The 1,153,433-nt window shown below is 43.5% G+C and overlaps 3 protein-coding genes across 21 annotated transcripts; 1 reads left to right on the forward strand and 2 right to left on the reverse strand.

Annotated features, from left to right (window-relative positions):
* Positions 1–694: 694 nt before the first annotated feature.
* On the reverse strand, positions 695–231,772 carry CGNL1 (cingulin like 1). 6 transcript variants are annotated; one of them, XM_029574341.1, is made up of 21 exons: positions 231,658–231,772; positions 192,888–194,496; positions 187,447–187,541; positions 181,383–181,476; positions 164,582–164,683; positions 162,512–162,660; positions 158,278–158,419; positions 156,722–156,934; positions 80,803–81,009; positions 79,686–79,790; positions 76,176–76,328; positions 74,226–74,396; positions 62,148–62,309; positions 60,482–60,538; positions 54,983–55,072; positions 48,292–48,375; positions 40,073–40,197; positions 33,667–33,775; positions 26,060–26,223; positions 4,531–4,635; positions 695–931 (listed from the first exon to the last, which is right to left on the reverse strand). In XM_029574341.1, the coding sequence occupies exons 2-21, from the start codon at positions 194,475–194,477 to the stop codon at positions 880–882; spliced, it is 3,969 nt and encodes a 1,322-aa protein (XP_029430201.1). In that variant the 5' UTR covers positions 194,478–194,496; positions 231,658–231,772; the 3' UTR covers positions 695–879. The 6 variants fall into 6 exon arrangements, with proteins under 6 accessions (XP_029430201.1, XP_029430202.1, XP_029430204.1 ...); XM_029574342.1 differs by lacking the exon at positions 231,658–231,772 and adding an exon at positions 206,775–206,946; XM_029574344.1 differs by lacking the exon at positions 60,482–60,538 and having other exon boundaries at positions 696–931.
* LOC115074677 lies at positions 80,183–88,461 on the forward strand. 4 transcript variants are annotated; one of them, XR_003852312.1, is made up of 2 exons: positions 80,183–80,491; positions 81,825–82,445. XR_003852312.1 is itself a non-coding variant. In XM_029574347.1 (2 exons), the coding sequence occupies exon 2, from the start codon at positions 87,346–87,348 to the stop codon at positions 88,213–88,215; it is 870 nt and encodes a 289-aa protein (XP_029430207.1). In that variant the 5' UTR covers positions 80,183–80,491; positions 86,938–87,345; the 3' UTR covers positions 88,216–88,461. The 4 variants fall into 4 exon arrangements, 2 of the variants coding, with proteins under 2 accessions (XP_029430207.1, XP_029430208.1); XR_003852313.1 differs by having other exon boundaries at positions 80,183–80,473; XM_029574347.1 differs by lacking the exon at positions 81,825–82,445 and adding an exon at positions 86,938–88,461.
* An 81,180-nt stretch (positions 231,773–312,952) lies between the features above and the next one.
* On the reverse strand, positions 312,953–943,708 carry TCF12 (transcription factor 12). 11 transcript variants are annotated; one of them, XM_029575977.1, is made up of 21 exons: positions 943,501–943,708; positions 942,311–942,404; positions 941,475–941,547; positions 751,754–751,827; positions 662,006–662,111; positions 527,213–527,277; positions 457,485–457,620; positions 450,578–450,630; positions 388,422–388,527; positions 383,747–383,886; positions 383,227–383,371; positions 381,134–381,198; positions 372,873–372,951; positions 349,341–349,414; positions 348,371–348,442; positions 344,239–344,445; positions 332,961–333,075; positions 332,371–332,542; positions 323,833–324,065; positions 317,324–317,477; positions 312,953–315,301 (listed from the first exon to the last, which is right to left on the reverse strand). In XM_029575977.1, exons 2-20 carry the CDS (start codon positions 942,380–942,382, stop codon positions 317,335–317,337), a joined length of 2,130 nt encoding a protein of 709 aa, XP_029431837.1. In that variant the 5' UTR covers positions 942,383–942,404; positions 943,501–943,708; the 3' UTR covers positions 312,953–315,301; positions 317,324–317,334. The 11 variants fall into 11 exon arrangements, with proteins under 11 accessions (XP_029431837.1, XP_029431835.1, XP_029431843.1 ...); XM_029575975.1 differs by having other exon boundaries at positions 381,134–381,204; positions 943,501–943,707; XM_029575983.1 differs by lacking the exon at positions 942,311–942,404 and adding an exon at positions 730,424–730,484 and having other exon boundaries at positions 381,134–381,204; positions 943,501–943,703.
* Positions 943,709–1,153,433: the final 209,725 nt, after the last annotated feature.

Consider the following 1,153,433-nt stretch of genomic DNA (forward strand, 5'->3'; position numbering starts at 1 on the left):
GTGCACTTTTTTGTTGAATTTGAAAATCTAAATAAAGTCCCTAGGCTGTCTAGGCTGACCATTTTCTTTCCTCTTCTAACACATCAAACCTTCCTTAATCTCTGGCTTGACTCTCACTTCCCTTCTCAGCTTACCACATGCTTTCTTGAATTCTGGTACTGGTTTTGCATCGGACTCCAATGGCAAGCTGCGCCATGCACCCACCACCCTGAGAATTCATGTGTCGCTATGCCAGTCCGGCGACCAGGAAGATCCCCGGGGTTGTGAACAGGGCCTGTCCCAGCTCCAGTGCTATAACTTCCTCTTCCTGCACAGGCACAGCTTTGCATATCAGCATTCGGAGGCCTCACTCTGGCTAATTCGCCCCCAGGTCCTGCACCCCTTGCTATATAGGTCTGAAAGGGTGATGGCTTCTTCTTCTATAGCATCTTTTTCTACTGCAAAACATTTGCATCTTGCATTCTATTTATACCTTAAAGACATTGCCCGCTTTTTATTATATCCCCTTCCCCCAAATCTTCAAGCGTAACATATTTAGGTCCTCAAGTTGTATCATTTTGGTAGCCTAGACTCTTTATATGTGACAAAGGTAATTCTGGTTCTCCAGAAACCACTGCTCAGTAGTAGCACCTGGGAACTTTAGGTAAGTGCCATTAGTTTATACGCATGTTGGATCATGCAGAGGCATCATACACCTCCAAACAAAATTTTTTTCCGTTGCTTTATTGCTAATCATCCAATGAGATCATAGAAATTGCCAATCAGCACTTCTGAAGTGGAGCATGATAATTATTCTCATGTCTACACAAGCCTCATTGAGGGAGAGACAGATTTTAGTGAAGATTTCAGGGCTGGCATGTTGCTCTTTTCTTAACATTGTCAAGGCATCTCTAAAGTCCAAAGAGTACATAACTTCTCCAAAGAACAGCTTCTGAAATGCAACAAAAGAAAGAAACTTTCATAAGTTTTGGGTGATAAGTTTATTTCACTCTTGCAGCCCGGTGTATTTGGAAGTAGCTAAAACATTGATTAAAAAAGGAACTTATTAAGATGTAGCTTAAGTAAGAATTTCAACAAAAAATAATTCATATTACCATATTAATAAAATCAAAACAGGCCACCAGTCTCATGATTGTCAATAACAGTGCAATATTATCATTTTTAAAAGAGAAAAAAGTCATCTTATGAAAGAACAACACAGGTCAGTTATGAGTTTGTTTCAGTAAATATCTGTTTGAATACCATATGTACAAGTGCCAAGAATAAGTTAATACTGTCCAGTTTACAATTCATTATAGTTTAACTGATCTCACTCAGCGGGGCCTGGTGTAGTAAGCAGCTTTCTCAGGCACGAAGAGGGAGAAACCTTGTTGCACGTTTAGCCCTTTGAATCCACCTGAAAGGACGAGGACACTGGTCTGTGGATTATGATCTCAATGATAAGGATGTTGCCACTTATGGGAGATCTAGGTTTGTTTGAAAATTCCATAAGAAAAATACTATGTATAAAGGTGACTGCTAATCCTAAGCAGATCAAACATGTGTGCAACTGCCCAAACACACTTTCATAAGAATCAGCGAAAATGTAATCAATCCATATCCAAAACCCTGCTGAGGTATAGTACTAATACTGGCCCTTTATTGGGTAAAATTCTTGTTAAGGTGTGCTTGGGATTTTGCACTTGTCTGTAACCACCTGAGATCTCCTATACTTCATCTTTGCTCTCCCTGCGTGTCCTCTGCGATATGGCCAGCACTTAAGTGCCACTCATAGCTACTCCACCCTTCATTCCCTTGCACAGACGATTGCAGGTCATACCCATAGGAACCATTAGTTGGCTCACCCAATACAATGTACTTATATTTATTTATTTATTTATTTATGTATTTATTTAAAGTTTTTCTATACCGGCATTCGTGATACAATCACATCATGCCGGTTTACAGGAAACAAGGGGGTGTAAAAACAGAACATTGAACAAGTGCATAGAACCGTAAAGTTACATTAAACAAGGTTTTTTCTAACTGGGGGAGGAAAGAGTTAGATGAAAGAGTTAATTATCAGCTAATCAGCTAAAAAAAAAAAAAAAAAAAAAAGTTCATTATGGCTTATTTTATTTGGCAGCAGATTTTCAATAGGTCAACTATGAAGCAGCAAAATTAATTAAAAAACAAACAAACCAGCATGAACTCTATTAACATGTTTGATGTAGAGCTTCTGCAATATTTCTCTTCATATAGGAAGGAGGAAAAAGCAGAATTTAAAATACAAAACTTCTAGGAAAGCAGAAGCTGCACCACTGATATATGCTGCAAAATACAAAACATGCAGAGCAGCTCAGAATGGAAATGCTGAGTCAATTTTTTAATGAAACATTTTTCCGATAGGAAGAAAAGCAGAAGAAAATTTCACACAGTCATCTTGCATAAATTTAAGAAATCTGTTGCCAAAAAGCTCACTATAATCCTTATTTCTAATTCTAGCAAGCATTTATCCACTTACATAAAAAACAGGTCCTAGTGGTCCATTAAAGAACTATAAACAAGTCTTCCAGTATTGTAAAAAGGTTTTTGTTTTTTTTTTCAGTTTTAGCAAAAGAGATGCTGCTATTCCGGTTTATGGATCTTACATATAATTTGTGCATATAATTCCCTTATGATTACCAACAGCATTTTGAAACCTATCAATTGTGCCATGAAGCTGTCCAAAAATATTTTGGAGTGGGGGCTGGGGTTTCCCAGCCTGGTGGCTCAGTGGCTGGGCTATCCACTTCCATACAGAGAACCTGAGTTTGGCTCCCAAGTCAGAACTCTGCTTCATGAGCTGACCGCGGCTTGGATGCCGCAGAGACAGCGCTCACAGGCCCTTGGGTCAGGCAGCCTGGGACATCACACAGTGGTAACTGAGTGGCTGGATTTGGGGCCACGACTGTAAGGAATCTTGGTGTGTGGCCCTCAGTTGAGGAATGCTGCTACAATGACTGGGCTGAGTAAGATGGGAGGGGACACACAGTAAAGGGCATAGCAGGGAAACCCTGGTGGATGTGCATCTCCTGTGATTCGTGACCTCAGCGATATTATTGCAATGGTGGCACAGCCTAATTATACAGTACAGAGCTGTGATGGAGTCATATAACTACCAGTGACAGATTTATGATTTTGCCTCTCCTAGGCACTGTTGGGGCTGTCACCTCTTCCTCCCACATACATGAGACAACACAGCAGAAGGTCTAAGGTGCAGTCCTCTCTGCTATGCTTTATCTGCTCCAGGCTCACCTCCTCCCCTCATATCCCTGAATACAAGAAGGAAAGAGGCTGGATTAAGAAACAGAGCGCTCCCTGCTGTGGCCTCACCCCTCCTCCTCCAGTTCCCTGGCTCCTGCACAGGACAGGAAGAGAGAGACTGGAATAGGGCAGGTTTTGTTTTGCTCTGTCCCCACTCAGCCTCACTCCTCCCCTCCCCATGGCTGGAAGGGGGAAACACTGGAGCAGGAAGCAGGTGGCTGGGCACAGCTGAGAGAGATTCAGAACAGCTGCTCTGCTGTGCCCCAGAATTTTGCCACTCTAGGCACAAGCCTAGTGTGCCTACTGGCAATCACGGGCCTGATAAATACTGTTGATAATTTTGTAGGATTACACAAATAACGCATTTGTTTTTATTTTGCATTTTCAGCAACCTCACTCAAACGAATGTAACACAGCAAAAACAGATTCTAATCACACTGTTTTAGTCGTTTTAAATGAGGTCTCTCAGGGTTGGGACAGGATGGAATAGAGCATTCATGGTACCCAGTCAATGGATTACAACGAAAAGAAAGATGACTCACGGCAATTTAGAATATACAATTGTCTCTAGGCCAGAATATAGGCCTGATCTTTAAAACATTTAAATTTAATAAAATGGCACTATAAGTGTCAACAGTAAAATATATACAGTCTATGTATCTGGACATTTACTTTGGCTGCAGTTAAGGTAATCATTCAATGAAGTGAATGTTATCATACCTTTAAGTGATTGTTGCTAACATTTATGGAACCCTAACATCTGGGATGATTGAATAGCTTACTAATATATATATATATATCTCAGTATCCTTTACTTACAGCTATTTAATCGGGGGGTCCATAAATGTTAGCAATAATCACATAATGGTATGATAAAATTCACTTTAAATAGCTTCATTGAATGATTACCTTATCTGCAGCGAAAGTAAATGTCCAGATACATGTTTATCCCTAGGCTTTTACATATATCTTTGTAAATATAAAATATAAATATACATTACATCTAAATATATCGTAAAATAGCTGTATTCCCAGTACTCCATGGAAATGAGATACTGCCAGGCCAGGTTCCAGTGTCTGAAATCCCTTTATGGTTTTGGTTCCTTACATCTGCTGTTCTTTAAACATGTAGGGTGGTGGGGGTTTTGGTTTTTTGTTTTTTTTTTACACTACTACTTTTGTAGAACTAGAAATGAAAAATGTAATTCAGTTTAGCTCAGACCACTGTCCTTCGAGAATTTATACCCTGAAGAAGCAGCGTAGAGACTGTCTCCATCTGTACTGAAATCATCTTCATCGTCGTCCTCCTCAAGCTCATTCAACATTTTACTCTGTGAATTCCTGCGTCTGCTATAAATAAGAAGTCAAAAGAGAGAAACCATTAACAAGGAGGCATAAAACTAGGAGAAAAGGTCATGATTAGACTTCAAGATTAATGGCTGCAAGGTCCATGCCAGAGGCATAGCAGGGAGCCAATGCATGTGTGTTGTCTCCACTGTGTCCCCCCTTTCTCCCCCACCATCGCATCACCACTTGGCACCACTGTGTGGGATCTCTTTTCACTGGGGAAGGACAGGTACCCAGCCAGTACGTCAAACACAGGGACCCTCCGTGCAGGGCCAATGCTAACTTTTTTGCAGCCCTGTGTGAACAATTACAGTACTGGCCTTTCCTCATTCTGGGTTTTGTTTTGTTTTTTTACATTTTATTTGTATTCATTTACTAATCAGGGTCAGTGCAAGGATATGAGGCATCCTAAGTGAATCTTACAGCTTTATGCCCAGACTTCCCCCTAGGGGTGGGCATTCGTTTGCAACATATTGGTAATCCGCAACATATAGGGCCATAATCGTTGTATTCGTGGGGAAGCGAAACGTATCGTGATTCTCCACGAATACAACGAATCTTCACCGAATTATTCGGCCATCTAAAGGAGCGAATTTAAACAAACCCCCCACCCTCCTAACCCCCCCAAGACTTACCAAAACTCCCTGGTGGTCCAGCGGGGGTCCGGGAGCCATCTACTGCACTCACGCCGTCGGCTGCCGGTATTCAAAATGGCGCCGATAGCCTTTGACCTTACTATGTCACAGGGGCTACTGGTGCCATTGGTTGGCCCCTGTCACATGGTAGAAGGAATGGACGGCCAGCGCCATCTTGTGCTCCTACCATGTGACAGGGGCCCACCAATGACACTGGTAGCCCATGACATAGTAAGGGCAAAGGCTATCGGTGCCATTTTGATTACCGGTAGCCGACGGCCTGAGTGCAGACGATGGCTCCCGGACCCCCCGCTGGATCACCAGGGAATTTTGGTAAGTCTTGGGAGAGTCAGGAGGGTGGGGGGTTGTAGTTAATTAAATTTTAGCCGGGAAACGAATAAGAATGAACGCATGAACGTATCAGGGGCCCCCCTTGCCAAATGCAATGTATCTGCCCCCCGACGAATACGAATACCAAATGCAACGTATGTGGTCCCTCTGCACATCCCTACTTCCCCCACATCCCTACTTCCCCCCCACCATGGCCCTCTCCACACACAATTTCAAATTAAGCAAATATAATAAAAGATTTTACACGAAAAAGGACACTCAAAGTAGTCTTTTGAAATAAAAATATCACAACAGCATGTATATTATTACATTTACATGCACTGCTGTGGTGTCAACCAGAAAACCCTGTATAAAAGCCCAAAAGATCCTTGTAACACATATGGTATTAGGACTATTGTAATGCATGTTGGGTGTGGGCTTGGTCCTCAGAAAGCCATGAATAAACTAAACTACAATTACCATATAATAAACCTCCCATTCCAAAACAGCACTAACTGCCAGCACTCAAACAGTTACTATCCTATGAAAAGGTGACACTGCAAACATTACACCAGGCTCTAAAACACCAATATACCTCCTGTTAGGAAAACAGAACAAATCAAGCTTCCCTATACAGATCCCTACACAGAAATGACACATTAGCAGAATACTTAACCTCTATTACAAATGCAGAACACGGACAAACTCTTGCCAAATATAGAACAAAGAGACTATAAAATATAAATGGAAAAGTACAGACAAACTGACAAATCCTTGTGGATTTCACATTGCCAACAGTGCTGCTACTTTCATCTTTAACATGGCTATTTTCAGGGCTTATCAAGACCAGTGAACAAAAATTCATAAAATAAATTTCAAAGAGGTTTTATTGATGGAATACTCATCTCTCAATACCAGAGCATAAACTTTCTACAAATAATATATTTTATATTAGAAGTCGCTTTACTTTACTAAACCATTATTGTCTGAATATCTTTCCTTTTTTTTTTTTTTTAATTCTTTATTTATCCATTTTTAAAATACAATACAAGAATTACTTGCAGTACTGAAATTACAGAAAAGAGAATAAACATGAAAATCCAATACACAAAAAAAACATTTACACGGTAATCTCTCACAAATCTTTTCTGTATTCTTTATAAGAAAAATTAGAGAAGTATAACCCTCTTGAGCAGTCCAAATAAGAAAAAAATTTATATCTATGAAATTGTAAGGTAATCCTCCCAATTACTTTCTCCGCCATTTATTTTACTCCCAGGAGTGCTTTTAGATGTTCTGGATCTGTCTGATCTTTGATCTTAATTACACACTTGCAGGGGTATCGTAATAAAAATTGACCTCCTTGTTCTATTACATGATGTCTTAAATCGAGGAATTTCTTCCTCCTAAGCTGGGTAGTTTTTACAAGGTCTGGATAAATCCAGATCTTGTAACCATAATAAGTTTTGGATCTATTTCTAAAAAAATATTTTAGAATATTATCTTTATCTGAGATGAATGCTAACGTAATAAGCAAGTTTCCTCTTTTTTCAATAACAATCTCTTTCTGAGATTTTTCAAGGAAATCCGATAGATCTACCGAGATTTCTTTATTTGGATCTTCTAAATCTTTACTTTGTATTCCAGATTTTGTCTGCTCTCATTTTAGCAGAAGTGGAGGCATTGATGTAAAATGCTTTAACTATTGTGGGAGTACATTGTTCTGGGATCTTTAGAATTTGATTTACATAAGCTCTAAATAGATCTATTGGACCCATTTTACTTGTAATAGGAAAATTTATGATCCTCAAATTTAACATACGAGAATAATTCTCTATGTTTTCAATCTTCCTTTGTAATTCACCCTCAGTTTTAATTTGGTGAACTTGTACATTCTCTACTTTTAACAAACGTTGTTCCATATCATTTACTTGCTTCTGTTGAGCTGTCAATACTTCAGCATTACTTCTAACTACCAAACTGGTATCATTTACCACCTTCGTTAGATTTTTTATAGAAGAATCCAATTTAGTCAGATAAGTCCAAAGAGTCTCTAAAGTTACATTTGCAGGTTTAATTATTACTTCCTGAGCAAGCATTTGTTGGTTTCCACGGTACCATCTCTAACGTTGCCACCATGAAGCCTAGTAATCCTAGCCATAGTCCTGCCCTTATCACTGAGATCCTCTATGTCTGTTCTAATTCTCCAGATAAATTGTCTTGTTCTCTAATATTGCTGTATGCAACAAACCTCACTCCCAGATGATACATTTTAAGACAAGATTCTCCTAATTGTTGATCCAGGGATTTCACAATCCTAACTCTCACTGGTACATTGTCCAAGGAAAGATCATTTGTACACTAGATTCCCAAACACATAAGATATGTTATTCTAGGTGAGACCAATATTCTAATGAGCCCAGCATCCTGTTTCCGACAATGGCTAATTGAGGTCACTTGATGTACCAGGCGGATCCCAGTTGTAAGAGATGGTGAACCCCAAGTCTACCTGTTTAATAACTGTTAATGGACCTATCCTCCAGGAACTTGTCTAAACTTTTTTTAAACACAGCTGTATTATTCTGCTTTGACCACAACCTCTGGCAACAAATTCAGAAGCTTAACTCAGCATTTATTTGATATGTTATGCTTATTTCATTTGATATTCTGTTTTTCAACAAAAAGAATGCAGTTTATAATACTAAAACAAGAATTAAATAAAAACAGATCATCTCAGCAAATGATCACAAGACAATACATTACATAAAAATAGAATAAGTTAATCCAGAGTTCAAAATTTGTGAATAGTTAAAATAAGTTGTCCTGCAACTAATCTTTAAAAGACAGATTTAAAAGCAATGTTTTTAGTGCTCTCCTAAACTTCATGTAGTTTCCATGTGAATCTCTAAAGGAAGGGAGTTCCATATAGCCCTTGATAACGAAAAGTTGTTTGCCTTGTGCTTTCTAGCCTAATTAACATAGGGGCATGAAAATAAGTAGTTGCCATTGAGATGAACATAAGATCTCAGTGGCTCATAGGGTACCAAGGCTAAGCAGTGCTACTGCTTTGACAGCTCATGTAAAAAGCCTTAAAAACCAAAGATAAAACTTTTAACTTAATCCTCACAACTGGGAGCTGGTGAAGGTCCTCCAAAAGAGTGACATGGACAAACTTATGTGATCAAAAATAAGTTTTGCAGCAGAATTTTGGAGACATTGGATTCTCTGATGCAGTCACGGGAATACCTAGCTAGAGAGCATTACAATAATCTGTCAGTTAGAACCAGGGATTGGACTGAAATTTACAGATCCATCATGGCAGACTGGATAAGAGACGACAATTGTTCAGACAGAGAAAGTCTTGCATCCAATTTTATGCCTAAATGTAGTGACCGTATCCTTCCATGGTGTATCAACAGCAGATATCCGAGGACTTACATTCATAGAATTACTTCTTCTAGTAATCCACACAGACTCTGATCCACTAGGATTTGCTTTAAGCCTGTTTGTGGTAAGCCACTTGGGCAACCTGGTTTAAACAAAGATTAAAATCAGCAATGTTCTTAGGATGCTTTGGATCCATATAGGCAACTACCTGAATATCATCTGCCTATAAATAGTTGAAACCATGGGCTTTCATGATTGTCACCAGCAGAGCTACAAAAATATGAAACGGAATAGATGTCAGAGCAGAACCCTGAGGTCCACCACTACATATTTTTTATTTCACAATTTAACTGCTTCTTCCATTAGGCTACAAAGCAGTATACAACAGAAATATAATCTAAACAAAAAGCAACTGAGTACATAAGTAAAAAAAAAGCCAAATTGTACCAATTATGCAATATATAATCTTAAACAATAACAGACAGACAACAAACATGGATTACTAAACATAAAACACTTGATTACTTCTGCTCCAAAGTGTCTATGTAATCATTCAAAGCATTTAACGAAAAGCCAAGACCGTGAATTATCCCAACTGCTCCAGCAGAACAAGATTTAAAGCAGGTTAAAACTATTCCTTCCAAAACCAGATCAACAAATCTTGAGATCAGAAACTGATGATAGATATTATCAAGAGCAGCAGCAAGAGCATCACTTCCCCTATCAACATTTAGCAGAATTTTGTTTAGTGCAGTTTCAGTGCTATGACCCTCCCTTGGATGCAACACAGTTATCTAGAAATCTCTGTAATTAGCATCAGAGCTTTCAATCACTTTTTTCATAAAATGGGATGTTGGAACAAGGTTGATGACTGCCAGTATCACAAGGATTTAGATATTCTTTTTTTCAATAATGGCACCTTACAGACCCACTCCCCTGCAACTGAAAAGTCTTCTCTCTTTGCTAAAAGGTTCACTCTCTTATCTAAATGTGAAAAAAAACAACCCCCAGATGTTTACCTTCTACTTATAACCCTATCAATTAAGCCTGGTTTTTGCATTGTTTTTATTTTATTATCTATGTTACACTATAAGCCACCCTGAGCTTAGGAGAGCACAAGTAAGAAATACAGTAAATAAAATAAAGCCTTAGAGGAAAACCAACCACTGCTTAAGTCAACCACTTTTTACAGCAGTTTCCATATGCCTGTTCATGCTGTCCTTTGGGGATGCTGCTCCCTCTACCGAAAGTGTTATATTTTGATAATCCTGACACAGCACCACCCATCTCGGAGACTGCGCCCCACTAGGTCATTTCTTTTATCAGCACCCTGATCAACTTGGAAAGACTTAAGGATGGGTCCTATAGTGGCTCAGTTCGTCCCATTATGATCACCCTTACCATAGGGTAAATTACAAAGACATCTTGGATCAGAAAGCCTCCCAGTACAGGATCTGCCTTCCCATCCTTCTCAGACTCCTTTGCCTCTATCACAAAGACCAATGTCACCAATATGGTTAACAGGTCTCCCCAAGATCCCTCGAATTACCAAATCTTTCAACCTCTTCCTCTTCTGGGTCAAGGGGATCCCTCTGAATGGTCTGAAGTTGCGAGAAGTCTTGAGAAGAATCCCAATGACTATGCCCTCTAGGAGGTTCCCTAGACTTCTCAATCATTCACTCTCAGCCCAACAAGGGTGCCAACATACAGCAAAGATTTTTAAGTCAATTTTTAAAGAAATCTTTTAAATGCACATAAAAACGTCTATAAGTTGTTGCAAAGAGAAATCCTGCCTTACCAATTTCTAGATTTTTTTTGAAGATACAAATATGTGGATAAAGATGAGCCAGTTGATGTAGTGTATCTGAATTTTCAGAAGGCATTTTGACAAAGTCCCTCATGAGAGAATCCTCAGGAAATTGGGAGGTCACAAGATAGGAGGCAGTGTCCTATTGTAGATTGGTAATTAGATAAATGTCAGGAGAGGAGTGTCACAGTGATCATAAATGATTTGGAGTGTCATAAATGATTTGGAAAAGGGAACAGCGAATGGCATGATCAAATTTAGATAACACAAAATTGTTTTGAGTTGTTAAAACAGCAGCAGATTGTGAGAAACTGCAGGGCTGTTCAACTTGGAGAAGAGACGGCTGAGGAGGGATATGATAGAGGTCTTTAAGATCATGAGAGGTCTTGAACGAGTAGATGTGACTCGGTTATTTACACTTTCGAATAATAGAAGGACTAAGGGGCATTCCATGAAGTTAGCAAGTAGCACATTTAAGACTAATCGGAGAAAATTCTTTTTCACTCAACGCACAATAAAGCTCTGGAATTTGTTGCCAGAGGATGTGGTTAGTGCAGTTAGTGTAGCTGGGTTCAAAAAAGATTTGGATAAGTTCTTGGAGAAGTCCATTAATGGCTATTAATCAATTTTACTTAGGGAATAGCCACTGCTATTAATTGAATCAGTAGCATAGGATCTTCTTAGTGTTTGGGTAATTGCCAGGTTCTTGTGGCCTGGTTTTGGCCTCTGTTGGAAACAAGATGCTGGGCTTGATGGACCCTTGGTCTGACCCAGCATGGCAATTTCTTATGTTCTTTGTGAGGCTAGGAGACTGGGCATCTAGAGGCAGATGCAATTTAATGTGGACAAGTGCAAAGTAATGCATGCTCTGGAACATTCATGCCCTGCCCCTTTTCCGCACATTCTGTGGCTCCTGCACGTGCATATATGCGCATAATTTTCCGGTTTTAAAATAAGAGTTCCTTACACTCGACCTATATGCTTGTGTATATGGGCCTTTTAATGCAAGCAACTCTTAAAATTCACCCCTTTGAGCACTAGTGTTTTGGAAGAAGTGAGACATACTAATGAATAAATATTTCTGACAGGACAAATAACCATTTTCTCGACAAGCCACTCAATTTCAGAAATCTCAATCATATACCCTCTCAGTCATCCTCTCCAAACTAAAGAGCCTAAGCTGTTTAGCCTTTCTTCCTAAGAGTTGTTTCATCCCCCCTTCTCTATAATTTTTCTAGTACTTTTTTGAGATGGGGCAACCAGAACTACATACAATATTCAATGTGCAATCGCACCATGGATCGATACAGAAGTATATTTCCAGGATTTCTTTTCTATTCCTTTCTGAATTCCTAGCCCTGTTTTTTTTTTTTTTTTTTTATTACTGCTATGCACTAAGCTGAGAATGCCAACATACTGTTCATGACAACTCCAACATCTTTTCCTCAATGGTGTCTCCTAATATTGAATCCAGCACCGTGTACACACAGTTAGGATTTTATCAATATAGGGATAGCTCTATACAGTGGGGGCAACTGTCAGCAAAGTAGGTCATTTGAAGGTTTACAGGTGCTTCAAGCAAATTTTCAAAAGAAAACTATGCAGGTATTTTCCCTTTGAAAAATTAGCTTCTTCAAGGTCCGTGGGTACAAAAGTGCCAGCACAATTTGCACCTTCATTAACTGTAGCCAGGGTGCACATGAGGATTTGAAAATCAAGGCTGGAGCCACAGGCCAGCTCAAATGAACCGCAGCAGACAAACCCAGAGGGAGTTGTACAGTGTCTGAAGCCCAGACATGTCAACCGCACCCTTGAGGACTCAGCTTGGTCCTCTAGGATTTAAAAGGGGGATTTACTGGGAGTGAGCAGTACAGGAGAGACTATAGCAAGAGATCCATGGTCTCCCCCCCTAACCTGTACCTCCTCACCCAGCTAAGCAGATTTTTACCTGAACTGAACTTCCCTGCTCAAGATTGGAAGTTAACTTGTAAACCTGCTGCACTCCAAGCACACAGAGAGAATTCACATTTGTTGTTGGAGGTGAAGTTAATCAAGTGTTTGATAGTTGTTTTGAAAATAAAAGGTTGAGATGATTCTGCAAGAGTTGTGGTTAGCCTTGTGTGGATGACAGCCTGACATCATGTTTCCACTAGGACTTCTAGTTAGTACCGTATTGCAGCCTGCCAGACAGACCTGCGTTTCCCACCAGGACTTCTAGCGCCTGTTGTGTCCATTGCTGCCTGACGTCTCCGCTCCGCCCACCTTACCTTGTTGGTGACTCCCTCCAGGGTTGATGGAAGGCTAGCTGCTGCGGCATCTCCACATCCTCCTCCTCCGGCGTTCCCGGACCGGCTCGACGCTACAAGCCGCCATGTTGACCAGATGCGTAAGGGCGCGCACACGTGTGGCCCGACTGATGTACTGGCGTTGGTGCGAACCTCAGGGGCATCCCCCTAAGATGATGTCATCAGCTCCAGATATTTAAGGTCTCAGTTTTCGCTAACAAGACAAGTTAGCAAGGGATATGTTTACCTAGTTTCCTCCAGGTCGCTGCAGATGGGATTCGCTCTCCGCAACCCTAGCTACTCTACCTCATCGGACTTCACTAGAGGTACCCGCTCCTTGGGGGCCTCACTCTCTCTTTTTCTTTTCAGGTCACAGTCTGGAACCGGTACTCGCTCCTCGAGGGCCCACGTCCCGGACAGGCTCCTGAATACCATTGCTGCTAAGAAGTCATCGCTGCTTACAACATTAGTGAGTTTCCATCTATCTCTCAGAGCTTTCCCTGGAACCAGGTACTCGCGCCTCGAGGGCCTACTGCATTCCAACTCCAGGGCTGCCTCAAGAGACTATGGTGTGAGTGTTATCATCAAGGACTTGTTCCAGAACTCTGCATATCCTATCTACTCACTTTCTTAGTTTCTCTTCAGCTCAGCCACCTTGGGATCGCTGTTCCAGTACCTGAGGGACTACACCCAGCCAGGTGCTTCCAGCTCACTACTGCCACCTCTGGTGATCTAATATATTGTCTAATAAAAGAACTAGTGTGTGTCTGTCTCCTCCACTAAGCCTAACCAGTGGTCCCTCTCGGGAGCTCCCCCGAGGGCGTGGGCACCTGCCACTGGTCCAAGGATCCACCCACAACTATTCTAAATAATAACAGATTGCAATCTCCAGCAACTCCGTCAATAACAGATTGCTATCTCTTAGCTTTAACAACAGAGCTCTAACAGATTGCTAACTCCCAGCTTTTCAACAGAGCTTTAATAACAGATTGAATAACAGCGCCTCAGATTACCCATTTATTCTGGCAGTCCCAACAAGTTGCTGAATCGTTCGAGTAAAGGGACTTTGAAACATGTGCTGCTAGATTGCACTTCTGCTCTCTTTTTCCTTTTTTTGCAATGAAGAATCCTTTGTGCTTATCCCATCAGTCCTTTCCCTTCCTGATCTTGCTTTTCCTCTTTCAATAAGCTTTCTGCCATTCTGCTGTTCTTTTCAAAGTTTCACTCTTGAGATTCTTCAGCTTTCTTTCTCTGCTTGCCTTCCTTTTACGCCATTCCCAGCTTTTACCAGGGTTCCTTCCGAAACCCAGCATAAGTGCAGGGGGGGGGGGGGGAAGAGAGAGAGTGGCTGCTTCCTTCTGTTCTTCGAGCTGCCATCTCAGCTGGGAACCTTCCTTCGCAACTGCCTGGGGGTTTCCGCCTATTTCATATCCCCTCCTAACTCACCTGGCTCAGTCATTGCAGTAACAAATCCTCAGCTCTTTCCAGAACCCTGTAATCGCCACTGCAAGACAATTGGGGGAAGGGGGGGGTTGCTTCTCTCTCCCCCCCTCCAAAGTGGCCTGGGAAACAGAACACTTGACCCAGGGATTGAACCCAGCTCCTCTCCAAGGCAATGCACAGCACTGCCACTGAAATGAGCTGGTCACCCACCAGAGCACTCCTGGTCAGATAGGTACCACTGTTACTCAGTGACTGGGACACGCTTCCCTCCCCTCAAGGAGCTGTGAACTCTGCCCCCAACAGCATCCTCAGCCCTGGCTTTACACTAAACAGGTACACTTCCAGCATTATTACCTGACTGTTGTGATGGTACCCCCCCAAACGACGGTATAGGAAATCAATCAATAAATAAATAATGCTGGAAGCAGCTGGGATGGCAGAGCACAGCGATCCCAACAGGAGGACAGGGCCCATGTTTAACGGTAACAGGTGGGTAGGAGGACTTCAGCCTAGGGTGGGGGAGGGGGTGGCTGTAGGGGAAAACAGAAGTCAAAGTTACAATTTTTAAGTGAGGAGGGAGGGCAGAGGCTTGAGCTGGAAGTAATCTTGTTGTGGCAGTTTATACTTTTTTTTAGGCTTTTCCTTTTTTTTTTTTTTGACAGCAGAGGACAGAGCATGGTAGTGCATTGGACCAGGAGGCCCACAACTTTTATTTTTTCCCTAAGATGCATTACTTGCCCAGATCTCTCTGAAGAGATCCAGGTAACTAGCAAGTTATCTAGCCACACGAGGCCAGATAACTTTAGACCTGCTCTGAAGGAGGCCTAAAGTTATCTGGTTAACCCAAGCTGGGTATCACTAGAACCACCGGTGCATGTTTTCGTGCATTTGCGAACTATAAATGCTTGCACAATCGGTAAAAATTATTGCAGCGATTGAAACCATGAATTTTAATCATTTATGCTGTCCTTCAATTTCTGATAATCTGAACCCTTTCCTGCCTTTTGGTTTTCCTAAAAACAAAAAAAAAAACCCTAAAACCTGAAACACTCTAGAACCACAGACTGCACATTTCGTGCATTTGTACATATTTCCTGTATTATGCTGACTTTCAGCTTGTGGTATCCCATGGTTTAGAACCTCTGCTACACATACAATGTTGAGATTACTTACCTGATAATCTCCTTTTCCTTAGTGTAGACAGATGGACTCAAAACGAATGGGTATAGTATGCTCGTGCTAGCAGTTGGAGACGGATCTGATGTCAGCACGGGTATATATACCCCCACAGGAAGCGTAGCAACTCAGTAATCTTCCTTGCAAAAGCTGTTATGGATGTATGTGTACTGACGATCAATGAATTAGTGAAACAGGATTCCCCTGACCGATTGATAGTAGCTGGAGACCGCCAGCATTCACAACCGGAAGGCAACGACACCTGGCAAAGGGGACGCTCTTATGTAAGAAAATGACATGGCCCACCTCGAATCGGTGAAACCCATGTATACCGGCAGCCTGGGCGGGATGCTGAGTCCATCTGTCTACACTAAGGAAAAGGAGATTATCAGGTAAGTAATCTCAACATTTCCTAACGTGTAGCCAGATGGACTCAGAACGAATGGGATGTACAAAAGCTTTACTCCCAGCCTGGATGGGAGGCTGCCTGAGGACCGCGTAGGACTGCCCTCGCAAATGCTGTGTCCTCCCTGGCCTGGACATCCAGACGGTAGAACCTGGAGAAGGTATGGAGGGAGGACCATGTCGCCACTTTACATATTTCTGCAGGCGACAGCATCCTGGATTCTGCCCAAGATGCTGCTTGGGCTCTGATAGAATGAGCCTTGACTTGTAGAGGCGGTGACTTCCTGGCCTCTACGTAAACTGCTCTGATAACTTCTTTAATCCAGCGGGCGATGGTGGGCCGAGAGGCCGCATCACCTTGTTTCTTTCCGCTGTGCAGGACGAAGATGGTCCGTCTTTCGTACTTCTTGTGTCAATTCCAGATATCTGGGCAGCAATCTGCCGATGTCGAGATGGCGTAGTAAACGCCCTTCTTCGGATTTCTTCAAACCCGCCGTAGTAGGCAAGGATATGGTTTGGTTAAGGTGAAAGTGTGAGACCACTTTAGGTAGAAAGGAGGGAACCGTGCGAAGATGGATCGCCTCAGGAGTGATCCTGAGAAAGGGATCACGGCAGGACAGCGCTTGTAGCTCTGAGATGCGGTGCGCCGAACACACTGCCAGCAGAAACACCATCTTCAAAGTTAGAGAACGGAGAGACAGGCCCCGAAGGGGTCTGAAGGTGGATCCTGCGAGGAAATCCAAAACTAGGTTGAGGTTTCACAGGGGCACAGGCCACTTTAGTGGCGGACGAATGTGCTTGACTCCTTTCAGGAAACGAGAAACATCTGGATGCGTGGCAATGGTCTTGCCATCCCTCCTGGGACCGTAGCAAGACAGCGCAGCCACCTGAACCTTGATGGAGCTTAGGGAGAGACCCTTCTGAAGCCCATCCTGTATAAAATCCACAACAATAGGAATTGTGGTCACATGTGGATTGGTGCCATGAGTGTCGCACCAGGCTTCAAACACTCTCCAGATCCTGACGTAGGTGAGGGATGTGGAAAACTTGCGAGCTCGGAGGAGTGTATCTATCACGGGCTCCGAGTAACCTCTTTTCTTCAGTTAAGCCCTCTCAATGGCCAGAACATAAGAGAGAATTGAGCCGGATCCTCGTGGAGGATGGGACCTTGACGAAGCAGGTCCCTGAGAGGAGGCAGGGGAAGGGGCTCCCCTGCCAGTAGTCTTCTCATGTCCGTGTACCAGGGTCTTCTTGGACAGTCTGGTGCCACTAGAAGAACTAGGCCCCGGTGCTTCTGAATCCTGTGGATGATGGCGCCCAGCAGAGGCCACGGAGGAAAAGCGTATAGCAGAGTCCCTGGAGGCCATGGCTGAACCAGGGCGTCAATCCCGTGTGAGAACGGAACTCGCTTGCGGCTGAAGTATCTGGGTACTTGAGCATTGGACTTGTCCGCTAGTAAGTCCATGTCCGGAATCCCCCAGTGATCCACAATCATCTGGAAGGCTGTGGGTGACAGCTGCAACTCTCCCGGATTTAGGCTTTCTCTGCTGAGGAAGTCTGCCGTGGTGTTGTCCTTCCCGGCAATGTGGACGGCAGAGATGTCCTGAAGATTCGCCTCTGCCCAAGCCATCAGCGGGGCTATCTCTAGAGATACCTGTCGGCTTCTGGTTCCGCCCTGACGGTTGATGTATGTCACCGTGGTGGCGTTGTCTGACATCACTCTGACTGCTCGGTTCCGCAGTCTGTGAGCAAATTGCAGGCAGGCTAACCGGACTGCTCGTACCTCTAGACGGTTGATGTTCCACCCTGACTCTTCTCTGTTCCACCGCCCTTGTGCGGTGAGTTCTTCGCAGTGTGCTCCCCAGCCGCTCAGGCTGGCATCTGTGGTGAGCAGAGTCCACATGGGGGAGGACATCTTTGATCCCCTGCTCGTGTGGTTGGACTGCAACCACCACCGTAACGGGGTCCGCACTCTGGCTGGCAGAGGTAGGTGCTTGGAATAATTCCAGAAGCGGGGGCTCCAGCGAGAGAGCAGGGAGCGTTGTAGAGGTCTCATATGGGCCCTTGCCCAGGGTACCACTTCCAGGGTGGATGCCATGAGGCCGAGAACCTGCAGATAATCCCAAGCTATGGGCCGGCTGGCTCCCATCAAGGACCGGAGACGCGTCTGAAGTTTTAACCTTCTCTTGGTAGTGAGACTGACTGTGTCTGCCTGGGTGTCGAACTGTACTCCCAGGTATTCCAGTGATTGGGAAGGCTGTAGGCAACTCTTGTTGAGGTTGACTACCCATCCCAGGCTTTCCAGAAGGGCGATCACTCTGTTGGTTGCCCGATGGTTCTCCTCTCTTGATTTCACCCTGATCAGCCAGTCGTCTAGGTAGGGATGGACAAGGATTCCCTCCCATCTGAGCGCCGCTGCTACCACTACGACCACCTTGGTGAAGGTCCGCGGCGCCGTGGCTAACCCGAAGGGCAGAGCCCGGAATTGGAAGTGGCATCCAAGAACCTTGAAGCGTAGGTAGCGCTGATGATCCGGATGGATCGGGATATGCAGGTAGGCTTCTGACAAGCCTAAGGCCGTGAGGAACTCTCCTGGCTGTACTACGGTCTTGACTGAGCGCAGAGTTTCCATGCGAAACCTCGGGACCCTTAAGTATCGATTGACTGACTTGAGGTCCAATATGGGCCGGAAAGTGCCCTCTTTCTTGGGTACCATGAAATAAATGGAATAGTGTCCAGAATTCATTTCCCAGGCAGGTACTGGGATGATGGCTTTCAAGGACAAGAGCCTCGCCAGGGTAGCTTCCAATGCTGCCTTCTTGTGTATGGGACATGAAGATTCCACAAACTTGTCCAGAGGGAGATGATGAAAGTCCAGATAATACCCCTCTCGGATGATGGCGAGGACCCACTGGTCCGACGTAATCTCGACCCATCTGGGGTAGAAGAGGGTTAACCTGCCCCCTATGGCTCCGTCCCCCGGATGGATCGGCTGATTCTCATTGTGAGGCGCGGCCGGAACCTGAACCCGAGCCAGCTCCCCTCTTGCGCTGCTTGATCCGAAAGGACTGGTTCCTGGCCTGAGGACGAGGCGCCTGGTAGCGACTCCTATAGGGAGTGAAGCGCTGGGAGCTTCTACCTCTGGAGGGCCTTGGAAAGGTGCGCTGGTTCCTTCTGAACCGATCTTCCGGCAGTCGAGGTACTGGAGAGGCGCCCCATGTGCTGGCCAGTTTATCAAGGTCGCTGCCAAACAGGAAAGAACCCCTAAAGGGCATTCTGGTGAGGCGTGTCTTCGAAGGAGCATCGGCTGACCAATTCCGTATCCAGAGCTGCCTCCTGGCTGCTACGGAGGATGAGACCCCCTTGGCTGTTGTACGACTAGGTCTGATGCAGCATCCGTGAGGAACGAGAGAGAGCTGCCGGAGCATTGTTCCTGACCTGTGACAAACAGGAACTCGTCACCACTGTGCAGCAGGTTGCGATCCGCAAAGATAGAGCTGCCACCTCAAAGGTCTGTTTCAGAATGGCGTCCAGTCGCCGGTCATGAGGCTCCTTGAGGGCCGCCCCCCCTCAACTGGAATGGTAGTGCGCTTGACCACAGCGCTAACCAAGGCGTCCACCTGAGGGCACTCCAACATCTCCTTGATTGCCGGTTCCAGGGGATACATGCCCGTCAGGGCCCGACCCCCTTTGAATGAGGCCACTGGTGCAGCCCATTCCAAATCTATCAGTTGCTGTGCTGCTTGCAAGAAAGGAAAATGGCGGGCTGTAGGATGAAGACCTTCCAGCAGTGGGTTCTTCGTAGAGGGCACAGTAGTGCTGGGACCTGTAATAGCCAACTCCGCCAGGCACTGAGATACTAGGTCGGAGAGATCCTCCTTAGGGAAGAACCGTCTCATGGTTCGATATGCCTCAATCCCTGAGGGAAGTTCCCCCTCCTCCGGAACTTCCGGAACCCTGATGTCTCCTCGGACTCATCCTCCGAGACATCAGGGTCCGCCTGAACCGGACTGCTCGGAGGAGGGTGCCCATGATAAGGGCGCGAAGGTCCAGGGGCAGGATCGGCTGGAGTAACAACAGGAGCGGCCGCAGCAGCAGGGCCTGGACGGGAAGCTGATTGCATCTATACAAAGGCATGAATCCCCTTAAAGAGATCCACCCAGGAAATGGAAGTGGTCTCTAATCGTCGGGGTACCAGGTCCCCCGGGATTCCAGGTTGTTCGAAACTGCCCGCTAGATCCGGGGTGGCACCTGGGGCACTGTCAGCAAACCTTGGTTGAGACTGGTCCTGGCCCGAGGCTCCCACTGCCTCCTCACATTGGGCACAAAGGGAGTCTGGCTCCTCGCTATGCGTGGCTCTAAGCTGGCATGCTGAGCAGAGGCCGAGGGCTTTAATGCCGGAATCAGGAGGCGCTGCCGCTGAAGACGCTGAGGCGTTCTGTTCCATCGCGGCTTGGGAATGTAGCGCTGAGGAATATACACCCAATACAATATGCGCTCAATAGTATGCGGCAGCAATATGCGCTTAATAGAACAGGCGCTCAATAATATGCGGCAGCAATATGCCTTAATACAACAGGCGCCCAATAATATGCGGCAGCAATATGCGATTAATAGAACAGGCGCTTAACAATATGCGGCAGCCATATATGCTTAATACAACAGGCGCTCAATAATATGCGGCAGCAATATGCGCTTAATACAACAGGCGCTCAACAATATGCGGCAGCAATATACGCTTAATACAACAGGCGCTTAACAATATGCGGCAGCAATATACGCTTAATACAACAGGCGCTCAATAATATGCGGCAGCAATATACATTCAATAATATCCAATATGCGCTCATTAATATGCGGTCAGCAATATACTCTCAATGATATCCAATATGCGCTCATTAGTATGCGGTCAGCAACATACGTTCAATGATATCCAATATGCGCTCATTAGTATGCGGTCAGCAATATACGCACAATGATATACAATATGCGCTTAGTCATAGACAGGCGCCTATCATGGGCGCTCAATACCTGAACAAGGCCAACAAAATAGCGCTCTCCACGGCATGCCGCTTACAGGCCACGCCGCCGATCCTCGTCCCTCGGAGACCAAAAAGTAAGAGATGTACGCCTTACCTGATCCTCGGCGCTTCCCGGCTGTAACCCGGGCGGTCTCCGGCTGCGGGGGGAGAGGGCAAGTACCTTCACCGCCGCGCTTGAGGAATTTCACCCGCTGCCTCTGAGCCGCCGAACTCGTCTCGCTCGGGGCTAAGTCCACGCCGGGACCGAGGCGCCTTTCAGCTTGACCCGAGCCCTTCACGCTCGGGGGCTAGATCCCTTCCGCGATTCGGCCACCGGACCGAGGCCTAGACCTCCGAGGGATTGCAGAAATCACCCCGGGAAACTCAACTGGGGGAGGGACCTTAGGGTATCACCGCAGGAGTGCGGGGCTCGATGTTCCTGGAGAAATTTTAGTAAGTAGAATAGAGAAAGTAGAAAATAGAAAGTAGTATTGGAAAACACGCTCTGCGAGCGTGCAGGTACTCCAAACTGCTTTGGAGACGGAAATTACTGAGTTGCTACGCTTCCTGTGGGGGTATATATACCCGTGCTGACGTCAGATCCGTCTCCAACTGCTAGCACGAGCATACTATACCCATTCGTTCTGAGTCCATCTGGCTACATGCTAGGAAAATAACTTTTTTGATTATCCTTGTATTTTTGAGTCATTTTGAGCCACTTAAGTACCACATACAGGTTTTCATGTATGTTAGCTTGTACTGTAAATTTACTGTATTAGGCTGACAATCAGTATCAGTATGTGGAATCTCATGGCTCAGAACTTCTGCTACAAACACAGATATATATTTTTTTTTAATTGTTATTGTGCATTTGAGCTACTTTGAGTTACTTAACCACCGAGCACACATTTTTATGCCTGTTTTCTCGCATGTGAACTTGATTGTACTATTTACTACATTATGCCAACAGCCAGTGTCAACCTGAAGTATCTCATGGCTTAGAACCTCTGCTACAGATCAATTTTTTTGATTGTCATTTTGTTTTTGAGCTACTTTGAGCTACTTTATCAATTGCTAAATTGACATTTTCACACCCGTTTTCATGCACGTGAGCTGATAGAATAATATAGTAAATAGTACAGTGACAGCCAATGTCAGCTTATGATATCTCATGGCTTAGATCCTCTGCTACCTATTCAGATCACTTTTTTTTTTTTTTTTTTAAATTGTCATTCAGGTTCATGCAATATCAGCTCACATAAAATGGGTGCTCATGAGAGTGCTTGCTCTCCTAACGCGTGTCCAGCCACCTCTCCTGGGCACGCGATGCATTATTTAAATGAGGGATCATACTAAAAAGGAGGCGCTAGCAAAAACTGTGTGTCCTTAGCACCTCCACGGCATTGAGTGAGAGGAGAGGTAGCTGTCAGAGCAGGCTAGGAAAATGGATACTCAATACAAGTGTCTGTTTCCCCCCACCACTGGTACAATATACCAGCACAAGATACATGGCCTGACCCATCTATCTTGTGCATCTATATTGGGCACCCAGAATTTTTTTTTCAAGACTTTTTTTTTTTTTTTACTTCAATCTGCTTTCTGTGGTTCCTCCTACTTAGTACTGTGATGATACGTGGAGGAATCACAGTAGGAATTTTTCTTTTTCCAGTGAGCCCTTGAGTGCAGCATACCCTTTATGCCAGTCCTGGGCTGGCATAAAATTTGCCACATTGCAATGGGTGCATTGACCGCGCAGGAAATTTTTTGAATTGCATGGATTAGCTAATAGCCTCATCTGTATGGAATTTACATGTGATGAGCGCTATTAGCTACACGCTCGATTGGACACGCTAATCCCCATATCACATCATGGGTTATAGATGAATGTCCAAAACACGCATCCAATTGCATGTTAAGCTGTGCGGTGGCCGCATCGGCCTGATTGTGTTTTTGAGCCTTGAGCCACTTATCAAGTGCTGCGTGCAGGTTTTCATGCATGTGAGCTTGTATTGTACTATTTACTGTACTATTCTGCTATCTAGTGTCAGTCTGTGGCATCTCAAGGCTTAGATTCTCTACCACATATACAGATTACATTTTAATGATTGCCTTTATCCCTTCTCATTGTTCCCTAGAACAGAGGAATTTCTGGGTGTGTCTGTCTTCCAAGAGTCACAGTTGATAAGTTTGCTCTGTTTTCAGAAATTTGGAAAGGTTTATTAGCAACATACAAATGAGCTACAAAAAACAAGTCCACAATTCTTTTTATTTATTTATGGTACTGTAGATGGACAGCTGTTCCTAATGAAGTCCATGTACCAAATTTTTCAGTTCAAAGCTCCTATGCCAGGTAAATACAGCCAGAAATAGAAACAGAAATAGAAACAGAGTACAGATAGAAGTCAAAGTGCCTCATAATATGAATCAGGATGAGCAGAAACAGGTGGTTCTAGTGATATACCAGATATTCGTCTAGGTTAGCTGAATATTTTAGCCCTTCCCTGAAATGCCCCCAAAACTCCCCTTTTATATCTTGCTAAATTATAGCTGGATAAATAGTTATTTGGTATAATTTAGCTGGATAAGTGACAAATTGCCAAATTAGCCATTTAGACAGATCTTTTCAGCTAAATGGCTTTTGAATATTGGCCTCAAGGAGATAGGATTCTCATCTGCGCAATGTCTCTGTCTAGTGGAGCTTGGGCGAGCTATGGAGGTGACATGCTCAAGCTCTGGACAGGGAGGGACTGCTGTGCTGAGAGTTAGTCTCGACTAGTGAGGGACTAGTCATCACCTGGCTATGCTGTCTATGGAGGTTATAAAGTAAGGATAAAATAAATTAAAATGTTATTTTTGCATATTTAATGCCATTAGATTTATGGCAGTGTCTAGCAACTTTATTTGGGAAAAAAATCAAGTATCACCTTACTGCTACATTCTTTGACATATTCAAGTGAGGAACTATGAGATGCAATAAACAACTTATATGATCAGTGTGGCACTTTTCATGGTACTCAGATCTAGACTGACAACTACCATCCTGCGTTCCTCTAAATACATGCCTTGTCTGCTTACTCCCATATGGCTGTGATGCTTTAAATCTGCAAATAATCAACTATTGCTAAACCTCAGACACATCAGAAAGAGAAACAAACTTGTGCATAGCTGAAGACTTCCCCAGTTTGACAGCATATAAAACCACAGTAGCACAGACAAATTATGGTGGTCTCAGCTGTGCGACAGCAGTTCATGGCACTCAGTGGAACTGAGGTTTGTGTGGAGTACTTTTTATTCTTTTCTTTCTTTTGTTGTTTTCAAAATGCAGATGAGATTTCACAGCCAGAGGTCTAGAAGCTAGAGAGAAATGTTTGTTTTAAAAGTCGTATTGCCGGATACTGCACACTGCTCAGTACTAGGTCTAGGCTAGTTTCAAAGCTCCTCCTGTTTCAGACTAAGGGTCGTTGGGTTTTTATTTTTAACTTGGGGTTTTTTGTTTTGGTAAAGGGCCAAAGACATCTCCTCTCCCTTCAGAATCTTCTGCGTGTGCACCCCTAAACCTGGGCAGTAGGCATTAGAGATGTGAATCGTTTCTGGAATCGTGTTCATACTAAAACCACGGGAAATCTTCATATCCGGTGGGACCGCTTTTTTTTTTTTCGGCTGCCAGTAAAGAAAACGGCTGCCAGTAAAGAAAACGGTGCCAATGGTCCTATGCCCTTACCATGTGACAGGGGCCAGCCGGCGCCATCTTTAAAAATGGTGCGGGCCATCCATTGCTCCTACCATGTGACAGGGGCTAAATAGCACTGATAGCCCCTGTCACATGGTAAGAGAAAAGGGCCATCGGCACCATTTTGATTAGTGGCAGCTGATGGCCCAAGACCGGGAGATCACTCCTGGGACCCCACCGGACCACCAGGTACTTTAGAAAAGTTTTTGGTGGGTCGGAAGGGTGGGGGATTCTAAATAATGAGATTTAAAGGGTCGGGGTGGGTTTGGGGGTTGTTGTTGTGTGCCCTTTCTTCCCGTCCCTCCCAAAACGATAAGAGAACCCCATAAAAATTTCATGGGGTTTTCCTATCGCTTTCGGGGACCCCCCGATTCCTGACAGATGAGAAAATATCGTACTATATTTTCATCCATCAGAAAAACGATTCACATCCCTAGTATGCAACGGCTGGGGGGGGGGGGGGGGGAGCTTGTGGATGTACTTCTGCAGTATTCCCCAGCTTGGTAAGCAGGAGCTGGGTCTGGGAATTAAATCAGGGTCTCCTGCCTGGCAGTGGGCAACACTGGGCCATAGCCCTAGGTTTCACAGACTGCTGGTCAAAAATGGGGAAGGGAGCATTCAAAGTAAACAGAAGATTACTGCCAATCTCTCTGGGGAAGATGAGATTTCCTTGTAAACTGGAAACTCTTGTTGGAGGAAACTCATCCACCCCCTAAAAAATAAATAAAATCAGTTTTAATTGATCAAGATTATTTTTGTCCTTTGCCTTTTGTGACTAAATACTGAGAAGAATGTATGAAAATGGTTGCAGATATATAAAATATTTTTGGTTGTTTTATTTTTGCTGTGCTTTACAGAAAATAAAGCAGAGTGGATGGGCCGATAGTAGATGATGGCAGATAAGGACCTATGCAAGGTCACAGAGTCAAGAAGCAATAAACTCAGATTCACAAGATTTCTACCAAATGACAGTCTAATGCTCCAAGCACCGGACTACCAAGGTGAGGTACAGATGGTGAATAAGAGACCCAATTTGTTCTCCTCTCCAATCCATACATAATGTGCACTAATGCTTTACATCTTCCATTCCAAATAAGAAAATGTCACTAGATCCAAACAATAAAAAACGCAAATATCCAGCAATTCAATTAACATATGTTTCCTCTATGGCGCCCCAGCATGCTGAGGGTTTGCCTCAAACTACTCACCTGAGCTCCTTCTTTGCAGCATTAAGATGTCCTTGTAACTGCTCATTTAAGTCACTTTGTTCTTCTAAATCCCGCTGAAGTTTCTTTTTGGCAGTTTCCAGTCTGTCTATTTCTTCTTCAGCTTCCTCAACCTGCCGCTTCATCGATTTCAAACGCAAACTTAACTGAAATGGCAAACAACCGATCAGATGGGATAAAGGTCCGCAGTTCCTACAGCTACAAACTCAGATAAGCAGTCGCATTCTACACCAAAAGAACGGTCTTTCCACAATGGCTGAACGCCAGTAAAACAATCAGACAGAGGAGGCGGCAAGAGAAGATTATGTGTGGGCGAATAAGGAAAACAGCAAATGCTCTAACAGTCTGCCATTCACCAAAGGACAATAGGAAACAAAAGCTGCTCTCTCTTAAGCTGATAGCTCTGCAAAACATGCTTCCACTAGAACTGTACATTTGGATTTCGTGCAACCACTACTTTCCTGGCATTCACTCTGAAACAATGGATGAGGCAGCCCATGTTTTACAGAGTCAAAATGTGCTTTTTCTGGGCGCTGTTCTGCCTGCGACGGAGCCGGCCGTGTAGTCCCGGGCTCTCCCTCCCAGATCGCATATTTTTCATTAAAATTGGCCTGCAACGCCGCGATTTCTCTCGGGCTGAGACTTACTGCCTTCTGAATTCACCACGATGGCGACGAAACGGAAGACTGCTGATTTAAAGCAGTTTTCCTTCTCAAAAGTGCCGGCGGAGCACGCGGATGTCCCTGCCGACGGGCCTGTGCAGGCCGCATCGGAGAGCCCCGAGGAGCATTTTGATGACGCCTGCAGTGCTGCGGACCGCGCAGAACTCGAGGCCCCTGCGCTTGTTACCAAGCTCCGAGACGAAATCAGAGGCTGGTTTGTGGAGTTTAGAGCTGACTTGAAATCTCACAAAAAGGAACTCTTGGCATCCATTTCTGATTTGAGGGAGGACTTCGCGGTGCTGGGGAATCGCGTCGATGAGGTGGAACTCCGCACTGAAAATCATTCTGACGCCATTCATACCCTGCACCAGCAACAAACCCGCATGGATACTGCTATTACTACGTTGGAAGATAAAATGGAAGACTTGGAGAATCGCACCAGGAGGTGCAATATTCGTATCAGAGGGGTGCCGGAGACACCAGCCTATACCAACGCTGCTGAGGTGGCTATAAGGCTTTGTAGATTTTTACTCCTGGGAGGTACCGTACCGGATGGAGATCTTACTGAGCCTACCTTGGACATTAAGCTTGAGAGGGCACACAGGGCACTTGGTGCCAGAGCTGATGGTAAGCCGCGGGATATAGTGCTATGCTTCCACAGTTTCGCACAAAAAACTGCTGTCTTGGATGCTGCAAAGAAGCAGGCTTCCTGGATGTGGGAAGGTCACTCAATCCACATATATCAGGATTTAGCGTCCACTACGCTTAGAAAACGGTTTGAGCTGCGGGAAATCACCGCTTTTCTCCGCAAGGAAAACATCAGGTATAGATGGACCTTTCCTTTTGGGTTACAGTTTTTAATAAAAGGTACCACATACCGTGTCAAGACACAGAGCGAGGCTGTGACAGCGTTGGAAAAAGCGGGCTTTAGCATAAATGTCATCCCTGCTAAACCTCCACCAAAAGCCCAGCGCTTGATGGATCCTCCCCGCTGGCAGAGAGTGGGCAAAGGGGGCAAAAGGCTCCGAAGACAGCAAGAGGACTCGCAAGCTGTCCTCTCGGATCAAGGTTGATTATCTGAGGAGTCTGCACGGATTCACTATTGCCACTTGAACCCTTACCAAGGGTTTTGTTTCACACTTCCATTCGCTATGTGCTTTTATTCTGGTGACTGAAGTGAGAGTTACTTTTCTCTGTTTATGTCATTACAATATAGTTGCAGGTTGTTTATCATTTTCTTGATATTTGTTGCACTGATCTGGGGGGGGGGGGGGGCACTGTGGTTCGCCTGTTTTTGTTTGCAGGGAGATCTCCCCTGATCATGACATCGACCATCCTGTTTGATGGATGGATGGATGGAGGGTGGGGGAGGGGGTGGGGTAGAGAAAGGGGGGATGTTCTCTTCTGTTTCTATATCTATGTCATGTTTTCTCATGGTATTTACTTACTGGATTTGGTGGAATGTAGGTTTCATTGCGGTGATGGCTCTCTCCGCCTATACCCATGGCTGGAGTAATTAAAGTTCTTTCCATTAATGTTAAGGGTCTCAACCACCACCATAAGCGCGCGTTGTTGGAGCGGGAACGCGTCTCTAACGGTGCCTCTATAGGGCTTATTCAAGAAACTCATTTAAGGAAAAAACATGAACGCCTGTTGGCATTTAAACAATTCCCTCATAAGTTCCTGGCAGCCAGCACTAAGGACTTTAAATATGTAGGGGTGGGTATACTCTTATCCAGGGATTTTACATACGAGGTTCTTACCTTTCTGGCCAATCCCCATGGGCGCTATGTCCTACTTAAACTACGCATAGGTGAGGAGGTCTGGACACTGGTCTCTATCTATGCCCCGAACACGGGACAAGGTCCCTTTTTCAAACTGTTAAACAACTTGCTATTACAGCACGCTGCTGGCTTTCTATTGCTGGGAGGGGATTTTAATGTTACCCTTCACCCTCCTCTTGATAATTCTGCTCAAGTGTCCCATGCTTCTAAGAATGCTAGGTCCTCTTTGACCTCCCTGATGTCTGGATGGGATCTACATGATGTCTGGCGTCGGAGGTTTCCAGCTTCCCACTCATACACCTACTACTCTTCTGTTCACTGTTCCTATTCTCGGATTGATTTTTTTCTAGTGGACTCCCAGATGCAGAATAGGGTGGTGGAAGCCGGGATAGATCCAATTACATGGTCTGATCACGCACCTGTCATTATATCCATTAGGGCCCCAACATCTTACTTGGGGAAAAGATTCTGGAGATTGAATGAATCTTTGTTAGCTGATAAGGATTTTTTGAATAGCTTGGAGAATGGCCTGAAGTCTTATTTTCAGCTTAATGCTTCCCAGGATTGCTCTACTCCTGTGGTGTGGGAATGCTCCAAGGCGGTAGCCAGGGGGTTGCTTATTTCACAAGCTACCTACTGTAAAAAGCACAAGGGGGAACAGAGAGCTATTCTCCACGCTGCTATTTCCAGCCTTTCCAGTCAGCATCAGGCTAATCCCTGTCCTAAAGTTTACCAACAGTTAGAAAAAGCTAGGGCGGAGCTGCATACCTTAGATGCGGACACTACGGCTTTAGCCTTGGAGATTACCAAACAACAGTTTTATGAGGAAGGCGATAAGGCGGGTCGTCTTTTGGCTAGACGACTTAAGAAAGTCCTAGCCCAAAATAATATTGCTCAAATTAAAGGAGCTAGCGGGAAGGTTTTTACAACCTCTGATGACATTCGCCAATGCTTCACTGAGTTTTACTCAAATTTATATGGGAGGGATGGTACCATAACGGATGCGGACATTGATAATTATTTGGCACAGATAGTACTGCCCACTCTGACGGCGGACCAACAAACCAGATTGGATGCTCCTATAACTGCTATGGAGGTTCAATATGCTATCAAAATGTTGAAAGCGGGGAAGGCGCCGGGCCTTGACGGCCTTACGGGGCTTACTATAAAAAATTAGTGAACGTCCTTTCAGGACCCTTGACAGAAATGTTTAACTCCCTGAGGGGACCTGTGGGGTTAGCGGCCCATGCTAATGTCGCCGGTTTCACCGTCTTAGCCAAGCCTGGCCGGGATCCCGAGATTTGTGGCTCCTACCATCCTATATCTTTGATAAACCTCGACCTCAAGATTCTAGCGAGAGTGCTGGCTGAACGCCTAAAATCTATTCTGCCGGGCTTGATTCATAGTGATCAGGTTGGCTTTGTCCCCTCCAGGATGGCTAGTGATAATATTCGGAAGGTCATTGATATCATTGATTGGGTGCAGGGCGAGCAAATCCCCGCAGTACTGTTGGCTATTGACGCTGAAAAGGCCTTTGATCTTGTTCATTGGCCTTTTCTCTTCCAGGTTCTACACAAAATGGGGTTCGGTATGTATTTCCAGCATTGGGTGCAGGCCCTGTATGATTCCCCGAAGGCTCGGGTGAAGGTGAATGGGGGGTACAGCTCCTGTTTTGATATCCAGAGAGGAACTAGACAGGGCTGTCCCCTCTCACCTATGCTCTTTGCCATTTTTCTGGAGCCCTTTGCATCTCCTGTAAATTGTCGCTTTTTGCTGATGATGTTCTTTTTACTTTGACCAATCCTTATGATTCTCTAACATCGGTAGTGGGAGAGCTTGAGGCCTTTCATAAGGTGGCAGGGTTTAGCGTTAATCATGACAAGTCTGAACTGTTAAATCTTACCCTGCCCTCACTAGAAGTGGATCGTATTTCTGCAGCCTTTCCTTTCCGCTGGGCAAAACACACTATCAAATATTTAGGGGTACAGATAGGGGCTAAATTATCGCAGCTTTTTGAATATAACTATACCCCCTTATGGCGAAAAATTGATCGTGATTTGCAGAGCTGGGGGCGGGAATTTTTCTCATGGATGGGTCGCATAGCGATTTTGAAAATGAATGTCCTCCCTCGATTATTATATCTGTTTTCCACCTTGCCCATATTAGTCCCAAAAGCAATACTTAAGATATGGCAAAGGAAATTTTTTGATTACATTTGGAGACGGAGGCCACCCAGGATTTCGAGGGCTGTTCTTTTTCTTCCCCGTCAGCGTGGGGGAAGGGGAGTCCCGAACCTATCATGGTATCACGGTGCTGTGCACATGCGGGCGATTCTTGATGCCTACCGCACAGGTGACTTAAAGCAATGGGTGCGTTTAGAGCAGACCATGATTGGAGTAATGCCATTACAAGCTTTATTCTGGCAACCCAAAAATACCTGGCGGTCTCTTGATTTTATGCCTATGGCTCTACGGGCCACTCTCGCCAACTGGGGTCAATGGAAGGTTGCCATGGTGGGCTCCTTCTCCTATCATCAATCCTCCCACCTTTTTCATAATACTAGCTTTCCAACCGGTCTCTCCACCCGCTTATTCCACAAATGGACAACTCAGGGTGTAATCACTGTTTGTCATTTTTGGAAAGAGGGTAAGTTAATGTCCTCTCAGGACCTTCAAGCTAGATTTGGAGGGGATCTCTGTGACTTTTTGGGGCTGGCTCAGGTTAGACATTTCTTGCACAATCTATCCCTTACTCAGGCGGTTCGCCCCACTAACTCTTTGTTTGAGACCTATTGCACACACGCTGATAAGGTTACGGGGGTTATTTCCAAACTGTATACTCTTTTGAATGCGCAATCTCCCTACCCCTTTTCTCATATTCGGGCGTGGGCGAGAGATCTTGGGGATGTATTAACTGAAGACAATTGGGATATTGTGTTTCAACAAACTGCTAAAAGTTCCATTTCTGCTGCAATACAGGAGCATTGCTATAAGTTATTGTATAGTGGCACTTGACACCAGTTCGAATGCATGCTATGTATTCTCATGTTTCTGATCAATGTTGGAGGAATTGCGGGCAGGCAGGTACTTATCTTCACATTTGGTGGACTTGCCCTTTGGTAATTCCTTTTTGGGACACTGTTCACCAGTGGATAAGGTCTGTTTCTGGAATGGACGTTCCTCTGCATCCGCCCAATGTGCTCCTTCTTCTTCTTATTGAGGAGCTGCCTAAGCCTCTGCAGTCCTTCATATCACAAGTTTTTATTGCAGCCCGTTGTGAACTTGCCAAGGCCTGGAAGTCGCCTCACTTACCATCTCTGCCTGCTGTACTTCATAGACTTTATTCTTGCTACCGGTTGGCTCATCTTACTGCTATCCGCCGTGACCGGATGGCTGCACACCAGAGTTTATGGGCTCCCTTTATACAGTGGCTCAACACGCAATCTAAGCCAGGGGGGATCTGAGACTTTTTTTTTTTTTCTTTCCATTTATATTATCCCTCATCCCCTTTTGTGAGTCTTATTGCTCGATACTGACTTGATTCTAATTTGGACAGGTAAATCATTCACATGAGACTTTTTTGTTTTTCAAGTGCTTTATTATTAACCTTAAATCTCGCATTTAGATTTTGAGCTTTATACCATCAATGTACTGTTTTGAACATCTTACCTACTTTCCACATTATTCTTCCCATATTATTCTTCCCATGATGTTTTAGTTCTATGATGTATATGATTGACGAAGAGACGGGAGGGGGAGGGGGGATAACGTGGGGTTTATTTTATAATAATCCAATTGACATATTTGTTTCGCTTGTATCCTGCTGTATTGTTCATTATGTCAATAAAACTTTATATTTAAAAAAAAAAATGTGCTTTTTCTGCTTCCCAGAAAACAGGCAAAATATCATGGTTGGGTTTTATTCTTCTCCTTTTGTTAAATTTTGCTAAACACTATTTTAAATGAGTGATTAAGAATGACCTGCATGCTTTACACCTGGAGAGCTGCATAAGGGAGGCTCCCTGTATCTGTCAGTGAGAATCTGGACAGAACTGTCCCGTCTATGCTGTCTTGTAAAAAGCAAATTTCTTTTATTGAGATACTGGCTGCCAACAGCGCACCCTTCAAGTTGGAAAACAGATGCAATCTTTATATTCCTCTGGAATCCATTGCCAAAGTGAGTATGACAAAGCAAATCCCTTCCAGAATATATCAAAACTCTAACCACCTGGATGACCAGCCTCCAGCATTTGACCTACTGTCGGTAACAGTCACAGTTGGCCCTGGACTGAAGCACTGTGTGTCAGCTTCCTGTTTACATCTTCCAGCATGGGAGAGAAACTGGAAGCTGTTACCAATGCTTTGCGTCAGGGGTGGCTCCAGCTGCAACCCAGAGCAAGCCAAGCTCCATGCTGCTTTTAACCGGCATGCATCCGATTTTTACAAGGCAGATTGCAAAAATTACTATGCAGCACCTGGTTGCAGGATACTTCTCCACAAAAAAGGGTGCATGATAACAGCTGAAGTGACCTTTTTAACTATTTCAGTGACAGAAATAGGTCTTTAAAGCAATTCAAAGCTTGTATACATTAAAATGCATGAGGGAAGGTTCTCATTATATAGTACTTAAGATTCAAGGGGAACAAAAACTTAATTAAAAAGTCCTTTTCTTCCGTAATCAGAAGTTTCCATGTAGCGTTTATATTTTATCCCCAGCCTCCACATTCAGGAGTTTCCTGTCAGAGCCCTCCCATGCACCTAGAAAATGCCATGCTGCCCACAGCTTGCTATGCCTGAAGTGTTGCTGTAAAACAGTCCAGCTGAAAAATGCTGGAAATACATGGTCATGTAAAAGGAATGTAGCCATTAGAGGAGGGTTTCTGTTCCTGTTTCTTTTTGAGGGGGGGGGAGGGGGTGATTTAATCTTTGGCTATAATCTACAACCCATTAATTGTAAATGGAGAGCTTTAGAAGAAATTCTTTTGCGTCGCTTCTACCTAAAGTCACCAATTCCACACAGAGCAGACAAGCCACAAAACTAAACAAACAGAAACAAAATATCAATTTTCATCTTAACATCGAAAGAAATGCAAATAATGCTGCTGCTGTAAGCAATTTCTAACAAGAGGAGGGCTCTGCTCTACCTGATCCTTCTGGTCCGTTAAGCTGAGATGCTCATCATCCACTTGCATCATTAACTCCTTCACCTTCCTCTCAAGCCTGCGATTGGTTAGCTGGAGATTAGTCCGATCCCTGGTAAAAAAAAAAAAAAAAAGCGCATCATTAGGAAAAAAAAACTGCATCTGGAGCTGTTCCAAGCCTTTTACAGTTTGCAATGCTCATTTTACTGCAAGTGAAATGCAAATCCGATGTTTCTCCCTGTTCCATTCCCTGCAATAAACTGACTATCTGAAGTGTAAAAAGTACTGAGATAAACAGTATATATAATGACTTTCCCCCATGGCAGATAGAATTTATCCTTCTCCATTTCTTACTTTCAGAAGTCAGTGAATTCACTCTGGGTCGCATCTAAACGTATGAATTCACTTGGCAGCTAAATGTACCTGCTTCAAAAGTGGGTGTGTCGGGGGGGCGCTGGTGAGCGGCGCTGGATGATGGCTGCCTGAGACGTTAGCTCCGCTCCCAAAATAATATCGAGGCAGTTAACTCGCAGCAAATTATTCTGACAGGCACCCGTTGACAAAAATAGTGTGGGGGAAGGCTTCGAGATGGCCGCCCGCAAGCGCTTGACTGACTTAAAGCAGTTTTCGTTTACTAAAGCTGCGGCGGAAATTATGCAGGATGAAGAACAGGCCGCGAGCAGCCATGAGGGAAATGGCGCGGACGCCACGGAGAGTGGTAAGGAGACTGAGGAGTCGGTACGCGCAGCGACTCACCCTGATTTCCCTACTCGTGCGGAGATGAGAGCCTGATTTGTCGAATCTCGGGCCGACCTCAAGGCACACAAAGCGGAGCTGCTCGCCTCTATTGCCGACATGAGGGAGGATCTCCATGCTATGGGAAACCGCGTGGATGATCTGGACTTGCGGGCTGACACTCACAGCGAAGCTCTAGAGCTGCTAACGGGCCAAAACAAGGAAATGTCCGCTGAATTGGAGCGGGTGAATGATAAACTCGAGGACTTGGAAAACCGCTCTAGAAGAGCGAATCTTCGCTTGCGTGGGGTACCCGAAACTGAACCTTACTCAGACTGTATGCAAACGGCGGCGGCCATTTGCAAATTTATTTTGGCTAAGGGTCCCTCCGCCTCTGATGCGGAGTGCAAGGATATCGATCTGGAGAGAGCTCATCGAGCGCTGGGCCCCCGCAAGGACAGCCAGCCGCGGGACATAATAATTAAATTCCATCATTTTCGGGTCAAGGAGGAAATCCTTAAAAGCGCCAGAACACAGCAGCAATGGTCCTGGGAGAACCACAAAATCGCTATATATAATGATCTTGCTCCTTCTACTCTGCAGAAACGGTATTTGATGCGGGAAGTAGCTGCAGCTCTACGCAATGAGGATATCCGCTATCGCTGGGGCTTCCCTTTTGCCCTTATTTTTCAGCGAAAGGGCATCACTTATCGAGTACGCACTATAGAGGAAGCTATCGAGAGCTTTACCAAGGCAGGCCTGGAGGCCCCGTTTACTTCTGCCACCCCACCAAGGCGAGGTCCACCAGTGGATCCTACGCCGAGATGGAAGAGACTGAGGCCGGGCCGCGGCCGACTGTGACGCCAACAATCCTGGAAGGGGGAGCACCAGGCCGAGAAGGGTTGAAGGCGTGCTTCGCTACTTAAATGTGAATCAGTTGGCAGAGTGGAAATGTTATGCCATTGTTGGTTTTCTCTATTCTCCCTTTGCTGTGCAGTTGTGTGTTAATCTGAAGTGTATTGCTGCATTTGTTCTCATTATCTATACAGTTTGTAACTATAGTTGACTCTATGCCTCACGATGCTAACAAGGCTAACCAGGGGGGGCGGTGGTCAGGGAGGCTACCAGTGTTGCTCTTTAAGCATCCCCCACTATGATTCGCAAGGATCAAGCGAATCACTATTACATGGGTATTGGGTATGGGTACCAGGGTATATGGCTCACTAGTCGTGGATTGGCATTTTGTTTCCTGCACATTCAAATATCTTATACAGGACGACAAGTCTACTCTAGCTTCCAGAATTACTATGCAGGCGGGAAAGCTGGAGGGTTTCTTTATGGAGAATTCCCTTTCTAAGCTGGGGGGTTAATTCATCAGTTCAGTCCACTTGTCAGCGTGTTTGATAGCTGTGATAACAATGGACCTGTATTCACTGATTGCTTTCATATGTTGGTTGATTGTATGTCACTGATGGAAACTAATAAAAACGTAAATTTCAAAAAAAAAAGTGGGTGTGTCAGGAGGCATTTCCAGCAGCCTCAGTGCAGATACACAGGGTGCTGGCCAGCACCATTTTGAATTTGGCATGGCCAGGGCAGAAGGGACAGAACTCTCTCTTCTGCTGCCTGCCATTCCAAAATGACCCTACTAAGGGCAATTGGGATCTTGGGGTAAAAGGGGGAGGGGCATTAGAGAAAGCAGGGAAGGGGGTTGCAGGGCTGATTGACGGATACACTAGGGAGCAATCTCAGAGCAGGTGTCACTGCCATGCTGGCTGATTTGAAAGTACCCCCTCCTTAGGCAGGGGCCATGAGCAGGCAGTATTGTTACAGCAGGGGAGTGTGTGCATTTCCCACATTGAGGCCATTGGGGAGAGAGTATTTTTTATTTATTTATTTATTTATTATTATTTTTTTTTAAAGGATCCAGTCTAACTGAAGGGTTTAGGCAGATAGATGCTTAGGGATACATTTTCAGTAAACTGCTCAGCAGTCAACCAGCTAAGCTAATTTAGGATAATTTGCAGCCACAAGCTAGTGAGCCACACTGTGGCTGAAAATTAGGCTAAAGAGCACTAGCTTAAAAGACTGGGTATCTTAGCCACTCAATGATCCTTTGAGAATGTATTCCTAAACCTTTATCTAATTAACATTTTTGTATTACGTGTACGTCATTTACACGAGTGACTTCAAATGAAGCCACTTCAGACTGCTATGGTTGAACTAGAAAAGTTAGCTTCCTTGCTGACATTACAGCTTTTTCTGATTGGCCAACAATTTCCCATGGGAAAGAAATGAGCAAAAAGATAAAACAGATAAGTCCTTATTTTCCAAAATTAGAACCACATTATTTTCAATATACCTAATACTTAAGCAAAGTATCATGGGTTCCATGTTTGTCCATTTGCATATGCAGGATAACTCAACGTTTATTGTTTTGTGGCCCACTTTCAAGTTTGCTCAATCCTCGTAGCACACCAAACTGAATTTTGCAGGATTCTCACTCTCCCCCCTTCTACCAGCAGCAGAAGTGCACTGTTTATGTCTGCGTGCCTCGTTCTGCCGATTTTGATCTGATTTCTGAATGTGTGGAACCAGCCAGTCCTGCGAGATTACAGGGCCCCGCACGTTCAAACAGACTGAAGCTGGCAGAGGCAGCCCACATTGATAAATGCTGCTCTCCTCCTGCCAGTGGGAAGGAGGATACAGTTTCTAGATGTCTGATAGGTGAATCTTGGACACCTGTTCTCTGTTTTGCTAAAAGTGAGTGAGCAGTTCATTTTGGTAGGTGTACTGTCCAAAGGCAAAATTGTAGTAGTCTTCTCTCAAAATATACTTTTAAAGTGCATTGATTTGTTATCACAAAATATTTTTGGCCCAGTACAACAGCCGACATGCTGGTGAGTATATTCTGCATAAAATCCAAATATACCCAACATATAAATTCCATGTGGGAGACAAATTCAGGTCAGGGAACTGGAACCAATACCCAGGGTATTATATACTGATAGATTAATATTCTCTCTCAGGCAATAGGTTTCCAACCTTTGGTGTCCCCGGCTTGTTTTTCTAGCTCAGTGTCTGTTTTTCTCATTCACTGGTCTTCTGTTCCTTATTATGGCTTTCCTTTTCTCTCTGGTATCCTCTTTCCTTCAGGGTGAAAATTTTAATATCTCCTGGGCCCAATATTCAGTGCCACTTAGCCAAATAAGTCTAAGTGGTACTGTTTTAATATTCCGCCAAGATCAGCCGCCACCACATAGCTGGATAACTATTTATGCGGCTAAGTGGTGTTCAGGAGAGAAGCATTCCAGGGAGGAGCTACTTATCCAGCTAAGTTGGCCAGGTAAATGGAGATATTTGAATTTATCCAGCTAAGTTGGCCGGATAAGTGAAAATATTCAGATTTATCCTATTAAATTGGCCGGATAAGTCAGACTTGCTATCAAGCAGGTCTAAAGTTAACTGGATAAACTTGTCCAGCTAACTCTTAGTTATCCAGGTATAGTCAGCGGTGTGGCCATGCTGCTGAATATCCCGGATAAGTTTGCCAGATATTTTTATCCAGCTTATTCAGCCGGATAGCAGCTGAATATCAACTTCATGATTCCTTCAGTCATTCTGGTCTTTCCTTAATGTTCTCCTTTCTCTGTTTCTCCTCTTCATTCTCCTACTCTCTCTCCTCCATTCCTTATTCCCTTTCTGCTTCATTACCTTCCGGGATCACCACACCCACAAATACAAGGTCTTCTCTCTCTCACTCCCCACCCCGTTACAGGTCCTTTCTCACTCTCTGTCTGTCCAATATCTGGTGCTCTCTCCCACTTTCCTCATCCCTGGTCCCCTCCCCCTCTTCTCTTTCTCCTCCCCTCTGTCCCCCATCCCCATCTCTCTCCCCCTATTCTGTCCCCCTTGCTCTCCCTATTCCTAAGTCATTTTTCCATCTTCTTAGTACCTGGCCCTCTCTCTTGTTCTCCATCCAGGGTCCTCTTTCCCTATCCATCACTCTGCCCCTTATTCGGCATCTTTTCTCCCTTCTCCCTGGTCCTCTCTCTCTTCCTTCTCTTGTGCCCTCCTGGTTTTTCCACCTTCCCTCACATACCCAATCCTCTCACTCTCTCTCTCTTGCCCTCCCCTGTCCACTTATCCTCTCTCACTGATATAGCTCAGCTTATCCTCCCAATCCTTTCCCTGGCCACAGCCGGCAGAAGCAACAGTGCATCCTGTGCCACCTTCCCCAAGCCTTCACACCCCTCCTGACCACAAATCTTTCTTGCCTCACAGGAGATCCAGGCGACTCCCTCCTCTGCTGTCAGCTGAGTCTCAAGTCCCTGTAGCACAGACATCTAAGGTCTGGGGCAGTGACTCCCCGAGCAAACCGAGCACAGCAGGGAAGAGTCCTGTGCTTCAGGCACCGGGTGGGGGCGGGGAGGGCCTGGAGCAGCGAGCAGCAGCTCTTCTCTGCCATTCACTGTTGCTGCTGTGCCAGCTCCTGCCTTTTCTTCTCCTCCTCAGTGCTGTCCAGTTGCCAAGGTGCCAGGAGGGAGGGGTTGCAGCAGCAAGTAAGAGATTTGGGGCACTGCTCAATAGTCAAGAGTACGAGATCAGGGAGGAGGATCATCCTGGGGCTGCCAGTTCTGCGGCACAGGAAGAACTTTCCTAAGGAATACTGATTGAGAACCTCTGCTCTGGGGGTGGGGGTGGATGCAGGGCCCAAGGTGAATCTGATTCCCACCCAAAATTGTTGGCAGGCTGGGCCCCCACCCCAGAGGTTAGGGAGCAGGAGGCCAGTGCCTTAGATAGTGCTCCTTTAAAGGGGCATGGATGTTTCAGCAGTGCCCATGGCGTTTTGTTGGGTGTGGTACCTCTTTAAGAGACAGTAGACTCAGGAAGGCAAGGCTCCGTCTGCCCCCCAAAGTTTATTTCTAGCAGGCATAAGGAGCAGAAGCAGCGAGAAAACCGTGGGACAAACAGTGGCCATGAGCTTGGAAATGTCAGCCAGATCATGGCACCACAAATATCAGCCCGCAGGAGGAGAGGCAAAAGAAGCTGTAGCATTAGGCCATTAAGCTGGCCAGCAAAGCATGAATTCGAAGCAAAGCATGGCGCACAGCTCCTGCCATGATCGGCCCTGCCTCACCAGCTCTCCTGAAGTGATGTCGGAGGCATTGCCCTAAGTGTGGCCCTGTGTATATGTAGAATTAAGGATCAATAAACAAGAGGTAGGTGAAACCTTTTTATTGGACTAACTCAAAACATGTGTCTAGCAGTTAAGAATAATGCTCCCTCCAAGAGAACAGTAATTAGTGAAGGGAGCAGAGCTCTTGAAAGAGAGCCACAGATGTGCTGAGTTAGTGTAATCAAAAGGTGTCACATGCAACTTCTATGTTGACCTTCATTTCTATAATAACCTACTAAAGACTCGGCTAATTAAAAAAAATGTCAGTTAGCATGGAGTGCAACTTTAAAATAATTTAACAAATGGTATCCAGTTTGCCCAAACAGGATACCTTCCTGTTCATCAGTCCCAGAAATTCAGTGTATTGCAAACAAAGGTCTTAATACAAAACATCTGGGGATATTATGACAAGTGCTGTATTCTAATATATTGGAATCACTGTCACCTGTTTGAAAGCTTAAGATGAGATGAGATAAATTACACAGCATCTCTTACCTTTCTTCACTCTCCAACTTTTCTTCCAGCTCAGTTATCCTTACTTCCATTTGTGCAACAAGTCCATCTTTATTAGACCTATATGAGTTTTCAAAATGAGCAATTCTACTCTTCATATCCTTGTGCTGGGAACAGACAGACATAGATTATATCATACAGGCGTGAAGGGATTTAACTTTCAGTTGCTCCAGGCACTTCCTCCCCCATCCCTTCCGTTGCTGCCCCCATCTCTCTGTATACCTCCACCATCCACCCACCAGCCCCTTTGACCTCATGGCTTTTGGCAGCTGCAGCAATAGCTTCAGGTGATGGCTCTGGCAGTGGCAGCAGGTTGCTGCTTCCAAATTTTGTTGCAGAGGGCACTGGCCTAATATGCCTGTGTGGAAAACCAGGCCTGCATACAGGTTTATAAACTGGCACAGCTGATCTCATGTTATTTTAAATAGAAAAATGGAAAGTTCACTTTTAAAATCATATAGATTTACTATCTACTACAAGCATAGACCAAATTATAACATATAGGAGGAGAATTCAAAAGATTTACCAGTAACTGGTTAAACCATATTTTTGAAAATTCCCTTTCTGATCACCTAAATCTAACCACCTAAATGGATAAGATGCATACATTTAAATGGTAAAAAATGGGGCATGGGAAATAAATTAGCCTGTTACTATGGATTTGTGGCACTAACCAGCTAACTTACAAGCCTAACACGTGGCAAACTGAAGGTATAATTCTAACCAAACACTGACCGGCTAGACTTAGCAAACTTCAGCCTCACAATTAGTCAGTTAGGTTCAGCTGAATATTAACCCGTTATCTTTGCTACTCAGCAGCTCTGTCAAACCTGTCCCCATAGTAATACAGTAGATGATAGAAGTTAAAAGACCAATTTTCCCATCTATGTATTCTGGCTCACACTGCTAAAGATATACCCCAGCTGCCAGCTACAGAAGCCTGACCACTTGTAGGCTATCATGCCTATTCCAAGTCAGTTTGTTGTTTTTCTCACTGATTTTCACCATTCTGTGTTAAGGAGAATACAAGTTCACATCTGTAATCCAACTTCCAGTACCCCCTCATCATTCCTCGTTTCACCACCAACTACTGCAATAATCCAGACACCTGCCATAAATTGTGAGGTTCTTGCCCTAACACAGAGCTTTCCAAACTTTTCATGTTAGTGACACACTTTTTACACAAACATAATTTCAGGACATAGTAATTCAGTCTACTAGCAAACCAGAGGTTAAAGGTTAAATGAACGAAATGTATTTCAACAATTTATGATGTTTCCTTAAATATATACATAATAAAATGTTTCACGACACAACCTATCTTGTGAAAACCTTTCATTTATATTAAATATATATAATATTCCAAGATTAATGTTATTGTTATAATTTATGAGTAACAATAATAAAACAAAGTTATTGTGTTATTCAATTTACCTCTTTAATGAGATATATGAGCTTGATGGGATGAACACAGCTTTTGAATATTTGGTGTTAATAAAAAAGTCCAAAGGGTATTCTGCGTAATTTTAAAAAGCTGGCCAGTTTCACACTATAAAATTATTTGATAGCCTCATTCAACTAATTCTATGTGGCTATGAGAGTGAAGACTTGGAGAAGAAAAGGCCATCGCAGAAAGATTAAATGATTTCTTTGCTTCGGTGTTTACTGAAGAGGATGTTGGGGAGGTACATGTAATGGAGAAGGTTTTCATGGGTAATGATTCAGATGGACTGAATCAAATCACGGTGAACCTAGAAGATGTGGTAGGCCTGATGACAAACTGAAGAGTAGTAAATCACCTGGACCGGATGGTATACACCCCCGAGTTCTGAAGGAACTAAAAAATGAAATTTCAGACCTATTAGTAAAAATTTGTAACCTATCATTAAAATCATCCATTGCACCTGAAGACTGGAGGATAGCAAATGTAACCCCAATATTTAAAAAGGGCTCCAGGGGCGATCGGGGAAACTACAGACCGGTTGGCCTGACTTCAGTGCCAGGAAAAAGAGTGGAAAGTGTTCTAAACATCAAAATCACAGAATATATAGAAAGACATGGTTTAATGGAACAAAGTCAGCATGGCTTTACCCAGGACAAGTCTTGCCTTACAAATCTGCTTCACTTTTTTGAAGGAGTTAATAAACATGTGGATAAAGGTGAACCGGTAGATGTAGTATACTTGGATTTTCAGAAGGCATTTGACAAAGTTCCTCATGAGAGGCTTCTAGGAAAAGTAAAAAGTCATGGGATAGGTGGCGATGTCCTTTCGTGGATTGCAAACTGGCTAAAAGACAGGAAACAGAGAGTAGGATTAAATGGACAATTTTCTCAGTGGAAGGGAGTGGACAGTGGAGTGCCTCAGGGATCTGTATTGGGACCCTTACTTTTCAATATATTTATAAATGATCTGGAAAGAAATATGATGAGTGAGATAATCAAATTTGCAGATGACACAAAATTGTTCAGAGTAGTTAAATCACAAGCAGATTGTGATAAATTGCAGGAAGACCTTGCGAGACTGGAAAATTGGGCATCCAAATGGCAGATGAAATTTAATGTGAATAAGTGCAAGGTGATGCATATAGGGAAAAATAACCCATGCTATAATTACACAATGTTGGGTTCCATATTAGGTGCTACAACCCAAGAAAGAGATCTAGGCGTCATAGTGGATAACACATTGAAATAGTCGGTTCAGTGTGCTGCGGCAGTCAAAAAAGCAAACAGAATGTTGGGAATTATTAGAAAGGGAATGGTGAATAAAACGGAAAATGTCATAATGCCTCTGTATCGCTCCATGGTGAGACCGCAGCTTGAATACTGTGTACAATTCTGGTCGCCACATCTCAAAAAAGATATAATTGCGATGGAGAAGGTACAGAGAAGGGCTACCAAAATGATAAGGGGAATGGAACAGCTCCCCTATGAGGAAAGACTAAAGAGGTTAGGACTTTTCAGCTTGGAGAAGAGTCGGCTGAGGGGGGATATGATAGAGATGTTTAAAATTATGAGAGGTCTAGAACGGGTAGATGTGAATCGGTTATTTACTCTTTCGAATAGTAGAAAGACTAGGGGGCACTCCATGAAGTTAGCATGGGGCACATTTAAAACTAATTGGAGAAAGTTCTTTTTTACTCAAAGCACAATTAAACTCTGGAATTTGTTGCCAGAGGATGTGGTTAGTGCAGTTAGTATAGCGGTGTTTAAAAAAGGATTGGATGAGTTTTTGGAGGAGAAGTCCATTACCTGCTATTAAGTTCACTTAGGGGCGGATTTTCAGAGCCCTGCTCGCGTAAATCCGCCCAAAACCGGGCGGATTTACGCGAGCAGGGCCCTGCGCGCCGGGAAGCCTATTTTACATAGGCCTCCCGGTGCGCGCAGAGCCCCGGGACTCGCGTAAGTCCCGGGGTTCTCGGAGGGGGGCGTGTCGGGGGCGTGTCGGGGGGCGGGCCCGGTCGTCGCGGCGTTCCGGGGGCGTGTCGGCAGCGTTTTGGGGGCGGGTACGGGGGCGTGGCTACGGCCCGGGGGCGTGGCCGCGCCCTCCGTACCCGCCCCCAGGTCGCGGCCCGGCGCGCAGCAGGCCCGCTGGCGCGCGGGGATTTACGTCTCCCTCCGGGAGGCGTAAATCCCCCGACAAAGGTAAGGGGGGGGTGTAGACAGGGCCGGGTGGGTGGGTTAGGTAGGGGAAGGGAGGGTAAGGTGAGGGGAGGGCAAAGGAAAGTTCCCTCCGAGGCCGCTCCGATTTCGGAGCGGCCTTGGAGGGAACGGGGGGAGGCAGCGCGGCTCGGCGCGCGCAGGCTATACAAAATCGATAGCCTTGCGCGCGCCGATCCAGGATTTTAGTGGATACGCGCGGCTCCGCGCGTATCTACTAAAATCCAGCGTACTTTTGCTTGAGTCTGATGCGCAAGCAAAAGTAGGCTGATCGCGCTTCTTTTAAAATCTACCCCTTAGAGAATAGCCACTGCCATTAGCAATGGTAACATGGAATAGACTTAGTTTTTGGGTACTTGCCAGGTTCTTATGGCCTGGATTGGCCACTGTTGGAAACAGAATGCTGGGCTTGATGGACCCTTGGTCTGACCCAGTATGGCATTTTCTTATGTTAAGTCTGGAATTTATAGGAAGGGACAGAATGTCAATATAAATCCTGCACCTCCAGTTCTGTAACTCTGTGCATCCACTGAAATTCCCCCAAACAATGGAGCTTGGATGTTTCCCTTACAGCTCATCATGCTAAAAGATATTTTCAAATTCTGGTGTCACCTCACAGTAACAGCAGCACAAACACCTTCCTCTGCCAGGCACATTGTGAACTAACACAAAACCCTGCAAAAAAGACACTCAAAATCTATACTGCAATCCCATTGTAACATAACAGTAATAACACCAAGGACTCAAACAACAATAACCCTACCTGTGAAAAAGCAAGGGTAAATATTACATTGGGTCCTAGAATACCAATACACCACCTACTGAGGAAACAAAACAAACCCGATTGCTATAGATCCCTATGCTAGCAGAATCTCTCATCATGGTTACACACACACAGAGCAGAGACAGACCCTCACCAAATACAGAATAAAGGAGCACAAATTGGACAAAAACTGAAATGGAAACCCCAAGAAGCCAGACTGTGTATTAACAATGGAAAAACAGAACTACCATTCCTCATAAAGCAAATAAAATGAAGAAACATAAAGCATCAGTTATAATATTAAAACCATACTAATAAGAGTATTTTAAAACTACTGATAAATAGAATTTCTAATAATTAAAATCATATACATTTTTTACAAACACCAATAAAATATTTCAGAACAGCACATATATCAAATAACACCCAATAATTAAAACTAATAAGGATTTTAAAAAAACCCTGCTGTCCATATGTGGGAGCTCTTGATTTCCAGTCACTCTGATATTGTCAAAGATTAGGAGGTTATCCTCTCTCTCTCTCTCACACACACACATACTCACATGTCCATTCCCTCTCACACATACACTGTCACATATATACACATTCATGCTCTTATACCCACCATAACCTCTCACAGACACCGACACACTCTCAGGCTCTAAGACACTCTCTCCCCCCTCCACCCTCCCCCCCCCCCCCCCCCCCCCCCCCCACAAACTCTTACTCCCCTGGATTTTCTCATACACACTCATGCTCTCACTCTCTCTGGCTCCCTCACATACACACAAACACACACACCCAGGCAAGCTCCCATTTATTTTCATACCACTCCCTCACCATCCCCCAGGCATGCACACATTCATTCTCACACACACAGACCCCCAGGCAGGCACCAATTCATTCTCACACACACATACGCCACACACAGGTAGGCACCTATTCTCACACATACAAACCCCAGGAAGACACCCATTCATTCTCATACACAGACCCAGCCTCAGGCAGGCACCCGTGCATTCACACACATACACCCCCAGGCAGACTCCCATTCATACACATGCACACACTAAAGGCAGACTCCCTCTCTTTCTTTTGCCAGCAACCTCGGAGCTTCTCTCATTCCTCTGCTGTCACTGTCACTGATGTCGCATGGCTATTGAGGAGGCGCTGATTGCTGCTACTGGCACTGAAGCCCATTCTGCTGCCTCCTCTGTGCAGGCCCTGTGGGTTTCCACTTCCTCCATGTTGATCTCATACATTGTGAGATCCGCATAGAGAAAGTGCTACTTTTGCACCATTACCAAAGATTACATGTGCCAATCAGTAAAAAGTAATTTATTTTTTTTTACCTTTGCTGTCTGATCTTAGTTTTCTAATGGGTTGGCCACAGGCTTTTTTGTTCCACTTTCCCTTTCTTATTTTTTTGCCAGTTCCTTTCATATTGTCTTTTTTTCTATTTCTTTTCTCTCCATCTATCTTCTTCCCTCAAGCACACAGTCAGGTTCTCATTCTCACATGCTTTCTCTCTCTCTCTCTCACACACACACACAGACTCTCACTCTCACATGCTCTCTCTCATACAATCATTCATACACAGTCTCTCTCTTGCACATGCTGTCTGACTCTCACACACCCAGGCTCTCTCTCACTCCCACATGCTGTCTTGCTCAAGCACAGGCTCTCACTGTCACATGCTGTCTCTCTCTCACATGTTGTCTCTGCAAACATTCAGGTCCTCACTCCCACACACAGTCTCTCAACTCACTCTCACACACAGACACACAATCTCTCAACTCATCTCATACACACACTCTATGGGCCCTCAGCCTCTCTCTTACCTCTGGGCCTCCTCTTCACGGGTTGCTGCAGGATGGGCTCTGCAGCGGCCTTGATCTTCTCGGGCCGATCTGCGGTGGCGGCCCTGCTACCGGGCCTCCTCATCTTCTCAGCCCGCTGCAACAACGCTGCTCCTCTTCTGCACATGGCTGATGCTCCTCCTCCTTCCTGCCCATGCGGCTCCGGCAACATTTTTTTTTCCGGGGCTGTGCGGGCAGGAAGGAGGAGGAGCACCTGTACGTTTAGACGTGACTTTTTTCTTCGGGCTGTGGTGACGTGAGCTCTCCAGCGGCCCTGATCTTCTCTGGCCGTGACGTGGGATCCGCGGCAGCCCTGCTATCGGGTTTCCTCCTCTTCTCAGGCCGCTGCGACATGGGATCCGCAGCGGTCCATTAATGCTCTTCTTCTGTACGCAGCAGATGCTCCTCCTCCTTCCTGCCCTCGCGGCTCCAGCAACATTTTTCTTCCGGGGCTGCGCAGGCAGGAAGGAGGAGTGAATGTGACTCTTTTCTTCGGGCCGTGGTGAGGTAAGCTCCACCACGGCCCCGCCGATCTTCCTGCTGTAGTTCCCTGCTTCCACCGGCCCTGCGGACCCGGCAACACACCTGCACACTGCAGGCAACACACTAATGTGTCGTGACACACACTTTGGAAAGCTCTGCCCTAACATCTGGCCATCTAAGTTCCACGAACTTGCTGGTCACCTTCGACCTTTTGGCATTGAGTAGTTGGTTTCTGAGGAGTTTTAGACTGTTGGTAGCAACCCAGTTGCCTGTGGTGGCACAGGTTGCGCTTCCTCTCTCTTTATCTTGTTTTCCTCTTATCACCCTGCTAGACAAAACTCAGATACCACCAACTCACTGGCATCATTCCAATTGGACTCTGGGAAATTGTAACCTACAGGTTCCAAACCAGCTTCCCTATGGCCTGCAGTAACAGTTAGGTCATGCTTCCTTTATCTGCATCTTATTTATTTAAAATTATTTTTATTCCATACTTTCTAAAGAATCAAGGTAGTAACAAAAAAACAAACAAACATTCATAAGATCATCAAATAAACAAAAACAAACACATACAAACACATCTGGCTCTAGGTAGATCTTCAATTGTCTCCAAACCTATAAACTCCCTTGTTTTCTTCAGATCACTTCTTCACTTGCCTCTGCTCTGAAGGTTGTAGAGGGGAAATGCTTGCAATACTGCAACCTCTCAACATTCTCACCATTGTTCTTTGTATCTGTTCCAAATGCGCTTGAATTCTGACACAGTACTGGTTTCTACCACCTCTGCTGGTAACAATTTCATGCTCATGCTTCACCTTTCAAATTTATTGAAGACTCAAATATTTTAAGATTCCTAGCATTACCCCATTTCCCTTCTTTCACACATATACAAAAGCACACAGGAGTACAACATTTAATCCAGAATGAACCATTCCAGATAATATTTCCGGTTAACAAGCGCTCCCCCTGGTGGCTCAATGTGACCTGGCCCAGCTGACAGGCCCAATGATTTGATAACCTGCTGCTCCTGCCACCTTCGCCATCCCACACAGTTCACAGCCTCAGCTCAATTGTTTGAACAGTGCAGTGCACTGAAGTCAAAATGAGCCACGGCTACAAGAGAGGGAGAGTGTGAGAGACAGAGTGAGTGAGTGTGTGTGTGTTTGTGTGGAGGGTCAGATTGAGCTACAATGTGTGTTGGGTCGGGCTACAGGGTGTCCTCTTGTTATGAATAAAAGTTTTTTGGTTTTTTTCAGCTAAAGAATGAGAGCCTGGGAACTGTTTGTTTTTTTTAAACAAATATACAAATGGACTTTGTATTGCATTTGGGACTATCCAACTAATGTACACAAATAGTGTTAGTCATCAGAACTGACGGTCAGTTGGCCTGATCATGTTTTCTAAAAATAGAAATATGGCAACTCCACCTTCCGCATTACCTGTCTTTCCAATGAAATCTTGTCACACTCCAGGTCTTGTCTCACAGTTTTCTCCTGAAGTAGTTCATTCCTCATTTGTTCCATCTGCAATTAATGAGGAAAAAAACCCCAAAATGTTTTCAGAATCCTAAAGAATTCTAAAGAATAACTAAGTTCATTTAATTGTACTCTGTGTGCTTCTTAACTGTTCAAAACTGCCACTTTGCATACTTGAATTGGCCACAACAGAGCCTTTAATTGCTAGACTAGAATAGCAGCACTGATTCACCCAACATGAGTGAAAAGACCACAAAAATTGGACAAATGTGCAATGCAATGTAGACTGTTTCGGGGCAAACTTGTTGGCAGCTGCCCCTAGAAATCTGCAACTGTTCCGCAGTCTGCACAAACAGTATGTGGATGTCTAATAATGCAAGCAAAATAAAGAACAAACAATGCAACCTAAATAGGATCGGCTATATTGAAGCAGACCTACAGTATTAAACTGCACCTTAGAAAAGGTAGAAACAAAGTTAATGCATTTTGAGCAAGCAGAAATTTCCATAAAAATGGAGAGGCCACACACATCTATTAAATGATTTTCTGATTTCTTTGTTGCTTTCACATGTGAGCATCATAAGTTGTTTTAACTTTTTTTTTTAAATGTGAAGGTCAAACAAGCTGGGAATGTAAGAGCATGCCTTGGGTTACTCCAGTCACATTATAACCTTTAAAACCATATCTTTGACTAATCACATGTTCAAAGCAGGGCATCTGAACAGTTCCAATAAACATGAAACAAATACAAAGCGAAATGGTAATGCATGCAGAAGCACGCATTTGTCCAAGTCCTGGGTTTTAGAACAACACTCTCACATTCTGGAAAGTTCAGGTCATATCAGTTACTGGAACGTAAATGTTGACAGCTGGCTCGAATCTACAGAAAACTGATTAACAAGCTTAGGAATTGTATTTGCTCTGGTCAGGCCTGGAATTGCAGAGTTTTCCCTCTGTGCACTTTCGCACAACGCTGCAAGTGTTTAAAAGACCATCAGAGTCAGACGAAAGGGCCTTTCCTACATATGAGGGACTGAAATCCTGCTTCAAGTAACTTTAAGGTATTCCACACTTTCATGCATTACAGTTTTACGCTTATTTTCAAGTTTGACAGTCATTGCCAGAAAATTACTAAAAGCTGGAGAGGATGATACATTTTACCAAGAAATGACAGTGCATGCAAGATCAGCGCTTTGCTCATGATGCCTGGCACAAACAAACAAAGAACGTTCATCTGTGTGGCCGTATAAAACTTAGCAGAGCTGAGGAAACTGCTCCAATTTTGCAGGCCTCAAAACTTCTTCTTCCTCAATCTAGTTTACATGATCCTCATTGCTAGCGTCAATTATTTTCTAACACTTCAAGGGTAACCAAAATCCATTCCAGAAACAGGGAAATCTTTGCAACAGTAATGCACTACCAACAGGATAAGCAATGTGAATTATTTCCTAATTTGTGTGAGTTGGAAGTTTGCTGATTTTGCATTGTGTACGGCCATTTCCTGCTCTTCATTCTTTAAAAACCCCACAGCTGCATCAGGAGAGAAATGGTTCAGCGACACAGAGAAAAAACCCCCCTAGAAAATAAAATAAAGCACCCCCAAGAAAGCTAAGCACAATGAGTGATCGACTAGAAAGGCAACTGTTAAAGAGGCCACACTGTAATTACACAAACTAACACATTACTCTTTTCCTGCACTCAAAAGCTGTAACAAATCCAAAACAGAATCAGCAGGTCTCAAATCAAGGGAGGTATTTAGAAGATGCCTTCCTTATCTCCTCAATAACTATTACTAGTACATGGCCCTTGGCAATAGTAAGAGCAAGAACAGAAAGGGTTCATTTATACTTATACATGCTTTTGTCAATTCAACACAACACTTTCTTCTCTGATTCTGCTTATCAAGCACAGCTCTCTCTCTCTCTCTCTTCTTACATGACCTAATAGTTTAAACCTGCTACTTTGTTTCCAGCTTGAGGACTACAATGCCATGAGCCTCCACTGTCTGGGGATATTTCCCCATTTAATAATTCCTCCTTCCCTAACACCCCCCCCCCCCCCCCCAAATTCTAGCCCAGCCACTGAAAAGTCTCCGAGTCCTAGACTATGGCTCGTTCTGGGTGCATTCCAAGTTTGGCCAGTAGGTGTCAATGTTGAGCACAGCCATGGACTTCCTCCCCAAGGGGCCATGAACGCTTAGCTGGGTAGACCTCAAACCAGGCCTAGGAATCAAACCATGATTTATCTCAGGGCACAGAGCTGCATTGCCCTGAAGTTCAGACTAATCTGCACTGAATAAGTTGCAAAAGATCCAATTTGCATCATAAGAAAGGAAAAACTATGCATTTTACGGTGACAGTTATCACAGCTGGACTCAAACTAAAGAAACTTTTTAATGAGCAGTAAATCTCAGAAAGCCTACATGGTCTTATTAACAGGAGTTTGTGCCAGCTACAGGATTAAAAACAGCTGGCTATAATTTTGCTGATAATGAACACACCAATTTTAATTTCTAATCGTTTAAGCTGAGGAAGCACTGTTTTCAATTTGCCTCAGCTGGTTCCATATCCTGCACTTCTTGCTAATATTCTAATAGAATCAGAAGGAAAAAAAATGAATAATGGACTACATATTCAATTTCTTTAAGCGGCTGACTCAACATAAACCAGGGAGCTTGGGAAAAGCTAAATGAAACTTTGATGGTTCATCCACTTCAATTCATCACCCCCCCCCCCCTCCTCCTCACTTCATCCACCTGGCACCAACAGAGGAGCAGGTGTGCACAGGTCCCCTGGGAATGCTTTACCGAAAAAGTGAGTGACTGGCAGGGCCACTGCAACTCTATCTGCCTGTATTTACTCTGCTGTCGCCATGGCGACGGGCCTGGCTCTCCCCACAGGTTTCCCGTTTCTCTTCCTCCTGTTGGAAGGGGACCCAGGCAAAAGAGAATTCCATTTCGTTTGCAGAAATGTTTGCCGCCTGCAAGCCCGACAAAGGGAGTTGGTGTTCACTTGGGAAATCATCTCATTTTTTGAGTTACGTCTGCAGTCATTCTTCATCATCAGGAATCAAAGCAAATATGCCACAAGAAACATTTTTCCTTGCTATGCTCCTAAAGCGTTTTCTTTATGACTATTTGAAAGGGGCATATAGGGCTATGTGATCTTTGTTGTGAAAACTGGCCAGCGAAGACCTCTCTCGTATGTTATTTTAGCACTATCAGCATAGCCAATGAGCTGGTTTTGCATGAATTTGCATCACACACCTCATTAACTTTGATTTGCATACAATTTCAAAGTGTGAGCTTTCACACCAAAAGCTTACTACATGCCGAAGCCAAAAAGTTTTGGAAAATCCACTTTGCGCATATAAAAAGGGAAACTTGTGTGCCTACGTCCAATTGCTGTTCTTGCATGAGAAGGGGACTTTGCGAAATTCAGCACCCTTTAGTACATCGGCCTCCTTGGCTTGAGAACTTTCACCACCTTGTTGCACAAAATGTTATTGCACAGATATGATTTCACCACCTTTGTACTAAAGTCAGAGATACTATAGCATAACTAAGCAAGAGAGGATGACAATGTATGATTAAAGATGGCTTTCAAGCAACTTTAATGTTAAAAGAAACCAAGAACCTACAGTCAGCTGTGGCTGAACACCATCTCCTAGTTAACCAGGAGATTTTTATGCAGGATTCATAAAGCATATTTTGATAATTAAAACTAATATGACAATATGTTTACAAAGCTCATCTGCAAGAACAGATATTAGGAAGACAAATCCATTATCATTTATTATGTCATTATAACTGCTTAGCAGACCCTGAAATACTCATCAATAATTGACTACTTAGCCGTTCTGGCAAACTCAAAACAAAGCAACCTTTGTAACTCATGCATGAAATTGGAAGGTTTACATGTCAATAAAACCACTTTTTACTAATTATGTAATATTTTTTGCTACCCAGCTGCCTTTCAGACTTTCATTTAGCTGCTAAATTAATTATAATCAGGTTCCACTCAGCTGTAATTCACAGCACCGCTATGTGCAATAAAGAAAAGATAACAGTGCGCGTAGGTATTTCTGTTCTTATATTTCCATTGTAAGTGCTGTCCTCTTCCCACTATAAACCCCCCTCCTCCCCCAGCCCAGTTTTGTTTCCATTATTCGAGTCACTCAATAAATACTCTCATTCTAACATAGGCCTCAATACCCTAACCCACAGGGGAACTCTTAGGGAACCAAATCATGGCAAAGGCTGGTTCGCTCTGTTTCAAGTTTCTTAACTTAATGCATTTCCCACACAGAATGAAGGACAAATGTCTTGTAAACCCTTCCCTTGTTTTTCTTCTTTTAATTCCTAAAGCAGTAGCATTCGTAGCAGCAGCAGCAGCACTGGCTGCTGGTAAGAGTATTTGATTCGTATTTATTGCTTTAGGCCTTTGCAAGATTTTACGACATGCATTAAACCAAAGTTCTTAAAAAGAGATGTGTACACAGTGCATTGCAGGTGCAACACAGTGTGCAAATTAAACCTCTCTCATCACCAACAGTTAATGCCTACCCTCAAAGAAAAGCAGCAGAATGCTTCAGTGGTGGCAAGAAGGATTCTTCTCAAAGAAATGCAGCTTTTTAAATGCATTATCTGGAGACTGTACACTGAAGAGAAATCATTAGCTGCAAGGAAACTTGTTTGTTTTTGCAAAAGCATGCATTAGCCCTACTGCTGCATTTAAAGCTGGTTTTCTCCTAGTCTCAAATTCTTCTGCCTAAATTCACATTGGACTTGGGTACGTGTAACATTGTAAAACAGTGGCAGACAATAAATAAACGGCCCATCCATTCTAGGCAGTTGAAATTCTCTCTCTCTATCACTTTGGGGTGCTGCGCATATAAACTCCCCATACGGAAAACAGCCCCTGCTTCCCCACCCTGTTCCAATCACTGCCCTCTATATCTGTCCCAAATGTTTACATTCAGTTATGGTGCTAGGCTCCACTACCTCCGCTCACAGGCTCTTCCTCTTTGGATCTTACAAGTCATATTTAATAGGGATGTGAATTGGGTGCCGGAATCTGTTCTGGTTTCGTGGACCCACGGGAAATTCCATTTCCCATGGTCCAGACGGTTTTGTTTTTTGGCTGTCCCGAGCCAGGAAAAAAAACACCACAAAAAAAAACCAACCCACCCCGACCCTTTAGATCTAATTATTTACAATCTCCCACCCTCCCCAAACTTTCCTAAAGTACCTGGTGGTCCAGCAGGAGTCCCGGGAGCGATCTCCCGCTCTCGGGGCGTCGGCTGCCAGTAAACAAAATGGCGCCGGTGGCCCTTTGCCCTTACCATGTGACAGGAGCTATCAGTGCCATTGACTGACCCCTACCACATGGTAGGAGCAATGGATGGCCTGCGTCATTTTTTTAAGATGGTGCCGGACTTCCATTGCTCCTACTATGTGACAGGGGCCAGTCAATGGCACCGATAGCCCCTGTCACATGGTAAGGGCAAAGGGCCATCGGCGCCATTTTGATTAGTGGCAGCCGACAGCCCGAGAGTGGGAGATCGCTCCCGGGACCCCAACTGGACCACCAGGTACTTTAGGAAAGTTTTTTCTTTGGGGGGGGGGTCAGGAGGGTGGGGGATTGTAAATAATTAGATCTAAAGGGTCAGGGTGGGTTTGGGGTTTTTTTTTCTGTGTGCCCTTTCTCCCCCCCCCCCCCAAAAACGATAAGAAAACTACACGAAAATTTCATGGGGTTTTCCTATCATTTTCGGGGACCCCTGATACATGACTGATTTGAAAATATTGCATGATATTTTCATCAGTCAAAAAAACGATGCACATCCCTAATATTTAACCCAAAACCCAGAACCCCTCCCTCCATGTCTTGTAAAAACCCACATAGCCACCAAAACTAGTGAAAGAAACATTTTAGACACATCAAAGGCTGTAAGCTTTCAGAATTTGCTTTCTGGGAATTCTTAACCACCTCAAACTCTCTGCAAAATTTCTCCATTCAGCCTTCTTGATGGTTAAAAATGGCATACTTTTCAAATGGCTTATGCGACCCTGCCTGTTTTTTTTATGGAGGAGTACAATTTCTTATATAACGGACTTACGATGACTGCAATGGCAGATATGCTTTTTTGACACTTGGTTGTGTTTCCTACCGGAGTCCAATCTTCCCATCTATAAAGCCTTTAAATATGATTTTTTGCTAATTGCATGGTCTCTCTTGAATCCACAGAATGATTTGATGGGAAGTAGGCAAATGCTACCTCTGTTTACTTTTCACAGCTTTACAGCATGATTTATTTAGAAGCACCAGCAGCATTTAATATCGACACATACTGTTTGCAGGGCGTCTTCTCACTTGCGTACAAAATTGTTGTGTACATCTGCAGTTTAGTGGATTCTAACCATTGTCTACACGATAATTAAGGTTACGTTTGTGATTTGTTATACCAATTTTGTATGTACCAGCATTTTGCATTCAATAAAAGCATTTAAAAATAATTAGCTGGCTTAATTGTGAACCAAAGTCCCATTATCCATACACAGATAGATATTATGGTCTCATGCATGTTGCTTAGTTTCCACTCTGCTGTCCTAGGACACTGAAACATGTCCATTTCATGCAGTCCAATGGAGTACCTGTTCTCTGCATCTGTTGATCCTTTCTGTTAACAAATCAGAGTTGCTCCTCTCTTCATCAAGCTCCATCTCTAGTTGGGCCATCTTGTCCTAAAAGATACAAACCAAAGTTCATTTTCAAAAGCATTTCCATGGGTAAACAAAACTGCCCTCCCACTATGTGGCTAAATGTATGTACATACTGCCCATCTGTGCATAAAGATTACATGAACTGAGTGGAGGTAGTCCTGGGAGGTGGAGCTGGAGGAGGGGCTTAGAATTACACACAATTATTGGGTTCTCATAAATATGCACAAATTTTCCCCAAACTTCCTGCATATGTAATAGCAGGCATAATTGTGTGTGGGTACATTTGCTGGAATATTTTTTCAACATGGACTTATGCATATAAATCCACTTTGAAAACTGGTGTAACTTAAACATGCATTTTTTGCTGCCTAATTCAGGAAGACTGTTTGAAAATTACCCCCAAATGCTTTATGTGCAAACTATGGGTCTTGATAAAAGATGTTCTCCATAAGCACACTGAGTAAAAGCTCTTTCTGAATAAAATCCTAAGAGATCTATTTACTAAGCTGTGATTCTGTATTAATGCACGTTCAAAACTGAAATTGGCAGTGTGTGTTAAAAAAAACCCCATTACCATGTAATATCAGAATTGCTCACGTGAGCTTTGCCAATCTCACAGAAAATGTATTTATTTATTTAAAAATATTTATATCCCACACCCTCCGAAAAGTTTGGGGTGGGTTTCAGGCTGACATACACAATAGTAATAATAAACCAATAAAAAATATAAAAACAAGGCAAAATCAAATTTCAGTAATTCAAACAAGACAAGCCAGACAATAACAGATGGAAACGATATCTAATGTACAGAACCTTGCATTATTAAAATGCTAAGAAAAAAAAGATGAACAAATGAGAGGCACAATTTGAGCCAACTTACAGAGCTATAGCACATACAAATGTATGTAAAGCAGCTTATTAATATGCAAAAAAGCTTAACACAGCTTTAAGCCATAACATAGTAACATACATATTAAAATGGTAAATGATGGCAGATAAAGACCAAAATGGTCCATCAAGTCTGTCAAGCAAGGTGTTGTAACTGCTGCTCCAAGCTGGTTACCCTAAGAGCAAGGAGATCGCATGCCATAAAAGCAAGCAATAGCCAAACTTTATGCATGCTAAGGGTAAGGCAAGCAATGTGACAAGATGGTAACTAGGGCCAGAGGGATGCTGAACCACATAGAGAGAGAAGCATAATTATAATGCCCTGGTATAGGTCATGAGGAAGCCTCACCTGGAATGCTCTGTTCAGTTCTGGAGGTCTTATTGCAAAAAGGATAAAGATAGGACAGAAGCAACCAACCCAGTGCAGGGTCTGCACCAAAAGCCATATGAGATAAGACAGAAGGACCTAAATATGTAACCCTAGAGGAGAGGTACGACAGGGGGATATGATACAGACTCCTAAATACTGGGTGATATAAAGTATCTTAAGACAATTCTAATGCACAAACAGGCCGATTCAGTAAAGTCCGCGGGAGAGCGGACGAACGCCTGCTCTCCCGGCGCGCGCACTGGCCACTCGCTGGTGCACGCGATTCAGTATTTAAATTAGGTGGTGCGGTAGAAACAGGCAAAAGGAGGTGCTAGGGACACTAGCGCGTCCATAGTGCCTCCTTTTAGCCCGGAGCTGTAACTGTCAGCGGGTTTGACAGCCGATGCTCAATTTGCCGGCGTCTGTTCTCGAGCCCGCTGACAGCCATGGGCTCAGAAACCGGACGCCGGCAAAATTGAGCATCCAGTTTCGGCCTGACAGCTGCCAGTCCATTTTAAATTTTTTTTTCTTTAACTTTTTTTACTCTTCGGGACCTCCGACTTAATATCGCCATGATATTAAGTCGGAGGGTGCACAGAAAAGCAGTTTTTACTTCTTTTCTGTGCACTTTCCCGGTGCCGGCAGAAACTAGCGCCTACCTTTGGGTAGGCGCTAATTTCTTAAAGTAAAATGTGCAGCTTGGCTGCACATTTTATTTACTGTATCGCACAGGCATACCTAATAGGGTCATCAACATGCATTTGCATGTTGAGGGCACTATTAGGTGCCGCGGGTTGGACGCGCGTTTTCCTCCCCTTACTGAATAAGGGGTAAGGGAAAACACGCGTCCAAGGGCAGGTTAACAATGCGCTCCGGAGTGCACTGTACTGTATCAGCCTGTAAGTATTTTGTTGACCTATAATATGAATGTTGCTTTTTTAAACCGTCATGATCTTCTTTTGGAATGATGGTATATAAAATGCTTAAATAAAATAAAATAAATAAATAGCTGAAAGATATTAATAATGCACAAAATAATGCACAAAAATCAAACCTTTTCCAGTGGAAAGGAAGCTGTAGAACTAGGGATCATGATATGAAGGAGGTAGACTCAGGAACATCAGGAAAGATTTTTCACAGATGGATGGATGCGTGGAATGCCCTCCCGGAAAAGGTGGTGAACAACAGTAATAGAATTCAAAAGTACATGGGATAAGCACAGAAGATTCCTACTGGCTAGAGGTTGGAAATGAAGAACTGGAGTAACCTAACATTTCTACATGGGGGTAACCTGCATGAAGCAGCACTTACAAGCTATGGTGTCATTAACTACTGCCAAGAGCGCTGGCAGGCACAAATGGGCCTGAAGTTTAGACTCTGACAGCCTCCTCCAGCACAGAAGCAATCCCACTCCACACCATCCAAAAAGCCCTCCCCTGCATGCACCCCAAAAATGTAAGCTCTGCACCCTTTAAAATTATAGCCCCAACTCCACACTTCCTCCCTTGTCCTCAGGTCTGTAATAGAGTAGGCGTGATCCCCACAATGGCATGACTGACTCGAGAGTAGACTCTCCTTTTCCCCTTACATGCAGGATCAGCCAGTGCCATTTCAGATGGCAAGAAGCAACTGTCCCATTATAGACCCTGGGGGTACCCACAGGGTGCGCACTTTTTTTTTTGCATCATAGATGTGAGATTTCCAGATTTTCACTTTGTGGGGGCCTGCAGGGTGGGCCTTCTTAGGAGGGGGATCCTGAGTAGGGGTGGCTGAGATGGCATGTTTCCAGAGATGAAATCGCCCGCTGGTAATGTGCACTCATTCCCAGATGTGGGAACAGTACCATGGTATTCACTAAAGTGCAGTACTCAAATATCGCAATTTAACAAATATTGAGGGACCTATAGTGGACTAAAACCATCCATTCGCATATTATATCGCATGTTCTCAACTAGATTTGATAATAGTTTTTCCTATTTGCCTTTCAAGTTGCAGTTTTAATATAAGATTCACTAAATAACAATATACAGAAAGCTGCACTGTACTGAAAATTAAAAGCTAAATACAGAGGTCAACATTTGGCACCAATTAGCCTATTTAGTGCCAACTTAGCCAGCTAAGGGGTGCAGTATGAATATTCAGCTGCACTAAGTGACCGCTACTTAGTCAGCTGCGTGAGGGGCAGACAGGGCATTCTGGGGTGGAGCCACTTATTTGGCTACTTTAACCAGATAAATGCTGAGTTTTACCCTTATCTGGCTTAGATAGCTGGAAAAGTTTAGGATCGCTGTTCAGTAGTCCTAAAGTTAGCTAGATAAACTTATCCAGCTAACTTTAAAATAGCAAGTATATTCAGCAGAACAGCTGGACTGCTGAATCTCTCAGGCAAGTTAGCTGGATAGTGGCTGATTATGGTTCTTTTAAATGTTCAATTTTATTCCATGCAATTTAAACTAGCTGAAATGTGGAACAACCTTTCCCTGAAATGATGATGCAGTAGAAATGCACATCTCTGAAGACTGTAATTGAAAAACTTTGCCCATAACCCAGTTACTACTGGGCAGGGTGGATATGCTCTGGATCGCACTATCCCAGGCTCTATTGGAGTAGGTGACAACTTCTGTTTTGGAGTGCCCCAAACAAGTCTGGTTTTCATATGTTATTAATTGTATTTATGTTTAGCTCATACCTTTTCATTAGTAGCTCAAGACAAATTACAAAGTAGGTACTTCCCTGTCCCCAGAGGGCTCTGCACCTGAGGCAATGGAGGGCTAAGTGACTTGCCCAAGGTCACAAGGAACAGCAGTGAGGTTCAAACCCTGGCTTCCCTGGTTCTAGCCTGCTGCTCTAACCACTAAGCTACTCCTCTGCCGGTTATCCACAGTGAGAAATATCTGAATACAAATCATGCAAATCTACCATATGCGTATTCAGACTCATCTGAGGCACTCCAGGACCCGAGGTGTCTACTCCTGCTCTATAGAAACAATCAATCAGAGGAAATCCTAAAAAATATAAAGTCTCAGATTGTACTAGACTGCCCAAGAGCAACCCAAGACTGGAGGTGATTCTCTCTCTCGCCACGAGAGGGGTAGTCAAAGCTGGAATTACGGTATTTACATCTCAGAGCTATTCCACTCTATGCGCTGAAGTTGATAACTTTAGTGTCTACTGAATCCTTTTGACTTCCACAAAAACCACTCATAAAAAGGTAGTATTAAAAGAAACTGGCCTTTATATTTAGCATTTTTATAAAAGCTATCATGTGGTGCCATTGCTCTCTTAGAAGCCCTCCCATTAACAAGTTTCCATTGCTGTAAACATTACATTCTCTTGGACAGCTCATTTCTATCATTTCCATATGATGTATATGGTAAGTTTATATCCTATTAGCACCCAACGAACAAATGTGGGAAAGAAAAAAATGCACATGGTTTCAATTTAAACCAACTAGAGAGCTTGTTGATAACCGGATATGTGATCACAGCTGTTTCGATCATACATGGTAAGCAGCAGCTGCTTACTGACTGATCTGATTGACAGGAGCTCTCTTTCATATTATTTCTATGTTTCAGCACCTTGCAATTACCTTGGATTTATCTGGACATTTAGGAAGGATAAAGACATGCCAGGCACTGTCAGTCAATCTAACACTAGATGCGCTCTAATTTATCACTCATAAATAACAGAGAATATGGCAGCAGATAAGGACCATAAGGTCCATCCAATCTGCTCAAATTCAGTCTTGGTGCAATCGCCGTTTACCCACATAAATGGAGTTTGACAAAGTCCCAGTTGCCAGATGATCTCCAGCTTTCCCTTCCCCTAACTGCATCTTAGAATCTTCTGTGCTTATCCTGTGCCATTTGGAATGGAATTCCTGTTTCTACCTTCTCTGACTGATCATTCCCTTCCGTGCAGAAATATTTTACGGTGTTACTCTTAACTGTGCCCCCTTGGAACCTTACACTGTGAAGCTTTTGCTTTAGAACATCTTTCTCCCTGAAAGCGGTTTCCTTCTTGTGCATTATCTATACTACTGAGCTATTTCCTCTCCTCTCTCTCTTCCAGGATATACATATTTAGTTACTTGAGTCTCAAGTCATAGGGCTACAGTCAACAATTTAACAAAGCAGCATAGGACCCTGGAGCAAATAAAACTAACTACCCACCTTTGTTTGTGGTGATGAGTTGGGGAAACTTGTTTTTTCTGGACCAGCCCTGCTGTACTAGAGTAGGAATGTTTTTTTATATGAATTAATTGCCCTATATAGCCAATAACAAAGTTATGTGAATATTTAAAACTCACTTATAGTTTCAACACACATTAGTACTGGTATCATTCACACAATTTAATTTTAAATTGGCAGTGTGAGGACTCTGAAGTAAATAAAACCCAATGCCAAGGAAAGGTCTAAGAATATATAACATTGCCATGTTCTGCCTGTATGAAATATCCATTTATACGGCAGAAGAGGCAGCTAAGCATATGGTGCTTGCAAAATCTTTCGTAAAGAGCATCCTACCAGCACAAAGCTCGAGCCCAGATGGTAACAGAATTTATTAAATGAGAATGCAATCACAAATTAAACCGTATGGCCCAATTTTCAAACTTCCGGCCTTGGTGCAATATCCCCACACATGCTGCATCTGCTTTTTGTGCATGTGAAATAGAAACTCAGACGCACAGATCTGAAAATATCAAAGGCCATTTATGTGGGTAAACAGTGATTTCCCCACAAACTGACTTTCAAAAAACACCCTCCGGGCACACATTCCTCTAACCACATTAAAGGGAGGCATTCCTGGGGATGCATTTTTTTTTGAGGGGGCGGGACTGGAAAATGACATGCACTGATTGTTTTCCAATTTATGGGCATTTTCCATCACCCCCACCAACCCCATACTAACCCTCCAGCCCCAGCCGAATACTTCCAAAGCCCTTACTGCAAATGAGAGCTCAGAACATGCATCTGAGCAGTGCTGGATATGCTGGGAGCCGCATGCATTTTCCGAGCTCCTGGTCATGGCCTTTAGCAGGATCCAGTTATAGCAGAAAGGTCAGGGTGGAAGCAATGGGGACTGGAGTATTTTGGAACTGGGGGGCAATGTTCTCTCTAATTTTTGACAGGCTATGTGCGCATAAGTTTTCTTCTGTGAAATTTTTGCGTCTACAAGTCAGTATAATGCAAATATCATTGGGATTTCTTGTGCTCATTATGTTCATGACCTGTGTGTGTGCTCACATGTGCACAGCTTACAGGAAACAGTGCTGGGGGAGTGGGGTCAGCAATTTGCCCATAAGACCATTCAATTTTTTTTTTTCATTCTTTGCGGGGAACTTTGGGGAAGGAGTGAATTGGCCACCGGGCCAAATCTTGGCATCACTTGGTTTGTGTGGGGGAAGGGGGAGAGTATCAGGTACCAGACTTGCTCAGCTTATCTTCTTGTGGATGTCAGGGGAGGGGGGCACTTAACCAATTATATGCTTCTGAATATAGCTGGTTAAAGAGAACTTGAAAACTTAACCGGTGATACTCCAACATACCCAGTTAGGTTTCAAAGTTATCTGGCTACACATAACTTGAAAACTTTATTCACAGATATTCAGTGAAACTTAGCTTGCTGAATATCCCTGATAACTTATCCAGCTAATTTTAGCAGCATACACTCTGTTTTCCAGTTCTTTGAATAATGGCCTCTAAATATTTAGCAAGCTATTAACTCATTCTACCCAACTATTCAGCACATAAAAACTGCAGATGAACCAGGTACATTTCACACAACATAATTCTGGCCAGAAAGCATTAAAAATGACCAAAGTAATGTTCCATGTACCTCCATTAATTTGACTTGTCTAGAGCGATCATCTTTCAGATGAACTTTGGCATCCAGCTCATACTGTAGGTCTTTGATTGTCTGCTCCAGGAGCTGATTCTTTGTCAGTGAGTCTTCGTGGGCACGCTGGTGGTCCCGTACATCCTCTTCCATGTGACGCACCTAAAACCAAAAGGGAACAGGAAGGAAGCGTACAGCTCAGTCTGCTGTAAAATGGAGCAACATTTTTCCAGAAATGTGTTATTTCCATTACGGTCAGTTCCGTTAGTGGTAATGAGGATGCCAGGGAGAAGTTTAGGTCTCAAGCCCCACGTGCCAGCTTTGTGCCCAACAACAGACGGTTCCTTACACGCTGGCAGAAGCACGTGACATAGAATAGTTAACCCCTTGGAGATATGCGGCGAGTGTCTTTAAGGCACAGGCCCCCATTTCCGGTAGCAGATCAAGGGTAGATTCTGCGAAAATAATGCAAATTTGTATTTTGCTTTATGAAATGACATTTGTGTGTTCATTTTATTTGTTAGGAGATCTCAGAGAACGAAAGGCAGAGAGCCTGGGGATGGGTCAGAGAGAGGGACTCTAGGCACAGAGGGAGGGAAGAACCTGAGGAATCTAAGGACCCTCTACCTAACACTGATCCCTTCCCTTGTGGCGGCCAGACTTTGTTCTGCTGAATTGTATAGACTACACCCTAATACATGAAGACGAGACTCGCGCTAACTTCTCTCAGAAGTCACACTAACCAAGATGGAATACTAAGGTTTAAGGTTTAAGGTTTATTTGTGCTTATATACCATTGTCTCGGCGTAGCCTTCACAGCGGTTAACATGGTAATAAAATACAATAAAAGAAAATTACAAACAATAATAATAATAGAAGATAAAATTTAACAAGTAAGAATAAAAGATATCTTAATAAAATAATGTCTGAAGCCATAAATATTAAACCAATAAATACTAAAAACATAAAACATGCTTTAAGTATTGAGGTTAATAAAAGTCAGAGCCACCTGTGATTGTGCAGTTACATTGATGCCTATTTCTTATCTTCATCATATGCTGCATAGAATAGCCAAGTTTTAAGTTCTGCTTTAAACTTATTTTTTTCTTGCTGCATTCATTTCTTGCTGCATTCATTTCACTGCCGATGCCAGTGAAAAGGCCAGGATTTACATAATTGCCCAAACTGCTCATAACTGTCTATACTGCAAGGAGACTGTCCTGTTACTCTCTTGCTTTGCCAAAACAGGAAACATGTTTGCCGGTGAAAAAGAACAACAGCTTTTAAGTGGAAAGTCACAGTTACTCTGCCCAGAGTGCATCCAACGTGACCTATGATTGGCTGGGATTACCTCACCCGTGACTGTAAAGACACTGCTGAAAAGGTATAACAAAGGTAACAAGACAAAAAGGATCTTCCGAGAGTCATCATGACCATCATAATGAAGTTTTGGGCACAGACATATTCGCTCCCTTCTGATCTACAAGAAGCAGTTTTGTCATAATTGCCAGAGTAAGTCCTTATTGTATTTGCTTGCAAAGAAAATCTAGAAGAACCTTGCTCTCTGTTTACAAATTCTCTCTGAAATCCCAAGTACATGCGAATATCTACCTTTCTGTATACATACATGCTATAATCAGATTGGTATTGCAATTTTAATAATAAAATTAGTTTATTTGGGTGACTTAAGTCTCCAGAAATTATTTGATTTGAAAGTCTGATGGTCTATGTTGGCATTGTTACCATCAATTCTCCTCAAGCTGGTAACACTGACACTATGTCCTCTCCGGTCCCTTTATTCTCTTCTTGCACCCTCCCTCTCCAATCCCCTCAATCTCCGCCCACCCCAAATCCCAGCTTCTTAGGAGGACGACAGCCACAGTGTGGTATCTAGGACCTGTGTCACTCATTGAACCACGTACTTCAAAAGAGTAACATCATCCCCGTGGCCCAAGTGCAGCATAGTCACTGTCCTCCTCCTAATCTGCTAGGCTTGGAATGGGGTTGAGAAAAGGGAAAGATATACAGGCTGTCACTTTGGCTTCTACCCAGCACAGAGTGTTCATGGGAACATAAGAACATGCCATACTGGGTCAGACCAAGGGTCCATCAAGCCCAGTATCCTGTGTCCAACAGTGGCCAATCCATGTCACAAGTACCTGGCAAGTACCCAAACATTAGAAAAATCACAAGCTACTATTGCTAATTAATTACCCTAAAAGCAGTTTATGGATTTATCCTCTAGGAACTTATCCAAAACTTTTTAAACCCAGTTACACTAACTGCTGTAATCACGTCCTCTGGCAATTAATTCCAGAATTTAACTATGCGCTGTATGCAAAAGAATTTCTTCAATTTGTTTTAAATGAGCTGCTTGCTAACTTCATGGAGTGCCCCCTGGTCCTTCTATTATCTGAGAGAGTAAATAACCAATTTACATTAACTTCTTTAAGTCCTTTCATGATTTTGTAGACTTCTAGCATATCCCCCCTCAGTTGTCTCTTCTCCAAACTGAACAATCCTAACTTCTTTAGCCTTTCCTCACAGGACAGCAGTTCCATGCCCTTATCATTCTGGTCACCCTTCTCTGCACTTTCTCCAGTGTAGCTATATCCTTTTTGAGATGCGGTGACCAGAATTGCACACAGTATTCAAGGTATTCCATAACAATTTTTCTGGCTCTGACATGTACAGACACCACAGAAAGGGTAAAGTTCAGAAATCCAGCAACTTCAGTAAATGCTGGTTATAAAATGGGATCCTTGCTCACCACATAGACAATACAGTCCACAAATTTAAAAATCAAAGGATAAACGGTGAAGCCAAAATAAATAAGGAACCTTTATAAAGGAATGCATTTCCATACACCACACCAAAAATATCATAATGTGCTTGCAAATCAAGACCTCAGAAGAAGCTTATCAAAACAACAAATTTAGACTAGGCAAAGGTACAATACAACATAGCATTACCAAAGAAATCTTTCCATAATGCAATGGAAACAACATAATGCAGCCTTTTGTAAATAATGCCTACTAGAGAAAGGATTTGCTAACAAAATAGTTGTACAGTAAGAGGACAATTTCCAAACTATTTTACCTGAGTAACTAAGCAGTTACCTTGGGTAAAGTCAAGGGCTGAAAACTGCCTCTGCAGATAAAACACCCAAGCTGCTTTGATTTGTAACAGAAAGAGGTGGAGTCATGGGCAGGGGGAAGGCGGAGCCAGCTGCTAACATGCAGGGATTTAATTTAAAAATCTCCACAAGTTATTTATGGCACAGACTTTGCACTTGCTTTTCAGGAGGTGAAAAGTCCATGGGTACAAATGTGCCGAAAGCACCGAGCCGTCCTACATTTTTGAAAGAAAATTCTGTGGGGTAGTCTCCCTTTGAAAATGTGGTTGCGAGATAACCATAGGCCTGCGAGCGCCCCATGGGGCTTAAAAATTGCACTACGAAAATGCGCCTTAACTCCCTGTATGGAAGAGACTCTTCAAAGCAGAAACCAAAAGGAAAGGTTTATGGCTGCATTTTGGTGCGGCTCCCCTTTTGCATCTAAATGAAAAAACCCCTGGGACTTTGGATCCTTGCGAGGACAACGTTCAAAGGCATTTGGCCAAGTAATGAGGTATTTTCCTGGCTGAATTCCCTGGGCCAAAAGCTGCCCTCTCCTGAAAGTAGCACAAGGTAACGGGGAGTGAGCGGAGGTAGGCAGAGGGTTTTCATTTTCATTTTCAAATCCCCGTGCATAGCCTGCACTTGCTGCAAATCAGGTGCAACGTCAGCGGGTTCTTTTGTACCTGCAGGCCCCTCCAGGCCAAAGAGAATTTTCCCTCTGCAATCTGCTTGCATCATACCCACGGACCCAAAAACTACCCATAGGGCTTAAAAATGTTTCCACCATAAGATAGTGCTAAACAAATAAAAAGTTTACTATAGGACTTCTGTGAAGTTTAGAACATTCTGTTCTAAAGATTTTGGCTTCATTTTGGGTTTCGGTCTTTATTCTACTGGTAAATTCCAACTTCGGTCCTTGTGAGCATTGTTTTGAACTTTGCCCCACTAATTCCAGGAACTATTTTGGCAGTTTTGCTAAACTAATTTACAAATTATTTTTTGACCCAGCAGTTTCCTCCTGTTTCTTTGGACTTCCAGATCAATCAGAACCAGCCTCTACTAGCTTACAGCACAATGATCACTCGATCAGAATGATTCCGCTTTCAAATCTTTATCTAAAATGTGCTCAGCCATCACAGACACAGTCCTGCCTCACAAACGGACGCCCACTGGAAGCCAGCTAACATGGTCCTCAAGTTTGGCCATTGGATGTCACCAATGAGCGATGGCCCAGATTCCCTCTCCAAAGGGGCTGTGAATGCTGCCTTGGCAGCATGCCCAGCCATTCAGAGAACGGAAGCCAAGTCCAGGTCTTCTGCAAGGCAGGGCACAGCACCGCCACTGAACTACCAGGCCATACCTGAATGTGTTTTTATTGCAAATCATCATCTGTCACCTTTACTGGCTCTCATATATTTGTACAAGCCGTAAAGCCCGTTAAAACGGGCTACATCCCTCTGTCTCTCACCTCCCCCTCATTCTCTCTCCCCTCACTCTTCACCACCCCCCCCCCCCCACCCACTCCTCTCCACCCTCCCTCTCCTCTCACTCAGTCCCCCCTCTCCCTCACTCCCTCCCACTCAGTCCCCCCTCTCCCTCCCTCCCACTCATTCAGTCCCCCTCTCCCTCCCTTCACCCACCTCCATTTCCTCCCGGCGCCGTAAGCGCGACTTCCCGCAACCCTCACCCGGCTCCATTAACTCCTCCCGCTCCTGCCGGCAGATCTCGGGGGGGGGGCGCGGGAGTGACACCCCCCCCGAGATCTGCCGGCAGATCTCGGTGGGGGGGGGGGGGCGCGGGAGTGACACCCCCCCCCCCCCCGAGATCTGCCGGCAGATCTCGGGGGGGGGGGGGGCGGGAGTGACACCCCCCCCCCCCGAGATCTGCCGGCAGATCTCGGTGGGGGGGGGGCGCGGGAGTGACACCCCCCCCCCCCCCCGAGATCTGCCGGCAGATCTGGGGAGGAGAAGCAGCGGCACCGCGCGCGCGGCGCCGCTGCTTCTCCTCCCGCTCCTGCGGCCCCACCGCCATTTTTTTTTCTGATCGACATCCTTGCCCGCACATGCGCAGTAGAGCTGCGCTCTACTGCGCATTTGCGGGCCGTCGGTCACAGGCCATTTATAAGGTAGATGGCACCCTGAATAAGGGTGCTAAAGAAGTGCATAAATAAAATAAAAATGCCATACTCCCTTATTAAAAGGAACTTTTCAACTTAAAGGCCACTTCCTGCTTACTTTGAGAGGGAGATACAGGTGCTGCTCACGGCACAAGAAAGGAAGGAGTACTTTTGACACCCACTGGGCTCAAACTAGAAAGACAATAACTTTAATTTAAAATAAATAAAAGTTATTTCTCCTATAGGAAGTTGGATAACACTAACCCACAGTGCTACACATTCTTGGGGAAGCTAACACAGATGACTTTCCATTTGGTGCTACTGAAATGCCACGTCAACTTTGGGTTCATTTTTCAAAGTGATCTTTTTTGAGTATTTGGATCTAGGGTTGATGCGGCGAGGCCGGGAGAAGCAAATAAAGAATTAGGAAAAGAAAGCAAATGTTGCTTACTTGTAACAAGTGTTCTCACAGGACAGCAGGATGTTAGTCCTCACACATATGGGTGACATCACAGGATGGAGCCCAATCATGGAACACTTTTGTCAAAGTTTCTAGAACTTTGACTGGCCCCTACTGGGCATGCCCAGCATGGCACTAACCCTGCAGCCAGCAGGGGTCTCTCTTCAGTCTTATTTAAAGCTACAGGCAGTGCCAAAAAATAAAACGAACCCAACACCGCGGGGTGGCGAGCGGGTTTCATGAGGATTAACATCCTGCTGTCCTGTGAGAACACCTGTTACAGGTAAGCAACATTTGCTTTCTCACAGGACAAGCAGGATGGTAGTCCTCACATATGGGTGAGTACAGAGTTGAGGATGTCCGAACATGCACCAAATGTAGCCAAAGGCGTGCAACAGGCACAACAACTGGGGTGGAATTTGGTAGAGGGCATCCTGAACCCCACTGGGCAGGCGGAAGGGTGTTGGTACGTCACGTCGCAAATAGGTTACGCAAGACAGACTGGCCGAAGATGGAATCTTGTCTTCCGGCTTTGTCTAAGCAATAGTGGGCTGTAAAAGTATGGAGAGAACCCCAAGTGGCAGCCCTGCAAATGTCAGGAAGCAGCACCGATCGTAGGTGTGCTACTGAAGTCGCCATGGCCCTCACAGAGTGTGCTTTAACACGGTCTTGGAGTGGAATGCCCGCTTGCTGATAGCAAAAGGATATGCAGTCCGCTAGCCAGGAGGAGAGAGTCTGCTTACCCACAGGCTGCCCCAATTTGTTAGGATGGAAAGATACAAATAGTTGAGTGCTTTTCCTGTGGGTAGCTGTACGGTCTAGGTAGAACGCTAGAGCCCGTTTGCAGTCAAGGGTATGCAGAGCCTGCTCTCCTGGATTGGAATGGGGCCTGGGAAAGAAAGTAGGTAGTATAATGGATTGATTGAGATGAAACTCTGATACTACCTTAGGTAAGAATTTAGGGTGGGTGCAAAGTACTGCCCGGTCTTGCAGAAGTTTAGTGTAAGGCAGATAGGTAACGAGGGCCTGTAACTCACTAACTCTGCGAGCCGAAGTGATTGCCAAAAGGAAAATCACTTTCCACGTGAGAAAGCGAAGTTCACAGGATTGGAAAGGCTCAAATGGTGGTTTCATGAGCTGACCCAAAACCAGGTTGAGGTCCCAAGAAGGGTCCGGAGGACGCATTGGAGGCTTGAGGTGAAGCAAGCCTTTCAAAAATCATGTAACAAGGGGTTGTACTGAGATAGGGACACCCCCGATACCTTTATGGAAGGCGGCTACCGCACTGACATGCATTCTAATGGAGGAAGTTTTAAGACCTGACTCTGACAAGTGCCAGAGGTAGTCTAGAAACTTTGGGATTGGACAGGGCCTGAGAAGAGCACCATGACGTGAACCTATTCCATTTGTAAGAATACGATTTTCTCATGGAAGGCTTCCGTGAAGCAATCAAGACACGGGAGACTGGATCAGAAAGGTTAAGTGGCTGAAGGATTAACCTTTCAACATCCATGCTGTCAGGGATAGGGCCTGAAGATTGGGGAGGTGAAGGCACCCGTCGTTTTGAGTGATGAGATGCGGGTCTGTTCCCAGAGGAATGTGCCTGTGAATGGAAAGATCCTGAAGAATTGGAAACCACACTTGGCGGGGCCAGTGGGGTGCTATCAGGATCATGGTTCCCTTGTCCTGACGTAACTTCACGAGGGTCTTCGAGAGAAGTGGAAGTGGAAGGAATGCGTATAGGAGAGCGGTTGACCATGATAGGGAGAACGCATCTCTTGGTGGATAATGTTGGCTGCGAGTGAGAGAGCAGAAATTGCCTACTTTGCGATTCTGGGGTGACGCAAAGAGGTCTGTTTGAGGATAACCCCATTTTTGGAAGATGGAGTTCACTGAGGGGTTTAGAGACCACTCATGCGGTTGGAAGTTGCGACTCAACTTGTCTGCCAACACGTTGTCCACTCCCGGCAAGTAGGTGGCCCTGAGGTACATTGAGTGGGAGAGGGCCTCCGCCCATATCTGTGCAGCTTCCTGACACAGAAGGTAGGATCCTGTCCCTCCCTGTTTGTTGATGTATCACATGGCCACCTGGTTGTCCGAGTGGATCAGGATGACTTGATTGTATAGGCGATCCTGAAATACTCAGAGCGTATCTTATTGCTCGAAGCTCCAGGAAATTTATTTGGTGTTTGGCTTCCTCTAGAGACCAGGAACCTTGTGTCTGGAGATCGGCTACATGGGCTCCCCACCTGAAGTTGGAAGCATCGGTGGTGAGAATTATTTGAGGGTTTGGCGCTTGAAAGGGCAAGCCCTGTAGAAGATTGATGTGATTCGTCCACCAGGCGAGAGACAGACTGAGTGAGTCGGTGACGTGGACAATGGTCGACAGGGGTTGAAGGGACTGTGTCCATTGCGACCTTAAGAGTCCACTGCATGACTCTCATGGCCAGGTGGGCCATTGGTGTGACCTGAACTGTCCTAGAAAGATGAGAAAACGATGAGCAGTCGTCGAGTGTTGAGACTGCAGCTGTTGTGCCAGAGACATGAAAGTGAGGGCTCGTTGTCGAGGCAGGAAAGCCTTTGCCTGTAAGGTGTCCAAGTCTGCCCCAATGAACAATAAGGTTTGAGATGGGACTAAGGAGGATTTGTTGTAATTGACGAGAAATCCAAGTGAAATTAGAGTGTGTAAGGTGAGATATAGGGATGACAAAGCGGATTGCTGAGTCAGAGCCCTGATTAACCAGTCTTCCAGATAGGGGTAGATGTGGACACCTTGAGTCCTGAGGAAGGCGGCAACTACGATGAGGCATTTTGTAAATACTCGTGGTGCAGATGCTAGGCCGAATGGAAGCACTCGGTATTGATAGTGCTTGGGGCCTACGAAAAACCTCAGGAATTTGCGATGAGATGGAGTTATCGCAATATGAGTGTATGCGTCCTGAAGGTCGAGAAAGCAGAGCCAGTCTCCTCTTTGAAGAAGAGGAAGCAGAGAGCCCAAGGTTACCATCTTGAACTTTTCTCTCTGGAGGTACTTGTTGAGGGCTCGTAGATCCAAAATTGAATGAACTCCTCCCGATCTTTTGGGGATTAGAAAGTATTGGGAATAGAATCCAAGGCCTGGCTGAGGTGATGGTACTGGTTCTATTGCTCTGGACTGGAGTAGGAGGGAGGCCTCCTGTTCCAGGAGCAATGAATGGTCGGATGTTCTCCACGTCATTAGAGGTGAGGAATCCGGCGGGATGGAGAGAAAGTTGAGATAGCAGCCTTGAGCAATTATTGCTAGGACCCAGTGGTCTGAGGTGATTGATTGCCATATGTTATTGAAATGGCACAAGCGGCCTCCCACTGGGATATTTGGTAGTGGAATCTGGCTGCTGCTCTCTATACGAGAGTCAAAAACCAGAAGCAGGGCCCAGTTGGGGGGGCTGTCTGTGGCTTTTGCTTTCGAGTTTGATGAGACTGTGATTTGAGGAATGGTCCCGCAGAGTGGCATCTAGCTACTGGCGGGTAGGACTTCTTTGGTCTATAAAAAGACTTTTTAGAGTCCTTCCGGAAAGGCTGTTTAGAAGGATAATCCGAAGGAAACAGAGAGAGCTGTCCGAGAGTCTCATGATGGTCCTTTAGCTCAGCCACTGTCTTTTGAATCTGCTCGCCAAAGAGATTGTCTCCTATGCAGGGGAGGTCAGACAATCGCTCTTGCACTTCTGGACAAAGGTCTGAAGACTTAAGCCAAGCCCATCGTCTTGCTGAAATAGCGGCTGCAGACACTCTGGTTGCAGTGTCAAAGATATCGTAACATGATCTAATCTCATGTTTGCCTGCCTCCAAACCCTTATATTAAGTAGGGTGTGGAACTTTTCTGGAAGTGATTGAGGCATGGAGGTTGTCTTGTAGTTGCTTAAAAATGACTATTATATTGGGTCATATATAGTTGGAATGCAGCAATTCGGAGGATCAGCATTGATCCTTGAAAGACTCGGCGACCAATGGTATCCAAAAACTTCTGTTCCTTGCCAGGGGGAAAGGAAGTATGAGTTTTGGACCTTTTTGCTTTCTTTTGCGCAGATTCAACCACCACAGATTGGTGATCCAATTGAGGCTTTTGAAAACCTGGCGCTGACTGCACCAAGTAGGTAGAGTCAGTTTTCCTGTGGACTGATGCAATGGAGCCAGGGTGCTCCCAGTTCTTTTTGAGAAGGTCAAGAAGAACTTGATGGATGGGGATCGAGGTGATTTCCTTGGGCGCATCCAGGAATTGAAGCAACTCCATCATCTGATGTCTGTCGTCCTGTTCCATCAGTAACTGGAAGGGGACCAATTCAGACATGCCCTTCACAAAGTTTATGAAAGAAAGGTCCTCTGGAGGAGAACGTTTTCTACTTTCGGTGGGTGAAGGTGGTGAAGGCAAGTCATCGGTGTCTGGTGAAGAATCATCAGTCCAGGTATCATAAGGATCAGCACCTGTCTCTCTAGGAACTGTAGAGGGACGGGGTAGTTGGATACCTGAAAGTCCCGGTTTAGGTTCCGAAGGCATCAGAGGAATAATCGGAGGCACCGATGAAAGTAATGAAGGCCCCGGCGCAGGCATCGATGGATGGCTCGATGGCGCCGATGGGGGTACCAATATCGATCTTGATGGCTGAGGCAGAACTCCCGAAGGAGGGATGCGGAATGGTGTTTCTCCTCCCAATGATCAAGTCAACGGGGAGGGCATCGGAGCCATCAGTGACCCGGGATCCACCGGAGGAAAAGCAGTGATAAGCACTTCCATCCTCGATAGCAGCAGTGCCAATGCTGCTGGAATCGGGTCGGGGCTCAGTTCCACTATCGTTACCGATATCGGTGCCGGGGGAACCTGGAGTCTATGCATCGCCTTGTTGATGGCCTCCTGAACCATCTTGTCCAGTTCTTCTCGGAGACCTGGAGCAAGCAGCCCCGGCTCCGGAACAGAAGGAGGCAGAGGTATAGCCGGAGGGACCACTGTTAAAGGTGGAGTCGCTGCTCCCAACGCCCTGTCGGGTGAGGATTGCCTCAATGACCCGGTTGCTGAAAAGGTTGTTGCCTTTTCTGGACGGGGTTTCTTCGGTGGCGGCTCGGACGATGGTGAGGTCGATGGTTTCGATACCTCGATGGTCTGAGACTTTCGGTGCCGATGGCAATGTTTCTCCTTACGATCCCCTCGGTCCTAAGGGGGAGAAGAGGGTGTCGAAGGCCGGGAAGTGATCGACGCCGGGAGGTCACCAGTCGGTGGGCGATGCTGGCGCGACGTTGATGGTGCCGGTTCCGATGACGTCGATGCAATGGACAGAGTCGGGGTTTGAACACGGAAGAGAAGTCCCATCTTCTCCATTCTGGCCTTGCGACCTTTTGGTGTCATTAGGGCACATTTGGTGTAAGTCAAGACATCATGCTCACATCCAAGACACATTACACAAACTTTATGCGGGTCTCTAATGGACATGGTATGAGTACAGTCCGGACACCGATGGAACCCCAATGCCATGGCCATAGAAAAAAATCGAGCCGTGGTACGGTCAATGGCCAGAAGGCCGCGAGGGCCAAACTAGATGGTAATAGACGGAAAACAGGTAAAAACTTACCTGAGTACCACAGACTGTAAAAAGTTAATGAAGGGACCCCTGTGGGGCAATTAAACTTTAAATAATTCCGTGAGGAAAATTCCTGTCAGGAATCCTTGCAGAGCTCCTTAACCGCGTGGCTACTGCTGCATGGAAAAAAGAAGACTGAAGAGGGACCCCTGCTGGCTGCAGGGTTAGTGCCATGCTGGGCATGCCCAGTAGGGGCCAGTCAAAGTTCTAGAAACTTTGACAAAAGTGTTCCGTGATTGGGCTCCATCCTGTGATGTCACCCATATGTGTGAGGACTACCCATCCTGCTTGTCCTGTGAGAAAAAGCTAAACACAAAAAGTCTGGTCATAGGCAGTAATTATCCTATGAGCATATCTAAAGCATGCAGCAAGCTCTCAGTATGACCAATACTGAACACTGCAAAACTGCTGTGTGTCCAGCACGAAATTAACAGCATCCATGTATTCAGTGAAGAGGACACTACAGATCTGTTTTAAGTGGAAAGGTTTCTCAGCTGTGCTTATTTTTAAGCTCAAGGATATTTCCCACACCGGCCACAGTAATGAATTTTTCTTCTCAGTTCAAAATTCAGTAGATTGGTTACATTGGTAGGTTTTACCATTTGTTAAATATTTTGGCAATTCAATCCAAAGCAGTCCAAAAGCCTGTTGACCAATTCTAAGCTTTCCTGATGCAATCAACACAAGTCTACTTTAAACAGTCCATAGCCCTGCATATTGTCCAAGGGGGTTTCTAGGTCAAAAGGTCAAAGATGCCCTTGGACTTGGCCATTACCTCATCCTGCAATTTTCCAATTGTCAGACGTGCTTTTTCCACCTCTAGGGTTCGGTCTTTCAACTGCTTTTGCATTTCAGCAAGCTCTCTGCGATTTTTATCCTTGTATTCATCAAACTGTTTTTGAAGTTCCAGAGTGGATGACCGTGAGCCCACCAAAATTTCAGACATCTATTTGATGATAAACAAGAAAAAAAAAAATTTACATTATAGAAATAGTTCAAATTTTAAGGACACAATGTACTAAAAACAACACACTAGAATGTTCTTCATATTCAACATATATTATAAATGTATGCTTCTATGATGTATTTAAAACTAAACTGCATTTGTACATTACTTTAATGCAAACTAAGTGGCAATGATAAATGTATATTTTGTTTTGTGTTCGTGAAGTTAAAACCTTCCAATGAAATTGCAAGACCATGACTGCTCTGCAAGGGTTGTTCACAATAGTGTACGTTTCCTTACGTCCACATTCATGGATAAGAGGAATACTATAACCTGCCTTTCCACATAGATCCTTGGCAGAGGTATGTGAAAGGATAGACTATATATTAAATCAGTTCTCCCTAAGTTACTTTTGCGTGATGCTCCTGCTGAGCATTAGACTGTTCAGTTTTGAGGGTAACAACAAGCAAAGCTGGACAATCTTACTGAGATTGGGTAACAGCACCCAAATCTCCTAGAATGGGTTACAAAACCAGTACTATTGTGACTTTACACCATTCACAAGTGCCTCTGTTAAACACTGACAGCATAGCTGTTGAACGTGCAAAATCATTTCAACACTTTGATAATATATCAGATACAAAAATGTATTTAAGAAAACACTTCTCTTTACTAATTGCAAACAAAAAGGCAGGAAAATATTAAATATAATTGAAAAAGTCTAAATAGCACAAAATAAGAACATTTCTATAAGTATTAAAATTTGGGCTTTCTTAAGTCTTGCTCTGACAAATATCTGGAGTAAGTCCATTTGATCAGAAAGCAGTGAAAGAAACAAGCAGCTGACAGACACATAGAAGTGGGTGGACCTAGTATAGGCCAGCACACAGGTAACCTGGCCTGTATGAAAAGGGTCCTCAGAATGATGAAGAAGCGTACAGGGGGCTTCACAGTGCAAACATTGGTAGCCATATTAAGGGGGTAAAGTTCAGACTATCTGCTCCAGAGCAAAGTCTGTGGGTACTTTATCCCTGCAGAATTCAAAGAGAAAGTAGATGCATGCACTCCCTCTGACACAGACCAGAATACAAACTATCCCCAGACTTTTGCACGGGGAGATTCCAATCCCCTTGGAGACTTTCCTCTAAATGCGGCTAAAAAGTATGCACGCTGGGGATCCATACTGAGGAAAATATTATTTCCAACCAACCCGGTTTATACATTTACATCATGTATATTGTCCTCCCCAAAAGGGCATGTTTAAGTTGGGGAGAAGAGTGCACACGCAGAATAGTATGTTCAAATCTGCGCATATACACCCCCCCCCCCCCTTTTTCCTCTGCCCGCAGAAAAAGGAGGTGAAAAGTCCACTGGGACTTTTAAAGCCTGTGTATGTGCCTAAGAGCACTTTCAAAAGAAAAGCTACAGTTTTCTTTCAAAATTGTCCACCGGGCACAAAAGCACCTCTGGACTTGGCACCTAGGATGATCTATTGAAAAACTGCCCCTTAAATTTTCTCACCAGTGAACTTTAAATGCTTTCCACTTGCACTCCAAATATTCTTACTCAAATGTGTTTGGAATGGAAACTGAGTTCATGCAAAATCTGGATAGGTGCCGCCCCATTTCCTTTGCATCGTTACCCGCAGAATAAACTAGGCAGCAAGCTCAGATAGGATTTTCATTCATAAAGCTTTAAGACTGCACCGAGTCTGCTTTTCTGTTTTGGAGGGGGTTTTTTTTTTCCTTTCTTTCTTTCACATGAGAAATTCACCCTTACCTCCTTCTGCAATTTCTCAATGGTTTTGTCCAGCTGCCATCGCTCATTTTCCATTTCATTTTTCATTCTCTTTAATTGCTCCTTCTGGTTTGTTTCATCCTTCAATCTCTCCACTAGCTGGTGCTGCTCATGAGTAATTCTATTGAGGTTTCTCTGCAGCAGATTGAAACATCAACTGTTAAAACACCACATCACACGGCATAAGATAAAAATTAAATGAAGCAACACAGCATTCCCACATGGAGGTTGGTGAGAGCCCTGCCCTGGATGGGAAACACAAAATGCAAGGGTCTGGCAGGTAGTTTGAATAGAGCAAAGAAAGTAAAACTAAAATGTATTTTGTCTGCCAGGGTCTCTTAGAATAACTCTGATCATCATAAAAGTGCATCACCAAGACATAAAAACTGCTACAGACAGATGACACCAAACATTTGGATGTCTGACATCATTAAATAAGAGACTTAATATGGTCTTTGCAAGGTTTCTTAATTTTTGTTGTGTCTAGCTGTCATTCCCTTCTCTTGATTCTTTTTTTTCCATTTGTCTTCCTATCTTCACTGCCTATGCAAACTCTGGTGTTATTTTCTCTCCTTTTGCTTCCTTTCTTCCATTCCAAAGTTCCTACACCTTGCTGCGATCAATCATTTTCAGACTGATAAGCATGAAGAGCATTTCAAGGTGTGCAACATCCATGCAGTGTAAGTAACTTGTAAGGCATGCTGTCACACAGGACACTAAGTTGTTTAGAAAGCAGATGAAAACTTGCTTGTTTGCCAGGGCTCCACTGTATTGAATTGACTGCAGGAATGTAACTTTGTCTATTTTATCTTTTATGAACCTCACCCTGTTCTTTTGGAGAGGCGGACAACAAATGTTATTAAATAATTGAAATAAAATATTTAGCACTATCCGGTTACACTCTTACAAAAAGTAAAGCAGATGATGCTTTATTCTTCACCCAACTCCCAGCTCATTACAAAGTGAGTTAAATAGAGAAAGCAGGACACGGGGGGGGGGTGGAGCCAAGATGGCGGCGGTGTAGCAACACTGCTCAGACACTGTCCGTTTTCCAACAACTCTGTTTGTTTCTTCTGGTCGGAGAGTACCCGAAATATGCCCCCGAAAAGGAAAGGTCGGGTTCGTGTGTATCCTGCAACACCATCCCTTCCACCTGGACAGCGTACGATAGCGGAGCTGACTGCAAACTATTCAAGATCGGAGGTGACCCTGGAGAAACCACCTTGAGCCCTCCAGACTCCAGGTCACCTCCAGTGCCGGTCTCCAGATATTCCTCGAGTCCGGTGAGTGCTCTATCGGTCCCGAATGGGGAGCTGGGTACAGCAGCAGGAACCACCATGGGGAATGGGAGAGAAAATGCAGGCCTGGAGGAGACAGGAGAAGGGATGGCAGGGCTGCCGCCGGCAAGTTTAAATTTGGATTTTGTTTCCACTTTGAATGCCTTAAACGGCGAAGATTTCTTTAAATTTGAGCCCGAAGCAGGAAATGCCTTATTCCCTAAACCTGAGGTTGTATCTATGGACGCTCTCTGGGAGCGGATAACCAAAATGGGGATGCCATTACTTAAAGTTGCACAACAACAGGCAAATGTGACCCAAAAAATCGGAGATTTTACTCATGAATATAATGCAAAATACTTAGAACACCATCAAAAGATTCTGAGGCTGGAAGACCAAGTAAAGAAGTCCCAAGATATGCAAGTAGCTTTGTTGAAAGACCGTATCGCCATAAATAGGAAATTGGAACAGCTTGAAAATAAATCAAGGAATTTAAACCTTAGATTTATAAATTTCCCGAAGCTATGGGCGAACAACCGAGAGTAACTGAGGAAATACATGGTGGAAATTTTGAAGATAGCTCCTGAAAACATTCCCACTTTGAATAAAGTGTATTTCATGCCTCATGCAAGGCCTAGAGGAGAAGAAGCTGCTCCAGAGCTTGATCTTGCTAACTTAACAACTTTTCTAGAGACTTCTACGCCGGAAATAATAGAGAGATCTACTCTCTTGGTTTCTTTTATTTATTCCCAAGATCTCAGCCTAGTAATGAGGAATTATTTTTCCAACATGAGAGCAGAATTTATGGGTAAATCAATGCAGGTCTTCCCTGATTTGGCACAGGCTACTCAGGAGAGAAGGAGGGGATTCCTGTCAATGCAACAGGATGCCCGTTCTTTGGGGGCAACTTTTATACTCAGGTACCCTTGTCGATGCATATTAAAGCTAGATAATGTTACTTATGTTTTCTTAGTACCTGAACAAATGAAAGAATTATTAGAAAACAGGAAAAGATTACTCCCCAATCCTTCAGTCCAGGATGCTTCAAATGTGGAGTCATAGAAAAGGAAGAATAGTTATTAAACGTTATGCTTTTTCTTAAGTAATAACTCTTCAAGATTTCTCCTCATATGTTCTGGCTGTAACACCCTTTATTATATTTGGGGTCAAGTTTATTTGATATTGTTATTCTTCTTTAAAAATATAACTGAGAAAGTTGTAAAATGAAAATAGACTGTTTCTCATGTTTCTGTACAAAGTGATAATCCTTTGTAAAATTTTGTTTAAAATTAATAAAAATAAAATAAATAAATAAATAGAGAAAGCAGGTGCTGAGCGTTTGGTCACCACAGTAGTCAGAAGTTTGTTTGTAATGAACATAGGATATCAATGTTATTTCTTTTCTTTGTTTTAAAGAGCAAATTTGACAACTGCAACATTTATATGGTGATTTCTAGTTACTCCAATAAAAAAGCCAAAATGGTTAAAGCTGAATGACTGGGAAGAACAGGGGTTAAGACGATTTTCTCATCATGAATCAGGCTGTTTTTGATGCTTCCAAACAATTTACTCAATTATACAAATCTACATTTTGCATACAGAAGATAAGGCGAAAGATGTAAAGCATAGAGGCATAGAGAAAAGGTTAGTTCAGGTCAGGCAGGATTAATAAATGCTGTATCGATAAACTGAGCCGTACCTTATTCTTGCAACTCCAACTCCGCACCCCTTTGTACATCAGCTAAATGTGAGCAAACGGACACAGGGGTGGGGGCAATTTCCAAAATGCTGTTTCGTGTGGATAAACCTGGGTTTGTCTCGACAAAATTTAAGGTAACCTAAACAGACTGATATTTCCCTCCTGACTGCCTTTCAGTAAGGTGCATTTCACGCAGCGGTAAGAGAAGCAGAACAGCAAGAAAGGGCAATAATGCATCAGGCTGGGAAGCTCCATCTCGCTACTTGAAGATTCCGTTGAAAAAAATTACAGGGGGGGGGGGGGGGGGAGTCGACGACAACGTTGTTACCGCTGAAGACAAAAACAAGTGAGCTCTGGTGTGCAAGTCATTCGGAACGCACTGTGGTGGAAAGCCACTTAAGCTTTTCTTCAAATGAAAAAGGGGAAGGTTAAACTGGTTCCTGATTTCAAGTGAATTAAGCTTGCTGGCTAATCTTGAGCCTCTGAAAGCTAAGCAGGGTGTGCTCCTGCACTTACCTGCATATCCTCCAGCTGACTCTGCACCAGTCTTTTAGACAAAGTTACTTCCTTCTCTTGGTCTTCAGCACGTGCCAGGGTATCTTCTAACTGCTGTTTTTCTCTCTGTAATAAAATAATTTAAAAATATGTGCATGCTCTTCACTGCTGCTGCCCTTACCCTGCCTCACAAAATTCAGCCTTTAAAATTAAAATGTAAAAAGGCTTAGTTTGAAATGCCGCATAGTACCATTTCTATAGGTTTCTATGCTTTGAAGATTGCTTTTTTTCATATATAGTGCTTATTTTACACTAACAGTGAACTATGGAAGTCTCTCTATGAACCCCTTAAATGTTACCATAAATCAGCAAAGTATACTGGGACACACCAAAGGACACACAAATTAAAATGCATGAATCTCGCTATCAACTTCATCATCATCCGCAATGCTGCTGCATGCATTTTCCCAGGGGCCACCCATGCTATCCACTCAGAAAGAGCAGCACGTACCAAAGTTCCAAAGTTCAACTGGCACGAATGACAGTGTGCAACAGCACAAGGAGCAAACCCCAGAACGAGGAACAGGAATCTGACCATAACTTCCAGGAAACAAACAAACACAGCATGTGATCTAGCAAAAATCTTCAAATAAAAACTGCTCTGCTTTGAATCTCGACTATTGCTGCTGCCTTTTACCAGCTGAATCCTACTTTCTGTCCACCGCACTTAGAGACAGGTGAAAAAAAGGAATATTTAAATCTAAAGGGACAGAGAAAAGGAGGCGGAAGAACATAACCGATCAGACAAGGTGATCATCTGATGCCAGGTTAAATTCATTCCTTATTTAACTAGAAATAATCCAGAATGTTTGCCAATTGCATGTAAAAGCACCCTCCCCCTTCTGCTGGCACTGAAATAAGCATCTCCCTGAAGAGCAGCTAGAAATCCAAAGGAAACAATTGCAGAGGCTACACCAGGCCAAACTTGTTCATGACAGTAAACGTGCATACACGTTAGTAATTCCATTCCTGAGAATCCTGCTTTCCTATTACCCGCTGAACACACATGCACACCCAACACCACTTAGATTTAATACAGAAACTAATCATATGCTACATCAAGACCATGTTCTGTTACCTCAGATCGTTTTATTTTTTCCTTCATTCGGCCCTCCTCTTCCTTCACGGCAAAAATCTGTTGCTGGAGTTCAGTCATTTTCGCGTCTTGCTCTTTAAGTTGTCTTTTAAGCTGTGCATTCTCCTCAGCCAGCCCCTTCACCTGATTCTCCGCACCAGTCTTCAGTTGCTCCGCCACATCCTTCTGACTAGCTGACACCCTGGCATTCTGTCAGAAACAAATGCAGCTCATCAGCAGTGCCCTGCTCTGAAAATACCTGCGCGTGCTTTACCACCATGTTTGGAAGAAAGCAAGCATATGCTACATAAGCTGAGCCATCTCATTTTCAGCTTTTATTTTGTCAAAATCTGAGTTAAAAAAAACAAAACAAAAAAACTGGGAGACAGCTAGTCTAAAACAAATTTTATCAGACAGAAATGTCAGTGTAAACAAAATGAAAAAATAAATAAATAAATTTTTTTTTCAGGTTCAATGAACTGGAAACTAAGTAGGTGAATCATTTCATCAGCAGAGTTCTTTATTGCTTCCAAACATTTATTTTTGTGTTTTAGCCAACTAAAAAAATCAGACAGGTTGTACATAGAAAAGTCAATACTGCTAAGAAAGCTGGGTAAAATTCAGCCAGATGAAGAGGCAGGATTGGGGGGGGGGGGGGGGCGGGGAGAGCATGAGCTAGATTTAGCTAGGTGGTGAAGATATTCAGACCAATTTACATGAGTAAGTCTGGTCACGAAGATCACAATCCTAAATTTACCCCGGATGGGTCACGCAGACTATGCCGGCTAAAGTTACCCAAACTAACTTCCTGTTCATCACACCACTCAATACAGACCTCAGAATAAAAATTATTTTAGTCCAACTTCTTAAAGAAAATGGATTTTTCAGTTTCTAACAGATCAATAATCATGTCTTGGGGACTTGTGAAATCTGGTTTATTTACAAATGGAAAACCACAAAAAAAAAACTGCAAAAGTGATGCTTTTATTGTTTGTAAAATTTCACCCATGCTCTCTCGTTTCCAGAACCTGAGGAGGGAATCAGACAGCCCCCAAACACCTCCTGGGATCTGGAGATTTCCCTGGAACGACACGGGCTCCTGTCTCTTCCCAGGATATATATCCCCGGCCTTAGTCACTATCTCTTCCAGCAGCCCAGGAATGGAATCCCTAGGTCTCCTCACAGGGCCTGAGGCGTGGACTCTTGATCATGTGACAGGGGAGCCGGGGTGCAACTGCATGGTGGACATTTTTATAATAGCTGACCTATAATTTTTTAGACAGCTCCACTTTTTCAATTAAGCTACAGCTCTTATGTATTCCAAAGACAGTTCAAGTACATGTGTAGGGCAATGGGAAGTTCTGTAAGAGCAGTGGGCAAGATCCACATTAGTATATACATGGGTGGACTGTATTACATGTTGCTTTGTATTTAACTACTTGGGATAGTAAAGTTAATGTGGCAAAATAGGGGTTTTGCATGCTTTGGATTTATTGTTTTGTCCAGGGATCTCATTTCCTCTAAGATGACTTGCAGGTGATATTTGACCTCTGCATTGTAGTTCAAACAGATGTTTGAGATGCTGGCTTAACTCAGAATGAGGCTTAAATAGCATACATATCCCAGCATGCCTGAGGAAGCTGTAAAACTAAAACATCCTGCAGTGCCATTGGCCAGAAAACTATTACTAGTCAGGTGGTTATTAGTCAGAGAGCTAATGCTGTATTTTGTACCCTGATTGGCCCTTCAGACAGAACTAGCCCTGACATTGCTAGAATTCTTTAGTCTCAGTCTCAGGATCTGTGAGCAGATTTCTATGCGGAGGCCCTGCTCCAACTCTGGGGGACAACATTTTCTGAAGCTTCCCAGGCACTAAAGTAGTGAAAGGTGTTTAATCTTTATCTCACCTGTTGCTGGTTACAAACTAAAATCTTTTTCCATTCACTATTTCCACTTTTTGTTAATGAGCTCAATAGTTTGTTAGTTCTGCCTATCCTGGATTGAATAATGTTCCCAGTGGTTTTGTATTTGGTCTGCAGATGTCTTTCTTGGAACTGTGTGACCCCTGGGTTGTGTGGGGCCCGAGAGTCCCTAGAAACCACCAGGGCATAGCTTCGAGGCAGGGTACTTGCCGAGAAGCAAGTGGGAACCAGCTGGCGGTTAGGAGGCTGTCAGCTTAGAAGCACGTTTGCAGGTGCAGGCAGGCCTGGGCGGTGCTCGGCAGGACACTCTGAGTGGCCACAGGGTTAACCCTGAGTAGGTGTTAGGGATGATGCCGAGGCATTACATGATAGTTACGAACTATATCTGCCATGTACTGTGCAAGATTTCACAAGTACACATGACAAGAGGTAATGCTTGCACTTTAGATTAATTTTTAAAGTGGTTTTAAGCAGTTTGTTTTAATTTTTTAAGCTGTTGCCCTGCAAATCTTCTAAAATTATGGAAGTAATCATACTTAGAACGTTGTCATATACGGGACCTCTGAGTCCTGCATGCATTATACCATCATTCTCTGCAACATTGATCGCAATGCTATTCTGAACACAGCATCCACCAATGTTTGCTCACCTTTGGCTTGAGCTCATGTTGCAGGTAACGAGCAAGTTTCAGGCATACAGCTCTGGGTGCTATTCCTTATAAGAAAATAGACATCAGTGTTTCTTTTAATGCTTAACTAGCTATTCAAGCGTGAATCACTGCTATTAGAGGACCAGTCACTAGAAAAATAGGAAAAATGCCAGACAGAATGGAGGGACCATCAATACAACACAAGGAGTCCGTCTGCAAACTTTAAATGTTGTCCTGATAATCATTAAAGGATCTAACTAGACCATCTCACAAAAGTCCACAGCACATGGTTTACTATTTAAAAAAATGTTTTGGGATTCTTCAAAATCATTTTATGTACATGGTTTCTAAGTCATGATTTCTGACTGCTTTGAGTTGTGAATTTAAAAAAAGGCAGCATTAAAAACAGAACTGAACTCAACTGTTACTTGTTAACGCTCCAGAATTCAGATAAAAAAATAACTATCTACTGATATTCTGTAGACCAGTGGACCATAACTGCAATTCTTGTGAGCTACCAATAAGTTTAGTCTGCAGGATATACACATGAATATTCAAGAGATAATTCACTTTTACAAAGCAGGGAATCTCTAAATGCTTCCAGCTAGCAATTTCAACTGACAGAAAAATTGTTAAGAAATAGAAGTTACATGAAACTGTTAAGTCAAGGCAAGAGCTGGAAGACCAAGAAAAATCTCAAATAGAACTGCTTGAAAACTGGTCAGATTTTCAAAACAGAACTCACACAGCATTGCAAATGAACTTCTGAAAAGTTTGGCTGCTACTGGAGTAGCCATCTACATGTTCACAGAATAGTATTCCTTGTTCAACAGTGATCTGAAGAGGAGAGTTGTGAAAAGGAAACCTTTTCTATGACCTCATCACAAAAGTCGTCGTAGACCTGTAGACAGCTCCTTCAGTGGCAGTTAAACTTTTCAGCACAGCCAGGCAGTACCAGTTTAGGCCACAGAAGACCCTTTTCATGTGTTTATTTAAATGTGCTTACATTCCACCTATAATAGTACAACTATAAGTGGATTTTATAGTCACCTACATAATAATTCATGAACCATAAACAATAACACTAAACATTATAACACTATAAGCAAAATTCCTGTACATTCATTGGTTTGATGACATTAAACAATAAAACAACCAACAGATTGATTGATTTGCAAGATGAATACATCAATCTCATCAATTTTACAATGGAGATGAATGAAGTCCTGCATCAAGGAGAACTGCACACAAAAACTGAGTTTTGGAAGATCAGCTTGTTTAAGTGATCACGGGGCTCCTGAGGAAGCTATATGCAAAACAGTGGCCCCTGTTGAATCTTAATCATTATAAAATCAGTTATGTTTTAGTTTTTAAATGCACTATAAGAAAAACATTTTAAAAAGTTTAACGCAAATGATGGAACTATCCAGGCAGCCTATTGAATGAGAGGACACGTCGTCAGGCTTGCTGATGCGTGTATTTATCGACATTTGGAAGACGAATATGTCAATCTGTTGATTGTTTTGGGATTTTCTTTTTGGTGTCACTATCAGTATTGGTGGAGATTCCGGGCTTTTTTTTCCTATTATTGTATTAAACAATAAAACAAATTCACACACTTGCTAATATTCAGACTTCATTTATGATAACATGTTGTACATCAAAAGTTCTGTGTATCAATGTTGAAAAAAGATGAACACTTTTTCCATATTCATTAATGAATGAACTGCTAAGAATGCTTGTACAGTATCACAAAACTCAAGAACAGAAACCTACTAAGGTTTAAGATACCTGTAACACTGCCAAAATAAACTAGAGAGAAGCAAGATCAAAAGTCCAATGAACCAAAGATCGTAGTACTTTAGAAGGAAGCTTTTCTGAAGTTCTAAGCTTTTTCACAAATATTTAGCATGCATTCCTTTCAGGTCTTCAGTCACAACTAGCACAGTAGATCATTCCATATTATTAAATTAACTCTTCAATATTAGGAATCTCGGAATCTCTGGGCTTTTCTTTAAATCAACGCCATATGCCAGAAGCATATGGCACTGATAGACAATAACAGAAGTACACAAAAATAAAAAAGATGTTGTATAAAATTTCATATTTGTGATCTAGTCCAAGCAGTTGTTTGAATATAGACAGAGTAAAATAAGGCTCTCTACACATTTATTGAATGTAAGAGAGCTTTTATGTTCCATAATACCCTGCAAAGTTTATGAAAGCAACAATTTTGAAGTGACTAGAAAAGTGGATCACAGAAATTAAAATGAATTTTCTTAACTTTCATTATGTTCAGTTTTTCATCTCAAAAGGATTTCCATACTCATGGACACTGCACATTTATATCATGAGTCTGTCAAAAGGTTCAATGGGGCAGAATAACTGTATAGACAATTAAATCTTCAACAGATGAAGTACCATCAGGGATATATTCACACTATTAAAAAGGAGAACAAGCACATTTAACAAGCTTTTGCAGTGAGCCCATAAACATGTCATAAAACCACCTGAATAGGCTTCCACAAGATGCAGTGCCTCGGAATGACTGTAGCTCTTGGTGCCAGATACAATGACATAAAGCTCTACTGTTCACAGCTGAAAGGACAACGCATAGGAACTGGCGAGAGAGCATGGTTCTGCCAGAATCTGACGTCAGATGCCTGATGAAAAGAAAAAAGCTCAAAAGAATCTGGCACCTTTCCAGACACAAATTTCCAATAGTAATACTGTATCCATTTCTCTTCTTGGTCTGTCTAGATATTATATATAAAAATAAAAACTATGAATGGCTCAGTTTGTGGTTCCCAACTATTATATTGCCCGTGTATACTCAAAGACATAAATACAACTTGGGCAATATAATAAAGCTGAAAACCAAAAGCTGAGCCATTCACTGCATTAAGGAAGTTGCAGTTCTGATTTTATTGAGTTCTCTTTGAAAAAGCAGAACTACATTGCCATGTATATTATGGCTTAAAAACCAGGCCTGTATCAGCTTGTTCCCCTGCACATGGAGCTAGACGATCACTTTAAAGAATTTCCAAACTCAGTAAGAGATAGTGAAATCAAGCATTAACCACAAAACAGAACTAACACACCACAATGTGACCAAACACCTATCCGGCTTCAGGAAGATGTTTGGTCACCATTTAAATAGATCGTTGAGTTAATCCCCAAAGCAGCTGACTGGTGAAAAGCCGGCTGCGTAGGATCCAATTCATTGGCAGCTTCTTTCAGCATAAGTTAATTTGTGTTATGAAACTTTGATTGGGAAAAACAAAAGCACTTTAAATTGGCTTTTAGAAAAAATAAGAGGTTTTTCTGACTGATGAAAAATGAACCGAACTTAGGCACATGTGAAGGTTTTTGAAGTCTCTTTCTCCTTTTATAAGAAGTGTAACATGAAAATAATCATGTCTTTTTATTGTTTCGCACTCTATTTGGGAGAGTTAGATCATGTTGTGGAGTTTTAGTTATATTTTGCATGCCTCTTTACATCTCCAGAAAATTGCAGGAAGGCAGCACTTGATTTTCAAACTGGTTTATAAAAATGTCTTCTGATAGATTGGAGGCCAAGATGGCGGCGTGAGCAGTCGTGTGGGAAGACGTTCCTGATTCTGTTCTTACCTAGATAGAGATGCCGGCGAAAAGGAAAGGCAAGGTGCGGGTATTCCCCCCTGACCCTCCCTTGCCTGATGTCCAGAAGCGGATTACAGACTTCACGACTGCAGTAGTGGCGAAAACGGGCGAGGAAGTCCCCGCTGCGGCGTTTGGAGAGGGAGCTCCAGCACTGCATAGGGAGGTCACTCTCAGTCCCCCGGATTGCCGACTTCCACCGGCGCCTGTGCAACGAGCGGACCCCCAGCACGAGGCGCCCCTTGATGACATCATTCACTCGCTGGAGGGGGGGACGCAGAGTTGGAGAAGCGGCGCTGTCCTCAAAACTCTTCAAGTCTTCTGGGAGCAGCAGCTATGCCGGGCCTGGAAGATCCGGAGCCATTATTGTCTCCTGTGGACCCGATTGAAGAGAAAAAGAGCCTGCTGGAGGTTTTATCGGTGGGAACTTCAGCGTCGTCGATGGAACGGGAGAGGGGTGAGTTTTCAATTCCCCCTAAACCGGCTACGGTGACTCTGGACTTGCTGTGGGATTTGATGGCCAGTATTGGCCAGTTTGTAAAGGAAGCAGATGGAAGATATAAGAAAGTGGAAGCTGAAATGCAATCCTTGAATCTTAAGGCGAAGGATCATTTTAAGGATTTTGGAAAAAGGCTGTCAGAAGTTGAGAAAACAACTGCACAAGTTCAAATGGTTAATGTTAAAATGATTAAAGACTTGGGATCCCAGTCCAAGAGACTGGAATCATTGGAAAATTACACCAGACATTTGAACTTGAGATTCTTGAATTTCCCGCGTGCTTTGGGGGAGGATATCCAAAGCACATTAAAAAAGTTTTTCTTAGAGAATTTAAAGTTTGAAGAATCTAAATTGCCAATTGTGAATAAAGCCTATTTCCTGACTAAGATGGAAAGGAGAATCAAAGGAAATCAATTGGGAGTGTTAGAGAATCTTACCCTGTTTATAGAAAGTTCGGCGATTGAGATATTAGGCAGGGGTACCTTGTTAGTATCCTTTGTCATAGAAAAAGATATTAGCAATGTGATGAGGGCGTACTTTCAAAATTCGACAGAAAATTTCTATGGTCAATTGGTTAAGATTTTCCCAGATTTTGCTAGACCCACCCAATTAAGAAGACAGGAATTTATTAAATTAAGACCTCAAGTGGTGGCTTTAGGCTACACATTTGTATTAAGATATCCTTGTAGATGCCTTATTAAAGGTTAAGGAGAGAATTTTGCATTTACTGCAGTAGAACTCAAATCTTTCTTAAATGCTAGAAATGTGATCACAGTTCCACAGCAATTAAATTTAGGCAATCATTAAAGTATAACACCACTATAAAACGTTAAGCCAGTTATTCTTGTTAGTATTTGCAAGTATACTCCCTTTAGAATCTGGCCCTATTCTCATAAATCTGTTTCCTTTGAAAGGCATATATGTTAAGATGTAACTTTTGAAGGTGTAGAAATGAATGTTTAATTTCTTACGCTTTTCTGTTTTTTTTTCTCCTGTAAAGTATGATTTATAAATACTTTATGAAAATTCAATAAATTGTGAATTGAAAAAAAAAATGTCTTCTAAACTTGCCATTTTTATTGTGCTACGATTAAAAAAAGAAATTTCAGTTTGATACTCCCCCCTCCCCCCAATCCTAGCAGTAAAACAGCAGTAAACATTTTTGCTACAAAATGTTTCAATAAAAAGAACTGAAATAAAAGTTGACTGCTCTTAATTGGTTAACAGACATCTTCATTTCTTAGAAGCATTTGAGGATTTCTTTCTTTGCATCTTCTTCACCTGAAGCGTTGCATGGCTGAATGTCCACAGATTTACCACTTATCTGGTACTGCTCTCGAGTTCACAGTAATGGAAAAGGCCTGATGGTAAAATATCTGGAAAGAGATATATACATGCTGCTCCTTATAGAACTATATGGAAAACTTTATTCTGACAAGATTCGAGCCCGACTCTGGCCGAGTTTCGCTCCTTTTCTGAAGAGCAGCCTCAGGGGCTGTACATGTCAGCTGGGTAAAGATTGAGAGGTTGAATCCCCACTTTCTCCATCACTCTATACAGTCAAGCATATTATGTTTGGTTTGAATCCTTAGTACTGCAGCTGCATGTGTGATCTGGAACATAGGATAAATCTCGACTGAGAAATTGTTAATCTAAAAAAAAAAAAACCTTCTCAAGACTTGGATATTTCTTGTTTATACCGGACACCATAATAGGAACTGCATGGAGCCTTCACAAATTCTTGGGTAAATGTAACATCAGGACTTACTAGAGACAAAGTTCCTGGATGTAATAAATGACTGCTTCATGAAGCAATTGGTTCAGGAACCAACAAGAGAGGGAGCTATTTTAGATTTAATTCATAGTGGAACGCAGGATTTGGTGAGAGAGGTAACAATGGTGGGGCCACTTGGCAACAATGATCATAACATGATCAAATTTAAACTAATAACTGGAAGGGGGACAATAAGTAAATCTGCAGCTCAAACACTAAACTTTCAAAAGGGAAACTTTGATAAAATGAGGAAAATAGTTAGAAAAAAACAGAAAGGTGCAGCTACAAAGGTTAAAAGTGTTCAACAGGCATGGACATTGTTTAAAAATACAATCCTAGAGGCGCAGTCCATATGTATTCCACACATTAAGAAAGGTGGAAGGAAGGCAAAACGATTACCGTCATGGTTAAAAGGTGAGGTGAAAGAGGCTATTTTAGCCAAAAAAACATCCTTCAAAAAATTGGAAGAAGGATCCATCTGAAGAAAATAGGATAAAACATAAGCATTGTCAGGTTAAGAGTAAAACATTGATAAGACAGGCGAAGAGAGAATTTGAATTGAAGTTGGCCATAGAGGCAAAAACTCATAATAAAAACTTTTTAAAATATATCCGAAACAAGAAACCTGTGAGGGAGTCGGTTGGACCATTAGATGACAGAGGGGTTAAAGGGGCTCTTAGGAAAGATAAGGCCATTTCAGAAAGACTAAATGAATTCTTTGCTTCTGTGTTTACTAATGAGGATGTTGGGGAGATACCAGATCCGGAGATGTTTTTCAGGGGTGATGAGTCAGATGAACTGAACGAAACCACTGTAAACCTGGAAGATGTAGTAGGCCAGATTGACAAACTAAAGAGTAGCAAATCACCTGGACCGGATGGTATGCATCCTAGGGTATTGAAGGAACTAAAAAATGAAATTTCTGATCTATTAGTTAAAATTTGTAACCTATCATTAAAATCATCCATTGTACCTGAAGACTGGAGGGTGGCCAATGTAACCCCAATATTTAAAAAAGGCTCCAGGGGCGATCCGGGTAACTATAGACCAGTGAGCCTGACTTCAGTGCCAGGAAAAATAGTGGAAACTATTCTCAAGATCAAAATCTTAGAGCATATAGAAAGACATGGTTTAATGGAACACAGTCAACATGGATTTACCCAAGAGAAGTCTTGCCTAACATATCTGCTTCATTTTTTTGAAGGGGTTAATAAACATGTGGAAAAAAGGTGAACCGGTAGATATAGTGTATTTGGATTTTCAGAAGGCGTTTGACAAAGTCCCTCATGAGAGGCTTCGAAGAAAACAAAAAAGTCATGGGATAGGAAGCGATGTCCTTTCGTGGATTACAAACTGGTTAAAAGACAGGAAACAGAGAGTAGGATTAAATGGTCAATTTTCTCAGTGGAAAAGGGTAAACAGTGGAGTGCCTCAGGGATCTGTACTTGGACCGGTGCTTTTCAATATATATATAAATCATCTGGAAAGGAATACGATGAGTGAGGTTATCAAATTTGCGGATGATACAAAATTATTCAGAGTAGTTAAATCACAAGCGGATTGTGATATATTACAGGAGGACCTTGCAAGACTGGAAGATTGGGCATCCAAATGGCAGATGAAATGTAATGTGGACAAGGGCAAGGTGTTGCATATAGGGAAAAATAACCCTTGCTGTAGTTACACGATGTTAGGTTCCATATTAGGAGCTACCACCCAGGAAAAAGATCTAGGCAACATAGTGGATAATACTTTAAAATAGTCGGCTCAGTGTGCTGCAGCAGTCAAAAAAGCAAACAGAATGTTAGGAATTATTAGCAAGGGAATGGTTAATAAAACGGAAAATGTCATAATGCCTCTATAATCGCTTCATGGTGAGACCGCACCTGGAATACTGTGCACAATTCTGGTCGCCGCATCTCAAAAAAGATATAGTTGCAATGGAGAAGGTACAGGGAAGGGCAACCAAAATGATAAAGGGGATGGAACAGCTCCCCTATGAGGAAAGGCTGAAGAGGTTAGGGCTGTTCAGCTTGGAGAAGAGACAGCTGAGGGGGGATATGATAGAGGTCTTGAACGGGTAGATGTGAATCAGTTATTTACACTTTCGAATAACAGAAAGACTAGGGGGCATTCCATGAAGTTATCAAGTAGCACATTTAAGACTAATCGGAGAAAATTATTTTTCACTCAACGCACAATAAAGCTTTGGAATTTGTTGCCAGAGGATGTGGTTAGTGCAGTTAGTGTAGCTGGGTTCAAAAAAGGTTTGGATAAGTTCTTGGAGGAGAAGTCCATTAACGGCTATTAATCAAAGGTACTTAGGAAATAGCCACTGCTATTAATTGCATCAGTGGCATGGGATCTTCTTAGTGTTTGGGTAATTACCAGGTTCTTGTGGCTTGGTTTGGCCTCTGTTGGAAACAGGATGCTGGGCTTGATGGACCCTTGGTCTAACCCAGCATGGCAATTTCTTATGTTCTTATTATAGAGAGAGGGTAATATTCCTCAATGACTAGGGCCTTATAGCAGCACCACACGTTGCCACTCAGAATCAAAGTTTCCTGACTAGCAATCCATGTTTTGTTAAACTCCCACAAGTGTACACCATGGATTATGTACTACTGCAGACTCAGCCAAGGCTTGCAACAGCGCAGCCCCAGGGCACCAGTAGGACAAAGGCTGGATTCACTTCTCCCTGGGGGAGGGGGACAGTGGGATATCTGTCCTCCTGACTCAGGGCTAGAAAACGTTATTTCCCGTGTCAGTGGGAGGGATATGTCAGGACTAATCGAGGCATCTTCTGATGTCAGTCATTCTCTTCCTTGGCATATATCAGAGGCAGTGCTTTTGGTCTGGTTTTTCCTCTCCCGGAAGTCTCTTTTTTTTTTACCTTCCCTTCTGGGGTCGAGATGCTCTCCAATTGCTACCCTCTGCACTAACAACCAGTTGCATGTACCAGGCTTGCAGCAAGGGTGCTGAGCCTTAAAGAAGAGACTACACAGGCTATAACTATTAACAGGTTATAAGGAAGGACAGAGAGGATAGGAAAGGGGGAGGAGTGGCTCTTTCTGTCAGAAACAATATCTAAGCATCTGAGCTGCAAGGAAGATGGGGCAATGAAGAAGCACTATGGGCCAACTTAAAAAAAGATGGGGCATCCATTTTTATTGGAGTGGTTTACAGGCCTCCAAACCAAAAGGAAAAGCTGGACAGAGATCTGGTTGAAGACATCCACAGGATAGGAAAGAAGGGAGAAGTGGTGATCGTTGGAGACTTTAATATGCCAGATGTAGACTGGAGAATCCCATCTGCAGAATCTAATAATAGTAGAGAAATAGTAGATGCCCTGCAAGTAGCTTTGTTCAAACAAATGGTAATGGAACCTACGAGAGAAGGAGCTATACTCGACTTAGTGCTCACTAATGGAGATAATGTCTCAGATGTCCAGGTGGGTACCCACCTCAGCACCAGTGATCATCAAATGGTATGGTTTAATATCACAAAAAGGACACGGAAAAGAAACACAAAAACCCGAGTTTTGCTGTTCAAAAACACAGACTTTGATGAAATGGGGAAGTACCTGGAGGAAGAACTAAAAGGCTGGGAGAAAGAGAGATATGTGGATCAACAGTGGACCAATCTAAAAGGAGCAATTACCAAGGCAACTAATCTATATGTTACAAAAGTAAAGAAAAGCAAAAGAAAAATGAAACCTATCTGGTTCTCAAAGGAGGTGGCTGACAAAATAAAGGCTAAAAGAACAGCGTTCAAGAAATATAAAAGATCCCAAAAGGAGGAGCACAAAGAAGAATATCTGGTAGAACTGAGGGAGACAAAGAAATTAATCAAGACAGCAAAAAGTCAAGCGGAAGAGAGGATTGCCAAGGAGGTAAAGAGAGGTAACAAAACATTTTTCAGATACATCAGTGAAAAGAGAAAAGTTCAAAGTGGTATAGTGAAATTGAAAGGTGGAAAGGATCAATGTGTGGAGAGAGACGAAGAAATGGCAGAAATATTAAATGAATACTTCAGTTCTGTGTTCACTAAAGAGGACCCTGGAGAAGGACTGTCACTAGTTAACAAGAAACTGGAGGGGAGTGGAGTAGATGTAACTCCATTTACAGTAGAAAATGTATGGGAAGAGCTGGTGAAACTGAAAGTGGACAAAGTCATGGGGCCTGATGAAGTTCATCCCAGAATACTGAGGGAGCTCAGAGATGTGCTGGCGGGTCCACTATGTGACCTGTTCAATAGATCCCTAGAAACGGGAGTGGTGCCGAGTGATTGGAGGAGAGTGGTGGTGGTCCCGCTTCACAAGAGTGGGAACAGAGAAGAGGCTGGTAACTACAGACCGGTTAGCCTCACTTCAGTGGTGGGAAAAGTAATGGAGTCACTGTTGAAAGAGAGAATAGTGAACTATCTACAGTCGGGAGAATTGCTGGACCAGAGGCAGCATGGATTCGCCATTGGAAGATCCTGTCAGACAAATCTGATTGACTTTTTTGACTGGGTAACCAAGGAATTGGATCGAGGAGCACTCGATGTCATCTACTTGGATTTCAGCAAAGCTTTTGACACGGTCCCGCACAGGAGACTGGTGAATAAAATGAGAAGCTTAGGAGTGAGTGCCGAGGTGGTGGCCTGGATTGCAAACTGGTTGACGGGCAGAAGACAATGTGTGATGGTAAATGGAACTCTCTCTGAAGAGAGAGCGGTTTTAAGCGGTGTACCGCAAGGATCGGTGTTGGGACCGGTCCTTTTCAATATCTTTGTGAGCGACATTGCGGAAGGGATAGAAGGTAAGGTTTGTCTTTTTGCGGATGACACTAAGATCTGCAACAGAGTGGACATGCCGGAAGGAGTGGAGAGAATGAGACGGGATTTAAGGAAGCTGGAAGAGTGGTCGAAGATATGGCAGCTGAAATTCAATGCCAAGAAGTGCAGAGTCATGCATATGGGGAGTGGAAATCCGAATGAACTGTATTCGATGGGGGGAGAAAGGCTGATATGCACAGAGCAGGAGAGAGACCTTGGGGTGATGGTGTCTAATGATCTGAAGTCGGCGAAACAATTTGACAAGGCGATAGCTAAAGCCAGAAGAATGCTGGGCTGCATAGAGAGAGGAATATTGAATAAGAAAAGGGAAGTAATTATCCCCTTGTACAGGTCCTTGGTGAGGCCTCACCTGGAGTACTGTGTTCAGTTCTGGAGACCGTATCTCCAAAGAGACAGAGACAAGATGGAGGCGGTCCAGAGAAGGGCGACCAAAAAGGTGGAAGGTCTTCATCGAATGACTTATGAGGAGAGATTGAAGAATCTAAATATGTACACCCTGGAGGAAAGGAGGAGCAGAGGTGATATGATACAAAGACAACGACAAACCTTTTCCATAGGAAAAAAATCAGCAGAACCAGGGGTCACGATTTGAAGCTCCAGGGAGGAAGGCTCAGAACCAATGTCAGGAAGTATTTCTTCACAGAGAGGGTGGTGGATGCCTGGAACGCCCTTCCGGAGGAAGTGGTGAAAGACCAGAACTGTGAAGGACTTCAAAGGGGCGTGGGATAAACACTGTGGATCCATAAAGTCAAGAGGATATCAATGAAGAGTGGGTGGCTCGCCAGAACGACGGCTACTGCCTGGAGATAACACCCTTTTTCAATAAACATACACATGGTTACTGCAATTCCAACATCGCTATAAGCTTCAACGGCAAGAGGAAATGTGGAAAAAAGGATTTGCACTCACAAAGCAGGGAGTAGCTAGCTTGTTACGGCGGTTACTACCCAAACCAAATAAGCCTGGTACTTCACTTTCAATGCATATCCAGCATAGCGCTCTGCTTCAACGGCAGAGGAGAAGAAAAACTGATACTTCACGCATATCCAGCATAGCTCTCTGCTTCAACGGCAGGGGAGAAGAAAAACAACCAATAAGGGCTGAATAACAGTCTGGGTAAACAAATCAGGAGATGAGGGGAAATGGGTGACTGCGCTGTGTGACCATGCCCCTCCCCCGACGTCAACTCTTTGTGCTTCATTTACTATTTTTTCTTTTACGTTTTCTGTTAAGTAACCTTTTTTCAAGTTCCTACCTTATGCATTTGTTAACAATTTTATTATAAATGTTCTCTGTATTTGACTATGGAAATATTTTTTCCTGCTTTTTCTGTTTTATGTAAACCGGTATGATTTGCATTTTAATGTAAGAATGTTGGTATATAAAAATTATAAATAAATAAATAAATAAATAAATAAGCATGGGTGTAGCTTGCTTATTGCGGCAGTTACTACCCCTAACTAATCAAGCCTGATATTTCACTTGGATGCAGCTCCATCACTGCTCTCTGCATTAATGGTGGGGGTGGAAGGGAAATAGAACCAAAGGTTACTAAGAGCCAAGAGAAACAGATAAGTATGAGAAAAAAGAAGTGTGAAGCTTGCTGGGCAGACTGGATGGGCCGTTTGGTCTTCTTCTGCCGTCATTTCTATGTTTCTATACACATAATCAGTTTAGCATTTCTTTTCCAACTTCATGCTATTTAGTGCATAGAAGCTACAGATTTATAGGTTAGCGTGCACACCAATAGTGTTCATGCTCTATTACAACTATATTTTAATGAGTATAATAAAAATGTAGTGCTTCGCCCATTAAGTGGCAATTTTGCTGGTACATTAATTTTTTTTTTTTTTTGTTTAAACAAGGAACATCTCCTCCAATTCCCTCACTCACACATTAAACCTCTGCCCCCCCCCCCCCTCCCCTTATCATTGATCTCTTCTTGCCACCCTCTTCCTTCAGCAATCAGAGCCTGGAGGAGTCCAGAGTGGACCAGAGTTTCGTGCAGTAGAAAAATGCAACACATGGAACCCTGACAGCAGAAGAGGAGAAAGCAGACGAAGGCGTCATGCTGCCCGAATTCATACAGGGAAAAGAAGAAAGGAGGGATGTGTGTGACCTACACTTCCTCTACCTGCCAGCTTGTCCTGACACTGGTCTCCTACAGCAGTTCTGCAAGGACAGCGGAATGCCACAGTTAGGGTTGGATTCTGAGGCCCTTACAGCAGCAACAGGCGAGTCCAGAGGCCCTGCCTATAAGGGTTTGTTTTTTTTTATATAAACCAGTTAAAGGTAACTGCTCTTCAGTATACTGCTATTCTTCTCTGATTTTTGTAGCCATTGCAGTATCAACATCCTTACCCTAAACATTCCCTACTGGTTAAGACACTAAAGTGAAGGTTTACAAAATGTGCCTGAGGTCAGGACAGAATTGTGAGCACAGAGCACTTACACAGCGTAAGCTATTTTATCGATTGCTTTATTTCAACTTTTGACAAAAGTGCAAAAGCTGAAGTCCTACACCTCCCTGAAAGAAAAGGAAAGAGCAGCTGCAGTGTACATCCCAGAAATGCTTTCATGAAAGTGCTTGCATCAAAACCTGTGAACCAGTTTGCCAAAGTAATGATTCTGGGACTATCCACAACAATGAACTTTTTTTTTTTTTTTTAATTTTAGAAAAAGTAGACATACATTCGAGTGGCTTGCAGTTACTCCCATACCACACAGCTGGATACATATCTTAGGATTTCATTTGGGTGTTGTGAGTGCATTGTACACTTTTCAGTAAAGTTATAAGAACCTAAGATATGCCATACTGGGTCAGACCAAGGGTCCATCAAGCCCAGCATCCTGTTTCCAACAGAGGCCAAAACCAGGCCACAAGAACCTGGCAATTACCCAAACACTAAAGATTCCATGCTACTGATGCAATTAATAGCAGTGGCTATTCCCTAAGTAAATTTGATTAATAGCCATTAATGGACTTCTCCTCCAAGAACTTATCCAAAACTTTTTTGAACCCAGCTACACTAACTGCACTAACCACATCTTCTGGCAACAAATTCCAAAGCTTTATTGTGTGTTGAGTGAAAAAGAATTTTCTCCGATTAGTCTTAAATGTGCTACTTGCTAACTTCATGGAATGCCCCCTAGTCCTTCTATTATTCGAAAGTGAAAATAACCGAGTCACATCTACTCGTTCAAGACCTTTCATGATCTTAAAGATCTCTATCATATCCCCCCTCAGCCTTCTCTTCTCCAAGCTGAACAGCCCTAACCTCTTCAGCCTTTCCTCATAGGGAAGCTGTTCCATCCCCTTTATCATTTTGGTTGCCCTTCTTTGTACCTTCTCCATTGCAACTATATCTTTTTTGAGATGCGGCGACCAGAATTGTACACAGTATTCAAGGTGTGGTCTCACCATGGAGCGATATAGAGGCATTATGACATTTTACGTTTTATTAACCATTCCCTTCTTAATAATTCCTAACATTCTATTTGCTTTTTTGACTGCTGCAGCACACTGAGCAGACGATTTTAAAGTAGTATCTACTATGATGCCTAGATCTTTTTCCTGGGTAGTAGCTCCTAATATGGAACCTAACATCGTGTAACTACAGCAATGGTTATTTTTCCCTATATGCAAGACCTTGCACTTGTCCACATTAAATTTCATCTGCCATTTGGATGCCCAATCTTCAAGTCTTGCAAGGTGCTCCTGTAATGTATCACAGTCTGCTTGTGATTTAACTACTCTGAATAATTTTGTATCATCCGCAAATCTGATAACCTCACTCATCGTATTCCTTTCCAGATGATTTATATATATATTGAAAAGCACCGGTCCAAGTACAGATCCCTGAGGCACTCCACTGTTTACCCTTTTCCACTGAGAAAATTGACCATTTAATCCTACTCTGTTTCCTATCTTTTAACCAGCTTGTAATCCACGAAAGGATTACAAGCAGGTTAAAAGATTATATTTATCCAGTTCATTTCTCTTTCTGGGAATGCAACATGGTTAAAAGATTATATTTATCCAGTTTATCCAGTTCATTTCTCTTTCTGGGAATGCAACATGACATTTCGCTAATTAGCGAGCACTCCCCTGGTGGCTGTTTTTTGTTTCATTTTTAATCCTTTCAAGGGAAAGAAACTCGGGCATGCTGAGGGGTTGGGTGAACAGAATGCTGATGTGTCTGCTTGTGCCTCCCACAGCCTCCAGCATATCGTGCTGCACCATTACTCCATCAGAAAGGGTTTCCTACCCATCCTCTCCGGTGAAGGGACCTGAAGGGAAGCGGCTCCTTCTCCTGCATAGTCAGCGCCGCAGTTCATGTTAGCTAACGGGTGCATACAGCACTAATTTGTCCTAATCCTTACTAGTGGATTTCTTGGCATTTATTATTCTATCCTCATTTTGGGGACTAGAATTCTTCAGTTTCTCTTTGCTGAGACTTGGTATTTCTTGACTTTTCTTTGTAAGCGTTCTTATGTTTACATTGGAAATTCTCAAATAAAAATTTTAAAAAGCTGGGTGATAGGTAAACAAACAGAAAAAACATAAGAACCTAAGATATGCCATACTGGGTCAGACCAAGGGTCAATCAAGCCCAGCATCCTGTTTCCAACAGTGGCCAATCCAAGTCACAAGTACCTGACAAGTACCCAAACATTAGATAGATCACAAGCTATTATTACTTATTAATTACCATAATAGCAGTTTATGGATTTATCCTCTAGGAACTTATCCAAACCTTTCTTAAACCCAGCTACACTAACTGCTGTAACCACATCCTCTGACAATGAATTCCAGAGCTTAACTATGAAGATTTTATGTGATTTGAAGTGATGAAAGGTAAAAGAAGAGCAGATTTGTACAATGTACTCTCTACCTACCTTGATTGCTGCTAGATAGAATGCATCAAGCTACGTAGCGAGAACATTGTACAAATCTGCTCTTCTTTTACCTTTCATCACTCCAAATCACATAAAATCTTCACTGATGGCAACTGTGCTGTTCCTACCTATGACTGTGCTTATAAAACTGCCCCTCAAAACCTACCCCACCCTGAGTTCATAGTGCCCCCGTCTTACAGTGGTATAAAAAATTAACTTATATGTGAGCCTCCACATAGATGCGCTCTCTCTCCCCTCTCTCCCTCCGAACCAGCATTTACAATAAAAAACATTTTGGTTGGTAACGAACGCATCACACAGAAAAAAGGTATGGTTATTTCCAGCGTTAAAACCTGCATTGCTGTGCATTACTCTATCGCATGCTGTGTTAACTAGAGATGTGCATTCGTTTATCACGAATTAGGCAATTTCAACGAAATTGCCTAATTCAACGTGGTTCGGGAGACCCGAACCACGAAACGTATTTTCCCTGAACTTCGGGGAAAATTCGTTTTTCGGGTTAGTGTGGGGGGGGGGGCACAATTATTTAAAAAAAAAAAAAAAAAGAAACACCCCAACCCTTAACATTTACTGTATTACAACCCCCCCCCCCACCATCCCAATCCCTCCCCAAGACTTACTAAAAGCCCTGGTGGTCCAGTGGGGTCCCGCGAGCGATCTCTCCCTCCGGGCCGTCGGGCCTGCTACGAATCAAAATGGCACCGATGGCTCTTTGCCCTTACAATGTATCAGGGGCTACCGGTGCCATTGGTCGGCCCCTGTCACATGGTAGGAGCAATGGACGGCTGGCGCCATTTTGTGCTCCTACCATGTGACAGGGACCGACCAATGGCACCAGTAGCCCCTGTGACATAGTAAGGGCAAAGGCTATCGGCACCATTTTGAATACTGGCAGCCGACGCCCGAGGGCAGATCGCTCCAGAATCCCCGCTGGACCACCAGGGCTTTTAGTAAGTCTTGGGGAGGGATCGGGATTGGTGGGGGGGTTGTAACACAGTAAATTTTAAGGGTTGAGGTGGTTTTTTTTTCCGATTCATTTTTCCGGTTTCGGGTTCCAGCTTCATTTTTGCTGAAAAACGATCCGTGAGAAAACGAGTTTTCCCATGAAGTGCCCGAACTGAAACCCGACCCAGAAAAATGAAGCTCATCTCTAGTGTTAACAGACTCATTTACATTTATTCCGCCCAAACTCCTCCCACTCAAATACAAATGTTAAATTTGCAAATGCATTTTGCAATGCGGTATTTATTGCACACGTTACGGTGTTATTGCAGGCATTTGGGCCCTTTTGCACACAACAAGGCCCTAACGCAATTTGATAAATGACCCTGTTAGATTGTGCGCACTCTGGGGACAGGGGACGTATAGTCCCTGAATGTAATCCACTTTGTTGTTTGAAAGGCAGAATATAAATCACAAATAAATAATAAATCAGACTCTTTGGCTACACCTCCAGGTCAGGGTTGAGAACCACTGGTTTATGGCACCAAACTCCCAGAAAGGGCAAACCTTAATTGAGCTGAAAGCCTAAAAGAAGCATGAAAAAGCCACCAGAGCATGATCTGAAATTGAACACATTTCAAATCTAAGATTTTGCCAAACATTGTACATCACAATTAAAAATACAAACTATTCACTGCAGAAACATTAGGTATGAATTATGTTTTTAGAAATAAATTGATATTAACCATAATCCAGCACTAAAGTAATCTCTCACATCTGTGACTGCCGCACTCGCAAAAAGATAGAAATAGGTGTCGTCGTTTCTCTATTTATTTATTTTATTTAACTTCTTTTACTATACCGATACTCAAGACCAGGTCTTATCGTACCGGTTTACATTAGAACATGGGGGAAACCAATTAACGTCTAAGTAGAAATGAAAGTTACATTAAAAACAGGGAGCGTAAAAACATGGATGTCGGAAGATAGGGCAGAATTAAACTATAACATTAATGTGTGATAGCTAATTAACAAAGACAATAAATTAACAAAAACAATAAATTAGTAATACAGAAACATGGATTATAATCAGCGGATATTTACATGGTATGTCCGGTGGGAGGAGTGGCGGGGAGGTGAGAGGGGGGGAGGGAAAAGGGTGGGTTGAGGGTGAGAGACAGAGTTGGTTGAGATGGGTTCCTTCAGCGGTAGGCTTGTGTAAACAGCCAGGTTTTAAGTTTTTTTCTGAAGGTTAGATGGCATTGTTCCTGGCGTAGGTCTTGAGGAAGCAAATTCCAATGTAGTGGACCTGCTGTCGAAAGTGCTCGCTTATGAATAGATTTGTGGACTGATGATTTGTTGGGAGGGGCCTTGAACGTACTTTTGTAGGCAGTTCTTATTGGCCTTGTGGATGTATGTAGTTCCAGAGGGAAGGTGAGTTGGAGAGTGGATTGTTGGTATATAGTTTTGTGGATGATAGTGAGAGCTTTGAACAGTATTCTATTTTGAATGGGAAGCCAATGTAGGATTTTTAGGATTGGTGTGACGTGGTCTTTGCGCCGTGTGTTTGTAAGGATCCTGGCCGCTGCGTTTTGCAGCATCTGTAGAGGTTTGGTCGAAGAAGCGGGGAGACCGAGTAGAAGAGCGTTGCAATAGTCGATCTTTGAAAACAGTATTGCTTGAAGCACGGAACGGAAATCCTGGAAGTGTAAGAGCGGTCTTAGATGCTTCAGGACCTGTAGCTTGAAGAAGCATTCTTTGGTTGTAGCGTTAATGAATTTTTTGAAATTCATTCTATCAGACAGAAACTTCAGTATAAAAAATGGATGCTAGAAAAATTATTTGAAAATAATCTGGTGTTAACTTTGTAGCATCATGCCCAAATTAGCTGGCAAGTGCAAAAGCTACCTCAGTTTTCAAAGCAGACTTAGGTGCATTAAGTCTGCTTTTCAAAGGGAAGGCGGTCCGGGCTTGTCCCGGCCCGACGCAGATAACATGGGCTTGAGCAGCTATGAGTAAGGGATAGGATTAGCAAAGGCAGGTGGGGGTGGGGGAAAAAAGGGGAGTTAGGTAACCGATAGCAGCATCAGCAATTTGAATGCTGTTATGCTATTGGTCAGTAGTTAAACAATAGGCTGGAGCAGAGCTTAGAACGACAGTTGGGAATTCAACAGCAAGCAGAGGGCAGGTTTTTGCCTTGCTGCGCTGGGGATTTTCCAACTGTCATTTTCGTGGTTTCGCAGTCTTTTAGTTAGTTATTTAGCAAAATGAAGAGAGTCAAAAACGAACCGGAGATGGCCGCATCGGGTAGAACTTCATCCCGTTCCTCAGCGAGGTCGTCACGGGCTGGCAGGGGGACTGTCTCTACAGATCACAGCAGGCCTCATTTGGTAAGTGACTGTCGGTCTGGACCCCGGCCGGCTTCGTCTTCACCCACTGACGTTCCCTCCCCCCCCCCCCCCAATTCCCTCGTGCCCTGCTGTCCCTCCTCCCTCACGGATTCAGGTGAAAGCGGCCCAGAACCTGCTGTTTCCCTCCCTTTTTCCTCTTCTCCTTTCAGGCAAAGCCCAGCCCCTATGGGACAGCCTCATGTCAGTGTTCCTACTGCTTACAGTTTCCCCAACCTTGTACCAGTTTTTTCGCCTCCGCTAGGCTCGTGCACCAGTTTTGTGAAGGAGGCAGTCAGTGCTGAGGTTACTGGGAAGAAACCTATTGGTTTCGGGTTATAGAGTGATTTACATTTAAATGTGAATCCGATAAAGGCTAAGAAACAGAAGAAGCATGCCTGCTCTAGTGTCAGTAGAAAACCCCCATTCTCTAGCCGACGCCTGCCTGCTAGATCTCCTGTTATGACGGGATATTCTTTTAAGGGCAGTGTTTTAAAAGAGCTGCTAGAACAGGCAAGCAGCAGAGTAAAGAGCGAGTTAATAGATTCTTCCCAGAGCAAGTTCCCAGCAGGGGATAATGAATCTGATAGCAGACTTCCCAGTCAGCCAGTTGCCCCTTCGGTGCCCGTCTGTGCTAGCGCCGAGGATACAGCTGCCTTTATTGCAAATATTTTAGGTCACATGGCGAAAGCAGGATTTGTTAATTTTCTGCAGGTGCGGGGGGTGGAGGGAGAGGTGATGAAGGTATAGGAGGTTGGCCCTCAGAATTAGGAGCATCTTTAGGCAATCAGATTTATCCTCAGGATGTTGGAATAAAAGGGTGGCCCCTTGTGGGCAAGCAAAAAGGGGCTCTTTTACAAAAGATCCCTTTGCATTTAGGAGCACTAAAAGGGGATTTGGTGGCGGGGGGCGGGATTGTTGCGGATACAGGTTGTTTTGCAGATGAAGCTGATGATGAGGTGCCTGGACCTTCCAGTCGTGAGGCCTGGAGGGAGTTGGATACGTCAGCGCAAGCCTTTACTGCTCAGGGAGATCAGAAAGGAATGAAGAGAGGAATGTTGCGGATGACAGGAGTGGCATGGCAGCGGGAACACAAGGCAGCAGTGTTTTGGGAGCTGAGCAAGGTAAGACTTCAAAAGATAGTGCTCGGGAGAGTAAGAAAGATAATAAGAGGAGAAGGAGGTCTCATTCTAGTAGTAGTTTAAGCTCTTCTTCGTCTTCCTTGAGTACTAGCGACAAGGGGCCAGGTCAGCATACGGCTTTATCTGGAGGGCCATGTTATGATATGGGTCATCCGGCTTTAGCTTCTTTAATGGAGCTTTGGGAGGAGGTGCCTACCCGGTTAGTTAAAAGGATTAGGCAAAATAAATAAATAAATAAATAAATAAAAAAATTTGTTAATATTTTAAATTGTTAGAGGGAAGAAAGGGGGGAGGAAAACATCTAAGAAATCTAACAGGAAGAATAAGAAAGGTAGTGCTGGCCCAAAATTTTCTAAGAATATAGTCAATTGGGTACGGGGGTTTTTGCGATTAGCAAGTGTTAGTCATTTTGATCCTACTCAGTATGGAGCACTTCTGTCCTATGTGGATAGTATTCTAGGAGCTTTTAAGGATTATGAGGGTTGGGCATGGCTCAATTATGAAGAAAAGTCCTGGGATAAAATGGCTGGGAACAAATTTATGTCATGGGGTTCTCAGGACATTCATTTATGGTTAACTCAGATGACCAACAACGGAACCAATTTTAGTAAAAGTAGGACAGGGAGTGCTGGCTTTAGTGCTAGTTCCGGTACTTTATCCTCCAGTATTGGTAAGAATACTTCCTTTTGTGGTCTCGGAACTTTTCGCAAAATCGAGTCTGGTACGAAAAGTACGGGAAGCGAGTCTGACATCTGTTGGAGGTTTAATAAGCTCACTTGCCTGTTCCCTGAATGTAAATTCAGGTACGCATGTGCCACTTGCGGGGGGGTGGGGCGCATTCGGCTGTCAAATGTCAGCAAGGTCAAGGTGCCAATGTTATCAAAAGCGCTAAGTGAATCTCCATGGTATAGCAAGGCTGACTCTCCCATAGTTTTTTGCAGCTTTAGTTGAAGGTTTGAAATCGTATCCCAACAGAGATGCTGTTGCTATGTTGTCTGAGGGATTTAGATGCGGCTTCCATATCCCTTATGAAGGTCCCGGGGTAGGGGGGAGGGCTAAGAATTCTAAATCCGTTTATCGGATGGCTGAGGTCGCACGAGATAAAATACAGGTGGAACTTCAGTGTGGAAGAGTAGCCGGGCCATTTCCTTGTAAACCTTTTGAGCATATGCGCTTATCACCATTAGCAGTAATTCAAAAAAAAACAACAAAAAACACGCCGGGAAAATTTAGGTTAATTCTTAATTTGTCATACCCTGAGGGATCTTCAGTTAATGATTTCATCCCTAAACAGGCATGCTCAGTCAAGTATGCATCATTCGATGAAGCCATTGACTTGGTCCGTAAGGCAGGTCCTGGGGCCTTGTTAGCCAAAGCTGATATTGAATCAGCTTTTCGGTTATTACCAATTCACCGATGGGTAGAGCATTCATTCGCAGGTTGTCTGCCAGAACATCAGGAATTCGTGCTGGTCGCCATTTTATTAGGATTACACAAGCAGTCAAAGAAGAATTAGCAATATGGGAGACTTTTTGAATTCTTTTAATGGCATTTGTTTGATGCAGGAGAATGAGATTTCTAACATAGACTTGGAATTGTATTCAGATGCAGCAGGTGCAACTGGGTTCGGTGTGTATTTTAGGGGCAAGTGGTGTGCAGCGCAGTGGCCAGAGCAATGGGTTTCAGATGGTTTAGTATCGAATATAACTTTCTTGGAGCTTTTTCCTATCATCGTTGCTTTAACTATATGGGGCAAGGAACTGTCTAACAAGAAAGTAGTTTGGTGGTGTGACAATATGTGCGTGGTCCAAGTAGTCAATAAGCAAACAGCAAAGTGTCCGAGAGTTTCTGCTTTGTTAAGAGAAATGGTGATGTTATGTTTAAAATTGAATGTAACCATAAGGGCAAGACATGTACCGGGGAATTTGAATATGATTGCTGATGCTCTTTCGCGTTTTAAGTGGGATGTCTTCAGGGCCGAAGCTCCTCATGCCAGTTTGTTGGGAGAGAGCATACCAGAACACCTTTGGCATCTTGGCACGAAGAAACGTGGCATTTGATCAGACAATCCCTGGCTACAGCTACATGGAGATCATACTTAGCAGGCAGAGGATTAGTGTCTCATTTTTTGTCTTCTTTGGGATGGAATGGGGGAGAAGTTGATGAAAGAGCGGTGGTTCAGTTTATTCTGTGCGGTTGTTGGTTTGGGGTGGGAAGCGGGGCAATATTCGGCACATTCATTTAGCATCGGCACAGCAACTACAGCTGCGGAATTGGGGTGGTCTGCCCAGAGAATTCAAGCGCTGGGACGATGGAAGTCGGAGGTTTATCGTAGTTATGTAAGGAAGTAGCTTTTTCTTGGAATATGGGAATACGATGTTCTGCATGAAAGTAATTGAAAAAATTTGTTTTGCAGAAATAAAAAGGGTGGCGTGGATCCGTGAATGTGCTTGGGTCGTGGGCCATTCTTTTGCATCGTGCTCTGCGAAGAGCGGGGAAGAGGCCTTACGGCGAAAACCAGAATCTGAATCATAAAGAATGGATTGTTCGCTGGTTCGGCAACGGGGGAATGCGTTGGGGGAATCTGCTTACCTTTCTCCAGAATAAAATGATAAGATGGGGAATTCCGAAGATTGTTATCATTCATCTGGGGGATAATGATATTGGTAAATTCACATGTCGCGAATTAGTAGCGATCATACGCAAAGATTTGGCTACTATCCTGAATTACATGCATAATACTAAAATTGGCTGGTCTGATATTATAATTCGTATTAAACACTCCACGGAGCCTTTATGGCGAAAGGGTGTTAAAAAATAAATTGAATAGGCAAGTCGGTAAATGGTTAGTTCAACAAGGTGGTTTTTGGGTTAGACACACATGGTCATGGGAAACCTTAGGTGGTTTTTTCTTGGGAGATGGGGTTCATCTTTCTGACGTGGGCATTGATTTATTTAATAATGCTCTGGAGGAAGGTTTCAAGCAGCAGCTTTTAGGTTAATTGGCCGCAGTGGGGGAACAAAGGCAAATATTTTGCCTTTGTTTGTGGCGGAAAAACCCGAGCCATATGTTTAATGTATTATTTGGAATTGTAAAGGACATTGGAGGGGGGGGGGGGGAAATGCTCGTGTAGTTTGGGGCTGCTACACGGGAAGGCCTAAAGAGCAAGGGGGGGGGGCCGATGCTCAGGCTGCATGATTACCCTCACTGGTGCCGTGGTAGGGTGAGTGATGGGGGGGGTGCCTAAAGTCGGCAGGGGGGGGGAAATGCTCGTGTAGTTTGGGGCTGCTACACGGGAAGGCCTAAAGAGCAAGGGGGGGGGCCGATGCTCAGGCCGCATGCTTACCCTCGCTGGTGCCGTGGCGGGGTGAGTGATGGGAGGGGGTGCCTAAAGTCGGCTTACCATTGAGACGCGGTGGTAAGCGAAGAGGGGCATGGGGGCGGTGGAGGTTTGGGGGAATTAACTTTGGAATTTTGTATAATTTGCTGGCTCGGGTTATGTTTTAATAAACTGTGGCCGTTATTTAATGCCACATTGTTGTTCTGCGCATTTTGTTCAGGGAGAGAGGGCAAGTATGTGTATGTATTGCACGAACAGCTAGTATCAAGTCCCTATGTTATTATGCCAGCAAAAACTACGCACACATAGTTGTGCCTGCTATGCAGTGTGTGCAGCTTTGTCAAATTTATGTGCATGCTTTTTAAATCCCAACTGTGTAAGTCCCAACTGTGCCCAGATCATGTAAAAGCACACGCTTATAGTATGTACATGCAGAACTTTATGTGGGTACTGGGTGGCTCAGTAATGCATTATTTTACTTGAACAAAGGGAGGGTCATTTTCAAAGGGACTTTTCAATATCTTCATGGCAGTGATCCTCCACACTCTCACCTGCTGTTGAGCATACAGATCCGAGTCTGGCTCTCACACACCATCCTCTCTCATATTTAGCCAATAAGTCTTGATCTCCTGTCAACTAGCAAGCACATAGAGAAAACCTACAAATATTTCTGTCACAAATACTTGCTGTAAAGATATTTTTGCCACCCAACAAGTTCCAGTTCATTAAACACACATTATAAAAAGCTAGCAGTCTAAATACCTCAAGGCTATATAGTGCTATATTGTATGTAGTGCTAAAATTCATGTCACAATTATTTTATTGGTGTATCACAGTAAGAGAACTTTTTTTTTTTTTATTTGAATTTAAATTTTGTTACAGTCAAGAAAAATGACAAAGTAATAGCATGCATTTTACAATTGATTAGAAATAATTATGAACTGAAAGAAAAAGAAAATCAAAACCATTATCAGACCTCAACTGGGAGATTGCTCTTAAAATTTTCTGAATGGACCTGCAAAATTGTTTCTTTAAATAAGATCTTAAACCAACATACAAAGCACAGAGCTTGGAAAGCTTTTCATAATTTCTGAATCAAGGTAACACTGAAGCCCTCATGTACAAATAAGTGATAAGGTACCGAGAGAAAAGGCCAAGTGTGAAAAATCAACATCAAATAAGAGAAGGTCACATTCTAAAGAAGATAATTTGTATGGGCCCAGAGGATTAAAGAAATATTAATGTTCCCAGACTCTTGCATTCTGGACACAGACAGAACCAAAAGCACTGAGTGCACAGAGTCAGGTCACAGCTGCTAGAGGCCCTTAAATATTCTAAGAGGGTTGCCAAGATCTTAAAACCTTATCGCCGAACGCTTAAACATTCTACCTTAAAATCAAATGCTAAATTTATACATAAAGTGCAAACCCACAAGAAGTAGAAGGGTGTAGTTGTAAGCATTCTTAGGGTGCGTTGCTACATGAAGCCCCCATGCAGTAAGAACATGTTTGCTCTGAAAGAAAGTCCATATTGAATGGAGCACAGAGAAGAGCCCCCATAAAATCCTGCTGCCTTTCAAAAATACTTCAGTGGAGAAAATAAACCTTGATAAAACGGGTTACCTACTGTCAATCTCTTCTGTCAATTTTAAAAATATCACTTTCGTAGTGGTTCTACATGTTGCACACACAGAAAACACAAATCTGATTTGGACACAAATGCATAAACATTTGGCAAGCCCTTGAAAGGTAGCCAGACCCTGCAGGAGGTGGGGCCTGCACAGCCACTCCAGCCACAGACTGCTTCACTTAAAAACTGCGGGCACCTCTCACACACACACACACACACACACACACACATTTCACCTCTCTCTCCCATAGGTATAAATCAGTTTGCACAATGCTGCTGCTGCTAGGCAGTCCCATTCACTTTCATGGGAGTATTTGGAGATCTTCCTTCCCCCCCCCCCCCTCCCCCCACTGAATTTTCTTGATTTTCAAACCCCAGCTGAATTTCTAAACTCTTCCTTCAGAATTTGTATTATTATTTTTTTTAATTATAAAGACGTGCTGCTTTTAGGATCTCCTTTTAAAACTCTTCTGTCTCTCCCTCCATTAACCTTACCCATGTTAATCCTCAAACACTTTTTCTTACATTGTTCATAATCTTTACTGATCAGACCTCCATACAAACTCTCCTTTCCTCACCCCAAATAGCACCTTATCTCTGTGCCTTTCCATCTTCCTTTCCGCTCTCGCCCTTCCTCATTCTGACATACCTGAGTAACATACACCCTCAGTTTTTCCTGTATCATCCATCACTTAACCGCACAAAATGTTCAGCTGCATCTCTTCCCCCCTTATAAATCCCAATCCCAGTTCTCCACTCAGTTCTTACCTGTAATCCATTTCACCTCTGTTTACAAAACCTGCACTAAACTACTTTCACCTATACACCCCGCTGTAAATCAGCACCCCCTCACCATTCACACAGACCTTTACACTTTTCTTTTCTTGCAGACATGTGCCGTGATCGCTCACTGCTTCTTGCAGCGACTTCACACCCATATCCCGACAACTGCAGTTTGCCAGACCTGCACGAGTGCACTCCAACCCCAGCAACCAGTATCACAATAAGTGACCTATGGTCTGAGGTTCTCCGGCATCATTCTCATGCATTCTGCTTCAACGGCAGGGGAGGAAGTCTTCAAGCATATCCAGCATAGCTCTCTGCTTCAACGGCAGGGGAGGAAGTCTTCAAGCATATCCAGCATAGCTCTCTGCTTCAACGGCAGGGGAGAAAGACTGAAACTTCACTTTCAATGCATATCCAGCATAACTCTCTGCTTCAACGGCGGGGGGAATGAGGAAAAGTGGATCTATATACAACCAACAAGGATTGAATTACATAGTCTGGGTAAACAAATGAGCATGGGTGTGGCTTGCTTGTTGCAGCGGTTGCTGCCCCTAGCTAATTGAGCTAGCTATTTCACTTAAATGCAGCTCCAGCACTGCTCTCTGCATTAATGGTGGGAGTGGAGGGGTAATAGAACCAAAAGGTTACTAAGAGCCAAGAGAAACAGATAAGTATGAAGAAAAAAAAAAGTGTGAAGCTTGCTGGGCAGACTGGATGGGCCGTTTGGTCTTCTTCTGCCGTCATTTCTATGTTTCTTTTCATGTGCAGAGCAGATCAGATTATTCGGTCATAATTAAACATTAACTCTATTCTGGGATATGAGACCTGAAGGGTCACTAAGTCGATGAAAAAAAAGACATAAAGGTCAAATAGGCCCAAGCAGTAGAATAAAAACACCGCACAAAAGAATGAAAGTGCTGGTAGTACAGTAGTGTGCGCATTAATGCAGATTTTCATTTTTACCTGTACCATGCAATGAAAAAGTTGAAGCCGAATACCTGTTAATTCCAAGAAAGATATACAGCCACTCCCCAAACCCTAATTTCCCACTGATTCTTACAGAGTTGCATAACAGAAATCATTAACCCATTATGTCACAAACTGTTTAAGAAGCTATCCTCTAAATAGGGCACTGGGACATAAGTTAATAAAAGGTTAAAATTGGTACATTTTGATTGAAAAATGAGTATCCAATTGATATCATGCCTTTTCTCTGTGGTGATATCAGAGTCTAAAGATACTCAGTGTATATCCTCAACCCCATTCCAGATGTTTATCATGGGATCTGGGAGAGGTTCACACCTAGAAAAGCAAAGACGACTGGCAGATACACTGACTTGGCCAATCAGGTATTGTACCATCCTATAATGGAAATCATCCTAAAATACTGTGTAAAGCCCATTTACGTGGCACTTTTGTGATAAGCAACCACTCTAGCTAATATTTTAATCTATTTATAACGCTCAGGATATTGGAGCCGCCTGCAAGAAAGCCACTCCAATTCAGGATGCTACAGCTGGGCTTTATTTTAGTATACACTAACAGAAAGTAATTACGTACTCACTTACTCTTGCATGATTCTGTAATCCTGCACAATACCCTTCTCTTCAACGACAAGGGGATTCAGGTTCAATATCAATTTAAAAAGAGTCAGAAGACAAGTCCCAGTTCAGTCCAACCCAAACTTAGTTATGCTTACTGCCGAACCCAAATACATGCTCTTGGGCTAACGCTTTATTAAAAGTGTATAAGCCATCCAGAGTGCTCTGTTCATCCCAATGGGGTTTATTAGACATTCCTTCAGTTAAACTCGCTCGTCTTGCATCTACTAGAGACTCAGCTTTCTCCGTTGCGGTGCCAACAGTATAGAATTCCTTACTGGTTGATTTGAGAATGAACCCATGCAGTAAGATGTTTAAGACTATGATTAAGACTTTTTTTCTGCGACAGCCTTTTTAAAATAATTTGACTGTTTTCTTACAGGTTTTTGATAGATGTTTTAAATAATTAAGACTCTTTTTGTAATAGGCCTTTTAAATTAATTTGTTTCCTCATACATATTTATTGAAGATGTTCTATTATTTACTGGTTGCTTTTTTATTATTTTATGTATGTAAATAAATATTTTATGTATGTTTTTTGTACATCACCCCAGCCTCTACTGTGAGGTGATTAATGCATTTTTAAAAACAAGAAACAGGAAGATCACGTGACGCCTTGAAGGGAAGCGGATGTAGCTTGCCTTCGGGAGCTCCCTAGCCACCCGCTTCCAGCCCCATCAACATCTTTAATTCGGTCCAAATATCTCCTCACACATGAAACCGGATAGTGCTAACCGCAGGGGTTCCGATTTGGCGACGATGTCGACTCGGACTACGAGAAAAGATAAGGAAATTGCTAAAGAACGTTTGCGGCCTACTGACTGCATTATGGAGGAGGAGGGGGGACGATGGATTCGCAAGTGCCGACAAACTGGGCGGAGGTGCAGGCGGCTGTTTCAGCACTGCAGCCTGAATTTTTGAAATTATCTGCTCAATTAGCAGACCTCTCCTCTTCTGTGGCGGGGTATGAGCCCCGATTTAAAGAAATCGAGCAACGGGTGTCAGACGCGGAAGATGGCCTCTGTACCACGAGGTCGGTCATGGAAAAGTTGAAAGAGGAGTTGGCACATCACACGGAGCGGCTAGAAGACCTTGAAAATCGGTCTCGCCGCTCCAAACTGCGTTTCATCGGTCTACCTGAATCGATTGAGGACAAGGATCTGCCGCGGTTCCTAGAACGATGGCTTACAAAAGAACTTTCCCTGAATTCAGCCGGAGGGCCTTTGAGAATTGAGCGCGCTCATCGCTTGGGGCAAAAAAGGGCGCCAAATGAGAAACCGCGTATCGTTATTGCCAAAGTTCTCAACTTTATGCATAAGACAGAAATTCTACAGGAGTTGCGCCTTGGGACGGCTTTGCGTTTTGAGGACAAGAAAATCTTAGTCTTTCAAGATTTCTCACCGGCTTTGGCGGCCCGTCGCCGAGCCCTGGCGCCTCTCTGCACTCAGCTCCATAATCTTGGTCAGAGGGCTGTTATTGTCTATCCGGCGAAAGTCAGAGTGGCGGCACCAACGGGACCTCGATGGTTCAACGAAGTGGGGGAGTTGCGCGACTATGTCTCCAAGCTGCAGCCGTTGCCTGGCGGCTCCCCTGGTCCTTCTTAATAGACAGTGAAGCGTATTACTTTTTGGATCTCGGCGAGGGACGCAGCAAGGCAGTCCTAGAGGAGTACAAATTGTTCGTCTTTATCTACATGACAGGCATACCCCTCTTTGAGGTGTACACCGGCATCTAGTGGAAGCTACTTGTATGTAGTAGCTGTTTTTTCTCTCTTCAGTTTTTGGTTCATAATCCTGCGATGTCTGTGAGGGGCTCCTGCAGTGGAGTTAAACAGTTTTGGTTATGACAATCTTGCGTGGACTCAGCACCTTTTCCGTTACATGACTAGCCCGAGCTAGTGGGTTTCCATTGTTTTTCAGCTGGCTCCGGATGATTCCTCCAGAGTACACTAGCGGAATTCACTGGTCGGGATCTTTGTTTTCATATCGGAGGCTATCTGGCCATACCAACTTGGGGTTTGCTCGTTTTATATTTTTATTTTTTTTTCTTTTCTTCCTTTTGCTCCGGAAGAGTTATCATACTAACTTTATTTTTGCGGGCGACTGCGGTGGACTGATGCCCCTTCTTTATGTGTGGCTACAAGACCCTAGCACCTTTGTGGGTTTTTTTGTGTTTTTTTTTACCAATCCCTTAGGGTGATTTAACCCAAGACTTCCAAGACTGCAGTCTTTTGTTTGGAGCTTTGACACTCCATGTCTGGGGCTATCTGGTCAAAATTATTAGCGGACCTTTTTTTTGCCTCAGGGTGATTAAAACCCAATATTTCCGCTTTCACCATTGCCTGCTTTGGATTACTGTTCCCTTTATCGGGGAGCACATTATCCTGCTAGGGGAGTGGGGTTTCCCTTATTTTTCCTGTTCAAGATGTTTACCCTACTGAGTTAAGTTGTATTCCATAGTTTGGGATCTATGACTGTTTACACCGCGTGGTTGTATGTACAGATCACCTGCATGGGTGACTTTGGGGTTCCCCCTCCTTGGGATGTCATCCCCTCAGAGCTCCATGGCGTCGTCTGTTGCTTGGGGGCACTGAATGTGGGGTGGGGTCTGGGGAGGGGGCGGGGTGGGGAGTTTGAGCGTTATACGTGATCCGACGGAAGGGGTTTTCTGTAAGCAGAGTTGTTCGGGGGGAAGGGGAAACAAGGGAAGGAAGAGACAGGGGGGAAGGGGTCGGGGGACGGGATGGGGGGAGGGGGTAGTGGTGGGTTTAGGGGTTACTTGGTTCTGGTTCTGGGTGGTAGGGGGTGGGGATTTATTGAAGTCCTATATCCACGAGTGGGAGGCCACGAATGGCGAGGGACGGCCAGCTCCTAAATTAAAAATGTTGAATACAGGGCTTGGTATGTTTTTCATACTGGATCATGGTTAATTTTGGACCTAGAATCATTTCCTGGAATGTCTGCGGTATACATTCTCCCATCAAGAGGTATAAAATCCTACAAGCCCTGAGGCGTAAGTCTGCTGATCTTGCGTTTTTACAGGAAACACATTTAACTGATGGAGAGCATGCCAAGCTACGGCAGGGTTGGGTGGGAGAAGTGCACTTTGCATCTGCCAGCTCCTGGTCTGCGGGGGTGGCCATCCTGATTAAGAAAAATGTCCCTTTTCAGATTTCCAATGTGATTAAAGACCCTAATGGGCGATATCTGATCCTTGAGGCGGTTTTTCATCAAATTCCCACGGTGTTCTGTTGTGTTTATGCCCCTAATTCGCAACAATCTGTATTTTATCATAATTTGCGAACAGTGCTGCTTCCCTATGTTGATAAAAATTTGGTGGTGGGGGGAGATTTCAATGCCTTGGGAGATCCAGCTTGGGATAGGATTTCCTCGGGATCACAATCGGGCACATCTAGTAAAGATCTTCAGAAGTTGGCAAGTGTATTGCACTTGGTTGACTCCTGGAGGACACTCCACCCCCTTGAGAAGGAGTTTACTCACATTGCGCGTGCGCACGAGACCAAATCTCGCCTTGATTATTTTTTTGTAAGTACCACGTATTTCTCTCGTGTGGCATCAGCGGAGATCGGTGATGTATTGATCTCAGATCATGCTCCGATTTGGTTGGAGCTGAGGGCTAGCCCATGTAACCCCCAGGTGCGACAGTGGAGGTACCCCTATTTTTTGGCAGATGACACTGCTTTTCAGACATATCTTCAGGGCAGATGGGCAGACTTTGCCGTTCTCAATGCGCAACATGTGGGCGACCCAGTCTTATTCTGGAACACTGCCAAAACAGTATTGAGAGGAGATATTATTTCTTATGTGGCTCACTGGCGGAAGTCCCTGGATAAGCGACTAGTATTGCTCTCGGCCCAACTCCAGAAGGCTAAGAGAGCTTGGCTAGCTGACCCATCAGCGCAGCGGCGCGACCTGTTTGCTTCTTTACAAACGGCCATTAACTCGTTGCTGCATCAGAGGGCCACTAAGAGTATACTATACTATCGCTTCAAACTATCAGTATGGGAATAAGTCTGGAAGATTGTTAGCAAATCTGGTAAAGTCAGTGGGGAAGTCGAGCCATATCCCCGCCTTACGGACCCCAGGGGGGAAGATAGTTAACAATACTCCCGACATTCTTGCTACTCTTCAGGATTACTTTGCTACGCTCTATAACTCTGGTAATTGGGACAAGGACAAGTGGGGAGACTTTTTATCCAAACTAGCTCTTCCCTCGATTACCTTGGCCCAACAAAGATGGCTCAATGAACCTATTCAACAGAGTGAGGTCAGAACAGCTATTCAAAAGGCCAAGAAATTAAAAGCGCCAGGGCCTGATGGCTTTAGTGCGGAGTTCTATGCTTGTTTGATTGAGCCGCTCGCCAATCTACTTCCGGGGGTGTTTTCCAGGTTGATCGAGAGCAGCTCATTTCCCATACATGGTAACTAAGCTCATGTGACCCTCATTCCCAAACCGGGAAAAGATGGGTTGGACCCGGCGGGATATCGACCTATTTCCCTATTAAACGTCGATCATAAATTGCTTGCAAAAATTTTGGCGGACCGCTTGGGAATGTTAATGCCCCTGCTAATTCGGCCTAATCAGGTGGGTTTTGTTAAACGTCGACATGCTATGAGCAATATTCGATGGGTGGCGGCGGCTATAGCATTGTGCCGGCGGACGGGCCTCCCCTTTTTAGTGGTGAGCCTGGACGCCGAAAAAGCCTTTGATAGGGTTGAGTGGGGATTTTTGTTTCAGGTGTTGGAGGATATGGGTTTTCAGGGGTATTTTCTGCAGGCCCTTCACATGCTCTACACCACCCCCCAAGCGCAGATTACGGTGAATGGGGCATTATCGGCCCCTTTCCCAATATTGCGCGGTACTAGGCAGGGCTGTCCACTGTCCCCTCTTTTGTTTTTACTAACGTTGGAACCCCTTCTTTTAGCGCTGCAGGCTACGCCCACCATCCGAGGAGTGCAGTTCTATTTTCATCGGCAAAAGGAGATTTATAAATACGCAGCCTTTGCGGATGATGTTTTGGTTTTTCTTACCTCTCCGGAGCGCTCCCTTCCAGTCCTCTTGGAACTATTTCACGAATTTGGGGAGTTCTCCGGTTTGAGTATCAACTGGAATAAGTCCGAGGCTTTGGGCTTTCCTGACACGTTGATAAAGAACTGGGAAGGGGTTTTCCCCCTGCATTCGGCTGGGGATTCGTTCAGATATCTAGGGATTCTCATGTCCACAGACTTGTCCAATTTTTACTCCCTAAATATTGATCGATTGCTTAGTGTGACACGAGAGAAATTGGCCATGTGGCGTGATCTCCCACTTTCTCTGGGGGGGCGTATTAATTTATTTAAATTGATTATTCTGCCCAAATGGCTATATGCACTTCAGAACTTTCCCTTTTTGCTCTCACGGAAAGATTTGGGGACTTTTGATACGTTGCTGCGCGTATTTTTGTGGAGGGGTAAGAAAGCCCGAATTCAGTTGAAATGGCTGAAGTTGAAGTGGGGGTCGGGGGGGATGGGTGTCCCTGATTTACTTAGGTATGCAGTGGCTGCGAATCTTCGCGTCGTCCGCGACTGGATTTTGGGGACTTCCACCTCCATAGTTTTATTAGCAGACCAAACTTTGGTGGCACCCTTGGATTTACATTACGTGCTTATGTGTCCTAAATGACAGCTGGCGGGGTCAGTTAGGCAGGACCCGCTTATAGCTCCCTTGCGCTATGCCTGGCAAGTAGTAACCAAGCAGCTACGTATCCCGGCATATTGTGCCCTATTGGCACATATTGTGGGCAATCCTGATTTCCTTCCGGGGACGCAAAGTAAAGGGTTTGAACAATGGGCAGGGGCTGGCATTACACTATTGGGACACATGCTAGATGATACGGGGGAACCCTTCTCTTTTGTGGACTTTGAGGAACAGTATGGGCTTGCGAGCAAGCATTTCTTTGGGTTTCTGCAGCTCCGTCATTATTGGAGGGCGATCCCGGCCACATACAAATCCTTGCAGCATTTTCACACTATTGAACAGTTCTTTCAGTTGAGCCACCCCCATGGACCCTCTATGTCTTGTTACTATCAGGGCCTGCTCCGGAGTTTAGCGGGTGATGCTCTCTCAATGGCGGTGGGGAGATGGAATCGAGAAGGTGGGTTGCAAGTTCCTCTAGGAGTGTTCAAATCTAGTATGCGCACCCTGACCAGAATCACGAGTAATATGTACTATAGAGAAATGCAACCGCGCAGGATTAGTGCCCTCAGCGGCATGCCCAAGATGTCAGTGTGCCCAGGGAACATTTACCCATGTATTTTGGGCATGTCCGGTGATTCAGCTATTTTGGGGGAAGCTGGTGGGGTATTTAAGGCGATTGCTGGGAGTTAATTTGGCCCCTTCACCCTACATGGTATTGTTTGATTGCATCCCCTGTCCACCCATTAGAAGCCTGGGTCGGCGATGGTTCCTACGGAAAGCGTTTGCTGTGGGGAAAAAGATGATCCTATTAGCCTGGAAGGAGACAGCGGGACCTTCTTATTGGACTTGGAGATCTCACCTCCATCGTTTGCTGCAGATGGAATCCCTGGCGTCTAAAGCCTGTCCTCGGAAACATGGGACCTTTCTTCAGATTTGGCATGATTACATACAAGCCTTACCACATCGAGCACGCAGCCTGGTTCTGAATTGTTGACCGGACATTGAGACTGTGAGCCAACCTACTCGTGGACTCCTAGCTTAAGTACTGTAGCGTTTGGGAAACTGAGGGTTTGTTGGGGGGGGGGGGGGGCTGTTTACTGAAATTGAAGTCTCTTGCTTGGATTTGGGGAACATAGCAGGGTAATGTGTCACTCCCTTTCACCTTTTTTTTGTTAGCGGCTTGTGTATTGTCTGACCAGCTTAGCGGTTGGGGGGGGAGAAAATGATAACTGTATTTGAGTACTAATTCCTTTCCTTGTGGTTCAGGGGGCGCACTGTTGGCGTGCCTGGTGCACGAACAAAAGTACGCCCGCGCGAACATTTATAAAATCTACCCCTTAATATTCTTGCAGTTGCAATCATAAGATTAACAATCTGAGCTGACTGATATATATCTTTGCAAAATATATAGATATATTTTTAAATGCAGGCAAGACACTACAAATTTCTATTTAATATTGAGTTCTGAAATGTGTAATTTGAGAAAGGAATGTATAAGTCTCATTTTGCTTTCCTGTTTTATATTATTCTCGTTTTAGTCACAGACACAATGTATCTTATTTCTCCCCCCACCCCCTCCGGGTACCGTGCATGGCGCAGTCCACACCGAATCTCTCAAATGAATAGAATGTATCATGTTTTGCCTTCCCCAAAGGGATGCCCTCTCATGCAATTTTAAAGTTCTTTCATTTTATTTGCATATACATTTTTAAAGTATCTATCCTGCATTAATAGGTCTTGCTTTTAGTTTCTTGGAACTATAAAATCTCATGAAAAATTGTAGCTGAAGAACACATTTTGTCTCGCTGGACTAATCATTTTCCCTACAGACACAAAACGAGAGAAAACCTTTAGTATGTCCTGAAATCACAAACTAGTCAGAGAAATTCTGTTCAAAACAAAAAAGAAAGATTATTGCCTACTTTCTATGACTTGTGCTGAACAATCAGAGCCATGCTCAGCAAATTAGGGACTCTATGTACTGAACATTTCTCCCATAAACACAAAATGGAGAAAATCTTTAGTAAATAGGTTTCCTAGTCCATACTACATTCCAGTTGAATCCTATGAGGATCACACACACAAGTAGTCATGAAAGCTTGAGCTTTGCATTGCAGCTGATCACCAAAAAAAAGGTCTTAGTATGAAACATGCTAATTGTGCTAGCATTTCTTCTGGGCTAGACAAACTGTGCACTTAAAGTTTCACATCTGTTTGAGTCACCAACATTTTCAAATACTTTTTGCTTCAAGTATGTTCTGCACCTGACAGCCAAAACTAAATTTAAATCTGTCTCCAATGAAATTCTAGAAAACTAGTACTTGCATAGCTCTGAAAGGTGCTGGAGAGCAGTATGAGGATTGGGTTACAATTCAAGTACCTGCTTTTGAAGAATAACAAAATCAATAAATTTAAATGTGTGATATCCTATTGGCCATAGGATTTTTAGCTCAGTTTCCTATAAGGAAACTGGTCATATAAAATCGTGTACACACCTGTTTATCCTCCCTAATAACTTCTGAACCATTCATCTAATTTCATTGAAATGACAAGTAATTTTAAAGCTGCTTTGCCATTGGTTAGTAGTCATAACCACATGCAAATTTCTGTAACAAACTAAAGGAAAATCCAGATCAATGATCAAAATTAGAACCTTAGTGAGAACTTGCAAACAAGCAAGCATTATATATATTTCTACATAACCAAAACGAGCAAGTTTGAGCTTTAAGATGATAATATTTTACTACTGGCTGTGGGTTGAAGGGGAGTGTATATAATGTTTTAGTTTCTGAAGCAGTTTTTCCCTAGCTACTTAGTGCCAGATTGCAGTAAGGATTTTTCTTTAATTTAGATTGTACTGATTTATATTTTTATGCTGTTTGTGTTATTAGGCCCTCTGTAATGTGGTGAAAAGGCCGAGAAAACAGACATAACATGACAATATCATCATACAATACCACAAGGTGATGTATGTGTCTCTATAAGGTCAAATAAAAGTTGCAGATGGAACTTTTTTTTATTGGACTAAATACCTTAGTGCTGAGCTTTCGAGGGCTAAGATGTACAGCACCTGCTTTGTTTGCTACTCTTCTTTATTTCTACATAGCCAAGTAAACTAATATGGCCGTCCCACTACATCCCTGACAGCTCTCTGTATCAGATTTGACAATAAAAGCCTGTAAAAAGGACTGCTCTCTCAATATTTAGTTATTTCAGTGTCGCTCTGGGAAACACATGTTCCAACTGGTCTGCAATATTACAGTTTCATCAAGGTCACAGGCATCCTGCACAAGAGCTAATGTTTTACTAGCCTTCTCAATTCATAGTTTGTTAAGTAGGCTTATTAATTAAACTTTCCAAACATCCTTAAAAGGCAACAACTATTTGCTGAATTCTCTCTTAAAACATGCAACTGCCATCCGAATGAAGGATACATGAAAAAACTATTTCCAGCTCCCAGTTACATCGCCAATCTGCCACTTCATGCCTTCATCATTCTTTCGTGGTCTAGGTCACATAAGATTTCTCAGGTCTCAGTATTATGGGCATAGTATTAGAGTTGTCAAGGTCAGGGCAGAGCGGGTCATCACAGCAAACAACGGGGCCAGCCTGAGGAGACCCCAGCCATGATGCCTTCTTGCTGTTGGAATTTGCTTCCACTGGCACCACTACTAAAGCAGCCAGCGTAAGCAATTGCTTACTCTGCCCTGTCCAAAATTAAAAGGGTTTCACAATTGTCTTACAATTGTTTTAGAAATTAAGCTAAAAATCTCACAGCAGTAACACAGGTACAGCTTTAAGATATGTCGCTTTATGTACACACAAAAATTGCTGAATTAGCACAAATTTGACAGCCGAGAACCCTCAGCTGTGCTACTTCAACCACCGTTTTAGGTTACACTGCATCTAACATATGCCAAGTCTGTTTCTGGTATAAATATCTAATCATGTCAATAGCCTGAAAGTGGCACTTTGTGTTTATAAGAGCAGAGATATTAAGGAAAGCTATGTAACTAGGAGAAAGCAAGCAGATTACAGAATTATTCTTCTATTTTACCCAGAAGGGCTCATTTTTATTTTTATCTCTGGAGCAGAATTTTGCTGTCTGCTTTGAGGAGACAGTCTAAATATCACGTCGGCACGATAAGCTATCATCATCCCCTTACACCACGTCAGCAGCTCTTGCTGTGCATTGTCTTATTGCCTGTACCGAGATTCATGGATATTCAACATAAGCCACTGCAAAAGGGAATGTTTCCAAAAGTACTTGACCATACACACTAGATTTCTTTTAAATCTAGAAAAAGTGTGATTTTGTTCCCAAAGATTTTAAATTCAAAACAAGCACTAAAAACATAGCTGAAATTGCTTCGTTTTAGCAAAAAGATTTTGTTACCGAGCCATTTCAAGTCATAAAAGCCAGATTTCAAAGTCTACAGTTTGTATAACGTAGTAAGGACAGCAGACTCCTACAGGTTGGTGGAGGTCTAATTTTAATAAACTTTTTACGATAAAGCACGGCGTCTCCTTATTTCAGGCCCTTTTCTCCAATAAATAAGGACAAAGGGAACTGGGGGAAGCCTGTGGGAGAGATGGGTTTTACCATTTTAATAAGGATCACTTTTGCTAAGCTTTCTCTGTGCTCTGTTTCTGTCATTGAATTTGCTTACAAGCTTCCAACTATTTACGGTTGTGTGTAGATTAGGCTTTACAGCTGCATTATTACTGTATTTTTCTATAAGGTGTTGACCATACAGAGAATCATACAAAGAAAAATCAATCAGGAACAGAACTGCCGAGAGGAGGTTCTTTGGCAGGGGCTACCAGTGGGAAGGGTGGGGAAGATGGGAAAGTCAGGAACTCCTGGACAGCGAGCACTTTAAAGTTAGTAGAAAGAATCCCTGAACTGCCTTGCCCGCTGAGCTGAACCTCGGGGATGGGGGGGGGCAGCATGTCCGGGGTGGGAGATAGGACTTTTTTTTTTTTTTTTTTTTTAAACACGGGTTAGCATGCAAATATATGAATAAAAAAAACCATGCTTAAACACTTCTTGTGTTTTTTTTACGCGTGGATCATTTGCATGCCATTAGTTTACTGCATCTCACAGGGACCCTGAGTTTTAGCACCCATGCAAAGAAAAACCTATGGTAAAATTTAAAGCCAACTGTAGTACGAGTTTTATGACTTCTGCCCTTATGTGTATACTTGAAATATTGCAGAATATAAACTAGGACAGCTTTCTTTTAAGCTACAAAATTAAATCCAGTTGGCATTAGCTCTCAATAGCTTCCATGCTGCTTTTCCTTTTATTTTACAACTGTTACATTACTTTGAGTTCTTAATCTTACAGGCACTCACTCTAAGGAATGTGTCACATAATTGTACAGTATAATTTCTAAAGTATCTGCAATATTTTTTTGTTTCATTGTAACATGTTGCAATAGCCTTCATTAAATCAGATGCCAAATACTTTTTCCACTAACACTTTCCCATTTTCATACGAAAATAAACTCCCATATATACTCTCTGAAATTGATAAAATAAACAGCAGACTGATCCTTTTTTCAATGTTTACAGTGCTATGCCAGGAATTTCCCCATTCCTTTCATGCTCATAAATCTTACAGAGTTCCATACTGTTAACCTGTACATCTGCATTCTATAACAAATGAGACAGATAAAGGTTAGTTTTAGGTTTGTAGGTCTGCCAGGAATATGTATGAATAGTGTTTTTACAAAGAAATGTTCCCGTTTTTGAATTAATCACACCAGTATTCAGTTCTAGATTAATCTGTCATTGTACCATTTCTCATTTCCAAAAGGGAAACTACTCTAGGACCTAGAGGCCAATGTACTGAAGTGCACAAAATGCGTGTTTTTCATAAAGGATTTTTCATTAATGCATCTACAAAGCAATTAGTGTGTGTTCTTTTTTGCTGTGCTAATGAGCTCTTTGCACAGTTTTGTACCTAATTAGCATGGTTTTTGCATTAAAACTTGCAAACTGATTTACATATGTTAAAAGTGTTAACGCCTATATATTAGAATGCACATTAACAGTGCTTTTAGTGCGTGTTAATGCTTGTGAAAACATTAGCACACTAATACAACGGCCCCTATATCTGGATTTGTTTCCTGTTATAGCAACACTAGCTAGAATCCTTAAAAAAAATACTATTTTATATTTAGGTCTGATTTTTAAGTCTCCATTCTTTTTTACTCTAATATATTTTCTTATATTACTCTATATTACGCTCACTTTGTAACTAGTTCTCTATATAGCCTATTGTTTTATTTGCTCAAGTTTATCATGGTTACCTTTATTAACGTTCACCTTGTAACTCGTTCTATGTAAAGCCTGTTGCTATGTAACATTATCTGTGAACCGAGATGATGTTCCCAACGTATCCCGGTATACAAAAACCCAAAAATAAATAAATAAATAAAATAAATATAGTGCCACACTAAAGGGTGTATAAATTTTAGTATGCTAAAGGTTTTGTGCTTAAATGTCCTCTCTCATGAGATCACTCTTTAGTTGTTGATGCTACAAGTCCTGTCCTATCTGTATTGTGATGTAGTGCAGCGCTGCCGGGGGGGGGGCAGGAATGGATAAGATACCATAAGGCGGCTAGTAATGCTAGAGCCAGCCAGCAGGGGGAGCAGGTGAAGGCGAGAAACTACAAATCCCAGGTTCCTAGAACCACCACCTGACCTGTGGGGAGAGCCTGGAGGCGAGGTGGCAGATGTAGAGACTGATGAGGCAGACACAGGTGAACCTGGGGAGCTAGAGAAAGAGGGCGTGCCTACGTGGTGGCAATGGCCAGAAAAAGCCAGTGCCAGGAAGGAGGAGGAGGAAGGAAATGGAGGTAGGTTCCAGGGGAGAGGAATCCTCCAGCTCTCTCATGGGTATAGCCTAGCCAGAAAAGGGAAACGTATAACCTGTACCCTGAGGGAAGTTAGGGCAGGAATGTTTGCTGGTGAACTGGAGAGCTGGGGGGGCTCAAACAGTACCTTTGCTCCAGCATGTATGTTAAGGGGTTAGAATGCTGGAGAGCGGGGGCAGGGTTGTTTGTTCAGCTCCTGAGGGGATGGAGCAAATGTAATAGATGCAGCTATTTTGCTTTATAAAAATGCTTTGAGGAATCTGTCTCTCTCCGTGTTATCTTTGGGGGGTTGGGGGACTCCTTCAACTCCCACTCCATACAAGGAGAACACATAAGCCCAGCAAAACCAGGGCCTGCGGAGACCTGAACCCAGGGAGTCCTGTGCGGCTGACGGTCTCCAGGGATATCTGGACTCGCGAGGGGCCTGAACCAGAGGCAGAAGAGCGGCACCCAGGGCAGCACGGGCGGTGAGCCTTCACAGTATCCTGCATAATGCCTGGATGGAGTTTCTTGATTTACTCAAAACTCACAATGGTGGGAGTGGCTACACAAGAGAAACCTTACAGAAACATAGATTTTAAACAAATACATACTCTGAAAATAAATATAATAGTTTTACTATGCTCTTTATTTCAACCTAACTCATAATTACTTACTACTGAAGTAATAATTAGAGGTAAAACTCCCTCTCAGAGTAGGATTATTTACTTTTAGCAGTACTATAAAATTCTCCCTTCAATCTCCTAGCAGAGGGGCTATAGCAGAAGGGTTCACTTTGTGGCTCCTATCACATTTCTAGGAATCTGCGACACCTTGTCACTGCCCACGGTGTCACAACCACCAGCCCTTCTCAGGTCTGACAGATGCCAGGTGACAAAGACAGGAAAAGTGGAAGCATGAATGCAAAGGGCAGTCTCTCTACAGCTCATGTCCTCACCGGCCACAAAAAAAAACTGACCACATCACCCCTGTTCTAAAAGGACTACACTGGCTACCTGTATAAAAAAGAATCAAATACAAAATACTAACCATCTTCCACAATGCAATACACAACTGTGAAAGCGCATGCCTAGACACCATTATACAACAACACAATACTGAACGCAACACTAGATCAACAAACAAAGCGCAGATGGACATCCCATCAGTCACAACCGCCAAACTCACTACCGTAAGAAATGGAGAAATTACTTACCTGATAATTTCATTTTCCTTAGTGTAGACAGATGGACTCAGGACCAATGGGTATAGTGTACTCCTGCTAGCAGTTGGAGACGGATCAGATTTCAATCTGACATCAGCCCCTAGTACATATACCCCTGCAGGAAGTGCAGCTCTTCAGTATTCTCCTCGAAAAGCATTGTGGATATATGTGTGACTGACTGATTGATTAACTTAATAATTTGATTAACTTGAATAACTTCATAACTTAGTTAAAACATTAAAACTTGATTAACTTGAACTGGTTGACTATAGCTGGAGAGCGCCAGTGTACTCAACCAGGAAGCATTGACACCCGGCAGGGTGGATGCTCTAGGTAAATGAAAACGTGGCTTACCCTTGAATCATTTGAAAGACCATGCGTAACAGCAGCCAAGGGTGGGATGCTGAGTCCATCTGTCTACACTAAGGAAAACGAAATTATCAGGTAAGTAATTTCTCCATTTCCTAGCGTGTAGAAGATGGACTCAGGACCAATGGGATGTATAAAAGCTACTCCCGAACTGGGTGGGAGGCTGCCCGTGACCCACTTAGAATTGTCCTTGCAAATGCCGTGACCTCCCGAGCCTGAACATCCAGACGGTAGAATCTGGAGAAGGTATGGATGGAGGACCATGTCGCCACCCTGCAGATCTCGGCAGGCGACAGCATTCTAGTTTCTGCCCAGGATACTGCCTGGGTTCTGGTAGAATGGGCCTTGATCTGTAGAGGTGGTGGCTTGCCAGCTTCTACGTAGGCCACCTTGATGACTTCCTTGATCCAGCGGGCAATGGCTGCCCGCAAGGCCGCTTCCCCTTGTCTCTTTCCGCTGTGAAGGACGAAAAGGTGGTCCGTTTTTTTTCACACGGGTTCCGACATTTCCAGGTATCTGGATAGGAGTCTGCCGATGTTGAGGTGGCGTAGACTACGGGCTTCTTCCGAATTCTTCAAGCCATCCGTCGTTAGTAGTGAGATGGTCTGGTCAAGGTGGAAGTGTGAGACTACTTTGGGGAGGAAGGAGGGAACCGTGCGTAGTTGGATGGCTCCCGGAGTGAACCTGAGGAATGTCTCACGGCAGGACAGTGCTTGTAGTTCCGAGATGCGGCGGGCTGAACAAACTGCCAGCAAGAACACCGTCTTTAAGGTTAACAGGCAGAGGGACAGTCCTCGGAGGGGTCTGAAGGCGGTTCCAGCTAGGAAATCCAAAACGAGATTGAGATTCCACAGAGGTACCGGCCACTTTAGTGGTGGACCTTGATGTAGTGGAGTTGAGGGACAGTCCCTTCTGTAGTCTGTTCTGTAAGAATTCCAGGATCATGGGAACTTTAAATGAGCGTGGCTTGATGTTTTTGTCTTCGCACCAGGCTTCAAATACTCTCCAAATCCTTATGTACGTTAATGATGTGGAGAACTTGTGTGCTCGGAGGAGGGTGTCTATTACAGCCCCCGAGTATCCGCTCTTTCTCAGGCGGGCCCTCTCAATGGCCAGACCGTAAGAGAGAATTGAGCTGGGTCTCCGTGGAGGATCGGACCTTGTTGTAGCAGGTCCCTATGTGGAGGCAGGGGTAGGGGGTTCCCTGCCAGCAGCCTTCTCATGTCTGCGTACCAGGGTCTTCTTGGCCAATCTGGAGCCACCAGAAGAACTAACCCCTGTGTAGTTGTATCTTGTGAATGATTGCGCCCAATAGGGGCCATGGTGGGAAAGCGTATAGCCCTGGGTGGGACTGGCCCTGAACTGGATCTCCCAGGGCCTCCTCACACTGCGTGCACAGGGCGTCGGCCTCCTCGCTTTGTGCGGCTCTGATGTGGCATGCTGGGCAGAGGCCTTGAGCCTTTATCCCTGTTTCTGGTGGTGCCATGGCTGTCGGCGCGTAAACTCTTATGCACTCCGGTGCGCTTAAGATGAGCGTGTGAGTTGTGCACGCAGCTGTGCGTCCAGCCGTAGATATGCGCCCAGCTCTGCGCTTGCAACTTATGCGCACAAGGTTTTATGTGCGTGTAAGTCTATGCGCACAAGTGCTTTGTGCGCCTAGCTCGGTTTTGTGCGCTCGGGCCGAACGGAGCGGCGAATAGGGCCAAGATGGCGACGGCGAGCACGCGGGCAATATGGCGACCCGCTCGGAGGGTCTCCACGTGGGTAGACCCTTGGAAGTAGCCGGGGCCTGGCCCTGCTAGGGCATATCAACCCAGTGGCACTGGTCCCGGCCGGTGACCTTTGCTCCTCCTCGGAGACCAGATTCAAGCAGAAGATTTCTACGTTACCTTGTCTTCGGCGCTTCCCGGTTTCGTCCCGGGTGGTCTCCGACTGTGGGGGAAGAGGGCAAATACCTTCACCGCCGCGCTCGAGGGTGCACCCGCTGCCTCTCAGCCGCGCCCGAGGATTGGGGGCTAGGTCCTCGCCGCGATTCGGCCGCCGGACAGAGGCTTACCTCCGAGGGACCACGGAAATCACCTTGGGAATCTCAACTGGAGGAGGGACCCGAGGGTATCACTGCAGGAGAGAGGGGCTCGTCTTCAGGTAGGTTTCTTCTTTAAAATTTGGTTTTCTTCTTTGAATTTGGTTCTAACGCTGTGAGTGCGTGTAGATAGTCCCTAACTGCTACGGAGACAGAAAATACTGAAGAGCTGCACTTCCTGCAGGGGTATATGTACTAGGGGCTGACATCAGATTGAAATCTGATCCGTTTCCAACTGCTAGCAGGAGTACACTATACCCATGGGTCCTGAATCCATCTGCTACACGCTAGGAAAAAGAGCAATATCAACAGCCAGACCTCTCCTCTGGAACACCCTACCGGAAAACCTAAGACTAGAACACAAAAATATTTAGAAAACTACTCAAAACCTGGCTTTTCAGACAAGCCTACAAAGAAGGGATAGGCTGAGCGATTACTCTTCCATCCCCAAGAAATTTATTCACCATTAAGCACTTTATTACCCACAAACACCTCCCAACCTGTATACCTAGCATACCCAGTTGAGCCTATTACGTCCAATTGCTGTTACTCAATTGTAAATTATACTCAACACGAGACATCACCGCGCTGTGAAACCACTAATACTAGATGACAAATACCATGACAATACCCTGCTGTATTTACAAACATAGTATGATGGTTCATATATTCTCTTGTTTTAACTCCTCCCACAGTTACTTTGTAATCCACAGGCCCGTTCTTATAAACCTATGTTTTCTAATTGTTTTTCGGAGTAAAGGCTTGCGCCACCTCCCACAGTTATGAATGTAAACCGTTGATCTTTTATGTAAACACTTATACCTGTAAACCGGAGTGAAGGCCATTTGCTAAATCTCGGTATATAAAAACATACAAATAAATACTATATTAAAGGGACTGAAGAAAATAGAATTGGCTTTGAAAGGTTCACAGCAACACACTGAAAACAAAAAAAACAAAAAAAAAACAGCATGTATCTCTCAGAAAACCTGTCTCAGTAGAAACCAGAGGTTACATCAAAGCAGCACGGAAATATTCCAAGCTCAAAACTCGAAGCCCATTTGGCAGGTAAGTTATTAATTTATCCAAAGGTTGATTTTGGAACACACTATATTTTTTGTCTCATTAAGCATCCTGTGACTTACTACAAACAAACGAGTATGCTAAAGTAACATCTACAATATACATTTCTCCTATTAGGTGTCCAATATTTTATCTTAAATATGTTTCTATTACATCTATCACAACCTAGCATGTTTGCATTAACACACAGGAAGCACGCCAAATGCAAAGCATATAAAACGATCAATGAACATTCTAGCTTCAAGACATCACAATAGATAAATGGGTTCTCTCTGTCTCCGCATTAAGAAAGAATGTGCTAATAAAATGTTGCCAGGGACTGGATGGGAACAGAAGGATTAAATGCACCTCCTTGACAGCGGGCGCCCGGGAGAAGTCTGCTGTCCACCGGTTAAAACAACAAATGCTGAATTTATCGGCATCCGTTTCCCTAATCGGCGCACAGCCACGGGTTCAGAAAATGGACACTGGTTAACTGAGCGTCCAATTTCCCAAACCTGGCACTTTTTCTTAAACTTTTTTTTTTTTTTTTTTTTAATCTTTTGTTCCTCCAACTTAATATCGTCATGATACTAAGTTGGAGTATGTATAGAAAAGCAGTATTTTCTGTTCTTTCTACACAACTTTCAGGTCAATCCAGTAACGAGTGGTAGGAAGAGCTGCATTAGTGCCCGGCGCACCCGTGGTTGCTGCACGCACAGTCCAGCTCACCTACCGCTCAATCCTGTATGTAAATAGCTTGCAAATGCAAGCTGCGTCTAAGAAGCGTCCGTGAAGCGTCATTGAAGAAGCGTCATTTGAAATGACAGGTACCAGGAAGTGGACGGTTCTCCTACGCTCACCTGCCCTGGCCGCGTCAATGGATGCTGGTCTCCGGGGCAGCCCCAGTCCTCTCCCCCCTCCTCCCGAAGCAACAAAAGTAGAAAAAAATCTAAAAAGCGAAAAAAAAAAAAACAAAAAGTAGCAACGAAGTGGACGGTCGGGATTGCCAGTCCTCTCTCCCCTCCTCCCGAAGCAAGGCTGCTTTACTTTACTGGATTGACCTGACACGCTTTGAAGCTTTCCCGTATTTTTTCTTCCCCTCCCTCCACTTTCTTCCAGCACTTTGCCTGTTTTCTTTTGGGGGACTCTCGTTTTCACCACTTCAATTCCCTGCTCCCCCCAGCAACTAAGGCCTCCTCCCTCCTCCCTCCTCACAGTCCCATGTGTAAAGCAACGACTAACTTTTTTTTTCGCAGCCGCTCGAGATTGCCAGTCCTCTCTTCCCTCCTCCAGGAGCAAGGCGCGAAAAGCAGCCTTGCTTCGGGAGGAGGGGAGACAGGACTGGCAGTGTAAAGCAACGACTTACTTTTTCGCAGCCCTCCTCCTAAGACGGACATCAGCAGAGATGGACATCAGCTCCCCTGCCTCCCGGAGGCGAAGATGGATGCCTGCACGGGCGAAAGCGGCCCCTGTGCGTGCAATTGGGCCTCTCAAGACGTGACGTCACATGCCGTGACGCCAAACGTCGTGACGTCACGCCTCTTCGGAGGAGGGCTGCGAAAAAGTAAGTCATTGCTTTACACTGCCAGTCCTGTCTCCCCTCCTCCCGAAGCAAGGCTGCTTTTCGCGCCTTGCTCCGGGAGGAGGGGAGAGAAGACTGGCAATCTTGAGCGGCTGCGGAAAAAAAAGTTAGTCGTTGCTTTACACATGGGACTGTGAGGAGGGAGGAGGCCTTAGTTGCTGGGGGGAGCAGGGAATTGTAGTGGTGAAAACGAGAGTCCCCCAAAAGAAAACAGGCAAAGTGCTGGAAGAAAGTGGAGGGAGGGGAAGAAAAAATACGGGAAAGCTTCAAAGCGTGTCAGGTCAATCCAGTAAAGTAAAGTAAAGCAGCCTTGCTTCGAGAGGAGGGGAGAGAGGACTGGCAATCCCGACCGTCCACTTCGTTGCTACTTTTTTTTTTTCGCTTTTTAGATTTTTTCCGCTTTCGTTGCTTCGGGAGGAGGGGGGGGGGAGAGGACTGGGGCTGCCCCAGAGACCAGCATCCATTGACGCGGCCAGGGAAGGTGAGCGGGGGCTGGGGGAAAGTTTGCCGCCTACCCTTACCCCTGCCTCTAATGCAGGGGTAAGGGTAGGTGGTAAGTTAGCAGGTTAAACGTGCGGCAAAACGTCAGGGTAAAAAAGCGATAGTCGGGGCGCACGTTACTGGATGGTAGGGAACAGCTAATTCGATCATTTACATGTAATATACATGCCGTGTGCGGAAGGGGTTACCCGGGGATTTAAGGACGCGGTAAGAGTAGGTTAAAGGGGATTGTGGATCGCAGGAATGGCTAACGCGGCCGGAAAGTGAGTAGAAAGCGGGTTAGGAGCGGGGTAAATGCGGCCGCACTTTACTGGATTGACCTGTTTGTGGGGCCGCTCAGAAATTAACGCCTGCTCTGGGCAGACAATTTTTGAGCACTAAAATGTGCATATTGGATGCACATTTTTTTTTTGCATCTGGGGTGACTAATAGCCTCATTAACATTCATTTGCATGTGATAAGTGCTATTAGTTTTGCAGTGCGTTGGACGTGCATTGTGGAGGCGCTAATCCCCTTCTAGCATAAGGGGCTGCGTACGCGCCTACACAACCCACGTCCAACTGCAGGTTAAACAGTGCGCTCAGTAGAGCGAACTGTTTTGCATCGGCCCCAATATTATTCTGACCTGAACTAAGGTAATCTGATGCGTAAGGTTTTAGCCTTAATGACTTTAAGACTCTTGCTAGTATCTGAAAGACTAGCAGAGCTCAGGCATCATCCTGTGGCTCAACCAGGAAAATTAAGATCACACTATTCATTATGAAGACTATCAATGTCTAAATTAAACAGAGCAAATCGTTCATATTTACAACAGTATCATCTACTGCAGTTCAGTCGCAAAATATTCGTGAAAAAGGTTAGACATATCAATTTATTTTGTAATCTTTTGTTACAGTACCTGGGTTCCAATCTGAAAATTTGAAAAGCTATAGCAATAAACCAGACTGTCATAGTGTGTAATAAATACAGTACTATCTTAAATAAATAGAATCAATGTGTTTGAATGATTTTATGACCATTCCAATGCCTAATTTTGGCACTTTATCCATGATTGTAATTTTATGTTTAATTTTGTTCATTTATTCTAAGTATATTGAAGGAAAAAGGGGCCTAGACACTTAAATGAAATTGTTAATGTTTTAGGACATTTATCCAACATTAAGTATTTTCATAGGTCACTACAAACACAAAGAACAGTGTTTCATACAAGGAGGATTTTGAAAGACCTATTGTACAGCAGGGAGATACTTAGGGCCTTATTCAATAAAGATATTTTCCATAGGCACAGAATTTCCACCCAAAAGACTCCTAAGCTGTACTGAAAATGTTAAATATTATATAAAGGGCAGCATAACATTCGGCAAAGTAAGCAAGCAGCTGCTTTCAAAAGTCACAGAATCACATGAAACAGCCCTTTCCATAGAAAGAATGAGCCAGAGAAAGCAGGAAAGAACTAGTGTACGACCCACGTTTTTCTGACGACGTGCCAAGGTTATTAGGACAGTTTTGATGAAGCACCGCACAGCTTATAAAATTGCACAAGGCAGTGCTACTCAACCACAGATTTGTGAACTACATGCAGCTCTTCAGTGCCCTCAAAGTGACTTTTTAGATTTAAAATGTTTTGGGGAAGAAAAAATGGAGCTCATATTAAAGGAAGACATATCTATCAGCTCTCCCACCAGCATAGACTACAGGTATAGAAGAAAATATTGGAACTGTGAGAATGTTATCTTTCAAAATAAAGGGAAACACTGAAGCTAGAGTTAAGTCACTTTTCAAACTGAACAACTAGCTATCAAAACCATCTGTTTTGACCATTACAGTTATGAACAGAGCATAAATGTTTATAAGGAGGGTCCATTCATATTTTTTTTTAAATCAGATAATATTCTGGGGTGCAACGGAGGAAAAAAATCTCAGTCTTGCAAACTGTCACCTTCATGATCCAAAGAACATTCCAGTCTGCCCGGCAAGTTTCTTATGGTAGTAACTGCTGCTCCATGCAGGTTACCCCTATGCACCCTTTCCTTCATTTCCACCTCTAGCCTTTAGGGATCCACAGTGTTTATCCCATGCCTTTTTGAAATTTTGGGGGGGTTTTTTTGGTTTTTTTTTTGTTTTTTTTACTGTTTTCATCTTTACCACCTCTTTCTGAAGGGCATTATAGGCATCCACCACACTCTCAATGAAGAAATATTTTTTTATACTGGTTCAGAGTCATCCCCCTGAAGTTTCATTTCATGATCCCTAGTTCTACTATTTGCTCTCCAACAGAAAAGGTTAGAGGATCGTGCATCATTAAAATATTTCAGGTATCTGAAGGTCTGTACCATATCTCTTCTGCAACTCCTCCCTTCCAGGGTATACATATTCAGATCTTTCAGCCTCTACTCATAAGTCTTCCGATACAGACCCCACACCATTTTGGTTACCCTTCTCTGGACCGCCTCCCATTCTCTATCCTTTTTAAGATAGAGTCTCCAGAACTGAACACAGTACTCCAGGTGAGGCCTCACTAAGGAACTGTACAACAAGGGCATTATCACCTCCTTTTTCTTACTGGTTATTCCTCTCTATGCAGCCCAACATTGCTCTGCCACCTTCAGATAACCAGACACTATCATTCCAAGGTCCTTCTCCCAGGCTGTGCACATTAATCTTCCTCCCCCCATCACATACAACTCTTTTGGATTGCCACACCACAGATGCATGACTCTGCACTCCTTGGCATTGAATACCAGCTGCCAAAACTTTGACCACCATTCAAGCTTTCTTAAATCATTTTTTATTCTCTCTACTCTTTCAGGCATGTCCACTCTGTTGCAGATCTTAGGATCATAGACAAAAAACTTTACGTTCTATCCCTTCCACAATGTTGCTCATAAAGATATTGAACAGAACCAGTCCCAAAACTGATCCTTGTGGCATTCCACCGTTCTCTCTTCAGAGTAGGTTCCATTTACCTTTACATATGATCTCCTGTCAGTCAACCAACCAGTTTGTAATCCACTCCAGCACCTTGGCACAGAGTCCCAAGCTTCTCATTTTATTCATGAGCCTCCTATGCAGGACTGTATCAAAAGCTTTGCTGAAATCCAAGTAAATCAAATAGAGCGCTCTTCCTTGATTCAATTCTTTAAATCACCCAATCAAAATAAAATATCAGATTTGTCTGACAGGACCTTCCCCAGATGAATCCATGCTGCCTCAGGTCCAGCAAACCACTAGTTGGTAGATCTTTCATCTTTCCTTCAACAGATTCTCCACTGATTTTCTCACCAGTGAGGTTAGGTGAGACTAACAGGCCTGTAGTTTCCAGCCTTCTCTCTACTAAAACTCTTGTGAAGTAGGACCACCACCATTCTTCTCCCGTCAAGCAGCACCACTCCCGTTTCCAGGGATCTATTGAACAGGTCTTTCAGCAGATCCGCCAGTTCCCTTAGTATCCTGGGATGTACCTCAGCCGGCATCTTGGCCTTGTTCACTTTCAGTTTTCCTAGCTCTTCCCATACATTCTCTTCTGTAAATGGAGTTTTGCTTGCTCCACCACCATCTACGATCTTCTCAACCAGAAACAGGGTCTTCTTTAGTGAACACTTAACTGAAGTATTTAATATTTCTGCCATTTCTTCATCTCTCTCCACACATTGATACTTGTCACCTTTAAATTTCACTATACCACTGCAGAACTCCCATCTTTCTCTGATATCTCTGAAAAATGTTTTGTCACCTCACTTTACCTCTTTGGCAATCTTTTCTTCTGCCTGACCTTTTGCTTTCCTGATTTCTTTCTTCATCGCCCTCAGTTTTGCTAAGTATTCTTCCTTGTGTTTCTTTTTTTGGGATCCTTCATACTTCTTGGCCTTAATTTTTCAGCTACCTCCTTCGAAAATCAAATCAGTTTCTTTTTCCTCTTACTTTTGTTTACTTTTCTAGCATATAGATTTGTTGACTTTGTAAAGCTCCTTTTAATTTGGCCTACTGTTGTTCCATCTCCCCCATTTTTTCCCAGTCCTCTGGTTCTTCCTCCAGGAACATCCCCATTTTGACAAAGTCATAACATTTGAAATTCAAACTCAGGTCTTCAGGTGACTTCTCTGTATCATATTTGCGATATCAAACCATACCATCTGATGATCACTGGTGTTCAGGTGGGCACCTACATGGCCATTAGAGACATTATCCCCATTTATGAGCACTAGATAGAGTATCACACTCTCCCTCCTCTGGGTTCCATTACCTTTTGTTTGAGCAGAACCCCTTGAAGGGCATATCCACTATAACTCTACTTCTTCTAGATTCCACAAAAGAAATATTCTGATCTATATCTGGCAGATTAAAATGTCCAACAAGCAACACTTCTTTCTTTCCCACCTTTTAGATGTCTTCAATCAGATCTCTGTCCAACATTTCTATCTGAATCAGAGGCCTGTAGACCACACTGATGTAAATGGAGGCACCTTTTTAAGGCGAAATTGCGTTGCCGTGCGTAAAATACAAAGCTACCCCCCTCCTGCGCGTGCGAGTCGACCACACATGTGCGTGCAGATTTAAAATCTGGTGTGCAGATATTGAATTTTATAAACATGCATGGTGATGCGTGCAGGTTATAAAACGATTGCGTCCATATTCGCACACCGGGAACTGCGTGCTCGTTTTAAAATCTACCTTTTAGGATCTTTTTTCCTGCCACAGAAAGATTTAAGGCCTCTTTGACATAGAGCTTTTTACTGTTCTATATTTGGCCTCAGCCCCTAATATAGCCAAAACTTTCTTCCTTACACCAGGTTTTGAGCCATGCATTGATGTTATCTATATGCTTAGCCTGTCCGTCCCCTTTCCATAGCAAAGGATAATACTATAAAATCTAGAAACTAAGGTCTTCTTGGTTAATAAGGAACTATTCAATTTCACTTTGCTGATCTCTTGATTAACTTTTCGGAACACTGTCCCAGAAAGGAAAATGTACAGAAACTTCTGATTGAAGACAATGGTAGAGCATCTAGAGTGGCATGCACATATAATCCTGAAGCAGTGGAGGAGTGGCCCTCTATGTAAAAGATGAGACAGAATCAAGCAGGATAAAAGTCCTGCAGTGAACATACTGCAGTGTGGAACCCTTACGGTTAGAAATTCTGTGTCTGACAGGGAAGAGCACAGCAGCTGGTGTATGCTTCCTTCTGCCTGGTCAAGATGAAGAAACAGACTAAAATCAGCAACACAATAATAATGAAAGATTTCAATTATCCCAGTATTAATTAGGTCACCATCTCACCAGGACATGCTAGAGAGATTAAATTTCTAGATATCATAAATGGCTGCTTCATGGAGCAGTAGGTCCTAGAATGGATGAGAGGGAGCTACTTTAAATCTAGACCTCAGTCGCAAGCAGAACATGGAGCGAGGGTTTACTATGGTGGGGCAACTTAGCAAAAGTAAACATAATGCCATCAAATTTGACAATCACTGGAAGGATGACAATAAGCCAAACTATAGCAGTGGGATATAACTTAAAAAAAATAAAAAGGAGACTATCATAAAATGAGGAAATGAATTAGAAAAAACCTAAAAGGAGAAGTTGCCAAGGCCAGAATGAAACAGTTCCATCTCCACTGAGAAAATTTTGGCTTTGATACTTGCAGTTTTATAGAAGAGTTATGTCGTATTGGTAGCATAATGGAATCTGTAAATAGAATTACAGAAAAGGACTAATACATGTGGCTCACCTCCCAGCGACACCAACAAAAAACTAGGTAAAAAGACTCAGACTCAAATGACTAACTCAGAGCTCAAGGGAACAGCTCTCGGTCTGCACAACTGAAAGCAACTTTACCCATGGGAAGACCAGGCCAAGTTTGAAACAGGCATTCCAGAGGGCAGGGGTGGGGAGGGTCTGCCAAGTACTTTTCTAAAGTATGCACGTAACTTTACCCAGAAAACGTATCTGCAAAAAAAACAGTTGCCAAGTTGTGCAGGTGCTCTCTTACACAATTTTCAATTTTGAAAATTCACGCAAATCTGCGGCTAAAAAGTGCCCACTGACTCTGCCCTTCTAGGGACAGTGTGAAAAGTGTCCTGATTAACGCACAAGAAAAGATGCAGAGCAGTTCATATGAGTGCTTTTCTTCTAAAACTAGATCCACAAGTTTTCAGAGGAAACATTATTTGTTTTCTGGCTTTTGTATGTGATATTCCTATCCTGAAATTTTGGTTGCTGTTAGTTTAATGGTTCTGGAGATAATGTGTATACAGAAAGACAAATACACATGCAATTTTTTTTTAAAAGGGCTAAAAATTACAGGAAACTATATACACTCACACTTATTTTGGGGTCTCTCTCTGGGTACAGTTATTAGCTTAAGTCCTAGTCCCATACCATGGCAAGTTATCAGGCTCAGCAAGAGGAAACATACCATTAAGAAGAAAAATCTGTGTTCTTGACAAATCAACTCACAAAAAAACCAGCTAAATAGTTAACTTAAAAAATGTCCCAGAAGGTGTACCACACTCACTAGGCACACTCAGGAAATCATCTATCCGGAGGCACTGTTTTAAAATTCTCATATTGTTTATTTTGCAAAGCGCATAAACCAATTAATCATTTACAACTCTTAATGAAGGAGAATATAGTACAGGAAAGAAAGGCAGAATCAATGTTTCATGAGTACTGGAAGCCAAGAAACGGAATGATCCAAGTGTTTTCTGGGGCACTTACTTGATCTAGTATGGAGGAGCAAAACCTACACCTGACCCACTGAATTGTGGGTTTTCTCGGGTAGCAATTTTGTCCCTTATAGTGCTTAATGTTTAGAGTTTCACACTTTTTGATATAAATTATATTTTTTGGTCTCCATGTGCAATGCCATGCTGATGATCTATACATACATTGCCCATTTGGCAAGAATCGGGCTAGTTCTGAGGATGCCATCAATGCTTGCTGAGGAGAAGTCTTAGACTGGATAAGAATTAGCCATTTACCTCTGAATGCCTCAAAAAAAAATTGTTGTTGATTTAAAGGCTGGGGTTAACCCACCAGAGCTCCAGGTAACTCTTGACAGAAACATTTGATCACAGGAAGGGTCGTTTTATAGCAGCCCTTGTAGGGTTAAAGTCTGCGGGCCTTTTGCACCTGCAGACTATAGCCTGAATTTTCAAACAAGGCTTAAACCCATACGTCTGCTTTGAAAAATTTGCACACAAAAGTTGTGCCTGCCCCTAAGCTGGCTTAACTTTCTGTGCATATATTTATGCACACAGTTTTGAAATTGGAAAGTAGGCATGTCAATGCTTTCTCCACCCTAACTCCATCTGCAGGAAAGTCCTTGCTAGTGCGTGTGGAATTCATTTTCACAGTGCCACTTACATGCAAAAATCCAAGATATCATGTGTGTAAGTTGTTTTGAAAATCAAGTCCTAGAAGCAGAAATGAAAAGCCTAGGGATGATACTGGATGCTCATCTTAGCTTTGAGAATCATATTGCCCAGACCTGAAAGAAGACCTGGTATAAAATTACATCTTGAACTTTCACTGAAACTTATTATATCCATCATCGGTATCTTTATTTCTTAGATTCCTTCTCATTTACGTGCCCAAGGCAGCTTACAACAATACTGTATAAAACAGGATTACAGTCAACATATTTAATGTTGATCTAATAACCAAAGTTCATGAAATACCAGTGTTTAAATAAACCAGCAATCCCCATTCCTCTAGGTATTAAAACCTCATTCTGAAAATTCTCCTGGGGGAATTCTGCACACAAAAATGTAAAATTCTACACTCTTTATATTGGTCAAATTAACAATATACATGACAATCTTTAAGTAATTAATTTAAAATGTAATACAGAAACAAAAGTTGTTACTTAAAGATGCAGAATTTTAAATATTTTGAGCAGAATTTCCCTAGCAGTGCACTGTAAGAGTGTTCCTTCCATCCTCTATCCCTACTCCCCTAGACTGCCTCCTTTCACTTTGCCTTCTCAGGCCCCAGCTCATCCACCCTCCACTATCTCTCCTCTCCCCCCTCTAGGCTCAATCCCTTCCACACTATCTCCACTCCCAGAGTTTGACTCCTCTCTCAGTACTGCCCCTCACACAGGCTCCATCTGGCCCTCTGTCTCGCACAAACACAGCCCCTCATTCAGGCTCTCTCTCACGCACATATATCCCCTCATTCAGGCTCCCTCTCTCTCTCTACACATACATACATCCCTTCATACAGGCTCCCTCTCTTTTGCACACACCCCCACCCAGGCCCCTTTCTATCTCACTAATACACCCTCACACAGCAGGGGAATTCTGCACAAATTCTGCCCTCCATAGAAGTGCAGAATTCTCTCAGGAGTATAAACATTGCAGTTCCCTAGGAACAATATTCCAAGGGAAAGGAGCTCTGCAGGAAAAAGCATGCTATCAAGTCCTAATTAATCAAGCTAGCTGTTTGTAACACCCCTACACGCATCTCCATCCCCATGAACTGATCCTAGTGCAGCACTGCTCCCAGGGTCTTGAGCTCAGTCTTCCTCTCTTGTTTTCGCCATTTTTCTCTAAGCTTCCATTTCTCTTCTTCACCCCTCCTCAGCTTCTCTCACATCTTTCTGCTCTCACCTACCCCTCCACTTCATTTTTCTCTTACCTTTTCATTCCTTTTGTCTTCATCACCTTTTTCATTCTTACCTCAAGCATCTCATAAGAACATAAGAAAATGCCATACTGGGTCAGACCAAGGGTCCATCAAGCCCAGCATCCTGTTTCCAACAGTGGCCAATCCAGGCCATAAGAACCTGGCAAGTACCCAAAAACTAAGTCTATTCCATGTAACCATTGCTAATGGCAGTGGCTATTCTCTAAGTGAACTTAATAGCAGGTAATGGACTTCTCCTCCAAGAACTTATCCAATCCTTTTTTAAACACAGCTATACTAACTGCACGAACCACAATCTCTGGCAACAAATTCCAGAGTTTAATTGTGCGTTGAGTAAAAAAGAACTTTCTCCGATTAGTTTTAAATGTGCCCCATGCTAACTTCATGGAGTGTCCCCTAGTCCTTCTACTATCCGAAAGAGTAAATAACCGATTCACATCTACCCGTTCTAGACCTCTCATGATTTTAAACACCTCTATCATATCCCCCCTCAGTTGTCTCTTCTCCAAGCTGAAAAGTCCTAACCTCTTTAGTCTTTCCTCATAGGGGAGTTGTTCCATTCCCCTTATCATTTTGGTAGCCCTTCTCTGTACCTTCTCCATCGCAATTATATCTTTTTTGAGATGCGGCGACCAGAATTGTACACAGTATTCAAGGTGCGGTCTCACCATGGAGCGATACAGAGGCATTATGACATTTTCCGTTTTATTCATCATTCCTTTTCTAATAATTCCCAACATTCTGTTTGCTTTTTTGACTGCCGCAGCACACTGAACCGACGATTTCAATGTGTTATCCACTATGACACCTAGATCTCTTTCTTGGGTTGTAGCACCTAATATGGAACCCAACATCGTGTAATTATAGCATGGGTTATTTTTCCCTATATGCATCACCTTGCACTTATCCACATTAAATTTCATCTGCCATTTGGATGCCCAATTTTCCAGTCTCACAAGGTCTTCCTGCAATTTATCACAATCTGCTTGTGATTTAACTACTCTGCACAATTTTGTGTCATCTGCAAATTTGATTATCTCACTCGTCGTATTTCTTTCCAGATCATTTATAAATATATTGAACAGTAAGGGTCCCAATACAGATCCCTGAGGCACTCCACTGTCCACTCCCTTCCACTGAGAAAATTGCCCATTTAATCCTACTCTCTGTTTCCTGTCTTTTAGCCAGTTTGCAATCCACGAAAGGACATCGCCACCTATCCCATGACTTTTTACTTTTCCTAGAAGCCTCTCATGAGGAACTTTGTCAAACGCCTTCTGAAAATCCAAGTATACTATATCTACCGGTTCACCTTTATCCACATGTTTATTAACTCCTTCAAAAAAGTGAAGCAGATTTGTGAGGCAAGACTTGCTCTGGGTAAAGCCATGCTGACTTTGTTCCATTAAACCATGTCTTTCTATATGTTCTGTGATTTTTATGTTTATAACACTTTCCACTATTTTTCCTGGCACTGAAGTCAGGCTAACCGGTCTGTAGTTTCCCGGATCGCCCCTGGAGCCCTTTTTAAATATTGGGGTTACATTTGCTATCCTCCAGTCTTCAGGTACAATGGATGATTTTAATGATAAGTTACAAATGTTTACTAATAGGTCTGAAATTTCATTTTTTAGTTCCTTCAGAACTCTGGGGTGTATACCATCCGGTCCAGGTGATTTACTACTCTTCAGTTTGTCAATCAGGCCTACCACATCTTCTAGGTTCACCGTGATTTGATTCAGTCCATCTGAATCATTACCCATGAAAACCTTCTCCATTACGGGTACCTCCCCAACATCCTCTTCAGTAAACACCGAAGCAAAGAAATCATTTAATCTTTCCGCGATGGCCTTATCTTCTCTAAGTGCCCCTTTCACCCCTCGATCATCTAACGGTCCAACTGACTCCCTCACAGGCTTTCTGCTTCGGATATATTTAAAAAAGTTTTTACTGTGAGTTTTTGCCTCTACAGCCAACTTCTTTTCAAATTCTCTCTTAGCCTGTCTTATCAATGTCTTACATTTAACTTGCCAATGTTTATGCTTTATCCTATTTTCTTCTGTTGGATCCTTCTTCCAATTTTTGAATGAAGATCCTTTGGCTAAAATAGCTTCTTTCACCTCCCCTTTTAACCATGCCGGTAATCGTTTTGCCTTCTTTCCACCTTTCTTAATGTGTGGAATACATCTGGACTGTGCTCTTCCCCAGCATCTACCCCCATCTTCTCCTCTTCCTTCAGCGCCAGCCCTCCTCCCTCCAGCATCAGCCCTCCTACTTCTTCCCCATTTCCTCAACCTCTGCCCCCCAACTCTCCCCTCCTTCCTCCAGCATCTGCCCCTCTATCTCTTGCCCCACCACCAGCATCCACTTCTCCAGAATCTGCTCCATCAGAAAACTGAACAGCAGAGACCTGTCTGCGACTGGCAACAGCTCTGTCCCATCTGTGTCAACACAGTCAGCAACTTCCGAACTCACGGGCCTGCGCGTCCTGCTGTCCACTTTATCCCAAGATCAGCAGCAGCAAGTTCTGGCCCACAAATTTTGAAGGTGCTCGCGACATCAGCAGAGATGAGACAGAGCAGTCGGCACCTGCAAAGGTCCAACGTAGGGTGCATGCAGCAGCCACTGTCAAAATACCAGGTGGCCACACACATGTGCAGTTTAGAGGGAGCACTGGACAGGGCTAGTAAATACAAAGCAGCAGGAAATCACAAATTGTGTTCGTTTTTAGTGCACTGGTGGTTCAAAAATTAAGACTGTCCCCCAACAATCAGGATATATTTATAACTATCAGTAGACTTGTAAGTTAGATTGTATTAAGTTTAAAAGGAATAGCAGAGCAACAGTAAAATGTTTTTTGGGTTTGGGTTTTTTTTTACCACTTTGGCATAAGAACATAAGAAAATGCCATACTGGGTCAGACCAAGGGTCCATCAAGCCCAGCATCCTGTTTCCAACAGTGGCCAATCCAGGCCATAAGAACCTGGCAAGTACCCAAAAACTAGGTCTATTCCATGTAACCATTGCTAATGGCAGTGGCTATTCTCTAAGTGAACTTAATAGCAGGTAATGGACCTTCTTCTCCAAGAACTTATCCAATCCTTTTTTAAACACAGCTATATTACCTGCACTAACCACATCCTCCGGCAACAAATTCCAGAGTCTAATTGTGCGTTGAGTAAAAAAGAACTTTCTCCGATTAGTTTTTTTTTTTTTTGTAACTTAAAGTTTATTGCAATTTTCAAAATACAATATTGCGATAACCAACGATCAATCAGCACATCATAGTATCATAATAGGTACCAACAATCAAACAAGGAAAGGTGTCAGTAACATAATACTACAAAACATCGTAGGATTGATCTATCACACGCTAAGAAAGTACAGTGATATATTGTAAGCCCCCTGATACTACTGCCCCTCCCTCTCCCATCCCTCCCTCCCCCATCCGGTCCCACCTAGCATACACTTGTTAGAGTTAAATAATATCCAGGTATGGTATGGTCACACATACAAACTTTTGAAAAGAGCTATATGTCCCGATCTCACAGAGATGTACCAGGGCACAAGGAGTTAGCTAAATAGGAATCGAATACCGGCCATGTAGACATAACCATGATACCACATTCCAACTAAGGGAAGGTGGACCTGTAGAGCTACCTGAAGGCAGCCAGTGGGTTTATACCTCCGTCTGAACGCCACCACCAACCTCACCTCTGGACAGGTAACTTCTGGCGCAAGAGTAAGCTCAAAGCACCTCAGGCTAGGTAGCGCTGGAGGGGTTTCCACGTGGCGATATGTGCCGTCACCTTGCGGTGCTTTATGGCAGTGAGATGGGCCAATCTGCGATGCAATTTTAAGCGCCGAAGCAGCTCCTCCCTAGTCGGGATGCTAGCGGTCCTCCAGCACTGTGCTATCGCCATCCTCACCGCAATCAGCAAATAAAGACTTAATCGTTGTTGAGATTTATCTAAGGACTCCAACGGAGCATTTAGTAGTGCGGTCAGAGGAGTCAGTGAGACCGGCTTGTGGAAGATCTCAGCCATCCACTGACCCAAGGAAGACCAAAACTGTTGTAGGACCGTACATTCCCACCAAATGTGAAAATACGAGCCAATCTGTCCACACCCCCTCCAACATAAAGGGGAAATAGAGGGATACATGACATGTAATTTTGCTGGGCATAAGTGTCACCGGTAGAGCAATTTATAATTATGCTCCTGTAGTCTAGCAGAAATCAGTCCTCGAGTAGCCTGTTGAAAAATTACAATTTGAAGGGATGGGGAGATTTGTTCTCCTAAATCCTTTTCCCATGGAGATAGCACAGTGTGGACACTGTCCCCCTCAAACGTTAACAATGAGTAGAGTTTCGAAATTACCTTAGTGAGGGAATCAGTTCTGGAACACAAATGCTCAAAAAGAGAATGAGTGCTGCGGAGTTTTCCGGAGGAGCTCAGTGATAAGATAAAGTGCCTGACCTGGCCATAAGATAAGTATAGAGTCTGGGGTAAATCATACATATCAGCAAGCTGCTGCCATGACAATATCTCCCCTCCCTGTAATAACTGACCAAGGGTTTTGATACCTCTCGTCTTCCACAGCTGAAAAGCCGAGGTCTGAAATCCAGCACTAAAGTCCACATTGTAATAAAGCGCTGAATGATAAAAATAAACATGAGACCCCAATATCCGTACCCTCCACCTTTCCCAAACTTGGAGCGTACATTGTAAGGACCAGGGTATACAACGCACCGGTAACCAGGAAGATTTCGGCTGCCATGGAAGTGCCGCCACTGGCATAGATCCAATCATTAATTGAGCTGCTGTAACCCATTGTTTCCGCTGCGTAAAGCGGTCCAAGTCAATAATAGCCTTCAATTGCGCGCTGGCATAATATGCATGAAAGTCAGGGACTCCCAAACCTCCGTGTCTTTTATGCTGAAACAGTATCCTCCTAGCCACGCGTGGCGGCCTGCGGCGCCATATGAAATCAAATATTTTCTTTTGTGTCTTTCTGAGAAACGCTGATGGCAGCTGTATCGGCAAAGTAGAGAAAAAATAAAGAAATCTGGTAAGGACATTCATCTTAATAATGGCAATTCTGCCCAGCCACGAAAATTGGCCTCTGTGCCAGGTATCTAAATCCCTATCTATTTTCTTGGCAAGAGGGACATAATTTAAGGTAAAGAGCTCGGAGAGATTGGCATTGATTAGAACTCCCAGGTATTTTAACGCTCTCTTCGCCCACCGAAAGGGAAACATTTGGGAAATGGCGTGCACCTCATGATCTGGCAAGTTAATGTTCAATAGTTCAGACTTTTCAAGATTAACTTTAAAGCCCGACACCTTGCTAAAGTTAGCAATTTCCTGTTCCATTCCCTCCAGGGATTGTACAGGCTGCGTAAGAGTGAGCATAATATCGTCGGCAAAAAGTGACAATTTAAAATTACTATCCTGCAGCTGTACGCCCATTATGTTATCAGCCATTCTGATCCTCGTGGTGAAAGGTTCTAGAAAGAACGCAAAGAGTAGTGGCGAAAGAGGGCACCCTTGTCTGGTCCCCCGACCAATAACAAAAGAATCCCCGTAACCACCGTTCACCTTCACTCGGGCCTGGGGATGATTGTACAACTGGGTTAGCCAATTTATAAAGAACGGTCCAAAGTTCATTTTAGCCAGCGTGCGAAAAAGAAAAGGCCAGTGGACCATGTCGAACGCCTTTTCAGCGTCAATGGCAAAGAGGACAGTAGGGATTCTATTCCGCTTCACCCACCAAATTAAATCCAGGATTTTCCTAACATTGTCCGCCGCCATGCGCTGCGGTACAAAGCCAACTTGATCGGTATGAACCAGGTTAGGCAAGTATTTATTAAGACGTACAGCAAGAATTCTAGCCAAGATTTTCAAATCTTGGTTGATTAGGGAAATGGGGCGATAGGAACTGCAAAGGGATGGGTCTCTCCCTGGTTTTGGAAGTACAGTTATACCAGCGGTGTTAGTCTGGGCCATGATGTGTTCCCCGTCTCTAATAGCATTAAAAAATTCTGCCAGAAGAGGCGCCACATCATCCACCAGTTTTTTGTAATATTCTCCCGGGAGCCCATCCAAACCAGGGGACTTGTTGTTCTTTAGGGATTTAATCACTAGAGTCACCTCCTCCACCGAGATAGGCCCATCCAACTCTATTTGTTGTATATCAGACAGCTGTGGTAAAGACAGAGGAGTCAGATAAGTATTGATATCTGCGTCTAGAATATGGGAGTCAGCACTATATAAAGAAGCATAAAACTCCTTGAAGCACAGTCTAATTGCTACGGGATCTAGAGTGAGCTGGTCCGCAGAATTTTTAATTTTTGGTATTATGCTTTGTGAAGTCTGGTCTCTTAACTGCCTTGCCAACAATTTGCCGGCTTTGTCACTACCCTCAAAATATCTTTGTTTGGCCCTCTCCAGGTTAAACACAACTTGATTGTCATCCATAGCACTCAATGATAGTCGGAGACTCTGTAGTCGCTGATATACCTGGCTGGATTGGGTAGCATAATGGCGTTTAGCCAGTTGCGCAATCTGGGCTAACAGCTCATTCCTTTCAAGTTCCCTCTGTCTTTTAACAGCTGTTGCCCGTGCTATACACAAACCCCTAATGACCGCTTTTGAACACTCCCAAATACAGCTGATGGAAGTGTCAGGCGATATGTTGAAGGTGTAGTATTCTCCCAGTTGTTTAGAGAGTTGCTTAACAAAGCCATCATTATTCAATAAGGATGCATTGAGCCTCCAAAACACTTGACCGCCCTTACTGGAATTGGGGCGGAATTCTATCCAGACCATCCCGTGGTCGGACCATGTAATAGGTTCAATATCACTATTCCCCGTTCTCAATAATAGGCAGGCGTCCACTAAAAAGAAATCAATACGAGAATACGTATTATGCGGTTTCGAGTAGAAAGAGTAAGAGCGTGAGGCAGGATGGTGATGGCGCCACACATCCACCAAATGGTGTGACTTCATGGATGCACGCAGAATATTCCTGGCCTTAGAGCCAGGCGGGTATTGTGTGCGAACACCCTGAAAAGAATTATCCTGCGTAGCATTGAGGGTAAGATTTAAATCCCCTCCCCAAATAACAAATCCCTCCCCATGAGCGTACAACAGCTGTTTCATCTTGGAGTAAAAAGGCGCTTGTTCGGTGACAGGCGCATAAATAGACAGTATAGAGAAAATATTGCCCCCCATTCTTATCTTTAGGAACACATACCTGCCCTGCGGATCTATCAGCTGCTCCACTAAATCAAATAGTAAGGTTGCAGAAATAATAATCCCCGTACCTGCATACCGGTTGTCTCTTCCCGCAGCAGCATGAAATATATGGGGATAACCTTTGAATTGTAGAAAACGTTCATGCCGTTTCCTAATGTGTGTCTCTTGTAATAAAACAACAGAGATCTTCAACCTGTCCAGATCTTTCTGCAACCGGTAACGTTTCCCATGGCTACCAATGCCCTTAACATTCAGGGCAGCTATTTTGATTGACATTTTCCCAAAGTGAAATGTTTAGCTATGTGCACGACCGCAGCGTTCCTAACTAATGATAGAAGATATCCACTAGGCCTGCCCCGTAAAAAGGAACTACTCCCTGTAAGCCCCATGCAAACAAAGAACCAGGATATTGCTGGCTGTTGCTCAGTCTGAGCCAGGTGAAGAACCGGTGTTTTCCCTTCTCTGAACCGATCCATTCCCTCCATCTATGGATCCCAGCAAGGGGAACGAACCCACTCAACCAAGTGACCCTCCCTCTCCCGCCCAACCCCCTCCCCCGACAGAAAATTTCAACCACATAAACATATTAGTGAAACACTCAAACCAAGATATTATATAAGACATATTAAGTCCTTATCTGTCAACCGATTGCAGAAGTAGTTCATAATAATAGCCGAAACAAGGTACTCAAATGAAGAGCGCCGTCCTGCGCCATGTTGAAACGCGCCAAGGTCCAAACGAAACAGGTATGGCGCATCACCCCTGATCTGAAAGCGCTTCCTGGGCAACTCGGGAGCTGACGTTCAGGCGCCTCCGATTTCGGACTACTTGCTGCCACTTGCTGGTCCCAACTGTCTTTTTTTTCCATCGCTGGCGTGGTCTCCACAGGGATATTAATCTTGATTCCTGCCTCCTGAAATTGGGCCGCGGCATCCGCCATGTTGCGCATGCGGTACAGCTTGCCACCATGCTGGAATGTTAGTGCAAACGGAAAGTTCCACCTATATCGAATATCTGCCTGCCGAAGAGCCTCAGTGGCCGGTCGCAGATTGAATCTTTTTGTGAGGGTGCTGGCTGCCAGATCTTGAAACACCGCGACTTCCTGACCTTCCCAAGTCCACGCCCGCTGCTTACGCGCTATCGACATGATCTGTTCCTTTTGTGTAAAGCTGTTGAAATTCAGAATTATGTCTCTAGATTTAGCATCCCGACGGACGCCCAAAGCTCTATGGGCTCTCTCAATGGTCAGTGATTTCAAAATTTCTTCCTTGGGCTGCGAGGTCTCACCGCCCTCATGCAGAAGCAAAAATGCACAAAAGTTATTAGCCGTGGCCTTACAGTCCGCAAATTCTGGGGCCTCCGCAATGCCCCTAAGGCGGATGTTGTATCTCCTCGACCGGTTCTCGAGGTCCTCGAGTTTATCCGCTAGCACCGTCATTTCGGATCTAGTATCCAGATCGTGGATGGAAAGCTCTTTAATGTTAGAGTCTTGTTCCTCGATGCGCAGCTCAAGTTCGTCCACTCGAGTGCCTAGCGCCCTGAGGTCCTCTTTCAATTCGGAAAACGAGGCTAGAAGTTCCTCCTTATGCGCTCTATTTTCGGATCGGAGTTCAAGAAACCAGTCCCGCATGGTGGACTTAGTTGGCAGGTCAGCCAAAGAGAGCGTCGTATCCAAATTCGCCTGTGGCGAGAGTATCGGCGCCTCCGCTTCCATTTCAGTTTCTAAAGGCCCCAGGCACCCGGTCGGATCAGGACCAGCTGGCTTTAGCTCTTGCGCCGAACGAGTAAACGAGAATCTTTGTAAGTCGGTTTTCTTTTTAGAAGTCATCAGAACCGCTTCTCGCTCTGGAATAGACAATGGAAGGACTCGAAATGGCGGATTTGAGTGTTTTATTCTCGGGGGAGTGCGGAGCTAGTGAATCAGGCGGCCATCTTGTTTCGCGGCGAACAGCCTCTCCGATTAGTTTTAAATGTGCCCCAAGCTAACTTCATGGCCATCAAATTAGACACAGGAATTAAGAGAGACAATGTCATGCACACTAAGAATGGCTTTTTATAACAGTTAAAGCTAAAATTATACAGCAGCTGGGTTATTTCCCACCTTAGTTACTGTTATAACAACAAACTGGCCTTTCGTTTTATGTCACCTGTAATTACCATTTCATAATTTTAAAAATGGCCAATTACCATGGATAACTGCTTTGAAAGACTTCATTAGCATTCACCTGTCACTACAATTATTTTACAAAATAAAAAAAAAAAAAAAAAAAAAAGTTAGCACTACAGCCTTGTTTTCCCAAAACCAGACACTATAGCATGACAGCATATTCATATAAACTGCTCATGGAGCCTGGGAAAAGTGAAAGTTACAGGCAACGCTGGGAGGACAGCAAAAGGCACATAACTGGGAGCCTTTGCATTTAGCTTTTATTCTATTTTTCCTGAGAATTTAACAGCATTTATGACAAACAAAAACAAAAGAAAATCAACTAGAAAAATTCCCCATTCATTTTTCTTCCATTTAATACTAGTTGGGAAAAGAACAAGTTGTTAAATGCCAACCTCTCAAGTTTCATATCAACTGCAATAGAGAATGTAACACACACAGACACACACTCACAAATGCAATCTCACATGTATGGGGTATTAACAAATAGATCTATTTTTAATAACTTACCAATAACAATTTCCAGTTAACCTAGTCTACAACTTCAACAAAAGTGCTCCATTTTCAAAATGGTTTTGCTAATAACAGAGTTATTCTTTTGGCATAGTTATTCTTTTGGCATAGGAATCTCTTTTTCATTAGAAAGCTAGCTGCTGGTTCCATTCAGTGAGCCCTACGAGTTCCAGCAGCAATTGGGTTCCTATCAATCTCGGTCCTGATTGCAAACCAATGGGGTTTTGTGCTAAACCCACACTATTTCTGGCACGTGCAGGAAGTGGGTTTATTGAACACACGTACAAAAAAAACCCTACTGCAAGCTCCACCCAGTGCTCTGGGTTTTTTCTGTACATGGGAGGTGCATTAAAAATTAGCGCACCCACATATGTTAAACATTTGTATAACATGGTAATGCTTCATGGATTCAAATACTTTATCTGAATCAGAGGGGACATAGAAGACTGATAAAACATAAAACGTGGCAAATATATATGGCCAGTGGAAACAGCTTCAGACTGGTTACACAGGGAGGCGGGGTGAAGACAAGGCTTTCCTACCGTAGGGAAGATAAAGATGAAATGCGACCGAGTGCCAGCAAGATGATATAGAAAAGAGTGCATTCATAAACTCACTCCTGTCTTGATTCTTGCTGAAGCAAAACAACAAGAACAGGATAGCATAAATGCTTAATAATCAATAAAGAAATGGTAACCGATTAGGGAGCATTAAGGTGGCAAGAGTTAGTGGAGCGATTACTTACCTGATAATCTCGTTTTCCTTAGTGTAGGCAGATGGACTCAGAACGAATGGGTATAGTGTGCTCGTGCTAGCAGTTGGAGACTGATCTGACGTCAGCACGTAGTACATATACCCTGCAGGAAGTGCAGAAGCTCGGTAATCTTCCTTGCAAAAGCATTATGGATATATGTGTGACTGACCGATTGATTAACCTGACCGATTGACAGTAGCTGGAGACTGCCAGTGTTCTCAACCAGAAGGCGTCGACACCCGGCAGGGTGGATGCCCTATGTAAGGAAACATGGCTTACCTTGAAACGGTGAATCCCCCTATATATCAGCAGCCGGGCGGGATGCTGAGTCCATCTGCCTACACTAAGGAAAACGAGATTATCAGGTAAGTAATCTCTCCATTTCCTAGCGTGTAGCAGATGGACTCAGAACGAATGGGATGTACAAAAGCTACTCCCGGACTGAGTGGGAGGCTGCCCGAGGTCCGTTTAGGATTGCCCTTGCAAATGCTGTGTCCTCCCTGGCCTGGACGTCCAGACGGTAGAACGTGGAGAAGGTATGGAGGGAGGACCACGTTGCCACTCTACATATCTCTGCAGGCGACAGCATCCTAGTTTCTGCCCAGGAGGCTGCTTGTGCTCTGGTAGAGTGAGCCTTGACTCGTAGAGATGGTGGTTTTCCCGCTTCTACGTAGGCTGCCTTGATAACTTCTTTGATCCAGCGAGCAATAGTCGCCCGTGAGGCCGCTTCTCCTTGCCTCTTCCCACTGTGAAGGACGAACAGGTGGTCCGTCTTTCGTACTGTTTCCGACATTTCCAGGTATCTGGACAGCAGCCTGCCGATGTCGAGATGACGCAGTATTCGACCTGCTTCCGATTTCTTCAACCCTTCCATGGTTGGCAAGGATATGGTTTGGTTGAGGTGGAAGTGTGAGACTACTTTGGGTAAGAAGGAAGGAACCGTGCAAAGATGGATAGCCCCTGGGGTGATTCTGAGAAACGGATCGCGGCAGGACAGCGCTTGTAGCTCTGAGATGTGGCGTGCTGAGCGTACGGCCAGCAAGAACACCATCTTCAAGGTTAACAAACGGAGGGACAGGCCTCGGAGGGGTCTAAAGGTGGGTCCCGCTAGGAATTTCAAAACTAGGTTGAGGTTCCACAGGGGCACTGGCCATTTCAGTGGCGGGCGAATGTGTTTGACTCCTTTCAGGAAACGTGAAATATCTGGGTGTGTGGCAATGCTGTTGCCGTCACACCTGGGGCCGTAGCAGGATAGCGCTGCCACCTGAACCTTGATTGAATTGAGGGACAGACCCTTCTGAAGCCCATCTTGCAGGAAATCCAAAATGATGGGGATTTTAGCGGCATGTGGATTGGTGCTGCGAGTTTCGCACCAGGCTTCAAATACTCTCCAGATCCTTATATAAGTTAGTGATGTGGAGAACTTGCGTGCTCGGAGGAGTGTATCTATTACCGACCCCGAGTATCCCCTTTTCCTCAGTCGAGCCCTCTCAATGGCCAGACCGTAAGAGAGAATTGAGCTGGATCCTCGTGGAGGATGGGACCTTGTCACAGCAGGTCCCTGTGAGGGGGCAGGGGTAGAGGATCCCCTGCCAGTAGTCTTCTCATGTCTGCGTACCAGGGTCTTCTTGGCCAGTCCGGGGCCACCAGAAGAACTAGGCCTCTGTGCCGCTGAATCTTGTGTATAATGGCACCCAGCAGGGGCCATGGGGGAAAGGCATATAGCAGGATCCCCTGAGGCCATGGCTGCACCAGGACGTCAATCCCGTGGGATAGAGGATCTCGCCTGCGACTGAAGTATCTGGGTACTTGAGCGTTGGACCTGTCCGCTAGTAGGTCCATGCCTGATCCACAATCATCTGGAAGGCCGTGGATGACAGCTGCCATTCCCCCGGGTTTAGGCTTTCTCTGCTGAGGAAGTCTGCCGTGGTGTTGTCCTTCCCGGCGATGTGGACGGCGGAGATGTCCTGGAGATTTGCTTCCGCCCAAGCCATCAGGGGGGCTATTTCTAAGGATACCTGTCGGCTTCTGGTTCTGCCCTGTCGGTTGATGTATGCCACCATGGTGGCATTGTCTGACATCACTCTGACTGCTCTGTTTCGAAGTCTGTGGGCAAATCGCAGGCAGGCTAACCTGACTGCCCGTGCCTCTAGTCGGTTGATGTTCCACCCCGACTCTTCTCTGTTCCACCGCCCTTGGGCGGTTAGCTCTTCGCAGTGTGCTCCCCAGCCGCTCAGGCTGGCATCTGTAGTGAGCAGGGTCCAGGTTGGGGAGGACATTTTTTACCCCCGGCTCGTGTGGCCGGGCTGCAGCCACCACAGTAACTGATTCCGTACTCTGGCCGGTAGAGGTAGATGCACGGTGTAGTTCTGTAATCGTGGGCTCCACCGAGATAGGAGGGCGCGCTGTAACGGTCTCATATGAGCCCGTGCCCATGGTACCACTTCCAGAGTGGACGCCATTAGGCCGAGGACCTGTAGGTAATCCCAAGCTGTGGGCCGGGTGGTGCTCAGCAGAGTCTGTAAACGATTCCGGAGTTTTGATCTCCTCTTGGAGGTCAGGCTGACTTTGTCTCCCTGGGTGTCGAATCGGACTCCTAGGTATTCCAGCGACTGCGAAGGCTGTAGGGAACTCTTGTTTGTGTTGACTACCCATCCTAGGCTTTCCAGAAGAGATATAACTCTGTTGGTTGCCTGGTGGCTCTCCTCCGGTGACTTTGCCCTGATCAGCCAATCATCTAGGTAGGGATGGACGAGAATTCCTTCCTTCCTGAGTGACGCCGCCACCACTACTATTACCTTGGTAAAGGTCCGCGGCGCGGTGGCTAACCTGAAGGGTAAAGCCCGGAACTGAAAGTGTTGTTTCAGGACTTTGAAGCGTAAGTAGCGCTGGTGATCCCGATGGATTGGGTTATGCAAGTAGGCCTCTGACAGATCCAGGGATGTGAGATACTCCCCTGGCTGTATTGCACTTCGGACTGACCGCAGAGTTTCCATGCGAAATCCTGGGACCCTTAAGTGCCGGTTGACTGACTTGAGGTCCAGGACGGGTCTGAAGGTGCCCCCCTTCTTGGGTACGATGAAATAAATGGAGTAATGCCCAGAATTTATCTCCCATGCAGGCACAGTTTTGAAAGTTCCCCCTCCCTGTGATCATTTTCTGTTGTACGTTCAGCCTAGCTGTCCCTCTGGCTGAGTGGCTCCTTGCAGGGCTAGTTTTTTATATCCATCCCCCACCCCCCCCCCCCCCCCACACACCACAATGTGCGGGCATCCTTTGACTCTCAGCCCGTTGGTCTGGCTACTTCCCTGTTGTCATGCGGTTATCATTTCCATAGCCTTCTCGCAGCCAGAGTTGCATCAGCACAGTCCCTACCCCAGATGTCTGAGTGTATTCTAGATATAGATACCAAATGAAGTCATTGATGTTCAGGCTGCGGTATTGATCGCTTCCTGATCCCATTGACTTACTAAACTACTGTGGGCATTTTTCAGATTACACTGATACAGAATGCTCCACAATCTCAGTTGCTTTTGTTTTACATAAAAATCCAGGTTTCATAGTGTCAGTGATGTATCAGCAACACGTTTACTCAGTCAGAAGCCAAGGTTTGGACTTTGTCTAAACAGAAGTCTCAGATTTGCTTGAAGACGCTTCCAGTAATCAGATTTGCATGACATTGGTCCCATACATTTTAGCAACATTCTTTCTGTGATCTCTAGATTCTCATTTGTGGAGTTCATTTCATACTAAAATGTGGTAGGTGTGAATGAATCAGTAAAGAAGTAGATAGGACTTGATTTCACAAGGTGTTCCTTCCCTTTTTAAAATCCGACTTCTCTTTAGGAGCTCATCCAAATGAAACAGGATCTGCAAGAGACGCTGGTGATGAAAGAGGAGCAAGAGGAAATCTTAAAAAAGAGAGAGCAAGAGCTCACGGCTCTGAAAGGAGCTTTGAAAGAAGGTGTCAACTCATGACCAGGAAATTGATAAACTCAAAGAGCAATATGATAAAGAACTGAAGAAGCTGAGGGAAAATGTAGAAGAAGCAGCAAAGGTGAGTTATGGCTTTTAGGGACAGGAGCATCCACAAGGTAGCTTCCAGTGCCGCCCTCTTGAGGGGTGGACAAGGAGATTCCACAAACTTGTCCGGAGGGGGATGAAGGAAGTCCAGGTAATACCCTTCTCGGATGATAGCGAGGACCCACTGGTCCAAAGTAATCTCGACCCATCTGCGGTAGAATAGGGTTAGCCTGCCCCCTATGGCTTCTTCCCCCAGATGGGTCGGCTGATTTTCATTGTGGGGTGCGGCCGGGACCCGAACCTGAGCCGGTTCCCCTCTTGTTGTGCCTGGTCCGAAAGGACTGGTTCTTGGTCTGAGAACAAGGTGCTTGGTAGCTAGTCCTGTAGGGGTTGAAGCTTTGAGAGCTTCTACCTCTGGATGGCCTAGGAAAAGGGCGCTGGTTCCTCCTTGTCTTCTGGTAGACGGGGTAATAGAGAGGCGCCCCATTTGTTAGCCAGTTTCTCGAGGTCGCTGCCGAACAGGAGGGATCCCTTAAAGGGCATTCTTGGAGGAGGAGTCGGCCGACCAATTTCGTAGCCAGAACTGTCTCCTGGCTGCCACTGAGGATGACACTCCCTTGGCTACCATACGAACTAAGTCGGAGGCAGCGTCAGTGAGGAACGAGAGAGCTGATTCCATTTCTTCTCCCGGGGTGTTGTTCCTGGCTTGTGATAAACAGGAACGCGTCACCACGGTGCAGCAGGTCGCGATTCGTAGGGACATGGCTGCCACCTCGAAGGCTTGTTTCAGAATGGCGTCCAGGCGCCGGTCATGTGCATCCTTGAGGGCCGCCCCTCCCTCCACTGGAATGGTGGTGCGCTTCACAATTGCGCAAACTATGGCGTCTACCTTGGGGCATGCCAGCAGCTCCTTGGTTGCCGGGTCCAGGGGGTACATGCTAGACAAGGCCCGACCTCCTTTGAATGAGGCCTCCGGCGCATTCCACTCCAGATCGATTAGCTGCTGTGCTGCTTGAAGGAGGGGAAAATGGTGAGCCGTTTGACGAAGGCCCTCTAGCAGGGGGTTCATTCTAGGTTCCCCTGGGGTGCCTTGGCCCGGTATAGCCAGCTCAGACAGGCATTGAGAGACCAGGTCTGGGAGATCCTCCTTAAGAAAGAAGCGTCTCATGGTTCAATACGGCTCTATCCCCGAGGGAAGTTCTCCCTGCTCGGGGAGTTCGCCTTCTTCCTCAGAGCAATCTGAATCCCCATAAAAGTGGGGCTTCCGGGTGGCAGGTGGCCGTGCCTAGGTCTAGAGGGTCCAGGGGCAGGGTCATCCGGTACGTATACGTATGGGTCCGTTCGGGGATCAGACTGCATTTTGACAAAGGCATGAATCCCCTTGAATAATTCCACCCAGGAGAGCGAAGCAGGGTCTAGCCTTAGGGGCACCAGGTCTCTAGGGTTCCCCGTCTGCTCACCTCGGCCTGCTAGGTCCGGGGTGTTCCCTGAGGAACTGGCAATTAATCTGGGCTGGGACCGGCCCTGGCCTGGAACTCCCAGGGCCTCCTCACATTGGGCACATAGGGAGTCTGCTTCCTCGCTCTGTGTGGCTCTGAGGTGGCATGCTGAGCAGAGGCCTAGAGCTCTTATGCCTGATTCTGGAGGTGCCGGCTCTGTGGACGCATGGGCTCTCATACGCTCCATCGCGTCTGTTATCTCTATGCGCCGGTGCGCTCCCAGCCGAAAGTATGCGCCTTGTAATATGCGTGAAAGATGTGCGCCCATCAACGTGCGCCCATCAACGTGCGCCCAAACAATATAATATGCGCCCAATTACTTTCGGGCGCCTAACATACGCGCCCGTTGCCTGCGCTTAGTCTGGTCTGAACACTAGATCGAGGCGGCGAACCAAGGCAGATGGCGACGGCGAGCAGGCAGCAAAATGGCGGGCTTCCACGTAGGCAGACCCCGCTAATCCTCACTCTTCGGAGACCAGCAAAAGTAAAGATGTACGCCTTACCTGATCTTCGGCGCTTCCCAGCTGCGACCCGGGCGGTCTCCGGCTGCGGAGGGAGAGGGTGATTACTGTCACCGCCGTGCTCGAAGAAGTGCACCCGCTGCCTCTAAGCCGCGCCCGAACTCGTCTCGCTCGGGGGCCAAGTCCTCACCGCGAACGGATCGGGACCGAGGCTGCCTCTATGCCGCGCCCGAGCCCTTCTCACTCGGGGGCTAGGTCCCCGCCGCGATTCGGCCACCGGACCGAGGCTCTTACCTCCGAGGGACCACGGAAATCACCTCGGGAAACTCAACTGGGGGAGGGACCCGAGGGTATCACCGCAGGAGTGCGGGGCTCGTCAGGATTCTTCTATGAATTTAATAGTTAGAATTTGGAAGAACGCTCAGCGAGCGTGAGGTAGCTCCAAACTGCTTTGGAGACGGAAATTACTGAGCTTCTGCACTTCCTGCAGGGGTATATGTACTACGTGCTGACGTCAGATCCGTCTCCAACTGCTAGCACGAGCACACTATACCCATTCGTTCTGAGTCCATCTGCTACACGCTAGGAAATGCTGCCCTTTCAATTAAGATCCTGCAGTCAGAAGCAAGCCTGCATTTCAGCTGTAAATGTTGCATTCCTCAATGTAGGAGCTGCACCACAGACTAATATCTTGTATCAGATAAACAGGTAAACTCTATTTGAAAGATCAAGTCTGTAAGAACAGGCAGGAAAGTCTCACCCTTTTTTTCTGCTCACTCAGCCCTTAAAGCAAACAGAAAACCTTCCATTAATATCTAGAAGCAGACTAAGCAAAGTTTAAAAGAGTACTTCTAACTAGTATACTGCTTTTACAACCAAGTTTCACCTAAAATGCAGGACTCTAGCTATGGCAGCTAACAACCTTTTAAAATTCTTGTTCAAACTAAAGATTTTGAAGTAGCCCAAGTAATGAATGCTCATTATGTTTAAAGATGATTACAATGTTCAGAGCATTAAACAGTAGCATACAGCTTCATTTGAAATGCAGTCTTCAACTTTACTCATTTTTTTATTTCTAATCACAATCAAATACTACATCAATTCTACAAAACACTTAACACAGGGCTCACCATAACTCACCTTTGCTGCTTCTTCTACATTTTCCCTCAGCTTCTTCAGTTCTTTATCATATTGCTCTTTGAGTTTATCGATTTCCTGGTCATGAGTCGACACCTCTTCTTTCAAAGCTCCTTTCAGAGCCGTGAGCTCTCGCTCTCTCTTTTTTAAGATTTCCTCTTGCTCCTCTTTCATCACCAGCGTCTCTTGCAGATCCTGTTTCATTTGGATGAGCTCCTAAAGAGAAGTCGGATTTTAAAAAAGGGAAGGAACACCTTGTGAAATCAAGTCCTATCTACTGCTTTACTGATTCATTCACACCTACCACATTTTAGTATGAAATTAACTCCACAAATGAGAATCTAGAGATCACAGAAAGAATGTTGCTAAAATGTATGGGACCAATGTCATGCAAATCTGATTACTGGAAGCGTCTTCAAGCAAATCTGAGACTTCTGTTTAGACAAAGTCCAAACCTTGGCTTCTGACTGAGTAAACGTGTTGCTGATACATCACTGACACTATGAAACCTGGATTTTTATGTAAAACAAAAGCAACTGAGATTGTGGAGCATTCTGTATCAGTGTAATCTGAAAAATGCCCACAGTAGTTTAGTAAGTCAATGGGATCAGGAAGCGATCAATACCGCAGCCTGAACATCAATGACTTCATTTGGTATCTATATCTAGAATACACTCAGACATCTGGGGTAGGGACTGTGCTGATGCAACTCTGGCTGCGAGAAGGCTATGGAAATGATAACCACATGACAACAGGGAAGTAGCCAGACCGACGGGCTGAGAGTCAAAGGATGCCCGCACATTGTGGTGTGTGGGTGGGGGGAGGGGGGATGGATATAAAAAACTAGCCCTGCTTTCAGGCTTGCCTACATGGCAAGGAGCCACTCAGCCAGAGGGACAGCTAGGCTGAATGTACAACAGAAAATGATCACAGGGAGGGGGAACTTTCAAAACTGCCTGGCCAATAGGCTGAAAATTTCATGCACAGAGAAAGCATTGCTGGGGAGGGATCTGCACTAATGCACACTTTCTCGTGTGCATTTTCTTGGTGCATTTGTGCGGATGTTTTTGCAGGTGAGATTGTGCAGTGGGATCATTGTCAAAAGCAAAAATGGGCACATACTTTCCTTTTGAAAACTGGCATAACGTGCATGAATTTGCTGGTAACTTACATGGGATGTTACAAAATGTCCCCTATAAAGCTTTGCTTTTGTAACTAACTACAATTTGTTTGTTTGTTTTTTTTTTTTTTAAAGATTTTTTGTTAACTACGATTCTCCGTGTAATGTTGACTGATGCTTCAGACTGTATTGACTGGAAATTCTATCACTGTTGGCACTTCAAACACCAATCGGTGATCCCAGTAAAACAAATGGAAAATCCAGTAACCACCAAAATCTAAATCACTCTGCCTTCTGGAGACAATTTTCCTACGACAAGTTAAGCCTCAATAGCCCAGATTGGTCACCCCACAGCTGGAAGTTAATACAATGTTGACTATGTTGTAAGCAATGTCTATTCTTGGTTAAGAAGACCTGCTGGACAAACGCTGCTGCTAACCTCTATCAAAGCATCTCTTTCCCCATCGCAGCTTCTAGAATTTTTTGCATCGTCCAGCTCATCATGCATTTCCGACAGCTGATCCTGCAGGTCCCTTATTTCGGTCTGGTATTGCTCTCGTTCCATCTTAATCTGAAACAGCCTGACCATTAAAAAAAATATATTCTTATTAATTAAAAAAAAAAATAAATGTCACATTCAAATACAGAGAGCATGATAATAGGTGGGGTCTATCTCGGTTTCAGTGGTAAGGTAAGAGGTAAATACTATTAAAAAAAACATAAAAAGAACGTGGAGACATAGCTAAAGGAGAGCAGGGAAGAGAAAGAATCATCAACTTTCACAATAAAGCAGGTTTTGTGAAACTATGCCACATGTCAAGTGAGGGTAAATGTGGTGCTAAGGATGAGGAATGGAGGAAAGGAAATATTGAGCTACATTTAATAAGACTCATAAATCCCACTATGATGAATCAAACATTTGTTAAATCAGAGCTCTCTCATACAATTATCTCATTCTGTATACAGCATATGTGCTCAATATATTTATTTCTATCTTCTAATTAAAACAGAGTTTAAGTGGTAACTGGAAGAGTAAAAAAAAAAAAGTTTCTGCAAAGCAAGTACCTGTAAGCGAGCACATCAAGAACTACTATCCATGGGAGGTCAGTGACACTGTCTCTTGGGAAGGATCACCAACCAAAAAACTGAAGTCTTACAAAACATGAAACTAAAAAGCTCACTTCTTCCATTTCTTCCCTTTCCACATCATAATTATGCTGGTTTAAGTGACTACACTTCTGACAAGTGAGGTAAGAGGAGGGAAGATTAAATGTGAATTGCTAAATCAAACAAATCGGTCATATCAAGAATAAAAATTGTATTCCTGAAACATGAAACACAGCCAATGAGCATTTGGAGGGCTGTTTCCAAAATCTGCCAGATGTGGTTTGGAGTATCCCTTCTGCGGAATCTACAAGAAGTAGAGAGATAGTGGATGCCCTTCAAGGGGTTCTGCTCAAACAAATGGTACCAGAACCCACAAGGGAGGGTGTGATTCTTAATCTAGTGCTCACAAATGAGGAAAATGTCTCTAATATTTGGGTAGGTGCTCACCTGAGCACCAGTGATAATTGGACGGCATGGTTTGATATCGCAAATAAAATACAGAGATGTAACACCTTTGAAGACCAGAGTTTTGAATTTCAAATATACTGACTTAAATGGGGATGTTCCTGGGGGAAGAACTAGAAGACTGAAAGATAATGGGTGAATGGAAAAACAGGGGGCTAAATTTAAAGGAGCTATTACAAAGGCAACGAATCTATACGTCAGAAAAGTAAACAAAAGTAAGAGGAAAAATAAACAGACCTGGTTCTCAAAGGAGGTTTCTGAAAAAATGCAGGCAAAGTTCAAGAAGTATAAAAGGATTCCAAAAAGAAGAACACAGGGAATAATACCTGGTGAAACTGAGGGAAATGAAGAAAGAAATCAGGAAAGTAAAAGGTCACATTTGTTAACTTCTTTTCAGAAGACATGGAGCTACCTCCCAGCAATTTAGGAATTTGATCTGAACAGTAACGTTTGGGTGGGCAGGTACCCTTCACATTCTCAGTACTCTCAGTATTCTTATTCTCAACTTTCTCATAGCGCATGCCCCTACTAAAATTGGTCCTGACCACTAGTTGGCTCCCTATCACAACACTGTGGCCTAGGCTCACATTACCCTAATCTGATTTCATTCCGGTGGTACCCACAGCGTGTCTCCGGACCATCTGGGGGACAGTTTTTTATTTTACCATTCATATCAATGAATGGTAAAATAGTCCCAGGAAAAGGGAGGGGGGGGGGAGGGAGGGAGGGAAGGGGGTTAAACATCAGAACATACTCTTAGACCTTCTGTAGAGCAACCACTGTGTCAATAATAAATTCTAACAATGCTTTTTCGTTCATCAGTTTATTGTTAATGCTTCCATGTTACAGACTGGTTGTTTACTTGTCATGTTGTTTAAATGCAATAAAATATAAAAAAAATTTTAAAAAAAGGTCAAATGGAAGAAAGGACTGCCAAAGAGGTAAAGTGAGGACACAAAACATTTTTCATATATATCAGAGAAAGAAAGGAGGCCAGAAGTGGTATAGTGAAATTGAAAGGTGATAAGGAGCAATGTGTGGAGAACGAGAAAGAAATGGCAGAAATATTAAATGAATATTTCAGTTCAGTGTTCACTGAAAATGACCATGGAGAAGGACCGTTGCTGGTTGACGAGGCTGTAGATGGGGAAGGAGGTAGAAGAAACTCCATTTACAGAACAAATTTTATAGGAAGAGCTAGGCAAACAAAGTGGACACTGGATACTGAAAGAACTCAGATGTGCTGGTGGGTCTGCTGAAAGATCTGTCCAATAGATCCCTGGAAACAGGAGTGGTGATCCTGCTTCACAAGAGTGGTAGAGGAGAGGAGGCTAGAAATTACAGAGCAGTTGGCAGGGCAGCTCTTTCTTCAGAGTAGGTTCCATTTACCATTACACGCTGTCATCTGTCAGTCAACCAGTTTGTTATCCACGCCACCAGTTTGGCATTCACTAGGGGAAGGTACTGTCAAGACAAATCTGATTGATTTTTTTGAGTGGGTGACTAGAGAATTGGATAGAGAGCTTGATGTGATCTACTTGGATTTCAGCAAAGCTTTTGATATGGTCCTGCATAGGAGGCTTGTGAATAAAATGAGAAGCTTGGGAGTGGTGGCGTGGATAACGAACTGGTTGACTGACAGGTGACAGCTTGTAATGGTAAAATGGAACCTACTCTGAAGAAAGAACCGTGCTAAATAGAGTGCCACAGGGATCTGTTCAATATTTTTGGGAGTGACACTGCAGAAGGAATAGAAGGAAAATTATGTCTATTTGTGGATGATACTAAGATCTGCAATAAAGTGGGCATGCCTGAAGGAATAGAGAGAATGAAAAGTGATTTAAGAAAGCTTGGTTGAGGATTTGACAACTGGGATTCAATGTTAAGAAGTGCAGAGTCATGCATCTGGGTTGCGGTAATCCAAAAGAGCTGTATGTGATTGGGGGTGAAAGACTGATGTGCACGGACCAAGAGAGGGATCATGGGGTAATAGTATCTGGCGACATGAAGATGGCGAAGCAATATGACAAGAAATAGCTAAAGCCAGAAGAATGCTGGGCTGCACAGAGAGAGAGGAATAACCAGTAGGAAAAAGAAGGAAATAATGCCCCTGTACAGGTCCTTGGTGACTCATCTGGAGTATTGCGTTCAGTTCTGGAGCCCATATCTCCAGAGAAGGGTGACCAAAATGGTGTGGGGTCAGTATTGGAAGACTTATCATGAGAGGCTGAAGGATCTAAATATGTATGCCCTGGAAGAGAAGAGTTGCAGGGGAGATATGATACAGACCTTCAGATACTTGAAAGGTTTTAACGAGGCACAAACTTCAAACCTTTTCTATTGGAAAGCAAACAGTTGAACTAGAGGTCACAAAATGAAGCTCCAGGGAGGATGACTCAGAACCAACATCAGGAAATATTTCTTCATGGAGAGGGTGGTGGATGCCTGGAATGCCTTTCCGGAGAAAGTGGTGAAGACGAAAACAGTCAAAGAATTCAAAGAGGCATGGGAGTAACTTGCTGGTACAGCAGTTACTACCCTTATCCAATAATCTTTGATGCTGTCAATGCAACTGCATCATTGCCGTCTACTTCAGCGGCTGGGAAAAAAAGAGGAATTGGATTTAGACAACAACCAATGAAGGCACTGACTTTTACATGGGGAGTAACCTGCACAGAGCAGCAGTTACTATCCTTAAAACACAAGGCATGGGATTACTACTCTTAATCAATAAGCCTTGATACTTTTGACGCAAATGCAACATTACTCCACTCTTTAACCATGGGGGATGGGGGTCTCACGTGGTTTGGTATCATGTGCACGTGGGAATCTGGTACATGCAAAGTAACGTTTACTGAGCTCCGAGAGCTGAGTCCATGTTGGTGCCATCATCAGATATCAATCATGAGCTAGGACAATTCATGCCTGCTTGTCGACAGAGGATATAACCATTACAACAGACCTAGTATAAAGGGCATGACATTGATTCCACTCTTCTGAAAGTCTCTCCTCTTTTCAGAGGAATAGAACATTAGAATCATCATGAAAAGAATAATTAAGTGAATTATGGCAAGAGGAAAAAAAAAAATTTTCTCACTCACTCTTGAAGGTTTTTCCTAAGTTCCCTCTCACTTTCACTCAATCGGTTTCGCAGTTCATTACTTTCTTGCATACTTTCTTCAAGTTGTTTTTGGATGGTCCTCATGTTTATTCTTATCCTCTCCTTTTCTTCGTTAGTATTGCTCTGATTCTAGATTAAACAATAATATACATGTAAGAGTTTCAACGTATATTACATACTGAAGGTCTCAAAACACTCACATAGTACAATTTATTGTTGCGACAAAGATATCAAACTATAAAGATTCCATACTCTACATATACAGCACTTCATGAATACCAGAAACCTACTCAAAAGATCCATGTGTTTTGTAAACTACTGCAGTACAGGTCATGACACTCATAAAAAGTCAGTTCCCTTCCAGACAAAGAGAACATAATTAAGTGGCAGCCTACCCTGCTCAAGCAAACATTGTGAGTCCATGCTGAGAAAATCATTCTGTCAATAACCTAAGTGATAACTTTCTTTAATGTATCTGGATGTCAAGCATTTTTTATGCTAATCGTTACATGACACACATTTGGTTTCTCTGTAACAAAAATGCTACAACTATTCCATTAAAAAGGTGCGCCACAGATAACTTGGGAACACTAACACACAGGACCATCTCCAGGGGCGGATTCTGGGTAAAGATCAGCCCGGGAATTTTCCGCCTAGGCCGGCCCAGGAGATACCCCATGGTCTGCTGAGCGTGGCTCTGTCGCAGCCGCACTCAGCAGACCACGTAACTAGAGCGACTGGCCTACCGGGGGATACCGGATCCCCTGATATTTGTCAAAATCTTGTCAAATGGAAAGTAGCCACAGAAATGAAGTGACCTCCTCTATAAAGCCCAAGGATGAGGATGTTGTCAGGGATTTGGGCTGAGTTAGAGAATTCCTGAATGTTTTATTAGGACTGAACAGGAGAAGGTTATTCTAAAAAAATATTTGGAAAAATTGCTTTGAAAAGAAGATTAATAGCTAGAAACAAAATGGACCAAAATTACATTTTTCAACATTCTGGAGAGAAAAGAGATAGACTGACTCTATTCAATAAATGGGGGTCTATTCAATAAATGGCAATATAGAATTTATCACGGAAAGCTGCTGTCTTCTCATAATAAATTTATCACCCTATTAAAAAAAAAAAAGCACGCAATGAAATCATGAAAAAAAGATTCAAATGTATTGATTTAGAAAACAGCAAAATGGAAGCAGGCGAGCACATGACTGACAGCTGCAAACTGGATATTAATCACCCAAAATATCAATGGCAGGCAATTGTGTGAAAGTGACCAAATTTGGGGTCTAAGGTGACATGTTAAACTAAAGTAAGCTGAAAAAGCCATAACACAGAGTTTTTAATAGGAAAAAGAAGGACTTTTGTAGTCTGCATGTGCCCAAAACTATTTCTGGTGGCACACCTAACCAGCCAGGTTCTCAGGGAGTCCTTAATGAATATCTCATGCATATTCATTGTGTCAATCCTGAAAAGCCAACTAGACAGGTGTGCCTTCAAGAAAGGACTGGGAAAACAGACTTGATGCAACAAATATATTTAGCTGCTACATTAGTTTGCTGTAATAAAAAATGTTAGCACAGGTACCTTTATATGCGAGTTGTGTCCTGGAGCTCAGCCATCATACTGCCACTCAGCAGCCCATAATTACATGCTGCCCCCCCCCCCCCCCCGCCCCGCCAAGAAAGGTATTTTGGGGTTTTTTTTTACAATATTTACTTAAATATTTAATATTTTTATAATGATTTATTTTATTCAAGTTAAAACCCCAAATTACTTAAACATGTTACAAAGTCATGACATTTTTTTTTAATGAAAAAAAATCTCTTTCAACCATCACACATTTTATACATGAGTAGGAAGAGATTATAGTCCACTGTATACATCTTGTGAGGATAATTTGTGAGTTCAGTCTTGTATGCCGCAGATATGTGGTCATGCTTTGCCACTTTACCAATGATTAAAGTCTTAGCAGAAGGTGCTGAATTAGTAGCATTAGTGATCTAATTAGATGATTATGACTGCACATTCAAAATACAGCAATATACACCTTGATTTCCTTATCCAGTTTCTCCTGTAGTTCAGTCACTTTCTTCTCCAGTTCAGTCTTCTGTTCCACCAGTGCTTTGATTTCAGTTGAAGAATCAACAACCTAGAATTACAGAAATAGTTCATTCAAAAAGCCATCAGCACACTGATTTTTGAACACAGCACAACTGAAAGCCACAATGACCTTCGGCAGCTTGGAGCAGGTCCATGTTTTGCTTCAGTAGTTTTGAGAAAAAAAAAAAGCGCTCACCAAGGAAAAACAAATGTTGCTCCATACCCTAAAGCTTCTGATTTAGGTTTACTACAATAATTTTTTTATGTGATGATTTCACATGGAAAAAAAATAAATAAGACAATGCCTTCAGGATACACCTGATAATGAACAAGAGGCCAATTATAATAGTCTTCTTTGTGGAGGATTTTACAGGGCAGCCCAGCCAAATCTTCCAGTCAATTCTACAATTCAACCTCTACAGCGGAAGGACGGGGGTGGGTAGGTGAGGGGAAGAGATATTTCATGCAGCCATGGCATGACCTGACTCTCCACCCCCACCCCAGATAGTATGAGTTTCCTGTGGCAGGCACGATCTGCTCCAGAGAAAATAAGGCGGATCATCTTGAAATGTTGCCACAAACACGTGCACAAGTCTGCTTTGTGAATCTACTTGCACAAGTTATGGCTGCTATTTAATTAGCACAAAAATGAAAAAAAAAAAAAAAACTTTCCTGAAAAGTTTTGTGACAGCTGAATTTTACTAAGTGCAAGCCCAAGTTCCAACCCCATCTCCAGAAGGCCTCCACTCACACTGGTTAAACACCCACCTGGACAGAATGCCCGCTGATAAGTTTACCTGCATATTGGATTAAAGGGGAATAATTCTGTAAGAGGTCACGTCTGCAAGCAAAACACAGCTCTAAAAAGTACCCACAAAGCATTGAAAGGAGGTTCTCATTTTATTTACAGTAATTCCAGCCTGTAACTAAAAAACAAAATGAGAACTTAATTACTGGCATAAGACAGCATTTAATTTGCGGTGCAAGTATCGTGCACAGCGAGGTAACTCTATACAGGACACTGAGGAAAGGAGCGATGAGTGAACGGCTGCTGCTGCTATATGAGAGGGGGTTGATAGGTTGCTGCAGTGGGAAGTGGGGTAGGATCAGAGGCTGCTGCTCCTGTTGAAGTGGGGAGGGTTTGAGAAAGAGGGGGGCTGCTGGAGACAGAAAGAGAGAAGGCACAAAGTAGAGTGTTTTAAGAGTCAGAGTGGTCAGTAGCGTTTGCCCATGAGTCTGTGCTGGAAGATCTGTTGGACCTCCTCCTGCTTAAAAATTAGTGACTACCACTGCTTTAGTATATCTATTGTCAAATCACCAGTGAATTGGTTCCAGTTCTCTTAAAATCACAGTCATTGCTTTCAAAACTAAGGAGACTACGTGAGCAGCATTTATGAATTATAAGTAAAGCACGCTTGCTTACCTGTAAACAAGGTTTCTCCATAAACAGTAGCTTGAATCAGCCATAATGTGTCAGTGACATCATGGACCCAGCTCTCAGATCTCAGTAAATGTCTTACCAACCATGCTTGGGAGTTTCCACATGCAATCGCTGCCTTGTGAGTCCCCAGTCTCTTCCAGTATGTCAGCTTTAGCGAGGTGGGCAGGTATTCAAGTATGGCAAATTCAGCCTGCTATCTACAGAGAGCCCTATACACAGGTAAGCAAACTTGCTTTCTCAGTTGACAAGCAGGCATGAGTCAACATAAAGCATGGGGAGTCCCAAGCAGAGGGTTGCACTGTAGAGCACCTACTAACAGACAATCCTGCCACAACTGGTGGAGAGTGGATTACTAGGTGAACAGGCTGTACAGAACTACTTCTGCAAGTTACTATCTCCTTGGCACATGTTGTCCAGACAGTGCTGGGACTTGAAGGTGTGAACAGATGACCAAGTAGCAGTTTTGTACAGGTCTTCAATGGACGTGATTCTGAGATGAACCTCTGAAGTTACCATGGCTCTCAACCGATGAGTCCTGACAGAGTCTGCAAGCTAAGCCAGTGCATAAGTGTGCACAATTCAATCTATTTAGACAATTTGGCCATACTCTTCCCAATTGGGATCAAAGGACACAAACAGTCGAAAAGCTTGATAGTGATGTTGAGTCCTCTTTAGGTAATACACTAGGGCTCTCTAACAGTCCAAGAAGAGCCAGTTCTCCTTTGTGTGCACGTGGTCTTGGAAAGAACATTGCCAGCTTGAACATAAGACAGTCATAATGGCTCATCAATGGTCTATCAAGCCCAGTATTTTGTTTCCAACAATAGCCAAGCTAGGTCACAAGTATCTAGCAAGATCCCAAATAGATAAATTCCATGATGCTCATGATTAGGGATAAGTAGTGGGTTTCCCCATGTCTTCCTGGTTAATAACTATTTATGGAGTTTTCCTCCAGGAACTTGCCCAAACCTTTTTAAAGCTCACTCCATTTTTGTCTTTACCATATCCTCCAGCAATGAATTTCAGAGCGTAATCGTGCATGGAGTGAAAAAACTATTTTTCTCCAATTTGTTTTGAAATGTACTACTTTGTAGATTAATGGTTAATGTGGAAAGCAGATACCACTTTCAGACAGATTTTAGGGTTGAAAAAAAGCACAGGTATGATGAATATGAAACCAGAGCCTGCAATTTTCTCTTACTCTTTACGTTGAAGAGAAGGCAACCAGAAACACTTTGCAGGTGAGTCCACCCACTCGAGAGGCTCAAAGAGCTGTTTCATGAGTTGAGTTATGACTATGCTGAAGTTCCAGAGCACTGGAGGTTTACTAACTGGAGGCTAGGAACGCCAGAAACTCTTCATGAATTTAGATAGTACAGGGTAGAGTGTTATCAGAGCTCCTTCCATCTGCTGTTGATATGCCGCAATAGTCCTGACAGGAACTTTGACTGAAGGCATGCTCAGGCTAGAAGATGAGAAAAACAGGTATTGTACATGACCCTTAGGCCACAGGAAAAGCGAGCCAGCTATAATCCCAAACCATGTTGAGTACCTCTTCCACTTGAAACTGTTAAGACGTTCAAGATAAAGGCTTCCTGGCTGAAATTAGCATACCGTCCACCTCCTTACGAAGGAATAAGGAGACTATTGCACATTCAACATCCATGCCATGAAGACACAGTGGCAGGTTTGGATGGCAAAGAATAAGACTGCCTGAACAGATGGATGAGAAATGCAAACTACACTTGTCACGGCCAGGGCTGTACAGTAAAGATTACCCTCGCCCTGTCCTGAAAGATGTTTTGGACAGTCCTGGCAGGAAGGGATTATTGGCAGGTACACAGATTAGATCCATACTCCAGTCTGGCATAAAAGCATTGGGAGCTAATCTGTAGTTGCTTGGATGCACGGAGTCAAACCTTTCAACTTTCCTGTTGTCCTCCATAGTGAACAGGTTGATCACCAGCGTTCCCCATAAACTGAACAAGTTGTTCATAACCTTTTGAAACAAGGGCAGAACTATGCTGAGAAGATTGCTAATGAATTCTGGTTTCCTAGAAAGTAAATTACCTGATGTGTTGTGATGACTGGCCCATGACCAGATTCAGAGGGTATACTAGCCTGTGCCTCCTTGTTTGTTCACACAGAATATTGCCACCTGATTGTTTGTCTGCATCAAGATTTATTTTGTTCAATTGCAGATGGGAGAAAGCCCTAAGGTCATACAAAGGCTAAATCCAACAAAATGAACAGCAACTTATCATTCAGTTTAGTTTATCGGATTGTTCTCAACAGTTCATTCCAGCACTCTGTAGGGATCAAGAGACATCTGAAATAATGTCTTGCCCAATTTAGGAGGAAAGAAAAACAAAAAATAGACCATTTATGTACGTACATAACAAACACCATTCTGGTATCAGGGATAGGGTACTGCATGCAGGAAGATCACAACACGCCCGGTATCAGGGATAGGGCACTGCATGCAGGAAGATCACAACACCCCCGGTATCAGGGATAGGGCACTGCATGCAGGAAGATCACAACACCCCTGGTATCAGGGATAGGGCACAAGTTCTAGTCACATTGACTGATCACATTACTTTTTTTGTCAAGCTACCAACCATTTCCATTTCCCATATATGAAACCATCACGTCAGTGGGAACCTTGGTAACATGAATAAATAAGAGGGCAGCCAATAGGAATACATATTCATTCCTAAACTGACCTTAACTGACCTGAAAAGTGTCAAATTGTATCATTTTCTGTTAGTGCGCGCTAACCAAAAAAACGATTTTTCACGATAAATCGGGGGAATTTCTATTGTATCGCACTCTTTACCGATTAATGACGATTTAAACCTTATCAGGACGATAATCTAAATCGTTGAAAAACGATTCACATCCCTAGTTCCATCCCCCCTTTTTCATTTTTGTTGCCCTTCTCTGTATCTTTTCTAGTTCTGCTATCTCTTTATTGAGATAGGGCAATCCGAACTGTACACAGTACTCCACGTGTGGTCACACTATCTATACAGAGGCAACGTATTTTCTGTTTTATTCTTTCTTTTTTAGATCATTCCTAACATTCTATTTGCGTTTTCTCTGTCGCCACATCCTGAGTTGAGGATTTCAAAGTATTGTCCACAAGGAATCCAAGGTCCTTTTTTTGGGTAGTAACTCCTAATATTGAAACCAGCATTGTGTACCTGTAGCTGTAAAGGGGAAAGCCAACAGTCATAAGGGGGAAAGCCGACAGTCACTCAGCAGTGCATGGTTCGGAGAAATGTATCCTTGAAAGATACTAATGAAACAGGAGAGTTAGGGCATCCCAACAGAGAGGTTCTATGGAAAGCAAACATAGTCCATGTGCCTATATGTAAAAAATCACCGAAGCTAATGATTTACAGATTATCCCTAACAACTGAAAAGCAGGTTAACACAAACAAAACACACACTTTGAAATGTCTGTATGCAAATGCCAGAAGATGGGAGAAGATGGGAGAGTTAGAGTGTATAACAGCAAATTATGAGATTGACATAATTGGCATCACAGAGACTTGGTGGAATGGGACAGTGCTATATCAGGGTACAAATTATATCGCAATGATAGGGAGGATCAACTTGGTGGGGGTGTGGCACTTTATGTCCAGGAGGGTATAGAGTCCAACAGGATAAAGATCATACAAGAGACTAAATGCTCAGTAGAATCTATATGGGTAGAAATCCCATGTGTGCTGGGTAAGAATATAGTGATAAGAGTATACTACCGTCCACCTGGACAATATGGTCAGACAGATGATGAAATGCTAAGAGAAATCAGGGAAGCTAACCTAACCAATTTGGCAGTGCAATAATAATGGGAGATTTCAATTACCCCAATATTGACTGGGTAAATGTAACATCAGGATTTGCTAGAGACAAAGTTCCTGGATGTAATAAATGACTGCTTCATGGAGCAATTGGTTCAGGAACCAACAAAAGAGGGAGCTATTTTAGATTTAATTCTTAGTGGAACGCAGGATTTGGTGAAAGAGGTAACGGTCGTGGGGCCACTTGGCAACAGTGATCATAACATGATCAAATTTAAACTAATAACTGGAAGGGGGACAATAAGAAAATCTGCAGGTCTAACACTAAACTTTCAAAAGGGAAACTTTGATAAAATGATGAAAATAGTTAGAAAAAACTGAAAGGTGCAGCTGCAAAGGTTAAAAGTGTTCAACAGGCATGGACATTGTTTAAAAATACAATCCTAGAGGTGCAGTCCATATGTATTCCACACATTAAGAAAGGTGGAAGGAAGGCAAAACAATTACCGTCATGGTTAAAAGATGAGGTGAAAGAGGTTATTTTAGCCAAAAAACATTCTTCAAAAATTGAAAGGATCCATCTGAAGAAAATAGGATAAAACATAAGCATTGTCAAGTTAAGTGCAAAACATTGATAATACAGGCGAAGAGAGAATTTGAAATGAAGTTGGCCATAGAGGCAAAAACTCATAATAAAAACTTTTTTAAATATATCCGAAGCAAGAAACCTGTGAGACTCGGTTGTCCCATTAGATGACCAAGGGGTTAAAGGGGTTCTTAGAGAAGATAAGGCCATTGCAGAAAGACTAAATGAATTCTTTGCTTCCGTGTTTACTAATGAGGATGTTAGGGAGATACAAGTTCTGGAGATGGTTTTCAGGGATGATGAGTCAGACAAACTGAACGAAATCACTGTGAACCTGGAAGATGTAGTAGGCCAGATTGACAAACTAAAGAGTAGCAAATCACCTGGACCGGATGGTATACATCCTAGGGTACTGAAGGAACTAAAAAATGAAATTTCTGATCTATTAGTAACCTATCATTAAAATCATCCATTGTACCTGAAGACTGGAGGGTGCCTAATGTAACCCCAATATTTTAAAAAGGCTCCAGGGGCGATCCGGGTAACTATAGACCAGTGAGCCTGACTTCAGTGCCAGGAAAAATAGTGGAAACTATTCTCAAGATCAAAATCGTAGAGCACATAGAAAGACATGGTTTAATGGAATACATTCAACATGGATTTACCCAAGGGAAGTCTTGCCTAACAAATCTGCTTCATTTTTTTGAAGGGGTTAATAAACATGTGGATAAAGGTGAACCGGTAGATGTAATGTATTTGGATTTTCAGAAAGCGTTTGACAAAGTGCCTCATGAGAGGCCTCTAAGAAAACTAAAAAGTCATGGGATAGGAAGCGTGGATTACAAACTGGTTAAAAAAGATAGGAACCAGAGAGTAGGATTAAATGGTCAATTTTCTCAGTGGAAAAGGGTAAACAGTGGAGTGCCTCAGGGATCTGTACTTGGACTGGTGCTTTTCAATATATATATAAATGATCTGGCAAGGAATACGATGAGTGAGGTTATCAAATTTGCGGATGATACAAAATTATTCAGAGTAGTTAAATCACAAGCGGATTGTGATACATTACAGGAGGACCTTGCAAGACTGGAAGATTGGGCATCCAAATGGCAGATGAAATTTAATGTGGACAAGTGCAAGGTGTTGCATATAGGGAAAAATAACCCTTGTTGTAGTTTCACGAATTTAGGTTCCACATTAGGAGCTACCACCCAGGAAAGAGGCATCCTAGTGGATAATACTTTAAAATCGTTGGCTCTGTGTGCTGCAGCAGTCAAAAAAGCAAACAGAATGTTAGGAATTATTAGGAAGGGAATGGTTAATAAAACGGAAAATGTCATAACGCCTCTATATCGCTCCATGGTGAAACCGCACCTCGAATACTGTGTACAATTCTGGTCGCCGCATCTCAAAAAACATATAGTTGCAATGGAGAAGGTACAGAGAAAGGCAATCAAAATGATAAAGGGGATGGAACAGCTCCCCTATGATGAAAGGCTGAAGAGGTTAGGGTTGTTCAGCTTGGAGAAGAGACGGCTGAGGGGGGATATGATAGAGGTCTTGAATGAGTAGATGTGAATCTGTTATTTACACTTTCGAATAATAGAAAGACTAGGGGGCATTCCATGAAGTTAGGAAGTAGCATATTCAAGACTAATCGGAGAAAATTCTTTTTCACTCAACGCACAATAAAGCTCTGGAATTTGTTGCCAAAAGATGTGGTTAGTGTAGCTGGGTTCAAAAAAGGTTTGGATAAGTTCTTGGAGGAGAAGTCCATTAACGGCTATTAATCAAGTTTACTTAGGGGCAGATTTTATAAAACTACAGGCGCGCGTACTTTTGTTCGTGCACCAGGTGCAAACAAGAGTACGCTGGATTTCAATAGATACGCGCGTAGCCGCGCGTATCTGTTAAAATCCGGGGTCGGAACGTGCAAGGCTGCCCAAAATCGGCAGTCTGCGCACGCCGAGCCGCGCAGCCTGCCTCTGTTCCCTCCAAGGCCACACCGAAATCGGAGCGGCCTTGGAGAGAACTTTTCTTCCACCCCCCGCACCTTCCCCTCCCTATCTAAACCTCCACTACCTTTGTTGCACAAGCTACGCCTGCCTTAACTTGCACGCACCGGGCCAGCCACCGGTGTGCCATGGTCCGGTCCAGGGGCTGGTCCGGAGGCCGTGGCTACGCCCCCGATGACGCGCCGGCCGCAACACGCCCCCCAGGAAAGCCCCGGGGGTTTGTGCGCGCCGGCAGCCTATGCAAGATAGGCTCGGCGTGCACAGGGAAGGGGGGGGGGGGTTGGGGTAGGTTTTCGGGGGTTACGCGCATAACCCTTTGAAAATCTACCCCTTAGGGCAGAGCTTTCCAAAGTGTGTGTCCCGACACTTTAGTGTGTCGCCTGCAGTGTGCCGGTGTGTCGCGCAAGCCCGGTGCACGTGACACACCGGCAAGTGGGAGCCAATGCGGCCGCCGGTGGACCTCATCCCACTGGCGGCTGAGTAGTAAAGTATCGCTGTGCTGTGTGCCGGAGACGCACAGCAGGAAGATCGGCGGGGCCGTGGTGGAGCTTATGTCACCACGGCCCGAAGAAAAATGTCATGCAGGTGCTCCTCCTCCTTCCTGCCCACGCGGCCCCGGAAGAAAAATGTTGCCGGAGCCGCACGGGAGGAAAGCAGGAAGATCAGGTGCTCCGCCTCCTTTCTGCCAGAGCTGTGTGGGCAGAAAGCAGGAAGAGCAGGTGCTCCGCCTCCTTTCTGCCTGCGCGGCCCCGGAAGAAAAATGTTGCCGGAGCCGCGTGGGCAGAAAAGAGGAAGAGCAGGTGCTCCACCTCCTTTCTGCCCGCGCGGCCCCGGAAGAAAAATGTTGCCGGAGCCGTACGGGCAGGAAGGAGGTGGAGCATCAGCCACTTGCAGAAGAGGAGCAACGTTGTTGCAGCGGGCGAGGAGGAGGCCAGGTAGCAGGGTCTCCACCGCGGATCAGCCCGAGAAGATCAGAGTCGCCGCGATCGGCCGGAAAAGATCAGGGCCGCTGCAGAGCCCATCCTGCAGCAACCCATGAAGAGGAGGCCCAGAGGTAAGAGAGAGGCTGAGGGCCCGATGAGTTGTGTGCGTGTATGAGGTGAGTTGAGAGATTGGGTGCGGGAGTGAGGACCTGAATGTTTGCAGAGACAGCATGTGACAGCCTGTGTGTGTGTATGTGTGTGTGAGAAAGACAGCATGTGGGAGTGAGAGCCTGTGCTTGAGCACGACAGCATGTGGGAGTGAGAGAGAGCCTGGGTGTGTGAGAGTCAGACAGCATGTGCAACAGAGAGACTTGTGTATGAATGACTGTATGAGAGAGAGCATGTGACAGTGAGAGCCTGTGCTTGAGCAAGACAGCATGTGGGAGTGAGAGAGAGCCTGGGTGTGTGAGAGTCAGACAGCATGTGCAAGAGAGAGACTGTATGAATGATTGTATGAGAGAGAGCATGTGAGAGCTGTGTGTGTGTGTGAGAGAGAGAGAAAGCATGTGAGAATGAGAACCTGACTGAATGTATGAGGGAAGAAGATAGATGGAGAGAAAAGAAATAGAAAAAAAGACAATATGAAAGGAATTGGAAAAAAAATAAAAAGGGAAGGTGGAACAAAAAAAGCCTGTGACCAACCATTTAGAAAACTAAGATCAGACAGCAAAGCTAAAAAAAAAGAAATAAAATTACTTTTTACTGATTGGCACATTTATTTATTTTTTTTTATTTATTTAAGGTTTTTTTATACCGGCATTCATGAACTCGTTCACATCATGTCGGTTTACAGAAAACAGGGGTGCGAAGAATACAACCAAAAAACATAATAAAACGTGATGAAAAGAAGCAGTTACAATTAACAAGGGCTAATGAACTGGGATTGTAAGAAATAAAGAGAGATAGAGGGGTTAATTATATACAAATGTACAATATAAATATGGAGTCCAATATATACAGCTTCTGAGCAGAGAAATTATTGATGGTGCATGTTAGGTGGAGTTCGGGAAGGCTTGCCTGAAAAGCCATGTCTTTAGCCTTTTCCTAAAGGTTAGGAGGCATGGTTCGTTTCTGAGATCTGGAGGGATGGAGTTCCATAACGGTGGTCCTGCTGTGGGAAAGGGCTCGGTCTCTTAAGGTGCTGTGCTTAGTGGTTTTCGTGGGTGGAACAATGAGGCATCCTCTGTAGGCTTCCCTGGTCGGTCTTGTGGATTTGTGTAAACGGGGCGGAATTTGTAGGTCGATTATGGTATGTTGGTGAATGATTTTGTATATCAAGGTGATGGATTTATAAATGACTCTGAAATGGATTGGTAACCAGTGGAGGTCTTGTAGAACTGGGGAGATGTGGTCTCTTCTCCTAGTGTTAGTCAGTAGACGGGCTGCTGCGTTTTGAACCATTTGGAGTGGTTTTGTGTATGAGGAGGGGAGGCCAAGTAGAGTAGAGCTGCAGTAGTCCAGTTTAGAGAAAATGAGGGCTTGGAGGATGGTTCTGAAGTCTTTGGCATGGAATAGTGGTCTTATCCTTTCTAAGACTTGCAGTTTAAAGAAGCAGTCTTTGGTGGTTTTATTGATGTGGGCTTTGAAGTTCAGTTTATTGTCGATTAGCACACCTAGATCTCTCACGAGTGGTTTGTAGGTTGGTTGGGAGACAGGCTGTGAGATTGTTGTCAGGAGTTATGAGTAAAACTTCAGTTTTGGCAGAGTTTAGTACCAGGTTTAGGCTGTTGAGGAGGCTTTTGATTTCTTGGTGACAGGATTCCCAGTATTCGAGGGTTTTTGAGTATGATTCTTTGATGGGTATCAGGATCTGAATGTCGTCTGCATAGAGAAAGTGTATTAAATTGAGGTTGGTAAGGAGTCGGCAGAGTGGTAGGAGGTAAATATTAAAGAGTGTGGGGGATAAAGAGGAACCTTGTGGGACTCCGATGGTCGAGTCTTGGCGTGATGATTCTTTATTATGGATTTTTACCTTGTAGCCTCTGTTGGTTAGAAACGATTTGAACCAGGAGAGCGCTAAACCAGAGATACCTATCGCAGCTAGCTGGTTGATGAGGATAGCGTGATTTACGGTATCGAAAGCTGCTGAAAGGTCCAGAAGGATCAATAGAAAGGATTGTCCTTTGTCTGTACCTAAGATGAGGAGGTCTGTAAGGGAGGTAAGTAGGGATTCAGTGCCCTGATTTTTGCGGAATCCATGTTGTGAGGCGGATAGAATTTTGTTGTCTTCAATGAAGTCCGATAGTTGGGTGTTCACAAGCCTTTCCATAATCTTAGCTATGATAGGAAGATTAGCTATTGGACGGTAGTTGTTGGGGTCTTTTAGGTCCAGGTTGGGTTTTTTTTAAAAGTGGTTTGAGTGAGGCTTGTTTGAGGTCTTCTGGGAAGGAACCTTGGGAAAGCGAGCAGTTGATGATGTCCGCTAATGTTTTGGAGATGGTGTCTGGTATTGAGAGGAGAAGTTTTGTGGGTATATGGTCTGCCGGGTGCGAAGATGGTTTCATTCTTCTAAGCATGGTTTGGATTTCGGAGGAAGAAGTAAGTTCAAACATTTCTAGATGAATGTTTTTGATGTGAGACATTAGAGCTGGTGTTGGGGGGGCGATATTGGAGGGAAGTTGAGTAAGAAGATTTGTGATTTTGTTTTGAAAGAAGAGAGCGAGTTCATCTGCTTTGGCTTGAGCTTGATTACTAGGGCATTCTGGTGAGGGTATTTGAGTGAGGGAGGAAACATAGTTGAATAGAGCTTTCGCGTCAAAGACTAAGTTGTGAATTTTGGAGGCGAAAAAGTCTCTTTTTGATTTGGAGGTGCAGGCCTTGTATTGTTGTAGCGTGAGTTTGTAGGCTGAGAGTGTGCTAGCACTAGGATTTTTCCGCCAGTTAGATTCCTTTTGTCTTAGATATTGTTTTTAGCCTTCTGAGATCGTCGGTGAACCATGGTTGTTTTTTGGAGGCGTCTGGGTGGGATTTTTTTGTTGTTAGAGGGCAGAGCTTGTTGGCTATGGATTCTGTGATAGTATTCCAGGATTGTAAGGCAGTATTGGGATCGGTGAGAACTATAGCAGGAAGGTGTTTGGTCAGCTGATTGGTGAGGTCGTCGGGGTGGCAAGATTTTCTGTAGTTAATCTTTGGTAATGTGCAAGAGTAGCACTTTCTCCATGCGGATCTCACAATGTACGAGATCAACATGGAGGAAGTGGAAGCCCACGGGGCCTGCACAGAGGAGGCAGCAGAATGGGCTTCAGTGCCAATAGCAGCAATCAGCGCCTCCCAAATAGCCATGTGGCAGCAGTGACAGTGGCAGCAGAGGAATGAGAGAGGCTCCGAGGTTGCTGGCAAAAGAAAGAGAGGGGGTCTGCCTTTAGTGTGTGCATGTGTATGAATGGGAGTCTGCCTGGGGGTGTATGTGTGTGAATGCATGGGTGCCTGCCTGAGGGTGTGTCAGTGCATGAGAATGTATGGGTGTCTTCCTGGGGTTTGTATGTGTGAGAATAGATGCCGGCCTGTGTGTGGTGTATGTGTGTGTGTGTGAGAATGAATGTGTGCATGCCTGGGGGATGGTGAGGGAGTGGTGTGAAAATGAATGGGAGCCTGCCTGGGGGTCAGTGTCAGTGTGTGAGAATGACTGGGAGCTTGCCTGGGTGTGTGTGTGTGTGAGAATGATTGGGAACTTACCTGGGTGTGTGTGTTTGTGTGAGAATGATTTGGAACTTGCCTGGGTGTGTGTGTATGTGAGGGAGCCAGAGCGAGTGTGTATGAGAAAATCCAGGGGAGTAAGAGTTTGTGTGTGGAGGGGGAGAGAGTGTCTTAGAGCCTGAGAGTGTGTCAGTGTCTGTGAGAGCGAGAGGTTATGGTGGGTATAAGAGCATGAATGTGTATGTATGTATGTGACAGTGTATGTGTGAGAGAGAATGGACATGTGAGTCTGTGTGAGAGAGGATAACCTCCTAATCCTGGACAATATCAGGGTGACTGGAAATCAAGAGCTCCCACGTATGGACAGCAGGGGCTTTTTAAAATCCTTATTAGTTTTAATTATTGGGTGTTATTTGATATATGTGCTGTTTTGAAATATTTTATTGGTGTTTGGGAAATTGTAAAAAATGTATATGATTTTAATTAATAGAAATTCTATTTATCAGTAGTTTTAAAATATTCTTTTATTAGTATGGTTTTACTATTATAACTGATGCTTTGTTTTTTTATTTTATTTGTTTTATGAGGAATGGTGGTTCTGTTTTTCCATTGTTAATACACAGAGTCTGGCTTCTTGGGGTTTCCATTTCAGTTTTTGTTTAATTTGTGCTCCTTTATTTTGTATTCTGTATTTGGTGAGGGTCTGTCTCTGCTCTGTGTGTGTGTGACCATGATGAGAGATTCTGCTAGCATAGGGATCTATAGCAATCGGGTTTGTTTTGTTTCCTCAGTAGGTGGTGTATTGGTATTCTAGGACCCAATGTAATATTTACCCTTGCTTTTTCACAGGTAGGGGTATTGTTGTTTGAGTCCTTGGTGTTATTACTGTTATGTTACAATGGGATTGCAGTATAGATTTTGAGTGTCTTTTTTGCGAGGTTTTATTTTAGTTCACAATGTGCCTGGCAGAGGAAGGTGTTTGTGCTGCTGTTACTGTGAGGTGACACCAGCATTTGAAAATATCTTTTACTATGATGAGCTGTAAGGGAAACATCCAAGCTCCATTGTTTGGGGGAATTTCAGTGGATGCACAGAGTTACAGAACTGGAGGTGCAGGATTTATATTGACATTCTGTCCCTTCCTATAAATTCCAGATTTCACTCTCATAGCCATATAGAATTAGTTGAATGAGGCTATCAAATAATTATATAGTGTGAAACTGGCCAGCTTTTTAAAATTATGCAGAAGACCCTTTGGACTTTCTTATTAACACCAAATATTCAAATCTGTGTTCATCCCATCAAGCTCATATATCTCATTAAAGAGGTAAATTGAATAACACAATAACTTTGTTTTATTATTGTTACTCATAAATTAGAACAATAACATTAATCTTGGAATATTATATAGTTTTAATATAAATGAAAGGTTTTCACAAGATAGGTTGTGTCGTGAAACATTTTATTATGTATATATTTAAGGAAACATACATAAATTGTCGAAATACATTTCATTCGTTTAACCTTTAACCTCCGGTTTGCTAGTAGACTGAATTACTGTGTCCCGAAATTATGTTTGTCTAAAGTGTCACCAACATGAAAAGTTTTGAAAGCTCTGCCTTAGGGACTAGCCACTGCTATTAATTGCATCAGTGGCATGGGATCTTCTTAGTGTTTGGGTAATTGCCAGGTTCTTGTGGCCTGGTTTGGCCTCTGTTGGAAACAGGATGCTGGGTTTGATGGACCCTTGATCTGACCCAGAATGGCAATTTCTTATGTTCTTATTATTTTTTCCTCTATGTGCATCGCATTGTACTTTCCCACATTAAATTGCACTTGCCATTCAGATGCTCAGTCTTCTAGTCGTGTTAAATTCTTCTGCATTTCCTTGCTACCTGCCGGTCTTAATAACTTTGAAAAGTTCTGTCATCCGCCTAGATGGATTTTTTAATCTTATTAGCAGTATATAAAAACTTTTAAATAAATAAAATAAATCTGCACATGTGACCCTCCCCCCCCCCCTCACTTGTTATTCCCTCTTCCAGGTCCCTTCACAGATCCCTGTGGCACTCCACTAATGACTTTCTCATTTGGAATACTGACACTTAGCCCTATCTACTGTTTCCAGCCTTTTAAGCAGTTACCAATCCACAATAGGACACTGCCTCCTATCTCATGACTTTGTTAAAATACAACCTCATTTCAGTTGTTTCTTTATAAAGTCTTTCTGGGCTCTAAATTATGTAATTAAGACCCAGCAGAAAACTAGACCTGCATTTTGTTTAAAAACTTTCATTACAAAAAAAAAAAATTTAAAAATGTTTCCCTGCAGGAAATCCTGAGCTATATACATAATTCATTTAATCTCAGTGAACAGTTGCAAGTTTGTATTAAAATAGTACTTCATGACTGTTTCCAGGAGCCAAAGATGTCCCATGTTATAGGTACATCAGCATCAACACGGTTCCATCAAACTTTTATGAGTCAAAAGATTCTACATCAACTCAATTTGACAAAAATTAGAAATCCAAGGTGAAAACAAGAGAAAGGAATACCCATTTCTAAACATTTCTCCAGATATTTCTGACTAAGAATCTGCAAGACTTGCTTAATACTATTCTACCTCTGTGAAGGCTGTAGAATGGAATAACTAGTTACTGGAAGAGGAGATGTTTACTTCAGAAAAAGCTATAAAGCAAAGTCATTAAAAACACAGAGGTAGATCTTTAAAAAGTACGCTCGCGCACTTTTGTTCGCGCAACCGGCGCAAACAAAAGTACGCCGGATTTTATAAGATACGCACGTAGCCGCGCGTATCTTATAAAATCCGGGGTCGGCGCGCGCAAAATCGGCAGCCTGCGCGCGCCGAGCCGCATAGCCTGCTTCCATTCCCTCCGTGTCCCCCCACCTTCCCCTATCTAACCCACCCCAGCCCTACCTAAATCCCCCCCCTACCTTTGCTGTACAAATTACGCCTGCTTGAGGCAGGCGTAACTTGTGAGAGCCGCCTCGGCATCCCCCGGCACAGGCCGCAGTGCCGGGGGACTCAGGACCGCCCTCCCGGCCCGCCCCCGAACCGTCGCCACGCCCCCGGACCCGCCTCAGACCATCCCCTGACCCCCAGACACGCCCCCAGCCGGCCAACACGCCCCCCAGCCCCTTACGCGCGCTGGCGGCCTATGCAAAATATGCGCGCCGGCACAGGGCTTTTAAGATCTACCCCTAAGAGTTCTAGGGGTCAATTCCCACATCAGGATTTGGGCTCACACCATGCGTAGGCAGTGCAACGCACTACTCAGAAATCACTACTCAAGACTGTAGCTATCAATGACGACAAAAAAAATTATTACACTGAAAACCAAGGTTAACCGCAATATCCTGGTCAAATGACGTTCTCCACAGGGAAATTTTGCAGCATGCTTAAGGACCTTCATTTTCAGTTTTTATTTTCATTTCTCTGGGAATTCTTCAATGCTTATCACAAGAACAAAAATGATATTTTTACCTGAAAAATGACAAATGATTTTTTCCAGCACTTTGTCTTGCTTTTGTTTTAATAAGCACTTATAAAAACAGAAAATGAAAGTCCCTGAGCATGCTTGCTATTAATTATTAAGTGGCAAGTGCTGCATGGGGCCAAGCAGGAGTTTGAGTCTAAGGCTGGGCTTCTGCTCTCCGGGCTAGCCAGGATTAGGATGCTGTGCAGGGATCTTTCACAGACCCTGGGAAAGTGAGTACCAGTCATCACATAATGGTGACACCTATAGAAAAAAAAAAAGCCAAGTGAATCTGGTCCCTGATGGCCGGACTTGGGATTCATGTTAGTCAGGTTTTGAAGGAAGCCAGAATGAGTGATCCCCGATATAGTGCTGATGCTGTAATGGCTGAAAATAAAAAAATACAAGGAGCATGGGGGAGAAATACTGTCATTGCTGCCACAGTCCTCCATAATGTGGTTAGAGCAAAGAGAGTTTATGAAGTATTTCAGAAATCTGTTTGTATAATCCATGCCTCACACACTTTTTTTCCTATCAGTAGGAGACAGCATTCGTAAATTAGGAAAGAAATCGAACTAGGGCAAATGTTGTGTTTTGAGTTGGTTTTCAGAGGCATTCATAATTACCAAGATATTTACTGAGAAGTAAAACAAACCACACAGTTTCACCATTATCGACACAAATTCTACATTTAGCTTTCAGGAAACATGCTATAGTTATATTGCTGGTCTTCCGCACACTGTAAAATACAATAAATGAAAAAAAAAAAAAGTTTACTTACTTTTGTATTCCCAGCAGCTCTGGACTTCAATGTCTGGATTTTTTCAAAAACCAAATTGACTTTCCTTTTTGTGGCATCATCGTTATCAGTGCTCCTGAAATGTGTAAATAATACAGTTTAAGAATCTAAGGCATTAATGATTTGTTCCTACTGTGATAAAATCTGCATCCCAATACATGTCGCCCATGGGAAAAAACCAAAAACAAAACAGCACTAAAATATATTCATTCAAGAATACCTGAAAGAAATTGTTTTTTTTAATCAATTCAGCTACACTCATTTGTGCTATTATATAATGTACTTAACACGTACATTACGTTAATGCTGAAATTTGTGGATCTGTTCACCTTATTACTCAGTGTTTCTTGCAGTAATTTCATAATTTATCAAAAAAAAACCTTGGACCCATGTATAAAAGCTTTTCCCACATGTATTTACTGTATGATATTAAAACATTTATTGGACAAATACAAATTATCTATGTAGGTAAGCCAGGCAGTGTTGCACGGTGTGCATTTGTGTGCCACAATTCTTTACAAACTTGTGAATTTTAGTTAAAATCCTATTGATATCACTCTATGGGAAAATGTTAAGATTACTTACCTGGTAATCTCCTTTTCCTTAGTGTATGCAGATGGACTCAAAACAAATGGGTAAAGTGTGCTCGTGCTAGCAGTTGGAGACGGATCTGACGTCAGCACAGGTACATATACCCCCACAGGAAGTGAAGCAATTCAGTAATCTTCCTTGTAAAAGCTGTTATAGCCATATGTGTACTGACCGATCGATTAATCAACAGGATTACCCTGACCAATTGATGGTAGCTGGAGACCGCCAGTGTTCTCAACCGGAAGGCGTCGACACCCGGCAGGGTGGAAGCCCTATTATAAGCAAAACATGGCTTACCGTGAGTCAGCGAATCCCCATGTATACCGGCAGCCGGGCGGGATGCTGAGTCCATCTGCATACACTAAGGAAAAGAAGATTACCAGGTAAGTAATCTCAACATTTCCTAGCGTGTAGCAGATGGACTCAAAACAAATGGAATGTACAAAAGCTACTCCCGGACTGGGCGGGAGGCTGCCTGAGGACCGTTTAGGATTGCCCTCGCAAATGCTGTGTCCTCCCTGGCCTGAACGTCCAGACGGTAGAATCTGGAGAAGGTATGGAGGGAGGACCACGTCGCCGCTTTGCATATCTCTGCAGGCGACAGCAGATTAGCTTCTGCCCAAGAGGCTGATTGTGCTCTGGTAGAATGAGCCTTGACCTGTAGAGGTGGTGGTTTTCCTAAGAACATAAGAAATTGCCATGCTGGGTCAGACCAAGGGTCCATCAAGCCCAGCATCCTGTTTCCAACAGAGGCCAAAAACCAGGCCACAAGAACCTGGCAATTACCCAAACACTAAGAAGAACCCATGCTACTGATGCAATTAATAGCAGTGGCTATTCCCTAAGTATAATTGATTAATAGCCATTAATGGACTTCTCCTTCAAGAACTTATCCAAACCTTTTTTGAACCCAGCTACACTAACTGCACTAACTACCTTCTCTGGCTGCCTTGATAACTTCTTTAATCCAGCGGGCGATGGTTGGCTGTGAGGCCGCTTCCCCTTGCTTCTTCCCGCTGTGCAGGACGAACAGGTGGTCCGTCTTTCGTACTGCTTCTGACATTTCCAGATATCTGGACAGCAGTCTGCCGATGTCGAGATGCCGTAGAATTCGACCTTCTTCCGATTTCTTCAAACCTTCTGTGGTAGGCAAGGATATGGTTTGGTTGAGGTGAAAGTGGGAGACCACTTTGGGTAAAAAGGAAGGAACCGTACGAAGATGGATAGCCTCTGGAGTGATTCTAAGAAATGGATCACGACAGGATAGTGCTTGTAGCTCTGAGATGCGGCGTGCTGAACACACAGCCAGCAGGAACACCATCTTCAAGGTTAACAAACGGAGAGACAGGCCTCGAAGGGGCCTGAAGGCTGATCCCGCTAGAAATTCCAATACTAGGTTAAGGTTCCACAAGGGCACTGGCCACTTCAGTGGCAGGTGAATGTGTTTAACTCCTTTCAGGAAGCGTGAAACATCTGGGTGCTGGGCAATGGATTTGCCGTCACGTCTGGGACCGTAGCAAGACAGCGCTGCTACCTGTACCTTGATGGAGCTGAGGGAGAGACCCTTCTGAAGTCCATCTTGTAGGAAGTCCAAAATGATAGGAATTTGGAAAACACGCTCAGTGAGCGTGGGTAGCTCCAAACTGCTTTGGAGACGGAAATTACTGAATTGCTTCACTTCCTGTGGGGGTATATGTACCCGTGCTGACATTTATTTATTTATTTATTTATTTAAAATTTTTATATACCGGCATTCATGTTGCAAACACATCATGCCGGTTTACATATAACAGGGGTGTACAAATCAGATCAGTCTCCAACTGCTAGCACGAGCACACTATACCCATTTGTTTTGAGTCCATCTGCTACACGCTAGGAAAATAAAGTTAAAACAGAAAAAAGTTAAATGCAGCCACCATCTCTATATGAGACAGGGAATAGCAAGATAATTATGCATTATCTTGCCATTCTTCCAAGAATAAGTTGTACTGTAATTCTATCATATTTAAATCAACCGGAATAAAAAAAAATTGTGTAAAATAGAAGTATAACACATGGGAAAAACAGCAGAAACATACTGTATGACAATATAATTTGAGAAAATGCCAGCTATAAGTTGTCTCTTGATCTAAAAATCACTTAAAGGCAAACCATGCAATCACTAACAAAGGAAATACTAGTGTTATCAAAACTACTCGTAAAATGTTTAAACAATTAAAATGTATAAGGTATGAACCAAAAAGATGCCCATTCTACAATTACTAATCCCAGCGCTCTAAAAGCCAACCTGTATGTCCACTTGGATTTCACTGGAAACATTTATCCAGGCCTTCGTCTGAAGCGTCTTGCAAGTAATCAATCTCAAACTTCTCTCACAAGGTAAGTGTTTACTTACATCAGCTATGACCAAATTCGTTGTTCTCCACAATGTGGAGGATGCTGGATAACATGGGAACTGAGGTATGGTTGAGTATTTAAATCTTTTTGCTGTTCTTTCATGCTTTTCTACACTTATATAACGTGTCGTTATACTACAGAAACCACAAGTTTTCCAAAGCATGAACTCAAGTCCCTGATGAAGAACCTCAAAACACAGCTTGAGAGCGACAGAGTATCAAGGTTGCTTTAGTGGTTTCTGATAAATGCTCAGCTTTTCTAATAAGATAAATGTTTACTTACATCAACTATGACCAAATTCGTCTTCCATACAAGTAATCAAAACATTATGCACAAGTAGGGGTATTGATGAAAATTAAATGGGAAGAAAAATAAGAGGAAGCTAGAACCGGCAGAGAAACTCATGAACTTTAGACAAGATTTTCAGGACTAACTTTTCAGTAAAGGTGCCCAATCAAACCAACCTGATACTCCGTATCCTAACAGCTTGTGTCTGAAGTTAAAGTAATTATGTAGGAAAAATATTCGAAGCCATTTAGACTGAAAACTCACAGGTTACACGCTTAAATGGCAAGTTTCTAAATACTGCGACGGATAAAACAAGATAGATAACTAACCCTCTGGAACGCCTAACAGCCAAATTTCAGTTCTAGTCACTAACAGGGTCATGTAACAAAATTCATTAGGGCGTTATCGCGCACATTAGGTCCCCAATGCCCGCGATAATGCCGCAACACACGTGAGAAATACCACATTGTGAAATGCGTATGCAAATTTAACATTTGTATTCAAGTGGGGGGAGTTTGGGCAGAGTAAATGGAAATGAGGGTCAGTTAGCGTGGCGTGAGAAAGTAATGCACACTAATCGCAGGATTTAACACCGGAAAGCGCGTTACCGGCCAAAACAGTATTTATCACAAATACCGGTTTGGGAGGGGAGAGAGAGAGAGACTCTGTATAAGTTCACAGAAAAGTTAACTATTTATACTAATCTAAGAGAGGGCATTGTGAACTCAGGGTGAGGTTTGTGGGGCAGTTTTACATGCACAGTCTTACGTGAACAGCACAGTTACCATCAGTGAAGATTTAATGTGATGAAAGATGAAGGAAGAGCAGGTTCTCTCTACCTAGGCTCTCTCTCTCGCCAGCAGCCCGAACCGCTATTTGCGATAAAAACCTTTTCGGCTGGTAACATGGCTACGGTAGATTACCCGGTGTGCAATGTGAAAATAACGTGCAGTGCGATAATGGTATTGCGCGTAGCGAAATGATGAATCTAGGTACAAGTTAGCTAGATAACTTTAGACTTAATTCGGAGCAGGTCTAAAGTTATTCAGCCAGATAATGTGCTATTTAATCAGACATCTTCAAAATATATCTTGTTAAATAGCACTGTTTACTTTGTTTTTTCGTTTTGGGTTTTTTTTTTTTTTTTTTTTTTTTTTTTTTTTTTTAAAAAGGGCCCACAGGCCAGTTCTCTCTTCCCTCAGCAACTTTCATATATGACCTGTCAGGCCCTGCACCCCCCACCCCAAATATAAAATTCCCTGCAAGGAGCGGGCTAAAAAACTTACTCGCTCCCACCTCAGCTCCCGTCACAAGCTGGACTGCAAGCGTAAAGCACAGCTTAAGCCGCCAGCGCTGGACGCGTGTACGTTCATACCCCGCTCCCGGCAGGGAGTTTTATATTTCGGTGGATGGGGAAGGGTCCAGCGCAGCATGTTTAGATTGCAGGGATGGGGATGGGGGCCCCCTAATAGACCCCGGAACATTTTTCTTAAATTTAAAAGGGGATTGGGGTTGGGGGTGAACAGCCCAACAGAGCACATATGAAAGTCTGTGGGGGCAGGAAGGGGATCATGGAAGGAAGTGAACAGGTAAAGTAGCCCCACAAGGCCACTGAATAAACGGGACAAGGTACCCAGCTAACTTTAGACAGATAACTTATCTACTCGCCAGCTTACTGAATATGGGCCTCTTACTGCATTATTTAAGGCATAATGTACGTGTGCACGTTTTTTAAATGTACTCGTCCTATATGAAACATCCCCCCAGGAATGCTTCTCTTTAAATGTGGCTAAAAGTCCATGCATCGTGAATGCGCGTGTGTGCTTTTTGGTGGCTGAAAGCAGGCAGATTCACCTCGTCTATCAGTATACCTCTTGATTTTACCTCTGTAGATCCCAAGTAAGCCTCTGTCACAGATTTAGCCAAGAGGCAGGGTTATCAGAATAAGGCAAAGAGTTTATTTACCCTTCCCAGAGAAAATGTATTGTGGGTTCCTGCGGGTGGGAGAAGCCAGTGATGGATGGGAACGGTGCCGCCTGTCCTCTCCTCCCGGAGAACCGCTCTCAATCATGGCTCAGAAAGCAGTGATGAGCGATTAGTGCCTGCCTGTGTGATAGCTATGGTACCATTATTATTACCGCTGTTTTCTCTCTCTCTCTGTCTTGTGTATGTTATGTATGCTCATTCTCACAAGGCAGCATTAGGGTTTTATATTTCTTGTTTGGAAAGTTATTAGTACAGTATATTTTTTTTTCCCCCCACAATACATATCTCTCAGATTATTCACATCAGTTATTGCCTCCCGTGGTTTCTCTGCTTGTTCCATTTCTCTCAGATTCTCACCCACAGGAACCCATAATACAATATCTGTGGGAAGGAAAAAAACAAAACAAAAAACCCAACTCTGCCTTATCCTGATCACCCCATCTCTCAGCTAAATCTGCAACCTTCTCTAAAAAGATGTGGTCAGAAGGCTCATTTCCCAGAGCAGGAGCTAGAAGAGTGAAATTCTGACTACCAGAATAAAGAGATGTCAGTGTGTATGAAAAAAAAAAAGTGACAGTGATCTGAATGAAGGTTAGAAAACTCAGAAGAAACGTAAACCACTAGAAACGCAAAGCAGCAGGCATCTGGAAAGTGAAAAGATATACTTTATAAAGCAGAGACACAGAATGAGTGACACTTCCGACCCAACTGAAAATCATCTGACTATATTACACATATATATATATACATATATTATATGATATAAAAAATGAAATTCACTAACCCTTCTTTAAGGTAATTGTAAAGTATCTGCTTTGCAGTTTCTTCATTTGTTTGCTGTACAAGCTCCTGCTGATCCTTCAACAGATCAGGCGTTGCCTACAAACATGACAACAGAATAGTCATGCAGAGAACATTTTATACCAAATAATGTGCCAGGAAGTATTCCATTATAGGTTAAAATCTTTATTACTTCAGCGGCAAAGTTACTATTATCCACATATGTACTAATTACCCTGGATTTGATATTTGCGTACATACACACATAAGGAGGTCACTTTCAAAAGGTTTTAGGAGTATAAACGGACCTTTAAAATTTGCTATGATATGTGCGTGTATGCCCTTAACTCCTTTGAAAATTCACTCCAATATATATAAAATTTAGAAATTTAAATCCCTCTCACTTCTCCTAAAACTAAATAAAAATCACAAATTAACCATTTCATTTACTGTCGTCATAATACTGTCGGCTACACTAAATACCTAACTAAATATAATTATGTTCCTTGATTTACATGTAGGTAAGCACCAATTTTACGCCGCCTTCTGACCCTGGCATAGCACGCACACTAGGACCTTCATGCTTAGCTTACTAATTTTTGTGCAAGCTAAACAGCCTAACTTGCTAATCTTTAGTGCAGGGGATCTCAATCCAGTTCTTGGGACACACCTAGCCAGTCAGGTTTTCAGGATAACCACAATGACAATGCATGAGAGAAATCTGCACACAGTACATGCCAATTTCTCTCATGCATAGTCATTGTGGCTATCCTGAAAACTCGACTGGCTAGGTGTGTCCCAAGGACTGGGTTGAGAACCCCTGCTTTAGTGCAGAAGCTCCTTAATATCAGAGTTAAAAAGTTCAGCATCAACAATTCAATCTTGAAAGGATTTCTGTTTCACCTACATCTCAGCTGAAACCTTGTAAATTTAATTTATCAGTGGTTTAACATTTACTTCATAAGCCAAGACACAAATACTAAAATTACTACAGGATGTGGATTACATCAAATTAATTGGCAAATTTATGGGCACAAAGTATATACTTAGATTTTAAAAAATTGACCACTTTATTTCTGATAATTGCTTTATCTATTAAGAAAAAAATAGCATTCCGTGGCACTGGATAACACATTTGTGTAGGAGCCCACAAGAGTAGAATTCGTTATACTCCTGGAGGAATTCTGCATCACTGAGCTGTGCAGCTGGGGCTGCCTTGCCCAGGAGAACCCCGGCGTAGCCGCCAGCAGGAGAAATACTAGCGAGTGTGACCACGGCATCCACCCACATAGGCCCAATGTGTGAAGGAGGAAAAAGCAGTAATACTGGCCCACAGGGACAGGGCAGAAGCAGCAGTGGGATCAAAAAGCCAGGATGGGAACGGCAGCAACAGCAGAGGTACAAAGCCAAACGATGCAGCAGCCAGAAGGGGCTGGCAGAAGAGAAAGACTGAGCTGGTAGGAGAAAAAGCAGAGAGAGAGAGAAGCTGGGGCAGGAAAAAAAAAAAAAAAAGAAAGACAGCGTGATAGAGGCTGGTTGGGATGACTTCCAGTACTCCTGGGGGAATACTAAGCCAAAAATGTATTTATTAAAAACTATGCAACTGAGTTTCTTCAGTGCAATTTAAATTACAATACAATCACCATTTTTTTAGTATCTTGACAAAAAATATGTAGAATTTTTCAGAATTTGAACACATGCAGGAATTTTTTTTTTTACTATTGCAACTTATAACTTGTGCAGTGTTAATCCAAGTATGCAGTGCTATACAAAAACATATTAAGACAGCCCTGTCTCAGTAGAGTTTACTATCTAATCAGCACAAACATATATATGTGTTACAAAAAGTTACCAAAATTCTATGGGCCTGATTTTCAAAAGAATATACATGCTTAAAATGGGTTTTACTTGTGTAAATGCACTTTACCCGTGTAAGTGGGCTTTTGAAAATTGCTATAAAATATACCATTGAATTGTCAAAAGGTTTTATCCTTGTAATTGCACTTTACTTGGGATAATGGCTTTTGAAAATCGCTAGGATAGTAGGTTACATTTATGTGCATAACTCCTTTGAAAATTCACCTGTATATATTAGTAATAACGCACGAATAGACCAGTAAGGAAAATGTTTCTGAAGCATTTGTGCTGTGCATAACCCACTGTGAATTCCTGCACTGAACTCGGTGTCGCAGTGGTAAAATAAACGTAGACCTGGTGCACTCTTTCATGTCGCTTTTCTCATCTCAGGGTCCCAGCAACCTTTAGCAACTAAGAAGAAACAGCAATGCTACCTAGATTTTTCTATTCATTTCTGCTCTATTCTCCACAATAATCTTCACTTTTTATTCTAAAATATGCTGTTTATATGGTTACCTATTTTTTAGATAAAAGACTGTACTTCTTTTATTAAAAAGCGGAAGTGTGGTACAGTTGCCTTCCCTGAATGAACTTCACTTTGTGGTGCTGGTAGGATGTTCTCATATGAATCAGCAGAGATGTGCCTCAGTTTTCTAATGTGGAGCTGCCTATAAAATCTTTAAAAATGCAAAAGAAATCATCAGTATGATTTCTGAAGTGCTGCTGTAAACAGAAAGCAGGAACCTGAAGCCCACAGTTCAGGTGAATGGACATACAAGATATTGCAGTCTTTGTATCCAAAGAGACTTTGTTTGCAAGGAAAACCTAAGATTTTATTTTCACTTCTACTGTTCTATCTTAGATTTAACATGATAGTGAAAACCAAAAACTTTGGCATTAATCTTCTAGTGCTTCTCAACTTTGATCCTACTGAAAATCTACTCCCCCTTACTGGATCAAGGCCTTTTTCAATGAGGCAGGTGCAAGGCCCAGGCCCAGGCTCCCCTCCCCCACAAGCCTGGACATGAACGGTGATTTTTCACAGAAGTTATCATGCATCTGGACAGATGGACTGAAGCAGCCTTAGATGCAATTCACCAGTACTAAGTGAAAATTGCTTTCGTCGTGTTCATCTGTCTGAGCATCCATTCGCCCACATCAGAGTCCCCTCACTGTGCACAGATACATCTGAAATGTTGGAGATAAGTATCACTGGGGTTCCGGTGAGCCTGATCTATTCATGCAGATACCAACTACTAGTACAGGAAGAGTGGCGCCAAGAAAACAGAGGAACACCTCTCCTTCACATTACACTATGGCGCTCAGCTCTTGCACTGGTTTGCACAAATGAAAACCAACTAAAAACATTTTACCGTTTTGTGCATCTGAAGTGTGCTCATTAACTAGCGTTTACACAGAGGCATCAGAATGACTTTAGCCAAGAGAGATTCCCACTTCTTTGGATGCCGAATTAAAATTATTTTAAACCCGGTCTGTGTGTGGATATATGGGTTTCCAACAAATGCCTTAAAGGAAAAAAAGCTCAGCTTTTCTTTCAACTGAAGATGGAAGGAATGAGAAGCTTCTCTGAGAGAGAGATGGTCAAAGCAAATTAGCTGGCAAAGAAAGAGTGCCACAAAGCTTAAGCATATCATCCAACTAGTTTTTCATCCCAGTTATCATAAAAATTGGTCCATGGGAATTCTGAACCAACTCCCAAATTCTACTTACCAAAGATCCTGGTTTGTCTGAAATCCTCACAGAAATGTAATGCAAGGGGGAGAGAAAAGGAAGGTAAATGCACATTTTGGAATCCCAACAAGAAAAGATGATTTTGAGCAGATAAGGTTAGTTCTGAGGGCAAATCAATTGAAGCTGATCCAAATGCAGGCTGGAATGACCTTGGTTTAATGAGATATTTTATTTAAAATCAATTATAACCTGTACTTCCTCACGTACTCAAATAACATATTAAGCTTTTTCTTTCCAATCCCCATCTCCACAGAGCAACTAAGGATGGATAGTGAAGGTCTTAACATAACCTTTTTTGCATTTAATCCAGGAAGTATTTGAAAGTGATGGATACCCTCTCCTCCTCCCCCCCAAACAATTAAGCATACAACTGATCTATTGTAAATGAGTACTTCGCCTTAACTTATTATTTTAAAAGTTACAATTATGTTCCTTTTATTATATTTATCAAGTTGATTGTTCCTCTCTCTCCTTTCTGCCCTATTCTTTCTTGCTGCTCTTCCCCTGCCCACCTCTCACCTTTTTCTTGCCTGCTCCCCTTCTCCTGTTCATTGTATTTTCTACCTGCTTCAGTTATTTGTAAACCGGCATGATATGCCCTATGAATGTCGGTATATTAAAAGTTTTATAAATAAATAAATAAATATCTATCTGAAGTTTAAGGAAAGTTCAGGAATGTGAGAGCATTCCTCATGTTTTCATCTTATTTAACCAGAGATAATCTCTTTCAATAAAAGAAGCTTTAAGTACATCAACCTGAAAAAGGAGCCATGACAGATCTCAAATAGTTGTACATCCAATGCCAAATCGATTTCAAATAGCTTTTGGCACCCTTTGGATAAAACTGCTTATTCAATTTATAAAGGAATTTGAGATCAAATATCTGATTTCTCAAAAAAAAAAAAAAATGTAGTCTCTACAATTTAGTCTGAATTGGGGTCTTTATTCAGAGTGATTTAGCCAGACAATTCAGAAATTAACCAGCTAAATGAATATTTGGACACTTAGCTAGCTAAATTCTAGCCGGATAGCTTATTATCCATCTGAAATCTGGCCAGATAATTTAGGGGCATAACTGGGAGGAGCTGAGTTAGCCAGTTAAGTGTCCAGCTATGTCCAACATTCAGAGTTAGCTGGATAGCTTATCCGGCTAAGTCTGGTCATCCCACAGACCTGTCCTAAAGTTAGCCAGGTATGTTCAGCAGTATGCCCGCACCACTGAATAAACAGGCTAAGAAGCAGAGTCGCTCAGCTGAATACGAAGATGTGTCTAGCCTAAATGTTTCTGCGCAATAGTTTCTGAAGGAGCTCTTGGGAAGTTTGCGGGAGAGGCCAATGTAAATTTAATGTGGTGTCTATATGCAGAGGTTTTTAAACTTACCAGGACTTTCCTCCTCATTTTGTGTCTAGGGGACTACGGTTATTACTATAAATGAAGCACAAGTTCTCAAGTGCATACAAATCACATTTCAAACATTTACATTTTAAATAGCCATCCATGCCCTTATTGTTCCCAAGGCTCAGCTAAATTCAATTTGTGAACAAGAATGAAGTGGTCTGCTCCAATGCTTTAAATGAAATCTTGCACTGAAACCAGCAATCCAGGAGTAAAAGAATAAGTTGGCACAAAATGAGTTTTGGGGGATAAATTAGTAAAAAAAAAAAAAAAAAACAAAAAACCCACAACTGTTGGTCTAAATAATTATTACAGTAGAAGTCCCAGTAAAATGACAAACTTAGTTTGTTGCTATGTAAAAAAAACCAAAACAAAACAGTGCAAACCAGACTTGTTTAGCGACAAGAATAAAGCATCACATATTAAAACCACAACTTTACCTGTACACCTGAAGCAGAAGTCAGTGGTTTTTCTGAAACCTTTTTTGTTCCAGTTTCAGATGGCATAAGAATGTAGTTTTTTAACTGTAAAGTAGAAGTCAGTGTTTTCCCGTTGTCCTTTTGACTCGGCATGGGGACGATGGGTGTCTTCAGTATCAGACTGTCTGTATCATCACACACATGTCCACCACTAGGCTTGGATTGCTTCTGATACTGCAAAGAACGGAAGCTGCTGTGGTTCTGAGTTTCTTTAGCTGCAGTTTGAAGTTTTCCCAGGGCTAGAAGGGCAGATTGCTTCTTGATAGGTAACTTGTATTCTGGACACAGTGGCTTCTGAAGGCCGATTTGAGAAGGTCTAAGCAAATGCTCCGTTGATTTCCCTAAGTTTTTACTGAACTCATCCAGGTAATATGAATTGCCCTGAAGACCAAAAGGCAGTGCACTGTCAACACTTCTAGCTCTTTTACGATCGTCTGGATCAATTCTGTTTCTTTTGGCTGACCTGCCTCTTCTCTGCATACTAGCAGTTGTATCAAATTTCTCTATTAACTGGTCCACTCCAGGAATTGACCCAGTGTCAATATCACGACCAGTCCCTGGCATAAATGGAATATATCTTCTGTTTTCATGCCTGTTGACATTATCAGCATAAAGAGCATCCTCCTGATCATCCAAAAGCAATTTATACAAGGAATGTGCGGTGGTTGGAGTTGCTGTTGACGAAGATGACGAACGACGTGATCTCGATCCATCAAGCACTGGTCCAGCTGAGTCTTGCCTACGAAAAGTAAGTACATCTGGTCTAGTCTTCTTAGGTTCTGGATGGGTAGTTGGGCTGCCATATAAAGATCCTCCACTAGATGAAAATGACTCACACGTAAGCAGATCACTTGAATTGCTGGCAATACTTTTATATTCAGGCAATTGTTTGGTTTGGTCATTTGATACGGAGGATTGGTTCGAGTATGTTCCTTTCGCATTTAAACTGGCTGTATCTATAGACTGTACATTTACCTTTTCAGGGGATGCCACATTAGACAAGGAGGTCCAACACGGTTTTCCATTATCTTCACCTTTAATAACTGTAGGTTTGTAGCATAAAGAAGATTGGTAAGAATCCATGCTTAAGCTGTTTTTTTCAGGATCATAAGGCTGCAAAAGCTCTGGATGCCTTTGAAAGTTTAATAAGTTAGAATTTAGTGGTCCTTCCTTCAATTCGGAAATACCATTCTCTATGTCACTATGTTTCGTGGGTTTCAATGATTGCGCGTAGGGATTTTCTGGAATCTGTGGATCACTGTGTTCTCTTCCCAGATGTTTATAATTTGAGCTTACAAATGGTCTATTTACTTCCTGAGGCATAGCTTGCTGCTTATTTGCAGAAAATGATGGATTTGATAAACAGCTCTCCTTATTATTTAGTACTATATACGGATGGCCATCAATTCCTTGCACTCTAATACTGACTCCATACGATCCCTCTTTGTGGTTCTGCATATTTCTTGATTTCTTTGTCTTCTCATTTGTTGTTCCATGGCAAGTTCCATAGTCTTGTGGCACACAGCGGAGTCTATCCACATAGGGTTCCATGATTCTGTCTGCTCTTCAGCTACAAAACAATGCACAGACATATTAGTCATCAATTTTACCGTCACAAGGCTAATTTGGGTTCAAGTATACATGTCAAGCAAACAATGGCATTAAAATTGAGATGCTCACTGACAAGGATCTTCAGGGTCACACATGTTAAGAGAAGTGTAGCCAACATTAATTGCATCAGTAGCATGGGCTCTTCTTAGTGTTTGGGTAATTGCCAGGTTCTTGTGGCCTGGTTTTGGCCTCTGTTGGAAACAGGATGCTGGGCTTAATGGACCCTTGATCTGACCCAGCATGGCAATTTCTTATGTTCTTATGTTATTTTATAGGGCAGCAGAAAAAAGCAGGCCAAACATTCTTTCAATCAGGTGCGAGAGTTAGTGAGCTCAATGGCATCACGTAGTACGAAAAACTTTATTTGAAATTTAAAAAAAAAAAAAAAAGTTGTCACTGAGAAATGAGAGTTCAAAAATAACTGCTGCTCTTCCATGAGAAACTGCAGAGACAAACTGGAAAGCAGGAACAATTCTGTTTCATGTGGAGGAAGTTGCTGAAATTTTGTTTTCAAGCAAAAGTCCATAGGACAGCTCTGTAGCATTACAGATACAGATCGAATCGAGACTGCATGGAACGTTTTCCTATCACAGGCTTCTGCTTTAAGAGGCAAATATTCCCTCCATGGTGCTCTAAACTGCCAATTAGAGGTACAGGGAATTAAAGAGATTTGTCCAAGATCACACCAGAGTTAACAGCAGACCAGAACCAACAAACCATCCAAGTCCTAGTCCCGTTTAACTTCTAGCTAAAGAACGGTTTCAACTGCACACACATTAAAAAGCCTCATTTTGTTTTAAAAGTGTTTCTACATATTCACTCTTTTAACAACCGAAATAGTTACATGTGCATTGCATAGGAGCAGATGGGGCCTCGTACAGGATGTCACAAATGGAGCCTTCAATTAAAAGCAGTACATCAGCCCAAGCAGCCACAAAGCTGCGTAAGTTAAATGCACAGAGCTCAGAGTGATGTGGTGTATAAAACTCTGTATGGTTGCTTCAATGCCCCTTACCAGTGGGAACACTGAGAGGAGAGGATCACCTTGCTGGTGGCTGAAAGGAATCAGTAAGTTTTTGCTTGGGACATTGTCTTTTTTAAAAGTATTGGGGCAAAGTTAACTATTTGGGAATATTATTTAGTGTATTTGTGCCTTTAATAGTCAGAAAGGCAGTGAATAAGCAAGTTAGACTGTTTGTATTTTTAGTCAGTCAATAAGGTAGCAGTAGGTAGTGTGTTTATTTTTAAAAGTCTGCAGAACTGAGTGTTCTCCAGACTTTTAAAGAACTGAGTGTTTGTATTTAATACTGAGTGTTTGTATTGAAAAAACAAACAAACCCCACAAACCCCCCCCCCCAAAAAAAAAAAAAGTAGCCAGAAGCTAGAAATAAGCTAGGAGCAGTGTATACCTAAGTAAAAAAAAGTTGAATAGTTCAGCTCAGTTACTCACCTTGGAAAGGTGTTGAGGTAGTGTGATTGGGTTTGAATAGGGACCAACATTTGTTAATCAAGAGAGCAGTGAGTCACTCAGGCTAACTGAAGTTAGATTGTTTGTATTTCCCAACCCACCCACTCCTATCTCATCCCTTAATTTATAGGCAGGTGCCACTTTCACAAAAAAAAAAAAAAAAAAAAAAAATCTACAAAAACTTTATTGAGAATTTGATCAGACCCCGGTAGGCCACTACCAGACACATAGTGAATTCACTAATACATTTAAAGGACGTTAGACACATTCCTACTCCCATAGCAACCTAAAACTTAACTAGGAACTGATCAAAACTGAGATGAAGGCAGCAGTCCAGCAGCAAGAGGGGGGTTTCCCAGTCTTTTGCATAGAGTGTCACACGTATGATTTTTTACCCACCGGTGAGAAGTTGTACATGTGCATGCGATGCAAAGAGCTCCTGGCTCTCAGAGAACGCATCCGATCTCTGGAGGCTAGAGTGGCAGACCTGGAGGAGCTGAGGCAGACAGAGAGGTATATAGATGAGACCTTCAGGGACATTGTAGTCAAGTCCCAACTTCAGACTGGCAGCCCTGGTGCTGCCTTGGAGGAAGGTGGTCTCATTATGGGAGAGCACCAACCAGGTGCAGCAGGAAAGGATCCTGTAGCAAGGACCTGCTCTCCAGGTGATGCATTGTCCTTTCGCACTGAGGATATCTCCCCAAGGCCTACTGCCCAGGAGGGAATGGTTAGGTCGGCCGTCATAGTTGGTGATTCGATTATTAGGAATGTAGATAGCTGGGTGGCTGGTGGGCGTGAGGATCGCCTGGTAACATGCCTACCTGGTGCGAAGGTGGCGGACCTCACGCGTCACCTAGATAGGATTTTAAACAGTGCTGGGGAGGAGCCGGCTGTTGTGGTACATGTGGGCACCAACAACATAGGAAAATGTGGGAGGGAGGTTCTGGAAGCCAAATTTAGGCTCTTAGGTAGAAAGCTTAAATCCAGAACCTCCAGGATAGCATTCTCTGAAATGCTCCCTGTTCCATGTGCAGATCACCAGAGGCAGGCAGAGCTCCGGAGTCTCAATGCGTGGATGAGACGATGGTGCAAGGAAGAGGAATTCAGTTTTGTTAGGAACTGGGGAACCTTTTGGGGAAGGGGGGAGTCTCTTCCGAAGGGATGGGCTCCACCTTAACTAGGGACCAGACTGCTGGCGCTAACCTTTAAAAAGGAGATAGAGCAGCTTTTAAACTAGAACAAAGGGGAAAGCCAACAGTCGCTCAGCAGCACATGGTTCGGAGAGAGGTATCTTTAAAGGATACTAATGATGCAATAGAATTAGGGCATCCCAACAGTGAGGTTCCAATAATTAGAAAAGTAGTCCAAGTGCCTGTAACTAAAAACTCACCTGAGCTAAAAAATTCTAACTTATCCCTATCAATTAAAAAGCAGAATGAAAATACAAAAAACAAACTTTGAAATGTTTGTATGCTAATGCCAGAAGTCTAAGAAGTAAGATGGGAGAATTAGAATGTATAGCAGTGAATGATGACATAGACTTAATTGGCATCTCAGAGACATGGTGGAAAGAGGATAACCAATGGGACAGTGCTATACCGGGGTACAAATTATATCGCAATGACAGAGAGGAGCACTCGGGAGGAGGTGTGGCGCTTTATGTCCGGGATGGCATAGAGTCCAACAGAATAAACATCCTGCATGAGACTAAATACAAAATTGAATCTTTATGGGTAGAAATCCCTTGTGTGTCAGGGAAGACTATAGTGATAGGGGTATACAACTGTCCACCTGGTCAAGATGGTGAGACGGACAGTGAAATGCTAAGAGAAATTAGGGAAGCTAACCAAATTGGTAGTGCAGTAATAATGGGAGACTTCAATTACCCTAATATTGACTGGGTAAATGTATCATCGGGTCACACTAGAGAGATAACGTTCCTGGATGAAATAAATGATAGCTTTATGGAGCAATTGGTTCAGGAACAGACGAGAGAGGGAGCAATTTTAGATCTAATTCTCAGTGGAGCACAGGACTTGGTGAGGGAGGTAACGGTGGTGGGGCCGCTTGGCAATATGATCATAATATGATCAAATTTGATTTAATGACTGGAAGAGGAACAGTGTGCAAATCCAAGGCTCTCGTGCTAAACTTTCAAAAGGGAAACTTTGATAAAATGAGAAAAATTGTTAGAAAAAAACCGAAAGGAGCAGCTACAAAAGTAAAAAATGTCCAAGAGGCGTGGTCATTGTTAAAAAATACCATTCTAGAAGCACAGTCCAAATGTATTCCACACATTAAGAAAGGCGGAAAGAAGGCAAAACGATTACCGGCATGGTTAAAAGGGGAGGTGAAAGAAGCTATTTTAGCCAAAAGATCTTCATTCAAAAATTGGAAGAAGGATCCAACAGAAGAAAATAGGATAAAGCATAAACGTGGACGTGGACGCGGCGTAAGGAAGCCACGGCAATATTTAAAATTGTGTTAATTGAGCCAAGAAAAGAGAGATGGAAGCCTCAAATTCGCGGAATGGAAGCTCAGAAGTTCGTCTCTGAGACTGGATACGGAAGAAAATTCCCCTGAAGCAGAACCGATGGTTCGAAACACGCGCGTGTCGGGTGACTAACCAAAATTGGCGAGATAAGTAGTTATTGTTTCTCCCGTACCTTTGGAATATAGTATATGAAAATTAAGAGGACTACTGAAGAACTGATATGGGGCAGTTTTTAATGTGTAAAAAATGAAAAATTCTAACAAAAATATTACAATTAAAGTAAGGTGGCCTCGTACCTAATTAGGAGTCTGGTACGCTATGCAGACCCTGTGAGTGAGAGGCCTACATACAATACTTGGCATTGACCAGTAAATGTTGATAGCTTTACCAGTGATACGATTGGGTTGATTTTTGTGGGACACATTGAAGGTACACTGGAGTACAGTTGTAAACGGGTAGAAGGTTGTAAGTTAAATGTAAGACATTGATAAGACAGGCTAAGAGAGAATTTGAAAAGAAATTGGCTGTAGAGGCAAAAACTCACAGTAAAAACTTTTAAAAATATATCCAAAGCAGAAAGCCTGTGAGGGAGTCAGTTGGACTGTTAGATGATCGAGGGGTTAAAGGGGCACTTAGAGAAGATAAGGCCATCGCAGAAAGATTAAATGATTTCTTTGCTTCGGTGTTTACTGAAGAAGATGTTGGGGAGGTACCCGTAATGGAGAAGGTTTTCATGGGTAATGATTCAGATGGACTGAATCAAATCACGGTGAACCTAGAAGATGTGGTAGGCCTGATTGACAAACTGAAGAGTAGTAAATCACCTGGACCGGATGGTATATACCCCAGAGTTCTGAAGGAACTAAAAAATGAAATTTCAGACCTATTAGTAAAAATTTGTGACTTATCATTAAAATCATCCATTGTACCTGAAGACTGGAGGATAGCAAATGTAACCCCAATATTTAACAAGGGCTCCAGGGGTGATCCGAGAAACTACAGACCGGCTAGCCTGACTTCAGTGCCAGGAAAAATAGTGGAAAGTGTTCTAAACATCAAAATCACAGAACATATAGAAGACATGGTTTAATGGAACAAAGGCAGCATGGCTTTACCCAGGGCAAGTCTTGCCTCACAAATCTACTTCACTTTTTTGAAGGAGTTAATAAACATGTGGATTTTCAGAAGGCGTTTGACAAAGTTCCTCATGAGAGGCTTCTAGGAAAAGTAAAAAGTCATGGGATAGGTGGCGATGTCCTTTCGTGGATTGCAAACTGGCTAAAAGACAGGAAACAGAGAGTAGGATTAAATGGACAATTTTCTCAGTGGAAGGGAGTGGACAGTGGAGTGCCTCAGGGATCTGTATTGGGACCCTTACTTTTCAATATATTTATAAGTGATCTGGAAAGAAATACGACAAGTGAGAATCAAATTTGCAGATGACACAAAATTGTTCAGAGTAGTTAAATCACAAGCAGATTGTGATAAATTGCAGGAAGACCTTGTGAGACTGGAAAATTGGGCATCCAAATGGCAGATGAAATTTAATGTGGATAAGTGCAAGGTGATGCATATAGGGAAAAATAACCCATGCTATAATTACACAATGTTGGGTTCCATATTAGGTGCTACAACCCAAGAAAGAGATCTAGGTGTCATAGTGGATAACACACTGAAATCGTCGGTTCAGTGTGCTGCGGCAGTCAAAAAAGCAAACAGAATGTTGGGAATTATTAGAAAGGGAATGGTGAATAAAACGGAAAATGTCATAATGCCTCTGTATCGCTCCATGGTGAGACCGCACCTTGAATACTGTGTACAATTCTGGTCGCCGCATCTCAAAAAAAGATATAATTGCGATGGAGAAGGTACAGAGAAGGGCTACCAAAATGATAAGGGGAATAGAACAGCTCCCCTATGAGGAAAGACTAAAGAGGATAGGACTTTTCAGCTTGGAGAAGAGACGACTGAGGGGGGATATGATAGAGATGTTTAAAATCATGAGAGGTCTAGAACGGGTAGATGTGAATCGGTTATTTACTCTTTCGGATAATAGAAAGACTAGGGGGCACTCCATGAAGTTAGCATGGGGCACATTTAAAACTAATCGGAGAAAGTTCTTTTTCACTCAACGCACAATTAAACTCTGGAATTTGTTGCCAGAGGATGTGGTTAGTGCAGTTAGTATAGCTGTGTTTAAAAAAGGATTGGATAAGTTCTTGGAGAAGTCCATTACCTGCTATTTAGTTCACTTAGAGAATAGCCACTGCCATTAGCAATGGTAACATGGAATAGACTTAGTTTTTGGGTACTTGCCAGGTTCTTATGGCCTGGATTGGCCACTGTTGGAAACAGGATGCTGGGCTTGATGGGCCCTTGGTCTGACCCAGTATGGCATGTTCTTATGTACCAGCCCAACCAAGTGCACTCTCCTGCAACTGGTAGGAGGAGAATGGCTTGTTTAAAACTGCTGACGGTCTGCCATGCAACCTCAAACCTACTTCAAAGTGTAATTTTCATACCTTTGGTTCATCTCATCTTTAGGGAGAACCTGAAATTTTGAAGTACTTTACAAAGACCTTTTTCTGTCAATTTGCCAGAAGCTAGTGCTAGGTTAGAGAATACAGCATTGTTTAGCACATGGACTTAAAAAAAAAAAAAAAAAAGACAGGACAAAATGCATCTTAGGCAATCTCTGGAAAGATTTTAAGAAATTGGAATGAACAAACAAATAAACCTGTGTATTCCCTACCAGTTTGATATGTTGTAACCATGCCAATTCGTTTCATTCTACTCTCACATTAAACCATTCTTTAGGATTAATCATGCAAACATTCATATGGAAAACAGTTTTGTCTTCCAAGTTTGCCAATTAATCAGGAACAATTGAGGTTTCACTATTTTCTCCTCTGAAGTATTGTTTGGGGTGGGGGGGGGGGGTATTGACCCAGAACAGCAAGGAACCATAACAGCAGGTCCCACAGACAAACATAAAAACCTTTGGAACAAAACAGTGAGATGTGGATGTACGGCGGTACCTATAACTACAGATGGGGAGCATTTGTGAAAAAATTCCTGAAAATGACAACCTTTCAAAACTGCTCTTCATTATTGTTAGGTCTTCTCTACAGAAAAACGTCCTCACTAGAAGTTTTCTGTTAAAGCAACAGGAACTAGGTAAACTCCTTATTCCACACAAATATAAACATTACAGAGCAGTGCATCGGACACGATGAGCTCATGAAATACTTGAAAAACCACCCTTTCAAATGACCCACCAGAATGCAAGACAGTGTCTGTTCTTACTACATGCCCCGCCACACACACTATCCATCCATTTATTTTCAGGTTTAAATTCCTTCCTTGAAAAACGACAAAAACAAAATCTAAAGCAAGCTGCTTCACTAGGTATTTTAAAAATATGCTAATTAATGTAGGTTCACATTTTTAACACATTCCCCCCTACAATGCCTATAAAATAGCCAATTTTGGAAGAGTATCCCCAAATTCTCTTATATGGAACTGGATCCAATTGGTTCCTACAATGTATTCAAGGCAAACTGCATCGACATAGCCACTATGCATATGAACCAGATTCAGTTAGTGTAAAACACTTGATTTTCTTCCAAGAAGGACTCAGATTAGCAACTGAGAGAATTTGAAACATTTTGGTTCATAAGTAAAAATATTTCACTGACTGAAAACTGCCATGCGCGACTTTAAAATACATAGATAGTACAATTCTTTTAATCTTTTACAAGCAGCTTTTTATCAAATCTATATACCGCATACAGTGCTATACACTATACTGCACTCTCCTAGAAGTCCTGTAAATGTTCCTTCATTTGCTGTAGAGAATGTGCTTCAAATAATTTCCTGTATCAGTTCTGATGTGGATTCATGAGAAAAGCTAAGTAAGACTTTGTAGCTTTTTCCAATAGCTTACCACTGTGCTGAAACAGCCTATCAATGCACTTACTATCTATCCTTTGGGTAAGTTTGAATAAGAAAACTGGTCTGTCTGCATTTCTGTTTTGTTCCATATGTTCCAAATGCCGCTATCTCCACTGACCTAACTTGTGCACATTCTTTCCAATTTTATAAGCACTGAAAGGCAGCATACTTCAAAACATACAAATTCAATGGGCCAGAAAAGACTCACATTGCATCTGACTGGCAAAATAAAGAAAGTACAGATTCGCTGGCAATCCTCAAATGACAGACAAAATGTAAGCTCATCTACAGGGAAGACTTCCAATGCAATATAAACCTGGGGTATAATAATACGCACACTTCTCTTTTCCTAAAGTGAAACATTTCAACACTAGTCCAGCAATTCTCAACCTGTTTCTCAGGAAGCATCTGGCTAGTCTGGTTTTCAGGATAACTCTAATGAACGTATATTTACATTACAGACAGAACATGCATTTCCTGGCATATTCCAAAACCCAGACTGGCCAGCCCCATGAACTGGACTGAGAACTACTGCTGGTCATTAACTTCACAGGATATCGCTAATTTAAAAAAAAAAAATGTAATGGTACTGTAGATGGTCTTTAAAACTAAGTTTTCAGGACTCACCCGACTGGTGGCATGGGGTCATTCATTCAGTATATCAAAATGCCTTCGTGCAAACAGATCACTAATATCAGACACACAGTCTCATATGGGAGTATCTTTCCCATAAAAGGGGGCGGGGACAGAGTGCTATATGGCCCATTAAGACCTGCATCAAATAAATGAATTATGAATGCGATGTTTCAATCATCTTAATTTCAATGTCTTGCTCTTCAGGATAGCTTTGAAGTTCCCTTTTAGTACATTTATTGTAAGGTTATTGATGCAATCGTCTGACCTGGAAAAAATGTACCCGTGCAGGAACATCCATTTGCTCTTGCCTCCAATATAATCTTATGGCTAGAGGTTTGTTCTCATCTCATTTCTGACCTATTTAACTAATCTAACAACCCTCGTCACATTTTCTGCATCTCAAACAAACTTGATCCAAAACATGCTGCAAGATCTGTTATTGACAGCACAAGGATGCTTTTGTTTTTACGCTCCAAGCTAACTTCCTGTTACTGAATGACAGGAAATAAGATTTTCAGGCAGATCATAGTCCCAGGTGGTATTTGCAAGATAAAAAAAAAAAAGAACTTAAGCTCTAGGCAGGCTAACAGGTGGAGCAAGTGCTTCATGGACCATGCAAAGAGCCTGTGTAACATGTCCCTCAGAGATGCTTATTACTGCCCAGGATATCTGGGAACAAAGTGAAAAGCTAAAGCACGGCTTATAACGTTCCATACAACAGTAAAATAAATTACAGTTCAAATGGAGAAGTAACTTCACGATTAAATAATTATTCTTGTTTTCAGGAACACGTGCTCAAACTCAGTCTTAATGTTTGTTATGGTCACATGGAGAGCTGTCCCAACAATCTTCTGCAGCAAGCCATGCAAAAGGTAGCCAAACTTTGAGGTGACAGCTGAGACATTAAAGATCACTCTGACTGCTTCCATTAACACTGGCGAGCTAAGCGAATGTGAAAACAAGAAACAAAAGCCCCATTCTGTTACCCAACTAAGTATAAACCTACCAGGCACGGTCATCATTTAGACAGGAAAGAGCAGGTATTTCAGAATGACAAACTTAAAATGACGATACTAGATGGCTCTTTCGTTCCAGGTCAACTCGCCTATTTCTTTCTTCCATTATATCCCTACTCTGTCTTATTTTTAACCTCGCTGCTTTTTTCTAATTTATTACACAGCGCACATCCCAGGTTCCCAAATATTCCCTTGCCACAATTCATACTACAGTATTTGCTGCAAAACTCATCAATGGCTGCATGAGGTCTGATCGTATGTAAAGCAGTAAGTGCCTCAATTTTCTTATATTCATCACTGCAGCAGTGCTCGAATTGCAAGAGATTTCAAAAGAACAAATATCTACTCACAAACTGAATAAAAATATAAATTAAAAAAGGAGTTTAACAAAAGCGTACTTACAACTAAAATCCTTAAAAAAAAAAAAGAAGAACACATGCTAGTTCTGCTATTTAAAGATGAATAGAGTGAAAATTCTGGGTAGTGACAAAGCAAGTAGTGTTATCGGTTAAAAGGTCAAATTTTCAAAGCCATTTGCATGGGCAAATGGCAATTTGTGTGCATACACTGGCCGTCTGAAATCTGCCCTCCGCCAATCGAGCTAAGAGTCCACCTCTTAGTTTTTGAAGCATTCCTAGGGACCCCTTCTTGGCAGGATAAGGAAAGAGCGTCCTTGGTGCGTGTTCACATGTACTTGTATTATCTTCCACAGAAAATTTACCCACACAAAAAGCAAGTAAAAGTACGCATGCACTCTTTGAAAACCGGTGAAAAGTTTGCAGGCAAAAAGAAAAAAAATGTACCCTGGAACTCTGTCCCAAATCAGACAGGTCAAAATTTGTCTTCTCTAAAAAAGTGAATATAGTACAACAGGAATAATAGTTTTATAAAAGGTCCAACAACATTTTTGAAAACTGCTGTCTTGCTCAGACAACATGAAAACACTGAGGAATGCCTGAAAGGTTGAAGCTTTCAATGTTTGGTAGCTTTCCAAAACTATAGCCCTACCCAACACTTTTGTTAATTAAAAACTGGGCTAAAAGCACGTTATTCTTCTTTTGGCCTGGCTGTTTCCTCTATCAGAATCAGCCTCTCCTGGGCTTCATTGGCTCATGGTACTATGTGCAGTTACCCAGTGTTCTCCTTCCTCGCAATTTTCTTTTATGGGGGGGTTTTTCTCCATCCTCCCCTAGCTCGGCCGTCATAGCAACTGTCTTCACCAAGGGCCACAAACTGTGGTTCCCATCCAGAAACAAGCTAGCGTGGACCCCAACTTCAGCCACCAGGTTCACTATTGCCAACTTTGAAGACTTCCAACCCCCAAGGACTCTCCTTGCAGCATCCCCACACCAGGGACATAAGACCTGAATTGTAAATCCAAGTCACTCTGCTTTCTGAAAACTAGCACACGTCCAATCCATGCAAATTTAGGGAACACCTAGAATTTAACTGCCATTTCTATAGCAGAGATGGCAGAAAAAGACCAACTGCCCCATTATTCCTAACCACCCTGCAAGGTCATCCCGACTGCTAGACTGCTTGTAAAATCTCTCTCTCCTTATCCAGGATAGTGTTTATCATCTTCTCACTGTCAAGCAGTTCTGAATTGTGTTTCCTCGTCTTTAGCACTCCAGCATGCACTGGATGAGTATAATGGAATATACTATCCACTATAATAAACCCAGTGTATGTCTACATGAATAAATACAAAGTTTGTTGTTTTTTTTAAACTGTTCTACACAATCCTACAAAAAATATTCTCCTAAATAAAGTGTATCATTTCAACATATGTACTCAATACCACAAAGCAGAACCCCACAAAGAGACCACTGGGAGTTACTGTATTGAAAATGTGCAAACTACAGATAAATAGCATCAATACAAATGCAAGCTTTAAATGGTTAAGGAAAGAAGAAAGATATAGCTAGGAGCTACTGTATGGTATATATTCTACTCAAAAAACACAAGCCTAAATTTAAAGAAAAATCAATAGCTCTTTTTAAAAGTTCCAGTGACTTCTACCCAACATGAAAAGTCTGATTTGCCCTGAGTAGGAAGCTAAGCCTCACATTAAAAGAAAACCCACCATCCCTGCTTCCTGAATTGGCAATATGGGACAAACTAAAACCCAAGAAAATCCTATAGGCTCGAGGGTTGTCGCTCTTCTTTCACTTCTTTGCCTCCTATTTCTAGTCACCACTGAAGGCCATTTCAAGCACTTTAAATAAATATTTCTGAACAATTTAAATCCATTCAAAGTTGTCGGCTGCATGCCAGCTTTAATAACAAAAAAAAAAAAAAAAAGTAGACTATAAAGTAGTTTTCAAAGCACAGATATCAGGTTCAAGTTCAGATCCCAGTCTGACCAAATAAGCAGATTTAAAGTTTGTGAGCTGTAATGCCAGATCAAGGTGTTAAACTCATTCACTGGTAGTTAACTTGCCTCAGTACAATATGGATGAAGCAGCAGCTAAAGATGGCCCAGTGCGCTCAATACTGCTACACTTTTAGCTGCAACGAAACGCAGAGAAATAGTCCCATCCTCTTCCGTTGATATCAAACATTTGGGTGTCTCACTATGGTCCTTTAAAATGGGAGCAAAAACCCTCCTATGGTTCACAACTTACATAATCCAGGAATCACAGTGTGCCATCAATATAATTACTAACCTTGCTGTGAGTGAAAGACATAGGGAAAAGCCTGGGCAAGCCCCTCTGAATTTGAAGTTACCCAAGATAAGGGCTTTACCTGCCCCAGGCAGATTTTACTTTCATGTCTCAGATCTTCTTCATAAAGTCCTGTGCAACTGGTGTGGTGTCCCATCAGCTGAACATGGTGGTTCAGACTCAGTCAGGCAGACATCACAATCACTCCGACATCACAATGACTGAACAGACTTCCTTAGGGTGCCCCAAGCTGCTGAATAATACCAAACAATATGCATTTCTACACCATAAGAATTAGAAGCAAGGCGCATAAGAGCCGACTGAATGGAGAAAGACCTATGGGAGATTTTGTCACCCTCTTAAAAAAAATAAAAACAAACAAAAAAACCACAGAGCCTGTTCTCATCAGTACAATGAATGACAGCAGTACAAGAAAAAGCACCTGTAATTTTGAAGGCTCTTCTGTCCTTCATTTTTCTAAAAATATGACTTGATGATGTTAAAATAAAATCCCCATAGTAGAAGACATTTAAAAAAAAACAAAAAACCCTTCTGTTTGCTAGTTTTCCAGTCACTGTGTATGTTTATGCTGGGTTTTTCAGCTTCTTAGTGGGTTTTCTTTTTATTCTATATTTTTCATTGTGGTACAGCACAGATGTTTAAACTTGTGAGTTTTCATTGTTACAAGCACAGTTCTTTATTTAAAATATCAATCATAGAAACATGAAGACAAGGGGGAAAAAAAAAGCCATATGGCCCATCTTGTCTGCCAATACAAGCTCTACAAGCCCTACCACGCCTTCAGAGATCCCCTGTGCTTGTCCCCATGCTTTCTTGAATTCCAGTAGCAGGTGATCACAGCAGCAAGGCGGCTTTAAAAATGCTCAATGACGTCACACTGCACTCAGACTTCCTTGAAAATCTCAATTGAACTGGTCTGTTTCCCTATAGGAACTATAAAAGAAAAGGATTCTGAGCATCATGGACACCAAGAGCACATGAAGTGTGAGCTGGAGGTCATGGGGCGCAAATTTTAATGAGACTAGATGAACGGTTCAAAAGTTACTTGGTGGTGGTAGTGGGATAGGGGATGTCAACAGAGAAGATTTTAGAGGCTCAGTCTCCCCATGGGCTAACAAAACGGATTGAATTAGCAATACAGAGTTTTTGTGAAGGCTTAAAATGTTGAGGAAACAGACAAACCATGCACTGCATAATGCACCCCTACACCCTCAAACCCATAAAAACCCACAAATAAGAGAACATTTTTATTTCAGCAGGAACTGAACATCTTCCCCCGCAGGCTGATGCATAATCCGTGCATTAAGAACCCGTGCACTGGGTTCCAACTACCAGCACAGCAATGCTGGAATCACTTTACTCCATCTCAGCCCTCACTGGCATGGGATTTCCATGTGAGGGTGCTAAGCAGAACTCCCTTTTTTTTTTTTTTAGACACATTTTGCAGGTGTAAAACTCCTTGCTGCATCGCCAGTAAGGTTTGCGCTCACAAAATGTGCACTGAAGTGAGGGTAAAGCTGTACATTCAGTTAAACGGACCTGTCTGCGTCCGCTTGTCAGCTCCTCAAACTTTCATACAGCATGATCTCATTTTATCACCTGAAATTCACACCACGCCAGCCAGCAAGCAAAACAAAAACCCTCCCCAGTCCCTCCCCCCTCCTTGACCTACTCCCCCGAAAGCAGCAGCCAGCATGGTCTCGTGAGCCGGCGTGCGCTCACAGAATTTGGCCTGCCACACGGATTTCTGTGCAAACAGGAGGGGAGGTGGGGGGATACGAGCAGGCGCTGAATGCCACTACTGGGTGCAGATTGGCATGGAGGTCCGGAGAGAAGAAGGAACAGATCTGTGTAGTTGGGAGGGGAGGGCACAGCCCTATTTCTTGTGACCCCATTTGAGGTTCTAACGCAGTTTGGGCCCTGCTGAGCTACATTTAGAGATCATTCTATCCCCTTCAAAAACCACTCATCTAAACACTGCCATTTCTGTTCACTATAGCTTTCACAGAAATGTGTTAACACTTAAATATTTAGACCCTACTATTTTTACAGTTTCAAAGTATGTGGTCAAGAAAAGCCCCATGCAATAATTTACATGTAGAAAATCCTACTTTCATTCCAACACAAAATTCCATTGAGCAGCTTTCTCAAACTTTACTCTGTCTGCAAGCATCACCATTGTAGCTGGAGTATGAGCATGCCACAGCAGAGAAATCCTTTTTACTGCCATTATCTGGACAGCAAATAACTTGTTATACTGAGGACAAAGACTAAATACAGCACTGCAGATGATACTGCTGGCTTCAAATACACCATCAACCTGTAAATGTTTGCATTATTGTAAATAATTCACTGCTCTGGTACACATCAAACAACTAATAGGGCCTCAAGGTCCCCTCCTAAATCTACTTGAGCATTTCTGGAGAATGGGTAAGAGCAATAAAAGAGAAAAAAAACGAATCCAGAGTTTTTGAATGCATCAGTGTTTTTGGTGGAGGGGTGGGAGGAGAGGGGAAGAGCATTTTATCCTGCTCCTTTTTTCGGCCGGGACACACCTGACAGATGGTTCTCACATGCGTGACATACTGAACATGTGACCGTCACAGGGCTAAATGTAAACCTACACGCTGCATCCACAGGAACCCCCTTGACCCCCAACAATGTATGCAGAGCAGAACTAGGGCATTACCCATACAAAAAAAAGATATTCTGGTTCTGGTGACATCTCAGAAAAAGCAAAACAAATCCCTTTACTACTAGGTACAATAGTCTTCCTTATGAAAAGACAGTAATTTACCACTAATGCATATCATATTGAGAAAACACAACAATTAGATTGATACAAATGCCTACATGCTAGAAAAATACCTGATCTCGGTCACACACAAAGCCGACCTTCACCAAGGACAGAAAGACCACAAATTATAAATATGGAGACAGAAACTGGAATGGAAAACCAAAAAAGCCACTTGGCATGCAGTGCGAACCTGGAGAAATGGAAAGAGAAATATAGCACCTAACAGACTCTCAGGATTTGCAATAATGCACACAAACTAACCTGCACAAAGTTACACCTGTATTATGGAACACACTCAAACAGTAACAATCCTATCTAAGAAATACAATTATTAAACCAGGCCCTAAACACTAATACATTTCCTATTAGAAAAACAGAATAAGCCAAGCTGCTATAGATCCCCACACAGAAATAATTATAAAGATATACTAATAAATGTTACAAAACAGCTGCTGAACAGAACATCCAACAATTAAAAATTCATTAAAATTATTTAAAATTTTCCAAATACCAATAAAATATTTCAAAACAGCAGACATCACATAATACATAATAATTAAAAAGGTAATCAATCAAGAAAAATAAGCTTAAAAAGCCACCTTTACTTACCCTCTCTCCAGCAACTCTCCTACTCCTTTCCCTTGCAGGCTAAAAGCACACACCAGAAAGAGCAAGGGCTGCTGAAGCTCTGTCCTCTTCCTTAGAGCCCACAACCAGTCACACACACACATACACCAGTTAGGCTCCCACAATCAGTCTCTGCCTCTCACACACACACACCCCAGTCCCCTCCCTGACCAGTCTCTGCCTCTCACACACACACACCCCAGTCCCCTCCCTGACCAGTCTCTGCCTCTCACACACACACACCCACCCACCCCAGGCCCCTCCCTGACCAGTCTCTGCCTCTCTCTCACACACACACACACACACACCCCAGTCCCCTCCCTGACCAGTCTCTGCCTCACACACACCAGTCCCCTCCTCTCACACACACACACCAATCCCCTCCCTGACCAGTCTCTGCCTCACAGAAACACACACACAAACACCAGTCCCCTCCCTGACCAGTCTCTCTCTCTCTCTCAATCACTCACAAATGCTCTCTCTCATGACCCCCCATCCCTACCCAGCACAAATGGCAGCTGCAGTATCCTTCTCCAGCCCCTGTGGCTTGAGAACGAAGAATCCCATCAGCTTTGGGGGCTAACTCTGTTCTCTCCCTTCGCTGATCACCAGATGTGCTTCATTTTGGTCCAGGCTCGTGCTGCTGCCAGTACTTTATACACATACTTGGGAACTTTTGATTTACAGTCACCCTGAGATTTTGTCCATTATTAGGAGTGGGGACAGGCTCAGAGATATGCACACAAGCTTTCTCCTCTCATGCACTCACTCGTGTTCACTTTTGTGCTCATTTTCACATACCTGCTTGCTCACACTCCCTCTCCTTACTAGCAGCAGCAATCTCCTCCTTTTGGCACCCCAGCCGCCATGAAACTCCTCCTTCATCTTCTTCAGGCCATGCCCTCTTCATCTTCTACTTCTGCTGTGGACTATGGAATGCCCCCTTCTTCCTGCCCCACTGGTCAATCAGAGGCTTCCTCCCTTCTTCCTACTCCCACTGGCAGGAAGAATGGAAGCAACTTCCCACTGGCCCACAGGGGCAGGAAAAAGGGAGGAGAGAAGCACAACCGGGGCAGTGGGACACCGGGAGCTGTGACACACTGGTATGTTGCGACACATCAGTTGAGAATCGCTGTTCTAGCTCACCTTGGAAGAGGCCTCTACTTGGCAACACCTATCTGAGGTTTTACCACATTTTCTCTCTTTCCCTTCCACATCTAGCCTAGCCATCACAAAGATGGTCCTCAGCCAGGAACCAGGGCTGGCTCCAGAATCTGGTGCATGTGCATCCTAACCTGGCCACTAGGTGCAGCTATTGTACAATGGCCAGGGCACCCGCCCCAGGAACTATAAATGCTACTTCCACATCATCTCCAGCCCCAGGCAGCTTTGAATGCATCCATAGTACCTGGTGCAAGTTTATGGGTGGCTCGAGAGAATGGAAGCAAAAAAAAAAACCCACATACAACACATACATTCAAGAATCTGTAATTTAATTCTTTTTTTCCTTTCTACTATTACAGCATCTAGTATCAGCTACTGTACTCAGGCATTCAGTAAGCCTTCTATTTCTCAAAGGAGAGAGCACTGCATGACTGAGTTATTTATGAAAATGCGTGCATACAGTATCACATTAGTCAAACTGACAAGTTTGCCATCCACTGCAAACAAGATGAAATCATTTCTTTACAATGCTATTATAACATCTTCACTTTATTCTGCAAGTGTGGACATAAATCATGGCCTTTTAAATCAGCACTTACAAGTCTATCATTGTATGGTATCACTCAACACATCTTCTCTTCCTAGTCTGAGAATGTAAGGCACAAAATATCGGCTTGTTTCCAGTGGCTGACAACTTATTCTGCAAGTTGAGAAAGATATTGCAAATATTAGAATTTGGTATGGCCTGAAATATACTTTGTCTGTCCTCCTGATCCTGCTTTTCCCTAGTTTGTAAGTATACGTCACAGTATAGTCCAAATGAGCTAAAGTTACAGCAATGAGTGCATCAGACAAGTGGCCATCTGGTTAGCTGTATGCACAGTTCAGGCCACTGACATGATTTAATCCTGCCAGCTGAATAAATTAATGTCCCTTTGGCATGCAATAAGCTGGCTCTCCCCCCAAACAATGTTATGTCTTAACACATCAAAAAAGAGTGTATAACTTGTAATTTACTGCTAATACTTATTTTAGTTATTTATAAGCATTTGATATATCTTTTCCTAAAGGTAGGTTCAAGGCATAGTGACAAGGTACTGAGTACATAAATGAGGTAGAATACATTAGATAAGAGTAAAGATGTAAGTGCATTGCGTATAAATTACATACATTTAGTTAAGAAGTAAGTTTAATAGTTGTAGCCTGGAAATGGGCAAACCTTGTTGGATTCGCAGTCAGGGAGAGTTCCATCAGGTAGGTACTAGAGGATAAAGTCTCTGCTACGGAGTCTAGGGGAAGGTCTGGCTAAATAACCAAGCTTTGACGTTTTTCCAGAAGATGAGGTAACACGTTTCCAGGCGAAGCACTAAAGGTATTTTGTTCCATATTTTAGGGGCAGATCAGCAGAATTCAAGATGACGTGCATCTTAATGTAGCTGAAACCAGCGGAGGGGAAAACAGAAGGGTCTACTGGGAGGAGAGAAGTGCCCTCATGGAGGTGTAGGAGAGCACAAGTTGAGAAAAATATATAGGGGCCAGATGATTCACACATCTGAAGACAAAAAGTATTTAAAATGTTATCCTGCTTGGAACCAAGAGCCAGATAAGGTGACACAAATATTGGTGTTACCAGTTCAGTGGCTTTGGCCCCTACCAAAAGTCTAGCTGTTGTGTTCTGCAGAAGCTGGAGGAATATATGAGGTTGCATTGTGCAATGCCATGGAAATACTCACACACATACACAATACAAATACATTTCAGAAATGTCACAGTGCCTAATGAATGTGTCATCTCTGATTGTGGGGGATCGACAAAAAATAAAATCAACAAATACCTAAACCTATAATCTACACTGCACTGGCTGCAAGTAATCTCTCAAATGAATACCTGAAGCGAACTAAGATGATTCCCTTACTTCTCATTATAGGAGAAAAAAAATCAAAATCCTGTTGTCACCTTACTAAAAGTGACACAAACTGCGTGACATAACATAAAACATTGCAAAAAGATCTCTGGGAACCTATATAGAAAACTTGCCATATCAAAACATCACTAACTCCCAGAACTCAAACAGCAAGAACCCTATCCTACTATTTATTTTTATAGTGCTACTAAACATCTGCAGCACTGTACAAATACATATGAGACACTCCATGCTCAATTGAGCTTACCATCTATTCAAGACAAACAGGAAAAATAAGAGATTTGGGGGGAGATTTATTAAGCAGCAGTACAGAGTACTGCAGGTTAGTAAATACCAGAGTAATTTTCCATACATTCCCGGCCATGGCAACACACAATGGTGTCCACACATTCCGGAGCTGCCGTTCTTTAAAAGGACCTCCACCCCGCCAAGTAAAAGTTATTTGGTGGATTAATGGGACACCCTTCTCCCACCCCCATCACCTTAAAATGAGTTTTAAAAAATACAATTAAATTGAAGGCTCCCTTAGGCCACATTCCCCTGAAAAAGCCCTGCCCTTCTGCCAATCCTTGCCACCCCACCATCTGCCAAGGAGTGTCGGGGGTCAACCGACAAGAGCAAATTAACATCGCTCCTGCTCCCGCTCAGGAAGTACAAGTAAGCTTTTGGTGATTTCATGGGAGTGAGCTAGGGTGGGCGAGGAGCAGGGCTTAAGGGATCTTGAATTTACTTTTTTTTTTTTTTTTTAAGCTGACAGGTGTGGGAGTAGAGATGGGGATAGGAAATGGCCCATTACACCTCCAGGGATAAGCTTACTTTTTTTTTTTTTTTTTTTGCAGGGGGGCACCATATAGGGCTGGGACAGCCATATGGATCATTCCCCTTAGAGTTTCATATTGTGATCCCTAGTTCTACAGTCTCCTTTCCAATGGAGGACGATTTGATGTTTGTGCATCATTAAAACCTTTCAGGTATCTGAAAGTCTGTATTATATCTCCCCTGCACCTCTTCTCCAGAGTATACAAATGTAGATCCTTCAGCCTCTCACCATATGTCTTCCAATACAAACCCCAAACCAGTCCTTCTCTGGGCCACCTCCATCCTGTTCCTATTCTTTTGGAAATACAGTCTCCAGAACTGAACACAGTAATCGAGGTGAAGCCTCACCAAAGACTTGTACAATGACATTATCACATCTTTTTACTGCTAGCTATTCCTTTCTCTGTGCAGCCCAGTATCCCTCTGGCTTTAGCCGTCACCTTGTCGAATTGCTTGGATGCCTTCAGATCTCCAGACATCATCACCCAAGGGCCCTTTCATGGTCTGTGCATATGAGTATCTCACCCCTTATCACATATGATTCAACTGGATTACTGCTCCCCAAATGCATGCTACTGCACTTCTTGGCACTGTTTCTAGCTGCCAAATCTTTGACCAAGCTTTCTTAAATCATTTTTTTATTCTCTCTACTATTTCAGGTGTGTCCACTGTTGCAGATCTTAGTATCATTCACAAAAAGACAAGCTTTTACTTCTAACCCCTCTGCAAATGTCACTCACAAAGACATTTAAAAGAACCGGTCCCAAAATAGATCCTTGAGTGACTGACTTAACACTGTTCTCTCTCCAGAATAGGGTCCTGCCATCTCTTGTCAGTCAACTAACTTGTAATCCATTCCACCAAATTGGCACCCACCCCAAGGCTTTTCATTTTATTTATGTGCCTATGAGAGATTGTGTCAAAACATTAGCTAAAATCCAAGAAAAATGCATCAAGTGCTCTTCCTTGCCCAAATCTCTAGTTACCCAATCTAAAAAAAAAAAACTCAGATTCATTTAACACAGCCTTCCTCTGATGAAACCATGTTGCCTTGGATCAAGCAATCCCCCAGATTGTAGATGGTTCACTCTCCTATGTTTCAGCAGAGTCTCCATCAATTTTCCCCATCAAAGTAAGGCTAATTGGCCTAGAGTTTCTCAATTCCTCTCTGCTACCATCTTTGTGGAATTGGAACCACAATTTCTCTTTTCCAATCTTATGGCACTACTCTATTGAATGGGTTTTTCAGCAGACCTGCCAGCACATCTCTGAGCTCCCTTAGGATATACCTCATCCGGCCACATGGACTTGTCCACTTTTAGTTTTCCTACTTCTTCCCACACATTTGCTTCTGTAAATGGTGTTGTGTCTATCCCACTCGTATTTGCGCTTTGGTCTAGCAGCAACGGTCCTTCTCCAGAGTTTTCTTTAGTGAATACCAAACAAAAGTATCTGTTTAATATTTCTGCTATTTCTTCATCTCCCTCCATACATTGTTCGTCTCCTTTCAATGTTACACTACTACCTGTGGCCTTCCTCCTCTCACTGACATCTGAAAAATGTTGTGTCTCCTCTCTTAACCTCTTTGGCAATCCTTTTATCCACTTGATGTTTTGCTTTCCTGATTTATTTTCTCATCTTCTTCAACTTCAAAGGATATTCTTCCCTGTTTTGTTTTGGGTTTTTTTTTTTTTGGGGGGGGGGGGGGAACCCTTGTATTTCTTAGCCAACGCCTTTGAGAACCAAATAGGTTTATTTTTCTTCTTACTTTTGCTTACATAGAAATGTGTTGCCATAGTAATAGCTCTTTTTAATTTGTTCCACTGTTGATCCACTTCTCCCATCTTTTCCCAGTCTCCTGGTTCCTCCTCAAGGTATATCCCCACTTTATCAAAGTCTACAGTTTTGAAGTCCAAAACTTGGATCTTAGAGTGACTTCTCTCTCTCCTGGCTACTACATCAAACCATAGGGGTAGATTTTTTAAAAGTACGCTGGATTTTATAAGATACGCGCATAGCCGCACGTATCCTATAAAATCCTGGATCGGCGCGCGCAAGGCTGCCGATTTTGGGCAGTCTGCGCGCGCCGAGGTAGATTAAAATCTCCAAATACACTTCTCCCTTCGCTCCCACATTTTTCCTGTCTTCTGCCAAATCTCTGTCCAATTTCCCATTTGATTTTGAGGTCAGTAGACCACAACAGTGTAAATGGAAGCACACAGCACTTCTTCCTTTCCTCATTCCCCCGGTTTTTCAGATGCTTAGATGCTATGTTATTTTAAGGAAACAAATACAAAAAAAGACTTCAAAAATATCAGTATTTACATACATTTAATATACAAATTTAGTACCAAAATCCTACCCATAAAATATACAGACAAACCTTTGTCCCACTGAATCACACCCACAACCATTACGACAAAAACAATATTTGGGGGGAAAAAAAAAAGCTTCTCCTCCCCCCGTTCCCATCTTATCTATCCTTTCTGAACAGGTTGTAGCCAGGCATGGCTGTATCCCATTCATGAATCTCACTGAATCATGTTTTCTGTCACAGCAACAATATCTAAGTCTGCCTCCACCATTAGGGCTTGGAGATCTGGAATTTTATTGCCCAGGCTCTGAGCATTTGTGCCTATAACTTTCAGGGCTTGGGGCAGATGTCCTTTTGTTGAAAGGTAAAAGCAGCCCTGGAGGAGTTGGGTGTAAGATTTCATAAATGCACTGGACATAGCCAGGGTGATATATGGCAGCCCGAGATCCAAGTGAAATTAAACCTCAGGATTCCAGTGACCTTGGTCAGCATGACATCTTTGCTCATGGGGAAAATTTCTAACACACAGACCGGCAACTATAATTCAGCAGCGTGGCTCAGAGTATAGAATCTGGGAAGACACTGGCTTCATTCTACCATCCATCACATGCTACATCAATGAGCGTGCCACCTCACCTATCAATGCCCAGAACTTTCTCTGCAGTATTTGTACACAGATGACACTACATAAATACCTTAATAAAAATATTGTGTTTCATATTTAAACAGAAGGGTGGCTCTTCATAGGCTTGAATACAAGATGGAGGTTAATTGAGTAATTCCATGTAACTGTGTATGCAAGTATTCAAGGTTGCACCATTTTCTTTAAATCATTTTAAGTGACATGTGCCAATTTCCTTGTTCTAGCAAGCTGAAAATGTTTCTAGCAGAAACAAACAATGCTTCATTATCAAAGAACCCCACCTCAATTCCAGACTCAATCTACTGCATCTTTCCTTTACAAAGCAGAGCAAGTCCTTTAAAAAAGGAGAACATTAGAAGGATTTCCTTTATGGTTAAACGATTTTATTAGGTTTATATCATAGAAAATACAACACTGAGGAGGGGTTGACTCTGATCCCCCCTCAGATTTCAATACATTGATTCAACAACCCAAAAAAGGAAACTGTCCCCCTTCCCCCCCACCCCCGCCCCACACAGAGTGTAAAATTTCCTCCCTAAAGAAGTGTCATCTTAGACAGGCTAATCATTAACTACAAGGCTACGTGCCCGATGTGTTAGAGACTGTAGGTAATTGTCCCACACCTTCAAAAAACGTTGTCTACTACGGGGCGACTTCTGGGAGGCCAAGGCTTCCATAGTCATCAACCCGTGAAAAAGATTCCTCCAGGCCCAAAAAGAGGGATTGTCAGGATTTCCTTTAAAATGAATTATTTTGTAAAGAAAGTAGCCTTGCCCAGACACCACCACCACTGAGATGTGTTTCACCCCTGCATTTACAGTGAATTATTGCAAGGTTGGCCAACTCCGGCCCTCGAGAGCCACAAACAGGCCAGGTTTTCAGAATATCCACAATGAATATGGCCTAAGTTAGATTTCCATACAATAGAGGTAGTGCATGCAAATCTCTCTCATGCATATTTGTTGTGGACATCCTGAAACCAGTCCTGTTTGTGCCTCTTGAGGACTGGATTTGGCCACCGGTAGATTACTGCAATAGGTTGAATGCAAGTTTCGAACCAGAAGACACCATAATTTGTCTAGTTAGTGAAATGCATGGAGGCTACAGGGGATAAATCATTAGCTAAAAAGGAGATACTGCCCTTTTCTTTAGCTTATTATGGGGGGGGGGGGGGGGTGTTATCCTTTTTTTTTGTTTAAAAGAAAGAATAATTTGTAAAGTTTTGGGAATTGCTACATTTTAGTAACTTTTGGACTGAACATCACTTTCTTGCTCCAGCCAGTCTGGTTTTCAGGATAGCTGCAACCAATATATATACGAGAAACATTTGCATACATATTCGTTGTGGAAATCCCAAAAACTTGACTGGCTAAGGGTCCCCAAGATGGGTACAGGAACCACTGCTCTAGATGAACCTTCTTCAGTTCAAAGTATCATTGTCTGGAAAAAAAAATGAAGTCTGTAGTTTTAGGAGAGATTAAAGTGTCTCACTAACTGACACAGTGATGCCGAGCTTTTCGTTTCTAATTTGCGGGTTCAAGACCAGTTCAAACCGGTAGCAGCTAAATGCATCATAAAATTGTTTGGTTGCTTCTGTGTAATAAATTGAAAGTCTCTGTGGATAGTTGTCCATGTTGCTACCATTACAAATTGGCACCAATTGGCACCCAATGCTGGCACTCTCCGCATGGAAGGCAGTGTGGCCCAACAGGCTCCCTGTCATAAGGAACAAGCTAATCCAGAGCTGGCTTTACCCTACTGCAGGCATGGATTTGCGTTTCTGAATTTCTTTGGGAGAGCAATGGGGGAAAAAAAATCAGATGGGAATTCATTCTTGTGCTAGGGTAGAGCTGGGACCAGATCAGCTTGTGGCGTATGGCATGGAGCCAGCTGGCAACACCAAAAACTCCTGAGGCGGCAGCAACACGAATGAGGCACATCAACAATGCCAGGGCTGCTCCACCATGCTGGTCCTGAAGCCTTTCGTTTTCAGTGCTGCCAATCTAGCATCATTCACAAGCCCCAAATTAAGCGGGGGAAGGGGATGAAGGGTACCCCACAAAAATATCTATGTTTTCTCATACAAAATGTCCAAAGTTTTTAAGAGACAACTCACATTTTCCAGGTTATGAACACTGGTGTTCACTTCACTTTTTAGTTTACCTTACCAAAATTTAAAAGGTTTTGTGAAATATTGCAATCCCCATAATTTGTTCAACGAATATAAAAGATTTAAATTATTTTGTGTCTTACAATATCCCTTTTGCTGAAGAGAAATGTAAAAACATAGCAACATCTTCATATGCACATCAGATCTATAATACAGTCAGATTTCTAAACATTTTTTTTTAAAACTGGTTTGGTTTGCCAATATATAGCACTGCGAAATGGCAGGCATGCAAAACAAATACAATTTTCCCCTGCAAACCTGGAAAAAAAATACATCTTAACTTTCTGTAGTTACACCATATTATTATGTATTGCCAGGCAACACCCACAGTTCTACATGGTTCTGCCATTACTGCGTTCCTGCCATAGTCAAAAGAGCTCATCACTAATCTTCAGCTGCCATATTTACCCTCTCCACCCTTTTCCCTAATTAAACACATTCACACTCAGGCCCATTTTCAAACCTAATGATTAAAAACTGGCTGGATAGGAATTTGTAAAGCAAAAACAGTAACTAATTCAATTTAGCTTCAATAATCTATTCTACTGCATGTCCTCCAAATTCTCTAATCATCTAAGGATATCCCAATGATACCACTCCCTCTCCAGAACCATCTGTTCTGTTGATCCCTGCTTCCTCTACACCAGTGGCTTTCAACCCAGCCCCTCAGGCACCACCTGACCATAAAATTGAGGCAGTGTATGCCAATATATTTCATGCATAGTCATTGTGAATACCCTGACAGATCAGACTGGGTGGAGAACCGCTGCTGTAGACCAGTGGTTTTCATTTTCAGCCCTAGAAAGCCACAAACAGGTCTTCAAGATATCCCTAATAAATTTACATGAGACTTACATACAATGAAGGCAGTATGCATGCAAATCTCTCTCATGAATATTCATTAAAGATATCCTGAAAACTCAGACCCATCTGTGGCCCTCGAGGACTGGTGAATACCACTGCTCTAGATGATCCCCAACTGTGCCTCTCAGGACAAGATGAGTCACAGCAAGCATAGGAACAAACCCGGCAAAACTGACAAATGAAGATCGCAGAGCAGAGAATGGGAAACAATGATGGCCTTTATACAGAAAGGCACAATAGAATAGCACAGCTCATCCACTGGAAGCTGTGTAAATACTACAACATCGCTGAACCAAGAAAACCACTGGGCTCACAACCCTGACAGAATTGGCCAATAAAAAGCTTGATGTTAGAAAATCAAAGAAATAAAAACCACAAGAAAAGCATCACTAACAGATGTGTTCATACCAAAATGACTATTCTGTACTATGTATATTTAGAGAGAGAGGTTCTCTAGTACCAAGAGATGCAGAGTCCAAGAAAACATGGCAAAAAGATATAAAGACAGTCCCAATTCAATTTGGCACCACTGGCCTGATTAAAAGAACATCCAAAGGCACATTAATAGGTTGCCTGTAGGGATTACATGGCATGAACTCCAGGAGGCATCAGCAGTAAATCTGAAAGACTGAGATCATTCCCAGCTTAGCCTGGTTTACAGGGGAGGTTCACTCCCATCACGGTATGTGCAAGACAAACCCATTTGGAGACACTGCCCCGACCGTCAGGAACAACCTGACCTATTCCCTCCCCTTACTAAGTTTACCTGTGTTATTTAAAACTTTGATTACTCATCTCTTCTTCACTTTTCCAGAGCTGCACTCCAGCTACACCCTAATGAAGGATAAAACAGCAGCAGGAAAATAAAAATGAAAAATGTGCCTAGGAAAGTTCTTGGAAGAGATTTTGTTCTATGGGATAAGACCTGCGCTAAAGAGACTATTGATAAAGCAGTATATAGTTGCACAATAAGACACCACTTTTTGGTGGGCTACATTGAAAGGATACCTTACCAGAGCTTTAGCTAAGATAATAGAAGAACAAATCCGAAGCAGAGGCTTAATGGCCGTACTGCTCAGTGCTGTGTGGCAGGACCTTGGCTCAAGTCCTCCATTCCATAGAGGGCAGGGGTCCTGGCCATAACACAACGGGGGGGGGGGGGGGGGGGGAGGGGAGACACAGTGACCAGATTTAGGACCCATAACTGCAAGCTTCCAGAAGACACCCTGAGGCATGGCCAAGGACTGTCGCTGCAGTGACTGAACTAAGGTAAGTCGGGAATGGATATAACATAGGAGAAAAAACATCCCCGACGAGTTGAGAACGAAGGCTCACAGCGACAGACCACAGCAACCGAGCGGGAAGTTTAAAGGAGCAAGAGAGCACAAACGGGAAAAAACAAAAGCCAATAGCAGAGTGGGCTGGGCCCATGGCCCAGGCTGCAGTGCAGGCTCAGCTCCCCAGTACATCAGAGCTGGTCAGGCCTAGGTGTACCAGAGAGGCAGAGTATGTCGGCTCAGGGACAGAGAGACGACAGCTGCCACCACGGTGGGGGGCCCCCTGACAGATGAGGATACACCTATCCGATCTTCAGGCTAGTGAAGATTCCCAGCAATCCCAGGTATGCCATTGGAAAAGGTAGAATTAAAAAAAAAAATAACAGAAGGCTATAAGAAGCAAAAATCATTAGAACATCGCAGACTGCATCTGGCAAGGATCACAAATATCATTGCAGCATTCATTCCCCAGTCCTAGCCCTTCCTTCCCACTAATCAGAAGTTCACTGACTTTGCAGCTCTAATCATCCTCCCCTTTTTATAATTAATCTTGGTCAGAACCTTAGCAGTCTTCAAGAGGGAAGCCTACATTTGCAAAGAGAACATGCAACTCTATTCCTTTCATCACCAGGAGCACATGTGCAGCAGATGCTTTACCACTGCACATGGGAGCATGCAGTTTTGTATGTTCTCTAGAAACATTCATTGTTGCCAAAACTAAATTCAATTTTCCCTAGAATCATTTTATATGGACCTATAAATCTCTCCATAGGATGTATTACTGTTGAAACTAGAAAATGTTTCATGAATTATACCACAGCACGGACTTCTAAGTCTACTTTCACTTTGCAGTATCCCAACTCTGAGCTGATTTGGCCAGGTTCAATATAGAGAGCTTGGGTGAGTCTCGTCTCCTCCTCTCACAATGTAAATATATATATATTTAATGAAAATGCACAATTGTGTTTTATGCTGTACATCATCTTGAGTGACCTTCTGAGGGGTAGGGAGGCAGCTTAAAACTACACTAAATAAAGTTATACCTGTTAAGATGCATTTTCACTTTAATAGTGGTGCACTGAACAAACGTTCTAGTAGGGGTGCTAGAAGTCCTGATCAAACTCCTCTCTATGCCATCACAAGGTGCTAGGCACTCCCAGCAGCTCACGTCCCAGCACCCTACTCTAATAAAGCCAAGTTACACTGCTCTATATCAGATGTTAGGATTATTGCGATGGAGTGGGTGCTCCATCAGCTCCTGAAGGGCTGGGAGGTGGCGGTTGCGTACTGACCAATAAGAGCAACCAGGTAAAGGCCCCCAGAAGCAAGAGGGATATGTAAGTTAGTGGAGACTACAACCCAAGTGAAAGCATACAAATGGACCCCTGGGGGGCGGAGCCTTGAGTTGGGTGAGAGGAGGTTCCAACACAGGTGAGGTAGCTAAAGAGGGAGAGAGAGACTGTTTTCAGTTTTAAAGAAACCGCCAGGAAGGAGTGAGATTAGTTTAAGACTGCCATTTGTTCGTTTTGCCACTGGACCTTCAGCTGCGTGGACAGAGATTTCCAAATGCCCGAAATTTAGTTGATCCTCCTGGGGTTCTCTCCACTCTGCTGACAATGGTTATTCACTGTGAGGTGAGGAGATGAGACTCACCCAAGCTCTCTATAATGAGCCTGGCCAAATCAGCTCAGAGCTGGGATACTGCAAAGTGAAAGTAGACTTAGAAGCCTGTGCTGTGTTGAGGACCAGAAGAACAACTCAAAATGAATTAAATGGAACTGCAGGAGGATGCAACCGGACATAATTGTAACCAGAGTCACAGCAATTATAATGCATGCATTTTAAAAATTATGCTGCTTCATCTAATACTTAAAAAAAAAAAAAAAATCCAACTTGTTTCTATTTTGCAAAATGACCAAATGCTTAGGGAGATACAGCCTGAGGTGTTTTTTTTTTCATGCTTTCCCCTATGTGCATATTCTCTAGAATCCCCAATTACTACTGGGGCACGGGTTCTGCTCCTTCAGAAATCACAATGTACAGGTAACAGTCTCTGCATGGTCTCCCAATGAATAGATTTATAAATTGCACAAAAACCTGATACAGATTTGGCTTCCATTTCAAAGCAGAGTGAGTTAATTTTTTCCGCTGAAACCAATGGCAGAGCAATCCACACTTACTAAAAACAGCATACAATAGCGGATTTGTGTCCAAACATCCGACCCATCCAGCCATTTTTATAGGTTTTCCTCTGATTGTGATTCTTGAAAGCTTTGCATTCTATTCGAAAGGAAATGAGCTTAACTCAGTCACATGACTTCGCTATTGTTAAAGTGAAAAAAAACCCAAAAAAAACAGGGCTTGTTAAAAAGTGAAAAAAAACCCAAAAAAAACAGGGCTTGTTAAAACTTCAAACTGCAAGTTCCTTCTTCTCAAACACATTTAACATTCTCTTACAGAAATGGAAGTTTAAAAAGAAATAAAAATACAACAGCAGCTGGGGGCGATGTACTGAAGCACCCATGTCAGTCTGATGCCATGAACCAAGGTGGTGCTAAATCAGGCTTAGCGACAGAATGTCACTCGTACTCCATCAGCTCTGGAAGAGAAGCAGACGCCATGTCATTTTGCTTTCTCGTTTCATACTGGTGCTGAAGACATTGCCACAAACTGTTTTCATCTTCCAGATGGTCCTGGTACCTGTGTCTTCCTTTCCAGTGCTGCCATCTACTTAAATTACACACTGGGTCTGGGCACAGTTACAGTGACTAGGATTAATCAGCCGTTCAACCTGGACGTCACCGGCTGTGCAAAAGTAGACGAGCATCCTGAGAGCATGCTGTACACTTTCTTCTACAGATTTAATGTCTCTTTTCAGTTTTCTTTCTAAGACCAAGCAATTCTGAACTACCATTCATGAGCAACATTTTTAACCATAGAGCTGAGAAACAAGTGTATTATAGCAAAGGAGACAAAATGAAACTCACAAAGAAAAGCTCAAAGCATTTATAAAAGCATCTGGAACCTCTGGATTGAAGTGCGTTGGTCTGACTAACATTCTCATGCCACACAAACACAAGACAGCTTGGTGGCAGTGCTGTGCCATGCAGAAAATGCCTACTTCCATCCCAGAAGTGGATCTTCTGCTCCCTCTTCTCTGTCCCGTCCCCCTCCCCCAGAGTTGGCAAGGTCTAGGGATACTGCAGAGGTAGTGATCCCAGCCCCAGTGAGACAAGTGGTCATTGCTTAAGGCAGGCTGCTCAACCTGGTCCTTGGGGCTCCCCCAGCCATTCAAGTTTTCAGGATCTCTCTAATGAATATGCATGAGATTTATTTGCATGCACTACCTCCCTTTGTATGCAAATATTTCCTGAAAATTGACTGGCTGGGAGGAGGGGGCCCCCAAGGATCAGGGACAGCACCCTTTGCTTAAGGGCCAGATGATTAGAGGATTCTGGATGCAGCCCCAAGGCATGGCCCCAGCCCAGGACCCTCGCTGGAAGGATTAGACTAGGTATGCTGGGAGACAATATAAAATAGCGAGGAAAGAAAATCCATGAGGCTCCCAGCCCTGGTTCAGACTGAGCTGGAAGTACAAAGGAAGAGGAGAAGGAAACTACTGTATCTAGAAGAAAATTCCATCCAGAACTAATGGAGCCTTTCTTGAACATCTAAAAAAACAAAACACAAAAAAAAACCCCCACCACATCCCTGTCAGAATCCTCACGTCCTGACAATCAGAGATGGAAAACACGCAAGTGTTTTGGAGAGGGGTGGGGAAGACACCCAGCAATCATACAAACCTCCTTTCCTTTGGAAATGAGGCTGAAATCAGACTATTCATTCTGAGGATGTGTCTGTGCTTAATCATTTCCTCCTCAGCTCAAGCTGCACAGCAAACGCACCAATCTCAAACTCCATGAACACCACAAGATGTCCCCTCGGTCCTGACCTTTGAGGTTGGTAACAGGGATTTCCTACTCTTTTAAAATGACATTAAAATATCAACAATGTATTTGATTTATTTAAAAATGCTTATAGTCCATCAATCCAATCACAGACCAATTACTGCGGATCACAATACACATTCACAGGCATATAAAACAAACAGTAAATAACAGAAAAAAAACCAAATGTTCAACACCTTGCAAATCTGACTTCATAAAAATGCTTGAAAAAGGCGGCTTTGAGTTGTTTTCTAAAAATCGTATAATCTTCCTATAATCTTAAAGCAGGGGACAGATTATTCCAGAAAGCTGGGCCAATTTGAGAAAAAGCCCTTAACTTAGAATATAAGAAAATGCCATACTGGGTCAGACCAAGGGTCCATCAAGCCCAGCATCCTGTTTCCAACAGTGGCCAATCCAGGCCATAAGAACCTGGCAAGTACGCCAAAACTAAGTCTATTCCATGTTACCATTGCTAATGGCAGTGGCTATTCTCTAAGTGAACTTAATAGCAGGTAATGGACTTCTCCAAGAACTTATCCAATCCTTTTTTAAACACAGCTATACTAACTGCACTAACCACATCCTCTGGCAACAAATTCCAGAGTTTAATTGTGCATTGAGTAAAAAAGAACTTTCTCCGATTAGTTTTAAATGGGCCCCATGCTAACTTCATGAGTGCCCCCTAGTCTATTATCCGAAAGAGTAAATAACCGATTCACATCTACCCGTTCTAGACCTCTCATGATTTTAAACATCTCTATCATATCCCCCCTTAGCCGTCTCTTCTCCAAGCTGAAAAGTCCTAATCTCTTTAGTCTTTCTTCATAGGGGAGCTGTTCCATTCCCCTTATCATTTTGGTAGCCCTTCTCTGTACCTTCTCCATCCCAATCCTTTGTTATAACTTATAACTAATAACAGTGGGTCTCTTAAGATAAAAATGACCCTCCAAACACAACGATCTAGTTGGACAATATCGCTCAATAAACCCAGACAATGAAAAATTTTGAAAATGTAAGGATTCAATACAGACGTAAGAAGTTTAAAACTAAGTCTTTCCTCAGTAGGAAGTCAGTGCAAAGAACGTAACACCAGGGGTATGAGATCAGTGCATTTCATCCCAGTAATAACCCTAGCTACTCCATTCTGTACTAGCTGCAAATCCTGAAGGAGATTTTTAGGTAATCTAATAAAAAGAGCATTACAATAATATATCTTGGAATGCACCAAAGCTTGAAATACCAAGCAAAAATCCATAGGGGACAACAAGAATTTAAGAGGGCAAACCATTTGTAATTTGAAAAATGCATAACTTGCTACCGATGCAATATAGGATTTCACTGTCTGCTAGGAGTCCACTTGTATTCCCACATTTCTAGGCTCAGTCACTATCGGAATGATTGTGTCACCAAATTATCTCTCTTTGGGCTCTTTAGTCTTTTTAACATTCAAAACCAGTTTGTGTTGGAATAACCGGGACTGGATTGTGGTCATACAATCCTTCAACTTCTGCTCTGGTGAAAAAAAAACAAAAAACCTCTGATGTAAAGGGAAGAATGAATTGCAGATCATCAAGCATAAATGAAACAGATCCCAATGAACGAAGATAGACATTAAAAAGTACCGATGATAATGCACATCCCTGTGGAGCACCAGAAAACATTGCCCACCAAGAAGAGTAATTTGAATCACTAGAAATCTGATAGAAATGTTCAGATAGGAAAGAGTGAGAGCAAGCCAGAACCACCGATGAAAGACCAATAAACTAAGTTGATTAATAAAGGCAGAATGGTCCATTGAGTCAAACGCAGAGGCAACATCAAGTTTGACCAGTAACATAGAATGACTTCTACCTAGTTTACAAAGTACATGGTTCAATAACGAGACCAAGAGACCTTCTGTACCAGAACCTTGCCTAAAACCTGACTGATGCGTGTTCAGAACATTGTTGCTGGACACACATCCACCCGCTCCCTTTGTTTTAACATCTGGGAGAGAGACTAGTGAGGCTTTCAGTGCTTCCCTAGCACTTCTTTTGACCAGGAGTCCTATCATTTGCATCGCCTGCCCCACAGAGGTTGGTCTACCATGCAAATTTTTTTTATTAATGTAGGTGTGCCTTGGGCTTGAAAAGTTTGGGAAACACAGCCCTAGAGAAAAGGAAAGATAGCAGGGAGGTGACGGAGAAACAGCAATGATAGAGACATTTAAATATCTAAAAAAAAGTATTCATGTGCATAAGAGAAACCTTTTTCAAACAGAAAGGAAGTTAGAATATAAGAACTGCCATACTGGGTAAGACCAAGGGTTCGTCAAGTCCACTTTCCTGTTTCCACCAGTGGCCAATCCAGATCACAAATGCCTGGCAGGATCCCAAATAGTTGGATCCCATGCTGCTAACACCCAGGGATAAGTAGTGGCTTTTCCCAAGTGTGTCTGGTAAATAACAGTGTATGGACTTCTCCAAGAACTTGTCCAAACCTTTTTTTAAACCCAGCTACACCAGCTGCTTTTACCACATACTCCCACAATGAATTCCGGAGCTTACTTGTGGTCTGAGTGGAAAAGAATTTTCTCTGTTTTAAATGTGCTACTTACTAACTTCAAGGAGTGTCTCCTAGTTTTTGTGTTATTTGAAAGTGCAAATAATTGATTCATATTTACCCATTCTATAGATCTCTACCATATCCTGCCTCAGCCAGCTCTTTGCTATGCTGCACAGCCCTAACCACTTTAGCCTTTCCACATTGGAAAGTGGTTCCATCCCCTTTATCATTTTGGTCGCCCTTCTATTCCAGTTTTAGAACTAGAGGTGATTACATGAAGCTCTGTGGGGGAAGACTCAGTAACATCAGGACATTTTTTCCCAGAAAGGGCAGTAGAAGCTTATGGCCATGCCAACCTGAATGTGCTGATCTTGTCTCATCCTGGAAGCTAAACTGCATTGGGCCTGGTTACTACTTGGATGGGAGACCATCTGGGTATACCAGGAGCTGTAGATGCCTGCAATGCCCTTCTGGAAGAGGTAGATGAGATAAAATCTGTATTAAAAAATCCATGGGATAAGCAGAGAGGATCCATAATGGCCAATGAATGGAAATGAAGTACACTGGAATAACCTACATAGAGTACCGTAGCAGTTACAACTCAAAACAGCAATGGTACAATTGCATCATGTCTCCAAAAAGATTTGGGGGTAAGCTACAATGGAGCGGCAGTTAAAACCCTAACCAGCAGTGGTCTAACTTCATTAGGGCTCATGGGGAGCACAATAGTGTGAAAACTGTTTAGGACAGATATGAGAAAAGGGTTGAGAGATTAGCTAGAAGATCTAGGGAGGAGGGTGTGGGTATTGGGTTGCATTTGAAAATTTTATATGCACATTGATCAAAAAAGACAAGTCTCATGTGGGCAGACTGGATGGGCAATTTTAGTCTTTAGCTGCTGTTAATTGCTCTGTTACATCTCTACACTGGTAGCCACTGCCGATCAGCAAAATTCTAGAACAGGGGTGGTGAACTCTGGTCCTCAGGAGCCACAAACAGGCCAGGTTTGCAGGATATCCAGAATGACTATGCATGAGATTGCATACAAGTCTATGTCTCCACTGTATACAGATCTCTCATATGCGTATCCTGAAAAATCAGGATTGTTTGTGGCTCTCTAGGACCGGGAGTTGGCCACCCCTGCTCTAGAAGCTGTATTTCAACATTCATTTAAGCCTGCAAAGTCTAAACATCAAAACATCTCAAATTCTATTTAAAAAATAACACTTTACAATACTGTAGCTTAATGAAATAAATTAAAGTTTCAAGATTGATGATGAAACAGGCTGAAACCTTTACTGTACAGCTCTGCATCAGCAGCCTAGAAACAAAAGCACACAAGGACCCACATTGCTAACTGTCTGACTGCAAATGTGACATGCCCATAAAGAGACCGACTATATAAACACAATATGCAACTGCAGTTATTATAAACATTTGAAGCCACCTAAAAACACTAAAATTCAATGTTAAACAGCACAACACCCCACATGGGATATGTGCTTTTGTTTCTAGGCTGCTGATGCAGAGCTGTACAGTAAAGGTTTCAGCCTGTTTCATCATCAATCTTGAAACTTTAATTTATTTAATTAAGCTACATATAGTAAAGTGTTATTTTTTAATTAGAATTTGAGATGTTTTGATGTTTAGACTTTGCAGGCTTAAATGAATGCTGAAATACAGCTTCTATAGCTTTTGAAAAAAAAGTTACTTCTGTACTACTGTACCAACAACTGCTCTGCAGTTCTGCTTTCTCAGCTGGCCTCTAAATCCATTGGGTCCTGTCAAGAGACTACACAATTTAGAGTCAGAAAGCAATCAGGGAGCCAAGAAAAGGCAGAATCACTGTGATATCTTATAAAGGAAATTCTACAATTAACAGATTTAAAAAGATACTTGGATCACAAAGGCATTGGTAAAGCCTTGCAGCAGTAAACTCTTGCAGCTAAGCAGTTCCACATACCCCAGTTTCTGGTTGGCTACCTTACATTGCTTTAAAAGAGCAGAACTAATCAGTGGGCAAATAAACTCAGCACGCCTTCCCTGGACTGGGCAGCTAGTCCAACATTCTTGGAACACTTCTGGGAGGTACTTTTTCATTTACCTAGTTACAACACTTTGTAATTATGGGCTTACCACAAAGATAACTTCTTGTTTGTTTTTTTTAAAGGTTCCTTTCATTAAGGTGTTTCCTTTGTTGCTCCTACTGTATTCCTATTTATGGCCATACTCTGCTATCACCTGCACACTTGGGGTGTCACCTGCGCAGTCATTTACTCAGTACATACTGCTGCAATAATCTGACTGGCATGGCAGCAATGTATTGCAAGTATCAAAAACCAGAAAGAAAAAAGCCACTCTTCATGTTACTCCGTTAATTTAAATATGCTTCTCTTAGTTTTTTTGCTTTCTCATTTTGTATTACACAGCTCTCGTAGCTGCATTTGTACTGGAGAAAACTAGATTCTTTCCAGATTGTGATACTGTTTATTCATTGAACCAACATAAACATTATCTAAAGCGGTTGGACAAGAGCTTCAAGTTGCTTCTTCAGAACCTCACTTCTACAAGGAACCTGTGTGAGCTCACGAGGTCATTGCTGAATTATTTTTATTTTTGTATCCATAAGTTTTCTCCTGCTTTTTTGGGCTCCCAGTTCAATAGGAATCAGCCTGTACTGAAATGGCACCATGAGCCTTCATTCACAACTAGCCAGGAATTCTTCATTTTTAACTCTCTCCTGGGAAATGCAGAACAGTCCTCAAACAAAAACCACAGATTATAGCTCCCACTTAAACCTATTAATTATTACATTTATTTGTTGAATATAGACACCCCCTAGTCTGGCCAGTAAAAATAATAGTTGGGGTATGGCTCTTTCCCAGCCAGCCCAAACAGCAGAAATCAAAGCTGGGTGTCTCCCTGGGTAGCATACAACACTGGCCCTGGCTTTCTGGGTTGGTCCCAGTTTCACATAATGCTTAAGCTACCCTACTATAAAGTAACAAATCTCTGGTTCTGTGGCCATGCTCTGCTGATACTAGTGAACAAACACATGGAGCGATTAGAAGTTAACTCCATTCCTCCACTCAGGCAGAGCCCAAGTTAAAAAGGAGAGAGAGAGAAGAATTGAGAGGTGCAAAAAGTTCAGGAATGCAAAGAATGCATGAGGAATGTGGTTGAAAACGCAGCATGGTCCCCACCCCTGGAAAAAGGGAACTGTCCTGAGATACCAGGCGATGCCCGCTCCCCTCCCACTGCAACAGGGCAGCGACCTGCCTGAAAACACGAAGCAACGCTTTGCCAGAGAAATCAAGCACCGGGGTGCTGGTCAAAATGCCAAGAAGAACAAAAGAAAGCGCCTCGATCCGGATCCCGACAGACAACGGCCCCAAGGATCCGCATCTTGGGGGTAACTCGGATCTGAACCGAACCCGAGAACGGTACTACTTACTAACTAACTAACTAACTAAATAAATAAATAAATAAATTAAAAAAATTACTCCCGGGTGGGTGGGGAGGAAAAAGTCCCCAGAAAAAGCAGCGGCAGAGACGGGACGGTGTGGCGTGAGGGTCATCTCGCGCCAGTATCACGACCCCCGGACGAACCAGAGCCAAGGTCACTGTACAGAGAGAGAGAGAGAGCGCGCAGAGACGGAAAATCTCCCCCCACCATAGGCTAAAGTCGCTACTCGGACACAGCCCGCCCTGTGGCAGGGATTCATTCCCTGCAAAGCGCCTCCGCACGCTCCCAGGCCGGGAGAAAACTCACCTGCCAGGGTCCCGGTTGCCCCCTGTCCCAACTCCACTCACAGCCCTACCATACCGCTGCCACCGCACCTTGCCAGCCCCAGTCGCCATAAACTCCGCCCCTTCCATGTAACCCTGGCCCGGATTGGTCGCACCAGGAGGATGCTGATTGGTCTCGCAGGAGACTTTTCCCGTTGGTCGGTCCCTTGCTGCCCGCGAGTCCGTTTTGTCACTCAGGTGGAGTGTTTTGTTTTGGTTTTTTTACTGACGGAGTAGATCTGCCCGTTCGGATCAACCTCAGAGAGTGACTCGGTTAGAGGAAGGAGTCCATGGGTCGGACCTGGCTTTTCACCGTGCCTCGATGCATTGTACTAGTTATAGTCCCTGCTTCTGCCCTTGGAAATTAGTGCTGCAGAAATTAAAGAAAAAATAAGAAAATCAGTGCTACAGGTACAATGTAGCAGGATGGAGTTGTCAGGAAATCCAGGACTGGGATTAGGAATGGGAGTGGGGTAACCATCAGTAAAGTTGGCATCTCATTGGCTTTCAGTTTTTATTCCTGATCTTTTCTTCTCCCCACCCCCAACTATTAAAAAGAAGACAGGCCATGAGCAATACTGGCACTGTTATTGTTTTGTGATAGAAGCATAGAACGGTGATGGCTTAAGCACACGCTTCCAGCCAAAGGTAGGGGATCAGAGGCCTTCTATTTATAACCCTTGTAGGTTATATTCCTATTACATACACATCTTTTTACTCCTGTATTCCTTTATTAGGCCCAGTGCTAGCGTTTTTGCTGCCCTGTGAGAATAATTACGGTGCAGCCCCCCACGCTGTATTCGGGCTATTTTTAATATAGCATTTTTATTGTTTTCTCAATCAACACACAATCGACACTGTCGGTCTCATGCTGTCTCTTATCCCCCTTCCTGCCTGAAAAAAGCCCTGTGCCCTTCCAACAATCCAAACTTTCAAAACTGACACACCCCCTGAACTTATCTTACCCCATCTATCGGTCCAAAATTCCTAAATTGTGCAGAAGTGAACCCCAGGTTCTCCTTCCCCACCTACCAAAACATAAAAACGGCACCAGCTGGGTCCTGTAGCATGCATTGTTATGGTGGCACCCAGAAAAACCTGCAAAAAATACATTTGGAACCCATATGGTATTATGCCTATTGTAATGTGTATAGATTAGAGATGTGAATCGGAACCGGTATCGGTTCGGATTCCGGTTCCGATTCACATCGTGAAATTTTTATCTTGCAGTCAGATCAGGTTTTGTTTGTTTTTTTAATCGGCTGTGCCCAAGCCAATAAACAAAAAATACAGCCGACTCTTTAAAATTAGTTTGTTAGTATCCCCCCACCCTCCGGACCCTCCCCTTCCAGGAAAGATTGAAACATCAGATGATGTCATGGTTTGTTCTATGTATCATAAAGGAGAGCTATAATGTTATACACTCTCACTTGTTTTTGAAAAATGGTTTTTAGAGGTCTCTACTCACAAAACAAAAAATATATTTTAGCCAAAGTTTCCATATATATGGTGTTGTATGATACATTATCAAGTGGCTACATCATATTAGCAGTTCTTTATAATAGAAATGGTTTGTTTTATGCATTGCAGTGCAATTTGTTGGTTACATCATATAAGACATGCTAGTGAACACTGTTGTTTTTGTTTCAAACATTGATTTTTAATTACAAAGGCTAAAAAATATATAAAAAAAAGAATATTCTTCATTACAATTTCTTAACTCCTCTTCACACTTTTCTCTGGGTGGATGATTGAGTAGACCGGGCAACCACCCTAGAGGTGGTCTTATACTGGCTTCCCAGCTTGCTGACACCCTTACTAGAGAGATATATATTAGACATATATCTGATACACATTTAGTTTGCGCTTTTCAACTACTGCTGTCTTTATATCCTGTTTCATCTTTTGATATGAGTATCTGTCTTACATCTTCCTTTGTGAATACTGAAGCAAAGAATTAATTTAGTCTGTCTGCTATGGACCCCTTTTCCATTTCTTGAAAGATGATCATTTAGCTAATATAGCCTCTCTCACCTCACCTTTTAACCATGCCAGTAGTCATTTAGATTTCCTTCCACCTTTTCTAATGCAGGAAATACATCTGGTCTGGGCTTCCAAAATGGTATTTTTAAACAATGTCTATGCCTGATCTAAACTCATAACCTTTGCAGTTGCTCCTTCCAGTTTCTTCCTAACCATTTTCCCCATTTTACCATAGTCACCTTTTTGAAAGTTAAATGCTGATACAGTAGATGGTTTTTTTTGTTTTTTTTTTACAGAAAAGAAAAAAGGAATACAATACAATAATCTTAATTAGCCCTCCATTTCTCGAGGCAAAAATTTTTCACAAACATTCATTTTACACATTTGTATCCCACACGAAACATCAGAGAGGAGGTCGAAACTTAAAGGAAGATATTGCAAGAAAAACATACCTATGCATGTATTGGCCTAACATAGATAAAGGAATTTACTTCTCTATGATCCTCGTAGATGTTGAAAATTATAAAGGATATAAATCAGGTTTCAAAGAGATTGGAGCACTTAGAAAACTTCTCAAGGCACCTAAATTTAAGATTCCTGAACTTTCCTAAAATAATTGGAGAGCCTCCCTATATCACATTGAAGAAGTACTTTGTTGAGACTTTAAAATTTTCAGAAGGAGAAGTCCCATTAGTGAATAAATCGCATTTTTTGTCTATTTCAAATAAAAATAGAAATGTTCCATCGTTGAATGTTAATGAAGGGAACTTGACTAGGTTTCTAGAGGACTCAGCAATGGAATACTATGAGACGGCAACACTTATGGTATCGTTTATAACAGAGAAAGATTTATCTGAAACCATGAAGCGTTACTTTAAAAATATAGAATTACAATTTAAGGGAACACAAGTACGTGTTTTCCCAGATTACGCCCCTGTTACTCAGAACAGGAGGCGGGAGTTTCTTACTTTAAAATCTCAAGTCCTTGCTTTAGGTTTTTCATATATTTTAAAATATCCATGTAAATGTATGGTAAAATCTGCAACTGATACTTTTGCTTTCCAATATCCTGAGCAACTGAGATCTTTTTTAAATGCACGGAGAGTAATTAATATTACTAATACATAATTAACATCTACGAGGATCATAGAGAAGTAAATTCCTTTATCTATGTTAGGCCAATACATGCACAGTAGATGTTTTTAGTGCTCTCCCTCAAGTTATTAAGTTAAATTTGATCATGTTGTGATCACTATTGCCAAGTGACTCCAACACTGTTACCTCTCACACCAAATCCTGCGTTCCACTAAGGACTAGGTCTAAAATAGTTTCCCCTCTTGTTGGTTTTTGTACTAGGTGCTCCATGAAGCAGTCATTTATTTCATCTAGAAACTTTACCTCTCTGGAATGTTCTGATGTGACAATCACCCAGTCAATACTGGGGTAATTGAAATCATGCATTATTACTGTGCTGCTGATTTTGTTAGCTTCCTATTAGCATTTCATTGTCTGTCTGTTTATTCTGGCCAGATGGACAGTAATACACCTCCACAGCTATTTTATTCCCCTTTTCACCTGAAATTTCTATCCATAAAGATTCAACATTGCATTTTGTTTCTTGCAGAATTTTTATCCTGTTGACAAGGATAATTGAGAAGCTTTCTGCACTTAATTTAAAGACACTTGGTCCATTTTGGATTTATTGCAACCTCTCTACTGGGATGTCCTAATCTTCCTGTTCTCTTAGTATCCTTCAAAGATACATCATTCCGAACCATGCACTTCTAAGCGACTGTTGCTTTCCTCCTTCATCTAGTTGAAAGCTGCACTAGCTCATTGCAGATATCCTGAAAAATGTGACTGGCTGGGGCTCCCCCAGGACAGGTTTGGGAATATCTGCTCTAGGTAAACCCTACAGCAGGGATGGCTAGCTCTGGTCCACAAGAGCCACAAACAGGTCTGGTTTTCAGAATACCCATAACTGCCTCCATTGTATGCAAATTTATCTCATGCATATTCATATTGGATATCCTGTAAACCAGACCTGTTTGTAGCTTTTGAGGAGGGGTACACAAAATTTCTCCTCTCATATAGGCACACACTCTCACATACATGCTCATTCATGTTCACTCTCTCGCACACATAAACATCCTCTCACTCGCCCTCTCTCCTCACTTCTTTGTCTGCTAGTGGGATGGACCCCACTAGGTCTCTTCCTTGCTTCAGCAGTTACTGATGGGAAAGGCTCTGCTGGCAGCCCCTCTGGGCTTCTCTCGCTTCATTGGCTGGTAGTGGAATGGGTTCCACCAGTGGCCAGGCATTCATACTGATAATTTTACTGCCCACCCCACCAAATTTTGGCATTCTAGGTAACCACCTAGTTTGCCTAATGCAAGGGCCAACCCTGACTACAGGCAAAAAAAAGTAACAGAACTCAGGAAAGCATGGATAAGTCCCAAGGATTGTTGGTTATGAGGAAGCAAAGGGAAGCTAGAGATTAAGTTAGTAATTTTAAAATGAGTGTGTGTGCACCCATAGATGCATGTATCGGTGTGCAGAGATAGACTGGAATTTTTAATCGTGCGCACATTTGCGCGCATATATTTTAAAATATACCACGCATAACTATGCTTCTGATTTTAAGGGGATACGTGAGTACAGCTAGCGAGTGTGTCTTCCTTAAGACTTTGTCAGCTTTTACATGTGTGTATGTAAGTGGATTGAAAACCTGCTCGCATGAGCCACTTTCCCAGTTTTCCAGTTAGTCTTTGTTCAGTTAACATCGAGGGATTTCAGACTCCTCGGGTTCTTCATCCAGCACACAGCCCAAATGACCCAGACCCTTCACCCTGTCTCATAAGCCCTAAAACTCGAGATGTACAGACTTGCTCCTCATCTGGAGCAGCAGTAAAGTTATGCGGATACCTTGCATACGCCTTTTTCCGTTTTCGGTTTTAAAATGAGGAGCTACGCATGTAAGTGTTCGCCACGCACCAGAACACCCATGCCACCCCTTTTCCACTCCCTTATTCCTCACCTGCGCACGGGTACATACGCTTGTAATTTGCAGCTTTTTAAAATCCACATTGCTTGCCACAGCCCACATATGTGCACTCGTTGGCTGCGTGCGAGAAATGCTTTTAAAATCGACCTCTAAGTGTGCTAAGACAGTTTCCCAACTCTCTTCAGGAGGCACACTTAACCTGTCAGGTTTTCAGGATATCATTAATGAATATCCATGAGATAGTGTTGCATACAATGGGTCTCAGTGTATGCAAATCTCGCTCATGCATATTCATTGTGGCAATCCTGAAAACTTGACTGGGTAGGTATGCGTCCAAGAAAAGGTTGGGAAACATTGTGCTAAGGATTTGCAGCAGCAGGGAACAAGGGCAGTCCAGGTAGGCTTTACAGCAGTGGTTCCCAAATCTGTCCTGGAGGAACCCCAGCAAGTCAGGTTTTCAGGATATCCATAATGAGTATCCATGAGATAGTGTTGCATACAATGGGTGTCAGTGTATGCAAATCTCTCTCATGCATACTCATAGGGGTAGATTTTAAAAGAAGCGCGATCAGCCTACTTTTGCTTGCGCATCAGACTCAAGCAAAAGTACGCTGGATTTTAGTAGATACGCGCGGAGCCGCGCGTATCCACTAAAATCCTGGATCGGCGCGCGCAAGGCTATCGATTTTGTATAGCCTGCGCGCGCCGAGCCGCACTGCCTCCCCCCGTTCCCTCCAAGGCCGCTCCGAAATCGGAGCGGCCTTGGAGGGAACTTTCCTTTGCCCTCCCCTCACCTTCCCCTCCCTTCCCCTACCTAACCCACCCGCCCGGCCCTGTCTACACCCCCCCCTTACCTTTGTCGGGGGATTTACGCCTCCCGGAGGGAGACGTAAATCCCCGCGCGCCAGCGGGCCTGCTGCGCGCCGGGCCGCGACCTGTGGGCGGGTACGGAGGGCGCGGCCACGCCCCGTACCCGCCCCCAAAACGCTGCCGACACGCCCCCGGAACGCCGCGACGACCGGGCCCGCCCCCCGACACGCCCCCGACACGCCCCCCTCCGAGAACCCCGGGACTTACGCGAGTCCCGGGGCTCTGCGCGCGCCGGGAGGCCTATGTAAAATAGGCTTCCCGGCGCGCAGGGCCCTGCTCGCCTAAATCCGCCCGGTTTTGGGCGGATTTAGGCGAGCAGGGCTCTGAAAATCTACCCCATTGTGGATATCCTGAAAACCTGACTGATTGGGAGTCCCTCAGCCCTCTGCTTTACATTCCTCATGTACTGGCATATTCTGTATTTCTATATAATATGGCTGAAATTGTAGTGTTTGTTACATGGACTGTTGTACTAATTAAAGTTAGCACAATACAAAAAAAAGCTAAAAGCAATGTTCCAAATCAAAAATCAAAGCTAACTACAAGGAACAGCTTTAAAAGTGAGTGACCATGTAGCAATAGTAACTAAATATTTTACATCCTGTAGAGACTGGTATCATATATTGCCATTGTACAAGCATATTTATTTTTAATAAGAACATAAGAAAATGCCATACTGGGTCAGACCAAGGGTCCATCAAGCCCAGCATCCTGTTTCCAACAGTGGCCAATCCAGGCCATAAGAACCTGGCAGGTACCCAAAAACTAAGGGGCGGATTTTCAGAGCCCTGCTCGCCTAAATCCGCCCAAAACCGGGCGGATTTAGGCGAGCAGGGCCCTGCGCGCCGGTGAGCCTATTTTACATAGGCCTACCGGCGCGCGCAGAGCCCCGGGACTCGCGTAAGTCCCGGGGTTCTCCGAGGGGGGCGTGTCGGGGGCGGGCCCAGTCGTCGTGGCGTTTCGGGGGCGAGTCGGCAGCGTTTGGGGGGCGGGTATGGGGGCGTGGCTACGGCCCGGGGCGGTCCGGGGGCGTGGCCGCGCCCTCCGTACCCACCCCCAGGTCGCGGCCCGGCACGCAGGAGGCCCGCTCGCGCACGGGGATTTACTTCTCCCTCCGGGAGGTGTAAATCCCCGGAGAAAGGTAATGGGGGGGGGTGTAGACAGGGCCGGGCGGGTGGGTTAGGTAGAGGAAGGGAGGGGAAGGTGAGGGGAGGGCGTTAGAGGATTCCCTCCAAGGCCGCTCCGATTTCGGAGCGGCCTTGGAGGGAACAGGGGTAGGCTGCGCGGCTCGGCGCGCGCCGGCTATACAAAATCGATAGCCTTGCACGCGCCGATCCAGGTTTTTAGCAGATATGCGCGGCTCCGCGCGTATCTACTAAAATCCAGCGTACTTTTGTTTGCGCCTGGAGCGCAAACAAAAGTAGGCCTATTCGCGGAGTATGAAAATCTACCCCTAAGTATATTCCATGTTACCATTGCTAATGGTAGTGGCTATTCTCTAGGTGAACTTAATAGCAGGTAATGGACTTCTCCTCCAAGAACTTATCCAATCCTTTTTTAAACACAGCTATACTAACTGCACTAACCACATCCTCTGGCAACAAATTCCAGAGTTTAATTGTGCGTTGAATAAAAAAGAACTTTCTCCGATTAGTTTTAAATGTGCCCCATGCTAACTTCATGGAGTGCCCCCTAGTCTTTCTACTATCCGAAAGAGTAAATAACCGATTCACATCTACCCGTTCTAGACCTCTCATGATTTTAAACACCTCTATCATATCCCCCCTCAGTCGTCTCTTCTCCAAGCTGAAAAGTCCTAACCTCTTTAGTCTTTCCTCATAGGGGAGTTGTTCCATTCCCCTTATCATTTTGGTAGCCCTTCTCTGTACCTTCTCCATCGCAATTATATCTTTTTTGAGATGCAGCGACCAGAATTGTACACAGTATTCAAGGTGCGGTCTCACCATGGAGCGATACAGAGGCATTATTTATTTATTTATTTATTTATTTATTTATTTAACAGTTTTTCTATACCGACATTAAAATACACATCATGTCGGTTTACATGATAACAAGAGGTGGAAATTACAAATAACAGGAAGGGGGAGGGAACAGAGGATAACTAGGGGTCGAAAGGGACCCCAAAACAAAAAAAGAAGGAGAGAAACGAGAGGAACATTTTCTGTTTTATTCACCATTCCCTTTCTAATAATTCCCAACATTCTGTTTGCTTTTTTGACTGCCGCAGCACACTGAACCGACTATTTCAATGTGTTATCCACTATGACACCTAGATCTCTTTCTTGGGTTGTAGCACCTAATATGGAATCCAACATTGTGTAATTATAGCATGGGTTATTTTTCCCTATATGCATCACCTTGCACTTATCCACATTAAATTTCATCTGCCATTTGGATGCCCAATTTTCCAGTCTCACAAGGTCTTCCTGCAATTTATCACAATCTGCTTGTGATTTAACTACTCTGAACAATTTTGTGTCATCTGCAAATTTGATTATCTCACTCGCCGTATTTCTTTCCAGATGATTTATAAATATATTGAAAAGTAAGGGTCCTAATACAGATCCCTGAGGCACTCCACTGTCCACTATCAGTCCATCTACTACCACCCCTCCTAGAAAGGTACCAGCATAACCAGCATAGATGCAATTTTTTCAACATTTATTTTTTGCAAATAAATTCTGTTGGAAAAGTTTTTGACTTATCTTTTTCTCAAGTGTTGGTGCCCAAAATCCAGAGACTATAAATGTTCACAGTTTTTTCCGTTCAACTAGATGTCAAAATACAACTCAATCCCAAAAATTGCTTGTTGGTCTCTGATTTCGCCCTCTTGACATGGGCACAAATAACACTCAAATAACACTCAACATTGCAATGTTTCAGTGCTAATACTGTTATAGAAGGGAAGCGCTAGGAGAGCAATTCCAACTTGAGGGGAATATATGCCCTTGGGCCTCGGCACGACCCCAGACGAATCCAAGACTGCACCGAGGGTTCGCGAGGCATGTCCCAGCATGGGCGAAGACAGTCTGACCCCGTGCTGGACCTGCATGCTTTTGGAAGCCAACAATGATATGTTGGTATATGAACAGTCCTCCCAACAGTTCCCAGCCCTTTTGAACCTACCGCTGTGTATCAGCAAGAAGCAGCAGGCCGGACTGAGGATGAGGGCAGACGGAGGTCTTGTGACACAGAAGACTCAAGACATGGATGAGAAGACTCTAGAAGTGGACCAGGAACTTGGAAGAGTCTAGACGAGACGAGGAACTTGGAAGAGTCTAGACGAGATGAGGAACTTGGAAGAGTCTAGACGAGACAAGAAGCTTGGAAGGTTCAGACATTGGCACTGTCTCTCAGGGCGCCCTACACAGCCCACCAACACGAGTGGACCCAATGGGCTGGTCGCGGACCACTCTGTCCCACTACGTGCCCTACACAACCTGAAGAGGCTGGTCACGGACCACGCGGAGAGTGGGACAAGCGCAGGAAGGGAATCCAGCATAGACAAAACTCCAGTGACGAGGCCAGGTGTCATCTGGAGATCCACAGGAGCTGGAGGGTCAAGAGGACTCGGAAACACAGGAAGTGGAACATCAGGAAGCCTGGAACATCAGGAGGTGAAACATCAGGAAGCCTGGACTAGGAACCTCAGGACATGAAGACAATGAACATCAGGAAGCCACAGGAAGCAACGAAGACTCAGGAAACACAATGAGACTGTTACGACTGGGCTCCGGTCAGGAGTCGTGAACACCACCCAGAAGGGTGGCTCCAGGTGGAGAGAGACAGGAATGGCTAGAAACAGTGTCTGGGTCCAGGCTGGGTCAGGGCAGGCGGCAAGTAGCAGTGTATGGGTCCAGGCTGGGTCAGGGCAGGCGGCAAGTAGCAGTGTCTGGGTCCAGGCTGGGTCAGGGCAGGCGGCAAGTAGCAGTGTCTGGGTCCAGGCTGGGTCAAGGCAGGCGGCAGATAGCAGTGTCTGGGTTCAGGCTGGGTCAGGGCAGGCGGTAGGGCAAGGCAGGTCAGAAGGACCGTAGGCCACACACACACAGAAGGCCCGTAGGCCACACACCGTAAGCAGGGCCAGGCAGGTCAGAAGGCCCGTAGGCCACACACCGTAAGCAGGGCAAGGCAGGTCAGAAGGCCCGTAGGCCACACACACACAGAAGGCCCGTAGGCCACACACCGTAAGCAGGGCCAGGCAGGTCAGAAGGCCCGTAGGCCACACACACACAGAAGGCCCGTAGGCCACACACCGTAAGCAGGGCAAGGCAGGTCAGAAGGCCCGTAGGCCACACACACACAGAAGGCCCGTAGGCCACACACAGTTCAAGGTAGCAGGCCCAAAGGCACACACAGTACAAGGCGAGGTAGAAGGCCCGAAGGCCGTGCAAGGCAAGGCAAAGAATGAATAAGGCCCGAAGGCCACGCAAGGCAAAGCAAGGAATGAGGCCCGAAGGCCGCGCAAGGCAAGGTCCAGGGACCAAACGCACAGCAAGCAAGGAAGGAAGGCTAGAGCAGGGAGCCCAGGCGAGCTCGATGCCGAAGCACCGAGGGAACTGTCAGGCAGGGTTATAAGGGACAGCCCAGAACATAGAGTGGACAGGGGAGATGGACTGGGCCTGTCAGGAGAGCCAGCACTAGAGGGACCCCTGGTGGTGAGGCGGTTGCACTGCAGCCATAGCCGTAACAGAGACATGGGGCTCCAACGAAGAGCAAAGACCTGACGGAGCGCTGGAAGACAGGAACTTCCAGGGACAAGTAACTCCAATGCAAGGCAAGGCAGAAGTGTTGGAGAAGCCCTTTTATAGGGCTGAGACAGGAAACAGTCATCAGGTGGGGCTCAGGGCATATCCGGCCATGGGCCCTTTACATCTTGTGAAGAAACGCAGCCCGCACCTTAGGAACAGGAAGTAGGAAGTTGTGCAGGACCATGGCCAGTGGCCATGTTGCTGCTAATGCTGAAGAGCAGGTTGGGGCCGAGGAACAGGCCCAGCATTGTCAGCAGCTCTCAAGCCACAGAGGGCAGACTGAGGAGCGGCTCCAGTCGCAAGAAAGACCGGGGACTGCGGCCTCCAGGCCGCAGAACAGGCAGAGGGAAGGTAAGAGGCTGCCCAAAAGAACATAAGAATATGCCACACTGGGTCAGACCAAGGGTCCATCAAGCCCAGCATCCTGTTTCCAACAGAGGCCAAAACCAGGCCACAAGAACCTGGCAAGTACCCAAAAACTAAGTCTATTCCATGTTACCGCTAATAATAGCGGTGGTTATTATATAAGTCAACTTAATTAATAGCAGGTATGGACTTCTCGTCCAAGAACTTATCCAATCCTTTTTTAAACACAGCTATACTAACTGCACTAACCACATCCTCTGGCAACAAATTCCAGAGTTTAATTGTGAGTTGAGTGAAAAAGAACTTTCTCCGATTAGTTTTAAATGTGCCACATGCTAACTTCATGGAGTGCCCCCTAGTCTTTCTATTATCCGAAAGAGTAAAAAACTAATTCACATCTACCCGTTCTAGATCTCTCATGATTTTAAACACCTCTATCATATCCCCCTTCAGTCATCTCTTCTCCAAGCTGAAAAGTCCTAACCTCTTTAGTCTTTCCTCATAGGGGAGCTATTCCATTCCCTTTATCATTTTGGTAGCCGTTCTCTGTACCTTCTCCATCGCAATTATATCTTTTTTGAGATGCGGCGACCAGAATTGTACACAATATTCAAAGTGCGGTCTCACCATGGAGCAATACAGAGGCATTATGGCATTTTCCGTTTTACTCACCATTCCCTTTCTAATAATTCCCAACATTCTGTTTGCTTTTTTGACTGCCGCAGCACACTGAACCGACGATTTCAATGTGTTATCCACTATGACGCCTAGATCTCTTTCTTGGGTAGTAGCACCTAATATGGAACCTAACATTGGGTTTAATTGTTTCTGGATATTTGCCGTAGGGCTAACGGAATTCACTAGGAGTCTATAACGCATTGCTTGATTGCCGAATAAGATTAAATGGTACCACTTTGCATTAAGCTACAAAGCAGGGCAGGCAGTGCTCCGTTATGGATATTGTTGTGTCTCCTTGTGGGTTGTGTAACTATAGCATGGGTTGTGTAACTATAGCATGGGTTATTTTTCCCTATATGCATCACCTTGCACTTGTCCACATTAAATTTCATCTGCCATTTAGATGCCCAATTTTCCAGCCTCACAAGGTCTTCCTGCAATTTATCACAATCTGCTTGTGATTTAACTACTCTGAACAATTTTGTATCATCTGCAGATTTGATTACCTCACTCGTCGAATTTCTTTCCAGATCATTTATAAATATATTGAAAAGTAAGGGTCCCAGTACAGATCCTTGAGGCACTCCACTGCCCACTCCCTTCCACTGAGAAAATTGTCCATTTAATCCTACTCTCTGTTTCCTGTCTTTTAGCCAGTTTGTAATCCACGAAAGGACATTGCCATGACTTTTTACTTTTCCTAGAAGCCTCTCATGAGGAACTTTGTCAAATGCCTTCTGAAAATCCAGGTACACTTTATCCACATGTTTATTAACTCCTTCAAAAAAGTGAAGCAGATTTGTGAGGCAAGAATTGCCTTGGGTAAAGCCCTGCTGACTTTGTTCCATTAAACCATGTCTTTCTATATGTTCTGTGATTTTGATGTTTAGAACACTTTCCACTATTTTTCCTGGCACTGAAGTCAGGCTAACCGGGCAGAATCACAACAAATTCTGCCTGAATCAGGTACGCACCATTTTTACGCGGGCAGTATTAGTGTTGAAACATTACAATGTTGGGTGGTATTTGATGGGCATTATTTGTGACCAGTGAGTGCCCATGACAATGAGCATTTTTTTTGGGACTGAATTACATGGGTGTATAATACTATAATGCAGAGTCATACACGCAGGCAGGAAGTTACTCTTTGGTATTATTTTCTCCCGTGTTTGGGGTTTGCTGTTGGAACAATACTCTGCCTGATCATGCTTCAAATTTCTACTTAGCCTATGAGAGATTGTGTATTCCTGAAAGAGCTGCCTGATAGGTCAACAGGGTCAGAGGACAGCCACATGCCCAGCACTCAGAAAACGTTGCAGGGCAGGCATGAGCGGGGCAGAGAAGAATCCTGCTGCTGGGTAAGGGATGGGTGGGAGTAAAAGGGGGATGCAAGACAAGTAGTTGGGGGAGAAAGAAAGAGGAAGATCTAGGGCAAGTGATAGGAGGGGATGAAGGGCAAAGAGTGGGGGAGAAAGAGGGAGACTCAGGGCACAGAGTGGATTGGGGGAATGCAGGGCAAGGGTTGGGGGAGAAATAGGACTCAGTGCACAGAGTGGAGTGGGGAGACAGGGAGATACATAGAAACATGGCGGCAGAAAAAGACCGTATGGCCCATCCAGTCTGCCCATCTGTCCAATTAATTTAGCATTATAATTCTCATCACTTCCTTCAAGATCCCCTGTATTAACAGGGGACGAGAAAGATATTCCTGGGCATGGGGTGAGGGGAGAGAGAGGGGTGCTTCGCTGAAGCTGCCACCATTATAAGGACAGCTGTGTCTTTGCTGCTAAAGGAGAAAGCGCTGTGTCACAGCAAACACTGATAAGTGAGGGGGGGGCACTTAATTCTATATATCTGCCCCGGGTACAGAAAAAGCTGATCCCAGCTCTGCCCTTACAGTGCTGGCACTGCCACCACCCCATGACTTACCTGCGCTCTGGAGGAACAAAAGCACTGGCTTCCTCTCTCGTCAATCTCTCTCTCTTTATAGCAGACACACACATACACACTGAGAAATGAAAATCTGTATGTCAGCTGGACAGGCACTGTCCTCATTTGTATTCTCTTCTTAATTTTCTGAAATCTTCTTTGCCCAATGTCCTTAATTAGGAAAACAGCTGCAGAATATCAGTCTTAATATTAACGGGCATTTATATATTTGTTCCAAAATAGTGTACAATTTAATAAGGCAACATAGTCCATTTTTACATTTTGTTATCATTCTGTGTTTGTCCTATGGGAGGATACTCGGCAAGCCAGCCTGTTCTACCTGTGTCGGATTTTGGCCAAGACACCAGAGAAGCACCTGGGATCCTTAATACCCACAGACATGATTTATAGACTACATTTTGCAATAAGAACGTAAGAAATGCCATACTGGATCAGAGCAAGGACTCATCAAGCCCAGTATCCTGTCTCCAACAGTGGCCAATCCAAGTCACAAGTTCCTGGCAAGTACCCAAACATTAACTAGATCCCATGATACAACTGCTGGCAACAAGCAGTGGCTATTCCCTATTGATTAACTGCAGTTTATGGACTTCTTCTCCAGGAACTTATCCAATTCTTTTTTAAACCCAGCATTAACTGCATTAACCACATCCTCTGGCAACAAATTCCAGAGCTTAATTGTGCGTTGATTGAAAAAGATTTTTCTCTGATTTGTTTTAAATGTGTTTCTTGCTAACTTCATGGATTGCTGCCTAGTCCTTTTATTATAAGAAAGAGTAAATAACCGATTCACATTTACCCATTCACATCCTTTCATGATTTTATAGACCTCTATCATATCCCTCCCTCAGCCGGCTCTTCTCCAGGCCCTAATCTCTTTAGCCTTTCCTCACAGGGGAGCTGTCCATCCCCTTTATCATTCTGGTCGCCCTTCTCTGTACTTTCTCCAGGGAAACTATATCTTTTTTGAGATGCGCAGAATTGTACACAGCATTCAAGGTGCAGTCTCACCATGGAGCGATACAAAGGCATTATGACATCCATTGTTTATTCGCCATTCCCTTCCTAATAATTCCTAACATTCTGTTTGCTTTTTTGACTGCCACAGCACACAGAGCCCACGGATTTCAATGTAATATCAACTATTTAATGTCTTCTTGTAAAAATCCTTCCACTCTTACACCTCCAGGGGCATAATTACCCTCTCACCTATCCCATCAACTCCCATTCTATACCAAGATGCAGATTCTGTGCCAGTTCAGAGAGGAGAAGAATGGCCAGCACTGCGTCACCAAAACCACCTCCTCAGTGCTCTCACATGTTCTGATCAGTCATGCCTGTCGAGAAATATATTCATAATGTTTCCATTTACCTTTGTTTTAAGTTAGCGATAGAAACGTTAATAAAGTAAAAACACAATCCATTTTCTTTGCACTGCAACCCATCTGCTTCTTGCATGTGGTGCAGTTTCAATCATTTTGTTATTAAGCAATAGTACCACCTAGTGGCTATTTTACCTAATCATCCCTTGTAGCACAAAATTCACAGAACAATATGGATTTGCTTTTGCTCTGTTCACAGAATTCATCTCACAAATTCCATTTCTTCCCACATGAATAATTTAAGCAGGCTGTCAGCCTTTTTATTCTTTTCTTGGGTGTAAAGAACATCTGGGTTTAATTGTTTCTGGATATTTGCCGTAGGGCTAACGGAATTCACTAGGAGTCTATAACGCATTGCTTGATTGCCGAATAAGATTAAATGGTACCGCTTTGCATTAAGCTACAACGCAGGACAGGCAGTGCTCCGTTATGGATATTGTTGTGTCTCCTTGTGGGTTGTGTGGCAGAAACCATAACAAAGCACTCTGCTGGAGTGCCCTATGCATCCCTAAGCTTCATTTCTCCAACCATGCGGTTGGATAAATGCCATTTAATGCTTCACTTTGGAGTGGGGAACAATAGCTCTGGGCTAATATGAATTTGTCCCAAAGACGGACGCTGTTCCCAACCTTCATCTTAGTGAAACTTTTCAGTGGACATAATTTGATCTGTATAATATTTGTTGCAAGCAGCTTCACATCATTTAAAGCTTACAGTTGTGAGCTTATAGCCCATCAATATTTCTTTTGGAACAAACTTCAAAAGAGCCTGCCTAGCTGCAAAGTTTGCGGACCCTTTTGCCTGCAGACTTCAGACCAGTTTGCGAAGGGATAGAACACGTAGACAACCCCTTTGAAAACTGCCCCATGGAAAAGCAGCGGCAGAGATTTGCAACTTCCTTTCCTGCCAGTACTTTTTCCCTTCAGAAGAATTCCTGCAAAAATATGTTTTATTTTACTGTTTGTGTTTTCACTGACTTATCTAAGGTATGTGAAATTCAGAAATATATATACAGTTTTGAGAGTTTGTTTTTCAGAGAAGCAATTAAAAACACATGTTTTAGAGTACCAGAATGGATAATATATTTGGCAAATATATTTGCTAAGATTCCTCCCTACCTCTGGCCCTGGTGGATTTAAGTAAGTACCGCAGCAAGGAAACGGAGGAGTTCTGTATTTTTGCGCAAGTCTTCTTCCAAAGCAGTACTGTCACTGAACCAAAACAATCTTATCCTTTCCAAAGACCATTGTGGAGAGGTAATAGGTTGCTCTGGAGGCAGGAGGGCCAGACTGTGAATTAGGAATGCTTTAACCTGCAATTCAAAATTAGTCAATAAAAAGATATTTGTTTTTGCTAAACGAAAGCTAACAAACAGGCTGATACAGTAAAGTGCAAGGGAAAATGGGTGCTCAGGGTTGAGGGCCTGCTTTCCTAACACGCACCCAGCCACCTCTCCTGGGCGCGCGATACAGTATTTAAATGAGGGGTCACGCTAAAAAGGAGGTGCTAGGGACAATAGCATATCCCTAGCGCCTCCTTAGCAGAGGAAGCCCAGGAGAGGTGGCTGTCAGTGGGTTTGGAAAATGGACGCTCATAAAATTGATCGTCCGTTTTCCTAACCTGACCTGTATCGCCACGATATTAAGTCAGAGGATGTACAGAAAAGCAGTATTTTCTGCTTTTCTGTACACTTTTTTAGGATACTCAGAAATTAACACCTGCCCTTGAGCAGGCAGTAATTTCTGAGTGTAAAATGTGTGGATCAGGCACACATTTTTTTTCTGTATCCCGGCCAAACAGCCAATAGCCTCATCAACATGCATTTGCATGTGATAAGCACTATTAGTTTCGGGGGGGGGGGGGGGGGTTGGACGTGCGTTTTGGACACACTAAACCTCTTATTGTATAAAGGATAGTGGACGCGTGTTCAATATGCGCATCCTACCACGGTTAAAACAGTGCGCTCACCCCAGCGCACTTTACTGTATAGGCCTGAAAGTAATTAGGTGGTCATTCTAAGGAATGTCTTTAGATGCAGACTTTTGGGAGCTATTAGGGTCCTTCCTTCAGACAATGTGCTGAGAATGAAAGCCGCCACTCCCAGTTTAGGGTGGATGAGTACACATTGTGTGCAGAGGATGGGATGCCAAAACATTTCATCTGCCTTTTAAAGCATGGAGGTGTTACACTGCCAAGTTACTCAGGTGTTAAGTAGTCCATGTAGCGTAGATCCAGAACAGATTAGGGTCAAAGATGATGTCAGTTGTTCATTGTTAAAAATAAATAAATAAATAAGAATAAGGCTAAAATTCCCAGTTGGTTATTAGAGATACACCTTCTATTGGGAAAACAGAACAGAATAGTCGTCATGTTGGTCGCACATACAGAACACAGAAAAATCCTCGCCAAACACAGAATAAGTGACCACAAATTGTAACTAGAAATATACAGAAGAAAAAGTGAAGTCCACACCAGCATCTAGCCTCATCCCCTCTCCCTCCTATAGCCTGCAGGACAGGAGGGAAGGGAAAAATAGGAGGGGAGTGGCTGGATAAAAGAGTAGGGTGGCTCTTCCTTGCTGTGCTGTCTGCTCTGTGCTCACCCTCCCATCTTGTTTCCTGCACACTGGGAGAGAAGCAGAGCCATCCTTGTTGGGGGGGGGTTGAATGGGGGCAACCGCCCTGTGCTGCCATGGTAGCCCCAACCTTAACACTATAATTTTCTGTTAGCTTGGAGGTGGAACCAGGCATTTCAGCATTCCAGAACCCCATACCCTGCTAAGGTCAGCACTGCAGGGCATTGTCCATTAGAGTCAGCAGGGCAGAACCTTGTGTGTGATCTTGCAACAGAGATGCCCCCTAGTGCCATTCCCAAAATTGCTGCACCATAGGTGATGGGCCAAGTTTGCATCATGGAAGGGCCGGCCCTGCACACATTGTTCTGGCTGGGTAAACCATCCACATAAAAAGCAGGAGCCCATCCCTTGGGCAATTTTCAGAGACAAAGTAGCATGTAATTTTCACCTGCCTGCCTCCCTTTATCCCCTCAGATACATGAGAGTCTGAGGCTGCCGTGCTTTCAGATCAATAGAAATGTACAGCCTAGGACACAGAAACGGGACATGGTTACATCCTGAAAACATTTTACTACTGCTCTGACAGATATATTTCAATTTGATCCTCAAAAGTTCTTTGTAAAAAATTGTTCTGCTTATTCCGAGAAACCTCAGAGATAGAGAATTGAGTGGATTAGTTAAAGGTCAGAAGATTGCACTTCTCACTCCGATCTGACCAGTTACGCAAGCACTTGGCAGCAATGCTGCTTTAATACTATGAGTAACGAAGGAGCCATAGATAACACCAAGGATGTTTTTGGACAAAAGCATTAAACTTCTTTTACAGGATCCAAAGTAAGTCTAATGCTTTGGTTCGTTTGATTAAAAAAAAACCAAAAAAAAAACAAAACCACACACACATACACAAAGCTTTGTTCCTTACAGCTTTTTAATTTTATTATACAATCCCAAGGATCTTGGCTTTTCTTTTGACCCCCTTTGTGTATATGCTTTAATATTAAACCATGTCTCTCACTCAGTGGAGTCTCTGTTCTTCAAAGAATAACATTTATGTTATTTGTTTTAGAGGCTTCCTATAAGCTTATAAAAATTCACTTCATAATGCTACAAGGGAAGGCCATCTTTGTCCCCAGATATCATACAAAGCAAAAACCCAGCAGTGGAGGCGGCTCCTGGAACACAGCTCATCCCCCAAACTCATTTTCCGTTCTCTTTCTCTAGAAAAAGGAGCCTTTGTGTTGACTCCAAATGTGTCAAAAGCAGTTTCTTTACCTTTAATTCTCCTTTCGCCTATTCAAAAGCAGGGAACTTGCATTGGGTTGGGAGCACAGTAGCAGGACTGAACTCCAAACAGGAACTAAATAAGTTGCTTACAGTGGAGCATAGAATTTATCTGCGTCTTCAGAAACGCAGGCCTCCTGTTGGTTCTATCACTCCTCGGTGCCGTGGAGTGTGCCTGCTGCTGTGGCACTCCTGCCAAACAGCGAGCAGGTGTACAACAATCCCGGCAGTTTCCACCATTAAGAAGACATTTGGTCTCCATTCTAAGTGCTTCCCTTTACCTCCCTTTTTTAAGAGAATGGGGCTTATTCAATGAAGAGCTTTCTTCCACTGGCACAAAATGGGAAAAAGTCCTCTTTGAATAAGTCCCATGTGTGCCTCCAACTGCTTGGGAAGTACCTACTAATGCACATCACTGAGCTAATGGTGAAGCTTTCCAAAGAAATCTGCTGGACGCTAGCTCAGCCCCTTCTATGCATTCTAATCTTTGGTTTAGTGTGGCATAAGAGACTGGGACTGATGCTATTAATGCTTGAACAGACTGCATGAGAAAACATAGAAACATGACAGCAGAAAAAGATCATACGGCCTATCTAGTCTGCCCATTCACATTGAGAAAGCCACTGGAATCTTTTTCCTAGACTGAGAGAGAGATTTACAGCTGTTCAGGTTACCGAGAGCCAGCAAAAGCTGTCATATGAGCTGAACTCCCAACACAGTGCATCCTCTGCCACCATATTCAAGGGCTCTTCCAATTGATATTTAAAGCCAAGTTTAAGGATACTTCCTTCCATGGGAAGGGGAGGGAAATAGGGCAGTGGAGGATTGTTTCTTTCAGCCTTGCTTTGAAATCCCAGACTTGCAACAGTGAAGTAAGGATGCAGAGAAGCAAGAGCATGAAACAGTTCTCTAGAAATGATGAAGATTGTACTCCACGCTCAGGAGACATAAGAAAGCCTAGCTCTGGCATCTGCTTCAGACTTAGAAGAATCAGCTAGGAAAGAGAGACTAGTTTGAGTGTCTGTCCCCCTCAGAGGGAAGGCGGTAATTACTTTTGGAAATAAACAAGTTGGCATCTTTCATTAAAAGAAATGCCCCAGCTGCCACATAAGGTGACCCCCAGTTCACTAGAGATGGGCTAATCCAGTTCTGCTCCTTTTAATCGCATCCTAGTACCCTCCTGGGCTTGTATGAGTTTCTGAATAGGAAAAAAAGCCCAAGCAGTGCAGTATTTTATTTATAAATGTGTATACTGATTTCTTGTAGAACTATATAATACTGTTCCTGTATGTTAAAGCAACCTTCAAAAAGCACTAGGTTCCTGAGACAGTATAACAGGTAACCAATCAGAGCTAAGCAAGCTTCTGGTGCAAAGTTGAATAATCATCGGTTGCTTTGAATCTTTAAGTTAGCAAATACTTAACTTAAAAGATGTCATCAAGTGCTGCGGTTTGTTACCATTATGCCACAATGTACTGGGAGTCCGATGAGGCAAGGTTCCCTTCAGGTACGCAGTTTTGTATTCCCCGGCCGGGGCTATATTTAAATGTCCTGTTAATGGGTCCTTTCAGGTCCTCGATGCCGCTCGCTGTCTGTACGCCCGACTCTGCAGGTTTTGAAATATATTTCCTTCTTCAGGGGTACAGCGAGTAGGTGAAATGTGACCAATTCTGTGGACATACGACTTGATATTTGTGATCAGCCTATGATCAGCCCACAGGGAAGATTACTTTAAACTCCAGGCTGATCAAAAATATCAAGTCGTATGTCCACAGAATTGGTCACATTTCACCTACTCGCTGTACCCCTGAAGAAGGAAATATATTTCAAAACCCTGCAGAGTCGGGCGTACAGACAGCGAGCGGCATCGAGGACCTGAAAGGGACCCATTAACAGGACATTTAAAATATAGCCCCGGCCGGGGAATACAAACTGCGTACCTGAAGGGAACCTTGCCTCATCGGACTCCCAGTACATTGTGGCATATGGTAACAAACCGCAGCACTTGATGACATCTTTTAAGTTAAGTATTTTGCTAACTTAAAGATTCAAAGCAACCGATGATTATACAACTTTGCACCAGAAGCTTGCTTAGCTCTGATTGGTTACCTGTTATTACTGTCTCAGGAACCTAGTGCTTTATGAAGGTTGCTTTAACATACAGGAACAGTATTATATAGTTCTACATAAAAGTGAGAAATCAGTATATACATTTATTTTGGAAGTTTTTCTCACTATAAGAGGTTTTGTTAATATATAGTATTTTATTTATAAGCAGCTGATAAGCCATCTTTTTCTAAAGGTAGGCCCAAGGCGAATTACATAAAGAGTAACAAGGCATCGAGTACCAAAATGTACTGGACTTTGCATTAGGGCTGGGGAAGAGTCACATTCCAAAAATTTGGGGTCCAATCCAGTTATTTTCAGATTTGGCCTTATTTTTGCATTACTATTTGCAACAAGATTTTGAATATCTACCAAGAAAAATAATAATTTAAGGAATATATTCCCGACTACAATTAAGGAATGGGGGGGGGGGGGGGGGTTGGTGTTCAATATCCAAAAGCCATTTAGATGGATAAATCACAAGCCATCCGTCTAAATGGCAAATTTCCTACTTCAGCCATTCTCCGCCTAAACTAATTTCTTCAACCATAGAAATAATGAGCATAATTAGTGGCAGAAGGACATTTATTTATTTATTTATATTCCACTTTTTCAGGCCACTTCAAAGTGGATTTTATTCAGGTACTGTAGGTGTTTCCCTGTCCCAGAGGACCTGCAATCTAAGTTTGTACCTGAGGCAATGGAGGGTGAGGTGACTTGCCCAAGGGCAACAAGGAGCGGGCCATGGGATTGAATCCTGGCTTCCCCGATTCACAAGGCTACTCCTCACTCCCTGACTGAGAGCTGCAGCACTTACAAGGGTGGGGCACAGAGCAGTTTTTCTGTGGTGATTGAAAGGGTAATTGAAGCGTGCATATGAAACACTCAGATTCGGTTCCAGTAGATTGTACAAAGCGTGGTCAAAGCACCATTCTTTGCTCCACATTACGGTTTGTTACTTTGATGATCATCCAAGATGCTGACTGTAGATGGCAGTGCTTCTTATTGATATAAACTGTTCATGTCTGTTTCTGTACCTACTTACCAGGCTGAATGTTTAACAGGAGGATCAAGAGAAAGTTGTAAATAGCTTTGTCATCAATTGTACAGAAGGCAAGTGCAGTGTCGCCATACAAAACTTAAGTCATTAAAGGTGAATGGCAACCATTCTTCTAGCTCTTTATACCTTTCATGGTTGCACTGGCTTAGTTTCAGGGCCTGATGCCTCATGGTTCCATGCTAAGGATTCAGAGTCAGCACAAAGGCCCCTGCTGGATTATAAATGTCCAATACAAATGCAATTGATCTCCATAAGGAAGACAAGATATATTTACACAGGCTATTTCATGCAGGCCAATAAAACTAAGAGGTGGGTTTTAAAACGAGTGCGGCGTGCGCCCATACATGCGCGTATCGGTGTGCGAGGATACGCTGGAATTTTTAATTGCGCACACACTTTGTGCCCGGATGTTTTTAAAATGCTCAGATTGCCTGCAAGTATGCTCCTAATTTTAAGAAGAGCACACCTGCATGATGGAGTTAAGCCTCAGTAGTTTCATCGCCTCTGGAGGTGCAGTTAACAGCAGCCCAGAGCAACTGGCAGGCTAATGTGCAGCTCCCCCCCACCCATTCCCAGTAAAGGCCAAAGGACCTTGAAGTCCTGAGTTATAAACTGGCCCCCCACCCCACCCCACATCTCTTAGCCTCTTTCCTAGTAAAAAAAACCCACAAAAACCCTCACCCAAAATGCATATAACCCCCCCCCCCCCTCACATTGTCCAATCATAGCACAGTTTCACGGGTTCTCCTCTTCCCCTCCATTCCTCACCATCAGGTCTATCCAGTAAAGTGCGGCCGCGTTTACCCGGCTCCTAACCCGCATTCTACTCACTTTCCGGCCGCGTTAGCCCTTCCTGCGATCCCAACTCCCCTTTAACCTACTCCTACCGCATCCTAAAATCCCCGGGCAACCCCCTTCTGCACGCGGCATGTATATTGCATGCAAACGAGCGAATTAGCTATTCCCTAGCATCCCGTAACCCGCGCCCGACTATCGCTATCTTTCCCTGCCGTTTTGTCGCTTCGTTTAACCTGCTAACTTACCGCCTACCCTTTACCCCTGCGGTAGAGGCAAGGGGTAAGGGTAGGCGGCAAGCTTTCCCCCAGCCCCCGCTCACCTGCCCTGGCCGCGATCATTGGTGCCGGGTCTCCGGGCAGCCCCAGTCCTCTCCCCTCCTCCCGAAGCAAAAAAAAAAGCGAAAAAAATGTTGCAAGCCCCCTCCAATGTCCGGAGGGGGCTGCCAAAAGTAAGTCGCTTCGCCGCTTCGTACTGCCAGCCCCTTCTTCCCTCCTCCCGGAGCAAGGCTGCTTTTCGCGCCCTGCTTCGGGAGGAGGGAAGAAGAGACACTGACAGTGTTGAAGCGGTGAAGCAACTTACTTTTTGCAGCCCCCATTGGACCTCTCCTGCCTCCCGCTGTGCGACTTACTTTTTTTTGCAGCCCTCCGGCCATCAGCAGGAACGGATCGTGGCTCCCCTGCCTCCCGGCGAAGATGGACGGCCTGCACGGGGGAAAGCGGCCCCTCTGCGTGCAATTGGTCGCTCAAGACGTGACGTCACATGCCGTGACACCAAACGTCCATGACGTCACGTCTTGAGCGGCCAATTTGCTACGCACAGGGGCCGCTTCCCCCGTGCAGGCGCCCATCTTCGCCGGGAGGCAGGGGAGCCACGATCCGTTCCTGCTGATGGCCGGAGGGCTGCAAAAAAAGTAAGTCGCGCAGCGGGGGAGGCAGGAGAGGTCCGATGGGAGCTGCCAAAAGTAAGTTGCTTTGCTGCTTCACACTGTCAGTGTCTCTTCTTCCCTCCTCCGAAGCAGGGCGCGAAAAGCAGCCTTGCTCCGGGAGGAGGGAAGAAGAGACACTGACAGTGTGAAGCGGCGAAGCAACTTACTTTTGCAGGCGTCCATCTTCGCGAGCAGCTGGAGGCAGGAGAGGTCGTCCGATGTCCGGAGGGGCTGCAAAAGTAAGTCGCTTCGCCGCTTCGTACTGCCAGTCCCTTCTCCCCTCCTCCCGGAGCAAGGCTGCTTTTCGCGCCCTGCTTCGGGAGGAGGGGAGGGGGGACTGGCAGTCCCGACTTCCTGGTATCTGTCATTTCAATGACATTTGAAATGACAGATACCAGCGTGGCGTGAAGCGTTAGGCCCGCGCACCAGGATACTGTATAGGTGCTCTATCCAGTAAAATGGGTTGCGCGGGCCTAACGCTTCACGGACCCTTCTTAGACACGGTTTACATTTGCATGAAATTATAGTTCAGGATCGAGCGGTAGGTGAGCTGCACTGTGCGTGCGGCAACCGCGGGTGCGCCGGGCACTAACGCAGCTCTTCCTACCGCTCGGTACTGGATAGACCTGCATATTAATTGGGAATGAGCACCGAATTAGCGGTTTAGTTTAGGATGAAACTAAGAGGAGGAGGTCCACTGCCAGTTTGTCAGCTCTTAAGTCATTCAATGGAGCCTTTTCTCCCTGTAGTCTGCTGCTTTCTCTCTCCCTGTGTTTGCACTGTCTGGCCTGCTGCTGTAAAGTTTCCTGAAACACAGTTCTCAGGGCAGGAGGTTAAAGATGAAATAAAGATTTTGAAGGGTAAAGCAGCAATTGTTTGCTAGAGTTTTAATGCATCATTGGGTCAAGTAGCATAATTCAAAATACAATAAAAAAATAAAGTCAATTTGCACCTTGACTAATGCTTTTGTGAAGATTTTATTATAAGAACAATTTTGGAATACCTTCTTTAATGCCTTGTTCTCCCCTAAACAGCACAATACAGAAAGAAAATAAGAAAATGGAGCCTTCGATTTACCAGACAGTGCATTTTTAAATGAAAACTTATGGATCTTCTCTATTTTTTTTATCAGACAGGATAGAATGCAAGCACCAACCAACCCTATTGTTTTTTTCCCATAGCACAGGGAAAACATCTGCTAACATAATGTGCTAGTTCCACACTTCTCGTGTTATCAGATGTTATTTTCACACATATTGGGCTATAGCCTTCTTGCTTTTTTTTGCCACCTAATTATAATTCATCATCCAACAAGAATTAAAAAACAGAACTGCAGCAGTGAATAATCATGTCAGTAATGCTATTATTCTTTTACCAATGTAATGTGTTTAAGCTGAGGTGTGATAATACCTGAATTAACCTTGTTATTTACTCCATTATCACCCTCACCCTGGGCGCTTAGTGCTATGCTGAAAGTTGTTCCTTCCAAATCAAGGTGTTTATAGCACTGTCAATAGCAGTATCATTCCCCATGCGCATGTGCCAAATTCAATGTAAAATTGGCCTTTTCTTTAATATTTTTTGTTTGTGCTCTATTTTCATTTGTCTAAATCTTTTTCTCTATTGCCTACTTGGGGGTGGGTTTTTTTGTTTTGGTTTTTTTTTTGACAAAATTATCAGCATTACAATAATTTAAATAATAGCGCTTTTTCAAGTTTTCATGTTAAAAGAATCCAAATAAGAATGTTAAAAGAATCCAAAAAAGAGTCGATATTCAAAGGCATTTATTAAAGTTGTCTGGATAATGCTGACTTTTGAACATTGGGGCCATTTATCCAGATAATGGGAGGTATTCAGGGCATTCCAGGATGGAGTTGAGGTAGCCAAATACCTTATTGGAATAACTCTAATATTTGGAGTTAGCCAAATAAGTTATTCGGATATCTCTAGACGTGGCCATGGGCAAGTATAATGTTATCCAGGAATGCTAGGCTGCTGTTTTTATTTTTTAGCCAGATCACCATGTAACGAACTGTATTCTTTTTTTTTTTTTTAATTTATACTTTATTAAATTTTTTCTTCATTGCTACAATCATGAAAGAAAAACATAAATCTCATGCCCAAATAAACAATAAACAATCAAATTTGTTTTTTCATAATATCAAGCATATTTGGCATAATCATAATTGGGGGATCAATCCAATAAATCTATGGAAATAAACAAACACTGTTTATTTATACTTACATAAAGATACTCATTGGGAGAAAAGTGGAATCTTTAATTTTTTGGACATCTGTCTCCACATTCAATGCTTGATATTTATGTGTTAGAAATGTCTCCAAATGTGTCGGATCATTGAATCCAAATTTTTTCCCTTGATAATTTATAAAACATGAACAAGGAAATTTCAAGAAAAACGTCGCACCCAATGCTATAACCCTAGGCTTCAAGGAAAGAAAATATTTCCTTCTAGCCTGGGTGGCACGGGCAACGTCAGGGAATATTTGGATTTTTCTGTCCACAAAAGGGGACATTTCTATTCAAGAAATACTTTTTAAATAGAACATCCTTATCTGATTTCTGCTATAAAGGACACAAATAGGGTAGCCCTGTTTTCTATTAAGTCCAAAGACTCTTCTAGAAATGTTGTTACACCTAAAGTTACCTCATTTGGTTATCCCTATTCTGTGTGACATTAGTTGTAACCTTTTTTGAAAAGTAATATATCTTAGATAACCTAGGAATATCTTTTTCCTCATAAGATAGAATCTCCTTCAAGAATTTTTTAAACATCTCCATGGGTGACAGTAACCTTGTATAGGGAAATTGAGTATTCTCAAATTTTTAACTCTCATTATATTCTCTGTAAATTCAATGTCCTATGCATAGTTAAACTGTCCTTCATAAACACATTTTCAAAATTAGTAATTAATTCACCTTTGTATTTAAACCTGAAATCTCTTTTTCACAATCTTTGATATTTCTCTTTTGTTCTAATAATGCAGTTCTATTATCATTTATCACAGATGAAAGAGTGCTGTTCATCATTGTTATATTTTATCAAGCTTTGATATCATTTGCCATAAATCTAATAAAGTAATATTTCTGGATTTGTTCCAGACTCAATATTACTTCAATAGAATTTTAGTGGTAAGCCAATAAAAGAATTTCTTAAAAAGCAACAAACTTCCCCTCTAGGTACTTCAGCCTAGTGTATTAAGGCTCAAGTCCCTGTTGATCTAGGCCTACCATTTCTTAGCCTTTGCAGTAGATGGGGAACTGTCGGCTGGGGTGGAGACGTTGGTCCTTCGCCTGGACTTAGGGAGGCTTGAGAAATTCCTCCCGAACTGTCCATTTCTGGCGTTTCCATCTGTCGCAGGACATGATGGTCCATCGGGCCCATTCTTCGTTGATGTGGAACTGGTGAGGAAGTGAAAACTTTCGCCTTTCTTTTCCTCCCCATCGATGAATAGAAAGAGAAACAGGGGTCCGACCAGACCCCAGACTACCCCGGACTAAGCCGGACCAAGCCGCGTGCGCCGCTGCGGCGCCGAAGTTAAAGGGAGTAACCCCGCCTCCTCAGCGTCATCAGTCAGCGCCTGTCTTGTTTTACCTGCAAAGATGAAATAACAGGTTTCCCTCAGCTGGGTAAGTCTGGAAATCAGCAAGTAGCCCTCTCCACTTCCTCCCTCGCTCCCCAAATTTGCGCCGCTGCGGCGCCGAAGTTAAAGGGAGTAACCCCGCCTCCTCAGCGTCATCAGTCAGCGCCGGTCTCGTTTTACCTGCAAAGATGAAATAACAGGTTTCCCTCAGCTGGGTAAGTCTGGAAATCAGCGAGTAGCCCTCTCCACTTCCTCCCTTGCTCCCCCGAACTGTATTCTTTTGAGTAATAGCCAGTTAAGCTTAAAGTTATCCAGGTAGAAGATCACAGCTTTCAAACCTAACTGTTGATATTCAAACATAGCAGGGTAGGTTTACTCAGATAACTTTATTTGAGGATGTTCAGGACAGATGTTTATCCAACTGAATGCCTCAGATACTTATCCTGCTAACTTTAGCTGGATACGTTATTCATTTTAGAATTGTTTGATTATTGGCCTCTCTTGTGCATCTTGCATGCGCCGAGCCCTAAGGGAGCTCCGATGGCTTTCCCCGTTCCTTCCAAGGCCGCGAAATCGGAGCGGCCTCAGAGGGAACTTTTCTTCCACTCCCCCCCCCCTTCCCCTCCCTTCCCCTATCTAACCCACCCCTTAGCCCTATCTAAATCCCCCCTACCTTATTTCATGTATTTACGCATGCCTCTGGCTGCTGGCGCACCATCCCCCGGCACAGCTGCTGTGCCGGAGGCCTCGGTCCCGCCCCCGGACCTGCGCCACACCCATTCCCCGCCCCTTTCCCGTCCCTTTTTCAAAGCCCCAGGACATAAGCTCGTCCCGGGGCTTGCGCGCACAGGATGCAAAATAGGCTCGGCGCGCACAGGAGGGTTTTTAAAGGGTTACGTGCGTAACCCTTTGAAAATCTACCCCTTTATAAAGTAAATATTTAAAATTCCAATTGGCCTGAGATTCTCATTTTGGGGATAAAAGTTTATCTGTGATAGGGATGTGAATCGTGTCCTCGATCGTCTTAACGATCAATTTCGGCTGGGAGGGGGAGGGAATCGTATTGTTGCCGTTTGGGGGGGTAAAATATCGTGAAAAATCGTGAAAAATCGCAAAACCGGCACATTAAAACCCCCTAAAACCCACTCCCGACCCTTTAAATTAAATCCCCCACCCCCCCGAACCCCCCCCAAATGACTTAAATAACCTGCGGGTCCAGCGGCGGTCCGGAACGGCAGCGGTCCGGAACGGGCTCCTGCTCCTGAATCTTGTTGTCTTCAGCCGGCGCCATTTTCCAAAATGGCGCCGAAAAATGGCGGCGGCCATAGACGAACACGATTGGACGGCAGGAGGTCCTTCCGGACCCCCGCTGGACTTTTGGCAAGTCTCGTGGGGGTCAGGAGGCCCCCCACAAGCTGGCCAAAAGTTCCTGGAGGTCCAGCGGGGGTCAGGGAGCGATTTCCCGCCGCGAATCGTTTTCGTACGGAAAATGGCGCCGGCAGGAGATCGACTGCAGGAGGTCGTTCAGCGAGGGTTCCGGCGCCTCGCTGAACAACCTCCTGCAGTCGATCTCCTGCCAGCGCCATTTTCCGTACGGAAACGATTCGCGGCGGGAAATCGCTCCCTGACCCCCGCTGGACCTCCAGGAACTTTTGGCCAGCTTGTGGGGGGCCTCCTGACCCCCACGAGACTTGCCAAAAGTCCAGCGGGGGTCCGGAAGGACCTCCTGCCGTCCAATCGTGTTCGTCTATGGCTGCCGCCATTTTTCGGCGCCATTTTGGAAAATGGCGCCGGCTGAAGACAACAAGATTCAGGAGCAGGAGCCCGTTCCGGACCGCTGCCGTTCCGGACCGCCGCTGGACCCGCAGGTTATTTAAGTCATTTGGGGGGGGTTCGGGAGGGTGGGGGATTTAATTTAAAGGGTCGGGGGTGGGTTTTAGGGGGTTTTAGTGTGCCGGCTCACGATTCTAACGATTTATAACGATAAATCGTTAGAATTTCTATTGTATTGTGTTCCATAACGGTTTAAGACGATATTAAAATTATCGGACGATAATTTTAATCGTCCTAAAATGATTCACATCCCTAATCTGTGATATTCACCCCTAATACATGATACCTAATATATAACATTAGATTTCCTAAATATAGAGAAGTCAGGTGTGAATGTCTGAGTGATAAATCAGCTTCTGAGTCACAAATTATCATGGGAGCTCCAAAGACAAAGGGTCAGTAGGCAAGTTGCAAGAAGGCAAAAGATTGATAACACCTTAGCACAATTATGATTATCTGAGTACAGAAGGGTAAACTGAAGCACAGGAAGATGAGATGACTTAGTCAAGTTCATGAGGAGAGTCAGTGCAAGACTAGGATTTGAAGTTAAGAGTCTCTGGAGCCCTTCTGACTCATAGCTTATTTTACCAGTCACTCACCAGAACTATCCATCCTTCCTCCTCCTATCATTAGAGTTTGAGAGGCACTGGTGCTGACAGTTCACTTCTGTACTATCCTGAAATCCCGACACCACCTCTTTCCTTCTTCAGCCCTCAGCCTTTTTGTAGGTTTTAACAGTGGCTCTTGCTTTAACTTTTCAGGGCCCACAGGGTTTTCAGACTAATCATACAGCTCAGGATCTGCAGATTTCAATTTCCAAAAAGCTTTGATTTAATCACGGTTGGCATACACCAGCACACTGGTTCTCGAAGACCACATTTTCTTCCCAAGTAGGCCTAATTTCTCAATAAATATACAGGGTAGCCCATGGAAAAGTAGCCCGCCTCCAATACCAGTGCCACGCAGGCAGGCTACTTTTCTATGGGCCACCCTGTATGTTAAAACAAACCCTGCGGACTCTTCCCAAGGTTCTAATCTCAAGCAGAACTGAAGAGGGATAGTGTAAGGGAGACACAGATGGGGGGGCCTCCCCAAAGTCTTTGCATTTCTATCAGAGTTACTGCTGTTGTAGTAGGCTTCCCAATTGGAGGGGGTTAGAAGAGGCAGGAATTTTAGATGTGAAAGTTTAGGGACCTTTTGTCCTTGCTGGTTAGATGAAGCTCACCATGACAACTGTTGATAACCTATTTCCTGGTAAATGAGCTCCTGTAGATCAGCTCAACCTGAAAACACTGCAGATCAGTATTTTAATAACACCCATGGCAAAGGTGATTATTCCCCCAGCCCATACCCTATGGGGAATCCTTTTACCCTGGGGTTTAAAGAGACTAAGTAATCTGGGATGGACACTTAGCCCAGTATTGAGGGTGTAAGATCAGAAAACAAGTTGCAGTGGATACCCTTTTAATGGCCCAACCTAAAAGATTTATGACTGGCTCACCAATTCCTTACAGGAGTGGAACCAATACAATCCTGATAAAGGGCATTAAACTTTTGAAAGCTAATGATAAATGCACTAGGATTGTGTGCTTAGAAAAGCGTCGCCTAGGCTTCTTTGCTAGCTTTCTCCCCTCCGTGTTTAAGTGGACTAAACTGCAACCACATTACTTTATTCATGGAAATGCTGACAAGTCTTCTAGCATCAGTAGGGCACAACACTGTACTATGCTTTAGGAGCTGTGTCAGCAGTTTCAGTTTGCCGTTTGACTTTACCCACAATTCTTTTCCTATCTACTAAATAGAAAGAACAATCAGGTAAGACGCCAGCACTTAGATCAGGAAATAAATGGATGAAGTATGGTACAAACCTTATTTCAAATAGCAAGTACTAGGTCCTTGCAACATCCATCTATTAAATACCCAAAGAAAGGTAAGTACAAAATAAGTAAAGTCAGAATTTTCTGATTTCTACTTACTGGAATGACAAAAGCTTTGCATTCAATTGAGGTCATCAGAGTCAAGCTAAGCCAGTCCTTATTTTGTCCCATTGCATGCATGGACTTGTAGTTCTGATTTCCTTAGGGAAATCAATGGAAATCTGAATGGGAATCAATGGGAATCATGCATGCAATGGGACAGAACCAGGACTGTCCAAGCTTGTCCCCAATGACTTGAAATCATCCAGTTACCTACAACTAAATGTAATCTCCTGAAGGGTTATAAGAGGGTCTGCTGCCTGTTTAAGAGCTAGAAACATGGTGGCAGAAAAAGACCATTATGGCCTATCTAGTTTGCCACACAATATTCAGTTTTACGATCCCTACCAATTCCTTGGAGATCCTCTATGTTTATCCCATGCTTTCCTGAATTCAGATACTGTCCTTGTCTTCACCACTTCCATGGGAAGACAGTTCCATGCATCCACTACCCTCTCTGTAAAGAAATATTTCTTTAGATTACTTCTAAGTCTACCCCCTTCCAACCTCACCCCATGATCTCTCAAGTAGACCCCTCTTTCTGTTTAAAGAAGCTCACTTCCTCTGCATGGAAATCTTGGAGTTATTTAAATGTCTCTATCATATCTCCCCATCCCACTTTTCCTTTCAGGTATGCATATTTAGATCTTAAAGTCTGTCCCTGTATGCTTTAGAATGAAGACCATGCATCATTTTAGTAGCCATCCTCTGGACTGACTCTAAACCAGTTTATATCCTTTTTTTAGGTGTAGTCTCCAGAACTGCACACAGTATTCCAAACAAGGTCTCATCAGGGACTTATATGGGGCAATTTTACCTTCTTTTTTTCTGCTCATTTATCTCCCTACACAGCCAAGCATCGTTCTGGCTTTTGCCATTGCCTTTTCTACCTGTTTGGCCACCTTAAGATCATGAATTCTGTTCATCCCTAGATCCTGCTCTTCTTTCATGCTTAGAAGAATTTCACCTCCTAGACTATACCTCTATCTTGGATTTTTGCAACCCGAATGCATGACTCTGCAACATTTAACATTAAATCTTAGCTGCCAGGCTCTTATGTATTCCTAAAGCTTCACTAGATCCCTCCTAGATACCAGTTACTGTAGGTTCAGGATTCAACAAATGGTCGAGCAGATAGTGTAGTAGACCTGGTTCAGAGGCATGGACTGTATTTTGTCCAGCTTGGTAGGGAAAACCTTTCAAAGTCTTTCACTTATGTGACTCTCTGATTGCACCCCAATTTCTTCTTTGCCTCTTCTCCATTAGGTCAAGCACCCTCCCCCACCTCCACCTTGGTTGAAAGAGAGGTACTCCAGATGTATCTTCAAATAACATCACTTTTATTGTTTTGTGCATTCTGGAGTTTCCCAGCTGTCAGAGTTCATAAAGTCTTAAAAGGCACTGATTTAATCAGAATTCACAGGTTCTCACAGCAGGATTTGTAGCAGCATTAGCAATAACAGCAGCACTATCTTCCTCCAAATCTGTATTTCATGTACTTTTTAGAAAAAATACTAAAAATATCCCCCTTCTCTCAACTTCAGATTACTTCTCATAGCTCTCATTACTGATCTGTTAGTTGCTGTATACATCTTTTCATCAGCATGGGATAACCCAGTCTCCTCCCAGGATATCACCAGACTCCTCTTTGTGGAATCAGCAGCTGATTCCTAGCCTCACAAGCTAGTCAGTCCTACTAGACTACCACACTCATAGGCCCTTCACACATGGTGGGACCTACAATCCTTGTGACCAAATCCTGACTCCTGGGAAATACTCCTTTGAAGTGAAACACTCCTCAACCTCATAGCCTTTTCTCTTGGAGAAGATAGCCCTGCAAGAGACCCCCTCTGAGAGGCATTCCTGGCAACCCAACCTCCTTGTGGCTCCCACTGATTCCTTCTAAAACTTTTGAACATAGGTTTATGAGGAGCTCAACCTCACTCCCTCTAGAGGAGCCTTTTCCTATCATTGCTTAAAGGGGACACAGGATAGAACACCACAGTATACATGCAAATAAATAAACTTCCCATTAGCTAACATACATATAAAGGTTAAGTGACACTCCAGAACAAACATTTAGTTAGGATCCCCTATCTGCATATTCTCTATGGTGGCTCTCTCCCACAGGAAAACACATCTTCTTGCCAGCATTTGTCAACATCACACCATTACCAAAACCCCAAGTAGAGCTCAAGTGACTCCTCACTAGCATTTCTCCAAGAACAATATTTAGGGCCCCTTCAAATAAACATTTTGGTACTGTCCTTGACTTGTCAGAGATAATCAGGGAATTAGGTCCTTTTGCTAATGCATTTTTTAATACATGAACTATCATTTAAAGCAGGGGTTCCCAAAGTTTCAGGTAAGGGCCACATAGGATATTTCAAAGAAACTAAGGGCTAGGAAAGGGGCTCATGGGGTTTACTGAGTGAGGGCCTTCTGATAATTGAAATGCTGGTAAAGGGGGATAGGCAGGGGTCAGGGCTCTCTTGGGTATGGCAGATAGAGTCAGTAATAATATTTCTAGATTTCTCAAAGGTTCCCCCCTCCCATCCGTGCGATCCTACCCCTACCTTCCTCTCTTCACCTGAGTGTGTGTATGTGTGGCACTCCTCCCTCCCCATTCACGTCCTTCCCTCTCATTCACTCCCTGCCCTTCATTGACATCACTCATTCCTTTCCTCTCACCTTTCCTTAGCATTCATTCCCCTCCCTCTTACTCCCCTGTTCTCTCTCATTCACTTCCTTCCCCTTCCTTTGTCAATCCCTCTCTTATTTCATTTACTACCCCCCCTCCTCTTTCCCTTGCTTTCCTTCACTTCCCCCCCCAACCCCCCCCCCCCCCCCCACCACACCACCAACCTCAGTGTCCTTCTTGATCTTCTGTTGGCCAGCTCACGCTGGTGGGGTCTAGCCTCCGCACCAGCAGCTCTCTTCGTTAGCCTGGGTCTGGCCAGATTTTCTCCACGGGCAGGCCACGTGGAGAAACACCCCCAAATTTTTCTGCCATTGCTCGTGAGAAAAAAAAAATCCCTTCCCATTGTCCGGATGTGCTTATTAAGCAAAGTCTGTTAGATCCTTGCATCCCCTTTTGTACTGACTTCAAAACCAGAAATAAAAGTTCCTGGAAGAAAATGTCCTACCAAAGTGGTTAAGAGAGGGACCAAAATACATTAGGTTTTCAAGCCATGCAAACTAATCAATTGCTTTTGTTTGTTATCTGTTCTGAGTTAATGCTCCTCCATCTTTCTCAATTAAAAAGCTCTTTACTGAAAAGAAATACATGATTGTCTAAGTTTTTTGCTTACTGGTGAGCAGTGAGAAATGGCTTTTATCCTTATGCTCAAGACTAAGAGCTTCATCTTAAGACAATTTTATGGTACTTGCCTGTCATGAAAAAATAATGAAAGTAAAAGTCATAGTCTGCTGCTATATTCTACATATATAAGCTAAAATTATCTTCTATATGTGCCACTTGCTTGCTACCTAAAATTACATCATGGAAACTGATTTTTACACCAACTCTACAGATTCACACCTTCCTTTGAATTAGTTAACTTGTCAGCTCAGCCTACATGCAAAGCACTTTTACTGTAATGCACTGTGTTTTGCCTCTCTCTAGAGATTAAATGTATCTTTAATAACACAGAGAAACTACTAAGAAAAAAAACATTAGTATTCACTTTACCAGTCAAGGATATCTGTTTTTACATTATGCAGAAACAAATTAAGACTAGTATGGTATCCAGAAATCATCTGCTAAACATAGTCACAATTAATGATCAACAAAACCAAATTTCCTTGTGGTTGATTTTTATCTAGTTGCATTCAAACTTTAAAGGAGCTATCAATGAATCACCGCATTAGCTCTTCATTCAGAATAACTTCAAAACAGTCCCTAAACCTCCATTAATGTCTTTTCAAGAAACTCCTAATCTCTTCATATTATCAGTAAATCCTGCATTAACCAGCTAGGATTCTGAAAGCTGAATCTTACCTCAGTGTTGTCAGTACTGTGAAATCTTGGCATTATATAGTAATGCCACTTTTTGGAAACGCATGATAAAAATTACCATTAGTATGAAATAGCATGAGAGACTAAGATTGGGTGTATGTGGAAGAGGGTTTGTGTGTGTGAGAGAGAGAGAGACTGTATATTTGTATTTGAAAGAGAAGAGGTTGGACATGTGAGAGTGGAAGACTATACATGGCTTATGCATGTGTGTATGCTGTGTCTGACTGAGTTCATGTGAGAGAAAGACAAATTGGGCGATTGTGTATGAGACAAAGAAAATCACTGACTATATGTAAGAGAGAGGACTCATGTGTCAATTATGTTTTATACATGTTCTGTCTGTGTGAAAAACTGATTGTGGAGAAGGAGTTTAATGGTTAAGTGGTTAAGTGATTATGTGACTGCATGTCTGTATTCAATAGGGATGTTCAGGGAAAATAATTCAGTTCATTTTCAGCTGTTTTGGATCACATTTTATTTTGGGTGTTTTGTTTTTGTTTTTTTTATAGATTTTTTTTTAGCTCATTTGTTTCAACAAATAGCTGCATACTATTTGCCAAAACAATTGATCCATCATCACCTCCCCTTCCTTTCCCTGCTCCTCGCTCTCTGGCATCATTACCTTCCCTTCCCTCTTTTTCCACTCCCTGGCATCATCTCCTTCTCTCGTCTTCCTCTCACCCCATCTCCATCATTCGTTATGTTCCCTTCCCACTCACCTCACTCTGGCCATCATCAACTTCTCTTTCTTTGCCTCTCATCGCACCCCCTGCTATCATCACCTTCCCTTCTCTCTCCCTTTACCATTATCACCTTCTCATCTCTCTCCTTCCATCCTAAGTATACATCTGTGTGATTTACATGATATATATATATATCTATATATATATATATATATATATATCAAGAAAAGATACCGGACTGCTTATATTGATGAATGTAGTACTGTGCTAGCGCATAATATTGATTGATTGTATCTCATACAGGAATTTCGGTATATAAAAATTAACAATAAATAAATAAATAAATAAATAAATAAATAAATATACATAGAAAAATAGAGACAGCCCATGCACATTATATGTCACCATATAAACAACACAACAGCACAGCACATCTGAAGCGCCTTGTTTCCATTTTGCCTGCCAAATTCTCCCCGTGGGTTGGTGATGTAGGTTGATCAGCCCAGCCCATTTCTGTATCTCTGTATTATATTTAAATACAAGGATTCAATGCACGTTTATGCACCTTGTTTCTAGTCCCACGAAAACCAGCAGATGGTTCAGGGATCAGCGTTTCTCATGCCATGGTTCTCCTTTAATGATCGAGTCTACAGTGTTGTGAGCGTGGATCCTTAGCCCAAGATGGTGTTGGCGCTTCCTGCCCAACACATCTTGGGCTAAGGGTCCACGCCACAGGTCCCCACCGTCGGGAGGCGAGGCCAGACTTGGAAGTAGAGGCTAGCAGGAGCTTGCCACTACCAGCCCACGTTCCCCACATGTTGAACCCTTGGGTGCGTGGGCCGCCTGGTGGCCCTCTTCGTGGATGATTCCCATGTAGCATGCCAGACCAGACGAGTGGCAAACAGGAGCCAGAGGTTCCAAGGCAGATGAAGGAAATCAGCAGCAGGCAAAGGTCAGGGTCCAAGGCAGGCGGTGAATCTCGTAGTCACGTCCAGTCCAGAGGTCTGAGGCAGGTGGCAGAAGATGTGGTCAGGAACATCCAGTGTCAAGAGCCAAGGTCCATCCGAGGGGGCGAGGAGAGGAACACAGGAACTGGAACTGGTACGGCACAGGCACAGGAACAAGGAGCAGGATCAGGATCAGCAACCCAGGAACACTGGCAGAAGACAGCAAGGAGACCTGTTGCCAAAGCAAGCTCTGTCGGCCAGAGCTTACCTTAAATACCCTGAGCCCACAGACGTCACCACTAGGTTCCGCTGGAGCTTTTCCCGCCGTGGCCCCTTTAAATTGCAGCCAGTGGCACGTATGCCTAAGGGCAGGGGCCGAAGACCTCTTATTGAGCAGGTCTGACTTGTCCAATTAGATAGCTTGGATACGTTTTAACATTAAATACCCAATTTTATGAGATCATATCCAGTAAACTCCCCAAGGGAAAATATCTTGATTAATGGTAGAGATTTCTTTGGGAATTTTATACTGTGATCTTTTCATCAGTCTCCAAACAAAATATATTATATATGAATAGGGACCTTTCATTTTTTTAAAAATTTATTTTCCATGAATTTATGAGGGTTTATTATGACAAGTTAAAACAATGGGAGAAAATTCCGGTGGAAAACAATTACTCATATTTTGGAATTTATTCTGGTGGAAGGAAGCCAAGACAAATCATATTGGTTCCTCCCACTGTCTCATTCCCTCTAACCCCACTATATGACCTCCCCACAAACGTTCTTCAGGTGATCCCTGGCCATCTCTCTCTATCATTTCACCCTTTTTCTTCCACTCTTTCATTATCTCCCTTCTTTCTAAATTTCTACTTCCCTCTCTTTCCCCAAATAAACCCTCCCTCTCTCACACCATCTGTCCGCAATAAATCTCCATCTCTCCAAAACACCATTTATCCTTATTGGTCGTTGTGGCTCCAGGCTCCTTCTCCTCTGTTTTGGCTCCTGTGCACTGCACTCCTGTGTTCTGTGTGGTGCTCTAGAGAGCCTGCTGGAAGTTCTTCTGGTATGGAGGCCTGGACTGCTCTTTTGGCATTGGGCTTGCTATTTGGTGATTTAAGGTAGGTGACTGCTGAGCTGCAATCTGGCTGGTGCTTTGGCTCCAAAACTTTTCCACAGTAAATCAGCCGTCTGAGCCTTACCCCAATGACATCTGCAATCTCTTACAGGAGCCAAGAGGAGTCAGGCACGCTCAGTTCAATGTGACCTTATCTCTGTGCCACAGGGAAGCCACCCCACTTAGGTCAAAGCTTTTGCGTCTGACCTCAACACATACAACATTAGCAAAACATTATGTTACCCAGACTGCCTCACAGAGAGGAGATTAAATGAATTGGAAACCATGGACAAGATAATGTTCTGAGTGTGACGGGGTCTATAGTTCCCAACCATAAACCAGAGGAACCAGAGAACAGGATACACAAAATAGGCCCTAGAAAGAGGGACCTTTCCAAGAAAGTTACAAAGGGGGCCATATCGGTGGCAAGTGCTGCAACACTGCCAAAGGGAAAGTTTCCCAGACTAGATCTGTACCCGGGTTGGCCCAGGGCGAGGGCATATTATTTGTTTTGATTTATTATGCTTTTTTTTTTTTTACTACTTTTTGCCAGAATTGTGAAATTTGAGAGTATTTTGGTTTTAATTAAATAATTTTATTTGTTTTTAAAACTTTGTTTTTCACTGCTCTGTAGCCTACTTGGGAGGATGTGGTCTAAAAATATGAAGAAAAGAAAAGGGCGCCACCTGGTGGCTGGAGCCAGAACCAATGACCCAGGAGTCCGGTAGGAGTCCTGGTACAGGGTTCCCAGCATCAGGATTTTTTGCTGCAGTTACCAGACCAGGAACAGTGGGTGGGTCTATTAAAACCTAAAGGGGATGAGAAAGGAAGGCCATGGTCCAGGATCCAAGCACTGGTTCCAGCTGAGCTGGAACAAAAAGGAGAAAGGGATAATTGCCAAGCCAAAAAGAAAACGTAGTTACAGAGGGGAAAATACACAACAGGATCACGAGGAGCAGGAACCTGGGAAGAAGAAGGGCCCAAAACCACCCAGACTAAATTCTCTCTGTATCAATATAGCACATTTCATTTTACACAGAGTTTTCTGAAATTAACATTGTCTTGTGTAATGTTAATGTGTTGATTTGTTGTGGCTGTGTATGTAATTTGTTATCCATACTGAGCATTTCCTAATGAAAGATTGCAGATTAGAAGAATTTATAAACAAATAAAGCAAGAGAGAAGACTTATAAAGTAGGAATATGCTTTCATTTGAAATGAAACAGGAGATTTTTATTCAATTTCCAATGTTTGTTGTACAGCAAACATCAAAAATAGTAACAGCCCTTGTTTCACAGAAGGGATATGGGGTAAGAGGGTTCCAGAGGGGTAGGGGACAAGGGGAGAGGGCACAGGAGAGGTTTTGTTTATTGGGTTGTGTGGTGGAGCCCAGACAAGGCATTTTTATTTATTTATGTATGCTTTGCTTTTGTTTTATAATTTGTTTGGTTTTTGTTTTAAATAAACAAAACAAAAATAAAATTAACAAAAGAACAAACAAAATGAGAATATGAAACCAAAACATTTCCCGTGCACACTCGTATTAAAAGATCATGGGAGTCAGCAAAGAAAACAAGGAAACCAATGGTCAGAAAAGGCCCAGCTGTATCAGGTGGGACCAGAGTAGTTTGCACGGGAGGTGGTCTTACAGCTCTAAGAAACTCCAAGGACAGGAAGCTTGCTGGAGAAGAGCAGGAATTTGAAGGCACCACCCCAGGACTAAGGGGCCTAACCCCTTTGGGAATGCTGCCCTTTAAGTTAAGGGAAGAGAGCAGAGGAAGGAAAAGCAGAGGCTGTTGTCCAGAAGGGGAGAAGAATAAAAGCCAGAGGGAAGAGAAGGGCCAAGACAGGAAGTTAGTCTGTCCTTGCTGCTATAACTCCAGTAGCAAAGCACACCAGAATTGTACCCCGCTTTGGTTTTGCACTGAGTAAGTTAGGAATTAGATTATTGAAAATAAGGGGAAATATCCCCAGGTAGTTCTGAATGAAAGCTTATGGTGCCAGATCCCAGCCCTGGTTCCAATCAAGTTGGAAGTTCAAAGGAGCAGGAAGAAATTACCGAATCAAAAAAAAAAAAGTGCCTGTGCTTTTTACAGTGCTATGTATTACTAAATTCCAAGTTATTTTGGTGAAAATAGAGCATTGGGCCTTGATGCTGGAGCCAGTTTCCCATTTAGAACTTTGTCGTTCTTACAATACTTTGATTTAAGACATGGTTTTCAGGAACCAATTTTCTCTCCAGTCTAAGGTCTTCCTGTAGTCAAAAAACAGTACCAGGAAGAGTGGTTTGGCATAAGGCTGAGACCTCTCTCTGATCTTTTTAGATATTTACATGTATCAGATCTGCAACCTTATCCAATCCTTCAACAGTTAATGCTATCTATTTCCAGATGACGTCCAACTCTGCATCAAAATGGAATCTGACCAAGAACTCATCCATTGCCAAGCTTAATAATTGCCTTACAGCAGAGCCTAATTGCTTAATAACACAAACTGAAGCTAAACTCTTCATAATCTAAACTCCTCTGGCTTAGCCAGCAAGGTCTACTTCTACGATTGCTTTCTTCCCTAGCAGATACCCCCTTACATCCTAAGCAGTCAGTACGAAGCTGAAGGGATTCAACTTAACCAAAACCTCTCAATGGAAAATCACATCACTAAGGTCCTCCATGTTCTATTGCCAGATCCGCCAACTCTGCAACTCCATTATAAACACAGTCTTGCTACTGTAATCCATGCATGAATCTCTGCCGAATTGACTAATGGAACTCTCTGTTCAATGACATTGCATATATAGTACAAAGTGCCTCTAGCTCCTACAACCTACTGCTGCTGGAATTTTGGTAGATGCCAAAGCAACTGACCCTCTCAAACCAATTCTACATCAACCATACTGGCTACCTGTCAAAAGCAGGATAAATTCAAAACTCTGCTTTGTCTTCAAATGCTTGAATAACCAGGCCCGAGTCCTCTCCCAACTTCTTTGCTCTTACACACCCTCAAGAGAACTCCTGCCCTCCCAAATAGCTTTCCTCCTCTGGCTTCTGCCAGCTGGTCCTGGCCCAAGACGTCATACTTTCAGCTGTTACATATCAAAATTTGGAACATACCACCATTAAACCTCTGCTTTGAGCCATGTTACCTTAAATCAGAAAAAAAAAAGCCAAGGCATAGCTTTTTCCAAACCCTCAATCTCTTGATTTAACTTCCTGAACTTCCAAGTAAAGACTTTAAATTAAACACTAATGGGTTCCATTGCTGGCTCCCAATGCTACCCAATAGTAATCTCTGTTCTGACTGTAGTTTTAAATAGGCTCTGCTCGATTTAAATTTAAGTTTGTTGTAATCTACCTTGAGACCATTCATGGAAAAAGGTGGATATCAAATGTCCATAAATAAATAAATAAATACATAGATAGTTTCAGGAAGGAAAGAATAAAAGGAAGAAAATGCTGAGAGATGCATTTAAGAAGACTAGAAGTGGGTATGGAGTCACAAGGGAGAGATAGGCGGACTTGGCTCCAAGCAGAAATGCTAAGAGTTTGGCAGGGAGAATGGAATGACAGAGAAGATGGATGGAGCAGGTGAACTAGATTGCACCCTCAGTGGAGGAAGCAGAATGGGCAGAGAAAGGAACAGACACACCCATAAGGGATATGTATGAACTGAAGAAAGTAACAGACTTATGAAATGAACGAGGGTGGAAACTGGAGCAGGAGGAGGGGTGTAAGAGCTAAACACGAAGAGTGAAGGAGGATTATTTGGGTCAAATAAGTATGAGATTGCTAATAGGTTAGATTTAGCAGTGTCTAAAGCAGGAACAAAGGCTAACTAGAGAGAGTCAAATTTAAAGCGGTCCTGAGATGACGACGTAAAATGCTAAATTACTTTCTTGGACAATGGAAGAGTAAAACTGCTCCATTATTTAGAAGACTTTATTTTTGCCTCAGTCTCTGTGTGAAACATTGTATATAATCTTTGCTAAATGCAGTATATCTATCAATGCTTTTGGTTTTTATATTTTATGTTGTAACAAGCTTTGCATACCATGATAGGCATTATATTCCCCTGGCAGAATGTCAAGGTGGTGGTCTGTAAAGGAAAACATTGGAAGTTCCTCCCCCCTCTGGAGCCCCTGTGCCTTCTGGAGTTAGAATCTGATAAACCCCTATGTCTTCTGGGAGTTGGAGTTTGACTCCTATTCTGATTTTGTTTACCTACTGGATCCGTCTCCTAGGTTTTCCTTACAGCCCACCTTCTTCATTCGCCAGGGGAATATAATGCCCATGACACATACAAGAGTGATAAATAATATTATTATTATAGGTTGGAATATTAATATAATGAAATTTTAAAATGTTATTCAAAATATTTTTTATTATTTTATTTAAGGCTTTTATATACCGACTTTCTTGATACAAATCAAATCAACTCGGTTTACATTGAACAAGCAGAAACTATAATTAACCAATCAACAAGAGATAAAGGAGCATAAAAGTTACATATAACAAGGATGCCTTAACTGGAGTAAGAAATAAAGAGGGGGTGAACGAAATAAATAAATAAATACTATTTATTTAAGATATTTAAAATAGAAGACCAAGAGCTATGCCATTCAAAAAGAAAATGCTTTTCTACAGATTAATATTACCTGTCGGGCCCCTCTGGATCCCTACTAAAAGAATTTTGCCTAATCCCACCCCACCCCCCTGGAGAATCTTGAAACCTCTGAGGCTAAAAGAGACAGTTGATTTAGGGAAAAATGTTGCGTCCGTTGGTCTTTCAACGGCTTCGCCCCGCCTACTTCTCTCTACTCTCGGCTCCTCCCGCTCACCTTGGACTGATGGCCACCACGGCGTCTGCTTGCTGTCCTCCTCCAGCGTCCCTGGACCGGCTTTGGTGCTGCCTCCCGCCATTCTCATCAAGGTACCTCTAGGGCGCGCGCACGCACGCCGCCCTCATCTTTAACTCTACGTTGGCGCGAACCTCAGGGGCGTCCCCCTGTTCTGATGTCACGACTTCCGGGTATATCTGCCTACAGTATTTGCTAGCTCGTTGAGTTAGCAACAGGATTCATAGGGATGGGATTCGCTCTCCGTTCCTAAGCTACTCTGCCACTCCAGCGCTATCTGGAACTCTTACTACCTTTCAGGGTCTCTAACGGGGTACCCGCTCCTCAGGGGCCTCTCTGCTTCTTTCAGGTGCTATCAGGAAACCGGTACTCGCTCCTCGAGGGCCCATGTTCCCTGTGTCGCTGCCTGCAACCTCTACCCTTCTACTTGGAAGAGCTAACTTACGGTTACCATCAGTGAGTACAGATACCATCTCTCACTGGATTCACTGGAATCAGGTACTCGCTCCTCGAGGGCCTGCTCTCTGCTCTGGTGCCAGACCTCTCATCTAGTGGAATCTCTGTTACTGCTAAGTGAGTACAACGCTATCGAGTCTCTCTGGCTCTAAGGGATCAGGTACTCACTCCTCGGCCTGCTCTCCCTGTCTCGGAGCTTCTCCTATTTCTACATTGGGATTCTGAATGTTAATCTTATTGTGTGCTCATATTCTCAGTCTCTTTCCACTGTAGCACTGCCTTGCACAGGATCCGCTGTTCCAGCGTTGTGTGTGAGACATGCCCAGCCAGGCTCTACAACCACTACTCACTTACTGCCACCTCTGGTGGTCACTTAAACTGTCTAATAAAAGATTCAAATCTGTGTTTGTCTGTCCGGAGGTCTAGGCCTGACACTGTGGTTCCCCACGGGACTGCCCCCCATGGGCTGTGGTCAGCTGCCACAGTGTCCAAGGATCCACCCAAACACCACTATCCATACAGAAAAGACTTAGCCCTGGTATTGAGTGATTAGCCTTGTGACTATTACAAGCTACACCACTATAATATAGTATTATACACTGTTTGGCATTAAGAAGGGCTGTAAAACTCTCATGACAGCTCTTTTAATATTCAGCTGCCCTTCCTGGTTCCTCTGTTTTTGGCTGACTCCTGGCTGTGAAGCCATATCAAACGGGAGGACTGAAGTTGTCATACTAGTTACATTCCCAGATTTTCAATTGTATTTTTCTTGGATCTATTGCTTCCTATTTGGGTCTAGGTCTTCTTTCAGTTTATAGTGATAATTTGTTTCTCCATGCTTGTACTCTTTAGAATTAAAGGGCAGTACCTTTTATTTTGGTCCTAATCCTTGATTTAAAAATGTCCTTCCTTGTTCAACTGTTTTGATATGCCCGTGTGATACCCAACAGGTGTCTAATAAGGACCGAGGCAACAATGTGCTTGACTTACTCAGAGTAATGGGAGTGACTGAGAAAGATGAGCTCTGAAAAATTTTGCGCAGTAATATTTCTTCTGGGAAGAAGTAAAAACTCGGAAATGAAAAAGTGCAAAAGTCTTAATGGTTTAGTTTGATTTAACTACAGCTGAAATATCTATAATTGATTTGTTCCTGCAGTTATTTTAACGATACCACATTCTCTAACAGAAGCCAACAGGGATCAGAGAACTGTTGTAGAAGGGAGAGAAGCTAATGGCGAATACTGTGTAATATAGTGTATATGTTGGGGGTTTTTTTTTAACATAAGGTGTTTGTAGCATTAATCTCATGGCTGTGTGTTTTTAATACCTATGACATTTTGGCCAGCCCTCTTAAAATACTGTTTTACATACAGTACATTATAAATCATTGTAGTGTTTGGAGCTGTGCAAAGCTTTTGGCTTTAATGAAAAAGCAATTTTATATTGATTGACATGATTTATTGAAGCAAAACTACAAGTCTGACAATTTATTGGCCTTTTGTCCTTTCCTGTACATGTTAATGCTAATGGCAACGTTTATGTATCCAAAATGCAGCTTTGATTACTTTTGTTTCTCCAAAAATAAACATCAAAGAAAGGAAAGGATACTTACAAAAAATACCCCAAAGGACTGCAGCTGGCTCCCCTCCAGGAAACCTCACACGAGCCATTCTTGTATGTGACAGCAAAAGAAGCGCTCAGGAAGCTGATCTCAAACTTGGTGGTCTTAGCTTTAATTAAAACAAATGAGGCACCCTTTTAAGCTGCAACAAATAAATATTTCTGAAAAGAGCTGTGGACAGATGTCAAAGAACAATCCGAAGTAAGGCGGGAGAGCAGCAGAGCAAAGTTGCAGCAGTATGTAACATGCTAGAGAGGCTGAACACAGAGGCAGTAAAACCTTTCGCAAGATATATTTTCCACCAGGCTTGAGCTTATCACCCATCTATTAGATTATGCTCTAAAAGAATGGAAATACATATACAATGCATTTTGTTTGTAGACGACTTTTAAACAAATGCATTGTCTTAATTACCAAGTACCAACAAAGGCAGGTAATCAGAGCCCTTTATCTGCCCATCAGAAAGTACAGCATGGAATTAAAATTACAAGTCATGAAGATAAAGTGCTTGTTGAAAGATGACTCAGATTAAGGCTTGGAACATCATAGCTCAGATTTCATGTTGTGTTCTCACATGAAAAGGTTGGCATGAGATCCCAGGTTATCAAGCCAAGATGATCTCATGAAGGATCCACCAACGTGCTATATTCTGAATTCATTTTCAGCAAGACATTTTAAGAGAGTTAGTGTCTGATATTTGACTAGAAGGTATTGCCTATGCATTTGTTACTGCAGCATGTTTGCTAATCTTCCATATGATCTACTTTACATTACTGTATTGTGGCTCACCAGCTTGGCAGCCAGTTTTTATAAACACTTTTAGTATTGTGGTTTACTTGGTTTTTGCTTTAAGGACTGCTTTCTCATCATTCTTTTTGTAGCTTAAGAAAGGCAGCCAATAGTGCATATCTTGGTCATCATTCACTGCCTCGCATCATCAGCTAAGAGCGTTATTCTGAAGCACAAGTTTCCCACTCCCACCACAGCTGCTCTATGCAGATATTATCAAGCAAGGTAGGGACACTTGATCGCAGAGAGAGGTACTGTTACCCCCATTCCCAAAATTATTGTTAAAAGCCATTCTACTTCTGGCAAGCAAATAAACTATTATTGAGTTATGTTTCACCAATTAAAATGCCAAATGTCTTACACAATTTGCAAACTGGTGAGCAACCCTACCAGTTTCTATGCTACTGAGTTTCTTTTATTCCCTTCCTTCAATTAGATCACCAAAAATCAAGGATCTTCAACTGCCACAGGGTTGGTTTAAACACTGAAAAAAGAAGGAACCCTTGATGTGTGGAATGCACATTAGGGAGCTGAGGCCTGGATTGAGTCATAGATACTCTGGTTTTAATGCTATAATCAAGATTTTTGGTTTTATCTTGAATTTACAGGGTTGGAGTGCCTCAGTATTTGTTGATTGTCCTTTGTAAGTAGCAATTCTCAGATGGCACTAGGTTTCACGCAAGCTTGCTGACATTCTTTTCAAGACTTGGGGGAGGGGACATTAGACTCAACTTCCAGGCCTGATTAAGAGCAGGGTTAACTGAAATTCAGATATTTATATTATAAAAGACCTTTCCTATTTACCCCTGCTCAAGTAATCCCCCTATACCTTCTAAACCCTACCAGCACATGAACACAGAGACCTCATCTTAAAATTAAACTCAAATTAGGCACATCATTAAACCAATGAATAAGCCAAAAATATCAATTTATGAACTTTACTACATATCGCCTACATTTTACGAATTTGTATGTGTGCATGAGCAAGTAAAAGCAATGAACTCCATATTCAGCATGTTGACAATGAACTGGAAAAACATCAGGATTTGAAAATCCCACCTTTCTGACTGCTCCTGACATAACCAGATATGTTTTTAGCCAGCTGAAATCCGGCTATGTTGGGGCATGTTCTGGGACAAAGGGGCATTATCCGGCTAAATTTGCTGGATAATGCCGATTTTCAGCATCATCCGGCTAACGTAGCCAGTTAACTTTAGGGAAACTGAAGAGCAGTCTTAAAGTTAGCTGGATAAATTCAATAATACACCCATGCTGCTGAATATCCCAGCTAAGTTAGCGGGATAAGTTTGTCCAGCTATCTTTCCTATCAGCTGAACACAGACCTCTCCATTTTTAGAGGTACTAAACTGTTTGCCAATTATCCCTTCAATATCCACTGCTAAACCCTGTTTGGTTAACATGAAACAGCTTTATATACATTTTGTTAATTTGCATATGCAAACTAGGGATGCACTTTTGTTTCATTTTCCAAAGCAGCCATGAGCCGCACACATCCCACTGTCACAGTCAGTGAGGCCTTGGTATTGAGGCAAGATTGACTCTGCCTAGTGAACCCATTAGGCCCACACCGTCGGTATGTGGACACACTTGGAGACACGAACTGGGCTTCACCATTACCAATCCCTTTCATCGCAGGTTGAGCCCTTGGGTGCGGGAGCCGGCAGGACTTAGGCGAGGTCCTGCAGAATAGAGGAGGTCCAGTGGCAAGCCAAGGGACAGGGCAGGTGGTATACTAACAAAGTCAGTCCCAGGCAGAAGTCGGGGCAGGCAGCCTTCCAGGAGAGATGAATTCCAAGCAGAGGTCAGGGGAGGCAGCCTTCAGGCGAGGTTAAATAACTAGCAAGGGGCAAGGAAAGGGAGTGGTTAAGGCAGAAAGTAGGAACTCGGACAGGCAGGCAGAGGAGGCAAGAACAGAACAAAGGAGAAGGCAAGACTGGGTATGGAGGCTAGACAAGGACAGGAGCAGGGAGGTACAGGAACAGGGACTGGAGCAGAATCAAGAATAGGAGCTGCACTGCAGGCTAGGCAGGAGGATCTGCTGCTGAGGCCTAAACCCCCAGCCAATGCAGACATCATCGAGCAGCAGCACTGATGGTTTCCCACCACAGGTTCTTCATACAGGGGCCCAAGGTGCACTCACACCTAAGAGACAGCATCGGATGGCTGCATCCATGCCGCAGGAAATTCTGGACCAGCTGCTGGCATCAGGCTACTTGTGGGGCCCTCCCACGAGTAGCCAAATATTACACCCACTGAAAAGAAATGGCACTAGCACTTCAAAAATCAGCTACTAGATGTTTGAATAGTCTTTTGCTCCTATACCCAAGTCGGATGACCAATTTGCATATCAAGACAACTATGGATCTTCATCCTGTAGTGGCATAGTTCACCAGCTTTTGGGTCCCATCACAAAAGCCTTGATGTTTTTGAGGCATATGCAACACTGCTTTCCGCTTTGACATTGGGGGGGTGGGGGAATGGGGAAAGGGATAATGGATAAAGACAGCCAATGCTGGGCCCCGACTTTTACGGTTTCGGGTACTGATACACTAACATTAGAGATGAAGCACAGGACTTCTTCTATGGCCAACTCCAAAAGCAAAGCACATTTAAGCAGCATTGTCTGAATTTTCAAGAAGGCTGCTCTCCCTGTAAAAATGTTGCTAGCAGTAATTTTGTTATGGGTTTGACAATTGCTTGGTTTTGATTATAAGTATTATATCCTTAACATAACTACCCTTAACAGACACATAGGGGTAACCTACACGGAAATCTTGCTGGGGAAACTGGATGGACCATTTGGTCTTTTTCTGCCAACGATACTATGTTACTCATGCTCCACCTCCAAAAGAGCAGGGGAGACAGGCCAGTGGTGCATCAGCTGATGGATGCAGCATTTTTCCACCTCAGCCAGCACATGCCGGCCCTCATCTTTATTGTGCCACAGGATTTCATGAGACCCTATAACTAGTACATGTTAGAGTCGCTGGTCCATGGTTGGGTTTCTGACATTACCACAGACAGCTGATGCCCAACCTGGGCCTCCCCACCCAGCAGTGTGGCATGGTTGGTGTGCACTAAGGCCAGTCCACTACAGATGACAGTCAGATTGGAGGGGGCACTGTCCCCTTCATCCCCAACCTCTTTATGAAGGGAGAGGATTCCAGAGAGGAGCACAGTGGCGGTCATCTCTGTCATCCTTAAGTAAACAGAGACACTGCTGCCAAGGGGCTAGAGCATGCACCACTGGAGCAGCAAGCCACCTAACCCCAGCCGCCTTCCTAACCAACCCAGAGCTGGTTGTGGTACACTACCATGGAGGAAATGTACTCTGTGGGGGCCAGGGTCACCTAGATGGCATTCCTGCTAGGGGATCCACATCCCAGTCTGACTTACCTTCCCACCAAGTTGAATCCTCTGGGTAGACTGTATTAACCCCACCTATTTATTTCTTAATGATCTCATGCCCTCTTGAAATATCTCTTCAAAATCCTTTTCAACTTTCCCTTGTGTTACTTGTTGACTATTGGTTTAGCCTTAGATGGAGTTTACCACCCTGCTTTGGGCTGCATTCCCTAACTGACTCCAAGAACACCCGATTCCAACATGCCATGGCCACAATCAGCCTAACATCCTTCACTGTCCCTACTGAACGAGTGGGGACTGGTTCTTCCCTTGTCACTTGCAGTTACTGAGGGAATCCTAGTTAGTTTATGTTCCTTCAGTTAGTAATATGCTTAAATTAGGTGAGTTGCCACATCTGATTGGAGGACGTAGTCATGCTTCACCCCCTTTGGCCCATCTTATGAAGGGTAAACTGGGTGGGTGGTTGTGGTGTGGGCCAGTCCAAAAGGAGGACATCATGGTGGAAGGATATAGCAGCACCTGTGGAGAAGGAATGCAGAGGGTGAAGGCCATATTACATGGGCAGTCAAGCATCACTACAGACAACCATGCAGAGAAGGCAGAATGACTGGCCTCTGGCTGGGAAGCAGTCCGACATCACTGGCAACCTCTGCCCTGGTGAGGGGACACAAGTACGTGCAGGAAATGAGAAGCCATGTTGACCCTCCACTTGGGTCATAACCCCTGAGGTGGGTGCTCTGGGTCTGTACCTAAGGGGAAGAAGATTCAGGGGTGGGCGTAAACCCTACTAGCCCCAGCCACAGCTCAGAAAATATCAAGGCAATTGACATACAGGTGACCCTCTGACAGGTGTAGCTCCGAAAGGAACCTGGGGCTGCAAGATGTGTTCAAAGTGTCAATGATCAATGTGTTCTGTAAGTCATACTAATTCTCAAAGAGGCTAGTGTAATAAAAATCATGCTAAAATCAGAATTCAATTTTAGCTTTTAGCACAGATTTTAACGTGCATGTTGAAAAATTGGTCCCCACAGGATGCAGAAAGCTAACAACATACAAATAGACCAGGAGTCAAAAAAGCACACTAAACTGAAAAACAAAGTGGTTTTTTTTGACTCGTGGTTCATTTATATGCCAACCTGTGCTAAAAAAACAAAACAAAACAGTTCCCTGACCTCCCCAGTGACCCAGCCTTTGCTCAATGTGATGTGGCTAGGCTGGGCCAGCTTGGCAAGTCCTCCCTCCCTCCTCAGAATGCCAAATCCCTCTCTCTCATGATAAAATTAAGTCTGGCCTGGTGGTCTAGGCAGTCTGAGTCTGGGTCCAGATCGTTCAGGTTTGGGCGTTCTTCCAGCCTCCCCCCCACCCCCCTCCACACACCTTAAAATGAAGTTGGCCCTGGCTGTGTCATGCAGAACTCCCCAGCCCTCCAGATTCTCTCTCCCTACCCAGGAATACCAGCCAGTGAAGACCTTACTTCCTCCAGCAGGCTGTTCCCTCACTGACAGCTGATTGGTTCTTTCACAGTCACATGTCAATGGAAGGACCAATTGCCTTTCAGAATTCTAAAAGGAGAGACTTCAGAAAGAGGATTGGTCCTTTCACGGACATATGATAGTGGATGGACCAATTGGCAGACAGTGAAGGAGTGAATAAATGAATATTAAATGCCCAGTATAAACCAGAAACGCAGGGTGGCACTTGATTTTGTGTTTCAATGCCACCACCATCTTGAGATGAGAAGAGGCTGAGGACTTTTCAAGTTTGTTTCCTGGTGTATTGATTAATATAAAAGGGTGGTTGTCTTTTAAATTTAAATTGAAACTGGCATTCTAACGCTATGTTTTTGTCTGGGACAAGGAGCATCAACAAAGACTGTCCCCCTGAGGAAGAATGAATGCATGAAGCAGGGAAAACTGACTTCATCCTGCAGTGAAAGAGAGTGGTCTCATAGCCTGCCCCTCCCATGTGCTATGACAAGGTCCTTGGAGGAGCCAAACCACACTAGAAAAATTATCTTCCTCATGCCAGAAGGGGCTCACTGTACTTAGTTATACTCTTCAATAAGTTTCTTACATTCTGTGAATTTCAGAAAAAGGATCCCACTTCTCCCATAGCCAGCCAGGGTGTTCCAACGAGCGAGCCCAGTCTTTTTAGTAAAGTGCCAGGCACTTCCATGGATCCAGATTGCACCAGGAAAATCCACTCCCTCGTGCCTAGAAAGGGCTGTTTTGGCTGAGCTATGCTTTCAGATTGGTACTAGTGAGACTTCCACCTTCCGAGTCCTGTCCTGAAAAGCTAATAGTTGATATTCTCGGCAAACTCTCTTGCCATGTTGGAGTGAAAAGTCAGGAATGCAACATCTAAGGGGCCATAGTTGAAATTTATACCATGCCCCTGGAACTTTTCAGGTATATAAAGCAAATCTAGCCCCATTCAGAATTCCAACTAATCCTCCAGCCATCTGGTAATTTTTTTTCCAAGTGGCTTTTTTTCCAGTGTGTTAAAAACGTACATAAAGTGTTAGAACAAATGTACAAAACATTTGCAGGTTGTACTTGGCTGTCCGGAGGGCTTCTGGAAATTAGCAGGAAATTCAAATCCTCAGTTGTACACTGTGATCATCTCTATGCTCACACCAAACCACTACAGATGCTCCAGAATGCAGCAGCTAGAATCTTAACCAACAATAACCGGGGAGCTCATATCACACCCATACTCCGAAACCTGCACTGGCTGCCAATAAAATACAGAATTTTGCACAAGACACTCACCATAATCCACAAATCCATCCACCACCAACTACCTCTAGACCTTCAGATCCCACTCAAACTATACTCGTCCGCAAGACCCATCAGAGAAGCATATAAAGGAACCCTTCAAGTCCCACCAACTAAATCCACACGTCTAACTTCCACCAAAGAACGTGCATTCTCCACAGCTGGCCCCGTCATCTGGAACAACTTGCTGATGGACCTAAGATTGGAACCCTGTCTTCTAACCTTCCGAAAAAAACTTAAGACTTGGCTTTTCCGCCAAGCCTTCCCTTAAGTTCTAATATATCAACATACTTCTCAAACAGACTCAGCCCAATTGGCTAGACTCTCGGTCCAGCCCCAGTATATACATAGTTTTTGCTATCCTTTTTACTTCCTGGCTACTCTAGCCCCCAAGTTTAATCTCCTTGTTATATGTAACTGTGCTTGGCCTTCCTGTTATATGGTTATATAGTTAATCCCTAAGTTCCATGTAAACCGGTTTGATATGAATATGGTCATGAAGATCGGTATAGAAAATGTCAAATAAAATAAATAAATAAAATGCTAAAATGTATTCACTTAGCTGGAAACACTCTACATAATGGAGGATGTCCCCAGAGTATGAGCCTCTGCTGGGTGTTTGCTTTTCATATGATAGTTCACAGAAGTGTTGGAGAAATGTGTGACATTCTTCCCACAGCGAATGCACACTGCAGAACATTGGTTCTCTGTGGATAGAAAGGGCTTCTGGTGATCTGGCTGTGGTAGATGATGGATAAGAAGGTACAGGGTAGGGGCATCATTTCGATCATCAACACCATATTAGCACTTCTCCTTGTGCGTGCCCTTGGCCGCTTACCTCTTAGTCTGCGAGTCCTTTCTCACTGTGAAACCGGCTAGCCCATGGGCCCTTTATGATGTCCTCTGTTACAGTACTGGCAAAGTCCCCTTCCTATCATTCATCAAATCCCAAAAATGTCTCATCTGAATTAATAGATTCAAAGAAGTTTGCTAGCCATGACAAGTCAAGCTGCTCTGGCTTTATAGCACTGGAAGATGAGAGGTTGATGATGTGGCAGGGAAGTCGGAGGATGCTTCAGTCTTGGCTGGCGGCTTCTGCTTTTTTTTCTTTTCATCCAGTTGCCCTTTGAAGGCTTGCTGAAAAAGAATTAGTAAAGCACAAATTAGCAAGTCCTCATCATGGATTTACACATCAGATGCTGGGTGCAAGCCTATCTGCGAGAAAGGAATAATTCCACCCAGCAGCTCACCCAGTGACATGGCTATGCTCATGTCACTGGCTGAGCTGCTGGACACTATGGTCTCACCGTGCTGGTGACAAATCCAGCAAGAGCTCTGCTTCCTGCCATGAAGTGGAAGGGAAGAACTAACTGCTTTATAGGAACAGAGGATGAGCCGGCTCCTAAGGGAACTCCCTGTTTAGGTCTGAGATTCCAATTCAATCTGTGTGGAAAGGGGATGATGCTACAAGGTCCTAGTGAGCCTCTGCCTACCTGCATGCCAAGCAAATGAGGAAAAAAATAAAGGGAAGCATGTGCCCTGCTTCCACCCAGAGATGCTCCAGGTTAGAGAAAAGAGCCCTACCTCCCTCCATGTGACCAGCAGGGGGGGGGGGGCTGCCAAAAGAGGGAGAGCCCGGTCTTTGGAAGGAAGTGCCAGGGACTTCTGTAGACCTGGATCATACCAGGAAAATCTGCTCCTGCATGCCCAGGGAGAGCTCCCTGTGCTTTCAGATGCATTTCAGTGAGCCTTCCACATTCTTTTAACTGAATGTACTATACTTCTGCCCTGGAAAAGTCCTCCGTAAGGGAAGAGCATCCCTACCCTGAGGCCTGCAGGCGTGTCCCAACATGAAGGCCCCAGTCTGGTAGAATGTGCTCTGCTTCAGCCCCAAAAAATCTCAGGTAAGGGGAAGAGCATCCCAATGCCCAGTAAAGGTGTCCCAACAGAGGGTAGGCCAGATCGGTCCTGGTGAAGTTTTCACACTCTAATCCGAATGTGCTGCTCTAAAGAAGATCTGAAGAAGGGGACAAGCACTCCTCACAACGGTCAGTGGGGTTGTCCCAAAAGGGGGACCCAGTCTGAAACACTGCTCTGCTTCTGCCCTGAAAAGCTCCAAATAAGGAGAAAAGCAGCGGAGGTGTCCCACCATGGGGGCCTGGTCCATGGAGGGATGTACCAAGACATCTGTGGACCTGGCCCATACCAGGAATACATGCTCCTGCTTCTGACGTGGTACATTTTTACATCAGCCTCTGTGAGCTGGCCTGAAAAGCTAGCCGAAAGTCCTCCCCTCCCCCACCCAGGTTGTAGTGAAAAGTCAGACTGTAACCTCCAAGGACAAAACTGGAATTTTATACCAGGTCCCTGAACTCTTCAGGTGCAGGAGAAGAAAATCAACCAGTCCTCCAGCCATCTTCGTTCTTTTCCTTTCCAATGCCTTTTTAAAAGAATTTTGTGAAAAAGATGCAGGAAAGTCAGAGCCCATTGCCCATCAAATCCTAAGGCAAACCAGTTCCCTATGAGTCTCCTGAGTGGACTGGGAAAATCCCACTTTTCATGTCTGGGCAGACGTGGAAGTTGGCAGAGTACTTTAAGTCTGTTATGTCCTTACTTTCTTTGGAAGTAGATTGCACATCTTTGGCGATCAATAGTTCCAGTTCCCAGTGGACCAAAGAGGTGGAGCTGGTTGGATGTGGTGCAGGAGGAGTCGGGACTGGACCATGGAGGCATGCATGATGATTCCTTCTGTTCTGTCTCGCTGGGTATGGTTTTGTTTCTTTTGGGTGGTGGAATCTCTCCATATGTCATCACATTGCCAGATGACTGAAATCTGCCTAAGCTATCTGGAGACTGCACCCGAGGCGCCAGTTGCTGGGCAAGCAGAGGCAGTCAGGTGATCCAGACTGGAACTTGTTTATCATATCTGAAGGGTAAAAAAGCTTATGACGTTTTGAAATGACAGCGCATCCCTGGTTTGTATTGAAAAACATTTTCTAAATTATGGAAATTTACCGAACATGCAAGAATTTGTGTTTTTTATTTTATAAGCTACAAAGAAAAGTTTTTGTAGGAAAAACAATGCAACCACATATAACTAAAAGAACGTTTTATTATATATTATTATTTAACACTTGTTTTAGTTTAATTCTCCTTTTGGATCATTTTTAAGTATTCCAGGGTGTTTTAAACCGTTAGTTATTCTGATCCATTAAGACAATTGCAGTATTAGTGTTGTGCTATAATCCTGGTCAGTCAAAGCTTTCTTACTTATGGAAAGAATATGTAGATTATGACTATTTCTCATGAACATTTTATCTTTGATGTTTAACACTTGCTTTGATTGTAATATTGGCCATTTTTACTGACATTCTGTAACATAGGGTTTTGCTTTGTATTCAGCACTAAATGGAAATGGCCTACATAAATATTCACAGAAACCATGTGCCTTATATTCCTACCCAATCAGTCACAATCAGACCACTCCTTTCCTCTGCCCATACAAGGTCCAGGCAGGGCACTAAAATCAGGGTACCAAGAGCATTGTGAACTAAGTAGACTTAAAACTTCTTGCAAATTCTGGATGCTCCGGAGGCAGCGTTTTAGTTTACTGCCCCCGGTGCAGAGGGAGTCCTGGTCATTACTTAATGGTGACATCTAGTGGCCGGATTCAGGATCTCGGAAGGAATCCTGGTGCATTGCTCTTGGTCCATGTCAATCACTGGCATGACTGTGTGATTGCAAATGAAAGCTTGTATTGCCTCAGATATCAGCCTTGGTTCTGATTATACTGAAAGCACAAAAAAGCAGAGAAGGGAACGATCAGATTAAAAACAAACAAAAAAAAAAGTTACTTACTTATTTTATATCCCATCTGAATTTTGTTGAATAAGCACAATATTGCTCTCAAAAAATTTTATGTTTATCTTTTGTTTTAAGTAAGTCAGATTTCTGAGACATGCACTTTGAGGCTTTGAAGTTACCTTCAGTTTTCCCTCATTTGGTTTCTTATAAACCCTTCTATGCATTCTCTCTCATGAGAAAAGAGCAACCATGCGGTCTGCACCAGGTTTAATCTGGCGTTAGTTATTCACACAAAAATGGTAGGAAAGCTCTCGGTCACTAAGGTCTCGTGTGCCTTCTCAAGGAAGTTCCATTTACCGTTTACTTAATTCACTTCTTAGAACTGTCTGGCACTATTTGTGTTCCTGTCTAAGCATAAATACTGGATTCAGAATGCAAATATTGGACAAGGCACAGATCCCTCATTAATGGGATATTGCCAGATAGGGGAATGATGAATTGATTTGTATTTTCAGAGAGTAAGTGCAAAAAAGGCTAGATGGAAAATTACCAAGATTAGTAGGGTTTGGGGCAGTATCAGGGACATTAAGAAGCCTGCCTGAGTAGGAAGGGCATGTAATGTGTGCGCCATTGAGGAAAATGATACGAGTATCATTTCAGCCTTTTCTTCCTCTGTGCCTTGCCCCTTCCAGCAATATGGGACATAGTTCCTGTACTTTGCACAATCTGGTTAATCTACCAAACTCTTTCCAAAGCATTTGCTGGCAGATAATCAAACATGTAAGTGTGAGGTATCAAGGACCCAGCTTTTAAACTGGGTTTCTTCCATTTTATGCCTATGGGGAAAGCCTTTTGTAAACCAGGTGCCAGTCTGAACTGCATGTGGAAAAAATGTAGATCGCGTATCTGATTACTAGAATTGAAACATGAGATTAGAGTCAGACAGACTCAGGGGTACTGGCAGCCTGGCCATGCAGCACAATCAAGCAATTTAATGCACACAGCTCAGTTGGCATCTGGTTCTCGGAAACTTTGGAAACACACAGTCTAGTTCTCATTTCACTTTTTTCATCTAATGAATTTCAAACCAGGTTTTTTGAGTAATATATTTATCAATTAGCAGACAACACAGATAAACCATAACTTGAGCTTTCTGATCTTGGGTCTTTATATAATGTAAATGGAGGAGTTTAATTTCCAGCTAAAATTTGAAGGCCAGTGTTTAAAAAAAAAAAGCCTCCAATGGATAACTGATTCAGCTAGTTAGCAGAATAAGTTATTCCGGATATTCAGCGAGATAACATCCCGCTGAATATGCCAATGAAAGTTATCCAGATGTCTTTACATCTAACCAGCTATCTTTTGAATACGAATGATTAGATTTAAAATTACCCATCCTCATGCGGCTGGATAACTGTAGCCTAACTGGTTATATTCAATAGAAAAGGGGGAAAAAAAAAAAGGAATCGTGGAGCCTTGTGAGCCCCCTCCCCTCAAGTAACCATGGGCACTGCTGACAATTTAGCCAGTGAAGGATAAAGTTATCTGGCCACACAAGGATAACTTTAGACTGGTTGGAGGGCACATTTAGAAATAGCTGATTAATGGGCTAAACATGTGGTACCAGGGCAAGGGTCTGCGGCTGCCTTAGGCAGCGATGATGTACCAGCATCACGTGACACTCTCTCCCGAATCCCACAGATTGCACACCATGAACCTCAGAAGCTCCATTCAATACACCACTATCTTTCTCAGCTCCATGCCTCTCCACCTTGTTTGCTGCTTTCAAAAATGCCGCCCTCGTGTTTAATCCTCACACACAGCAGCTCACCTAGTCCGCCTAGTGCTCCGGCTGGCCCTGCTAACATGACCCTGTCCCAGAATGCCCCAGTAAAGCCCATTACTTATTTGACTAACTTTTAGGTGGAGGATAACTTATCCAGGTAATGGTTAACTGGATAAGTAGTACTTTGAACATCGGGCTCTCTGTGTTTATCAGGATCTTTACCCATTGTGGTAACTTTCCTAAGGTAGAATTTTCAGTTAATTCAAGGGAGTCTTCACTGCTACCACAGCTGAGATAGTCCTAACTAATTTTAGTGGCATTTATTTTTGATGAACAGGTTGTTATATGCCATGTATGCTTTTAATGTTATTTTATTATTTATATTATTATTTAACATGTTGTGTTTATATTAGTAATCATTAACAGGTCGATACAGTAAAGTGCACTCAGTTAAGCACAATGTTTTACCTGCAGTTGGACGCTTGTTTTGGATGCGCATCCACTACTCCTTATAAAATAAGGGGTTTAGCGTGTCCAAAACGTATGTCCAAACTCCCCCCCCCCAAACTAATAGCGCTTATCAGATGCAAATGCATGTTGATGAGGCTATTAGCTATTCGCCCCAGATACAGAAAACAAAATGTGCACCCAATCCGTACATTTTATGCTCAGAAATTAATGCCTGCCCAATATCGTGGTGATATTAAGTCGGAGGAACCAAAAGGTTAAAAACATTTTTAAAAAAATAAATAAAAAAGTGTGCCGGGGGGGGGGGGGGGGGCAGCTTAGGAAAACGGACACTCGGTTTTATGAGTGTCTGTTTTCCAAACCCGACAGCCACCTCTTCTGGTTGCCCAGTGCCAAGGAGGCGCTAGGGGAGTGCTATTGTCCCTAGCGCCTCCTTGGCAGTGTGACCCCCTCATTTAAATACTGTATCACGCGCCCAGGAGAGGTGGCTGGGCGCATGTTAGGAAAGCGGGCGCTCAATACCGAGCACCCATTTTCCGCACGACCTTAGTGTATCAGCCTGTTAGTATTTTACTGCTGTTGTTGATGTTGATTTGTTATTATTGCTGAGTTTTACTGTTTTATTGATTGCTGTACTTCACCTTTGGCACCTCGCTGGAAAGACATGCCACAAATTAAAATGTTATGTAAGGTTATTATAAACACTAAAAAAGACTTAGTAATAGAATTTGGAAATGATGGTCGGGTTTTAAAACCAATTGTTTTTTTCATGCCATGTACAGATGAAGAAAATGTCCAGGGCCTTCATAGACTAAATCCAGCTTTTAACCTCAAGCAAAACAAATTATCCGATATCAAAGAAATTGCAGACAGTCATGAAGCATATCCGAATTCAAATTATAGTGAATAATCAGTGTAATAATTCTTCCGCTGCCTAAGCTATTTAATATATGTATATTAGTTTCATTAAATCTATGGTAACCCTCCGCTACCCTCCCCCCCCCCCCCCCCCCACCTTCAACCCCCTTACAATCCTCATTCCTACCCCCTCCCTCGGAATACCTTGTTACCCCAAAAAGCCAACTCTTTTCAGTTTTTACCAGTTTTGACACGTTACTCCCATGCTTAAGCTGTATCCAAGTTTTCTCTCCCCCTGTTCTATGTAAGACAACTTGTCACTGTTTTTATGGTTGCAATGTAAACCGGAGTGATAATTAACTCTGTTATTTGAACTTCGTATAGAAAAAGGTTAAAAATATAAATAATAATAAATAATATAGAATCAAAATGCAAAAATACAAATATCAGGCAACAATTTAAAAACCACCAATAAAAAAAAAAAAAGAAGAGGAGCACACATTGAATCGAGGTTTAAAGCTGGAATGAAAAGAAATACATGTATTCTTAACCCACACCAGGTAATTATTGTCAATCTGTATAATGGTCCAAATGGTCATATGAGAGGCCTGTGTGGGAATTAAGAACACTTGAAGAATTCAAGTGCATCTTTAAAACTTATAAAGTGGTTATGATTCTGGCTGTTAGGCAGCCTTCTCACCAACAGGGGTCCTCAGAGCGCCACACTTTCTCCTGCTTCAGCCACCTCCTTGATGATCCTATGACTCAAAGCCATCCCTATCTAGCCCTGCATTTCATAAGAACATAAGAAACATGCCATACTGGGTCAGACCAAGGGTCCATCAAGCCCAGCATCCTGTTTCCAACAGTGGCCAATCCAGGCCATAAGAAACCTGGCAAGTACCCAAAACTAAGTCTATTCCATGTTACCGTTGCTAGTAGGAGGTTAGCGGTGGTTATTACCTAAGTCAACTTAATTAATAGCAGGTAATGGACTTCTCCTCCAAGAAAGTATCCAATCCTTTTTTAAACACAGCTATACTAACTGCACTAACCACATCCTCTGGCAACAAATTCCAGAGTTTAATTGTACATTGAGTGAAAAAGAACTTTCTCCAGTTTAGTTTTAAATGTGCCACATGCTGAACTTCATGGAGTGCCCCTAGTCTTTCTATTATCCGAAAGAGTAAATAACCGATTCACAGCTACCCATTCTAGACCTCTCATGATTTTAAAACACCTCTATCATATCCCCCCTCAGCTGTCTCTTCTCCAAGCTGAAAAGTCCTAACCTCTTTAACTCTTTCCTCATAGGGGAGCTGTTCCATTCCCTTATCATTTTGGTCGCCCTTCTCTGTACCTTCTCCATCGCAATTATATCTTTTTTGAGATGCGGTGACCAGAAGTTGTACACAGTACTCAAGGTGTGGGTCTCACCATGGAGCGATACAGAGGCATTATGACAATTTCCGTTTTATTCACCATTCCCTTTCTAATAATTCCCAACATTCTGTTTGCTTTTTTGACTGCCGCAGCACACTGAACCGACGATTTCAATGTGTTATCCACTATGACGCCTAGATCTCTTTCTTGGGTAGTAGAACCTAATATGGAACCTAACATTGTGTAACTATAGCATGAGTTATTTTTCCCTATATGCATCACCTTGCATTTATCCACATTAAATTTCATCTGCCATTTTGATGCCCAATTTTCCAGCCTTCATCTCTTCAACACATCACCTTGTCTCCTTGCATTGGCCCACCTTGCTACTGCATGACCTTTGTGGCCTTTTTGGGTCTCCTTGCCTTGTGGCCTCCTCGGCCTCCCTGCCTTGTCCTGCAGCCTCCTTGGCCTCCCTGCCTGGCCTAGTGGCCTTCAAGCCTCCAGTTTTGCTCTGCCTTCCTTTATGGCCTTCTTAGGCCTTTGATGGTTTGGGAAACTAAATATGAGGTGTGACCTGAATGGCGCGACAGATGCTCCATAAGCTTGCTGGGCAGGTTAGTCCTTTTCTGTCATCATTCTCTATGTTTCTCCTTTGTTTTGTCCTGTATGTACCTCGATTTGCAGTAGTTCCTGTTAGTCTGTGGAATATTTTCCTTGTCCTGTTCTTGTGGTCATGGCCAGTCCTTATCTTATTCTGCTCAGTCCTCCTGTGGCCCCTGCTTCCTGTGGATCCTGTTCTAGTCCCTATCTTCAGTTCCAGGCCTAGCCTCCAGTTCCAGCCCTTGTCTCAAGCTCTTGCCACCTTCACATAGCTTGTCTCCAGTTCCAGCCAAAGTCCTGCTGGCCACCAGTATCTGTGGGCTCAACCCAAGAGAAAGGTGGCTGGTCAGTCCCTAGAACCTGGCCCTGCTCGGGGGAAATCTTCCATCAAGTTGATTCCCCACTCCATGACAGACAATCCAACAATATAAACTTTTATTTTATCTAATAAGAGAAAACAATTTTGCTAGAAAATAAAACATCTATAAAAAACACTCAGGTAAAATGGCTTTAATAGTTGGTGAAAGTTTAATACTTTGCAGCTTTAATAGTTTGGTGAAAGATTAGATGCAGAAATGACATTTTTACATAGTCTATGGTTTTAAAATAACAAATGGATGTCTAAAGCAAAATGAACTGCCCACTTAGACAACTAATTTAAGATAGCCATTTAAGATACATTAGACAGAACTGGGAGCGCATGAGCTTGCTAAGGCAAGGTTTTCAGCTGAACCTAGCTGGCTCGGTTTTGTGGCTGAAAAATGAGATTAAATCTAACTGGCCATAATCTGAGGGGGCTAGACTTTGGGCTGCAATTGGAGCCCCTACAGGTTTGGGTTAGGGCTGGCTTTAGGGGGGGGGGGGCAGCAAGGCAATTATCTGGGGCCCCAACATCACAAGGGACACCCTTGGCAAAATTGAGTGATGTCACTGAGCAGAGCTTCAGGTTGCCTGACCATGGGAGAGGGGAGGAGGCCTGGGCAAAGCAGCCAGAGCCCTCCTGAGACCCTGACTTGTGAAGTCCATGGGGGGGGGGGGGGGGTTATCCTCCCCCAGATTCTGAAATGAAATTCATCTCCCTACTGCGATGGAGATTTTAATGGTTGCCCTGCTTGAATCTCCAGACACTGTGCAACCAGTTTAATTTTCAGAAAATATTTGTTACAGGCTGGTTCAAATATATTCTAATTAGAGAAACAGAAAAGGAAGGTTTCAATTGTTACTGAGTACTTGGTCCTGGTTTAGATAAAGGGAACAAGAGGTAAGTTTTGGGGTTTTTACAAGCATGGACCAGGAAGACTGCAACTCCAGTCACACATTTATGACAAGGAAAGCTGCTTCCATTGCTCTGGGCATTTATTTACTCAATTTCCTTTGAATTCTGTAGTGAGGTGATCAAATTTGCAGAGGACACAAAATTATTCAAAGTAGTTATTTCACAAGCCAATTGTAAGGAATTGCAAGAGGTCCTTTTGAGATTGGGGAACTGGGCATCTAAATGGCAGATAAAATTGAATGTGGACAACTACAAACTGATGAATATAGAGAAGAATAAGCTACACTTTTGTTACATGATGTTAAGCATCATCCTCCAGGAACAGGATCTTGGAGTCACTGTGGACAATACATGGAAATCCTCAGCTCCGTGTACAGCAGCGGTCAGAAAAGCAATGGAATGTTAGGTATGAGGAAAGGAATGGAGAATAAGAGAGAAGATATCAATAATGCCTCTGTTATCAATCCATGCACCTTAAGTATTGTGGGCAGTTCTGCTTGCCCCATTTCAATAGAGATAGCAAATGTTGCTTACCTGATGTAACAGGTGTTCTCACAGGACAGCAGGATGTTAGTCCTCACAAATGGGTGACATCGAGGATGGAGCCCAACCACGGAAAACTTCTGTCAAAGTTTCAGGAACTTTGACTGGCCCCTACTGGGCATGCCCAGCACGGCACTAACCCTGCAGCCAGCAGGGGTCTCCCTTCAGTCTTGTTTCAAAGCTACAGGCAGTGCCGAAAATAAAATAAAAACGAACCCAACACCGCGGGGTGGCGGGCGGGTTTCGTGAGGACTAACATCCTACTGTCCTGTGAGAACACCTGTTACATCAGGTAAGCAACATTTGCTTTCTCACAGGACAAGCAGGATGGTTGTCCTCACAAATGGGTGAGTACCGAGCTGAGGTTGTCCGGACATGCACCAAATGTATCCAATGGCGTGCAACAGGCACAACAACTGGGGTGAAATTTGGTAGAGGACATCCGCACCTACCGGAGGTGGAAGGGTGTTGGTACATCATGCTGGAAAAAGGTTACGCAAGACAGACTGGCCGAAGATGGAATCCTGTCTTCCAGCTTTGGTCCAGCAATAATGGGCTGCAAATGTATGGAGGGAACTCCAGGTGGCAGCCTTGCAGATATCAGGAAGCGGCACCGATCAAAGGTGTGCTACTGAAGTCGCCATGGCCCTCACAGAGTGTGCTTTGACACGGTCTTGGAAAGGAATGCCAGCTTGCTGATAGCAAAAGGAGATGCAGTCCGCCAACCAGGAGGAAAGAGCCTGCTTACCCACAGGGTGACCTAACTTGTTAGGATGGAAAGAGACGAATAATTGAGTGCTCTTCCTGTGGGCAACTGTACCGTCTAGATAGAAAGCTAGAGCACGTTTACAGTCAAGGGTATGCAGAGTCTGTTCCCCGGAGTTGGAGTGGGGCCTGGGAAAGAAGATAGGTAGTATGATGGATTGATTTATTTTTATTACCTTAGGTAAGAATTTAGGAGTACTGCCCGGTCCTGCAGGAGTTTAGGAGTACTGCCCGGTCCTGCAGGAGTTTAGTGTAAGGCGGATAGGTAACTAGGGCCTGTAATTCACTAACCCTGCGAGCTGAAGTGATAGCCAAAAGGAATAACACTTTCCATGTGAGATATTTTAGGTCACAGGAGTGAAGAGGTTTGAAAGGAGGTTTCATAAGGCGACCAAGAACCAGATTAAGGTCCCAAGATGGGGGCGGAGGGCGTAAAGGTGGCTTCAAATGGAGCAAGCCTTTAAGAAAGCGTGTTACAAGGGGTTGTACTGAAATAGGGACACCCCCGATACCTTTATGGAAGGCGGCTACCGCACTGACATGCATTCTAATGGAAGAGGTCTTTAGACCTGATTCTGATAGATGCAAGAGATAGTCCAAGAATTTAGAAATTGGACAGGAAAGGGGATCAAGGGACTGAGAAGTGCACCATGATGTATACCTTTTCCATTTGTAGGAATAAGATTTTCTTGTGGAAGGCTTTCGTGAAGCGATCAGGACACGAGAAACTGAATCCGAAAGGTTAAATGGCTGAAGGACTAACCTTTCAACATCCATGCCGTCAGGGACAAGGCTTGGAGGTTGGGATGGAGGAGGCATCCATCGTTTTGAGTGATCAGATGCGGGTCCTTTCCCAGAGGAATGTGCCTGCGGATGGAGAGATCCTGAAGTATGGGAAACCACACTTGGCGTGGCCAGTGCAGTGCTATCAGGATCATAGTACCCCTGTCCTGACGTAGCTTCACGAGAGTCTTCAACAGAAGAGGAAGTGGAGGGAATGCATAAAGCAGACCGGTTGTCCACGTGAGGGAGAATGCATCCCTCGTCCGAGAGTGCTGGCTCCGAATGAGAGAGCAGTAATTGTCCACTTTGTGGTTCTGAGGGGACGCAAAGAGGTCTATGTGGGGATAACCCCATTTGTGAAACAGAGAGGTCGCTACCAAGGGATCGAGCGACCACTCGTGTGGTTGGAAGACACGGCTCAGCTGGTCTGCCAATACATTGTCTGCTCCCGGCAAGTAGGTGGCCCTGAGGTACATGGAGCGGGAGAGGGGCTTCTGCCCAAATCTGCGCAGCTTCCTGACACAGAAGGAAGGAGCCTGTGCCTCCCTGCTTGTTTATGTACCACAATGGCCACCTGGTTGTCCGTCTGAATTAAGATTGTGTGGTTTGATAGCAATCTTGAAAAGTCCTGAGAGCATATCGGATTGCTCTCAGTTCCAGGAAATTTATCTGGTGTTTGGCTTCCTCGGGTGACGCAGAACCCTTGAGTTTGTAAATTGTTTACATGGGCTCCCCAACCGATGTTGGGAAGCGTCGGTGGTGAGGATTACCTGAGGGTCTGGTGGAAGAAAAGGCAAGCCCTGTAGGAGGTTGAATTGATTTGTCCACCTGGCAAGAGACAGACGGAGTGCATCGGTGATGCGAACAATGGAGGACAGAGGCTGAACAGCTTGTCCCATTGTAATCTCAGAGTCCATTGCATGACTCTCATGGCCAGGTGGGCCATGGGAGTCACATAAACTGAGGAGGCCATGTGTCCCAGCAGATGAGGAATTGGCGAGCTGTTGCTGTGCGTTGAGACTGCAACTGGCAAGCTAGGGACACAAGGATTTGAGACTCGTTGATGAGGAAGGCAGGCTTTGGCCTGTAAGGTGTCCAAGTCCGCCCCAATGAAGGATAAGGTTTGAGATGGGACTAAATAGGATTTCTCGTAATTGACAAGAAACCCTAGAGAAAGTAGAGTTTGAATTGTCAGGGTCAGGGAGGACCGAGCGATTTGCTGGGTTGGGGCCCTGATTAACCAATCGTCCAGGTAGGGGTAGACGTGGACACCTTCCTTCCTGAGGAACGCTGCAACCACCACGAGGCATTTGGTGAAGACCCGTGGTGCGGATGCCAGGCCGAAAGGTAGCACTCGGTATTGGTAGTGATTTCGGCCTACTAAAAAACGGAGGTATTTGCGATGAGATTGAGTTATCGCAATGTGAGTGTAGGCGTCTTTTAGGTCTAGAGAGCAGAGCCAGTCCCCTCTTTGCAGCAGAGGGAGAAGCGAGCCCAAGGTTACCATCTTGAACTTCTCTCTGTAAAGGTACTTGTTGAGGGCCCGTAGGTCCAGGATTGGTCGAAGTCCTCCTGACTTTTTTGGGATCAGAAAGTACCTGGAGTAGAACCCTAGTCCTTGTTGTGAGAGAGGAACGGGTTCTATAGCGTTTGACTGGAGGAGAAGGGATACCTCCTGCTCTAGAAGAACAGAGTGATCGGTGAGTCTCCACGCCTGCCGGGGTGGGGAGTCCGAGGGGAGAGACAGGAAGTTGAGGTGGTAACCCTGTGCAATTATCGCTATCACCCATTGATCTGTGGTGATATGGTGCCATTTTTGTAGAAAATGGCCTAACCGACCTCCTACTGGTATGGTTGGAAGAGGGATGTGGCATCTGCTCTCTAATTGAAAGTCAAAAACCCGATGCAGGGCCAGGTTGTGGAGCTGCTGCGGGCTTTTGTTTTCGAGACTGGCAAGGCTGAGTTCTATGGTAAGGCCTCGCAGGCTTAGACTTGGCTAGTGGGGGATAATACTTCCGTGGACAGAAGAATTACTTTTTTGAGTCCTTCTTAAATGGTTGTTTAGAAGGCAAGTCAGAAGGAATAGATGAGAGCTGTTTAAGTGTCTCATGATGATCCTTTAGTTCAGCAACAATTTGCTGAATTTGCTCACCAAATAAATTATCCCCTAGACAGGGCAAATCAGAGAGCCTGTCCTGAACTTCTGGGCGAAGGTCAGTCTAGTGGAAGTATCAAAGATGTCATAAGCTGTTCTTATTTCATGCTTCCCAGCTTCAAACCCTTTATTTAGTAGGGACTGAAGCTGTGGCTGGAACTGCTCTGGCAAGGCATCTGAGTACTCCTGCATTTGTTTCAGGATGACCCTATTGTATTGGGTCATATATAATTGATAAGAAGCTATTCTGGAAATCAGCTTAGCTCCTTGGTATACTTTCCTACCTATACTATTCTAGGAATTTATTTTCCTTAGTAGGAGGTATGGAAGAATGTGGCTTTATTCGTTTAGCTTTCTTTTGAGCTGATTCTACCACAACAGAGTGATGGTCTAATTGTGGTTTCTGAAAGCCAGGTGCTGACTGTACGAGATAGGTAGAGTCAGCTTTTTTGTTTACTGGAGCAACAGATCCAGGGGATTCCCAATTCTTTTTTAGAAGGTCCAGAAAAACCTGATGAATTGGAATAGAGGTGATGACTTTAGGGGCACATCCAAGAATTGGAGCAACTCCATCATCTGGTGCCTGTCATCTTGTTCTGATTGAAGCTGAAAAGGGACCAACTCCGACATTTCCTTCACAAAATTTATGAAAGAGAGGTCCTCAGGAGGGGAACGCTTTCTACTCTCCACAGGAGAGGGTGGTGAAGGCAAATCATCGGTGTCAGTAGAGGTATCATCACCCCAGGTGTCATAAGGATCAGGTTGCTGACCTGTAGGACCATGAGGGGGCTGTGTACCTGAAGGCCCCAGTTGAGGCTCCAAGAAATTCGAAGGAATTACCGGGGGCATCGAGAATGTCCTCGATGGAATCGGTGCCGGCATCGGTACCGGTGTCGGCACCGAAGGAATCGGTGTCGGTATCGAAGGAATCGGCGCCGACATCGAAATTATCGGTGGAGCTGATGTGCGTATCGCCCCCAAGGAAAGTATCGGTGGCGAGGGACGACAAGGCACCGATGGAACTACCCCCCGAAGGGGGAATCCGGAACGGTGTTTCTCCACCTGATGAGATCGGTGACCCGGGCATTGCCGGTGGAAGGGCCCTTGTAAGCGCTTCCATCTGAGCAAGCAGCGGTGCCAGTGCTGCTGGAATCGGGTCAGTGGCCGGTTCCACTCTCGGTGCCGGGGTCGGTGCCGAAGGAGTCTGGAACCGTAGCATTGCCTTGTCGATAGCCTCCTGGACCAGCCGGTCCAGTTCTGCCCGGAGACCTGGGGTAACAAGACCCGGCTCTACGGAAGAGGGAGGCAGAGGCTGAGCCGGAGGGACCACCGTCACCGGTGGAATCGCGGCTCCCAAACCCCGGAGGGGTGAGGGTTGCCTCGGTGTCTGCGAGACAGGAGTGGACGGTGCCACTTCTGGTCGAGACTTCTTCGAAGGCGGCTCGGACAGTACTGAGGTCGATGACTTCGATTCCTCGACGGTCCGAGACTTATGACGTCGATGTTTCTCTTTCCGATCCCCTCGATCTTCGGGGGAAGGGACAGGAGTCGATGGCCGTGAAGACGTCGATGGCGGACGGTCACCGGGAGGCTGTCGATGACGATGAGACTTCAACGGTGCCGGTTCCGATGACGTCGATGCAATCGATGGCGTCGGAGTGTGAGCATGGAAGAGGAGTCCCATCTTCTCCATTCTGGCCTTGCGACCTTTTGGTGTCATTAGGGCACATTTGGTGCAAGTTAAGACATCATGTTCACTCCCTAAACACAAAACACAGACTCTATGTGGGTCTGTGATGGACATAGTACGCGTACAGTCCTGGCACCAACGGAACCCCGACGCCATGGCCACAGGCCAAAAATTTAGCCGTGGGACGGTCGACTGCCAACAGGCCTCGAGGGTCAAACTCGACAGTAGTCGACAAAAAACAACGGCAAAAACTTACCGAAGTACCGTGGAGGAAAAATTGAAGAAGGGAGACCCCTGAGGGGCAATTTTTTCTTCAAGAAAGTAGTTGAAGAGATTCCTGTCAGGAATGTGGTAAGAGCTCCTTAACCGCGTGGCAACTGCTACGCGGAAAAAAGAAGACTGAAGGGAGACCCCTGCTGGCTGCAGGGTTAGTGCCGTGCTGGGCATGTCCAGTAGGGGCCAGTCAAAGTTCCTGAAACTTTGACAGAAGTTTTCCGTGGTTGGGCTCCATCCTCGATGTCACCCATTTGTGAGGACAACCATCCTGCTTGTCCTGTGAGAAATAGCTGAACTGGAAAAGGTACAGGGAAGGGTGACCAAAATGATAAAGGGGATGGAACGGCTCTCCACGAGGTGAGGGCTCTTCAGTCTCGAGACGAGATGGCTATGATTGACATCATTAAAAGCATGAGTGGGTGGAATGGGTAAATAGGGAATGGTTATTTACCCTTTCCAATAGTACTAGGACACACTCTTTGAAGTCAGTAGGGAGCACATGTAAAACAAATGGGAGAAAGTATTTTTCCCTCAGTACAAAAGTAAACAGTGGAATTTGTGGTGAAAGCAGTTATAGTAGGGTTCAAAAGGGTTTAGACAAGGGAAAGCCACTGCTAGTGCTTAGTTCTGGTTATGAGCAAGGAGGACTGGGATCCTGCCGGGAACTTGTGACCTGGATTGGCCACTGCCAGAGACAGGATGCTAGGCCTGATGGACCTTTAGACTGATCCAGTATGACATTTATGTTCTAAAGGGAAAAAAATGTGTATTATAACTTTGGAAACTAAATATGCATAATGATGCTAATTAACAATTATGAACTTGAAGCACACTGCAAATGTGTGTCAGAATTACTTCTGTCTCTAATAGAATACTTGGACTGCTGATTTTTCAGAAAAAAAGTAGAAGGGAATTGAAATAGTCATAGTAATATATGCTACATTCGGAAAGCAGAAAATTCAAAGCAGGACCTTTGAGCTGCACAACCTTGGATTACAGTCCAGGTCTCAGGTCAGTACCTGAATGCAAGACCTCTCTGGAACATGAAGTGCTGCAAGGAGTGGTATTGGGCTCGCTTCCTGAGCCCAGCCTCTTCCCTTTGGATCGGCCAGGGCTGTCCTCGGTGGGGGGGGGGGGAGAGGGACAAGTGATTCCAGGCCACTGCACAATGGTCAGATTCAAGAAGGAGCCTCTAGCCAAAGGACTGTCACTGCAATTGTTGGGCTGGACAGAATGGGGGACTGAAAAAGTTATACACTGGGAACCCCCCATGTCCCTTCTTGTTGTTGTTTCAACCAGCAGTCTCCTCCTCCTTTTTGGGTTTCCAGCCCAATCTGATCTGTCTATGAGTTTACAGTGCCATGGAAACTCCCATTTTTTCCCCCATCCCTCTCTCTTCCTTCTATTCACCCCGGCATTAGAATAACAATCCTGAGGCTAAGAGGCACAAACTACAATTCCTTCTGAAACCTGGCACAAGAATACTCTTAAACCAGCTGATGGCTGGGACTCCTTCCCTTCTGGGCATTGGAGTCAACTTTTCAAAATGACTGAGGATGCTAAACTCAACACAATTACTCCTCCCAGGTCACAGTGAAGGAGTTTGCTCAATACTGGGGGTGCTCGAGCGTGCCCGCAGAGCTGGTACCTGTGCTTTGGGATTGTGAATGGTGCCCCTGCAGCGTCGCTGGCATCTGCCTGACTTGGGAAGCGGGACCTGTACAGTAGCACACAGCACGGTCGCTGGGCCACTGAGCCCTCCCAAAGCATCCCCTATTATGGATTTGAATTTTAGATTTAATTACTCACCTTTCCAAATCTGAGTTCAAGGCGAGTTACAGTCAGGTATGTGGGTATTTACCTGCCCCAATGGGCTCACAATCCAAGTCTACACCTGAGACAATGGAGGAAGATGTGACTTGCCCGAAGTCACAAGCAGCAGCAGAGGCAGAAGTGGGGATTTGAACCCCAGCTTCTCTGTTTCTCAGCCCAGGGCTCGAACCACCAGGCTACTCCTCCACTATCATGGCTTCGATATACATCACAAAAGGAACAGTCTCATGCCAAAGTTAAAAATGGTTTATTGTCCAGCTAGGTAAAAGGTCTGGGAGAGTGAAAATACATTTAAGATCAGAACAGGTCCCCAGCTAACTTCCACTAGAGCAGGGTCTCTGCTCTGGCAGGATGCACGCATTCTGCACCCCTTTACACGACAATAGTCAGTAATAGTGTCGGCGGGAGGACATCCTGATGCTACCACTCTGCTATGATAAATAGCTTTTCCTAGCAGCAACAAGAAACCCTGTTCCTATGCTGGTCCAGGACCTGCCACAGCTGATTGTTCAGTCGGCTGGGAGCTTTCACACGGCAGGACAAAGCACTGCCTTAACAGGAAAAGCGATAATTCAATAGTTTCAGACATAAGGAGAAACAGAGGGCTGATTCATGAACACAGAAGTCAGTCAGAGACTATAAAACCACAAATTATTTAACTTTGTGAAGAAAAAACTAAAAATCGCAAACTGGCCTTGTGGGGTTCAGCAGTGATTGCTGTGCACTGCCAGGCAGAAAACCTGGAATCAATTAACAGGACTGGTTGGGGTAGTGATGCTGCTGAGCAGCATCCTCAGCCCCGGGGAGGGGGAGGCGTCCTAAACTCAGTGGTGACACCTATTGGCTGGAAGCAGGGTGCACACCTACTGGTTTGCAAAGGGAATTATGGTCCATGGCTCCAGGCCAAGAACAGTCACCGCAATGGCTGGGGTAAGGAAGGTTATAAAAATAAGGAAATAGCCTGGGTACTTGTGAATCAAAGGTCATGGCACCAATGCCCAAACAGTGGCTGGTTCCAAGTCAGCCGGAAGCGAGAGGAAGCAAGAGGAAACTGCAGGGCCAAAAATACAATTAAAAACATCTCAGACAGAGGGATACAGTGAGACTGAGAACGTCGACTTTAAATTAGCAGTGATGTCTGCAAGAGAAGTAGAAAGCCACCCATCTCCAGGCTCTACTCAAGAATAGGCTTCTCCTCTTGAAAACTATTCTCAATGACTCAGTCTTCTGACATAACAGAGCAACATTCCACATTTCTTTAGACAGGGAACTAATAAACTAAATCATAAACCAAGACTGAATGTCTGAAATGTAAAAACAGTGACCAAAAAGATATTTGGTAGCAGTGTGAAATTTCAGACAGCCCCATAGGGGAAGAGGCAGGGACAGTCTTTAAGGGATTACAGTAGATTGCAGACCTTCTTTACCTATGTCCATGTCTTCTCTACTTTACCTATGTCTAAGAAAATCAACGGGTAGGTAAGTCCTTTGAGCTGCAGTTTCTGAAGACCCTAACCAAAAGCCCAAGACACTGTAGAACAAAGCAGACTTACCTTTGGGCACAGAGCCATTAAACAAAGATCGCTGGCTTGTACGGTAATTTGTGCACCAGGAGACTCACAGATGCAGATCTTTTAATGAAAGTATCATTGTATTGATTGGAACATGCATGGGGGGAAAATCTTTTGCTTCGTTTTCCGTTTACTCTTCATTTTGTTTGCTCTAAATTTTGTTTCTGTGTTTTAGCACGTGCTAAAATGAAAAAAAACAAACAAACAAACAAACAAAAAAAACCCCTCTGTCATTTTGGATTGGAAACAACATGAAACAAAACAATTAGCAGGGTTTGCGTTGTCATTTTAACATGACTGCATCCAGTGGTGGTTTTGTGCCAGGGCAATGACCCGGAAAAGACTGAGCTGCCTGCCAGGCTTGTCGTGGTTCTTGGGACTGCTCTCTCCCACCAGCAGCTCTGATTAGCTGCCTCCTCCTTTCACTTTCCTTCCCTGGCCCCAAATCTGAGGCCCAGGCTACATCCTCCTCCCTTTTCTCCTGTTCTCTGATCTGCTGCTGCCACCTCTCTCCTCCCTCCCCTCTCGGGCCCTAATTTGCTAATAGTGGCATCTTCCTCAGCCTTGACCTGCATGGGCAGCTCATTTGTCAGGAGATGCTTGTAATTTTGCATTTTTATTGACATCACATTTGCAGTAAAATCGGGTCCATACACATGACAGAAGTTAGAAAGGAAGTAAAAGTTATGCATTTCTTTGTACTGAGAGCTTGCTTCCGTCCTTACTGTATTTAATTATGTACCCCACCTTTATTGCTAGAGGTAGTATAATAAAATGAATAAACTAAACTTGCTGAGGTACAAACTATACAATATAAACAGGAGAAACAAAATGATAAATCCCTGTCTCCAAACGAAAGATATACCTAGAAAAGGCTGAAGGCTTCTAACCTAAAGCATTTAGAATCTGCTTGTTTTGGTAGCATCTACACAGATATACACAGGGACATTCCACAGGAAACTGTATATTTTAATGACCAAACATCCTGCTATGAATTATCCAGGGACCACCCAGAATGTCACAAAGCTGCCTGGTAAATTGTTTATTGGTTCGCTCACAGCAGGGTCCTCATAAAATGTCGTAAGGACACTGGAAATTTGCTGTCCCTGGAGTTCCTGATGTGGGGGTCCCTGTGCTTGGGATTTGTGCGCACAACATTTTATGCATGTTTAAACAGGCTTCCTGTGCACATTTGCAGGTTAGCATGCTTTTTATTTTATTTTTTTTTTGAATTCCGATGCATTAACATACCATTAAGCTTACTACACTGGGAGTTAAAAAATAACTTTTTTTTTATAGTGTGTGAGTAAAGAAAATGCTCATTGCAGTTGAGCACACATTTTTTTTTTTTTACGTATGTTGTATTACTTCAGGGCCTTAATAAGCAATGGAGACTATACATAGGGGGCCCGATATGCAAAGTGCATTCAGAGCTATTTAGCTGGATAAGCAGGATTTATGTGGCTAAATAGTGGCTGCTGAATATGCACCTACATTCAGTGGCCATCGCTTAGCCATATAAGTCCCTTATATGGTTAAAAGTTACACACACAAAAAGCAGGCGTGTACTGGTCAGATCAAGGGCAGAGAGAGTTAGCCGTACAAGCATACGTGCAAGTTTAGACAGCCCATAGAGCAATTCTAAACTTAGCCAGGTAGACTTACCTGGCTAAGTGCATATATAAACGCGTTTATTCAGCATCTTCACCATGTCACTGAATATACATCGTAATTTAGCTGGATTAATTCTAACTGGCTTTGAATATCTACCCCAAGAAGCGCAGCAAAATAGTGCTGGTAAAAAAGAAAGACAAATGTCCTTCAGCTTCAATTACCCAAATTTAAAAAAACAAAACAAAACAAATGTTTTCTTAAATGTTAACTTATTTCATAGGTTCTCAACCCAGTTCTCAGGACACACCCTGCCAGTCAGGTTTTCAGGATATCAACAATGAATGTTCATAAGGCAGATTTGCATACAACGGAGGCAGTGCATGCAAATCTATCATGCATATTCATTCTGGATAGCTTGAAACCAGACTGGGCTGAGAACTCCTTCTTCATTTAATTTTTTTTTCCCCTGGATGAAAATGCCCTCCGGCAATCTCAGGCCCTTGGCTTTTTCACCCCCTTTAGTGCACAGAGGTGAGGATGCCTCTGCACAGATCGTTGATGAGGCCCCACCTAGAAAACTGTGTCCCATGGTGGCCAAAAGGAGCGGGTTACAATGTGGCACATGGCAATAGCAGGAGAAGCCAAGGGAATGTGTTCCGCTATTGCTACTAGCTTGGATGCCAACCACCAATGCCGGCACTTTGAGCAGGGTTAAAAATCCAGAGTGCCACTTTCTCTCAGGGCTGACCTCACAATGCACGAGAGCAGCAGCAGCAGCAAGAGGAAGCGCAACCTGTAATTTCTGCACATGCTCATCGTGCCGGCATCAGGAAGGGGGAAGTGCTGGCCGAGCTCCCCAACCCCCACCTGCAGAAGAGGGACCAACAGTGGGGCTGCAAATATGGAAGTGCCGGCGGTGTTCCCAACTCCCACTAGCAGAAAAGGAGGATGCCTGGGTAAGGGAGATGGAAAGCAGTTTGAGTGAGGGAAGGGGGATAAAAAGGGTGAGTGTGAAGGTGAGGGTAAAGGGAGGGCAGATGTTGAAGTGAAAGGAAGTGAGTGCGAAGGAGAGGAAAAAAGTGAAAGGGAGACAGTGGAGGGGCAGAAAGCAAGAGCGTATGCGGGCAAGTGCCACAAACACAGCGCCCTGCCATTCACCCCACCCAGGAGGGGCAGATGCAAAGGAAGTGGGGAGAGGCAGGTGGGAAGGGATCCAGACATGCAGCACTATTTTTACTGCCACACGCAGGAATTTGATGGGAAAAACTGCCCTGCCTGCTGGAGGAGGAGGGAGCAGGCACTGACTTTGCAAAGTTACTTGCATATACACAGGCAGGGCAGACAAATTCCTACCTTATAGGACTGCAATGCAAAACCACTTCATTAAAAAATGTTTAAAATTACCTTTGTGGAAATTATGTCTGGGTAATGCACACATTTCACATACATGCAGAAAACTATTTGTTTCAGTAAAACCTAACACCTGTGTGACTGAAATCTTACGGCTACTGAATGCCAGGCACTCTATATGTTTGAAAGCAGTATTTTCACAGGGGAGCCGGAGAAATTATTCTCCTGTTTCTTAGTGCAAAAATTCAAATTGAATTTCCATCTTAAAGATCCAATTCCTGAACTTTCTGTGTGTTCTCTCTCACCAGTCTGTCTCCAACAGTGACGAGAGAGAGAGCGAGAAGAGAGGGTGTTACAAAAGGAAAAGTGGACATCAACCAGGGTCTATTGCATTGCATCAGGAATGCAACTGGGCAGCCTGGATGGGCTTCAGGGTCCTTATCTGCAGTCATATTTTATCTTTCTATGGTTACAATTACAAAATCTGTTAAATCCCTGCAGTGAGACCAGGTATGTACAGCAGCATGAACAACATTAAAGCATGGCAGGCCTTCTGGTGAAGGAATACACATGGGCAGATACTGCCTGCTGTCCCCATGAGAAGACCAGCGTGCTCACTCTTCAAAAGCTGGCTTGTTATACATCCAGGAAGCAGGACACTACCCATCCTCACCCCAATGTGATCCTAGATGGAACATGGACTCTTAGCTCCCGAGCCTGGAGCCCAGACTTCATCTTGGATTCTTAATTAACTATCAAACCTCAGATCAAGGGTTACCAAAGCAGACTTCTGCTGGATCTGACCCCTCCAGGATGACTGTTCCTTCATAATCTCCTGGTTAGACTACTGCAAGACACTCTATTACTGGTATCTCCATGATGCTTAACTGCCACTTCCAACTCATACAGAGTGTGGCTGCTTGCTTGATGATGAATGCAAAAAAAAAAATTTGACCATATAACACAGATTCTAAAAACAGTATGCTGGCTCCCCATTCTGTACCATACCAAATTCAAACTTCTAACACTGGCCTACAAAACTCTCAAAAGTCAAACACCAACCTATGGCATAACATCTCCAAAACCTTATACACTGACTTGTTTCTTGCACTCCTCAACACAAGCCCACCTGGCTATACCCTCCCCCCTGAATGACCTGACTCACCAGCACAGAGAACGTTAGAACGTTCACAGGGTCAATGCCAACACTATGGAACTCTGTACCCACACATTCACCCCCCCCCCCAATAATCAGACTGGCCCCAGACCTCTTATCTTTAAGAAGGCTGGTGAAAACCTGGCTGTTTGAGACTGCTCTGAGAATGAGCCCTACCAAGCTTTGTACAGATCTACTAATCATAATCTGAACTATGTCTAGAACTACACTGTACCAACCGAATCTTAGACACAAGGATCTTTAATCTGTTTGCGACACCTCTGACCCCCTACATCTTAAGCAGAGCGTTGTGCTGCATTAGTTCTTGTTCTATATTAATGAATAATTGTTTTCTTGCTCCTTTTGTGCACCATACAAATGTCCCAAAAGAGTGGCTTTCCTAGGAGTAAGTCGAGAAGGTGCTTGTTTAAGTATATGAGCATTTTTTTCAAATTTTCAAAAGTGTGTGCGTAACTTTACCCAGATAAGGTATTGCCTAAAAAGGAGGTGGTGTAAAAGAACTTTTTCTTATGCAGTTTTCAATGAGAAAGTATTCCCTTTGAAATTAGTGCAAAGTCTGGGGGTAACCACACCCCCAGACTTTGCACTTTTGCAGGCAACTGCCCACACTGGGGCAAAGTCTGTGGGTACTTTTTATCTGCAGACTTTGCACTCATTTTCAGAGGGAAAATGCTTGTATATTTTCACTTTGAAAATTATCCCAGGAAAACTACCTGCATGTGTTTACACCTGCTAATTTGTGTGGGTAGTTTATGCAAAGTAGTTGTTCAAGGGCAAACCCTTGCCATCGGGAACACCTCTTCACATTGCAGGTGAAAGTATGAGTATAGAGGCTTAGGGAGCCCTACCTTCAAAACAGTCTACAGTACACCATTAGGATAAGAGACGCTCAATTAATGGGTGTCTGTTTCCCTAACCTGACTGCTGGCAAAAAAATTTTTTTCATGCTGCTTGCTGTGGTTCCATTTACTTAGTATCGGGATGATACTAAGTAGGAGGAACCACAGAAAAGCAGTATTTTGGGCTTTTTTGTGGCTTTGTGGGAGAATTTTTTAGACAGCTCGGAGAGTGTAAAGACTTAACACCAGCCCTGGGGCTGTCGTTAAGTTTTCTGTGTTAAAATGTGCGCATCAGGTGGACAGTGATTTTTTGCATCTGAGGTAACATAGCTAATAGCCTTACCTACACGCATTTTCATGTGATGAGCGCTATTAGCTACATGCTGGTTTGGATGCAGGTTTTGGATGCGCCAATCCCCTTATTGCATCGGGTGTTAGCCTAGCACATCCAAAACGCACTTCCAAGAGCTCGTTGGCCTGTGCGCTAGGCTCAGCGCACAATATAGCATTGGCCTGAGATAGAGGTCATAAGGAAGGCTGTAGGAAGATATAGGAGAGGAAGGGTGAGCTGCAGAGTGAATGCATTTGTAGGTGGAAAGTAGTTTTAAATTGAACGTGGAAGAGGGTAGGCAGCCAAGATAGAGCTGTGATAAAGGGGGGTAACATGGTTACGATGACAACAACGGAGGAAGAAAAGTAGTAGTTGAATAGATTATACTGGAGAGTGACAGTTCAGTGAAGACCTGTAATCTTGGCCTGGCTCTAAGAATGAAAAGGGAACTTTTTTGGTTTTAATACAAATAAAAGCTGTAAATATATGCAGTAAAAGTATGAACTAAACAAATAAGCAAAGTTAATTCTAATGTACTAGGAATCAATGTTCTTCTCAAGTACAAAGAAAGTACTGTTTGTATTTTTTGAGATGGGTGCAGAATTCTTCACTCATCAGGTAATTTGTCATAAAGGCTTCCCAAACAGCATAGAGAGATCTTCACCACAAGCCATAGGCCAGCAAAAGGGCAAACGTCTGCAGGGACCCCCAGAGCCACTCTTGAGTAATCAGCTGTGTACAGATGTGCAGAAACAGTTGGAGCTGATGGGTAGAGGCAGTTTGCCTAGGAAAACAAGGCCTCTGTCCCATTTCAGAGCTCTTGCTTCAAAAGTAAGCTAACCTAATGCTTGAGCAATGGGCCAAGCTGTGCACTGATCTCAGCCATATGCACTCTTATTTTGTAATTAATGTGTAATTTCTAATTTCAACAAAACAAGCACGTACAGAAATGAAACTGTGCACTAAAAATTAAAAATAAATAAATAAGTGTGTGACTCCATCAACGGACTGAGTACGAGCCCCATTCACTTTGGAAAACAGAGCCCCGGGCATTTAGCAGCAACATTGAAAATGAAGCCAATAAAAAGGAGGCTATAGGGCAGATAATTCAAAGAACAGATTTGCATGCATAGGTTATCAATGAAAACCATTTCACATATTGCTTTGTCCTTAGCAGTTTTAAGGAATCACCTGATGGCTCGTTAGCAGGTTTTCCAACCAGGGACTCAGGAGCCCATGAAATGTCTCCCTAGCACAAAGCATCAGCCATAAAAGATCGTGTCTCCTCGGCTAATTTGTTCCTTCTGCTCTGGAAAGAGGGTTCTACTCTCCATTCTCTCTCTCTTTTCTTCTTCCCCTGGAGCTGATGAAAGTAAATAAAAATAAAGTTAAAAATAGTAAATATGGCAAAAAACAGACCTTTCTTCTGCAATCCACAACATTTTTCATAACTTGCTCAAATGTTTACTTCCATTTGTCATGCCTGACTAAAGTTTATATGCTACAGCTGGATAGATAAAGCTGCTATATGGACAGCAGTCTTCCTTATGTGAAGCAGAGTAAGAACAACATTTGCGAATAGTTACATTTAAAACTCTGTTTTCATTTTCTTATGTCTTATTCTTCTACCCCTTTATCACTGTTCAAATTTGAGGCATTTGTTTTCCAAAGTCTGCTTTGTTGGTGCTCTATAGTCTGCTAGAAAGTATTTATTTCTACCATAGTCTTGCTGTCAAATGATAGAAATTACTGCTGTTATAAAATTAATTTAATTAACGCTCATTGTGGACTTAAGCACACTTTTTAAACTGTGCTCATGTTTGAGTTTTACAAGCATGCGGCTGACGTGGTTTCCACTGGAGACTGAACATAAGCGTCTCTACTATTTGTCCGGCTATTGCTTCCTCAAGCAACATTATCTACTGAGCTGTCAAGACCATATTTGGTACATTCCCTTCTTTATATCAAATGTCTTAATAGCTTGTATACATCATCAGTTTGGATAACTCTAAAAGGTAAAAAAATATATAGTTTTTCTTCAAGATAAAACTAACCGTTAGAACGCTGGTGAATGGCAACTGAATTCTGCTCTTTAATTATAAGTTATTTTATCTAATGTGAGCAATTTTGCTAAAGATGAGAGGGCCACCTAAGTATCAATGTATCTGACAATTTTGATTAGGAAAATATTTTCTCAGGGCATTAGTCATAAGGATGTAGAAAGAGAAACCAAATACCAGTAAATACTCGACAAACTGGCTTCAATTTTACAAAGAATTAGTTTGGTTGACTTCAGGTTATACAGATTATTAATGCAACATATTATATCTTGAATCCAAAAAGATTGCCAGTTTTACAAAAACATAATTTTGCAATAATATTTATTCAACTTGATATTCAGCCTAAATTATACAACCACATTTTTTCATTTTTCATGAGAATTTGAGTATCTTCTATAAAAATGTTTTCAGATTTTACTATTTGTATGAAAGACTTTTCATTCAATCCCATGATCAGAGAATTTTAAAAAATGTAAAAACAAATATTCCAAACACTCACTAAATTATTTTCAAGATGAGGAATTTACTTATTGCATGTCCTTATAACATAGGTTGACAAAAGAAGTATAATCATTCCCTTTTTCTTGCCATTTTATCAGGTCATATTTTAGTCATGAAACATATCATTGGGAGTGGGAAAAATACACAACAGAAAGGGAAGAGTCCAGTTTCTGACTTTGCACACTTAATGGATGCTTCCACTGCCCACACAAAACAATTCCAGTTTTGTTTTTTGTTTGGTTTTTATAGCAAAAATGGAGGTTGGTGAAACCACTGGATATGAAGCAGAGAGTTTGTATTTTAAGGCACAAATTAAAAATGTATCAGAAGCCTGGTGATTAGATTAGCAGGCTGCAAACCAGGGAAGCCAGGGTTTGAATCCTGCTTCTCCCACAGATGCTCTTTGTAAACCCTGGGCAAGTTACTTCACCCTCTGCTTCAGATACAGCTTAGATTTTAAGTCCTCTTGGGCTGGGAAATACCTAAAGTATCGGAATTGTAACTCACCTTGAACTTGGATTTTGGAAAAAGTGAATAATTAAATGCAAACGAATACTGGAGCTTCTCCAACTGGTTTCCATAAAAGACTCTTCAGGATATTGTGCTTAATATAATTATGTCAGGGTAGAAAAAGGTTCTGGCTGACTTTGAACCAGTGGAGTGCTGATTCAGGAGGCTGAAGCTTTGCCCTTGGACCCTAGGCCAGCTGAAATAAAAGGCAGCAGAGCAACCCAGAGAAGGTCATAGACTGTCTAATGCCCAGACCTGTAGCCACATCCCTGAGGATCCAGATTGATCCTCAGGGATTTAAAAGAGGATTACTGGAAACAATACATTGTTCCAGCAACTTGCAGGCTGTAAGCCTTACAATGGAAGAACCCAAAGCAAGAAAATTGCCCTCCTCCCAAACACCCACAACCTGAACTTGTATTTCCTGATCTGTCCGAGTAGATTCTGTCCTGAACTTTCTTCTTAAATTGTGAACCCACTGCATATCTAGCATAGGGGAGCTTATATGTCGGAGGTGATTGTTGTCTGAAAATAAAAGCAGAATTGAACCTGTAAGAGTGGTGCTTAATAATTCCAGGCTGGCAACATGACAAACCACGCGGATGACCTAACTTGCATTATAGATACTATATGGAGCCCTAATTTATACTGTGAAATAAATTAGGACTAACAAAATTGTAAGCAACAGAGGGAGGCTATTGAGTTTTTACATTAGCAAAGCAAGATAGTAATCACAGTAAAGACCTTTTCTTAATTCTTCCATGATGTTAAAAGGATCTTTTAGACCAAGAGATGTGTTTTAATCTCCAAGCTATGCTATAGATGGTGTTATTAACTGAGTTCTAAACTACTGGGGGTGAAGCTGCAGGAAAGACTGACTGAGTTTGGCAGAGCAGAGAACATCAGCAATAAAAGCCACACTTTGTAGGATTAATGACCCTATTCTCTACTACTTCTTCTGAATTTGTGTTTGGGCAAATGGCCCTGTCCTAGTATATAGTGGGACTTAACCACTTTAACAAAAATTAAGAGTGTGAAGGAAAAAACAAAATCTATTCTTGTCAACTTTTAAGTCTTGTGACCACTACTTCAACAGTTTACACTAATTTCCACTCCTTTAGTTTCATATTTCGCAATAAGGAAATGTGACAATGCCTCAGGAAATTTGCACAGGAAATGCAACATCTGCTTCAGTGCTTTAGCTCTGGTTTGTACAGTTACCATAAAGTGGTCTAGTTCCTTTTGTCATGTACTCTCTGTGATTAAAGGTGAGAATAAAAACAGCAATTGACCAGGTTAAAAAAAATGGCACATTTATTGCTACATAAATGTTATATACATATTGTGTTTTCTGTTACGTTGACAGAAAAAAAAATTTGAACTTCTTGCTGCTGGTTGAAAAGGTTTATCAACAATACCTTGAAATTTGACACAGGGTACAAATCGGCAATAAACCAACAATGGAAACTGGAGAACAAGATGAGAAGCAGTTCATCTCGGACAATTAGCTCTTACAATACTCCATAGGTACTACACGGTATGCTATAACCCTACTATGTTCTTAAAATGCTATTGTAAATTTCTGATATTAATGAACAGGTTATGGTAAATAACCCTACATTTTTACTACCTAATATAGTAAAATAAAGTAAGAAACTTTTTACTGAAAACTTTTTTTGATTTCAAAAATCTAGAAAGAGTAATATTTAGAATTCAAGAAATTTTCTTACAAGATTATTGTATAAAAGACTAGCTACAGTGAAAAATAAGCCAGATGTTTTTTTCTTTCTATTTTTATGAAGGAAAGCTTCTGGGCATACTGCAAAGTCTAATATAGCCATAAAGACAACAAGCTTAGAAACAGGCTTAGATGGAAAAAAGCCAGGCAGTGGGATGTGATCACTTTCACACGTCATAAGCAACATTTGTTTTTTTTTTTTACCTGATAAAACACTGAAATGAAGAACAAGGCCACGGATATAGTCAGGTGGTGGTTGACAATATTTGCAGAATTATAACAACAGAAGACAGTCCACTAAGTTCACAAATAACTGAATTCTTAAGAGGTGAACAAATTTATCTAGCAGTTTCCGTAAGCCTGTTTTGTTCTTTCAAATGACAATAACTGAAGTCATTAGATCATGATGTGGTTTATTCATTCATTCTTTTATGAGCTGATTTGCCATGGATGACATGGGCAGTGTCTGAACACTACCTAAGACAACATCTCTGAATAGCTTTCTCCCGAGTTCATTGTGGTGGAAGACAGTGCATATGGAAGCTTAGAAGAGACCAGAGACAGAGGGATATCTATCAGCACTTTCCTGGTGGATCATCGTTTTTGCATTGAATGGTAAAACTGCAATAAAGCTCCTCTTCCTGGGAGTTGGTGGTTTAGTAGTAATGGAGTAACAATCACACACCGAGTCCCTTCTATAAGACAGGCCCATACAGATGACAAGAAAATTGAAGCATACAGCAAGGAAGGACTGGTGACCATTGCGCTTCTATTCCACCATGTGATTTGCCTACGGCTGCAGTTTGTTCATCTTCACACTACCTGCCAAGGTGAACCTGGGATCTCACCGGTTCACCACCACGATTACAGCCTGAAAATCTCCTTTGTATTGTAATGCATTTTGTGCTTACTTACAGCTAACACTTTACGTGTACTATATTTAGTACGTACTGCTTGGAAAACAAAGCAATTCTAACAAAGTAGATTCTCTCCCCAATCTATACTTCACATTACAAGCTTTACTAAGAAGCCTAGAAGCCTAAAATGTCTTGTTTATAGGTATAAATAAAACAATGTTTATTTGAGGAAAGTGAAAGAGGAGAATACCCCTTCCTTAAGTCTAAGAAATGCTACGGTCACAGTATTGCTCCAGTTTGCATTCTTTTCTACAAGTGCTAATGGCTTAAAACATGGAGCGCTGCATGGAAGGTTAACTATGACCATAACTGTTCAGATTACCAGAGACCAAAAATAACATTTAAAAAAAAAAAAAAAAAGAAGAAGAAGCTATACCAAGGAATATTTCCTATTGCATGGAGAACACTATTTATATGGCAAAAGGAATGAAAGAGACAGCCAAAGCCTCTTTCTTTCCTTTTTTTTAAGACACTAATAGGTTTGCTGGGAATGCTAAGGGTCGAAGGTTGCCACTGCTTTTGTTCTCTGCACATGAACAGCTTTAACGAATGCTGGCATCAGTTGAAACGTTATCCATTTTCTTACATGGTTAACATTTTCCCTTTTCTGTGTAGACCTTTACAACAGTTTCATAACAATAAATAAAATTTGTAGATACAATGCATTTGTCAATTCAGTTTAGGCACAAGGCAACTTCCACGATGTGTGGAGACAGCACGAGAGTTTGATTGTGCAGAAGCGACACACTGCTTGCAACAGAATGATATGTTCAGAGGATTTCGGTGGGGCTGAAATCCTCGGTGAAGATTGCTCAGGTCTTCACTTCGGGTGCCGGTGTTGACCAGTTGATTTGATCATGAAGATTGCATTTGGGTTTCTTGCTTCAAGTGTTTTATCCTGTCAGATTTGTGTCTTCATAAAATGTGAGTTGTCTATGTCCTTGTGAAGAAAGGTCACCTTCTATATATCCTATCAAGAGCTCTGGAATTCTAGAATGAAGATTAACAACAAAGAAAAAGGACATCAGAAACCGTATGTAGTATCAGTGTTTCAATACTTTCTGGCGTTATTAGCCACCTGTGTGAGAGAGCTAGAAATACTGCAGGGTGCCAATGAATTCAAAGAAAAAACTGTTAATAAATGAAAAATAAGGTGAGGTCTACAGCCCTGAGAAATGCTGTTATTTTGTCATAATGAAAACGCATTCATTTATAACATACTCTTATGCAGAAAAGCAAGAACTACAAAAGTAGATTTAAACCGATGAAGTATATTTCCTGCCATTGTGTGCAGATTACATATATTTAATTTATCCTTCTCATTTTGTAAATCCAGAATGCATTATGGCTGCTCGGTGGATAAAAGTTTTATTCCCATCGATCATGAATTTCTTTAGCACAAGTGGTAAAGCCAGGACTTAACTGACAGCAAGGCTCAACTTAACCTGCCTTTCTTAGTCAATAAATATGAACCCCCTCCTCTTCTCACCAGCTAGTTATGGCAACCCTTCTCATCGCAAGTATACAGCGAGTATAAAATCCTTAATGGACAACCATTACACAACTAGCATAGCTGGGCTTAAAAAGGATTTGGACACGTTCATGGAAGAAAAGCCCACAAATAGTTTTTAAAGTGACTGAGGGACACTCACCACTTGTCACAGGGAGTCAACAGCAAGAATCTCAATCTGCACTTAGGGACTGGACATGCTGGAGACAGGATGCTGGGCTCGGTGGACCTTTGGGCTGGCCTAGCCTGGCATTTCTTGGGTTTATTTATTTAATAAACTTTATATAACACCTGTAAATCATGTTATGCAATGTTACCAATTTTCAAAGGAAGTAGGTGCCGAACTCTGGCAGTTAGGTCCCTAAACTGTCTCCTTTGAGAACCGTGGAAGGCCGAGCACCTAAACTTAGGTCCCTAAATGCATAAAAAGTGAGTGGCTACAGGGACAGAGTTCATGCAGAGAAAAAAAAAGTTAGGTGTTTAGCACTGCTTTTCAGCACCAGGCATCTAACGTAGGGCCTGATTCAGCGTGGCATTTTCCCATAGACACAGAATGGGAGAAATGCCTTAGTGAATCAGGCCTTAGGTTAGGCAAATGACTAGCAGCCCTAAATTTAGAAACCAATGTTTTAGACTCCTAATGTTAGGAATTTTTTTATAACTCTTTATTTAACATCTTTTTCAGCATACAAAACAAGAAAAAAAAACCTGTTCTTCTCATACAATTTACAGTGTCAATGAGAAAAAGACAGCTTAAACTTTTAAGCCAAAGTTAAATTAAACATCTGTAACAATGATCAATTAATGTCTACATTACTTCTGGAAAGGACCCCAAATATGTTAGGAATATTTTCACTTGGAAACGTAGGTCCTAAATTTAGCAATCTAATTTAGGTAAAGAATATTTTTTGAAAAGTCATCCTACTGTATTTAAAAGGATATTGAACTAACTCCAAGGATAATTATTTCACCTTGTTTTGCTTGATATGTAACGATCATTTCTTTTCTGTCACCGACCACTAGGACTATAGTTCGTTTAGTCACATCTGATTGGCTAGCCAGGTCTTTTGATATTACTGTAAGGTGCAGAGCAGTGCTGAAAGTTCTACAAAGAAAGAAGCATTCTAGAAGCATATTTAACCATTGTCCCAAGGAACTATTTTGATGGGATAGTTACTAGGCCCTTTATGGTATTACAACATAGAGCATACTAAATGCAGCACCCCATCTGAACGCTGCAACCAACATGTAAAACATTCAGGAAAACCACCTTACAGTTTCAGGAAGCACTAAATTGCAAGGTGTCACTAAAAAGTGTTGGTTAATTTTCAGAACTCTGATGAATGCAATGTAGTAAGAAACATGTAGTTAACCACTTCTGGCAGACGATGGAACACCAGTGGTGGACCCATTCTCATGGATTGCTGGAAAACTGCCAAACCAGTGAAAGCTGCGTGTTCCTATCTTCCTCAAGCAACAATACAAGACAAAAAGAAACGTACGTGGCTGGTGTTCACATATGACCCATAGGGTTGGTAGTTTCATTAAGTCCAGGGTGCGTTCCTGGGTGTGTTGGTGGTGGCTCTGCCGATACGGCAGAAACTTTTTCTTCTTCCCTTCTCTTAAGGCAGGCTGCTTTGGGGTTCAGGTTCCTCTCTATAATTAACAAAGACATAAATATTATCTGTAACGATACCTGAAATTATGTTAACCAAAGACTACTGCAATCACTGGAAAAGAAACAGTTTCAAGCAGGAAGGTAAAATTATTTTTCCCAATCCTTCAAAAAAATCCTGCAATTATAAAGCTGGTCTATATAACAAAAAATGAAAAGGTTGGTCTCATGTTTTATGCCGATATAGCCATCTATTGAAAATTATAAAAATAAGATCCATAAAGTCCAGGGGCCTTAAGGCTAGATATTTCATCCGTGTATTACAGAACTTGTTGATTAAAGTATCCTCAGTTGATTGAGCAGATAAAGCTGCAAACCTGAAGACTCAGGTTCAGTTCCCTCTGTCTACCCCTTTATATGGTGACCTTATGTAAACCCTTACTCTCGATGAAACTCAAAATTATAAAGTTTCTGGGCTAGGAATACTGCAACTGTGTGGACCAACTTGTCTTTAGGCCCATTTGACTGCACTCAGCCTGCACAGTAAGGAGCCATGCGCTTATTTTAGACAGTTCAAGTCCCCGGGATCTTCCAAGAGAATGCTGGACAGTCTGCCTTCCTGTTTCCTGTCCCTGCAGTGGCAGGCAAGGAGCTGCAGTGCCTCCACTGTGGGACACACAAGTAGCAGCAGCACCACCACTTGGGAACTGAAGAACGGACCCAGTCATAGTAAAAGCGCTGTGCTCTGGCTCCACCCCTAGTGTCCATGGCACACTTCTTATTTAGGAAGTAAGGACACGCAGCAGAGAAAGAAGTCAGTGAGGAGGACAGTACCGTGCAAAGAGGTGTGACTAAAAGAAGATGATACGGGGCTGGAGGGGGAGAAAGCATGGAAGGAGAGATGAAGGTTTATGATGTGGGGAGAGAGGAGACAGAGGAAAGGCATTTCCACAATAACATGGCATAGTGAACAGTTTGAGAGCTGTACACTGTAACACTCCATGTACCAATTTCTTTGAGCTCCAGTTGTGCACATGACCTTCCAGCAGAAAGGAGAGAACACTAACAACTGAGCCACCATGGAAATGATAACATAGCTAATTCCAGTGGAAACAGAATACAACATATTTTAGGTTCAATGACATTGGGCAGAAGGAGTAGCTGAAAGAAATGTGGACAACATTCACCCTGAGAAGACAGCAGGCATCCCACTGGCCAGATATTCGGGCAGAATATATAACATATGATCAGCAGTGGCAGTCATAAGAGAATCTGGTCCTCAGCTTTAACCTGGACATACACGTTTCAATGGCGTACTCAACTCAAATATTTCAAAATATCAAATAAAAATAAAGAAAAGATGGACATATATTTTAATATGCTCAACTGTTCTCTCGCCAAGGCAGCTCCACCTAAGGAAAGAGCTGTCTGTGTGGCAGCTTTCCCTCTCTTTTCCAAACATATGGCATCATATCTTCTACACTCATAAAAAAAAGTTTAAGAGTTGAGAAATACAGGAAGTAAAATATTAAAAGACAGCTTACTGGGAGCATAGCCCTGGATATAGTTAAAAAGTGCAAACTCTTTCTTTATTTGATTTATATTCTGCTTTTCAGAACTTCAAAGTGGTACTGTATTTCCAAACAAATGTTTGTACCTGAGGCAATGAAGGGTAACACGACCTGCCCAAGGTCACAAGGAGCAGCTTCCCTGTTCATAGTCCGCTGCTCTAACCCCTAGCCTACTCCTCCACTCCATACGATGCACAATTTATTAAAATGAATAAAAATCACTGCAGTGTAATAAATGAGGCATGTAATATTTCACAAGCAGTTAGCAAAATGGAGTGAATAAAAAATGAATAAACAGCTATTTAATTAATGAAGACAGATAATTTATTTGTGTAACAGATCTATGAACAAAGAAAGAAAGAATCAGCAGATGCTAGCAAACAACAAAATGCAGAAAAAAAACTAAGAGACGAAATTTAAAAACATTGCTTGCACAAAAAAGGTCATATACGTGAGTATCTGGGCTGCTTCTGAGCATCACGTATTTTAAAAGCCAGAAATTACGTGCGTATGTACGCACGCATGAGTAAAATAAAGGAGGGGGGGAAGAGGCATGGGCATTCCAGAGCGGGGCCAACAGTTACGTGTGTAATTCCGGTGCATGGTGGCGGGTTAGCTGCGTATTTTTACTGTTGCTCCTCATGAGGTACAAGGCTGCAGAACTCGCTGTTCAGACTTAACACGTCAGGAAGAAGGGGTCTGGGTCAACTGGGGGGGGGGCAGAGAGGGGTCTGAATGACCTCAAGATAGACTGGGCAAACTGGTGGATTGCTGGGGAAAACCGACTATGTCCTTCACGCGAGCATGTTTTGAAATCTGCTTACCTACGCGCGTTAAAGCAGACAATTTCTTAAGGAAGGTATGCAAAGCACGTTTGCTTACATAACAGCTTACCAAAAGGAGCATAAATGCCTGCAAGATTTAAAATTCCAGTGTATATGCACCCGCATGCTTGCTTTAAAGTTACCATCTAAAAAGGTGGAAATAATTCAAAGCAGGCATGAATGCACAAATTGTGAAGGAAACGTGACATGTTTGGTCTGGAACCTGTCTCAAGGGTGATGGGCCTGAGATTAAAATACTGGCCCTGATATTGAAAAATGACTGAATGCTAATTAGCCGGATAGTTTAGCTGGATAGTCAGAGGACAGGCAGTGGGCATAACTGGGTGACACTACTTATCCTGCTAACTTAGCTGGATAAGTAGCAATATTCAGACTTATCTTATCAAATTAGCTGGATAAGTTAGACCTGATCCATAGTCGTGCTGCTGAACATTCCATGTAAGTTAGCCAGGTAAGTCTTATCCGGATAAATTACATAGATGGCTATGCCTGAATATCTTCCTCACTATGGGGGTCATTTATCAAAATGCTATAAGGCGTTTTCGCATGCGTTAAGGGCTTATTGCATGCGAAACGCACTGTTAACGCATGCGATAAGCCCTCAACGCATGCGAAAATGCCTTTAATGCATGCATCGCACCATAATGTATGGTGCGATGCAAATTCGAAAAATAGGAGGAGTTAGGGGCGGGAGTGGGCTGGGTTTACTGTTTTGCGAAGCCCTATCGCATAGCTTTAATGCCGATTTTAGCTACACCTTTTTCAGTAGCGTTAAGCCTTGCAATAGGTTGCATTAAAGGTTTATCGCATTTCGCGATGTGTTCTCAAATGCCTGTTTTAGTTGTTTGAAGCTCCCGGAGCACCAGCCTAGCTATCCATGCCCCGTCCGAGAGAGAGAGAGAGAGAGCACGCGAGAGAGAGCCTAGCCATAATGCCCCAACACTAGATAGGTATTTATATCTCTATGGGAGGCCCACCTAGTAACTTGAGGTGAGGTTTAGGTATTAGTGTAGGGGTTAGGGGCCACTTTGTCATTCAAAGTGAGACATATGAACAGAACAGTGCTCTCTTGACCCTTGGAGTGAGGAAACTCACTCAAAGATGATATTTGTACAATGTTCTCTCAACCTAGCTTGATGGACTCTCTACCTGGGTAACATCAAGCTACCCATAGAGATATAATTCCCTATCTAGTGTTGGGGCATTATGGCTAGTCAGTCAGTCAGTCTCTCTCGCTGACGGGGCTAGGATAGCTAGGCTGGTGCTCTGGGAGCTTCAAACAACTAAAACAGGCATTTGAGAACACATCACGAAATGCAATAAACACTTAACGCAACCTATCACACGGCTTAATGCTACTGAAAAAGGTGTAGCTAAAATCAGCGTTAAACATGGTCCCCCCCAGTAGGTGTATGTAGGAAAAACCGCACTTATCTCAAAGTGCGAAAAAGTTATTGCAATTTGGGGTAACTTAGCTCTTCGCAAAGGTATTAGCACAAATTGTGATAAACTGCCTATTACCATAATACACGCCACTTTTTCTATCGCATGCGGTATTTAGTGCATTTTGATAAATCCAGGCCTATATCTAATAATCCACACAAAAGGGCAGAAATCTATATATTCACAAACAAGAAACTTTCCACCTTTAATAGATATCTCAATAGCTAGAATACATCCAGCAACTAATATGAATGTTAATAGAGGTGCTCATATATGGCTCCCACATATATTTTTTCCTGTGCCTCCGTATAATCATTGGCCACCCAAGCAATGGGATTAAGTTTGAATCAGTTAGGTAGAAGTATTAATGAGAATTCTACAAGTGACTGCTATTATCAATTTTGATTGTATACAAACAAAAATATAAAAAATCGGACTAAAGAATGGCCAATGATTATGTGGAGACACCAACAGAAGAAAGAATTAGTGAGTGGTAACCATGTAGGAAGGCTCTAAACAACATTGATGTTAGTTGCTGGATATGTTAGGGCTATCTATTAAAGGTAGAAAGTTTCTTTTCATGAATTTCCAGAGATAAAAAATGCCAAATTATAGGGCCAGAGGTCTATAAATAAGCAGAAAATCTGATACCCTGGAGTTCTAATCATTTAATCATTGTTTGCAGCAAATCGCTAGCATCACTCAGCTATACATTTCCCATTCATCTTTAAGAGGGCAATTTGGAAATCCCACAGGGGAGTTTACCTTTTAAAAATGCAAGGCCTGGGCGCGCCCTAGGCATGTTAGGACCTGTGAACTTTTCACCTACTTTGTAGAAGGGACAAAGTCTGTGGTTTAAACCACTCATGGGATTTCAGAATAAAATTCCCATGCATTGTAAGCAGGACCAGATTTAATATTTTGTTGACCATAGGCAGAGAGCCACCTCGATATCCCTTTGAAGCTGTGCCGGCATATGGCCTTGCAGAGGGCAATGATAATTGCGTCCTCCAAATCTGGCACCTTATGGAGTCGCCTATGCCTAAATGCAGGGGTGATTGTAAACCAGCTATGCCCTTCCCCTGCCCCTTTTCAGCATACGTAAAAATGAGAGGGCAGACAATTTTCAGCAGAGCTTTCTCTGTGGGTAAAAAGCTGTCAACATGTGGAAAAAGCCTTGAAAATCACCCCTCCTACAATGAGTGCGCTTCACTGATCCTATTAACCTCATTACTCTTTTCTTTCTTTCACCTAAAAGTCTCACTGGTTCATAAAGTGATTTGTATGTTTAATAATTAACCTCTTATTGGTTTAGTGCAACAGTTACTCTCAAGTTTAAAACCATCCATTTTGTTCTGTAACTTTAGTTCAGCACCACAAATTATTCCTCATTCTGCATATAATTTATTAGTATTTCTTATTTATAGACCACGGGTCATTTACCTTGGCACCCTTATCATCAAATCATTATTTATTATTCCCTTATTATTGGATGGTGTAATAGATTTCTTGCTCGTTATTAATTTCCTGCTCTGTTTTGAGCATTTCATGCAAAATATTGCATGTCTCATATTTATACCCTTGTAGTACACTTTTTCTTTTTGCTTGGCAATTTCCTCCTGCTCCAGCTCATTCAGAATCAGTCTCTATTGAGCAATGGAGCCATGAGCCTTCATTCTCAACTTCTCAGTGCCGTTCCCCTCCCTGAAGCTTATTCACTGCTGCCACAGTGCTTGGCCAGGTGCCAGGGCTCATTCTGGTCCTTAGGTATCCTCGCTGAGTGGTGACCGGGACTTCTTTCTCCCTTCCCTCCAGGGGCTGTGAACACCGAGCAGACATCGGAATAGAGTCCTGGTCCAAAAACCCAACACAGATCCTCCGCAGCATGCAACACTGCCACTTTCATAATAAACTGTGCACAGCATTTCGTTTATGTCTCCTGATTTTTTTTTTCCTGATCTGAGCCTTAGTTCCCCATATTTCTGTAGGCACTGCCAAAGTGCAACCACCACCACCTTCCCTCATGTTATCCCCCCACCCCAATGCTGAAACGTTACACCTAAAGTTCCCATGCGTTACCCAATTTCTTCATTTCCATCTTCCGGCCATTAGGGATTTTCTGGGTTTATCCTATGCCCTTTTGAATCCCATTATTGTCCTTATCTTTATCACCTCTTCTGGGAGGACACTCCACCACCCTTCCCGTGAAGACGTAATTCCTGACAATATTCATGAGTCTAACCCTCTTGGAGTTTCATACCATGACCCCCAGTTGTACAGCTTTCTTTCCATCAGAAAAGGTTTGATTCTTGTGCATCATTAATACCCTTCAGGTACGAATACCAGTCTATACCATAACATAGTAATCCCAAGACCTAAAGGGACCCTAGTCAACTTACTGTAAAGGATTCATTTGGGCTGCCTGAAATAAGCCATAAGCTCACGAGCACCTTTCTTTTCAGTCTTCCGATGCTTTAAAGTCAATGGTACCCCTGGACTATTAGACAGCAACGACAGCCCACTGACAAACCACTAACCTCTGACTTGTTGCTCTAAACTGAGGATGACTGCCACAGCCTGATGAAGAATTAGCAGTTTAGTCTGCGGCTTTTCACTCTTCAGGTGAAGTTGGCACATGCGGCCCAGCTCCTTGAATGCTTCGTTAATATCCCGAACACGTAGGCGCTCTCTAGCATTGTTTGCCATTCTCCTTTCCTTCTCCCTTTCCAATTTCTGTTCCGGGTTCAGATCTTCATCTTCATTAGTGCTACTAATAAATCAAAGGAGGTAAATGTAAGTGCTTGGACAGATTCTCGCCCAGAAGAAAACAGAGACCCAGAGAGAAGAAGGGTGGTAAAGGGGCTCCAGTGCTTCATCATGCGCCAAGCCACACTGACCTAAAAATCCATCCGAGAAGATCATTTTACTCAGAGATCACAAGTGTACTCGATGAGAGTAGCCGAACTCTGACAAAAGTTACTTCTACTTCCTCAGGTGGTAAATACTCAGGTAATTGATTTCTGCACTATACCTAAAAATATTCAGCTGTCTGCTATAAGCAATAATACGCCTTATGCAATGCAACCTTAAAATAAACTTCATGATGATGGAAATCTCATAGCCTTCCACTCTTAACAGGCACTTCCGTTTCAAGAAAATATTTACATGTTTAAATACCTTTCTATAAGCAAAGAGAGAATTCTTAACTGCATCAGAACATAGTAAGAAATAATAAAGTGTTCTCAGTTTAATACCACAGAAATCAAAGAAAATAATATCTTCCCTTATTATGTTGAATTTCCTGATAAAGATATGGGAATTTGCTACAAGGGTCTGTTAGTGTAGTCCACCTGGATTTAACAACTCACTTTTCCAAACCCAAGCAGAGGTACAATTCAGGTATTTCCATGTTTCAGAGGGCTTACAATCCAAGTTTGCGCCTAAGGCTTGCTCAAGGTCACAAGGAACATCAGTGAGAGAAACGGGATTTGAGCCCTAGCTTCCCTGGTTCTTAGCCTGCTGCTCTAATCACTCGCTAGGCTACTCCTCTACTCCACTGCATTACAAAGGTCTGGCATCAAAATGACATTTCCTCAGTGTATACGTTGGGGGGCGGGGGGGGGGGGGGAGAGCCAATAAGGCTCCAGCAGGTGGTTGTGAAGGTAGTTCCTCCACAGCCCTCACAGTTACAGCCATAAGAACATAAGAAATTGCCAAGAAGGGAAGGTCTAAAAAGCAAGCTGTGGTGGTGACATCACTTCTGGCCTGTGGAAGTCACATGCTCTCAGACTGTGACCTACCTCACTGCCACAGGCTAGATTCAAAACTTCCTGTGGGCTAGATGTGGCCCACAGACTGTAATCTGTCCATGTGGTAGCTCGAGCGGTAGGCCACTTCATAAAAGCCAGAGGAAACAGGAGGCAGACCTGGCTGTTCCGTAAGTGCACTTTATTTACAGTGAAAAGAAACTTAAAAAAAAAAAATATATATATATATATAGCAGCACACCTTCACTTCAGGAATCAAAATAAGCAATACACTCACCTTACTTCAAGTATTGCACAGTTCTTTAAACATAGCAGGTCCTTGCATATGGGTCTCTGCTTCCCGGGGCCTCTCTAAACCTTCTGGGCCCTGCCAATTTAAGGGGCCGATGCAATATTATTCGTGGAAAGCGGGCGCTGACTTTTCAGGCCCGCTTTCTTAACGCACGCATGGTGCCCGCAAGGGGGGGGGGGGGCGCCATGCAATACGCAAATTAGGGGGGGGTCGCCCTAGCAAGGAGGCGCTAGGGTCGCTAGTGCGACTTTAGTGCCTCCTTGCTAACGTGACCCCGTGGTTAATGGCGTTCTGCCAGTTATGAATACTGACACAGATAAACTCGGCATCGGTTTTCATAACTGCAGTCAGCCGGTTATGAAAACCGACGCCGAGCAATCAGCGTCGGTCTTCAAAGCAGCCGGCAGAGTATTTTTCTTTTCTTTTTACTTTTAAAAAAGTACAGAAAAGCATTTCCATTTCAAATGGATTATCCCCAGAGGATAATCCATTTGAAATGGATTATCCTCTGGGGAAATCAAGGAATATGATGTGACATCTGGGAAGCTAACAGTCAGGCCGATACAGTACAGTACAGTGCGCTCTGACGGAGCGCACTGTTTACCTGCTATTGGACACGCGTTTTCCCTTACCCCTTATTTAGTAAGGGGCGGAAACCGCGTGTCCAACCCGTTGAACCTAATAGCGCCCTCAACATGCAAATGCATGTTGATGGCCCTATTAGGTATTCGCGCACGATTCAGAAAGTAAAATGTGCAGCCAAGCGGCACATTTTACTTTTTTTTTTTTTTAATTTATAGTCATTTTACAAGTATTACAAATAAAACATTTGTATGGGAAATACAGAGATATTCATTCAAACACATTTAGACTAAGAAAACTTGTCTGTACTTAACAAAAACATCATTGGTATCTCAATCTCATATTACATAGGAAAAACAGGGAGAGGCAGACGGTAGTCCACGAGGAGATATTATAATACTACAAGCATTTTAAGAAAAGTACTTTAACCACAGATTATAATCTATTCTATACCCTTATGTTGCTTCAGGAGGCCTCCTCCCAGAGATAAAGGCCCTCAGCTGATCAGGTATAAAGAAAACATAAGTATTCCTGGCCAGTTGGATTATGCATTTACAGGGGTATCTTAACTTAAAACTACCCCCTAATGCTAGGACCCCTCGGTTCTCATTAATAGGAACTCTTTCCTACGCTGCTGCGTAGGTTTTGCTAGGTCAGGGTACACTCGAATTTGACCACTTAAATAGGAAACACTCATATTCTTAAAGTAGCTCTTCATTATCAATGATACCGCCATTTCGTCAAAGAAAGTAACAAAAAGAACCGCCCTATCCATTATTTCTACGTTAGAATTTCCAAATAGTCTGTCAGATTCTGAAAATCTGACTGTGGAGGTAATATTAAGGGTGCACTGGTTCTTTAGGTAAAAAGAAAAGTTTTTTTATTGGTGGTATCATTTCATTTGGAATTTTTAATGCCTCGATTGCATATTTCTTAAAGACAAAAGAGGTATTTCCCCAGCAAATACGGGAAAATTAGTAAATGCAAATTTAAATGCCTCATATAATTTCAATAGACTCAAGCCTTCTCAAGGATGATACTTTTTCTGAGGCTATCACAACGTTTGCATTCTGCAGGCTTTCTATATCTTCATTTATCTTCTATAATAGAGTTACCTTGTTCAATAAATTTGGTTTTTGTGTCCGTTTCAAGGACCCTGACCTTAGCTGCAATCTCGTCCAGCTTTTGGGTCTGAATATCTAGTTTAAGGGACATTCCTGCTACAAGTTCCCAGATGTTCTCTAGGGTTATCACTGTAGGTTTATTCAATTGCTGAGGAGGGTTCCTTACCCCATGAGTGAAGCTTTCATTAGCTTCAGTTGGTGTCTTGGGAGATACACATCTGCTCCTTCCTTCCCCTCCTGATAATTCCAGTCTTTGGGGATTTGGAGAAGCTCCTTCCTCTCCACTCATTTGACCGACGTCTGGGCCACCCAGTAGGCTCTGGCTGATGGTGTTTTCAGCAAGCAGCACAACTCCTCGGTCGGTTTTTTGAGGCAAAGTTCTCAGTGGTGTTCTACACTCGGGAGGGCTCAGTGAAAGTTCCCTAGGTGAATAGAGCTCTCCTCCCGCCTGTTCACCATCGGGGACTGAAGCCCTTATTTCTTGTGGTTGCAGGGCGAAATCTGAAATCAATCGCTGTCCAATAGCTAGGCTCGGGTCTGGTGGATAAACACGAACTTTGCCTTTCCTTTTGTGAGGCATTTTTAATAAAACAAATAGAGTATAGTAGAAACTGGAATCAGGAACTCACGACGATGCGCCCTAACGAAAGTACTATTTAAGTCCGTCACTCCCTATGGCGAGCTGGCGTGATTCGTGAGGAGGGACCTCCGTCCTCCCGTCCTTCTCCGGACTAAGCCGGAACAAGCCGGCGCGCCCCTTAGGGCGCGTGGCTTTGGTGGTGCGCCGGCAGCGGCGGTGCGCCGCTCCAGTGCCGATTTTATGGGCGCCGGTATTCCTTCCGCTAACGTCAAGAGCGTCGGGGGGCGGGGCTCTGGTCCCTTCTCTGGTCGCGGGCAGGCTCCGAAGGCAAGCACAATGTACCACTACAGGGGCAGATATTTCTCCTGCTTCCAGGCAAGTCCTCACCTCTTCGGGACCTCTGACTTAATATCGCCATGATATTAAGTCGGAGGGTGCACAGAAAAGCAGTTTCTACTGCTTTTCTGTGCACTTTCCCAGTGCCGGAAGAAATTAGCGCCTACCCTTTGGGTAGGCGCTAATTTCTGAAAGTAAAAAAAGTTAGGACCTAGGACCCTCGGTTCTCATTAATAGGAACTCTTTCCTACGCTGCTGCGTAGGTTTTGCTAGGTCAGGGTACACTAGGGGGGTAGTTTTAAGTTAAGATACCCCTGTAAATGCATAATCCAACTGGCCAGGAATACTTATGTTTTCTTTATACCTGATCAGCTGAGGGCCTTATCTCTGGGAGGAGGCCTCCTGAAGCAACATAAGGGTATAGAATAGATTATAATCTGTGGTTAAAGTACTTTTCTTAAAATGCTTGTAGTATTATAATATCTCCTCGTGGACTACCGTCTGCCTCTCCCTGTTTTTCCTATGTAATATGAGATTGAGATACCAATGATGTTTTTGTTAAGTACAGACAAGTTTTCTTAGTCTAAATGTGTCTGAATGAATATCTCTGTATTTCCCATACAAATGTTTTATTTGTAATACTTGTAAAATGACTATAAATAAAATTTAAAAAAAATAAAAAAAACCAAAAAAAACCAAAAAAAAGTTAAAAACAAAAAAATTGGAAGTCGGCCGGCGGCTCGAAAACCAGACGCTCAATTTTGCCGGCGTCCGATTTCCGAGCCCGTGGCTGTCAGCGGGCTCGAGAACAGACGCCGGCAAAATTGAGCGTCACCTGTCAAACCCGCTGACAGCTGCTGCTCCTGTCAAAAAGGAGACGCTAGGGACGTGCTAGTGTCCCTAGCGCCTCCTTTTGCCCATTTCTACCGCCGGGCCTCATTTTAATACTGTATCGCGCGCACAGGCAAGTAGCCTGTGAGTGCGCTGGGAGAGCGGGCCTGAGTGTGATTAACAAAATATTTGTTTGGTTGGCAAGTTCCCTTGGTTCAAGGCTACGCAACAGTCTGGCTTTTCAAATTTATAAGGAAATTGAAATATATTGTTATAAAGAAATATGTTTGCTTTACAAAATAAAATACCTCAAAGATGAAAGCATCATGTTCACTTATCCATTCTCCACAAACTGCTGTCCCATGCTTGGTAGATATTTCATAAGAAATAAAGATCTTTATTATACTTTAGAAAAGCAAATCCTTGTCCTGCTCTTAAGGACTCTATCTCCCTGGGGCACTAAGAACAAGCTACAATGAAACCTTTAAAAGAACAGTCTGCTTCAAAATTGTCTAAAACTCTATGATCCCACTGCTTACTCAGCGTTCCATTCAGCTGAATACATTATAATGACAACATTCACATCTCCCAGGACAGATGGTACCACTTCAGACAATGCTAGAACTTACAACCTATTAATTATATTTCTTGATAAGCTGGGGAGTCCTTCTAATAGCCCTGCTGAGAGGTAGCAGTTGCTTGTTAAGGCTCACCTCAAAATAACCAGAACAGTTCTCTGGCACATTACAAACCCAATTGGGGGATCTGGTGGATTTTCCCTATAAGTATGGCTAGTAGGGACACTGCTTTCCAGCTCACTCAATCATTGCCAGCGAAGGAAGACTGGCCTAGTGGTTACAGCAATGGGCTGAGAACCAGGGAAGTCACAATTTATATCTCGTTTCTCCCATTGACACTCCTTGTAACCTTGGGCAAGTCACATTAGCTCCCGTTGCCTCAGACACTCACTTAGCTTGTAAGCTCTTTGGGGAAGGGACTTATACTTGAATACTACATAAAAATGTTTAGTAACCACAATTTCTACTTTAGATATTAAATTTCAAACCTTTAACAATTTTAAAACATTGCTAGGATCAGGCCCAGTGCCTCAGTGGCAGTGCTTCAGTACTCATTCGTGGTTAGGGATTTGATTCCCAGGTCAGATTAGGGATGCTGAAAAGGTAGTGCTCAAAGCCTCTGGGGGGGAGGCATTGTAGTTGTCACACAATAGTGACATCTAGTGGTCAGATTTTAGAACCTAAGATGGTAACTTTCAAACTGGCGCGTGCGCATATGTCGGCCCGCACGTGACCAGATATGCGGCCATTTTATAAAAATGCATGCATGATATAAAATAGCCTGGCTGTGCACACGTGTGCGCCAAATTTTAAGTGCAAATCAGGGGATTTTAAAAGGGGTGCGCAGATGCCATTCCCAGTTTTACCAGCTCATCCCCAGTTCACCTATCTCTAGATAAGTCCTCCAACCCCACCTTGATTTAATAGCCTTCACTTCCCCCAGTTAGCCTGACCCTTAAAAACCTGTAGATCTGCCTAGGTTTCTTTAAATTTTAAATTACGCAGCGTCCACAGCAGAAGTAAAATTATGTGCAGGGGGTCTTGGTGCATGCCAGGTCACATCAGTATTTATGCACACAGCTTTGGTTCATGTCCCGAAATGCCCATGCCCTGCCCCTTTTTGAAACTTTTGAGATGTGCGCACTGTGGGAAAAATGAACACATCTCAGTGGCTTTTAAAATCTGCTCGGCGCGTGCAAACCCGACTTCTTTGTGTATCCCCTACTTAACGCACGCGTCGGGGTTTTAAAATTCACCTCAATGATTGCAAAGTTATGGAAGAGGTACAAGGCTCCCGGCTAAGAACCACCACTGAAATAACTGGACTTAAATAAATTGGGAGGGGATATAAACAAGAGAAAAAAAATCCCCAAGTAGTCACTAATGAAGGCTCACGGTGTCAATTACAACCTTGGTTCCAGCTGAGCTGGAAGTCCCCCAACCTCCCCCCCCCCCCAAAAAAAAAACAAACCACTGGCTTTTTATTTGGGCAACTAAATACATCTTTGATGAACCTGCTTGCTAAAATAAGCAGGATCTAATTCACTATTCACCTGCAAACCCATATCCAAGGAAACAGTCTTAGCACTCGCTGTTTGTTACTCTAACACACTTTGGGGTCTCGCACAGCACAGAGCTGCCATCTCACTAGGCACTGACGGGCTAGCGAAACACTGGGAGGGAAAGAAGGAAGAAACCTGACAAAGGGTTTTAAACAAGTGCGTGTCTACAAAGGGTATAGCAGCTTTCCCAACGCGGGGCTGGTTTAGAGTTCGGCAGCTCCTAAGCACAGCAATATTCACTGCAGGAAACAATGTGCAGACGATGGCGTTCAAAGTCCCTCCAGACCTGGCACTGAAGTAATTGACCTCTGGCTTTGGGCTGAGGCCAAATGTTACTTTTGGAGTGGAAGGAGAAAAGGTGTGTGTGTGGGGGGGGGGGGGGGGGGGCTACAAAATCTTTTCCAGAAGACTCAACGGACAAAAGGAACATTGGCATAAATGGACCTGGTATGCTCACAAATATAAAGCGTCCCCAGAAAGAATCTCCTATCTAAGGGGGTCATTTGCTAAGCAATTTTCCCCATAGAGACAAAAAGGGGGGAAAAAAGGCTTAGCAAATCTGGCATGAAGTGGTTTATCACCTGCTTCTCCATAGTCCTGTTTTGGTTACCGAATGTGAAACAGCACAGCCACACACCTCCACTCTCAATTACATGCACACACATGCTTGCATGGGGGAAGTCTCCAGGGGCTGGAAATGTGGCCATTAACTTTTTTGTTTCCTTAATTTACAAGCCAAAAATGTACCTGAGCAGAATACATGCATGCATACATACAACTGAACAAGTATTCTTGGAAAGAGCGGAATAAATGAATAAACGAAATGAACGAAAATACAACTCTTTCTGCACTTTCTACTGTGAGAGCTTTGCACCAGTCGCACCAAACTTCTTTTCTATTTGCAGAGAGAGAATTCATTATGGTCTAATAGATCCCAGGTGAGGATAACTTCTGCACACTGAATCTACAGAAGACCAAAGTTTAGGGGCTACTGGGATTTGGCTGTGTTGGGGAGGTACCTTTCCCAAGCTCCAGGAGAAGGAATCACAGTTGCATGCTTTATGGGCTCGCTCTGTCAGTAAAAGAAAGCTTCCAAGGGACTCCAAAGCTGGATCTCCTCGGTTTCCTCCATAAAACTGTCAGGAGGAAGTGGGTTATTAAAAGTGAATGATTTTGGCAGACCCATCATTCTCCCTCTCCTACAGCTCTCTCTGATCACTGCCTTCCCCTCTGCAGAGCCAATCAATGATTCTGCAATTATGATTTCTAATTACACTTTCAAACGCAGATAAATGCAACATAGGTGAACTTTCTTAGTTGTATTGAACTGCTCTTCAATTTAAAAAAATAACTAATTAAAAAAATGTAGCAGCTTATAAAAAAACAGCAGTTGCACTGTACAACTTTTGTTAGATATAATTACCATGTTCTTCCTCTTGATGAAATGTTTAAATCCTTTTGAGATGATTCATCATCCGACTTCATATCATCAGATAAGGCAGGGTCATGTGTGTTCTCGTCCTTCTCTTTTCGTTCTAGTTTAATTTGTTCAGGACTGGACACTCCAGGTTGGCTTGGCAAACCACCCGACAATGCTTCAAATAAAACAAGGAGAGCAAAATAACCAAAAAATTAAAAAAAACAAAAAAAAAACCCACGCACCTAGATCACATTAACCAGAGGCTAGTAAAAGCCCCAATACTTGCATTTTAATAACCCGATGATGGAAAATTATCTATTTATTTTATTAACGAGTACTCCTGAACACACAATCTGAGAACCCCTTAACTCAATTAGTTTATGGCTGTTAAGGGAGAAAGAATAGGTTAATAAATTCAGCTTTTCAAAATGGAAAATTCATTGTAATTGCTGGCATCAATGAGGTCTGCCATTCTACCAAAACATGTGCCATGCTTAATTTAAAACACAGACACAACTCCTCCCCCCTCCAACCTGTGTTTTGTTTAATATTTTTCATATTTCCATAACCACTAAATGCTGCAACCACTTTACCTCTGTAGTTGTCTTGTGTTTTATGGTTTAGTTCTGTGCCAGCGGCAGACACGGTGCTGGACAGGACTGAGTGGTTACTGTTTACACTTGAGGTTTCTTCTCGATGATTTCCAACCTAAAGGAAAAAAATAAACACATTTTTAATACACTGTAGTTTCCCTCCAATAAATTATTCACCAGCATATGCATGAGGTTGTAAAATAGCCGAGAGTTGCACATTTTTAATAAGCCAATTATTATATAGCTATGTAAGAGGGTTTTTAAAAAAGAAAAAGATTCATGTAGATATATCTTAAATGACTATTCTTAAAATGTTGAATTAAAGACTTGTTTATTTTCAGTGACCTCTAGACCACAGACCAGCTGTTCTTGGAACAGTCAAATATTTCAACATGCCGCTTGGTGCTATGAAATAAGTATGTTTCCCTTCTAGCAGCATAAATGCATTACTAAAATCAACTTGCAATCAATTTTTGTTTCAAGCAAATAATTCTGGTTGCTGTGTTAATCCATTTGGATATACTGAAGTAAGGGTCAAAGGAGCAGTAGGTGACACCTTGTTACTGGATTAACTTAATCCATCTGTGATGAGCTTTGGAGAGTTATCCTGTCTTCATCAGGTCAGTGAAGAAACAGTGCAGTCACGCTAGTTTTAAAAAGCAGAAACCTAGCTGATTCTGTATTATTTAAAGCCAGTATAATTGCGCTGTTTCTTCACTGACCTGATGGAGAGGAAAACTCTCGAAAGCTCAACACAGATGGATTAAGTTAGTCCAGTAAAAAGGCATACCTACAACTTGTTTGTTGACCCTTAATTTTCATGGACAATGATCCTAACACAAACGTCCAACATTTATTTATTTATTTAACACTTTTTTATACCAACCTTCATGAATGAGTAATTCATATCAGATCGGTTTACATGGAACTAAGGGGCTAGCTAAATAACCAAATAACAAAAGGAAGAAGGCAAAGTTACAAATAACAAGGAAATCGAACTTGGGAGGCTAGGGTAGCTGGGAAGTAGAGTAAAGCATAACTAGTGGAAGAATATATATATATATTGAGACCAGGTATAGCGTCTAGTCAGTGGAGTGAAGTCTGTTGAGCGGTATGATGAAATATTGCAAATCAAGGGAAGGCTTGGAGGAAAAGCCAGGTCTTGAGCTTTTTTTGGAAAGTTAGAGGACAGGGTTCCAATCTGAGGTCAGACGGTAATTTGTTCCAGATGGTAGGGCCAGCTGCGGAGAATGCTCATTCTTTGGTTGAAGTCAGACGCGTGGCTTTAGTTGGAAGGACTTGTAGGGTACCTTTATATGCTTCTCTGATGGGTCTTGAGGATGTGTAGAGTTTGAAAGGGATCTAAAGGTCTAGTGGTAGATGATTGTGGATGGTTTTGTGGATTGTGGTGAGTGCCTTGTGCAAGATTCTGTATTTTATTGGTAGCCAGTGCAGGTTTCGGAGAATGGGGGTGATGTGCGCTCCCCGGTTGGTGTTGGTTAAGATTCTCGCGGCTGCATTCTGGAGCATCTGTAGCGGTTCTGTGGCGGAGATGGGGAGCCCTAAGAGGAGAGCGCTGCAATAATCGGTTTTGGAAAACAGCGTTGACTGGAGAACTGTTCTAAAGTCTTGGAAATGAAGAAGGGGTTTGAGTCTCTTCAAAACCTGAAGCTTATAGAAACAGTCTTTAGTGGTGTTGTTAATGGATTTCTTCAGATTTAGATGGTTATCAAGGATTACTCCTAGATCTCTTACTTGTGTGATGTGGGAGTTGAGGGATGTCTGATCGGTAAGGGCCGAGTGGTCAGGGGAGATGAGAAGGATTTCTGTCTTGTTCGCATTGAGAACCAGGTTAAGGCTGGTGAGGAGATGGTTAATGGTTTTGAGACATTTTTCCCAGTAGGTGAGAGTTTTTGAGAGGGATTCTGTAATGGGGATCAAGATCTGAAAGTCGTCTGCGTAGAGGTAGTGTATTAAGTTTAGGTTTGTGAGCAACTGACAAAGGGGCAGTAGGTAGATATTGAAAAGGGTGGGTGATAAGGAGGAGCCTTGGGGGACGCCTAGAGTTGATTTGTAATTTGGGGATTCTTTGTTGTTGATTCTGACTTTGAAGCTTCTGTTGTTGAGGAAGGAGCTGAACCATCTGAGGGCGTATCCTGATAATCCGATGTCTGAGAGGCGATTTAGAAGGATAGTGTGGTTCACGGTGTCGAATGCAGCAGAGATGTCTAGGAGGACTAGAAGGAAAGAGAGCCCTTTGTCTAGTCCCATAAGAATGTGGTCTGATAGAGAGATGAGGAAGGTGCTGGATGATTTACGGAAGCCGTATTGGGATGAGTATAGGATTTTGTGTTCCTCCAGGTAGTCTGAGAGTTGTGTGTTAACCACTTTCTCTGTAAGTTTAGCGAGAAAAGGGAGGTTAGAGATGGGTCGGTAATTGGAGAGTTCTTTTATGTCCAAGTTGGGTTTCTTCAAGAGGGGTTTGAGGGATGCAGATTTTAGCTCATCAGGGTAGATTCCTTGGGCAAGTGAGCAGTTTATGATGTTTGCCAGTGATCTAGAGATAATGCCCGGGATGAGGAGCAGAAGTTTGGTAGGGATGTGGTCTGCCGGATGGCTGGATGGTTTCAGCTTTTTGAGAGTGGACTCAATCTCCAGAGGGGTTGTGGGCTCGAAGGAGTCGAGGGTGGCTCCAAGTTGAGATGTGGTGTTGGGGTTTAGGGCGGGGGGGATTGCGCTGGTGGGGAGAAGTGCTAGTGTGTTTGTAATTTTATCCTGAAAGAAGAGTGGTAGCTAATTTGCTTTGGATTGGGCCTGGTCGTCAGGAATGGTAGGGGCAGCGGGTTTAATGAGTTGGGATATATAGGAGAACAAGGCCTTAGCATCATATTGTATATCGTGAATCCTGCTGGATTAAAAGTCTCTTTTTGTTTGTAAAATGGCATTCTTGTAGAGATGGAGGGTGCGTTTATAGTCGGATAGTGTTGTGTTGTTGGAGTTCTTACACCATATGCCTTCCTTTTGTCTGAGGTCTTGCTTCATTCGCTTTAGTTAAGGTGAAAACCAAGGTTGTTTCCTTGGTTTTATTCAACATATGTTTTATTCAACATAGGCTCGGCGCGCGCAGGGGGAACTTGGGGCAGGTTTTCACGGGGTACGCGCGTATCTTATGCCCGTACCCCTTTGAAAATCTGCCCCTAAACGAATAATTTTCAAAGTCATCTACACACCTAAAACAGAGGCTTATAGGTGTAAATGCCTTGCAATAATATTGCCCAGGGTTTCTGCACATAAAATTATGTGTGGAACCCAATTTTGTGCACACTTTTATGTGTATAAAATTAGGCATTCCGGAATGGGGATTTACATGTATACTGTTTTACAATATACGGGCATAAATTAATGAGCACAAGTTAAGTCCTGCAGAGAGCAGCTGTAACTGTGCGGGTGAGTTTCTGCGCGTTATTTCAGAGATAATTTAAGCGCGCAAGTTTGCTTTGAGAATTGGTGTTAACTTATGTGTCTCTTAAGCGGTTTGTCAAAAACTACCCTCAAAAGAGTTTTTTCTTTTTCTTTATTTTTTTACTAAAACAGTAGCCAAATTGACAACCATATCACCAAAGTATTTCAGTAAAAGGTTTAGTACTTGTGATTCTACAGAAGAACCAGTGCTTTTCATTACAATCTTCAACTGCTGATTTCTAAATGATCCTAGAGCAATTAATACTGCATTTACTTTCATATCATAGTAGAGACTTTAACAAAAGAGATAAAGGTCTTAAGACAAGTTTATTCTCTGTATAAAAAAGAAAATATTTTTGCACCCTCAAACATAGAAATAGAGAGAGGCAAATAAAATTAAAATTCTAGCAGCAGTTTTAGCATCAGATATTTAACCCTATAGTCTCGGTCTGTATCAGACATGGATACCAAGAGCTAACAATAGCAGAACTACCAGAACTGTCTGGCAGACTACACAGAGGACCGAGGAGGCTGGATGTGTGGGCAATGGGCTTGCTAGTACTGAGGACTGTTTAGAATGCACAGTTTATGGCTAGTCACGGGAAAGGTGGGAGCTTAGGGGGGAATCTTATGTGCTCCTCTATTGAAGATGGTGTAGTACAAAGGAGTGGGGAAAAAACCAAACCAAACAGTTCTGGATAAGGAGAAATTATGCAGGTGGTCACTCTGCAGGTGATCACTCTGTGGCTGGCAGCTGGGCTGTATCCTTAGCAATGTGGACAAGATAACCGGGCACACTAGATGGGCCAGATGGTCTTTTTCTGCCATCATTTACTATGTCACTAAGTAATTATTCAGGGAGATTTAGAAATTAAGACCTCTAGTCTGAAATTTGGAGGCATGCAAATTATTATGCATAACACTAGGAAAGAGAGGAAAATGGAGCCAGCTTGGTAACTCCCCAGTGTGAATGCAGAGTCGGGTCCCTCTGCTCCCTGAGTTAGCTGGGGAAGTCATGGGAACCGGGAGACTATCCCATGCAGCGACCAGCCTCTCTTTGAACACATCTTTTGTAATGTTACTCCTGGAGTCTACCCCTTAGAACTTTCTTTTCATGGAAAAACATTTGCTTCTTGTGCATTAATACCTCTGAGGTATTTGAATGTCATCATCATATTCCCCCAGCAGAGCTGAATAATCCCTGAGCTATCCTAGCTCGCTCTTTCCTTTACATGAGTTAAATAAAGCCCCCGCCAAGCCCAGCATTCTCCAGATCTTCAGCCACTTACGCAGCTCAGAAATCTTGCCGAATTCAGGGCACAGTCTATTCGAAGCAAGTTTTCATTTTTCTGAAGGTATAAATGCAGGGTTTGCATCAAAAGATGTCACAATTTTCCTAAGGTTTTTTTTTTTGCAATTCAAGAGAAGATATTCGTTTGAACGATTGTACCGGTTCCTTCTACTTAGCTCCTGCCACCGTGAAGGTAAACAAACTGGTGGAGGCAGTTAAAGTTCTGCCTGGATCCTGTGCCTGTTAATTTGCATTACGCTGACACATCAGTATAGTACCAAACACTGAAAAGTGGACCACGGGAAAGCAATCATTTTAAAGAGGCAGAAAGGTCAAAACTTGTATTCAGAAAAAAAATATTATGAAAAATGTAAAAATTCAGGATATATATAAAAAAAAAAAAAAAAAAGAGAGAGACCCAAGAAGAAGCACCAAAGAAGAAATAGTAAGGAGAAGCTTCTAGCACTGCTGATTTAAATCCACCTCTTTTACTTATCTCTGGCCAGATGCATGGAAAGGTTTTCCCCACTTTGTGTCTATGGAACAAGCTTAGTACATCGTGACCTAATTCGGTTAAATCAAATGACTTCTAGTTTGTACTTTTTTCAAATATGTCTGTCAGTGCTTTATTATTATTATTATTATTGGGTGAGTGGGTGCAAATTCTCATATACTAGTAACCTCTGTCCACAAGGTTGCTTCAAGGCACTTACAATCTATGCAAAGACTAAGATGTGAAATTTTAGTTTCCATGATGTGTATGTGTGGGGGTGGGAATAAGGGCGGACGTGGAAAGTTTTTAATATTTTCATTTAATAAAAAAAAAAAACAAAAAAAAACAAACCCCAAACAAGTCATGATGGTAGAATTTTGTAGTTTTAAGATAAGCTTTGGGTTATTTGGGGGGGGGGGGGGGGGAGTGGGAGGCAATGTCAGGTTAGAATAAAAAACTATGAAAATACTAAATATAGTGGTAAAATTCTACCACTTCATGTATTAAGGTAAACTTAATAAGGCCAATATTCAGTAGGCTGTTTAGAGGTTAAATCATTGGCTACAGTTAGCCGGATAGCTTGTACAATACATTCAGTGGGACAAATGTCCTGCTGAAAAAAAACTTGTTTAAAGTTATCTGGCTACATATGGCTGGATAACTTCAACCCTAATCAGACATTGATTGAATATGGCTGTTTAGGCCCTATAGTTATCCGGCCTTCTGTAGCCAGATAACTTGCTGCTTAGCCGGATATCTTCCGAGATGTCAGGGTAAGTAGCGCATCTTAAAAAATAAAATAATAAAATAAGTCACAGTCTGATGCCCAACCCCCCCCCCCCCCAACCCCTTCACCTGTTGAATGTCCGAACAAGCTTTCAAAAACCTTTAAAGTTTCATAAGAAGCGTTACTTAGGTAATATCCTCGGTTATGCTGGAAGCAGCGATCTCGGCAGAGAAGGGGGGCCACTTTTGGAGGTAACGAGTGTGCGAGAGGGTGTCAGCCAGGGGTGGGGGAGGGACATGTAAAGGTATTTTTTTTAGTAGGGGGGGGGAGTGGGGAGAGGCCCAGGCCGGCGGTGATTGCCTGAGGAAAGTTTTCAAGTTTTAAAGGTTTTCGGAAGCTTGTTAGGACAGTTGAGGGGGTAGATATACATGTGGGAGGGGGGGGGGGGGTGCATTGGACTGAGAGGTCCAAGACATTTTTTTTCCCCTAAGATGTGCTTCTTATCTGGGTATCTCTGAAGACGTCCAGGTAATTAGCGAGTTATCCTGGCCATTCGAAACCGGATAACTTTAGATCTGATAACTCAACCCCTGCCTGGAATGCACCCAAAACACCCCCTCATTTTTATCTGTCTAAATTACAGCTGGATAATTAGTTAGCTAGCCATAATTAAGACTGATAAGTGACTGAATATGCCACATTTGCGATTTAGATGGATAACTTTTGAGGTATCTGTATAAATTGTCTTTGAATATGGACCTCAATGTAACAGCTGTCAGTTTCTTGTCAAGTTTAAAAATTATAAAGCTAATCCACAAAGGACAGAGTGACAGATACATTCTGGAGGAGCTGGAAAAGAGATGGCTCTTAATGTTTCATTTCCAGTGCTAGCCTGAGCCTAATAAGCTTAGTAACACAATCTTATAATATACTTATTTAAAATATTTAACATGTCATACCTGAATTGCAAAAAACACTCAGTGTGACCTGCAGATCCACTAAGAGGTTTAATTGCAGCTCAGTAACAGAACAGCCAGGAAAGACATTTATATGCTCCTTTCCACCCCGCCGTTCTGCTTTTTTATAGCAATACAGAGCGCATGGCTTTTTGAAATTTAAAGCAGACAAACTAATACAAAGACAAATCACAAAAAGCTGGCTATTCATAAAAAAAACAGAAGTAGAAAAAAAATGCTCAGCATTTTTAGGGCAAACGATTCCGCCAGAATTCCCAAACCAGTGTCCTAGTGGTTAGAGCAGGGTTCAAATCCCACTTCCTCCACCACGGCTACCTTGTGACCTTGGGCAAGTCCCTTTATCTCCTGTTGTCTCAAGACTGCCAGTTGCTTGGAGCAGGGATTTACTGTGCGTGAATTCTGGTAACGCAGGTGAGTTTGTCTCAAGCGTTATTTGCAAAGGCGAGCCAAAAATCCAAGTTGTTTCTTTTTCAATGTCCACATGTAAAGCTGGGAATTCAACTGCTGGTTATATAACTAAATCTGCCCAGCACTAAAGGATGCACAAAAGCGTTTCCCCCACTTTGCCTCTATGGGAAAAGTGTTTAAAATTCAGGTCCCACCAAAAGCAGTTGTGCTTTCCCTAAACTTCAGCTTTGCTGGCCCATTTTTGCCTCCTACAGACTCTGGTGATTGCTTCAACCCCCCAACTCCAATCACATTCCAGTAGCCATAAGCACCAGTCAATTCGACCCCCCATACGCACTGAGCAGGTCTTTTTATTTACATATTTAAAACAATTTTCCCACTGCACCATCACTCAACAGGGTGAATCAGGCAATTTGAAATTTTTCAGCATAATTAACTGCCTTGTTGAGTTCTCTCCTCCACTTCATGACAGCCCCCTTTCCTCCCCGTAACCCTATCCCTCACCTCACAAAAGCCTTTTGTACTCTCCCTGAAGAATACAACTTTCACAGTCAATGTTGTCCTTTTTAACCCTTGCTCATCTCAAGTCCTACTCTCCCACCCCCTACCCCAGTTTTCACTCTTAACACTTTTGAATGGAACTGTCCACGTACCCAACAGGTGTACAAACAGCTCTCGGGTCTCAGCGGCTGCCCCCAGGATGGTGTTTTCATTGTCCTGTTCATTAGCATACAGCTGACGCCTATGTAAAGACTGCAAATGCAAGCCCTGACTGCAAGGAATGGCACCACCTTGGCCTCCTGCACCAACCAGCACAAATGCTTTCTTTCAATCTGGCCAATGGTCACACGAACATTTCTGAAGTCGAAGTCCAATTAGTTGCTTCCCGCTGAGCAGATTAAAGTGTCAGGGTGAACACCAGGATTAAGAGAGACGCACACTAGGATTACAAGCAGCTCCATAGGTTGAATGTTTTAGGTGATTTCTGTTGTAAGAAATACCCATAGAAACTTATTTGCATGTGCCCAATTCAGTGTAAGGCATATGATTACAACATTAAAAAAAAAAAAAGCAGCCCTAAGTGGAATTTTGAAAAGAGGAAAAACTTTTTTCTTAAAAAAGAAAAAAAAAAAAGAACTGTGACCTTAATAAGAGGTGTGGTTTTATACACTTAGAAACTTTTAACATCAAATCCCCTACAAATAATATATATAGAGAGCTCTGAGCACCAAGGGAGGATGCCTGAAAAGTAAGCATGCCAGCAGACCCCAGGCAGGCAGAGCATCCCACAACAGCTGACAGAGCTGCTGTTCTCAACAGTGACTGCCTCTTCTCGCAAAATATATCCAAATAGCTTCTGAATGTCTTCTCCAATCCTTCGTGATTAGAAAACCACATTTTATCTTTTAAAAGAAGAGAAAAGCTACCACGCCAGCCAAGTCCAAGGAAAAAAAAAAGCCAAGGAAAGCAGAGGCTATCAGTTTATTGTTTACTGGGCATAAAATCAATGCAGAGAAGTGCAATTTCACCAAATCTGGTTGCACTCGTATAATTATCTGATTTTCAGATCCTTGCATGTGACCCTTTTTGGAGGGTAGGGGGAGGGAGAAGAGGAGTTATAAACAGGCAGACAATTCAGCCTTAAAGGTGTACAGGAAAAACCTGTAACTCCTTATTCAAGAAAGATTTTTTTCCCCCCAAAGTCCTTTTTGAATAAGGTTCAGATTCCTGTATTTCAGATTAAGTGGCACATGGTGTTTTATAAAACAGATAGATCTGGTCTTAGAGGGAGAGAGCAGGAAATGGATTCTGCTTGATTTTTAAAAGCTGGCTGAAAAATCAAACAAATGCTAGGATAAAAAGCATGTCGGTCTACACTAATGATATAAAAAGGAGTCAAAACTATCATCTCGGAGAAATGCAATTGTTTAACCTCAGACGTCCTATATGTATATCTAAAAATAAGAGAGCTAAATTCTTACCCATGCTGTCTCCTTGCACTGAAACTGATTTTCTCTTTATGTACAAAAGCCTATGATAGATGTTACACTAAATGCTACCAGAACCTTATAAGGCAGGAACTGAAAATGCCAGAGAAAATTTATTCCACAGTCTATGTTAATAAAAAAAGGGATGCAGTTTAAAAATAAAATATACCAAACCATTTTTATATTCATCTTATTATTGTGCTCCTGATATTAAGACAAAAAGAAAGCAGCAGGCCAGAGTTTTATCATTCATGCACCATCTTGGTGCTATCTAGTTTTCAACCCAAGTCATCTTTGGCAGGTGACAATGCAAATGCAGGTCACTATTTATTTCACCCTGATAATTTAGGAGGATGTGGCGTTAAAAGTTTCTAAAGGGTTTGTGTTTTGCTGGGTTTTTTTTTTTTTTTTCCTGATAGTTTTGTTCCCACATTAACAGTCACAACGTCTGCTTATTCTTAGATGCTTTTATTTCACAAATTAAAAAAAGAAAACCATGCTGGCATTCGTCCACAGGGGCAATCTGCTGAGTACCATCATTTTTGTAAAACTGCTGCCTTACCACACAGATCCCACAGAAAACCCTGTGAAATGGGCTCCCGCCTGCCATGCAGACCCGAGCAGAGCGGCGGCACACGCAGGAAACACGTATCCTTCAATGTTTACTGCACAGGTTCTGGGATGAATGGGAAAGGAGGTTTTTACGTGTGGACAGAAAAATCTGGAAGCAATTCAGTTTTACAAAATGCAACTACACAGCATTTGGAGGGACCTAATTGTTTTCTTCTTAGGTGAAATTTCATCTTGATCACCAATTGGGGGATCAGTTACATTAAAGAATGCCGCACAGCACGTGACTAGTGCTTAAAGGAATGTATCGACACATACAAACATGCAAACTTGAACGCCCCCACCCAGGAGCATGCTATGCGATAAAAAGGCATTTTTTCCACTTAGCTCAGATAACAGAATTAGTCTCAGTTGATTTCTTTTTCTGTATTACTTTGAATACTTTAAAAAAAAAAAAAAGTTATAATCTTACCTTTATCTGAATGGTTCCCATGTTTCAGAAAACATGGATTGAATTATTTTACTCTGCTTGGGGATTAATCTAGAGATTGTTTCCTCTCTGCTGTTATTTTCACGACAGCTGTGCTCAAAACCCTTTCCATTTGAGAAGAGAAAGTTAAAGTTTGGACCGGCACATGCTAAGCCCTGCACCGCAGCCGCTTTGTGCCAGCAATCTGCTATTGAAACTAAACCCCAAATTTACAACAAACAGCTTTTTCCAGACCAGAATGCTTGAAATTCAGTCCCTCTCCACTGCTTTTCCCATTCAAATTGCTCCACGCACTGCTTCCAGGAGAAAAAATGTCCTGCCAATTATTACACATCTGGAAAAAATGCATGGATATACTAAGCCGTACTCTGCAGAAAATCTCGGTTCTCTCCCCGAGGTCACTGCAAGATTTCACAGGCCAGTAAGGAGGCCAAAGCCTTCACTTTTTTCTTCCATAACCCCCCCAAAAAGATAAAACCTTATCTTTAAGTGGAAACCAAGAGCAGGTGCAGTTATCTGTCATGTCCCTCCTTATGTTCACAGCACTTTAGAAGAACACGCTTGAAAATATTAACACAAAGGAAAATAGTACGGCAGGGACCAAGATGCCAATATTCTGCCTCCCTAAACATTCTTGGTTGAAGACTTGGACTCTCGGACGTGAACTTGTTGCCTAGATGTCAGCGCACTTCACTTCTCTCTCCTAGGCCAGTATGTCCTCTGTGTGGCCTTTGAAATTCATACACATCTCATGTTTACAGGCTGTAAACAGGATGAAAACTTTTGCTATAGTGTAAAACCTAATTGCTCTTCACAAAACAAAATGTAGCAGTAACTTCAAGAGGTTTTCAGAAAAGCCTAATGGATACTACCATGGAAGATGAGCGTCCAGTTGTGACAAGGCTAGATGATCCATAATTTGATGTTAAGCTTGCAATCGGCCCGTTATGGGATGGCCCCAGTAAACTATGCAGATCGGTATGGGCAGCAGGCATGCCTGTTGAAGGCCCCACAGCATGATTCCGCAGCACATGGATGGCATCATCAAGTCTGTCCAAGCGATCCTCCATTCGTGATTGCTGTATTGAAAGGAAATGCAATCATCATTTCTTTTGCAGGTGTCTTAGGGTTAGTTCATTGTACAGTATAGCGTTTGGTGCTTTGGGGAGATATGAAAAAGAAAATATCCAATGACATGCAGAATCTAAATGACTTGAAAGCAGCTACCAGGACTATTCACTAAATAGGAAAGAAGAGATATGAAATCTCAGAAACAAATACTGCATAAATTGAGTTATTATGAGATGAATGTTGTTTAGCTTCCACAAAGTTTTAGGCCATGGATTATTATCAGTAAAGCAACATTTTCACTGAGAACTGAAATTGTTGAAAATTCAAAGCAATTAATGAGTAGAACAGAGCCATATTTACCAACATTAGGAATAAGATGATATTCTGTAATTTTTCTATCAAAACCCAAACCACGTGCATGTCGAGTGTTTTTAACAAAGTCACCAAAAATCAACCCACTAATCAGAATCACACATGGATTTGGCGAGATCTCAAACTTTACACTTCAGCAGCATGCACTGCTGCAGGGAAACACTGGTTGTCATGATCTCTCCAATTTGTTATATATATTTTTTTAAATACTGCAGATACAATCCTAGTCTTATTCCAAATGATGCACTTTTAGCGCTTAAATAAAGTCATAGCAGTCATTCAAAACAGTGTAGACAAAAACAGTGTAGCGCTAAAAAAAATTCACTTGGCACAAGACTAGGATTCTATCACAAATATTTAAAAATATATTAAAACATTTGGAGAGACCAAGATGACAATGTTTCCCCACAGCAATGCATGCTGTTGAGGTGTAAAGTTTGAGATCTCTCCAAATCAATGTGTGATCCTGATTAGTGGGTTGATTTTTAGTGGATCTGTTAAATATTGTAATTTTCTATATAAGCACTACTACACCCCTGAGAGACTATGTTTGATGAGGAAAGCATCAACCAATATGTGTGAAAGGGATATGGAACGTCTGTGGGGAAACTTTGATCAGGTGATCCAGGAATGTAAATGGATTAATGAACTCTGGTCCCTCTGGGGTGAGTTAATGTGTTAGCAGTGCTAGTTAGCACTTTGCTATTATCTAAGGGATAATAGCAATAGTCCTGCATAACAAAACCCATATGAGGAAAGCACAAAAAAATGAAGACACATTGCAGTGGCACTTGTGAAAAGGTGCACTTCACAAATGGGAATCTAATAGTGCACACAAAGGGAAAGATTGGTCAGAGGAGACAGACAATGGTATCTTTGGACATAAAAGGTCTGAAGATAAACCAAGTTATTCAACAGAATGTAATTGCTGTTTATGGAGTGCAGCAATGAACAAGGCTGTGAGCTCCCTCCCTTTGATGTCATTGCATGCAATTATTATAGTGGCTCAGGAAACTATTTAGGGACCTTTGCTTTCAGTTTTTATTTTATTTTGCCTGGGAATTTTAATGCTACAACAATAAAAAAAAAAAAAAAGTCAGTGGAAAAATGAATTTGTTATAACACACAGGAGAAAAATCAGTGTCATTTCTCCACCAATTCTTTTTTTGTTCAGACACTGAAATTCCCCAGTAAAATATAATAAAAACTGAAAACGAAAGTCCCTATGGATGGTGTACGGTAGTTGCCATGTTACTTCACTTGCAGGACGATGCTGTAAAGATCATGGGAGAACAGGCGCTCCGTGTTGAGCGCCTGCACTCTCGACGGATGCCCAGCCACATCTCTTGGGCACGCGATCCTATATTTAAATGAGGGGGGATCGCACTAAAAGGAGGTGCTAGGGACGATTACGTGCCCCTAACGCCTCCTTGGCCCAGGAGAGGTGGCTCTGTCCGTGAGTACAGGAAACCAACGTTCAATTTTACAAGCGTCAGTTTTCTGAACCTGACGACAGCGATTGGTTAGGAAAATGGACACTGGTAAAATTGAGCATCCATTCTCCTAACTGGACTGGCTGGCACTTTTTTCTTTTTTTTGTACATTTTTGGTTCCTCTGAATTAATATCGCTAGGATATTAAGTCGGAGGGTGTACAAAAAAAGCAGTATTTTCTGCTTTTCTGTACATGTTTCCAGGTTGCTCATAAATTAACGCCACACATTTTACTTTCAGTATACCAGGTGACTAATAGCCTCATCAACGTGCATTTGCATGTGATGAGCACTATTAGTTTTCAAGGGATTTGGTTGCGCATTTCCGAGGCGCTAAACCCCTTACTGTATAAGAGGTTATAGATGCCCATTGAAAACACTCGGCAAACCCCTGTTAAATCGTGCGCACGGCCGAGCGCACTTTACAGAATCGACCTGTTGGATGGGGAGAAATAAAGATTGCAGCACCTACAGCTTTGTTTTAGATTTTTGTTTCTATGATGGGTGATAAAACTGGCCAAATGATTTACATGCCCATAGCAATCTGTTTTTGCTTATTTTATTAAGAGTGATTTGTCTACATGTGCTGCACATAATGTCAAGACATTGCAGGTCAATGTGACAGGACGTGATAGACAATGAAATTCTCTTTGTTTAATGGCAATTTTTACAAAGAAATCAAACCAGCTGTAACCTCCAGTTCATGGCAAAGTTTAAAACTGCCACAAGAAGGATGGTAACCCTTCTGGGGCTATTTTTTTTCACCCATAAACAAAACAAGCAAAGCATACATAAAGATAACCCTGCAGTCAAAACTGAATTAGCAGAGCCAAGAAAAGGGAGCAAATGGTTGCCAGTCTTCTGTATCCCCATCTTCCTCTGCGCTAGTCATCGTGTGCTCGACGGGCACCTGAGCTATTTAAAAATGGCACCCAATAGCTCGGCAGGCAAAACTAGACTGCAATGCAATTTAATATATTTCCTACGTTTAAGACCTTGTTTACTAATGCTTTTTTTCTCCATTTTGTGTCTATGGGTAAAAAAAAACGTTAGTAAATCAGGCCTTTATTTTCCATGGTGAACATTTAGGGGCGGATTTTAAGAGCCCTGCTCACCTAAATCCGCCCAAATCCGGACGGATTTAGGCGAGCAGGGCCCTGCGTGCCGGTGAGCCTATTTTACATAGGCCTACCGGTGCGCGCAGAGCCCCGGGACTCGCGTAAGTCCCAGGGTTTTCTGAGGGGGGCGTGTCGGGGGCGGGCCCGAACCGCGCGGCGTTTTCGGGGCGTGTCGGGAGCGTTCCGGGGGCGTGGCTATGGCCTGGGGCGGTCCGGGGGCATGGCCACGCCCTCCGGACCCGCCCCCAGGTCGCGTCCCGGCGCGCTAGCGGCCCGCTGGCGCGCGGGGATTTACGTCTCCCTCCGGGAGGCGTAAATCCCCCGATAAAGGTAAGGGGGGGGTTTAGACAGGGCCGGGCAGGTGGGTTAGGTAGGGGAAGGGAGGGGAAGGTGAGGGGAGGGCAAAAGAAAGTTCCCTCCGAGGCCGCTCCGATTTCGGAGCGGCCTCGGAGGGAACGGGGGTAGGCTGTGCGGCTCCGCGCGCCGGCTATACGGAATTGATAGCCTTACGCGCGCCGATCCAGGATTTTAGCAGCTACGCGCGTATCTACTAAAATCCCGCGTACTTTTGCTGGCGCCTGATGCGCCAGCAAAAGTACGCCAAATCGCGCGGTTTGAAAATCTACCCCTTAGTTTATAAGTTCTTATGAACCGCCTTCCTGATCCACATGGGCTGTTTCTCTGTACCAAAGAGTGCCTGCCTCCTTGTGGCCAACTCAAGCTTTTCATGACTAGGAGTTACCTTAATTTCCTAAGCAGAAATCATATTGCTGGGTACTGTCAAGCCTGCAGTGTGCTTTAAACTAGCAAAACAAAAAAAGACTAAACTGTGATCTGTAAAAAGGCAAAATGAAGATGGTGAAAAGATTTAGAACAAAACAGGGTTTAAATGAAAGATTTTTGAAGTTAACTAACATACACAAAAAAGGCACCATCTAAAGAAAATACTACCTCACAGACATCCTTTAAGAAGGACATCGCATCTTGCAAATGCTCGTGAAGTTGCTGCTCAACTCGATTTTTCTGGCAAAGTCAAGACAGAACAGGAAGCAAAGCATAGGTTAAGATTAATTCATAAAAGAGATGAGGAAACAGCTGATGAGCATGTCAGCTTCAAATGTTAGTTGAGTTAATGCAACAGAGGGTTGATTAAGATATGAAAAGGCTAAATGCCAAACACCAGAACTAGCTAACGTTAGCATTATAAGATGCAGGCATTGCTTAATTTTAATTGCACCTTGTGACAAAAAAGCAAATATCTTCAATTTCTCTTAGTTACAGGGATAAAATGATATTCTTGGTAACATTAATAGATAACCAATAACTTGCTCAGCATTCTAGCAATTCTCTCTTTTCTATCAATAAGTCCATCACTGCAAAAGAAGTGCCCCCTTACTCTTCCTTAACAGCTCTTGCTCTCCTGCACAGGCACATAGAAGAGTGAAGCTTTTCAATTGTGTATACTCATAAAATCCATTGCAAACAGCTTCTCCAATTTCTGAAGTTTGGAACTCTTCACAAATGCACACATACCATTTTCCTTTCGCTTGCTCATTTGAACTGTAGAAAATCAATCAAAGGTTATGGAAGGGTTTACGTCACTCCTCCCGCTCTCAAGGAAAGTGCAGTGGAGATAAGAATTAGCCATGGATTTATGGAAGGATACTGGAATCTCATAACAATATTTCAGCACCAGCTGTCTTTAGAAGCAGAAGTCTAATATCCAAAGACAGATGGTGAGAAACACACCCTATGTTTTAATCTTATACAATCAAGCTGCACCATTGGTTAGCAAATAATGCATTTGTGATGCTATCCTACTATATTTTTCTTGAATGTTTTATAGGGTTGGTTCAGAAATGAGCCAACTTTATATTGCTAGCAAAATAAAAATACCTTTAAAAAACAAATGCCTTCTTACCAGCGAATGGAGTGAATTTTCATAGCTTGGAGACGAGGGGGTTTGTCCTCCTGGTCTTGACCACTGGCTAGCACCTGCGCAAAAGGTTAACACAAATATTAGCACTGATAAGCAAAGACATGATTTAGATATATGAACTATGACTTTTAATCCTAAGCAATGCATAAAGCAACATGAAAAACAGAGTAACAATGAAGTACCAAAAGAATCAATAACCTCATTTTCATTAACAAAAAAAGAAATTGTTTAGCATGAAGTAATTTTTTCCCCTAAAAGTATTATTCTCTTCCTTTTTTTTTTTAGGTGGGGGGGGGGGATGGGCAGCAATTTTTTCATCCTCCTTTGGTCTTTCACCTCTGCCAGAACCAGAGGTGGGAACTTTTACCATGAACCTTCGTCCATATTTTTATTAAAAGTTTGAAAGCAAAGAAACAAAGAACAAACATCAACAAGAATTAACCATGAATTAACGGAGTCAGCATTAAATGACACTAAAACAATCACAGTAAAGAAGATATAATTGGATCCCACATTTTCTTCCCAGCAGAACCATGATCACAGCTACCCAAGACAGCCAATTCATATTTAGAGAAAAGACACAGCGTTCTTGAACCTACACCTATAACTACGTGAGGATATTTCCTCCTCTATTTTATATACCCTCCCAACTTACTTTAGACCATTCATTGCAGTGCCGGTTCTTATTCAGGAGCCGTGCATCAGAGCTCCTTCTATAGATCCTGTCATCATGGGCACTAAATCTGGCCACTAAATGTCACCATTGCACATGGACTGGGATTCCGCCCCCAGGGGTTGTGAACCCTGCTTCTGCAGCATCCCTAGCCCTGGCTAATGCAGGGAGCTGGGAATCAAACCCAGGTTCTTCTGCACAGCAAGCTTGGTTCCAGCACTGAGTCAACAAGGCTTGCCCAATAAGCATGTGCAGCCTTTTTTTTTTTGGTTCGGTTCAGGTCATTTGTGTTCTGCCCTTTTTTTTATGACTGAATTTCCTTTTCGGGGGCGGAGGGGAAGGGGTTGGATTTTCAGGTTATTCATGTCGGCAAATACTGTGCGCTATTTGCAAAACCAAATAACCCAAACATTTTTAGAGTGAGCCGGTTTTGATTTGAATGAGAACTGAACATCAGATCATTTGGATCACGTGAACGTAAATCCCTATAGTCCATTATCATCTCCCTATGGATTCCATACTATGATGTTGATTCTGTGCTGTTAATCAAACCCCCTTAGTACCGGATTTTCTGAATTACATAGAAACATAGAAACGACGGCAGAAGAAGACCAAACGGCCCATCCAGTCTGCCCAGCAAGCTTTCACCCTTTTTTACTTTCACATACTTATCTGTTTCTCTTGGCTCTTAGTAACCTTTTTTTAATTCTATTTCCCTTCCACCCCCGCCATTAATGTAGAGAGCATTGTTGGACCTGCATCTAAGTGAAATAGCTTAATTTAGTTAGGGGTATTAACCACCGCAATAAGCAAGCTACGCCCATGCTTATCTGTTTATTCAGACTATGTAATTCAGTCCTTATTGATTGTTGCCTGAATATAGATCCACCTTTCTTCATTCCCCCCTGCCGTTGAAGCAGAGCGCCATGCTGGCTATGCATTGAAAGTGAAGTATCAGTCTTGCTCCCCTGCCGTTGAAGCAGAGGGCTATGCTGGATATGCGTGAAGTGTCAAAATTTCCTCCCCTGCCGTTGAAGCAGAGGGCTTTGCTGGATATGCGTGAATTGACAAAATTTCCTCTCCTGCTGTTGAAGCAGAGGGCTATGCTGGATATGCGTGAATTGTCAAACTTCCTCCCCTGCCGTTGAAGCAGAGAGCTATGCTGGATTTGCGTTGAAAGTGAAGTATCAGGTATTTTTTTGGTTTCGGGTAGTAACCGCCATAACAAGCAAGCTACTCCCCTGCTTTCATGTGGTTGCAAATCCTTTTTTCCACATTTCTTCTTGCTGTTGAAGCATAGAGCAATGTTGGAGTCGCATTATTGAATAAGGATATTCATCTCCAGGTAGTAGCCAACATTCCCTCAAGCCACCCCCCATGCCTCTTGTCTTCATTCACATCCTCTAGACTTTATGGATCCACAGTATTTATCCCAAGCCCCTTTGAAATCCTTCACAGTTTTGGTCTTCACCACTTCCTCCGGAAGGGCGTTCCAAGTATCCACCACCCTCTCCGTGAAGAAATACTTCCTGAGTCTTCCTCTCTGGAGTTTTAAATCGTGACCCCTAGTTCTGCTGATTTTTTTGCAACAGAAAAGTTTTGTCATTGTCTTTGGATCATTAAAACCTTTCAAGTATCTAAAAGTCTTATCATATCACCCCTACTCCTCCTTTTCTCCAGGGTGTACATATTTAGATTCTTCAATCTCTCCTCATAAGTCATTTGATGAAGACCCTCCACCTTTTTGGTTGCCCTTCTCTGGACTGCCTCCATCCTGTCTCTGTCCCTTCGGAGATACGGTCTCCAGAACTGAACACAGTACTCCAGATGAGGCCTCACCAAGGACTTGTACAAGGGGATAATCACTTCCCTTTTCTTACTTGATATTCCTCTCTCTATGCAGCCCAGCATTCTTCTGGCTTTAGCTATCGCCTTGTCACATTGTTTCGCCGACTTCAGATCATTAGACACTATCACCCAAAGTCTCTTTCCTGCCCCGTGCACATCAGCCCTTCTCCCCCCATCAAATACAGTTCTTCCGGATTTCCACACCCCATATGCATGACTCTGCACTTCTTGGCATTGAATCTCAGCTGCCATATCTTCGACCACTCTTCCAGTTTCCTTAAATCCCGTCTCATTCTCTCCACTCCTTCCGGCGTGTCCACTCTGTTGCAGATCTTAGTGTCATCCGCAAAAAGACAAACCTTTCCTTCTATCCCGTCCGCAATGTCGCTCACAAAGATATTGAACAGGACCGGTCCCAACACCGACCCTTGTGGCACTCCGCTCAACACCACTCTCTCTTCAGAGTACTTAAACAAGACCTATCTAGGATGTACAAACTACTACTCAAAGCACTTTTCCTATGTCCTGTACATTTCGAGCACATTTAATGTAAGGGAGAAAATCTGAAAGTCAACATAAGATAACAGAAAGATTTTCTGTACCCCTCTCTGCTTTCTTCACCTCTATAATAAAGTCAGGCACCAGAAGAGGACTAATTAACATGCGGCACATTGGAGGTGAAGGAGAGAGCTGCACAGACCACCAGTGATCTTCTTGGAAAGATGAAAGCAGGCATGGAGGAAGAACTTGTTAATTTAAGGAAATCATCAATCAAGATATAATTATATGTTTATTGTGACTTTGCTGCTTTAACTTCAATGAAGAAAGGAAGGAAAGGAAAACTCCCAGTGATATTTACTTAAATATAATGTACATAATGCAAAACACCCAAGATCTGGAGCTTTGAGGTACTGTGACTCCGAGAACGAGCAAAGGCAATGTTTGTCTTTTTCCTACAGTACATGCTCCATTCACTCTGTTATTCAACACTGAAAAACATAAATGTTCAATGTCCCTTCAGGAGGCCTGGTGAAGGCTTTCGGAATTCTGCCCATGGTGTTCACCTACAGGTTTTATTTTATTACTCGGTCTGTAAATAGTTCTTTCTGGGTTACATTCTGCACGACATTACAACCACGGCCTAGTTCAGGGGTCGGGAACCAATGGCTCGCAAGCCAGATGTGGATCTTTTGATGGCTGCATCTGGCTCGCAGACAAATCTTTAATAAAAAAGTAAAAATCTAACAAAACCCCCCACCCTCCTGACCCCCCCAAAACCTGCCAAAAGTCCCTGGTGGTCCAGCGGGGGTCCAGGAGCGGTCCGGGAGCGATCTCCTGGACTTGGGCTGTCTGCTGCCAGTAGTCAAAATGGCGCCAATGGCCCTTTGCCCTCACTATGTCACTGGGGTCGACCAATGGCGGCGGTAGCCCCTGTGACATAGTAAGGGCAAAGGGCCGTTGGCTGCCAGTAATCAAAATGGCGTCGATGGCCCTTTGCCCTTACTATGTCACAGGGGCTACCGCCGCCATTGGTCGACCCCAGTGACATAGTGAGGGCAAAGGGCCGTCGGCGCCATTTTGACTATTGGCAGCCGACAGCCCAAGTCCAGGAGATCGCTCCCGGATCCCTGCTGGACCACCAGGGACTTTTGGCAGGTCTTGGGGGGGTCAGGAGGGTGGGGGTTTGTAGTAAATTAATTTTGGAGGTCTTGGGGGGGTGTCAGGAGGGTGGGGGGTTTTGTTTAAAGATTTGTCTACGAGCCCTGGACCCCCGCTGGACCACCAGGGACTTTTGGCAGGTTTTGGGGGGGGGTCTGGAGGGTGGGGGTTGTAGTAAATTAATTTTGGAGGTATTGGGGGGCATCAGGAGGGTGGGGGGTTTTGTTAGATTTTTACTTTTTTATTAAAGATTTGTCTGCGAGCCCTGGACCCCCGCTGGACCACCAGGGACTTTTGGCAGGTCTTGGGGGGGGGTCAGGTGGGTGGGGGGATTGTAGTAAATTCATTTTGGAGGTCTTGGGGGGCGTCAGGAGGGTGGGGGGTTTTGTTAGATTTTTACTTTTTTATTAAAGATTTGTCTGCGAGCCCTGGACCTCCGCTGGACCACCAGGGACTTTTGGCAGGTCTTGGGGGGTTGTAGTAAATTAATTTGGCAGGTCTTGTATGGCTCTCACGGAATTACATTTTAAAATATGTGGCGTTCATGGCTCTCTCAGCCAAAAAGGTTCCTGACCCCTGGTCTAGTTGTTTCTTCTTGAAACTTTTCTCTACAGATTCTGTTTGTTGCATTTATGAAGTTATCATAAATGGATATCAGATATCAGAAGTGGATCCATCTGCTGTCTCTGATGTACAAATTAAGTTAAATTAGAACACACATTCCATTTCAGCTCAACCAACAGCTCACTACAGCTGTGTGGAAAAATGATAATTATATTCATATTTGCCACACAGCTAATCTGTTCATTAAAAGAAAAAATGTTTGCGCATCCAAATAGAATATTTCTATTAACTATATACAATATAGAAATAATTAATTAGCTACAACTTACAGCACTGAGGGAGAATATATTATAGTGAAGCTGCAAGTCTAATTTTCTGAGGTCAATATTCAGCACCACTTAGCTGAGAAGTTTGGACTTATCTGGTTAATTGGCACTGTTACAATATTCAGCCGCGTTCAGTAGCCACCATTCAGCTATAAAACTATTTATCTGGCTAAATAGTTATCTGGCTAAGTGGTGGGCAGGACAGAGGTGCTCTGGGGGGGGGCGCTCCTTATCTGCCTAACTTACAGCTCGATACTGTAAGGTGCGGTTGGAGATTAACTCACTGTGGGCGCACAATTGGGACGCGTAAGGCGATCCTGCGATACAGTCTCCAGTTTCACGCGTCCTTAGCGCTTCTTGAAACCGACCCGTAACCTTTCCCGCACGCAGCATGTAAATGATATGTAAATGAACGAATTAGCTATTTAATGAACGAATTAGCTATTCCCTCCGATACTGTGACGCGCGCTCCGACTATCGCTTTTTTTCCCTGCCGATTTGCCGCGCGTTTAACCTGTTAGTTTACCGCCTACCCCTACCCCTGCATTAGAGGCAGGAGTAAGGGTAAGCGGCAAACTTTCCCCCAGCCCCTGCTCACCTGCCCTGGTCGCGTCCATGGGTGCCGGTCTCCGGGGTAGCCCCAGTCCTCTCCCTCCTCCCGAAGCAAAAAAAAAAAAAATCCAATGTGGCCCCACTTCGGCAGCCCCCCTTCGGCGGAGACGGCAGTGTAAAGCAAGACGGACCACGGCGGACCTTCGGCGGAGACGGCACTGTAAAGCGAGACAGACCGCAGCGCAAGGAGAGGAGGAGAGAGAAGACGCAACTTACTCCAGCCAGCCAGCCCTCCTCCGGACAGCGGCTCCTCTGCCTCCCAGCTGCCGGCGAAGATAGACGCCCGAATGGGTAGGCCCCTCGTGCAATTTGACCTCAAGGCGTGATGTCGCATGCCGTGACGCCAAACGTCGTGACGTCACGCCTTGAGGTCAAATTGCACGAGGGGCCTACCCATTCGGGCGTCTATCTTCGCCGGCAGCTGGGAGGCAGAGGAGCCGCTGTCCGGAGGAGGGCTGGCTGGCTGGAGTAAGTTGCGTCTTCTCTCTCCTCCTCTCCTTGCGCCGCGGTCTGTCTCGCTTTACAGTGCCGTCTCTGCCGAAGGTCCGTCTCGCTTTACACTGCTGTCTCCGCCGTAGGGGGGCTGCCGAAGGGGAGCTGCCGAAGTGGGGGCTGGCTGGAGTAAGTTGCGTCTTCTCTCCTTGCGCCGCAGCCCCCCCCCCCCTCCGGACATCGGTGACGACCGCGGCTCCTGCCTCCAGCTGTCAGACAGACGCATCGCATGTGGGAAAGCGGCCCCTATGTGTGCAATTGGCTGCTCAAGACTTGACGTCACATGCCGTGACGCCAAACGTCGTGACGTCACGTCTTGAGCAGCCAATTGCACGCATAGGGGCCTCTTTCCCACGTGCGATGCGTCTGTCTGACAGCTGAAGGCTGGAGCCGCGGTCGTCGCCGATGTCCGGGGGGAGGGGGGGGGCTGCAAAAGTAAGTCGCTTCGTCGCTTTAAACTGCACCCCCCCCCTCCTCCCGGAGCAAGGCTGCTTTTCGTGCCCTGCTTCGGGAGGAGAGGAGAAGGGACTAGCAGGCCCGAGCCTAGGATTGCCCGTCTCTCCCCTCGCTCTCTTGCTACTTTTTCGGTTTTGTTTTTTTTGCTTCGGGAGGGGACAGGAGTGGGGCTGCACCGGAGACCGGACGCGGCCAGGGCAGGTGAGCGGGGGCTGGGGGAAAGTTTGCCGAGCATCGGAGAACATAACTGTCCACTTCCTGGTATCTGTCATTTCAAATGTCATTTGAAATGACATTTGAAATGACAGATACCAGCGTGGCCGTGAAGCGTTAGGCCCGCGCACCCAGGATACTGTATAGGCGCTCTATACAGTAAAATGGGTTGCGCGGGCCTAACCTTCGCCTAACGCTTCGCAGACGCGGCATGCATTTGCATGCAATTTGAAGAGAGTATCGAGCGGTAGGTGAAGAGAACTGTGCGTGCGGGGAACGAGGGTGCGCCTGACACTGCCGCACTCTTTCTAACGCGGCATAACTGTATCGACCTGTTAGCCAGATAAGCAGCGATATTCACACTTAAGTCAGCCAAATAAACAGCAGTTCTAAAGTTAGCCAGACAAGCTTATCTGGCTATTAGTTACCCTGGTATATTCAGCGGTGCAGATGCACCGCTGAATATATCAAACAAGTTAGCCAGTGGCTGAATATGGGCCTCTCTTTGATTTCTTGGAATTTAACAAATCAATTTATCTTTCCCAAGTAAAATGCAGGCATATGAATATCTGTGTGCATATGACAGCTTCCACTTAACATTTCAAATGTAACAATGTAACTACTTCAATGAATCATCTACCTTATAAATGGGCTCTGACCGACGGCCCGCAAATGTGCAGTAGAGAGCAGCTCTACCACGCATGCGCGGGCGAGTACGTCGGTCAGAGCCGAGCGTGCCCGAAAAAAAAAAAATGGCGCTGGGGCTGCAAGAGCGGCGGCGGTGAGAAGCAGAAGCAGGAGCGGCGAGAAGCAGGAGTGGGAGGAGTAGGAGCGGCGGCAGCAACGAAAAAAAAATGGCACTGGGGCCGCAGGAGCGGCGGCGGCGAGAAGCAGGAGTGGGAGGAGCAGTAGCAGCGCTGCGCGCGCGGGAGGGACCCCCCCCCTCCCGGAGATCTTCCGTCTGCTGGTTGTGGATGATCTGAAAGGGGAGGGGATTGAGAGAGGGGGAGTGACTGAGGAGAGGGAGGAGAGAGTGAAGGGGAGAGGGGGAGGAGAGAGTGAGGGGGGAGGGAGGAAGGGGAGAGGGGTGAAGGGGAGGGGGGGAGGGAGGAAGAGGAAGAGGGGAGGGAGGGAGACTAGAGGGAGGAGGGAGAATGAGGGGGAGGGAGTGGGAAGGAAATGGACCGAAAAAAAAAATGTTTAAATGTAGCCCGTTGTTAACGGGCTTAACGGCTAGTGGAAATATAAACCAACACCATTCCTCATTAAAGAATGTCTTATAAACCTTTCACCAATCAGCTCAGGGCAAAGAAAACTGGGAACTCTAACAGTATCTTTGCTCAGTTTAACATGAAATATTTCTCTGAAAGGAAAGTTTCTTGCAACATAAGCATATAAAACAAAAATGGTTTGGATATCCTTGTTCTAATTTTCTTGGAGAAAAGGATTCATCGAGAAATCTTTCTCAGGCTAAAATAATTGCTAAACACTTTAAGGGATGCAGTCAATGCTGTAACATGTTTTAAAGGAATCTGAAGGGAATCGACTGCAAATTTGCTAAGTGATTTCTTAGTATAACGCATTCACAACTGATCTACAAAAGTTTCAGCATAAATCTTTTAAAGTGTTAGCAAATGCTCTTCAAAATCATAGGCGTAGTCTGAAATTCTAAGGTTATGCACGGCGCACCTCAGTGTCTCCCCTGTTTCTCCATCTTTTATAACTGAAGCAAAAGAGAAGGTCTCTTCCAGAGGTTCTGAAAATCTAATCTTACATACGAACATAAGATGTGCCTTTCTGGGTTAGCCAAAAGCAGATCACGTCAAAAACTCAATAGAAAAAGGCCATTTTTAAAATCATTGTATTATTGCAATTAAAAGCTTTTCCAATGTCTGTCTGCTGTAAGCACTGCTGTTGGCAGTATGATGTTTCATGAAATATATCACTTCCCTGTTCAACCTGACATTGGCTGTGTTGAAAGGACACGTTTAAGTCAGTGGGAGACTGCCATACTAACGCTGCTGCTGTCAACTTGCAATAAAAAAAATATAAAAATTGGCTTTTTCTATTAGGAACTGCACCAAATAAGGAGGAGCACGATGATTATATTGGGGTACCACATAATCCACTGTTGAGTTCAGAACGATAGCCTTTTCTCAGGCTCTCCCCTTATTTGCATAACAGGCGTAATTTCCTTATACTGAGGTTTTAATGTGATCTGCTTTTGTATCTAGTATTAGGTTTCACTTCTTTTAGTGGTCACCATATTGGATTAGACCAAGCATCCATCAAATCCGGCATCCTGTCTTTGGCATTTAATGTAAGGGAGAGAATTTGGCCAATAACCAAACATATCTCAATCAGAAGAGCCATTCCTTGCTGCTCACTACCTGCTGATTTTCCCAGTCTACCTGGCTAATAATGGTTTATGGACTTTTCCTCCAGGAACTTGTCTAAATCCCTTTTACTCTGCTATGCTGGACACAATGACCAAATCCTCCAGCAACAAATTCCACAGCTTGATTTATTTATTTATTTATAACTTTTCTATACCGAAGTTCAAATAACAGAGTTAATTATCACTCCGGTTTACATTGCAACCATAAAAACAGTGACAAAGTTGTCTTACATAGAACAGGGGGAGAGAAAAACTTGGATACAGCTTAAGCATGGGGAGTAACGTGTCAAAACTGGTAAAAACTGAAAAGAGTTGGCTTTTTGGGGTAACAAGGTATTCCGAGGGAGGGGGTAGGAATGAGGGATTGGAAGGGGGTTTGGAATGTGTGTGTGGGGGGGGGGGGAGGGTAGCGGAGGGTTACCATAGATTTAATGAAACTAATATACATATATTAAATAGCTTAGGTAGCGGAAGAAAAAGTGCTTGTGGGCAGAGTGAAAAAAAATGCTCTCCCCAATTTATTTTCAATAACTTTATCTAAGTAGTTACAACAGACAGAAAATGAACAGCCATAGATTACCTTATGGTTGCTCCAATGGCTACATTTTACTGCACTTATGCAAAAATACTTTGGGGAACCATATGCAGCAAGAAATGCCTTAAATCTTCAATTTTACATTTCACACCAACCTTTATCAGGGAAGGCATGGCATCAAGCTCCTCTTTCTTTGAGGATGGATGTAAAGTTCTCTGCATTGCCTGCATTAACCAACTAGTGGGTATTGCTAGCTGTAGGATTCTCCCTGGTGCCGCATACTCAAATCTTCCCATCTGGCAGCCTGAATCTCATATCGATATAGCACATGCAGCATTACCACTGGGACACCAGGCAGGCTTGTGCATACTTCATGTGGGTTTCCTGGAGCTGGCTTATAATCAGGTCTTTTAGGATACTATGCTTTATTACCACAGCAATAATTCAGAAGGAACAGCTAATATGCTAACTAAATTAATGAATAAGTTACATTCTGCAGCTATCTTTGGCAGAACAATTATTCACATTTTAAATTTCTTTTGCCTGATATTTTTAACTAGTTGATTAAATGTAATGTTCAATAAATTTAGTTAAAAGTGTCCCTTTGTGAAACATTTTAGCGCTGAATAGATTTACACGCCACTGTATAATCAGAGGGTAAAAGCAGCAGACCTGTGTATAAATGCAAACCACACAGTAGTCACAAAAGGGTCAAATATAGGCACAGAAGGAGGAAATGCAAAGATGCAAAAAAAAAAAAAAAAAAAAAGGTCAAGGGAATCCCTGACCTGCGAAAGACCTTTGAAAGGATGTTTGTCTGGTGTATGACCTTTTTTTCCTTCTGCTACAATGCTTCAGCATACTGTACCAATCACAATCACTATTTAAGATGTCAATTGCTGCACCATAAAAATAGTTTATGCAACTTGAGCAGTCGCCTCCATATTTGTCAGCTAGCAGATGCCTACAGCCAGAAGAGTACTGAATTGTTTATCTTCAAAGGCCATTTCCTCTGTTAAAGCAACATTGTGGCAAGTGAGCGATGCAATGATACCCAGAGGAAATCGGACATGAAAGTCACATGGGGCAATTCAATGTTTCCTCTAGGAGGAGCTCCAATCCATCCAAGGTGCCGCTTGATGCCCCAGACTGGACCAGCAGCAGCACATCATGTCCTGCTCCGATGCATCAACTCCCGTACCAGAAATACAAAAGGTGGCAGGAGTTACTTGCACATGCTAGCGGGATTTCCCCTATACAGCCATGAACATGAAAGAGAACCTTGCGGGCAGGCCCATATGCATGGCATCTCAAAGCAAAAATCCTATTCTTCCAATGCCTTACCGCTGCAGTGATGCTTTCAAGGACCTGGCAGAAAAAACATTCTTTTGCTTTTTACTTTACAGGCATCCTTTTTAACAACTGATATATTAGTGCTCCTAATTTTGCACTGCCTGCTCTTTTATACATTAGTTACTGCTCTCTGAAACACTGCTGCTGCTACCGCCACCTGCTATGGTGTCTTCTGTTTAATTCAGCTGAGATCTGCTCTGTTACTAAACAGGAAATCACACCAGCAACAACTGCCAGAGAGCAACTACTCCAAGAAAGACAGCCACAGCTGTATGAAGGAAGACACCAGCAAGAAGAGAAGAGGTAGAGCAGGAAACTCAGAAATAACCTAGAACATTGTCTCACAGATGAAATGAAAGACAAACACTGTGAATGATTACTGTGAGGTCTTTGAAGGTAAGGGGCCCCCTATATATATATTTAAAAGTACAGAAAAAGGAACTGGGGGAGGAAGTACTGTAAAAGTCTCCATATTTTTTTTCTGGTATTTCAAAATCCCTGTAGGTATCCATATGGCAGGAGAGGAGTCTACCCTGTGTGAGTGTAGACTCAAGTTTTCTTTCCTGTGCTGGGGAGATAAAACTGGTAATTGTGACTGCAGGAGGGGAGAGGAAACTAATAATTGTGACTGGAAGAAGAACTATAAACTTGTTGAGCAGGCCCCATACCATTATGGCTCCAGAACATTTATGGTGTTTTACAAGAATGGATTGAGTGCAGCATTCATGTCTCGCTCGTTGGTATATATTTTCTGTATTTGGAGACCATGTTTGTTTATTTTTTTATGATATTTTTGTAATTTCAGATATGTGTTAAAATTGGAAATTTTTTTTTTATTATATTTAGATTACTGCATTAGTGCTTCATGCAGGTATTTGTGATTTAGAGAGCACTTTATTGATAAATGTTTTTTTTTACATATATATATATTTATTTACTTACTTACATATAAACACACATACATGGATACACACTAACACTGGAAAGCTTAGCCCGGTATCTCAGAAGAAAGGGTCCATAATGTATTTTTTTTTTTAAGTTTATCCTTCAAACCTACTGCAGAGTTAGTATAACACATGCAGACTGGACTTTACCCCTCAAGTCCTACTTGGATATTTTATATATATTTTCCCAAAGGACATGTTCTTTTTTTATAGAAAGACAGTAAACACATCATGCTCTTGTTGCCTTCGAAATGCATGCATCATCGGGCACTTTCTCTACTACCAGTTAGAGCTGGTATTCTCATTAAAGAATCTCTCTGGATCCTTTCTCAGCCTCACACCTGAGTTATGCTCGTGGCGTTTAGGCTTCTACTTGCTGGAAAAGCATGCACCGCATAAACCGAAGGTCTCTCTCATCAGCTGTCTTAGCAGGAGAAAGATGAACATGGTACTCTTCTTTGGGCTGTGAGCAGTGAATTAGTGAAATAATGAATAGCATTATTGCATTACAACATTCAGTCTAACGTACAGATTTTCAGTTGCTACAGCAAACATATCTGCAGCACCTGCTGGGGTACCCTGCGTTTCTTGCATACTGTGAGCCTTGCCATCTTTTGCTGGTATACTGTGTATCAGCAGATTACATGACGTTTGCTCTGACTGACCATTTCTTTTTGATTGAACAAGTACAGTACTCCTCGTTTGCCCGAGATAGATGAAAATCAGGTAAATGAACAGGAACCCTCTTCTACTGCCCCCCAAAAACTCCACTACTAAATGTGAAAAAGTACAACACAGCTGAGACTAATGATGGCTCATGGCTTGCTGGAAAATGAAACCATGTTTATTTTTTGCTAGTTCCAAGTTACACTTAGTGGCATTATGCAAATAAAATAAACTAATGTAAAAACTGCTGTTGATAATTTAGCAATGCTACACTACAACGCAGAATAGCATTCAAGTGACATCATCCCGAATGTAATTCCAGATCCCTGTTAAACATCAAATCTAAGTCAATGAGACACTCACGGTCCTGTCTATGGGCAGGGAACAGCTGTTCAACTTTTACTAGGCAGCTGAGGCCAGAGTGTCTCAGAAAGCTGCAGTTACCCACCAATAGCTTTAAGCAGCTGCCCTCAGTTCATCATCCCAACACTGGAAGCCTTCTTTCCAGATTCACAACGCTCTGGCACTCATACTGCAGGTGACAGAAATGACTGCATTAGCGAACATTTATTCTGAAACAAAGAATCCTTTGAAATTAATACTGTGTGTGTAAAATCTGAAGTATGTAAGAAGTACAGTGTGCATGGCTTGTGGCATCCCAGCGAAGAGATTTCATCCTGAGTTTGTCGCATGGTATCCAGATGAATACCACACGCATTTTTAAACTTACGAGACTGATAACTTGTTGCCAAACTTACATTTAGATGAGTTAAGGCTTTTAGGATACCAGACATAAAATTACTTGCAAGTAGGGAAGATGAAAATGTATTTCATTTCATTCATTCATTTCATGGAGACCTAAATTCATTTCATTCATTCCAAAACGATAAAAACTAAATTTATACATTTTGTTTTTTCATTTGCCATTAAAGTCAATGGGCCTATTTTAGGATCCAGAATAGGGTTCTCATTAGTTCTCATGAAACCTGGGGAAGAAATCATCAGGAAGAGGAAAAAGCTCCAAGGTACCTAGACTGCGGCAAAATGGCACTAAAAGTGGCATGAATGGCCTAAGACTCCATAAAATGGGCAAAGAGATACTAGCACTGGCAGGAGTTCTCCAAGGTAGCATCAGAGGAACAAAGAAGAAAGCTGGTGTGAGAAGAACATCCCAAGGCTCCAAAAGAGGGCAGCACAAGAGGCAAAGTGGCATCAACATCCTAAGGCACCATGAAGGAGGTATGAAGCAGAAAAGGTGGCAGGAAACCCCCCAAGGCACTATTAAAGAGACCAAACAGCACAAAAAGTGGCATCAAGACACCAAAGCAGCACCTCAGAGTGATAGAAACAACTCAAGGTGTCATGTCTGGGGTATGGCAGCAAGGCACAGAAAGGATCCCAAAGTGCAGCATGAGGAACATGGCAGCAAGGCAGAGTGGCATGGGATTGGGAAATGTATGTCATTATGTCAAAGCACTTGCCAATTGTCAGTCAGTACAAGAAAATGAACTGTGATAAGTATTTTCTTGACATAAGCTTTTATTACATTCCCTGCTTGAACTTGATCTAGCTGCTGGGTGGAATTTTGACTTTCCTGTGAAATGGGCTTCCAAATTAAACTGTTTCCACATTCAGAACATGTAAACTGTTTCTCATGAGTGTAGTTTGGTTTTTCTGGTAAATTGTAGTGGTTGCTTTATTTAGAAAGCTTTTCCCATATTCTGTAGCTGATCTTTGGTTGTTCTATTTCCTGAATTTCTGGTTTTGCATGAGTTTTCTCTCACTACTGTAACTTTTATCACATTCAGAAAATCAAAATTTCTCTTAAGCATCTTTTCTCTTGTGCTTGCATTTCCTCCTTCCAATTGAGGTTTTTATGGACAAACCACCATAATATAATCAATCATGAAACAGGGTGAGAGAACCAGGCTGGGATTATAGAAGAGTAGGGCAGCTAGGCATGAGGCTGCAAGTCCTCTATAGTGCTTTTAGACTGTACTATCAAGCTGTTCTTGCTTTAAGAATTGTGTATTTATAAGCTCCTGGAGGTCCTTCTAGCTTTGTTCTTCCTGATGAAGCTGTCAGGCGAAACATGGTAATGTTGGGGGACCCGGTCATGTTGAAATCCGTTTACTAACTGAAATCCTCAAATCATTTTCAACATTTTGTGACCTATATTTTAAATAAGTTAGATGCACCAATTTTTTTAAATTAAATAACTCTTGATATACTATATAAAAATTTATTTGGCTGCCCATTTCTCACACTTTATACTTTTGGTATGACAGGGAGGCATGAGAGAAATCCCCTATGGTGGCACTAGGGGTATGGCAAGCAGCAGGCATGAGGCAGCAAGTCCGCTATGGTGGAATAAGGGGCATGGCAGATAGGCAAGTGGCAGCTTGTCCAATATGGTGATATTAGAGGTATGGTAGGTAACAGCATCCTTCCAAGATAAAATGTCTACAAAGGAAAAGCACAGTACATCTCATGCTTAGTCTTCAAGATCAGCATCATTGAATCTGGAGAGCAGCAATAAGCTGATCACTGTTATATGATGTCTCCATGCTGTGGTCTCCTTGACAACAGCTCACAGCTTCACATGACTCACGGGATAGGGATGACTACTGACACCCGCTCCCCACTGATTTCTATGGCCCACAGACTTCAATAGTTCATGGAAATGAATTGGGGATGAAATGAATGTGTTTCATTTGTGGGTTGGTCCCCATTCATTTCGTGGACCCCACAAATGAAACAAATGGGACACATTTGTTTTGGATGTCACATTTGTTTTAAATGGATGCACATCCCTATTAGAAAGGCATTGCAAATCATAATTGCTGTGCACACTTCAAAAAACAAAATATTTTAATAGCACTGCTAAAGTGAAAAGTAAGTATTTTGGATAGTCTCCCAATTCATCCAATGCCAAATTCTAGCATTTTGGGGGTAATTTTCAAAGACTCAACATAGTAGTAAAGGAAGCAGGCATTTTTATCAAGAGCACATTGGGTTAACTTTCAATGAGAAACAATGTGATCGATTCCTCTTTGAAAATAAGCATAAAACGTGCACATGAAAAGTGGCTCACATGCTTTGCACCTGCTCTTTTGTATGGGCAGCCAAGAAGAGGGTAAAAGCAGTGTACAGACTTGTGAAAATGTCATGCACACGTGCCGTTTTCCTCCCCGACCTAAACAATCCTTTGGGAATGCCTCCTCAGAGCCATGGATGACAGCACACACTTTTCGCAGGATACAGGGTGGCAATATTTTTTTTTATAACGGCTATTTTACCCAGGTAAAAAACTATTTATCCAGGCCAGTGGCTTTGAAAATTGTCCTTTTTGTGCTAAAACTAAGAAAGCATCTGTTAATCTTTTAGAAGGGAACCTGAATTAATGCCTTATTTATCACAGCTAACACCTTTCTGTTCCATCATTCAAGTAAAAGACTGCTTCATGCCTTTCATTATCCATACTTTAAAATGTATATTTCTAGTTAAAATATTACAAAACTATAAAAGAACCGATATGTACATCATTACAGGGGGGAAATTCTTTTTCCCAAGGAGTCTGGCTATATGACGCTGTGCCATTAAAGCACTGCAGAAATCTGCAGACCACTGTAGTGGAAGAATTTTCCTTTTTTCTTCTCCAACAAACTGAATTTGATACTGAAAGCAGGTATTTTTTCTCTTTCTATTAAGGCTATGCTCATAAGGCCCTCAAAAGGGTTTTTCAAGTCCTTAAACCCCTTATTCTCCAACTGAAAATAATTTTTTATGTCTTGACACAGAGACATACGCGTGTATATACTGGACACATGATAACAGACACACAAAAAAGTTGCATTAGGGAATTTAGTGCTCTTTTCAGGACTAGGGAATAGTGACTGCATGGTTATTTGATTATTTTCCACCTGCTTCAGGTCATACTTACAAAACTGCAGGTGGATGTATTGTTTTAAATGTCATTGCTATTTCTGTATAGTTGTCTCCACATCATCCTGCTGGTGTAGCATTGTTTTGGGTTTTCTTTAAACTTTGTATATGCATTGGGTGGAAATTTTTATCTTTCAATAAAACAATATGGGAAAATTAAAGATGAATTACCACAAGCTTGAAAAACTTGTAAGCAGAAGCATCTATCTTCAAGGTTTCAACCCAAGTCTTTCCAGAGATACACCACCTCTCCTCCCTGACTGGATTCCTCCAAAAAAGAGTCTGCAGAATACTTACAGCTTGAACTATTTATATTCCTCTGTTGTTCACCAGAAGTGCTTTGTGTTTTGATTATTTCTGTCTCCATTAATGGCCAATACTATAAATTTGAAATTCTCACAGATGGTTTTATTTTCCATTTATCCTTGCCTAGGTTTATACCGGCTCACTTTTGTTTTTTGAACAGTACCCCTTCGGGGCTGACCCACTGGCAAGTGCAGTACACCACATCCAGGTGGTCTCCAGTTCAATCCCAGAGTCTGGGTCTTCTGCTCCCCAGGTTGGCCAGGGCTCTGGATGTTGCAGAGGCAGTGCTCACAGCCCCCTGGATGTTAGAGGGACAGAGTTAAGGTCATCATTCAAAAGTGATGCTTAGTGGTCAGATTCAGGGCCCATAACTGCAGGGCTCTGGAGGGGGCCCTAGATCCCAGCCAAGGTTCATCGCTGCAGTGACCTGACAAGGCACATTGGTGGGGGCAGGGTGGATTCTAAAATAGAGGAAAAATTCCTAGGTAGCTGCAAATGAAGGCCCATAGCACCCACATCCTAGTTCCAAAAGAGCTGGAAGTTCTACCACATCACAAAAAAAAGGGAAAAAAGTATTCCTTCAATTATTATTTTTCTTTTCAAGAGTCTTTTCTGAATAATCAATGTCCAATGTATTCAAAATGCAAAGAACTCCATCATCAAAACAAGAGTGAACAAATCCCTGCATTATTGGAATGGATGCCGCTTCAGTATGTATTCAGATAAAAATGTCAATTTATTTTGGGGACTGTGGTGCATGATGCAATAAAAAAAAATAAAAAGCTTATGTTTGGGATTTGTTTACTTTATGCAATCTTAACATGCGTCATTTCTCTTAACCCAAACTATGTTCCAGAAAGTGCTCTCTCAACTTGAGATACACTGAAGGACTATACATAAAGGAGGTAATTTTCAACAGTCTACATGTGCAAATCGCCTTTTCAAAAGCAACTGGGGGCCACTTTGTGTAAAAGTCCACTCATAACCTCTTTCACACATACTCAAGTCCCAAGGGGAGAGGGGGTGCCAGATTTGAGACTTTGATTTTAAAAAGTATGGGGGTCATTTTCAAAAGGGCTTTACATGTATAAATGCATGTGTGGGCTTTTGAAAATTGCTACAGTATATGCCATTGTATTGCTCTGATAGTATGCTCCATTTACATGCATAACTCCTTTGAAAATTACCTCCTATGGGCCCGATTTTGAAGAGCATTTACACACTTTAAACTGAGTTTTAAAATGTGACATGACCCTGCATAAGTCACTTACTACATGCAGCCGGGTGTAACTGTGCGAGATGATTTGTACATGTCGTTGGCCAATTACCTGAACATTTTCAAAGCAAGCTTATGTGCTAGGTTCATTTTGAAAATCCTCGGTGAAATCTGTGCTATGCGGGCTGTTTGGAAATTATTTTATTTTATTTATTTTTAATTTTTATAGACCGAAGTTCTTGTAGGAACTACAAATCAATCCGGTTTACATACAACTTTTAAATGCCCAAAAAGAGTAGTGGGCTTTACATAGAACAGTTGAACAATAAAACAGGTAACAATAGAACTAACAATAAATTATGGAACAAATAGAATAGATAACCAATTAAACATAGTAATGTAGTAATAAATATTATATAGAAAAGAAAAAATATAAAAGAGATAGAGTAAATGGAGTGTGAGTAAAGTATAAATACAAAGATGAAAGAGCTCAAAAATTAAGGTACAGTTGAAAAAAATTGTAATAGGAAAAAACAGTGAGATAACCCATGATTTGGGTTAAAAGACTTGATTAGGTAGCATTAGATATCTGGGAAGGCTTGACGGAAAAGCCATGTTTTTAGCTTTTTTTTGAACTCCTGATGACTTGGTTCTAGTCTTAGATCTGGGGGGAGCGCATTCCATTGGTGGGGGCCTCCTGAAGATAGTGCTCTTTTGCTCAGTGATGATTTTACCTGAGGGGCTTGCAATGTGCCTTTGTATGCGCTTCTAATTGGTCTGGATGAAGTATGAGGTTGGAGTTGGGTGCTTAATATGATCGGAGCAAGATTGTATGTTGCTTTGTGAATAATTATGAGCACTTTATAGAGGATCCTGTGGTTAATAGGAAGCCAATGTAGGTTACGAAGGATTGGAGTGATGTGATCTCTTTTATTAGAGTTTGTAAGTATTCTGGCAGCGGCGTTTTGAACCATTTGTAAGGGTTTGATGGTATTTGAGGGTAGACCGAGAAGGAGGGAGTTGCAATAATCGAGCTTAGATAGTATGATGGATTGAAGTACTAGCCGGAAGTCAGAGAAGTGAAGGAGGGGTTTTAGCTTTCTGAGGACTTGCAGTTTGTAAAAGCAGTCCTTTGCGGTATTGTTTACAAAGCGGTATTGTTTACAAACTTTTTTAGGTTTAGATTGTTGTCTAGCCAGGCTCCAAGATCCCTGACGTCTGGTGAGAACTTGCTAATTGAGTTTGGGTGAGAGGAGCTTGAAGAGATGGTGAGGGGATCTTGGGAGATAATGAGCATTTCAGTTTTGTTGGCATTCAATACTAAATTGAGGCTTGAGAGTAAGTCTTTAATTGGCTGTAGACAGTCATTCCAGTAGCTGATCTTTTTTGAAGGGATTCTGAAATAGGGATAAGGATTTGGATGTCATCTGCGTAGAGGTAATGGATAAGCTTGAGGTTTGAGAGCAGGTGGCAAAGAGGGAGGAGATAGATATTGAAGAGGGTGGGTGAGAGTGAAGATCCTTGAGGGACTCCTTGATCTGAAAGAACTGGAAGCGATTCCTTGTTGTTTATCCTGACTTTATAGAATCTGTTGCTTAGGAAGGACTGAAACCAGCTGAGAGCTGAGCCTTTGATACCTATGTTGGCTAGTTGGTCTATAAGTATGGTGTGTTTTACCGTATCAAAGGCAGCGGATAGATCTAGAAGAATAAGGAGATAGGATTGTTTTTTCTCTAGGTTGACTAGGATTGTGTCCGTAAGTGATAGTAAGAGAGATTCGGTGTTTAAGAGTTTTCGGAATCCGTATTGTGCCGGAGACAGAATGTTATGATTTTCCAGATATTCTGACAGTTGTTTGTTAACAGTTTTCTCCATTAATTTGGCTATGAGAGGTAGGTTTGCGATTGGTCGAAAGTTCGCTGGGTCTGATGGAGAGGCGTTTGGTTTTTTTTAGTAGTGGTTTGAGAATGGCCAATTTTAACTGGTTGGGGACTTGGCCTTGAGAGAGTGATGTGTTAATTATATCAGAAATTGGTTTTGAGATTGTGTTTGTTGGTAATGGATCCGATGGGTGGGATGATGGTTTGATTTTCTTGAGGGTAATTTCTATCTCCAGTGAAGAGGTAGGTTCAAAAGAAACAAGACTAACGTTTTGTTGAGGTGGGGATATGAGATGGTAGGTTGGGGGAATATTGTTGGTTGTGAGAGAGTAGGTGAGGTTGGTGATTTTTGTCTTGAAATAATTGGCGAGTTCGTTGGCTTTACTGAGTGCTTGGTGGTCTGGGATGGAGGGAGGAGATGGTTTAGTTAATGAGGAGACGTATGAGAAAAGTGCCTTTGAGTAAAAAATGAAGTTGTGAATTTTTTTTGCATAAAAGTCTTTCTTTGTCCTGAGTATAGCGTTCCTGTAAGTGTTGAGGAGGGATTTGTATATTGCGTGTGTCGTAGTGGTGGGGTTTTTTCTCCAGCATTGTTCTTTGTTCCTTAGTGTTTGCTTGAGAGATTTAAGTTCCGGGGTAAACCAGGGTTTTCTGTTGTCTGATGTGGGATGTATGGTTTTGGTTGACGTTGGGCAGATTTGATCTGCAATTTTATTATTGAGATTGATCCATGAGGTAGTTGCTGTGGTTGCGTCTGTGAAATCTAGTTGATTTAGTGATTCTGATATCTTTTCATTAAGGAGATCTAGCGAACATGGTTTCCTGAAATGGATGGTGGATTTGGTAGAGTCTTTAGGTGGTGGGTTGTTGATCTTAAGTGTTGTGTAGATGACCCTATGGTCTGACCAGGGAACTGGTGAGCACGTGGGGTTAGAGTGGATGGTAAAGCTGTTGTTAATGAAGATGAGGTCCAGTGTATGGCCTGCCTTGTGGGTGGGACTATTGACGATTTGAGTAAAACCCAAGTGACTGAGTGATGAGAGGACTGTTATGCAGTTGATGGATTGTGGGGAAGCGTCCACATGCAAATTAAAGTCTCCCAGTATTATAGCGGGTTTGTCAGCGTTAATGTGTTTGGCTACAAGCTCGATAAGGAGAGAGGGATTCGATTCCAAGTTCCCTGGTGGGGCGTAGACGAGAGCTACTTGGATTTGTTCAGATTTGAAGAGGGAGAATTCCAGTTTAGAGGATGTGTTTGTATATTGTAAAGATATGTTTAGACCTTTTTTTACTGCCAGAAGGAGCCCTCCACCCCTTTTTCTGGGTCTGGGGACTGAGAAGAGGTCATAAGATTGTATGGGAAGCTGATTTGTTAGTACGGTATCTGTCTGTTTTAGCCATGTCTCTGTGATGGCACAGATATCTGGGATGACTTCTATAAGATAATCATTGAGGATGTGCGTTTTCTTGGAGAGAGACTGAGCGTTGAATAGGGTTAGAGTAAATAGTGAGAATCCTAGGATTTGTGTAATTGGTGATATCATTATTGGGATAAGCCTTTGTTGTCGTACAATGTGCTGATATGTAGGTTTTGTGTGTGATCTGAGTTTGTTCCAGATTGTGGGTATAGAGTAGCTAAGCATCTTTGTGGTGTAATTGACTGGGGTTGCAGCAAGAGAAGTTGCTCTAGTGCTGTAATAGCTGGAGAGACTGATTGCTGGATTGGCTGAATGCTGGAGTGTCTGGATGAAAGTAGAAGAGGCTAGAGGCTGGAGAGTCTGGGTAGTTGTTGGAGAGGCTGGAGGAATGCTGGTGCGGCTGGATGCTGGGTGGTGAGTCTGTGTGCTGGAGAGTCTGGTTGAGGATGAGTGCTGGAGGAATGCTGGTGCGGCTGGATGCTGGCTGGATGCTGGAATGCTGGCTGGATGCTGGAATGCTGGTGCGGCTGGATGCTGGCTGGTGCGGCTGGATGCTGGGTGGTGAGTCTATGTGCTGGAGAGGCTGGATGAAGGAGGCTAGATGAGTGTTGGATGCTGTAGAGACTGAAAGAATGCTGGAGAGACTCGATGAGTGTTGGAGAGGCAGGGATTACCCCAATGTGCTTGGTGTCTGCTGCGATGTTCACCTTCTGCTCCCTAAGCGGGTAATCCTTTAAGTGTGAGGCCGCGTGACAGGTTGGTAGTTTAGTCGGAGGTGAGAAGGTATTACGTTGTTCCACATCTAAATCTTAAAATCTAAATTGGTAGGGCCCTGGCCCTGGGGCTCTCCAAGGGGCGCGCTAAGGGGCACGCCCCTTAGGTCGCGCTCCTTCGGGCGCGCGACGCCTGGCGTGCGACGCCGCCGGTGATTTCCTGGGATTTAAAGGCCTGTTGCCGCCCTCTAATTGGCCCCTTGATTGGCCGTGACGAGCCGCGTGGCCGGAGCTGGAGCCCCGGGTGAGTGCTGTGAATTTAGGTCGGCCTTGCCCCGACGGGCTTCAGCGCCGGCTGCGCAGGCCTGCAGCTGGGGTCCGGGTCGAGTGGCGCGGTGGCAGCGATCACGGCGAGAGAGGTGGACGGAGGAGCGGCAGGGATACCAGAAAGAGCCTTGCAAAAGACGTTTCCACCACAAGTTGCTCCTTCCTTTTTCAGACAAGATGGCAGACACAGATATTACAGGCATGTGCAGCACACAAATATACAGACAGGAGGACGCCCGCTGCCCCCTCACAGTTGATAAAAGAATATTCATGTCAGAAGATCCAAGAAGAGACAAAGCAGAACGCTGCAGGTGAAAGAAAGTATCTGAAAGGGGGCCCAGAATGAACAATTTCCTTACACGAGGGCTCCTGAGATAAGCACAAGTGAAAATCTAAACTTCCAGGCATTGGTTTTAGCCATTTAAACATAAAATGAGAGGCGAGGTGTGGTGCAGCACCCTAAGCTGCCATGAGCGATGGAGGTCCTCCTCCTCAGCTCACACAAACCAAATAGAATATTTTACTGAACATGAGAATATGAATGCAGATGTCCATTTTTTTTCCCTTTGTAACCTGCCAAGCAGGAATTTAGTCTGAACAATCCATGCTAAACTCAACTTTCCTTCAGATTCAAAACAAATAATTGTCTCTTTCAGCCACACGCTGGGCGTCTTGCTCATAAGGAAAAAAGAAAATGCTTTTGCCTTAGACAACCAAAGAGGGATATTACTCAAGTTTTAATGGCTGGCAATTTACTATTAATGTTTTTTTCTTGCACTGTTTTGTTCTTAGTATTTTTTTGTTTGTTTGTTTTATCATGCAGGCACAGAAACTTTAACTGAAAAAAACCCCCAAAAACCTACAAACAACAAAAAAGCCAAACAAACCCCCAACACAAAACAGCCCCATCCCAGTCCTGTAAACAAACTGAGATTTGAGCAAGTATGATGAAGGATAAAATGAGGCCTACCTGTGAGAGGCGACGGTGATCCGACCGGCGTAGATGGATTTGATGGAAAACTACTGCTGGTGTGGTCAGGAGAATAAATCTAAAATATAAAAAAAACAAAAACCCACCTGTCAGAATAGTCATAGCTCCCTGCATAAATACAAAGCTGACAATCTGGATTCATTAGCTCAGGCTAACTGGATGCAGAACCAGGTTCCCCGATGCAGTTTTACTAGAACAAAATGCTCACATCGTTCACAGAACTGCTTAACAAACTGTGCCTGTGTGCGAAAGCAAGGCAAGCCCAGGGCTTGCTGTAAAGTAGGGGGGGGGGGGGGGAAAGCACGCCTCCGCACTAAGGAGAGGATGGGGCAGGCCTGCATAGGGTTTTCTCTTTCAAAATTCAGGGCCGGCACAGTGCCAAGAATGTGCGGGGATTTCAAAATGGTCTCTCCACACTGAATTTGCCTTCTCTACCCTAACCCCAATCCAGGGACCTGCTCTTTTCAGTTCTGGGTAAAGGGGGGGGGGCAGTTTTATAGCCCCGAGAATAAACCTGGGTAACTCCTTGTCCTTTAAGAAAGTGTAAGTAATCGATATTAATTGTGCTGTTTTGCTGCATTTAATAAATTCTCCACCGTAACCTCAAATAAAATAAGACCTGCTGAAAAAATTAAGCATTTAATCAATGGAAAAAAAATGGTGGTTTCACAGACTCAGTTCTGACAAAGGGGCCTATTAAATTTTAAACTTACGTTTAAGGGAAAGCTCGGTAAAAGGGGCTTTTACTTTTCCAGAAATAACTTCCTTCGCACAGTGAACAGCAAGAAATACGTATTTATTTTATTTTCATTGAGCTCAAGCAGTTTCATTAGTAGCTCAAAGTGGGTAACATTTGGGTGCTGTAGGTATTTCCCTGGCCCCCGAGGGCTCACAATTTAAGGGTTTCCCTCTCATTCTCTGTCTATGGGAGAAACGTCCAGCAAGTGAGGCCCTTAATTTGAGCTGAAGCAATGGAAGATTAAAGTGACTTGCTCAAGGTACCAAGCAGCCATCAGCAGGACTTGAAACCTGCCTTCTCTGGTTCTCAGCATGTGCTCTAACCACTAGGCTACTCCTGCACTTGTTAACGCCCTCAGCTAATAAAATTAAATCATCTCTCCTTCCACTTTTATCCACCGAAAACTATCTGCATGTAAAGGCAGATCTTGCTGTGCTTCTACACTAATCACCTGCCAAAGCATAGCTGTGACTCTAGGATCACTGCTTTTCTTCAGAGATGACACTTGCTTACAAACTGTTAGCACCGATTTTCTCTAACCATTTCCAAATGGGTATTACTCAAGAAATTCTGCATCTCCGTACCTGCAAATGAAACCAAGTTTTATTTAAAAAGTCTTCAACAATCAAAGTCGTCTCTTGGTTAAACTACCTCTCACCTTGCTTGCTAAAGCAACACTTTCAGAAGCTGTAAATTCGGGCTGAATTGTTCTTCACAGTTGTACAGCACTCCTGTCTAAAAGCACATGCCCTTCGTGAGTACTTTTTTTTTTTTTTTTTTAGAAAAAAAGATGATTTCCCCAATTTCTGAGAGGGGCTCGACACTTCCTGCTTAGGCAGCCCACTCCGTGCCTATCAGGAAAGCACACATTCCCGGGGTCAGCATGGGACAGGCCCGGCAGGGAGCTTGCAGAGAGTGAGAGCTCCTGGCCCCCTCTGTCCTCTACTGAGAACACAAAATCATTATTGGTACTGCTAACTTTACCTGTTATGAACGTATGAAAGAATATGCCTGCAGAGAGCACTGCAACATAGCCAACTTTCAAGTCATCCCTGTCAAAATTCCAAGTTACAGAGCTATTTTCAAACTGTCCACACTGGGACAAGGTCCGCACATATTTCTTAGCCCCGGGCCTTGCACAAATGTCGAAGTGAAGGCACTTGTGTATTTTCACGTTGAAAATTTTCCAACAATGCAAAGTACACGTGGTTACTGGCTGTGGTGGATTAAGACCTACTGGGGCCCCTCGCCCCCGTAGACTGACTGCTTTACAGATTTATATCTGTCAAACTTGGGGTCCCCTACGCACAGGTCTACGGTGCCTATTGGATAATCTAGCACTGATCACTGGCACCAACTTCTCTGCCGGTAGATTTTCCATGAAAGAGACACAGAAAGATATGAAAATGCAATCTATGTGCATACTTTTCCTAGCCTAACAAACATGCCCCCGGCAACACAGTCTCTCAATGTGGCTAAAAGTGCGCATGTTTTAGCCACATTAATGGAGGACATTTTGCAGACAGACAACAAATGTAGGTAAAATTTTTTTTTTTTTTTTATATCCATGTAAATCATGTTGAAAATTGTCCTCCAATATCTAAAACTTTTTCTCAGTATTAAGCGCATTTATTCAAAGCCCTGGCTTATAAAATGATCAGTCTCTATGCACAAAATGGCAGAAACTGTTTAGTATCCTTACGGGCCACATTTTCCAAGAGGGGTGGCTCACTTGGAAATCAGGATCCAGGCTGCAACAATCAATGTATTTAAATAAGGGTAATTTTATAACAGCCACCCACCATAGGGCTAAAGTCTCTAGGGTACTTTCTGCCTGCAGACTTCAGCTCCAATTTTTAAAGCAGATTTATGTGCACAAACTCCGCTTTGAAAATTCGGATGTGACCTTGGGACGCATGCCAGGATACAGGCACGAAGCTGCACCTGCTCCACAGAATGGAGATTTAACACAAATACTCCTGAAAATCAAAGTACGCATGTAAATCCTTCCCCTGCCCCAACTCCATCCTCCTGAACTCCTCTTTCTACTATGGGTTTCATGACTACTTTTACCTGCAGAGCCTAGGGTTGATTTTTGAAGTGTCACTTGCATGCATAAAACAGGATTTGATGCGCGCAAGTCACTTGCAGAATTGGGCCAGAAGTATAAAATACAAAAAGTTGTCATGCAATTTAAATACCAACAGATGTGGCATTTACTTACACTAGAGGTGACTAAAAGAAATGAAATTCAGTCATAAAAATCCTATGGAGAAGGGCATTGCCAGGGGTCTAGCCACCAGATAGAATTTTAGGATGAAGACGATGACATGACGACCAATTTTCTTAAGATTTACTAGAGCAAACCTTTATGGGCCATGATATAAAAAATCCACGTTATTTCTTTTTTTTTGTGAGAATGCAGATGTACTCTTCCATAGGCCAAGGGATTAAACTACGACACAGCATACTGCTAATCAGCAGCTCAAATCTTGATTACACTACTTGTTTGTGCAGACGAGAATTCAAGTTTAAGAAAGCCCAACCTAAGCAGGAATATAGTCACAACACAGCTTTTTGCAATTAGAGGGAATCATCACATTTATTTTTTATGCAGGCGTCCATTATATTTTGAAGAAACTTGCACTGGCATTGAATACAAATATATGTGAACAGCCCTCTGAAAAGAAAAAAAAAATGTAATTTTGAAGTCATAGTACCAAACATGAAGTCAAGGCTCATTCTTTATGCAGGCCATGCCTGCTGCACTGGTAAATGGCCAATGATGAATAACTCCCATACCTTCTGCCGGGCTGAAAACACTAACATGGCTCATTTTACTGCAACAAATGAGACTCCTCCTCCTATCAGTCATGGTCCTTTCCAGTCAGCAGGGTTCCAATATGCCCAGGGCTAATGAAAAGGGACCGAGACAAAAGCTGAACAATGGAAAGTCCGCAGAGTCAAACCTCCGAGCTGTTAGCCCAATTTTTTAAACACTGCGGTGTACATTTCAGTTATGCTTTGTGATGCTGATGTGATTGAGTCTGAAAGCAACAAAGAAACTCAATTCATGAATTGCTCCTTAAAGTCAACTTCCCCCTGCATTTTCTTTTTCTTTGTTAGTTGGACCGCTGGCTATTTAACTATCCAGGTCTCACAAAGACATTTGCCATAGTTCTGGGGTAGGGACCAAAGCACGAGTTATGACAAAGAAGTTGAATATAATCAACAAATTTAAACAGTCCTCCCATTTGATCCCCTCTAAATTAAATATCAAGTGTTTTGATTTCATATTAGGTGCTGAAATAAACCAGATGTTTCTTCTTCTATATAACCCTCCCTGGGCATAATCTTAAAGGGTTATTTGTTTGGCAAGCATTCAGGAAAACGCATTAGAAATGGCACGAATACTCCGGGTTTTCTTTTCTTTCTAGCTACACTAGGTTCATTATCCAAACCAATGCATAATCCACAGAGCTTTTCAAAACGCTGTGTAAATACTTTCATGCACAATTCTCTTTCTTGCCTATTCTGAGATTAAGACCACAATTATCCAGGCTTAAACCTAAAAGAAAAGAACCTTTGCAAATGTATTATCTGGCCTTACATGTTTAATCACACAGCATTCTCTTTGCTCCTTAATACTTAAGTTGAAGAACAAATGTTTCAGCTTCTGATGTTTCGCACATGAAAGAGTATTATACCATGATATCAACTGACCATTCTGTAATTAAAAGTACCAGATAGTGGTCTTAAGCCTATAAAAATTCAGGTTGGAAACATAAGGCTGATTCATGAGTTTAATACACCCTTGGCAAACACCAGGTCTTGACACACACACACAAAAAAAAATAAAAGCAAACCCAACAACTTAGAGGCCCGAGTTATGCTAAAATTAAAACCTTTAATGCAGTTTTTCATTTTTATTAGAGCTATAACAGTGTGGTCTCGCTTAATCCTAAATTTCATTCTTCTACTGTATTCATAAAACAATTATTAAAAAAAAAAAAGCAAATCCCAAACAAACAAGAAGCGGAATATAAAAGACTGGGTGAGGGAAGGAGCAGATGGATTGAAGCAAGGGATTTGAGGAGTGCACTGATAGAGCAGATGGAATGCGTCACCATTGGCTATGACAGAAATGATTTATGGAATGACCTAGCTGCTCCTGCCAAGCAACAACATAGGATGACAGAATTAAGTCACCATGACAACCAAAGCCCACCCACCAGAGAGATTAAACATTTCTGTCTTGGCTTCAACTCACAGGTCTTTGAAATCTTTCTAAACAACCTAGTTTACTCAGCTAGTCACAATAAGAGGAAATACCTTGGGGATCTACTTAGCAGAAAGGATTTGCAGCCATCCGCAGCATGAAAGCCACGAAAGGCCACGGGATCTGGCTTCCACCACATACAAAACTATTCAGCATCTAATTTGGTGAGGCTGTGGAATCCTGGTTGGCTCCTCGGAAAGCTGCCTAGGCAGAGAGAAGAATTTTCCACCTAATTCAGTAAGGTCGGAAATGGTCTCCGAGCATCCGTGGGGACAATACTGTGGGTCCACAAATTAATCCTGCCAAAAATTAATTCCCCTACACACAACTGAAGATAGGTGAGTGCGCAGCATAGCTAACAAACTTTTATATCTTTGTCAAAAGTAGGCCCTGGCTTGCTGTCAGCTGGAGTCCTACTGCTTCTATTTTAACAGTACTGTATTTTTAAAACATTTAAAAAGGATTCTCATTAGCATTCCATGCCAGGCCTACATCTGGCTTGCTGGTTTATATCTGGATTGCTACCAGAGTGCATCAGGAACGCTTCCTCATCTAACGATCTAATGTGTTTAGAGTCTATTTGATATTAGACTTGGTCCCCTTCCATTAGGAGGAGCTCAACTGGGGGAGTTGATTCTTCAAGATCCAAGGAAATGAGAAACAGGAACATAAGGCAAATGTCATGATGCTAGAAATAAGAAGCCCTTTGTCTCCTGAATAAAGATTAACCTCTGTGGATGACAAGCTAACAGAGGTTGCCCATCTTCTGCATCCAGCACCCACTCAGATGGAAATTATGGTAAATGGCCCATCAAAGTATTCCAAATTTAATCAGCATGCTTTTATAAATAAGAACATAAGAAGCTGCCGTACTGGATCAGACCAAGGGTCCATCAGGCCCAGCATCCTGTTTCCAACTGTGGCCAATCTAGATTACAAGTGCCTGGCAAGTTCTCAAACATTAAATAGATCCCATGCTATTAATGCCAGAAATAGCAAAGGCTATTTCTTAAGTCAACTTGATTTTTAGTAGTTTATGGACTTCTCCAGGAACTTATCCAAATCTTTTTTAAAGCCAGCTACACTAACTGCTCTAACCACATCCTCTGGCAATGAATTCCAGAGCTTAACTGTGCACTGAGTGAAACAGAATTTTCTCTTATTTGTTTTAAAGGTGCTACTTGCTAATGTCATAGAGTCTACCTTCTATTATCTGAAAGAGTAAATAACTGATTCTCATTTACCTGTTCTAGTCCTCATGATTTTATAGACCTCTATCATATCCCCCCCTCAGCTGTCTCTTCTTCAAGCTCTTTTCCTCATAGCATAGCCATTTCATCCCCTTCATCATTTTGGTCGCCCTTCTCTGTATCTTCTCCACTGCAACTATATCTTTTCTGAGATGTGGTGACCAGAATTGCACACAGCATTTATAATTAGACTACTGAAATAAAAATTATTTAGAACATTTTTTTCACTTGAGATTTTGCATAAATGTAGTTTATTCAGTTTTAACACATTATGGAAAATATATAGGAAATGCTGAATGGCTTGGGCGTTTGCAAAGTTTTGGTGATTTCATTATCCATGTTATTTGTCAACTGTAGTTATATTCTGATCATGCATTTATTCATCTAATTTTTAATTTTACATATAAGTTTCAATATACTCAGTGATTTGGAAGGTACAATAGCTATGTCCACGAGGCTATACAAAATCAAGCTAAGCCTTAACCCCCCAAAAGAAAGATGATGTGGATTGGGAAAAAAGGTCACAATCACCCACTCCCAAAAGTGAACCTTGGGGGAAATACGCTCACTCTCTATATTCACCAGTCTGGAGTCTAGGCTTCATACTAGATTCCCAACTTAACACCAAAGCCCAGGTCCATGCCATTACCAAAAAGGCATTTTTCCACCTCCTCCTACTGCTTGACAATGTAGCTTTTATTATGGCTATTCAGGCCACTGTGATCTCTTGCCTAGGCTTCTATAATTCTCTGTATGCAGGAATCCCTAAATACCCTAGACTGCCGCTTACAGCTCATACAGAATGCCGCTGCTTGCATGATGAGGGTATACAAGATTGACAAAAGTGCTCCAGTCTTGAAAAGTCTGCACTGGCTATCAATACTAAATTCAAGAGTTTGATTTATAAATCCCTCAAAAGATCTAACTCCAACCTACTTCAGCAACTCCCTCATCCCTATATACCTTCACGCACATTTTGATCACTGTCACAGGCCAGACTTGTGATCCCCCTCACCAAGAACTATGCACCTCGTGAACACCTGAAAAAACTTTTGCAGGCTGTGCCTCAATCCTATTGAACTCCCCTCCTTCATATCAGGCTTGCCCTGACCTCCTGACCTTCAGAAAACTGGTAAAAAGCTGGTTGTTGAAAGTAGCATGCAGTCCTACCCACCAGCTCCAAACCCCCACTAAAGCCTATATGCAGTCTCGTAGTCATTTCTACTACTATAGGCCTGCTGAATACTTCCTTAGGGATCTTTGCATTTAAATGCTAAAAAACTATACTGATACCTGTCTTTTGTGTGACCCATGGAACTTGGCTATCTTAACTGTCTGATTCCTGTCTTGTAATTGATCCATTGCATCTGTCTTTAGCTTTCTGTAACTCACTTTGAATTCTCTTGGTAGAGAATCCTATCACAAATAAAATGATGAGGCGGATATATACAATGAATAACACAAGCCATATAAAAGGTCCTTTGCTAAGAAGAATTTACAGTCTGTTAATTCATATTTTTTCTTATGTCTACAAAATTTTCTTTCAAAATATAACAAATTAGAAATTATGACTTATGTCAAAGTCTATTCTTATTTATCTCTTTGAGGCTGGTGAACATTGTATAATGTATTTCAAGTTGTATAAATGGGCTCAATACGCAAGTGTTTTCTTTGTGCCCATGCTCAATCTAGTCTTTCAATCCTCTCCGAAACAGGAACATGTCTAGCACAAAGTTAAGAAACAATCTTGATGAGAAGCAAAAACATAATTCTCTATAAAGCAAGGTTCTTATAAGCTCTCAATTTAAAATAATTATATTTCTTCATAAAGTCAGAGAAATTATGGCATGCACTGAAAATCAGGAATACTGCACCTTGCCATCAGTAAGAATGGAAACTTGGATATTTTTAAATTACATCTACATTTTATACAATGTAATAATGTGGTTCAGAGTAAAAATTAAATACTTACAGATGCCAAGGCTTTACCAAGTGCATCACCAGTCTGTGAGCTACCAGCAGTGTTCCCTCTGCTTCCTGTACCTTACAAACATAATATAATACTTAACTCAATGTTATAACATTAGACTGTTTCATTATCCTAACATGTCAAATGAGCACTATTTGTTCTTTAAGACAATGCAATTAAATTCTGTTATACTGTCAACATTTACAATTACCCGTGAAAGTGCCATGCTGGAACACACCAAGAGAAACAAGTTCAGCATCCTGCCTCTGATGGTGGCCAATCCGGGTCACATGCAAATTCAGATGGGGAGATAGATTTTCTGGTGTACTCTCCCAGACGTAAGTAGTGGCAATCCCTAACTCTACCTGGCTAATAATTGTTAATGGACCTATCCTTCGGAAACTTGGTCAAACCTATTTTGAACTCAGTGGGTACTACTAGCCTTCACCACACTCTCTGGCAACAGATTCCACAGCTTGATTTTGCATCAGTTGAAAAAATACTCTCAGATTTGTTTTAGATCTGCTACCCCTTTAGTTTCATGGAGTCTTCCCAAGTCCTGCTACTATCTGCAAAAGTAAACAACAGTTCCCTATCAACTTGTTCTACTCATGATTTTATAACCCTCAATCAAATCCCTTTTTAGAGATGAAGAGCCCTAAACTGTTTAGCCTCTCTTTATAAGGGAACCATTAATTTTGTTCCCCTTCTCAGTATCTTTTCTAGGTCTACTATATCTTTTTTGAGATGGGGACAACCAGAACTGCACACATTGTTCAAGATTTGGTCACACCATGGATCCATACAGAGGTATTATGATATTCTCTGTTTTATTCTAAGTTTACTTCCAAATCCCATTTGCTTTTTCTGGCTGAGGATTTCAATGTATTATCCACAATGATTCCAAGATCCTTTTCCCGAGTGTTAACTCCTAATATGGAACCCAGCACTGTGTAGGATTAATTTCCCTATGCGCATCACTTTGCACTTGTATACAGAAAATTTCAGCTGTCGTTTAGATATGCAATAACCTACACCTTATAGACAGAATATTGTGCAAAAGGTAACTTGGAGGAGATGCGTTTCATTATGACAACTTATTTCGGCATAATCTTTCAGAGTGCTGTACTTTCACGTCAGTACACATTTGTCATCTGTAAATTATCTACAGATTTTTCTTTTCATACAATTAGGAAAACACAGTCACGGCAAATTACTAAATCTGGTGCACTTTACAATTATGAAAATGAAATGAAATTATTATTCTGGGGCTAATTTTATAACAGGCCATATAAAGTTTTGGAATGTTATGCACCCATTACACCAATTTATTTCCAACACTAAGTTAGGCATGTAAGTTCATTTTGAAAATTATCCAGGCAAAACAATAGACACATACAATTCCAACTGTTTGGTGCATGTAGTTTTTAAAAATGTTAACATTTTAGCTTATTACAATATACAGAAGAAATTACAAACCCATATTCTGTAATACATTTTAAAGTAACCATCCTAACATAAAATTAAACAGAGCAATCTCTAGTCCACAACTGGAGGAGGGGGAGGATTGGCATAGTCAAAATTAGGAAGAAACAGCAGAAGAAAATAACCAACCTGAGCAGAAATATATTATTGATGATACCATATCACCATATAAATAAATGGCTTATACAGAAATCTTATCCCTCAAAACCTTTAAGATACTCAGCATCATAAAACACATACTTGTTTCCTTTATAAACAATAATACACTTACACTTGAATTTTAGGAAAAAGGGAGCACCCTAGGCCTAACTCCTGACTCTTACTTGGGATGTAGTTTTGAGGAGAAAATTTACATATCTACTTTTTAAAATTAAAAAGTATGCACATAAACTCCAACTCTCTCCAGACTCCGCCCCCCCAGAATGCCTCTCCCCTATGCATGTAAACGTACGCCCACACAGCACGTGTGTGTATAATTTTGCACACATTGGTTGCACAATTTTTAAATGCCCATTTCGGTGGGTAAAGCACAACTTTACCTGCAGAAGTCCTTTTGAAAATTACCCTCCTTGTGTTCCAATAATTTTGAAGGTTAAAGCTTAGACACTTACCCAAGAGACTGTCTGAGCCATTGATGGGAGGAGTATGAGATGCAGCTACATAGGGTGAACTGTTGGTCGTGCCACGATGGAAGCTAGACATGGGAGGAAGACTGGCATTTATATCTGTTGGGGAGACTGAATGTGGTGGGTAGTTCTGAAACACAAAAGAATGATTCATTGACATTGCACTACCTATACATAATGATAAAAAAAAAAAATTCCAGAAAAATGTACAAAACATTACAAATTAAACTATCCAAAGAAATAACACAGCTAGTTAACCATTGACTATGCAGGTAATGAAAATCTGTTAATCTTTATATAAATAAGATGGCTCTTAAATATTTAGTTTACTATAAAGGAATAGCTTAGGAACTTGGATTAATGATCTATTCAAATTATGAACAGACATCACAGGGAAAAATAAAGAGGAGGGGCGGGAAACACCTACACTCATGAGAATACACCATCAAGGCAGAAACCAGAAAGCTGAAGAAGCTGAATATACATTTTCTGTGTCAGATCTTACCAGGCGGTCATGTGTATGCAGGCTGCCATAACTGCTGGACTGCGACATGTGGGAAGAGGAGCTGCCCAACAAACCACCATAGCCAGGCTGGCTCATCCCATTGGATGAACTCCAAAGGTCTGAAGAGTTGTGAGTTCCATCTATAGAGAGAAATGTGTTTTCTTTTATGCAAGGAATAAATATCTAAGAGAAAAACTGCAACATAGATGATGTTGGTGGAAAAGAGTCATCTGGTCCACCCTACTACAGGTGTTACTTGATCTGTAGTTTTCTCCTTTCCCTCCCTCTTCCACTAACGTCTCTTTGTGTCTAGCCCAAAAGTGCTTGAATTCTGCCATTGTTTTGGCTTCTACAACCACTGAAGGTCTGTACCAGGTGTCCATCATCCTTCTCTGTGAAAAAGTATTTTCGCACACTCCTTTTGAGCACTCTCCCCTCCCCCATGACGACCGTTTGCCCTTGAACTTGTCATTGTATAGAAAATCCTTCCTTTTGGTATCTTACGGAAGTCTGCTAGATATTTTATTGATTGCATATCATCTCCCCTTTCCCTTCTTTCTTTTAGAAGAATATGCAAGTCAACACTCTTTTCTATAGCATCAGCACAGCCGGGTGGAACACCATGTGCAACATCTCCTAATTTCCTCCACTGCACACTGTCACTATATTTAACAAAACCGAGGCTTTGCAGTTGAAACACAATACACCCACAGCTGAGAAAACACCAAGTATGTTAGATAATTATAAAGAGGTTTAGTATGGTCTGATTTATATAGAGTGGGATGGTAAAAATCTAAAGGACGACCAAAAAATGTGCTGCTTGGCTAAGGAATGAACACTCTAAACATACAGCCAAATGTACATAAGTAAATTGCCCATTCTGACTTAGGAAATCTAACACACACCAAGACACTGTCCTGTCTTAATCAGTGTAAGCAGCACCATCACCACACAAAAGTCAACGGTCCCTCCAAGTTCAACTAGCATTAATTTAGTGCCCAAGAAGTGCAGTTTGTGTTGTGACACACATTACATGCACAAAGACATCCTGGCCATGGTAATGGGTTTACTGTATAATGCAGATCATGGGTAATCAGTCTCACTGCTTCATCTTCTCTGAGCAGTTTTACAATTTAACAGGCATTTCACACAGTTCCCGACCAAAAGCTATCAATCTGCACATATATTGTTTTTTTCATTTTTTTTACAACCTACAAAAAATGCAATACTGCAGTAAAATGTATGGGAACAGAAAAAAAAAACCCTGACTCTTCTGTTTCTTCCAAACTGCTTCATTTTGGCTCTTCTAAACTTGTTCATATTATTTGCTGTACAAAATTAAAATGCATACACATTAATGCAAACATATTTTTGCTTTTTTTGTTAGATAATTACTAATTAAAAAATCACTGAGATTCCCCATATTTGTTCCAATTTAATTTCAATTCCTTACAAAATATTAGGGATCAAAGTTCATAAATGCTTCTCCTACCTACCTGGCCACCCACTGTAGGCATCCTACTAATGTATTCTCCAGTTCAGATCCCATTGGATTAGGTTCAGGAATGGATATATAGATATAGATATATAGGATGTTTATTTTCGTTTATTAGTTTTTATTCTGCTCTTTCCAAGAATACTTGTTCAATGCGGATTACAATTCAAACATACGTAATATAAAATACATAGACAAATAAGTTATTTATTTATTTATTTATTTAACGCTTTTCTATACCGATCTTCATGGTTGGAAGACCATATCAGACCGGTTTACATCGAACAGGGTAATAGTAACAAAAAACAGTAAAAATAGTAAATAATAGTAAAAAACCAGAAGAATAAATAATAGTAAAATAATAGTAAATAATAGTAAAAAACCGGAAGAATAAAGTTATATAAAACACCACATAACTGTAAATTACAGAATCATCATCTAACCATATATGCTTGTTGAAAAAATAACCCTAAACATTTCACCCTGCACATCCCTAATATTATAGAGGACTGTGATGGGAGAGTGGGAAGGACAGAGTTGGGAAGGCAATTAAGGGTTAAAAGATTATGTTTGAGCTGATGGCTCAAATGAATGGCTCCAAATAATGGTCTCAAAACTGTGACTGGAAGTTGTCCAATTTCTATTAGTGGGGGAACATAAGACCCGCCATACTGGGTCAGACCCAGAATATCCTGTTTCTAACAGTGGCCAAGCCAGTTCATAAGTACTTGGCAGGATCCCATATAGTAAATAGATCCCATGCTGTTTACATCTAGGGATAAGCAGTGGCTTTCCCCAAGTCTACCTGGTTAATAGCTGTTTATGGACTTTTCCTCCAGGAACTTATCCAAATTTTTTTTTTTTACAGTCAGCTCCACTAACTGCTTTATCACATCCTCCAGCAATGAATTTCAGACTAACTGTGTGCATTGAGTGACAATCATATTTTCTCCAATTTGTTTTAAATCTGCCACTTAGTAATTTCATGAAATGTCCTCTGGTCTTTGTATTTTTTTGAAAGAGTAAACAACTGATTCGCCTTTAGCTGTTCTATTCCACGCATGATTTTAAAGACCTCTACCATATCTCCCCCCAGCTGCCTTTTCTCCAAGTTGGAAAGCCTTAACCTCTAACTTTTTTTTTTTTTTTTTTTATCATAAGAGGTACCGTTCCATCCCCTTTATCATTTTTGTCAACCTTCTCTGTACCATTTCTAGTTCTGCTATATTTGTTTTGCGATGTGGAGACCAGAACTGCACACCATACTCAGGTGTAGTCACACCATGGGGCGATACAGAAGTATTAGATTTCCTGTTTTATTATTCCTTCCTTTCCTAATAATTTGAAACTTTGTATTTTTTTTTGTTTGTTTTGTAATCACTGCCGCACACTTAGCCAAGGATCTCAACACATTGTCCATGACATTGCCTAGATCCTTTTCCTGGGTGGTGACCCCTAAAATGAAACCTAATACTGTGTAAATACAGAGTGGATTATTTTTCCCCATGCGCATCACTTTCCACTTGTCCACATTAAATTTCATCTGCCGTTTGGATGCCCAGTCTTGCAAGGTCCTCCTGTAATTTCTCAAAATGTGATTTAACAACTTGGAATAATTGTATCGTTGCTCCTTTAGACAGATTATTCATAAATATGTTAAAAAGCACCAGTCCCAGTACAGACCTCTGGGGCACCACCATTTTCCTTCCTCCATTGAGGAAACTGACCTATTTTTTTAATCAGTTCACAATCCAAAATAGGACACTGCCTCGTATTCTATGACTTTTTAATTTCCTAATGAGTCAAATGCTTTCTGAAAATCTAGAAATGACATATCCTCTGGCTTACCACAATTATTATGTTTATTAACCACTTAAAAAAAAAAAAAAAAAAAAGATTGGTGAGATAGGATTTCCCTTGGATAAATCCATGTTAGCTGTATCTTATTAAACCATGTCTGTATTTATATTCAGTAATTTTGTTCTTTAAAATAGTTTCACCAGTTTTCCTAGCACCAATGTCAGGCTTACTGGTCTATAGTTTCCTGATCACACCTGGAGCTATTTTTTTAAGATTGGCCTTACATTGACCACCCTCCAAACTTCACGTACAACAGATTTTAAATATGTTACAAATTACTAGTAATAAGTCTACGATTTCATTTTTTTTAGTTCTTTCAGAACTCTGGGGTGTATACAATCTGGTCCAAGTGATTTGCTACTCTTTAGTTTGTCAATTTGCCTTATATCATCTTCCAAGTTCACAGCGATTTGTTTCAGTTCCTCTGAATAATCACAATTAAATACCATTTCTGGCATAGGTATCTTCCCAACATTCTGCTCAGTTAACACCAAAGCAATGAATTTAGTCATTCTGCTATGGCCTTGTCTTCCATAAGTGCCTCTTTTACCCCTCAGCCTTCCAATGGAATTGTTTGTTTTTAACTCTGTTTTTTGTTTATGTTAGTAGGGATGAGTGTGTGTTCATGTTATTTATGCTTTGTTAAAATTCTAGGTATACTTTGTCTGAGCCCATAACAGCAATTCATAAAAGAAAAACACATGAAATGAAATAAAATGATATGATTCTGATGCATGTGAAGCACAAAGGTAGAGCAAACAACTAAAACAAGGACAAGGGGAAATACGTTTTAAAGACACAGGATAATGTTACAATAAAAACTATAAAATCATAAGAGATGAGAAAAAAAAAAAAAGAGACTCAAAGAAGTAATAGAGCCAAGGACTCTGCCAAGTTGACTCTAGCTAGTACTGCTGCTTGAACTAGGGATGCAAACTAACTTCTTCACCGGGACTATATATAGTATATACCTAGAAAAAGTTGGTGTGTGTGTGCATGTGTACATATGCATAAATACTTATCACTTGTTTTAATTATTTTGTAGTTTTAAAACCGCTATCACAGAAAGGGAAATTTTTCAAATCTGGTATCCTGGATAATTCCCTCAAATTCAGCTAGCAGTTAGTCAAAAGGAAACCTTAAATCAAATGTCACCTTCTTTCACCTAAGAGAGTTTAGGCAAGTAAAGAGAATTCATCTTAGTTCCATTCTGGGAATGCAAAACCCATTGCACCAGTCCCTAGCGAGTGCAAACCTAAGTTCTCATCCAAACAAAAGGGAATGTTACAAAACGCTGCTGTATCCATCACATTTACCTACCTTGCATAAAGAAAGTGCTAGCAAACATACTGCTCGGTGGTTTAGGTGACGGGTAGCTTGGAGATTCCCTGTTGAAATCATCAGAGTTTGGAGAGGGTGCATATACCTAAAACAGTGATGAGCAGTGAACGGAGAGCTGTTAATGACATCGTAACAAACTGCCTAGAAAACAACCCTGTATATTAGAACAGAAAACAGGCCAACAGAAGCTAGTGAATTCATGAAATAAGGCATTGGTGTTCTGAGGTCATATGAAAGCACTGGTACACCTACTGCACACTATGTATGAGGTGATCCAACAGAAGTGCACGCACGAAGGCCAATCACATTCAGAGTCAAGGGTGACCAGGAAGAATAAGATCTCACAGACACAGCTTCAGAGCAAAGTTTAGATTCCTAAAGTCAGCCAGCTCAAATTGTTAAAATAATTACAAACATCAGCTATGTCCCAATAAGCAAGACGGGAATGGCTTGTGAAGAATGCTTTTAAGTATGAAGGCAGTGCTCAAGCTTCCACCTTTGTAGGGCTACCAAAAGGAGGAGGGGGATGTAATAATCCAAGTCCAGAGCCTGCTGTGTGATTTTAAAGCTTCAATATCAAACTACCTTTTAAGTGTCACACAGCTTATTTAAAAAAAAATAAAAAGCACACCACCACCTTGTTTTGATTTGTCAAGGGAGTACCAATTTCCCTTGGTAAAGCCTGGCTTCGGAAAAGCACAGTACAAACATATTGAACCAGCAAATCACCAACCCTCTCATCACTTTGGAGATTTGTATGGAAGTCAAATAAAGCTAATGATTAAATGCTTAGTCCTGGTCGCCGCGCACAGTCCCTATAAACAGAGGTGAATGAGGCTGGTCCTGGAGCCCAAACTATAGCACCTCTGGCTGCAGCATAGCTGACTTAGGTTTGAGTCAGCTGCCTGTCGGAGGTGGCAGGGGGGTCAGACGTGCCACAGAGGTGAGGGGCTTAATCTCAGGGAGGGTGGGAAGGTGGCTAGCCACTGCTGGGGTGGCCTCTGCTGGCCAGAAAAAAAAAGTAACTCTCAGGAACTGCCTCAAAGGAGATGTCCCACCAGCTCTTGTATCTGGCAAGGGCCTTCTTGGGCTGCCCAGGCAAGCCTTCTGTGGGAGGGGAGGCATGGACCGAAGAGGGGAAAAGAGAAGTTAATAGAATAAATCAAATCTTAATCGTCAAATGTGTCTGCACACAAAAAAAATATCTACAGAAGCGACATATGCATCAGCATAAATGTATGTACCGTATGTGTCCCATGTCTCTAACCACACTAATCATTTGCACATACAAACATGTACACGCCAATGATGAGTCACAGGTCAAACTTCGACCTGGATGTTATAAACTGATGAGGTAAAAGCAGGATTAATAAATTGCAATCTGTTTAGTGCGTGAAGTAAAGCAGCATAAGCCATAACTGACAGTCAATCGTAATAAACAGAATAAAAGTTATAGTATACAACCCACAGCATTATGAACATACACTGACTGATGCAAGAGCATGAGGACAAAAATTAAAATGACATTTCTCTAAGCTCAACTCAGATACAGGGGCAGATGTACCAGGTGCAATTTCCTGCATGCAACTTTTCTACCGAGGGTCATATGCAAAAAAGCCTGATAGACAAGATAGTGTGTCATTTTCTTACGGGCGATGTCGCAAGACAAGGTAAACTATACCCTGGTGAAGTCCACATAGCTCCTTTTGGTAAAAAAAAAACAAAAAAACCCCAGCCTGTGAAAGTTTTTTGCACAAGGGATGTTGCAGAATTATCATGAATGAGCGACTTTGCATTACAGCATCTCATTAATGCTGCACGTAAATAAAGTTTCATCAGAGGTGGTTTTCTGCTGGGTTGCTGACCTAGAAGCTTTTTGAACTGTGCCAAATTTGCTTTTTGTGAATTCGCCGTATTTCAAGGCTCAGGAGTCCAGGGAAAGGTACATACTTACGACCCTGCCAGCTTTCCAATATGAGCATTTTTTAAACTGGGGTGGTGGGGGCACCAGATGCCAGTCCATGGTTTTCAAAAATGCTGATTGTGGTGGGAGCTGGTACAGCTTATCCTGCCAGCCGCTGAAGATATCAGGTGGCCAGTGGGCTTGCGCTGCGGCAGCTGGAGGAGCTTATCCCACCTCCCACAGAAAGAAGAAGCTGCTGCCCACGCAACCCATGGAGGAAGGTAGGGGAAGAAGGGGAGAGAGGAGAAGGAAGGTGGTCGGGGTGAGGTGATGGATGGGGAGGGCAGAAAGAAAAACTCACTGCAAGTCCTCATCCTCCTAATCTGATTTTTTTTTTTCTTTACAGAATCACCACTGAATTTCGTGTAAAGCACACAGGTAACTTTTCTACTTGCAAAATCCCAAAAATTTGATGTCCACTTCATGCTTAGAAAAGGTGAAATTGTGCTTTTAAGTGCAATTTACAGGCATAATTTACTCATTTTACCTGCACAGCAGACTGTGCAAAACTCTGCATATTTGCCTTATAGTGTTATGAATTAACTGTATGACCCAACTTGTGCCGAAACACAAACTGAAAATACCTCTCTATCAATTTCCAGTCACTCTGAACATTCACATCTAGTACAATGCAACTGCATGTTACCGAAAACCATCATCTGTACATCCCAAAACTAATGGGGCTAGTCAAATAACTGTACAAAACTACTGCCTGGGCACTTACATCTTAAGCCAGATTTGGCTTGTTTTTCTGTATCTTATAACCATCATGTGCAGAAACATAGCTGCGTTATTAAGTTGCACTTGTGCCAGCCTGGATTTTTAGGATCAAAGATTTCTTGCGGCAACACACAAGTGATGTGGTCTCAAAGGCTTTATTAATGCCAGATGTAGGGAAATAGCTGGCCAGTCCCATGAAAAGAGCAAGTCTCTTTATGTTACAATCAGAACTGGCCACAAATTAAAACCAGACTCCTTATGTCATCTGATCACCTGCAGATGCATGCCAGCTTTTTTTTCTGGCCTATGACTTCATCTTAAATTTTATTTTGTGTTACTACAAACATTAAAAAAAAAAAAAAAGTTTCTCAGGTTAGGCTTTGACAGCACTAATAAATAATCCAGAGTAGCTAAATATTAAAAAAAAGTATTCTTAAAGTTTGACATACTTTAGTAAATATCAGACCTTCATGGGCCTTAAGTAGTACAATCTACACTTAAAGAAATGATATAGACTCTAGAAGGGGAGAAAGAGCTGCTTAGGCAGCAGGGCAAACACTGACCTTGCTGCAGGCAACCAAAGAAGGGGGACATGAAATGGAACCATTCTTCTGATTTATTTTGCGCTTTCTGTGTATCTTTTAAAGTGAAGCGGCTGAATTTATAAAGGGAGCTCCAATTAAAAATCCGCTGGACTCTGGAGCATGCTGGCAGGAGACCAAAGGAAACGAAGTGATGGCTGCATCTGCAGAGTCACAGAGGAGCACCTGAGAGGGAGGACACAACTGACCACAATGGGCATTTTCTGGTCTCAAACTCAATTGCTTGATGAGAGCTCTCTCTTCAACCAGCCCTGCCCATTTTTTTTTTTAAACAAACTAGAATGGTTTTCAATTCCCATCAACCCCTCAGTTTGCTACTCAAGGCAACATTTATTTTTGCTACATTAGGAAATATTACTGCTACAAGGGCTGGTTGTGTGTCACTTTACCTCCCTGTGCTTCACTTTACTACGCTCTAACTAGTTAAGAATAAAACCTATTGCACGGTCCCTGGGTGGCAACCCCTGTATGATAGCAAACAGCAAAATAATGTGATGTAACCAGTGCTGCATTAACTTTTAGATAACTTCTAGGCTAGCTGTATACTAATGTGCTCATTTGGTGTTCTCGGAAATAAAGTGAAAGACACTAAAAAGAAAATATTTTTAAAAACCCATTCAGAATATTTTTAAATAATCATAACTTGATTGTCCCAATTTGGGCAAATTTTCAGATGTGGGGTATAATTCAAGGGATAAGGAAGCAATCCCATGACAGGGAACTGACGGACCCTAAAGTCCTGTAACATGCTACAAAGACTTTTTCATACAGTTTAAAACCAATCAGAAGATCCAAATCTGAAGCTGATCTACGAATCTGTAGTTTAAAATCTGCTAAACAGATGTGTTCAGGCATAAGAGACAGGTGGCCAAATAATCTCTATCTTGTAAATATATTTTTTCTTATAATGGCATCAGATAATATCATCTAAATCTGTAGGCTGTCTTAGCATCCTTCCAATTGTAAATTCTACCACACAAGCTATCCTACCTTTACTTTTTATACTATTTTGCTGTAATACATAGAACTAAAATTATATTTCCTTCTACAGTTTGATATATTTTATGTTTCTGGAGAATGTGTTTGCTAGGATTCAGATAAAGGTTCTCACTCATTAGAAACAGCTTTTGCAACAATCATAAAAATCCTAGAACACCTTCAAATCATTCATTAACATATACTCAAACAGTATATTTGTGTGTCTTAAAAGTTATACTAATTTTTGTTGGACCATGTATCATTAAGCTAATAATTGCATTTACCACCATATACATCAGAAGGATAATGCATTTTCTAAGGATAGTCTTCAAACCCACCTCATGTTTACCAAATCAAATACCCTGAACAAATGAGTATGTCACTCTTCCTGCCTGCATCTTTGAAAAATAAAGATCTATCCAGTGCAACACCTGATCCCTTCCCCTAGCTGCTTTCATGTACCCATAGAAAATGGACATAACCTTCACTCTGAAACATCAATAAAGCATGCTGTGGACAACAAACTCTCCTAGCAGGGGACCACAGCTCAACAGACTGACTGCTCGACCTATTGGACTTGAACTGGGCAAATTCTCCTGGGCTAGTCCATCGTAGTCAGCATTACTCAGGAAGGAGGAGACCAAGCTGACCAAAGTTACAAGTTCTCTTTATTCACTGTCTCTTTGGATTTTCTAGATGACCCTAATTCCCAAATGTTAGCTTTGACCTTTCCAGAGTTGGTGTGGACAGCATGTGGCAGAGGATTTAATTGTTCTTGATGCCTTATGCTCACTCACTGAATTGTACAAGGTAGATAAAAAAAAAAAAAAGGAAGAAATCTTGTCCAATGTATTGAAGCCTAAATTCCCATGACTACAGAAATGAATTTGTAGAAACTTCCATTAACAAACCTTGAACTGTCATGACTGCATTTTCATTAGCAAAGAACCAAAACTCTAATACAATATTTGAGTTGTAACACTCCAGTGATAACAACCCCTCCCCAACAAAGAACAGTGCTAATTTCATGTCAGTATAACTCAATGTAATTTAATTAATAAGTTTCCATTTCTGTTGTCTCATTTTCAAAAATATTTGCAGTCAGGAGGCTAGTAAGTTATTATTGTGCAGCTGTGTGCTGCCCAATAACATTACTAAAAGCGTGAAATGCTGTTTTAGAAAGGGTGGTGTGCAGTTGCTAAGCAGTCCCAGAGTGCTTAGGCACCTATCAATCACAGCATCACTAGCCTAGTTTCCTACATCACCCTCCCCCACCCCCAACTTTCTCTTCCCCCTCCGGCACTGTCCTATCAGCAGGGCCATTAAAATTGTCATGTGCCAACCTTCTTAAAATAATGATAAACTCCTTATTGCACAAATATTACTAGGCGGCCCCCAGCTCTCCAATTATAATTTCTAAAAAGGTTACCAACAGCTACATTTTTTTTAAAGGGCACTTCAATGCCAATTACCCCTGAAAGTCCACAACAAACAAAAAAAAGTCATATTAAAAAATCTACGTGTTAGAAACTAACAAAAAAAAAAACCCTACCCCAAATAAAAAATTTTGCATGGCTAGGATATGCATTAATTTTGGATTCCTCTAGAAATTCCCTCCTCAGTTATAGCCAGGGCTGCTGGGATATGGATGGCCTAGAGAAATAAGGGCATTGATTGTTTGGGGGTCTGCATATTTTCTTTAACCTGTGACTCAACCCAGCTCTTGGTGGTCCTAGTCACTCCTTACCTACAGTCTTCAAGGCAAGAAGGAGGGAGTTATTTTTAAAAATTATAATCAAACAAAAAAATCAATACAAGCACATATCCAAAAATTATTTAATCTTTAGAAATGTGAACACAATTTCAAACTTAAAATTTAACTGAATCTCGGGCCAATGCAAATCCTATTCAACGAAATGTCAACCTCCGCCTACAGAGACCTAAAGCAATTCCTAAGCAAAACAACTTGGGACTTTCTTGGCCCAGGGACAGAGGAAGCAGTTCATTCATGGACCCAGACCTCCTTATCAGCAAGAAAAATTGACAACTTTAACATGAGGTGTGCTCTACACTTGACTAGACCCAACTTTACAAACTTTGAAAGAATAACCAAGCATGTTATCAGATTACAGTAATCTATGTGAAAGTATAAATGCATAGGGAACAAAACACTGACTCTAGTGTGGAGCAATTATTTTCTGCTCATTATTTTAGTAATACAACATAATGAAACAGTCTATTCAGAACTGCTTCATGGAAAAATTTCAGCACCCACTCAAATCATTCAACTTTTAAGCCAATGCAATTATTAGATTTCAAAGGTTTACCCAGCAAAATGTAGTTTTGATGATCAGTGACTACATATATTACTTCCATCTCAGACCACCGCTGGAAGGCACTACCTCAGTTTTCAATAGTTGAAAGGTACTGCTGCAGATTGTTGAAAGCAAAGCATGTCTGTACAAGTCACTCTTTTCACCTCAAACAAAACATCAACCTTTATGCCCAAGGGGTGGAAAACTAGAGTCCTGTACAGCAAATGCAGGCTTGCAGCGTTCACCAGTTACAATAGGTAAACACTCTGCATCTCACGTCACATTTCTGTACTTTGTGTTGGTCTACTTTAACTAATCTAATCTCCTTCCTGTAAAAGCTACTTAGGTTTTGGTTCATGGAAACTATGACAACGCTTTCTGTATCAACAGGTGAGGAGAAGGAAGTGCTCAATCATTTAATATTCCAGCTCCTCTGCTGATAAGTACTATACGCAAGCTTATCTGGAGCTGTATTATTTAAGAAGCAGGAACTTGGTTATTCTCTTTGTCCTTTGCCTCACATATAAACGGATTATCACCTTAATTGAGAATTTCAATTTAAAATATGGGTTGAACCCAGAATTTCTTACTGTATCCAACAAAGTTTTGTGGAGCAAGCATAGCACAAAAATGTTAAGTTTACCTAATTATCTCGCACATTTTTTCTCACTAGAAAAATAGAATCCCTAACCATGAAAACTGAATTTCTTTTTGTATGCATTTGTAGGCAGGTCAACATTTTATAAACAGAATGATCAACAACAGGAAGGCCTCGCCAGTGGAAAAGTAATGAAAGCTGAATTTTTTTATTCAGATGTGTTGAGTTATCTATTCCTCTTGACAAAAGGTGTCAATACATTTAAAATAATAATAATAATAATAATAAAGCAGAAAGTCCTGAACACAGGTATTCCTTCCAGCACACTGCAAGCATCACAGACTCTTCCTGTTGCAATTTATCATCTGTTTACTAAACTCTACAGGCTCAGGAAGGTCACCTCTGACCTCCAGGAGGCACATGCTATCAATTTCCAGACCATCCCTTCCTCTCCACAGCACCAACTTCACCATCTCAACCTAAGCCTGGAAACACTTAATAAGATCAAAGCTTCTTCCTGCTGCAGAACAAAGAGAAATGTTGTAATAGGGCAATTCGTGCATAAAGAAGAATAAAATAAAAGTCCTATTCTGTCTTCTTTGAGGGGGTATTGTACAGTTAATTTTGCTTAAGTGTAATATATTGCATCATATAAAACTTCAAACAAATTGTGCTTTAACTTAGAGGAAAACATGAAAGAAGGACAAAAAATACATTTCACATCTGAAGGAGCTGGTATTTTTTTTTTTTTTTTTATCAAAGGAGATGAAATAGAAAGCAAGTAATTGCCTTCCTTCCCCTGTATTCTCTGCCTTCAAGCTCCTTTGTTTTGGGCAAGTTTTAAAGTCATTCAATCAGATTACTAACGCATCAAGAAAAAAAATTAATAAAACATCAAACACATTAAGCTTTTAGGCCAGTGAAGAGAAACCGGAGCCCAGCCTTGCACATTTCAGTCTCTCTCTCTCTCTCTCTCTCTCCCTTCCGCCCCCCTCCCCCTAGCATTTAGCAGTCAATTTTAAAAATCCTTGTGGAAAGAACAGCAAATAAAACTAATCTTATTCCAGCTGGTTAAGCAGCTTTCCTATCTGCTTTAAAAAAATAAAGCCTCCTCCTTAGATATTTGAAGGGAACGTGCATCATAAACCTGACAAGGCTTTTGCAGTTATGGGTTTTGCTAACTCCTATAGAAAATGAACTGCTGGCTGTGAGACCGCTGGGGTTATAATTCAGATAACACTGCAATTAATAAGGATGAGCTTCCGTGGAAACTTGTGATAACCAATCATTTTACAAATATGTAAAAGCAATGAAATTAAAATAAAAGGTAATAAAAGTATAGCTGTAATTGACTATCATGTATGAAGCACTTTAGTAAAGACACTTATTGTATGTGCTGCTTTCCATACACAGTTATATTAAAAATGATCAGGTTTCAGAACATTTCTACAGTGACCAATTTAGACCCTGGGTGTTTTTGTATGGTTCTTTACAATCTAAGCTCTACTGGCACAGCCTCATCTCAAGCTCAAAACAGAAGTTTATAACAGCAGCTACAGTCTTTTCCAAATGCAGAAAACCTTTTACACCTTTGCTGTAATGCTACATAAAATTGCAGCTTTTATCAATAAGAAATAGGAGTACAAAGTTAACCCGAAAATAGACATTTTAAATGCTGAAATCATTGTGTAAATTAGACTAACTTCCCTGTAGGGTCAAAACAGTGGACTTGATTGGAAGCAGATGGAATAATAGTAGAGTTAGTCTCTGAACCTCAAACTCCAAACAGGAAACACAAACCTTACTGGTTGACTGCTTCTCTAATCATTCCCAGAAATTCAGACTTGTTATTTTTATAAATAACCAAGATGACTTTCATCCTATTTTTCCCTGGCAGTATACTGCAGTCATCAAAAAAAAAAAAGAAAAAGATACAGAAAGATTTTCAGATTTTACATAAAATTAATTTACATGTACTACAGAAATAAGGATAGATTCTTCTATTTGTAAAAGAAACAGCAACTATGTAATGCATAGAATAAGTTCTATGTCCCATAAGACTATTGTAAAATCAAGATGATCTTTAAAATACACGTCACTGGGTTTTATATATATATATATATATATATATATATAAATCTGTTAAAAATATATACAGATTCACCACATAGCTCAAATGCAGTCCTCCTGCAAGTTCAGCCTAAAGCAGCACATTCAAAACCAAAGTTACAGCAGTGATTTTTACACTTTCAGCCGGCTAGACTGCAAAAAGTACAGGAACAAAGAAAGCCTTCCTTACCGTTTTTCCGTTGTAGTAATACATTAAAGAGTTGCTGCCCAGGCCAGGCACAGGGTAGGCACAATACATGTCGATTTCTCAGAAATGCGACTCTCCCCGGTTAAAAGTACACTGCTTCTCTCTAAGACACATTCAGCCCATCAGACAGAGCAATTCCTCCAGTACTGTGCCTGCACACATGCATCTACTCAAAAGCAACTTATGCAAAACAGGGCTGAACCATCTTGCACAAGGAGCTGGGGGCGGGGGCAGATGTAGTGTAATGTCTTTCAACCGTCCACACCCTGCCTTTTGCAGTGGTAATGCCAACAAGTTAAACCTTTGTGAGGCATCAAAATAAGACCGATTTAGCATCAAATTTACCAAAAAGAGTGTATCCAGCTGTACAACTGCAACCTCACAGACTAATCAAGAACCTTGTCCATCTAAATATGAAACTGCAGAGGAGAAACTAATGGGACAAATCCTGAGCTATTTAATCTTTTGCTTTTTGCTCTAATTAAATTAGACTACTCGTGGCAGTAGAGGCGTATTTGATACTCCTCCAGCGACATTACCATCTGGCGCTGCCTAACACTGCAACCAACTTTGACCAATGTAGCATAGAGCAGTCGAGGACAGGGGACCCTGAATCCTCACAACAGGATCCTAGACAGTTAAGACCTCACCACATAATCACTTCCTCAACCCAAAGTCATATCATGTCCCAGTTATTTACAACTTGCTAGAACTATTTCAAAACGGACATCATAACATTGCTTTAATGTCAAACAAGCTCACATGGCTGTGTATGAAGGCTTCTGGCTTGGAAATACAAAACAAAGTGTTATTTGTAAATATATGAAATGTGGATGGCACAGCTAAACTCCCATACATGACTGACAAGGGCCGCTACCCTGGATTTTTCCGGCCTTTGTTCCTGCCTGTTTTCTTTATGATGGTTCATTTCATTTTGATTGTACCCCAGTTGAATTTTATCTTACAAAATTATACAATTTTAAGACAACTTTTGTCTGAGCACTTGTTCCTTTTTTTTTTTTTTTAAAGCTGCAGTAGCCCCTACATGCTGCAAACTCACATTTTGCTACTAGGAGAACAGCCCTTAGCAGCAATGCTGCTTAAGTTATAAAGCACCTGCGAATGATAAGGATGACGTGAAAAGAGAGGCTGAGAGTGCGCCATTCATTTCATCACCTCTGAGAAAATGACTTAAACACTAGACAAACACTTTATAATAAAAGATGTCGCCCTGCTCCTGGCAAAATGTTCATTGTTCTGTAGGTGGGAGGCACCAAGGCTTTAATTTAATAATATGAAAACTTCCAGTTTGTACAAGGTGGATTTTCATCTCTACTCTCCCAGGATGGGAGAAGTGAGGTGGCCCCTACACTGGCTAAGTCAAGCAGGCAGAAAGCAGCAAAACATTCATGGAGAACCACTTCAACGTTCAGAGTTTCCTCAAAACAGTGAGTTCTCCTCTCTTCTTCCTACTCCTAATGCTCAGTGCTCCTGATCTTTCCCTTGTAATACATTTGTTATTTCATTTCCTTTCAGAACCAAATTTGCACACACCCATTAAAAAAATTTTTTACTATAAGATTCATGCCACTCACACCTAACATGGTGGTGCATATAACACATGTGCAAGAATATGACTTTTTTTCCCCCATGGTGCACCAGCCATAAAAAAAAAGTTGATAGTTTGAACAAAGTTCCTATGTACTTTGTATCGAAAAATTGCCCTAAATGAGAATATTTAGTAAGATAAGAGAAATTGACCTATATTATTATGTAGTTCTGATGCAAATATACAAGGTAAACACAGATTTATCAATACAGGTTTACAATGAGCCATGCAAGCCAATACAGGTACAAGTAATGAGCGGCACATTTTTCAAGTTTCTGTGGAAAATGTGCATAATTTTGCATAAAGATTCTCACCTCTGATTAGGGAAAAGTCTATTTTTCTTGGAAACCATATTGTTTCAACATATATTTTAATTATATATAAAGAAAAATTGTACCAAGTTAAAAAATCAACAATTTATCACATTAAGACATCTAAGTCTCAAACTGTTAACTGTGAAATTTCACTTTAGTTTTGAACTGAAACAGTGCAATCAACTTTTTTTTATACAATTTTCCAATATAATTGTCAAGAAAATAAAACATCTTAAGAAAAAGTTAAATAATTCATCATATTCAGAATCAAGAAAAAAAACCCAAAAGAGTAAAAAAAAGTTGGTAAGTAGATAACTTTGTATCTCTGCTCAAGTCCACTAAACCATCCTTTTTATATGTTCTTGAGAATGCTTGTCTCTCAGAGTATATGAGCTGATGCATGCTAAAAATGCCCTCAACATCAGCATTTTGTTATGCTGCTAATTACTAGATATAGACATTTGTTTGAAATGAAAATGGCACAATGAGCCCATTTTTGTTTCAAAAGAACCAAATTTGGCCCCCCAAAATGAAATTTTTATTCATTTTTGGCAAATTATTTATTCATTTTTGCAAAGTATTACAAATAGCAAATGCTATTTGCAAATAATGTATGCTGTTTGCAATACTTTGCTGAAAACAAATAAAAAATAAGCTCTGAAAACAAAAAAATGATCCCTTACCAAAGTAAAACAAAACATTAGCTATGTATATCTCTGTTAATTACACGGAAAATGTGTGCACATATATTAGGAACATGGTAACAGGCAGAAGAAGGGTTTGAATTAACACAACTTTGAAACTTGAGAGCAGTACTGCCAGTCATAAAGACTTCTATGAATTGAAATTGTCCTTTTTGCCAGTTGTGGGACACCAGCAGTTGCAGACTTCAAAAATACATCAAGATGTTTGCAGCTGAAATATGGTTGACTACATATGTAGGTGCAAGAACTTTTGTATGAAGATGAAATTGTTCTCAAGGGACATCACTCCATCCAGGAATTTTATCAAAATACCTTTGAGGGATCAAACATTCTGACTGCTCTCTTTATCTACTTCAACTTCACTTCACCACTCCTGCTCTCTTCAGGTCAGAAAAAGGAAGGACAACAAGAGAAGAGGGGCTGGATTAGAAAGCAAAGTGCCTTATCTTTCATCTGCTCTAGCCTCAGCCTCAGCCCCCATCCTAATGTCTTCAGATTATTTACAAGGGGAAGGGCTGGAACAGGAGCAGAGATAGATGAAACTGAAGCATGCACCCTGTAGCTTTATTCAAAATGACTAAATTAAGTGGAGAAGTTTCAGGAATATTGATTATGTGGCGGGTTGTCAATTGTGCAGCAATAAGCACATTATGTGGTTTCTCCTGTGGCCACATAACAGAGAGTCTGGTGCACTGGTGAAGAGGTTAGAAAATGAAACATGGGGAGGGCCATTTTGAACCTTCCCATGAACCTTGCAGCACCTGTGGGATTGCAAGCTCATTTTCCTCGCAGAGTTTCCCTTTGAAAATTCTGCTAATGCAGGTATAAATCATGCACCAGAAAATATGGTGATTTGAAAATGCACTCAATATGCTTCCTTTCACTCCCCCAACATGTCCTGCATTGCATGTTCAGCCATGCTGGGTGTGCGGAATGGTAATCAAAATGTGTTTGAAGATTGGCTCCATAATTTAAGTTGAATTTTAGCATTTTTCTCCCATTTCTCTTTTGATAACAATGAATTCATTTAAATACTGATTTAATAGGCTAGAATACAAAGTGATTCACATGCAAGAAATAAAACCCAGTATTTTTCATGCATCTTTGCTGCTTTATAATCATTTGTGTAACATGTTCAATTCCCACATACATCCAGCTATTAATATAAGGCCAGAAGACACAGAACTATTTTTTTTTATTCAGTCCAACTGTGCCAGATATTAACTTTACCACTTCAGTATATATATTGGATAATAGTAGGGCTATAGGGCACTCTGTGAAGTTAGCATGTAGCACATTTAAAACTAATCGGAGAAAGTTCTTTTTCACTCAATGCAAATTAAACTCTGGAATTTGTTGCCAGTGCAGTTAGTGTAGTTGGGTTTAAAAAAGGTTTGGATAAGTTCTTGGAGAAGTCCATTACCTGCTATTAATCAAGTTGACTTAGAAAATAGCCACTGCTATTACTAGCATCAGTAGCATGAGATAGACTTAGTTTTTGGGTTCTTATAGCCTGGATCAGCCTCTGTTGGAAACAGGATGCTGGGCTTGATGGACCCTTGTTCGGACCTAGTATAGCATGTTCTTATGTTCTTATATCCTAATGCAGCACTTTACAACTACACAGTGGCGTAGCTAGACAATTTGGCGCCCAGGGCAAGAGACTTCTTTGGCGCCCCCCTCCCTCCATCAATGATTTGCATCATGCGTAAAAATTGACGGTAACATTGCAAGTCAATGCAAGAACTTAGCCCCTGCTCTGATTCATACTGTACAGTATTTACTATAACTACTAATATTTCTTTCTACCTAGGTAATTTACATGATGAAAGCACCAAAGTTGCTGCACTGATCTTTCTTGGAAAGCGCGCTATTTAGTCACCACCCTGATGTAGAGCAGAACAAATGTTTCAAAATGATGAAGTGTAGTTGTAAGAGAAAGTGCACGGTTTTTATTACAAAAATATAAACACCTTCTGAGGTCAGCTCTGGCAAGCTATTCAGTGAGCTAGTCTGAGCGGATGAACAAAGCAGTAACAGATCGGCAATCTCCAGGAACTGCGACTTCCCGATGTACGAGGGAGCCAGGCCTGGTTCAGCTTATCGCCGAGAAAACAAGAACTACAAATCCCAGCAAGCCACCGGGTACAAGCAGACCTAGCCTTGCTGACCAGGTACCCCCCATAGTATTATAGTATTACTATTACTGGTTTAACATACTCCCAGGATCTGTAGTAATGCACATAAACTATGAACAGAATAACATCCAACAATTAAAAACTCAAAAACTATTAAACATTCTCCAAACACCAATAAAATATTTCAAAAAAGCAGACATCACACAATTAAAATGGCAGTCAATCAAGAAAAATAAACTTAAAAAGCTACCTTTACTTACCCCCTTCCAGCAGCTCTCCTACTCCCCTTCCCTCAGGCCGTGGCACACACCAGAAGCAGCAGTAGAAGCTAAGCTCTATACTTATGGTCCTCTTCCTTAGTGCCCATGTCTCTCACACACACACCATACCAGTCATGCCCCCATGACCAGTTTCTGTCTCTCACACACCAATCATCTCCCAAACAGTCTTTGGCACACACACACCAGTCACCTTCCTGAACAGTTTCTCTCATGCCATACACACACACACAGGCTTCCCACTCCCGTGTTCTACTTACATATATGGGCTTCTCACTCTCATAATCACTTTCTCTGTCTCTCTCTCTCACATATACACACTCACTCACCAGTCTCTCACTCTCATGCTTGTTCTCTCCACATGCACAGGCTTCTCATTCCCATAATCACTTTCTTTCTCTCTCACACACACACTCACCAGTCTCTCACTCCCATGTTCTCTTTCAGATATACAGGCTTCTCCCTCCCATGATGTGTCTCACACACACCCAGGTTTCTCACTCCCATGCTCACTCTTCACGTGCACAGGCTTCTCAATCCCATAATCACTTTCTCTCTGTTACACACACACCAGTCTCTCTCATTTCCATGCTCACTCTCCACGTGCACAGGCTTCTCATTCCCTGAATCACATTCTCTCACATTCACACACACCAGTCTTTTTCTCTCACACACACCGTCACCTTACCAAGCAGTCTCTCTCTCTCATGCATGCACACTCACCCAGGTTTCTCACTCCCATGCTTTTTTTCACCCCCACAACACCAGGCTTCTTACGCCCATGCTTTCCCACATACCCAGACTTCTCACTTCCATGCTTTTTCTCTCTCACACACACACACAAAAACACACACATCAGTCACCTCCCTGACTAATGTCTCACACTCTCACATACACATCAGTCATCTCCCTGAGCATTCACTTTCATTGTCTCTCACATAAACACACACATCAGCTCTCTGACCAGTCAATCACACACAGGCTGGCTGGCTGCTTCTCTCTCTTTCTCTCACTCACTTCCTCTCCCCTCCCCCGGAGCACAAATGGGAGCTGCAGCAGCCCCCGCAGGCCAAGAAAGAAGAATCCCATCGGCCGCGGGAGGCTCATGCTGCTGACTCCTTTCTCGATTACCGGCTGCTTCAATTGCTCGGGGACCGATGCTGCAGCCGCTGCCGCTGCTACTTTATCACACGGCACGGCTCTTTCTCCTTCCCGCGCACCGTGTATCACTTCCTGTTCCGGGTCACGGGAGGGGGGGGCAGGCGCGGGAAGAAGAAAAGGCCAGCCGCAGGTTCCACAGCTTCTTCTAGCACCGCTGCCGTTCCCACTGAGCTTGAACGTGCTGACAGCCCGGCGGCGGCGGCAACGGCAGCAGGAGAGACCGGGAGCACGCAACACACCTGCCGGTGCTTGGCGGGCCACGGACCGGCAAAAAACTCCCACGGCCCGATTTCTTTTTTGATTTAAATAGCTTTTTGGCGCCCCCTTAGACCCGGCGCCCGGGGCGGCCGCCCACCCCGCCCACCCCTCGCTACGCCACTGCAACTACAGTGCAAAGCAAAGACCATGATATGCCACAGTGGAGGCAGTTCCAGCCTGCAGGAGAGTGGTGCTTCATGCTACATCTGCCTTCTGTGCCGGACTCAGTCTAAAGTTTGAATGCACAGAGCTCTGGAGTCTCACAAGATCTGTTAGCACCACACATTCAGAGTGAAGCCATTGCAGGCGGCAAAAGGCACTTTTCTTCCCCTGCAGGCCAGAAGGTGGTGGTGGTGAGGAGATCTGTTAAAGACCCAAGTGGCCTCCCCTTTTGGGAAGTGTGCACAGCAAGAGCAGGAGGAGAGCCCATGGGCAAGCAGGGAGGCTTAGGGAGGAGAGGGAGGTGTGGGCATGGGAGGGGTTACGATACTGAGACCAGGGTTAGAGTAGTCAAGGAAAGGAGAAACTCAGGTAGGATCATCCTCTACTGACTTAAGGCTGGATTGGGGCCTGCAGAGCCCTTTTGCCTTGCCCACTCACCCACTTTGATGTGGATGACTGGGAGTCAGCCTGTTGATCTGTTGCAGCATAGCAGGAGGTGACCAGCCATGGCCGAATTTGTGCCACCAAGTTCATCACAAGTGTGACATTCAGAGTAGTCAAAGCAGCCCATCACATGTGCAGCCCCAATTAACCATAAAGCCAGCAACACTATGAGCATCACTCTCCGCTTCGACAGCAGAGGTCCAGCGATGCAACGCCAGACCCTGACTTTGACGGATAAGGGTGCAGTCTAATATTATGACGGTATGTGAGGCTCGATGCAGGGCAGGACCGCTTCCATGGCCGTGTCCAATTAAGTTACACTGATGCTATTGACTCTGACTAATGAAGAAAGGCTGATCACCCAATTAGTTTGCTGCATCTCAATATTATCATATGGTTATGCGTTATTGATTCAAAATGTTAGATATGTCTTATGAAGATGTTCAATGTTATGCTGCACCCTTATGTTCTCCATAAAAAAAATCAATTTCTGCAGAATGGTATGGCTTATGTGGTTTTTGGATTGTGTGGGATGGTGTGCTTGGACATGGGCAAGAGTCCTTCTGCACATGTTGAGAGGAATGCATGAGTAAGCGAGGGCAGGTGAAAAAAGATCATGCGGAAAAAGGGATGGTAACAGAGTGAGGAAAGAGGAGTGAACTGGAGAGCAGGCATGAAAGGATTGAATGGAGGAGTAGGGAATAAGAGGGGATTGCATGGGGGGAGGGGGGGAGGGAGGAGGGAGGAGGGAAACGATCTAGAAAGGAGGCCAAGAGACAGGATCATGAGAAATTTGGTTCAGTGTGCCACGAAGTTACAGCAAACTAAAGTGTGGCGTGAAATAAAAAAAATAATTGACATGCACTGTCCTAGAGAAGAGGTCCAAACCCAAGTTATTCTTTTTAGTTTTACAAATTAAAAATGCTTTTAACAAAAGCAGGTAGAACAAAAGAGGCAGAATGCAAGTGATAGAACATTTCTATTTCCTTGTCTAAGGGAACCTTGTGCCAGGAAAGAGTGAAACTGAGAAGGCATAGAACATGAAGGAAGAAAGGCCAAGAAGAGAGAACTGTACACAGAAATCACAAACTGGAGGCGGGATGGGATCGACAAAGGTATGAAGAGGAGAAAAGGTCAGGCAGTGGCACGTGAGGTGGCTACATAGATGGAAAGAGTCAATACAAGGTTTGAATAGGAGACTGGTGGGAGGAATGATGACAAATAAGAGCAGCAGCATAATGAATACTAGTAAAAAAGAAAAAAAAAAAGAGATATTATAGCAGTCCATGAAAGATGACTAACACATGGGCTAGCCTAGGGGCAGTGCTGCATGCTGCCATAGGGAGAATCTGGGTTAAATCCCCAGGCCCAGCGGAGAATGGGATACTATGGAGGCAGCATTCATCACGTTATTGTGCAATCACAGCATCTAGTGGCAGGGGTCTGGTCTGGGTGCACACATCCCGGATTCCAGAGAGAGCTGCTGTCCGAGGCTCCTGGTTGAAGACAATGCTGTGATGGCTGTGCTGGATGGTTAAAAATGAAGTGGGGGAGGGGGGGAAGGAGTAGGGTTTCAAATTCCTTGTGGCTGCACATGAAGGTTCATAGATGCAGTGGAGAGCGGCTCTGATTGAGCCTGAAGTCCAAAGGAGCAGAGGAAACTGCCAGGCTCCCCTTCCTCATCCCCCCCCCCCTCAAAAGAAAAACACAGTAGAAAAAGCAATTCTGGAGTAAGTCAAAGAAGTAGAAGAGAGAAGAATACAAAAAAAAAGAGGAAAGCAAAATGAGGGAGGCGGTGGCAGGGAACAAAGGAGGAATAATATGAATTGATTTAAAAAAATCTGATTTTGAGGAAGACTGGAGATAGGAGGTTGGGGCACTGTGAGAGCATCAGATGCCTGGAATGACCTTCCTGAGCTGATGTGTCAAGCTCCCTTCTCTTGCCATAACTCAAATCCTGCCTAAAACCCCCTTTATCAGGGCTGCTTCTAAAACTTCAGTCCTGGTTCTCCCTGATCATGGGGGTAGAAAGTTTGGGAGGTCTGAATGGGGAAAGAGGAGGAAGGGTTTTTATTGGGGAGGGAAATTGGAGGGTTTGCTTTTAGTTTGGTTGGGGAGAGTATTGGGAGAAAGAGGGATTTTCTTTTTATGCTATTGTATGATTTTATTGTAAACCATCTTGATGCTACAGTGATGCGGCAATAAAACAAACGGACAATCCTTTAAGCTAACAGACAGCAGGTTTCAAACCAATTGGAGAACATTTTTTTCACTCGGTATACAATCGAGCTCTGGAATTCAATGCCGGAGGATGTGGTCAAGACAACTAGCATTGCTGGGTTTGGACAAATTCCTGGAAGAAACATCCATAAATAGTTATTAAACAGGTGGCTCAGGCAACCCACCACATGACACAGGGCGTGAGCAGCAGGAAACTGACTCTACTTTTAAGGACTGGCCACCGTCGGGGACAAAATGCTGGGCTCAATGGGCCTTTTCGTCTGACCCAGCATAGACGTCTTGGTTTCTTAAAGTTTCTCTTGTGCATCTTTACTGCATCTTTTGACTAGATTGCAAGCTCCATGGAATAGGGACTGTCCTTTTGTGTGTATTGTAGCATTATACAAATGAAATGGCAAGATCAGATGCCCAATTTAACGAGGGCAACAGGGAGTAAAAAGAAAGGAAGGAGCAGATCTGACTACAGGCAGTGCAGTACGGAGCAGGACCGGAAACTGCAGAAGGGTAGAGTTGAGGAAAGGCATTTAAGAGTAGAGGAATGACTGCTAGTTTGAGGAATGCAATGTAAACCACAAATTTGGATACTTGCAGAGTTTATTTCTACCACTTCCTACATCAGCAGACTATCCTCTAGGACTTAACCAAAAAATATGTGGTTAACTCAAAGAAACTTTTAAAGAGAACACATGATGGCTAATAGAAAAATACTTTGAAATTAATAGGAGTCTTCATATACAGGGCTCAAAATCTCATCAACTTCTTTAACCGAAGAGCAACCATTATGATTCTAGCTCAGCAGGTAGCATATGATTATATTTTCTCTTGCAAGCAGATGTTTCCAGGGAATTAACCCATTGCAATTAACCAAAGGATTCATTTCTTAGTGTATTCTCAAAATTTATAATCTATTCAGTGATGCAAAAGGAAAAACTTGGGTGAGCCAAATATTTTTGGATTGATTTCACTCGCCTGTGAATTTACTGGTTTTTATCTCACATTCTTTTTTTTTTTTTCTGTGAAAAAAAAAAAAAGTTATTCCTACAGCAATTTTTTATCCTTCCTCCTCAGATTCGGTACAGGCCTTGAAGTCCTATCAGACCTTACCCATATTACCATTTACCATTAATATTAATTTCTGCTTATCATTTAGTACCATGTGGTCCTGTCCATATATAACAATTCATGGGGACCACACACACCCATATATATGATGTAATCTCTTTGAAAATATAAAAGGTTAATTCAATATTTTTTCCTAGCAGATATGCCCCTTCCTCCATAGCAGGGATTTTACATACAATAAAAACTGAAATCCACTGATCTAATACACTTTTCCTAGTTTCCTGTACCAGACATTGTCTTCCTGTTTCTTCCAGAACTGAGCTATCAAGAAGATGTTCCAGCTGCAGTAGTGCCTGAGAGCTGTCTGAGACCCATGGGGCCCTAAAACTGACCAAAAGCAGCCTTTGAAAGGAACCAATTTATAGCTTATTTTAGAAACATTATATATTATACAGCAGTTACTTCTGAAAATGATGCCACATGCCCTAGGGATGTGCACTGGGCACCAGCACAATTAAGGTTGTCAAAAATCAGGACCGGCAGAGGCATGCCACGCAGATCTTCAGGCAGCAGCACAACTCCACGCAGGGCCCAAGAGCTGTCATGCGCTCCCAATTCCTGTGCTGGCTTCACCTTTTGCACCCACTTCCTAGGTCCGTGTTTCACAAGCAGATGCTGACACTTCAAGAGCGGGGCAGTGCTCTGGACTTTTGGGGGGGGGGGGAGGGAGAACGGTGACCCTGCTCCTCAAATCTCCTGGGGGGTGGGGGGAGGGGGCTTGATGGGACCACACAGGAGCTCCTCCAGAGCTAAAGCCAGTCCTGTTCACATGCTACATGTTAAAAACAGGGGACTATAAAGATGACCCATTTCTCTAAATGCCACAGCTCAAAACACCAAAAATAATCACCTTTCTATCAAACAGATGCAAGTGAACCATTGCTTTATGAAGCACGTTTAGTGTTCAAGAAATCCTGTGTCAGATTAACTCACCACCGCTTTACCTTTTAAATGCAGTCTCTCAGGAAACAAAAATTACTCTCTCAGTATTCTCTTCCCCAACCATGTTTACCTGCATATATTTTGGTTTATTGTATGGAAAATTAATTTACTTAACAGGTCTTTTCTTTTACCATGTATTTGTTTAAACAAGCTCCAATTAAGTTCTTGCCTTCTAAAACAGTGCAAAAGAAAGAAACCTATAGTGCCAAGCATTGTTTTAAATCTTGACAGTAACTGAACAGAGAAAAAGGAGAAGTCCTTACAGGTACACAAGATCAAACAGCTGCAGAATAACCAGAGCGCCAGCCTCAAGAGTGACCTGCAACTTCCTCCTTCACTAGCGGACCACAAAGATCAATTTTTGGTTCTGTAGAACTGCGCTAGAAACAATTCCCTTCCTTTAACCTTCACAAGATCTAATTTTCTACAGGCATTGTAAGTTAGAGTTTTAAAAATCTTATACATGAACCTGACTCTTTCAGAACTAGGGATACCTTGGTGAACGAGAAAGAAATAAAAACAACTACATTGCACCACTCCTGCAAAAGAAAAGCTGTTTGTTTCATACTTAATAAGAACTGCTTTAATTCAGGTGTGCTTGTAGAGTACATGAGCTTTCTAGATCACAAAAATCCCTTTTTTCAGATACAATCCATTATCCTCTGCAAATTTAAACAAGCAAAACTTTATGAGTAAAAACATTTTCATTAACAAATATATTAGGTCCTTTATCTCCTCTCCCAACAAAAAAAATCAATACAATTGAGCATTATTATTTGAGAAATACTAAGAGAGAGAGAGACAGACAGACAGACTAGCCATAATGCCCTCACCCTAGATAGGTATTTATATCTCTATGGGAGGCCCACCTAGTAACTCGAGGTGAGGTTTAGGTATTAGTGTAGGGGGTTAGGGGCCACTTTGACATTCAAAGTGAGACGTACGAACAGAACAGTGCTCTCTTGTGAAGATTTGATGACCTTCGGAGTGAGGAAACTCAGCCAAAGATGAGATTTACGCAATGTTCAGGGTAACATCAAGCTATGTTGAGAGAACATTGCGTAAATCTCATCTTTGGCTGAGTTTCCTCACTCCGAAGGTCATCAAATCTTCACAAGAGAGCACTGTTCTGTTCGTACGTCTCACTTTGAATGTCAAAGTGGCCCCTAACCCCCTACACTAATACCTAAACCTCAACTTGAGTTACTAGGTGGGCTTCCCATAGAGATATAAATACCTATCTAGTGTGAGAGCATTATGGCTAGGCTGTCTGTCTCTCTCTCATAGCTAGGCTGGCTCTCTGGGAGCTTCAAGACTACTAAAAACAGTCCACTCAGTGGTTGTATGCAAGAAATACAATTCTGCAATGTATCGCAAAGTGTGAAAAGGTTAGCGTTTTGCATAGGTATTAGTGCTCTTTGCGATAAGCTGCCTATTACCATAAAACACACCCCTTTTCCTATCACATGCGATATTTTTCACATTTTCATAAAGTCAGGCCTAAGTTTGAACCTGAGACAATGGAGGATAGAGTGACTTGCCCAAGGTCACAAGGAGCGATAGCAGGACTCTAGCCCTGATCTCCTGGTTCATAGCCCACTGCTCTAACCACTAGGCTACTCCTCCACTCCAGATTATTGTGGTCAATAATCTGGATTACTGTTTGTTACTCTATGCAGTTTATTTTTTTCTAATTTAGGAAACATGATAACTTTTTAATGGTAGATCAGAAATTCTAACCTGGTCAATATTAAAACATGTCTAATTTGTGAAAAGCCGAATGAATGAGAAAAAAAACCATTAATAGGTACATTTTCAAGATGTTTCTGGGTGTAAAACTGGAAGGTAATACGCTAACTTTCAAACAGGTGAGCAGGCGCACATATATGCGTGCGCTGACACAAGCCCTTGTGCCATATGTGCGTATATTATAAAACAGCCTGGGCGTGCACAGCCGCATAAAGTCACGTATGAGCCGCGCAGTTGTAGGAATTTTATGTCAGGGGCGCGGCCACACCATGACCACTTTCACCAGTTTGTCCATTAGTTCTCACAGCATACAGCTAGGAGCTACAAATCCCTCTGGCTCTTTAGCAGGCACTTCCCCCAGTTACCCCCATAAACCACTCAGAGATGCCGTTTTGTTTTTTTTTAAACATACGCCTCCTCCATAGCAGAAGTAAAGTTACGTGACACAGGACCTGGGCGCGCGTCCAGGCATGTAGGCACTAGCGCACACATCTCTTGGCCACACCCTGGAACGCCCAAGCCCTGCTCGCAGCTTGTCCCTTTTTTCTCTGATGCGAGATGTGCGTGCATTCCCCTACTTTATAGAACTGGGTGGACTTGTGCATCTGCTTCATGCGCCCATCTCCCAATTTTGGCACACACATCTCTTTTAAAATTCACCTCATTCCATGCAGAAAGTATTTTGCAAGAGCCTAAAGTATGTTCTTACTAGCAGTGTTGTGTGTGAACGTGAAAGGAAAAAAAAGGGGAGGGGGCCGTTTAGGGGCAGGGTTCAGAAATTCAAGCACAAGTCAGTAGTTTGTAACTGCTATATGCACCATCATTACCAAACTTTTCTGTACGCTTTTACATCTGATTAGGTAATGGAAGTGAAATTGCACTGGTCTTTTTTCTGCAGGTTTTGGCTAGTAGGTCAGGGTGAAGGGATGGAGGATCTTGCAAGTATGTGCATTCTTTAAAAATTCATACCCCATAACTCAGGATTAATATGTGCAAATGTTACAATCATCACATATGCAAAATTTTATAAAATGCATACATACAAGTATGCAATTTTCTGCATTACATAACAACATAGTAATGATGCCAGATAAAGACCAGATGGTCTATCCAGTCTGCCCAGCAATTTGCTTATAGTATTAACTGCTACTCCTTTCAGATTACCTCCACGTGTTCTGTTAAGGGTAGAAACTGCATGTACTGAAACATACCTGTGTACTTTCAGGACAGAAATACAAGTTTCTAAAATACTGCTGCAACTTAGATGTACCAACTTTCACATGCCATTGAAAATTACCCTCCCTAAGTAATATTTTGGAATAACCAAGTTGTGTCAAGGCTGCTTAGGACTAAATCATCATAGAGCGAACAACATGTGACGATCCTTACATTTTGGGTAAGAGTAAGCATTCCCTGCCAGGGTCACTGCAAACTCTTCATATTACATTGGCTTTTGGAGTTTTGTTTTGTGTTTTTTTTTGGGGGGGGGGGGGGGAGGGACCAGCTGTTTCCTCCTGCTCCTTTGAGCTTCCAGCTCAACTGGAAGCAGATGATGTTGAGCTATAGTGCCTTTTGCAGATATCCAGGGATTTTTCCCCAATTTTATAACCCTCTCAACTTGTTAGCCCTGTCATTGCAGCAACAATGCTTGGCCAAGGGTCATGCACCAGGGCTCCTTCTGGAACCCTGCAATCATGGACACAATCTGGCCACTAGGTGGCACCATTATGTGATGGTTGCACTTTCCTCCTTTTTCTTGGCCCCAGCCAACCCAGAGAGCAGAAGACCTGACCTGAATCAAAGCCAGGCCTGCCACATGGCAGTGCACAGCGCTTACCACGGAGTCTATCCATATTGGCTTTGTTAAACATTATTACTTTTAACCCATTTCCATTGACAGGTGTACTGTTTATTGCAGGGGCAGACAACTCCAGTCCTCGAGAGCCACAAACAGGCCATGTTTCCAGAATATCCACAATGAATATGCGTGAGATACATTTGCATAAAATGGAGGCAATGCATGCAAATCTGTGTCATGCATATTTATTGTGGCTATCCTGAAAATCAGGTATGTGTGTGGCTCTTGAGGACCTTTATTGTAAGGTATCAAAGAAATTGAAATTATTAGAGCACAGAAATGTACCTTTAAGAGACAAGAGGGAAAATAACATGCATTTACTGAATTGACCCAAACATTATAATAAGACATTAAACAACCAGTGATTACTTAAACAAAACCTTGCAATACAATTACTCAAAGTAAGCACTTTAGATTGTCCTTAGGATCCCAGAGAAGGGACAATTCCCCACCACAGAATTTTTTTTTTTTTTTTAAATGTACATTTAATCTTTGCAACAGCTGCAAGAAAATATTTATTTATCTTAATGAGAGAATCGCTTTACAAGAAAAAAAAGAGCGGGTCATAGCTGGACTGATGATACTTTAGTCAGTGCAGCTGTTGATTGAGAGTACTTTTTTTTTCCCTTGGTGACATGTCAAGGGTTAATCTTGTGACTCAGTCTGACAAAATAAGTCAGCTGGAGACGGGGCTGACTCTTTAAACTGGATTTCAGACAGACACACATGCCATCAGTAGAGGGGCACTGAACGGAGGTGCACTTTGTGGCCTGAATCGTTTTCACTCACCACCCCCTACACTGCATGTCAAAACCGATGAACTCGTGCGGTTCTGCAAGTACTTAAACAGATTTGAAGATCTGACTCCATGAGCAGTGCTGACCTAATAATGGCAGAATGGCAATCATTATTGAAAAAGGGAGGGGGGAAGAGGGCATATTTGCCAGCACTGCCTCCACTGCATGCAAATCTTTCTCACGCATATTTATTGTCAACATCCTGAAAACGGACCTGTTTGTAGCAGTCCAGGACCAGAGTTGCCTACCCCTGCAGGAAGACATGGCCTATGTTTCACGCAATACTCCATGTAGCTAGAAATTTTTTTTCTCGTTATCAATTTAAATAGTAGGTAAAAAAATAAGCATTCACAAACTACATCAAAACTGCTTGTTACGCAAATGAAGGACCATCATACCACCCGAACGTGTAATGTCAAACCTATGCTTATACACGTTTAAATAGGTCATAAATAATCATTAGTCCTGAGTGTAATATGCTCGATTATTTTTACATTTTTTAAAAATATTTTTCACTTTCATGCAAGTAAAAATTTATATTCCAGGCATCAAGGTTACTTCCCTTTCAGGCAGCTTTAACATGCTTTTGTTCATAGTGCATCCAAAGACAAGACCTGACATAGCACTATGTTTGGAGTTCTGCGTCAGGGGTCTAAGCAGCACTTGATGGGACTTCTCCAGTTACTCTGCAAAGCATCAGTTTTTATATAAAAGTGAAACCTAAACATCCATTCCTTTTAAGACAAAGAATGTAGCCTAGTGGTTAGGGCAACACACTGTGAACCGGGTAAGCCAGGGTTCAAATCCCGCAGCCACTTCTTGTGACTTTGGGCAAGCCCCTTCACCCTCCATTGCCTCAGATTCAAACTCAGATGGTGAGCCTTCTGGGGACAGGGAAATAACTTCAGTACCTGAATGTAATCCACTTTAAAGTGACTGAAAAATAAGAAAACAAATGAATATAAAAAAGGTCAGATTTTAAACAATTTAACATCACCTACAATGAAAGCAAAAAATAAATAGTGCCACTCATCGCCGCCCCCCCCCCCCCCATATTGGAGATGGTGGGGAACTTAAGAAGGTGACGATCATGAAATGTTAAAAAAAACCCAAAAAACCCAAGCAAACAGTAAGTTAGCAGTAAGAAAACAAGATAAAGTAGGTTCTGCATGGAGAATGGGAAATGAGTATGTGTGCTGTGAATTTGAGGTTTTTGTTTTTTTTTAAAACACAGAATGTGTTTCTATCTGCATTTATACTATTTGCTTACATGTGATTAGTTTTCGAGGAACTGAAAAAATTCCTTTGGTGCTAATGAGATTATATGTAAATTTCTGTGCCTCTAAAAAAGAAAGGATTATTCATTATTTTTAATACCCTACATAAGAACATAAGATATGCCATACTGGGTCAGACCAAGGGTCCATCTAGCCCAGTATCCTGTTTCCAACAGTGGCCAATCCAAGTCACAAGTATCTGGCAAGCACCAAACATTAAATAGATCCCATGCTACTAATGCCAGCAACAAGCAAATCCCCACCTCAGCTATATCTTCTCCAAGCTGAACAGTCCAAATCTCTTTAGCCTTCCCTTATAGGGGATCTGCCCATGTCTTTTATCATTTGGTCATCCTTCTCTGTACTTTCTCCAGTGCAGCTATATCTTTTTTGAGATGTGGAAACCAGAACTGCACACAGTATTCATGTGTGGTCTAACCATTGAGCAATTCAGAGGCATTATGGCATCCACCATTTTATTTCCTATTCCCTTCCTAATAATTCCTAACATTGTTTGCTTTTTTTGACAACTACAGCACACTGGACCACAATGTCAAGTATGACACCTAGATCTTTTTCCTAGGTGGTAACTCCTAAAATGGAACCTAACATTATGGGTTATTTTTCCTTATATGTATCACCTGGCACTTGTCCACATTATATTTCATCTGCCATATTGATGACCAATCTTCCTGTCTAACAAGGTCCTCCTACAATTTATCACAACTATTAATACTTACCTCTCAAGCAAATATTCCAGAAGTTAAAAACAATTTTGCATGTTAATAATCTACTGCTAGTCAAGTTTGTGTATTTACTTGGAAATAATAAATCATCTCAATTCTTGGAATGGTTTGTCTTTGGCAGAATGGTTTAACAAGCAAGTAAAAGACTGCTTGAGAATATTTACAGTGTGACCAAGAAGTATATCCGATGCCTAATGTCAAGGAAAATCAAAATCTAAAATGTAAAAACATGACACTGATGCTCTTTAGTTCTTTTTTTTGCCTTGTGAACTGCAACATGGTTTAGGAGGTAAGCTCTGACCTTTCCTGAGCTGCTTTTCCACTGTTCTGAATTGCGAATTAAGACCGCAGAGGATTAAGGTGCACTTTAAAGAGAAGGTATCCCCCAAAGATCAGATATCATATAGCTAATATTCACAATCTGAGGACAGTGCTCCCGTACTGACCCACATTGTCTGCTGCTGTGTGAATTAGTGAAGACAAATGTCACAGCAGCATCCCCTCAACCACTGCTCACTTCAGTCTTTGTGCCAGTGCAGAATTAGGGAGGCGGATCCCTGGCGGCGGGTCATTATGATTGTGAGAGCAGAGGGAAGGAGTGGCAACACTCAATTACAGTGCAGGTTGGAATCTTTTAAAGCGAGTCTCTGGAGATAATCACTTTTTTTTTTTTTTAAAGCATAGGACTTTCATCTTGTCTGTTTGATGCTTTCCTGTGACTTACAGGTCATATCTGCCCACTGACTGGTTGAAAACAAAAAATGTTCTTCCTCTATTTTTCCCTCCCCCACAACCCTGTTCAGTTAGTGCACAGTATAAACGCATTAGGAGACAGGATGAGTCACTCAGGCACAGCCATGCTGGCCAAAGCCAATCCTACTGTCTGATATCAGCACCCGAATGACTCATCCTGAGCTTGGAATCTTCTGCCAGTTACTCTTTTTTTTTTTTTTAAACTAAGGAGCATGTCAATTTGGGGAAAAAAAAAGATAAATACTGTTTAAAACTAAAACCCAGCAGGGTTAGTTTTAAAAAAATGTGAAACAGAGACAAGAATAAAAGCATGGGTCTGAATTTCTGCTACCCTAAATATTCAACTCTGCTTATGAGCAACAAATAATGATTTACATTGTATTTAAAAAACACAAGCATTTGAGCAAGAGCTGAAACTTTAAAGCAAGATCCAATACCCCCAAAACAAGACGACCATAAACAGACATGGTATCAGTTTAGCTGAAGTAGTACAATATTCTTTTTCTTGCAGAGGTCAGAGGAAGGGGAAGGAGCACTGGTAGAGAAAGTGGAATGGAGGTTGTGCGGCTCTAGGGCAACTATGGCAGAGATAACACATGTCAAAGTGTATTACTTGGTCTAGTCAGTCATCAGGATTTCTAAACCAGTAGTTATATGCATATCTACAAAACATATTAGCTGCTATACTTTAACCATGCTGTCTCATGAAAATAGAGAGAGGTCAATATTCAAAAGCCATTTAGACAGATAGCTGAAAAGTTATCTGTCTAAATGGGTAGTTGGCTATATTCAAAGCTGTATGTGGCTACATTTTAGCTGCATAAGTCGAGGGTGTTCCAAGAGTGGGTGGAAGGCATTTTCAGGTGGAGCAGAGTTAGCTGCATAAGTTATACAGCTAACTTTGATATAAGGCTAACTCTGGTCGCGCCTTAGGGCTGTCCTAAAGTTGGCTGGATATAATTATCTGGCTAACTTTAAGATAGCTGGGGATATTCTAGGCACAGCCGTGCCACTGAATATCCCCGCTAAGTTAGCCGGATAGCTATATCTGGCTAACTTAACTAGCTGCTTTGCAGCTGAATATCGGCCCCATAATATATAGTGGAACAATCTTATGGGCAACAACTGGAATGTTACTAGAAGCACCTGACTAATCATCAATAGGATCCCCTAGGGAAGAAAGCAAACATCTCCCAGTACAAAATTTTCCCAATCTCTGGCGTCAATCATGACTATTTTAGATGTCTGTGGAAATCAGCACCTCTGTACAAAAAGAAAATTTCCAGATAGCACAAAACACCTGCTCATCACTTGAGAAGACAATTACATATAGGAAGCATATGATGTCCAGTTTCTCTTGCAATTTGTATGCTTCCTTTCCCATGGACATTGTGCCCCATGCAGCACAATTAGTTACTTCCTAATTATGTTACAATAATGCAAAATACAGTAACTCAAATGCTGCTCAGATGTAATTTTACAATTTTTCCTGCAGGTGGCTCTACAATCAAGATCCTGTAGACAAGGAAAATATGCAACAGTATCCTTGTTTGAAATATTTTCACTCTGCTCAATAATCAGTACCAGGGGAACACAAGATGATCCCAATTTAAATAAAGTGCAGGTAAAAGTTTGATATTGGATTATCTCATAGGTTAATACCGGCACGCGGGTGACACACGTGCATGCGTTTGCCGGCTTGCGTCCAGAGATGCGCCCATTTTATAACATGCTCGTGTATATGTGCGCATGTAATAAAATAGTCTGGACGCGTATACATGTGTGCAAAATTTTTAATAGACTCATGCATGTGCGCGCAAATACCGCATCTGCGGCGTAAATGGGAGAATTTTATAAGAGATGCGTGCAGATGCTATTTGCATTTTTTGAGTTCACCCAGTTTAAGGATAGGACTTGCAAACCCCCTAATTTAATCGCCTCCCTTTACTTCTGTTAGCCCCAACTCTTAAATCCCCTCTGACTAGCCTAGATTCTTCTGTTTTAATACTTACACGCCATGCATAGCTGTAGTAAAGTTACAAGGCAGGGGACCCCGGCGTGCACAGAAGTATTTACGTGCACATTTCTTGGCCAGGCCCCGACACGCCTACACTGCTCCTTTTTAGAATTTTTTCACTTGTGCATGTGTCCATGGGAGGCTTTTAAAATCTGCTCGGCGCGTGCTGGCCCAATTTGTGCACATATCTCCCCGTTTTGGCGCGTGCAGGGCTTTTAAAATTCGCCTTGTAGGGCCCAATTCATTAAGGGGTAGATTTTAAACAGTGCGCGTGCGTCCATGTGCATGTGGTTCAGGCACACGCACATGCGCGTGTGGATTTTATAACGTGCCAGCGCGTGCATGTTATAAAATCTGTGGGCCATGCGCACATGCACGCCAGATTTTATAATCTGCGTGTGCAGGGGGGGGGGGGGGGCGGGGAGAAATTTTACCAAATTACGTGCAGTGGACTGGGAAGGAACTCCCCTACCCTCCTGCCTAACTTTCCTACCCTTTCCCCTTCTCCACCCCAACCCCTACCCCCTGCCTAAGTAAAAGAATTATTTTTTTTTTTTTAACTTACTGCTCTGTTGGAGCAGAAGCAACTTGCGCGTGCTGGCCAATTGCTGGCACGCGCTTCCCCCGTCCCGCCCCTTTTTTAGGTTTCGGCAATTGTGCGCGTATCATCAGTTATGCGCGTGGCCGGGCCCTTTTGAAAATGTGCGCGGCGTGCTTACGTGCCAATATTTGCGTGCGTGGCCCTTTTAAAATCCATCCTTAAGGCTTTTCTTCCATTCTGTGTCTATGGGAAAAAGAGTTAGTGAATCAAGCCCCTAGTTTTGCTGGATGTATTAGTCTTCTTGAACATGCAGAAATAAAGGTCAATAAACCAAAAACATCTACCTTTTATTGGACTAAGAAGAAATTCATCATGCCTTTGCCTTATCTCCTGTCTGCACTGCTGCTTAGCACATTTCTTAGGAGTATACAGCTGTTGTCTGAATGATCTGTGAAAAACAAACTATGATCCTCTTGCCACTCCCAGTCAGGGATGTAAGCAAGGCTGCCCTTTAGATTATGTATTTATTTTTTTATTTTTTTAATCTACCCCCAACTATTCTGGCAACTTCAAGAGCAGCAACAGAAGCCAAATGGTTAGTAATCCTAGTACAATCTCACATTTACTTTCAAAAAGGGATTAAGACAGAAAAAGAGCAACAGCCATTGTAGTTCATCAACTGGTGAGGCTTTCACGATATCATCCTGCCCCTCCTTCCCCCCCCCCCAAAAAAAAAATATGCACATGATAAATTTCCATTCCGTTGACCTCACTTGAATAAGCATTGAGTTAATTTGCAATTGGCTTAGTTGACCTTATGCATTGCAACTGCCAACTCTTAAGACTAGAAATGTCTTCTAGGTCACTGGCTATCAACAAGCGGGGAGGGGACACCATGCATTCTGTCGATTCTTTGGACTGAATAAGTAACAAGAAGTTCACTCCGGCAGCCTGGCATATTGCCCAAAGCTTTTCGGAGTTTATATTCCTGCTTACTTGTCCAGTAACAATAGTAAGACAGACAGCACACAATAAGCAATGACCACCATCCAGTGAAAATATATAATAAATATGAATCTTTAAATGGAAAAAAAGCTCTAACTAATGTTGGCTGCCATAGCACAATGTAGTCATCAACAATGACAAGGGAAAGTTTCAAAAGTCATTTACTAAGGTAAACTGGCTGGCTGAATATTGTCATTTACTGACGGGCCGAAACAGAAAGAAGCGCAGGAGAGCAGGCGAGTGCCCGCTTTCCAGACGCACCCAGGCCAGTGTCCTGGGCGCGCGATTCAGTTTTTTCTGCTTTTCTGTACACTTTCCCAGTGCCAGTCGAAATTAACGCTTCGCTGCACATTTTACTTTCTGTATCACGTGGGAATAACTAATAGGGCCATCAACGTGCATTTGCATGTTGCGGGCGCTATTAGATTTTGGGGGGTTAGCCGCGCATTTTCAATGCACTATTACCCCTTACTGAATAAGGGGTAAAAATAGTGCGTCGAAAATGCGCGGCTAAACACAGGCTAACAGTGTGCTCCACTGGAGCGCACTTTACTGTATCAGCCCGAGAGTAAAGTACACACAGGGATCAAAGCAAGGGAAAAATGGAAAGCAGGCAAAAGCTTGCCTCCCGCCATACTCAATTTACACTAAAACAGTCAGGGGCGGTTCCATCATGAGGATAAGTGAGGAAGCTGCCTCAGGTGGCAAGATTTTGAGGTGGCAAAATTAACCCTTGAAAACTTCCTGCATTGGCCGCCTCCACCTTCCATCTGGCCAATAACCGCGCCGACAGGAAAACCCATGGTGCTGGCGGCATGGAGAAGTGACATGTTGGCTGGGTTTCCACTCCACGCCAACAAAAGGTTAAGAACATAAGAACATGCCATACTGGGTCAGACCAAGGGTCTATCAAGCCCAGCATCCTGTTTCCAACAGTGGCCAATCCAGGCCATAAGAACCTGGCAAGTACCCAAAAACTAAGTCTATTCCACGTTACCGTTGCTAGTAATAGCGGTGGTTATTATCTAAGTCAACTTAATTAATAGCAGGTAATGGACTTCTCCTCCAAGAACTTATCCAATCCTTTATTAAACCCAGCTATACTAACTGCACTAACTACATCTTCTGGCAACAAATTCCAGAGTTTAATTGTGCGTTGAGTGAAAAAGAACTTTCTCCGATTAGTTTTAAATGTGCCACATGCTAACTTCATGGAGTGCCCCCTAGTCTTTCTATTATCCGAAAGAGTAAAAAACCGATTCACATCTACCCGTTCTAGACCTCTCATGATTTTAAACACCTCTGTCATATCCCCCCTCAGCCGTCTCTTCTCCAAGCTGAAAAGTCCTAACCTCTTTAGTCTTTCCTCAAAGGGGAGCTGTTCCATTCCCTTTATCATTTTGGTCGCCCTTCTCTCTACCTTCTCCATCGCAATTATATCTTTTTTGAGATGCGGCGAACAGAATTGTATACAGTATTCAAGGTGCGGTCTCACCTTGGAGCGATACAGAGGCATTATGACATTTTCCATTTTATTCACCATTCCCTTTCTAATAATTCCCAACATACTGTTTGCTTTTTTGACTGCCGCAGTACACTGAACCGACGATTTCAATGTTATCCACTATGACGTCTAGATCTCTTTCTTGGGGAGTAGCACCTAATATGGAACCTAACATTGTGTAACTATAGCATGGGTTATTTTTCCCTATATGCATCACCTTGCACTTGTCTACATTAAATTTCATCTGCCATTTTGATGCCCAATTTTCCAGCCTCACAAGGTCTTCCTGCAATTTATCACAATCTGCTTGTGATTTAACTAGTCTGAACAATTTTGTATCATCTGCAAATTTGATTACCTCACTTGTCGTATTTCTTTCCAGATCATTTATAAATATATTGAAAAGTAAGGGTCCCAATACAGATCCCTGAGGCACTCCACTGCCCACATCCTTCCACTGAGAAAACTGTCCACTTAATCCTACTATCTGTTTCCTGTCTTTTAGCCAGTTTGTAATCCACGAAAGGACATCGCCACCTATCCCATGACTTTTTATTTTTCCTAGAAGCCTCTCATGAGGAACTTTGTCAAATGCCTTCTGAAAATCCAAGTACACTACATTTACAGGTTCACCTTTATCCACATGTTTATTAACTCCTTCAAAAAAGTGAAGCAGATTTGTGAGGCAAGACTTGCCTTGGGTAAAGCCATGCTGACTTTGTTCCATTAAACCATGACTTTCTATATGTTCTGTGATTTTGATGTTTAAAATACTTTCCACTATTTTTCCCGGCACTGAAGTCAGGCTAACCGGTCTGTAGTTTCCCGGATCGCCCCTGGAGCCCCAGTGGCCGAAGAAGAGTCCCTGTGGAACCATTGACATTTCCCCCGCAGCTGGTAGCAGAAGAGACCCTGCTGTGCAGCCAAAGAAAAGGTCCAAAATTTGCGTGTGAAAGAGACTGGCCCTGTGAGAATGAGTGCCTGTGTGTGAGAAAGACTTTGTGAGGGTGGGTGTGTGTGTGTGTATGTAAAATCGTTGGCTCAGTGTGCTGCAGCAGTCAAAAAAGCAAATAGAATGTTAGGAATTATTAGGAAGGGAATGGTTAATAGAACGGAAAATGACATAATGCCTCTATATCGCTCCACGGTGAGACCGCACCTTGAATACTGTGTACAATTCTGGTCGCCGCATCTCAAAAATGATATACTTGCGATGGAGAAGGTACAGAGAAGGGCAACCAAAATGATAAAGGATATGGAACAGCTCCCCTATGAGGAAAGGCTGAAGAGGTTAGGGCTGTTCAGCTTGGAGAAGAGACGGCTGAGGGGGGATATGATAGAGGTCTTTAAGATCATGAGAGGTCTTGAACGAGTAGATGTGACTCGGTTATTTACACTTTCGAATAATAGAAGGACTAGGGGGCATTCCATGAAGTTAGCAAGTAGCACATTTAAGACTAATCGGAGAAAATTCTTTTTCACTCATCACACAATAAAGCTCTGGAATTTGTTGCCAGAGGATGTGGTTAGTGCACTTAGTGTAGCTGGGTTCAAAAAAGGTTTGGATAAGTTCTTGGAGGAAAAGTCCATTAATGGCTATTAATCAATTATACTTAGGGAATAGCCACTGCTATTAATTGCATCAGTAGCATGGGTTCTTCTTAGTGTTTGGGTAATTGCCAGGTTCTTGTGGCCTGGTTTTGGCCTCTGTTGGAAACAGGATGCTGGGCTTGATGGACCCTCGGTCTGACCCAGCATGGCAATTTTTGTTCTTATGTAAATGAGAGGGTGTCTGGTGTGAGAGTACGTCTGTGTGTCTCTATGAAAGACAGAGTACCTGCGTGTGTGTGAGTTCCTGAATATGTGTGTGAGAGAGAGGTTAAAGTGGTGCACCCTCCTCCTCCTATGACGATCTCAGGAGGTCTGGAAATTTAAAGATCCCAGGTATGAAGAGTGAGATATTTTTTTGTATCCTTGTTAATTTTAATTATTGGATGTGATCTGTCTGCTGTTCTGAAATATTTTATTAGTGTTTGGTAATATTTTAAATATTTTTGTGTTTTTAATTAGCTGCTGTTCTGTTTATCAGCTGATTTGACATTCTTTTTATTGGTATGTTTAATGTTTTATATTTCTTGATTGTATTTGCATTGCTTACAGAGTTTGGCTTCTTGTGATTTCCAGTTCAGTTGTTGTCTGCATGCTTCAATTTATATTTTATGATCTCTTTATTCTATATTTGGTGAGAGTCTATCTGTGTTCTGCTTGTGTGACTGAGGCTTTAGGTATTCTGCTAGCATGTAGTTTCTGTGTAGGGATTTACAACAACCTGGCTTTAATCTGTTTTCCTAATAGGAGGTGTTTTGGTGTTTAGGGCCTTGTGTAATATTTGCAGTATGGCTTTTTCATAGGTTGAGTGCTGGTAGTTATGATATGGAAGGCTTACTTCTATTGGAATTGTAGTTCAGGTTATTCCTGGCTTTCTTTAGGTCAAGTCCATACCTAGAACCTTATGGAATCAGTAATCCACCTTGATTACTATGAGAAATGTAGTTTATTCGGTCTATTAAACTATTATTATTTAAAGTGTCTTTTTTTTTTTTTGGAAGTGTATGCAAATTTAATATATAAATTGTTGTAAGTGATACTTTTACTTCAGAAGATTGTACTTTCAATGACCCTTTTCCATATACAATCTGCCTTTGTAGGTTGGGGGTAGTGGGTTAATACATTTTAAAATGGAAAAGAATGCTTAAGTTTTAATTGTGTGGGGAGGGAAGGGGGAATGAAAGGCTGTAAGGTTTGCAGAGGGCACTGGCCCTAAGAGAGTGTGTCACACATCCACAGCCTCCCACCATTCAGGACCTCTCACACCCCCAGGGGACAGATCCTGGAGAAGGGTGGGAGGCAGGCGAGAGGGAATGATGAATAGTTTAGTGGTTAGAGCAGCGGGCTGCGAATAAGGGAAGCTAGGGATCAAATCCTACTAGCACTTCTTGTGACCTTGGGCAAGACACTTCACCCTCCATTGCCTCCCCCTCCCCCTCGGTGATTTCACCTGTGCTGCACCATGGGGGAGAGGGCGCCATTTCATCCCTCGCCTCTGCTGCAAACTATCCCACAAAAGCTGGCACAAATCCGTATGGGGACTTTTTCCTGGGGCCATTTTCAAAGGATCCGCCTGCTCAACTTTTATTGCAGATTTGCATTTCTCCAAATTGTTCTGGATTTTCCTGCATAATATTTATTCATTGGATTCTTATCTGCCACTTGATAAAATCTCAAAGGTGAGTAAAAACAACACACAACAAATCAGAGTAATGTTTTGCCTTTCCTTAAACAGTGCACCATTGTTCAATGGCTTGATTACTGGAATAATAACTCTTCAAAAACCAAATACATTGTTAATCTGAAAGGTGGGTGTCATTACTGCAGACCAATCTGGGAATTCTTCCACATTCCAGCTGCTTGATTCAAGGTGTCTGGCCACGTAGCACACCATGTATGGTGCAATATCTTCCTTTAGGACGAGTTCGGTGAAGAAGAGCGTGAAGAGGGAAGAAGCAGGTCAGAGCACCGCACACCCTATGCAACGAGGCGCAAGAACACTTCCAGAGGGAGATGAATGCAAGACTATTTGATTTTCAGACATGCAGTAAAAAGCTGGCTGTTTCATAAAATGACTGCTCAGCTCTCTGAAATGTCTTTGATGTTCTTTATTTTTTAATTCTGCTGCTTTATTCTTAGATGTTTATGATATTTTCAATGTTTATCTTTGATAGATGTTATTTATAAGGCTTTATTTTAAGGGGATAATTTTTCATTGCTTTCCACGCCTGATATACATGGACCTGGACTAAGTGGAGGGGGGCAGAGTTAGAGAGGGACTTTGGGCTTAAAATCCAGCAATATTAATTTATAGACATTTAATATTCTGCCTTTTCCAAATTCCAATCAGATTTAAAGTTACATTTACTTTAACAATCTAAAAAGGAACAGGAAGGAGGGATATAAAGATTAGAGGTCAGGGGAGATTAATTTGATCGTGTAAGGTAGGAGGAGGAGGGATGGATAGGGGAGTCTGGGAGAGAGTCAGCATGTGAGATGATCATCCGTGGCGATGCTGTACACACAGTCAGGCCGATACAGTACAGTGCGCTCCGGCGGAGTGCACTGTTAACCCGCGATTGGATGCGTGTCGAAAACACCCGTCCAACCTCCCCTGAACCTAATAGCGCCCGCAACATGCAAATGCATGTTGATGGCCCTATTAGGTATTCCCGCGTGATTCAGTAAGTAAAATGTGCAGCCAAGCCGCACATTTTATTTTAAGAAATTAGCGCCTACCCAAAGGTAGGCGCTAATTTCTGCCAGCACCGGGAAAGTGCACAGAAAGGCAGTAAAAACTGCTTTTCTGTGCACCCTCTGACTTAATATCATGGCAATATTAAGTCGGAGGTCCCAAAAGTTAAAAAAAGTAAAAAAAGAAAAAAAAATTGAAATAGGCCCGCGGCTTGAAAACCGGATGCCCAATTTTGCCAGCGTCCGGTTTCCGAACCTGTGGCTGTCAGCGGGCTCAAGAACCGACGTCGGCAAAATTGAGCGTCGGCCTTCAAACCCGCTGACAGCCACCGTTCCTGTCCGTAAAGAGGCGCTAGGGACGCGCTAGTATCCCTAGCGCCTCTTTTTACCGCTGGCCCTAATTTAAATAAATTAAATTACTGTATCGCATGCACAGGAGAGTGGCCTGTGCGCGCGCCCGCCCGCTCTCCCACGATTTTTACCGTATCGGCCCGAGTATAAGGTGCACATTTTCAGGAAAGTTTGTGTATATCCAGCAGCAGGTATAATTTGTTTGGGGTAGTTCTGGAGGGATAATACTCACTGTGAATTTCCATGCGCAAAGCAGCTTTCAGAATTGGTGTAAATAGGCAGGTTTTTGCCAGCTGTTTGAAACTTACTCTCAGGACCTTTTGCTGTAATTTTAAATGTTATGTTGTTTTACATGTGGTAACTCATCTTGCCCTGTTTAGGAAAGGCAGGAGATAAATCAAATAGAGAGAGAAAGGCAAGGCGGGGGAGATGACAGCAACATTCAGATACCCAGCAGAGTTCAATAAGACACAAAACACAGCATTTATCATGGAAAAGATTTTGAAAGATAATGGGTCATGATATAAAGGAGAGAGGCTCAGTACTAAGAGGGTATTGGATATCTGGACTAGCCTAGAAGCAGAGGTGCCACTAACCAAAACAGTAACAGAAAGGTTTGTGAGATGACTGGAGAAAGCTCTACAGTGAGAGTATGCAGGAGCAACTGGGCACCCTGTATGGTCCACAAGGTTTGTGTCTCCTATAACTATTGTGCTACTAATTGGGGTTTGGAAAATAATCTTCCAGGACTTATTCGCCAGGGTTGAAATGTACTCAGTATGTACTTACCTTCTCCCTCAATAATCTGTTTTGAGAGGACTGGTGGCAGGAGTACATAATTATGTCTTCTCTGACAACAGCACATTTCCTACCTCATGCAGTCCTCCTCCCCCCTCCTGTGCATAGCCATGGGTAGGCCTGGGTGGGCCATGGCCCTCCCACTCAGAGTTACCTGGCACTAGAGAAGAGAGGCCCTATACAGTGCCTTTGCAAAACTCATCCTGTGCAGCCTGAGGCCTGACCTGACCTTCGCAGTGCCGTTGCAGAACTCATCACATACGGCCCGAGAAGAGAGGCCAATCATTGCAGGGCCGTCGCGGAACTTATCCCGTGCAGCCCGACGCCTGAGAAGAGGCTGGGCCATCACGGAGCTCATCCCGCATGGCCCAAGAAGAGGCCCGACCATGACAAGGCCATCAAGGAGCTCATCCTGTGCGGCCTCAGAAGAGGCCTGACCGTTGCAGGACTGTCACAGAGTTCATCCCGTGTGGCCCAAGAAGAGAGGCCTGACCATTGCAGCCAGAGAAGAGGCTTTGCAGCAAGGAGGCCCGGAGGAGAGGGAGAGGCCCTGATAAGAGAGTGTGTGTGTGTGTATGTGTGAGAGAGACGGAATGGGAATGAGAAACAACTGTATGGGCATGTGTGTGAAAGAGCATGGGAGTAAGAAGCCGGTGTGTGTGTGTGTGTGTCTGTCTGTGTGTTTGCATGAGAGAGACAGCATGGGAGTGAGAAGGCTCTGTGTGTATGTATGAGAGAGAGCATGGGAGTGGAGAGCCTGTGTGTGTATGTATGAAAGAAAGCATTTGGGTGTGAGAGACAGTTGGTGTGAGAGAACATGTAGGAGTGAAAGCCTGCATGTGGGAGAGAGCAAGAAAGCCTGTGTGTGTATGTGGGAGTATAAACCTTCATGTGGGAGTGGGAACCTGCGAGTGAGAGCCTGCATGTGAGGAAGCATATCAGTGTGTGTGTGAATGGGAGCCTGTGTGTATTTATTTATTTAAAACCTTTTTTATACCGGCATTCATGTGGACATCATACCGGTTTACAGTATAACAGAAATGCTTGAAAATACATGTAACAGGGATATAATAAACGGGGACGGGGGCACACAGAAGTCAGGATAGAGAGACAGTGCAACTAGAAAGAAATTCTTAAATATGAGAAAATTATTAACATGAGAAACTGTAAAACATATCTAGATGGGGAAAGTCATAATTGCTAGGTTTATATACATGGGGACATAATCATAAAAGAGTACATGGTGTATGTGAGAGATAACATACAAGAATGGGAGCCTGTGTGAGAGAAAGCATGATGGGTGTATGTGAGAGAAAATCTGTGTGTGTGTATGAAGGAGGAAGGAAAGAAGACAAGAGGAAAGAGAAGAAACAGAAAGAATAAAGGAGACCCTGAAAAAGGAATTAGGAAAAGACAGACAAGGGGAACAAAAAGACTGGGACCAACCGTTTAGAATAACAAGATCAGATAACAAAGATAAACAAAAAAATTATTTTGCCTTTCAGCATTTGGAATATGCCATCTTTGGGAATGTGCATTTCTTATATATTTGTATTTGCTGTTTCTTCAGTATTCCAGTGTTCACAGAGGCTGAGGCTGGTTTCGCAGGCTTTCCATTTCAGCTTTGTCTGTATGTTTGTATCTAATTTGTAGACCCTTATTCTGTATAAGGTAAGGCTCTGTCTGTGTTGAACATGTGTGACAGAAGTGCAGTATTTTGGCTAGTGTTAGTTTCTCAGTAGATATTTGTAGCAGTTTGGCTTGTTCTCTATGCCCACTACGTAGTGTATTAGTGTTCTAGGGCTTGGTGTAATGCTTGCCTTTGCTGCCTTTTTGTAGATAAGGTTGCTGCTGTTTTGAGTCCTGAGAATTACTGCTGTTATGGTATGGCATGGGAAGGTTCTAGGTGGGGTTTTCTTGTTGTTTTTTTTTGTAGGGATTTGTCTTACTTCACAAAGTGTTTGGCATTGGAGGGAGTTTGTTTGCTGAATATATATTTCTTTGCATGTCCTAGTACTGTTCTGCACCTGATGCAAATCTTAAGTTCTTATGATGATTATTGCTGTTTTATTGTTATGATATTCTCTGCATTGATTCATAAAGAATACATTTATATTTGTTTATTACATAATTGGATCTGATGTTTCTGTTAAACTTGTTACTTTTACGATGTGTATTATAACTGCAATTAATATAAAATAAATTAATATAGATTAATAAGGTATTTTTAATGCTGCTAAGTGTTTGAAATAATATAATTAAATATTTTAAAGCATCACTCATGATTAAACTACTTAGAAATCCATTGTCAGATGCACTCTAAGGCATAGTTTATTGATGAGTACAAATAGTAGGGCCTAGACTTATATGTCAACTGCCCACCCATGTTAACCTTGGGCCACCAAAAAAATTCATTTCTGGCTACGCCACTGCCCCCATCATCCCTAATCTACAAACTCACTCTTCTTCCACCCTACAATTCTCTTCTCCCCCTCACTTTCTGATCTTATACTCCCCCTTTTCACTCTTCTCCACTCTTTATCGTCCTCTTTCCTACCTGTTGCAGCCTTCTCTCTCTCCTCAAAGATGCTGCCTACTCCTCCCAGGGTACCGATCAGAGCCAAAAACACAGCCTACTCCTCCCATGGCCGAAGATGCTCCTGGCCTCTTCCTCCTCCCCATCCTGGACCCTGACTGGGAATGAAGATACTCAGCCTGCCAAAAAACTGATGCCCCTAGGGCTCACAGGTGGGTAGATTTTTCAACCCCTGCTACTAGTTATGTTAGTTTGTTCTAACGTGGAAACCATGTTTTCATTGTTTCATTTTCCATATTTTTCCTGAGTACTGTTAATGGTAATTTAAAATTGTAAAAACAGACAAATGAACTGTATTAATTCCATTTATAACTCTCAAAACTAATTCACATGTGCACTTAGAGGTGAACTTTAAAAGCCTGGGGCGTGCCAAAATCGGGAGGATATGTGCACCAGTCAGGCTCGTGCGTGCAAACCAAATTTTAAAAGATTTCCAGATGCGCGCATATGCCCTGCAGCACGCACATCTCAAAAGTTTTCAAAAAGGGGCGGGGAATTTCGTGGCACGGCCAAGAGACATTCACTTAAATAGTGACGCGCCTGGGCGCACACCCAGATCCCCTGCTGCATAAGTTTATGTCTGCCATGGAGGAGGTGTAAATTTAAAAATACAAAGAACCATTTCTCAGGGATTTTAAAGATCTTTGGTAACTTGGGGGGAGTGCAGACTATCAAAACCAGGGAGGTTTGGAGGTCCTAGTTGTTGGTGGCTGAACTGGTGAAACTGGCAATGGTGTGAGAACATGTGACCCTTTTAAAATCCCCCGACTTACGCAATAGAAGAGGCATGTGCATAGGCGCGTGCCCACTTAAAATTGGAAGCACATGTGCGCACGGTCAGACTATTTTATAACATACACACAAGTTACAAAAATGGCTGGTATCTGGGCGTGTTCCAATGCACACATGCCATAGTGCACCCACACGCCAGTGTACACTGCCAAAAAGGGAGAAATATTACACACCGGAAAACAAAGAATGGGCAAACCTGTCCTCAGCCTTTTCTGACCCAGCTTCCCCCTTGGTATGGACAATCTGCAATAACTGAATAGGTGTGATGCAGCCTCTTCATCCCAAAGTAGCAAAATGCAGTTTAAAAACAAGACTGGAAAGTATACTTCACTGAGTACACAAGATTTCCAAAGGCATTCTTTACATGGACAGAAAATTTGAAAAATCTGTCACACTGACTCAGTGTCTGCGAGAAATAAAGCTCTGCTTACCATCCTTGTTTACAGCCCACTGGAATTCTAGCAAACTGCATTTGCTGCTGATGTACTAAAGTGCCTACCTTTTATACACTGAAAAATATAAGTACTTAACATATCATTTGCAGTTAGGGACAGTTGGACTATTCTGAAGAATTATGCATATATACATTTTTTTTTTATTTTAGGTAGCAACATTCATAAAATGTGCACGTGGTTTTTCTGATTACATATATATCAAAATTTGTGTGTAATATAATACCTCGTCTTGTACATATATATAATTAAAAAATGATGTTTGAAAAGATGAGTGCCTTCTTTAGACAATTTCTTGTTCGTATGCTATCATAACTGATTACATACTCAAATAAAAAAAAGCCACCAGGTTGGATGGTATGAGAGGCCTTCCCTTTTTATGTAAATTCTTAGATCTCTCAGATGTATGGAGATTACTTCATCCTAATGATCTCAATTTCACACATATCTCTCGGGCCCATGGGTCACAATCAAGGCTTGATTATGAACTAGTTAGTTCCACTTACTTCTCCAAGGTCACAGGTGCTTATTTTGGACCTTTGGCTATCTCGGACCATGCTCCAGTTTGGGTGGATCTGAAGGGTTTGGATAATACAGGAGGATTCAAACGCTGGAGATTTCCAGCAAAGCTGTACTATGATGAAGGGTTTAAAAAATATATTCGGGACAAATGGAAGGAATATGAATATTTTAATAATCAGCATCAGAGTGATCCAATTATTTATTGGGATACTGCAAAGTGGTTATGCGGGGGTGAGGTTATAGCGTACACGGACAGAAAACAAAGAATTATCAGCAATGGAGAGATTACTTACCTGATAATCTCGTTATCCTTAGTGTAGGCAGATGGACTCATTACAAATGGGTATAGTGTGCTCGTGCTAGCAGTTGGAGATGGATCTGACGTCAGCACGTAGTACATATACCCCTGCAGAAGTGCAGGCGCTCAGTAATCTTCCTTGCAAAAGCTTTATGGATATATGTGTGACTGACCGATCAATTAACTGAACATGATTAACCTGACCGATTGACAGTAGCTGGAAACCGCCAGTGTTCTCAACCGGAAGGCGTCGACACCTGGCCGGGTGGATGCCCAATGTAAGGAAACATAGCTTACCTTGAAACGGTGAATCCCTATATATATCGGCAGCCGGGCGGGGATGCTGAGTCCATCTGCCTACACTAAGAAAAACGAGATTATCAGGTAAGTAATCTCTCCATTTCCTAGCGTGTAGCAGATGGACTCATTACAAATGGGATGTACAAAAGCTACTCCCGGACTGGGTGGGAGGCTGCCCGAGGTCCGTTTAGGATTGCCCTTGCAAATGCTGTGTCCTCCTGGCCTGGACGTCCAGACGGTAGAATCTGGAGAAGGTATGGATGGAGGACACACGTTGCCGCTTTACATATCTCTGCAGGCGACAGCATCCTAGTTTCTGCCCAGGAGACCGCTTGTGCTCTGGTAGAGTGAGCCTTGACCCGTAGAGGTGGTGGTTTTCCCGCTTCTACGTAGGCCGCCTTGATAACTTCTTTGATCCAGCGGGCAATAGTCGCCCATGAGGCCGCTTCACCTTGCCTCTTCCCACTGTGAAGGACGAACAGGTGGTCCGTCTTTCGTACTGTTTCCGACATTTCCAGGTATCTGGACAGCAGCCTGCCGATGTCGAGATGACGCAGTATTCGACCTTCTTCCGACTTCTTCAAACCTTCCATGGTTGGCAAGGATATGTTTTGGATGAGGTGGAAGTGTGAGACTACCTTGGGTAAGAAGGAAGGAACCGTGCAAAGATGGATAGCCCCTGGGGTGATTCTGAGAAACGGATCGCGGCAGGACAGCGCCTGTAGCTCTGAGATGCGAAGTGCCGAGCATACGGCCAGCAAGAACACCATCTTCAAAGTTAACAAACGGATGGACAGGCCTCGGAGAGGTCTGAAGGCGGGTCCCGCTAGGAATTCCAAAACTAGGTTGAGGTTCCACAGGGGCACTGGCCACTTCAGTGGCGGGTGGATGTGTTTGACTCCTTTCAGGAAACGGGAAACGTCTGGGTGTGTGGCAATGCTGTTGCCGTCACTCCTGGGGCCGTAGCAGGATAGCGCTGCCACCTGAACTTTGATTGAATTGAGGGACAGACCCTTCTGAAGTCCATCTTGCAGGAAATCCAGAATGATGGGGATTTTAGTGGCATGCGGGTTGGTGCTGCGAGTTTCGCACCAGGCTTCGAATACTCTCCAGATCCTTATATAAGTTAGTGATGTGGAGAACTTGCGTGCTCGGAGGAGTGTATCTATTACTGGCCCCGAGTATCCCCTTTTCTTCAGTCTAGCCCTCTCAATGGCCAGACCATAAGAGAGAATTGAGCTGGATTCTCGTGGAGGATGGGACCTTGTCGCAGCAGGTCCCTGTGAGGGGGCAGGGGTAGAGGATCCCCTGCCAGTAGTCTTCTCATGTCTGCATACCAGGATCTTCTTGGCCAGTCCGGGGCCACCAGAAGAACTAGGCCTCTGTGCCGCTGAATCTTGTGTATAATGGCACCCAGCAGGGGCCATGGGGGAAAGGCATATAGCAGAATCCCCTGAGGCCCTGGTTGCACCAGGGCGTCGATCCCGTGGGATAGAGGATCTCGCCTGCGACTGAAGTATCTGGGTACTTGAGCATTGGACCTGTCCGCTAGTAGGTCCATGCCCGGAGGCCCCCACTGATCCACAATCATCTGGAAGGCCGTGGATGACAGCTGCCATTCCCCCGGGTTTAGGCTTTCTCTGCTGAGGAAGTCTGCCGTGGTGTTGTCCTTCCCGGCGATGTGGACGGCGGAGATGTCCTGGAGATTTGCTTCCGCCCAAGCCGTCAGGGGGGCTATTTCTAAGGATACCTGTCGGCTTTTGGTTCCACTCTGGTCGGTTGATGTATGCCACCGTGGGTAGCGTTGTCCGACATCACTCTTACTGCTCTGTTTCGAAGTCTGTGGGCAAATCACAGGCAGGCTAACCTGACTGCCCGTGCCTCTAGTCGGTTTGATGTTCCACCCCGACTCTTCTCTGTTCCACTGCCCTTGGGCGGTTAAGCTCTTCGCAGTGTGCTCCCCAGCCGCTCAGGCTGGCGTTGGTAGTGAGCAGGGTCCAGGTTGGGGGGGACATTTTTGACCCCCGGCTCGTGTGGCCGGGCTGCAGCCACCACCGTACTGATTCCGTACTCTGGCCGGTTAGAGGTAGATGCACGGTGGTAAGTTCTGTAATCGTGGGCTCCACCGAGATAGAAGGGTGCGCTGTAACGGTCTCATATGAGCCTGTGCACATGGTACCACTTCCAGAGTGGAGGTCATTAGGCCGAGGACCTGCAGGTAATCCCAAGCTGTGGGCCGGATGGTGCTCAGCAGATGCTGTAAACGATTCCGGAGTTTTGATCTCCTCTTGGAGGTCAGGCTGACCTTGTCTTCCTGGGTGTCAAATCGGACTCCTAGGTATTCCAGCGACTGCGAAGGCTGTAGAGAGCTCTTGTTTGTGTTGACTACCCATCCTAGGCTTTCCAGAAGAGATATAACTCTGTTGGTTGCCCGGTGGCTCTCCTCTGGTGACTTTGCCCTGATCAGCCAATCGTCTAGGTAGGGATGGACGAGAATTCCTTCCTTCCTGAGTGACGCCGCCACCACTACTATTACCTTGGTAAAGGTCCACGGCGCGGTGGCTAACCCGAAGGGTAAAGCCCGGAACTGAAAGTGCTGTTTCAGGACTTTGAAGCGTAAGTAGCGCTGGTGATCCCGAGGGATTGGGATATGCAAATAAGCCTCCGACAGATCCAGGGATGTGAGATACTCCCCTGCCTGTATTGCACTTCGGACTGACCGCATAGTTTCCATGCGAAATCCAGGGATCCTTAAGTGCCGGTTGACTGACTTGAGGTCCAGGACGGGTCTGAAGGTGCCCCCCTTCTTGGGTACGATGAAATGGAGTAATGCCCAGATTTTATCTCCCATTCAGGCACTGGGATTACGGCTTTTAGGGACAGGAGCCTCCCCAAGGTGGCTTCCAGTGCCACCCTCCTTGAGGGGTGGACAAGGAGATTCCACAAACTTGTCCGGAGGGAGACGAAGGAAGTCCAGGTAATACCTTTCTCGGATGATGGCGAGGACCCACTGGTCCGAAGTAATCTCGGCCCATCTGCGGTAGAATAGGGTTAGCCCTGCCCCCTATGGCTTCTTCCCCCAGATGGGTCGGCTGATTCTCATTGTGGGGTGCGGCCAGGACCCGAACCCGAGCCGGTTCCCCTCTTGTTGTGCCTGGTCCGAAAGGACTGGTTCCTGGTCTGAGAAACGAGGCGCTTGGTAGCGAGTCCTGTGGGGGTTGAAGCGTTGAGAGCTTCTCTTCCCTCTGGATGGCCTAGAACAAGGTGCTGGTTCCTCCTTGACTTGTCTTCTGGTAGACGGGGGTAATGGAGAGGCGCCCCATTTGTTAGCCAGTTTTCTCGAGTTCGCTGCCGAACAGGAGGATCCCTTAAAGGGCATTCTTGTAAGGCGAGTCTGGAGGAGGAGTCGGGCCGACCAATTTCGTAGCCAGAGCTGTTCTCCTGGCTGCCACTGAGGACGACACTCCCTTGGCTGCCGTGCGGACTAAGTCGAGTGGCAGCGTCAGTGAGGAACGAGAGAGCTGATTCCATTTCTTCTCCCGGGGTGTTGTTCCCTGGCTTGTGATAAACAGGAACGCGTCACCACGGTGGGAGCAGGTCGCTATTCGTAGGGACATGGCTGCCACCTCAAAAGGCTTGTTTCAGAATGGCGTCCAGGCGCCGGTCATGTGCATCCTTGAGGGCCGCCCCTCCCTCCACTGGAATGGTTGGTGCGCTTCACAATTGCGCAAACTATGGCGTCTACCTTGGGGCACGCCAGCAGCTCCTTGGTTGCCGGGTCCAGGGGGTACATGCTAGACAAGGCCCGACCCCCTTTGAATGCGGCCTCCAGCGCATTCTACTCCAGATCGATTAGCTGCTGTGCTGCTTGTAGGAGGGGAAAATGGTGAGCCGTTTGACGCAGGCCCTCTAGCAGGAGGTTCATTCTAGGCTCCCCTAGGGTGCTTGGGCCCGGGATAGCCAGCTCCGACAGGCATTGAGAGACCAGGTCTGGAAGATCCTCCTTAAGAAAGAAGCGTCTCATGGTTCGATACGGCTCTATCCCCGAGGGAAGTTCTCCCTCCTCGGGGGGCTCGCCGTCTTCCTCAGAGTAATCTGAGTCCCCATAAGTGGGGCTTCCGGGTGGCGGGTGGCTGTGCCTAGGTCTTGAGGGTCTAGGGGCAGGGTCCTCCGGTATGTATGGGTCCGTTCGGGATCAGACTGCATCTTGACAAAGGCGTGATCCCCTTGAATAATTCCACCCCAGGAGAAGCGAAGCAGGTTCTAGCCGTAGGGGCACCAGGTCTGTAGGGTTCCCTGGCTGCTCACCGCGGCCTGCCAGGTTCGGGGTGTTCCCTGAGGAACTGGTAGTTAATCTGGGCTGGGACCCGGCCCTGGCCTGGAACTCCAGGGCCTCCTCACATTGGGCACATTAGGGAGTCTGCTTCCTCGCTCTGTGTGGCTCTGAGGCGGCATGCTGAGCAGAGGCCTAGAGCTCTTATGCCATGATCTGGAGGTGCCGGCTCTGCGGACGCATGGGCTCTCATACGCTCCATCGAGTCTGTTATCTGTATGCTCCGGTGCTCTCAGCCGAAGTATGCGCTTTCACATGCGCCTATCAACGTGCGCCTATCAATGTGCGCCCCAATTATTTCGGGCGCCAAACATACGCGCCCGATGCCTGTGCGCTTAGTCTGAACGCTTGATCGAGGCGGCGAACCAGGGCAGATGGCGATGGCGAGCAGGCAGGCAAAATGGCGACCTCCTTGGCGGGCTGCCACGTACGCAAACCTCGCTAATCCTCGCTCTTCGGAGTCCAGTAAAGTAAAGATGTAAGCCTTACCTGATCTTCGGCGCTTCCCGGCTGCGACCCGGGCGGTCTCCGGCTGCGGGGGGAGAGGGTGATTACCGTCACCGCCGCACTCAGGAAGTGCACCTGCTGCCTCTAAGCCACGCCTGAACTCGTCTCGCTCGGGGGCCACGTCCTCACCACGAACGGATCAGGACCGAGGCTGCCTCTATGCCGTGCCCAAGCCCTTCTCACTTGGGGGCTAGGTCCCTGCCGCGATTCGGCCACCGGACCGAGCTCTTACCCTCCGAAGGACTACGGAAATCACCTCGGGAAACGCAACTGGGGGAGGGACCAGAGGGTATCATCGCAGGAGTGCGGGGCTCGTCTTCAGGTAGGATTCTTCTAAGAATTTAGTCGATAGAATTTGGAAAAACGCTCAGCGAGCGTAAGGTAGCTCCAAACTGCTTTGGAGATGGAAATTACTGAGCGCCTGCACTTCCTGCAGGGGTATATGTAGTACGTGCTGAAGTCAGATCCGTCTCCAACTGCTAGCACGAGCACACTATACCCATTTGTAATGAGTCCATCTGCTACACGCTAGGAAAATATAATTCGCCTAGAAAGACAATTACAAAAAGCTAAGGCACTACTTACAGCTTCCCCAACAAAGGAAAACCGTATAAATTTTTTTTCTCTTCAAAGTACTCTACACGATTATATTCAACAACAAAAAACTCAAAAAAGTCTTCTTATTATAAATACCGCTTGTTTCATTTTCGTAATAAGACAGGGAAATTAATGGCGGGACTTGTGAGATCTTGGCAGGGGAGATCTTATGTCAAGGGGCTCCGAGATGCTTCAGGACAGTTACAAATAGATACAAAGGACATTGGAAAAATTTTCACGAATTATTATCATAAATTATACTCAGCAGACACAGGCAGTCATCCATATATTAAGACATATCTTTCTAAATTGAATTTGCCACAAATACAGGAGCAGGACTTAATAACACTTAATGCCCCTATAAGAAAAATAGAACTGGAATTGGTTATTAAAGGCTCTACTTTAGGTAAATCACCAGGTCCCGATGGTATTACAAATGAGTTTTACAAAATAATGTCTGACTTAATCAGCTCTCCTGTACAGCGAGTTTATGAAAGACTTTCATCGACTGATTTTCAGGCGTGGAAAGCAAATCGGGCCACTATAGTTGTTTTACCTAAACCAGGACACAATCCGAAACTACCTGGCTCATATCGACCTATATCTCTTATAAACTGTGATTTGAAATTGATAGCCAAGGTAATGGCAGACCGGCTGGCTACCTTCTTATTTAAACTTATATCCCCATTTCAGGTTGGATTTGTCAGAGGTAGGCAGGCAGTAACTAATGTTCGCAAAGTTTTGACTTCCATAGCCTTCTCGGAAAAATTACAAATTAAATTCACTCCTTGTCAGTTTTGATGCCGAAAAGGCTTTTGATCGGGTGGATTGGGTTTTTTTTATTTGAAACATTAAACTATTATGGGTTCCACAGGTCTTTTATATCTTTTTTAAAGACTCTTTATAATTGCCCCCAGGCTAACGTTTGGGTTAATGGGGAATTATCTCAAGATTTTACTCTAGCTCATGGTACCCGGCAAGGATGCCCCTTATCTCCCCTACTATTTATTCTTTCTCTGGATCCATTATTAGGTGTATTGGAGGAGAATCCAGGCATAGAGGGGATAAAGATGGGACCAGTGATGTTTAAAGTTGCGGCATTTGCAGACGACCTTTTACTGCATCTGACAAATCCTACCAAATCACTTCCGGTTGCTCTTGAGTTAATAGCAGAGTATGGGCTTTATGCTGATTACGCCTGAACTTAGATAAGTCAGAGGCTATGGTGATAGGGTTGGCAAACTCTATTTCATGGAATGGGGAATTTCCTTTGAAGTGGGCAGGTGATCACATTAAATATTTGGGGATTTGGGTCCCTAAATCACTTGCTCACTTGTATGAAATGAATGTATCCACTTTGCAACAAAAAACAGAACTCTCTCTATATGTATGGCCTTCACTCCCACTTTCTCTCATTGGACGTATTCATTTACTCAAAATGACAATTCTACCACGTTGGCTATACATGCTTGGTGTTCTCCCTCTCCGTCTTACACAAGCTACTGTAGCTAGATATCAGAGAGTAGTAACAAAATTTATATGGGGAGGTAAAAGGCAGAGGATTAAATTATCTATATTGATGAAGCCATTCTCTATGGGGGGATTGGGTCTTCCAGATTTAAAACTTTATAACCAAGTGGGGTTATCTCTTTTTTATTCTGCAGGAGTTGGGATTTGATGGTTGGTTCCTAGATGCACTTCGTTTATTGTATCATGAGCCCACTGCTGTTATCGTAGCCAATAATGCTCACTCCGAGGTGTTTTCTATAACCCGTGGTACCAGACAGGGGTGCCCCCTGTCACCATTGCTCTTTCTCTTACAGTTAGAGCCATTATTACTGTCAATACTGGGCACGGGGCAGATACGGGGTATTCGCATGCACCATGAAATACTTAAATATGTAGCTTTTGCTGATGATGTGATGCTCTTTTTGTCTCGGCCCCAGCGCTCTTTACCTCCCTTAATGAAGCTTTTTGCAGAGTTCGGCTGCTTTGCGGGCCTTCGCCTTAATCCTACTAAGTCTGAGGCATTGGCCTTTCCGGCTACCCTTAGAGAGAGCTGGCAGGGTGCTTTTCCTTTAAAGTGGGCTGATGGCTCCCTTCGATACTTGGGGGTGACCCTTACATCCCCTCCCACTAACCTTTACGTGGCTAATGTTAAGCCTTTACTTCAAGTGACCCTGGATAAACTCCGCACTTGGCATGCCTTGCCTCTCTCCCTCTGTGGCCGTCTTAATTTATTCAAGATGGTCCTTTTGCCAAAATGGCTATTTCTTTTGCAAAATTTGCCACTTTTGCTTAGTCGTCAGGATCTTAGATCCATTGACAAAGCTCTACGTGTTTTTTTATGGAAGGGCGGTAAGGCGCGCATTTCGTTGATGGATCTTAGGGAGCGCTGGGGAGAGGGGGGATTGGGAGTCCCGGACCTGCGACTCTATAACCTGGCATGCAATCTCCGTATTATCAGGGACTGGATGCTAAATCAATCTTCCTATGTTCACATTACAGCGGAGTCGGCCTTGGTGGTGCCTTTTGCTCTTTCTTATGTTGTTCAAGCTCCTGCCCGAGAACTCCCTTCCGTGTTACTCCATTCTTCAGTTGTTACCCCGATTAGAGCTACGTGGCGACTGGTCACCCAGTTGTTACGGCTGCCTCGGTTGTGTGTGCCCCTGCTGCCTATCCAGGGGAATGGTGCTTTTTTTCCGGGCTCCCAGACCAAGGGGTTTCAAGACTGGCGGGCGCAGGACCTTACTCGTCTGGGCCAAGTAATTAATGACGATGGTCAGTTGCTTTCTTTTGCTGACCTGCGATCTAGGTTTGGGTTGACTATTTCACATGTCTTCCCGTACCTCCAGCTTAAGCATTACTTCCAGTCCCTACCGTTGGACCCTGGCCCGGTGGAGGTTCTTACCTCCTTAGATAAGGTGTTGCGGTTTAACGCCCAGAGGGGCCCCACGGTGTCCCAGTATTACAAGATTTTAAAAAGTGTCACGAGAACTGAACCATATGCATTATTGCTTGAACGCTGGAATAAAGATGGGATATTTGCTCTTACCATCCCCATATTGAAAGCAAGCTTTGGACGTATTAATCACATTACTGTTAATATGTATTACAGAGAGATGCATTATAAGTTTCTGCGAAGGGCTTATATTTCCACGCAATTGGCTCATCGCTCGGGGCTGGTCCAGAGTGAAATTTGTGGTAAATGTCATGGAGCTATTGGGCATCTCTCTCACGCTTTTTGGGCTTGTCCCAAAGTCCGCAGATTCTGGGGACGAGTTGCATCTTATCTCATGGATCTTTTGGGGGTTCGATTGCCTATAACGCCACTACTTTTCCTTTTTGGTCATTTCCCACGGGTTTCTTTGAAGCAGGGTCCCCGTTATTTCATACACAAGGCTTGCTTGGTGGGGAAGAAGGTTATCTTATTGTACTGGCGGGATGCGGGTCCCCCCTCTTTTTGGACTTGGCGTAACCATTTGCATCACTTGTTACGAATGGAGGAGCTGGGCTCCCGTGTGGATCCTCGCTCCCGTAAGAGATTCTTACTGATTTGGGACCCTTATTTGCAATCACTATCTCATCGGTCCAGAAGTTTGGTTATCAACGATTGCTGAAGTTGTTGTGGACTCCACCTCTTGAAGGTTCGCTTTGCCCATTGGATATACCACAGGAGATATGCGTGCATGGACTTTGCCCTTGGACATTTATCCTTCATGGGGGGGGGGGGGGGGGGGGGGTTGGGGGGGGGGGGTAGGGGTGTTGTTGATGTTTGTGTGATGTGGAACCGATGTTCTTAAAAGGTCTGTGTGGAGGTAAGTGTGCCACCTCTCCAGACCAATATCTTGGTTATATACTTGACTATGATGATTGAATAATAATAATAAAAACCGTTTGAAACTAAAACTTTATAACCATGCAATAAATCTGAGACATATTGGTGATTGGTTACTAGGCACACAATATTTTTATGATACTTCATTTGAAGCGCAACTACTTACTCCCATATCGCCACGCTATGCTTTGCATGTCCCTCATGCCTCTATTTCTAATATAATATACTCAGATTTGCTTTTAAGACCATTATGATGGACCTGGAGGTGGCTATTACAAAAGCTCTCCCTACCGGACAAGATATCGCCATTCCTTCCATTCTGCGGTAATCCAGCATTTCCTGCGGGATCAGACTCTTCACGATTCCGCCTCTGGGATAGATCTCGACTATATTGTATTGGGCAATTGATCCATTTGGATGGGACATTACTTACCTTCTCGGAAATACAGTCTTCTTATGGCCTTGCAACTACAGACTATATCCAACATCTCCAAGCCAGACATTATTTGCATTTTCTGGGCTCTCCCACCTTTTTGGATGCTAAATGGCAATTACTAAAAACATGGTTTGACTTGGACAACCCACAGAAAAGATCTATTTCTTATTTATATAAACAGTTGGAAGATATACATAACAAATGGTCTTTAGAAGAGGTTCAGCTCAAATGGCAGAGAGAACTTAGATATCCAATTCCAGTTACATCGATAAAAAGCAACTCAATACTTCGGGAAACCAGATACAAAATCATCTACAGAATGTACATTTCTCAACATCAAGCATTCAGAGCTGGGTTTTCTGTGTTCGATTTGTGTCTTAAATGCAATAGAGTTGAGGCGCATTTAGGTCATGCCCTCTGGTGCTGTCCTGTAATTCAAGTTTTCTGGAAAAAAAATTTCCGATCTACTAGTGATGTTGTGGGCTTTAAAATCCCATTTTCACCACTGGTGGCTCTTTTTGGTATTTTCCCAAGGATCTTCAAGGGGAAAAAAAGTCAAGCACTCTGGATTACTAAAGTTTACTTGCTAGCTTGTAAGGCTATACTGGTTGCCTGGAGGAAATCAGAAAGTCCTTCCCTTGTATACTGGCGTTCGTCTATTATTGATCTACTTACTTTGGAAACATTAGCCAGTAATCATCTGCCAATCTGAACCAGGAGAGCTATAAATGCAATCTGGCTTCCATTCATACAAACTTTGCCACATGACTCGCAAAGTCTTTTTCTTAATCGAATTGATGTTTGATATTTAGATTTCATGGTGTTTTTATATAAACATATATTTTTATGAACTAATAGGACTGCAAGATTTCCCTTTGGTGCAAGGGGTGGGGTGGGGGGGGGGGGGAAGTGGCCTCAAATAGGGGTAGTGGATTAGATAGATTGACCATAAGAGGTTTCTAATTATATACCTTATATGTTATACTTTAATAATATCCATTGTTATGTTATAAACAATAAAAAATAGATTTACCATAAAAAAAAAAAAAGCTGAATCTCTCAGTTTAGGAACCTATTTTCAGTCAAACTCGAGCCTATTTTTTGACCGAATATTCACCTAAATTCAAGAGCCCAAAACGTCCATCCTAAATCCTTGCTATTCGTTTTCCTAAATGTATGCACCTGTTAGGTGCCAAGCTCCCTTTCATGTTTCACCCCTTTAGCCAGCCACATTTTAGTTCCCTAAACTTAAGAGTGTGGTGAAGCTAGTTCCCTAAAGTTAGGGAACAACGTCGGAACCTAAATCTTTGAAATTCAGTCTCATTGTAGAATTGTTTATTGTGTGTCCGTGTACTTTTCTGATTGTGTGCGCGTGTGCTCAACATAGGCATGTAATTCCCATGCAGGCACAATTTAAAAGAATAATACACTGACATGATCAGGGACAGAGGATGTTCCACAGTATACTTACTGTAAAGAATGCCTAAAAATCTGTACTTCTCTAATTCAGTCACCATTGGTGTCCCTCAGGGGTCAGCACTGTCAGCCACTCTTAAAGTCTTTATGGCTCCTATCTTCCGATTACTTGCGTATTTGGATGTAGAGTGATTTCCACCGATGCACAGTTTTTGTCCTAGTTACATTGACCTGGCTGGTTACTTTTAAGATGGTGTTTTTCTGCGGTGAAGCAGTAGCTCTCTTACAAGCTTGCTTTGAGCTTGCAGAAGTCAGAGATCATTGTCCTGCAGAGATCTCCATCTAAACCTATTCCTACCATTTCGGAATTTGAGGGTCTTCAGATCCCTATCTTAAAGCAAGTAAAGTACCTTGGGGTTATTTTTAGACTCAAATCTTCCAATGCGTGTTCACATGAAAGGGGCTAAGAACATGAGAAGTTTCCATACTGGGTCAGACCGAGGGTCCATCAAGCCCAGCATCCTGTTTCCAAGAGTGGCCAAACCAGGCTACAAGTACCTGGCAAGTACCCAAACACTACGAAGATCCCATGCTACTGATGCCAGTGGCTAATCCTTATGTCAACTGGATTAATTGCAGTTAATGGACTTCTCCTTCAAGAACATAAGAACATAAGAAATTGCCATGCTGGGTCAGACCAAGGGTCCATCAAGCCCAGCATCCTGTTTTCAACAGAGGCCAAAACCAGGCCACAAGAACCTGGCAATTACCCAAACACTAAGAAGATCCCATGCTACTGATGCAATTTATAGCAGTGGTTATTCCCTAAGTAAACTTGATTAATAGCCATTAATGGACTTCTCTTCCAAGAACTTATCCAAACTTTTTTTGAACCCAGCTACACTAACTGCACTAACCACATCCTCTGGCAACAAATTCCAGAGCTTTATTGTGCGTTGAGTGAAAAATAATTTTCTCCGATTTGTCTTAAATGTGCTACTTGCTAACTTCATGGAATGCCCTCTAGTCCTTCTATTATTCGAAAGTGTAAATAACCGAGTCACATCTACTCGTTCAAGACCTCTCATGATCTTAAAGACCTCTATCATATCCCCCCTCAGCCTTCTCTTCTCCAGCTGAACAGCCCTAACCTCTTCAGCCTTTCCTCATAGGGGAGCTGTTCTATCCCCTTTATCATTTTGGTTGCCCTTCTCTGTAATTTCTCCATTGCAACTATATCTTTTTTGAGATGCGCCGACCAGAATTGTACACAGTATTCAAGGTGCAGTCTTACCATGGAGCGATATAGAGGCATTATGACATTTTCCATTCTATTAACCATTCCCTTCCTAATAATTCCTAACATTCTATTTGCTTTTTGACTGCTGCAGAACACTGAGCTGACGATTTTAAAGTATTAACCACTATGATGCCTAGATCTTTTTCTTGGGTGGTAGCTCCTAATATGGAACCTAACATCGTGCAACTACAGCAAGGGTTATTTTTCCCTATATGCAACACCTTGCACTTGTCCACATTAAATTTCATCTGCCATTTGGATGCCCAATCTTCCAGTCTTGCAAGGTCCTCCTGTAATGTATCACAGTCTGCTTGTGATTTAACTACTCTGAATAATTTTGTATCTGCAAATTTGATAATCTCACTCGTCATATTCCTTTCCAGATCATTTATATATATATATATTGAAAAGCACTGGTCCAAGTACAGATCCATGAGGCACTCCACTGTTTACCCTTTTCCACTGAGAAAACTGACCATTTAACCTTACTCTCTGTTTCCTGTCTTTTAACCAGTTTGTAATCCACAAAAGGACATCCCTCCTATCCCATTACTTTTTAGTTTTCTTAGAAGCCTCTCATAAGGGACTTTGCCAAATGCCTTCTGAAAATACAAATACACTACAGCTATCAGTTCACCATTATCCACATGTTTATTAACCCCTTCAAAAAAAATGAAGATTTGTGAGTCAAGATTTCCCTTGGGTAAATTCATGCTGTGTTCCATTAAACAGTGTCTTTCTATGTGCTCTGTAATTTTGATTTTTAGAATAGTTTCCACTATTTTTCCGAGCACTGAAGTCAGGCTCACTGGTCTATAGTTTCCCAGATCTCCCCTGGAGCCCTTTTTAAATATTGGGGTTACACTGGCCACCCTCCAGTCTTCAGGTACAATGGATGATTTGTTAACGTGGCTTTTGTCAAATTACATTTATGGAGGTGACTTTGCTCAAGGGATTTCCTCACAGTTTTGCATGCTTCGATATTTTTGATCCTTGACTATTGTAATTCAGTGTACATTGGCATGCCAGCCAATGCCTTAAGGGCATTACAAGTTGTTCAGAAATGTGGCTGCTTGAGTACTGACGGGTTTAAATATGAAAGATCATATCATACCCATTCTGTATAAACTTCATTGACTGCCAACTGAGTGGTGAAAAAATGCAAAATGGAAATGCTGGGCAATAATACGTTATCTTAGAGCAATGCTATGTTATTTATTTATTTATTTATTTATTTATTTAACACTTTTTTATACCGACCTTCATAGTGATAACCATATCGGATCGGTTTACATAGAACAAGGATAACTGAAGCAATAAATAAAGTGAATAACAATAACAATAAAGGAGAATAAGGTAAGTTACATTTAACAAGGAGTAGAAACTTGGAAGCTAAATATAGCTGGAAGAAAAAAGGCAGGAAGTATTGTAACATAATAATGATAAAGGATGTGGGTTAAAGCTTAAGGTGCTTTAACCTAAAAGTGCCAGAGTCCATCTTTTGAGTAGATAGCAATCCATTTGTCTGGGAGGGGATAAATTCGTCTCAGTGGGAATAAAGGTGACTAGAGATTGTCTGGAGGGTCAGCAAAGGCTTGATGAAATAGCCACGTTTTGAGTTTTTTTCTGAACGTTGAGAGGCAGGGTTCTAATCTTAGGCCTGTGGGAATGTTATTCCAGATAGAAGGTCCTGCTATTGAAAAAGCTCGGATTTTGGTCGAGGAAAGGCGTGTGGCTTTAGTTGGGGGAAAATTCAGAGTACCTTTAAGAATATCTCTAATTGGTCTATTGGAGGAGTGTAATTTGAAGGGGATTTCGAGGTCGAAGAATATCTCTAATTGGTCTATTGGAGGAATGTAATTTGAAGGGGATTTCGAGGTCGAAATGTCGAAATGTTGCGGATTTACAATCCCACAAGCAATCTGAGATCATCTGCTTGATACTCCATGTGTGCGTTTAGCTCAGCTTGCAGAAACTAGGGAACCAGGATTCTCTATAGCGGCTCCTAGGTTTTGGAATTGGCTTCTTGAACATTTACAGTTAACTACTTGTACTAAGACTTTCTGTAAAAACTTGAAAACATTCTTGTTTACACCAGCATTTGTGGGGGTTCAGTGCCTGTAATGCCTAGTTGGTGAATGGAGAGAATAGATGTTGGTTGCAAAAATATTAACTTCAGTACATTTATTACTATCAAACTTTTAACTGTTTGTACCTTGAAATTGAAAGTGGAGATATTGTGTGTTATTTTTAAATATTGATTTTGTGTTTTGATCCAACATTTTGTGTTTGTTTTTACTGTAATCCACAATAATCATTGGAGTACTGTGGATTATAAATTTGTAAAAATAAATAACTAAATACGTTCATCACACAATCAAATGCTGGCCAACAACCTAAGAGACATGTGGCATCAATCGACAATCTCAAAGGAAGTCAAACAAAGCTAAAGATTGACACTTAACCACGTTTTATTCAAGTCTAAAACTTATAAAGTTATTTTTTTTACATGCAGGACAGGTCTACAGCATTACAACTTCCTTTGCAAATCAGGTTTCAAGACCTTTGAATTACCAATTATGGACTACACGTTCACATCTGGAAGACTGAATTTATTTTATTTATGCTTTTTTCAGTTTCACACAAACTTCTTTGCCCTAAATTCTTGCTCAGTAAGACTGCATATAAACTAGGGGGTTGCACTGGATGTTCTGAAAGGGGAGACATGCACAAAAAAATGCTGTGTCAAGCAGCCTGACTGCACAATTTTACAAAGCATATCTCTTCTTTATGGGTGGGTAGGTATGTGCCAGATGGTCATGTCTGAATCCAGCCCCATGGGGCACTGCTCAATAAAAAAGCCTTGCCTGCTTTCCAGCACTGGGGAAAAATCCTCAACTTCAAACACTAAAAAACATTAAGCAGCACCAGAAATAGCATCCACGGCCCAGACCCAAGGGACTGCCGGCATAACATGCATTGGGGAGACACGAGCTGTTTGAGGCGCTGAAATGTTTTTTTTTTCCATCTTTGCTGTTATTTCTAACAAACTGTGAAATTATTTGACATTTTGGGATCTGCTCATTTGCCCAGCAGTTGACCGGGGGAGGGGGATGTCCTGATGAGTAATTTAAGTAAAATAAAATAAATTGGTGATTTTAAAAGTGATTTGGGCATACACCAGAGATGGTACAAGGGTATAGGCACCCTAGGCGAACCTTCAATCTTGTGCATGCCTCCTCCTGACACAGCTAACAGGGAGGCTCTGGCCACAGCATCTCTAGCTCTCACCCCAACTCCACGTTCCTCTTATCCTCTGGCAAGTCTTCCAGCTTCCTCCCTTTGCCCCCTATCTACAATGCCCAACATCCCTTTCTCTATCCCCCTGTTCAGCATCCTCCTTTTCTTCTCTCCTGCACTCCCTGCTTAGCACAGCGGTATCACCCATATCTCTCTGCCCCCTTTTTCTGCTCTGCCGTGCACCTTCTCTCTCTCTCCACCACCTACCTTACCAGATTCCTCTCTCTCTCTCTCTCCCTCCATCCCCATCCCATCCTGCCCACAAGTCCACAAACTATCTAGCTTCCTTCTCCTTCTCTACCCAGCATTCATTACCTTATCTCTTGAAGTGCCGTGACTTAAAAAAATGGGTAGGTGGCCTACGAGGATTCTTTGCTGTGCATAATGAAAGAACCTGCCCCACACACTCCTATATAAAAGGCTTGAATTCTGGCCCAATTTTGTTTAATAATCATTGGGAGAGGGATCCATCCTCATCTTCTAAACTAACAGCGACCAAATTGATCATGATCTCATCCATATAACTGGTGCAATCATTCATTTATTAAGTGCGTGGATTTCCCCCCCCCCCCAGGAAACGTTCCTTCATGTGAATGGGAACATACCTTAATGTCCATTTCTTGTTTCACAAATGTGATTTATTAGACATGAGCTACAGGGGCTGTTGCGAGCAGAGGGTGAGGGCAGTCAGGCAGCAGTAGAAAGAAAAGCGTGAGACTGCAGGAAGCAACAATCATGCGAGCCAAGATCATCGTGCAAACCGGGGGTCTACTTCCTTCTCTTCTCCTCAATGCAAGTCACAAGGTTTTAGTGCATTTTTTTTTTAGAACAGATGTTCTGAAAAGTATCCTTTTATTACAGATTTCTTATATATATGGACAGAGAGAGAGAGAGAAAAATGTAACTACAGTTGGTTCACATTTCACAGCTACTCACAAAACACCACCTTCAACATTCAAAATAAATATATATCTTTTAAACTTTCAAACTCCATGAACCAGTGGTAAGCCTGGACAATTGTCTTCTATTTCCACCACCATCCTTGACATGTTTTCCTTTCCTGATCCTCAGTCTGTTCAATTTCTCCATCAAGAAAAGCAAAAAGTGACATTAAACACATACACTGCAATTCCAAATTAATTCTGTGCAAGCAAAAGGAGATCCCATTTTTCATCATCTAATGTGATTTCTATTCACCTGTGCACTCTCACTAAATATTAATATGTAATTTCACTTTTATTACTCAGCCAGTATTATAGTAATAAATTACCCAAAAACTGCACTGTTACATGTTCTAGCCATTCTGTCTCATCTGTAATATAATTGTTGTTAATCTAGCAGAAATCATCTGTTAAACTGTAAAGCATCCCCGCATAACACTAAGTGGTTAAAATGTAAATTGCAAACTATTCTAGGCCACTGCAAAAAAAAGAAAAAAAATATATATATATTCCTGGCCTTGGGGATAATGATTTGAGGTATTTTGTGCATTCTGTTTATCAAGCAGCTATTCAGCCTCTAGCGAGGCCCAAGTGCTTATGTAAGCAAAGCTTTTAAGAGTGCCCGCAGCTGCAATCCTGGCTTCCAGGTAGGCTGCAGGTTCAGAGCACAGCTGCCCCGGGCTGTACAAACATTCGCAGTTCCATCTGGAAGTATTGGTTAAAATAGGATTTCAGAAGTCAGGTTTTGTATATATTACAGAAAGGGAGGGTGGGGGGGTGGGCAGGGGACAACAACAGCAAGATACCATCTAAACATCAGACTTAATAGCAAAATAGAAAAAAAAAAAAGGCAGAGCATTTTGCTGCCTGTGTGTTATTGTTGCCTGTGCAGGATGTTCCATTCAGTCTATCCGGCTTTGAGTTATGACTCATCCCATGTGCACCTGCGCCCATGTGTTAAGTACTTGCCAAATAAAAGGCCTACATGCATTTACACAACAAAGAGATGTGCCCCTCAAGGCAGCGCTCAGCTCTCCCCCCCACCACCTCCCCTCGTGTGTTCTGAGCAGTGCAGTGAAAAAAAAAATCCTTCTTCACAGCACTAGGGATTTTTCACTTCACGTGGATTTCCAAATGCAGGTTCATTTACAAACAATTTCCTTCCTTTAAAAAATAAAGCATATTTAATTCCTCAAAACACCCTACAAGCATTAGATTATCACAGCCCATTAATGATTTTTCGCCCCTCCCTACCAAAACCTTTCCTACCTTTTTCATCAAAGCCTTTATTCTCAAGGATAAATTTTTGAGCAAAGAGGGATCAACAAACTAGTGCTTTGAAAGCCTTCCTGATGCTAGACTGAAGTTAGGAAAAGCTTAATGAAGGCTTTAAAATCCACCAGGGCTTCACAATGAACATCTGACTTGGTGATTTATGCATATTAATAACCTCAGCCCTACCGAGGCAAGCTGAGCTGTACATGTCCTCCGAATCTTAATGTCTTCAGCTCCACTGGGATTATTACAAATGTAAATTTCGAAGATTCTCCGCTATTAATCTCTGTCTGTCCTCCTGTTCAGCAACATAATGACTAATTAAACATCAAAAGACCTGTACAGGAGATCTTGGCTGACAGATCTTGGCCCAGCTCGCCTCCCAAGAGGGAAATTCAAATGACAGGGACAAGGGGGTAAGAGCACAGGAGTGAGTTACAAATCATTGCTGTGAAATCTAAAAATTAAACATCAAATGGGGGTCTTAGATCCAACCAAACCACTCCCATTATCCAGCTCAGCATCTTCTGGTCATTAGGTAAAAAAAGAAAGAAAAAAAATCCTTTTTCAACAATTAATTATAAACAACCGATGCAAATGATGGTGGCGCCATGCAAACACTTCCTTTCAGCCAGTTTGTTTAATAACTCAGACGATGCAGTACTTACCGAAGAAGGCAAACCAGGGGGCACCTTTCTTACTTTCTTTGTCTGGATAGGATCTGCAGATACAAAAGAACATAATTTATTAGCTGAGCTCAAAGGTAAAATAACCAGCACTTCAAGGCAGCTGTGTATGGCGTTATTCACTGATTTCAGTTTACTTCTTTGTCCAAAGTAGTGGAAAAGGTAAAAGCGGCAATTTTTAAGTATCACGCCAAGGGCCTGAGTTTTTCCTCCCCCCCCCCCCCCCCCCCGACACAGAAAGAGAAAAATCCTTAGTAAAGCAGACCCCAACTACAATTTCTAGAGTAGAGAAGGTGGACCCTAACCCCTCTTCTTCTCAGGATGAAATCAGGGATGACCAGAGATGCCCAAAGAACTGCAGGGGATGGAAACCAGATCTCAAGCAGATAATAATATTGTGTCATAAAAATCTGTGCTGAAAAAAAAAATGATCAAGATATTGATCATTGTGCCATCACTAGTTTATAATAAGCACCCAGCAGCAGAAGTGGCAAGGTTACTATGGGCGACCTTCCCCTAAGGCAGTGCCTTGATCCCAATCTCTCTTTGATCTCAGAGGATCCTCCTTCCGAGAGAAAGTAGTCACCCTAAGGATTTGTACCACTAACAGGCAGTATCCAGAGACAGCATTTCAAGCACAGTCGAACAAGTAAGAGAGGAAAGAAGGCAGTCCGCTAACTTCATGGACTCGGCCCTTGCTTTGAAGCTAGCTATCTTTGTGTGTTTCTAGCGAATCTACATTCTAACCCAAATTATGTTAAGGATGGACGCTTGTGAAAATGCACAGATATCAAATATTACACGCCCAGTAAACCATGTCTTACATGACATCCATACCATGAAAAGTCACTCTAAACTCCAAGCCTACCCTTTGCTCTCTTTCCACCTACAAACCATGTTTCCTTTCTGCCATATCTAACTCATGTTTACATCATCCAAAGTTATATCCTGGTCATCCAAATCAAGTTTTACACTTACTCCCATGATCATCACTGAGAATACGGTCCTCAGAACTTACTGTGGAAAGCTCTCTAGGAGACAAAAGATTTTCTTCTGCTTTTATTTTTTAAATGAAGCAAACAAGAGCACATTTTCAAAGGGGTTCCACGTGTAAAAACAGCATGAGCACACATTAAGTAGCACATTATTGCACACGTGCTATTTTATAAACACTGAGAGCATGCGCATATTTTCGGTTTTATGCACACAAAAAAGGGGGCGGGGCAGGGACAAGAGCTAGGCAGAAAAGTTGCTATTTTGGAAGAGATAGACGCCTAAAAATGGTCAAACTAATTCATGCAGGTTTACATCTGCTAATCAACGGGTGCAAGTGCAATCGGACTTGTCGGCTGACTGCAGTTTTTTGCGTGCGAGGACTGGGTGTGCTGGTGGGAAGGGATCAGCATGAAGTGCCAGGGGATCTGGGTGAACTGGAGACTGACCTAGGTAAATTGGCAGAGGCATAGGCGAACTGCTGATTTCAAATGTGCAGAAGCATTTATTTTACCTGCCACCACATATAAATGGGTGTTATGAAAACATTTTTTACATTCCTAAAATACACGTGATTATGTTTAGAAAATAGACAGAGAAATGAAGTGCTTTCATTGCACTGGAAATATTCACACAACGTTTGGAGCAGAACTATATGGTATTTTATAAACCGTGCAAGCTCCCACCCCACAATTTATAAAATACTAGGCTAAATCTCTGCATGTCCACTTACACATGCAAATGTAGTACCACTAACAGGTTTGAAAGTTATCCTCATAATGCTCAGATGCAAGTCATAGGCAGATATACGTTACCTTGTACTGTTATCACACAGTTCAATAAGTATATTATAGAATAATTTAACATGAACGCATTAGCACCAATTACATTACTAACGATTACACTGATCAACTTTTTGAATAGATTCACAACTTTATCTGTATGATTGCATAACTCAAGACATCTTTATATTCCAATAGTAGAATAGCTCCTTTCTCACCTACAACTGCCTTCACTCTGCAGCACCTCACTACCTCTCCTCTCTCTCTCCACCCTTCCCTCCTTGTGCATTCACTCATCAGACTAAGCAACTCCTATCTGTGCCTTTGATCCTCTTCCACCAATTCCCAAACTCCGTACTTTCACTGGCTGTGCCAGGTGCTTGGAATAGTCTTCCTAAACTGATGCATCATGCTTCTCTTGCCATGTTTAAATCCCATTTTAATGACCCACCTTTTGAGGCGCTTTTAAATCTCAGGCCCGATTGTCTGTTTAGCCTCATTTACTAACTTTCTTTTCTTTTCTTTTAACCATTGTCTTACTTTATGAAATGCCCCAAGTTCTTATTAGATATAAGCTCTATTGAACAGGGCAAGTCTTTTTTGTGTGTTTTACAGCGCTGGTGTATGATGAGTAGCAGTACAGTAAATATTAAGTAGTAGTAGTAATATTGAGGGAAAGCTTTTGCACATGTTTAGTGTTTAAAATCTGCCTGCTTTAGTAAATTGCTTCCCCTGCACCCATTGTTATCATAAACTACAGGTATCCAGGAATCCACAGTGCCTTTTACTCTAATATCGGGAATATCTTGATCATAAAGGGACAAAGATATGTTACGCATATTAGAGGGAGTGGAAGCATACGCTAAGAACTTGCATTCTTGGCTGGCTGTAGCTGAGTACACGGCAATAAGTAACATGCTTTCAACCCCACAGTGGTGAAGAGTAAAGGTGTGTGTGTGTGGGGGGGGGGGGGGGGGGGGGGGGGCGAATATTTGATTAAGTATGGGAACTTGTATGTTCATCTCCTAAGGATAAAGCTTCCCAAGCCTATTCTGGTGACCCCATAGCCAGTCAGATTTCAGGCTACCCACAATGAGTATGCATGAGATAGATCTGTATGCAGATCTCCTTTGCAAAATTATTGCAGATAGCCAAAAAAAACCCAACTGGTTTTGAGAATCATGATGATAGGTTTGGGAAGCCCTACGGTAGATAACCAAAGAGGTAGGCAACATCTAACTTGGATAAAGAGTGATATTTTACTAGCAGACAAACTTCTGTATCAGGCAGCTGGGATATATCTTTAGTAGTGTAGAGTAGAATAACTAGGCAGACTGGATGGGCCAATTGGTCTTTAACTATTGTCACCTAATATATTAACATATATTCTTGAAGCATAAAGCTAGGGTGCACTGCACTTAAAAAAAAAAATAGAGATCAGACAAATATTTAGCAAATCTGAAAAAAAAAATAGTAGAAATATGTCATGCCAACTTATAAATGAAAGATCAGAAAGCAGATTGTCCAAAAATGGGTTATACCATAGATTAAAGTAAATAATATTCCCAAAGAAGTTTACATTTCTATTAAACAATTTCTATAAATTTATGTAAAAGGAAAGTTTTGTGAAGTTTTTATAGTTTGAGAAATTCTAATGATTAACTGAGCTCATTACTGAAAAGTATTTCTGTTTTTGATGACGCTACTGGCAAAGTGGGGCTAAGAAAACCAGGACTGCAATATTATGCGACTAAGGAAACTGGGATTGCAATATCTTGTGCTTTTACGAGTTGAGACTTTGGAATACGAGACTGTCTTTGTAAGCACGGCAGAGTTTTTGGCTATTTTAATTCCCATAAAAGAGTGCGAGCTGTGCAGGCTATTGAACCTTACACTGGAGAACGCTCATTTTGCTAACTGCAATGTGGTGTGGAGTTGATCTTGAAGGACTTTCATAAACATACATGGGTTTTTTGGAGCAAAGCAACATATCAGCAAATGCAGAGTCGCAAGCATTTATCAAAAGCATTAAAAGTAAAAACACTTATTACTTGGCGCTATGGTTGGAAAACCCTGCTGTCCATGTTAGATTTGAATTTGTGGTTTTGGAGCTGAACTTATAAGCACAAAAGAAAACAACAACAAAAAAAATCTAAAAGAAAATAAGCCATACAGTTAGCTTTCATTTGAACATAATTTATATAAATTGTTTAACAGAAATTACAATTTCTGGGAATATTCTTTGCTTTACTCTGTGGATTTTTGGACAATGTAATTTTTTTATCTTTAATTTAAATTTGTCCACGGATTGATTGGGTTTTTTATAATATGTTCTAAGACAACATGTAACACATTTCTGCTATTGAAGGTAAGCAGATTTTTCACATTTTATAAGCAACTGAGATCCTCGAATTATTTCTAAACTTGATCTACCCTGTCCTTACTTTCATACCATACCATACCATACTGAAACATAAAAAGTTAGCTAAACACTCATTATTTAAAACTTAATTCTGTTTTTACTATTTTGATCTACTGAAAGTGACAGAAGAATAAATGGATGATTAAAAACAAATGACAGTTTTCTTGTTATCCTAAAAAATCCCAAGACAGTTAAAACATTACATTTAAAAAAAAATCCTGTTTGAACATATTGCCCTTTTTCTAAATAGCAGAACAAAGAAATGTGTGTATACTGTATAAGTATTAAGTTTTGTTAATTTAAAATAGTTTTACAATAGAGAGATCAAGGTGGCCGCCGAACTGTGAGGGTGTGCAGATCGCAGCTCTCGCCTTGTTATTTTCCTCCCAGCTAACTCTTAAGAAATCTTCCTTTTGATTGTATTTTCCTGGCGTTTTTCTTTGTGAAAATGCCGCATACTAAGAGGAAGGCTCGGGTGCGAGAAATTACCTCTACTCCCGATTCTTTGAGAGACAGATGAGGATTGAAGCTGCTTTCGCGCAAACGCCATCTTTGGACCCGGATGTTCTGGACGCTGGGGCCGTGTTGGAGCAGCAGCATAGCACCCTGTCCTTTGAGACATCTATAAGCCCGGGATGTCCAACGATTCCAGACCCGCCAAAGAGAACAACTGACTTAGAGAACGCTATCCAGAGAGGAGATGGGGACTTCTCCTCGGTGAGTCCGGAGGAACCGGGCTCCATGAAGCGTGAGAAAGAGGCCCAACAACAGCAGGGCCCAGGAGAGCTCAAGCCTAGCGGTGAAGGACTTTCGGAGGTAGGAGTTGCAATGAGCAACATTTCTCTCCTCAATACTACTTCTACATTAGCTCCTTCGTTGGAGGAAATAAAAAACATCCTGATTGTGATGCAAAAATCGATAAATGCATTAACGCTAACTGTGAAAGAAGCTATGAACAAAACTATTAAAGTGGAAGAAAAGATGAGCATGGTTGAGAAAAGAGTGGTAACATTGGAAGATAAGGTGGAAGAGATAGAAAAAAATACAAGGAAATCTTATAAGATCGGAGAAAATGATTCAGAGCAAATTGGAATTCCAGGAAATATATCAAAAAGAGCAAATTTACGTCTTCTAAACTTCCCAAAACAAAATTACAAACACCTTTGGATTTGTTAAGAAGTTATTTTGTCAACATATTAAAGTTACCATCGGAAAATATTCCAGCAATAGTAACTGTAAACTATCAAGAGCAGCGAGCTCGGGAGAAGGGAAAATTAAAGCGGGAAGAAAATCAAGAAGTATCAGAGGAAGAAACTTTGGACATTACAAATTTTTTAGAAAAGTCATTCGAGATGGACATTTCCCTACGAGCAACATTAATTGTTCAATTTTCCTCTAGGATAGAAAGAGATAATGTATTAAAATTGTATTTTAGATCTCAGAATGTGAAATTCTTTGGCCAGCCATACGTATATTCCCAGACATAGCTAGGATAAACGCAAACTAAGCGAAAAAAATTCTTAGAAATGAGGAAAGAAGTAGTAGAGAGAGGAGAACGTTTTTTATTGTGTTTTCCTTGCCGTTGTTTAATATCTTGTGGTGATGCAAAGTTTATATTTGCAGACCCGGAACAATTACGGAAACATCTAGATACCCCTACGCAATCTTAGAAAATCCTAAGTAGTTGGAAATAAGAATAATAAGTTGGTGTAACACAGTATAAATGGGTGAATTTTTCTGTTAATTCTATTTTCCTTATATATCTGCTATAATCCACCCTTGATCTCCCTGTATTTCTTTATATTATACTAAATCAATGTACATAATCCAGGTAACATTTAAAATTGTTTCTTGTACCATTTACTTGGTTGAATGAAAATTTCTTTTGTAACCTGGGTGGAATATGTAGAACATTGAAAATTTCTTGTTTATTAAACTGAAAATCAATAAAGATTAAATTATAAAAAAAAAAAAAAGTTTTACAATAGAGAATTACATGGTCACTAGAAGTGGAGAAATCCGCACAGTCTGATGGGGCTGAGGCATGCCACGGGAGTTACGCGCTTAAGCCATGGGAAGGAAGAAAGCCAGCTTTTGCAGCCCTGGCCAGCTGTAGAGCAATACTGGGGGATCTTAGCAGAGGTAAGGGAGGGTAAAAGAAGAGTCATTCAGAAATGCTGTCTGGGGTGCAGGGTTAATGAAAACCACAGGCAAAATGAGGATAGTTAAGGAATCTTTATGGAGAACGAAAATCACCTGCATTAATTTCTAATTAGCTGTTCTCTTCTCTGGCCCAGATTTAAGCCTAGGCTATTGCCTAGGACGAGACATTTGTAAAGTTGCCAAATACCCAATCCAAACCTTAGGGCCGTGTGCTAGTGCCACTTCAAAAAGGCAGCACAGTGGCATTCTAGTTCAGCACCCCTCTCCCACTTTCTAATCTCCAGTGAATACCCCTCCACCCTGCTCTCCGAGCTCAAGGGGTGACCCCTGCCCTGTCTATAGATGCCAAAATTTTAAATCTGACCTCGACTCTACCATAGCTAGCAATTTCAATTATCACCGACATTTAATACTTATATGCTGCATTTCTTCATAGACAGGAACCCAAATCATAAGCTGCTTCTTTTAATTCAGTTCCATCTGGAACATCTTTGCCTTAGCACAGCATGTAAAACAGCACAATACGAACCGAGAGCTGGGGCATCATGTAGTGGTCTTCTGCGTGAACTTGTGGCTGAGAAGGGATAGTATGGCGCTCCAGGCTTTCCCGAGGATGGCAACTGTCCCGGGCTTCCAAGTCCTATGTCCGGTCGAAGAATACTGGCCTGCACAACAAGACAAAGACATCTATGATTCCTATATCTCCAAATATTACAGTGTGAAAATTAAAATAACGACTGCACTTAATTAACTACGGTAAGGTACAGCTCAGTAAAGAACAACAGAAATATGAGACAAGGTCTTAAGCATTTGTGCTCATGAAAATGCCTTACTAAAACAGAACAAATAGAAATGGTAACTAAGAAACTGGGTCTTTTGGTTATTGTACCCACAAGTTGTATATATTTAAGTATGTGTGCAATATGCAGAGAGAGAGATTATTCATTGCTCTGTTCTTGAAAAACCAGGTGTGTCTTACTCCTTGATGTCAGAAGTTGCAGTTTGGCATGCAAGGCCTCTATTCTGTAATGATTACACTGGTATATATAGGATTCATACTGTTCCACCTGATATCTTCCTAACAAGAGCGGAAATCATGGTCTACATGTACAGCTGGACAGACTCATGTCTCTCGATAAACATAAAACAGATTTTACTCATAGCATAATGTCAACAGCTTGGCCCACTGTCTCTACAGATTGTCAAGCTCTGAGGTATCATAATGCACTTTGCTCAAATGTTATATATCAAAACCCTTTTTTTTTTTTTAAACTCTTATAAATTTTCAAAAATTACAAACAATAATATTTTGAACTTTACGTTATTCAAAAGAAATCTTTTGAATATTTTCCAGGTATTCAGGACATTTTATATAGAAATTACATAACCATTCATTTTTCTAAATAAAATAAAAAAAAAAATTACATCCTGAAACCAGTTACAATACCAGTATTTGGGGAACCTAAAGCAACAAAATTAAACATAAATAAAATCTATCCAACTGGATTCATTATAACAGGAATTTAGGTAGATAATTACTCTTATCTTTCCAACTTGGAACAGGTTTAGACAGTGTTTCCCTCTCTTTGGTTTCTCCGCTCTACCAAATATTTCTCTAAATGAGACGGATCATAGTAAACATATCTTACCCCCTCTACCCGCATGACACATTTACATGGAAATCTTATCATTATTTGTATATCAAAAGTTCTAGCTATTTTAGCCAGAGCAATGAACCTTTTCCTTCTTTCTTGTGTCTCTTTAGAGACATCTGGATATATCCAGATTTTTTCACCCAGGTATAGGGAGGATCTTTTTATCATAAAGGCTTTTAGGACCTTATCTCTGTCCGAAGACATCATAAATTTAACTATAAGGGTTCCCCTCATCTCCACCTGGGTGGTATATGAAGTTTCAATCAAATCTGTTATGTTTAAGGAAACTTCCACTTGCTCTGTGTTAATTTTCTTCTCATTAATAAAATAAGCATTTATGATTTGTGGAAAGTTTTCAGGCAACCATGTAAAAATTTCTGAAAAATAGTTTTTTAATTGTTCTTTAGGCGAAACCATACGACATTTAGGGAAGTTGACTATTCTTAAATTTGTATATTTTAAATGATTTTCTATTACTTCTACCTTTTTATTTAAAGCCAATATCCTGCTGTACCTTAATCAAAGTTGTCCCATAGTTTTGCACCATGGGACCTAGATTTACTAATACATTTTGCATTTCATTAATAGTGGTATTTAACTTCATAATATTATTTTGTAACATATTCATGGAACGCCATAACATTTCCACCGTCACTAGTTTTGGAGTGCCAGGTAATGCATCAGGGGTTAGAGGTAAGGGAACATCAACACCTTGTACTTGGTTCACGTTATTCCCCGAGGGGGAACTACTTGTCCAACCTTTTGTTGTTATTGAGGCCTTAGGTCTGACCATAGCCTCTCCACAGTCCTGCACCTTTTTAAGAGAAAAACTCTGAGAGTCTTTACTCTGTTCTTGAAGCATTAATGAACCATGGTCCTCCTCGAACAGGCTCAGCTGCTCCATCGGATTCCGTATGGCAGCTGTGCTAGAAACCTCAGTCATAATACTAATTCTTGGAGGTGGGGGCGTAGTTGGAGCCCCGGGACTTAGACTCACCTCTCCCAGTAAGGGTGGGGTTTGCTCATCCCCCACTCTTACAATGGGACACTACGGGGTTACAAATTCTACAGGTGGAAAAAAGGTTGTCATTGTTGTTTGCAATGGGGAAGGTGCCGTGGGGGTTGAGGCTTCCATTCGCACCTTTCCCTTCCGCTTTGAATGCGGCATTGTTACATAAATTGTCGTTAAATAGTGTCAAAACAAGAAGACAAATTTTTTACTCACTCTTCCTGTTAATAATCATCAATTGAGATAGTAGGTTGTCACGGGCACCGATTCTACTTCTGCTTCTATGGGGATTGGCGCCTTCTCGCCTTCGCCGGCCTAAGCCGGTCCAAGCCGCGCGCCCCTTTGGAGCGCGCGACTTAGGCAGCGCGCGCCGACGGCGGCGATGCGCCGTCGGCCCCGGAATTTATGGGCAGACTTCCTCCTCCGAAGTCCTCCAGCTCCGCCCACTCGCAACCGGAGGGGGGGTCAGGGCTCTCTCCGACGGACGCCTCGTGAGTCCTGGCTGTTCCGGGTAGGTCACAAACGGATTCAAGAAGGAGCGGGGCCCGTTCCTCACCACACTCTCTCTGGGCTCCCCGCTTTTTTTTTTTTTTTTTTTAAAGCTTTGTGGCAATAATGCCATCCGAGGGCAGTTTTCAAAAGATTTTACATGGATAAGTGTGTGTTCACCCAAGTAAAAAAAAAATAGCATTTGAAAAATCGCTCTGCCTTAGTGCTAATTAAAGTACTTTTACACTCTGAGAAAAGCCGGCATGGTTTGGACGAAGGAGAGGAAGTCATTGTGAGGATTTCATAGTAACATGGTAACATGGTAAATTGCTTTGCGTCTGCATCACATCAGGAAGAAAGCACATGGGTACAAAAGTGTCGGCATTTTCAAAAGAAAACTCCATGAGGAAAAATGAGCTTTGTAAGTCTGTGGGCCCTGACCTGCAAACCTCCCTGGGCAGTTTCAAAATTGCTTCCTCTATCTGAATATAGTAGGCACTTCAGAAGTCTTACTTATTTGGACATCCCAAATATCCTAACACACACGGTGATGCCATTTCTCAGAATCCCTCTGAAAGGAAAAAACTGGAAAGAAAATGACAGCAAATCATGCTGTGTAGAATGAATCGGGCCTTGTAGTTCATTGTGTAATAATAGTAACATGGTAAATGAAGGCAGAAAAAGATTAAAATGGCCCACTCAGCCTGCCCAGCAAGGATTTAGGGTTGTAAATGCCATTCCATGCAGGTTACCCCGGGCCTTTTTTGGAAGCATAATACAATCATTTCAGTGCAGTTTTGCGTTGAACCACTGCTCCATGCAGGTTATCCCAAACGTTTGCTGAAACACAAAAAGCTCAATAGATTGTTTTTCAAATTTAACATTAAAAATTCCATCCCAGACTGATGCTGTGTGTGCTAGCAACACAGTAGGTGATGGCAGAATAAGACCAATTGGCCCATCCAGTCTACTGATTCACTCCTGTCCACAGTACAAGGATATATCCCAGCTGTCAGACATCAAAGCCTAATACCATCCCCAGCCTCCACCCTTCCCCCCCCCACAACAAGCAAGCTCTGCAATGTTTATAGACCACACCCTCCAAAGTTCTGGGCAGGTCACAAATAATCAATAAAATCATAAACAGGACATGAACAGAATCTAAAGTCTCAATGGAGCATGCAGACTGGGCAAGATTATCAGTTCATGAAATCAAATGTTTCATTGAAAAGAGGTTTCTAAAGCCTTCCTAAAAGCTGAAATATTGGAATTTCAGAGGAAAGGTTCCTGCCACTGAGAAAGCACAAGCCCGGGTTTCAGCAAGATGTGCATTTTGGGGTAGATTTTAAAAAATTGCGCGATCGCGTACTTTTGTTCGTGCACCAGGCGCGAACAAAAGTACGCTGGATTTTATAAGATACGTGCGTAGCCACGCGTATCTTATAAAATCCGGGATCAGCGCGCGCAAGGGGGTGCAAATTTGTGCAACCTGCGCGCGCCGAGCCCAGCTCGCGCTGCCTGTTCCCTCCGAGGTTGCTCCGCTCCACTCCTATGCAAAATAGGCGCGCCGGCGCACGAGGGCCCTGCGCACGTAAATCTGGCCGGATTTACGCACGCAGGGCATTTAAAATCCGCCCCTTTGTGTTGCGCAAACCTCCAGTTTCCCCTGGCTTGCAGAACGTAATGCTCGAGAAGGAATACAAAATCCTTAGCATAGAATTAATCGAGTGGTGAGAGAAGATATCCAAGAACTTATGTATCAACATCAGGATCTTAAATTTCATTCCCCACTGAATTGAGAGCCAATGGAGTAATGTAAAACTGGGGTAATGTGCTCCTGTGGTTTTGTCCCAGTAAGGATCTGGTTGACGAAATTCTGTGCAATTTGATGAGGTCTTAAATGGCTCGCTGGTAGGCACAACGCTGCCTGAAATCCCATGCACCGATTTTGTCTGGCACGTTGTATCCATTCTTGACTTTTGATGTAACTGCTAGTAATAATGCTACTAAAAGTGTTGAGACTGTTGCCTTAACTTCTGGCCTCCTAGGTGCTGAATAATAGCACAGAGAATGTTACTTCATCTTTGAAACCAAAGAAAACAGAGAACTAGAATAAAAATGATGGCACAACCATAAGTACATGAGTACTATAATTACAGAGCTGATGAATTTGCTTAAGATAATAAGGATAGCACTGGTATCACTATTAAAATCTATTCTTTTCTGCTATCTTCTTGAAATCATACATGCAAGACACGACATTTCTCATATATGACAAATTAAAGAATTTTCTCTGCTACATTTGATAATTGTAGGTTTTATTTTGATAATGTTGAGTAAGATTTTTTATGTTGTCTTGATGCCTTTCTTTAATGAGATATTGTTCACTTGTTTGATATTCCAACAGCTTACAGCAGCTGTTACACACAAAACTCAGTTGAAAGTCATCATGATAGCACAGAAGCTGCAATAATATCAAGGATGCAATTTTCAAGTATGTTTCCTTGCAAAGTGCCCCAGGCCTCAGAGGAATGGTTTTCTGCCTGTCCACAAACCTGGGAGGCAGCTACAAGGCAGTGGAGCTGCCCTTTTGGGAACAGGGGTGGTACCAGTCAGATGACTCTACTCGTCAAGAATTTAACAGGGCAACACAAGTGTTGGCGCATAGGGGCAACTGGTCTATTCAGTCTACCCTGCTTGTTCCCACCTGCACTGCTCTAACTATGGATATTTCCCAGCTGCCAGCCATACACGTTTAACTCTTGGTCTGGTCATCAGCCTTCCTTGTCATTAGTGCAATGAGAAATCAAAAGGATAATTTTCAAATTGTCCGCATAGCTCTGAAGTAGGCAGGAAGCCTAAAGCACCCAGGCTCTCTCATGCAGGCCGTCAGAAGAGTAAAATTAGTGTCCCTACTTGTGAGAACGCTGTTGAACATGTGTTATTTTTCCTTTCTGCAACCCAAATATGCCTCTGGGGACACCTCCTTGCAGTCTGGCCAAAAGCATACATGCTGTGGAAGCCCATGCTCACTCTTAGCCAGCATTAGGGAGATGAGCCAATTTATCTGGGCAAACGGCTCTGAAAAATTGTCCTCAAAAAGCTTGACTGTTCACCCCTTATCCGAGTCAGTTTTGTCGTCTCCCCTCTTTGGTTCTGGGTGGGCAAATGTTGGCATATCTAAACCAACACCTTGCCACCTCACCCATACCTTCCCACCCTTAATTTTACCCAATCTCTCACCCCTATTCTTAGCACTGCCCTCGGTATCTGCCCCAATCATTCATAGGCTCTGCTAGTTTTGTCTTCTACTATCTCTGCTGGCAGTTTCTTCCAGGCATCCAACATTCACTCAGTAAAGGAGGATTTCCTTCAAGCCTCCCTCCCTGCAACTTCAGATCACCACCTCCTTGTCTTCATCTTTTACCTGAAGCTTACTAATTCCTTGATCATGCCACTCTGTTCTTTTTTTTCCTCTGGCAGGACATTTTGCGTGTGTTAAGTCTTTCTGTGTAGTGATTGTGTTAAAGGTTCTGTACCATTTTAGTAATTGTCCCCTGCACTGCTCCTTTCTTTTCAATATCAATGCAAAAGTACAGCCTTTGCTCAAAGGCGGAGGCTCACTAGTGACCTATACAAAAGCAATATTACCTCTGTTCTCTTGCTGGTGATAGCTTTACTTACATACCCGAGCATTATCAGAAAATACCATCAAAGTATTGTTTTACTTGAAGGGTGTTTTATACCCAGCAATTTCCTCCTGCTCTTCTGGGCTTCCAGCACTATCAGAATCATTGCTGGGATCTGGCAGCATGGTCCATCATTGGTAACTATTCAGGGATATTTTTCCCTATTTTAAATCCCTTCTCAGCTTGCTTAGCCCAGTTACTGCAGCAACAGTCCTCCGGCAGAGGCTATGCAATCAAGGGCCTTAAATACAGCCATCAGATATCATCGTGCAGTGTGGAGAGCTTCCTCCCTCAAGGGCTATCAACAGTGCCTCTGCAGCATCCCCAGCCCTAGCCCTGGATCCAGCTAACCCAGGGAATGGAAGATCTGATCAAGGAACCAAGTTGGGGTTTTTTTTTAATTTTAAATATTACTTTTTTTTTTTTAAAAGAAGGCTTTTTTTTAAATTGTATATAGTGCTTTTGGAATAATTTCCTTTTTTTTTTCTGTGAATCACGGATGTAGTTTCTTTGTATTTCCTGTTGTAAGGGTTGTTGGGTAAAAAAGGTTGTCAGTGCTGTAAGGAGTACATGCATTTGTTTGGGTTTTGACTCCATTGGTGAAGCCTCCTGCAAGATAGCAGGCTCAGAGTTGGTTGAGAAGCAGGAAGGAGGTGACAGTCAGGATCCAGAGTATGTGCGAGGCAGGCAGCCGAGGTCAGTTCAGGGAAAGGTCTAAAGAAAGTTGCGAGTGCTTTGTTGAGGGCAGATAGAAGACTGGAGGAGTGTACGCAGGAGCAGCTGTGAGATGGGATGAGGCCATAAGAGTTGCAGCAGAAATATAAGGTGGGAAGAAGGGTGGAGGATCCATGGAGTGGCAGCAGTGGGATAAGGCAAGGAGATGGTAGATGAATGGTGATAGGTGGTGAGAGAGGAGTGGAGACATGGCTGCAGTGGCAGTTGTAGGTTGAGTAGGTGTCCTAAAGAAACAGTGGCTGAAGTGCTGGAGGATAATGGCGGAGCAGTGATTGCAGGCAATTTCTAATGTGGTCAGTTAATACAGAGGTCAGTATTTTAAAGGATCTAGCTAGCTAAGTAAAGATTTAGCTAGTTAGATTGGAGCCTTTAAAAGTCTTTGCCTGCAGCATGATTAAAAGGTAGCTGCGTAAGTTTTAGGGTTGGGGGAGATTTGAATCCAGGAGAGAAAGGGGGTGGCTAGGGCTCACATTCAGAGCTATCAGCATAACTTGGTTGGCAAAATGTTGGCAATGTAATACCAGTCCTAAATCTGGTTATCCATCCTTTCTCCCAACATCCAAACCCCTCCCCCCCAAAAAGAAGCCCTGATCCCTCCCGTAATCTGCTCTCCTTCAGGGTGGAATCAGGGTGCCACTACCCAAGTGGCACCCTGATTCCTTTCCCAGCTTCCAGTAAAGAACTGTGTTGGCACCCCGAATCCTCCACCTTCCAATCCTCTTTTCACCATTTTTTAAGCTTGTCCTGTGATAATATCCTAATCCCCTCCCCTCACGACACTTTTCAGCATGAACAAAGGTTGTCCTGTGGTGACACCAAGATTTCTGGGTAAGAAGAACTAGATGAGGATGCCCCATTCTCTGAACACCCAAAAGTCTTCCTCATGCTGAGCAGGACGATGGCACAGGCCTACCTCCTCCCACCTGTGCATCCAGCATGCATTTACCGAGCTGCCGGTAGATGTTGGAGCCTGCCAGCACTTAACATTTCACTTCTGTATTGTATGGATCCCACATCTGCAAACCAGCAAGCCAAAACCTAAGAACAATAGAGGTAATGGAAGGAAGGTGGCATGATGGGAGCTCTTTCTTAAAAGTTGGCATTGGTCTGTCAATCCAGCAGATAGCACTATATCCAATATGGTACATGGACACGTAACAGAAGGCACAATGCCATGCACATTTTTATCGTAACACTCAAATAACTTGAAAAAAAGCCTCGTCCTTGGGATAACAACAACATGTTGCCATTTGCAACCTCTGTTAAAATTAAGGAGGCACAAAATGCAAAATCTATGCAGATTGTACTTCCTCTTTAATGAAAACTGCTGTTGAGAGGATATGCACGTTTGAGAGGATTTTTAGAAAAGTGGTCTAAACGCGTTTTTAATAAAATAAATAATAAATTATGAATTATGAGAGAGGAATTTCTGTAACTCACAGGACTTTTTTTTTTAATTAGTCTTTATTGGGTCAGCAGACACAAAAAAGAGCAACAATGAACACCAAAATCCAACAATGAATTAACATTAAACCAATGACCAAAATTTTTCCAAAATAATCCCCAGTCCATTCAAAATGGACATGACCCAGTCACTCCCATTCACTCCCCCACTCATTCTAAACACACACCCCTAAACCACAATAGCTACGTTCCCACTGAGTACTGCACACTATGTAAAAACACCTAGTGTGTCAACTATAACCAGCCCCTGATTTGCAAATCAGGATTTCAGAAGAACCTTGTCCCAAAACATAAAGTAACCCCTGAGAGCCCCTTGTGGTCTGTGATCCATTACCTCTCTTTTCCTTATGGTTTCTAAGTGCGCCGTTTGATACAACAAATCTCGCCACTGGGCAAATGTGGGTGCTTGCTCAGATTTCCATTAAGATGGCCTTCTTAGCTAGTAGGATAGCAACAGCAAGAAACTGCCTCCCACCTTGGGGCATCATATATCCCTTGTCCCAGATGCAAAAATAAACAGCCAGTCCTGACCAGGTTACTGAGGAGCCCAATAGCTTGTCTAAGTAATCCGTAACCTGGCCCCAAAAAGTCTGAGGTTTAGAGCACGCAAACATATGACAAAAGCCCCCAGGGGCAGACTTACACTTTAAACACAAGTCAGAGTCCCACAATTTTATCCGAACCCCCGGACATGGGTGAGATAAGTTCTATGTAAGACTTTAAATTGAATTTCTCTCCTGGTGGGATCCAAATGCTAGGGGGCAGCCCAAGTGTCCTGCTCTACCTGACACATGTGGTCATCTCTAGGTACCTGGAGGCTGTGGAGAGGGTGGTACTCTGTCTCTGTAGAAACACGTGCAAGCCTCGAGTGCCATGATAAACCTATTAATCTTACCTCTGCCTCACGTACCCTGGACAATCTGGGTCACTGGGAAATACCTGGAAGATCACCTTGCTCTTGTGCGTTCCCAGATGCAGGAGGTGGCGATCTCGGTGCCTGCCAAGCTAATAAGTGTTCTTGGACCTGTCCTCCAGAAACTGATCCATACTTTTTTTTTTTTAAGTTTAGCTATGATTTCTGCCAAATCCCCTGGCAACAAATTCCGCCCCTTAATTGTATGTTGAATGAAAAATACTCTCTCAAATTTGTTTGAAATCTGCCACCAGTCAGTTTCATGGAGAGTCCCCTATTCTTAGTACTGTTTGAAAGGGTGAATAACTACTATTTACTGGTCCATACCAATCAGGACTTTATAAATCTTTATAATATCCCCTCACAGTTGTCTCTTCCCCAAGTAAAATAGCTCTAACCTGTGTAGCCTCTCTTAAAAGGGAGCCGTTCCATCCCCCTTTTTTGTTGCCCTTCTAGTTCTGTGATATCTTTCTTGAGATGCGGTGACCAGAATTATACAGAGGCATTAGGACATACACAGTTTTATTCTCCATTCCCTTCCAAATAATTCCTAATATTCTATTTGCTTTTTTGACAGCCACTGCACGCTGAGCTGAGAATTTCAATGTATTGTCCACAATGACTTCAAGATCCTTTTCCTGGGTGCTTCCAAAGGAAGTGACAGGTGGCCTCTGCTCATAAGGACTGTCACTGCCATGACTGAGCAATGGAGGAACGGAGTTATAAAAACAGGTGAACTCCAGGATAAAAAGAACTGCAAAAATAAAAAGCAAATCTTACGTAATGTGATAAATATTGGAAAGGGAGTTGCCAATGAGGAGATGCTGAGTTTCTAGGCCAGTAATAGCTATGGGGTTGAAATTCAACAGATTTATGCAGTTAAATTCAGCTTTTAAACCCAAAATATACATAATAAATTAAATATTAACCCCGGTCCAGCTAGATTTTTTTTGCATAAAATTGCCACGTGCACAGGTTTAGCTGGACTAAAAAGGGGCCAGGACGCAGCGTGGCCAGGGTGACCTTTATAAAATCTAACTGGTCTGAGGGATATTCAGAGATCAGCAGCTAAATCTGTGCCAGCAACTCCCTCCATACAAACAGCTGTCCTAAATCTAACTGTACAAACTAGATAATCAACTGCACGCTCAACCAGGTAAGCATGGCTGAACATTTGGACAGTGTGAAGCAGTTAAGTCTGCTGCAGCTGAATACCAACCCCTGTGCCTGTATCTAGGATTAAAACAAACTAAAGTTACTGTAGGGTTCTCTTCAGCTCATTTTACTGTGTATGTGCTGTGCCTGCTTTCCTAGTATTTCCTGGAAGAAAAAAAGCAATTTAAAGCCCTCAAAAAGGTAGGGATGGAAAGAGCACAATGAAAGAAATACATTTCTCTTATATAATGGCTGAAGAAGTTTGCCAATTATTTAGCTGGCCAGTTGATGCCAATAAGCCGATGAGAGGAATGAAGACGTAAAGCTGGGTATCTGAACAATTCTATAGTAAGAGCATTTCACTGTAGTACACAATCAAATTCTTCTAATTTAATGCTTGCAATGAGTGCACAACTATTAAAATCCAATGTTATATCTTTTTATAGTAAGGACTTTTGCACCTGTTCACATGTTAGCCCTTTATTAAATTCAGCAATGAATGGAGAAAGTAAATTGAAAAGAAGCACTGGTTACATGGGTCAAAGTGAAAATGGAATTCCTGATTGTTGGGGAAATATTTTGTTGTCAATATCATCTTAAGAATAATAAAACATTTCCAGTGCAAATTTAATACTTGTGGGTTTTTTGGAAAACAAAAATCATGGGATATACCACACATTAAAATGTTTAAACCTTTGTTACAGGGATCTTCCAAGACTAATTTATACTGGCAATTTGTTACCAACTTGAATAAGATATGTCAAATAAAATAATACACTTTTTTTCCACTGCTGCTGAGACAAAACAAAAATCAATATCATTAGCTCATTATATTGATCTTTCTACCTATTTGAGCCAATTGAGAAACACTATTGATTAGTCCTGATCTTGTCCTAGGGGCACCTGAAAGGAGAAAAGAATACATGAACACCCCTGAGGCCAGAGTCCGCAGCAAGGGAGCTCTGTGTTTATTAGTACTCAGCTCACTCCAGACCATCTGTCAGAGATATTTGGAAGCCTCAGTTCACAAAAAAGATACATAGCTTAGTAGCACATTCTTAATGAAGAATGTTCAAGCCCAAGGCCAGCTGCAAGCTTTTTTTTTTTTTTTTTATTAATACTTTATTGACTTTTCAACCTAAAAGTGTAGCAAACCCCCCAAAAAGTAAAAATTGCATTAATCAGACTGGTAAAAAATGCCTTGGACTGGTAACACTAATCTAACAAGGACCTTACAGGGAAGGACTCTACTAAATTAGGAATAATCCATTTTTGCAGGTGAGTACTAATACTTTTCAAAGTCCATACAGGCCTATTCCCAACACTTTCATTCATATAAATCTTTTGGGCCATTTAGACATTTATATCTCTCTACAATATCCTCCATCTATCATCTCCCTCATGCATGTGGGTGAACACTGAGCCTGCTGTCAACCTAAAAAGGCTCCCATACCTTTGGAACATCATAATAGAAATTTCTAACAGACTGGAATGAGCTATATAGTACATACTCCCCCATAGCCAACAAAACCAGGATGCCATAGAGGGTGCTGTGAATGATCTCTAGAGGCAGGTACATTACTTACACCTTGCAGCAATGAACATATAGATGACCAATTTATTTTTGCCTCTTGTTGTGGGTAATATTCCCTCAAGCGATAGGCCAAGAAAAACAGGCTCGAAAGGTAACTGGACCCTGATATACGACAAATCTAGCTACAATCTTGTTTACAAAATGTATCCAGTCACAAAAGAATCATCAGCGGCAGGTCATCCACCTGAAATACCGCTTAATACAGATGACATTAGTTTCCTTGTACATAAGTAAGCACCCTTATTAAACACTTTCTTCTTTGAATTATACAAATGTAGGGGCCACATTTGCAATTTCAGGTAAAAGTACAGCAAAAAGAAAGCTTCTAAAGCCTATAGGTAGGTTTGCTTGTACAGTTCTGACATGGTCCTTGCACTGACCCTGCCTGTTTCCCCCCACACAGTGGAGGGGAGGGAGGCAGGGAGGAGTCTGGAGAGGGGGGCACTCTCTGCAAGCAGACACCCATTTACCCACAGAGAATCCTTTTTGAAAATGTCCCCCTTAACATTAGAAAACCCGGACTGGAAATGGCATGGGCTTGTTTGAAATGTTTTTGCAGCTGCTGTCTTTAGGAGTTTCACAAGGTGGCGCACTCACTGGACCATCAGGTAGTGACCATCTGACAATAAACCACAGTCCTAGACTTCAGGAGGGCTCACTGGTGTCAAGGAAGGCCCACCAGGAAGCCAGGATCTGACAGGTAGAGAGGACGTATAGGCAGCAATAAAAGACAACAGACAGAGCAAGCAATCCCTGCACAAGGTAAGCTAGCAAGGGGAAGATGAGGGAGACAAATACGGCTCTCTAAGGGCACATCAGAAATGACAGAAGCATACAGAAAATTAAAAAACAAAAACCCACAGGATGAAGAGGACATGCAAAATTATCAGGAAAACAAAATGAGGCAGGGGAAGCAGCCAAGCAAAGACCCAAAAGGAGGAGAAAGTAGCCATATCCATAAAAAGGGGGAGGTAATGAGGTAGGGGACCAGAAGAAGTCAGGAATCTCAGAATTTCCTCTGCTCAATGTGTACAGAAGCAGCTAAAAGTGACGTGCCCAAGGCAGGACACAGATGCATAAATGATTGGGAAATGATCTCAAGTCCATTTGTAAAAGAGGGAGAACTTTAAGTACTTACACACATGAGAGAAGAAAAGGTAAAGGGATGGATAAGAGTGCCACCAAAAGACTGAACGAGCTTAAGGAACTCAGAGCTCTGCTCCATTTGTCTTTGGAGACAGGAGAGTCTCCAAGGCAATGGAGGACGAGAGATACAGTTCCCATTCCAGAAAAACTGGAACAAGGAGGTGGCTGGCAACTACAGACCTGTCAGTCTAACTTCAGCAGTGAGCGAAGCTCTGAAACCAGCCCGAAACCAAAGGATAGTGAAAGAAGGCCTGTTTGGATTTCAATAAGGCTTTTGACAGTGTTCTACGCAGAAGACTGGTAAGCAAACAAACCTATATAGGCCTATGGGTGGCAAAGTTTTGTAAACCCTGACAGAGTTTCTAGGGCTCCTAACAGTCAATGGTTGTAGTGGATTTGGGGGTGAATTTTTGCTGATAAAGGCGAACCAGACCTTTCTACAGAAGGGTTTTCTCTCTCTCATGTAGCACAGACAAAGAGTAGGTAAAGGGAAACAACTGGGTGAACTTCCATTTCCGCTTTAAATCTGGGTAATAAGTCTAGACTACTCCAAATCTGTGGTCCCAGAACATGACTGTTGTATTTACAGGAAAAGTATATTTACAAATCCAGTTCACAGGACACTTCACAGTAAGAACCCATCAGATTTAGTCCTGTGAGACAGTCGCTGAAACAAACCAAAAACCCCCCACAGGCTCTTCACTCAGTATAGGAAGGTGCTCTTGGGTGAAACACTACATGGAATATTCAGACTCATGGGAATACAAATAGTAACTACAGCACAGACTGAGTCCCTGCTTTCATGAGCTGACAAAGTTAGCTCACATTGCAAAGAGCATTCCAGAAACTTTTGGAGACCCAGCAAGATGCTGGTATGCCAGCTAAGAGGCCTGACTCTCATAGTATCCAGTATGCAAAAGGTTTCTACTCAGACACTAGGAAAGACTTCTGGGAAAAGGAGATTCTGTAGGTAGTCCTAGCGGCATTAAGTTGACCCAGCCTAGGAGTAAGGTGGTTGACTAGATTTCCCCATTACAGGTTCAAGAACTGGTACATGGGAGATGCTCATTCAGCCCTCCTCCTGTAGACTGATATTGCAGCTCTACAATCTTGAACCTCAAAAGGGTCTCTCATCCTATACAAGGGATCTTCGGAATTAATTTGCAGGCACCTCCTCGCAAACAAGTTACATAAGGCTTTATACTAGTACACATACAACCAAATGCTGATTTCCACGAGAGTCCCTCTTACCACATACCAAACAAGGGCCCCCACAATATCCTGGAGCACTTGACTCCACTCTGCACTGGAAGAAGAAAAAGGGAAGGCGCACAATCAAAATGTTCAAATATTTATCAGGCCCCCAATAAAGGGCAAGTTGGCTTTTTCTATTTAGACCTGTTTATTGAAAATACACAACAAAATCTATGTCGAGCATCATGCAAATCACAGTCAATAAAATAGTTCAAAACATTTTTAATGCTTTACCTGCCATGTTATCTAAACCCCCACTCCCCCCATGCACTCAACCCTCCGCACCAGGGCGAGGCGAGAAAGAGAACACTACCTCAGCGAGACCATTCCTATCATAGTCTCTAGGGTCTAATCCCTCATAGCTCATATTCACATAGTAAAACTCCCTCCCAAATCATCTCTGTAAATTCATAAGGGGTCCTACACCTGCCACAGTCCATATGTAAGAGCATATACACTTTTGGATAATTTGTAGATAAAGGGAGCCCCCATATTTTGGTTTTCCATCTGCATCGGATCATGAAATTTATTTCTCCATAGCCAAAATGATGGGGGCTCCTGCTCACACCATTGCAAGACAATGGCCTTCTTACCATCAAACATGTTTTCTGGAGCAAAAGGCATTTTCCTTCCCCTGAATCTGGAAGGAGGATGTTACATCAAAAAGGACTCCCTTAGGTCCCACCAAAACAGATAAATACTTGCAAATTTTCTCCCAAAAGGATTGAATGACAGGGCAAACCCAGAAACCATGTCCCAGAGTACCCCTAGCCTGCTGACATTTACTGCACAACTCTGATTCCAGATAACCCACCCTATACAGCCAGGTCGGAGGCAAATACACTCTCCGTAAAAGTTTATATTGTAACTCTCTCAGATTCGCATCTTCTGTCAGCCCAGGTATGCGCTTAAAAGAGCAGGATAAATGAAAATCATCCAAATTATCATGCAACAGCCTTCCACTTAGACTGCAGCGGGGCACTAGTAGACACAGGCCTTAGCCTAAATCCCAACTCTACTACAAATTTCGATGTGAAAAAAATCTTCTATCTGATCTGCAAAGGTATCCATAAAATGAATACCCTGCAATAAGGAAATGTAATGTCTCAGTTAAAGGTACACAAAGAAAAACTTAGGCAAGAGAGTGAATTGAGTTTGCAATGTCTGATATGACAACAAAGTACCCTGTGGGTCCACCACCTGTGATACAGTCAGCATCCCACACTGCCCAATGGATCACGTCTTGGCCTGAATACCCAGCATAAAATCCAGATTGCTCCTAAGGGTCTATAAATAGACTCCCTAGGGTCATGGTCCAATTTGCTAAAGATATATCCATGTTTGCTTAAAGAGATTATTGAGAAATGTCGATATAGATCCAACAGCATTTGAGCCAGTCTAGCATGCAGCACAAAGTGCTCCTGGCTTTTTCTATTTAAAAAAAACCAAAAGAAAAAACATTCAAAGAGCAAGAGTCCTGATACAAAGTTGCAAGGAGGCTCGCAGAACATGTTAGAAAATATTTCTTTACTTGAGAGGGTGCTAGGTGCCTGGAATGAGGTGACAGTAACCTGGGACAGACAGAGGGCAGCAGCAAGACCAGGAGGGGGAGGGGGTGCTAGTACATACAATTGTAGAGGTAGGTGCTGAATGTCATGACTAAAGCTTAATCACCTGAAAAAGCTGAGGTGCAAAAAGTCAAGACCAACTTGGAAACAACAACAGTGGGACAGCTGCATCAGACTGCCAGAAGGAGGTGACAATGGCAGCAAGGCTCTGGTAAGTTCTCAGCAAGGGGAGGAGTTATAGGGAAGGGAAGGTGTTAAGTTTCCAACTAGACGTCAATATAATAAGGTGCGCTCAGTGCACAGTTTTAACTGCAGTTGTACACACATTTTGTGCCTGCATACTTTACCCCCAATATAGCTAGGAGTTTTGCACAAATGATTTGCCCATAAAACTGTGCGTCTTGGTTAGTGCCCTCACATAGAAATCTAATGCTACTGAAGGCTTTTATGCTCTGGTTTAACCCATGTTTTGCTCAAAATTTAACTCCTGGTCAGGGGTAGAGAAAAGTTCCTGTGGCCAGTGTTAGTGTATGGGGCTGAACCTGGAGTTTGTGGTGCAGGGCATCCTGTACTCAATTTTATGTGCAGAAATTACACTTTGTGTACAAATCAGACATTCAATTTCTGCACATATCCTTTTGGATATGCACTCAGCCTGTGCAAGGATGAGCTTACATTTTAACTCTGGTTTGGGTGCACATTTTCCAGTTAGCACACTTCATTATCATACCATTAGATTACTGTATTGAGAGTTAAAATGTATTTTGAGAGCATGCCATGAAGATGAATGAAAGGTCCCACAGGAAGGAAAACCTACTGGGCTGAGAGCTCTGCTCCTAGCCAAGTTCTCTAAAAATCATCAGAAGGTTCTAGCCAGGTGGGCCATAGCTTGCAAAATGGAAAATAAGATTCCAGATGATTCCCTTGGGGGGGGGGGGGGGGGAAATTGAAAGTAGAAAGTTGCACTGCACCAGCTGATGTACTGGGGTAGACATGAGGAAGCCAAATGACCAAAAAAAAAACCAACAAAAAATGAACGGGGTCACATCGACTAACTGTAGGAAACATGACTCAGCAAATCCCTACCTCAAAGACCCTAACTTATACTCCACCTTCACATAAATTCTGCAAAACATTCAACAAGTATTCTAACTTTTAACAGCTTTTTCACATATTAAAAGGGCAGGTTTATACTAAGCTTGACAACCTAATGTAAGACTATTTTTTGGCCTGGTAGTTCTTCCTCTCTCTCTTTTTTTTTCTCTCTCAATCAAAACCAGTGCTGGGATTCTGCCACCATGAACCTTCATTCACAATTACCCATGAATTAATAAGCCCAGCCTCTCACTGTTCCCAGTCTGGACACTGAAGCAATGATCTTGATGCCGGCAGACCTGCATCAGGGCTCCTTCTAGAACCCCTGTGCTATGGGCTCCAAATCCAGCCAGCAAGTGTCACTCTTAAGCACAATGACAACTCCCACTTCCCTCCCAGGGCCTGTGAATGCTGCTTCTATGGCATCCAGAGCCCCATCCCACTAGGATGTGGGGGATCGGACCTGGGAGTCGAACTGGATATTCTCTGCATGGCAATACACATTGCTGCCACCATGCTAGCTTTTAATACTTTCCTTTAAATTAACTTCTGCTCGCTTTGATGGGTTAGCTTGCCAAAAATAAAATAAGTTTCAAGACAATCAACAAAGTAGTAGTGCAGAGATGGTGCCTTTGTAAGGTTAGCAAAACACTGCCCAAGGAATGGGTTTCTTAGTAGTCTGGAAAGCTTGCTTCTTATATTTTTCCTAGCCACTCACTTCTGTTGCTTTAATTTGAACTTGGTTTGATAATGGAAGTGCTCTGGAAAGCTAGCTCATAATCTGAATTTTGTACATCTAAATCAAATTTGCTCAGATCTCATGTTAAAAGGAAGAGAAGAGACAACATATCTGGTGTGCCTTAGAAACCGGTAATGCTCTGCCTGCGACTGCATCAAACATCTGCGCGCGCTGAAAAATATTTACATGCAGGACTCGATTACACGAAGGTCCTGCTAAAGAAAGCAGTGCGGTCATGTGGCTGTGAGGAAGCAATTCCTCTGCAGTCACCTGACCTTCCTTATAAACAAGCTCACACAAACATCTGGGACATGAAGGGCTCTAATTTCTAAAGGGTTTCTTCCCCTCCGCACCACTGGCCTTAAATCCCTTTTGAAAACAGGGCCCCCCCCCCCCAAATAAAGTTTAACTTTTAATTAAGTATTTATTAGTCTTCTATTAATTTTTGACAAATAACTGAAAAGCAGACAGCAACAAAAACACTGCATTTAGAAAACAGTGAAATTTGAGAAACCAGGGCATTCTAATGCAAATTCATTTTTAAATTGGAATTCTGGGGATATGTGAGCAATTATCAGCATGTTGTTTAAAGAATTCTATCCTGAGAATCTCATTAGAGAGTGATGCGAAATACAGTTGTTACCATTTTTCAGAACAAAGAGATCTTGAATGGCGTAATCAATAGCAACTGGCAGAAAATAAGACGTTAATTATGATTCTTTCTAGTGTTTTGTCTCAGACGGGGTTTCATTAAATGCTTTGTGCTAACCTGTACAGTTTGAAGTTAGCTGACCATATGTTCGCAAAATTTTTCAAAGCACAGCAAAAAAAAAAGAAAAAAAAAGGAGAAAGGTATGGATGCGAGGATCAAAGTCTGCCTTTATTCACTCAATAAGAAAGCATTGACCACTAACTAAAATGTACACCTAAAACCTCTTTCTCCATCTATAGCTATAGAGATGGATACCCCAAAACTTACAATCTCATGAAATTGTAATTATTGCCATTTATATCTAAAAGTGTCATCCAGGTTTGAGACAATAATGAGAATTGCATTCTGCCAGTGTATCAGTCTAATCTGGCTCACTATAGTAAAAGACAGCTACCTAGGGCACTAAGTACTAAAGCGCTGTCACATTATAAACAGTTGCAAAATAACACACTTAGCTTTACTATCTTCCTTAATTAACACTAACACTAAGAAATAGCGAGATCTTAACATATTTATCTTTTTTTTTTTTTTTTCCAAATAAAGCTTCTTGGCACCATGTTAACTGCTTGCCGAATACGTAAAACTGGAACATAATTATATTATGCTCTATCTCTAGTGGGTGGGGGAGAGCAGGCGGGAAGAGGAGGAGGGATTGTGTAAAAAAAAAAAAAAAAAAAAGCTGTTTGATGCCACATATTTTGACAAATAGACATTTTTGGAAGAATAACGGCAACGTATGGAAGAACATTCTCGTGCTTAGCTAGTTTCAAAATTTTTTTGAAGCACGGAATCAATGAGGATATCGAGACAGGCTTCTGGCAGTCCGTTCCCCCCGCCCCCCTCTTCGCCGCTTGCTGTTGAGTCTCCGGGCACTGAAACTGCCGTTATGGCTCATCTCTAGCCGAACACTGCCGATGTTAGCAACTCTCTCTAGCAGGGTGCGATGGCAACAGCTTCTCCACTTTTCTTCATCCCTCAGGATGTGTGAGCTCTTTCTGCATAGCACACTCAATTCTGGAAATTCATTACTAAATGATCACAGCTTCCTCCTCCCCCACCCCAGATACAGCTCTGGCAAATTTTCATGGTTTAAAAAAAACCAAACAATTGTAATGCCCTTCACTCTTTTTCTTTGGCTCAGCAATGGATCTGTGTAGTACCAAAGAGAATTTCACACACTGATGGAAAGGAGCAGCTGAAGGAGCATTCATTCTTATTTTTATAAATCCTATTTTACTTCTCTGTTTGCCCCATTTCTTACAAACATGACAATAGTTAAGCAAATAGCATAGTCTGCACTCCAGAATGGTTACTTCCTGTCTGTGTCCGGCATGTTTCCAACACAGATTACCAAAAAGCTGCATCTCAGACACGTATACATTTTAAAGTTCTATGCTGAAACTGATTTTTTTTTTTTGCCTATTCAACAGGATTAAGAGCAAACTGCTAAGTAATTACTCTAAACAGAGAACCGATTTTAATGCAAGTGCGACAAGAAAAACTTCAACATTAGGAGTATCTACCACCACAATGAGAAATTACCAGCACCTGCCATCAGAGGGGGCAATTTTCAAAAGGCATTTATCTTGATAAAATGCCATCCTAACGAGCTAGAAGTATGCACAGCTGTCATTAGCATGTGTATGTTTAGCTGGATTAAAAGAAAGCATTCCTGTGGTTGTATTTCGCTCTGAGGAAGAAAATAATGTGCACGTATGAGGATTCAAAAAGGGTATGCATTCCTTTGCCCCCATTCACCCACCCCTACAAGTGGTAAATTCAAGGCAGCCAGACGCTTTTAAATGTGTGTACTTTGCCTCTGCAGCTTTTCCAAGGGAAAACAACGCAGGCCGTTTCCATTTGAGAACTGGCGGAATGTATGTGGGCAATAATGACTTGAATATTTTGCATACAACCCGGCCCATTTAAATTTGCCCCCATAATGCAAAATTACTAGAAGATGGGAGGGAGGAAGAAGTGGCTGTACAGAAGAATAGGGCTTGGGGTGGGGGGAGAAGTAGGGAGGAAGGTAGCATTGGCAGCACTAGACCAGGGCACAGGGAGAAAGGAAGGAGGATTGGGGCCTAAAAGAGAGTAAAGAGGAAGCAGATTGGGACTTGGGAGAGAAGAGGTGGCAGCTGCAGTACGAGTTAGGGAAAAGAGGTGGCTGCAGCAGCAGATTAGGGCTGAGAAGGGGTTTTCATGTATTGGTAAGCCACAAAAAGTAATTTAAAAAAATGCAAAAAGTAAATTACTAAAAGAAAAAAAGCGATGAAATCAGGTCCCCGATTATATATTACGTGCCTGTTTCCCCCTCTCATTCTAGTCTAGTGCATTGAACTGACAAGTCTGTTAAAGGTGCCAGACCTGATACCAGGGTACCAACATCCAACTATTCACCTTCTATAAGCAACTTGTTGTACCTCAGTGGTGCTCTATGTGGGTGTTCTGAAGATATATTGGGGGTGGATCCCATTCAAAACCAAAGAATGGGTGGGGTGCTTGCCTGGAGAGCCAATGAGCACAATGAGAGCCCCTGAAGTAGTGCCAGCCCTAGCTGGAGCTGGCAGATGACAATCCAAAAGGGACTCTAAGTTCTCAGAAAAGAACTGCAGTCACACAAAAATAATTGCTTTGTGAATGAATCATGCAGGCCACTGTTCTGGTCTGCATGATGCAGTCACAATGGTCTTTGGTCTGATGAACCTAATCAAGGGCAGCAATGACTTTCATAATCATACTATTGCACAGGAACTTGTAGCACTGCCCTTTATCAGAGACAATAGTACCACTGTGCCTTATCCACAACGAAGTGTACAACAATGTTTGCAAATCCCTTGTCATGGGGTAAACCCTTTGCCTGAAGGACTAGAGTTTGCAGTGGCATATTTTTCTTTCCCAAAGAGAGGTGGCAGTTGATCTGTTGTAACGCAAGGATCTGTAGATAAACCTTTAGTATGTTCTCTCTTGTACATTTGCTCCATCTTTCAATCCCAATGCTTGCTGTTAGCTGAGCCCTTTAAACAGCATGCACTCTAAAAAGTCAACACTAAGTCTGAAGTAGCTGCTAAATGATAGGATTAGCGAGCATACCATGTTATTTCCAAGCACCTGTTAAAGCCTAATAAGCATCTGATATTCCTTCTCCAGCATGCACATGTGCTAATGTTTTTTGTATCTCCCAGGATACCTATATTGCTTACTGATATGCAATAAAAAATTGATATTTGTTTCTACAAATTTTGGTGTGTTATCCTTGTGTCCATGGAGAAGCGCCTTAAGCGTGTTTGGCACATAACATTTCTAGGACAAGTTTTGCACACAGGCTCAAGCCTTAGTGCATAGTGTTCTAAGCTCCACATGCATGTCCAACGGCCTTAGCGTTCAAGCTAATCTTTCATGCATAAGCCACTTCATTTATTATTTTTGGCTTTATATCGCCTTTGGATAGGAATGGCTAAAACTAGTCCTTGAAGGCCACTAGACAGGTGTAGCTTTCAGGAGAACCACAAGGAATATTCATGAGATAGATTTACATATAATAGCTTTAACAGCCATAATTTCTTTTTCAGTTATGTCATGTCCTTATCCACTGGTGAGACAGCATCCTCAAGTCAGTAAAAAAGTGTAAGTGATGGTGATTTAGGGTAAGGCAATATGAACTATTCAATTTAGTTTTAAAAGAAAAGAAGAAATGTGTATGTTAAAAATCTGGGGTAATATTGTGCCAAAGGAAGCGAGCAAGCAGTGAGTGAGGTGGTCTAGAAAAAGGAATAAGCCTGTTTAGTGAAGGGTAGGAGAAGTATTCCACTTGCAGAAAGCAGTGGATAATAAGGGGAGGAATAGTGATAAGAAAGGGAGGAGAGAGAGGGTGGGACAGAGATCTGAATAGATTTGAAAGTCAGGAGGAGAATAATTTTTGTTAGCAGCAGCATCTAAGTGGAAGGCAACGGGGACTAAGCAGGAGAGGTGTAGTATGGGAGGAACAGAGGTCTAGTCGAGCGGATGAGTGGGAGGCCAGCCAGTAATCCATTAGCACAGCAGTCTAGTCTCCATGCAAAGAGTGCCTAGATGGGAAGTCAGCAGGAGAAGTCAGAAAGGAATGCATCTTCCTAATGTTATATAATTAAAAGCTAAGTGAAGAGCAAAAAGCAAGAATATTAAACAAGGGGGATCGAGATGAATGTATATGGGCCACCACATTTTGGGCAGAGGAAGAGAAATGAAGAGGTTAGTTCCTGAGGTAAGGGGCTTGGGGAAGGAAGGGCTATTGTTGACATGGTTGGAGGAAAAGTGCATGATTCGCTTTTGCAGGGTTTAAGCAGAAGCTACCTGGAATTCATCAAGGCTGTAACAGCAAAAAAACAGGGCAGAGAGGAAGAGACAGCAGAGAATGAGAAGAAGATAAAGGAAATCTGTGCCTCACTGGCAAAGCAAAGATAAGTGGTTGAACAAAGCGATAAGAGACCAAAGCTAGTCAGGGACCTAGAAAAGAAAAGGGGGAACAGAATGAACCACTAAGGGACAGTTAGAGAAGAGAACAATCAGTGCTAAGATGTAAAACAGTTCAACTTGCTACCTTTGTTATCTTGAGAAACAAATCTGTGGTACTTGAGGATCTGAGTTATCCATCAAAAAAAATTAAATCTCTTGCTCCACCTTACTATTTCAGGGGCTCCATGGTGGATTAAGCAGGCCAGGCTGCATTATATGCAGGCAGTGCACTTCCAGCGCCTTCATGCCGCTCACATGGGAACTTGCTTTGATTTAGCATAAGCCCAACTAAAATTGTGGCATTTCATTTTGCACTTTTCTGCTTTCTACAAGTTGTAAATAGGCGTTAGTTGTGAAAAGTACAGTAAACTGTATATAGTGAAAAGTGAGATTTCAATTGCAAGGTTGAAACATTATGAGCATTTTACAACTGCTGAATCAACTTCCAGAAATGTCTATATCTATGTTACTGTCTGTGTTTATGAGTTACTTAATGTCATCAGTGATGAGGATGATGCAATGCACTAAATCACAGAAATAAACCACAGTCAGGGTCCAGAAAAAATATTGCAGAAGACTAAAGCAGAAGCCTCGGTATGGGGTAAGCTTTCAAAGGATTAGATGCCTAACTCTGGCAGATATGATGGCAAGACTGGCCTCCCTGAAAATGTATCCATGCTGAGCAACTAAATTTAAGCAGCCAGTTTCACCAGCAGTGTTCCTGGGGGTCAGGGAACTAACTGCCTAACGCCGATCTTCAGCATTAGGAGGCCAAGTTTAGTGGTTTTGGCCCAAGTAACTCATGCACTCAGCCCATGCTGAAAATTCATCCCTAGATGACTTGGTACAAATTAATCTACACCAACTAATATGCAGTCAAGTTCTGCAAGACAGGACAGCAAAGCAATCATCAGAGCGCCTACCAGCCCAAGTACTCTATCAATTACACCGGATCGGAGTGTCAGCCTCAAGCCTTTCACAGTCCCAGCTACTTCTCCTGACCCTCAAGGTTTTAGTCATATATCCTGCCTTTATAAATGAACATGATCTAACCAAAGCGATGTACAAAAAGATGATAGCAATCATCAGCACCGCATAAAATCTTTACGACATGTTCTCACGCCCCTCACAGCATCTAAGCATCTGCCCATAAACCGCCTCTATGGCTTCGGCGTTTCCTCATCTTTACACTTCCACTGTTTTCTACCGAAACCAGAGGTCATTAACAGAGCTGGCTGGTTCATATTTATGGTTAAATGATATATAAATGTTATACAAAATCTCACTGCCCAAAAACCATCAAAAAACCTTCAGATCTTTGAGAGGAGGCACCTACTACAGCTCAAGTTTCAGTCCTTACTTTCTGACCAATGGACTACGAGTGAAACCACATCTGCAAGATATTAGCCGTGGAATGATGCACTTCAAACATTTTTTCCATCTATTAATAAGAGCTATTTTATAATATTCAGCCAAAAGAAATAGCAGTCTTACATCTGTGAAAGAGCTGAAAGAAGGGAGCAGGTACCCCTTTCCCCATTCCCTGATCCTATCTGTTCTCTCTTTTCTGTCAAAGGGATGCAAACAACTAAATAATCCTGAACCTCACTATCTTATGCAATGAAGGGCGCACAGCAGAATGCATGGCTTTTACCTGCAGTTGTGAGCACATTTTGTTTGTGTGCAGAACCATGCAGCATATAAAATGTGCCCGCAGAACTGTGGGGCCTGCTTAGCACCCTCGCATGGAAATTCCAGGGAAATGAAGGCATTAACTATTACCCCCCCCCCCCCCAATGTGGAAAGACGAATTGGCTAAACTCGGGTCTTCTTGGGGCTTGAAATATCACTCCGGTCTGAGGTGGAGTAATGTTTCCAGGGCTAATGTTAGCCTATGGGCAGAACTGGAATTTCGAAGCTGGAACCTGTAGTTGGGATTTTATGCACAAAAACATGTTTGTGCACAAAAAGCTTTCTGCGCTGAAAACATGACAAACTATATGCTCCTAACTGTCTGCTCTTAACTATGCGCAGAACACATTATTTGTGCACATAAATCAAATTTCATAACATGGTTTATGTGCATAAACTTGTTTTTTTAGTGTGCTGTCTTTTCTATGCACACATTTTCTAGTTTGTGGGGTTTTTTTTTTTTTTGGGGGGGGGGGTTTATCCCAAAGAGTTAGCATTAGCATGTCATTAGCTTATTGCATTGAGAGTTTAAAAAAATGTGAGCTTATGCATAAGGAACCTGAATGCTGAATTTCAGCACAGTTTTAAACGCTCAGCTTTTTGCACTGTCCCTATGAGTACTACAGTAGAACAATAATAATCCATGTAATAAACAAATAAATAAATAGAAGAGATGAATTCTGCTGCCACACTTCCAAATCCTTTCTCCCTTTCATTTGACAGCTGTGGTTCCCAACCCTAACCTGCAGGCATTCTGACTTTCAGGGCATCTGTAACAAATATGCATGAAATATATTTGTCTGCACTGGAGATGCCTAACTCTCTCTTTCATGCACATTCACTGTGCTTATTCTGAAAACCAGACTGGTCAGATGTTGCTACAGGACTGGGCTGGTAAGCATAGTTCTAGCCCATCACAGTTCTTTCTGCTTTTGGTAAAGGTCTGCTGTCCGAGAGAGATAGGAAGGGAGGGAAAGGACATTTTTAAACAAATCTTCACCCATATAACTGAAACCAAGATCTAAAGCACATCCTTTATTGGTAGACTACTGGGTATCACTAGATAAATATTAATCCAGATAAGAAAACACAGTAGATGACCCATGTTCCTTCTAATTTTCTGTAAGCTGTGTGCACAAAAAAAGTTCTTGTATGCAACATAGTGTACTTAAAGTGTATTTTGAAAATCCACTCTTTTTTTTCTTGTATGTGCTGTGTTTTCCTTTATGCGCTCCTTCACCTCCATCTGCCCGACTTCTCTGCTTCAATGTCACACCTGATCCGCTCACAATGGGTGGCATTGGCAAATTCAACATGGAAATCTCTGGCACCTCTGGATGCCCCAAGGATGGAATGCGTACCCCAGGGCTCAGCGTCATGTCAAGCTCTCACTCTTCCTGCTGATTGCCGAGCAAATCCACAGCCCCTTCACCAGCATGGTCTCTGCTAGCCACCACCCTGAACTTATTGATGGGGCAGACAATGAGCAATGCCGAGAGCTCAGGGTAAAGTTTTGTTTCCCCCTTGTGCTTGACCATCTCACTCAAAGGTAGAAAATAGAGCCATAACGCGGAGCTGACTTGCAGGGTGACTTATCACAGCACCATCTTGCTCCTCTCCCCATGTTTGTTATCTTGAGAAAACATACTAGATGACCAAAGCACTAGGGATGTGAATCGTTTTTGAACGATTAAAATTATCGTCAGATAATTTTAAAATCGTCCTAAATCGTTAGAGTGAACGATAAAATACAAATGCCCCCGATTTATCGTCAGGGGCATTTGTATTGTATCGTTAAATAGGGCACGGGAATTATTTGGGGGAGGGCGGGAAAACCGGCACACCAAAACAACCCCTAAACCCATCCCGACCCTTTAAAACCAATTCCTTACCCTCCCCCACCCTCCCGAACCCCCCCAAAATGTTAAATTACCTGGTGGTCCAGTGGGAGGGGGGGTCCCAGCGCGATCTCCCACTCTCAGGCCATCGGCGCCATTTTGGCTGCCACTAATTAAAATGGCGCCGATGGCCCGATAAAAAAAAAACAAACACCCAACCCTTTAAATCGACCCCCCTTAGCCTCCCCCACCCTCCCGACCCTTTTTTTTAAGGGAGGCCCGCGCCGCTAAAACCCCCCCCCCCACCCAACCCTTTAAATCGACCCCCCCCCAAAACCTTTTAAAATTACCTGGTGGTCCAGGGGGGCCTCGGGGAGAGATTTCCGTTCCCAGGCATCAGCTGTTCTAAAAAAAAATGGCGCCGATGCCCCTTTGCCCTTACCATGTGACAGGGTATCCGTGACATTGGCCGGCCCCTGTCACATGGTAGGAGCACTGGATGGCCGGCGCCATCTTTAAAGATGGCGCCGGCCATCTTTACTCATCAGCCCCTCCCCATCCTCATCCTCTCCCCAAGACCCCCCTGGATCTCTCCCTGAGGCCCCCCTGGACCACCAGGTAATTTTAAAAGGTTTTGGGGGGGTCGGGAGGGTGGGGTTGATTTAAAGGGTCAGGTGGGGTTTTTTTTTTTTTTTAGCGGCGCGGGCCCTCCCTAAAAAAAAAATTAGCGATGTGAATTGGAATCGGAAACTATTCCAATTCACATATCTTAACGATCAGATTTCCCCCCCCCCCCAGCCGAATCTGATCGTTAAGACGATCTGGAACACGATTCTCATCTCTACAAAGCACTATCTCATTTTCTGTAAGCTGTGTGCACAAAAAACATTGTGAACAGTGCTCTTTGAAAAAACATTCTACTTTTTTTTTTTTTTATGTTCTAGGTTTTCCTTTGTGCACTTGTTTTACAACCTGGACAGGGAACACCGTAGATGACAGCAGATAAAGACCAAATTGTCCCATCCTGTCCACCTAGCTGAGGTTTTTCCACTTTGGACAGATGAACGTACAAATTCCCATATACAACCAACTCCAACTCACTTCATGCCCCCTCCCCCCATCTTGTCTTTTACTCCACTTCTCAACCCTTTTCCCATCACCGCCCTCCATATTCCTCTCAAATATGTTCAAAATCTGCTAAACGTGCTGTCCTCTATCATCTCTACTAACAGGTTATTTCAGGCCTTCTCAATTTAACATTAATTCTTACAAAACCAATACTTAATCCCACCACCCAGACCCCTTCCACATTTAGCACTGGTCCCTTAATGTAGGTTACTCAGTTTTCTTAGAAGCCCAATGCTATTGTACCACTTTAAAACTAATGGTTTGCCAAAAACTAGGCTTATCTACCCATATGCATTAATAAGAGCTTATGTAATTTTATTTTTCAAAATGTGTACATCTCATGAACAGATTTTCCATTTTTCTATGCATGTTTATCCTATAAAAATGTAATAGTTTTAAACTAAAAAGTACATTTTAAAATGGTCTCTCTCTATATATATTTATATAGATAAAACATGTACAATTTGTTCAAAATGCTCATCTACAAGTCTTTGCTGTCAATTATCATTTTAAGAAAAAGCTAAATACCATACTACTCCTCCATTAATTTTAACATATAGCACTGAGGTTAAGAAGATTATTCCACACTGATGAGAACAGAGATTGTTCCTGTGGAGAGGAACCTGCACACCAGGGAAACAAGCAGCTTAACAAGACCGCACTGCCTTTGTTAGAGAGATGAAGGTGGTTTACAAGCAGTTTGGCGATGGATCCAACATTATTCAGATGAATAGGCCCAGAGAAAATAGCAAAAAGCCTTGCTTTCAAACACCAAGACAATACCTGCAAAATATTGTGTCAGTGCTTAACTTACCCTTTTTGTTTACTTATTTACTAAGCCAAACACAATTCTGTGAATCAGAATAAACTACTGTACAATTATAAAAAAAATCCAGATAACATCAAAAAAGAAAAACCACTAGTAACAAATCTACCTTACACACATTTTCTTGTGACGGTGTCCCAGGAGGAAAAACTAACTGTGCTGTTAATGTGCGTATAATGCTCCTGACACACTGCAAAACTCAGGCTAATTTAATAATGCCCGATGTGCCTTACATCATATTTAGATGATGTAATAATATATTGCTAAATGAGTCACCTCGCATTAGCTTCATGGCAACAGCATAATTGATGGGCCATTAAGGAGAAACTGGGATAGCAACACTGCTGGAAACCTCGACAGATCATTTTGGTATTGAATTTTTAAAAAAAATTTTTTGTATTGATCTAACACAGAGGGGCTTATGAAACAAACATCTTTTTTAAATTAATAATACATACAATATTTTTAAACAACAGTAGTCCTAGACAAGTTAAAAAGACATTTCTCATAAAAACCAGCATATCCTGGAATGATTTTTTTTTGCACCGAATAAAATGTAATTAATACATGACACAAGGCTCCTTTCGGGCCACTATCACCCAGAACTGATGCTTTCTTACAGCAAATTCTTGCAATAAATTTTGAAATATGTTTGAAATTGTAATCTCCCATTCAGAGCACAGTGTAACAATCACTTTTTCCCATCTATAAATCCAGTATTCTTATGGAGAAGCAGTTAATGCAGCCAACTAAGAACTAAGTTTGCCATCCTGACTGGCTCACCCAAGAAAGCACTGAGCTATCACATAGCACGATGCACCCTTGCAAATCAAGCTCACTTTTCTACCTACTCTTCCTCTACAATATTCATCATATGCACCATGTTCAGCTTCTTGCTTTCCTGATGGTTGTCCGAGTGCTGCTGGACCTTGTCCAAGAGCAAAAACTTTTTAAAAATTATTTTTAAGGAGTGGTAAATCACAGAAGCTAGAGGACAGGTGGCAATACAAGACAACAGTCATAAAATCCAAGGAGGGAGCAGTAACTATTTAAAATATATATATTTTATATATATATTTTTTTTTAATATATATAGCATCAAGGCATACAATAGCTGAATATACATAATATTCAGTGTTTCTGCTGATGAACATAAAATACAGCCTTAAAAACTGACAATTAAAAAAACAAAAAGATTTTCTGGATTAATACAAAATACAAACTCCAGTTAAATGTTACAGGTCATCATCTAAACAGTGGAATTCTGCCCTGTCGTCTGCTTATCTACAAACTGTTTTCTAATCTATACCTGTGGATTAATGCATGGGGAATATATCACTTCCGTTCATGACATTTTGGAACTACTAAACTCTGGCATCTAATTATGGGGTCTATTTACTAAGCCACGTTAGGCGTATAACGCACAATAAATGCTATAATGCACAATAAATACCTAATGTGGCAATAATGCTCAATATTTTAAATAAAGCGCCTTATTTAGCTCAAAATAATGCAGGTATGGAAATGAGTTGCTGGGCATGCATAAGCTTTGTAAATGCATTCAAAGTGGCTCATTATTCGGTCATTCTATGCTAATAAAATAATGTGGCTTGCAGGAGTTGTAGCTAACTTTCCCTGGGAGCAACAGGATGACAATGCACATTCCAAGGCTTCAGGGCTAGTGCTTAAAGGGCCATAATGGCCTGAAATAGCTCTCCTCCAATTTCTGAAAGCCCCAGCCCTCAAGTGAATAAAGATGATATAAATAGTGCTGGTTGACTGTCATACTAGTTATGTCCCTATCATGTGATGGGCAAACCTAGAATGAGAGCTGGCCAGCGCCATTTTAATTAGAGCGCGCAGCTGGCCGGCCAGGAGCCTAGGGGCACTCTGGGCCCCACTAATCCACCAGGTATGCCCATGGACTGGGCTGGGGAGGGGGCAGGTGCCATCTATTGAGAGGGGTTGTTATCTGAATCCTATGGCGTTTGTTTCTAATAACCAAAACTAATTAAAAAATGAAATGAAAAAACAGAGGTCCATATTCAGAAAGCATTTAAGCAGATTCATCTAAAAAATTTAGCCAGATAACGTTTGGGTGATCCGGTGCGTTTCAAGGATACTTATCCTGCTAAGTTCTGGTCAGGCCACAGAGCTGGCCTAAAACTTTTAGACAGACTGATATATCAATAGTACCCTCCAAAGTTAGCCAGATAACTTTATCCAGCTTATCTGTCTAACTTTGCTATCCGGACAGTGACTGAATATGGACTCCACAATTAAATTGTTTTTTCTGTGTACAAACCCTATCAATTAGCATAAGCTTGAAAACCTGTGAACAGTAGCACCATTCTGAAAGCATCAACCTCATCTCTCCATACTCCCTCCCCTACCCCCCCCACTATACAAAAGTGTGTTTATCTCAAAAGGAACCATAAAAAAAGCTGAATAGGTAGACGGGATTAATACCAGGCGCTACTCAACTTTCGAACCATGAATAAAACCTATTTCTTTCCCGGGCTGGGCCTCTGCTCCTCGGGTCAGCGTTCGCAGCTCCTGGAGGGGAGGGACTCCCAGCACTTCCACAACCACCACCACCCACCAGTGGCCAGACCCCAGAGGGTGCTGTGGTTTGGAATCCCCAGCCAAGGACAGTGACGGTTTGGCAGAGTTGGGAGTGGGTTATTAAAAATAAAGGAAACCCAAGTGGTTGGGAATGCAGACTCATGGTGCTGTAGCCCAATGAAAACTGAATCAGACTGAGCTGGAAAAAAATAAACAAACAAAAAAACCCCTAGAAAGCCCAACCCTGCCTGGAGTCTTGGGTGACATCACTTTTATTGTTGCAGAGAACTTCAATGATATGTCTGGCCTGCCTGATAACTGCCAATCTCACCTTAACAGACACAAGAAGCCTGAAAGAGTCCTTACACAGTATGAGCAACCAGGTCTTTCCTCAATTAATAATCAAGATGAAGACTATAATAAGCAAAAAGCAGTATATTTAAGGGATCAGCTGTTTCTTATTCTTAAGAAAATCCTCCCAAAGCAAAACAAAAACATTTCCAAATTTGTATGCATTCTTATGCTTTTTTTTTTTTCCTATCTCTCTTTTTCAAGTCCAACCTTTAGGAATCACTTTCTAAAATCACACACAGCAATTCACTCTTTAAGGGTTTCTTAAACAGTCTTGCACTAATAAAATATCTGCAGGCTGCAATAAACGAAACCTTGACCATAGTCATTTGGGCTTGCAAGGGAAATGAAATGCAGAGCCTTGATTCTAAACACAGAGCTGCACATCCGGAAACCCGGAACGTATTCCTCCATACTGCACTCCCCGTGCGCCAGCCAAAGCAAAGCAGCAGTGACTCCTACCTATGGCAACATTAAAATGCTGCTGCAATCAGGAGGAAAAACCTTAAAGAATGATCAGCACTAGGACGTTTATCATTTTTATTTTAATATTGGTTTCTGTTAAAGTAGAGATATAAGACTTTAAGTACATTAACTGGGAATGGCAAAACATCCGTTTAAAGGTCTCCCTTTCTCTCTACTACACGGCCATCATTTCCCCCATCTCTCCTAATTAACTGTTTGGCCCATGTGAAAAGGGGCGCTCAGTAGAGTGCAGTTTTACCCACAGCTAGGCACACATTTGTTTTGTGCCCAAACTTCATTGGGTTTTGCATCTAGGAGTTTTGTGCACAAAAGAAAGCCATGTGTGTAAAACTGTGCTTTGGTTAGCACTCTTGCATGTAAACTGCTAGGCTATTGAGGCACTGGCTATTATTCCCCCTCCCCCATGTAGAGAGGTACGTAGGCTACGTGCTAGAAAAACATAACTCCTGGTCCAAAGTGGAGTACGTTACCAGGAGCTAATGCTAGTCTATGGGCAGAACTGGGAGTTCCAGTGCCAGGACCCTGTAGCCAAGGGATTCCTACCCACGGCTTGTTTTCTGTGGCGTAAAATTTCACATGCACACACACACCACAAAAAAAAAAAAAAAAAAAGGCTTTCTTCTGCACTGAAAACATGTTTCTGTGCACATAAAACAGGGAAGAGCAAAGTGGCTATTCCTCAGTTTTTATTTCCTGCGGTACCAGAGGCCGGATTGCTTGCTTGTGTGGGCATTAAACCGTCCCTGAGTTAAAAATGAGCACGCAGCCTATGCAAGAAGTTCAGCTCACAATTTAACTCCTGATGCAATAGCATACCATTTACTCACTGATCAGAATTTTTTTTTTAACCTGCGGGTTAAACTGTGCACTGAATTTCAGTGCAGTTTTACTACATACACTTTTTACATTGGGCCCTGTGGTTGCCATTTCAAAACCACCCACCTAGTGGTCAATTTCCTGATAAGATCTAGAGGGGAGAAAATAAGGGGAAGACCGTGCCCCAAAACGCAGTGTTCTCACTTTCTACTTCATTCAGTTTCAATCGTGTTTTTCTACAGAGGTGTAGCAAAATGCCTGTTCTTCCTTACTCACTTTATCTTCCAATACATGGCAAATTTTAATTCAGCCAGGAGTAGCAGGCACACTTGCATTAACTTTCCTGTGCACATTTTCTTTAAGGCAGGAACACTGCAATCATGATAACTTATGTGCAGTTCTGTATACACTGACAGTGGCATATAAATAATGACATTTACTCTTATTTGTAAGATTTGGTTTAATAAGATTGCAATTTCATTTTAAATGCTGCCTGTGCAATAAACTAATCCTGGAATGTGGGAGAGCCAGGTTTATAGCACTATGTCTAAACAGGACCTATTTTCATCAGATAAGGATATTGTTTGTTTGTTGCTTCATGGAGGAGACAGAAGGAGATGTCTGGGTTTTATCCAACTGTAATAAATATCTCCCAGTGATTCCTTTGAAGAATCTTAGAGGAAGGGGAATTTCTAACAGAGAAACAGGCAAGTCTAATACACACTGGCATTACAGACATTCTCCATCTTGGGAAGAGGTAAAAGCACAGAGGACCACATGCAGTGGCTTCTGCAAAGTCCACATTCCCCTGAACATTTTTCACACTTTGTTGTGTCCACGTATTTAAACGAGGAGTTATCTTTCACTGATCCACACACCACATTCCACACCTTTCAGGTGTTTTATTGGGTGACAAAGCATACATGTATCCAAAAAACAAAACTGAAATCCAACAACTGGATAAGACTCTATCCCCCTAAGGCAATATTTCATGGAAGCACCTTTGGCAGCAATTACAGCTGTGAGGCTGTTGGGAGAGGTGTCCTCCAGCTTGGCACATCTGGATTTGTCAATTTATTTTATTCACATTTTTATATTCTGCTTTCAGCACTTCAAAGTGTACATCAAAGCGGATTACACTCAGGTACTGTAGGCATTTCCCTATCTCCACAGTACTTACAATCTAATTTTGTACCTGAGGCAACGGAGGGTAAAGTGGGATTTGAACCCTGGTTTCCCTGGGTCATAGCCCTCTGCTCGAACCACTAGGCTACTCCGCCAATGTTGGAACATTCTTTTTTAAAAAACAGTTCAAGCTCTCTCAGGTTCCTTGGGGCGATGGATAGAAATCTTCAAGTCATACCACAGATTTTCGACTGAACTGAGGTTGAGGCTTTGACTGGGCCACTCCAGGACATTTATCTTCTTGTTCCTTAGCCACTCTAGCCAAGTTCAGGCCATGTGCACGCTAAAAGTTGAACTTCCATCCCAGTTTCCGCTTTCTTGCAGAGGGCAGCAGATATTCCTCAAGAACCTCTCTGTACTTTTCTGCATTCATTATCCCTTCTATCCTGACCAGTGCCCTAGTCCCTGCTGACAAACATATCCACAGCATCCCCTCTGGTGTCAGAACTATGAGTGTGGGGATTATGATTACCCTTGATTCACTTTATATTTTTTTTGTGGAATTTTCTTTCCAACTCTGAAGGCCAGTGGGTTTTCTCCATGCTGCCTATTCCTGAGAATACCAGCTTAAGTTTGCAAAACATTTGAATCTCTCAAGCAGAATAAACTTTCCCATGGAAAAATTTCCTTGTATAACCATACCAGAAGTGATGGTGTTTTCATCTCGAAGCAAGATAACAATATTGTTACAGAGGTCACTGGCATAACAAAACTTGGTTCTCAGCGTATTTACTCTGAGCTGTGGTGCTAATGTTTAAGTTTTAATACACATCTGTAAAGTTCTATTTTTCACAGCAAAAGCACACACCTGATGTAGGATTTATGTCACATGCTGAAAACGATGAGCATCATTCAATTTGGATTTTTGTATAAAGTCATTGTAACAAAGAAGTCGGCTAAAGACTAATTGGCTCACCCAACCCACCCATTTATTCTGCTTTTCTCTGTTAAGGATATATCCCAGCTGCCAGCTGTAAAAGCCTATCTGCTTAGAGGCTATCATTCCTATTCCAAGTCAGCTTTTGCTGTCCCCACTGTTAATTTTCCCATCTTGGGAAGATGAGCAGACTAGTTCCAAGTTGTTTGCTGACCTTTATTTCTATGTATCCAAGTGGACTACCATGGCAACCATACTACTTTACTTATCCCAGAAGTCCAAAATGGTAATCTTATACCTCTACTGGATCACACAAGTACATGCATTCATATTATCGGAATAAATTATTCTAAAAACACTCAAACATTTTTTTTAAATAGTTCAATAGTCCTGAAGGAGCTCAGATTTTAGGACTAAAATGGTTGCAGACGTTTTAAATTGTTGGCTTTTCCTAGCTCAGTTAAGAGAGACGCTCAACAATTAAGACTGAAAGGAAGAGTCCTAGTAACCATACTTGTCCCAAAGAAAGCAGAGTTTCTTACCTGTAACAAGTGTTCTCCAAGTCAGCAGGATGATAGTCCTCACATATGGGTGATATCATCAGATGGAGCCTCATGCAGAAAACATATGCCAAAGTTTCTAGAAACTTTCACTAGGCACAATGAGCACGTCCAGCATGCCTTATACCATACGATGTCCCTCTTCAGTTTCATAACATAGAATTACGATGAAAAATAAAAATAGGAAAAACCCAACTCCATGGGGCAGCGGGCAGGTTTCATAAGGATTAACATCCTGCTGTCCTTGGATAACACCTGTTACAGATAAGCAATTCTGCGTTCTCCAAGCACAAGCAGGATGGTAGACCTCACACATCAGTGAAATCCTAGCTACAGGCTGCTCCCCAACACAAAAGGAGACCAACAGACACCTAACCAGGTGCCAACAGGCACAACAACACCGGTGCTGTTGATATCAGAGGAGGAGACAGCCTGAGCCCAAAAATGAGCTCTAGTTTGGGAGAATTGGGTTCTACATCTCAAACAAGTTCCTGAGGACAGACTGGCCGAATCTACTGTTGCATCGGCCATCCCTATCCAGACAGTAATGGGATATGAATGTATGGTGAGAACTCCATGTCGCAGCCTTGCAGATCTCCTCCATGGGGAATGCTCACAAGTGGGCTACAGATGCTGCCATGGCTCTGACAGAATGAACTTTGACATGACCCTCAAGATGCACTCCCGCCTGGGCATAACAGAAGGAGATGCAAACTGCCAGTCAACTGGTTGGCAACGCCCAACCTATTCTTATCAAAAGAAACAAAAAAGGTAGGTGGACTGTCAAGGGCTTCTGTCTGCTCCAGAGAGAAGGCTAAGGCTCGCTTGCAGTCCAAACTGTGCAGTGCTCATTCACCTTGGTGTGAATGGAATCTGGGAAAGAATACTGGCAGGAAGATAGACTGGTTATGATGAAAATCAGTCACCCCCTTAGGGAGGAACTTAGGGTACATATGCAAGACCAACCTGTCATGATGGAATTTAGTATAAGGTGGATAAGTCACTAAGGTCTGGAGCTCGCTGACTGCCTCCAAAAATATGACCCTTCCAGATCAGCTATGTCAGGTCACAGGTGCGCAGCAGCTCAAAAAGAACTTTCATCAACTGAACTAAAACCACATTGAGTTCCCAAGACACAGCAGGAGGCCTTATGGGAGGCTTCAACTGAAGCAGACCCTGCATAAAACATACACCTATAGGCTGTACAGAGATGGGCATTCTATCTACATTGTGGTGGTAAACACTAATCGCACTAAGATGCACCCTTACAGACCCTCCAATAGGCGTAGAAGGTAATCAAGTAGTTTTTGTGTAGGTCAGGAGAATGGATCTAGGGCCTTCTACTCGTACCACACAGAAAACCTCCTCCACTTCAGTCCATAGGACTTTCTAGTGGAAGGCTTTCTATAAGCCACCAGGACCAGAGACACATCTTCAGAAAGATTGCGCAGCTGCAGAATTAATCTCTCAATATCCATGCTGTGAGCAACAGGGCCTGGAGTTTGGGATGCCACAGCCTGCCCTGATCCTACATGATGTGATCTGGAGAAGTCCCCAGACTGATCAGTCTTCAGATGGAAAACTCCTGAAGGAGTGGAAACCAGACCTATCTTGGCCAATGAGATGCTATGAGAATCATAGTCCCTCTGTCCTTGCGAAACTTCAAGAAAGTATTTGCCACTGAGGGAATTGGAAGAGACACAAACAGAAGATCCAAGCTCCAATGGCAGGTGAGGGCATCTGAGGCTGGTTCGCCATCTGTCCTATGTAAGAAGCAGTACTGAGGCATCTTCCTGTTGCAGGGGGATGTGAACAGATCTACGTCCAGGCTCCCCCAGAGGCAGAATATCTGATTCGCTACCTCCTGGTCCAGGGACCACTCATGGGGTCTGACGGCTTGACTCAGCCTATCTGCTACCTCGCTCTCCATCTTGACCAGGTACATGGCCCTGAGCACCATCCTGTGGGACAGGGCCCATGACCAGATCTGGACTGCTTCTTGACACAGGGGGTATGATCCTGTGTCTCCCTACTTATTTACATTTGTTTGACATGTGACTTCCGTGGTCCTGGGAGAGAGAGGTAGACTCGTCGAAGAAATTAAAATTATAAGCTGAAGTATTCGAGTGGTGTTGAAACTGTTAACTGATTCTTCATTGGACTGAGGTTTGAGAAACTTGTGCGTGAGAATAAGCTTTGTGAAGATAAGAGCAGTATGACTTTTGGTGTTTTGATGAGTCCTTGATGAAGCCCTGGTGGGGGTGAAACAAGGCGCTTTTGTTGGACATAGTGTATGTTGAGGAGTGAAGGTGAAATCAGTCCCTTTTGAAATTTACGGGACTGATTCAGAACACAGCGTATATTGAAGAGCGGAGGAACGGAATGGATTTAAGATAGTGTGTTATTATGTGTCACCCTTTGTGAAAGAACTGACTTGATTTGAGTCCCCATATGCAAAGAAAAGCAGAGTAATGTTGAAAAATCCTTTGGAAACTGAATAACAAAGATACATTGTATTATAGAAAACATTGATGGTGTATTGTGGGAACATTCCAACAAGTTGGGTGAGGAATTAACACATTATAACACATTGTAACACTTTGTAATAATTGAGTTGTCACACTGTCTCGTGATGTTTTTTAATGGTGTGCATGGAGAGTGAATGTGATTAGTTAGTTTTAACTCTGTCTAGTGAGAGTCATGTTTTTACATTCACAATAAACAATATATTTTGCATGATATGATTGTATTATAGAGTGTATTGTATTATATAGTGGATTCTCTCACTGTGTATATTGTGTCTCCCTACTTATTGACATACCACACTGCACTTGGTTGTCAGTCTGAATCAGGACAATTATGTTGGAGAGCTGATCTCTTAAAGCCCACAGCACATACCTGATCACCTGGAGCGCCAGGAAGTTTATTTGACATGAATGTTCCTGAGCAGACCATACGCCCTGGCTGTCGAGCCTATCCACATGAGCTCCCCACCCCAGGGTAGATGCACTCAACACAATTTGAGTGGGAAGACTCTGAAAGGAGATTCCCTGTTCCAGACTGGACAGTACTTGCCACCAGGACAAGATGTCCCGGAGGGACGGGGTGACCTGGATGCGATCTTGAGGCTCTGTGTGGCTTGCTGCCACCAAGACCTCAGGATCCACTGAGCTCTGCACATGCTCCAATGAAGTCTAATTGAGGAGACAGAATGAGATCGGACTTTGGCTAGTTGAGAATGAACCCTAGTGACTTCAGCACCTGAATGGTCAAGTACACAGACCTGGCTGCCTCTGGATGAGATGTGCTCTTGACCAGCTAATCATCCAGATTAGAAAAAACATGCACTCCCAGTCTGCGGAGGTGTGCCACCATGGCCAAGCATTTTGCGAATACCCATGGGATGGACATGAGCCCGAAAGGCAACACCGGAAGCACTGTTCCCCCACTACAAATGGGAGATACTTCCTGTGACCATTGAAGATCTTGATGAAGGTGTATGTGTCCTGTAGGTCGAGGGAGCATAGCCAGTTCCCTTTTTGCAAAAGGGGATTCAAGGTGCCCAGGGAAACCATCTTGAACGTTTCTCTTTTTAGAAATTCGTTCAAAGCCCCCAGGACTAGGATGGGATGAAGTCCTCCTGTTCTCTTTAGAATCAGGAAGTACCCAGAGTAAAATCCCCATCCTCTTTGCTGTGGTGGAATGGGCTTGACTACTCTGGCCATTAAGAGGGAGAAGAGCTCTGCTAGAAGTAATTCCTGATGCACTATCGGCCCCCAGTATGGGCTCAGAGGGCAATTTGGTGGGACACCCAATAGATTTAATTGGTACCCATGACAGACGGACAGAACCCACTGGTCTGAGGTTACACTGGGCCACTGGTTCACGAAGAACCACAGCCTGCACCCAACTGGAGGGTCCATCACCCCAGGAATGGGCAACTGGCTGATACTCCCTGTGGCCCAATCAAAACTCCATCCCCCGGTTTATCTGAGGAGCCGGCTGGGGCTTAGGAGTTCTCTGCTGCCTGGGATAGCCACAAGAGCTCTGATGATGAGGACAGGATCGAGAAGGCAGAGTATAGTACTTCTTTTGATGAAAGGAAGGACTTCCTTGGCCCCTACCATTGATGGCCCTCCTGGAAGAGGACAACAGGTCCAGAGTGCTGGTGGAGAGTTGTTGGAGGGTCTCATGATGGTCCCAGAGTTGGGCCAAAGCGTCTCTCACCCTATCTTCAAAGACATTATCTCCTATACACAGCACATCAGTGAGTCATTCCTGTACCTCCAGAATCCAAAGGCTCACAGCCATGTCACTCTGGCGGGTGTTGATTCCAGCTAGAGAGACTCTCAATGCCTACTTGAAAACATCATAGCCTCTCGGGCCTCGTGTTTTCCACACTCCAAACCTTTGTGCACCAGCAACACAAGGGTGTCTTGCTGCTGCTGAGACAGCTGCTCAGCCACCTCCTACATCTGCTTCCAAATGTCCCACAAATGTTGGCCCATACGGAGCTGGTTGGCAGCGATGCGGGCAATAAGCACCTTCCTCCCAAGACTGTCTTTCCCTCTGTGGTCCTTTCATGGGGGCGCCAAGGAGTGGGTCCAAGAGTGCTTGGCCTTCTTGAGGGTGGATTCGACCACCACCAACTGGTGGGGCAGCTGACGCTTACTGAATCAGACAGCCTTCTGGACAAGGTAAACCCCGTCTGCCTTCTTATTGAAAGGAGACATTGTGAGGGGGGTGTTCCCAAATCCTCAGCAACTCCAAAAGGATCTCGTGTACCAGGACCATCACAATCTCCTTAAGAGGCTCCACAATTTGAAGGATGTCAAGCATCTTGTGCCTGGCATCCTCCTCTGTCAACAGCTGGAACAGGATGGCCTCCGCCATCAATCTCACAAAACCTGTGAAGGTTAAGTCCACAGGTGGAGACTTTTCTTCACTCCTCTGGAGAAGGGTCTGACAGGAGACCATCTGAGTCCTCGGAGCAAGATTTCCATCTGATCATCCCCCAGGGTCATAGGGACCCTCATCCTCCTATATGTCACAGGGGATGGGGCCCTAGGTGCTCAGCCATGTCCAGAGGTGCAGGCACTGATGTAACTGGATGGGGACTATAGGCCTCAGTGATCCCACCGGCTTGATGGGAGCTTCCTCTTAGGGGGAACCGGCAAAACAAACCACTTTAGTCAGTAAGAGGCTGCCCCAGTTGCTCCACTGGGCACTGGTGCTGGCCCAGGAACGCAACGCAGCTGGGTTGGTAAGGCACTAATAAGCACAGTGAGCTTCTCCAGAAGTGATACAAGAACAGGCAGTACTGGCACTGGTTCTATCGGTGCTACAGGACTGTGGCCCTGCAGCGTCCACTCCACCACCAGCTGGAACTCAAGGGTCCAGCTCCTCCTCGAACGTTGCCAATGCCAACACTGACTGGGAGAAGGAGGGGTGGCCAGATCTACCTCAGACCATCGAGGGGATCAGCAACTGGCACCCAGGACTGAGGAGACCACTGCAGACCCTATGCATCAATGAAGGACTGGCGCTCCTCACCATAGGACTGCTTCGGCGACATCGCAGCAGAAGCTGGAGCATCTCCGTGCATGGCTGATGCTTCTTGGTCTTCCCATGATGCTCAGCCCGGTCTTTCCCTGGTACTGAGGTCGAAAATGATGAAGCTGGTATCCTCGATCCGGAGGAGATTGACAGTGGTCGGTCTCCTGAGTCCCTAACCACTGGTGACCTCAACGGAACCAATGGTCCCACCGATACCGATGGCGAGGTGTCCACTGGTACAACTCAGAAGTCCTTAAATGCCGATGCTGCCGTCGATGGGTTGGACTTCTTGTCAAGTCGAAGCAGACATCCCTTCAGGTCATCTGGCTGCACAAGCAGCAACTTTGGACATCATATGATGCCCCTAGGCAGAGGATGCAGACTTCATGCAGATCGGTGAACAACACGGTCTGTGGGCACTGGGGGCATTGGCGAAAACCCGATGTGGCCATGACGTAGCGAAACAAAAGGGCAAGAGGACAGAATGATGGTGACAGGTGTTGATGCCAACGGGCACAGAGGTACTGCCACCACAGGGGAATCGACCACGCAAGTAAACTTACGCAGACGTCAAAAACCCTGATGGGGACAATATGAGAAGGCACAGAGAGGGACCTGGCAACGAAGCAGAGAGAAAAAAAATCATGAAAATGCAAAACAAATTTTCCACTAGGCCAAAAAGCCAAAACTTTTAAAGAGCTCAATCAACCATGAGGCTCACAGCTCCACGGAAAAGAAGAGACTGAAGAGGGGACCCTGCATGGATGCATGGTATAGAGCAACTAGGCATGCTCATTGTGCTTAGTCTAAGTTCTAGAAACTCTGACATAAGTTTTCCCACATCGGGCTCTGTCTGATGATGTCACCCATGCGTGAGGATTACCATCCTGCTTGTCCTTGGAGAAAATGAGACTCTGCACAGGGTACACTGTGCTTGTGTGTTTCATTTCACCTTCTTCACAATTCATAAATTCAGTTGAAATTTTCAGTCTACAGTGCTAGAAATAGGGCATTTCTGGAAAATTGTTCAAAAGAATAAGTACTGCTCTATCTGAACTTCTATAGCATTGCTGAAATTTCTTGATTTAAGGTTCAGCTGTCTTTAGCTAGTCAACTCCTTTAAACTCAAAACCTACAGCAAGCACCCACCTAACTACATAAGTACACCACAGGATGAATGTTTGCCATGCACAAAAGATCAAATGAACACCTCAAATCACATTTTATGGTCTACTTTGTTACATATCTCCTTTGCTGACAGATATATTTATTTTATTTGTATCTGTAACAATTGTTTCTTTACTGCAGGACTGATTTGTGGATCTCACAGATGTACAAGCCGTGATACAACTGCCATTGTACTATTCATCAAACCTGATTAAGCAGGTAGTGTGTGTAGCACTACACAAGTTTACTTTCGGGGCATGAAACTTCATGACCATCCTTATAGCAAAAAAACCCCAAAAAACCCCAAAAACAAAAAAAAAACCCCAAGATGTATACTTGTCAGACTTGCTCACTCTGAGATTAACATATCAGGGCTAGGAGAGTCATTTCAAACAGTGGGTGTGTTTTGGTACACCAATGCACCTTTGGTACAATCAGGTAACAGCAATAAGGTAATGTAAAGGAAACAGGAAGAGATCCATCTGGTTGGTGGCACTCACTTGCACATAAGGCCTGTGGCACCCCCCCCCCCCCCCCCCGATTTCCTTAAAAAGCTGCCCACTGTCCGGCTTACATTTTTAGGCTATATATACTGTGGAATGCGCCTGACCATGTCGGTTTTTTTTTAATCTGTGCATGTGATTTATAATATACTTAAGCCTAAAAAGTGCGAAGGCAGAGGCCACAATGCCTGGACAGTGGGACTCTGAAGGCAGCCGAAGCGAGTGCAGGGCTAAGTCAAATCGGGGAGCAGGTACAGAGAGGGACTCCACTGCAACACAACCCGTCTTGCAGAACTGCTAAAGAAATTTGCCACTGGAGTGGCCTGCAGAGCCGATCCTGCCAGTACGCTGAAGAGGCCACCCCGATGAACCACTGAAGATGAATGCTGATGGAGCATGGGGGGGGGGGAGAAAGAGGAGGGCAAGTGCATGGGCTGTGGAAGGAGAGAGAAGAGTGAGGGAGAGGTGGAAAAGAAAATACAGAGTAAGGGGAAAGTAGGTGGGATGGGGGAGAGGACTGTATTTGGGTGGAGAGCAGAGGTGCACAGAGGTGGGGTGGAGGGTGCAGTCACCATTTATTGCTGCCACCTGATCCCCTCAAAACAAGTTATTTGAGGAGAGTGGTGGTAGCAGAACGTGGCAAATGCATTTCATCCCTGGTGAGAGAGCGCTGAAGGTAAAGTATGCCTTTGGATACGCCGGGCACTGCAGTCTTGTTCCTGGAACGTGTCCCCTCTCCTTTCTAATAATCATACTAACGTTGAAAACCTTCACATTTTTCAGCCTCCTTTCCTGCTGAAAACTGGCCTTATAAAATCACATCTGCATTTCTCTCTTTCCTCACCTGTAACTGGGCCCTCCCCTAACAGCTTTTGAACCATTCATGCAATTCCATTCAAATTTGGGCCACTGAGAGAAGAGCTTCCAATGACCCTCAGCGCACAGAATACTTAGAATCAGGTATTGTTCTTTCCTATACTGAAACAGGCCAATTCAGGCCCAATCAGCTGACAGCACATTTGTACAATCTGAAAGCTACTCTACCACTTAGTCATCATAGTATAACAATACAGAGGGTAAAATTTAGAAAATAACTCCTTATCAATCTGTATTTAAATCAACCACAAACAGAGACACCACATATTAGCAATGTGTATAATATTTATTCAGCATATTTACATGCTCACCTATCTAAACAATCTAAAAACTATACTAGCACACACACACTTATCATACATACCAATTAAAACAATACTGATCACATACAGAATTTAAATTGTAAACAATTTTTATATTCATTAAATGTGATCATTTCTACTTGAAATCATTTGTAAAAATCAATTCTTCACAAACGTTCTCCTTGGAATAACAATATGTAGATAACAGTTTGCGAATGTCACTATCTTCAAATTTAGATTATCAAGGCATTTGCTTATTTGAACTGATATTATCTCAGCTTTAGATGTCAGGTCCAACAAACGATATCTTCGTTTCGCCCCAGTTAAAGAGGGCTTCCTCAGGGACTGTATATTATATCAATTCATATTCATCCACTACAATCAAAAATCAAAAAATTACTTACATGTATCACAAAAGTCTGAGCTCTTATTTATAACCACTAGATAAGATACAATTATATCCTACCTCATGTTGAAACAAAACTCAATAGAGCATGTCACAACATTACCAATTTAATTTCAATCCACTACTTCCACAGATCAAGCAAGGTGCTCACATTTGTGTTCAAATTCAATTACGCACATCTATAAAACAAAAATAAAAATAGATAGACCAATAAATAAACAAGTATTGAAATAAAGCCGAACTTGAACCGCCACCTTGTGTCTCACTACAATGAAACAAAATAACTCACTTGAGCAGTTTACAAGGAGGCAAATTTAACTTCATTCCAACAAGACTAAAAATGAAACCGCTTTCTTGCAGCGCCACACTTCAACAAGAGGCGCTCGCTCATATGCTCAAATTAGAAGAACAACTCTATAAATAAATAAATAAATATAGCATTAAATCAGAACTCAACTTTAAATCACCAACCTTTTCCAACAGCACCCTACCCGATTTCTGCTGCCTAATGCTGCCGTACTCACATATCACCGGAGCTGACGTAATACTCGTCATTCACCAAGCGTTGTATCGAGCTAGTTCACTGAAACTTCATTGCTATAGGGTATTCTAGAGCGACCGTCTAGAGGGCATATAAACGAGCATTATACTCAGAGATAATCTTTTGATTTAAAACCAGAGAGAAACTCCTACCCGTATGATCTGCACTATCCCCTTCTCATCCAAATTAACTGAGGTAAAAAATGTTATTTTGAAACATTGGCATATTTTATCCCCTCTACATTTTTCACAGAAAACCCCATCTTTGCAGTTAAAAAACGTCAATCATTATGGGATAAATTAAAATACCGGAGAGAATCTGCAGACTCAAATCAAGCCCATGGACAAACCCCTTGTGGGTCTTGTTCCATGTGTCCCCTTACACTAGAATGTAAGAGCTTTCATCATCCTAATTTAAAATATCCTTAAAGACACCAAAGGTGTTCACTTGCAACACCAGTGGAGTGGTATATGCTATCATATGCCCCTGCAATTTGATTTATGTGGGCCAAACTGTGAGGCCCGTTCATTTACGTATCATTGAACATCGTAGCCACATTAAATCTCTGAGGGAATATGCCCCTTTGGTGGACCACTGGGTGGAAAAGAATCACTCTTTGGGTGATATTCGATTTTTGTCATCAAACAAATAGCACTTAAAAATGGAGGGGATTTATCTGTGGCTTTAAGGAAATCTGAACAGTGCTTTATTTTCAATTGGTGCACAGTGGCTCTGTCTGGCCTTAATGGGCTGATTGAATGGAGTGCTTTTCTCTAATTTGAATATACAGACCCTCCTTCCTTTCAAACAATAAGCATGTATGGTGTTTTGATGCTTTTAGTTTTTTAGGTTAGAACAAGTCTGTTATGCAAGGGTTAAGCTTTTTTGCATTGTTTTTTTGTTCCTTTTTGATGTGCAGTAGCCTTTATTACCCATATGGAGGTAGTCAGAACGGACTACCCTCTAATTGTGTACTCTATATAAAGTTTCAGTGAACTAGCTCGATACAACGCTTGGTGAATGATGGAGTATTACGTCAGTTCCGGTGACATGTGAGTACGGCAGCATTAGGCAGCAGAAATCGGGTAGGGTGCTGTTGGAAAAGGTTGGTGATTTAAAGTTGAGTTCTGATTTAATGCTATATTTATTTATTTATTTATAGAGAAGTTCTTCTAATTTGACCATATGAGCCAGCGCCTCTTGTTGAAGTGTGGCGCTACAAGAAAGTGGTTTCATTTTTAGTCTTGATGGAATGAAGTTAAATTTGCCTCCTTGTAAACTGCTCAAGTGAGTTATTTTGTTTCATTGTAGTGAGACATGAGGTGGCGGTTCAAGTTCGGCTTTATTTCAGTACTTGTTTATTTATTGGTCTATCTATTTTTATTTTTGTCTATAGAGGTGCATAATTGAATTTGAACACCTTCAAATGGCGCTATGAAAAAATATTTTTGCTTGATCTGTGGAAGTAGCGGATGGAAATTAAATTGGTAACATTGTGACATGCTCTATTGAGCTACTTTGTTTCAACATGAGGTAGGATATAATTGTATCTTATCTAGTGGTTATAAATAAGGGCTCAGACTTTTGTGATACATATAAGTAATTTTTTGATTTTTGATTGTAGTGGATGAATATGAATTGATATAATATACAGTCCCTAAGGAAGCCCTCTTTAACGGGGGCGAAATGAAGATATCTTTTGTGGACCCGGGATTTAAAGGACCTGACATCTAAAGCTGAGATAATATTAGTTCAAATAAGCAAATACCTTGATAATCTAAATTTGAAGATAGTGACATCCGCGAACAACTTATCTACATATTGTTATTCCAAGGAGAACGTTTGTGAAAAATTGATTTTTACAAATGACTTCAAGAAGAAATAATCATATTTAATGAATATAAAAATTGTTTACAATGTAAATTCTGTATGTGATCAATATTGTCTTACTCAGAAAATTGTGCAATATATTTCTTGGTGTTTTAATTGGTATGTATGATAAGTGTGTGTGTGCTAGTATAATTTTTAGATTGTTTAGATAGGTGAGCATGTAAATATGCTGAATAAATATTATACACATTGCTAATATGTGGTCTCTCTATGTTTGTGGTTGACTTAGTCATCATAGCCATATACAAATTCCTGTACCAAAGAAGGAAACTAGACATCACAAAAGGTTCATTCAATCTCCTGGTTCCCTTGTACAACATTCATCCTTCTGACCATACCAAATTCTAGACCTTCTTATCCATACACTTCCCTCTAACATTCAGACCTGTCCATCCTTGCACTTAACAATCAGCTGATGCTTTAACCTTGCAAGTGTCTGCTTGCATGGTTTTAAGAGACTGCTAATGAAAAAATGTGCTGAAATGGAGAGATTACTTACCTGATAATCTCGTTTTCCTTAGTGTAGGCAGATGGACTCATTACAAATGGGTATAGTGTGCTCGTGCTGGCAGTTGGAGACGGATCTGACGTCAGCACGTGGTACATATACCCCTGCAGGAAGTGCAGGCGCTCAGTAATCTTCCTTGCAAAAGCTTTATGGATATATGTGTGACTGACCGATCAATTAACTGAACATGATTAACCTGACCGATTGACAGTAGCTGGAGACCGCCAGTGTTCTCAACCGGAAGGTGTCGACACCCGGCAGGGTGGATGCCCAATGTCAGAAAACATGGCTTACCTTGAATCGGTGAATTCCCATGTATATCGGCAGCCGGGCGGGATGCTGAGTCTATCTGCCTACACTAAGGAAAACGAGAATATCAGGTAAGTAATCTCTCCATTTCCTAGCATGTAGCAGATGGACTCATTACAAATGGGATGTACAAAAGCTACTCCCGGACTGGGTGGGAGGCTGCCCGAGGTCCGTTTAGGATTGCCCTTGCAAATACTGTGTCCTCCCTGGCCTGGACATCCAGACGGTAAAATCTGGAAAAGGTATGGAGGGAGGACCACGTTGCCGCTCTGCATATCTCTGCAGGCGACAGCATCCTAGTTTCTGCCCAGGAGGCCGCTTGCGCTCTGGTAGAGTGAGCCTTGACCCGTAGAGGTGGTGGTTTCCCCGCTTCTACGTAGGCCGCCTTGATAACTTCTTTGATCCAGCGAGCAATTGTCGCCAGTGAGGCCGCTTCTCCTTGCCTCTTCCCGCTGTGAAGGACGAACAGGTGGTCCATCTTTCGTACTGCTTCCGACATTTCCAGGTATCTGGACAATAGCCTGCCGATGTCGAGATGGCGCAGTATTCGACCATCTTCAGACTTCTTCAAACCTTCCGTGGTTGGCAAGGATATGGTTTGGTTGAGGTGGAAGTGCGAGACTACCTTGGGTAAGAAGGAAGGAACCTTGCGAAGATGGATAGCCCCTGGGGTGATCCTGAGAAACTACCCATCCTAGGCTACCCATCCTAGGCTACCCATCCTAGGCTTTCCAGAAGAGATATAACTCTGTTGGTTGCCCGGTGGCTCTCCTCCGGTGACTTTGCCCTGATCAGCCAATCGTCTAGGTAGGGATGGACGAGAATTCCTTCCTTCCTGAGTGATGCCGCCACCACTACTATTACCTTGGTAAAGGTCCGTGGCGCGGTGGCTAACCCGAAGGGTAGAGCCTGGAACTGAAAGTGTTGTCCCAGGACTTTGAAGCGTAATTAGCGCTGATGATCCCGATGGATTGGGATATGCAAGTAAGCTTCTGACAGATCCAGGGATGTGAGATACCTCCTGGCTGTATGGCACTTCGGACTGACTGCAGAGTTTCCATGCGAAATCCTGGGACCCTGGACTTGAGGTCCAGGATGGGTCTGAAGGTGCCCCCCTTCTTGGGCACGATGAAATAAATGGAGTAATGCCCAGAATTTATCTCCCATGCAGGCACTGGGATTTTGGCTTGTAGGGACAGGAGCCTTCCCAAGGTAGCTTCCAGCTCCGCCCTCTTGAGGGGCGGAGAAGGAGATTCCACAAACTTGTCCAGAGGGAGGTGAAGGAAGTCCAGGTAATACCCTTCCCAGACAATGGCGAGGACCCACTGGTCCGAAGTAATCTCGACCCACCTGCGGTAGAATAGGGTTAGCCTGCCCCCATGGCTTCGTCCCCCAGATAGGTCGGCTGATTCTCATTGTGGGGTGCGGCTGGGACCAGAACCCAAGCCGGTTCCCCGCTTGCTGTGCCTGGTCCAAAAGGACTGGTTCCTGGTCTGAGAACGAGGTGCTTGGTAGCTAGTCCTGTAAGGGTTGAAGCGTTGAGAGCTTCTACCTCTGGATGGCCTAGGAAAGGGGCGCTGGTTCCTCCTTGACTTGTCTTCTGGTAGACGGGGTAATGGAGAGGCGCCCCATTTGTTAGCCAGCTTCTCAAGGTCACTGCCAAACAGGAGGGATCCCTTAAAGGGCATTCTGGTAAGGCGCGTCTTGGAGGATGAGTCGGCCGACCAATTTCGCAGCCAAAGCTGTCTCCTGGCTGCCACTGAGGATGACACTCCCTTGGCTGCCGTACGAACTAGGTCGGAGGCAGCGTCAGTGAGGAACGAGAGGGCTGATTCCATTTCTTCTCCTGGGGTGTTGTTCCTGGCTTGGGATAAACAGGAACGCGTCACCACGGTGCAGCAGGTCGCAATACGTAGGGACATAGCTGCTACCTCAAAGGCTTGTTTCAGAATGGCGTCCATGCGCAGGTCATGTGCATCCTTGAAGGCCGCCCCTCCCTCCACCGGAATGGTGGTGCACTTCACAATTGCACAAACTATGGCGTCTACCTTGGGACACGCCAGCAGCTCCTTGGTTGCCGGGTCCAGGGGGTACATGACAGAGGAGGCCCGACCCCCTTTGAACAAGGCCTCCGGCGCATTCCACTCGAGATCGATTAGCTGCTGTGCTGCTTGTAGGAGGGGGAAATGGTGGGCCGTTTGATGAAGGCCTTCCAGCAGGGGGTTCAGTCTAGGTTCCCCTGGGGTGCCGTGGCCCGGGATAGCCAGCTCCGACAGGCATTGAGAGACCAGGTCTGGGAGATCCTCCTTAAGAAAGAAGCGTCTCATGGTTCGATACGGCTCTATCCCCAAGGGAAGTTCTCCCTCCTCGGGGAGCTCTTCTTCTTCCACAGAGCAATCTGAATCCCCATAAGTGGGGCTTCTGGGTGGTGGGTGGCTGAGCCTAGGTCTTGAGGGTCCAGGGGTAGGGTCATCCGGTACGTACGGGTCTGTTTGGGAATCAGACTGCATCTTGACGAAGGCGTGAATCCCCTCGAATAATTCCACCCATGAGAGTGAAGCAGGTTCTAGCCTTAGGGGCACCAGGTCTCTAGGGTTCCCTGGCTGCTCACCGCGGCCTGCGAGGTCCGGGGTGTTCCCTGAGGAACTAGCAATTACGCTGGGCTGGGACCGGCCCTGGCCTGGAACTCCCAGGGCCTCCTCACATTGGGCACATAGGGAGTCTGCTTCCTCGCTCTGTGTGGCTCTGAGGTGGCATGCTGTGCAGAGGCCTAGAGCTCTTATGCCTGATTCTGGAGGCGCCGGCTCTGCGGACGCATGGGCTCTCATACGCTCCATCGCGTCTGTTATCTCTATGCGCTTTGTAATATGCGCGAAGATGTGCGCCTATCAATGTGCGCCTAACAACGTGCGCCTATCAACTTGCGCCTCTCAACGTGCGCCTCTCAACGTGCGCCGATCAATGTGCGCTGATCAACGTGCGCCTATCAACGTGTGCTTAGCAGCGTGCGCCTATCAACGTGCGCTTAGCAGCGTGTGCCTATCAACGTGCGCTTAGTAGCGTGCGCCTATCAACGTGCGCTTAGCAACGTGCGCCTATCAATTAGCAATGTGCGCCCAATTATTTTCGGGCGCCTAACATACTCGCCCGTCGCCTGTGCACTAGGGTGAGGTGGCGAACCAGGGCAGATGGCGACGGCGAGCAGGCAGGCAAAATGGCGACCTCCTAGGCGGGCTGCCACGCAGGCAGACCCCGCTAATCCTCGCTTCCTCGGAGACCAGCAAAGTAAAGATGTATGCCTTACCTGATCTTCGGTGCTTCCCGGCTGCGACCCAGGCGGTCTCCGGCTGCGGGGGGAGAGGGCAATTACCATCACCGTCGCGCTCGAGGAAGTGCACCCGCTGCCTCTAGGCCGCGCCCGAACTCGTCTCACTCGGAGGTCAAGTCCTCACCGCGAACGGATCGGGACCGAGGCTGCCTCTATGCCGCGCCCGAGCCCTTCTCACTCGGGGGCTTAGGTTCCTGCCGCGAATCGGCCACCGGACCGAGGCTCGTACCTCCGAGGGACCACGGAAATCACCTCGGGAAACTCAACTGGGGGAGGGACCCGATGGTATCACCGCAGGGGTGCGGGGCTCGTCTTCAGGTAGGACTTCTATGAATTTAGAATTTAGAAAAACGCTCAGCGAGCGTGAGGTAGCTCCAAACTGCTTTGGAGACGGAAATTACTGAGCACCTGCACTTCCTGCAGGGGTATATGTACCACGTGCTGACGTCAGATCCGTCTCCAACTGCTAGCACGAGCACACTATACCCATTTGTAATGAGTCCATCTGCTACACGCTAGGAAATTGAGTTATGATTAAAGGTTCTACACTAATCTTCTAAACTGTACCAACTACTACAGCGACTATGAAACTGTAGCATAGCTCATTCACCTCACAGGAAGAGTATTTTTCTGTGCTTTACCGCAGAAACGACCTTTTCCAAAACAGCCTGCCTGTTATGCAGGTAAACGTGTGCCATGTGCCCTCGTTCCTACATAGGTTTACCCAGCTCCTGGGGGACAGACTGGAAACAGGGAGGGGTTTCACTTACTGGATGCATAATACTCGGGAATTCTGCTGAAATATTCCTGGGTGCATTTTAGCAGGTGTATAAGTAAATCTGCTTAGAAAGTTGGTGCAACTTATGGGGCAGATTTTCAAAGGTTTACGCGCGTAACCCCAAAAACCTGCTCTTGCGTGCGCCGAGCCTATTTTTCATAGGCTCGGCGGCGAGCGCAAGTCCCGGGACGCGTGCATGTCCTGGGGCATTGAAAAAGGGGCGGGAAGGTGGTGGGGCTGGGGGCAGGGTGCCAGTCTGGAGGTGGTCCCAAGTCCTCCAGCCAGCAGCCGTGCTGGGGGATGGCATACCAGCAGCCGGCCGGCGCGAGCAAGTTACGCCAGAGGCAGGCATAACTCCTGAAATAAAGGTGTGGGGGGGGGGGGGGATTTAGGTAGGGCTGGGGGGTGGGTTAGATAGGGGAAGGGAGGGGAAGGTGGCGAGTGTGGAAGGAAAGTTCGCTCCGAGGCCACTCCGATTTTGGAGCGGCCTCGGAGTGAACAGGAAAAGCCATCGAGGCTCCCCTAGGGCTCGGCATGGGCAAGGTGCACAAGTTTGCACCCCTTGCACACGCCGACCCTGGATTTTATAACATGGGTGTGGCTGCGCGCGCATGTTATAAAATCAGGTGTGCATTTGTGCGCGCTGGGTAGTGCGCACAAATGTAGGCCGCACACGCAGGTTATAAAATCTGCCCCAAAGTGCGTATTACCTGGCTCACTTATGCACAATATTACAAAATAATCCGCCAAACGTCCATTTCATTATTGTACAAATAATGGACATAATTCAGCAGCCTTTAGAGCATGTCAGAGCATAAGCAAACTGAAAGACTAATTAAAGCTATATATGCTAGACATGCATTTTATTTAATTGGGTGCATATACCTTTTTACTGTTCCTATGAAGCGATCTCTGATCATTTCCTTAGAATTCACTGCTGAATTCCTTCTGTCAATGCACATGCATGTTTAATTACAGAAAACTCCTAATCTGCGCTTTCGCCTTACAAAATCCTTATGTTTGTGAAACTGCTTATGTTATGAAAAGAAATCACCAGGGCCGGTGGAAGCACTAGGCAGCTGCCTAGAATGCCACAGTTTTGGAGCCGGTACCGACTGGAGTCTAAACCTTGCCACGCTGGCAGGAGTTTGCCAATGTACCCCCTTGCTTCTGGCCTCTACTTTCCTGGCACTGCCAATGCTCTCCAGCAGCAGCGGTGCTGCAATCTTCACCTGTGTGGGAGAGCTGGTAAAAATGCTCTCCATCACTTTCTCAGAATCCTCTGAATCCTGGGGAGAGGGAGGAGAAGAGAACTGGGAGTATGGAAGACAAAAAGAGGAAAGCTCATGGGATGGGGGTGGGGAGTGAAGAGAAATGAACCTGGGATGGGGGGGGGGTGAGGGAAGAGAGAAATATCAATGCTTCTGGTGCTGGGAGAAAGGGGTAGAGAAGAAGAGGAATAAGAACATAATAAGTTGCCATACTGGGTCAGACTGAGGGTCCATCAAGCCAAGCATCCTGCTTCCAACAGTGGCTATTGCAGGTTACAAGTACCTGGCAAGTACCCAAACAATAATTAAATCCCATGCTACTAATGCTGGTAATAATAGTGGCTTTTCCCCAAGTCTATTTGGATATTAGCAGTTTATGGATTTCTCCTCCAGGAACTTGCCCTATCCTTTTTTAAACCCAGCTACACAAATTTTTTCAGATTTATTTTAAATGTGCTACTTGCTAACTTAATGGGGTGCTCCCTAGTCCTTGTATTATCTGAGAGAGTAAATAACTTATCCACATTTACCCATTCTAGTTCTCTGTCATATCCCCGCTCAGCCGTCTCTTCTCCAAGCTGAACAGCCTTAACCTCTTTAGGCTTTCCTCATATGCGAGCCATCCCCTCTATCATTTTGATTGCCCTCCTCTGTACCTTTTCCAGTGCAACCATTTATTTTCATTTTTTGAGGTGTGGCAACCAAAATTGTACACAGTATTCAAGGTACGGTGTCACCATGCAGCAATACAGAGGCATTATGACATTCTCTGCTTTATTCACCAATCTTTTCCTAATTTTCTTAACATTGTATTTGCTTTTTTGACCGTTGCTGCACACTGAGCTGAGGATTTCAATGTATTGTCCACTCTAATGCCCAGATCCTTTTCCTGGGTTATAGTTCCTAATATAGAACCTAACATTGTTTAATTACAGTGTAGGTTACTTTTTCCTATGTGCATCATCTTGCACTTGTTCACATTAAATTTAATCTGCCATTTGGATGCCCCCCAGTCTAGCAAGGTCCTCCTGCAATTTATCATAATAGTGATTAAACATCTCTGAATAATTTTGTGTCATCTGCAAATCTGATCATCTCAATTTATAAAATATATTTAAAAGCACTGGTCCCAGTACAGATCCCTGAGGCACTCCACTGTTTACCCTTTTCCACTGAGAAAATTGACCATTTAATCCTACTCTCTGTTTCCTATCTTTTAACCAGTTTGTAATCCACAAAAGGTCATCGCCTCCTATCCCATGACTTTTTAGTTTTCTTAGGAGACTCACATGGGGGACTTTGTCAAATGCCTTCTGAAAATCCAAACGCAATCAATATACTGGCTCAGGGTCACACAATGCTGTGAGAGCAGAGGTATGTAGGATACTGCTCTCTCAGGCCCCTTTTCCAACCACTGGCTCCTATTTCATCATATTTGCTTAAAACACTACATTTGGACTATCAGAACATTTATTAATCTCCCTCGGAGGGAAAAATACACCAGGCAATGATAGCTCGATTTGCAAAAAAAGAAAAAGAGCATGAGAAAGGGAAGCCAGCATCCATCAAGATGACTGATGACCATGTGGGTCTCAAGCAGGATGAGCCTCCAATGCTGGCAGCTAGTGATTTGAAATCATTGGTGGTGACCATGTTGCAACCCGAATTAAAAAAAAAAAAAAAAAAAAAATCGCTGATAAACTTGACAAAGCTTCAGCATCACTGTCGGGTTTTGAAAGGCTCATGGCTGAAGCGTAACAGTGGATTTCCGACACACAGGATGTGCAGGTGCAGAAGTTGATATCACTGCCATCCAAGGAGCATTGCTAAAGCAAGAGGAGTGACTGGAAGACCTAGAAAACAGGTCTCTCCAAAATAATATAAGTTTGGTAGGCATCCCAGAAACTGTAGCTGACCGCTCTTTGCCCAGATTTCTGGAATCCTGCTTACCGCAAGAACTGGGCCTTCATAGCAAATACGGAAAACTGTGCATTGAATACGCGCAGTGTTTGGGCCCTCGTCGTGAAAAAATTGACCATCCAAGGATAGTTATGTTTGGATCCTTAACTTTGCCCAAAAGATAGAAATCCAGACAATCCTCTGAACAGGGAAGCAATTATCCTATGAGGGCAAGAAGATTTTGATATTCTAGGATTATTCCTCTAAATTGTTGGTGCAGCAGAAGGAATTTGCTCAGTTAGGCATTCGCTCAGTGCTATTGTATCCCGCAAGGCTCCGAGTAGCCCATAGGGATGGGGCAAAGTGGTTTGCCTCTGCCCTTGAGGCAAAATGTTTTCTTGCTATGTTGGAGGCAGATAAAGGAGCAGCATGATAATAGCCAACATTTTGGCATTTACAGCTTGGGGAGTTGTCTATAGTTGTTTCTTGTACTCGAGGGGGAGCTATCCCAATGCTGGGAGGGCTCCTTGTCACCTGTGATAGTTGCTATCCCAATCAGTTGGTATAAAAGTCAATGGGAGGAGTGAAGATTGTTTCTTGGAACATATATGGAGTTAATTCAGCAATCGAAAGGTCAAAACTGTTGGCGGCCCTGAACAGACAAAAAGCAGATGTAGCCCTCCTCGAGGAAACACATTTAAATGACTCAGAACATCAGAAGTTGAAGCGATGGTGGATAAATGAGGTCAGATTTGCGTTTGCAAATACTAGATCTGCAGGAGTTGCTATTTTGATCAGGAAAAATTTTTCCCTGTTGATTACTCAAGAGATCAAGGATCCTGCAGGTTTGCTTTGTGATTCTGATTGCTGAGCTTTATTATAAATGATTAGTATTTTATTTGTATGCTCCTAACATTTATGACCATAGCTTCTTTCCAATGTTATATTCCCATCTTTGTCCTTATTTAGATGATGAGCTGATTGTAGGGGGTGGGGGCATGACATTAATTGAGTTAGTGATTTTGGATGGATAAATCTAATTCCTCTTGAACAAATGGCAACTGTTCCAATAAAGGCATTAGATTCTTGGAGAACGGATTGCAAGTAGTGGATGTATGGCGACTGACTTTATGCATCTATCTAGAGCCCACTCCTCATACTCCAGAATTGACTACTTATTGATTTCACAACATCTTTTTGCTAAAGTGCAAACAGCGGCCATTGGTAATATTACATTATCTGATCATGCCCCCATTTGGATTGAATAGGCGGGGGGTGTTGTGGCCAGTCAAGGTGAACATTGGTGTTTTCCTTAGTTTTTAGCCAAAGATTCTGGTTTTCATGAGTTTCTTAAAACTAAATGGCAGGAGTATACCACTTTATTGTAGAACATCTGGAGGACCCAATCCTTTTTTGGGAAGCTGCTAAAGCAGTTCTAAGAGGGGAGATCATCTCTTATGTGGCAAAACGAAGGAGGGACATTGATAAACAACTAGTAAGCCCAGAAAAACTGTTGCAGAGATAAACATAGGTTGATAGGGACTAATACTCAGGAAAATAGGGAAAATTATTTAACCTTGGATTCTTGTTTAAATACATTGGTTCATCAGCGGGAAAAGAAAAGTGTAGCATTATTATAAATATAAACTATACAAATACTGGGAAATATTTGGCTAATTTAGTCAGGATGGCAGGAGGTCCACATTTTAAAAAATGCTTAAAAACAATAAAGGAGACTTGGTTCGCAATAATAAATCTATCGCACATATTCTGATGGAATATTATCACGATTTATATTCATCAGATCGTCCTGATATGGCATTAGGGAGAGATTTTTTAAGTAAGATTCAGCTTCCTAAGTTCTCAGACTCTCAGTTGGCTTGGCTCAATCGCCTGATCATGGAAGAAGAAATAAGAATACAAATTGATCAAGCTAAACCACTAAAAGCTCCTGGGCCAGATGGATTCAGTGGGGAATTCTATAAAATTCTGCAGAATGCGCTTTCTAATATACTTGTTAAGGTTTTTCCAAATTTGGTGGAAAAAGGGTCTTACCGTTTGGGGAAGAACTTGGCACAGATTGTTGCTATTTATAAAAAAGGTAAAGATGAAAATTCATCAGCATCCTACCGGCCCATATCTCTCCAGAATTTTGATCAAAAGTTGCTAGCCAAGATTTGGGCTGACTAATTAGCAGTTCTTTTGCCTAAGATAATTAAGCATGGCCAAGTGGGTTTTGTGCGGGGTAGATATGCCCTGAAAAATTTCCACCTGGTGATGGCAGCAATAATCTTTTCTAGTAGTCAGCTTTAATGCTGAAAAAGCATTTGATAGGGTTGAGTGGGATTATTTAAAGTTCTGGCCCAACCGGGTCTGGATAGCCAATTTAGACAGGTGATTAATTTACTCTATTCTCATCCCAAAGCCTATGTTACAACCAATCAATCCAGGTCAGACACTTTCAACATTGGGAGGGTACTAGGCAGGGTTGCCCCCTATCTCCATTGTTGTTCTTGATATTTTTGGAACCTTTCCTATGTTCACTTCAGGAGAATGGGGACATACAAGGCATACAACTAGGGACTCATCATTTTAAGTATGCAGCTTTTGCTGATATATTGGTGTTCCTCACTAATCCAGTGTTTGTTGGAACTTTTTTCCACCTTTGGACACCTTTCACACCTAAAGACTGAATATGGATAAATCTAAAGCTTTGGCTTTTCTTTCTCCTTTGCAGACATGTTGGGGATGGGGCTTTCCACTCAAATGGACAGATGGCGTTTTTAAATATTTAGGACTATTCATGTCAATAAATCCAGTTGATCTTTATTAACTTACTTTCAATCGTCTTCTAGTCCATATTAAAGGGAGATTTCATTTGTGGCAGGGCCTGCCCCTTTCGCTGGTGAGAAGAATAAATCTATATAAAATGCAGATTTTTCCTCATTGGTTATATGTACTTCAACAATTACCCCTCAAATTGTTGAAGAGAGATCTTACATGACTGGATTCTTTGACTGTGAAATTTGGCAGGGAAAGAAACCTTGTATTCCCCTAGCGTGCTTGAAACATGACTGGGGACAAGGCAGCCTAGCATTACTGGATTTACCAGAATATAATTTTGCCAGTCTTTTACATATCTTATGTGATTGGCTCTATAGTAAATCTGATTGCTTAAATTTAGAGGAAGATAGATCACAAGTAGCACCATTAGATCTAAAATATGTGTTGCATGCTCCTCCAACGAAATTATCCAGAAGGATGGCAAGCTGTGTTTTGATTGCCCCCATTAGAAGGGCTTGGAAATGTATGACTACCCTGTATCAGCAGTCTTCACAATGTTCATAGCTGATACCCCTCGAGGAGAATTTGGACTTTGTACCTGGAAGTCACTCTAAAGACTTTGGGAAATGGAAAGAGAGTGGAATTACACAACTATATCATTGTTTATCTGAGGATGGTAGGTATATTGCTTTCCTTTTCTTCCTTGAAGGACACGTACGGATTGTCACACACTAGTTATTGTTCTTACTTCCAGTTGAAACATTACACTGCCTCCTTGTTGAGACAAGATCTGAATTATGCATTTTTAGATGCTATAGAAGTCCTTTTTTGTCAAGGATATTTCAAGAGATCTTTATCCTGACTGCGAAAACCGCTGCAGCAGCAGGCTCCTGAAGTTAGTCTGGTAATTGTAGCTAATCGTTGGTCACAAGATGGTGGACTTATTACGGACCCCATACTACGATCCAGCTTTTGTCACCTTAAAGAGCTGTCTGGCAATGTTTCTTTGCGTGAACTTCATCACAAGTTCTTGAGGCGTGCATCTCTCTCTCAAGTTCAAGCCTACCAAGCTGGCATAGCAGATTCAGACTTGTGTGTGTATTGCAAATTGGATGCCGATACCTTATTCCATGTTTTTTGGTCGTGTCTAAAATCCCAACACTTTTGGGCTTGACTGACAGACTATGTATCCAACCTTCTGTATTATCCGACTCCAATGAACCCAGAGGTCGTTCTCTTTGAACATTTTCCTCCATTGACCTTTAAAAATAAAGGAGATGCTTTTTTCTTTAGAAAAGCCAGTCTTCTGGGTAAAAAGGCTATTTTGTTGACATGGAGAGAACCCAAAGGTCCATCTTTTTGGCAGTGGTGAAATCTATTAAATGATATATTATAAATGGACCGCAGAATATCATTAATGTCTTTTAAGAGTCAAAGATCTTTTCTGGCAACATGGAACTCTTATAAGAACATAAGAAATTGCCATGCTGGGTCAGACCAAGGGTCCATCAAGCCCAGCATCCTGTTTCCAACAGAGGCCAAACCAGGCCACAAGAACCTGGCAATTATCCAAACATTAAGAAGTTCCCATGCTACTGATGCAATTAATAGCAGTGGCTATTCCCTAAGTCAACTTGATTAATAGCCATTAATGGACTTCTCCTCCAAGAACTTATCCAAACCTTTTTTGAACCCAGCTACACTAACTGCACTAACCACATCCTCTGGCAACAAATTCCAGAGCTTTATTGTGCGTTGAGTGAAAAAGAATTTTCTCCGATTAGTCGTAAATGTGCTACTTGCTAACTTCATGGAATGCCCCCTAGTCCTTCTATTATTCGAAAGTGTAAATAACAGAGTCATATCTACTCGTTCAAGACCTCTCATGATCTTAAAGCCCTCTATCATATGCCCCCTCAGTCGTCTCTTCTCCAAGCTGAACAGCCCTAACCTCTTCAGCCTTTCCTCATAGGAGAGCTGTTCCATCCCCTTTATCATTTTGGTTGCCCTTCTCTGTACCTTATCCATCACAACTATATCTTTTTATAGATGCGACGACCAGAACTGTACACAATATTCAAGGTGTGGTCTCACCATGAAGTGATATAGAGGCATTATGACATTTTCCGTTTTATTAACCATTCCCTTCCTAATAATTCCTAACATTCTGTTTGCTTTTTTTGACTGCTGCAGCACAATGAGCAGATGATTTTAAAGTATTATCCACTATGATGCCTAGATCTTTTTCCTGGGTGGTATCTCCTAATATGGAACCTAACGTCATGTAACTACAGCAAGGGTTATTTTTCCCTATATGCAACACCTTGCACTTGTCCACATTAAATTTCATCTGCCATTTGGATGCCCAATCTTCCAGTCTTGCAAGGTCCTCCTGTAATGTATCACAGTCTGCTTGTGATTTAACTACTCTGAATAATTTTGTATCCTCCGCAAATTTGATAACCTCACTTGTCGTATTCCTTTCCAGATCATATATATATATATATATATATATATATATATATATATATATATATATTGAAAAGCACCGGTCCAAGTACAGATCCTTGGGGCACTCCACTGTTTACCCTTTTCCACTGAGAAAATTGACCATTTAATCCTACTCTCTGCTTCCTGTCTTTTAACCAGTTTGTAATCCATGAAAGGACATCGCCTCCTATCCCATGACTTTTTAGTTTTGTAGAAGCCTCTCATGAGGGACTTTGTCAAACACCTTCTGAAAATCCAAATACACTACATCTACTGGTTCACCTTTATCCACATGTTTATTAACCCCTTCAAAAAAATAAAGCAGATTTGTTAGGCAAGACTTTCCTTGGGTAAATCCATGTTGACTGTGTTCCATTAAATCATGTCTTTCTATATGCTCTATGATTTTGATCTTCAGAATAGTTTCCACTATTTTTCCCAGCACTGAAGTCAGGCTCACTGGTCTATAGCTACCCGGATCGCCCCTGGAGCCTTTTTTAAATATTGGGGTTACATTGGCCACCCTCCAGTCTTCAGGTAGAATGGATGATTTTAATGATAGGTTACAAATTTTAACTAATAGATCAGAAATTTCATTTTTTAGTTCCTTCAGTACCCTAGGATGCATACCATCCGGTCCAGGTGATTTGCTACTCTTTAGTTTGTCAATCTGGCCTACTACATCTTCCAGGTTCACAGTGATTTCGTTCAGTTCGTCTGACTCATCACCCCTGAAAACCATCTCCGGAACTGGTATCTCCCCAACATCCTCATTAGTAAACACGGAAGCAAAGAATTCATTTATTCTTTCTGCAATGGCCTTATCTTCCCTAAGAACCCCTTTAACCCCTCTGTCATCTAATGGTCCAACCGACTCCCTCACAGGTTTCTTGCTTTGGATATATTTTAAAAAGTTTTTATTATGAGTTTTTGCCTCTATGGCCAACTTCATTTCAAATTCTCTCTTCACCTGTCTTATCAAGGTTTTACACTTAGCTTGACAATGCTTATGTTTTATCCTATTTTCTTCAGATGGATCCTTCTTCCAATTTTTGAAGGATTTTTTTTGGCTAAAATAGCCTCTTTCACCTCACCTTTTAACCATGACGGTAATCGTTTTGCCTTCCTTCCACCTTTCTTAATGTGTGGAATACATATGGACTGCGCCTCTAGGATTGTATTTTTAAACAATGTCCAAGCCTGTTGAACACTTAACCTTTGCAGCTGCACCTTTCATTTTTTTTCTATTTTCCTCATTTTATCAAAGTTTCCCTTTTGAAAGTTTAGTGTTAGGGCTGCAGATTTATTGTCCCCCTTCCAGTTATTAGTTTAAATTTGATCATGTTATGATCACTGTTGCCAAGTGGCCCCACCACCGTTACCTCTCACCAAATCCTGCATTCCACTAAGAATTAAATCTAAAATAGCTCCCTCTCTTGTTGGTTCCTGAACCAATTGCTCCATGAAGCAATCATTTATTACATCCAGGAACTTTATGTCTCTAGCAAATCCTGATGTTACTTTTACCCAGTCAATATTGGGGTAATTGAAATCTAGCACAGGAAATGTGGAACCCAAAAAACAATTTCAAAAATTGGCCTAAGAAGGTGTCAGCAAGCCTTGACGTTATGTGTCACTCTCAAGCAGACACTAACCGGTCTTATCAATCATTCACCTTCATCATAATTTTAATGCAACAAACTTTTTTTCTTTTTTCAATTATTATTAAAAATGTCCTCCATTCTTGATAAGCAAATGACTCTTTCAAATAACATTAATATGAAAAGCCCTACACGGGCCGGTGTTTCGCTGGGTAAGCTTCCTCAGGGGCACATAACACTTCAATTGTAGAGCCACAATTCTAAAAAGAGAATAAGTAAAGAGAAATCGCCCGATTGTATCTGGCTGTGACTCAGTTTTGGAACCACTGTCCCGTTTTGTAGATCATTTTTTGGCACCATTTATTCCGTCCATGCCTTCCTTTATTAGAGATTCTGCAGATATGATTACTTTTTTGGAACAACTCGAGGTTGATACCACCGATCTACAAATGGCTACTTTAGATGTTGAGGCCCTTTATACATCTATCCCTCAGGACGAGGCCATTGAGATTGCAGAAATATTTTTTGAACAACGACCACGCCCCCATCGAATCCCTAGTGATTTTTTGGTGAAACTGTTACAAATAGCCTTAAAGAAGAATTTTTTCGCTTTTAATCAAGAGTTTTTTCTCCAGACGTGTGGTACTGCTATGGGAGCCACCATGGCTCCTGATTTGGCAAACCTGTATATGCATTTTTTTGAAGAGAAATGGCTTCAAGATCATCCCTTCAAAAGTCAGCTTTTTGTGTGGAAGCGGTACATTGACGACGTCTTTGTACTGTGGAAAGGCGACAAAGATCTTTTTGGATCATTTTTATGCTGGCTTAATACCTTAAATTGTCATCTGAAATTTACTGCCACCATTGAGACTATTTCCATAACGTTTTTGGATATATGGATCACTATGACTGATGGAAAATTCATGACATCCCTTTTTCGAAAATCAGTTAGTTCGAACACCTATCTACATTACTCCAGTGCACACCCGAGAAATTTTAAACAGAACTTGCCTGTGAGTCAATTTATCCGTCTGAGAAGGATTTGTACTACTATGTCCGATTTTGAGGTACAATCGAAACTTTTGTGTGAACGCTTCTCAGCTAGAGGATATCCGCGCTCCAGTATCCGAAGAGCTTACTTACGCGCAAAGTACTCACATCGCGAGTGGCTTTTTCTTCCCCGATCCAATGAAGAATCCTCACGCCATACATGTATTCTGCCATATTCTTCGGTTGCTTTTAAAATTCGTCAATCTATTCTACAAAATTGGCATGTGCTACAAACTAATGCGATTTTTCATGCTCCTCCACGAATTACTTTTTCCCGTGCCATGAATTTAAAAATTTTTTTGGTGAAATCGGACAGTTCTATGATGTCACATACATCACACAGGTTATCAGGTTCACACAAGCCTTGTAATAATTGCTCCGTTTGTTCATCTTCTATGACAATCTCAGATCAATTTACTGTACCCTCTGGTTATAAAATATTTTTGCGACACCATACCACTTGTGCATCTATCATGGTGATATATTTGATACAATGTCCTTGTTCCCTCATTTATATTGGCAAGACGAAACGCCTATTGAAGACGAGGATGATAGAACATCGCAGCAATATTAGAACCGCTAGAGTCAATGAACCCTTAGTTTCTCACTGTACTGAGATTGGACATACTTTTGATGATTTACGATTCTGTGCCATTGAACACATTCCCGTACACTGGCGGGGAGGCAATCGGGAACGTATGTTATTGCAGTCTGAACAGCGGTGGATTTATCGTTTGAAAACTGTTCACCCATCAGGATTAAACACTGAGCTGGACTTACATGTTTTTTTAGGTTGAATTCTAGGTTGTTTTCCAAATCATGATTGATAGATTGCCCAACACCGATTCATGATTGATGGCTGACGTCACTTAAATTACGATCATCTGACAGATGTTTCAAATTCATGATTGAGGGTTGACATCATTTAAAGGAACGCTAGCCTCAGTTCGGGTTCCTCCATTTTCTTCCTTCCAAGATGGTTGAGACGTCTGGTCCCGTCTGAAATGGTAGCCGTGGTGTCATGAGATAAGTATTGAATTCACCTCTTATTTTATTTGACGTGCGATTTCTCTTTACTTATTCTCTTTTTAGAATTGTGGCTCTACAATTGAAGTGTTATGTGCCCCTGAGGAAGCTTACCCAGCGAAACACCGGCCCGTGTAGGGCTTTTCATATTAATGTTATTTGAAAGAGTCATTTGCTTATCAAGAATGGAGGACATTTTTAATAATAATTGAAAAAAGAAAAAAAGTTTGTTGCATTAAAATTATGATGAAGGTGAATGATTGATAAGACCGGTTAGTGTCTGCTTGAGAGTGACACATAACGTCAAGGCTTGCTGACACCTTCTTAGGCCAATTTTTGAAATTGTTTTTTGGGTTCCACATTTCCTGTGCTAGATTATATGTTGTGGTTAACCGCTGACTCCTTTGTGTCAGTAGTGTATCACTGACCTCGAGTCATGGAGACCGAACCGGTTGTTCCTCTCAAGACATTGAGCTTCTCTGAAGCCGAGCTACAGGCGTTGTTACAGCAGCCATCTTCCTTTACTACAGCCGCCAGTTCAGCCTCACCTGATTTGCAATGGTTCACCTTGCAAAAATTACTACGCCGCTCTATTCGGACTACTGCACATGCTGAGACTTTATTAGAATATTGTCGGATCCAACGGATTCCTCGGGGCCTGCGAATGATCAAGGCTCCCCACTTATACAAAGAAGACACAGATTTTGTTTCCGATTGGAATGCTGTACTTAATAAGTGCAGCCTTGACTTAATGATTCTAATCATTAAGAAATCACAAGCTTCAGAGATATTGATTCGTGAAGAAATTGAATTGACTAAAACAATGTTGATTTCTTCGGTTGACCAAGAGCAATTCACAGCGCAGATGAAGTCTACTGAAGAATTGATGGATAAGTTCCGTTCCGATCTGCGCAAGTTTAAATATGAAAAATTATGTCGGGACGAACGCGACTACACCAAAGGGTTTGTTTACCCGTGGATGACACAAGAATATATTGCCAAAGTCTCCCGACATGTTACTTTTGATTCAAGTGGCGAAGAACTGTCTTCTGGTGACGATGAGATGCGCTCTCGCCCCCCGCGTTCTGAATCAAATACCTCATCAGCATCTTTTTTAGGACCATCCTCCCGCGGCACCCGCCGACCATATCGCAATCGGTACAATCGATATCAACCAAGCGGACGTTCAGAGACCTACGAACCGCGAGTGACACGATCACAGCGAGAAAAGAATCCTTGATTTTGAATCTATCTTCCAAAACGTTATCATCAATTCAGATTCAGGTCCTAGAACGGGGATTATCCTTTGTACCCACTCATCGCGGAGATAAATTCTCCCTGCAGGTGGCTGTGTTTCGTTTTGTTCGGAACCTCAAGATAAAAAACTTTTTTTCTACCCACACACCATCTATAGATGTATCCATCTTGTCCAATCCATCTATGTGGAGCCCACCTGGACCCGAAGATCCAGCAATAAAAGTTTTTTATGACTTGATCTCACAAGATATCTCGGCTTTGGATTTAACTGACTCTACCTTTCAAAATCTATCACGTTTGGAAAAAACTGCTTTACAGGAGTTACAATCAGCGCCAGACCTTATCATAAAACCAGCTGACAAAGGTGGTAAGATAGTTGTACAGAATAGAACTGATTATGAATCTGAAATCATGCGTCAACTTGATGATACACATTACTATCAACGTCTTGAGATGAATCCCACTTCTGAGATACAAGAACTTATATCTGTGGTTGTGCAGTCAGGTGTGAAATCTGGCTTTTTGACTTTGAAAGAAGCCAATTTTCTAACTAAGAAATATCCTCGTGTCCCAGTGTTTTATACACTCCCAAAGATACATAAGAGCATTGATCATCCTCCAGGGCGCCCGATTGTATCTGGCTGCAACTCAGTTTTGGAACCACTGTCCCGTTTTGTAGATCATTTTTTGGCACCATTTATTCCATCCATGCCTTCCTTTATTAGAGATTCTGCAGATATGATTACTTTTTTGGAACAACTCGAGGTTGATACCACCGATCTACAAATGGCTACTTTAGATGTTGAGGCCCTTTATACATCTATCCCTCAGGACGAGGCCATTGAGATTGCAGAAATATTTTTTGAACAACGACCACGCCCCCATCGAATCCCTAGTGATTTTTTGGTGAAACTGTTACAAATAGCCTTAAAGAAGAATTTTTTCGCTTTTAATCAAGAGTTTTTTCTCCAGACGTGTGGTACTGCTATGGGAGCCACCATGGCTCCTGATTTGGCAAACCTGTATATGCATTTTTTTGAAGAGAAATGGCTTCAAGATCATCCCTTCAAAAGTCAGCTTTTTGTGTGGAAGCGGTACATTGACGACGTCTTTGTACTGTGGAAAGGCGACAAAGATCTTTTTGGATCATTTTTATGCTGGCTTAATACCTTAAATTGTCATCTGAAATTTACTGCCACCATTGAGACTATTTCCATAATGTTTTTGGATATATGGATCACTATGACTGATGGAAAATTCATGACATCCCTTTTTCGAAAATCAGTTAGTTCGAACACCTATCTACATTACTCCAGTGCACACCCGAGAAATTTTAAACAGAACTTGCCTGTGAGTCAATTTATCCGTCTGAGAAGGATTTGTACTACTATGTCCGATTTTGAGGTACAATCAAAACTTTTGTGTGAACGCTTCTCAGCTAGAGGATATCCGCGCTCCAGTATCCGAAGAGCTTACTTACGCGCAAAGTACTCACATCGCGAGTGGCTTTTTCTTCCCCGATCCAATGAAGAATCCTCACGCCATACATGTATTCTGCCATATTCTTCGGTTGCTTTTAAAATTCGTCAATCTATTCTACAAAATTGGCATGTGCTACAAACTAATGCGATTTTTCATGCTCCTCCACGAATTACTTTTTCCCGTGCCATGAATTTAAAAAATTTTTTGGTGAAATCGGACAGTTCTATGATGTCACATACATCACACAGGTTATCAGGTTCACACAAGCCTTGTAATAATTGCTCCGTTTGTTCATCTTCTATGACAATCTCAGATCAATTTACTGTACCCTCTGGTTATAAAATATTTTTGCGACACCATACCACTTGTGCATCTATCATGGTGATATATTTGATACAATGTCCTTGTTCCCTCATTTATATTGGCAAGACGAAACGCCTATTGAAGACGAGGATGATAGAACATCGCAGCAATATTAGAACCGCTAGAGTCAATGAACCCTTAGTTTCTCACTGTACTGAGATTGGACATACTTTTGATGATTTACGATTCTGTGCCATTGAACACATTCCCGTACACTGGCGGGGAGGCAATCGGGAACGTATGTTATTGCAGTCTGAACAGCGGTGGATTTATCGTTTGAAAACTGTTCACCCATCAGGATTAAACACTGAGCTGGACTTACATGTTTTTTTAGGTTGAATTCTAGGTTGTTTTCCAAATCATGATTGATAGATTGCCCAACACCGATTCATGATTGATGGCTGACGTCACTTAAATTACGATCATCTGACAGATGTTTCAAATTCATGATTGAGGGTTGACATCATTTAAAGGAACGCTAGCCTCGGTTCGGGTTCCTCCATTTTCTTCCTTCCAAGATGGTTGAGACGTCTGGTCCCGTCATGAGATAAGTATTGAATTCACCTCTTATTTTATTTGACGTGCGATTTCTCTTTACTTATTCTCTTTTTAGAATTGTGGCTCTACAATTGAAGTGTTATGTGCCCCTGAGGAAGCTTACCCAGCGAAACACCGGCCCGTGTAGGGCTTTTCATATTAATGTTATTTGAAAGAGTCATTTGCTTATCAAGAATGGAGGACATTTTTAATAATAATTGAAAAAAGAAAAAAAGTTTGTTGCATTAAAATTATGATGAAGGTGAATGATTGATAAGACCGGTTAGTGTCTGCTTGAGAGTGACACATAACGTCAAGGCTTGCTGACACCTTCTTAGGCCAATTTTTGAAATTGTTTTTTGGGTTCCACATTTCCTGTGCTAGATTATATGTTGTGGTTAACCGCTGACTCCTTTGTGTGAGTAGGGTAATTGAAATCTCCCATTATTATTGCACTGCCAAATTGGTTTGCTTCCCTGATTTCTCTTAGCATGTCATCTGTCTGACCATTTTGTCCAGGTGGATGGTAGTATACTCCTATCACTATACTCTTACCCAACACACATGGGATTTCTACCCATATGGATTCTACTGAGCATTTAGTCTCTTGTATGATCTTTATCCTGTTGGACTCTATACCCTCCTGGACATAAAGTGCCACACCCCCACCAAGTTGATCCTCCCTATCATTGCAATATAATTTGTACCCTGATATAGCACTGTCCCATTGGTTATCCTCCTTCACCAAGTCTCTGTGATGCCAATTATGTCAATCTCATCATTTGCTGCTATACACTCTAACTCTCCCATCTTACTTCTTAGATTTCTGGCATTGGCATACAGACATTTCAACGTGTGTTTTTTGTTTGTTTTAACAACCTACTTTTCCGTTGTTTGGGATAATTCGGAAATCATTAGCTTTGGTGATTTTTTACATGTAGGCATATGGACTATGTTTGCTTTTAATGGAACCTCTCCTGCCCTAACGCTCCTGTTTCATTAGTATCCTTCAAGGATACTTTTCTCCGAACCATGCACTGCTGAGTGGTTGTCGGCTTTCCCCCTTGTTCTAGTTTAAAAGCTGCTCTATCTCCTTTTTGAAAGTTAGTGCCAGCAGCTTAGTTCCTCTCTGGTTAAGGTGGAGCCCATCCTTTCGGAAAAGTCTCCCCTTTCCCCAAAGGTTTCCCCAGTTCCTTACAAAGCTGAATCCCTCTTCCCTGCACCATCGTCTCATCCACGCATTGAAACTCTGGCGCTCTGCCTGCCTCTGGGGACCTGCACGAGGAACAGGAAGCATTTCAGAGAATGCCACCCTGGAGGTTCTGGATTTTAGCTTCCTACCTAATATCCTAAATTTGGCTTCCAGAACCTCTCTCCCACATTTTCCTATGTGGGAGAGAGTTTAATGCTGAACTCTGTAACATGATTGCCTGGACATTCTTGTCATCTATGTCTACCGGGTAATTGGGATTGGATGGGAGGGAGGGGGTATGGGGCTTGTTATATAGTTGCTTATTGTTCTTCGTTGGTTGCAGGGTGTGTAAGAAACCAACACACTTCACCTTGTCTTTGTTAATTTAAAAATAAAAATATATTGAACATAAATATTCTGGCTCACCTTTATCCATATGTTTATTAACCCCCTTCCAAATATGTAGCAGGCAAGACTTCCCTTGTGTAAGTCCATGCTGTGTTCCGTTAAACCATGTCTATGTATATGTTCATGGGATGGGGGGGGGGGTTCAGTGGAGAGAGTAAGATGAATGCTTTTGGGGCTGAGAGAGAGGGGTAGAGAGAGAGGAAGAGGAATACGCCTGGGGCTAGGGCATCTAATATCCTCATACTGATCCTGGGAACCACACACTCCCTATACTGGTAGGATCTAGTTTTAAGAAAATAAAACATTGCTCTCCTAGAATATCAGGTTGCCTGAGAATGTAAAGAGGACTATGCACCAGCAGTGACAACTAACCTAGAGAATGCAGAGGAAAACTGCTAGAAAAAGGACAAGACCAGAACTTTGAAACGTCAACATGATGATAATTATATTTATGGATTTACATAGTGTTTTGTGGGGTTTTTTCCCAATTCTGAACAGAATCCCTGTGCACTTAATTTAGTACTTCAGAAATGCATGCAGTCCCCTCTATGGAAGATAGCTTGTCAACATGTGCCTGCTATTCAGACTGCTTCTGTGCTATGGATTCACACATATGCATTTCAACATGATTGACTTCCTGAGCATTCTATGACTACAAAGTCGTGCATCTGTACATTCTTATGACTGCCATTACTTACTTGACAGCCTGGTGTTGTTGGGTCTCTGCCATACAGTGGAAAGGAGCCTCTTTCTGAATTTTTCCCTACAAATAAAATGAAAGGATTTAAATAAAACTGTTTATTAGTCGATGGAAACCTATAGAAAGTAGAACAAAAATCTAAAACAGCTTTTTTTTTTTTAAATGGGGCACAAAAGAAGAATCTGCCTGCCATTGCAATCCCCCAGATTAAGAGATCTCTTGTAAAGATACTAGGATATCTGAATTTTGTTACCTATATACATTAAATGTATTATTCAGGAGGTGAAAAATCTGTTACTTAAACAGGTTGGTTAGACATCTGCCCGCTGTTGCACTGAAATGCAGCTGTAAGAGTAGATCACTGATGAATCCTAGCAAGTTATCAAACAAAAAAGCAGGAAGAAGCCAGAAGATGACCAGATGACAAATATTACATTATGAGCTGTATAAAATATATTACTCCATGAACTGCACCCAAAATACCCTCAGACCATAGGCTGCACACTTTGCTTGAGACCAAGCAGGCTCCTCAGATAAACCTCACATGCACTATTATTATAAACAGTCTACGTGGTACACAAGTTCCAAATTCATTTTCCTTGTACAGTTCTGTACAATGCTTAATATTACAAAGCAGCAAAAGGAAGCACTGCTGATGACGCGTAGCAAACCAAAGCTAACGCACCAGAATGGGGGATATGCACTGGTAGGTAGGCAGGACAGAGTGACATTGTGGGAAAGACCGGTGTCTGTGAAAGAAAATCTATTTGGAGACAGCCTTTCCTAAAAACAGTGTGCTGTGTGGTAGGACTGCTGCCTACATATTATGTAAGAGCACAAGAGAAGCTACCAAAGAAGCAACATTCAAGATAAACAATCTGAGTCATAATAACTGTTAGCAGCATTTTTCCATTTTATCAATTAGATTTAATAATTAATTACAGCATTCACATCACAGAAAAACAGAGGCTACCCAAGTATGTTCACCTTTGATGTAAACAGCAAACCAAAAGCAGTAAAAATCAAGTATGGGAGGAGGAACTATGTTATTATAATAATCTTATTCTACCCTGATTAAAAACCATCAAGGAGTTCTTACTCAGTAAATGATGGCAGATAAAGACCCAATTTAGAAGGTCAGCAATTATTTGCTGCTGATCTACTTTTTGGGACTTTATTCTATTTTTAGACCCAGTCCATTGTATTTGTCTGGAGTTATTTTTCATTTCTTAGTCATTGGTTTATTTCACAGAAAGGCTGTTGCTTTAATGAGCAAAAAACAAGAATGACCAAAGAAGCACCAAGCACCACTTAAGCAATTATTAGTAGTTAATGCCCAGTCTGGAAGAACCAAGGCAAAATCCTTGCATTTCACCTTGAGCAGTCAACTCAGACAATTAACTTCCAATAATTATCCGGTCCACAGGGGCTACTGCTATTATAAAGCTAATAACATTTGGTTTTAGGGAGTTCTATAAATGTTTTGACTTTCTTTCTTTTTTTTTTCAAAGGAAGCATCTGCCAAGCATGTAGTCAGATCTGATTTTTTTTTTTCGTGGATCCAAGATTAACAGGGGTGAGCAGTAAGCATATAGGTCTGAGCCCTGCTAGTTGTACTCTTATCTATAAATAATGCCTTACAGCTAAATTTTAAATCCCCTGCGCGCGCGTAACCCCCGTTACGAGCACAAGAGCCAGGCCTCTATCAAGAGGTGGTCCCGGAGCTGGGGAGGGGATGGGCAAAGCTGGAGGCCACTGTGCCGGGGGATTGCGTACCGGCAGGCCAGCTCAGGAGCTAGAAGAAATCACTAATCACTAGAAATCACTAGAATAAACATACAAATTAACAGCCACTTACCTAAGCAGAATAAAGGAAATACTAACCAACTTAAAACTCATCCTTAACTTCGACAAGACTGAAATAATCAGATTAGACAGAAAGAACAACTCTCTTCAACTTCCACCACTCAACCTAATGAACCAAAAATACGGTTATATCTCCGGTCAATTATGCCCACAATCTCAGAGTAATAATTGACAAGAAACTCTTTCAAAAACCATATCACAACAAAAATCAAAGACGGATATCATAAACTACTAACACTCTGTCATTTAAAGCCTTTCCTTTCCACCAACGACTTCAGATCAGTCCTTCAATTACTCATTTTCTCTAACCTAGATTACTGTAACTCACTCCTTTTCAACCTACCTTTAAACACTATCCGCCCACTCCAAATCCTACAAAACGCAGCCACAAGAATCCTCACTGGATCTAAAAAACATGACCACATCACTCCAACACTTATCTTACTACACTGGCTACCAATAAAATTCAGGATTGAATACAAATACTATTCATACTACATAAAATCATATATGAAAAACAAGAAAACTGGCTAAGTTCCTCCATAAAACTACATACCACAAACAGAAACCTCAGATCAGCAAATAAAGGACTTCTAAAGACGCCTCCCACTCACTCCAAACAACTCATCTCAACCCAAAAGAGAGCAATCTCTCTAGGAAGCCCGAAACTCTGGAACTCCCTCCCAACAGAACTCAAGAAAACCTAAAAACCTTCAAAAAAAAGATCTAAAAACATGGATGTTCACCAAAGCATACCAACTCACCCAATGAACATAATGCCAACCCCTCCGGTCTAACCTGAAGAAAAATGAAACTCAACACAAGTATATTTTACAACAAAGAATTGAAATGTAAAAAACTGAACAGCAACTAACTTGTATATGTTCTCCCTATTTTAATAACCTTTTAAACATTTTGAAAACCTTGTTATCCTCCTTAACCTTGTAAACCTCATATTTTTGTAAATCGTTATGATGGCGAAACCGAATGACGGTACATAAAACTCAATAAATAAATAAATAAATAGATAGATAGATAAATAAGTTCCGAAATAAAGAAAATAATAAAAGGTAGGACCTTCAAAGGGGTTGGGGAAGAGGGAGGGAGGGTAGGTAAGGGGGTAGGAAAGTTTCCTCCCAGTCTGTTCCTTAATTGGAGTGGACTGGGAGGGAACTTGTTGCCGCACATAAACAGGGCAAATCTCTCCCCCCCCACCCCGTACATGCTGGCCCAGAATTTATAACATGCGCACGTCCATGTGAGCGTGCACGAATTTTTAAAAAAAATTTACCCTCCTGATTTACCCACCCTCCTGATTTACCCACCTGACAATGGATTTCTAAATAATCTGCAAAAGCCATCATGCATCATGAGAGAGACAAAATATTTTAATAATTATTTCAAGCACTAATATTAAAAGTTCCTTATTAATCTGTATTAATTTAAATTGCAGGTTATAAATACAAAAGAAGAATATCATGTAAAAAGCAAAGAACACAAACATCAGATCCAATCATGTAATAAACCAAATCTCTTTCCAGAAAGGCAGAGAACATCAGCACTACAATAATATAGTAATAATCATAATAATTATAAGAACAGGTGCAGAGCAGAACTAGGACAGTTCACATTACAACCCAACATGCAAAAAATATATATTCAAATTCTGGTGTCACCGCAGCAATTCAAAATCTATCCACTGCTGAATATTTTGTGAAGTGACCCAAACCCCTCAGCCAAAAAAAAGACACCTTGAATGTTACCATTCCATACAGTAACAGCACTTAACTCTCAGGATTCAAACAGCAGCAACCTTATTTATGTAAAGGGAGCAATGCAAATATTACACTGGGCTCTAGAACACCAATAAGCCATCAGATTTTTAAACTGGGTTTAAAAAAGGTTTGGATAAGTTCCTGGGGGAGAAGTCTATAAACTGCTATTAATCAAGCTGACTTAGGGAACATTCACTATTACTGGCATTAGTAGCATGGGATCTATTTAATATTTGGGTTCTTGCCAGGTGATTGATACCTGGATTGGGCACTGCTGGAAACAGGATGCTGGGCTTGATGGACCCTTGGTCTGACCCAGAATGGCAACTTATGTTCTTAAATCCCTACAGAGAAACTACACCCTAGCAAAAATACTGCACCTCAGTCACACACAGGCAGAACCCAGCCTGACCCTTATCTAATACAGAAATAAGGGACTACAAATTAAAAACAAACATGCAAACAAAACCAAAACAGAAAGCCCAAAAAACCAAACTGTGAACAGTGGAACAGTAAAAAAAACCAACAAAAGAGCAAAATACAAAAATATAAGAATTGCACATTCTCAAAGAAGGCATATGGCAGTCGCTAAAAACTATATATTATATAAAATCTTTGTTGTCTGATCCTTTTTATAATTTATAATCAGTCAGTCTTGGTCTCTTTTTTCCACTTTCCCCCTGTGAGTCTTTTCCTAATTTCTTTTCTAGGGTCACTTTTCTCTTTCTTCTCACTCCTCCTATCTTCTTTCCTTTCTCTCTCCACACAAGCTCTCACATGTTCTCTCTCTCAAGTTCTCACACATCCCCACACAGGCTCCCACTCGCACATATACACAAACACATACACACATATGCACTCCCACTCACATATGCACACAGAAATCCTCTTCTTCAGCCACCGCAGCATGGGGTCTGTCGCACCCCGCTCCTTCTTTGGGCTCCATGGGATGGGGTTTGCTGCAGCTATTCTGCATGCCCTTCAGCTGTCACAGGGCAGGGGGGGGGGGGGGGTCCATGGTGGCCATCCTGCAGGCTTCTTCTTTCAATGTCAAACAGCCCTAAGCCCCAAGAGGGTAGGCTGTAAGTGGCTATACCACTGCCTCTAATGAACATTTCATTAGAGGCAAACTTCTAAGGGTTAATCCCCAGTGTTCTGCTCAGACTATTTATAATCCAAATGAACATTCCATTTATACAATGCAGTATTGAGTTAAATTCATAATAATTAATGAGAACACGATAAAACTGAACACGGCTAACTCTATGCAATTTAAATTCCATAACAAGAGTAACATTTTAAGGTAACGAATCCTATCACTCTCCCAAATAGCAAGTTATGAAAGTCGTCAATATTCAAAACATTTTGTCCAGCTAAATTCAAGATTCAGGACTTAGCCAGATAAACCCAGAGTTTTCAGTACCCTGCCCTGTCTAGCCCGGTAAATCATTTGGATTTAAAAAAAAAAAAAAAAAAAGCCCAAAAGAGACAGGCGGGAGCGTTCCAAAGCGCTAATACTAAATATCAACATTAACTCTGGTCATCCAGGTAGCTGTAAGAAAAACAAACAAATGACAAAAAATAAACGTGATACTTGCATAGTCCCTCCCCCCTGAAAAAAGCTATTAGCCAAATCCTACCTCCTCATCCCTTAAATGTGGTCCACTAGGCTGAATACTACGTTGCTACAGCTTCCGGCACATTCGTATTAATTTACTTCATTCTGGGCAAAAAGACCAACAATTGGTCCTTTTACCGTCAGCTGGATTTTAAAGGTGTGTGTAAAACAGTCACATCAGAGTACAAAAAAAAAAAAGTTTTAAGATATTTCTGGTGAAGCAATTTGCCTGCAACTGCCATCAGACACAAAGCAAACAAAATACCTAGCATGCAAAATTATTTGCAGTGGCATGAATCATGCTGTTCACATTAACCAGACTCAGCAGTTTTGTTCCTGAAAATGAGAATCACACACTAAATGACAAACAACTTTGCCAAAGTATGCACCATTTCAGAACAAACATTTGTGCAACAGTAAATTGCAGGGCTGGAAAAATTATTAAAGAGAGATGATTTATGGAAGTGAGGTCTGTTTGCGACAACAGTAAAAAGCATGCAAATTGAAATGAGCACATTTTACCTATGGACACAGGGATGTAGACTGAAGGGGGAAAAAAAAGAAAACTGGTTGCAAAGGGGGGCACACGTCTCAGAAGGATTTTCCAGAGGCAAACGGGGGCTTCCTTTTATAAACTGACTCCCCTCCCCCCACCATGTGGGGGAAAGTCTGCACACTATTCACAGCACATAGACCCCGGTGAAGTATGTGCGTTGAGTTTGTGCGCCTGCAAGAAAACGCCACAGGGAGTTGCTCTGTGAAAATCAGCTTTCACCCCCCATGGGTACAGAGCACTGCGGGCAGCAGGGAAAATTGCCTGGGAGGTGCTCAAATCTCATTCCACTGTATTTGTTTTCTGCAAATCCCCAAAGAAGTTAATTCCACTGGGTTCCGAGTTTCCATGTTCATAAAAAGAAACATCTCGAGGGCGCATAAAAATAGACGGCAAAGATGGAGCCGGGACGAGAAAACACATGAGAAAGGTGGAAAGGACCACGCAGATGAGAGAGAATCTCCTGGTACAGGAGGAGTGGGTGGTGTTTCCACTGCCACGTGAATTGTGAGCTTTGCTGCTATTTTAAAATGTTTGCATCTTCTGTTGTGAAGCTGCAGATGACCTCACTCACCTGGTGCTCTTCTAGTGTACTGTAAGCCGCTCTGATCACATTTCATATTAAAAAAAAAAAAGGTGGCTAATAAATCCAAATAAATGAGCGATGCGTCAGCTCAGTCATTATTTTACAATACAGTCCTTAACATGTTAGAGTAGATATAGTCATAACTTAATAATCATGGCAGAACTCTCTAAGCAGTCCTGATGAAGAGCCAGAAAGGAAAACTTGAAATGAGGCGTGAAGACAGAACGAGCTGGATATAGGGTGAGAACGGATAAAAGAAAACCAAGGCAGTTGTGCAGCAAAGATGCCTATTAAGATTAAACAAAATGTTTGCCAACCTTTGGCCTTCTAAGGTGTAAGAGATGAGAAAAGGAAAAATAGATCTGGAAGAGCCAAAAACTGGCCAGAAGTAGATGATGAGAGGTCAGAGAAGAGGGAACACACAGGACCACCCTATCAGGAAAGAATTTAGAAGTGGATGAAAAACAAAAGAGAAGATTAACTACCACAGCAAGAGAAAGAGTAGCAAGGATGAAAATGGAGATATGGAAATCCAAGATGCTGCTGCTCCGCCCATGAAAATTCGTTACAAAGCTCATCCCTACAACTTCCCATGTGAATTCAAACGCTTGCTGTTATTTTGCATCTGTCCTTGGAGCACAATTGCTTTAGCAGTCTCCACTGTGACATTTGTCCACAACATTGACCCACTGCTCAAACGTAACACAATTTTGTACACATCTGCCTGGGAGCAGAAAGAGACGTGGTGTTCTGGATCACAAGTGAAGTGCACCGACTGGGGGATCCTGCATGTCGTCTGCCCCGAGAACCATATGCCAGCAGTCCCCAGCTTTGGTCCTGTGAGTCTCCAACAGTTCTGCCTTTCAGCATCTCCAATATATGCAAATTAACTGTCACATACCACATGTATGACAACATACGGTATATCTAATAACTATTCATTGTGAACATCCTGAAAACCAGACCAGCTGGTGTCTCTCGACTACCAGAGTTGGGGGACTCCTCATCTATGCTATCAACTTCATTGTCTTTAGTATTAAAAACACTAAAAGAAAAAACACTGAATGCTTATATTATATATTAAAGATACCAAAATCAGAGTGAAAAAAAAGGGCAAATTATACAGACGCATTGTACAAAACCATACAGGTGCAATGAGAGATACCACTATAAAATAAGTGTCCACAAATTATAAACAAAAATATACAGAAAGAAATTGATCTGGAAACCCCTAGAAGCCGGACTCCGCACACAGTGCAACACTGGCGAAATAGAAACAGAAATGCATTTCCTCCTGCACTAGGCAACATACAAACATAGGAGAGAAGTTGCACATTCACATTTTCAAAGCTAACATTTAAATCATTAAACAAAAGGCTTTTTTTTCTGTCTTTGTCATCTGGACTCTAACATAACATCACCCTCCCGTAACAGGAGTTCAACAGCTGCAACCTAACTCCTCCCCTCCCCCCCCAATACATAAATGGATGATGATGGGAGCTTGGTGGCCCCAACATAAGACTTCCCTCCCACCCACATACACAAAAGGACAATTACGGGGGCTCAGGGGCCCTAACCTAATATTGTCCATCTTTTCACACTACTTTGCGCCCTCTCCCAGGGTCCTCCTAGCAGGCAGGCTGAATCCCCTCTCTCTTCCCCCAGGGGCCTAGCATCAGTCCTCTTCTCTCCCCAGGCAGCAGTCTCTCATCCCCAAGTCCCTTCTCCCTGCAGGAGAGAGGACACAGGGAGGGAGGGAAAGTATGCAATTCAAGCAGGTGGAGGAAAAGGGGCTGCTGCTCCAGATCTGTACATACTCCCTGAAAAATATCCCAGCCGCAAAATCCAAACATTTTGATTAATGCACATAAAACATCTAGCGTAGTAGGATGAATGACAAAAGAATAAAATCTTAATGAATCGGGTCCTTGCTTACAAAATGAATAGAAGGTCATACAATATTTTAATCTTTAGGCTTCAGTTTAGTTTTCAGATACCAAATAGATCATTAATAAAAATAACAAAATGGAGAAAAGATTTCTCATGAAGTACCAAATGACTTAACTTTCATATTTATTTATTTGTTAAGATTATTAGCCACCTTTTTGAAAGAATTTAATCCAAGGGAAGGTAAAAACTTCAATTTCAGTTCCCTACAATATTTTCTTCCCAAGCTTTTGTAAGTTTCTCAGTTGTATAACTGTGGAACGCTGCATGCATTTAGCATGTAACACACGCCAGAGCTCAATACTGGCACAGCAGCATCAAAAAGAAAGGGGAGAAAATTCTGAGGCCCCAAGTTTTATTACAGAGAAAGGGGATCTGTTTTTATTGTAGTGTCTGTGGCTGTGCTGTTTTCTGTATAATCATTCATGTGGCTCAGGACATTAAATGTTCTTATCAATTCGCAGAAGTGCAGAGTCATTAGTATTACATTACAAACAAATCCTGTAATGAGCAGCTACTGAAATTATGTGTAGCTCTGATAGCCAACAGATTATGAGAATGAAAAGTCGAAGACAGAGGGGCACTCTGAACCCCAAAATTACTAGACTCTTGTCAGCGTCAGATTCAACTATAAAACCAATTTGACAGTCTCTTTTACTTTTACAACAGTTTTGCTTTATTCGATATCCTGGACCCAAAAGTAAATAGTGATATTCAAGTTTCCAATGTTTTTATTTTTTTTAATTAAAATGGAGCACATTTCAAAAGAAAGTGTATTTATCAAAAACACATCTTTCAATACAAGAATATGATCTCAAATCACTAGATTTATTTACATGTTCCCTTTTCTCCCCATTTTAAACTGCCAGTATCTAGGCCTGAAACATCAAAATACACTATAGCCTTCTACTAACAAGCATACTAGTCAGGGTCTCTGCTGTAATGTATTCTGTATCATCTTACTCTGGGCCAATTTATTTTTGTCACAAATATTAGAAACATGTATGTATGACTTACTCATAAAAGCAAAAGTAGAGATTCCACTAGGTTTGCAAAACAGCATAAAATATTTCTCAGCACACTTCCCCTGCACAAAGGACTAGCTCATGCACATGAAAATCTGCTAGACCAGTGTTGGCAAAGGTGCATTGGGTTGCCTGTCTCTTCATCCCCCAGAATTTCAGGCATTCTACATTCATCTAAAAACCATTATGAAGGACAATTAAAAAAGACTGTTCATATTTCAAGATTTTCTGTTGAGTCTTCAATATGCAATTTAATAGATATGGAGAGAATTATTTTGCTTACTGGTGATGACAGATTGCATGTCACTTAATAAGCTCACTAGAATGGAAACATGTTGGTTTTTATTGTGTATATTTGAAACAGGGAACATTAAGGAAGAATAAGAATTGAGATGCCCTTTCACATGTCTTATATTCAAGAAAGACCTCATCAATATCATGACAAGAAAACAAAATGGCTATCATTCAGGGTGGAACAGGTAAATCAGAAAATGGAATAAATGTAAACTGATTTACTATTTAGCTACATCTATCTTAAAACTATAAAGATGAACAAAGCCCACGTAGAAAGCAATGGTCCTTTGTAAAGGGCTGTAGAAATGCCAACGAAAACATCCGATATCAACCAGTGGTATAAAGAACATTTCAGTGATGCTCAAATACTGGTGAACCCAAACCTTCAAAATTTATTTCATAACAAAATAAATGCTGTTTACTCATCTTAATTTTTTGAAAACTGCATAGGAATTTTACATAGAAACTTTGGTTAAACAATGTTTAATATTTCTTGCAATATAAAAAAAAATCTAGATACAAAGCATGACAATGTATACTTGTAACTGTTCTAGCACAGAACTCCCCTGACTGGAATGTGGGCAACTGGGGAACCCTGGGATCTTACAGGTTATGCCTTCAGAGACTAGACAAGATTTACAGTTGTGATTTGTAAGATGTGTAACATTTTAAGAAAACATGAGTGATCAGACAAAACGTCTTATTTTTAATGTGTTTCAAATTAAACTATTATGCATCACAGAATAGCAGAATTATTAAACAAACTATAGCAATAAAGGAATAACAAAATAGTCCTGTTCAAAAGTTTACATACCCTTGACTGTTTGGGCAGATAATATTAGTTACAATGTGAACCGGTATGATGTATGCATACTAATACCGGTATATAAAAGTTTCAAATAAATAAATAAATAAATAAATAAATAATATACCCTCAAGTTGACACACATAGGCTGAGATGGCAATGAAGGGTAGGTATCCACACCTGTGCCTTGTTTGACTATAATTAGTGTCTGTGTATAAATGGGCAATTAGTTTCTTAGTTCTTGAGAAACCCTTGTGTATTTCATCTAGGGCTGCATTGTCTTTGGTGGTTACTGAAGCATGGGGAAAGCAAAATAACTGTCAAAGGATCTGCAAGCAAAAGTAGATCAACTTTATAAATCAGAAAAAGGATATAAAAAGATATTCAAAGATTTGAAAATGCCAATCAGTATTGTTCACTCTGATCAACAAGTGGGAAATGATGGGTTCTGTAGACCAAGAAAGAAACTGCCAGGAAAATCTGTCAGGATGCAAAAAAAACCCGACAAGTAACTTCTACTGAAATTCAGGTTTCTTTTAAATAAAGTGGTGTGGATGTTTCAGCATGCACAATAAGGAGATACTTGAACAAAAATGGGTTGCATGGTACAGTTGCCAAAAAAAGCCATTGCTGCACTAATGCCACAAAAACAGCTTGCTTACAATAAGCCAAACAGCACCTAGCAAAGGCTCAAAATTTCTTTTGCAAAATAATTTGGAGTGTTGAGACCAAAATTGAACTTTATGGTCACAACCATAAATGCTGTTTGGAGAGGTGTCAACAAGACCTATGAAGAGAAGCACACCATCCCTCCTGTAAAGCATGGAGATTTGATTTCTGCAGTTTTGGGGGGGTGTGAGCTACAGCAGCACAGGGAATTTAGTCAAAATTGATGGCGGGATGAATGCAGCATCTTATCAGAAAATATTGGAGGAGAACGTGCATTCATCAGCCAGGAAGCTGAGCATAGGGCACACTTGGACTTTCCAACATGACAATGATCCGAAACATAAGGCCAAGTTGACCATTCAGTGGCTGTAGCAGAAGAAAGTGAAGGTTTTAGAGTGGCCATCACTGTCTCCTGACCTCAACATCATTGAGCCATTTTGGGGAGAACTCAAACATGCATCTCATGCTAGACGGCCAAAGAATGTACAGGATACGGAGGCTTTTTGCATAGAGGAATGGGCAGCTTTATCACATGAGAAAATAAAAGGGCCTCATTCACAACTAACACAAAAGACTACAAGCCATCATTGATGCAAAAGGGGGCAATACACAATAATAAGAACTAAGGGTATGCAAACTTTTGAACAGGACCATTTTATTATTTCCTTTATTGCTACGGTTTGTTTAATGATTGTACTATTCTGTGATGCATAATAGTTTAATTTGAAACACATTAAAAATAACTGACACTTGTTTTGTCTGATCCTCATGTTTTCTTAAAATGCTACACATCTTCTAAATTCTGCCAGGGGTATGAAAACTTATGAGCACAAGTATAAGGCTGCATAAGAGAAGTTTAATGACACTAATCTCTTACAGAAAAAAAACACAAGGGAATAAAGCACAATAAAGGCCTGAACAAAAAAGCAAGGCCAGATATCCATAAACAAGAAATCATGATAGGGGGATGGAGTTAAGATGGCGGCCAAGTGAGAGGTTGGTGAAGGCTGTGCGCTATTTTCTTTCTCCTCAAATCCGAAAAATTTGCTTTGAAATGCCCCACATGAAGCGCAAGGCTCGGCTCAGAGAGAGCCAGACGCTTACCGGAATTGGGGATTCGACTCAGTCCATTATTCCTGCCTTCTTTGCCTCAACACCCACGCCAATGACACCGGGAGCGATGGCCGCGGCGGGTAGAGATGAAGGGCGTACATCTCAGCCCCAGGCCAACGAAATCTCGCTAAGTCCCGGTGCACCCGAGACTCCCTCTCCACCGCGGCATATGGAAGGCCATGAAACAACGCAGGCAATTGAGAAGGGGCACCCCGAAGGGCTTTCAACCCAGGAAGTGAGAGTCCCTGAAGGAACATTGCTGCTGGGCATGCTTTCTCCCAGTTTGACGCCAGATGAAGAGGGGGGGAACAGCCCTAGGAGCCGCAAGCGAGGGTGAGTCAAGACAATTGTCTACCTTTCTTGTGAGCCTGAAGTTGTGACAATGGATAATATTTGGGATGCGTTAGCTGCGGTTGAAAAAGCCATTATAAATCTTTCAAAGATGAGTTTGGAGTCGCATAAACGCTGCGTTGAAAGTGAAAGAAAGGCTGAAAAGCAGGAACAAAAAATCTATGAGATTGAAGAAAAAGTTAAAAATCTGGAAACTTTTCAACATCATGTTATACAAAAAGAGACTGTGACTGACAAAAAGATAGAAAATCTTGAGAATGCAATCAGAAATGTTAACATAAGAGTTTTAAATTTTCCAATCATTACTCTTATGACACCATTGGACTTGTTTAAAAAATATTTAAATGTGGTTTTGAAAATTCCTGCAGAGGCAATGCCCTTGATAACTAAAGCATATTATTTACCAATGAAAAAGAAAGATGAACAGCAGAGTCAAGATCAACAAGTCCAATTAAATATTTCAGAAGTATTGGAACTTTCAGTTGAGGACGTAGTAACAACAAGAGGAACTCTTTTTGTATCTTTTGCCTTTTTATCTGAAAAGAATAATGTCCTATGGATGTTTTTTCGTAATAGGAATGATTTATTTTATGGCCAAAAACTGTGGCTTTTTCCTGATATCATGAGATCGACACAAGAAAGGAGGAAAAAATTTATCCAACTGAGAGAAGAAGCGATGGCTATTTGTTCACAGTTTATTCTTCGTTATCCGTGCAAATGCGTAGTCAAGTATCTGGACTCTGTATATGTTTTTTTTTAACCTTCGCAACTGCGTTTCTTTATTGATTCACACCAATTAGTTGCGACATAGGAAGGGCTGTAGGTGCAATAGGAATGAAATAGGCTGGGTATTGGTCACTGTTAAATTCCTTTTTCATGTTAACCTTGAAGTAATACGCTCTATAGAGTTTCCTATCCATCCCCCCAATATTTCTTAATATAGAGTGGTTATTGTTGAGATTTACCTCTTTGTTTTCTTTAAATATATATCAGTATGTAACCAATAATTCCAATCACAATGGTGTATTTGTGTAAATGGTGAAAATGTTATAAATAAAAAATTAAAAAAAGAAATCATGATAGGACAGGAATATCAAAACCAGGAACAGGGCTCAGAATCGAGAATCAGGAATAAAAGAAGAATCAGGAACAAAATTATCAGTGACCAAGTAGAGAAGCCAGCCCAAGGTAGTCTCAAATACTAGGCCCATCAAGGGCTGAGCCTGCTGAACTAATCAAGGCACAACTGATAGCCGTTAGGCAAAAGAAGTGCCAGACAAGACCAAGAACTAAAACGCCAAGAGCCCACAATGCCACCTACAGACCGGAGGTGAATACAACATAGGATCCTTGACAATATTACAGCAAGATCCAATCTTACTGAGTTCAGTGCTTTCCTTCTCCCCTTTTGGTTTCATCTTGTTTTCTCGTCCCAGTATAGAAATTGAAATAATTCCTCTCTTAATACAGTTTTCAGAAAACTGCACATTCTTATGAATAACCTTTTGATCTGCTATAAGATCAAATCACATTTCCTGGCCATTTCTCAAAATTGTTTACATCCACAAAACACTGACAACAGTGGGCAAAGCACAATTTTACACGGCCCATTTTGCCTCCAAAGAAACATGAATAAAATGTAGCAATACAAAACCAATATAGATGGGAGGGAAAGCACTTAACATGGTTGTCTTCCATTTTTTCTTCACAAAAAAAAAAAAGTGTTTAAGCATTATTGGCTAACACTTGTGCCAAGCACGCTGCTGGCTACAGTGAAAATGTTTAAAATATCCGGTGCCAACAAGAGCAGCTGGTGGACTTGCTGCACTCTCCTCCTGTTCACTCCATGCCAAATTACTCACTCGGCTGTGAACGATGAGGCAGCATTGGAAAATGCCAAGTGCAAGCAAGATTAGTGATAAACCAGAGGATCCCTACAGAGGTCAGTGATTAGCAGGTCCCGAGCTGTAATCACTATTCTAACCTAACCTTTATCTCATCACATACTCCGTCTTAACTCCACATGGTCTCCCTGAGACAGGCATCAGAATGTGCAAGCAGCTTCCCGATCAATATTCCTTGGAGCCTTGCTGACACACCACCCGTGTCTCACCCTTGATAACGGTACAGTCAGACCTGAATTATTTTACTTTTAAAACTTAAGGGCAAGTATGCTTCACATGATTGATCATCTGCAACTTTAGAATGTGATATATTTAATAAGTCAGATAAGGACTAGCTAGATATTCCAATAGTTGATTATGTGTTCTAAATGCAAACTAAAACACATCAGGACTGATGAACAAATGAAGAAGAGTCCATACAAGACTTTCATGTTGCACAGACCTTTTCTGTATTAGTAAAATTGCAAAATCTCAATCAATGATGGACTTTCTGCTCAAGGCCAAAAAAATTCTGCAGAGTCCAAGTTATCAAGAACTATTAATCAAAGCATTACACAATACACATAGATGCCCTAAATAAGCCAGTCGAACTGGCCAATTAAGAATGCGCGTGCATCTAAGGCACCCAATCTAACTCGATATTTATTGCTGAATCAGTCCCTCAGTGAAAAGGACTCTGAGCAGAGAACAGAGGTGGGGAGGGGAACCCATTTTGCAAAATGAGGACTTTGGCTTATTTCAACACAAGAGTAATGAGAAAAAAAATACAACACATATGAATGTATTAAAATTAAGAAAGGTAGTAAAAAAGAATTTAATGGAACAATTCATCAAAAACATTACTGATTTTCAAAATTCCAATTAGTTACAAAAATAAAAATGAATTAAATAGCTTAGAGATGAACCCTTCTGGAAGTCTGGATTTTGTTCTCCACTTTCTTTAGGATGTGTGAGTTTTGTGGCTCGCCAAATGTGAGTGTCAAAAGGGCATTCAAAAACTCAGTGACTTGAGCTGTCAAAAAGCTGCCCAGCTCTCCAAACTTAGCAGACAGCACAGACTGCAATACCACATTTGAGCTTTCTGCTTACAGTTTACTAGGGCTTCTTTTGAGTTTATTATTCAAAATTAACAAAATCTTCCCCCACCCCCTACTAAAAAATAAAAAGCACTCAGAAAATACATTTTAAAAGGGTGTTGGGGGATACTTCTCCTAAGGTACAGGATACTCAAGTCCTAGTTTTAAAAATTTAAATTCAATAATAATAATACAAATAAAAATTCTATTTAAGCACTTTACCTGGTTCCCTCAAAACACCTGCTTTTTCTAAACAAGAGCAGCTCCAACACACTTAAGATTCTGGCTTTTGCCGCCCTGACAGTTTCCACTTATTCAAAACATCTAAGTTGATGATTACATAGTAACATAATAATGACACCAGAAAAAAGACCAAATGGTCCATCCAGTCTGCCCAGCAAGTTCCTTGTGGTGGTAACTGTTGCTCTGTACAGGTTACCCTGAAGCTGTATGTTAAGAGTAGCAATATTTACAATCCAAACCAAGCAACTGTCAAACCCATTGGAAAATTATCACTAGCAATGTTCTTACAGCGTGAGCAGCCTTCCTGATAATTCAGAGAATGCTGCTTGAAAGTGTTTTGCATTTGAACCTGGCCGCAGAAGCAGTCCTATGCTTTGCCCCTAATGTCTGCATATCAATACCCCAGACCGTAAAATTCAGGGCCCAGTGTTGGTTATCGTTTGAATCCAATTCCCCTTTTACCCCCTGCCATTGAAGCAGAGAGTGATGTTGCAGCTACATTACAAACATCAGGCTAATCGGTTAAGGATAGTAATACCCACGTCTTCTGTTATGGTAACAACTGCTGCTCCGTGCAGGTTTACCACATGCACCCTTTTCTTCATTGCTAACCACTAGTCTTTAGGGATCCACAGTCTTTTATCCCATGCCATTTTTAATTTGTTTATTGCTTTCGTCCTCACCACTTCTTCTGGGAGGGCATGCCAGGCATCCACCACCCTCTCCATGAAAAAGTATTTCCTGATGTTAGTTTTGAGTCATTTCCAATGGAAACTGTAGAACTAGGAATTAAAATGAAAGAAGAAATTTTGTGCTTGAAATGGAATTCTAGGCAATTAGTTTGATTTTTTTTTTCAGTATGAATTTTCACCTGTCATAAGCAAAACACTTCACAAAATCTGGTAAAAATAGCATATATGTAATGAGGTATTTATATACCAAGGTCCATGTTCAAAAAGCCAGTGGGCAGATAAACTTACCCAGCTCTTTGTGATGGATATTCTGCCAAATATTCTCAGCCTACTCCTGCTGAATATGCTCGGCCAAAGTTAGCCAGATAACATTTGTCGCATGATTTTGGCCATCTGGGTAAGTTTACTGGAATAACTTTAAACTTTACTGGCTATATGCTGAATATAGCTGGTTAAGGTAAAAAACAAAAACAAACAAAAAACCCACACACTTCAGGGCAGCAGGCCTGATGCTCCATCTCCACATCCCATTGAGCCTAGCAGCTATCCCTCAATTGCAGCTTCCAAAAATAAGATTTTTTAACAGAAGTTCATTTATTTATTGAAAAAATATTTGTTAACCGCACATTCCGAAGATCAAGGTGGTTTACAAAGTAAAAGCATACATAAAATTAAGATATAATACTGTTGCGACCGTCGCTGCCCGACGTCTCCACTTCGCCCACCTTACCTCTTTGGCAACTCCCTCTTTGGTTGATGGAAGTTTGGCTGCCACGGTGTCATCTTGCCGACCTTCTCCGGCGTCCCTGGACTGGCTCGACACTGCCTTCCGCCATGTTCTCCTGAGGCCTAAGGGCGTGCGTGCGGCCCCAACTCAAGTACCAGCTGTGGCGCGAACCTCAGGGGCGTCCCCCTGAGATGACGTCATCATCGCCAGATATTTAAGGTCTCTTGTTTTGCTAGCTAATCGAGTTAGCAAAGGGTTTCCTACCTAGCTGCCTCCAGGTATCGCTGCGGATGGGATTCGCTCTCCGCTTACCTTGCTACTCTGCCTCCTTGGACTTTACCAGAGTACCTGCTCCTCGGGGGCCTCACTCTCTCTTTTGCTTTTCACGTCGCAGTCTGGAACCGGTACTCGCTCCTCGAGGGCCCACGTTCCTGGACCTGCTACTGAATATAACTTCTGCCAGGAAGTCACTGCTGCCTACAACACCAGTGAGTTATCATCTCTCTCTCAGAGCTTTCCCTGGAACCAGGTACTCGCTCCTTTAGGGCCTACTTCATTCCAGCTTCTGGGCTGTTCTAAGAGGATATCGTGTGAGTGTACCATCAAGGTTCTGTTCCTGAACTCTGCATATTCTGCCTACTCACCATCTCAGTTTCTCTACAGCTCAGTCTTCCTGGGATCGCGCTCCAGGCGCAAACAAAAGTACGCTGGATTTTAGTAGATACACGCGGAGCCGCGCGTATCTGCTAAAAACCTGGATCGGCGAGCGCAAGGCTATCGATTTTGTATAGCCGGCGCGCGCCGAGCCGCGCAGCCTACCCCCGTTCCCTCCGAGGCCGCTCCGAAATCGGAGCGGCCTCGGAGGGAACTTCGTTTTGCCCTCCCCTCACCTTCCCCTCCCTTCCCCTACCTAACCAACCCACCCACCCGGCCCTGTCTAAGCCCCCCCCTTACCTTTGTCGGGGGATTTACGCCTCCCTCTGGGAGGCGTAAATCCCCGCGCATCAGCGGGCCTCCTGCGCGCCGGGACGCGACCTGGGGGCGGGTCCGGAGGGCACGGCCACGCCCCCGGGCCGCCCCGGGCCGTAACCACGCCTCTGGGTCCGCCCCCGAAACGCTCCCGGCACGCCCCCTAAACGCCGCGCGGTTCGGGCCCGCCCCCCGACACGCCCCCGACACGCCCCCCTCGGAGAACCCCGGGACTTACGCGAGTCCCGGGGCTCTGCGCGCGCTGGTGAGCCTATGTAAAATAGGCTCACTGGCGCGCAGGGCCCTGCTCGCCTAAATCCGCCCGGTTTTGGGCAGATTTAGGCGAGCAGGGATCAGAAAATCCGCCCCATTATCTCTGGGATTAGTCATGATATTCACTGATCCTCAGCCTCAAATACCTGTTTACATAGCCATGTTCTGAGATCTTTTCTGAAAGCTTTGATATCAGTTGTATTTCTTAGCTATTCCGGCATAGTGCTCCATAACATAGACCCAGCAACCACGTTGTAGGCCATAGCAGTCTGAGGGCTCTCCCCTCCCCCCCAATACTTAGAGAAAACAGGCTTCTTCTAGGCCCCCTTGTACCCTCACGGAACCCACTAAACACAAAAATGTGCTGGGAATGTAATCAGAGTTAGCTTTGCTCCCGGTGGTGTCCTACATTGTTCTAACAGCAACATATGCTACTAACGTTTCTGTCAGAGCTTCACCTATCTGCTTTTTCTTCAGGATTTTTAGCTGGATATATCTCCATTGCGGTTTCTTCTTAGGACTCAGCTGTAAAAACTCCAGAATTCACTGAAGCATGTGCAATTCTGCTCCTTAAGGACTCCAAACTAGCTTGATTGTCATATTAACCATACTATAAAAACTTATCAGCTTTTTAGGTCAAATGTATGCAAATATAAACATTCATTGCATGTGACCTCAAATCCAGACCCATTTTCAGCCCTTAAAGACCAGATTTTCATACTGCTGCACTGGTAACATAGAAATGACAGCAGAAAAGCTAGTATCTGCCGTGCAGGTTGTATCAGTCAGTGCTGCTTGACGTGCTTTGCTTATGGACTTGGACGTAGAAGCAGTCCTGTGTTGTTTTTCCTTTAAGTCTGCGCATCAGTACTCCAGACTGTAAAAAAGTCAGGGCTCATGTTGGTTGTCCCTGAATCCAAATTTCTTTCCCTCCACCCCCCTCCCCCCCCTTTAAAGCAGAGAGCGATGTTGAAGTTGCATCAATAGCATCAAGACTTATTCAAGGGTAGCACTCCATGCCTTCTATTAAGGGTAGTAACTGTTGCTCTGTGCAGTTGCATTAAAAGCATCAAAGCATTATGGTTAAGGGTAGTAACCTCCATGTCTTCTGCTAAGGGTTGTAACCACCGTACCAGCAAGCTAACCCCCTGCATGTTTATCTCATTTAGAGATCCACAGTGTTTATCCCATGCCCCTCTGAATTCTTTGACTGTTCTCTTCTTCACCACCTCCTCTGGAAGGGCATTCCAGGTCTTCCCCACCCTCTCCATGAAGAAATATTTTCTGATCCTGGTTCTGAGTCATCTCCCCCTGGAGTTTCGTTTCATGATCCTTCGTTCTTTTGTTTTCTTTCCAACAGAAAAGGTTCGAAGTCCATACATCATTGAAACCTTTCAGGCATCTGAAGGTCTGTACCATATCTCCCCTGCATCTCCTCTCTTCCAGGGTATACATTTTCAGATCCTTCAGTCTCTCCTCATAGGTCTGATACAAAGCCCATATCCTTCTCTGGACACCTCCATCCTGTCACTATCCTTTTTGAGATACAGACTCAGAACTGAACACAGTACTTTATTTACTTATTTAAAATTTATAAACCACCTATCAACATTTCTAGGCGGTTTCCATAAAAACATTCACAGTAAAGTACTCCATTATCATCTTTTTCTTACTGGTTATTCCTCTCTCTATGCAGCCCAGCATTCTTCTGTTTTGAACTATCGCCTTGTCACACTGCTTCACCAGCTTCAGCTCCCTAGACATTACCACCCCAGGATCCATCTCTTGGTCCATGCACATCAGCCTTTCACCTCCCCATCCTTAGCTTGAGACCTGCTGACTTTCACAACCTTGGCATTAAAGCTCACTATTTTTCCTCACATGCAATTTTTGAAAACAAAGATTGTTGAAGCAGCAGTCCCTCAAAGCAATGAATTCTTCACTTTATTTAGTGTTTGTGTAGCTGTGTACACTTTAGTACATAGGCCCCCAAAGGTTCTCTCACATTTGTGTCTATGGAAAAAATGCTTAGTGCATGGAGCCCTTTATTTTGAGAAAGGATCAGGAATTTCTGTTAATGAAATGGTTGCAACAGCTTGTTGCAACCATTACCAAGGAACAAATTAGAAGTGTATTATAAGGCATCAGTAGCCTATGTCCATGAATCAGAAAGCTGTCTATATAGCTGCGGCTTTTTGGCTATTCAATGAAAAGCAGGAGAAAGAGAAAAAATGAAAAGTGCATTTTATATTCTTTTGTAATGCTGATTTCACAGGATTAAGAATTTTGTTTTGAAAATAAAGTACATGGAGACACTTATAAACATAACACATGTGCTTTGAGCTAAAGGCAAGTTGAGTGGAGCTAACAAGCCAAGAAAGGCCTAATCAAGCAACTGGATTGATTGGTTTGGCTTTACCTGGCATGCATCTCCCTCCAAGGGGTTCAAAGCTGAATTTGGCCCACAATAACCTGTTACAGTTTCTGAGCTGGACAGCTGCTTCATGATATCATTAGCCATCGTAAAGGTTGCTTCACATGCCGTTTAACCAGAAATGCAAACATTTTTATGATGCATCATGCTGGTGATGGCAAAAATACACAGACAAGAAGAGAGGCCAAGAAGATTATAATTAAGTCTACAGTAATCAAAATATATTTACAAATTATTTAGAACACACCAGGGAAACACTTTGCCTCCCAATTCCAGTTTTGCAACAGATCCCATTATGTGCATTACAATTTTTAAGACTGACAACAGATAAAAGTGTGGGCTGATTGTACTTCCTTATCTCTGTTCTTCTCTTGTCCCTTAAATGAAAGTTAACAAAAACAAAAACAAAAAAAATATGAAGCCCTACCCTTTTACTGATCTAGTGTAGCACAATTCTTGACTAGCTCTCGAAAGCTAATCAAGAAACATTTTTAGTCTCATCAAAGGTCATCACCTTACATTCAACCTTTATTTCCAATGCATTCAAGTGGACTAAGATGGCAGCCACACTACTCTGTCACTTGCCATTCACAGAGTAAGCCCTTACATTTTATGAAAACAAACAGGGGTGCGAATTCGTGACCACTCTCTGGACCCATCACGGAAAATAAGCTATGTCTAGATTTTATTACATTCCCATTATTTTATCCAAATGAGCTTTCTCGCTCTCCTGGTCTGGCTGGCCTGATATTTAACACTTACCCTGCATGGTTAGTTTGGTGGAAAGAAGACAATTCCAGTATTTCTCTTTGCTGCGTCCCTGTGTCTCACAGGTCACTGAGAACCACTACGGATCACTACACAGTGGTAAACAACCTGAGGGAGCAGTATATGGCAGGTGTTTTATTAGGGTACAAGAACGATATCTGTAGAGCTCTTTCGACTTTCAAACAGCATTTTCTCTTTGGCAAATTCTTTGTTGATTCTGCAGCCTGTTGCAAAGGCGTACTTCAATTGTGAGTTTGCACCTCCTCACAACTCTGGTCACACTGTTTCATTCTTCTGTGTAGTTTCTTTTTCACCTCCCAATGTACACTTATCATAGTCACCACAGGATACTGCATAGACACGGTCGCCCATTTACTCTGGTGAGAGCTCAGAACGCCATACTGCAGCTGTGCGCTGCCATGGAATATTCTCATTCCATAGTCCTCGAGTACCCTTTTGCAGATTTTACTTGAAAGATGCCTGCTTGGTAAGGGGTATGCACTGAGGCGATGGGGAGCATCTCTCGTATTTTCTGGTAGCTGTGTTTGGAAATGAACCTGTTTCTTTTGACCTCTTCCACTTTCCAACAATATCATCCATTTAGTTTTAATACATATGCCACTGGTGTAATATACATATTTTTTTAAACAATTCATCCGCAAAGCACTGTTTTGTTTCTCTGCCTGGATGCTACTGATCATTTTACATCCACCGGGAGTCAAAGCACAGGAATCAATCTGCATTGCCTTCATTCCTGTATGCCGTTGTTTGGAGTCTATCTGCTTGTACGATATTGAGTATATCTGAAAATGGCAGGTTTATTTTAATCTGAACTTTCTCAAATTTACCATGTAAAGTCTATTTTCTTTTCTGTGGCTTGAATGAAATCTTCATCAAAAGGGTCCATTAACCAACATTTTTCCATTCAATCCTGTTTAGAATGTCTCTGCTACAAAGGAGGAAATCTCGTACAGCACGGTTTTCCTATAAACCTTGCTTTCATGGAAAGTTGCGTCTCCTTAGCATCTGTGACTGATATCACATATTCTGTATTGAGTAGACTAGAACTATCTAAGCATTCAATCACTAATAGACACAAATTTACCACTAAAATTGCTAAACCAGCAAATCACTGTGAAGAAATTCTGCGTGAGCTTTAGTTGTCACAGACCAAGCACAGACACAGGAAGAAAACAGCAGGAACCCCTCATAGCCTACCAGAAGCAAGAGAGAGAAAAAACAAACACCTATACTCCAAGTGAGGGCCCTATTTATTTATTTTTCCCCCACAGACACAAAAGGAAGATAGAGCACCTTTCAAACTAGAACAAGGGGAAAGTCAACAGTCACTCAGCAGTGCATGGTTCAGAGGAAGGTATCCTTGAAGGATACTAATGAAACAGGAGAGTTAGAGAGAGGCTCCAATAAAAGAAAACATAATCCATGTGCCGATAAGAATCACCTGAGCTAAAGAATTCCAAATTATCCCTATTAACTGAAAAACAGGTTGTTAATACAAACAAAAAACACTTTGAAATGTCTGTATGCCAATGACAGAAGTCTAATAAGTAAGATGGGGGAGTTAGAGTGTATAGAGTGATGAGATAGACATAATTGGCATCTCAGAGACCTGGTAGGAGAAGGATAACCAATGGGACAGTGCTATATCAGGGTACAAATTATATCACAATGATAGGGAGGATCAACTTGGTGGGGGTGTGGCACTTTATGTCCGGGAGGATATAGAGTCCAACAGGATAAGGATCATACAAGGGCCTAAATGCTCAGTAGAATCTATATGGGTGGAAATCCCATGTGTGTTGGGTAAGGACTGTCCACCTGGCCAAAATGATCAGACAGATGATGAAATGCTAAGAGAAATCAGGGAAGCTAACTAATTTGGAAGTGCAGTATTAATGGAAAATATCAATTGCCCCAATACTGACTGGGTAAATGACACATCAGGACATGCCAGAGATATAAAGACCCTGGATGGAATAAATGACTGCTTCATGGAGCAATTGGTTCAGGAACCAATGTGAGGAGGAGCTTTTTTAGATGTAAATCTTAGTAGAATGCAGGATTTGGAGAGAGAGGTAACAGTGGTGGGGTCACTTGGCAACAGTGATCATAACATGATCAAATTTGAACTAATGACTGGAAGTGGGACATACGTAAATCTACAGCCCTAACACTAAATTTTCAAAAGGGAAACTTTGATAAAATGAGGAAAAATTAAAAAGTGCAGCTGTGAAGGTTAAAAGTGTACAACAGGCATGGACATTGTTTAAAAATACAGTCTTAGAAGCGCAGTCCAGATGTATTCCACACATTAAGAAAGGTGGAAGAAAAGCAAAACTATTACCAGCTTACTTAAAAGGTGAGGTGAAAGAGGCTATTTTAGCCAAAAAATCATCCTTCAAAAATTGGAAGATCCATCTGAAGAAAATAGGAAAAAGCATAAGCATTGTCAAGTTAAATGTAAACACTGATAAGGCAGATTAAGAGAGAATTTGAAATGAAGTTGGCTGGGGAGGCAAAAACTCATAATAAAAACTTTTTAAAATATATCTGAAGCAAGAAACCTGTGAGGGAGCCAGTTAGACCATTAGATGACTGAGGAGTTAAAGGGGCTCTTAGGGAAGATAAGGTCATGGGCAGAAAGACTACATGAATTCTTTGCTTTTGTGTTTACTAATGAGAATGTTAGGGTGATACCGGCTCCGGAGACGGTTTTCAAGGGCGATGAGTCAGATGAACTGAACCAAATCACTGTAAACCTGGAAGATGTAGTAGGCCAGAATGACAAACTAAAGAGCAGCAAATCACCTAGACCAGATGGTATGCATCCCAGGGTTCTGAAGGAACTCAAAAATGAAATTTCAGATCTATTAGTTAAATTTGTAACCTATCATTAAAATTGTCCATTGTACCTGAAGACTAAAGGGTGGTCAATGTAACCCCAATATTTAAAAAGGGCTCCAGGGGCAATCCAGGAAACTGTAGACCAGTGAGCCTGACTTCAGTGCCGGAAAAAATAGTGGAAACTATTCTAAAGACCAAAATCACACATATAGAATGACACTGTTTAATGGAACACAGTCACCATGGATTTATCTGCTTCATTTTTTTTTGAAAGGGTTAATAAACATGTGGAAAAAGGCGAACTGGTAGTTGTAGTATATTTGGATTTTCAGAAGGCACTTGGCAAAGACCCTCATGAGAGGCTTCTAAGAAAACTAAAAAGTCATGGGATAGAAGGCAATGTCCTTTTGTGGATTACAAACTGGTTAAGAGACAGGAAACAGAGATTAGGATTAAATGGTCAATTTTCTCAGTGGAAAAGGGTAAACAGTGGAGTGGCTCAGGGATCTGTACTTGGACCAGTGCTTTTCAATATATTTATAAATGATCTACAAAGGAATATGACTAGTTAGGTAATCAAATTTGCAGATGATACAAAATTATTCAGAATAGTTAAATCACAAGCGGATTGTGATAAATTGCAGGAGGACCTTGCAAACCCAGTGGTGTAGCCATGGGTGGGCCTGGGTGGGCAGCTGCCCACCCAATTTAGACCCAGGCCCACCCAACTGGCACCGGAACTGCAAGGCTATCGCGGGATCCCATCCTAGCGACAGCAAACAGGAGGACCCATGCCTGGCACGCCATCACAGCACACATTTTATTTATTTATTTATTTAGCACTTTTCTATACCGACCTTCATGAAAAAATTTCATATCAGATCGGTTTATTTATTTATTTATTTAGAAACATTTATATACCGGTAATTGTGGGGACATCATACCGGTTCACATAATAACTGGAAGCTTGGAAACAAAGTATGTAACATGTAAACATGTAACATAGGGTATAACTTAAACATAATTAACCAGAAGCGGAAGTTACATATAACAAGGGTAGATAACTGGGGAAGGGGTGCTGAGTATGGTCACATACGCAGCACATGGCACATGGCACATACGCAGCACATGGCCACATACGCATCATATGGCACATGGGGAAGGGGTGCTGCGTATGGCCAACCAATCTTCCTGTTTGGGGGGTGGGAGCGGAAGCGCCGCGCACAGCTTCCGCTTCCTCCCCCCAAAGCAGGAAGATCAGCTGGCCTCCTGCTATCTTTGGGCCGTATGGCCCACCGATCTTCCTGTTTGGAGGGGGGAGCGGAAGCGAAGCGCTGAACTTCCGCTTCCTCCCCCTCCCCCCCCAAGCAGGAAGATCGGTGGGCCGTACGGCCCGAAGATAGCAGGAGGCCAGCGGCAGCAGGAGAGGTCAGCTGATCTTCCTGCTTTGGGGGGAGGAAGCGGAAGCTGTGCACGCGCTTGAATGTGTATGTGTGGATGAGAATGGGAGCCCGAGTGTGTGTGTGGGTGAAAATTGGAGCCTGTGTGTGTGTGTGGGAGTGAGATTGGAATCTTGAATGTGTGTGTGTGTGTGTGTGTGAGAGAGAGAGAATGGAAGCTTGCATATGTGGGTGAGAATGGGAGCTTGAATGTGTGTATATATGGGTGAGAAATGGAGTCTGGGTTTGTGTGTGAGAATGGGAGTCTGGGTTTGTGTGTGTGGGTGAGAATGGAAGCTTGAATATGTGGGTAAGAATGGGTGCTTGAATGTGTGTATGTGTGGGTGAGAATGGGATCTTAAATGTGTGTATGTATGGGTGAGACTGGGAGCTTGAATGTGTGTGTGGGTGAGACTGGGAGCATGGGTTTGTGGGTGAGAATGGGAGTCTGGGTTTATGTGTGTGCATAAAAATATAAGCCTGGGGAGGGGTGAGAAAGTGAGAGTTTGTATGTGTGTCTGCAGAGAATGTGAGCTTGTGTGTGGGTGGGAGAGCATATGAGAGTGAGAGCGTGAGTGTGTGAGGGGGAGTCTGTGAGAGAAAGTGTGTGTGTGTGTGTGTGTGCGCGGGGAAGTGAAGAACACAGTAATAGAAGAAAGAAACTGAAAAGGAATTAGGAAATGAGCGACAAGGGAAAAAATGGGAAAAAGAGACCAGGACCAACTGATTAGAAAAATACAAAGATCAGACAACAAAGGTTAAAAAAAAAATATTTTGAGATGTTAGCAATTTAAATATAAGCAACACAACCGCGCTCTCAAAATGTATGGACAGGTGTAGCCGTGTATAAAAGTGTAATAATAAGAAGGCTAAAGTACCACAAATCACTGAATTATGTTTTTTTGTATCCTCATACATAGGCGTAGATGTGAATGCTATTCAGCATAACGTTTTACACTGGTAGTATGGGTCAGAAAATAATTGTATATGCTTAGTGAATCCAAAGTGAAAAGAATTCAAAGTTGATGTAGCATGACATTTCTCATTGTATTCATTGTTGCAGAATTTCTTAACGCATCATAGTATTGACAACATTCAATTTCTTAAGAAAATGTAGCTACTTAGCTTTTTTTGCATGTGAAGAAACGCCTGAGAGTTAAAGATGTTACAAGGCTCGAGGTGTACTAGCCCGACATGGACTGTGTTTCAGCGTCTGCCTTCATCAAGGGGCCGAATGTATGTGAGATGATTTTCGTGACATTTTCACCAACATGAAAGTAATGCGTTTCCTCACATTTCTACATTATCTTAAAAAATTGAATGTTGTCAATACTATGATGCGTTAAGAAATTCTGCAACAATGAATACAATGAGAAATGTCATGCTACATCAACTTTGAATTCTTTTCACTTTGGACTCACTAAGCATATAAAATTCATTTCTGACCCATGATTATACTACTGGTGTAAAACGTTATGCTGAATAGCATTCACATCTATGCCTATGTATGAGGTCTACTTAATGATACAAAAAAACGTAATTCACGGTGATTTGTTTTATTGATAATCTGCGGTACTTTAGCTTTATTATTAAGAGCAATTTAAATATGTCATCTTTGGGAATGTGCATTTCTTATATTTTTGTATTTTGCTCTTTCTTAAGTATTCCACTGTTCAGAAATTTTAGTTTCTCAGGCTTTATATTTTGGTTATGTTTCTGTTTCTAATTTATAGTCTCTTATTTCTATATTAGGTAAGGGTCGGTTTCTGTTTTGCCTGTGTGTGTGACTGAAGTGCAGTATTTCTGCTAACGTGTAGTTTCTTTGTAGTAGTAGTCCAGCTTGTTCTGTTATTCCCGTAGGTGATGTATTAATGTTCTAGGGCCTGGTGTAGTATTTGCATTGCTGCTTTTTCATAAGGTTGCTGTTATTTGAATCCTGAGAGTCAGTGCTCTGACTGTATGGCAAGGTTCTAGATGCCTCTTTCTTTGCAAGAGTTTGTGTTACTTCACAAAATAGCAGTGGAGGGTTATTTTTTGCTGAGGTGACACCAGAATTTTTTTTTCATGTTAGTTGTAATGTGAATTGCCCTAGCTCTGTGCTGCACCTGTTCTGATGATTAATTATATTTTATTGTATTTATGAAGATTTCTGGTTTTCTGCAAAAATTGTTCATGAAAGAATACATTAATTTTTGTTTTATTACATGTTGGATCTGATTGTTTTCTATACTTGTGCATTTATAAACTGCAATAAATATAAAATACATTATGATTAATAAGAAATTTTTAATGCTGGTAAGTGCTTGAAATAATTGAAGTAAATTATTTTAAAGTTTCATACATGATGCATAATAGCTGTTGCAAATTACTTAGAAAGCCATTCTAGGGTGCAGTATATGGCATTATTTATCAGTAAGAAAACAACTAGTAGACCTGCATGCCTACAGCCCACCTATGTTAACCTTGTGCCGACCCAAAAAATCAATTCTGGCTACGCCACTGTGCGAACCTGGAAGACTGGGCATCCAAACAGCAGATGAAATTTAATGTGCAAGGTGTTACATATAGGAAAAATAACCCATGTTGTAGTTACATGATGTTAGGTTCCTTATTAGGAGTTACCACCCAGGAAAAACATCTAGACATCAAGGTGGATAATACATTGAAATAGTCAGCTCAGTGTGCTGCAGCAGTCAAAAAAGCAAACAAGCGGGCCGATACAGTAAGGTGCGGTAGAAAGAGGTGCGTTAGTGCCCGGTGCACCCGCGTTTGCCGCACGCACAGTTTGGATCACCTACCGCTCGATACTGTATTTAAATGGCATATAAATGCAACGCGCGTCCATGAAGCGCAATCCATTTTACTGTATAGGTGCTATACAGCGCCTATACAGTATCCTGGGTGCGCTGGTACCTGTCATTTCAAATGTCATTTGAAATGACAGGTACCAGGAAGTGGATGGTTCTCCTACAGACCTTGCTGCCTTGAGCGCCGGGCGCCAGCAAGCCCCAGCAGCCAGCGATCAGAGGCAGGGAGCACAACAAAGCACCCTCTTTCGGACGGACAAGAGAGACGAAATTTCACAGTCCCAAACCAAACCAACCCAATCCAATCCAAGCCCCAGCAGAGAGAGACGAAATTTCACAGTCCCAAACCAGCCCAATCCACAGAAAAAAAATGCTTCTCGCACTTAGCCGCCCAGTCCCAAACCAATCCACAGAAAAAAAAATGCTTCTTACACTTACCCGCCCACTCCCAAACCAACCCAATCCCCAAAAAAAAAAAAATGCTTCTCGCACTTAGCCGCCCAGTCCCAAACCAACCCAATCCACAGAAAAAAAAATGCTTCTCGCACTTAGCTGCCCAGTCCCAAACCAAACCAACCCAATCCAAGCCCATGAGATGAAATTTCACAGTCCCAAACTTTCCCCCAGCCCCAGCTCACCTGCCCTGGCTGCGGCCATGCAAGCCCCCAGCAGCAGCAGTAGAAGGGCGTCGAGAGAGAGCGGCTTCAGCAGCCCCGCTGGCGAAGGTGAATACCTGCACGCCTGTAGGTCTGACCGGCTGGATGTCGGAGGTCACGGCATGTGCGCATGCGCCTTCGCTGCCATGAGCGCCCATATTGGACCTACAGGCGTGCACGTATTCACCTTCGCCGGCGGGGCTGCTGAAGCCGCTCTCTCTCGACGCCCTTCTACTGCTGCTGCTGGGGGCTTGCGTGGCTGCGGCCAGGGCAGGTGAGCGGGGGCTGGGGGAAAGTTTGGGACTGTAAAATTTCGTCTCTCTCTGCCGGGGCTTGGATTGGGTTGGTTTGGGACTGGGCGGCTAAGTGCGAGAAGCATTTTTTTTTCTGTGGATTGGGTTGGTTGGAGCTGGGCGGCTAAGTGCGAGAAGCATTTTATTTTTGTGGCTTGGGTTGGTTTGGGACTGGGCGGCTAAGTGCGAGAAGCATTTTTTTTTTGTGGATTGGGTTGGTTTGGGACTGGGCGGCTAAGTGCGGAAGCATTTTTTTTCTGTGGATTGGGTTGGTTTGGGACTGGGCAGCTAAGTGCGAGAAGCATTTTTTTCTGTGGATTGGGTTGGTTTGGGACTGGGCGGTTAAGTGCAAGAAGCATTTTTTTTTCTGTGGATTGGGTTGGTTTGGGACTGGGAGGCTAAGTTCACCACACTAACGCCAGTGTCAGGGTAGGCGGTAAATTAGTATTTGTTTATTTATTTATTTAATTTTTTTATATACCGACCTTCATGACAGGTGTCATATCAAATCGGTTTACATGTAACAAGGGGTATACATTCTTATCAGCCATTTAACAGTAAAATAATCAGAGGAGGTAATAAAGTTACATATAACAAGGAGATCGAACTTGGGAAAAGAAGAAAGAGAAGGACAGAGGGATAACCATTATGATAAAAGGGTATCGCTAAGTAAGTTGTCCAGTAGGCTTGAGATGTGGAGTTCTGAAATTGAATAGATTAAGGGAAAGCTTGGCTGAATAGCCAGGTTTTAAGTCTTTTTCGAAATGTTTGTAGGCAGGGTTCCTGTCTGAGGTCAGGAGGTAGATTAGTAGGTTAAAGATGCGGCAAGATAGCAGGTTAAAAAGGCGATAGTCGGGGCGCACTTTACTGTATGGGAGGGAATAACTAATTGGATCGTTTACATACAAATACATGCCGCGGGTGGAAAGGGAAACGCGTCGAGTTAAAGAAGCAGTAAGGATCATTAAAAACAGATAGTGAATCACAGGTTAGACTTACGCGGCCAAATTGTGAGTACACAGCAGGTTAGAAACGGGGTAACTGCGACCGCACTTTACTGTATCGGCCTGAATGTTAGGAATTATTAGGAAGGGAATGGTGAATAAAATGAAAATGTCATATTGCCTCTGTATCACTGCATGGTGAGACTGCATCTTGAGTACTATGTACAATTCTGGTCACCGCATCTCAAAAAAGATATAGTTGCACTGGAGAAGGTACAGAGAAGGGCAACGAAAATGGAAAGGGGATAGAACAGCTCCCCCATAAGGAAAGGCTAAAGAGGTTAGGGCTGTTGAATTTGGGCAAGAGATGGCTGGGTGGGGATATGATAGAGAGGTCTAGAATGGGTAGATGTGAATCGGTTATTTACTCTTTCAGATAATAGAAGGACTGGGGGCACTCCATGAAGTTAGCATGTAGCACATTTAAAACTTATCAGAGAAAATTCTTTTTCATTCAATGCAGAATTAAGCTCTGGAATTTGTTGCCAGAAGATGTGGTTAGTGCAGTTAGTATTGCTGGGTTGAAAAAGGTTGGATACATTCTTGGAGGAGAAGTCCATTAACTGCTATTAATCAAGTTGACTTAGGAAATAGCCACTTCTATTACTGGCATCAGTAGCATGGTATCTACTTAGTGTTTGGGTACTTCCCAGGTACCTGTAAGCCTGGATTTGCCACTGTTGGAAACAGGGTGCTGGGTTTGATGGACCCTTGGTCTGATCCAGTATGGCATGTTCTTATGTTCTTAAAACCTTAAGTAAACAGGCGCCTAAATTTGAAAATCATCACGAATCACAAGTAATCATTAAACTTTCAACATAGCCTCCTGGTTAAGGAACATAGTTGACCTTAAGGCTAGAAATCTCTCTCCACTGTAACCTTAAATTGTCCTTTTGGTAATAAAAGTAATTGTATGAAAATAAGGCCTTCAGGCGCTTTTAGTGCCACTGTTCTTTGCCTTCAAGTTCCTATTGGCTCAGTGGTGGAAATCACTTTTTCAGACTCAATTACTGCTAACAAAACTAGACATGTGTTTTTGCAGTTAATATTTTCAGTCAATTAGTTTATGATTTTAAACCACCTCTATCCTACTGTATGAGGACATCAAGTACAGAAAAAAAATCCCTAAATTCAGAGTATGTATACAAGAAATGTGATTTTAACTAGTAAACATATGTGATCTACAAATCACTTATTCATGGAGCAGATCTATGCTAGTATTTTATAACCCATGCATATGATATAGGCATATTTTATAACATATGCATATCTGCCTGACAACATACATGTATGTGGATATCAATGCACTGAATACATGTACTTTTCCTACCTATTTTAAAAATATACACACCTATATTTTACACATGAAAATCAAATAGGACTTGTGTACATTGGGATTTATGCACGTAAATCAGTGAATTTTAAAACATTCATGTGTCAAATTACCAGTTTCACCAAATAGTCATTCTCCAGGCCATTAAGACCCTCCTGTTTCTTCAGCTTGAACTCCCTCCAGTTCACCCATACCATCTACCCTGTCAGTTATACACAATAAACACATTTAATATAATTTATGACAGATAATTAGCAGGCATACAATTATGCAAGTAACTTGGCATATATACGTTCATGCCTTTTAAATAGGAACTCATGTGCGTAAATGTTAGCACCGCTTCAGAACGCCCCCAGACCTCCCGTTTTTTCCATGTGCATAGTGTGCGAAAGTGAAAATACGCAAATATCTTGGATTTGGAATACATGACTAGAAGCTGCTTAACGCACCTATATGCTAATTTTTATGCACATAACATTTTTTAAATTCACACCATAGTGTGTCAACAACAGCTAATCTTTGAATCAACACTCTGGGATGCTTTTCCCAGAGAGATACAGTATTGTTCGTTGTACGTTGGCACTAACTGTAATTATCTTTGAAGCTTTTAGACTTCCAATCACCCAAGGCTGATATTCCCATTACCTCATCATGAAACTCTCTTAGATCTGCTCCTGTTATGATCGCCTTGCTACAAAGACTTCCTTAGTGAACTATTCAGTCATTCGAGGCTGGATATTTCCATTACCTCAAATTAAATACTCTCTTAGATCTGCTCCTGTCCAGTTTGGTTTGTTTTCTACTCCTGTGTTCCAGGGCATTTTTTTTGTTTGTTTGTTTTTTGCTTGGCAGCATGGGCATAGTTTCTAAGTGGGTAGGTTGGGGGGAGGGGGAGCAGACCCTCCCACAAAGTCTCCATGTGCCAGTGCTGAACCAGGCTCTTTCTGCCCTCCCACCTATATGTCCTCGATATTCTTTGTCCCCTCCCCCCAAAATTAAACAGGCAAACTAAACCTATGCCATCAACTTTCACTTGTATATCATTTGATTAAAAAAAAAAAAAAAGATGGTGATGGAACCTATGAGCCAAACGTTGGCAGTTCTGACTGAGCTGAAAAAAAGCCCGTGAAAGTTGTTAGGCATAGATTTAGTTTGTCTGTTTTGTTTTGGGGGGAGCGGGACAAAGGATAGCGAGGACATATAGATGGGAGGGCAGAGAGAGCCTGGTTTAGCACTGGCATGTGTAGACTTTGTGGGAGGGTCTGCTCCCCCTATCCTACCTACTTATATGTATATATTTATTTTTATTTATTTATTTATTTATCTTTAAGTGTTCTCCCATCTAACCTAGCCAACAATCATTGATCAAGTATCAAGAACTGCAGCTCCCTCCTGACCCTGGACAACAAATATCACTGTTGGGTGAAGGATAGGAATCCCTTTCTTCAGGGGTTGTGAAGTGTTACATAGCTCTGGTTGGCCTGAAGAAAGAAACTGGGCATGGAATCAAATCCATATCTCCCTCATTGCAGCATACAGCATTGAGCTATCAGGCCAGCCCTACATTCCTGGTTTCTGTAATTTCTCTTCTAGCTTTCACCCCAATTCCTTCACAGTGACTTCAATTTTGCTTGGCCAGAACTATTTGGCTACCATTCCAGACTGTCCCTGGCTTTCTTTGAGAATCCTTTTGGAACTGTGCCTTGGAGTCATACTTGATTGCTGTTATTCTTAACAAGCACTGGCAGCAATCTGAAGGTCTTATTTTTATATAATGATGGATCTCCAGAGACATACTCTGTCATTTAGTCTCTCTATTTTGATTTTTTTAGTTTTTTTTTAAACTGTTCCTTGTGGTATATATAGGGACCTTCATTTTCAGATTTTATTTTGTGTGGAAATTTCAATATTAGAACAAAAAAGAAATCAATGGAAAATATTTTTCTCCAGTGTTTTATATGAAAGTCATTTTCCCACTGGCATTTTTTGTTGTAACACTGAAATTCCCAAGCAAAATAAAATAACTGTGCAAGGAAATAATAGTCATGCCAAGCTGCTATACAAAGGACATTGTCAGGGACAAATGGGATCAAACCTACAGCTCCAGGTGTTCAAGACCAGGGCACCTTCCAGTGGAGCCACAGGAACTGAATCAGTGAGAATCCTCTAGTAAATATCAAGTGAAGCAAGGTTATGGAGACCTGTTGGACCAGCATTAGGCATAGCCCTAATAGACAGCTGTATATAAAGAGCTCCAGCCTGCTGGTCCAACAGTCAATACTGAGTTTGCTCTGTTATCCTGCATTCCTGCTCCCATCTTGGCTGCTTCCAGCTTTGGTCCTGGTTTTCAGTCCATTCTGGTCCCTGCTCTTCTGTGGCAGTCCTTTGCCTCCTGCACCCAAGGGCTCGACCAGCGGGGAACAGCGGATACCTTAGGCGGAAGTTAGTAAATCCAGACCACCCTGCCTCTCAAGGTATGCATTTGCTTTGCTTAACTCACCTTTCCCCTGTCCTTAGAGGAACGGGCCAGGCCATGGCAGAGATACAGAAAACTATGGACCAGCAAAACCTGTACGTCAACAGTAAAGGAACTAATACTGAACATTTCCAGTTATCGTCAACCTGTAGGGAAGTTCTTACAATGAGACAGTTTCATCAAGGACTTTCTTTCGTCCTGTGGCTATGGGGAAACCCCTTAATAAATTGGGCCCTGTGTGTTAATCTCTTACCATTTATAAACTTGTTTTGGAATGAAGCAACATAGTAACAGAGTGGCTGCCAGCAAATAAAGTGCATTTAGCCTATCCGGCCTGCCAAGCTGCCCCTGCCTATATCAGTGCTGTTCTAGTCATCCCCTTTCCTTGCCCTTATCACTCTCTTTTCCGCATTAAACAAGATTTCAAAGTTGCCAGTCACAAAGGCAAGACTGCCTGAAAGAGGCTGCTCTTTATCCTTTTACCCATTAGCTGGGAAATCTGGGCAAAACATCCTGGTGCTCATGCTTGGCAACCTGCCATCTTGTCCCAATTATACCTGTAAGAGTACCAAAGCCCTACCACCATGAAGAGTGTCTTTTAAAAGAATCGTAGTATAAACACAGGTTATATTCTAAATAAGGGGTCTAGCAGGATCCAGTTTTTTTTTTCAAGACAAGCAAATACAGTTCTGATTTTATGCATGGACTTGTTTACGTTAATTAATTTAAAAAAAAAAAAAAAAAAAGGACTACAAGTCCATGGATGCAATGGGGTAAAGCCAGAAACACTAAGCTACTTGGTCCACTTACAGTTTGGCAATAGCAAGGGTGAATTTAGCCAGATAAGTTAAGACTTACCCAGCTAAGCAGTGGCGGATGAATATCCAGCCGCTCTGAATGGTTATCCAGCTAAGTGGTGGGCGGGGCGAGTGCATTCTGGGGAGGAGCAGACTTAGCCAGATAAGTTACCTTGCTAACGCAGTGTAAGGTTTGTAGATCCTTGTTGCTCAGGGGAGGTTGATTCAATCTACAGGGTAGGCCCTGTAGGTCCTCCCCAACAGCTGACAGGACTGGATGTATGACAGGTCTAGGGCTTCACCTATACCAGCCTCTTTCCCCTTAGGCCGAGCCCTCGGTTTCCAGGGACTGGCAGGGCAAAGGCATGAGTCTTGTGGAGAGTAGTAACAAGTCATTTCCAGAGTCAGAAGCAGGAGGCAGACAAAGAGAGTTGTGGTCAAGGCTATGGTGAGAGGCAGGCGGCAGGCAAGAATAGTCAGGGTGATCAGATCCAGTAGATAGTCCAAGAGTAGGCATGAAGGAACTCTAGAAGGATGAGGACACCAGGATGGGGAGGACGAAGGAGGCTGAGCTTGAAGAGGCAAGGCAGGCAGGCAGGGCTTGGAGAGATGAAGAAGGCACTGGATACACAGGATTCAGGAGGTCAGGAGCAGCAACTCACCATTGCAGGGATGAAGGTGACTCACTGCAGAGGCATCAGTCTCTTGCACAGCTGAGGTTTAAATACCCAGCCATGTGATGTCATCTCCCTGTGTCGTTGAGGTTCCTGCCACAGGGCCTACAAGACTAAGTGAGCGCCATGTGTGCAGGGATGGTTATGGCGGCAGTGGCCCTGCTGCAAGGCGAGTCAAGCGTTGGCGCCAGCTTGCAGGGCAGCCTGCGAGCTGGATATTCAGAGTTAGCCAGATAACTCATCCAGCTAAGTGTGGTCAAGCCCATGGGGTTGTCCTAAAGTTAGCTGGATAAACAATAGGAGAGCTGGATATTCACCTGCGCAGCTGAATCTATGGGTTAACTAGCCGAGCCAGGCAGTGGCTCAGTATCTACCTCAGCATGTTTATGAATGATATGTTGGATGAACAGTTCTTGACTGAATCAATGAGTGAACCCAAACCACAGCTCATTCTAGAAATGTCACAGATTAAAAGTTCTTTGGAGCTGGCAAAAAGAGCTTTGCCAAGAATCGGCTTAAGTCCTTCACAGGGAATGGCAATTCTTGGAATCTTCTATTTTAAATTTAGCATTAGTTTAGAATCCCCAGTCACTCAAGATTTACAACTTTACTGAGCGTTCAAAGTACAAAGCAGGATTGGTGTCCTATTAGTCCATTTGAATATACAGAAATTAAAGTTAACAAAAACAAAAGACATAATGGCGATACCTTTTTATTAGGCTAACTTAATCCATTTATTCACTAGCTTTGGAGAGCTCATACGCTCTTCAACCCCTGCAGGAACACATTATGGCCTTACTGATTTTATTTGCATTTATAAAGTTTGCTTATCTAGGCATAAAATACAAGTGTTAAAAAAGAAAACCAAAGTGATTTTAGTAAACAGATCTAAAATGATTTGAGGTGCAACATTTCCTCCTGCTTTCATTTTGGGATTCTGTTTTGTGTTCGCGGTACCTATTTTAAGAACTGCTTTGGAAGTGACTGATGTTTTATGCAGGGAGCTGCTACTTTCCCCAGATGAATAGAATATCCATTCTTCGGCTCACAGTTTCCATGACACTAAAAACAAAACATTCATCAGCACCAACTTGCGTGTTTGATGGTAAATGCAGCTGCAGCTCATAAGGGTTCACAATGTGCCTCGGCCCTCCCCTCCCCGCAACGCGTGACACTGTATAATATCCTCACAGCAATTCCAGAGCTTTACCAGCACGGAGAGCCCAGCTCCAACGCCTTCCCCTAAAGGCTCGTTTAACACACTTTCCGAATACCTGCTGGTAGTTCTTAGCCACAAATTTATGGGATTTACTTACCTGTATGAAAATTATAACAAAACAATCCATTTTATAATTTTAGAAAGCATATAAAACACTGATTGAGTCTGAGAAGCAGGGAAAAAACCGCCCTAATTTCAGAGTAAACATGCTGGTGTATGGCACTGTGCAAACTTGTGATAAAAGGTAAAAAAAAAACAAACAAAAAAAAACATAAAACCTTTTCAGTTTCCTCCAAGGATTGTGGAATGGCACAGCCACGTTACCATGGTTTGGTAGGGATGATGAAAAGCAAATCGATATGTAAACTGCTCCAAAATACTGCTTTAAACACTGCTGAAACAATCCAATTTTGAAAATGGAATCAGTGGGGAAATCAATCAAGTCAGGTTGGCAACAAGGCAAATGCTTCCCCTTTCTATGAAACTAACAGAGATCAATTTTCAAAGGGTATAGGGCAGTAAGAGTTAGGCGCCTCATTTTGCCCCTTTGAAAAATGACTAATGTTTGAGCACCTAAATTTAGGAACCTATTTTCACTAGGGTTGAGCAGCTAAAAAGTGGACTGGGCAAAAGAAAGAGCAAGTGGGTTGAGTGCATGGTATTGTTCTCCAGTACTGGGCAAATAGTAGGCCCAGATTTAAGAATCCAAAGGGCTCATTTATCCAATCATGTTAGGGTGTTATCGTGGGCATTAGGGCCCTAATGCGATAAATACTGCACCACAAAATCCATCTGCAAACTTAAAAATTGTACTCAAGTGAGAGGAGTTTGGGTGGAGTAAATGGAAATGAGGGCTGGTTAACATTGCGTGCGATAACGCAACACACACTGTTGCGGGATTTAATGCCAGAAATAACTACACCTTTTTCCTGGGCGTTATGCCTGCGAGGGGAGGGGAAAGAGAGAAAGCCTCTGTGGAAGCCCATTGATTTTTGAAGTCTTTATACCACTGTAAGAGGGGGCATTATGAACTTTGTGTTGAGGTTTGTGGGGTAAGCTGGGTTTTTAGGGGGCAATTTTACATGCACAGTAATATGTACGAACAACCGGGTTACCATCAGTGAAGATTTAATGTGATTTGTACCATGTTCTCTCTACCTAGCAGATACAAAAATAGGAAAACCATTTAATAGATCTGGCCTATAGCACTATCAAACTGATTAAACTCCACCAATATCCAGCTGATAAGGCAAAAATATACTTGGAATATCTCTCTGGCTCCACCACCTCTTTCAGAAGACATTTCCAAAAGTAATGCACCATTGATCTCTCAATGATCCGAGTTCCTTTGTCTTAGTTTGTGATAAGCAATGCCTATCCTCGAGTGCTACCAAAAAACTTTTCAGAAACATCCATCACATACCTACATACATTTGGTCGACAAGTCAGGTTAAATTAGATATTCTGATTATCCTGAAAACCTGACCTATTTGTGACTTTTCAAGACCAGAGTTGGCTAACCATATTCTGGTACATTGTTATGTTGTGAGAATCATCTGTGTTGGTTGTATCAAACCACCAAATACAGTTACTGGATAAGAAACGTTGCCTTCTGTGACTTGAATGAAACAGTACACACTCTTAGGTTATAAAAGGCTAGAGGGCATTATAGCGGAGTATCTAAGTTTGGTCAGATATGAATGTCCTTAGAATTCTTGGAAAGAAAGGCTGTTTCTGAAAGAGACGATAAATGAATGCAACAATTTTGTGTGGGTGTGAGATTTCTAGAAAGCAACTTTAGATAGAAATGGAAGGCAGGGAAGTTTCTATCAAAGAAGTCATGCTTCTGATAGAATGTGCCTGAATCTCCAAAGGACATTCAGCTTTCCTGACCAAACAAGCTTCTCCGATGCAGACTTTTAATCCATTTGGTTAATGCAAAATAAGATGCTTTAGCTCATTTTAGTTTAAAGTCTTCAAGCAGAATAGAGAGAGATTCTGATTTTCTAATAAAGTGGGGAAGAAATGACAATGCCTAGTATTATCACATCTGTTTCTAAAAAAAAAAAAAAGTTAGAACAAAAAACATGGACTGCTTTCTATGGATATCTGATACACATTTAAGAATAAAATAAGGTGAAGGTACTGTTTTATCCAAAAGAAAATAAAAGATGTTACATGAAACCACAGTTGCCAATTCTCCCACTTTGCAAGCAGATGCAATTACTAATGGGAATACTTCTGTTAGAAAGTATAAACAGGTACCAATAAGTGCAAATCATGGGTTATAAACTATTAAGTATTAGATTTAGGCTCCAGTTAGAACAGGGTACTATATATACTGTTCTGATTCTGAAGCAATCTTTAAGAACTTAGAAATTAACGGGTGGAATCCTGCTGAGCCTCCATTAATCTCACCTGTCAATGTACTAATAGCTGCTGACTAGATACGTGAAGTACTTAAATATAAACCTTTATCTAAATCTGCTCATAGAGAATCAAAGATGAGGAATAGAAGCAGATGTGGTATTAATTAAAATGTTTAACACCAGTGAGAAAATAAAACCCACAGTCTATAATAAGATTAAATTGTTTTCTGGAGAGAACAGCAGATACTTTATTTTTTTTTTTAAAGAAGAAATGTCTGCTTCTTTTAAAATGTTCCTCTCGTGAGTCAAGCTCAGATTGGATGCAGAACTATAACGTAAGAAGATATAGTCTTAGCAAAATAATCAATTGTCCAAGAATATGGACACGTATGCAAAGTATGCAAAATACGGTCACAAATCTGGAAGGCCATTTACTATGGAGTGATCTGGTTTTATTTTGCAAATTGTAATGAAAATGACAGGAAATAAAGACAATGCGTATATTATGTCAAACTTCATTCAACTAAGAACACACTGGTGAAGAAGATTCCTTTTGCAGATTTCATGCAAATATCTGTTTTTCATACATATAAAGCCATGTCCTCAAAACCAGGTCAAACACCTACAGATTCAAGATCTACACCCATGGATGAAAAGATTAACTAGTGAACCAGTCTATCAACAAATTGGATTTGCCTCCAACATGAAGGGCTTTAACAGTCCAGACCATGAAGCTGATTGAAGCTGGCTTGTCCTATCTGAAAACATTCAGATGATAGCACAAATAGAATATAAACCCCTCCAAGCAAAGAATGATGTAATTGCAAGATCATGCACATACCCCATGAACTTTAACAGCTTTTCAACATAGACTTCTAAGTTCATGGAACCAGTTAGTACATCCTTTAGATCACCTCTAACCTAATAAAATATATTTGATTCACATCTTCTTGTCACTCGGTTACAAAGAGTCTTATTTAAAGGACTCTGATAAAATTAGTTCATTCTAGATTGCTAATGCATTAGCGCATATCATGTCCCAGGCTATGATGACAAAAGGAACACATACAAAGTGATGTTCACAATTTTCAATAAAAGGTTTACAAGAGAAAGCTCAGCATCTTCTTTTAGGATGGCTGTTTACCTGCAGATCCAAACTTACTTTTCTATCATCTCTAGCAACAGTTTCACTTCAAACTTCCTTACCCTAGAGCTCTCTCAACATCTGCTATTGTGGTAGTTCAATATTACAAAAGTTACATGTAGGTAGCAGTCATCTCTCCTTTCTTTGAAATTAAAAGCAGTTCCAAAAATGTTCTTATTTCCGTTCTCCATACAAACCCACATACACCACATTGGTCATCAACAAGCATACTGTAGGATGAGAAGATACCATTAAAGATACCAGGTCTAATACTGAAAGCTGCCCATTTAAGTAACTTAACCAGATATAAAAGTTATTCAGCAAAACTACAAGGTATATTCAGTGGCATGGCTGTCGCTGAATATACACATATATTTGCTCTTAGCTGTATAAGTTATAAACGGCTACGTTACACCTGCTCTATGGCAAGTCTAACATAGCCATTTAACTTATGCAGCTAAAACAGAATATTGCTACTTAGCCGCATAATACTCCGCTCTGATCTGCCTGCCCACAACTTATGTAGCTTTTTTTTCCCTAAATTTATTTCGGAATGGCAGAATACAATCAAGTTAGTATAAATTAATTTAACACTAACGATAATTCAAACCCTTACAACATAATGCAAGAATATAAAGTCTACCAACCCAATGTTCATTTTTCCCCCCACTAAGTTAGTGCAGCTCCCCACACCCTAAAACACCCCCATGCATTCCTCATTCATACTCTTACATTCCCACTCTCCACGATTTAGAGTCTGAAGGAACCTCTTTTTGTTACTATTTACCATTCTCCAGAAGTGCTGAATTCGCTTTCAATATCGAGCCCATTGTCTCTATGCACCTTACCCTATGTGAAAACAAGAAATGAGATCTCTGAATAATACCCTAAATGTCAACGCACTTCCAATGTTTTTCACACATTGCACCTGAATCTTACTAACCGTCAAGTCTTGCACTCAACTTAAAGTTAATACAAAGTACTGTTGAGGTAGGCCAGCTATGTGGGAGCCCATGGTATAATCTCTAGAGCCAACGTTTACTCCTCAGAGCAAAGCTGGGATGCACAATAGTGTACTTGTACTGGATTCCAGAGGCAACTGCATTTTGTGCCACTCAGTCAGTTTTGTCACTGTAATGGCTGGGCTGAACAGGAAAGGGAATAAAAATGGATTAGACACCAGGTAGCTGCCAATGAAGGCTCACAGTACCTTAGTTCAGTCAGGGGAGGTTCCAATTTAACTTAAAACCCATGAGTAGCAGGAGAAAGATATCAGGCAAAATAAAAAACAAAAAATATTGAGATTAAATAGTCATTTAAAAGATTGACACCTCTAATTAATTAAACAAAAACAAATGTTCAACAAATGATCAACCACTGTAATGCTATTAACATGCAGTAACTTGAGCTGGTAATCCTGCAGTGATTAGTCCTAGTCACTTCAAAATGAGCCAAAACAGATGGGGCAGGAAGTTTTATTGCTTTATTGGTTGTTACAATTGGCCTGTTGTGGGACTGTCCCACAACCGGCCATACTTATCCCTGTAAGCCACCGCCATCAAAGAGGTCTTTGCAGCGTCTGAACATCACAGCCATGCTGCTGCTAATGGTCCCTCTTAGGCGCAGGCACACAGCATGCACCTCTACTTAAAGGCTCCGCGGCAGGAAAGCTCCTGATGTGCCAGGAGATTGCATCAGAGCTGGCTGGGGATATAAACCCCAGCTGGCTCTGTTGTATCAACTGCAGTAAATGTTGCCTCATCATACTCATACTGCCTGCCTCGTCTCTCCAGCCTGTCCTGCTTCATGAAATCCAGCTTGCCTTGCCTGGTCTTTCTAGCCTGTCCAGCCTCATCTCTCCAACCTGCCATGCCCAGTTCCTTTCACCTTGCTCAAAGCCCTACCTCGGATGGACCATTGGATCTGACCATAGCCCGGATACCGATAATTCTTGTCTGCCACCTTCCCCTGACTCTGGCCTGGACTTCAATTACTCTCCTTTGCTGCCTGCCCTGATCCAGCCCGACCCTGGACTCTCTGCCTGCCAGACCCAGAGGGACTCTCATCTAAGTCCTGCCAACTCCCGGAACCCAAGGGCTCAACCTGAAGGGAAAGGAGCTAGTATAGGTGAAGCTCCAGACCAGTCCCGTCCCTGGGTTCATCTGCCAGCTGTCAGTGTGGACCTAGGGGGCTCGCTCTCTAGGTTGTGCCAACCACACCATTGCATAAGGGTCTGCTTCCCTAACATTGGTCTACTGTTCTTACTTGGAGAATTATCAAGTTACAATACTCTTGGACATCCTGGTGTACTTATAGAAATCAAGCCTTGCAACACATTTTTCTGTCTTCCCATACCAGAAATAATGTATCAACGTTTCTGCTAAAGGCATACGCTTTAAATTTTACTGCTCTATTAGTAGCTGTCTAGTTGAGCCCAAACAGATAGTTACTCATAGACCACAGGCTCCTTGACTCTAGTACCCAGAAAGGAAAAAGAATTGTCTAACACTGCTCACACCAATTCATAGGGAATTTAGTACTACATACACAGTTTTTGTCTATAGAGAATGGGTCATGCCCTCAGTATTATTTATTATTTATTTATTTATTTATTTATGGTTTTTATATACCGGAGCTCCTGTATACAATACATATCGCTCCGGTTCACAAAGAACAGTAATAATTACTGCCGGGTGGCAGTTTACATGGAACAGTTTACAAGGAACAGTTAACATGGCCATTTACATGGAACAAATCAGAATACTCGATCTAAGTAATAAGAAGACAGGAACTAATTAGTCTCAACTTTAAACATATAAATAAGGCAATTTATAATCTTGGATAAATAAGGCAGTACATTAGTATATTAATTCCCATTCAATGTAATATTCAAACTCTAAAAATGTAGTAGCTTCAACACTTTCACTCTCTAAAAATTAGCTAATCTAAAAAATGTTGCAGTAGCAGGTAAGACAAATCAAGCATCTGACAATATGAACAGGAGCTACATAATCTCAGTGTAGGTCAACTGCATATGAGCTAATACTGTATGGTTTTGATATGAAGTCTGACTCAACTAGTCACATATCATGAGTCCTAGGAACCACAGGCAGAAACCACTTCATTTGCCAATGTACTGCACTTTTGAGAGATCAAAGGAATATTTGTCCTCCAATGACCAAACTATTCCTAAACTGGTACAGAATCTACCATCTGGTCTACCTGCTACGATTGTAGTTGCAAGTAGCCTACACCAGTGGTGAATTTCCCAGGAATGTATCAGGGTTTATTATGACAAGAACAAAAACAGGAAAAAGTCAATTGAAGAAAATTTGACTCATTTTTCTGGGTAAATATCAGAGATTATTTTTGTGGACAGAAGCCAAGACAATAAAACATTAAGCAGATTCTCACACTCACCCACTCAGCAGCATCCCCAACTCTTCCCCCATTCCCCTGCCTAGCATGACCCTCTCTCTCTCTCCCTTCTCTCCCCCCCCCCCCCCCCCCCAAACTCCAACAGCATTTATCCTTACTGGTGGTGGTTCCAGGCTTTTCCGCTCTCCTTCAGCAAAATTCTTACTAAGGCTGCTACACTCTGCAGCACCTGACGTCTCCTTTTATGCAGGGCCAGGGAGGCTGCCAGAAAGTGTTTCTGGGGGACAGGGCCTGCTTGAAAGACATACATGGCACCAGACAGCAGGCAGTTTAGCTGCTTAGCGTGTGAGGAGGCGGGACCTGAAACACAGCATAGGCGGCACTGGAGGGTAAGCACTCCCTGGTGGGAGGCGGGACTTGAAATGCAGCATTCCGTTTGGTCCACGCTGGCTTCCATCTATGGCTGGAGTTCTTGAAACACTGCATCTGTAGCTCTGGTGCAGTTTTTTGATAATCTTAAAATTAGGGTGAATATCTGTTTAAACCAGTCCTTACCATGGAAAAATCTGGGCATTTATGGGTGAAAATCGGTTTAAACTGAAAATGAAATACCCTACCTATTTAGCACTGTCATGCTTTCATTTCAAAATGTTGTATGTTTTGCTGTAGCCTTTAGCATTATCACCCACTGTGATGACTCACTAAGTTTTGCTTTAGTCACTGCCCTTCAAAAAGCTGGAAATCCTACTTTGGGAGAATTAGAAACAGCATGCTGCTAAGTGGGAAGCCAGGAAGGACTACAAATCCCAGCAAAGATATTCCCAATAACACAACCAACAATCTATTTCAATAGATAAATCAACTGAAGATAGAGCATGTATGAAGTTTGTAAATCACGAGTCTTTAAAATAGATGAACCTGCCTTACATACCGCAAAAAATAAAACCAGGAGCACAGTCAGTGTTAATCCACTGTCATCTTTTCCCCAAAAAGTTCTATCACATCCTTAGCTGGAATTTGACAGCTTACCACCTGAGGGGGTGCTTTTTCTAGTAATCCATAAGGTCTTTAACTTCTGTGAATAAACTAGATTTACAGATTGATAACTACTCAGCTTCCTGATACAACAATGATTAAACTTCACCAGATCACTGCATGCTCCAAGATCCAAATACGCAAACTCCTAGATATCATCCATGTAGATAACTAAAACCCGGGCCCTGGCTAGAAGGTGCTAATGGTGCCAAACACTGAACAGAATAAGTGTGAGAAAGTAACCCTGGGGGTCCCTACCTGATAATACACTATCAGAACTCAACCGAAATGTATGGTTAGCCAAGATTCAAATCATTTTAAGGCTAGACAAGTCAGATCTATTTAATTTAGTCTTTTAAGTAGGAACTGGTGATTAATCATATGGAATGCAGTGCTCATATCAATTGATACAAGTGCATCTTTGCCTACATCTGACTTAAGCTTGATATCATTCAAAAGTGCAAGTAAAAAAGTTTCTTGAGTGACCTTGCGCATTTAAAAATTTGAGATGCAATTAATTTTTTCAACAGCTTTAGAAATAAACAGAAGACATGTCTATAGGGATATATTGCAGGATTGCTCAAACCAGCCCTTACCCCCACCAGTCAGTCAGGTTTTCAGTATGTCTCTAAAGAATATTCATGAGATTTGCATGCCCTATCTCCTAAATATGCAAATATTTCTCATGCATATTCATTAGGGATATCCTAAAAATGCCTGCAGTGGGGGGGGGGGGGGGGCTGAGGAATATTTTGATCCAACTTCTTTAAATTTTCTTTACAAATAAACTCAGTAAAAGGGACAGGGGATACTACTTCTCAAAAAAGAAATGCTGTCTTGTATATAATTCATTAGAAAGTAGAACATGACAGCCAATTAGCAGCAAGACCAGGCAAGCATTAAACGCCTAAATAATCTTGCTGCTATGTCATTTTAACTCTTTTGCTGCCAATAGAGGGTGTTTGCCAGCTCTATACTCTCTCAAGTCCCAGCCCTACAGTGATATTTTTTTTCCTTCGATTCCATTTTTTAATAGTGGTATCATCATTCTCAGCAGACTCCATTGCTCTAGCTCAACAACTCAGGATATTCAATGCCAATCAGAAGCTGCCATGGGCATTATTGCTTAATCAGCTGGTTCACAGTGAATAGAAAGCCATTCTAAATTAAATTTACACGTTAGGTATATGCACTATTGAATTAAATTATGAGCAGCAGGGTTGCTAAATACAAAGATGGTAACTGTCAAAGCGGCACCCAGGCGCACCTAGGGATGCGGTAACATATGCGCATATATGCGCACATGTGATAAAATAGCCTAGCTGCACGCCCAAAAGCCTCTTTGACCGTGTAATTGGGGAAATTTTAAAAGGGACGTGCACTGATGCTAGTGCCTGTTTTACCAGTTCCTCCCCAGTTCACCCAGTTAACAGATAGGTCCTCCAAATTCCCCTGGTTTGATAGCCTGAACACCCTCCAGTTACCCCAGACCCTTTTACACCCCTCAGATATGGCTTGTTAGGTTTCTGGGGGGTTTTTTTGTAAACTTATGTGCTATCCATAGCAGAAGTAAAGCTACATGGCAGGGGACCTTGGCACACATCGGATTGCGTAAGTATTTGCATGCAAATTTTTGGATCAAGTATTGAAACGCTCATGTACCACCCATACCCCACCCACACCCCACCCTTTTTTTTTACTTTCTATTTATTTTCCAGCTTTTTTGAAGCGCAGTTACTAAAGCAAAACATAGTGAGTCATCACAGTGGGTGATAAATGTTTATCATTTTGGCTAAAGGCTACAGCAAAAAGTAGAACATTTTGAAATGAACGTGTGACAGTGCTAAATAGGTAGGGTCTTTTGTTTTCAGTTTAAGCTGATTTTCACCTGTAAATGCCTGGATTTTTCCAGTGGTGATGACTGGTTTAAACTGATATTCACCCTAATTTTAAGATGATCAAAAAACTGCTCCAGAGCTACAAATGCAGTGTTTCAAGGTCTCCAGCCATAGATGGAAGCCAGTGTGGACCAAACGGAATGCTGCATTTCAAGTCCCGCCTCCCACCAGGGAGTGCTTACCCTCCAGTGCTGCCTATGCTGTGTTTCAGGTCCCGCCTCCTCACACGCTAAGCAGCTAAACTGCCTGCTGTCTGGTGCCATGTATGTCTTTCAAGCAGGCCCTGTCCCCCAGAAACACTTTCTGGCAGCCTCCCTGGCCCTGCATAAAAGGAGACGTCAGGTGCTGCAGAGTGCAGCAGCCTTAGTAAGAATTCTGCTGAAGGCGAGAAGAAAAGCCTGGAACCACCACCAGGAAGGATAAATGCTGTTGGAGTTGCTTGCCCAGGGGAGGTCGGAGCGCGCAATTAACCCTCCACACTGCCGGCTGACATCACCGGAAAGCCACCCCACTTTTTTTTTTTTGAGAAGTTCTGAGATATACGCACAGTGGCATTTCCGCACGTATCCGGGCAGCTTTTGAAATCCGCACGGCAAACCCCAGCCCGACATTCGCACACCCCATAATTAATATGCGCATCTGGCTTTTCAAATTCACCTTTTAGATTGTATAATACATTTTGATTAGCGCATTACATAACAAAAGCAGTTCTGCTAACATTAAGCATTTCTAAAACCATCTGTATAACTTTTTTTCAATGAATGCCCCAGTGCATGAATAAGTCAGCATATCTCCTCTTGCTCACCAATAAGAGATCTCTGATCCTCCCAAATGGCTCTTCTTTCGTCTCCTCCCTCTGGCCTTTACCAGACTGTCCTGCACTAGACTACGAGCTGTTATGTACCGCAAACCGCTAAGGCATAGTTTTTCAGTCAGGTTTTCCCTGCTGAGACCAGATTTCTCCTGACCTAACTCCCTGTACTTATGATCAAAGACGTGAAGATATACAACCTGCTGTGAAGTCATTTCAAATGCAATTGTTTATTTTAAATTAATTGTAATCTGCCTTGAGGCCAGCCGTTGAAAAAGGCAGAATATCAAATGTCTATAAATAAATATGTATAAGCCACCATGATAAATTTTGAGTTGAGTTCCTCCATATGTGAAGGTCTTGGACTACACTACCAGTGAATCAAACAAACACACTTTTGATATACCTAGGGATATGGGCCTACCCTCTTGCACAGGCCATAGCACTACATGCTGTGGTGCAGAGGATACTGGGTCAGAAATCTGCATGTGCCACTGAAATTGTTCACAAAGGATTGGAAGGGAGGGGGAAAGCTGCTATTGGCATAGAAGACCCTAATAGTTATATCGGCGCGTGGAAAACGGGCGCTCATGATTGAGTGCGCCGATCCACCTCTCTGGGGTGCCCGATATAATATTTAAATGGGCTGCCACGGTAAAAACGAGGAGCCAGGGGAAACTGGGCACCCTAGAGAGGTGGCTGTCAGCACAGGTTAGGACAATGGATGCTCAATTTTATGAGCGTCCATTTTCCTAACCTGTGCACAGCCATGGGTTAGGAAAATGGACGCTCGTTAACTGAGTGTCTGTTTTAATAACCCGCACTAACAGCCACCTCTCCGGGGCGCCCAATATCTTTACTATATAATTAAGCATAACTATAAAAAAAAATAGTAAACATCAAATTTGATTTTAGATGTATTAAAAATAAATGATATGCTGAAATAACAATGTAGAATTGCTTTCATTAAAACAATTACTTCACACTTTCAAAATCCCAAAATTTGCATTCTCTTACACAGGCCCTCAGATTGCAGCGCATAAATCTGAACTCAGTTTATAAAATGCTGCACAAAAGAAATATTTGCGCACAGGGATAGTAGCTTTCAAATCGGCACGTGGGCTCACATTTGTGCACATGCAGCCTGTGTCCAAGAACATGGCTATTTTATAACATGCATGCGTATATGTACACATTATAAAACAGCCAGGACATGCGAACTCATGCGCCAAATTTTAAGTGGGCACACAGATCCCACTTCTATCACGTAAGTTGGGGGATTTTAAAAAAGGTGCGTACCCACGCCATTCCCAGTTTACCAGTTTGTCCAACAGTTTGTCCAGTTAACACCAACCCCCCCCACCCCCCCCAGTATGTTAGCCTACACTCCCTTCAGTTACTCCAGATCCTTTAAACCCCTCAGAAATGGCTCAATGTTTTCATTTCACGTCATCCATAGCAGAAGTTACGCGGCAGGGGACCTCGGCACACACTAGGGTGCGTAAATATTTACGTGCATGGCTCCTGGCCAGGCCCTAAAACGCCCATGCCCCAGCTAAGCCCCCCCTTTTTTTTTTAGATGTGCGCACCATGGCATTTACATACATACATGGGTGCTATTTTAAAATAATCAGTACATAGATGCCCGATTTCTTCATGCATCCTCAAATTGATGTGAACACCAGGCTTTTAAAATTCACCTTATAGCCTATCAGAAATTGGAGGGAAAATTGTTTGGCACTGTCTGCCACATTTCCCTTCTCTTTCCCAACAGTTCAAATTATCCATAGGGCCAGACATGCCCACCCCCCCCCCCAGCACTCTTGATTATTTGAATTGTCCTTTGTGGACCTTCCCTTGGAAAGTTTGAGCAGCATGGTTTTTACCAGAGGAAGGTCTTGTCAGACATTATCTAATCAATTTGACTGGGCGACCAGAGAACTGGATCGGGGCGAGTGCAAGATGTACTATACTTGAATTTCACACAAACACAAGAGTTCAGGCAATAAATCTAAGTCCACTTGTTTTTCTGTTCAAAAGGTAAGCTCTATATAGTTTCACAGAGCATTTCACACATCAAGCGAATACCACTAGTAGTCCCCTGACATGGGCCATGTTTCAAGGAACCTGCTTCGGGAAGGACCAATTCTATAAGTGAAATATAAACAATCATGATTGTTTATATTTCACTTATAGAATTGGTCATATGAAATTGGACATATGAAAGTGAAAAAGACATCAGAGACAAGAAATGTATAGATACAACAGTGTTCAAAAATTTGAAAACAATACAGCAATCAATTGTAGTAGTACTGTTGGTCCCCCAACAGAGCCGTGTTTCACACTGGCTGCATCGGGAGAGACATATTTGAAACTGAGTTTCTTTAACCCCCCCGCCCCCCCATGCGGCACGTCTAAAACCCTGTACCTCCGACTACGTTTATGAAGATTTGCTCGCTAACCATACTGGTGAAGACCGGTTCTGATCTCCTATTCTGTCCCTCCCGATGCAGCCAGTGCAAAACACGGCTGTGTCTCAGACCAACAGTACTACTACAATTGATTGCTGTATTGTTTTCAATTGCAAGATATGTCTGTCTAATAACTATAATGAGCGAATAAAATACTTTTCTTACTCTACCACAGTCTTTGTGCCTGTAGATGATTTAACTGTTCTGACACACCCTCACATTATTTGGATTTCTCGGCTGGTGTGTTCTGCTCTCCACTTAGCTGGTTGATGTAATAAAAGATGCACATCTTTTGTTTAATAAAGTTATGAACAAATATAAAATAAGAAGGACAAGAAAAGAAAGCCAAGAACAAAAAGAAGAAGCAATAGCATCAAGAAACAGTTGATAATCTGAAGAATCTAGTTGCTACTCCTGCTTTAAAATCTTCAAAAGCAATAGCAATTAAAAGAGTTAATCCAGTTCTGGATGTTGTCTGCAGTCAGGTTATGAGAGAGGACAACTAATGTTATATAGCACAGTTTCACAAAGTCAAAACTGACAATGACAACTAAAACCAGTTCTTTAAACTAATAATGATACACTTGTGCATGCCATGGATACCCTTGGGTTAAACTGATTTCCATGCTAAATTGGCCCTTTGCTGTTCATTTCTCTCTAGGCACCAAACCTCAGAGGGGCACATCCAGGCTACCCAACAGACAATTAGGGATGCTGCTCTATTCTTGTTTATGAGAGGAGCATACCATTATTTGTATAGTATGTGCCATTTCGGGCTCCACAAAGAGAATTTAAGGAAAACAAGGTTTAACTATGGAAACTACATGAATGTATCTATAAGCTACAATCCAGGAGTCACAAGTAGCACTACTAGAAAAATTCAGAATACATATAATCTATTGTAATCATGAGTAAGGCATTTTTCCTGAAAGCAAAAGCATGCTTTCACATTATGGAGCACTTTTCCCCACAAAGCTTAAAGACTCCCACATTCAAAACATTTTTCTACCTGATAATGAACCATTAAGGCTTAGGCCAAATTTGAATTTAGGTAATTTGTTTTGACATGCACAGAAATGTTTCTTTTCCAGTCTCTCAGAAATATTCTCCCATTTTTAAATATGATATCCCTTCTACATCAACAATAATTTAAAAAAACCCCAACAACAAAAAACACTACCACTGCCTTATTTTTTTTTCTCAAAGGGGGAAATAAAAAGAAATGTAACTGTTTTATGTAATGTAAATCCATCTGGATATTTGCTGCATCTTATACTATAAAAGTATAATCCCCAACCAGAATGACTTATAGTGAGGCTGCAGGCAAAATCATCTCCATATACCACAATCCATTATCCCTGTCAAGTTAATGTTCCATGTTGAGCCATATGGCATGGGTGCGCATTCAACAAAGGAAATTCCTTAAACTTGTTATAATCAGCACTTGCAGTCATCCAAAAAACTGACATAAACAGTTTTATTGCATTTTATGCATTTCACTTAATATCCATGGTGAAAAAAAAAACAGGAAGCTATGCAGGAAAAGAAGGAAGATGGAGTTGCAACATCAGAGACCAAGATACTGTACATTTTATAATTACTCAATGTTTTCCTAAGCAAGTGATTTTCAATTAAAATAAGCTCAACCTCTGACACTGAACAACTGGGCTAAATATAAATAAACTCCAGCATGGCTCTTCCATGCCACACTCAGTCTCAAAGCACCCAGTGTGGGTAGAGCATGTCAAGGCAAGCAATACGCTCGGTTTCCAATTTTCATAATTGTTCTTATTCATTTTTATAGTTGTTAAAATCATGAACATTTAACAATGATTCATTAAAAAAAAAGAAATGAATTCACAAAATATTTTTTATCTGCATTCAGAGAAGAATTACAAACTCCCAGAAGATTCTGGTACCTGGCACAACCTATCACGGCAAAGCCTTCGTCAAGGTACAAGTAGAGCAGAACTTCATTTCGGCCCCTGCAGTGACAACAATAAAACGCTGAGAAAACACACTATCAAATACTGAACTCAGCATCAATTTCTGTTAATTACAGCCTTGTCAGCAACGTGATTATTCAAACAGTTCATGCAAATGTTAATGAGTCCTTATTTGCATATTTATTTTTTCCTTTGTTGAAATGTCATTGATTATTACATTCTACGATGATGAATGCTGCTGCTGATGTGCTCCGATATGTAATTAGTCATTAGGTGGAATGAATAGATCAATTATGAAAAAGGACTGAGATTAAGAAATAGCAAACAAGACCGCCCAATATAACCAGTGTATTTTTTTTTTTAAGAGTGATAATAAATATTTTTTTTTGGCATTTAAACTGTAACATCAGTAGTTTTCAATAAATAAACTGTTACTTTTGCAAGTTTAAATAAGGGTTTTAAAAATGCATCATCATTCTGACAGTGCAATCATAATCATGCAGATATTGTATAGCACTACCATTCCTTGTCAGCATAACATTGACCAAAATAATGTCTTCTGAAATAGGAAGAACATTGTTCCCAAGATGCTTAAAGATATTAAGGGAGAACCGCTTCCAGAGTCTCCATAATTAAGGTAAAAGGCATATATTCTTGTAAGAAAATTAATTCCTTAAAAAAAAAAATGCTGTTCTTTAAGTCAGACTTTGTTTTCAAGCTAACGACTTGCAGAGTCTTTGCAACTACCTACTGTAACGATCCAGCTAGCACTTGCTATTCCGCAGATGAAAAAAAAAAAAGAAAAACACATTACTGCAGACCAGATGGGAACATTCCACATGACCAAACCAATCAATCACCTCGGTGGGGCGCAGGTGCAACACAGCCGTGTAGCAACACACCATTTCACAGTCTATCGGGCACAAACACATGGTCACCAATCAATGGCACCCTAAGGACCTTGGAGGGGGGAAGCTCTCTCGAGTCTTACTGGTCCATGCCTGATGACTTCATAATCACACATCATTTCATTCACTGGAGGATACAAACTAGCATTCTAATAACCTTCTACTGAAAATGGCCATGTTGTGCATATTAATAGAGTGCCGTTTAGAGTGGAGCAACTGACTTTTCTGCTGCAGTCTAGGCATAGCGTGCGAGGCTGAAACAACCTGCAGCTATAAAAAAAAAACAACCCAAAACTTTCTTCAGGCTCAGGAACAAGGTTCTATTCTGGCTAAGATCAATGACAGCATTATTCATTACGCCACATCAAAGGCTGGGTGCCCTGCCCGTGTTTTTCCACACCACAACTACTAAACAATGGGAAACTAAGGGAGATAAAGGATGAGAGGATGGAAGGAAAACAATCAATTTTTTTTTTTTTTTTTGTGGCATGGACTAGAAAAACTGTCACTGTAAATAAACTACTACTTCACTCCTTTTTTGTTGGTATCTCACATGTGAAATAGCAAGACTCATCCATTGAAAGTGCCATCAATACATTACATTTCTGCAACCTCTCAAGACTATGGCATTAAAAACTTAATTTGTTTGTGCTTTTTGAGATGCCATTGTTACACTAAGGCATTTCATAAAGTTTTCATCATACTAAAGCCTGGAAAATGGGGGGGCAGATGGGCCTGTAAAAGCCCGCAGCCTTCGCACCACTGCGGTACGCCGGCTGCCGGCTTTTGCACCGAATAGCGACAGCATAAAAGGTGTAGTTATTCGGCGTGCTACTGCCGATGATAGTGTTAGGAACATTATCGCCGGCAGCAAAAACACCGCCGACTCTTCCCCTCCCCGCCCTGACTCCTCCCCTCCCCCTAATTTGCATCATATCGCATGCGATATGGCCCTAACGCACGGGATAAGGGTTTAGAAAATAAACCCCCTAAGGCCTAGATTTTCTTTCATCGCAACGTTTTGTGAATCCCAGCGGTAGCGGGGGGGGGGGCGGACCTGCGAAAGCCGGCGGCGATCGCATCACCGCGGTGTTATCGCTGCCGGCTTTTGCACCCAATAGCGTCATCGTAAAAGGTGGTGTTATTGGGCGTGCTACTGGCAGTGATAAGGGTTCTCACCTTTTCGCCGCCAGCGATGTTTCCGCCGCGTCCGCCCCAACTCCTCCTCTTCCGGTACCGACGCAGTCCCAACTCCGCCCCAATATAGCTATCATGTGCGATATCAATATTTATTTATTATTTATTTAACAGCTTTTCTATATGGATATTCGAATGAACATCATATCCGTTTACATCAAAAAACAAATGGTGGAAAATACAAAGAACAGGGAGGGGGGAAGAGGGACAACAAGAGTAACATGTTGCAACAACTGTGCTGCAGCAAGAAGAGGCTCTAATGGTGAGCCTGAAGGATAAAACTAGAGAGGAAAACATATTAAGATTAATGTATTAATATATTACGATATTAATGTAATAACATATTAGCATGTAAACATATTACCGTACAACTTTGAGTGGTAGTGTTAAAGCAGTTGCGAGGGGGGGCGAAGTGGGTAGGGGGTATCTAGAACTAGTCTGGGAAAGCCTGGTGGAAGAGCCAGGTCTTTAGCATTTTCTTGAATTTAAAGGGGTATGGCTCAAGGTGGAGGTTTGTGGGTAGGGTATTCCAGCGGGTAGGTCCAGCGATCGATAAGGCGCGGTCCCTGGTAGATTTGAGATGGGCTTTCTTGAGCGGTGGAATATGTAGGGTACCTTTGAGGTTTGCTCTGGTTGGGCGGGCAGACTGCGTGAATCGGAAAGGTTCTCTGAGCCAGTTGGAGTTACTTTTGTGGATGGATTTGTGCATAATGGTGAGGGTCTTGAATAGGATGCGTGATGATATAGGGAGCCAGTGTAATTCTTTGAGGAGGGGGGTTATGTGGTCTGATTTGCGTGCATTCATTATGATTCTAGCGGTGGCGTTCTGTAACATTTGGAGGGGTTTGATGGAGGAGTAGGGAAGTCCTAGATACAATGAGTTGCAGTAGTCCAGCTTGGATGATAGGGTGGCTTGGATGACAGTTCTGAGGTCATGAGTGTAGAGTAAGGGTTTGAGCTTTTTTATGACATTGAGTTTAAAGAAGCCCTCTTTTAGGACAGAGTTAATGTGTTTCTTTAGGTTTAGGTGTGGGTCAATTAGAACACCAAGGTTTCGTACTGGAGACTGTGTGGTGAATGTGCTGAAAGCTGGGTCATTGGCAGAGGAGAGCTTAAGTGTTTGATGGTTGTGGATGAGGAGGAGTTCAGTTTTTGTGGAGTTAAGGGCAAGATGTAGATCAGTGAGTAGGGAATTTATAGATGTGAGGCATTTCTCCCAGAATTTTAATGTAGTGGGGATGGATTCCTGTATTGGTATGATGATTTGTACATCATCAGCATATATGTAGAATTTGAGGCCGAGTTTTGTTAGTAGGTAAATATTGAATAGGGTGGAGGACAGTGAGGAGCCTTGGGGAACTCCTTGTGAGAGGGAGAAATGTGTGGATTCAGAGATGCCTATTTTAACAGAGAATTGCTGTTAGCCAGGTAAGATTTGAACCAGAGGAGGGCTGCACCGGAGATGCCAATGTCAGCTAGACGTGAGATGAGGAGGTTGTGGCTTATCGTGTCGAAGGCTGCGGATATGTCAAGAAAGGCGATGAAGCTATGACCATGGTCTAGGCCAGTGAGGAGGGCGTTGGTGAGGGATAGAAGTAGCGTTTCAGTGCTCAGGTTCTTCCGAAATCCAAATTGCGAGGGGTGGAGGATGTGGTTGTCTTCCAGGTAGTCCATAAGTTGGGTGTTTACAACCTTTTCCATGATTTTGGCGATGAGGGGAAGATTAGAGATGGGACGGTAGTTAGCTGGATCTTTGGGGTCTAAAGATGGTTTTTTGATCAGGGGTTTAACAACTGCGTGTTTTAGTGAATCTGGGACTGTGCCGGTGGAGAGGGAGCAGTTTAATAATGTCGGCTATAGATTTGCCAATAGTATTAGGAATGGTAAGGAGGGTTTTGGTGGGGATGGTATCAGAGGGGTGGGAAGCAGGCTTGATTTTTTTGAGAATAGATTCGATTTCCCTAGAGGATGTGAGGTCAATGGCGTCTAGTGTGGTGCTGTGGAGTTTGGTAGACGTGGGGAGGGGGGGCTGTGGGGGGTGAATCGGAGGAGGATGCTGGTTATTTTGTTGTGGAAGAAGATTTTGTGCTAGCTTTGTTGTCTGCGATGGAAGGGGGTGTAGATTTGGTAAGGGCAGTAACATAAGCGAACAAGGCTTTAGGATTGTAAATGTATTGGTGTATTTGGCGGCATAGTAGTCACGTTTGTTTTTCTGAATTGAGAGGCGATAGCTGTGTAAGGTTGATTTGTAAGAGGTGGCATTTTGTAGGGTTGGGTCTTTTCGCCAAGTTCTTTCTTTCAGTCTGAGGTTGTTTTTTATTTGGTGCAATTCTGTAGTGTACCATGGTTTGTTGTTTGAGGCTGCATGGTGTTGATTGAGAGTGATGAGGGGGCATAATTTGTTGGCTATGTCTTGGGTAAGATTGTTCCAAGAGCTGAGGGCCACTTCAGGAGAGGAGAAATCAAGACTGGTAAGGGATTCTGTAAGCGCAGTGGTTAAATCCTCTGTGGAGCAGGATTTTCTGAAGGAGAAAGATTTATTTTGGGGAAGGTTACTGGGGGTAGTGAAGTCTATAGTGAGGTGAGTCTCGATGAGTGAGTGGTCTGACCAGGGGACTGGAGTACAGAAGGCGAGTGCAGGTGCTTGGATGCAAGAGTTAATGAAAATGAGGTCTAGTGTGTGCCCAGCTTTATGTGTAGGGGAGGATATAATCTGTGTGAAGCCTATAGCCTGTAGGGCAGCCAGGAGGGTTTCACAAGAGGGGGAGAGGGGAATAGAGTCCACGTGGATATTAAAATCTCCTAAAAGGATAGCAGGTTTTTCAATGTTAATATTGTCGGAGATAAATTCTATAAGGGGGGAGGGATTGTGTTCCAGAAGGCCCGGGGGGGAGGGGGGGTGCAAACAAGGCTGATTTGGAGGACATGGGATTTAAACAGGCAAATTTCGTATTTGGGTGGAAGGCTGATGTTCAGAGGTCTGAGTTTGAGGTTCTTTTTGGCGGCTAGAAGGATGCCTCCACTTCTTTTTCTGGGTCTAGGAATGGAGAAAATGTCATAAGATTGGGTGAGGAGTTGGTTAAGAATTACTGTGTCTGTATCCTTGAGCCATGTTTCTGTGACAGCGCAGATTTCAGGTTTGCAGTCTAAGAGGAGATCGTCTAAGATATGTGTTTTTTTGGTGAGGGAATGGGCATTGAAGAGGACTAGGGATAGAGTGGTGAGACCTAGTAGTTGTGTTAGTGGAGGATAGGGATAGGGATGAGGGATTTGCGCTGGGCTGGAGGGTTTGTAGGGTATAGGCGAGGTGTTCTGAGTGAGGGGCGATGTATAGGGGAGATGACCCCCTAAGTTAGCCAGATATAATTAACAGAAAGAATTAAGACTCCTAACAAAGTTTTTCTGGCTATTTAATACTTTCTCCAATATTCATCTGATGAAGTGGACTCTGTCCTCAAAAGCCCAGGCCTCAATAAAGTGGACTATAAGGTACCACCCACCTTGTGTCATTTGTCCAATATTCCTGTGTTTCTTAGTAGACTACACACACTTAGCATGTTAACAAGACCTAGCCTTGAAAATTATGACACAGAAGAGGACTTACCAATATTAAATCACCATGTAGTTAGCAAAAATAAAATTACTCGCACAACTGCAGTTTAACCAAGAAATGCACATGTTCTTCTAAGCTATACTCTAAAGGACAGACAGCATGTAACCATCACTTTTCTGGACCTTGAGTCACTGAACAATAATAATTATTATTGGGATAATGATTTTTGGAGCCTGCAAATAGGCCTCCAAAACGAAAGTCACTAAGACATTTTACAAATATTTTAGAAAAACACTGATTTGATGTGTATATAATAGATGTGTACTTAAGAAATTAGACAACAAAGCATGTGGTGTCATTTGGCCGTGCACATATTGATACTGGATGATGCAGTTGAGGCCCGTAACCTTCCAGGATATGCAATGTGGTTTTACTGTCATCACATCTTCATCTACTAGTGATTAGGAAACATTTTCTACTTTAAAAAATAAACCCATTTTCTAATCAATTAGGTTATTTATATGGATTAGGGAGGGGAAGGCTTGTTCAATTACACGCACGTAAATACCAGTGTGAGCCGCGGCAATCCCACTGGCCACCAAAACACTTAAGATGTACTATACTGTGAGGCATGGTTCTATCAGCTGAATGCCACCCAAAACGTAATACAATATTCCAAACCAACCACCTCTCAGAGAGTCTTACCACAATTATAGGAGGATTCATTTTTAATGATAGTCTAGATTCTGTACTCGATCTTTCACCGCATACTGGTGCTTTTTATTTATTTCAGCTTGTAAACTGCTGTTCCAAATAATATGCTCAAAACAGGTGTGCAAAGCATACAAAATTGTATATCGCAATGCAGCTTCATCAGCCCCCACACATTTCACAATTCACTTAGCAGCAGCTAGTGTAATACCTCTTCATTAACCTATCACCCTAAATTTTTTATATTTGGTCAAATCCAACCAACTTTCACTTTAAGATGATGATAATTTGCAGTGACTTGAAGAGACTCAGATCACCACTAATGTGACAAAAGTCAAGTAGGGTGGTTCTACTTTATTAACTGCTTCAGCAGAGCCCACCTTAGCAAGGTGAATAGACTGAACTTGTCTAGGTACATTTTACTTCCTATGTATTCTGTCACAGCTGCCACATAACTCATCTAAGAAACAAAATACAAAGTATTGCTGTGGGGAATAACCACACAAATGGCTTCCGTATGAATTCCATTAATCTTTCTAGAGCTTGGTTAATATATTTCCAAGTTTAGTTATATTGTTTTTGCACATACACACACACACAGCTGAATAGTTCTGCAGACAATATTAAGCAATGCTGTGCTCACATCAATATAGTGTAGGCAATCGACAGCCATACCTGTCCACAACAGTGGCTTAACAAAAATAGTTCTACCAGACAAGGATTTTAAATCTTAGCTGTTGTGAGAGTCAAAGCGAAAGGAGACGTGGCTTGTTGACAAAAGCAGCACACTTCTATAGTGTGCCTTAGGTTCTGGCCCTCCTCCTGAAACCACAGTTTGCTTGATTACACATTCCAATTCTGCCGCTTGATTTGATACAACTATAGCAGGCAGCAGGGGGCTGCTACATTTTAAATGCTTCTGCCTAGCAAACACTACATATGTTCTCAAAAGTTAATGCTGTAAAACAGTTGAGATGAGAATAGAAGTAAAAGTCAAATTGGTCATTGCACAATTAAAATATGGATATTTGGTTTCCTTCCAAAATTGCAAGACAGAACCCCAGCAACCAACAATTACTAGACACCAGTTCAGGACAAAGCTATAAAATGCATTTACTGAACTTGATTTTAGCCTTAAAGTGGATGATTGAAAAACATGAGAAGAGCTACCACAAAATTGCCTATTTGGGTAAGGAAAAAAAAAAACCCAGAAAAATATTCTGTACCTCAAAGGCATGAGTGTTTACATTTAATGAAAAGCACTTTATTATATTTATTATTCTGTCACTGTTCAGTTTATCAAAAAATGGGGTATCCAGCAGAAACAAAGACTAGCAGGAAAAAAACCGAGACATGCCTTCTTTATTCCACTCCCCTGCAAAACAATTCAACTTTCTGGAGAATGACCCTTTAATTTTTATACAAAACTCAGCAAATTAGCACTTATGTCAATAAGGTAATACAAATATTTGAGCCTGGTGTTCAGCTTCAGTGACTTATCTGGCAATTCAACAGCTCCCTCATTTCTCTCTGGAAATACTGGGTGGCTGTGATCTGGCTAAGCAGACTGCATGCATGTGAAAGACAAGAGACTTGACAGTAACAAGGCTGAAGCCCTGACATGGTGTTATTCCTCGCACATTTCCAGCCTATACTGATCTGACCTTAAAGAACCCAACCCTGAGAGCAGTAACTGCTCCTACAGAGATGAATGATGAGTGGCATCTCGTCTCCAGAGGAGAGAATGATGGAGGGAGAGAAGGGGGGGGGGGGTCCAGAAAAAAAATGTGATTGAGGTACAGAGAAGAGGAGGCAAAAAGGGGAAAGAAAGCTGAGGAGACAAAAAGATAAGCTTCTAGATCAGTCTCTCTCTCTTTCATCTGAATTAGATTACTTTCCCTCTAAGCTTGATGGGACTGGAAGGAAGAACTGAATTGTATTAACTCTTAACAGGATTCAGGTAACGTACTACAAAACATGTAAATCTGTATCAGCTTAATTTTATCTCAAGCAGACTGTGGGGAAAACAAATTCATACTCCCCAGCTGCTAGAATTTAGTACATTTTTAGCTCCAAAAAACAATTCAGTTGTTCCGCAGCTGTAGGCATTAACTTAACCATAAGAACATAAGAAAATGCCATACTGGGTAAGACCAAGGGTCCATCAAGCCCAGCATCCTGTTTCCAACAGTGGCCAATCCAGGCCATAAGAACCTGGCAAGTACCCAAAAACTAAGTCTATTCCATGTTACCGTTGCTAATGGCAGTGGCTATTCTCTAAGTGAACTTAATAGCAAGTAATGGACTTCTCCTCCAAGAACTTATCCAAACCTTTTTTAAACACAGCTATACTAACTGCACTAACCACATCCTCTGGCAACAAATTCCAGAGTTTAATTGTGCGCTGAGTAAAAAAGAACTTTCTCCGATTAGTTTTAAATGTGCCCCATGCTAACTTCATGGAGTGCCCCCTAGTCTTTCTACTATCCGAAAGAGTAAATAACCGATTCACATCTACCCATTCTAGACCTCTCATAATTTTAAACATCTCTATCATATCCCCCCCTCAGCCGTCTCTTCTCCAAGCTGAAAAGTCCTAACCTCTTTAGTCTTTCCTCATAGGGGAACTGTTCCATTCCCCTTATTTTGGTAGCCCTTCTCTGTACCTTCTCCATTGCAATTATATCTTTTTTGAGATGCAGCGACCAGAATTGTACACAGTATTCAAGATGCGGTCTCACCATGGAGCGATACAGAGGCATTATGACATTTTCCATTTTATTCACCATTCCCTTTCTAATAATTCCCAACATTCTGTTTGCTTTTTTGACTGCCGCAGCACACTGAACCGATGATTTCAATGTGTTATCCACTATGACGCCTAGATCTCTTTCTTCGGTTGTAGCACCTAATATGGAACCCAACATTGTGTAATTATAGCATGGGTTATTTTTCCCTATATGCATCACCTTGCACTTATCCACATTACATTTCATCTGCCATTTGGATGCCCAATTTTCTAGTCTCACAAGGTCTTCCTGCAATTTATCACAATCTGCTTGTGATTTAACTACTCTGAACAATTTTGTGTCATCTGCAAATTTGATTATCTCACTCGTCGTATTTCTTTCCAGATCATTTATAAATATATTGAAAAGTAAGGGTCCCAATACAGATCCCTGAGGCACTCCACTGTCCACTCCCTTCCACTGAGAAAATTGTCCATTTAATCCTACTCTGTTTCCTGTCTTTTAGCCAGTTTGCAATCCACAAAAGGACATCGCCACCTATCCCATGACTTTTTACTTTTCCTAGAAGCCTCTCATGAGGAACTTTGTCAAACGCCTTCTCAAAATCCAAGTATACTACATCTACCAGTTCACCTTTATCCACATGTTTATTAACTCCTTCAAAAAAGTGAAGCAGATTTGTGAGGCAAGACCTGCCCTGGGTAAAGCCATGCTGACTTTGTTCCATTAAACCATGTCTTTCTATATGTTCTGTGATTTTGATGATTAGAACACTTTCCACTATTTTTCCTGGCACTGAAGTCAGGCTAACCGGTCTGTAGTTTCCCGGATCGCCCCTGGAGCCCTTTTTAAATAATGGGGTTACATTTGCTATCCTCCAGTCTTCAGGTACAATGGATGATTTTAATGAAAGGTTAAAAATTTTTACTAATAGGTCTGAAATTTCATATTTTGTAGTTCCTTCAGAACTCTGGGGTATATACCATCCGGTCCAGGTGATTTACTACTCTTCAGTTTGTCAATCAGGTCTACCACATCTTCTAGGTTCACCGTGATTTCATTCAGTCCATCTGAATCATTACCCATGAAAACCTTCTCCATTACGGGAACCTTCCCAACATCCTCTTCAGTAAACACCGAAGCAAAGAAATCATTTAATCTTTCCGCGATGGCCATATCTTCTCTAAGTGCCCCTTTAACCCCTCGATCATCTAACAGTCCAACTGACTCCCTCACAGGCTTTCTGCTTCAGATATATTTTAAAAAGTTTTTACTGTGAGTTTATGCCTCTACGGCCAACTTCTTTTCAAATTCTCTCTTAGCCTGTCTTATCAATGTCTTACATTTAACTTGCCAACATTTATGTTTTATCCTATTTTCTTCTGTTGAATCCTTCTTCCAATTTTTGAATGAAGATCTTTTGGCTAAAATAGCTTCTTTCACCTCCCCTTTTAACCATGCCTGTAATCGTTTTGCCTTCTTTCCACCTTTCGTAATGTGTGGAATACATCTAGACTGTGCTTCTAGAATGGTATTTTTTAACAATGACCACGCCTCTTGGACATTTTTTACTTTTGTAGCTGCTCCTTTCAGTTTTTTTCTAACAATTTTTCTCATTTTATCAAAGTTTCCCTTTTGAAAGTTTAACACGAGAGGCTTGGACTTGCACACTGTTCCTCTTCCAGTCATTAAATCAAATTTGATCATATTATGATCACTATTGCCAAGCGGCTCCACCACCATTACCTCTCTCACCAATTCCTGTGCTCCACTGAGAATTAGATCTAAAATTGCTCCCTCTCTCGTCGGTTCCTGAACCAATTGCTCCATAAAGCTATCATTTATTCCATCCAGGAACGTTATCTCTCTAGCGTGTCCCGATGATACATTTACTCAGTCAATATTGGGGTAATTGAAGTCTCCCATTATTACCGCACTACCAATTTGGCTAGCTTCCCTAATTTCTCTTAGCATTTCACTCTCCATCTCACCATCTTGACCAGGTGGACAGTAGTATACCCCTATCACTATAGTCTTCCCCGACACACAACCCATAAAGATTCAATTTTGTATTTAGTCTCATGCAGGATGTTTATCCTGTTGGACTCTATGCCATCCCAGACAAAGCGCCACACCTCCACCCGGGTGCTCCTCTTTGTCATTGCGATATAATTTGTACCCCGGTATAGCACTCTCCCATTGGTTACCCTCTTTCCACCATGTCTCTGAGTTGCAAATTAAGTCTATGTCATCATTCACTGCTTTACATTCTAATTCTCTCATCTTACTTCTTAGACTTCTGGCATTAGCATACAAACATTTCAAAGTTTGTTTTTTGTTTGTATTTTCATTCTGCTTTTTAATTGATGGGGATAAGTTAGAATTTTTTAGCTCAGGTGAGTTTTTAGTTACAGGCACTTGGACTATTTTTCTAATTATTGGAACCTCACTGTCGGGATGCCCTAATTCTAATGCATCATTAGTATCCTTTGAAGATACCACATGCGCTCTCCGAACCATGCGCTGCTGAGCGACTGTCGGCTTTCCCCTTTGTTCTAGTTTAAAAGCTGCTCTAGCTCCTTTTTAAAGGTTAGCGCCAGCAGTCTGGTTCCACCCTGGTTAAGGTGGAGCCCATCCCTTCGGAAGAGACTACCCCTTCCCCAAAAGGTTCCCCAGTTCCTAACAAAACTGAATCCCTCTTCCTTGCACCATCGTCTCATCCACGCATTGAGACTCCGGAGCTCTGCCTGCCTCTGGTGACCTGCGCATGGAACAGGGAGCATTTCAGAGAATGCTACCCTGGAGGTTCTGGATTTAAGCTTTCTACCTAAGAGCCTAAATTTGGCTTCCAGAACCTCCCTCCCACATTTTCCTATGTCGTTGATGCCCACTTGTACCATGACAGCAGGCTCCTCCCCAGCACTGTCTAAAATCCTATCTAGGTGACGCGTGAGGTCCGCCACCTTCGCACCAGGTAGGCATGTTACCAGGCGATCCTCACGCCCACCAGCCACCCAGCTATCTACATTCCTAATAATCGAATCACCAACTATGACGGCCGACCTAACCCTTCCCTCCTGGGCAGTAGGCCTTGGGGAGATATCCTCAGTGCGAAAGGACAATGCATCACCTGGAGAGCGGGTCCTTGCTACAGGATCCTTTCCTGCTGCACCTGATTGGTGCTCTCCCATCATGAGACCTTCTTCCTCCAAGGCAGCACCAGGGCTGCCAGTGTGAAGTTGGGACTTGACTACTATGTCCCTGAAGGTCTCATCTATATACCTCTCTGTCTGCCTCAGCTCCTCCAGGTCTGCCACTCTAGCCTCCAGAGATCGGACTCGTTCTCTGAGAGCCAGGAGCTCTTTGCATCGCATGTACATGTACAACTTCTCACCGTTGGGTAAAAAATCATACATGTGACACTCTATGCAAAAGACTGGGAAGCCCCCCTCTTGCTGCTGGACTGCTGCCTTCAACTCAATTTTGATCAATTCCTAGTTAGGTTTTAGGTTGCTATAGGAGTAGGAATGTGTCTAACGTCCTTTAAATGTATTAGTGAATTCACTATGTGTCTGGTAGTGGCCTACCGCGGTCTGATCAAATTCTCAATAAAGTTTTTGTTGATTTTTTTTTTTTTTTTTTTTTTGTGAAAGTGGCACCTGCCTATAAATTAAGGGATGAGCTAGGGGTGGGTTGGGAAATACAAACAGTCTAACTTCAGTTAGTCAGCCAGAGTGACTCGCTGCTCTCTTGATTAACAAATGTTGGTCCCTATTCAAACCCAATCACACTACCTCAACAACTTTCCAAGGTGAGTAACTGAGCTGAACTATTCAACTTTTTTTACTTAGGTATACACTGCTCCTAGCTTATTTCTAGCTTCTGGCTACTTTTTGGGTTTTTGTTTTTTTTTGGGGGGGGGGGGGGAGCGGTTTCAATACATACACTCAGGGGCGGATTTTCAGAGCCCTGCTCACCTAAATCCGCCGAAAACCGGGCGGATTTAGGCGAGCAGGGCCCTGCGCGCCGGTGAGCCTATTTTACATAGGCCTACCGGCGCGCGCAGAGCCCCGGGACTCGCGTAAGTCCCGGGGTTCTCCGAGGGGGGCGTGTCAGGGGTGTGTCGGGGGGCGGGCCCGAACCGCGCGGCGTTTAGGGGGCGTGCCGGGAGCGTTTCGGGGGCGGACCCAGAGGCGTGGTTACGGCCCGGGGCGGCCCGGGGGCGTGGCCGTGCCCTCCGGACCCGCCCCCAGGTCGCGTCCCGGCGCGCAGGAGGCCCGCTGACGCGCGGGGATTTACGCCTCCCAGAGGGAGGCGTAAATCCCCGGAGAAAGGTAAGGGGGGGGTGTAGACAGGGCCGGGCGGGTGGGTTAGGTAGAGGAAGGGAGGGGAAGGTGAGGGGAGGCGTTAGAGGATTCCCTCCAAGGCCGCTCCGATTTCGGAGCGGCCTTGGAGGGAATGGGGGTAGGCTGCGCGGCTCGGCGCGCGCCGGCTATACAAAATCGATAGCCTTGCGCGCGCCGATCCAGGTTTTTAGCAGATACGCACGGCTCCGCGCGTATCTACTAAAATCCAGCGTACTTTTGTTTGCGCCTGGAGCGCAAACAAAAGTAGGCCTATTCGCGGAGTCTGAAAATCCGCCCCTCAGTTTGTATTAAATACAAACACTCAGTTCTTTAAAAGTCTGCAGAACACTCAGTTCTGCAGACTTTTAAAAATAAACACACTACCTACTGCTTACTAGCTACCTTATTGACTATTTAAAAATACAGTCTAACTTGTTTATTCACTGCTTTTCTGACTATTAAAGGCACAAACACACAAAATAATATTCCCAAATAGTTAACTTTACCCCAATACTTTTAAAAAAGACAATGTCCCAAGCAAAAACTTACTGATTCCTTTCAGCCACCAGCAAGATGATCCTTGCCTCTCAGTGTTCCCAGTTAACTAGTTGCTCCAGCCTGTTTCACCGTACCCCATTCAATCTCTGGTCACCTTCCCAGCACTCTCTTTCTGCACAGATTATGCACGAGTTCTTTTACGGTTTTCAGCTGCTACTAACTCCGCCAGCAGGCAATCCTAGGCATTCACCATCCTCTCAAAAAAGAGAGTATTACCTGCCATTTTCTCCAACCATCTCTCCTTCCAACTTCATGCAATAACCCCTTAGCTTTTTCCACAGGAAAACATAGAAATGACAACAGAAAAGGACCAATGGTCCATCCAGTCTGCCCAGCAAGCTTCCCATGGTAGTATCTGCATGCAGGTTACCCCCGTGAATCAGTCTGTGCTGCTCGACCTGCTTTGCTTATGGACTTGGCCGTAGAATGCGTCCTGTGTTGTTTTTAACTTAAAGTCTGCGCATCAATACTCCAGACTGTAAAAAAGTCAGGGCTCATGATGGTTGTCCCTGAATCCAAATTTCATTCCCTTCACCCTCCCCACTCCCTCCTTTGAAGCAGAGAGTGATGTTGCAGTTGCATCAATAGCATCAAGGCCTATTTGTTAAGGGGAGTAATCCATGCCTTCTGTTAAGGGTAGTAACTGCTGCTCTGTTCAGGTTACTCCCACATTTTATCAGTTTCCCAAACTCTAAAAGTCAGGGCCCTTGTTGGTTGCTGTCTAAACCTAATTCCTCTTTTCCCCTACCATCAATGTTGCAATGTTGCAGTTGCATTAAAAGAATCAAAGCATTATGTTTAAAAGTAGTAATCTCCATGTCTTCTGCTAATGGTAGTACCCGCCATACCAGGAAAGTTTATTTAAAAAAATGTTTGTATACCGCTGGGACTATATCACAGCAGTTTACCAAAAAACCATACATAATAAAATTACATCACAATTACAAGTTATGCCCCTGCACGCTGTAGCCTTTAGAGATCCACAATGTCTAACCATGACCCTTTGAAGCCCAAAGATTTCTTTTCATACATTAGGGAAGCGTGACATATTTTAAGATTTTATCAGAGCCGTCCTTTCCATTCTTTCTATGGAATGGACTTCAGTTCCTTAAATCTCTCCAAATGGGTTTTGTCTTGCACATATCGTGACAGGAATGAACCTCTTTGTTAAGCCAGGGTATGTTGGGTATGATCTCACGTTTACTACTAGTGCTCACCTGAACACATGCACTGTGCCAAAGAAAGCTTTCTTATGGAACTTCTAAGGTGAAATCTATCTAAACTCCACAATGAGGTATGCTTGAAGCTTCTTTTCGATCTAGCCAGTGGTGCTTAAAGCCACTTGGACTATTTCTGTATCTTTCTGAGACACTATCCTTGGTACTCAAATCTTTTCTCTGGGTATATGCAGTGCAGAATAGTTGTTTGATACTGACACATCTATTAAAGATACTGTTCTTGTGTTTCTCTCCTTTACTACTTTGTCTGGTTTTCTAGTACTTGAGCTTTTTCTCAGTATGCAGTCATCCCATGTGATCATTCTCTGCCATTCTCTCAGGGTCATGATCCCAGTGTTTCTCTGGTACTGCTATGTAAGGGTTTGGGTAGTTTCCAGTAGATGAGCCATGCTGCCTTATTGCACCTCTCTGCATACAAGTTTTCTGACATCAAGCATGTCACACTCAGCCATGAGATGAGAAACCATCTCCATTGCTGAGCTATAGAAACTGCATTTGTCTTTTTCCCCCATTTGTTTCTATGCTGCAGTAAACTATCTGGTGCTCACTGTCCGGTCTTTTGGTGCAAGTTCATCTCTCTTTAGTGACTTATTGTCAACTGTTGATCTACATGCAGCTGCTGAAGCAAACATATTTCCTAGTATACTTGTGCTCCTGCCACTTGTTTTTTCTTGTTTGCTTGTCTGATTCTTTAAAGGTCTTTTTTTCTTGTTTTACAAATTCTGTTGCTTCTTTTCTCTATATGAGCTGGGTGGTTCTCACTCATTCTTTCCAATCTTTGGAATACTTGTGCAAGTTCAATGATGAAAATTAATTATGGTTGTTTTCTTTCATATTTTAACACCTCAGGATCTGGGTTTGCCGATGTTATTAAGTATGCTTGTAGGTCTATTATAGTAGGGATGTGCATGTGCATGGAAGACAATTTTGGTTCGATTGCCATTTTAATCTGCTTTGGTTCCAAAGTTAACGCGCTTATTTTCTTTCCATTAAAGTCAATGGGAGAAGCAATACATCCTTATTACGGACTATTACATTGGGGTTTTCTATCAAGACAACACGAGTGGGAAAAAGTGGCACCAACAGTGGAATGAACACTTCAAAGGATCAAGAGTTACAAAGCAGCATCAAGAATGGCATGCATTGTGAGAGGGGCAAGAAAGCACCAACAGTGGCAGGCACATTCCAAAACACAGAGTGGGACAAAGCATCTCAAATGATGTCCTGAAGTCAAAGGAAACTCCGGAGAAGATCCATAGTGATCCTGATGTGCAAATCAGTTGTTGCACCTGGGTACGGGGGCAAAAGACTAACTGAACCATTTAGTAGCTGAAAGAGTAACCTTCTGTTCCTGGGCAGGGTGAAGTCAGAGGAAAGTTCTGGAAGAGTCCTGATGATCAGGTTTGGAGATTGACTTCCCTTTTTTCTAAGCCTTTGTTGATGCTGATTCTTGTAATGAAAGACAGAGTCCTCAGCATACCAGTCTCCCCTGAAAGCAACGAGCGATAAGCACAGTAGCAGGAGTAGTGTCATCAACATGCCAAGGCACTGAGTGAAGGCCAAGGATAAAGCAGTTGTCAAATTAACATTCCAAATCACTGAATGAGGACCAAGGGAATAGAAGTGGAGATAAAAATCAACATGGCAAAGCACTGCAAGAAGGAAAACGCACCAGAAAAAGCAGCATGATCAGCCCAAGGCACCACCAGTGTGGCACGTCATCAGATTGAATGATACGTATTGTAACATTATTGGGTAGGTCCTTTGAAAAGATATCTCAGCCTCCAAAGATTCTATTTCTCCAGGACCAACAGTGCTCCCAAACGTTTTCTTAAAGCACTGAAAGAAATAAAATATTACCTCAAATACATTCTTGTGTTAAGACAAATTTTAAATACAGCTTTTATCTCAAACCTCTGATTCTACGGCAGGGGGTAATGTGGAAAAGAGGATTAGCATTCAGACAACAACCAACAAGGACTAAATTTCATAATCTGGGTAAACAAATAAGCATGGGGGTAGCTTGCTTATTACGGCGGTTACTATCCTAAACCAATTAAGCCTGATTCATCACTGTGAATACATATACAGTGCTGCTCTCTGCTTCGACGGCAGGGGGAAAAAAGTAGAAAACAGGATTTACATTCAGGCAACAACCAACAAGGACTGAACTTCACAATCTGGGTAAACAATTGTGGGGGTAGCTGCTTATTACGGTGGTTATACTCTAAACCAATTAAGCCTGATACATCACTTTGAAAGCATATACAGCATTGCTATCTGCTTCAACAGTAGGGGGAAGTAAGGAAAACAGGATTTGCATTCAGACATCATCCAACAAGGCATCGCTCTGTGCAGTCTGGGTGAACAAGCATCGGGGTAGCTTGCTTGATGCGGCAGTTACAACCCTTAAACATAAGCTTTATGCTCACCTTTGATGCAACTCCAACATTATTCTCTGCACCAATGACAGGAGATGGTAGGAAATTTGAATCAAAAGGTTACCAACAAGGGCCCTGAACTTGGTGGTAGATGAAACAGGTAAGTATGGGAAAATAAGAGTCGAAGCTTGCTGGGCAGACTGGATGGGCCGATTGGTCTTTTTCTGCCGTCATTTCTATGGGAAGAAAAAATGACCTGAAGGTATGGTTTTATTCCATGCTGGTCACTGGAACATTGTTTTGGAATGCAGCCTATAACCAATGGTAAATTCTATGGAAGTCTAAATAATGGATGAATCTAATAATCAGTAAGAGCCATAAATGACTTTGAAAAGAGCTTTGAAGACAATCGAAGCAAAACCATCCAAATTTACCAAGAGACACGCAAATCAGCAGAAGCAGTGGCATCAACACCCCAAAGCATAGACTGTACATGAAAACAGGAGGTTCAATGCATCAGTGTCCCCAGACATTGAGAGCGGAGGAAGGTAAGAAGCACAGTGGACCTAGTCTGGCCACTTCAGAGAAATTAGTCAAGCATGGCATGAGACAAGCACAGAGGATTTCTGAGGGAGAAGGATTACAAAGCTGAGCAGACTGGATGAGACTTAGGGTCTTTATCTGCCATAAATTCTATGCTTCAACCTTTGTTCTGCAAGCATTGGTATTCACAAATCCAAGGAAAAATCCCAGAATGCTTAAAAAGGGAGATTAAAAACCAAGAGTGGCTTATAGAATCATATACGACTTTAGAACTAACTCCTCTACAAATAAAAAGATTTCATTTTATTTACAAAGTGAAACAATAGAATATCTAAAATTGCTAAAATAATAAAGTCAACTGAATATACCATTTCAAACAACATCTGCTGTGTCGCCTAGCATTTAATATACTTTTTCTTATTTGTCCTGACCAGTTCCATTAATCATAAGTCTTTGCACATTTATTCTGAATCAGGCTATGATAGTCATTACTTTATTTGTGGTTTGCCAGAACTTAACTGAATGCCTGAAATTATCAGCTGTTAACAGCAGCAAGCCATCTGATTTTATTCAGACTTTACAACTGGATTCATTACAGCAAAATATGCAGGGATATAAAATATTCTGAAATATTAAGTGTAAAAGTCATGGCTGGTTTTACTCAACATGATTATTTTTTTTTCAAGTTACAGCAGTGTTTTCAATTTTTAAAACCAGGCACATTTATTCAACTCTCTCCCATCACCAATGTTATTGAAAACACTAAAGGTGTCTGAGCGGTTGGAATCTTTTCAACTGGACGATAGAAAAATTCTCACCAGGTGTACGCAGAAGGTATGGTAGCACATTCAGTTTCTTTAGTAGGATGTGAAATGAAATGAATCATTTTCCTAGTATATTAAATCAAATGCTGATGGAAAGGAGGAACAGATCTCCAGTTTGTGGCCTTGCAAAAACCATATATGGACACATTATCCTTGAGTCCTAGGAAACAATTATAGAAAGAATCTGGAGAGCCTTGAGATTTAATAATGGTCTATCTGAATCCTGTAAGCTGTTGGATGCAAAAGGAATAAACCAAACTCCTCATGAAGCAGAACACCCTCTTCCATCTGGCCAGATTTCAACCCCCTTGCCCCCTTTTTTTCTCCTTTCACTCACAAAGCAAGCCTTCTTCAAATAAATCTTCTAAAAAAAAGCACATCACACGGAAAACATTTTTATTGGAGCTCTTGGGAGAAAATGGGAGAAAAAAAAAAAGACAATTCTGTCACTATGCTGGAAATTTATTTGGACTTTCTGAGGTAAATTAGGCAACATCCTCGGAAACACATGATCCATAAGAAAAATAAAATAATAAACTCCTTCAGGCTAAGAATCATTGGTGGGCAAGCTGACAAAAGTCAGGCAGAAATCATCCCGAGGGATTCAAAGGATGGTTCCGAGAGAGCATGTAACACTCAATAAAGCTTCCAGAACAAGACACTGACTTGACTCTAGGCTGAAGGAGCTAAAACAACTCTTCTTTCAAAAGAGGAAGAAACACAGAGCAACATAAAATGACTTTCCCCTCTGTCAGCTCCAATGGCTATCATCTGGATTTAAAGCAAAAAGAACAAAATGGAAAGCTCATCAGTCTTAGCTTCCTGGGTGTGCTGCTACTGAGCAAGAACCAGGGCTTGATTTGGGTGTGTGTGTGGGGGGGGGGGGGGGGGGGGCAGATGGCCTGGAACGCAGATCAGGCACTTCTTTTCAGATTTAAGAGGCAGAGTAGCAGGGATGTTCTTCTCCAGGCAGCCTGCAAGGAAGAGGAGAAGAGGGGGTGAGCCTGGAGCCCACAGCTACTGCACTCCCTAATCCAGGCCCTCCCCTTTCTTGTTCCTCCCTCCCCTCACTTCTCTTGTATCTCAGGGAACAGAAGGGGAAGGGGGCGATACTGATGTAGACACTGCAGAGCAAAGAACAGACACAAAAGTTTTGAAGTTGTGAGAAATAATGCCAATTATCTAGGATTCAACCCTGGTCTTGATGAACGGCTCTGTTGCTCACGTCTTTCAAATTTCTGCTAATTCAGTCCCTTTTTTTGGTCCATTACTGAGGGCTTAATTTCTGACATAACAACCCAGAACAGCATTCTGCCACCTTTTTTTACTGGGACCTGAGAAACCTGAGCAAAGCTGGCGATGTATATCAATTCAGCTCACCTGTGCAAACAGAAAAGAGCCAGTTATATGGATCATTTATAACCCTCCAACCCCCCCACGCCTTGGAGGAAGCCGCTTACCCCGAGACCATGCTAGCCACATATAGCTTTGATTTTTGTGCAATTTCCTAGCACAATTTAGGAGGCTGTGAGGGACAACAGCCAAATAATACATAAAGTAAAAAAAAGAAAGACATGGGGTGAATGCTTGTCAGCCTCACTGTTTCTGCCACTCCTGAGTGTGTTGGCTTCCTGTTTATCACACCATCATCCCAGGCCCTGGCACCTCTGCTGCTGGTGACCACATGGTGAGGGTGAATGAGAGGATTGTAGGGGGGAGGGGGGATTAAAGGGACTATGAGATGTGAGATGATAGAGTAGGGGACAGTCCATGAGTGAAGTGATAGGAGGGTGTGGAGAATGAGTTAAACAGAGGTGGAGACAGGATTGGGTGTGAAGGGGGAAGGGAGAGAGAAGAAAGTGAGTGAGGAGAGCATTTGGCCTTACTCCCTTCCTTCCACTCCTAAGGAGGAAAGAGCAGACTATGCTTCTCAATTCCAGTTCACATACCCCTGTCCAAAGGAGACTGAGGACAGTGGTCAGTGCACATTCATCTGCTCCCACCCCCAAAGAAGAGGAGAGCCAGCTGATTCTATCTTGAAGAAGAGGCAAGGAGAAGAGTTACTGGACAAGGTGATTTTCCAGGAGAGGAAGGGCTCGAGGCTCACCAGGGACTGGGTTTAGACTTGTGGGCTTTAGGAACTACTGGGGGGGGGGGGGGGGGAGAGACTAGGAATACTAGGAAATTTATGGAGGGATTAGGGATGGAGAATCAGGATCAGGGGGATCATTAGGGCAGAGAGGAGGAGGAGGTTAGAGAGAGGGAGTCCCATTCTATCTACCTTCTCCTCTTTTTCCCTGTGATCCTGCATCCCCCCATCCCCAGCTGTCCTTTGCCTACCAGTGCTCATCAAGCATTTTAAGTGTGAGAGAGAGAGAGAGTTCACACCCAGCCCAGGTCCTCACACCTGGCCCTAGCCCCGCCCATCTCACCCCCTTCACAATTCCATTTTCTGGCAAGAAGTGAGAAAACAAAGCAAGACTCAGAGATGCAAAAAATAAAAAAATATATACTTTAGAGAAGATCCTGACTAAGCAGCAGTGCACTCCGACTCGGCAGAAAGACAAAAGCCTAGCAATAAGGGATAAAGCGAGTTTGCGAACCGTAAATTGGGTTTTCCGTATATAGAAGGATGAATTAGCCAGCATATGTGGGTGATGTCATCTGGAGGCATCAAACTGACCACTCTCTCTCTCTCAGGCCTAGATTCATCATTTTGGGCTGCTCCTGGGGGGAGGGAGAGAGAGACTCTTTTATAAGGCTCGCAGGTACAGTGTGCATCAAACTAGGGCGAGAGTACATTGTAGAAATCTCATTTTGTGTACCTTTCCACATTCCAAATCACAACAAATGTTCGTTGATGTGTACTGTGTTGTTCGCACCTCTGACTGTGCATGTAAAACTGGCCCCCAAATCCTAGACCACCACCACAACCTCTCCTCGAGTTACTAGATGACCCTCCTACAGTGATATAAATAGATGACTAATATGGGTGCCACCCAGAGGCTCTCTCTCACTCTCTACTCCCCTCTCCTACTCGAAACAGGATTTGCAATATTTATCGCAAATCCCAGTTCGGGTATATCACACAGCTTAACGCCAGGAAAAAAGGTGTAGTCAGGGCCGGTGGAAGCACTAGGCGAACTAGGCGATCGCCTAGGGCGCCTAGCATTAGGGGGCGCCGAGCCGCTGGTAGCCGATAAGAAGGCTCATAGGGCCGCCGAAGATCGGCAGGGCCGTGGAGGACCTCACGTCACCACGGCCTGAAAAAAAAGGTCGCTCTAAGCCTGCAAATACTCCTCCTCCTTCCTGCCCCCGCGGCCCCGGAAGAAAAATGTTGCCGGAGCCACGCGGGCAGGAAGGGGGAGGAGCATCAGCCGCGTGCCAGAAGGAAGACGAGCATCAGCCGCGTGTCGGAAGGAGGAGGAGCATCAGCCACGTGCAGAAGAGGAGCAGCGTTTACGGGCCGCCGCGAATCCCACATTGCGGGCGGCCCGTGAAGACCAGGGCCGCTGCAGAGCCCACCCTGCGGCGATCCGCGAAGAGGAGGCCCAGAGGTGAGAGAGAGGCTGAGAGTGTGTGTGTGCGCGTGTATGAGATGAGTTGAGTTTGTGTGTGAGAGTGAGTTGAGGGACTGTGTGTGGGAGTGAGGACCTGAATGTTTGCAGAGACAGCATGTGAGAGCCTCTGTGTGTGTGTGTGTGAGAGAGAGACAGCATGTGACAGTGAGAGCCTATGCTTGAGCAAGACAGCTTGTGGGAGTGAGAGAGAGCCTGTGTGTGTGAGACTCAGACAGCATGTGCCAGTGAGAGACTGTGTGTATGAATGATTGTATGAGAGAGAGCATGTGACAGTGAGAGCCTGTGCTTGAGCAAGATAGCATGTGGGAGTGAGAGAGAGCCTTTGTGTGTGAGAGTCAAACAGCATGTGCCAGTGCCAGACTGTGTGTATGAATGATTGTATGAGAGAGAGCATGTGAGAGTGAGAGCCTGTGTGTGTGTGAGAGAGAGAGAGAAAGCATGTGAGAATGAGAACCTGACTGTGATTTTGAGGGAAGAAGACAGATGGAGAGAAAAGAAATAGAAAAAAAGACAATATAAAAGGAATTGGCAAAAAAAAAATAAGAAAGGAAAGGTGGAAAAAAAATCCTGTGACCAACCGATTAGAAAACTAAGATCAGACAGCAAAGTAAAAAAAAAAAATTACTTTTTACTGATTGGCACATGTAATCTTTGGTAATGTGCAAGAGTAGCACTTTCTCTATGCACAATGTAGGAGATCAGCATGGAGGAAGTGGAAGCCCACGGGGCCTGCAGAGAGGAGCCAGCAGAATGGGCTTCAGTGCCAGTAGCAGCAATCACCAATCAGTGCCTCCCCAATAGCCACGCAGCAGCAGTGACAGTGGCAGCAGAGGAATGAGAGAGGCTCTGAGGTTGCTGGCAAAAGAAAGAGAAGGGGTCTGCCTTTAATGTGTGCATGTGAATGAATGGGAGACTGCCTGGGGGTGTATGTGTGTGAATGCATGGGTGCCTGCCTGAGGGTGTGTCTGTGTATGAGAATGAATTGGTGCCTGCCTGGGGGTCTGTGGGTGTGAGAATGAATGTGTGCATGCCTGGGGGATGGGGAGGGTGTGGTGTGAAAATGAATGGGAGCCTGCCAGGGGGTCAGTGTGAGAATGATTGGGAGCTTGCCTGGGTGTGTGTGTTTGTGTGTATGTGAGGAAGCCAGTGAGAGTGAGAGCATGAGTGTGTATGAGAAAATCCAGGGGTGTAAGAGTGTGTGGGGGCGAGTGTGTGTTGGGGAGAGAGTGTCTTACACCTGAGAGTGTGTCAGTGTCTGTGAGAGCGAGAGGTTATGGTGGGTATAAGAGCATGAATGTGTATGTATGTGACAGTGTATGTGTGAGAGAGAATGGACATGTGAGTATGTGTGAGAGAGAGAAGAAAACCTCCTAATACTCGACAATATCAGGGTGACTGGAAATCAAGAGCTTCCATGCATGGACAGCAGGGGCTTTTTTAAATCCTTATTAGTTTTAATTATTGAATGTTATTTGATATATGTGCTGTTTTGAAATATTTTATTGGTGTTTGGGAAATTGTAAAAAATGTATATGATTTTAATTAATAGAAATTCTATTTATCAGTAGTTTTAAAATATTCTTTTATTAGTATGGTTTTACTATTATAACTGATGCTTATGTTTCTTGATTTTATTGTTTTATGAGGAATGGTGGTTCTGTTTTTCCATTATTAATACACAGAGTCTGGCTTCTTGGGGTTTCCATTTCAGTTTTTTCTAATTTGTGCTCCTTTATTTTGTATTCTGTATTTGGTGAGGGTCTGTCTCCTTTATTTTGTATTCTGTATTTGGTGAGGGTCTGTCTCTGCTCTGTGTGTGTGACCATGATGAGAGATTCTGCTAGCATAGGGATCTATAGCAATCTGGTTTGTTTTGTTTCCTCAGTTGGTGGTGTATTGGTATTCTAGGACCCACTATAATATTTACCCTTGCTTTTTCACAGATAGGGTTATTGTTGTTTGAGTCCTTGGTGTTATTACTGTTATGTTACGATGGGATTTCCGTATAGATTTTGAGTGTCTTTTTTGCGAGATTTTGTGTTAGTTCACAATGTGCCTGGCAGTGGAAGGTGTTTGTGCTGCTGTTACTGTGAGGTGACACCAGAATTTGAAAATATCTTTTAGTATGGTGAGCTGTAAGGGAAACATCCAAGCTCCATTGTTTGGGGGAATTTCAGTGGATGCAGAGAGTTACAGAACTGGAGGTGCAGGATTTATACTGACATTCTGTCCCTTCCTATAAATTCCAGACTTCACGCTCATAGCCATATAGAATTAGTTGAATGAGGCTATCAAAAATTATATAGTGTGAAACTGGCCAGCTTTTTAAAATTATGCAGAAGACCCTTTGGACTTTATTAACACTTTTTTTTTATAACCAATTTTAAAGCATTTCTTCATCACACCCACCTATAGAGGTGGGTGTGATGAAGAAATGCCATTTTGGCTTCCCCCCCAAATTATTCTGTTTAGAGATGCCACTGATTTTCTGTGACCCTAAACATTAGTACAAGAAGGATTAAGGGGGGGGGGGGGCGATGCTGGAGAGGCACACAAATGCATTGGCCCCTGGGCACCGGAGACCCTTGGTACACCACTGGGTGCGAGTCATATGGGGCCGCAAGCGATGGCAAAGAGGAGTGGAGATTTGGTGGGCCGCAAGCAGTGCCCAACCTGCTCGCGACCCAGAAAACCACACAGTCAGCGGGCGTGATCGAGAATGAGGTAGGAATCGGGGCCAAGACCGGGGGGGTGGCGACGCAACGGGGGAGGGGGGGGAGGGCGCAAGGGAGAAGGCTCGCCTAGGGCGCCAAATCCCCTTGCACCGGCCCTGGGTGCAGTTATTTCTGGTGTTAAAACGTGTAATAACGTGCATTATGCTATCACACGCAATGTTAAACACCCCTCATTTTCATAAACCCTGTCCAAATTCCTCCCCTTTGACTAAATTCTCACGATGTGAAAAATTACGCATGCGTTAATGCCCTAATGCATTTTGATGAATGATCCAGTTAGAGAGCTTTTCCTCCACTTTGCATATGCGAGAAGTCCCACTTGGGCGCCCCCTCAGTTTGCTGAGTTAGTAAACACTAGTATTTGTAACAGAACTGCAGGTTTGCAAAGGTCACTTTATCTGAAAAGGTGAAAGAACTGGTTCCTGAGCAACCCAGTCACTAGTTGGATTCCCACCCACCCTCTTTCCCCATCTCCCACCCACTCAAGTCACTTTTTTTTGTTCTCTAGATACCCCACCCCACTTCCTCAGTAGGAAGAAACATTTCAAAATAAAGAGACAAATAGTGATTTAGGTCAACATACAAACCTGATTTTAGTGTTGCTGCTGGTCATTCACAAACTAAATTAAGCCACTCACAGGTCGATACTGTAACGTGCGGTTGAAGATTTCCCGTCTGTAACGTGCTGGGAGCGCACAATTCGGACGCGTAAGGCGATCCAGCGATACAGTCTCCAGTTTCACGCGTCCTTAGCGCTTCTTAAAACAGATGCATAACACTTTCCGCACGCAGCATGTATATGATATGTAAATGAACGAATTAGCTGTATAATGAAGGAATTAGCTATTCCCCTTCGATACTGTGACGCGTGCTCAGATTATCTCCTTTGTAACCCGCTATTTTGCCGCGTCCTTAACCTGTTAGTTTACCGCCTATCCTCTACTTGGTGTTAGTGTGGTGTTAGTGTGGTGTTCGAAAATTAAAACAGAAATAAAGTGTAAAAAATGGGGGCGATTTTGGCGCTCAAGGCCCCGTCCGGTCTCCGGTGCAGCCCCAGTCCTGTCCCCTCCTCCCGAAGCAAAAAAAAACAAAAAACCGAAAAGTAGCAAGGCTCGGGCCTGCTACGGTAGTCCCTTCTCCCTTCTCCTCTCCTCCCAATTTCGGCGCTCAAGGCGGCCGGGTGGGCGTGCATTCATCCAGGCAGAGGGAGCCGGCGGCGAAAGCGGCCTCCGGCTCCCTCTGCCTGGATGAATGCACAGCCCCCGCCGGCAGTGAATGAATGCCCATGCGATTTCGGCGCTCAAGGCAGTCACATGACGTGACGTCACACCTTGAGCGCCGAAATCGCACGGGCATTCATTCACTGCCGGCGGGGGCCGTGCATTCATCCAGGCAGAGGGAGCCGGAGGCGAGCGGCCGCCGGCTCCCTCTGCCTGGATGAATGCACGCCCACCCGGCCGCCTTGAGCGCCGAAATCGGGAGGAGAGGAGAAGGGAGAAGGGACTACCGTAGCAGGCCCGAGCCTTGCTACTTTTTCGGGTTTTTTTTTTTTGCTTCGGGAGGAGGAGACAGGACTGGGGCTGCACAGGAGACCGGACGGGGCCAGGGCAGGTGAGCGGGGGCTGGGGGAAAGTTTGCCGAGCATTGGGGAACATAACTGTCCACTTCCTGGTACCTGTCATTTCAAATGTCATTTGAAATGACATTTGAAATGACAGATACCAGCGCGGCCGTGAAGCGTTAGGCCCGCGAACCCAGGATACTGTATAGGCGCTCTATACAGTAAAATGGGTTGCGCGGGCCTAACGCTTGCCTAAGGCTTCGCAGCCGCGGCATGCATTTGCATGCAATTTGAAGAGAGTATCGAGCGGTAGGTGAAGAGAACTGTGCGTGCGGGGAACGAGGGTGCGCCTGACACTGCCGCACTGTTTCTACCGCGGCCTTAGAGTATCTATCTGCTAGTTATCAATTTTAAAAGCTTAAAACACCAACTAAATAATTTTCGAAAGCACTTAAATTAAGAGACATACCTGCCCCTTAATCAGCTTTTAAAACTTTAGCAACTCAATAAAATTAAGATTCAGACAGATGTCTTGCAGTGAGTTGGGGGCTTCCAGTCTTTTGAACCATCTGCCATACATAGATGAAAGGCTGTATTGTATGCACTCAGTGCAAAAGGCTCCTGACTCTCAGAGAATGAGTCCAATCTCTGGAGGTCAGAGTGGCAGACAGAGAGGTATGTAGAGGAGACCTTCAGGGACATAGTAGAGCAGACCCAATTCCAGTTAAGCAGCCCTTCTGCACTTTTGGAGGCGCAAGGTCACCTGGCTTGAGACCATCTTGGTGTGGCAGGAAGTGATCCTATATTAGGACCTGCCTTCCAAGTAATGCTTTTCCTCTTCCTCCATGTGTCTCCAGCACCATGTGCCCAGGAGGAAAGAGTTAGAATGGCTGATATAGTGGGTGATTCAATCATTAGGATTGTAGATAGCTGGTGGATGTGAGAATCGCTTGGTAACCTGCCTGCCAAGTGCAAAGGTAGTGGAGCTCATGCACCACTTAGATATAATTTTAGAAAGTGCTGGGGAGGAGCAGACTGTAATGGTAAATGTGGGTACCAATGACATAGGAAGGTGCAAAAGGGAGGTTCTGGAGGCTCAATTTAGACCCTTAGATAGGAAACTGAAATCAAGAACCTCCAGAGTTGTGTTCTCAGAAATGCTCCCCATTCCACGCACAAATCACAGAGGTAGGAGTCTCAATGTGTGGATGAGACAGTGGTACAGGGAAGAGGGATTTAGATTTGATAAGAACTGGGGAACATTCTGGAGAAGGGATAGCCTATTCCAGGGTGGAACCAGGCTGCTGGCACTAACATTTAAAAGGGAGGTAGAACAGCTTTTAAACTAGACCATGGAAGAAAGCTGATAGTTGCAGAAGCACATGATTCGAAGGGATATAGCTTCCAAAGATAATTGCAAAACAGGGAAGTTAGATTATCCCAGTAGAGAGGTTATATTTAAGGCAGAAGTAGATCAAATGGATATACAGGGAAGTGATCCAGAAGCACTGATAAAAAAGCAGTGGTGTTTCCTATACTAAAAGACGTCCATTTGCCGGACTAGAGTTGACGAGTTTTCATCCAATATCAAACCTACCAACTTTGAATAACATTTTAAAGAAATGGGTGTCTATTCAATTTTGTCTGGATGAGAAGGGTATTATTAGACCAATATCAACTAGGGATGTGCAGAGGGACCGCATACATTGCATTCAGTATTCGTATTCGTTGGGGGGGGGGCAGATACGTTGCATTCGGCAAGGAGGGCCCCCGATACGTTCATGCGTTCATTCTTATTTGTTTCCCAGCTAAAATTTAATTAACTACAACCCCCCACCCTCCTGACCCCCCCAAGACTTTCCAAAACTCCCTGGTGGTCCAGCGGGGGGTCTGGGAGCCATCTCCTGCACTCACACCATCGGCTGCCAGTATTCAAAATGGCGCCGATAGCCTTTGCCTTCACTATGTCACAGGGGCCAAGTGGGCCGAGGGCAAAGGCTATCGGCGCCATTTTGAATACTGGCAGCCAAGTGGCCCCTGTGACATAGTGAGGGCAAAGATGGTGCCGGCCATCCATTTCTCCTACCATGTGACAGGGGCCGACCAATGGCACCGGTAGCCCCTGTGACATAGTAAGGTCAAAGGCTATCGGTGCCATTTTGAATACCGGCAACTGACGGCGTGAGTGCAGGAGATGGCTCCCGCACCCCCGGCTGGACCACCAGGGAGTTTTGGTAAGTCTTGGGGTGGTCAGGAGGGTGGGGGGTTTGTTTAAATTCGCTCTTTTAGACGGCCAAATAATTCGGTGAAGATTCGATATATTCATGGGGAATCGCGATACATTTTGCTTCCCCACGAATACAATGAAAATGGCCCTATACGTTGCGGATTACCAATACGTTGCAAACGAATGCACACCCCTAATATCAACTAGGTTTTATGAAAAACTGGAATGGAGACAGTGTCGCTTACTGGTCATCTGCAGCAAGAAGCTGACAAAGGATATTCAATACTGCAGGTTCGGATGTTGCAGCAGCATTGGAATCAGTTGGACCATTTCAATTTTAGTAGCTCGACTGCAGCTACTGGTCTTCCCTCTACTGTGTTATTGTTTGCACCAATTTTGTCAGGAAAGAGTCAGCAAATTGTAGTTGCAGGTAAGACTTTCTCATGGAAAGCCCTGTGATCAGGGATGCTGCAGGAGTCTTCGTTATCCTTGACCCTTTAATATTCATTTGCAACTAATAAGAAATATTTTTAGATTTTTAAATCTAACATTGCATTTATGCTGATGATTTGTAGTTTTGTTTGCAGCATAATTTGAATGGTACTTTGTTGGTGCAGCAACTTAATGACTGCACAGAAGCAGTGCAAAGTTGGTTAGTACTCACTGTGAAAAAACAGTGGTTCTTCCAGTAAGAAGGCGTAATTTGGACAATAGAGTTACAGAGATTAGGTATAAAGATTGTGTAGAAGCATGTAATTTAGGGGCAATTTTAGATTCTAGACTTATGATGAAGCCACATATAAAAATGGTTGCTAAGGCTTCCTCATTGAAGTTTAAGATGGTTTTGTAGCTAAAGCTTATATAATCTAAATCTGATTTCCATGCAGTGGTTCAAGCTCTTGCTTTGAGCAAACTGCACTACTGTAATGCATTATATTTGTGTTTGCCAAAGGTTTTATGTAAGATGCTTCAGCTTGTTAAAAAAATGGGGCACCATGAGTATTAATAGCTGTGGGCTATCAAGAACATCTCTCACCAATCTTAGAACTAAATTTATATAAGAGTATGAATAACTTTGAATTAGAATATGTACTTGCTATGGTGTTGAATGAGATATGGATTGTGGACACAAAGTATATGATCGGAGACCACGAATATGAACGCTGTTACTGTAAACTGTTGTGATCTTCTTTTGGAACGACTGCATATAAAGCAACTAAATAAATATTGCATTGGCTACCTGTATTTGAAAGATCATGATTTAATGTGTTAACTTTATTACACAAGGTTGTTTACAAGGCAAGACATCCATTGGAAGAGCCAATAGTTAAGCCATATACTTGTGTTCGTTCCCTGCAATCTGCTGATCAGAACTGACTGAACCTAATTTTAAGAAGTTTCAGGAGATGACTAGAAATAGGGCATTTTCCATCACGGACCCGGCAGTATGGAATGTGTTACTGTCATAGTTTTGCCTGCTATGCAGCCTCCCCACCAGCAGAGGTATTCAGTGAGCTCTGCGTTTCATAATAAAGGTGGCCCTGCCCACATGGACTGGGTTGAGTTTTTACAGCCAAAGCTGTGAAGAGGGTGGGACTCCTCTTTACAGGAGGAAATACATTTTTCACTGAAATGCTAGTTTCTGATGAGATTCCTACTCATTCCTAGTCTAAGTAGCCAGACTACCAGGACCATCAGCTTGGGGCTATAGAGGGGATGTATCTCCTGCAACCCTCTAAAGGGCTTCTGTTTTCACCGCACTTGTAGCCAGGGGGATTATAATAAAACAGAGAGAAGGGGTTATGCCATCCTTGTCAAAGGACTCTGGGGCCTTCTGCAATGACAGCCCTTGGGGAAATTTGTACTGGTGTTCTGCGTGCAGAAGCTTTGATGGTGCCGGAGCAGCACAAATGTCAGCAATGCTACACGCAGGACATGTTCTGATGGTGCCATGGGCGGAGCTGCCCATGCAAGAGAGGTGATTATGTTGACATTGTTATGCAAGATGCTTGCATCCGCAGCATTGTGAGATGCACTAAGTGACGCTTGCATCGACGGTGCCTTGGTGTTTTCATGGAGCCTCTAACTCCAATGGTGCCACAAATGGTGCATCTTTATTGGAGTCCAAAGTGGCACACACCTCAAAAGCATGGTATCCTCTGAAAAGCTCCCAGCATATCTGATGACCTACATGCTCCCACAGCACACTCAACCCCAAGGCCATGGTGAATCCAGAATCTAGCCTTGAATGCAGACCTGTACTCAACTGGCAACAGGGAAGCCAGAGGTCTCAGGTGATTAATCCAATTCCATTCTGCGTCTTTCTTCATTTCTTGTATTTACTTTTCTTTAAAGGCAGCTAAGAAAACACAAAGTTTGATGCAAAAGAAAACCAAAAAATTGTAGATTTCTTTGATATCCTGAGAAAAAACTTTTTTTTTTTTTTTTTAAATGGAACTTAAAAATGCTGAGGCTGCTGAGGCAGCAAGGCAACTTTAAGACTAAATTTAACAAGATTTTTAGAGAAAAAATGAGAGAGAGAAGTACACATCCATGCTGTGCTCATGTCTCATTCCCGCACATGCTCAGTAGAGCTTGCCGCCAGATGAGGTCACCTACATTTAATGGCTAATTCAGCCCTGGTTATCGACAAAAATAATAATAAAGCCAAATTTATCATGTCTTCCAAGGCTAGGAGAAGATCAAAGTCCCAGCATTAACTCCAAAGAAAAATATCACTTCCTGCACAACTTGAGGAACTGTAATCAGATAAAGAAAAAACTTCAATCCTGTGCCTGCTGAGGTTCTATCATTCATGAAGCTTTATCAGCTGAAAGATTACAAAAAAGAAAGTTGAACTTCCCCTTCTTCCAACATGCAATATTAAAACTTGGTCTCTCTTTCCTACCTAGAAACTAGTTATTCAGGGTGCAAAAGATCCATTTACATCTGCTATAAAGGCTAAAACTTCACAACCGTTGCCCACCAGAGCAGCCAATGGTAAATCTGCAAGATAACCACGGATCAGCATTTATCTGTTTTCTAATGAAGGGAGCACAGCTCATGAAAGCTAGTCACAGATGTACTGCATTGATCCAATAAAACTGTACCACCCAGTGATGTATATTCCACCCAAGCAGCCTCTGCACTGCAGGGGGAGAAAGGGGCACCCATATCTTTTGTGGTGGTCCTTTCACAAACCGCCAACTGGGAGCCCTTAATTGGAACTTATGCCACTGGTATTGCCCACAGCTCTGTTGACTCTCATTTCTCCTTTTTGTTCCTGATACTCTTCTAAATGCACTTCTCTTTCAGGGAGCATCTCAAACTTGATGTTTTGAGCAAATGAGCGTGAACTGCCCATTTAAGTATATTTCATTTTGGCGACTAAGGACATTACAGTGCAGTAATACAGGAGCCACTTAAAACAGAATTATTTGGCATCATATGAGATTTAAGAATAAAAGCTTGATGGACACAGTTTTAAAGATCAGACCAAGTATTAAGATTCAAAACCTTCTCCCTCCCCATTTAATCTGGCAAGATTTTCACATCTGTGGACCATATTTGGAGAACGTGAAGGGAAGGCCAAAATGGAAATATGCAAATGGATATGTATTATATATTACACCATTTACACAAGTGTACCAAAAAAGAGGCATTAACTACAGGAAATCCAAAATGTGGCTACTGGAATTAATCACAGGTAGCATGAAATGGGAGCATGCCTCCACCATACTGATCTCTCTACACTGGCAGTCCACATTCCTATGTATCAAATTCAAGGTTCTAACCCTCACATTCAGATCACTTCATACTGGCCCAAAATACCTAACTGAGAAGGTAAAAGATTATCACCCAAGAACCAGGAGCAGAACATTTACAAGAGCAGCAACTGAACTATAGAACACACTTCCCCCTACTACAAGGAATGAATGACTGCATGGATTCCCGACAGCAAGTAGTAACATACCCAGCATTCTAACATCCTACAGGCAGTCTTTTGTGATTCCCCGGCAGTGGTAAGAGTCACATAATTCATCCCACCTGTGGAATTGGCCAGTCCTAGCAAAACTGCCATAAGAGACCAGGGACCCTCTCAAAGCAAAAGCAATGGTGGCAGTGGATGGCGTATTTCCCCTTTCCCTTCCTTTCTCCGGTCCACCCAGAAGAGAAACACTGGTGGCAACAGGACAGCACAATCTACATCCACTGCCCATCTCACCTCGATCCCCTCACTTACCTGATCCTACTGCGAACAAGAGGATGATGACTATAACAGCCTTGCAGCGACCTGAGTATGTCTTCCTCCTCTGCTGGGCCCATGGGCCATGCTTTGAAGCATGGGGTTCAAAGCATGACACTTGGGTCGAGCAGGAGAGGATGATGCAAACAAGGTACTTCACGGTTGCCATCTGCCTCTTCCTGTTTTGTTGCAGAAACAGGTGAGTGAAGGGATTACTGGGGCAGGGGAAGGTGGGGAGGATGACAAAATGAGGAGTGAAAGAACCAGGGGTCATGGAGTGGGGGGTGGGAGGGTTTTGCAGAGTGAAGCAATGTGAGTGAAGGCTCCAAGGGGGAGAGGGAGTAAAGCAGTGTGAGTGAAGGCTGAGGGGGAAGGAGTGAAGTAGTGTGAGGGCTTTGTAGGAAGGGGAAGGAGTGAAGCAGTGTGAGTGAGGGCTTCATGGGAAGGGGAGGGGGTGAGGCAGTGTGATGAGGGCTTTGTGGGAGGGAGTGAATTGGTGTGAGCAAGGGGTGGGGAAAACTAGGGTGAATGAGAGTGAAGGGATCAAATGGGCTTTAGAAGGGGGATAAGAGAAAGAAGAAATAGGAGTGTGATTGGTGGTGGTGGGGGGGCTATGGCTTCCTTCCTTCTCTACCTCATCCCTAGTCCTCCCCCATTCCTTCTCCTCTTCTTCATCCCAATCGTCCCCCCTCCTCTTCCATATCCATCACCGATCCTCCCTTTCTTCCAACCTCACGTGATCCCTCTCCCCTCCCCACCTCATTCCCTTTAATTATCTTCTCTGAATCCCCCATTCTCTCCTCCCTCTCTGTCCTCAATTATTTATCTCTCTACCCCTCCTGCAAGTGTCTCCCCTCTGCAATGTCTTCGCCCATTCCCAGATTCCTTCCCAGCCCCAAACACTAAGATCCATTTTCCTCTAATAAAGAACCAAATAAATTAACTGGACACACAGAAGTGTCTGAAAACAACATTTTATAAAGTAATATATATATATGATTTAAATTGCAAATATATACAAAATTATGCAAATTTAAAATCTGCCAAGCAATACTCCAAAACAGCCCTTACTGGATGTAAATAACTTTAGGATTAAATAAGCTACTCTTTGTAAATAATTGCATAATTGAATAAGCTGCTCTTTGTATACCATAACTGTCAACTATTGCTCTTTATATATCATAACTGTCATCTATTTTATTGAATGAAAATGCTAAGATGCATGCTAAATAACTAATATCTCCTAATGCTGCTAACCTATAATACAATACAATAGTTTGACTACCCCCTCCCCCACAATGTAATCTGCTTTGAAGTAGTTGACCAGCTACGGAAAGGCAGAATAAAAATAAAAAATTAAATTATTGCATACTAATAAATGACATCAATATTAGGCAGTTTATACTGTGAGAATACTATATCCTACTATATCCTACCACATATCATACGTTACCCATCCATTAAAAAAATATACAAAAGACAAGCAAAATAAAATAGGGATCCAAGTTATTTATCCACAGTCAAGGGAAGCTAGAAGTAAGATACCACAATTCCAGTTTCTGAATACCATGCTCCAGAGTTGGCATTTATTATTCCAAACCAAGTCACATATAAACAACACAGATCTGGACTTGATAACATGCTAAATACATTACTGAGAACTCACAGAGGGATGAGTTGCACTAAACAAAGATTTTAGGACTAAACTCATTTTTATAGTGTACAGTTTTTCTTTAGATAGTTTAATAATGAACATTTAAGAAAAATTAATCAAGGAAATGGATTTTCATGAAACATTCTAAAACTTAAGCCACAAAGTAAAACTGTACTGCCTAGGATTAAGACACTAGGCACTTCAGATTCCATTCTCTCAGTAAAATATGGTTCACGTTATTTTCTGTTCCTGGTTGTAGACTGAGCAGATGAAACTGTTGGGGCAAACAGTCAAAGAGATAATAAGATAAACTGGAAAACCAGAAGCTGAAAAACTTGCAACAGTACAATATGAAACCAGTTTAAATCTGCAATATACACAGAGGTCATGAGAAAGCTTCAATACTGCAGAAGGTTAGTGGGGAAAAGTTTGTTTTGCCGATGATACTATGATCTACAACAGAATGGTTACCTCAGAGGGTGACAGAATATAAGAGGTGATCTATGATAGCTCCAGGAGTACAGAAATGGTCGGCAGTTAAGATTCAGTGTGAAAAAAACAAGTGCAGTGTAGTGCATTTGTGATGCAGAAATCCAAGGGAACATTATACGATGGGAGCCAAGATACTGATGTGCAAGGACTAGGAGCAATATCCCAGAGTAAACATGTTTGATAATACAGAAGTAATGAAACAGCATCATAAGACAATGGCCAGAGCCAGAGAGATACCCATACCTAGAAACTCTCTGGGTTTGGCCACAGACTCTGGATTTTGAAACCAATCGCTGGGTCTCCGGACCGTGGGCAGTCTGAGTCTGCAGGTACACTAGTTCTGTCTCGTGCTCCCACCCTCTCTCCAGTGCTTAGTGCCAGAGCTGTTGTCTGCTCAGATTTACATGAGCACAGGCGCACTCCACCGCACATCGAGCAGGCAGTTTGAGGACATGCGAAAATTGTTGGGGCACGATCAGACAGAAGGAGCTGCAGCCTCCAAGATCCGGAAGGAATATGGCAGCAACAGCAGCACAGCCCCAAATGCAGAAAACTGCCAAGGAAAGGAGTCAGCTAAGAGGGGAAGATGATTGGAAGCCTGATCTGGCACTCACTAATGCTTGCCAGAGGTGCTGGGAGAGGGTGAGGCCCGTGCAAGCAGCAGCATACGATGGCCACAGAGGACAAGGAGCTGCATCAAGGCCCTTGTTCAGGCACCAATGGATGAAGGGCACTGGGGGGAGGGGCAGAGGACGGGGGACCAAACAGGGAGGGAGAGGAGTAGAAGTGGGACTCAAGCAGAGAGAAGGAAGGAAGGGAAGAATGAATGTACCTATGTTTGGGGGGAGGCACAATAACACCGCTGCCAAAGGTAACCTCCTCCACCATCACTAATCTACCCAAACCTCAGGGTGAACAGAATTGAAACGTTCCTAGCTATGGGTTTAGCCAGCAGAATAAAGCAGACGATAAAGCCTCTGTGCAGGTTGTTGGTGAAACCTCACCTATAATATTGGGTCCAATTCTAGAGGCCATACCTCCAAAAGCATATAGATAGGGTGTAAATAGTCTAGATAAAGATTCTAAAATAGTGCAAGGTCTACACAAAAACCATATGACATCAGAATTAAGGCCCTAAATAAGTATACCCTAGAACAGTGGTTCTTAACCCAGCCCTCAGGATGCACCCAGCCAGTCGGGTTTTCAGGGATCTCCATAACGAATATGCATGAGATAGATACACATGCACTGCCTCTATAGTATGAAAATCTCTCTCATGCATATTCCTTGTGGAGATCTTCAAAAACCAACTGGCTAGTTGTGTCCTGAAGACAGGGTTGAGAATCCCTGACCTTGGTGCAGACCAGCACCAGCCTCTGGCAGCATTTATGTTTATCTGTGGTGCAGCAGTGATTGCAGGACAGGGAGGAAGACAGACAGACCCACCTTGCAGCTGTACACACTACCAGTAGACACTTTTAACCCCACCCTTGCCCGTGGACCTTTTTTTTTTTCCCAGCTGGGGCCAATCCCAAGGCCTGATTGCTGTGAAGAAAGTTAATGAGCCAGTCAGAGACTGCATCAGCCTCTGCTCCACTCTCAGGCCAGGGTTGCCATATAGCCCCTGATTTTCAGAACAGGTGGATTCAGTTTTGGTTTTACACTGCCACCTGCATGGGCTTGTAGTTCTGGTATCCCTATTGATCTCTCCAAGAAAAACAGGACTACAGGTCCACGCAGGTATTGGAGCAAAAGCAGGACTGGATCCTGAAAATCTGGAGCCAGTTTGCAACCCTACCTCAGGCCCCATCTCCTATACAGAGGTCAGCAAAGTGGACACTGGCTCAGTCTTGGGCTGGCTCATTAACATTCTGCTGTATCAGGTACCCTATCAGGCTTCAGCTCAGGCCCCAACTAGAAAAAACACAGTCTATCGGGGAGGGAGAGGTATTAATTGTAGAAGTGCTGCTGGCTGGCTGGCAGGGATGGATTTCTCTCTTCATTTTTTAATAATGAACTGGTAGCAGCCTGGGAAGGGAGAGGGAAAGAGGGAGGGATTTTAATGACCAATTGGTGGCCACCTGGGAGGGGAATAGGATTTTTTTTATTCTTTAAGATGATACTGATGACTGACCGGGAGGGGCGTGCTTCTTCTCTTCTTTAAATAAGAGCAACTTTTTTTTTTAAATTAGAAAACAATTTTCTTAAATTAATTAGTTACCTTCTTAAAATGATATGGATCAGCTGCAGGGCTGACCCATGAGATGAAAGAGTGGCTACGGGATGGAATATCACCCCCTCCACTCGCACGCTTCAGTTTTTAAGGGAAAAACAACTCCCCCCCCACACACACACCTTCCCTCCAGTCAGTCCATGTAATTTAAGGAAGGTAGCCAGCCAGTCCCTGGCATACAAAAGGCTGAAAAGCACAACACTAGAGGAGAGCTGAGCCAAGAGAGACATGCAAATACCCTGCAGATATAAATGCACAAGAAGCAAACATTTTTAAAAAGAAATAATTCTCTAGTACAAGAGATCACAGTACAAGGCACCAAGGGGGGTAAACTCAGGAGCAACACCAGAAAATATTTCTTCCCAGAACAAGGTGGTGGATGCAAGGACCTGCCTTCTAATGGAGGCGGCAGAGACAAAGACAATCTTGGAATTCAAGAAAACTTGGGCTACGTGCACAAGATCCCTAACTGTGAAGAGGTGAGCTGTTACGTAGCGGCCTCGAAGGGCTTTGCATTCTGTTACGAAGCGGGTGTTTAGTGTGCCCTTGGGCCTCAGCCCAACCCCAGACGGATCCAGGGCCGAACCGAAGGTTGACGGCGTGTCCCAGCATGGCAGAACACGGTCTTACCCTCTGCCAGGCCTGCATGCTCCCAGAGCCAACAACAGATGATGTTGGTAGGGGAACGGTCCTCCAACTGTTCCGAGCCCTTTTGGACCTGCCGCTTGAAACGGCATGAAGCAGCAGGCCGGCCTGAGGATGAGGGAAGACAGATGCCTTGACACGAAGACATGACACCAAGGTTGATGCAACGGCATCAGAGAAGAGGAACTTGACGAAGTCCAGACGAGACGAGAAGCTGGGAAGGAAGACATTGGCACTGTCTCTCAGGGCGCCCTACACGACTCACCTTCACGGGCGGACCCAATGGGCTGGTCACGGACCACCCTGTCCCACTGCGCGCCCTACACAGCCCGAGGAGGCTGGTCACGGACCACGCTGAGAACGGGACGAGCGCAGGGAAGAATCCAGTCGAAGTGGGACTCCGACAACGAAGCCAGATGTCGCCCGAAGCACCACAAGGGCTGGCAGGACATGACGGCTCAGGAGCACAGGATACCAGTCCACTGCCGGCATCTCCCCTGACGAAGCTGCGTCACCCGGAGAGCCACGGCCGGCAGAACAGAAGGCTCCGGAGCAAGCACAAACACCAAGGAGGGCTAGGACATCAGGAAGCGAGATATCAGGAGCTGAAACACCAGGACACCTGGACAATGAAGACATGATTCAAAACACAGACGAGATGAGGAGCTCCACGAAGAAGACAAAGGCCTGTCGGAGCGCTGGACAGCAGGAGCTTCCAGAGACGAAGAAACTCCGATGCAAGGCAAAGCTGACTGGAAGTTGAAGTCTTTTTATAGGGCTGCAGACTGGCAACTCCCTGGGAGGAGTTTGGATGGCCCACACCTAGCTGGCCCTATAACTAAGGAGGATTGCTGCGGGCCGGCACCTAGAGAGAAGGGCGTGGCTCAAACCAGGAAGTCCATGCAGACACAAGCAAGCCTCAGGCAGGCCCCAAGAACATTGAGGCCTCCCAGGCCCTGGAGCAAATCCTGGATAGTTCGTAGACGAGACCCCAGCTTCAGAGCGGCCTCCAGAAAGAGGTAAGGAGCCTCCCGTAGCACCGCTACAGAAGGGTTCCTAACATGAGCGGCAAGCTACAGATCAACTGGGGCCTTTTCGCATGCAATAGAATGCAAATTAGGGGGAGGGGAGGAGTCAGAGTGGGGAGGGGCGGAGTCGGTGTCTTCGCTGCTGGCGATAATGTTACTAATATTATCGTCAGCAGTAGTACGCCGAATAGCGTCACCTTTCACGGTGGCGCTATTCGGTGCGAAAGCCGGCAGCCGGCGCACTGCCGTGGTGCGAAGGCTGTGGGTTTTCGCAGGGCCGCCCCCCCGTTTTCGCAGGATTCATCATTCTGCGAGGAATGATGAATCCAGGCCTATGTTACTAGTGCAGCAGTCACATTAAAAGTAAGCATACAGAGGCAGTCGTGAAAGCATTAGCAGCACAAGTACACTACATCTACAGGTTCACCTTTATCCACATGTTTATTAACTTGTTCAAAAAATTGAAGCAGATTTGTGAGACAAGACTTGCCTTGGGAAATTGCTCAGGGAAATTCTTTGCGAATGAATCAGCGCCCTTCAATTTGCTCTTTTATTTAGCATTTACAAAGGTTCCCAGTGGCATTTGCTGTCTGATTTTGCACTTAAGAACACAAGTGAGACAGGGAGGACTTGGGATCTCTCTGAAGATCACCTTCCCTAGATTGCCAAATGTGTCCACAGCAGCAGCAGCAGCAGCATTTTATGCACTAGGCAGCCAATCAAAACCGCTAGACAATGGTGTGTCTTTATAGTCTAACAGCTCACTAAACGGGTGATAAAGCCACAAACTTACCTGATAGACTAGAATTTCTTCTTTACTTTCTAATTTTACACTTTTACTTTGTAAAGGAAGTAAATGAACCGGCCCCTAGAAAGGCTCTCAGTTTCCTTGTATGACATAGTAATAGGGTTGCCAACTGCCCGGTTTTAGACCGGACAGCCAGGTTTTCAGATGTGCTGTACAGTGTCCGATCAGAAGTACTGACCAGACACTGAAAAACCGGATATTATAGGAGGCTGCTCCTCTTTTTTTTTTTTTGTAATTTAACTTTTTATTTGGATAATCAACAAAGTACAAGCTAAACCGTTCTGGTAAGCTACATCTCTACAGAGACATACACAATATCCAAACATTTTTATACATAATATCCCCTCCGCTCCAACCCTACCTCCCCCCCAATAAGCATTACACCCTCAGACACAAAAACAAGATCAAGAACAGGGAGACTAAGGGAGCTTTAGAGTATTTTCGAGTATATGGATGGGAAAGAGCATTGTACCTTATTCTTTTGTTATTATATCATGCGGATGTAATATCTATACATACCTGTTCTTGATCTTGTTTTTGTGTCTGAGGTTTCTCCTCTTTTGAAGTCAAAAGATACAGGAGAAAACTGCCAGTCCCCAAAAATAAATAAATCAACCTTAACAATTTTTTTAAAAGATTTATTTCATTTAGACAGTTAGGTTGCCATGGTAGCTTTAAGGTACTGGTCTCTTCTTGATAGTAAAAAGAGAATAAAACAAAAAAAATAGTACCATATAGAAAGACCATATAGAAAGACATGGTTTAATGGAACAAAGTCAGCATGGCTTTACCCAAGGCAAGTCTTGCCTCACAAATCTGCTTCACTTTTTTGAACGAGTTAATAAACATGTGGATAAAGGTGAACCTGTAGATGTAGTGTACTTGGATTTTGAGAAGGCGTTTGACAAAGTTCCTCATGAGAGGCTTCTAGGAAAAATAAAAAGTCATGGGATAGGTGGTGATGTCCTTTTGTGGATTACAAACTGGCTAAAAGACAGGAAACAGAGAGTAGGATTAAATGGACAATTTTCTCAGTGGAAGGGACTGGGCAGTGGAGTGCCTCAAGGATCTGTATTGGGACCCTTACTTTTCAATATATATATAAATAAAAATGTTAAATAGTTTGGACAAAATCGCTTATCTCAGAAACCACTGAACCGATTGCTTTCAAATTTGGACACAACCTTCATTTCGCATACAGGAAGGTTCTTCTGTACTTACATTACAGAAATGTCACACCTGTGACAGGTAAAATAGGTTTAAAAATTGTTTCCAGAAAACAGCGACATCTGCTGGACGTAAGCGCCATCTGTTACACCTTACACTAACACACGCTACACTAATCATTTCGCCAGTCCAGGTTCACGTTTCACTTCCATTTTAACACATTCGCGCACTTTTTTTGCCGGAAGATAACTATTTCCTTTACAGATAAAATACACCTCACATCCCCCACACACATGCCAAATTGATTTACTTCCCACAGCCTCCCAACACACACAAAACCACCCTCCTCACACCCCCCACACACATGCCAAATTTATTTACTTCCCAGGCCCTCACAACACACACAAAACCTGACAGAAGTCCGGGAGGCTCCAGCGGGGGGCCAGGACTGGTCCGGGACACATTTCCTGCACTACGGCCATCAGCTGCCAGCAATCAACATGGCGCCGATGGCCCTTTCCCTTACTATGCCACTCGGGGATACCAATGGCGGCAGTAGCCCATTTGACATAGTAAGGGCGAGGGCCCCTCGGCGCCATTTTCAGGACTGGCAGCCGGCGGACCTTTGCTCTTACTATGTCAGAGGACCTACCGCTGCCATTGCTCCACCTCACTGACATAGTAAGGGCAAAGGGCCGTCGGAACCTGTTTCAGTGCTCGCAGCCGACGGACCAATGTCAATACATCGCTCCCGGACCGCTCCTGAACGCCCGCTCCACCGACTGACATTTTTATCAGGTCTCAGGGGGGTCTGGAGGGTGGAGGATGGTAATGAATTTATTGCGAACATCTTGGGGAGGGGGTCACGAAGGGGGGGGGCAGGTTTCATTCATTCAGCAACTCTTGGGGGGGCAGGGGGGTGGGCTACTGTTTTTCACAGGGCTGGGGGAGGGGGGGCAGGAGAGTGTGGGGTGGTTAGTTTAAGAGAACTTTTCTCATAAGGTTGTTTTTTGGGGGATGGGGGAGTTTCACACACAAATACATACACTAAACTTGCACGATCTCGGGAATGCACCAAAATAGCCCTCCCCAGACCACAAAACAAATTTGGGAGTGCAAATTTGGTTAGGCACTCCCCTATTTGGGAACATAACGCGCACAGACGCCCAGGGACAGACCACATGTAGCACCAACAATTTTAATTTCCCAGGTCTTGGGAGGGGGCAGGAGGGTGGGGGTTTATTATTTGATTTAAAGGGTTGGGATTGGATTTTTTTTTTTTGGGTGGGGGTTCCCACAGAAATAGAAAGACAAAGGTTTTCTGATCTGAAGGGTAGGCAGTAGGCGGGGGGAGGTGACAGTGAGGGGAGGGAGAATGAGGGGGGAGGTGAGTGTCAGGGAAGGGAGAATGAGGGGGGAGGTGACAGTGAGGGGAGGGAGAATGAGGGGGGAGGTGAGTGTCCAAGGGGGAGGAGGATGAGTGACTAAGGTAAATGAGCAAGGGGAAGGGGGAGGGAGGGAGGGTAAAGAACCTGACTCTGCCACTGCAACGCGTGGCCGGGTACCGCTAGTATATTTATAAATGATCTGGATAGAAATACGACGAGTGAGATAATCAAATTTGCAGATGATACAAAGTTGTTCAGAGTAGTTAAATCACAAGCAGATTGTGATAAATTGCAGGAAGACCTTGTGAGGCTGGAAGGTTGGGCATCAAAATGGCAGATGAAATTTAATGTGGACAAGTGCAAGGTGATGCATATAGGGAAAAATAACCCATGCTATAGTTACACAATGTTAGGTTCCATATTAGGTGCTACTACCCAAGAAAAAGATCTAGGCGTCATAGTGGATAACACATTGAAATAGTCGGTTCAGTGTGCTGCGGCAGTCAAAAAAGCAAACAGAATGTTGGGAATTATTAGAAAGGGAATGGTGAATAAAACGGAAAATGTCATAATGCCTCTGTATCGCTCCATGGTGAGACCGCACCTTGAATACTGTGTACAATTTTGGTCGCCGCATCTCAAAAAAGATATAATTGTGATGGAGAAGGTACAGAGAAGGGCGACAAATGATAAAGGGAATGGAACAGCTCCCCTATAAGGAAAAACTAAAGAGGTTAGGACTTTTCAGCTTGGAGAAGAGACGGCTGAGGGGGGATATGATAGAGGTGTTTAAAATCATGAGAGGTCTAGAACGGGTAGATGTGAATCGGTTTTTTACTCTTTCTGATAATAGAAAGACTAGGGGGCACTCCATGAAGTTAGCATGTGGCACATTTAAAACTAATCGGAGAAAGTTCTTTTTCACTCAATGCACAATTAAACTCTGGAATTTGTTGCCAGAAGATGTGGTTAGTGCAGTTAGTATAGCTGTGTTTAAAAAAGGATTGGATAAGTTCTTGGAGGAGAAGTCCATTACCTGCTATTAATTAAGTTGACTTAGATAATAACTACCTCTATTACTAGCAACGGTAACATGGAATAGACTTAGTTTTTGGGTACTTGCCAGGTTCTTATGGCCTGGATTGGCCACTGTTGGAAACAGGATGCTGGGCTTGATGGACCCTTGGTCTGACCCAGTATGGCATGTTCTTATGTTCTTACCAACTAGAGAGTAGAATTCCAGCAAGAATATCCAATGAGAAAATGGCCCACATATAATTTGCAAATATGGAAATGTATGTTTTGCTATAAACCTATCATAAACCAATATTTTATCACACAAGTCATAAATCACAATTTTTGTTTTTGCTTCCTTATCTAGTATGTCTCAATTTTTCTTCCTTTATGTTATTTCTTGAAAGCAAACAACAAAAAAATCTTAGGTCAGAACAATGTCATAGAAATAGTCTGCCCATTTTTACAATCCCTAGCACTCCCCTCAGAGATCACCAGTGTTAATCCCATGCTTTCTTGAATTCAGATACTGTCCTTGTCTCCACCACCTCCACTGAGAAGCTGTTCCATACATCCACCACCTTTTCTATAAAGAAACATTTCTTTAGTCTGCCTACCTTTCACCCTCATTCCAGAGCCTCCTCTGCATTGATACCTTCTTAAATGTCTCGTCATCTCTCTCCCAACCCGCCTTTCCTCTAAGGTGTATATGTTTAGATCTTAGTCTTTCCCCTTAAAGTTTACAATGAAAACTACTGACCATTTTAGTAGCCACTCCCTGGACCAACTCCATCCTGTTTATATCCTTTTGAACATGCAGTCTCCAGAACTGTACAAATGAGGTTTCACCTGGGACATATACAGGGGCAATATCACTTCCTTTTTATGTTAGCCATTCCTCTCTCTATGCTGCCAAGCATCTTCCTGGCGTCCACCTATTTGACCACCTTGAGATAAGAAGATATGATCACCACCAGATCCTACTCTTTTTTTAGGTGCTAACAAAATTTATGAACAGAGAAGTTAGACAAATAAGAACAGTGATATGGCTGCAGGCCTGGGCACAAGCTTTCGCTGGAGCCGGAACATCTGCCTACCTAGGACGCCACGTCACAGGTGGGAGGAGCCCCAATGCGATACAAAAACCGGCGGAGAAGCAACAGAGATTGCTGCAGGCCTGGGCACAAGCTTTCGCTGGAGCCGGAACATCTGCCTACCTAGGACGCCACAACGCAGGTGGGAGGAGCCCCAACGCGATACAAAAACCGGCGGAGATCGCTGCAGGCCTGGGCACAAGCTTTCGCTGGAGCCGGAACATCTGCCTACCTAGGACGCCACGACGCAGGTGGGAGGAGCCCCAACGCGATACAAAAACCGGCGGAGAAGCGGCGCGCCACTGCCGCCGGCGCGCCACCTAAGGGGCGCGCGCGGCTTGGTGCGGCTTAGTCCGGAGCAGGACGGAGGAGGCCTAGAAGCTTGGTATTCTGGATCTTCAGCCACAGAGGTACGAATTTAAATATTCAAAAACACTGTTTCATATACGACATCGCTGTTGGGATTGGAATTATTATATTTCCTCAAATATGCCCCCCAAAAGAAAGGGCAAAGTTAGGGTGTATCCTACTACACCCCTTCCATCCCCTATCCAACAGGAGATTGTTAGATATATGACAGCGAATGTGCTGAGTACACCAGCTGCCAAAGAATCTGCTGAGCCAGTTCTAGTGGGAGGATGTACTGGCTCCATAGAGGAGGCATCGCTGAGTCCAAATCTGGGCTTACCACCTTTACAGAGGCTAAATGAGTCAAAACCAGGAAATATCATGGTAGAACCATCCTTGGCAGGAGCCGAAGTCTCCCTGGAAAATTCCAGTGGAGAAACTCCAGCTGTAATGGAAGTAAGACTGAGTAGAAATGAAAGAGATATGTTATCATCTGAGGGGGAAATTGAAGAAGGAAACCAAACAGCTGAGAGAGGAGTATCAGAGACTTTAATATGCCCTGCAGTGGTAACACTGGATCGAGTATGGGACTTGATGGTAGTGATGTCTTCGAACATTAAGAGTCTAGAGAAACAAATGGACGTTATAGCAGGGAAAAATCAACAAGAAGTTGAGAAAGTTCAAAATGAAGTTATATTGTTAGAAGATAGAATTAAAGTCCTGGAAGAAGCTAGTGGAAAAAATTTAGAATTCCAAGCAGTAGTGGCTAAAGACAGAAATACACTTTCTAGGCGTATTGAAATCTTTGAAAATAACTCCAAACGGTTAAATCTCCAGTTACTCAATTTTCCTAGAGTGGCCGGCGAGATACCGATGGAGACATTTCAAAGATTTCTTCAGGAAGTATTATTGTTTACTGAACAGGAGTTTCCTAATACAAGTTTCTGTTATTTCCTACCCAAGAAAAATGTTAATTTGAACTTATCAGAACTGCCATTCCATGGTGATTTAACTAATTTCTTAGAAACTTCTAATGATTTAATAATAGATAGGGGAACATTATTGGTTTCATTCACTAATTTCTTGGACCTTAATAAGGTCATGAAAAAATATTTCTCTAAATACCCTACCTCATTCCATGGAAATACAGTAAAAAGTTTTCCGGATTTGTCATTCGCCACACAGCAAAGGAGAAAGCAGTTTTTGATGTATCGCCAGGATGTGATTTTCTTTAGGGTACGCTTTTATTTTAAGATTTCCATGTAAGTGTTTGATTAAGAAAGATCAAGATACATTCATATTTTTTCTGCCAGACCAGTTAAAGTTTTTTGTGGAACAAAAGAAATTGACTACCTCATCTCCCCTCACCAGTGTATAAATGAGAGTAATAGACAAGCACAGTTGTGAAATTATGTTTAAGAGATGTTACTAATATTGAAACTCCCAATTATTTCTAAACCTCTGTTTTGACAAAGGTACTAATTACAGATGGTTAGGTTATAAAAACATGTTAGTTGCTTATGATTATTTGTGGAGTAATTAGTTTGGTAGTTTTGTTCCAAACTATACTTTGTATTTACATTTCTGTTTTTAATAATGAAAAATCAATAAAATATAAATAATAAAAAAAACCAAACAGTGATATGGCAGGACAGCACTGGATCACACAGCAGTTTAAAAAAGGCCAAACTCCATCCACTTCCTTAGCGTTCTGATAGGTCAAGCCCAATGAGTGGGTTATGCACCTCTGCCAGCACATGGAGATGGAGCAAAAGCTGACATCACAGCTATATAGTCCCGCCCCGACATCTGCCTGCCAGTATTCTCCATCTCCAGTAGATGGTGGACATGCATTTCCCCTTGAGGTTGCCTTACAGAAGCAGATTAGACCACACTCCGTGAGGGCTCAGGTGGTATCATGGGCGGAGCTTCATTTGTTGTCACCTGCTGAAATTTGCCAAGCAGCAACATGGTCATCTTTGCACATCTTCTCCAAGCATTACTGCTTGGATGTTAGGGCTAAGGAGGATGCAGCTTTTGCGCAAGTGGTTTTGACTGGGCCACTGGCAGCCTCCCGTGGGACTGACCTGCCCAAATGCTAAGGAAGGAGAAATTACTACTTGCCTGATAATTTCTTTTCCTTTAGTAAAGGGTAGGTCAATCCCAGACCCGCCCTCGGCTGCTGGATTTGGATTTTGTGGTTAGACTTTTTAGGGTTAGCAATGCAGAGTATGATTCCTGCTCATTGTTGATAACTAGTAAGTGGCTTCTCTAGCTTTTAGTTTGCTAGATATGTTCCTTCTTTTGGCTGAGCTCAGTGTTCCGGTTAGTTGAGAAACATGAATGTTTACCTGTTAATAATGTTCTAGTTTAATCAGTATTGTCCACAGTTTGGCTTTTCCAGAGAATACTAGTGGGCTGATGTCGGGGTAGGACATATAGCTGTGACATCAGTGTTTGTTCTGTCTCCATCTGCTGGCAGAGGGGCATAACCCACTCTTTAGGATTGACTTTCCCTTCATTAAAGGAAAGGAAATTATCAGGTAAGTAGTAATGTCTCCTTTCAAATGTAGTCCAATTTCCACAAAGTAGCAGATTGCAATGTATTTGCACCCCTTTCTAACTTATCTTTGTTCCCAAAGATGTAGCTGCAGACTTAACAGTTGGAAACATATAACAAGTGTTAGCAAATATTTCTGTGTTATGGATTTTTATTCCAATATGAATATTTTAACAGCTAACTTTCAGCAACTGAAAAGAGCAGAATAATACAGTTAGTTACTGTCTTATGTGCCAAACAAAATATGAGAAGCCATCTCTATTTTCAAAACTATGCACCAAAACAAATTCTGTAGAATGATTATATATACAAGTATTCACACATGGAATTTCAGAAAATACAGTCAAAATCTAGGAAGGAATAGCACCATTCTGGTTTTTTTTTCTCAATTAGATCTAAAAAGACCAAATTAGTACCCATTAGCAACAGACAATTTAAGGGCTTACAGACACCAAGGCGTAAATTTTCAAAGACTCGTCTAAAACATCATTTATGCAGGCAAAAACAGAGTTAACCTGTCTACAGCAGCCATACTTGGATAAGTGGATTTTTAGCCACCAGAAAGCATGCGTGTACAGTACTGGTGGTAGCAGAGAAAAGTAGCGCTTCATTTTCAAAAAGTACACACACATAGCAGGCATGCTGTAAATGCATGTGGTGCATACATGTATTTTTATTCACATAACATGCCCATATTTCAAACACAATGTACACAGGTAGCCTAGCCTGTGTCTGAAAAGCAAGCTCATACCAGTGCTCTACTGGCAATTTACCTATTAATAAGCAGTTGCTTTTATAGAGAGAAACCAAATGTATCCACAACACAAATACTATTTTCTATCATCTGCAAATATCAGTTTCACATTCTTTACTTACTACCAGCAGTAGTTTTGCATCCTGACAAACTGGATTGCATTAAAACAATCTAATTCAACATTAGCTACAAGAGAGACGCTCCAGAGGGAGAACACAGAGATGTAAATTTATTTAGGAATTGACTCATTGTGTTTCCAAAGTCCTAAGCATATCCCAGGACCCTCATAAAAAGTAATCACAACCAATTATCTTATAATTCAAACAGCAGTCTCCAAGAATCACAAAGCAGAGACTTAAAATGTTCATTTGTAAAAAAAACCAAAAAAAACAACAACCCAAAAACAAGAAAACCTTTTACTGGAGGTTCCTCTCTAGATAAATTCAAAGGTTGCAAGATCTCTGGAGAAGAATATACACACTTTCATCAGAGATGAAATCTCTGGAGTTGGAGCTTTTTTGAAAAGACCGGGGCTCACCTTGAAATGCAACACAGGAGTCCAGAATCTCTAGCAGAAGGTCCCTCACCATCCTAGAGTCTCATTGACTTCTGCCCTCTTGTGTCCAGGAGTCTTTCCTCACACTCTAAATCTATCCCTTCAGCAGGAATATTTTCTTGGCATTAGTGGAATATTCCTGTCCCCAACAATCTGCACAATCTGAATGGGCTCTCTGATTTCTTTTCTATGATGGAACAAGAAACTAACATCAAAAGTTATTGCTACCCCTGCGACTGGTCCAGAAAAAGCTGGCATATGATAGATGCTCCTTCCTGCCTCTAGGATAATCCTTTCTCTTAGGAAAACAACCCAGAATAATTGAGCTAGTCACTGCCTGCTATTGCAGGTCTGGAGACCTCAGTTCCCAAAAGTAAAACTGGCTGTGGTCAATAGATCAAATTAGGGCAACTGCTTCTAGACCCATGCTTTGGAGGACCTTGTGTTTCAATGGTCTTCCCTACCCTACCCCAGGCATCAGCCTCTCCCTACTCCTTCCTGCTGGCTGGAGAGCAGTGCTTCTTACAGGGCAGTTTCTCCAGATGGATTTGTTTTGTGCATACCTTGACAGGATCGAACTTCATTCAGAAGTCAGGGTATGTTAAGCGTTATCTCAATCTCTCAGATTTACTGCTAATGCCCTTCTTAGAAATTGCATTGTGCCATAGAGAGCCTCCTTCTGGAGTTCATAAGGTATCTTTTCTTTTTTTTTTATACGCAACATATCAAAGTGCGCTTGGAAATTCTTCTTAATTAGGCCAGTGGTGCCCAATATAATTACCTGCATGCCCCTCCTCATGTGCTGGGTTCAATCTGAATATGCAGTGCCAGAGGCCCCACAAGACTATAGAGCTCCCATGCAGACTTCAGATTACAGCCAGCAGAGGAGAGGGCAGATGCAGGTAACAGGCTCTACTTTTCTCCTGCCAGCAGGAGGAAGGGACAGTGCTGGGTGAGAGAAGCCCCACATAGGCTGATTTGCCCTGGGCCCTGAAACCCTTAGGTTTAGTCCTAGTGCTCAGACTTTAGGCTTAGGACCTCACTCCTGTGGCCCCTTCCAAACTCTGATACAGTCCCCTTAGACAGACTTGCCATGTAATCACAGCAATTCTACAGATAAGCCTCAATTACACCATTGTAAACTACTGGCCTGCAGCAGGAGAATCCTACTTCTGCATCCCAGCAGGCCAACAGTGAGGGTTGAAGTGCAGCAGAAGGGATACCGAGAGAGAAATGACACCAGGGGAACCCTAACACTACAGTCGGTGGTCTGCCGAGCCAGCAGGTGGCAGTGCACTCCGTTTTAGTACTGACCAAAAGAAACTTAACAGAAAATAACATCAGCAAGCAGGAGACTTGTGTTTAACAATCCCAGCAGGGACTGGGTGCTGTGTTTATGCATGGGAGCAGAGAAACAAGGCTTGTGGTGGCTCTGGTCATCCATACAGTGGGTCTTTGTGCCAGGGAGAGACTTCCTGCAGGCCTCCAAGCCAGCAAGCATACTCTTGCGACCTAGGTATGCTGCCTGGATGGGGAGCATGTATGAAAAGGGAAAGAATGGATGAATTTCACAGTTTCTCACAACACCCTCCGCCCCTTACTTTTCGATGCCTGCACCCAGCAGACGTATTTTATAGCAGGCATGCACAAAGGTCTGGTCATGACTTTAACAGACAAGTGGTATTTTTTTTCTCACTTGGAAGGGATGGGGAAAGGGGGACTGTCTTCAGTTTACAGAGCCAATGAATTGTTAAATTCAAGGACAGTTTTTTCTTCTTCCATCTTAATCCCAGCTGAAGAGACTGACAGATGACACCTGGTTTAGACCCATTCTCCTCAGTGGCATATTTTTTTCCCCCCCTGTTTGATGGGATCTACCTACAGACAACAAACATAGCATCCAAGGAAAAATCTTTGAGAAATTAATTATGGATATTATACTCAGTAAAATCATAATGTGTGCTGCTGTTCAAGCAAAAATAGGCTTTGGGAGGAAGGAAACGAGGAATGTTTAATCCCTCTCCTACATAAAACTTGAAAAATAAGATCTTTCCACTAAGAAGGCTAATTGTTGGGGAAAATCCCAAAGGAAAGGCCCTTGGGGGATTTCCCGGAGGCCTCTAAATTGGCTTTGTATACCTCAGCTGAAGTCTATGTTAAAAGCTTAAAAGAAAAATTTGTAACGCCATGCAATCAGCTGAGGCCAGTTAAATTTCCTATTTTATTGATCCTATCAATTTGCATGCAAAGTAATGAACAGGTTACAGTCACTGACCAAACCCAGAGAGCTCTGAGTGTTGCAGATGAAATTAATACTTTAAATATGATCCAGAAACATCGATAAGCTTTGAGTCTATCAGCAACCAAATATCTCAATTAGATTCCTAGAATTTATACTTAATTCTTGTAACTAATACGTATGTATAAGCTTAAGTTTTGTTTACGCATTTTAACGGACATCTTAACCAGTAAACAGCTTACTTACTTCCATATAAAGAACTATATATTTAAGTAAACCCAAGCGTGCAATAGCTCTGCTTCCTCTCTGGTTATGTGGCCCTTAGCAGTTTCCAGTAGCCATCTTATCATTCTACAATGCAGTCCCAGATCTTTAAGACAGATATCAGCATAACTAAAAAGGGAATCCAAGCCTGGATTCCAGATATTTACAGCACTGTTTGTAGACATATTAGGTCATGCAGGCTGGAAATTGTGCACTGACTGAGCAGCAGTTTGGGTCTGTGCCAATTTCAGTTCACCTGTCAAGCAGACAGCATCTAATGGACTCACATCTATCAGTAATATGTTCAGATGTCAAAGATTAATGAAGTAATAGCTTATGTAACAGTGCCAAATAACATGCATTTAAAAGGGCATCACCAAAAGGAAATCAAGCTGCTATTTTTAGGAATAATTCAAATCTGTTCCCTTCAGGAATTTGCTTAGCAAAAATTATATTGCCCGGATTTGAATGAAAATTTGAATAAACTATAATCCCATTACAGGAGATATCGCTTAACTTCTCCCTTTCTCGCTCTTCTCCCTTTCCATGGATCTGTTGATGGAAGGCAGAATGAGGCACAGGGACGTTGCTGGTAGCAACAGGACTTTAACATCACTGCAAGCCTCTCAGCACCAAAGTCTGAGCATCCTCCTCCTTCTCCCCCCGGCCCATCACTCAGCAGCTGTGGAAAATGTGCAGCACAGGCGGCAGAAGAGGCTCCCGGCCACCCTCCCACCCCCCCCCCCCCCTGCAAAATTATCATCTTTCATGGCTTAGATAGGGAAACCAACACCGCATAGAAAAGACAAGCCCCCCCCCCCCCAAAAAAAAAAAGATTGCTCTCCCTATGGACCTGCTCCTGCACAATTTAATAGCACGACCATGCCCAAAATGGTCATATGACATGTTAATTAATGCACTGAGCTAATCAGATCAATTTCACTCTTAAAGGATGGTACTGCACGCTCTCAGCATTTTGTTTTAGTCACCCGCAGTCAGGCATTGCACCTAAGGACGGGGTTTGGGATTTTTATGATAAAATCCAGACAGGAAAGAACTGCTTTCAGAATACTACAGTCACTTCCTTTGGCTCAAAGAGGAGATAAAAGAAACCGAGATATTAGACTGCTCTTATACGTTATTATCGCAGAGCACAGAAAAGGCCCTTTCGTTCCCAAAGCATGTGAATGATGAGCACCAATACAGGATTCCAGATAACAAGCCACAAATAAAGAGAAATACTGAAATGTGGTCAGGTGATATAAAAAGGTGAAACTTTTGCCAAGAGGAATGGAATACTGTTCTTTTTTTTATTCCATTACTATAACAATTAGTTTTCCCTTTAAAAGTTAATTTGCCCCACCGCACAGTTTATCCAGTTATTAACATATCCTAGGGGCACACCACTCCAGCCCTCTAAGGTTGTCACAAACAGGATATCCTCAATGAATATTTACAAGCTAGATTTCTATTTGTTTGCTTTAAGAAAACAAGTTACTTTGCATAGCCTGGCTACCCTTAAAGTCAGAGCCATGTGCGACTCTCCAGAGCTGAATATATATGAATGCTAGAACATGCTTTATAATCGTGCACTAACAAAAGTATGGGTAGAATAGTGCACTATACAGGCAGAAATGCAGGCATTTGAAAAAAAAATAGAAAAAGAAAAAGAAAATCAGATCTAAAACCATCCAGGTACTGACAGACACGATGATGAAAACACAAGCATCTAAGTCACAAAAACAAAATTATCTTGTAACCACCCATGTGATTTCAGTATTCTCTTATTTGTAACTGATCATAACTATTATTATGTAAGTCTCCAAGCAACTATCTCCTGGGACAGTTGCAGCATCAGCATGAAAACTCAACCCCGCCTTCATCTCCCTAGAAAGCTGCCTGGCGCCACCGGACAGGCTAAAATTAAAAGTCCTACTGCTTCATCCAGCTGATCCCATCCAGCTGGGCCGCCCCTCGGTACAGCTTCAGGTGCATGGGGCTGGCACGGCCCTGGGACAGAAACCTGCCCTTTTTCAAGCAGCTCGTGCTTCAAGGACCCTCTCTTTGCAGATCAACCTGCTTTACCACCAGCTAATCAAACAGGAAAACAAGAGAGGCAGAAACTTCAGCTCGATGGCTGCAGGTCCACATGCACCTCAGGCAAACAGCATATTCCTTGCCTTCTAGTGCAAGCAAGGCCAAGTTTTCCCCACTTAGAAATCCCCTCCTCCCACTCTCATTTCTGTTCAACAGATTAGATTACATCTGGAACACAGGTCAATTTGCACACCTATTTCCTGGCCAGAGGTTATATTTACTTTTAGAGGTCACCTTTCGAAGGGGATATATCTGGGTAAATCTGTATTTGCCCAGATAGATGGCCCTGGTTGAGAACTGGCACCTCACAGCAGCTGTGTGTATGTGCAAGCTTCACCAGAACATGTACTTTTAGCTGGAGGGACCTAAAAAGCATGCCTTGTGATAACAAGAGCTACTCATACCTGCCCCCTTAATGGGTACTATGAATTTCCTTTTTTTTTTTTTTTTTTTTAAAGCATCTACACGTTTTGTATGGCATGTTTTGTATTTTACGGTCATATGAAGTTTGGCATGCTCATTTGCCAGGATAAGAAAATGTTGTTACACTCTTTCAAACCATGACTAGAATACCTGCACATCTACAGTGAATAAGCAGCTCAGAATGTGCTACTCTAGCCAGCTGCAAGCCGGTAATTACTTGGTAAGATGCAAAGAGTAACGCACACACAGCACACATTTCATTCAGGGTTATTTGTGCATTCCATAGACTGCATCCTAATTCTGCACCTGCTCTTGCCTCCTACATGGTTTCACCTGAGCAAACACGGCCGTGTCCCTTACACCGCAAAGGGCGGCATGCTGGCCCCTCCTGTGAAGGCTCTGCTGAGCAGCTGCGCTGAGGAGAGGGAACGACGTGGCAGCCACCTGTGACCTGTGAGCAGCACCTAAACAGATCCTGCACCTGATCACCACCTGACCAAAATTACTGTACTTTCACTGCCACAGCTGTTAACTGGAAATGCATCTCTCCAGGGGAGAAAAAAAAAATTACAGATGGACACCTGCTACAATGTGAGTACCAGAGGATACAAGGGATTTTTTTTTTATATACTTTCATAAAAACCTTAAAATATTATTTAACACAAAGTCTAGCTGATTATTATTATTATTTTTTTTTTTTCTGCAAATGCAGAGATAAAAAAAAACAAAACAAGCTGAACGCATACTCTTGTGTTTGGAAACCCAAGAGTAAAAATGCTATGCACTTAGCGCTGTCACTAAATGGCTGCTTAATTTAATTTCCTGGAAACCTATTAGCTTTCACGAAAGGAAAATGAAAAACAGATGAGAGCAATCCTTTGGTGTGAGCAGAATTCATTTAATGCAATACCTAAGCAGCAGCAGCAGCAGCAGACTACAGTGGTAACAGCGAATGGAGCAGAGCTCACACTGCTTCTGCAGCCCTTCCAGCCGCCGCAGCAAATTCAAGTTCTTCCACTTTCCCAATGACACTGACACAGCCTCGCACAAACCAGAATCCTATACGGTTTTGGTCCAAATTCCATCTGAACTTAGGAAAGAGGAACATTTTCTACAGATGATTGATCACATGTAACTAGGGACCTTCGTTTTCAGGTTTTGTTTCTCCTGGGAACTTATCAAAAACATAAAGAAAATATTTACCTGGAAAAAGCAGTCATTTTTTTCCTCACTGATTTTGCCCACTTGGGTTATAATAAATACTGATAAATTATACCAGGAAAAATAAAATAAAAACTGAAAAAACCATGCATGTAATGCACCACTCTTTCCCGATTTTACTCGTTTGTCTCACCCCCAATAACTGCAGATTAAGCCCATCACAAAAACAGTGACAAAAAAAAAAAAAAGAAATTCATGATATGAAACCAAAAAATAAATTATGTCATGCCTGAAGCAGACCTTGATATAATCAAGATAACTAATTTGTCTCCAATTGACCTGTGAATCTGTTTAAAATTATTACTCAAGATACTTGAAATAAAACACATTTTTTAAAACATTCAGAAAATACTGGGTAGAATAATTCATAATTCCTTATAGATAGAATCCTTCCATCCCTCTTGTAAAATCTGATATCTTGTCTTCTACTTCTAAAAGGAAACGATGCATTGTGGTACAAATAGACCTGAAAGTATTTTCAACTAAAATAAATAAAATAATCCTATATTACCACAACAAACATAACTACCATGCAGCACATACGGAAAGTACACCACTAATGTAAGATTTTTCTACAAAGGATTGTAAATTTCAATTAAGCTAACTTTTTTTTTTTTTTTTAAGTCCATGAAGAAGAAAGAAAGTTGAATGTTTCACACAACACCAAAATACTACACTTTGGAAAAACCAAATGCGAACAGGATTAGTAATATCCCTCTCTTGGCGTTACATTTAGACTGAATAAATCTGCGAATGCTCGGGATTCTCTCTTGATTCGTCTTGTCTCTCCCTTCCAGGTCATGTTAAGCTTCCGTCGGAACGGTTCCACAGTGCAGCACAGTGGAGAATTCCGGGATCACCAGCATCTCTGAAAGGGGCAGCACACACGACCAGACCAGGGCTGTGGATTGATTCTGACGAGGGGCCCGCACACACCACCATTTTTACAAAATCGTATTAAGGTTCTAGGTCAAAGGCCCCAGTGCACCACTTCTTGGGTTTGTTTGGGGGTTCTTTTTGCACAAATACATTATGTCCTGTTATGGAATTACAAGCCGTTAAGCCCGTTAAAACGGGCCTACATTTTTTTTTCAGTCCATTTTCTAACACAGCACCCTTCTACACTTTTTCTCCCTCTCTCCCCCTTCCCCTCGTTCACTCCTCCCCTTCCCTCCACTCAGTCTTACTCACCCTCTGTCTCCCACTGCCTCCTTCCCCTCACTCTCACCTCCCTCCCCTTCCCTCAGTCACTCCCACCTCTCTCCCCTTCCCTCAGTCACTCCCCACCCTCTCTCAATCCCATCCCCTCCCCCTCAGCCCTCCTCCACTCCCTTTTTCTCTGCTCCACAACTTCTTACCCTTCCACTTACTCACATCCCTGTCTCTCACCTCTCCCTCATTCTCCCTCTCCCCTCACTCTTCCCCACCCCCTACCTCCCTACCTCCCTCCCACACACTCACCCACTCCTCCCTCCCTCTCACTCAGTCCCTCCCTCCCTCAGTCCCTCCCTCCCACTCAGTCCCTCCCCCTCACTCAGTCCCTCTCACTCAGTCACCCCCTCCCTCCCTCCCTCTCACTCCGTCCCTCCCTCTCTCTCTCTCCTCCCTCCCTCTCTCTCTCTCCTCCCTCCCTCGCTACTGGCCGCCGCCGCCGCCACCCGCCGCCACTGCCACTCGACGCCGCCATGTTTTTTTTTTTCTGCCGCCGCCGCTGCCACCCGCCGCCACCGCCGCTGCCACCCGCCGCCGCCGCTGCCACTCAACGCCGCCATATTGGGTTTTTTTTTCTGACGCTGGCTGAGACCGACGTGCTCGCCTGCACATGCGCGGTAGAGCTGCTCTCTACTGCGCATTTGCGGCACGTCGGTCAACCTTCATTTATTAGGTTGATGTAAGCAAAAATAAGAAATTTAGAGACCAAAGGCATTAAGTTCTTTTTACGCAATGAGGTATATGAGGCCAAGCCAGTGATAGGCTAACACTCGCAGATCTGCCAGTTAAACTAGCAGCATCATGCAAAGCAGGAGACAGAGGAAAGTGTCACGTTCATAGTGTGAACTAGGCACCTAACCAGGGGAGACTACTGCCAGACTCCATGCAAGAGAAAGAAAAATGGAGAATTTCCATCCATGCATAAGAGAAGAGCGCCAGATGGGAAAGGGTTCAAAAGAGGAGAAGTAATGGTATAAAAGGGCATTTAGTACCACCAATACCACAAAGACTATGGAAACTGTGAAAATTACGACAAAACCAATCTTGAGATTTCAAACCATCTCTTAACTGAAGGATTAATCACTTCAAGTTTCAGTCTCATGACCCTAAACCTTTTAGCTGAAAAATTATTTTTAAAACATAAAACAAATCCCCAAACCCTCAGTACTTTCATAGCAAAAACTAACTATTCTTCTTCTTTATCATTATTATCAAAATGTGTTTTGTATTCTGCAATGGGAAATATTGATCTAAACTTGAGAGAACCATAATGTTGACAGCTGCAGCAACCACCTCCATGCATTAACACTAGCAGCCTGACACACCAGCATGCTGCCTGTACAAAGTATTTCTGATGGTGTCTGGTTCTTTTTGGGCCAGGAGCATCTCTGGGAAAATTGCCTTTGCTAGCATCAACTTTGCTTCTGTTACTTTTGATCCAGTAAAGATGAGACAAGAATTTGATTGAGGAGAGCTTAAAAGGTAAAAGAAGGCTATATAAGCAACAGCAAAACAGCATTCCCACACAGGCACTGCACCGAGACAGAACATGTAAAAGGTTATACATTTCACAATTTTCCATATTGGCCACACACTACTTGGCACTCTCAGTTACTTCAAAACAGTTGCCATGGCAGTCAGCTACTGAGATACTCCAATGTTTAGAAGTCAAAGAACACATTAACAAAATGGATCAGGCACAAATTTTACAGATTTGAAACCCAGTGTGGGTCGGAAGAGCAAGACTACCCCAAGGTGAAGGTCTGAGCTAAACCAGACACTGCTCCTCAACGAGGCAATCGCAAGTGCATTAAGGCAACTGAGATGCTTGAGTAAATCCCAGGAATTTTATAATTACTCATTTAATTAAATGACAAGAGAAAATGGCATCTCAAGCTACATGGCAGTAACGCTGATTGCACCTTCTGGCATTCTCAGATATCTGGCTTCACCCTGCTTTTCTTCCCACTCATCAGCTCTTGTGAGGCTGCATCAGCAACAGTTCACACAGTCCGAGCACTTAGATCAAAATATTAAAAGCTGGTCTCAAAACGCAGCTATTACATTTTTCTTTACAACAAATTCAATATTGGGTAACTTTAAAGAAAACAAAGGCAGCAATACTACTCGAGGTGCTGTGGTGGAGCAACATGGCACCCAACTCGCATCAACACTCAACATGGAATTGCACGGGATGGCTGATAAAATTGTTAACTATGTACCATCCCATCCTTTGTGTTCTGCTTCCCAGGACTTCTGAACTATCCCATCCCCACAAGGCTATTGGCTTAGTAGAACTAGAATCAAGGCCATTTTCAATTATAGCCCCAACACTGTGGAATATGCTGTCTTTTTGGCTGCTTCAGGAGCAGGATTACTTCACATTTAGAAAGTTATTGAAGGCTGAACTGTTCAGAAAGGCATACAGTGAGGGAGAGTTTTCAAGTTGTAGAAGGCGTGGGAAGTGCAATGAGTACCCGTTTTTTGTTGTTTTATTCTTTATTTTATTATTTGGTTTAATAATTGTGATTAATTTGTAATCTGCATTGAACAAATTGGATTACATGGAATAGAAGATGTTTTAAATAAATAACCAACCAATGGGTAAGCTTTATGCCTTTTGGCTTTCTTTTCTTGCTAAAACTGCAGTTTTTCCCCTTTTAAAATGGATAAAAGGAAGGAAAGAGTTCAAACCTACCTTTCCGAACCTTCAACTCAAGCGGGAGGTTCAATGGTGACATATTCAAGCTACAGTGGTTAGAAAGTTTTCCAGTATGGCTGTGGGAGGACTGTAAGAACTGGGGAACTGCCATGACCCCTTCTGAGCTAAGAGGTTTATTTGTGTTTTTAATTTAATACCTCATCTTTCCTGGGTCATCTCATTCCTTCACTGCCTCCAGAGGGGGCTCTTTTCACCCTTTACCAGATGCTTCCTCTACACTTCCCCAGAACTTGCAGATCATTGTCTGTGGTGGGGTGGGGTGTGATGGGGTGGGGTGGGGTCAGGGGGGGAATGATGAGTTGGCTGCAGGAGGGAAACTGGGAGTATAAACAGGGGAGTCTCCTGTACAAGCACAAAGTGCAAGCTCCTGAGGATGGTTTGGGCAGGGCCATACAGTTCCCAGCTCCTATAGCAGGTAGTTTTCCTAGCCCAAAACCAGAGGGGGCTGCTTCAGCATGCCTGTGAGCAAGTGCTCTGGTGTCACCATTCCAAGTCTCAACAAATCACTTAAAGATCTCACTCATAAAACATATCTTGGATGTCCTGAGGGACTCGCTATGTTAAATGATATTAATGACCTTCATATATTGCACTTGTCAGACACGAATAATTTCGAGTTTCTGGCAAACCAGCCGTGCACAGGTATAATCATTGGTCATTATGAAAGTTTAAATGTTCACATCATGAGCCAACAGTTCTTTAAGAATATTTCCTTTGTGAGTAAAAACTTATTAAAGCACAAGCTGAATTTATGTTAAGCTTGTAGTCCAATCCAGGGACCAAAAATGTTTCTTGGAGTGCTGGTAAACTAAGACCAAAAAAGTCTTCTGTTGTGCAAGCCTCAACGTCCACCTGACACTGCAATGTTTCAGAACAAGCATCGACCTTCAGGAGTAAATGCTAACAAAGCGTCTCCATGTTAAATGGCCCGGTGTCTGTCAAAGCTTCAATTGGTTCCATAAACTGGGAAAAGACTGATTGACTATCGGGGATTGGCCCGCACAAAGGGGTGCACATTAGTGCAACTTGAAAATGCCGAGGCCCGTGGCCTTCCCCCGTTCCTTCCCAGGCTGCTCCAATTTAGGAACAGCCTGGGAGGGAACTTCTTTACCCCCTAATCTATCCTTCCTACCCCTTCCCCTAACCTTCCCGCCCCTAGTCCTATCCTAACCCCCCCCCCCCCTCCAAAATGTTATCTTACCTCTTGCGCCTTCCTAATTGGATGTTAGTGCACACTAACTAAAAATGTTACCAATAAGTTAAAAAGTGTCAATTGGCGAGCAGTTCGTTAGCTAGAGGTATGGTTTGCATTCCCATTGGCTATCTCCTTAGTTTCTTGTTTGTGTTGCCAAGATTGCAAGGTGATGTTTGTGGGGAGATGGCCAGTGCCTGGTAACAAATGTAAACAACAAGTGATGTAATAATAGCATCACGTTCTAGTCAGCAAAAGTATGTAATGCATATTTACAATTTGCCAATCCCTTTGAATTTTTGGAAAGGGGACATGATATTTTGGATATGCATACTTTGAATTCCCGTGGTGTGCTGTCTGTGTGTTTGGGTGGGGGGGTTGTGTGACTGGTGAGAGGGGAAGTGACTTGGGTGAATATATGAGGTGACAGATGGGAGAGAGTATAGTGTGGATTTGGGAGACAGAAGCGGGGTTATATTTAATGTAGGATCAGGAAAGGGGGGGGGGCTGCCGCCTCTGTCAACATTTGATAAGTGGGATTGGGAGAGGGGCAGAAGGCCAGGGTTGGGGCCATGGCCACGATATACGACCCTTAACCGGCTACATTATCTGGATACAAATGATTAAACTTAGTTATCAGGCTATATTTAACAGGATAACTTTAAATCTAGCCAGCAATATTCAAAAATAGCTGGTTTGGTTTAAAGTTATTTTATTTATTTTTATTTATATAAGACTTATTTTCCACAGCTCCAAAGTTTTGTTCTGAGCAGATTACAATGTTAAAACATCCATAATTTAAAGCATACATTACGTACATACACACATAATTCAAATTAACATTTTATAAAAATGCTAAAGGTAACTAGATGACTACTGGGGGCTATTCAGTGGGACATTTATCTCACTGCATGTCCAGGATAATTCATCCAGCTAACATTAGCTGGAAAACTTAATTTTAGGATTTTATTTTTTTTTAATACTAGCCCCACAACTGGCTGGACCTGTTCTATGGAACTCCATGCCACTCGAAATAAGGCTAGAGAGGAATATAGCAAATGTTGCTTACCTGATGTAACAGGTGTTCTCACAGGACAGCAGGATGTTAGTCCTCACAAATGGGTGACATCATCAGAATGGAGCCCAATCACGGAAAACTTCTGTCAAAGTTTCCAGAACTTTGACTGGCCCCTACTGGGCATGCCCAGCATGGCACCAACCCTGCAGCCAGCAGGGGTCCCCCTTCAGTCTTGTTTCAAAGCTACAGGCAGTGCCGAAAAATAACAATAAAAAACGAACCCAACACCGCGGGGCGGCGGGCAGGTTTCGTGAGAACTAACATCCTGCTGTCCTGTGAGAACACCTGTTACATCAGGTAAGCAACATTTGCTTTCTCACAGGACAAGCAGGATGGTAGTCCTCACAAATGGGTGAGTACCGAGCTGAGGATGTCTGAACGTGCACCAAATGTACCCAATGGCGTGCAACAGGCACAAGAACTGGGGTGGAATTTGGTGGAGGACATCCGCACCCCACCAGGTAGGCGGAAGGGTGTTGGTACATCAGGTTGGAAAAAGGTTACGCAGGACAGATTGGCCGAAGATGGAATCCTGTCTTCCAGCTTTGTCCAAGCAGTAGTGGGATGCAAATGTATGGAGAGAGCTCCAGGTAACAGCCCTGCAAATGTCAGGAAGCGGCACTGATCGAAGGTGTGCTACTGAAGTTGCCATGGCCCTCACAGAGTGTGCTTTGACACGGTCTTGAAAAGAATGCCTACTTGCTGATAGCAAAAAGAGATGCAGTCCGCAACTAGGAGGAAAGAGCCTGCTTACCCACAGGTTGCCCTAACTTGTTAGGATGGAAAGAGACGAATAATTGAGTGCTCTTCCTGTGGGCAACTGTACGGTCTAGATAGAAAGCTGGAGCTCATTTACAGTCGAGGGTATGCAGAGTCTGTTCCCCGGAGTTGGAGTGGGGCCTGGGAAAGAAAATAGGTAGTATGATGGATTGATTAATATGAAACTCCGAAACTACCTTAGGTAAAAATTTAGGGTGAGTGCGGAGTACCGCCTGGTCCTGCAGGAGTTTAGTGTAAGGCGGATAGGTAACTAGGGCCTGTAACTCACTAACTCTGCGAGCAGAAGTGATAGCTAGAAGGAATAACACTTTCCATGTGAGATATTTAAGGTCACAGGAGTGAAGAGGTTCGAAAGGTGATTTCATGAGCCGGCCAAGAACCAGATTAAGGTCCCAAGATGGGGCTGGAGGACGTAAAGGTGGCTTGATATGGAGCAAGCCTTTAAGAAAACGTGTTACAAGGGGTTGTACCGAAATAGGGACATCCCCGATTCCTTTATGGAAGGCGGCCACCGCACTGACATGCATTCTAATGGAAGAGGTCTTTAGACCTGATTCCGATAAATGCCAAAGATAGTCCAAGAATTTAGGAATTGGACAGGAAAAGGGATCAAGGGACTGAGAAGTGCACCATGATGTGTACCTTTTCCATTTATAGGAATAGGATTTTCTTGTGGAAGGCTTTCGTGAAGCGATCAGGACACGAGAAACTGAATCTGAAAGGTTAAGTGGTTGAAGGATTAACCTTTTAACATCCATGCCGTCAGGGACAAGGCTTGGAGGTTGGGATGGAGGAGGCATCCATCGTTTTGAGTGATCAGATGCGGGTCCGTTCCCAAAGGAATGTACCTGCGGATGGAGAGATCCTGGAGAATGGGAAACCACACTTGGCGTGGCCAGTGTGGTGCAATCAGGATCATGGTTCCCCTGTCCTGACGTAGCTTCACGACAGTCTTTGACAGAAGAGGAAGTGGAGGGAATGCATAAAGCAGGCCGGTTGTCCACGAGAGGGAGAATGCATCTCTGGGCCGAGAGTGCTGACTCCGAATGAGGGAGCAGTAATTGTCCCATTTGGGGAGCCCATTTGGGGAGCCCATGTACACAGTTTGTAGACTGTGTACATGGGCTCCCCAGCCGACGTTGGAGGCGTCGGTGGTGAGAATTATTTGAGGATCTGGTGGGTGAAAGGGCAAGCCTTGTAGGAGGTTGGATTGATTTGTCCACCAGGCCAGGGACAAACGGAGTGCATCGGTGATGCGGACAATGGTCGACAGAGGCTGAGTGGCTTGAGTCCATTGTGATTTCAGAGTCCACTGCATGACTCTCATGGCCAGACGGGTCATTGGAGTCACATAAACTGAAGACGCCATGTGTCCCAGCAGAATCAGGAATTGATGAGCTGTTGCTGTGCGTTGAGTCTGCAACTGGCAAGCTAGGGGACACAAGGGTTTGGACTCGTTGATGAGGAAGGAAGGCTTTTGCCTGTAAAGTGTCCAAGTCTGCCCCAATGAAGGATAAGGTTTGAGATGGGACTAAGTAGGATTTCTCGTAATTGACAAGAAACCCTAGAGAAATTAGAGTTTGAATGGTCAGGGAGGACCGAGCGATTTGCTGGGTTGGGGCCCTGATTAACCAATCGTCCAAGTAGGGGTAGACGTGGACACCTTCCTTCCTGAGAAACACTGCAACCACCACGAGACATTTGGTGAAAACTCGTGGTGCAGATGCTAGGCCAAATGGGAGCACTCGATATTGATAGTGGTTTTGGCCTACTAGAAACCGGAGGTATTTGCGGTGAGCCTGAGCTATCGCAATGTGGGTATAAGCGTCTTTTAAGTCTAGAGAGCAGAGCCAGTCCTCTCTTTGCAGCAGAGGGAGAAGCGAGCCCAGGGTTACCATCTTGAACTTCACTCTGTGAAGGTGCTTGTTGAGGGCCCATAGGTCCAGGATTGGACGAAGTCCTCCTGACTTTTTTGGGATTAGAAAGTACCTGGAATAGAACCCCAGTCCTTGTTGTAAGAGAGGAACGGGTTCTATAGCGTTTGACTGGAGGAGAAGGGAAACTTCCTGCTCTAGAAGAACAGAGTGATCGGTAAGTTTCCACGCTTGCAGAGGTGGAGAATCCGAAGGAAGAGTTAGGAAGTTTAGGTGGTAACCCTGTGCAATTATCGCTAGCACCCATTGATCTGTGGTGATGAGATGCCATTTTCCTGTAAAGTGGCTTAATCGACCTCCTACTGGTATGCTTGGTAGAGGGATTAGGCATCTGCTCTCTAAGTGGTAGTCAAAACCCCGACACAGACCCTGGCTGTGGAGCTGCTGCGGGCTTTTGTTTTTGAGATTGGTGAGGCTGAGGTTTGTGATAAGGCCTCGTTGACCTGGATTTAGTTGGTGGGGGATAATACTTCTGTGGACGGAAGAAGGACCTTTTAGTGTCCTTCTTAAATGGTTGTTTAGAAGGGAAGTCAGAAGGAATCGATGAGAGCTGTTTAAGGGTCTCATGATGATCCTTTAATTCAGCAACTATTTGCTGAGTTTGCTCACCAAACAAATTATCCCCTAAACAGGGCAGGTCAGAGAGCCTGTCCTGAACTTCTGGACGAAGATCAGAAGACTTAAGCCAAGCCCAGCGTCTTGCTGAGATGGCCATAGCAGACACCCTAGTAGAAGCATCGAAGATGTCATAAGCTGTTCTTATCTCATGCTTCCTGGCTTCAAATCTCTTAGTTACCAGGGCTTGAAGTTGTTGTTGGAATTGTTCTGGTAGGGTATCTGAAAAGTCCTGTATCTGCTTGAAAATGACCCTATTGTATTGAGTCATGTACAGCTGATAAGAAGCTATCCTGGAAATGAGCATGGCCCCTTGGTATACTCTTCTGCCTATACTATCTAGGAACTTGTTTTCCTTAGTAGGAGGTATAGAGGAGTATGGCTTCATCCTTTTAGCTTTCTTTTGAGCTGACTCTACCACTACAGAGTGGTGGTCTAGCTGAGGTTTTTGAAAGCCAGCTGCTGACTGTACAAGGTAAGTAGAGTCAGCTTTTTTGTTTACTGGAGCAACAGATCCAGGAGTTTCCCAATTTTTCTTTAGAAGGTCCAGAAAAACCTGATGAATTGGAATGGAAGTGATGACTTTAGGGGCAACCAGAAATTGGAGTAGCTCGGGGGAGAGGAGAGTGCGGTTGGCGTGCCAGGAAGCACTCGATTTCAGTTTTGCTTTCAGCAAATTAAGAGGCAAGGACTACCTACTTACTCCTGATCGAGGGAAGGGAGGCCGGACCGAGTGGGCGGGTCCCTCATGACGTCATCGGCAGGAGCCCCGGGACAGCTTAAATTGAAGGGTCCTGTGGCGTACCGACTGGGGAGAGGAGAGTGCGGTCGGCGTGCCAGGAAGCACTCGATTTCAGTTTTGCTTTTAGCAAATTAAGAGGCAAGGACTACCTACTTACTCCTGATCGAGGGAAGGAAGGCCGGACTGAGTGGGCGGGTCCCTCGTGATGTCATCGGCAGGAGCCCCGGGACAGCTTAAATTGAAGGGCCCTGCGGCACAACGACTGGGGAGAGGAGAGTGTGGTCGGCGTGCCAGGAAGCACTCGATTTCAGTTTTGCTTTCAGCAAATTAAGAGGCAAGGACTATCTACTTACTCCTGATCGAGGGAAGGAAGGCCGGACCGAGTGGGCGGGTCCCTTGTGACATCATCGGCAGGAGCCCCGGGACAGCTTAAATTGAAAGGCCCTGCGGCGCGCAGCCGCCGGCGCTCGCCAAAGCCGCGCGCCAAAGGGGCGCGCCCCTGGATAAAAATTTATTATGGGACTTAAATGAAAATCCAAAAATTATACCTCCTCTCCAACAACACCAGCTCCAAGAAGAAAAGGACCAATGGACTCCCACATAGTGTATGTTGGTGAGTCCTATGTGAGGGACGTTTTAGAAGGTAATTCCCAGTTAGGAGTTACCTTGAGTCCCAGGTCCACACAACCCCCCTTACAACCTGTAAGAGAGAATATACAGATGGATAATGAAGTTATAGCTCCTTCTGTAAATGGAACCCCAATCCTTAGTGAACAGGGGGACATAGAGGAAGGAAGTATACATTTGAGTACCCATATGGTGGGCAGTGATGCTATTGCTAGTAATACCAGAGTCCCATGCCCTGTACCTATCCCTGATGTGGGTAGTGAAGGGGAGGAAAATAGTGGGGAACCGGAAAATGTTACGTTATTAGATGTGTGGAGACTAATGGCAAAAATGGATAAGAAATTATCTAACTCTATATCTAAGGTACATACTTTTACGGTGGAAGCAACGGCGAAATTTGAGGAATTAGATTTAAGAACTAATAAGGTAGAACAGGCAGTGGCTAACTTGGAACCACTCGTAAATAATTTACATGCCACCAGTATATCTTCCATTAAGGATAACCTCTTACTGCATAATAGGATCGAATTGTTAGAAAATGAAGCAAGATCAAATAATCTTAGATTATTAAATTTTCCTATTGCAAGATTAATGTCATCTATGGAATTGTTTAAAAAATATGCAGTAGAGATTTTATCTTTTGAAATTGAGAAAATCCCTACTATATCGAAAATGTACTATTTACCTAAAAGAACAACGTTGCAAGTACAAGAGGGTGGAATTGATATATTGGAAAGTCCAGGGGTCTCTACTTTTTTAGAAGACTCCATGGACAATATATCTTCCAGAGCAACATTATTAGTTTCTTTCTCATTAAAATTGGAAAAAGACTTGTTCTTTTCAAAATACTTTCAAAACAAAGACTTTAATTTCTGTGGGCAAAAGATACAAGTTTTTCCAGATGTGTCTCGGGTAACCCAGGCACGCAGGAAACTTTTTTGTCTTTTAAGCAAACTGCTCTAGATATTGGAGCAAGTTTTTTCCTGAAATTTCCCTGCAAGTGCCAGGTAATATATCAAAATAATAAATATATATTTATTGACCCCTCACACTTGGAACGTTTTTTGAGGGATAAGTCTCAGAACAATTAATATGATGTTTAAGGAGTAAGGGTTGTATAAGAATTAAAATGCACGTTTGATTTAGCCTCTCCCCTCCTCCTAGACGTGGGCTAGTAACCTATTGTTAATATATCGTGTAATGATTGTATGGTATACTTTTTTTTCTGGATTGCCCTTTTATATCATTTATGCTGTAAATGGAGTAGCTCCATCATCTGGTGCCAGTCATCTTGCTCCGACTGAAGCTGAAAAGGGACCAATTCAGACATTTCCTTCACAAAATTGATGAAAGAGAGGTCCGCTGGGGGAGAACGCTTTCTGCTTTCAGCAGGAGAGGGTGGTGAAGGTAAATCATCGGTGTCTGTGGAGGTATCATCACCCCAGGTGTCATAAGGATCAGGTAGCTGACTTGTAGAACCACGAGGGGGTTGGATAGCCGAAGGTCCCAGTTGAGGCTCCGAGAAACTCGAAGGAATCACCGGGGGCATTGAGAATACCTTCGGAGACTTCGGTGCCAGCATCGAAGGCATCGGTGGAGCTGATGTGCGTATCGCCCCCGAGGAATGTATCGGTGGCGAGGGACGACACAGCATCGGTGGAACAATTCCCGAAGGAGGAATTCGATACGGTGTTTCTCCACCAGATGAGATTGCCATCGGAGAGCGCACCGGTGCTGTCGGTGACCCAGGTATCACCGGTGGAAGGGCGGTCATGAGCGGTCATGAGCGCTTCCATCCGGGCAAGCAGCGGTGCCAGCGCTGCTGGAATCGGGTCGGTGACCGGTTCCACTCTCGGTGCCGGAATCGGTGCCGAAGGAATTTGGAACCATTGCCTTGTCGATGGCCTCCTGGACCAGCTAGTCCAGTTCTTCCCAGAGACCTGGGGTAACAAGACCCGGCTCCACGGAAGAGGGAGGCTGAGGCTGAGCCGGAGGGACCACCGTCACCGGTGGAATTGCGGCTCCCAAACCCCGATTGGGTGAGGGTTGCCTCGGTGTCTCAGAGACAGAAGTGGACGGTGCCGCTTCTGATCGAGACTTCTTCGGTGGAGGCTCGGACAGTACAGAGGTCGATGACTTCGATTCCTCGACGGTCCGAGACTTGCGATGTCGATGACTATGCTTTTCCCTCCGATCCCCTCGATCATCGGGGGAAGGGACGGGAGTCGATGGCCGTGGAGACGTCGATGGCAGGCGGTCACCGGCAGGTTGTCGACAATGGTGTGACTTCGACGGTGCCAGTTCCGAGGACGTTGATGCGATGGACAGCATTGGAGTGTGAGCATGGAAGAGGAGTCCCATCTTCTCCATTCTGGCTTTGCGACCTTTTGGTGTCATAAGGGCACATTTGGTGCAAGTCTGGACATCATGCTCACTGCCTAAACACATTACACAGACTCTATGAGGGTCTGTGATGGACATGGTACGCGAACAGTCTGGGCACCGACGGAACCCCGACGCCATGGCCACTGACCAAAAATTTAGCCGCGGGATGGTTGACGGCCAGCAGGCCGCGAGGGCCAAAGTCGACGGTAATCAACAGAAAAAGACGGCAAAAACTTACCGGACACCGCGGGCTAAACTTAGGTAGAGGAGGGACTCCTGTGGGGCGAATTTTACTTCAAAGAATTCCGTGAAGAAATTCCTGTCAGGAATGTGGTAAGAGCTCCTTAACTGCGTGGCTACTGCTGCGCGGAAAAAAGAAGACTGAAGGGGGACCCCTGCTGGCTGCAGGGTTGGTGCCATGCTGGGCATGCCCAGTAGGGGCCAGTCAAAGTTCTGGAAACTTTGACAGAATTTTTCCGTGATTGGGCTCCATTCTGATGATGTCACCCATTTGTGAGGACTACCATCCTGCTTGTCCTGTGAGAAGAAACTATATAAAACCAATCTGAAAACCTGGCTTTTTAAACAAGCTTTTTATAAAGACAAAGAGAAGGATGAAAACAATCGATAGATAAGGTAGCACTAAGCAATCAGTTTTTTTTCATTTATGTCTCCAAATACATATTAAATGTAGACCTGAACCACGTAACAGTTACCTAACAGACGTATAAACTCTAATTTACACCTAGTTTCTCTTATTAAAAATATGTTACCATTCTATGTTGGCACATGTTTAATTTGTAATCTACACCAATCATATTTTTTTATTTTTGTGCCTTTATGTAAACCGTTGTGATGATGAACTATCTTAATGATGGTATGGAAGAGTTTTTAAATAAATAAAAATAAATATACATACCAGTAATTTTATTTACTACTGTATTATGTCTCAGTCAGCATTAGTCTATTGAAGCTATGTAATTATCATTTGTGCACTTCTTTCATTTGACCTCTAAATATTCAGCTGAGAAGCAAAAAAAAATTTAACTGCTATTTTAATGGTTTCATACAAAAATGGAACTGTGCAGATCACCAGTGACATTGCTTGGAAGCATATTAACATAGTATGATGTAACATTTTTAGCTTGACTGCACATATATGTTGCTACTGCCATCCACAACACACCGATACAATTTGATTTGCTAAGTTCTGCATTGAGCGAGTACAGAGCAAATCTACAAAACAAGCAAGAGTGTGAACACTTCCTTGCTACCATCACTCAATGGACACAATTAAGGATCCGTAGAAACTGATGACATTCATGGACTTTGTTTAGGAAACAACACTGATTGACCATGAGGAAGAAATAGTTCTCAAAACAAAAACAGGCACCATCTTTTGAGATTTAAATTTTTTCTTTTCACTGCTTTCAAAATAAGACTGGGTTTCATTTTTTTCTAACCTTAACCTGTGAAGGTTCCAGCAGCCTTCCATTCTCACATTAATTGTGATCAACTCACTGCACTTTCAATTAGTATATGAGTCAATATTTTACATGCTGTAGATTTTCACATTGCTATACCCAGTTAACATTGGCCTGGATTCACCATTCTATTGCAGAAAGATGAATCCTGCAAAAACGGGAGGGCGGGCCTGCAAAAGCCGGCAGCCTTCGCACCACTGCAGTGTCTTCGCTGCTGGCTTTCGCACTGAATAGCACCACCGTGAAAGGTGGTGCTATTGGGCACGCTACTGGCGACAATAATGATTCTTACCTTATCGCCACCAGCGAAGACATCGCGGAGTCTGCCTCCTCGCTGCCCCAACTCCTCCCCAATATGCTATCGCACACGAAAAGGGACTTTTTGCGTGCGATGGCGGCTTATCGCATGCAATATGTATTTGAAAATGGCCCCCATAGTTTGGCTGTGGCTGAGCAGATGGAAGAAGATCACAAGACAGCTGAGCAAAGAACTAAAGTGAATATTGGTGAAGCTTTAAAGCACTCCAAGGTATGAGAAAAACAATGTACACCAGGCTGTCCACACAATAATCTATTTGATGCTAATTGCTACCCAGATGCCAAAAGGATGCCCTGTTTTTATCTGAACTGTAACAAGAGTCCCATCTATACAGTGACAAATCAACAGGATAATTCTGGAATTCATTAGTTGGAAACACTAACAGATCCTTCATAATAGCTGTACTTCCTGCGCAAAACACTTCAAAAATATCTAAATGAATATGGAAATGTATCTTTCTGCAGTAAATTGTTCATTATTGAATCATTATCAACCCTTGTTAGAGAAATTTCTCTCTTTTGCAATGTACAAGATCATTAAAGTGTTTAAGAGCTCCATGATGAACAACAGTCACTTTATAATCCAGTGTCTCTTCAGGCAAATATGCTTATGGCTGAACATAATATACAAAATAACAACATCCCCTTGACATACAATTCTTTCTTTCTTAATGGTACTTTCAAGCGTTGACAGGAATAATAAAATATGGTGTTCCTTCTCTACTGGCTTTAACTCTTTGAGTGAAGTATTTCTGTCATGACAAAAATGTTATAACACACTAATTTATGATTCAGCCTTCAATGTGTACCCATTTTATCTATCATCTTCTTCAATAGAGCTCTGCAAACCTAAATTAAAGATTTTCATTAAGGCCAAACATAGCAAGCATTCAGCATACCGTCATTTGGTTCCTCTGCATACTCTTGTGCTTCAGTCATTGCTCACTTAGCTCACATCAAGCGAATTACCAATTACTGTCTGCCTGCTCTACAATTTGAAAGATGTACATATCCAAGAATGAACTTTTGTTATCTTGATAGACTACAAAGTTAGATGGCCATACACACTGTTAGACTCTTTCCATCTGATAAATTCCAACAGAATTTTAGGCAGTGAGCTACAATAAATCAAGGGCTGCTGAATCTGTGAAATACATTTCAACAATTTATAAAGACCATCTGTTAATTTTTCCATCTAGGTCAGTGGTTCCCAACCCTCTTCTGGTGGTACACTACAGTTGTGTGCAAATGTTTAGGAAGCCTAGTCAAATTGTTTCTTTCAATAAATCTCTAACAGGTTGGTTTTAAAAGCGTTGCTTGCGCAAAAAATGGCCACATATACATGTGAGCAGCACATGAGCAACTTGGATTTTAAAAAGCCGCGCATATGTACCTGTCCACACGTGAGGAATAAGGGGGCAGAGCCAAGACTTGTAACTCTGAATTTTAAAAAAGAAACCCGCAGCATGCATATGCTAGATATCTGCCTAACTTTACTGCTGCTCAAGGAGCAAGTCTGCAGATCTCAAGTTTCAGAGCTTACAGGATAGGGTGAGGGGTCCAGGTTAACTGGTCAGTATGCAAGATGAAGAACCAGAGGGGTCTGATATACCTCACTATTAACTGGACAAACTGGTGAACTAATTGGAAAACTAGGAATGTGCCGCGTGCGAGCAGGTTTTAAAATTCACTGACATTACACGCATAAAAGCCAACATGGTCCTGTTGAAGCTGTGCTCAAGTAACACCTTAAAATTAGGAGCATATTTAAGTGCAGTTGGCTTATTTTAAATCATACACGCCCAAGTGCGAGAATGATTTAAAATTCTAGCGTATCTTCATACACGCGCTTGTTTTAAAATCAACCTCTTCATAAACAGAAGGCAACTCATCTTCTACACTGTACAAAATTAAACACACCACCTTTCTGCAAGTTTTAATGATTACTATTTAGAGTTTCTTTTTACAAATTAGAAGTAAGAAAATGCTGAATATAGCATGTGCAAAAGTCTGTGCACCCCTACAGTCAGAGCTTTCTAACATCTATTTTGGCAGAAATAACCGCTTCTAAACGTTTCCCGTGGACAACCAGTTGTCTCTTTATTCCTGCTTTTGGAATTTTTCCCACTCTTCTAGCTTTAGAAACGTTCTTAGGTCTCCTTGCATGTAATGCATGTTTGAGATTTCTCCCAGAGATTTTCAGTAACACTCAAGTCTGAAGACTGAAGGCCATTTCAAAACCTTCATCTTTCTTTTCTGATTGATTTTGAGGTGTGTCTTGCTGAAATATCCAACCTCTTTTCAGTTTCAATTTCTTCTCTGATTGTGGGACATTAGCTTCTAGGATATGTTAATATTTAGTTGAATCTATTCTTCCTTCCATCTGTACAGTATTTCCTGTTCTACTGGCTGCCACACAACCCCAAAGCATGTTTAACAGTTGGCAAGGTAGTGTTTACTTCAAATGCTTCACCCTTTCTTCTCCAAATGTATCTTATGTGGTTGTGGCCAAACAGTTCAATTTTTATTTCATTAGTCCAAAGCACTTTATTTTAAAAAGATTCTGACTTATCAAGGTTTTGTTTTGCATGCTTTGGCTTTTATGATGATTTACTGGAAAAGGTTTCTTTCTGACAACTCTCTCATACAGATCATTGTTTTATAAGCAATATTTTTCTGTGGACAACTACTCCAGAGGCAAATAAACTTGTCAGGAGGTTGTTTGCAGTGATCTGTGAGTTTTGTTTTACAGATCTGACTAGTTTTCAGGCAGTTCTAGCAGAGATTTTTCTTGATCTTCCAGATTTTGCCCTGACCTCAACAGTTCTATGTAACTTCCATTTTATAACAATGTTTTTGACAGTTGAAGTTTCTAGCTGAAAATGTTTAGAGAATTCTTTTTATAGCCTTTCTCTGTTTTGTAAGAGTGAATTTTCTTCATCTTCAAATGCTTAGGCAGTTGCTAAGAAGAGTCCTTGGTTGTTGAAAGTAGGCAGCATAATAATCAATATCAGAATATTTGTTAATCCATAGAATTGTCTTCACCTCACTAGCTGTAAGGCTAACAAGTCAATCACATTCGGGCCGATACAGTAAAGCGCGGTCGTGGTTACCTGTTTTTTAACAGGCTTTGGACGCACGTTTTGGACACGTAAGGCGTACCCGCGATTCAGTATCGGCTTTTACGTGTCCTTACCGCTTGCCGAAAATGACGCGTATCCCTTTCCGCCCGCAGCATGTATATGACATGTTAATGATCAGATTAGCTATTCCCTCTGATACAGTAAAGTGCGCCCAAATTATTGCCCTGTTAACCAGCTTATTTACTGCGTCTTTAACCTGAATATTTACCGCCTACCCTGTCCCTGGCGTTAGATGGGAGCCACGCCAGGCTAGGGTTAAACTGTACGTCTCTGAGGCTCCGGACATGGATGCCTCTACGGGCACCAGAGAGATGGGCGTCCGCTAGGCGTCCTGAGGCTCCGGGGTCCAGCGGAGACATGGACGCCTCTACAAACGCCTCTACGGAGCCTTCCTCCTGCGTCTAGAATAAGGCTGTAGTAGACGCTGAAATAAGAATGCATAGCAGAGTTGAGAATACAAACGAGAATACATTGTTGCAGATCCATGTATGTACTGGGAAACTTGGACGTCCGGCCGGGCGCTCAAGGCAGCAGGGCCTACAGGCAGGAAGGTCCATGAACGGAAGCCACAACCTAGGACGTCCAAGGTCGTGGCGTCCGTTCATGGACCTTCTCGCCTGAATCTGGGCGTCCATAATCGGAGGCACTGCTGCCTTGAGCACCCAGCCGGACGTTCAAGGTCGCAGCTTGGACGTCTGGCTGGGCACTCAAGGCAGCGGGGTCTGTAGAAAAGAACCATCCACTTCCCTGGTGGAATGACATTTCAAATGACATTTGAAATGACAGGTTCCAGCGCACCCTGGATACTGTATAGGCACTGCATACCACTCTATACAGTAAAATGGATTGCGAAAGCCTACCCCTTCATTGACGCACTTTGGATGCCGCTTGGATTTGCGTCTAATTTGAATACTTAATTGAGCGGTATGTGAACCAAAATATGCGCGCGGCAAACGAGCGGGCGTCCGGCACTGCTGCACTGTTTCTTACGCGTCCGTACTGTATCGGCCCGTATGTTGGGCCTTAACTTTTTTTTAAAAAGCAGTAAGGAATCAACTACAGAATGTTCTAAATCTGTTAAAAATTAGCAAATAAATAGTAATTTCGCATTAAAATTGCAGAAAGATATTGTGCAACTTTGTACCATATAAAGGTTGTCAGCTTCTGTTCACTTAGAGAGTCATTGAAGCTTACAGTTTGATCAAGGTTTCCTAAATTTTTGCATACAACTATATTCATTTGGGTTTACAGGATTCCCACAATGGATATGATTGAGACAGATTTGCATACTCTGGGTCTACAATCTCATATTTATTCATTGTTTCAATCTTGAAAACCTGACTGGTTATGTGTACTTCCAGAAGAGGATTGGTAAACACTGATCAGACCAACAATTAATCGAACCCAGCATTCTCTCTCTAACAGCCAATCTAGATCACTTGGAAGTAACCAGCAGATCCTAACAGGAGGATCCATCCCTTGTTGCTTATTTCCAGAAGTAAGAGATTATGAATCCCAAGTCCATGGTATCTGGCAAATAAATCAGGTGAACAGTAATATATCCCCACTACTAGACCCATTCATATGTGCATTCTGTTTCCTGCAGAACTTTTATCCCTCTTGTCTATGCCATCTTTAACATATAATGCCACCCAAACTCCACTTCTATCTGCTTTGTCATTTCAATAAATTTTATATTGTGGAATCAGTGCATCCCTTTTATTATTTCCTTTCTACTAGACCTTATAGATTGTATCTATATCTTCATTTAGTGATTATACACTCTAAAGGAATCTTATTTTTCAGATTTCTAGCATTTGCATTAGTTGTATTCCTATTCACAATCCGCCTATTAGCTGCAAGTTCAGGTAATTCAAAATCATGTATACTGTATATGTGTCTGCTCTTCATTTAAATCCACCTCAGCCCTTTTCTCTATTTTAAGTTTCCTATTTTAACAATAACCCTTGAAGATACTTCACTGCACTCCTGAGGGAATGACTGCTTTCACTCAAGATCTAGTTTAAAAACTGCACTCTCGTTAAATTGTTAGACCGCATCCGGATTCTATTTGAGTTATAGTGGAGTCTATCTTGTCAGAATAAGCCCTTCCTTCTGCAGAATATTCCCCAGATTCTAACAAATCTAAAACCCTCTGCCCTGAACCATCACCTCATCCACACATGGAGACTGCAGAGCTCAGCCTGCCTCTGGGGTCCTCTACATGGAACTGGAAGAATTTGAGAACGCTACCCAGCAAACTCATGAAGACAAATTATTTGACACAAAGCTATATCTGTTTCATCATGAAATGCCTACATAGGAGCCAATTTTCCAACTGTCCACAGTGGGACCAAGCCAACGGATACCTTTAACCCACAGATTTTGCACCAATTTTCAAAAGTGAAGATAACACATGTACATTTACATTGAAACTTGCCACAGGGACAAAAGTATCTGTAGAGCAGAGCTTTCCAAAGTGTGTGTCGGGACACATTAGTGTGTCGCCTGTAGTGTGGAGGTGTGTCGCCCGGTCCACAGGGCCAGCGGAAGCAGGGAACTATAGCAGGAAGATCGGCAGGCAGTGGTGGAGCTTACATCACCACGGCCCGAAGAAAAGGGTCACGTTCACTCCTCCTCCTTCCTGCCTGTGCAGCCCTGGAAGAAAAACGTTGCCGGAGCCGCGTGGGCAGGAAGGAGGAGGAGCATCTGCTGCGTACAGAAGAAGAGCAGCATTAATGGGCCGCTGCGGATCCCACGTCGCGGCAGCCCGAGAAGAGGAGGAAACCCGATAGCAGGGCCGCTGCAGATCCCATGTCACGGCCAGGGAAGATCAGGGCCTCTGAAGAGCCCATCCTTCGGCAACCCATGCAGAGGGACAGCATGTGCCAGTGAGAGCCTGTGCTTGAGCAAGAGAGCATGTAGGAGTGAGAGAGCCTGTGTGTGTGAGAGTGAGACAGCATGTGCACGAGAGAGACAGTATGTATGTATGTATGAGAGAGAGGCATGTGAGAGTGAGAGCTGTGGATGTGTGAGATTGCATGTGAGTGAGAGCCTGTGTGTGTGAGAATGTGTGAGATAGCGTGTGAGAATGAGAACCTGATTATGTGTTTGAGGGAAGACAGATGGAGAGAAAAGAAATAGAAAAAAAGACCCTGTAAAAGGAATTGGCAAAAAACAAGAAAGGAAAGCTGGAAAAAAAAGCCTGTGACCAACCGATTAGAAAACTAAGATCAGACAGCAAAGGTAAAAAAAAAAAATTACTTTTTAGTGATTGGCACATGTAATCTTTGGGAATGTGCAAGAGTAGCACTTTCTCTATGCCGATCTCACAATGTACGAGATCAGCATGGAGGAAGTGGAAGCCTGCAAATATTTATTATGAGATAGGTTGTGTTGTGAAACATTTTATTTATGTATATATTTAAGGAAACATACATAAATTGTTGAAATACATTTTGTTCGTTTAACCTTTAACTTCTGGTTTGCTGGTAGACTGAATTACTGTGTCACGAAATTATGTTTGTCTAAAAAGTGTGTCACCAACATGAAAAGTTTGGAAAGCTCTGCTGTAGAGAGTAGCACCTGTGTTTTGTGACTATAATGTTTTGCTGAAAAAGTCCACATGCCGAGTTGAAAATGCAATCTATGGGGTAAATTTTTAAAGGGATGCGCCAATTTTATAACATGCATGCGTCACTGCATGCATGTTTTAAAATCCTATACCCGCACGCACATACGTGCCCGATTTTGTATCAGTGCTCACATGTGCACACGGGTGCCCACTCGCTCATGCAGGGGGGTGATTTTTTAAAACACACGCGGAGAAGCAATCGGGTCTTTGCCCAATTCCCTCCCAGTCCATTCTGACTACTAAACCCACCCTAACCTTTTTATGTTTCACAACTTACCTGCTCCTCCAAGCAGAAGTAAGTTGTGCGCACCGACCAGCTGCTGACGCCTGCTTCACCAGGACAGCGCGAAGCTGTGCTTTTCCAGCCTGCCCCTGCCCAGACCCCACCCCCGGCTCACCCCTTTTAATTCGAGCCGGTTTTCGGCGCATAGCCGGGGTGCTTTAAAAATCCCTGCGGTGCACGGATGGTCTGGCCACACGCTTATCTCCGTGTTTTTACGTGCGCCAACATTTTAAAATCTAGCCATATGTGCGTACCTTCTCTCCCCTCTTCTAAAGGATGTCTCATCTCAGCATGGCTGCAAGTGCATGCATTTTCCCACAATTCACACATTTTCACCCACACCGGGGGGGGGGGGGGGCAATTTTCACACACAGTCAATTTACGCAGGTAATTATCTGCGTGAATGGCACTGAAAATTGACCTCATAATGACAACACATAGTTTCCAGCAATTTGGGTATAAGAAACTATTCTGTTTGCATATCATCAGTATCTGATTTTTGTTGGATGTTCCTGAGCTGTGTAACATTAAATGTTCTATAGGAATAGATATCAGAAAAGATTTAATAATGGCTATCACAAGACAATGTGTCTGAACTAAGCATAGTGAGGAAACGTACAATAACAAAATCACAGTACTGTTGCTGCCTTCCAATGACTCTCTATTTGGTTTATTCCCCCCTCCCCCTCACAGCAAACTCCATAATAAAAACTTTGGTCCAAATGTGTGATAACAGCATAATTCCACTTCGTTCAAAACATTTTATGCCATGAAATAAACCAAAGATACACTAATGGCTGCAAATATGGAGTGGATTCATACAGAATCCTGATGGACCCTGGAACTGATTTTAGCGAATGGCATTTTAGGTATGAAAATTTAAAGTCAGGAGTTTCTAGACAAGAGTCACTGGAAACAAAGCATTTCTATAACAAAATATGCAGCTCCATAAGACAGGGAGGAGCACAAAAGCCCAGGCTTTCTGGCCAAGTACACTGATACACCCAACGTACCTCCTTCAGCCCCTACCACTCCAGCGCTAAAAAAAAACCCAACCCAAAGTAATGTAAACAACAAAAAAAAAGCAAAGGCTATAACACTGTGGAAGCCACCTTGTTTTTCCTTTGGCATTTTTCACAAACATAGTGTAACCAAAACATATTGCTCTGTTTTCTCCCACTATAACAATATTCTGTCAGGAGCTCCTTTTCAAATTGCTACATTAATAGTGAAGACCTTTAATTTTGCCCTTTTCATAACACTAATTAACATGATGTCATGACCTTTTGTGCACAGTGAAAACATTCATTCATCTTCACATATAGCATTTATTTATTTATTTTGTTTATTTAAAACTTTTCTATACCGTCATTTAGTAGAGCACCATCACAACGGTTTACAGTTAGGCACAAATATGTTTGGTTTGGATTCTAAATTATCCAAAAAAGTGCCAGTATTATACGGTTACATAGTACATTGTTGGCCTACTGGTAATGAAAAGATTTTTTACTGGTGATATAGTTCTACTAAATTACCTGATCATTTACCACGATCCACACAATAACACAGAAGAACTTAGAAATCTGCTTTTATCAAGATCTATCGTGTAGTCGGAAGACTAAGAACTTCTATGTTCTACAGAAGATGTAAAAAGTCAAAGCAAAGCAAAAAGATTTCCAAAAGAAATTGCAGACTGCCAGGATTTGGATTTAGGTAATCCACTTAGATTATCATGGCTGTATTTTTTTTTTTTTAAGGACAATATCAAGATCACAAAATAGGTCACATCCACAGTTAGAAGCAGAATAAGAAGCTATTGTAAAACACAATCACAACCTGCTGCCTGCGGAAGACATATACATACAAATCCAGACACAAGGTCATGACCCAGGCCAGACAAAGCACTTGTCTCAAGCCTCCCTTTTCCCACAGCTAGCAAAAATTAACTGCAGTTATAAAGGCACACATTAAAAAAATAAAAAAACCCACAACAGAAAGTATCAGTAGTAAACAAGCCCCAGCAAAGAGAGTAGCAAGGCAGAATAACTGGAAGGTAGACAGCAAATCCAAGTCCAACTTTTGAGTGATTTTGATAGAAAAAAGTCCATTCTCACTACACTGATTGAAATTATTTTTCCACTTCAAATGCAAAATTAAAAGCATGTCCCTGCAATGCGATAGTGTCCAGGAAGCACTGGAATATCACTAACATCATGTTTTCTTTTGGGTTTCTTAACCTGAGAACCAACAAACATAATTGCCCCGATTTCCGTAACTTGAAGTAGAGCAGTTTACTATCCGGATAATCTTTCTAAATTATAGAAATACCTTCTGAAAAAGATTGGCTTAAACTTTCAGGACCATGCAGGAACTGTTGTTGCCAGTGAAGTCCCTCAAAGTCAACTGTCCCAAGACCTTTGCCGTTTCCACCACTTCTTCATGCCCACTATCATTCTGCCAGTCACCCATCTTATTCCCACTTCAGTGGCCCCCAAAGATCATGTGACCACTACAGAAACTAAATGCACAATGAATCCAAATCCATTTTACTTAAAAAAAAAAACAAAACAACAAAAATAAAACACCCACAAAACAAAATACATTTTTGGACTCCTGTTTGTGTCATAAGAATATAAGAAATTGCCATACTGGGTCAGACCAAGGGTGCATCAAGTCCAGCATCCTGTTTGTGCAAGCTCCTTAACTAACATTTCCTTGGTAAGCCTAATGAGCTTTGAAAGAGTGCATCCCGCTTGCTAGTGGGTCCATCCATTTCTCTCCATCGGGAGAATATGGAAGGATCTCTTATCCTCTTTTCTGGAGATCCAAAATGGGGTTTGCCTCTGCATCCTCCCAAGACTCCAGCTTGTAAATAAGGCAATCTGTTTCGTGAACACAATGATTTCAAAGAGTTTGTGTCTTCAGATCTCAAATCCTCTGAGGAAGGTGGAATTCCCTCACCTGAAATGGAGCGGGAGCATAACGTTTCAGTGGAGGAAAACCACAGCAGCTTTTATGGAGCCCTCCCCCAATAAGTAGCTTAGATGAAAAGTTATTAAAGGCATAGCTAAAGGGAGCCCTTCCCCAGAAAACAGCAGAGCTGGAAAGCTCCTGATGAGAAGTGTTCCAAAAGTTTTGGTAGAGAGCCCTCCCTAAATGAGAAACAGGGTCGCAAACAGCTTGTGGAGGAGGGACTCAGATTCCTCGGCTGCTTGCTTTTCCTTGATTTGAGCCATGCATCCAAGGTAGGCTCCAAGGCCACAGTTTACTCACGTCTGACCCTTCTGAAAAAGAACTAGACATACCTAAAGAAGCCTCTGTATCAAACAAGGAGTGCAGAGGAGGGGCAGTCTGAGCCGGTATCTTCCCTCGCCAACTGGTCACATCCACTACAAATGAATCCATTTCTCAGCCTCTACAGAGCCTCTCTCTGCTCTGGCAGTGTGGACTCCTGCCAGAATACCATGGTTTGTCTGCCAGTGGACCTGTGTTTTGACAGATGAGTCTGCTCTCCTGTCTGGTGGGGACATCAACTACAACCTTTCAAGAAGACAGCAAGAGGCACCTTACCACTACCTAAGGCCATGGCAGGGATCTAGAAAAGGCCAGATGAAGACATGGGGCCTGGGAAGGAGAAACCCGCAACACAAGAATTCAAGATGGCCACTGTAAAGGTTGAGGAACTGGCAGTCAACTCTTCATAATTTGTACTCTAGAGGCATGCAACTGAACCAAGGTTTCCAATGGGCCAATCAACTGTTTTTAACAGCATGGAAAAATAGCAAAGGGTCACTGGCAAGCTAACACAAAGAAAATATACATATCCTCTATACTAGAGAAAAACAGAAAATCTTTTTCCCCCAAGAAAATAGTATCACCCTGAAGGGAATAGGTGAAAGGCTTGAAAGCTTTTCAAAATATAGCTGGTCTTATCCTAGAAGGTGGCACTTTACCCACGTTCTACAGTCTGGAGTAAAAAAAAAAGGCAAAACAAAGTTTGCAAAAGTGTTTCTGGTGTAACGTTTTCTACTCTTAGATTGAAAAGTTATGATTAAAAAACCAGAAGAAATACCCAATGTTCTCAATTTAAAGAACACAGAAATCACACTGAGGCAGAGAAGCATGGGGGTAGATTTTAAAAGGTGCGCACGGGAGTAGATTTGTTCGCGCAACCCGGCACGAATAAATCTACTCCCGATTTTATAACATGCGCAAAATCAACAGCTTGCACGCGCCGAGCCGCACAGTCATCCTCCATTCCCTCCAGCCCCCCCACCTTCCCCTCCCTTTCCCTATCTAACCCACCCCTCAGCCCTAATTAATTCCCCCCCCCACCTTTATTTTACAAGTTACGGCTGCCTGAGGCAGGCGTAACTTGCATGCGCCGGCCAGCTGCAGACGCGCCATGTTCCAGTCCTAGGGCTGGTCCGGAGGCCACGGCCATGCCCCTGGAACGCCCCCGGGCCGGAACCACGCCCTCGGCCCTGCCCCCGGAACACCCCCATGACACGCCGGCCGCAACACGCCCCAACACGCCCCCCAGGAAAGCCCCGGGACTTGCGCGCCGCCGAGCCTATGCAAGATAGGCTTGGCGGCGCAGGGGGTGGAAGGGGCAGCTTTTTAGGGGTTACACGCGTAACCCTTTGAAAATCTGCCCCATAATATTTAGAATAGATTGTGCATGGAATTATAACACAGCTTTTAACACAGGCTCTGTAGTTTCACCTGACAATTTAATTAATGCTCTTAGCAACTCTGGACCTATATCAGGTCTTCTCCTGTGATATCTACGTTGGCACTGCAACCTTGTCGCTATGAAAGCATTTTAGTTTGTTCTTAAAATTCAAAAAACAGAAGCTTTTGAAAAAGCCAGCATAAACATAGGAAATACAATGACAGCTAACCGCTTTTCTGTGCTAGGCCTAATCAACAGGATGTAAAACGAATCCTGATCAGAGGCTTTGAAAAGCTGCTTGCAAAGAATAACCTACTTACCCATCAGGTTTGAATTTATGAAAGGTGTTGGGGACAATCCGCCTTCATGGGACCCTAATCGACTGTCATTCAAATGATCACCGTAATGAGGGCTGTCTGCAAAACCCTAGGGAAGAAAGAGAAGAGCATTAAGCAGATTACTTAGCAGTCTTGCTAATTTAGTGTAATGACACTCTCCTAATTAATGTAGAGCTGTAATTGGTCACTGTCACCATAAAGTTAGCTTTGCAGTTCTTGTATTTTGTAGAAAATACATCCTGCACACATGTAATCTTATTTTACTGTGTGTCTAAAGTAAATACCAATTTCAAGAGTACACGGGCAGCTAGAGATCAAGGTTGCTTAAACTTAAGTATTGTAGCAGGAACATGACTAAACTGTTTCTGCAGAGAGATGATTACATTTTCTGAAAATCATAAATCAAATCAAGCTAAAGTCACAATAAGTTTAGAGGTTTTAGCTCACATCCATAGAGAATTTTGGTTGTAGGGCCAAGCGGCACTGGGTGAAAATGGATTATTGTAAGTAATGTGTTTTGAAGGACAACTTAAAGTTACCACTCCAGAGGAAGATTAAGTGACATGAAACACTGGACACAATGGGAATTTACCATACTGTCAACTCCTGTTCAATTAGCTCCAACACCAGCCATGACCTGCAGATGCTATTGCTTGGGCAGTGTAATTGAGACCAGCAGCTTTAAATGGGGATTTATAAATACTTCCTATCCCAACCCCCTGCTGCAGCATTTCATTTCCACCCACTATAACAAAAAGAAAATCACCTTGAAGACCTCCAGGTGCATTTGTACCTTGAAGAATATATCACTGAGGCGCAGCAATACAAAGACCTTGCAAATCATAATCAAAAACATTTTTATTAAACTCCACGAGGGCTGAGGTGAGGCCAAAAGGAAGAATCGCGTATTGATAATACTTCTCACTTACTTCGGATAAAGGATAAGCAGAACATGCAGGATTGTAATCTGCAGATACAAAGAGCCAGGAAGTCTTGCAGGTCTGAGAATTAGGGGATTCCATAATGGAAGTACTCAGATTTGTACAAAACAGATGTACTATTTTAAGGTCCAGAATGGGCCTTAAGCCTCCAGACTTCTTTGGGACTACAAAGTAATTGAAATAAAAACCTGTTTGTCTTTGCATCACAAAGACAAAAGACTCGTATTCTCACAAGCTGATTTAGCGACGGCCACACGGTTGCAGCCTTCCCCTTTTCCTATGAAAATCTCAAGTTCAAGAAAAGTCCTCTCATAAGGTTTGAGAATTCCATCAGATAATCCTTCTGAATGATATCCATGACCAACATCTGCAATGGACTTTCCCCAGACCGTGAAGAACCTCTGCAACTTCCTTCTGACTTGCTGAAGCATACTGCTCTGGGAATCAAAACTTGTCCTCCTGCTGTCCTCTCTTGTAAGCACCTAACCTTTTCTCGAGGACTACCTTCTATGTCTGTGGTAGCCAGATTTTTCATCCTCGGAGAAACAAATATTCTCTCTTCCTCAGGAATCTCTATTAGGGAAAATAAAGAAAAATTGCCTAGGTCCAGATTTATCCTATGGCAGGAGGGCTACTTCTCTTTTTCCACATCTTAACCAGCTTTTCAAACTAAGGACCAAATAGATTTTCACCATCAAAGGAGAAAAAGTGTCTTCAAGTCAACTTTTCAATCACAAGCCTTCCCAGCCACTATACTACAGGTCATAGTCTTGGAAAAGAGAAAGCTATACTTTACATCTGCCAACAAAACTGCCACCGACCCATCATACCTGGCTGTATGTTCAGATGCCACTTGATGTTGAATCTCAACATCTGTCGAATGCACAGGAAATTGCAATAAGAGGCCAACAGGCTCGCAGATCCTTTTTAGGCCATCACCCTCTATTCTTGGTGGTATCCTCTAGCACAGTGGTACACTCAGCAGAAATAATCATCTTAAATGTTATTCCAGCACCATGGAATCCACATCAAGGACTTTGATCCAGAATTCCAACGTATTATTTGGTAGCCTACTCAGCTTAGCCAAGACTTTGGTTACAGCATCCTGGGTGGCACCTCTTGGCCTTGTTTTAACATTGAGCCATCAACTACATTTTTATGTACACCATGCACAGCTATGTATTAATGCATTTTTTTTCACTCTGTACATCCTATCTACTGAATAAATGGTCCCATGAGGAACCATTTCTTCTGATGCCCTCTGAAGTAGGCCTCCACAACTTCAGAAGCAAGATAACTTATTTCTCCAGGCTTAAAACACCTTCTCTCAAACACTAATTCTGGTTCTTTCAACAGTTACCAGTTTAACAGAAATTGTTCAGATTTTCTAGACTAGCAATAAACCCAGACCAGACTGAAATAAACAGTTTCAACTATGGGGAAAACCGCACATTGTTAGCCGATTTTACCTTGAAACATAGGTTTCAGGAGTCCGGCCTTTCCCTTTGTGTTTGCTTCCAGAAGCATCAAAGTGGGGCTCCATCATTCAGCAAGTTTCCAAGGACAATGTAAAACCCCTCCTGCCTTGCTCTTGCCAGGATTTGATCGATTCTATATTTTAGGTTTTCTACTCCTGCCCAAGTTACCTGGCAGGGCACATACATTCCTGAACAGACCTTTTATTATATATTGCTTAGGTGGCTGGTTAAAGAGGCAGCCCCTTGGTGAACTCTGCCTCAAGTTCAAGACTTTTTTATTCATCTCTTATTTTTTTTAAATTTTATCTGTCTTTTTTTTTTTTCTCTTCAGTTTATTTTTAATCTTTTCCCCCCATATGGCTGTTTTCATTTCAATAGCTACTTGCAGAATGCCTCTTGTATATATGATCATATAAACATAACATTGAAGCCATGCTAACATATGTAGTTCACACTGTGCGGTGTATATAATTTACATTCTTTCAGTTTACATTTGGTAAGACACTTTTCCCTCTGATTATGTATTTTAATTTCCATTTATTTCCTTCATCTGTATTTTTCTTTTTTTTTTTTCTTTTCATGTTTCAATATGCATTTTTCAGACATAAAAAATGCCTTAGCTCTACTTCATGTCCATTGTTATTTTGGCTATCTGGCTTTGAGAAAAGTTTTTCAATGACAGAGTTCACAGTATTGGAGCCATTTAAAACCACATTCCTCTCCACACCTTTTTTTTTTTTTCTTTTAACACTGTTTGACATAACATGATTATGAATCATCAGTGACACCATATAGGTCACTTCAGATTTTCTAGCCCACTCTGAATGCACCTATTTGGACTGGTGGCAAGGTTGTAGCCCTTTATATGATCCAATAAAACATTCAAGCTCTTTAAGAACATAAGAAATTGCCATGCTGGGTCAGACCAAGGGTCCATCAAGCCCAGTATCCTGTTTCCAACAGAGGCCAAACCAGGCCAAAAGAACCTGGCAATTACCCAAACACTAAGAAGATCCCATGCTACTGACGCAATTAATAGCAGTGGCTATTCCCTTGGATGCGCATTTTCCCTTACCCCTTATTCAGTAAGGGGAGGAAAACGCGTGTCCAACCCGCAGCACCTAATAGCGCCCTCAACATGCAAATGCATGTTGATGGTCCTATTAGGTATGCCCGTGCGATACAGTAAGTAAAATGTGCAGCCAAGCCGCACATTTTACTTTAAGAAATTAGCGCCTCCCCAAAGGTAGGCGCTAATTTCTGCCGGCACCGGGAAAGTGCCCAGAAAAGCAGTAAAAACTGCTTTTCTGTGCACCCTCCAACTTAATATCATGGCGATATTAAGTTGGAGGTCCCAAAGTGTAAAAAAAGTTAAAAAGAAAAAAAAAGTTTTTAATGGGCCGGCGGCTGTCGGGCCAAAAACCGGATACTCAATTTTGCCGGCGTCCGGTTTCCGAGCCCGTGGCTGTCAGCGGGCTTGAGAACTGATGCCAGCAAAATTGAGCGTCGGCTGTCAAACCCGCTGACAGCCGCCGCTCCGGGCATGCTAGTGTCCCTAGCACCTCCTTTTGCCTGTTTCTACTGCACCACCTAATTTGCATCATGAATCGTGCACACCGGCGAGTGGCCGGTGCGTGCGCAGGGAGAGAGGGCATTCGTCTGCTCTCCCGCGGACTTTACTGAATCGGCCTGTCTGTAAACTTGTTTAATAGCAGTTAATGGACTTCTTCTCCAAGAACTTATCCAAACCTTTTTTGAACCCAGCTACACTAACTGCACTAACCCCGTCCTCTTGGGATAAGAGAACAAAAAAGGAACAAAAATATTATAGCATTTTTTATTTAAAAAGTGTATTACTCGCACTTACCCAAAATTCAAGGTGGGGTACATAAGATCATAAAAAATTCAACACAAAAGTGCTTAGACAGGAAACAAAACAGCTACCAATAAAATAAGTAAATATATAGAAAAGCATAAAACCTGCAGAAATCATCCTGTGCAGAAGGCAACCAGACATGTTTGAAAAATAAGAAAACTGAATACCTGCTTAAACAAAGCATCTAAGTACTTCATAAATGTCTGTATGCTTGTTATGGTGTGCAGACTTTCATATAAGATGCTCTGGAGAATAGGCTCGGCCACTGAGAAAGAGCTGTCCTGAGTCTCAATAAAACGAGTCAGCTGAACAGACAGCACATCAAGCAAATCCCATTGAGATGTCAATTCTCATAGATTGTAAATTCACAGTTTTGCACAAACCCAAGAGAAGGTGTTGCTGCTAAACAGTGTGCGAATAAGCATCACAACTTTGTACTTGATTTTCCATTATACAGGTAACCAGTGGAATGAGCAGAAAACAGGAGCAATATGTTCTTGTGGTAAGTTGAGTGGTAGCAGCTTGGGAACAGCAAGAAGGAAATAGAAGGCAGGCTCCGACTGTTCCTTGAGTGCAGTTTATTTATGGTGAAAACAAACAAAAGTGCGGTGCACAGGGAAAACCAAACAATTTAAGCAGCTCACCTTGGCTTCAAGTATCTCACAAGTCACAAAGGATAGTCCAAAGCAAAACAATCAATCGCTTGGAGGCACCTCACCTTGACTTCAGGCAAGTCCCAAACTTAAATATAGCAGGTCTTAACAATATCAATCTGAAGAATTAGAGCTACTAATTCTTCATCGTAAGGCAAAGATGGGCAAGAATCTGGCGAGCCCACCACTAGGATGGGCAGCGCTGGGCAACCTAAGACAGCCAGGGACGGGCCATTCGGGATGAAGAATTAGTAGCGCTAATTCTTCAAGAGGGGAATGAAGATAACCTGGATTAAATAACTAAATAATGAAATTAGTGGAACAGTTTTGCACAAGAGAAGGAATGTGTATTTGTTTTTAGCAGGCTTTGCATGAGAGACGCAAGCAGTTTGTGTGGAGCCAGCTCAAGGCCTAGCGTACCAAGATAACGGTTCTTTTACATCATTAGTTTAGGTAAAAGGTTTAGTCCAAATATGGAAGTCATCCCAAAACAAAGAACATACACTGTTAGCAAAATCTGTATATAAGAATGTAATGTGTAACTTGAAAAGGGGAGAAGAAGGAGAAAAGAGAAAGCAGAACAGGTTAGGTACTTTGCTGTTAGATGCACTATGCTTCTAAGACAAATTAATTATATATTCATTCCTTGCATTTTACTAATAAATATTATTCATTAAGATAAGAAGTTGTGAGTTATTAAAGAAGGGCAGGCCTTCTGCCCCATCCTTTGAAATCCCGGAGTATGGCAGCGCTCCGGTAATGAACAAGTCTCAGACCTTAAACGTAGCAGGTCTTCTCTTATGGTGGGGGGACTTTCTCTTCCCTAGAGCCCGCGTTACCCTTCCAGGCCCTGAAGTCTCATACTCTGGTGAAGGGCACCCAGGATTCCCTGTGGGTCTCAATCTTAAGGAGGAAAGGGTGAGATAGCTATGCCCCATCGTTTAAGGTAGTCTAGAACCACTGTTAGTTAAAACATCTCTATTCTAATTCTGCAACTGCACAAAATCCTGTAAGCAACATTAAGTATACTGAACAGCCTCCTTTCATGATTTGTACTTCTTTTTTTCATCTTGGGTCCATCTACTATAAACAAGCTTTTTTCCTGTATGGCCTTTTAGCCACTGAATGGGTCCTTTCATGGGATCAAGGCTAACTTTATTTAATCTTTGATTCTATCTTTAGTTTTACTTTTTTTTTTTTAATCATACTTGCCCACCACACACACTGTCATATACTACACATAGTTCAATTTTCAGATTTCTCCAGACATTACATCTGCACTTTTATTAAGTTCTTCCTAGATCATTATTTTAAGTTTTCCTGCTCATTTACCTCCATTTTGAAGAGCCATAGTAGTGATGACATCACACCTTATTTGCAGCGTTTCTCATCATCAGGACCTCTATGAGGTAAGATGCCGCCAATGACTGCTTTTTAAGCTGTGGGAGGCTCTGGCCAATTCTGAATGCATAGATGTAACACACTAAGTATTTTTTTTTTCTTTCCCTTTATCTTTAATATGTGTTGATTCAAGTGATACAGATTGCAGAGCCAAAAGAAAAGTTGCTCCCAGACTACGGATCTTTCTACCATAACATAAAGACCTACTTATTGGGAAATAGGCATGAAGGAATGTGATGTAATATCTTGTCATTAATTTACTGTTTGGTGGCTTGCGGGACATCCCCACAAGCCGCCGCAATTGCCTTCTGACGAAAAGCACAACCGGGCCTCCCCTTGCCAGCAGAACCTGCCAGAGTTTGCGCACCTTGCAAGACACCGCTGGGACCGCTGCCTCTGCTGCTACGCCCTAGGTGCTTATACGCCCAACATTACTGCATTTAAAGGTTTCGCGGTGGGAAAAGGCTGCGGCACCCTTGGATAATGTCACCATCGATAGCCCTATATAAGGTTTCCCTGGACAATTCCTCTTCACCTAAGCAACGGGTCTCTGGCATCATTGTGTGTAGCGTATGATGCTGCTCCTGGTTCCTGTTCCTGCCTAGTCTCTCCAGCCCAGCCTTGCCTCATCTCCCTGCCTTCCCTCGGACCAACTTCTGGATCTGACCCTTGCCTGGTGTTACCGTTTCCCAGGCTGGCGGGGCTGTCCTCCGGGGTCGGCGGGGTTCCGCCTCTGTCCCCGCTGTTCCCGTGGCGCCGGCGGCGCGGCTTCCCTCTACACGGGCCCGACGTTTTCTGGGGACGTCCGTGGTCAGGGCCGACGCCGCGGGCAAATCTCGTGCTACAGCGTGCCGTGGCCACGCCCCCTGACGTCAGACGCCGGCCAGCCGCAGTTTGCGCGGGAAAAGATTCAGATTTAAACAGAGCTCCCTGCTGAGCCCTTCGCTTCGGCCACAGTGCGCTTGGTGAGTGTTTGCTACTGCCCTGCCTGTCGCTCAGCTCTTGACCCGGACGGCTTCGTGGATTCCCTGCTTGCTGCCTGCCTTGACCTGGACTGATTCATCGGATTTCCTGTTTGCTGCCTGCCTTGACCCGGACTGATTCTTTGGATTATTCTGTTTGTTGCCTGTCTTGACCCGGACTCCTTCCTTGGATTACTCTGCTTGCTGCCTGCCTTGACCTGGACTGATTCATCGGATTTCCTGTTTGCTGCCTGCCTTGACCCGGACTGATTCTTTGGATTATTCTGTTTGCTGCCTGTCTTGACCCGGACTCCTTCCTTGGATTATTCTGATTGCTGCCTGCCTTGATCCTAACCGTCGCATTGGATTCTTCTGTTTGCCACCGGCTCCGACCTGGACTGTAGGACCTTCTGTTCCCGTGCCTCCCAGACTCAAGGTAAGCGGAGTCGACCCAGGTTCCACTTAACCCCCGTAACACTTGGACACTGACCATTCTTGCTTGCCACCGGCTTCTGACCCTTGCCTGGCCCTGGTTCAACACCTATGCCATTGTCACAGAGTCTACTGCCTAAGATCTGCCAGCCCCTGGAACCAGAGGGCTTAACCCAAGGGGAAAAGGGGTGGTGTAGGTGAAGCTCCTATTCAATCTCTCCTGCATAGCTCTGCCAGCTGTTGGTGAGGGCCTACAGGGCCTACCCACAGGCTGAGCCAATTTCACCACAGTAACATCTTACACTGTGATTCTATGTATGTGATCCTATTGGAGCATGTTATGACCTAGTTGATATCTGAACGATTCAGCTGTAGATTACGTACGTAGTTTGCTGTGTGAACATGGATCTGATGAAAAGGGACAGATTTAGTTACACTTATTTTCTTTAAACATTTAATTATATATTTATAAAATATACTCCAAGATTGCACTTGTACCAAAAAGCATCGATCTCATATAATGCATACATATACAAATAAAGATTAAGGAAAAGATAAATAATCAATGCTATCCAATCCACAAAAAAAAAACCAAAAACATGCCCACACTTAAGAAATAGGAATTCACAATACAAAGAAAAGAGAAAAACTCTTCAAATAGGAAAAATGAAGAATGTAGGCTAGGACAATTATATAACGAGAACTTCAAGGAGAAACAGGAGAGATTGGTGAAGAAACTGCAGCAGGAATTTGATCCACCTTGTTATTGAAGGCAGTAGTCATGTGAAAAGGTCATAAAAAATATTATCTAAACATTTATATGGAAAGTTTAACCAAAAAAGCGCCCTGATTTGTAACACTCTACATCTCAATAAAGAAAACTACCGACATTTCTTCTGAGTGGATTTAAACATGATAGGCTTGCATTTAGGGTCCTCACAATGTTTGAAAAACAAATGAAGGACCCAATCCCAAACCAGATCGAGAACAAAATTCACAAAGTCGCCAATAGAAGTTTCTCATTCTCCACCTGCAAAGTGAGAATCACATTAAGGAAATTAAATGAAGGCCAAAAGTCTCACTCACTAATAGCATCTCCTTTCTCTTTCTTAAAGAGCAGCAAATAACAGACAGGGGATTTTTTAAATCTCTGCATGTAGAAGTAGTAGTCTGTGGAAAATGAATAAACCTTCAGATGCAGTGTCTGACAATATCCTTAAGTCTTACATGATAAAGCTAAAAGAGCAAATTGTCTTTTCTAACACAAATTGTTTTCCATTTGCATCCATAAAAGATGACACAGTTTAAGTAGAATTCAGAATCTGAAGACTGATTTGAAGAGATGTCAAATTTTCAAGAGCAAACTTTATCTAAACTGACAACTTTATCTAAACTGACAACTTTACGATTTAACGTAGACATGCTAAGCAAATCTCCATGTGGGCCCAAAATGATTTCACCAGTCTTAAGGGCCCCTTCCAAGCGCTGACCCTCCATCTATAGTTTGGAATCCAATCCACTTGATGCAGTTCTAAACTCCTGCAAAGCAGACAAATGCCATCTCCTTGCTTCCGGCATCCACTCCGACAGAGTTCCACACAGGGAGTGAAGCTGCCACAACTCCCTCAACCAAGGTCTCCCTGGAAACAAGTGCTGGAAAGAGATCCCCTCCCATTGATATCAGCACATACCTGAGCACCTGCCTCACTGTTTTTCTGGGCTGGATTCACTGAGGAAACTCTCTGCTCTGAGCTGAATGTTAACTCCAATGCCCGAAGGAGCAACGGCTCATCCCCAAACATAGCGGTGGACCGAAGCCCGCTGACAAAACACTCAATGGCTCCTGCTGGAATCACAGACTCTATAGCAGGGCATTTTTGAACTTTAGCCATGTCATAATTTCAAAAAATTCAGGAAAGCAGATTCAGCATGCTAATGTGAATTTAGTGTGCATCTGCCATCTTGTTCCATCCTCGATTTTTAGATGGTCGTTGTTACGACAACTTGTTTTAATTGCCTGCAACTATACACTACTATTGCTGTGAATGCCTTGAATGTAATAAGAAATTATTATATTTACATATTTTATATTTACAAAAGCTAAGATTGCATTTTATAAATTACATTTATTGAGCCCATTACAAAATATTCTCTCTCCCCTCAATTTAGTAGTTTAAGCTATGGTTTTTAACTACTTTAGTTTACTGTAATTCTCTCTATACCGGGTTGCCAAAATAGCTACTACATGTTTTGCAGCTTGTCCAAAAATCTGTGGTAAGAACAGTGTTTGGCATGCAGTGTAGAGCAAATATTACTCCTCACATAAAAGAGTTGCACTGGTTACCTACTGCTCAACGAATCAAGTTTAAATTGTTTATGCTCATTCATAAAGCATTATTATCTACATTCCTTTAGTTTAAAGGATAAACTAACTTGTTATTTGCCTTCTCGAACTCCACGCTCTGCCTCACAAAGTCTGCCTAATGCCCCTACTACATCTCAGGACAAGTTGAATGTAACTCGGGTTAAAGCTTTATCGTCTATAACTGGTTCCATGTCGTGGAATTTTATTCTGTTGGAACTTTGCAGCCAAACAGGAAGATGCTGAAAGCTTTTTATTTACTCAGACTTTTAATATTTGAGTTTTATTTCACATTTTGACAGTTTTATTCTGTTTTATATTGTACTGTGTAATATTGTTTTATTATGTATGTTGTTTAATCTGCAATGGATTTGTAAGAATTATGAAATATAATGTTAAATAAAAAAAATAAATATTTCAGCAACCTGACTGCTATATTAATAGGGGTGTGCATTCGTTTGCAACGTATTGACAATCCGCAACGTATATGCCATATTCGTTGTATTCATGGGGGTCACAAAATGTATGGCGAACCCCCACAAATACAACATATCACTAACGAATAAACCCCCACCCTCCTGACCCCCTCAACGGACAGCCGGTGCCATCTTGTGCTCCTACCATGTGACAGGGGTCGACCAATGGCACCGGTAGCCCCTGTGACATAGTAAGGGCAAAGGCTATCGGCGCCATTTTGAATACTGGCAGCCGACAGCCCGCGTGCAGGAGCACTCCAGGACCCCCGCTGGACCACCAGGGACTTTTGGCAAGTCTTGGGGGGGTCAGGAGGGTGGGGGGTTGTAGTTAATTAAATTTAAAGGGTTGGGATGGGGTTTTTTTGGGAAGTGAATACATATGTAACTAATGAACAGATCGGGGTCCCCCGAGAATGGATGCAACAGATTTGGGTCCCAACGAATACGAATACCGAATGGGACGAATCCGTCCCTGCTGCACATCCCTATATATTAATGCCCCACTGACGATGTATTCTCTCTGTATAATCAGCAATAAGATCCTGCAATATCAGTCTGCTTGGTCTTTTTTTTCACCTATAATTTGTCTTTAAGGTAAGTTTAGAAGAACGTTCCACCGCCTTTACGGATTATAGCGGTTATGGTAACTTTTACAGATTTCTTTTAAATATGGATTTAGCAAGCTTATAATGTTCATTTCTGTGTGCTTCTTTTCCAACTTTAGTTCTCGCTGGCTGTAAATAAAAATTTAAAAATTATGCATTGATAAGCTTCTGTGACCCCTTTAAAAATTATTTTGATATATTTTAATTCTTATGAATTTGTATTTTACATGGAATAATTTGCATAGGTATGTTGATTAGTGAATGCAGACAGCTTGTTTTCTGTCTAGGTCGCCAAGTTTCCTTTTCTATTAATTTTGGGTTTGAGATGCCAGTATATCATGCTAATTTGACACAAATTGGATGATTATGGCACTTCTTCTGTTTATATGTATTAACTCCTTCCTGCTTTGTCCCCAAGGAGGGCTTGTCATATGCCTGCCCACAAGTAATGCTCTTACCTCATAGAAAGAATACTGAACAGAAAACTGAATTTATAATCAATACTTACTCTGAGAATACGATAGAGGTCTACAAAATCATGAAAGGACATGAATGGATAAATGTGAAATGGTTATTTACTCTTTCGGATAATACAAGGACTAAGGGGTACTCCATAAGTTAGCAAGTACCACATTTAGAATAAAATTGGAGAAAATTATTTTTCATTCAACACACAATTGAGCTCTGGAATTCGTTGCCAGAGGATGTGGTTAAGGCAGCTAGTGTAGCTGGGTTTAAAAATGCTTTGGTAAGTTCCTGGAGGAAAAGTCCATAAACTGTTATTAATCAATAGGGAATAGCCACTGCTTTTTGCTGGCATTAGTAGCATGGGATCTATTTAATGTTTGGGTATTTGCCAGGTACTTCTGACTTGGATTGGGCACTGTTAGACACAGGATGCTGGACTATGTACACTGTTTTGTAATATCTTCAAACTTATCTTCTTGAAACTTCTATGAATACTGAGACAAGTCGTCAATATTCTCATTTCCTCTGAAGCATGCATTTGATGTCAAAACATAGCCATGTCGGGCCTTCAGTTTTATCTTTGAACTGACTCTTTTTATTTTATTTGTGAAACTTTTTGACATTTTTGTCAATTTGAGTTTTGTTTTATTTATTGTATGATTTATTATATTTTTTTTAACCTATTACACATTTGTGACATGTATTAACCAATGCTATTCATATATTTTTTACTATCTCTAACTTTGCTTTATTGCATTGTGTCTCAATTTTCACAATTATTTTCAAATTGTTTTTTTCTTACTGTGATGTTAGTGCCTCTCCTTTTGCTCCAGAACCATCTCACAGCAGTAAGAGGACAAAAGGCTCCTAAGTCCTTTTTAAGACCATCCCCACTTTCTTCTTGCTGGCATTCTCTAAAGCAGTGATCTCTGCAGAAATAGTCTTATGAGCTATACCAGCAATAACAGAATTCACATTAGGAGCTTTGACCCATAACTCCAATGTATCCAGTTGGTAGCCTGCTCATCTTAGTCAAGACTTTGGGAGCAGTTAATGAGCACTTCTATAGCAGAATATAAAATACCTTGTTGCCCTTGGCACTTGTGCTCACTGGAGACTTTAAAGTGTTATCGGTCTCTAGCTCTACAGTCTCCAAACTGAGGGTCATGGCAGCTTTCCTTGTAACACAGTCAGTCCCTTTCATGGATAGTTACCCAAGTTCACCATCCATTTCCTTGAAAGGGGGAGGGGGATGCATCAGACTCCTCATTGCTTTTATACAATTCCAAAACTCTCAGTCTTAAAGATGACTCACAAGAGGCACAATCTTGTAGACCAGAGACACTCACAAATTAAAAAAAAAACAAAAAAAACCTAAGCATTTGAGATCTTACTTGCTGTTTTCTAGTTTTTAAAACTTGGCTCCAAGATGACATTACACAGTTCATCTGACAGAACTTTACAAATGCAAGCCGACATGTAGGATGCCTTTCCCTAAGTTACCAGAACTCAAAGCCTTCCATACTATGCTTTTTCTTCCATCAGCCCAGAAGCAAGAGCACTCTGCAAGAAACGCTGATGCAGTTTTATGTCATTTTTAAAGTGGCTGATATTTGATCTTGTGGCTTTACTTTATTCATTTATATTCTACTCCATCATATGTACTACACAGGTAACAGTAACACTCATAAAATTAAAAGCAAATATAACATACATGACAATAAGAACATAAGAACATGCCATACTGGGTCAGACCAAGGGTCTATCAAGCCCAGCATCCTGTTTCCAACAGTGGCCAATCCAGGCCATAAGAACCTGGCAAGTACCCAAAAACTAAGTCTATTCCATGTTACCGTTGCTAGTAACAGCAGTGGCTATTTTCTATGTCAACTTAATTAATAGCAGTTCCTCCAAGAACTTATCCAATCCTTTTTTAAACACAGCAATATTAACTGCACTAACCACATCCTCTGGCAACAAATTCCAGAGTTTAATTGTGCGTTGAGTAAAAAAGAACTTTCTCCGATTAGTTTTAAATGTGCCACATGCTAACTTCATGGAGTGCCTCTCTTCTCCATGCTGAAAAGTCCTAACCTCTTTAGTCTTTCCTCATAAGGGAGCTGTTCCATTCCCTTTATCATTTTGGTAGCCCTTCTCTGTACCTTCTCCATCGCAATTATATCTTTCTTGAGATGCGGCGACCAGAAATGTACACAATATTCAAGGTGCGGTCTCACCATGGAGTGATACAGAGGCATTATGACATTTTCCGTTTTATTCGCCATTCCCTTTCTAATAATTCCAAACATTCTGTTGGCTTTTTTGACTGCCGCAGCATACTGAACCAACGATTTCAATGTGTTATTCATTATGTTGCCTAGATCTCTTTCTTGGGTTGTAGCACCTATATGCATCACCTTGCACTTATCCACATTAAATTTCATCTGCCATTTTGATGCCCAATTTTCCAGTCGAACAAGGTCTTCCTGCAATTTATCACAATTTGCTTATGATTTAACTACTCTGAACAATTTTGTATTATCTGCAAATTTGATTATCTCACTCATCGTATTTCTTTCCAGGTCATTTATAAATATATTGAAAAGTAAGGGTCCCAATACAGATCCCTGAGGCACTCCACTGTCCACTCCCTTCCACTGAGAAAATTGTCCATTTAATCCTACTCTCTGTTTCCTGTCTTTTAGCCAGTTTGCAATCCACGAAAGGACATCGCCACCTATCCCATGACTTTTTACTTTTCCTAGAAGCCTCTCATGAGGAACTTTGTCAAACGCCTTCTGAAAATCCAAGTATACTACATATACCGGTTCACCTTTATCCACATGTTTATTAACTCCTTCAAAAAAGTGAAGCAGATTTGTGAGGCAAGACTGCCTTGGGTAAAGCCATGCTTTGTTCCACTTGCCAGGTTCTTTTGGCCTGGATTGGCCACTGTTGGAAACAGGATGCTGGGCTTGATGGACCCTTGGTCTGACCCAGTATGGCATTTTCTTATGTTCTTATGTAAACCATGTCTTTCTATATGTTCTGTGATTTTGATGTTTAGAACACTTTCCACTATTTTTCCTGGCACTGAAGTCAGGCTAACTGGTCTGTAGTTTCCCGGATCGTCCCTGAAGCCCTTTTTAAATATTGGGGTTACATTTTCTTCCTCCAGTCTTCAGGTACAATGGATGATTTTAATGACAGGTTGCAAATTTTTACTAATAGGTCTGAAATTTCATTTTTTAGTTTCTTCAGATCTCTGGGGTGTATACCATCCGGTCCACGTGATTTACTACTCTTCAGTCTGTCAATCAGGTCTACCACATCTTCAAGGTTAACCGTGATTTGATTCAGTCCATCTGAATCATTACTCATTACTCATGAAAACCTTCTCCAGTACTGGAACCTCCCCAACATCCTCTTCAGTAAACACCGAAGCAAAGAAATCATTTAATCTTTCCGTGATGGCCTTTTCTTCTCTAAGTGCCCCTTTATCCCCTCAATCATCTAACGGTCCAACTGACTCCCTCACAGGCTTTCTGCTTCGGATATATATAAAAAAGTGTTTACTGTGAGTTTTTGCCTCTACGGCCAACTTCTTTTCAAATTCTCTCTTAGCCTGTTTTATCAATGTCTTACATTTAACTTGCCAACTTTTATGCATTATCCTATTTTCTTCTGTTGGATCCTTCTTCCAATTTTTGAATGAAGATCTTTTGGCTAAAATAGCTTCTTTTACCTCCCCTTTTAACCATGATGGTAATCGTTTTGCCTTCTTTAAACCTTTCTTAATGTGTGGAATACATCTGGACTGTGCTTCTAGAATGGTATTTTTTAACAATGACTACGCCTCTTGCACATTTTTTACTTTTGTAGCGGCTCCTTTCAGTTTTTTTCTAACAATTTTTCTCATTTTATCAAAGTTTCCCTTTTGAAAGTTTAGCACGAGAGCCATGGATTTGCATACTGTTCCTCTTCCAGTCATTAATTCAAATTTGAACATATTATGATCACTATTGCCAAGCGGCCCCACCACTGTTACCTCTCTCACCAAGTCCTGTGCTCCACTGAGAAATAGATTTAAAATTGCTCCCTCTCTCGTTGGTTCCTGAACCAATTGCTCCATAAAGCTATCATTTATTTCATCCAGGAACGTTATCTCTCTAGCGTGTCCTGATGATACATTTAACCAGTCAATATTGGGGTAATTGAAGTCTATATCGAAACACGTGGTATAGAAAAGTTAAACCATCACATCGCTATGAAATTTTATCTTATGTATTTAGGGACCATCATACCACCCACAGTGCTCACAAGTCAGACTTGCATCTCATGCACTTTAACGGGGTCACGTTTAATCAATTGGTCCAGATGAAAGGCATCAAAGTTCAATATTGAGTATTTTTATGAATTTTTTTACTATATGTAACTTCCCTTGTTTCTGAATTATCGGGGTTGCTTATCCCGTAGCTGTCGGGGAAACTTGTCCGACGCGCACGTTTCGCCACATCAGCTGCTTCAGAGACATCCGTATTCAAGCTCTCCTGATCCAACACATCCCCATATCTTTAGCGGGGGTATAACCGAGCGAATTTCATGCAAGGTACCGAAGGTCCATCTATTTTTCTAAAGTAAAAGGGCTTGAGATTATAAAGAGATTTCAGCGATTACAATTTTCTTAAACGTATTTAACGATGTATTTTAGCAAGTGGGGAAAAAAGGTTTAAGTTAGGCTGACTCACCGGACGCCGACACCAGCTCCCTGCCCAGTTAATTCTAGCAGTGAGGCGGCTCGGGTCGGTCTGATTTTAAATGCAGCGGTATTTTGAAACCACCTGTGAATCAAGTGATTCCTGATTTCGGCGGGCAATCACCAAAAATGGAACCATTCTATGTCCTTGTTTAGGCCACCAGGTGTCACTGATTTCAATTGAAAGATCCACTTTTGTTCACATTGTCTAAGCGTCTGTACACGATTCCCCCCTCTCCAATGTGGATTGATAATTTCAAGGATTGTCCACTTGATGTCGTCGAATTTATGCTTGAGTGCCTGAAAGTGAGCGACCAAAGGTTCCTCAACTCTATTGGTATTTATGCAACATTTATGTTCAGTGAGACGAATTTTGATTTTCCTTTTTGTCATGCCCACGTTGTTTACGCGATATTTTGCCCATGTCCTCTAGTATATGTGGGCATGACAAAAAGGAAAATCAAAATTCGTCTCACTGAACATAAATGTTGCATAAATACCAATAGAGTTGAGGAACCTTTGGTCGCTCACTTTCAGGCACTCAAGCATAAATTCGACGACATCAAGTGGACAATCCTTGAAATTATCAATCCACATTGGAGAGGGGGGAATCGTGTACAGACGCTTAGACAATGTGAACAAAAGTGGATCTTTCAATTGAAATCAGTGACACCTGGTGGCCTAAACAAGGACATAGAATGGTTCCATTTTTGGTGATTGCCCGCCGAAATCAGGAATCACTTGATTCACAGGTGGTTTCAAAATACCGCTGCATTTAAAATCAGACCGACCCGAGCCGCCTCACTGCTAGAATTAACTGGGCAGGGAGCTGGTGTCGGCGTCCGGTGAGTCAGCCTAACTTAAACCTTTTTTCCCCACTTGCTAAAATACATCGTTAAATACTTTTAAGAAAATTGTAATCGCTGAAATCTCTTTATAATCTCAAGCCCTTTTACTTTAGAAAAATAGATGGACCTTCGGTACCTTGCATGAAATTCGCTCGGTTATACCCCCGCTAAAGATATGGGGATGTGCTGGATCAGGAGAGCTTGAATACGGATGTCTCTGAAGCAGCTGATGTGGCGAAACGCGCGCGTCGGACAAGTTTCCCCGACAGCTACGGGATAAGCAACCCCGATAATTCAGAAACAAGGGAAGTTTCTTCTTTTTAAATACATTTAGTAAAAAAATTCATAAAAATACTCAATATTGAACTTTGATGCCTTTCATCTGGACCAATTGATTAAACGTGACCCCGTTAAAGTGCATGAGATGCAAGTCTGACTTGTGAGCACTGTGGATGGTATGATGGTCCCTAAATACATAAGATAAAATTTCATAGCGATGTGATGGTTTAACTTTTCTATACCACGTGTTTCGATATAGTTCATTTTAATCGTGGGATTTTTCACTAAGAGAATTTGTGTGTTTGGTAATTGAAGTCTCCCATTATTACCACACTACCAATTTGGTTAGCTTCCCTAATTTCTCTTAGCATTTCACTGTCAGTCTCACCATCTTGACCAGGTGGATGGTAGTATACTCCTATCACTATAGTCTTCCCCGACACACAAGGGATTTCTACCCATAAAGATTCAATTTTGCATTTAGTCTCATGCAGGATGTTTATCCTGTTGGACTCTATGCCATCCCGGACATAAAGCGCCACACCGCCTCCCGGGTGCTCCTCTCTGTCATTGTGATATAAATTGTACCCTGGTATAGCACTGTCCCATTGGTTATCCTCCTTCCACCATGTCTCTGAGATGCCAATTAAGTCTATGTCATCATTCACTACTATACATTCTAATTCTCCCATCTTACTTCTTAGACTTCTGGCATTAGCATACAAACATTTCAAAGTTTGTTTTTTGTTTGTATTTTCATTCTGGTTTTTAATTGATAGGGATAAGTTAGAATTTTTTTAGCTCAGGTGAGTTTTTAGTTACAGGCACTTGGACTACTTTTCTTATTATTGGAACCTCACTGTCGGGATGCCCTAATTCTAATGCATCATTAGTATCCTTTGAAGATATCTCTCTCCAAACCATGCACTGCTGAGCAACTGTCGGCTTTCCCCTTTGTTCTAGTTTAAAAGCTGCTCTGTCTCCTTTTTAAAGGTTAGCGCCAGCAGTCTGGTTCCACCCTGGTTAAGGTGGAGCCCATCCCTTCGGAAGAGACTCCCCCTTCCCCAAAAGGTTCCCCAGTCCCTAACAAAACTGAATCCCTCTTTCCTTGCACCATCGTCTCATCCACGCATTGAGACTCCGGAGCTCTGCCTGCCTCTGGTGACCTGCGCCTGGAACCCGGAGCATTTCAGAGAATGCTACCCTGGAGGTTCTGGATTTAAGTTTTCTACCTAAGAGCCTAAATTTGGCTTCCAGAACCTCCCTCCCATATTTTCATATGTCGTTGATGCCCACATGTACCACGACAACCGGCTCCTCCCCAGCACTGTCTAAAATCCTATCTAGGTGACGCGTGAGGTCCGCCACCTTCGCACCAGGTAGGCATGTTACCAGGCGATCCTCACGCCCACCAGCCACCCAGCTATCTACATTCCTAATAATCGAATCAACAACTATGATGGCCGACCTAACCCTTCCCTCCTTACACATAAAAGAACCTCAAATTTATGTTGGCATGTATTTCAATTTATTTTTTTGTTTCATTTTCATCTATTTTAATATATTGTTTTCTACGTACTGTTGCATATTATAAGAACGTTTTGTATGCCTTTGTGCTACAAAGCATTTGTGGTAATAAATAAAACAGGATGTGAATTTCCCTTGTCACCCAAGACCAGCAGCATTCAACATAGGAAGGACTGCTAGAGGAAGAGCAAAGGTGAAGATGGCAGGACAGGAAGTTTTATTATGCAACTTCTGGCTTGAAGCTATTGCTCTAAATTATACTTTCCAAGCAGTAGTTCCCACAGGTCATGACTGCTGAGGGTGAGTATAAAACAATTCATACACCAAATGTTTGTTTACAGAATTAATGAAGCAGAAAAACTCTGCCACCTGCATTGCAAACAAGCCCTCTGTCTAATATTAGTGAAACTAGTTTAATGTGCTCTGAAAACTTTGTGTGTAAACAGGAAATACTGTTTTATCGAACAGTTTTATCCCAAGGCTTAGGAAGGGCATATGCAATAAAGCAGCAAACAGTAGACATCATCAAGTCATTACCAGAGTTCCGTGATAGTGTTTACAGAATGTCCACTTGCACACTGCAAAATTCATAATCCTTTTATAAACTATTAAATTAATACAATGTTGAGAACCTACCTTTAGGCTGTACTCAATATTAAAAGCTCTTTATACCAAATCCAAAAGATTTTAACTCAGACATACCTACAAAACTACTTTTCCATGAAGGCTTTGTGTACCATATTTAGGGCTTCTGATTTTAGGTGTTTATAAATGGTAAATTTGAGTGTATATTTTCCAAACAGTTACGTGTTCTTTGACAATATAAAAACAATCAGTGTTTTATCAATGTTTTTGTAGCATAGGTACTATTGCTGGGCACATTTTCCCACTGAATCAAATGCACACATTTGTGCAACTGAGGAGTCATTAGCACAGAAAAGGCACACACACAGGGCCGGATTTTAAGAATTACGCGCGGGCGTAGATTTTAGAACATGCACGCGCAGCTGCGTGCATATTATAAAATCTGGGGTCGGTTGCGCGCACCGAGCCCTAGGAAAGCCTCGATGGCTTTCTCCATTCCCTCCCAGGCCGCTCCGAAATCGGAGCGGCCTCGGAGGGAACTTTCCTCCCCCCCCCCCCCCCCCACCTTCCCCTCCCTTCCCCTATTAACCCGCCCCCCAGCCCTACCTAAATCCTCCCCACCTTTATTTATTTTTTTATTTACGCCTGCCTTTGGGCAGGGTGGGTTGCGCGTGCCGTCCAAGTGCCGGTGCGCGATCCCCTGGCACGGTCGCTGTGCCGGAGGCCTCGGTTCCGCCCCACCCCCGGACCACCCTGCCCAGCCCACTCCCTGCCCCTTTTTTCAAGCCCCGGGACATACGCGCGTCGCTGGGCCTATGCAAAATAGGCTCGGCGTGCACGTAACCCTTTTAAAATCCTCCCCACGGTGCGGAGGCTCCAGGGTACGCAAAGGGAGGGGTGAGATCTTACTAGGGAGAAGTGGTAATTTTTTCAGTGTTTATCCAATAAACATCTATTTTATGTTCCATCACAGGTGTTTTATTGGGGTTTACTGCTTTAAACCTAAAATCAGAAGCCCTAATTATATAGGTATTTCATTGCTACTATATCCCATTTATTCATACAGGAGGCAAGAAAAATTTCCAGCAAAGGCCAGGTCGACGGAGAAGTTGTTCAGGCTCACGGCAACCAGAAACCGCCCAGAATCCCCTGGGACTATAAAATCATCAATTACTGAACATTTATCATTTTGCAGACTGCAGGCTAACGTTCAAGATGACATTAATGGGGCTGAAATAAGACTCACTATCTTTGCAGGCGTGCTGTCAGATCTACCAAAGGGCTAGTAACCAAAGGCTAAATAACTGTCAGATCTCTACAACTGCTTATTGGATGCATGTCACAACTCCTTCTGCCACTCTGCTTTAAAAGTAATCTTTGGGGAATCTCAAGTCCCAAATGAATCTTTGGCGCATTTTATCTCCTTCTGAAATAAGCAGTGTACGTGTGATAGGTTTTCAAAAAGAATCTCTGTGACATTTACAACTTGGTTCTGACCAAGGGTGTTCGCCTGTAACCACGGCCATAGCTCATCCTGTGAGATATGCAGCTTGTAGCAGCAGCTGCCCAAAAATTCTGGTGGCTTCTAGCCAAAGTCTGCTTGGTCTTGAAATGAAATAAGAGACATGAAAACTTGCCAAACAAAAGCGCCAAGATTTACATTTTAGAGGAAATGCAGGGTGTGTTTGTCACTTGTGAAAGTTTCAGACACTTGAAAAATGTGAAGTTTACTGTTTTAGATTCATCCAAACAAAACAGTCAAATGAGACCTCGCTTCTAAGAACTTGCTGACACAGGCGCCAAGAGGTTACGTGACTTGCCCTAGGTCACACACAGTGTGTGTGGTAGCATTGTTAACTGCTAAACCATAAGACGCTGTCTTCTTGTTTAAACCCACTCTCTTTTCTCTATTTAGCATCTTTTACCTCCGTAACAAAAAGTATGAGCAGTATGATATTTTTTTTTTTTCCAGTTGTATATGACAAGCCCTAGGTCCCTCCCATGGTTCACTGACAGTATATCAGAAGGACCACAACTTGCTGAGTCCTGAATAAATCGAGGAGTGGTCCGTTTCTCACCCCCCCCCCCCCCCCCCAAACATAAAATATGTGGGGTGAGGGAACAACCAGGAGGAAGCATCACTGAATGGTACAGGACACAACTGTTCTAAAAGTCACAGTCCTACTTATTTGTATATTAAAAAAAAAAAAACAAACCCCCACACATTTAAAGAGAGTGTTTCATTTATTATGAAAGTGCCTCTTCGTTTTGGTAGGAGTATCTGGCCAGAGGCACCTGTCGCACTTCGCTTCAATGGATTTGTACCAGTTTTATTAAGATTAAAAAACAAAAGTAAAATGCGAACAAAAGTGAGGCCATTAGTAGTCAAAAAATATATTTAAAGTGATTAAATTTCATATTTACTGTGTTATTTATCTTTTTAATCTTTAAGTGGCATTTTCATTTTGGTGGCTTTTATTCCAACTGTGGTGGGTCAGGAAAGTCTGTCTACGAGAAGGAGTTTTATCCTTTCATAAGCAAACATTGTCTTGTGGGGGGGGGGGGGGGGCATTTCTAATATCCAGTTTGGATATATTAATACCAGAATGGTTAGGAGAAAGGCAGATTATGTTAATCTGATAGAACATCTAATGTATGATGCTCAATTAGTCACCAAATCATGGCACAATGCTTCTGAACATGTAATAGTGAATCAAGCTTATCCGCCAGATTATTCCTACCTACAAGTGGCTCGCCATATTAAGCAGGAAGGTGGGATGCTGGTGATTAATAGCACACATTTATAAATTAAACAAATGGATTCTGTGCTCTTGTCTCCATGTGAGTTGCCATTGTTTTTAATGTCTTTGTCTGGTACCTATCTATGATATAGTATATTGCCTGCCTGGATAGCTAGTGCTGGATCTATCTAGATTGGCAGAATTATTGAGCCTTTCCACCTGCTCTCTTCCCACTTAGCCGCGTGGGCTAGTCCCGCCCCACCTCCGAAGTCCTCAGGAGGCGTCAGCATAAGGGGGTAGCAGCGACACTGGACTCACCTTCACCATCTTGCTGCGGATTGCCACCTACAACTAACTCCTAGCTTCAGTGCAGGAGTTCTTCGCCAGAAAAACGCTGCTTTAACTTTGGCTATTGAGCCTTTCCACCTGCTCTCTTCCCCCTTAGCTGCATGGGCTAGTCCCGCCCCACCTCCGATGTCATCAGGAGGTGTCGGCATAAGGGGATAGCAGCAACGCTGGAGGCGCCACGCGCCAGTGCGTTCGCGCGCCGCAGGAGCAGTATGATTTTTTTTTTCCAGTTGTATATGACGAGCACTAGGTCCCTCCCATGGTTCACTGACAGTATATCAGAAGGACCACAACTTGATGAGTCCTAAGTCCTGTATAAATCGAGGAGTGGTCCGTTCCCTCCCCCCCCCCCCCCCCCCAAAACATACAATACGTGCCCGCCTTCTGTAGACTTACACTAATAAACATTTTTTCTTCTACAGATTCCTTTACAAGGAAATAGACATGAATATCTCAACAATTTCTGGAAAAGGAAGATATGGACCTTGGCGACCAGCTCACCGATCAGTAAAAACACATCATCTAGTCTCGATTCCTCTAACTAAAGTCTCAATTAATCCTTCAATATTAATCCTGACCTCCTTCACTATTCTTCTAGTCAATTATCCATGACTTAATTCAGGATACTCTTCCAGATATCATCCTTATAAATGAATCATGGCTGTATGACCATGACGCTGTAACTTTATACAATTTATGCCCTGAAGGATATACTCCAATTTCTCAGCCACACCTAAATCGTAGAGGTGGGGGATTATTATCCATCATTAAATCTGAATTTCACCTTGTAAGAAACTCATTCCAAAAAATGAGACCCCGATTGAAATTCTCCTAATCTCTACTAACCTCATTAATATATGTTTAATTTATAGTCCTCCTGGTGTTTTTGCATCCCATCTATCCTCTTTTATGGAAACACATGTCACACTACCATGTGATCTCATTAATACAGTCATAGCAGGAGACTTTAATGTTCATTTTAATATTCAACCAACCCAACAAATAGTGACAAATTTAATAGATGCTTTATCAGGTCTCAACCCGATACCATTAATAAAAGAACACACGCATAAACTAGGGAATACCCTGGATCAATTTTGGTATAACCAGTCACTTCTGGACCTAACTACTGAAATTTCGCCTGTTCCATGGTCGGATCACTTTTTGATAAAAATTACAGGAAAAAATAAATTTATCAAAAATAATGATGTTCACAAAAAACGCAAAATACATGTATCACAAAACGTCAGAAAATAAATACCGAAAATTTCATTAAATCAATAACTCCCAAAATAAATCAAAATCCACATGTTGAAGTCTCTGAGATGATAGCTTACTGGGTCAATACTATAACAGAAACCCTAAGAACATAAGAACATGCCATACTGGGTCAGACCAAGGGTCCATCAAGTCCAGCATCCTGTTTTTCCAACAGTGGCCAATCCAGGCCATAAGAACCTGGCAAGTACCCAAAAACTAAGTCTATTCCACGTTACCGTTGCTAGTAATAGCGGTGGTTATTATCTAAGTCAACTTAATTAATAGCAGGTAATGGACTTCTCCTCCAAGAACTTATCTAATCCTTTTTTAAACACAGCTATACTAACTGCACTAACCACATCTTCTGGCAACAAATTCCAGAGTTTAATTGTGCGTTGAGTGAAAAAGAACTTTCTCCGATTAGTTTTAAATGTGCCACATGCTAACTTCATGGAGTGCCCCCTAGTCTTTCTATTATCCGAAAGAGTAAATAACCGATTCACATCTACCCGTTCTAGACCTCTCATGATTTTAAACACCTCTATCATATCCCCCCTCAGCCGTCTCTTCTCCAAGCTGAAAAGTCCTAACCTCTTTAGTCTTTCCTCATTGGGGAGCTGTTCCATTCCCTTTATCATTTTGGTCGCCCTTCTCTGTACCTTCTCCATCGCAATTATATCTTTTTTGAGATGCGGCGACCAGAATTGTATACAGTATTCAAAGTGCGGTCTCACCATGGAGCGATACAGAGGCATTATGACATTTTCTGTTTTATTCACCAATCCCTTTCTAATAATTCCCAACATTCTGTTTGCTTTTTTGACTGCCGCAGCACACCGAACCGACGATTTCAATGTGTTATCCACTATGACGCCTAGATCTCTTTCTTGGGTAGTAGCACCTAATATGGAACCTAACATTGGGGTACATTTTTAAAAAACAGCACGCGCACGAACAAAAGTACGCCGGATTTTAAAAGATACATGCGTAGCCACGTGTATCTTTTAAAATCCGGGGTCGGCACGCGCAAGGCTGCGCAAAATCAGCAGCCTGCGCACGCTGAGCCACGCAGTCTGCCTCCGTTCCCTCCAAGGCCGCTCTGAAATCGGAGCGTCCTCGGAGGGAACTTTTTTTGTGTGTCCCCCCCCAACCTTTCCCCTATCTAACCCACCCCCACCTACCTAAATCCCCCCCCCCTTGTTCGATGGAGTTACTCCTGCCGCTGGCAGGCGTAACTTGCGCACGCCGGCTGGCCAGGCCCCGACACAGGCCGCTGTGTTGGGGCACTTGGCCATGCCCCCGGACCACCCCGGAACGCAGACACACCCCCGGACCGCAGACACGCCCCCTGGACCTCCCATTTTAGTGCATCCGGGGCTTTGCGCGCGCCAGCGGCCTATGCAAAATAGGCACGCCGGTGCAGGGCTTTTAAAATCTACCCCATTGTGTAACTATAGCATGGGTTATTTTTCCCTATATGCATCACCTTGCACTTGTCCACATTAAATTTCATCTGCCATTTTGATGCCCAACCTTCCAGCCTCACAAGGTCTTCCTGCAATTTATCACAATCTGCTTGTGATTTAACTACTCTGAACAATTTTGTATCATCTGCAAATTTGATTACCTCACTTATCATATTTCTTTCCAGATCATTTATAAATATATTGAAAAGTAAGGGTCCCAATATAGATCCCTGAGGCACTCCACTGCCCACTCCCTTCCACTGAGAAAATTGTCCATTTAATCCTACTCTCTGTTTCCTGTCTTTTAGCCAGTTTGTAATCCATGAAAGGACATCGCCACCTATCCCATGACTTTTTATTTTTCCTAGAAGCCTCTCATGAGGAACTTTGTCAAATGCCTTCTGAAAATCCAAGTACACTACATCTACAGGTTCACTTTTATCCACATGTTTATTAACTCCTTCAAAAAAGTGAAGCAGATTTGTGAGGCAAGACTTGCCCTGGGTAAAGCCATGCTGACTTTGTTCCATTAAACCATGTCTTTCTATATGTTCTGTGATTTTGATGATTAGAACACTTTCCACTATTTTTCCTGGCACTGAAGTCAGGCTAACCAGTCTGTACTTTCCCGTATCGCCCCTGGAGCCCTTTTTAAATATGGGGGTTACATTAGCTATCCTCCAGTCTTCAGGTACAATGGATGATTTTAATGACAGGTTGCAAATTTTTACTAATAGTTCTGCAATTTTATTTTTTAGTTCCTTCAGAACTCTGGGGTGTATACCATCTGGTCCAGGTGATTTACTACTCTTAAGTTTGTCAATCAGGTCTACCACATCTTCTAGGTTCACCGTGATTTGGTTCAGTCCATCTGAATCATTACCCATGAAAACCTTCTCCAGTACAGGTACCTCCCCGACATCATTTAATCTTTCCGCGATGCCCTTATCTTCTCTAAGTGCCCCTTTAACTCCTCGATCATCTAACGGTCCAACTGACTCCCTCACAGGCTTTCTGCTTCAGATATATTTTTAAAAGTTTTTACTATGAGTTTTTGCCTCTACAGCCAACTTCTTTTCAAATTCTCTCTTAGCCTGTCTTATCAATGCCTTACATTTAACTTGCCAATGTTTATCCATTATCCTATTTTCTTCTGTTGGATCCTTCTTCCAATTTTTGAATGAAGGACTTTTGGCTAAAATAGCTTCTTTCACCTCCCCTTTTAACCATGCCAGTAATCTTTTTGCCTTCTTTCCACCTTTCTTAATGTATGGAACACATCTGGATTGTGCTTCTAGGATGGTATTTTTTTAACAATGACCATGCCTCTTGCACACATTTTAGCACGAGAGCTGTGGATTTGCTTACTGTCCCCCTTCCAGCCATTAAATCAAATTTGATCATATTATGATCACTATTGCCAAGCGGCCCCACCACCGTTACCTCTCTCACCAAATCCTGTTCTCCACTGAGAATTAGATCTAAAATTGCTCCCTCTCTCGTCGGTTCCTGAACCAATTGCTCCATAAAGCTATCATTTATTCCATCCAGGAACTTTCTCTCTCTAGTGTGTCCCGATGATACATTTACCCAGTCAATATTGGGGTAATTGAAGTCTCCCATTATTACCGCACTACCAATTTGGTTAGCTTCCCTAATTTCTCTTAGCATTTCACTGTCAGTCTCACCATCTTGACCAGGTGGATGGTAGTATACTCCTATCACTATAGTCTTCCCCAACACACAAGAGATTTCTACCCATAAAGATTCAATTGTGCATTTAGTCTCGTGCAGGATGTTTATCCTGTTGGACTCTATGCCATCCTGGACATAAAGCACCACACCGCCTCCTGGGTGCTCCTCTCTGTCACTGCGATATAATTTGTACCCCGGTATAGCACTGTCCCATTGGTTGTCCTCCTTCCACCATGTCTCTGAGATGCCAATTAAGTCTTCATCATTCACTGCTATACATTCTAATTCTCCCATCTTACTAGACTTCTGGCATTAGCATACAAACATTTCAGTTTGTTTTTTGTTTGTATTTTCATTCTGCTTTTTAATTGATAGGGATAAGTTAGAATTTTTTAGCTCAGGTGAGTGTTTAGTTACAGGCACTTGGACTACTTTTCTTATTATTGGAACCTCACTGTCGGGATGCCCTAATTCTAATGCATCATTAGTATCCTTTGAAGATATCTCTCTCCAAACCATGCGCTGCTGAGCGACTGTCCGCTTTCCCCTTTGTTCTAGTTTAAAAGCTGCTCTGTCTCGTTTTTAAAGGTTAGCGCCAGCAGTCTGGTTCCACCCTGGTTAAGGTGGAGCCCATCCCTTCGGAAGAGACTCCCCCTTCCCCAAAAGGTTCCCCAGTCCCTAACAAAACTGAATCCCTCTTTCCTTGCACCATCATCTCATCCACGCATTGAGACTCCGGAGCTCTGCCTGCCTCTGGTGACCTGCGCCTGGAACCCGGAGCATTTCAGAGAATGCTACCCTGGAGGTTCTGGATTTAAGTTTTCTACCTAAGAGCCTAAATTTGGCTTCCAGAACCTCCCTCCCACATTTTCCTATGTCGTTGCCCACATGTACCATGACAGCTGGCTCCTCCCCAGCACTGTCTAAAATCCTATCTAGGTGACGCGTGAGGTCCGCCACCTTCGCACCAGGTAGACATGTTACCAGGTGATCCTCACGCCCACCAGCCACCCAGCTGTCTACATTCCTAATAATCGAATCACCAACTATTACGGCCGACCTAACCCTTCCCTCCTGGGCAGTAGGCCTTGGGGAGATATCCTTGGTCTAACTTCAGTTAGTCAGCCAGAGTGACTCACTGCTCTCTTGATTAACAAATGTTAGTACCTATTCAAACCAAATCACACTACCTCAACACCTTTCCAAGGTGAGTAACTGAACTGAACTTTTCAACCTTTTTACTTAGGTATATACTGCTCCTAGCTTATTTCTAGTTTCTGGCTACCTTTTTTTTTGTGTTTTTGTTTTGTTTTTTTTAAATACAAACACTCAGTTCTGCTTACTAGCTGCCTTACAGACTTTTAAAAATAAACACGCTACCTACTGCTTACTAGCTGCCTGACTATTTAAAAATACAGTCTAACTTGTTTATTCACTGCCTTACTGACTATTAAAAGCACAAACACAAAATAATATTCCCAAATAGTTAACTTTGCCCCAATTCTTTTAAAAAAAGACAATGTCCCAAGCAAAAACTTACTGATTCCTTTCAGCCACCAGCAAGGTGATCCTCGCCTCTCAGTGCTCCCAAAGCACCTTTTAAAGTTTACAAAAAATCTTTAAAAAACACCTCTTTGTGGTATAAAGATATCTTAAGATTACATAAACGCAAACTCCATAACCTGGAACGCAAATGGCGTAAAAATCCTCTGTCAGTTCAAAAACAGGCTTACTATACATTTCTACAACAATATAAAAAAGAAATTATAAAAGCAAAAAGAACACACTATACTACAAAAATTCAAGCTGCAAATGGAAATCCGAAAATATTATTTAATATAGTAAGAAATTTAACAATGACAACCCAAACCTCATCTCATATAATGACCAATGAGTTATGTAACAACATAGCAAAACACTTTGCAAACAAAATAGATACAATATTTATTTATTTATTTATTTATAGTTTTTTATATACCGCGGCACGTAATGCACATCACCTCGGTTTACAGCAAACAGTAATTCAGCCAAAGGCTTTACAATGAATATAGAAGGAACAAGCAACGTGCTAAATTAATATCAGCAGAATTTTCAATGCTTCCCATACCTATATCAACATTACCCCCTACCATCTGCTCTTTTACTGACTTTAGTGCAATAGATAGTAACATCATAACCAAAATAATTACAAACTCAAAACCATCAAACAGTCCTTTTAACTCCTGTCCCGGATACCTGTTGAAAAATATCAAAGAAGCTATTGCAGATTCAATCGTAAATATTGTAAATGCATCCTTAGCTCAAGGTGTTTTTCCTGAAACCCTGAAAAAAAAACCTCTATTTTGCCAATTTTGAAGGATAAAAATCAAGATCAACTAAATATATCCAACTACAGACCTATTGCCTCACTCCCCTCAATGTCAAAAATCATTGAATCAGTCGTTTTTAGTCAACTTTCCGAATACATAGAAGACAATAACCTACTTCATGTAAACCAGTATGGTTTTCGAAAAGGCCATAGCACCGAATCGTTATTGATTTCTTCATTCGATACTATTACTAGAGGTTTCGACTCAAATACAAACTATCTCATGGTGTTTTTAGACATTTCGGCAGCATTTGATACTTAGAATCATGACATTCTGCTGCTCAACCTTGAACAAATAGGGATTAACGGTACAGTAAAAAAATGGTTCAGTTTTTTTATTTCTTATCGAATTCAAAGAATTACTGTTGGTAACTCAAAATCTGAATGGTACATTGCTAAATCCGGGGTCCCACAAGGATCCACGTTATCGCCACTGTTATTTAATATATAATCTGCTTCCACAGGCTTAAATCTGTCTTTTAAAATATATGCTGATGACATTCAATTTATTGTTCCTTTTTCTGATACCTGGAAAAAAACCTTTTCTTTGCTTCATTTATTTATTTATTTATGGTTTTTATATACCGGAAGTTCCTGTATACAATACATATCACTCCGGTTCACATTTAACAGAGATAACGGCAATAATAACTTGGCTGAGACACAATAGATTAAAACTAAATACTGCAAAAACTGAATTGCTATTCCTATCAGTAGTGCCAGATTCAAAATTTCAACCACCTGCTACCTTTACATTTGAAGGGCAAGAAATTGAAATAAAACATCATGCAAAAAACTTGAGCACTATCATAGATGCTAGACAGTCTATGACAAACAACATATCAGCTGTTGTAAAAAAATCATTTTTTAAGCTCCATATGCTAAGAAAACTAAATCCCCTTTTACCACCTTCTGATTTTCGCTCAGTGACACAATCTCTCATTTTAACTAGTCTGGACTACTGCAATGCTCTGTATCTTGGCCTGCCGAAATCTACTACACACCCATTACAACTAGTCTAAAATGCTACTGCCCATTTACTGTATAATATACCACTCAGAGAACATATCACACCCCAGTTCTACAACATTTACACTGGCTACCTATATCATACCGTATTACATACAAAATTCTTAATACTATACACAATCTTTTATACAACACAAATTCAATATGGCTCTGCTCGCTTCTTAGAATTTACAAACCAACAAGCAACTAAGATCAATGGATAAATGCTTGCTGGAAGTACCATCAGTAAAACTTGCCCAATTAGAATTTACATGTAAACACGCTTTTTCTGTCGCCGGACCAATCCTCTGGAGTGCCATCCCAGAAGAAATTTGTTTAGTGGCAAATGCAAAAGAATTTAAAAAGGCTTTAAAAACATATCTCTTTGCCACTGCATACAACATTACCTAACAACTTTTTCAGTTTATTGAAAACATTGTCATCAACACAGCAAATCTGTTCTTTGCTTTTAGTCTTTTAAGAAGTCGTTTTTTATATAATTTTTAATGTTTTTGGATGTATTGTTCATTTGATGTATTATGCCTGTTTTAATTTTTGCATATTTTATTATGTATGTTTATTTTTTGTAAACTGCTTAGCCAGATAGATCCTGTTTAATTTGCGGTATATAAATTCTTTTAAATAAATAAAAAAAAAAAAAATAAATCTTCAGCTTTCTTTTAGAAATTACCCTTCACATTGACGATGCTTCCTCGTCTCGCTCTAAGCACTTTCTAGCTGCCACTCAGGCAATTGATTGTCTGCAATTTATACACAAGCATCTATACATAGGGCTGGTCCTACGTTAGATCTTTTGGTTTGTCATGACCAGTGGGAAGAGCCTATTGCTGGTATTTTTATGCTGGATGTTTTATGGTCAGTTTATCTAATCTTCTTTAAGATGTAAAGTCTATATAAAATATCTCTAGATACCAATGTAAAGGAACTGGTGCGTCCCCTGATTGATATGGAACTTTTAAAGTGCCAATGTGACTACTATACCAAACACTGGAAAAATTGCTTAATCATCCATTAGAGCTGTTTGCAATGGTTAAAAAATTAAGGGGCGGATTTTCAGAGCCCTGCTCGCGTAAATCCGCCCAAAACCGGGCGGATTTACGCGAGCAGGGCCCTGCGCGCCGGGAAGCCTATTTTACATAGGCCTCCCGGCGCGCGCAGAGCCCCGGGACTCGCTTAAGTCCCAGGGTTCTCCGAGGGGGGCGTGTCGGGGGGTGGGCCCGGTCGTCGCGGCATTTCGGGGGTGTGTCGGCAGCGTTTTGGGGGCGGGTACGGGGGCGTGGCTGCGGTCCGGGGGCGTGGCCGCGCCCTCCGTACCTGCCCCCAGGTCGCGGCCCGGCGCGCAGGAGGCCCGCTGGCGCGCGGGGATTTACGCCTCCCTCTGGGAGGCGTAAATCCCCCGAAAAAGGTAAGGGGGGGGTTTAGACAGGGCCGGGCGGGTTGGTTAGGTAGGGGAAGGGAGGGGAAGGTGAGGGGAGGGCAAAACGAAGTTCCCTCCGAGGCCGCTCCGATTTCGGAGCGGCCTCGGAGGGAACGGGGGTAGGCTGCGCGGCTCGGCACGCGCCGGCTATACAAAATCCATAGCCTTGTGCGCACCGATTCAGGTTTTTAGCAGATACGCGCGGCTCCGCGCGTATCTACTAAAATCCAGCGTACTTTTGTTTGCGCCTGGAGTGCAAACAAAAGTAGGCTATTCGCGCGCCTTTTAAAATCCGCCCCTAAGTGTTCAACCCTTGTATTCTGACCATGAATGCCCTAGTTGTGAGGTTCTGGCTGGCTTTTTTGAACAAAAAAAATAGTATTCATAAAAATATTCCTCTTAACATAGGGAAGTTAATCTTCCTCTTAACATAGGGAAATTAATGTTACTTCCCTATGTTCCATGTAAACTGATTTGATTTGATCCGTATCAAGAATGTCAGTATATAAAAGCACTAACTAACTAACTAACTAACTAACTAACTAACTAAATAAATAAATAACACTCCTCTTTAGCAGATGTTGATATGACATCTCAATCTGGAAAATGGTTTCATTTTTCCCCGATTTCTGTGCGAGGTCTGGAACTGGTACTTGCTGATCTTAAGACCATCAGTTCTCTGCTGGACACTCCTGCCCATTTGTGGCCATTAAAACCATGAAACATAGCTCCCTGAAAGTTATGAAGCTGTTGGTAAATAAATCCCTGGAGGAGGGCTTGGTTCCATCTCAGCTTAACCCATTATGTCCCAGTGTCCTATTTAGAGTATAGCTTCTTTAAAAATTTGGAACATGATGGGTTAGTTGGCTCCAGTAAGACCTATTAGGAAGAATCCTGCTGTTGCTTCAGCAGAACTTTCAAATTTTCGACCCATATCAAACTTACCTACCTCAGACAACATACTGCAAGAGTGTGATTTAACACAACTGGATGATTACTTGCATGATCAGAATGTGTTAGATAGCCAACAGTACAGTTTCTAAAAGAACCCTAGCACAGATTTAGAACCGCTTTCTCTTTTGGACTCCCTGCGTTGTAGTATTGAAAATGGTGGTGGTGGTTTCCTAGTTCATTTGGCCATCTCTGCTGCCTTTAATTCAGTATGACAATATTTTGATTTAACGGTTGTGGGCCATAGGCTGTTAAGGGAAAGTTTTATCTTGGTTTAGTTCCTATCTTCAAGGTTGAAGCCAGCAGGTGGGACAGGTTGGGTCATGTTCTTGGCATCAGGTATTTCCCAGGGGTCAGCACTATCCTCAGTGCTTTTTAACATACACATTGCTCCCCTGGGTCTAATTCTTGAGGAAGAAGGAATGCTATATTTTTTATATGCTGACAACATTCTTTTTTTTTTTTAATCACTTGTGACAGTAATGGCATTTTTCCCAAGGCTCTATATGATACAGCTATGCAAAAGGATAAAGGCTGATTAGTTGACCATGGGTTGATGTTGGATGTACATAAAACAAAACTGCTTTGGATTGGCGAGCAAGCCCCTGCTCAGATTCTGCAATTTGTATCCTTCTGTAATAAGGATTTGTCACTTTTACATGAGGTAAAGATTCTTGAGGCGGTATTTGATTCCTCCTCGACAATGAGGGCACACATTCATCAATTTGCTAGACTAGCTAATTTTATAAATTGAAGCTATTGAGGCCTCTAAAATTTTTACTTGCCAAGGGATTTTTTTTTTTTTTTAATAGAACTGTTCTGTAATCCTTAGTACTAGGACAGCTTGTGGGTGGGCATGCCTAACAACTTATTTCCATGCTGCTGCCAGGTTGCTAAGTGGGGTGTGATTAAAAGATCTCACCCAGTCCTGGCAGATCCTCACTGCCTCCCCATTAATGTAGCTGTTGTGTAGGGAATCTATTTGCTCTCTAGCTAGCAAACTGCATTAGTATTGCTCCAGCACGACCGTTGCGTTCATCTGCAACACGATTACGAGCAATTTCCTCCCCTAGAGAGCATAAGCTTCAGCAAACCCGAGCAAGGACTTACTTTTTTGTTGCCCTATTCTTTGGAACAGTCTTCCCATCAACATTCAAGAGCAAAGTGACATTAAGGATTTTAGGAAGCATGTTAAAGCCTTGTTGTTTGAGAATGCTTTTAAATAATGTATACTTGTAACATTGTATAGTATTTTGTTGTGTAAAATGTCTGTTTTATGATTTTATGCATGTTCTTATTGTCATCAGCATTGGACAATTGGAAGAGATGGACTATAAGATTTTTTTTTTAATAGGTTATCAAATAGTTTACCTATTAAACTTTTTTTGTGATATGTTGCATTAATATGCTATTCATATATTTTAAGGTTTTGGTGCCCCTACCTTAGGTTTCTTTCATTATTTCTTGGATTTCCATCACTATTTGTTTGTTTTTTCTTACTGTAGTGTTATATTTTGTGTATACAGTGACCCTTGTAAACCTCATTGCTGTTCAAGGCTGTTTATTCCCTGATATCACAATGCTAGCCCCTCCCAATCAGCCAGGGACCCACACACATCAATCTGTACTGTGAGCTAACTGGGGTTCAATAAAAATAAGGAAACATTTCATGATGCCTAGTTTCCTGCTATGATAAACAAATGTAAACAAGGTCATAACATTCTTTATGTGAATTCCTATGCAATGAGTGCATCAATAAACATAATATACTGTTTTCCCCTGGCATCAGCTGAAACTGCTGACCCTAACCAATAGCAAGGCAGCTTTAAAAATACTCAAAGACATCTGACCTACCTGAGATTGCAACTAAACTGAACTGATCTATTTCACCAAAAGATAAAAAGAATAAGGAATCTAAGTTTCATGGGCAGCAAAGGCTCATAAAAAGTGCTCTATCACCTGTGGCACAAATTAGAATGAGACTGAATGAACAGTTCAAAAGTTATTAGGTTGGGGGACAGAAACACAGACACCATGATCATAAAAGGCCATTTTTCCTATTAAAAAAACCGTAGGCTTTCAGTCTTGCAACTCCCCCTATACACTTTGGACAAGTGGAACGCTACCCTATGCAGTAGGGAGTGTATAGGGTGTGGGGTGGTGTTCCCCATGTGGATCTGAAGAGTGTGTGTGTGGGGGGGGGGGGGGGGGAGGGGGAGGAAGAGGGAGGCAGCTAGCAGCATTCCTACCATGACAATGCCTGTCCATATCACTTTCATGGCCCTGAAGCTAGCCCTGCTAATGTGAAGACTATAATTTACCACCACTGTCAAAGTGAAAATAACCCAACTGTATCTGTCTTGTTAGGCAAGACAGATACAGTTCTCCACCTTATTTAAATCTATACTGGGCACCTTTCTGTTTTAGAACAAGATTACAAGTTTTAAAATGTAGTACAGTCTTGGCACAAGGAAGTCAGGATGGAATCAGTCTGCTGAAGCTAAAGTGGGTCAGACGGCAGCAATAGGTTGAAAACAGAAATCTACAGTGACTTCCTTCACCTGAAACGTTACACCTCTCACACAAGAGAGTCTTTTCTTCAGAGCTATTTGTACAAGCAAAACTCCTACTGCTACAACTCTTCCCACCAGGGGCTGAGTACTAGAATTACAAGACTGAACATGTTCAATTTAACAGCTGTAATTTAGTAGAATTATGCCAGTCATATCCTCAGCTGCGTGCATACTGGATAATACTGAAGAATATTTGGTAAACTAAATGATTTTTCAACAATTTTGCAAAAGTAAACTTTCTTGATAAAATGAATGAATATTTTTAGCGAATGGCTCCCCTCTGAGGACAGGCTAAAGAGGTTAGGTCTGTTCAACTTGGAGAAAAAACGGCTAAGAGAAGATATTAAAGAAGATTAAAACTCATAATCAACATTGATAAAACAGAAATACTTATCATGAACAAAAAACCCAATATAACACCACCACCTCTATTCGCAACAAACAATCATATTAACCCAATATCCCCTGTCACTCACGCCAGAAACCTTGGAGTCATAACTGATAATAACCTATCTTACAATGACCACATAAATACCAAAATCAAAGAAGGATATCATAAACTCCTAATACTAAGGCGGATAAAACCCTTTCTAAATTCAGTAGATTTCAGAACAGTTTTACAACTAATAATTTTCTCAACCATTGACTACTGTAATTCCCTCATGATTGGCCTTCCATATATTAACATCAAGCCTCTGCAGATTCTTCAGCATTCAGCAGCCAGAATTTTAACTGGAAAAAAAAAGAATGATCACATCACCCCAATATTAACTTCACTACATTGGCTTCCTATTAAATCCCGAATTGAATATAAGATTTTGACCATTATACACAAATTAATACATTCCGATCACTATAAACTAACAAACTTGAAAATCACTCCACAGAACAAAAGGAATCTTCGATCAAATAACACTTCTCGTCTAATAATTCCTCCCATCAGAGATGCTCATCTATCAACAACAAGAAATAGAGCTTTCTCCATTGCCTGTCCTAAAAAATGGAACTCCCTACCACCTTATTTGAGAACTCAAACTAATATCAAAACGTTCAAGAAGGATCTTAAGACTTTCCTTTTTCACAAAGTCTACATTAATGATTTAATTCAACAATCTAACTTCAATCAAAACTACCAACCAGACCCATGCAAGAGAGATACTGAAATAACATCTGGCATCAACCATTGTAGCAGCAATATGAACTTATAATTTTATTTATTTATTTAAAAGTTTTTATATACCGCACTAGGGGTAGTGGTCTATCCATCTTAGCGGTTTACATATTAAAACATACATAATATCAAAAGACATACAGTAAAATACAATACATTACAGTTACTTTACAACTGGTTATCAGTATTCTCAAGCATTATAAGAAGCAGAAGTGAGATGTTCATTTAGATATATTGTAAGCACAAGTAAATAAGTACGTTTTTAATGCTTTTTTGAAGTCATTTCGGTTTTCTGTTAATCGAATATACTCAGGAATTGAGTTCCATAAAGTGGGACCTGCAATAGAAAAGGCTCGTTTTCTGGTTAATGTCAGACCTGCAGATTTTATAGTGGGAATTTCCAGCATACATTTATTCATGGATCAAGGTTGTCTGTTTGGTTTATATAGTCATAGAAGTGAAGATAGCCAGATTGAATTGGGGTTATATAATAAGTTATGAATCGTAGTCAGAATTTTGTAGGAAATGCAGAATGGAATTGGAAGCCAGTATAAATGATATAGTAATGGTGTGATATGGTCCCTACATGAAGCATTGCATAGTATTCTAGCTGTTGCATTCTGGACAACTTGTAAAGGTTGTAATGCTGATTGAGGCAGACCGAGATATAATGCATTACAGTAATCTAAGGTAGTCAATATTAAAGCTTGAGTTACAAGACGGAAGTCATGTGGTAACAAGAGAGGTTTGATTTTTTTCAACATATGTATTTTGAAGAATTATTTTTTTTTTACTACTTCACAAATATTTTTGGATAATGATAGGCGAGAATCTATGATCATTCCCAGATTTTTTGCATGTGGTTTAATAGGAATATTTTGATTTTCAAATGTGAAAAACGGAGGTGGTTGATAAAGGGATTCGGGTATTGTTGATAAGTAAATCAGTTCTGTTTTATTAGTATTTAGTTTTAATCTATTATGTGATAACCATATTTTTATTGTAGATAGATATAGTTGTAGCATTGAGAAGGTTTTTGACCAAGATTCAGTGAATGGAATTATGAATTGAATGTCATCTGCGTAAATTTTGAAATATAAATTTAGGCCTGATATAGGCGACATAACGGTAAAAGATAGAAATTAAATAGTAGGGCAGAAAGGGACGAGCCTTGCGGTACACCTGTTTTGGTTGTGTACCAGTCGGATTTGTATTTACCCATAGAGATTCTTTGGGGACGGTTTGAGGTGAATGAGGAAAACCAATGTATAGTTGATCCAGTTATGCCTATTTGAAGTAAGTTATCTATCAGAATATCGTGGTTGAGAGTATTGAATGCTGCTGATATATCAAGTAACACTAGTATGTAATTTGTGTTTGAATCAAAACCTCTTAAGATCATGTCAAATGATGAAATTAGTAAAGACTCTGTGCTATGTCCTTTCCTGAATCCGTGTTGATTATTGTGCGGTATATTATTTTCTTCGATGAATTCAGAAATTTGATGTAATGCTACTGATTCTAATATTTTTGCAATAGAGGTTAGTATAGCGATGGGGCGATAGTTAGATCTAAAGGATCATGATGTTTCTTCTTCTGTATGGGTAGAACTGATGTCTTTTTGAGGTCTTCTGGAACAAAACCTTGGGCAAAGGAAGCATTTACTATATTTGATATAGAAGGAGCAATCTGATCTTTCATGTTTCTGAGAATGTAGCCAGGACAGGCGTTAAACGGACTGTTCGAAGGTTTTGATTTAGTTAGTATTTTAATAATCATCTCGTGCTTGAGTGAAATTCTGAAAATGAACAAGCTAGTTGTGGTGATTTTGATTTTGGTAGTGGTAAGGAGTCGAATTCTGATGAAATGTCTTCTGTCTTTTTTGTAAAGGATCTGGCAATTTGAGTACATACTTCGTCTGAGATGATTTGTGAGGTTGAGTCTGGCATAGTAGTTAGGTCGTTTACAATTGAAAATATTTTAGGATTTCCATGAGCCTCCTTTATTTTTTATGTATAAAATGCTTTTTTTTGTTTTAATTATTTCTTTTTTATATTTTTGCAAATAAGTAAAGTATTCTTGTTTACGACATGATAATGGGTTTTTTCTCCATCTGCGCTCTAAGTTACGTAACTTACATTTGTGATCTTTTAAGGTTTTAGTGTACCAATCTGCTGATTTTTTCTTATATGGTTTCTGAGTTTTTAATGGTGCTATAGTATTTAGTTGATCTATTATAGTGTCATTCCAGTAGGATAACATACTCGTGACTTCAGTATGTGGGTTTTGATTTAGTATTGGTATAATGGCATCTGATAAAAGTTCTGTATTAATTTTATTACATCGTAGTATAATATTCTCACAAGGAGTATTGTTTATTTTATTATTTTGTGTTGTACAGGAACCAGTAGCTTTTATCAAGTAGTGATCTGACCATGGAACAGGGGAGATATCAGTTTGGAATGAAAAAGATGATGCGTTAAAGTAAATTTGATCTAGTGTATTTCCTAATTTGTGTGTGGAGTCGGATATTAATGTTTCTAAATTTAAACCGGCTAAGGCATCTGTTAAACTAGATAATGTCGAGCTCAGTTGAGGCTTGTTATAGTGTAGATTGAAGTCACCCGCAATTATTGTATTTGACAGATCACATGGTAATGTGACTAAAGTTTCCAAAAATGATGAGACTTGATTATTAAATGCACCAGAAGGACTATAAATTAAACAGATGTTAATACAATTGGTCGTTACTAAGAGCATTTCTATCTTTGAATCATTTGTCATAATCGGTTTTTTACAAGGTGAGAGAGATGTTTTTATTATTGCTAATAAACTACCTCCTCTACGATCTACTCTCGGTTGAGAAATAGGCATATACCCGGGTGGACATAAATTATTTAGAATCACGGTGTCATGATCATATAACCAGGTTTCTGACAGGAGTATGATATCTGCTGAAGTTGAAGATATTAATTCATGAATTATTCTTATAGATTTAATATTGATTAGCAAAATGGTTAATGTTGTAAGTATAAGTGAGTGAGCCGTTGTAAAAGAGTTAGACATTGTGACTGGAGTCCATCCCAAAGATGAATACATACCAAGACTATTACCATCCTCCCTTTTCCCTTTATTTCCTTGTCCTCCCTTTTTCACCACCAACCTCACCCCCTTCCCTTCATCTCTCCCACTGTTAATTTATGCAAATATGTTTTAATTGTATATTCTCTGGTTTTTGTAAACCATTATGATGGCTGAACCGAATGACGGTATTCTCCGGCCTCCTGAGACCCTTCCCGGGTTCCACCCTTCCCACCCATTCTCTTTTCCAGCCCCTCTTCCTTCCCCTCCCCTGTCCCACCCCTTTGTCCTTCACCTCTCCACCTTTTCTTCCTTTGGATTCCTCACAATACAATAATTCTGTAAGGTACCTCTGTAAATTTTCTATAAAAACATCTCAACTGCTCTGTACATAATTTACCCAATAGCCTTTGTACATAATTAACCCAAAAGACAATTTCCTCGCTCGCTTTCATTTCCACATTACAGGAAAAAGACATTTATCATCTTAGCAGCCTTATATGCACCAGTTTTATTAAGTTACTTGTCAACTGCATCCTAACCGCAGTGTTTCGTTACTCTGTTAATTGTTAATCGTTATTTGTTAACTGTCAAGCGCACCTTCTGTTGCAGTTTTTCGTTTGTTGTAAACCGATGAATGTCGGTATATAAAAATACTAAATAAATAAATAAAATAAATAAATATGATAGAGGTCTATAAAATCATGAGTGGAATAGAACAGATATATGTGAATCTGTTATTTACAGTTTCAAAAAAATTAAAAAATTAGGGAACACTACAAGAAGTTAGTAAGTAGCACATTTAAAACAAATCAGATAGAATTCTTTTTCATTCAATTCGCAATTAAGCTCTGAATTTATTGTTGAAAAAGGTTTAGACAAGTTCCTGGAGGAGAAGTCCATAAACTATTAATCAGATAGACGTGGTTGTTAGCAGCATGGGATTTATCTACTGTTTGGGATCCTACTATGTACTTGTGACCCAGATTAGCCACTGTTGGAAAAAGGATACTAGGCTTGGCAGACCCCTAGTCTGACCCATTAAAGCAATTCTTATGTTGGATAAATGGCTGAGCTACCCAAATTTCCAACACTTATTATCCTTGCACATCTATTTCCTTAACCTTAGTAGGGTCTATAGCTCTCCCAATCTGGCGAGAAGCAGGCTTGAATTTGTCAGTAGGCACACCAGACCTGTGTCTAAGGTGGCAAAAATCTGGGGGTAGTAGACTAGCTGAAGAATTTCCAACTTCCTCCTGTGCTGAATCTTACTCAGCAATCTCCTTTTTTCAGCTATAGAGAACCATAGGGGAGGAGATGAGCCTGGAGCAGATGACAAAGGGGGATCATTTTGGGGAGACAAGGAAGATCCAAGTGGGAGTATCATTACGAGGTGAGGAGAGAGGCTGGGAGGTGAGAGAATTGGCTAGGGTATGTGTACCTGTGTGAGACAGAGGGGAAAAGGGGAAAGGAGAAAGGGGGCAGTATTTGGGTGTGTGACAAGGAAGGATTTGGTAATAGTTATAGCACTGGCACTTAATATCAGATCTCTCATAATAAATACAATAGACTGCAGAGTAAGAAACACGTATGAGTTATTTTATACTGTGAATGTAACTTTGTGAACCGCCGTGAACTTTTATATACCACACTCTTGGTGATCACTGGACCCCATCACGTCCCATTTACAGGTAGCAGGTCCATCGTTGCTTCCTCAGGTACGTGTTCTGTTAACAGTTACTGCAGCAGTTCTCCCCGCAGATCATCCAGTATCTCTCTGCTTCTAGGTAACACTGCAGCCGGGATATCCCAACCAACATCTGGCAGATTGAAATCTCAAGCAATAGCAACTCCCTTTTCACAGCAATTTTGTGACTGGTTTCAATTAAATCTCTATCCATATTTATTTATTTATTTATTTAAAAGTATTTATAAACCATTTTTTAAAAATAAATTTTATCAAAACGGTTTACAGAAGAAATCAAATCAAAATTAAAACAAATTGTAGAAAAAAGTACATAAAAATGGTATATAGCTAACTAGGTAGCTTAATTTAAACAAAATGTTTATCTTATAACAAAGAAATTTATACCTTGAGGAAAGGTGGAGGGGAAAGGAGGGGACGGGTCAGGAGAACAAATATAAGGGGATGAAAGTTATCTCTTAGAAGAGCAAAATTGGGATGAATCAAAATATCGTGAAGACGTGATGGGAATGAGGGGAGGTTGAGTGGTGAAGGTTGGATGAGTTGGTGGTATGTTGAAAGCAAGTTGAAAAAGGGGCCATGTATCACATCAATATAAATTCCATTCCCTCTTTCCAATTTAATCCAAAGTGCCTCCCCGCCTTACCTCATCAGCCCTGAAAGTCTGTTGCTTTCTCTTGGAATATGTGGATATATATTTAGAATTTTTTTCTCACGTTTTTAATTTTATTACATCCTTTAACTAATCTTAAAAACTGCCGCTGCCTGAATTCTAACATCTTTGTTATGCAAAACCCATGTGTTGCTTGAATCCACAGATAAATGTTTTAATTGTGTTGCTCTTCTGATCCTAAATACCTCCCATAATGGGAGTTTACCCTTGGACCATGAAATGAAGGATGAAATTTTTGACACTACAGTCTGAACAGCAGATTCCAAATAGTCTACAGGGAGAATGACCCACAATACTATAGGGCTCACTGCTCCCCTCCCATCATTCCCCCTTTTTAGTGATTTATAAGAAGGACTTCCAATTTTCAGTTTTTAATCGATAGAATTTAAGCTTCCATTTGTATGTATCTGTATTTATTTTTATGGAGAAAACTTAGCTGCAGATAAATATGTTTACAAGTGTATCTGGAAAAACTGATTAGACAGCATGCATGTCCATACATTAAAAATAGGAAAAACCCTATGCAAAAACAAGAGAGGAAAACCAAGGAAAACCAAGGAAAAATAAACAAAAACCTCTGTCTTGTGTTAAAGAACCATTTGCATTCCTTCTTGTGTTAAGCCACCCAGAAAGAGGAAAAAAAAAAAAAGTGAAAAGGAGAAACAGGATTTTAGTGAAATTTTTTAAGAAACAAACAAACACACATACACAAACAAATACAGATCTTCTTTTTAAAAATAAAATGCAGGAACATATAGACAGAAAACCACAAAATAAATACCACAGAACCAGTCGCCCTATTGTAGTTAAAGCACCAGCATGGAAGTCAAGTCACAGTTTAAAATAATAAAATAAAACCCTTTAAAAATGAGGCCCCAAATATCCCTAAGTGCCTCATGTTTCCCCGTTATGGTCCCCTATCTCCTGCGTGGTCACTGTGGATCTCCTGAAAACCAGAACTGCTGTCCTAGAAACGGCCCGTTTCGCAGATAAAGCCATCCCAACTACTTCAGGCAACTGCTTTCTTAGGGAAATAAATTATGAAAAAGATACAGCAGACTTATCCTCCAAAAAGCATCTACAGTCAGTTAAGGCCCCATTCAGGTTAAAACGGCCAAAGCTGAGGGTATTTAGTGTCAGTTAATAGCATTTCTTTAGGGGACTGGACTGGTGCTTGCTTCCTGAGCTGACATGAAATGTGTCAAGGACAATCGCCACCTGAGGATGCATCACCCAGACTGTCCTTAGAGGATATGCACTTCCTGCCTCTTAAGTGTCAGGATACATTTAGCAATTTGCTTATAAGAGGTGTTCAAGCACAAGCTGTTTATTTTAAACTTGTAATAGTTTGCACTACTAGCGTCATTAGTAACAAGCAGTTTATAGATCTGTCAGTACTTTCTTACATAAGGAAAGCTCTATTTTATATATACAGTCCTTTCTAAAGTCTTCACACCCATGTACAATTTCACATTTTACTGTCTAAAATATACAAATAAAAAGGCACTGAAGTAGGAGCTTGCTGCAGTGATCTATGCAACATACACTATACTTTTATCATGAAAGAGCAATCATAGAAACATTCCTAAAACAATAAAAACACAAAAGCTTTGACTTCTTAAGTCTACATTTTCTGAGAGCCTTCCTACAACCTGGAGATCTTTCAGCAGCTCTTTGGCTCAGCATGCTTTGATCTTTGCTATATATTTATTTTATTTATTTATTTATTTAGAGCTTTTTTATACCGACATTCATGTAAAAATACATATCACATCGGTTTACAGCGATATAACTATTTTGTAATACCATTACATAGAACAGGGATTACATCAACTGGGATTTAGGGTAATAAATATGAACTGATTAATTAAGTTAAACTGAATTGTTTAAATAAAGTGTACTGGTAAAAAGGAACAGAGAGGGTCCCCATCTTCACTGATGAATACAGAGTTAATTCTATGGTGGGGGGGGGAGAAGGAGAGAGGGGAAGGGGAAAGATAAAGAGGTAGGCATTAGGGTAACAGCAAGAGGGGGAGCTAATGGATAAATTAACAATCAGATAATAAGCAGATTATAATGGATTACAAGCAGATTGCAACCAGGGCCTTAGCGGTTGCTATAATTCTAGCGATAGAAATGTTAGGGGTTTTTTTCTGGGGATGGGAGGGCAGGGCCACATGGGAGGAAGGAAAGAGGATGAAGATTATACTAGAGTAAACAGCATACTTGAAAGATGAGAGCTCATGCGTGTCCGGGCCAGTCATCAGAAGAGAGGCCCTAACTAGGAATAGGATAGGCATCCTATCTCATCAGGGATAAGGATAAACGTCCTGTCAAGTCCCATGTATGAGAAAGTTCATTCTTTATGGAAATGCTTGTCTGAAGAGCCACGTTTTAAGCTTTTTTTTTGAAGGTTAACGGGCATGGTTCCAGACGAAGATCGGGGGGAGAGCATTCCATTGCGGTGGACCTGCTGTCGATAGGACGCGCTTCCTTAATGAGGTCTTTGCTGGGGGGGCATAGAGAGTGCCTTTGTAAGCTGATCTTATAGATCTATAGGATGTGTGGAGTCGAAGAGGGATATTTAAGTCAAGGGGTTCTTATTGTGCAAGGATTTATGAATCATCATGAGGACTTTGTGGATAATTCTGAATTTAATGGGGAGCCAATGAAGATTCCAAAGTATGGGGTAATATGATCTCCTTTGCTGGTGTTGGTCAGTATCCTGGCAGCGGAGTTCTGTACCATCTGAAGGGGTCTGGTGGTGTTAGCAGGGAGTCCGAGAAGTAGAGAGTTGCAGTAGTCTATTTTTGAGAAGATGATGGATTGAAGAACCGTGCGGAAGTCCTGAAGGTGGAGGAGTGGTCTCAGCCTTTTTAGAGTTTGTAGTTTGAAGAAACAGTCTTTTGTGGTGGTGTTGACAAATTTTTTTAGGTTAAGCCTGTTGTCCAAAATTACTCCAAGGTCTCTCACCTGGGAGGTGTCCGTCTTTTGGGAAGTGGTGGATTTGTTGATTGCCCCGTCTTTGTCATCCTGTGCGATAATAAGGATTTCTGTTTTGTTGGTATTGAGGACTAAGTTGAGGCTAGTGAGGAGGTGGTTTATAGACTGTAGACAACTGTTCCAGAAGCTGAGGGTTTTAGAGAAGGAATCTGTGATCTGGATAAGGATTTGCACATTGTCCGCGTAGATGAAATGAGTTATCTTTAAGCGTGCGAGTAGCTGGCATAGCGGGAGAAGGTAAATGTTGAAAAGCGTTGGGGATAGAGATGATCCTTGTGGGACTCCCAGTGTGGATCTGACTGGGTGGGATTCTTTGTTATTAATTCTAACCTTGAAGTTCCTGTTGCTAAGGAATGATTTGAACCAGCTGAGTGCAGTTCCAGAAATGCCTATGTCTGAGAGACGATCTATGAGCACTGAATGGTTCACAGTGTCGAAAGCTGCAGAAATATCTAGAAGAGCGAGACGATATGGTTGTCTTTTGTCAAGGCCCAGGAGAATGGAGTCTGAGCGATATTAAGAAGGATTCAGTATTTAACGATTTGCGGAATCCGAATTGGGCGGGTGCAAGGATCTTATGTTCCTCAAGGTATTCCTTGAGTTGATTATTGATGATTTTTTCCATGAGTTTTGCAATAAGCGGAAGGTTGGCTATTGGGCGAAAGTTGGAGGGATCAGCTGGATTCAAGTTAGGTTTGTTTGAGAATGGCAAGTTTTTGAGAGTCTGGTACTAATCCTTGTGATAAGGAACAATTGATGATTTCTGCCAGAGACTTAGCGATGGTTTTTGGGATTGAGATGAGCAGTTTAGAAGGTATAGGGTCCGATGGATGAGAGGAAGGTTTCATTTTCTTGAGCAAGGATTCTATCTCAAGAGATGAAGTAGGTTCGAAAGTTTCAAATGTTGTTGACTGAAGATTGGTGGGGGAGTAAGGGGGAGGTGGTTGGGGATTGGATGCAATAAGAGGGGCTAGAAGGTTGGTAATTTTTTTCTCAAAGTAGTTCTATCGATTTGAGTAATGCTTGGTCATCGGGGATAGTAGGAGGGGAAGGTTTGGTGAGCTCAGAGACATAGGAGAACAGGGCCTTTGGGTCAAATATGAAGTGATGGATTTTTTGGGCGAAGAAATCTCTCTTAGTGTGGAGGATGGAGTTCCTGTAAGAGTGCATGAGGGATTTGTAGGTGGCCAAAGTCGTTGTGGAGGGTTCTTTGCGCCATTTGTGTTCTCTACTTCTTAGCTCACGTTTTAGTTTCTTCAGTTCCGGGGTGAACCAGGGTTTCCTATTATCACTTCATACAACAGAAAGCTCGATTCTTCATCCAGGAGTATTTGAATCAGTGCAATACTCACGTGGGCTCTATTTAACTTATTATGGGCCTTATAGCAATTTTTTTGAACTGAAGCTAACTGCTGTTGAGTGGCCTAAGTGAGAAAAGTGGCCAGCAGCAATACATGGTGGCCCCATGGATCTTCCACACACTTACAGACACCAGCTTCAGATCCTTCTCAGAAGCAGCATCTGTCCTCTGAAACTCCCCTCCCAGAAGAGCTTCGACAAATACACAACTACTGCTACTTCAGGAAACAGGTAAACAGCCCGGCTCTTCTGCCAAGGTTTTCCTACCCAATGTGGAACACAAAAATGCTAAACTATCTGGCATTGTTCTTAATGCCCTGAACATGCTGCTACAATCTGACGTTATGATGCAGAGTTATTTTTGAAGTTAGCACTATTTTTGACATGTTGCAGGCAGGAGTTCAGTCATTTTATTTGGGAGTTTTTTGGATTTGGTTTGCTTCTCATTTGGCAGTTGGGGTGATTTTTAGTTAGGTGCAGCATTTGTGATTTAGATTATGTTAGCCCTAAGATACATCTTTTTATTTGCCAATGCTATAAATCGATGTTTGCTACTATTCTAATCTGCGATACAACTTTTTACTGTAAAGCTGCAACTGACCACCGTTTATATACTGCTAGTCTAATTTGCTATAAACTGTTTTATGTGAATTTTGTATTCAAAAAGGTGAGTAATAAATCCAAACCGGTAAATAAATATTCATCATATTGGAAACAAAAAACTTTCAGCATCATAATTTTTTTTTTTTATCACTTTTTTCTTTAATACCCCCTTCACTTCCATGCTTCATTACATCCCAGCAGTTTGTAGGCTGTGACTGATTTCTGCCTCAGATGAAACCTACCTACCATTCACAGGAATACAACAGTTTCCCTGCAGTGCATACATGGAAATGCACGACTGCTGGTTAAGAAAAATGCTGTTGACATTTGTTTGCAATGCTTCTGTATTTACATAACGCAGCTTTAACAGATTGCCATTAATTTTTCCAAATTTTCTGTCAAACAGAACAAACTGTGTCTCACCGTGTCCTTTATTTGGTTTTGATCACAGTACTGAGATCAAGTGATCAATCAGGCCCACCTTAGTGCTGAAAACTAACAAATTGGACCTGCAATAGTAATTTTTCAGGGTCTACAAGTTAATGGTATTTTAAACACCAGACAGCAAAATTTCTCAGCTTGCTCTGCATGCAATTCACAAGATACAGAATAATCGCGCTTTACCAAAAGTTATACCTTATTGAAATATGTAGCTATGGCACCTTACAGGGGCGGTTCTATAACTAGGCAGGGTGAGGCAGCCGCATCAGGTGGCAGAATTCTGAGGCGGCAAAAAATGCCCCTCACAGAATGCTAGTGTGGCATCTGCCTCACACTGCCTGCCCCCACCACGGCTGCCAACCCAGGCTGGTGGTGGCACAAGAGAGGAGTGATGCTGCGAGCGGTAGCGGCCCGCAGTGGCTGAAGAGAGGAGGGTTGGTGCCATGAGCCACCGCCATAAGCCAGGCTGGCAGCAGCTGAAAAGAGAAGGATTACTGCCATGGGCTGTCACCAGAGGCGAGGCCAGCAGCGGCTAAAGAGAGGAGGCTCCTCATGAACAGTGCCTTCTGAAAATGGTTGGAAGTTGACATCACTCCCAATCTTATGTGTCAGTTTTCTGTAGTCCTACTCTTGCTCCTTCCTCGGTGAACGGAACAGAGTAAATAACCAATTCACATTTACTCAATCTAGTCCTCTCATGATTTTATAGACCTCTATCATATCCCCCCCTCAGGCATCTTATCTTCAAGCCTAACAGCCCTAACCTCTTTAGCCTTTCCTCATAGGGGAGCCTTTCCATCCCCTTTATCATTTTGGTTGCCCTCCTCCAATCTACACCTAGGCTCCTAAACTTAGCTGACCAGATTTAAGTCAGCTATTCTATTCCTGCCACAGAGATAACCGCTAAATCAGCTGGCTATTGCTGAAAATTAGCACTAGCTGGCTATGTTGCTCCCCTGACACAATCATGCACCAGGACCACCCAGAATTCGAGTGGCTAAATCTAGCCACCTAGTGAAAGCATCAGGGGTAGACAAAGCCACTGCTGTTGCATGAGTAGGAGAGGCAGCAGACACTGCAGGCCAAGGCGACAAAGCACTGCACTTCCCAACTCCAGCACACCTGTCTCCTCATCCTGTCTTCCTCATGCATGGGCTTCATGGTGCCTGCTGCCTCTCCAGAGTCCTGCTGCTTTCCTGCCACTCCTCAGTAGCAATGGGATTGAAAGCACGACTGAGGAGATGAAGGGGTGAGAGGGGAGATGAGCCAATGCGGCAAATGGGGGCTGGGAGTAGGAAAGAACAAGCAGAAGTTAGAGTGGGTTTGTGGATAGGGAGAGAGAGAGTAAGAACCAGGAGGTGGGAGAGGAGGGTCAAGGCAGAGACGGAATAAAGGGTTGGGCAATGGACCCAGATGACATGCTGGTGTGCGTGTGTGTGTGGGGGGGGGGGGGAGTGGCAGCAGGGAGGAGAGCGAGAAGTAGGAATACAGAAATGGAGGTGGTAGGCTGAGAGGGGAAAAGTGAAATGGAGAGGAAAAGTTGGGGATAGGGAAGGTGGAGAGCCAGTTAAAAGGATTCCATGGGAGAAGAGTAAGGAAAGTGGAAGAGAGAGATGGGAGAAGGAGAGAGAGAATACATTGGTAATGAATGAAGTGAGATAGTAAAGAAAGATGGAACAAAATTAAAGAGAGATCCAAGAGACAGGTGAGGAAAAGAGGAATGAAGAAAAGAGGTGACAAACAAAAGAAAGGAGAAACAAGACAAGAAACAAAGTTAGAAGACAGACGAGATGAAAGCAGAGACTAAGAGAGAAAAAAAAGCCTTAAACAACAACTACAACTTAGGCCGCGCACAAAGGAGCGCGACTTAAGGGGCATGCCCCTTGGTGCGCCCCTTAGTGTGCCCATTCCAATACAGCCTCTTTTGACTAGGACTCACTGGACTATCATTTTATCTGTACACTTATGCCCAAATTATATACCTATGCAGCCTATGCAGCTTTTGATCTTTAAGCTTTGACCGCAATCATTTTCCCCCGCCCCCCCCCCTTTTTTTTTTTTTTTTACTGCATTTCCTTTATTGTGCTTCCCCCGAAACTTTCCTCCTTATTTTACACCCACCCTAACCTTATCAGCGTTGCTCCTCTATCCTGCCATAACCTCCATCCCCCACCCTATCCACACCTCCTACTTGAGATCATAACTCGGTTCCCAATACGCTGCAGTTTACCTACAAAGCTCCTCACCTTTTTACCACAAACTCCTCTAGCGTGCTAACCAAACTCATTTGAGCTGAGACTTCACAAACCCTATACATCCTAATATGACGAACCTCCACATCCCCACACTCAGCTATTACAAACACAGACCTGTTACCTTCAATGCCACTCGCCACCGCTCATACCTTAAAACTATCCCCACAACCAACTCAAATCATTGACATAACAGCACTTTCACTTATTCTTTTCAATGTGCAGTCGCTAAGCAAAAAAACTCCCATCCTCAACGACATCCTCCCAGATGAAACCCCTGACATCTGCGCAATAACTGAAACATGGTTGAAAGACGCGGACAATGTTGTCCTTAACAAACTCCCCAACAATATTTACAATATTGTTTCTATCCCCAGACCTAAAAAAAAAAAGGAGGTGGCATTCTACTAGCTACGAAAAAGGAACTTAAACTTACACTCCAACCCACGTCCCCTCCAGCCTAAATAGAAACTGGTCTTTTCAAAGCTCCCTCACTGCAAATCTGTCTTATCTATGCCCCCCCTGGAATTCTTGACAACAATCCATACCCCCTGATAGAATTCATAGCCAAAAATATATCCATTGACACCCCTGCCATTATCTTAGGTGACCTTAACCTTCATGTTGACACAATACCCCCAGATAATATTGTTGGGGAGTTTGTTAAGGACAACATTGTTTGTTAAGGACATTGTTTGTTAAGGACAACATTGTCCGCGTCTTTCAACCATGTTTCAGTTATTGCGCAGATGTCAGGGGTTTCATCTGGGAGGATGTCGTTGAGGATGGGAGTTTTTTTGCTTAGCGACTGCACATTGAAAAGAATAAGTGAAAGTGCTGTTATGTCAATGATTTGAGTTGGTTGTGGGGATAGTTTTAAGGTATGAGCGGTGGCGAGTGGCATTGAAGGTAACAGGTCTGTGTTTGCATGCTGAGTCTGATCACTAACACCATAACTAAACCTGTAGCAGACATCATTAACTGCTCACTCTCCCAAGGCCAGGTTCCTAACCAACTAAAGTTGGCCATGCTGAAACCGCTCCTTAAAAAGCCCAACCTTCCCACTTCAGACCCAGCTAACTTCAGACCTATAGCAAACCTCCCTATGATTGCAAAAATCATGGAGAAAGTTGTTAACAAACAACTTACAGAATATCTGGACGAAAACAACATCCTCACCACAAACCAATTTGGTTTTCGTAAGACCAGGAATACTGAATCACTATTAACCTCCCTATCAGACACAATTATCTTCAACCTAGAAAAAGGCCAACCTTGCCTCCTCGCACTATTGGATCTCTCCTCTGCGTTTGACACCGTAAACCACCCATGCCTCCTGCAGCGCCTAGCTGACATCGGCGTCATAGGAGCAGCCTTCAACTGGTTCAAATCGTTTCTGGAGAACAGAACTTACAAGGTCAAGATAAATAACAAAGAGTCTCACGCCATTGAATCCAAGAGAGGGGTACCACAAGGGTCATCCCTATCTCCGACACTTTTCAATATATATCTTCTCCCGCTCTGTCACTTACTCACCAACCTCAAGCTAACACACTTCCTATATGCGGATGACATACAAATCCTCATCCCTATAGAAGACTCACTACACAAAGCCATGTCATACTGGAATAAATGCCTTTCATCCATCAACAACCTACTCGCCAGCCTCAACCTAGTCTTAAACACAAACAAAACCGAAATCCTCTTTATAGCTCCGGAAAATTATGTTCCACCCACACCTACTATAGCTAATCAACGTCCGGACACCAGCGTGCACCCCACCACGCAACAAGTAAAAGACCTGGGGGTCATTATAGACAGAAGTTTCAACCTCAACAAATTCGTTAACAACACAACAAAAGAATGTTTCTTTAAACTACAAACCTTAAAGAAACTAAAGCCACTTCTCCAATACAGAGACTTCCGCTTGGTCCTTCAAGCCATCATATTACCGAAACTGGACTACTGCAACTCTCTCCTTCTAGGCCTACCAGCATGTACCACCAAACCACTTCAGATGGTCATGAATGCCTCAGCCAGAATTCTCTCAAATGCCAAAAAAAGAGACCATATTACCCCAATCCTGCATCATCTCCACTGGCTGCCGATTAAATACAGGATCCAATTCAAGTCCATAATGATGATACACAAGGCATTACATAACATCGCTCCACTCAACTTAACGTTTGATCTTCAGCTACACACCTCCTCGAAACCGACCAGAAGCGCGTATCAGAACAGACTTATCACCCAACCGGCGAAATCATCCCTGAGGAAACGCGCACTATCCACCGCGGGCCCATCACTTTGGAACTCACTACCTCCAGACCTCCGCATTGAACCCTGCCACACCACATTCAAAAAGAAACTCAAGACTTGGTTATTCAAACAAGCATTCCCTGAGAGCTAAGGACAGGAATAAAGTTATCATGCAGTTTTCACTCACCCCCCGCCCATAGCATAAAACCTCCGTAGAACTCAATTCTGAATCTGTATTTACCCACACAATTATATCATGCATTTACTCACATATTACAACTATTATTTTAACGGTTTATTTATCTATTTTACAACTATTATTTTTAACTATTTATTTATCCATTTTAACTGTTTCCTTGTTCCGTTAACTTGTTTTAGTAATTTTTTTCTACATTATAAATTTGTTATAACTTGTTGCAATGTAAACCTTGTTCAATGTAAACCGCTAAATGAAGCGATAGTTTGAGTTCCTTGTAAACCGGGGTGATATGTATTCTATACAGGAACCTCCGGTCTAGAAATACTATAAATAAATAAAATAAATAAATAATAGATAGATAATCAAACAATGATGAAGCAACTACCTCTCCTGAATTAATCACAAAACGAAGGAGAGAGGAGACTCAACTCACTCAGTAAATCTAACGAACAATTTATCAAAAACTTTTTATGCAGCAATTAATTACCCAACAAATGACAATATCATCAAGATTGTTGCTCTAATAGTATAATCTGCAGCCTCTCGCCACGCAATGGGCCGCAGGCTGTTATCAGCTTACAGAGCTTCCTTTTTATAATCATTTATTGTCATTTGTCCACCCACCAAATATCTTTATTCAAACCAATTCTATAACCATATAAATTTTTAAATTTTTAAATATTCAACCTTGCTTAGAACTAAACGTTCTTTAAATGTCAAGTTCAAAAAATAGAATACTTAGCCGTAAATATTTCCAATCAAGCAGCTACAGTGCATTGCTGTTCAATTTAACCATCCCAACATGAATCATGTTTCAACTGAAGTATCAGTCTTCTTCAGGGGAATTGTAATGTCTCAATTCAGGCCAATATATTCCGTGTACCCTAAAAATTAAAAACACAAATTAAAACTACTCAAAGCAGACCACACAGCCCTTCTTGTGAAGAAAACCGCAGTACAAGCTATAATCCACTATTCAAGAGTCAGGAGATATACTCCACTTACCTGGACCAAACTTAAAGGTCTCTCTGGGGATTAAAAAATGGCGCTTCAGCGTCTCAGATGTTCTCTGCAGCCATATTCGCTCTGAATTTAAGCACATCCCACTTATTCTGACAACCGGGCTTCCAAGGTTTGCCTTCAAACGTGGGAGAAATTTGAGAGATATGATAGTACACTCAGATTTTGCAGAGGAAAAGATTGATGGAGAGACCAGAGATTTTGGGATTAAAGGACATTTTCCTTGTGGGAATTGTACCGTCTGTACTCAATCTTTTGCTGGTAGTGTTTTACCATTTTTTTCTAATGGTAAATTTCAGTTTCGATCATTTACTAACTGCGAGTCTAAGGGTGTGATTTATGGGTTATGGTGCCCATGCCCCCGTTTATATATTGGCAAAACCAAACGTTGTTTAAAGACCCGCATGATTGAGCACAGGAGTGCCATTATGCGCGGTAAGGTTGAAGCGCCGGTAGTACAACACTGTCTTTCATATTCGCATACATTTGATGTTCTAAGATTTGCCGTGATAGAAAAACCTCTGCCTAAGAACCGCGGAGGTGATTTTGATGGTTATTTACTCCAAAGAGAACAAAAATGGATTTATTACTTTAATACGGTAGATCCAAACGGATTGAACAAAGATATTGACTGGTCAGTGTTTTGAAAAACCGCGGCGCTTCAAGAGTGTAGAATTGTGGGAATTGGAGTTCATTTGTCTTATATGCTCCAGATTTCCGGTTGTCAGAATAAGTGGGATGTGCTTAAATTCAGAGCGAATATGGCTGCAGAGAACATCTGAGACGCTGAAGCGCCATTTTTGAATCCCCAGAGAGACCTTTAAGTTTGGTCCGGGTAAGTGGAGTATATCTCCTGACTCTTGAATAGTGGATTATAGCTTGTACTGCGGTTTTCTTCACAAGAAGGGCTGTGTGGTCTGCTTTGAGTAGTTTTAATTTGTGTTTTTAATTTTTAGGGTACACGGAATATATTGGCCTGAATTGAGACATTACAATTCCCCTGAAGAAGATTGATACTTCAGTTGAAACATGATTCATGTTGGGATGGTTAAATTGAATAGCAATGCACTGTAGCTGCTTGATTGGAAATATTTACGGCTAAGTATTCTATTTTTTGAACTTGACATTTAAAGAACGTTTAGTTCTAAGCAAGGTTAAATATTTAAAAATTTAAAAATTTATATGGTTATAGAATTGGTTTGAATAAAGGTATTTGGTGGGTGGACAAATGACAATAAATGATTATAAAAAGGAAGCTCTGTAAGCTGATAACAGCCTGCGGCCCATTGCGTGGCGAGAGGCTGCAGATTATACTATTAGAGCAACAATCTTGATGATATTGTCATTTGTTGGGTAATTAATTGCTGCATAAAAAGTTTTTGATAAATTGTTCGTTAGATTTACTGAGTGAGTTGAGTCTCCTCTCTCCTTCGTTTTGTGATTGACACAATACCCCCTACACCTTCTTGCTCCTCCCTCCTTGAAGCCCTGAAAGCTTTAGGATTCAATCAGGTCAGCAACACTCCCACTCACAAAGCTGGCCATTCCCTTGACCTTATCTTTATCAACCAATACATAGCAACTGACTCCCCTATCATGCGCACCTATCCGTGGTCTGACCACTACATTATAAGAACCTCCATCTCTCTAAAAAGACCCCCTCCCTCCCCTGTCATCTCCACCACTATACAATACCAAAAGACGTGCAATAAGGATGATCTTATTCTTGCACTCTCCAATACCTTCGACAACCTTGATCTATCAAACGCCGACACCGCCCTTGCATCATGGAACAAATACACTCTCTCAGTCGCTGATAACATCTGGCCCCTCAGTTCTAAACAACTTTCCTCCCAGAACAATACTAAAAAAACCCTGGTACACACCCAAATTAAAAGAAATGAAACACACCCTTAGAAAAGCCGAAACAAATTGGCGCAAAGACCCCTCACCCACCCTCCTCGCCCGCTACAAAACCTCCCTACACAGCTATAGAGATATGCTAAGCAATGACAAAAAGAACTACTATGCTATCAAGATCCACCAATTCCAATTCAACCCTCGTGCCCTATTCGAATACGTCACCTCCCTTACCAACCTTACCCCGAATTTCATTCCAGAAGAAGAAGCCAAAGTTACATGCAAGCAGCTGGCAACCTTCTTCTATGACAAAGTCAACAAATTAATGACACGCTTTCCCTCCATCCCTCACACTCCCCAAAACACCCACCCTGCTTACACAAATAACTCCTCCGCAAACCTCATATCGTTTGAGCATACTACGGTAATGGAAATCGAATCTATACTCAAGAAAGCCAGACCTTCTTCCCACCCCTCTAATACCATCCCCACAAAACTCCTCCTTACCATCCCTGAACTAATAGCTCGTCCTATCTCTAATATAATAAATGCCTCCATCAAATCAGGATTTGTACCCAGCCCATTTCAAACAAGCTATTCTTAAGCCCACCCTAAAAAAACCTAAGCTTGACCCTTCTGATCTCGCCAATTACCGCCCTATTTCTAATCTCCCATTTATTTCTAAAATCCTAGAAAAATCTATCAATCGCCAACTCAGTGACTATTTAGATGACCACCAAGTCCTCTCCTCCTCCCAATATGGCTTTCGCAAATTACATAGGAGAGAAACCCTCCTCCTGTCCCTTACTGATTACCTTATCAAAAGCCTAGATAAAGGGCAATTTCATCTCCTAGCAATCCTAGATATCTCAGTTGCATTTGATACAGTTAGCCATCAGATCCTCCTCCAACGGATTCGTGAGATTGGGATAACCGGAGTTGCCCATAACTGGTTTAGCTCCTACCTTTGCAACCGAAATTACAAAGTCAAAATTGGAAATCACGAATCAAAAGAAATCCCTCTTACGCAAGGGGTCCCCCAAGGCTCCTCCCTGTCATGTACCCTATTTAACATCTACCTCTTACCCCTCTGCCAACTCCTATCCAACCTTCAGCTTCCACACTTTCTTTATGCTGATGATATACAAATTCTTATCCCTGTCTCCGACTTGCTACCCAAAGCTCTAGAAGCCTGGGAATCCACACTTCTCTCAATTAATAACCTCTTAAATAGTATCCAACTTGCCCTCAATACCACAAAAACAGAGCTTATGCTTATTGCTACATCTACCCCCACACCTACCACCCCAACAACACTTGTAACCCCACCACACATCCAATTTTCCCATCAAGTTCGAGATTTAGGGGTCATGCTGGATGATCAAATTACCTTTAAGAAATTTATTAACATGATACTCAAAGAGTGCTTCTACAAGATTCATACCCTCAAAAAACTTAAACCTTTACTTTACTTTTCCGATTTCCGCACAGTTTTACAAGCTATGATCTTTTCCAAAATCGACTACTGTAACTCTCTTCTCTTAGGCTTACCCATCCACCCTTTGCAAATCCTACAAAATACAGCAGCTCGTATCCTTACTAATACACATACTAATGAACACATTACCCCTGTTTTAAAAGAGTTACATTGGCTCCCTATCCCCTCCCGCATACAATACAAAACGCTCTCACTCATCCATAAGGCATTACAGAACCCCGACATGAAATGGTTTACTGACTCCCTACAATTCCATACATCTAACAGACCTACCAGAAATCCATACCTTGGCACCTTACGGACCCCCTCCCCCAAACTATCCAATTACGCATCCACCAAGGCTCGAGCCCTCTCTCTAGCTGGTCCCATGCTATGGAACTCAATGCCCACTGATTTGCGTCTAGAATTGTCTCCTAAAAAATTCAAACAAAAACTCAAAACATGGCTCTTCGCTCAAGCTTACACCTGATATCCACCCTCTCTCTTACACCCAATATCTTCCCTCTCACCCACACCTAATATCTATCCTCCTACCTCATACCTTCACTCTTCACATCTCCTCCCTTTTGTCCAGCTGCCATCACTTCTTCTCCCTCTCTCTAATTTCTACTCCCCCTATCCCTGTCTGTCCCTTCTCAACACTTAAATAGATAAATTACCTGCCACTAGTAAATATCAAGATTTTCTCTGCCTAGATTCTTGTTCCTACACATACGAATTCTCTCAGAATATGATGCAATACAGATGATTTCTTTTTTAACATGCTCCTTTACCTTCACGTTTATATAATGTTCTTGTATTTATGATATACCTTATTATATTCTACCTAGCCATACTTTTTTCATACTCTTCAAATGTTACTTAAAAGTTACCTTGCCATTCTTTATCCACACCTTCCAAATGTTACTTACATTTGGCGTAAGTTTACACGTTAACTTCGTTATTTTGCATGTTATTTTGTTACCTACATATATTGTAAATTGTTTAATGTCTAACGCCCTGGCGTATGTTCTTGTTCCTTGTACACCGACGTGATATCTTTGATGAGCGGCGGTATATAAAACCAATAAATAAAAATAAACAAATAAATAAATAAATAAATAAACTACAGACTAGCTATGTGTTTTCTTGTCTATATTCCCTTTTGTACGGGTGAATAAAGTAGTAGGGTACTTCCTGGTTTTTGCTTGTTTCCTTTGTTTTATTTATCCTCCTCCTGCTTTATGGTATAAATTGCCTTCCCCTTTGTTTTCGTTCTCTTCCTGTTTTGTGTAGTTGTTCTTTGAGGGTATTCCTGGAGGGCAGTAGGTGTTCTCTCTGATCTTTTCTTGCTTGTATCCCTTTGCCTGCTTTAATCATGCCCTCCTGAGTGTGTATTTGTGACCTTTTGATATTTCTTATTTGTTAAGCCTGGGTATCCTGTGGGGAAGATTTTTTTTTCTTTCTGACTGAGTCACAGTTCACTGGTGACTGGTTCTGTTTGCCAGACTGGCTTCCCTGGGTGTATGGGTATAACTGGGGGGTAGTCATCTGGGATTTTTCTGGTTTGGGTTTTTTCTTTTTTTTTTCCTGTTTTGGGTGCTTTTCTCTACTCTCAGATTGATTTCGGGACCACTGTATTGCAATTATGTCAAGCTGTTTTGAACTTTCACGCTGCTCATTGAATTAAAGAAACTGAACTCGCCACCTAAAATAATTTTTTTTTTAAACTTTTTATTTAGCAATTTTTCCAAGGAACAGAGGAAAAGAGAAAGTACACAATATACTCCAATAATGACAAATACATACATTACGATCCACAAGTTGGTCCATCCTTTTGCAGTCCAAACAAAGACATTTTCAGTCCACTTTATAATAAGCATGAAAAGGGCCCCATATAGTTTGATGTTTAAAACTTTTATTACGTAAAGTAAAACATAACCGTTCAATATCAAATATCACTTAAACCTGGTCACGCCAGTAAAGCAAGAGGCAAAAATAAACATGCTTTTGAGAGAAACCTTTCAGCATAGGGTTTCAGTAAACTTCATTCAGGTGACATTATAAAAATGATAAACTTCCAATTAAAAGTAAATATATTACTTTTTCTTACTTTGCATCAGCCGAGGCTTAAAAAAAAAAAAAAGGGGGGGGGGGGAAATTGCAATTTTCTTGGTTAAGAATTTTCTGTTTGCTTTGAATAAGATTGGAAAAGATCCACTTGGACATTATAAAGGCAATATTCAAAAGCTATTTAGATGGATAATTGAAAAGTTATCAGTCTAAATGGCTAACCGGTGATAAGGGAGTTCTGGGGGTGGGCGAGAGGAATTTCGGAAGGAGCAGAGTTATGCAGCTAACTCTGGGCGCACTGAAGGGCTGTCCTAGCCAGATATACTTATCCGGCTAACTTTAAGATAGCTGGGGATATTCAGTGGTGCTGGACAGCTATATCCAGCTAACTTAACGAGCCACTCCATGGCTGAATATCAGCCCCTATATTTTCGTTAGCGGTAAAGCTGCTGTATGTACTATTACTTTGGTCAAACCGCATTTATTTCTACCTGTGTCTCTGATCTTATGTCGTTTTTGGAGGGTAGAGTATTCTTTGGTGGAGATTTTAATATGATTCATTCTCTTACATTGGATAAAACTGCTCAAGTTTCTAAGGACTTGAGACAAAATACTTTGTTGTTTGCACAGTTATTAGATAACGTTGGGTTGGTGGATCCCTGGAGATTCTTATTTCCAAATAATAATAATAAAAAAAAAAAGGATTCACTGTTTTTCTCTCCCACACAGCTCCTATTGAAAAATGTACTTTATTTTTATTGATAAACCTCAGCTGGGCTCTGTGTGTTCGGCTGAGGCGGGACTTATTAAATGGTCTGACTACATCCTTGTTGTGCTCAAATGCTCTTTAGATATCATATCCAGGATCAAACTGCTAGAGTAGTGCTTTCCAAACTGTGTGTCGTAACACTTTAGAGTGTCGCCTGCAGTGTGCCGGTGTGTCGCGCAAGCCCGGCGCACGTAACGGGGCGGAGCAAGTGATATATCGAGGAGAGGTCAGGGGGAGCCAAAGCAGCCGCCGGTGGACCTCATCCTACTGGTGGCTGAGTAGTGAAGTATCGCTGTGCTGTGACGGAGACACACAGCAGGAAGATTGGCAGGGCCGTGGTAGAGCTCACGTCACCATGGCCCGAAGAAAAAGGTCGCGTCTAAACGTGCAAGTGCTCCTCCTCCTCCTTCCTGCTCGCACGGCCCCAGAAGAAAACTATTGCCAGAGCCACGTGGGCAGGAAGGAGGAGGAGCATCAGCCATGTGCAGAAGAGGAGCAGCATTGTTGCAGTGGGCTGAGAAGAGGAGGAGGCCCGGTAGCAGGGCCGCCACCATGGCTCGGCCTGAGAAGATCAGGGCCGCCGCTGCGGCTCGGCCCGAGAAGATCAGGGCCGCCGCGGATCAGATCGGCCCGAGAAGAACAGGGCCGCTGCAGAGCCCCATCCTGCAGCGACCCATGAAGAGGAGGCCCAGAGGTAAGAGAGAGGCTGAGGGCATATCGAGGACACTAGCTGTGCATTTAAATAAAGAGTCAATCATTCTGAATCAATAAAAGAAATTACTGAAAAAATATTTAAAACAAACGTCAAAGCATAATACCATACAGTGCCTATATCGATTAGTTTAAAATTGTGTGAGAAGATCTAAAACAAACAAATCAGCCATTTTGTTTAGATAAAAGTGGCAAGAAGGCCATCAAATCTTCACAAGAGACCACTGTTCTGTTCGTATGTCTCATGTTGAATGTGAAAGTGGCCCCCAACCCCCTACACTCATACCTAATCCCCACCTCAAGTTACTAGGTGGGCCTCCCATAGGGATACAAATACCTGTCTAGGGAAGAGGCACTATAGCAAGTCTCTCTCTCTCTCTCTCTCTCTCTCCATAGTTATCGCAATTTGCGATACACATGCTTATTAGCATAAGGTAACACCCCTTTTTGCTATACCATGCGATATTGGAAAATGAGGTCCATAATGTACTTATATTCATATTTACGATGTTTAAAAAACAATTTTTTTTACAGTAAATTGCACCGTTGATGAACGGAATCGATAGCAATTTAAGCACGTCTGACGCTTATTGAGGTGTGTTATATTCATACTTATAAATCTTATTGTTTCAAAAGTACTTCTTATAAATAAGAGCCGTTTTATAATTTTATTGTTTCAAAAATTTTTTTAGACTTGAGCTTTAGATTATCTACAGATAGACATGTGTTGCGGATTTTTTAAAAAACATATGTTGAATTATTTATTAGCTTTTTATTTATTTTTTTTATATATATAGAACTTTACTGCCCTCACTTTTCAGATATCTTCCAATTTTCAGATTGATGTTGTTTACATGCTTATTTTAATTGTTTTGTCACTTTTATTCTGTTTTTATGTTTTTATAAGTGTCATATTTATGTGATTGAGTTCATGTTTTTGTATTTATAATTTTATTATTTATTCCAGATCATGTTTGTTTTGAATAATTTTATGATTTTTTATGTATTTATGATTTAATGTTTTTATATATGTATTTTCTATAGCCCCTGAGGCAGCCACTTTATGTGGCGAAACTCGGCCAGAGTCGGGCAGTTTTTTACTTCTCCTCCAATAAAGAATTGAAAAAGGCTTCTTTGTGGCATCCCTTTTGATGTCTGCCTTCGGTTCTACTGGATCGCCTACCTTGCTGTTTCTTGGGTCCGTCACATGTAATCTTTGGTAATGTTCAAGAGTAGCACTTTCTCTATGCAGATCTCACAATGTACGAGATCAACATGGAGGAAGTGGAAACCCACGGGGCCTGCACAGAGGAGGCAGCAGAATGGGCTTCAGTGCCAGTAGCAGCAATCAGTAGAGATGTGCTTCGTTTTTTTCTGCCGGGTCGTTTTTTGACTCTGATACCTCGTGGTAAATTTCGGGTTTTCTCGTTTCGTTTTTTTGAAAAACGAAACGAGGAAACCCGAAACCGGGCCAAAAAACAAAACAGTAAAGGAAGCTTAAAGAAAACCCACCCCAAGCATTTAAAATCAGTTTTCTACATAAATACAAAGTTTACAAACTACCCACCCCCATCCCGATCCCTCCCCAAGACTTACTAAGTACATCCCTGGTGATCCAGCAGGGTCCCGGGTTCCATTTGCCCTCCGTGCCCGTGCTACTTGCAAGCCGTGCTCTTTAAAATGGTGCCGAATAGCCTCTGAACTACCATGTCACAGGGGCTACCGGCGCCATTGGTCAGCCCCTGTCACATGGCCATCGGCGCCATCTTGTGCTCCTGTCATGTGACTGGAGCTGACCAATGGCGCCGAAAGCCTCTGTGACATAGTATGGGCAAAGGCTATCGGCGCCATTTTGATTACTGGCAGCCGACAACGAAATCGCTTTCGGATCCCCGTTGGACCCCCAGGGATTATTGGCAAGCCTTGGGGAGGTCAAGAGCCCCCTCCTGACCCCCCCAAGGCTTGCCAATAATCCCTGGGGGTCCAGCAGGGGTCCGAAAGCGATTTCGTTGTCGGCTGCCAGTAATCAAAATGGCGCCGATAGCCTTTGCCCATACTATTTCACAGAGGCTTTCGGCGCCATTGGTCAGCTCCAGTCACATGACAGGAGCACAAGATGGCGCCGATGGCCATGTGACAGGGGCTTTCCAATGGCGCCGGTAGCCCCTGTGACATGGTAGTTCAGAGGCTATTCGGCACCATTTTAAAGAGCACGGCTTGCAAGTAGCATGGGCACGGAGGGCAAATGGAACCCGGGACCCCGCTGGATCACCAGGGATGTACTTAGTAAGTCTTGGGGAGGGATCGGGATCAGGGGGGGGGTGTTGTATTATAGTTTATTTAAATGTTTGGGGTGGGTTTTAATTTAAAAAAAAAAAAAAAAGTGTCCCTCTCCCCATGCAAACCCGAAAAACGAAATTTCCCCGAAAGTCGGAGAAATTCTTTTCGGGTTTCGGGGCCTCCGAAACCACAACGAGTTAGGAAATTTCGTTGAATTTCCTAACTCGGGCGAAAAACGAACCACATCTCTAGCAATCAGCGCCTCCCCAATAGCTATGCGGCATCAGTGACAGTGGCAGCAGAGGAATGAGAGAGGCTCCGAGGTTGCTGGCAAAAGAAAGAGAGGGGGGTCGGCCTTTAGTGTGTGCATGTGTATGAATGGGTGCCTGCCTGAGGGTGTATGTGTGTGAATGCATGGGTGCCTGCCTGAGGGAGTGTGTGTGTGTATGAGAATGAATGAGTGTCTTCCTGGGGTTTGTATGTGTGAGAATAGATGCCTGCTTGCGTGTGGGGTATGTGTGTGTGAGAATGAATTGGTGTCTGCCTGGGGGATGGTGAGGGAATGGTGTGAAAATGAATGGGAGCTTGCCTGGGTGTGTGTGTTTGTGTGTATGTGAGGGAGCCAGAGAGAGTGAGAGCATGAGTGTGTATGAGAAAATCCAGGTGAGTAAGAGTTTGTGTGGGGGGTGTGTGTGGAGGGAGAGAGAGTGCCTTAGAGCCTGAGAGTGTGTCAGTGTCTGTGAGAGGTTATGGTGGGTATAAGAGCATGAATGTGTATGTATGTGACAGTGTATGTGTGAGAGAGAATGGACATTGTGAGTATGTGTGAGAGAGAGAGGATAACCTCCTAATCCTTGACAATATCACGGTGTCTGGAAATCAAGAGCTCCCACATATGGACAGCAGGGGCTTTTTAAAATCCTTATTAGTTTTAATTATTGGGTGTTTGATATATGTGCTGTTTTGAAATATTTTATTGGTATTTGTAAAAAATGTATATGATTTTCATTAATAGAAATTCTATTTATCAGTAGTTTTAAAATATTCTTTTATTAGTATGGTTTTACTATTATAACTGATGCTTTATGTTTCTTGATTTTATTGTTTTATGAGGAATGGTGGTTCTGTTTTTCCATTATTAATACACAGAGTCTGGCTTCTTGGGGTTTCCATTTCAGTTTTTTCTAATTTGTGCTCCTTTATTTTGTATTCTGTATTTGGTGAGGGTCTGTCTCTGCTCTGTGTGTGTGACCATGATGAGAGATTCTGCTAGCATAGGGATCTATAGCAATCTGGTTTGTTCTGTTTCCTCAGTAGGTGGTGTATTGGTATTCTAGAATCCAGTGTAATATTTACCCTTGCTTTTTCACAGGTAGGGTTATTGTTGTTTGAATCCTTGGTGTTATTACTGTTATGTTACAATGGGATTGCACTATAGATTTTGAGTGTCTTTTTTGCGGGGTTTTATGTTAGTTCACAATGTGCCTGGCAGTGGAAGGTGTTTGTGCTGCTGTTACTGTGAGGTGACACCAGGATTTGAAAATATCTTTTAGTATGATGAGCTGTAAGGGAAACATCCAAGCTCCATTGTTTGGGGGAATTTCAGTGGATGCACAGAGTTACAGAACTCTGTGCAAGATTTATATTGACATTCTGTCCCTTCCTATAAATTCCAGACTTCACTCTCATAGCCACATAAAATTAGTTGAATGAGGCTATCAAATAATTTTATAGTGAGAAACTGGCCAGCTTTTTTAAATTACGTAGAAGACCCTTTGGACTTTTTTTATTAATACCAAATATTCAAAAGCTGTGTTCATCCCATCAAGCTCATATATCTCATTAAAGAGGTAAATTGAATAACACAATAACTTTGTTTTATTATTGTTACTCATAAATTATAACAATAACATTAATCTTGGAATATTATATATATTTAATATAAATGAAAGGTTTTCACAAGATAGGTTGTGTCATGAAACATTTTATTATGTATATATTTAAGGAAATATACATAAATTGTCGAAATACATTTCGTTTGTTTAACCTTTAACCTCTGGTTTGCTAGTAGACTGAATTGCTGTGTCACGAAATTATGTTTGTCTAAAACATGTGTCACCAACATGAAAAGTTTGGAAAGCTCTGTGCTAGAGAGTGGAAATTAGATGAATGTTTGTTAAAGGATGAAAGAGCATGCCTTGCTATAGCTAAGGCGATTGAGGATGTCTTTGAATGTAATAATGGTGAGATATCTGATGCTGGTTCTTAGAAAGAAAGGGATAGCACTTTAAGGGCTGCCAGAACCCATACATTTAGGGATCTGGAAGATAGGTCTAGAGCGAAACTGCATTGTTAAATAAAAGGAAATGGTGCCATGCTTTATAAGGAGACTGTTTTGCATAAAAGAGGGCAACTTTAAATTCTGAGGTCCATATTCAAAAGCATTTAGCCGGCTAGCTCAGAAGTTAACTGGCTAGTTGAATATTTAGTCACATATCCAGCTAAATTCTAGCTGGCAAATAAGGTAAGCAGTTAGGCTTAGGGCTGGATTTTCTAATGCCGCAAGGCATAGTGAATTCGGCGGTAACGGGGGGGGGGGGGGGTGAAACGGGGAGGTGGTCCTGCAGATAGCCGGCAGCAATCGCACTTCCGCCGTGCGATCGCTGCCGGCGTCACGCCAAATAACTACACCATAAAAGGTGTAGTTACTCAGCGTGAAACTGGCAGCAAAAAAGAAGCGTACCTTTCGCTGTCGGCGAAGTCTTCGCGGCGTCAGCCCGGTGCTGCCCTGACTCCTCCTCTTCTGGGGCTGACGCCACCCCGACTCCGCCCCGATCTTGGTATCGCACACGATAAGGGATTTTTCACGTGCGAAACGTCCCTTATCTCGTGCGATCCGCATAGAAAATGCCCCCCTTAGCTGGATAAGTTAGGGGCGTTCTGGGATCCTAACTGGAGGAGTTGAGTTAGCCAGCTAAGGTAACCAATATTCAGAGTTAGTCAGATGATTTATCTGGCTAAGACTGGTTGGGCCAAAGGGTTGCCCTAAAGTTAGTTGGATAACTTTAAGATAGCCAGCTATATTGAACAATGCGGCTGCACTATTGAATACACCTTCAAAGTTAGCCAGATAAGTTTATCTGGCTAACTTTGCTATCTGAACTGTGTCTGAATATGGACCTCCTATTGTTAAAAAAAAAAAGCGGGCAAGACTATCAGAATGGTTAAACAAGTATTTTATAAGGAAAATAAAGCAGATAAACTTCTGGCTTATTAGCTGAAGGCTTCTGTCAATTCCAGTTTGGAAACAGTTACTAGGACTTCATCTGGTGAGCTCTCCTGTGGAGAGCTCACCAGATGAAGGGAAACCTGTGAAGCCTTTAGGGAGTATTATATGTCTTTATACTCCTCTGAACGTTGCTAGGGACAACAAAATTAACATATTTTTCAATGGCTTGCATTACCCATGATTACCCATGTTGCCTTTTCTAGTGCAAAGAGATCAGACGGGCTTCATAAGCAATAGACAAGGGGTGGACAATATAAGGCGTACTCTGGACTTTAAGTAGCAAGTTCCAAATGTGCTTTATCAATATCCTTAGATGCTGAGAAAAAACATTCAACCCAGATCAAATGGACATACTTGCATTCAGCTCTTCATAAATTTGGTTTTGGGGGAATTTCCTGCAGTGAGTTCAGCGTCTCTATTTCAAACCGGAAGCACAGATAAAGTGATTGATTCGATTTCCCAGATGTTTCTGCTATTTAGAGGAATAAGACAGAGTTGCCTTCTTTCGCTTTTCTTTGCCCTTGCCATGGAACCTTAGTGCAATAAATTCCAGAGCTTAATTATGCGTTGAGTGAAAAATAATTTTCTCCAATTTGTTTTATATGAGCTACTTGCTAACTTCATGGAGTGCCTTTGAGTCTTTTTATTGTCTGAGTAAATAACCAATTGACATTAACCTGTTCAGGTCCTTTCATGATTGTAGATCTCTATCATATCCCCTCTCAGCTGTCTTTTCTCCAAACTGAATAACCCTAATCTCTTGTTTAGTCTTTCCTCATAGGGGAGCCATTCATGCCCCTTATTTTGGTCGCCCTTCTCTGCACTTTCTCCAGTGCAGCTATATCATTCTTGGGATGCGGAGACAAGAATTGCACACGATATTCAAGGTGCTGTTTCGCCATGGAGTGATATGGAGGCATTATGACATCCACTGTTTTCTTTGCCATTCCCTTCCTAATAATTCCGAACATTCTTTTGCTGCACACTGAGCCAACAATTTCAATGTATTATCCACTATAACATGTAGCTCTCTTTCCTGGGTGGTAACACCTAAGAAAGAACCTAACATTGTATAAATACAGCAAGGGGGATTTTTTCCCTATATATATCACCTTATACTGATCTACATCAAATTTCATCTGCCATTTGGAAGCCCAATCTTGCAGTCTCACAAGATCCTCCTGCAATTTATCACACTCCGCTTGAGATTTAACTACTCTGAATAATTTTGTGTCATCCGCAAATTTGATCACCTCACTCACTATACCCCTTTCCAGATCATTTATAAATAACTTTTATAAACATTTTTTTTCTGTCCATGTACTCTAGGCTGAATTGCTGAAGTGTTCAATTTCATAGACCAGCTGGCACTTAGATCCCCACAGTTCTTTATCGTGCAGTTGCATGTCACAGACAGAGTGAATAAAGCTATTACTCTATTCCAAAAGGGATTTCTGCAGTCAAAAAAACATTTTACATGTGTAAATTGGCTGTCTGAAAATTATCCGCCCTGTCTGTGGATAACGATATGCGCATAGTTCCACGAGTTGCATGATTTTGGAGGAGGGGGTTCATCTGCACTGCAGTGGAGGAGTTCATGGTGCAAGGTTAGGTTGGAGGAGAAAACTACATACCGAGTTTTGGATTTTCACAACGCGGTGGGTAGTACTGGTTAGAAATAAGGGAGGTACAAATCTCTGTGGATACTTTTTACTTAGGAAAGTTTCAGAGGAAACACACACTTGCTTGGCCTTTGAAAACCAGTGCAAAGACATCACGTAAGAAATGCTCACGGGCTTTGCTGAAATATGAGCAGCCTGAAACTTGCCCCCTATTTAATGCCCGTCTCTCTCATTCTTACATTCACTGTCTTTTCTCTCTCCTTTTCTTGTTCTGTCTCTTACATGCCTTTTTCTCTCCTAACACAAACTCATACTCAATTTTTATGTCTCCCTCCCCCCACCCATAATAAACCTGCCACGTCTTGGTTTCAGCTGAAATGTCGGTGCTGATGTTCTGAAGGCTCCTTATTGCCTTCCCTTCATTTTCTTGCATATATAGTTTTTCCTCTTCTGTTTCTTTTAAATGTCTGCCAGTCTGAAAACTCAAGCACAGACATTTCAAACCTATTTAAAAAAAAAAAAAAGTACTTTTAAACTTGTGCAGCAAGAGATGAAGAGCTGCTGGCTCTGAGAATTCATACCATGACACTTTCTGACAAAATGTACCAACATCGCTCTTATCCCTTCTCCACTAGTTATAATACATCCAGATAGCACTTTCATACCACTCCACCCAAATGACATTTCTATTGTACTAGCTAGTAACTTATTGCCTGGGACACCTTCCCCAATATTATTAAACTATTTGCACCCTTCCAGGGTTTAATGATAAAATGCTACTAGCCATGATCACCTGCAAGCACCATTACAACACAAGGAAGGGCCAGCACACTGACCCCATATTCCCACCGAAATCTGCAACAAGGCAGCAGTCTGCCCTCTACATTTTACTGTATAACGTACCAAGACACAAGAGATCAGAGAATCACAAGTTCAACTACAGAATTAAGCAACTAAATGGATCTTTCCTCAGGTATAAAATAAGACAGCAATGAAAGCAGTGAGTCTGCAAATCAAAGGCCAAGGAAGACACAAAAACAAGAGATGTACACTTACTGTAGTTCTGTATCTTTCTTGTCCTGTTTTGCTATTAAACTCCATTTTCTCTTGCTTGTACCTGAGGTTAAGAGGTATAAAACACTGTTTCAAAACTTGCTTTTTAGTTCTACTTATTTAAAGTTTCTGATTTCCTACCAATTAATATGGAGCCTGTGAGGGAAAACAGCAAAACTGGATTGAAATCTAAATGCTTCTATTATGCACCAAAATTTATATTCAGGCACTGTAGAAATGAGTGTGAGAGTGTGTGTGAGTCAGTGTGTGTGAGAGAGAGAATATATATATATATATATATATATATATATACACCCACATATAGGCATTTTGTGTATGGTCAGGATAGATAACTGCCCTCTTTGAAGTGCACATGAAAGATGTGCACTAGAAATAACGAGGGGCCATTGGGATAGATGACACGGCCCCTTTGCTGCTTAATACCCAGCAATTTCCTGCCATCAGAGACCAAGATGGTCATGCATTTCCATTAGTCTTCCAACGGGCATGACCAACTCACCATACGCTCGCTAGGAACCAGGAAAAATGACTTTGGAAAAAAGAAGCATGGTTTTGAAAAAGTTATTGAATTCCAGGTCCAGCAATCCTAGTAAACCGTGTTTCTAAAACCTAAGAATCACAAATATCACTGCATGATCCAGCACAATTCTGCAAAGAACAACTGGCTCGTATTCCAGGATCTGGCTTCTCCTGCCTGGGTAGCCTGGGGTTGCTGCATTCACAACACCTGGACGAGAGGGATCTTGGCCATTGCTTAACAGTGACACCTACTGGCCAGACTCAAGGTGCACATATACTAGGGTCCAGAGGGCGCCACAGTATCAATGAGCATCACTACAATGGCTGAGGCTAGGTCGAGGGGGAGGGGGGGAGAGTTACAAAACATGGGATAAACAGAGTAGTTACAAATGAATATTCATGATTCCGTAGCCTAATAAAAGACCCTGTTCCAATTAAGTTAGCAATCCAAAAGAACAAAAATTGCTGGGCCCAAAAAAATTACAAAATATAAAAGGCAATGAAAGCAGTATAGCCCAGTCCTCAAAACTCTCTCCCTGTAATCAGTTTTTTTTATTTATTTTATTTTGAACAGTTTTATATACCGACAACCGTTTGCACATCGTGTCGGTTTACATATAACTTACTAACCAAGGCTATATAGGCATTGCCTTTACAAAGAACAGATAACAGTTTGACATGCATTCCATGGGATTTCAATGGCATATACCCAAATGTTATTTTGAATAAAAGTAAAGCCATTGCTATGTTAGCCAGTTAGACATGTGGAAATAAAGATCAGAAACAAGTTGCGAGTGCTGCCTTTTTATTGGACTAACCTAATACATTTCCAGGGAGTGGAGGAGCTGCCTAGTGGTTAGGCAGCAAACTGCTAACCAGGGAAACCAGGGTTCAAATCCCGCTGCTGCTCCTTGTGACCTTGGGCAAGCCACTTAACCATCCAGGTACAGACAAAGAAGAATTTTAAAAGCCTGAAGCATGCATTAATTAGAAGATGCGTAAATAAGTCAGGCTTGCAGGGGCTGAGCGGATTTTAAAAGCCACCCAGGTATGCGCGTATCTCCCACAGGGCACATATCTCCAAACATTTCAAAAAAAGGAGCGTGGTCTGCATTTCCAGGCATGAAGCACAGATGTGCACGTAAATACTTCTGCGCCTGAGAGTGCGCAGAGCTCCCCTACCGCATAAGTTTACTGCTGCTATAGAGGAGATGTGAGTTATAAAATAAAGAAAAATAGGCAGATCTGCAGGGTTATAAGGGTCAGTGTTAACGCTATTAAACTAAGGGGGTTTGGAGCACCTACCCCTTAACTGGGCGAACTGAGGACAAACTATTTTAACTGGAAATGGCACTGGCGCGTGTGCCTTTTAAAATCCCCCGACTTACGTGGTAGAAGCAAGATTTGAATTCCATGTGCACATAGCCAGCCTATTTTATAACATGCACAAAAGATGTAAAATAGCCATGTCCCTGGGCACGGGCCGACGTACGTGCGCAAATGTGTACCCACGTGACGGTTTGAAAGTTACCGTCCCTGACTGTAAACCCTCTGGGGACAGAGAAATGCCTCAGAATATAACTCAGATAAATACGTTCAATAAAAAGATATTCCTAGCCATTTGTTTGTTGACCTTCATTTATGTGCATCTGAAACTCAAACAGAATGCATTTGGAAGTCAGGAAAGTTAAACATGCACTTTCTGTACGTATACCATGTATGTAACTCTATCATCTGCAGAAATATCTACAGCTTAGAGATCAAACAAAAAATATAATCAACTGAAATGATTATCCCATATAACCATTTTACAATCTCTAAGGTCCTATATGCAAAGCAAATGAACAAGACAAATCAATAAATGAACCGAGTGTACAATAAACAGGATTGGGGGAGGGGGGGGGGAGGCAACCAGGCACTATAAACCCCCAAAATATGATCAGAGATTTACAGAGTACTCTAATGCAGTAACAGAATTCACACTATTAACACCAAAGAATTTCTATGAAAGAAGTAACATACAAATAGGAAAAGAAAGCTCAGCCAGAGAGAGTCACTATTGTACATAGTGTTCTGCTGAAGGTTTACAGTTTTACTGGCGAGGCAGGGACTGCAGAGCTGACAACAGTGTGTGGATGCGCAGAGTAGATCCTTTTCCTGAAGTCTCGGTTCTGTGTTTTGCCTTCCAATATTGTCACAGTGCCCATGGGGGTGAGTGTGTGTGTGTGTGGGGGGGGGGGGGGGGGGGGTAGCGTTGCTTTAACATGCTCTAAACCAGACATTTCCCATTCATTTTCTTTTATCCCGCTGGCTCCCCAAGCCACTAAAAGCCTGCGGGCTCCACTTACGAAAGCTTTCAGCAATAGGAAAAACCCGTTTGAAAAACTGCTCCAAAGCCAGATTTCATTCCCCCTCACTTTTTAAACCACCTGCAGGTGTGGGCTAGCCTTGTTACTACAAAGTGGATTAATTAGTTATAACAAGAACATTGTGCTACTAAGCTTCCACAACCTGAATAATAAAGCTATCAAAAACACATCTTGTAATAAAAGTACCAGTGTGATAACAGAACGGCACAGAAGAAATTATAAGGTGTCTGTCATAATAATAGCGTGAAATACCGAGGACATGTAAACTTGCAGCTAGAATTAAAACATTAGTTCAAGATATATAAATTAAAGGGCAAAAAGACTACAAATAAGAAATATTCTCTCCTTTGCCAAATGGCAGGAGGAGTACTGTTGCAGTACAAAATATTTGCTCACTGAGAGGGTGGTGGGTTACATAGTAACTAGCAGCAGAATAAAAAGACCAAAACGGTCCACCTAGTCTGTCCAGCACGATTTTTAGATTTAATAGGAACTGCAAACAGGCAGCAGCAACTGCCACTCCGTGCAGGTACCTCCAAGCAGAAATGTAAATTTAGGTGTCATAGGAAAGCTATCCCGTTTCTTTATTTCCATTCTCTAGCCAGCAAGGATCCTCTGTGTTTGACCCACGCTCTTCTGAATTCCATTACCATTCTCATTTTCACCACCTCTTCCGGGAGGGCATTCCATGCATCCAACACCCTTTCCCTGAAGAAATATTTCCTGAAATTGTTTACGAGTCTTCTCGCTTGGAGTCTCATGTCGTGACTTCTAGATTTACAACATCCTTTTTGTACACATCATTAATTCCTTTTAGGTATTTAAAGCTGTACCATATCTCCTCTCTTCGAAGGTATTTATATTAAGGTCCTTCAGTCTCATCTCACATGACTTTCCATCCAGACCCCACACCATTTTGTTGCCTCTCTCTCAACCACTTACATGCTGTCCTTATCCTTTTTTTTTCTGTAATTTTCTTTTTATTAAAGATTTTTAATTTCTGCTGTGATCTGTTCTATCTGATGAAGGTTCAAGAGACGTTTATAGACCTCATCCTTTTTGAGATGAGGTCTCCAAAACTAATCACAGTTCTGGAGACCTCCCAAAATTGGGAAATCTGGAATGGCTCTCAAAGTTGATGGTGCATACACAAACAGTAACAGAGTTCAGCATGGGATATGAACAGAGGATGCCTACATATGAAGTGATGAAAAAGCCAGAGGTCAAGAGAGTTCTCTGGCTATGCACCTGGATAGAAAATGGCTATTATCAAATATACTTGTGCATAAGTCGAGAAACTTATGCCAGAAAAAAAGGCACAAAACAGTTGGCTCAACTTATACAACATATTATGGTATTTGTGGATAGCCCTTCACCCTCCCAACCTCCCTCCTCCTCCCCCCCCCCCCAAAACTCCATAGTTCGTGGTGGTCCAGCAGGGGGGCCTGGAGGGGATCTCCCGCTCCATCGGCTGCCAGTAAATCCCTCTCTCCCTCCTCCCCTTTGGCTGCCCTCCCTGTTTCATCCCTCCACCCCTCCCTCCCCCCTCCCAAGACTCACCCCGTCACATGGTAGGAGCCGGCCAATGGCACCAGAAGCCCCTGTCAAATGGTAAGGGCAAAGAGCTACCAGCGCCATTTTGATTACTGGTAGCCAATGGCCCAGGAGCAGGAGATCCTAGGACTTTCAGTGAGTCTTGGAGGGGGTCGGGAGAGATGGAGGGATTGAACAGGGAGGGAGGAAAGGATTGATGTCTGCTTCTTGCTTAACCTTGGAACAATTGAACATTAGCGCTTAGGCTATTCCTTTAAGTTTTGTAGACTGTAACTGTGTAAGTTGTCTGTAAGGCCACACTGAACTTTTTACAGTGGAGGTCTGTGGGAGAGGCTTTTCTCTCCCACACCCCCCCCCCCCCCCCCCCACATGGTACAAGGTCCCTGGTTTTTTCTAGGATTTAATGCTGCCCTGGACTTGTTGCTCTGTTTCGCTGCTAAGATGAAACTTAGCATGGCCTTGAAACTCCCATCTCCTTAGGGCAGCAACCACCACCTCTCCCCTCAGCTGAGAATTCTTTGGACTATATGAAGAGGAAGAGGCCAGGGAATCAGCACAGACTGCAAAGGTATCAGAAGGGAGGGAGAGAGTGAATGATTGAACAGGTAGGGATTTCATCATTTCATAAGCACCCTAGGATTTACCCTCAACTTATCCACGGGTGACAGATAAATCTTGATTTTGGGGCCCAAAAACACTGAAGACTTATACATGAATATGTACGGTAATTAAATCATCCAGAACATAAAACTACAAATAAAAGGAATAATACATTTTTATCAATTTTTATAGCAAAACTTTAAATATATAAAATTTACCCTGTGAAGGACTGTATAGGAAACTCCCTCAAACCACCTTAAGGGACCGGCCACAGCTATCTAGCCTGGTCCTCCTTAAGGATCAGCCCCGAAAGGGATTCTAGTGAAGGGAGGCTCCCCTCACCATACTATAAGGAGTCAGGGCCCAGAAGGACGAAAGAGTCCCCAAGGAACAGGCAGGAAGTCAGAGTACCAGCAGATGACTTATATTTGATGTTTTTGGAACTGCAAGGAAGGATTGCTGAGGTAAACAGCCTTTGGAAGCTGGGATTTTTTTTTTCTGTTTCTGTAAATAAAATTCTATATAAGGAAACAGCCAGAGTCAGCCTCCTTTTCCCACTAGCTGCTTGCCAAGCCATGACTGCCCAAGTGAACACATACCCTTTAATTAATAAATAAACAAATAAATAAATAAATAGGGACATTCCATGTCAAGTGGATCAATTTAGAAAATCATCCACATTCAACCTCCTTCAAATTGAATAAAATTTTGTGTGGATGTTCGCTAGACAAAACTATGCAAAATTTTTCGGCTGGATCTGTGCTCGGCGTAACAGAAAACGGCCACTTTGTCCAGGCACTGCAGCCAAACACCTGTTAGGGGCCTGAAACTGTGTGTATTATTACAATCTCTGGTGCTAAGTTCCTATCCAAAGTTTGGAACCTAACATGAGCTTCCCACTTTTTATGGGCCAGCAAAGTACATGAAAGATTTTTTATAAAAGAAATGTAAGACCTACTTTGAATCCTCATTGCTCCTGATGTATACTTCGATTCAGGCCATAACTGTATCAGTAGTCATGGCCTATGATGTACATCTAGGATTTTCACCAGGAGGCTTTGCATTCAACTGGTAGCAAAGATAAAGCTACATAAAGACATGTCATCAACTTCTTATGCAAATTTTAGCCATTTTTTGGGTGCAAATCTCTCTTGTGTAGTTTTTAATTTTTTTCTAATGCCACTTGAAAGAGCCCCATTTTTGCAACAAGTCATACTGTTTTGATGTGGACCCAGCCTTGCTTTGGTCAGAATTACAGTCCCAAAGACAAGCATCATTTGCATAAGTGAATACACTATGTTAAAAAGAATCATCTTTGGCACCCAACTATGAAACATGCAAATGAGCTAGAGATGTGAAATTTTACAATGCAGCTTAGTTTACTGTGCTTACCATATTTTTAGCTTTTGTCATATTTGTCTAAACATATTTTCATAAATTAGTCATCAAAGTCAGTGCAAAACTTTGTATGCTGATTAGTTACCTTGCATTGGTCAATGGTGGCTGAGCCACTGCCAATTCAGCAAAATTGACAACCCCATTGCCTATAGGGGCCACTCCAGCAGCCCAGGCATGTGCGTAAACCCTGGTACACGCAGAAGTGCCAGCAGAGGGAAGCACGTGCCGGCAGCCAGCCGGTGTGCGCAGATTACTTCTGCTCCAGAGGAGCAGTAACAAAACAAAAAAATTAGGGATAGGTAGGGATAGGGATAGGAAAGTTCCCTCCCAGTCCGCTCCTGAACTGGGAGGGAACTGGGGAGGCTTGACTGCGTCACTGCGCATAGATTATAAAATCTTCCCACCCTGCACATGCAAGTCACGGGCTGCCCACCCATGCGCACGCGGATTTTAAAATCCAGCGCAAATGTGCGCACAGCCATTGGATTTTATAACATGCGCGCAGCGGCGCACACGTTATAAAATCGGCGTGTCATGTGCATGCGCCAGGAACTGCACACACATGGACGCGCACGCAGACTTTTTAAAATCGACCCCTTAATCCTTTTTCCTGCCTTGCACATGCTTTTGAATGTCCCATCTATGCGTGACAAAGTGGCTTGTGAATAAATGTACTGCCTGCCTGATGAAGTTATGAGTGCATAAAGGGTAGCAATAATGGGCTCTTCTGGAACCCAACAGGGTGTCTCTACAGGGTGGCCAGTAAAATGACCCGGCAGGATCTTGGGGGTGCAAGAAATCGACCAAGACATCACGTTCCTCAACTGAGACTTCGCATGTATGGCCAATCTACCAGGAATTATCATAGATGCAAACTAAATACTGACCAGGTTGGAAGCTGGATACTTGAAGGGCAGGAAAATATTCACGTTCATGTTCTAGAACACTTGCAATGAATGAGGTAATGTCATTTGAAATTTTGCTAATGTAAATTTTAGTAGCATCAATGGGCTTGAATTGATTATTTTCCCAACTCTATGACCTTTGAAACAATCAGACCTGTTCAGAATGAGAGGTTTAGCAATGTCCTCCTTTGGGACAAAGAAAAATTTGATACCAGGGACACATCAAAATGGTCAAATAAATCCTTTAGTGTCAAAATCTGGTTATTGAGAGGGTGTTGTAGACTAGCAGGGCAACTAGTTTTATGGTTCCTCCAATCCCATCACAGGTTGATTTTCCATGGCTGGTGCCAAAAAAGTTCCATTCAGCTGTAACATGAAAGTCATTACTAAGATTGCAAAGATTAATGTAATTCTTAAAATTTTTGTATTGGGCAGCAGAGCCATTGCTAAAGTAGTGAATATCCTCCAAAACAGGTAAAAAGCCCTTCAAATGCTCAATGACAGCTATTGTGACAGCTACTGTGTCATGGCGCAACCAGTCACTGATCATGCAGACGTTGATCATAGAGACGTTGGACATCAGGGTTGCAACAGTAAGCAACAAAAGAGTGGGATGTTGTCTATTTTCCTAATGAAATCCTTGCATTGCATCCTGAACAATAAAGGAATAATTTTCAATAGTTTTATCAAGATACATAAAACATCAGGAAGGGCCAGGACTTGTCTGTCAAGGCAGTCATTATACCACAAAGAGCACAATGGTGTCCCAGGCCAAGGCATGTTCCTAAACTCTCTGACACAACACATGCTAACATGACATTACGATAGTTCCTTGTGAAAGTGATACTTTTGCATGTTCAGGCTTGCATGCAGTAAATAACAGCACAATAAAATGTCCATTTTGAGAGGTAATTTATAAAAGTATGCCGAAGCAAGATGGGTCATTAGCTACAAGCACAGTAATCACAACAAGCTTCGCTGCACTGTAAAATTTCACATCTCTAGCTTATTTGCATGTTAGACAGCAGGGCGCCAAAGATACCTCTATTTAACATAGTGCGCCCACACATGCAAATGATGCATATCATTGGGGCCTTAATTCTGACCAAACCAAGATCGAGTCCAAAATGAAACAGGGCAACTTTTGTACAAAAAAGATGCTCTTTCAAATGACAAAAAGAAGAAAAGATTTAAAAACTACATAGAACAGATATTTGCACCTGAAAATTGGCAAAAGTTTGCGTTAAAAAGTGGCATTGTGTCTTTATGTAATTATATCTTTTCTTCTAGTAGCCTGTAAAGCCTCTTAGTGCAAATCATATACATATATGCCATGAGCCATGACTACTGGTCCAGTCACGGCCTGAATCAAAGTATAGGTCAGGAGCAATGAGGATTCAAAATAGGCCTTACATTTCTTTTGTAAAAATTTTTACATACTTTGCTGGCCCATAAAAAGGAAGGCAAGCTCACTTTATTTATTTATTTATTTATTTAGAATTTTTCTATACCGACATTCTTGAACAAAATATCAAATCATGCCAGTTTCCATATAACAGAACAGTCGCGGCTATGGCGTTACATAGAACATTTGGGCAATGAACATAGAACAAGTTAACAATAACAAGCAACAGTAAAATAATTAGTCAGTGAGAGTTATGTTCCAAACTTTGCACTGGGACTTACCACCAGGGGCTGTACTAATCCACAAAATTTCAGGCCCCTGAGAGGTGTTTTTGGGCTGCAGCACCTGAACAAAATGGCCATTTTAGGTTGCACAGAGCAGGGTACTTAGAGGTGACCTCCATTCAACTGCCTCTAGCTCTCCAACCAATAGAGATCCAGGTGAAAAATTTAATACGGTTTTGTTTGAGACCCTAGAGAACAACCGTGCAAAATTTGGTTCAGTTTTGGAGGTTGAGTGTGGACCCCTGATCCACTTGATATGGAATGACCCAATACAAAAAAAATTATATTGCAATGTAAGACACACAGGCATAGCCAAAATATACTACAACAGACAGACAAACCAAACATACAAATAAGCTTTAAAAAAAAAAAAAAAGTCCATCCCTAACATATTTTGCTTATACTAACTTCTTCAAGGGAAAGTACAAATTATCATATGGAGATAAAGTTTCTTCTCAAAAATGAATATAAAAAATTGTTGAATATTACATCTCCTCTTTCAAAGTTTATTTCTATTGGGGATCTCTTCCATAATGTCCCAATCCCCAAACACAGAAACATTCAAACCCAGTCACATGGAGGCAATGTCAATCAGACTTATATTGTTGTATATCTATCAACAAAATATCATACATTACATATATATCATTTAACAATACAAAATGAAAAAAATTATTATAATTGCAAAACCTCAGAATACTAAAAAAATCACCTCGCTGCATCCCATACATATCACAGAAATAAGCAGATATTACTCAAAAAAAAATGTGACCCAGTTCCCCCAATTACAGCCAATATTTATATGTAACTTTCCAAAAAGAGGAGTTTGAAAATTTAAAGAAACATCACCCAATCAATTTTCTAATTTAGACCAGAAGGAGCTACAATGTTTAAATTAAAAACCCAGTGTTGGTCAGTATGCAACAAAAGTTGATTCAAATCACCACCTCATCTATTGGTAATAAGTTGCAAAACAAAAAAGCGAAGATCATTAACCAGATGACCTCAGTCCAATACTGAACAAGTGTGGCATCCATATATATCCCCTATGAATCTTACTATAATGTTCAGTAATCTGAATCCTCACCTTACATTCAGTTTCATTTACATATATGAGGTCACAAGAGCATCAAATTATATGTTACAGATTTTGTATCTCATGTAGTATAAGACTTCAAAGTAATATATTTACCATAAATGGGATGTGTGAAAACAGTAATATCCATAGAAGAGGCAAAAACTGAGCACCCTGAACAACTGTGATGTCCAACAGGTAGGACCCTGATTCAGATGAAACAAACAGAAGAACTGAAGAAACCAAAAATTTCTACAGAAACGTCTGAAAAAAAAAAATAAGAGGCAGATTCAAACCCACAAAACTCTGTACCAGAGGACAATGTTTCCTAATGATCTTGACAATACTATCAACCTAATTGAAATAGGGAAAGACACATACATACATCAATTGAGAAGAATCCATTGTCTTCTTAATCATCAAAAGAAGATTACAATTAATGTATAACATGCGCTTATAAGCCCAGCAGATAACAGCTTGGGGATATCCCCTCTTACAAACAGATGAATCATATCTGTCGCATGCTTCTTATAATCAGAAATAGAACAAATCCTTCCTAAATGAAAAAAACTGACCCACTAGTACATTCTCTAATATATCTCAGGTAACAGCTAACAAAATATAAACTATTTCAATCAGATGGTTTCCTAATGATGGAAGTAGAAAAATGACCATCTCTGGGGCAGTTTTTTCATTTTTAGTGCAATTTTAATGCATCGGAGTTTCTTTCCTTGATATGTGGATAAAAGATTAAATTGTATGTAAAATGTAAATGAGCATCACAAGTATTTAAATACTCGAAAGAAAATCCATAAATTCATCATGAGACACCCACCATATCAATAAAACACCAATGATATAATGTAGCAAAATAACAATTTTAGGGCAATAATTTGAACATTAAATCCATTTCTCTTCAAACTGAGATACTTATATAAGTAATATCAGTGGCCATAGTGGGTCCTCTTAGCTGTTCCATAAATCTGTTGAAAAAACATCCCAAAAAGAAAAATAATTCTTAATTAAAGCTATGATCACCAAATCAACCAAAAAAGAGATAAGGATATACTGGTCCAATCTCTGGTCTAATGTTATTTTGATGACTTCAGTGGCATCAGATTGCAGTATATAAAGATTCAATATCAAGTGTAATTAATAAAACCGGTTCACTGGACAAATGAAATATCACTCAAAATTTGAAAAAAAATGTGAAGAGTCTCAGAGAACAAATGGCTATAAAAACTTATCAATAAAGATTGAGAGAGGTTATGAAACAGAATCAGTTCCATACACATTGGTCAGGATAGTTTCCATCTCGAATATTACTGGTAGATGTGAGTAGTTTGAATTTCATTGGTTAATTCTAGGTCACAGGAGCAGAATATAAGGAATGGATGCCATTTAAAGCCAATTGAATGGTATTATCGGAGAGATTGCTTTTTCACCGGCACAGAGTATTGGCACAATTGGAAAGGAGCAATATCCCCTGAGGAAAGACTCATGTCTGAAATGTGGCTTCGTTGGGAGGGCAGTAAGAATTGTTTGAATTAGTGCTTGATGCTATGTTGTTGAGAAATATGGACAATTCTTTCTAAAATAATATGTACATGTTCTCTTGCATCGGGAAAAGAATTGCATGACCAGAATCAAATTTGAAGACGAAGACATTTGTGAAAAGCACAGGCATATTTTTTAGTGCTTAAAAAAATTGTTTTTTTTCACAATAAATTCACATTAGTTTATTGGGAAGGAGGTTGGCGGTTAATGATGATAATACGCTATGGTACAGATTACCAGGTGGTAATAGATAAAAATTAAATATGAAACCACAACCCTTTCTATAAAAAACTTTTTATTATGATGAGGGATTCTATAGAGAACGTGTTTCTTTTGATTTTGTTTTGAAAACTGTAACATATGCAATAGGTCTACATTCTATTTGACATTAAATTCTAATCCACTGACCCCAGCTGGAAAATAAGAATAGAAGATGAATAAAGGCATACAGTGCATTTCTCTGAGTTCTTCTACAATATTTTGACTTAATCTGTATCTGGAGCAATGATCACTGCATGGTAATGCAAGAATTAAAAAAAAAAAAATTCTGCCAAGGGAAGACTTAAAAATGGCGCAGGCCATTCAGTGCACCTACCATGTGACAGGGGCCGACCAATGGCACCGATAGCCCCTGTCACATGGTAAGAGCAAAGGGCCATTGGCGCCATTTCGATTAGTGGCAGCCGACTGCCCGAGCACGGGAGAATGTTCCCGGGACCCCCGCTGGACCACCAGGTATTTACAAATTTTTTGGGGGGGCTCCGGAGGGTGGGGGGATACTAACAAACTCATTTTAAAGGGTCAGGTTGTGTTTTTAGGTTATGTCCTTTCTTCCTGCCCCCCCCCCCCCATAACGATAAGAAAACCCACTAAATTAATCGTGGGGTTTCCTATCGCTATCGGGGACCCCCTGATATCAGACGATATTTTCAATCGTCAGATAAACGATTCACATCCCTATAAATAGGTAACCTTCATAAACTACTCCTAAGTCTCTTACCTGTTTAACAGTTGCCAGTTCTTTTCCTCCTAACTGGTAAGTGGCTAATGGATTTATTTGCAACTTTCTCTCCTAAGATCAAAGTCCTTGAGCTGAGAGTCTCAAATCAGCGGTTTCCCATCAAAGTAAACTTGTATCCATCAAAATGAATATCCAATTGTTTCTACACAAAGATCTTCCTTTCCTTTCTCTAAGCCCATCAGGTCAGAGAATGGAAAACCTCATGGGTTAGCTAAAAACTGTATGTTGTATCTTCTGTGAGCAGCTTCTATTACTTTAGCAACAACGGGAACCTTACCACCACTATAAAGCTACATGAGCATAGGCACTGTTCTTCCATCACTATTTAGCACTTGTCTGCTACTTGCCACCACATAAGTCACTTTGTACTTAAACGATGTTACCATATTGTTCCGAATGAGAAGGCTGACAACTGGACGACAGCTTCTGAGATGGTTGGGACATGACTTCAGCTATCTGATGGTGGACTGTGGCTCTTATTGGTAGATCATCTATAGAGGGTTACACAAAGGGTTTTGTTTCTAGGGTATCAATCTTCTTTGTGAATGCTCTGAGACAATGCCAGGCCAAAAGGAAGGCCTCAATCCTGCTAATGCTAGTTGTCTACCACAAAAGCAGACGTGCTTCTGGTGACTCAGAATAATGGAAAGGTGGAAATAAGCGTCCTTTAGATATAAAATAAATGCAGAAAACTCAGTCTGATTTCAGGATAGGATTCAAATGAAAAATCTTCCATACCATGCATTTGTTCAGTCTTTTGTAATCCAATACTGGAAAATAAATAAACTTCTTCGATGCCACAAAATAATTTGAATATATATCCAAAATCTCTGTGCTACTTGTAAAGGAATCACGACTGCTATGTTTAACAGATATCTAATCTTCCTCATAACATCTCCCTTCTCCTCATCTTTTGGAATAATGGAACAAAATAACCATGGTCTAGACCAGGAATCAAAAGGATTCTGCAACGTTCTTTTATCATATTTAGCACTATTTATCTTATTGATGTTTTCCAAATTGTCCACTACCACTGAAGTTTCCCCCTTCTTTCTCTCCAATCCACATCTGCCCTGACCCCTCCCCCCAGACTATAAAAACACTATTTTAAGGAAACGTTTCCTGGCTTGTTTACTTCTCCTGTTGAATTTGATGACAGGGAGCTACAAGCTTGGGAGTTTTGTAGGATTTGAAATTAACCCTTTTTCTGTAGTTTCTTTGAAAGGATTTATTAGGAAAGGGCATCTAAGGATCTCTCTTCTGTGAGAGTTGTTTTTGGGTTTTTTTACACTCTCTAACAGATCTTTTACAGCCTACCTCACATGTGAGCCAAATAGCTGTTTACCTTCAAAGGATAACCCCTTCAAATGTGCCTCAAAGGAAAAGTCATCCAATTACTGCTTTAACCAGAGGCCCCTTCTTGGCAGATGTCCCACATGCCATCAACTTAGCTGACATCGCTGAGGAGTCACAAGCTGTATCCATTAGGAAGACCTCGACTCATGTATGCCTTTCCCTGCCATCAAGTTCTCTCTTTCCAGCTGCTGAGCTCTTTTCACTGTAGCTCTGGATATCTCTATATCTACAGATATATAAACATATATACATACACACACACCCCAAGGAGAATAATTTGTAATAAGGTACCATTCAGCTCATAAATCCTTTTTGGTGCTTCCATGCATCTCTACGTTACTTTTCGGACAAGCTGCTCCCTTCACAGGAACAGCTCTGCATTTTGGTAGCCCAGAAACAATGCTACTTTCTTTAGGGGCCAAGTACCAATGATCCATATCTTCATTTGGCAGTCCATCAACCTGTGAAGAAGCTCTGGAATGGCTCCCTAGTAGTCTGTGTAAACCCATTCCATTTCGATAAATTTCGATAAATTTCCCTTACTACAGGATGGGATATGCCTTCCTGTTCTTCTCAGGCTCCTTTGCCTGTAAAACCAGGATCAATGCCACTTGTCTGCCAAATAGTCCTCTCTCTAACCAGGCCATCTTCTCAAGCAGAGGGCAGTTCTCAGGGATAATCAGAATCCCTCTCTGTTCAGCATCCAAGTTTATGAGAACTCTAGAGAAAATGAACTAAGAGGCCTAACTCTTGTCCTCTCTGTCATAGGGGTGGGAGAGGGAGGAGAGGTCATTTTCAAAGCTGGAGATTTATGGAAATATTAGGATTATAGACTTCATTCTCAGCCTCAAGAATAGGGACCATCTAAAGTGGTGCGTATTAAACAAAATTGAAAACCATCAAAACCCAGCCTCCACACAGGTTAATCCCTAAACTCAGCTTCCCCTTGTACTATTTTATTTCGTGCATATACAATTATAAGCAATTAACATACTGCAGAAATGTTCAGCCCTTCACTGCTCTTTAGGGCTTGGCTGAGCCCACAGAACCTGCCTTATGGGTTTCTGCACGTTTGCGCAGTGTGAATGTTGATATGTTGTTCCACTAGCCATGCAAAGATAGTCGATATGTTATGTTTTACCTGTTCACCGCTCTGAACTTTGAAGGGTGTGGGCTATTTTAAATAAAAAAATTAATAAGTCATAAAACATTGTTATTGTTTTAATGTAAACCGAAATGATATGTAACTTTGCTACATGAATTGCGGTATATAAAAATGTTAAATAAATAAATAAATAAAAGGAAAGAAATTTCACAAGTACAAAACAGCTAATAATAAAGACCTGCGCCCTTCAGGCCAGTAAAGCCACCCTGAACACAAGTAGGCTACAGTCCCCACATACATTAAAAACTAGTCTTAAAAGTTCATCAGAAACTGCATTCTTCCACCCCAAAACTTGGTTTCCTGCAGGGACAACTATCCTTCAAACAAGAATCAAGCCATGGTTTCACTTTTTTCTGAACGCAATAATTTTTTTTCAACCAAATATCTTGTGGAAGGCTACTGCATAATAGGTACTGTAACTGAAAAGGCCCTAGCTCTAACAAAGGCTTTTTATGCTTCTCTAACCAATGAACCAATGCATTAATAGCAATGCACCTTGGCTTGACCCCCAACTGTTATGCTGAAACATATCACCAAAACGTCTCAAAACTCTAAATGTTTCTAAAGTTTAAAAAGTGCTGTTTAACCTGGTGTTACACAAAAGTGATGTGAGCATCTATACGATATGAAGTGGATACTTCAAAGTCCCACCCGATTTAGCCCCACGTGTTGGGGAGCCATATCTCTTAACTATTTTGCTGCACTGAAGTGTCTGAATAAAACATCTCTTGAATGAAAAAAATTAAGTGACTCTGAAGAATGGAAAAGTCCTTAGAGCTTCGTTACACACCTTTTTCCTATCATATGCTTGCTTGTATCTAACTGCTTCACTTCACCATCCTGTATCACGTATAAAATACAATAGGAAATTTGGTATAATGTGTAAAGTGAGAAGAACAGGGATTAATTGTAATAAAAAGATTTTTAAAGAAGTTTTGTTTAGAGAGTGTAAATGTTTGCATTTTCTCTTAGTTAAATATTTCTAGAGTGCTCTCTTACATGTCCTAAGCTAAACATGTGCATACAAAGGGGTCCCAGCATAGGGCAAAAGCAAAAGTAACACGATAACTGAACATATATTTCAAAGATGGCCAATTCCAGTCCTTGAGAGCCACAAACAGGCCAAGTTTTCAGAATATGCATAATGGATGTGCATTAAATGGATTTACATACAATGGAAGCAGTGAATCTCCTGAAAACCTGGCCTATTTGTGATTCTCATGAACCAGAGTTACTAGCCGTGATATATTAAAAAAAAACAACCCACAAATATTTATATTATTTGTTTCTTTTTTTCCATTTGAGTTTCTATTTTTTTTTTTATCACCATCCAATTGTTTTGCAAGAAAGTTACCAATCACAGACTCATAATTCATTCCAAGATGCCTTACATTTTTCCAAAGGTCAGCATTCAACTCATTCCAGGGCTTATCCAATGCTGTTCTACAGACAGCCAGCAGGTATCACTACCACAACAGCAGGAAGAGTTTCTGAGACTTGTGTGAATACTACCTAGGCAGCAGTTTCCAGTCGCAATCTACTTGAAGTGCAGGGATCCAAATCAAAGCACAGAAGGCAGCTCTCCCACTGGGCTGTGTGCAACCTCAAATAAAGCTTTAAACAATTTTATGCACACACACTCTATAGTTTTGAATATGAGCTGTTAGAGTGATTTATTTCCACCAATCAAACTGGGTGATCCTGCTGAAGTGCATGGCAGAGCAGTTACAGAGGACATCTGTACGCTGATATATATAAACCACAGCAAGGTTTGTTGGAATCTGAAAGTACATGTCATCAGTAACTACTGGTTCCTGCATCACTAGATACCAGGATAGGAAAGTTACAACTTTCTATTACCCAGTTAGAAATACGTAAAAGAAGAAGAGGTGGAAAAGAGGTTGGAGAGAGCAGAGACCCCATTTCTAACATTTTGTCTAGTTGGAAAAAATGAAATGCATGCAGTCACATCAATTTGATGAAACAGATACAAACACAGCTAATCAACCTTTTAACCCAACAATTCACAGTCCATATTTACAGTTCTAATAATAAAATTGAATTTTTTCCCAGGTCATGCCGGTATTTCACCATCCCATCACTACAGCCTGCCACAGGGTCCTGAAAAATCTCCACTTGCATGAACAGTTCAGGAGAAGAGATAATGAAAAATTAAGTTACTTTCTGCTGTGCTGTTGAAATGATCAACAGAAGCCCAACTGGAGTTTCAGAAAACATAATTTAAGGCAGTTTATCCTGAAGGGCTGCTCTGAATAAAATGCTTCTCTCTAACTGGTTGCTCTGGTGAACTCAGTACCTAAAAGGATATGTAGATACCATTAATAACTCCTATAGCACACAAACACATTCCAGTTAATGTATGCACCATCATCTGTAATAGATGTGAACTAGAATGTAAATAAGCTATTGTTTTGGGGTTGTTTGTTTTTAACCCCAAACAATTACTCAGACTTAATTGTTGCAGATAAATATACCTTTCTGAAACACACTGATTCCAGACATTGCCACTTTCCAAATTCAACGAATTTTAGATATTCAGTATTGGATCCACCCCCTCCATAAACAGATCTTCTGGAAGTCATGTTTTAATGTTTGTGACACACAAACCCACAAAGAGCTTGGTGATTCCGACAATCAAATCAGTTTTGCATTTGTGAGCTGGAATGTCTAATTTAGGGTTGCAGCTACCTTACAAGGATTCATGCTGAACGTGCAGACTTAAAACCAAACAAAGATTTGCCTTGGAGGTCCACCAATATTAGGGAGCCATTTCACATGACCCAGAAGAGAAAGTTTCATTCCAGCAAAAAAGTATATATTTATGTATATATTAAAAAAAAAAAAAAGTCACATTTTAAAAAGGAATAATGGAGATAATATTTAGTAAAAGGTACAACAGAACTCTTGCTTATTTGAAAGAAAAGCTACTCATGAAACCATATCTTTTCATCTTTATATTATTCTCAAAGTATGCAGCCCATAATTAACACAGACATTTGAATAACTGATGAGACGACTTAACTAGGTTGAATCTGTCCAACAGAAAAGTATTGCTTGCAAGTTGCTTGCTAGGTATTTTGAAATATATTTTCAGTCATACCTGTCCTAACATACTTCTGCGATATATCAGTCTAGCCTAGGGAGGCTTATGTTCTACATAAATGCAAGATGTGAATCGTCAAGGCAACAAGAAGCTAAGAGCGACCCTCGCACAGTAATAAAGGTACCAGGAGTTTGTATGCTGAATGCACTACTGGAGTGGAAACTAGCTCTGAACTTTCCTTTGGATTGAAGATCAATGCATCAACATTTTCTCTTTTTAAAGATTATGACCTATTTTTCAAGATGAGGAAGATTTAGATTAAAAATATTTAGGGGTAAATGATTACTTTCAGTTAGCACCACTTTTTTTTTTAGCGCTGTAACCAGCTACATAGGATTCCCCACCCCCCTTTCTTTCTTACTGCATTTTGAAAATTGAGGCTTTTTAATTGGTCTTCTTATGATAAAGTTTTTCACTTATATTTATTGGTGAAATTATGTTTGGAGATTCTGTAAACCCTTCTTGGTGTCTCTCTTTTTCAAGTATTATTATTATTGTGTCCTTCTCACAAACCAGCAATAAGGTGTGCAGCAGAATTCTCAGATTCACAGGAACCTGATAGATGAGCTATGAATTAAATACTTCTGCTATTATCCCTGGAACTGGATTCAGACCACCACCTCATTTCATATAGGCCACCTAAGTTAAGATCTAAACCTGTGGCCTAGAGGTGAAAGGGTCTGTAATGTTGTAACCATTCCCTTAACCATCCAGACCCATCCCAGTGGGTTACAGTACAAGATGTTCCTTGATGTTTTCACTCCTGACAAATTGTCAAACCCTCAGGGTTTAGCACTACAGGCAGTGTTCAATTTTTCGCATCAGTCTGATAGTCAATGTGCACTGCCTCCATTGTATGAGAATCCCTCATGCATATTTGCTGTGGATATCATGAAAACCTAACTGGCTGGGCATGTGCAGAGGACTGGGTCAAGAACTGCACTAAGGGGCGGATTTTCAGAGCCCTGCTCGCGTAAATCCGCCCAAAACCGGGCGGATTTACACGAGCAGGGCCCTGCGCGCCGGGAAGCCTATTTTACATAGGCCTCCCGGCGCGCGCAGAGCCCCGGGACTCGCGTAAGTCCCGGGGTTCTCCGAGGGGGGCATGTCGGGGGCGTGTCGGGGGGCGGGCCCGATCGTCGCGGCGTTTTGGGGGCGTGTTGGCAGCGTTTTGGGGGCGGGTACGGGGGCGTGGCTACGGCCCGGGGCGGTCCGGGGGCGTGGCCGCGCCCTCCGTACCCGCCCCCAGGTCACGGCCCGGCGCGCAGGAGGCCCGCTGGCGCGCGGGGATTTACGCCTCCCAGAGGGAGGCGTAAATCCCCCAACAAAGGTAAGGGGGGGTTTAGACAGGGCCGGGCGGGTGGGTTAGGTAGGGGAAGGGAGGGGAAAGTGAGGGGAGGGCAAAGGAAAGTTCCCTCCGAGGCCGCTCCGATTTCGGAGCGGCCTTGGAGGGAATGGGGGTAGGCTGCGCGGCTCGGCGCGCGCCGGCTATACAAAATCCATAGCCTTGCGCGCGCTGATCCAGGTTTTTAGCAGATACGCACGGCTCCGCGCGTATCTACTAAAATCCAGCGTACTTTTGTTTGCGCCTGGAGCGCAAACAAAAGTAGGCTATTCGCGCGCCTTTTAAAATCCGCCCCTAAGTATATATCACCTGCAAATGCAGCAAGCAAGGGAAACATTTAAAGAATCATTTAGGCATTCAAGTGACTGAAGAGAGATGCCCATGCTAAGCTTTTCCTGGGTGCTGACTGAACATGGCTGTTCGCCTTCCATTCATTGTATATATACTGTGCTTTCTATTCAAAATATGTTCCAAGCCCACATCTGTATACAAGCTCTGCTCATCTACAAGCTCCCGGTAGTTATAGGAATAACGGGCCCACTTTATCAACACTTTGCTCACGTATGTCATGTCTTGATTATTTTGACGTTGGTCTAATAAACATTTTATAACCTGAAAAGATAGCTTGGGGGAAAACCTCAATTTAATCAGCCCAATGATTGTTTTGGAAGTTACATATCAAAAACTTTAACACCCCCTCTCCCCTTCTTACACCAGCTACTGATATTGTGTCAAGTAGATTTCAGACCTTTAGGAAAGCAGGCCATATTTCAAAGCCAGAAACCTTTACAAAAGAAATGGAGAGAAATGGTCCATAATACATGAAAGCTACAAAACAGCATGGGTCCTTCCTTCTCCACACAGGCATATGTTCATTTCAATAGTCTGTACAAAAATGGCCTGTGTACGCAGGAAACACATACTTCCTCTACCCATTTCATAAAAGTATGCTCCTATATTTTATGCAAATAATTAATGTGCATGCAATAACTAAGCATTTTATAAATAATACACATACTGTGCACATTCTTGGAACCTCCAGTTTGCCAATACGTCCACCACGTCAACCAGTCCCGTCCCCCCACCACCACCACCACCACTTAACCCAGACCTCCCCACCCAAAAACTGCAGACAAAAGACAAGTACAATTTCACTTCTGCCCAAAAGTATAGAGACAGGTTTGGCAATGTACATACACCAATTACAAAACAGCAACTTAATTACGTATTTATGAACCCTGCCCCAAATAGTGCTAAACACTCCCTTCTTCCCCCTGTTAACATTTACGCATGACACCCTAAGTACACATATATTCAGCAATGGTTCGAAAACAGCATATACATGTGTACATGCTTATATAGCAATTTTATGCGCATAACCACCTCTTGGAAAATTATCCCCTAACAACATGATTTGTAGTATACCAAGAGATTAGAAGACAGCTTTGAATGTAAAACTGCTATTTATCATTTTTAAAGCACTATCTAATGTGAAAATTAAACTAGAAAACTAACAAGAAAATCAACTAAAAAAATGTGTCCAATTTTCTAATTACTCCATTTATTTTTTTATTATTTTATTTAGTAACTTTATTCTCTCACTACTTATCTGTATCAGTTTTTGCTCAAACTCACCCTTGACGTTTCAAATGAGGGACTTGGTTCACCACTTGTTCCCCAAGAGGTAGCACCTGGTCGTTCATCCATACCTAGCAATGAAAAAAAAGTCACAATACAATCAAAACAAATATATATACATCAATGAAGCAATCCTGCTATTATGAGGCAGCTTAAAAGGTGTAATCCCTTAAATATTTGTGATTTCAGATTGTAACCAGCAGTGTGACTGTAGATGGTAGCTCAGTTTCCTCAAAAAAACACATAATGAAGGCTTAGAAGATACCTCAAATACTGCTGAACAATTCTTAAGACAATATGTGACAGGTGTTTTCGAAAAGAGCTCAAATTTATGAGTAAACTCTTGCAACAAAGACAGACAAGCATATCTTTGTATTTAAATAAAGAATGCTCTAAAACCCACATAATCTACTTTCTGTAGGAAAGGAACTGAGAAAGAAAAGGAATTCATCAAAATAAAACTGCTGCAAGCATCTCACCACCTATGATCAGCTGACAAAGAGCTGTGTGCCCCCAACATGCCCTCCCCAATATATACGTCAGCTTTCCCGTCACAGACAGAAATGAACACCGACATAGCTCTCCAAGAATATAAGAACATAAGAAAATGCCATACTGGGTCAGACCAAGGGTCCATCAAGCCCAGCATCCTGTTTCCAACAGCGGCCAATCCAGGCCATCAGAACCTGGCAAGTACCCAAAAACTAAGTCTATTCCATGTAACCATTGCTAATGGCAGTGGCTATTCTCTAAGTGAACTTAATAGCAGGTAATGGACTTCTCCTCCAAGAACTTATCCAATCCTTTTTTAAACACAGCTATACTAACTGCACGAACCACATTCTCTGGCAACAAATTCCAGAGTTTAATTGTGCGTTGAGTAAAAAAGAACTTTCTCCGATTAGTTTTAAATGTGCCCCATGCTAACTTCATGGAGTGCCCCCTAGTCTTTCTACTATCCAAAAGAGTAAATAACCGATTCACATCTACCCGTTCTAGAACTCTCATGATTTTAAACACCTCTATCATATCCCCCCTCAGTCGTCTCTTCTCCAAGCTGAAAAGTCCTAACCTCTTTAGTCTTTCCTCATAGGGGAGTTGTTCCATTCCCCTTATCATTTTGGTAGCCCTTCTCTGTACCTTCTCCATCGCAATTATATCTTTTTTGAGATGCGGCGACCAGAATTGTACACAGTATTCAAGGTGCGGTCTCACCATGGAGCGATACAGAGGCATTATGACATTTTCCGTTTTATTCATCATTCCTTTTCTAATAATTCCCAACATTCTGTTTGCTTTTTTGACTGCCGCAGCACACTGCACCGACTATTTCAATGTGTTATCCACTAGGACACCTAGATCTCTTTCTTGGGTTGTAGCACCTAATATGGAACCCAACATTGTGTAATTATAGCATGGGTTATTTTTCCCTATATGCATCACCTTGCACTTATCCACATTAAATTTCATCTGCCATTTGGATGCCCAATTTTCCAGTCTCACAAGGTCTTCCTGCAATTTATCACAATCTGCTTGTGATTTAACTACTCTGAACAATTTTGTGTCATCTGCAAATTTGATTATCTCACTCGTCGTATTTCTTTCCAGATCATTTATAAATATATTGAACAGTAAGGGTCCCAATACAGATCCCTGAGGCACTCCACTGTTCACTCCCTTCCACTGAGAAAATTGCCCATTCAATCCTACTCTCTGTTTCCTGTCTTTTAGCCAGTTTGCAATCCACGAAAGGACATCGCCACCTATCCCATCACTTTTTACTTTTCCTAGAAGCCTCTCATGAGGAACTTTGTCAAACGCCTTCTGAAAATCCAAGTATACTATATCTACCGGTTCACCTTTATCCACATGTTTATTAACTCCTTCAAAAAAGTGAAGCAGATTTGTGAGGCAAGACTTGCCCTGGGTAAAGCCATGCTGACTTTGTTCCATTAAACCATGTCTTGCTATATGTTCTGTGATTTTGGCACTGAAGTCAGGCTAACCGGTCTGTAGTTTCCCGGATCGCCCCTGGAGCCCTTTTTAAATATGGGGGTTACATTTGCTATCCTCCAGTCTTCAGGTACAATGGATGATTTATTGATAAGTTACAAATTTTTACTAATAGGTCTGAAATTTCATTTTTTAGTTCCTTCAGAACTCTGGGGTGTATACCATCCGGTCCAGGTGATTTACTACTCTTCAGTTTGTCAATCAGGCCTACCACATCTTCTAGGTTCACCGTGATTTGATTCAGTCCATCTGAATCATTACCCATGAAAACCTTCTCCATTACGGGTACCTCCCCAACATCCTCTTCAGTAAACACCGAAGCAAAGAAATCATTTAATCTTTCCGCGATGGCCTTATCTTCTCTAAGTGGCCTTATCTTCCGCGATGGCCTTATCTTCTCTAAGTGCCCCTTTTTAACAATGACCATGCCTCTTGGACAGTTTTTACTTTCGTAGCGGCTCCTTTCAGTTTTTTTCTAACAATTTTTCTCATTTTATCAAAGTTTCCCTTTTGAAAGTTTAGCACGAGAGCCTTGGATTTGCACACTGTTCCTTTTCCAGTCATTAAATCAAATTTGATCATATTATGATCACTATTGCCAAGCGGCCCCACCACCATTACCGCTCTCACTAAGTCCTGTGCTCCACTGAGAATTAGATCTAAAATTGCTCCCTCTCTCGTCGGTTCCTGAACCAATTGCTCCATAAAGCAGGAGGAAACTGGGGGACTCAAACCCCCTTTCTCTTCACTCCTAACAAAAACAACAACAAAAAAAAAAGAAAGAAAACCACACCCAAAACAGATAAATACTAGTAAGAATGAATGACCTAATTCCAGTGAACGCAGTGCTGCATAAGATATAAATACTAGTAAGAATGAATGACCTAATGCCAGTGTTGCATTTGTGCCTGCTTTCGCCCTCACTCCACCCTCTCTACCTGTGTGGCGACTCCCTCCGTGCCTGATGGACGGCTTGATACCGTGGCGTCTCCTTGCCGCTTCTCCCTGGAATCCCCGGGCCGGCTCAACGCTGCGGATCCGCCATGTTCCTGATGACGTAGGGTGCGTGCGCGCTCCGAAGTATGTAACAGCAAGGGCGCAAACATCAGGGGTGTCCCCCTGTATTGACGTCATCCACTTCCAACATAAAAGGTTTTTACTTTTGCTAACAGGTCGAGTTAGCAAGGACTCCGTTTGGACTAGCTTCGGCTGTCCAAGACTACTTGCACCCAAAGGACTGCTTGCAGGATTTCCTTCAGACCCGCTTCATTCTTGCAACATTGCCTCTCCGGACCTACCAGGGGCACCCACTCCTCGGGGGCCTCATTCTCTTTCTCAGATTACAGAAAGGAACCGGTACTCGCTCCTCGAGGGCCCATGTTCCTAAACTCTCTGAAGACTCTCTATTGCCTGGAAGCGATCGCAAGAGACTGACATTGTGAGTTATTATTTCAGACTACTGATAGGAACCGGTACTCGCTCCTCGAGGGCCTATGTTCCTGAATACCCTGAAGATTCTCCTTGTCTAGAAGCTATTGCATGTACAGACATTTGTGAGTTACTATTTCAGAAGGTATATAGGAACCAGCACTCGCTCCTTGAGGGCCTATGTTCCTAAACACTCTGAAGATTTTCTATTGACTAGAAGCTATTCCAGATACAGACTATTGTGAGTGACCACCGCTCTCTCATAGCTTTCCCTGGAACCAGATACTCGGCTCCTCGAGGGCCTAACCCTTTCTAGCTACTGAGCCATCTCAAGACCTTATGTGAGTTATCATCTAGTACTGGCTATGTATATCTGCACACCCTGTCTATTCACTATCTACAGTCTCTTTGCAGCTCAGCAACCTTGGGATCGCAATTCCAGTATCTGAGGGACTTCAGTCCTGCCGGGCATACCAGCTCACTGCTGCCACTTCTGGTAGTTATACTACCTATCTAATAAAAGAACTATCTGTGTCTGTCTCCATACTCAAGCCTAGTCGGTGGTCCCTCTCAGGACTCCCTCCTGGGGGCGCTGAAATCTGCCATCGGCCCAAGGATTCACCGATCTACTTTCTGTCCAGCTGAGCACCATCTCTCGTACTCCGCTGGTACAGATCGCCAACACTGAAGTCTACATCTTAACCTATTGCTATTCCTTAGCAGACCCATAGGAGGCAGTTCACTACAGATTGCTACTCCTTCCCTTTGGGGAAGGGATTCTATCAGACTGCTATTCTCATCTGCTAGCTCCTCCCATCCACATAGCAGATCCCACTATAGATTGCTAACTCCTCTCTTCCACAGGAGCCGAAGCATAACAGATTGCTAACTCCTCCCTTCTTGAGGAGTCAATCCCAACAGATTGCTAACACCCATGCTCCCCTCTATTCACACTGCTGTCACCTTCTCCCCCATAGCTTGCAGCCTCTGAGGTGGAAGAAACTAGCGGGGCCAGGTCCTTAGCTCAGCAGTTTCAGCAGCAATCAGGAAACGTGGGGTCCGGAGCCTCTATGGGTTCTCAGGCCCCACCTTCTCCATAAGGCCCAACAGCTTCTTGCACTGTAATGGGAGCTCTGGGTTCCCTGGCAGCTGCTCCTCTCAGCCCGCCCTTATGTCATGTCACGATCCCTCACCCCCAACGTGCTTACAAATTCATTTGGATCATAGAGGGTGTCAGCTCCCACTGAGTACTCAAGATCACCAGCCGGGACTGAATTGGAAAGTTACACATCACAGTAGTGCTGTAACAAATATTAAACTTCAAGCCCATATAATGTAACACTAAAAATGTGGTGTTTTTCTATGGTTAAAAAAAAAAATGTACCTAAAAGTCAACCCAAGATGTTGACCAGTTGACCTCCCTTTCCTAGAGGACAATTATCAATGCTCTTTACTGCAACTGCTGCATAAAAAATCCAAAGTGTTATACATGAATGAAGCCTGAACTAATTCCATAAGGAATAAATGAAACAAATAGCAAAGTATAAAGATGGATGAAATATTTAAAAAATGCATATGTGTGCACACATTTTTCAACTCTGAATGCAAAAATCTGTATTTCTTTTCTAAAGATAACATGAAAAAAAAACAGCAGCAAAGTGACAGCAAATTATAAAAGTTTTTTTGTTTTTTTTTTGTTTTTTTTTATTTATGCATTTCCAAATAATATATATAAACCAAACGTTCATGAATACTCTAGGAAATTTAAACAAGTTGAATTAAGCATACAATGTTTCCAAATTAAAACTCAAGTTCCACTAGTATTCATGTTAATCAATAAAGTAATTCTCATAAAGTTATAATTGCATTAGAGCAATAACAGAGGAAAACTTGATAGAAACTTCCTATCAATGAACAATTGAAAAATTGAGTTATACAGGTATCATCTTAATTCGGATCTAGCACTTCAGTCATACTTTCCTGGGAATATGAATCCAGGAACACCCTAAGCTGTGAAACTTCAAAAAATACAAATTTCTTCTGCTGTATTACTATTTCACATTTACAGGGGAATTTTAGGAGCATTTTCCCTCCTTTGGCTTCAACCTCTGCTCTTAGTCCAAGAAACATTTTCCTTTTACCTTGAGTTTGTTTTGATAGATCTGGATAAATCCAGATTCTACTACCATGAAAGGATAGTAGTCTATTTTTCATATAAGATTTAAAAACTAATTCTCTATCCGTGGCAAATGAAAACGACACATGCAAAACAGATCTTTTTGTAATTACAGTGTCAACATTGGACTCTATTATCTCAGTTAAATTCAAAATATTTTGAGCATCGGTATTGGCCAATGTGGGTGCTCCTTTTGGAGTTACATAATAGATTTTAGAGACAGTGGGAATAGTAGTTTCGGGAATCTTCAAAACTTCTATAAGATATTCCTTAAACATTTCATATGGAGATATTAAATCATGTTTTGGAAAGTTTATTATTCTAAGATTTAGATATTTAAATGTATTTTCCAAAACTTCTATTTTCCTATCATATATTATTTCTGCTCGTGCAAATTTCTGCTGCCAAACTTCTAAATTACCCAGTCTTTTGTCATTTTGTTGAATTTTAATGTCCACATTTGACATAGATCTTTCCAAATTCTCAAAACGTTTATTAGAGTCTATTGTTATCCTTAATAAATTAACAACAGCTACCTCCAAAGCTTTTATAGCATCCCATATTTTGTCCATAGTAATCTCAGCTGGTTTATCCAAACACAATATATCACCCTCCGGGGTTCCTGGTTCCTTTCTCCCCATTAAAACTGAAGTTCCTTCCCCCATCTCCGGAGAATCATTATAAACTTTTAATAAATCAGAGGTAATCTGTAAGGGTGGGGGAGGGGTGCTTGGAGCCCCGGGACTTAATGATGTTTCGGTCAAGGAGGGGGACAACTGCTCAATGCCCTCTCCAGCGACCTGTGTCACCAGCAAATTATAAAAGTTTTATTCTAAGTAATCTCAGAGTGGAGTAAGATGTTGTGGCTGGCACGGGAAAAGCAGAAGTAACCTTTTGGCACAGCCGACTTTCTTACCAACAATAGCCACAGTGATGAAAAGGCCCTGTTGCGTCTCTCTGTCTCAACAATCAAGATAGAATCTGGAAATCGCTTAACACACAAGATAGCCATCTTAAAATAAAGTATTATTAGATTTCATAGCTTCAGTCAGATTCAGAGAACTGAAAGGGGGGGGGGGGGGGCATTGCGTGCAAACTGCAGTTAGAGCTGTTCAGACAAATGCAATTCATCCCTTCATTACATGGAAGCTACAGATTTAAAAAGCAGTTCCAGAAACAAGAACACTCTTCCTCCATAAGAATCTGAAAAGAAAAAATGGTTATGAAAGCTTTCCTGGCTTTCTAACTAGATTAATGCACTACCAGCATCGCTGCACCCGAAAATGCATCCTAAAAGTAAAAAAGAAGATCAGTTTTCTGTTTTGTCTACTTGTTAACGTCAATGCTTGAAGCAGGGAGGTTCGCTCTATCATTCAGGAGTGAGGAGGCTGGAAGTATGCACAAACACACAGGATCCCATCCATGTGACTGGGCTCCTTATTTCCATTAAATTAAAAAAAAACAAAAAAAACACGATTGAGGCATTAAAAAAAAATATATGCTTATAATTCCCTGAATCCAACTGTGTCCTTCTGAAAAAAATCTACTTTACTAATAAACACCATCTTCAGACGTTCTCTGTTTTTCTCTATCAAAAGTATTTTCTTTTTTGGAAGAGCAGTGATAGTTAAAAACCCGCCAAAAGAAATTCTAAATGCAACAATGTAAAGTCATCCTGCCTACTGCTCCAGGCAGTCAAACTAAAACTAAAACAAAAATCCCCAAGTGCTTAAGCAACAAACAAAAAAATAACTTCTAATTTTCACATTTCCATAACATCTGACATTTTCCAAAAAACTTAGTTAAAAATAGTTAGTTAATGTTGTGAGTTTCAACCTCTCTCTCTCACTTGAAAAGCAAGGACAAACAACTTAAAAGATAAATGTGTTTGCCTTACTGTACAAAGCACATTCCCAGTGATCAGAAAGTCCAAGTACATTCAACTGATGACAAAAATAAAATAAGATATTGGATTTCAAGGCTATTTGAAATTAAAATTTCTGCTCTGATAGCAAGAGACCAAAAAAAGCCTATATTTAAAACTTATTTTGAAAGAACCAAACCATAATACCCCTGTAAACGAGAGAAAGACAATATGCAGTACGTGTCTACCATCTGCTGTATGTTGATCAAATAAATGATTTGTCCAGAGAAATCTGATTTAGATGGTTATGGTAGGTACAGAAGGTATGAGTTTCTATCTCATATAGCTTCTTTATCCAATTTTGTTTGTGGAGTAATGATATTCCTTTTAGATAAGATTCAACAACTGAAAGGAATTGCAAACATACACTGCAAAACAAGATGCTATTGATTACATTTACATTTGAGATCCCCCTCACATAAATCTGCCATCACATTTTGCAAAGCTGTAAGTTATGATCCCTAAGAAATTATGATGCTTAAACAGACTGCTATCACACACATAAATCTATCTCAGAAAAACAAAATAAAGATTTGTGCAGGGGTCGGAAACTTAACTGCCAAGCACCAAAAACAGGACAAGGCTTTTAGCAATGTTGCTGAGCTATGAAAGGGGGGGTAGGAGGTGGGTTTGGTACAAGGTGGGGGCTAAATGCTACCTTTAGAATGAAATAGGGAAAGTGCCCCACCCTTTTACACCTGTTAAAATCCTGCCTTAATACTTCCCTTTTTCATTGTCCCTTCTCCCCATCTCTAGCCTCCAAGGGTGGATGGGGAAAGGGTCCACCAAGATCCTACCTGCTTTGGTACCCCCTTCTATCAAATCCAAGAAATGTTGCCTCTCTGATCCACCCATCAGTGGAGAGCCATAAGGGATTTTAGTCTTGTGTGGTTTATCTGACATTTAAATTAGATAAAATCAGGACCAAGATTTATTATGCATGTTACTTGTAACCCATCTAGTATGTCGTACATAGATTGTTATAAATTTAAAAATAAGTAAATATGAAGATAATGGGACTTTTATTGTAGCAGGATAAAATATACAGTTGTTTTATAAACATTGTATTTAAAGCTTCTGGTTTAAGAGTGTAAAACACTCATTCCAATTATGATGAAACAGACCTTGTCTAGATTGCACCCAACTTGTATATTTCAAATATACTGCCAATAAACTACCCAACTTAAAAGTAGCAAATTAGGCAGTTATCTCACACTGATTCCACTGCAGTCGGGCGTACTTCTGGAGAACTAAGGTCCTGTCTCAGCACGGAGGACAGCCAGCTAGACCTCCAGCAAGCAAATGACACCAGTCTCAGGGTGGCAGACCCAGAACTTACAGATGCCTCTAAATTATATAGAAACATAGAAATGACGACAGAAGAAGACCAAACGGCCCATCCAGTCTGCCCAGCAAGCTATGCACATTTTTTCTCATACTTATCTGTTACTCTTGGCTCTTAGTAACCTTTTGGTTCTATTTCCCTTCCACCCCCACCATTAATGCAGAGAGCAGTGTTGGAACTGCATCTATGTGGAATATTTAGCTTAATTAGTTAGGGGTAGTAACCGCCGCAATAAGCAAGCTACACCCATGCTTATTTGTTTTCCCAGACTATGTAATTCAGTCCTTTTGGTTGTTGTCTGTATATAGATCATCTTTTCTTCATTCCCCCTGCCGTTGAAGCAGAGAATTATGCTGAACATGCATTGAAAGTGAAGCATCAGACTTTCTCCCCTGCCGTTGAAGTAGAGAGCCATGCTGGTTATGTGTGAAGCATCAGTCTTTCTCCCCTGCCGTTGAAGCAGAGAGCTATGCTGGATGTGTGTGAAGTATCAGTCTTTCTCCCTTGCCGTTGAAGCAGAGAGCTATGCTGGATATGCATTGAAAGTGAAGTATCAGGCTTATTTGGTTTGGGGTGGTAACCGCCATAACAAGCAAGCTACTCCCTGCTTTTTTGTGAATGCAAATCCTTTTTTCCACATTCATTCACGTCCTCTAGACTTTATGGATCCACAGTGTTTATCCCACGTCCCTTTGAACTCCTTTACAGTTCTGGTCTTCGCCACTTCCTCTGGAAGGGCATTCCAAGCATCCACCACCATCTCTGTGAAGAAATGCAAGCAAGGATGGAGCAAAGATAGCTTTGCTTGCCAGGCTTAGGCAAGGATGAGCTTGGCAAGAATTCCATAGTTAATGGGGTAGGGCTGGGCTGGGCAACCAGCCTCAAAGCTTAGCTTGAGTTAAGTCTTGGGTGCCAAGTTTTTTGTTTGTTTTTTTTAAATAATTTGAAGTTTATTACACTTGTCACAAACAAAACCAGAGGCACCATTACTGTTTAAGCATATATATTTCAAAGTTCACAAAATATCTCGTCTGACGGCAGTAAGTCTCTCCATAAAATTTATTTTTTCAACTCAGGAGCAAAAATATACTTCCTGAGGAAGTAGATTCTCTCTCCACCAACTAGCTAATTCACCAAGCCACAATGATAATTTGTCCAACCAGAGATAGCAGATGGGGGATCTGCCTCGAAATCAGGTATTTTCAAAAGAGTAACCTTAGGGTCTCTGGGGACTTTTATCCCTATAATCTACCTTACCAATTCTAAAACCATATCCCAAATTGGAGCCACCGAGGAGCACTCCCACCAAATGTGGAAGAATGTACCCTACTGAGCACATCCCCTCCAACAGCTCTCATTCACCACTAAGTAAATCTTATGCAGGCATTCCAGGGTTAAATACCACCTATATAATACCTTATACCCATTCTCCATAATGGCCAATGAAACAGAAAGCTTGCCTGTTCGTGAAAAGCAAATATCCCCAACTTGTCTCTTCCAACTACAAACCCAAATCTTTTCCCCATGCCACTGTAAGATGTTTTCTGAGGTAGTTCCCCATTCAAAATAGCACATAACTTGGATATAACTAGTTAGTTTATCCACCTAATTGCAGAACCCCTCACAAATCATTTTGCCCTTAAGAAGATCTTCAATTATCTTTGCGATGCATAAAATTTGTGAGCTGCAAATAAGGGATTATATCACAAGAAGGGAATGAGAAGTCTTGCTGTACGTTTAAGAGGACCCTTTGCCATCTCACACCTGCTTCAATCTGTTAAACTCAGCTTCTTGCCATCTTTGTAAAGCATTGTTAGATGAACCCAGCAAGAAGTCTTTGATACAGTGAAATGAAGATATATAGAAGTAATCTCTGTACTTCAACAAAAGGAGTTTCCATTTATCCCTCACAGCGACAGTGAATTGAGATATGGGGGAAAGCGTTATGGTTGCAAGTCTATCTTTAATAGGGAGCCATGTTAATTTCTCTAAGGGTATCTTTCCCGAATCTCCTTCCAGCTTAACCCACCATTGTGTCTCCAGGTTTCTATGCCAGTCTATCACCATCCGCAATTGGGAGGCTATATAATACCATTAATCGTGGAACCCCCATACCACCCAGCACTATAGGTGAGACTGCACCTTGAATACTGTGTACAATTCTGGTCGCCACATCTCAAAAAAGATATAGTTGCGATGGAGAAGGTACAGAGAAGGACAACCAAAATGATAAAGGGGATGGAACAGCTCCCCAACGAGGAAAGACTGAAGAGGTTAGGGCTGTTCAGCTTGGAGAAGAGATGGCTGAGGGGGGATAGGATAGAGGTCTTTAAGATCATGAGAGGTCTTGAACGAGTAGATGTGAATTGGTTATTTACACTTTCAAATAATAGGACTAGGGGGCATTCCATGAAGTTGGCAAGCAGCACATATAAGACTAATCGAAGAAAATTCTTTTTCACTCAGTGCACAATTGGGCTCTGGAATTTGCTGCCAGAGGAGGTGGTTAGTGCAGTTAGTGTAGCTGGGTTCAAAAAAGGTTTGGATAAGTTCTTGGAGGAGAAGTCCATTAAAGCTATTAATCAAGTTTACTTAGGGAATAGCCACTGCTATTAATTGCATCAGTAGCATGGGACCTTCTTAGTGTTTGGGTAATTGCCAGGTTTTTGTGGCCTGGTTTGGCCTCTGTTGGAAACGGGATGCTGGGCTTGATGGACCCTTGGTCTGACCCAGCATGGCAATTTCTTATGTTCTTATTGATATAACACCAGTTTTGACACTCTCTGAGACCACTGTTTCCAAATGAACCTGAATAATATCCTCTGCCACTGATTAATCATACCATCAGAGACTAGAATCATCAGTGTTTGAAACAGGTAACAAAAGCAGGATAGCAGATTGGTTTCTACCACCACTATCCATCCCATCCAAGAAAGATTAATTATATCCCAGATTTTGTGAAATAGCCTTAACTACTGGTTCATAATTCATTTTGAATAACTGATCCCTTGACACCCCAATTTGTACACCTAGATATCGCACTCCCCCTTTTGCCCATTTAAAAGTAAAAAGATGCTTTATTTCCCCCACCAAGTCACTGGAAATAGTATGTTTAGAAGTTCAGATTTATCTTTATTCATTTTAAAACCTGATACCTTTCCAAAACTCTCCCTCTCCAGCACTAGCTTCCTTAACAAATTAATTGGATCTGACAATGTGAATAAAGTATCATCTGCAAATAAGGATAACATACATGTACTTCCTTATCTCTATTCCCTTTATCTCAGCAGTGCACCTGATCTTCTCAGTGAGAGGCTCCAATGATAGATCAAAGAGAAGCGGTGACAGGGGGCACGCCTGGCAAGTGTCTCTGTCCACCAGAAAACATGCAGAATAATCGCCATTAATTTTAATGCACACCAAGGACTTCTCATAATTAATTTAACAATCCAAGTCAGGAAATTACCTCCCAACCCCATCTTTTCTAATACCCTAAATAAAAATGACAGTGAATTCTGTCAAATGCTTTTTCAGCATCCACAGCTAACAAGACAGAGGAGATAGGATTATGTTGAATCCACCATTTCAGATCCAGTACCCAATGCATGTTGTTTGAAACAGACCTCCCTGGCACAAAGCCCAATTGATCCATACAGATCAAAACTGGAGCTACTTTCCCTAATCTCAAGGCCAGCACCTTCACTAGAATTTTCAAGTCAACATTTATTAGGGAAATGAGATAGTATGAGCCACATAAAGTAGCATCCCTGCCAGCTTTTGCCAACATCATTATACCTGCTCTGAGAATCCAGCATTAGGTGTCCTTCAAGCAATAAGAAGTTAAACATGGAGATTAGAGATTTCACAATCATATAAAATTTTGCCAAAAACAAATTTAATCTTTGGGTGCCAACGTCACGGGTGTAGAGTTTGGATCAAGGCAACAAGCAGCATGGTGCTGTAACACAGCTGTAATGCAGTCCAGTATCTAAATCCAAAATTCTTTTCTTTCTTTTCCGGACTTCATACATATGTATAGGATCCAGAGGTTAATCTTGAATGGATGTTACCACAATCCATTGGCATGGGATTGATGAGCTTCTACTATGACTTCATCTTAGCTGATTCGTATATGCATATTCTCATGATAATGGTGGAATGAATCAGAAGATATCTGGTGAATGTGAATACCAAGCTTTATTGCTAGATATAAAGTTTGGTCAAGTCCACAGCTTAGCAAGTTTGTCTAGCGGTACCAGCAAAATTGAAGGCAAAGACAGATGCTTGACAGGAAGCATAACAGCTTCTTCTCTGTGCAGTTCCCACAGGTATTAAAACTGTAGAGGCTATCATGTGACTGGACCTTGTGTTGTTCAGACCTACAGTTTGGTTCAGTTGCACACTTTTAAGGTGACTGGCTTGTCCCTATAGAGCCCAAGTCCCAGTCTCTGAAATTCTGTTACCGCTTGCTTCCCTGCCATTTGACATGCTACTCAATAAATCCAAACAGTCCTGCAAGCATTTTCAAAACTCCACCACATGTATGAGATCAACAGCGCCAGTCCACAGGTTTTACAAATGCCTGCAGTGCTGACCAGTTTAATTGAGCACCATGCCAACAGGGGGGGGGGGGAGATCCCAACTCCTGGATTTACATCGTTTTAACATAATATTTTTTTAATCTCTCTCTAAACCCCTACTGTTTAAACAAAATCCTCCTGATCAGCAGTCTAATTTCCCCCCACCATCCCAAATCTTTGCCATTCTGAATAAAGCTCCTGAACCCCTTTACTTCCTCTGGTGGCATGGAGAGGTATGCTTACCACCATCTTATTCCAGCACTGAGTTCTGAATGATGCCAGATTGAAACTTTGTGTAAAGTTTTGCATTATTTCAATCAATTTTAGGAAGTTTATGCACTACATTAATTTTACATCCATAAAATCAAATTTAATGTGTATAAAATGGCATTTTCTTATGTAACCAAAACAAATGGGGGAATAAGTCCCTAAAATTGGCCGAAATAAAAAGAAAACAACCCAAAATTGTTTTTTGACTGCAGTCTCTTTGTATGACACTAAAGTACAACAATGCATCTATACCTTGAGAAGTGTGTGTGGTGGGGGGGGGAGCCTGATTGCTCTTAACGCCTTTGAGTCTTCCAGTAACCTATTATAAGTGTGTACAGATTCCTGATAGTCCCCTCTGAAACTGGAAAAGGTCTTTCCACTTGCAGAGCAGAAACAGTCTCTCAAAAGAGGGACAAATAGTGCTAAGCCAAGGGGACATTCCTGAAGCTAATTTGTAGCACACACAAAAAAAATCATAGGACTTTTTTTTTCCCTACTCAGTGCACAAGTAAACTGTGGAATTTGTTGTCAGAGGATGTTGTGAAAGCAGTTAGCAAAGGGTTTTGACAAATTTCTGAAGGCAAAAAACCATAAACCATTATTAGCCATGTAGTGTTGGGAAACCCACTGTTTATCCCTAGTTATGAGCAATAATGATTGAATCTATTCTTTGGGATCGTGCCAGGTACTTGTGACCTGGATTGGCCACTGCTGGAGAAATAATGCTGGGCTTGCTTCATGGACTTTCAGTCTGACCCAGCATGCCATTTCTTATGAGAGACCTTACTTAAACAGCCAGGGTTTAGGTAATTACATTGGGGAGACTACCAATTAGATGAACTTTATATAAACTTTGTGTCATCTGCAAATTTGATCACCTCACTTATTCCCATTTCCAGATCATTTATATTACAAAGCACTGGTATCAATGGACTTTGCTTCAACAGCTGAGTTTTAGGGGGAGGGATGGTAGAAGGGAGTTGCAGGAGATACAGTATTGGCTGCCTAGAGTTTGGCCCGTTATTGCAGTACCTAGATTTGGCTGGCCAAGATAAGTGGCCAGGACTGAAAAGTCAGTGGTAGCCACTTAACCTTCTTTCTCTGACCCGACCCCACTCTCAGGACCCCTCAGAATTGAATAAAGCTGATAGAAGTTTTCGAAAGGCTGCGATCTAGCTGGCTAAGATTCCTTCGAAAATGTACACCTAAGTAAACATTGCTAAACGAGCCATGCCTCCTAACCTTTAGGAAAAGACTTAAGACATGGCTGTTCAGGCAAGCTTTCCCGAACTCCACCTAAAACTCTTCACCAATAACTACTCTACACAGCAGCTGTATATATTGGACTATGTATATATACTGTACTCTTGTATATAATTAACCTCATCTATCTCTCTTTTATTTCCTCCACCCCAGATCATCAGCCCTTGTTAATTGTAACTGCATCTCTTCATCACGTTTATTTATGTTCTTGGTTGTATTCATCACACCCCTGTTTTCATGTAAACCGACATGATGTGAACGCTATCATGAATGCCGGTATAAAAAATCCTTAAATAAATAAATAAAATAAATAAGTGTGCACAGATGAGCACTATCACCACAGTCACAGTTTCTTTAGCTAGTAGGTAAACATGACAATGTCATGATTGGTATAATACATGGCAAGTAACAATTACTGTAAATCATGCAATTCCCTTTCCTTCACCTACAAACTCCTTCATACACTCTCGTTATGGACCATACAATGAAGCACGTTTTAAAATATCACCTTACCACTCACTGTAAACAGGAGACTGAAGATAGGAAACTGGGAAATCAATACAGTTCTACTGGTCTGGTTTTGTTTTCATTTTTGTACATGACCCCAGAAATCAATTCGAGTAAGAAAAAAAAAAAACAAAAAAGGGAGCACCTGTGCCCCACTAAACTCCAAGAAATTAGGGTCATAGTTCATCCCAAATCAGTTCCTCAGACCAGTGCGATACAGTATCTGACCATTTTTAAACCATGTTCTTTCACTAATGCTTCTTGCTGTCACTTGAAATAAAATAAAAAATTCTTAGCTTTAATTTTTTTTGTAACACACACAATATCAAAATGTTTGACTTCAAAACCACAGCACCTGAAATCATGGTACCTTATGATAAATGCAAGAATCAACCTTTTGGCTAGGATCAGATACGGTCTGGGCTATGAGCCGAGGATGGTCCCTACTTGCTCTTTTCATCAAGACCGAGATCCTCCACGATGTGAGAGGTTATCATCCCACCATCAGACTCTACTGGAGACATGATCACATTATAACCATTGACAAAGCAGGGGATTAAGTCTCCTACTATAAATAAAAAAGCAGCCAACATTCCTGCTTAGCCTTAGATGAGGAAAATCTGCAAGCTGAGCAAAGCCCTTCCAGCTCTAAAACTGCTTTCTAAAAGGAATAAACAAAACCTGACAGAGTAACTCATGCAGCAGCATTCACTCATTCCTCTACGCACTTCCAAAAAGTTTCATGATTAGTCGGGGTCCACCATTATGTCATACTACACAAATCTAGTTTTCCCATATTCAGAGGTCACAATGCACTGAGACAGAGATCAGTGGAATCTGATTTCTCCCCCCCCCCCCCTTCCTAGACAGTTTGAGTGCCAAACTGTAACAAGACCTGGGGAGGAGGGGTTAGGATAGGAAGGAAAAGGAAAGTCTATTTCTAACACAGGAATGCCAAGCCATTCTATGTACTATTGTCTACACAAAGGCTGAGCAAAATATATTTCAATAGGGCCCATTAGTATCATACGTCAATACCAAAATGGTTCCGGTATGTAACAAAGAAAATATTGTGTTTGATAGCTGATTACCTAGCACAATGTGCTATTTAAAACAGCTGTGCGAGCAATTACTAATTTTAACTTGCAGTAACTGCACAAACAAACAATTCCGTTAATTTCCTCTTCTAAGGACTATGCCCTGTTTGCATACAACAGCATTTGACGATTTCAGCCTTCACTGGTAGACCTAAGCCTCCTTACGGCAGCTTCTCATGCATTTCTGTAATGATCTGCATTCAAGAGTGTGCAATTTATAATTCCATTACTTAACTGAAAGTTTGATTGATAATGCTACTATCACTGCATTTCTCTTCCAACTGCTACATCAGCATACCTCGTTAAGTTCAGCACAAGCATGCAAACTCTACCGTTATTAAAACATACTATGTTAAACATACATAGATAGACATTGTTTCTGCAATAAAACCTATTTTCCCACTGAGTCCCATATAAATATGCATGCCTATGGGGGGATGGGAGGGTACTTGAAAAAACAAAAAAAGAAAAGAAATAAGCAAGCTTTTTTTTTTTTTTTTTTTTTTTTAGTTTTCTTTTAAAAATGGAGGGTCAGTACACTCATCTTGATGTAGTGCAATCTATGCTAACTTTCGGATCCCTCAAACCAGCATTTTCTGTGTTCATCCTGAGTCTTTACATAGACTGATCTCCTGGATTATCCCTGTGCTTATGGGGACATCACAACAGTTATAATCTTCAATCCATACATTCAGCAGTCTAATTCTTCCATGACACCACTCCTATGATGAAACAGCACAGCTTCCCCTGAAATGTACTTAATTTTTGTTCCATTTGCAGATGACAAAAATTTGACTTAGATTATGTACTTACTCTCCCCTTCCTGGTACAAAGCAGTCTTTCCTTCAACCGATGAGTAATTCTTCCTAATCTGCTTTCCTATGGAATATAATAAGGGACTCCGGTCTCCTGCAATTCTGCAGCCGCAAAATTCAGCTCTTGCCATGGCACTGCCAGCCATGGCAAAACTGCCACAGGAGACCGGGGTCAGAAATTGGTGGGAATGCGATGGTGCATTGTTCTTCTTTCCACTTCTCTCCAACCCCTGGAAGAGAAGTCTTGGTGACAGTAGGACAGTGCATTGATTCCATGCCACCACTCCCCACCCCCCAATCCCCTCACTCACCCTCCTTATGTAGAAACAGGAGGTCAGCAGTCTTTCAATGCTTCAGTTGACATCCTCCTCCTCCTCCTCTTACACTGAAGGGTCAGAGTCGTGCTTTGATCTACATGGATCAAAGCACGACACAGAGCCAGCAGCAGCAGAAGAGGTGGACAATGCGGCTCAAGGTGCTGTAAAAGCGAGGCTACTGTCTTCCTTCTATTTACAAGTAAAAAGGGTGAGTGAATGGATTGGGGGAGCCAGCAGGGAGCAAAGGAGAGCGAGGGAATCGCAGGGAGGCAGAGCAAGGAAATTGCAGGGAGGCAGAGAGCAAAGAAGAGTGAGGGGATTACAGGGGGGAAGGCAGCAAAAGGAGATTCTGGGGAGGCAGGAAGCAAAGAAGGATGAGTAAAGGGATTGAGGGGAGGACAGGAAGCAAGGGAGGGTGAGTGAGGGGATCATGGGAGGGCACAGAGAGGAAAGGAGGATGAGTGAGCTATGGTGAGTGAGGGGATATAGTGGAGGAAGTGAACAAGTAAGAATGAGGGGACAGGGGATGGAAGCGAATGAGGGAGAGTGAGGGTATCAGGGGTGGAGTGTGACTACGAGGATCATTGTGGGTACAAGTCAAGTGGGCATTGGAGGGGCTGTAGGATGTGAGTGGATCGGAGGGATTATTGGGGTGTGAGAAGATGAAAGGGGCTTTAGGAGGATAAGGGAAACAGAGCTAGCGAGAAGGAGGGGAAGCAAGGGATACGTAAAACAAAGTATTTTTCATAAGCAAATACAAAATGAAGGAGAAAACATTTAAATGAAATGATTTTTCTGTTTTAAAAGTTATAAACAGACAGGGATTTAAAGATGAGGAAATTAGTTGATTTTTGCAGAAAATGAATTCAATTTTAAGAATGTTTAGTTTCTTTTGCACTGAAGTGCAATCTGTAACTTCTCAAAGTGACAGCAGAGAATGTATACTGCCCTTGCTGGCTAGCATTGAATTTGTACAGAAACTAATAAATGTATAGTTTCTTTAAACACGAGGTAAGTAAATATTTGTATCTGAGTTATATAAGGAAGGTGAATGGCTCTCATCATGAAATAGAGAAAACAGCTGTCTTGTCTATTTTCACTGAATATAATGTATATTTTGTTTACATTTTATTGTTTATTTCTATCTTAAGCAGAATTGCCTGTTAGTTTGAATATCTGGTAACGAAACGCCTTTTCTGTTGACATCCCACCACAAAAGAAGAAAGTGCATCCTTCTGATCCTGAATCAACAGACCAGAATGCCTGTCATGTGACTAATTTGTGTTCATAAGTATTTTTTTTTACCTCTATTATACATAATGAAATACTACAGCAATCAGCTTGATAAATGATGTGATACCAGAGGCGCCATGGTAAAGCAGAAGACAGAACAGACACGTATATGAAACTAAGAAAGGGAACTATGTTGGGAATAGGGGAGAGATAGTTCACTGGAAATTAACAAGAAATCTAATGACGCATGACAGAAGGGCTTAAAAAATGGTCAGAAAGCACAAAGCCTATAGCATTAAAAAATGTATATAAGCTGAGCTGTGACAAGCATTCAGGGAAGGAGGTAAAAATCAGGTTTACTCTAGTCTTCTGAGAAGCCTGGCCACCTTCCCAATACTTTGTGCTCTGAACAAGGCATATCAATATTGGCTACTAAGGAGAAAACACACATTATCTCTATTACGAAGGGCCTGGAGGTGTCAGGAGTTTGGAGCCATGAGGCATTGAGGAAGGCCATCTTCAACTGACCTAAAGCTTGTATGGCTTCTTTGGACCAAATCCTTGCACTGCCCCTTTCCTCATGAGGATCATAAGAGTGCTGCCATTGAGGAGTAATTGCAAAAAAATTGGTGATAATAATTGGAGAAACCAAAAAACCACTGCAGGGCCTTAAGGGCCACCGGTTGGGGCCACTCCTGGATTGCTTTTAACTTCTGGGGATCCATCCATAGGCTGCTGTGCAACATAATATGGCCCAACAACCGTAATTATGTCTGCTCGAACGTATATTTTTCAGGCTTGGCATATAGTTGATTTTCATGTAAACTCTGGAGTACTTGTTTGACGTTCCCATGGTGTTGGGAGAGGATCTTAGAAAAGATCTGGATATCATCCAAATAGACCAACACACAGGATTAAAGAAAATCTCAGAATATTTTATTTACCATGCGTTGAAACACAGGGTATTGCGAGGCCAAAAGGCATCACCAAATATTCGTAATGCCTGTCATGGGTGTTAAACACCATTTCCACTCATTTCCTTCCCTTTTTCAGGTTACAGGCACCTCTGAGATCTAAACTGGTAAAGATCTGGGCTCCTTTTAGGCAATCAACAGTTTGGCGATCAGCTGGAGGGGGGGGGGGGAGTTAAGGCCCCTGTAGTCAATACAAGGCCTGGGAGACCTGTCCTTTTTGCCTATGAAAAGAAATCCACCCCTGCTGGGGAATGAAGATGAGCAGATGAATCCACATTCTAGATTTTCTTTAATATATTCTGACATGGCTTTGGTTTCTGGAACTGATAGCTGGTGCACCCTAAGCCGTGGCGGCATCTTGCCTGAGAGAAGATCAATGGAGCAGTTAAAAGATCTGCTTTTTGCTGAAGAAATCTATGAAGTCAGTGTACTGAGAAGGAAGTTCTTTGGGCATAGGTGCATGGACTCAAACTGCAAGAATCGATTTCATGATTTATTTATTATTTATTTAAAACTTTTCTCTACTGTCGCTGAGCTATGTACCACGCAACTGTTTACAAATAGGCACAAATAATGTATATATAGGTGGGGTATCGTACATTTTAACAAGTGCCAGCAAAAAAACGGGTAACAATATCGTTAATACAGATAAATTTTGGATAGTGATGGATTTTAGTTCTGGGAAGGTTTATGAGGTACTTTATTTCGGTCTATGTCTCTTACTGTACTATGTATTTATATTTGTGGTGCCATTTATTCTGGCTGCGTTTTTCTGTATTTTTCGTTCTCTCTTTCCCTCTCTACCCCACTGTTTCTTTTGGAAATGCTTGCTTAAAGAGCCATGTCTTTAAGGTTTTTTTAAAGGATTTGATGTCCTCTGTAATCTTAGTTCAGTGGGCATTGTGTTCCATAGAAAAGGCCCAGCCAGTGATAAAGCCCTTTCTCTTACTTGGGTTAGTTTTGCTGATTTTACTGTAGGGATTGTTAGTAGTGCCTTGTTAGCCGAACGAAGGTTCCTTTGCGGTACATGGACTCTTAGAGCTGTATTTAGCCAATCAGCTTCTTTATCATATATTAGTTTGTGTATTGTGCATAAGGCTTTGTACTTGATCCTGTATTCAATTGGTAGCCAATGTAGTTCTGCTAAAGTTTCAGTTATATGGTCCCTTCTTTTTTTTCCTGTTAAAATTCTGGCTGCAGTGTTCTGAAGTATATGCAGTGGTCTGATTGATGAGCTGGGGAGTCCCAGTAAGAGTGCATTGCAGTAATCAGTACTGGCGAAAATAAGTGTTTGTAGGATTGTTCTGAAGTGGGCAGGTGTGAGTAATGGTTTCAGTCTTTTAAGGATCATGAGTTTTGCGTAACCTTCCCTTACTTTTAAGAATATGCGTTGTTTTAAATTGATTTCTGGATCCATTATTACTCCCAGGTTTCTTACTTTTTCGGCCAGTTCTATTTTCTGGTTATTTCCTAGCATTATTGGTGTTTTGACGATTTCAGATTGTTTTCGTTCAAGGTGTAGGAATTCTGTTTTATCAATGTTAATAACCAGCTCCATTTGGGTTAGAAGTTGTTTTATTATGTCAAGGTACATGTTTGCTAATCCTAGTGTTTTATCAATGGAGTCCTCTATTGGTAGAATTAGCTGAATGTCGTCAGCGTAAATGTAATGAATTATCCATAGTCCTGCCAATAGATGACAAAGGGGTAGCATATATATATTGAAGAGGGTGGCAGACAGAGCTGAACCCTGAGGTACTCCAGTTTCGAGTTTAAGTTTTTTTGAAAGCGTGTTTTTTATCATAACTTGGAAGAACCTATTGCTGAGGTAAGATTTAAACCAGTTAATCGTTTTGTCACATAATCCTATTTCTTCTAGTCTTTTGAGTAATGTTTGGTGGTTTACCGTATCAAAAGCTGCGGATAAGTCTAGCATTATAAGGATGTAATGTTTGCTGTTATCGAAACCTCTTAAGATGTTGTCGGTTAATGAGAGGAGTAATGTTTCGGTGCTGTAGTGTTTACGGAAACCGTGTTGCGAAGGGTATAGTATGTTGTTTTCATCTAGGTGTTCAGCTAATTGTTTTTGTACTGCTTTCTCTATCAATTTGGCTATTAATGGGAGGTTAGAGACTGGACGGTAGTTGTTGAGAATTAGGGGGTCACTGTTTTTCTTTTTTATTATTGGTTTTATGATTGCCCCTTTCAGTATGACGAAGGCAATGCTCTTGGCAGGTAGGACTGCCAATGAGTGATCTTCAACATTTGCCAATCTATATTTATGTTGCATTAGCTAGGGTAAGCTAAAGAAGACGGGGTTCACTGCTTTAAATACCCAGCCACATGATTTCATCAGTGAGTGCCAGCTGCAAGGTTACCTGTCGTAGGGCCTACTTAGTCTGGTTTGTGTGCCTAGGAGGAAGGCGCAGGTAGAGCAGAGCAGGGCATTGGCAGTGTCCACGGAGTGGTGTTGACAGCAGGTTAAGTACAGCCAGTCAAACATAAAGGCTTATTTTTATAATTATGATGCAGTGTGATAGAAGAAAGCAAGTGTTGCTTACCTGTAACAGGTGTTCTCACAAGACAGCAGGATGTTAGTCCTCACATATGGGTGACATTATCAGGATGGAGCCCAATCACGGAAAACTTCTGTCAAAGTTTCCAGAATTTTGACTGGCCCCCACTGGGCATGCCCAGCATGGCACTAACCCTGCAGCCAGCAGGGGTCCCCTTCAATCTTATTTGATAGCTACAGGCAGTGCCGAAAAAATAAAACAACAAAACGTTACGAACCCAACACCTCAGGACGGCGGGCGGGTTTCGTGAGGACTAACATCCTGCTGTCCTGTGAGAACACCTGTTACAGGTAAGCAACACTTGCTTTCTCACAGGACAAGCAGGATGGTAATCCTCACATATGGGTGAGTACCGAGCTGAGGATGTCTGAACAAGCACCACATGTACCCAACGGCGTGCAACAGGCACAACAACTGGGGTGGAATTTGGTAGAGGGCATCCTGAACCCCACCGGGCAGGCGGAAGGGTGTTGGTACGTCACACTGGAAATAGGTTACACAGGACAGACTGGCCGAAGATGGAATCTTGTCTTCCGGATTTGTCCAAGCAATAGTGGGCTGTGAAGGTATGGAGAGAGCTCCAGGTGGCAGCCCTGCAAATGTCAGGAAGCAGCACCAATCTTAGGTGTGCCACTGAAGTCGCCATGGCCCTCACACAGTATGCTTTAACACGGTCTTGAAAAGGAATGCCTGCTTGCTGGAAGCAAAAGGATATGCAGTCCACCAACCAGGAGGAGAGAGTCTGCTTACCCACAGGTTGCCCTAATTTGTTGGGATGGAAAAAGACGAATAACTGAGTGCTCTTCCTGTGGGCAACTGTACGGTCTAGATAGAAAGCTAGAGCCCGTTTACAGTCAAGGGTATGCAGAGCCTGTTCCCCTGGATTGGAATGGGGCCTGGGAAAAAAGGTAGGTAGTATGATGGATTGATTAATGTGAAACTCCAAAACTACCTTGGGTAAAAACTTAGGGTGAGTGCGGAGTACCGCCCGGTCCTGCAGGAGTTTAGTGTAAGGTGGATAGGTAACTAGGGCCTGTAACTCACTAACCCTGCGAGCTGAAGTGACAGCTAAAAGGAAAATCACTTTCCATGTGAGATATTTTAGGTCACAGGAGTGAAGGGGCTCGAATGGCGTTTTCATGAGCCAACAGAGAACCAGGTTAAGGTCCCAAGAAGGAGCTGGAGGACGTAAAGGTGGCTTGATATGGAGCAAGCCCTTTAAAAATCGTGTTACGAGGGGTTGTACTAATATAGGGACATCCCCGACACCTTTATGGAAGGCGGATACCGCACTGACATGCATTCTGATGGAAGAGGTTTTTAGGCCTGACTCTGACAAATGCCAGAGATAGTCCAAAAACCTTGGGATTAGACAGGAAAAGGGATCAAGGGACTGTGAAGTGCACCATGATGTGTACCTTTTCCATTTATAGGAATAAGATTTTCTTGTGGAAGGCTTCCGTGAAGCAATCAGGACACGAGAAACCAAATCTGAAAGGTTAAGTGGTTGAAGGATTAACCTTTCAACATCCATGCCGTCAGGGACAAGGCCTGAAGATTGGGATGGTGTAGGCATCTGTCATTTTGAGTGATCAGACGTGGGTCCGTTCCCAAGGGAATGTGCCTGCGGATGGAGAGATCCTGGAGTATGGGAAACCACACTTGACGTGGCCAGTGAGGTGCTATCAGGATCATGGTTCCCCTTGTCCTGACGGAGCTTCACGAGAGTTTTCGAAAGACAGAGAGGAGCACTCGGGAGCAGGTGTGGCGCTTTATGTCCGGGATGGCATAGAGTCCAACAGGATAAACATCCTGCATGAGACTAAATACAAAATTGAATCTTTATGGGTAGAAATCCCTTGTGTGTCGGGGAAGACTATAGATGGTGAGACTGACAGTGAAATGCTAAGAGAAATTAGGGACGCTAACCAAATTGGTAGTGCAGTAATAATGAGAGACTTCAATTACCCCAATATTGACTGGGTAAATGTATCATCGGTTCACGCTAGAGAGATAACGTTCCTGGATGGAATAAATGATAGCTTTCATGGAGCAATTGGTTCAGGAACCGACGAGAGAGGGAGCAATTTTAGATCTAATTCTCAGTGGAGCACAGGACTTTGTGAGAGAGGTAACGGTGGTGGGGCCGCTTGGCAATAGTGATCATAATATGATCAAATTTGATTTAATGACTGGAAGAGTAACAGTGTGCAAAATCCAAGGCTCTCGTGCTAAACTTTCAAAAGAGAAGCTTTGATAAAATGAGAAAAATTGTTAGAAAAAAACTGAAAGGAGCAGCTACAAAAGTAAAAAATGTCCAAGAGGCATGGTCATTGTTAAAAAATACCATTCTAGAAGCACAGTCCAGATGTATTCCACACATTAAGAAAGGTGGAAAGAAGGCAAAACGATTACCGGCATGGTTAAAAGGGGAGGTGAAAGAAGCTATTTTAGCCAAAAGATCTTCATTCAAAAATTGGAAGAAGGATCCAACAGAAAAAAATAGGATAAAGCATAAACGTTAGCAAGTTAAAAGTAAGACATTGATAAGACAGGCTAAGAGAGAATTTGAAAAGAAGTTGGCTGTAGAGGCAAAAACTCACAGTAAAAACTTTTTAAAATATATCCGAAGCAGAAAGCCTGTGAGGGAGTCACTTGGACCGTTAGATGATCGAGGGGTTAAAGGGACACTTAGAGAAGATAAGGCCATCGCGGAAAAATTAAATGATTTCTTTGCTTCGGTGTTTACTGAAGAGGATGTTGGGGAGGTACCCATAATGGAGAAGGTTTTCATGGGTAATGATTCCGATGGACTGAATCAAATCACGGTGAACCTAGAAGATGTGGTAGGCCTGAATGACAAACTGAAGAGTAGTAAATCACCTGGACCGGATGGTATACACTCCAGAGTTCTGAAGGAACTAAAAAATGAAATTTCAGACCTATTAGTAAAAATTTGTAACCTATCATTAAAATCATCCATTGTACCTGAAGACTAGAGGATAGCAAATGTAACCCCAATGTTTAAAAAGGGCTCCAGGGGTGATCCAGGAAACTACAGACCGGTTAGCCTGACTTCAGTGCCAGGAAAAATAGTGGAAAGTGTTCTAAACATCAAAATCACAGAACATATAGAAAGACATGGTTTAATGGAACAAAGTCAGCATGGCTTTACCCAGGGCAAGTCTTGCCTCACAAATCTGCTTCACTTTTTTGAAGGAGTTAATAAACATGTGGATAAAGGTGAACCGGTAGATATAGTATACTTGGATTTTCAGAAGGCGTTTGACAAAGTTCCTCATGAGAAGCTTCTAGGAAAAGTAAAAAGTCATGGGATAGGTGGCAATGTCCTTTCGTGGATTGCAAACTGGCTAAAGACAGGAAACAGAGAGTAGGAATAAATGGACAATTTTCTCAGTGGAAGGGAGTGGACAGTGGAGTGCCTCAGGGATCTGTATTGGGACCCTTACTTTTCAATATATTTATAAATGATCTGGAAAGAAATACGACGAGTGAGATAATCAAATTTACAGGTGACACAAAATTGTTCAGAATAGTTAAATCACAAGCAGATTGTGATAAATTGCAGGAAGACCTTGTGAGACTGGAAAATTGGGCATCCAAATGGCAGATGAAATTTAATGTGGATAAGTGCAAGGTGATGCATATAGGGAAAAATAACCCATGCTATAATTACACAATGTTGGGTTCCATATTAGGTGCTACAACCCAAGAAAGAGATCTAGGTGTCATAGTGGATAATACATTGAAATCGTCGGTTCAGTGTGCTGCGGCAGTCAAAAAAGCAAACAGAATGTTGGTAATTATTAGAAAGGGAATGGTAAATAAAACGGAAAATGTCGTAATGCCTCTGTATCGCTCCATGGTGAGACCACACCTTGAATACTGTGTACAATTCTGGTCGCCGCATCTCAAAAAAGATATAATTGCGATGGAGAAGGTACAGAGAAGGGCTACCAAAATGATAAGGGGAATGGAACAACTCCCCTATGAGGAAAGACTAAAGAGGTTAGGACTTTTCAGCTTGGAGAAGAGACGACTGAGGGGGGATATGATAGAGATGTTTAAAATCATGAGAGGTCTAGAACAGGTAGATGTGAATCAGTTATTTACTCTTTCGGATAGTAGAAAGACTAGGGGGCACTCCATGAAGTTAGCATGGGGCACATTTAAAACTAATCGGAGAAAGTTCTTTTTTACTCAACGCACAATTAAACTCTGGAATTTGTTGCCAGAGGATGTGGTTAATGCAGTTAGTATAGCTGTGTTTAAAAAAGGATTGGAAAAGTTATTGGAGGAGAAGTCCATTACCTGCTATTAAATTCACTTAGATAATAGCCACTGCCATTAGCAATGGTAACATGGAATAGACTTAGTTTTTGGGTACTTGCCAGGTTCTTATGGCCTGGATTGCCCACTGTTGGAAACAGGATGCTGGCTTGATGGACCCTTGGTCTGACCCAGTATGGCATTTTCTTATGTTCTTATGAGGGAATGCATAGAGCAGACCAGTTGCCCACGAGAGGGAGAATGCACCTCTTGGTTGAGAGCACTCGCTCCAAATGAGGGAGCAGTAATTGTCCACTTTGTGGTTCTGAGGGGATGCAAAGAGGTCTGTCTGGGGATATCCCCATTGGCGAAAGATTGAGGTCGCTACAGAGGGGTTGAGAGACCACTCGTGTGGCTGGAAGACGCGACTCAGTTTGTCTGCCAAGACTTTGTCCACTCCCGGCAAGTAGGTGGCCCTGAGGTACATCGAGTGGGAGAGCGCTTCCACCCAAATCTGCACAGCTTCCTGACACAGGAGGAAGAAGCCTGTGCCTCCCTGCTTGTTGCTGCACCTCATGGCCACCTGGTTGTCCATCTGAATCAGGATGACGTGATTTGATAGGCGTTCCTGAAAAGCCCTGAGAGCATATTGCATTGCTCGAAGTTCTAGGAAGTTTATTTGATGTTTGGCTTCCTCTGGAGACCAAGATCCTTGTGTCTGTAGATTCCATGTGGGCTCCCCACCCGAGGTGGGAAGCATCGGTGGTGAAAATGAGTTGAGGATCTGGCACTTGGAAAGGCAGTCCCTGGAGGAGATTGGTCTGATCTTTCCACCAGGCGAGAGACAGACGGAGTGAGTTGGTGATGTGGACAATGGTCGACAGAGGCTGAACAGATTGAATCCATTGTGACCTCAGAGTCCAATGCATGAGTCTCATGGCCAGATGGGCCATTGGTGTAACATGGACGGAGGACGCCATGTGTCCTAGCAGGACGAGGAATTGGCGAGCTGTTGCTGTATGTTGAGACTGCAACTGGTTAGCGAGGGCCACGAGTGTTAGCGCTCATTGTCGAGGTACAAAGGCTTTTGCCTGTAAAGTGTCCAAGTCTGCCCCAATGCACGACAAGTTTTGAGATGGGATTAAGTAGGATTTCCCATAATTGACAAGAAATCCTAGAGAAATTAGAGTGTGTAGGGTGAAATCGAGGGCCGAACGAGCGGCTTGCTGGGTTAGAGCCCTGATTAACCAGTCGTCCAGATAGGGTAGACGTGCACCCCTTCTTTCCTGAGGAAAGCTGCTACAACTACGAGGCATTTGGTGAAGACTCGTGGTGCAGACGCTAGGCCAAAGGGAAACACTCGATATTGATAGTGCTTTGGGCCTACTAAAAACCTGAGGTACTTGCGATGAGTTGGAGTGATTGCAATGTGTGTGTGTATGCATTCTGGAGGTCCAGAGAGCAGAGCCAATCTCCTCTTTGTAGAAGAGGTAGAAGCGACCCCAAGGTTGCCATCTTGAACTTTTCCCGCTGGAGGTACTTGTTGAGAGCACGTAGGTCCAGAATTGGACGAAGTCCCCCAGATTTTTGGGGGATCAAAAAGTACCAGGAATAGAACCCTAGGCCTTGCTGTGAGAGTGGGACGGGTCCTATTGCTCTTAACTGGAGAAGAAGGGAAATCTCCTGTTCCAGAAGGACAGAGTGGTCGGATACTTTCCACGACTGTAGAGGTGGTGAGTCCGGTGGAAGAGCAAGAAAGTTTAGGTGGTAACCCTGAGCAATGATTGCTAGCACCCATTGGTCAGTTGTGATTGATTGCCACATGTTGTGAAAGTGGCACAATCGAACTCCCACTGGTATGCTTGGTAGAGGAATCAGGCTGCTGCTCTCCAAGTAAAAGTCAAAAACCTGAAGCAGGCCTCAGCTGGGGAGCTGCTTGTGGCTTTTGCTTTCGGGCCTGGTGAGGCTGAGGCTTTTGATAAGGTCTCGTAGTTCGGGACCTTGCTAGTGGAGGATAGTACTTCCTTGGACGGAAAAATGACTTCTTAGAGTCCTTCCTGAAGGGCTGTCTGAAGGGGAAGTCGGAAGGTATCGATGAGAGCTGTTTAAGGGTCTCATGATGGTCCTTTAATTCAGTCACCATTTGCTGGATCTGCTCACCGAACAGATTGTCTCCTACTTGGACTACACTCCTACTTGGACTACCACACTCAACAATTAGACCACTCCAAATACTGCAGAACACGGCCGCCAGAATTCTGACTGGTAAAAGATAAAAAGAGACCACATCACTGAAACCCTAATGGAATTACACTGGTTACCCATCGAGCAAAGAATACAGTATAAAACCCTTTGTACAATACATAAGTTAATACACAATGAAAAAGCTGATTGGCTGAATACAGCCCTCCACGTACACGTCCCTAACAGAAACCTGAGATCAGCAAATAAAGCTTTACTGACCATACCCTCAATCAAAACAGCCAAACTAACCCAAGTAAGGGAAAGAGTGCTCTCCTTAGCAGGTCCTATGCTATGGAACTCCATGCCCGTCGAGATCCGCTTACAAAGAGACATCAAAACCTTCAGAAAACATTTAAAAACATGGCTATTTAAACAAGCATACAACAAAGAGAAAGGAGAGTAGAACCCTGGGGAAAAAAGAAAAGCGATTGGCAGCACACCCTAAACACACTACCCAAACCAATACGGGTACATATCCTATTTCATTTTTTTAATCTTAAATTACTAGAATAAGATGAGATAGATTCTCTACTTTAATACCGCTACAAAATAAATGGACATAACATAACACATCCAATTATGAGTTTTTTATAACAACATTTGTTACCGTATAGTCTTGGCACATGTATAGTGATAGAATTTATAAATAATCTGTTCCATTATTAATATTCATGCCTTATTGTAAACCGTTATGATGGTACCTAACATAATGACGGTATAAAAAAAATTTAAATAAATAAATAAAATGGTAGGTCAGATAGCCTGTCTTGTACTTCTGGGCGAAGGTCAGAAGATTTGTGCCAGGCCCATCGTCTTGCCGAAATGGCAGATGCAGACACTCTAGTAGAGGTGTCGAAGATATCGTAAGATGTTCTTATCTCATGCTTTCCTGCCTCAAACCCCTTGTTGACAAGGATTTGAAGCTGGTTTTGGAATTGTTCAGGCAGGGTTTCAGAGAAGTCCTGTATCTGAAGATGACCCTATTGTATTGGGTCATATACAGTTGGTAAGCAGCAATTCTGGAGATGAGCATGGCTCCTTGGAACACTCGTCGACCAATATTGTCTAGGAACTTGTGTTCCTTAACAGGAGGGGTAGATGAGTGAGGCTTCGTCCTTTTTGCTTTCTTTTGAGCCGACTCTACCACAACTGAGTGGTGGTCGAGCTGAGATTTCTGAAAGCCAGGGGCTGACTGTACTAAATAGGTAGTGTCAGCCTCTCTGTGTACTGGAGCAATGGATCCAGGGTTCTCCTACTTCTTTTTGAGGAGGTCAAGAAGAACTTGATGAATGGGAATAGAAGTGATCACTTTGGGGGCATCCAGGAATTGGAGCAACTCCATCATCTGATGCCTATCATCCTGTTCCGTCTGAAGTTGAAAAGGGACGAACTCAGACATTTCCTTCACAAAATTAATGAAAGAAAGGTCCTCTGGAGGAGAAGGGAGGTGAAGGTAAGACATCGGTGTCTGAAGAAGTGTCATCACCCCAGGTGTCATAAGGATCAGCAGACTGACCTGTAGGACGAGAAGGGGGTTGGATACCCGAAGTCCCCGGCCGAGGCTCCGAGAAAATGTAAGGAATTACCGGGGGCACCGTGGATGGCCTGGAGGGCATCGGTGCCGGTATCGAAGGCGCCGATGTTTGTATCGCCCCCGATGAATGAATCGGTGGCGAGGGACGAATTGGCATCGATGGCTGAGGCGAAACTCCCGAAGGAGGGATGCGAACGGTGTTTCTCCTCCCAATGAAGCTGTCAACGGGGAGCGCACCGGAGCCCCGGGAACCACCGGTGGAAGGGCGGTTATGAGCGCCTCCATCCGGGATAGCAGCGGTGCCAGCGCTACTGGAATCGAGTCGATGACCAGTTCCACAATCAGTGCCGGTGTCGGTGCCGAAGGGACCTGGAGTCGTTGGATCGCCTTGTCGATGGCCTCCTGGACCAGCCGGTCCAGTTCTTCCCGGAGACCTGGAGCAAGCAGCCCCAGCTCAGTGACAGAAGAGGGAGGCGGAGGCACAGACGGAGGGACCACCTTTACAGGCGGAATCACGATTCCCAAACCCCGATCGGGTGAGGGTGGCCTCGATGCCCCGGTCGCAGGAATGGTCGGTGCCGTTTCTGGACAGGGTTTCTTCGATGGTGGCTCAAACGGTGGCGAGGTCGAAGATTTTGCTCCCTCGACGGTCCGAGTCCTACGATGCCGATGGTGATGTTTCTCCATATGATCCCCTCGATCCTGAGGGGAAGTAACGGGCCCTGATGGCAGTGAACACGTAATGCTGTGTGTGTAATTATGTACATCGCTTAGGCCAATTGTGTTAAGCGATTAATAAATTTTTAAAAAGTAAAAGTAAAAAAAGATGCTGGTGCGACTTGAAGATGCCGATTCCGATGACGTCGATGCGATGGACGGCGTCGGGGTGTGAGCATGGAAGAGGAGTCCCATCATCTCCATCCTTGCCTTGTGACCTTTGGGTGTCATGAGGGCACATTCGGTGCAAGTCAGGACATCATGCTCCCGGCCTAAACACATTGCATAGATGCCATGAGGATCTGTGATAGACATGGTGTGAGTACAGTCCAGGCACCGGCAGAACCCCGACACCATGGCCATAGAAAAAAATCGAGCCGCGGGACGGACGACGGCCAGTAGGCCGCAAGGGCCAAACTCGATGGTAATCGACGGAAAACTGTCAAAAAACTTACCGGATTACCGCGGCTATAGAGAAGTTAGAGGAGGAACCCCTGTGGGACAATTTAACGTTAGTTAATTCCGTGAGGAAAATTCCTGTCAGGAATCTCCACAGAGCTCCTAAACCACGAGGCTACTGCAGCACGGAAAAAAGAAGACTGAAGGGGGACCCCTGCTGGCTGCAGGGTTAGTGCCATGCTGGGCATGCCCAGTGGGGGCCAGTCAAAGTTCTGGAAACTTTGATAGAAGTTTTCCGTGATTGGGCTCCATCCTGATGATGTCACCCATATGTGAGGACTACCATCCTGCTTGACCTGTGAGAAAAATATAATTCTTGGTAAGCCTGAAGAATTTTTAATTTTTATTTGTAACAGATATATACATACACACATGAACATAAATAACCCAGAAGCTTCCTCCTGCTTCTCTGGCTTTGCAGCTCAACTACATCTATGACATAATAATACAACTACATCTATGACATAATAATAATTTACAGCTTCCCTACAATCTTTGCCCAGTGTTCATTCCCTCACCTGCCTCATTTAAGAACATAAGAAATTGCCATGTTGGGTCAGACCAAGGGTCCATCAAGCCCAGCATCCTGTTTCCAACAGAGACCAAACCAGGCCACAAGAACCTGGCAATTATCCAAACACTAAGAAGATCCCATGCCACTGATGCAATTAATAGCAGTGGTTAGTGCAGCTACACTAACTGCACTAACCACATCCTCTGGCAACAAATTCCAGAGCTTTATCGTGCGTTGAGTGAAAAAGAATTTTCTCCGATTAGTCTTAAATGTGCTACTTGCTAACTTCATGGAATGCCCCCTAGTCCTTTTATTATTCGAAAGTGTAAATAACCGAGTCACATCTACTCGTTCAAGACCTCTCATGATCTTAAAGATCTCTATCATATCCCCCCTCAGCCGTCTCTTCTCCAAGCTGAACAGCCTTAACCTCTTCAGCCTTTCCTCATAGGGGAGCTGTTCGATCTCCTTTATCATTTTGGTTGCCCTTCTCTGTACCTTCTCCATTGCAACTATATCTTTTTTGAGATGCAGCGACCAGAATTGTACACAGTATTCAAGGTGTGGTCTCACCATGGAGCGATATAGTGGCATTATGACATTTTCCATTTTATAATCATTCCCTTCCTAATAATTCATAACATTCTGATTGCTTTTTTGACTGCTACCTAGGTGGTACCTGGGTAGTAGCTCCTGATATGGAACCTAACATTGTGTAACTACAGCAAGGGTTATTTTTCCCTATATGCAACACCTTGCACTTGTCCACATTAAATTTCACCTGCAATTTGGATGCCCAATCTTCCAGTCTTGCAAGGTCCTCCTGTAATGTATCACAGTCTGCTTGTGATTTAACTACTCTGAATAATTTTGTATCATCCGCAAATTTGATAACCTCACTCGTCATATTCCTTTCCAGATCATTTATATATATATTGAAAAGCACCAGTCCAAGTACAGATCCCTGAGGCACTCCACTGTTTACCCTTTTCCACTGAGAAAATTGACCATTTAATCCTACTCTCTGTTTCCTGTCTTTTAACCAGTTTGTAATCCACGAAAGGACATCGCCTCCTATCCCATGACGTTTTAGTTTTCGTAGAAGCCTCTCATGAGGGACTTTGTCAAACGCCTTCTGAAAATCCAAATACACTACATCTACCGGTTCACCTTTATCCCCATGTTTATTAACCCCTTCAAAAAATGAAGCAGATTTGTTAGGCAAGACTTCCCTTGGGTAAATCCGTGTTGACTGTGTTCCATTAAATCATGTCTTTCTATATGCTCTACGATTTTGATCTTGAGAATAGTTTCCACTATTTTTCCTGGCACTGAAGTTAGGCTCACTGATCTATAGTTACCCGGATCGCCCCTAGAGCCTTTTTTAAATATTGGGGTTACATTGGCCACCCTCCAGTCTTCAGGTACAATGGATGATTTTAATGATAGGTTACAAATTTTAACTAATAGATCAGAAATTTCATTTTTTAGTTCCTTTAGTACCCTAGGATGCATACCATCCGGTCCAGGTGATTTGCTACTCTTAATTTGTCAATCTGGCCTACTACATCTTCCAGGTTCACAGTGATTTCGTTCAGTTCGTCTGACTCATCACCCCTGAAAACCATTTCCGGAACTGGTATCTCCCCAACATCCTCATTAGTAAACACGGAAGCAAAGAATTCATTTAGTCTTTCTGCAATGGCCTTATCTTCCCTAAGAGCCCCTTTAACCCCTCAGTCATCTAATGGTCCAACCGACTCCCTCACAGGTTTCTTGCTTTGGATGTATTTTTAAAAGTTTTTATTATGAGTTTTTGCCTCTATGGCCAACTTCATTTCAAATTCTCTCTTCGCCTGTCTTATCAATGTTTTATACTTAACTTGACAATGCTTATGTTTTATCCTATTTTCTTCAGATGGATCCTTCTTCCAATTTTTGAAGGATGGTTTTTTTGGCTAAAATAGCATCTTTCACCTCACCTTTTAACCATGATGGTAATCGTTTTGCCTTCCTTCCACCTTTCTTAATGTGTGGAATACATATGGACTGCGCCTCTAGGATTGTATTTTTAAACAATGCCCAAGCCTGTTGAACACTTTTAACCTTTGCAGCTGCACCTTTCAGTTTTTTTCTAACTATTTTCCTCATTTTACCAAAGTTTCCCTTTTGAAAGTTTAGTGTTAGAGCTGCAGATTAACTTATTGTCCCCCTTCCAGTTATTAGTTTAAATTTGATCATGTTATGATCACTGTTGCCAAGTGGCCCTACCACAGTTCCCTCTCTCACTAAATCCTGCGTTCCACTAAGAATTAAATCTAAAATAGCTCCCTCTCTTGTTGGTTCCTGAACCAATTGCTCCATGAAGCAATCATTTATTACATCCTGATGTTACATTTACCCAGTCAATATTGGAGTAATTGAAATCTCCCATTATTATTGCACTGCCAAATTGGTTTGCTTCCCTGATTTCTCTTAGCATTTCATCATCTGTATGACCATTTTGTCCAGGTGGACGGTAGTATACTCCTATCACTATACTCTTACCCAACACACATGGGATTTCTACCCATATAGATTCTACTGAGCATTTAGTCTCTTGTATGATCTTTATCTTGTTGGACTCTATACCCTCCCGGACATAAAGTGCCACACCCCCGCCAAGATGATCCTCCCTATCATTGCGATATAATTTGTTCCTTTAGGAAGCCAACTGTGCCCACCATTAGGTGTCCCTGCTGTCTAATGCCTAAGACAGAAAAATAAATCTGACTCCAAGAGCCTCAAGTTCCCATGATGCATTGCAAGTACCATCCTGGTATGACAAAGCCAAAAGCGCAAAAATATTCAGCACACAAGGAGAAAGAACTGGAGATGCTGAAGGCACCAATTTTAAAATGGTTTTACTCTATTTCTTTTTCCATAGGAAAAAAATTTACAGATCTAGTCCTAGATACTTTGCTGCACTAGTTCTGTTGCAGCAAGAAGACCAAACTGTCATCAACCAGAAAGTCCTTTCAACAAATAGTAACAATTTCTACTGTGGTAAAAAAAAAACATATTGCAAGACTTTTTCTCTTCAGGGACCCAACCAGGACTGTTAAATGGGATTAGCTGATGTTTGTTTACAATCCTAAAAGAGCAAACTTATTGGCCTATACTGTTGAATCTCCACTATCACTCAAACCGTAAACCAATGCAAGCTACTGTAGCGTGCCACGCCATAGCCCAAATGCCCTTCAAATATAATGAAAGAAAGAAAAAGAAAAATAATAAGCAGCTAAAAAAAAAAAAAAGTCAAAGAAACACAACACATCCCCAGAACCATCTAAATACTACAATGCCAAAATTCTTCCTGTCTAAATACCCTCTTTCCCAGTATACCTATCCTAACTGCTTCCCTTTATTTAAAAAAAAATCACCTCTATTGTTGCTTTGTGAAGGAAGTGATGCCTTTTGTATTGTTAACTGAATTTGTTGCCAAAACAAGCTCATTTACATGCACTGCCTGTCAAATAGTGAATTTACATTTAGATTTTGTTGGCTTTACACTGTGCATTCTGTTCTCTTCTTTGTTCCATTGTTGTATTAAGTTTGGCAAGAGCCCTAGATCTTTGTTTAACTTAGTTCTTTTCTTTCCCTTACTTCACCATTACATTTGCATTGTGAAATTTGCATAGGCTTTCCAGTCTTGATTCACAACAAAGCTTAGTTGTAAAATCTGAAAATTATCTCTCAGGATACTTAGATTCCAGTAAAATTCCAGGCTCCTTAATAAACAGAGCAGCCCAGGGTGGTTAATTGGGTTAGAAACTGGTTGAATGAAAGGTACCAGAGGATAGAGTTTAATGGAGTTCATTCCCAGGAAAGGTGATATCAGTAAAGTGCCCCAGGGGTCAGTCCTGGAGCCAATTCTGTTATATAAAATCATAACTGAAGAGAGGTTAGTAAGGAAGGGTTTTCTATTTGCAAATGACATAAAGAATTGCAACTAGATGGAAACTGTACATGGAATTAAAAAAATGTGGCATGCTCAAAAAAAATAAAGATTGGTCAAGTGCTTGGCAGCTAATATTTGGTGCAAAGAAGCATCCCAGAAAGTCAAAGAAACAATGCACAATAGCAGGTGAGATATTGATGTGCAAGCTCCTTACATTAAGGGTCTTGCCACCACTCTAACTTGCCTCTATACCCCACAATGATACTTTTCAGTTCTATTTTATTCTTCCTTATTCAATTAGAGATTCACATATTCATGCTGACCACATACAGTCTACATACATATACTCATGTGGACTTACATATCTCCATGTTTATTGATTTATTAACCACATGTTTATTAACGGTTTAATAGTATTTACTATTTGCTTACTTCTATTAATTTGTTTCAAAGTAAAAACTTGTTTACTTCGTTTGTTTCAATGTAAAAACTTGTTTACGTCTTTTGCTCAATGTAAAACTTCGTTTTTTAATCCTGTTCTATGTAAACCGCTAAATGTAGCGATTGTTACTGTTCCATGTAAACCGGGGTGATATGTATATTATACAGGAACCTCCAGTATATAAATTATTTAAATAAATAAATAAATAAATAAATAAATAAAATAAATAAATAAATAAATAATGCATGCTACATCTTGGGGGTCCCGCTGCCATACCGCCTTGGGGTTATTTCTGTAACTCTAACTTGCTGCCTTTGCAATCCCTAGAGCCTACATCATAAGCCCTATGAAATAAAGCTTAAGGACCATGCACTAGAAGGGAGGTGAGAAACAGGGATATGAGACATTACAATAATAGAAATGCATAAATAATGCACAAGCAGCAAATCATGTTTCTGTGGAAAGGAAGTTCCAGAACATAAGGTCACTCTGTAAGGCTAAAAAAAAGAAGAAATGCAAAAAAATATACTATGGCTAGGCAATAAGGCAGCCATAAACAAAAAGAACAAACTATTCTTTTCCTTTGTCATCTTACATTTGACTTTGGAAACACTACACTGATGTATCATGAGCCTGGTCAGGATCTTTAGAACAGCTTCACAGTTTCAATTTGTGGTTGAATCACTGATAGCAGCCTTCAGTTCACTTTATAGAATGATACTTCAAAGGTTTTGTTTTCGGACATTCTTATTGAATATTCCGATTTTGAAATTTACAATGACCATTTATCATAAGCAGACCAACCAAAACAATTACAATAGTTGTCAGTCTTTCTTTAAGCAAGTTCTTCCTGTCAGCCAGTCTTTTAGGCTTAAACGGTTATGCTCCTCTTGTTTAGATTTCAAACAAAAAAGCTATGGAGATGTACAGTAGATTTTTAGAAAAGTGTATATTCTTCCACAAAAGTCTGAAATGCATACAAACATAGCAAATGAGAAATGTGATGCCAGAAAAATAGTGTATGGCCAATCTAGTCTGCCCATTCACCCAACCAATTCAGCTTTCTAATTCCTATCACTCCCCTGAATTTATCCCATGATTTCTTGAATTCAGATAATGTTTTTGTTTCAACCACCTCCACGGCGAGGTTGCTCCATATATCCATTACTGTTTGTAAAGAAATATTTCTTTTCACTCTCATCCCATGATCCCTTATTCTAGAGCCTCTTTTCTGTTCAATGAGGCTCACCTGCTGTGCATGGAAACCTTGGAGGTATTTAAATGTCTGAATCATATCTCCACTTTCCTCTAGGGTATACGTATTTATATCTTTGTGTCTGCTTTGTTTTGGGATAGATCACAGTTATTATAGCATACTAATACTAATCAGTCACAATCTGGGAGAACAGTGTGTTGGGCTACGGAGATTACATGTGTTATTTATCATCACTGGCATTGTGGACTGGAGGCAGGAAGCACACTGACTCCAGCCTTTCTTCTTACAAATTCCAGCTTTATTTACAATTATCAGCATACAAATACATATAGACTGCTTACTTCCAGCAATGTACTTCCACTATTACCTTAGGCTCCAACTCTTATCTTGCCCAACAGGATCCCACCCAAGGCTCTCGCCCTCTATGGGGGTTAAGGTGAACCAGGTCCCATACAGGTTAAAGGGTTGTGTGTAGGGCCACTTCTTTACAAGCATGTTCGGAGTCTACATTCTTTGTTGCAGTGCTTGCTATACATATAGACACTGTCTCAATATATGGGTTAACTTGAGCTTTGCAGATCCAAAGACCAAATACTGAAGAATTAACCAAATTAAATAAAACTTGCTTAGTGGACATAAGTGTGGGCACTGGCCCCTTACTATGGCGACATAGCAGTTTATGCATCCAGTTATACATTGCATCTATCTACAAATGACTGTATGTCTGTAGTACTGACTGTATGCCTAAACAACTGATTTATGTTTTTTTAGTGCCCTTGTTTATTGTAAGTGGGAAAATGAAATTTACGGTAAGGACTTATCTGATCAAACATCACAGTGCATTCTCTTGTCTGCACCCGTGATGAAGCACAGTGCTGAGGAAGGACATGTCTTTGAGGAGGTTACTTGATTAGTTTTTGGACCAGATATGACCCTCCTGGAGAGATTGGGGATGGTGACCACTTGCTTTCTGAGAAGGAGCTCCATTGGATTTTTAGGTTGCGACAGCTCAACCATTGGAATAGTTCTCAAACATGGAATATCTATATTTGGACTTTAAGAATGTTACCCTATGGTGCCTAGAAAAGGAAAGGAAATTGGGCAGGCTAGATAGATCTTCTGATCCTTATCTGCCATCATAGTTTCTGTTTCTAAAAGCATACAGGATTATATTACATTTAAAATAAAAAAATTTTGATTCCAGCTTTGCTTGTAAATTGGACTTGTATAATTGTTTTAATTGCTAAAAGGAGGAGGGGAAAACTACACTGAAGACAAGATCCATTCTACCCACAAGCCCACCGACTATATTTTCTAGTAATAAATTGCAGTATGAAATCTGAGTATCTGCAGAACAGGAATGCTACCAGAGCAGTCCAAGATATAAATACCCTACTAAAATGGATTGTCACACAGTAGAGATTACCAAAACTGTCCTGGTGAGCCAGCTTGGTTTTCAAGATATCCACAATGAACATGCATGAGATAAATTAGCATATACAAATATAGCAAATTTATCTACTGAAAACCCTGTGGGGTCACCAGTACAGGTTTGGAAAATCCTGCTTTACAGAATGACACTGGTAGGAAATGTCAAGTATCTACTCCTAAGAAAATTCTGTGCAACTATGCAACACAGAATTTCTGCAGAATTTCTTTACCACAGAATTTGGCACATGGACCAGAAGGAAGCAGCAGAATTGGCCCACACAGGTTAGAGCAAGAAGAAAAAGGTGGGAGTAGCAGTGGACTCCACTGACTGGAAAACAAAGTGGAGAGCACAATCTACACAGGATGAGAGGAAGTGTCGATGCTAGCTAAAATGGAAAGTTGCAGGCTGGTGGAGTTTTCAACAGTCGGGCCTGATTGAAGGGGGGGAAGGAGAGAAAAGGAGGCAGAGAGCTGGAAGAGGTTGTGCCTGGGGGAAGGATAGGGGAGGAGGGAAGAGAGAAAAATTGGGGGGGAGGCAGAAGAGAAACAGCTGAAGGGGTGGAGTCTGGGGGAGAGGAGGCAAAAAAGAGCCTGAGAAAAAACAGAGCTGATGGGGGAGGAAAGGGTGTGAAGAGAGGACAGTTGGGGAATTAGACCCTAGAATGAGCCAGGCAATATGTTGTACTATTACAGTATTCCTGGGTCAATTCTTCATTTAATAAATAAATAAATAAATGTTAGCATCTGTATAACATTTCTCCATTTTGAATTTTAAATAAATTTTTCAAAGACAGTAATTATATTATGTTATTATGGCAGAGAGCAATCAGCTGAAAGCCAGGGAAAACAGCACTCAAATCCAACTTCCCCCATTTACTTCTTGTGACCTTGGGCAAGTCACTTTCTCAGACTGCCTCAGGTATCCCACTTAGAAGAAGCTCTTTTGGACGAGGGTTTACTATACTTGAATTCTAAATTCAGGCTAAGAATCCAAAAATTACTGCTAACTAAAATTTGCAGAATTTGAAAACATTGTGCAGATGTATTTATATATATATTTTAATACACAGAATTCCCCCCTGGAGTAAATGTCTCACTGATTTATAGAGCAAGTAAGACTTCTATACTCAAATACCACAAATTCAACTTCTAGAAAGAGTATCAGCAATGGTGACCAATACTGTTGTAAATCTGAACTTGCTGTTACACACTTTGAACTTTTTTTTTTTGGAAAAGTTTATAATAGATCAACAATGATAATGATAATAGTAGGCGGCGGTCTACTACTAGCTACAAAAAAGGAACTAGGTCTATCTCTACAGCTCGCAAACTCATCAACTTCTTTGGAATTCGCAGTTTTCAAATCCAAACACCTTCAAATCGTCCTTACTTATGCCCCCTCCAGGAAGCTTGGAATCCGACCCATCACCACTAATCGAACTCATAGCCAAGCACATCAACACAGATACCCCTGCTATAATAATGGGAGATTTCAACCTCCATGTTGATACAACTCCTCATTCCTCCAGTTGCGAAACCTCTCTCACCATACTTAAATAAATGGGATTCAAACAAATCATTAAAGGTCCGACCCATAAAACAGGTCACACGGATTTAATATTCATAAATGAAAGTCTCACCACTTACACAGCTACGACACGCCAGCCAGTTCCCTGGTCGGACCTCAGATTGATTTCCACAACTCTGAAGAACTGTCAACCCCTCCTCCAACAGAGACAAAAAACCACGGTCCAATTCAGGAAATTATGCAACCCAGACATCCTTAGCTCGCACCTAACCGCAGCATTAGTCCGTTTGGATCTTTTGGATGCAGAGTCAGCTTCATCTTCATGGATCAAGATCACCAAGGAAGTTGCAGACACAAACCTGCCCACTAACCACTAAAGCCCCTCTCTCAAACGCTGACAACAGGAAACCATGGTACACCCCACAACTAAAATCCCTCAAACAAGAGCTTAGAAGTGCAGAACACTGTTGGAGAAAAAACCCATCAGAAACAAACCAAGAGGCATATAAATCTCTCATGCACCGCTACAGGACATCCATCCTCCAAACAAAAAGAGATTTCTTCTCACGGAAAATCCACCACTTCATCTTTGACCCAAAAGCGTTATTCTCACTCATCTCATCCCTCACCAAATCTTCTCCCACGTCCATTCCGGACGATCAAGCAGCTAGCAAAGCCTCAGAGCTCGCCACATACTTCAAGAAAAAAATCACCGATCTGATCAATCCATCCAGTAAAAGCCTCCACCCTCTTACTCTGCATACAACCAACATACCACAAGTATGGAAAATTTCGAGATGACCTCCTCCTTAGAGATTGAATCAGTATTAAAGAAGCTTAAACCGGCCTCGCACACCACGGATGCGATCCCCTCTATCCTACTCATATCCATCCCAAACACCGTAGCCAAACCAATTGCAGAGATCATTAATTGTTCATTAAAGCAAGGCCTAGTTCCTGATCCCATGAAACTTGCAATTCTAAAACCACGGCTGAAAAAACCCAATCTGTCGCCAGACAACCCGGCCAACTTCTGACCTATAGCGAACCTCCCAATCATCTCCAAAATCTTAGAAAAAATAGTCAACAAGCAACTCTCAGACTATCTGGACGAAAACAAAATTTTAGCCCCCTATCAATTCGGCTTCCGTAAAGCCCGCAACACTGAAGCTCTCTTAATCTCATTAACAAACACCATACTTTTGAATCTGGAAAAAAAACAACCTTGTCTGCTCATCCTCCTCGATTTATCAGCCGCTTCGATACGGTGAACCACTCAATACTCTTAGATCGGCTATCGGACATCGGTATCAAAGGCACCGCTCTTAACTGATTCAAGTCTTTCCTCCTAAACAGATTCTACAAAGTCAGAGTCAACAATAGAGTCACACCCCGTCAGTTCCTCTCTGGGAGTTCCCCAAGGATCATCCTTATCCCCAACCCTCTTCAACATTTATCTTTTACCGCTCTGCCAGCTTCTCTCTAATCTAAAATTAACGCATTACATATACGCAGACGACGTGCAAATCCTCATTCCGGTTACTGAATCACTACAAAAATCCCTAGACTTTTGGAACAACTGCCTTCTATCTATCAACAACCTCCTCACAAGCCTTAATTTAATCCTTAATACCAATAAAACAGAGCTACTCTTCATCTCACAGGACAGCAACCCTTCCGCATCCAACACACTCTCCACAAATCAACCGCCCCTCTCTCCACATGTCAAACCTCGGAGTCTGCATGGACAACCAATTGAACCTAAAAAGATTTATCAATAATACCACTAAGGATGGCTTTTTCAAATTACAAGTTCTAAAACGCCTCAGACCTCTCCTCCACTTCCAAGACTACCGTTCTGTTCTACAAGCTATCATTTTTTCTAAAATTGACTATTGCAATGCACTTCTACTCGGCCTACCAGCGAACACCATTAAACCCTTACAGATGCTGCAAAATGCCTCAGCCAGGATCCTGACTAAGACCAACAAAAGAGATCGTATTACCCCCATTCTATTGAAATTGCATTGGCTCCCAATTAAGTTTAGAATCATGTACAAAGTTCTAACGATCATACACAAAACCATTCACAAGCTCTGGAGCTAAATATCCCGTTCCAGCCACATATACCCTCTAGACCGATGAGATCCGCTTATAGAAATACCCTCTTTGCCCCTCCCATCAAAACTTCTTTAAGAAAATGTGCTCTATCCACAGCGGGCCCTGCGCAATGGAACTCTCTGCCTCCAGACCTCCGGCAAGAACAATACCCGAATACTTTTAAAAAGAAACTCAAAACCTGGCTGTTCGAACAAGCTTTTCATTTATGCAGATGATCTTTCTTATACATCAGCCTACTCACTAACCGTCTAGCTCTCAGGCTAGTTTACCATCCCTGCTGTAGATCATTTCTAAATTTATATACCTTTTTACCCTAACCCTAAGTTAACTTATGATTCACGATGATCCTTAGCCAGCTAATCCCCAGTTCACAAGAAAGAGCCGATTTATATTTGTTCCTTCTGTTTCTAGTTCCATTGCTCCAAGTTTTTTTCCCTTGTTTATTGTAAAGCATTCTTACATGCTCGTCATTGTTATACTGTAAACCGAAGTGATATGTAATTTGTCTACATGAATATCAGTATATAAAAGTGTTAAATAAATAAATAAATAAATATCATCTTACATTAGCAAGTGCTATGTGGCCAACTAAGGGGGTCATTTATCAAAATGCGAGAAGGCGTTTTCGCATGCGATAGGCATGGACTCTCTATCTGGGTAACATCAAGCTAGGTGGAGAGTACATTGCCCAAATCTCATCTTGGAGTGAGTTTCCTCACTCCGAAGACCATCAAATCTTCACAAGAGACCACTGTTCTGTTCGGACATGTCACATAGAATGTCAAAGTGGCCCCTAACCCCTACACTCATACCTAAAGCCCACCTCGAGTTACTAGGTGGGGCTACCATAGGGATACAAATACCTACCTATGGGAATGACATTATGGCCTGTCTGTCTGTCTCTCTCTCTCTCTCTCTCTCTCTCTCTCTCTCTCTCTCTCTCTCTCTCTCTCTCTCGTGTCCACCCAGTGGTCATATGCAGGAAATACAACAGGTCTGACACCTATCGCAAATTCTGATAATGTTATCGCAATGTGCACTAACTTAGCTCTTCGCATAGGTAATTAGCGCAAATTGCGATAAACTGAATTTTTTCATAAACCACGCCCCTTTTGCAATCGCATGCGGTACTTACTGCATTTTGATAAATCCAGGCCTAAGTGAGATACAATACAAATGCTATAGAAAGATGATCTTTATTAAAGCTAGAAAAAATATATATATATTTGAAAATGAAAACTATATAAATACTGTATGGGTACAGGCAGTATATGCGTTTTACTTTTAGAAGAAAAAACACACTGTGAATCACTAACATCCTTTTTCTGCTTTTGTTTACATTAAGAACATAAGAAAATGCCATACTGGGTCAGACCAAGGGTCCATCAAGCCCAGCATCCTGTTTCCAACAGTGGCCAATCCAGGCCAAAAGAACCTGGCAAGTACCCAAAAACTAAGTCTATTCCATGTTACAATTGCTAATGGCAGTGGCTATTCTCTAAGTGAACTTAAAAGCAGGTAATGGACTTCTCCAAGAACTTATCCAATCCTTTTTTAAAACACAGCTATACTAACTGCACTAACCACATCTTCTGGCAACAAATTCCAGAGTTTAATTATGCGTTGAGTAAAAAAGAACTTTCTCCGATTAGTTTTAAATGTGCCCCATGCTAACTTCAATAGTCTTTCTACTATCCGAAAGAGTAAATAACCGATTCACATCTACCTGTTCTAGACCTCTCATGATTTTAAACACCTCTATCATATCCCCCCTTAGTCGTCTCTTCTCCAAGCTGAAAAGTCCTAATCTCTTTAGTCTTTCCTCATAGGGGAGTTGTTCCATTCCCCTTATCATTTTGGTAGCCCTTCTCTGTACCTTCTCCATCGCAATTATATCTTTTTTGAGATGCGGCGACCAGAATTGAACACAGTATTCAAGGTGCGGTCTCACCATGGAGCGATACAGAGGCATTATGACATTTTCCATTTTATTCACCATTCCCTTTCTAATAATTCCCAACATTCTGTTTGCTTTTTTGACTGCCACAGCACACTGAACCGACGATTTCAATGTGTTATCCACTATGACACCTAGATCTCTTTCTTGGGTTGTAGCACCTAATATGGAACCCAACATTGTGTAATTATAGCATGCATCATTGTCTCCAGTTACACAGTCCTTTAATGCAACATCTTAGCTGATAAGTTTACATGAATCCCCAGGAAACTTGCATTTCAGACATCTGAAGAGGCCAAAAACTACAGTGTAATGGTGGTTTGGTTCTAGCCTTGTACAACAGACGTAGAAACCAGAGGAGAAGAACTGCTGTCTGTTATTAACAAACCCTACAATTTTGTTGCTTGGTTGAACGATGTTTACTCTTAAGGAAATTACTTGTGCAGAGGGAGGAGAGGGGTGACACATTCATCATTTTCTGCAGATAATACAGCCCTGGAAAGCCCAAAGGGAGTCCAGTCTCATCACTTGGAAAAACTGCTAGTAACTTGAAAGATTTTTTTTTTAAAGACTCAAGTCTTTGCTCCCCAGTTATCCAGATAAGTATGGTTGTGCTGAGAGGCAGTCCTAAACTGATCTCATCTGAGTTATCCAGATAAGTTACCTGGACTGCCTACATCTGAATACCGACCCCAAGAGAGACCTGAATAAAGGAACAAATCTAATAGACTGATGGCTCTAAAGAAAACAGACATGATGGCAGAAAAGGACCAAATGGTCCATCCAGTCTGCCCAGCAAGCTTATGGTAGTATCTGCTGTGCAGGTTACCCCCATGCTTATCAGTTTCTCAAACCATAAAAGTCAGGGCCCTCATTGGTTACTGTCTGAATCCAATTCCCTGTTACCCCCTAAATGTGGCTGCATCTATCTATATCTATCACATTTTCTCCATCCTTATCTTCCTAGTAAAAACCTTCGTTCCTCTCAAAAGATGCTGCTTACTCTTCCTTCTGCTAAAGAAATAAGACTTGGAATGATGTGAGTTAAGTTTTTCTTTCCTAGCCTCAGCCTGCTTACTGAGAGACTTGAAAACTTTCAGGAAGGCCATCAAAACGCATCTGGGGGTTTTTTGTTTTTATTTTGTGTTTGTTTTGGGGTTTTTTTTACAGTCTTACAAGGATTATCCTAGTTTTCCTTAATGTTATATTTGGTTCTTTCTCTCCTAAAGTTTATGGTTGACCCCTCCCTATACAAGTTGGTTTCATGTATTCCTATTTTATTTGTTTTTCTATTTTGTTTTGATTACATGAAAACTGTATTCTTTGTTTTATTGACTTCTGCTTACAAACAAAATAATATAAGTATTTATATATAGCTGTTTTATTGCTTAATTTTTTAGGACATATGTATTTATTTTGTTTTTATGTGATTATTGTTAGTTTTGTAAATTGCTTTAAGTTCAAAGAAAGACCATCAATCAAATATCAAATAAATTAAACTACTTAGAAATTACATCATCCCAATATTGCATCAGCCTGAAGGCGGGCAATAATCAAACTGCCCATTTCCACAGCTAACATGCTGTTTTACTCCCAGAAATGCCTTACATTATTTTAATTATCTGAGGGCAGTAAAGTCCTATACATATATACACAAATACATGCAGAAGTATATCTGCAATTACAGTTTACCAGCATTTACATTTCTATGTAGTTAAATTTTTTCAATGATGCTTAAGTATTATTCTGTTACACTTTAAGTTGAGGTGGTAACTGCTGTCCTCAAGAGCTGCAAACAGATCTAGTTTTCACGATAGCAACAATGAATATGCATGAGATAGATTTGCATACAATGAAGGCAGTGCATGCAAACCTATATAAAGCCTATTCATTATGAATATCTTGAAAAGCAGGCCTGTTTTGTGGCTCCTGAGGACTGGAGCTGGCCACCCCTGCTGTAGCCTTTGATAAATACTTCTCTTCCCCCCCCCCCCTCCCCCCCCATGTTTTCACTTTGTTATATTATAGCTGGACAGGTAATGAAACAAGACACCTTTCTCATATCAGTAAGAGCTACTGTTCCTTATTTATAGGCCAATGCAGTAATCTGGGTATTAAGAAACTATGTGCTGGATTTCAACATACATTTTTAATGCCCAGATTTAAACATAGGGGTAGATTTTCCAAAAAAACGCGAATAGGCGTACTTTTGCTGGCGCATCAGGCGCAAGCAAAAGTACGCTGGATTTTAGTAGATACGCGCGGAGCCGCGCGTATCCACTAAAATCCTGGATCGGCGTGCGCAAGGCTATGAATTCTGTATAGCCGGCGCGCGCCGAGCCGCGCAGCCTAACCCCGTTCCCTCCAAGGCCGCTCCGAAATCGGAGCGGCCTTGGAGGGAATCCTCTAACGCCCTCCCCTCACCTTCCCCTCCCTTCCTCTACCTAACCCACCTGCCCGGCCCTGTCTACACTCCCCCCTTACCTTTCTCCGGGGATTTACGCCTCCCGGAGGGAGAAGTAAATCCCCGCGCGCCAGCGGGCCGCTAGCGCGCCGGGACGCGATCTGGGGGCGGGTCCGGAGGGCGCGGCCACGCTCCCGGGCCACAGCCACGCCCCCGGACCCGCCCCCAGAACGCTCCCGACACGCCCCCTCCGAAAACCCCGGGACTTACGCGAGTCCCGGGGCTCTGCGCGCGCCGGTAGGCCTATGTAAAATAGGCTTACCGGCGCACAGGGCCCTGCTCGCCTAAATCCGCCTGGTTTTGGGCGGATTTAGGCGAGCAGGGCTCTTAAAATCCGCCCCATTGTTTTTAACTCCTGATGCAGTAAGCTAATGCTAAATAAATGCATCAGGAGTTTAAAAAAAAACAAAACACATTGGGGGTAATTTTCAAAGGAGTTACGCGTATAAATGTAACTACTATTGTAGCAATTTTCAAAAGCCATTTACTCACGTAAAGTGCACTTATGCGAATAAATCCTATGGACGATTCAATGGCATATATTGTAGCAATTTTCAAAAGCCCACTTACTCGAGTAATGTGCATTTACATGCGTAAAACCCAGATTTACGCATGTAAATGCTTTTTAAAATCCGCCCCATTGAGTGTAAAATGTTTGTGCAGAAGAAAGGAGGAGGTATCGCTGACAGGCCGATGCAGGGCACCTCTGACAGTCCTGTTAGCCAATAGCCACCATGCCGTCACTTAAGTGCTGTCACTTAGCCAGATAAGACCATACTTATTCAGATCAGTGGTGGCAATAAACCCGATAAATCCAGACTGTTTATTTATTTATTTTTACATTTTTTGTCCATTTTTAGAGGTTTTTAAGAAGCACTGGAAACATACCTCTGACCCTTAAGATAAGTTTCCAGCGCTAAAAAGCAGCACGCCTCTCTGCATTGGGGAGTACTGCTTAATGCTGTCCTTTGCATGGGATTTCCATGCAAGGGCGTTAAGTAGTACTCCCATTTTAGTACGCAGATTTTGTGAGCTGAAAACTTTGCTGCATCAGCAAGAATGTTTACGCTCAAAAAAGGAGCATTCAATGCAGGCAAAACTGTGTGTTGGCCTCAACACAGCTTTCTGGATCGGCCTGTTAGAAAGCAGCAGCTGAAGACAGAATGTAAATGAAGAAAATCAGAACTACAGTCCAACAGAAATGGCCATACGCCCCATCAAGCATCCCACCGCAGAGCCATCACCAAGGCAAAGAAAGTTTACTTTTCAAAAGCGATTATCAAGCAGAGAACTATTTAGACAGTAGACAGGATCCACACCATATCAAACTCCTTCCATAACACTTGAGGCCTAAAGTAATAAGCTTGCAAAATTCTTCTCATAATCATTCAAAACAATCTAGACTCTGGCATACCAGAGGATCTACCGCTAGACCACACCCTCATGCAACTTTATCCTGTCACTCGACAAAGATATAGGCATCCTTCTATCTAACCTAAAAGTTACTACATGCCATGAAGAATGATTTTCCAGGAGGGGCATGAAACAAGTCAGAATTGGTCTACTTAATCATCTCCGGTCCATTGTAAAATGCATTGATAGTTGAGAGCCCCTTACCAGCTTGCTTAAGAAAAAAAAAAAAAAAGCAACAGTCAGACTAATCTTAAAGAAACCCAACCTGGACCTGAATGAGTTAAGTAACTACTGATCCCTTGGATCAGTATAATACAACTGTCTGACTTCCTACCAACCACAAATGGTCTAGAGATCCTTTCCAGTCAGGCTTCATTACAGTACCAAGAGCATACCAGTAAGCCTAGTTAATGAATTTGACTACACAGACTGGGGCAAGCAGCCCTGCTGATACTTCTTGATCTCTTGGCAATATTCAACACTATTACATCCTCACCATGCATCTAGATAATCAGAGGCTTGCAGGCCCAGTATTGGCCTAATTCAAACCCTTCCCTCCAGAATCACTCCTAAATAGTATCCATCACACTCATAATCTCTTATGGAGTAACTCAGGGATTTCATCTGATCACCCACCTTATTTAATATCTATAATCCACCCCAGGTAAATTTATCAGATATTATCAAATCACCTACTACTCGTACACTAATGACATTCAGCTATTAATCCCTCTTGACCCAGAATTTGACAATCCATTGCCAATATGAATAAATATCTAAGTAAGATCTCCAGCTGGCTGCACCTAAACAAATTAAAACAATCTACAAAAAACAGAAGTACTATGGATAGACAAAAATGATCTAGGCCACTCAACTCAAAGATGGCCCTACAAAGGAAAACTCTGCCCTGCAGCCACTAAGTTCATGGCTTAGGAAGCTCAAATCCTAGCAGTATTTAAATCAGCTTTTTACTAGCTACACCATCTCTGTCCTTTCTTTGATAGCCTGAGTTTTGATACAGTCATCCAGGACTATGTGATTTCTTGCTTGGACTAAAGCAACTCATGTTACACTGGAATTCCAAAAAGACCAAGCTATCACCTGCAGCTGATCCAGAACCCTGCAGTTTGAATGTTACAGAGTGCAAAAAAATGTGACCATACATTCCTAGCCTAAAATTTCAGCATTGGCTCCCAAAACTGTACCATGCCAAGTTCAAAATCCTGGTGCTAGCCATCAAAGATGAAATGCCAACCTATCTCGGCAGTCATCTAAAATGTTATAAACCACCTCACTCACTTTACCTCAAGGCCACCTACCTATCCTGACACCAAAGGAATTGTGCCTGAAAACCAGAGAGAGCGCACCTTCTTGGGTTCAGTTTCAACCTATGGAACACCCCACCTCAATATCAAACTTCACCCAATGTACTAATTTTCAGGAAATTACCAAGAACATGGCTATTTTAAGGCAGCCTTCGGGCTAGAAACTGAAACCTGACCTGAACACAGCCCCCAGAATCTATTGATATACAGCAGGAACTACCGCAGTCATCTGTATTGCTACACCCCTGCAACACCTGTACAATCTTTCCCCACCCTCAAACTAGTTGATCCTTATAAAAGCTAGTAACTACCTCAAGCCTAATGTTGTCACCTAAAAGACTACTTGACAAAGCAGAATTACCCAGTCACCTAAGAAGTACCTTGCACTGTACCAAGTCATCTTAAAAAAAAAAAAAAAAACAACACTCTGAAATATCCCTACTAACCCTTAATGATATCTCTACCTCATTAGGCCTCCCTGAAACGTTATCCTGTTTAAAAAAATAAAAAAAAAAAAAAGGTTTACCTCCACCTACTGTGCCTTTGCTATCACCCCAATATATGACCTACCTTATCTATATATGACATGCTTACTAATACTGTTTGTAACTTGCTTTGAGCTTTTGTTAAAGCAGCAGGCTCCCAAATCTCCATAACCCCCATCTCTCCTCCTCGGCAAGTCCCCAACTAGAAACTGGGTACTCCCTTTCAGTTATGAACACTGCACAACTGCCATGCAACTAAATCCATAGCTTCCATATTCACCAAGACACTAAAACTCGAAATACACGACTACCTCTTTCCACTAATTTATTTACTTTCATAAAAAGAAGCTTGAAACGTTTGTACAAGTCTGATTAATTTATGTTTCTTGCAATTTTATGGGATTTTTTTTTTTCATTTGGTTGTTTTGAATTTCTATAGCATTTCTGAAAGGGAGCTGCCCCAGCTAAAAGGATGTGATTTTCAATCATGTTCCTGCCCCTATGTTTAGATTTTTATTTCCTAAAAATACTTTGAAGTATTAGAAACTGAATTCTGCATTTTCCCTTAAGCTTGAGAGAAGTAAGAGAAGTTGCATCCTCCAGGTCCAAAATGAAAGCCACATCAGCAGAGCACCATCTCTTTTCTGGGCATGGTTTCTACTCTTCATCTAGTTACATTTCAGAGCAGGTCCCCTTACTCCTTGTCATGTGTGACACACTGCACTGCAGGCAACAGAGGGAAAATTAAGACACCGCTGATGATCAGACATGAAACACCATTGTGCTCCTGCGCCATCCAGAGAACACTCAACCAGACATGACATCGTGGGATATGTTCCAAATTATCACTGTTCTGTACTCTTCCCCTGAAGACAATGCTTTAACTTTTTTATTACTATTACTACAAGTATCAGTATTGAAAATTTCTAAAGAGATAGTGTATGAACACATACTTTATATCTGGCACGGATACAAAAGAAAATTATTTTTGGTAGTATAGTTTGTGGCTTATTTTCTCCCAAAAGCATTTAATACCAATTTCAAATTAGTGTTAGATGAGAATTGCATGCAAGTTGCTGTTTTAACACCAGTGTGAAACCAGTTTCCAGACTCATGTGGTCAGAAAGCAGTGCCTGCTTGAGTAAAACATGCATTAACCTGCTCTCAGGATCTCTCACCTTAGGGCCAGATTTCATGATTAAGGGGATACCGCTCACGGAGAGAAACATTTTCCAACAGTGGCCAGAATAGCTTTTTTTTTTTTTTTTTTTTTTTTTTTTTTTAATACCAGAAAGGATAATAATTCGCTTCAGCACCAGCATCATTTTTCTCTGTGTGCTTACTTCGATCAATGACTTGTCAGTGTGTACTGTTTTCACACAAAGGTATGGCACTGCTGCTTCTACTTATCCATTAACATTATGTTCCATCAACTGGCTGCAGGATATTCACAAAGGGTACACTCTGGGAGCAAACTTCCCTACCCTCCTGCCTAACCTTCCTTCCCTTCCCCTCTCCATCCCGCCCCCTAACCCCCACCTAGCTACCCCAAATGTTTTTATTTTACTATTCACTGCTCCTCCAGAGTAGAGGTATTTTCTGCACGCTGGCCAGCTGCTGGTGCGTGCTTCTCAGGACAGTCCCAGCCGGCCTCCATCCCATCCCGCCCCTTCTTCAGGGCCCGGCACTTCAGTGCATAACAGGGGTTACACGTGTAACCCCCGTTTGGGGGTTTGTTTTTTTTTATGTGCGGCGGGCTTTTAAATTTTATTTGTAACCGTGCATGAACATAAGAACATAAGAACATAAGAACATAAGAAAATGCCATACTGGGTCAGACCAAGGGTCCATCAAGCCCAGCATCCTGTTTCCAACAGTGGCCAATCCAGGCCATAAGAACCTGGCAAGTACCCAAAAACTAAGTCTATTCCATGTAACCATTGCTAATGGCAGTGGCTATTCTCTAAGTGAACTTAATAGCAGGTAATGGACTTCTCCTCCAAGAACTTATCCAATCCTTTTTTAAACACAGCTATACTAACTGCACGAACCACATTCTCTGGCAACAAATTCCAGAGTTTAATTGTGCGTTGAGTAAAAAAGAACTTTCTCCGATTAGTTTTAAATGTGCCCCATGCTAACTTCATGGAGTGTCCCCTAGTCCTTCTACTATCCGAAAGAGTAAATAACCGATTCACATCTACCCGTTCTAGACCTCTCATGATTTTAAACACCTCTATCATATCCCCCCTCAGTCGTCTCTTCTCCAAGCTGAAAAGTCCTAACCTCTTTAGTCTTTCCTCATAGGGGAGTTGTTCCATTCCCCTTATCATTTTGGTAGCCCTTCTCTGTACCTTCTCCATCGCAATTATATCTTTTTTGAGATGCGGCGACCAGAATTGTACACAGTATTCAAGGTGCGGTCTCACCATGGAGCGATACAGAGGCATTATGACATTTTCCGTTTTATTCATCATTCCTTTTCTAATAATTCCCAACATTCTGTTTGCTTTTTTGACTGCCGCAGCACACTGAACCGACGATTTCAATGTGTTATCCACTATGACACCTAGATCTCTTTCTTGGGTTATAGCACCTAATATGGAACCCAACATCGTGTAATTATAGCATGGGTTATTTTTCCCTATATGCATCACCTTGCACTTATCCACATTAATTTCATCTGCCATTTGGATGCCCAATTTTCCAGTCTCACAAGGTCTTCCTGCAATTTATCACAATCTGCTTGTGATTTAACTACTCTGCACAATTTTGTGTCATCTGCAAATTTGATTATCTCACTCGTCGTATTTCTTTCCAGATCATTTATAAATATATTGAACAGTAAGGGTCCCAACACAGAACCCTGAGGTACTCCACTGTCCACTCCCTTCCACTGAGAAAATTGCCCATTTAATCCTACTCTCTGTTTCCTGTCTTTTAGCCAGTTTGCAATCCACGAAAGGACATCGCCACCTATCCCATGACTTTTTACTTTTCCTAGAAGCCTCTCATGAGGAGTTTAAATCTTGGTGTTCTTTAATCTGTAAGCTGGAGGATTGCTGCTGTGAAGGCAAGGCTACAAAGAAACGGAGTGCAATTTAAAATTGGAAAATCCCAGGTAGCTGCGAATGAAGATAGCCCGCCTTGGACCTTCCATCATTAATGGTGGCGAGTGTGCTTGGGTAGGTCCTGAGCGGAATCGAATCCCAATAAAGCATAATCAGAAACAGAAGAAATATGACTGTGTCTTAAATCCTAACTAATGGAAAAAATTACTTTTAATTTAAAGATTTTCTCCTATGTCCCACAGACTTGTTTTTTGGATTTTTGCTTTTTGACACATGACCTCTAGAACAACTTATTGGGCCATTTGAAGAATGTGACCTTCCACAATGGCTTCTCTTGAGGCCTAGCAAGAGGCTGTAGGGCAGCTGGGCTGAGGAAGTATACAAACACTGAATCTCCCTCATAAACCTCCTTTATTTCAGCATGTGTTTAAATCTTGGTGTTCTGGCTGAAATAAAGCAGATTTATGAAGGAGAGGAAGCTGGGACTAGAGTTCAGTACTTGTAGTGCTCTACACATCCCCCAGATGCAGCTGCTAGGCCTCTTGTGAGAATCTGCTCTTAAAAATTCATTTTTACCACGTGGACCAGTAAAAGTTGTTCTAGGGTGACTGGTCTTGCAGCTTCCAGCAAAAAAATAAAACAGTGCTAGAGAACATAGGATAAAATAATCTTTACATTAAAAGTAACTTCCTCCATAATTCAGGATTTACACACTGTCACATTTGTTCCAGTAGAGCCCATTCAGGACCTGCCCCTAACGCACTCACTGCCCTTAAACAGAGTGTCTAATGCAGACAATGCTCATTTACAGCTACCTGAAATCTCTCCCCCCCCACTCCCAAATTCCCCATTTTTAATGACATTCCCATTCCCTTCTCGCCCTGTCATTGCAGCAGCACTCCTCTAGCCCAAAGGCACAACCCGCCCATTTTCTCCCCAACACTGCACAAGTGCAACCTTAAACCAGCCAATAGGCCTCACTGTTGAGCAACAGCTGTGGCTGCAAACCCCCATCTCTGTGACCCCAAATAGCAGGAGACAGGTCAGAGTCTCTAAGGCAGGTTTCCCACACAGGCTAAAACTTCTAACATTCAAAGTACAAGCAAAATGTCAGATAAATAAATAAATAAATAAAAGCAATGGTAAAAACAGAAAGCCTATCTGTAAATGTGATGGGTGCACTATAAGAAGATTTCTACTTTTCCCATCTTGCAAACAGATGCTACTACTTAATTTGACATTTAGGAGTCGATGTCCTAAGAGTAAATTAAGATATGTGCTTAAAAAAAAAAAAAAACCCTTAGCACGCACATTAAAAAAACACAACTTTGTTACCCATGGGACAGGATCCTACTAACCTGAATTTGGAAGGACAAGCAATTCAATATAAAATCCAACCCAAAACACAAATGTTGCAAAAGTAGTGCTATGCCATTTTGCTACCATTTAAGTATTTATTTTATTTTTTTTTTTTTAGTAATAAACAGATTAGGAAAAGCAAAATTCATAGCAACAAAATAAATTTCAGAAAGTAAAATATAAATACATGTTTACAGATGCCTCAGTAAAAATATTACAATAAATTTACAAAACAAAAAAAAAAATACAGGTATAAGAATGGTGTGCATAACTCAAACGATGCAGACAGAATGATATATCCCTGCTCACAAGAGAAGAAATGTAGCCAATGTAACTTAAGACACAATCTTCCTGATCAACGTTGCAAAGCTGTGGCCTAAAGCTGAGCTACAATGATACCATGCAGGTTTATTTTAAAACGAGTTCCACACACAGTACTTGTACACCTGCTCATTATTCATAAAAAAGAATGCCTTGGTAAAATCGCCGTCTTGTTTATGATACGTACGATTATTTTTCCCTGGACCTCTATTCTTAGCATTCTCCGCAGTTTCTGAAAGGACTTATAATTAATGTCAGCTTTTTTAGGTGTTCAGAACTGAGAAGAATGAAAATAAAATCTAAAACGCTGCATGATTTAATGTGCCCCATGTTTCAAATGACAGATCAGAGATGAGGCATGAGCAATGATGCAACGCTCCAGAGCAAATATATGTTTCTGTAACCCTACCAACAACTGGAAAAAAAAAAGAAATAAATTATGGGCACTGCTCATGTTGCAACCTGCAGCGACAATTTCTTTGTTTCTAACACAGACGAAAGAGAGAGAAAGGAAAGAAAATCGTCTCAATAACAATTTTGATGTTGGCACCACAAGCCCTGTGTTAACTGAGAAACAAACAGATATTATGATCTGGACCCAAGAGCGAGCAATATTAAGAACAGTGACAGTGCACATATGTTACTGTAAAGGGTCCCGGGGGACATCATGTGCATTTCTTTTTTTTTCAGGTTAGCATTGTCGCATGGTAGTTGCACCATGACGTCCTAAAATTAAATCTACATAAAAAGGATAACAAGCTGCAGCACAAGTATGGCATCTAAATTCTTAGATTTCACATGCTCCATTTTCATTAGTTCAAGGAGTAGCAAATGAGCCCACATGTTTGACAGTGCCTCGTTCTAGGTGAGTAAAGGAAGTCTAGCCTCTTCTCAACTTGGTTATTTCGGCATTTAAATAACGACGACTGCTTTAATGCATGGCCAGATTTAAATTATGGATATTCATAGGACAGTCACTGGAAGTGCAGTGGGGAAGGGACCCTCCCCCGGCCATTTCCCTCACCTCCGTGGCAACAGCCACTCCAGAAGAAGATTCAATACAGTGCCTGTGAGCTGCCAGCCACGCATTCACAGGCCCTGTGCCGGCCCCACCCCCTCCTTCCTCACAGGCCTCCTGTTACCATGAAAACCCATGCAACAGGCAGCTCACAGGCCCTGCACTTCATTTTCCTTAATGAACAAGCATGAGAAATATGACACAGGAGGTAGTGCATACAAATAAATCTCATGCATGTTCATTAGGGATATCCTGAAAACAAAACGGCTGGGAGGGCCCATAGGACCGGTTTGAGCACCCCTGATCTACATGGCAAGCAGCACAGAGGGGGCAGGCCCAGATGGCGGCATTACACTAGCAGTGGCGACAGTCTGGGATCTAACAAAACATTGCCTACCCCTAAATATGAGCCTGCTTTAATCTACCTGGCTGCTTTAATCTACCTGTCTGTTGAGTAGATTTTAGAGAAAGGTTTGTACAATCCCAGATCTGCTCTCTCATCCATGCACGACATGTGCTGGCTAACCATCGGCACCCACAGATGCAAATTAAAGCTCTCTGAAGTCTATGTTTACATTTATTAAGGCTATGACAGAAACACAACACTGCAGCAATGTTAGCTTAGTACATATATTTATTTATTTACTTACAATATGTCTTACCCATCCCACCAAAAATAGTCTAGGGCAGGGTACAATACAACATCTGTAAGTCAAATAAAACACACAGTTAAAAAAAAAAAATTAAGCAAGCAATATAATGTGCTTGAAGCTTACAACTTGGAGACATCTGTCCGGACACATCAAATACAGTCTTTAAAAGCACTGGGAGGTAATGTTAACAAAGCCATCGGCAAAGATATCAAATGGAGTTTAACTAACAGAGGCAAAAGCATCATTAAATAAATGGATATTTTAAAGCTTTTCAAATATTTTGCTATCCTTCGTAAAGCAGAGACTTCCACAGAGTGGATACTGAATTTCAAAATTTCTGTATTACTGCAGGTGTTTATGTTGCTTACAATTAACATCTGACATACTGCAAGGTTAGTGGCTTAAAAAGACACTGAACAAACATTCACCTTACATAAAACTATTATATACACATACCTAGAGCATCACCAGGGCAATTGTTTTTACAGCTACATAAAATGAATAATGCTGGTCCTTCATATTAAATTAGCAACAAAGGGAGTTTATTAAAAGCCAAGGTTTCCCCCCTACCAGAAAAAAAAAAACGATCTGTACTAACAAACAAAAAAAGGTTCAGTTGGAAAGGAATTGAATCAGGCCACCCAACACTGCCTCACGTACTTTAAATAAGATCAGAGTTGTTTGTTTTTTTTAAAACATTTGTAATTCAGCAAGTTGACTTAGGGAATAGCCACTGCTATTACTGGCATCAGTAGCATGGGATGTATTTAATGTTTGGGTACTTACCAGGTACTTATACACTGCATTGGCCACTGTTGGAAACAGGATGCTGGGCTTGATGGACCCTCAGTCTAACCCAGTATGGCAATTTCTTATGCTCTCCTTCAGTTTTAAATCCCAGCTTTAACATGTACATCTTGACAGTGTGCAAATCAAGAAATGAATACATCTTGGAAAAGTTTGATAAAGGCCGTTGAAGTAATATGGCTGTCATATTAATGTCCGATGCTCTCGGTACACCTGTACTGATGTCAAGAGCCCTGTCAGAACATCAAACTGCTTCATCTCCAACATATCTGTGACAACCAGGACTCCAAACCAGACAGCTGCACAGACAGGATCTGTAAAAGACAGCTAAGTACCATGCAGACAGCATGGCCCAAGACCTTTATGGAATATTTTTAAGACTCCATATTTAACAAATCAAGTCCTACATTGAATTAGCCCTGTAGTTTGGTTATCGTGGCTACGGACTTGGTCTCTGGAGGGTAAACAGCAGAACATATTCAGGTTTTCCAAATATCCACTGTTCAATACAAATAAAATAAAATAAAATAAAAATATTTGTCATGGCACAAGAGAGATTCAGAGCATACAAGAAGAAACACAGAGCATACTGGTAGAAAAAGACCATTTGGTCCACAGAGTCTAAACATTTGTACCTGCCTACTGTGTCGTCACAAATGTATTCAATTTGTGGTCGCTTCCCTCCTTCTATCACTTAGGTAATTTTGTGTCTATTCCGTTGAATTATGCCACTGTGTTGGCTTCCATACTCTCTGCCCGTTCTAGGTGTCCACCATCCTCTCCGTAAAAAAGCATTTTCACACATTTCTTTTGACCTGCCTTCCCCTTCAGCTTCATATGACAACTCCTTGTCGTTGAACTTGTTATGCTATGGACAATGCTGGTACTTTACAGAAGACTGCTACAGTATTTCAATGTTTGCATGGTATCTCCTCTTTCCTCATCTTTAGCTCCCTCAGTCTCTCTGTGCAGGACCCGCAGGTCAGTTCACGCGCCGTTCCTTTAAAAGCTCATCCTCTGCCGCCTCAGTGTAATTTTGTAGGTGTGGTCTCCTGAACTAAAACAAACACAGCTCTTAAGGTGGGGTCTTAGAGACCTGCAGCGTGGCATTATCACTTCTTTCTGCTAATGATGCAGCTTTATTAGGGTTATACATTCGTGTTACCAGAATAGGTAAAATGCAACGGGGGAGTCCACTTTTGGTTCATACCAAAAGGAGCAAACCAAAATGGATTCATTCCAAAAAATATGGAAATTATTCTGATTTTTTGGTTTGGTAAACAGTGCCCACTATTTGCCAGCATACCCAGGCCCTGGGCCCCTCACAGGAATCATTTAGTTTTACAGGATTCATTTAGTTTAACAAAAACATTAAACAAAATGAATTATGTTAAAAAAAAAAGTCCCCTGCATATCCCTACTCTTTATATGCATCTAACTATGGGGGTTATTTTCTAAAGCTTTATCGCGTGCGATAGGGCCCTAATGCACGCGATAAGGCCTTTTTGCATGCGATATAATGCAAATTAGGGGGAGAGGGAGGAGTCGGGGAGGGGTGGAGTCGGCGGTAGCTTCGCTGCCGGCGATAATGTTATTATCGTCTGCAGTAGCGCACCGAATAGCACCATTTGGTGCTAAAGCTGGCAAATTCAAGGAATTTGCACAGATTTCTTTTTGAGGTCACCAAAAGTAGTTTGTTGAACCAGTGAACTACTTGCAAGCCCAAACTCTGTTAAAGTTCATACGTATCTCCCCACAAGCATATACACACTCTTTATTCACCTCCAGCAATCCTGAGGCACAATTATATTCACTCCTGCTTCAGGTTAGCGTAAGTATGCACTGGAGTGGTGCAACAACCAAATTACTCCCAATACTTTCCATAGGAGCAATTTTCACACAGAAAGCCTTTTTGCAGGGAAATATGGAAAAGCAAGCTCAAACAACTCATCTCTCTCTTTATCACATAACACATCAAAAAATTAGTCTTCCTCTCCTTTTAAACATTAACGGCTTAAATTTTCCAAGCAAAATCTGTTTTTAAAGGAACAGTGTCACTTTCCTTCAAGGGACTGTGGCCTACCTTAAACCACCTATATTAGCTTAGTTTTACTTATATTCACAGCTTTGCTCTCTCTATCACATTTGTAATCCATTCATTTTTCTTGATGCATGCAAATCCTTTTATATACACATACAACTCATCTATTCAAATATAGGATCTAGGGAGCTATAGGTCTCCAAGGATATTAAAAGACATATTTTTTTTTATTTAATAGTACTTATGAATCGCTTCAATGACTAAAAGAATCATCCAAAGTAATGTACAGCAGTAATACATTTAATGCTGGGCTGGCATACCGTGCTGCTACACTGACAAGCAGGACTCATTCATATTGACTACTTATAGTACAAACTAGAACTACTACATACATCAACAACTTTATTTTGGATATACCTTTCCATTAAATATTATTGCTTAAGATGAGTTACAACCGTCATTCCTCAATCACAGAAGTTAATGCACCCATACATTACTCATAACCTTTCAACCTACAGACAACATCTGGTGACCCAAGTATCTTACTTCCTGCCATTATAGTTCTATAATCACAGTACAGCCTCCTGTATGAATTCATGCTCAGCTGGAATCCTCAGGACGGAGTTCTGCTGCTTAAGTGGCACACAGAATCATCGTATGCAGTGAGCATCTTAAGAGATTATGTAGATCCTGGGTCTATGGGAGAAAACGGGCATCTAATCTTGCCCTATTAATTCTACTCCTTTATCAATATGTTGGGTCAAAAATTCTACAACAGTGCCTCAAAGGGCACACAACAGAAAAAACAGCCAGCCTATATTTAGCATGTTGCTTCTTGTCAAAACCAGGACATTCCTACTTGTTACTTAATGAAGGTTTAATAGAAACCACAGGCAGACCGGACACCACCAATAAAAAAAACAAAAGATACAGCCTGCAACACTTGTGTTCTGCCTCTTACAAAAGGTAAAGTTTTGGTGCTCCATGCAGTCGCCCATCCCTGCTGATAGTTCTGCACATAGGTTGAGTGCCCAATCACTATACCAACTGCATCACAAATATGAATTCCAAAAACTGAAAAGGCAGCAAATCTGAGATCATTTCACTTGGAAGTACCTTGCTATCAATATTTTTAATTGTATTCCTTTTCTTAAGAGCAAGCACAAAAATCAATTCTTCTTAGCTAAGTTATACAGGATTTGGGAGCTTGGTAGTGGAAAGAAAATCCTAGCAAATTGTGGGCTCAGATTGTGATCTGCTCTTCCGATTCCATCTCAGAGATGCTCATTTACCACTCAATTGTAAAATTTCTCAGTACACAATTTAACCCCTAAACATTCATTGGATCTGCAGGCAGCAGGTTTTGTTTGTTGGAGAGAATGTGGCCATACAGTCACTTTTTTCTATACGTGGTAGTTTAATATTCGTTTATTAAGACATTTTGGCTATTTACAGAATAACCTGGACAAAAGCTAGATCTGCATGCCCAGCTGTGCTCATTTCTATTTTCACTTGAGCAAACAAGTTCTGATACCAAATTGCTATAGGCTGCTAGGATAATAGTAATACATTTCTGGGAATCCAAGGCAAGTCCTACAGAATTAGACTGGTTCAGTAATACTTCAGAACGTTATGGTGCTGGAGGAATGGACGTCACAGACCCATATGATTGCCTGAGAAAAGGGCTCCTTGTTGCAATCCTGTATTTTGGCATCATAAATCGACTTTGGGCCTATTACATGATACTGCTAAGCTGCTGAGAGAAGACCATTTTACCTACATGTATGCAAGGAAAAAGGGAATCCATCCTCGCCATTTCTCCTATGGAGCTTACAGTGTGCTTTCTGAGAATCAGGACAACATGGCGGAGTCCACCGAGATTGCGGGGCCAGGAGGTAGGATGCAGCATTGACAGCCTGCTGCAAAATCAAACAACCAGATGACAGCATAACTCACGATGTTAAAAACATGGTTCTGTGAGCAGGGATCAGTATTTCCGATGTTAAAATCGAGATCTCAGAACTGGTGGCAGGGCTGTGGAACGACACCTCTGATTTCAGCAGGCGGATGGAGGAAGTCGAGAAACATGTTGAGGACTAAGCTCTGTCTGTTGCAGCTGGAAAAGCCTACGGAGGTGACAGAGTCCAAATCAGAGTACTTGGAAAATGGATCTCACTGCTGCAATCTGAGGTTCAGGAGGTGCCGGAGACACCCCTCCCCCCCCCAAATATTCAGATGCTGTTACAGTGGTTCAAAGTATTTACGAAGCTACTCTGGCATCAGACAAGAGCCAGGAGATGGACTTCATGATGGAACTTGAGAGTTCACCGTCTCTTGGGAATACCCCTTGAGATATCATTGCTTGCTTACTTCATTTCTCTCTGAAGGAGAAGGTATTGGCAAAAGCGAGAAAACTGGGTACAAAGAACTGGGATGGCAACAACACTGAGATTTTCAGTGACCCATTCCCGGCAACAATTCAGAAGAGACGAGAAGTGAGCAACATAACTTCAACTTTAAGGAAAGAGAACATTAGATATCACTTCAAGGATCAAAACTGCACCTTAAAGCCGTACAGATCCTACATGTGGCAGGAATACTTGTTCGGGGGATTAAGGAGGCTACTTACTGGACCTGCTAGAAAGGATGTCCTCAGATGGCAATGAGTGAATAAGGGGGGAGGAGGGGGAGGGTAGGCGGCAGAGAATTTCAGAGGGATTAGCTTCCTCTTGAGAAGCTTGAGTGTTACTACATGGAGTCATTTTTGCAATTATATGTAGTGCACCTTTAACCCTTGGAATTTGGAGGGTGCTATTTAATTGTGCCCTCCTTTACTTGTCTCTGAGGGGGGCAAAATCTTTCTCCTTTAAGTATGTTCAATCCTCTTTTTTTTTCCTTTTGCAAAGTGTTGGTTCCATTTTCCTGACTCATGTCTGTTTTCTTGTTGATTTTTTATGCACTTTTGGATTGTGGCAGATGAAGGGGTCAGTGGCATCCTTCTCCATAATTCCTGGTCTGATGTTGGTTTGGCCAGACCTTTCTATGGAGGGGATGGGTGTAGGAGATAGGATGGAGGAGATATGGGTGTCGAATGTAGTATAAGAGGGGGGAAATTAGGGATGGTTTCCACAGTTGGGTTTGTGCACCCTACTCAATCAGGAAGGTTTAGGGACCTGAAGCACTGAGCCTTTGGTAAAGCTGTCAGATAGGAGTAGTTGATCCCATAAGTCTAGGAGTAGATAGTTTAAGTCTAAGAAGATATGGCTGGTATTAGGTTTGTTTCCTTGAATGTTAAGGGCCTAAACTCTCCCTTCAAATGGAAGATGATGTTTCAGGATGCACAATGGCTTAAGGCAGGGATTGATTTGATTCAGGAGACCCATTTGAATAAAAAGAATGAATGGGTCCTTCGCTCTAGACTGTATCCTATTTTTCTTGCATCTAATTCTCTTCAAAATAAATATGAAGGGATGGGGTTCTAACATCCAGGGATCTTTGTGTTAACATGCGGTCAAGTACATAGGGATATGGATAGGAGTATATTCTGTTGAAAATGGAAATAAAATAAGAGGTCTATACCCTTGTAAATATAAACCCTAATTTTAATCAGGGTGCCTTTTATGGTTTTATTAAGTGAGGTATTGCTGGATAATGTAGGTTGTTGCCTCATTCTTGGGGGGAGTGGGGAACTTTAATATGACATTAATACCGTCACTGGATAATTCCACTGGGGTCAGAATAATTGCTAGGAGACACAGATACCAATTTAAGGTTTTAATGGAGTTTGGTGACTATCTAGTAAATTTTGCATTCTAAGGATAGAAATTATTCTTTTTTCTCCAAACCTCATAAGTCATACTCTAGAATAGACTTCTTCTTGATTGATAAAGCTTTACTTCCCACAGCCAAGAAAGCAGACGTTGATCCCATCAACTGGTCAGACCATGCCCCGGTTTGATGGCATTTTTGCCTCCTACAAACTTACAAAGGCAAGCGCTTTAAGAGAGTGATCAGTTTATTTAATGATAAAGAATTCTGCTATCAGACAGAGTCTGCAATATCTAAGTATTAGAGTTTCAATGACGATGCTACTATAATTCCTCTGGGGCAGGGGGGAGGCTGATCTCTGGTGCTGCATATAAGAAAAAACAAAAGAAAGTAGTTGGTTTTAACCAGTTCTATTCATGAGATAAAGAGGGTGCATAAAGCTAATCACACCACTAAGATGGTAACTTTTGTACAGGCACGCGTGTCACATGTGGGCACATTCGTCAGCCCGCACCCAGGGACACGGCCATTTTATAATATACGTGCATACAGAGTGCACTGACAGAATCTGTTCAAAGTCCTGGAAAAGATGGAGATTTGAAATAACTTCCTTTTAGTCAATATTAAGATAAATGGGAGGAGGGGCTGCCCTGACACTTTTCAGGTGAAGCGAGTTACATGGCAGGGTTGGCCTCCTATCTCCCCCTACATTTTTGCACTGACGAGGGAGCCACTGGCAGGCAGGGTTAGAAACAATGTTGATTCATGGGGTGACAATGAAGTTAAGTTCTCAAGCACCAAACACTGGCGATATCTTTTGTTCTTCAAATCAAAGCTGTAGTAAAATCGGGCTTATATAAACCTCGGTTGTTTCGCCCACTTAAACCTTTGCTACACTCATGTGCCTTTCATACAGTCATTTAGCTGATGATTACTGTAATGGGTTGTTCCTAAGTCTTCCCTTGTCTGTCATCAAATCGCTCCAACTTTTACAGAATGCAGCAGCTCGACTGCTTTCTGGTGTTACCACGCGTGACAATGTATCTCCTGTTCTAGCAGATCTTCGTTGGCTTCCTATTGAGTCGAGGATCAATTATAAAACTGCTGGCCTAGTGCAAGACTTTCACAATCACTTTACCAATCCCTGAATATCTGCAAGAGCTTTAAGATCCTCTCAAAAGCTCTTATTGGAGGTTCCATCGCTGCATTAAGCACAACTTACTGCACTGCGCACACGCACCTGCTCGGCTGCAGCGCCAGAGTACTGGAATCAACTTCCAGAAGAGCTACGCCTAACCCAATGTCCCAAATAGTTCAGAAAACAATTAAAAACCTCTCTCTTTATCCAGGCTTTTTCATAAATACCAAAAGCCTTTCCTGATATTAATCTTTTTGAAGCAGCTTCATTTTGGTTAACGATCTACTGAGAATGTTAAGGTTTTTTTTTAATATGCAATGTTTTAATTGTATTTACTTTTTTATTTTCTCTTTATTATTTGTTACTTGTTTAATTTTAAATGTCTGTGCTTAATTTTGGTTTTTTTTTGTTAGCCGCTTAGGGTTCTTTTATATAAGCAGCATAGAAATAAAGAACATAACATAAATAGGCAGATTTCAGTTGGTGGCTATCAATACAAGATATCCCTCTTTGCAAATGACCTATTTACTTTGAGCAAGCCAGAGACATCGTTGCTAGGAAAGATAGAAAGTTATGGAAGGGTTTCAGGGTTAAAAAGTCAATAAAGTCCTTAAAAGCCCTGTTTCTTTTCAAATGGGCTAAAGATAGGTTAAAGTATTTGGGGATGTATATAAAGGTAGGTACTACTGATATCTTTCAGTTTAATTACCCTCACACACACAATAATCTCAGCTATTCATCAGGATTTGGATAAGTGGGAACCTTTCAATTTGGCTTGGCTGGAGAAAACTGCTTCAGTTAAGAAGAGCATCTTAGTACATATTGGATATTTATTTCAGAGGCTGCCTAATCACACAACAGACACGTTTATTTTATTTATTTATTTAATGGTTTCTTATATACCGAGGCACGTTTGCAAAACATCACCTCGGTTCACAATGTAACATAACTTAGCAACAAGCTTTACAATAATAATAATAATAATAATAATAATAATAACTTAGGAACAAGCTTTACAATAATAACATTAACAGGTAGCGGTTAATAGGGCAGGGGATGATAATACGAGATATATATACAAATGTACATGTTAGTTTTAACAATAAAGTTATATAAAGCAATCAGGAAAATCAGCAGGGTGAAGTGAACGATGGAAGGGGAAGATGAGGAGAAGACCTAAAGAGGTTGGGAGGGGGGGGGAGAGAAGATAGCGAGGGTGAGGGTCAATTGGGTAGGGAGAGAAAAAAGAAAGGGCGAGGGTCAGGTGGGCAGTCGGTTAGAAATGGTCTTCAGAGGCTAATCATTAGCTTTATCTGGAAAAGGTTCTTTACCTACCTTTACCTACCTGAATTGTTGGGTCGATTGGAGGTCCCCAAATTTAGGAAATATTACTTGGCCTCAGCAGTTGTAGACTGGCACAGGGAGGATGAGTGTAAACAGTGGACCCTAACTGAACAAACGATAGCTGGATGGATGCCCATTAGAGCACTATTTTGGCTTTCTAGGAAATTGCGCTCCCTAACTTTCAGGCCAATTCAGTAAAAGTCGCGGGAGAGCGGGCAAGCGCCCACTCTCCTGTGCGCGCGATTCAGTATTTAAATGAGGGCCCGCAGTAAAAAGAGGCGCTAGAGACACTAGTGCGTCCCTAGTGCCTCCTTTTTGACAGCAGCGGCGGCTGTCAGCGAGTTTGACAGCCGACGCTCAATTTTGTCGGCGTCTGTTCTCAAACCCACTGACAGCCACGGGTTTGGAAATCGGACGCTGGATAAATTGAGCGTCCGGTTTTCAACCTGCGAGCCGCGGGCCGATTTTAATTTTTTTTTTTTTTTAATTATTTTTTACTTTGGGACCTCCGACTTAATATCGCCATGATATTAAGTCGGAGGGTGTACAGAAAAGCATGTTGCAGGCGCTATTAGTTTCGGAGGGGGGGGTTGGATGCGCATTTTTAACATGCTATTACCCCTTACTGAATAAGGGGTAAAGCTAGCGCGTCAAAAAACGCACGTTCAAACGTGGGTTAACAGTGCGCTCCGCCAGAGCGCACTGTACTGTATCGGCCTGTTTACTTCACTCTTTACTACCTGGTACAAGTGGAAGTTTATCTTAGTAGGGGATAGAAACATTTATTTATTTATTTATTTTTAACTTTTCTATACCGACGTTCGTGTATAAAATACAAATCACACCGGTTTACAATGAAACTTAAAGTCGCATGGAAGCGTTACAAGGAACAAGGGAATACATATAACTGGTATACAGGAACTTCAAAATTCAAATGGGGATACAACACAGGAGAGAATAGAATTACTCGAAGTACACGAAATGAAACACAATTAATAAATATCAGATCGAAAAAAGTAAATGGGTTGAGGACTTTTCTTTAAGACTCTGAGGATTTTGAACCCTGGGCTGATTTCAGCCATATTTCAGTGATAAAAAGGCCTAGTCATTTCAATTGGGTCAGGTGTGGGAGACTACAGAATTAAGGAGCTTTTATGCTCTTATGGATAAGTTTCAGGTTGTGTCTAAAGATAAGGTGTTTTGTTTTTTTTAATAGTTGAAACATTTCATGCACTCAAAAAGGGCTAAAACTTACCTTGGTAGAGGGAAAACTATTTGAATGGTATTGTGAAAGGGCATGTGGTATCAAAGGGATAATCAGAGGGAGATTTAGCAATTAAGCCCTTGCATTTGTTGGCTTGGGAAACCAATCTTGCTGCAACCCTGGATGAAAATACTTGGCATTTGTGCTTTTTGACAGTGGGAGGCTGCTCTGTTTCTTCATTGTTGGTGGAGAATGGGTATAAGTTATTATTTAGATGGAACTTACTCTGGAACGCATGCATAAAATTTACCTGCATGCTAAGGAGGAGTGACGGCATCAGTGTGGGCGGGGGGGGTTGGTTGCTTGTATCACATTTGACAGGACTGTCCCTCTGCTCAAAGATTTTGTAATGTGATTATTGATTTGATCAGTGATATTACCCATGCTATGATTCCAAAGGACCCCAAATGGTTTCTTTTGAGCACTCGTCCCTAATGTTAAGTCCCCATTAAATCTTAATTATGCAGATTATACTTGTGATAAAATGTCATTGGCTGCCTCTTGGAAGTTGCCTCTTACCACAGGATTACCAGTAATATATCAACAAATTTAATGCTGCTTTTCTGTATGGGGAAATTAACCGCACTTAAGCATGTTGGTCTAGTGAAACCTGAAAATATTTGGGAGCCTTTGGATGCGGGTGGGGAGGAAAGGGGGAAGAAGCTAATGGGTAGAGGTGGTGTTTGCTATAAAACATTTAACCTATAGTTTCTTGATAATTTTGCATATACTTATTGATTGTAAAATTCAATAAAATTTAAATTATATTAAAAAAAGGAGTTTATGGCGCAGAGAGGATTACATCTCTTTTGGAAGGAATCAGATGATAGTGTTGAAAATGTTTGGGCACTTTAAACAGTGACATGATTGTCAATTGATATTAAGTTATTCTCATATTGCATCACTGCTCTGACTCTTGCTTTATTTATGACCTTGAATACCTGTGGATATCAAAGTAAAGAGTACATTAGGTCTAGAGTATTTCATTTCTAGCACTTTATCTAAAAGCACTGTGTGCCCTTTGAGTTTCAAAATCAATTCTCGAATTGGATATCCAGCAATATCACCTCCTTCCACCTACTTGGACATCCATAACATACAAACATTCTAGCCTTCAGGATTTTCTAGTTTGCAGGCCGATACAGTGAAGAGCGGCCGCGATTACCCCGTTTCTAACACGCTTTGTACCTACAATTTGGCCGCATAAGTCCAACCCGTGATTCACTATCCCTTTTAACCCATCCTTACCACTTCTTTAAATCAACGGGTAACCCTTTCCACCCACGGCATGTATATGATATGTAAACACTCCAATTAGCTATTCCCTCCCATACAGTAACGTGCGCCTCGACTATCACCTTTTTAACCAGCAGGTTAGCCGCGTCTTTAACCTGCTAAATTACCGCCTACCCTTACCCCTGCGTTAGAGGGTAGGCGGTAAAGTTTGCCTGTGAAATTTCATGGGCAAACTTTCCCCAAGCCTCCGCTCACCTGCCCTGGCCGCGTCCATGGGTGCCGGTCTCCCGTACGGGCCCGCGCTGACAGGGACATTGACTCACAAATGTCCCTTCGCTTTCTCTTTAAGCATTCCTTCTCCCGCTTCAGCAGCCCGGGGCGGATCGGGCGCTCTCCGCGAGGCGGCTTCCAGCAGCCCCCGCCGGCGAAGATGCATGAACGCACGCTTGTACTTCCAATTTGGGCGCTCAAGGCACCAAATGGGACGTACAGGCGGTGCGAGCTCATCATGCCAAAAAAATTGGCAATCTTCCAGTTGCCTGCTGGTGCAGAGCGGCGGAGCCCGGGCTGGGGGGGGGGTGCGCGGGAGGGGGCGGGGTGGCGGCTCCCCTACCTTTCCTGCATGCGGGGCAGCTCCGGCTCGCCTGCCTGCCTCCCTCCGTTCCGCCACTCACTGCCTCCCCAGCACCATCTTGCAGCTTGTGACGTCACCCCTGACCCTTGAGCGCCCAAATTGAACGTACAGGCGGTGCATGAACGCACACCGTGGTCACGTCTGTATGTTCAATTTGGGCGCTCAAGGGCCAGGGGTGATGTCACAAGCTGCAAGATGGCGCTGGGGAGGCAGTGAGCAGCGGAACGGAGGGAGGTAGACGAGCCAGAGCTGCCCCGCATGCAGGAAAGGTAGGGGAGCCACCGCCCCGTGCCCCCCCCCCCCCCCCCCCGGCCCGGGCTCCGCTGCTCTGGCAATCTTCCAGTTGCCTGCCGGTGCAATTATTTTGGCATGATGAGCTCGCACCGCCTGTACGTCCCATTTGGTGCCTTCAGCGCCCAAATTGGAAGTACAGGCGTGCGTTCATGCATCTTTGCTGGCGGGGGCTGCTGGAAGCCGCCTCACGGAGAGCGCCCGATCCGCCCCGGGCTGCTGAAGTGGGAGAAGGAATGCTGAAAGAGAAAGTGAAGGGACAACATGAGCCAAAGCGGAAGAAGGAATGCTGAGGCTTGCCTGACGCTTGTCAAGCTGGCAATCCCCGATACCCGAGCGTAGGAGAACCATCCACTTCCTGGTACCTGTCATTTCAAATGTCATTTGAAATGACAGGTACCAGCGCACCCAGGATACTGTATAGGCGCTGTATAGCGCCTATACAGTAAAATGGATTGCGCTTCATGGACGCGGCTTGCATTTGCATGCCATTTAAATACTGTATCGAGCGGTATGGCAAACACGGGTGTGTGCACTCTTTCTACCGCATCCTTACTCTATCGGCCAGTGAGCAAATTTTGTTTGAAGATGTGTCACCATGTCTTCTAAAGAAAAGTTTCCACTCTAATTTGGCACTCAGCTTTTTTTTTTTTTTTTAAATTAACAAACTGTTTTATTTTATTTAAAATAATTTCTATACCGCACTCTCCAAGAGATCAAAGCAGTTTACACTATTAAAACATAAAAATTACATAAAACACCCAACTTCCACATCCATTTTTACCCCTCTCACTAAGTTATGATTATCTTTCAAGAGATCTTCAATGGTTTGCGCTCTTCCACGATTAACCATATCCTTACCCGGGTATCATCTTTTGCAGGGACAAGTTCTCTGTTTGGAACATTTTATGCTATGCACTGGGTTGAAAAGTGAATCATTCTTTGCAGACTTATTTGAAGCCATATCCAGGGAGTAAACGTTGATCAGGAAAAGACAAAAACAGAGGTAGAAATCACAATTTTATTAGTAGTCCTTACAGACCTCTTCCTTGAAATGGCTATTCAGTTCTCAGCTCACTACCACCCTCCTGACATCTATATTTTCACACGGACTGATTTATTTGGACTTGCAAAGCATGCGTGTGATGTGTGTAGGAGTGCACTTTCCTCTGTGAATGTACTCATCTGTTTTATATACTGTTACCAGTTTTAAAGATAAAGTTTTAATAAATGTATCACTAGGTTTTCATTTAAATGAATTTCAGATCTTCACAGAACAGTTGTATTGGATAGCGTGCTACCTGCTTCACTCAAGATCCAGGTATGATCTTTTCCAAATTAAAAAAAATTATTAATTAAAGTGTCATTATCCTGCATTTCTTTTCTCCATTACCTTTGGTGGAATATTGCCTTGAGATTAAATGCACATCAAATGTAGATAACACGGATAATTTCACAGGATAACTGCTATCCCTTCCAGTTTAATTATGTGTTTAACCCAAATCAACTAGGAGCAGATATTGCATTATCTGAATTAATCCACTCTGGGTCAAAAAGAACCTGTAATCAGAGACCCAAGGATTATCCAAGTGTCTGTGATAGATACCCACTAATCAAAGAGTAACCCAAGAGCATTCAGTAGCAAATTTAATTTAATACAAAACATTCATGATTTGTCTAAGTAGCCTAAAGCGAGTTACAGTAAAACATTCATAGGGTCTGACAAAATATACACTTTACATTCAAAAACTCTACATCTGTTACATATACAAAAATCTAAAATATAATAATGCTAGTGCCAAAACGTCAGTGTCAACAGACCATGAGTTCAACAGATCTGCAAATTCCATATCTGGTCCATAAGGATGACAAATAGTCTAAAAAATTATTAGTGTTAAAATACTAAAATCAGAGATGTTACAAATCAAGCAGGTCTGGAAAAGCTTCTGCAAACAGGAATGTTTTCAATTCTTCCCTAAAAGACTTTAGCTCTCAATTTCTCTGGAACAGGGGTTTCACAACTCAGGTCCAGCCAGAGAGAGAGAGAGAATGTTCTATTATGCCTTAATATGATAATAAATGGAAGCAAAATGAGGAGTCATTTTTTTGTGTCCTCTTTTATAAATGACAGTTTGCAATTTTTTTTTTTAAAGGAACATGTTATACTGAATATTTCCAATAACCATACTAGTTCTGGATTCCTTACAGATTTCAACACATTTTATTGGACCAACCTAATAACATAAAAACATTTTTGTTGAGGCCTACATTCCAATTACTTAAATAGCATTAAGACGAGAGCCAATTTTCAGCCTCCTTATGAACTTCAGACTGAAATGATTCCTAGTTTTGAAAATCACAAAAAGTTATAATACTCAAATAATTCTGTATTGTGTCAAACACCAGAGTCTAGCAAAGATGACACAAAATTAACATTAAAAATATGGATCATATATCTTAAGACCTGTGCATGAGAAACCTAACTGCTGTAGCATGGAAGATTTACAGCCGAGCTCAAAATTTAGAACAAAGCAGCTCGGAAACACTTGGAGACGTCTTTTTGGCTGGATTTTCCTCCAGGTTCACACAGCAGTCAAAGATAAACCCACTAGATTTCAGTAATCTCAAACTATACAATCAATATTGCAACTGCGTACTACATGATTCATTTAATTGGTCATCTTAACCAGCACGAGAATCTCACATTTTCAAATCTTTATCGTCCTATCTTCTTTGGCAAGTAAATACCTTTTTCTTCAAACTAAGCCAATTCAGTCTATGAAGAACTAGACATATTTAGTAAGGATGACTCCATAGTAACACTAAAGATTTAAATTGCATGCTTATTTAGAAAAAACACAGAAAAAGGAAACAAAAGACTAAAGCTTCTAAGTTATTTTCTAAGGCCTAGAGAAATGTTAAACAGTTAAAATGCTCATATGACAATCTGTAAACATACAGAGGTCGTTGATGTGACTCCAGATAAAAGGTTTTTACTCAAACGGCATCAATTCAAACATTTTCATTCCCTGCAATCTTCACACTTTTTTCTTGCGCTTATTCCACATAATCTCAGAAATAGTTATTAACTTCATGGCTTACTTTCAGTTTAAATCATGCCTATTCCTTTCTCTTTTCTTTTTTAAATAAAGGCTGCCACAAACAATGCAAAAACTTAAAACCCCCAAACACAAAAGGATTTTAACAGTCCATGCTCACTCCTCAAAAAAAACAAAAAACAACCCTGCAAATAAATAAATAACTGTATTATATATCTGAAACTGATACAGATTGAAAAACCACAAAATGAGCCACCACCAACTATCAAACAGACCAAACCAAAAGGAAAAAATCTGATTTGAAAAGCATGGTACAAACGTGCATAACTATAGCAGCACAGGATTACTCTGGAAAATGCCACATCCACAAAAAGAAGAGCTTGGCCCACTGCAGCATATGTTTTGAAGTACTAATTCTGCACATTTATAATTAATACAAAGACACTCCAGAGACAGCACATAAACACGCTATCGGTCAATCGTGCAGAAAAATAAGCAAGGCCAGCCTGCAGCTCGGCTGCTGCACTGCAGTGCAGGAGAACCGATTCCAGGCCCCTCGGAGAGCATGTGCTCGGGCCCCAGGCTGTGTTAAAAGAAGGAAAGATGGCGGTGGCTGCCGCCGCCACAATGGGGAAACCTTGCTGGCTCAGGAGTGACCCCAAGTTGTTCCATCTCAGAGAAGACCTCCACCCTTCCATTCCCCAACCAGCAAAGGGTAACCTGTACAGCTTGAGCAGTCTGCAGAGAAGACTGAATGGGGAAAGAAAAAACAGGAAATGGGAAGTCTCATATATATGCATTAAGTGGTGAGGTAATCAAGCCATTAATTTATACAACACAGAGAGAACACCAGTGGTTTCCGCCTGCCTTCCAGCTGGCTTTGCTGACATGCTGCCTTAAAAGGGACTCTCCAGTTTCATTGAGATGTGCAACCTCCACGTCAGGGAAGGTTTTTCCAACCTATGGAGTGCATCTGTGTGCGAGTACATGCAATCCTGCACAGAGCAGGTCTCTTTTTTAAGAACATGTTTATGGGTTAGCTCCACGTTGTTCACTTTAATATATGCTGAAGTTTTCATCTCTTACTTTCAAAATTGAAATTAAGTTCCACCACCTTACTTGCACATGTCTTCTCTCATTCCCTTGTGTCTTCTCTCTCTGCCACCAATCCTTCAAGCCTCCTGCCTTTTGCTAAGTCGGAAATTTCCTACATCTCGTAATTCTCTCCCCCACTTTTCCCCTACCTGTCACAGTCTCCTCCTCCTTGCACTTCCAGTTTGTCTCCCTTTACCTCCTCTCCATCTCTGGACATCTCCCCCCTTCCCATTCTCTCTGCATGGGCTGCAAGTAGCAGCAGTGAAGGAGAGTAACAGAGCCTGGCTGGCCGCTGCCGCATCTCCTCCTGGCTGGATTGCTTACTCTTCCTTCTAGCATGGAAATAAAGGTCAGTAAACAGACACATAGGGCAATACTATTTTACTGAAATAACAATACATTTCCTGACTAGCTATTGGACCCGATGAAGGGAGTTCAACTTCCGAAAGCTAGCTAATAGGGGTGTGCATTCGTTTTCGCCGTATTGGCGATCCGCAATGTAGAGATTACTTACCTGATAATCTCCTTTTCCTTAGTGTATGCAGATGGACTCAAAACAAGTGGGTATAGTGTGCTCGTGCTAGCAGTTGGAGACGGATCTGACGTCAGCACGGGTACATATACCCCCACAGGAAGTGTAGCAATTCAGTAATCTTCCTTGCAAAAGCTTTTATGGATATATGTATGACTGACCGATCGTTTAAATGAACAGGATTACCCTGACCAATTGATGGTAGCTGGAGACCGCCAGTGTTCCCAACCAGAAGGCGTCGACACCCGGCAGGGTGGGAGCCCTATATAAGCAAACATGGCTTACCGTGAGTCGGCGAATCCCCATGTATACCGGCAGCTGGGCGGGATGCTGAGTCCATCTGCATACACTAAGGAAAACGAGATTATCAGGTAAGTAATCTCTACATTTCCTAGCGTGTAGCAGATGGACTCAAAACAAGTGGGATGTATAAAAGCTACTCCCGGACTGGGCGGGAGGCTGCCCGAGGTCCGTTTAGGATTGCCCTCGCAAATGCTGTGTCCTCCCAGGCCTGAACGTCCAGACGGTAGAATCTGGAGAAGGTATGGAGGGAGGACCACGTCGCCGCTTTACATATCTCTGCAGGCGACAGCATCCTAGTCTCTGCCCAAGAGGCCGATTGCGCTCTGGTAGAGTGAGCCTTGACCTGTAGAGGTGGTGGTTTTCCTGCCTCTACGTAGGCCACCTTGATAACTTCTTTGATCCAGCGGGCGATGGTTGGCCGTGAGGTCGCTTCCCCTTGCTTCTTCCCGCTGTGAAGGATGAACAGATGGTCCGTCTTTCGTACTGCTTCTGACATTTCCAAGTATCTGGACAGCAACCTGCCAATGTCGAGATGGCGCAGTATTCGACCTTCTTCAGACTTCTTCAAACCTTCCGTGGTGGGCAAGGATATGGTTTGGTTGAGGTGAAATTGTGAGACTACTTTGGGGAAGAAGGAAGGAACCGTGCGAAGATGGATAGCCTCTGGAGTGATTCTGAGAATCAGATCACGGCAGGACAGTGCTTGTAGCTCTGAGATGCGGCGTGCTGAACACACAGCCAGCAAGAACACCATCTTCAAGGTCAGCAAACGGAGAGACAGGCCTCGAAGGGGTCTGAAGGCGGATCCCGCTAGAAATTCCAATACTAGGTTGAGGTTCCACAGGGGCACTGGCCACTTCAGTGGCGGACGAATGTGTTTGACTCCTTTCAGGAAACGTGAGACGTCTGGGTGTTTGGCAATGGTGTTGCCGTTAACTCCTGGGACCGTAGCAAGACAGTGCTGCCACCTGAACCTTGATGGAGCTGAGGGACAGACCCTTCTGAAGTCCATCTTGCAGGAAATCCAAAATGAAAGGGATTTTAGTGGCATGTGGATTGGTGCTGTGAGTGTCGCACCAGGCTTCAAAAACTCTCCAGACCCTTATATATGTGAGTGATGTGGAGAACTTGTGTGCTCGGAGAAGTGTATCTATTATCGGCTCAGAGTATCCCCTTTTCTTCAGTCTAGCCCTCTCAATGGCCAGGCCGTAAGAGAGAATTGAGCTGGATCCTCGTGGAGGATGGGACCTTGCCGCAGCAGGTCCCTGTGTGGAGGCAGGGGTAGAGGACTCCCTGCCAGTAGTCTTCTCATGTCTGCGAACCAGGGTCTTCTTGGCCAGTCCGGGGCCACTAGAAGAACTAGGCCTCTGTGCCGCCGAATCTTGCGTATAATGGCCCCCAGCAGGGGCCATGGAGGAAAGGCATATAGCAGGATCCCCTGAGGCCATGGCTGTACCAGGGTATCGATCCCCTGGGATAGCGGATCCCGCCTGCGGCTGAAATATCTGGGTACTTGAGCATTGGACCTGTCTGCTAATAGGTCCATGCCCGGTGTCCCCCACTGGTCCACAATCATCTGGAAAGCTGTGGGCGACAGCTGCCATTCCCCTGGATTTAGGCTTTCTCTGCTGAGGAAGTCTGCCGTGGCGTTGTCTTTCCCGGCAATGTGAACGGCGGAGATGTCCTGGAGAGTCGCTTCCGCCCAAGTCATCAGAGGGGCTATTTCTAGGGATACCTGTTGGCTTCTGGTTCCGCCCTGTCGGTTGATGTATGCCACCGTGGTGGCGTTGTCTGATATCACTCTGACCGCTCTGTTGCGAAGTCTGTGGGCAAATCGCAGGCATGCTAGCCTGACTACCCGTGCCTCTAGTCGGTTGATGTTCCACCTCGACTCTTCTCTGTTCCACCTCCCTTGGGCAGTGAGTTCTTTGCAGTGTGCTCCCCATCCGTTCAGGCTGGCATCTGTAGTGAGCAGGGTCCAGGTTGGGGAGGACATTCTTAACCCCCGGCTCATGTGGCCGGGCTGCAACCACCACCGGATCTGATTCCGCACACTGACTGGTAGAGGTAGGTTTGTGGTGTAGTTCTGCGATCGTGGGCTCCACAGAGATAGGAGGGCGCATTGTAATGGTCTCATATGAGCCCGCGCCCATGGTATCACCTCCAGAGTGGATGCCATAAGGCCGAGGACCTGTAGGTAATCCCAAGCTGTGGGCCGGGTGGCACTCAGCAGGGCCTGCAGACAATTCTGGAGCTCCTGGAGGTCAGGCTGACCTTGTCTTCCTGGGTGTCGAATCGGACCCCTAGGTATTCCAGCGACTGAGAAGGGTGAAGGGAACTCTTGTTCAAGTTTACTACCCATCCTAGGCTTTCCAGAAGAGCAATAACTCTGTTGGTTGCCTGGTGGCTCTCCTCCGGTGACTTTGCCCTGATCAGCCAATCGTCCAGGTAGGGATGGACGAGGATTCCTTCCTTCCTGAGTGCCGCCGCCACTACTACCGTGACCTTGGTAAAGATCCGCGGCGCGGTGGCTAACCCGAAGGGTAAAGCTCGGAACTGGAAGTGCTGATTCAGGACTTTGAAGCGTAAATAGTGCTGGTAATCCTGATGGATTGGGATATGCAAATAGGCTTCTGACAGATCTAGGGAGGTGAGAAACTCCCCTGGCTGTACCGCATTCTTGACAGACCGCAGAGTTTCCATGCGAAAGCTGGGGATCCGTAGGTGTCGGTTGACTGACTTGAGGTCCAGGACGGGCCTGAAAGTGCCCTCCTTCTTGGGTACTATGAAATAAATGGAATAATGCCCAGAATTTATCTCCCCTGCAGGCACTGGGATTATGGCTTTTAGGGCCAGAAGTCTCTGCAAGGTAACTTCTAGTGCCGCCTTCTTGAGGGGTGAACAAGGAGATTCCACAAACTTGGCCGGCGGGAGCCGAAGAAAATCCAGGTAATACCCTTCTCGGATGATGGTGAGGACCCACTGGTCCGAGGTAATCTCGACCCACCTGCGGTAGAAGAGGGTTAGCCTGCCCCCTATGGCTGCTACCCCTGGAAGGGTCGGCTGATTGTCATTGTGGATTGCGGCCGGGACCAGAACCCGAGCCGGTTCTCCTCTTGTTGTGCTTAGCCCGAAAGGGCTGGTTCCTGGCCTGAGAACGAGGTGCTTGGTAGCGAGCCCTGTAAGGGTTGAAGCACTGAGAGTTTCTACCTCTGGATGGTCTAGAAAAGGAACGCTGGCTCCTCCTCAATCTGTCTTCTGGTAGACGGGGTAATGGAGAGGCACCCCATTTATTAGCCAATTTCTCGAGATCACTGCCGAACAGTAGGGATCCCTTAAAGGGCATTCTTGTGAGGCATGTCTTGGAGGAAGAGTCGGCCGCCCAATTACGTAGCCAGAGCTGTCTCCTGGCTGCCACTGAGGATGACACTCCCTTGGCTGCCGTATGGACGAGGTCGGAGGCTGCATCAGTGAGGAATGCGAGAGCCGATTCCATGTCTTCTCCCGGGGTGTTGTTTCTAGCTTGCGATAAACAGGAACGCGTCACCACGGTGCAGCAGGTCGCGATTCATAGGGACATGGCTGCTACCTCAAAGGCTTGTTTCAGAATGGTGTCATGTGCATCCTTGAGGGCCGCTCCCCCCTCAACCGGAATGCTGGTGCGCTTTACAATTGCGTTAACTATGGTGTCTACCTTGGGGCACGCCAGCAGCTCCTTGGACGCCGGGTCCAGAGGGTACATGCCTGACAAGGCCCGACCCCCTTTAAATTCGGCCTCCGGCGCAGTCCATTCCAGATCGATTAGCTGTTGTGCTGCTTGTAGGAGGGGAAAATGGTGAGCCGTTTGGCGCAGGCCCTCTAACAGGGGGTTCATTTTAGGGTCCCCTGGGGTGTCCTGGCCCGGAATAGCCAATTCTGATAGGCATTGTGAGACCAGGCCTGGAAGATCCTCTTTCCAAAAGAAGCATCTCATGGTCCGATAGGGTTCTATCTCCACCTCGGGGGGGCTCCTCATCTTCCTCGGAGCAATCAGAATCCCCATAAGTGGGGCTTCCGGGTGGCGAGTGGCCGTGCCTAGGTCTCGAGGGTCCAGGGGCCGGATCATCCAGAACAGAAAAGGCCATTCGAGGAGCAGATTGCATCTGGACAAAGGCGTGGATCCCCTTGAATAATTCCATCCAGGAGAGTGAAGCCGGATCTGGCCTTAGGGGCACCAGGTCTCTAGGGTCGCCTGGCTGCTCACCGTGGCCTACTAAGTCCGGAGTGTTCCATGAGGAACTGCTGGGCTGGGACCGGTCCTGTCCTGGAACTCCCATGGCCTCCTCACATTGGGCACATAGCGAGTCTGCTTCCTCGCTCTGTGTGGCTCTGAGGTTGCATGCCGAGCAGAGGCTTAGAGCTCTTATGCCTGATTCTGGAGGTGCCGGCTCTGCGGGTGTATGGGCTCTCTTATGCTCCATACGCTTTGCAATACGTATCGCCTACTAATATGCGCTTGTCTTATGGGTGTGCGCTTATCAACCTGCGCTTAGCTGCATGCGCCTATGAACGGGCGTCTTATGGACGTGCGCCTAAGAACAGGCGTCTTATGAGCGTGCGCCTACCGTGCGCCTATGAATGTGCGCCTACCAACGGCGTCTTATGAACGTGCGCCTATGAAGGTGCGCCTACCAAACGGGCGTCTATGAACGTGCGCCTACCAATGGCGGCTTAAGGACGTGCGCCTAAGCATGTGCGCCTATGAACGTGCGCCTAACCTAGCGGCATGCGCTTAGCCTGCCTGCGTCTATCCGCATGCACTTAGCAATGGGCGCCTATCTTGCAGTGCGTACAGCAACGTGCGTCTAAGTGGCGAAGGCGAGTAGGCAGGTAAAATGGCGACCTCCTTGGCGGGCTGCCACGTAGGCAGGCCCCGCAAATCCACACTTCCTCAGAGACCACAGTAAAGATGTATGCCTTACCTTGTCTTCGGCGCTTCCCAGCTGCGACCCGGGCGGTCTCCGGCTGCGGGGGGAGAGGGTAAGTACCTTCACCACCGTGCTCGAGGAAGTGCACCCGCTACCTCTAGGCCTCGCCCGAACTCGTCTCGCTCGGGGGCCAAGTCCACGCCGGGACCGAGGCTGCCTCTATGCCGCGCCCGAGCCCTTCTCACTCAGAGGCTAGGTCCCTGCCGCGAGTCGGCCACCGGACCAAGGCTCCTACCTCCGAGGGACCACGGAAGTCAGCTCGGGAAACTCAACTGGGGGAGGGACCGACTGGTATCACCGCAGGAGTGCGGGGCTCGTCTTCAGTAGGTTTCTTCTAGGAATTTAGTCGTTGTAGAATTTGGAAACACGCTCAGCGAGCATGAGGTAGCTCCAAACTGCTTTGGAGACGGAAATTACTGAATTGCTACACTTCCTGTGGGGGTATATGTACCCGTGCTGACGTCAGATCCGTCTCCAACTGCTAGCACGAGCACACTATACCCACTTGTTTTGAGTCCATCTGCTACACGCTAGGAAATGTGTATTGCACTATTCGTAGTATTCATGGGAAGCGAAACGTATCGCGATTCCCCACGAATACACGAATCTTCGCCGAATTATACGGCTACCTAAATAAAAATTTAAACAACCCTCCTGAACACCCCCCCCCCCAAGACTTACCAAAACTCCCTGGTGGTCCAGCGGGGGGTCCAGGAGCCATATCCTGCACTCACAGCCTCGGTGCCGGTTTCATCATGGCGCTGATAGCCTTTGTCACAGGGGCTACCGGAGCCATTGGTCAGCCCCTGTCACATGGCAATCGATGCCATCTTGTGCTCCTACCATGTGACAGGGGCTGACCAATGGCACCGGTAGCCCCTGTGACACAGTATGGGCAAAGGCTATCAGTGCCATTTTGAGTACTGGCATCGGACGGCCAGAGTGCAGGAGGTCACTCCGGAACCCCCGTTGGACCCCCATGGACTTTTGGCCAGCTTGGGGAAGCCTCCTGACCCCCACAAGACTTGCCAAAAGTCCAGCGGTGGTCCGGGAGCGACCTCCTGCACGCCGGCCGTCTGATGTCAGTACTCAAAATGGCGCCGATCGCCTTTGCCCTCACTATGTCACAGGTACCGACAGTCGGCCCCTGTGACATAGTGAGGGCAAAGGCGATCGGCGTCATTTGCAGCAGATCACCTTTGCCCTCACTATGTCACAGGGGCCGACCGTCGGTACCTGTGACATAGTGAGGGCAAAGGTGAACGGCGCCATTTTGAGTACTGGCATCGGACGGCCGGCATGCAGGAGGTCGTTCCCGGACCCCCGCTGGACTTTTGGCAAGTCTTGTGAGGGTCAGGAGGCCCCCCCCCCAAGCTGGCCAAAAGTCTCTGGGGGTCCAACGGGGGTCCCGGAGCGACCTCCTGCACTCTGGCCGTCCGATGCCAGTACTCAAAATGGCGCCGATAGCCTTTGCCCATACTATGTCACAGGGGATACCGGTGCCATTGGTCAGCCCCTGTCACATGGTAGGAGCACAAGATGGCGCCGATGACCATGTGACAGGGGCTATCGGCACCATGATGAAACCGGCACAGAGGGTGTGAGAGTGCAGGGGATGGCTCCCGGACTCCCCGCTGGACCACCAGGGAGTTTTGGTAAGTCTTGGGGGGGGGGTCAAGAGGGTGGGGGGTTGTAGTTAATTTTAATTTTAGCTAGGACACGAATAGAAATCACCGTATTAACGCATCGGGGCGCCATACGGCCGAATGCAGCGTATCTGCTCACCAACGAATCCGAATCACGAATGCAACGTATGGCGTCCCTCTGCACATCCCTACTAGCTAACAGGCCGATACAGTTCGCGGGAGAGTGGGCGAGCACCCGCTATCCTGTGGCACGATTCAGTAAAACAAAATATTTAAATTTTGGCCCGCGGTAAAAAGAGGCGCTAGGACACTAGCGCGTCCCTAGCACCTCTTTTTGGACAGGAGCGGCGGCTGTCAATGGGTTTGACAGCAGACGCTTAATTTTGCTGGTGTTGGTTCTCGAGCCCGCTGACACCCACGGGTTCGAAAACAGACACCGGCAAAATTGAGCGTCCGGTTTTCAACCCGCGAGCTGATTTAAAAACATTTTTTTAATTTATTTTTAACTTTTTTTTTTTTAAACTAGGGACACACTAGTGTCCCTAGCGCCTCTTTTTACCACGGGCCCTAATTTGCATAGGCCACCCTCCTGAATCGCGCACCCAGGAGAGTGGCCTGTGCGCTCGCCCGCTCTCCCGCAACTTTTTCTGTATCGGCCTGAAAGTAACCCACACCTCGTTTTCCTTCTTGGAAAGCATGCCTGAGAACAAGAGGAAAGGGAAACAGCCACAGGAAGAATCAGCTCTGGTCTCTCAATGCCCCCATCTAGCTGTTGCATGAAGTTTGGGATCCGATCTGGTCACTTAGGAGACCTGCTGGATGGAGTGGGAAGTGGAAAGGCAGAAAAGGATAGAGAGAGCGTGCAGTTCCAGTGAACAGCCACGCTCCTGAAAGGGAACTCTGATCACAAGGAAAATACGAAACACCAGCTGAAAAGCTGAATGCATCAGACAATCAGAAGTTACAGTTATACAATGTCAGCACCTGAAAAGAGCCACTCAAGTTCTAGTTCATTTTCACTGTGCAGAACGTGAGCAGATTTGCACTTGATGCTATTTTACAACCTCACGCCAACAGCATGAGGCTCTCCATTCTTCCAGCGTGCCTTTTATCTCTGGAGACCCTTTTAAATCAGTGGTGGATATTGAGGAGTAGCAGTGCAACTGCAGAAGATTAAGTCCACAAAACAGGAAAAGGGGTGACAGTAAAACAAAACTAGAACAATCAGGAACAGAGAAGAAGAGGGGTTTAAAAAAGAAGAGGTGAAAACATGTGCCACATTAGTAAAGAGGGCAGATGAAATACACAAATTATAGAAAGGACTAACAGGACTATGTGAAAATCAAGATGCAAGGGCACACAGCTAACAAGAAATGTTAACAGAGTGGAAGCACATGGTGCACCCATAACCAACTCAAATCAAGAGGAGTGCATGTATTGTAATGGGAGAGACCGACCATGCCAGATAGGGCAGGGAGATGGTAAACTTAAGTGAATGAAGCAGACCTGCAAGAAGTAAAAGGGCAGAAGGAACAAAGTGAAACGGAAGGCGAAAAAAACAGGTTTAGAAGTAATGACAGAAATCAGTGCAGGAAGAGAAGTTGCGAACCCAAGGCCGAAAGGACTCACTCTTGCTGCCAGCATCTCAAGCTGAAAAGAACTACTACCAATGGGGATCCCATTACAAGAGGAGACATCACCACTGGAACCTGAGGGTCGCTGCACCACAGGAAAAGTCACCTGGAGCCAAGGCCCAGAGAAGCAGCCACCATAAAAATCCAAGTACATGAAGAGCTTCACCATCAGAACCAGAGGGAAAAATGAGCTATTGCCAACAGGAGTGGAGACCATGAGGAGCAGCTGACATGAGCCCAGGATTAAAAAAAAAAAGCCACTGACACAAGGCGCCCACAGTAAGAGAAATTGCTGCCATCAGAGACCAGCACAAGAAGAGCTATCACTGGGGGGCCAGGCTGAGAGAAGCTACTGTTGTTGGGAGACTCATTTGAGAGAAACACCGTCCCTGAGACTAGAGACCCAGACAAGTTACAGCTGGGGGTTAAACACCCTAGGTGCTGCTGCCAAGAACCAAGCAGAAAGATACATACATTCATAGACTATAAGAGAGAAATAAGTAAAATACAAAAAAAAAAAAAAAAAAAGTTAGAGGGGAGAGGGAGAACAAATATAAAATCCCAGACAGCCTAACTCAAACTAAAAATTACTGAGGCAATTTTCAAATAACCCATAGAGTTGCAAAGAACTTGGGTACTTTTAGCATTTGTACTCTGTAGCAAATCTTCAGAGAGGAAGTGCTAGAGTAGTGTGTCCGGGAAAATTAGCTAGTGCAGGGACTGTGAGCGCTGCCTCTGCGGCCACCCCAGATATAGCTGATCCAGGAATCAAACAGCGCTGGCACTGAGTCACCCAGGCTTTTTTTTTTATTTTATTTTAAACTAAACAATTAAACTTACTTAAAAACATTTTTACAGCTTTGCCTCCACAGGAACTTTACCAAAAAAAAAAAAAAAAGTTGCATCAGAAAACAATGAAACACAAAAGCAACATATATCCTGAAGTTTTAATGTGAACATTTGCCCCTCCATAAAGTTGCTGAGGGATGGTGGGAGAGCTCCAACCCTGGGGGGATTGCATGGCAGCCTATCCCAGCACACATTACCTCTGCCCTTAGATCACCCATCTGCTACACTCTGAGGAGCGCCAGAGGGGAACAGCAAACATGTGGAGCACAGCTAATAACAGCAATTCTGCCCATATTAGAAACTAATTAGCACTTTTCCCCCATTACGCACAGTACTTCCAGGATTATACACAATTCACCCTTCTAAATGCAGCCTAGGATTTAACATAAAAATCATCCATTCTTTGGGGGGGGGGGGGGGGGGGGGGGGGGCGTCTGTTTGCTGATTGATGGGAGGTGGCATAAACAAGAAGTAGTACATGTTAATATTAATGCATACAATTGTCTTCCTGGAACAGATGCCCTAGAAAAATATTTTTGCTTAAAACATAAATGACCGTGTTTGCAGCAAGTCTTAACACAAAATCCCCAGTGGCTATGATTAAGTCTGTGAATATCTATCAAAAAAAAAAAAAGAATGCTTTTCACTAGTTAGGGATATTTAGAAAACAGCATGAAACCTTATTTCCTGTACTGCTTTGTTCCAAATATACTCCCTTTCATTAGATACACAGATCATTTCAGATAACGAGAGATGGCACTCTGGCTGGGCTGAATAGCATAGTTACGTGCAAGTAGTATCCAATACACTGACCTTCAGGATAGAACTCAGATATTTAACAAAATTCAATTTGCAAAACAAAACTAACCAACTTTAAATCCAAATTCTTGGTAAAAGAAAACACCACGCAACATTTACTGCCTCAATTAAAGAAATATGTTCTTAAAGAAAGCTTTTTGAACTTACTTATGGTATTTAGTAACACACAGAAGATAATACTACTATACATTGAAAGTATATAGTAATCCACAAAAGCACACACAGAAGAGACAGCAACACCACAAACTTACCCACAATGTGTCTTGTCACCATTCTGCAAGCCCACCTCCAGGGATAAAAACAGGGGACCATCTAAGGATTCAGCCCCTAACCATGCAAGCCCGATGCGCCTATACCACTATAAACTAGCCTCCTGGCCAATGCTACAACAATAATGGATTAAATATGCTGTATTGAACCCATACTTGGACAGGGTATACATGGAGAGTCAAGAAGAGAAACCCTAAAAAAAGAAGCAAAGCTGATCTTCCCCACGATCAGTAACAACTCTTCCTCACTCTTTTCCTGCTTCATGTTTACTCTGCTCCTACCAAATGTTCAATCTCTACCAAAAAAAATCCTTCTAATTAACGATCTGCTAGAGGCCTTAAATCCCTCTATTTGTTGCATAACTGAAACCTAGCTGAAAGACAAAGACAAATGTGCTATTAAACCAAATATCGAATGATAACTATGATATATTTCACTCTCCAAGACCCAAACAACAAGGAGGGGAATTAGTAGGAATTAGTAAAAAAAAGAAAAAAAAAAGAACTCAAGCTAGTACCTTACAAGATAGATATTAACCCACCATATGAGGTTGCAATTCTAAAATATCCTCAAATAAACATAGGACTGGTCTACTGTTCCCCAGGCATACTACAAAAAGATTGTTCACCACTGACTGAATTGTTCACTAAGGTGTTTCCTTCACCAGAATCTACATTAATTGTAAGAGACTTTAACCTCAGTCTATGTAGACAAAACACTGAGAACCTTAGCCTGTGAAATGTTTTTAGAAGCAATGGAAGCCCTGGGATGGTCACAATTTGTCTCGAAAGCCACTCAATGCGGGCCACACTCTAGACCTAACATTTGCTAATGCCAGCAATTGCCTAATCAATACCTCACACACAATATTGCCCTGGTCTGATCACCATTTAATAAAGGCAGAAATAGTCTTCACCAACCAAATCCATAATAGTATAGATAATAGGGATGTGAATCGTTTTTCTGAAGATTGAAAATATTGGAAGAAATTTTCAAACTCGTCAGAATTCGGGGGGCCTCTGAACCAGATAGGAAAACCCCACGAAATTTTTCGTGGGGCGGGAAGAAAGGGCACTTAAAAATAACCCCCAAGAGACCACGTGACCTGATGAGCCGGTAAGCTGCGTGCAGACCGTGCTCCTGGCTCCCCCACCACATCGCAGCGATTACAGGCAGCGAATTTCTGAGCAAAGTGGCGTCCCCAACAGAGCAAGGAACACAGAAGCCGATTACAGATTTTTTTTGCACCGAAGAGGCTGCTATGTCCGCGAAACCGCAAAGGAAAGATAAGCTTCCTACCCGGCAGAGTGAGGCCAAGATGGCCGCCGGCCCCCCGAGCCCTGGACCCGCGACGGGAACGGCAGATATTGTGAGTGAAGTGACCGGGGCGGTTGTTAAGGCGCTAGAACCGAGGTTCAGTGACTTGCTGCAGAAAATTAATTTGGGTAATGAAACCCTTTTGGAAATAAAACAACAAGTAGCAGACACTCAGCAACGTGTGGCTGATGTGGAAGCAGAGGCGCAAAATTTAGTACAAAACCAGGGCACCATGCTCAAGAAAATCTCTGAATTAGAAAACAAAGTGGAGGATCTGGAAAACAGATCAAGGAGGAATAATCTGAGATTCGTGGGGTTTCCAGAGTCCGTGGCAGATAGGGAACTGGCACATGTGTTGGAAACATGGCTGCCTGCAGCTCTCAATCTGCCTAACTTAGCAGGCAGAATTGTTGTTGAAAGAGCGCATAGATTGGGGATGAAAAAAGCAGACGCCCCCAAACCCAGAGTGGTAATTGCACGTCTCCTGAATTTCAGTCAGAAATCAGATCTTCTGCAAGCTTTTCGCAAATGTGACTCCCTGCTCTATGAGACTCATAGAATACTGATTTTTCAGGACTATTCCGCAGCTTTGTCAGCTAAGCGCCGGGAGTTCTCACCCGTATGTGCTGATTTATTCAAAAGGAAATTGAGATTTAATTTACAATATCCAGCAAAACTTCGCATGGAGCATAATGGAGTCTGGCACAGTTTTGACTCAGTGGCGGAGGTGAAGCAATTTTTGACTGACAGAATCGACTCCAATTGAACCGCTCCTTTGAGAGCCGCTAATTGGCTATGATGGATTTATGCAGAATGATGGGCTCTGCTCAGGGCCTTGGCTCTGGTTGGGGGAGGGTTCTTGCCTCCCATAAGCAACACAATGTTTGGTTTTTGTTTTCTGCTCACTGCTCAGATATATGATGTTATAGCACTGGTTATTGTTGGTGGGGGAGCCGGAGGGAGGTGGATCAGGTGGTCTCTCTTCTCCGATTAATGGAGGACACGAATTTGGTTTATCTGAGGGGGAAGGGAATTGGGGGGAAGGGGTGGGGGGAGGGATGTTCGCTATGGTCCATTGGGCTTCTGATATTGTATCACACATTGAGACATGGAAATGCAGGTCTTGCGCACATGTTGGAGGAAGTATATGAGATTTGGGGGTCTGTTCAGGGGTCCTCCCTAGGCTGGGGGGGAGGGACCTGTGGGAGTAGAGAAGCTTCTGTACTTTTGTGGGGTGATACCCTCTACTCTCTAGAGTATGGCTGAAACCTTGCGCTGCATTTCTTGGAACGTAGCGGGTCTGGGTTCCCCTATAAAAAGAGCTAAAGTGCTTCAATCTTTGAGACGTCATAAGGCGAACATTGCACTACTGCAGGAAACACACCTTACAGAAAGTGAAAGTAGAAAATTAACCAGAGATTGGGTGGCGCAGGTCTTCTTTTCTCCTGCAGTGGGCCGGAAGGGAGGTGTGGCTATTCTTATGGGGAAGAATGTGGTGTTTGAAGAAGCACGGAGTTTTTCTGATAAGGAAGGAAGATATGTTTTGGTCACTGGGAAATTGTTTGGTACAGTTGTGACACTATGCAGCGTATATGGCCCAAATGTTTATAGCCATGATTTTTTTCAGGACCTGATACACTTCATTTCCACCCATCAACAAGGGTTGCTCTTTGTAGCAGGAGATTTTAATCAGGTGATGGATGGCGAGTTAGATAGATCCACCAGAGGCTCAGGTCCGCGGCAGCGGCAAGATAGAGGGTTGCCTTATTTTTGCCACCAGGTGCACTTGGTAGATCCCTGGAGACTTCTACACCCGGAATTGCGCAATTATACCCATATCGCAAGGGCACATCCCATGATGTCTAGACTTGATTACATTCTGGTGTCTCCACAGTGCTTTAATGCGCTCAGGCTGGCTGAGATTGGTCCGGAGGAATGCTCAGATCACACCATGATTTGGGTAGAGGTGCAACTAGGGGGCCCTAAGCCAGATAGGACCAGGTGGCGCTTCCCGGCCTATCTGTCGGAGGATGTGGGATTCTGCTCTTTCCTTCAGGAAAAGTGGCGAGAGTACACCCTTCATAATACGCAGCATTTAGACACCCCGGCGCTATTTTGGGAGGCGGGGAAAGCCACAATCAGAGGTGAGATCATAGCCTATGTCATACGACAGAGAAGGATTGCCAATCAACAACTCATAGATTTGGGGAACGCAGTCACTAAGGCTAGGGGATACCTTACCACACATCCCACTCCACAAGCCAAACGGGATTATAGGGACCTTCTTTACACGTTAAACTGTTATATCCACCAACGGACACAGAGGGATTTATTGCATCAGGCGCACAAGCTGTATAGGTTTGGGAACAAAATGGGGAAACTATTAGCGAACCAAGTTAGGGCTCAGCGGGGAATGACATTTATTCCTATGCTAATGGACACCGCCGGTAACAGACATACCAAGGGTGCTAAGATTTGTGCCATCTTTCGGGCTTTTTACGAAGGATTGTATACAAATGACACTTCTGCACAAGCACAGGTAGCTGAAGCAAATTTCTTCCGTGATTTAACACTACCTAAAATTGGTACGGCCCAATTGGAGGCGGTGAACGCCCCCATCACTAAACAGGAAATATGGGAGAACATAGGAGACAGTAAGGCGCACAAAGCTCCAGGTCCGGATGGGCTAAATGCGGACTTTTACAAATTATTAAAAATGGAAGTGGGGGATCCGTTACAACGATATTTCCTTAGTATACCCACGGCTGGGTTTTCTAGGGAAGCAACAATGGCATATATCACTGTACTCCCCAAAGGTGGCAAAGATCCACTTCAGCCGGCTTCTTACCGGCCAATCTCTCTGTTGAATTATGATGTCAAATTATTTGCCCGAATTTTGGCCAATAGACTTAGTAAAGTGTTACCGGACTTGATCTCCATCAATCAGGTGGGATTTGTGAAAGGGAGGAAGGCCAGTAGACACCTTTTGAGTTTGTGGATGGCAATGACACATTGCTCGATGCACCGCATTCCAGCCTTAGCAGTGGGGTTTGACGCCGAAAAGGTATTTGACCGTGTGGCGTGGGACTATCTATTTTCTGTTTTGCAAAAATATGGTTTTCAAGGCAATGTCATTAATAGCATTGCAGCCCTCTATCACCATCCTTTGTCTATGATAGTAGCTAACGGCCTCCTGTCTACTCCGTTTGAGCTATGCCGCGGAGTCCGGCAAGGTTGCCCCCTCTCACCATTGCTCTACATTCTGTCTCTTGACCCCTTATTAAGAACGATTCAGGGGGATCTTGGGGTGGAAGGCCTGCAGTTGAGGGGGTCTCAATTTAAGATTGCTGCTTTTGCAGACGATGTGCTGATCTTTGTGATAAACCCGGTAACTTCTCTTCCCAGAGTCCTTGCACTTCAAGCACAATTTGGGGTATTTTCTGGCTTAAAAATTAATAGAGATAAATCGGAAGCTATTGACATTCTTGGTTCCGTGAAAGGACTTTGGCCTGGAGTTTTCCCATTGCGATGGGTAACCTCTGAGATGAAGTATCTGGGTATTAGAATACCGGTGAATGTTAATCATTTATACGATGTGAATATCTTGCCATTATTGAAAAACACGAAAAAGAAACTTTCGGACTGGATGAACCTGCCACTGTCCATCTCGGGACGGATACAATTGTTTAAAATGATTGAGTTGCCTAAGTGGCTGTATATCATGCAAATGCTGCCCATGTGGGTCCGGCAGTGTCACATACGTGAGTTGAACGCCGCTCTTCGGACATTTATTTGGCAAAAGAAAAAAGCCAGGATTGGTATGTCTATGCTTATGCGTACCCAACAAGAGGGAGGTCTGGCGTGTCCCAACATCCATCTGTATAATGTGGCCCTGTTACTATGTCATCTACAAGACTGGATACGGGGCACGAGTCTTTTCATTCCACGTGACCTTCTGCAAGATTGGTGTCACCCGCTTGACATTGGTAATTTACTTATTGCCCCAAGATCAGCATTGCCTAAGCATGTGGGGGACTTTCCATATATTGGGGCATGTAGGATGGCCTGGAAAAGACTGTGCTCACAGCTCTCTATTTCTTGGAGGTCGTTATATTTTGCTACTATATGGGGTCTTCCACAATTCTCTCCCAGCTGGGACCCCTCTATTTTTCGTCAGTGGACTGAGTTTGGTCTTACTCACATTGAGCAGCTAATGAACCCCACTGGTCCTGGATTATTGCCCTTTGCAGATTTACAGGCGCTCTATGGCATACCCAAGACACACTTTTATGCTTACCTACAAATTCGACATTTTATTACCACGTGGACAGCGCCCACGATAACAGGAGTCTTAGGAGAGCGGCTTGAGATGTTTTTCCCTGTTACTCCCCATCGGACTTCTTGTGCCACTATGTTTCAGAAACTTACGTCTTTGAATCCCACAACGGGGTTGACACATCTAACGGACAGCTGGAACGCGGATCTACACAGTCAGCTTTCCCCCAGGCAGTTGGAAGTTTGTTTCCACACTATTGGTTACTACACTGACAATGTACAATTAAAGGAAGTACAATTTAAGTTGCTACATAGAATTTATGTAACCCCGGCTAAAGCCTGCCAATGGAAGATGACCACCTCTTCCGCTTGTTTTAAATGCGGGTCAGAAGGGGCCAATCTATGGCATAACTTTTGGGACTGTAGCTTTATCAATCTCTTCTGGCAGAAGATTTTGGCCTATATGGGACGGCTGTGGGAATGTGTTATTCCAGGGGATCCACAGCTGTGTTTACTCCATCTCTCACCAGATCCAAGGTTGGGAACACATACCAGTGCACTGGGACGTTTCTTACGTAAGGGCTTTCTCTTGGCCAAACAGGTCATTCTGTCTCACTGGCTGGATAAAGACCCGCCAACCTTTACTCATTGGCGTCTAAAACTTCATCAGATGGTAGTATATGAACAGCTAACGGCGAAAGCTACCCTGTCGCTTCACAAGCAAGACCAGTTTCTGGAAATCTGGAACCCATATCTCCTTACATTGCATCAGCGAGCCCGGAGTAGGATCCTAGATTTTTCCTCTTGACCTGGACCGTGTCGCACGGCTACATCAACATCTGGTTTACTCACACAGACTCTGCTTTGTTTTTTGTTTTTTTTTGGTTGTATTCTGTTGTTTCTTTTGTTTTCTTTTGTTTTCTTTTACTTACTTTCTTTTTCTTTTTCCCCCTTTTTTAGTATCTGGTGTTTTATGAGATATATATTGAACCTAGGATCACCCATGTTTCATGGAAATGTTTCTCTGTATTGTTCAAGGTTTAACTGCTGTCTGTACCTGCATACGTGTCTAACCTGGGACACAGCGAACCGGGGGGGGGGGGGGGGGGAGGTTAGGGTTGGGTTTAGGGAGGGACAGTGGGGGATTGTGACTGCATGATAGTCTGCTTTATGTTTATGATAGTGGTTGTAATGTTAAAATGTTATAAATAAAGGATACAAAAAAAAAAAAAAAAAATAACCCCCAAACCCACCCTGACCCTTTAAATTTAATTATTTCTAATCCCCCACCCTCCCGACCCCCCCAAAACATTTTTAAAGTACCTAGTGGTCCTGCAGGGGTCCCGGGAGCGATCTCCCGCTCTCGGGCCGTCAGCTGCCACTAATCAAAATGGCGCCGATGGCCCTTTACCCTTAATATGTGACAGGGTATCTGTGCCATTGGCCGGCCCCTGTCCCATGGTAGGAGCACTGGATGGCCTGCGCCATTTTTAAAGATGGTTATCCTCTCTCTCTCACACATACTCACATGTCCATTCTCTCTCACACATACACTGTCACATACATACACATTCATGCTCTTATACCCACCATAACCTCTCGCTCTCACAGACACACTCTCAGGCTCTAAGACACTCTCTCCCCCTCCACACACACCCCCACACAAACTCTTACTCCCCTGGATTTTCTCATACACACATGCTCTCACTGTCTCTGGCTCCCTCACATACACACACACCTAGGCAAGCTCCCATTCATTTTCACACCACTCCCTCACCATCCCCCAGGCATGCACACATTCATTCTCACACACACATACACCACACACAGGCAGGCACCTATTCTCACACATACAAACCCCAGGAAGACACCCATTCATTCTTATACACAGACACACCCTCAAGCAGGCACCCATGCATTCACACACATACACCCCCAGACAGACTCCCATTCATACACATGCACACACTAAAGACAGACCCCCTCTCTTTCTTTTGCCAGCAACCTCGGAGCCTCTCTCATTCCTCTGATGCCACTGATGCCGCATGGCTATTGGGGAGGTGCTGATTGCTGCTCCTGGCACTGAAGCCCATTCTGCTGCCTCCTCTGTGCAAGCCCCGTGGGTTTCCACTTCCTCCATGTTGATCTCGTACATTGTGAGATCTGCATAGAGAAAGTGCTACTCTTGCACATTACCAAAGATTACATGTGCCAATCAGTAAAAAGTAATTTTTATTTTTTTTTTTACCTTTGCTGTCTGATCTTAGTTTTCTAATCGGTTGGTCACAGGCTTTTTTGTTCCACCTTCCCTTTCTTATTTTTTTGCCAATTCCTTTCATATTGTCTTTCTTTCTATTTCTTTTCTCTCCATCTATCTTCTTCCCTCAAAAACACACACAGGCTCTCACTCTCACATGCTCTCTCTCATACAATCATTCATGCACAGTCTCTCTCTTGCACATGCTGTCTGACTCACACACCCAGGCTCTCTCTGACTTCCACATGCTGTCTTGCTCAAGCACAGGCTCTCATTGTCACATGCTGTCTCTCTCTAACACACACACAGGCTCTCACATGCTGTTTCTGCAAACATTCAGGTCCTCACTCCCACACAGACACACAATCTCTCAACTCATCTCAATCTCTCAACTCATCTCACACACGCACACAATCTCTCAACTCATCTCATACACACACTCTATGGGCCCTCAGCCTCTCTCTTGCCTCTGGCCTCCTCTTCACGGGTCGCTGCAGGATGGGCTCTACAGCGGCCCTGATCTTCTCTGGCCGTGACGTGGGATCCGCAGTGGCCCTGCTATCTGGTTTCCTCCTCTTCTCGGGCCGCTGTGACATGGGATCCGCAGCGGCCCTGCTATCTGGTTTCCTCTTCTTCTCGGGCCGCCACGATGTGGGATCCACAGCGGCCCTGCTATCGGGTTTCCTCCTCTTCTCGGGCTGCCGAGACGTGGGATATGCGGCGGCCCATTAACGCTGCTCTTCTTCTGTATGCAGCAGATGCTCCTCCTCCTTCCTGCCCTCGCAGCTCCAGCAACGTTTTTCTTCCAGGGCTGAGCAGGCAGGAAGGAGGAAGAGTGAACGTGACCCTTTTCTTCGGGCCGTGGTGAGGTAAGCTCCACCACGGCCCCGCCAATCTTCCTGCTGTAGTTCCCTGCTTCCGCCGGCACTGCGGACCGGGCGACACACCTCCACACTACAGGCGACACACACTTTGGAACGTTCTGCTCTAAAGAAACTACAACCACACACAAAGGCCACCTGCAATGAATATGCCACCACATTCTTAGACAAAATCAATAAGTTGAAGACACAATTCCCTATCTATCTCACAACAAAAGCACCTGAAGATTCAAATAACATGGTTAAGTGGTCAACATTCGAAAGAGTATCGAATCTGGAAATTAGTAAAATCATAACTAAAATTAATCCACTCATTCACCCAAGTGACCCAATTCCAGCCAGTTCCTTGAAACAAGCACATGGAGTAATCACTCAGACAATCACAGCATTAATTAATTGTCCCTCTCAGAAGGAACTGTTCCAAGTAGGTTAAAACAAGCTGTGATAAAGGCGATCATAAAAAACAAGTCTGGTAGAAGTGACGACTACCAACCAATATCCAACCTGCCTTTTCTTGCAAAAGTTCTTGAGAAAGCAGCGTTATTCCAGCTTGTAAATCACCTGGAAGATCAAACTATTCTCTTCCCAAATCAATTTGGTTTTAGGAAGCATCACTCAACTGAGACTACTCCTCTCATTAATGGACTTTGTTTTACAAGGGCTTAACACTGATGAATCTTACTGTCTTGTGCTAATTGACTTAATGGCCACCTTTGACACTGTGGACCACAACCTGTTATGCCATCAGATGAGTAACATTAGGATCGACGGCAGGGGTCTATTTAAGATGGTTCTCTTCATTTCTATTTAATAGAACATTCAAGTCAAACTGGGCAACCATTTATCTGATACTTTCCAATGTGATACAGATGTCCCTCAAGGCTTTGCCCTCTCAGCAACACTATTCAATATTTACATGCTTCCACTATGTACATTACTGACAAATCTTGGTTTCTGCCTCCGGGCAATCCACCTCCAAGTCCTCCTCCCCTTCCGTGGGATGGCTCCCAATTTAAACTCCCCAGCGTCCTCTTGAACTTCCTCCTCTCTAATCAAGGGCTCACCTGGTGGCTGTTGCTAGCCCAAAGGGAAGTGCCTAGAACTGAAAATATTGGCCCAGGACACAGATCCGCAAGCAGGTTCTGATGGGAACTCGAATGGGAATATGAAAATATACCTCCAAGGACCAAAAATGCCAAGTACTCTCCTTTTCTTACTGCTGCTATGACAGACTTCCATTCAAAAGTGGGATATATGGAGACATTTGTTGACTCATTTTAAGTACAGTACAGGACGACGGAAGAAGCCATCCTTCTTTGGGGCCACAATGTAGATTGAATAGGTACCTTGCCCTTTTCCTGGGGAGGTACTGGGATTATAGCCTGGAGACGGAAAGTCAAGATTATCCCTTGCTGCTTTTCTCTTGTAAAGTATAGGGAGAAATCATAGTGCCCATGGGCAGCCACCTCTTGCAGTACTATTTAGAGTGGACCTGATTATTGACAGACCAGTGGGTTCTGGGCATCATACGACGGTGATGTACCATAGAATATGTGAAACTGGCCCCAGAGGCCTTTATGATTTCCCCATTTACTTCTCGAAAAGCAGTAAGGAATACTCAATGTTACAGCTCCTTCAGGCTACAATCCCATTTCTGAATGAAGTCAGTCATGGCAGTCACTGCAGCAATAGTCCCTGGCTGGGGACCATGCACTAGGGCTCCTTCTTGAACCCTGCAATCATGGGCACTAAATATGGCCACTAGGTGTCACCATTGCACAATGACTGGATATCCCTCCTTCAAAGGGACTGTGAACAATGCCTCTGCAACAGACCCAGTCCTCGCTGGCCCAGGGACTGGACCCAGATCCTCCACATAACAGTACACCGCACTGCATTAAGCCATCTGGCCCACAGTCTCATTCAATTTAAACATCCTGCAAGGCAATCATTTTCAGAACTCTCTCTGAACAGGTCTCAAGACCTATTCCTGTAAACTGCTTTATTGTCCAGCTATACAAATCTATCTTAATTTAAACATTTTAATAAGAAACCTGGTATCATACAGTGTTCAAGAGGCATGCTCACTGTACCGCAGGACTTCACAAATATATGAATGAATGCAGAAGTAAAAAATTGAGAGAGAGAGAGTTTCGTATAGGCACACTGTGATATAATCAGCATTTTTAAAGCTGTTCAGCCATTGGTTGGCATTGAGCATTTTACAAGCTGCCCACTCTAGTTTACTTAAAACTTCCAATAAAAAGTAATTCACATAAATGTTTTCATAACCATGTGCAAGGGATGAAACCAGGCATCATGAAAAGCTGATATCTCCCTTTTGTTTTAATGCCGACACATCTCCTTTGTTTTCTTTTTGCTCTGGCCATTAACATTCTATAGAATCTAGTCTGAATTGATTTTGATCAGTTTCCCTCCCCTCTGAAATTTTTTCTATCCCAGAGGGACACAGACTTGATGCAGGGTCATTGTTAAAAAAAAAAAAAAAAAAATTGCTATTAGGAGGCCCTGGAGGAAGTAAGTTGCTTTTATGCTTCTCTTATTAAGAGATGTCAGATTAGGAACCATTATGCAACAATACTGGCTGCTAGGTAGCCCCCCTACCAGCAGAGGCCCTCAATGAACCATGTTCGGACCTGCTCTTATCTCAGTATTGACGGCTGTATGTAGCAGCAAGGTCAGCCCTATAAAGCCCTCCCTCACAGGTTACTCCCCAGCTCAGCATTGAGCCTCTTCTCTGCATGTGGCCCCTTGTCCTTGTATTCCTTGCCTGGTGTCCCTGTTCTTTTATGCCTTGCCTGGTTCTTTGCTTTGTTTAGGCCTTCCGAAGGCCCTTCTTTCCCATTTGCTCCTAGTATTGCTCTGTCCTGAGTTAGGCTTCTCAGTGGCTTTTCTTGCTCATGTATTCTTAGCTTTGCTCTTGTCTTGTGTTACACCTCCCATGGTCTTTCTTGTCTGTCTGCTCCTGTCTTGTCCTGTAAAGAAGACAGGAGTCGAGTGTCATCTTATAGACTAATTTATTAAAGCATGAGCTTTCGAGGACAAAGTCCACCTCATCACATCTGATGAAGTGGATTCTGTCCTCGAAAGCTCACGCTTTAATAAACTAATCAGTCTATAAAGGTGCCACACGACGCCTGTCTTTTTTTGTTAAGGTTTAAGGTTTATTTGGTTTTCTATACCGTCATATCAGTGGGAACCTTCATAACGGTTTACAAACATTTAGCAAGGAAAGTACAATAATGCTATAGGAAAGTACAATAATGCTATAGGAAAGTACAATAATGATATAGTAAAGGAATGAACAGCTACAATATATATCAGAGGTAAAGCATTGGTGATAGCAGTTAAAAATCTAGAATATTGTTGGCTAAATATATAAATATCAAAGAACAATAACAAATTGTGGGAGCGCAGTTAGATAGCATACCTATGAGTTAAATAAAAACAAATGCAAAAGGTTGATCACTGCTTTTCTAAAACAGTCAGCATGTCAAATACCGTCCGCTTATCCGATTCAGTCTTTGTAGGCTTGTCGGAATAGCCAAGTTTGAGTAGTTTTTTTGAAGAGTATAGTGTCATTTTGAAGCCTTATGTTTTCTGGAAGCGAGTTCCATAGATATCGTCTGCGTACATGTAATAGGTGATGCCGAGATTTGATAGTAGTTGGCATAGCGATAGGATGTAGATGTTGAACAGGGTGGCAGATAGAGCGGATCCCTATGGCACTCCGGTTTCAAGAGGGATTGATTCTGAGAGGGAGTTGTTGATGGCTACCTGGAATGATGTTTCGAAGGAAGGAGGAGAACCATGCTAGTGTATTTCTTGTTATGCCTATTTCAGTTACTCATTGAATTAGGATTTATGGTCGACCATGTCGAATGCTGCGGATAGATCTAGTAAGATGAGAATGTATTTTTGGCAGTTGTTGAACCCTTTTATAACAGTGTTTTTTAGGTTGATGAATAGTGTTTCGGTGCTGTATTTTCTTTGGAAGCCATGCTGTGTGGGATACAGGATGTTGTTTAGTTCCAGATGCTCATCCAGTTGTTTCAGTATAACCTTTTCTGTTAGTTTTGCAAGTAATGGTAAGTTAGATATGGGTCGGTAGTTGTTTAGGTCGTTGGGGTCGAGGTTCACTTTTTTCAGGATGGGCTTGATTGTTGCCTTTTTGAGGGAGTCCGGCAGATCTGTTACACCAGACTAACGTGGCTATCCCTCCGGAGATTTGTCTTGTCCTGCGTTATGCCTTCCAGTGGGCCCCCTTGTCCATGTGCTATCTCTTGTTCTGCGCTTTGTCTGGTCTCTGGACCTATCCTGCCTTGTGCCTATTTGTCAGTCCCTGTCTTGTCGGCACTCACCTCTGTTTGTCTTCAGGGTAGATAGGGCACCTTCCCCTCCCTTGCTTCTCACTGCCTGCTTTCCCTGACCCTGTGCACCGCCCTCCATAAGACCTGCCAGCCACCAGCACCAGAGGGCCCAACCCAAGAGAAGGTGGCTGGTCAGGCAGAAGACCTAAGCCTGCGCTGCATGCTCCTGACCCCTGCATAAGACCTCATTCCTGACCTGCCTTCTCCTGATCCCCACAGACCCCTGCCTAGGAGGTACCTTCAAACTGGCCAGCGTGGCTGTGACACACTATGAAACAAAAAGCAAACTATCACAAAAATATTTACATCTTCTGGGTTGTATAGCATCAAATGTTTTTGGTTTTTTTTTAAAGTTGTGTTTACAGGTAACTATTTTCCATCTGGGTAATCCCTCAGCTTTGCATATGCCCCACTGCTGCATTTTAATAACAAATTGCCAGAGATTAAATTTGGGAGACAGTCAGGCCAAATGCAGGCCATGGACTCCAGCATGTGCCCCCAGCCTATTGTGAGGATTTACGTGCCAGAAAAGGCTGACCTTGCTAATCTGTCTGACCTGTACAGCTTATTCTGGCATGTAAATCCCCTCTGTTAGAGACGGCTTCCGGAGCCCACAAACTGAATGTGATGCTTCTGAGTCTCATTCACACAATGTGTATATGGGTGGGGGCATTGTTTTAAAGTTCAGACCTTAAGGGTAGTTTTTAATAACGAGAAGCTATGTCTGGAGATGCAGGATATAATTGCCAACCATTTTAAATACTATACATTTGAACTTACTGCACTTCAGGGTAATTTATTTCCAATGTAATCTTTTTTTTTTCACATGAACTATGAACTTCGTTTAATCTTAAATAAATGCAGCAGAAACTGTCACGGCAAAATGTTGATTTGTTTGCCAAAATAGCATTAAATATTTATTCTTCTGTGCTATACTTGTTCCTTACGGAAGTGTTAGTTCTAGGCTCTTGTACGATAGCAGCCTGTTTGCTATATATGATCTGCCGCTTCCCTCAGTGAAGAGTTGATTAAGAGGTTTCCATTTTGGTATTAGAGTATGTCCTGTTGTAAATTGCTGACTTGTAAAAATCTTTTAAGTCAAAAAAGCAGCTCAGCTTAAACCCCTGGTATTTATTATAGCAGAGACCAGAAATAGAAATCTAGCAGTAGTTTCATAATCTTCTGAATGTGAGCATGCTGCAGAGGATGCTATACACACAGTGTGGGACTGGTATTATGAGCTTTTTCTCTGTTAAATATCTGTGGGATAGTGGGATATGTACACTATTAAGTTGATTATGACTCTTATGCTTTTTCTTTTTTCCCTTTAGCTGATGGTCTTATGGTACCCCTGAAGGAGCTCTGTGTAATTGTATCAAATGCTCTGCCCCCACAGAATTTTTCACGTTGGCCACCCTCCAGACGTCAGGTACAATGGATGATTTTAATGATAGGTTACAAATTTTTACTAAGAGATCTGAAATTTAATTTCTGAGTTCTTTCAGATCCCTCAGGTGTATACATTCCAGTCCAGGTAAATATTGTGAACATTTTTAATGTTTTTATTTTTTTAATAAAACATAAGGAATAAGGCAACTTAACAGAACAGAAAGATGACCCTGGAATACAACAAGCAAAAATGCACATTCCTACAGCTTGAGAGGTAATGAATGGCAATCCAGGATACAAGGACTAGGGAAAGCAACTAGGCCAAGGGTGGCCAACTCCAGTCCTTGAGAGCCACAAACAGGCCTGGTTTTCAGGATATCCACAAGGAATACGCCTGAAAGATTTGCATGCACTGCCTCCATTAGAACGCAAATCTCTCTCATGCATATTCATTGTGGATATCCTGAAAACCAGGCCTGTTTGTGGCTCTTGTAGCTGGAGTTGGCCATCCCTGAACTAGACAACTAAAATGAGGAGGATGGAAAGACAGATTTACAACAGAGCAGTAGTCTTCAAAATGTGACGTGGAGGCCCCTTTGCTCAGTCAATTAGTGACCATACACTACAGTGTTCCATGGCATGGCTGAAGATGCAGTATAGAGAAATGCTCACACTGGTGCAAGAGTGAAAAAAAACTCAAGTTGGCTTTTGTAAACAAGTCTCCCTTCCTCCTCAGACTCCTTCCTTACTGGCCAGGAAACTCCCAACTGTGCAAAAAAGTAAAAATATCAAATACCTTGCTAGCAACCAACAGTCTGGTTCTTTGTTCCATGCAGCAGCCAGTAGGAAGCTTAAAGTGCACTGTGCATCAATGTACTATGCAAGAACTATCCCCTTAGCAAGCAACAAAGCACACTGTGCACCAATTTAAATTACAAAAAAAAAAGCCTCTCACATTGAATTTATTTGTAAATACTTTAAAACAGCTCCCCTCCATAGAAAAGTATCAACTGTGTCATCACACAGAATGGATGGCAATCAGATCGTGTAGTGAGTGTGATCTCATTTGTGACAGTATAGTCAATATGAATCAAGCTGATCTTGTACATGGGAGGTATTTTGTGATCGTTGTGCTAACAGGACTACTCTTGGGAGAAATAAGAGAAGCTGATTAATTTTTTTTAATTGATATAATTTGACTTTGTATGGACTTTTTTTGAAAAACATTGCACTGTACCAAGGCTGAACAACCCAGCTGAATAAAGCTCATTTTTATAAAAATGATTATAGAAAGGACATACAGAAAAAGTGGAAGGTAAAAATATGAAATGTTTATTATACATAATTTAAAGGTGCCACCTTCAAACTCTGGTGCATATGACACAATGTATTTTCTATTTGTTAATTACAAGGGCAAAAATAACATAGCAAAATTTTATATGAAAAGAAGAAAAAATTCATAATTCCAGTTTCTAGCAACACACCTACAACAATCACGCCCTTCCAAGCTGAGAACTGATTAACTGCTGGGGAAAAAAAAAAAAAAGCTAACCTTTACCTGGGGCCTCTTCACTAGATAACTCAAACTATACTATCCCTCTTCTAGTGCTTTTCCATCACCAGAGAGTTGGTTTCGGAAAGAAAAGTAAAGTAAAGCTAGAATACCTTTGACACAGAATGCTAAAGTATTTATAAGAAAAATAAATGAAAACATCCAACATCTTAACACCGCCAGGTCAAATCAACATACAGCAAGTGTTGCTTACCTGTAACAGGTGTTCTCACAGGACAGCAGGATGTTAGTCCTCACATATGGGTGACATCATCAGGATGGAGCCCAACCAGGGAAAAATTCTGTCAAAGTTTCCAGAACTTTGACTGGCCCCTACTGGGCATGCCAGGCATGGCACTAACCCTGCAGCCAGCAGGGGTCCCCCTTCAGTCTTATTTGATAGCTACAGGCAGTGGCGAAAAAATAAAACAACAAAACGTTACGAACCCAACACCACGGGGCAGCGGGCGGGTTTCATGAGGACTAACATCCTGCTGTCCTGTGAGAACACCTGTTACAGGTAAGCAACACTTGCTTTCTCACAGGACAAGCAGGATAGTAGTCCTCATATATGGGTGAGTACCGAGCTGAGGATGTCCGAACATGCACCAAATGTATCCAACGGCGTGCAACAGGCACAACAACTGGGGTGGAATTTGGTAGAGGGCATCCTGAACCCCACCGGGCAGGCGGAAGGGTGTTGGTACGTCACGTTGGAAATAGGTTACGCAGGACAGATTGCCCAAAGATGGAATCCTATCTTCCGGCTTTGTCCAAGCAATAGTGGGCTGCGAAAGTGTGGAGAGAACTCCAAGTGGCAGCCCTGCAAATGTCAGGAAGCGGCACCGATCGTAGGTGTGCTACTGAAGTTGCCATGGCCCTCACAGAGTGTGCTTTAACACGGTCTTGGAAAGGAATGCCTGCTTGCTGATAGCAAAAAGATATGCAGTCCGCCAACCAGGAGGAGAGAGTCTGCTTACCCACATGTTGCCCTAATTTGTGGGGATGGAAAGAGACGAATAACTGAGTGCTCTTCCTGTGGGCAACTGTATGGTCTAGGTAGGATTAGCCAATCTAAGGTATGCAGGGCCTGTTCCCCTGGGTTGGAGTGGGGCCTGGGAAAGAAGATAGGTAGTATGATGGATTGATTAATATGAAACTCCGAAACTACCTTAGGCAAAAACCTAGGGTGAGTGCGGAGTACTGCCCGGTCCTGTAGGAGTTTAGTGTAAGGCAGATAGGTAACTAGGGCCTGTAACTCACTGACCCTGTGAGCTGAAGTGATAGCCAAAAGGAAAATCACTTTCCATGTGAGATATTTTAGGTCACAGGAGTGAAGAGGTTCGAACGGTGGTTTCATGAGCCGCCCGAGAACCAGATTAAGGTCCCAAGAAGGGGCCGGAGGACGTAAAGGTGGCTTGATATGGAGCAAGCCTTTAAGAAAACATGTTACGAGGGGTTGTACCGATATAGGGACATCCCCGACACCTTTATGGAAGGCGGCTACCGCACTGACATGCATTCTGATTGAAGAGGTTTTTAAACCTGACTCAGACAAATGTCAGAGATAGTCCAAAAACCTTGGGATTGGACAGGAAAAGGGATCAAGGGACTGCGCAGTGCACCATGATGTGTATCTTTTCCATTTATAGGAGTAAGATTTCCTTGTGGAAGGCTTTCGCGAAGCAATCAGGACACGAATAACAGAGTCTGAAAGGTTAAGTGGCTGAAGGATTAGCCTTTCAACATCCATGCCATTAGGGACAAGGCCTGAAGATTGGGATGGCGTAGACATCCGTCGTTCTGAGTGATCAGAAGTGGGTCCTGTCCCAAGGGAATGTGCCTGCGGATGGAAAGATCCTGGAGTATTGGAAACCACACTTGGCGTGGCCAGTGAGGTGCTATCAGGATCATGGTTCCCTTGTCCTGACGGAGCTTCACGAGAGTCTTCGAGAGAAGAGGAAGTGGAGGGAATGCATAAAGCAGACCGGTCGTCCACGAGAGGGAGAATGCATCTCTGGGCTAAGAGCGTCTGCTCCGAATGAGGGAGCAGTAATTGTCTACTTTGTGGTTCTGAGGGGACGCAAAGAGGTCTATTTGGGGATAACCCCATTGCTGGAAGAGAGAGGTCGCTACCGAGGGATTGAGAGACCACTCGTGCGGTTGGAAGACATGACTCAGTTTGTCTGCCAAGACATTGTGCACTCCCGGCAAGTAGGTGACCCTGAGGCACATGGAGTAGGAGAGCGCTTCTGCCCAAATCTGCGCAGCTTCCTGACACAGAAGGAAGGAACCTGTGCCTCCCTGTTTGTTGATGTACCACATGGCCACCTGATTGTCCGTCTGAATTAGGATGACATGATTTGATAGGTAATCCTGAAAAGCTCTAAGAGCATATCGCATTGCTCGAAGCTCCAGGAAATTTATCTGGTGTTTGGCTTCCTCTGGAGACCAAGATCCTTGTGTCTGTAGATCGTTCACATGAGCTCCCCAGCCAAGGTTGGAAGCATCGGTGGTGAGAATGAGTTGAGGATCTGGTAGATGAAAGGGCAGTCCCTGGAGGAGACTGTTCTGATCTTTCCACCAGGTGAAAGACAGACGGAGTGCATCGGTGATGTGGACAATGGTTGACAGAGGCTGAGTTGCTTGAATCCATTGTGACCTCAGAGTCCAATGCATGACTCTCATGGCCAGGCGGGCCATTGGAGTGAGATGGACTGAGGACGCCATGTGTCCGAGAAGGATAAGGAATTGCCGCGCCGTTGCTGTATACTGAGACTGCAACTGGTGAGCGAAAGACACGAGGGTTTGCACTCGTTGTTGAGGTAGAAAGGCTTTTGCCTGTAAGGTGTCCAAGTCTGCCCCAATGAAAGACAAGGTTTGAGATGGGGCTAAATAGGATTTCTCGTAACTGACGAGAAATCCTAGAGAGATTAGAGTGTGTAGAGTCAAATCCAGGGATGACCGAGCAGCTTGCTGGGATGGGGCCCTGATTAACCAGTCATCTAAATAGGGGTAGACGTGAACACCTTCTTTCCTGAGAAAAGCTGCGACAACTACGAGACATTTGGTAAAGACTCGTGGTGCTGATGCTAGGCCGAATAGAAGCACCCGGTATTGATAGTGCCTTGGGCCTACTAAAAACCGGAGGTACTTGCGATAAGCTGGAGCTATCGCAATGTGGGTGTATGCGTCCTGGAGGTCCAGAGAGCAGAGCCAGTCTCCTCTTTGTAGAAGAGGTAGAAGCGAGCCCAAGGTTACCATTTTGAACTTTTCCCGCTGGAGGTACTTGTTGAGGGCACATAGGTCCAGAATTGGACGAAGCCCCCCCCCCCCCCCGGATTTTGTTGGGGATCAAAAAGTACCGGGAATAGAACCCTAGGCCTTGTTGTGAAAGAGGAACGGGTTCTATTGCTCTTAACTGGAGAAGAAGGGAAGCCTCCTGCTCCAGAAGAACAGTGTGATCGGTTAATCTCCACGCTTGTAGAGGTGGGGAGTCTGGTGGAACAGCAAGAAAATTCAGATGGTAACCCTGAGCAATGATTGCCAGCACCCATTGGTTGGTTGTGATTGATTGCCATATTCTATGAAAGTGGCATAATCGGCCTCCCACTGGTATGCTTGGCAGAGGGATCAGGCTGCTGCTCTCCAAGTGAAAGTCAAAAACCTGAAGCAGGCCCCAGCTGGGGAGCTGCTTGTGGCTTTTGCTTCCGGGGATGGCGAGGCTGAGATTTTTGATAAGGCCTCGTAACTCGGGACCTTGTTGGTGGGGGTTAGTACTTCCTTGGACAGAAGAATGACTTCTTGGGGTCCTTTCTTGAAGGGCTGTCTTGAAGGGAAGTCAGAAGGCCTCGATGAGAGCTGTTTGAGGGTCTCATGATGGTCCTTTAACTCAGCCACAATTTGCTGAATTTGTTCACCGAATAGATTATCTCCTATACAGGGCAGGTCAGAAAGCCTGTCTTGTACTTCTGGGCGAAGGTCAGAAGACTTGAGCCAGGCCCAGCGTCTTGCCGAAATGGCAGTTGCAGACACTCTAGTGGAGGTGTCGAAGATATCGTAAGCTGTTCGTATTTCATGCTTCCCTGCCTCAAAGCCCTTGTTGACAAGGGTTTGAAGATGTTCTTGGAACTGGTCAGGCAGGTTTTCAGAGAAGTCCTGTATTTGCTTGAAAATGACCCTATAGTATTGGGTCATGTACAGCTGGTAAGAAGCAATTCTGGAGATGAGCATGGCCCCTTGGAACACTCGTCGACCAATATTGTCTAGGAACTTGTGTTCCTTTACAGAAGGGGTAGAGGAGTGTGGCTTCGTCCTTTTCGCTTTCTTTTGAGCTGATTCTACCACAACTGAGTGGTGGTCAAGCTGAGATTTTTGAAAGCCCGGGGCTGACTGTACTAGATAAGCAGTGTCAGCTTTTCTATGTACTGGGGCAATAGATCCAGGATTTTCCCAGTTCTTTTTGAGGAGGTCAAGAAGAACTTGATGAATGGGAATAGAAGTGATCACTTTAGGAGCATCCAGGAATTGGAGAAGCTCCATCATCTGGTGCCTATCATCTTGCTCTGTCTGAAGCTGAAAAGGGACCAATTCCGACATTTCCTTCACAAAGTTAATGAAAGAGAGGTCCTCTGGAGGAGAATGCTTTCTACTTTCAGTAGGAGAAGGAGGTGAAGGCAAATCATTGGTGTCTGATCCTTATGACACCCCAGGTGTCATAAGGATCAGCAGGCTGACCTGTAGGATGAGAAGGGGGTTGTATACCCAACGGGCCCGGCTGAGGCTCCGAGAAAATAGAAGGAATTGCTGGGGGCACCGCGGATGCCCTGGGGGGACATCAGTGCCGGCATCGAAGGCGCCGATATGCGTATCGCCCCCGATGAATGAATGGGTGGCGAGGGACGACATGGCATCGATGGCTGAGGCAATGTCCCCGAAGGAGGAATGCGGAACGGTGTTTCTCCTCCCGATGAAGCAGTCATCGGGGAGTGCACCGGAGCCAAAGACCCGGGAATCACCGGTGGAAGGGCGGTCATGAGCACCTCCATCCGGGATAGCAGCGGTGCCAGTGCTGCTGGAATAGGGTCGATGACCGGTTCCACTCTCGGTGCCGGTGTCGGTGCCAGAGGGACCTGGAGTTGTTGCATCGCCTTGTCGATGGCCTCCTGGATTAGCCGGTCCAGTTCTTCCCAGAGACCTGGGGCAATCAGCTCCGGCTCCGTGACGGAAGAGGGAGGCTGAGGCACAGTCGGAGGGACCACCTTTACAGGTGGAATCGTGACTCCCAAACCCCGATCGGGTGAGGGTGACCTCGATGTCCCAGTCGCAGGAGTGGTCGGTCCCGCTCCTGGACGGGGCTTCTTCGACGGTGGCGAGTTCGATGATTTCGCTCCCTCGACGGTCCGAGACTTACGATGCTGATGGCGATGCTTCTCCCTACGATCCCCTCGATCCTGAGGGGGAGAAACGGGAGTCGATGGCCGTGAAGACGTCGATGGCGGGCGGTCACCGGACAGTTGTCGATGCTGGTGCGACTTCGACTGTGCCGGTTCCGATGACATCGATGCGATGGACGGCTTCGGGGTGTGAGCACGGAAAAGGAGTCCCATATTCTCCATTCTGGCCTTGCGACCTTTCGGTGTCATAAGGGCACATTTGGTGCAAGTCAGGACATCATGCTCACGGCCTAAACACATTACACAGACTCCATGAGGGTCTGTGATAGACATGGTATGAGTACAGTCTGGGCACCGACGAAAACCCGACGCCATGGCCATAGAAAAATCAAGCCGCGGTACGGTCGACGGCCAGTAGGCCGCGAGGGCCAAACTCGACGGTAATCGATGAAAAACGGTGAAAAACTTACCGGAGTACCGTGGCTTGAGAAAAGTTAGAGGAGGGACCCCTGTGGGGCGAAGTAATTTTAATTAAGTCCGTGAGGAAATTCCTGTCAGGAATCTCTTCAGAGCTCCTAAACCGCGAGGCTACTGCTGCGCGGGAAAAAGAAGACTGAAGGGGGACCCCTGCTGGCTGCAGGGTTAGTGCCATGCTGGGCATGCCCAGTAGGGGCCAGTCAAAGTTCTGGAAACTTTGACAGAAGTTTTCCGTGATTGGGCTCCTGATGATGTCACCCATATGCGAGGACTACCATCCTGCTTGTCCTGTAAGAAACACATTTATTAAATCTCTCCCCTCTATATAGATAAATTATATCCTCTTTCATATCATGATTAGCTCTGCCATCTTTCTTAAAAAACATATATTCACGTTCACTGAGTCCCAAAGGCACTTACTAAATATTCAAAATTCAGGGCACAATTGCAAATTTAGTCACATTATCACAGCCTTATTTTGTGTTTCAGTCAGAGTATATTTTGTCAAAATATATTTCATTACTGAACGTTTTCAGAAGATTGGTTATCATATCCATGATTATTAGATCATGGCCATAGGCAAGACACTGGTACACATAGCCAGCTGTCAAAGCTAATTTAATCTATTGGCTAAAAGAGACAGCTACAGACAGGGCTGCCTTCAATTTCACATCACAAAATGCTTTTTCAAATCAGGCTACTTTAAAACAAATAAAGTCAGGTTCTTCTGGCTTCAGAAAGAAGTAGTGATGTTTTGCTGACTTATTTCAGTGTACTATGTATCTTTACACCAATATGCTGCAAAATTCACAGGATTCACATTGTTAACAAAATAATAATAATAATAATAATAATGCAATTATACATAAACATGCAAACCATTTCAAAATGGATTTCATCCTAGCTTGCATTTGGTAGTTAGGGGTGCAAATGTTTTTCTTGAGAGAATGATGTTGTTCAGCTCTCATTCTGGAGTCAGTTTAATACCATATGCATGGAAAACACACACACGCACACACAGATTTATAAACAGAGCTGATCTGCAAACGCCTCAGCAATATTGAACAACCTAGCCTGAAGGTGTTCTTAGAGAACTTAAGATGTCAAAGGTGATTCACTTAGCCCCAAGGAGGGAAGGTGTAGACTATGTCCCTGCTACAATCTGCTCCCTGGCAGCTCCAAGAGAAAACCACCCTCTCAAACCCAAGTAGTCCCTTCTGGCTCCACAGTTCACACTTTTAGCAGACTAATAGTGTTAAATTGGAAGATTAACAGGGGAACAGATAAAAAATAATTTTAAAACATTCTATTTATATTCTGCTTTTCATGATACCTACAGTACTTGTATCTAATCTGCTTTGAAGTATTTCCCTATCCCCAGAGGGCTTGCAATCTAAGGGGGTCATTTACTAAAGGGTTTCTCCCATTTTGTGTCTAGGATTAAAATGCTTAGTAAATAGGGCCCTAACTTTTTACCTGAAGCAATGGAGGGTGAAACACAGAAACATAGACAATGACGGCAGAAAAGGACTAACCGGCCCATCCAGTCTGCCCAGCAAGCTTATGGTAGCATCTGCTGCGCCATACAGCTTTCCCACCATATTTAGTCTCCCAAACAGTCATCATCAGGACCCTTGTTGATTGCTGTCTGAGTCCAATTCCCCGTTGCTCTCTACTTCAACAGCAAGAGGGAATGTTGGAGTTGCATCAGAAGTATCAGGCTTATTGGTTAAGGGTGGTAATTGCCACACCAGCAAGTTACCCTAATGCACACTCTGTTCTTCATTTCCATCCTCTAACCTTTAGGGATGCACAGTGTTTATCCCATGCCCCTTTGAATTGTTTCACTATAGAAACAGACAATGACAGCAGGAAAGGACCAATCAGTGACTCGCCCAATGTCTCAAGTGGTCAGCGGAATTTCCCACCACACAGGTTTTCATTATGATACATGCCATACAAGTGTAGGCGGTTTACTGAAGGAAAAAGATATAAGAGGCGATACGAAGAGGCCACTCAAAAAGAGAATCAGGGTGTTAAACTATCTGGGGACCAAACTGCAGGATAAGTCTTGAAAGGTAAAGATAAAACACACAGTATAGGTTGAAGGGATATTTCATGTTTATAAGAAAAAACAACCCTCATTCCTCTTATGGAGTGTGTTACCCTAACTACATCCACTTACTCCCTATGCAGCTGATTAAAATTAAACACAAAGATCTTATTCAGCAGGCTGGTGAGCAATGCAAAATATAGACCCTACTAAGTGTATTAATACATAATTTACTCATAAAAATAGGAAAAAAAAAAAAAACTTCACTGCAAAACTCAAAGAGTTCGCAATCAAGCATAAAAATCATCATCAGGCTCCTATCCTTTACCTGGATATTCAGCATAACATTCCCAGATAAAGCTACCTATATAAACAGGCATTTTTCCAACCAGATCTACCTAACAAAGTTTAGCTGGAAAGCACCGAATATCAGCACTCAGACTACAATTTAAGCATGGCCTTCCTCCCCCTCCCAATGCCATCATCACTGCCTCCCTTTTAAACAGCTGAACTGGGCAGGTAAGGAGTTACCCAGATAAAATGTAATCAGACAGCAGGGAGAAAATATTCAAATCTCGGGTTTCGTCTGGGTAACTCTTTGAATATCAACAACCTTAAGATAATTTTCAAAGCATTTTATTTATTTAAAACATTTACATTTCGCCTATAAACACCACATGCCAGGCTAAGCAGATTACAAACAAAGCCACAAAAACTGTAAAACAGCAAATAAAACTACATTTTACAAATCATCTCTCAAATACTAAGACACAAATGTTGAAATGCTTCTTTGAGGAAATAAGTCTTCAGTTCCTTACTAAAGGTTTTATAATCCGACATCGCACATTAATCCAAGGCCAAACAAGTGTTACCCCTCCGATTGGAATAAAATGCTGCCGTGTCTCCCAGCAGTGCACCAACATCACCGGAGGAACCAACAGAAGATGCTGTGCAACAGACCGCAATGCTCTGTTAGGTACCTAAACCTTAAAGAGATCAGTCAAAAGCTTTGGTGCAGTGCCATGCAAAGATTTAAAAATCAAAAGTTAAAAAAAACATTTGAATTTTACTCTTGGATGCTGGAGGTACCTTCACACAAGTTAGCCCGGTTTCAGGACACCAGAGAAAGAACCTTCTCGACTGCAGCGCCAGAGCTCTGGAATTCCTTACCCATCCAGCTGCGGCATGAGACCAATGCTAAAACATTTAAAGCTGAACTGAAAACTTACTTATTCAACTTGGCCTTCAGGTAATTATGATGATCTTGGTGCTTGTACTTCAGCTGATATGCAGAGTAGTTTGTTACATGAGCATGTTTTATTAGTTTTCTTTTATGGTATGTCTAAATGATTATATGTGTTTTTTATTGTATATCGCAAAGAGCTTTGCGCAACTGGTGATTCATAAATTTTAATAAAGCAAAGGAGTAACATGTTCTCGATGGGAAGCTTTCAAAACCAGCCTTGCAGCTGAATTTTGCAGCAACCAAACTGCTCTTAACTTTTAATTTGGCACTCCCAAATAAATACAATTCCCCACAATCGATTGTAGTTAGCACAAACGTTTGAACAATACGTCATGAGAGGTCTTGAACGAGTAGATGTGACTCAGTTATTTACACTTTCGAATAATAGAAGGACTAGGGGGCATTCCATGAAGTTAGCAAGTTGCACATTTGAGACTAATCGGAGAAAATTCTTTTTCACTCAACGCACAATAAAGCTCTGGAATTTGTTGCCAGAGGATGTGGTTAGTGCAGTTAGTGTAGCTGGATTCAAAAAAGGTTTGGATAAGTTCTTGAAGAAGAAGTCCATTAATGGCTATTAATCAAATTTACTTAGGGAATAACCACTGCTATTAATTGCATCAGTGGCATGGGATCTTCTTAGTGTTTGGGTAATTGCCAGGTTCTTGTGGCCTGGTTTGGCATCTGTTGGAAACATTTATTTTATTATTTTTATATACCGACATTCGATCTCAATTGAGATATCACACCGGTTTACTTTCAGGTACTGTAGGTATTTCTCTATCCCCAGAGGGCTTACAATCTAAGTTTTTTGTTTTTTTTTGTACCTGAAGCAATGGCACAGGTAAACAACCGTTCCCTATTTACCTATTTCACCTCACTCATGATTATATAGACCTCTATCAGTTGTTTCTTCTCCAGGCTGAAGAACCAAAACCTGTTCAGCCTTTCTTCCTAGGGGAGTTCTCCCATCCTCTTTATCATTTTGGCTGCCCTTGTCTGCACCTTTTCTAGTTCTGCTACATCTTTTTTGAGATGGAACAACCAGCAATGCACACACCACTATGGATCAATACAGAGACTTAATGATATCTCCTATTTTGGAAATACAGACATATGATGGTTGAAAAAGACCATTATAGCCTATCTAGTCTGTCTATCCACACCAACTATTCAGCTTTTTATTCCCTACCACTCCCTCAGAGATCCTCTGTTTATGCCCTGCTTTCCTGAATTCAGATTCTGTCTTTGTCTCCACCACCTCCAAGGAAACACTGGTTCCATGCATCCACTACTTTCGCTGTAAAGAAATGTAGAGATTACTTACCTGATAATCTCGTTTTCCTTAGTGTATGCAGATGGACTCAAAACAAATGGGTATAGTGTGCTCGTGCTAGCAGTTGGAGACGGATCTGACATCAGCACGGGTACATATACCCCCACAGAAAGTGCCGCAAATCAGTAATCTTCCTTGCAAAAGCTGTAGCTGACCGATCAATTAAATGAACAGGATTACCCTGACCAATTGATAGTAGCTGGAGACCGCCAATTTTCACAACTGGAAGGCGTCGACACCCGGCAGGGTGGATGGCCTATTATAAGAAAACATGGCTTACCGTGAGTCGGTGAATCCCCATGTATGCTGGCAGCCGGGCGGGATGCTGAGTCCATCTGCATACACTAAGGAAAACGAGATTATCAGGTAAGTAATCTCTACATTTCCTAGCGTATAGTAGATGGACTCAAAACAAATGGGATGTACAAAAGCTACTCCCGGACTGGGCGGGAGGCTGCCCGAGGGCCGTTTAGGATTGCCCTCGCAAATGCTGTGTCCTCCCTGGCCTGGACGTCCAGACGGTAGAATCTGGAGAAGGTATGGAGGGAGGACCATGTCGCCGCATTACATATCTCTGCAGGCGACAGCAGCTTAGCTTCTGCCCAAGAGGCCGATTGTGCTCTGGTAGAATGAGCTTTGACCTGTAGAGGCGGTGGTTTTCCCGCTTCTATGTAGGCTGCCTTGATAACTTCTTTAATCCAGCGGGCGATGGTTGGCCGTGAGGCCGCTTCCTCTAGCTTCTTCCCGCTGTGCAGGACGAACAGGTGGTCCGTCTTTCGTACTGCTTCTGACATTTCCAGGTATCTGGACAGCAGTCTGCCGATGTCGAGATGGCGTAACATTCGACCTTCCTCAGACTTCTTCAAACCTTCCGTGGTAGGCAAGGATATGGTTTGGTTGAGGTGAAAGTGTGAGACTACCTTGGGTAAAAAGGATGGAACTGTGCGAAGATGGATAGCCTCTGGAGTGATTCTGAGAAATGGATCACGACAGGATAGTGCTTGTAGCTCTGAGATGCGGCGTGCTGAACACACAGCCGGCAAGAACACCATCTTCAAGGTTAACAAACGGAGGGACAGGCCTCGAAGGGGCCTGAAGGCTGATCCCGCCAAAAAGTCCAATACTAAGGTTGAGGTTCCACAAGGGCACTGGCCACTGCAGTGGCGGGCGAATGTGTTTAACTCCTTTCAGGAAACGTGAGACGTCTGGGTGTTTGACAATGGTGTTGACGTCACTCCTGGGGCCGTAGCAAGACAGCGCTGCTACCTGGACCTTGATGGAGCTGAGGGACAGACCCTTCTGAAGTCCATCTTGTAGGAAGTCCAAAATGATAGGAATCTTAGCGGCATGTGAATTGGTGCCGTGAGAGTCGCACCAGGCTTCAAAAACTCTCCAGATCCTGATATATGTTAGGGATGTGGAGAACCTGTGTGGTCGCGGAGTGTATCTATAACCGGCCCTGAGTATCCCCTTTTCGTCAGTCTAGCCCTCTCAACGGCCACACCGTAAGAGAGAATTGAGCCGGATCCTCATGGAGGATGGGACCTTATGGCAGCAGGTCTCTGTGTGGAGGCAGGCGTAGAGGATTCCCTGCCAATAGTCTTCTCATGTCTGCGTACCAGGGTCTTCTTGGCCAGTCCGGGGCCACTAGAAGAACTAGGCCTCTGTGTCGCTGAATCTTGCGTATAATGGCGCCCAGCAGGGGCCATGGAGGAAAGGCATATAGCAGGAGTCCCTGAGGTCACGGCTGTACCAAGGCATCGATCCCCTGGGATAGCGGATCCCGCCTGCGGCTGAAATATCTAGGTACTTGAGCGTTGGACCTGTCTGCTAATAGGTCCATGCCCGGTGTCCCCCACTGATCCACAATCATCTGGAAAGCTGTGGGCGACAGCTGCCACTCCCCCGGGTTTAGGCTTTCTCTGCTGAGGAAGTCTGCCGTCGTGTTGTCCTTCCCGGCAATGTGGACAGCGGAGATGTCCTGAAGACTTGCTTCTGCCCAAATCATCAGGGGTGTTATTTCTAGGGACACTTGTTGGCTTCTGGTTCCACCCTGTCGATTGATGTATGCCACCGTGGTGGCGTTGTCTGACATCACTCTGACCGCTCTGTTGCGAAGTCTGAGGGCAAATCGCAGGCATGCTAGCCTGACTGCCCGTGCCCTCTAGTCGGTTGATGTTCCACCTTGACTCTTCTCTGGTCCACCGCCCTTGGGCGGTGAGTTCCTCGCAGTGTGCTCCCCATCCGTTCAGGCTGGCATCTGTAGTGAGCAGGATCCAGGTTGGGGAGGACATTCTTGACCCCTGGCTCACGTGGCTGGGCTGCAACCACCACCCTAGCTGATACCGCACTCTGGCCGGTAGAGACAGGTGTACGGTGTAGTTCTGTGATCATGGGCTCCATCGAGATAAAAGGGCGCGTTGCAGTGGTCTCATATGAGCCCGCGCCCATGGTACCACTTCCAGAGTGGATGCCATGAGGCCAAGGACCTGTAGGTAATCCTGAGCTGTGGGCCGGCTGGCGCTCAGCAGGACCTGCAGATGACTCCGGAGTTTTGCCTTTCTCTTGGAGGTTAGGCTGACCTTGTCTCCTTGGGTGTCGAATTGGACCCCTAGGTATTCCAGTGACTGGGACGGCTGTAGGGAGCTCTTGTTTATGTTGACTACCCATCCGAGGCTTTCCAGAAGAGCTATAACTCTGTTGGTTGCCCGGTGGCTCTCCTCCGGTGACTTTGCCCTGATCAGCCAATCGTCCAGGTAGGGGTGGACGAGAATTCCTTCCTTCCTGAGTGCCGCCGCCACTACTACTATGACCTTTAAAGATCCGTGGCGCGGTGGCTAACCCGAAGGGTAAAGCTCGGAACTGGAAGTGTAGATTCAGGACTTTGAAGCGTAAATAGCGCTGGTGATCCCAATGGATTGGGATATGCAATTAGGCTTCAGACAGATCTAGGGATGTGAGAAACTCCCCTGGCTGTACTGAATTCTTGACAGACCGCAGAGTTTCCATGCGAAAGCTGGGGACCCGTAGGTGTTGGTTGACTGACTTGAGGTCCAGGATGGGCCTGAAAGTGCCCTCCTTCTTGGGTACTATGAAATAAATGGAATAATGCCCAGAATTTATCTCTCCTGCAGGTACTGGGATTATGGCTTTTAGGGCCAGGAGCCTCTGTAAGGTCACTTCTAGTGCCGCTGCCTTGAGCGGTGAACAAGGAGATTCCACAAACTTGTTCGGCGGAAGCCGAAGGAAATCCAGGTAATATCCTTCTCGGATGATGGCGAGGACCCACTGGTCCGAAGTGATCTCGACCCACCTGCGGTAGAAGAGGGTTAGCCTGCCCCCTATGGCTGCTACCCCCGGATGGGTCGGCTGATTGTCATTGTGGGTTGCGGCTGGGGCCAGAACCCGAGCTGGTTCTCTTCTTGTTGTGCATAGTCCGAAAGAACTGGTTCCTGGCCTGGGAACGAGGCGCTCGATAGCGAGTCCTATAAGGGTTGAAGCGCTGAGCATTTCTACCTCTAAATGGTCTAAAAAAAGAACGCTGGTTCCTCCTCGCCCTGTCTTCTGGCAGACGGGGTAATGGAGTAGGAATTTATTCGTTAGAATTTGGAAACACGCTCAGCGAGCGTGAGGTAGCTCCAAACTGCTTTGGAGACGGAAATTACTGATTTGCGGCACTTCCTGTGGGGGTATATGTACCCGTGCTGACGTCAGCTCCATCTCCAACTGCTAGCACGAGCACACTATACCCATTTGTTTTGAGTCCATCTGCTACACGCTATGAAATATTTCCTTTTACCCCCATCCCATGATCCCTCAATTCTAGAGTCTCCTTTCCTTTGAAAGAGGCCCACTACCTCTGCATGGAAACCTTGGATGTATTTAAATGTTTTTATCATCCCATCACACCTTTCCTCTAAGGTACATGTTTAGATTCTGTCCCCATATGCTTCAGAACGAAGATCACTGACCTTTTGGACTGACTCCAACTAGTTTTTGGAAAACGCGGTCTCTAGAACTGTATACAATATTCAAATGAGGGCTCACCAAGGATTTATAGTATCTAGCATTCTATTTGCTTTGGGACTGACCACCTGCGACAAAGGGAGAGGTGACGGATCACTTAGCATGTCCCTTTCCCCTATTATTCAACATGCCCACCATTTACTTTACCATCCTACATGTCCATAACCACCTCCTGTCATCCCACATGCCTATCGATTCCTCCCCCTCAACCTGCAAGGCCCTTGCCCCCCCCCCCCCCCCACCCAACATCAACTTGCATGCCCTTCAACTTTCCCTGTCATTCTATATGCCCCTTGTCATACCATAAGTTCTATTTCTGTGATCTATGACTTTCCAAGAAGCCCTTTTAATGTAAGCAGACTGGGTTTGGAGTGACATAGGAAGTTCTAACTTTTCAAATCACGGACTGTGTTGAGAAAGATTTAGAACTGTCGTCTTAAGACACGTTACAGGGTTCACTTTGAAGTACAGGGAGGGACCTTTAGGTGTCGCCACAGGAGAGCAGAGCTCAATCTTTTCTCCAATTTAAAAGTAGAATTTCTTCTTCCAAAAGGTACAGCAATCCCCATTGGGAAAGCATGTCCGCATCTGCTGGAGACCGAGAAATATTGAAAGGCTGATGTCATTGCAGGGTTGTATCTACGGTGATGTCAGCTTTGAAACCTGATTCCGTCTCCATCTGCTGGCAGAGGAGCATAAACCCCATTGGTCCTGAGTCCATCTAGCTACATGCTAGGAAACATCTTTTTTGTTAGTCCTTTAAAAAAAACATATTGCAAACAAATGACTCCAGTTTTCTCCAGGAACAATATGCCTACTAGAACTGCACTTAGTAGAGGAGTATGACTACTTGTGAGCATTTTTCAGATGATGCATGGTACACAAGCAGATACAGCTTTCTTTTAAATTACTAGTGAATTCAAATGGAAATTTTCAGCATACAGCACTCTTTCAGATATGGCAGGTCAACCAAACATACTATCGCAGAAAACAGAAACCTGCAAATTATTTCCTATAATTTGCAGGAAACATGATGCTGGACTTGATGGACCCTTGGTCTGACCCAGCTTGGCAATTTCTTATCAGGCCTATACAGTACAGTGCACTCCGACGGAGCGCACTGTTAGCCTGCTCTTGGACGCGCGTTTTCCCTTACCCCTTATTCAGTAAGGGGAGGAAAACGCGCGTCCAACCCGCGGCACCTAATAGCGCCCTCAACATGCAAATGCATGTTGATGGCCCTATTAGGTATGCACGCGGGATACAGAAAGTAAAATGTGCAGCCAAGCCGCACATTTTACTTTCAGAAATTAGCGCAGACCTTAATTTCTTCCGGCACCGGGAAAGTGCACAGAAAAGCAGTAAAAACTGCTTTTCTGTGCACCCTCCGACTTAATATCATGGCGAAATTAAGTCGGAGGTCACGAAGAGTAAAAAAAGTTAAAAAAAAAAAAAAAAATTTGAATTCGGCCCGCGGCTGTCGGGCTGAAAACCAGACACTCAATTTTGCCGGCGGCCGGTTTCCGCTGTCAGCGGGCTCAAGAACCGACGCCGGCAAAATTGAGCGTCGGCTGTCAAACCCGCTGACAGCCGCTGCTCCTTTTGCCTGTTTTTACCACCGGGCCTAATTTAAATACTGAATCGCGTGCACCGGTGAGTGGCCGGTGCGCGCGCCGGGAGAGCAGGCATTCGTCCGCTCTCTCGCGGACTTTACTGTATCGGCCTGCATGTTCTTATGTCTGAAATCAGACTGATCACTTAATAGCCGCAAATGACGCAGTTGTTTCCATTTAAAATAACCCACCAACAATATTGATTTTAACTGCCGCCCACATGTCAAAGAATCAAAATGAAAATCCTAATTCCACATATGAACCTGGAAGCAAATTTTACTATCTCCTACCCCTAAAAAAAAAAAAAAGACAAATCTGAAGCCCATGATTTCAGTGAAACCCACAACGCTTCAGTCTTAGAAAAATTGAGAACTAAAGCGCTGTTTTCAAGCCAATTATTCACCAATGAAAGACACTCAGATCAAATTCAGACTCTCATTGACATTTTCACTAACTTCAAAGGAAAGCTGGCACACACAGAGTAGTAATTATAACAACACTTCTTTTCTCCTGGGCACATGCAGCACTGTAAAACGGTGACAAGTATTCAGGTACAATAAGTCCCGGCCCCAAGAAGCTTACACCCAGATTTTATGTGCCACACAAAGATGCCTATTCAATAAACATTAGTATGCAAGTGAAGGCTTCTTGTGTGCATGTTATGCAGGAAGGTTCTTGTGGCCTGGTTTGGCCTCTGTTGGAAACAGGATGTCTTGGGGGACAAGAGTGAAATTGGAGGAAAAGGTTCTTGTGGGCTGGTTTGGCCTCTGTTGGAAACAGGATGTCTTGGGGGACAAGAGTGAAATTGGAGGAAAAGGTTCTTGTGGCCTGGTTTGGCCTCTGTTGGAAACAGGATGTCTTGGGGGTCAAGAGTGAAATTGGAGGAAGGCCCTGAGTGGATTTGGCTCAGCCCAATTGGGTAGACCTAGGTCCCATGGGGGAGGGGAGAAGGGCCCCATTTTGTTTTGGCCCCTTTTTATTTCAGATCAGCAAGTGAAACAACCAAAAACAAACATTAAATGAAAAAAAATGAAACATGTTTTGGCCTGCACATTCCTAATGATAACTCTGTCCAAAAGGGAGATATTGGGCATTGTTTTAAATTATATGTTTCTTGTGCACTGCACTATGCTCTATGTGCTACGTGTGTTGGCTTTGGAGCTGAAACATTTGCATTTATATAAACTGTTTAATGTTTTTATTTATGGCGGCTGAGATACAGTTTGAAGTCAAAGACTAGAAGCTTGGGGGTTACATTGGATTTGGCCTTTGCTTTCAATTCTCATATTGATCTGGTTGTTAGGAAGTGTTTGGTGAAGTTACGAATGGTTAGGCAACTTCAGCCGTTGGGTCCATCAGATATGAGACTAGCGATGCAAGCCATGGTGTTAAGCCACTTAGATCATTGTACCTCTTTGTACATAGGGGTTACCACTTACATTTCCGATTATGTTACAACTGGTACACAATTCAACCACAAGAATATTAAGTGATGATGATGGAAGCCTACCTCCCTCTGAATGTCCTTCTTGGCTGCCATTAAGGCTTCATATTAAGTTTAAATTACTGGCTCTTAACGTTTAAAGCATTGAGACAGGTGGTCCCCGCATATCTGCATATACCAACTAGGCCTTTGTGCCAAATTGATCATTCCCTTTAGTAAAGGAAATTAGAGGATTTAGGACACAGAACTGAACCTTCCCTGGGGTGGAGCCCATGTGGTGGAACCAGCTACCAATTAAGATCAAAGGCATGACAGACCATGAGGTTTTTCAAACAGCTTTGAAAATCTGGCTAATTGGGTAGTGAGCAAGGTAAGAAGTTTGTTCTTTGCCATTCTGGTTTGGTGAGGTGAGTTTTAGAGTATGCTGTGTGTATTTTGGGCCTATACGTTTTGTGAAATTGTCAAAGAATAAGGGATTTTGTGATTTGGCTGGGGTGGTTTGGGCATAGGTGGGTGGCTGTTTGTGAATGTTATTATGTTTAGTTTTGAATGATCTGCGTTGTCCAAAGTGTATTTTGGAAAAATGTGAAATACAAATTTGGAAATTAAATTGTTTATAATTATTTTTATGTGCTATACACTGTCTGATGGCATTTATTATGTGCTTTTACACCGCTTTGGACAACCATATTGGGTAGGCGGTATAGAAACCAACTACATACATACATATTGTCACGAGGACACCACCAGCATAGCTCTCCTCTTCCACTCGCCCTGGTTCTCGCATACCACTTCGAGCATGCGCCTCTTTCGGTCCTCTCCTCCGGCACTTTGCACCACCTCTCTGGATTCGCAAGTTCCTTTAGTCAGAGTGCCGGGCCTATCCCCCGACACTCCCAAACAGTATAACACAAAGTCTTTATGACAACAAGGTTTTAATGCAGTTTCAACAACCTTGTTCTCTTCTGGCCACATGGTACGACTTGGCCGTTTTGGTAGCACCAGTCCCAAGCATTAGGCTATCCTTAGCCAGCCACTACCGCTCCCAGTTAGGGAAACACACAACTCTCCCCTAACTCCCCTCGTTGTGCGCGGTTAGGGCCTTCCTCTGCCAAGCTGCTTGTGCCTGAGGAGTGCTGCCATTCTAGTACAAATATTCTTTTCACCTCACTTCAGCTAAGCAGGTTTTGAAAGCTTTTAAACAAAACATTTCTTTCACACATTTTATCCAAAACATTCTTTTTTAAAGTATCCCCCAACCTCACGGATACTCCACTTCCATAACAGAGCTGGTGGATCTCTCCCCTTCCGATCCTACCTCCATCTCCTCCTCCCCTGATTCTGAGGAGCTACACTTATGTGTCCAACGCCACCAAGCCGGCACGCCCTCCTCTTCCAGCTCCATAGACTCAGCTGAGTCAGAATCATTACTCTTTACTTCCCACACCTGATCCTGCTCTTCCTCAACCCAGGAGTCAGGTGACGGTTAGCTGTAGTTCTTGCTGCCTTCCTGATCTTCCTCTGGTGTATGTTTTTAGTACTACCTGCCTCGGTTTTTCTATATCTAGGCTGCTTTTGCCCCTGGCTGTGTTGTACTGCATCACAATATATACAGATCTTTGGCAAGACTTCTTCAGGAGTACCAAGTCTGAAGGCTATACCTCTGAAACTATAGAGAATGTCCAGAGAAAAGCTACTAAAATGGTGCAAGATCTACAATAGCCCTATGAGATAAGACAAAGACCTAGGTATTCATACCCTGGAAGAGAAGAAGGATATAAATCAGGCACGGTTTAGCCTATTGGGGCTTTGGACATGTCCCGTAGGCTGGTCAGCCCAACCACATGGTTGGTGTTGATCGCACAAGCCCCATGCCCTCTGAGCAGGAGTGTTCAACACCAACCTGCAGCGGCTTTTGTCTCCTCTCAAGGCTGCTTTAGCGTTGGTTTGCACCAGCTGCATGCTCCGGAGGGCCTATTCTCTCCTCAATCAGCACAGCAGCAGTATGTGCCTAAGACACCTATTCCCACCCCCACCCAGCAACCGCTTTCCCTCGCATTCTGCTTCTCTGCTCCTTGCTGGTTGCCAGTGGGATGAAGAAAACAACTGCGGGCCACTGATGGAGGCGAAAAAAAATGAGCTGCTCAGCTCTGCACTGCTGCTAGAGCTCAGGCCAGCAGGTCCAAAGACCGAAGCTGCAAGCTGCTACTGGAGCCCAAGCTGGCAGGGCCATAAAAACAGCTGTGGGCCGCTGGCAGAGCCGAAAAAAAAAAAGGAGCTGCTCAACAGAGGGAGGTCAGCAGAGCCAAAGACAGGAGCTGCAGTCTAATGTCTTCTAAACACCAAAAACATTTCAAAACAGTAAATTTAAAAAAAATTGAGTTTTTAAATATTGGATTTTCTATTCATCACCTGTTTTGAAATATTAGTTGGGGGTTTTTTAGTATAGTTATACTATTACATTTTATTTTATTTTTGTTTTATTATTTGATGTTTTGTAAGGAATGGTAATATTTCCACTTTTCATATATAGTGTCTGGCTTGTTCTGGTTTCCTGTTCAGTTTTTGTCTGCACATTTCTATTCATATTTTATGGTGACTAGAAGTAGAAGTTCCCAGTTCTTGGATATTTTTATCCTTAGTTATTTGATATGTCTGTTTTGAAATATTTTATAGGTGTTTGGGAAATATTTTACAAATTTCCAAATTAGATTTTATTTATTGGATGTTCTATCATCAGCTCTTTTGAAATATTTGTTCATTTCTTTTAGTATTGCTTTACTATAATATTTTATATTTATTGATTTTATTGATTCATGTTTTATGAGTAATGGTGATATTTCCGTTTATCTACTGTCGCACTGCATACAGAGTCTGGATTGTTGTGGTTTTCAATTCTATTCATACTTTATGATTTCTTTAATCTGTGTTTGTAAGGGTCTGTATTTTCTGCCTGTGTCAGATGGAGATGAAATATTCTGTTAAGGTGTAGTTTCTGTGTTGGGACCTATAGTAGCATGGCTTGTTCTGATTTTCCTAACAGGATATGTATTGGTGTTTTAGGATCTGCTGTAATAGTTGCAGTGTTACCTTTCCATAGATAGGGTTGTTACTATTTGAATGTTGGCAGTTAGTGCCTTTTTGGTATTTTGTAATTGTAATTTTGTTTACTCATGGCTTTCTGAGTGCCAAGCCCAAGCCCAAACTTGTGTGTGTGTTACACTCGACCTAATGCTATATAAGTTCCAAGTGTTTTCTGCTTGGCACCACAGCAGTGAATCTAATATAGTAAACATGTGGTAATATTTTTACTTCAAAGACTATTCTTTGAATGTACTTTTTCATGTAAAAATTTATTACAAATGCATAATTTTTTAATTTGGGTGTGTGGAGGCTGGGCAAGGCTGTAAGGTTTTCCTAGTATGCCTGATGCCCTAGCTGCACTGACTGTACTGGCTTCCAATAGTGACTGAAGCAAGAAATCTCAGTTTTGTTATGGATACCTCGTCACTAAACCCTCAAATTTTGAAAGTTATAAAAAGGAGCATTTTTTAAAACTCCATTTACACTGTAGACTATGACCATTTCTAAGCAAGTCAGACTTAAGAACTGTAACTCACTCTTTTTTCTTTATCCTTTTTGGATTATTGCAATGTGTTGTATCTTGGTCTTCCATAAAAATCATTGAGGGCATTACAACTTGCCCAGAATTCAGTTGCTAGAATAATAACTGGGACAATGATTTGTGAGCACACCTCACCTGTTTTGAAGGGCCTTTATTGGCTTCCTATTAAATGGAGGATTTCCTTTAAAATGCCCATGTTAGTCTTTAACGGGTTAAATGGAGTTGTACCCCCTAGCTTTAATGCGGCCCTAAAATTGTAATGTCCATCATGAACCCTAAAATCTGCTAGTCAAATCTCCTGAATGTTCCTTCACCTAGGATTGTTCACCTAGATGAATCTCAAGAAAGGCTTTTTATGTCAGGGTCCTATACTATGGAATTCTCTTCCACGTAGTTAAAGGAAGAATCCTCTTTGTTAAAATTTAGAAAACTTTTAAAGACCTTTTGTTTTATCAAGTTTTCCCACATGATGTGTAGCTAGTAGGGAGTAGATTACTTGATAATACATTTATGTATCAGAACTTAAGGCATGCATAAAATCTGGAGTGTAAATTATAAATATGTAGGTAGTTAGACATTGGCATGTTATTTATTGTATTTGTGTATTGTCTATGTTGTTACTTATGTTTTTATGAATGTTTTTTGCTAGACCACTCAGAAATTTAGATTTGCGGTACACAAGTTTTAAATAAATAAATAGATGTGAAAAAGCAGAAATTCATCTGGAGTTGTGCTGTCTTAGGCCAGGCTCTCCCTAGTAGTGATGCACATAATCTTGGCCAGGGCTTACTTTTTCTTTGTCTTAATCTCTTGAGGAAGCTGGAAGTATGGATCTCATCTGGTGCCCCTCCTCCCCAGGAGTAGATAGGCAGAGCAGATCCTAGGGCAGTGTTTTCCATCCAGTGTGCCTCCAAACCTGATCAGGTGTGCCACGGAAAAGTCACCACTGCCTGATGCTCTGATCCAGGGCACCATCTGGGCTCTGCTCTCAGCACCTTGCAGCAACAGGCGTTACCAGCGGTGGCTCAAACAGATGGGAATTCCTTTCTTAGAACATGTGAAATCATGCATGCCTCTTCTAGCTACAGCATGAGCCCTGGAGTGTGGTAATGAATGGGCAGCATGCAGGGCAGAGATAGTTGGTACGCACTTTGAACATTACACACAGTGAACACAGACCCCCTCATCTTCCCCGTCTTGAGTCCTTGAAGCCTCTGTCTTAGTCTCAGGCCAAGTAAGACAGGGAGACTGTGCATGGAGCACCAGATGTGATTCATTTTGAGTGCTGGGAGCAGCAGCAAAGGAGCTCTGTCAGCCACATTTGGCAGCCAAGGTAACTGAGCCGGTTGCTCACACCTCACCAATCTCTTCCTTGGGAGCTGTTTTGAAAGAGAGATTGCTTCCGAGCCCTTTTGGCCATATAAGTCCTCTTAATGTTCACACTGTGTGCTCTGTGGAGACTGGTGTGTCACATAATATTTTTGTTAATGTAGGTTTGCTTTAGGTATGAAAAAGTTGGGAAACACTTGCCTAGGGAACCATAAAAGCAGCGGACTCTGTGCAGCCTACAGTGAATGGGAATTGGCTGGAATGGGAGAGGCCCTGATAGAAAGGGAGGGGGTGAACCAAAAGGAGATGCCTGTGCAGAGTTGGTGAGGTTTCTGTCTGAGATGATTGGGCTGAGTTATGAGATGGGCAGCTGGCTGTGGATCCAGTGAGTTTCCTGGAGAGTGAGTGCCAAGAAGGGGTGAGCATGGGAAAGGGAGGAGGCTGCTGCAGGCTGAGGAAGGGATGGAAACAAGCATCAGCTTTTACATAATGATGCAGCAGTGCTGGGGCAGGGAGTAGTCACTCAATGAGCACATGAGCAAAAGCACCACACCAAATGTCTTTGTCTGTGTGTTTTCTGATTGTCTGTGCCTGAGTCACTGGCTGGCAGTATGGTTGTCTCATTACTTGGCAACTGGTTCAAGAACAGTTAGCAAACAACTAACACAAGACCAAGAATCCAGGATATTTGAGATATGTAATCAAACTTGGAGGGGGAGTGGCGAGCTTGATCAATTGCATGGATAGAAGTAGGAGCACAGCTTAGTTTGTTCACCCCTGATCTAGGATGTGCTGTTCTTAGTTGTTTAGGAAAAAAATGAAATTTCTGTTGGGAGATTGTTTTGTATCAATTCTTCCAGGCTCCAGGTGATGTGATGGAAACTCAACGACTAGCTTGGTGTGCTTTTGGGAGCTACTGAAGTACGTGCTGAACAGCATATGAGTGCGTCAGATACCCACAATGGGCCGGTTTTGAAATAAACCCCAGGCTGAAATTTTCCTGCAATCCGCCCCTGGATATGATAGAGACTTTCAAATACCTCAAAAGCTATAAATTATGCACAAGTAGCAAACATTTTCAAATGGATAGATTGCTGTAAATTCTAGAATAAGAGGTCATGGTAATAAAAGTTCAAGGGGATAGGCCCAGGAGTAACATCAGAAATTATTTCACAGAAAGGGAGGTGGATGCATGGAACAGCCTTCCAGAAGATGTGATGGCGACAACAGTAGCAGAATTTAAGAAAGGACAGGTTAAACAAAGAAGATCCGCTAACCACATAGAAGAGAATGAGAGCCCAAGATCAAATGAGGCCTACAACAAGCAACAGGAAGTCACTGGGATGGGCTCGTAAGTCCTCATTTGCCATCATATTCTACAATTCTGTAAATACACCGATGGCTGCAAATGAAGACTTCTGGCACCTTAGTTGCTCAAAACAGTATCTGCTTTGATTTGGTTAGTTTCTTATTAAATCATACAAAAATCACCTATTTTACCATCTATTGCAAATACTAATGTCCCTTCCCCCTGCCAGAATCTAAACCCTGGTCCAGGGATTTCCAGGTCAATCGCTTACATAGTAAAGTCGAAACAGATGTGCAAGCTGAATATGCCTAGGCCATACAAATCCTGGCAGCACTATAATAATGCTTCCCAAGACTGGGAATAGGATTCCAAAAACTTGAAAGCCACTGTGCTGCTGCAGAAAGAAGACCGTGCTGTCCACAGCTCAGAGTACCATTGAAGAAAATGTTCCTGGGTGCTGCAATAAGCCACATGGTGAACCTCCCCAGCTCAAAGCACTACCTTGTTAATGTTAACAAAATACCTCGTCAAATTACACAACTGTTAAAGTGTATATATACACAATCTGATATAGCCACATACCAAATTGTATCAGATATCTACCAACAATGTATTTAAGAGAGCAGAAACCTCATACATCTCAAAGGATTTTGGGGGGAGGGTTTCCAATCTAGAAAATTGTTTTATCAAATAAGGCAATATGGAAGAAAAAAAAAAAGCCACTCATATGCTAAAATACTCCCATTGCAATATATTCATGTTTCGTGTTTGCAGTAAGCAGAGGTATACAGAAGTGCATTTGTGGTGTAAAGAAATAAAATGTGATGAAATAGAATGTAAAGCACAATCCTTTTTCCTCTGCAGGATTAAGCTTTCCTATGAAAAGTTATTATTACAATCATTCTCGCTTCCTACCGAGCTACAGTTTAAAAGCTTATGCTGACAGTATATTTTCACATCAACATAGCAAGCCCTTTAAAAAGGTGCAACAGCTCTGCCAAGAACTCTGCCTTCAAAAGGACCTCCATTGCTATGGGAACAGCAAGCTCCACAGTAACCACATCGGAGTCTACCTATGCAGAGAAATGAAGGATGTCCAGACTCTGACCGATTCCTCCTTACGGCAACACTGTCATACAAACACCAGTTTCCACCCCGCAGCCAGGTCAGGTCTCAAACAGCATTCGATGACAGCTCACAGGGTACTCAGCTTATCTAAAAATAAAAAACAGCTTCACCTAAAAAAATAAATAAAATGTGATAAAAAAAAAAAAAAAAAAAGAAGCGCACCAAAGTGAAGAAGCAGGCCAGTTACACCATACACAATATACATGAACATTAAGAGCACACCTCTATGCCTTCTCAGTCACACATTTGTCAAAAGCATTAACATCAGCATCATGGCTCAGGTCCAACGCAGGAAGACCTATTAAAATATTAAAGGGCTGCATATCTTTTTAAGGGTTTCTCCTAGTTTTGGGTGACAGAAACAATAACATCCTTAGTAAATGAGGATGATATGCATAAGGAGAGAAACTAAACTATAAAATAAGTTCAATTTCAACTGTTTAACATGTGTGTACATCTTCCAGAATAACATAGGTTTGCTTGCTTCCTGACACTAGTTAACAGGACAGAGAAAGGTAAGAAAATCATAATTGTTTCCTTCATTCTGTCTTATCAGGAAATGTGATTACTGGTGACAAGACACCAGTCTGCCTGGTGGCTGTTTCCTGACCAGGCTCAGTGTTCAATCAATATTATTTCCTGTATAATCTTTGCTTCTGGGTGTTACACACTGATATTCACAACAGATTAAAGTAAAAACTGCAAGAGGCCTTCATTTGACAAAGAGCGACAAATATTTGAGTTTTCTCCAAACTACATCTGTCGTAAAAAAGTTTCTCTCGGAGTACTCTGCCCAGACCACTATCTACTTCCCATGTTTTGCAAAGAGACAATTCAAGCATGCAGGAGACCCCCAAATCAGCCCACACTCTTACATGGTTTTTTGTTCACCTGCAGGAGCCTATTCCATCCCAAATATATTTGCTCCAGCTCAAGGCAAAAGTCACTTTTTCAGCCAGCCTTCCTCCACCCCTTCCCTAAACTTCCATGCACAAAAATGAGTTAAAAAATTACTCTTTTCCTTCCATCGAAAGTCATAAAAACTAGGCTATGCCTCCTTCTTGCCATTAAGCCTCTTAAACAGCACATAAAAAGGAGAAAAGCTGCCAAAGAGCCCATTTCAGAAACCCCGCTCCACATGGACAGAGGGTAATTTATTACAAATGGACTTCCATGGGTAAAAGTAATGCTTTTCCTACAGAAATGGCCCTTTTGAAAAAACTATGCCACTGGCACACATAATTACACAGACGAGTGCACACGCTACAAGCGTGTATTTTTACACGCACAGAGGGAGAGGCATTTCAGGGGAGTAGAGACTGAGTGGAATTGAGACTCAGGCGCATGCTTTGATTTTGAAATACATATGCGTAAATTCTCTTGCCAAAACTCTGCCCACCTAATAGCAGGTGCAACTTGTATGCATAGCTTTGCCGGGATCATTTTCAAAGTGGATTTATGCATGGAAGTTCACTTTGAAAATTGGTGTAGCGTATGTGCGATGTTACAAAATAAGAGACAGTACTATGCTTCTGCTGGCGATTGCAGCATTCAGCATTTTAAAAGCAAGCTGCCAGGGGTGGCCCAGGGGCTGTGCACTTCCATGCAGAAGGTGTTTGAGTCCCCTGACAGCAGTCACAGTCCCTGGGCAGAAAGATGCTGCTGTCATCACTAAAAGCAAAATAGAGGGTATTAAGAGAGTTTCTATGGTGCCTCCTCCTTCTCAGAATATTTTCTCTCTTTTTTTTTTTCTTCTTGTAACAGCTTCAAATATTTTTTTCCCCTCAAATACCTGCATTTATGACAGCTACCATGTGGGGGTTTTCAGATAGTCACCCTCAAGGTGCCAAAATATTTTGGTGACAAACCCTATACAATCACGGTCCATGATTAAAAATGCTAGCAAAACAAAAAAGCAAGACTTCAGTCCCAATGTACAAAACTAATGAGATGCAAATGTTTGGCATTAACATTGCTATATTAAAGAAGGGATGGCCTTGATAACGATGCCGTGTTGGACAACTCAATTAAGAACGTAAGACGTGCCATGCTGGGTCAAACCAAGTTCCATCAAGTCCAGCATCCTGTCTCTGACAGAGGCCAAACCAGGTCGCAAGTACCTGGAAAATCCCATAAAGTAGATCTAAATCCTATTACTCACGCCCAAAGATAGCAATAGCTTTTTTTAGTCTACCTGGCTAATAACGCGTTATGAACTTTTCTTCCAGCAACTTGTCCAAACTTTTTAGACCCTGCCATACTAGTTGCCTTGATCATTGATAGCACGGTGAGTGAAAAAACATTTTCTACGATTTGTTTTGAATCTGCTGGTCGTTAGTTTCATGAGGTGTCCCCCTTGCTTTATTGCTATTTGAAAAGGTAAATAACCATCCTGTATTTACCTGTTCCATCCCACTCATGATTTTATGGGCCGATGGCAGATGACAGCGCCCCCAGGAGGATATCCTGAGAGGGACCACCGGCTAGGCTTGAGTATGGAGACAGACACAGATAGTTCTTTTATTAGACAGGTTAGTAGAACCACCAGAGCTGGCAGTAGTGAGCTGGTATGCCCAGTAGGGCTGAAGTCCCTCAGATACTGGAACTGCGATCCCAGGGTTGCTGAGCTGTAGGGAGACTATAGATAGTGAGTAGACAGGGTATGCTGTATACATAGCCAGTACTAGATGATAATCTCACATAGAATCTTAAGGAGGCTCAGTAGCTGGAAAGAGTTAGGCCTTCGAGGAGCGAGTACCTGGTTCCAGGGAAAGCTCTGAGAGAGCGGTGGCAACTCACGATTGTCTATATCTGTAATAGCTTCTAGGCAGTGGAGAATCTTCAATGTCTTCAGGAACAAGGGCCCTCGAGGAGCAAGTACCGGTTCCTATCTGCAATCTGAAATAGAAAAAAGAGAGCGAGGCCCCCGAGGAGCGGGTACCCCTGGTAAGTCCGAGGAGGCAGAGTAACTTGGACGAATCCTTGCTAACTCAAATTGTTAGCAAAAGTGAAGACCTTTTATGTTGGAAACGGATGACGTCAATACAGGGGGATGCCCTTGAGGTTCGCGCCCTTACTGGTACATACTTCGGAGCGCGCACATCCTAAGACATCAGGAACATGGCAGATCCGCAGAGTCGAGCTGGTCCAGGGACGCCGGAGAGAAGTGGCATGGAGACGCCGCAGCAGCAAGCCGTCCATCAGGCCCGGAGGGAGTCGCCAAAGAGATAGAGAGGGTGGAGCGAGGGCGAAGAGCAGGCCCGAACACAACAACATGAAGCACAGGAAAAGTGCTAAGGTATGGCTTTTCAACCAGGCCTTCCCATAAGATACACATCTTCAACCCTGCTTCCTGAACCCTCTACAAAGATTCTGTTATACACAACAGGGCACAACTGTGTCTTGAAACTATTCACAAATGGGATCCCAATGCTTCATTAATTGCAAATTCTGATGACTATAAGCTGTTCTATTTCCTCCGCTCATTTAAATATATTGCAATCTGCCTTGAGATCAACTTTGGGAAAAGGCAGAATATCAAATGTTCATTCATAAATAAACAAACTTCCCTGTTTTGCAAGTATCTTTGGAAGATATGCACTTCCGAGGGACTGTCTGCTTTCCTCCATGGTCTAGTTTAACAGCTGCTCTATCCCCTTTTTAAATGTTCATGTCAGCAGCTTAGTTCCTATGCTAAACAGAGCAAAGTAAAGGGTCATGGGAAATCCCAACCCCACAGTCAACACGGGCTCAAACCATGAACCCCACCCCTACCTCCTTTGGGATTAAAATCACACCCCCAAATTATACCAAGGACCTCTGGGCATGAACACCCCTCTATCCAAAAGATGCACGAAAGATTCCAAGCCTGATTTCCACCCAACGATAGGCACAATTGTCCCAGTCTACCTCCCCTCCCCCTTGCTATCACCCACACCAAAATGTGCCTTAAAAATATAATTAAGAAATGTTATTTATTTTCATCTGCATGCACGTTAGCATTATTATTGGGAATTCAGTACCAATACTACACATACAAATTATGCATGCTAAAAGCCATAAAACAAGGGCATTAGCTAACAACCATTAGTACATAAGCCCCTTAATCTGTCAAGAAAGAGGCAAAAAATGGTATGGTACTTTAGTTCTGTAGATTAAGAGAGGTGTTATACTAGTATATTGCTCAAATAAAGTTAACCTTTAGTTTGATTCAGTGTTTCAAGAATTTTGCTGTTCTACTCAGGGAGAACAAGTAATTTTCAAACTTTAACACAAGGTAACATTTCTTTACATAGAGGGTGCTGGATGCATGGAACAGCCTCCCAGTGGAGGTGATGGAGACAAAGACAGTATATGAATTAAAAAAACATGGAACGAGCATAGGGGATTCTCTGAGGGAGTGGTAGGGATTGTACAGCTGAGTAATAGCTGTGGATGGGCAGACAAGATAAGTCAAATCAACTTTTTCTGATATCATTTATGTTTAACCACTTCCGATTTCACTATATGAAAGATTTTTGAGATATAGGAATTACCCAATTTGTGCAATCAAGTCTGTCCTTTATACTGCTGCCAGAAAAGAGACTGGTGTGTGTGTGTAGAACCTCGATAGCCTAAACATCAGCAGGTGCAAGTGGGTCCGACACCTTCTGTGTTTCTCAACTGCAGTAAGTGGGTCAAAATTTTGCTTCATTCTACACAAGGCAATTCCCATGTACACTAACCGTTTAGAAAAAGTGACAAAGCTTTACCGAAATGAATTTGCCTTCCAAAAAAAATTTCTGACTCAACCCCCTAGAAGAAAAAAACCCAAATTTGCTGTCTCCCTTTACATCACAGAATCTACTCCTATAAAACCACACTGGTCAGTGAAATGTACAAGCATCCCAACAGATTTTGTGTATCTAGAATTCCTTTACAAAAATGCAAAGTACTATGAACCAGGGACTTCACAATTTGAGCATATTACCCCTATTCTGAATGCTCTTCATTGTCTACCTATTGAATATGGTACAAGGTATTAATTGAGATTTATCAATCTGCACTTTGTATCACTTCTGTGCTAAAAATCTATCATACAACTAGAAGGTTAATATCAGAAGGCAGATTCCTGTTACACTTACAGCTGGGAAAGTCTATTTGACTCGTTGACTTGAGGGAGAGACTATAAGTGGCAGATCCCATGCTCTGGAATAATTTACCTGTTTATTTGCACATAAGCAATGTACAAAAATTTTCAAAAAAAACAATTGGAAACATTTATTTCAGTTGGCAATTTACTAACATACTTTGATAGCAGAGTTAACTACACACATTGGAGCTCTTACTCATTTTATGTATTTTTATATTTATCCCCAAGTTTGTTTTAACAACGTGTCTGTGTTATGAGTTTTAATTTGCGTATTTGTGCTTATTTTTTTAACTTTATGAATGTGTAATTTTTATAAGCCACCTAGAACTTGGGACTGTGCTGCATATAAATTTAGTAAATAAATAAACCATCATTTAACCCGATTCTCAGGCAAACACTGAAAATCTGCACCCCCAAATGTTTTTCCTGGTCAAACCTGGCCCTACAGCATAGGAGGCAGCCATCAAAGGAGCTTTTCTGGTTGCTAAGAAAGCCAGCAGTTACAAGCAGGAGTGAGGACTGACTAGATTATAAGAGAGGGGGTGCACCAGTCAGGATCTCTGCAGCTGTGCAAACATGAGCAAACTACTAAAATGCCCAGCAGTCATCCACAGTGAGGTTAATAATGATCTACTTTTTCCAGTGGCAGCACCTAGAGCCAAGGGAGGGCATTGCAAGGACAGAAAAGCTTTCAATGGGAGTGCCCCTTGGCATACTACTTTCCTGGGAGAGGAGAGGGTAAAACATAGAAATGACGGCAGAAGAAGACCAAATGGCCCATCCAGTCTGCCCAGCAAGTTTCGCACTTTTTTTTTTCTCATACTTATCTGTTACTCTTGGCTCTTAGTAACCTTTTGGTTCTATTTCCCTTCCACCCCCACCATTAATGTAGAGAGTAGTGCTGAAACTGCATCTAAGTGAAATATCTAGCTTAATTAGTTAGGAGTAGTAACCGCCGCAATAAGCAAGCTACACCCATGCTTATTTGTTTACCCAGACTATGTAATTCAGTCCTTGTTGGTTGTTGCCTGTATATAGATCCACTTTTCTTCAGGAATAGTGGTATCAAAGCAAACAGGCAATAACAGAAGTGACTGTAGGGACTGGGAGGATTAAAGAAAAAAAAAGGATGTTGACTGGAGAGGCACAGAAGTGATTGGAGGAAAAGAACAGAAAAGATGGTAACTGGATGGAAAAAGAGAAAGATTTATGGAAGTAAAAAGGAGTGAAGTTAGAAAGAGCAAAAAAAAACCCACCCGACACACCCCTCCAATAACCTCCACCTCTCAGAAAATACATAGACTGTGCGCCGGGTTTACTTCTCAGCCTCTACTTCTGTAAAACAGTCATCTGCAACATGAACCGCAAGACAGGGCTTTTAGTAGCTGAGTTGAGATCCCAGGTCCTGTGTTAGCCGATGCTATGTCCAAATGTAAACCTTTCAGTCACTTAGAAAGCAGAATGGCCGCAGCTAAAGAAAGAAATCCTGCTGGGGGGAAACCAAGATGGCGTCCTGAGAGGTTGCAACTTTTCCTGCTCAGTCTTTCCGAGATTCTAGAGTGAGCTTTGGCAATATTCTAGCGTTAAAAATGCCCCATAAGAGGAAAGGTAAGGTCCGAGTATATCCACCAGACTCGGACCTTGCAACAGGACAGGGGTTAGTATCGGAGTTTGCCTCATCCTTACCCGCATTGAGTGTCTCAACCCCCGCTGGAGAGCAGGCGAGAGGAGAGCTTTACTCTCCTGGGGAGCTTTCGTTGAGCCCTCCAACTCCAAAAACGCCACTGAGAGCTTTGCCGCAAGTCGGCGACGGAGGAGCCAAGGCTTTATCCGATGACATCACCGGGAGCGCCGGGCTGGGTGGCCCAGAAGTCGCCGGTTTGCCTGGAGGTGAACCAAAAACCCAAGAGTCTGCTTCGCTGAGAGGAGAAAGTGCAGGAAGCAGGAGCTATTACCCCCTTAACATCGGGAGAAAAGCAGTGGGACTGCTGATAATGGGGTAAGGAAATCACTCTCACTGCAATTTATTAAACCAGCAGTTGTTACTCTGGATACAATCTGGGACTTCATGGTGAGGATGTCGGATAAACTAGACAACCAGGCCTTAAAGTTGGACGAGATTGTAGCTAAAACTGGGACACAGGAACGAGAAAACCAGCAGAAATTTCAAGAGCATGAAGAGTCCTTAAAGAAAGTTAATGAAGAAATTAAAAGTCTCCAAGATATAAATGCCACTATACTATCTGAAAGGGCGAGTACGTCGAGGAGACTGGAATCAATAGAGAACTTCATGAGGCATTTAAATATAAGGTTATTAAATTTTCTGATTGTTATCGGTGAGATTCCCTTATTGACCTTTAAGAAATTCGTAGTGGAGACTTTAAAGATCCCATTAGATGAGATTCCCACTGTTAAAAAATTATTTTTTCTACCTAAAAGAAACAACTCTGTCTGTGGGACTTTAAATGTTCAAAGGTTGGACTTACAAAATCTAACCGATTACTTAGAAAACTCAACTCTTGAAATTGTGGACAGGGCTGTACTCTTTGTTATCTTTTATGATGAAGCCAGTGTTTCAAAGATAATGAAAAATTATTTCAAAAATATGAATGAATTATACTGCGGTGGACTTGTACGTGTTTACCCAGATTTAGCTAAAGCTACGCAGCTGCGTAGAAAGGCTTTTTTGTTAATGAGATCTGAAACCCAAGCATTAGGAGCCAGTTTTACACTGCGCTATCCGTGTAAGTGCATAATTAAGCTGGTTAGAAATACTTATATTTTCTTTTTACCTGACCAACTTAGGGCCTTTTTGGATGGGAGGAGACAACCTAGTGAACCATGAAGGGAGTATGTGTATTAAGGGTAAGGTAAAGGATGCTAAAGAATGATTTAAATTAATTTCTTTTTATCTCCTTAGTACTGTTTCCACCCCTCCAATGTTTCCTATGTAACAAGAGAAGTTTCTAGATTTGTTAATTATAATCCCTCTATGTTTAAAGAGAAAAGATGTTATTAATTAATTCTCTGTATTTCAATGCAAAAGTTTATTTTGTATATTATTAAAAGATCAATAAATAAAAAATTTAAAAAAAAAAAGAAAGAAAGAAATCCCTGTTGGCTTGTTATGAAGCGGCACAGACATCTTCTACACAGTAATCAGGCACCATGAAGAGCCAGCAGGAAGAAACATAACTGCAGACTGCACAGGTGAAGACAGTGGCGGATTCCCACTGACAACCGGCCCGGGGATTCACTGCCCCGGTCGGCCCCGGAGATACCACATGGTCTGCCGAGCACGGCTCGGGCACAGCCGCACTCGGCAGACCATGTGATTAGAGCGACCGGCCCACCGGGAGATGCCCGATCCCCCGATAGGCCAATCCGCCCCTGGGTGAGGACAATGTTAATTTAAAGCTTATAGGCAGAAAACCAAAGGCTACTTTGTTAAAAGTGTACAAAGCTTAAAAAAAAAAAAAAATTAGTCCCTGAAACCATTAGCTTCCTGATGTGTGCACTTTTACTTATCTGTGTGTCTTCACTAGGCTGTAAGCTCCAGGGGGCAGGAACTGACTCTTTACTGTATGTATCTGTACAGCACTGCATACGTCTAGTAGCACTACAAGCTGGAGTAGGGATTAGAACTCAGCAGATGCCTGAGCTCATGCTTTATAAAAATGTCTTAAAAGGTTTCTGTTACGTTGTACCTGCTCAGAAATCCTTTGAAGAATTAAGCCATTTGGAAGCAGATACTCAAAAGATCTAGACGCCTAACTTAAGGAACCAAGCTGCCAAGATCTTCCCAAATGAAAATTCCTCCCTGCTGCCTGCCATAATTTAGATACCTCTTTTTTTTTTTTAACCAGGAACTTAAATTTAGGTTCCTAGAGAGTGGGTGGGTTCAGAGGCAGGCACTCAGTGCTGATTTCCAGCAACAAGCCCCCTAACCTGAGTGCTTAAATGAAGGCAAAAGAATAGCAGGCCTAAATTTAAACAGCAGGGCTCGGTTTTAGGTGTCTAATGATAGGCATCTATTTTCAGCTCAAAACTTAGGAACCAAAGTTTGGCTGAAATTTCTGCTACCTTTAGGTGCCTAAAAGAAGCGCTTGTGTCAGGCATTCAGTGTTTGGGGGTTTTTTGGGGGAGGGGTTTGTATCAGCCTCCAAGTGTTGATTTCTCACAAAACAAATAAAGGCTCATCCCCTATTATCATTACCATATATCCATGTGGAAATCAATATTTTCAACATTTGTAAAATTACTCTGCTATGCCTACCAGTGCAGGAACGGCTACCAAGATCTACAATATGTAATTCACTCCATATTTTACAAAGTACTATGCAAGAGGCTATATAGGCTGGCATCCCTTGAAAACTGCATAGAAAAAGGTTGCAAGCACAAAGTAAATTTGCAGTTAAACTGCTGATCAAGTTAAATTTTTTAACAGTATGAAAGCCTCAATTGTTAAGCAAGAACAGGGTTAAAAGCTCTGCTTTTCAATAAGAAGCCACCTATGCTGATACACAGAAAAGAAAAGAAAAATGTTTCTGCCTTAAATAAACTGCAGATCACATAAACAGAAAAATGGTTTGAGAACTAGAATTAAATTTATCGTAAGTAACTACTAAATACTTTTTACACATTTCAAGGTACTGTATTATGACGTGATCCAAAATAAATTTCTGGCAATGAATTAAGGGATCGATTCACCTGCAAAGGTTCGGACCTCCACTAGGCTAACACCCCAAGCTCAGCTTGTCCAGAGTATTTATGCTCATAAAAACAGGGACATTTGGTTGCTAGTCATGGTGTTGAGGAAAAAAAAAAAAATCGAAAACCTTAGGACGGTCCCCACCCCTCCCCCACAAAAAACACAAAGATATCCAGAGCATGCAGGAGTCCCTTACCAAGCTCTTCTCCACCTCTGGCCCCTGACCCACCTCATTATGTGGCTTTTCCCTCCAAACAAATTTACTCTTGCTCAGTGCAGTGCCCAAGAGGCCACCCTTGCCAGAGTGGAAGCTCCCATTATTTCCTTCTACAGGAAAAAAAAAAATTGTATTTTTTTTTTAACATTTCCACTAGAACAGGATAGGAAAGATCCAAGGGTGAGAAGACATTCCCAGTGGTGGGCTCAGCTTGGAGGAAGAAAAGCAGCAAGCATGGGTGACCTTTTCACCAGCACGGGCACTAATTTTCCTCTTCTCGGCCATCTGCATGAAAGAGCAGGTGCAAAATGCACAGCCACCTTTAATGCATACCCATCACGCTGATTTTTAAAGAGAAATGACCCAAGTTTCTCTTTGAAAATAAGCCAAAGGAACACCCAATGAAAGTGCCCAGAAAAGGGAATTTACCAAGGATGTGCAGCAGGCATCAATCCTAGGGCCAAGTTCTGTTCAACATTTTCATAAGCGATATTGTGGAAGGGCTATCAGGAAAGATTTGCCTTTTTTGCAGATGTAGACACTCCGGAAGGTGTGGAAAACATGAGGAGGGATGAAGTGAAGCTTGAGGAATGGTCTGTCAGCTAAGAAAATGCAGGGTCATGGGAGGAAGTGACGTCCCTTCCCATGTAAGCAGTTATTTCGGTACTGCTCCTCGAGCCTCTGAGGCTTAAAGTGTTTTTTACCGACTCCAACTAGGTTACAGCTGACCCAATGACTCCTGTGAGCGTTATATAAGATAAGGGAATGACTTCTAAAAAGAAAACGCCGGACCTGCGCAAGTTTTCTTATGCCCGTGGAGACGACGATTCCTACCCGGGGAAATCCAAGATGGCAGCAGCGGAGCTCCTTGCTGAACAAGAGGAGGAGAATAACGATCTACAGGCTGCAGACGATCCTCCACCTACCCGATCCGAGATGCGGAGGTGGTTTGGAGAGATAAGACAAGACTTGAAATCATATAAGCTGGAAATAGCTGAGATGATTGCTGGCATGAAAGAGGAGACGGCAGAGCTGGGGCGCCGCGTGGACGAGGCTGAGATACGTCTGGACACGCAGGGAGAAGGATGGGATGCCATGTGGAAGGAGCATGCTCAGCTGCAGCAGTCCTACAGCTCACTGTCAGAAAAACTGGAAGACCGAAAATCGCAGCCGGAGTAGCAACCTGAGGATTCGGGGAGTGCCAGAATCTGAGGACTTTACAGACTGCGATGGTGGTGGTAAGAAGAATATCTTCCTTCCTTTTGGCTCAGGAAGTAGAGCAAGTAAATAACCCAAACACTGTTATACAAGTGGATAGAGTTCATCGGACCCTTGGTCCTAAGACAGCTAACAGGCCCAGAGATATTGTGGTCTGTTACCACTCCTTCCAGCAGAAGGAAAAAATCTTTAACATTGCTAAGAGACAGAGAACATGGCAATGGGAAGGACACGAACTAGCTATCTATGCAGATCTTTCCACTGCCACTTAAAGAAGAGGCAGGAGTTTCCGCTGTGTTACTACGAAGCTCACAGAAGCCCACATCAGATATCGTTGGCTCTACCCTGGAGGGCTGGCGTTTACGGTTCAGGGCACAACCCATCGTGTTTAAGTCTGTAAAAGAGGCAGTTGAGATTTTAAAGCATGAAGGAATAACGATCATCCCTCCACTAGCAGTGCTAAGTGAGTCGGGCGGGACCCACTTCTCGAAGTGTACCACAACCACGCTGGCAAAGGGTCACTAAGGGCTGGCATCGGCTGCAAAGGAATTTCGCTGATAATGGAGTGGAGGAGGCCTCTGCCTGATCGTTTTGCCTAGAGCCTAATTCATCTTCTTTGAGAGTCCTTCTACAGGAGTCACTGCAGGGGGATCGTGATTAATCCCTTGCCAGAAGTTTCTTTCCATAATGTTTATACTGTAAGGTGTTGGTTTTCAAGTTTCAAGTTCTGCAACCTAACACTGTTGGATCGGTTAAGCTGAAGTGTTAAAGAGCGAGCTCAGGGCTGAGTGTCCTGGGGAATTGTTTTATCTTCCTCCATGGGTCGATGGCATGGTGTGACTGTGCCCCTGTCTGTCTAGAGAGGGGGTGGGGGGAGGGCATACAGCGGTTGTTCACGAGATAGGTGGTTATCTTGTGCTGGGAAAGGGGACGAATGCTTGTGGGTGTGGTATCGTATCTGCTGTGTGGGAAGGGTTGGTATTATCTATGATGGCTACCTTTAAATTTCTTTCCTTAAATGTGAAAGGTCTCAATACCCCGAGAAAGAAAAAATTATTGTTTAAAGAAGTAGATCGCATGAAGGTGGATCTAGTAATGCTACAGGAGACCACTTACGGAAGAGGTACCAGAGATTGATGAATAATGTTAAGATTACTTACCTGGTAATCTCCTTTTCCTTAGTGTGTGCAGATGGACTCAAAACAAATGGGTATAGTGTGCTCGTGCTAGCAGTTGGAGACGGATCTGTCGTCAGCACGGGTACATATACCCCCACAGGAAGTGAAGCAATTCAGTAATCTTCCTTGCAAAAGCTGTTACAGCCATATGTGTACTGACCGATCGATTAATCAACAGGATTACCCTGACCAATTGATGGTAGCTGGAGACCGCCAGTGTTCTCAACCGGAAGGCGTCGACACCCAGCAGGGTGGAAGCCCTATTATAAGCAAAACATGGCTTACCATGAGTCAGCGAATCCCCATGTATACCGGCAGCCGGGCGGGATGCTGAGTCCATCTGCATACACTAAGGAAAAGGAGATTACCAGGTAAGTAATCTTAACATTTCCTAGCGTGTAGCAGATGGACTCAAAACAAATGGGATGTACAAAAGCTACTCCCGGACTGGGCGGGAGGCTGCCCGAGGACCATGTAGGATCACCCTCGCAAATGCTGTGTCCTCCCTGGCCTAAACGTCCAGACGGTAGAATCTGGAGAAGGTATGGAGGGAGGACCACGTCGCCGCTTTACATCTCTCTGCAGGCGACAGCAGCTTAGCTTCTGCCCAAAAGGCCGATTGTGCTCCGGTAGAATGAGCCTTGACTTGTAGAGGTGGTGGTTTTCCTGCCTCTACATAGGCTGCCTTGATAACTTCTTTAATCCAGCGGGTGATGGTCAGCCGTCAGGCCGCTTCCCCTTGCTTCTTCCCACTGTGCAGGACGAACAGGTGGTCCGTCTTTCGTACTGCTTCTGACATTTCCAGGTATCTGGACAGCAGTCTGCCGATGTCGAGATGACATAGTATTCGACCTTCTTCCGATTTCTTCATACCTTCCGTGGTAGGCAAGGATATGGTTTGGTTGAGGTGAAAGTGTGAGACCACTTTGGGTAGAAAGGAAGGAACTGTACGAAGATGGATGGCCTCTGGAGTGATTCTGAAAAATGGATCACGACAGGATAGCGCTTGTAGCTCTGAGATGCGGCATGCTGAACACACAGCCAGCAAGAACACCATCTTCAAGGTTAACAAACGGAGAGACAGGCCTCGAAGGGGCCTGAAGGCTGATCCCGCTAGAAATTCCAATACTAGGTTAAGGTTCCACAAGGGCACTGGCCACTTCAGTGGCGGGCGAATGTGTTTAACTCCTTTCAGGAAGCGTGAAACGTTTGGGTGCTGGGCAATGGATTTGCCGTCACGTCTGGGACCGTAGCAAGACAGCGCTGCTACCTGTACCTTGATGGTGCTGAGGGAGAGACCCTTCTGAAGTCCATCTTATAGGAAGTCCAAAATGATAGGAATCTGTGCAGTATGTGAATTGGTGCTGTGAGAATTGCACCAGGCTTCAAAAATTCTCCAGATCCTGATATATGTTAGTGATGTGGAGAACTTGCGTGCTCGGAGGAGTGTATCTATCACCAGCTCTGAGTATCCTCTTTTCTTCAGTCTAGCCCTCTCAATGGTCAGACCGTAAGAGAGAATTGAGCTGGATCCTCGTGGAGGATGGGGCCTTGCCGTAGCAGGTCCCGGTATGGAGGCAGAGGTAGAGGATTCCCTGCCAGTAGTCTTCTCATGTCTGCGTACCAGGGTCTTCTTGGCCAGTCCGGGCCACTAGAAGAACTAGACCTCTGTGTCGCTGAATCCTGTGAACAATGGCGCCCAACAGGGGCCATGGAGGAAATGCATATAGTAGGATTCCCTGAGACCACGGCTGTACCAGGGCATCGATCCCCTGAGCTCGAGGATCCCGCCTGCGGCTGAAATATCTGGGAACTTGAGCATTGGACCTGTCTGCTAATAGGTCCATGGCTGGCGTCCCCCAGTGATCCACAATTATCTGAAAGGCTGTGGGTGACAGCTGCCATTCTCCCGGGTTTAGGCTTTCTCTGCTGAGGAAGTCTGCTGCAGTGTTGTCCTTCCCAGCGATGTGTACGGCGGAGATGTCCTGAAGATTGGCCTCTGCCAAATCATCAGGGGAGTTATTTCTAGGGACACCTGTTGGCTTCTGGTGCCGCCCTGTCGATTGATGTATGCCACTGTGGTGGCGTTGTCCGACATCACTCTGACCGCTCTGTTGCGAAGTCTGTGGGCAAATCACAGGCATGCTAGCCTGACTGCTCGTGCCTCTAGTCGGTTGATATTCCACCTTGACTCTTCTCTGGTCCACCATCCTTGGGCGGTGAGCTCCTCGCAGTGCGCTCCCCATCCGTTCAGGCTGGCATCTGTGGTGAGCAGAATCCAGGTTGGGGAGGACATTCTTGACCCCCGGCTCAAGTGGCCGGGCCGTAACCACCAGCGTAGTTGATTCCGCACTCTGGCTGGTAGAGGCAGGTGTATGGTGTAGTCCTGTGATCGTGGACTCCATCGAGATAGAAGGGCGCGTTGCAATGGTCTCATATGAGCCCGCGCCCATGGCACCACCTCCAGGGTGGATGCCATGAGGCCGAGGACTTGGAGATAATCTCGAGCTGTGGGCCGGCTTGGCGCTCAGCAAGACCTGCAGATGAGTCCGAGTTTTGACCTTCTCTTGGAGGTCAGGCTGACCTTGTCTTCCTGGGTGTCGAATTGGACCCCTAGATATTCCAGCAACTGGGATGGCTGTAGGGAACTCTTCTTTATGTTGACTACCCATCCTAGGCTTTCCAGAAGAGCTATAACTCTGTTGGTTGCCCGGTGACTCTCTTCCAGTGACTTTGCCCTGATCAGCCAATCATCCAGGTAGGGATGGACGAGGATTCCTTCCTTCCTGACTGCCGCTGCCACTACAAACTGTTACCTTGGTAAAGATCCGCGGTGAGGTGGCTAATCCGAAGGGTAAGGCCCGGAACTGGAAGTGCTGATTCAGGACTTTGAAGCGTGAATAGCGCTGATGATCCCAATGAATTGGGATATGCAGGTAGGCTTCTGACAGATCTAGGGAGGTGAGAAACTCCCCTGGCTGTACTGAATTCTTGACAGACCGTAGTTTCCATGCGAAAGCTGGGGACCCGTAGGTGTCGGTTGACTGACTTGAGGTCCAGGACGGGCCTGAAGGTGCCCTCCTTCTTGGGTACTATGAAATAAATGGAATAATGCCCAGAAGTTACCTCTTCCGCAGGTACTGGGATTATGGCTTTTAGGGCCAAGAGCCTCTGTAAGGTCACTTCTAGTGCCACTGCCTTGAGTGGCGAACAAGGAGATTCCACAAACTTGTTCGGCGGAAGCCAAAAGAAATCCAGGTAGTATCCTTCCCGGATGATGGCGAGGACCCACTGGTCCGAAGTGATCTCGACCCACCTGCGGTAGAAGAGGGTTAGCCTGCCCCCTATGGCTGCTACCCTCGGATGGGTCGGCTGATTGTCATTGTGGGGTACGGCCGGGGCCAGAACCCGGGCCGGTTCTCTTCTTGGTGTGCTTAGCCCGAAAGGGCTGATTCCTGGCCTGAGAACGAGGTGTCTGATAGCGAGACCAGTAAGGGTTGAAGCGCTGCGAGTTTCTACCTCTGGATGGTCTAGAAACAGAACGCTGGTTCCTCCTTGACCTGTCTTCTGGTAGACGGGGTAACGGAGAAGCACCCCATTTAGTAGCCCAATTCTCAAGGTCGCTGCCGAACAGTAGGGAACCCTTAAAGGGCATTCTTGGGAGTCGAGTCTTGGAGGACGAGTCGGCCGCCCAATTGCGTAGCCAAAGCTGTCTTCTGGCTGCCACTGAGGAGGACACTCCCTTGGCTGCCGTACGGACGAGGTCGGAGGCTGCGTCTGTGAGAAATGCGAGAACCGATTCCATGTCTTCTCCCGGGGTGTTATTTCTTGCCTGTGATAAACAGGAGCGCGTCACCACGGTAGCAGCAAGTCGCGATTCGAAGGGACATGGCTGCTACCTCAAAGGCTTGTTTCAGAATGGTGTCCATGCGCATCCTTGAGAGCCGCTCCCCCCTCCACCGGAATGGTGGTGCGTTTCACAATTGCATTAATTATGGCGTCTACCCGGGGCACGCCAGCAGTTCCTTGGCTGTCGGATCTAGAGGGTACATGCCTGACAAGGCCCGACCCCCTTTGAATGAGGCCTCCGGTGCCTTCCATTCCAGCTCAATTAGCTGCTGTGCTGCTTGTAGGAGGGGAAAGTGGTGAGCCGATTGGCGCAAGCCCTCTAGCAGAGGGTTCTGTACAGGGACCCCTGGGGGGTCCTGGCCTGGAATGGCCAGCTCCGACAGGCATTGTGAGACCAGGCCCGGCAGATCTTCTTTCCAAAAGAAGCGTCTCATGGTCCGATATGGTTCTATCTCCGAGGGAAGTTCATTCTCTTCAGGGGGCTCCTCACTTACCTGTGAATAATCCGAATCCCCATGATTGGGGCTGTCGGGTGGTGAATGGCTGCGCCTAGGTCTCGAGGGTCCAGGGACCGGATCAACCGGGACGGCAAGACCCATCCGAGGAGCAGACTGCATCTGGACAAAGGCATGAATCCCCTTAAACAATTCCACCCAGGAAAGCGAAGCCAGATCTGGCCGCAGGGATACCAGATCTCTCGGATTCCCTGGCTGCTCGCCGCGGCCTGCTAAGTCCGGAGTGTTCTCTAAGGAACCACTGGGCTGGGACCGGTCCTGACCCGGGACTGCCATGGCTTCCTCACATTGGGCACATAGGGAGTCTGCTTCCTCGCTCTTTGTGGCTCTAAGATTGCATGCCGAGCAGAGGCTTAGAGCATTCATGCCTGATTCTGGGGGTGCCAGCTCTGCAGCCGCAGAGGCCTTCTTACGCTCCATTTGCCTCAAATGCGGTGTCGCCCTACGATGTGCGCCTAACACAGGCGCGTAACAGCCTGCGCCTATGAACGGGCACCTTATAAACGTGCGCCTATGAACGGGCGTCTTATATAAACGTGCGCCTATAGCGGGCGTCTTTTTTAAACGTGCGCCTATGAACAGGCGTCTTATAAACAGTGCGCCTGTAGCGGGCGTCTTATAATGTGCGCCTATAATCGGGCGTCTTAGCATATGTGCGCATATCCTAGTAGTGTGCGCGAACAACGTGCGCCTATCGCGTGTGCGAACAACGTGTGTTCAGCAAGCAAAAAGCGCTTAATTAGAAAAGAGAAGTATGTAGGCAAAAAATGGCGACCTCCCAGGCGGGTGGCCTCGTAGGCAGGCCCACTTAATCCACACTTCCTCGGAGACCAAGTCTTCGGCACTTCCCGGCTGCGACCCGGGCAGTCTCCGGCTGCGGGGGGAGATTACCTTCAACCGCCGCGCATAAGGAAGTGCACCCGCTGCCTCTAGGCCGTGCCCGAACCGCTCGGGGGCCAAGTCCACGCCAGGACCGAGGCTGCCTCTAGGCCGCGCCCGAACAGCTCGGGGGTCAAGCCGCGCCCGAGCCCTTCTCACTCGGGGGCTGTGTCCCTGCTGCGAACCGGCCACCAGACCGAGGCTCCTACCTCCGAGGGACCACGGAAGTCAGCTCGGGAAACTCAACTGGGTGAGTGACCGCCTGGTATCACCACAGGAATGCGGGGCTCATCTTCAGTAGATTTCTTCTAAGAATTTAGTCGATAGAATTTGGAAAACACGCTCAGCGAGCGTGGGTAGCTCCAAACTGCTTTGGAGACGGAAATTACTGAATTGCTTCACTTCCTGTGGGGATATATGTACCCGTGCTGACGTCAGATCCGTCTCCAACTGCTACCACGAGCACACTATACCCATTTGTTTTGAGTCCATCTGCTACACGCTAGGAAATCCCAAATATCCTCATCAATTCTGGGCAGCCGCTATGGTTGCTTCTAAATACTCCGGGGTGGGGATTATGCTCCATAAGGATTTGATTTTTGAGCTAAGAGAGATTTATGAAGACCCGAATGGCAGATTCCTTCTTGTAAAAATCAATATAGGGGTTGAGGTATATACTTTGGTGTCTATTTACGGTCCAACCTCCCAAAAGATGGATTTTTACAGCTCTTTAAACCAGATTTTAAACTCCAAGGCTGAAGGATCATTAATTCTAGGAGGGGATTTCAATCTGACTTTAAACCCCCGGCTAGATACATCGGGGGGGTACTAGCTCAGACCCCAAAAAAGCTAGGGAGGAATTGAAAGCTTTGCTTCGATGCCAGGGTCTGCGGGATATGTGGAGGTCTCAACACCCTACATCAAGAAACTACACTTTCTTTTCTACACCACACAATAGCTACTCCAGAATTGACATGTTTATGGGCAGTATAGGTTTGTTACCCAGAGTGTTGCAGGTCGACATAGAGCCCATATTGTGGTCAGATCATGCTCCAATATAGTTCACGCTCCAGGTGCGGGATTATGACCAAGGTACCAAATTCTGGAGGCTGAATGACTCTCTGTTAGATGACTCTGATTTTGTCTCCCAGGTAGAATCGGATATTCAGGAGTATTTGCAAATAAATGACAATGGTGAAGTTAACTCAGTAGTTGTATGGGATTGCCTCAAGGCGGTCCTTAGGGGCAAATTTATAGCTAGGGGGGCATTATTAAAGAAACAAAGAACAGGAACGCAATCAACTCCTAGTTAAGCTTAAAGACCTGGAACACCGGCACAAACAACCCGGGTCCCCACTGGCATTGATCTCCCAATTGCATGATATTAGAGATCATATCGCTTCACTTGACTCAGTGTCTATAGCTCACCAATTGCAATTGACTCAGCAAAAGTACTTCGAAGGGGGGAATAAGGCTGGGAAAGTGTTAGCCAATGTTTTGAAAAGACAGCAGTCTCAAACCACTATTATCAAGATTAAAAATAAAGAGGGTGTTGTTCTGACGGATAATGAGTCTATCAGACGGCGATTCCATCAATTCTATTCTGAACTATATGAGATGGATATGGATATTAGTTTGGGAGATATTGACAAATATCTTGAGGCTTCTCAAGTTCCGAAATTAGAGGAGTCTCATCAACGTATTTTGAATAAGGATATTTCCGTGCAAGAAATGATTCATGCTATTCGTTCCCTCAAACCCGGGAAATCGCCCGGAATTGATGGTTATACTGGCCGGTTTTATCACACCTTTGCCACTTGTCTAGCTCCAGTTCTGGCCAAAGTATTTGTCGCGTTAAAGGAGGGGACGCAACTTTCCGATGCGGCTAATACTGCTGTTATCACGATTCTTGCAAAACCGGGAAGGGACCCTACCCCGTCTGTGGTTCTTACAGACCGATATCACACATAAATATTGACTTAAAAATTTTAGCGAAAATTTTAGCGACTCGCTTGAATAGCTTCATTGCCCAAATAATTCATCCTGATCAAGCTGGTTTCATCCCAGGTAGACAAGCTAGTGATAATGTTCATAAAATTATTGACTTATTCTGGTGGGTAAAACAACGTAATATTCCAGCTGTGGCGCTGGCGATTGATGCTGAGAAAGCTTTTGATATGGTGCACTGGCCATATCTTTTTGCACTATTACGGAAATTACAATTTGGTGACTCCTTTATACAATAGATTCAGCAATTGTATTCTAACCCGCTAGCTTGTATAAAAATTAACGGGGGATATTCTCCTACATTCCTGGTGAGACAGGGTACCAGACAGGGATGCCCTTTGTCCCCTCTCCTTTTTGCAATTTTTCTAGAACCCTTTGCAAATCTGGTGAGGAATCATAATGGCATTAAGGGGGTAGAGGTGGGGGGAGTTCTCTTCCAAACTATCCCTTTTCACGGACGATATTCTGCTACTTGTAACTGACCCTGAATCTTCTTTACCTCATCTGACGATCGCTATGGAGGAGTTTAGCAGGGTGTCGGGTTTTAGGCTTAATTGGGAAAAGTCTGAGATCTTAAATATCAACATCTCTAGCTCATCTGAACAGTTACTCAAGAAGCGGTTTCGTTTTAAATGGGCTCAAGATAACTTAAAATACTTGGGAGTGTATATTAGCGCCTCACAGGATTTGTTTAACATAAATTATGGTAAATTATGGTCCGCGATTCTCAAAGAACTGGAGGAGTGGAACAGATACAGCATTTCTTGGCTAGGCAGAATAGCCGCTGTTAAAATGACAATACTCCCTAAGCTGCTGTACTTGTTCCAAACCTTACCGATTGACATACCCCGTCAACGTTTAGCTCAGTGGCAGAAGAGACTGCTGATGTATATTTGGGGTGGAAAATGACCTCGTATCGCACGACACACTCTCTACAAACCTAGAAAACGGGGCGGTATGGGAGTCCCAAACCTAGAGCGATACTATATGGCAGCCCGTTTTAAATCAATTGTGGATTGGCATAAGCAAACTGGTCCGAAGCAGTGGTTCCGCTTTAGTCAACAACTGGTTGGGGAGCTGCCTCTGAGTAGTTTGCTGTGGCAACCCAAGAGTACTTGGACGATATGTCCTGAGGAGGTTTTGCCCCCATCGATGCTATTAGCCCTTCAACTTTGGTGTACTAGAAAGAGCTTACTACTTGGGCCTCGTGAATATCATTCCTCCACCTATATATATGCTACTAAAGACTTTTCACCGGGTCTTGAGAGTAGGGCAGCACATAAGTGGAGAGACAGGGGTATTCGTCACTGGGGACAGGTTCTGGGCTCCAAAGGTTTGCTTCCCTTTCAGGACTTACAGTCGAGATTCGGTTTAGAGGGGCATGATGTTTTCTTTTATCTGCAATTAAGTCACTATGCACGATCCACCTTGTTATCCGCTCATGTACAACTCGGGAAATCAGAGTTTGAACTAATATGTCAAAAAGCTGATTTTACGACCAAATTGTTGTCAGGGCTATATAATTTGTTAGGATTTGAACCTTGGGTGAAAACCAAATCCATGTTGGCCTGGGAACGAGACTTACATTGTACTTTCTCGTTGACGGAGTGGGAAGAGATATTCTTGGGACTGGGAAAGGGTTTAATAGTGGCATCATTAATAGAAAATTCTTTGAAGATGCTGTTTAGATGGTACTACTATCCGACCCATTTACATCGTATGACATCACATATATCTGCTTTATATTGGAGGGGGTGTCAGTGCGAGGGCAGCTACATCCACATGTGGTGGACATGTCCTATACTTCGCCCATTATGGCAGGAAGTTGAAACCTGGATCCAACAGATGTTTGGGATCCAGGTGAACTTATTACTACAACATGCTTTATTGGGGATACCCATGCTGCCGCGGAAAGAGGGCTGCAATAGACTAGTGAACTATATATGTACTGCTACCAGGAATGAAATCGCCAAGAAGTGGAAGAACACCACCTTACAGACGTTAGTCGAAGTGCAAGTACAGTTTGGTCATATCTATATCATGGCGGAAATTACAGCAAGGCTTCGGAAGCAATTACGGAGATTTCTGGAAACTTGGACGGTATATAGAACTTGGAAAGAGGAGCATGAGAGAGTTTTACTCGTGTTACTTAGAGCATGAGTATAGGGGGTGAAGGTTTTTAATGAACAAAAAGAGCACGACATGGAGGTGATCACAACGGATGATCATAAGCTGGCCAAACTGGTAGATAAGGAGATAGCAAAAACCAGAAGGATGCCTAGATGTACAGGGAGAAAAACCGCCAGCGGGAAAGGGGAGGTGATATTGCCTCTATATAAGTCTTTGGTAACACCTCATTTGGAGTACTGGGTATAATTCTGGAGACCACATTTTCAAAAGGATACAAACTCATTCCAGAGGGAAACTACTAAAATGGTCAATGATCTTCTTCATCATATAGCACATGGGGACAGGCTTGAAGAGCAAAATAAATATAGCCTGCAGAAGAGGAGGGAAAGGGGGGGGCAGTCTGCGGTCTGCACTGAGTGACAACAGAGGGAGGGGTGCCATTGCTGCCAGCAGGAAGGTCCTGTGGCAGCGCTGCTCCCACTCCCTGCCAGCAAAAACGAGCTCCTGCGGAAGGAGAGGCCAGCAGCAGCAGAAGAGGCCCTACGGTGCAGCCAGTGTCCAAAGAAGTGAGAGACTGGCCTTTTAGGTACGCCACAGCAATGGAGTATGCTAAGGAAAATATTTATTCACAGAAGGGCAGTGGCATTCCAAGGGTCTTTGGTGCCCAGGGGCCAATGGATTTGTGTGCCTCTCCAACGCATTCCCCCCTCCCCCCTTGCCCATTTTTCTTGTATTAATGGTTAAGGTCACATAAAATCAGTGGCATCGCTAGACAGAAGAATCTGAGGGGGGGGGGGGAGCCAAAATGACATTTCCTATCACACTGTGCTGGCTCAGTAAGAAACACCCAGGTTTCCCTCTTCCATACAGCTAACTTTCCTTCCAATCAGTCCTCAGGACAAAGATCTTTTAAGTTTGAAATTATTTATTGTACAGATAATTTTCCATTACTTACAATTGTCGCATTCTAAATGCATATGCTTCTAGCAGAGATCTTTGCAGCTGGAGATAGGCAGGAGAAGGGAGATGGAGTTTTTTGGGATTCAGGGTGAGAAGGCAAGGTGTTCTGAAGCTGATTAGTCTTTAGAATTAAAGCGATGAGAAGAAAAGTAAAAAAGCTAATTGTATTACAGAGGCTGCAGGCACTTCTAGCTTTGAGGCAGCATGCTTCAGACTGATTAACAGACTTGGAGAGTGATTACAGGAAACGTCCCCACAAGCTGGGGCTAGAGGGCGAGATCCAATGGCAGCGAGCCTAGGATCCATGTGACGCGGGGGGGGGGGGGGGGGGGAGCATGAAGGGCAGTTCCTTGAGCCAATAAGAAGACTCAAGTTTGATCGAGAGAGCATGCAGACCCTTCCCAGTGAGAGAAGCAGGGGGAGGGAGTTTCTCTTAAATTCCTCTTAAAGGCAAGGCTCACAGGCTTTTATCATGGGTTACAAATAAAGACTGCACTAGACACAGTTAAACTGCAATGTATATACAGGTACCAACATGTACCCATTGCTGGGGACAAAACACTCCCCGTCTGGTATTGCAAGATACCACTATATCAGATCTTATATCATTATGTAACAATGCAAAGTCCATTGTAACTGGGTCTTTCGACATTCAAGGGAGTTCCCGATCATCTCGGTCGTCCAGGCGATAGGCAGTGTTTTCTTCACAGGGCTTCACCAAGCTGAAATGAAAGACGGACAACCCAAAGAGAGAGAGAGTCTTTGGAGTGGACAATGGTCCACGAAGTTCAAGTTTCTTCATGCGGCATGAGGAGTACCACCTCACTGATGGGCCGGTAGAAGATCTTGGATCACCACTTGCTTCAATGCTGGAGAGTCGGCAAGTACTCTTTCTTCCGACAGATCCAAAGGGAGTTGGCAAGCTGTTGGACTTGTTTCCATTGATGCCTGTGGAGCTCCCCACCGTCAAGTTTCCGTGTGGCACAGGAATGTTCATAGTCTTTTGCGTCAAAGGCATGACGGATGTAATGCTCAACTCTTCACAGGTTCCTGCAAAGTCGATTCCACAGTTGGAGCGGGTCTGGGTGGCTGAACCCCAGAGTTGATCGTATACATGGAACCTTCTTGTCTGGTTGTAGATGTAGGTCAGTACTACTTTGCTGTCCTTGTGAAGATGGACGGCATAAATTCAAATGTCCATTTCGGCTATCGTTAACTCCACTGTTTCCACTGCTGGCAACGCTCCACACAACTCTAGACTTGGTATGGTGTGGTTAGGCTGTGGTGCTAGCTTGGCTTTGCCGAAGATGAAGTCTCCATGCACTGTTCCTTCTGCGTCTGTCGCTCTCAAAAAGCCTACCGCAGCTATGGCCTTCACTGATGTGTCCGAGAAGATGCAGATCTCCTTGCGGCTGGCTGTATTGAGTGGTGTTGGAACGTGGATGCGTGGTATGTGGAACTGTTTGAGCACTTTTAGGGGGCTGTTCCACTTTTCCCATTCTGGCTTCCTTGCTTGAGATAGTGGGGTGTCCCACTTGGTAGCACTTGATGAAAGCTCTCTTAACAAGGCTCTTCCTTGTATCGTGGCTGGAGTCACAAACCCCAGTGGATCGTGCAGGCTGCTGACTGTGGACGGGACACCTCGGTGAGTGTACAGTTCACCTTGGGTCGAGACTTGGGACGTGAAGACGTCACTCTTTGGATCCCAATTTAATAGGGATGTGAGTCGTTTATCTGACAATTGAAAATATCATCCGATATTTTCAATATCGTCAGATATCGGGGGGTCCCCGATAGTGATAGGAAACCCCATGATTAATTTAGTGGGTTTTCTTATCATTATAGGGGGGGGGCGGGAAGAAAGGACACAACCTAAAAACACAACCTGACCCTTTAAAATGAGTTTGTTAGTATCCTCCCACCCTCCGGACCCTCCCTCCAAAAATGTTTAAATACCTGGTGGTCCAGTGGGGGTCCCGGGAGCATTCTCCCGCGCTCGGGCTGTCGGCTGCCACTAATCAAAATGGCACCGATGGCCCTTGGTGCCATTGGTCGGCCCCTGTCACATGGTAGGTGCACTGGATGGCCCGCGCCATCTTTAAAAATGGCGCAGGCCATCCAGTGCACCTACCATGTGACAGGGGCCGACCAATGGCACGGATAGCCCCTGCCACATGGTAAGAGCAAAGGACCATCGGCGCCATTTTGATTAGTGGCAGCCGACAGCCCGAGCGCGGTAGAATGCTCCCGGGACCCACTGGACCACCAGGTATTTAAAAATTTTTGGAGGGGGAGTCCGGAGGGTGGGAGGATACTAACAAACTCATTTTAAAGGAGTCGGCTGTATTTTTTGGTTATCGGCTCGGGCGCAGCCGATAAAAAAAACCCGGACTGCAAGATAAAAATTTCACGATGTGAATTGGAATCGGAATCCGAACCTATACCGGTTCACATCTCTACAATTTAACCCAAGGCTTCGTTGGAGAGAAGGTGTGTCCACTCTCAGGTCCGAGTTCTCAGAATCTCTGGCATGATCATCTGAAGGAGTTACCTTCGTTACTTCAGGACTATCGGAGGCTATTTCGTGGAGCCTTAGACTGGCGCTTGCCAGTATTACTTCCTCTGCAGTGGGTAAGGACCTTAGCTCGTCATCTACGTAGACGTCCTTTTCTACGAGGCATCTGGCATCTGCATCGTACTCTTTATCCCCTTCTTGGGCTGTCCTTCTGAGCCCGGGCGTGGCCACTGCAGGTAGGTTTTTCGTCATCCTTGACGACTTGAAGCACTGGGTCCCTTAGATGTTCCTCTGCATCTAATGAGGGCGCAATCTGACTGGTAGCTGAATTGAGATTCGGCTCTTCGCAGTTTAGGATCTCCTTGGTGCTTAGGTGATTAGGACATGGTTCAAACAGGGTAGGATTTCCATCCTCTGAGACATTCATGGCGTATGCCTGAACGCTTGGTCCCCTTGTTCGCTTCAAGCCAACCTCGCCAACTATCACCCATCCCAAGGCGAGTCGGTAAGCATAGGGACCGGCTGTTGGGCCATCACACATCTCCAAGACCTTGGTCAGTGCTGGTGCGTCTCTGCCCAATAGCAGCAGGATTTCTGCTTCCGGGTCTAGTGGTGGGAGCTGGTGCATTATGGACTTTAGATGAGAATGGTACAGAGTGTCTTCTGGTATGGGAATCTCATCTCTGTTGTCAGGCATCTGGTTGCACTCAATAAGGGGCGGATTTTCAGAGCCCTGCTCGCCTAAATCCGCCCAAATCCGGGCGGATTTAGGCGAGCAGGGCCCTGCGCGCCGGTGAGCCTATTTTACATAGGCCTACCGGCGCGCGCAGAGCCCCGGGACTCGCGTAAGTCCCGGGGTTCTCCGAGGGGGGCGTGTTGGGGGCGTGTCGGGGGCGGGCCCGGTCGTCGCGGCGTTTAGGGGGCGTGTCGGCAGCGTTTTGGGGGCGGGTACATGGCTACGGCCCGGGGCGGTCCGGGGGCGTGGCCGCGCCCTCCGTACCCGCCCCCAGGTCGCGTCCTGGCGCGCAAGAGGCCCGCTGGCGCGCGGGGATTTACGCCTCCCTCCGGGAGGCGTAAATCCCCCGACAAAGGTAAGGGGGGGGGCTTAGACAGGGCCGGGTGGGTGGGTTAGGTAGGGGAAGGGAGGGGAAGGTGAGGGGAGGGAACGGGGGTAGGCTGCGCGGCTCGGCGCGCGCCGCCTATACAAAATCAATAGCCTTGCGCGCGCCGATCCAGGTTTTTAGCAGATACGCGCGGCTCCGCGCGTATCTACTAAAATCCAGCTTACTTTTGCTTGCGCCTGATGCGCCAGCAAAAATAGGCCAATTCACGCTATTTGAAAATCTACCCCTAAGCGTGGGCAAGTTTGACTTGTTGCTGCCATCCATCGCTTTTATCACATATCCGCCTGCTCTCCTCCCTGTCACACGGGTGACTCCTGAGCAGGTTTTGAGGTTGTACGGAGAGTAGTGGTGACGGATGTCAAACAAGTCGAAGAATTCCGGCCTTGCCAGGGATCTGTTGCTCTGCTCATCTATGATGACATACATTTTGACTGCCTTCTTAGGTGTCTCCTCGGGATACACTCTGGCCAAGCATATTTTTGTACCGGATTTCCCGTCGCTGTTTCTCCCATACACTTGTATGTATTTGGGGATCACTTCAGGTTCTGGCGTTTGCTCGTCCTTCTCTTCCCCGCCATGGTCTGGGCTGGGGTGTAAGGTTCCCGAAGGGTGAATTCTTGTTCCATCAGAGTGCAAGGCGCTATCATGTTGGTCACTCCCACACTCTGAACACTTAATGGCTATTTCACAGTCTTCAGCCATATGGTTAGACGAAGAACAGCACCGGTAGCAAATTCTGTACTTTTTCAACAGTTCTTTGCACTCTTTCAAAGGTTTCCCTTTGAATCATCGGCACTTTCTCAGTGGGTGAGGTTTTTTGTGTATGGGGCACTGCCGGTCTGGATTCTCTACCCTATCCATATTGGGAAGTTGATCTGACGTAGATGCCGTAGGCGACACTTCCGTTTTGTGTACAGAAATGGGCTTCCTGCTGCCGCCATGCTCCTTGGTTGGCCTTTCGCCCACTCAGTGGCTGATTCTGTGTGTCTCATGTGTGCTGAATGAGAAGCTGGGGTCGTTCCTGCGTCTTGCTAAGTCCCGTATGAAGTTTACAAAGACATGGAAAGGTGGGTACTCTTAGTTGTCTTCTATGTACCATGCACCATGAGATGCCCATTTATCTTGTATATCACTTGGCAATTTATTTATGATGGCGTTCGTGCCTCGTGATGTGTCCAAAAGGTTGAGACCTGGATAAATTAGTTTAGCCTTCGCTGTCTCCACCTCTTGGAGGAGATCTCCCAGTTCTTGTAACTTTCTATTATCCTTTCTGGATATTTCTGGAAAGTTTTCCATTTCCTCGAACCACGCATTCTCTATGGCAACTGGGTCCCCATAGTATCGCTCAAGTCTCTCCCACACCGCTTTTAGCGCTGTAGGAGGATCATCTAGGTGGACTTCTTTTAATCTTGTCACGTGTTCGGCCGATTCATGTCCCAACCATCTCGCCATCAAGGTCATCGCTTCCTTCGGGGTCAGTCTCAGATCCTTTACAGCATCTTGGAAGTCAGAGTTCCATGCTCTGTAACTCTTAGGGCGGTCGTTGAACACGTAGAGCCCTGCGGTTATGAATTCTCGGCGGGTCATGTACCTTGCTAAGTCTTCTCTTTCTGAAGACTCGTCCTGAAAGGTAGCAGGCCTTGCTGGGTGGATGTCCTGTGGTTGACTATGCACATCACTCCTGATGTGCATTGGCTCGGGTTGTGATTGGTCAACTCCAGTTTAGGCTCGGGGTGTTCAGCTAGGGCCCTTCCTGAGTGTGGCTGCCCAGTTTTTTTCTCGTTCCTGATGCCCACGGGACGTTGGGATCCACGGTTGCGTGGAAATGTTTAGCTTGGGGCGTGTGCTTGGCTCGTGAGTTGGCTGCCGTGCATCTGTATGATTTAGAGCCAGTGGACTGCTGCCATGGGGTTTGGTACTCATGGTGTTTTGTGCTTCAGGTCTGATTTCTTTGTTTGAGGCCTCTATTTGTGAAGGGAGGCGTGCTCCCTCCTGGTGCGAGGGTTGCTCTGGGGGAGGTGACGTTTTGGCGCCGGCGTGAGTTGGAGGGTGAGCCATGATGTAGTTCAGCGTTCGCTGGGCCGTGTCTTGGTGGGTCATGAAGCTGAGTGGGTCCCCTCATCGCCGTGGTTCTGGGACACGTCAAATACCTTAATTTCGGCTTCAAGAATCACTGCTTCTCTTTTCTGCCGCAACAAGTCCAGGGTGATCTCTCGTTCAGCCTTTTGGCGTGCTTCGGCGGCAGCTGTAATGGCAGCTGTGGCCGTGGCTGCAGCGGCAACTGCCTTCTGTTCCTCTATTCGAAGCCCTTCTCTTTTAGGGCTGCTTCTTCTTTATCGTACTGTATGCGAGCTATAGCTGCTTGGGACTCTGCTCTCTTTTGGAGAATGATAGAGCTGAGTTGAGAGTGGCTCGAGTGCCTTGACCTGCGTGACTTTGCGGACCTCGATGTGCACTTGGAGGTGCGAGAGTGCTGAGAGCCAGTCTCGCTTGTTGGGTCACCTGGTTCTGCACTGTTAATGGTGTCCATTACCATTTCTTGGCGTATTTGGTACAAGTTCTGTTGGCGGCCCTTTCCTTCAAGGCTTTCTGGATTGTTAGTTCGTGTCAAGAACTCAAGATACTCTTTTGTGATGAGCTGATAGGTTTGGAAACGAAGCTGCAGCTGTTCTATGTGGTGCTTGAGATGGGTGGGGCTTCCTAAGATTTTCTCTCTTTCTTGTTTAATCTTATGCCATTCTCTTTCCATACTGTTTTCATGCCCCTGTTTGCTTTTCTCATACATCTTCCCGCCTTTCTCTGTTGGCTTGCGCAGTCTTTTTGATTTGCTGCCTTCATCTCTCCCTTCACCTTTCTCCCCCATTTGCTGTGTGTCATTTTCTAATTCAGTAGCTTTAGCTGGCTGTTCTGAGGTGCTCTGCTTTGCCATCTCAGCCATAATTTTTTCTGTGATTAGGTCTGCTCAGGCTGTGGCTCTTGGTAATTAACACTTCAAAGGTTTGTCCTTTGGTGATTGCTCTCTGTTTCCTGCTGCGGAAGCCTGGCAGGGGGAGGGGAGGGCTTCTGCCCTTTTTTGGCAGCAAGGTGTGTAACAAAGGGATGGGGGAGGAGTAGAGCAGCTTTCACTCTGTCCTTTCAATCTTAATCTCCCAAGTGGTGTGTGCTCAGTTGAATTCAGTCTTTTTTTTATTTAGTTCGATTCTACTCACTCATCAGTGTTTTACTTCAGAACCCTTTAATAATTCTTAATGAAATCTCCACAATGAATCAGTTCTTAGTTGCCAGTAAAATCGGCAGAGCTCCGGTATCTGCAGCAATTAATTGCTTTCTGCTTCAGGCAATGGTAATGGGTAGGGGTGAGTTTCTCGGTCCAGGGAAACTTGAATGGACTTAAGTACAGTTGTTAAGTCCTTTGATTCACTGGCAGGTTGCTCTCGGACAAAGGAGCTCTCGGCGGGGATTTTTTCCCCGCTGAGAGCTCAAATTACACAAACCCAAATGCTTCTTTATTGCTCCTAGTATTCCTTGCTTACAGTATGGGCTGACTTTTAAATCTGCATTTGCTTCTTAAATGCCTTGCAGACTCAAGGTTAGTTCCGAAGTGAAGTCTTTACATCTAGGGTTTTTTATGCTTGGTTCTTCCCACACTGCGGGCATGAGAGGCTCATTCAAATGCAAAGCAGTCTTTAACGACTTCTGTTCAATGCAAACCTTCTGTCGCAGTCTGAAATCCCTGTTTCAATGTACTGCATAGTTCCTTTCAATTCAACAAGTTTCACAGACTGTACAAACGAATTTTACTGAGTTTCTAGTTGCTGGTTTCTCACTTGTTATCTTCTGTATGATTTGAGCTTTTACTTTCAAACCACTGGCGAGCTACAACTGCAATCTCCTGTATGATACAGCTTTTTTATTTGCTGTTATCTAATTTGCTTTTTTACTGTGCTGGCTCAGTATGAAACACCCGGGTTTCCCTCTTCCACACAGCTAACTTTCCTTCCAATCAGTCCTCAGGACAAAGATCTTTTAAGTTTGAAATTATTTATTGTACCGATAATTTTCCATTACTTACAATTGTCGCATTCCAAATGCATATATGTCCCAGGCAGATCTTTGCAGCTGGAAATAGGCAGGAGAAGGGAGATGAAGCTTCTTGGGATTCAGGGTGAGAAGGCAAGGGGTTCTGAAGCTGATTAGTCTTTAGAATTAAAGCGATGAGAAGAAATTTAAAAAAGCTAATTGTATTACAGAGGCTGCAGGCACTTCTAGCTTTGAGGCAGCATGCTTGAGACTAACAGTCTTGGAGAGTGATTACAAGAAACGTCCCCACAAGCTGGGGCTAGAGGGCGAGATCCAATGGCAGCGAGCCTAGGATCCATGTGACACGGGGGGGGGGGGAGTATGAAGGGCAGTTCCTTGAGCTAATAAGGCACTTAAGAAGACTCAAGTTAGATTGAGAGAGCATGCAGACCCTTCCCAATGAGAGAAGTAGGGGAGAGGGAGTTTCTCTTAAAGGCAAATTCCTCTTAAAGGCAAGGCTCACAGGCTTTTATCATGGGTTACAAATAAAGACTGCACTAGACACCGGTAAACTGCAATGTATATACAGGTACCAACATGTACCCACTGCTGGGGACAGAACCCCACACCCACCTCCATAGCATGGACCCCCTGCTTTAAAACTGCCTATTAAAAAAAGTCTCAATAAAAAAGTCCAAAGGGTCTTCTGCATAATTTTAAAAAGCTGGCTACTTTCACCCTTCTAGTAAAACTATTAAAATTATTTGATAGCCTCATTAAACTAATTCTATATGGCTATGAGAGTGAAGTCTGGAACGTAGACAGGAATGGACAGAATATCAATATAAATCCTGCACCTCCAATTCTGTAACTCTGTGCGTCCACAGAAATTCCCCGAAGAATGGAACTTGGATGTTTCCCTTACAGCTCATTATACAAAAAAAATATATTTTTTAAAAGCAGCACAAATACCTTCCACTGCCAGACATGTTGTGAACACACACAAAACTCCACAAAAATGATACCCAAAATCTATACTGCAATCCCATTAAAACATAAGAGTAATAACACCAAGGACTCAAATAACAATAACCTTACCTGTGAAAAAGCAAAGGTAAATAATAGATTTGGTCCCAGAATACCAATGCACTACCTACTGGAGAAACAAAGCAAACCAATTGCTATAGATCCCTACACACACACAATACATGCTTGCAGAATCTCTCATCTTGACCAGTGCAGAGACAGACCCTCATCAAATACAGAATAAAGGATCACAAATTAGAACCAGCAATATGCAGACAAAAACAAATAGGAACCTCAAGAAGCCAGACGGTGTGCATAAAAATGAAAAATCAGAACCACCATTCCTCATAAAACAAATAAAATCAAGAAACATAAAGCAAAAATTATAACAGTAAAACCATACTAATAAAAGAATATTTAAAATTACTCACAAATAGAATGACTTCTATTAATTAAAATTATATACTTTTTTTTTTAATTTCCCAAGCACCAATAAAATATTTCAAAACAGAACACATGTGAAATAGCACCCAATAATTATAATTAATAAGAATAAAAAAAAACAAGGCAGCTCCACTATCCATACCTGGGAACTCGATTTCCAGTCACCCTGAGATTGTCGAGGATTAGGGGGACACACAAACTATCTAAAAAAAGATATAGTTGCGATGGAGAAGGTACAGAGAAGGGCAACCAAAATGATAAAGGGGATGGAACAGCTCCCCTATGAGGAAAGGCTGAAGAGATTACGGCTGTTCAGTTTGGAGAAGAGACGGCTGAGGGGGGATATGACAGAGGTCTTTAAGATCATGACAGGTCTTGAACGAGTAGATGTGACTCGGTTATTTACACTTTCGAATAATAGAAGGACTAAGGGGCATTCCATGAAGTTAGCAAGTAGCACATTTAAGACTAATCGGAGAAGAGAAAATTATTTTTTCACTCAACTCACAATAAAGCTCTCGAATTTGTTGTAAGAGGATGTGGTTAGTGCAGTTAGTGTAGCTGGGTTCAAACAAGGTTTGGATAAGTTCTTGGAGGAGAAGTCCATTAACGGCTATTAATCAAGTTTACTTAGGGAATAGCCACTGCTATTAATTGCATCAGTAGCATGGGATCTTCTTAGTGCAGTGATGGCTAACCTATGACACACGTGTCAAAGGTGACACGCCGAGACTTTTTGCTGAAATGCGCAGTGTTTCGTGGACTATCGGGAATTTTTTTCTTTAATCGGCTGCGCAGAGCCTTTAAAACTAGTTTTTTTAGTATCCCCCCACCCTCCGGACCCCTCCACCCCCCTCCCCCCCCCCCCCCAATGCCCCCGGGCGCAGCGACAGGTAGATAGGCAGGGCCGCGGCCCAAAGAAAAATATCACGTTTAAACGCGCTGATGTTCCTTCTCCTTCCTGCCTGTGCGGCCCCGGAAGTAAACGCCGCCGGAGCCACGTGGGCTGGAAGGAGGTGAAGCATTGGCACGTGCAGAAGAGGAGCAGCACTTGCGTTTACGGGCAGCCGCGAATCCCAAGTCGCAGCGGCCAGAGAAGAGGAAGAGGCCTGGTAGCAGGCTGCCGCAGAGCCCATCCTGCGACGACCCGCGAAGGATGAGGGTCTGTAGAGGGTGTGTGTGTGTATGAGATGAGTTGAGAGATTGTGTGTGAGAGTGAGGACCTGAATGTTTGCAGAGACGGCATGTGCTTGAGCAAGACAGCATGTGGGAGTGAGAGCCTGTGCTTAAGCAAGACAGCATGTAGGAGTGAGAGAGAGCCTGTGTGTGTGAGAGTCAGACAGCATGTGCCAGTGAGAGACTGTGTGTATGAATGATTGTATGAGAGAGAGCATGTGACAGTGAGAGCCTGTGTGTATGTGAGAGAGAAATGCATGTGAGAATGAGAACCTGTGTGTTTGAGGGAAGAAGATGGAGAGAAAAGAAACAGAAAAAAAGACAATATAAAAGGAATTGGCAAAAAAAATAAGAAAGGAAGGTGGGAAAAAATAAGAAAGGGAAAGTGGGGAAAAAAGCCTGTGATCAACCAATTATTTATTTATTTATTTTATTTATTTTTAGATTTTTATATACCGGTGTTCCTGTATTAAAATACAGATCACATCGGTTTACATTGAAACATAAAAATTACGCCAAGAGGCGGTACATATAACAAGGTTATAGAACTTGGAAAACATGGAAAACAGGTTCGAAAAATAACATTGAGAAAATTGTATAGTCTCTTTGAGAAACCAAATCATAAAATAAGGTGTAATTGTCTAAGATAAATGTGATCTGCAGAAGGGATTGCGATGGTGAGAAATCTTGATAGCTGGAGGTAAAAATAATCAAAGTTCTGGAAAAGCTTGGCTAAAGAGCCAGGTTTTAATTTTCTTTTTGAAGGAAGCGAAGCAGATCTCAAGGCGGATGTCTGGCGGGAGCCTGTTCCATTGGACGGGTCCTGCTAAAGAGATGGTACGTTTCTGATGTAAGGATATTGTTGAAGGAACATAGAGTGTGCCTTTATAAGCTCCTCTGATAGGTCTAGATGAAGAGTGAAAACGAAGTTGGGTACTTAAGTGGAGTGGGGATATGTTGTAAATAGATTTATGAATTGCTGTGTATACTTTATAGAGAATCCTTTGCTTAATAGGCAGCAGTGGAGGAGTTTTAGTATGGGGGTTATATGGATAAGTTCAATTAGAAATGAAGATTAGACAAGCAAAGGTAAAAACCAAAATAAATTACTTTTTAGTGATTGGCACATGTAATCTTTGGGAATGTGCAAGAATAGCACTTTCTCTATGCGGATCTCACAATGTACGAGATCAGCATGGAGAAAATGGAAGCCCACGGGGCCTGCACAGAGGAGGCAGCAGAATGGGCTTCAGTGTCAGTAGCAGCAATCGGCATCTCCCCAATACCCATGCGGTAGCAATGACAGTGGCAGCAGAGGAATGAGAGAGGTTCTGAGGTTGCTGGCAAAAGAGATGGGGGTCTGCCTTTAGTGTGTGCATGTGAATGAATGGGACTCTGCATGGGGGTGCCTGCATGAGAATGAATTGGTGCCTGCCTGGAGGATGGAGCGGGAGTGGTGTGAAAATGAATGGGAGCCTGCTTGGCTCCTTTACACACACACACACACACTCACTCCCTGGCTCCTTTACAACACACACACATGCTCCCTGGCTCCTTTACACCACACACACACACTCTCCCTGGCTCCTTTACACCACACACACACACACACACTCTCCCTGGCTCCTTTACACCACACACACACACACACACACACACACACACTCTCCCTGGCTCCTTTACACCACACACACACACACACTCTCCCTGGCTCCTTTACACCACACACACACACACACACTCTCCCTGGCTCCTTAACATCACACACTCACACACACACACACTCTCTCCCTGGCTCCTTTACACCACACCACACACACACACACACACACACTCTCTCCCTGGCTCCTTTACACCTCACACTCACACACACACACACACTCTCCCTGGCTCCTTTACACCTCACACTCACACACACACACACACTCTCCCTGGCTCCTTTATACCACACACACACACTCTCCCTGGCTCCTTTACAACACACACACACACACACACACACACACTCACACTCTCCCTGGCTACTTTACAACACACACACACACTCTCCCTGGCTACATTACAACAAACACACACACACACACACGCTCCCTGGCTCCTTTACAACACCACACACACACACACGCTCCCTGGCTCCTTTACACCACACACACACACACACACACACACACACACTCTCCCTGGCTCCTTTACACCACACACACACACACACACACACACTCTCCCTGGCTCTTTACACCACACACACACACACACACACACACTCTCCCTGGCTCCTTTACACCACACACACACACACACACACACACACACTCTCCCTGGCTCCTTTACACCACACACACACACACACACTCTCCCTGGCTCCTTTACACCACACACACACCACACACACACACACACTCTCCCTGGCTACTTTACAACACACACACACACACTCGCTCCCTGGCTCCTTTACACCACACACACACACACGCTCCCTGGCTCCTTTACACCAGACACACACACACACTCTCCCTGGCTCCTTTACACCAGACACACACACACACTCTCCCTGGCTCCTTTACACCACACACACACACACACTCTCCCTGGCTCCTTTACAACCACACACACACACACACACACTCTCCCTGGCTCCTTTACACCACACACACACACACACACACACACACACACTCTCTCCCTGGCTCCTTTACACCACACACACACACACACACACACACACACTCTCTCCCTGGCTCCTTTACACCACACACACACACACTCTCCCTGGCTCCTTTACACCAGACACACACACATACTCTCCCTGGCTCCTTTACAACACACACACACACACACACACACACACATGCTACCTGGCTCCTTTACACCACACACACACACACACACTCTCCCTGGCTCCTTTACACCCACACACACACACACACACACACTCTCACACTCTCTCTCTCTCTCCCTGGCTCCTTTACACCTCACACTCACACACACACACACACACACTCTCTCCCTGGCTCCTTTACACCACACACACACACACACTCTCCCTGGCTCCTTTACACCACAAACACACACTCTCTCCCTGGCTCCTTTACACCTCACACTCACACTCACACACACACACACACACACTCTCTCCCTGGCTCCTTTACACCACACACACACACACACACACACACACTCTCTCCCTGGCTCCTTTACACCACACACACATGCACACGCTCCCTGGCTCCTTTACACCATACACACACACCCTGGCTCCTTTACACCACACACACACACACACACACACGTTCCCTGGCTCCTTTACACCACAAACACACACACACGCTCCCTGGCTCCTTTACACCACACACACACACACTCACCCTGGCTCCTTTACACCACACATACACACACACACTCCCCCTGGCTCCTTTACACCACACAGACACACACACACTCCCCCTGGCTCCTTTACACCACACAGACACATATACACACACACACACACTCCCCTGGCTCCTTTACACCACACACACACACACTCACCCTGGCTCCTTTACACCACACACACACACTCTCCCTGGCTCCTTTACACCACACACACACACACTCTCCCTGGCTCCTTTACACCACACACACACACACTCTCCCTGGCTCCTTTACACCACACACACACACACACACACACACACACTCTCCCTGGCTCCTTTACACCACACACACACACACTCTCCCTGGCTCCTTTACACCACACACACACATACTCTCCCTGGCTCCTTTACACCACACACACACATACTCTCCCTGGCTCCTTTACACCACACACACAATCTCCCTGCTGCTGGTTTCATGGTGTATTCCCTTGTCCTAGTACAATTTGACAAACTAGGACAAATTAACTTGTTCCACACCACACAATTATATAAACCTCTATCATAGTCCCTTTCAGTCTTCTCTTCTGCAAACAAGAGGATTGTGGCTTTATAAAACTAGAATTTGCTTATACAAAAGTTCACCACCCTCAATATGAAAAAAAAAAAAAAAAGGGCAGTGGACACTATGGATATGAAAGGTTAAGTCAATAAAACAGAGCATTTCTGGGCAGCTTATGCCCTGTGTTCCAGACAATCATACTGTTCAGAATCTAACAGGATATGTTCTATTTGTCTTATTAGAATAATTTGCTGATCATTAGAAGGCTACTTTAAGATGACTCATGAAGCACTTTCATTTTGCTTATGACTGTCAACTCATGCTGAACTCAAAATAAATGAAAATGTAAAAGAAGGAAATTTATAAACTTAAAAGAAACCTTCCCTTTTCCATTTAGGACCAAAACAAGATTACACAAGTATTTCAATTCCGCATGCATCAACTTAATATGCGTAAAAGAATTACTGGTTATCCATGCAGCAGAAAATAGATAAAGTCCAGAGGAGACCAATAAAAAGTTATTAGGGATCTAGACAAAATGACTTATGAGAACAGACCGAAGGAGAATTATTTAGCCTGGAAAAGAGAAGACTAAAGGTAAACTAGAAAAAAAGAGTCTTCAAGTGCTAAAAAGGGGATGGGGGAGAGATTGAAAACCAGAAGGGGGATCAGTTGTTTTCCATTGCCACTGGGAAAAAGACAAGAAGTAATGAGCCTGAACTGTACGCAACAGCGGAGACCTAGATGAAACATTAAGGGACTCACTAACACTAAGAAAAGTCAAGCACTGGAGCAGCTTATCTTGATGGAACTGACATCACTGAGTGCTTTTAAGAGTATGTTACATAAAACATTTGTCTGGGATGATTTAGGAACAGTGGATCCTACCAGGAGGCACCTGATGGATTCCAAGACTTCAGGTCTAATCGTTCTAGGATTCTATTACAGTGCAGAAGCGTGCTTCCATTAATTTACAAAGAAATTCCATGTATCCATAGGTAACCCCTGGGTGGGATGGCTCCCAGAGACTTAAGACACAATAACGAAAAAAGTGAGAATAAAGTAAGAATCCACACAATATTTCCAATATGGTACATTAAGTGATTTACTCGGTGGTATCAACTCCACAAGTCTTGAAACAGTGCTTTACAATATTCTTAACAAGTCCCCCGACACGGATCTTGTGTTTCGCCGCGAGGCTGCGTCAGGAGGGACAGAGCAGAAAACTCTAAATCTGCTTGAATTTTGAGTGAAGGTTTCCGGGAGTGCACCAGAGTCCCAGAGACTTAACCCAGGGGCACACAAAGAGACAGAGACCCTATTGCACCCAGTTCTCCATGGATAGCTTCACATATCTGAGTTCCAGGGCTCATTGTGAGGATTTTGTATACCATACAAGCCCTTTTCCTTCTCTGTAAACTGCACCGATAATAGTCAAGTGTCTTACATCCTAAAATCACACTGAAAAGCAATGTGGTTTCCAACTTCTTTACTGATAATTGATTAGATGATATGAAGAATATTTATAGCACTCAGAACAGATTTCAAATAAAGGCAGATTAATACATTTGTGATCTCACTTCTTTAGTAAATCCTCTCATTTTCTCTGAAAGCCAATCCCTTACACTTGTTCTCCTCCGCTCTCCAATTACTCAGATTGAAAATAGTGCAATCTTCCTTCCACTCCCAAATTTATCACATCATCTCCCCACTGTAGAATTGTTAGAATAAAGTTGCAATAGTTTACTAGGACTTAAGTCCCACTTCTCATACTTTTCCTGAAATCTTCTTAACTATTTTTGATCTCCATGTGACTGTATCAATGGGTTGAGTCAGCAGCAATCACAGTTCTTCTATACCTTCAGCGCCATCCCTCTGGCAATGGCCAGGAATCCATTTCATCTCTGATGAAATCTCCAGAACTCTCTGGGTCAAAGACTCCTCTTGCAAACTGATTCCCTGGCACCTTAGGCACTCAGTTCCAGATGGAACAGAAATAGATTTACAAAAAGGGGAAAAACCAAGGAGGAAGGGTGGGAAATCTTCCTTGCCTTAAGGTCGGAGCATCTTTGCATCAGCTCATGGACAGGTCTATGCCCTGCCAGAAGCTTCCCTACCCTTGAAATAACCTTACACAGGGATGCCCCAATCCTCTGTGAACAGGTCATACAAAAGTATCACAACCGAAGTCTCCAAAAGTGGATTCAAAGAGCGAACCATTAGAAATAGGTCAGACTGACTCGTAAAGGATAAAAGCAGACACCCATTCTGGAATAAGTTAGCAAAAACAAAAAAACCAAACCAGGAGACAGAATGTCTGCCTTCAAGAAATCCAACCGAAAATACCACACCCCAAGATGAGGGTGGCAAAATCCAAACACCAGATCAATAAATCTCTCTGAACCTCCCCAGTTAATTAGGACATTCCTTCTGATAAGGAAACCAAGGGTTCCTTGCATACAAATTTTTAGAAAGTAAAAATGAAAACATTTTTGTTTTCAAAGAAAAAGGCACATCTTGGGAATTACTCATTTCTACCATAGCCAATTTGGGAGATTTTAACATTTTTTGGAAGCAAAATAGCTTTGAAATGAAATAAAGTAAAGCATTGAATGCAGGAATGTAAAACTGTCCTTTTTGTCCATGAAATGAACTCATTAGGTCCTAGGCAAGAGTACCACCAAATGCACCTCATAACATTTATAGAGTAAAGTACCGATACATCTTATATGTTCACTTCAGGATAGCATGTCATTAAAATCTTTTTAGTACACCTAATATTCTGCAACATGTTGGTCTACAAATACCACATTTGAATAAATATACAGCATAGTCTTCAGAAATTTGTATCCATTTATTGGTTCAGTGTCTAATCAGCTTGGATCTTCCATACATAATTAAAAAATGTATACAAATACAAAAATATGTGATCAATACACATCTTGAGCCTTTAATTCTCTTGATATTTGGCAAAAGGGGAACGTCCATGGCAATAACAATACATTTGTCAACTGCAAACTGGGAAATCCCAATTCAGGACATCTAAGTGTTATGGAACCCTTTCTTCCCTAGAGATCCATAATAAGTTTGTATTATTTGCATTCCTTCTGCTGTGGTAATACGGTTTGGAACATGCTACTGTTCTAGTATTTCATAGCAGTTAGACAAACGCTTGCCCACTGTGTTTAGACAGACACCTGCTTCTAATTCTGCTAGCTACAGATATTTCTCATTTCTACTATTAAGAGCCGAGCTTATGTCCAATTTTGAAAAACCACTAAAGATGATGTCTCACATCTGATGGCAAGACATTATCACCCACACCGTAAAAATAAGATGAATATTGTGCAGACCGTAATATGTTTTATGGGTCCCAACATAAGAATTATCAACAGACAATGCCATTCATGGGCTTGTGCGTCCAGAGATAGTGGAATGGGGTGGGTCACTAGGGCCATGCTCCTATCTATCCTTTTGCCCCACATGGCATAAGAACATAACATAAGAGCAAAGAATTGCTTCTTTCCAACAGTGGCCAACCCAAGTCACAAGTACTTGGCATGTACCCAAACATTAAATAAATCTCAAGCTACTATTGCTTATTAATAGCAGTTTATGGATACTTCCTCTAGGAATATTGCCTCAACAATAGAGGCTACACTGTAAGAATTGCAAATTCCGAATCATCACACATCTCCCTTACACAAGGCATCCCTCGGGGCTCTTCCCTATCCTCAATGCTCTTTAATATATACCTGTTACCGCTCTGCCATCTCCTCTCAGACCTTGGTCTTAAGTTTTTCCTATATGCTGACGACGTCAAAATCCTCATCCCTATTTAAGAATCTCTCACCAAATCCCTCAAGTTTTGGGAAACATGCCTCGCCTCCATTAACACCCTCCTCTCCAACCTCCACCTTGCTTTAAACTCCTCTAAAACTGAACTCCTCATCATATCAAATCACCCTGACCATACGCCCCCTCCGCTTGAGACCTCACCATCCCCTCAAATGCTCTTCCCTACTTCGTGCGAGATCTTGGTGTTTCCCTAGACCACCAACTAAATTTCTAAAACCACATTAACACAATTATAAAGGTAGGTTTCTTCAAGCTTCACATCCTTAAAAAACTTAAACCTTTGCTCCACACTCAAGACTTCCGCACAGTCTTACAAGCAACAATACTATCAAAAATGGATTACTGCAACTCCCTACTTCTAGGCCTCCCCTACTCTACAATTAGACCCCTGCAAATGTTACAGAATGCTATGGCCAGAATCCTAACAAATACCAGCAAAGCCAACCACATCACCCCCATTCGTAAGGAACTCCATTGGCTACCCATCTCCTCCCGCATCAGATACAAAACCTTCAACATTATTCACAACTCCCTGCACAATCACAATCACTCCTGGCTTGAGGATGCGCTATGCTTCCGCTCCTCCAGTCATCCTACCAGAACCGCACTCACAGGAACCCTCTACACCCCCACCCTTATAATCGCACACCACACTTCCACCAGAGAAAGAGCCTTTTCGATCGCAGGCCCCACTCTCTGGAACACCATGCCACTTGAGCTCCGATTAGAACCATGCATTCGGAAATTCAAAAAAGGGGTTAAGACATGGCTTTTTAAATTGGCCTACCGTGACTCGGATCCCACTTAGTCCCCCTGCTCCCTCTACTCCATCAGAGAAAGAGCCCTGTCTTTAATGAACTTATTGCCTTCTCCTTTCCTCCTTACTTGTACTCTGTTTTGTCTTTCATAACTCTGCAGCACTGTATATACCTCCTCTTCTCCCTGTTCTTAGGCCCCTTACCTTTACTGATAGCAATATCTGCTAGATTGTATATAGTTCCTTTTGAACGAATAATTTTCAATATTATATATAGTGCCTTTTGAGTGTATAATTTGCAATGTTATATATAATGTTTATCGGTTGTTTCTCCTCTGTACCTTGCCCTCTTGTCAGGTACTGTTCCTTTATTTTCTCTTTCTGTCCTGTCTTCCCTCTCTTTGCTCGTTCCTATCTTCCTAGCTGCTCCCCTCCCCCCACCCTGGTTTTTTGTACTTTCCTCCTTCAGTTATATTGTAAACCAGCATGATATGCCCATGAATGTCAGTATAAAAAAAAGCTAATAAATAAATAAAATAAAACTTATCCAAACCTTTTTAAACCCAGTTACACTAATTGTGTAACCACATCCTCTGGCAATGAATTACAGAGCTTAACTATGCGCTAAGTGAAAAAGAATTTTCTTCAATTTGTTTTAAATGATCTAGTTGCTAACTTCATGGAGTGCCCCCTAGACTTATTATCTAACGGGCCGATACAGTAAAAATCGTGGGAGAGCAGGCGAGCGCAATACAGTAATTTAATTTATTTAAATTAGGGCCGGCAGTAAAAAGAGGCGCTAGGGACACTAGCGCGTCCCTAGCACCTCTTTTCCAACAGGAGCAGCAGCTGTCAGCAGGTTTGACAGCTGACGCTCAATTTTGCCGGCATCGGTTCTCGAGCCCGCTGACAGCCACGGGTTCGGAAACCCAACGCCGGCAAAATTGCGTCCGGTTTTCAACCCGCGGGCCTATTTCAAATTTTTTTTTTAACCTTTCAGGACCTCCGACTTAATATCGCCATGATATTAAGTCGGAGGATGCACAGAAAAGCAGTTTTTACTACTTTTCTGTGCACTTCCCCGGTGCTGGCAGAAATTAACGCCTACCTTTGGGAAGGCGCTAATTTCTTAAAGTAAAATGTGCGGCTTGGCTGCACATTTTACTTACTGAATCACGCAGGAATACCTAATAGGGCCATCAACATGCATTTGCATGTTGCGGGCGCTATTAGGTTTAGGGGGGTTGGACGCGCATTTTCGACGCGCTATAACCCCTTACTGAATAGGAGACACTGTACTGTATCGGCCTGTATGAGAGTAAACAACAGATTTAAATTAACTTTTTCAAGTCCTTTCATGATTTTGTAGACTTGTGTCATATCCCCCCTCAGTCGTCTCTTCTCCAAACTGAACAGCCCTAACTTCCTTAGCCTTACCTCATAGGGCAGCCATTCTATGCCACTTATTTTGGTCACCCATCTCTGCACGTTCTCCAGTGCAACTATATCTTTTTTGAGATGCGGGACCAGAACTGCACACAGTATTCAAGATGCAGTCTCACCATAGAGCGATACAGAAGCATGACAACATCCATCATTTTATTTGCCATTCCCTTCTTAATAATTCCTATCATTCTGTTTGCTATTTTGATCGCCACTGAACTGACTATTTCAATGTATTAAATCCAGTATGATGCCTAGATCTTTTTCCTGGGAGGTAAATCCTAAGATAGAACCTATCATTGTGTAACTACAGCAAGGGTTTTTTTCCCTGTATGCATCACCTTGAACTTCGTCCACATTAAATTTCATCTGCCATTTGGAAGCCCAATCTTCCAGTCTCACAAGGTCCTCCTGCAATTTATCACAGTACGCTTGAGATTTAGCTACTCTGCATAATTTTGTGTCATCTGCAAATTTAAATCACATCACTCATCATATCCCTTTCCAGATCATTTATAAATATGTTAAAAAGTACTGGTCCAAGTACAGATCCCTGAGGCACTCCACTGTTTACCTTTTTCCACCGTGAAAACAGACCATTCAATCCTACTCAGTTTCCTGCCTTTTAAACAGTTTGCAATTCACGAAAGGACATCGTCTCCTATCCCATGACTTTTTAGTTTTCTTTGAAGTTTCTCATGCGGGACTTTGTCAAACGCCTTCTGAAAATCCAAATACACCACCTCTACTGGTTCACATATTTATTCACCCCTTCAAAAAAATGTAGATTTGTGAGGCAAGACTTCCTTTGGGTAAATCCATGCTGGCTGTGACCCATTAAACTATGTCTATCTAAATGTTTTGTGATTTTATTCTTTTTAACAGTTTCCACGATTTTTCCTGGCACTGAAGTCAGGCTCATTGATCTATAGTTTCCCGGATCACTCCTGGAGCCCATTTTAAATATCAGGATTACATTGGCCATCTTCCAATCTTCAGGTACAACGGATTTATTTATTTATTTATCTATCAAGGTTTATATACCGATGTTTGGTGTTAACTTTCACACAGTTTCTTATAAAATAAACAAGTTACAGTCATAAAAATATAACAATGCTCTTATTCTACTAATAAAATAAATCAATAAAAGTATAAAAGAATAACTTAAGAGACAATATAATTACCCATTGATTAATAATAAAATTAATTACTGCTCAGAAATGTAACAATAAAAAGCAAATCATAACACATAAGGCAATAATTAAAAATCAAGACATAACATAATTCAAAAAATAATCACTGGCTAGCAACTGTTCCAAATGCCTGTTCAAAAAGCCACATTTTCAGAACTTTTTTTGAAAAGTTTTAAATCTTTATGGAGTCTTAGCTCAACAGGTAAGGTGTTCCATAACTTTGGCCCAGCTATTGAGACAGCTCTTTCTCTGACTGATGTGAGTTTAGCCTTTGATAATAAACCTTTGTTGGCTGAACGTAAGTTTCTTTGTGGTGTATGAATGCGTATGGCTGCATTCATCCAATCCACATGTTCGGCATAAATGGCTTTATGTATTACACATAGTTTTGTATTTAACTCTATATTCCATGGGAGCCAGTATGATTTTAATGATAGGTTACAAATTAACTGAAATAGATCTGAAATTTTTTTTTTTTTTTTTAGTTCTTTCAGAACCCTGAGATGTATGCCATCCAGTCCAAGTGATTACTCTTTAGTTTGTCAATCTGGCCTACCAAATCTTCCAAGTTCACCGTGATTTGGTTCAGTTCATCTGAATCATCACTCTTGAAACCGTCTCTGGATGGATATCTCCCCAACACCCTCTTCAGTGAACACTGAAACAAAGAAATTGTTTAATCTTCCCTAAGTGCCTCTTTAATCCCTTGATCATCTAACGATCCAACCGACTCCCACGCAGGCTTTCTGCTTTGGATATATTTTTTTTTAAGTTTTTATTGTGAGTTTTTGCCGCTACGGCCAATTTCTTTTCAAATTCTCTCTTAGCCTGTCTTATCAATGTCTTATACTTAACTTGCAAATGCTTATACTTAATCCTATTTTCTTCTGATTGATCCTTCTTCCAATTTTGAATGAAGATCTTTTGGATAAAATAGCCTATTTCACCTCACTTTTTAGCCACGCTGGCAATCATTTGACCTTCCTTCCACCTTTCTTAATGCGAGGAATACATATGGACTGTGCTTCAAGGATGGCCTTTTTTTTTTTTTAAAACAAAGTCCATGCCTGTTGCACACTTTACCTTTGTAGCTGCACCTTTCAATTATTTTTTTTTTTAACTATTTTTCTCATTTTAATAGTTTCCCTTTTGAAAGTTTACTGCTACAGCCGTGGATTTACTTATTGTCGCCCTTCCAGTCATTAATTCAAATTTGATCATATTACGATCGATATTGCCAAGCGGCCCCACCACTATTATCTCTCTCACCAAATCCTGTGCTCCACTGAAATTAGATCTAAAACTGCTCCCTCTCTCATCAGTTCCTGAACCAGTTGCTCAAACTGTCATATACTCCATCCAGGAACTTTCTCTCTCTAGCATGTCCTGATGTTTCACTTGGGGTAATTGAAATCTCCCATTATTACCGCACTACCAATTTGGTTAGCTTCCCTAATTTCTCTTAGCATTTCAATGTCCATTTTCACCATCTTGGCCAGGTGGACAGTAGTATACTCCTATCACTATACTCTTTCCCCAACACGCAAGGGATTTCTACCCATAAAGATTTGATTGTACATTTAGTCTCATTCAGGATCTTTATCCTGCTGGACTTTATGTCATCCCGGATATAAAGCACCACCCTGCCTCTCAGATGCTCCTCTCTGTCATTGCAATATCATTCGTACTCTGGTATAGCACTGTCCCATTGGTTATCCTCCTTCCACCATGTCTCTGAGATGCCAATTAAGTCTATGTCATCATTCACTGCTATACACTCTAATTTTCCCATTTTACTTCTTAGACTTCTGGCATTAGCATACAAACATTTCAAAGTGTGTTTTTTGTTTGTATTAACATTCTGCTTTTCAGTTGACAGGGATAAATTGGAATCTTTTACTCAGGTGAGTTTTTAATTATAGGTACTTAGACTACATTTCTTATTATTGGAACCTCTATGTTGGTATGCCCTAACTCTAATGCTTCATTAGTATCGTTCAAAGATACTTCCTGCCGAACCATACTCTGCTAAGCGACTGTCGGCATTCCCTTTTGATTTAGTTTAAAAGCATCAGCACAGGGCACCTGTTTATTTAAACCTCCCTAAACCAAAAAAGGCATCCTATTGCCTTTGTGAGTCCATGCAATTCCCTTCAACAGCTCAAACTGAAAAAATGTCTATATAGGAAAACATGGGGATGGGGGGGTACAATTTTCAAAAGCCATTTTTCCAGGCGAGTACCAATTTATCTAGGCAAAAGGGGCTGCCAGAAAACGTGCCCGCCCTCTACCCAGCTAAAAGTGCGTATGTGCTTTCAGTAACATTAGGAGTGGAGTTTCTGGGGGTCGTGTTTAGATCAGGGGAGTAAAGTAACAAACACAGCTCGTGTTTTCAACTCCATGTGTGCAAAAAAAAGGATCTGGAGAAGAAGCACTTGCAAACATCTGTGGAAGCTTTGCTCCCACGGCAATTTTCAGAGCAAAACAAGCTTGCATGTTCATTCACCTTTAAAACTGGTGCAAAGATTGGGGGTGAAAGGTAACCATGGACTTTACAGCAATGTGGGCAATTCAATAAATTGCCTCCAGAATAGCAAGAACATGCGGTAGAAAACACGTACCACCAATTTCCTTTTATTTACTATCCATGAAATTTCATAAGAATAGTATAGAAGAAAAAAACAATACATCCCACTTTCCAGCCTTTTCAACTCCAAAGCACACCTGCATTAACAAAACTGTTGTGCGGCACACCAGCCTCCATGGAGCAGGAAGTGAAAACATGAAGAGGATTCATCGCCAAAAGAAGAGCTAGAGAAGCACTGAAAGCCCTAGCAGTTTCTTTTCCAAATGTTAAAACAGAGAGGGAGCAGAGACACAAACTCACTGGAATGGAACAGCTACTTCTATATACAAGTAGAGGGGAAGGAAGAAGTCTATGTGGTACGGACATCAGGCTAAATTAATTATCCTGGCTGCCGCATATGGTTGCCAGAGTTCCTCCATGGCTGCTACTCTCAACACTCAAGAGTGAGTTGTATCTAGTGCTCAGTGCATGCTCTCCCTGGTCTCACACAGCCTGGGATTAAGGCAGAGGCTGGAAGGACTCAAAAAGAGTAGGTGCTGTGTGCAGCGTGAGAGCTGAACAAAGCAGAGCCAGCTATCCATGCCCGGTAAGCTGCCCATTAATTACCACCCTCCAGGGTTCATGCTAAATCTAGGAAGGGGAGACACGTATGATTGGACTTGTTCTCAGTATGGTGCTCCTGCATATGTTTAACAGCTACCCTTGGTCTCTCTTTTTGCTGCAAGGTGCTGAGGGCAGCACCTAGGAGGTGCTGGTCCGGATCAGAGCATCAGGCAGTGGCGACTTTTCCATGACACACCCGATTAGGCACACTGATTGGGAAACTCTGCTTTAGCTAGATGATCATATAATGTGATACAATGTCATTCTTTCAGCACCTACTGATTATTTCCTATACCCTGGGCACAGCAGCAGTAGGAAGTTGGAAGGAGGTAGGCTCGGAGAAAATGTTTTTCAGGGGATAGTAAACAAACCATCCCAGATGTCAAGCATACATGTAGGACAGTACAGAGGGAGATGGGGAGAGACAGAGTCTGTGGTAGCATTCTAAACAGGGGCAAGAATGGGAGGGCCAAGTAGTCCATATCTACCAAGAACAGCTCCATAAGCCAAGCTGGAACCTATTGGGCTGCTCCATGAAAGCTTCTCACAGGAGTCAGCAGTCACACAAACCATCAAAATCAGTCACAAAAGGAAGCAGCTTGTCTTCTGCAAAGTTTTTTCCCCAAAGCGTGCATGATGCTTTCTAACCATGGCAGCACGTTTCAAAGTAGTCCCTTTCCGGCTATCCTGAGATGTAGTTTTAAGTTTAGTCTCTGAGGTTCAAATAAAGGAATACTAATATACAGAAAATCTTAAAGTGTTAGATCATTTATGACTAAACATGACTGGCCATAAACAAGCACATCTGGGTCTAAACAGACAAGGTCTGACAAACAGAAGACTACAGCAGAACTTAAACTAATTTCATAGGCAATTTAGGGGGTGGGGCGGGAATAAATCAAAGGACCATGCTTTCCAAAGATGTTGCCTGTAAATAACAGAATTGCAGAAAGCATTTCTAAAATAAAGCCCTACATTAGAATAGTTCTTATGAGAACAACTGCTTCATTTCTCCTTGATGTATTTTAAAAAGCTCGTTTTTCCCTAATCAGATTCACACTAATTCAAACCAGTTATCAATCAATTCTAAAGTTATTTAGAAATGATTCACAACTAAGTATGGAAAATAAATGCTTCATCTGACCATACAATGAAGAAAAGAAATTAGACTTCTTCTTGATTTTAGCCCGATTTTGGAGTCCTCCAGTTTTCATGCTATGATGAGGAAACCATAAAAGGGCTCTACAAATGAGATACATCCACAGCAGCACAATTATCCAGCGAAAACAGTGATACGTTGTAACATTTAGCCAACAAAAGCTTCTTTTCTTCTGATCTTTCTTGGTATTCAGTTAACATCTTCACCAAAAAGTCAGTCCTTTATATTTTTGGCTGTTGTGTTTACAAACACAGCTTTATTGTACAGATGGGGAAAAAAAATACAAAGCATTCATTCATGTAAAATTACTAATTATCTCATCCTAGAAATCACACAACTGAAACAAACCTGTCCCCCCCACCACCCCCCTCTGCAAACCACAAGAAAGTCACAGAGCACAGTGCTGGAGCAGGATTAACATGAGGACTTCCATCCAATGGAAAACTTACTGTTAAGTTTAAAATTACACCCCAAACAAACAGAGCAAATAATCTGTAGCTAACTTGTTAATGCAAAAGGCATTCATTGCTGCAAACCAATCACTCAAACAAACGATTATACTCACTGCTCTCACAGTTCAAGGAAAACCGTGATTATGGGAAAAAAAAAATTCTTTCCCCAGAGGGCTACACGTACCAATGATTTCCATGTACACAGCATCTGGGACTTGCTGTTCCACTTAGACTGCTAGGTTCACGCAGCCTGCACCTAAAGAAACCACTTTCAGCAAAATTGCCTCACTGATAATTATACAACTGTGTATGTGAACATAAAAACACTCACAGCCAATCAAAATTTCGGACAACAATGGTACCCTGGGATCCGATCCCATGACACTTTTAGAAGTCTGATGGTGTCAGACAGTTCTAAATATTTCTGCTTCACATATGCTGTGTTTAATAAAATTATCGTGTCATGGTCCTCAAGTTTGGGCAACATCTCCCATAACATCCATCCATCATTTCTAAAGGAAACTTTCCATGAATAGTGACTCTCTCTTATTTACTTGGATTTCAGAAAAGCTTTTGATACAGTCCCACATAGGAGGCTCATGAATAAAAAGAAGCTTGGGGGTGGGCACCAAAGGTGGTGGAGTGGATTACAAACTGGTTGACTGACAGGAGCCAGCATGTAATGGTAAATGGAACCTACTCTGAAGAGAAAATGGTGTTAAGTGGAGTGCCACAGGGATCAGATTTGTGACCCATTCTGTTCAATATGGGGTGGATTTTCAGAGCCCTGCTCGCCTAAATCCGCCCGGTTTTGGGCGGATTTAGGAGAGCAGGGCCCTGCGCGCCGGTAAGCCTATTTTACATAGGCCTACCGGCGCGCGCAGAGCCCCGGGACTCGCGTAATTCCCGGGGTTTTCGGAGGGGGCGTGTCGGGGGGCGGGCCCGGGAGCATGGCTACGGCCCGGGGCGGCCCGGGGGCGTGGCCGCGCCCTCCAGACCCGCCCCCAGGTCGCGTCCCGGCGCGCAGGAGGCCCACTGACGCGCGGGGATTTACGCCTCCCTCCGGGAGGCGTAAATCCCCCGACAAAGGTAAGGGGGGGGGCTTAGACAGGGCCGGGTGGGTGGGTTAGGTAGGGGAAGGGAGGGGAAGGTGAGGGGAGGGCAAAAGGAAGTTCCCTCTGAGGCCGCTCCGATTTCGGAGCGGCCTCAGAGGGAACGGGGGTAGGCTGCGCGGCTCGGCGAGCGCCGGCTATACAAAATCGATAGCCTTGCGCGCGCCGATCCAGGTTTTTAGCAGATACGCGCGGCTCCGCGCGTATCTACTAAAATCCAGCGTACTTTTGTTTGCGCCTGGAGCGCAAACAAAAGTAGGCCTATTTGCGGAGTATGAAAATCCGCCCCTATCTTTGTGAGCAACAAAGGTAAAGATGGTCTATTTTCAGATGATACTAAGATCTGCAACAGAGTGGACACGTCTAATGGAGGAGAGAGAATCAAAAGTGATTAAGAAAGCTTGAAGAGTAGTCAAAGACTTAGCAGCTGGGATTCAATGCCAAGAAGTGCAGAGTCATGCATCTGGGGTGCAGTAATCCAAAACAGCTGTATGTGATGGGGGTGAAAAACTAATGTACACTGACTGGGAGTGGGACCTAGGGGTGATAGTGTCTGGAGATCTGAAGGTGGCAAAGCAATGTGAAAAGGCAATAGCTAAAACCAGAAGAATGCTGGGCTATGCAGAGAGAGCAATAACAGTAAGAAAAAGGGAGGTGATAATGCCCTTCGTGAGGCCTCACCAGTTCTTGAAGATCGTATCTCAAAAAGGATAGACATAGGATGGAAGCTGTCCAGAGAAGGGCAACCAAAATGGTGTGGGATCTGCATCAGAAAACTTATGAGGAGAAACTGAAGGATCTAAATTTGTATACCCTAGAGAAGAGGAGATGCAGGGGAGATATGATACAGACCTTCAGATACCTGAGAGGTTATAATGATGCACAAACTTTGAGTCTTTTCCACTGGAAAACAGACAGTAGAGGGTCATGAAATGACACTCCAGGGGGATGACACAGAAACAATATCAGGAAATATTTCTTCAAGGAGGGGGTGGTGGACTCATGAAATGCCTTTCCAGAGGAGGTGGTGACGACAAAAACAGATTCAAAAAGGCATGGGATAAACACTGTGGATCCCTAAAGGCTAGAGCATTGAAATGAAGAAAAAAGTACATGGGGGTAACCTGCATGTCATGGCATTTACTACCCTTAAGCAGTTAGTTTAATGATTCTAATGCAATTGCAACATCACTCTCTGCTTCAATGGTGGGGATAAGAGAGGAATTGGATTCAGACAACAGCCAACACTGAGACCTGACTTTACGGTCCGGGGTACTGATACACAGACAATATGGAAAAAGCGCAGGACTGCTTCTACGGTCGTTCAAAAGCAAAGCACATTCAAGCAGCATTGTCTGAATTATCAAGGCTGCTCAAGCCGTAAAAACGTCGATAGTGGTATTACTACACTTAACATAAGGCTTGGGGGTAATCTACAGAGAGTGGCAGTTACTACTAGGAATGTATATTAGTTTTAAATGAAACAGACAATGGCAATGAAATTGTCTATTTTGTCTTGTTTTGGGAGTGCCATGAAATGAAAAAAAATGACAACATTTCGTAAAAATATATATTTTGTGTTAGTGCACACTAACGGGACTTAGTGTGCACTAACTGAAAATGTTACCAATAAATTAAAAAGTGTCAATTAGGGAAACAGCTTGTTAGCTAGAAGTATAATTCTGTATTTCCATTAGCTGTCTCCTTAGTTACTAGTTTGTTTTGCCAAGGTTGCAAGGTAGTGTTTGTGGGGGGGATGACCAGTGCCTAATAACAAATGTAAACAAGCAAGTGATATAATACCATTTAGTTCAAGTCAGCAAAAGCAAACGTATGTAATGCAAATGCATATTTTGAATTTCCCAATCCCTCTGTATTTTAGTAAAAGGGGCCCTGGCATTTTAGGATAAACATACTTTGAATTCCCTGGTGTGTGTCTGTGTGAGGGGGTGATTGGTGAACAGGGAAGTAACTGGGGTGAATGTATGGGGCGACAGGTGAGAGAGGCAGCCTGGTTTGTGTGTGGGTAACTGGGGTATGGAGCGACACAAAGACACACCAGGCTGCCCCTCCCAGTCACCACCCCATACATTCACCGAACGCGAATTGCAACCTGGCATCTTCCCCACAACAGCTGAGCAAGTCATTTGCAGCAAGCCAGAAGTCCAGCACTCTGTCTGCTCCTGTACAAATCTCTGAACATCACCAGGACTGTTCACAGCATCTGAGTTTTAGACTGCAATGCTCTCCAATGGAAGTTTTAAATGTTTTAAAAGGCTGACTTCAAGTTGCAAGATATGATTTTTTTTTCCCCCACAAATTAGAATAAGAGCCTAATAAAGCTGAGGAACTTTCAAGTTTTCGGATTACTGCTCATACAACTTGCCACATTATGAAACAGTGCAAACTTCGCCCTTATGCATAGTGTCCACTTCATATCAGACCAAGATTCTTCATGCAACCTAGCACTGCACTGAGTTCAAGAAAAGCCTTTGTTATGGTCTGTGGAGGAGCCTCAGAAACACTTTGGCCTCCTCCTGTGTATTCTGAGTAAATACTGGCTGAGAATTCACTTACAGAAAACTGATTTAGTCATGCAGGTACAGAGAAGGGTGACCAAAATGATAAGGGGAATGGAACAGCTCCCCTATGAGGAAAGACTAAAGAGGTTAGAGCTGTTCAGCTTGGAGAAGAGACGGCTGAGGGAGGATATGATAGAGGTGTTTAAAATTATGAAAGGTCTAGAACGAGTTAATGTGAATCAGTTATTTATTCTTTCGGACAATAGAAGGACTAAGGGGCACTCCATGAAGTTAGCATGTGGCACATTTAAAACTAATCAGAGAAAGTTCTTTTTCACTCAACGCACAATTAAGCTCTGGAATTTGTTGCCAGGGATGTGGTTAGTGCAGTTAGTGTAGCTGTGTTTAAATAAGGATTGGATAAGTTCTTGGAGGAGAAGTCCATTACCTGCTATTAATTAAGTTGACCCAGTATGGCATGTTCTTATGCAACTGCATGAACCCTGTGTGATACATCTTTCCTAAAGAGTGCCAGTTCCACATGTCCATATCTACATAAGCACTCTGTCATGGTAGGCCACAGCAGTGGCTGTGTTTATAAAGTTATTTTTTCTATTTACTTGTACTGCTAAGCTCCTCTGTGCTAGTTAGAGTGCCTCTGGCAGGCTCAGCCCAGATCATATCAAACACAACAGGAGTGAGGTTTCCCTACATTTAGTACCACTGTTTCCAGAGGGGAAGAGAAAGCTCTGCAGTCTCAGCCACAGGTACCATCTCCACAACTGAGATGGAAGTGAACAGGCACAGAATGGCATGCTACAGTAGGATACCTCTGATTATTGTTAAAGGAACAGTAGGAGTCCTCCGGAGCAAAAGTCATCCAAACTCCAATAAGCCCGCCAACAGGAATTTGCCATAAACTATTAGAATGCCACCACTTTTGAAAACAAATATATATATGTAATTTTTAAAGATCACATCACGTCCAACATCAGTGTTCTAGCAGGAATATATGAGTCCAGGAGAAGCCACTGCTGATCACTGACATCCCCACTATATATTACTGCTGTGAGTTTAACGCACTATCCACTCAACGCTTTACGCACTTTAGTGAACAGCATGTTAAAGTACTGAATTAATGACACACTACCATGCATTTTCAGTTCATCACTTGGAGTAAAGCTTTTCATAAGTGATAGCGTTACCATGTATTTTTGCATTAACACAATCCATGTCATATTGCAATGAATTGATTAGCATAATTTTGCATTTTAATCAACCCACTTAAATTTTAAACACAAAAAAACCATATGAACAGGGAAAAAACACATTGCCATTCACACCATTTTAACAAGCATTAAGTGGTAACGCACACAATTTGTACATATTGTCATCAGTATCAGTGCTAACACTATTTAGTAAAAAGGTCCCTTAATGTTCTCTATTACTTACACAAATACTTGAAAGCTTCAATTAAGATTATCTGAAATGCAAGATCCATCACGTTGCCAACAATTCTGCCAAATTATACTTTGGCAAGAAACAACTTAGTTCGTTTATTTTTTTTCACAACTGTTTTAGTTACATGTATCAAGCGATGCCAGAAATGCAATATTAAGAGTAACTGTGATGCGAGGTACAAGTTTTCTTTTTGTAACGCCTTAGATCACTATAAGACATATACCACTGAGGACCAATCTAGGACAAAAGGCACCCTGGATGAAAACTGATGATGCCCCCATCCCCCCAACTGATCCCTTGGTCCTCAGCAGGGATTGGCAGAGGTGCACATCAGCTCTCTCTACAAGTGAGCTGTAGAGATGGGGCTGGGGGTCCCTTCCTCCCCAGCATTCACCCTCCGCCTACCCCTTCACTTCTCCTGGCATCTGCCCCTTCCTCTTATCCCCTATTCCTAGCATCCACTCCTGTCTCTTATCCCTCTTCCCAAGCACCTCCACCATAGCCACATCTGCCAGTTCCTCCTACCTCCTCCCCCAAGCAAAATACTAATTTAGGGGCAGAGCTGCTGCCACTATTCCTCCCCATCTGTGCCAGCCCTGCTATCATGTTCAAAACTCATGGGCTGGTAATTTCTGATGTTTATCTTGCAAAGCACAATATCAGTACACACACAAATGCTGGTCCATGAATTCTGAACATGCTCGCAGGAAGGAAGGCACCATGGCAGTAGGGCTCCTGCTGCCCATCCCGATCTCCCACTGGGGCCGGGTCTGGCACTACATGCCCTAACATGTGGCATGTGTGTGTATTTAAGGAACCCTGCTCAGCCATACACACACACACACACACACACCACAGGTAACAGTGTTAGTTAGTGATGACACCAGGCTGGCAGCACCCCTTGCTGAATGGCGCCCTGGGCTACCACCCTGCTCTCTCTACTCTAAAGCCAGCTCTACTGCCAGATATCGGAAGAAATTTAAAAAATTAGAAAGGGAATGTTTGCTGGGTACTATTTTTGCTTACTCTTAAACAAAGTAAAATATTGAGAAACGGATTGCACAAGCCCTAGGAATTGGCCCGAAGATTAGAGTAATGGGCTAGCTGAGCCAGGAGACAAGGGTTCAAAAATCTACTGGCACATCTTGGATCTTGGGCAGGTCACTTATCTCCTGTTACATCTGATATCCAGTTAGACTGTAAGCTCTTTGGGGGATAGGGAGGCACTCTATTTGTATATAATTTACTGTATAGCACCCCGGATTAGGATACTATACAAAATGCCAAAATATAAAAACAAACTCTTACATTTTTCTAATCTATGTACCACAATTGAGGACACATCACTAAAACTAGTCAACACAGGACCAAGCAGAAAAAAGGAATTTCTGCCTTCTCCCATCCTTTGCCGAATGCAAATGCTGAAACAGCAGGAAAATAAGAGCTGTACTACCGATCAACAAGAACAGTTCAAGTGTGAAAAATGTATCCTGGAGAAATTCCACAAACAGCTAATGAACAGAGTCAGACTCACACAAGCTATCATCTGGAAATGGGTAAACACACAGTGATTTGTGAAGAATAACTGTTTCATATCAACGGCAGATGCTAAAATATAGTGCAGAAAAAGTAAATACAAAACCTAAAATTTTTTTTTTTTTTAAAGTCACCTGGGTACCCATAGTCAAACCATAGCTAGCTCAAATTTCCCACCAAAATCAAACACATAAAGCCAAGTACTCCAAATGAGAAGTTTAATAATTGCATAGCACAACAAAGCTAATGTGTCGGTTTACTGTATGTAGAATCCCAAACAGGAAAATCGGCTGTGTCCTAGTATTCAATTATTAAACAGTGCTTGAGCTGTAACACTCGAGTGCCTGTTTTTACTAACACAAAATACATTACTGTTCAAATGCTATAATAATGCAAACAGGTACTTGATGAGAATACTGATAAAAACTGTATGTGCCTCTGCAAGGCAATATAAAATGAGAATTTAAAACATCCTAATTGCTGCATCTATGTTGTTGTTGGCTTTCAATTCTAGAAATTAAACAACTCAGACCACAATCTAGAGTGCCATGGAGGCAGGCAGGGATTAAAAAGGAAAAGAAATTGTAATGAAATTCTTTATAAAGAAATAGAATATTCCACCTTCTGCACACCAATTTCATATCAGAATATCAGTGACATAAAACTGGTGCACAAAATAGGAGGATCACAGCTCATTTTAAACCCTGAACAGAAAACAAATGTGTAATTCTCGTGCTCTGTCACTCATCTCGGCTAGCTCCCTACCCCCTCATGTTTTAAGAGGAGCAGGAAAAATGAGCTGGCACACAGTTCACCTCTCAGCCTTATTCAGATAATCCCTCCAGGTCAAGGGGAAAATTACTATAGCACATAAAGCACACAAAAACTGGAAGTACAGGGAACAAACGGAGGGATTACAACTTTGCAATCCACTCTAGCCAAGCCACCCCATCAGTGAAAGGTGGGATAAAATGCCTCAAACAAACATTAGCAGACTGAGATTGTGAAAGAATAAGTCATGGTGTGGTGTGGCACACCACAATCATCCTCCCTAGGAAGAAGCCGCTTCTATTTAGGAAGCACCTGTCACAAGCAGCAGTGCACTGCGTCAGTGTGATGATGTCAGAAGCCGTGTGGCTTCCCAGTAAAACAATTCAAGCAAGCATAGTTTTCACAGCAATTTTGTGGTAGAATCACAGGTGTCCATCTGCTACTCTGAATTTCAAAACCGAAAGAAAAACAAGAAAACTGAACAAGGGCTAAACTGACTATTTTGTTTTACTTTATATTTATTACATTTCCACAAACATCAAACACATATTTCCAAGAAAATAGTATAAATGGCATAAACAAGACTTCATAATTCAAATCAATACACAGAAATATTATAATTCCAATTTATCCTCTATAAAGCACCCACAAAGGGAGAAGCTGACCTATTTGTTCACCAAAGGAAACAAAAATAAAGGAAAAAGCCAGAGGGCAGGAAAATTAATTATAGGGCAAGACAAAGTTAAGCACTACAGAGTACTTGATAGTTATCAAAAATCATCTTATAAAGAAAGCTTACTATCTAGAAAATTCCTAGGTTGCTTAGCATTAAAAAAAAATGTTAATGCATATTATTAAAATTTCAAACATTTGCAAAGAAATTAAGAAAGAAATTTACCCCATGCGAGGCCAAAACCTCTTGGCATATCTGTAAAAATTCCTTACTTCTATTCTACCTCTAGAGATCCAGAAAAAGCCACATTTTTGACCCATAAACAAGCTATCCTTAACCTTAAAGAAAATCTTTATAGTACAAAATTCTTATCTGCTTCAAAGATAAGAGAGACTCACAATGAGAATTCTCAGGAAAGTTAGTTCCTAGCTGGCCTTAATTGCCCATCTGCATCTTGTGCCCCAGTGCTTTCAATTCGCTTTTTAGAATTTTTTCAAGGGAGGCATAAGAGTCTGCAGGGACCTTAAAAATAAGTTTCACAGCTCTTTTCAACACTGGACTGATCAGAGGAACCCGAGGAGAGTTGAGAACTCTCAGGTTTAAACCCCACATCCTATTTTCCATCACCTCAAGCCTGCTTTGAAATCTCTGGCTATTTTTTATTAGACCACTACTTGTCATCTGCACCATTTTTAATTGCTCATAAAATTCCAGTTTCTCACCATATGGGATTGTCACATTGTGCAGCCTGGAACCTTGGTTTTTACAGTCCCTCAAAGATGACTCCATGCTTTCTAGTCTCTTGTCCACACTAACTTCCAGACAAGTAATGGCAAGCTCAACTGATTCTACTGTAAGAGCCACTATGCTGTCTCCAAACCCAGAAGAGACTTGAGTAGAGCTGGGCATACCCGCTTCCACCACAGCCAATGCTACACCTCCTATCTCCTCCAGCAGTGGCAAGCAGCTTATCGAGATCTCCGTCTGATCCACTAGCCTCAGCTGGATGGAGCCACCACAACTGAGAATACCCTCTCAGGCAGAGAAGCTATCGCAGGGGGAAGTCTTTCCTTGCGGTGTTTCTTCTCCAGGGCTGATGGAAATTCCAGGAAATGGGGCGGTTTTAATTAACATTCATACTCCGTCGGAATCCTCAAATTCTACTGAATTTTCAATCACAGAACTTTAGTAGTTCTGACTTTACTACTTATAAAATAATTTTTCCCTTACCAATAGTTTAAGTCCCAAACATTCAGCAAACTTAAGGCGGCAAGTACAAAGACGGGGAGAAGGAAAATTTACTTTCCCCAAGAGTTTCCAAATTTCAATTACCTCTAGCTGGCAGCCAACACAGATCAATCATAAAGCAGCAATGCAACGTATTCAATTTTGGTTAAAAGTGATCAAGATATACAGCAGTCTTCTACCATCTGGCTATGCAATCCAGGCAAATTCCCTTGCAGCCACGTTTCCTAGAATCAGTATAAAAAAAAGACCTTTAAGAATAATTGCTGCGGATCTGATTTAACTATGGACACCAGCACACATCTTAGGTTTTTACAATTTGTGTTCTCAGCACTCCATTGTTACAGCCAATATCTACACCAAAAGGGTGACTTGAGGTCAAGAGAGAAAGGCATGTACTGGACAGAAACAGAGAAAAGCATGGCAGCCCCAGACCTGAACAATTAGGGGCAGAAAAATGCTCGAATATTAAAAAAATACATTTGGAAACAAGAAATATGGGAAGAATCCTCTTTGGGTGGAGGAAAAAGACTTTCTATAACTTTTTTTTAGATGCATTTGTGAAGGCACTGCTGCTTAAAATATCCAATTAAAAAAAAAAACACATTTATTTTTTTTTCTTCTTTTTTTGTAATTCAATGTTTATCCCATTTCTGAAATATTTCTGTTCAAGGCATTGTGCTAAAACAGTGAAATGTACTGCAAGGGGTGGTCCAGAGGCTCAGGTGGCAAATACTGTGCACTGCCATGCAGAGGTTTAATGCCAGAGTGGGGTTTTCCCCTCAGTTGGGGATGCAGTGGAGAGAGAATGTTGACAGCTCAGCAGCAGGAGAGGCACGGTCATTGCTTACAGGTGACATCTAGTGGCTGGCTTCAGGGCCCATGATTACAGGTTTTCTAAAGGAGCCCAGATACATGGCCCCCAACCATGCAATGACCAGGTGGGGAGGGGGGCAGAGGAAATAGAACGTGGGGGGAAAAACAATTAAAAAAAAAAAAAAGTCGCTAAATAGCTGCAAATGAAGGTTCATCGTGGTGCCAGATTTCAGCCCTGAGTCCAATTGAGCTGGAAGTACAAAGAAGTGAGAGGAAATTGCCAGGTCCAAGAGAAAAACAGAGGGCAAAAATGACAAAATCTTTGCAAATGCCCTAAAAATGGTTTAACAAGTCAGCAAGGATGTCCTGAGTTTCTGGACCTTTGCCAAATCAGATTGTGTACACAGGGAAAAGGTTTGAACCATATAAATGCTGAGAAGATTTGTATCAGAATTTGGAAATTCCCAGAAAATGTGTCAGATTAAGAAGGCTGAAGAGGCGGGGTGAACTCTCTGTGTTCTGAACTCCCAGGAAATGCGGGGCAAGCCCTAACAGAAGTAGGACTTGCCCTTGCCAAAGCCACATGGCAGTGTTCAAGAAAAATAGCTAAAACGTACCACCTAACCTCATCTCTTTTTTTTTTCCTCTTTAAATGTGAGAAACTCAGTTTGACTGCATAATACCAAAAAGTAAACCAACTGTCAATTTTCTTTACAGAAAATACTATCACCTAAAATACCATCATAGGGATGGTGACAAGGGCTCAACAGACACTCAACTTAGAAACTTCTCAAGCCAGAACAGATACAAACAGAAATTGCAGCCAAGCATTTCAGATTTTTTGCCAATAAATTGTCATGTCCCAATTAAAAAAAAAAAGGTTTCCCATATTAAGATAACCTAGAAAAACTAGTCCATGGATGACTTGTGCTCTGATGTGTTCTCAAGTCTTTAAAAAACAAAATTATAAACAAATGTTTTGAAAGCAAAAAATTAAAAAGGAGGGTAAATGGACAATAGCCTCAATTCCACAGAATTCATGATGTGTGTAAGTGGCCAAATATCTGGACTGATCGGGCCTACAGCATTTCTCATGCTGCCAAAAAAACGCCTTGACTCCACGGATATTCTGCTGTTTAGTCTGCAGAGATTTGTGTCTGTGCATAATATTTTGCACACTTCTGAATCTCAGAAGAGAGGTCAATGTATCTGAGTACTGCATGACAGCTATGTGACACATAAATCCATTTATCCTTCAGAAGTTGACTATATCACTGGGAGTCCTTCATGAGAAAAATGCTACATGTGTTATTAATATATACCCTGTAGATAAAACCAGTCCAAGAGTTACTTCGACTGAATTGTTTTACGATCTTTTTTTCTTTTGGTTTAAGAAAAACTACAGAAGTCTCATTTTTTTTTTCCAAGATACAGCATCAATCTTCAACAATACTCGGGTAGCAATATAAAGACTGCTTTATAAAACATAGGGTATTCAAATCTGGATTCATCACACTAAATTTCACGTAACTTTTCATCTGCTAAAGTGAAAATTTTCATTTGTATTATAAAAATCACTTTAAAGTGACATTTACATTGTCTTCTTATTTGAAAGCTTTGAGAAGTTGGGAGTGTCCATTAAAAAGCTCTCTTTATGATTTCTTCTCTCTTTTTTTTACTTGAGAAATGCCTGCGGGAAGAAGGGAGAAGATAAGAACCTATCCCTCGGCTCCCCAAACTTTACCTGGGCAGTTAACGATCCAGCAGTGTGCAGGGTCAGCACTTTGTATGGGGGCTGGAGTTCCGGCTGCTACGGCATGTGAAGGAGGACCTGCCGCAACTTCGGAGGAGATGTCATTGCGCCCCCAGCATAATCGTGAGCCGCCGGCGGCGCGGGTGACCTCCGTGTTGGGCCCCACGAGGAGCCCCAAAGGGGGAAGTCCCCCCCATTGGAGGTCGAGGGAGCAGTGCTGCAGGTTGCACCCGCGCTCACATCCTCTCTGATCGAGAGTGAAAATGCCATAATAACTGCACCAGCGGCCACAAGTTCCCAAGTGTTGAATTGAGGTGAGCATTTTCCAGATTTCACTTTACCAAGTGTTGTAACAGCATATAGCTTGGAAACACCTGCTACAGTAACCCTATATTCACTTTGGGAACTAATTTCATCTATGGGAAAAAAAATTTCAGACTGTTCATTGAAGATTAATTCATTGTCTCAGCAAGTGGACTCTAGTCAAGTTTAATGAAAATCGGAAAAAGGAAACTTCAGAAAAGATTAAGAATATGGAAGAAGAAATACCACGTGAAAAGAGTTCAATCTACAATTACTCAGGACTGCTCTGCCCTAAGTAGGAAAGTGGAATTCATTGACAACACTTTAAGACACCTTAATTTGCGAATTTTGATTTTCCCGAGGGTGGTAGGAGAGGTTCCTAGAATTACTATCAGAAGATATTTACTGGAAGTACTGGGCTTTACAAATGAGTCCGCTCCCCCTCTGGGTAAAGTCTACTTTCTACAATCTCGGAATTCTTCATTGGACTTAAATAATCTTTCAGAGTATTTAGAGTCATATAATTTTGAAATAACAGAGAGCTACATTGTTGATATCTCTATATTCTGAAAACGACTTTAGTAGTGTGGTGAAGTTATTTTAGAAATTCTAATGCATTATTCATGGGTCAAAAAATTCAAGATTTTTCCTGATTTAACAAAAACTACCCAAGAGAGAAGGAAGGGTTTTCTAGCCTTAAGACGGGATACTTTAAGTATTGGTGCTACCTTCTAAGATTCCCGTGCAAATGCATTGTAAAATACAATAGAGATACTTATATTTTCTTCGTACCAGAACTGCTTAAAAGCTTCATAGATTCTAAAAAGGTTATGTTTCAATCTGGTAACAACTAAACACTTGAGATCATCTTGTATTGATAGAGTAGTGCTGTAAGCTAAGCCATTTATATTTTTTATTTCCTCTGAGTTTTCTTTACTCCTAAAATTGCTGATACCCTCCCCATCCAGGGTATGTGGTCTAATGGGTATTGTTAAATAAATAAATAAATAAATAAATAAATAAATAAATAGTTACCAAATGTGGTTATTCTTTGTTAAAATGTATTTGATACCATATTTCCTCGCAAAGTGGATACTTTGTATGATTGTTGTAAAATGAATAAACAATAAATTTAAAAAAAAGCTCTCTTTATTATTTAAGGAATTGTTTTATGGAGTAGCCCTGTATTCATGGACCCAATAAATCTCTAACAGATTTACTTGGGCGCATGCTATCTCCCTCAAGATAGAAAAATATTGTCCTAGCTCTGAGAGGCAAGGCTGTACAGGAAATCATAATCTCTTCATTGCAAAGTAGGCTCCAGGGAAGCTTACACATGAGGCCTTTAAAATGACAACGTTATCTTAACAATAGCTTTGTTCAGTCAGAGCTTGCTCCCATATTCTGGGCAAAAACTCCTGAGGATTTTAGCTGCAAATACAAAGCAGGAATACAATCTTATTGAGCAAGACCTGTGGTAAAGAGGCCCTTAAACACGAATTGTAGAATTTCAATGAGCCCAACATTTGCACCTTATTTCAACAAAAAAAGTATACACTGAAAATAAAAAGTTATTTTACTGAATGATGAAAGTACATGTTTCTCAAATACATCAAAAGATTTTTTTAAGCTCACTTTGAAAACATTCAATATCTCAGTGTGTTCTAGTTGAACTCTAGGCTACCAATTCAGTGCTGCATCTGCCCCAACAATTATCTTACATATAAAATGCAACATATGGAACCAATTTATGAATACATGCTTTTTTTAATCCATTGCAGTTTGTAAGTACAGTTATTTTCCATATTCTACCACCAGTCTTTTATTATCATTTATTTTTACAATACCATTCACAATTGATTCAAAGATGTTACATTTCTGGAAATCTAGAACTGCATATATAACTGCTATTTAGCTACAAGGATTCCATGCACACATATTCCAGCCCGCTCTGTAATATCATTTAAATAGGTCTTTGGAACTGAGTTCCATAAGATATCACATTTCAGTCCAAACAGATTGCTAGTTTAATTCCTGAACCAAACTCCAGCTAAGGCATGCACTTTTCAAATTGGCAGCATACACACAACCTGCAGCTCTCCTCTATGAACTCGACTTTTTGCTATGCTACTGGATACTTTATTACTATACCAATGTTACCACCTCTTAAAATTCCCTGCAGAGATAATGATGTTACACTGTGAAATAGTATAGCTCTTGGACAAAAATAAGAAACCATTTAAAAAAAAAAAGTCTTTGCTTTAGAATATGTGATACTTGGGAACATATCTGTCAGTAAATTTTAATTATAATGACAAGTAAATTAACACTTTCCAGATGTCAGTGCAATTAGTTTCAGCATAACCTCTGGTAGATGCCTAGCTGTTAGCAGGGGGAAAAAAGATCTTAAAATGTCAGATCTTCATAAACACCATAATAAAATCCATCTGCAGAATATACTCATGATGGCAAAATATTTTATTCAAACTCTGTATGTACCAAAATTAGTTTCCCTTCTATCAGTTAATCAATCATATTTTATTATGGAAAGACAGAACGCATCCCTAGATAAATGACTGAAACCAACATTCTTTACTAAAGTGGCCTTGAGATTCAGTGCAAAACCAGAATATTACATAAATGTCACCTGTATGATAAACAGCGTGACCCTTATGCTTATGTTTCAAATGCATCTTACCTGATCCACCAAACTGACTGCTTCCTAGCGTAGTTGGTCTGGTTTTCCCACTATTAACAGGTGGCGAAAACATCTGCAAAACAAAAAAAAATAGTAAACTATACCTAAATTCTGGATATAGGCAAGCAATGTCCGTTTTCACCCTACCCATCTAATCAAAATAATTCCTACAACTAATTTAGCTGAAGGAATTTTGAGTTAGAAAGTAAAGTAGCATTAAGACATATGCAGAGTGAGTAAAGCAAATGATCTAACAATTTATAATGCTTCACTGATGCTACCATGTCTCCAGTATATAATAAACCCTTCTGTACCTAAAAGACTAAAACATGCCAACGCAATCAGTGCTCCAGAATATTTTAACTTTTATTACAGAAGAGTGACAGTACAGAAGGTAAAGCATTTATATGTGTTGTTCTAACTTGAGATATTTAGATAAGTACACGAATGTGTTGTAAAACAAAATCGCACACATTTTAAATAGATGATTTTATAAAGTAATACGTAAAAATACAAGAAATCAAATTTAAATGTAACAGAAAACCAAGACGTAAGAGCACCATCTCTAATCATCAAATCCCCAAACATGTCCTTACTCTTCTCAGCAAGATTAAGATCAGAAAAGGCAGTAAAAAAAAAAAATCTATCCGGTGCGTCAAGCGAATTAAAAATTAATGAGATTAAAAAAAATCCCGGACTAGATGGAAGAAACAAGTAAAGCCAAGGGAACCCCCGCTGCCCGCTCCCCACCCCCACTTGTCCAAGTCTTTAAAGCGAGGCACTGTCTAGACGATGCCCGAAAAGTTGCGGTGGCCGGCCCTGACCCGATAGCGTACCGCACTGAAGTCCAGCAGATCACTCAGCTCCTTGTCCGTTCCTATAGGGGCCGTCCGCTGCTGGGGATTCATCTTCAGCCACTCAGCTCGCTTCCTAGGACACAGCAAAAGGAGGCACGCTTAGAGCGAGCGCGGCATTCAAGCAAGCCAGCCAGCTTCGCCTTCAAACTGGGGGGAGAGGGAGGTGGGGGGGGGGAGTTAAATGGCTTTGGAGCTTTGTTGGCGGGAGGAGGGGGTAACTTTAGTTTTCTTTTCTTTCCGCTCTCCTAAAGCTGACAAGTTTGTGGGACCTCCTTCGCCATTCATAGCTCTGGCACTAAAACTGGTGTTTGAACAAGCTGAGTAAATATGCCCCCCCCCCTTCCCCCCTTGGTTGTCTTTATCTTCATCACCTCCGTCCCTTCACCTTTTTTTTTTTTTCTGTCTCGGTAAAGAGGAAACAAGTTCAATCAAAAGCAAATTCACAACAGCCCAAAAATAAAAATTCTGACACACACACACACACTCAAAAATGTAAGTGACTCACCATCCTTCTCAACAATAGAGCTGACAAGTTGTGCTGCGACTCTCTCCCCCTCCCTATGCACGCCTCAGAAAAGCTATGTCTGCAGGGACGCTACTGCTCATTTCAAAAGGGAGAATTTGCTTATCCGCGCAAAATGTGCATTTTTTTTTTTTAAATCTTTACTGCCTACCAAGAGCCAAAGCTGCTGCGAAGAATAAATTTGCTCTGCCACCAGCAATCTGTTTCCATCACAAAATAAAGTGCAGTCTCTGGCGCAGAGCTTCTCCGCTGCCGGCTCTGCCGTGTGCCTGGGACCGCTTGGGTAACATTTCTTTCTCAACTTTAATGCCTTCGCTGACAGCGATTTTATTTTTTGCTTGTAGTTGGGCTAGCGAACCTTCGGTTTTATGTGCTATACACCACCTTGCCATGCACAATCCATCGCAAAATGCCAGCACAGAAGCAAAAGACACACTCATGCATCCAGGGTCCCTCTCTGTGACCATTCACACGCACAGAAAACTGGCGGATCTGGAAGAATCACCGTGCCGCTCTCGCTTCCCAACACACGAAGCACCAGCAACGGCCAAGGAAATCGAGCAGAAACAGCCCACTCCCTTAAACCCAACTTCTATTAACCCTGGCTGAACCCCTTCTGCATGCTACTGCAAACCACCGTGTTTACCTTTTCTCCGTTTCAACATCCAACAATAAGGACGAAGTTTATTTTACGAGAGCGTCTCAGATTCCCTTCCTTCCGGCCGCTCGGCTTTGGAGAGTACCCTAGTGGCTTATAGTACGGTGATCTTCCCCCACCCTGATTTTGGTTTCCCGAATGTAACTTATGTGTTTCCCTTAGGCAGACATTTTTGCTTGGCAAGCCTCAGCACCACGTTCACGCCGTGCTCCGTATCCCTCCGCCTGGGCGGAAGGGGCGCGCGAGGATAGGCTGTGATGCCTTTAACCCTTCCGCGGCTCCTTCCCGGAGCTGAATGGATGCTGGAGAGGAGCGCGTAGGGGAGGGCTCCCGCTACTCTTCACTTAAATGTTCTTGTATTGGAAAACTAAGAGTTTGTCTGTCATGAAGCGCGTAGGGTACGCTAGAAGGCGTGTTGGATTCGGGGTGCGTGGGACTTAGGCGCGGAATACGGCTTGTTGAGGAGAGCGGGGGACAGTCAAAAGTGGTAGCAGCGAATTCTCTAGGAAGCTTCCAATGTACAGCCAGGTCCTGTTGGAGGGAGGGGGACTATTGGCACTGGGCAGAGGCTCACAAGTGTGTAACCTTTCTCAAATTCGTGTGTGAGGCTAGTTTCGTTTTAAATTTTGCTCAAACTATTGTTGTGGTTGGCTTGTATTGAACATTTCCATCTGGGATCATGGAAAGTGTGCTGCTTCCTTTCACACTAGACTACTAGATGTAGCTGCACTCTTTTTAACCTGTAGTATTGTGCGCTTACAGTCTCCCTTCCGTTGTCAAAAGACTAGGATGGGAAAGCGGGCCCTTCGTCGAAGCTTCCCACATTCTACTTTTACTTAGTAACTTTTTTTTTTTTTCGTGCAGGAGCCGTGCTCTTGGGTTACGCTTAGGCATGCAGGCTGACTTGGCTCTTTCCTTAAATGTAATCCGGGCGTCCTTCCAGATAATTTGTGGGTAAAGCATGCGCCCTGAGGCCTCGCTCTCGCAGACGGAACAGGCACCCGCAGGCCACGCGGTAACTATCATATTAATGAGGGCAGATAAAGACCGAAATGGGCTGTCCAATGCGCCCAGTAGTAATTGATCCACTTTGGGTGGATGTGTGTGCAACTAGTCTGGCTCGTATCCGGCGTCAGCGTGTTCACTGGACGTGAGCCTGCCCAGTGGCAGGTAGAAATAGGAAAACGCGACCTATCCCCTGGAATCTTTCATCTACAGCTCAGTTGCTAGACTGGTGTTTCCATAAATGCGTTGTGTAAACAAGCTGTGTATTGAAAAAAATATTTTAAATATTTGTAACTAAAATCTGAGTTTGCGCATCTTCTTGTAATAGTAAACCAAGTAGAAATGAATCCTAATAAAGTGAAATTATTACTGATAGTCTTAGGTCATATCCACTAGGTAGGAAAAGCTTCTCTGGCACCTGTCATTTATGGTCCAAACCAAGCAGTAAGCAAACGGACTATCTGTGACTGTGACCTGTTACAACAGCTAATTGATAATTCGGAGTATATTTGCGATCCTTTTTTCAGTAACTTCTCATCCATAGCGCGGGTTCTTACTGGATGCATAAATAATCAAGTTACTGAATTTTAACTACTTTAAATAATGGTATTAAACTACAAAGAAAATCTATGCGTTAGTGCTTCTCTGTTTGTAAAATACCTGTTTAAAATTATTCTAATGTACAAAATAGTATTTTTATGAAACATTTGTAAAATGTTTTAATAGTGTTGCAGTATACATACAACCTAAGGCTAAGCAACAAGGGAATAGTAGTAAAATACCAGCTACTACAATAAATTAGGTAGCTACAGCCCTATATTGGGGTTTGTTTGTTTTTTGTTTGTTTGTTTGTTTTAATGAGCCTACATCAAATGTGCCCATTAAGGACAACGACTGAAAAGGGAAGTTAGAAAGACAACTGGCATCTACTCTTTATCAAAGTTTTAATATGATTGGTTTTGGTAAGCTCATTGAACAATGTCACTTGTACAGTTTTAAGCTTCAACTCCCTTTTAAACAAAAATTAAACAAACTGCATTTAGGAATGTCCATAACAATATTTTGTGTTGCATACACACAAATAGAAAAGTTTAACTGCAATATTCCAGTAGCCCATTAGGAAAGGTTTATAAGTATGAAGTAAGCAGTTTTTCACTTACTAAAGCCTGAAACTTCACAAATCTGGCCTTCAAGGCATTCTTTGCAAGATTTATTATGATCAGTTCGAGGGGTTTTGAATTTGCTTAGGGAGAAAAACTGGAGGTGGGGTGGTAATTTTTATTTGTTGCTAACTTACAAATTAATTTAAATCATAATCACTTTACCACCTTAAGTCTGGTTTTCCAAATCTGAAGAAAATTAAACAATGAAATCGTCTAGTATCTCCTACAGGAAGGGGTTCTCTCATGCCGACATTGGTATCAATTGGGGCCACAATCCATCAGAAAATATCTTGCTAGATAAGTGCCTTATGTTAGACAATCCAGAGTCAGTGCTCTGTATTTATTTCTAGATAGAACTGTAGTATTTCTGTGCAGCACATAAGGTTCATAAAAGACAATAGGGAAGGTACTGACATCCTAACTGATATGAGAGAGCTGAAGGTCACGTTTTATGTAACTTAAGGTTTTCAGATAAACTTGTAAACGAAGGGAAATGAGATCTAACAGAACACTCCTCATGAGAATAAAAAATACACTGAATCACTCGTTTCTCTAGTTTTTCTTCCTATCATCTTGACTTTCTTGGTCTTAATTTTCAAAAGGAGTTCTCTTGTGCCTTTGGAAAGATTCATTCAACACCATTGTCTGACTTGATCCAGGTGCCTCTAGGGTGGGTGAAACACAGATGGGCCTGGGTAGTCTGGATACCTCCTGGCTTCCGGAATGGTACCGACTTCTCGAACCATGCTATAGTACCCAGATCTATCTGGGTACCTGATGAGCAGTTGAGGATCCAGAAAGGGAGTAGTACACAAAACAACCCACCTGTTCTGGATCCTACAATGGGAGTGCATTGTCTGGAAGAAGTACTCAGTTTCTTCATGATTCTAGTTTCACCTAGTCCCGAATTTTAATTTTTGTGTTAAATGTATTCCTCGATCAAAACACGAGTGCATAATATAGCTAAGCAGACATGCACTTACATTTGTCAGGCAAATTAAAGTAGATAGTAATCAATTTATTTAGTGCGGATCCGATTTTGCTAGATCTTTCCCATCCTGCTCTACCTGTAAAAAGACCGAGGACCCTAACCTAGTATCATGTAAAAACATAACAGCACCCTTTCATTATAATAAATATTACTTCCTAAATGAAGTAGTAGTTGCTCCTGGAAGCAGAGACCTGACGGGGAGTCACACCGTTGTTTGCCACGCAGGCCTCCGGCAGTCGCTGCAGAACATTTTTCTCTATGTGGTGAAAGTTTACTTTTGTTAATTGACTATGCCCATGCACCTTGCTTTTTACTTGGTTTTATATTATGCAAAACTATTCATTTTGGGAGGCCGTCTTGCACTTTTTTTTTCCTTTTGGTTGAAACGCAGCCCTTTGTTCCCGGTTTGCTACTGTCGGAGAAGATGCAAGAGAGAGACTAAATGGTCACGACCCACCCACCGTCTCTCTCGTCCTCAGAAAGTTGAAGACGTTGAAACAATGCAGAATGGACTCTTTTTCCTTCCGCGGAGGGGCACGGGCATAGTTTCGCTCAGAGAGAGATTGAGTGACAAGAGATTAAGTTGAAGGGTCTGTGTAACAGCAGTATCCAATCGGAGCGAACCTGTCTTGAGCTGGCTGCAGATGCTGGGAAGCGGGAGGGTAGATTTGAACCTATGGCAACAGTTACTGCGCTTCATAAAACGAAAGTGGGAGAGCATCCCCTTAAAACATAAAGGGCGAAGGAAGAATTTGTTTAAACACTATTATGCAAACCTTCCCAGAGTTAAATACTTCACTTTTTCTTCCTCAAACTTTATGTGCCGTTCAGATAGCCTTTCAACCCAAACTTTAATAGTGAAAATAAAGAAATGTTTAGTGAAAATGTTCCATGTTTGAATTTCGTTTGCTTTTGACCCTTTAAACAAATCTATACAATTTTTGAAATGTGAAAAAAATAAAATATAAATACATATTCAGGAATTCCAACCACCTGAGCCTTATGCCAGAAGGGGAAAACAGTTTTTGCTAGAATAAGGATCAAAAAGTTTAGAAATACAGTTACTTTAAAGAAAATCAACACAGTAGCTTGACAGAGATAATAAAGTTAACAAATGGCCGAAGATGCAAACGTTAGGATTCCTCTGATTTTAGTTTATTTCTTAATATACTGCAGTTCAGCCAGACATCACAGTGGTGCACAAAATAGTATCAATGCAATAAAGTACAGACAAGTGTTACACCCTAAATTCAGTCCCACTAAAATAAGTAAACAGAATAAACCAATAATTTTATTTATTATTTATTAATAATTTAATTTATTTGTGTGTTTTATCTGTTGTCATTCCATGTGAAAATCACTAGTTCATAACAGTGTACAGGTTTGACATTCATAAATAATGAAAACTGAGGGAGAAATGACTTGGAAAAGGCTGCTTTGGTAATGTTGTAGGCACTCCTACTGCCTGCATTCCTCTCTGTGGTCTCTTGATGTGGGCAGCTTTTCATGGTCAAGGAAGAGAACCAACAGTGCCTAGTGTCTGCTGCTGTGAACATCTTGGAGATTAGTTATGGGTTTTTTTACCTTATTTGCTTTCCGTTTTTGTTATATGTGAACTGCCTGGGAGAGAAGTACAATAATGGCATATTCTGTAATGTGATTTCTTTTTCTTTTAAATGAATGCAGTCAAATTTCTTGAATCGTAATTTCTCTCACATCCAATCCTTGTCTCCAGCACTCTCTCAATATCCCTCCTCTCAGTGATATAAGAGAGAGAGAGACTCTGTTGGCGAGGACAGCTCAGGATGGGGGTCTGAAACTTGAAAGTGCTGGGGAAAGAATGGGGCATGTTGGATGCGAGTCTCATCCCCTCTACCCCCTACCCTTTTCTTCATCCCCAGCAGCCTATCATCTCAACCTTCTTCCCCTCCTACCTCCAGTAGTCTCACACTTACCTCTCTCCCCCTCCTATCCCTAGGTCTCACTTTCAGCCTCATCCCTAACAGTCTAGTCTCACACACAAACTCTCTCTCTGTCTCTTACAGGCGGCCATGTCCTCCTCTCCCTGTCCATGTCCCTGCAAAGAAAGTATCCTACAGAATCACTATCTTCCCACCCTCCCCCATCTTCCTTTTCAAGCCCTCTCAAGGGACACCATCTTCTATCCCTTTCTTCATCTTTTCCCCCACCCCTTCAAGGGACACCATTCTCCATTATGATAGGCAGGCCAGTCACTCTTCTGGGAGAGAATAGGAATAGATCATCCCAAGGATTAGAAAAATAAATAGTATACATGCTAGTTCTTACCTTCTATCTCTTTTGCCATAGCCACTTCCTTCAAAAGACCCTCAAAATATCACGGCGCTATACGTGCCACATCCATTCCTCCTCTGGAGTCAGGGTAATATTGTATGGCTGGCTGTCTCCTGTGCCTCAATGGTGTTTGGTTTTGATGCTGACTTTCTTCTGTTTTGCCTTGGTATTGCAGTATCAGTGCCTGTGGCATAGCCACCAGTGGGCCTGGGTGGGCCATGGCCCACCCACTCAGAGTTCCCCGGTGCCTGAAAAGAGAGGCTTGATACAGGGCCATCATGAAATTCAGCCCAAGGCCTGACCTGACTTTCGCAGGGCCATCACAGAACTCATCCCATACGGCCCAAGAGGAGAGGCCTGACCATCATGGGCTGTCGCAGAGCTCATCCCGTGTGGCCCGAAAAGAGAAGTCTGACTGTCTCGGTGCTGTTGCAGAGCTCAACACACACAGCCAGAGAGGAGGCCCAGAAGTGAGGGAGTGGCCCATATATATATATAGAGAGAGAGAGAGTGCGTGTGTGTGCGTAAAACAGCATGGGAGTGAGAAGCCTCTGTATATATGTATGAGAGAGAGCATGGGAGTGAGAAGCCTGGGTGCGTTTGTATGAGAGACAGCATGGAAGTGAGAAGCTTGCGTGTGTTTCTATGAGAGAGAGCATGGGAGTGAGAAGCCTGTCTGTATATGTATGAGTGACAGCATGTATGTATGTGTATGAGAGAGAGCATGGGAGTGTGAAGCATCTCTGTGTGTGTGTGTGTGTGTGTGTGTAAGAGAGAGAGAGCATGGGAATGAGAAGCCTATGGGAGTGGAGATTGAGAGCATGGGAGAGGAGAGCCTGTGTGTGTATGTATGAAAGAAAGCATGTGGGTGTAAGAGACAGTTGATGTGAGAGAGAGCATGTGGGAGTGGAAACCTGAATGTGGGAGAGTACATGTAAGAGATCCTGTGTGTGTGTGGGAGTAGATACCTTCGTGTGAGAGTGGAAACCAGTGTGTGCAAGGGGGAGTCTGGGTAAAAGAGTATGTGTGTGAGTGGGAGCCTGCATGTGAGAGAGCATATGAGAGTGGGAGCCTCTGTGTATATGAAAGAGAGCATGCAAGAGTGGGAGCCTTTGTGAGAGAAAGCATGTGTTTGAGAGTGTGCATGTGAGAGAGAATTTGTGTGTGTGGTGTGTGTATGAATGAAGAAGGAAAGAAGACAAGAGAAGAGAGAAGAAACAGAAGAATAAAAGAGACCTTCTCTGTACCTTCTCCAGCGCAATTATATCTTTTTTGAGATGTGGCGACCAGAATTGTACACAGTATTCAAGGTGCGGTCTCACCATGGAGCGATACAGAGGCATTATGACATTTTCTGTTTTATTCACCATTCTCTTCTTAATATTTCCTAACATTCTGTTTGCTTTTTTGACTGCCGCAGCATACTGAGCCGACGACTTCAATGTATTATCCACTATGATGCCTAGATCTCTTTCTTGGGTGGTTATATTATGGCATGGGAAGAATCTAGGTGGGGTTTTTTTGTAGGGATTTGTCTTACTTCACAAATGAGCCGATACAGTAAAATGCGCGAGAGAGCTGGCGCTCCGAGGTGAGCGCCTGCTCTCCCGACGCGCGCCCAGGCCACTCTCCTGGGCACGCGATTTAGTATTCAAATGAGGGCCCGCGGTAATAAGGAGGTGCTAGGACACTAGCGCATCCCTAGCGCTTCCTTATTGGCAGAAGTGGCGGCTGTCAGCAGGTTTGACAGCTGATGCTTAATTTTACTGGTGTCGGTTGTCGAACCCGCGGACAGCCACGGCGTCGGAAAACGGACGCCAGCAAAATTGAGCATCCATCTTCCAACCCGCAAGCCGCGGGCTGATTTTTTTTTTTTTTTTACGATTTTTAATTTTTTTTTATTTTTGGGGCCTCCGACTTAATATCGCTAAGATATTAAGTCGGAAGGTGTACAGAAAAGCAGTTTTTTCTGTTTTTCTGTACACTTTCCTGGTGCCAGCTGAAATTAACTGCCTTTGGCAGGAGTTAATTTCTGAGAGTAAAATGTGCGGCTTGGCTGCACATTTTACTTTCTGGATCGCGCGGGACTAACTAATACGCTCATCAACATGCATTTGCATGTTGCGAGCGCTATTAGTTTCGGGGGGAGGGGAGGGGTTGGCTGCACATTTTTCACGCGCTGCACATTTTTACCCCTTACTGTATAAGGGGTAAAAATAGCACGTCGAAAATGCGTAGACAAATGGGGGCTAACAGTGCGCTCAGTTGAGCGCACCATACTGCATCGGCCTGAAAGTGTTTGGCATTGGAGGGAGTTTGTTTTGCTGTCACTGAGGTGGCACCAGCATTTTAATTTTTTTTTCACATGTCCTAGTTCTGTTCTGCACCTGCTGCAAATCTTAAGTTCTTATGATGATTATTATGATTATTGCTATTGTATTGTAGTTATGATAATCTCTGCATTTTTGGAAAGAGGATTCATAAAAGAATACATTTATATTTGTTTTAAACTTCTGTTACTTTTTACATGATGTGTATTTATAAACTGAAATAAAAATAAAATTAATTAATTAATAAGGATTTTTAATGCTGGTAAGTGCTTGAAATAATAGAATTAAAATATTTTAAAGCATCACTCATGATGAAACTACTTAGAAATCCATTGTCAGATGCACTCTAAGGAATTGTTTATTGATAAGAGTACAAATAGTAGGGCCTAGACTGCCAACTGCCCACCTATGTTGACCTTGGGGCCCCCAAAAATTCATTTCTGGCTACGCCACTGATCAGTGCACACATGGCTCTGTCATTCTCTTAGAAAATACATGGCTCTTGATTATCGTTGCATTATCTCTGCAGATCTTGTCCCTCACTACTTTATGCTAATGTTATTTTTTTCCATAGAAGATACAGTAGTTCTTCTTCACCTTCTATATGAGCAGCTCATTTTTTCAAAAGTAAAGTACACCACATAAATCCATTGATTTGCCTCTTGGGATGCAAAGTTGGATTCTGCCTGTGCTACTTCTGAGTAGAGTGAGGATCTCTCCCTGCTTGGCACTGCCTCCTATTCCTTGATCCCCTCCCTTCCACCCCCACTCCATCATCTGTCCTCTTCTCTACCTTCCTTCCACTTCCACAGCTCTTTCTTCTGTCTGGCTTCTCTCTGCACCTCCCACCTGCCTCCATCCCCAGTTGCTGCCATCCCTGCCTGCTCCACTCCACCTGCTTTTGCGCACTGTTCCACTTCTCCATGCTTCTACTCCTTCCCAGTCCTCCTATCCTGGCCTTCCTTAATACTCCCTGCCCTAGTTTATCTCACACATGGCACATTCCTCTTACATCCTTGTCTTCCTCTGTCCTGACACTCCCAGGTGCTCCACTCTGTCACTCTCCAAAACACTGAGACAGAAGCAAGACTGAGAACAAAAGCTACCAACACTTTCATGCAAGCTTTCATTCTAGAAGACAGAAACAATAGGAAGGGAAACAATTCAAGGAAGACAGGGGACACTGCAATCAGTAATTGATTTTTAAAAGAGCAACTCTCCAACAAAATCCTATCTTCGTACCTTGTCCAGAATTTCCAATCCAATTCACAGCATTGACAAAGGTGTAGAAGCAGCATCTTTCAGAAATGGGTGCAAGGGAACCCCCGTGTGTATGAATGTGTGCACGGTAATTAGTATATTGCACATTAATGCCGCTGTTAATGTGCACATTTATTGGTGAGTTAACGTGCGTTAATATCTAATTACCCCAGCCCTACCACCACCCCTCAAAGTCACTAATCTTCTCATTGCAGTGATAGCTCTTTGGCTGGAACCCCTAGAAATTATGGGCCCTGAATCCAGCCACTAGGCATCCCCCTTGAACGATAACCATGACTCTCTCTTCTCAAGTGGCTGTGCTTGCTGCTTCTGCAGCGACTCCAGCCCCAGCCGACCTAGGTTGTGGAAGACCTGATTTGCAGATCAAGCTAGTGACCATCTACATAGCACTGGGCTAATCTTTGACACTTGATTTCAACACCCATTAGTGCATGGATACTTAACAAAGAGACAAAACAGAGCTGTACAAATCCTTGCTCAACTATTCTAAAAGTGAAAAGGAGGATAAATTGCAAATTTCAACAGTTACAAAGGTAAAAATTAGATTATAACAATTATGTTGCTATTGCCTTACAGTCAGTATTGATATATGTAACTATTTAATGCATTCATTTATATATGCTACAGTTTCAAATTTAGAAAGAACAGGGTTTTTTTTGTATTAAACAGTACCTTCATCTGATTGAGCTGCTAATATACAAGTTGTGGTAGGCAATAGCTGCTATGTATTTTCAATTTAAAATTAATTTTCATATTTTGCATCTTTATATGCTACTTTGATAAGTGATCTAGTTAATATGGAGAAAGCCGTTTTGCTTAATTTTGTTGGCACTAATGATATACATGAAATCCCCCTTCAGTTTGAGCCCATTGAAAATGTTGCATTTATACAGAGATGGATTTTCAGTTAAGTCTGGGAGTCAACTGATTAAACTTCTGATGCTGAAAATCCCCTCCTCACCCCTAAATCAGCAGGGAGCTCAGGTATGACTGGCTCTGGGGGCTTTTCCCAGGTGCAGTTACTGCTTAGGCAATCAGTGTTCATAATTGACACTGGCCAGTCAAGGTTAACTGGGCCTATCCAGAAAGCAGGCCAAACATTAATTGGACAGTATTCATCTGGTTAGCTTTAGACCAGATATTCAGCACTAGGGATGTGAATCGTTTTTCTAACAAATTGAAATATCGTATGATATTTCTAAATTCGTTAGAAATCGGTTAAAAGAAAGAAACGATCAATTTTACCCCCGATTTTTCATAAAAATCATTTTTCGGGTTAGCGCGCACTAAGTCCCATGTTAGTGCACACTAACAAAACATTTATTTTTTTACTTTTTGTTATTTTTGCTAACCCGAAAAATGATTTTTCACTAAAAAAAACAAAAACGGGGAAATGATTTTTTCTCACAGCCAGACGATCCTGAAAGCGGGAACGATCAGGCATCCGATTCAGCACAGACCTGACCTGTTGGGTTTCTGCCGAATGCCGAATGCCGGTTTTAAAGGTAGTCAAATAGAACCAGTTACTTTGTCCAGTCATAGTGGTTTAAAAAAAATCTATGCCTTAGTTTTAATGCTTGCACATCATTACTCTATACATTGCTTATATGGTAACCTTGACGTCTTTGCAATGATGAGCAATGGGAGAGGTTGAGAAAAGGCACTCAAAGTGGGACAGTACTTCTGCTTCCCAGTGAAGTCTCTCTTACCAGACACTAAAGAGGAGCTCTGGTGTGGACAATGGACTCACTTTTCCCCCCTCCTCCCCCCCCCCCCCCCCCCCCCCCCCACTCACACACACACCTGTGCACACATTCTCTTTCCCCTCAAGCCCTGGCAGACCCTGCAGCTACTCCCCACCAATGCATGCTTCCTTTCTAAACAGGAAGCACATGGGAAAAGGAAGAACCACAGAGACCAGGACCACATAGTCTTACTTTGTCCCTGTGGTGCTGATCTTTGCCAGCCTGATGGGGAAGGATGGGACGAGGTGGAGGACAGAAAAGAAGAACACAAGGCAAAAACAAGGATGGGAAGATGGAGTGGAGATACAATGGTCCCGAAGAGAAAGATAAAAAATAAAGGAAGGAGAGGATTCAACAGTTTATTGAGGGAAGAGAGAGATATAGAACTGGGCTAGACAACTCCTGTCCTGGATGCGACAACCGGGTCTGGTTTTTATGATATCCAAAATGAATATGCATGAGGTATGTTTTCCTGATCTGCCTTCACTGTATGCAAATATATCTTATGCATATTCATTGTGGAGGTCCTGAAAATCAAATCTGTTTGTGGCATTCCAGATCCAGAGCTGCCTAATCCTGGGATAGAAAGAAGATGGAAAGAAACAAATGGAAAGAGAGTGAAAAAGGGATGAAGATATGGACAGAGTTGAGAAAGATTAGAAGATTCAAAAGGAGCAAGAATATTCCCATTCTCCCACATAAACCCCTAGTCTATCACTTTGCTAAAGTATTAGAGTCATTTTATCCTTTACGTTTATGCCAAGATGCAATGAACAGTCCCAACAAAAAAAAGAGTTTGCAGACATTTGCACATTAAGGAATAAAGGGAAATCAAAATTGCAGTTCATTATGAAATTTAGTTTTGTAGTCTATGACATTTTGGTGTTCTGCTCCATATAGCAATACTCCATTTAATAAATGCACATGCAATCACAGATTTGGAAATGGTTTTAGATTATTAAAAGCAAATATTAGTGTTGTCATCCTGAAAGATCATAATCTCTGTGATACAAAGAATCAATAGTAATCAACACCAATTAATAAAGAGCAAGACTTAGTGTAGATTTTGTTGGAGTTTCAGGGTTAGTTACTAAAAATGCCTGAATTGTAAAAGCTAGACAATGCTTAAAATTTAGCTTTCTGAGAGTTACTGACTCTAAAGCTGATACAATAAGCTGCATTCGGCAGAATGCACAGTTTTACCCTCAGTTATACACACATTTTTTGTGTGCAGATGTTACTCCCCATGCAATAAGGAGTTGTGCACACACAAAAAAAAATGTGTGTGTGTGTGTGTGTAACTGTGCTTCCTGCTTAGCACCCTTCCTTGGAAATCCTAGAAGAATAATCCATAAACCATTATTAAGATCCCTAATCCACTGCTTATTCTTGGGATATCTACCCCTTGGGATCCTGCCAGGTACTTGTGACCTGGATTGGCCACTGTTGGAAACACAATACTGGGCTTGATGGACCCTCGGTCTGACTCAGTATGGCAAGCCTTATGTTCTTAAACCATTACACCCAATGCAGAGAGGCGCCCTAGCTAAACTCAGGTTTTCTTGGTGCTGGAAATTTTATTCCTGTCAGAAGTGGAGTAAAGATTCCAGCACTTGTGTCACTCTAAGGGCAGAAGTTGAAATTCCGATACTGGGACTTATTGGGATTTATGCAAAGAAAACATGTTTTCTGCACATAAAAATGCTTTCTGTGCAAAAAAAAATATTTTTTTGTTTTCAAATAATATTTTATTCACACGAATTATATAATCATGGCTGAGAGACTCCCCCACCTGAGTTTAAAATGTGTGTTCAGCCTGTGCTAAGCACACATTTTAACCTGGGTTGGTGTGCACATTTTCCAGTCGGTGTACTTTTTAAACTTACAATGTATTAGCATGCCATTAACTTACTGCATTGGGAATTTAAAAAAATGTAACCTGTGCATTAAGAAACTGTGTGCTGAATTTCAGTGCACAATTTTAACCTACACATTATTGCATCAACCCCTCTATGAGACAGGTAAAAACCTGCATAATTAAAATGAACACCAAATTATAGAGTAAATAAAAATACACATATTTTTGAAGAGGAAAAAACAAAGCTAAGATCATCATGTTGTAAAACTTATGGTTAAAATATGTTGCTGTGTTTTCAGAACTTCTTTCAAGCAGAGAGGAGCATCCAAATAAAATAAGATTGGAATGATATGTGCATCTCCTGGAGCTCTGGGTAACTATAATCACAGCTTGTTATGGTTAAGGGCCTTCATTTTAAGTTTTAATTTTATTTTTCCTGGGAATTTCAATGTTAAAACAAAAAAGATCAGTGAAAATTTACTTTATTATAATATACAGGAGAAAAATCACTGGAAAAGTAATTTTTCCACTGGTTTTTGTTATAACATTGAAATTTTCAAGTAAAATAAAATAAAAACTGAAAACAAAGGTCCATATATTTGGTTTAGCTTTTCTGTTTTATAATTGCATATGTGATTTGGGGCATGAGAAGATTTTTAGTAATTCTTTTTTTAAACACCTCTTGCTAATTGGTCATGCTGTCCAATTCTACCTGATACAGAGCCTGACTTGAGATTAGCCTTACATATAGAGCTTAATAAACATGTTTGAGCAAATCATCTGCTTTGTAATAAAAGTTACATTTTTTTAGTGTTTAAACATTTGTTGAATCTTTGAAAGGAAACAATTACATTAAATACTCTGGGAGATGCCTTTATTAAACCTACTTAGCTAAGTAAGAATAAATTCCTGTCACTAAATGTATCAGGAAGTAGATGGGTGTAATGTGAAACACAAGTAAAAGGATTACAGGATAGGTTCAATGTGATCAGCAGCTAATGGACTCATCAAGTCACAGAGGCAACATCTGGCAGCCTTAAAAAAGTGATAAGGGATTCATAAAATGGGGAATGATGTGTTGATCAAAGGCAGTAATCACAATGTTATGCTGGACCTTGATCCCAACTGTAATACCGTGTGCCACTGTAGAGCTCACATTAAAAAAACATATAGGAAAGCTGGTAGTGCTATAGAAAACGTGAATACACATAACTAGAATTTGGCAAATAAAGCAAGGACAGGTTAAAGAATCAGTAATTCTTCTTAACAAAAGTGAAATTATGTGATGGCAAAGAGGTGGTTTTACTTAGAAAACTAAGCCATCTGATGTGGAAATCTCAAAGAATGCGCACATGGAATTTGAGAATCTAATTTTCAGAGTAACTTGGAGCAGAAAGGAGACTCCTTAAAGTTTTTTGTTACTGTGAATAAAGTAGGGTGGTTGCTATGTTAGTGCACATCAATGCATAGAAATGAAGGTCAAGAAACCAGTTGTAGGCTCTACTTTTTATTGGATTAATTTGCTATATTCCTGACTAGCTTTTGTACTGATCTGATGAAAGGAGTCTAAACTCTTGAAAGCTGATCACAAACCTATTAAACTAGTCCAATTAAAAGGTAATCACCACCCCTGATTTGTTAACCTTTATTTCTTTGTTATTGTGTAACGCTATGTTAACATTGCCATTACCATTGAAGTTTTATGTCGTTCTTTGTGACTATTCTATATGTTATGGAAATTTCTGTAGTAAAAAACGTTGTTCCTTTATAATCTTCTCAGGTTGAGCTGATATTCTTTTATGTCTACTATAAATTGTCATGGACAAAGGCATTCTAGCTTCAAATCATTTTTATGTTTCTTAGTTTACAGCATACGATACAAATAATTTATTGAATAAAACTGCAGAAGAGAGGATGCAATACCTTGACCAAATACTATGATTGCCAAATGCTCAGGTTCTGTTTAATGTAGTTTATTAAAAATAGTTATTACTACTCACAGAATGGTGCAAGAGGGTAAGTAGGATCCTCGTGATATAAATGTTACAACAAAGAAATGCTGTACTGAAGCGTAGACTATAATAAGATAAGCAAGTTTTAAACAGTATTTTTTTGTTACTTATTTTTCCTCCTGCTCCCTTTGGCTTCCAGCTCAGCTGGAACCAGGCTACGGCAACAGGAGCCTTCATTCAGAACTATCTGGGGCTTTTCTCCTATTTTCAGGGCTGTCCTTAGCGGTGCGGTAGGGGGAGGGGAGAAATCAATTTGCCTGGGTCCCTGTGCTTCCAAGGGCCCCACACTATTGCAAGTAGCTCTGCCCCCAACATTGCAGAGCATTGGTGGTCCAGGAGGAGCTGTGCCCCATATGACAGAGATATGAGCACCAGTTGCCAGGCCAGGAGGTAGAGCTCCTCCCCCACCCCAGTCCTGAATATCTCATGTGGGAAAGGAGATGACCTACTCTCCTACACACACACACACACCCAACACACACACACTCTTCAGTCTTTCAGTGGGGAGGCCTGGTCTAACTGAATCTTCCACAACCACCTACAATCAACCTTGCCTATTTTATTATAAGTGGGGTTTCTGATCCTAGGTGTTTATATATTGCAAATTTAGTGCTTATTTTTTCAGAAATTAAGTGTATTTGGCAAATACTAAAAACAGGAGTTTATTGGTATTTTTGCAGCGTGAACTACAATTTTTAGAACATTTATAGGTGTATCCACTTTAATAAGGCATAAATCAACTTATCAAGTTTTTGGATGCCATTATTGTTTAAAAGTTAAAATTGCAAAATTCAGCTTCACAATGCTGTGTTGTAGGATGGGAGTATGTGACTAGGGGGGTGACAGGATGTGTGTGACAGGATGTGTGGGGCTGCTGGCAGTCAGGTGGAGTAGGGGTAGGCCCATGTGGCAGATGGGGTGGCTGTTCGGGTGGGTGAATACCTGGGGGTCTATGACTGTGGGGATCCTGTGCCTTCTCCCCCTCCCCACTACACTAACCCTCTCCTTCCCCTCCCCTCTTTACTTCCCTACCCCACCCATTCTGCCTCTCTACCTCCCTATTAGCCCACTCCATTGACATCAGCCAGCCACAGCTCACATACCTATTCTTATCTCGCAGGGCCCAGATGACAGTATCAGAGCTCCTCAAGGGAGGCCTATTTTTTGTAGGTTAGAACCCAAAAACTCAATGTCCCCATGGGAATCCTTTATTCTGGTTTTTCAGTTTTAACCAAAAAAGAAGTCCTATTTATAACTTCCCTTTAAACCCCCACCTTCCTCCAAACTAATTCAGTCATTGCCTTGACAGTCCTTGGCCAGGGGCCACCAATAGCAACTCCTTCTGAAACCCAGCATTCATGCACTCTGTATCTGGCCAAGAAATAATGTCTGAAATGTCCCCATCCCTTACCCCAGGGGCTATGAATGAAACATCCCTAGTTTTCCATTCCCCCAGGCAGCCTGGGGAATGGAAAACTTGACCTAGAAATTGAATTCAGATCTTCAGCATGGCAGTGCACAGTGATAACTTCCACTGAGCCACCAGATCAGCCAAATAGAACATTTAAGGTACATTTTCTCTTTGTTGATTTGCTTCCAAATAAAGAACGCTGACATGTTTTCCATTCCTCTGCATTTAAGCTATTCACATTGGTTGTACATGGGGACTGTGTAACCATAAACTGATCAAGCCTAATGTTAGCTCCAAAGGCAGGCCTTTAGAGACTACATGTATGCAGCTGAAACAAAGTATTTGAAAGGTCTGCTGTGAGTGTGCATGAACAGAAACAGGCAAGCTGCCAATTGTGCCCGCTCCTAGGAAAGTGCCACTAGTTACTTTTAGCACATGGATATCAGGGAGCTGGAGAAAACATTCTCTCCAATACGCATGTTTGTGATGTCAGAAAGGAAAGCCATATTTTCCAGGAGGAGTTAGGCTAAGGGAGGAAGGCTGAATAGAGTGAACTAAAGAGACAAATATGTATGTCCCATTTATGTGTGGCTAAGTGAAACCTTGGAATTCTGAATACCATATAGCAGGGGGAGGCAAGTCCGGTCCTGGAGTGCCACAAACAGATTTGGTTTTCAGGATATCCACAATGAATATGCATGAGATGCATTTGCATAAGTGGAGGCTATCTCATGCATATTCATTGTGAATGTCCTGAAAGCCAGATCTGTTTGTGGCACTTCAGGACTGAAATTGCCTACCCCTTCCATATAGGTAGGGTCCTTCGTTTTCAGTTTCAACTCATTTTTACCCATAAATTCCCGGATGTCTCCAAAGATGACAATCGGTTTCAACCAATATTCACCGTAATTTCAGGCTAATTAAAAAGCTGCTCTAGAGCTGCAGATGCAGCATTTCAAGACCTCCAGCCACTGCTGGAAGCCAGTGTGGGGCAAAGCACATAGAGTGTTTCAAGTCCCCAGCACCCCACCAGTGAAAACACTTACTCTCCAGTGCTGCCCATGCTATGTTTCAAGTCCCACCTCCTGACCCCCCAGGCAGCCAAGGTACATGCTGTCTGGTGCCACACATGCATTGGAAGCAGGCTCTGTCCACCAGAAGCAATTTTTAACCCTGGACAAAAACAGAAGTGCAGCACTGCAGAGCACAAGAGTAAGCATGCTGCCAAAGGAGAGAGGAAAAGGCCTGGAGCCACCACCGGTAAGGATGAATGCTGTTGCAATACAGGGAAGTGGGTGGGAAAGGGAGATTCTTGGCAGGAGAACAGGGTAGAGATGCTGCTAAGTAGGTGGGTGGGAGAATCTGCTTAATATTGTTTAATGGTTCTGGCCTCTGTCCACCAAAATAATCTCCAATATGAGAGGCCTAGAACGGGTAGATGTGAATCGGTTATTTACGCTTTCGGATAATAGAAGGACTAGGGGGTATTCCATGAAGTTAGCATGTGGCACATTTAAAACTAATCGGAGAAAGTTCTTTTTCACTCAACGCACAATTAAGCTCTGGAATTTGTTGCCAGGGGATGTGGTTAGTGCAGTTAGTGTAGCTGGGTTCAAAAAAGGATTGGAAAAGTTCTTGGAGAAGTCCATTACCTGCTATTAATTAAGTTGACTTAGAAATTAGCCACTGCTATTACTAGCAACGGTAACATGGAATAGACCTAGTTTTTTGGTACTTGCCAGGTTCTTATGGCCTGGATTGGCCACTGTTGGAAACAGGATGCTGGGCTTGATGGACCCTTGGTCTGACCCAGTATGGCATGTTCTTATGTTCTTATCCATAAAAATAATGTCTTTTTTTTTCAACTGATTTCCTTCTGTTTTTATTCTTGGCATAGTAAGGCCTGATAAATTCCCAAGAAAAATAAAGAACAATAAAAAACAAAAAAAAATGTCCCTACATATAGGATATGCCCTTGCCTTGTTGCACTTGTTTCCCAGGCAGCTCGCATACAATGGAAATGGAAAAGAAACAGAAAAATCGTAATGATCCAGCTCTCAAGATTCATGATTAAAAAAAAAAAATAAATAAATCTGGATCTGGCACTAAACTGAATTGTCAATCCAGGTCCATTTTCCAATGAAGATAATAATAATTTTTACAATGTAAGATTGTTTTCAGTTCCATGGAGATTGGGAGGACCCGGGGGTCCCCAGGTTTTCTTTCTGAGAGAGGAAGAGAATTTGATATTCCAATCATGCATTGCAATCATGGCCTAGACAGATCCCAACAGAAAAACAGAGGCATAGGCTAATCTGGTCACAATTTTAAAGTAAAAAATAAGTTACCACTCACAATCTGTACACTAAACACACACCTCACTATTTTTGTTTCAGCAGGAAAAGGTTGCACATCGTGAGCAAAAAGCTCCCGGTTTAGTTATTTTTGCAAAATCATTAGAAAAACCTCCTCTTTTTTTTTTTCTTTTGTGTTGTGAGATACACAGTATATTTAATTAAAAAATAATTGCCATTAATCACTGGAAATTGCAACAAACAAAAAATGTGCTGTATCTAGCGGTTCACCCAATGGTAAATAAAAAACAAAGAACACTTCATACTTTCATGCCAAAGGGGCATTCTTATATAAATCAATAAGTAAAATGTCATTTAGCTTTACAATTCCTATGGCTTGTTGAAAATTAAGAAGAATGACCACAGAATATTCCTTCTGATCAAAACTCTGTTAAAACAGCAAATAGTTCAAATCACACCACTCAAAATTTCTCCGTTTTTCCGACAAGGTACCATGTTTCGCTAATATGGCGCATGAAGGAGATGAATAAAAAAACAGCTTCCTATTAAACTCAACATAATGGTGTGCTTATTACTCAATCAACAAAACTCTCAGCAGTGGCTCAAATGCCTACATCATACATTTTTTTTTACATTTTTTTAATTATTGTTTAAACTTTTCCTCTCACCACCCTTATGGATTACACCCATTTCTAATCTGAACTGACATCTAAGAATTTTCCCCTGTATGGAAATCAGGATGAAGGTTCCTGAGTGATAACTATTCTTACCACAACCAAGTAAAACTGCAATATATCATCAGCATAAACAGAGTTTGGAGAGAAAAACTCTATAGAGTCACCCTTCCAATCTGGCCCATTCCACTGAAACGATACATCGCCATTGTGAAAAGCAAAGTGTATGTTGCAGGAGCGCGCCCTCAGGTCCTGTTAGAAGCTTGGAGGCTGGGTCCCATTTAAAGTAGGAAGTGAGCCCTTGGGCCGCAGCACGGCTCAGGGAGGAGCCTCAAGACACACTGCGGGAGGTGAGCTGGTACGAGCACAGGAGGAACAGGAGCAAGGCTGGAGCGAAGACAAGGTGAGCATTATCTGGAACAGGAACAAGGCAGGCTTAGACCTCCATTGGACCTACACGCACCAATGAGATCCAGCAACGCAATGCTGATCTCGAGAGTAGCCCTCCGGCCACTCGATAGCCCTTCCAGACCTGTCACTGGGGAACGACAAGTACATGAGGCCAGACGGAGGCTGAGGGCAGGAACATGAAGACTCAAACGAAGACTCAGGATACTCAGAGGTTTTAGACTCAGACTTGGATACTCAGGAGACTCAGACGAAGACTTGAATATTCAGGAGACTCAGACTTGGATACTCAGGAGACTCAGATGAAGACTTGGATATTTGGACAATAACTCAGGATACTCAGAAGACTCGGAGGACTCAGACAAGGATTCAGGAAACTCAGAAGACTCGGACAAGGATTCAAGATATTCAGAAGACTCAGACAAGGTTTCAAGATGCTCGGAAGTTTCAGGCAAGGATTCAAGAGTCAGGCGAAAGTACTGGGTGAGAACTGCATCGCAGCGCACCCTACACAGCTGCCCATGGCTGGTTGCGGACCACGCTGAACGTGAAGCAGACTCCAGGGGAAGATGTGGAACTTGAGACTGGAACATGACGAAGATTCAGTAGAGGCCTGCACTGGGGCATGCCCTACACAGCTGTTTGTGGCTGGTTGCGGACCATGCTGGAGCGGAGCAGGTTCTGGCAGAGTCTTAGGCATGGACGGAGCAGGCACAAGGGGACTCCGTAGACCGGGAACAAGATACTCAGGAACAAGGCTTTAAAAACAGAAGTGTCCCGGAGACTTGTGCTGCAGACGAGAACAAGGCCTTGTACCATGAGGCGCCCTACACAGCCATCCCAAGGGCTGGTCATGGACCACGACATGGCACGCCAAGAGAGGTGGACAGACGAGAGACCTGGGAACTGGATGAAGAGCTGAAGATGAGACGGATGAAGTCAAGACTGTTGCGATTCCAGGTCGGCCCCGGAATCGCTACTCACTTCTTCGGGGTTCCGCGCTGGGCCCGCGTTCCCCGGACCTCCGGGGACCTCAGCCGCCGCGGGCTCGGCGTTCCTCTACCTCGCCCGGGCCTGCAGTCCCTCCTGCCGTGTCCTCTTCGCGGCGACGCAGCAGCCGACGTCCCTTGGCGGCTGGCCCCACCCCCTAGACGCGCGCGTCTTAGGCTGAGATTTAAAGGGGCCAGCGCGGGAAAAGCTAGGGGACGCCTCCGGATGACATCAGACGCTGCAGGGTATTTAAACCCTGCAGCTTGACCAGGATATCGCCTTGCAACGAGGTTCCCAGGTTCCTTCCTGTATCCAGTTGCTGCGTTCCTGCTTCTTTGGTTCTTCCTTGGCTCCTGACCCCGGATTGGCTTGCGTTGCTTCTTGGCTTCTGACCCCGGACTGGCTTACGGTAATTCTCTGGCTTCTGACCCCGGACCGGCTTCTGTTGATTCTCTGGCTCCTGACCTTGGACTGGCTTCCGGTGATCCACTGATTCCCGACTCTGGACTGGCGAGCGACGACTCTTCGGCACTCAACCTAGGACTTCTTCTGACCAGGCCCCCGCGGGCCCTCCTAAGTCCCAGCGGCCGGGTTCCTACGGGCTCCTCCTGGGGGGACTCCGGCTTCCAGGGTGAATCTCCTAAGTCCCAGCGGCCGAACTCCTACGAGCTCCTCTCGGGGGAGGATCGGCTTCCAGGGCGAAGATCTTCTCACCACAGTGCCACCGCCACCATCTCCTGCTTCCTCGCCAAAGCCCTTGGTCGCATAGGGCTCCCAGGGTTCCACCTTCGGCCAGCCACCAGCCTGTCCTTACTGCCTCCCGGCCGGGGCCACTGCTGCAACCATCTTCAGCAATCCATCCTCTGGCTCTGACCGGCCCAAGGGTCCACGAATCCAACAAAGACAGGAACATCGGACATCAGGAACATGGAACATGGCACCTCAGGACTTGGTACATCAGGACATCTGGACACAGAACATCTGGAACATCAGGAACAGAAGATAGGCGACGAGGGAGCTCCAATGAGGGACGAGATCAGGAACATCAAGGAGACAAAGATCAGGAACACAAAGAACATGGAACGAAGATCCATCAAGGCATAAGAAGACCACGGAAGACCTGGCTCAGAAGGAAGATCACAGACACTGTGCAAACCCGATCCGAAGGCCCTGAAGAATGGCAGCAAGGCCATTTTATAGGGCTAAAGCACGAACAGGTCGATGACATCACTGCTGAGGGCCGCGGGGGCTTTTCCTGCTGCTGGCCCTTTAAAAGTTGAGATGAGGCGCGTGCCCACACCTATGCAGGAGCAGGAAGAGACAGACATGCTGGTGGCATCCCTGCCGCGTGAAGAGCCCAAGGAGAAGCGGCTCCCTGCCTCAAAGATGGAGGAAAAGGCAGGCACCGGCAATGATGGCCTCCCTGCCATCCGAGGACCCTGGCAGCAGCTCCAGCCGCAAAGACAGAGCACGTTGGGGCCCAGCCTGCCTGCGCAGAGCAGGAACCAGCCGCGGAGGACGACGGCGGTGGCGGTCTGCCGTGCTCGAGAAAAGGTAGGGAGACTGCCCACGCCTGTTGCGGGCAGGCTCACAACAGTATACTTCAGGGTTTGTAGTTTTAGACTAAGTTAAAACATTTGATGATGTAAAACATGGGATACTGTTGGATAGATAAATCACCAGGGTTTTCACTGACAGCACAGTTTCCTTATTTAGAACCTACCTATCAACAACCAGCAGCCAGGATAGATTAGATCAGATCCTAGGCATATAACCATGGGGATTCCATAGGGATCCTTTCTTGGCCCTCTGATCATTCTTTTTATAAATAATATCTCATCTGTACATGGAATACAGGTTCACATGCAGATGACAGTACTGTACAGTTCATAAAACACTACTCTGATTTCCTGGGTAGATTGCAATCTGAATTTAATAAAATGCAAGAGCAATTGAGTAGTATCAAAAGAAAACAGTCATGTTCTTTGGTAATATAAAAACATTGAACATATTCTTTAAAAAAAAAAAGTGCATATTAGAACTGCAACATTTTTTGTGACCCGGCAGTTTTCCTCCTGCTCCTTTAGAGATTCCAGGGATGGAATCTGGCACCATAGCCTTCATTCATAACTACCCAAGTATTTTTTCATGATTTTATCGTATATCTCTTGCCAACTTCCTTTAGTCCTGTCATTGTACTGTTAATGGCCAAGAGCCTTGCATGAGAGCTCTCTGCAGAAATCTGTAATCATGGGCCCAAAAATTTGGCCACCAATTGTCACCAGTACGCCATGATTATGATTCCCTCCCTAGCAAGAGCTGTGAACGCTGTTTCCATAGCATAAGCAGTCCCAGCTGACCTGTGCGATAAAAGGAACATACCATCTATGCCACAACACCCCTATATGAGTCTGCTCAATGGTTCTTTCCTGTGTCTAGACCCCTAGAGAAGTTGTAGATTTTTTAGTTGAAAGTTTAAGGGATTGGAGTGTTTTTCCTGAAGAAATCCTAGACACAGTTCAGAGAGACATGGATTTATGGAGATTTAAGACACTTTCTGCTTGATTTTACCTTTTGAGGTTAAAGAAGATTTTTTATTTTGAATCTTCAGTTGAAAAAAAGTTTTCTACCCTTCCTTTCACCTTTTTCTTTGGGATCTTATTTATTTCCCATCTGGTTCTCTCAGCCCGAGAGAATCGGCACCTACACAGCAAGAAGAAGGTAAGGAATACGCATCTAGAATCAGAATTGTACACAGTATTCAAGGTGTGGTCTCACCATGGAGTGATACAGAGCCATAATGACATCCTCTGTTTTATCTGCCATTCCCTTCCTAATAATTCCTAACATTCTGTTTGCTTTTTTGACCACCATAGCACAATGAACAGACAATTTCAATGTATTATCCACTATGATGCCCAGATCTCTTTCCTGGGTGGTAACTCCTAAGATATAACCTAACATTGTGTAGCTACCACAAGGGTTATTTTTCTTTATATGCATCACCTTGCAGCTGTCCACATTAAATTTCATTTGCCATTTGGAAGCCCAATCTTCCAATCTCACAAGGTCCTTCTGCAATTTATCACAATCCACTTGAGATTTAACTTCTCTGCATAATTTTGTGTCATCCATAAATTTGATCAGCTCACTTGTTATACCCTTTTCCACATCATTTATAAACATATTAAAAAGCACCAGTCCAGGTACAGATCTCTGAAGCACTCCACTGTTTACCTTTTTCCACTGTGAAAACAGATCATTTAATCCTACTCTCCAATCCACAAAAGGACATTGTCTTCTATCCCATGACTTTTTAGTTTTCTTAGAAGCCTCTCATGAGGGACTTTGTTGAATGCCTGCCTTCTGAAAATCCAAATACACCACATATACCGGTTCACCTTTGTCCATGTTTATTCACCCCTTTAATAAAAATGGAGATTTGTGAGACAAGACTTCTCTTGGGTAAATTCATGCTGGCTGTGTCCCATTAAATCATGTCTATCAAAATGTTTTGTGATTTTATTCTTTATAACAGTTTCCAAATTTTTCCTGGCATTGAAGTCAGACTCACTGGTCTATAGTTTCCTGGATCACCCCTGGAGCCCTTTTTAATTATTGCGGTTACATTGGCCACCTTCCAGTTTTCAGGTACTATGGATGATTTTAATGATAGGTTACAAATTTAATTGTAATAGGTTTGAAAATTTCATTTTTTAGTTCTTTCAAAACTCTGGGGTATATACCATCCAGTCCAGGTGATTTAATACTCTTCAGTTTGTCAATCTGGCCTACTACATCTTCTAGGTTCAGCATGATTTGGTTCAGCTCATCTAAATCGTCACCCTTGAAAACAGTCTCCGGAATGGGTATCTCCCCAGCATCCTCTTCAGTAAACACCGAAGCAAAGAATTCATTTAGTCTCTCCGCGATGGTCTTGTCTTCTCTAAGTGCCCCTTTAACCCCTCGATCATCAAATGTCCAACTGACTCCCTCAAAGGCTTTCTGCTTCAGATATATTTTAAAAAGTTTTTATTATGAGTTTTTGCCTGTATGGCCAACTTCTTTTCAAATTCTCTCTTAGTCTGTCTTATCAATGTCTTACATTTAACTTACCTATACTTATGCTTTATCCTATTTTCTTCTGATGGATCTTTCTTCCAGTTTTTGAATAAAGATCTTTTAGCTAAAATAGCCTCTTTCACCTCACTTTTTAGCCATGCTGGCAAACATTTGACCTTCCTTCCACCTTTCTTAATGCGTGGAATACATCTGGACTATGCTTCTATGATGGTATTTTTTAACAATGTCCACACCTGTTACACACTCTTACGGGCGGATTTTAAAAGCCCTGCTCACGTAAATCCGCCCAGATTTACGCGAGCAGGGCCCTCGCGCGCCGGCGAGCCTATTTTGCATAGGCCGCCGGCGCGCGCAGAGCCCCGGGACGCGCGTAAGTCCAGGGTTTTTTTGGGGGGGGGCGGGTCGGGGGCGGGGCCAAACGACGTGGTGTTTTGGGGGCGGGATGCGGCATTTCGGGGGTGGGCCCGGGGGCGTGGTTTCGGCCCGGGGCGTTCCGGGGCATGGCCACGCCCTTCGAAACCGCCCCCGGGTCGGGTCTCGGCGCGCCAGCAGCCCGCTGGCGCGTGGATTTACGTCTCCCTCCGGGAGGCGTAAATCCGTGGATAAAGGTGGGGAGGGGTTTAGATAGGGCCGGAGGGGTGGGTTAGGTAGGGGAAAGGAGGGGAAGGTGAGGGGAGGGCGAAAGAAAGTTCCCTCCAAGGCAGCTCCGATTTCGGTGCGGCCTCGGAGGGAACGGAGACAGGCTGCGCGGCTCGGCGTGCACCGGCTGCCCAAAATCAGCAGCCTTGCGCGCGCCAATCCAGGATTTTAGAAGATATGGGGTAGATTTTCAGACGAGCGCGAACAGCCTACTTTTGTTTGCGCTCCAGGCGCAAACAAAAGTACGCTGGATTTTAGTAGATACTCGCGTAGTCGCGCGTATCGGCTAAAATCCTGGATCGGCGCGCGCAAGGCTATCGATTTCGTATAGCCTGTGCGCGCCGAGCCGCGCAGCCTACCCCTGTTCCCTCCTAGGCCGCTCCGAAATCGGAGCGGCCTAGAAGGGAACTTTCCTTTGCCCTCCCCTCACCTTCCCCTCCCTTCCCCTACCTAACCCACCCGCCCGGCCCTGTCTAAACCCCCATCCTACCTTTGTCGGGGGATTTACGCCTCCCTCTGGGAGGCGTAAATCCCCGCGCGCCAGCGGGCCTCCTGCGCGCCGGGCCGTGACCTGGGGGCGGGTACGGAGGGCGCGGCCACGCCCCCGGGCCATAGCCACGCCCCCGTACCCGCCCCCAAAACGCTGCCGACACGCCCCCGCAACGCCGCGCGCTCCGGCCCCGCCCCCCGACACGCCCACTCCGAAAACCCCGGGACTTACGCGAGTCCCGGGGTTCTGCGCGCGCCGGTGAGCCTATGTAAAATAGGCTCACCGGCGCGCAAGGCCCTGCTCGCGTAAATCCGCCCGGTTTTGGGCGGATTTACGCGAGCAGGGCTCTGAAAATCCGCCCCTATGCGCGTATCTTATAAAATCCAGCGTACTTTTGTTTGCGCCTGGTGCGCGAACAAAAGTACGCGAACACGCTTTTTTTAAAAATCTACCCCTTAACCTTTGTAGCTTCACCTTTCTTTTTTTTTTTTTGCTATTTTTCTCATTGTATCAAACTTTCTCTTTTGAAGTTTAGTGCTGGAGCCTTGGATTTACGTATTGTCCCTCTTCCAGTTATTAATTCAAATTTGATCATAATATGATCACTATTGCCAAGCAGCCCCAACCACCATTACATCTCTCACCAAATCCTGCACGCCACTGAGAATTAGATCTAAAATTGTTCCCTCTCTTGTCAGTTCCTGAACCAATTGCTCCATAAAACAGTCATTTATTCCATCCAGGAATGTTCTCTCTCTCTAGCATGTCCTGATGTTTCCCTTACCCTGTCAGTATTGGGGTAATTGAAATCTTATCAAAAAGGAGTCACCAGTTAACCACCACAACCAAAATCAAAAAATACCAAGGTGGAAAACAAAACAATTTACCATGTATAGTAGCTTAAGAAGGTGTCAGCAAGCTTGACGTTGTGTGACTTTTTCAAAGACAACAACCGGTCTTTTCAATCATTCACCTTCTTTAAATTTTAATGTTTTCTCAAAAAATTATTTTGTTAATGTTTTTACTATTTCTTTAAAATTAGTCCTCCGTTTATGAAAGCAGACTCTTAAAGAATTTCACTTTTGCATATAATAGCCCAACACGGCCAGTGTTTCACTGTTAAGCTTCTTCAGGGGCGTGTATAGAACATATAGATAAGAGTCTTTATCCTGCAAAATGATAAATGGAACTCCTTAAAATATTATCATATAGAAGATGAGAAAATGTATACTTATCTTGAATTAATCAATCTACCCGTTCAAAAGGACGTCACGTCTCAACTTTTGTAACCGGAACAAGAAGGAGGAATCGAAGCCGAGGCTCACGTCTCTTTAAATCTTCAACTGTTCTATGACGTCACTAATTATGTAAAATATTCATGATGTATCTTCTTACAGTGATCTATCAACCATAATAAACAGTGTGGATTAGAAGTTTACATTATCCTAAAAATACATGCAAATCTAATTCAGTATTCAGTCCCATAGGTGCAACCGTATTTAATCGAAAAATCAACGCTGCTCAGACTGTAACAAAGAATGTCTGAATTTTGTACATTGTGTCACTAGGGGTTCATCTTCTCTTACATTATTAATGTTCGATCGATGTTCGATCATTCTTGTTTTTAGTATCCGTTTTGTCTTTCCAATGTAGAGACCCAGACAAGGGCATTGTATTAAGTAGACAACCATAGAAGAATTGCAGGTCGTATTATGCTTCAAATAGATCTTATATCCAGAATTTACTGTTAGACAATGTTGAATTGACATCGATGACCCACATACTGAGCAGTTGTGACATGGTTGATGTGAACCGGTAGAATCTTCAGATTGTATCGGGTCAATGGAACTATCTGACCTCACTAAAACATTTTTTAAATTGGTGGCCCGGGAGAATGTGATGCGAGGTGGTACCTTGAAAATATCATACAGCTGTAAAATATGCCAATTCTTTAAGATAGAACGGCGAATCTCTGATGCAGCTGAAGAGTATGGTAAAACGCAGGTGTGACGTGAATCTACATCTGTAGAACGAGGAAGGAAAAGCCATTCACGTTGACGAGGGTATCCACGTGCCAAAAAACATTCTTGTAAAATTTTTGAATGAATCTCAAAATCCGCTATGGTAGTGCATAGGCGTCTCGCTCTAATGAATTGACTTACTGGTAAATTTGTCTTCAAATTATTGGGATGGGCACTGGTGTAATGCAAATATGTGTTGGAACTGACTGTTTTACGAAAAAGTGACGTCATGAACCTCCCTTCAACCAGAGTAATTTGTATATCCAAAAAAGTGATGGAAGTCGATTCAATATTGGCAGTAAAATTCAAATGTGAATTGCAGGAATTTAACCTTAATACAAAGGATTTAAAAATATCTTCATCTCCCCTCCACAAAATAAAAACGTCATCAATATATCGCTTCCACGTTATTAGATGTTGTTGAAAGGGATGATGGGTTAACCATTGTGTCTCGAAAAAGTCCATATATAAATTTGCGAAATCAGGGGCCATAGTGGCCCCCATAGCAGTGCTACATATCTGCTGAAAAAACTGACGATTGTAAGCAAAAACATTTTTCTTCAAAGCCACTGTCAATAATTGTGATAAAAAGGTACTTGGAATTCGGTGTGGTCTTGGACGTTTTTCAAAAAATGTTTCTGCAATTTCTATGACTTCATCTTGTGGAATTGAAGTATATAATGCTTCAACATCCAATGTGGCCATTTTCAAATTGGTGGTATCTATATTTAATTGCTCTAAAAAAACAATCATGTCCGATGAGTCTCTCACATACGATGTTATTAAAGGAACAAACAGTGCCAAAAAGTGATCGATAAATTGAGAGAGTGGTTGTAAAAGTGACCCACAACTGGACACTATTGGACGCCCTGGAGGGATTTTAGCATTTTTGTGAATTTTTGGTAGCCTGTAGAACACAGGCACCCGGGGATATTTTTTAGCCAAAAAATTAACTTCTTTTGGAGTTAAAAAACCAGACTTGGTACCATCTTTAACAATCTGAGAAATTACTCGTTGTATTTCGGTGGTTGGATTAGAATCCAAACGTTTGTAGAATCTGGTATCATTTAACTGCCGTTGGATCTCATTGTCATAGTCAGTCAGTCCGGTTTTGCAAAACTATTTTGCCCCCCTTGTCTGCTGGTTTTATAATTAAATCCCTGGCAGATTGCAACTCATGGAGGGCAATTCTTTCATTGCGTGACAAATTTGAAAAAGGTTGATTGTTTATATCAAAATGCAAGGATGCAACATCATGAGATCTGAAGATTCTACCAGTTCACATCAACCATGTCACAACTGCTCAGTATGTGGGTCATCGATGTCAATTCAACATTGTCTAACAGTAAATTCTGGATATAAGATCTATTTGAAGCATAATACGACCTGCAATTCTTCTATGGTTGTCTACTTAATACAATGCCCTTGTCTGCGTCTCTCATTGGAAAGACGAAACGGATACTAAAAACAAGAATGATCGAACATCGATCGAACATTAATAATATAAGAGAAGATGAACCCCTAGTGACACACTGTACAAAATTTGGACATTCTTTTGCTGATTTACAATTTTGTGCAATTGATCATGTTCCTTTGCATTGGCGCGGTGGAGATTGAGAACACCTTCTGTTACAGTCTGAGCAGCATTGGATTTTTCGATTAAATACAGTTGCACCTATGGGACTGAATGCTGAATTAGATTTGCATGTATTTTTAGGATAATGTAAACTTCTAATCACCACTGTTTATTATGGTTGATAGATCACTGTAAGAAGATACGTCATGAATATTTTACGTAATTAGTGATGTCATAGAACAGTTGAAGATTTAAAGAGACGCGAGCCTCGGCTTCGATTCCTCCTTCTTGTTCCGGTTACAAAAGTTGAGACGTGACGTCCTTTTGAACGGGTAGCTTGATTAATTCAAGATAAGTATACATTTTCTCATCTTCTATATGATAATATTTTAAGGAGTTCCATTTATCGTTTTGCAGGATAAAGACTCTTATCTATATGTTCTATACACGCCCCTGAAGAAGCTTAACAGTGAAACACTGGCCGTGTTGGGCTATTATATGCAAAAGTGAAATTCTTTAAGAGTCTGCTTTCATAAATGGAGGACTAATTTTAAAGAAAAAGTAAAAACATTAACAAAAATTTTTTTTTTGAGAAAACATTAAAATTTAAAGAAGGTGAATGATTGAAAAGACCAGTTGGTGTCTTTGAAAAAGTCACACAATGTCAGGCTTGCTGATACCTTCTTAAGCTACTATACATGGTAATTGAAATCTCCCATTATTACTGCACTACCAATTTCGTTAGCTTCCCTAATTTCTCTTAGCAATTCACTGTCCATCTCATCATTTTGGCCATGTTACTGATTTAAGCATTTATTTCTGGAATGTAGATTAACCAAACCAATCAAATATCTATCTGGTTCTTTTAAATGCTCATGGTGATTGACACATTTAAAGCCTTGGACCCCATAGAATATCCTTTTCCCTCCCCTTCCCCCACCAGAGGAAGAATCCAATGAATGGGCTTGGCTTGTGACTGTGTATGTGACTTTGCCCCAATATCTTAAAGTATTCCCCAGCTTCAGGATTACATTTTCATCACTATGTTTCTACATTGGAAATAAAAATGAATATTAATCTCTTCTTCAAATGTGACCCTCTAAAGCACTGGAAGAAACACAATGAAATATATTATGTATTAATTGTGGCATTTCCCTAGTTATTGAAATAGAAAATGCTGCATTTTTATTTACATAGTTTGTTACAATGATAGGGATTTTATATTAACTACTTAAATCTATAGTTTAATGAGGGATTTCAATTTAACCTCAACAAGCTGACTAGGTAGAGCATGCAAATAAATCTCATGCATATTCATCAAGGATATCCTGAAAACCCAACTGGCTGGGGGAGCTCCCATAGAATCAGTCTGAGTACCCCTGGACTAGGCTATAGTACTACTGTTGTGTGAGTAGCACTAAAATATGGTGCTATAAACACTGAGAAAAAGAGGACAGTCATTTTAAAGTTATTTTTCCCCATGCACTTGCAGGTGGTGGGCATCTACCTTCTCTATGAACCCCGCCAGAGCTTCTCTGTCACCTGCTCTGGGAATGTTTGCCACCTGCATATGTTTGGCACCTTGCTAGGGAGAAGATTTTCTTATGTTTTTTGTTGTTGTTTTTTAATAACACTTGATTTTCCTACTATACATCTTCCAGTAACATTTCAAACTTTGCTGATTTTTTTTTTGAGCTAGTTAGTTTGGAATACTTCTTTGAAATAACATCTGCAATAAGAGAGAAACAACTTCAAAAATTTATAAAGCGTAACAAAATCCATATTATTATAATAAAGAGAGCTCTGCATTTCAGTAGCAAGCACAAAATATCTCACATCATTTGTCACAGTATATTGAAAAAAAAATCCATCATTAGCTACTTCATGAAAACATGCTATTGCAAACTCAAAACAGGCTTTTGTCTGTAGCATTGCTGCATGTTAATCTTATTTTTCAAAGCCTGCCAAAAAAAATCTAAATGAATTCTGTAGCCCAAGGCAACTGCAGAGTTTGAATCCATTGTTGCTAGTGACAGAAGTAATGCTTATTAGATATCTGAGCAGCTGTTTTGCCACTGGGCTCCTGGTTGAGAACTGTCAGACAGGGACTGCTGAGTCACAAGCTGCAGGTCACAGCATACCTTTCTTCTTTGGGAGATGAACACATTGGAGCTGCATGAGAAAAGATGCAATGTCAAAGCCAATTGAGGGTTTTATAAGGAAATGGTTACGTGTGCTGGCATGCGCAGCACATTCAGGACATTACATATTATTTAACATTATGGTCAAATGAGGCGTTCTGTAGTTATTCTTAAGTAGACAGACACGTGCCTCTTATTAATGCTTGGGCTATGAAGAAATTGTGATTTCTTATCATGTTATAGCAATGGCAAAAATGTTCCATTTGCAAATTAGAAATGTAAGGGGAAATGCAAGTTGTATATCTACTGAAAAACTGCTTAGTATTCATGGCTTCATTTATGTAACCTTCTGTGTATTCTCTCATGTTTGAAAAAGGTTTCCTTTCTTTATGACTGTTTACAAATTGCTCTTATTATCTTGAGGCATCAAATTTTAGACTTAGAAAAAGTTTTAGCATAAAGTTATTTGTTGATTTTAGCAATTAAAAATATTGATGTCCTGTGTTAGGAAAATTTGATGTGGCGGCCCTACATTTCTGAAGAAAGCCAAATAAAGTCTCTGTTTGTTTTTTTAGGCTGGCTTCCTCCCCACAGCATTGCATAGTACATCATCAGCTTTATTATAATTTGCATTAGCCTAATTATTCCTTTTCCAGTACACAGTCACTACAGGATGCCATCTTCATCTGGAACTGGGCAGAGGAAGTGAAATCTGCAGCCTCTGATTGATGTCAACTCAAACTAAGGGTGAGAGTCCAAAAAACCCTTGCCCACTGCCTCATTCAAATGGTTTTAAAAAAATAGCAAGAATAATAGTAATAAAGAAAATATTGGCTCAATTTTAATGGCCAGGATTATATAAACAGGTCCATTGGTTTTGCCAAGCCTGCCCTACTTGCTAAATCATTAAGTCTGCTGGTGTTAGAGTGCACTTCTCAATCCATGCCTATAGTTGAAACTCCTTTTGAGAGGGTGGCCATGGACCTCATGGGGCCACTAGAAAGAACAACTCTGTTGTAGCTGGTGGGGTTTAGGGATACCCTCTAAGGAGCAGGGCAGAACCACAAGGCAGGAGCTGGATCTGTCTTCTGCCTAGCCAGCCCCCTCCCCCGAAGATTGAGCCCTTGGGTTCTGAGGGCCAGTAGGACTTGGGTTCGCCAGCTGTTCTTATGTTCTTAACACCATGGTGAAAGCTGGGTTAGTCTGCTGCCTAGCCAGCTCCCTTTGCTGCAGGTTGAGCCCTTGGGTTCTGGGGGCCAGTAGGATCTAGCTGGAACAGGCAAGGCTGGACTGGAGGTTGAGGCAAGGACGAACTGGAAACAAAGGCTGAATACAAGGTAATACAGGGCTGAAGGCAAGGGCTGGATGAAGCCAGGACAGGTCACAGACAAGACAAGGACTAGAAAAGACAGATAAAAGGCATGAAGACCACAAGGCAAGGCAAGCTAGATAGCGAGAAGGCCCTAAGTCCACAAGACAAGGCTGAGAGCAAGAAGGCCCTAAGGCCACAAGGCAAGGCAGGGCAAGACAAGAAGGCTTGTAGGCCACAGAGCAGAGTAAGTACCAGAGGCCAGGACAAAGAGCCAAGAATAACTCAATGAACCAGTGAAGAGGTTCTGGAGGGCAAGTCTAAATAGAACTGGGGCTGGGTGTGGTTCAGGAGGAAGAAGGAACCTGGAAGCCAAGCCTGCTGAGGACTGCTAGTGGAGAGAATGCTGCACATCAGGCTAATTCAGGTTGGTCACTAGGGAATTGGTTCTGATAGCTGAGAGCAAAGCTCATAAGAGTCCTCTGCTGGTGAGGAGGTGTCATAGCAAGAGGTAGCAGGGTAGGATGAGTCCTAGCAGGTGAAATCCTAAAAAACTCAAGGTAATAAGTATATTCTTATAATTCTAGATTATGTTATGAGATGTCCTGAGGCACTATCCCCAAGAAATATGAAGACCCTGACACTGGTGATGGCCCTAATTAAAGTTTTCTCTTGGGTGGGACTCCCTAAATAGATCCTGATGGATCAAGGAACCCTGTTCATCTCTAAAGTAATGAAGCAGCTCTGTAGCCTGCTTAAGTTGAAAACTCTACATACATTAGTGTACCATCCACAGACAATGGCCTCGTGAAGAGCTTCAATTACAAATGTTGCAAATGTTCATGGATGAAGATGCCAAAAATTGGGGCTTGCTACTGCCCTATGTACTATTTGCAATCCACAAAGTCCCCCAGAGCTTGATGGGCTTTTCACCTTTCTAATTATTAATCGGTAGAAGACAGAGATGCATACTAGATATGACTCGAGAGATATGGGAGGATTAAGGAAACCCCAGATAGAATCTCATGGACTATGAGGAGGTGCAGCTGAAGAAAGCTGGGGAGGCAGTCCGCTTATGCTTAGAGAAACTCAGACTGCTCACACCCAGGCCTACAACTGTACCATGGTTCAAAGAATCTTACATCCTGGAGATCAGGTTCTTGTTCTTTTGCTCTCTTCAGAAAGAAAGTTGTTCGTCCGTTGGCAAGGGCTCTACGAGGTTTGGAAAGAACTGGCCTGGCTGACTATAAAATAGCTCAGCTAGATAAAAGGAAGAAAACTCATATTTACCATATCAACCTACTCAAGAAATGGGTTCCATAGGAGTGTGGAGAGGTACAAGGAAAATTCAGCCCAGAGCTTGGACCTGAGGCGAACCAGATCCAGGTGCCATTTGGGGAAGAACTGTCAACTTACCAGCTAGTAGACTTAAAGCAACTGCTCAAGCAAATTAGGGAACTCTCCAGCTTGTTGGCTTGTACTCACTTGGTCCAACACAAAATCATTACGCTGCCTGGAGTGATCATAGGGCAACAGCCGTACTGAATTCCAGAAACCAGGCATTGCATTATCGAAACAGAAGTGAAAGAAATGCTCTAGCTTGGAGTCATAGAAAAATCTAATAGCAACTGGTCTTTGCCCACAGTCCTGGTACTGAAACCAGATGGGATCATAAGGTTTTGTATAGATTTTTTTTTTTTTTAAATCAATGGAGTCTCCAAACTGGACACTTACCCAATGCCTAGGGTGGATGAGCTGATTGAGTATCTAGGATCGGCTCAGTTAATCTCAACCCTGGACCTCAGGCTGAGTCTGGCCTCACAGCAGCAGGAGAAAATGTTGCTGGTGACCCAAGAGAGGACAAGGACGCAGTGGCTGAAAAAAAGGTCTGGGCCCTATGGGCCTGTGTGTGTATATGTATATCTGTGTGTGTGTGTGTGTGTGTGTGTGTGTGTGTAGGTAGGTGACTGCCTGTCTGGGTAGATGGGTGACTGCTTGTGTGTGTGTTGCAGGGGGGTGAGAGCCTGTGTGTGTAGGGTCTCCCAAAGTGTGGGAGACCTTGTTTGTGTGTCGGTGGGAGGGTGAGAGCCTGTGTGTGGGTGTGTATGTGTAACTGCTTGGGTGTGGGTGGATGAATGAATGGGTGCCTTCCTGGGGTCTGTCTGTGTGAGAATGGGTGCCTGCCTGGGGGTGTGTTTGAGTGTGAAAATGAATTGGTGCCTGCCCCCCTGGGGTTTCTGTGTGTGTGTGTGTGTGTGAGAGAGAGAGAGAAAATGAATTGGTGTGTGTGTGAGAATGAATGTGTGCATGCATGTAGGGTAAGGAGGAGCGATGTGAGAATGAATGGGAGCTTGCCTGTGCGTGTGTGTATGTGAGGGAGTCAGTGAGGGTGAGAGGTGTGTGTGTATATGAGAGAATCAGAGGGAGTAAGAGCTTGTGTGTGGGGGGAGGGGGGAGAGGGTCTTAGAGCCTGAGAGTGTGTCAGTGTCTGTGAGAGAGGTTGTGGGTGTGTATAAAAGTATGTATCTGTGTATGTAACACAGGGGATGGGGCGGGGGGGGGGGGGGGCCGCCATCTCATCCCTCACCTCAGGCAGCAGATTGCCTTGAGCCGCCCCTGATAATAATATTATTAATATCCTAGCCCCTCTCTTCATCCCCAATGATCTCCACCTCAGTCCCTCCTATGTTCCCTATAAGGATCCCCTTTGCTCTGTCTGCTCCAGGTTCACTCTTTCTACTCCTGTCCTTAACTGGCAGGAAGAGAGGGGAGGGGCTGGACTAGAAAGCAGAATGGCTCTTCTTTGCTCTGCTATGTCTGCTCCAGCCTCCCCCCTTCTCCTGTTTCCTGCAGTCTTCCTGGGAGATGAGGGTCTGGAGCAGGAAGCAGAGGGATGTTCTTTACTGAGTGAGATTCAGCTCAGCTGGGAAGCAGCAGATCTCCAGCAGGACTGCCACCCCCAGATGTTTGCTACCCTAAGCACATAATCATATGGATATATATTATGAAGATACAGGGCCGACGGGAACATTAGGCAGAGTAGGTGGTCTCCTAGGGTGCCGGAAGTGGGCAGGGCAGTGGAGTTGTACGCAGATTTGAAATGCAGATAAGGAGGCAGGAGACACGGGTGAGGAACTGAGCTAAGGTAGGCTTTTCTTGTGCGTTTATGATTAATTCGGTGCAAGTATAGTGGATGAGGAGGTGTTGATGGTAAGCGTGCAATATTTGTGCTTCCAATTTCTGAACATCGGCGAGCGGGTCAGTGCAGTAGAAGAGAGAGAGAATACACGTGATTCATGATCACTGCCTGGGGCAGCAAGCCCTGACCCGGAGTAGCAGCTGGAGCCACCCCCGGGGCTCCCTGCAGCAGCTGGAGCCTCTGCCGTCATCATGGCCTGCCTTCAGGCCCTGCCCTGCTGCCTCTGACGCCGACAAAGTGAAGATAACATTCAAAGAACTGCATGTGGCCTCATGTATGTATGTATATCGCCGCATGGAGATCTACAACAATATTTTATAAGCTGTGCATATGAGGTACATGCATATTGTCATGGACCCTGCCCGCGGAGCTAATCCCCGCGAGCAGGCACTTACCTCCCCCCGTTGCTGCTTTCTTCATCCTACATGGCACGGGTGCCGCCGACGTCGGGCGGACACAGGAAGTGTGCTGGCCCCACCTTTGATTGGACTTCCTGCTTCAGCCCTATAAAGGGCTGCTCCGTCACTACAGTCTTTGCCTTGCATCGGAGTTACTTCACTCTGGAGGCTCCTGCCTGCCAGAGCTCTGTCAGGTCTTCTTCGTGGAGCTCCTCTTCATTTCGTCTCGTCTCGTCTCATCGCATCATGTCAAGTCATGTTCGTGCCTGAGGTCCCCGTCCAGGTGTCCTGGTGTCTCGTCTTGATCTTCTGCTTCCTGATGTCCCAAGATCCTTGGTGTCCTGCTCCTGTGTCTTCAGCGCTCTTGAGCCTTCTGGTCCTGTCAGGCCTTGCTTCCTCGGATGATGTCTTTCCCAAGCGTGGAGTGGCCTGCAGGTGGAATTCGTTCCTGTGCTCCTGAGCCGTCATGTCCTGCCAGCCTTTGCGGAGCTCTGGATGACTTTGAAGTTCTGCCTCAGCTGGATTCTTCCCTGCGCTCGTCCCGTTCTCAACGTGGTCCATGACCAGACTCCTCGGGATGTGTAGGGCGCGCAGTGGGACAGGGTGGTCCGCGACCAGTCCCGCGGGTGGACTGTGTAGGGCGCCGTGAGAGACAGTGCCAATGTTCACCCTCCCAGCTCTTGTCTCGTCTGGACTTCGTCAAGTTCCTCGTCTTGTCCTGGATGCCGTTGCATCAGTCTTGGTATCATGTCAACATCTTGCTCCTGATGTCGTCGCATCGACCCTGGTCCGGGATGCCATCGCATCGACCATTGGTCTGTGATGTCTTCGCATCAGCCTTGGTGTTATGTCTTCAACTACCTTGGTATCATGTCTTGTGCCAGCCCTCGTCTCTGATGCAGTCCGCATCAGCCTTGGTGTCATGTCTTCGTCTGCGATGCTGTAGCATCAACCTTGGTGTTATGTCTTCATGTCAAGGCCCGTCTGCCCTCATCCTCAGGTCAGGCCTGCTGCTCCATGCCAATCTAAGCAGCAGGTCCGAAAGGGCTCGGAATGGTCGGAGGACCATTCACATTCCAACAACATCATGTTGTTGCCCTTGGGAGCTTGCAGGCCGGGCAGAGGGTAAGACCGTCAACCATGGTGGAACACACCGTCAACCCTCGGTTCGGTCCTGGATCCATCTGGGGTCGGGTCGAGGCCCAAGGGCACACTAAACACCCCCATCTCAACAGAATGCAAGGCCTTTGAGGCCCCCCATGTGACACATATTATAAAATACGTGTAAGTATGGCTACATGTGAATACCTGCAGTACAGTGAAAGTACAACCTTCAATGCTTTGAAAGTGTGCACTTTTCCTGCCTATTTTAAAAACATATGCCCATATATCTTGCACGTGAAAAAAAGTCACTTACTCGCATAATGCCGTTTACACGTGGAAATACGTATATTTTAAAACATGTACGCATAATTGAAATCACTAGTGTGCCAAAAACTCCACCAGTTCACCCAGTCCTGCTCCAGGTCATTGAGTCCTCCTGGTTCTTCACTCTGAAGTCCCCCAAGTCACTCAGACCCCTCACCCAACTAATAGTAAACCATAGATGAGTCTGATATCAATTGTGCAAGATAATTAGCAGAGGTAAAATTACGCAAAGAAGTTGACAAACGTATGCACATAAATCTCTTATAAAATGGCAATTTCCACATGTACCTCTTGGCCCTGCTCCAGAAAACCCCTGGACCATCCCTTTTTTCACGTGTAGATGTGAGCGTGAGACCAAAGATGTGTGTATACTTTTGATGTTTATAACATAGCATGCCTGCAAGTACAATCTGTTAGCAAGCACATATGCTAATTTTGCAAATATAAATGTTTTGAAAGTTCAACCCTATGTGTGTGTGTGTGTGTGTAAAAGGCTTTCCGTACATGGAATACAAGTGTGAGAAGGTGACTGAATGAGTGTAACAGAGAGAGGAAGTAAAGGAAAGTTATGATTAGATCAGTATAAGAGAAATGCTGAGAATGTCACATAGGCTAATGTAGAAATTTAGGGTAGTACAAAATTATTTTTCACATGCAGGCTGGAAAAATGGCCCTGGCTCTTTACCTGTGCTTTTGTATGGAAAACTTTAGATAATGTTTAAAATCAGAAGCATGCTGTAACATTTTTTTAGGTATTAGAAGGCAGTTTGTTACAGCTTGCATTCCTTTTTTTTTTTTTTTTCTTAACAAAGTTTAAAAAGTTTGGGGTTTTTTTTTCAGTTTTAGAGGTTTTTATTCAGGAAATTTCTCCAAAAACAATTGTACAACAGTCATTACAAGCTAATAAATGTACATAAACATGAGAACTGTGTTACCAATAAAGGCATACAATGACCAATAAACTGTGTGTTCTCTTGTGATAAGCTAGATAATCATTGGCATTCAACTGTACAGATAATTATCCAATGAATCATCATGTCTATCCTGCATGTTGATAAACAGCCATTGTTACAAAACCGACTATTGTTGCTTGGCAAAACAGCAAGAAATAACATAGAGAAAAAACCTCCTCAACCCCCCCCCCCCCCCCCTTCCCCGGTCCACTGCAACTTCTGTATTGAAAACATGGTTCCGCGAGATAGTCACCATGAAAAACTCATCATTGAGGGATGCACCTTGAAAGCGCCTATCAGTTATCATCTTACATAATGATACGTATTAGCTCTGTTTGGCTAACCAGCGTTCATATGGTACCCAAATCCTAGAAAATTGTGGTAATCGTTTTTGTTTATGTACGGTAATTTTCCCCAACGAATACATTGTCTGCACCCTAGCTTGGATTAATGCCAGTGAAGGAGTGTCTTCAGTTTTCCAATATTGGGCTATGGCACATCTGGTGGCAACCACACCATATCTAACCCATTTCCCAATGTCCGATTTTTCCTCTCCCACTTCCAAATTAAGGAGCGCCTGAGATGGAGGTAACGTGAGTGGAGTTTGTAGAACAACTCCCATCCAGGCCATTAGCTGGGACCACACCTTTTGAATTTTGGGTACGTGCCACCACATGTGAATAAAGGTGCCGGCCGCACCACATAGTTTCCAGCATTTATTGGACCGGGCATGTTTCATAGTATGCAACCTGTCAGGTGTAACATGCCATCTATAAAGTAGTTTATAGCCATTTTCTATATGACTCGCAGATATAAAGCCCTTCCCGACCTGTTGGAAAATCGTTGTCCAGGTAGACTCTGTTATTAAGGCAGGAATATCCCTTTCCCATGCCTTTAAATGGGGGTGTTGAAAGTTGGATTTCCCCACTAACATATTGTACAATTGCGATATGATTTTAGCCATCTTATCAGCAAGCTGGCACATATTTTCAAAGGACATGAGACCCTGGCTAAGATTGTTACCCGCCTGCTCACAATTAAGAAAGTGTCTGACACGAGCCTCACCACGACTACGCCGTGCATTTCTACAGATTTGGGATCCTTATCTTCAAGCCCTGCCACATCGAGCCCGCAGTTGGATTTTGAATGACTGACCTCATTGACTTCTCATTGACTTCTAAACTGGTAGTAGTGATTCTGGATATCCCGTCATAGCATGTCTTTGTTCGTTCTCTTGTTGGGTGGAGAGTGGGGGGAGGGGGGTAAACAGTTGGGGGTTTGATACATTGATCCATTATCATGTATTGCTTCTTGTTGTGGGATGCTGAAGAAACACTGTGTCTCGCAAATTGTACTGTTATTGGTGTTATTGGAAACAGCAATAAAAATTGTTAAACATAAGAAAGTGTCTGATCTGCAAATAAGAAAATTGTTCCCTCTCAGGCAATTGGTATTTCTGCTGTAGTGTCTCAAAGGAAAGTAGACCCCCTGGCTCCCACAGTTGTTCAAGCTTATAAATTCCATGGGTTCTCCAACAATTAAAAGCTGTCATTCTTTGGCAGAGTGGAAATAAAGTGTTGTGAAATAAGTGGGTGCTATGAAAATAGGACTTATTGCCCACGAGAAGGGATTTCCAGCGCAATCATATAGAATAGGTGGCTGCGACTGTTTCAGGCAGCGAAATAGGCCTTCGCCAGGTAGCTTTAGGTTGCCACAACAATGCTGAGAGAGGCATAGGACCCAGAATAGCTTGTTCCAACTGCACCCAAAGCGGCTGTTTACTGCATTTATGCCAATCAACACACGCTTTTAAGTGTGCTGCCGCGTGATACCAATGGAGGTTGGGTACTCCCAGCCCACCTTGAGATTTCGGGAGGAACAGAACCTGCTTCGCTATTCTTGGTCTTCTGCCCTGCCATAAAAATGTAAAGAAACACCTCTGCCACTTTTCTATGAGCTTTGACGGTACAGCTATGGGCAGCGTTTGGAAAAGGTATAACAACCTGGGGAGAATATTCATTTTAAGCACCGCAATTCTGCCTAACCAGGATATATGATATCGGTTCCATTCCTCCAGATTTCGGTATATCTTTTCCATAAGAGGAGGGTAATTTAATTTATATAAATCATCCTGATTACCAATGTATATCCCGAGATACTTGATCTTGGATTTGGCCCATCGGAAGGGGTGGGTTTGTTTAAGTTGAACCACCAAAGGCTCCGGTACAGAAATATTAAGAATTTCTGATTTTTCCCAATTTACTGTGAACCCGAACACCTGACTAAAACATTTAATCTCCTGACAGATTGCAACCAAGGAATCCGCCGGGTCCGTGATGATAAATAAGATATCATCGGCAAATAATGATAATTTTGAACGAAAGTTTCCCACCTGAATACCTTTTGTGGGGTAGATTTTATAATTTTGCGCGAGCGCGAACAAAAGTACGCTGAATTTTATAAGATACGCGCGTAGCCGCGCGTATCTTATAAAATCCGGGGTCGGCGCGCACAAGGGGGTGCACATTTGTGCAACCTGCGAGCGCCGAGCCCAGCGCGCGCTGCCTGTTCCCTCCCCCTCCCTTCCCCTACCTAACCCAGCCCCCCGGCCCTATCTAAACCCCCCCCTTACCTTTTTTGGCAGATTTACGCCTGCTGAAAGCAGATGTAAATCTGCGCGCATCAGCAGGCTGCTGGCGCACCATCACCCGACCCAGAGGCATGGCGGGCCCAGGGGCGTGGTGCCGGCCCAGGGGCCGGCGCCACGCCCCTGGGCCCGCCCCCAAAACGCTGTGTCACGCCCCCGAAACACCACATCATTTAGGGAATGCCCCCGACACGCCCCCGACACGCCCCTTTTACGAAGCCCCAGGACTTACGCACGTCCCGGGGCTCTGAGCGCACCGGCGGCCTATGCAAAATAGGCACGCCGGCGCACAAGGGCCCTGCGCACGTAAATCCGACTGGATTTACGCACGCAGGGCATTTTAAATCCGGCCCTATATGTTTGTGCCTACGTATCCTATTGGTAAAGGGTTCTAGAAAGAATGCAAAAAGTAGGGGTGATAGAGGGCAACCTTGTCTTGTTCCCCTACTGATTGGGAATGTCTGGGAATATCCGCCATTGACTTTCAGACAAGAAAGTGGGGCGTCATACAGTTTGCGAAGCCATCCAATAAAATGATCCCCCAATGTAAGCATTTAAGAGTTTGAAAAAGAAATGGCCAGTGTACATAGTCAAACGCTTTTTCGGCATCTATTGCTAATAATAAGCTTGGGATGTTTTGACGCTTAGACCACCAGATGGAGTTTACAGTCTTGCGGACATTATCCGACGCCATGCGCCCCGGTATAAATCCCGATTGATCTAAATGAACCAACCCTGGGAGAATGGAATTCCACCGGTTCGCTAAGATTTTTGCTAGTAGTTTCATGTCTAAGTTGATTAAGGAGATGGGTCGGTAAGATCCACAGAGGGTAGGGTCTCGGCCAGGTTTAGCAAGAAGTGTAATTCCTGTGGTGTTTGTGACTGGTGAGACGTTCCCTGTCTCTCTCAAAGAATTAAATACCTTTACCAGTATAGGGATCAGCTGGTCAGCAAATTTTTTATAAAAAGCAGCTGTGTAGCCATCTAGGCCTGGAGATTTGCCCGTCTTAAGACTTTTAATAGCCCACATTTCTTCGGCTCTGGATATTTCTTTATCTAAGATGTCTCTTTGGGATTGTGATATTTGGGGTAGAAGAGCATCTCACAGATATTTATCTATCTGTTCTGGGGTAATGGTACCATCTTAAGTATACAAATTAGTATAAAAGCATAAGAATCGTTTTCTGATTTCGCTATTCGTAGTCAAAATTGTTCTGGTTTCATCCTTCAATTTCACTATATTGTTAAGGGAACGTTTGACCTTGAGTTTTTGTGCTAACTGTTTACCTGCTTTGTTGCCCCCCTCGTAGTGGGATTGTTTTAATAATTTATTTATTTATTTATTTATTTAGGGCTTTTTTATACCGACACTCATGATACCAATCATATCGTATCAGTTTACAATAAACAGCGGTGCAATAACATTAACATCAACGTGAACAATAGGCGAAGAGTGAAAAAGTGAATACAATAAAACAAGGGCATTTGAACTGGGAGGAGGAAAAGCCAGAGTCATGGCTAACATAGAAATAAATATCTAGTCTCAGAAATAAATAATATCAAGTCATATACTTAGGACTATAATAATCACTTGTACTCAGGACTGAATATAATCAAATATATAAATAATATCCTATACTCAGGGCTGTAGAATATCAAATGTTCCTGACTAAATAGTATTAGTTCATAAAACTCGGGACTGATTAATATAACGTCAGAAGCCATGTCAGGGATGGGGAACGTCGACTGGTGGACCAAGGCGAGTTATTGCGGTTGGGGTGGACATGGAACAGGGAAGGCTTGTTGAAATAGCCAAGTCTTGAGTTTCTTTTTGAATGTCTGCATGCAAGGTTCTTGTCTAAGGTCTGAGGGCATGGTATTCCAGATGGTTGGCGCTGCTGTCGAGAAGGTTCGATCTTTGGTGGATGAGAGGTGTGCAAATTTGGCTGGTGGGATGTGTAGCGAACCTTTGTATGCTTCTCTGATGGGTCTGGAAGAGAAGTGTAGCGTGAGTGGGTAGTATAAATCGATGGGTGTTCTGTTGTAAATAGCTTTATGGATGATGGTGAGGCACTTGTGTAGTATTCTGAAATTTACTGGGAGCCAATGAAGGTTTTTCAGGATAGGTGTGATGTGGTCTCTTCTGTTGGAGTTTGTTAAAATTCTGGCAGCCGAATTATGTAGCATCTGGAGCGGTTTGGTGGAGGAAGCGGGAAGGCCTAGCAGAATGGAATTGCAGTAATCTAATTTGGAGAATATAATGGCCTGGAGTACCGATCTGAAGTCTTGAAAATATAGTAGAGGTTTGAGTCTTTTTAGTACCTGAAGTTTGAAGAAGCAGTCTTTGGTTGTGTTGGTGATGAACTTTTTTAGATTTAGCTGGTTGTCAATTATAACTCCGAGGTCTCTTGCTTGGTTGACCAGGGTGTTGGTGTGACTTGAATGTAGGTTATATTTGTGGTTGAGAGATATAAGGAGCATTTCTGTCTTGGAAGTGTTGAGCACAAGGTTTAAGGTAGTAAGGAGGTCGTTGATAACTTGGAGGCAGTTGTCCCAGAATTTCAGTGTTTTTGTGAGGGATTCGGTTATAGGGATCAGGATTTGGACATCGTCAGCGTAAAGATAGTGTTTGAGTTTAAGATTCATAAGCAGCTGGCAAAGGGGGAGAAGGTATAAGTTGAATAGTGTAGGAGACAGAGAGGAGCCCTGTGGAACACCTCTTGTGGTGTTGATGAGAGGAGATTCCTTATTGTTGATCTTTACTTTGTAGCCTCTGTTCGTGAGAAAGGAGTCAAACCATTTGAAGGCCGTACCTGTTATCCTGATGTCTGAAAATCGTTTAAGGAGAGTGGAATGATTCACCATGTCGAATGCTGCCGAGATGTCGAGGAGTATTAGCAGGAAGGAGTGCCCGGAGTCCATACCCATGATGAGATGATCTGTGAGGGAGATGAGGAGGGATTTGGTGCTTAGAGCTTTGTGAAATCCATATTGCGATGAATGGAGAATGTTGTGATCTTCCAAGTATTCTGATAATTGGGTGTTGACTATTTTTTCTATGATCTTTGCTAGAAAAGGTAGGTTGGAAATAGGTCGGAAGTTGTTGGGTTCTCTAGGATCTAGATTTGCTTTCTTAAGGAGGGGTTTGAGGGTGGCAATTTTTAGGACGTCCGGGAAGATTCCCTGAGATAGTGAGCAGTTTATGATGTCGGCTAGGTACTTGGAGATGCAGTCTGGCACCGATAGAAGCTTGGTTGGGATTTGGTCCAGTGGGTGGTATGAAGGTTTCATTTTTTTTATAAGGGATTCAATTTCCAGGGAGGAGGTGGGTTCAAATGAATCCAGTGAGGGTCCGGAATTTGAGGTGGGGGGGGGGGGGGGGGGCTGGAAACGCGAGTGGAGGTAGAATTGACAGGCAGGCGTGTTAGTAAGTTAGAAATTTTGTTGTGGAAAAAAATTGCCAATTCGTTTGCCTTTGCTTGTGCCTGTTCGTCTGGGATGCATGGGGTGGCGGTTTTAGTGAGCTCTGATACATAGGAGAATAGAGTCTTAGGGTCAAAGACGAGGTCATGTATTCTGTGACCGTAGAACTCTTTTTTTGCTCGGTGAGTGGCGTTTCTGTAAATGTGTAAGGTTGATTTGTAAGCATTTAGTGTGCTCGGGCACAGGGTCTTGCGCCATTTGTTTTCTCTTTGTCTGAGGTTTCACTTAAGTTCTCTGAGTTAGTCAGAGAACCATGGTTGTTTCCTGTTAGGCGTCTGTTTGATTCTTCTGGTTGCCTGAGGGCATACTTTGTTCGCTATTGATTCTGTGATACTAAACCATGAGCGGAGTGCCGAGCTGGGGTCAGAGACTTCTAGTTTGTGGAGTTCCTTTGTTAGATGCTCGCTGAGGACTTCTGAGGAGCAGGATCTCCTGTAGTGAACTGTAGATTGAGTGGGATGTGTTTTGGGATTTTCCTTGCTTGTGAGGGTGATGGTAATCAGCGAATGGTCGGACCAGAGAACTGGAGTGCATTCCGGGGGGGGTAGAAGGTGACAAACTGGAGTTGATGAAGATCAGATCAAGAATATGCCCTGCTTTGTGGGTGGGTTTGTTGATGATTTGTGTGAAGCCCATAGCCTTGAGAGAGGTGAGGAATGCTTCACAGTTAGTAGAGAGCGGGATCGAATCGACATGGAGGTTGAAGTCCCCTAATATCAAAGCAGGGGCATCTAGGTTGATATGTTTGGTTATGATTTCAACTATGGGGGAGGCATCTGTGTCTAGGAGACCAGGAGGGGCGTATATAAGGAGGATTTGCAGATGGTCAGATTTAAACAGGCCTAGTTCTAATTTAGAGGCTGACTTAATTGGTTGGAGGGTAAGTTTACGTTCCTTTTTGGTCGCTAGGAGCAATCCGCTGCCTCTTTTTTTCTGTCTGGGAAGAGAGAAGATGTCATATTGATGAGTAGGTAGTTGGTTTGTCAGGGCTGCATCTGTCGGTTTAAGCCAGGTTTCTGTTATGGCGCAGATGTCTGGGTTTGCGTCGAGGAGATAATCATTTAGAATGTGTGATTTTTTTGTGATCGATTGAGCATTAAAAAGAGATAGTGAGAATAGTGCAAGACCCAGTAGTTGGGTTAAAGGTGAGACCATGATCGGGATAAGGGATCTAGTGGTGCGTGTCCGGAGTAGTGTGAGAGATCTTTCCCTGGTAATGGAGCTGTGGTGGAGGATGGGAATCGGGTATCCTTGAGTCATGTTCTGCTTGTGTTCAGGCTAGTCCTGGCTTTGGATGAGTGTCTGTTTGTTGGAACGGAGGGGTTAGGGTGGGAATCCTGTGGGGTTGAAATTGGAGGTGTGAGCAACCAGGTGTCCTGGTGGACTGGGCTAGGCAACGAGATGATAGAGCGTCCTTGATCTGAAGTAGACTGGATAACTGCGGGGCGTCCTTCTGTTGAGAGTGGAGGATGGATGAATAATGGTGGAGTTTTCAAATGCTGAAGGGTGAGCGCCTGTCTGCTGAGTGAGGGAGGTGAGTGATGGGTGGGTGTCCGTCAGTCTATGTTATCTGTCAGTCTGTTGATTGAGTCCGTTGGGTATCCGTCTGCTGCGTGAGGCCGCTGAGTGCTTGTCTGTAGAGTCTGTAGAGTGAGTCCGCTGAGTGCTTGTCTGTAGAGTGAGTCTGCTGAGTGTCGATCTGCTGAATGAAGGAGCGAGGATGAATGAATGCAGAATAAGTCTAACTGGTGAGCTATTGTCGCCGCTTCTAATGTCTCCAATTGTGTCCTACACCTATCCAGACGCAACAAAGTGCCGGGAGATCCAGTACTTTTATGGAGTGAGTCTGCTGAGTGTCGATCTGCTGAATGAAGGAACGAGGATGAATGAATGCAGAATAAGTCTAACTGGTGAGCTATTGTCGCCGCTTCTAATGTCTCCAATTGTGCCCTACACCTATCCAGACGCGACAAAGTGCCGGGAGATCCAGTACTTTTATGGAGCGCCTCTAAGTGCTTAATCTGAATCAGTAGCTTCTTCTTGTCGGCTTCCTTCAGCTTTTTAACATACGTCGCCCTGGCTATCAACTTGCCCCTAAGCACTGCTTTTAAACAGTCCCAGAGTGCCATCGGGGTAACCTCTTCAGTGTAATTGTGGACTAGATATTCCTTTATGTCTCCCCTTAAAGTCTGCATAAATGACTCATCCTCAAATAAGCTTTTGTTGAGTTTCCAGTATTGCGTGCCTTTATCGTAGTTTAAGATATGCAATGTACAGCCTATTGGGGCATGATAAGAACATAAGAACATAAGAAAATGCCATACTGGGTCAGACCAAGGGTCCTTCAAGCCCAGCATCCTGTTTCCAACAGTGGCCAATCCAGGCCATAAGAACCTGGCAAGTACCCAAAAACTAAGTCTATTCCATGTTACCATTGCTAATGGCAGTGGCTATTCTCTAAGTGAACTTAATAGCAGATAATGGACTTCTCCTCCAAGAACTTATCCAATCCTTTTTTAAACACAGCTATACTAACTGCACTAACCACATCCTCTGGCAACAAATTCCAGAGTTTAATTGTGCGTTGAGTAAAAAAGAACTTTCTCCGATTAGTTTTAAATGTGCCCCATGCTAACTTCATGGAGTGCCCCCTAGTCTTTCTACTATCCGAAAGAGTAAATAACCGATTCACATCTACCCGTTCTAGACCTCTCATGATTTTAAACACCTCTATCATTTCCCCCCTCAGTTGTCTCTTCTCCAAGCTGAAAAGTCCTAACCTCTTTAGTCTTTCCTCATAGGGGAGTTGTTCCATTCCCCTTATCATTTTGGTAGCCCTTCTCTGTACCTTCTCCACTGATCCGACCAAGTAATAGTGTCTATATAGGGCCTAAGTACCTGGTTAATGTGACTCTCATCTACAAAAAGAAAATCTATTCTGGAGTAAGTATTATGCGCCCGTGAGTAAAAAGTATTATTTTTTTGGGTAGGATTTTGGGTTCTCCACCCCTCCAGTACCCCTTGTCGTGCTAGAATAGCTTTAAATATCCTCCTATCTTTGCGGGTGGTCATCCCTGTCCCTATTGAGTTATCCAAATAGGGATTCAGGGTCATGTTAAAATCACCCCCTATGATTAAACACCCTGAGGAGTGGGACTCGATTACGGTTTCTAAGTGCTGAAAAAAGGAGCCTTGATTGTTGTTGGGTGCATAAATATTGAGAAAAGTGTAATTTGCCCCACCTAAAGCTATGGTAAGCAATAAATATCTACCCTTCAGGTCCACTATGCAGGCCTGTTGCTCAACACACCTGTATATTTGCTCTCTTTTGTGCATGCTGCCCAGTATTGATAAGGAAAAGTTACAGACTACATCGTGCATTCATATCTGCGTTTAAGATGAGATTCCTGGATAAATGCTATACCCGTGTGTTGCTGTTTCAGTTCAGCAAATAACAATTGCCGTTTTCTATGTGAGTTTAATCCCTTAACGTTAAGGGATAGTATATTCAATTCAGTCATAGAGATATCTCAACATCCAAATGAGCCGCATCCATAGAAAGAAAACCCCCACCAGCTTGGCCCACCAATTCACCAGGTTCCTGTTGCATGTTAAAAAGCGCTAAGGTGTAGTTAAAGAATGATAGCCAGGGAGACCCTCCCGCGTCAAAAAACCTGCCTTCCCATAGCATCTGTGACCATTGCAGTACCTTCCCCCCCTGCCCTGATACTCTGGCATATCGGCCTTCACTCTGGTGCCTACATGCCCTTTCAAGAGAAGAATCCGTCATCCCACACCTAACCTCCCCCCCCCCCCCCCCCCACCCCCAGCAACCCCCAATCTCAACTTTAACTTATTTTGCTTTTTTTTTTTTCCTAACAGAATTTTTCAATCTCAGCCTTGTGAAAACATTACCCATATCGTCCTTACATCAGTGCGACCTGTTTGCAACACGCCAACGCAGTTCAGTCTCTAGAGCTCTGACAGTTCCTCCGCCGATGTAAATTAGCCCTGGTCTGGGCCATGCTCATGTTCCACTTGATAATGGTTGATCTGTCATCTGGTTGACGGTGTAGTCGCCTTCCTCCCTGGCCGACCCTCTGCCACCGCGGGAGCTCCTCGCGACGTACATTCCTATGTCCAGTGCTGGTCGGGGCCTCAATTCCTGTAAATCCAGCTGCTTTAAGTATGTCGGCTCCTTCCTGTGCAGTTTTGATTTTATGATAATTACTGTTCAAAGTGAAACTCAGTCCAAAAGGGAATTGCCATCTATATCGCACTTCGTGCTTTCTAAGTGCTTCAGTAATAACTTTCAAATCCTGTCGTTTGCGTATAGTAGTAGGAGCTAGGTCGGCAAAGATCATTATTTCGTGCCCTTCCCAAGACCAGGTAGCCTGTTTTCTGGCCACGGATGATATTTTATCCTTGACAGTGAAGTCCGGATAATGAGCAATAATATCCCGTGGTCTATTTCCTTGTTGCTGCCCCAGGATGAGATACAAATTGCTCTGTCAATTTGTATCTCATCCGGTAAGGTCCCCTCCGGAGCCCCCTGTGAGGCGAGCAGCATGGCGCTTATTTTTTTCACAATTTCTTTGCAGTCTGCGAACTCTGGAGCTTCAGGCACACCACGAAAGCGTAGGTTTTGTCTCCTCGACCTATTTTCAAGGTGTTCTACCGTATCTGATAGGGAATCTAGCTCCTTTTGCATAGTGGCATGGTCTTCTTGCGCTGACTTGATATCCTCTGCGAGGGCTTCCGTCCGGGTCTCGATCTCAAATAGGCGGCGGCCATTTTCCGCCATCTCTTCCTTTAGCTCATCAATAGAAGACATTATCTCCGACTTGTGACTATGCAGATCCTGTTTTAACTCAGCGAACCAGCGTTTCATTTCCTGCCGGGTCAGCAGTTCATCCTCGGCTAACGAGGGTAAAGCCTCCTGCATTTCGGCCATAATGTGAGCATCTTCAGGCACTGCCATGCTGGCTAGGCCCGCCGCTTGCTGGAGTCCTTGTTTTTTATAAGAAAATTTCCTTAGGTCCACCGATTTGCGTCAGAGGGTTGAGGTCCCAGGCAGGGTTCACCTAATACAGGTCTGTAATGTCGGATGAATGAGATTTTCTGCGATTGAGGGTTGTCTGGAGCAGGAGCCCAAATTCAGTCAGCCATCTGCACCGATGACGTCACTCCTCTCCCCTAAAAAGTATTTAAATTGTCAAAATCACTCCCATAAGAAATAAGGTAAAGTACATAGCTGCAGCTACGTACTAGCCTGGACTTTCTGCCAGCCTCAGGCAGAAGTAAATGTACTTCAGTCTGAGTGCTTCCAGAAAATCAAATAAAAAGGTGCATTTATATATTTGAGTGAATCCAGGTCTTCTATGCATTAATGGAGCATCTATGATGGTGCCTCCTTCTATGTGCTCCAAAAATCTTTTTTTTTTCAGGCTATGACAAATGTTTGATTTCTAAACCAAATATCTGCCAAGCATCAGCTTCCATGATAACTGTTATTTGGGTTTTGGGCTGTATTATTTCTCCAGGGGCTAAAAGCTCACAGTGCTGAAAATGATGGTAGAGCTGTAGTATTTCTGAATGCATATGAACTGTATGTAATATTGCTGGCATGAATACATGAGTGTGTCAGAGTAACAATATTTAACTGTTGGATAAGGAAAAAATATTACCTGAAGAGGAATTATGCTGTATGAAAATGTTATGTTTGTTTTCACTGAACTTTTATTACTAGGATTTGAATACTGATCTCAGGCAGCACATTATCCTTAAACAAAACACAACACTCTTGTTGCTGGTATTCAAGGTATAAAAATATGGAATAAAACATGAAACAAAAAAAAAATCATATTAGCCTCAGGTACAAACTTAGGGCCTCATTTACTAAGCATTTTTTCCCATACACCTAGAATGGGAGAAAAGCCTTAGTAAATCAGGCGCTTAGATTATAAACCCTCTGGGGACAGGGAAATACCTTCAGTACCTAAATGTAATGTTCTTTGAAGTGGCACAAAAGGCAAAATATAAAAAAAAAATTAATTTTCAGGAGGCTGTGTGCCAAAGGACCGCTTTGCCTAAGGTGAACACTGCCACCTAGCCAGTAGCGCAGGTGATCTCTCCAAGATTTAGAGATGTGAGCACACAATAAAACAATCTTTGATGAGCTGCACTCAAATTCACCTGTTTTCATTTCAAAAATCAACACAGAAGAAAAGACAATTTTAAAGCAGAATCTGTTTTATCTTTTCAAGAGCACTGAGCATTCCAGATTGCTCTCCTTTGTTTTCAAAAGTATCCATACCCCCTTCTGTTTTATCTGTATGAAATGGGACAAAAATAAGATGCTGGAGATACAAAAAGAGAACTCTTAGGGAGGAAAGTGACTGAAATGTTTCTGTTCATATATTAGATTCATTCTATTGATGGACCAGACCATGGCAAGGCCAGAATTCAAAATCAGATAAATATAAGTTATCCTGCTGAATGCAGAGGTTTCAATATCCCTGGTACTTATGTGGATAATTTTAACAGAATAAGTCATTATCCAGCTAAAAACTATCTGAATAAGTAATGGGAGTTTCGGGGGTGTTCTGGGACGGGGACAAGTTAGCCAGGAAACACATCTGACTAACTCTGATATTAGGAGTTAACCAAATAAGTTTTTTGACTAACTCTAGCTGGCCCCAGAAGCATGTCTAATCCGGGAACATATTCCCAGATAACTTTAGGCTTAACTTGCTATAATCAAAAGAATATGGCCAATTAAGTAATGACCAATCCAAGGGAGCAGTGCAGTGAGGCTAGGTAAAGAATCCACACTTCATATCAAAGTTATTGTAGTAAGTCTTTGGTTAGTATGGCAACTCCACGATTCAGATATTACAAATCAGCAGGTTTTTAAACAATCCCCTGACACGGTCCCGTGTTTCGCCGTGAGGCTGCGTCGGGAAGGACAGTAATGAATTAAAAAATCTTAATCAACTTTGGTGCACAGATTGCAAATTACGTGCAGTATCTCCCCTCCTGCTGTTTGTCAATTAAGTAATGACACACACAAAAAAAACAAACTCTGACCCTGCAACCATGGCCCCCATTCTCCCTCATGTGGCTTCCAAAATTGGGCCAGCGGGCCTATAATGCACCCTATAATGGTGCAAAATAATGTCAGGCTGATAGGTCCAAAGAGGCGAGCCAGCACCCACACTCAGCAATTCAAAAGCAGTACGTAGCTATGACTTAACTGGCCACGCTTAATCAGGAATATTCTTTTGGATATAACTGGTTAAGCCTAAAATCTGGCTGTGTTTAGCCAGATAATTTTAAACCTAATCAGCAATATTCTAAAGGTAGCTAGAAAACTGTTGGGAGATATTCAGCTTGACATTCATCCCACTGAATATCCAGGATAACTCATCCGGCTAACTATAGCCAGGTAAGTTTGCCATTCTATGCTTTTTTGAATCTTGTCATCTGCCTTTTTAAAAATATATATATATTAATTTAATAAGGCAGACATAGGGTTGTGTTTGGCTATTGGAAAATTGTTATGGTTTTGAGGTGTTTGAGTGGATTCTTGGGTACTGTGGTGATGGCCACTCCCACGGGGAGGAGTACCATGAGGAACCACAGTACTAGGCTGGACTCAAGACACGCAAACACAGAGATTTGTCTTTTATTATACAGCTGGATGATACCACCAGAGGTGGCAGTAGTGAGATGATCCAGTAGTAGCAGTCCCGGGACCCTCGGCAGAGGGGACCCGTCTCACTATGATACAGGCCGATACAGTACAGTGCGCTCCGACGGAGCACACTGTTAGCCTGCTCTTGGACGCGCGTTTTCCCATACCCCTTATTCAGTAAGGGGAGGAAAACGCGCGTCCAACCCGTGGCACCTAATAGCGCCCTCAACATGCAAATGCATGTTGAGGGCCCTATTAGGTATTCGCACGCGATTCAGAAAGTAAAATGTGCAGCCAAGCCGCACATTTTACTTTCAGAAATTAGCGCCGATCCAAGGGTAGGCGCAAATTTCTTCAGGCACCGGGAAAGTGCACAGAAAAGCAGTAAAAACTGCTTTTCTCTGCATCCTCCGAATTAATACCATAGCGATATTAAGTCGGAGGTCCCGAAGAGTAAAAAAAGTTAAAAAAAAAAAATAAATTTTAATTCGGCCTGCGGCTGTCGGGCCGAAAACTGGATGCTCAATTTTGCCGGCGTCCGGTTTCTGAGCCCGTGGCTGTCAGCGGGCTCGAGAACAGATGCCGGCAAAATTGAGCGTCGGCTGTCAAACCCGCTGACAGCCGCCGCTCCTGTCAAAAAGGAAGCGCTAGGGACACACTAGTGTCCCTAGCGCCTCCTTTTGCCCGTTTTTACTGCCGGGCCTAATTTAAATACAGAATCACGCGCACCGGCGCGTGGCCGGTGCGCGCACTGGGAGAGCGGGCGTTTGCCTGCTCTCCCATGGACTTTACTGTATCGGCCTGTTAGATATTAGCAGCCCTCGGTAGTATAGGGAGTTCCGGTGCTGTTTCCCAGTGCAGAGCTGTAGATGGAAAAGGTTAGATTACTCACTAAGGGGCAGATTTTCAAAGGCTACGAGCATAACATATTCATGTAACCCGAGAAAATCTTCCCCTGTGCGCGCCGAGCCTATTTTGCATAGGCTCGGCGGCGCGCACAAGCCCCATGATGCGCGTATGTTCTGGGGCTTCGAAAAAGGGGCAGGAAGGGGGCAGGTCTGGGGCGTGGTGGCGGTCCGGGGGCGGGTCCGGGGGCATGGCAGTGGTCCGGGGGCAGTCCCGAGGCCTTCTTCGTTGCGGCCATGCTGGAGGTTCGCGTGTCGGCAGCTGGCCGGCGCGCACAAGATACACCTGCCTCAGACAGGCATAAGAAATAAAATAAGGTGGGGGGGATTTAGGTAGGGCTAGGGGGTGGGTTAGATAGGGGAAGGGAGCGTCGACCCCGGATTTTATAATATGCGCACTGCTGCACGCGCATGTTATAAAATCGGGCGTAGATTTGTGCGCGCCGGGTTGCCGGGTTATGCCGGGTTTTGCACACAAAAAACTTATGCCCGCGCATAATTTTTAAAATCTGGCCCTAAGTTGGTAGCTGTATAGATGTAGATCCCAGCAGGCAGAAGTAATTGGATTACAGGCACCAATGGCAGGGAGAGCAGGCTCTCGAGGAGCGAGTACCTGGTATCCCAGATAGGCACCTGAAAGAAAGCAAAAGGCCCCTGAGGAGCAGATACCCAGGTTAGATGAAATACCCCAAAGGGCAGGGAGAGCTTCCAGCGGCAGCACGGAAGCGGCAGAATAGCTTAGACCCGAGGCAAATCCAATCTTCACTAACTCAATTTGTTAGCAAACGAAGGGCAAGCTAAATACCCGGATGGCGTGATGTCAATCGAGGGGGATGCCCCCGAGGTTCCCGCCATGACGTGGATAAAGACGTGGGTGGTGTGCGCGCTTGCACCCTAGGAGGCCCTCAGGAGAAACATGGTGGTTAGCCTTGCCATAGCCATTCCGGGGACGCCAGAAAGAGCGGCAAGCAGATGCGGCAGTAGCTATCTTCCCAAGGCTAGCAGGGAGAGCAGAAGGAAAGGTATGGCACAGAGGTCGAAGCCGTCTGAGAATGAAGGACGCAACAAAAATCTGTTAAAATTTTGTGATGTATAGTTAAAATGCCAAACAGGTCAATCACTAAAAGGGGTAGGAAACTCATGAAAACTACTCTCTGGAGTCCAAGAATTCTGTTCAGATAAATAGTCTTTACTGTAACTTAAAAAGAATAATTCAGATCACAATACAAAAAATAAAAAAACAGCATAAAAAATGTAATAGCAATGAAGATTATCAATTTGTCCATCTTAAGTTTTTCCTCCCTTCTCACTTACCTTGTACCATTATCCATGGAGTAAAATGCCCCCCCTTGCAATATGGGAAAACTGGAATGGGGTTCCAGCATAAAGTCAGTAACCAAATACATGAAAATGCCCACACACAAAAATTGCAAAAATCCCCACGTACAAAAACATCTAAATTCAATTGGTACAAGCTTTAACTTTTTCTTCAAACTAGAAAAAATTGTATCACACAACTCATTGGGGTATAACCCTTTGATTCCTTGTATCAAAAAGAATCAAAATCTTCTTACACTTGCTTCTTCAGGTCGCTCACGCAACAAGATCCTTGCCCCATTCCTCTGGGATACCAGGATACACCCTTCCCTTCAAACTTGTCAAGTCAAAGTCCAAAATATCTTTCATCCAAAAGTCCTTCAATATCAAAATGCAAAAGAAATGAGCATAGGCTCATCCCAAAAGTACTCAGCAACTGTCCTGTGAGACCCTACAGCAGAGCTTTCCAAAGTGTGTGTCGGGACACATTAGTGTGTCGCCTGTAGTGTGGAGGTGTGTCGCCCGGTCCACAGGGCCGGCGGAAGCAGGGAACTATAGCAGGAAGATCGGCGGGCAGTGGTGGAGCTTACATCACCACGGCCCGAAGAAAAGGGTCACGTTCACTCCTCCTCCTTCCTGCCTGTGCAGCCCTGGAAGAAAAACGTTGCCGGAGCCGCGTGGGCAGGAAGGAGGAGGAGCATCTGCTGCGTACAGAAGAAGAGCAGCATTAATGGGCCGTTGCGGATCCCACGTCGCGACGGCCCGAGAAGAGGAGGAAACCCGATAGCAGGGCCGCTGCGGATCCCACGTCGCGGCAGCCCGAGAAGAGGAGGAAACCAGATAGCAGGGCCGCTGCAGATCCCATGTCACGGCCAGGGAAGATCAGGGCCTCTGAAGAGCCCATCCTTCGGCAACCCGTGCAGAGGGACAGCATGTGCCAGTGAGAGCCTGTGCTTGAGCAAGAGAGCATGTAGGAGTGAGAGAGCCTGTGTGTGTGAGAGTGAGACAGCATGTGCACGAGAGAGACAGTATGTATGTATGTATGTATGAGAGAGAGGCATGTGAGAGTGAGAGCTGTGGATGTGTGAGATTGCATGTGAGTGAGAGCCTTTGTGTGTGAGAATGTGTGAGATAGTGTGTGAGAATGAGAACCTGATTGTGTGTTTGAGGGAAGACAGATGGAGAGAAAAGAAATAGAAAAAAAGACCCTGTAAAAGGAATTGGCAAAAAAATAAGAAAGGAAAGGTGGAAAAAAAAGCCTGTGACCAACCAATTAGAAAACTAAGATCAGACAGCAAAGGTAAAAAAAAAAATTACTTTTTAGTGATTGGCACATGTAATCTTTGGGAATGTGCAAGAGTAGCACTTTCTCTATGCCGATCTCACAATGTACGAGATCAGCATGGAGGAAGTGGAAGCCTGCAAATATTTATTATGAGATAGGTTGTGTTGTGAAACATTTTATTTATGTATATATTTAAGGAAACATACATAAATTGTTGAAATACATTTTGTTCGTTTAACCTTTAACTTCTGGTTTGCCGGTAGACTGAATTACTGTGTCACGAAATTATGTTTGTCTAAAAAGTGTGTCACCAACATGAAAAGTTTGGAAAGCTCTGCCCTACAGAAAATCCCAACCTCCTCTCTCCTCCTTACAGATCCTGAGCAGATCCAAAGCTCTGCAAGATAGTAGAAATCCTGAAGGGATCACTAACTCTCCTTTCCACTACTACCTCCAATCCACTGCTTCCTTGAGATTCTGGGGGAATCTCTCTCTCCAGCCCTCTACCCTCTGAAGTTCTGAGCATGCCCCTGGGAAATATACATAGAACCCAGATGCCATTCCCCCAAAAAAGTGGGGTTAACACACAGGGAAGAATCAAAAATATAAAAACCCCTCCTGTTGTGGGAGTCTCAGTTTAGTGGACCCTTGGGCCGACCTGCTGGAGACTAGGAAGAGATGGACAATGTCTCTGATGAACAGCGGGCCGGGAGGCAGATGTTCAGGCGGGACGTAGATGCTCTTCACCCTGGAAGCTGGTGCTGCCCCGGGAGGAGCCCGTAGGAGCCCAACCGCTGGGACTTAGGCGGGCTATGGATCAGGACAGGTAACTGGAACCAGACTAGGACAGTAGTGATACTGTAACTGGGTATGGGTTCTGGAACCAGGCAGGAACTGTAGCAGGACTCGGGTACTGGAACCAGGCAGGAACTGTAGCAGGCTCTGGTACTGGAACCAGGCAGGAACTGTAGCAAGGCTCGGGTACTGGAACCAGGCAGGAACTGTAGCAGGACTCGGGTACTGGAACCAGGCAGGAACTGTAGCAAGGCTCGGGTATTGGAACCAGGCAGGAACTGTAGCAGGCCTGTAGCAGGCAGGTAGGAACCAAGCAGGTACTGTAGCGAGCAGGCAGGAACCAAGCAGGTACTGTAGCTGGAACGGAGCGACATAGCCAAGCGGGTCACTCCGGGGCGCAACGCAACAGGAAACCAGAATGCTAACCTGTTGCAAGGCAAAGGCTGGATGGCTGCGGCCGGCTTATCAAGGCCGCAGTGTCTAACGTCAGGAATTGGGCGGAGTCGGCACTGGGGGGAAACTGGCTACAAAGGTGCCCAAGTGGCGCGCGCATGCGCCTAGGAGCAGGGCGTCCACTGGAACCTTCACAGTGGTGCTGCCCCGGCGGGGATGCCGCAAAACAGGCCGCAAGCCAGGACTCCGGAGGCGGGAACAGGTCCGGGAATCCAGAGGTAAGGGCCTGGCCGCGGTGCTCGCGGCCAGGACCACAACAGTACCTCCCTTCTTATGCCCCCTCTTAGCTGGGCCGGGTTTACTGGGGTGGTCCAAATGAAACTGCCGTAATAAGTCCTTGTCGAGGATATTACGGGCTGGTTCCCAAGAGTTGTCCTCAGGTCCGCAACCCTCCCAGGCAAGCAAGTATTCCCATCGGCGTTGATGGAACCGGACATCCAAAACTTCACGTACTTGATACGTAACCTCGTCCGGTACTGAAGGGTCCGAGGGTTCAGGAGCCCTGGAGTGGTATCTGGACAATTCAAGAGGCTTCAGCAACGACACGTGGAACGCATCATGTATGCGCATGGAGGAGGGTAGGCGTAGACCGTATGAGACCGCTCCCACTCGTTTGGCGACTCGGAAGGGCCCACAGAATTTTGGAGCTAGCCTTTGAGAGGGAATACGTATCTGTAGATTTCTGGTGCTAAGCCCGACACGGTCTCCTGGGAGGAAGATAGGTGCTGGTTGACGATGCCTATCTGCCCACTTCTTGGCGGACAGGGCGGCTTTACGGATCTTTTCCTGGGTAGCGCTCCACAAGGCACGGAGCTGACGAGCTGAGAGTTGCACTGCCGGGAGTGCACTAGGTTCAGGCGAAGGTAGGGGTGGTCGAAGTTGCTTCCCATAAACAATGAGGAACGGGGAGCTTCCCGTAGCAGCATGCATGTGATTATTATACGAGAACTCCGCCCAAGGGAGTAGCTTGGCCCAATTATCTTGTCGTTCGTTCACAAAGGCACGGAGAAACGTCTTCAGGGTTCGATTGGTTCGTTCCATTTGCCCATTGCTCTGAGGATGGAATGCAGACGAAAGACTAAGTTGCACATTAAAGCACTTACATAGAGCTTTCCAATAGCAGGCTGTAAACTGTGGTCCTTGATCGGAGACGATATCCTGCGGAAGACCGTGAAGTCTAAAGATGTGCTGAGCGAACAGACCAGCTAGGTCAGGGGCAGAAGGAAGTTTTGGTAAGGGAACGAAGTGCGTCATCTTGGAAAATCGGTCCACGGTTACCCAGATGACCGAATTACCTCCTGAGAGTGGAAGATCCACGACGAAATCAGTGGAGATATGTGTCCAAGGCTCCACCGGAATGGGCAATGGTTGCAACAAGCGCCTGGGCTTCCCGAGGAGCGGCTTTTGAATCGCACAAGTAGGACTTGAGCCCACAAAAGCTTGGCCATCTTGTTTCACCTTTGGCCACCAGTAGAAACGGTTTAACAAATCTAATGTCCCTTTCCAACCAGCATGGCCCCCAGTGAGGGAGTCTTGGGCCCAAGCGAGGACTGCTCTCCTGGAGCAACGCGGAACGATGGTCTTCCCTTGGGAGAACACCAAGGTTGCAGCAAGAATTACTTTTTCAGGGTCCAAGATATACTGAGGTGTATCAGGGGTCTCTTCGACCTCAGAAGAGCGTGAGAGTGCGTCAGCTCGAACATTCTTAGAGCCGGGTCGGTAGCGTAAGGTAAAGTCAAACCGGTCAAAAAACAGCGACCATCGGGCTTGTCTTGGATTCAGGCGTTGGGCTTGCTTCAAGAATGCTAGGTTTTTGTGATCGGTGTAAATCGTGACCGGGTGGTTGGCTCCCTCCAACCACTGTCTTCATTCTTCCAGGGCAAGTTTCACGGCTAGCAACTCTTTGTCACCTACACAGTAGTTGTTCTCAGCTGGGGAGAATTTCTTTGAGAAATATGAACAGGGCAACAGCTGTCCAGAATCAGAGTACTGGCTCAGTACAGCCCCCCACGGCCACATTGGAGGCATCAACTTCCACCACGAAGGGCCGGCTGGGATCCAGATGACGAAGGCAGGTATCTAGTAAGGAGGCTTCCTTTAGGGCCTCAAAAGCTTGGCAGGCAGAAGGAGGCCAATCCACCACGTTAGCCCCCTTTCGGGTGAGGGCAGTTAACGGAGCCACAATACAGGAGTAGTTGGGGATAAAGTGATGGTAGAAATTAGAAAAGCCAAGGAAGCGTTGCAATGCTTTAAGACCCCTGGGCCGGGGCCAATTCTTAATAGCCGCCACTTTCTCAGGATCCATTAGAAAGCCTGCTGCAGAGACTATGTAGCCTAGGAACGGCAGGGAGGCCTTCTCAAAACTGCACTTTTCCAGTTTCGCATATAGAGCATGCTCCCTAAGTATCTGGAGCACTTGGCGGACATGTTGACGGTGTGACAGCAGGTCCTGGGAGAAGACTAACACGTCATCGAGGTAAACAATTACACAGGTGTTCAGAAGGTCCTGCAACACCTCATTCATCAGGTGCTGGAACACCGCCGGGGCATTACATAAGCCGAAAGGCATCACGAGGTACTCGTAATGCCTGTCTCGGGTATTAAACTCGGTTTTCCACTCATCTCCGGGACGGATTCGGACCAAATTATAGGCTTCTCATAAGTCCAACTTTGTGAAAATCTTCACTTCTTGAAGCCGATCAAGGAGCTCCGGAATTAACGGGAGCGGGTAACGGTCTCGTTTGGTAATCGAATTTAGGCCTCTATAGTCTATACACGGCCTCAGTGAGCCGTCTTTCTTGCTGACAAAAAAGAAGCCTGCCCCTGCAGGTGACTTGGACGGGCAGATGAACCCCTTGGCCAAATTATCTGCAATGTACTCGGACATGGCCCGGGTCTCAGGTATGGATAAGGGATAAACCCTTCCTCGAGGGGGCGTGGTACCAGGTAGCAAGTCAATAGCACAATCATACAGACGATGCTGCGGAAGGATCTCCACCTTGGTCTTATTTATTTATTTATTTATTTATTTAAGATTTTTATATACCGGCATTCATGATACAATCACATCATGCCGGTTTACATATAACAGGGGTGTACAATGAACAACAGTGTAACCTGTGGAAGTGAGCAGTTACAAATAACAAGGGAATTAAAACTTGGGAGAAGAGAAGAAAAAAGGAGAGGATAACTTTAGATAAAGATATTTACATTAGATAAATATATTTACATTGGTCTTGGAGAATACATCAGTGAAGTCCTCATAAGGTGCAGGGGGACCCACAGCAGAGTGCATCAACGGAAATGAGGGGGTCCTAGGCACCTTCATACAATTAGCTAGGCAGAAGGGACTCCATTTAACAATCTGTAGCGTGTCCCACTGAATCGTGGGCGAGTGTTTCTGTAACCATAGCAACCCTAGCACCACAGGGTGGACAGCCTTATCCAGTACTAGGAAGGCTATCTCCTCCGAATGGATCGCCCCGGTGCGGACCGTAATGGGTGCCGTGGACAGCTGGACGGGACCAGGAAGGAGCGTCCCCTGGATCGAGGTAATTCGCAACAGGATCTCCCGTCTATGCGTAGGGATTCGCAACTGGGAGACTAAGTCGTGCAGGATGTAATTACCTCCGGCTCCAGAGTCCAGGAATGCCATCATCTCAAAGGAACCTCCGGGGTATTCCAGAGTAACAGGAACAGTGCATTGAGAAGCTGTAGCACAGCCTAGGAGGAGCTCCTCCCGATCTCCTAGGCTTTGGCGTTTTCTGCACGCTCCTGGTAGCGTGCCAAGAAGTGGCCCTTCTGGCCACAATATAAACACAACTTCAACAAACGGCAACGTTGTCTTTCTTCAAGAGAAAGCGGGGCCCATCCCAGCTGCATGGGTTCGCTGGTGGGGACGTCTGGACGAGAGCTCTTAGGAGAGGATGCAGGTCTCGGCCCACGAGCTGGACTATGGCGAGAAGAGCGCTGCTCCTTGGCCCATTGCTGTAGGCGGCGGTCTATGCGAGCAGCCATCTCGATCAAAGCATTGAGGTCCTCCGGCAAATCTCGAGCTGCAATCTCCTCCTTAATGCGTCCGGAGAGGTCTTCCAGGAAGATGGCCTTAAGACTACCATCCTGCCAACCTACTTCCTGGGCTAAAGTCCGAAACTCCATTGCATAGCCGTGGCTACTCAGGCGGGCTCATCAAAGGCCCGGCGAAAGTTCGTGATGAACAATTGTAAATCTGTTAGTGAAGAATCATTGTTTTCCCAAAGGGGAGAAACCCATATCAAGGCTTTCCCATCGAGCAAGGACAGGATGTATGCCACTTTCACCGCATCCAAGGGAAACTGCCAAGGCAACAAGGAGAAACATACAAAACATTGGTTCAGGAAGCCGCGGCAGGTCCTTAAATCACCAGCGTAGCGGGAGGGTGCTGGCAGCTGAGTCACCGACGAATCTTGGCCTTCGGGTGCTGGTTCTGGGGCAGAAGAGGCCCGGGCATCCAGTCAGGCCGACAACTTCCCTACCGAACCAGTGAGGACCTCGAGGTATTGTTGCTGACACTGCAGCTGCTGGGCCAACCCTGGCAGGTCCAAGGGAACTGGCGCATCCGCCGAGTCCATGGCCTTGCAATCTGTTGTGGGAGTCTCAGTTTAGTGGACCCTTGGGCCGACCTGCTGGAGACTAGGAAGAGATGGACAATGTCTCTGATGAACAGCGGGCCGGGAGGCAGATGTTCAGGCGGGACGTAGATGCTCTTCACCCTGGAAGCTGGTGCTCCCCTGGGAGGAGCCCGTAGGAGCCCAACCGCTGGGACTTAGGTGGCTTCACCCTTAGAAGCCAAAGCCCCCCCGGGAGGAGCCAGTAGGGGCCCGGCCGCTGGGACTTAGGCGGGTTGTGGATCAGGACAGGTAACTAGAACCAGACTAGGACAGTAGTGATACTGTAACTGGGTACGGGTTCTGGAACCAGGCAGGAACTGTAGCAGGACTCGGGTACTGGAACCAGGCAGGAACTGTAGCAGGACTCGGGTACTGGAACCAGGCAGGAACTATAGCAGGCCTGTAGCAGGCAGGCAGGAACCAAGCAGGTACTGTAGCGAGCAGGCAGGAACCAAGCAGGTACTGTAGCTGGAACGGAGCGACATAGCCAAGCGGGTCACTCCGGGGCGCAATGCAACAGGAAACAAGAATGCTAACCCATTGCAAGGCAAAGGCTGGATGGCCGCGGCTGGCTTATCAAGGCCGCGTCTGATGTCAGGAATTGGGCGGAGTCGGCACTGAGGGGAAACTGGCTACAAAGGCGCCCAAGTGGTACGCGCGCATGCCTAGGAGCAGGGCGTCCATCGGAACCTTCACTGCGGTGCTGCCCCAGTGGGGACGCCACAAAACAGGCCGCAAGCCAGGACTCCGGAGGCGGGAACAGGTCCGGGAATCCAGAGGTAAGGGCCTGGCTGCGGTGCTCGCGGCCAGGGCCGCAACACCTCCTACAGCTACTAAACATCCAAATCACCAGGCAAATCACAAGTGGACCCTGTCACACTTATAATGTATATATGAACACGTCTTAGTAATAAAAACTTCTGCTGGAACTCCTCGTTGCCATGTAGTTACAAATGGAGGCTCATGGCACCATAGCTCAGTTCCTATTGAGCAGGAAGCCCAAATAAAGCAGGAGGAAATTGCTGGGTTAATTAAAACAACTAAATAAATCATATACTACGCCCTGCTGTTCCCACCCGAATTCAAATCCAGTCATCTCTAGCTCAATGTAAAGAATCCCGCAGAAGGCACTTGCCCACAGGGAGTCCAGAAGAATGGGATCAGCACCTCAAAAAAAACAAAAAACACCCCACCAAATTTCTTTCAGAAGCAAAGCAACACTGAATGGCGCTTTACCCTCACAGTCAACCTGCGCTGATTTGGTTTGTATATTTTCTAAGCAGGTTAGATAATTCTTAGCACTTAGCTAAAGCCTTTCTACTTTGCCTTCCTTTTGTTTGCACTTAAGACTTATTTTTGGTGTGAACCATGCGTAACAATGGCATTCAATTGTTTCATTCTCTGTCTATTACTGTATTCTTTAATTTTGTATTTATAAAAACAAGCAAGCAATACACTATTGCTGTGTACTCCGGCACCCAACAGACACCAGTGAAACCTAATCAAAAGGTTTACACACTATTTTATCTTTTCTTTTTTTTTTTATAACTCTGTTGTAAAGAAGTTATCTCTTTTTTGGCATTCAACATAAAACAGAAAGAAAAAATTATTAAACTCAGCCTACACAGAATCTCAATAACCAGTGTACATACCATTATAAGACCATTACAATGGGCTACAAAGCAGAGGATACAGTATGTCTATAATATTGACAATACACCTCCCACACTTGGTTATACCAAAATGATTCCCCAACCAAATCAAAGCGACGCTTTTCCAGATCAGCCACATCACGCACTTGCAATTCCCAGTGGTCCATATTAGGGTGACATTTCCAAAAAGTTGCAATTGGGAAATGAGCTGTGAGTAACAATTGCCCTACCAGTTTTGGACGTGTCATGAATGCTCCTGCCCGTGGGGTTGCCCGCGAGCAGGCACGCTCACCCCATGCTGCTTTCTTCGCCGACGCAGCAGGACGCCGACGTGGCAGGATGCCGCTGTTGGCCTGCCCACGCGGCCCGGAGGCCGCCCTGGAGTCTCCTCTTCACTGCGGCCGGAGCCGCGCTACCTTTGCCCTGTCATATGACAGGGCAAAGGTAGCGCCGGCGCCATTTTGGTTCTTATCCCCCGACGTCACGAGCGTAGGAGATCGCTCCCGGACCCCCACTGGACCCCCAGGGACTTTTGGCCAGCTTGGGGGGGCCTCCTGACCCCCACAAGACTTGCCAAAAGTCCAGCGGGGGTCCGGGAACGACCTCCTGCACTCGAATCGTGTTGCCGAACGGCCGTACGCCATTTTGCCGTACGGCAATATGGCCGGCGCCATTTTGCAAAATGGCGCCAGCCATATGGCCATTTTTGCAAAATGGAGCCGGCCATATGGCCATATTGCCGTACGGCAAAATGGCGCCGGCCGTACGGCAACACCCGTGGCCCGAGAGTGGAAGATCACAACGGGACCCCAGTGGGGGGGGGATTTATTTTAAAGGGTCGGGGTGAGTTTTAGGGATGTTTTAGTGTGCCGTTTTCCCGCCCTCCCCCTTCCCCTCCCCCTTCCCCCGATTTACGATTTTTGACGATAAATCGGGGGAATTCCTATTAAATATAGACTCTAACGATTTTTGACGATTTAAAATATATCGGACGATATTTTAAATCGTCAAAAAACGATTCACATCCCTAGTCTGTGATGCCGTCTGCATCGATCCCAAGTCTCGCCATGGATGCCGTCTGCATCAACCCAGTCTCGTCACGGATGCTGTAGCATCAGCCCAGTGTCTTGTCTGCGATGCCGTTGCATCGATCCTGGTGTCACATCTTCATAGTCCTGGTTTCATGTCTTCAACCCAAGTCTTTGTGCCATGTGATGCCGTTGCATCAATCTTCATAGTCTTGTCTTCGTGTCAAGGTCCGTCTGCCCTCAACCTCAGGCCAGGCCTGCTGCTCCATGCTGCTCGCAGCAGGTCCAAAAGGGCTCAGAATGGTCGGAGGACCATTCAACTTCCAACATCCTTGGATGTTGGCCTTGGGAGCTTGCCGGCCTGGCGGAGGGTAGACCGTCAGCCATGCGGAGCCACCGTCAACCCTTGGCTCGGCCTTGAAGGTCTGGGTCAGGCTGAGGCCCATGGGCACACTAAACTCCCCCGTTGTCAACAAAATGCAAGGCCATGTGCCCGACGGTGTTTCAGCGATGGATCCGCCTTGTTCCAGAGTCTTGTCTTTGTGTCCTGGACTGTTATGGGACCGGAAAAATTTTTTCAGGATTTTTTATGTGTACGACCTACTGGAGGTGCCAGTCTGCCATAGTTACGACCTGCTGGAGGCACCAGCTGTCTGGATTTCTTTTTGTAACGACCTGCAGGAGGCGCCTGTATCTAGACCTTTTTGTCATCATGTTGCCAGGTTGGGGTTTTTCGACCTGCAGGAGGTGCCTGCACCCCTACTGGTTTTGCTGGTTTTTCTTTGCCCGCCCTGGGTTCCCTCCCCCAGGTCTTCTTGGTGTTTCTGGGTGCTTCTTGTTGGTTCTTGCTTGTTGCTCGTTTGTCTGTTTTGTATTGTCTGTCCTGTGTGTGTTGGTTGCTTGTTTGTTTGTTTTCCCTTTGTTTTCTTTCCTGCTTGTTGGGTTCTGCTTGTGTGTTCCCCGTCCTCGTTCTCGCGTTTCCGTACCCTCGTTCCCTTCCTTGATCTTCTCTCTTTCGCCCTTCGCTCCTTCGCTTTCCGCTCTCTCGCTCTTGGCTCTTTCACTCCTTCAGTTCCTTCGCTCTCCGCTCCCTTGCTCTCTGCTCCTTCGCTCTCCACTCCCTTGCTCTCTGCTCCTTCGCTCTCTGTTCCCTTGCTCTCTGCTCCTTAGCTCTCTGTTCCCTTGCTCCCTGCTTCCTTGCTCTCTGTTCCCTTGCTCCCTGCTCCCCTTGCTCTCCGCTCCCTCGCTCTCCGTTCCCTTGCTCCCCCTTTTGTGTTTTTTGTGTTGTCAGTTGTGCGGTCACCGTTCGCTAGGTCGCTGCTTGCGCGGTCACCGTTCGTTCGGTCGCTGCTCACGTGGTCACTGTTTGCTCGGTCGCTGCTCGCGCGGTCTCCATTCGCTCGGTCACTGCTCGCGCGGTCTCCGTTTGGTCGCTGCTTGCGCGGTCTCCGTTAGCTCGATCGCTGCTCGCACGGTCCCATGTTCGCTTGGTCCCGTGTTCCCTCGGTCTCGTCTGCTCTCGGTCTCGTGCTCTTGGTCTCTCATCGTGTCTCTTGTGTTTGTGTGGTGTGTTCTGTTTTGTCTTGTTCTTGTCTGGTTTCCTGTGGTTTGTCTTTTGTGTTTCTGCTGCTTTGCCTTGTTCTGTTCATGCTGTCCCCGGAGTTACCAGCTTCCATTTTTTGGACCCTCGAATACCTCCATCCGGTATGGACTGATACCCTTATCCTTGAGCTGTTGACAGGAGGCTTGAGGAAGGGGGCTTTGAGGAGGGGGTACTGTCATGAACGCTTCTGCCCGCGGGGTTGCCCGCGAGCAGGCACACTCACCCCATGCTGCTTTCTTCGCCGACGCGGCAGGACGCCGCCGTCGGCCTGCCCACGTGGCCCGGAGGCCACCCTGAAGTCTCCTCTTCACCGCGGCCAGAGCCGCGGCCTTCTTCGGGGCTGGGACCGCCCCCGACGCTGCCTTTCATCTTTGCGGCGCTAAGGCCGCAGCCCGGGCTGGAGTAGCGGCTGCAGCCGCCCCCGGGGCCTCCTGCAGCGGCTGGAGGCACTGCCGATGTCGGGCCTGCGTCCCAGGCCAGCCCTGCCTCTTCTGACATTGTGCGTCGGTGCAGGCCGCTGTCCGCGGTCCTGCACATCTTCCTGCTCTCTCCTTAGGTGCCGGCGTGCGCCTCTCTTCATCATTTAAAGGGCCAGACACAGGAAGTGTCCTGTCCCCACCTCTGTGACTGTTTCCTGTACCAGCCCTATAAAGGGCTGCTCCGTGAATCCGTTCTTTGCCTTGCATCGTGGTGTCTTCCCTCTGGAGGCTCCGACCTGCCAGAGCCTTGTAAGGTCTTTTTGTCTTCGTGGAGCTCCTCGTCTCGTCCGTCTGTATCATGTCAAGTCTTCGTGCCTGAGGTCCTCGTCCAGGTGTCCTGATCTTCATGTCCTGGTATCTCATCCTGATCCTCTGTTCCTGATGTTCCAAGTTCCTGGATGTCCTGTTCCTGTGTTTCGTCTCCGCTCTCGAGCCTTCGGGTACTGGTAGGCCGGGGGTCCCTCGGATGATGTGTGCCTGAGTGGAATAGCCTGCTGGTGGACGTCTGTCCTGTGCTCCTGAGCCGTCATGTCCCGCCAGCCATTGTGGAGCTCTGGGCGACTTATGGCTCAGTCGTCATAGTTCTGCCGTGACTGGACTCCTTCCTGCATCTGTCCCGTTCTTCTCGTGGTCCGTGACCAGCCTCTTGGGGCTGTGTAGGGCACGTAGTGAACAGGGACCAGCCTATTGGGTGCGCCCGTGAAGGTGGGCTGAGTAGGGCGCCCTGAGAGACAATGCAAATGTCCTCCCAGCCATAGTTTAGTTCCAAGTGTCTCATCTGCGATGCCGTCTGCATCGATCCCAAGTCTCACCATGGATGCCGTCTGCATCAACCCAGTCTCGTCATGGATGCCGTAGCATCAACCCAGTGTCTTGTCTGCGATGCCGTTGCATCGATCCTGGTGTCACGTCTTCATAGTCCTGGTGTCATGTCTTCAACCCAAGTCCTCGTGCCATGTGATGCAGTCGCATTAACCAAGTCTTCGTGCCATGTGATGCCGTTGCATCAATCTTCATAGTCTTGTCTTTGTGTCAAGGTCCATCTGCCCTCAACCTCAGGCCAGGCCTGCTGCTCCATGCTGCTCGCAGCAGGTCCGAAAGGGCTCGGAATGGTCGGAGGACCATTCAACTTCCAACATCCTTGGATGTTGGCCTCGGGAGCTTGCCGGCCTGGCGGAGGGTAGACCATCAGCCATGCGGAGCCACCGTCAACCCTTGGCTCGGCCTTGAAGGTCTGGGTCGGGCTGAGGCCCATGGGCACACTAAACTCCCCCGTTCTCAACAGGACGGATGAGTGAGCCCATCATCTACCCAAGACACCAAGTAAAGGTGTAATGTACACTGGGATATTAAGAATGTCAGATATTTCTTGGGTTACCTGTGGCCAAAACTGCTGGACGGATGGGCAAAACCACCACATATGTATATATGTGCCCACACGACCACAACCCTGCCAACAGTCAGAACCCACATCAGAGTGAAAATTAGAATAATACACAGGGGTACGGAATGTTCCTTGGGGCAACTTAACCATGAGTTCTGTGCGTCGGGCACAAAAAGTAATGTGGTGAGCCAAGAGTCAAATACTTTTCCAAGCTTGTGTGCCCAGATTCAAACCCAAATCTGAATTCCACTGTACAATCACTTTGGGGGTTGTAAAGGGGCCATATTTATCCCTCAAAAGACTTTTGTAGACCATAGTTAACATAAGAACATAAGAACATAAGAACATACCATACTGGGTCAGACCAAGGGTCCATCAAGCCCAGCATCCTGTTTCCAACAGTGGCCAATCCAGGCCATAAGAACCTGGCAACTACCCAAAACTAAGTCTATTCCATGTTACCGTTGCTAGTAATAGTGGTGGTTATTATCTAAGTCAACTTAATTAATAGCAGGTAATGGACTTCTCGTCCAAGACCTTATCCAATCCTTTTTTAAACACAGCTATACTAACTGCCCTAACCACATCCTCTGGCAACAAATTCCAGAGTTTAATTGTGCAATGAGTGAAAAAGAACTTTCTCCGATTAGTTTTAAATGTGCCACATGCTAACTTCATGGAGTGCCCCCTAGTCTTTCTATTATCCGAAAGAGTAAAAAAATGATTCACATCTACCCATTCTAGACCTCTCATGATTTTAAACATCTCTATCTATGTGTAGCTCCAGAATCAATCAAATAAAGCTCTACAACCTTGAGAGGTCTCAAGGGGTCAGCCACTGAAAGGGATGGGCTAGAGCATCCTTTAATTGGAGATAAGTGACCTCAGAATCTGCATCCAAATCAAATTCACACTATTTTATCTTTAATACAAAGAAACATGATGACAGAAAAAGACCATACAGCCTATCTAGTCTGCCGATCTCTACAATTCCTACCTTCTTATACTATACTTATACTCTTACTAAAGAGAGCAAGTGGTTGATGATAAAACTCCTAGTCGTGTGAAGGTTTGGTCCAGGTCGGTGGTTTCACAGCTCCCCTTAGTGCCTCCCGGTGCCTTTGCGAGACATATCGGCTATAGTTAACTGTAAGTACTTTAGTTACTATGATCGGCTACCCAATACCATCAATGATTACATGTAATAGAATGGAGGCCTGTCATAAACTAAAACAGACCAGGCCCATACATCGGTCCCTTATACAAGTCCCTGTTATCCCTAATTCTAATTTACTGACACTTACTATGCTATCTTTATCTTTAGTTAATATTCAAGCAATTGGCAAAAAGATGCCTGTGGTACTTGACTACCTTAAGGAGGCTAGGCCAGATATCTGTGGGATAACTGAAACCTGGCTAAGACCTACTGATACTGTCTTAATTAATCAGTTACCTCTGGAATACTATGATGCCTTCTCCTGTCCCAGGCTAGATAAAAAAGGAGGAGGGATATTACTATTATCTAACAAGAAGCTTCATTTGGTCCAAGAGAAGGTTAACATTGCAGCACGATATGAGGTAGCTTCTTTTAAATCAAGTGTGCTACATATTTATTTAGTGTATACACCCCCGGGATTATTGGACCATAACTGTTCTCCACTTATAGAACTGTTTTCATCTACAATGGATTCTAACATACCCACTATTATTATGGGGGATTTTAATTTACATGTGGATATTTTTCCACAACCGGCTAGTTGTGAAACATTTTTAAATACTTTGGAAGCACTAGGTTTTACCCAGATAGTAAATACTTCTACCCATAGAGCAGGCCACACGTTGGACTTGGTGTTTGTGAATGAAGCCTGGGAGGCTAAGTCAACTCCTAAGAGCCTTCTGGTACCATGGTCCGACCATTATTTAGTTACCACAGCACTTTCATTAAAAGTACCTCAAATTAAAATAATGACAAAAGACAAAATTGAAATTGAAATAAACAAACCCTGTACTAGTGATGATTTAATCGCTATTTTCCCAGAAGCAATTCACAGTTTCGATATGTCAAATACTAGTAATGCAGTGAAGTCCTGGGATGATTCCATGTCGGCATTAGCTAGTAAATTATGCCCTGCCATTAATAAATGGATTCCCTTGTATGGCAAAAATAAAGCCCCATGGTTTTCTACTCAGCTGAAAGAGCTCAAGAGTGGGCTAAGGAAATTAGAAAGGATCTGGCGGAAACATCGTAATGAGGTTTTATTGGGTGATTATAGAACAGCATTACACAAGTATAGAGATGCCATCAATACTGCTAAACGAGATTTTTACGCAGATAAAATTCACAAATTTCAATTTAACCCGAGGATGCTTTTTACATATGTATCTGAACTTACTCAGGTGAAAGGAAATTCTTCTGTTGGGGCTAATAATCTAAAAGACAAGAGTAATGAATTTGCATCCTTTTTTAAAGAAAAAATTTTAACCGTGTTAAAAGATGTAATTACTCAAGACCCACATAAGATCTCACTACCTAGTAATCCGTCAGCTAGATGGTCTACATTTGAGACAGTTTCGTCTTTAGAGATTGCTAATTTAATAAAAAAAATGACACCAGCTAAACACCCATTAGATAAGATGCCCATTAAATACCTAAAGTTAGACATTATTGCCAAACCGCTGGCAGATATAGTTAACTTGTCATTGGAAGAAGGAATATTTCCAGACAGCCTGAAAAAGGCAGTTGTGAAACCTATTCTGAAAAAAGCCCATTTAGATCCTGATATTTTGGCAAACTATCGCCCAATTTCAATACTTCCGTTCTTGGCCAAACTACTTGAAAAAGTGGTTAATCGACAGCTTATGGAGTATCTAGAGGAACATCAATTACTGTTCCCAGCACAATATGGGTTTAGGAAAGCTCATAACACCGAGACTCTTCTGATCTCCCTCTGCAATACTATTCAAAGAGGTTTTGATCAAAACACTTCCTATCTACTTATCTTGTTAGATATTTCAGCGGCGTTTGACACCGTCAGTCATGAAGCACTCGTGTTAAGATTACAAGAAGTTGGGCTTTCAGATAAAACATTGGATTGGTTCAGGTCCTTTCTTACCAATAGATCGTACACAGTTAAATTAGGAACAACAGAATCCAAGCCAGTGGACCTCCAAACAGGGGTACCACAGGGCTCTTCTCTTTTGCCAACCCTATTTAATATCTACATGGCTCCACTTTGTAGATTTTTAGCAGGATTAGGTTTGATTTATTTTCTGTTTGCCGATGATATACAGATTTTGATTCCTATAAAAGATTCCTTAACTGCTACTTTAAAATTAATGGATATTTATCTCAAATCAATAAAACAATTGTTGACACATATGTCCTTAGCTCTGAACAACTCCAAAACCGAAATATTGTTCATTGGTAATAAGGTTACTGAGAAAGTAAAAACAGAGATTTTAACCCATACCCCAATACACAAGATTCTATATGATGTGAGAGATCTGGGCTTTATTCTAGATTCTGAACTGAACATGAAGGCATCAGTAAAAGCAATCATAAAAGATGGCTTTTATAAATTAAGAGTATTAAGAAAACTGAAGCCATTATTACATACAAATGATTTTAGAATTGTACTACAGGCCCTGATATTACCAAAAATAGATTATTGCAATGCTTATTGTTAGGGGTCCCGTTATCAACTATTTGCCCGCTGCAATTATTGCAGAACGCTGCGGCCCGACTCTTGTCTAATACAAAGAGATGTGATCACGTTTCACCTGTGTTGATGAAGCTGCACTGGCTTCCTGTGCAGTTTCGCATCCAATACAAGTGTCTTACATTAATTCACAAAGCCATATATGGCTCGAATACTGAATGGCTGAATGCTTCTCTACGCATTCATGTTCCAGTTCGGAATTTAAGATCACTTGGGCAGGCACTATTAACAATTCCATCACCCAAGTTAGCACATTTGGGATCAGTGAGAGAGAGGTCATTGTCCCTGGCAGGCCCGAAGCTGTGGAATTCCCTTCCGGTGGATATTCGATTAGAGGATAACATCAGCAGTTTTAAGAAAATGATAAAGACTTGGCTATTTCAGCAGGCCTTTACTCAAGTTAATTGACTAAGTTAATTGAGGCCTGGTATGTCGAGGTAAAGGGTAGAATTATTTTTAATTTTAAAAATTTATTTCAAAGGGTTTTATGTCTTAATTGTATATTTTAATACTATTTTTAGATTAATATTATTGAAAGATTGTAATAGTTAAACTGATAAGTTGTTTTGTTTTGTTTTGTTTATTAATTTGCTACTGCAAATTACATGGATGTAAACCGCCTTGACATGTATTTGAAAGTCGGTATATAAAGTTGAATAAATAAATAAATAAATAAATTTGTTGAACCAAAAATATATAGGCAATTTGCTCTCTTTTCTCCCTTGGAAAAGCTAACCTTTTCATATTTTAAAACATTTGGTCCAATTATTACTACTGTAGATCTATGGACATAGTCATGTTTTCCAGAGTCACAGTATTAGGTGTGAGATAAATGCTGGACTTGAAAGAGATTGTTATCCCTTAATTTTCTTTTATTTTTTTCCCCAGCAATCACTGATGTTAATCCACCTGGCTTGATAACAGAACCATGGCAGTGAAAGAATTTAAAGGAGCATGGGATAAACATTGTGGATCCCTAAAGGCTAGCGGACAGAAATGAAGAAAAGAGCACATGGGGATAACTTGCTGGTATGGTGGTTACTACCCTTAACCAATAAACCTTCATATTGTTGATGCAACTCCATCATTGCTCTCGGCTTCAATGTCAGAGAAAAAAGAGGAATTAGATTCAAACAGCAACCAACAAGGACATTGAATTTTACAATCTGGGAAAACAAATAAGCATGGGGGTAACTTGCTGATGTGGCTGTTGCTACCCTTACCAAAACAAACAAACAACCTCTATACTATCCCCCTTATTTTTAAGGAACAAATTACAAATACCAGGGGCTCTTGTGTCTTACTAAAAGAAACTCTGGTGTCCGGTATCTTTTCACGGGGTATCACCCAAATATAGGTTAGAACTCCAGCAGGGACAGATACCATGTTCACTCTGAAACTTGTGTCCATGATATCATGTTCAAATATTATAAATTTTCAGTATTTTCATGGTGAACGTTTTAATAATGTACAAAATGAGCCAAATGAACAAATGTTACTCTCCCAAAACTCTCCTTGATGACACAGCCCTACTAGTGCGTTTGAACAACTACTTTTCAAACTTAACTTGCCAGACACACAGCACCTTCCTTCAGTGGTTTAAACTTCTGGAGACCGTTCATCATCAATGGCAAGTTAGGTTTCAAGTTAGCTTTCTATTCTCTAGTCAGTAGGGATCCTTTTGAATTCCAACACCATTCTCGTCTTCACCACTTTTTCTGGGATGGCACTCCATACATCCATCACCCTTTCTGTGAAGAAATATTTCCTGACATTGTTCCTGAATCTTCCACCTTCAAGTCTCATATCTTGACCCCTAGTTCTACAACTTTTTCTATTGGAAAATATTTAATTTTTGTGCATCGATAATTCCTTTCAGGCATTTGAAAGTCCGTATCATATCTCCCCTGTCACTTCTCTCCTCCAGTGTATACATATTTAGGGGTCGAATTTAAAACGTCCCCGCACGCGTCCATGTGCGCATGGTCCCCAGCACGCACACACGGACACGCGATTTTATAACATGCGCGTGTTGGTACATGCATGTTATATAATAGAGTTGCCGCACGCACATGCGTGCTGGATTTTAATGTCCACACACACATGTATGGGTGGGTGGCCTCTTCCGCGCCGGGGGAGGGGGGGATTCTAGAAAAATAAGCATGGCAACCCGATCGTTCGATTCCCAGTTCGCTCCAATTAAGGAGCGGACTGGGAAGGAACTTCCCTATTCCCCCTTCCTACTCTGCCTTCCTTTTCCCTTCTCCTCCCTCTCCTCCCTGACCCCTAAAATCCCTTTCCCTACCGTTTTCCCTTTATTTCATAACTTACTTTATCTAAATAGATGAAGTAAGTTCCGCGCACTGGCTGGCTGCCGGTGCACACTTCGCCGGGACAGCATCTAATAGCGCTGTCCTGGCCTGCCCTCCTGGCCCGCTCCTTTTAGCTGGCCTGGCACTTCTGCATGTATTGGGGGTTATGCGCGTGGCTGGGCCCTTTCGAAAATGCACACGGAGCACGCAGAGCCCAGCCACGCGCATAACCCCCAAATTTTTTGCGTGCAGGGCTTTTAAAATTTGGACATAGGTTCTTTTCACTACCTTATTTGCAACTGCTCATTAGCTCATCCAAATATGCCTTTTCCTAATGAACAATTTCTATATTCTCACAAAAAATGTTCTCTCCGAATGAAGTAACAATTTTCTGCTAATGTTGGTCAAGGCTAGGTCTTTGTATTTGTGCAGCATGGATAAACACATCTCAGAACTGACCTCTGACCTATTCTCAGGTCTGGGCCTACCTATGCTAAGAGGCTTTGCAGCAGTACTTTGTGGGATATTGAGAACACCCATTAATCCCATTAAATCAATTCAACATATTGTCTTAAAATACCATCTTATCTTTTGCTTGGCTCTATCCCCTTTCATGTTTAATTTTCTTTTTATGCAGTTGTACAAATTTAACTCTTCCAACCACAGATAATTTATGTTTAAACAATTTTATTGATTTTCACAAAAGTACAACTATACAACTGTCCAGGATCGGGTTTGTTCTGCCCCCGAACCCAGCAAACTGACAACAACAACGTGCTAACAATGGAATCAGTACTCTTCCCCCCTCCCCCCCCAGCTCCCCTCTCCCCCCCTACTTATCACTGCAGCATAGTGTCCAGTTCCTCCAGATAGCGAAAGCGGCCACAAAACCAGCGGCACTCATAGTGGAAAAAGCTCCTTCCGGAGAATGTCCTCCATGCCTCAACCGTTAAGAATTCGACTCCGAGCTCGGTGAGGGAGTGTTTGTAAATAAGGTTCCCAAACTTCCAAGAACCTTGTCCGCAGCTGAGGTGGCCCTCGTGATGAAAGGGATTCCATATGCATCATAGTGTAGAGGAGGTTTCTCCACACCCAAAAGGAGGGGGGATCCACCTCTCTCCACTGTAATAAGATAACCTTCTTTCCCACCACCCCAGCCTTTTGAATAAACAGGCGAGTGCCCGGATCTCGAATCTGCAATGCGGAAATAGAGCCAAACATCAGCCAAGTGGGAGCTATCGGGATAGAGATCCCCAAAATCCCCGCCAAATACTTAGCAATATGCGTCCAGAACCGCAAGACCCCCGGGCAGGGCCAAAAGGCATGGGTTAACGTGCCAACGCAACCCGGGCATCTGTGACAGTGGTCGGACACCACAAGGTGTTGCTGAAAGGCCCTCTGGATCGAAATGTATGCCCGTCCCAAGAATTTATATTGTATCTCTCGATAAACACTATTATTCGAGATCCTGGACACCCCCCGATAACAAGATTGCAACATAGGAGCTGTCACAGTAAATTCCCCATCCATATTCCATCGGGCAGCCAATACATCAAATACATCGTCACTACTATCTTTACCCAAGGAACAATAATAGTAAGAAATAGAGGGAGCTCGGGCACTAGACAACTGCAACATCTCTTCGAGTTTTTGAAACATGTGATGCTGCAAAAAAGCTGGAGGCAAGGAGTTCAGGTAATGCGCAAGTTGCAAATACGAGAACACCTCCTTACCTCCCACGGCATAAAGCTCATGGAATTCTGGCCAGCTGAGCCGGCGCCCCTCAGTATGAACGAGGTGCCCTAAGTAAATAACACCCCGAGCTTGCTACCTCTGGAAAACCCGGGATTGCATACCAGGAGTGAAATCAGGGTTCCCCCCTACAGGAAGTAAATAAGCGCAAATGCGGGGGAGATGAAGCCGCTTAGTGAGGGCCACCCACACACTACGTATCGGACTCAGGTTGGCAGATTGCGCAAATACATAAGGCAACCGGGTGCGTTCCGCCTGCATGGCATAAGTAAGAGCAATGGGAGCTATCAATGCCTTATCTGCCTCTAGGTCGGTATAGGTTGCCTCCCCCTTAATCCAGTCCCGAATAATGTGCATATTACAAGCTAAATTATATAAGTAGATGTTTGGGACCCCTAACCCTCCGTCCCCCCAGCGCCGTTGCAACCAGGCCAGGGGCAGTCTAGCCTTCTTTCCCTGCCACAGGAACGTCCCAAGGGTACGTTCCAGAGAGACCCTATCTGAACGTTTAAGATACAGGGGTAAATTCTGCAAAAGGTAGAGCCACTTAGGTAGCACCACCATCTTATAAAGATGTACCCTGCCACTAATAGACAGAGGAAGAGGGCTCCAGCGGTGTAGCATGTCTTGCGTTTGTTGTAGAAGCGAGGGCACATTCGCTGCATAAACCTGATCAGGGTCTACCGTAAGACGGAGTCCCAAATAACGAATATCGCGAGTAGCCCATTGGAAGGGGAATATACCATGCCAACCCTCCCGTAGGGAATCAGGGTACGCCAACGCCGTGGACTTCCCCCAGTTCAGCCGAAAGCCTGAAAAACCCCCAAAAGCGTCCATTTTTTCCAAAAGAATCGGTAGGGATGTCTGCGGATTCGTTAAATACACCAAAAGGTCATCCGCAAAGGCTGCACTTTTAAAGATCAAATCGTGTAGACAAATTCCCCAGATGCCAGGCGTCTGTTGTATGGTCAAGAGAAGCGATTCCATTTGCAAAACAAACAGTAAGGGAGAAAGGGGACAGCCCTGACGAGTACCCCGCCGAATACAGAACGGGGCCGAACATTCTCCATTCACCAATAATGCCGCCTGAGGTCGTGAATAGAGCAATTGTATGGCCCAAAGAAAAAATCCACCAAACCCCATATGTTGTAGCACATAAAAAAGATAAGGCCACTCCACCCTATCGAATGCCTTTTCCGCATCAAAACTAATCAGAAGTGAAGGAGTATGAGTATAATGACTGAGAGCTAGGGCCGTAAGAATCTTTCTAATGTTGGTCAGTCCATACCGTTTCCGCACAAAACCCACCTGATGTTCCCCCACCAAGCTAGGAAGCAATCTCGCTAACCTATCGGCTAAAATTTTTGCCAATAATTTCTGGTCATAGTTAATCAGAGAAATGGGCCGGTATGAGTCTACCCTCTGCGGGTCTTTCCCCGGCTTAACCAGCAAGGTAATATGTGCAGTATTCATCTGAGGAGGGTAGCCACCCGCATCCACCAAGGCTAAAAAAAACCCCCGCAACGGTTCACAGATCTGATCAAGCACACATCTGTAAAACTCGGCAGTGTAACCATCCGGGCCAGGAGTCTTCAACTTTTTGGAGTTCAGAATCCCCCCCTTAATTTCAAGGGCCGTTATCGGAGCGTTAAGCACCTGCTGCTGTTCCGGGGTGAGGGTCGGCAACGGCAAGGTATCACAAAATTGACTACATTTCTCCCCAGACCACTCCCCCGCCTGATACAATTTGTCATAATATGCTCGAAATAGGCGCAGGATAGTTTGCGTACGGGTTTCTACCTGGCCCGACTCATTCTTTAAGCCCGCTACATACCGCGCCCCCCTGGCTGAGCGAATCAAGTGGGACATCATCTTCCCTGATTTGTTACCATAGCGGTATAATTGATACTGATAATGCAGTATACTTTTTTTTGCACGGGAGTGTAATACCGTATTCAAAGTACATTGTATAGAATGATACTGAGCACGAAGCTCGGCCGTATTGCTCCGCAATAGCTGACGCTTAACCCGCTGCAGTTGATCAGTGAGGTGTATAATTTGCCCATTAATCGACTTCCTACGATGGGCAACATAGGAAATGATGTCCCCCCGTATCACCGCTTTACCCGTGTACCAAAACAGGGACGGGTCATCTTTATGCGCCTCGTTAAGAGTAGCATAATCCGACCATCGCTCCAGCAAATACTTCTGGAAAGCTGGATCGTCTGCCAGATAATACGGAAAACGCCACTGCCGAGTACCTCCGCTTGGGGGTGCAAGTTGCAGGTCCACCCACACCAGCGCGTGATCTGAAATAATAATATCTTCTATGCCGGCCTCTGCTACCAAAGGAAAAGCTTGTCCACTAAGCAGGATATAATCTAAACGCGCATAAGTCACATGCTCTCTGGACAAGTGGGTAAACTCTTTGACATCAGGATTGAGTAGCCTCCAGACATCCACTAAATGTAGGGTGGATGCCAACATCCCTGGGCCCTTCCCCATCCCGTATTCACGTCTGCCCGCCTGCGAAGAATCAATCTGGGGATCCCTTATAGTATTAAAGTCGCCTCCCACAACAAGGAGGTCTGCCAAATAAGGCACCAGATGGCTGTAAATCTTCTGAAAAAAGGGGGCACTGTACACATTCGGGGCGTATAAATTACAAAAAACTATCTGCCGATGAAACAATTCAGCCACTACAATAATAAATCGACCCTCCGGGTCTTTAATTTCCCGTTTAATGTGAATCGGCAAATTTTTATGAAACAAAATCGCCACCCCGGCAGATTTGGAGGTCGCCGATGCATAGACCACCTGCCCCACCCAGTGTTTACGTAATTTGAGATGTTCCGTGTCCGTGAGGTGGGTTTCCTGCAGAAAGCCCACCACCGCGCCCTTTCTCTGAAGGTGTGTCAAGATTTTAGTACGTTTAATAGGGGAGTGCACTCCGCTAACATTCCAGGATACTAAGCGCGTAAAAGTACTAGAGAGTCATAATAAATCCAGACATATAAAGCAGAAAGAATACCCTCAAGCAGATCTGAACTCTCCCAGCCGGAGTCCAGACCAGAACCATCCCGCCACTAAACTGGCCGACATCAGAAACAGACCTATCGTCAGAACTGGACCAAAACGGATACCAAGCAAACCCCTCCCTCGACCCCCCTCCCCTTTCCCCCCCCCCACCGTCCCCGTCCCTCCCCTGCCCCCCCTCCCCTATCCCCCCCACCATCCTCAATCCCCCCCTGCCCCTCCCCTCCTCCCATTTCCCCTGCACCCTAGTAAACACAGCGCCCATACGGACATAAACCCGTGGCGCTACATTAAGGAGATCACACAACCACTCCCCTCCCGCGGGTGAGATCCCGTCGCCCCTCCCCGCCCCCCGCCCCCGCCCCCCCAATATCCCAGCAGAACAAAACTTTGGTGTATTGCAGTATATAACAAATATAACACCCTACAGTAATCAGTCCCAAACAAAATAAAGACACCAACAATCCATGGTCGCCTTCCTGTTTGCGTCATCCCAAACAGTGACTGAAGGGGAACCCAAACCAAGGGCTAACTCCAGCCCAAAAAAAAAAAAAAAAAATCCGCACTAGCATACACTTAAGTAGCCGGAAAGCAAGAACTGCAGTCCTCAGCCATGCTAGCCACATTCATGAGGCCACGGTTCGGATTACACCCAGAAAAATAATAAGAATAATAAAAAAAAGATGATGTGTTGTATGCGTCCCCGTCCTTCATCCTGTCTGCCTTCCCTCCTGCTGTGTCTTAATTGGAAAAAGAAAAAAAATATACACATGCAGCAGCAAACGAGGTTAATCCGCGGAGACAACAATGGGGCTAAGAAGAGAAAGAGAAAAAAAAAAAAAATCAAACCTGCGGGTCTTGCCCCGCGCTCCCATCGGTCTTACTATTCGCCGTGTAGCCAAGGGAAAAAAAAACAAAACCCCATCAAGTGTAGGCCCGAAGGCCCAAGCAGTAACGTCTCCAAAACCGCTGTTCCTGAGTCATTGGACCGGCTAAATTCGCACCAAAGACCTCAGTGCAGTAATAATCCAGTGGACCAACTGCGGCAAAATAAAACGAAAAAATAAAAGCAAATAAAAAAAAAACCAAGACAGAACCAAAGTAAGGAGGCGGCACAGCACTCCGGCACCAGCTGCTTCTCTGCTCACCACATCTCCCTCCGATCACGATGCCACTTCTATAACTCACGGGTTCATCAGAGTAGTCGTCTTATACTCCTCTACAAATGCTCGAGCCTGGTCAGGTTTCTCGAACCACCTTATCCCGCCGGCTGTCACCACCCGCAACCGTGCAGGGTACAGCAGAGTCGCCCTGAGGCCCATGTTGATTAAATTCGAGCAATACGGAGCCATGGCGCGTCGTTGTTGGGAGACGCCCACCGAGAAATCCTGGAATAACAAGATTTTTTGCCCCTCTAGTTGAAGGCTTCGCCCTCCCCGCAATGCCCGAAGGATATCCAGCTTGTGGGCATAATTCAACAGTTTAACAATCACGGGTCGGGGACGCGCAGTGTCCGACTGCCGCGGACCCAAGCGGTGAGCGCGCTCCACTCTCAGCGGGCCGTTGGTTAGAGGGAGAGATAGTTGTTCCGGAAGCCATTTCTCAATATAGGCCGGTAAGTCGGAATCTTTTAACGTCTCCGGTATCCCTATCAAACGAATATTAGAACGACGCGCTTTATTTTCGAGATCGTCAAGTTTTTGGGCCTGTTGCGAAACTGAGGCCTTGAGCGCGTCTATGTCCTTTCGGGCTGACACAAGGTCGTCTTGCATCTCAGACACTCGCGCTTCCAACTCCGTAAAGCGCGGCTCGTAACCCTGCAAGGACTGCTTTAATTCCGCAATCTGCTCCGCTATCGCTTTAAGGTCGGGACCCAGCGCCGCCGCCACTGCCGTCTTGATGTGCTCCAGATCTATACCTGAGGTTGGCAGGCCTTGCTGCGGGCGATCCGGGGAAGATGGCGGATCCGTTCCCCTAGGCTTCTCCCGTTCCTTGTCCTTGCGGATCGTCCTAGTTGCCATACTACCACCACCAAAGGAATGCCGGCAGTGGTAGTGAATGGTAGGGATAGATAAATGCGATTAAGGCGGGGGATGGGCGCGGATCGGGGGAGCAGTACCAGGAGCTAAGGATCCCACATCCGCCTTTCCCGCTGGCTCACGTGATCTCCTAACCACAACCACAGATAATTTAAACCTATCCAACAGGAAGTCCCAGCAAAATAAACATTGAACATATCAATATATTGTTGCAAATTACTAACAAATACAGGGAGACACAATGATAAAGCAAATGTTGCTTACCTGATGTAACAGGTGTTCTCACAGGACAGCAGGATGTTAGTCCTCACAAATGGGTGACATCATCAGGATGGAGCCCAATCACGGAAAACTTCTGTCAAAGTTTCCAGAACTTTGACTGGCCCCTACTGGGCATGCCCAGCATGGCACCAACCCTGCAGCCAGCAGGGGTCCCCCTTCAGTCTTGTTTCAAAGCTACAGGCAGTGCCGAAAAATAAAATAAGAAAACGAACCCAACACCGCGGGGTGGCGGGTGGGTTTCGTGAGGACTAACATCCTGCTGTCCTGTGAGAACACCTGTTACATCAGGTAAGCAACATTTGCTTTCTCACAGGACAAGCAGGATGGTAGTCCTCACAAATGGGTGAGTACCGAGCTGAGGATGTCTGAACATGCACCAAATGTACCCAACGGCGTGCAACAGGCACAACAACTGGGGTGGAATTTGGGAAGGACATCCGCACCCCACCGGGTAGGCGGAAGGGTGTTGGTACGTCATGTTGGAAAAAGGTTACGCAGGACAGATTGGCCGAAGATGGAATCCTGTCTTCCGGCTTTGTCCAGGCAGTAGTGGGCTGCAAATGTATGGAGGGAACTCCAGGTGGCAGCCTTGCAGATGTCAGGAAGCGGCACCAAGCGAAGGTGTGCTACTGAAGTCGCCATGGCCCTTACAGAGTGTGCTTTAACATGATCTTGAGAAGGAATGCCTGCTTGCTGATAGCAAAAAGCGATGCAGTCCGCCAACCAGGAGGAAAGAGCCTGCTTACTCCCAGGTTGCCCTAACTTGTTGGGATGGAAAGAGACGAATAATTGAGTGCTCTTCCTGTGGGCAACTGTACGGTCTAGATAGAATGCTAGAGCCTGTTTACAGTCAAGGGTATGCAGAGTCTGTTCCCCAGAGTTGGAGTGGGGCCTGGGAAAGAAAATAGGTAGTATGATGGATTGATTAATATGAAACTCCGAAACTACCTTAGGTAAAAACTTAGGGTGAGTGCGGAGTAGCGCCCGGTCCTGCAGGAGTTTAGTGTAAGGCAGATAGGTGACTAGGACCTGTAACTCACTAACTCTGCGAGCAGAAGTGACAGCTAAAAGGAATAATACTTTCCATGTGAGGTATTTTAGGTCACAGGAGTGAAGAGGTTCGAAAGGTGGTTTCATAAGCCGACCGAGAACCAGATTAAGGTCCCAAGAAGAGGCCGGAGAACGTAAAGGTGGCTTGATATGGAGCAAGCCTTTAAGAAAACGTGTGACGAGGGGTTGTACCGATATAGGGACATCCCCGATTCCTTTATGGAAGGCAGCTACCGCACTGACATGCATTCTTAAGGAAGAGGTCTTTAGACCTGATTCTGATAAATGCCAAAGATAGTCCAAGAATTTAGGGATTGGACAGGAAAAGAGATCAAGGGACTGCGAAGTGCCCCATGATGTGTACCTTTTCCATTTATAGGAATAAGATTTTCTTGTGGAAGGCTTTCGTGAAGCGATCAGGACACGAGAAACTGAATCCGAAAGGTTAAGTGGTTGTAGGATTAACCTTTCAACATCCATGCCGTCAGGGACAAGGCTTGGAGGTTGGGATGGAGGAGGCATCTGTCGTTTTGAGTGATCAGATGTGGGTCCGTTCCCAAGGGAATGTACCTGCGGATGGAGAGATCCTGAAGTATGGGAAACCATACTTGGCGTGGCCAGTGTGGTGCTATCAGGATCATGGTTCCCTTGTCCTGACATAGCTTCACGAGAGTCCTCGACAGAAGAGGAAGTGGAGGGAATGCATACAGCAGACTGGTTGTCCACGTTAGGGAGAATGCATCTCGGGGCTGAGAGTGCTGGCTCTGAATGAGCGAGCAGTAATTGTCCACTTTGTGGTTCTGAGGGGACGCAAAGAGGTCTATGTAGGGATGACCCCATTGCTGGAAAAGAGATGTCGCTACCAATGGATTGAGCAACCACTCGTGTGGTTGGAAGACACGACTCAGTTTGTCTGCCAAGACATTGTCCACCCCCGGCAAGTAGGTGGCCCTGAGGTACATCGAGCGGGAGAGGGCTTCTGCCCAAATCTGCGCAGCTTCCTGACAGAGAAGCAAGGAGCCTATGCCTCCCTGTTTGTTGATGTACCACATGGCCACCTGGTTGTCCGTCTGAATCAAGATGATGTGATTTGATAGGCAATCTTGAAAGGCTCTGAGAGCATATTGGATTGCTCGAAGCTCCAGGAAATTTATCTGGTGTTTGGCTTCCTCTGGAGACCAGAATCCTTGAGTTTGTAGACCGTTTACATGGGCTCCCCAGCCGACGTTGGAAGTGTCGGTGGGTGAAAGGGCAAGCCTTGTAGGAGGTTGGATCGATTTTTCCACCAGGCAAGAGACAGACGGAGTGCGTCAGTGATGCGGACAATGGTCGACAGAGGCTGAGTGGCTTGAATCCATTGTGATTTCAGAGTCCATTGCATGACTCTCATGGCCAGACGGGCCATTGGAGTCACATAAACTGAAGACGCCATGTGTCCCAGCAGAATTAGAAATTGACGAGCTGTTGCTGTGCGTTGAGACTGCAGCTGGCAAGCTAGGGACACATGGGTTTGGAGTCGTTGATGAGGAAGGAAGGCTTTTGCCTGTAAAGTGTCCAAGTCTGCCCCAATGAAGGATAAGGTTTGAGATGGGACTAAGTAGGATTTCTCGTAATTGACAAGAAACCCTAGAGAAATTAGTTTGAATAGTCAGGGTCAGGTAGGACTGAGCAATTTGCTGGGTTGGGGCCCTGATTAACCAATCGTCCAAGTAGGGATAGACGTGGACACCTTCCTTCCTTAGAAACCCTGCAACCACCACGAGACATTTGGTGAAAACTCGTGGTGCGGATGCTAGGCCAAAAGGAAGCACTCGGTATTGATAGTGGTTTTGGCCTACTAGAAACCGGAGGTATCTGCGATGAGCTTGAGCTATCACAATGTGGGTATAAGCGTCTTTTAGGTCTAGAGAGCAGAGCCAGTCCTTTCTTTGCAGCAGAGGGAGAAGCGAGCCCAGGGTTACCATCTTGAACTTCTCTCTGTGAAGGTACTTGTTGAGGGCCCATAGGTCCAGGATTGGTTGAAGTCCTCCTGACTTTTTTGGGATCAGAAAGTAACTGGAATAGAACCCTAGTCCTTGTTGAAAGTGAGGAACGGGTTCTATAGCGTTTGACTGGAGGAGAAGGGAAACTTCCTGCTCTAGAAGAACAGAGTGGTCGGTAAGTCTCAACGCTTGCAGAGGTGGAGAGTCCGAGGGAAGAGTTAGGAAGTTTAGGTGGTAACCGTGTGCGATTATCGCTAGCACCCACTGATCTGTGGTGATCTGATGCCATTCCTCTGTAAAGTGGCTTAATCGACCTCCTACTGGTATGCTTGGTAGAGGGATTAGGCATCTGCTCTCTAATTGGAAGTCAAAACCCCGATGCAGGACCTGGCTGTGGAGCTGCTGCGGGTTTTTGTTTTCGAGGTTGGCGAGGCTGGGGTTTTTGGTAAGGCCTCGCTGACCTAGATTTAGTTGGTGGGGGATAGTACTTCCATGGACAGAAGAATGACTTTTTAGAGTCCTTCTTAAATGGCTGTTTAGAAGGGAAGTCAGAAGGGATCGATGAGAGCTGCTTAAGGGTCTCATGATGGTCCTTTAATTCAGCAACTATTTGCTGGATTTGCTCACCAAACAAATTATCCCCTAAACAGGGCAGGTTGGAGAGCCTGTCCTGAACTTCTGGGCGGAGGTCAGAAGACTTAAGCCAAGCCCAGCGTCGTGCCGAGATGGCCGCAGCAAACACCCTAGTGGAAGCATCGAAGATATCATAAGCTGTTCTGATCTCATGCTTCCCAGCTTCAAAGCCCTTAGATACTAGGGTTTGAAATTGTTGTTGGAATTGTTCTGGTAGGGTATCTGAGAATTCCTGTATCTGCTTGAAAATGACCCTATTGTATTGGGTCATGTACAGCTGATAGGAAGCTATTCTGGAAATAAGCATGGCCCCTTGGTATACTTTCCTACCTATACTATCTAAGAACTTGTTTTCTTTAGTAGGAGGTATAGAGGAATATGGCTTCACCCTTTTAGCTTTCTTTTGAGCTGACTCTACCACTACAGAGTGGTGGTCTAGCTGAGGTTTCTGAAAGCCAGGTGCTGACTGTACAAGGTAAGTAGAGTCAGCTTTTTTGTTTACTGGAGCAACAGATCCAGGAGTTTCCCAATTCTTCTTTAGAAGGTCCAGAAAAACCTGATGAATTGGAATGGAAGTGATGACTTTAGGGGCATCCAGAAACTGGAGTAACTCCATCATTTGGTGCCTGTCATCTTGCTCAGACTGAAGCTGAAAAGGGACCAATTCAGACATTTCCTTCACAAAATTTATGAAAGAGAGGTCCTCTGGGGGAGAACGCTTTCTACTTTCAGCAGGAGAGGGTGGTGAAGGCAAGTCATCGGTGTCTGTGGAGGTATCATCACCCCAGGTGTCATAAGGATCAGGCAACTGACCTGTAGGACCACGAGGGGGTTGGATACTGGAAGGCCCTGGTTGAGGCTCCGAAAAACTCGAAGGAAGCACCGGGAGCATCGAGAATACCTTCGGAGGCATTGGTGCCGGCATCGAAGGCATCGGTGGCGCTGATGTGCGTATCGCCCCCGAAGAATGTATCGGTGGCGAGGGACGACACGGCATCGATGGCACAACTCCTGAAGGAGGAATTCGATACGGTGTTTCTCTACCCGATGAGGCTGCCATCGGGGTGCGTATCGGTGCCGTCGGTGACCCAGGTATCACCGGTGGAAGGGCAGTCATGAGCACTTCCATCCAGGCTAGCAGCGGTGCCAGCGCTGCTGGAATCGGGTCGGTGACCGGTTCCACTCTCGGTGCCGGAAGCGGTGCCTATGGAATTTGGAACCGTTGCATCGCCTTGTCGATGGCCTCCTGGACCAGCCGGTCCAGTTCTTCCCGGAGACCTGGGGTAACAAGACCCGGCTCCACGGAAGAGGGAGGCTGAGGCTGTGCCGGAGGGACCACCGTCACCGGTGGAATCACGGCTCCCAAACCCCGATTGGATGAGGGTTGCCTCAGTGTCTCAGAGACAGGAGTGGACGATGCCACTTCTGGTCGAGACTTCCTCGATGGCGGCTCAGACAGTACCGAGGCCGATGACTTCAATTCCTTGACGGTCCGAGACTTGCGATGTCGATTACGATGCTTCTCTCTCCGATCCCCTCGATCATCGGGGGAGGGAACGGGAGTCGATGGCCGTGGAGACGTCGATGGCAGATGGGCACCGGGAGGTTGTCGACAATGTTGCGACTTCGACGGTGCTGGTTCCGAGGACGTCGATGCGATGGACGGCGTCGGAGTGTGAGCATGGAAGAGGAGTCCCATCTTCTCCATTCTGGCTTTGCAACCTTTTGGTGTCATAAGGGCACATTTGGTGCAAGTCAGGACATCATGCTCACTTCCTAAACACATTACACAGACTCTATGAGGGTCTGTGATGGACATGGTGCACGAACAGGGCCGGCGGAACCACTAGGCGAGCTAGGCCTGTGCCTAGGGCGCCGAGACTTAGGGGACGCCGCGGCAGGTAGCAGAATTTTGAAAGGGCAAAAAGTGCCCTTTCAAAATTCTGCCAGCCTTCGCTCGCCTAGATGGAGACCAAGCGTTGAGATTTAGGGGGCGCCGCGGCAGGCAGCCAGCTCCCGACTCGCCCTGCTGCCCCGCCAGTGTCACCCTCCCGACACCCCTCTAGTGGTCCAGCAGAGGTCCCGGGAGCGATCTGCCGCTCCCGGGGCCTCCGCTGCCACTAAGCAAAATGGCGCCAGTGACCTTTAGCCCCTACCATGTGACAGGGGCTGAAGGTCACCAGCGCCATTTTGCTTAGTGGCAGCCGAGGTCCCGGGAGCAGCAGATCACTCCCGGGCCCTCCGTTGGACCACCAGGGGGGGCGTCGGGAGGGTGGCACTGGGGGGGGGGAGGTAGGGAGAGTCGGGGGCTGGCTGCCTGCCGCGGCGCCCCTTAAGTCTCGGCGGCTGGTCTCCGGCTGCACCGATCTTCCTTTCTTCGGCCACGTGATCAGCTAGACCGGCTGCGCCGATCTTCTTTCTGTGTGTATGTGTGTATGTGTATGTGTATGTGATGTGATGTGATGTGTATGTAAGAGAGGAATGGAGCTTCTGTGTGTGTGTGTATGTGAGAAAGGAATCTGCCAGTTTTAAAAAATGAAGTGTGATAATACATATACCTCAACTTTTGTGCTGATTTTGTTGAAAAGCTGGATGAAAGATGAAATTACTAAATTTTAAGAATCCCTCTGCTGGAAAATAAAATTTAACAAAGTGGGTAGAGACAAATACTAAAGTAAAAAAAAAATTAAAGTTTTTAAAATGTTCATCTCAGCAAAATCACAAATTTAAGATACTGTTGCCAGGTGGGTTTTTTTTTTTAAAGCATAATTTAAGCATGAAGACTAGAATAGTTCCAATCTGAAACAGTTTTGCTTTTTTTTTTTTTTTTTTTAAGCCTTTAGAAAATGTATATTTTAAAATGACTAAGACTGGAATCTTCCCATTTAAAAGGGAAGCTGACTAAGGATGTCTTTCTGTTCCATATCTCCCACATGAATAATCATACAACTGATAGTTTGAAGAAACACACTTGCTTTATTGCCTGAAAGCATAAAACAAGAGAAGGTGTAGGTGGTTGTCCCTTGGGAGGACAGAACCTGAAGGAAGGGTATCATTTCGCCTTCTGATAGGAATGTGGTTTTCTTATTTAATGATTGAGAGCATCACTTTCACTTTTAGTAAAAGTGAAAAATGCTGTAAGTCTGAAAGCAAGGTGCTTCTGTGAGTGTAATGTGTATATGAGACAGGGAGAGTGCTTCTGTATGTGTGTGGTGTATATGTGAGTCAGGGAGGGTGCTTGTGTGTGTCAGTGTGTGTGTGCGAGAGAGATGGAGCATGTTTTTGGCTGGCTTGTGGCTGTGAGAGAGGGCATGTGTGTGATTGAGCCTGTTTGTAAGTGAGATAGAACGTGTGTGATTGAGAGCTTGTGTGTAAGTGAAATAGAAAGAGCATGTGTGTGATTGAAAGCCTGTGTGTTAGTAAGAGAGAGCGAGAGCATTGTGTGATTGAGAGAGACTGGCCAGAGAGGTGACTGGTATGTATGTGTGTGTGTGTGTGTGTGTGAGTGAGAGAGAGAGACTGGTTGGGGAGATGAGTGATGTGTGAGAGACAGAAACTGGTCCTGAGGGTGTGACTTGTGTATGTGTGTGTGTGTGAGAGAGAGAGAGAAGAGACTGGTTGTGGTCCCTAAGGAAGAGGACTGTGAGGACAGCTTCAGCAGCTACTGCTGGTATGGCCTGCAAGAGAAAGGAGTAGGAGAACTGCTGGAGAGGGTAAGTAAAGGTGGCTTGTTAAGTTCATTTTTCTTGTTAGCTTCGTGGACCCTTGGGCCGACCGGAACCGATGGATGGGATGCTGTGAGGGTTTGCAGCAGTGGTCCCGACCGGGAGGCGGCAAGAACGGACTCGTGGATGGCCTGAGGAAGAACCAAGGAAGCCCTATGCGACCAAGGGCTTTGGCGAGGAGGAGAGGGACGGTGGAGCTGGCGCAGTGGAGAGAAGATCTTCGCCCTGGAAGCCGATCCTCCCCTGAGAGGAGCTCGTAGGAGTCCGGCCGCTGGGACTTAGGAGATTCACCCTGGAAGCCGGAATCCCCCCAGGAGGAGCCCGTAGGGACCCGGTCGCTGGGACTTAGGAGGACCCGCGGGGGCCGAGTCAGACGGAGTCCAATGTCGAGTGTCAGAGGGTCGCTGCTTGCCAGTCCAGAGTCGTGTGCCAGAGAATCGTCGCTTGCCAGTCCAGAGTCGTGTGCCAGAGAATCGTCGCTTGCCAGTCCAGAGTCAAGAGCCAAGGGATCACCGTAAGCCAGTCCAATGTCAGAAGCCAGAGAGTCACCGAATGCCAGGCCAGAGTCAGGAACCGAAAGGAGACCAAGACGACACCGGAACGCAGCAACTGAAGACAGGAACACCTGGAAACCTCGTTGCAAGGCAATGGGTCTAGTAGCTGCAGGGCTTAAGTAGCCCTGCAGCGTCTGACGTCAGCCGGGAGGAGGAACCAGCGTTTCCCGTGCTGGCCCCTTTAAATTGGGGCCTGGAACGCGCGCGCGCGCGCGCGCGTCTAGGGGGTAGAGCCAGCCGTGGAGGAACGCCGGCTGCTCCACCGAAGAGAGGACGCGGTGGCAGAAGGACCTGCAGGCCCGGGCGAGGTGGGAACGCGTCGGGCCTGCGGCGGAAGTGGTCCCAGGAGGCACGGGGAAGGCGGCCCGGAACCGGGGCGGCCACGGGGTAAGCGGAGATTCCGGGGCCGGCCCGGAATCGCAACAGTACCCACCCTCCTACGCCCCCTCCCGGGGGGCCGCGGCTTGTCCGGGTGCCGGGAATGAAATTGGCGAAGAAGGTCCTTGTCTAGGATATGGGAAGAGGGTTCCCAGGAATTCTCTTCTGGGCCATACCCTTCCCATGACAGAAGGTATTCCCACCGATGGCGGCGGCAGCGGACGTCCAATACCTCCTTTACTGTATACGTGTCACCCTGATCAGAGGAGGTAACCGTGGGCTCTGGCGGGGGAGCTCGAAATCTGGAGAGGACCAACGGCTTGAGTAGTGATACGTGAAAAACATCATGAATCTTGAGCGTAGAAGGCAGACGTAACCTGTAGGACACTGCCCCAATGCGTTCGGCCACCGGGAAGGGCCCGATATAACGAGGTGCCAATCTCATGGATGGAGTTCGCAATTGAATGTTTTTGGTACTTAACCAAACCCTGGTTCCAGGTAAAAAGACCGGGGCGGACCGTCGAGAGCGATCTGCGTACTCCTTGAAGTGAGCCGCGGTTCTCTGGAGCTTCTCCTGGGTGGCGTGCCAGAGATGATGGAGCTGGCTGGCCGTTAGTTGTGCCGCGGGAGAGGAAACCCGCACTGGCAATGGTAGCGGAGGCTTGGGAACCCTCCCATAAACCAACTGGAAGGGAGGTTGTGACGTAGCAGAGTGTTTGTGGCGGTTATATGAGAACTCGGCCCAAAGTAAGAGGTGGACCCAGTTGTCTTGAAGCTCTCCTACAAAAGCTCGGAGGAAGGTTTTCAGGGTGCGGTTAGTCCGTTCTACCTGTCCATTGCCCTGAGGGTGAAAAGCAGTGGTGAGGTCTAGCTGTATCCCGAATATCTTGCATAGTGCCCTCCAGTATTTAGCCGTGAATTGGGGCCCCCGGTCTGAAGTAATATGCAACGGCAATCCATGTAGTCGGAATATATGATGGACGAACAGTTCGGCCAGCTCGGGAGCCGTAGGCAGCTTGGCAAGAGGCACAAAATGTGCCATCTTCGAGAACCGGTCTACCGTGACCCAAATCACGGTTAGTCCCGCTGACGGAGGTAATTCCACTACGAAGTCTGTGGATATGTGCGTCCACGGTTCCGTGGGAATAGGGAGCGGCTGGAGCAGACCCCAGGGGCGTCCAGGTAGCGGTTTCTGCTGCGCGCAGGTGGGACATGATTGCACATAGTGCCGGACATCCTCCCTCACCCGTGGCCACCAATAGAATTCAGTGAGAAGTTCGAGGGTCCGGGCAATCCCGGGATGCCCAGCCGTCAGAGAATCATGCGCCCAAGCTAGGACCCTCCTCCTTGAGCGAGCCGGAACCACCGTTTTCCCAGCCGGTCCAAGTTCAGTGGCGGCCAGTTGAACTCTAGCCGGGTCCAGAATGTATTGAGGGGGTTCAGAAACATCTTCGATCTCTGTGGCACGGGAGAGAGCATCCGCCCTAACGTTCTTGGCTGCGGGCCGGTAGTGGAGGGAGAAGTTGAACCGACTGAAAAAAAGAGACCAGAGTGCCTGCCGGGGGTTGAGCCTCTGGGCGCGAGATAAGTACTCCAAGTTTTTGTGGTCGGTGTAAACTATGACAGGGTGCTGGGCTCCTTCCAGCCATTGGCGCCACTCCTCGAAAGCTAGCTTAACGGCCAGTAGCTCCTTTTCGCCGATACCATAATTCCTCTCTGCAGGGGAAAACTTACGAGAGAAGTAAGAACACGGCCATGATTTGCCGTTCTTGGAGATTTGGGCTAACACAGCCCCCACCGCAACGTCCGAAGCATCAACCTCAACAATGAACTGGCGCTGAGGATCAGGATGTCTGAGGCAAGTGTCCTGTAGGAAAGCCTCCTTAAGCTGCTGGAAAGCCTGTACCGCGGTAGGAGTCCACCTATGTGCATCCGCACCCTTACGTGTGAGGGCTGTCAGGGGCGCCACCAGACTGGAATACTGCGGGATAAACTGGCGATAAAAATTGGCAAAGCCTAAAAAGCGCTGGAGCGCTTTCACTCCCAACGGCTGCGGCCAGTTCCTGATGGCGGTTACCTTCTCCGGGTCCATGCGAAAGCCGGTAGATGAGACAATGTATCCCAGGAAAGGTAGTGATTCCTGCTCGAATTGGCACTTCTCCAGTTTGGCATACAGCCGATTCTCCCTTAATTTCTGCAGGACTTGGCGCACATGTTGACGATGCGTCTCCAGATCCCGGGAGTAAATCAACACGTCGTCAAGATAGACGATGACGGAGGTGTACAAAAGGTCGCGAAGTACCTCGTTCATAAGATGTTGGAACACCGCCGGGGCGTTACAGAGTCCAAACGGCATGACGAGGTACTCGTAATGGCCGTCCCTGATATTGAAAGCGGTCTTCCACTCATCTCCTGGGCGGATCCTTACAAGGTTGTACGCCCCCCTGAGGTCCAGCTTGGTGAATATTCGGGCCCCCTGGAGACGATCCAGGAGCTCCGGGATCAAGGGTAGTGGGTAGCGATCTCGACGAGTGATCTGGTTCAGACCCCGGTAATCGATACAGGGGCGGAGAGATCCGTCCTTCTTCCCTACGAAGAAGAAACCAGCTCCTGCTGGGGAGTTAGATGGTCTGATAAAACCCCGTTCCAAGTTCTCCTTGATATAAGTGGACATGGCCTGAGTCTCAGGCAGAGACAACGGGTAGACCCTCCCTCGAGGCGGTGTGGCTCCTGGCAGCAGGTTTATTGCGCAATCGAAGGGTCGATGCTCCGGGAGTAGTTCCGCCTTTTCTTTAGAGAAGGCGTCCTTGAAAGCGTGATACTGTGGTGGTACTGTCAACGGGGTCGTAAGGAGCGGAAGCGTTTGCGGAGGACGAACAGGAAGACAATGCTGGGCACACGCAGGACCCCAGGATGTAATCTGAAGTGAAGCCCAATCTATTACTGGCGAGTGTTCCCTGAGCCAGGGTAGACCCAGGATGACGGGGTGAATAGATTTCTCCAGAATCAGAAACGAGATCTCCTCCTGATGTAGGATGCCAACCTGAAGCTTCAGAGGACTCGTGCACGTAGAGATGGTACCAGGAAGCGGAGTCCCTTGAATGGAAGAGACTCGTTCCGGCGGTTCCTGGGGGAGAACCCCAAGTCGAAGCTGCTGCACCAGGACTCGAAGGATAAAATTCCCCCCGGACCCAGAGTCAAGCAGGGCGAGGGTGTCAAAACCACCCTCCGGGAGATCCAGCCTTACCGGTACGGTACATGGGGAGTGAGGTGAGGTACTGCCTAGAATCAACTCCCCGCTAGACTCTAGGTTCGGGCGTTTCCCGGGCGCTCGGTGCAGCGGGCTAAGAAATGCCCCTTACCACCACAGTAGAGACATAACCCCTGAGAGCGTCTGCGCCTCCGTTCATCGGACGAGAGAGGACCCCGGCCCAATTGCATGGGTTCTTCCGTCGGGACGGCAGTGGCCGTGGGTGGTGATGATCGAACCCGAGGCGGCGTGGTCCTACGGCCGGTTTGTCCTGGAGTGGATCTTTGCTCACGGAAGCGACGCTGGATGCGTCGATCGACTCGCCCGACCAGCTCAATCACTTCTTGGAGGTCGTCAGGAAGGTCCCGACCCGCAAGTTCGTCCTGGAGCCGTGGTGAGAGCCCCTCCAGGAAAATTCCATGCAGACTGTCCTCCCCCCAGGCCAGTTCAGAGGCGAGGATCTGGAACTCCATCGCGTATTCTTCCAGAGGCCGGTTCCCCTGTCTCAGCTGGAGCAGTTCCGAGGCAGCTGTGGAGGCGCGAGACGGTTCATCGAAGACTCTCAGAAAAGAGTTAATAAACTGCACTAGGTTGTTCAGTCGGGAATCCTGACGTTCCCAGAGGGATGAAGCCCAGGCCAAAGGCCTTCCATCAAGGAGGGAAATAATATAAGTCGTCTTGACTCGATCCGTGGGAAATTGCGCGGGCAGCAGGTCAAAGCGGATATAACACTGATTGAGGAATCCTCGGCACAGGAGCGGTGGAACCCATACTGGCCTGAGACGGGGATGCCACGGAGGCGGCTGCAGAAGCCCCCTCCACACGATCCGCCAGGCGTTGAACAGTCGACATCAGGGTGTCGAGGCAGATCTGTTGCTGCTGTAGCTTCTGGGCTATGCCCGGAATGGCTTTAAGGCTGGCAAGGTCCGCCGGGTCCATGGCCTTGCAATCTGTTAGCTTCGTGGACCCTTGGGCCGACCGAAACCGATGGATGGGATGCTGTGAGGGTTTGCAGCAGTGGTCCCGACCGGGAGGCGGCAAGAACGGACTCGTGGATGGCCTGAGGAAGAACCAAGGAAGCCCTATGCGACCAAGGGCTTTGGCGAGGAGGAGAGGGACGGTGGAGCTGGCGCAGTGGAGAGAAGATCTTCGCCCTGGAAGCCGATCCTCCCCCGAGAGGAGCTCGTAGGAGTCCGGCCGCTGGGACTTAGTTCACCCTGGAAGCCGGAATCCCCCCAGGAGGAGCCCGTAGGGACCCGGCCGCTGGGACTTAGGAGGACCCGCGGGGGCCGAGTCAGACGGAGTCCAATGTCGAGTGTCAGAGGGTCGCTGCTTGCCAGTCCAGAGTCATGTGCCAGAGAATCGTCGCTTGCCAGTCCAGAGTCGTGTGCCAGAGAATCGTCGCTTGCCAGTCCAGAGTCAAGAGCCAAGGGATCACCGTAAGCCAGTCCAATGTCAGAAGCCAGAGAGTCACCGAATGCCAGGCCAGAGTCAGGAACCGAAAGGAGACCAAGACGACACCGGAATGCAGCAACTGAAGACAGGAACACCTGGAAACCCCGTTGCAAGGCAATGGGTCTAGTAACTGCAGGGCTTAAGTAGCCCTGCAGCGTCTGATGTCAGCCGGGAGGAAGAACCAGTGTTTCCCGCGCTGGCCCCTTTAAATCGGGGCCTGGAACGCGCGCATGCGCGTCTAGGGGGCAGAGCCAGCCGTGGAGGAATGCCGACTGCTCCGCCGAAGAGAGGACGCGGTGGCAGAAGGACCTGCAGGCCCGGGCGAGGTGGGAACGCGTCGGGCCTGCGGCGGAAGCGGTCCCAGGAGGCACGGGGAAGGCGGCCCGGAACCGGGGCGGCCACGGGGTAAGCGGCGATTCCGGGGCCGGCCCGGAATCGCAACATTTCTTGATTGACTACCATTTTAATTATTGGGTAGTATGTGATGTGTCTGCTGTTTGAAATATTTTATTGGTGTTTGGTAAAGCTTTCAAAATTTGCATTAATCTTTAATTATTGGATATTCTATTCATCAGCTGTTTTGAAATTATCTTATTTGTATGGTTTTATAATTATGATTAATGATTTATATATCTTTATATTATTGATTTGTTTCACAAGGAATGGTGAAATTTTTGTTTTTCCATTGTTACACTGTATAGAGTCTGGCATGACGCGTTTTACAGTTCAGTTTTTGTCTGCACATTTCTGTTTATACTTTATGTGGCTTTATTCTGTATTTGATGAGAGGTCTGTTTCTGCTCTGTGTGTGTGACCATGATGAGAGATTCTGCTTGCATATAGTGTCTGTATAGGGATCATTAGCAATCGGGTTTGTTTTGTTTCCTCAGTAGGTGGTGTATTGGTATTCTAGGACCCAGTGTAATATTTACCCTTGCTTTTTCAAAGGTAGGGTTATTGTTGTTTGAGTCCTTGGTGTTATTACTGTTATGTTATGATGGGATTGCAGTATAGATTTTGAGTGTCTTTTTTGCGGGGTTTTGTGTTAGTTCACAATGTGCCTGGCAGTGGAAGGTGTTTGTGCTGCTGTTACTGTGAGGTGACACCAGAATTTAAAAATATCTTTTAGTATGATGAGCTGTAAGGGAAACATCCAAGCTCCATTGTTTAGGGGAATTTCAGTGGATGCACAGAGTTAGAGAACTGAAGATGCAAGATTTGTATTGACATTCTGTCCCTTCCTATATATTCCAGACTTCCCTCTCATAGCCCTATAGAATTAGTTGAATGAGGCTATCAATAATTTTATAGTGTGAAACTGGCCAGCTTTTTAAAATTACGCAGAAGACCCTTTGGACTTTTTTATTAACACTTTTTTTTAATAACCAATTTGAAAGCACGATCCATGCTATAGAGGTGGGTGTGATGAGGAAATGTCATTTTGGCTCCCCCCCCCCCCCCCCCCCCAAATTCTTCTGTCTAGCGACACCACTGATTTTCTGTGACCTTAAGCATTAGTACAAGAAAGATTAAGGGGGCGATGCTGGAGAGGCACACAAATGCATTGGCCCCTGGGTGCTGGAGACCCTTGGTGCGCCACTGGGTGCGAGTCATATGGGGCCGAAAGCGGTGGCAAAGAGGAGTGGAGATTTGGCAGGCCGCAAGCAGTGCCCAACCTGCTTGTGACCGGAAAACCACACAGTCAACGGGCGTGATCGAGAATGAGGTAGGAATCGGGGCCGAGACCGGGGGGTGGCGGCGCAACGGGGGGGCGCAAGGGAGAAGGCTCGCCTAGGGCGCCAAATCCCCTTGCACCGGCCCTGTGCGCGAACAGTCTGGGCACCGACGGAACCCCGATGCCATGGCCATTGATCAAAAATTTAGCCGCGGGACGGTCGAAGGGCAGCAGGCCGCACGGGCCAAACTTGATGGTAATCGACTAAAGACGGCAAAAAACTTACCGAAGTACCGCGGACTAAACTTAGAGACAGGGGGGACCCCAGTGGGGCGAACTTAAAGTTAAAGAAGTCCGTGAAGAAATTCCTGTCAGGAATGTGGTAAGAGCTCCTTAACCGCGTGGCAACTGCTTCGCAGAAAAAAGAAGACTGAAGGGGGACCCCTGCTGGCTGCAGGGTTGGTGCCATGCTGGGCATGCCCAGTAGGGGCCAGTCAAAGTTCTGGAAACTTTGACAGAAGTTTTCTGTGATTGGGCTCCATCCTGATGATGTCACCCATTTGTGAGGACTACCATCCTGCGTGTCCTGTGAGAACTATAAAAACCCGAAAATAGGATAGAAAAAATAAGAAAAAACAAATTTAGATGGAGAAGTTATAAAGTGAACCTATACACCATAGGATCGTTACAAACAGAAAAAAAAAATAACATCATAATGTTAGTTCTTTTAAACATCAATCTGGCTATGAGTGACAGAGAAAGAATAAGAAAATTATTCCTTACCTGCTAATTTTCGTTCCTGTAGTACCATGGATCATTCCAGACTGTGGGTTATGTTCCCTGTCCAGCAGATGGAGTTAGAACCAAAAATTCCCAGGGGAGGACCTATATAGCCATGCCTCCCTCGCCTCAATCCTCAGTAACTGGACTAGCAAAGCCAAGACGAGAAGAGACAGAACCAGAGGAATCAATTAATCTCAAAAATATAGAGAAAAAATAACAGCTGTAAGTGACAGCAACTAATTTGTACTCAAAAAGCTGTAACTGAGAACTTGCAAACAGCACTGTGTTCAAAGACACAGCGCGCGAATGTCTAGACGATAATGTCTTGCGAAAGTGTGGAGAGACTTCCATGTGGCCGCCCTACAGATTTCCTGAGAAGAAACTGCAGAACTTTCCACCCACGACGTCGCTTGAGCGCAGAGAGAATGCGCCTTAACAGCTAAAGGTGGAGACTTACCCACTCCGATGTATGCGGCTATAATCGCTCCTTTCAGCCAGCGAGCGATTGATTGTTTGGATGCCATGCAACCCTTTCTGGGTCCCGACCATAGGACAAACAAATGATCGGAGAGTCAAAATTCATTAGTGACCTCCAAATAATGTATCAAAGAACATCGGACATCCAACCGACGCAGGTCAGAAGAATCAGAGGATAAAAATGACGGAAGCTCTATCGATTGGTTGAGATGGAAAGTCGAGACCACCTTCGGCAGAAAAGATGGAACTGTCCGCAGGGATACTCCCCCTGGTGTGAAACGAAGGTATGGCTCCCTACATGATAGAGCTTGTAGTTCAGAGATCCGACGTGCTGAGCTGATCGCCACCAGGAAGATGGTCTTAAGGGTGACATCCTTGAGTGTGGCCGAAGTCAGAGGCTCAAAAGACGGTGCACATAGAGCCCGGAGTACCAAATTGAGATTCCAAGAAGGACAAGGTGGTCTAATTGGAGGCTTCAAGTGTTTTACCCCCTTTAGAAAACGTAGGATATCTGGATGTGAGGCCAGAAGTTCCCTGTCATTACTACGTAGGAAGGCTCCCAACGCCGCCACCTGCACACGAAGAGAATTATAGATAAGGCCCAAATCCAGACCAGCCTGTAGGAAGGAAAGCACATGTGTCACCGAGGCCTGCATTGGTAGAATCGATTTTGACTCGCACCATTCCTCAAAAACCTTCCATACTCTGACATAAGTAACCGACGTGGATGTCTTCCTAGCTTTCAGGAGCGTGGAGATGACAGATTCTGGATATCCGCCCCGTCTCAATTGACGCCTCTCAAAAGCCAAGCCGGAATACAGAAGCGATCTGCTTCCTTGAAAAATATTGGTCCTTGGCGAAGAAGACGTGGCAGATGACTAAGCCGAAGAGGGCCGTCTACTGCCAGATTGAGAAGATCTGCAAACCATGGTCGACGAGGCCACTCTGGTGCAACTAGGATCACCGGACCTTGATGCGTCTCTATCCGTTGGATAACCTTGCCCACTAGAGGCCACGGAGGAAAGACATACAGGAGACACTGTCGAGGCCAGGGAAGAACCAGTGCGTCGACTCCTTCCACGCCGCGCTCTCGCCTGCGGCTGAAGAACCGGGCGGCCTTTGCATTTGTCGCGGTTGCCATTAGATCCACATGGGGTCTCCCCCAACGCTGTACTATCCTTCGCATTGCGTCCTCCGAGAGTTCCCACTCTCCGGGATCCAGGTGTTGTCGACTGAGAAAATCTGCCTGAACGTTGTCCACGCCCGCTATGTGCGAAGCCGCTAGCCGCTGTAAGTGTAGCTCCGCCCATGTCATCAACTCGTCAGTCTCCAACGAGACTAGATGGCTTCTGGTGCCCCCCTGGCGATTGATGTACGCCACTGTGGTTGCATTGTCCGAAAGAATCCGAACCGCTCGACTGCGTACCAGTGGGTAGAACCCCTGCAGCGCTAGACGGACTGCTCTGGTCTCCAGCCGATTGATGGGCCAAGTGGACTGTTCCATCGTCCATCGGCCTTGGAGAGACCTGTCCTGACAGACCGCCCCCCAGCCGGTGAGACTGGCATCCGTGGTGACGACCACCCAATCCGGGTTCTGTAGAGACACTCCCTGAGCTAATTGTTGAGGGTCCAGCCACCACTGTAAGCTGAGCAAGACAACATCCGGGATGGGCAGTACTGCTTGAAAATCTCTCGACACTGGGTTCCATCGCGAAAGCAGAGACCTCTGGAGAGGCCTGAGATGAGCGAAGGCCCATGGAACCAAATCAATTGTTGAGGCCATGGTTCCCAGTACCTGGAGATAATCCCACGCCGTGGGAGCAACTAGTGCCATGAACCATGTTACCTGAGCACGCAGAGCCCGAGCTCTGTCCGGGTGCAGAAATACCTTGGCTCGGCTGGTGTCGAAGTGTGCTCCCAGAAAATCCAGCGATTGGGACGGTATCAGTTTGCTCTTTGAGAAATTGACGATCCATCCCAGAGACTGAAGAAGCTGTACTACCCTGTCTACAGCACGGTAACCCTGCGTCCTTGACTTCGCCCGAATGAGCCAGTCGTCTAGATAGGGATGTACAAGGATACCCTCCTTGCGGAGCGCCGCCACCATCACTACCATGATCTTGGTGAAGACACGCGGAGCCGTCGCCAGACCAAAAGGGAAGCACGAAACTGAAAATGCTGTCCCAAAATCTTGAAGCGTAAGAAGCGCTGATGATGGTGATGGATCAGGATGTGAAGGTATGCCTCTGTAAGGTCCAAAGAGGCCAAGAATTCTCCCGGATGCACGGCTGCTAACACTGAACGGAGCGTTTCCATACGAAAACAAGGAACTCTGAGACACTTGTTGACCGTCTTGAGATCTAGGATAGGTCGAAAAGTGCCCTCTTTCTTGGGAACCACGAAGTAGATTGAATAATGACCTTTTCCCAGTTCGGAGGCCGCTACCGGTACTATCGCCCCCAGCTGTAGGAGACGATCGAGAGTCTGTCGGACTGCTAATTGTTTGAGACGGGAACCGCAAGGAGAAAACAGAAAACGATCTCGGGGTTCGTGTACAAAATCTAATACGTAGCCTTGTCTTAAGATGTCCAGCACCCATTGATCCGACGTAATTTGGGCCCACTCCTTGTAAAAGAGAGTAAGGTGACCCCCCAGGTGGGGGATCCCCTCTTGGGTCCTTCTGGCATCATTGTGAAGCCTTCGAGGAAGGACCTGCCCCTTGAGTATCCTTACCGTGGCGGCGCCCTCGAAAGGACCGGTTCCAGGTGTGTGATCGTGTAGAAGGAGCCCGAGGTGTCTGCTGTCTAGTAGGACGCGACCTCCGTTGATTCCGGTACCTATTTCTGGAGGAATAAAAAGATCTAGAAGAACGTGGACAATCTTCTGGTAGCTTTTGCACCGCATTCTCATTAAGAGATTTGATGATCTGATCCAAATCTTCCCCAAATAGGCACCTACCCTTGAAAGGAAGGGAACTCAGGTGCGTCTTAGACGAAGCATCTGCCGCCCAGTTGCGTAGCCACAAAAGACGACGAGTGGACACCGCCGCCACCATGGAACGAGCGAGGACCCTTAACAGTTCATAAAAAGCAACAGCTCCATAGGCAACCACCGCTTCAAGTCTATCAGCCTGAATAGTCTCTGCCTGTGGCAAAGATTGGGAAGTGAGAAGCTGTTGTACCCAATGCAGAGCTGCTCGCTGAGCTAGGGAACTGCAGATAGCAGCCCTCATCCCCAACGCTGAGACTTCGAAGATACGCTTGAGGTAAACCTCGAGCTTGCGATCCTGGACATCCTTCAACGCCGTCCCGCCCGTGACCGGGATGGTAGTATGTTTCGTGACCGCGGATACCGCTGAATCAACAGCAGGAACCTTAAGAATCTCCAAGAAATCAATGGGGAGAGGGTATAACTTTTCCATGGCTCGACCGACTCGAAGATAGGCCTCAGGAGTATCCCACTCCCTTGAAATCAATTGCAAGATGTTGTGATGCGTGGGAAAAGCTTTCGTTAGAGGTCGTAAGCCCGCTAGGAGAGGATCCCCTTTCTTAATCTTCGGATCCTAAGCCACAGGATCCGGAGGAGGGTCAATGTCCATTTCCTGGAGGATGTGGGGGATGAGATCATCCAATTCCGCTGCTTGAAAAATACGGAGGACCCTCGGGTCGTCACCTTCTACCTGGGCCGCCAGGGAGGAATCATCCGCATCTGGATCTTGCCATGGATCCCCCGACGGTTGTTGCAGCGGTATAGGAATCACGGGGGGGGGGGGGGGCTGAGTGGACCCAGCACCCCCTGTGGGCAAAGAAGCCCTCCCTAAGGGAGGGTCTGCCGTCGAAAGCTGTGTCAAGCAGGCCAGTTTGGGGGGAGGGGGACCCCAAATTCCAAGATTCGGATCCCTGCTCTGTAAAAATGCCTTGTGCATTAAAACAATGAATTCTGGCGAAAAAGCGGGAAGTGCTGATGAGGGGCCCCCCGAGACATCGTCCCCTTGCCTGCCCTGGTCCGTTGCGCTCCGAAACTCCATACTGTTAGAGGAAACCTGGAGAGGAGCGTCGACGTCCTCCTCAGAGAGAGCTGCCTCCGAGTCAGCTGAGAAAATGGCCATCGTTCCCGCGCTGAGGGGAAACGGGGCATGCCGCTTCCTGCCAGTGCGGTCTGACTCTCCTCCAAGCTGCCTACCAGGTAAGCCATACTCCCCCTCAGGAAAAGCTGAAGAAAATCCCTCTGAGGTCTGCTGAAGCCCGTGCCAAGCTCCGGAGCCGTTCGGCGATTTTTGCATCGCGGCGGGAGGGAGGGGGAGGGGCGGCTGCGGCGCGCAGCAACAACTGAAGCGGCAAATTAATAAAACTCTTCGGCCTCCGGACCCCTCACCGTCCCCAAGAGACCGTCGGGGAAAAACGCCGTCCCGACGGTGAGCAGCTCCGGGGAATGGGTCATCGCAGAGCTGCAGGGCGGGAACTCCAATCACTCCCTGAAAGGGAGGAGGGGAAAAGGAAAACTCCGGGGCTAAGGGGAGCGGTCAGCACTACAGACTTTCACCCCTCATAAATTCCTGTTCCTACCAACGACTGTAAATGAAATAAAAATAACACTTACCACACTCTAGCCAGGCAAGGAAGAGGAAAAAACAAAGAGATAGGAAGAGAGAAATAAAGTGACAGGCAAAAAACACAGCCTGTCAGCAAGTTCCTGACTGGAAAACAGTGTCTCTCTTTGAACGGAGTGGTCCTGTCAGAACACTACAGAACCTATCCCTTAGAAGAAAACCTTTATCTAATATTATTTAATTGATTCCTCAAAGAGAAAATAAAACTAGAAAAGTGCTGGGGACCACCCTGTCCCCTGCTCAATCTGCTGGAGTTAGAACTATACTGGGGATTGAGGCGAGGGAGGCGTGGCTATATAGGTCCTCCCCTGGGAATTTTTGGTTCTAACTCCATCTGCTGGACAGGGAACATAACCCACAGTCTGGAATGATCCTGGTACGTACAGGGAACTAAACTTAACTTCTTAAATGTATTGTCCAGAAAGGCTGTCAAATATTCAGGCTCTGGAAAAATGTACATTTTGGGGGACAATTTTTAAATACCTGGTAGTTTCTCTTTGAAAATGAACAAGCATAAAATCCACCTGCTAAAAACGCCAGCATATTTTGCATCTTCTCTTTGTGTGGGTGGCTGGTTGGGGAGGGGTGTAAAATAGCCCGCACACTGTTTTCCTCTACAACCCAAACACACCTCTGGGAGTATCTCTTTTTAATCTGGCTAAAAGCATACAAGCAATGGAAATCCATGCAGGCTGATTAACAATAATTTACATAACCAGAGTTCTCTTTAAAACATTTCCAGGCCCCAAATGTCATATCTAATGATACTCAATTAAAAGTTGCCCTTCTCTGTTTAATCTTCCCTACCTTGCAACTTCTCAGTCATGGCCTTGTTGTTGTTTTAACTCAAAGCCTACTTTGAGTTAAAACATTTTGTGAACTAGGGGTCATGAAATGAAACTCCAGGGAGGACGTCTCAGAACCAACGTCAGGAAATATTTCTTCAGGGAGAGGGTGGTGGATGCCTGGAATGCCTTCCTGGAGGAGGTGGTGAAGACAAAAACAGTGAAAGAATTCAAATGGGAATGGGATAAACACTGTGGATCCCTAAAGGCTGGAGGATGGGAATGAAGAAAAAAGTGCATGGGGGTAATTTGCTGATGCAGCTGTTACTACCCTTAACCAATAAGCCTGAAACTTTTGATGCAACTCCGAAATTGCTCTCTGCTTCAACGGCAACAGATAACAGGGAATTGGACTCAGATAGCAATAAACAAGGGCCCTGACTTTTACAGTCTGAGAAACTGATGAGTATTATTTATTTATTTATTTTTATTTTTAATTTTTTTATATACCGATGTTCCTGTATACAATACATATCGCACCGGTTTACATTGAACTGAACAGTCGCCTCAGGGGCGGAATACATTAAAACATGTGGACAGGAAAACTTTTAGGGAGACATTCATAAAAACTCGATTAACTGTAACTGGGTATCAACTTAGGAAACATATGTACAGTGGTATATATATCATCTATCGCTACATCAGGTTTTAGCTCTCAGGGAAAGCTTGGGTGAATAGCCAAGTCTTTAGCTTCTTTTTAAATGTCAGAAGGCACGGTTCTTGGCGGAGGTCCGGTGGGAGCAGGTTCCAAAGAGGGGGACCTGCAGTGGACAGAGCTCGTTTCCTCAGTAAGGTTTTCGCCGGCTGGGTGTGAAGCATGTTCTGGTATGCACTTCTGATCGGTCTCTTGGAAAAGTGCTGCTAAAGTTGGAAGGATAGGTTGAGGGGGGAGATGTTGTGAAGAGCCTTGTGAATCATCATAAGGGATTTAAAGTGTATCCTAAATTTTATCGGCAGCCAGTGAAGATTCTGGAGGATAGGGGTGATGTGATCCCCTTTTTTAGTGTTAGTGAGGATTCTGGCTGTCGCATTCTGGACCATCTGAAGTGGTTGTTGAGTATGGGGGTGACCTGTATGGCGTAGCTCATGCTGCCGTGTGCTTGCTGGGCAGACTGGATGGACCATTTGGTCTTTTTCTGTTGTCTTTGTTTGTCTGTGTTTCTATTTGTTTTTCATTGTGCATCTTCTGTCTTGAATAGATTTTTTTTTTTTTCAGAATAATTTTTATTGGCAGAAACACAACCAACCAGCCAAGTAAAGAACATAACGTGAGAAAAATCACTCCCCACGCAATGAGAGAACTACAACAAGAAGGCACATGACAATCCCAGATAGCAGTAGCCGCCTAGGCCAGTAGATGCTCTCTGCCCTTATCATAATTCTGATTTTACCACCCCTCCCCTCCCTACCCACCCCCATACCCCGCAGCCAGCCCACTCACACTTCAGTCACACCGGGCCACCCCCCCCCCCCCTTCCCAGCCCCTTCCCCCCAGAGACCATATTGTCAATCCAATCATTAGTATACCCACTCTCCCGCAGACCGACCTGGACTGAGGCCGGCAACAATAAAACACATTGAGTCCAACAAGCCCCATACAGTTTGTCAGTCTTTCGGTGGCCTTTCAAAAAATCCAACCATTCCATCTGCAAAACCAAGGCCATACGCTGGAACCACTCTGTTGAAGTGGGGGCCGTCATGGGTTCCGCCCATCCGGACAGTATGGTGCGGCATGCCAGCAGGGCCGCAATGCGTCCAAAGCAGTCTTTTGATCGGCTGACCTCGGCAGTACAGGCTTGTGGGCTAGAGAGAAGAAACTTTCCTGTTATAGGCGGCGGTGCTCCAGTGCATGTAGAAATCACACCCACCACCGTGGCCCAAAAAGAGTGGAGAGTAGGGCATGAATACAGTCTATGCACCAAAGTGCCCTCCTCTTGGCCACATTTAATACAGAGAGGAGAATCAGTACTCCCCATCTTGAAACAGCGCACATCGTCACAGTATATCCGCTGAAGTATGCGAAACTGTACTTCGCGCAGTCCAATGTCTGGTAGCTGTCGGTGTACCGCTGCAAAACAGTTCACCAAATATTGCACGGTAATGGGTTCTCCAAATGTAGCAGTCCATTTTTCCACCAGCACATCCAATCACGGGCTTAGATGCAACGATCTGCCAAGCGTAGCCCAACCCGTTATGGTATTGGCAAGGGTAGCCGTGTCAAATATCTTGTTAGCATAGGAGCATTCCAAGCGCACCCTGTCCGATGTCCAGTGAAAGGAGGTCAAATAGTGCCTGGTTTGCAGATACACAAAAAACTGATGAGTCGGTAGACGATAAGTGTGAGCTAAAGTAGCAAAGTCCAACAGTGTATGAGTGTCAGTGTCATAGAAATGAAAGGCAAACATCGCACCATTAGACGCCCACTTATGAAACAAAGCCCCACAGTCCCTTCCCGGCAGAAATCCCACATTGCCAGTCAAGGGCAATAATAGTGAAGCCACCCCATCCATACCCCACTGCCCCCGTAACCACCGCCAGGCCGCAATGCAAGGAGTTAGCAAAACTCTAGGGTATGCAAGCCTACGACGCTCCAGAGCACTGGACTGGAGAAGGCTCAGGGGCGACCAAGGGGCAGTCATACCAGATATAAGCCCCTGTGCACAGAATTTATAGTCCCCCATAAGCCATTCCCCTATGAAGCGCAACTGGCATGCAGCGTTGTACAAACGAAAATCAGGCAGGCCACATCCCCCTTGATCCCGTGAATAAGTCATAGTCAGGTAACTAAGACGGGCTTTCTGTCCCCTCCAAAGAAATTACTGAATGGCTGCGTACAACCCTTTTAAGTCCTTATCCCGCAACCAACAGGGAACCATAGACAGGACATATAATATCTTAGGGGCAATGATCATTTTAATAAGAGCGCAGCGACCCAAAAGGGACAAGGGGAGCGGGGCCCAAGCCTCCAGCTGTGAGCGTATCCGCTCCAAGAGGCTAGTAACATTCAACTCATACAAATGCCTTAAATCCCTCGGAATCCAGATACCCAAATACTTCAGTCGATCTGGCGCCCATCGAAACGGAAAGGAGCCCACCCAGGAGGATTGCAGCTGGGGATTCAAGGCCAACGCCTCCGATTTCCCAAAATTAATACGCAGACCCGCCACCACCCGAAACTGGTCAAATAGATTAATAATGACGGGAACACTGGTTTGTGGCCTGCCAACGAAAAGCAAAATATCATCAGCAAAGAGAGCGGTACGAAGGGATTGTTGGCCCCACACGCAATACCCAAATCTGAGGCTCCTCCCTCAACCGAATGGCCAATGGTTCCAGAGCTAAGACAAAAAGCAAGGGAGAGAGGGGGCACCCCTGTCGGACTCCACAATGCAAATCAAACGGGGAGGACAGTGCCCCATTCAATAAAATACTAGCACTGGGGTTGCGATAAAGAACCTCCGCCCACTGTACAAAAGCCCCCTCAAAGCCATACTGGTGCAGCACCCAGAAGAGAAAGTCCCATGACAACGAGTCGAAGGCCTTCTCTACGTCAAGACTCAGAACAACCGCGTCAGCCCCAGCAGAATAACTAAGAGAGGCCATCAGGTGACGCACATTCCGTACCCCGTGGCGACCCCGGACAAAACCAGTTTGATCGTCCTGAACGAGTGTAGGAAGAAGAACACTAAGTCTAGCAGCCAGAATAGCCGCGAAGAGCTTAACATCTACATTTATCAAGGAGATGGGTCTATAGGACCCCACCTCCTCCGGGTCCTTACCTGGTTTGGGAAGAACAACTATAACCGAGTGATTGAGCGCAGGGGAGAGGGCCCTCTCCTCCAACAGTGCATTATAGAAAGCCACTAGTGGGGAAAGCAATTGGAATTTTAAGATTTTATAAAACTCGGAGCCGAACCCATCCGAGCCCGCAGCCTTGCCCAACTGGAGAGTGTGAATAACCCGATGCACCTCCTGGTCAGTAAAGGGAGTATTAAGAGCATTCAACTGAGCTAGAGTCACCCTCGGCCACTCGATCGGCCTGAACAGAGCCTCCCGAACCAGCGGATCGCTGCAGCGCTCCGCATACAATTGTCGGTAGTATTCGAGAAACCTAGCCTCAATATCCCCAGAAGACGTTCGACGTACACCCCGGCTGTCTTTAATACTGACAATGACATTCCTCTGGCCCCTAGGACGAACCAAGTGGGCCAACAACCGACCGGCTCGATTGCCATATTTATAAAGTTGGTATTGATAGTATTTGAGTGATTTGGACGCCCGTTGATGGAGCAAAGAATTTAGCGTGGCTCGCGCCTGGTCAACTTGACCCTTAGCGTCCGGGGTCATATCAACCACGTGACGCTGTTGTGCCGTTTTAAGAACCTGAGTAAGACGGACTATTTCAGCGTTCCGTTGACGGTTCGTCTTGGCCACGTACGCAATGATTTCCCCATGCATCACCGCTTTCCCGGCCTCCCACAAGGTAGCCGCGGTAATATCCGGGGTAGAATTATGCGTGACATACTCCTTCCAACACCCTTGTAAGTGGTCTCGAAATTTCTCATCATAGTACAAGTCAGGGCGCATACGCCATGAGAATGGGGGCCTCTCTCCCGTATCACTCCGCAATAAGACAGACACGGGGGCATGATCAGAGATCGATCGGACACCGTTGGACGCCTCCTCCACCCTGGCGAACCACTTATCGGACACCAACAAGTAGTCCAAGCGGGAGTAAACCTGATGAGGATTAGAATAGAAGGTAAAATCAAGTTCACCAGGGTGAAGAACCCGCCACACATCTAACAGCTGAAGTTCGTCGCACAAAAATGGAACTCCCAATGAGCGGCCACGGGCGTCGGCAGGTTTGGGCAGCTTTCTATCCAGGAGACTATCAGCTACAACATTAAGGTCTCCCCCAACCACCAACACATGATCCAAAAACTCAGTAAGCAAGCCCACCAGGGACGAAAAAAAATCCTGAGAAAAAACATTGGGCCCATAAACATTGCAAAAGGCTATCTTTTGGTGACCTAAAACCCCAGCTGCAATCACATAACAACCCTCTTTATCATGACAAGTTCTAGTGAGGCGGAAGGGCAGATGCTTATGGATAAGGATGGCCACTCCCCTCTTACGAGATGTGTAAGATGAATATATGCAGTGACCCACCCACTCCCGTTTGAGTTTAAGGTGTTCCGCATCATTCAAATGTGTTTCCTGAAGGAAAACGACTTGTGAATGCATGCGACTAAACATAGTTAATAACTTTTTCCGCTTAACCGGGGAGTGTATACCATCTACGTTCATGGTGGTAACCCTAACCTTCGCCATGGCGCGCTATGACCCGCACATAATTTATGTGAGCCCAACATGTGGGCTCTAGTAACATACTGCACCTCCCCTCATGGCCCCCCAGCCTAGACCACAAGGAGATATGAAAACCAACAGGAGAGTTGTGACACCCCGGTCCTTGGTCCCGTCCCCCCCAACCCCCTACCTCCCCACCCCTCCTATCCACCCCCCCACACATTGTCTCACCCCAAACCCACATGCACACCCACACACACACACCCACGCATACCCAGAACCGCTCAAGGAGGTACAGAGGTATCTCACCCGCTAACTCCAGTGGGACAAGACACCCCCCTCCGTCCCGCCCCCAGCCCCACGAAGCCCCCATCCAGCATATTAAGTGAAACAGGTTTAATGTAACAGAACACACTCTCAAACATCAAGGCAATTGAAACAAGTCTATGAGCCGAGTATCAGCCATGGGTACTCAGGCCCCCACCAAAAAAAAAAAAAAAAAAGAATTTTTTCGTTTTTTAAGTCCTGCCATGAAGTGGAATGAAAAGGAGGAAAACAAAAAGACTGGCGCACGGCGGAATAGAGCCAGTGATGTTAGGCGCTCCAACTGTAAGAACCAGTCCATATTAACTTCAACCCCCCCCCTCCACGGAAAGGGGATCAGCCAGCACACCACCGCAACGGATGAAAAAGAATGTAGCTCGAAGCCTGTGTGAGCCCTAGCCCGCTCATTCCCCTGCTGCGCTAGGTAGACTAGCGATGAATCCATCGGCTTCCTCCTTGGTATTAAAAAAGAGGACTTTGTTATTATGATACACACGGAGTTTAGCAGGGTACAGCAATCCAAATTTTATGCCCCTCTTATAGAGCTCCGAGCAAGCCGGCGTCATCAGTTTCCGTTTCGCAGCAGTAGAGGCAGAAAAGTCATTGAATAATAAAATCCTGTGACTGTTATATTCCACAAGATCCTTTTGCTTGAAGGCTCGCAGCAGTTTGGTCTTGTGGTCCCAATTCAAGATCTTTGCCATCACCGGCCGGGGTCTGGGCGCCCCGTCTCGCAAGGGCCCGACCAGGTGGACCCGCTCACATTTCAGCTCCCCTGGAGACAAGTCCAGGCCTATTTGGGCAGGAAGCCAGGTCTCTACCCAGTCCAAGAGCGCAGTATCCTTAACCGCCTCCGGAAGCCCCACAATCTTAAGATTATTGCGACGCCCACGATCTTCCAGATCTTCTACCTTATCTAGCAGCTCTCTTTGTTGTGTGCGCAGCTCAGCCACATGGCGCTCGGCCGCCGCCATCCGATCTCCGTGGTCGGAGAGAATTTGTTCCGCCTCATCAAGGCGCTTAGATTGGCCCTCCACAGCCGCCTTGAGGTCCTCCATCGTGGATTGAATACGAATCAACCGGGCATCCAGAGCTGCAGTCACACTCTGGGAGATCTGCAGCAGGGCATCCTCCGACACCGCTTCCAAAACTTTCGCGCCCGAGGGGGGGGAGGGGGCCGCCGCCATCTTGGGACAGCAAGGTCGTCGCACCGCAGCCTTACGGAGGTTTCTCTGCCGCATCCCCCACGCCTCCCGCTCAGGTCAGGACCGCCACAGTCATCCCAGGTAAGCTGGCGAGAGAATTTGGGGGCGTTCCGCCGAGATTTTTGGGGGCTTTTTCGCCGAGGCAGGGAGCGGGACTCCGGAGCCGAAAAGCCGTGCTGCCGGCGCCTCTACGTCATCGCCGGAAGTCCCTGTCTTGAATAGATTCTAAGGAAAAGGGACTGTCCGTGGGTAATTTTCAAAAAGCCCTCATAGGCTAACATCTGAGGGTACTTTTTACCTACGCAAAGGTTCATAGATGTGCATGGAACCAGTGCCAACACACATGTCAAAGTTATGCCTGCTCCAGATCAGCTGTAACTTTGTGCACGTACATTTATGTGAAGGCTCCCTTCCCCATGTTGCTTTGTACAGTAGTTCATAGAAACATGCGCAAGATCGCTTTTGCATGTACTTTTACATGCACACTCCCCAGAGTTATTTTTAAAAATCCATTTACATGCATAAAAAAACAGGGTTTAATACACTTAAATGGCTTTAAAAATGACCCCCATGTACCTGCTATCTCCATCTCGCTGTCCTCCCCCCCCCCACTCCCATATGTGAAACTAAATAATGAGTTGCTTCTGGCAAGCTGATTCCACAAGAAGCCGCGAGAAGCCATTAGCATCCAGCCCTCTTGCCTCGCTAGAGCTCCACCCTTTCTATTTGGCTCTTATTCCTGGTTATTAAGAATTATTTTCGGCCTGTAACACATGCAAATTCCTATACGGATAACCTGAAATCCTTACAGTGGTAATCTCTGGGAAAGTCTGCAATTAGGAAAGGGACTCTTACAGACCGCCTGTTTATCTAGGTTCAGCGTCCTCCCACCCATCAATTTTATGGGTCTGCAGCAAGCAATTCTTTCGAAAACGCAGTTGGAAAACAGTGAGATCTGTTTCTTTTCCAGGGTAACTGGAATTGCAGCGCTTAATGAATTTAGTTCTTTGTTTTATTGCTGTTTGTTTTTCTGATGCACCCTATTCTTTTCAGTAACTGAAGAACTGTGTCTTAAAGACAACATTAAATAGAGCTATGAAACAATAAGGGAACTTCATAATCACACTGTTTGTTTTATTTCTGCCTGTGCAGTCATATTTCTCTACCATGATCAAAAGATAAGATTATCTAACATTGATTTAAAAAGAGACATATCCAGTACCTCTAAGATATGGAGGAGGCCCTCAATGAATGCATATTTCTGTAGCTCTAATGGTTATATTGGTTTTATTTCTGTGAACATGAAATATGAATTTTATATGAACAGTTTCTTGTAAAAATGGGTAATTTATTTTGCCAGAAAGATAATTTCTGGATTGAGCTGCCTGAAGCAATTATTAGCTTGGAAACCTAGTTTATACATACGTAGCCCCCCAGGTCTTTGATTAGGGCCATCTAGTGGAAATCCCAAAGGGTCTCTCTATAGATAAGTTTCAATTTGTTACCTCTTTCATTTCAGTGGGGTAGATTTTTTAAAAAAGCACGTTCGTGTGCTTTTGTTTGCGCACCAGGTACAAACAAAAGTACGCTGGATTTTATAAGATACACGCGTAGCCGCGCGTATCTTCTAAAATCCTGGATCAGCGCGCGCAAGGCTGCCGATTTTGGGCAGCCGTATGCGCCGAGCCGCGCAGCCTGTCACCGTTCCCTCCGAGGCCGCTCCGAAATCGGAGCGGCCTCGGTGGGAACTTTCTTTCGCCCTCCCCTCACCTTCCCCTCCCTTCCCCTACCTAACCCACCCCCCCCCCCCCCGGCCCTATCTAAACTTCCCCCTACCTTTATCCACGGATTTACGCCTCCCGGAGGGAGATGTAAATCCATGCGTGCCAGCAGGCTGCTGGCGCGCCGAGACTCGACCCGGGGGCGGTTCCGGAGGGCGCGGCCATGCCCCCGAAACGCCCCAGGCCGAAACTACACCCCCGGTCCCACCCCCGAAACGCCACATCATCCGGTCCCGCCCCTGACACCCCCCCTTCAAAAAACCCCGGGACCTACGCGCGTCCCGGGGCTCTGCGCGCGCCGGCGGCCTATGGAAAATAGGCGCGCCGGCGCGCAAGGCCCTGCTCGCGTAAATCCGGGCGGATTTACGCGAGCAGGGCTTTTAAAATCCGCCCCAGTGTGTTCTTCTCATGTTCCAGTATGCATAAATACACACCTATACTTTCTTTGTGCCACTATTAAAGTCACTCTTCTCTGGATAGTTTATAGACAAGATAAACAAGGGCAGTCCTAAAATGTCTAATTCCAGGCCCTTACCCTCCATGTTATCTCACTGTAGTGTGAGCTGTTCCCTTTTACACAAACCTCTGTTTCCTGCGATTAGGCCACATTTTTAACCTTCTAGCTCTCCCCATGTCATGTTTTCTGAGGTTGTAAATCTGTCTTTTGTGTGGTACACCATCAAATCATTTCCTGAAATCCAAATAAATTATGGGGCTAGTTAATTACAGTTATGGAAATTACAGTGCAGAGTTTATTATGGATATTACTAGCAAAGTGAACCTTATCCAGTGATTCAGGGATTATGGTTTGTAGCTCTTGTGAGCTACAAACTCATGCTGAAGGTTTAAACTTTGTGGATAGGCCATAAATCTGAAGGTAGATAAAACACAAAATGGAGAGTTCTTTTGGCTGATAAAGTCAATTAATTTATTTTTAAAAAGGCCAACCATGTTTTGTGTTTGTTTTTTACTTTTCAATTTATTCTTGGGGAATTTCCAGAGGTGTAAGGCATCTCTTCCAGGTTCTAGGGTTGACATCTGATTCATGTAAATCTTAACATGTTAAACTAAGTCCTAGTTTTGTCCTGTAGCATTTATAGTAACAGTAACTTGATGGCAGAAAAAGACCAAACTGACATATCCAGTCTAACCAGATATTCTCCATTCTGATTAGGCTAGGAATAACCTAGTGGTTTGAGCAGTGGGCTATAAAGCAGGAGACCAGGATTTGAGTCCCACTGTCGCACCTTGGGTAAGTCACTTTACCCTCCATTGCCTCAGGTACAAACTTAGATTGTAAGCCCTCTGGGGACACAGAAATACCTACAGTACCTGAATGTAAGCCAATGTGATATCTCAGATCAAATGTTGGTATATAAAATAAATATATCCCAGTTGACAGCCTTTATAGTATGATTGCTTGTAAGATGTCAGTTTTTATCTTCTAGATAAGAATACAAGATTGCCTATTTAGTTCACATCCTGCACCCCTCCCATGTCTAACCACTAGGCTTTGCAATAATAGCCTTCAATATTAGCAGGGCTGTTGCCCAAACATCTGGCCTCCTAAGTCCCCTGTGTAGCCTGCCAGACAGACCTGGCTATGTGATTGCCTATATTTCTGCTAGGACTTCCAGATATTACTGTAGTTGCATCCTGCCAGACAGATGCAGCTGCTAGTTAGTTCTACCATCATAGCCTATCAAACAGATCCAGCTGCACAGTTGTCTGCATTTCTGCTTGGACTAACATTTCCTTCTACCCTGTTTGCCATTCATTCAGACAGCCCCAACACTGGTTGTTGAATCATTTGGGTAAGGCAATTTAGTGTTGTCCTAGGTCATGCTTCTGCTATCTTTTTTGCAACTAAGGATCCTGTGTGCTTATTCCATGCCTTCATGTAATTGGTTACCATTTAAGCTCTGGGAGGACATTCAACATACCCAGCACTCTTTCCATGAAAAATTATTTTCTGGTATTACCCCTGAGTCTAACCCCTTGAAGACCCATATCATGACCCTTATTCTCAAATTTCCTTTGTACTAAAAAAGATTTTCTCCTTGTGCCTTAATACCTTCCAGTTATTTCAGTGTCTTTATCATATCTTCCCTCTCTGTCCTCTCCTCTGTGTTACATTTATTTAGATCCCCAAGTGTCATCTCAGGAGGCTTTTGGTGAAGACCCCATAATTTATCTGGATTTCAGGAAATGATTTGATGGTATACCACACAAAAGACAGATTTATAACCTCAGAAGACATGACATGGGGAGAGCTAGAAGGTTAAAATGTGGCCTAATCGCAGGAAACAGAGGTTTGTGTAAAAGGGAACAGCTCACACTACAGTGAGATAACATGGAGGGTAAGGGCCTGGAATTAGATATTTTAGGACTGCCCTTGTTTGTCTTGTCTATAAACTATCCAGAGAAGAGTGACTTTAATAGTGGCACAAAGAAAGTATAGGTGTGTATTTACGCATACTGGAACATGAGAAGAACACACTGAAATGAAAGAGGTAACAAATTGAAACTTATCTATAGAGAGACCCTTTGGGATTTCCACTAGATGACTTGCCCAAGGGTGACTTGCTCAAGGGTGACTGTCACCCTTCTCTGCACTGCTTCTACGCTGTCTGTATTCTTTCAGAGGTATGGGCTCCAGAACTAGATACCATATTCTAGGTGAGAACTCACCAATGACCTATACTGTGGCATATTCACTTCCTTGTTTCTACTGGTCATGCCTCTCCTTATTATCCCTAACATTGTTTGGGCTCTGGCCAGTTCCTTGTTTCACTGTTTTGCTACCATGAAATCCTAAGATATAATCAACCCTAGGTCTGTTGCTATTCTGAGGACATCTATATCTCACATCTTTCCTCTTCCTCCTTCCCCATTCAGGACCAGTAGAGTGAATGCCTACAACACCACAGTTTTGGGGGTGGCAGCAGCAGGACTAGACCAAGCTAGCATCGTTTGGGTTCTGAGCCTTGTCTTAGTGGTGGGAGCTTGCCAATGTGTTCCCTTCTGCTTCCCCTACCTCCCTCACTCTGATCTCTCCTGCAGCTGCGGCTTTCAGTGGTGCTGTGAATTGGCATTACTTCCAGGTTTGCAGCAGCATTGAAGCCACCAATCACACTCCCAAGACCTCACCTTGGTGGCTGAAGTCAGTAGAAATGTTTTCTGCAGCTCTCTCAGCATACCCCAAACCCTGGGACTAAGGATAGAAAGAGGAAGAGGAATGCTTCTGGAACTGGAGGGGGCAGGGTAGCGCATTGCTGAAGTTTCACCTAGGGCATCTATTACCATTCCACCAGCCCTGCCTCCACTGGGTACCACTCTCTCAGATTGCTCTACCCCAAAAACATAACTCTGCATATTTTTTTTTTTATTTAAATAAAAATTACCAAGCAGTTGACCTCAAGTTTCCTTAGATTGTTTCTCATGGTCTCTCAGGCATGTTCACTCTATTGCAGATCTTAGTATCATCCATAAAAAAAGAAAACAAAAAAACCCCCAAACCCTTTCTTTCTAACTCCTCTGCAATATCACTTATGGACTTATACTTCCAATGTATTTAAGTAAGTAGGACTGCAAGCCATAGATGCAAAACTAGGATGAGACCAGCTGGCCAAAGATGATCCAGATTAGATACAACCTTTACTGTTTTATGCCCTAAAACAAGACTTTTCCACTCCCGTCCTAGAGAGCAGCAAACAGATTTAGTTTTCATGGTAACACAAAATATGCAAATAAACCCATCCTTTGACAAAGTGTTTAAAAATATATCTCAAGAATATTGAGGATATCCTGAAAAACAATCCTGTTTATAGCCCTCAATGACTGGGGTTAATGGGTCTTGCCATTAAACTCTCAAATAAAGCTGTAAAAGTTTATTTTCAATAGGCTTACTCATCAGGCTTCCTGGTCTAGTAGAAATGCTGTGCGCTGCTATGAAGGAGACCTAGTGTCCCTTCTACTCATTGAGACATGTGCCAGAATTGTTTTTTTTCAATAAACTTTTATGATTTCTTTGGAAAATGTTATGGCATGAAACCAGAAGGAAATGCCTTTTTAAAAAGTAAACTGAAACCTCCTGTCACTTAAGGAAACACAATCAGCTCACTATCCTGGTTTTATTTTCATCACATACTGAGATGACCAAGTCTTTGTCTAAATTAGTAGTTCCCAATCTGATCCTCAAAGCCTATCCAACAGGTTAGAACATCCACAATGAATATGCATGAAGTATATTTACATACACAGGGTCTCCAAGACAATGGGCCTTATTTCTTTAATCTTTACTCCCATTTTGCACCTATAGGAAAATTCCTTGTTAAATCATGCCTAATTAAGGAAAAACAAGCAGCTCTGCAAAACTGGATTGTACTGTATGTAAGACCCAAAAAGGAACAGGATTTTTAGATCTTCTGAGATATTTCCACTTTATTTTATTTTTTTTAATTCTCATATTCCACTATTTCCAAAACACTTTTTCAGAGTAACCCAAAATAGCATAATTCAGAGGTTAAACCACTGAGAAGTTAAATCACTGAGGACAACAGTTAAGCTAAAACAGAAAGTGATGTGCGAGATGGGCCCTGATAACACCAGATAGCTTAATGTTCATGGCACCGAAGCTTAGTACATTTCAGAATGTGCAATTTTGTGGACTGAAACTTATCAGCCAGAGAAGCTATGCAATAATCTTCTGGCACTATCTGCATTTTGCTGGAAGCGACACTATCACCCATAGCAACCCAGCTTATAATATTAAATAAACCAACCTGTTCTTTCACTGGGGGTAGGCAGGAAACTCCATATAGAGAGTTCAGAATGATGGAAGGCCGTCATATGGGAGATGAACAGCACAGACAACTATTGTGGTGGAATTGCTACTTCTTAAAGTATGATAGGCACAAAAATAATTTAGATCATCCATCACATTCTTTAGCCCTGATGAAATAAGACGTGTGTTAAAAATGTAGGCTGATATTCAGCACACGTTTTCTTTCTGCATGTGCTAAAAAAATTGTTACCAATGCAGCAAACTAATGGCATGCAAATTACTGTGGCATTAAAAAATTGCACACAAACCTGCAGTATTATGTGCAATTTTTTTTTCATGGGGGTAGCACAAAGAAATCTAATTTTTGTGCCCAAAAAGTAACAGATGGGCATAAGATGTTTTTTTATGCAAAAATTGTTGTTTTATGCGCAGCAGGGATGTGCTTTCATTTGAAATGAAATGGAAAATGTCAATAACATTTCCCCTTTTGTTTTGAAAACAAAACAAAGGAATATTAAACAAAATTGGGTTTGATTTGGTTTATTTTCAAATGAATTGGGATTGTGAGCAGAATCAGGACCTGAAGGGGGGATCTCTCCCTCAACCACTTATTCTATCTGTGGGTCTAAGGTAGGGTTGCCAACTGGCTACAGATTTTTAGGACAGGTTATCCTGTCCTATTTTTTCCCATTGCATGCAGGAACTTGTTCTGATTTCCCTACTGCAATCTCTAAGAAAAGCAAAAACTTGTCCTAAAAATCTGGATCCAGTTGGCAACCCTAGTCTAAGGTGAAGTAGTGATTCCTGGTTGTTCCTGTCCTGCCGTTTCTCTATTTCAAAAATGGTACCAGTGGGTACTGAGGCTGATGCCATTTTATTGCATATCTGTGCCTCCCAACAGAGGTACCTCCAAGCAACAAAATCCTTAATAGCCCCTAGCTTTGCATCCAGTTTTCCTCTCTGAAAGGCCAAAAATGGGCTAATATTGAAAGAACATTGTATGCGCCTCCAATTCTGGTGCCTAAAGTTAAGAGAAATTTCAGCTGACATTAAATGCCTTAGTTTTAGGCTGAAAATTCATGTAACTCAGGGGCCTAACACTGAGCATCCTCATTTTAGGCCTGCTATTTACTCACCTAAATGTACATGCTTAAAGATAGGCCCAGACCACCCAATGTTCGTTACCTGCCTGGGCGCCACCCACATTTTAGGGAACTAAATTTAGGTGCCCAATGAAACCAAACACCTAAATTTAGGGATCCAACCCTAGTCAGTTCTCAAAGGGGAAAAATTAGGCACCTAACTCTCAAAGTTAGGGGTTTAAACCCTTTATAAATGGACCTCTTACAAACAATTTGAATTTCATTGCTTACTCATAGTTTTACTGAATGTCCAGAAAGCTACGTGTGCCTATATTGGATGCATGGTAACAGACACACAAAGGAATTAAATTAGTGCAAGTCTGAAACAATTCAATCATCTTTTAAAAAGTTATCTAATGTGGAGAATATATCTCCCTTTACTTACCATGCGTGGGTCAGCAATGGCCAGGGATTCAGGCTTGGAAATTTAAATATGAAGAGGAGAACAGAGTTGTAGCTGGATGTGATTGTATTTATTCTACAAGGTTTTCCCATGTCCAGGCAGCCTCTAACTGGTTCTTAATCTCTCTCTCACACTGCTGGTGTTTAACCTCCTTTTTACCTATATATAAATATATGCAATTTTTGTTGGAAGCAGCAGTTCAACCTTTGTGTTCAAAGTAAGCAGTTCAGCCGAAAGAATGCACACGCCATTTAATAATAAGTTCCAAAAAACAAGAAAGCTTCATCTCTTCAGAAGGTGCAGCACAGTTGCAGAGCAGATCAGAAGATGAACCTTGAAAGCAATAGAGAAAGAGAAACAAGGTGCGTCTTATGACATCGGCTCGACCCCCTATGTCCAATCACAAGTAGTAAGCGCTAAACAGAGAAAGAGGGAAAACATGTTAACATTATTTTATTTTTCATAACTGTACATTAATTCAGTACATAAGAACCTTCCCTCCCTTTTACACTTTTAGTAGTTGTTGTTCCCAACAATTTCTTTCCAGTGCGCTCCACTTCCACATTCATGCCTAACATAACCTGCTGCCTGTATCTAATTACATGCAAACTACCTCATATCTGTGGGTATACATTACTTATGTGCTCAGGGCCTTCTTACTTTATGGAATCTGCCTTGGACCCACATTTGACAGAATATCAAATGCTTTTAAATAAAGAAAACAATATTCACTAGGAGGTTTAGTAGACAAGGTGTTTGGCTACTGTTAGTCAGATAAGTTGCCCTGCAGTAGCAGTGGGATAAACGTCTCTCTGAATATACTTCTTTAAAGTTGTCCGGCTACATGTATCTGGGTAACTTTAAAACTTAACTGGCTTTGTTTGAATAAAGCCAGTTAGATTTCAAAGTTAGCCAGCCTTGTGAGGCCAGATAAGTTGCTTAACCATCTGGATATCTTTAAAAGATATCCGGGTAAGTAGCGCTGTATCAGTATTAAAAGAAAAAAGAAAGGAAGGAAAGTGCCTGCGATCCCATCTTTATCAGTCAATTGCCCATCTCACCAGCGCTCCACAAATAGATTAATCGGGCCATTTCTTTCCCTACCCCAGCTCCTTTCCCCGTTTTCACTGTTAAAATTGCTATTGTGCCCCCCCCCACGCTGTCAAAGAATTTGTTAGGCTCCCCCCCCCCCATCGAAAACCCCATCCCACCCCCAGACTCCCCATCCCATCTCCCCTCCCCCATGCCTATCAGATGCAGCACTGGAGCTGCCTGGAGCAGGTGAGTGATACCCTCGCTCCTGCCAGGGATGAATTTTGTCACTGGGGGGGGAGGGGAGTCTGGCGTGGTGAGATGGGGGTTCTGTAGCGGGGGGGGGGGGCTAAAATTCTTTGATATTGTGGCGAGGAGGATTTTCAAAGTCCGGGGAGGGCGCAATAGCAATTTTAACAGAGAAAACGTGGAGAGGGGGTGGGGGGAGGGAATGAAATGGCTCACTAATCTATTTGTGGAACGCTGGCGAGACGGGGCAATTGACTGATAAGGATGGGAACACGGGCCCATTCCTTTTTTATTTTTTTTAATACTGATACAGTGCTGCTTACCCGGATATCTGTAAAAGATAAGTGGCAGGGTTGGTACTCAGGTGGATAAACGACATTCCCAAAGTCTGCCACAAGAGATCTAGCAGGCAGGGCCGGAGAGAGCAGGAAGTAGGCCCCTATGTAAGGTTCTGATGTGATACTTAATAAGAGAAATCATTTTCTACATTTCCCAAATAATTTTTATTTATTTAAGAAGGCTTTACAAGCTTTTTTGTTAGCAAATTCTTCAATTACAATTGAAGTTTTTATTTATACATGTTAGAAATAGATATATTTCGCTTTTTTAAAATTTAGCCCAACAAAATTAGGCCCCTTGAACATTGTAGGCCCTAGCCAAATGGCCATGCTGGCACCTCCTCTCTCCTTGTTATGCACAGGTTTGTGGAACCTTGGGCCAACGGGAGGATGGAATACCTTGGGATGATGGTCCGTAGGTTCTCCCGTCGGGTGGCAAGGCAGGAACAGAGGATGTGACCAGCTGGCCCTCGGCACAGGAGGCAGAGACAACTGTGAAGGCAGACGAAAAGTGGTGAGATGAAGAAAGGAAGTGTGTCTTTGCCACTGGCAGCCTGCGATCCCCCCAGGAGGGGGGACCCAGACCGCTGGGACTTAGGTGGACCTTTGAGAGGTCAAGGAATCGATGCAAGGGCTGACTGGAGCTTCGCCCTGGAAGCCCGCAGTCCCCCCGGGAGGAGCCCGTAGGGACCCGGACCGCTGGGACTTAGGCGGGCCCTTGGAGACGGTAGTCCGGAAGAAGTCCAGTGCCAGAGGGTTGTCGCTCACCAGTCTGAAGTCACGCACTGAAGGATCACCACTTGCCAGTTCGAAGTCACACACCAGAGAATTGCCACTCGCCAATCCGAAGTCGCACACCAGAGAATCACCATAAACCAATCCGAAGTCAGGAACCAGGAACACCAAGACGAAACAGGAACAAGGATCCGAAGCACAAGGAACTCACCGAAGCAAGCAGAATAGACAGCGCTGGAGAACGTTGCCAAGTCAGGGAATGGTCAGAGGAAGTCTCCTTTTATACTTCCTCTGGCCCGGTGGATTGAGACCAGCTGTAGGCAATTAAAGGGATGAGGTCCCTTTAATTCTGGTGAGGAGGCGCGGCCTCGCACCTAAAATGGCGGCAGCCATCTTGGATCTCGGGCCGCGGAGGAGAGCTGCTTGCTGCCACGAGGGAGGAGCAGGATGGCTCCTGTCCCGGCGGCTAGCCCGGAAACCCGCGCCGACGCGCGGGGGCACCGGGCCCAGGCGATGGGCAGTCTGCCCCGACGCTGCCGCCGGCAGCCCGGCACGAAATCAGGTGGGGGGCTGCGCCCGCGGACAGCCGCGGGCTTGGAACACAACATTCCTGGAGTGCTTTTTTAAACTTAGTTTTGAAATTAGCATTGTTATAGTAATAAATTATACATTATATGGTTTATGTGAATAATCTATGTAAAAGAATAACAATTATAGAAGTTGGGGGCAGAGTCGCAAGGATCCCCCAACCAAAAAGGCATTCCACTGCCCCCTTGATCTCAGCCCCGGTTCTAACTGAACTGGAAGCCCAAAGGAATAAGAGGATGCTGTTGGCAAAAAATTAATAAATAAATAAATAATTGTTGTAAACATAAGTATTTACTGTATCAGGAAAAGTAGAATAGTCATTCTCAATCTGGGGTTAATAAAACCATCACAGGGTTTCATCCAAGAGGGATGCAACTAAAGTGCAGCTACTAAGGAGAGTAGTAGGCCTGACCTCAGCACTGAGGAGCTCCGTTCTAAAGCTACCTCTGCTTGATCTCATGCGGAGGATGGGAAGAACATGGCCTTAAGGAGCCCAAACCTGCATGGAGAGGAGAAAGGGAAGAATGCAGCTGATCACTACCACTGGGAGCCTAAACCCAAAGCAAAGTGGAGGCAGGGAAGAATGGCACTGATTGCCTCTGTGAGGTGCTCAACCTGGTGCCCAGAAGAGAGAAGGAATACTGCTGCCAGCACCTTCAGTGGCCAGTGTGCCACGTGACCAGAGAAGGAACAGGCGGATAACCCTGAAGGGCATTTCCAATCCCTCTTGCATGTGCCCTGCCTCCTCTGCTGGACTGACAGTGAGGGAGAAAAAGTGAATTGAGTGAGTGGTATAGCCATGGAGGCAGTGGTGTAGGAAAGAAGGAAGGGGCCTTCAGGGGGCCGGCACATGGAGGGAGGAGCATTGCGGGGGAAGGTACTCTGGGGAGAGGGCAGGAGGGAGATCACTGGGAAGGAGGCATAGGTGGGAAGGAAGATCACAAGAAGAAAGGCTCTTGGGAAGGTGCCAGGAAGGTTCCATGGAGAGCAAGAGGGAGAAAAGAGTGAAGAAGGGAGAGTGCTTGGGAAGAGGCTAATAGAGGGCAGAGGGCAGGAAGGAGAAATGACCACCAGGGATTAAGGGGATGGAAGGAGAAATAATTTTCAGGGATCATGGGAAACAGAAGAAGAAAAGAGACTGATATAGGGAAGGAGAGATGATACTAGTTAAACAAAGAAACAAATCACATTAAATGAAAAGATGATATTAAATTTCTCTCTCACACATGCATAAAGATGCAATTTACCCCTCCCCCCCCCCATGTTGTGTTGACCTGGGGGGGGAGGGGGGATTATCAACTGCATAAAAATCATCCCTCTTATTTTCTTGGTAGAAAAGCATGGGTCCATAGCTCATGGTTGCTTCATCATTTCTCATGCTGGCTTTTACATTATCTATTGCTTGAACATAAATAGGTCACTTCCCAACCAAAAAACCAAGCCCAGACAGGATCACAGAGGTACTATCCATATGTTCCTCTACCAATACCACAGAGAACCACTATGCACAAATATTTCTATTTTATCTGATAACCTTCTTTGTGTGGGATCTCAGAACCCATGTGTCTAAATACCCTTGCTAGTCAGGGTGAAAATCTATTTGCCTCTTAGGACTGTTTTCCAATACAGTTCTCTCATAAATCCCCTTCCTAGTCATAGTTCTGTAATTTAGGAGTTTGAATCCTCTGATTTGTTAGTGATATTTCCTACAAAATTACCAGCATATGATCAGGGGGCTGTGTTATGCAAATCTCCCCTACCTGAATCAATGACTCATCTATTCAATTGTCAGTTAAACTCCCTAGGAATGTGCCATAAAAATGTTATTCTTCCTGCACAGTGCTCAGGGCCGGAGAGAGCAGGAATTAGGCCCGTGCCAGCTATGAGGTAGATTTTAAAAGGGTTACACGCATAAGTTATGCGCGTAACCCTTTAAACCCCCCCCCCCTGCACGCACTGAGCCTATTTTGCACAGGCTCGGCGGCGCGCGCAAGCCCCGAGAAGCTCGTAAGTCCCGGGGCTTTGCTAGGGGGGCGTGTCGGGGGCGTGTCGGGGGGCGGCACGAGGTTCGGGGCGTTCCGGGGGAGCGTGGTTCCGGCCCGGGGGCGTGGCCGAGACCTCCGAAATCGCTCCCGGGCCAGGGAATTGCGCGGCAGTGGCCAGCCAGGGCAGGCGTAACTTTCGCAATAAAGGTAGGGGGGTTGTAGATAGGACTGGGGGGGTGGGGAAGGTAGGAGAAGGGAGGGGAAGGTGGGGGGAGGCTGAAGGAAAGTTCCCTCCGAGGCCGCTCCGATTTCGGAGCGGCCTCAGAGGGAACAGGCAGCGCGCGCAGGGCTCGGTGCGCGCAAGGTGCACAAATGTGCACCGCCTTGCGGGCGTCAACCCCAGATTTTATAAGATACGCGCGGCTATGCGCGTATCTTATAAAATCCAGCATACTTTTGTTTGCGCCTGGTGCGTGAACAAAAGTACGCGCAGGCATACTTTTCTAAAATTTGCCCCTTAGAAAAGCAGGCCCCTATGTAAGGTTCTGATGTGATACTTAATAAGAGAAATCGTTTTCTAAATTTCCCAAATAATTTTTATTTATTTAAGAAGTCTTTACGAGCTTTTTTGTTAGCAAATTCTTCAATTACAATTGAAATTTTTATTTATACATGTTAGAAATAGAGATGTTTAGCTTTTTAAAAAATTTTGCCCAACAAAAGTAGGCCCCTTGAACATTGTAGGCCCTAGCCAAATGGCCATGCTGGCACCTCCTCTCTCCTGGAGTGCTAGCAGGGACACATCATAAGAACATAAGAACATGCCATACTGGGTCAGACCAAGGGTCCATCAAGCCCAGCATCCTGTTTCCAACAGTGGCCAATCCAGGCCATAAGAACCTGGCAAGTACCCCAAAAACTAAGTCTATTCCATGTTACAGTTGCTAGTAATAGCGGTGGTTATTATCTAAGTCAACTTAATTAATAGCAGGTAATGGACTTCTCCTCCAAGAACTTATCCAATCCTTTCTTAAACACAGCTATACTAACTGCACTAACCACATCCTCTGGCAACAAATTCCAGAGTTTAATTGTGCGTTGAGTGAAAAAGAACTTTCTCCGATTAGTTTTAAATGTGCCACATGCTAACTTCATGAAGTGCCCCCTAGTCTTTCTATTATCTGAAAGAGTAAAAAACCAATTCACATCTACCCGTTCTAGACCTCTCATAATTTTAAACACCTCTATCATATCCTCCCTCAGCCATCTCTTCTCCAAGCTGAAAAGTCCTAACCTCTTTAGTCTTTCCTCATAGGGGAGCTGTTCCATTCCCCTTATCATTTTGGTAGCCCTTCTCTGTACCTTCTCCATCGCAATTATATCTTTTTTGAGATGCGGCGACCAGAATTGTACACAGTATTCAAGATGCAATCTCAACATGGAGCGATACAGAGGCATTATGACATTTTCTGTTTTATTCACCATTCCCTTTCTAATAATTCCCAACATTCTGTTTGCTTTTTTGACTGCCGCAGTACACTGAACCGACGATTTCAATGTGTTATCCACTATGACGCCTAGATCTCTTTCTTGGATAGTAGCACCTAATATGGAAACTAACATTGTGTAACTATAGCATGGGTTATTTTTCCCTATATGCATCACCTTGCACTTATCCACATTAAATTTCATCTGCCATTTTGATGCCCAATTTTCCAGCCTCACAAGGTCTTCCTGCAATTTATCACAATCTGCTCTTGATTTAACTACTCTGAACAGTTTTGTATCATCCGCAAATCTGATTACCTCACTTGTCGTATTTCTTTCCAGATCATTTATAAATATATTGAAAAGTAAGGGTCCCAATACAGATCCCTGAGGCACTCCACTGCCCACCCCCTTCCACTGAGAAAATCCTACTCTCTGTTTCCTGTCTTTTAGCCAGTTTGTAATTCACGAAAGGACATCGCCACCTATCCCATGACTTTTTTTTTTCTAGAAGGCTCTCAAGAGGAACTTTATCAAATGCCTTCTGAAAATCCAAGTACACTACGTCTACCGGGTCACCTTTATCCACATGTTTATTAACTCCCTCAAAAAAGTGAAGCAGATTTGTGAAGCAAGACTTGCCTTGGGTAAAGTCATGCTGACTTTGTTCCATTAAACCATGTCTTTCTATATGTTCTGTGATTTTGATGTTTAGAACACTTTCCACTATTTTTCCTGGCACTGAAGTCAGGCTAACTGGTCTGTAGTTTCCCGGATCGCCCCTGGAGCCCTTTTTAAATATGGTGGTTACATTAGCTATCCTCCAGTCTTCAGGTACAATGGATGATTTTAATGATAGGTTACAAATTTTTACTAATAGGTCTGAAATTTCATTTTTTAGTTCCTTCAGAACTCTGGGGTATATACCATCCAGTCCAGGTGATTTATTACTCTTCAGTTTGTCAATCAGGTCTACCACATCTTCTAAGTTCACCGTGATTTGGTTCAGTCCATCTGAATCATTGCCCATGAAAACCTTCTCCAGTATGGGTACCTTCCCAACATCCTCTTCAGTAAACACCGAAGCAAAGAAATCATTTAATCTTTCTGCGATGGCCTTGTCTTCTCTAAGTGCCCCTTTAACCCCTCGATCATCTAACAGTCCAACTTACTCCGTCACAGGCTTTCTGCTTCCGATGTATTTAAAAAAGGTTTTTACTGTGAGTTTTTGCCTCTACGGCCAACTTCTTTTCAAATTCTCTCTTAGCCTGTCTTATCAATGTCTTACATTTAACTTGTCAACCTTTATGCATTATCCTATTTTCTTCTGTTGGATCCTTCTTCCAATTTTTGAATGAAGATCTTTTGGCTAAAATAGCTTCTTTCACCTCCCCTTTTAACCATGCCGGTAATCATTTTGCCTTCTTTCCACTTTTGTAGCTGCTCCTTTCAGTTTTTTCCTATTTTTCTCATTTTATCAAAGTTTCCCTTTTGAAAGTTTAGCACGAGAACCGTGGATTTGCTTACTGTCCCCCTTCCAGTCATTAAATCAAATTTGATCATATTATGATCACTATTGCCAAGTGGCCCAACCACCGTTACCTCTCTCACCAAATCCTGTTCTCCACTGAGAATTAGATCTAAAATTGCTCCCTCTCTCGTCGGTTCCTGAACCAATTGCTCCATAAAGCTATCATTTATTCCATCCAGGAACTTTATCTCTCTAGCGTGTCCCGATGATACATTTACCCAGTCAATATTGGGGTAATTGAAGTCTCCCATTATTACCGCATTACCAATTTGGTTAGCTTCCCTAATTTCTCTTAGCATTTCACTGTCCTTGTCCTTTGCTGGTTCTTCTCTTTGGCTGAAAACAATTTGATGAGCTGCTACAAGCCACAATTAAAGTCTGAAGGAGTTTTTCAGCCAACTCTGAGATGTTTAGACCAAGCCTACACTTTTTCAATAAAAACAGAAATAGCAATTCAGTCTTGTAATATGTGTTTACAGTATTTAATGACAGGGAAGTGCTGGCACATTGATAAGTCCTGAACCTCTTTTTTTTTTTTTGTGATAACATCAATTCTTTGCTAAACTCCACCCAGTTTGCTAGACACTTGGATGGATGCCATGCTCTCTTTTCCTTTAACAGTAACTTACTACGTTATAATCGGGCCATAACCATGCAGGTACTTTAAGTCAATAGCAAATTAATTGCAGAATCAATAAAACTATTTTTCATTTTTTTAATTATATATTTGAGTTTTATCTAATCTGTCCAAACTATAGAGACATTTGCTTAAAAGTAAAGCCATTAATGACCACCGACATAACAACATTTTCACTTTTTATTCTTACTCCTATTGTTCACGTTGAACTGCAGTGCCATCTGCTCTCAGCTTGCAGCAAATGGTGGCAGCCCTATGGATTTTACCACAGCAACCTGCTGGGGTACCATGGGTTTCTGTAACCACAGGATGCCACTGATTACTGAAGAGAATTAGAGCTAATAGCACAATACAGATATACCCAATTGTAAAGTACAATGCTCCTACTTCGATGGGCCGATCCTGAAGTGAGACTTAGAATGTCATGCTCCATGTCATTTGAACTGTGCATTAGAGCTGGAGCAAAATCTTGAAAAATGGGACATATTCATTTTATGACAGTTACTTTATGATGTCATTGCCTTCTACAATGCACATGAGTACAGCCTGAAGGCAGTTATTTTTGTTAAATTAAGGAACCGTGACCACTTTTCTAACCCTTATCTCTGAGTAGTACTAGTGAGCCTAGAACTCATTCATTTTTTTTATTTATTAAAACTTTATATACTGCTTGTAAATCATGCTAGCCAAGTAGGTGTACAAATAAAAAATATACATAAATAATAAAATTAGCAAATATGCAATTAATATACATGAAGTAATCACTTAAAACAACTAACTACAGATAAAATAAATAGTAAAAAATAAAAGCCAATCAATCATACATGAAATCCAATAAACCCAATATACACAACTTAAAATAACAAAACAAAAACTGGCAAAATTCTGGAGAATTTTAAGAATAACAATTGTATATTCAAGTAAAAAAAAAACAGGCTTTAATTGCCTTGCTAAACTTGAGGTAGCTGAATTCTGAATGGATATCTGAGGGGGGAAACATTCTATTAGGATGGGGGCCTGATAACTAAAAGATGAGTCTCTAGAAGACTCCAAGTGAATCCCTGATAAAGATGGAAGAGACAGTAAACCTTTCTGAAAGGAACGGAGAGACCGTGAAGGGATTAAAAAGTCTAGGTATAAAGTGAAACCAGAATATAAAGCACAAAAAGTAAGACAAAATCTTAAATTGAATATGATAACTTATAGGAAGCCAATGAAACTGTTGTAAAATAGGAGTGATATGATCAAACTTTTAAAGATCATAAACAGTTCTAGCAGCTGTTATTCTGAAGAAGGTGTAATTGTAATGGAGTATCAGTGTCAATTTAAAAATTAAAACTAGGCTACTTTTATGCTCTGGGAAACAATGGCTCCTCCAGCCTGCTCCAGATAGTAATACTGCTAATTTCTTACTGCTTTGTGTTGTGTGCTTTCATTATTTGTCTTGGTTTGGCATTATAATCTGTGTCTTTTTAAGTGCACTAGCATAGGCATGACTTTGAAGGAAAGAGGAAAAAACTGTCTTACTGGAGGCCCATCCACTCCGCTTCCTGATTTTCTTTTATTGATTTTTAATGGGGCAAAGGCCTTGTTTCTTCCAGTTTTACCCTTTTAGACAAATCAGACTTTTGAGACTGTTTTAAATCTTTAACCCTAGATCTATTGGAAAATCAACACTGGGCCTATCTACCGTATATGTTCTATGAGAAGACAAATAGATTCATTGCTTCTATGTTTCTGCTGCCTAACAGTCTAAAATTAATCTTTAAGCATTGACATCTTCCTATATTCCTTCAGGACCCCTGTATATAATCTCCTTCTTGGTCCCTCTGTATATAGTTGCACCATTGTAGATAATTTATTGTGTTTACCGTTTTACTGTTACTGTTTTGAACCTTCGGTACTACTGTACCTCTGTGATTCCTTTTACTCTTCCCCCCTCCCCTGTTCATTGTAATTTCAAATCTTTCAGTTGTAATGTAAACCGGTATGATGTTTGCACACTAATGCCGGTATATAAAAATAATAAATAAATAAATAAATAAAATTCTAGTTTACAGTTGGTTTTTAATTGGCAGTGGTTATTTGTTTTGAAGCCTAATTATCTCTATCTATTGCTTCCTAATATAGGTAATGTACCCCCTATTATTTATGTATAAGTTTTCCTACATTCACACAAGGGAACTTCACCTACTTACATTCTACCTTATATCTTCAGGTGATATGTGCACAAATTCATTACCTAAGCCAGGGGTCGGGAACCTTTTTGGCTGAGAGAGCCATGAACGCCACATATTTTAAAATGTAATTCCGTGAGAGCCATACTAACTACAACCCCCCACCCTCCTGACTCCCCCAAGACCTACCAAATTCATGTACTACAACCCCCTACTCTCCTGACGCCCCCAAGACCTGCCAAATTAATTTACTACAACCCCCCATCCTCCTAAACCCCCCCCCCCCCAAAGACCTGCCAAAAGTCCCTGGTGATCCAGCGGGGGTCCAGGGCTCGCAGACAAATCTTTAATAAAGTAAAAATCTAACAAAACCCCCCACCCTCCTGACGCCCCCCAAGACCTCCAAAATTAATTTACTACAACCCTCACACTCCTGACCCCCCCCCCCCTCCAAGACCTGCCAAAAGTCCATAGTGGTCCAGCAGGGGTCCGGGAGCAATCTCCTGGACTTGGGCTGTCGGCTGCCAGTATTCAAAATGGCGCCGACGGCCCTTTGCCCCCACTGTCACTGGGGTCGACCAATGGCGGCGGTAGCCCCTGTGACATAGTAAGGGCAAAGGGCCGTCGACGCCATTTTGATTACTGGCAGCCGACAGCCCTTTGCCCTTACTATGTCACAGGGGCTACCGCCGCCATTGGTCGACCCCAGTGACATAGTGAGGGCAAAGGGCCGTCGGCGCCATTTTGACTACTGGCAGCCGACAGCCCAAGTCCAGGAGATCGCTCCTGGACTGCTCCTGGACCACCGCTGGACCACCAGGGACTTTTGGCAGGTCTTGGGGGGGGTCAGGAGGGTGGGGGATTTTTAGATTTTTACTTTTTTATTAAAGATTTGTCTGCGAGCCAGATGCAGCCATCAAGAGAGCCATATCTGGCTCCCGAGCCATAGGTTCCTGACCCCTGACCTAAGCATTCAATGTCCTTTATTTGTATTGGAATCTACCTTCAGACTAACCTAGGGAAAAGGTGAAATATCATACATAAATATAACTATAGAGAGAGAGTGAGAGATTTCTTTCAGGCGGTACATGCCAGTACTGAGTACCAGAACCTTTTCCTTGTCTTGCTTCAATTTTCCTGTGGTCAACCCCCCCCCCCACCCCCACCCCCACCTCAGAAAACATGCATCCAGCACCTCTCCGCTCCCCCTTCTTGGGTCCTCTCTTTCTTGCAGGGATTGGGAAGGGATCTGAGGAAGAGAGACTGCTGCCTGGGCAAAAAAAAGAGGCCTAATGTTGTGCACCTGGGGAAAGAGAGGGGATTCAAGCAGCCTGCTGGTGGGAGTGAGGCGAGAGACGGAGAGGATACTACGGGGGCTGGGAAAGGACAAAGTAGTGTGGGGGGATGGATTGAAAATGTCCAGATAAAGATAGAAAAAAAAAGCCTTCTCCTTTTGATTTAGTGATTTGAATATGTCAGCTTTGGGATGACAATGTGCAGCATCTGTGAAATGTTTGCATTTTGCATGGTACAGAAGGAAATTAATTCTGTTTCTTTTTCTCTAGCATTTCATTGCATACAGATTCTGGCTTTTTGGAGTTTCTACTTAGGATTTTGTCAGCATATTAAGCATTTGATATTCCACCATATTCCTAGGTTAGCCTTCAGGCAGATTACAATAAAAATATAGGACTTTGAATACTTAGATAATGAATTTCTATGGATATTGCCGAAGATATGAGGTACAATGTAAATAGGTATCATGGGAGTGTGTGGTACCTATAAATAGATAGTAGAGGGTACATTACATATATTGGGTAGTATTAAAGGCAATAGAATAATGCAAAATAGATTCATTTTGGTACAACATTTTAGAATATATAGATACTGTTGCATTTTGGTTGGTCGCGGGTCCAGCTCGCAACTGGCTGCTCTTATATTCTTCCTCAGGCCAGAGGGGGGCCACCGACACCACGACAGGCCCTTGAGCAAACACATAGCAGGCCACCACACGGATTGGACAACGCCGTGCTAGGGACGCTGCCCAACTGAGTGGGGCGTCCCTTCGCGCACGTGTGACTCAGCCCTATTTAAAGGGCCCACAGCGGGAAAACCACCACAGCGCCCGCTGACAGCATCACAGGCTCTCCACTATTTAAGGTTGGCTCAGATCAGCCTCAGATGCCTCGGCAATAGGTCAAATTCTCCTGAGTAGCTGATTGCCTCACTGTTCCTGGTTCCTGATCCTGCTTCTGTTCCAGTGCCTTGTCTTCGTGTTCCTGATTCCTTCCTGTGGCTTCGGCATTCCTGCGTTCCTGTGTTGTGGTTCCTCATCCTTCCTCTGTGTCTTCCTGCTGTTCTGCCTTGCCTCCTTCCTCTTGCATTGACTTCTCACCTTGACTTTGGTTCGGATCCCCGGTTTGTCTTCGTTTGGATTCCTGCCTTATGACTTCTGCTTGTTCCTCATCTAATCATCCTCTGCCTACCCCTGACCTCAGCATGCTCTTGTCTCTGCTGTCTGCTGCCTGCCCTGACCTGTGCTTGGACTGACTTCATTTTCTGCCTGCTGGCCTCAACTTCTGCGGCAGATTCTTCTTTTCACAGAAGCCTGCATCTAAATCCAGCTGGCTCCGGCACCCAAGGGCTCAACCTAAGGGGAATGAGGGCTGGTATTGTAGTTCCTTGCCGATGGTGAGGACCTGCAGGGCTCCTCCCTGTGGGTAGTGTCAACCTCACCTCAGTCCAAGGGTCCACTTCTGCAACAGATAGAGAGTTAATTATCTGGTGCTGAGATATTAAGAACCAATTAAATACAATTAGCCCAGTGGTGGACATGTTATTGGCTTGTGATTAAGGAGTTCTGGTATTGAGGTAGTAAAGGAAGTCTTTGCTGTGGAGTCTAGGGGAATGGCTGGATGAATAGCCCAGCTTTTATTTATTTATGTTTGGAAGGTAAAGTAGTAAGTTGGAAGGCTTCGAGCTAGTGGTATGTTCCATATTTTAGATGCAAAGCAGTTAAATGCATGAAGTCTTGTACATTGTAATCTATTCTAGCAGAAGTCATTGGTGAGGTGAAGGGCCATTTGGGAGGATTGAAATTCCCTTGTGAGAATATAGGAGTACAGAAGTTGAGATATTCTGAGGGCAGTTGATTGACACATTTAAAGAAAGAGTAAAGAGTTTTACATTCTATCCTACTTTTGACCAGGAGCCAATGTAACTGATTCAGGATTGTCTTTCTGTAATTGGTGGATTGGCACCAACCAAAAACTTAGCTGCCATGTTCTGCAAAAGTTGGAGGTATTTGAGGTTGTATTGAGAGATGCCGCTAAATAGGGAGTTACAATAGTCTGTGTGTTTGGTGATCAAGAAGTATATCATGGTGCATTTCTCAAAGCAGTTGTGAAGTTGACAAATTTGGCATAGATGCATGAAGGCTGTCTTTACCTCAGTTGATCTGTGGGTTTCTATTGTAAGACTGTGGTCAAGATATATCACCCACCAGGCTGCACACTGACTCTTTATGTTGTAAAGGAGTTCCTGATAAGGAGGATAAAACTGATAGGACATGCCCTTGTTGGCTTAGCCAGAGGAGTTCAGATTTGGAAGGGTTTGAGTCTGTGTGTTGAACCAATGAGCTAGTGATGAGAAGCAATCAATGAGAATAGTGATGGCTGTGGATTGATCTGTTCCTGTTTTGATGCAGATTTGGATGTTGTCAGCCATCAGGGGACATTCAATGTTGAAAGATTGAATAAGGTAACAGATAGTATCATGTAGATGTTCAAGAAGAATGAGGAAAATTTGGGGGTCGCTTAATCTGTATTTTGTGAGGGTCTGTCCTTGTTCTGTCTGTGTAACCAAGGTGAGGTGTTCTGCTAGTGTGCAGTTTCTGTGCAGTGATCAATAGCAGTATGTCTTGATCTATTTTCCTATTAAGATGTATTTGCAATGTTGTCATTTTATAGGCTCTGCAGCCAGGTGCAGTTGGGCCTTGTGCAGTTTCCTGCTATATTTATATTGGTTTTTTCTGGAAAAAAAAATGCTGGAACTCACATGCAGGGCTCTCTTTCATGGTGGAATGGGAAGGGAAACATCCCAGGGCCCTGCTCCCTGTATCTGGCCGCAGAGCCTATGAAACGATAGCATTGCAAATATTAAACTGTTTCAAGAAATATATATATATAAATATATATATATATGTAATCTCTGTGCCAAGGGTCCACCTTCCCAGCCATGGGTAGTATTTGTCTGGCTCTCCCAGTCTCTCAGAGTGTGTGCTAGGGTCAGGATCTCCTGTAAGGCCAAACTGACTGAAGATACATCTATATGAATTCCACCGTCTACAAGTCTTTTATGCTCCTAAAATAAATTTATTATAGCAATAAAAATGAGTAGCCAAAACAGCTTTATAGTTAGTCCACAGTCCAGAATCATAATCACATCACTTGCCATTTTGTTCAATAAAAAAAATGTAGTTTTGAACTCTTACTCCTTCTCAAAAGTATCCTTTGGGCTGTAAATTACTCCCTAAGTCTTTGGAAAACTCTGGTTTATCTTTCCTGTGATCAGCTCTTGTGGAGATTACTCCCAGTGCACATAAGGCCTGGTTCACCTCTACACAACTTCTTGATTTTCTCACTCTTTGGTTTTCCACAGGAGGCCCAATCCCATATGTATCACTCTCCTTACTTCTCTGCTCACAGTCTCTCTTTTCTTACTTTTGAGGACCCAAAGGAGATCCCAGATAGTTGTCTCCTTCTGACACAGAAGTCTCAAATTGTTACTTTTTAGAAGCTGTTAGGATTTCAGACACTTCCCTTCTGGAGCAGCTCTTGGTCAGTTGGTGCCTCTCCCCTTGGCCTAGCCCAACACAGTTCCTCAGAAAATCTCTAAGCACAAAACTTACTCCCAGTAATTCTTGATTTCTGCAGCACTTCACTAGAGCAGATGATCTTTCAGACTCCACTTGTTCCCTCTTTCCCACTTGTAGTCAACTCACACACTTTCAGCAGTGCCTCTAGCTCAAGCACCAGTTCTTCGCCTTTCTTCTTCTTGTGGTCTGGATCCTCCAGAGATTCTTTCCCCATCACATCCTTCCTCGGTGAATGGCCCCTTTCAAAGGCCAAACTCTCAGTTTTATACTAGGCAAAACATTTCAACTATCGGTCCACTTTCATGCTTGCCACTCACACACAGCACATAGCTCCCCTGAGGCTGTCCTAGAATAGTGTCTGAAATTTTCTCAGTTCAAAATATAGGATAAACTTTTAACTTACTTAAAAAAAAAAAAAAAAAAAGAACCCACACTCTAAACATCCCCTTAGTGCAGGGCCGGTACAAGGGTATTACCCTAGGCAAACCTTCTGCCTTGCACCCTTCCCACCCCCAGTCCAAGCCCCGGTTCCAGCCCCAACTTCATTCTCTCAGACAGGCCCCCCTCTCTTACACACACTTAGGTTCCTTGTCTCCTTCACACATGCACCCTTACACAGGCTCCCACCCTCTCTCTCACTAACACCATTGCTCTCTCATACGCACACAATCCCTCTCACTCACATACACACACACACACACACACACACACACACACATACACATAAAAAGGTGCAGCTCGTGGCCTGCTGAGTCTCTGCTTCTCTCAGCCATGAGTGAGATAGGCTCTGCTCGTGGCCCTACATGGCTGCACTTTGCCGACCCCTAATAGCTGACGCTCTGGGCGACCGCCTAATTTGCCTATTGGGACGCACAAGCCTTGCCTTAGTGGAAGGGCTACCTTAAAGTGTCCTTCCACAAAACATCCTTTTATCCAGGTATGCCCAGTCCAGAATTGTTGCGACCTCTCATGCTCACCTCTTTTCTTGCTACTTCGTCAATTCTCAGAAGAGTGGCGGCTTCCACCAGCGAATGGTGACCTCCCTGGTGTCCCCGGGACGGTGTGGGCAATGCCGACCGCCATCTTGTTCCTGGAGTTACCTAGTGCATGTGTGCACTCACGGGCCATCTTTAATACACGTCATGGCGGGAACCTCGGGGGCGTCCCCGCCGCATAACGTCACCGCCTTGCTATATTTAAGCTGACGGGCCCTACACTCAAACGAGTTAGCAAAGATTTCTCCTCGTTGCTGAATCCGCTTCTCCTTGGACTTCCTGTTCCTGTCTTGGTGGGGAATGCTCTGAGTATCTGCTCCTCGAGGGCTCTTCCGCATTCCTAGGCTATCCGTTCATCAGAGGGCCTTCCTGCCTTGCCCTTCTGAAACCAAGCCTTGTGAGTTCATCTCACTTCATCTCTGCCAAGCCTTTCTGGGATTCTCTCTGCAGTGTACCCCGAGCCTTGGGCCACTATCGCATTCCCACCAGCAGGATTTGCTACATCTATCCTGCGCTGCAGGAAGATTACTATTTCCTCTTCAAGTACTTCTGGGCTCCAGGACCTCAGACCTCCTCTACACCATATGCCTCGTACAGTCATCCTCGGCGTACCCCACGCTTTGGACCACTACCGGATCTGCACACCAGAGGTATTTACTATTCTATTGGGAAGACTATCTGGCGTACCCCGCGCTGCGGACCACTACCGGATTGTCTCATCTGAGGTACCTTCCTGGGTTTACCCCTCAGCTAAGAACTGTACTTTGATTGCAGTACCCGCTCCACAGGTTCTGCTCAAGAACTGCACCTTTACCGCATTCCCCGCTCCACGGGTTATGCTCTCTCTTTCTCCCATAATAAAATCTATACTACAGCTGTGTCCTAGCTACTGAGACCACGCCTACCGGCAGTGATGCCCACAGGGCTCCTCCCTGTGGGCGGTGACACCTCTCACTCCAGCCCAGGGTTCACATCCATACCAAAACATAACAAGAACATTCCCAAAAGTAGGGTATATCAATCTGTACTTTTAACCTTTCAAACACAGTAAAGCTTTAGTCCATCGAACACATACCCCCTCACAAATACAGGACCAGACTCCAGAGCACCACATAGTGGCACCTATGCCACATATACTACCTGAAGAGGTAATATATACATGAAGTTTTCTGCTCAAATGCAGTATAACCTTATTCTAGTTAGGGTTTAGTTCTGTATTTTAATCATAAAAAATTAAACATATCTATAACTGTTAACTGATACTATATTTCCAGAATTCTAGAAATACATTTCTATGCTTAGCAGATGACCAGGGAGGAGGAGTTTTTACAGCAATGCTTCAACCTCTAGCTGCCATTTTCTTTTTTATAAAAAGCGCTGCTAACTGCTCATACTCACTTCTTCATCATGGTGTGTTTGGGTATGTTACTGTCTCCCTGGCCTTATGTCCACTAGCTGGTCACCATTTATTGAAAATTTGGTTGCATCTGAAGGTGAACTTTCATCAGTTGATTATATTGGAGGATTTTAATTTATATTTAGGTGTTTACTCCTTATCTGCTGCCTGTGAGGACTTTAACGTCGATTACTTCATTAGGATTGACACAAATAATAGACAAACCAACTCATAAAGCTGGGTACCTACTAGACTTGGTTTTTCTGGGTGATTCACTGGTCTGATCACTTGAAGATGAACATCACCTTGATCACTATCATATATATTTTTCACTGTAAGTCTCCATGTCTAAGCCTAGGTAATTAAATATGCACAGATACCAGTTGAAATGGTGCCATTTTGACATTATCCAACTTAGGCCTGGATTTATCAAAATGCACTAAATATCGCCTGTGATAGAAAAAGGGGTGTGTTCTATGGTAATAGGCAGTTTATTGCAATAATACCAGAATGTGGTATTTCCTACATACAACCACTGGGGGGAGGGGGAGGGGGAGAGATCCTAGTCATAATGCTTTCACTCTAGATAGGTATTTATATCCCTATGGGAGGCCCACCTAGTAACTCAAAGTGAGGTTTAGGTATGAGTGTAGGGGGTTAGGGGCCACTTTGACATTCAAAGTGAGATGGTCGAACAGAACAGTGCTCTCTTGTGAAGATTTGATGACACTCGGAGAGAGGAAACTCACCCAAAGATGAGATTTGTGCAATGTTCTCTCAGCCTAGTTTGAGAGTCATCAAATGTTCTCTCAGCCTAGTTTGAGAGTCATCAAACTAGGCTGAGAGAACATTGCACAAATCTCATCTTTGGGTGAGTTTCCTCACTCCGAGTGTCATCAAATCTTCACAAGAGAGCACTGTTCTGTTTATACGTCTCACTTTGAATGTCAAAGTAGCCCCTAACCCCCTACACTAATGCCTAAACCTCACCTCGAGTTACTAGGTGGGCCTCCCGTAGAGAAATAAATACCTATCTAGGGGTAGGGCATTACAGCTAGGTGCTTTCTCTCTCTCTCTCAAAATGGTTAATCCCACTCCTAACTCCTCCCCTTTTTCAGATTTGCATTGCACCATATGTTATGGTGTTTTCGCATGTGTTAAAGGCACATTTCGCATGCGATAATCCCTTAATGCATGCGAAAACGCCTTATAGCATTTTGATAAATGACCCCCTTAGTTTGGTTTGGCTGTCAAATGGCCAGTATTTCATTCCCAAGAGGTTTGGCAGACTTTGCTTAATGCCTGTAAGATGTGGCCGACTGTGGGACACCCTGTGACCATCCACACCCACCCCAGGACGCCATAAGCTGCCACAGTAGCAAGGATACCGTCAGTTCCTTCCTCCTCGGCTCCTGCATGTTGCCATAGGCGCGCACGTGTGCATCACCCGACACTTGATATAGACCTCACAGCAGGAACTGCAGCGTGGCACACAGATGACGTCTGCATTGGCTGGGGTTTTAAACCCCAGCAGCATCTCAGCAACAGGTCCTCCTGCTTGCAGTGTGTGTTGCTACTCCCTAGGCCTTGTCTCACTGTTCCGTGCCTTGTCTTGCTGTTCCTGTGCCTGCCACATTATCTTGCTGTCTTGCCTTGCTTTGTCCGTGCTCTTGCCCTGCCTCCATTGCCTTGCCCTGTCTGTCTTGCCTTGTCCCTCAGTGTCTTGTCTCTGTTTTGGCCTGATTCTCCGGTTGTGACTTCTGCCTTGGATTCTGACATCATCTGCTCACTACCTGCCCTGATCTTTGGCCTGGACCCAGATATTTTCTGCTTGCTGCCTGCTCTGACCCTTGGCCTGGACCCAGATATCGTCTGCTCGCTGCCTGCCTTGACCACTGCTCATACCTAGACTATCTGACTGCTCCTTAAGGGACACTTGCCTAAGCCCCACTGAACCCTGGAACCCAAAGGCTCAACCCCTGGGGAATGAAGCTGGTACAGGTGAAGCTCCAGCTCGAGTCCCAGTAAAAGGGCATGTCTGCCAGCTGTTGACATGAGCCTAGTAAGTTCGCCTACTAGACTGCATCAACCACATCACAGCCCAAGGGCTCACAACCATGACAATGCCTCCATGGATAAAATTGCCCTTCTTGTAAGTAATCTTTGTCAACCAATCATCAAGGGAACCCCCTGATGCGTGGTGATGTGCGGTCGCTATACATAGGGCAACCACTCTGTGATTGTACCACTCAATAGCTCCCGTATTTTATTCTTTAATTGCTTTATTCAACTAATTTTTTGCATATTTTTGTTAATTTTTAATTTTTGCGTGCTTTTTCTTGCTCCCCGGCTACTTGTCCAACCCTCCCTGGACGTTCCCACTTCACTTACGGGTACTTATCAATTCCTTGTAATGTGCGCTGAGCCCTCGGGGAGACCAGCTGGCTTTCCCCGTTCTCTCCGAGGCCGCTCCTTTGTTTTCTGCTTTTGCCTTTCTCTGTGGCTTTCCCAAGCCTTCTGCTCTAGCCCCGCCCAGTGGCCTCTCTGGCTTTCAGCCTAGCTCTGCAGCCTTCTCAGGCCTTTTGCCTAAGTGACCTTAGCGTCTTCTGTGTATGGTCTCAGGGCCTTCCCTGTTATGTTTGGTCTAGTCTGTCTTGTCTGTGTCTTGTCTTGTCTGGTCCTGTCCTGTAATTTGAAAAAAAGGTAATACTACAGCACCGTAATTACATATACTTGCAAACAAAACAAACTGTGACAAATATATTAATTTTATCAAACAATCTTCACATCCTTTTACAAAATAGAATAAAATCATCTCTCTCTAATCATCTCCAACAAATCTAACCCACCCAATATAGCCAACCAATCCCTACTAGGACCCTAATTTCAATGACAAATAGTCGTCTTCTTCAGGGGAACCCACCCACTAAAATATTATAAACATTAAGAGCAAGTGTCTATAACAATCTCTAATGCACTGCATGCCTCGACACCTGCCTGGACACTGTCTTTGCTAGCTATCTGTCAACTCTGACTTTTGCCTATTCTTGACATTTCCTGAACTCCACCAAGTCTGACTCCAGCCTGCCTTCGTCCTGTCTGTCTTCTCATTTCTTGCATCCCAGCAGAGAAGACCTGCCAACCGCCAGAACTTGAGGGCTCAACCCAAGGGGGAGGGGACTGGCCAGGCAGACCTTGTTTTGTGACATGTCCTCTGCCACCTGCTATGGTCTGGTCCATGTCTACAAGCATCAGCCCGCATCAACCTAGCAGCAGCCCAAGGGCTCATATCCCATTGAACGTAACAGGCATTGATGATTAACAGCCTTGACTACTGTAATGCTGTTTTACATAGGTCTTCCCACTGTCACATTAAGACCTCTGCAGAGCATTCAGAATGCTGCTGCTTGTTTAATAGCTTGTAGATTGCAGCAAGAATATTTTAGGCCAGTTTTGCATGCACTGTACTGGCTCTCATTTGTATGGTGCATTAAATTCATAATCCTATTGTTGGTTTTCAAGACGTTATGAGGTAAAACAGCTTGATGCATGTGCTCACCCCAAAGATCTATGTCCTAGCTCATCACCTCTTTCACAAGGGAGAAATCTTCTGGAGATCATCCTTTCAAAACCTTAGATTTTGCAAAACAGGAGAACAAATTTTTACATAGTCAGTCCAGCCCTCTAGAACATACTACCTGAGGGACTGAGGAATCCATTAAATCCATTAGGAAAACGTTAAAGGGTTTTTTATTTTCACAGGTATTTAATGAGTAACCACCAATGTAACATGCAGGCAATGTTTTTCGTTAATATTTCAGATTATATTCATTTCAGTGTCAGATTTTGAGTTTGAAATGTCAGTAAAGTTTATGTGTTTAGTTTTTATGTTTATTTGGATGTAATCTGCCTAGATTTATAGATTACTTCCATAACAATGGCACTAAAATGTATATAAAAACACAACAGAATTAGTGTGAAAAAAACATTGCAAATAATGAATTAGAAGTTTAGACATACAGAGAACACTTTTTAAATATTTAGATTAGGACCTTCATACTACCCCACAGATGCTGAATAATTTTTTTTTTTGTAACTTATTTTTATTAAATTTTTGAAAATGTGTGGCACGAATATACAGTTGGACATGATGAGACAACCATTACAAAAAGACAACTTCAATGTCAGATAACTCCATGAACCACATGCATTCAGAGGCGTCCAATATACCATATCTATTGGGCAAGGTGGTCCTGAGTAACAGGACTGGTTCTGGGTATGACATGAGATAGCTATTCAAGGCAAGAACGGCATTGCACACCATGTCAATCAGTTCAAACAGTTTAAACAAACCAACATTCCCAACATGCCCAAGGTTTTAAACATTCTAAAACATCTAAACATGGCTGATAATCAGATACTCCCTAGGTCCCCTCCCCAACCGCCCTCCCCCCCTCCCACCCTTAGACCTGTGTGAGTGCTGTCGTGAAGAAATAGGTATGCCATAACAAGTACACCAATGGGCTTTGAGCATGTCCGTGAGTATGATGGTGCCTGGCTAGAGACACAAATTGACCTTTTAAAGGCTCAAATACCGATACAGAAGTCAAATAGTGGTAGTGGGTCATAAATAAGACTCCAACGGTTTCCATATGTTTCCTTTTTGTATCTGGGGCAGCCTGGGCGCAAGTATACTCTAAAGTAAATAGTTTGATCATCAATCTAAACCACTTGTCATGATGTGGAGAAACATCTGAGATCCAGCAGGCTAAAATGGCCTTCTTACCAGTCAGACTCACTCTGCGGATAAACTGCAGCCCAAATTTTCCCAATCCCGGAATAGGATTCTGGACCACTCCAAATAGCCAGAGGAGAGGGTCTACAGGGAGATCAATAGAGAGCAGAGAGCTACAGGTACCAATCAACTCTCTCCAAAAAAGAGAAATCACTCCACATAAAGAATAATTTTCATTCAGTATTTTCATCGCTGAAGGCCATGGGGTGGTATGATGGTCCTAATCTAAATATTTAAAAAGTGATCTCTGTATGTCTTTTTTTTTTTTAATTTTTTTTTTATTGAATTTTCATAATTTCAAATACATTGAAACCACAATATCACAGAAAACAGGAAGAAAAATAAGAAACACAATTTTTACATTGTTTTCCAGGAAAATAAACAATATAGTATAACATTTCTTCTATATTATAAGTAAAAATGGGGAGACCCTAAAATATAAGCGGTATATTAAGGAAAATCATCATCTCTAAGGACTTAATACTGGCACACCGTGTTTATACAGATTGACATTTAAATTAGTCTTCACTTCTAGATCCTATCTGGAGTGAGAGTCCAGGTATAGGCGTAATTGTTCTATCTCTGTAAATATATACTTATCATCATTGTTGCGGTCCCGGTCACTAGCCTAGTGACCGGGTCCTTACCTGCTTTCCTCCGCTCCAAGCCGCGTCGGGAACTGCCATGTTTCAGGCCTTCTGGGCCAAGGCCCGATCCTGACTCTGCCCCCTCTGAGGCACGCGCACGCGCGAAGAGGGACTTTTTAAAGGTCCAGCACCCAGAAGTGCTGGACAGCCCCCTGGATGACGTCAGACGCCAGCAAAGTATTTAAGCCAGCATCTGCCTGCCTGGAGCTGCCTTGCAACGAGGTCTCTCTGTTAGAGTGTCTAGTTGCGTTCCTGTTGTCCCTGCAGTCCCTGCATTGGTTCCTGCTGTTCCTGGATCCGCTCCTGCTGTTCCTGTATCTGCTCCTGCTGTTCCTGAATCCGCTCCTGCAGTTCCTGTGCCAGCTTCGGCTGCTCTTGATCCAGCCCTTGGTTTGTTACTCTGGTTCCTGACTCCGGCTTGCTTCCGACTCTCTGTGCCTGCCGCGACTTCTGGACCGTCTTCTCAACTCTTCTCACTGCCGTCTCCTAAGTCCCAGTGGTCCAGATCCCTACGGGCTCCTCCTGGGGGGATCTTGGACTTCCAGGGTGAAGATTCCATCTTCTTCACTAGTCTCGCTGCCGTCACCTAAGTCCCAGCGGTCCAGAACCCTACGGGCTCCTCCTGGGGGGATCTCGGATCTCCAGGGTGAAGACTCCACCTGTGCCTCCGCCGTGGTTCTGCCTCCCAGCCTACCTTCTTCAGCGGAGCCTTCTATTCCGCCAGGCCGGCCCAAGGGTTCACCGTCTAGTTCGCAACAGTTTGCAAGGCCATGGACCCAGCGGAAATGCCCAGACTGCAAGCCATTCCCGGGATGGCTCAATGGCTGCAGCAGCAACAACACTGCCTCGATGTCTTGGCAGCCACTGTCGAGCGATTGGCGAATCGGTTGGATGCCTCTCCACCGGAGCTGCCACCGGTGCCACCTCCAGTTCCTACTGTGAACGTAACTGCGCCCACTCAGCTTCCAGCTCCATCACGATATGCGGGCGATGCCAAAGGTTGCCGAGGATTCTTGAACCAATGCTACATCAGGTTCTCTCTGCTTCCAGGCCAATTCTTGTCCGACTCGGTGAAAGTAGCCTACATCTTGTCTCTGCTCGAGGGGAAGGCGTTGAATTGGGCCTCACCAATGTGAGAGCGCCAGGATCCTTTGCTGCACAACTTACAGCAGTTTGTTCTTAGTTTCAAACAGGCCTTCGATGAACCCACACACCTGCCCACAGCCACGTCAGAGCTGCTACAGCTAAGACAGGGATCAAATTTCACACACTCGCTATGGAAGTGAGCTGGCGCGATGACAGCTTGCGGGGAGTCTTTCTGGAGGGCCTGTCGGGGTGCATCAAAGACGAGTTGGCCACCAGAGACATTCCGGATAACCTCAATGAAGTGATTGATTTGGCCAGTCGAATAGACAGATGTCTCCAGCAAAGGGCCAAGGAGGGACGTTCATTACGTCGTCCCATATCACTAGCCTCAGCCTTCTCTAGACCCATGACGACACCCTCTGGTCAAAGGGTGGCACACGCAGATCCATCAGCTGAAGAGCCTATGCAAATAGGCCGCATGCCACTGACGGCTGAGGAGAGGCGAAGACGCCGCACGCTGGGGCTATGTTTGTACTGGGCGGTAAGGGCTTCTTTCTAGCCCAGTGCAAAGAGCGTCTGGAAAACGCCCAAGCCTAGGCAGTATAGAGGAGCTACTCCTAGGCTGTATTAATACTGCTCCTCAATGTACAGTTCTAGTGACATTGGAATACCCAGGAGGGTCTTTCCACACTTTAGCCTTTATAGACTCTGGAGCAGGAGGGAATTTCATTTTATCAGATTTGGTGCAACAACTACAGCTACCTACAGTTCCGCGGAGCCCTCCATTACGCATCACGTCTATTCGAGGGACAGTCCTTCCCGGGAGTAACTCTGTTTCCACAATGCCTCCGACTCTCCGGACTGGAGCGTTGCATTCGGAAGAAATATCCTTCTTAATTTTGGAAAAAGCAGTGCATCCAGTGGTGTTGGGGTTGCCGTGGTTACAGCAACACTCCCCCATAATTCATTGGGATATTCTACAAATAGCACAATGGAATTCCTTTTGCTTTTCCAATTGTCTCAAGGAACCGGGAACCTCCCAGGGTATCCCTGCTAAGCGTTTCCGTATTGCCTCCCACACCTTACCAAGATTTTGCAGAGGTTTTTTCGAAAAAGAAGGCAGAAATTCTGCCCTGTCATCGACCCTTTGACTGCACTATAGACTTACTGCCTGGCACCACGCCACCACGTGGTCGAGTGTATCCGTTATCCCTGCCGGAGACACGCGCTATGTCTGAGTACATCACTGAAAATCTCGCCAAAGGATTCATCCGTCCTTCTCAATCCCCAGCCGAAGCAGGGTTTTTCTTCGTGGGAAAGAAGGATGGTACGCTCAGACCATGTATCGACTACAGAGGTTTGAACGCCATTACTAAATGGGATCACTACCCGCTTCCTTTAATCCCAGAGCTCTTAGACAGATGCAAGGAGCTAAGTTCTTTACCAAGCTCGATTTGCAGGGGGCTTACAATTTAGTTCGCGTCCGTCCTGGAGACGAATGGAAGACTGCCTTTAACATAAGAGACGGGCATTATGAATACCTAGTAATGCCGTTTTGGTTGTGTAACGGTCCAGCAGTCTTCCAAAATCTTATGAACGAAGTATTAAGAGAGATGCTGCACTCATATGTCATAGTATATCTGGATGACGCTGTAATCTACTCCCGAGATCTAAAGTCTCACCGTCAACATGTCAGACAAGTGTTGCAGGTCCTGAAGGACAATCAATTGTACGCCAAGCTCGAGAAATGTATGTTCGAGTGCGAGTCACTTCCCTTTCTGGGTTACATTGTGTCATCTTCTGGGTTTCAAATGGACCCAGAGAAGGTATCTGCGATCACCAACTGGCCCCGCCCCACAGGGGTGAAAGCCTTGCAGCGGTTCCTTGGATTCGCGAACTTTTATAGACATTTTATTCCTCACTATTCTCTGAAAGTAGCACCGCTCACCGCTTTGACTCGCAAAGGGACGGATGCTAAAGAATGGCCGGAAGCGGCTTGTCAAGCCTTTGAAGAGTTAAAACAGGCTTTTTTGATGGACACTTGCTTGTACCATCCAGACCCACAACGCCCTTTTATTGTAGAAGTAGATGTGTCTAGCATTGCCGTAGGAGCGATACTCAGCCAGCACTCAGATTCGGGCCAGTTGCTCCCATGTTCCTATTTCTCCAAAAAATTCTCTCCTGCTGAGTGCAATTACAGCATTGAGGACAAGGAACTCTTGGCAATCAAGCTAGCCTTTGAGGAATGGAGGCAATGGCTTGAGGGTGCAATTCATCCAGTCACCATCTACACTGACCATAAAAACCTAGAGTTCCTGTGTCAAGCACATCAGTTAAACCCCAGACAAGCCAGGTAGTCTCTTTTTTTTAATTGATTTGACTTTACCCTTCACTATCGTCCAGCAGCTAAAAATGTATGTGCAGATGCTCTGTCTTGAACTTCTGAGGTAGAGGAGGAGGAGGAGGAGCGTCCCCAATACATCCTGGATCCTGCCAAGATTAGCTTGGCAGCAGTAACTGTAAGTTCACAAGGGAGAACAGTAGTTCCCAAGTGTCTCCGGAAGAGGGTTCTCAGCTGGGCCCATGATTCCTTGTCCGGCAGCCATGCTGGTCGGGACAGGACGCTGGATTTACTGAACCGCTATTACTGGTGGCCAAATATAAGATGAGATGTTCTTACCTATGTGAGTTCCTGTCCCATGTGTGCCAAACAGAAGCCGCGAATTAGTCATCCGTGGAGGTTATTGCAACCACTACTAGTTCCTACCGAGCCTTGGACTCATATAGCTACGGACTTTGTGGTTGACTTACCTTCCTCCAATGGCAAGACAGTTATCTGGGTCACGGTGGACCGATTTTCTAAGATGGCTCATTTTGTGCCATTGACCAAACTACCATCTGCATCAGAACTAGCACTACTGTTTGCACAACACATCTTCCGCATATATGGACTTCAGCAGGACATTGTCTCGGATCGAGGTCCACAGTTTACGGCCCGATACTGGAAAAAGTATCGGGCCGTAAAAAGTTTGAAGTGCAACTCAGTTTCTCTACAGCATTTCATCCCCAGAGCAATGGTCAAACAGAGTGTATGAATCGCTCCCTAAAGATATTTCTTCAGGCTTTTGCTAATGACAAACAAGACAACTGAGTGGAGTTGTTACCTTGGGCCGAGTTTTCCTATAATAACCAAATTCACTCTGCTACTGGGAAATCTCCTTTTCAAGCAGTATATGGGAAACAACTTAAGCCACCACTACCCCTGTCTGCGTCTGTACCATCACCAGCAGCCCAGTTGTTGGCTCAGCAGTTACATGGACTCTGGAAATCCTCACAAAGTAAACTCACTACTGCGGCCAAAACTGCTAAAAAGCATGCCAACCGACATCGTCGACCAGCACCTGTATTTCTTCCAGGGGACAGAGTCTGGCTCAGCATGAATAATATCCACCTCAGGCTGCCTTCTAGGAAGCTAGCGCCTAAATATTGTGGACCATTCCGAGTGGCAGAACGAATTGGGATGGTATCCTATCGCTTATGCTTGCCTACTACGTTATGCATCCACAATGTATTCCATGTCTCCCTCCTTAAACCGGTAGTTCTCTCTCGGTTTCATCGAAGATCTCCTGATGCAGCAGCGACCCCTACTGCTGATGATCCCACATACCAGGTTCAAGAGGTCCTTGACATTTGTTTCTTCAACCGTTGCTGGGAGTACTTGCTGGCTTGGGAAGGTTGTGGTGCTGAGGACAACACCTGGGAACTTGCTCGCAACATCCTAGACAAGTCTCTCTTGCGACAATTCTACTTAGATCATCCTGGTAAACCGGGTCCCTTGAAGAGGGTGTGTAAGGGAGGGGGTACTGTTGTGGTCCCAGTCACTAGAGCGACCTGGTCCTTACCTGCTTTCCTATGCTCCAAGCCACGTAGGGAACCGCCGTGTTTCGGGCCTTCTGGGCCACGTTGCAGCGGCGTCTCCACAAGGAGGCCCAATCCTAACTCCGCCCCCTCTAAGGCATGCGCGCGCGAAGAGGGACTTTTTAAAGGTCCGGCACCCGGAAGTGCTGGACAGCTCCCTGGATGACGCCGGCAAAGTATTTAAGCCGGCGTCTGCCTGCCTGGAGCTGCCTTGCAACGAGGTCTCTCTGTTAGAGTGTCTAGTTGCGTTCCTGTTATCCCTGCATTGGTTCCTGCTGTCCCTGGATCCGCTCCTGCTGTTCCTGAATCCACTGCTGATGTTCCTGTATCCGCTCCTGCTGTTCCTATATCCGCTCCTGCTGTTCCTGTGCCAGCTTCGGCTGCTCTTGATCCAGCCCTATGAAGCACTATCAATCAACTTGACCTTCATTGCTTTACTTATAATCATAGGTCTTATTATTCCACTATTTTTTTGTTCTTTGTTTTGTTTTTTTCAAATAAGTTGTTTTATTATTTTCTCTTGTAGTAGTTGCTTGTTATAATGTAAGCCCAAAGTCCCAACACGCCATGTTTCAAAACTTTTATCTGCATCAGGGGATTATAATGTTCAGATGGTAAACTATGAAAGGAACAAAAAAATCAAACATTAAAATAGAATACCAGCTTCTCACTCATCACATAGAAGAACTGAACATACCACTTCTTTCGCCATTGTTCAGGAGTATTCTGTCCCTGGTTTAAGAACATAAGAACATAAGAAAATGCCATACTGGGTCAGACCAAGCCCAGCATCCTGTTTCCAACAGTGGCCAATCCAGGCCATAAGAACCTGGCAAGTACCCAAAAGCTAAGTCTATTCCATGTTATCATTGCTAGTGGCAGTGGCTATTCTCTAAGTGAACTTAATAGCAGGTAATGGACTTCTCCTCCAAGAACTTATCCAATCCTTTTTTAAACACAGCTATACTAACTGCACTAACCACATCCTCTGGCAACAAATTCCAGAGTTTAATTGTGTGTTGAGTAAAAAAGAACTTTCTCCGATTAGTTTTAAATGTGCCCCATGCTAACTTCATGGAGTGCCCCCTAGTCTTTCTACTATCCGAAAGAGTAAATAACCGATTCACATCTACGCGTTCTAGACCTCTCATGATTTTAAACATCTCTATCATATCCCCCCTCAGTCATCTCTTCTCCAAGCTGAAAAGACCTAACCTCTTTAGTCTTTCCTCATAGGGGAGTTGTTCCATTCCCCTTATCATTTTGGTAGCCCTCCTCTGTACCTTCTCCATCGCAATTATATCTTTTTTTAGATGTGGCGACCAGAATTGTACACAGTATTCAAGGTGCGGTCTCACCATGGAGCGATACAGAGGCATTATGACATTTTCAGTTTTATTCACCATTCCCTTTCTAATAATTCCCAACATTCTGTTTGCTTTTTTTACTGCCGCAGCACACTGAACCGACGATTTCAATGTGTTATCCACTATGACACCTAGATCTCTTTCTTGGGTTGTAGCACCTAATATGGAACCCAACTTTGTGTAATTATAGCATGGGTTATTTTTCCCTATATGCATCACCTTGCACTTATCCACATTAAATTTCATCTGCCATTTGGATGCCCAATTTTCCAGCCTCACAAGGTCTTCCTGCAATTTATCACAATCTGCTTGTGATTTAACTACTCTGAACAATTTTGTATCATCTGTAAATTTGATTATCTCACTCGTCGTATTTCTTTCTAGATCATTTATAAATATATTGAAAAGTAAGGGTCCCAATACAGATCCCTGAGGCACTCCACTGTCCACTCCCTTCCACTGAGAAAATTGTCCATTTAATCCTACTCTCTGTTTCCTGTCTTTTAGCCAGTTTGTAATTCACGAAAGGACATCGCCACCTATCCCATGACTTTTTTTTTTCTAGAAGGCTCTCAAGAGGAACTTTATCAAATGCCTTCTGAAAATCCAAGTACACTACGTCTACCGGGTCACCTTTATCCACATGTTTATTAACTCCCTCAAAAAAGTGAAGCAGATTTGTGAAGCAAGACTTGCCTTGGGTAAAGTCATGCTGACTTTGTTCCATTAAACCATGTCTTTCTATATGTTCTGTGATTTTGATGTTTAGAACACTTTCCACTATTTTTCCTGGCACTGAAGTCAGGCTACCCGGTCTGTAGTTTCCCGGATTGCCCCTGGAGCCCTTTTTAAATATTGGGGTTACATTTGCTATCCTCCAGTCTTCAGGTACAATGGATGATTTTAATGATAAGTTACAAATTTTTACTAATAGGTCTGAAATTTCATTTTTTTAGTTCCTTCAGAACTCTGGGGTGTATACCATCCGGTCCAGGTGATGTACTACTCTTCAGTTTGTCAATCAGGCCTACCACATCTTCTAGGTTCACCGTGATTTGATTCAGTCCATCTGAATCATTACCCATGAAAACCTTCTCCATTACGGGTACCTCCCCAACATCCTCTTCGGTAAACACCGAAGCAAAGAAATCATTTAATCTTTCCGCGATGGCCTTATCTTCTCTAAGTGCCCCTTTAACCCCTCGATAATCTAATGGTCCAACTGACTCCCTCACAGGCTTTCTGCTTCGGATATATTTAAAAAAGTTTTTACTGAGTTTTTGCCTCTACAGCCAACTTCTTTTCAAATTCTCTCTTAGCCTGTCTTATCAATGTCTTACATTTAACTTGCCAACGTTAATGCTTTATCCTATTTTCCTCTGTTGGATCCTTCTTCCAATTTTTGAATGAAGATCTTTTGGCTAAAATAGCTTCTTTCACCTCCCCTTTTAACCATGCCGGTAATCGTTTTGCCTTCTTTCCACCTTTCTTAATGTGTGGAATACATCTGGACTGTGCTTCTAGAATGGTATTTTTTAACAATGACCACGCCTCTTGGACATTTTTACTTTTGTAGCTGCTCCTTTCAGTTTTTTTCTAACAATTTTTCTCATTTTATTAAAGTTTCCCTTTTGAAAGTTTAGCATGAGAGCCTTGGATTTGCACACTGTTCCTTTTCCAGTCATTAAATCAAATTTGATCATATTATGATCACTATTGCCAAGCGGCCCCACCACCGTTACCTCTTTCACCAAGTACTGTGCTCCACTGAGAATTAGATCTAAAATTGCTCCATAAAGCTATCATTTGATTCCGACTCTGAAAGTTCAAGGTAATTCTTTTATGACCTAATGATTTTTTACCTCATAGACTATGCCAATTAAAAAATAGCTTGAATATGACATCATTAGTATTTAGCTTGATTTTACAAAATTGATCTTACCAATTAGACAAAGTCTAATCTATAACAATACTAGTAGCTGCCTTGATTTAGAATGGTATTCACTAATTTAATCTCGGCATTCAGACCATGTGGAATGATTGAATTTAAAGTATTAATCCAGAACTGTTCACAAAAGTTCAGTCTGGCATCAGTTTTCTTCTCTCACCAAGGGCATGATTTGTTCAATCACCTACCACCTTAGGTCTGCAAAATTATGCAAAAAATCCACATAGTAGGAAACCATTGATGCTTGCAGTCTCTTCACAGGTATAAAACCTTTACAGATGGTACAAAACGCCGCGGCGAGGCTACTCACCAACTCCAACAGAAGAGACCACATCACTCCAATTCTGCATTACGTTCACTGGCTTCCAATAAAAGCTAGAATCACCTTCAAGACACTATCAATGATCCACAAAGATATTATGGGAATCGCCCACCTAAATCTTACCTCGCAACTCCACCTTCACACATCAAAAAGACCTATCAGATATAACTACAAAGGTTCTCTACACACTCCCCCGATTAAAACCTTGCTAGCCAAACGAGCACTCTCCACAGCCGGGCCCACCCTTTGGAACTCACTTCCGCCAGATCTTCGACTCGAAACTTGCCATTTAACCTTTAAGAAAAACCTTAAAACATGGCTCTTCCGGCAAGCCTTTCTGGAATCGCAGGAACACTTCGACACAGGACAAAGAACAAAATAGCGCAATATAAAGTCCACCGCCAACCTAATACCCTCAGGACCATCAGGACCTATTGATTGTTTAAAGTAACCCTACACGTTCTCTGTTCAATACTATGTTTATTGTTTAATGTAACGACCTTATTGATTGTTTAATGTAACGCTACACGTTCTCTGTTCAATACTATGTTTATTGTTTAATGTAACGCCCCCCCCGGCGATAGTTGTGTTATATGGAAACCGACTTGATTTGACATATATATATCAAGAAAGTCGGTATATAAAAACCCTAAATAAATAAATAAATAAATACAGCTTTTGTGTTCTGGCAGTCGAGTTTTTTCATTCTTGTTCGTGCTATGTACAAAAATCTGCAATGATATGGGATGGCATAGACTACATTCTTAAATGTACAGTCTGTGTGTCCCTGTATATCAAAGTTACATCTAGAAACTGGGTCTTGCCATTATAATAAAATGGTTGTCATGTTACACACAGAACAGTCACCACAGGGATAATGTCCTCTCATTTGGTCAACTTCCATATCTTCATCAGATAACAACAAAGAGTTGACTCTATCTTTCAGATTTTTTTCCTTTTATATAAACCACCATTGGATACTTTGAACTAGCATATGAAGACATAATCCATGCCAGTGTTTTTTCAGTACTGAAGTTATTGCTTGAACTTTGTCAGAATAGCGCATTGTGCGTACTAAATGATTTGCAGGAGATTTTTTATTATCCAAAAGTAACCATTGTCATTCACCATTTAGAGTTCTTTTATATGCTGGCTTGATGACTCGCATAGGATACCCGTGCTGTAATAATCTATTGTATAATTCTTGAGCATACTTACAATTGTTTTGTTTGCTGGAGCATATTCTATGTAAGTGCAGAAATTGAACAATGGGTAAATTAGAATGAAGACTGTAAAGGTGAAAGCTAGCAGACCATATAAGGTTGTTCCAATCCATTGGTTTTCTATAGATGGTTGTTTCTAGCTTTCTCCTTTGTTCATCTATCCTTTTTGGACATCTGGATTTATATTCTAATGGAATTCCATAGTGAACTGTAAATGGAGATCTTTTGAGTTGAGACATTTTATTACTACTCTAGCTCTTTCAATGTAGAAGAACACAGATTAAAAGCATATCAATATATCTTGACCATATATGTATTTAAAAAAAAAAAAAAAAAGGATGAATACAAAAAAACTTTCTTAAAAATTAAACATATACAGATTTGCAACACTGGGGGCCATAGTGGCCTCCATTGCTATGCCATGTTTTTGCAAATAAATGTTATTTTGAAACAAAAAATGACTCCAAGTCAGGGTACTTCGATCCATCCTATGAAATATGTTGGTATCCAATATGGTCTGGGCCTCTTTTCTAAGACTAACTCAGTTATAGACAATGATTCTAATTGGGGAATGTTCATATACGGATTGCATGTTCAGAGACACCAGATAACATGACTGGATATCAAAGTATATCATGTCTAGTCTTGTCAACATATACTTAGTGTCACAGATATAAGATCTAGCAGATTGCACTGGCTCACGTAATAAGGAATCCACAAAAATAGACATTTCCAATAAAGAGTTCAGTGAAGAGACAATCGGCCATCCTGGAGGATGGTTTAGACTCTTATGTATCTGTAACTGTTTTATTGTAACTTTGATTGTTTCGACCTTTCTTATTTATAGTTACTTGGTTTTTCCCTTGTTTCATTTAAACCGGCCTGATATGAATCCCATTCATGAAGGCCGGTATAGAAATATTTTAAATAAATAAAATAAATAAATGTATCTTTGGCATTGTGGAAAAAAAAAATGGAGATTTTGGAATTTTTTGCTATAGAAATGTCAATTCTTGTGTCACGAATCCTTGTTCGTCAGTTGTATCTAATTCAATTTGTATTAATCACACAATTTCAGCAGAAGGATCTACTGGTAGTATTATAATAGGTAGAATTTGAAAATTGATCGATGATTTCTGTTACATATCTTCATCACTATTCCACCTCCCTTGTCCGCTGGTTTTATCATGAGCTCTGGGTCATGTATCAATTGTTTCATTGCTTCCTTTTCAGCCTTCATGACATTGTTGTATTGTTGAGATTTTCTATACTCCAAGAGGTAGATTTTAAGAGCTGCACGCATTTGCCAGCTTGCGCACATGGACGTTGCGATCTTAAAATATATGCACATATATTCGCATGTGTTTTAAAATCGGCTGTTCATGCATATATGTGTACCAGATTTCAAATTGATGCGTGTCATACATGCCATCCATAGCAGAAGTAAAGTTACACAAAAGGGAATGCTGGCACACGTTTGTGTGCGTAAATAGGTTTGCGCAGAAATCATGCCTCAGCCCCAGCTTGCCCATGCTCTGCCCAGACCATGCCCAGACCATGCTCTTTTGGCAAAAATTATTTTTGTGTTCGCGTACCAGAAGATATGCACATACTCGCGTGGGTTTTAAAATCCGCGCAGCATGATGAGTCACGCGCGCATCTCCCGGCTTCAGCACACGTAGGGCTTTTAAAATTGACCAGCAAGTGAGAAAGGTCACTCAATACTAATTCCTTATAAGTTTTTATAAAGGGATCAATTGGTTCCACAGGAACCCATGAAGATTTTGGTTATACAATAGAAATATCTAATTTTTCAGTAGGATGTTGAAAGAAACACAATTTTAATTGCAATAATTTGAAAAATCTATTTAGATCAATATGGCTTTGAAAAGGATTATACACATAAATGGATACAAAAGATAACCCTTTATTCAGGATTGACATTTGCCCACAAGTAAGAGGCTTACACAATGGGGCGGATTTTAAAAGCCCTGCTCGCGTAAATCCGGGCGGATTTACGCGAGCAGGGCCTTGTGCGCCGGCGCGCCTATTTTCGATAGGCCGCCGGCGCGCGCAGATCCCCGGGACTCGCGTAAGTCCCAGGGTTTTCAGTTGGGGGTGTGTCGGGGGCATGTCGGGGGCGTGGCCGATCGGCGCGGCGTTTTTGGGGCGGGACGCGGTGTTTCGGGGGGCGGGCCAGGGGGCGTGGTTTCAGGCCAGGGCGGTTCGGGGGCGTGGCCGTGCCCTCTGGAACCGCCCCCGGATTGCGTCTCGGCGCACCAGCAGCCTGCTGGCGCGCGTGGATTTACGTCTCCCTCCGGGAGGCGTAAATCCACGGATAAAGGTAGGGGGGGGGGTTTAGATAGGGCCGGGGGGGTGGGTTAGGTAGAGGAAGGGAGGGGAAGGTGAGGGGAGGGCAAAAGAAAATTCCCTCCGAGGCCGCTCCGATTTTGGAGCGGCCTCGGAGGGAACGGAGGCAGGCTGCGCGGCTCGGCGCGCGCCGGCTGCCCAAAATCGGCAGCCTTGCGCGCGCCGATCCTGGATTTTAGAAGATACGCGCGGCTACGCGCATATCTACACCGCGCGGTGTGATCGCTGCCGGCTAGCGCAGGACCACCCCCCCGGATCGACCCCCTGCCCCCCATTAGCGCAATTTTCTAAAGTATCGCAGGCCTGCGATACTTTAGAAAATGAGGCCCTTAGTCAAGTTAATAGTGAGTTTCATAGATACAGTAAGACCCCGATAGAACTGCAGCACTCATCATTCTGTCACGGGTCACCTGCTTCTACCGGATACACACCCTGTTGTTTGAACACAAAGCCCCAAGAGAGTTTATTTTTAGAGAAAGAGAAGTATCATTTTTCAGTTGGTGAGCAAAAGACTTCCTAGCTTGTTTTGCTTTGCAAGGGGCATCACATCTTTTTTGCATCACATGTTTGCCAAGCAGTTTCTCTGTCTATTTGTAGCAATTTTGAAACATTTCTGGATTTTTCCCAGGAAAGTGAGAGACATCTCTAAAAGTCACGAGTAACCTGCCCACCACCATGAAGCTCATGACAAAGTTGCATCCCTAATTATAGCTCAAAAGAAAGAACACCAGTAAAGTAAGTACACTATAATCACTGCACAATGCACTGTACTCTTTTGCAGTTCAACCTGAAATTTTATGTTGTTTTATTTATCAGTAGTTCTTCTAAATAGGCATAATTTTGATTCACTTTCCATTTTGCCATCTTTGCCAAACAATCTGCCCACCCACTAATTAACCAGCCAATCTACCAACTAACCCAAGAACCAATCAAACTACCTACCCACCTACAAACCAACTAACCAAATACAAAAAAACTACAGTCATGACAAACATTACTTAAATAGGCAAGCGTTGAGGTCAATGGAGTAACCCAGCTGTCATACTATTGAAAAAGGTGTAGAAATAATAAATAGACAAACTAACATATCAAAGAAGTATTTTGTTGATACCTAGTATAGATCAAAGGGTTAACTTACTAAGCTTTTTCCCCCACAGCCACAAAATGGGAGAAAAGCCTTATTGATTGGACTCTAGATGTATATCTCAGCAGTGCTTCCTCTTCCCCACATAGGGCCTGACTTTAAAAAGCATTTACACGGGTAATACTGGGTTTTACTCAAGGAAATGCACTTTACTTGAGTAAGTGGGCTTGTGGAAATTGCTACAAAATATGCCATTGAATTGTCCATAGGATCCAGGCCGCGGAGGAGAGCAGCAGTGGCCGCAAGGGAGGAGCAGGGACGGCTCCGATCCGGACGGCCAGCCCGAAGGCCTGCGCCGCGCGGAGGTGCCGAGCCCAGCACAGGGCAGTCGGCCCCGACGCCGCTGTGAGTCCGGTCGGGAGACAAGGTAGGGACCGCGCCTAAGGACAGCCGCGGGCGCAGAACACAACAAAAATAATCATTTTTCCCAGTGATTATTTACTGTAACTGGGAGTCATCCATTATAACAAAGATTTTGGTTTGGTAAAATGTACTAGTGGAAAATGAGACTTGAAGAAATGTCCAAAGGATCCATCATAAAAGAGCTCACTTCATTTACTTTGATAAGACGAAAATATAACATTTGCAGATGACACAAAATTATTCAAAGTAGTTAAAACACAAGCTATTTGTGAAGAATTTCAGGAGCACCTGGTGGGACTGGAAAACTGGGTATTTAAATAGATAAAATTGAATGTGGACAAATGTAAAGTGCTTGTGCACATGGATTCTGTAACTGAATACTTTCAGTCAGTCTTTTTAGCATGCACTTCCCGGGGCTTAGTTCTTTGTCCTCTGTGCCACATCACTGGCTTTAGCAAGGTTCCTGCTCTGGCTTCCAGTTTTCACTATGAAGTATATGAAAAAATGACTTCCTCCCTGATTATTTTGGAATGTATTTATTTTTCAAATTTCATCAATTACCATATCAAAAATGTGTCCACAGCAATATACAATAAAATTATATAAAATACAAAGGATAAATAAAATGATAATGACAAACATCAACTCACTAAATATAAGAAAAATAAGCAAATTACAATAATAAATAAATAATAAATCACTTGAAATAAAATATAGCAAAATTACAGAACACAAACTGATCATCTCTTAACAGTCTGACTAAAAAATGATTATATAAACCAGAAATTAAATTTAAGCCCACCCTCCAAACTACAAGTCTAACTCATATCATTAGAGGGTTCCAAAGCATCCCATCTTTGAGATGCATGTAACTGATAATGATGGAGGAAAGCAGACACCCACTGAATCAGTAATCTGGAGAAATAATCCTGGGAATGCAGAAGCAAACAGAAGACTCTTTGTCAGTTTCCTAAATATGCAATAATCATTTGTGTCTCTAATGGGATGACCCAGAAAGTTCCATAGCTTAGAGACTCTGTAGGAAAAGGCCTAGTTTCTGGTAGTAGCCAGTTTAGCATTGGTAACTGTTACGATCCCCCCTGTTGCTGCGCTACAGGAGGTATCTTACCTTTCCTCCGGAGGCCGCTACGAAGCCAGGGCCTCGCCTGTGTACCATCCAGGACTTGCTCCAGGGCCTGGGAGGCCTAGCTGTTCCTGAGGCCTGCCTGTGGCTTGCATGGCTACTATTTTGGGAGGGAGGGAGGCGGGGGCGGCCAAAGGCCGCCCCGCCCCCTTAAAGCAAAAGGGAGAAAAGGGACAACTAAAGAAGGGGAAGGAGAATCCATTGCACTTCAGCGCCCCCTTGCGAGGGCACCGGAGACTACTAGTATGGGACAAAGGAAGGGAAGTGGCTTGCATGGCTGTGTTTGGACTTCCTGTTTGGCGACGCCCTTCTCCCTAGGGGCCGGCCCGCAGCTCTCTACCCCAGTTATAGGGCCAGCAAGGGGCAGTCCTGGCAAACTCCTCCCAGGGAGTTGCCTACATCCTGCAGTATAAAAGGACTCTCATTTCACTTGCAACTTGCCTTCGGATTGAGCATTTCAGTTGTCTGTACCTCCTCCTCGATCCAGGTCCTCCGTGGTCTTGCTTGTGTTGATGGCTCCTTGTCCTGTCTTGCCTTGATGTCTGTTCCTGACCTTGCCTTGATGTGTTACCTGATGTCTGTTCCGGATCCTGTGTTTGATCCAGTTCCTGAGTTTCTCAGACGATCCTGCTTCAGGCTGCCGGTGTGCAGCAAACCTTGCTTCAGGCTGCCGGTGGGCAGCAATCCCCTGCTTCAGGCTGCCGGTGTGCAGCAAACCCTGATATAGACTGCCTGTACTGCAGCTACCTGCCTTGCCTTGTTCCTGAGTTTCCTGAATGCTAGCACCTTGTTCCTGTATCTTCAAGATGTCCTGGTGCCTTGCGGCAAGCCATGTTGTGGTCCGTGACCAGCCCCGTGGGCGGGCTGTGTAGGGCGCTTCGTGATGCAAGCCATGCACCTCGTTCCTGTCCTTCAAGATGTCCTGGTGCCTTGCGGCAAGCCATGTCGTGGTCCGCGACCAGCCCCGTGGGCGGGCTGTGTAGGGCGCTTCGTGATGCAAGCCATGCACCTCGTTCCTATATCTGTGAGAAAGCCTTACCTTATTATTGAAGGCAACCTCTGTAGTGGTCCGCGACCAGCCCCGCGGGTGGGCTGTGTAGGGCGCTCCATGTTGCCAGTCTCGTACCTCACCCTTGAGTTTCCTGTATGCATCTTACCTCGTTCCTGCCTCTGATGTCTCTGCACCAGTCCTTGCCTCTGATGTCTCTGCACCAGTCCTTGTCTCTGCACTGGCCTACTCCTAAGATGTCCTTCGTGTACTATGGACTCTGTCTGCCCTCGTTCTCTGTCCGGCCTGCCGCCCTTTGCCGTTACCCAGCGGCAGGTCCAAAAGGGCTTGGAACAGTCGGAGGACCGTTCATCAACCAACATTGCGTTGCTGGTTGTCGTGGGCGTGCAGGTCCGGCTGAGGGTCAGACTCCGCTCCTGAATCCCTGCTTCGGTACACGCCTGGCTCTCCATGCCAGCACCGGCTCACCTCCCACGGTGTGGCTGGGGCTCCTCCCTAGCTCTCGCCGTGACCCAAGGGCTCACACCACCCGCTTTAGAGACGGCCGTGCTCCTCGCGCCTATGATATGTACCCGAGGGCGCCCAGACCCTCGGCCCGTCAGCGGCGTGGCGGACGCGCCCGTAACAGGTAACAGAGGGAATGAATAAAAGAGTTGCACTTGAGGAGAATAACTGTCTAGCAAGGAAATACTGATAAACACGATCTAGCAGGTATTTAGGTGCTGAATCATGTAAAATTAAAAAAAAAAAGCAACAATAAAATCTTAAATTTATCCCTAAACTCAATTGGGAGCCAGTATAACATATGTTGTGCTGGAGAGGTGTGCTCTCATGAGCATTAACCTAATAACAGCCAAGCAGCAGTATTCTGAATTGCCTGTAACTCTGCTAAGTGCTTTTTTGGCACACCAAGCAGGAGAGAATTACAGTAATTTAGTCTGTTTGTGACGAGAGAGAGGATAAGCGTGGCTAGGTCTGGCTTCTCTAAAACTGCCTTTAGCTGACGCAGCTAATGCAAATGGAAAAAATAAGATTTAGTTATAGTTGATATGTGAGGGGCTATAGACAACTCATTATCAATCAGAACACTCAAAATACAGCCTTGTTCTCTTCTGCTTTCTCACCATCCAGAGTAAATATTGGCTACAAGTATGAATCACATGTTTCTGAATCCACAAGACCTCTGTTTTATTTGTATTATAAAGTGTAATATACAGGAAACATCCCAGAAGAAACTTTTGAAAGAAAATTGTTCATCCCAAATATGGTCTCTTCTCTGAGGAGACCCAACTCCATATAATAATGAATATTGTTAGCATGCAATTGGAACTGGAGCCCCTTAGATCCAATAAGATCAGCTAAAGGCCTGACAGCATGGGAGATAAAAAGGTTCAATCTACTCTCCCACTCCTTATGTCCTCTATCAGAGAGTGCCTTGGGATCATAGGTCCTAAGCAGAAGAAAAGGACACCATCAACCACATGTGACAATCTGGACATAAATGGAGCCATTTTTAATTAGGCTGCATAGTTGCAAATTACACGGTGAGTTTATCTATGAAAATTTGCTAGCATAAAGTGTGAGCACTAAATGTGCCCATGTATTTTGCACCTGCTATTTCTTCAGGCAGCAGCAGGGGAGGGTCAAGGAGCAAGGGAATAACACTAGAAGCTTTTTGATCGATACCATAAGTGCATGAGGTGGTGAGGAAAAAAAAGTGCAGGTAGCAAGCTGCTGCAGGATCCCAAGCCAGCAAGAGGATCCATTGTGGCAGGCTCTCCCATGAGCCTGCACGGCCTGCTCAAAGAAAAAAAACTCCATGGGACATCAAGAGAAGAGAGAGGAAACTAGGGTACAGAGAAGGGCTCCCAAAATGATAAGGGGAATGGAACAGCTCCCCTATGAGGAAAGACTAAAGAGGTTAGGACTTTTCAGCTTGGAGAAGAGACTGCTGAGGGGGGATATGATAGAGATGTTTAAAATTATGAGAGGTCTAGAACGGGTAGATGTGAATCGGTTATTTACTCTTTCGGATAATAGAAAGACTAGGGGGCACCCCATGAAGTTAGCAAGGGGCACATTTAAAACTAATCGGAGAAAGTTCTTTTTTACTCAACACACAATTAAACTCTGGAATTTGTTGCCAGAGGATGTGGTTAGTGCAGTTAGTATAGCTGTGTTTAAAAAAGGATTGGATAAATTCTTGGAGAAGTCCATTACCTGCTATTGAGTTCACTTAGAGAATAGCCACTGTCATTAGCAATGGTAACATGGAATAGACTTAGTTTTTGGGTACTTGCCAGGTTCTTATGGCCTGTATTGGCCACTGTTGGAAACAGGATGCTGGGCTTGATGGACCCTTGGTCTGACCCAGTATGGCATTTTCTTATGTTCTTAGGGCTTACTGATCACGGCAGCTCACAGCCAAAAATCTGAAGAATAGTCTGGATCTCTCAGAGAAAAAGGCCTGATTGTGTGAAATTATGTGTAAAATTTGCTTTCCAAAGTGAGATGTAAAAATTTTGCAAAAAACTTTGGAGGAAAATTAAACATGCTGTATTTTTTCTTGGACTCATTTTCATGGCAGACCAGGTAGAAAAATACGCCCAAATTTTAAAAGGCCCACGCATGTAAAAATGGAGGGGGGGGGACGGGACGACCACAAGTGGCCCGGACTTGTGCGTGCTGTGCGCTTTTTAGAATGGGCCCGGCCACGCGCGTAATCCCCGATAGGCGCACAAGTGCCAGGCCTGCTGAAAGGGGCGGGCCGGGGCAGGGTCTAGGCAGGAGGCGGGCCAGGACAGCGCCATTAGATGCTGTCCCGGGGAAATGCGGAGTTTACTTCTGCTCTGGATGATCAGTAAATACAAAAATAAAAAAAATGGGGATAAGTAGGGTTAGTTTAGGGGTCAAGGAAGGATAAGGTTAGGAGAAGTTCCCTCCCAGTCTGCTCCTTTATTGAAGCAGACTGGGAAGGAACTGGGGAAGCCCTACTTGCGTCGCCATGCGTATTATTCTAAAATTCCTCCTCCAAGTGCTGAGCAGGCGACCCGCCCTCACATGCGCACGTGGACATGAAAATCTGGCACTCATGTGCACATGGGAAACGTATTTTATAACATGCGAGCGCCAACACACGCACGTTATAAAATCATCACATCCATGTGTGCGGCCAGGAGCCGCGTGCACATGGACGCACGTGCGCACCTTTTAAAATTGACCCCCATAGTGCACAGTAAATCATCAATACTGTGCAAAATGTTTCTCCCACTGGTATATCAGCCTCCAGGTTTTCAGGTTTGTACTGCTGGAAAGTTAAATAACTTCACAGAAGGACAATAATATGAGTAGGGAGACAAATAAAAGTTCACATCAGAATGTGTCAGTGTAATTCAGCTTTTATCTTTGCTTTGAGCAAGATTTGATTTAAATTGTTAGTGTCACTCGCTGGAAAACATTTTCATCAATGTCCAACAGAAGGAAATGTCTTGCAGAGCCTCTGCCACCTGCTGGATGCTTTGAATAGTGCCACTCAGATATGAGACAGAGAACCTGAAGTGACGTTAACTAAGTCAGCAGAAATCCTACACCTCCAATTCTGCAGACACTACATGTACCTACAGTACCTGAATGTAAACCAATGTGATATCTCAGATCGAATGTCGGTATATAAAAATAATAAATAAATAAATGTCCACATGAACACCTCTAATTATGAGTGCCGAGCAGAATTAGGATGCTTCCCCTTACTATTTACCACGCAAAAAGAATATCCAAATTCTGGTGCCATCTCAATAACAGCAAAACAAACTCCCTTCACTACCAGACTCTCTTTGAGGTAACAAAAAATCCTGGGAAAAAACCCCACACTCGGCACCTATGTAACAAACCTGCCATAGCAATCTAGCACTAATAGCCAGAACTGAAATGATAACAACAAACCAGCATAGCAAATATGCAATGCACTCTAGAACAGTAATACATCTCTTATTGGGTGGAGCAAATTGGAAAACAGAACAAGCTGGACTGCTATAGATTTCTGCACAGAAAATACATGTTAGCAGGACAGACAGACCCTCACCAAATACAGGTTAAGTGATCACAGACTAGAAATAGATGCAGACAAAAACTAAACTGGAAACCCCAAGAAGACAGACTGTATGGAAAGCAACAATGGAGAAATAGAAACAGAAATGCATTTCTCCTGTGCTGTGCAAAATACAAAGAGATTGGAAATGCACATTTCTCAAAGCTCCAAAAAACAGAGAAGGAGCACTACTGCTCGCAATCAAACAAATCAATCAGACAAATGTGCAGAAAAATTCAAAATCCATACATGATTTTAGGTGGGAAGTGTTGTAATTTCAAGATGGCAACTCCACAGTGTTATACAATGGAATAATTCAGGATGGGTCCCCCGACACGGACCCGTGTTTTGCCGCGAGGCTGCGTCGGGAGGGACAAAACAATATTTTAATTTTTTCTAGAAAGTAAAACAGAGATAATGTTACAAAAGCAGCAAATCCAAAAGGTGGACAACAAGAACAAAGGGCCGGCAGAACTTAATAAATAATGTACACTAAATAAACAACATGGCAAAACCGGAGTTAGAACTGAGAAGAGCCTTAGTACCTATACGAAACTAAATACCGATAAGACATTTTACAAAAAGGTTATAAAACAGTAATTAAAGTAACATGGCATATTCCACAGATACGTCTGGCTAGACGAACATAGGGAATTACATATAATGAAGACAAAAGTGAATGGAGAAAATTCAAGAAATTTGGAGGTAAAACGTTTTCAGACTCAATTAACACAGTAAGGTGGAAAATCTAGTGCACATTCAACCACATTGAAAATGTAACACTAAACAAATCATAACTAAAAGACTTAAGGGCATGAAAAAACACAATCCTTAATAAAAAACCTAATGATTGTATGTCGGACATTCAAAGGGAAAAGAAAAAGACAAAATGCAGCGGGACACCGTATGAAGCATTAGAACATTGAACAGCCTATATGTAGACTTTTATAACTTAGCCAAAGAAACAATATCAACACTAAAAATGAAAGAAAACAAGAGAAACAAAAGTGAAAACAAAAAGGTAAATAAACAGCCACACGTAAATAAACAAGGAAAGTGAAAGCAAAAGTTACCGCCATCTGTTATGCTCAGGCTTGTGAACCCTTGGGCCGACGGGAGGATGGTATAACTTAAGAGGTGGATCCTTAGGTTCTCCTGTCGGGTGGCGAGGCGGAACAGAGGATGTGACCTGCTGACCCTCGGCAATGGAGACTGAGGTGACCGTGGAGGCAGAGGAAGAGTTGTGACGTCAAAGAAGCCAACTGCGTCTTCGCCACTGGAAGCCTGCAGTCCCCCCGGGAGGAGCCCGTAGGGACCCGGGCCGCTGGGACTTAGGTAGACCTTTGAGAGGTCAAGGAGTCATGAGGTCAGTGCAAGGGCCAACTGGAGCTTCACCCCTGGAAGCCCGTGGTCCCCCCAGGAGGAGCCCGTAGGGACCCGGGCCACTGGGACTTAGGTGGGCCCTTGGATACGATGGTCCAGAAGAAGTCCAAGGTCAAATGCCAGAGGGTCGTCGCTTACCAGTCCGAGGTCACGCACCAAGAATCACCGCTTGCCAATCCGAAGTCAGGAACCAAGGAATCACTGAGACGAGACAGGAACCAGGAAGCAAGGGTCCGAAGCACAAGAAGACTCACCGAAGCAAGCGGACTCAAACAACGCTGACAGTGAACGTTGCCAAGTCAAGGAATGAGCAGAGGAAGTCTCCTTTTATACTTCCTCTGGTCCGGTGCATAGGAAACAGCTGTAGGCAATTAAAGGTCCCTTTAAATCTAGTAAGGAGGCGCGGCCTTGCGTCTAAGATGGCGGCAGCCATCTTGGATTTCGGCCGCAGACGAAAAGCTGCCTGATGCCGTGAGGGAGGAGCAGGGACGGCTCCGAGCCCGGCGGCCACCCCGGTGCGCGGGAACGACGGGCACCGGACTCAAGCAGCTTCCCCCAATGCTGCCACGGTGGGTTGCCGTCATGGTTCAGGTAGGGGGTCGTGGCCATGGCCGTCCACGGCCGCGGAACACAACACCATCAGTTTAACCAAACCTGACGTCATTTTAAACACGATAACCATCAAAAAAGAAACTGAAAGTATTTAAAGGTACCTGAAAACAGTTTCACAGACGGTGTCACTGGGAATGCGACGCGGTCGTGGAAACAGAAGCTATTTAACTTTAAACAAAATGGAGTGAAAACTTTTTTAGCCAATCAAAAGTGAAAGCAAATATATCGGACGTTAGGGAGAACTGCAAAAACAGAGTATCTGTTTAATAGAAGGTACAAGGAGGACCTAGAGGTGGACTTAGCATGAAAGTGAACTCCAACGGGACATGTACAAAAACCGGAAAAAGATTCAATGGCATGACTAAAAAAACAGCATGTCAAAGTAAACAATGAAAAATAAAAATAAAAAAATGGAAAAATTCTAGAATAGAAAATGAATATATGAATTTTAAAAGTAACAATGGTACAAATTTAGCAAGCCAACAGGGAGCTGTAACAGTAAGCAAGACAATGAGGAAAATGTCAATGGTAGTGAAAGGACGTAGGTGGGACACTCACAATGGGGATTTATAGAAAAATCAACAAATAACAAAAAAAACAGAAAAACGGGGGGTAAAACAGAAAAAAAAATTGAAAAAAAAGACATAAAAAGGATAAAGCAAAAAAACAGAAAATAAATGAAAAATAAAAATAGAATTAGAAATTTAAGTGAAAATTAAGTGAAAAACCGCCATTCAATTTCCTTGTTTTACCCATCTGGTGATAGGCTATTGAGGTTGAAAATCCACTTTTGTTCTCTGCGGATTAGGATTTCAGAAAAATCACCATCACGAAGCGGGGGAGGGATAACATCGATTATAAAGAAACGAAGGTCAGAAGTAAGATATGATTGTTCTAACCAATGGGGGACAAGGGGCGCATTGTCACGAAGAGTATGGAGACTGGATTTATGTTCAATAATCCGAGTCTTTATGGGTCTTGTGGTTTTGCCAACATACAACTTTGAACATGGACAGAGTATGACATAAATAACACCAGAAGTTAAACAACTGGAATTGAAATTCAATGCATAAACTTTATTGGATTGAGGGTGAGTAAATGAAGTGAGAGATAATGATAAGGAGCAGACCAAGCACCCTCCACAGGGGCGGTGTCCATTGTAAACTGAAGGAGAAGTGTGTAGTGGACGTAATTCTGAGTGAACCAGATGATCTCAGAGATTTCTGCCTCTATGAAAGGTGAAACTGAGTGGAAATTTAAAAGTGTCATGTATAGACAACATGGGCCAATATCGACAAATGATGGAAACAATTGATTTACTATGAATAGAGTAAGGTAGAATGCAATTGAATAAGCCAGCAGAAGATCTAGGTTGAGGTGTAAAAAGTAACTCACGATTTGCAAACAGAGCTCTCTTAAATGCTTTCTTTAAAGAGTGCATGGGGATACTCCCTCTCTCTCTAAATTGAATCATGTCTTGTGCTTTTGAAATGTATTCAAATTTTGTAGAACAAAGGCGTCTCAACTGTAAAAATTGTCCAGATGGAATATTGTTGTTCAAAATTTGGGGATGATGACTGTCAAATTGTAAAAGAGTGTTGCGGTCGGTGGCTTTTCTAAAGATTGATGTAACAAACCTAGAAGAGTCATGGGAGATACAAATGTCTAAAAAATAAATCTCAGAGGGTGTTGCGGTCCCGGTCGCTAGGCTAGCGACCGGGTCCTTACCTTTCTGCTGCCTCTCCCGGTCTCGCCGCGTTCCGTTGCTCCTGGGGCCTGCAGGGCCGCATGGCAGCGTCTCTCTCCACGTGGAGACGCTGCCGAGGGACGACTCAGACTCCTCCCACTGCCAGGCAACGCGCGCGCGCGAGCAGGGGGCTCTTAAAGGTCCAGCACCCGGAAGTGCTGAACTGCCCCGTTCCTGACGTCAGACGCTGGCCGGCTATTTAAACCAGCGTCTGACTTCCTTGCTTTGCCTTTGCAGCGAGGTCACTCTACTGTGTGCTTAGTTGCTTCCCAGCGTTGCTTTCAGCCTTGGTTCCTGCTTGTTCCAGCCGTGCCTTGCTTCCAGCCCTGGTTCCTGCTTGTTCCAGCCGTGCCTTGCTTCCAGCTCCGGTTCCAGCTTGTTCCAGCCGTGCCTTGCTTCCAGCCCTGGTTCCTGCTTGTTCCAGCCGTGCCTTGCTTCCAGCTCTGGTTCCAGCTTGTCCCAGCCGTGCCTTGCTTCCAGGTCAGGTTCTGTTTGGTCCTGCTGTGCCTTGGCTCCAGCTCTGGGCTCTACTTGCTGTCTACATATCCTGACTCCAGCTCCGGTTCCTGATTCTCCTTGTCTTCAGCCAGCCACGAACCTTGGTCTTCTTCACGATTCTCCTTTGTCTTCAGCCAGCCACGAACCTTGGTCTTCTTCACGATTCTCCTTTGTCTTCAGCCAGCCACGAACCTTGGTCTTCTTCACGATTCTCCTTTGTCTTCTGCCAGCCTCGAACCTTGGTCTTCTTCACGATTCTCCTTTGTCTTCAGCCAGCCACAGACCTTGGACTCATTCACGATTCTCCTAAGTCCCAGCGACTCGGACCCCTACGGGCTCCTCCTGGGGGGGTCTTGGGTTTCCAGGGTGAAGACGCCATCAGTCCGCTCCAGCTGAGTGCCGCCTCCCGGCTTATTAACTCCTGTGGACGCTGTCCACCTCAGCCGGCCCAAGGGTCCACTATTGACTTTACTCATAACATAACAGAGGGATGGATATTAAAGTTAAACTGTAAATGGGGATTGCAACTATTCAACCAATCTAGAAACATAAAAAACTGAACATCTGTTCCCAAACAAATCAGAAGACGTCATCAATGAAACGACTCCCAAAAATAAATCATTGACCACCAAGTGGAAGAATAGATGAATTTATCTTCAAACTCAGTCACAAATAGGCAAGCGATGCTGGGACCCATTGTAGCACCCTCGCAGTGCCTTTAATCTGCTGATAGTAAATAGAATCAAAAAGAAAAAAAAATTTTGTTGATGCCTCCAAAAAATCGGTTGGAACTCGGTGTGGTCTAGGACGAGAGTCGAGGATGTGTTCAATGAGTGTAAGGGCATCTTCTTGAGGTATGTTGGAATATAGAGAGACTATGTCTAGTGAAACAAAATAAAATAGGGATTGGGGGATTGGGGGATTCTTAAATCTTGTAAAGTCAAAATAAGGTGTGCGGAATCTCGTATGTATGAACGGCTGGTAGGGACAAAGGGTTGGAGAAAGGAGCCCACAAATTTAGAAAATGGTTCGCACAAAGACCCAATGCCGAGACGATTGGATGTCCAGGGGGGTTGGATAAAGATTTGTGTATTTTAGGCAAGATATAAAAGGTGGGGGTAATCGGGTGTTCAGTGTACAAAAAACGAGCTTCTCGGTTAGTAATAAATTTACAGTCGAGGGCCTCAGCTATCAAGTTCTTGTAAAGAAGGAGTAGGGTCAGAGGGTAGTGGACAATAAAAAATGGGGTCTTGTAGTTGATCTCCGTTACATAAGATCACAATTCCACCACCCTTAACCGCTGGTTTAATAACAATGTTCTGGTCATTAGCTAAAGATCTAATAGCAAGTTGTTCAGTTTTTGAAATGTTAAAATTGACATAACTATGTCAATGGAACTATGAACTATGAATACCCTACCTAAAGATATAAGAACATAGCACAACCTAAAATAATTCAAAAAAGATCTAAAAACTCTAATGTTTCGCAAATTCTACACTGACCCTCATACGTCTGATCATCCCAACTCACAACTGAACTCTCATCTATCAACCTCAACTCCTTCGCTCCATCCAGAATCTTTACACCCTTCTCATACATCTTAATAATACTTTCTGGACTTGAATTTTCGCACAGTCCTGCAAGCAATGATATTCGCTAGCACAGATTACTGTAACTCCCTACTATTAGGACTACCACAATCTACATTGCGGCCACTGCAAATTTTACAAAACTCAGCTGCTAGAATTTTGACTGGCAAAAAAAAGAATGACCATATTACAGGAACACTCGCTAATTACATTGGCTCCCAATCGAACAAAGAATACAATATAAGGCTTTATGTATAATTCATAAACTAATCCACGAGAAAAAGTTGACTGGCTTAACACTGCACTACGCATACATGTCCCGCAAAGAAACCTGAGATCGGCTAATAAGGCTCTACTAACTGTCCCCTCTGTCAAAACAGCACACCTCACGCAAGTAAGGGAAAGAGCACTATCACTGGTTGGCCCCGTGCTATGGAACACCATGCCACTCGAAATAAGGATGCAGAGTAATTTCAAAATATTCAAAACCAATCTGAAAACCTGGCTATTTAAACAAGCTTCTTATAAAGATAAAGAGAAGGAGAAAAACAGCTGATTAACAAGGACGCTGTTACGCTCGGGCTGTGTTCTGGTGTTGTGAACACCACCTTCTGGAGTGACTCCAGGTGGAGAGAGATAGGGATGGCTGGAAAGTCTCTGATGATGGTGACAGTGGAGCAGAGAAAGGCTGGAAGCAGTGTCAGAGTCCAGGCTGGATCAGGGCAGGCGGCAGGCAACAGTGTCAGAGTCCAGGCTGGGTCAGGGCAGGCGGCAGGCAACAGTGTCAGAGTCCAGGCTGGGTCAAGGTACCTAGTAGTAAGGCAGAGAGCCCGAAGGCCACACACACGGCAGAGCAGAGGGCCCGAAGGTCACACATACACACACGGCAAGGCAGAGAGCCCGAAGGTCACACACAGCGCAAGGCAAGGCAAAGCAGGGTAGAAGGCCCGAAGGCCACACACAGCGCAAGGCAAAGCAAAGCAGGGTAGAAGGCCCGAAGGCCACACACAGCGCAAGGCAAGGCAAAGCAGGGTAGAAGGCCCGAAGGCCACACACAGCGCAAGGCAAAGCAAAGCAGGGTAGAAGGCCCAAAGGCCATACACAGCGCAAGGCAAGGCAAAGCAGGGTAGAAGGCCCGAAGGCCACACACAGCACAAAGCAAAGCAGGGTAGAAGGCCCGAAGGCCACACACAGCGCAAGGCAAGGCAAAGCAGGGTAGAAGGCCCGAAGGCCACACACAGCGCAAGGTAAAGCAAAGCAGGGTTGAAGGCCCGAAGGCCACACACAGCGCAAGGCAAGGCAAAGCAGGGCCCAAGGACCACACGCACAGCAAAGCAAGGAAGGCTAGAGCAGGGAGCCCAGGCGAGCTCGATGCTGAAGCCCCGAGGGAACTGCCAGGCAGGGATATAAAGGGAAGTCCAGAACATAGAGTGAACAAGGGAGATGGACTGGGTCCGTCAGGAGAGCCAGCTCTAGAAGGACCCCTGGTGGTGAGGCGGTTGCACAGCAGCCATAGCCGTAACACGCACCAAAATTGAAGCTGTTACTTGTAACATACAAATGCATATTATGGTTAAATACAAACCGCCTAATTTAGTCCCAATATACAAGCTTAACTTACACACATGGGGTAGATTTTCAAAGGGGTACGCACATACGATACGCGCGTACCCCCCGAAAACCTACCCCAAACACCCCCTGCGCGCGCCGAGCCTATTTTGCATAGGCTCGGTGGAGCGCGCAAGCCCCGGGATGCGCGTAAGTCCCGGGGCTTGCACGGAGGGGCATGTCGGGGGGCGTGCCGCGAGTGACGCAGCATTTCGGGGGCGGGCCGCAAGTGACGCGGCGTTTCGGGGGCGGGCCCGGGGGCGGGGTCGAGGCCTCCGGACCAGCCCCCGGGTCGGGTGATGGCGTGCCAGCAGGCTGCTGGTGCGCGCAGATTTACGCCTGCTTTCCACAGGCGTAAATCTGCCAACAAAGGTAGGGGGGGTTAAGATAGGGCCGGGGGGGGGGGGGTTAGGTAGGGGAAGGGAGGGGAAGGTGAGGGGACGCGGAAGGAAAGTTCCCTCTGAGGCCGCTCCGATTTCGGAGCGGCCTCGGAGGGAACAGGCAGCGCGCGCTGAGCTCGGCGTGCGCAGGTTGCACAAATGTGTACCCCCTTGCTCGCGCCGACCCCGGATTTTATAAGATACGCACATATCTTATAAAATCCAGCATACTTTTGTTCGCGCCTGGTGCAACGGGGTTCCTTGCGGTTCTCAGTTGCTCCGTGCCCCGGAGTGCCCTATTGCGTTAGCGACTCCGTTCCTGCCTGAGACTTGTGTTCTCTCCGTGTTCAAGTCTTGCTTTTGTCTGGCTTGCTTGCAGTAACCTGTTCTGCTTTAGTTCCAGCTTGGTTCTGGTTCCAGTAGCCAGTTCTGCTTCAGCTCCTGTCTGGTTCCAGTAGCCAGTCCTGCTTCAGCTCCTGTCTGGTTCCAGTAGCCAGCCCTGCTTCAGTTCCTGTCTGGTTCCAGTAGCCATTTCTGCTTCAGTCCTAGCCTGCTTCAGTTCCTGCCTGTCACCAGAGCCCTGCCTGCCTGCTTCAGCTCCAGCTTCAGTGATCGCATAAGTCCCAGCGGCTGGGCTCCTACGGGCTCCTCCCGGGGGAGTACCGGCTTCCAGGGTGAATCACCTAAGTCCCAGCGGCTGGGCTCCTACGGGCTCCTCCCGGGGGAGTACCTGCTTCCAGGGTGAACCTCACCTTCTGCTCCTGCCTGGTATCCGCCTCCCGACCTGTCACTCTCCAGAGACTATAGTACACCTCTCCCCAGTCTCTCACAGGTCGGCCAAAGGGTCCACTAAACACTTCACTCACAACAGATTGCAAGGCCATGGACTCGGCCGAGGTACCAGGATCTTCCTGGGTTGGCTCTGCAGCTACAACAACAACAACAATACCTGGATGTCCTGGCCGGATCCTTTGGGCAATTGGCTGCCCGAATGGATGCCCATGATACCCGTTCTTTGCCTGCTGTGGGTTCGAGACCCGAGGATGCAGCCTCACCCGTGACTCAGCTGCCGCCGCCTGCTGACTACACTGGAGATGCTAGGATCTGCCGTGGGTTCTTGAACCAGTGTTTCGTGCGCTTCTCGCTTTTGCCCTGGCAGTTTCCCACGGACTCCGTCAAGGTAGCGTACATTCTCTCCCTGCACAATGGAAAGCCCCTGGTGTGGGCCTCTCCCCTGTGGGAGCGTAACGACTCCTCCTTGGACGACTTACAGCAGTTCGTCACCAACTTTCGCCAAGCCTTTGACGAACCCGCCCGCCAGGCCTCAGCCATGTCAGAATTGCTACAGCTTCGCCAAGAAACCCGTTCCCTGGCGGACTATGCAATGGATTTCAGAACTCTCGCTCAGGAAGTAGGTTGGCAGGACGATAGTCTTAAAGCCATCTTCTTGGAAGGGTTGTCAGGGCGCATCAAGGACGAGATTTCCGCCCGGGATCTCCCGGAAGATCTTAATGCCCTCATTGACTTGGCTGCCCGCATCGATCACCGCCTGCAACAGCGAGCACGAGAGTTATGCACGACAAAGCACAGCCCTGCCCGCAGTTCTCCACGCCCGCTGCCTTCACCCAGGCCTGTCCGTCCTGATGTTTCTGCCTCTGAACCCATGCAGTTGTGACGTGCCCCACTCTCCCTTGAGGAGAGACAATGCCGCTGTTATGAATTCCCCACGAGCAGGCTCACTCACCACCATGCTTATGGTGTGCCCATGGGCTGAGGCCCATGGGCACACGAAAACACCGTTCTCAACAGAATGCAAGGCCTTTCGAGGCCTCTCTCAACAGAATTCAAGGCCATGTGCCCGATGGTGGTGTCCCGCCGATGGATCAGCCTTGTTCCTTGAGACTTGTCCTTTGTGTCCTGGACTGTGATGGGACCGGAAACATTTTTTCAGGAAATTTTTATGTGTACGACCTACTGGAGGCGCCAGTTTGCCATAGTCACGACCTGCTGGAGGCGCCAGCTGTCTGGATTCTTTTTTGGAACGACCTGCAGGAGGCGCCTGCTCCAGACTTTTTGTCATCTTGTTGCCAGATTGGGGTTTTTCGACCTGCAGGAGGTGCCTGCACCCCTACTGGTTTTTCTTTTGCCCGCCCTGGGTTCCCTCCCCCAGGTCTTCTTGGTGTTTCTGGGTGCTTCTTGTTGGTCCTTGCTTGTTGCTCGTTTGTCTGTTTTGTATTGTCTCTGCTGTGTGTGTTGGTTGCTTGTTTGTTTGTTTTCCCTTTGTTTCTTTCCTGCTTGTTGGGTTCCGCTTGTGTGTTCCCTGTTCTCGTTCCCGCATTCCCATTCCGTTTCCCTTCCTCGCTCTTCGCTCTTTCACCCTTCGCTCCTTCGCTTTCCGCTCTCTCGCTCTTGGCTCTTTGAGCTCCTTCGCTCTTTGCTCCCTTGCTCTCTGCTTCTTCGCTCTCCGCTCCCTTGCTCTCTGCTCCTTCGCTCTCCGTTCCCTTGCTCTCTGCTCCTTCGCTCTCCGTTCCCTTGCTCTCTGCTCCTTCGCTCTCTGTTCCCTTGCTCTCTGCTCCTTTGCTCTCTGCTCCTTTGCTCCCTGCTCCCTCGCTCCCTCTTTTGTGTTTTGTGTTGTCGGTCGCGTGGTCACCGTTCGCTCGGTCACTGCTCACGCGGTCCCGTGTTCGCTTGGTCCCGTGTTCCCTCGGTCTCGTCCTCTTGGTCTTTCATCGTGTCTCTTGTGTTTGTGTGGTGTGTTCTGTTTTGTCTTGTTCTTGTCTGGTTTTTTGTGCTTTGTCTCTATGTTTCTGCTGCTTTGCCTTGTTTTGTTCATGCTGTCCCCGGAGTTACCAGCTTCCATTTTTTGGGACCCTCGAATACCTCCATCCGGAAGGGGGGCTTTGAGGAGGGAGTACTGTTATGAACCCTCCTGCCCGCGGGTTTCCCCGCGAGCAGGCTCACTCACCACCATGCTTATCTTCAGCCGACGCGGCAGGACGCCGCCGTCGGCTTTCCCACGCAGCCGGAGCCGCGGACTGAAGTTTTTTCTGTGGCCCGGAGGCCGCTCTGCATTGTCCTCTTCACCGCTGCCGGAGCCGCGGACCTTCTGCTTCTCCCACAGGGCCCCGGAACGCCGCCGACATCATCTTCCTCTTTGCGGTGCTAAGGCCACATCCCCGGGCTGGCACGGCAGCTGGAGCCGCCCCTGGGGCTCCCTGCAGTGGCTGGAGCTGCTGCAGACGTCAGGGCCTGCTCCTCAGGCCCTGCCCTATGCCCTACACGCAGTACGTTGGTGCAGGCCGCTGTCCGTGGTCCTGCACAGCTCCTGCACTCTCCTTAGGCGCCGGTGCGCACCTTCCTTCAAGATTTAAAGGGCCAGACACAGGAAGTGTCTTGGCCCCACCTTGGTGACTGATTCCTGCCTCAGCCCTGTTTAGGGCTGCTCCGTCTGTTGTTCCTGGCCTTGCATCATCATGGAGTCTTCGCTCTGGAGGCACCTGCCTGCCAGAGCCTGTGTAAGGTCTTCTTGTCTTGTGGAGCTCCTCATCGTGCTGTCTTCTCGTCACGCCATGTTATGTCTTCGTGCCTGAGGTCCTCGTCCAGGTGTCTTGATCCTTTACGTCCTGGTGTTCCTGCCTTCCGTGATGTTCCTTCCTACGTCTCGCCTTCAATGCTCTCGAACCTTCTGGTCCGGTAGGCCGGGGGTCCCTCAGATGCAGTACCCTTGAGTGGACTAGCCTGCTGGTGGACGGTTGTCCTGTGCTCCTGAGCCGTCAAGTACTGGTTGTGTGTTCCTGTGCTGTCCCACTTCCGTCGTGGTCCATGACCAGCCTCTGGGGCTGTGTAGGGCGCGTACTGGGACAGGGTGGTCCGCGATTCAGTCCCGCAGGTGGCCTGAGTAGGGCGCCCTGAGAGACAGTGCCAATGTCCATGCCTTGTGTTGTCTATGTGGATGTCAAGTGTCTTCGCCATGGATGCCGTTGCATCAGCCATGTGTCTTCGCCATGGATGCCGTTGCATCAACCCCAAGTCTTCGTCCATGGATGCCGTTGCATCAACCCCAAGTCTTCGTGCCATGTGATGCCGTCGCATCAATCTTCATGTCTACGTCTCAAGGTCCGTCTGCCCTCAACCTCAGGCCAGGCCTGCTGCTCCATGCTGCTCGCAGCAGGTCCGAAAGGGCCCAGAATGGTCAGAGGACCATTCAACTTCCATCATCCTTGGATGTTGGCCATGGGAGCTTGCCGGCCTGGTCGAGGGCACGATTGTTCAGCCATGCGGAGCCACCGTCAACCCTTGGCTCGGTCCTGAAGGTCTGGGTCCGGCTGAGCCCCATGGGCACACTAAACACCGTTCTCAACAGCCGCCGCTCGTTGGGCTTGTGCCTTTACTGTGGTCAGAAGGGCCATTTCTTGGCACGCTGTCAGCAGCGTGTGGAAAACTCCAGAACCTAGGAGGTCGGGAGGAGCTCCTCCTAGGTTGTGCCACAGCTCCTCAAAGTATGATACCCATTACCTTGGAATATCCCGGAGGGTCCTTGGAAACCCTCGCCTTCCTGGATTCCGGAGCTGGAGGTAATTTTATCCAGCAAGACTTGGTCTCTCAACTACAGATTCCTACGCAGAGACGAGAAGTTCCACTCCGGATTACCTCCATTCAGGGAATGCTCCTTCCAGGTCGCATATTGACCGCCACGGCTCCCATCACAGTCCGCACCGGGGTGATCCACTCGGAGGAGATAGCCTTCTTGATTCTTGAAAAGGCTGTCCACCCTGTGGTGCTAGGGCTGCCGTGGCTCCAAAAGCACTCGCCTTTGATCCAGTGGGATACTCTGCAAATCACTAAGTGGAGTCCCTATTGCCTCTCTCATTGTATGAAGGTTCCCAAGCCTCCAGCACTTCTGCTTTTGCACTCCGCCCTTGGACCTCCAGCGCCATACGAGGACTTTATGGATGTCTTCTCGAAGACTAAAGCAGAGATTCTTCCGCAGCATCGTCCATATGACTGCGCTATTGACTTATTGCCCGGATCTATGCCACCTCGGGGTAGGGTGTACCCCTTTTCCCTGCCCGAGAAATGGGCCATGTCTGAGAACATCACTGAGAATTTGGCGAAAGGATTCATTCGCCTGTCAAAGTCACCCGCCGGGGCGGGATTCTTTTTCGTCAGCAAAAAAGATGGCTCCTTGAGGCCCTGTATCGACTACCGAGGGCTCAATGCAATTACCAAACAGGACCGCTACCCTTTTCCGTTGATTCCAGAACTACTTGATCGGCTCCAAGGCACAAGAGTTTTTACTAAGTTGGATCTACGCGGGGCCTACAATTTAGTAAGAATCCGTCCTGGGGATGAATGGAAGACCGCGTTCAATACCCGGGATAGGCATTATGAATACCTCGTAATGCCCTTTGGCCTTTGTAATGCCCCAGCGGTCTTCCAACACCTGATGAACGAGGTGCTACAGGATTTGCTCAATGTATGTGTGATCGTCTATCTCGACGACGTCCTGATTTACTCCCGTGACCTGCCTATGCACCACCAGCATGTTCGCAAGGTGCTCCAAATTCTCAGAGAGCACAGCCTATATGCTAAGCTTGAGAAATGCAGCTTTGAAAAGACTTCCTTGCCGTCCCTGGGGTATATTGTTTCGGCTGACGGTTTCCAGATGGATCCGGAGAAAGTCGCTGCAATTAGGAACTGGCCGCAGCTGAGGGGTCTCAAGGCTTTGCAACGCTTTCTCGGCTTTGCTAACTTTTATCGGCATTTTATTCCTGGCTATTCTCGCATAGTGGCTCCTCTGACTGTGCTCACCCGGAAGGGAGCCAATGCAGTGGACTGGCCTGCCCAAGCCTGCCAAGCCTTCGAGGATTTGAAAAAAGCCTTCTTGCAAGACACATGCCTCCGCCATCCTGATCCCAGTCAGCTGTTCGTGGTTGAGGTCGATGCCTCGAATGTAGCTGTTGGAGCGGTGCTGAGCCAGCACTCCGACAATGGACAGCTTCTCCCGTGTTCCTTTTACTCTAGGAGGTTCTCCCCGGCTGAAAGTAATTACGGAGTCGGCGACAAAGAACTGCTCACCGTGAAACTCGCCTTGGAAGAATTGAGGCAGTGGTTGGAGGGAGCCAACCACCTCTTCACCATTTACACGGATCATAAAAATCTCTCTTTTCTCCGCCAAGCCCAGCGCCTGAACCCGAGACAGGCCCGGTGGTCTTTGTTTTTTGACCGATTTGACTTCACGCTACGATATCGCCCTGGCTCAAAGAATGTGCGAGCAGACGCCCTGTCACGGTCCACCGAGACTGAGGAAACCCCTGAGACGCCCCAGTACATTTTGGATCCCAAGAAAGTGTGTCTCGCCACCACCTCCGTGTCTTCCGAAGAAAAGACCGTATTCCCACGCCGCTCTCGTAGGGCCGTGTTGGCATGTGCCCATGAATCCCTCACTGGAGGGCATGCGGGCCGTACCGGTACGCTAGACTTCCTCAACCGCTTCTATTAGTGGCCAACGGTAAGACAAGATGTTCGTCTCTTTGTCGACTCCTGCCCCACTTGTGCATTGCAAATACCACTTGGCGAGAAGCCTAGAGGGTTGTTACACCCCTTGCCTATCCCAGTGAAGCCCTGGACGCACATCTCCACAGATTTTGTGGTGGATCTCCCAGCATAAGACAGAAACACGGTCATCTGGGTTGTTGTGGACCGGTTCTCCAAAATGGCAGATTTTGTTCCCCTGTCAAAATTGCCTTCAGCGCCTGACTTGGCTAATTTATTTGTTCAACATGTGTTCCGACTTCATGGGCTTCCCCAGGATATCGTATCAGACCGAGGACCACAATTTACCGCCCTCTACTGGAAGGCGTTATGTAAATGCTTCAAGGTCCAGTTGAGTCTCTCATCAGCCTTCCACCCTCAGAGTAACGGGCAGACTGAATGTACGAACCAGACTCTAAAGACCTTCTTGAGCTCCTTTGTCAACGAAAGAAAGATGATTGGGCCAAACTTCTCCCATGGGCGGAATTTTCATACAACAATCATACACACTCCGCTACTGGAAGTTCTCCCTTCTTAGCTGTCTATGGGAAGTAACTTCGGCCGCCCTTGCCCTCGCCTGAACCCAGCGCACTGCCAGCAGTGCAACTCTCTGCCCGCCAGCTACTTGCCCTCTGGACATCTATCCAAAAGAAGATGCAAAGGGCTGCTCTTGCTGCCAAAAGATGGGCAGACAGCCACCATCAGCCAGCACCAGTCTACCTCCCTGGAGACCGTGTGTGGCTGAGCACCAAGAATCTATAACTTCGGATTCCTTCCCGCAGACTCGCCCTCAGATTCTGTGGACCATTCCGCATTGCCGAGCGCGTAAGAGCCGTTTCCTACCGTTTGCGCTTACCCTCCTCGATGCATGTGCACAATGTCTTCCATGTGTCACTTTTGAAGCCTCTCATCCTCTCCAGGTACCATCCCCGAGCTCCCGAATCTGCAGATCCTTCCATGCCATGAGACACCACATACCAAGTCCGGGAGGTTCTAGATGTCAGATTCCATCAACATCGCTGGGAGTACCTCATCGCCTGGGAAGGTTGTGGATCTGAGGACAACACATGGGAGCTAGCCCGCAACATTCTTGATAAGGACTTATTGAAAGCCTTCCATCAGGACCACCCAGGTAAACCCGGGGGGGGGGGGGGGGGTACTGTTGTGGTCCCAGTTGCGGCAGCCGCAACTGGGCCCTTACCTCCTTGGCCCCGGTCCATCTCCGAGGGTCTGCGGCCTGTTTTGCGGCATCCCCGCGGGGGGGACTCCGCCGAGAAGCCCTGCCTGGACACCTTCTCCCTAGGCGCGCGCGCAGTTCGCGCTTATGAAGGCCGTTTCCCACCACTGGAAGCTCCGCCCCATTGATGATGTCAGACGCCACGGCCTATGTAAGGCCGCTGCGGAGCCCAGGACTTTGCCTTGCAACGGGGTTCCTTGCGGTTCTCAGTTGCTCCGTGCCCCAGAGTGCGCTATTGTGTTAGCTACTCCTTTTCTGCCTGAGACTTGTGTTCTCTCCGTGTTCAAGTCTTGCTTTTGTCTGGCTTGCTTGCAGTAACCTGTTCTGCTTTAGTTCCAGCTTGGTTCTGGTTCCAGTAGCCAGTTCTGCTTCAGCTCCTGTCTGGTTCCAGTAGCCAGTTCTGCTTCAGCTCCTGTCTGGTTCTAGTAGCCAGTCCTGCTTCAGTTCCTGTCTGGTTCCAGTAGCCAGTCCTGCCTCAGCTCCTGTCTGGTTCCAGTAGCCGGTTCTGCTTCAGCTCCTGTCTGGTCCCAGTAGCCAGTCCTAGGGATGTGAATCGTTTTTTGACGATTTAAAATATCGTCCGATATATTTTAAATCGTCAAAAAATCGTTAGGGCCACGATACAATACCAATTCCCCCGATTTATCGTTAAAAAATCGTAAATCGGGGGAAGGGGGAGGGCAGGAAAACCGGCACACTAAAACCCCCTAAAACCCACCCCCGACCCTTTAAATTAAATCCCCCACCCTCCCCAACCCCCCCCCCCCCCAATGCTTTAAATTACCTGGGGATCCGGCGGTGGTCCAGAACGGCGGCGGTCCGGAACGGCCCCCTCAATAGAATCGTGTTGTCTTCAGCCGGCGCCATTTTTCAAAATGGCCGCCGCAAAATGGCGGTGGCCATAGACAAAAACGATTCGACGGAGGAGGTCGTTCCGGACCCCCGCTGGACTTTTGGCAAGTCTTGTGGGGGTCAGGAGGCCCCCCCAAACTGGCCAAAAGTTTCCTGGGAGTCCAGCGGGGTTCCGGGAGCGATTTCTCGCCGCGAATCGTTTTCGTACGGAAAATGGCGCCGGCAGGAGATCGAGTGCAGGAGGTCGTTCAGCGGCGGTCCGGTACCCCGCTGAACGACCTCCTGCAGTCGATCTCCTGCCGGCGCCATTTTCCGTACGAAAACGATTCGCGGCGAGAAATCGCTCCCGGAACCCCGCTGGACTCCCAGGAAACTTTTGGCCAGCTTGGGGGGGCCTCCTGACCCCCACAAGACTTGCCAAAAGTCCAGCGGGGGTCCGGAACGACCTCCTCCGTCGAATCGTTTTTGTCTATGGCCGCCGCCATTTTGCGGCGGCCATTTTGAAAAATGGCGCCGGCTGAAGACAACACGATTCTATTGAGGGGGCCGTTCCGGACCGCCGCCGTTCTGGACCACCGCCGGATCCCCAGGTAATTTAAAGCATTTGGGGGGGGGGGGGGGGTTCGGGAGGGTGGGGGATTTAATTTAAAGGGTCGGGGTGGGTTTTAGTGTGCCGGCTCACGATTTTAACGATTTTTCACGATAGTTTACACACCCAAACGGCAACAATACGATTCCCTCCCCCTCCCAGCCGAAATCGATCGTTAAGACGATCGAGGACACGATTCACATCTCTAGCCAGTCCTGCTTTAGCTCCTGTCTGGTTCCAGTAGCCAGTCCTGCTTCAGTTCCTGTCTGGTTCCAGTAGCCAGTTCTGCTTCAGTTCCTGCTTCAGTCCTAGCCTGCTTCAGTTCCTGCCTGTCACCAGAGCCCTGCCTGCCTGCTTCAGCTCCAGCTTCAGTGATCGCCTAAGTCCCAGCGGCCGGGCTCCTACGGGTTCCTTCCGGGGGAGTACCGGCTTCCAGGGTGAATCACCTAAGTCCCAGCGGCTGGACTCCTACGGGCTCCTCCCGGGGGAGTACCTGCTTCCAGGGTGAACCTCACCTTCTGCTCCTGCCTGGTATCCGCCTCCCGACCTGTCACTCTCCAGAGACTATAGTACATCTCTCCCCAGTCTCTCACAGGTTGGCCAAAGGGTTCACTAAACACTTCACTCACAACACTTCCCACCTAAAATCATGTGTGGACATTGAATTTTTCTGCACATTTGTCAGATTGATTTGTCATTTCCCAAAGCTGACAGAGAAAATTCAAGACTTCCCACAAAAGAAGGTGCAGGGGGGGGGGGGGGGGGGGGGGGGGGGGAAGAGAAAAAAAACAACCAGGCCAGAAACGAAACCTGAGCAGGGACAACAGGGACAGTAACCTGTACTTGACTTATTACTATTCTGTAATATTTTCCATTATTATCCTACCCTTTTATTTTAATCATTCTGTATATTACTTTGGCAATATATATAGTAAAGGAGAACGTACAGCACCAAGGTTGAAGACACTTCTTAATTCAGATCAACACTTTTAGCACTATAGAAGGGTGATATTATAAATCATCTAGACCACAATTTTGTTGTGTTAAGCGATTAATAAATTTTAATAAATGAAAAATGAAAGATAGAACCTGGTATTTTGCCTTTGAAAATTATCCCAGGAAAACTAGCCAGGCACATTTACATCTGCTACTTTATACAGGTAGTTTTGTCAATAATAATTACATGCCTACTTTTGAAAATTCAAAAGTATGCCCAAAAGTATAAACCACACCCCCAGGAATGCCTCCCCCTACTACAGGGAAAAGGACACTCACTGAGACCCTACCTGTATGTTTTTTTTTCATGCTAGTTTTCTATAACCCTCATTTCTGCGGGAAAAACACTGTTTTACCTGAGGAAATGACTTTGAAAATTATCCCCTGTATTGCTAAATTCAATTATACAGTTAAACAAAGGATTTTCTTAATCAATCAAAAAGTGAATGCAGATCAAATCAGCATACACATTTAACTGACATTTTTTGGAATTTTGACATGAACTGTTTGTTAGGGGAGTGGACCCTTGAGTCGGCTGAGACGGATGGTGATGCACTGTGGGAACCCACACTGGATGTCGTAGCCGGGAGGCGGCGCTGAGGAGAAGGCCCTGGAAGACTTCACCCTTGGAAGCCCGCGGTCCCCCCGGGTGGAGCCCATGAGGACCCGAGCCGCTGGGACTTAGGCGAGATCCTCTGCAACCGAGGACCTGAGGAGCTAGGCCCGGGAAGCAGCCAGCACCAGGAGGTTGATGAAGACTTCACCCTTGGACGCCCGCGTCCCCCCAGGAGGAGCCCATGAGGACCCGAGCCACTGGGACTTAGGCGAGGCCTCCTGGTGGGCGAAGAACTGGATACCTGTGGATGGAGAGAAGCCAGAAGCCGGAGTCCAGCCGGGGGCAGAAGCTGAAGCCAGAGTCAGCGGACGGACCAAGGTCAGAAGCCAGAAGCTGAAGTCAAAGCCAAGGACGGAGGCAGAATCGGAAGTCCAGGAACGGAGCTGGAGTCAAACACCAGAAGTCAGAAACCGGAGAGACGATCAGGGATCCGATGCAGCAACTAGCAACTCTATCCAGAGTGAACCTCATTGCAAGGCAAGGTAATGCCTAGCTGCAGGGTTTAAATACCCCTACAGTGTCTGACGTCATCTGGAGGCTGTCCTGCATCTTCCCGCGCTGGCCCCTTTAAATCTCAAGCCCCTTCGCGTGCGCGCCTAGGAGGCGGGGCCAGACGCGTCGGAGCGCTGCAGCAGAGGCCAGGATGGGCCTAGCAGGAGGGAGAGGAGTTCCAGCGGCCCAGGGGGGGCCCCGAGGTAGGTGGAGGGACCGGGGCACGGCCCGGGACCGTAACACTGTTGCCATGAAAGTGCTTTGCAGTACTGCATGGCACATATGCATTTTAACAACATAAAGTTATAGGACATGCATTTTATTTACTGCTGCCTATCATCTCTGTGGCTTGAGCTGGTGAATGAGTGCACAGCTTGTGTGTACTACTACTTTAAATGTTTAGGATACTTGTAAGTAATATTGCATTAGCAATGAAGCAGCACCACAGGAGGACTGGAACAACATCCTATGCGCATGGGGTAGATTTTATAAATGTACGCCCGCACATACTTTTGTTCGCGCACCAGGCGCAAACAAAAGTACGCCAGATTTTATAAGATACGCGCGTAGCCACACGTATCTTATAAAATCCGGGGTCGGCGCGCGCAAGGGGGTGCACATTTGTGCACCTTGCGCGCGCGCCGAGCCCTGCGCGCGCTGCCCGTTCCCTCCGAGGCCGCTCCGAAATCAGAGGGAACTTTCCTTCGGCCTCCCCCCACCTTCCCCTACCTAACCCACCCCCCCAGCCCTATCTACACCCCCCCCTACCTTTATTGTGACACGCCCCCCTAGCAAAGCCCCGGGATGTATGCGCGTCCCGGGGCTTGTGCGCACCGCCAAGCCTAAGCAAAATAGGCGCGGCGCGCACAGGGGGGTTTTGAAAGGGTTATGGGCATAACTTATGCGCGTAACCCTTTTAAAATCTACCCCATTGTCTCTACAAATAAATGGAGTGTTAAAACAGTGTACACTGAAAAGGCATTGATACACTATTCCAACAACTTACTATTGCCACGGGGGAGAAAGGGAGGTTCCTTCTGATATTTACAGTAATTTCTACTCCAGGATCAAATCGTATAACTCCTAAAACTTCCCCCAGCACAACTGGAAAAAACAACAACCAGTGCAAGATATTTGTGGAACTGTTATGCTGGGACAGCATTAAGTACTGTAACATTGATAGCTTGTACAGCCATATAGTGAGTAGAACATTAACCATTACTAATTTCCATTTACCCAATTTAAGGAGCTACTTAAAAGTCTAGTCTTCCAGTGAAAGCCTGTAAACCTAATTCTAATGTTCATTTGGAAGCCATTCTAATTTTAGGAGAGAGAATGGAAGGAGAACGTGGTGGAGAACCATAGATGTATGCTCTAGTTTGTACATATAAACATTTATAAAAGCTTTTACTAATTTAAGGCCCAACAAATAGCAGAGTTGCTTACCTGTAACAGGTGTTCTTCAAGGACAGCAGGATATTAGTCCTCACACATGGGTGACATCATCAGCCATTAAAGGTGCAGCAGTTAGAGCGCCTAAAGACATTGGGATCACTGGGATCCATAAAAAGGCTAACTTGAACAGGGAAACACTGCCCTTGGGATAGTCCTGTAAAATTTTGAGGCCATCAGTCTTTCTGTTCATTTTTGGCAGGTAATTAAGAACATAAGAACATGCCATACTGGGTCAGACCAAGGGTCCATCAAGCCCACCATCATGTTTCCAACAGTGGCCAATCCAGGCCATAAGAACCTGGCAAGTACCCAAAAACTAAGTCTATTCCATGTTACCATTGCTAGTAATAGCGGTGGTTATAATCTAAGTCAACTTAATTAATAGCAGGTAATGGACTTCTCCTCCAAGAACTTATCCAATCCTTTTTTAAACACAGCTATACTAACTGCACTAACCACATCCTCTGGCAACAAATTCCAGAGTTTAATTGTGCGTTGAGTGAAAAAGAACTTTCTACGATTAGTTTTAAATGTGCCACATGCTAACTTCATGGAGTGCCCCTTAGTCTTTCTATTATCCGAAAGAGTAAAAAACCGATTCACATCTACCCGTTCTAGACCTCTCATGATTTTAAACACCTCTATCATATCCCCCCTCAGCCGTCTTTTCTCCAAGCTGAAAAGTCCTAACCTCTTTAGCCTTTCCTCATAGGGGAGCTGTTCCATTCCCTTTATCATTTTGGTAGCCCTTCTCTGTACCTTCTCCATCGCAATTATATCTTTTTTGAGATGCGGCGACCAGAATTGTACACAATATTCAAGGTGCGGTCTCACCATGGAGTGATACAGAGGCATTATGACATTTTCCGTTTTATTCACCATTCCCTTTCTAATAATTCCCAACATTCTGTTTGCTTTTTTGACTGCCGCAGCTCACTGAACCGACGATTTCAATGTGTTAATCACTGTGACACCTAGATCTCTTTCTTGGGTAGTAGCACCTAATATGGAACCTAACATTGTGTAACTATAGCATGGGTTATTTTTCCCTATATGCATCACCTTGCACTTGTCCACATTAAATTTCATCTGCCATTTAGATGCCCAATTTTCCAGCCTCACAATGGTCTTCCTGCAATTTATCACAATCTGCTTGTGATTTAACTACTCTGAACAATTTTGTATCATTTGCAAATTTGATTACCTCACTCGTCGTATTTCTTTCCAGATCATTTATAAATATATTGAAAAGTAAGGGTCCCAGTTCAGATCCCTGAGGCACTCCACTGCCCACTCCCTTCCACTGAGAAAATTGTCCATTTAATCCTACTCTCTGTTTCCTGTCTTTTAGCCAGTTTGTAATCCATGAAAGGACATCGCCACCTATCCCATGACTTTTTACTTTTCCTAGAAGCCTCTCTTGAGGAACTTTGTCAAATGCCTTCTGAAAATTCAAGTACACTACATCTACCGGTTCACCTTTATCCACATGTTTATTAACTCCTTCAAAAAAGTGAAGCAGATTTGTGAGGCAAGACTTGCCTTGGGTAAAGCTATGCTGACTTTGTTCCATTAAACCATGTCTTTCTATATGTTCTGTGATTTTGATGTTTAGAACACTTTCCACTATTTTTCCTGGCACTGAAGTCAGGCTAACCAATCTGTAATTTCCCGGATCTCCCCTGGAGCCCTTTAAATATGGGAATTACATTAGCTATCCTCCAGTCTTCAGGTACAATGGATGATTTTAATGGTAGGTTACAAATTTTTACTAATAGGTCTGAAATTTCATTTTTTAGTTCCTTCAGAACTCTGGGGTGTATACCATCCGATCCAGATGATTTACTACTCTTCAGTTTGTCAATCAGGTCTACCACATCTTCTAGGTTCACCGTGATTTGGTTCAGTCCATCTGAATCATTACCCATGAAAACCTTCTCCAGTACTGGTACCTCCCCAATATCCTCTTCAGTAAACACCGAAGAAAAGAAATCATTGAATCTTTCCGCAGTGGCCTTGTCTTCTCTAAGTGCCCCTTTAACCCCTTGATTATCTAACGGTCCAACTGACTCCTTCACAGATTTTCTGCTTCGGATATATTTAAAAAAGATTTTACTGTGAGTTTTTGCCTCTATGGCCAACTTCTTTTCAAATTCTCTCTTAGCTTGTCTTATCAATGTCTTACATTTAACTTGCCAACATTTATGCATTTTCCTATTTTCCTCTGTTGGATCCTTTTTCCAATTTTTGAATGAAGCTCTTTTGGCTAAAATAGCTTCTTTCACCTCCCCTTTTAACCATGCCGGTAATCGTTTGCCTGCTTTCCACCTTTCTTAATGTGTGGAATACATCTGGATTGTGCTTCTAGGATGGTATTTTTTAACAATGACCACGCCTCTTGCACACTTTTTACTTTTGTAGCTGCTCCTTTCAGTTTTTTTCTAACTATTTTTCTCATTTTATCAAAGTTTCCCTTTTGAAAGTTTTGCACGAGAGCCGTGGATTTGCTTACTGTCCCCCTTCCAGTTGTTAATTCAAATTTGATCATATTATGATCACTATTGCTTATTGTTTCTCTATTTTGTTATCTATGGTTATCTATGCATAGTATTCATATATTGTTATCTATGCAAAGCATATACTAAGTTAGCTATGTTAAACATGCAAAGCATATACTAAGTTTTGGGTTCTATGTAAGCTCTAATGCGAAGTTATCTTGTTCCACTGTAAACCGGTCTGATTTGTATTCTTATACAAGAAGATCGGTATATAAAAGTTACAAATAAATAAATAAATAAATATTGCCAAGCGGCCCCACCACCATTACTTCTCTCACCAAATCTTGTGCTCCACTGAGAATTAGATCTAAACTTGCTCCCTCTCTCGTCGGTTCCTGAACCAATTGCTCCATAAAGCTATCATTTATCCCCCCTCCTCTCAGCATTTTAAAAGTTCAGAAGTACATCGCCTAGTTGGAAGCCTGTTTATATAATTTACTCAATGTCAGCCTGAGAGATTAATAATAAAGTAACTACCATAACCACAGAGGGAGCCTGAGAGACAGCCAGGGCAAGGAAAGAATGAAAAAACAGACAATATAAAGCACTGCAGGAAATTAAAGTGTCACAGCCACTGCTGTGAAGACCCACATGGGATGGGGCAGAGTAGGGGCTAGCATAGTGCCCCCCATGTTAACCTTGAAACCACCCCCCCCAACCAACACACACACACACACACACACACAAATTCAGTTCTGGCTACCCCTTTGCTGAGTATTCCCAAGAACTGAAATTCATTCTGTGGTATGTGAATAAGCACCCACTTTTAAGTTTGATAGTTGACTAGCCACTAAGAAGAAGCTGACAGTGTAACCGTCTCTAAAAGTCAGAAAGAAGGCCCAGACATCTGACTCGTAAAGATAGACTTCTATTGCCAGCAAGATGCAGCTAAGACAAAGGCTTAGGGACTGGAAGCAGGGTTGCTACCTCACCCCAAGTCAACCAAACAGCCTGATTCAGTCTTGGTTTTGCCTCACTGCATGCATGGATTTTCTTGGTATAATTTTCCATACCAAAACATCCATGCGTGCAATTGGCTAAACCTATTTGGCTGACCTAGGGTGAGGTGGAAACCTAAGTAATAGGTGCTGTGACCTGCTAATTAACATGTTCTGGGAGCCAGTTTAATTCTGTAATTTTCATTTTCCCATGCCATTAAAAAAAAAAAAAAAAAAAAGATGGGAAAATGTCATTCTTGTTCTATTCTTCAGCCTCTTATTTGCCGCAGGTTTAGTTTTTTTTTTTTCTGTTGCTTTTAATGCTTTCTCCAGTTAGGCTCTGACCTGACTTGTTAGGCCCAAGCCACACCCCATTGCATATGCTTAGACTTGACCCTTGTGCTGAGTCTTCAAATTTCACATTGTCTAATCTAATTCTGCCTTATAGGAACCAACTCCCTTTTTATTTGCAGCGCCTGCAGTGTGCACAACTCAGAAAGCCTTCCACAGAAAAATAAATTCAATATTGAAATCAATCTTTTTCCTTTTTGGATTTGCTGAGCAAAATGCAATTTGACTGATCTGTGATTGTTTCTGCCTCTGCCTTAATCCTTGTCAACAATAAAGTTCTATAAACCACTATTTGTTGCCTCAGGAATATAAAAAAATGTAATCTAAGAAAAATCATTTTTAATGGCTTTTTGTCCTGTAAGACTACTTTTTGTAATTTTAACTTAATTTAAAAATTAAAAGTTGTCTAATAAAACAATGTCTCATCCTTTGGATCAACTTGGCATACATCTGGTTTGTGCTATATGTAAAATAATAATAAACCTATATAATCAAAGCCAGTGTGTCTGTCTGTCAAGGTCCCATAAAAGGACTGGGAGGGAACTTCCCTACCCCCCTATCTAAACTCCCTCCCCACCCCCTAAAGCCTACCTATCTATTGTTTATTTTTTTTGTTTGTTTTACAACTTACTGTTGCGGTCCTGCCCGCGAGGAGCAGGCTCCTTACCTCTTGCGGCCAGTCGGGCCACCGACGCTGTCCTCTTCGCGGCAGGCGTGCTGCCGTTGCCGGGCTCCTCTCTGGCTGTCTCCAGCCCTGCGCAGCAGGGTCGAGCCGCCGGGAGCTCCTCCATGCGGCCGGGTCCTTTGTTGCTGCTCCTGCCTCTCCCCGACGAGCTCAGCCACTCCCGGGGTCTTCAGCCAGCAGGGAGGCCGTCCCTGCTGGCTGAAGGGAGGACTCTACCAATTGGACTGGACTCTACCAATCATTCTCCCTCCATGGTCAACTCAAATGTTGCCCAACTGCTTAATAATCATAGAAACTCTTTCCACCACTTGTTACATGATTGATCCCAATCGCTAATATGTTAAATCTCATTTTATAATGATGTTTTTCTTAATGTCATAGGTTATTTAATCTAATTTAATATTTTATCACAGTTCCTCACTCCTCCTTGTTCTCTATAAGACAAACATGTTAAGTCTTTTCTTTGTTATATGTAAACCGAAGTGATTAGTAACATTGTTACCAGAACTTCGGTATATAAAAACGTTAAATAAATAAATAAAATAAATAAATAAAATTGATTAATAGCCATTAATGGACTTCTCCTCCAAGACCTGCGGCAGGTCCAAAAGGGCTTGGAACGGTCTGAGGACTGTTCATAAGACCATCATTGCGTTGTTGGTCTTCTGAAGCGTGCAGGTCCGGAGGAGGGTCAGTATCTTCAGTCTTCAGTCCAGCCTCGCTCCCGTCCAGCCCATGCTCGGGCATGCCTCGCCTACCGCGGCACTTCTTCGGAGTTCCACTGGGGTCGAGCCGTGGCCCAAGGACACCCACCTCTTGGTAAGTGGGACCGCTCTCCTAGCACTCCACAACATTTACTGCAGGGCCGGAACTAAAATAAGTTGCACGCTCTAGCCGGCTGCCAGTGTGCGAGTCATCGGGACAGCGTACAGTGGCACTGTCTCAGCACCAGACCCTGCCCGCCCCTTTGAAGATGCCTGGCACTTGTGCGCGTACTGTGGTTTACGCGCGTGGCTGGGCCCCTTTCAAAATTCGTGCGGCAAGGCCCAGCCACGCACCTAAAGCCCGGGTTTTACTCACACAGGCCTTTTAAAATCCGGATATGTTAGTGATGGAAGGAAGTGCAAAAGTGACATTGTGAGACTCAAAGGTGAAGGGGAGCAATATGTAGAGGTTGATGAAAAAGCACAATTGCAAAACAAATATTTCTGTTTGGTGTTCACCGTGGAAGGGCCTGGAGCAGGATCACATAAAACAATCATCAAAAAGATTGGAACCGAGGTAAACCTCAATCGATTATCAGAACAGTGTGTTCATGAGGAACTGACTAAACTTAAATGGGTAGATATTCAAAAGCAATTTAGACGGATTAACTGGAAAGTTATCAGTATAAATGGCTAATATGGCAATTTCAGTCAGTTCAGATAAGTTGTTATCCAGTTATAATTTAACTGGATATAAAAAAAGGGCATTCTGGGGAGGGGCTGTTAAGTGTCTAAGGGCATTTCTCCCATTCTGTGTCTATGGGAAAATGCCTTGATGAATCAGGCCCTTAAGTTAGCTGCATAACTTATGACCTACTCGGACGTAGGGTCTAAAGTTATCCGGTCATGTGAGGCCGGATAACTAGCTACTTAATTGATATCTTTAAAACTAGAAAATATTGGAGTCTCCAGGGCAATCCCATCCCTCCCCTCCCACAATATCTTATGAAGGCCTTGTTGGGCTGTTCTCACCTCGACCCCCAAAATGTTTTTGGTGCTGAAGTTCCCTATCCCGGATTTTGTTCACATTTATACCAATTTTGACAAACAGCCCTGCCCCCACCCTTCTCTTCCACCATCCCACAAAGAAGAGAAATGGCGCAGCTCTTCCCCCTTCCCTCCCATTCCCCCCCACCCCCCGAATACGTTAATTTTCATTGCTGGGCGCAAGGGACCTTCTGCACCGCTCCCGACGCCTCATGTTTCTATTAGATCATCGCCTTCCTTTTGGTGATCATTCTGTTGTCCTGTTTTCCAAACACTTTCACAATTTAAGTTTTTAATTTGCTCTTTTTATTGCAATTATAGGCTTGCTTACTTATTCATAATGACTACTTTAACTATGGACATTTAGGGGATAATATCCAGTCATGGATAAACACTGTGTATCCATAAAGTCTACAGGACGTAAATGAATGTGGGGGAAAAAAAAAAGATTTGCATTCACAAACTTCAAAAAATTTGCATTCACAAAAAAGCAGGGAGTAGCTTGCTTTTTATGGCAGTTACTACCCCAAACCAAACAAGGCTGATACTTCACTTTCAATGCATATCCAGCATAGCTCTCTGCTTCAACGGCAGGGGAGAAAGTCTGACACTTCAAGCATACCCAGCATAGCTCTCTGCTTCAACGGCAGGGGAGAAAGTCTGACACTTCAAGCATATCCAGCATAGCTCTCTGCTTCAACGGCAGGGGAGAAAGTCTGACACTTCAAGCATACCCAGCATAGCTCTCTGCTTCAACGGCAGGGGAGAAAGTCTGACACTTCAAGCATACCCAGCATAGCTCTCTGCTTCAACGGCAGGGGAGAAAGTCTGACACGTCAAGCATATCCAGCATAGTTCTCTGCTTCAACGGCAGGGGAGAAAGTCTGATACTTCACTTTCAATGCATATCCAGCATAACTCTCTGCCTCAACGGCAGGGGGAATGAAGAAAAGTGGATCTATATACAGACAACCAACAAGGATTGAATTACATAGTCTGGGTAAACAAATAAGCATAGGTGTAGCTTGCTTATTGCGGCGGTTACTACCCCTAACTAATTAAGCTAGATATTTCACTTAGATGCAGCTCCAACACTGCTCTCTACATTAATGGTGGGGGTGGAAGGGAAATAGAACCAAAAGGTTACTAAGAGCCAAGAGAAACAGATAAGCATGAAAAAAAAAAAGTGCGAAACTTGCTGGGCAGTCTGGATGGGCCGTTTGGTCTTCTTCTGCTGTCATTTCTATGTTTCTATTACAAAGTTATTCTGGCTAACTTTGAGGGGATATTCAGTAGTGCAGCCACATTATTGAATACAGCTGGCTCTCTTAAAGATAGCTGGATAACTTTAACTGACAAACTTTAGGATGTGACCAGAGTTAGCTAGATAAGTTATCTGGCTAACTCTAAATAACAGAGATAGCCAGATAACTTAGCCAGCTAACATAACTCCTCCCAGAAATGCTCCTGGAATGCCTCTACGTTATCCAGCTACATTTTAGCCAGATAACGAGATATCTAGCTAAAGTTTAGCCAGATAAATGCCCAAAATATTCAAAAGTTGGCATTTAGCCGGATAACTTGCGAGTTATCAGGCTAAATGTTGCTGAATATGGATCCCTTCGATTTTATTGGAATGAGCGTAGAGCGTGCCTTTCCCTGTACATACCAGGATTATTCCAGATGGTGGGGTTATGTTCCATGTCCAGCAGATGGAGTCAGAACACAAAATTCCCAGGGGAGGACCCATATAACCACGCCTCCCCTGTAACAGCTCTCAGTAACGTTCTGACTCCAGCAGATGTGAGCAGGGGACTTGTGGTCCCCAGCTTGTTAGCTTAGGGCTACCTCCTCAGGGGGATCAAGTTTAAAAAAAAAAAGGAAGTTTTAAATTTACAGTTTAGGTCACTTTGCTAAGGCTCCTCTTACAGCAGGGGGAGAGCTCTACGCTGGTGCTGGCTCATCGCTCTCTAGCCTGGTGACTTGTTGACAGGCTGTTGCCTGTTTTCTTTCTTTCTTTTCTCATTTTCCTCACTGAGGGCTCAGTTGGGGTAAGTGTATTTTTGTTTCATCTTCTTTTTCAGCAGAAGACTGCAATATTTGGACTCCGTTCGGCTCTCTGAGGTGAAAGTCGGTAGTGCCGGCCTCTCCCTCCTGACCCAGGTTTTCCCCCCTCCCTTTTGGGGAGCGACCGACGTCCTGACCTGGGGCCCCGCGAAGCACCATTCCCCGGGAACGCCTGCTGTCGGGAGGTTAATTCCCCGTCAGTTCTTCTTTAGGTCGGTGGGGGACCGCTGCAAGCGTCCGTTGCCGGGTCGGCGCTCATTTTAGGCGCGAGCCACCTGTAGAGCCTCGCTCCCCTCTCTCTTTCTCCCTGTGGCGATGCAGTCCGTGGCGCCTTGTGAGGGCTCCGACAGGGCCGGATTATTTTCTGAAGAGGACATTCGAGCTGCAGACCGCGTGGGAAGGAAGTGCCAGGCGCGGCCATTTTGTTGCAAGATCCTGATGCCGCGATTTCTGAGGAGGACACGGATAATCCGTTCTCCACTTCTAGGCCCGTTTTGGACCTTTACTCCGAGTCTAATCCTGATAGGCAGAGGGGGGATCCCCCGGGGGGTGACCCCTCAGAATGCCAGGCCTTTTCCCCTGAATTCATAGTCCTGATGCACAGGGCTTTTCTTCAGAGCAGAGACACGACCTTCGGGACCTGGGGACCCTCTCCCCCCAAGATACCATGTCCTGCCCCCCCTCCTGGGTGGGACCCTCCCTCAGGCTCACCCCCCTTTAGTAGGCGGGGGAACGGGGACATCTCTTGGCCCTACCGGGACACCATCGATAATACAGACTTCGTTGGGGGAAGGACAATCCCAGGACCCTGACGTGGACGACCCCACCTTGGCGGCCCAGGTGGAGGGCGACGACCCTAGGTCCTCCGCATCTTCCAAGCGGCGGAGTTAGATGACCTCATTCCCTACATCCTCCAGGAAATGGATATTGATCCCCCTCCAGAATTGGTGGGGCCTGACCCGGCTCTCAAGAAGGGGGACCCCCTCCTAGCAAGACTGCGGCTTTTAGCCAAGTCTTTTCCCACTCATCACAAGATCTTGCAGTTGATCACTCGGGAATGGGATTCCCCGGAGGCCAACCTTAGGGTCGGTAGAGCCATGGAAAAAAAAAAAAATTGTATCCTCTGCCGGCCGATTTTTTGGAAATTCTCAAAGTTCCCGCCGTAGATTCTGCGGTATCAGCGGTCACAAAGCATACCACTATTCCTGTCACTGGAGGGACGGCGTTGAAGGATGTGCAGGATTGGAAGCTGGAGGTTTACCTCAAGCGTATCTTTGAGGTCTCGGCCTTAGGGATGCAGGCGGCTATCTGCAGTTCCCTCGCAAAGTGAGTGGGTCTTCGGTGGGTGCAGCAGCTTCTTACCTCCCAGTCCTTACCAGACGCTGAGGCTCCCCAGGCGGACAGACTGGAAGCCATGGTTGCCTATGGAGCGGATGCTTATATGATCTTTTAAGGGTCCTAGCCCGAACCATGGTGGTGGCGGTCTCAGCGCGTCGGCTCCTTTTGCTTCGCAATTGGTCAGCTGATGCCTCTTCGAAGACTTGGATCAGATCATCAAGTCCCTTAATGAGAACGCGGTGCACAAGTTGCCCGAAGATCGACCCCGTTCGTCAAGATCATATAATTACTCCAGAAACCGTTATCGTAACCAGCGGAGAGCGCGTCCTCAGAGGCAACAGCCACCTCGGGCTCCCTCTTCTCGTTCGCACTCCTGGAACCTGCCCTTTCGTGGGCGCCGCCAGGGTAAGGAACCGCAGGGTGCTGGTACATCTGCTAAATCTACCCAATGATGCCAGACGGACCTGCGAGGTGGTCCCTCGACTGGGGGGTCGCCTTGCTCTCTTCTACGAAGAGTGGGTCCAAATCACGTCGGATCAATGGGTTCTGGATATTCTAAGACGCGGTTACGCTTTGGATTTTGTTTGCGCTCCTCGGGACCGGTTCCTGTTTTCCCCTTGTGGGTCCTTAGTCAAACAGGGAGCCGTGCGGCAGACCCTCGATTGTCTCCTTCAATTGGGGGCCATAGTGCCGGTGCCAGCCGCCGATCTGGGCCGGGGGCATTATTCAATCTACTTTGTGGTTCCCAAGAAGGAAGGTACTTTTCGTCCTATCCTGGACCTCAAGCAGGTCAACCGGTCCCTCAGAGTCCCTTGTTTCCGCATGGAGACACTCCGTTCAGTGTTAGCGGCAGTTCATCCGGGAGAATTCTTGGCTTTGTTGGATCTCACGGAGGCGTATCTCCACATACCAATTTGTCAAGCTCATCAGCATTACCTACGCTTCAAAATTTTGGGTCAACACTTCCAATTTCGCGCTCTTCCCTTTGGCCTGGCCACAGCTCCACGGGTTTTCACAAAGATCATGGTGGTAGTGGCGGCAACCTTGCGCAAGGAAGGCATCCTTGTGCATCCTTACCTAGACGATTGGCTCATCCGTGCAAAGTCACGAGCGCAGTGTATCCTCGCAGTCGACAGAGTGGTACAACTTCTCCAATCTCTGGGATGGATTGTCAACTTCACCAAGAGCAGCCTGGTCCCATCCCAGTCGTTGGATTTTCTGGGAGCTCACTTCGACACCAAGAATGCCAGGGTTTTTCTGCATCCGGGCAGAGCTCATTCTCTGCGTCAGCAGATTCAAGGATTTATGGCGCTCGAGACGCCCACTGCCTGGGACTACCTGCAGGTACTGGGGACCATGGCCTCGACCATCGATCTGGTTCCTTGGGCATTCGCGCATCTGAGGCCTCTGCAGAGATCCCTACTCTCCCGGTGGCAGCCGGTGTCGAGAGATTTCCAGGCAATTTTTCCGATTCCGAGAGGAACCTTCATCAGTCTCCATTGGTGGCTGGAACCGCGGCACCTAGCTCAGGGGGTGTTGCCGGAGGACCCGGATTGGGTGATTATCACCACGGACGCCAGCCTCACAGGCTGGGGAGCGGTCTGTCTGGACAGCTCAATCTAGGGTCGATGGACGAAGGAACAGTCGAAGTGGCCCATCAACTGCTTGGAGACCAGGGCGGTCCGTCTGGCGTTACAGGGTTTCTTCCCCATAGTACGCCATCAAGCAGTCAGGGTGCTATCGGACAATGCGAGTACAGTGGCATACATCAATCGCCAGGGAGGCACGAGAAGTCGGTTGGTCTCTCTGGAAACCGACAAATTGATGGAGTGGGCAGAGCTTCACCTCCAACGACTAGCGGCCTCGCATATAGCGGGAGTGGACAACGTACAGGTGGACTTTCTCAGCCGACAAAACTTGGATCCCGGAGAATGGGAGCTCTCGCAGCAGGCGATGCGAATAATAGTACGGCGATGGGGGACACCGCACGTAGACCTAATGGCAACCGCTGGAAATGCAAAGGCCGCCCGCTTCTTCAGCCGCAGGCAGGAGCGCGGCGCCAAGGGCGTGGACGCGCTGGTCCTGCCCTGGCCGCGCCACTGTCTCCTATATGTTTTCCCATCGTGGCCCCTCGTGGGCAAGGTCATCCGCAGGATAGAGGCACACCAAGGGCCGGTGATCCTTGTGGCGCCAGAGTGGCCCCGACGACTGTGGTTTGCGGATCTGCACAATTTGACGGTGGAGGGTCCCCTTCGTCTCGGTCAGCTGCCACATCTTCTACGCCAGGGACCAATATTTTTCAAGGAGGCAGATCGCTTCTGTCTTGCGGCCTGGCTTTTGAGAGGCGTCAGTTGAGGAGGCGCGGTTATCCAGAGCCGGTTATTTCAACGCTACTGAAAGCACGTAAGATGTCCACCTCTGTTACCTATGTTCGAATCTGGAAGGTCTTTGAGGATTGGTGTGGAGCAAATGACATTCTTCCCATGCAGGCCTCAGTGCCACAAGCCCTTTCCTTCTTGCAAGCAGGTTTGGATTTGGGTCTTGCTTACAATTCTCTTCGGGTTCAGGTGGCAGCCTTGGGGGCTTTTCTTCGCAGTGGAAATAAGTAGTTTCTGTCCTCGCATCCGGACGTCTCCCGTTTCCTTAAAGGAGTGAAACACCTGAAGCCTCCGATTCGCCCACCTTGTCCGGTCGTGGAATCTGAATCTGGTGCTCCGAGTCCTCTGTGGTTCGCCGTTCGAACCTCTAAGCTCGGCTACCATCAAGGACGTCACTCTCAAGACAATTTTTCTCGTGGCAATCAGTTCAGCAAGACGTATTTCCGAGCTGCAGGCCCTATCCTGTCGTGAACCATACCTTCGTTTCACGCCTGAAGGGGTTTTGCTGAGGACGGTTTCTTCTTTTCTCCCTAAAGTGGTTTCGGCATTCCACCTCAACCAATCGGTGGAATTACCATCTTTTGCCTCTTCTGAGTCTGGAGACCTGCGTAGATTGGATGTACGGCGGTCTCTGATACGCTATCTGGAGGTGACTAATGATTTTCGGCTCTCCGATCATCTGTTTATCCTCTGGTCCGGACCCCGGAAGGGTTGCATGGCCTCCAAACAATCTATAGCGCGGTGGTTGAAGGGAGCGATCATAGCGGCGTACCTTGGCGTAGGTAAGTCCCCTCCGCTGGTTGTCAAGTCTCATTCTCTTCGAGCCCAGGCGACATCTTGGGCGGAGAGCTCCTTCGTCTCCACTCAGGAGATTTGTAGGGCGGCCACCTGGAAGTCGATCCATACTTTTGCGAGACATTATCGCCTGGACGTCAGTGCTCCGTCGGGCGGTCAGCTTGGAGACAAGGTAATACGAGCAGGGCTGTCTGTGGCCCACCCGTGATGGGAAAGCTTTAGTACATCCCACCGTCTGGAATGATCCTGGTATGTACAGGGAAAAGAAAATTATTCCTTACCTGCTAATTTTCGTTCCTGTAATACCATGGATCATTCCAGACACCCTCCCTTGGTTTGGGGGTTTGCTTGTGGGACATCCCTGCCTACCTGTCTTAACAATCTTTTACTCTGTATTTCGAATACTGCGCGTCTTTTTTGTTCACGCACTGCTGTTCGCAAGTTCACTGTTCAGAATTTAGTTGCTGTTTATTTGGACAGTGGTTATTTCTATTCCTTCTTTGATTACTTGATCCCTCTGTTTTTAGTCTCTCTCTTTTGGGCTTTGTTAGTCTAGTTACTGGGAGCTGTTACAGGGGAGGCGTGGTTATATGGGTCCTCCCCTGGGAATTTTGTGTTCTGACTCCATCTGCTGGACATGGAACATAACCCCACCGTTTGGAATGATCCATGGTATTACAGGAACGAAAATTAGCAGGTAAGGAATAATTTTCTTTTCCTGGTTTTCAAGTTCCTTCTCCTGATGCACATACATTTTCTAGGTTATTATGGATCGTTCAACTAATTCCACTTTTACAATTTCTTTTGGTATTCCAGTATTAGTAAGTGCTGATTCCATTAATGTACATTAATAATTTTCAAAAGTGATTTCAGAAGCCATATTAATAGTCAGTAAAACTTTAAAAGTTTGTCAATCCCCACGCTGTTTTATTAGATGGGTCTCATTTTCCAAACAAAAAAAAAGTCTCTTTAATTTCTCCACAGCAAGAAAACAGTCCCAGGCAATTCCTGACTATAGCATCATTAGCTGCTCAGTGGCCTAGACAGCATGTTACTGTGCTACAGAGTTCATGGGTAGATGACACATGTCACAAATCCCAGCAAAGTACTAATTCTGCATATTTAACCATTAAGACACTATTCCACTCAAATTCAGCTAGACTAAAATGCTCCCCATGGATGTATAATGCTAAAATGTAGTGCTATGATACATCCTTACTAAAACAAAAAAAAGTTATTTCCTTTATAATGTAGGAGTCTGTACAGAGGCAGAAACTGACTTGCCTAAGCCCCATAGCAAGTTTTATTAATAGGTCTCCAGAGTCCTCAGTCCAGTTCCATGTTCACATTCACATAGAGTCCAACTCTGATCTGAAAACTTGAAGAAATAGTGGACAATTATGAAACAATTTAAAAACTGTATATATCAGTATGCACACACTACAATTTAAACTTTAAAGAATTGGACTATCTGATACCTAAATAAAAGATCAGTGGTTCTCAAAGCTTGCTCCTAGGACTCCGTGGGTTTTGTGATGGACCTTCCCTAAAGGTGGTGCCAGCTCTCCGAGGAGGTGGGCAGCAGTGACTCTGTGCCAGTGATCAGAGCAGGAACTGTAGCTTAGTAGTGGTCATCTACTCTAGTAGCCAATTACATACCGAAAGAAAGTAAGAATAGGTAGGTAAGAGGGAAAAAAGGACAGAAGTACAAATGGGGAGAGGCAAACTAAAAAACAATAAAAAGGAGATGAGAAAGAAAAGAAAAAGATGAGGAAAGGGACAATAAGAAAAAGAATCCATATGAATGAGGAAACAAAGAGGATGAAGAGAAGAAAACTCCAAATGAGCGAGGAAATTGAAAAGTGAGAGAGAACCCAGAATTTTTTAATGCCAGGCCCAGATTTAGGCACTGGCAACTGCTTAGGGTGCCAAATTTTGAAGGTGCCAAATGCTTGGGTGGACAAAGACTGATACCGCTTTCTTCAGGGCCACACACTGGTGCCACTTCAAAGGGGAGCCATCATGGCATCCTGTCCCTCCCCCACCCCGGGGCTCTTTCCAATCTCTGGAATGAAACTCTTTACACTCCTGCTCTCTGGTCACCATAATCTTAAATCCAGCCGTGTCTAGGGCATTTTATAGTGACCAAAAAACACTGTGTAGGTCCAGGCACTTCTTACCTGTAGGTAAGTTCCAACAAGTAGGTGAGAAGGCAGCATCAAGAAGTTACAAGCAGGCCAGGGCAAATCTTCAATCAACTTGAACACCCTTAATTTGCTTGCGACACCTGCCTACAGGTAAAAAACACCAACCCCTATCTGATCAGCAATATGAGCTGGGGAAAAAAAAAGACCAGTGCAAGAATGCTTAGGCTCCTAGGCAACTCTTCAGCCTTGCAGCCACCCCACTCACACCATTAGCTTTCAGGCTCATAGGACACTCCCTACCTCAAGATTTTGATAATTAAACTCAACATTCATCATGACCCTACCCCTGCCAGAGCAATCCTGTAAAAATATATAATTGAAGATAGGGAGGATACTTTTCAAAAGCCATTTATGCAGGTAAATACTGATTTACCTGGGTAAAAATGGCTTTTTGAAAATTGTTGACCTTAAAAGCACCTAACTATGCACGGTTCAAAATGGAAGAATAAATCATTTATTTATTTATTTATTTAATATCTTTTATATACCGACGAACGTTGGGAACATCTCGTCGGTTTACAGAGAACAGAACTTAGCAACAGGCTTTACAATTATCACATGATTATAAGAGGAACAGTAGTTATAATAATTATAATAACAATAACATATAAATAAGAGGGTGGATTATACAAGTAATAATTAACTAGGTGGGATACAGGATAGGGGTTACCTAAAAAGGGGGGGGGGCAGGGAGGTTCTGATAATTTGGGTTGGACATCAACATTTGTAAGACGTAAATATTTGTATTTACAATTATTGTCAAGGGATATATACACGTTTGTGAGTAAAATGTTCTTATTCATACTTTCCCTTAGAATATTAGCGCAAAGCAAGTGGTTAAAAGTACCTGTGGAATTTGTATCAAAATGTAGTTTGAAAATTGCCACCCTAATATAGCATTGGCAATATTTTCTAATGACACTGCAGTTCTCTGGTTGCAGAGGAAACAGCACTCTGAGGTCACTGCCAGAGCTGCATCTTGGGCTACAGCCCAGCACCAGCAGAGAGGAGGCAAAGTGACTCTGCTGCCAGCATTATGATCCCAAGGCTGTTATGACTACCGGCCACAGCAAGCCGCGACCGGGACCAGGCACTTACCCCAGCACCCGGACTGACCGCCGACGCTGAGGCCAGTGTCGGGGGTTCCTTCAGTGGCAGCAGCCGCTGCTGCTCCAAGATGGCCGCGGCGTCTTTCCCCGCTTGGCTAAGCTCCGCCCCCTGATGTCTGCTAGGGCCGCGCGGGCGGCTATGGCCTGAGTCTTAAAGAAACACCCACAGGAAGTAGGTTTGTCCCTTCCTGCTGTCTCCAACCTGCTGGGGACTATTTAAGGCAAGGTCTGAACCCTCAGACCTTGCCTTGGCTTCTTGGCTCCTGAGTTTGTCTCTGCTCTTGGTTCCTGCTTGTTCCCTCTGTGCTTGTTTCCTGGACCGGTTGCCGTATCTTCTGGATCTAGACCCCTGGACTGGCTGCGGACCTCTCTGGCTCTCGACTCCTGGACTGGCTGCGGAACTCTCTGGCTCTCGACCTCTGATTGGCTGCGGAACTTCCTGGTTCTTGATCACTGGACTGTCAGCAGTACCCTCTAGCCCCTGGTTCCTGGCTGGGCTACTGAGGAATCATCGGGTTTGGCTCTTCGACCTGCTGAAGGCGTCAGCAACTGCTTTCTCGACCCGCTGGAGGCGCCAGCTATCTGGAAAACACGACCTGCAGGAGGCGCCTGCATCCAGATCTTCTTCAACCCTACCTGCAATCCCGAGAATCGGCCTTGCCTACCGACGGTGGCCTAAACGGACATCGCCGGACCAAGGGTCCACACCTCTGAGCGTAACAAAGGCTTAACTGTTGCACATTGGAGCTAGGAGTCTCAGGAATGAGGGAACAAATGGTAATAGTATCATGCCTTTGTACTTAAATTATATGCAATATATATTGATTCATACTTATTAATCCCAGGAGTCTGTTCTGATCCATAGCTGTCTATTCCCAGTACAAAGTCTTCCGGAGATCTAACTAGCTTGCCTAAAATTATCCTTACACAGGTGAGGGACGAAGGAAGAGGAACTGGGAGGGAAACAGAGACATACAGGTCAGTGGAAAATGGGGAGCAGAGCAGGCTAAGGGGATATAAAGAGTGGAGCTGGAAGGTGTTATGTTAAACCCCCTCCCAAAAATATAAAATTTAAAGTATACCAATGAAGGAGAGTGAGAAATAAGAGTGCAGAGGGAGTAAGAAGGAGAGGGGGAAAAGAGGGGGAAGAAAGAGGAAATTAGGAGCAGGAGAGAAAAGGGGGTTGATAAAGCGTGGTGGTGACAGGTGAGGGTGGGGGAAGAAATTCTGGTGTGGATGCACTGTTAGTGGGGGAGAATGGAGCAGAAAGGAGAAGACGTTGAGATGAGCTGGGGTTGGGGAGAAGAATGACTGGATGGACTCAGAGTGCTTCTTTGGCCTCATGAGTCTTCCCCATGACCACATTACCTGATCCTCTCTGGACATTTAAATTCAGACCGGTCAGTCACACTCACGACCCATTGTGTTGTTTTTGTTCTTTTTTTTTTTTTTTTGGGTGTATGTATGTGTGTGTGTGTGTGTGTGTGTGTGTGGGGGGGGGGGGGGGGCCTGTGATTTGTGGTAAGTTCAGTACCCTTATGCACTGTCAAAAGATACAAGCTTAGTTGTAAATATAATTCTCACAGGACAAGCAGGATGGTAGTCCTTACATATGGGTGACATCACAGGATGAAGCCTAATCACGGAACATTTTTGTCAAAGTTTCTAGAACTTTGACTGGCACCTACTGGGCATGCCCAGCATGGCATTAAACCTGCAACCAGCAGGGGTCCCCCTTCAGTCTTCTTTTTTCCGTGCAGCAGTAGCCACGCGGTTTAAGGAGCTCCACAGAGATTCCTGCCAGGAATTTTCCTTATGGAATTACTACAAACTTTCATACCCCACAGGGGTCCCCCTTTCGAATTTTTGCTCCCACGGTACTCCGGTAAGTTTTTTACCTGGTTCCGGTTGATTCCCGTCGAGTTTGGCCCTCGTGGCCTACTGGCCATCGACCGCACCGTGGCTCAATTTTTTCAAAAGCCATGTTGTCGGGGTTTCGTCGGTGCCGGACTGTACTCGCACCATGTCCATAACCCTTATAAAGTCTGTGTAATGTGCCTTGGGTGCGAGCACGATGTCCTGACTTGCACCAAATGTACCTTAATGACACCAAAAGGTCACAAAGCCAGAATGGAGAAAATGGAACTTCACTTTCGTTCCCAAACTCCGACACCGTCTATTGCATCGATGTCATCCGAACCGATGCCGTCCACTTCACGCCAGCATCGGGCACCGGCTGGTGACTGTCTGGCGTCGACGACTTCCCGACCATCGATAACCTCTACTCCCCCTCAAGATCGAGGGGATCGTAGAGAGAAACATCGGGATCGACACCGAAAGCCTTGGACCATCGATGAAGGAAAATCATCGACTTCAACATCATCCGAGCTGTCATCGAAGAAACCCCGTCCAGAAAAGGCATCGACCCTTTCTGGGACCGGGTCCCCAAGGCAACCTTCACCCAGACGGGTATTGGGAGCCGCGATTCCGCCTTTAACGGTGGTCCCTCCTGCTATGCCTCTGCCTCCTTCTTCCCTTCCAGAGACGGGGCTGCTTGCTCCAGGTCTCCATGAAGAGCTGGACTGGATGGTTCAGGAAGTCATCGATAAGGCGATGCACAGGTTCCAAGTTCCTCCGATGCCGACACCGGTGCCGATTGTGGAACCGACCACCGATCCCATTCCAGCAGCATTGGCACTGCTGCTCTCGAAGATGGAAGCGCTTATAGCCGCTTTTCCACCGATGGATCCTGGGTCACTGGTGGCTCCGGTGCCTTCTCCACTTACTCTTTCATCGGGAGGAGAAACACCGTTCTGTATTCCTCCATCTGGATTCCTGCCGATACCTCAGCCATCGATGTCGATCCGGCCATCGACACCACCGATCCATCCATCGATGCCCTCGATACCTTCATCGGTGCCTCCAGTACTTCCCTCGATGCCTTCAGAGCCTAGACCAGGACATTCAGGAATACCATCGTCCCGTGCTTCTCAGGTACCTAGAGGGACAGGTGCTGATCCTTATGACACCTGGACTGATGATTCATCTCAAGACACCGATGATTTACCATCTCCTCCTTCTCCTACGGAAAGCAGGAAATGTTCTCCTCCAGAGGACTTGTCCTTCATAAATTTTGTGAAGGAAATGTCTGAGTTGGTTCCCTTCCAATTACAGACTGAACAAGATGATAGGCACCAAATGATGGAGCTGTTACAATTCCTGGATACTCCCAAGAAAATAACCTCCATCCCTATACATCAGGTTCTTTTGGATCTTCTCAAAAAGAACTGGGAACACCCTGGTTCGGTAGCTCCAGTCAACCGAAAGGCAGATACTACTTACTTGGTCCAGTCAGCCCCAGGGTTCCAGAAGCCTCAGCTGGATCACCAATCCGTGGTAGTAGAGTCTGCCCAAAAGAGGGCACAACGCTCAAAACCCCACTCTTCCTTTCCCCCAGGTAAGGAACAGAAATTCCTGGATGCCATTGGCCAGCATGTCTTCCAGGGATCAATGCTCATCTCTTGGATTGCCTCTTACCAGCTGTATATGACTCAGTATAATAGGGTCTTATTCAAACAGATACAGGACTTTGCAGAGTCCCTACCTCAGCAATTCCAGGAACAGCTTCAAACCCTGGGTTTTGAAGCAAGGAAGCATGAAATAAGATCCTCTTACGATATCTTTGACACCGCTTCCAGGGTATCTGCAGCTGCCATTTCTGCAAGAAGATGGGCTTGGCTTAAGTCTTCGGACTTGCGCCCTGAAGTACAAGACAGATTGTCCGATCTGCCTTGCATAGGAGACAATCTGTTTGGCGAACAGATCCAGCGGATGGTGGATGAACTCAAAGAGCATCATGAGACCCTTCGCCAACTCTCTCTGATGCCTTCTGAGTATTCCTCCAAACAGCCATTCAGGAAGGATACTAAAAAGTCATTCTTCCGTCCAAAGAAGTCCTATCCACCACCTTCTAGAAGTCATTCCATGAGACCTTTCCAGAAGGCCCAATCTCAACCTCGGAAACAAAAGCCACAACCGGCTCCTCAGCCGGGCCCTGCTTCCGGCTTTTGACTCCTGCATAGAGATCATCAGCCAGTTTCCACTGCCTCAGATACCAGTGGGGGTGGGGGGTGGGTGTTGATTGTGCCATTTCAACAACAGATAGCACACAATCACCTCAGACCAGTGGGTCCTTGCCATAATCTCTCAGGGTTATCACCTGAACTTTTTCTCCATCCCACCAGATTCCCCACCTCGGCTGACGTGGGGAACATCTGAACACTCCAGTGGATCCAGCTTAATTATGGGATGTTGTTACTCCAGTGGATCTGGCTTAAACTTTGGATGTTGTTAACTCCATGGATCCGGCACATCTCTCTGCATTGCAGGCTATACCGGGCCTGGCCCAACGCATCTCAGAACAGCAAGAAACTTTGGAGAAACTTACTGCAGCATTTCATCAGCTACACACACAGAAGATACAAGGCACAGCTTCTAACCAAGAAGGTCAGTTACAGGAGGTAACTTTAAAGACTGCTGTACCACTGGAGGCTCCTGTCCGCTTTTCCAGAGAAATCCAGAAGACCCGGGGCTTTCTGCACCAGTGCTGCATGCACTTCACCTTACAGCCAACTTTATTTCCCACGGCTCTTTCGAAGACCGCCTACATCCTGTCATACTTGGATGAGAGAGCGCTGTCGTGGGCATCTACCTTGTGGGAATGCAAGGACCCTATTTTGCAGGACATAGAAGGATTTATGGACTTGTTTAAATCCGTCTTTGATGACCCTGCTTGTAATTCTGTTGCCGGGTTTGCTTTGGTGGACTTGAAGCAAGGCAACAGATCATTGACTGAATTCGCCATAGACTTCAAGACTCTTGCAGCGGAACTTTGCTGGGACCCCAACTGTCTCAAGACTCTCTTCTGCAGAGGCCTGGATACCCGCTTAAAGACGAGCTGGCCGCTCACCAAACACCTGACTCACTGGACGAATTAATAGCCTTGGCCATTCGGATTGATCACTGGCTCCGAGACAAGGTGAAGGAACTCCAGCCTAAGGTGTTACTTGGGTTAAAACAGGCTAGTACTACCACTGCACCTCGGATGGTTCCAGTAATTTCTGCTATTGATAAAGACGAACTGATGCAACTTGGTCGTGGACACTTGACCTCCAAGGAGAGAAGATTTTGGAAGAAATGCGGCTTATTTTATTTATTTAAATTTATTTAAATTCTTTTAATATACCGATGCTCAAGACAAAGTCTTATCGTACAGGTTTACAGCAAAACCAGGGGAAACCATAATTAACAGAATGAAAGAAAGTTACAATGAACAGGGAGTACAATTCAGGACAATTGAAAGAAAAGAATTAGATTAACAGAATGCTTCTAAAAGTCATTCGAGATAGCAAAAAACAATTAATTAGCAGGAAGCTAATTTAGCGGTTAAATTAACTAAGAGATTCGAACTTAACGGATTCCTTTAGATAAGTGGTAGGGGAGGCATCATACCGGGGAGACGACAAGGGCTAGAGATGGGGCAAGTGGGCAGGCAGGGTTATAGGCTCAAGGCGAGGAGGGAAGGTGATAAGGGGGTGTAAGAGTCATTGCTAGTTGTGGAGTGTCTCATCAGGGGAAGGCTTGAGAAAATAGCCAAGTTTTCAGTTTCTGAGATTGTTCCTGGCGTAGATCAATATCTTGGACAAAGGCTTGTGCATGTACTGTGGTCAGTCCGGCCATGATGTCTCTACATGCCCCATTCGTCCGGGAAACGGACGGGCCTAAGTCCCGCGGGATGACTGTTCTTGGGCCATACTGTGTTTTCTCCTCCGCCTTCTCTTCCAGTTTCCGTGATCTGCGAACCGGCTACGGTTCAGACTCCTGCCTTGATGGACTCAGGGGCAGGAGGCAACCTTATTCTCAGACGTCTAGTGGAAGACCTGAGGAGTCCCTTCGTCAAATTAGAAGATCCATTATTGAATCACAACTTGAAGTGGGCCTTGGATGTTCCTTTACATCGCCACTTCTCCTGAAGATCTCAGTGACGTCCACAGCAGTTCAACTCATGCCTGCTGATATTTATAGCGCCTTCTACGTTCACTCTGCATCAAAGGCGTTCAACATCTATCCGCATTCACGGTTTACAAACTTAGAGATATCTGTCATGTTCCATCTATTCGGAGGATGAGTCTGATGAGCCACAGCACATAATTGATCTGAAGAAGATATCTCTGGCAACCAGCTAGTCTGTTTCCGCTGGTATGCCATCATCTTTTGAAGTGGATTTGGACGTACTCTAACATCGCTACTTCCACTGAAGCATCAGTGATGTCCATAGCAGCTACTTATCACTGCTGAATTCTACTTCATTTCTCATCCAGCAAATTCTACTGGAGAATCATCTTTAGAAGTGGATTTTGGACATACACTAACATCGCCACTTCCGCTGAAGCATCAGTGACGTCTATAGCAGCTACTTGTTACTGCTGAATTCTACTTCATTTCTCATCCAGCAAATTCTACTGGAGAATCATCTTTAGAAGTGGATTTTGGACGTACTCTAACATCGCCACTTCCGCTGAAGCCTCAGTGACGTCCACAGCAGCTCAATCCATTGCTGCTGATATCATCAATAACACTCTGCAAGATTCTTCCAAATCTCAAGATCCATCTGTCATCTATGCAGAAGACGAATTAGAAATTAAGACCAAAGAAATTCTGGATGTTCGTAACAGAGGCAAGACTTTTGAATACCTTCTGATTTGGGAAGGCTTCAGCCCCGATTTATTCTCTTGGGAGCCTCAGACCAATATCTTGGACAAAGAGATGCTTCATCAGTTCCACCTTGTGCATCCTTCTAAACCTAAGCCTGGTACCCAAAGAGGAGATCGCCCTTTGAAGGGGGGTACTGTTGCGTCCATCACAGCTCGATGACCTACGACGCACGCGCGCTCTGATTGAAATACCAGCAAGGGCGCAAACCTCTGGGGCGTTCCCCTGAGATGACGTCATCCGCTTCCAATATTTAAAGGTCTCTAATTCATTATCTAACAGAGTTAGCAAGGGGATTCTTTCGGCGTTACTCCCAAGCTACTCTGCCTCCTCGGACTTACCAGAGGTACCTGCTCCTCGGGGGCCTCGCACTTTTCTTTACTTTCAGACTACAGATAGGAACCGGTATTCGCTCGAGGGCCCATGTTCCTGGACACTCTGAAGATTCTCTACTGCCTGGAAGCTATCGCTGCTACAAACAACTGTGAGTTACCATCGCTCTTTCAGAGCTTTCCCTGGAACCAGGTACTCGCTCCTCGAGGGCCTAAACCTTTCCAGCTCCTGAGCTTCCTTGAGACCTTATGTGAGTTTTATCATCTAGTTCTGTTCATGAACCTGGTCTACTCTACCTACTCACTTTCTACAGTTTCTCAACAGCTCAGCCATCCTGGATTGCGGTTCCAGTGCCTGAGGGACTACAGCCCTGCCGGGCATATCAGCTCACTACTGCCACCTCTGGTGGTTTCCAAAACCTGTTAATAAAAGAACTAATGTGTGTCTGTCTCCATACTCAAGCCTAGCCGGTGGTCCCTCTCGGGATATCCTCCGGCTAGACTTGAGTATGGCCCAGGGATTCATCACTACTATCTCAGATTCATAACAGATTGCTAACTCCTCACGGAGAACCTTAACAGATTGCTAACTCCCAGCATAGCGGAATATAACAGAATCTGAGACACTACAAGATAGCTGACTCCTCCTTCTTAGGAGCCATTCATTCAGATTGCTCCTCCCATCTAACGCCCAGCTTTCTTAACAGATTTACATCAGATTGCTACTCCCTAACAGATTCTCAACAGATTTCCAACACACACTCTGATTTCGCTAGGATTTCTCGTCAACTACGCGAAATCCTGCTTAGTCCCATCGCAAAACACCTTTCAAGCAAAGGCATTTCTGCCTCAACAGCGAGCTCTCACTCTCATTTCTCTCGCACACCAGCTACAGTCTCAGCACCGCTCGACTGCACGCCACTTCCTCATCCTGCTGGGACACATGGCGTCCTCAGTACAGGTTACTCCAATGGCCCGCTTGGCCATGAGAGTCATGCAGTGGACTCTAAGGTCTAACCACTATCGACCATTGTCCACATCACTGACCCACTTCGTCAGTCTCTAGCCTGGTGGAAAAATCAGATCAATCTCCTCCAAGGCCTACCCTTCCAGGCTCCAGACCCTCAAATAATTCTCACCACCGATGCTTCCAACCTCGGCTGGGGAGCACATGTCGCCAATTTGCAGTCCCAAGGAGCTTGGTCTCCAGAGGAAGCCAAACACCAAATCAATTTCCTGGAGCTACGAGCAATCAGATATGCTCTCAGGGTATTTCAGCATCACCTTTCCAACCAGGTCATCCTGATTCATATGGACAACCAGGTGGCCATGTGGTACATCAACAAACAGAGAGGGACGGGCTCCTACCTGCTGTGTCAGGAAGCGGCATAACCTCCGAAAACCTACCCCAAACCCCCCCCTACGTGCACCGAGCCTATTTTGCATAGGCTTGGCGTCGCACGCAAGCCCCGGGGCATTTCGGGGGCATGGCCGTGGGCCAAGGGCGTTCCGGGGGGCGTGGCCGTGGCCTCCGGACCGGCGCGCCGGCAGCCGGCCCGAGCAGGCGTAACTTTGGGAATAAAGGTAGGGGGGATGTAGATAGGGCTGGGAGGGTGGGTTAGGTAGGGGAAGGGCGGGGAAGGCGGAGGGAATGTGCAGCGCACGCAGGGTTCGGCGTGCGCACCTTGCGTGCGTGTCTTATAAATCTGGCGTACTTTTGTTTGCGCCTGGTGCGCGAACAAAAGTACGCACTCGCGCTTTTTTATAAAATGTACCCCATAATGTCTGTATCTGCGATAGCTTCCAGGCAGTAGAGAATCTTCAGAGTGTTCGGAACATGGGCCCTCGAGGAGCGAGTACCTGGTTCCAGGGAAAGCTCTGAGAGAGCGCTGGTAACTCACAATGTCTGTATCTGCGATAGCTTCCAGGCAGTAGAGAATCTTCAGAGTGTTCAGGAACATGGGCCCTCGAGGAGCGAGTACCGGTTCCTATCGGCAATCTGAAATAAAGAAAAGAGAGCGGGGCCCCCGAGGAGCGGGTACCCCTGGTAAGTCCGAGGAGGCAGATTAGCTTGGACGAATCCTTGCAGAGTAGCTTGGACAGCTGAAGCGAGTCCTTGCTAACTCGATACGTTAGCGAATACTGAGAACTTTTATATTGGAAGCGGATGACATCATCTCGGGGGACGCCCCCGAGGTTTGCGCCCTTGCTGGTACATCAATGGGAGCGCGCACACGCACCCTACATCATCAGGCAACTTGGCGGATCCACAGCGTCGTGCCGGTCCAGGGACACCGGAGGGAGATGGCAAGAAGATACCGCAGCAGCTAGCTGTCCATCAGACCTGGAGGGAATCGCCACAGAAGTAAAAAGGGCGGAGTGAGGGCGTCAAGCAGCGACGGACACAACAGTGTGCATGTGTGCACATAATATAGACCCTGCGGCAGGAAGTTCAGAGCAGCACCTCCTGATGATGTCATCCCTATTGGGCTATTTAAGTAAAAGTCCTGCAGCATTGCCTCGCCTCAGCAATGGGTCTCCTGCCTAGAGCAGTGAGCGGTGCTCCTGAGTTCTTGGTTACTGGTTCCTACAATACTGTCCAATCTTGCCTTGCCCAGCCTGTTTCGTCCATCCTTGCCTTGTCCAGTGTCTCATGTATCTTCGTCCATCCTTGACCTGACTTCCTGATACTGACCTCTTGCTTTGGACCTGATCACAATTGCCTGCCACCTGGACCTGATCTCTTGCTTTGGACCTGACCATGTTTGACTGCCACCTGGACCTGACTTCTTGCCTTGCACCTGACTATGCTTGCTTGCCACCTGCCCCAACCCTTGGCCTGTCCCGGTATCTCCAGCCTGCTGCCGGTCCTAAACCAAGTGTGCCCTTGGACTCTTGCTCTCTATACCGACTTTGGGACCCACCTAAGCCCTGCTGGCCGCCAGAAACCAAGGGCTCAACCTGTAGAGAAGGCAGCTGGTATAAGCAAAGCTCCAGCCTATCCCATATCAGGGCGTGTACACCAGGTGTCAGAGTAGGCCTTGTAGGTTTGCCTACAAGGCTGTGTCAACTGCACCACAAGCATAAAAGGCTTATACTCACACCAGTCTCAAACCAACCTATTGACAACTCCTCCAAGGGCAAATGGGATCCAGGAGGGGGTCTTAAAAGGGGGGTCTACTGTTATGATTTGGCCGGCTATGCAGCCCCCCCGCCAGCAAAGGTCATCAGCAAGCCTCGCTCATTCACTCTAGCCGCCCTATTCCTGATCCCATGGGGCAGAGACTCCAGGCCTACTTAACTCAGTCTGTCCATTCCCTTGGTGTCTCTTCGTTGAGTCACCTTGGCCTGGCCATCCTTGCCTTGCTATTCTGCCTTGCCTCGTGACCTACTTTGGCCTCTTGCCTTGAACTGTGGCATTCCGTTCCTACTGGCCTTGTTCTGTGTCATTCCAGGCCTTCTGGTCTTGCTCTGTGGCCTTTCAGGCCTACCTGCCATACTCAGTGGCCTCTTGGGTTTCTCTACTCTGCCTTATGGCCTTTGGACCTTCAATGTTTGATTAGCCAGCCTTGTGCCCTGTTTGGGCTTTCTTGTTTAGTGTTGCTTGGGCTAGCCCTGTTCTTGCCTACTCCTGTCCAGTCTTGCCCTGCCCTATCCAGTCCAGTCCTTTATTATATAAGTGTAAAGGCTTGCAGTACATAAGAATTGCCATACTGGGTCAGAACAAGGGTCCATCAAGCCAAGTATCCTGTTTCCAACCGTGGCCAATCCAAGTCACAAGTACCTGGCAAGTAACCAAACATTAAATAAATCTCAAGCTACTATTGCTTAATAATTAATAGCAGTTTATGGACTTTTCCAGGAACCTATCCAAACCTTTTTTAAACCCAGCTACATTAAATGCTGTAACCACATCCTCTGGCAATGATTTCCAGAGCTTAACTATGTGCTGTGTGAAAAAGAATTTTCTTTGATTTGTTTTAAACGAGCTACTTGCTAACTTCATTGAGTGCCCCCTACTCCTTCTATTATCTGAGAGAGTGAATAACCGTAATAAATTTGCTGTTAGTTAGACTGCGGAGTAGCAATCTGTTATGAATGGCTCCTAAAGAAGGAGAAGTCAGCAATCTTGTAGTGTCTCAGATATCATCTTACTAAGGAGTAGCAATCTGTAATGAATCTGATATAGTTGTGGGTGGATCCCTGGGCCGGTGGTAGATGACCACGCCCCCGGGAGGATATCCTGAGAGGGACCACCAGCTAGGCTTGAGTATGGAGACAGACACACATTAGTTCTTTTATTAAACAGGTTTTTGAAACCACTAGAGGTGGCAGTAGTGAGCTGATATGCCCGGCAGGGCTGTAGTCCCTCAGGTACTGGAACAGCGATCCAGGATGGCTGAGCTGTTGAGAAACTGTAGAAAGTGTGTAGGCAGAATAGGCAGAGTTCATGAACAGAACTATATGACAAAACTCACATAAGGTCTCAAGAAAGCTCAGGAGCTGGAAAGGTTTAGGCCCTCGAGGAGCGAGTACCTAGTTCCAGGTAAAGCTCTGCGAGAGCGATGGTAACTCAAAAATGTTTGTAGCAGCGATAGCTTCTGAGCAGTAGAGAATCTTCAGTGTCCAGGAACATGGGCCCTTGAGGAGCGAGTACAGATTCCTATCTGTAATCTGAAAGTAAAGAAAAAGAACGAGGCCCCCGAGGAACGGGAAACTCTGGTAAGTCCGAGGAGGCAGAGTAGCTTGGGAAACGTAGCCGTAAGCAATCCCCTTGCTAACTCAGTTAGACAGTGAAATAGAGACCTTTAAATATTGGAAGCAGATGATGTCATCTCAGGGGGACGCCCAAGGTTCGCGCTCTTGCTGGTACTTGAATCAGAGCCCGCCCTAGGTCTTCAGGCAACATGGCGGATCTGCAACGTCAAGCCGGTCCGGGGACACCGGAGGGAGATGGCATGGAGACGCCGCGGCAGCCAGCTGTCCA

Source organism: Rhinatrema bivittatum, chromosome 13, assembly GCF_901001135.1.
Source record: "Rhinatrema bivittatum chromosome 13, aRhiBiv1.1, whole genome shotgun sequence".
Classification (NCBI taxonomy): domain Eukaryota; kingdom Metazoa; phylum Chordata; class Amphibia; order Gymnophiona; family Rhinatrematidae; genus Rhinatrema; species Rhinatrema bivittatum.

What these genes read in the sequence shown, in the direction of transcription:
- LOC115074677 (XM_029574347.1), top strand. Translation starts at nt 87,346, where the DNA reads ATGCCGGGCCTGGAAGATCCGGAGCCATTATTGTCTCCTGTGGACCCG.
- CGNL1 (XM_029574341.1), bottom strand. Translation starts at nt 194,477, where the DNA reads ATGGAACCCTATGTGGATAGACTCCGCTGTGTGCCACAAGACTATGGA. An exon ending in GTCAGCTGGAGGATATGCAG is followed by an intron (nt 76,329 to 79,685) that starts GTAAGTGCAGGA and finishes AATCTGCTGCAG; the next exon opens with AGAAACCTCAATAGAATTAC. An exon ending in ACTCATCACCACAAACAAAG is followed by an intron (nt 55,073 to 60,481) that starts GTGGGTAGTTAG and finishes TGTATCTTTTAG; the next exon opens with GACAAGATGGCCCAACTAGA.
- TCF12 (XM_029575975.1), bottom strand. Translation starts at nt 942,382, where the DNA reads ATGAATCCCCAGCAGCGGACGGCCCCTATAGGAACGGACAAGGAGCTG. An exon ending in TAGCACTTTCTTTATGCAAG is followed by an intron (nt 383,887 to 388,421) that starts GTAGGTAAATGT and finishes TTCTCTCTATAG; the next exon opens with ATGGAACTCACAACTCTTCA. An exon ending in TTGGTAAAGCCTTGGCATCT is followed by an intron (nt 372,952 to 381,133) that starts GTAAGTATTTAA and finishes TTTATATTTTAG; the next exon opens with ATTTATTCTCCTGACCACAC.